Below are 1153433 nucleotides of genomic sequence, written 5' to 3' on the forward strand. Positions count from 1 at the left end.
TCTTTTTACTCTGAGTAGTGATTTGTGTGGGGGAGGGCACAGAAAATGATGGTGACAAAGGTTTTATTGGCATGAGTTTTGGTATGGCTGTCCTATCAACAAGTGACAAAGCCATGAGAAATAAGTTGTCTCTTGCTTCAGGGTAGGTGGAGAGGCTGAAAAGGAGCAGATGTTAGCCAGGATCAGAACAGGGGAAAAGAAAAACAAAAAAACCCCAAGACTCTCCAAACTTCCACCTCTTTGTGACACCAAAATTGGATGCCACTCAGCAAGTTGTGCAGCTTTTTGTAATATGATCTCTTTCTTGTAGGGTTTAATCAGCAGTGAAATAATTCTCATTGTTGATGTTTAAATCAACCGTCACAGTATTTGTTTAATTTTAATACTTCTGGGAATCACATAAGAGGTGCGAAAATGCAGCTGGAGTCAACTAGCTGGGTATTTCCTGATGGGTTATTGTTTTCATTCAAAAGGAATTTCTGCTGTGTATCGGCAGTTTTTTAAAGAGCCATTATAAGGGCACAAGAGCAAACTATCCCACTGTGTAGGAAAGACGAAGTATGGCAATAAACCACACTGGCTTAACCAGGAGATTGTCAATGATCTGAAACTCAAGAGAGTCCTACATAAAGGAGAAACTGACAAATTACAAAGGATGAATATAAACAAACGAGCAGCATGTAGGGACAAAATTAGAAAGGCGAAGGCACAGAATGAGACTAAACTAGCTAGAGACAAAGGGTAACAAGAAAACATTATACAAATAAGTGGAAGACCAGGGATAGGATAGGCCCATTGCTCAATGACGGGGGAGGGGAGGAGGCAACAACAGAAAATCTGAAAATGGCAGAATTACTAAACAACTTCTTTGTTTTCAGTTTTTACCAAAAAGGTTAGCAGCAATCTGATGTCTAACATAGCAAAAGGCAGTGAAAATGAGGTATGATCTGAGGCTAAATTAGGGAAACAACAAGATAAAAATTACTTAGACAAGTTAAATGTCTTCAAGGCACCAGAGCCTGATGAAATACATCCTAGAATATTCAAGGAGCTGACTGAGGAGATATGAGCCATTAGTGATTATCTTCAAAAACTCATGGAAAATGGGAGAGATTTCAGAGGACCGGAAGAGGGCAAATAGTGTCAATCTATAAAAAAGGGAATAAGGACAACCTGTGGAATTACAGACTAATCGGTTTAAACTTCAGTACCCAGAAAGATTATGGAGGAAATCAAGCAATCAGTTTGCAAACACCTAGAACATAAGGTGATAAGAAACAGTCAAGAATAAATCATGTCAAACCAACTTAATAGCTTTTTTCACAGGGTAACAAGCCTTGTGGATGGGGGAAGTGGTATATCATGACTTTAGTAAGGATATGTCTATACATACAGTGCTTCAGTGGCACAGCTGTACCAATGGGAGGGAGCTCTCCTGTGAGCATAAAAACCCCCACCTCCATGAGTGGTGTAAGTTATGTCGGTGGGAGAAGCTCTCTCGCAGACATAGTGCTGTCCACATAAATGCTTATGTCAGTGTAACATGTCTCTGAGGGGATGGAATATTCACACCCGAGCAACATATGTTTTGGCAACATAGGCTGTAGTGTAGACAGCCTAAGACTTTTGATAAAGTCTCACGTGATCTTCTCAACAAACTAGGAAATAAAGCCTAGATGGAGCTACTCTAGGGTGGGTGCATAACTGGTTGGAAAACTGTTTCCAGAGACTAGTTATCAGTGATTCACAGTCAATGTGGAAGGGCATATTGAATGGAGTCCTGCAGGAATCTGTCCTGGTTACAGTTCTGTTCAAGATCTTCATCGATGATTTAGATAATGGCATAGAGTACACTTGTAAATTTTGTGGACAATACCAAGCTGGGAGGGGTTGCACATGCTTTGGAGGCTAGAATTATAATTCAAAATGATTCGGACAAACTAGAGAAATGGTCTGAACTAAACAGAATGAAATTCAGTAAGGACAAATGCAAAGTACTCCACTTAGGAAGGAACAATCAATTGCAAACATACAAAATGGGAAGTGACTGCCTAGGAAGGAGTACTGTGGAAAAGGATCTGGGATTAATAGTGGATCACATGTTAAATGAGTCAATAGTGTAATACTCTTGGGGGGGGAAAAAACCTCACACACTGAACACACCACATAATTCTGGGATGTATTAGCAGGAGCATTGTAAGCAAGACACAAGAAGCAATTCTTCCACTCTGCTCTGAGAAGGCCTTAGCTGAAGTATTGTGTCCAGTTCTGGGCACCACATTTCAGGAAAGATATGGACAAATTGGAGAAAGTCCAGAGGAAAGCAACAAAAATTATTAAAGATCTAAAGAAGGTGAACTCTGAGGAAAGATTGAAAAAAATTGGGTTTATTTAGTCTGGAGAAGAGAAGATTGAGGGGGAACATGGTTACTGTTTTCAGGTACATAAAAAGTTGTTACAAGGAGGGAGAAAAATTGTTCTCCTTAACTTCTGAGGGTAGGACAAGCAGCAATGGGCTGAAAAGCTTCCTAACGGTCAGGATAGTTAAGCATTGGAACAAATTGCCCAGAGATGTTGTGGCATCTCGGTCACGGGAGGTTTTTAAGATTAGATTAGACCATTTGAGTGGTTTGTTTTTACCTAGTCCTGCCTTGAGTGCAGGGGACTAGTCTAGATGATCTATTGAGGTCCCTTCCAGTCCTACACTTCTGTTATTCTATGGTTGTATAAAAAAAACAACTTTTAAATTGAATGGGGTAATATTCCCTTTTGGTATGTTTATGAATTTCACAGATTGTGATATAAAAATTAAAACTGATGTGTTAGCTGTTATATGCTGTTTAAAAAGCATTCTCTGTGCTGTGCATCAGTTTGTGGGGGTTAAGAGGTTTTTTGTTATACAAAACAAAAAACCCTGCGTTTGTTGCTCCTGGCCTTGCATTTAAAGCAATTGTTCTGAAGCAGAAATATTTTCAATGCATAATCATTTGTGCCAGTCTGAGTTCTACAAAACTTCATGTCTTCACAGTACACTACAAAGATTAATCTCCTAACAAATTTAGGCCCTGATCCTGCAATTAATAGGTTCATAAGCAAGAAGGGACCATTATGATCATCTAGTCTGAGCTCCTGTATAACACAGGCCATAGAACTTCCCCCAAAAAATTGCTAGAGCAGATCTTTTAGAAAAAAATAGTGGATAACTTTTTATTTTATTTAAAAGTTGTTGGTGATGGAGAATCCACCATGACCTTTGGTAAATTGTTCCTATGGTTAATTAGTATTTACACCTTATTTCCAGTTTGAATTTGTCTTGCTTCAGCTTCCAGCCATTGGATTGTGTTATACCTTTCTCTGCTAGACTGAAGAACCCATTACTAAATATTTGTTCCCAGTTGTGGCAGAGTGCTGAAGGCTAGCATTTAAGTCAGTACTCCTAGTCACTATTAGTGTTAATTAGGATCTCCTGGAGAAGACCTAATTGGACAGAGGTGTACTTGATTACCAGGCCAGATTGAGGCTAATGAGTCAATTAGCCCATTACTAGGGAAGCCATATAAAAGGGCACAGGAAGGAGTGCTTCGGGGGGGAAGAGAAGGAGAGAAATAGAAGGCTTGGAGAACCAGTGACACCTTACCACACACCCCTTTTGGGAAAAGGGTTAGAAAGTTGAGATACAGTGGTGTCTCCACACCATTACACACTATGTATGGGAGGAGGGATTAGAACACTAAACTTCACCGTGGTGTTCACAAACAAGGTGGTCTCAGTGCAGTCTACTTTTAGTAAAGGCAGGGCTGCAACCCACAGCCCCATCACACCCATGTCGGTACGGATAGACTAATCAAGTCACCCCTTAACCTACTGGTGTAACTGTTCTATAGGACAGGCTGGCTTTCACCCAGGTCAGTTATATACTGGACAGCTTCCAAATTTGACCATATATCAACGATGGATATGAAAAGGGATTGATTATGGACGCAGTGTTTGTTGGTTTCTCAGACGCCTACAATACAGTCAATCACAGGCTCCTTGCCAAGGTATCAATGGTGATGAAGAGCCACCACTTCACAAAGCTAATACAGACCATACTGGAGAACAGAAGAGTCTTCATGAACTTGTGGCAAACGGAGCCAATGGGAACAGAAGAATGGGTCTCCCCCCACCCCCCCCAAAAGGGGGGGTCTTAGCATCTAGGTTTTTCAACATCTGCACAAATGACCAGCCAACCTACCCTGCACAAGATGCTTTATCTGCGCAGATGATCTGTGACACACAGCCTAAGAAGTTTGGCATATTAGAGAGTACTCTGGTGAATGCACTTAGCACCCTAGACAAATACTAGGCAGCCAACGAACTGCATGCCAACCCAGTAAAATCACAAGTCAGTGCATTCTGACTCAAAAACCGAGCACAAACTCCATAAATCTTGTATAACGCAGAGTTACTCAACTGTGCATTCTCCTGTAGAGTCCACATTGAGAAAACTAAGCCAAGGTTGGCATCTGAAACATTATCAGCAAGCTGGTTACATTAAAGTGGGATGCTGACCTGTCCATTCTCCAATCAACAGAACAGTACTGGCCCTTTTCTACTTCTCTGCTGAAAAAGTCTGTGCAGTGTGGGCCAGATCCCCTCACACCGCAGGCCAGATCCCCTCACACTGCAGGCCACTATATTGCAGGATGCCTTAGGCTCTCTCACTTCAACAGCCTCTACATCCTTGCAGATATTGCTCCTTATATATACCACAAACTTAAGAGTCAAGTGCACAAGGTGATTCACAGATCCAAGACATCCACTGTATAACCAGGATGCTTAGTCGACTGAAGTCACAACAAAGTTTTCTTGCCACCATTAAACACTTAACATTCAACCCTTGTCTGGGTGACAGTTATGGCAAAGAGTAGAGAATGACCCTATAGCCTGTGTGCTCTAGCTCCCACTTGCTACAGATCAGTCCCACCTTCCACTTTTTACAGATCAGTTGAGGGCTATATGGTGTTACCTTAATCAACTCCACACAGGAGCTAGCCAGACTAGAGATGCAATGATCAAGTGGGGCTACGCCACTGGCCCCAATGCCTGTGACTGTGGCAGAGAGCTTCAAAATATGAAGCCTCTCCTGCAGTGCCATCTGCTTGAGCATGAATGCTCTTCCAGCGGCCTGGTGGAGTGCATTGATTGGGCAATCATATGCGCACAGATGTAGCAAGAAGCAGTATGAGGACTCAACAAGAAGATCCCTTAACCTCTTTGTTAGACTCTAGAAGCTCAAAATCTAGTTAGCTTATCACTAGAAGGCATGTCTTCTAGTGCTTTAATCATGCTCATGGCTCTTCTCTGAACCCTCTTCAGTTTATCAACTGAATTGTGGGCACCAGAAGTGGACACAGTATTGCATCAGCGATCGCACCAGTGCCAAATACTCACTTCTGGTGGTTATGAACTGCCAGGCTTCCTGCCTGACTCCCTCTCTCACCGATTTTTCTTTACAGCCAACTCTATTCTTCCTTCCTGGTGTTTCCTGAACTTGGTTGCCCAGGAGTTCAACAGTGTCTCAGCTTGTCCTCCCATTCAGGAGTCTTTCCCTCCAGCACAGCCACCAGTTTGCGCTTCAGGCACAGGAAATTCCTTCTGGTTTCAGGCAGGAAAGGGAACAGGACACTGCTGGCGCCCTTCAGCCTTAGCAAGGCAGTGATCAAAGCTCCAAGGGCTTACTCAGGCCCACGGCCCAGCTACACAACCTGTATACACAGAACAGCAGCTCACAGACAGACCATCCACCAAGTTCCACTACCTCCAAGCACAGAATTTGCTGCTGGAGCTACTCCCTCTGAAACTCTCCTGTTAGCTGCCTCTGTTCATGTGTGCGTAACTACTCATGGCAAAAATCAGTGGGACTACTCACGGTGCATAAAATTAAGCACATGCATATGTCTTTGCAGGACTGGGATCTTACCGCTAAAATTGTTAGAGCTACCTACTGCAGTGCAAATCCTGTCATCTTTACTCAGGCAAATGTAGCATTGAATGGGATAGAAATTTTGCCTAGGGATTGAAATAGAACTGCTGGATTTGGCCCTACTTGTATCTTTTTATAACTGTTCTGACCTTTAAGATTAATTTCTTCTCTCTTCAGCAGCTATGATGTTGATGTATTACTATTTACCAGAAATACAGAACAGTGAGAAGAGGAGAATCTTGTAGCCTCTTAAAGGTAACAATTTCATTTCATGAAAGCTATCCAAAATACTGTCAGTTATTGCATAGAGTAGCTTGAAGAAAAGTGAATGCAATGATGGAACAAATGAACCCCCTGAGAACTGTGAGCTGTAAAGCATCTGTTTCATCATCAGTGGAGACAGTGTTTATGTAGCCAACATACAATATGAAGGCTTTTGATTAACCTTTCAATTAGAGTAAAAGAAAAAAATCTGCCAAGAAATAGTCCTTCAAGAACCACAGGAGCTGTCCAGAGCCAACTGGCTTGCACAGATGTTGGGTGTATGATTGGTGGTCAAGGGAGGATTTGATGCAGGATTCCAATATTAGATTTTGAGAGAGTATTTTCAAAGAATGGTGCATTTTATGGAGTTAGTTACTTGGGCGATATCTATACTGCAATGTAAGCCCAGCTTTTGAAATCAGGCTCAAACCTAACCCCCCTTTCATCTACACACAAATCATGCTAGTCCAGGGCTTGGAACCAGGGACCTAGGATCCCAAGGGGGTGGAAGCTCTGAGCTGGAGTCAAGCTGGGTCCTAGGGTTCAAGCCCTATTGCTTTGCAGTGTAGGCACAGCCCCACCGGACTCATGCTCTGGGAATCTGCAACAGTATTCCACAATCCTACAGACTGACTGTGTCTTCTGGACAGTCAAGTTTGGTAGGCAGTCCAGCTTTCCCACACTACACCAAAAAACAAAAGGCTAGAGGAACCACATTTTGGGATGGCACTAGGAAGTCTGGGATCTAGGTGGTTGGACTCAGGCCTGCATAATGCAGTGTAGACCCTGGAGCTCCAGATTGAGGCCCAGGGTTCAACAAGTCCTAATCTAGGGTTACAAATGAGTGTAGATACTCAAGCCCTGGGTTAACAGACTAGGGTCTGCTAACTCAAGTTCCACTAACCCTGGGCTTGCATTGCACACATACCCTTGGTGTCTGACTTGATCCTAATGGCTCTCCTTCCGAGGACAAAATGAGCAGCTTGTTCCCTTCAGAATAATGTAAACAGCAACATGAAGCAGACATTTTTAGCTCATAACATTCCTGGGTATTCTTTGTAGAAAGTCTTCATTCTGATGTGATAATACTAACATTCTGGTTCTGAGAATCCATTTGTCCCTCACATTATGTTGAGAATCCAGTTTGCTCTCTCTTTTAGAGTATTGATATGTCCCCCATCACTGTAGTGTCAGTGCGCCTCGCAATCTTTAATGGTTTTATCCTCAACACCCAAGGTCACAAGTCTGGTGGAACAGGGAGTTGAATGTAGGTCTCCCATGTCCTAGGCTAGAGCTCTAACCACTGGAAAAATCCTTCCTCACACAAGCTTCAAATACAAGGTATATGCACAGGAAGAGTAAAGAAATACCAACCCAATCGGGCTAAAGGAATAACACAGAGTAATAATTAGATACAATTCACAAGAAGCACATATGGATGAATGAGGAAGAAAACAGACATGCTAAAAGGGAAACTTACTGTACATCTCAAAGAAAGAAAAACTTGGAGTGCTGATCCTGATGTGTATTCCACATGCGGAGACACATCTGCTCCACGTATAGTGTAGGTGCCAACTCAGTCTCTGTTGATCCCATTGTTGATCCAGTGATTTTTCTAAGTTCCTCAAAGTTAGGTGTTGCAAACACCTCCCTGAAATGGCATTTATCTTCCAGAGGTTGGTACAGAACTGTGTCAACCCATCCAGTTTTGGTACAAGCATGATGGAGCTCCTCCACTCACTGTACAACTCTTCAAGGACTCCCAGTTCTATCATAACTTGGTGAACTGTCTCCCTCATCTTCCTCCGGCTCTCACATACCTTCCTCCCATGTTTGGTGTCTATATGATATAACATCAAGTAGGTTCACCTGGGTACCGCTGAAAACACCTCTGGGAACGATTCAATCAGCTGGCATGCTTGTCGCTCTTATGCGGGCTGCAGACCCTTTCCTCCAGGCACTGTCACATAGCTTTGTGGGGTTGAGGCCTGAGGCATGAGCTCTGGGACTGGGGGAGGGGAAAATTGGGTGATGGGGAGCCCCTCGTGCCCTTTCCAGACCTTCAGATTATCTAGGTGTATCAGGTCAGACTTCCTTTTCCTGGGTTTCTGGATCTCATAATTAAGGCTGCAAGTCTGTCACGGAAGTCACAGATTCCATGACTTTCCAGGATCTCTGTGACTTCTGCAGCCGGCAGATGAGAATGACCCCAGGGCTGCCAGAGCAGCACCGCCCTCCCCTGCAACAGTGGCAGTCCCAGGCCGCCCCCTGCGGCGGCCCTGGGCTGCCCCGCCACAGCAGCGGTCCTGGGCCACCTCCACCCCCAGCAGCAGCAGTCCTGGAGCTCCCTCCACCCCGAGCACCAGTGGGCACCCTCGAGCCCACCCCACCCCGAGGACCAGTGGGTGCCCTGGAGGCCCGCACAGAGCCAGCAGGTGCCCTGGAGCCCACCCCTCCAGAGCAGTAGCTGTGCCCCCAGAATACCCGAGATTTAGTCAGGGGTATATAGTACAGGTCATGGGACCTTGAATTTTTGTTTATTGCCCGTGACCTATCCATAACTTTTACTAAAATTACCCATGACTAAATCTTAACCTTACTCATAATTGATCACCCCTACCGTTTTTATCACCTCAAAGGGGCCTTGCCAGCTAATCAACAACTTGGACTTGGGTTGGTAGCAGGAGTAACACTTGGTCTCTGGGCTGCAACTTGTGCAGTTGGGCCCCTTTGTTATAGGTTTGTTCCTGGGTGTGTTGTACCTTCTGTAGGTTGTCTTCAATTTCTCCTGCAGCTGTATCTCATACCTCACTACATTGCTTGTCCTGGTGCTTTGCTCTTCCCATGTTTCCCAGAGGAGGTCCAGGATCTCCCTTGGGTGTCTCCCATATAATAATTCAAATGGGGAGAACCCAGTGGGGCACCTCACAGACTGCCAACAAAAGAGGCGGGATCAGGCAGTCCCAGTGGTCACAAACTCAGACTTTTCTTTGAATTTGTTTGTTAAACAAGTTTTGTTAAATTGTTCGGCCAGCCTGTCAATTTGGGGGTGGTACACCAATGTCCTTAAGGATTTTACCTTCACCAGGTCACATAGCTACTTCATCAATTAGAAGGTGAAATTTGTCCCTTGGTCCATCAATATTTCTTTTTGGGATTCCCACCCTGGCAAATAGTTTTATGAGTTCACTAGGAATGGCAGCCACTGTTGCAGACCAGATGGGACAGTCTTGGGATATCTGGTAGCTTAGTCCAAGATTACTGGTATATATTTGTGCCCGCAATGGATTTCTCTAATGGGCCCACCATGTTGACTCCAATTCACACAATGGGTAGTGGCCTTTGGGACCGCCTTCTGGTCCTCTGGCATTCCAGGCATGCAGCAAAATAGTCTTGCACCTCCAGGTGGACACCTGGCCAGTATAATCTCAGGGTCATTCTATCAAAATGTCTTTTCCCTCCCCAAGTGACCCCCATATGGGGCTGTATGGACCAATTGTAATACCCCCCCCCCCAGTACTTCCTTGCTACTAGAAGCAGCATCTTTACCTCCCCCGTCTTGGGATCCTTCATCATGTGGTATGCCCTCTCCCCTATCAGTTCAAAATGGGCCACGCTTTTAACTCTGGGGATCCAGTACCTCACCATCTGCATGGGCCAGATGCTCATAAACTCAGCTCAGGGTGGGGTCATTTCTTTATTGTTCCACAAAGTCCGCATCGCTGGACATCAGGTTGAGGTTGACAGGCAGTAGGGTACTCCTATGGCCCTAGATGGGTCCAGATGATGGGCCTTTTCCCCGTGTGGATGGTCCTTCTCCTAGGTCTCTCTCTTCCTGAGCCATGTTTTTCCCGTGGCTCCTCCTCAGCTACTGTGGCCATATCCTGCCTTCCCGGGTCTCCAGGCCCTGGCTCCACTTTCGCCATAGAGGTATCCCACCACCCTTTGACCACTTCCCTTGAAGAACTTCCAGTCGCCCCCAAGTATGACTGAGCAGGCCAGGTCTGTTGCCATTCCAGCCTGAACTGTTTCCATATCATCTTGTACAGTCAGTTGTACTTCTCACATTGGGTAGAGTCATATGTGCCCATGGAGACACTGGAGGTAGATTATATCTTCATCTTTACCTCCGGTCCCCACCAGCCTCTCCTGGACTAAGATCTGGCTATAGCCTGAGTCCATCAGCCTTTATATGGCTACCCCATTCACTTGTACTGGGACCCACATCTTCCCAAGGCTCCTCTTTCAGGCCTGGCTATTGGCTGTCAGTCATGCCTGTAATTACAGTCCATGAATGGGCAGTCCTTTCTGAAGTGTCCTTGTTGACCATATGCAAAGCACTCCCACTGGGAATATTTGGTTTCTTGGCTGATTCTCCCAAGAAAGGGAATCCCCTTGGGTGAGGTCATTCAAAGGGCCAAGTGGGGGCTTCTGGTCAGTGTGGGGTGGACTTGTGCCCCCCACAGTAGGGTTGTGCACCCAAGCTCCCTGTTACCTTGTCAGTATTCAGGTATTGGTGCTCCAACAGGATCCAGGGTGAGCCAGACGGACTTTCAGTGTTTCAGCCTCTGGTTCAACTGACATCAGGTAGTTCCCTGCCAACGATGCTGCCCCAGCCAATGTCTCACCCCACACACGTCTTCCCGTTGGTAGGATTTGGGTGAATTGCTCCGTGACGATCTTATCTGCCACCTGGACCCCACTATACCCCTCTGGCTGGAGCCACTGACAGCGGTGTTGCTTCAGGCTTTGAGCAACTGCTCATGGCCGTGCACTGCACGGCATTTCTCAAGGTGGAACCGTTGTTGGTAGGTTTGTTGAAGGCAATATGTTGAAGGCGTCTGCTTAGCTGTGTAGTCCAGGACAGTCATCTTGTTGAGACCTCAATAGGTGGTCTGGGCCAGTCTGGTCAAGTAAGAACCCAATAGGATGGCTTTCTCTGGGCCATTGGGCTGCGACAGCCACCTGCTTGAAAGTGACCAGGAATGCGTCAAGGACATCCATGGGCCCCATTTTGGTCACCTTCACTGGGATGGGCAAAGTTGGATTGGCGTTCCCTCCTCCACTGGTTAGGCTTGAGTTTGCTCCTGATGCTTGTAGGAGTGTTACCATTTGCTGGATGAGTTGCTTTTGTTGCTCCTGCTGTTGGGCAGCCATCTCTCTAATCAGTAGCTGCTGCTGGGCCGTCTGCTGCTGCTGGTGATTTTCAAGAATGCACGTTAGCAGATTCTCAGTATCCGTCTGTGCAGTTCTCTCTTTGGCCTACTATTGGGCCTAGATTCCTAAGCTGCCCACATTCTCCACCAATGTCCTACTCCAATAATGTCCTCAGGGGGCTCGGAGGCCCAGTTGTCAGCATCTACTGAGTCATGGGGCAGTGGTAGGGGACCCTGCCCGCTCCACCAGGCTCTGACCCAGAGCCCTAGGAAGGTCGGTAATGTTTGACCCCTGGGGGGACCCTCTGAGTTACCCTCCCTGGGCTACTTCCCATCACTGCTTCTCTCCCAGGTAAGGAAAAGGAAACCAAACAGTCAGCCCCAACCAGGCTCAGCATACAGTCCTGGTACTTCAGGAAGGCCCCTCTAGCCCCTTTTGGCAGTAGCCTTCAGGGTAGGTTTACACTCCTCTCCAGCCTTCTGAGCTGCGTTGATCAGTTTTTAACCCTGTCTCCAGTAAAGCATGCTCTGCAGGCTTGGAGGGGTTGTGCTAGCTGGGCCCAGTACTGCTCTTTAACTTTTTCCATCCCAGTGTGGCGTTTGTATACCCCACCACACCTATTTTGAGGAATATATATATGCCTTGGGCTGATCATCTACACAGGGGACAGTTTCACTCTGGTTGAGTAGCTAAATCTTGCCACTGCCATTATCAATTCTATTCCTCTCTTAACCCACAGAATACTATTACTAAGTGTTTATCTAGTGTAGGGGTGGAATTTTCATAAGCACTAGGTGCTGGCCACATTCTTCTCCTGCGGGAGTAGTTTTAGTGTGAGCTCTTAGCACTTACTTTCTGAAGAGGATATTATTTGTATTATAGTAACACTGAAGGGCTCCAACCAGGATTCCATGGTGCTAGGTGCAAACACATGACCAAAAGACAGTTCCTGCTTTTAGAAGTTTAGTATCTAAGGGAAATCTGTTCAATCTTAGGGGCTCATTTAAAAAAAACAAAACAAACAAACAAGTAACTTTTTTTCTTTCTGGTCAATACCATTCTGATTCTGCCTGATTTGTTAAGGGTAAAATATAATTCCAGAAATCTTTGTTTGTGCTTGTGTCCTCATGTGTGACAATGTGAGGTTTCATCCAGCTGCAGAACATCAGGCCAGTTAGATTTCTGCAACCTCCTATTCCATGTCACTCATGCATCCTCACTCTTTCTACTTCCTCCTCTCTCATCACCTCCCAAAGGGCAAGGTATCCATATATTATCATTTCTTAGTCTTGGTACAGTTAACACTGAGGTAAATTCACATAATTCCAGGTGGTTAATGTTATGGGTTATTGTGACAGGGTTGGGACTCACCACCACAGCGCCTCCTGTTGGTTCTTCCGGGAATTAGTTCCGTCCATGTGGTGCGCCCTCCGCTGGTTGTGTCCCATCCATCTCTTGCCCTCTGTTGGCATCTGGACCCCCATTGCTCCCTTCTCACTGCCCTCTGACAGTGCCCCCTAGTCCACACTCACCCCCTTCCGGGGGTGGGTTGGCAGCAGTCTTTCCGCTTCGCCCCAGACGCAGTGGCCAACCACACCTCCAAAGTCTAACCCCTTTTGTCAGAGGTCAGGTGCAGTCCACTATGGCCACTTCTAACAGTCAGGTGTAATGCAAGGGGGGGACCCAGGCCTGCCCTCTACTCTGGGTCCCAAACCAGGGACCCTCTGGCAGCAGCCTCCTCACCTTCCTTCACTCCCCATGTCTGCCTCTCCTCCCTGGGCCACTTCCCCTTTGGCCCCCTTTCACCTTCTATCAGGGCCTGCAGCCTGGCAGGTACCAGGCTGGAGTTCCCTTCTGCTCCCCCAAGCCTGCACAGTGCTGTACTATCCCAGGTGATGGTCTCCTCACTCAGGAGACAGACCTTCCCCTTTGAAGGTCTAGGAAAGACTGACTACCTCTCACCTGGCAGCCTTTATATAGGGCCTAGCCTGGCCCTGATTGACTGCCTCTTGCTCAGCCCTGATTGGCTCTCTAACAGGCCCTCCCTGATTGGCTGCTGCCTTGCGCAGCTGCTCTGGCCTGCTGTAGCCCAATCTGGCATAGGAGTGGGGCAGCTGCCCCACTACAGTTATGTATGTGAAAAGTTAATAATGTCAATTGACCGCAATGATGGAGTGTTTGGTTGCCTGCTGTCTCCATCTAAACTCAAAAACAGCTGATGGTTTGGTTGTTTTTTTTCCCCTTCAGGATCATTCAGGTTTGCATTGCCGCCAGCAGCTCTCATTTCCGGCTCGCATACTGGCTCCTCCCTGTGATCTAGTCTGTTCCTCTCCTGTACATGGGGTCATCAGCCAAATGCTTTTTCTCCAGAAAGGAAATAAAGCAGCTTGTTTACGAGCAGCTTCTCTACAACTTCGTTTCATGATGTGCTGCTGCCTGACAAGAAAAGATGCTTTGAGTTGATGTATTAGGATAAATTTCCCGGTTCCCTCACATTTTAAAGCATACTTCTTCCTAATGTCTAATGCCCTATCTGAAAGTTAGCAGTGACTGATATGACTTCATTTCCTGTCTTACCATGCCATACCATGCTTTTTTTAATTTGTAAAGCACGTGACTATGAGTTATGTTTTCTTCCTTTGAATATACTGGTTCATAAAGTTTAGCAATTAAATGTCTTTCTCTGAGAGAGCAATTTGTAACCTAAGTAGAGGGAAAAAACAGTTTACTGTGGAAACTGCTAATTTTTTGTCTTACAGTAGAAAACACATTAAAGGAAAACTGGTCAGAAGTGAAGTCCATTTTATTCCCCAAATATCCAGTTGTTATTTACAGGGAATGTTCAGGGTGCAATGTTGGCTTGGTCTGGCCAAGTCCAAATAATATCCTCAGCTAGAGATGGAAAAACTGCTTTCCTTGCAACCTTTTATGTGTTGTTTTAAAATTACCTGTAAAACTTATTTAAATGACAATCCTCAGCTCAGCAGCAAAATAGCCTCCTGTCCAGCCATACCTCTCCTTTAGCTTTCCAAGTGCAAATGGCATTATTTGTTGCTGTTTATTATTTGTATACTTGGAGGTCTCCACTGTGACTGAATCACGACTGTGCTAGGTATTGTACAAATGAATAGTATGACAGCCCTTTCCCTGAAGTGTTTACAGTCTAAAGAGACAAGCGAGGCATCAGGTAGGAAAGAAACAGAAGGACAGTGAGGTATAGTGTCTTGAGCAAAAAGAAAAGGAGTACTTGTGACACCTTAGAGACTAACCAATTTATTTGAGCATAAGCTTTCGTGAGCTACAGCTCAGCTCACGAAACCTTATGCTCAAATAAATTGGTTAGTCTCTAAGGTGCCACAAGTACTCCTTTTCTTTTTGCGAATACAGACTAACACGGCTGTTACTCTGAAACCTGTCTTGAGCAAGGTCATACAACAGGTCATAGCAGTGCCCTATCCAGTTGATCGCTATATCTCTAGTTTCTAAAACAGGATTTAAAAAGAAAAAAGTGCTGTCTTTGGGAGGTTGAAGAAGGATAATTATTCAGTTTTGACTGGGGAGGGGGAGGTTGTCCCCATCTAATAAACATGTGATAGGATTGAAAGTTAAATTACCAATCCAAACTTTACTGGTGTGAGTAGTCCTCCCTTGCTCACGTGAAGAGTTCCATTGATTTCAGCCACAGGTAGAGGTGCATGACTGGGCCGCCCAAAGAGGGCACCAGTGTGTGGCATTCAGGGGCTGTGCTGCTGGCTGCCAGTACAGGAACCTAGATGAAGACTGAGGGGAGCTTCTCTCAGGTGGCAGAGAATTGTAACCAAATCCTGTTGTGAATAGAACAGACTTCATTGGTATTTGTGTGGCATTTTTAATCCTTTCCTGGTGTAACGAGTGGTCAGCAATGACAGTTGTTAATCACTCTCTTGTCACCGACCCAGCCATCTGCCCACCAGGTTTTGACCGACCACGGCACCCGTGGTCATCCCTGAAACAGTTTCGAACAGGACAGGGCAATTGTGCGGTCAGTCTCTTCAAACGGGGTTTATCTAATGACCCGCGATGTAGATGCAGTCAACTTCAGGCTACGTTGCACACCCTTGATGAGTGTCTGTTGACTGACTTCGACCGTGGGCTACCGGCGCTTCACCTGGCTGCTGACGATGCAATTAAATGGCTGGGCACACTGCGCATATGCTGAGAGAGAGAGAGAGAGCGAATCCTTTCCTCCCTTCGAAAACATATTAGTGATTTTGTTTTCTTCAAGTTTATGGCATTGAGCCAGCCAAACAGTCACCAGGGCCTCAGTTCAGTACGACACTCAAGCACACATTGGTTCTGGCTCTGTAGGCGCTCTGGGGCTCAAGCATCCACCAAAAAAATAGGGGGAGCTCAGCACCTGCAGGGCCGTATTAATCTTTTGTGGGCCCTGGCGCTCAGACTGTGGCCCAGCCTCCTGCTCCGCCCGTGCTCTGCCCTGAGGCCCCGTCCCTGCTTGGCCTCTTCCCCCTGGGGCCCCGCCCACTGCTCACGGGGCGGGGAGAAGCACACACCAACAGAAACAAGAGTCAGTGCCCATGCACGCACATGTTTCATTTTAAGCTGAATCAGGGCCCAGAACCATAAGCGTTGTGGCTTTAAAGAGCGATCTCTCTCCTCCCTTAGTCAGAATAAGCATTTTCTGTCCATTGAAACCTCTGACTTAATGCACCATGAATCCTCTGAGCAAAACCCTTCTCTTCAATCCACACTGCAGATAATTCTCTATTATTTGCAAGAGGGGAATTGCACTCATTTTCAAGCATATGTGTCTAATATTCTAAACAGACATTCTTCCAAAATTTTAATTAACAAAGCTGTGGATTTTTTCCCAATTAAAATCTTGTTTTTAATAGCATTCCACTTCTTTCCCTTGTAGGGTGTTTTTGGTCTCTTTCATCAAGAAGACCATGGGCAAATATTTTCTTCCATTTTTTCAAATGTTCTGTAAGTAGTATTTGCTAAATTATGATATTATACTGGAATTGTGGCTTTTCATCTTGAGTCCCAAAACTGTTTCCCAAGGATATAGGCAGCTGGAATTTTTTTGACCATTTTCCATCACAAAATGCAGTTCTGTCAAAATGTAAACATTTTGCAGGAATATGCGGATTTCAATGAAATTGCTTTTTTTTTTGCAAGGAAAAAGTCCAAATGTTTCATTTAGACTTTTTATATTATATTAAAATATTATATATGTGGTCAAAATGATAAACTAGAAGGAAAACATTTTGACACAGTTGGAATGACATTTTCATTTCGTGGGAAATTTTGAAAATTTGGCTTTTTGTTCTGATTCAATCTTCCCTGCCCCCCTCCACAAAAGTCAGAATTTCTTCTAGAATGGAAATTCCAGTTTCTGACCAGCTCTACACAACGATCATTTAATCACCCGCTGAAATGCAGTTACTGCTGGGGGTGAAATGCAGCAGCTGTGTAACAGCTCACCAAAATCATAAATAGTTTAAGAAAAGAGGGGATGAATACTCTACAACAGTGAACCACTCAAGACCTGATCTGAAGTCTCATGAAGTCAATGGAAAGGCTCCTCTTGACTTCAATACGAATCAGACCCTTGGATTGAACAAAATTATTGGAGTTTGCATTTCGCCAGGACACCCAATAAGGGTGATCATCACATGTGTTCAGATCATACATTTCATTTTAAAATGGCAACTCTAGCAGCCCAGAGCTCCCTCAACATATTTGAGCTTTGTCTCGTTAGTTAGAGGATTGACTGATAGCTCCTGAGTTACCAACACCACTTCCTGCATCACCCTGATGGTGTATTTTAAAGACGTCTCCCAGTCAGTACTAACCAAACCTACCTGTCCTTGCTTTGCTCAGACAGGATCACAGCGCAGAGTAGCAGGGTTGCTGGCCACATTCAAAATGCATTTTTAATTTATGATGATTAATTCTGCAATATTTAGAATTGTCTCAAACCTGAGAAATCATCCGTCTTGGAGTCAGAGAAATGTAGGGCTGGAAGAGTCCTCTGGAAGTCATCTAGTCTATTCCCCCTGCACGGAGCCAGGGCCAAGTACACCTTAACTATCCCTGACAGGTTTTTGTCCAACCTGTTCTTAAAAACCTCCAGTGATGGGGATTCCACAAACTCCCTAGCTAACTGGTTCTAGTACTTAACTAGTCTTATCATTAGAAAGTTTGACCTAATAGCTAACCTAACTCCCCCATGCTGCAAACTAAGCCGATTACTTTTTGTCCTGCCCTTGGTGAACATGAGAGCAATTGGATGACTCTTCTCTTTATAACAACCCTCTACATATTTGAAGACTCTCATCATATCTCCCCTCAGCCTTTTCTTCTCTAAAATAAACCAAGTACTACAGCCCATAGGAGACTGGACTGTTCTGTGCCACATACAGAGAATAAGAGGGACCCAAGTGCTGTAAGTACACTGCAATGGCATAGAATTGATTAAATGAGCTATACCCAGATAATGTTGGCAAGTGATCCACACCCACATGCTGCTAAGGAAGGTGAAAACCCCCCAGGTTACTGCCAATCTGAGCTCGAGGAAAAATTTCTTCCCGACCCTACATATGGCGATCAGTTAGACCCTGAGCATGTGAGCAAGAACCAGTGACCTAAGCCGCTGAGAGACAGAGTACTCGGTGCCACCTCAGAACCCTGACCCATCCTGCCCAGTGTCCCATCTCCAGCTGTGGCCATCCCTGATGCCTCAGAGGAAGAAGATTTTAAAAAACCCTCCCAGAATACATTGGGATGGGGGATAATCACTTCCTGACCCCTGCTGGTGGCTGGCTGAAACCCCGAAGCATGAGCTTTAGCAACACAAAACATAAACTGGAAGTGAACCTCTGGGCAGTTGAGCTCTGCCACTCCCCCCCCCCCCCAATCAAAAGCAACCCCAGTACTTTGCACTTGTCTTTACTGAATCTCATCTTATTGATTTCAGACCAGTTCTCCAATTTATCAAGATCCAGATGAAAGTTCCAGGTGGAGTGTAGCCAGGCAGTAAATATCCACAATGGGCTTTTGCCAGGGTGCAATGTCTAACACACTTATCTTGGTGATAAATGCCACATGGTAGGAGCTTAGTGACAGCAAGTGGGCAGGATCTCAAACACAAGAAAGAAGCTCAATCATCATTGTGCTTCCAGCACTGTGCGGGGCATTGGCTTAGCACTGACTTAATAGCTAACTCTTGAATCATAGAATCATAGAATATCAGGGTTGGAAGGGACCTCAGAAGGTCACCTAGTCCAACCCCCTGCTCAAAGCAGGACCAATCCCCCAAAATCATCCCAGCCAGGGCTTTGTCAATCCTGACCTTAAAAACTTCAAAGGAAGGAGATTCCACCACCTCCTTAGGTAACGCATTCCAGTGTTTCACCACCTAGTGAAAAAGTTTTCCCTAATATCCAATCTAAACTTCCCCCACTGCAACTTGAATCACTAGCACAACTTCATGCATCACCTTGGCTTTTCTTTGGTCATCTATCAAATACTGACCTAATCTTTTTAGTCATCAAGACTTCATTCTTCTAACTCTTCAGAAGTTATTTCCCCGCCCCCGTGCATAAATCACAAACACTACTTCCAGCCAGACTGACCTGGCTGTTAGCTTGAGAACGAGAATGAACAAAGGTGAAGATGCCATCTTTGAGTCCACTGTGTGTAGGGTGGGAGGATGTTCTGCAGCAGTCTGCACTGAACTGACGATAGAATGGCCATCTGTCTTGGCAGCACTAAAGGCTTAACACAGAATGCAGAAAAAACAGAAGGCATAAATTACCCAGCTCGATAAACAGTTCGGGTTCCTCAGTGACTTTCCCTCTCCTGTCAAACTAGGCACTAAAACTAGCATAATGTTAGATTGGTTAGGAAAAATAGCAACGTACCAATATGTAGCCATGCCTCCTTTTCTGGTTGGCTGCTTATCAAACAGAGAAGCAATGAGAGCTGAGAATTAGGTCTGACATCCTTGGCAGCTCCCTTGCTGGTTACAGCCAGTAGATGAACAAGGGCTCCATGGAATACCCACCACCCCCATCTTTGATTCATAGGAATTGAATTTAAGCAAAGCAAAGCAGTTAAATCATGTGAACAGTCCCATCCGTATTCAACCAGGGCTTGACCTAACCCCTACTGAAATCAATGGAGAGACTCCTATTAACCTAAGTGCCACTGTACTGGGCCCAATAGCTTGAGCACATGAGTTGTATTAGCTTCTGTTGGGACTACCTCCATGCTGAAAGGACCTATTTAAATGCAGTGCTGAATCAGGGCCTAACTGAATACCAAATGTATCGCAGACCTAGCCCACAGTAGACAGAGGCATCACCTAATGATTGCGAGACTGGGAGCTAGAAACTCACAAGTCCACCTCCCAGCTTTAACACTCCCTTCCCCCATGGCCTTGTCAAATCACCAACCCCTCCCCACCACCGCACCCCAGAAAGCGCATGCAACAACATGTGCAAAAATTGCTGCAAATATGCGTAAAGGGAAACAGCTATCTTTGCCTCTGACTTGCATGAACAATCATCCAGTCTGTGCTTGTAAGCACAGAAATTCTGCTTGCAAATTAGCCAAGCAATTGTATATGCATTTAAAAAAAATTATCAGACCCTTAATCTCTGCCTCCATTTTTCCATCTGTAAATGGGGAAGCACATTCAACTGGCAGGTGTGTTGTGGCAGTTACATCAAAATATTAATATAATGGATTTTGGAACAATCTTTGGTGTTCCTCTGTATCACTGCTGTTTCCTATTTGGCTAACATACTTTGCTTGCAGAATTCATTGGCTCAGATGGATCTTTAGTAGGCGTGGCTCATCTTGACTTCATGGGGTGTACGCCTCCGTGACTGACAGATATACTGTATGTATCTTACTGCAGGCAACTTTTCTAACACTAAAGGTCCTTGACATCGGCAGCTTATTGGCAGGGGAATAACCCATATTCTTTACTGAAAACTTTCACAGTATAGAACCTTATAGACCAGAGATGGGCAAACTACAGCCCGTGGGACCCTCCTGCCCGGCCCCTGAGCTCCTAGCCCAGGAGGCTAGTCCCCTCCCCCGCAGCCTCAGTGCAGCGCGCTGTGCTGCTGGCACAACACTCTGGGGGGCCGGGCAGCGCCGGTGCAGAGCCACGGCCTGACCCGGTGCTCTGGGTGGCGCGGCTGTAGGGCCACCAGCCACCGGTGCTCCAGGCAGCACAGTCAGGGAGTGGGGGCAGGGAGGAGGGGGGTGGATAGAGGGCAGGGGAGTTGGGGGGCAGTCGGGGGCAGGGGTGTGGATAGGGGTTGGGGCAGTCAGAGGGCAGGGAACAGGGGGGTTGGATGGGGCAGGGATCCCAGGGGGGCAGTCAGGAAGGAGGGGGGGGTTGGATGGGGCAGCAGGGGGCAGTCAGGGGTGGAGGGTCCAGGGGTGGTCAGGGGACAGGAAGCAGGGGGGGTTGGATGGGGCTGGAGTTTCGGGGGAGCCGTCAGGGGGCGAGAAGTGGGGGGGGTCAGATAGGAGGCGGGGGGGGCCAGGTCACGCCTGGCTGTTTGGGGAGACACAGCCTCCCCTAACTGGCCCTCCATACAATTTTGGAAACCCGATGTGGCCCTCAGGTCAAAAAGTTTGTCTGCCCCTATTGTAGATCCATGACTGCCACTTTGAACAAATTGTCAGCAGGGGCATGATGATGTGGCATTGCTTCCATTGTAATCATTACTGGCAACTCCTCAAGGCTCCATTCCTCCTACGCAAATAGCTACCAGGCCTATTCAAAGAGAGCGGAGCCAACAACAATCAAGTGGAAGGGAGCCCCAGGGAGAATTAGCTGCACATAGACACACAAGTCAATTGAAAAGAAAAAGTGATTTTGGTTTCATGGCCCTGTAACATCATGCCCGCTAATCTGTGGACTATTTGTAGGAAACCTACATGCACCTTCCATTTGACTGGCCTCTGCATAGCAGCATCAGGCACATCACACGGGGCTTTTGCAGTCTCTTAGCTACTGTGAATCTTCTGGAAGATGTCCTCTGGGCTTCTGTTTCTTACAAAGTTGGTTTTGAGGGTGGGGGTGGGGAAATCTGAATTCTTAATGTGACCACAGTGGATTGTTGTGGCTAACAAGTACCACTTGTGTACTCTGTGTGTGGTGTAATATATAACTAGTAGTAGTGTGTCTGCCACTTGTGCATGTCCCTATCTACAATCCATTAGCTACCTCCTGTGTCACCTTTGGCTGACGCTGTTGCTCTCTGGCACGCAATTCCTTACAACTACACTGACCTGAAGACTCAGTGCAAAGGAACTGGTGAGCACTGACAGTTTTACTTTGATGCAGAAGGAAAGGGGGATGTTCTGAGGAGCTAGGTAAGGCAACAGCGCCCTGTTTCAGTTCCTCTTTGACAAGCTTGTTAATGCTGGTTTACTTTGTTCGTTGATTTTCTTGTGCTTTACAATCTGTCAGAACGGCATGTTCCCGATGTTCGGTTCCTGCTTCAGTCTTGGAGAAAATCAAGAGCTGATGAGAAACCAGATTTCTCCATCCGTTTATTGTTAGCTCAGATTTATTATTGATAAACTATAGCTCTGTTAGGTGTGCAGGCTTGTTTGGCAGCTCTACATGGAGATCCCTTCCCAAGATGCTTATATTCTAATGACAATGCACCACCAAGATGCTGATAGACCAGGTTACATAAAGTCATGTCCTTGTCATTTCATCCTGGTCCTATCCCACTCCCTTTGGCTTTGCAGTCTCTTGTCACGTCTGTTTCGCCCACATGGTTATCAGGGGAGGGGTCATGTCTTCTGTTTGTCTGGAAAACACCTAGCATGCTCTGGGCATTTAAAATCATCATCTTGGATTAGCACATTTAGGACCAGAAAAGAAGCTTCTTTTCTTCTCTCCAAGCTCAATTTTGTATCCACGCTTGATTGCAGGCTCAAATAGTAGTTAGACCTCACACTGTTTGGACTGGCAGATGGGGAGCTACTTAGCCTCAAGAGGGACATTTTCAAAAGTACAAATAGCAGTTGGGTGCTTAACTTCCATTGAAAACCAAGAGAAACGAGGTGCCAAATTGCCACTTTTACCTTTGAAAACTACTCCAACTACGAAACGTGCACCTGCAATGGATGACAGGTGCATGCTCTTGTGAGCTAAAATGGGCGTCTGCCAAACTGAGCCCCACTTGAAAACTTTGGCCTTAGCATGCTGTGAATGAACACAAGCAGCTTCGGAGCAACCCAGCAAGCCCATTAATTGCCCAACTTCAATGAAGAGTAGAGTAAGTGTAAAGTGCCCTCTTATCCTCCATTACACTCTTGCAAGCACGGTGCCGAAGGACATCTTTGCTCCAGCGGAACTTAAAGCTTCGTGGCTGAAAGCTTAAACTTGAAGCTTCGTGTGACTTAAAGCTTTGTGGCCAAGTGACATAAATGCCACCCAAGTCAGGTAACTATTACTGAACTGTTGATTTTCTAGGTCAGAATTTTCACAGCCTGCCTCAAACTGACCCTGCCATATTATAGATATAATTATGCCCACAATCAATTGATGACACAGATGATAGACTGTTCTCCCAATCAGGTAGTTTACAATATTGCCAACCCGAAGCACTGAAAATCAGGAGTTGGTCTGGCCAGAATAATGAGATTTGCTTAAAAATTGAAGACTTAAAATAGCAGTTTGGGTTTACTTAATGGCTTTTGAGATTTCAGGTATCACATTTTCAAGCCTTTTTTCTTGAACCCTGAGGTTGAACCCTTACTTCTGAAAAATCCAAAGGCTTAGATTTTGATGCATTCAAAGGCCTTCAGGAGCTGGGGCTTTAATTAAAACACCGAATATAATGAGACCTGGGATAAAACTATGAGAGCTGGTAACATGGAGTTTAAACATTTCAGCTCAACCAACTGTGCCAAGCTAAATCTTGATGCTTGGTTGAGGTCCCTTTGAAGCCTTGGCCCTGTGTGCATTAGCTGTCATCATTGTGTTGTGAGCTCTTTATAATACAGAAAAAGCATGATTCACAAATCGCAATTGAGTTCTTCAAAAACTTCTGTCACATCCTGCCTATGAAATGCCTAATCAATTCAAGTTTACTGCTCAGCACTAGGCTGCTAATTTGCTTTGATTTAGAATTTTAAAAGATAATTGTGGCTGTGTGTGTCTGAGGAGGTTTTCATGAAACCTTTCTGTTTAATAAGCAGTACATTAATATGGGACCATATTAATTTGCTTTCCCGCAATAATTATTTTGTTTAAAAAAATCCCTCTACTGGGGAGATGAAGAGAAACCGAGAACCTTTGTGTTTCTTTTAGAACTTGCATGGGCAATTATACTGCAATGATAGCTGTGTAGTCTGAGTGCAATGGTAATGAGTACATACGTAGAAAGAGAAATGTTTTTCCATTAAGCTACATAGATCCATCAAACTGGACTCAGCAAATTCTCTTCTCCCCTCCAACTCCACTCTGAAAAAAGAAATAAAAAAAGACCATTGGAGAGTTTCAGATCTAGATGTGCACCCAAATTTTGCAGCTCAGGCCTCCTTGTTCACTAAATGATGAAAATGTGCATTGATTTATTTTTTTAACAGATTATTAACTGTTTGTACTACTGAAAGCATTATCTGCAAAACTGTTCTGGAACTTTTAAGAGTGTTCTGGTTTTAATAAAAACAACAAGGAGTCCTTGTGGCACCTTAGAGACTACCAAATTTATTTGGGCATAAGCTTTATTCAGGCCTAATTTGATGGTGTCCAGTTTGCAAATTAATTCCAGTTCTGCAGTTTCTCACTGGAATCTGTTTTTTGTTGTTGAAGAATTGCCACTTTTAAGTCTGTTATTGAGTGACCAGGGAGGTTGAAGTGTTCTTCTACTGGTTTTTTAATGTTATAATTCCTAATGTCAGATTTGTGTCAATTTATTCTTTTGCATAGAGACTGTCCGGTTTGGCCAATGTACATGGCAGAGGGACATTGCTGGCACATGATGGCATATATCACATTGGTAGATGTGCAGATGAATGAGCCTCTGATAGTGTGGCTGATATGATTAGGTCCTATGGTGGTGTCCCTTGAATAGATATGCAGACAGAGTTGGCACCAGGGTTTGTTGCAGGGTTTGGTTCCTGGGTTAGTGTTTTTGTTGTGTGGTGTGTAGTTGCTGGTGAGTATTTGCTTCAGGTTGGGGGGCTGTCTATAAGTGAGGACTAGCCTGTCTCCCAAGGTCTGTGAGAGTGAAAGATCATCCTTCAGGATAGGTTGTAGATCCTTGATGATGCGCTGGAGAGGTTTTAGTTGGGAGCTGTGGGTGACAGCTAGTGGAATTCTGTTACTTTCTTTGTTGGGCCTGTCTTGTAATAGGTGACTTCTGGGTACCCTTCTGGCTCTGTCAATCTGTTTCACCACTTCACCAGGTGGGTATTGTAGTTTTAAGAACACTTGATAGAGATCCTGTAGGTGTTTGTCTCAGTCTGAAGGATTGGAGCAAATGCAATTGTATCTTAGAGCTTGGCTGTAGACAGTGGATCATGTGATGTGGTCTGGATGAAAGCTGGAGGCATGCAGGTAAGTATAGCGGTCAGTAAGTTTCTGGTATAGGGTGGTGTTTATGTGACCATCGCTTATTAGCACTGTAGTGTCTAGGAAGTGGATCTCTTGTATGGACTGGTCCAGACTGAGGTTGATGGTGGGTGGAAATTGTTGAAATCCTGGTGGAATTCCTCAACTGCCACCTTCCCATGGGTCTAGATGATGAAGATGTCATCAATGTAGTGCAAGTAGAGTAGGGGTGTTAGGGGGCGAGAGCTGAGGAAGCGTTGTTCTAAGTCAGCCATAAAAATGTTGGCATACAGTGAGGCCATGCAGGTACCCATAGTAGTCCCACTGACTAGCAGGTATAAATTGTCCAGAAATCTGAAATAGTTGTGGGTGAGGAAAAAGTCACAAAAAGTTCAGCCACCAGGTTTGCCGTGACATTATTGGGGATACTGTTCCTGATGGCTTGTAGTCCATCTTTGTGTGGAATGTTGGTGTAAACTACATCCATAGTGGCCAGGATGGTGTTATCAGGAAGATCACCGATGGATTGTAGTTTCCTCAGGAAGTCAGTGGTGTCTCAAAGATAGCTGGGAGTGCTGGTAGCGTAGGGCCTGAGGAGAGAGTCTACATAGCCAGACAATCCTGCAGTCCCGGTGCCAATGCCTGAGATGATGGGGCATCCAGGATTTCCAGGTTAATAAAGACTGAATGGGCTGGAATGCACTGTAAGTGTTAATTAAAATTTCTTTGCCTCATGTAAATATACTCTAGGCAATAACTGTCACTTTCCAAATTACAGTTTCCATGGCCTTATTTCCACTTGCAACTGTTGCAGTGGGAAAAATGCTGCTCTTACCTACACAGTGCTACCCCATTCATAATGGTGGTGTTTGCTCTTTGTATTAGAGGTCCCAACCAAGACTGAGACCCCACTATGCTAGGTAAGTGCTGCACACCTAATCGGAGACAATCCCTGCCCAAAGGGGATGTCTACAGTGCCCCTGGGAGCATGCTTCCCAGCCCAGGTAGAGAGACTTGAGCTAGCTCAGCTTGAGCTAGAGCACTAAAAATAGCAGCATGGATGTTGCAACCCAAGCAGTGGCTCAGGCTAGCCACCCAAGCTCAGACTTAGGGTGTCAGCTGGGTCCAAGCTTGGGTGACCTAGCCCAAGCCATCACTAGTGCCACAGCATTCACACTCCATTATTAGAGCACTAGCTTGAGCCAAGCTAGCGCAAGTCTGGCGGTGCAGGCTGGGAGGCATGCACCCAGCTGCAGTGTAGACATATCCAAAGAGCCTACAGGCTAAACAGACAAGACAGACAAAGGGTGGGAGAAAGGAAGTATTATCCCCATGGTGCAGGCCGGGAGCCAATTAAGGTGACATGCCCAGGTCACACAGGAAATCCCTGGCAAGGTTGGGAATTTGAACTCGGATCTCCTGAATCCCAGTCAAGTGCCTTAGTTTCAAAACCATCCTCCTGCTTTGGAAAGATTTTAAATTATTCTGCTTCTTTGAATGCATGAAGCACACTCAGTCAGGCAGCCGATTTCCAAGCACTTGCTCTGCAAGAAGAGGTGTGCTAGAAATGCCATTGGTGGACTTCTTTCTTCCCCCTTTGGAAACAGAAAAGCAATGTACCCCATAACTTCCTCGAATGCTGTAGCTCAGAAGCAAGCAAGCTACCACTCTGGTTCTATTAAAATGTGATCTGAAGAACGTTTAATCCTTAGGACAGCTAAAACTCCTGTAGGGAGTAAAATACCCGGTAGGGGTGTGGGGGGCTCCGTGAGCTGCACTTTGACTGTAAAAGAGCCACATGTGGCTTGTGAGCCACTGTTTGGCCACCCCTGCTCTGGATCACACCTGGAACTGGGCACACACAGGGCCTGAGGACAGCGTGTGGCTCTTGGTATAGCTTTGCAGATGTAAAGTTAGATACAGATTTCTGAGAGAGCATGGCACTCTGCCATAGCTTGAACTTGCTCATTTGCCTACTTTCCCATTCAGCTACAGACATCCCATAATGCCGAATATAGCATTGCCAATTCCCCCTACTCCTGGGCGGGGGGTCCAGTCCTGCAATCCGTATTGGACAATATTTGGATTGACCTCAGTGCAAGAGGCACTTGTAGAACTGAGCCATATCTTGTATTCTCATATCCCAGAAGTGAAAAACTAAGAGAACCAGCCCCCCAGCTATCAAGAAAAATGTCAGTGGTGTTGGGGTCGGTTTTTGAAATGTTGATATAAAGAGGCAACACGCAGTCCTACTGGTGTCAAAGGGACTCTTACCATAGGCTTCAATGGGGTCAGAGTCTGGCCTCAAATGTCTTCAGTGTTTTGGATGGTAATCAGGTAGCCAGCTCTGAAGTTCTTTCTTTGGGCTCAGTCCTACAAGACGCTGAACACCTGACCCTAATCAAGCAAAGCACGTAAATGTGTGCTTGCCTCAAGTGGGATAAGTCATGTGCTGGATTGGGGCCAGAGCACTCAGCCCCCTGCAGGATCAAACCTTCTATTCATTAGCTGGCAAGAACACAACCTTCCCCACTTTGCACCATCAACACATCCCAACCATGGCCCGGAAGGGCCACCTGTAGGGGCAAGACCATAGTTCTGTCTAAATGCTCATTCAATACTTGGCATCTCTGTATGAGAACAGCACTCTTGCTGGCAGTTAATGCCAACCACAGTCTGGACATCTGTCCATAGGGCCTTGCCTGAGACAGCTGCTGGACAGCTGCCAGCTGGCAACTTTCAGTCCCCATTGATCTAGGAGACTAGGTTAGAATCTGTAACCTTGAAAGATTTGCGTGTCTCCTATCCAACCCTTCCCTGTAATATTTTTCACAAAACTATATTTTTCATGGTCGCCTAGCAATTATTTCCCATACATCACTGAGGAGGTGGCAGCTGTCCTGTTTTTGTACTTATTGTACGGAATACACAGTATGCGGAGTGGACTCATTGCACAAGAGGATGTTTGCATAGATTCCTTTGGAGACCTAATGACGCATCATCCCTAGGGATACTGAATATTATGTCTAATAATACACCTTAATTGAAATAAATAGTGCACCTAATTATGTCTTGTTGTACATTTTGTACTCTACAGTTTATATGTGCATTGCTGGCATGATTAGAACATTTTTAAAAATTAGTCCTGTAGTTAATTTAATTTTGCCCATACAAATTTACAGCTGCAGCACTGAACACATTGGCATCATTTGACAAAGATGCTGCCTTGTCTTCTGTAGGCTGAGTTAACATGTTCTCCCTGTTTTTATGTTTTCGCAAAGCTTTGCCATCAGAAACAACCTCTAGAGCTGTTAGGATGTTGAGGGTAGTAAGGAAAGAGAGTCTTCTAACAGAATAAACACTAGCACTTCTGCCAAGTCTTTCTAAACTTGAATAAATTAGTTCCTGTCAGCAATGTAAGAATGCTACTAGGAAGACGAGAGAGTAGAAAACAGGAAAGTAGCTAGAGATGTACAGAGAACAGATGGTTAGGATTATGTTTGCATCTAAATATTACAGATGGGCCATCCTATAGTAGGAAATTCAGCCTTCTCAGCAATAAATAAAAAAACCTCTCCTTTGCCAGCGGAAAATCTGACGGGAAGAATTTCAAAAGTGGCTAGTGATTTTGTTCAGTGTTGGGATGGTCAGCTTAAAGGGGTCTGATTTGCAGAAGGAGGGTGCTCAGCACCTTCCTTACATCTGGCCTTTTTAAGGTGTCTCAAGCTGAGCACCCCCAAACTGGGCCACACAAAATAACTAGTCACCTATGAAAATCTTGAGACTCACAGTCTCTCCCTCCTTTAAAAGAATGGGCACTGGAGGTAACCTAAGTGAATTCATTTTCTCCTGGGAGCTTCTACAGGGTAGCATGCCATTAAACCCGTAAATTCCACCTCTCAAGGGGTAGCTACATTACTCTTCTGCTCATCTTGAACGATAACTGCCACTGGCTTTCTGAAAGTCTTTAAGAAAGTGGGGTATTTATTAGAGATGGGCCTCAGCAACATCTGGATATGAACTTTCCCGCAGCTGTTGTTTGGTTTGCCTTGCTTAGATAGGCTCAGCTCCAGGTTTGCTTCCTCCATCCCTCTACTAAGTTCACGGGTGTTTCCATGCAGGCCCATGTATAGTGAGTCTACATAAATGCAGTTCAGCCTCAGTTCTCATAATTCAACATATTCTTTTTCCTTTTCCTTTATTTGCCATTTAGTATAACTCATTAATCCTTCTGTCCTTAAAATGTCGGTGGTTTTTAGAGAAAGGGGCCTAATACTGATGGACTCTGGGTGGGATTTTCCAAAGCACCTAAGTGTTTTAGGAGCACAAATCCCACTAACTTTCTCCATTGGGATCTGAGCTCCTAATCAACATGAAAAGCTTAACCAGAGGATAATATTTAGGGTGGGAGACGCTTGTAACCACAAGACAAAATGGGAATGTATTCAAGGCCATGCTTTCCCCACAACGTGTCCTTTGCTGCCATCTGGTGTTTGTTTTTAGTTTCTTTGGCCAAAATCCTAAAGCCCTTGCCTAGGGCATCAAGCCAAGAGTGGCAATACCCACTGGACGCATTGCACTTCTGGTTTGTTTTATGCCATCCTGGGTTGGATGTGTTTGAACAAACAGGGACTATTTGAACAGGACTTTTTTTCTTCAGGGCCTGTCTTTCCTTTCAGTTGCACCTTTTATGGGATCAGGGCTAACACTAAAAATTACACCATAGCTGTCACACTTTCCTAGGACATAATGTGGAGTCCTTATGTTTAAATATAATAACGTAATAACTATTAAATACAACACACTGCCGCCACCACCACCACTCTTGCTTTAGCAGATATCTGCCAGCCACAAGAGATGTACCCATCATAATGAATCTGCAACACATCAGTTGGCAAAGTAAAGACAGTCCTAACAGATCAGATGGTTCACCTCACTGAATTCTTATAAAATGAGAGATACAACACAATCAGCACTGAGTCTTCCATCCAGCGAAGCAGTAAAGCACATGCTGAATTTTAAGCACACAAGAAGTCCCACTGATTTTGATAACAGCAGGTCCCTAGCGAAATTTTCAGTCCTATTGCTAGACCAGTCTAATTTAGCTAAGCAGCCAAATTTTCATAGATGTATCCAAACAGAACTTTCTGAGAGTTGCCGGTCTACTGTATCCATTGGCTGAAGTGGAGTGGTCTTGTTTTTAAGGCACAGGATTGGAGCTAGGAGACCTGATTCTATCCCTAAGTCTATCACAAACTCCCTGTGTGACCTTGGGCTAGTCACAGCTCACCTGGCTGTGCCTCAGTTTCCTCATTCATAACACGGGGCCCATCATTCCACAGAGAGGTGGCATGAGACTTTATTCATTAGTGCTAATAAAGCAATCTGAGTAACTTGTGTGGAAGGTGCCATATACTGTAAGTACAGATGACAGGCTGAATTACTCATCCTGGGCTCAGACAGTTCACTTCCAGAAATTGTAATTGTGTGGGTTGAAAAATGCTGGGCAAGTAGTCTTGAGGTTTTGCCCACAATCTTTTTAAAACATCTCTGAGACCAAATTCAGCCCGGATGCAGATAGGTGCATCTCTGCTTGAGTCAGGGATTTTATACCTGTTCTCTGTCAGGACTGAACATCATTCATATTTCCCACCGTATCATGTCTATGTGATAGCTGCCCTCTGAATTCTATCTCAGCTATGGTGTGACTGCATCTGATCTATTTGACTAACCACGGGATTGGGAGCCAGGAATCCTAATCCTGGCACTGACACGGACTCCTTTGGTGGCTTTGGTCATGTTGTCCCTTAGTCTTTCTCTGCCTGTTTCCTCATCTATAAAACCAGCAGGAAGATGCTTAGGAGGCTCAGAACCAGCCGTTTCTCTCCGTTCACACCATTAAAATACATCTCAGCCAGGCCCTCCTCATCTTCCATCTTGACTACTGCAGCCTCCTCCTCTCTTGCCCCCTCCCACCCACACTGGCCCCTACAGTTGTCCCCTACAGTCCATTCCAAACATAGCTACCAGGATAGTCTTCCTTGCCTAATTCTCTGACCATATCACCATTCCCCTACCTTCTTTGAATCCCTCTAGAGACTTTCCCCTTTCTATTGCATCACATTTAAGCTTTTTTTCCCTTTGTCTTCAGGGCCCTTCCCAGCTCAGCCCCTCCCTGCTTATCTACTCTTGTCTCTCATTCCATCACTCCTTCGTCTCCTTCTCTCCAGCAGTGATACCCAACGTGATGACTCAGTTGTCCTCTACTTCTGTAAATGAGGCCATGCTTCCTTCCACTCATGAAATGCCTTCCTCAGACCAATCCACCAGCTCGCTCCACTTTCCTCCTCCAAATCCCCACCCTCAACACCCACACTTTTTGCTATCCCCCTAGAAATCTGACCACTCAAAAGAGGCTGAGGGGCAATTGGATATAGCTGATCTGTATTGATTTATCATTTAAGAATAGATATGTATATTAAAAAGTGGTCCATATTTTGACTGTATCACTGGGTATATTTGCCAGCTTCAACTGTAAGCTCTTGGGCAGAGGGACTGTGCCTGCATCTGTTCATATGGCTGGTAACACAATGGGACCTCAAGCTTGACTGGAGCCTCTAAATGCTACTGCAGTAAAAATTAGACAGTGAGGCTGGTGAGGGTGAATGCCAGTGGACTCTATGCAGCCGATAAGCATTATGATTTGTTTGGGGTTTTTTTTCTAGCTCTGACTAGCATGTCTGTTACTCCTATTGAATGAGGGGACGGGGTGCTACTTTGGAAATGATGAGCTTAGAACATGCCCATCCAGGGGCTCTGATGACAGGGAAACCACAATGCAAAGCCTGAGGGATTTCTAGGCTGTCTCTTTAGCCTTCTATATGGGTCATTCTTTGGACTTAGCAAATAAGATTTCAAATGTTTATAAACAAACGTCTTAGGACAACTTAATGGCATATTTCCACTAGATGGCGCATTGCCTGTGCTCCTGTCATCTCTGAAGAGCTTTTAAAGCTCTGGGTCTGCCTGACTATTTTATAAATAGCCTTAGGTTGAAAATATTCCTGTTTGATTGATCACTTCCTTAATAGGGTATCTTTTACAGATAAGATGTAACCGACGAGCTGTGTGTTCGTTGTAGTGAAATACAGCTTTCCGGTGACATCGCTCTGAAACTGAACGACTCCTCAATCTCTGTAATGAGGAGTCTAGTCACATCCCTTAAATAATTCTATAATATAATAATGTTACATTGCGTCTGTGCTGCGTACGGGGCCAGTAAGGAGCTCCGGCATTGCACTGCATTGGCACTAGTGATGACCTCGGGGTAGTGGAGGAAGGAGAGAAAAGGAAAACAAAGCGGTGGGCTGGCTTGTTGATCTCACAATCCCCCCAGCAGAGCAGGCAGAAAGCGGGGGTGGAAGTATTAATGAGCGAATTACTGGCCAGTGGGTCAGGGCAGGACAAGGATAATGAATAACTTGCTAATAGGTGTCTGAGCCTCTCTAGGGCTGGGCAGGGAGTGGGAAACGTTTATTTGCAAATAACAGAACCAAAACCATTGATTTTAAAAAATGCAGTCAAATTCTTTGTGACTATTATTGGACCAGGTTTACCGGCCACAGCAGGCCACATCTGTCTGATTTACCTCGGGTGTCAAAATCCCACTTGGAGAGTGCTTATGGGAGAGTTCTGGAAACTGGCCATAAACCGGATGACCCACTAGGTCTCCCCTTTCCCCAGCCAATGAAGCACTGTTCCCTATTTGTAGGTTTTCCTGGAGTTGGGTTCAGTCCAGTCCTAAACGACCCACCACTTCCCTTGAAGACTATCCCACAGCAGCATTCGGGTCACCCCCGACGCGGCCCCTTTTCAGCCGGCAGAGCTGGGCAATGGGCTTGGTTAGCCTCTGTCAGGAGTGACCCTGCTGCCAATGCTTTGGAGCAGCCCAGCCTGCAGGTCTGTCCTCCCTCTGACTATTTACCCTGGAAGTCCATGGCAATGTAGCTGAATCGAGAGCTGCCCACCTATCCTTTGAAACCTAGTTTAAAGTTTGATCTCCTAAGCCCTGATCCTTTGAACATGTGGGGTCAGTACCCAGTCTGTTTGAATAAAGAGTGTTGAATATAAACAGCCACCCATCCCTCTGGCAGATTGGGTGACTCCAAATCCCTCCCCTCCTTACCATTGGCTGGCAGAATCATTCTTCTTTTCTTTTCCATTCACTGGAATGATCTCCAAGACCCTCCCCAGGTCCCCAAAGCCATCCTGTTGGCATTCCCTTTGTTACCATACAGGCTCACCTAGCTCTTCCTTAAACATTCCCTATTGGTATTTCACAGTTTAAACCTCATTTATAATATTGATGCCAGGTGTGCTGCTAACAAACACATGTGGGTCAGTAAGTTCCAGTCCCACCTTTATTTGCTGGGGGCCAGATTTTTAAAGTTAAGATGCCTGCAACCACATGCATAAATTTGCATCTGCCTAATTGATACACATGCATGCCCGATATGTGTGTGCACAATGCGTGCCGATGGCCAGCGTGACACATAGGAATTGCTGGACTGGATCAGACCCCCAGATAAATCAGAGCCAGGTGCAAAAGAACCCTGAAGTAGGCAGTGATAGGATAACCTGGTCACATGGAAAGGTTTTTCCTAACCCAATAGTTGCAGGAGTTTGACTTATGCCCTGAAGTATAGCTTGCCATGTTCACATGCAAATACTAGATCTGTGTGTGCATTTCAGGTACTGCTGCTGTAAACTGCATATGCAAATTTCTGGACATTTGTATCTGCATAACTTGGCAAATCTGGGGCATCATGCTTCTAGGTCAGAGGTGGGCAAACGAGGGCCCGTGGGCCACATCCGGCCCATGGGACCCTCCTGCCCGGCCCCTGAGCTCCTCACCCAGGAGGCTCGCCCCCGGCTTCTCCCCTGCTGTTCCCCCTCCCCTGCAGCCTCAGCTCACGGTGCCACGGGCGCAATGCTTGGGGCGGCGAGCTCCTGCCGGGCAGCGCAGCTGCAAAGCCGCGGCCTGACCCAGTGCTCTGTGCTGCGCGGTGGCGTGGCTGGCTCCAGCCGGGCAGCGCGGCTGCTTGTCCTGGTGCTCCAGGCGGCACGGCTGTAGCATCGCCAGCCACCGGTGCTCCAGGCAGCGCGGTAAGGGGGCAGGGAGCAGGGGGGGTTGGATAGAGGGCAGGGGAGTTCTGGGTGGTGTTCAGGGGGTGGGGGTGTGGATACGGGTTGGGGTGGTCAGAGGGTGGGGAACAGGGGGGTTGAATGGCGGCAGGGGTGCCGGGGGGAAAGTCAAGGGGGGGGAATGGGGCAGTGGGGGGCAGTCAGGAGTGGGGGGTCCAGAGGCGGTCAGGGGACAGGGAGTGGGGAGGGGTGTGTGGATAGGACAGGAATCCCGGGGGGTGGGGGTGTCATCAGGGGGCAAGAAGCAGGAGGGGGTCGGATAGGGGGCAGGGCCCGAGCCATGTCTGGCTGTTTGCGTGGCACAGCCTCCCCTAACTGGCTCTCCATACAATTTCAGAAACCCGATGTGGCCCTTAGGCCAAAAAGTTTGCCTGCCCCTGTTCTAGGTAAATGGGCCACATTACACACACTGAACCAAAAGTTCATACTTAGGCACCCAGTCCTCCTTTTGGGTGCTTGGGCTGGCACGTAGGCACCTGGAATGGCTATTGACGTGCTGGTTTTGGCAGCTGCACCTAGAGACCACAGCATGGGTGGGGACGGGGGGGTAGAGAGAGAGAAAACTAATGTGTTGATAGAGTTGATGAAGAACTAAAAATAAATCCAGGAAATTAAATAAATTCAGGAAATTAAAACCGGCACATCAGGGTGCAGACCTGCAATTGCTGCCTGTATTTGAATGCTATTTACATATGGTTTTATTATTGGTTCTCATGAGACAACAATGCCTCCTGCCCTCAGACTGTACTTCACAGCTCCTCAGCCTTGAATAAAGTTGTGTGTGTAATATAAAGGCCTTCAGTGTCCGAAGAGGCAGACAAATCATCCCTTTGTAAATGGCAGCAGCTGAAACATGAAGACATTTGTGCAGGGAAGGGGGTGAGAGCAGCAGCTAGCCAGAGACCACATAAGGAATAAGGAATAACAAGATCTCGAGCCGCCTGAGGCGACATATCTCAGAACTGACAAGCTGGAAGACTTGGCTCCTTTCAAACATACCTGGTGTCCCCAGTGAGTAGTGATAATAGGATCCAAGCAGGGAATCAGTCATAAAGACAGCTGAAAGACACTCTACGCTATTAACATGAGGCTGTGTCCAGGAGATGGAAATGTTTGCTCAGGAGATAGAACTTTTTTCAAATACATTTTGAAAACTTTAACTGACCTTGAAGGGTTGAGATTGAAGCAAGATGGATATGTGGGAAATGGAGGCCAGTTCTTTGGCTCATCAAAGACTGAACTAATCAAATGAGCAGAGGAGATTGACTCATAGGCCTTTTTATCTGATGTGGCAATCTTCAACCCAAAGAGCTGTATGTAGAAAGGTTGCTTCACCCACTAGTGAAAAGTAGTCCCTTCTGGGATGGCTCACAGTGTCTGTTCTGCATCTCTGGGAGAGAGAGGCAAAGAATAACTTTGAAGCGAGATGAGGAATGTCTGTAGGCAGCACGTAGAGTACTTGCCCAGGTTCGAATTTGCCTCCGAAAATGGGATTAATATTCCTGACTTTGTGAACAGTGCAGGGGTTCTTTAATGACCTCTGATGGTAAGGGCCTAACCTTTGTTCTTCGTTTAAAAGATGGCTCCTCCCTCCAGCAGCATGGTCCTTCCTAGAGCAGCAGTTCTCCAACTGTGGGTCGGGACCCCAAAGTGGGTCATGACCCTGTTTAATGGGGTCTCCAGGGCTGGCATTAGACTTGCTGGGACCTGGGACCAAAGCTGAAGCCCGAGCTCCACTGCCCGAGGCCGAAGCCCAAGGGCTTCAGCCCTGGTTGGCAGGGCTCAGGCTTCGGCTTTAGCCCTGGGTGGCGGGGCTCAGGCTAGAGGCCTCCCTTCTGGGGCTGAAGCTCTTGGGCTTCAGCTTTGCCTCCTCCCCGCCCCCCCACCCGGGGTGGCAGGGCCCAGGTGGGCTTAGGCTTCAGTCCCTCCTCCTGGGGTCATATAATTTTGTCAGAAGGCGGGGGTCGCGATGCAATGAAGTTTGAGAACCGCTGTACTAGAGCCATGCTAATATATTGACTCAGGGGGGTCAGCACTTCCATAATACCTGCATTTTCCCCTCCAAATGCTGACCAGACCTGAGATCTAATTCCAGCCTATTGGGCTATGGATTTGTCCATGAAGCCAACCTTTTCAGTCAGGATTTCTGGAAGATGGATTGCTTGGCTGTTTAGGTGAGTGGCAGGATTTGGAAAAAAAAAGTCCTGATAAATGCCAATTTGAAATCTGAGGACTATGTGAAACTTCATGTTGCTCAGCATGTAATCTGAAACCCATCCTTTCACAGGAAACACTCGGCGTTTGAGTGTATTTAAACTGTGAAAAGATATAGATGGTTGTTAACGGTTGAACATTTTAGGTGTCTACTTAGGGCTGCAGCGTGGGATTTTCAGATTTGAAATGATTAGGCAGCAAACTCCAGCTGAATTTCAACAGCAATACAGCACCCAAATTCCAGCTTTCACTGGACAGGAGGACACCAATGAAGCTGGCTGTCAGCGATATCCGCAATATTAGTTGCTGTGCAGCACTTTTCATCCACAGATCTCTACACACTTGAAAGTTGGTATCGCGAGAGCGTCTCATGCTTCATTGCTTCTGTAGGCCAAGCTGTGTACTAAGTGGTGAGAGCAGCATATTAAGCTGCTGCCTGTGATATGTGTAGGCAGCCGCAGGAGGCACCAGAGAGATTCCTCCGCCTGATGGCTCCAAAACGGGCACTCTGTGGGACTGATTTTCCTCTCCCTCTCCCTTCTCTCCCAGTGCGAAGCACTGTAAAGTCGCATCACAATGAACAGCAAAATATAACACATGGGAGTCATTTGCCAGCAATCTCCTTCCACATTTCACAGTCTACACACAGCCTTGAGAAGTGCGCCATACCACATCCTGTCCAGACAGCCACATCGTCAAACCATAGTTGCCAGGTGTGCCTCTGACAGCTAGTACCAATCCCTGGTATTTGGAAATCTTCCTCCATTTCCATCCAGCCCACACATCCCGCAAACTCAAGTTTTCTTTGTCTGATCCTCTTGATGATATCTAGTATAATTCCAAGATATGGCTAATGCGTATCAATCATCTGTACCATTTCAATTCAAAGGCAGAAAGCCACTGAATGCCCTGTTTCCTTAGCGTCCATATCTCGCGTGCATATAGCAAGATGCTGAAGACAAGAGACAGCAGCAGTTGCATTTTACACTTCACGGTAACACCTTTGTTTCTCCAAAGGCGGCCGAGTGTCACTTGAGCAGCAGTTGCGAATCCTATTCTATGTCGGATCTCTATATGATGTTTAGCATCACTAGTAGTCATACTAGCCAGGTATCTGAAGTGCTCAGCACAGTCCAGTGCATCTTCAGATTTGGGTAGCAATAGCTTCACCTTTACAACAGACTTAAATGTCACCATCTTCTTCTTCTCTTTTTGTGTGATATCTTTCAGCCTAACTTTTCTACTTCCACAGCTACTCTTTCTTGCAATTTTGGCAGCTCTTCTTGTGACAATCCAATCAGGTCAATATCATCAGCAAAGCACAGGTGACTAATCTGGCTTACACCAGAAGAAATCAGGCTTTTCCAGTTGTCATCAAAATCAGTAGGGTTATTCCCATTGATGCTGGGAATGTTCCCTGAGATTTCTGAATTGATTGGATACACTGTTCAAGAGTTATAGTGTTACAGAGCAACAGAGAGAAATGCCATAGAGTTGAATGTAGGGCCTGACTTCACTTAGCCAATTATGTCTGTGTTACAGATAGGTAAACTGAAGTAAAGGAGTGACTGTATGATCTATTGGGCTGTGGAATAATCTGCAAAGGGAAATGGTGGAAGCTGCCTCACTTGGGACACTTACAATTAGCCTTGGCAAAATAATTGATAATTTAAAACTGGGACAATCCTGCATTGCCAGGAAGAAAATCTGGATCATTCATTAGACAGTTTCCATGTCTAACTCTTGTGATTCCCAACATGATTAACTATCCTTATCCTAATCCACCTGATCGCATGTGCTCAAAACGTTAGATCACCCATAAGCTGGAAGACTTCATATCTTCCTCTTCATAGCAAATACTAGAGATGCTCGACTCCCCAGAAAGTGCCTTCTGGGTGTATTAGTCACAGGTGACTAATCTGTTTTATACCAGGAGAAATCAGGTTTTTCCAGTTTTCATCAAAATAAATAGGGCTCTCTGACTATAGTCAGAATAATGAGGGTGTAGAAATCTCACCTCCTCACTCATCATGTCACTTTCCTATCTGTATTCAGTCATACTTTAGAGGTAAAAATAAGGTAGGTTTTTTGTTGTTGTTTTTTTAAATTCACTTCTATTACTCCCAGAGCTATATTATCTCTGCAGGACTATGAGCTGTATTCTATTCTGGTTTATAGTGTAATCAACAGAATTGTTAATTAATGAAGTTCCAGCTGCAGAATATTACTGCTGGTGATCCATGAGCCAGAAAGAACTTGGCTTGAATTCTGTATTCCAGGTGAAATATGCAGGGCCAGCATAAAGTAAAGACACTATCTTTTACTTTTATAACGTGAGAAAATCTGACATGGAGTCACTGAAAAACCATAAATGTGGAACCACACGATGTCATTGGTATAGAATTGCTTTTCACACTAGGGCTACATAGTTATGAGCTTGTTCATCTGAGTTTACCAGCAGGACACACAATGCACTGTGTCCTATGGTTTCCAATCTCTGCAGTCAGTTGCTGTGGGCATAACTGAGAGATGGACCAGAACCTTTTATACGAATATTCCTGAACCTTGGTTAAATTCAAATTCTAATCTCTCTGCTTTGTACCTTGGGCTTATGTCTGCAGTAGTTATGATATAATATGAACCTGTCTCCCTCTAGCTGAGTGGTGAGAATTAGGAGGATCCCTGCTCTTTCACTAGTGATAGAACATTGATGTGTTTGTGTTAATGCAATTGTATTGGAATTTGAGATGCAGCTTGGTTAATGTATACTAAATAGGCAATTTCATTAGCTAGTAGTGAGTCTGTGGGATAATTTCAGTAGCTTGATGTGCATAGTTACCTCTGCATTTCATTTTATATACAATAATTGTAACCCTGATTGGGATGTGTTTTCACCACTCTGGTTTATAATCTCTCATTTCAGTATCATTTTGTTCTATTTATTTTCTATTGACTTTTTAACTTGAATTCCGAAGAATCCTAGAACATGCAGGGCATGAGTTTTAAGTGCTGTGTCCGTTCAGCTTTTTATTTAAAAAAAACGGTTTGGTTCACTAACAAAGGGTGTATATGACAGTGAATCCAACCTTGTCACACACCAAAGCATGAGAAACAGAGCTGGACTCTAAATCAGGTACAATATCCTTGGGTCTTTTCTTCACCTTTCTTCTTTCACAATTATAACCAAGTACATAAAAAGAAAAGGAGTACAGACTAACACGGCTGCTACTCTGAAACAAGTATATAAAAGGATTCGAAGAATTAAATTGTTCAGTTGGTTCTTTTAAATATGATTAATTTAAATAAGCCCATTTATTAAGTGCATAGTTTTGAAACACAATCATTCCAAAGCACGCGGCATATACCAATCCATCTTTGCCACATTCATCTCACTATCTTATTATTACATAAACCAAATTCAGAGGCTACCCACCTCTCTTCCAGCCTCTGGCAGCGTGTTACACCATTATCGAGATTTTAACCAGTTTTCCAGACACTCACCTCTGAATCTGGCCTTACATCTTCAACTATATTTAGGAAATTAATTTCTAATGTAATAAAGAGTCTAAAATAGGAGTCATGGGATGAAATTAAGAACAAAAATTTAAGCCAATTTCTTGCAGTAATGGCTATGGCGTAGTTCTGCTGTCTCTTTTGTGTTTGTTTTGGGTGAAGTGGAGGGATTCTGTCCCATGCAGAGTATCTCCGCACCAAGCTTTTTTACTCAGGATTAGCATAGGAGCCAGGATTTGGACCATCAGCTGCAGAGTATTCCCCAGGAATCGAAATTAGGGGTGTGTGTTTGGATTTACAGGATGGCTGGAAAATGGCTAAACTGACAACACTCATGCATGCATGCACTACCCTCCTCTGGAAAGAATCAGAACAGCTCAGTTAAAAGTGCCAGAGGCCCTATACTCCTAACAGCTGAGGGAGACTTTTCTTTAGCCCATGTGTTAGGGACCTGTGCTTCTGGGACAGGAGGTTCTGTGTTCTATCCCAGATGTTTCCATGAAGTTCCAAGTGATCAAATTTTTCACTGTAAGGACAACCAGGAGGTTCCAGATGGCCACTAACTTGGTACATTGCCATGTACTGTAAGCAGCTGATTTTTGACTAGTAAAATTAAGTGCAATTTTCTTCTTTTAAAGGATATAAGATTTAGCGACTTTTTGCCATTTCTATTTCAAAGGCCTCCTGTTCCTTTAATGGAGACCTTCTGCAGCTGGAGTTTACAAGTGACAACTGCAGTCCTGCTAGTTCGGTGCATTTATTTCTCATTAGCTCTGCTTGCAGGGAGTGGCCACATGGCTTGCTCTCTGTACCCTGTGGCAGGCCTCTGGAGGGGATTCTCGCAAACCTTTATTGTGTCTGTCTTAATGAAAGACTATGCCTCCATCTTTGTAATGAACAAAAGCAGCTGCTCTTTCTCGCACAGAGAATCCATGGCTGCGCTCTGTTCAGCTGGTTCCAACACTCGTGCAATCAGCCTGTAAGTCCTAGAAGGTCCTGACCTGTGCATTGCACTACCCTTGTCTGGTGAATAACCTATACAGCAGCCCTCTCCCCCGGATGGTGAGTGCTATCATGTCAGAATGTGCCCTCCATCAAAATGGACCTGGCTGCCATCTTAAGCTCTGGCAATGTAATGAAGGGTTGTGTATTTTGACAGGTATGAGGAGCCCCTCCTTGGGGCTAGGGGTGAAAAATGAGGGTGGGTGGGCACATTTTGATGGGCTCCCCATTCCTATCAAAATGTGCCTTCCTATGGATCTATCATTTTTAATTGGATGATCCCCCCGCCATCATAGTGAGTGTCCAGATATAGTTCACGCTCCATGGTGAGCGCTAAAGAGCCTGGATGAGAAGGTTCTCCAAGAGCTGCAAACACCCATCATTGCAGTAGCCCCGCACTGTCACAGTGTGGATGGGAGAGTTAATTATTCACTGAAACTGAGGGAAAGGGGGCAGGGCTTCACTTCCCCAGTGTGCACATGCATCCACCTGGCATGTTCAGAGGTATGTTCAGAGAAGGGTGTGTGTTACAGGTTGTGTGTTCCTGATCCACAGAGGAAATGGGTCTGCTACAGCACAGGTAACCTTGACTTGTTAACTCAAGATGTAGCAGTTCATGCTTTTAGCTCTGGAGGTTCAATCCCCACTGTATCGGCCAAGATGGCAGCCATCATATTGTCATATTCACAGTAGCCAAGAGAACACAGTTTTCATGCAGGGCATATTTTGACAGGATGGTGGCCACAGTTTTCTGGTGGGACTTGGTCACCCATGCCTCAGACCAGCCAAACCTCTGTCATTTGGCTGGAGATTGAAGCAGAGCTTCCCTCCTTCTTTCTGACTAGCCACCAGAAAACTTATCGGTCTTTACTCAGTTCCACTTTTCCTACTGCTGTGGGTGGATGCGGGGCATATTGGCAAGCGAAGCTCTCACTGTCTGTTGTGTGGCTGCTCTCTGCATCTGGGCACTTCCATCTCCAGGACTGTCAAAGCAACAGTGATTCCCCATCCCGTCCCCCCCACCCCTTCTCCTCCATGTCTGACCCTGCACTCTTTCTCCTCCCCTCCCTTCCATTTTCTTTATTCACGCTCCCCCTTAGTTGACCCTCATTAATTTTTGGCTCCTCCCCTTTCACTGAGGGGTGGACATTTGTATCATGTGGGTGGAGCCTCTTTCTGAGACCTTGTCCTTTCTAACCTAGGTCAGAGCGGCCAGTGCTTTCCACCACCATCAATATTTCATTTTAAAGAAGAGCTGTGGGCTGGGGGGAGGGTTGGTTTTGGTTATTTTTTCTTAAATGCAGCTTTTCTAGCTATGTGTGTACTGCTGCTTTTTTAAATGTTACTGAAAAAAAAATCACCTGAGGTTTTTTTCCGTTGTGATGTCTCTGCTGGCAATTAATTATTGAGGCAGTTTATTTACAAGCAGCACTGAGCAGGAGCATATTTCTTTGCTGGAACAGCTGGTTAGATCTATTCCTCTTCACAGTGTGGTTGTAATTCAAACAATGGCTTTGACAGCGATTCAGCCTTGGATTTAGAAAGGTAAAAACCTCCCAAATTGCACGTGTTAGCGGACAGCCTTGGATTCATTTGTTTCTTTTATTTATGCTTTACATTCAAGGGAAGATTCTCAAAGAGAACAATCTCAACTATGCTCTGACTTACTGGAATGGTCTTCAAGGTCCTGTTCTATTTTATATAGTATCTGAGGGCCTTCCAGTTGTGCTATTCTGCATCATGACTAACAGCTGTCATATAGGGTTCATTCTCTCATCCTCTCTACAGGGGGAGTGGTCTGTGTTTGTGGCGGAGTGCTTTGTTTGGGTAGGGTTTTGTTCTGGGTATGTCTGTTGTTTTGAAGGTACACAGTGTGCTCTGTATCTGTGAGTGAAGGAAGGATGAAGAAGTCCAGCATGCCCTTGGAGCAGAGGGTAGTGAGGTCTGTGATGGCTCCTACTTTCTGTGGGAATTCGTTCCACAGTCTCAGGCCAGCTCCTGAGAAAGCTCAATCTTCCGTACGGATGAGCTTTGCCCTTATTGTAGAAAGCTCCATTATGCCTGTGGAGCAGAGTCATCAACCACAGTCTTCATCCCACAGCTTTTGTTTTTAGATACCCTGGGCCCATGTTCACTGAGAGCATGGAATTTGACTCTATATTTATGGGGAGCCAGTGTAGTGAGCAGAGGACAAGTCTGATGTGCTTACAGTAGCCCAAGTGGTTGAGGAGACTAGCTGCAGCATTCCATACTAGTTGGGAGTTTCCCAGGGGCTGATGGTTTGTGACTGATGGCAAAGTTATAAACAAAATTGCATATGGGTGCGTGATGCTCATTTGCTTCATGATAAAGGCCTGAATGTGTGGTCCATACCACCCAGAATAGGAATCCACATTAAAGCTGGTTTTTCAGTTTATAAAAGAACTATTGTTCAAGGCAATTTAGGCTACCATAATATTTCAGCTGGACTGTACTGGTAATTATGAACCTGCTCAAGGACAGTGAAACCAGTGGCTGACACAGCCACCTTTAGGTTTGTACTTTGCAATCCTTGGTATCCTGAGAGTTAATGGTTACTACATTAGACACCATAGCAAGTCAGAACTTTACACACAGAGAGGGGAATACAGCAGGGATCCTTGTGCTCAAAAGTACAGGCCAATACCACTTGTGCTACCAAAGAATCTCTTTTAGCTCATTGGCTCAAATTGTTTAGACTCTCAGTGAAACAGTTCTGATTCTGTCCTGTAGACGGCAGAGATGCATGCACATATCCACGCACACATTCACGATCCCCTACATCTAACCCCATATGTTCACAGAGTTAGATTTTCTCTCTTCGAGAAGGCTTTCATTTCCTCAAACTCCCTATTTGCAGTGATTAATGGACATGTTCAGAGTTCCCTTAAAGAAGTATTTAGGTGCAGGCTGCTTCCAGGGCTTTTTTTTTTTTTTCCCATTACAATATGTAACTGAGTAAAATCTTCCTGTTGTCTAGGCAATTCTGGTGAACTCCCAAATGAACATACATCAGACAAACTCTTGTTTCCAAGGGGCAGGACCTGATTGAAAGCCCTACACCAAAGTCCCCAAATTGAAAGCCCTCATTGGGTTTCAGAAAGAAGCCGTATCAATGCATGATCCTGTATTGATACATGTGCACAACATGTCATGGCCATTTCCAGAGGGGCTGAACCACCAGAGGGTCTTCTGCTTCTCTGAGGGTTTGGGAACCTGCAGCGGCTCCTTGTGATGTCACATTGGGTTCCATGGTAGATCATCTTGAGGGAAAGATATCTTTCATTCCCGGGGGCTGGTGAGAGGGAATTGGGAACTACTGTCAGAAATTGCAGTGTTGGGATAGTGACCCTGTCAAGAATTTGACTTGTTGGTAATTCACATGTCTAGGGTCTATCCTTTGGGGTTTCCAGTGTTGGAATTTTGGTCCTGCTAGAGACAGAAGGGTATAGAACTCTCCTGGAAAGTGTGACTTCAACCCAGCCATCCGCTGCTTTCTTCTCAATTCTTCTTTCTCCTCCATCTACTTACCCGCATTCTCCAACTCATTTCTGCTACTCATACTATCATTCTTTTCTTGATTCTTCATTCTGCTTTTACATGGGAAATGTTAAGCTTTCTGCCACTGAGCCACTCCTTCCAGACAATCTAGGGACTGATTCGTCTTTCACCTGCACCATTTTAACTCCATTCACTCCTGATTTTCACCAATGTAACTGAGAAGAAATTTGTCCCTGACTCCTATTTTACACCAGTGTAACTGAGAGGAAATCTGGCCCTGGATTGACAGAGCATAAACACAAGAATATGTTTGGTTCTAAAAGAGAAATAGGTCCAAGTTGAGAAGTTGGGATCCATCTAGCCTTCCCCAAAGCTCCTGAGGGTTGAGGTCCTGTGTTCTAATTTGGGCCCATTTTCACTCCTGGGGCCTCATTTTCAAAATTGTCCCTGTGCACCTACAATTGGACATTCCATACTTATGTGCTCACACTGCGCCTTTTGAATATGCACATATTTCAAGCAAGAACTTTGAATATTTGCAGGCATGCTGTAGCCTTGCATGATTATGTGCATGCAATTCCATGCACCCTACTTCGAAAATTATGCCCCTCTCTCATGCTATACCTATCTATCTTTGTCTGTTATGCCACACACATCATCACAGTAACTGAGCTCCCTTAATGTCTTGTCTCAGTGCAGAGAAGGATAGACATACGGCCAAGCAGCAATGGCAGCAACAGCAGCAATATTGTCCCAAACAGTCTTCCACCAGCATGCATCTCTGTATCAGCTGCATCAAGTTAGCTCATTTGGCAGGCATCAAACCACCAGCACACGGGGCTGAGGGAAACCCCAACACACAGCTCCCTCCTTTAACAAACATTTTAACTCTTCCCCATGTGGAGCTGAGAGTGTGGGAGAGGAGCAATGGGAAAGATGAGGCTTTCCAGAAACCCAGTCCAAAATACTTACCCGTTAACTTTGCCTTCCATTTCCTAGAGCAGATGTTTGATTCCACAGATGCTCCTGGCACTCAGTTGGAGCCTGGAATGTCTTGCCTTATTTTTTTTTTTTTTTTTTTTTGGACAGTGCTTCTGGCAACCAGGAGCAAACTAAGATCAGATCCCCTCATGGCTCTTCCGCCCACAGTTCAAAATAACAACTGGCTCGCTGGAAAGCTCTTTTCATTCAAAGAAACACCATTGTGTCTCGAACGTTGCCTCAAGAAAGTGAAGGCAGAACTACCGATCTAAGCTAAGGCTCTGGCTGTTGGGGGAGGCTACCGAGAGAGAAACAGAGTGAGTGTGCTTCAAGCACATGCAGCATTACAATAACGTTTGTGTGCCGTTTATTGGTTTCTGACTATGCCTCTGGCATGCAGCTTGACCCTAAATTGAGATGCTGACTTAGTGCAACATACAGTGCCTATTCTCTTTCCCTACATGGAGCTAAGATCGCACATCACAAGGATGTTGGAAGTAGCTCTTTAAAATAAAATAAACCTACCCTGATATCATGGGGAGATGGACACTGAAACGAAACTGCATGCATCCGATGAAGTGAGCTGTAGCTCACGGAAGCTTATGCTCAAATAAATTTGTTAGTCTCTAAGGTGCCACAAGTACTCCTTTTCTTTTTGTGGATATAGACTAACACGGCTGCTACTCTGAAACCTGTCAAATTATTGGCTTTATCATTGTTACTGATTCTGGGCAGACTGGGTTAGGTAAAAGTAAATCAACTTCAAGTTTTTGCTCTAATCCAGAATATGTTTCCCAAAATAAATGTTTACTGAGATCTCAGAGAAACATGGCTAACTTTGATTTATCTCCTGCATACCTTTGCACTTCTTGATTATTGATTTTTTTTTTCCAGAAGCACAGAGTACTAGAAGAGAGGTAGTCTTCATTACTGGTTAAAGTACAGGACTGTGAGTTAGGATCTTGGACCAGATTCCCCACTGTTCTTGTGGTGTCATTTAACACACTTGTGCAAACTGGATGTAAAATGCTACCAAACCAGAATTCTCACCCTCTTGCTCAAGAAGTAGCATTTTATACCCACCTAGAACAGACATACGGAGCTGACCTAAAGTCTACTGAAGTTAATGAAAGACTCTTATGGACTTCAAAGTGTTTTGGATCAGGCGTTAAATGACTGTACAAAGCAGTGGTCAATCTGTTGATTGGTGCTAAACAGAGCTCTGCCACTGATAGGCTGTGTGATTTTAGACAGGTCACCTAATTTCTCTGAGCATTTACCCTTAATCAAATGGGTGTAATAATATTAGAGGGTTTTGATTTTGTGAAATTGCAGCATCTTCTTAAAAAATGTTCTGCTCAAAATAGGAGGTGAGTTGAAATTTCAACCACAGCTGATTTTCAAAAAAAAAAAAAAATCACATGTGCGAGAGGGATTACTACTATGCAAAAAGAACAGGAGGACTTGTGGCACCTTAGAGAATAAAAAATGTATTTGAGCATAAGCTTTCGTGGGCTACAGCCCACTTCATCGGATGCATAGAATGGAACATATAGTAAGAAGATAGATATATACATACATACAGAGAACACGAAAAGGTGGAACAAGAGGCTAATTAATTAAGATGAGCTATTACCAGCAGGAGAAAAAAACTTTTGCAGTGATAATCAAGATGGCCCATTTAGACAGTTGACGAGAAGGTGTAAGGATACTTAACATGGGGAAATAGATTCAATATGTGTAATGACCCAGCCACTCCCAGTCTCTATTCAAACCCAAGTCATATTGTAAGGGACTATTCAAGGCAGAGTGGACTTTGAATGGTCCCTTACAATATGTGCTAACTATTTATGCTAAAAAATCATTTCTACCTGGTAATTAGCTGTGACACGCAGAGTAACTTTCCCACACCTGAAGAAGAGCTCTGCATAGCTGGAAAGCTTGTCTCTCTCACCAACAGAAATTGGTCCAATAAAAGATATTACCCCACCATCCTTGTCTCTCTAACTTCTAACTTTTCAAAATATTTTCCCGTCATTTTTTATTCAGCTAAATCTATTCTCTCTGGGGCACCTGGTTGGCCCCTGTTGGAAGACAGGATAGTGGGCTAGATGGACCTTTGATCTGACCCAGTATGGCCGTTCTTATGTTCTATGCATTTGCCAAATTTGATCCCAATTCGAGAATAGTTTCAGTTGCCCTGAAACTGCATGTTTCCATGGATTTGCTATTTGACCAAAATATTTCACCCATGTGTGTAAAATTATTTTGGCTTTAATATTTGTATAGCACCCAGAGTTCCAAATCAGTGCTGGAAAAGGCTAAATAAATCTCCTGAGGTGTTGGCACGTCTCTCCATCACTACACTTGTACTATGAAGTCAGGAGAAAAGGGAAATGTTATCTCTTTCATGGAGTTGAAGGGAGAAGCATCAGCAACTAGTGGGGCTAAATCCAGAATACAAAGGGGGTTGTCCTATGGAGGGGGTGGAGCAAATTTTGGAATTTATAAAAACCCCACTTTTGCAGTCGGGTCATGTGTCCACTCTGGTCAACGGCAAAACTCTGCTTTCAGTGGAAATAGGATCAAGCCTTTGGAGAACTTTTAGAACTTTGCCGCCTACAAATCATGCAAATGCTTCAGAGCTTTGTGGAGCCCACAGGGCAGGAGCTCTCTATCTTTCCAGACTGCTGTACCCCTTTCAGGAGTCTGATTTGTCTTGCCTACCGCCAAGCTTCACCTCACTTGAAAACTACTTGCTTACAAAAATCAGACAGAAAAATACAAAAGTGTCACAGCACAGTTACTGGAAAATTGCTGACGTCCTCATTTTTCACTATACAATTATAAAATAAATCAACTGGAATATAATACTCTACGTACATTTCAGTGTATAGTATATAGAGCAATATAAACAAGTCATTGTATGAAATTTGAGTTTGTACTGACTTTGCTGGTGCTTTTTATGTAGCCTGTTGTAAAACTAGGCGAATATCTAGATGAGTTGACCTGTAAGACCTCTGCGTATCCCAGGGCTACATGTACTTGTTAGGATATAGATATTCAGGCCTGTCTGTAAAGGCCTATACTCTAAGAATTTAGGTGTATTCTTATCACTTGGCTAATTATAGAGGTATAAAAGAAAGAATCAAAATCACTGTCTGCTGGTGTAAGGGCCTTCTCTTACTGTGACAGTCTGAGGCCCTGTTCTCAGGCTAAGGCCTTTGGCTAAGCAGCAGAGGCAGCCATAAGCTAGGAAGCGACCAGTCACATCCTCACATTCCAAACTAGTCACGTTGAAATAAGGTGCTGTTGGGCTGTTAGGCACTATCAGGACAGGATTGTATTCCTATCACCTCCAGAGAAAGGGAAGTGCCTAGAAAATGTAAAAGGAAACTTAGTTTGATAGCATCCTGTCTGGCAAGAACTCACTTATCAATAGCTGGGATGTGAAATCCTCACTTCTGTATTGTCTTGTCATTATAGTTCCCACTTTGCTATTGTTTGTCTGTATAATCTCTGTCTGGTTCTGTGATTGTTCCTGTCTGCTGTATAATTAAATTTGCTGGGTGTAAACTAATTAAGGTGGTGGGATATAATTGCTTACATAATCATGTTACAATATGTTAGGATTGGTTAGTTAAATTTCAGGAAAATGATTGGTTAAGGTATAGCTAAGCAGAACTCAAGTTTCACTATATAATCTGTAGTCAATGGGGAAGTGGGTGTGGGTGGGAGGGGGTAGGTGTGTGGGTGGGTGAGGGAGATGGGAACAGGGAATGGGGGTAAGAAAATTGGAATCATGTTTTGCTAAAGGGGGAAATGGGAACAGGGAATGGGAGTAAGGAAGTTGGAATCATGTTTGGCTAAGGGTAGGAATGGGAACAGGGACACAGGTGTAAGGCTCTGTGGTGTCAGAGCTGGGAAGGAGGATACTAAAGGAAGGAAACTGGAATCATGCTTGCTGGAAGTTCACCCCAATAAACATCGAATTGTTTGCACCTTTGGACTTCGGGTATTGTTGCTCTCTGTTCATGCGAGAAGGACCAGGGAAGTAAGTGGGTGAAGGAATAAGCCCCCTAACAGTACTCCTGGTTGAGAACTACTGCCTTAGGGTTTGGGACAGAAATGCATGTTTTCTTTGTTCAACAAAGGCCTAATCCAAAACCCATTGAAGTCAGTGGGAGCCTTTCTACTGACTTCATTGGGCTTTGGATCATGTCCCAAAGTGAGTGTTAAGGATATTCAGCAAATAAGACAGAGTGATCTGCAGGTTTACAGCATGAAGACAATGCCAAAATGTTGTTGCACCTGATTAATGCAATCTGTCAATGTCTGATTAAAATGAGCAGAAAATTTTTATTTCCTCTGCAGCAAAAGAGCTCTCTTATGCAGAAAGTGTTTCTTTTAATTAGCACTCTCTGAGCGAGGCACCTCTTCAGCAAGGCACAGCATCAGCATCGTGGATTAATTCCTCTCTGCCTTAATAACATTCTCATTTCATAAGTGTATTAGGCAGGATTATATATATACACGTGGGTTTTTTTTCCTTTGGTTGTGTCACAAACGTCCTTCACACAGTAATGGAATTGGATAATGGCAGTGCTGGAAGAATAGGAGAGCTATTTTTACAACCATCTGAGACAGGCCCATGCCAAAATCTTCAAGGGAGGAGGAGTCCAGACTCACAGCTTGTTTGTTTCTATAATAGGCTGGACCAAACTCCCCTGTTTAAACACTGGGTAAAATCTTGGCCCCATTGATGTCAGTGGCAAAATTCCATTCAGTAAGGTCAAGATGTTGCCCGGTTTTTAAATGGAATTACAAAGTAACTTTATCTGTTTGAATTATGTGCCAAAGTGCTTGCAGGATTCATGCCTCAGTGATTGAAAGGAATGTGGATGTTATGCAGTATATTGGGCTGCTAGTAAAGTAGCTGAGAGAGCATCAAAAAATCTTACACCCAAAATGAATTCTAATAGAAAACTGTCAGATGGATTGAAAACTGGCTGAAAGACACACACATAAAAACATCATGATACACTGCAGTGTATTGAACTGTGGGGAAAGGTATGTAATAAGGTAGCACAAGGACTGGTGTTAAAACCAGTCTTTTTTCACATTATTTCACCCTGGAGACCTGTTCAGAATCGAGTTTCCATTACTTTATGCACGTGAATGTTCTGGAAGAGGGCACAACAGCAAATTAATGAAATTAGCAGATGATAATAAATTGAGAAGAGCTGAAAATGTCATGAAGGATGGGGGGAAAATTAGGAGAAGGTTAGAAATCTAAGTGGAAAATGAGATTCAGCTTGGAAAAATGCAAGGTAATGAATGTAGGGGAAGAGTATAGCTGAATGGGGCAAAAACTAAACAGACAATCAGTGCAGAGAGAAACTTGGTGTTGATAATACAGAAAAAGATGTTTCAAGGTAACAAGTTCTATTATTATTTGTTTTACAATATTGTATAGAGGGGCTCTCAGAGTTTCGTCAGCAAATGCTACCTTGTTGAACCCGAAGTGTCTTGTGAAAGTTAGCTGGGTTTGACAAACTTTCTTTGCATCATAGGCAGGGTTCAGACAGAAAACTCCTTGGCTTCCTGCCAGCTCTCCTGGCAGGCTTTTGGGGAGCCTGGGTTTCCAGGGTCCATGGCAGCCCTCCCATGAAGACTGCCTGAAGCCCTGAGGCTGCCATAAAGTCTAATAGAAACAATAAAACTGACAAGCATGTCATCTTCAGTTATGGGACACATATTTCATTTAGGAAACACCATGTGTCAAGTGTTCTGAAAGAAATTTGTTCCCAGATTGCCAGTTTGCAAGGTATTTTGAAACATTTGGTTTTGGTCCAGTTCGGATCAAAACTGAAACTGTGAAATCTCTAAATTTCTCACAAGCTGAAAATCCTGAGTTTTGGCTAGCTCCCTACGTTCAACATTTCTGTCTGTTCAAATAGGAATTAATTAATCCTATGGGCTGTGTTTTACAGGAGATCAGACAAGATGGTCACAATGGTTCCTGCTGGCCTTGGAATCTAGGAATTTGTTTGACTTGGTGTAACATGAAAACTTATAAATACCAGTTGCAAAATTTTAGCAACTTTTCTCGGCATCAATCAGCAAAATCCTGTTGATTTTGGTAAAAACTGTAAAATTAGAAAAGCCATTCACATTTAAACAGCAACTCCTTGATCTGCCTGCGGAGAGCCACCCACCAGCCAGCAGAGGAAGACAGAGGTAGAGGGCAGTGAGGGAGGTTTCATTCCTTCCTCTTCCTAGTGTGCTGCCTCCCCAAAGCCTGCTCCAAGGTTGGAGGAAGGAAAGACACACAGAGGGCATCATCTGTCTGTCCCTTCCTTCCCATATAGGGGGAAGGTGGAGAAAAAAGAGAGACACACAGAGCCTGGGGCACCGGATCAGGGGAGCCATGGCCCCATCACTTTTTACCAGCTGTAAGGGTAAGCAATGTGGGGAGGGGGAGAATAGGAGTGAGCAGGGGGCAGGGACTTGGGGAGAAGGGGCGGCGCAGGGGATGGGGCCATGGTTCGGGCACCGGTGGAGCTTCTACCACTCCTGCCCAGAGCCCGGGCGTACAAGGGCAAAAAATGGGAGATCCAGATATGGGAGGAAGGGAACGAGGTCACGCAGAGCCCTAGCATTGTGGGAGAATAGGGGAAATGGAGGGGTACAACCATCAGCTTTAACCAGGTCTCTGATTGATGGCAGCCATTAATGCCTTCGAGCACAACAACAGGAGTGTAATATTAACATAGTGTTTTTCTGTCAGGACATTTCACCTCACAATCCCAATCAATTTTACTCCCATCCTAATCTCATTGACTTTAAAGCCAGAAGGGACCATCATGATCATTTAGTCTGACATCCTGCTCATTGCAGACCACAGAAGTCTCCCAGCCACTCCAGTAAGAAGCCCAACACACCTCTGGCTGAGTTATTGAAGTCTCAAATCTTGATTTAAAGACTCCGAGTTACAGAGAATCCACCAATTACTGTATTTCAAACCCTCAAGTGACCCGTGCCACACCCTGAAGAGGAAGGCCAAACCCCTCCAGGGGTCTCTGCCAATCTGGGTGGGGTGGGGTGGGGGAATTTCTTCCCAGCACCAAATATCAGTTAAACCCTGAGTAGGTGGGCGAGGAGCCCCTGCCAGATACGTTGGAGCTCTCTCTCCTTGCCCAGTGTTTTCTCAGCAAAACAGGAGGAACTGCTTTCCTCTATGGGCTCTTAACGAATATCTGTTGAGTCTGTGAAGTCTGTTACCTGGGGTAGACTTCAACCATTCTGTTCTCATGGAGAATTTATTACTGTCCCAACTCTTCCAGCCTCAGCTTCCATATCTAAGATCTCAGTTTCTGTGGGCAGCCATGCTCAGATTCTGCCACCTCCCCCCAATATCTTTTCAGAGGGTCCTTAGACCTGAAAAGCCATTTGTACTTAAAAAGTCAGATAACACAGTGCTTAGTCTACATGAGTGGTAAAGTGTGTGACCTTGTAGTCCTCTAGACTATGGAAAGAAGGAAATATTGTTATATTATTTTTACTGATGAGGCACAGTAAGATCAAGTGACTTGCCAAAATCTGGGCAAAGATTTTTGTGGCAGAGGTGGGAACTCAATGCGGATCTTCTGAGTCTCACTCCAATGCCCTAATCTCAAAATCACCCTTTCTCACAACCTTCTCTCATCCTTTCATATGTGATTCTACAAGGAGTAATGACAGACCCTCCCTCCCACCTCTCCCCAGAAAGCCAGTATAGTTGTAGGCTGCTAAGATATCCCCATCAGTTCCTGTCCCACAGACATATAGTGCTTTCTCTGTATGGGTCTTGTGTGACATAACCTATATGCAAATCTGAGCCCCTCTTTACCAAGAAGACATTGACAATCTGTAATTCAGAGCAACAAAAATGATTAGGGGCCTGGTGCATTGACACACTACAAAAGATTATGAACTGACTACATATAGCTTGCCAAATTTTTGTCTTTGGAAGGGGCTTTATTACACCCTACAAATATATGTTGTTAATGGTGGCTGGGGGTACTCAGAAACTCACGGGATTGGGAGCTAAGGAAGAGACTAAAGAAGGAAGAACAGCCACTAATATTAGTCCGAGGGCTCATCTCCAAACCCTTTACTGATGAGGAACTCCCACTGAATCCAGCTGGAGTTTTGCCCAAGTATGGAGTTCAGAGCAGTGCCCTAAAGTAGCCTATATAGAGCTCCACTCTGCATTCAGTTACATTGGGGGGAGGAGGGGTGCGTGCTATTCCCACAAAGCTAATAGCAGCTACACCCATGTAGCTGAAGTCTAGCTGAGCCCACAGATTTTTGATTGCCTTGAGTGTTCATGCTTTTGATCCCAGCAGCTCAGCAAAAAAGGGCACTCCAAGGGCTTCAGGTTTAAGCGGTGGAGACATGATTAACTGCTTTCAGCATTGAAAAGATGAGGCAAGGCAGTGCTGATCAGTTATGAGCACAATGTGACCAATCAAGGTTTATTCCAGACAAAATGCAATTCTGAACTCCCTATTGCAAATGATTTGTTGTGCATCCCATGGCAATCAATGGTAAATAGGCAGGCTAGAAGAAATGAGACCATGAAATGAATCCATGATTATAGGCTTCAGTTTAACCAATTTCAATTGCAGAGTAATTCTTCAGTCTTTGAGACAGCCAAACAGTAAGAAACAAGAAAATTAAAAATCCCAAGTTTAAAAGTAAACTTTTATCCCCAGTGGAAGAATGAGCATTTGCAGTTGACCTTAGATATAGTTCTAAAGAGAGATGCATAGAGACAAAAGACTGATGGCTTCAGTTTAGGCTACAGTCCTAATGATTATTGTATATTACATTACCAAAATTTAAAGTAACAAGGTCATTTATTAGACCAAAAGCCCAACTAATACGTGATTTGTTTGCTCTGTATTTAATGCTCCACCAGTGCTGTGCGGTGAGCAAAATCAGATCATTAAAAAACCATTGCCTAAATATTCAGCAATGATGACTAGTGATTTTGGATGCCCAGCTTGACAGTTTAAAGCAGCCTGGCTTCAAGAAGTGCTGAAAATCATGCCCCTTCTAGGCATCTCATAGAATCATAGAATCATAGAATATCAGGGTTGGAAGGGACCTCAGGAGGTCATCTAGTCCGACCCCCTGCTCAAAGCAGGACCAATCCCCAACTAAATCATCCCAGCCAGCGCTTTGTCAAGTCTGATCTTAAAAACCTCTAGGGAAGGAGATTCCACCACCTCCCTAGGTAACACATTCCAGTGCTTCACCACCCTCCTAGTGAAAAAGTTTTTCCTAATATCCAACCTGAACCTCCCCCACTGCAACTTGAGACCATTACTCCTCGTTTTGTCATCTGCCACCACTGAGAACGTTCTAGATGTATCCTCTTTGGAACCTCCTTTCAGGTAGTTGAAGCAGCTATCAAATCCCCCCTCATTCTGCTCTTCCACAGACTAAACAATCCCAGTTCCCTCAGCCTCTCCTCATAAGTCATGTGTTCCAGTCCCCTAATCATTTTTGTTGCCCTCCGCTGTACGCTTTCCAATTTTTCCACATCCTTCTTGTAGTGTGGGGCCCAAAACTGGAAACAGTACTCCAGATGAGGCCCCACCAATGTTGAATAGAGGGGAACGATCACGTCCCTCAATCTGCTGGCAATGCCCCTACTTATACAGCCCAAAATGCCATTGGCCTTCTTGGCAACAAGGGCACACTGTTGACTCATATCCAGCTTCTCATTCACTGTAACCCCTAGGTCCGTTTCTACAGAACTGCTGCCTAGCCATTCGGTCCCTAGTCTGTAGCGGTGCATGGGATTCTTCCGTCCTAAGTGCAGGACTCTGCACTTGTCCTTGTTGAACTTCATCAGATTTCTTTTGGCCCAATCCTCTAATTTGTCTAGGTCTCTCTGTATCCTATCCCTCCCCTCCAGCGTATCTACCTCTCCTCCCAGTTTAGTGTCCTCTGCAAACTTGCTAAGGGTGCAATCCACACCATCCTCCAGATCATTAACGAAGATATTGAACAAAACCGGCCCCAGGACTGACTTTTGGGGCACTCTGCTTGATACCAGCTGCCAACTAGACATGGAGCCAATGAGCCCGTTGAGCCCGACAATCTAGCCAGCTTTCTATCCACCTTATAGTCCATTCTTCCAGCCCATACTTCTTTAACTTGCTGGCAAGAATACTGTGGGAGACCATGTCAAAAGCTTTGCTAAAGTCAAGGAATAACGTGTCCACTGCTTTCCCCTCATCCACAGAACCAGTTATCTCATCATAGAAGGCAATTAGATTAGTCAGGCATGACTTGCCCTTGGTGAATCCATGCTGACTGTTCCTGATCACTCTCCTCTCCTCTAAGTACTTCAGAATTGATTCCTTGAGGACCTGCTTCATGATTTTTTCCAGGGACTGAGGTGAAGCTGACTGGCCTGTAGTTCCCCAGATCCTCCTTCTTCCCTTTTTTAAAGATGGGCACTACATTAGCTTTTTTCCAGTCGTCCGGGTCCTCCCACGATCACCATGAGTTTTCAAAGACAATGGCCAATGGCTCTGCAATCACATCCGCCAACTCCTTTAGCACTCTCGGATGCAGAGCATCCGGCCCCATGGACTTGTGCTCGTCCAGCTTTTCTAAATCTCAAGTTAGGCACTTGAAAACAAAGTTTCCCCAAAATCTCTTACAACTCCTCAAAGTCCTTGGTTTGAATCTGCAACCCCCATCTCAAGGTTTCTGTTGTCCTTCATCTTATCCAAGCATCTGCACTTGTTTCAGCCAGTTCTACTCTGGATTTCTCAGGTACCCTGAACTGAAGTGCAGGGGAGCTCTGCTTTCGCTGACCCTCACTGTGTAAACCATAGAGTGCTGATGAAAATTGTGAGAGGGGTTAATTTAAAGCCCTGGGGTTCGAGTGAGTGGAAAAATGAAAAAAAAACAAAAAACCCAACCCTATTTTCGTTAAAACAAATTAACATTTTGAGGAATGAAATTTTTCATTGAAATTTCCCATTTTTAAAACCTAACCTGGTCTGAAAAACTGCAATAAATGTTTGCAAAGTTTTCATCAAAATTGTAATCAATGGAGCTGCTGTAGGGTTGTCTAGTGACAAATATATAGAGAAAGACCCAGCAACAGGCAAAGGCAAAACACCATGACTCACTCCATTCCTCTTTTCACAGTGTATTGTGATTTACAGTGCCACCATTCAGCTGTCTACCTTCTAGCTCCCTAGAAGACATTTTAAGCATACTCAATAACAGGACTCCTTGGGAAGTTAATCCAGGGATGAAATGGCCGTAGAAGGTGAAACAGATCTCAGTCATGTCTCTCATAAGAAGAAATGAGCTCCTCTGTCCTCTAGATAACCCAAAATATCTAAATCTAGGTCTACATTTTCAAAGGTCATGATGGTGTCAATAGCCATGTGGTCCCCATTGTGATAACATCTGAGGCATTGGGTGCCAGGGGGATTTTCAAAGCTGGTGTGTGGTTGTGCCTAAGTCCCCTGAGCTCTAGGGGGCTCCTGTGCTCCAAGTGGATGGGGCTTGGGGAGCATAGCATTAGCACTTGGAAGTGCTCAAGGGTGCTCTAGGTTCTACAAATATAACCCAGAAGGTGTAGGTTAAGGCGCTCAAACAGCAGCCTGTGCACTGCTCCCTAGATAGAATATAAACCTCTCCACACAAACAACTGACTGTGGGTCAGCAGACAACACCAAGGTGATGGTGTTATGAGCTGGTCTATACAAAGTTGTGACATTAGCTCATTCTGACAAAACATGCGTCTAGGGCCAAATTCTGCACCCATTTATAGTCTGTGACTCTGTTGTCGATCTCAGAATTGGTGACCTTTCAATCCCCTGCGGGTAAGCCAGTGCAGAATATGGCCTGTTGTTGTTCTTTTAAAAGAAATTGTCTGAATCCAGGTATTTTATTTCCCCTATTACTCCAAATATTTTTGTTGAAAAAAGCTTATGAATTTGGAAAACAGGCATTAATAAAGCAAGCAGTAGCCTGGAATTACTGACCTCCATTCGTCTCCACAATAAGCAGCCAGGGAAATCTCCTGAAAATAACTCAGATTAGCCTAGCATTTAAGCAAATGGACTCCATCGACAATGGAAGGTTTTGCAAATGCTCTTAAAGAAGCTAGTGTTTATCTACTGCAGCTGACAGTGTGCAGACAGCCACTGGGCTATGGGCCATAGCAGATGCCTGCCTGCCTGCCTGCTAGCTCTCCTTGTGTATCTTGCTGAAGTTAAGGTGGTCTGACGCATATACAAAGAAGCTGATAATTATGGAGCCCTGCAGGATGAAAAGGCTGTGAAGTTTAGAAGAAGCACGGCAACTGCCATATGTTCATATGCTGCCTGGAAGCATGTAGATTGCTAGTCCGTGTCATTTTTAAGAAGTAGCTATGCTAGTAAAGTGCATTCCCCATCCGGATTATAAACAGTGCTCTGAACTCAGCACTGGACTTGCTGTTCTGTCACAGTGAAAAGGGGGCTGAGAACCCTCACGTAAACGGATTGCTTAGTGCTACGTGGTGCTGCACTGCAGTGCTAACCTGATAGCACCTGATGGTGTGAATTCTGGATTTGAACTTTGTACGACTTAACTATTATGGCAGGTGCCAACAGATGGTGAGGTTAAATATGGTCTTCCAGGTTCTTTTTCTTAGCATGTGAAGCAATGTTCAGTCTTGGGGAGGCATGCTGGGTGGTGATAGTTTTCTTCTGCAGGGTTTTGGGGAGAGGGAACTGTGTGAGCAGCAGCAGCAGTCTGCTCTCAGCCTGGGTCTCTGACTGGAGTCCATTCTTAATGCAGTTTGCAGTTTCTCCCTGGCAACTGGGCTCTGATGTTGGACTGAGATCTCTGACAGTGGGGATTTCCTGGCTGGCTGTTTTTGACACTTAAAGTTCCTTTGATTTTTTTTTTCCTTTGTCCACCGGGCAGCCAGCCTGCAAGGCCCCAGACATTTGCTACTGCTTGCTAAGTGGGAAAAAGAGACAACATTATTATTTTCGGTATATGTATGTATGTATATATGTTCGCAAAATTGATATATAGATACAATTATTACTTTTTTAAAAAGTTAAAAGAATGTTAAATTGCATTGAAAGTTGACAGCTGAGACTGTCCCTGCAGCCTTATTTCTGGCCCCTTATGTGAATGTTGGCTTCAAGTATTTGTTGTCGACCTCAGAACTGGTGACCCTTCAATCCCCTCAGCCCCCTCAAATTCAGGGCTGTTTGGACACAGAGTGCCAGTTCAGGCTTATCTCTAGTCTATGGACCAGATGGTACCTGCCTGTACAGAGGTGTACCAGGAGGAACACGGCGCCTCCCCTCCCTTGCACCACTTTGCAGTGGTCTGGCACAATCCCATTCAGGAGCACATGACCCATTCCCTGCTAACAGTGCGGCTAGTGCTAGTTGCCCTAAAGGGAACGAGGAATGCTGAGGGTGGGACCACGGTTCTATTCCTCTGCACTAGTCAGGGGCTGTTCATTGGGCTCATACCGAACCTCATGCGGGGGGGGACGGGCCTTATTGCCACTGCAGCATGCCTCCCCTGAGACAGCCTACGAGTACTTCTGTCTGGCTCTTTCGCTGTAGTACGTCCCCTCCAATGTGCCTCTGGCTAAGAAAATAGGAGCCTAGCCCTATACCTGCAATTGTCTTAACCCTTTGTAAACTTGGCACCAGAAGGGCATTCCCAAGCTGAGAAGCTCAGTGGGTGAACAGTGCACCTCATGCAAAATTCACACTCAGTGCAAAGACACTCTCGTCATGAGGGGCCAAGAGTTGTAATCATTCTGGAAATGAAGCTCCTTGACCATAGCAAAATGCAGCCCCGTGCATTAATAGCCTCCCAGTATCTTAGCATTTTAGTCCTTTGCTCAGCATTATGTCGTATTCTATTAATGCTTGTCATGACTGTATGCAGGTTGGTGAAGGACACCTGCTGGACATGGGCACAAGGGGGACTGTTACAGCCTCTTGGAAGCGTGGAGTTGTCATAAATATAAAGGGAAGGGTAAACCCCTTTAAAATCCCTCCTGGCCAGAGGAAAACTCCTCTCACCTGTAAAGGGTTAAGAAGCTAAAGGTAACCTCGCTGGCACCTGACCAAAATGACCAATGAGGAGACAAGATACTTTCAAAAGCTGGGAGGAGGCAGAGAAACAAAGGGTCTGTGGGTCTGTCTTTATGCTGCCTTTGCCCGGGATAGACCAGGAATGGAGTCTTAGAACTTTTAGTAAGTAATCTAGCTAGGTACGTGTTAGGTTATGATTTCTTTAAATGGCTGAGAAAAGAATTGTGCTGAATAGAATAACTATTTCTGTCTGTGTATCTTTTTTGTAACTTAAGTTTTTGCCTAGAGGGATTCTCTATGTTTTGAATCTAATTACCCTGTAAGGTATCTACTATCCTGATTTTACAGAGGGGATTTCTTTACTTCTATTTACTCCTATTTCTATTAAAAGTCTTCTTGTAAGAAAACTGAATGCTTTTTCATTGTTCTCAGATCCAAGGGTTTGGGTCTGTGGTCACCTATGCAAATTGGTGAGGCTTTTTATCCAACATTTCCCAGGAAAGGGGGGGGGTGCAAGTGTTGGGAGGATTGTTCATTGTTCTTAAGATCCAAGGGTCTGGGTCTGTAGTCACCTAGGCAAATTGGTGAGGCTTTTTACCAAACCTTGTCCAGGAAGTGGGGTGCAAGGTTTTGGGAAGTATTTGGGGGGAAAGATGTTTCCAAACAGCTCTTCCCCAGTAACCAGTATTTGTTTGGTGGTGGTAGCGGCCAATCCAAGGACAAAGGGTGGAATATTTTGTACCTTGGGGAACTTTTTGACCTAAGCTGGTAAAGATAAGCTTAGGAGGTTTTCATGCAGGTCCCCACATCTGTACCCTAGCATTCAGAGTGGGGGAGGAACCTTGACAGGAGTCTTGAAGTGTCAGTGTGAATTTAAATGGATTGAAAGTACCACTTGGAAGGTGCTACCCAATATATTTTTCAGGTCTCTGAAATACAAAATATGTCTCCAAATATGTCTCTGAGCGCAGAACAGTTCCTGTTAGTCTGAAAGAGGGGCTGGAGAAAGTCAGTGTTAGAGCAGAACAATGCAGAGAATATTGTAAATACAAGAGCAGAATGGCTCTTAGCCTGGGGTTCATGGATAGAGTTCAGGGGGCTATGATTACCCCCACTTTATAGCTAGCAGGGAACACTCTTCTGTGTTGTAATATGACGGCACTGTACAGTAAAGGTGACAAATGAATGAGGTAAAAGGAAAAAAATGTTTCCTGGTAGCTGATCTGGAAGTAAACAACTTCAAGAAGTTTTTAGGACAATATCAGGACAACATCTGTACTACAAAGCGGAGCCGTTCAAACTATGAGTGTTCGTTCTGGGTGAAATTCACTTCTACGCAAGGCCCGTCCACCACTTACGTGCCCCTTAAGCCATCTGTGATTCAGTCCTTGTTTGTGAGTATTTGCGTAATCTCCAGTTCTTTGTGAAAATGTTCATGATTCCAGAAAGTGTCCAGCATTTTAGCACAAATGGTTATTCCTCCAGAAATTCAGAACAAATTAAATTTATTCAAGATTTATTTTATTTCCGTTCCAGAAAGTTTTATCATCCAATCAGGGATCAGAGTAAATATCATGTGACTTGGGTGACCAACCGCAGAACATGAATAGTGAATGGCAAATATAACCCAAGTGAATAGCCTGAGCAACCAATATTATTAATGGTTGTACTATGGTAGCACCTAGTGACCCCCGTCAGGGATAAGAGCCCCATTGTGCCATACATGCATAACAAGAAGACAGTCCCTAACCCAAAGAGTTTACAATCTACATAGTAACAATTTCCCCCCATGGTATTTAGTGAATATTTACAGTGAACAAATACATTAAAAAAAATCTGGGATTGATTCAGAAATTATTTGTTAACCTACCAAAGGAGATAAAATGCAGGTGAAATTCACACCTGAACAGCACTCAAGTCTCACTTATGTCCATATTCTGTCACTGTATATCAGACTATTCTGCTATTTTTTTCTTATTTTCTTTTGTCCTCTTTGGCACAAATTTAAGACTAACATTTCTCCCTGGTAGTGTCAGATTTCCTGATAAGCTCAGCATCTTAGGAAACTGCCTGTTGCCCTGTTGTTGGAGATACCACTAACTAGGCTGAGTGATTTATTCACTAAGGGGAGGGATAGAGGTCTGGGAATGGGCTTTGAGATGCCCAACTGGGAATATCTGCCTGAAAATTTCATGCCACTGTCTTGCAAGAGCTGTGCCTAGCAGCAGGTGTCTGTCTCCCTGCTGACTTGTCCTTTCAGGTCCTGAAGGGAAATGCTCTTAATCAAAATATAGGACATTATTTTTCTTGCAAAGGTAATGGTACCAGAAAACTGCCACTTGCCAAAAAAAAATATGAGATGGGCTAGCAGATAAAGGGAACTGCTCACAGCCATGAGTGCATCATAGTTCCAGGAATCTGCTCCTATTCCCACTGAAGGCATGGCAAACCTCCCAGTGATGCATGACCAGGCCTTGGGAGAGTGAGCAAGAGGTCTTGGAGCACTGGAGTGGGCAGAACAGCAAATACTATTGGGACTCTGTATTAGCAGCACTGATGCAGACTGCCAAACCCCAGATCATTAGGGGCTGGACCATGATCAGGACTCTGGGAATAAACTGGGCTTCAGCCACAAAGTTTAGCTCCAGATCCTCAAATTGGTTAGACATAGCTAAAGGTCTGGTCTAGTCCTTATTCTATGTGGGTGATCTGTCCATCCTGAGCAGCCGTGCAGTTGTTGCAGTGAGACTTTTCACTTTTACTTATTACGGGGGTTTGAATATGGAGTACCCAGTTTATTTTAAAGTCTTTATAAAAACCCAGTCTATTACACCACATTACCATTATATGAAAGGTAGTGTGCTCTGTTGCTTTGAGTAGCGGGAAAGCACACACATAGAGCCATTTGCAGTGCACAGCAAGAGGTTGCATTGGTCCTACAAAGTCCAGGAACAATACTGTGTATTCTTGAGAACCATCTACCGGCACTTTATCTATTATCTGTTGAGAGATATACAGGCATCTCTTTTTTATAGCAAATTCTGTAACAGAGGAGTTAGTTTCTGTTTCCCATTTACTCCTATGAATTTACTCCTATGCATCCGATGAAGTGAGGTGTAGCTCATGAAAGCTTATGCTCAAATAAATTGGTTAGTCTCTAAGGTGCCACAAGTCCTCCTTTTCTTTTTGCGAATACAGACTAACACGGCTACTACTCTGAAACCATTTACTCCTAAATCATAGAATCATAGAATATCAGGGTTGGAAGGGACCCCAGAAGGTCATCTAGTCCAACCCCCTGCTCAAAGCAGGACCAATTCCCAGTTAAATCATCCCAGCCAGGGCTTTGTCAAGCCTGACCTTAAAAACCTCTAAGGAAGGAGATTCTACCACCTCCCTAGGTAACGCATTCCAGTGTTTCACCAACCTCTTAGTGAAAAAGTTTTTCCTAATATCCAATCTAAACCTCCCCCACTGCAACTTGAGACCATTACTCCTCGTTCTGCCATCTGCTACCATTGAGAACAGTCTAGAGCCATCCTCTTTGGAACCCCCTTTCAGGTAGTTGAAAGCAGCTATCAAATCCCCCCTCATTCTTCTCTTCTGCAGGCTAAACAATCCCAGCTCCCTCAGCCTCTCCTCATAACTCATGTGTTCCAGTCCCCTAATCATTTTTGTTGCCCTTCGCTGGACTCTCTCCAATTTATCCACATCCTTCTTGAAGTGTGGGGCCCAAAACTGGACACAGTACTCCAGATGAGGCCTCACCAATGTCGAATAGAGGGGAACGATCACGTCCCTCGATCTGCTCGCTATGCCCCTACTTATACATATAATATATGTATAAAATATAAATATTTTTCAAGACCAAACAAAGAGGGAGATAGTAAAGGAGAGAAAGGATCACTGAAGGAAATGAATTCTATGTGTAGCCCGAGTGCATAGATCCCACAGCAGATACAACAGTGCTTACTTCATTGTGAGCTCTCTGTTCTAAGGGTATGTCTCTGCTGGAACTGGAAGGTATAACTTCCAGCTAGAGGAGGCATACCCACACCTGCTAAAAATATCAGTGTAGCCACTGCAGCATGGGTGGCGGGACAGGTTAGCTCCCTAGGGACCCTAGGCTCTCTGACAGGGTCATAGGGTAGGTAGCTCTTCCTGCCACTCATGCTGTCACAATTGCACCTCTAAGGAAGTGCCTCCAAATAATACAAGAACCAGCGGTCACCTAATGTAATTACGAGGCAACAGGTTTAAAACAAACCTAAGGAAGCATTTCTTCACGCAACACAGCATCAATCTGTGGAACTTGGTGCCAGGGGATGTTGTGAAGGCCAAAAGTATAAATGAATTTCAAAAAGAATTAGATAAGTTCATGGAGGATAGGTCCATCAGTGGCTATTAGCTAAGATGGTCAGGGATGCAACCCCATTCTCTGGGTGTCCCTAAACTGCCAGAAGCTGGGAGTGGACAACGGGGATGGGTCACTCGATAATTGCCCTGTTCTGTTCATTTTCTCTGAAGTGTCTGGCATTGGCCACGGTTGGAGGACAGGATACTGGGTTAGATGGACCTTTGGTCTGACCAGGTATGGCCATTCTTCTGTTCTATTTTTAGTGTGGTAATTCGACCAGAGCTTGCATGTGTATGTCTACTCAAGTTGGGAATTAAACTTTCTTGCCCAGACACTTAGACTAACAATCTTAAAAGTGATCACTGACTTCCAATGCCTCACACTTGAGGTGCCTTGCATGTGATTTTCAAAGGTATTGAGCATCCAAAACTCTAAATGAAGTCAGCAGGAGCTTTGGGTGGTCAATGCCTCGGGAAGTCAAGCCCAAGTTGTCTCAAGCTGGGCACTCAAAATTAGAAGGCATTTTTGAATAGATGGCCCTGGGCTAGAACAGTCCACAGGAAAAGAAGTACAATCCTCCCCCACTCCACTGAAGAGCTGCTGTGAAAAATGCACATTGTGATTTTTATTTTTAAAACACCAACTCTTCTGTACAACTTTCTGTACAGCTTTTCACCCGTTTCTTTCCCTGCATACTCCAGAGACTGCTTTGGCTTTCAGTTCGATTCTAGGTGCAATTCAATGCATTTGTTTGAATCTGAAAAAGCCTTTTATGGTATGTATCCTGTACATTTTAGAGACTGCCTATCTTTTGGGCTGATGAGATCCATTGGAATACCTGCTCTGACAGCTCTGAGATTTTAAACATCAGGAGAGTGGAGGCAGGACAGCCCTCTGCTATGGCACTTGTGACAATTGGTCCACCAAGCAGTGCCTGAGTTTGTTGACTTTCCTGGAAGTTGCAAGGCCTATGTATTTACCCAGGCTCTCGTTCAGGAGTTGGGATGATTTTTAGTTCCATTTATTTTCTCGTAGCTGGGTGGTGAGTTTGTGTTATTTTGAGAGCTGGCCCACAAATGGAAAAATGGTCATGTGAAACATTTGGAAGCTTAACGTTTTCTTTTTGTTTTTCAAATTTTTTTTTGCATTCCTTACAAAATAATTGTACATCGATATTATTATTGAACAAATTTTAGTGACAGAAAATCCAGTTTTTGATCATTCTGATTTTAAAAAATTCAATGATGTTTTTAGTAAAAATGGAAAAAAAGACAAATTTTCAACAAAAAAACTTTTATTGACAAAAATTCAATCTGGTCTAGTCATTTTTGTTGGCAATGGATTAATCTGACCTGGTTTTTGCATATGTTTTACATTTGGTTTTGTGTACTGAATCTAATGTGTGGACTGTATTATAAAGTGAAAATATAAATACGTTTCCTGACAGACCATCATATTTTAAAAGAATAGTGGATAGTAAAATAAAAAAGGAGGATATACTTTACTGACCCAGTGAATGATCAGAAATGTCCAAATCCCCTGGAACTGGTGTTTGTGTGTTGGTCACTCACTACAAAAGCAGTTTTCCTCTCCTGGAATTGACACCTCCTCATCTATTGTTGGGAGTGGACTACATCCACCCTGATCGAATTGGCCCTGTCAGCACTTGTGAGGTAACTTCCTTCTCTTCATGTGTCAGTATATTTATGTCTGTATCTGTAATTTTCACTCCATGCATCTGAAGAAGTGGGTTTTTTACCCATGAAAGCTTATGCTCAAATAAATCTGTTAGTCTTTAAGGTGCCACCAGACTCCTTGTTCTTTCTGTGATACTGTAACCAAAACCCTGACCTCAGATAACCAATCAGTCATTATTGCCAGTCCCTGTCTTCGGTACTTCTAAAGCCGCAATCCTTGTGGCATTTAAATATCCTCCCTAAGGGGATGGAAATACTCTCAGGAACATCCTGCTTGGCCACAACTACTGTTTCAATAATAAGGTTGGACGGGCATAACTAACCATGGACTTTTGAATACTTGTGTGTTTGTTTAAAACAGGTCAGTTGATATCTTCTGGATATTTAACTTTAAATTATTGCCTTCCCCAAAGTCCTGTTAACCTCTCCCCTCTCTTTTTGGAAAATACACATGTTTGGTGATTCACTTTATTATTGAATAATTCAGCACCCTTTCGGTTAGTGATGCTATAGCAGCTACTTTAAAGCTAGGCCTTACAGCAGCAAGCCTTTTAAAAACTTCCCGAGAAACTGTCCTGGAGTGGGCTCCTCTGGGCTGTGCCAGTGCATTGCAACCAGGACTTTTGCAGGATCCTGCAGACTTCTGCAAGCCCACTCAGCAGGAGAAGCAACTTCTGAACTCTCGTCACTGTACCTTCCGCAAGGCGACGCTAGAGCTGGTGTGGCATCGCGTCCTTGCAACGCTTGAGTAATTGATACTTCCTAAAAATGCAGCTTTGGAGGAGTCAACTGATTCCCTAAGATGGGCTCCTGAATAATTGAAAGAATATTTGCCAGTTTTGCACTGAAGTACTAACAGCTGTGGTGTGTTTTGATATTTATGAAGCCAGATAAATTATGCATTAGCCAGTGCAGTGAGCCCAGTGTGATGCTTATTACTGCCTGAGTTTCAGCGACTATGATATACCATGCATTTCATTTTACTTCCATTGTGGTGTTGAGTATGCCTGGACTTTATCAACCTTGCTTGAAGGTTTAAACTCCAGTTCCTAAAATCTGACAGAGTATTTTAATTTGTGCTTCACTCTGCAGACTTTAAAATGACATGCTGCGTCTATATTTCAGGCTGTTGCGTTGGCTCCGGGGAATAGTTATTGTTTTAATAGAAGAGAATTGCGTTTATAACTGAATCCCAGGATTAAACTGAAAATTACACCAACTCCAATATTGTTTTCAAAGCATGATATAGTGTAAATATTGTATGTGTTCTCTGAGATGCCTCATTTATTCTATAACTCCTCCTCTTCTTCTCATTCATTAACCAAACCAGGCTTGCCCTATCTCAAAACTTTTTAGTCAATGTTTTTTTCTCTGGGCAAATTCTGTTTCATTAACCAACATGTTTTCCTTTGCAAATAAACTCAGTTCGATACAAAATTGTCCCCCCCACCCAACCCCAGTATGTACGAGTCACATGCCTGAATGATCCTGTAAGGAACAGGAAACAAGAAAATAACATTTTGAAGCAGCAGATGGCATCCTAGCACCCAGAAGCTTTCCTGTCTGTGTAAAAGTGTAACAAATCAATATATAATAGGAAACATTTGAATTCTTTGGTTATCATTATGACAAGGAGCCTGTAACAAAGCTGGGGATTTTGTTCACTTTAATATTGTCTTGTAATTAATATTTATTGGTAAAACACTCACTCTCCGATAGACGCTTCCATGTTTCTCTCTTTCAAAGGAGTTGCCCACACAATGTGTCCTAAAAAGAAAAGGAGTACTTGTGGCACCTTAGAGACTAACCAATTTATTTGAGCATAAGCTTTCGTGAGCTACAGCTTACTTCATCGGATGCATTCATCAGTTGCATCTGATGAAGTGAGCTGTAGCTCACGAAAGCTTATGCTCAAATAAATTGGCTAGTCTCTAAGGTGCCACAAGTACTCCTTTTCTTTTTGCAAATACAGACTAACACGGCTGTTACTCTGAAATGTGTCCTAAGGCATTAACCTGACTTCTTCGGATTCAGTAGACACAGAAACCTTTTCTTTTTTTAAATTGTTTACCTGCACTTTCATTTTGATTTCTCCCCTAACTTATTTAACAATAATATCTATCTCTTAGTGGATGGAGTTCTAGACTAAGGCTCAGGACACCTGGGTTCTATACCTGACTTGGCCATTGGCCTGATGGGTGACCTTGGGCAAGTCACTTTGCCTCTCTCTGTGCCTCAAATACCTCATCTGTAAAATGGGGATAATGATATATGCCTCCATTGCAAAACCCTTTGAGAACTACTGATGAAAAATGTTCTATCAGAGCTATGAAGAGCTCTGTGTAAGCTCTTACCAACAGAAGTTGGTCCAGTAAAAGATATGGCCTCACCTACCTTGTCTCTCTACTATAAGATCTAGGTATTCTTACTGTTGTAGAGCAGATTTGATCCATAGATCTAAAGGCATTTTAGAAAGGAGACACATATCATTATCCCCATTTTACAGATGGGAAAACTGAGTCACAGGGAGGTACAGTGACTTGCGGAAGGTCAGTGACCCAGCAGGCCGGTGACAGAGGTAGGAATGGAACCTAGGTTCCTGTGTCCCAGTCCCTACTCTCTGTTCACTGGGGAATGCTTGCCTTGTAATCCTTCACTAACTGTAGTTATCATATAACAGTTAACATTTGTCCAGAAAAGCAGATGTATCCTTGAACCTATCTTTAAAGTACATATGGCTACAGCATCTACCAGCATGTCAAAAACTTATGGGCATTGGAAAGCAAAAACTGGGGCCACAGATCTCGCTTCAATTAAGTACTTTGGAGAGGGAGAGTTTGTTTTGGAGGGGCAGACTGGAGAAATTGTGGATATTGTGTTTTAAAAATAAGGGTGGTTCATGTATTGAAAGTGCACTGCCCTGGGATGTGACTCAGCATTCTACTTATTGGAACAGAGATTGGAGACACTGCCGGAGAAGTATGAGTTGAGTTTTTGTCTGCTGTTGGTATGTGCTGCATGGCAATAAATCATTTATATTCTGCCACTAGTGGCTATAGAGAACGTTTGTTCCAGCTCAGTTTCCTTGGAATTATATAATCAGAGCAGTTCGGGAGCTGATTAGGTCATTTAGTCCATCCCTTTCCTGCTAGGCAAGGATAACTCCCCTACAGTTCATAAGGTTTAAAGTTTTCCAATTCTCAGTCAAAAGACACTTTCCCATTAGTGTTTATGGGTGGAGGGTGTGGGTACAGTCACTGGCTGGGCTGATAGTTCTAAGGTAAGAACAACTCCTTATCTTTGTTGCTCTCGACTGATCTCTGTATGTGTGTATTTCCTGCTGCGCCAAGCACCTCTAAAAGCTACAAGCAGTGCAATTTCCACAACTCAAAGCCTGTCTTGACATGATGGCTTAGCAAACAGATCTCATGCTTTGGACACATAGGTCAGCTTTTTGTGTGCTTTTATAGCTTACTATAGCTGAAGATATAGAAGCAACAGTATCTCCATGCAGCAGGGTTCAGTGCTGTGGTTCTCAAAGGGAAGTGAATGGTGAGTTACTCTTTAAAGCAGAGACCGTGTGGTCCAGTCAAACGGGGCACTGGCTGGAGTGGTAAGAGACCACGGTCCTATTCCTGACCTGGCCAGGTTTCCTTTGTCTGCACTTCTGTTTCCCGTCTATATTGTCTCTTCTATACAGATGGCAAACTCTTTGGGGCTGGGACTTTCTATTGGATGTTTGTACAGCACCTAGCACAATAGCATCCTGAGAACGGTCAGAGTCTGTAGGTGCTACTAATAATAATCATGAAGCGTGCAAAACACAGGCAAAGTCTGCATAACTAATTAATATTAGTGCTAGCATTGCCCTCTCAAACCACAAAGAGTCATTAGGAGGTAAAGGGAGCTGTAAGTTATTTCCACAACTCCTGCAGTAATCACTGGTTGTGGGGTGATATATTCCAGAGCCTTTCTCACAAAACACTGTGTGGTGTGGAGCTGGCGAGAATGGAGTTGTAATACAGGAGGCATTTATGATGTGATAAACCCTGGGACAAGAGCTAATAACTGTAATAATCACTACATTATTAGGGCCTAATCACATCAGCCACGCCATCAGGGGCTCATTCACCTGCACATCTACCAATGTGATATGTGCCAGCAATGCCCCTCTGCCATGTACACCGGCCAAACCGGACAGTCTCTACGTAAAAGAATAAATGGACACGAATCAGAAGTCAAGAATTATAACATTCAAAAACCAGTCGGAGAACACTTCAATCTCTCTGGTCACTCGATTACAGATCTAAAAGTGGCAATTCTTCAACAAAAAAACTTCAGAAACGGACTCCATTGAGAGACTGCTGAATTGGAATTAATTTGCAAACTGTACACCATTAAATTAGGCTTGAATAAAGACTGGGAGTAGATGCGTCATTACACAAAGTAAAACTATTTCCCCATGTTTATCCCCCCCCCCCCACACACACACCACAGTTCCTCACACATTCTTGTCAACTGCTGGAAATGGCCCATCTTGATTATCACTACAAAAAGCTTTTTTCTCTCCTGCTGGTAATAGCTCACCTTAATTGATCACTCTCCTTATAGTGTCTATGGTAACACCCATTGTTTCATGTTCTCTGTGTATGTAAAAGCGTCCCACTGTATTTTCTACTGCATGCATCCGATGAAGTGGGCTGTAGCTTATGCTCAAATAAATTTATTAGTCTCTAAGGTGCCACAAGTCCTCCTGCTTTTTTTGTGGATACAGGCTAACTGCTACTCTGAAACCTGTAATAATGTATATCTGATAGAGAACTATCCCATTCAGAGGGATACTCTTGAAAACTACTTATAGGTGGGCTGCCCCAGCTCAGTATCTTGGCAGGCTTATAAGCGAGGACTGTAGATATTAAACACGACACCATCTCCCTGACAGCACTCAGTGTCTCAAAAGCCAAATTTCTTTGAAATTTGGAGCTTTACAATGGGAAACCGTTTTTTAAAGCTGGACATGGATCTGATTGGTATAACAGGTTGGATACCGATTCATCATCACAGAGAAGGGTTTTGATTGACAGATGAATGAGCTGATGGGGTGGTATTTAGTAGCAGTTGGAGAGCCTGTATGTCAGAGAGGCTTTCCTATGAGCTATGGTAAACATGCACAGGCCATTGTAGACACAAAGTGGCTGGATGCTACTAGAGAGCGGCTTTGCTGGACTCGTGGGTCCAGTGTGCTAGTTTCTGATGGATTTTTGAGGGTTTACTGAAGCTATAGCAGAGGAGTTATCTTATTAGAACATAGTTCTGAAGGAGACAGTGGGTAGTAGGTATTTTAATGATTGTGCAATCCAGCTGCCAATCCTCAAGACAAATTGCATGTCAGTTCAAATTACCCGTGGCTGCTCAGCACAAATTACATTTCAGGACTTTGACAACAGCTGCTGCAAACATGAGAAACGTATGTCCTGTGTGTTTGCACCAGTGAGTATGAAGGAACAGATCTCAGGACACCGAGCGCAATTTGTATAATGCTCGCTGTACCAAAAAGAGACACTTTTTAATTTATATACCTCATTAAAGTTTAAAGGTGAAGCATGGTTCATGGGAGCATGGTTTGTTCTTGTGTTTTGTTATTCCACAGTGTATAGTCTGCTCTGTCTCCAGGCACAGCTGTGTCTGGCCCTGACTCCAGTATGCAGCTGTGCCCAGAAAGGAATATTTTACTGAAATAGTTTCTGCTAACCTGGTCACATTGATTGATGGGCACAGGACAGCACTTTGTTAAATGTTCTTTTTATAAATGTCTTAAACGTTTGCTGCCCTCTCCCAGCCACTGGCAGAAACCACAACAACCGCATTAGCAGAACCCATTAATTTAACAAATGGCTTGTTATCATGGCTAGATGTAGTGCTGAAGGGACCTAAGTGTGCTGGCTGTGTGAGAGCTTGTGTGTCTAAAAGTGCGTATGCCAGGATAGCTCATTCCTGTATAGTACGGCAAATGAGCAATGCTGCTATAAGGCACTTTTATGCTGGTACAATTGTGTCCACCCTAGGGCTTATTATTGTATGAATAAAGGGGAAGAGAACTGTGCTTAATTTGCCCCAAATGAGGGCCCACAGCTGAAAGGACCTCGTTAAGCCAGGGGCTCCAATGCTAGAGCCTTGTGAAAATAAGAGGGGTGGGCACAGGTGTTCTAGCCAGAAGATGTGGCCTCTCCTCAAGGGTCCCAAGTCTGGTTTAACCTGTTCCTCCCCACTGTTCAAAGAAAGAGCTAAATAGGCTTCATTGGGAGCCTCCCTGTTATTTTAAATGCTCAATCAGAGCTGAAATCAGCTGTGGTGGGGCTGTGTTTCTGCCCAGCTTGCTAAGAGCTAAAAAAAAATCACTGAGAGCCCAAATCACTTGAGCTGGGGCAGTGTTTCTGCCCAGCCTGAAAAGAGCTGACAATTACTAAGAGACCGATGTGCAGAAGTCACAGCAGAGAGGCAGGTGGCAGCAGAAGGTGACTGACAGTCAGCTGGCGAGAAAGTGGCTGGTAAGGTGGTGAGCAGAACAAGCGGCTTGTCAGGCAATGAGCAGCTGACAAGTCAAGAAGCGGCTGGTGGGTCAGCCAGCAGAGAGGAACCGTGGCTGGTAGAGTGGCCAGGCAAAGCAAGTGCTCAGATAGTGATGTAAGCAAGGTGCAGTCTTCCCTGGGTGGGAGGTAAACTCATAAAGATGTGCCTCTGACCCCTGGGGCCTCTCTGACCAAGGACAACCGCTGTGAGTGGGGTGTGGTGAGGGAGCGCAGTGCAATAGAGGAACTTTTGGTTGTAGAACTCAAGAACATGAGGCAGAAGGCTCTGTCCCACGCATTCCAGGGGGGTGGGTGTCCTGCTCACTGTTTTAGGCTTATGAATCCTTCTTGCGGCATTTTCCCTAATTAATGTTGGGTGACACCCCTCCTTTCATTAAAAGTTCTTTTCTACACTCAAATTCTGTGCTTGCAAGAGGGGAAGTATTGCCGCTCAGAGGTGCTCAGGGGTAGTGTGTAATTTTCCCAAGTTACAGGGGGCTTGAGCCAGTTCTGTGTTGTATTATTGAAAAGGAACCCCGAGGTATTGAACCAGGCCCACCTGGCAGAAGGGTTACACATTTATGAAAAACCAAAGCTCCAGTTCATAGGCAGCACATGAATTTTTAGGTGGGATTATGGCCCAGCTCCACAAAGGTCTTTAGGCTCCTAACTCCCATTGAAATCAGTGTCCGTATGAAATCAATGAAGCCTAACTTTTGTGAATCTGGGCCCATGTGAATTATGTCTGTGGGGAATAAGAGCAGAAGCAGCTCCATGAGACATATTTCCCTTCAGCCCAGTTACTTAGGTGCCCTCACCCCAGTTTCAGTTTACAGAATGTCATACCTTGAGTTCAACAAACTAGGACACTAAAGATGCTAGTGGTCTGAGCATAGGACAGGGGCTCAGGACCTGCTAAATCCCCTTCCTGGTGCTGCAGTTGTGTCCTCCTCGCATCTTGAGCAAGCCACTTGGGTGAAACAATTCAAGTCTGGGCACTAACAGTGAAGCACCTAAAAATCTATGTTTAGTCACCTGGAAATGGCCTGACCTTTGGAGCACCGCCCCCCATGCCCCAGCCCCAAATCCCACCGGAGGCCAGTGAGAGATGTGGGTGCTCAGCACCGCTGACAATTAGGCCATGATGGCTATGTTAAGACGACACCAGAACCTGGTGAGATAGACATGCATGTAAGTGCCTAATTTTAGGCACCCAAGTTTGAAAAGGGTAGCCTTAAACTGCCTGCCTCAGTTTCTCCCTCTCTAAATTGAGGATTGAAACGCATGCCCCTCACACGAAGGCTGTGAGAACGCCTTAGCTAAAATGTGTGCCTTTAAAGGTGTGAAATGCCAGGTATTGCCTAGTGTGCACCACTGCCCTCTACCGGGAGGACTCAGAACTGCTCTTCTGAGGGGCACCTCTCTGATCCAGCGAACAGAGTGGATCCTTCAATTTAAGCAATCGCGCCCTGTGCCTTTGTATTAGGTCACGTTAAGGTCTGTCACTCTTGCTGCGGTGGCCCCGAGTTCCAGTGGCCCTGTGTGCAAGGCAGTGCTGGCCGCTTGGTGACTATGGCGTCATTAGGCTGCTATTAACGATGCATTCGATACATCTACACTGCAGCTGGGCGGTGTAACTCCCTGCATGGGTGACCTACACACGCTCACTCACCTTGAGCCCGTGTGCTAAAAATACCGGTGTGGTTGCAGCAGCCCGGGCCGCTGTGAGAGTCCTGTGTGAATCCATGCCCAGGGACTGGGCAGGCTTGGACTCAGGCGGCGGTGGCTTGGGCTAGCTGCCTGACCCTGTGTAAGCACTAGAGCAGCTGGCCCGAGCTGTTGCCCGCGGTACCTGAACCACACTGTACGTGCCCACAGGGCCTGGGAGGGTTTGTACTCAGGGCAGGTAGCCTATGCCGCTGCTTGCCACTGCCTGGGCTACCATGGCTACACTGCCAAGTTTAGCACCGTAGTGCTCCTTGCACTAGTGTGGGTACATCTAGTCGTGCAGGTAATTGCCCCCCGCCCCCCACAACCCGGCCCAGGCACCAAGGGTAGACCTAACCTTCGAGTGAGTGCTCGTCTACCTTCCACTAGCTTGGCAGTGCCTGATATCCCTGCCCCCGCCCGCCCTACACCCGGTGAAGTCTGGTTCAAGGCTTTACCTGCTAGAAGCAGACGTCAGTGAAAACATGTGTTCCCTGCAGGTGTCTGGCTTTCCCAGCAAATGTGCCAAGTGAGCAGCAGCTGAGCAAAGAGGTGGAGGGTTGGGGGGTGGGGGGCAGGGCCTGGAGGTCGAGCAGGGGTGGAGCACCCCCTGGGAAGAGCGGAAGTTGGCGCCTATGCCTCATGCTACTGGGGTAATTGACCACACTGAGCGCAATAGTGGTGGGAAAGAAAAGGCTCTGTCATCTCAGCACTCCCTCAAAAAGTCCTATTTGTCCCTGCCCCTGCCCTGGGACTCACCCTTGCCATGAGTGACCATGAGGGGGAGGGCATGTGGCACAGGGAGAGCAGAGGCAGCATGATGCATGTGGGGCATGGGCTGTATAGAGGGAGTCAGAGGGGCGGGAAGGACTGAATGAATGAAGGCAGTGAAGGGGAGCAGGGGGTGGGCAAACAGCCGGACTGAAGAGACTGTGCGCATGGGGTTGTAAGCTGAAATTTGCTGTAAGCCCAGCGCTTTGTACCCCACTGCAACTTTGTGCTTCCCCTCCTGGTTCCTACCTGGCCCCCCCAACTCTGCAGCTCGTCCCCAGGTATCCCAGCCCTACCCCTGCACCATCCTTCACACCTCCTCCCTGCGGTGCCCAGGCTCTCATCTCCACAGCCAGCCTGACTTGCATGGAAACTGGATCAGGCCCAGGCTAGTTCGTGCTGAATGAATGGTGACAGGAATGAGTCCTAGCATACGAGGCCTGGCAAGTTGTGCCATGGGGAGGTAGGTTCCTCTAATTTTCAATGGTGTATTGGATAAATTCAGGATCCGGGCCGGGGGGGGGGGCAGGGGGGTTGGGTTTATCTGGGACATTCTTAATAGCGCTGCTCTTTGAACAAATGCCTGCCTGAGTCAGTGGGGCTTCACTGTACCATGTAGCCGCAGCGTGAGCATGGGCCAGGTGAAAGCTAATCCAGTGCCCTTAATGTGACCAATCCGCAGCTGGTGTGCAGTGTCCCAGTCTGTGCTTGGTGCTGGGTGGCTGTCAGGACACTGAATGGCCAGACTCATTGTAGCCATCAAGTCCGTGACCAGTGCACGAGCTGGTTTATGGTTCCAAAGACTGTATCTAGCCCCGTCTCCTCTTTGAACAATCCCGCTCTGCAGCAACGCAGCCAAAGGTACACAACTAAATAAAACGGGTGGGCTGCAAAGCAAACTGGGGAGGGGCCAGTATGCATTGAAATGCATCCTTGAAGCAGTCAGGCTCCTGTGGGGGGGCTACACTAGAAAAGGACTCATTGGGCCTTGCAAATCAGCCACAGAGGGAATAAATACAAACCACACAACGCTCCCAAGGAATGAAGTGGATATTGCTGGAGTGCTTTATCGATTTTGGCCCTGGTTTTTATTTATAGCCAGTGCCTTGCAAGGGGGCCATGGGCATGCTTTCCAGCTTTATTCGTATTTGTCGGTGGTGAGGCCGAGGAGGGGTCAGCAGTGGACCAGAGAAAGCATTGATGCTCCGGGCTGAAAAAGTGTTCCAGGTCAGAAAGAGGGATGCGAACAGGAAAGGGGGAGGATGTTTGTTGAGAAAAATGAGTTTTAAACCCATACAATTACTAAAATAGGAAACTGAGGCCATGTTCTTCCTCCCACTTGTTATTTCTACCCCCCTCCCCCCCAACATCACAGAGCCAATGCCTGTCATGCTGTGAGGGTACAGTCTAGCTGTGCTTTGAAATCTCTGGATTATTTTTATTAAAGTGCTTTACAGAGAAGGGCAGTAGCATTAGCTCCATTTTACAGCTGGGAAACTGAGCCATAGAGAAGTGGCCTTAGTCACCCAGCAGGTCAGTGGCAGGGTGAGGAAGCCCCCCCCCCGGTCTTCAGACTGAGTCCCACTCCAGAACTCTAGCCACTAAGCCAGCCTGCCTCTAGTATTGTCAGCTGCATTGCACCGCACTGCACAGCTTGGTTTGTAGTTCCTGTTTGGGTCACACTGGCATTGCTCAGCTGTGCTGGGGCACCAGGGTCTGCTGCTGTGTGGGGGCCTTCGCGCACTCTACAACCAGTGCATCCCCTTCCTTGGTACGTCTGCCTTGCTCCAGGGAGGAGGCGCTACTGGGTATGGGTAGGGTTCCCACCCCTCCAGGATTGTCCTGAAGTCTGCAGGAATTAAGGATTAATCTTTAATTAAAAATTATGTCATGTGATGGAACCTCCAGGAATACATCTGACCAAAATTGACAAACCTAGGTACAGGAGCTGGGCAATGGGCGCCCAGATGCCTGGACAAAGCAGAAGCATTGTGATGACATATGGGCTGGATGCAAGAACAGGGCCCCCTCCGTAGCACAACTGGAGTCAAGGGGTGGGTAGAGAGCTAGAGCCGTGAAACCCTTGCAGGAGGCTAGAGCGGATGATATGAGGCTTCCCTCTCAACTAGACCAGGGGAGTGAGTGTCCCGTGCCACCAGCCAGGGAGTGAACATGCCGGCCCGCTACACCACGGTGCACCAGTCCTCTAGCCAGCAACAGGTTGCAGTGCGGCCCGGGGGGAGGGGCATTGTTTTCCCTGGAGAAGGGTTGTAGGGGGCCTGAGAGGAGCTAATCGGTGAGCATGAGTCTAAAGAACGCAGAGCAACACGTGAACACTGTATTCGAGGGTTGCACTTGCTGCTGCTTCTGTCAACGCCTCTCATTGGGCACACCAGGGGTTCTTTGCATTACATACGACTGGCTGTACTGAAGCAGACCATGGCCCAGCTCGCCCAGTAGCCTGGCTTCAGAACAGAGCAATTAGACCCTGGGACTGGACGACAGGGAATGGCTCATTTCATGTCGGTCAGGGACACCCAGATCATGGGTTTGTGCCCCGACCATTTGGTTAACAGCCGTTGCTGGACCTGTCCGCCATTAATTTATCTAACTCATTGTTGAACTCAGTTACACTTTTGGCCTTCACAACATCCCCTGGCAATGAGTTCCAGACATTGACGGTGCATTGTATGGAGAAGTACTTCCTCTTGTTTGCTTTAAACCTGTTGCCTATTAATTTCATTGGGTGACCCCCCCCCCAAAGTTCTTGTGCTACATTAAGGCGTCTATAACAGTTCCCTCAACTTTCTTCACACCAGTCATGATTTTATAGCTCTCTAGCATATCCCCCTTCGTTGTCTCATTTCAAAATGGAAAGGGTTGAGTCTTTTTACTCTCTTCATGTATGGCAGCTGTTCCATACTCATAATCATATTGGTTGCCCTGCGCTGTACTTTTTCTAATGCTAATATATCTTTTGATTGGGATGGGTTGACCAGAATTGAATGTAGTCGTCACGGTGTGGACATACCGTGCACTTATATAGTGGCATTATGCCATTTTCTGGCCTATCTGCTAGCCCTTTCCTCATAGCTCCTAACAGTGTCAGCGTTTTTTGATGTCTGCTGCACATTGAGCAGCTGTTTTCAGTGAACTATCTGTAATAGCTCCAAAGATCACTTTCTGGAGTGGTATCAGCTAATTTTGACCCCACCATTTTGTATATATAGTTGGGATGATGTTTTCCAATGTGCATTACTTTGCATTTGCCAACACTCAATTTCATTTGCCATTTTGTTGCCCAGTCACCTAGTTTTTTGAGATCCCTTTGTAACTTTTCGCAGTCAGCTTTGGACTGAGTAATCTAGTACCGCCTGCAAATTTTGCCATCTCACCACTTACTCCCCCTTTCCAGCTCACCTATGAGTATGTTGACCAGAACTGATCCCAGTACAGCTCCTATAGCCACTGGGTCACCCTTGTCCATGTTTGCTAATCTCCCCACCCCCAAAGATTTCCAATAGGTTGGTGAGGCATGATTTCCCTTCACAAAAACTATGCTCCAATCTCTATTTCAGAGACTCTGTACAAACCCACACCCCCGCTCAGGCCAAGTGCTCATTGTGTCCCTCTGTTCTCACCCCCTCCCCCTGCCAATGGCTGTGTGCCTGCCCTGTTGGTCCCCCGCGCCACAGCACAGCTGAGTATCCATGTTCCGTTCCCCCATTCTCTTCCTTTAGCAAGGGTCCGTATGCCTCCCCCATTCTTCCATGACAGGGTCCTCCGTTCTCTCCCACCAAGGCAGGGGCTCTGTATGTGCCACAATTCCCCCCAGTTCTTATTTCTTATCTTTCTGTCTGGGAGGTAAGTCATTCAGGGAGTCAACAAGTTAAACTATATTGGGAGGGTGAATAGAGCTGAGATATGGTGGCTGGAGGGTGGGGAGTGAGGGATTTGCTGGAAGGTGTTAATGGCTGCATCAATCCTTGGTTTTTTTTTAATCTATAGACAGTTACAAAGGTGTTTGGGTTTGCTCACCAGCTGGCAGGGGCTCTGTGTCCCTTAGCTCCCCCAAATCATTAGGGTTCTGCTCAATCCATGCTTTGAATGGTCCTTGAATTTTTGGAATTGATCAGAGGCAATGCTCAAAAGTTCCAGCCAGACAAAACTGCCATCAATTTGAAGGTAAGAGCTCACTTCGATCAGCCAATGCAATAGTGATTCATTACATAAAGTTAATTAAACTGTAGTGTAACTACAGCAATAATTTGGATAACTGGACTCCTTACGCCCATAGCAATGACAAATCTTCTTGATGCCTGAATTGCTGGTAGCAGAGATTAAAATGACTTTGTCCACCATTACCTTGGTTGATTGTGAAATCTGCTTGTTGCACTCCCTCAGAGATACGGTCCAGCACACTGAATCGGATAATGTCACATCATTCTGAGCTTAGGCCATGTGACCTAAACAATTAGCAAGATGCCACTGCAAAATGTGCCATCCACCACCTCTGTATTTATTCCAGGAGCAAGCACCTGACCCTAAGCTTTTAAAGGGATAACAGGGAAAAAATCCTGTGGTGGAATGATGAGTTCTGGGCGTGCAGATTTCCAACTCCCCTTGAAGTAGCAGCCTGAGGTGGAGGGTAGTGTGTAACATTTGTGTGTATGTAAGGGGGAGGGAAGATAGCCAAGGCTTGTAATGGGAGAAACTCTGCAATTTACACCAGCGCTTATAACAATAAAGGATTCTTTTCCAATTTGACAGAGGCTACATATAAGACGTGAGGAAAATGTAGCCCTTCCCTAGTAACCAAGGAGCTCAATGCCATGTAGCCATGGGTATCATTCCCCTTTTACTGATAGACACCCACAGGTAACTTGCCCATAATCACACAGGAAATCAGTGTTGGAATAGCACGTTCTCACTCTCAGTCCTTTCACTTTAACCTGAAAACCGTCGTTCTTCAAGCAGAAGAGACAGGGGAGAGATGGCAACAGAGTTAAACACTCTTTTGTGGTCTTCGTTGCAACTTGCTGTCCTTGATGTTAAAAGTCCATTTGGCCAAGCTTCCCTAGTTGAGACTACTGGCCCATGTCCTTGCTGTTCAGCCGCAGGCAGGCAAGAATTGGGGTGGCCCCAAGGTTAATGGGGTGGATGGTAGAAAGGACACTCATGACTCTTCTGGGAGAGAAAGAGAATGTACATCGAAGAGCACAGTTGTCAGAAAAGACTGTTGAATAACAGAGGCCCTCACATTAGCCCAGAGGTGGGCAACCTACGGCCCGCAGGCCACATCAGGCTCGCGGGACCCTCCTGCCCGGCCCGGGAGGTTAGCCCCCGGCCCCTCCCCTGATATTCCCCCCTTCCCCGCAGCCTCAGCTCACTGCGCATCCGGCGCAATGCTCCGGGCGGCGAGCTCCTGCCGGGTAGCGCGGCTGCAGAGCCCGGCCTGACCCGGTGCTCTGTGCTGCGTGGTGGGGTGGCTGGCTCCAGCCGGGCAGTGCAGATGTTGCACTACCAGCCATCCATGGTCCAGGCAGAGCAGTAAGGGGGCAGGGGTGTTTGGGGGTGGGGGAGTGGATAGGGGTCGGGGCGGTCAGAGGGCGGGGAACAGGAGGGTTGACTAGGGCAGGGGTCTCGGGGGGGGGCAGTCAGGAACGAGGTGGGATTGGATGGGGCAGCAGGGGACAATCGGGGACAGGGGTTCTAGGGGCAGTCAGGGAACAGCGGGGGTGGATGGAGCAGGGGCCCCAGGGGGGGCCGTCAGGGAACAGGGGGGTTTGGATGGGGCAGGAGTCCTGGGGGGGGCCATCAGGGGACCAGAAGCAGGGGAGGGTGGGGGCCGGGCCATGCCCCCATCCGCTAACTGGCCCTCCATACAATTTCCAAAACCCAATGCGGCCCTCAGGCCAAAAAGTTTGCCCGCCCCTGCATTAGCCGGTTCTTTTGGACTGAACACATTTTACACAGCACTTCATGTCTTCCTCAGAAACAGCAATCACTCCTTAGGGGGATGTGCTCAGTAAGTGGTTTTCTGCAGTCACACTGAGATGCGATATATTGCATCTTTTCATCTGGGGCTTGGGTTCCAACTCAGATAGAAATCACACTTAATGGTAACTATTATTTAAGTACTTAACTAAAAACCAAAAAGTAGCAAGCAGGGTGGTAAAATAATGTTTTATTTCATGGATGAACGAACACTACCATGCCACATCCTAAATGTCCTCCTACAAAAGATTGCGGACAGAGCAGATTTAATGTTTTTCCGACCCAGTTCATTTCAGACTTTTGAGCCCATTTCGTGTAGTAAAACCTGGACACCCAGCATTCGTATTGTCTATTTGGCATACTGCCGAGTAAAGCAGATTTATGCTGTAGTTCCTGTTCGCAAAATATCAATGCACTGTAAATTAAAGAAACCCCCCCAAACCAAACTAGATTGCTTCTGTGATTTACCAGTATAGTGTCCAGGATGGTCTAACTACAACCAACAGTCAAAGCTTAGAGATTAAAATAAAAAAAAACTTGACACATTAAGGAGCACAATGGATACATCATCATTGCTGTCAGGATGTGAGTTTACCCACAGTACTGTGTAAAAATGTAGAAACCGGTGCTGACATTCAAGTTGTCAAAACAAGAAAAGAAATTACATTAATTGATATATTTCCAAGCTAGTACTTCTAAAGAGTCCTGATCAGCAAAGGAAGGTTATAGTGTGCATGCTCAACACAAGACTAATATTGGATTGGAGACCTGACAAATAACTGACTTACATTCCTTTATATACAACAAAATGAAATATACATTATTAATCCTGGCTGTACATTTGGTCAGAATATCTTACAAGGAGCAACACTAGCCAAAATCTTTATGATATGGTAACTGGAGGTGAAGGAATGATTTTTGAGATTTGAACGATTTTCCCCTGGGTTTTTAAACATTGTTTTCCACCCCTGCACAGACCAGTATGATTTTAGATGCTCTGATTTTACAAACCTCCTGCAAGCAGAAGACATAACTAAAAGTGGAATGTGATAATCATTGACTTGGAATCCAAAATCAAAACTAAGCTGCAGACAGCATGTGAAATAAATCTATCCATACTGATTTCTTTTTTAATGCTTCGCAAGATGACCAGCAAAGTATCTGATACAAACTCCCTCTACCAGAGTGTAGATCAGCGGTTCGCAATCTTTTCTGACCACTTATTCAAAGTAACAAATGTTTGCAACCCCCTTACATTTACTTAAGAGTAAAAATGATATCAAAGCTAAGCCTAAATTCATAGATCCCAAGAGCAGAAGGGACCACTGTGATCATCAAGTCTGACCTCCTGTATAACACAAGCCATTGAACTGCCCCAAAATAATTTATTTAAGTGTGTGCTTGGAGAGGCTAACAGAGAATAATTGAAGGGTTAAGCGCGTGCCGGGAGGGAGGGAACAAGATTTTCTTTGCTTTACATTATAATAAAAATTTAACACCTGGCGCCCCCCCTTTCCTGATTGCCTTTTGTGTCCCCCTCTAGGGTCATGACCCAGCAATTGAAAAACACTGGTCTAGTTAGTTCAATGCATGTTTTCTTCCACATCCATGACAAGTGGTGAAGCTGATAAGGTGAGCATGAGATCAAATGTAAAGAGGAACAGGTAAAAACAATATAAAATAGTAATTAATTACATGAGGCTAATTAAACATTAGTGTAATTACAGTGATACTTGGTATAATTAGAATCTGTATGCCCCATAGCAGTGATGAATCTTCTAAACATGGGGGAGAGCAGGCAAATATGTATGAATCAGTACCTTTAAAATAATTGTGCTATAATCTTTTCCATTTATTAAGTTTTATCTGACACAACGGGATGCTAACTATGGTAACCCTAAAAGAGATGATGTATTTCATTGCTACTGCTTCATTTCTTGAATGCAAAAGGGCCATTTAACCTTCTAGTCCTCAAGGTAGTTTCTTGGTGTGGTCCTTCAAGTCCAATTTCTTGAGAGCCTTTTACTCCAGAAGTCATTTTGTGGCAAAGAAGACGGCGATGTCTGTGACGGATTCATGTCAGACAGCAGTTTCTGCTGAGTTCATCATGCGCAATGTTCTTCCATTCAGGAAGGAGTTGCTGTCTGTCAAGCAGGCGAGCTGCTTTCAGTTTCGTTTAAACACATGCTAACAACATAACATTTCTTTCTCCAGGAAAATGATTCAGTTGCATATTGTTATAAAGAACGGCCTTGTGCTTTGCACGAACCAAAAGGGTTAATCCTCCTCCTCCTCCTCCTCTTTCAGTGTGACTATCGGGAGTTTGTCCTGAACTTTGAAACAGTCCACAAAGAAATTGACAAGGGACTTGTACAAGTGTTGCTCAAGTGCTGCACTGTTAAAGTAATGGCTTTCGTCAGGGTATATCTGCAAAGGAACCAAGGAGACCATGAGTAGCTTTACGTTAAGGTTAGAGAGGGGCCCGAACTGCAGTCCCAGATCTGAACACCTGGGATCCAGCCAGAGCTGACCTCTGCAGCTCGGGCCCAGCTCTAGCTAATCAGCATCAATACAAACACTAGCGTGTGGCACTTAGGGCTTGTCTTGCACTGGCTAACCGAACAGACTGTATTTAAACCTGTTTAGTTAAATTGGTGCCAACGTCTGTGTGGACACTCTTATTTCAATTTAAAAGTAGATTCTGATCAGGTTTAAGTTAAGCCTAAATAGGCCTTAGCTACAGTACGAATGCTTTGAAAGTAATACCTATACCAGCAGAGCCCTCTAGTGTAGCTGCAGCTTATGCTGACAGAAGGAGTTTTTCTGTCATTGTACCACCAGCTTCCTGAAGGACATGAACTGGGAGTGTTGCCAATAGCTATGCCGGTTGGAGGTGGCGATGTTTTTTTCACATTCCTGACCGACATAGCTAGTCTGACAAAACTTTGTAGTGTAGACCTGCCCTTAGGGTGACCACACAGGGGTATCCACCAGTTGAACTAAATGAGTGTAGTCCTATGTAGACAAGGCCTTAGGATCTACTCCTTGCAATATGAATTAAAAGAGTTTCATTACTTAAAAAGTTGAATGTAAACTTGTTGAAAAAGGAATTTATTTTTTGTTACAAAGAACGTTGATAACTCTGTAAAGGAACTGTCCTACATAATCTCAACTATGCTTTTAATTCAGATCTAACAGGCAACTTTTGTACATGTTATATGAATGCCAGTTGATTATACCAGACTTCTAAAGCTGTAATTTTCAAAGGAGAATAGGGAGCTGGGCTCCTAGTTCTCAATGAAAGTCAGCAGGAGTTGAATACCAAGTTCCTTTGAAAATCCCAGCGTAAGAACATACGAATGGAGCTCTAACAACTGCAGGATTGGGCCAAATCTAAATAATGATAATAATGTGTGTGTGTGTGAGAGAGGAACTATATAATATACATATAACTTAGAATTACTGTTCTATTTGTATTTTTATATTGTATTGTATATACAGTGAGGACTTTCTAAAGCTTACTTCATAACATCTGTTTTCTGTTCAAAGTGCAAAGTGACTGTTTAAGTATGAAAAATGGAAACATACGTATACTGTACCTGCAAGCTGTAATTAGCCTTTGCCCTAATTAGGTGTGTAATAAGATCTGCAGTATGCTGGAAATGGATTTTTTCTGTAAAATCAGATTAGTATCAATAAATGCATAAAAGTGGCAAATTTAATTAAGAAAAAAATCAGAGTCTCATAAACTACGCAATGTATCGCACTAAAATAGTGAGTTCACTTACCATCAGCTGTGGCATGAATAATCAAAAACTTTTGATCTTTCAGTAATGAGACTCTGTGTGCTAATTTGGTGATCTGTGAAGATAAAAGTTGCAGGTAAGATTAAGCATCATGCCAGAAATGAGTGATTTCTGTATACATAGCAAAGTAGCACTTAACTCTGTTTTATATTTGATCACCAGAATAACAAGCTGATATCATTGCAACCTCTTCCTCTTGGCGGCTTGAATCATTACAGCAGCAGAATGGAGGAGGAACTATGCTGTCTATTTGTCTAACCTTTTCCTGCCCCTCATGACCAATCCTGCCCCAACTGTAGATGGTGGGTGTGATGGATGCACCCCTGCACTCACACCCTACACACTATTGTAATAATCTTTGTACAAAGTATGTCTTAAGAAAAGGAGTACTTGTGGCACCTTAGAGACTAACCAATTTATTTGAGCATAAGCTTTTGTGAGCTACAGCTCACTTCATCGGATGCATGAGCTCACGAAAGCTTATGCTCAAATAAATTGGTTAGTCTCTAAGGTGCCACAAGTACTCCTTTTCTTTTTGTGAATACAGACTAACACAGCTGCTACTCTGAAAAGTATGCCTTGTGAGGTATCATAACTTAATTATAGCTTAGATTGCTATATGCATTTCACCATGACAATGCTGACAAGCAAGTTATGAGTTTTCAAATAAGATTCTGATGTTATTAGCACATCTTCCCCATTACCCTACCCAGGCAGAAGTCAGCAAACAAATCTGTCCTAAACAAAGGAATGTGTGTTTGCTTTAATTTGCATTTAAGCAGGAAACAGAGTTCTCAAGCAGACATGGGGGAGGGAGGAAACAAATGGAAACCTGAATGTAAGCATACACAGGTGAAAAAAAAACCCAGCAGGGAACATCCTTCCACACAGACTCTTGATTCTCATCTAGTTCCCCGCATGCTGCTCCCTCTGTTATAACATTGCCTCCAGGAGAATAATATGGTTTATAAAGTCTGCATCAGCAGCCTTTATAAATTCCACATCACAGTTCCATGGCTCAGGAAATGGCAGTCTTGTGCTCCTTGATTCCTAGAGAGTACATGGCCTAGTTGTGGTGTTTAGGAAGCACACGTTACATCAGTGTCTGGCATAGCAGGCCACACTTAGAACACTGTGATGTTCCACAGATACAGTCAATGGCGTTTAACAGTTAAATAGTTCCCTCCCCAAGCTAGTCAAAAGCACCAGTACTTACTCACACCAACCTTCAGAAACATACAGCCAAGCTATTTCGCACTACATCCAAATGAGAACACTGATTGCTTTGGAACCCCTTTCACTTTGATTCATTTGCCTCCAAATTTCTAGAAAAAAAAACCTACCATGGCCTAACTACGCTTGTGAAATTTCAGAAGGCCAGTGAATTCACTATATGGATCACCTACCCACGAGCCCTACCTGTGAAGGAGGTGCACAGGGGCTCTGGCTGATTTTATTTTGTTGTGAAGTGGGCAATGTCTTCAAACCCCAGTGGTGAATGCCTGTGCAAAATCCATTTCATCGGGCTGTGTGCAGGGTTAGCACCAATTTTTCCACACTTTACAGACACAGCCCAGTGACCCTTTCCCTCCATGTAGCTACTCTTTTCTAGTTTCTTCAGAATAACTGAAGCATTCACACCCATTGAGCCTCCCTCTCACCCTGAACAATAACACCCTAATTAATGAGCTATCTTCATTTTAAACCCTGCTCGACACAAGCCCAGAGGTCTGCTTATCACCAACTCAAGCTTCAGAATTCTGAAATACCCATTCTGTGCTTACAACCATCAGCAGCTCGTCCTGGGGTGAAATGTTAAAGGGACTTTAAATGGATGTAGCTTAAAAGGCATGATCTAATGGGCTGAGCACCAGAACAGAGTTCTAATCATGGCTTTGACACTGTTTTGTCCTGTGGCCATGGACAAGTCACTCAACCTCTCTGCCTCAGATTTCCCACCTGTAAAATGGGGCTTATAATACCTACCTGCTTTAGAGGGGTAGCCTGAGGATTAATGAATGACAAGGCTATGAATTACTTTACTGTTAAATTCAAGGAAACCAAAACAGCTAGTCAGTCTGTAGACTTAAAGCCAAAATAACTTTCCAACAAAGATCTTTTTATTACTCGCAGGCACTGTTTTTGGTATTTCCCTCCTCCCCCAAATTGTACATAAGAAGACAGGGTTAAAAAGTTAAAGAAAGGTTTACATTTTGTCATGAAAGTGCGCACACTGGCTCAAAGCTCTGTGCTCAACTCCATGCAGTTACCTCATATGCTCTGTTATCAATGCCATGTAGTCCCAAATACCTTTCAGAAAAGGCAGAAGCTTGAAAAGAAATAAAGAGAACATATTGGTCAGTTTTCACTCCAGTGCAGCCCGTTCCAAAAATAAAAGCCACATTTCCTGACTCAGCTTTCATTAAATGAGAAATGTAGACTTAACAAGACTCTCATTTTTGTTTTGTTTTAGAAATGTGATCAGAATGAATGACTCCGTCTGTAATAACGTTGAGAGAGAAAACTTAATTCTAATAAAAGAATAGTCAAAACACATTTGTAATGCCAAACCTTTGCAACATACAGCTACCAATGATCCACTGTGCTACATGGCCTTTCGCCATGAATGTATATAGAGAGGTATTGCATTAGTCACAGCGGGGCTCTGCTATTGACTTCTGAATGCAACTGAAATACACTGGGAGCTACAAGTTATATAATTTTGTTCTGCTATCACCTAATGGCTGATCCAACTCCAGTTGAAGTCAATCGGAATGTTCTCATTGGCTTCAGTGGAAGTTGCAGGGGCCCTAACGCAGGAGTAGCACCTTGATTTTAATGGAGCTACTCCTGATTTACACCAGTGCAAAGTGAGAGAGTATCAGTCCCACTGAGTAGCCAGCCAAGGAGAGAATGGAGGGGAGGCAAGGAGTTTGCTGTGCCTTCCAGCAGCTAAGAGGAAAATCCCTAAATAGGTCTACTGGATGGGAATGGGATAGCTTCCCTTTAGAGGTGTGCTTTGATGGGAGAAGCTAGAAGGTGACCTTAGATCAGAGTGGGAGCAGCCCTTTGCAAATAATGATGGGAATATTTGGCCTTTGGAAGAAGATTTCAAGTTTGAGTTTCCAATGGGCTGATACAAGCAATAGTGAGAATTTGCAGACCCAGCAGGTGTGACACTCAATGAATAAAGCCCAGATCCTACAAGGCCCTCCACATGAGCAAGGTTCTGTGGGGCTCCCCAGTGGGTCGTTGGGTGGGTGCAGGAGTCTGCCCATGCACAGAACTGGGCTAGTAAGTCTCTATTTAGACCTTATTCAAAACCCTTCATTTAACATGTGACCAAACCATTTATCAAGCTCACAAAGGTCCATCAGAAGGTGAGTCTGCAACCTAGGCAAATGTGTCCATTTGCATGCACAAGCTGACGCAGGCTGCTTTAAAATCTAGTCAGAATGTATAACGTTAAACAGGGTGGCGTAGTTTGGAGCTCAAGCCCTAGTTCTTCCTAATACTGAACAAACCTTTTTGATAAATGTCTGGGTTGTGTTTATGACACATTTGTATGTATTTGTTTATCACCCATTTGTAAGGTGATAAGTAACACTCAGCGTGGATTTGTCAAGAACAAATCGTGTCAAACTAACCTAATAGCTTTCTTTGACAGGGTAAAAAGCCTTGGGGATGGGGGACAGTGGTAGATGTGGTATATCTTGATTTTAGTAAGGCTTTTGATACTGTCTCGCATGACCTTCTCATAAACAAACTAGGGAAATACAACCTAGATGGAGCTATTATAAGGTTGATGGATAACTGGAAACTGTTCCTAGAGAGTAGTTATCAATGGTTCACAGTTATGCTGGAAGGGCATAATGAGTGGAATCTGGCAGGGATCAGTTCCAGGTCCGGTTCTATTTAATAGCTTCATCAATGATTTGGATAATGGCATAGAGCAGTGGTTCTCAAACTAGGGGCGCTGCTTGTTCAGGGTAAGCCCCCTGGCGGGCCGGGCCAGGCCGGTTTCTTTACCTGCTGTATCCGCAGGTTCTGCTGATCGCAACTCCCACTGGCCGTGGTTCGCCGTTCCAATGGGGGCTGCAGAAAGTGGTGCAGGCCGAGGGACGTGCTGGCCACCCTTCCCACAGCCCCCATTGGGCTGGAGCAGTGAACCGTGGCCAGTGGGAACCGCGATCGGCCCGCCAGCAGATTTCCCTGACGGGCTGTATGCCAAAGGTTGCCAATCCCTGATCTAGATAATACTTAGTCCTGCCACGAGTGCAGGGGACTGGACTAGTTGACCTTTCAAGGTCCCTTCCAATCCTACAATTCTATGATTCTATCTATGCTATTATGGGTGAGTTTCTAGAATTACTGGGGTAGGCAGTGGCAATGTGGATGGCCGCACTTTGCAGTTATTACCATTGTTACTCTTTATTTCATGTGTGCTCAGCATGGTATAAGACACAGAAGGACAAAGGGTCCCTACCTTAAGGACCCTACTGTCTGAGGCCATATTGTAGACCTCTTACTTACTTATGCAGGGGACTCATCCCATTGAAGTGAAGGAGACTGCTCACCAATGGGAGTAAAGGGTTCACAGTCTGGCTCGAAATAGACAAACACCAAAGACCCCAGGAGAGGCAGAAGCCAGGTTTTAAGAAACAACGAGAAGGGAGACCTAGTAAGGGGAGGGTGGGAATGTCACTGATGGCTAGGAGCTGGCATTTTGTGGCCTCCGGGGAGTGGTGTTTACCGTATAATTTCAAGTCTGTCAATGGAGAAAGAGCGGCTCCGCACGTGAACACTTGATTCTCTTCACCAGCTGGGAGAATAAAAGCGCTCAGATAGCCCCCGTAATCCTAGAATACAGACAGACAAACAGCACACGTGTCAGTGAGAATGCAGAAATGCTGGGCACCAAAGCCGTCATCTCACACATCGGTCAGTGTTACCAAGAACCGTGCCCATGCTGACACGATGCAACGCTGTGTTAACGGGTCATAGAGGCAGGCACATCTGAGGGCCAATAACCCCGTGGGTGCCTTATGACAAATAGCATACAGTCTCTTTGTTTATATTTATTTGTATTGCACCTAGAGGTGCCAGCCCCAGAGTGCTAGGCTCTGTACAGACATGCAGCAAAGAAATGGCTCCCTGCCTAGAATGCTTATAATCTGAGGGTATGTCTAAACTGCAGTCAGAGGTGCGACTGCAGCATGCAGAGACATACCCGAGCTCGCTTTGCTCTAGACAGCTCGCTAACGCAGGCTGAAGCATGGGCTATACAACCCCACCTGGTCCATGCTGCAGGAGCTGCAATGCCATTTTAGCTATCTAGATCAAAGCAAGCTTGGGTATGTCTACACGTGCTGCCGGCACATCTCTGACTGCAGTACAGACATACCCTGAGCCACCGCTGTGACTCTGTGGGGATTAGCTGTAAATTGAGCCCAACTAATACAAGATAATGTCTTAGCCTGGGTGTTAAGCGCACACAAACTCCCCCACCGCCATTAGATGACACAAAATCCCACCAGGCCAAGGTACAGCAGAACAGAGTGTTCATTTGATTAAAAACCATTCAACTCTGCTTCCCAATGTAACGGGCTGGTAGCTACTTTGAGACGCACTGGGGCACGGTGAGGTGCGTTCTGACCAACCTGCGAGCATTGTGTGCACCTATGTGGGGCAGTGGTGTTTTCAATACACAGTCTAATGAATGGGAAACAGGGTTCTAAACCAGTGCCACAGCCCAACAAAAGAGTTACTAAACTAGCCAGTTCCTAAAGCCGGATTCTTGCAGGCCCTACACAGGCAAATCTTCCCTTTTACTTCAGTGGGAGTTTTGCACACGTAAGTAGTGGAAGCCTGGGTCCTAACTATGGGCCTGATCCTGCAACCATTTATGCACTTGAATAACTTTGGCCTCGATCCACTAAGTGATTTAGGCAACTAAATCCAAAATTTAGATCTTCAAACCCTGCTCAGCTGCTGCCTAACCCTGCAGGTACCTACGTCCCTAGGCCTCTAAGTTGCCACTGGGAAAGTCCCATGGCACCTGCATTTTTCTGCTGCTGGGCATGTGCAGAGCTGCCTCAGTCCTACTGCCCAAGCAGGATCCTCAAACTAGGTGTTTCCCCACCTATCTCGCCTGCGGGCCTCACCCAGAACAGAGGTGGTGGCATCCTAACCACTGGGCTGTGGGGTTTTCTGCGGAGGGTCTCTCTCAATCTCGCCTATGGAAACTTGTACAAACAATTACATAGGCTCACTTGTATAAACAATTACATAGGCATTGGAAGGGGGACTGGAATTTGGGCCTCCCATGGCCCAGGGGGATGCCCTAACAGTCATTCTCACGCTTTCTGGCCTATGACTACTAAGTATTTCATACAAAGTGGAACAGCTTCAGCAGGAGCAACTGAATGAGACCCACTCCAGCATACCTCAAATACCCACTGATTAGGGCACTTGCCTGAGAGGCTGAAGCCCTAGATTCAAATCCTTGCTCCATGCCTGTCAGAGGAAGTGGGATTTGAACCTGGATCTCCCACATCCTGGGTGAGTGTTCTAATCACTGGCTAAAGGTTATAAACCGAGAGTGTCTGCCTGCAGATGTGTACACAGGAGGGGACCCTCCCTCTTGTGTAAAGATATCAGGCACCTCTGCAGTCTGATCTCTGTGCAGGAAGAGGTGTGGACGCTCATCAGACCAGGGTGAGAAGAGTGCATGGGAGGGAAAGTTAACTCAGTCAGGGTCTCTAAGGAAAGCGGTGGCCATAGGAGTCCCTGATAGTGCAGAGGTACAGGAGGGTGCATACAGATGGCCAAGCCTTCCCTGGATCTTTGGGGAACTGCCAGATTCAAGAGTGGGCCCCATAGCCTATGTCTCCTAGCTCCTCTTGGCAATTTTAACTTTCCCCAGAGCCCCCTCCTGTGTGCTCTTCCAAAGGAGAGGAATGATCTGGCCTATGAGGACCACTTGTGTCATCAATATAACTGTATAGGTCTGTGTCCAGGATTGGGCCCTGTATCTGTGTGGTTAAATAAAGTCTTGCTCTGTTGCAGAGTCTGTAAAACTGCAACATCCTCTAAAAAACACCAGTCACTGGTATTGAATTTGGTTACTGCAATGCCCAAAGTGCCAGCAAAGATTCTGGATGTGTCTCATCTACCTGAAACAGAGCACACAGTCGGATTCGCACTGGTTACACTTAGACCCTGAACCAGCAGTCCCTCCTTGGGCAAAACTCCCATTTTTTTGGGTGTAAGGTCTGAGTTTTCAAAGCTACAATGGTACATTCATTCTATAGTGTCAATCTTAGTGTGTTTCCCCTCAGGTTGAATGAACTGGTACCAAGCCAAGAATCCATCTCCTTTCCTCAACCCCTTCAGAAATAGTGCCAATAGCAAACCTGTTATTAGCATTTCAGTGGCTGCTATGAACTGGTAAGCAGTCTCTGAGACAAGGATTCTGTGATCTGTTCAGCACTTTTCACCCACTGTACCTCTATACGGATAGCAACAATAGTTTCTTCTAACAATCCCCTTCTCATATCTGACAGCATTTTTTCCTCACAAATAATAGATGTTTTTCCTTTTCAAGATAATTTCAAAGGAAACATTGATAAATGGAAAAATAAAAGGAGGACTTGTGGCACTTTAGAGACTAACAAATTTATTTGAGCATAAGCTTTCGTGAGCTACAGCTCATTTCAAATGGGCTGATATAATGAAAGCTCTCATCTTTAGAATCTCTAAGCAAGAAGTAGCCTATCTCAAAAAACAAAACCACCACCACAAGTACACTCAATAAATCAAGATTAAGCGCAAGTGCTTAAATACATCAGCAAACAATAACAAAGGGTAGGAATCACAGGAAAATGTTACCTTCCCAAATACAGCAACTCGCATTTTATCAATATAATGTTCTTTCAACATTATCCTAAAATATGAAACAGATGAGAAATAGTTAAGTTCAAGGAGGACACTATTAGATACATGGAATACTGTACATGATGGCATTGTGTGGCTTGAAGATTTTATAAGCATGAGTTTAGGATGATTGTATTACCCAAGCCTCAAGCGAATTATATAGGCTAATCCAAACTCACTCTGATGGCTACTGCTATCATGTAGCTTTCTGTTTGATTTGTTCTTGCTCTTTTAACCCTATGCCTGATATGGAATATTCCAGGTACATCATGCAGAACACACCTCCTGTGAGCCAAAAAGTACCAGGTACACCCTAATTTCGGTTAATTTTGATTGGATCATGGAAGCACAACATCTTACCTGTAGAGCCAATAACAAAATTCTTACTTATACCTGGTTCCAATGGCATTCTTAAGGTATGAAATACTTAGAACAGTAACTCTGCAAACAGTACAGGGTCTCATATTTATTGTCTTGCAATTAAATTAAAAATATCTTCACTTTACAAGTCAGAAGGTGGATTTTTTTCCCCAGCTGCTAGCACTGCAAAATTAATCCAGGTACGGAAAATCAAACGGTATTCTTTCTGCCCCTTTTGTTATTTATCCCCAGTGGCACAGAGTCTGAAATCAGAACGTTACTGATGGACGTTACTTTCCCCCCCAGTAAAGTAAGTGGATAGGACTTGAACATAAGCAGGGGGCAGATAGCTTCATTTAACAATGTTTAAATATTTAAATTAGCCAAAGTCTCTACCTGTGCAGCAAATAAGTAATTATAAGCAAATACATCATTGTAAGTTATTTGTAAGACTAAAAATGTAAGAAATTTTTTTGTATGTTTTTCAGAAACATTCATAGTCATCTTTAATACAGTCCCCAGAATGTTATTTAAATAATCTTTCCGTAAATCCTTAAACATCTTAATCCACCATTTTGATGCCAAATTATTAGCCTTAATAAAGTCTGTTTGTTTATTTATTATAACAAACATTAGCATCATCCATATATGTGCCCACTTCCTTAGAGACCAAGTATATATTTTTATCAACCGAACTAGCTTCATAATGGCATGGAACCACCATTCCTATGTATTAGGCTATTGCTGTAGTCACATGGCATGCATTACTCTGATGGTTTGGCAACACCTCTGAGGAAGATCTCACAGGCCTCCAACAGATCCTTCTCTTAACAACTGAATGAGCCTTCAACCGAATCCAACCATTTAAAAAAAAATATTCCTCCTCCTCTCCTTCCCCCAAATATTTTAAAGCAGACCCTTGAACTTTTAAAAGGTAAGACCTTCAGCTACATTCTTATTAATGTTAACATCAGAAAAAGTTTTTTGGCTTATAAATGGAATTCTTATTTAGCTGACATTTTACTCCCCATATTGAAATATACAGGAGTGTATTTGTACTTTCAATTTATCACATTTCTTCAATTGTTTACACAACAGTATTCAAACAGGAGGAGATGCATCACTGAGTGGTACCTAGAGAGATAAAACAATTGACTTTAACAACAGTTCAGCTCTGGGCAGGGTGATCAGATGAACAGAGCTCCCTCTCAGGGAGATCCTGATCCTGGAAGAGAACTGTGTAAGCAGACTTTTCCCACCCCTCCCTCACAGATCCCTGTTGACTTCAGTGAGGTCCCACCAATGCAGTTCTCTTTGCAGGATCAGGGCCTTAGAGTATTTTCTAGTGTCCAGATACAGCTGCCGAGCCTTTGAGAATACATTTCAATTATAAATGCAATTAATTTTTATAATGACAGTGTCATTCACCGGACAGCTTCCAACTGATCCTTCTCCTCCAAAAGGGCCAATTTTCTTTTAACTTCATGTAACAACTTAGTGCCTTGGAATCCACTGCCCCGGCCATCAAACTTCATCACAATTGCATTGTGGGAGCTGACCAGCACGCTTTCCCAATTCACTTCAAACTTTTCTGTTACACTCTGGCTACCAGGTGTTCCGTCACTGAAACAAAAACAGAGACCAAACAAATGCATCTTACTCATGCTCAATGGAACAATGTCAAGGCTGCCTAAGACTAGAGACCTTTCATGCTACATAATCTCTTTTAAAAGTGACAACATAGTCTCTCCTTTTAAAGGTGAGCCTGCAGAGCAGCTTGTACCGATGCCACATGCGTTATAAGGTGACATCGACTTTAACGAGAAAGCCATGATCTCTGTCTTCATACAGCACTGCCGCAGGGAGGTCTGGTGTGTGGGATGGGTTTTGAGGCAGGTGAGGAAGCTGCAGGAAGGTTTTCTCAGCTATCTATCTAGATTCTCATATGGCAACCACCACCAGGATATTGGAGCATTTTGTGAAACTAGGAAGCATACACATAAATGGCCCAGATCCTCAACTTGGCCAAAGTGGCATAGCTCCACTGGAGTTATGTCATTATACACCACTTGAGGAGCTGGCCCCAATCTATATTTCTTCCTTTCTCTCTCATCCCTCCAGTCTGTAGGGGCTGAACTCTTGTGGGGTTGCTGGTGGAGGTTAACTGGGAGGGCCTAGCCTGGGAGCATGGCAGAAAATTTGGGGAAGAAAACCTATTGACTCGTTAGACTCCTGTCACCCATCGCAAACCTCCCCTCTCCTACAGGAGTGTCGGATAGTGGCTACAGATGTGACTGTCAGACACTTGATGTCACTATTGCTTAAAATAGATACAAGGGAAAAGCAAATTAAAAAACAAACTGGTGATAAAACAATTGACTTTAATAACAGTTCAGCTCTGGTTGCAGTGGGTAGTCAGGGTGATCAGACGAATAGGGCTCTCTCTCAGGGAAATCCTGGTCCTGGACGAGAACTGTGTAATCAGACTTCTTCCACCCACCCGCCAAATCGGGTCCCACCAATGCAGTTCTCTTTGCAGGATCAAGGACTTAGATTACATGCTCTTTGGGGGCACTTAGTCCTAAATGATCACAAGAAACACACATGACCACACAAACACTGCAAACAGCGCTTAGCTGAGCATCTCAAACTTCTCAAATTCTCCATACAAAGCAGAAATTACAGTGCACCCACAGAAATAGGGTGAGCAAGGGACAGGAAATTTTGTGGAGTTAGTTCTAAATGACTAGGGATACTGGCATTTTCATCTACTTCAGTTCCTTTTATGGGCTCCCAGAAACACAAGAAAACTTCTCTCAATTTTTTAACATGCACATGACTTTAGTTATTTGCATTTTTTCCACAAACCCCAGGACCATCCACTTTCAGAGGCAGCCTAACCAAATGTCATTAGCTTGATGAGTACCAATCTTCCTCAAGCACTTGTATAATGAAGTATGTTTTTGCTGACGTAATTTTGTGATGTGGCAGCCTGTTTATTGCAGTGTTTTTATCCTTCATTGAAAGAAGCTGCAGGATGGTGTTTTGGAATTCATTCGCAATGCATCTTTGCCTCCTTCATTCCTATATCAGACTCCTTTCTCCTGGCAAAGTGCATCCATGCTTGCAATCAATGGGAGTTAGGTGCCTGAAAATCTTTGCAGATCTGAGCCTAAATGACTCAGTGGACTAGTTGTAAGGATAGTTCAGTTGTTGGGATAGATGGCATTAATAGTTTGGTGCTGCTATGAGGAAGGCACCATTTGCATGGAGGTGGCTGGTTATTCACTGCTATTTCTAGGACTACACGGCAGAGTAACTATAGATTTAAGCTTTTGCAGAGACTATAATAGCCCATTAAAAAGTAAACATGTCCACTATTCCCCAACAGTGACTGCCACAGTTTAACAGGAAGACAATGCATCCCCTAATGTAGTATTCTAATGTGAGTGGGCTCACCCAGTCCTGCTAAGAGATCCACAGATATTACACTATTGAGGAGCCATGGGAGGGAGTGGTGTGCCGTGGGTTCAAGTTAAATAAAAATAATCCCTTGTAATAGTTGCAGTATTGAGAAAAGCTGATTTCACAACTCTCTGCTAGGTTTAAAGTGAATTTTCATTAAGGCCTTGTCCATTTTTGCCCAAGGCAATTTACAGTGTTTGTAGCCAGGTTTGAGAGAGATAATAACCAATTTGGAAGAGTGGAGTGGAGCCAGCACTGTTATTTGTGGTGAAGAGATGATACAAATTGTTCAGTGAAAAATCTATTTGAAGATCTTTAAGGAAGTTCCACATTCCTGTAGCAGATTGGAAACTCTATAGCTTGTCCCCTGAGCTTCGCCCCAAAGGGAGCAGGATGTGAATTTAAAAAAAATTGCTGATTTTTTTTGTTTGACCAGTTCTTTTGTAGGCAGCCCTCCTTTTGAAGACATCTCCTTTATCATCCTGACATAGCATGATCCCAAAGGTTTTGGGTCTGCTATCATTCTAGCTTTAACTATGAAGGTCTTTAGGGTACGTGTACACAGCAAGTTGGACCCCATGGCAGCAAGTCTCAGAGCCTGGGTCTACGGACTTGGGCTCATGCTATGCACTAAAAATAGCTACAGACGGAGCCTGAATGTCTTCCCAGCTATTTTTAGGGCTGTAGCAAAGTCTGTAGACCTGGGCTCTGAGACGTGCTGCCGTGAAATCCTACTTGCTTTGTAGACGTACCCTCAGTCTAAAGAAGTTGGCATAGCATAAAGGGAGTATTGTGTGTGGTTGGTACCCAACATTGCACTGGGCTAGGTGTAAGAGATCTCTTAAAAATGCAGTATGTTTTCCCTTAAGTCAGTGGCAATACGCAGAGTGTGTATAATTAAGCTTGTCTATAATTCTTTACAGAATAGGGGCCTTAGATTGTAAATTCTTTAGTACATGGATCATCTTTTATCCTCTGTTTGTATAGCACCTACCCCACCATGGCTCTGATCTTGGCTGCTTTTACAAATGAAAATAAGAATTACAGATTACAAATAAAAATAAGAAAACTTACACAACCAGTAGCAAAGGATAGTGTATGGTGTCCGCAAAGGTTGCTGGCTTTAAGATTTGCATTGGCAATTCTAGGCAAAAGTAACAAACAACAAGAAGGATTTAATATGGGAATGTTGAGATAACTATCACAGATTTTTACAATGTTGTGGCCATTATCAACAGAAATAAAACAGCATTTAATAAGATGCTCTGGTAAATAAAACCCTAAAAACACAGATGTAATCAAGGATAAGATCCAGACCGTAATAGCTGAGGTGACAAGAAATTTAAACCTAGAGTGAGCTATTTAGTCATGCATCACTTACACAACAGGCAATTAACATCTGGCAATAGCTATTATTTTCCCTTTAGGCAGCTGGATGAGTGACACTGCCAAGAATCAATATTTTGGGGAGGCAGAGAAAGGGAGGGTAACAATAGCTTAAGACAAAAGGAATGTAAGGTACAATTGCCAAATAACATGGTTGTTGATGTGACAGGCAGAATTTTTCTGCTTTAGGGGCTTCAAGACAGTTAGGGGATGGACTTGCCTCTTATCCTAAATTCCAGGGGCCTGATTTTGATCTCACTTCCTCTGGTATAATACAAATCAGGAGTAACTCCAAGTTGACAAAGTTACACTGGTATAAAATCTGTGACATCTGAGTTAGGACCCAGTTGTGCAATGATACCCCCTAAAACTTCATTTAAATTCTCTGAGATGCTCTTCTTGACCACCAACCGGTATATGAAAGTGCTCCCACACAAATGCTTTCTGCATTAATGAGACTGCATTAGTTTTTAAAATATTAACTATAATCCAGATTACCAAAGGCATGGCAATTAAATCAGTATTAGCAGGATTTTCAATAGAATTAATATACAGTTTAAGCACTAGGTTTAAGTGGTTTGTTCTGCAATCATTTTGTGAGACTCAGTCTAATTACTTATTCCATCTGAATGCTAATGGACTACAAATTGGATCAATGGCCCAGGGACAGTCAGAGAGTCAGCCATTTGACTTTAAATATACATAAAACATGGCACACAGTGCTCCAGTTACGGTGACGCCTTTAGGGCAGACCTTGGATACATGGTGAAGGCACATGAAAAAATACAGCCAGCTTGTATTTATTACACACAAAAAACAGGCTAGTTAAGATCAGCAGAAGATACTTTCACCAACAACTGCAGTTAATAATGTTAGCCGCAGTTCTTCAGTTATTTATAGTCAATTCAAAAGATAATTATGAAATGGCTCATAGGGTCTGGATAGAGTTGTCTATGATAGGCTGTCACTGATGTTCTATCTTTGCCCAAAATGTTCAGAAAATGCACAGCTCTGTTTTCCTTATTTCTATGCATCCATTTCTCTTCATAATATCAATGATTCAGGCAGAGCATTTTAGGTAATTACTGCAGTGTTCAAACAGCTATAGCCACTCGGCTTTTGGCCTCATATTTTATAACACCACTCACTGGTCCAGATTACACAGTATCTCTCATTCCTTTCCGTGTAAGTGTCATTCTATGTCGTATCTGAATGGATGTTTTCTATTACAGTACTCTGCATTTGAAGAAAATCTCTACTATGACCAATCCCATCATAGGGAAAATATCAAGGAACATGTTTTCAGCCCTGTTTCCTTAACTGCTTCCAAATTGTCAAGTATAGCCACACAAATGCCACGCAGAAATGAGGATCTTTGGGAGCCATTACATATTTTGGGATTTCAAATGTGGAGTTTCCATGTAACAAAACAGACACTCTTAAAAATGTTGCAGGTGCAGCTAAGGGGGCTGGTGGAAAATATCTGAACTATTTGGCCCTACCTTTGTCTATATTAGGTTTATTTGTTTGTATCTCTGTCCCCATCCCCTTCCTTTAGTCTCGCCTCTTTTGCACATCTGCTCTTTTGCAGATGTGGAGAGAATATTTAATTAAGGACTGGCACAAAAAAGAACTAGCTGCGTTTGTAAACTGCTCCAAGTGTCATTCTTCTCTGCTGCAAATAAGATTTTGGACTTTCCTTTTCTTGTACAGCTGTTTTTTCCAACCTCTATCAAATTACATGGGTTTTATGAAAAATTTTAAATCACTGAGACTGAAAATCTCTTACATGCATGTCTCCTGATTGGTAATTGCTGCTTGATTCACTGCAATTTACTGCTCTGTACTGAGAGACTGCCACAGTTGTAGCTAGTAAGCACATACAATAGGTTTGAAATGGAATATTGTAACTAATAAACCAATCATATTACAGCAAACACACCCTGTAATGGACAGCTGATCCACATCATGTCATCTCCCAGTGTCAATTACTTTTTTTATATAAAAGCTAATTTTTATCCTTTTCTCTTTCTGTCTCCTCCATCCTCATCAACTCCTGTCTCCAGAATAACTTCCTTCTATGTAGCATTTCCCAACTTAGTGCTTCCCAAACTGGATGACATCACTGACAGCCACAATAATTTTTCCTCCTGTCAATCCAGTCGAGATACTGTGCCATTTCACAACAATAATAGCGGAAGGCGAAAAGAGATACTTACTGTAATCATCTATCTTGATTTCCATGTACTCCACTTTAGGCATTTGCCTGTCATTTACAGCCAGCTGCACATTTTCATTTACCTCCAGCTCAAAGGTTTCTGAAAGAATAAGGACAAAAACCACACAAACCCTCCGGAGTTATTCATGGACAACTTAACATTTTGCCCATGCCCCTAATATTTTTAAAACAAATATTTTCCTTCTAGACACACTGTCCCCTCTGAAGTCCATGAGGAGAGATGCACAACTAAAATATAGTAGTTACCTTGCAATATTTCTGAAACATGCTTCAGATCCAAAGAATTATTATGGGCTCTATTACCTGAGAGGAAAAAAAAACACCTTTGCCCCAGATCAAGAGGTAGTATAAACTGGCGTCCACCGAAATCAAAAGGACTAAGTGGATTCACACCAGCTGAGGATCTAGCCTTCTAAGTCTAGATGCTGTAACAGTGTTTTCGCCTCAGACAAAGCAACAGAAGATTACGGTTGAATCGATGCATTTTAAGAGCTCGCTCTGCAGTTCAAGTGGAATGGGAGAAGAGGATTTTTTTGGTGCAGATATATTTTCGTTGAGATTTTCACTCAAGGGGAAGATATTCTGTTCGAGAGTTCTCCAGGCATGTGAAATCAATCTGAAACAATTAAGAGTCAATGAAAGCTCTCAACAGAACATCATTCATCGTCTACCACACAGCTCCGCAAACTGCAGCAGAGTTGGTTCACATTCTGAACATCTCCCTTGGACCAGCACTATGCTCTGAATCAGACAGACAGCCAGCCATGCACAGAGACAACACAGACAAGACAGCGCTTGTGTTATGGAGGGGATCTAGTGGTCAAGGCCTAAGCCCTATATTTTCAAGTGTCCCACCAGACTTGAGTGTCCCAGTTTCTGAGCCCATGTGGCTCCCACTTTGACTGGATTCATGGGTGTTTGGTGCCAGGACTGGCCCTATCTTATAGGCATATCACACAGCTGCCTAGGGTGACATCTTCCTCGTGGCTGTTCCACTGCCTTCTGCTGAGCTGTTCCCTTCTCCTGATCGGCTGTTCTCCAGGTGGCATCCCCTTCCCTCCTGCCCAGGCTGTACCTGAACGCTGAGCTGCCTCCTGCCGAGCAGCAACCTCCCTCCTGCTCTGGAACCAAATTCTCTCGCCCTCATGGGGTGGTTCATCTCCAGCTTGCCCCTCCCTTCCAGGCAGGAGGCCAGCAGCCGAGCGACTTCTCTCCAGAACAGCTTAACAATGGCCCCCTGCACTCAGCTGAGCGGCTGCTTGGCTGAAGAGCTCTCAAGGTTCTCAGCAGCAACATGTGCTAAGTGGAGAGGAAGCCAGGGGACACATCCCAACATGGAGCAACTGTGTCTGATCATGCATGGCTTTGCTTCAGGCCAGGTTCCATTCTTAGCCTTTCTGGCAAGACTTGCTCTCTTCCCTCTCGACAGAGAAGGCCTAATTCATTTCCTTCAGCAAGCGAAGGCTGAACAGGCCTTGCCTTACTTCAGGACCTCTAGCATCTAACAACTCATCAGAGTCAGGCCATTGGAAACAAAGTGCCACAGCAACTCCCTGGAGCTCAAGGCTGTCAGAGATTGTCTCTCCAGTTCCTTCCTCAGCCAAATCCTGATCACATTGGACAACAGAACCACGGTGGCCAACCTGAATCCTCAAGACAGGACAAGAATGTTCCATTCCAGGGAGAATCCAATGTCCTCTTCCCCCGGGGTCCTTCAAAGCCCTGCATGTACCCAGCTCTCTGAATCTTCCAATGGACTGGCTGTGCCAGAAACGACTTTGTCAGAGGAGTGGTCCTTGCAACAGCAGGCCTTCAACCAAGTACTCGCCTGCCCCCTAGCCTCCTTCAATCAGCCTCTTCATGTCCAGCTGTAAAACTCCCAGGTTCCCAGATTCTGCACCACACGCCTGGACCCTAATGTCTTGGCCCTGGGTAAGTTTTCTGTGTCATGGGTGCAGGGAGCCAGTTGATACCTTCCCTCCTTTCCTTGATACAGTGGGTTCTGACAAGGGTTAGTGCCTTTTGATTCTCGTAACCAGAGTCTGGCTGAGGCAGGCTTGATTTATGAACCTCATCTGTGTGTACTGAGGACTCAGCTTCCACATACAAGGACTTTCTCCAGCAGGGGCCCATCCTTCTGACCCCATCCCTCTTGAAATCTGGACCCCACGAACACTTCATCTTCTGTAAGCTGAGTGTCTGACCCAGAAATTTTTTTCCCTATGAAATGATAATAAACATGGTCTATTTGATCTGGAAGACACTGAGTAAAATATAATGTGGAAACTCCCAACACCAATTACACATTTTATTGACTATAACAGCACTTTAATGACACTTATGCTTATGGATACTACTCCCTCAGGCCCTCCTGAAAATATAATACTGGAGGAAGTTCATAATCATGTTCTGAATCACATTTAGTCATGCCCATCTCCAGTGAATAGAAAAACAGGCACAGCACAAAAACATGCCGTTACCAGTTAATACATTTCACAGATCTTTCAGCAAGTGGCTATAATGGTTCAATGACTATTCAACATGTTTCTGAAAAGCCTGGATCATCTCTATTGAATTCATAACTCCCACAAAAGCTCCAAAGCAACAGACTATTAAGTTTAGTTAAATATTAGGATTCTCATTTAATTATGGCCCACACAACTAGCTTTATCAGCAGAAAGAGGTCTGCCACACAGGGGAGTTCAGTAAAGCCATTTTATTTGTTCATATAATTGCATCCAGAGAAAGGCAGGAATAGAGTGAAGGAAATAAGAAAAGATTGGCACATCTCCTAAAGGACTTTCTTTTCTGCTTTAGGACTACAGGGAACCCTCATCTGTGAAGTACAAATGGTCAGTGTTTAATTAAATGTAAGCACTCTATAATATTTGGCGTGACTCATTGTTATCAGATTATTGCAGAATACTGAGACAAACTCCCTTTATAGAGTAATGGCCTTAAATTAAATGAGTAAATTCAACTGTCATAATTGTCTCCTCTCTTTAGAAGCAACAAAATGCTAGAAAATGAGGAGCCAGGGGAAATGCTAATCAAATGTAGAAATCATGCATTCTAGCAAACAGGATGAGTTTTGTGCACACCTCTATCTAATTACCTGTGCAATAAATACTATACATCTATAACTCTCAATATACATCGACATTCTCAGTATATTTTATGCCACTTCTGTCAAGTATTTTATTTACTTTTTCCGTTCCATGACAGTTCTCATGCTATACACATAATAGTCATTTATGACACTGTTTTCAATATCATGAGAGCACTAGAAGGTATATGCTGTTATATGCAGTCAGTCACATCTAAAGCCATGGGAAAATCAAACTATCTACATAAAAGGAAAAAGAAAATGGAGAGAAAAAAACAGCCAAAAAAGGCTCATGAATGTCCAAAAATTAAATCACCTCCATGCTAAAGTTCAAAATCAGGGCCAAATCTTGACTGTTTTAGTCATGCTCTTAGTCTCATTGACATTGACAGAAACATAAAATAAGCAGATTTAAAGCAGGCCATTTTCTCAGTTACTTAAAAGGTAAAATGAAGAAGCTTATTCCAGAAGATCCCCCTCTCCTAGGAGTGGTTCACCCCTTACCTCTTCTGTAAGAAACAAAATGAAAAACTGGCCTAGGTTTAACAGTGACCAAACAATACTGTATGAGTTGCATAAAAACTATACGCTAGGCATGAGGGTGAGATCAGGAATACTATTACTCATTAATGATGAGCTCACATAGCCTTCTTGTAATTGCAGTTCCCAGAGTTATGAAGCAATCCCTGACTTGTGGAAATGTTTCTGACAGCCTAATGCTGTAGCTTCCTAGGACTGGGTAGCCTGAGGAAACACAGAGATTGCCTGGGCTGAAGTTTGGCTTTTTCTATGGTCCTGCTGCTCCTCCCAGTTGCTTCAGATTTACACCAGTGTAACTCCACTGACTGTAGTGGGACAGCTCCTGACTTAAACTGGTGCAAAGGAGGAGTCAGGCCAAAGCCTCCATCAGGGACAAAATAGGTGGATGTCTCATTATAGCTGTAGAGAGCACAGAGAGGCTGAGATGCTGGTAGATACTTATACAGTGTGTTAAGGTTAAAGAAACAGCATGTTTGTAATATGTTCTCAATATTATTTAGCTGACATGTAAAGAGGTATTTTCTGAGCCTGTTTGATTGTTTTAGCATCTAGTATCTATCAGAAAGTACCAGTTGGTATTTGTGCGTTGCAAAAGCTACATCTTCACCAGGGCCCAGCTCCACACATTGGGAATTCCTTCTGTACTTGGATCTGCTTCTGTCCTGCCTCCATGGCACTGTTTCCTTCTGCTCTGCCCTGGATCCCAGAAAGGGAGTTCCACAAGCCTGGGGATAATTACACCGTTCTCCCACACCCACCGCTGAAACCAGCAATATATGTGCAGAAAAATAAATGAAGGCCTAGGCCGGAATAAGTTTTCTACACAGCTCAGTCCATGGTGACAACCCTTCTTTAAAGGTAGTTTCAGGGTAGCCACATTGGGGAACACCCGTTAGGGGTGACTCCCAGAAAGGGTCCTTTGAAGGTTTCAGGGTGTCCAACAGAGCTAGAGGGGGTGGGTGGTGCTGTGCTTCCGGTGGAGATCAGCACAGATCTTGGGGGATCTGCGAGATAAGGCAGAACCCTTCTGTCCATTCCATCTGGGACAAACCCTCCCTATCAGACACAATGATCTGGGGAAACCTCATGGAGTTTCTTTTCCCCACCCCAGATGCTTCTTGCAGGAAGGGGTGATCTGCTCTTGGTTAGCTCCTGCTGCTCCGTGTCCGTACTATTCCTCCAGGAATGCGTCAGAGAGAAGTGCACCACCTAGCTCTTACTGAGTGCTTTTCATCCAGAATTTCAATACGTTTTACAAAGGAGGTCAGTATCGCTAGCCCCACCTTCCATATGGGGAAACTGAGGCATAGGGCAGTGAAGGGTCTTGCCCCAGGTCAGCCAGAAGGCCAGTGGCAGAGCTTGGAATAGAACCCAGGTGTTCTGAAACCCAGCCCAGTGCTCTGTTTTTGCCAAGGCTCTCAGAGATGGGATGCTGCTGATTTCTGTGCTGTCTGTATTAAGAATTTCATCATAAAGAAAACCTTTCATTTTAAACAGTTAATTGGAGATGGGGAAGGGGAATAAATTACGGTTAAATGTACATCACAGGTGGATTTGGCCCATTGAGAGAGAACTGGTCCAGCCCCCCTGTGCCTCATTAACAGCTCTCAATGGGGCCTGACAGAGGGCTTTACAAAGAGCCAGGAGACCAGGAAACAGGAAGAGGAAACTGTAGCAGAGAGTGAGAAAGGCTCCTGCAGGGAAAATTGTGAGACAAGGGGAGCTGCTCCAGCTAGGAAGGGCTGGGAGTGGCCTGCTTAAGCAGGGAAGTTCCTGAGACACCAGGCAAGTTTCCAGGCAGGAAGACCTGGGCTCAGGTTCTTTGCGGGGGGGAAGGGTGGGGCCATGAGATGGCAGGGAGTTTTGAGACAGTCCCTCAGAAAGGAGGCGCTGTGCCCAGTTTAAGGTGAGGGGTGGGAAAGAGAAGACTTTTTGTGTTGTTTTTAGCTTTTTTGCCAATAAAACCAGGCTGAAAGGAAGGGTATTATTGAACACGGAGAAGTCTGAGTTATTTGAGGAACCAAGAGGGGAAACTGAGGCAGGCCACATGGCGGCACTCAGAAGGCATCGGACTCTGTTACAGTGTACAATATATCTTCCTTGGCAATCTCCCAAATGAAGCACACTATTCTACTCAGTGCTTATAGCTTAACAACAAAAGTTACAATATATATAAAATAGGACATTTTCCACTTTGATTCACCCTCTTATATTTCCGTTAAACCATATGACAAGCAAACCTTGATTTTATTTGTGCTTTTCCCCCAAACACCCATATGAATCTAAACTACATGCCTTCTCCAGCCATAACTTTACCCAGTCACAGTTGCATTCTTACAGGAAAAAGAAAAGGAGTACTTGTGGCACCTTAGAGACTAACCAATTTATTTGACCATAGTTTATGCTCAAATAGATTGGTTAGTCTCTAAGGTGCCACAAGTACTCCTTTTCTTTTTGCGAATACAGACTAACACGGCTGTTACTCTGAAACCTGTTCTTACCGGAAGAGATTTTAAATCATTCAGCTACACATCTGTGGCTGTGCCCTGCCAGCTCTGCTTATGTACAAGACTCTTCTGGTGGGGTGTGGAGAGAAGTAGTTGAACGGCACATTGTCAGCAAAGCACATTGAGAGAGCAGGAAGAATGAAATCACACATACACACACACAACGTTGAAACAACAGGTGGAAGCCTTGTGTTTTTCTTTACACATCATGATACTACATCGGGCCTGATCCTGTTTTCAATGGGAGATTTACCTGAGCAAGGAGTACAGGATCAGGTCCATAAAGACAATGTTAGGGTGTGTCTACACTTTGAGCTGGAGGCGTAATTCCCAGCTCAAGGAGACATACCCACACTAGCTCTGATCAAGCTAGCGCACTAAAAACAGAGTGTAGCCACAGCAGAGGGAATGGTGGGAGGGGTTAGCCACCTCAAGTACGCTAGCTCCTCCCACTGCTTGCGTCACCCTGGCTACACTAGCTTGAGCAGAGTGAGCGCAGGTTTGTCTCCTTGAGCTGGCAATCACCCCCCAGCTCAAAGTGTAGACACACCCTAAGATTGCTCAAGTCTAGGCTTGTTATTTGATAAAACCCTTGGCTTCACAGTTTCTTCCACGCTATTCTCTATGCTTGGAACCACCGCCCAGAGTTGGGAATAGAATCCAGAACTCCATAGTCCAAGTCTGGTGATTGAATCAATAGATAACTGCCCCCCACCACACACACACTTGGTAGGTACCTATGGTAATGGCTTTTATCACTCCATCAACTGGTTGTTAAACATGTCTTTTCCACAATGACGTAGTACGAGATTAATGAAAGAATAACAAGGAGATATATTTGGATTGTGCAACTCTCTGCAATTGTAATGATGACTGGGATTTCCAATTTGCTTTTGATCAGCAAACATATAAGTAAAATTTCTAGAAATATTTCTCTGAAGGTAACTGCAGAAATTAAACTGCAATGGTCTGAGTGACGGCCTAGCATGCAGGAGACCTGGGTACAGTTCCTTGCTCCACCGCAAACTTCCTGTGTGACCTGGGCAAGTCACTTAGCCTCTCTGTGCCTCAGTCCCCATCTGTAAAATGGGGATAATGGCAGTGCCCTATCACACAGGGTTGTTGTGAGGATAAATACATTAATGATTGTGAGGTGCTCAGACACTACAGTAATGGAGGCCAAGTAAGTACGTAGCTACAATGTTATCCACCTACATGCCACTAGAATAAATAACTCAGGAGCAAATTCTCAAAGGCACAAATGGAAGTTAGGTCTCAACTCCCATTGGCTTTCAGTAGGAGTTGAGCCCCAAACTGCCTTTTGTGCCCTTGAAAATCATTCCCCTTAGTAATTCTTACAACTGTTCATTACTACTTGAATGCTGACAGCGAGCAGAATAACACAATCCAATAGCCATTGGATACGGAGCTACAAAACCTGGTTAGTTTGCTCATGTGTTCAGCCCATAATTTTAAGTCTGGAGTAAGAACTGCCAGTGAAGCTCAGGTGTGGTTGCACTTAGTTTACTATGGCGGTGTGACCCCTGGAGACGACAGTTCCAGGAGGCGATGCTCCATCTGGCTGGGAGCTACATCTGCTCAGCTTTGGGCCACACTCCACAGTAAAGATAAGCACTGTCGGATGCAACTTGTGGTCTCTGCTGGCTACACTTCCCCAACAGTCTGTTATTAACGCTTATTATTAGTACTACAGTCATGCCTAGGGCTCCTCTCAGCAACCAGGGCTCCCCGTCCTAGAGGCTGTACAAACCCTTACTGAAAGACAGCCCTTTTCAGCCTAGGCTCCAAAAACATGCAACAGGTAGATAAAACACACAGCAGGGGAGGGGAGGACGAGGTAACATTAAAACATGAACATTGCGCATCTAGCACAATGAGCTTTACTCAAGGCACACAACCTGCCTTGCAATCTGCTCAGTATAATATACATTAGTTTCAACCCTTCAGCTCCAGCTAAGATGTCTGTGTGGCCCACATATAGACAAAGTCTGGGTACTCCCTGTTGAAAGTAATGGAGAATGGCTGTATTTTATTACATTGCCTGACTGCTTTTCTTTGAGGACATACAAAATACAGCCCAGTACTTACTTTGTTTATCCGTCGTGTTGTGAACAGTCACAATTGGAACTCTTGGACCTAGAAAAGAAGGGGAAAGAAAGACATTTGGTTAAAATACACATACACATACATATGTGTACATGTAAACCTGTTTTTGAATCCCTTGAAGTTGGAGGCTCCTGAGAATTACGTGTCATGGAAGAGTAATCTAAAAAGCAAATCACCCAGGTATGCACAGCAGTCTATGAATAAATGACAGCACTGTAGACTCCAAGACATGCGAGGTTTCAAGGCCCTTTCCCAATGGGACAATAAATGCATCTTTCTCTAATTTGTAAATATTTTAATTAGCACAAACACAATTAAATCATTTGCTTTTTAATTTATTCTAATGACACACAAACATCACTGCACAGAACGTTTACATTTTATGTGCCCTGGCTAATAGTTGCTGTTACATAGATGCTGTATGTTTTTTAAAATCAAACACCAGGTACGTTCCAATAATACAAAAGGTTCAGCCTAGAACTGCAGTGCATAGCTGTGTGCAATATGATATCAGCCAGTTTGTAAAGAGGAGGAGTATTATTTAATATTTATATTGAGTTAGCACCAAAAGGCCACAACCAGTGTCCTTAAGTGCTATACAAATTGTGGTAAGTGCTGTACCAACACCTGCCAACTGCAGGGAGTGATTTTCTCAGAGAAGTTGGCCATAATTCTGCAGGAGAACTGGCAGTGAAGTCTAAATCCTGCCCTTTGTTGCTGGAGGAGTCATGTGGGAAGGTATGTTGAGGAGCGGTAGGGATAGTGGCAGAAAGGTGGGAACCGCCATACCAGTTCATACCAGCAGTTCAACAAGCCCAATATCCTGTCACTAGCAGTGTTGATAAGGAAGAAACCCCATAATGGATAAACTAGCTTATGTTGCTTGTCTTCTCCCATTATTGCACCCAGGCAATAGGAAGAGGGAACAATAACACGGGGTGGATCACAGCAGCAAGGGGATACTGGCCATACTCCCAGCCACCCTGTGTGCACACTATGGTTGGCAGTAGAATACATGCTAGCTTTATGGAAAGACAGTAAGATGCTCCTGGCAGCACTTTCCATCCTGAACCTTTCTGTGGCACTGGCTACAGTGCCAGGTTCGTGGTCAGTTCTGCTCCCTTCCCTGCAGCTGGTGCAGGCTCAACTCTTAGTGGCATGGTTTTGCTAGAAGCACATACAGTGTATATTTCCAATTCAAATCATGCATGCTATGTGGCTGTGCAAGCTGCTGAGGTTGCAATGTTTAAATCTGGCTGTGTAGGGAAACCCAGCAGAAGGCTTGTCAGAAACCTTATCCCACCACTGTCTTTAAGGTGGCATTGGAAGGGGCTCATTTTGGCATTTCCCCTTGTGCTGATCATTTCAAATGTCAAGTGATCTGCAGGGCGCAGCACGCTCTGAGTTGCATGGCCAGTAAGCACATGGAAAGTGAGCTGGAGATATGCTTTAACAATTGTACAGCTAAGGGCTCGATCCGTTAAAAGTGCTGAAAACTCTGGCACCCACCCAGCAATGAACTTAGGCATGGGATTAATTTTAAGCACATGAGCAGTCCCACTGAAATTAACTGACCTTCAATTTGGAAGGTTCTTGGCACTTTGCAGGATCAATCCCTGAAGTACACATTCAAGATTAAAAATAAAAACAACAAATCCATACAGCAGCACCATTGTTTCTTTGTTTTCCCTGCATTGGAGTGTTCCAAGGGCAGTTGTGGCCAGAGGAGGTCCTGGTAGAATGGCTCTACTGGAACTCAGCTGCCAGGAAATATACTGGGGTAGGTTGCCCAGGACCCAGAGCTGCTATGGAGACACAGGGGTCTTGTCTCCTGCAGATCACTCAGAATCCCTTTGTGCTTGGGATAGAAGTGTAGTGTGTTCTATACCAGGGGCAAACCCTGCCCACTGCTAATGACATGAGGGATATGTTACAGAGATGCCCAGCTTCTTAGTCCCCTACTGTGGGTGCTACCAGGAGAGAATGGCGGGTTCCAGCTGACAGGCCAAGATTTTCAAAAGCGACTAAATTATTTTGGGTGGCCAACTTAACCACCTCAGAGGGGCCTGATTTTCGGATGGTGCTCAGCATTCGCCCTTGGAGAACCTTTCCCTTTTAAGGTGTCTCAACTTCAGCACCCCAAAACTTGAAGCACCCACAATCATTTGTCACTTTTTTCTAAACAAAAAATGATCAGGGACAGAAAACCGAACATTTTTAGTTTTTCACTGCAAAATCGGAAAATTTCTATGGTCAGGTCTATGCTAGAAAAGATTTACCAGTATAACTGTAGTGGTACAGCCATGCCAGCAAACCCTCCTCATGTAGATGCAGCATATCCTAGCAGAAAAGAGCTTTTGTCAGTATAGTTTATACTGGTTTGGTAATCGATATAAGCTATACACGAAAAAAGCACTTTTATGCCAGCACTACTGCGTCTACACAAGAGCTATATCTATGTCCTTTTAAAAAAACCCCTGCATCCTAACCAACATTATTCTGCCAGCAAAAGTGTACACCTAGCCTATAAAAAATTTTGAAAAACCAAACAAAACTATTTTTTACTTTTCGTTCTGAAATTTTCATGCAAAATACTTATCGTTTTCTGATTAGCGCTAGTGCTTTACATGCAATATAAAAATACATGGGCTATGATGTGCCTTTTGACACAGAAAATACTAGATTTAATGTTGTTGAGGACTACAGCACTGTATGTATTGCAGAAAGGGACAAAGTAACACAAAAGTGTGGTATTTTTTTCTTCATAGAGAACACAAGGAATCAATCGAATTAAGTGGATCAGATCCTGATGTCAATTACACTGGTGTAAATCAAACACCAACTGTGTTAAACGCAATGCTGTTACTCCAGATTTACACCAGTGTAAATGAGATCAGGTTCTGATATAGAGAAAACATACTGTTGCCAAATTTATATGTTTCTTCATTTCAGACAGGTTTGCCATTTGTGCAGCACAGATATGAATGAAGGCACAGTAGGTTTAATCATTCTACAGTTTGACTGATATGGTTGGTCTGATTTTCAGTCCCTGTTAACAGCGAACTTTCTTCATTAACAAAGTGATTCCTTCATTCTTTGTTTGCTAAATGGTTTCAGAATGAAACGGAATCATCACAGAGCATGGAAAGAGGCTAGTAATTTTGTTTTGTTGGTAGCAAGCTGAATAGAAAGTCGATTTCAAACACAGTGCTAAATATTATTGGAGAGGGCGGTGCAGCTTTTCAGTTACTGATATACAATGACATACTAAACATATTGACGTATAAAGCTTCTCCTCCCCCCCATCACCGAACCACCGCTTTTAGAGTGAAACTAAGTTAAAGTACTGTTCAAATAGGGCCTGATCAAATTTCCATTGAGGACAATGGGAGTCTTTCAATTCACTTCAGTGGAAGCTGGATCGGTCTCTTACTAATAAAAATATCCCTTATACAAAGAAGAGAATGCAAGTGAGAAACATGATGTATATTCTGATTTCTCTTTCTGTACCTCTTTGTGCTAGCATTGGCAACACAGTGAGAAGTCAAAAGATAAATAGTAACAATCCAGTTATGTAGATTAGCAACAATATATATATTATGTATAATTTTATTTGGGTGGTCTCTCTCTCTCTGTTGCCCTCCACCCAAACAAATTTTATAAAGCTAAGCAAAGCTCCCACCCAGGTTCTCATTCCATGGTAATATCAAATAAAGGCATTTGAAAAAAATATATCCACAATCCAAAAGAATTAGAGTTCTCAATTGTGGTTTGTTTGTTTTTTGCAAGTGGAAAAAAATGGTAATGGCCAACATAGTATATTAAATAGAGTCACCCAGTTAATCTGAAAGTTTATTCCTGACCATTTAGTTAAGTATTCCTCATAATTCCATCTGTTAGATATGGCCAGGGTATAAGTTTTCAAGAAAAAAAAACCCTATAATTTCAGGCACGAAGTAAATAATCTTGTTCACTGTTGACTTTTAAACTAAGTTGAACAAACCAGTTTCGAAATTAGCCTAGTTAAAAATGTGGAAAATTGTTAAATGTAACTGTTTTTTACCACACACAATGCGCTAAGTGGCTAATGTCTACCATTGTGGAGTTGAATTCTGGAAATTATATAGTGTATGTTCATTAGCCGCCTTCCCATACTTTAATTTTAAACCTATAATGATGTGACAGTTACAATACACACACCATCTGGCAAATGCCATCCTCTGTCATTTACAGATCTAATAGTGAAATCTAATTTGTTCGATGAAATATTCAGAGATGACAGAAACAGAGCGAGGGCACAGTTTGCACGGTACTGTCTCTCTCTCTGGAGCCCTTTCAAATGGAAGTTTGATTGGGACTCCTGAGTCCTGACATATTCCACTTATTTATTAATTTTTTTAAATAAGTACTGATGTATGGGCGTGTTCCCCCTTCTCCCTGCTATATACCAGGGCCTGGTTCTGCTTTCAGTTAGGCCCTGAATAAACAAAGCACTTAAGTACTGTATATGCCTAAATCCCAATAAGATTTAAGCATATGCTTAAATTAAGCACTTGTTTAAGTACTTTGCCAAATACAGATGGCCTTAGGCATGTGCTTAAAGTTAAGCATGTACTTTAGTGCTTCACTGCATGGGAGTTTAGCACCTGTGACAGTCTGATTCTGAGAGGTACTGAGGCCTTTAGTACCCACCCATTGTCTTCAGAGTGAGTTGAAGGCACTCAGCACTTCACAGGATCGAGTCCAGAATCAAAAGTAGCAAATTCATATAAATCAATGGAATTCCATCAGGGTAAAAGCGGTGCAAAGAAGATCAGAATTAGGCCAAAATAATCCAAGACTATATCAAACTTATTGTGGGCCAGAATGGAGCCTCCCACTCATTGCATGGCCCATGAAAAGCCAAACACCTTCACAGGCCGTAGGGAAGTGCAGGGACTGGGGTGCCCAGTGACTGAAAGGGGGTGGGAAAGAAGCATAGTCATGGAACGATACAGCAATTATCAATCTGCAGAGTGTGCTTTCCCACCAGTATCAAAAGGAAGCCAATATAACATGGGTTTGTTGTATAAACAGACTGTTTCTCCTCTCACTGGCTCCAGTTTTACATCAATGTAACCCCACTGACTCCAGAGTCACTGACGTCTCCATTCCTGATTTACATTTGGCATAGGTGAGAGGGGAATCAAGCCCGAAGATTTTCACTAGGGAACATGCACATGAAATGTAATATGCTGGGTGTTCCTAAATGGTACTGTAGTTAATGATCCTATATCAATCCATAACTACAGAAACAGGATTTCAATTAATAAAACTAATAATTTGGCTTTCTCACCTAGCCTTTCATGCAAACACAATCACAGTCCTTATCCATGCTGGAAGTAACATTAAGCCACGTCACCATAATGACAAGGGCAAATTAATCAGAGAGCAGTTTTAAACCAAACAAAAGGAAGTAATTCTTTACAGAATGCGGAATCAACCTGAGGAACTCATTGTCAGGAGATGTTTTGAAGGTGAAAAGTATAACCAGGTTAAAAAAAGACTTGGATATGTTCATGAAGGATAGGTCCATCAATGGCCATTAGCTAGGATGGTCAAGGACCGCAACCCCATGCTCCAGAAATCTCTAAACTTCTGAATGCCAGAAGCTGGGACTGGATGACGGGATGGATCACTCAAAATTGGCCAGTTCTGTTCATTCCCATCTGGGCCACTGTCAGACAGGATACTGGGCTAAAAGGACCATTGGTCTGATCCAGTATAGATGTTCTTATGTTATAAATTTAGAGTACTGTATGTACTGTACTGGCAATATTCTGAAAATAAGTATGAACAGAATAACTGAGTAATTTGACAAGAAAAAGCTAGTGACCATGGCACATTTTTAAAGCAGCTTTTATCGTTATTCTCAATGGGAAATTCAGCTTTAAACCTGACACCAAGAGACAATCGTAGGTGTTTAGGTGGAAAAGAATAGATTGCTAAATTAAAAACCAAAAACTCACATTCTGTCACACAACACCTCCACGAGCAAAACGTTTGTCATGCGTTCATACAGAAACCTTGTGAGAGAGTTTTGAAAATGTTTCTGATTCTTCCATGCTCTGAGCAGCATGACAAAAATTTGACAATTCAAAATTAAAATTAAAACAGCAACCACAAAAAGATATAAAATTGCAAAAGAAAAATAATCAAGAATATATATATACATATTTTTTAAAGTAAGAGATGCTGCTTGTCCTATTCTTTTCATCTGTATTCTCTCAGAGGCTTCACCGTGGCAGATAATTTCAGACCAGAAGCTTTAAATTCACAGTGTGTAAACAATGAAAATTCAAATAGTCTCTCCCAGCACCACCAGCATATCTCTTAAGCACTGATGAATGATTTAAAAGAGCAGCTGCAAACAATGTGAACCGAGAGGGTCTGGCACTGCAGAAGTGAGATAATTGGCATCAGCCATCTCCGCGTACAGATTCCAGATCTCTTTATTTGCTAATTCATGAATTATTTATACATAATGCATAAAGTTCATACATCAGGTGATATTATCATACTAATAAATAAAGGCATGGGGAGTCTTCTGAGCCACTGCTTATAATTAAAATCTTTGTCCGGTCAACAGTATTGCCTAGTCAGTGCCACAGACAAATTTTCCTGATGTTTTGTTGTGCAACCTAGTTATCACAAACATCAAACAGAGATTTATACTGCTATTCACCCTCTCTCAAGACATTTCATTTTTTAATCTTTACTTTCTTATCTGTGTCTAGTCTGGAAAAATAATCATCACTCCTGTCTTGTTTTAATGTAACATACAGTGAGGTGTTCATTCAACACTGACGGGGCTGCAGGCTTCTGTACTACTGTATGGAGATACTGTGCTTACGTGCTTGAAGTACAGACACACCTACTTGTCCAGATAAAGAAGAGTCTGGAGGGCAACTGAGTGAGGAAAATTTAAACAAGTATTGATCCTGTAAGCACTCAGGAACCTGAGTTACGTTACATCTATGAATATCCCCATTGAGCTCATTGAGAAATTACTGACGTGAATAAGCATTTGTGGGATCAGTGCAGTTTGAAAAAAATGAAGGTTTTCTGGAAAATAAACCAGTTTCACAGATAATCGGAGAGATTTTGTGAGGAGCCAGTTTTGCTGCAGAAAAATGGCTGGGCGGGTGCTTGTGATGGTATCAGTGCCCTCAGGAGCAACTTGGATGGCTCTTTCTCCTCTCCAGTCACACACTGATCTGAGATCTCTCACCTATCAAGTGATCTGTGGCTATGGTTTTAATATTTGTAGGTAGCTGTAAGGAGGAATCTGAATAATCTGCGACCCTTAGGGAAAGTCATTGGCATTTTCACACACTCCCAGTGATCAGGTCAGATGGAAAAGGGCCCCTAAACCAGGGGCACATGCATCTGAAGGGGGCATGCAGCTCAGCCACATCTGGCGTGGAGCAGAGGGCACAGAGCTACACCTCCACCATTACTGAGGCCTCAGATATGTATATAATAGAATCATAGAATCATAGAATATCAGGGTTGGAAGGGACCCCAGAAGGTCATCTAGTCCAACCCCCTGCTCAAAGCAGGACCAATTCCCAGTTAAATCGTCCCAGCCAGGGCTTTGTCAAGCCTGACCTTAAAAACCTCTAAGGAAGGAGATTCTACCACCTCCCTAGGTAACGCATTCCAGTGTTTCACCACCCTCTTAGTGAAAAAGTTTTTCCTAATATCCAATCTAAACCTCCCCCACTGCAACTTGAGACCATTACTCCTCGTTCTGTCACCTGCTACCACTGAGAACAGTCTAGAGCCATCCTCTTTGGAACCCCCTTTCAGGTAGTTGAAAGCAGCTATCAAATCCCCCCTCATTCTTCTCTTCTGCAGGCTAAACAATCCCAGCTCCCTCAGCCTCTCCTCATAACTCATGTGTTCCAGTCCCCTAATCATTTTTGTTGCCCTTCGCTGGACTCTCTCCAATTTATCCACATCCTTCTTGAAGTGTGGGGCCCAAAACTGGACACAGTACTCCAGATGAGGCCTCACCAATGTCGAATAGAGGGGAACGATCAAGTCCCTCGATCTGCTCGCTATGCCCCTACTTATACATCCCAAAATGCCATTGGCCTTCTTGGCAACAAGGGCACACTGCTGACTCATATCCAGCTTCTCGTCCACTGTCACCCCTAGGTCCTTTTCCACAGAACTGCTGCCTAGCCATTCGGTCCCTAGTCTGTAGCTGTGCATTGGGTTCTTCCGTCCTAAGTGCAGGACCCTGCACTTATCCTTATTGAACCTCATCAGATTTCTTTTGGCCCAATCCTCCAATTTGTCTAGGTCTTTCTGTATCCTATCCCTCCCCTCCAGCGTATCTACCACTCCTCCCAGTTTAGTATCATCCGCAAATTTGCTGAGAGTGCAATCCACACCATCCTCCAGATCATTTATGAAGATATTGAACAAAACCGGCCCCAGGACCGACCCTTGGGGTACTCCACTTGATACCGGCTGCCAACTAGATATGGAGCCATTGATCACTACCCGTTGAGCCCGACAATCTAGCCAGCTTTCTACCCACCTTGTAGTGCATTCATCCAGCCCATACTTCCTTAACTTGCTGACAAGAATACTGTGGGAGACCGTGTCAAAAGCTTTGCTAAAGTCAAGAAACAATACATCCACTGCTTTCCCTTCATCCACAGAACCAGTAATCTCATCATAAAAGGCGATTAGATTAGTCAGGCATGACCTTCCCTTGGTGAATCCATGCTGGCTGTTCCTGATCACTTTCCTCTCATGCAAGTGCTTCAGGATTGATTCTTTGAGGACCTGCTCCATGATTTTTCCAGGGACTGAAGTGAGGCTGACTGGCCTGTAGTTCCCAGGATCCTCCTTCTTCCCTTTTTTAAAGATTGGCACTACATTAGCCTTTTCCCAGTCATCCGGGACTTCCCCGGTTCGCCACGAGTTTTCAAAGATAATGGCCAATGGCTCTGCAATCACAGCCGCCAATTCCTTCAGCACTCTCGGATGCAACTCGTCCGGCCCCATGGACTTGTGCACGTCCAGCTTTTCTAAATAGTCCCTAACCACCTCTATCTCCACAGAGGGCTGGCCATCTCTTCCCCATTTTGTGATGCCCAGCATAGCAGTCTGGGAGCTGACCTTGTTAGTGAAAACAGAGGCAAAAAAAGCATTGAGTACATTAGCTTTTTCCACATCCTCTGTCACTAGTTTGCCTCCCTCATTCAGTAAGGGGCCCACACATTCCTTGGCTTTCTTCTTGTTGCCAACATACCTGAAGAAACCCTTCTTGTTACTCTTGACATCTCTGGCTAGCTGCAGCTCCAGGTGCGATTTGGCCCTCCTGATAACATTCCTACATGCATAGAGAGGGGGAGTGAGCTGTGTCATTCACAGCTGGATCCTAAAAACCCTTCTCCCCACATCCCCTGAAATAAAATAAAACATTTGGATCCAGTATTGTTCCAACCCAGGGTTGGGAGCTGGGCCTGAGCTGTGAAGTTCAGACTGTGATCCAAACTTTCCCCAAGTTCAGAATCAGACATGTTCTGTGTTGGGTCCTTTATCAAGTTAGGCTTATGCAAGGAGTCTTAAGCCAAGCTTTCCCCAAGCTCAGGAGTCAGTTTGGAGCACAGGTTACTATTTGGGTGTATTTCTCAAATATACTGGAGTTTGTTATAGCATTCAATATGCTAATATTAAGAGAAACACCATTTGCAGTAGAACATTTCTCACAGGCCCATATATTTGTGATGTGTGCCTGTGTATATAATATACAACCAAGTTCATGCAGGAGAAAAGGGTGTTTCCTCATGATCATATCCTTCAGGAGATACTCTCTTTTCAAAGCACGTATGTAACTCATTAGCACTAATGAAACAAATGCAGGTGCAAAGGAGAGAGATGTACTCCTAAATGTACAGTTGCATGTGCACTTGCCTCTATTTAGCTCGCCAGATTCTTGCAATTAACTAGCATAGCTGATTTAAGGAACCATCTTAAGTTATTCTCTTCCATAAGAAAATTTCTCCTACAACAAAATAATAGCTTCCTAGCTCGATATCCAATGCTGGATATCACCCTTACTTGAAAAGGTATAAACCTTTCTTTTCAGGTTTATATCTTAATCTATTTTTCCTCAGATGGATTCCCAGGATTTAATATGTCCTTGACTGCATTAAAAAGATGCTAAACGTGTATCTCGCAACCAGAAACAAAAGCCAACAATAAACCTAATAGGTGGTCCAGGTAAATGAAGCAGTTTTCCTTAGAGCAAGCTTTAGTAACATCTGTACTGTACACTCAAGAATAATGAGTTCATCCAAGGTCGCTCATATAGCTGAAAATAATTTTCAGAGTGCAAGATGCCACTGCCTGATTTGTGAAGATTCATTATTTGAAGCATCATGGGGATCCTGTTGTCATGGTCATTTATGTCCCTGGAGTGGAGTTTAAATATATAAAAATAGTACAGAGCAACCAAGCAATGAAGATTCCTGGCTATAAACAAACAATGTTTGGGTGGTTTGGGGTGGCTCATATTTACAAAGCAAAACTAAAGAACAAAACAGGATCAAACTACGTAAAACGAGTAACTGCACCAGTTTCAGAATGGAGTGATTTTCAGAATCTGGGAGTGATGGGATTTTCATTTCTCATCCCATAAATGCTCTGGTTTTATAACACTGGAAACTATATGGAGCTCTTTGTGTTCATTCTTTTTTTTTTTTTTATTAAACACTCCTGTGCATCATTTCCTATTCACATTTTATCCCTGTCAGAGAACAATTAAGGGTAATTTACGCAAAATTAATGATGCATAACACTACAATGAAATATTTTATAACAGATAAATGAAAGGTTGATCAAAGGAAGCGGAAATGTAATTTGAACATCCACAAAAGTGACAATTTTAATTAATCTCAGACTACTTTAATAACTATGTTGTAAACGACTGACAGAACAGATGTTCTCTTTTAAAAACCAAACAAGCTAATACTATCCTATTTTTTTTCCTGCAGGAAAAGCTCCTAGGAGGGTTTCTGCTTGTGTGAAAGAGACTTTAACATCAGCCTTATATTTTGAAGCAATGCTACACTGAAAGAGGAGGGCACACTGCTTATTTCCTTCACCCAGAGGAGTTTTGACACAGAGCCATACACAAAGGAGCTTGGAGACATGAAGCCATCCTTAACAGTTAAGGATACAGGTCCATTGGAACTAGGGACAAGTGAATGCAAATATGAATCATGCAGTAATTATAATATAAATGGGACCCAGAGATTAAGTCTGTGCAAGCTTTCAAACATCAGAAACTAATTTAAGCTTCACAAGCCTCAGGAAAAGTTCCAAAAGGTCACCATTTGCCTTGAAGCACTAATTACAGCCTCCTGCTACTGGGTATACAAAAAAAAAAAAAAAAAAAAAAAGAATCTTCATAATTGTCCTTGTGTAGGAAACCATTCTGGCCACAACAGATAACAGTCACTCAGTGACCTAATACACTAGCAGCAACCAACGCGTCCTTCCAGCCAAGAATCCTACTGCTGCACTTCTTTAGTATTTTACAGGATGGGAAACAAGCATCCCTGTTATTTTGTCATGCACAAAGTTCTGCAGATCATCATCTCAATGTGAGATGCAGTGACATTTTATTTTCACTTTTACACACCTGTCTCAGATTCTTTGGCCTGCTAAGTCTGCTTTGCTGCTATGGCCTAAGAGTGGAATAATGGTGCCTACTTTAAAACCCTCTCCCAGCCCCCAGAAGAAACGGGACATGGCTGGGGCTACCCTTGTGCCCAGGTAAATGACTGGTGCCACTAACCCGAGGATGACAGAATACAAAGGTACAGTATACAGAATACAATATACCATCTTCCCTCCTTTACGGCTCTCTAGACTTGTGCCAAGGGTAGTTCTGACCTATATTTAACTTCAACTTAGTTGTGGTATGCTTCATTACTATATGCACTGTGTGCACTAGAAAACAAGGGAATACTAGGCAAACAGATGATAATCATATACATGGTTGTGAATAAGATGTTTGATGGCTTTAATTCCTGCTGTGGTTCATAGTGACTGAAAGTCATGATCATCTGATAAGAACATAAAAACGGCCATACTGGGTTCATAGAATCATAGAATATCAGGGTTGGAAGAGACCTCAGGTGGTCATCTAGTCCAACCCCCTGCTCAAAGCAGGACCGATCCCCAATTAAATCATCCCAGCCAGGGCTTTGTCAAGCCTGACCTTAAAAACTTCTAAGGAAGGAGATTCCACCACCTCCCTAGGTAATGCATTCCAGTGTTTCACGACCCTTCTAGTGAAAAAGTTTTTCCTAATATCCAACCTAAACCTCCCCCACTGCAACTTGAGACCATTACTCCTCGTTCTGTCATCTGCTACCACTGAGAACAGTCTAGATCCATCCTCTTTGGAACCCCCTTTCAGGTATCATAGAATCATAGAATATCAGGGTTGGAAGGGACCTCAGGAGGTCATCTAGTCCAACCCCCTGCTCAAAGCAGGACCAATCCCCAATTAAATCATCCCAGCCAGGGCTTTGTCAAGCCTGACCTTAAAAACTTCTAAGGAAGGAGATTCTACCACCTCCCTAGGTAACGCATTTCAGTGTTTCACCACCCTCCTAGTGAAAAAGTTTTTCCTAATATCCAACCTAAACCTCCCCACTGCAACTTAAGACCATTACTCCTTGTCCTGTCCTCTTCTACCACTGAGAATAGTCTAGAATCATCCTCTCTGGAACCACCTCTCAGGTAGTTGAAAGCAGCTATCAAATCCCCCCTCATTCTTCTCTTCTGCAGGCTAAACAATCCCAGCTCCCTCAGCCTCTCCTCATAAGTCATGTGTTCCAGACCCCTAATCATTTTTGTTGCCCTTCGCTGGACTCTCTCCAAGTTATCCACATCCTTCTTGAAGTGTGGGGCCCAAAACTGGACACAGTACTCCAGATGAGGCCTCACCAATGTCGAATAGAGGGGGACGATCACGTCCCTCAATCTGCTAGCTATGCCCCTACTTATACATCCCAAAATGCCATTGGCCTTCTTGGCAACAAGGGCACACTGCTGACTCATATCCAGCTTCTCGTTCATTGTCACCCCTAGGTCCTTTTCCGCAGAACTGCTGCCTAGCCATTCGGTCCCTAGTCTGTAGCTGTGCATTGGGTTCTTCCGTCCTAAGTGCAGGACCCTGCACTTATCCTTATTGAACCTCATCAGATTTCTTTTGGCCCAATCCTCCAATTTGTCTAGGTCCCTCTGTATCCTATTCCTGCCCTCCAGCGTATCTACCACTCCTTCCAGTTTAGTATCATCTGCAAATTTGCTGAGAGTGCAATCCACACCATCCTCCAGATCATTTATGAAGCTATTGAACAAAACCGGCCCCAGGACCGACCCCTGGGGCACTCCACTTGACACCGGCTGCCAACTAGACATGGAGCCATTGATCACTACCCGTTGAGCCCGACAATCTAGCCAACTTTCTACCCACCTTATAGTGCAGTTGAAACCACCTTATAGGTAGTTGAAAGCAGCTATCAAATCCCCCCTCACTCTTCTTTTCTTCAGACAAAACAAGCCCAGTTCCCTCAGCCTCTCCTCGTAAGTCATGTGCCCCAGCCCCCTAATCCCTATGCTGGACTCTCTCCAATTTGTCCACATTCTTTCTGTAGCGGAGGGCTCAAAACTGGACACAATACTCCAGATGTGACCTCACCAGTGCCAAATAGAGGGGAACGATCACGTCCCTTGATCTGTTGGCAATGCTCCTACTAATGCAGCTCAATATGCCGCTAGTCTTCTTGGAAACAAGGGCACACTGTTGACTCATATCCAGTTTCTCATCCACTCTAATCCCCAGGTCCTTTTCTGCAGAACTGCTGCCGAGCCATTGGGTCCCTAGTCTGTAGCAGTGCATGGGATTCTTCCGTCCTAAGTGCACTTGTCCTTGTTGAACCTCATCAGATTTCTTTTGGCCCAATCCTCTAATTTGTCTAGGTCCCTCTGTATCCTATCCCTACCCTCCAGCGTATCTACCTCTCCTCCCAGTTTAGTGTCCTCTGCAAACTTGCTGAGGGTGCAATCCACACCATCCTCCAGATCATTTATGGGTTAAATCAACGGTCCATCTAGCCGAGTATCCTGTCTTCCAACAGTGGCCAATGCCAGGTGCTTCAGAAGGAATAAACAGAACAGGCAATCATACAGTGATCCATCCCCTATTGTCCACTCCTAGCTTCTCGCAGTCAGAGGCTAGGGACACCCAGAGCATGGGGTTGTGTCCCTGACCATCTTGCCTAATAGCCATTTATGGACCCATCCTCCATGAACTTATCTAATTCTTTTTTGAACCCCACTATAGTTTTGGCCTTCACAACATCCCCTAACAAGGGGTTCCACAGGTTGATTGTGCGTTGTATGAAGAAATACTTCCTTTTGTTTGTTTCACCCTATTCATTTCATTGGATGAACCCTGCTTCTTGTGTTATGTGAAGGAGTAAATAACACTTACTTATTCACTTTCTCCACACCATTCATGATTTTAGGGACCCCTATCATTTCCTCCCCTTAGCTCTCTCTTTTCCAAGGTGAAAAGTCCCAGCCTTCTTAATCTCTCCTCATATGGAAACTTAATCATTTGTGTTGCCCTTCTCTGTACCTTTTCCAATTCTAATATAACTTTTCTGAGATGGGGTGACCAGAACTGCATGCACTATTCAAGGTGTGGGCATACAATGGATTTATATAGTGGCTGTTTGATTACTATAATAACAATACCTAGCTCTTATATAGCATTTTTCATCATTGGAACTCAAAGTGATTTACAAAGGAGGTCAGTATCATCATCCCAGTGTCATAGAAAAGGAAACTGAGGCACAGACAGGCAAAGTGACTTGCCCCAGGTCACTCAGCAGGCTAGTGGCAGAAGCCAGAATAGAACCCTAGGTATCCTGACTCCCAGTTCAGTTGGTTAGTGGTTTCCACAGAAATGCCACCACACCGCACATCACCTCCCCTTACAGTTAGCATTGACTGCTGGCAATCTCAGCAGAGGGGCTGTGTGATAAATGAAGGTTGGGGGGTAAGAACACAAGAATGGCCCTACTGGGTCAGACCAAGGGGCCATCTAGCCCAGTATCCTGTCTTCCAACAGTGGCCAGTGCCAGGTGCCCCAGAGGGAATGAACACAACAGGTAATCATCAAGTGATCTATCCCCTGTCACTCATTCCCAGCTTCTGGCAAACAGAGGTTAGGGACACCATTCCTGCCCATCCTGGCTAATAGCCATTGATGGACCTACCCTCCATGAATTTATCTAGTTCTTTTTTGAACCCAGTTTATGCTCTTCGCCTCCTCTGGCAAGGAGTTCCACAGGTTGACTGTGCGTTGTGCGAAGAAATATTTCCTTTTATTTGTTTTAAACCTGCTGCCTATTAATTTCATTTGATGACCCCCTAGTTCTTGTGTTACGAGAAGTAGTAAACACTTCCTTATCTACTTTCTTTATACCAGTCATGATTTTATAGACCTCAATCATATCTCCCCTTAGCCGTCTCTTTTCCAAACTGAAAAGTCCCAGTCTTATTAATCTCTCCCCATACGGAAGCCATTCCATACCCCTAGTAATTTTTGTTGCCATTTTCTGAACCTTTTCTAATTCCAATATATCTTTTTTGAGATGGGGTGACCACTTCTGCACACAGTAGTCAAGATGTGGGTGTACCATGGATTTATATAGAGGCAACATGATGTTTTCTGTCCTATTATCTATCCCTTTTTTAATTATTCCCAGCATTCTGTTTGCTTTTTTGACTGCCGCTGCACATTGAGTGGATGTTTTCAGAGAACTATCCACAATGTCTCCAAGATCTCTTTCCTGAGTGGTAACAGCTAATTTATACCCCATCATTTTATATGTATAGTTGGTCTTATGCTTTCCAATGTGCATTACTTTGCATTTATCAACATTGAATTTCATCTGCCATTTTGTTGCCCAGTCACCCAGTTTTGAGAGATCCTTTTGTAGCACTTCGCAGTCTGCCTGGGTCTTAACTATCTTTAGTAATTTTGTATCATCTGCAAATTTTGCCACCTCACTGTTTACCCCTTTTTCCAGATCATTTATGAATATGTTGAATAGGACTGGTCCCAGAACAGACCCCTGGGGGAAACCACTATTTACCGCTCTCCATTCTGAAAACTGACCATTTATACCTACCCTTTGTTTCCTATCTTTTAACCAGTTACCAATCCGTGAGAGCCCCTTCCCTCTTATCCCGTGGCAGCTTACTTTGCGCAAGAGCCTTTGGTGAGGGACCTTGTCAAAGGCTTTCTGAAAATCTAAGTACACTATATCTACTGGATCCCTTGGTCCACATGCTTGTTGACCCCCTCCAAGAATTCTAGTAGATTGGTGAGGCATGATTTCCCTTTACTAAAACCATGTTGACTCTTCCTCAACAAATTATGTTCATCTATATGTCTGACAATATTGTTCTTTATTATTGTTTTAACCAGTTTGCCCAGCACTAAAGTCAGGCTTACAGGCCTGTAATTGCCGGGATCACCTCTGGAGGCCTTTTTAAAAATTGGCGTCACATTAGCTATCCTCCAGCTAATGGTATAGAGGCTGATTTAAATGATAGGTTACAGACTATAGTTAGTAGTTCTGCAATTTCACATTTGAGTTCCTTTAGAACTTTTAGGTGAATACCATCTGGTCCTGGTGACTTATTGCTGTTTAATTTACCAATTTGTTCCAAAACCTGCTCTAATGATACCTCAATCTGGGACAGTTCCTCAGATCTGTCACCTAAAAAGAATGGCTCAGGTTTGGGAATCTCCCTCACATCCTCAGCTGTGGAGACCAATGCAAATAATTCATTTAGTGTCTCTGCAATGGCCTTATTGTCCTTGAGTGCTCAATTTAGCACCTCAATCAGCCAGTGGCCCCACTGGTTGTTTAGCAGGCTTCCTGCTTCTGATGCACTTAAAATTTTTTTTGCTATTATTTTTTGAGTCTTTGGCTAACTGTTCCTCAAATTCTTTTTTGGCCTTCCAAATTGTATTTTTACACTTCATTTGCAGTGTTTATGCTCCTTTCTATTTTACTTACTAGGATTTAACTTCCACTTTTTAAAGGATGCCTTTTTGCCTCTCACTGCTTCTTTTACTTTGTTGTTTAGCCACGGTGGCTCTTTTTTGGTTCTCTTACTATGTTTTTTAATTTGGGGTATACATTTAAGTTGAGCCTCTATTATGGTGTCTTTTAAAAGGTTCCACGCAGCTTGCAGAGATTTCACTTTTGGCGCTGTAGCCTTTAATTTCTGTTTAACTAACCTCCTCATTTTTGTGTAGTTCCCCTTTCTGAAATAAAATGTGACAGTGTTGGGCCGTTATGGTGTTTTTCCTACCATGGGGATACTAAATTTAATTATATTATGGTCACTATTACCAAGTGGTCCAGCTATATTCACCTCTTGGACCAGATCCTGTGCTTCACTTAGGACTAAATCAAGAATTGCCTCTCCTCTAGCGGTTCCAGGACCAGCTGCTCCAAGAAGCAGTCATTTAAGGTGTCCAGAAACTTTATCTCTGTCTCCTGTCCTGAGGTGACATGTACCCAGTCAATATGGGGATAATGGAAATCCCCCATTATTATTATTGAGTTTTTTATTTTAATAGCCTCTCTAATCTCCCTGAGCATTTCACAGTCACTACCACCATCCTGGTCAGGTGGTCGGATATATATCCCTACTGCTATATTCTTATTATTAGAGCATGGAATTTCTAACCATAGAGATAGGGCCCCACACTACAAGAAGGATGTGGATAAATTGGAAAGAGTCCAGCGAAGGGCAACAAAAATGATTAGGAGTCTGGAACACATGACTTATGAGGAGAGGCTGAGGGAACTGGGATTGTTTAGCCTGCAGAAGAGAAGAATGAGGGGGGATTTGATAGCTGCTTTCAACTACCTGAGAGGTGGTTCCAGAGAGGATGGTTCTAGACTATTCTCAGTGGTAGAAGAGGACAGGACAAGGAGTAATGGTCTCAAGTTGCAGTGGGGGAGGTTTAGGTTGGATATTAGGAAAAACTTTTTCACTAGGAGGGTGGTGAAACACTGGAATGCGTTACCTAGGGAGGTGGTAGAATCTCCTTCCTTAGAAGTTTTTAAGGTCAGGCTTGACAAAGCCCTGGCTGGGATGATTTAATTGGGGATTGGTCCTGCTTTGAGCAGGGGGTTGGACTAGATGACCTCCTGAGGTCCCTTCCAACCCTGATATTCTATGATTCTATGATTCTATGGTACAGTTTGATTTATTCACAATTTTTACTTCATTTGATTCTGTGTTTTCTTTCACATATAATGCCACTCCCCTACCAGCCCAACCTGTTCTGTCCTTCCGATATATTTTGTACCCTGGTATTATTGTATCTCATTGATTATCCTCATTCCACCAAGTTTCTGTGATGCATATTATATCAATTTCCTCATTTAATACGAGGCACTCTAGTTCACCCATTTTATTATTCAGACTTCTATCATTGGTATATAAGCACTTTAAAAACTTGTCTCCTTTTAGCTGTCTGCCATTACAAGGGTAGCTCCCTTTTATGGACACCCAACCAGCCAGTTAGCTATAAAGTCCCTCTTGGTGGCTATTCTCTGCTTGTTTTACCTGTAAAGGGTTAAAAAAGTCTGCAGGTAAAGGAAGGGAGTGGGCACCTGACCAAAAGAGCCAATGGGAAGGCTAGAACTTTTTAAAATTGTGAATAAATCTTTCCCTTGGTGTGCTGTTGTTGTTCTCCGGGAAAGAGGGGAACAGGGAGCAGTTATGCTGTGAGATGCTGAAGGCCAGATATGAAAATCAGAACTACTTATTTAACAACCCAGATATGTAAGTAGATCAAGAATGTTTAGAAAGATGCGATTAGATTTATTTCTGTTTTTTTCTTATTGGCTTGTGGACTCCTTTGTGCTAACCCCAGATGCTTTTGTTGCTTGTAACCTTTAAGCTGAACCCCCAGAAAACGATTTTGAGTGTTTAATTTTTGGAATTGCTCTTTTAAAAATCAAGCAATAGCCTGAGTTTTCAGATGTATTTTCTTTCTTTTTTGTTTTGAATAAACTTTACCTTTTTTAAGAACAGGATTTGGATTTTTGTGTCTTAAGAGGTTTGTTCACATGTTTTTTAGTTAGCTGGTGGCAACAGCTGATTTCTTTGTTTTCCTTTCTCAGCTCTTTCCCGAAATGGGGTTGAAAGGGCTTGAGGGTACCCCACAGGAAGGAATTCCCAAGTGCACCTTCCTGGGTTCCAAGGGGTTTTGCATTTGGGTGGTGGCAGCATCTACCCATCCAAGGTCAGAGAGAAGCTGTAACCTTGGGAGTTTAGTACAAGCCTGGAGTGGCCAGTATTAATGTTTAGAATCCTTGTAGGCCCCCACTTTCTGCACTCAAAGTGCCAGAGTGGGAAATCAGCCTTGACAGGCTGCATGGACTGAATAGGCCTGGAGATTAAGCTACCGTCTTGATACTACCATCATGGAGGCCAATTGGCAGAGGAAACATGGAAAAGCTCCAGCACTGTCGCTTCCTGCTCAAGCCATAACCTACAGCTCAATAAAGGACTTCAGTTTCCAAAACCCTTTATTCCATAGTTTTCATCAGCACTGCCTTTATTTATTTATTTTTAAAGACAAATTGATTGCAGGTTAAAATCCTACCCCATGTCTTGTCTACAACACAATTATTAATACAGTGTCTTGACAGACACTAGGAATCATAAAATAAGATGCCGACCTGCACTGCTCTTTAACTTTAATGGGGATAGAAGAGACAAGTGCACTGGCCTGGGGCTCAGAAGACCTGGGCTCTCCCCAGCTCTGAAACTGACCTGCTGCATGACCTTGGGCTAGTCAATTCACCTATCTGTGCCTCAGTTTCCCCTCCCAGCCTTAGGACTTGCCTATTTGAGGACACTGAGAACATGTCTACATGACAGCCACCACAGTGGCACAGGTATGGTGCTGCAGTTGTGCTGCTGAGCCACCATTGTGTAGATACTTCCTACATCCATGGAATGGGCCTTTCCAACTATGCAGTTAATCCACTTCTCCAAAAGGCAGTAGCTAGGTCAATGGAAGAATTCTTTTGTCAATCTAGCCGCATCTACACCAGAGGCCAGGTCGACCTAACTATGGTAACCAGGTCTACCCTTACAAGCTCACAGCGGCACAGCGTAAGAGCACTCGTGTAGCCATGTTATGCTGTGCTGCTGTAGACTAGGCATCCCCTGAGTGTCTCCGTGCAGACAAGCCCTTAGTTGGACTAGTCTGGATTATAATCTCCTAATGGCATTCTGTCTCTCAATATATACGTCGCCAGCCTATGGAGTCCTGATCTTACTCGAGTCTCTAAATGTGACTGTAATACAACAACTAGAATAATAAAAAATAAATAATAATAGTAATAATAACAATAGCTGGCTCTCGCTACTTTTGCTAAATTTGAGAGCCAACCTTTTACCTTTGTTGACACATAAGCATGTCTGTTGTAGTTCTTTATTCATCAGCTACTGGCTGTCAATTAAACTCCTGTCTCAGCCTCAGTGATTACTTCAGCTTCAAGTTACACTTGTGCAGACCACATCTATTACAGTCCCTGCCAAAGGTTACCCTAAATTCCAAGCTTCAGATGTCCTAGCTGGCCCAGCAACATTTAAAAAGCTTTAACCTGAATCTAAGTAGGAAATGCTTCACAGATTCTTACTCCAAAATGCTTTCTCATCACCACTGTAATCATCACCATTTGTAATTGTATGATGTTGCTAGAAGACACGAAACCACGTTCCTCTTAGACACTGCCTGACAGTAGAACTTCTATGTAACTGAGTTGAAAAAGGGATTCAATCTGGATTTTGTTTCTGTTCATTTAGTGCTTGTGAACAGTCCTGGACTGAAAGTCTAGCACAAATAAGCGACAATACAAGCGGCAATACAATACATTGGCCAACGGATGCGCCTCCCCCCTAGCCTGAAGTAGAGGTTAAAGAGTAATTTCACTTTCCAGGCCCGTCAATAACAGAAAGGGGCTCAAACAGCTTAATCTTGAAACAGTAAATGGAACAATCGCCCAATCCTTGTTTGCCAAACAACTGCCCTTTCCCTATTCAAATCTTTCCTAAAAGCTCACACCTGCTGTGTCACCTATAAGAAAGGAGTGAATTCTCTAAATTTCACAGACACTCACAGACAGAACCATTGAGAACTGCACATGCCAAGCGAGAGTAACTGCGTGTTCTTAGTACTGTTTTTTCTTCCTTTCTCACCCCATCCTTCCCTCACTTGTTGCAGCATATCTACAATTAGATTGTAAGCACTTCAGGGCAAAGCATATGTGTTTGAATGTGTTCTGTCAAGTTCTGAGCTTTGGACACTACACAGACACTTTGGACACTACACAGAAAAGTCATCGATAATGATACCACCACAGTAAGATGGCAGAGTGAAACTTAAAATAACGTGTTATAGTTCTCATAATTGTTTTATTTTAACACAGATGTGACTGAAATCTCAATCCCTGCTCAAGAGACTATTGAACTTCACATACATACATAAAGGCACCTATTGGCACTTAATGTGATGATACAAGCTGCTGATTCATGCTGAGATCCAATCCGGCATTGTGCTCAGAATCTCTTATGAGACACTAAGTGCCTTCCACCCGCATTGAAGCCAGTGGGAGTTAAGACCATTCAGCATCTTGGAGGATCACGCCCATAGTTATTAAAGTTTGCTCTGTAATTACAGCATGGTTACTGAGTTGCTACTGAGGCAGTGAGCTAAAAACAGATGGGTGCAACCACTGAACCTCGTTAAATCTTCACTGCTGCATGGTTGAATCATCCAGCACGCTGCTTTTGTTACAGGAACCTTGGGCTGTGTGTTAATAGCTGGGTTTCTATTAGGTAGGTTTCTGTGCAATTAAGGGATTCAAGACTCATTGAATCTTACAGAACTGCTCTTTTATAATTTATCTATCTGGATACTTACATTCCCCACATTACCACAGCGTCTGAGCACCTCACAGTCATTAATGGATTTTAGCTTCACCAACAGCACTGTGAGCTAGAGAAGTATTATCCTCATTTTACAGATGGGACACTGAGGCATTAAGTGACTTGCTTGAAGTCAAATGGGAAGTTTGTGTCATAGTCAGGAATCTAATCCATGTCTCCTAACTCTCAGGCTAGAGTCCTCACCACTAAACTGTCCTTTCACCCTCAGAAACATGAATTAAATGCCTTTGAACACTTGCAGGTCAGAGCTAGGTTTGGCAGGATTAGAGTTGTATCGGTAAATGTGAGTAAACGTCGATTTCGCCAGACACACACAAACGAAAACAAAAATATTTTGAGATAGGCAAAGTAAGAAAAATGCTTCTTCTTAAGGTTTGATTTAAGGATATTTACTTTGTATATTTTGACATCTGATGCTGAAAACTGATGTTTTAATGGTTTTAAAGCTTTAACTTTTTGAATCTCAACATCTACTCTCATTAAATAATTATTGTCAGACCCTCTGTACTTTCTTACAACTCTGAACATTTAAATTGATAAAAATAGAAAAATGCTTGATAATAAACATCAGTATTATCCACCAAATTATTTTAAAAAATTGAATTGTGCCAAGCCTAATTAGAGACTGTCCAGCAATTTATGCATATTTTGTGATTATGCCCACTGGACAGGTCCACATTCAGAATGCATGGGATTTAGAGCATCAGCAGATGCTCCAAAACTAAGACTAGTTTCTATTATAAATCATGAAGAGGATAAAAAGGTCAGTCCACCTATTGCTTTCTCTAATTTGCCTAAAGTCTTGGCTGCTGTGTGAAATATGTCAAGCTCAACATATTCCCACCCCCCAAGCTGTGCATTTTCACCATTACTCTCAGCATTACTCATTGATGCTTATGAGAATGAGACTTAGGGGAAAAACTACTAAAAGCAATCAGATTTTAAGGTTAGGGAACCGTATTGCTGAAACAATGATATACAAGTTTTCTATCCAATGCTTGGTACAACACATTAGTAAGTGTGGTTAGGTTTTGGATACAGAATACTGGATTAAGAACTGGTTCCACTGACTCGGAGGAGCCTTAAAACAATCTAAGGTTATGTCTACATTGCAGTTAGGCACCCACATTTGGCCTGTGCCAGCTGACTCAGGCTCGTGGGGCTCGGGCTATGGGGCTGTTTAACTGCATTGTAGATATTCAGGCTTGGGCTGCAGCCTGAGCTCTGGGACCCTCCCACTTTGCAGAGTCCAAGAGCCCATTCTGCAGCCTGAGCCCTAATGTCTACACTGCAATTAAATAGCTCCTTAGCTTGAGCCCCATGAGCCCGAGTCAGCTGGCACAGGCCAGCTGCAGGTTTTTAATTGCAGTGTAGACAGAACCTTAGACTTCTCTACGGCTCCTGTCACCTTGGCATCTAAGGTGGTATCAAATGGCCTGATATCAGGTCTTTCCATTGACTTCCATGGACATTGGCTCTGGCCCCAAAAGCGTAGGTTAAAAGGTTTGATTAAATGAAGGAACTGGGAAAGGAGTCAAAGAATAAGTGCCTGATAACCATAAGATGTAGAGAATCTTTAAAGATTTATAGATACCAAGGTCAGAAGGGACCACTGTGATCATCTGGTCGGACCTCCTATGTAACAAGGCCTCGACCCAACCCCCCTCCCCCTAAACAATTCCTAGAGCACAGCTGCTAGAAAAAAAAATCCAATCTGAATTAAAAATGGTCAGTGATGGAGACTCCACCACAATCCTTGATAAATTGTTCCAATGGTTAAAGGGGAACAAGGAACTCAGTACTTCAGATGGGACGCTTACAGGATAAAGCATCTGATCAACTTTTTGTTACAATCTTACAGATCAGAGTTTGCTGGGTGGCCACTCATTAAAACTAATATATTTTTTCTGAGTAGATACGTGAACATTAAAACCCAGATTATTCAGAGGTTTAGTTGGCTTTCCAGAAGAAAGCTCGCAAAACCCAGCATTATAAGATGTGCTGATAAACTGTATCTGCTTCAATCTGGAAAAAGGAGCTTATCATAAAATGTTGCTTTGTTACAGTAAAATTCATCAATAAATCCATGCTTTATTGGTTTTAATTTATCTTTTATTAGTAATACATGCAAGCCTGGTGAACTTAAATCTGAAACTGGTAATTGCTAAACAGAGAGATAGCAAAACACTGACACCTAAAAAGGGCAAAATCTTAAACTGGAATTACCTTTGTAGTACTGGAGCAAATCCTGGGGTCCTTACTCAAGCAACACTGAATCCATTATTAATAGGGCCCTACTAAATTCACAGACGTTTGTGGTCTTTTATGAGCGTTTACCCTGTACTATACAGATTTTACAGGGGAGACCAAGGTTTCTCAAACTAGGGGTCCTGACCCAAAAGGGAGTTGTGGGGGGGAGGGGACAGGGGGAGAATCAGAAGGTTATTGTGGGGGGGGGTCATGGTATTGCCACCCTTACTTCTGCCTGCCTTCAGTGCTGTATGGCCAGAGAGTGGCAGCTGTTAGCCAGGTGCCCAGCTCTGAAGGCAGCAGCGCAGAAGTAAGGCCAGGCCATCCCAGGCCATCCTTACTTCCCCACTGCTGCTGGTGGCGGCTCTGCCTTCAGAGCGGGGCTCCCGGCCAGCAGCCCAGCTCTGAAGGCAGCACCACTGCCAGTAGCAGCGCGGAAGTAAAGGTGGCAATACCATGACCCCCCCTACAATAACCTTGTGACCCCCCAACCACAACCCCCTTTTGGGTCATGACACCTACGGTTACAACGCTGTGAAATTTCAGATTTAAACAGCTCAAATCATGACATTTAAGATTTTTTAAATCCCATGACCATGAAATTGACCAAAATGGACCATGAATTTGGTAGGGCCCTAATTATTGGCTCGATATTAACGTACATACTTACTGAAAATACATACACAATTTAAGGTGATACTAATGGTCAATAGAAATGAAAGTTGAAGCCAGCTGATTTTCAGTAATGTCACCTGGCAAAGAATATATAACAGTACAAGCAATGGTGTGAATTTTGTGTCTACTCACAAGTATCCTTTGACCATCACTGGTCTTTTAACCCTCTGGACTACGCAGTACCATATTCTGATCCTAATGCATACAAACAACATTAACGCCTACCAGAATCCTATCTAGGTTCATCTCACAGAATATTGCACGCTTAGTTAGCAGCATATGCTGACACAATAATCAACTAACTTGCCCACTTTCCTGACCAAGTCCAACTTCTTCTTAAGCCCCTTTTACTAGGGAGGTTGCCTAGTACAGTTCTAAGTAAAAATTCTCTGTCCACATTGTTTTGAGAAACCATGCTAGAATCCAGCTAGCAACAACTGTGTTGAAACATGATTGTAGCTACCAAGGTTCTGATCCCTGGACACACAGGTCCTTACAAGTGTAAACACAAAGCTGACATATCTTGCTGAAGTTGCCCTCAGGACACATAACTGACTTCACAGCATGATTAATAATGTCCCTTTGGGTCATCTATATGCAAAATATATCATGTCGAGTGATCATGTCATTACACGATAGTGCTCCAACCTTGTTACAATACAGCTTGGTCTCACAGTACATCTGTAAACAAGAACTAACCATGTTGTAACCCAATGTTACATGTTGTAAAGCTTAGGGATGTAATCAAATGATTCCACACAGGTAAGCCCAAACTTGCTAAAACATGGTCTGGACATTGCTGAATTACAACATGGTTAAAACTCTAGTGTGGCTGGGCCCCTAGGAATTGGGATGTTCTAAAACAACTGAGTCAGCACAACTTGGTAGTGAAAGCTTTTGACGACTCCAACAATCGCCTAGAAAACAAAATGAATGCAGAATAATGAAGACATTTTTCAAATGCTTAGACATAAACTTGAAAAATGGAGACAGCAAGTATCTATTGCACTTGTGTGCTCCACTTTCCAGATGTTTGCGTGTTCCTTAAAAATATGACATATTAGGCTCTTCCTACAGGGAGGTAAGAAGGTAAATTAAGTCCTCAGAAAACAGTTGAAAGAGCTTAAGTGTTTATAGCTACAGGGAGACTCTGTAAACGTTAAGCTTGTAGCACATAGATTTTATTCTAATAAATATAAAAATGGCAAATATTCTGTATAGGGTTTAAACAATAACTTCAATACGTTCTGAACAGGTACTCGTTAGTCTTACGCTTTCCCCGCTCTGTCTGACATCTGTCATAGCCTGTAAAGGCTCCCAATTACTTTCTCTATCATCTTCACTCATTATAGCAATAACCTGCGTTCAATCATAGATCTACCCCAGGTTTTACTGTTACTCTTGAATGTGTCTTTTGCCACGTCAGCATGGATGATGTGGGTAGCCTCTCCTATGGTTTCTGGCACTAATCAGCTAATTGAGAGTGGCTCCAGGGAGTTGAGGGGGATAGTTTGCATTTATTTTAGTTGTACATTTTTAAAAATTGCAAAAGCATATGAAAATTATATTGCTTTGGAAGGCCCGGTGGACTAGAACCCACATCTGCAGGGCCTAGGATGGCCGATAGCCCGACAGTGCCACACAACACTACAGCAAGGGAGAACTGTGGAGAGTAGGCGCTGTGGGAAGTACCGCCCAAAGGACTCAGAGTGCTAATACCCTGCGCCCCTCTGATTGGCCAAGCACACTATTTAACCCTGGCAGGAGGCCCAGGATGTTGTCTAGGCAACCACACAGACTTCTGGCCTGATGTGACTCCAGACTTCACCTCATCTTCTGATCTCTGGCCTCCAACCCTGGCCTGGCTCTTGCTTATTGAACCTGGCTCTAGTGATTCCTCCAACCCCTCTCACCAACTACTGCTCTTGGCATGTGGACCCCAGCCCAGCTGTGATCGCTAGGCAAAACTGCCGATGCCCTGGTCCCTTACAGTATTTGACTATATTCCTCCCCATGGCCCTATATATGTACTTGCCTTCTTAGACCCCTATCCTGCAAACACTTACATACACAAGTAAGTTTAGGCACATGTGCAGCTCCACTGAACTCCAACATATGCTTAGATACCACAGTGCATTCACTGGCATGGTATAAGACCCTGAACAGAATAGTAAATGTATATATATGTGTAGGTACGGGATTTTAAATTATAAACCCTTGAGGGCAGAGACCCTGCCTTTGGGTGTGTTTGACACCTAGCAAAATGAGGCTCCGATTCTGACTGGGGATTCAGGGCACACCACGATATAAATATTAAATAACTATAATAATCTGGCTATGATGATGAACATAGTACCAGATGCCTCAATGTCATGACCAATTAAGGCAAGGTCATTTGAAATCTGATGCAGCTATCATGAATTTGAGTGTGCTGCTTCTACATTGGTATCAATCACTCTCTCCAGGGAGTCCCATATGTTGCAACGCATTCCCTGTCCTCTGCTTCTACATCTCCTGTTCTCTGCTTTACGGGTCTGATTCATTGGTGTGATCTGGCAGCACAAAGGAGCTCTAACACTCGCTGTACTGCCCCCAGCAGGATTTCTCATGCCTAGGGACATTCTCCAGCATTGTGGGGTCACCACAGTGGCTTCAATGCTACCCCATCCTCACCACTGGAATAGGGGACATGGCTAGGAAAAGCAGGTATTCGCTAAGGTGCACTTGCACCCAGCTGTATCCTGGCTTCCCACAACCCTTAAGCTCTTGTGTCAAGCACAGCTTGGTTGGATCTGAGCATGTGGTCCTACATCTGCAACATTTATTTGCCAAGAAGAGTGGGAATGATATCACTGCTCTCAATGATATCACTGCTCTGACCTACTGCAACAAGGCCAAGGCTATTTAGTGACAGCTGTGTTGGCAGAGTTGACATCTGAATCAGAAGAGAGAGCTTTTTGTTCTGGCTAAAAGTCTACCTTCTCTTTGCATTTCTTCTCTGCCCTCTCATGGCACTGTCTGTAAGAACTACCCCTCAAGCATACCAACACAGAAGATGTTGGGGAGCAGAGAAACCATATGAGATGTGTCTTCCAAAAGAGCTGGAACAGATCACACTTAATGGCAAATATTTCAGACAAACATATTAGTACTGAGAAAGGAGAATGGATTTGGGATCCAATGGAGGCAGATAAAGCAGTCCATCATCTAGCTCACGGTGAGGTGGTATTGTGTCTCTCCTAAGGAAAGCTGACTTTTTTCCCCCTAGCCACTGATTGCACCCTTAATAAATAATAGGATATTGTGTACTCCAGTGAGTGATTACCAACCACAGAGACATTTCTGAGAAAAATACAATAGCTTTTGCTTCTCCTTCATTTAGTTTCCCCACCCTTCTGTCTATCTATCCATTTTCTTTGTGTCATCCTTAAATAAATGATTTAATTCCTTCCTGATAATGAATGATTCTGGAGTGCTTTGATTTGAGGGCTGCTAAGTGTTTCATGAACTGCATGTATCCACATCATTTTTATTATGTGCTAATTGGCAATAACGTATGTGTGCACCGTAGGTTTCCCTCACAATTAATCTTGTTTCTGCAATCTCAAACATTAACCATTTTTGGGGAAGATCCTGCCTCCCAAAATGTACTGGGCTGGGCCCTGCTGTCCTTACGTGGGCAACATCCCATTGCCTTCAAAGGGATTTTTGTCGGAGAGAAGACAGGAGAATCAAGCCTGTTGAAGTCAATTGATGGAGAAGTATACAATTTCCTACGCAACCAAAACAGGCTGTGCCTCCCTTCCCTGCCTCCCAGCATCATGCACAATCTTAATTACATTGGTCCTTTGGCAATGCCATTAGTTTAAGGTAAAGAGTGAGGGAAGGATCCTTTGATCACTGGCAGGGAGTGCGGCTACAGGGATATCCTTTGATAGGGCTTGATGCTGCAAGGTTCATGGGACTATTCATGAGAGTAAAGTAAAGCATGTGCTTAAGTGCTCTCCTGGATTGGGGTCAGACGGCTCAGCACTTTGCAGGATGGAGCCCATTACAGAGACCAAAAGTAACTTGCTTTCTTTAGCCAAGCCTTGTCATTTTTATGCCTTTCATTTTCTTCACTGTACACAAGCACTTTCCCCTCTTTATACAACTGTTGAGTTTTCACAGCACATTCTAGAGGAGAAAATACCATCATCACAATGAGAAATTTAAATGCAATTAACCCCCCTCCCATCCATACCATTTGTGTGTTCACATTACAGGGGTCAGAGAGTGTGACTGAGGCCTGGTCTACACTAGAAAATTAGGTCAGTTTAACTATGTCAGTCAGGGGTGTGAAAAATCCACATCCCAGGAGCAGCACTGTCAAGCCAACCTCAGTCTTTGTGTAGATCAGGGGTGGGCAAACTTTTTGGGCCGAGGGCCACATCTGGGAGGGGAAATTGTATGCAGGTGCGGGGCAGGGGGTTGGGGTGTGGGAGGAAGTGCGGGGTGTAGGAGGGGGTGCAGTGTGCAGGAATGGGCTCAGGGCAAGGGACTGGGGCAGAGGAGGGATGCGGAGTGTATGAGGGGGCTCAGGGAAGAGGGTTGGGGTGCAGGAGGGGTGCAGGGTGCGACAGGGGGCTCAGGGCAGGGAGTTGGGGTACCTAAAGCGGCTCCGGGGTGGCAGCAGTGCGCACCAGAGCCAGGGCAGCCTCCCTACCTGCCTGCCCTGGCCCCACGCCACACCACTCCGAGAAGGCTCTGGGGTGGGGCTGGGGATCAGGGGTTTCAATGAAGGAGGGGGCTCTGGGCTGGAGCTGAGGGGTTCAGAGTGTGGGAGCGGACACAGAGCTGAGGCAGGGGTTGGGGAGCAGGAGAGGGTGTGGGCTCTGGCTGGGGATGTTGGCTCATAGTGGATCTGGGGATGAGGGATTTGGGGTTCAAGAGGGGCTCAGAGCTGGGGCAGGTGGTTGGGGTGCAGGAAAGGGTGCGAGGTGTGGGCTCGGGGAGGGAGTTTGGGTGTGGAGGGGGGCTCAGGGCTGGGGTTGAGGTGTGGGAGGGGGTACGGGCTCCGGGAGTGCAGGAAGGTGTTCCGACCTGGGGGGGTGGGTGGGTGCAGGAGGGGGGGTGGGCTCTGGGAGGGACTTTGGGTATGGCAGAGGGCTGGAGGTGTGGGATACGGGCTCTGGGAGAGGGTTCCAACCTGGGGCAGGGGGTTTGGGTGTGGGAGACAGTTCGGGATGTGGGCTCCAGCTAGGCGTCGCTTACCTCATGTGGCTCCTGGTCGGCGGCGCAGCGGGGCTATGGCAGGGTCTTCCTGCCCTGGCTGTGCGTGACTCCCCGAAGCAGCCAGCATGTTCGACTCCTAGGTGCAAGAGCCAGGGGCTCTGTGCGTTACCCCTCCCCGCAGGTGCTGCCCCCGCAGCTCCCATTGGCCACGGTTCCTGGCCAATGGGAGCTGCAAAGCCAGCACTGGGGGAGGGAGCAGTGCGCGGAGCCCCCCTTATCGCCTCTGTGCCCAGGGGCTGCAGGAATGTGCCATCCGTTTCTGGGAGCTGTGTGGAGCCAGGGCAGGCAGGGAGCCTGCCTTAGCCCTGATGCCTCCGACTGGACTTTTAATGGCCCTAGCGCTGTAGTGCCACTGATCACTAGTCACGGACAGATGTAGACAGGTGCAACATATTGTGACTCGCGTAATCTAGACTCGAGAACTGGAACATCGAAATGTCTGGAGCTTGGAAAGCGTAGATAGGCAAAGACATTAGAAAGACGCTTACACTCTTCTTCAAAAGTGGCTGGCTGCAGAGTCAAACTCAAAGCTCTCTACGAGGGGAAAGGCAGTACTCCTCCAACATGCTCATTTAAGTAGTTTTATGTCTGTGTGGGCTATGTTTATATGTGGACACACAGGGAGGTATGGCTACTTACTTATCAGGAAGTTCCTTCCAAAACCCCTGGATCTGAGCTATCCAGCAGCAATAAAAAAAACATTTTGGATACCGAATCGGGACCAGATTCATGCTAAGCACGACAAAGCACCATGAAAAAAAGAATTCTCATATTATTCAAACTCATAGAACAGAACAGGCTAGATTCTCCTCTAACTTACACCAGTTTTACACTAGTATTGTTCCACTGACTTCTGAGGGAGTTACTTTTGATTTTCACCACTGTGAGTAAAAGGCAAATAAAGACCAGCAAGCTCTCTGTGCCACTTAATATGAAGCGTAATGTAAATGGATACGTTGCAAAAGAAAAAGCTTAAATTATGAAATGCCTCCACATATTCAGCATATCTTAGACAGCTCAAAGCCTCATTGTTGATATTTTGCCCATACCTGCTGCAAAACGATGTTTTCCTTGTACGCTCGTTGAAAATAAAGGGCCTGATATGCCTTTCACTTCCAGTAGCGTGAATCAGGAGTAACTCCACTGACGTCAGCGGAATGACATTGATCTAAAACCAAATGTATGGGAAAGCCAAATCGGGACCCCTGTCTTTTCTTATATGCATATATCTTCCCAGCTTATCTCATTATGGAGATGTCAGTGGCGATCCCATTGTTAAGGGTTGACTTTTGCATTTAAACTGGGATTACATTTTGAGAACATAGTACTGTACAATTAGAACACAGAGGGACAGATGCTCAGTGGGTGTCAATCAGCACAACTCCATTGAAGTAAATAGACTTATGCTGACTTACACTAGCTGTGGAGCTGGTCCAGAGCTGTTTAGTTGAAAGTGATGATCTTTTGTACTTGGGTAATTTATTACTGTAGGGACATATATTCTAATAAATTATATAAATCTCTCAAAGAATTACAGCAGCCTTATTGTAGATTGGCTCTAATGCAATAGGAACTTATCAACACTTAGGGTTTGATAAGAACCATAATCTTGCTATTCACATGTGCTTCTAATTGTATTAAAACATTTATCCTCTATAAAAAGGGAAAATGGGCAATGTTATCAGCAATTACTGACAGCTTGTCTTGAAACTGACACTTTAAAAAAAACGTACACAGCTTTCCTTGTCAAAAGGCAAACCTGATCAACATGGTATTTACTGTACTACTGTACGTTTTCCAGTCAATTATACTCCAGTGTAAAAATCTTCCATTGTTATAGATTCACAGAAATTACAAGTGGAAATTATCCCTGAGGCCACTTAGTTCACCACACCGACAGTGCAGAGATGCTCCCTACAGGGTATTTTCTAATGTTTAATCTAGTCTCCTATGACAACTGTCCCAAATGATGGGGCCTATACCACTTCCCTGGGTAGAATACTCCATAGCCTTACATATCTCTCAGTAAGTTTTGCCTGTTATTCATTCTAACTGTTCCCTTTCTCAGTTTCATCACATTGCTTCTGGTTATTTCCTCATGTAGCATCCTCAATACTTCTTTGTCCTTGGAGTTGATTGTAACATGACAATTCTTGGCTCACAAGAAGCGCTTTACAGTTAGACAAGGAGCAATTCACATCCTGACTGACAGCTTGCTGACATTAAAAAAAAATAAGGTACTTTTTACACACACACACACACACACACACACACACACACTATTTGCATGTACCAGGATGGTCATTGATGCCTGAAGTTTTGCAAACCAGGCCCTTAGTCCTTGCATGTTTACTATAGGATTACAAACTCCTCAGAATTAAGAACCCTTTTTACTCTGCAACCACAGTAAAGAGATCGTGAAGTCCTTCCTCATTTTGGTGAGCCCTTACTCACTTAAGCAGCCCCATTCACTTCAGTGGGATTACTGGTGTAAGTAATTGCTCACCAAGGTGAGTAAGGGCCCTGCAATCTGGCCCTACGTTTATATGTAATGTGGTAGAACTAAGTGATGACTGCATTAGAAAGTTGTAGAGTTCTGCATTTATTCCTAATATGTCTTTAAAAAGGTAATTCAACGGTATTGAGTACACAGAACATTATTAAAGTCAAACACAACTGTGACACCCTTCTCCCAATCTCTTCAATGCTCTGATTCTGTAGGCCAATCCACCTCCCCACTTCTTCAAATCCCTCCTACCCATCTTTTCCCACAACCCCCAGATAACAATTTTCTTTAAAAATATAATTATCTAAAAAAGGACAGAAAACTTGGACCAATAGTGACAGTTAAAGTTACCTCTGTGTTGAGATTATTGGTTCAGGTGTATTCCCATTTTAAGTACAAGGAATTTGAAACTGAAAGAATCTTTCAAAATAAAATAACTTGTTCAGTGCAACTACTTCACCAGGATGTATACTGTACCACCAGGCAACTCCATAACCCAACCCTCTTCCTTTAGTTACCTCCCCCAGCATCCTGTTTTGTGTGCTGTCTTTACTCACCATGAAAATCCCCCATACACAACTGCAGTGCTATATACACCTATGTTTGATAATAATACTCAAAAGTCTGTGTTAAAACATGGACATACCAGGTAAAATTTCAAAAGCACATATGTGATGTAGGAGCCTAAGCCCCATTTTTAAAAGTAACTTGAGCATTTAAGGCCAGATTTTCAAAGGTAATTAGGGGCATCAAGATGCAGAGAGGCTTTTAGTGGGCTTTTCAAAAGCTCTTAAGCAGGTTAGGTGCCTAACTACCATTGAAATCAGGAGCCTAAATCTATTGAAAAGCAATGGAATTTAGGCTCTTAAGTGCCCAAGGCACTTCTGGAAATTTTACCCACAGTCACTAAATTCATAATGTCACAATATAACACACTACAATGGATCAAGGAAATCACTAAAGCCTGAATTAGAGAGAACCATTGCCCTCAGTTAGGATTAAGACCTTTGTCCCCCTTAAAATGTGTTTTTTAAATCATCAAGCAAAATGGATTTTATGAAGGCAACAGACTTTTGTGCTGCTAGTCACAGTTCGAAGGTATATACTGAGCTTGGTTATTGCCTGCTCTAAAATCTATCCTTAATAATAAAAGAAACTTACCTTCACAGGTCAGTAAGAAGTACTCCATGTTGTGACTGAATGACGCACTGAAATAAGTACAGTTTTCAATCAAATCACAGGACAGACACTGCCTGTTGAAGTTTCCATTTGTGTTTGCACTGAAAAAGTTAATACAAGTACATGAAGGTCAATTGAGCGAGGGTTATTTTGAAGCTACATTTTTTAAACTTCATTGCACCAGAAAAAAGGAACATAACTTTCTCAACTATACTAAGAGACGAGGCATTCTAAATTGCTAAATTGTTGGGGGGGGGAGAGGGGAAGGGGCGGTTGCCAGAACTGAAAAGATATTAAAGGGTATTGATGGCTTTTGTGCATGGCAGGTAGTTATGTTAGATGCTACAGCTTTCCAGAAAATAATGGATGCAACTGAACTTTCAATATAAACGGAACATGTATTAATTCAGGGAATAGACATGAAACTAGGGATTATTTCTATGTTAGATGACGTTTATTGCAGACAAAGGAGAACTAGAGATCTTGTCTTTAAAAGGCAGTTTTTCTGACTTGCTAGTGGCTACCTCATAGACAATCCTCTCCCTTGGCATTCAAAGAGTGGGTCATGGAGTGTTAACCACAACATCCAGGTAGAAAGAAAAGATCATGTTTTGCCTGCTTTGTTTTTGAAGTACACAATTTGGCATGTGTGTGTGCTCAAGAGCACTATGCTGGTTAAAGACTAAATTACCATTTATTAACAAATAATAAATAATACTTAGCACATCTATAGCACTTTTCAACTTCAAAATGCTTTACAAACATTACCTAACTGATCCTTAGAACACCTCTGTGAGGCACGTCAAGATTATTACTCCATTTCACGGATAGCAAAGCTGAAGCAGAGCAGCTGTGTGGCTTGCTCAAGACCACAGGAGCGATCAGTGGCAGAGCTGGGATCACCACACAGTTGTCGCCGGCTCCCGTTCCTGTGTTCTCTCCAGCTCACACTTTTCTTCAGGAGAGGAATCCCCGTGTGACTCACTAACTCTGAATTTAAAAACTGAGAGCCAGATCCTCAGCCGATATAAACTGTCATAGCTCTATTGACTTCAATGGGGCTATGACAACTTACATAAGTCAGTTCACTACATGAGCCACCTTTAAAGGCTAGTGGGGTATGGCAAGGTGGAAGCAATGTAAATTGTGCCACTGTTTCCTGTGAAGAATTCTCCCCGAATTGAGCTTTAACACTGAATTTTATTCACTCCAATACAAATGACTGGCCCAAACAGACTCAGCATGATTTATTTAATTAAAAAATGCTGAAAATACCCTAGCCTCTCACAAAGCCCTGTGGACAGCAGTGGGCAAATACAGAGGTTTAAGAATGAAGGAAAAAATTAAATGACTGGTAATTCAGTTTGTTGTAGTCCCTTCCCTGCTTGAGAGAAAAAAACATAACATCATACTGCAGGATGTAAATATACTGACAATCTCGTATCAAATGAAGCTAGCACAGCCCTTCCCTTCTTTGTGGATGCTTCCAAGGCAGGAAAAAATACCACAAGATGGGATGAAGGAAGGATGTTAAAAGAGAGGAATACAACAAACTTAACTTGCAGTATGTGCCTCTATTTCCTCATCTGTAAAATGGGGATAATAATACTTCCCTCCTGCCCAGGGTGTTGTGAGAATTAATAAATGTGCATTTTCCAGTGCTTAGAAATCTTGTATGAGAAAAAATAAGGCTGGATTCCTAAAGCCTCTTGGCAATTGAAACAAGCATTTTCTAGGATGGAATTTTTGTTCTTTACTCCGGTTTCCTTCTCACACAGCGACATATTTATTAGCTGTAATATAGATACCATGTACGTAAGCTAACCATTATTTACCTATTACACCACTACTGAGAACATATTGGAGCCACATGAAATTGCAGAAAAACATTCACAAATGTTCAGCAATTTTGTTCTGCCTATTTTCAAATACCAGAACTTCTGTGGTTTGGTTAGATTTCCATACAAACAGTAACGTGATTGTGAAAAATACAAATGTATGCAATGATGCAACTTTTTGCAGTGCATAATAATTTTGTTTGAAAATGTTTCCATTTTAATGTGCCATTTGCTTTAGAATGGGACCAATTTCTAATGGGCAATGAAATGAGAAAATGCTCAAATTTCAAGCATTTCAAATTTGGTTGCAAACCTCTTTCCCATTTGGTGACATGCTCATGTTTATTCCTTAGCTTCAATCAGAGAATAAACAATGTCAGTAATGATGGGCACAATCCATCTTCTGTCATGATCTCATTCATAGAGGAATAACTGGAAAATGATCTCTATGAAAGAACTGAAAAACATACCTATATAAGTGTCGTCGTCTTGGTAAATCTTCTGTGCTGAGGAAGTAACTAAAAATACAAAGTACAGTAGTGAGAAATAGAGTTTTGGAAGGGAATTTACAAATATGTTATTAAACAGCATCTCCATCCTCACGCCCATCTTTTGAACATTTCCTTGATCTTGTGAAGCAAACTGCAAGGATATGTGACTTCTCCGTTTCACTGAATCAGAAAACCAATCAGAAGAGACCTCTCTTCAGCACAGAATCAAGGAAATGTTTTGTAAACTGCACTGCAATTAAAAATAAAAACAAAAATATTTCAATGCAGAAGTATACATGATAGCTGTGCTTCAAAGGAAAAATGCTCCATGCAAAAACCCCCTGAATTCAGGTATGTAGGCTTGGCTTGACATAAGTAATTGGACAAGGGTGAGGCCTCATTTCTTGGGAGACAGCATTAGGCAGGTAAATCGATCAGCAGGTTGGAATGGAAGCAGAATGTCTTTACCAGCTAAGATAGGGGAGGAACACTCAGGGAGCCATTTACAGTGGACAAGATAACAATGAATACAATAAGTCGGGAACATAAAGATGAAGTAAAGAATGAGTTGTATATGGACAGTGAATGGACAGAGCATGCGGTACAGGGATTGGTTCCAGCAAAGTGACCAAGCCAATCCCAAAACATTTGATGCAATGTAATGTGTAAAGGTATATAAAGGAAGGGGGCTTCTGTGTAACTTTGGTTGTGTGGTATACCCTGTACCCACCCTCTACGTTTAAGTCTAATCAACTCAGCGAAGCTTTTCTGTATGTCAAATAAAGGAACCTAAGCGTCAAGACCAGAGTCAAACTGAGTTCTGGGGGAACTGAATGGAAGATGTCTCAGAGGCAACCCCAACATAGTGGTGCTGGGACTCAGATCGGATCCATTCATCTTGAGCAAGTAACATACAGTTTATTATACGAGTCGCTTTACTGTCAAGGATCACAAACCATCAGTTTAGCAATGGCATTGGAAGGCTTTAAATCTGAGGTGGTTTCCAGGGCACCAGAGGAGTAGGTTAAATCTAAGGGCAAATCTTATGGATTTCCCAGACAGGTACTGAGGGAGACTGGGTGGAAAAGGAACGCCAACGAATAGTGCTAAATAAAAAATGCAGAAAGGAGAAGCAAAAAGCTTGTTATTGCAGGAACTAATCCAGGAAATAAAAGCCCTGCGTAGAGAAGTAAAATAGCTAACCATTATGTGGGAAATTTTGAGAGAGAAAAGAATGGGCTGGAAGAGCACCAAGAGATACATAAGGCATATGCTGTGCAGTCTAATGAGGCATTTTTAAAACAAAATAAAAGTGGACACTAGAGAGTTACTTTCAGTACCTATGTAAAAGAATACTTGTCAGAGAACAGTAGAGGTCTGTTGAATGCCACTGAAATGTTAAAAAATAAGACCCATTGGCAGCCATGAAAAAATAGTAGTTAGTTTCTTTTTTCCCTAAGGTAAAGAAAACCCAAATCAAGACAGAAGTTTCATGTGGATTATTTCTCGTGGCTAAAACTTTACAAATGAAATGTGCCACCTTAAGGGATGAGTGTAAAAGGCATTAAAAGCAAATGAAAGTTGTAAAGAAGGAAATAAACTAAATGGAAATGATTCCTGAAAGGTCAGGGAGAAAACAATATCTTTTACCTATTTGCATAAATCCAAAGTAAAAAGCAGCCATCCTTCACAGACTGTATTTAGTGAGCACAGCTTTGCAAGCAAAGTGTACTACATTAAGAAACAAGTGGGAAAAAATATTAAAAAATAAGTTTAGAGCCGCTGAAAGAATTCAGCTGAGAAATGTGTCACTTTGGAAAATAAGTAAGTGATTTAAGGACAGACTGTGAAGTTAAAAGTATCTTTTGCACAAATGAACACTGCAAAGTTTTGGGGCAATTAAATAGTTGGAGGGTGTTGCAGTAAATATAAGTAGTGAAGCCCAATCACCAAAAACCTATTTGAAAGTGCCATCCAAGTTCTCTTTTCTTTTAACAAGTTATTAATTATGAATAAAAGAGCTACTGTGAATGGTGCAGTGGCCATTCAAAAACATGACAAAACCTCCAACTATAGAAATCCTATTCAAAAGTTCTGTTTATCTGTGGTATAAAATACATTTTACTAAGAGAGTAAAAACAAAAACTATATGGTGGAGTTTTGTAAGAAAAAAAAAAAGATTAAAATGTCTTAGACTAAAAACAGGTCCAAAGGGTTTAGGGTTAAGACCTATTAAGGAAATATTGTACAAAAATGTTCATTTTATGTATGTGTCAGTGTTATTACATTTTACAGGTCTGTAGGTCTACCTAAAGAATTATGCCTACTAAAATTTAGTGCAATATATAGTTTAAAACTGTTGAAAAAAGTTTCTAAACAAAAATGTACACTTTAGAATGCATAAGACTGCCAAGTGGGAGGGCAAGTACACCAAAAGAAACTTAATAGAATTGCCAGAGGAAGCGGACTGTTTAAAATTGGTGTGTCTCTCAGAAACCAAGCTGATATAGAAATGCTGTGGGAACATGACCAAGCATTTCAATAGAAGATAGCAGCAAAATTACTGCATCCACTGAATAAGCAAAACCAAGGACTCATTAAGGAAGCTTTGTTATCTCTATATATTATACATAATATTGTAATTGCTTGTAAAGAAGTATGCATTAAGTCAGTGTGTTAAAATAATAATATGTGTAATATGTGAGGAATACATACTATACAAAATAAAAGTGGTCTTAAGTGATATGAAGCAAGAAAACTTGACCTCTTTTTTCACCACAGAAAAGTTACCCCAACAAGGTATAAAGCTTTACAGTGCACCGTACCTTTAAATAGATTTTTTTTTATCTAGAGATTTTAAAAAAGCAACCCACCCCTCTTCCCAAAACATTTGATCACTTATGATTCTTTGAACAGCTGTGTGGCTTCAGGCACCTGAAAAACCCATTGAGAGCCTCAGCTTGAAGAGGGGATTCCAACCGTTAGGGAAGATATAGCCTTGACTTGAGAAGAATGTCATTGTCTAAGGGTTAGTCTACACTGGCAACACAAGCACTTTAACATGGCTTGTGTAGTCCCGGCAGAGTGCTGGGAAAGAGCTCTCCCAGCACTCTAAAAAATACCACCTCCACGAGAGGGGTAACTACCACCGCTGGGAGCGCAGCTGTTTACATTGACGCTTTACAGCGCTGAAACTTGCTGCACTCAGGGGTGTGTTTTTTCACACAACTGAGCGAGAAACTTGCAGCACTGTAAATTGCCAGTGTAGACAAGCCCTTCACAGAGACACTCTAGCCAGCTCCATTTCTGTGTGATAAGTAATGAAAGCACCAGCTTTCTGAGGTCATCATTACTGTTTCAGTCCGTGAATTAGCTGGATATGCAAGGGGTGGCCAACTTCAACTCAGAGTGCAAAGTCAAGGTTGATATCTCCATGGGGGCCAAAGGCCATAAGCTTTACAAGGGTGGTGATGACCCACAGGAGAAGATATTGTTTTAGTGGGGGGTGGGAGGGGAGGACTGAATAACATAATGGCTGGCGTACCCAATCCAGCAGGTCTATTTCCTATAAACTGGGCTCACCTGGATATGTAGATTTCGCACATTGGGCAGTCAAACCACAAATATCACATACTGTTAAAATTGCAATGTGAGTAATTATGCCAGCTTAGCCCTCAGCTCACACTGAAGTCAACAGAAACTGTGGGCATTTTTAGCTCCTTCCAGAATTGGGCCCTTAATTATCATTCAGTGTTTGGGATGGGCTAATGCCTTTTGACTCAGCTATTTAGTGCCAACGAGGGATAGTGCTGGAGATAATAGATCATTTTAAATTTAAGAAGTCTAGAATTCAGCATCTTGCATCTCACTGAAACTTTGCCTGAAAGAGCAACTCCATACATTGTGAACTGGAAACCCTTTCAGAGTGCTCTCTTCTATGACATTTTGCTGAGATTTAGGACAATGGGAAGCACACCAAGAACTGGAACATCACTAACAAAGGATCAAGGTGAAAATGAGGGAAACTGTAAAAACAAGATGGCAGTTTACTGAGCAAAAATGTTTGTTCATTACAATAGTTTTCGTGTGTGTCAAACAGAATTTTTTCCAAGACTAGGAGGACTAACAGAGCAAAGCCATCCAACACAGAACACAGAACTCTCTCTTCAAATTTTGAATCAAATGTTGTTGATGAAGAAACATAGCAACACACACACAAACATATACACACGTATATATATATAAACCAGGCTTCTTTCTGTGTGTCAAATATCAAAATGAGATTGATTATTAAACACACAAAGTCAGTGGTAGGGGAGGGAACAAACCAAGGCAAGACTTCATTGAAACACTAGATTGTAAACTAGAGATTAAGCCACGAACAGATGTAGACAACCCTCTCCTGCTGTCTGTACATCTAGCTGTTCATGCACACACACTTCTGATGCTTTCAAGATGGCTACTGTAGACTAGCTAACTCTAGAGCCAGAACTAAAAGATGAAAGCCTGTTTGGTTTGTTACTTACACCGACTTCTTTACTTACATTTTATGCCTCTTTTCATCATATGCCAAAATCTTTGTCACATCCCAATCACCAGATGTAATGGACTGTAAGTTATCACTGCTGCTATTGGGCTGCCAAAAAAAAAAAAAGAAGAAAGTGTGTTTTCTTTTTTCTGAAAAGACGACACTTGAACACAACTAAAAAACCTCTCTTTTTATTTCTCAAAACATGATGCCCTCATGACTCCTCCATGCTTGTTAAAAGTAATCACTAATTTGTGATTCCCCCAAAGTACTGTATTGCTATGAATTTGCAGACACACTTAAATATACTGAATCAGATTAATCTCTGGCATAACTCAATTGATGATAATGGAATTAATTAGGCCCAGCATAAAGAATACAGATGGAAGTCCTTTCTTGTGATCCTCTTCTGCCCATGGGTTCTGGATAATAACCTCAGATGATTGTGCAGAGAGCCACTTATTTACGAATAATGGAGGAGAAGCTTGTTTTAAAAAAACCCAAAAGTGACATTCTTTGAATGTTACTTGAAATGTGAAGACCTTTTAATTATAAATCTAAGCAAACTGCATCACTTGAAACTCTTGTTCCTCCTATGCTTGAAATGTTACTAGCATTTAGCACAGTTAAGGTATTCATCCTTATGGACAGAGGGATTCAAATTCTCCATAGACACCTTGATATATCTTGGGTCTAAACACAGGTCTTATGTTCATGGAATGTTCTAGTCAGCACTGAAAAAGAATAATAATGGTTGTTTCACCTGTGACGATGACATGGCAATATGGTAGAACTTTCCTCGCCCCCCCTGAGGAATGGCTCGGATGAAGAAAAACTTCCGTCCGTCTTTGGAAAAGATTGGCTCTTCATTCTGTAAATGTCAATTGAGCGGGTTTAATTTTCACTAGTTTGGGCTTCTTGGTGTTTTTTAAAACTGTCCACAGAGGACTTTTAACAACCACCTAAAACAAAGAAACAGCCCCCTCAAAACAGGGAAAAATGAGCCCTGAAATTCTGAAAACCCTTGTTTTTGTATCCCCTGAGAAGCAGTCATCTTTCAGCTAGCCTCCTGTGGAATTAAAGGGAGACAGACAGTAAGGCAGCATTCTTGGCTTCAAAGGCAATCCCCATTTGCAAAGCGGAAAAAACCTACATGCCTACAGAGAAGTTTGTTTGGGGGCAACCGGAATGAAGCATTTTAATAAACATAGACTTAGCAGTGTGTGCCTAGCAAATCTTGTTTACTCAGCTGGAAAAACTGCACTGAGCTGTGTATCATTCCACATACATTTTCTTAAAGAAACATGACCAACCTGTACTTCAGAGTCTAAGTCCTGTCTCCTTCCCTACCTTCTCACAGATGATTAATTCACAAAATTAGTTACCCTGGGGGGAGGGAGGGGGAAGAGGGAGGAGGCGAAAGAATAAAAAGAAAGAAGGTCTTTTAAAACTGTCTTTGCTTCAAGGTTCCCAGGTGAACCTAGTGATTGATTTTCATCCCATTATTGCAACTTTCAGTCAGAGAGAGACAAGGTGCTGTGCATGGAAATCAAACACTGCAGGGCAGTAACTAGTTCTTTTCTTAAGACTGTTTTGTTTTCTTTTCTGCTGTAGGAATCCATGAGCGGCTGGGACCTTTCTGTTGGGGGAGATAGTTGTGTAGTAGACTACAAGGGAATGCAGAAGACTTTGATATATATGGTCCCTGAGGGTGGCAAAAATCATTAGCTCGATATATCATGGCATTCGGCTGGTTGCACCTCCTTTGTTCTAGCTCTTACTGGCAGAAAGGCTGGTTACTAAAGTACAAAATTTAATCTCCCAAAAGTGCATATCGAATGAATTTAGGAAGAATCTGAAGCCTTCCTTCCCATGCCATCAGATGTTGCTTAGAGTATGAACAAGGCTCCACCATCCCTGTCTATCCTGGGGCACTCTTTGCATATTCAGTATGCTGTTAAGTCCCATAAGTTTCCCCCTCTCTGAGTACTGTTCAATGGAGCGATTCTTTCAGTAAGCCCCTTGTGTGTTCCACCAGCCACCCAATGGACACATCTGCCATGGCAGATATTCTGGTCTTATTCTTAACACATGTCAAAACACCAAGCAGAACCAACCAAGATCAATAATAATAAGTTGATCATACTGCGGATTGTTTTAATGTTATAGATTAATTATTTGCATTAACAACAAATGAATCCTTTTAATTTTTTTAATGCTGCAACAGCATTCTTGCTTTATTTTACTTTGCTCCTTATCATTCATTAAGTATTTCACTTTCTATTAGTGTTAGGTTTACAAAGTCTAAATTTTGGGCCTAACTTGCCAGGTTTCCTTTTATTTTTCCTTCCTTACCTGTCTAGAAGATTGTAAAAGTACGACCATCTCTCGCTTGGCAAAATTTCATGAAATAAGTCTCACCTGCTTCTTATAGTTTCTAGAACTTTAAGTATGAAAATCTATATGATTATTTCCAGAGTTATGCTAAGAAGATTAAAAAAACCACTGGCAAACTACTATCACACCATGGGCCAAATTCTATGCTGGTGTAAACTGGCACACTTCGATTGTAGTCAATAGAGCTGTACCAATCAAGAAAGGTACAGAATTTGTACTATTTATACAAATTTGTACTATTGTAGCAGCATTTCTCTTGGCAGTGGAAGTAGACTTTGTACAGACTGGTTTAACAGATTACTTGAATCTATTTCCAGGTACAGAGAAAAGTCATACATCAGACAAATGATTACTGATCTTCATCAGTACTCCTCTGAGGTTATGAGTGGTCTGTTTGTTGTATCTACTGATGGAAAAACTCCCTTAATATAGTCAGGTTTTTTTTAAGAACCTGTAGTTGTGTTGCAGAGACTCAGTATGGACACACACAAAAAGAGGCCACTGGGACAGAGATTTTGGGGATATAATCTTCATATTGTATGGAGCAGCACTAAGGATCTTGAAAACAAACCTGGCCTGAGTTAAAGCTGATGTGTGCAATATTTTCATCTTATCTTAAGAGAAAATATGAACTGGAAGGAAATGCATTTTAAGTTCACACAGTCTAGTATAAAAATACTAAAATTGGCACTGAAAGAAAAATTAGCATGGTGCAGATGAAAATAAAAAGTAAAATTAACTCTGGATGCACCCATTTTCAGGAAGCAAGGCTAACTGGGGGAGGAAGAATTTACTGATTCATTAAGAGGCAGGGTGAACTAGAGGACAGGGACCTTGACCAGGACTTGAGAAAGTGAGGTTCCATTCCTTGGTTTGCCACTGATGTGCTGTGTGACCTCAAGTAAGATACTTCACCTCTGTCTTTCCCTCCCACCCTTTGTCTCTTTAGACTGCAAATCCTTTGATGCAAAGACTATCTCCTATTATTTCTGTGTACAGTGCCTAGGACAATGGGGCTCCAATCTTAGCTGTGGCCTCTAGGTGCTACCATACTAACTAATTATAATAATTCTGCATAGAGATGAGTGGAGAAAAGCAGGGAGCTTTGAAAGCTGGTTTAAGTAAGGGTCAATGTGTATTTATTTATTGGTACATATAGTTTTGTTTTGAATGAATTTGCTCTTGTTCATTTTATAGGCAAAGGGTCTAGGAGTTTCACACAGAAACAGCTAATCTGAACTACCCCGTCCATCTCCTATAACTCCTGTGATGCCCTCCCCGCTCCCTTTACCCTCTTCGGGACAATCCTGCTATTTGTCTGCTTGACCCAGTTGACCCGGGTCCCACAATGAATAATTTCGTCATGTGGCTTTCAGTGAGATGTTCATTTTTGTTGGATATACACAGTATTCCTAATTCCCAGAATGATGGCCCCATAAATTATTTGCTTGCCAAGAATGGCAGCTTTCCGTAACAGCGATGGTATGGGACTCTCACAGAGGAGTGTGGCTTTTTAACCCTTTGCAGTTCACCTTTCAGTGAGATTGTGGATTTGGGGGATTTGCTGAAATGTTTGTATTGTGGTTTAATGTCAGTGAGAACCATCCCCCTTTCATGGCAAGCTACCTCACCACCCCCATCCCTGCTTATCCTTGGAGCTATGGGAGCCAGCTTCCTCCCTCCCGTACTAATTTCATCCCCGAAGCTCAGGGGCCAGAATCCCCACTCCTTGAGTCTCCTTTTCCCCCACTGATCTGTGAGGTTGGGTTCAACATACCGATGTCGATCTCTGAGGCCAGAGGGTCCACCCCCAACAATATTAGAACACGACATAAATACTCTGATTAACCGAATAGTATGTGTATGTCTATGTGTATCCCTGCTCTCCACTGGATGGAATCAGAACTGCTCAACTAAGTGCCATTAGCCCCATGCTGCTCACACCAGACAGGGATTCCCCTTTAGCTCAGGCAGAAGGGTCCTATGCTTGTGAATCATGAGGCTCTGAGTTCTATCCCTGCTGCGCACCATGGTCACTCGGAACTTGAAGGCAATAGCAGTGCAGCAGAAATGAAGTCCAAGGTAGTTAGGCATTTTTTATACTTCATTGGTTCTAAATACAAAATCCTCACTGAAGGTTGAGCGTAAAGGATTAAAAAGCCAAACTTGTTTGTAAGGTTCCCAGAGTACTGCTGTTATTGAAAAATGTAACTGATGCTGCATACTAACTACCTGTGAGAGAACCATTGCTAGGGCCATCTTGCCATGGTGATGGGAACAAGGGAGGTTGAATGAGGTTTTCAATATCTCACTGTAACACACAACAACATTCTTCATTATAGGACCAAGGCTGAGCTGAGGCAGCTATGGAAATAGGAGGACTGGTGTGAAGAGTGCAACCCCAGGGGAACAAAATCAGGGGTAGATCTATGTTCAGCCAAAGTAGGAGGTGTTGTCAGTTCTCTCTCTCTATGTAAAACTCCTGGCTTGAAATCCTGGTCCCACTGAAGTCAATATAGTCAGGATTTCACCCTGGATTCCACTTGCCTATTTAAAAAAGTTAAATTTAAGACAAAGTTATATTTACAAGAAATAGGTAAATAAACCACAACTGAAACTCATTGAAAACCAGCCTTCAGAGGTACCTGCTTTTCCCATTGCTTTCTCTACAGAATGAATTTCTCACTTTGATTGTTGCCCTTGCTTCCTGGAAATGAGTGTCTTGCTGGAGCTAGGTAAGGGCTATCTACAGAACATTATAACATTCATATAATAATAATTATTTCCTGCTGGAGGAAAAGACTCCTGCTGAAAGTAAGGACTCTGACAGCAGGGAAGGACTCCATCATTTCTCCACTGCTGGAGCCTTTCCCTGCCAGGGTAAAGATTCCGTCAATGAGAAAAGACTTCGGCAGCAGGGAGGCAGTGGGGAAAGGCTTTGAAATGGGGGAGGCAATGAGGGAAGGCTCAGCCTTTCCCTGCTGCCTCCCCTCTGCCAGAGCCTTTCACTGACTTGTGCAGCTACACATACCTTTCATGCTGCCAAAAATGGTGCGTAGTGTAGACTTATGAGCCTAAGTACCATTTTCAAAAGTAACTTAGGCACTAAGTCACTTTGATTTTAAAACACAACTTAGGTGCTTTTGAAAATTTTACCCTTTGGCTCCTAAACGTTTAAGTGACTTTTGAAAATGGGACTTACGACTCCTAAGTCACTTGGATCCTTTCTGAAAATTTGACCTTTGATCATTTAACGGCAATAGGTAGAATTTACCCTGTGCGGAGGGCCAGCAAAAGGCCAATACACAACTTAAATACAATGTAAGCCCCAAAATAAGGCTTAATCAGGGACTTCACTAGGGGACAGACTGTGTGCTGGCTCTCTGTGAATTTCGCCCAATACTTGTTTTTCAGGTTCCTTAAATTCAAGTTCAACATATGCTGGGAATTATGTTTCTAGCCACTGTGGTCTGCTATGTAAGAGGGCGTCTCAGATACATTAGGTGAAGATGCCCCTTACTTCAACAAGAAGAGCTTGTATATTCTGTTAAGAAAATCCCTTCTATAATATGAACCATCATGATATCAAAGTACCACTTGGAGTTCCAAAAATAAGCTTTTTCTCTTGGGGGAAAAAACATTTGAAAATATAATCACGAAGAGAAGATCACTGTTACCTGTCTGTGTAGCCAGGCTTCACTTTCATCTTCATGTTTCTAAAATGAAAGGACATAATTAAAGAGCGTAATTTGCACAGGTTACATTTTGTTCATCGGTGCAGAAAGCAGTTTGACTGAATTTGAACAGGGGTGAACAAGCAGCGAGAAACTGTTCAAGCATGCTGTTTCAGAACGTAATCTTGGGCTGCTCTTTTGGCCTCTATTGTTTCTCTCTGATAAACAAGCAAGTGAGCATATGGGAAGGCATGTTAGCCTACTGACAGAAAAAGGAACCCAACAGATACATTACTCCCTAAAGAAAGATAGCAATTTAGTTGTTGTTACACTGTTCCCAGCAACTTTGTGTGGGGCCTTGTCTACACATAGTGTTTGCACTGACTTTAACTATACTAGTTCAAAAACCGAATTAGTTAAATTGGTGCATCCGCATAGTGTGGATGTAGTTATACCAGTTAAAAGTTGTTTATATGTTGGTACTGAAACAAACTATAGTGGTCTTCATGTATGTATAAAAGTGCCCACATGAGGGAATTGCAGCAATTTAACTAAATTGGTACAAAACTATGTATAGACAAACCATGTATATTTCTATTGAGCTCAGATATTAAAAAGGACACCCAAGTTAAAAATAGTAGGGGTGTGTGTGTGAGTGAGTGTGTGTGTGACAGAGAATGCACCTACATTCTCTCTCCCTATATATAAATACACATATATATTGTACAGCTAGAACTGGATTGTGCCTAGCTTTTCTGTACGGGGCCACAATCAGCCCATACCCCTTGCACAGTAAATATTGTATACATCTCTTATATTCTATCTATACATAAAGTACTGTGTGTCCGGTGACCCACTTTCAGATAAAAGAACTGAAGGATATTCTCCCCAGGGGGATTACAAATACGGAAGGTCAAACAATCTTCTTTTAAGTGTCTTTCCTACCTTTGTGCAGACTCCAGTGGTAGCATCACACAGCGTCAGGATAGAAACGTTCTGTGCCCTGTTCAGCCAATTTACTGCCACTTTGGTGCTAGTTGCCCATTTCACCATGGTTATGTAGTAGTCCCTGGAAACATGTAAATGCACTCAGCTAGTATTGCCGCAGTGATCACTTACATCACTAAAGTACGTGCAAGAGATATTAATGCCACAATATTTTGCAGCTCAGCAGAACACTGGGGTTTGTGGATCGTACTATGAATGGACAGGAAAGGAAAAGTCTATTGTTATTAGAACATCTCTGTCTTGATCTTTCTAGGGCTAGTTATGCATTCATATGAACACCTGAAAATGGCATTTTTTGGGCTATGCATGTATCTGCAACTTCCCACTCTGCTTGCCGGTTGTGAAAATAGAGGAGTCAGATCTACCAACACAGCATCACACACGTTATTCAGAACCTCCCAGGAATGGGTGGAAAGTGCATTGGGCTACATATTCAAGCATACATGACCAAACAAACAAATTACATGGACTATTTCCACTCTCATATAGAACTACTGGCCTCTAAATATGCATATTAGTTAAAATGCCTGTTAGGGTCTGGGGAGAAATAGAAAGAGATGGTTTATAGATTCTGGGGACTCTGGCCCAAGAGGTCTGACTCAGTTAAAGATCAAATTAATCCCCCGTTCAAACAGACCTCTACAACCAGTATGAAACTATAGTGGCTTAGTAGTGAAGCCATGCTGAAAATAAACTAGTTTTACGGAGTGGAAAATCAGACTGTAGGTGTTTAGCACAGCAAAGATTTGTATAAAGAAGTCAATGGAGCTGAACCAGTTTACATCAGAACCTGGCCCACAATCTCTGTCACCATCTTCTTATTACTAAACATTTACATTACGATCACTCTTCAGGAACACAACCAGGTTGGGTCCCATTGTGCAAGGTGCTATTCAAACATATAATAAAGGACAGTCCCTGCCCCAATGAGCTTATAAAAGACAAGGTGCAACAACTGGATGATACCAACAAGCAGGCTGGGGTGGAATGAAGGAGATGTGTAAACAAATAACTATAATAGGAAGTGCAAATTCTTAGCCAGTTAGTGGTAGCAATCACAACTCTCCATCTTCAGTCACAGAGGGATTAATCTAAAGGGCGAGACTCTTGCTGAACTGACAAATGTAGAGATACAATAATATACTGGAGGAGTGTGGGCCAAAAGCACCTTTAAATTATAATACAATGACTTTTCATAGTGTGCAGTCTATAAAAATTTTATGAGTTCATTTGTTTGCTATAAGATATGTATAAGGAGTTGTTGCTCTCCTTGGGATTAATGTGCTGTGTCACTAGAGAGTATTCTGGCAACAATTCCCATACATAGTGCAGAGAAAGGGCAAAAGCAACAACGATCTGTTTGTCTAGCAAAATAACAAGCTGGAAATTAATTTTGTAGCTTTCAGCAATATTTAGAGCATGAATTTGGCTGGGGAAAAAACGAACGAGTTCAGCTGCATGCACAATGCTGGAAGACAGGGCACCTTTGGGCAAGGTAATAGTGTCCTGGAAATTCAGTGGCTGAAGTAAATTGTGATTTTACTCAATATCAGCAGTAGCACATTCCCTAGGTGGGGGGAAAACGGTCACGCAAAATTAAATTGTTTTAAAAAAATGACAGTCAGCAGCAGGTTTGGCAACAAGTAAACATATAAATAAAAATATTAAAAAAGCAAGAGTAACTATTCATTTAGGACAAATTGTTGATTGGAGCATTTTTCCGTAAATCCCATTGAGAATCTGAAGCAAATAATGGAGTGCCCATCTTTAAAAAAGGGAAGAAGGAGGATCCGGGGAACTACAGGCCAGTCAGCCTCACCTCAATCCCTGGAAAAATCATGGAGCAAGTCCTCAAGGAATCAATTTTGAAGCACTTTGAGGAGAGGAAGGTGATCAGGAACAGTTAGCATGGATTCACCAAGGGAAGTCATGCCTGACTAACTTAATTGCCTTCTATGATGAGATAACTTGCTCTGTGGATGAGGGGAAAGCAGTGGACGTGTTATTCCTTGACTTTCGCAAAGCTTTTGATACGGTCTCTCACAGTATTCTTTCCAGCAAGTTAAAGAAGTATGGGCTGGATGAATGGACTATAAGGTGGACAGAAAGCTGGCTAGATCATCGGGCTCAACGGGTAGCGATCATTTGCTCCATGTCTAGTTGGCAGCTGATAACAAGTGGAGTGCCCCAAAGGTCAGTCATGGGGCCGGTTTTATTCAATATCTTCATTAATGATCTGGAGGATGGTGTGGATTGCACCCTCAGTAAATTTGCAGATGACACTAAACTGGGAGGAGTGGTAAATATGCCAGGATAGGGATAGGATACAGGGGGACATGATATGGATATGAGTCAACAGTGTGCCCTTGTTGCCAAGAAGGCTAACAGCATTTTGGGCTGTATAAGTAGGAGCATTGCCAGCAGAGCGAGGGACGTGATTGTTCCCCTCTATTCGGCATTGGTGAGGCCTCATCTGGAGTACTGTGTTCAGTTTTGGGCCCCACACTACAAGAAGGATGTGGAAAAATTGGAAAGAGTCCAGTGGAGGGCAACAAAAATGATTAGGGGACTGGAACACATGACTTATGAGGAGAGGCTGAGGGAACTGGGATTGTTTAGTCTGTGGAAGAGAAGAATGAGGGGGGATTTGATAGCTGCTTTCAACTACCTGAAAGGGGGTTCCAAGAGGATGGATCTAGACTGTTCTCAGTGGTAGCAGATGACAGAACAAGAAGTAATGGTCTCAAGTTGCAGTGGGGAAGGTTTAGGTTGGATATGAATTTGGATTTTTCACTCGGAGGGTGGTGAAGTACTGGAATGGGTTACCTAGGGAGGTGGTGGAATCTCCTTCCTTAGAGGTTTTTAAGATCAGGCTTGACAAAGCCGTGGCTGGGATGATTTAGTTGGGGATTGGTCCTGCTCTGAGCAGGGGTTTGGACTAGATGACCTCCTGAGGTCCCTTCCAACCCTGATATTCTATGATTCTATGTTAAATTTTGATGTCACACAAGCTGGCTGGGATGTAACAACTAAAGCTCTTATCTTAGAAACTACACGTATTAGTTCAGGTCCAATATTGTCTCCCTTGCAAAAAATGAAGATGGGAGTGCAATCTCAAATTCCCTCCTTATCACTTATCTCTGCACATTGCCTACAGAACTTGACCAGCTGGCAATCTACCTAAGGACTTATGTGGCCTCCATTTCCGTAGTATCTGAGCACCTCCCTGTGAGGTAGGGAAATGCTATTATCCCCATTTTACAGTTGGGGGACTGAGATACAAGGAGACTAAGTGACTTGCTCAAGGTCACACAGGAAGTTTGTAGTGGAGCATGGAATTGGCCCTGGGTCTTCAAAGTCCCATGCTAAGCACTGGATCATACTTCCTCTTACTTAGCAACTAGGCAAGTGGCAAACTGAAACTCCTGTTTAGTGTTGAGGATTCCTCATTTCTCCACTTGCATTATTGAGTCCCCCACCTGACATTTGTCTGTTTATCCACCTAGTCCATCCTATCACAATCCTAGATTGTGAGCTCACAAGGGGAGGGATCACCTTTTTACTATTGTCTGCACAGCACCCAGCACAATGGGCCTCCAATTCTTTATTGTAATACAGATGGAATAGTAATAAACAACAATAATAATGAATTTCATTTGTTCTCACAAGAAATTCACCTGAAAGGCTTAGAAGTCTTTCAGGAAATATATGGACCCCTTTGAAGAGGATCACATTGCTTCTCATAGCAGAAATCATCTCACTGTTTCATCATGAGACATTTACATTCCCATAACTACATGTATGGTTTGCAGCTAGGAATCTAAAATCCAAATTGTGCATGCACTTAATAATAGGAATGTCAGCCATCACAAAAAACGGTGAAATGTTGCCTGGCAAAATGACACACAACTTTCCATTTTGTGATCTCAAAGCATGTGCAGTCAGTTCCTATCTCAGATTCTAGTGACTGGGCTCCTTTCTTAGTAGTTTATTTTTTGATGACCTGTGCAAGGGTCAGATGCAATCGCAATCTCTGCACTCAAGTGTCTGCTCTTGTAATGCACCACTGAGGCACACTTATGGGGCAGATAGGAGATGGGACCATTACCGTGCTCCCAGGATGACTAGCTGATTGATCAGGCTACTTGCTACAGCTGGTTTAATATTTTTCATCAAAATATTTTTTTTTGTGATGAGCTTGCTTTGCAACAACAAAATATTTTTATTTTGGTCCAAATTTTCTGGCTTTTCAACAAAAAACAGACACCAAAATTTTCTGTGACAATTTATTTATTTTTTTTTGGTAACATTGTTCTGTTTTGATAAAAATATTCAGTCTTCAAGTTTTGAAAGCCAGTTGTTTTTACCAAAACCTGAAAAATTTTAACAAAAACAGTATTTGGAAACTAAAACTTTGTCTTTGATCAATTTTGGTTTTTTGACGTAAAAAATAATTTTGACAGGAGGAAACTTCAGGGGGAAAAAAAGAAAATTTCTCAAAATTCCCTTGGAAAATAATTTGCATTTTTACTACTAGCTCTTCCAGTTCCCTTGAGGAGAACCCCACACTAAGAAGATCCCCCAGCACACCAGGAAGTGCCACTGACTGCATATATCTAAGTGAATCGATTGCGTGTGTGTTAGCTTTATTTATACTGACTTCTCTGTTTGTAGATACTTGTGAGAAACACTCCCTTCCTCCCTGAAGCTCTTTTCAGTGACTAAGATCTGGTCTACACTATAACATTGAGTTGATCCAACTACATTGCTCAGGGGTGTGAAAAATCCACACCTCTGAGTAACACAGTTGAGCTGACCTAACCTCCGGTGTTGACACCGCTAGGCCAACAGAAGTATTTTCTCGTCGACCTAGCTACCACCTCTCAGGGAGATGTATTACCTACGCTGACAGGACAACTCCTCCTGTTGGCATAGGTAATGTCTACGCTGAAGAACTTCAGCTGCGCAACTGCAGTGATGCAATGTTTCAAGTGTAGGCAAACCCTAATTATATAGGAGATCCCCACTGTCTGTTCTAATAAAATGCAATCACAGTAAGTCCTTCATTTCAGAACAATATATGCATAATGAAAATGTACCCCTGAGTCTAGCAGAACCACTTGTACTACGCTCTGGAAATGTTTTTGATGAAATACATAGGGTCATTAATTTTTGTATATTTTGCATCATTGTATAATATCAATTATATCAAATAAATTATTTTAGTTCATGATTGTTATAGCTAAACCCCACACTACACATATTTATTAGAGTACTAAGATGTGGCAGTTCTATAAACTGTTTCAAGCTGTTATAACAATACAACTATGTTAAAGAATTTTAGCTTGTACCTCTTTGGATACAGACAATGCTACTTCCCAATCACCAGTCCAACAGAAAAATGACAGTAACAATGGTCTTAAGGTATCACATTATACTGAGCCATTGCTTGATACATGCACATTTGAAATTGTTTTTACAAGACAAGTCCTGTTCTGCATGTTTTTGAGTGTATTCACTGGTGACACTTCTGTCTTGGTAGTATAAATGGATCTGTAATGTAACACTTTAGAATGACAATGCCAAGAACACCATGGGGAAGATTCTGATACCCCTTACACTGAAGGAGTACCAGAAGGTGCTCAAATACTAGTGATTAGCACAGTTTAAAAGCCTACAATAGATTAGAATAAGATATAGAATCAAATAGACTATAATAAAACAAATTGAAGGACATCTTACTCCACAGATAGTTCTATTGGTTTGGGACCACTTGTGGAGTACAGAACTACTCCACCTGTGTAACGGTATCAGAATCTGGCCCTTTATATTTCTCATGCACAATGAAGATTAACCCACTACACTCCCCTCCCCCCGGCAAACAGGCAAGTTTCATCTGCTTTGTGCAGTGCCTACTGGCTGGTGTGGTTTTGTTTGGAGGCCCAACATCTAATTAAAAATATTCCAGAGGTACCAGTATATCTGTCTGGTGACCATACACAAATTAATATCCTGGAGGAAGAGATCTTTACAAATTGTATTTGACATTCACACAAAGTGCTCTGTTAATATTTGGAGAGGGACCATTAGTGGCAGTGTAGGCATGGAATCAGATTCTGATCTCTGTTATACTGGTGTAAATCCACTGAAGTCAATGGACTAACTCCTGATTTACATCAGCATAAATGAAATCAGGATTTGGCCTCCAGGCTTTTGTAGGTGACTGCATCAAAATTGAGCTAAAGCAGCAGATTAGAACTCTTCTCCCCTGAAGGCAGACTGATTATGATAATAAATTCTTATGCCAAAACATTACACTGTTCTTTATAGCCGTATAATGATTTGTTTTCAAGTGTTCAAGAAACCACAACACATAGGCCCCAGGTCAGCTAAGCACTTAAGAGTTATTGTGGTGTAGCAGTGTCACCATAGTTAAGATTACATCATGACTTCTATTTAAAAGTCAACCTTTGTACATAAATTCTCTGAAATTGCCATGATTAGTCAGATTGCCTTGAAATCTGGCATGCCTCAGGAGCGTACAGGGTAGGGTCAGTGACCCAAATTTGGGGTCATTTGAGCCAGGGGTTCTGGAGACACAGCCCCTGAAAAGATTGCAATTTTCAAAAAAAAGAAAAGGAGTACTTGTGGCACCTTAGAGACTAACCAATTTATTTGAGCATGAGCTTTCGTGAGCTACAGCTCACTAAAAAGTTTCTCAGTGGGTTTTCTTTGTGCAGAGCTAGAGAGCAAACTACTGAAGTGATTTGAGTCAAAATGGTTTCAATTTGTCAAGTTTTACCCAAAGAAGTGCATGGCACTCACTAAATATTTGGGGACCCAAACTGAGACCAGTATTTAAGAAAACTACTGTTTTTTACAGTGTATATGTGCCAGTTCAGAGAAACAGCTAGAGCGTTTCCATTCCCACCAACGTATGTGCTTTAAAGCCCAACCTTTATAAGCGCTCAAGAATTCGAATGGTTACTCAGATTGATTTCAAATTTGTTGTGCCTGATGGGAGTGCAGGGTATGGTTAGTTGTTTCAGATTTGGGGTCATTTGACTGAGGGGTTCCCTGCGTTACAGCTCCTTTCCTCCCTGCCCCAACAAACAAAACGAAATCCCAGTTTCCTTCAACTGCCTTGTATTGTTAACCTGAGAGGAACTGATGACTGGGATGAGTCACAGACCTTGTTGAGATTGATGGCCATGAATTTACCCTTCAATTAACATAATTAAGGATAAGTTAATCACAAGCCCCCACATAAGACAAAAGGCATTTTGGATTGAGTGCCTGGAGGTGGCTACAATTAGTGAGTCATGGGTGGCAATTTTATTTGAGGGGGAATGTAATGAAAGTATCTGGGGACAAAATTAGACATGTGAATGTTTCCTGGGTGGGAGAAGGGTCATTAGGGGGGTGGAGGAGTGGGGAAATTGGGGGAGTGGTGTTTGGCGATGCAGTAAGGGAAGGGGGATAAATGGGGTGTTGATACAGAAAGTACTCTGGGGGCATTCTGCATCAAAATATATAAATTCTGCACACAATATTTTAATTTTCTGCAAAATTCTGCAAATTTTGTCTATAAATAAATTGGGAGGCTTCAGCATGGCAGTGAGGAGCATGGAGGTGGGAGATCATGGGACACAAACTCAGTGGTGAGGCTACACCCAAACCTGGCACAGTGCAAGGGCCGCCCATGCCTCAGAAACACCCCATGGCCCTGCTCCTCTGTGCCAGGTGCACCAGGAGTGGGCAGGAAGGCTCAGGCTAGCAGGATTGAAGTGTGGATGGGCTTAATGTGGGGCAATCCAGGTGCGGGGTGTGAGGGTTCTGTGTGGGTCAATCTGGATGTGGGTGGCTCAGTGTTGGGATCTCGTTGCAGGGGGTATCTGGATGCACAAGGGCTCATTGGGAGGTTCCGGTTGAAGGGGCAATGGGACACTGCTGGAGGATCCAGGTGAAGGTGATTGGGGTTCAGCAGGGGGAGTCTGGGTTTGGGGGGCTCAGTGGTGGGTGGGTGTAGGAGAGGGGGGCTTGGTGGGGTAGGGATCTGTCTGTGGGGGGGGGGGGCTCATTGGAGTGGTCCAGGTCAGGGGGGTGAGGTTTGGCGGCGGCGGGGGGGAGGGGGGGTCATGGGAGAGTCTGGGTGCACGGGGGTTGGGTGAACAGGGGAGCAGCTCCCAGTACAGTGACCCCTCCCCCAGCAGCTGAGGAGCGATGGGGGCAGTAAGCAGGGGGAAGAGGGTAAAGGGGAGGTGCAGAGCTTCCTGCAGCTGGGGGAGGTTTCTGGGGATGGGTCTTAGCCGGCCCCAGCCGTGGCCTCTCCTTACAGGGGAAGCTGGGACTAGCAGCTGAGCCCGATACACGGTAGGAGCCACAAGCCAAGGCATCTCCAGCCCCAATCTCCCACCCCCACGGTGATTTATCTCTCTGCCAACTGCTCTGGGTGCCCAAAATGACATGCCCGTGCTGATGGGGTGGGGTGCATGACTGCTCATGAGGATTCCCTTCACTTCCCAATCAGAACTCATTTTTCTCCATGGAAGCAAAGAAATCTGCAGGGGACATGAATTCTGCACACACGTAGTGGCACAGAATTCCCCCAGGAGTAAAAAGGGCAGAGAGGTTTGGGACTTAGGTGAGGGAGGCGTGGGAGTTGGTGGGAGTGGAGGAGTGAGACACTGGGCAGGGGTATGAGGTATAAGTGTCAGGAGGACTGTGGCAGAATAGGTGCGGGGGCGCCTGTGAGCCCCATGTTGCTCTGTCTACTGTTTGTATGCCCAGTTCTGGGGGGGCTCTTGCCCCTCTGGGGGTGCCTGAGCCCCTCTCACTGCCCCTGTGTGTATGCTAGTGTCTGAGAGTCCAATGCCCACCAGTAGGGGTTGGACCCCCACTCTCCATCACATGAGCTGGGTTTTGAGGGGGCAGGGCTTGCCCTTTTGAGAGGGTCTGAAGCTCCCTCCCTGCATCCATGTGAGCCAGGATCTGCGGAAATCCTTCCCTTTGAGCAGGGAGCTGAGAACAGGCATATTTCATTCATATCACAGGGTGGCTCTAAAGCACTCAGGAGCTGGAAGGGAAAACCTGCTCAGATGAATGGAGCAGTTCACAAGTCTCAGAGCTATTGTTTCAGGTTGTAGTAATCTCCAAGGGGTGTTCTCATTCAACTGAGAACATCACATTCAGGTGGGGTGGGAGGAGGTATTGTTTCATATTCTCTGTGTGTATATAAAGTCTGCTGCAGTTTCCACGGTATACATCTGATGAAGTGAGCTGTAGCTCACGAAAGCTCATGCTCAAATAAATTGGTTAGTCTCTAAGGTGCCACAAGAACTCCTTTTCTTTTTACATTCAGGTGAATGAGCCAGTTCACACCTTTCAGAGCTTCCTATGCTGCAGATGCCTGTTTAGAGGAGCCTTATGTCTGTGTTGTGCCTCTATCCTTCCTATGCAAAGGAAGACAGTTTAAAATACCCTGAAATCCGCATGCCGACATGGATTATCGTGAAATTTTCTATGCCTCATGGGTGTGTAAGATAGGGTTAGTGACCCAAACGTGGCGTCAATTGAGCCAGGAGTTCCAGAAACATAGGCCCCATAAAGAAGAGCTATTTTTCAAAAAGTTTCTGGGTGGATTTTTTTTGCACAGCACTAGAGAGCAAACTATTATATTGCTGTGACGCAGGTCAAAATGGTCTCAGTTGGCCAGTTTTTACACACGGTAGTGCATGGCACCCACTAAGTCTTTGAGGGACCCAAACAGTGAATGGTGTATAAGAGAACGTACACTTCTTCACTTGCATAGATTTATTGTGGTTACAGTACACGTGCACCAGAAAAGGAAAAACCCATGAGAGGGTTTCTATGCAACCATTTTATACTTGCCTGGGTAACTCAAGAGACTGTGCCAACATCGTTGCCCCTGGTGAGCACCCCACCAATGACAGTTCTAGTCCAAACCTTTGTACACCTGGGCAATATAAAGATTTAATAACCTTTTTTTCTCCTTTAATGGTACTGGATGGAACCCTGTGGGTGGGAGTCGATGGGCTGTAAAAGGTGAGCAGCTTGTACATTTCAGGTTTCAGAGTAACAGCCGTGTTAGTCTGTATTCACAAAAAGAAAAGGAGTACTTGTGGCACCTTCATCATCCGATGAAGTGAGCTGTAGCTCACGAAAGCTTATGCTCAGATAAATTGGTTAGTCTCTAAGGTGCCACAAGTACTCCTTTTCTTTTTGTACATTTCAGAAACTGTAGACTAGTCAGAGTAAAGGTGTGTGTGTTAACAGGGCACACTGGGGCACTTCTGAAAGAGGGCAGAGTTAGGTTACATAGGCAACCCAACTGTGCATGTCCTGGTTTTCAGAAGTCTGTTGTTTTGCTCAACTTAGTGTTCTGCAAGGGGATGACATATCACCAAGCAACCTTAACTCTGTGTTAACATAGTTTTTTGCCATGGAATATGCTTAAATCCCAGTAAGGTTTTTAAGTGCTTTGCTGAATAGTAATAGACTTAAGTACATGCTTAATGATAAGCGCATCTTTAACTAGTTTGTTGAACTGGGGCCTTACTTTCTAAAAACTGAAGCCTATGCAGAAACAGCAAAAAATTTTGCTTCTAGTTTTGATGAAAGGTTCTTGAATCTAAAAACATTTGCATAAAGCCTTCCTGGTTTCATTTTCATGTTTGAGTGCCAAACCAGCTGAGTTTCGTGCTTGCGCTGCAGTGGTTATATGTCTGTCCCAATGTCTAGTTTGGAGCTCTCCCATATTTGGTGAAAATTGTAATTAAGGTATTGTCTTTACAACAGTTAAAATCAGCCCATTAAATGAATTTGTTGTGCAGGTTTTAGCGCAGTCTAAAGAGTTTCCTCAGAATAGCCCTCAGGCTAATCCTGAGCAAAATGATTTTAAGGAGAAAAAACACACAAACAAACCAACAAAAATAACCTTTATACAAAATCACACTTAAGAAGAAAAATCACTTTCAAGTGGTTCAAGTCGTTACTTTTTTTTATTTGCACAGAATGAAATCATTTAATAGCAGTGGAGGAAAAGGCTGTACAATTAATATTTATAAAGGTAATCTTTGAAGTAAAGCAATAGTATAACATACTAAGCAACTTACCTCATTCTTTGATCATCAGGGGGAGTCATTTCCAGATCATGGGTAGGGCCATTCAAACCAATGACATGTAAAGAAATGCTTGGATTTTCCATTCCAGCCTGGAAATTAAAAATGACAATAAATAACACCTTACATTTATAGATATAACCTTTTATCTGAAGAGATCCTAAAATGCTTTGTAATCATAATATACACAAAAATATCTTATCTTATGAAGTGCAACCACCCCTGGGCTGGAAAGCAGAAACTGTTTAACAATGCACAGAAAAAGCATACAACAGTTTTGAGCAGGCATTGAAGTGTGAGGAACTTAGGATGGTCGGATGTAATGGCCCACATTGAAATTTGGCTAGAACGTTGACAATAACATCTACCACATTTGTGAAAAATGTCATGGTATTTTTAGTAACAAGGGTCAGGATCTCAGTTTGATGCCCTATCTGAAAATGGCAGGGTAGCCTTTAGCCCCATGTTGGACATTGGTTAAACACTGGCTTATGTGAAAGAGCGCCTCCTGCTGAATCATCAGCAACACTTCCTGCAGCATCTATGTATTCTCTTGATGTCTCCTATCTTCAGGAGTAGCTGGGTTTGACTTGGCTTAGCATGTGAGATCTGAGGGGACCACCACACAAAGTGAGATGTCTACGGGAAGCAGCTGTGCAGTACAGTACAACAACATACTATACTGCAGCAGAAAGTAATAATAATATTCCACACTGGCTTGAGATTTGCACCAAATGCTGTTCACCTGCAGTGACAATCTTCTGTAGGGCTCTGCAAAGCAATGCAGGATTGGCCCTTTTCATCCCTAATTCATTTTGTCTCCCTAAAGCAAAGGTGTGGTGTGTTTCAGAAGCCTATCTGTCCTGTCTACTATCCCATCTTGAATTTTACAGGAAAGTCTAAGTACTAAATTTTCCTGATTGCCCTTTTGATGTAAAGGCACAAAACCAACAAATATCATAATTTTGTTTGCAACTTCTCAGATGTAGTCATGCCCCATCTAGCATCAAAATACAACTGATTTTGTCCAGGTACAAGAGGGAGAAAGAGTTTAGACTTTATTTTTTCTTTTTACACTTTTGAATGACTATTAGCAGCGTCAGAAAACTGTACTTTTACAAAGGCAGCAAAAGAATAGTGAAGACCACAGTTTAACAGTTCAATGGGGAATGAATGATCTTTTCTCTGTTCATTGCACTGCTTATGAATATGTTCTATTATACATTACCATATCAGAGTCAGCTGGAAACAAAACCATGAAAAATTCAAAACCTGTTGACTGTTTGTTTATATTTTCCCTTACCTTTGGATAATGATATGTTTTAACAGTAGGGTAAAGGCTGCCAGTGTAGACTGGAATTTCCATAGTAGAGACTCTGGAGTCATTTATTGTTGCATATGCTAACCTGGTGCCATCAGGAGACCACCAATGTGCTATATGAGTCTTCAAGATCTCCTCTAATTTAAAAAGAAAAAAGCACCTATTAGACATGAAACCAAACAGCATAGAGCTAAAGATCCTAGTCTAATCATAGCACATGGAGGATGCAACAGGAAAATCAGTAAAAAATGCTCGGTAAATTATGCGATATCACTAATGAACACAACTGATAATAATTATTCTCAACATATAGGTTACTAGGCATAAATACTGCTCAAGAAACATCAGGTTGCTTAAATTATCAGGCACATATGCCCATGACACCATAAAAGGCACTGCTGTCGCTGTGTTAGGTATATGGTACACAGATATGTGAACGTACATATTAAGTACATACTGTACATAATGTCATGTATAAGTATATTGAGAGTTTGGGCCTATAGCTAATTGCTGGCAACAAAAAGGATGATATTTCATAGCTGTTATGGACTACTGAAAATGCTTCTGAGATTGAGATTTTATTCTCTTTAAGGAGGTATTGGTGGTCTTAAATTGCTATAGCACTGAAACATAGATACAAGCACATGTCAAGGACTGAAATTTTTATCTTTCTAATTACTGCTCCCAGGTTTGGAAAAGTTTGCTGGTCTGAAGAGGGCAGGTAACACTGGCACATCATATGCTACTGACATACTAAAAGCATGTCATTCTGATTACCATCTTGCATTTTATTACCACTTCATTTCTGACAATTTTTTCAAAACAGTATTTTATAAACTGCTGGAGTCAGGAATTAATGCTTCACAGCACTGAATGCTGAGACTCCAGACTTTCAGGTGGCATATATATATATAATATATATATATATATTGCAGTAATATCTACTGGTTGTTCAGACATGAGTCACAAAAATTATGTCCTAATTCGTGTGTGTGTGTTTGGTGGGAAATCAAAATGGTAATCAGAAAGACAGTGTCTTGCAACATGCCAGGCCCAGAACCACCTCTAATGCTTACCTAATATGAATTCCAAGAACCTGTAGTAGTAGCCAGGGCTTGTCTGCCTACATAGCTGTGCCTTTTAGGGCTGAATTCTCTAGAAGTTTTTGCTCTACAGAATCTGTGATTCTTAGTCTCACATCAAAAGAACAAAACCTATCTTCCTATACAGTAATCTGTACAGGACATGCAATCCCTTCTGCTGTGCTTTAGTCAGGATCATTCATACGATATTAAACCTCTTAAAGAAAATAGATTATTACCTTTCACAAAACTGGAACTTTAGAAAGTCAAGTTAGTGTCTTCCAAATGCCAATAAATAGAGACGTGTAGGACTTAAAGAGTGATTTCTACAGCCATTGTATGCATCTAAAAGCTGAAAGTCTTTTTGCAGACAGGATTAGAGAGAGTGTTGGAAACTAGAAGTTATGAAGAAGAGTGAAAACATTCAGAGCTTTGGTCATACAGGGTTTTGGTCCACTGGATCCATGCACCACACCACTCCAAAGAGATCCTCTGGTCTGACCAGAATATGACCTTCCTCTGTTGTGCATAGGGATTGGTTTACAGAGTCCCCATATGCCAGATCGGCACTGATGTCACTACACACAGACACACATAACTTTTAAGTGTTTTTTTGGGCTTTTCACAGTATGACACTGACAGACCAGCCAACCTGTGTATGATCCATTGGTCTGTGTTTACCTATATCTTGTTAGAAGTTTAACAGTGTAACCAGATTAGCTTGTGGATGCTAATTCCCTGCCACGTCTTAATTTCCTTACATCATGTATGTGGATGGGTCAGTTAATCTTAAAATCAAAGATGTGAGACAGTACTCCAACGCATTATTAAGGATCTACAACCTATCCTGAAGGATGACCCAACACTCTCACAAATCTTGGGAGACAGGCCAGTCCTTGCCTACAGACAGCCCACCAACCTGAAGCAAATACTCACCAACAACCACATACCACACAACAGAACCACTAACCCAGGAACCTATCCTTGCAACAAAGCCCGTTGCCAACTCTGTCCACATATCTATTCAAGGGACACCATCACAGGGCCTAATAACATCAGTCACACTATCAGAGGCTCGTTCACCTGCACATCCACCAATGTGATATATGCCATCATGTGCCAGCAATGCCCCTCTGCCATGTACATTGGTCAAACTGGACAGTCTCTACGTAAAAGAATAAATGGACACAAATCAGATGTCAAGAATTATAACATTCATAAACCAGTCGGAGAACACTTCAATCTCTCTGGTCATGCAATTACAGACATGAAGGTCGCTATCTTAAAACAAAAAAACTTCAAATCCAGACTCCAGCGAGAAACTGCTGAATTGGAATTCATTTGCAAATTGGATTCTATTAATTTAGGCTTAAATAGAGACTGGGAGTGGCTAAGTCATTATGCAAGGTAGCGTATTTCCCCTTGTTTTTTCCTACCCTTCCCCTCCCCCCCCCCAGACGTTCTGGTTAAACTTGGATTTATGCTGGAAATGGCCCACCTTGATTATCATACATATTGTAAGGAGAGTGGTCAGTTTGGATGAGCTATTACCAGCAGGAGAGTGAGTTTGTGTGTTTTGGGTGGGGGTGGGGGGTGAGAAAACCTGGATTTGTGCTGGAAATGGCCCACCTTGATTTTCATACACATTGTAAAGAGAGTGGTCACTTTGGATAAGCTATTACCAGCAGGAGAGTGAGTTTGTGTGTGTGGTTTTTGGAAAAAGGGGGGGGGGGGGTGAGAAAACCTGGATTTGTGCTGGAAATGGCCCACCTTGATTATCATACACATTGTAAAGAGAGTGGTCACTTTGGATGGGCTATTACCAGCAGGAGAGTGAGTTTGTGTGTGCGGGGGCAGAGGGTGAGAAAACCTGGATTTGTGCTGGAAATGGCCCAACTTGATTATCATACACATTGTAAGGAGAGTGATCACTTTAGATAAGCTATTACCAGCAGGAGAGTGGGGTGGGAGGAAGTATTGTTTCATGGTCTCTGTGTATATAATGTCTTCTGCAGTTTCCACAGTATGCATCCGATGAAGTGAGCTGTAGCTCACGAAAGCTTATGCTCAAATAAATTGGTTAGTCTCTAAGGTGCCACAAGTCCTCCTTTTCTTTTTGTGAATACAGACTAACACGGCTGTTACTCTGAAAAGTATAACTGGATTACCTGTGTATGCATCGTAACTAGAATGTTAACTTCAAAGTGATGAGATAATGTGTGCTCTACAAAGAAGAATCCTCAGTCACACGCTGTGCTCAAAACACTTAACAGCCCACTTCAGCTATAAAGGTGAAATCTTGGGCCTGATCCTTTCATCTCGGTCTGCTTAAATTTTAACAGGGAAAGTCTAAACCATAGTACCAGACCACCAAGTAGTTACCTGGATTACCCTGGAATTCTCATGAAAAGATTCTATCAGACTCTACATCTAAACTGCATTTTGATTCAAACCTTTTGGGATGATTCCAGGGTGACTTTTGCAAACCAGTAGCTATAACATTACTGCTCTGATACTGAACTATGGACTCTGAAAATCACTTGAATGTATTTGATCCTTTAACTCTTCGATCACCTTTAGCTTTTAGTTATGAAAGGATTGGCATCAGTGCAGTTATTGGGTAAGATCTGAGACTCATATTGACCTAGGGTGAGTGTCTGATCCTTTGGGATTGGCAGAACTATAAGTATAGTGAATAGAGTTTTCAGTAACCTCTCCTTATATTAGACTTGGTTGTCTAGAGGGGAGCCAAGGACTGGGTTGCCTACAGGAGACTGTGTTTGGCTTCTTGTTAACCAGTGTGGTACTATTCTTTTGTTACTGGCTCGGTGAATCTAATTATAAATAAACCACCAGTTTGAGGGATTGTCTGCCCTATTTCTTGCAGTGTGCCCTGAGTATGGCATTCTCCGTGTGGCCTGTCAAGGTTCCTTCCCCACTCTGAACTCTAGGGTACAGATATGGGGCCTGCATGAAAGACCCCCCCCAAGCTTATTCTTACCAGCTTAGGTTAAAAACTTCCCCAAGGTACAAACTTTGCCTTGTCCTTGAACAGTATGCTGCCACCACCAAGCGTTTTAAACAAAGAACAGGGAAAGAGACCACATGGAGACATCTTCCCCCAAAATATCCCCCCAAGCCCTACACCCCCTTTCCTGGGGAAGGTTTGATAATAATCCTCACCAATCTGTACAGGTGAACACAGACCCAAACCCTTGGATCTTAAGAACAATGAAAAATCAATCAGGTTCTTAAAAGAAGAATTTTAATTAAAGAAAAGGTAAAAGAATCACCTCTGTAAAATCAGGATGGTAAATACCTGACAGAGTAATCAGATTGAAAACATAGAGAATCCCTCTAGGCAAAACCTTAAGTTACAAAAAGACAGAAAACCAGCAATATACATTCCATACAGCACAACCTATTTTACCAGCCATTTAACAAAAGGAAATCTAACGGATTTCTAGCTAGATTACTTACTAACTTAACAGAAGTTCTGAAGAGCATTTCTGATCTGTTCTTGGCAAAAGCATCACACAGACAGACAGACCCTTTGTTCCCCCCCGCCCCTCCTCCAGCTTTGAAAGTATCTTGTCTCCTCATTGGTCATTTTGGTCAGGAGCCAGGGAGGTTATCTTAGCTTCTTAACCCTTTAGAGGTGAAAAGGTTTTGCTTGTGGCCAGGAGGGATTTTATAGTTCTGTATACAGAAAGGTGGTTACCCTTCCCTTTATATTTATGACATGGCCCATCCAGGTACCCGCTCACAAATGGGGGTGTATAGAGTGATCAAGGATTTATTCTTTTCAAACTAACTGAGAGAGAGATCGTCACAGAATGCTGTTTATTGTTCTATGGGGAAAGAATTTAGACATGTTACCTAGAGTAATTACTATGCGTAAACTGTCTTTATAACTTTTAAAATATTTTTTCATGTATATATTATTGAAAGACCTTGGTTGTCTCATCCTAGTCCCTAAATGCTCAAATAAAACAAGAAATAATAACAAAATCCCACTACATAATTTGGCAAACGGATCAAGAGAACCTTTTTTGAACAGATGATAATCATGCAGCCTTGGGGTAGATAACTGTTATTCATCTTACCCAAACATTCTCAGGCTATTTTCATCAAGAGTCAAATCTCACTCCCTTGAGTTCAGTGGGCTTTTGCCTAAGTCAATGAGTAGGTTTGGGCCCATTCTTTTCATTTTCTTTCAAATCATTTCTCAGATTGGAATGTCTAAGGGACAGGGACATTATTTCTTGTTTGATATCTAAGGCAACATGTTCAATTTTAATACAACGAAATTAATAACACTATACAAAGCTACATACAGCAGTCATTCTTACAACTTTTTAGCTTGCCTGTGGTAGCTAGATACATTAGGACAGTATTGGCAATATTCCTTTATGTTTAAGGATAATATTTCCCTAAGTATAGGGGACGTTGCAAACATTGAGATTGTGGTTGCTGTCCAGTTATACAAGGCAGCATTGAAAAGGTTTTGATGGCAACCAATGTAAATAATTACTACTTCTACTAATAATAATCATAACTTAATGACAATCCAAGACCTTCCCAGTACAAGCTTGGGAGGGTGAATGAGAAATATGAAATATTACAAACAGCAGCATAGATCTACTTGGCAAAATGTTGTTGGAATATATTCATTGTATTGTCCTATTAAAATACGGCTTTTGGCTTTTTATGTTAGCAGCTCATTAAAGACATAATTGAGCATTAGAAGGAAAGGGGTAAAAAGGATTGCAGACAAATCTTTGACATTTTCACATTAATTAGGAATGACTTTATTCAGCAAACATTTTCTCCAAGCTCTCAGGCTTAATGAAGCAGTTCAGCTGAAGGTCACATGCCAAGTGAGGTTTTAGTGGCCATTTTGTAGGCCTCTGTTGCCGAGATTTAATTGCGTGAACCTTTGCCTTGAAACAATGCCAGGATCTTGCCATTATTCGAAAGAGCAATTAGCTTTAGCAAAGCAGAGAACGTATTTATGAATACAAAGTAAGTATCAGAGAGTGGGGGCCTCTTTATTCTTCGTATTCATAATCACCTCATGAACATAAGGAACGGTTACTAACCTTACAGCAACCGTGCATCTTCAAGATGTTGTAAACATCGACCCCACTGTACAGCAACATGGGATCAGCACCTTTGGCTAGCAGTGTCCACTGGAGCTGTGCATGCACTCTCTGCCTCTTCATGTGTCCATGTGAAAACATAAAGGGCAGGGCTCCTGTGACCCTCCCTCGGCTCTCTCACAGCTTGAAGCCCATGGTATCTGAAATCACTGGAGGGTAAGTAATGGGATCCACATTGACTACAGCATCTGGAAGAACAACGGTTACTGTAGGGTAAGAAATCTTTCTTCACGTGTGTGTCAGTGTGGAACCCACTGTCGGTGAATGGCAAGCAGTATCCCCTCAGGACGGTGGGAACGAAGAGTTTCAGCGTACCAGTGAAACAGCGGTTGCAGTATTGCTCTCCTGAATGTGGCGTCTGACCTGGTGCCTAAGTTCAAGGTGCAGTGCTTGACAAAAGTCAGTAGGTTACTCCATAGTGCTGCCTTGCAACTTTCCAATACTGACACATTCCTGAACCAGACAGAGGATACTGCTTTTGCTCTAGTGAAATGAGCCTTGATGTTTGGGGGGAGAGGTGCATCAGCCAGTTTCCTTTGTAATGAGACAGCTTAATATTTAGAACATTCTGTCCTATGGATAGAAATAGAATGACTTAACCTGTCAACTTAATAAGTCCTGGATACATCTAATGTGTGTAATTTCTTTTCTCATGGTGCCGAGTGTGGCTTTGGGAAGAAGATAGACAAGTTGACTGGTTTAGATTAAATTTTCAGACCCCCTTAGGAATGAACTTCAGGTGAGCTCTCAGCATCACCCTGTCCCTATGGAACATCATATAGAGAGGTTTGGCCATAAGTGCCGGAGCTCGCTCACTCTTCTGGATGAATTGATAGTCACCAGGAAAACAGTCTTCTGAGTAATGTAATGCATGGAGCTGTCTAAGACAGGTTCAAAGGGAGAGTCCATGAGCCTCAGAAGGACCATACTGAAGTCTCAGGCAGGGGTAGTTCCCAGTGTGAGAAACTTTTGATAATGTTGGGTAAGAAAAGATCATATACGACTGCACAGGCAGATGGCAAACCAAAATTGCCACCAGATGCACCTTATTCAAGCTGAACAAAAGGCTGGCCTGCTTTAAGAGTAATATATAGTCCAGGGTCTTTGATGTTGGGGTTTGTAAAAGGTACTAACTGTGCAGGGCTGCTCATATCGAGAACCTCTTCCATTTAGAGTACATTTTCCTGGTAGATGTTTTCCTGATCCGTACCAGGATTTTCTGGAGCTGCAGGGAGCAGCACCTGTCCATCATACTCAGCCAGCCAATGGGCAGGCCATCAATCAGGTACAGTCACTTTGGGTCTGTCTGGAGCATCTGGCCATGGTGCTGTGAGATCTTGGTGGTCTGGAAGCTGGAATGGCCATCTATGAGAGGTCAGTCAGCCCAAACTGCCTCAACTAGTATGGAGCTACGAGAATGATCATGTTTCAGAGTAGCAACCGTGTTAGTCTATATCCGCAAAAAGAAAAGGAGTACTTGAGGCCCCTTAGAGACTAAGAAATTTATTTGAGCATAAGCTTTCATGCATCCGATGAAGTGAGCTGTAGCTCATGAAAGCTTATCGTCAAATAAATTTGTTAGTCTCTAAGGTGCCACAAGTACTCCTTTTCTTTTTGAGAATGATCATGGCTTTGTCTCTATTGATCTTGGAAATCATCCTGAGAATCAGGGGAATTGGTGGAAAGGCACAGAACATCTGTTCCACTGGTCTTGAGCTCTCAGGCCCCCTTTGAAGCAAAAGTTCTGACAATTGCTCTTTTCCTTGTTGGCGAACAAGTCTATTATAAGAGATTCCCAAAGATGGATTATTGCTCCTATGATGGAGCTCTGCAGGGACCATTCAGGATTAGTTATGGATTAGCTCCTCAGGGTGTCTGCTAGGCTGTTGCTAACTCCTGGGAGATGAAGGTCATCAGGGATACCCTGTTCTGCTGGCACCAGATCCTGAATTTGATGGCTTACAAGCAGAATGGCAAGGAGCAGGCACCCTGTGTTTGTTTATGTAGTGCACAGCTCTCATGTTGTATGTAAAGACTTGTATTATTGGGGTTTCAAGGACAGGTAGGAATGCCATACAGGTGCCCTGAGCTCCAAAACTTTCATAAACTGTCTCATGTTGTCCAGAGACCAAGTTCCTGGAATTTATAGGTGATCCAAATGAGCTCCGCAACCTAGCTCTACTGCATCCATGATCAGTTTCTTTGCTGAGGATGGGAATGAAAAGGGCACCCCTTTCTGTGTGATTGTCAGTTTCAGCTACCAACCCAATTCTGCAATGACATGATGTGACACAAGACCTTCCTGTCCTGATATCTTGCCAGGGAATAGGTTGGCCTGAGTAAGAGCTGAAATTGTGGGACAAATTATTCCTTTTCTCGCATGAGTGCACTGGAAGGAGAAAGCTCATAGGGAGCGCCTGTCCTTTGTCCATCCATGCAGAATGTGATCATCATCATTTCACTCTAGGTGCTGGCTGGCACTGTCTGCAGCATTTGGGTTAAGCATCTATCCATCACTCCACCCTTAGAGCTGTCCTAAAAAGCATTGTTGGCGACATTTTTCTCTATCTTTCCAGTTATCAATTTTATATTTCGTCTTTTTCTTCTTTATTCCCTCCTGCCCCCCGATTCCCTCCATCCTAGTCATTTAAAAAAATGAATTGAAAAAGAAAAAAAATGGAAAAAATCAAAACAGACAATAGAAGGACAAACCAAAAGTGAAAAAAGATAAACAGAAAAATACATAGAAAAAAACCTAAAAATTCTAATCAATCAATCGATCGATCCATCCATCAATCCAACCCTCTTTCTCTCCCTCCCTCCCCCCGGGCCAATAATAATAATTAAAAAAAACCCCACAGGTCAGCTTTGAACCCTGGAAAATGAAAGTAATTCCAAAATTTTGACATTTTTCATGCAGTTGTGTTTACAGTTTTTGACCAGCTCTAAACACTAACATCAGTTCATGTTTGTTGTATTTTGAAAGAGCCAACATCCTGGGCCACTGCTGTGCTGAGAGTACTTACAGGTCTCCATGCTATCTTCAGACAGCTTAACACAGTACGGGGCTAAACATCCTAGCTTCAGATGATGCAGGTGATTTGCGGGGAAGATATTTCCCTAAGCAGCCATTCCGCCTTTGCTGCTTATCTTCCATAACTCCTGCAACGGAGCTGGAGTGATTAGTTATGCAGGAAGGGACCGATATACATCAGCTTTCAGGGGGGCAGGATCACATGGAAGGAGTTCCAACCATGGTCGCCCTCACTCTATACCCACATTTCAATTTGTACCACTGCATATGGAGCGGAGCATTGCACTGAGTGGAGATTTGTACAGAATGCAGCTGTCCTGCAGGTACTTACAAAGCCCTTCTTCAGGATAATGCAAATCAATGCATGATTGCCCCCAAGGTCTTTTCTATCCTTAATTTCTATGATTGTTATCAGCATGCCCAGCAGGGAAGGTTGCGAGGAATAAAGAAGCCAAGAGTTTCTCTTTCTTTTTTTTTTTAGATGTAATAACTAAAGTATAGACTCATGTCTGTGGCAGACAAGAAAGCTTCTAAAGATTTAAATTTGGAGTATGCTGTAATGAACTCTATTAAGCTGTATGGGCCAGATCTTCAGGTGGTATAAACTGATACACCATCATTACCTAACTACCCCAATTCACACCAGCCATCCCTGGAAATGGCTCAGCAGTCAGGGTTATGTTTTTTACTGCAACTACACAAGCAGAAGCCTTTTGCATCTCAAAAGGTGAGAAGCAACCTCTAAGGAGGGTGAAATGGATTGAAGGAGTTTTTATTTATCGCCTCCTCACCCCCCAAGAAATCCTTATCTTTCACATGATTACTCTGTTCATGCACCAAAGCTCATGTCCTCTCTCTTTCAGTAGAAAGAAAAGGAGTACTTGCGGCACCTGGAAATCAAAACAAGGACCAAGAAAGCCGTGACCACAGGTGATAATATAGACAGAAAGTAAATACTTTGATTCTTTTTCTTCACACACTTTGCTGTCAATAGAACAAATTAATCTCAGTATATATTAATTTTCCCATAAGAAGTTATGCAAAATGTTCTCGGTCTAAGATACTTTCCTTTTCTTCTGTTGTTACTTTGATTGCTAATGTGTTAAACCCAGTAAGAGTGACAGCTGATCAAGGAAAATCAGCAGTTTTATTTATGGAGTATATTGCAGATGGTGCACTGAAAACACTGTATTGTTTTATTAAAATTGTGAATAAAAAGGAAGTTTAAACAAAAGGAAATTAAAGTCTAAGAAAGGCCACATCTTATATTAGGAGAGAAAACTCAAAGAATTTGTCAGTAAGAACCATCAAAAGAAGATAAGAGGAAGAGCGATCAGAGAAAGGGAAGAGGGTCTGCAAAGGGAGAAAACAAAGAGTTCTGAGATAAGGGAAACCACTGGGGTCTTCACTGAAATAACAAACCCATACAAATGCTTATTTGACAGGTGCCATCTTTTTAAAAATCAATTATTAGATCATCTCAAATCACCCACCACACATCCAACTAGATTACCATTTTACAGTCTTAAAGCAGGCTGTTTTACTCTGTTAGGGAAAATGCATTGTTCAGATAGGCCTTCAGTGAGACATATTGTGCTGACTGTTTCCAAAGATCACAGTGTCATATTCCTGCCATGCTCACTTAGATTTTTCTCTCAGTTACTTTGGTGTAATCCCAGAATAACACCGACTCCATAATTTTATGTGCCCTACTGTGCGCACAAAATTGTCAAGGTAATACATATTATATAGGTAGTGCCTGACTCAGCCAGTCTACGGTATTTCTATACCACTGTAAACGTTGATCTCACTTATACTCATGTAGCACCACTAACTTTGGCGGACATAACCCTGATTTACACTGGCATGATATCAGAATCAAGCATTATGCTGCAGTAACTTTAAAAAAATGCAAAAAGAAAAGGAGTACTTGTGGCACCTTAGAGACTAACCAATTTATTTGAGCATGAGCTTTCGTGAGCTACAGCTGAGCTGTAGCTCACGAAAGCTCATGCTCAAATAAATTGGTTAGTCTCTAAGGTGCCACAAGTACTCCTTTTCTTTTTGCGAATACAGACTAACACGGCTGTTCCTCTGAAACCTTTAAAAAAATGCAATCCCCAAGGAATGGTGAATGTATTATAGGAAAGCAAAGACAGAATCTTCCCAGATTATCATAGAATCATAGAATATCAGGGTTAGAAGGGACCTCAGGAGGTCATCTAGTCCAACCCCCTGCTCAAACCAGGACCAATCCCCAACTAAATCATCCCAGCCAGGGCTTTGTCAAGCCTGACCTTAAAAACCTCTAAGGAAGGAGATCCCACCACTTCCCTAGGTAACGCATTTCAGTGCTTCACTATCCTCCTAGTGAAAAAGTTTTTCTTAATATCCAACCTAAACCTCCCCCACTGCAACTTGAGACCATTACTCCTCGTTCTGTCATCTGCTACCACTGAGAACAGTCTAGATTTATCCTCTTTGGAACCCCCTTTCAGGTAGTTGAAAGCAGCTATCAAATCCCCCCTCATTCTTCTCTTCCACAGACTAAATAATCCCATTTCCCTCAGCCTCTCCTCATAAGTCATGTGCTACAGCCACCTAATCATTTTTGTTGCCCTCCACTGGACTCTTTCAAATTTTTCTACATCCTTCTTGTAGTGTGGGGTCCAAAACTGGACACAGTACTCCAGATGAGGCCTCACCAATGCCGAATAGAGGGGAACAATCATGTCCCTCGCTCCTCTGGCAATGCTCCTACTTATCATCATTAACAGTATTATAATATTGTCTCAGAGCCCTAGTCATAGACCAGGATCCCATTGTGCTAGGGTTCCATCCAGTCCTATGAATCTTGTGTGCAGAGCCCAACCTCCAAAAAGGCATTCTCCCACTCTTCCAAGCAGCCCTTCCCTTGAACATCTGTGCAAAGTGAGGGGGAGGCAGAGCTGCACTACTGACAACCAGGTCGTGCCCCAGACCCCTTCCCAAACACATACATTCTAAAGAACCTGAAAAATAAACACCAAACAAAAGGACACCAGGTTCATTTTGAAAAATTCCATAAGCATTCGTAATTTCTGTAGTGTCCTTGGTGTAGTGTCCACGGCCTGCGGAGTTATTTGCTGTAGCCAGCCAAGCTCCCCGCTCCCCCCCACGAGTTATTTCCTATGGCCACCAAGCTCCTCTCACCCGCCGCCCCCCCCCCCCCCCCCAGACCGCGTCCCCACTCCTCTGCCTATCTCCAGGTGCTTCCCACCACCAAACAGGTGTTTGGTGGCACTTAGCGCTTTCCAGGAGAGGGGGGGGAGGAGCAGGGAGCCGCGTGCTCAGGGGAAGAGGCGGAGAAGAGGTGGGGCAGGGGCAGGGATTTGGGGAAGGGTTGGAATAGGGGCAGAGAGGGGGTGGAGTTGGGGTGGGGACTTTGGGGAAGGGATTGGAATGGGGACAGGGAAGGGGCGGGAAGAGGCGGGGCAGGGGTGGGGCCTCATGGAAGGGGTGGAGTGGGGGTGGGGCTGGGGGCAGCATGCCGGGGGTGTCAGTGATGTGGTCCTTGGGCCAATGTACTAGTCCTCATGTGGCCCTCGTGGTGATTTGAGTTTGAGATCCCTGGTGTAGAGCGTGCTTTTCGAGCCAGGCAGTTTTAAACAACAAAGGTCCCGGCTCTGAGGAACTCACAGCCAAGTGGCAGCAGTGCTATAGAGAGGCCATCCCTATGAGGCACAGAGCAGAACCAACAGCCTGTATTTAGGAAATGCCTGGATGTGAGTGGCAGGCCTAAGGATTTTAAAAGCCATAATCTCAGGGAAATGAGAACAGCTGGGTCACTGTGTATCCCCTCAAGCACAAGGAAGGAGTGGGCTGAAAATGGCATGTTAATCTCCTCTTAGTCGTGAAGTTTAATTATTTGGAACACATTGTTTTCCGCTCAGGCAGCCTTCCAGTCCCCGGCATCGACACACAACATTCTCATTAGTCTCTAGTATTCATCAAGAGAACTATGTGGACTCCCCCGTTTGAAAAGTGACAGGCAAAGAAGGGGTTTATTTATCAACCCAGCCAACATGCGTAGTGTGGAGCTGATCACCTAATGGTGTTTGTAGGTTAGCTATCATCCTGGTCTCCACTGCGCTGCCAAATCCTGCCCTGGCTGGAGCAGAGTGTGAGCAGTGCTTCCTTTGGTACAGGGATCTTGCCAGCCAAGGCAGAGTTCTTCAGGGTGGACCAGCGGGATACATTTTGACTGCTGCTTTGAGAAGAAGCACAGTGTAGTCCTACCTGCAGCTGACTAGGGCTTATTGTTGTTCACAAGATAAGCATATGGCCTGTTTTTCATTGATACTGAGTGGAGGTTAATTTGAATGAGATTGTGGGTGCTCAGTACTTATCAGGATGGGGTAGCTGGGCCCGGGTGGGAAGCTAGACATGTTTCATAATCTGTAGACCATGCCCTCTTGGGGAACGTTGTGTACAGGCTGGCACGTTAGCTGGCCAGCTCTCTGCACGCTGGCAAGAGACTGTGCTTTGCTGCTTTAGCCACGATGAGCCATAGGCAAAGAAGCTGCTGATATTTTCTCCTTCCCCCCAGCAGAGGGCAGGATCTAGCCCATATTCTCCATAAAAAACCCACAAAGCACAGATTTCTTAATGACAGGTTTCAGAGTAGCAGCCGTGTTAGTCTGTATCTGCAAAAAGAAAAGGAGTACTTGTGGCACCTTAGAGACTAACAAATTTATTTGAGCATAAGCTTTTGTGAGTACAGCTCACTTCATCGGATGCGATGAAGTGAGTTGTAGCTCACGAAAGCTTATGCTCAAATAAATTTGTTAGTCTCTAAGGTGCCACAAGTACTAAATTTCTTAATGTATTTTAAGAAGGAATATCACCAAAACCACCAACCCCTGATATGCTGCTAGGTCTATCACAGAAATGACAGAGAGACTCAAGTTCTAAAGTGAAAGATTCATAGATTCCAAGGCCGGAAGGGACCACTGTGATCATTTAGTCTGACCTCCTGTGTAACACAGGGCATAGAATGTCCCCAACTAATTGCTAGAGTATAGTTTTCTGACATACTGGGGTCTAACTTAGCTGTTACCACTCAAGAAAGGGATCTTGGGGTCATTGTGGATGGTTTTCTGAAAACATCCACTCAATGTGCAGTGGCAGTCAAAAAAGGTAACAGAATGTTGGGAAACATTAGGAAAGGGACAGATAATAAGACAGAAAATATCATAATGCCTCTATATAAATCCACAATACACCCACATCTTGAATACTGCGCCCCATCTCAAAAAAGATATACTGAAATTGGAAAAGGTACAGAAAAGGGCAACAAAAATGATGAGGGGTATAGAACAGCTTCCATATGAGGAGAGATTAATAAGACTGGGACTTTTCAGCTTGGAAAAGAGACGACTAAAAGGGGATATGATAGAGGTCTATAAAATCACGACTGGTGTGGAGAAAGTAAATAAGGAAGTGTTATTTACTCCTTCTCATAACACAAGATAATGGATTGGCCATCTCAGCCACTCCATTATCTTGCCCCAGAACAATGTCAGGCCGAGAGGCCTATAATTACCCAGGTTGTCCCTTTTACTGTTTTTTAAAAGTTGGCACATTAGCTTTCTTCCACTCTTCTGGAACTTCCCCAGTTCTCCAACACTTATTGAAAATCAACATTAATGGACCAGCAAGCTCCTCATCCAGAAATTTAAAAACTCTTGGATGCAAGTTAACCGGACTTGCTGATTTAAAAATGCCTAATTTTAATAGCTTCTGTTTAACAACCTGCAGAGATACTAGTGGAATGGAAAGAGTGTTATCACCACAGGATGAGACTACAAGACTTGTCTTTTTCCCAGACACAGAACAGAAATATTTACTGAACACTTCTGCCTCTTCTGCATTGTTGTTGATAACAACAGGTTTTGGATGCACTTATTTTATTTAAGCAATTGGCAAACATCCTTGATTTCAGAACTTTTGGAGGGCTTAAACTGCTGATGGTACCCATTAAGGACCTAATTGTGCCCTCAGGTAAATCCTGCAACTCCCACTGGCGTACATATGGGAGGGAAGAACTGGGCTGTGGACGTTTTATTGACATGTAATTGTACTAACCAGGTAATCAGGGTGGGTCAAAAGCTCCCCCATCCCTGGAAACAAACACAAAAAAGAAAAAAGGGCCAGAAACACATTGTGCTACCCATGGTGTAGGCGTGGGGGGATGAACAGATTCTTCTCATTGGGGGGAGCGGCTGCAGATGCTCAGAGGGCTGAGGAGCCTTGAAATTCCACAGAGTTCAAAGTCAGGCCCCGCCCTACAGATCCGGGGGCTGTGAATCATGTCTGTGCCTCCACGCTGTCTTGGCTCACACAAGAACTGTACTGCCAATAGCCCCACTCCAGGAGACAAAGAGATCATGGAGGGGGGGGGGGGGATTTTTCTTCAAGGATTTCACTTGGAAACCAAACTTTTCTCTGTGGGGAGACGAATAATCCCACCTCTGCTGAGATCTGATTCTTCTTTCCAGTGCTGTTCTTATTTACTTAGCAGTCCACTCAGAGGTCCCTATCAGGATTGGGAATCTGATGTGTTAGGCCCTGTACTATCACATAGGAAGACATGGCCCTTCAGGCAGGTACAATTCTCTTTCTTTCCACTTTTGCTGTTTTCAGACAGGCCTTTTCTGGCTTTTTGTCCATGCCTTGCAGTGGAGGAGATCAGTCAGTTCACAGTCTCTAAACAGCCATAGCTGTTTGCTGTTAAATACATTCAGGCATGTGATGGATTCATGTCCACAGTGTTTCTCAGGATGGCACTCAATGCTGAGCAAGCTATCTTTTCCCCCGGTTTATATCCATCACTGTCACTGTAAAATCTCTCTTGAATCACTGTTGCCAGATCAATGCATAGAAGATATTTTAGGAACAAGTGAGACTCTCATCTGCCAAGATACCTGGCGACAATCAAACAATGAATGAATTATGAAAGTAAGGATGTTAATTACAGATTTCATAATGAATTATTCTCATTTCTAACATCCATTCCAAAACAGCACGCGCACCTGGGAAACCCAGTTCAAAGCGGCAATCTGCTTGTGTATTGCTAATGCACAGTAAGAATGTAATTTCCCGTCACTTGGCATAAACATAAACCCTATGGCCTGTTGACAGTTCTCCATGAAAGCTTGTGAGATAGAGGTATTGAATATATAATAGCCTTTTGCTGGCAGAAATCCTCTGAGGATTTGCAATACTTTGCACAGCACTCTTTATTGGTATAGTATTAGGCGTTCATTGCAAGGAGGTCATATCAAAAGTCAGGGGTGGCCAAACTTACTGACCATCGGAGCCGCATACGATAATCTTCAGAAGTTCAAGAACCACAAGACAGATTCAACCTGCCCCACAGGGCAGTGCTTCCCAGGGCGTGGGGCTAAAGCCCTGAGACCCTCCTCCCCAAAGGGCAGAAACCCCTAGCCTCACCACCCTGCCACATGGCAGGAGCCCCAAGCTGCCACTCAGGCTGGTAAGCTGAGAATTGGGGAAGCATGGGGGGCTTCATGAGCCACACTTTAACTGTAAAAGAGCCACATGCAGCTCTCGAGCCATGGTTTGGCCAGGCCTGTCGTAGTTTTCAGTTGTTAAGACTTAACTGAGACAGAAGTGATGTTTGCACATCTGACTGGAAGACAGTAGATCCCCTTACAGAGAAGTCTTTCTCCTTCCACATAACAGCTTTGCTGTGGCTGGAAATACAGTTTGTTATCTGTGCAATGTATGAAACAAATTGGGGCTTTCACAATGAACAGAGGTTTAGTCTACTCAAACTCACTATGAGTAGGTTTCACTGCCTCTTTCCCTTTAAATAAAAGGGTTATAGACACTGCCTGGCTGACTTGTAGGCTTTAAGAACGAAAAACAATGCGGTGCAGAGCTTGACACAAGGGACCAGTGCCAATTGCAAGTGACATACGAGAAAGTTAGCAATCACAAAACCCCCTGAATTCGACGATCCAAAATTCATTAAAAGATTGCTGTGGGGCACTTGTGTTCCTGAAATATTGCATTCTCCCTTGAAGTTTCATAAGGAACAGGAAAGACAAGAAGGCTGAACAGCAGCAGGTTGCTATTACAGAACCTGACTCTACAGTCAATGGAACTTTTATTAGTACTCACACAAGGTGCCCTCTTTGAAGTCAAAACTACTTGGGTGAGTAACTTGTTACTCAATCTGCGTAGCACTCCTTCACCCAGGAAATCCTGTTCACTTCAAACAGGTCACCTGGTATAAGTGCTAAAATATGTCATTAACGGTTGCACCATTAGGTCCAAAGTTGTAAAATGGGAAATTGTTGCACATTAATAGACCTTGATACAGTCCTGAAGCCCTTACCTAGGCAAAACAGAATCCTATGAGCCAACACATGAAACCCTCACTCAGAGGTTATGCTGTCTTTACTCAAGCAAAACTCCCATTATCTTCAGCACTGAATAAGGATTCAGGCTCTGGTCAAATGAGAGTTTTATCTGAGTAAAGGCTATGGGCCTGATATGATCGAACAGAAGTGTAAATCAGGAGTAACTTTACTGAAGTCAAGGGAGTTATACTGGTGTAATATAGGAGTGAGATCAGGATTGAGTCCATAGCAGTATGCCAGAATAGCCATCTTTTAAAATAATAGCAAAATTTATTATTAAAATGCTATTTTTATACTGATGGCATGAAATAGTTAGGCTCTAGACTGGTGACTGTGGTTTCACGGCATTCATTAGAATAATGTGGTTTGTATTCAACAGATAATTCACAAAGGAAACACATTTCAGGACAGTTCCATGGTGGCAGGACGAATTGGGGCAGGGCATGGAGACAGGGGGTGATAAGAGGTACATAACTTTTTCAAGTTCTGTGCACAAAGCCTATCAAGAGAAAACATGAACTTAATAAAATAATTACAGGTTTCAGAGTAACAGCCGTGTTAGTCTGTATTCGCAAAAAGAAAAGGAGTACTTGTGGCACCTTAGAGACTAACCGATTTATTTATTTATTTGTACTCCTTTTCTTTTTTCTAATAAAATAATTGTTACAAACATTGGAAAGGAATGAGAATTTGCCCTAAGCTTGTGCTACATTCACTCATTGGAGATGGACTCTGCGATCAAGTCCAGTAATGACATGGCAGGGTCCCAAAAAGAGATGGACAATTTTGCAATCAATAAACCCATTCACAGTGATGCAGGCAAAGAGAGGGGTAACAGTCTTGTGCTTTTGAGCCTGTCTGGGGCCAATCCATGTTCACTTTTTACTAGCACTCATGCCTCATGCAGCACTCATCTCCAAAGCCTTTGATGACTGGAGAGCAATCCCGGCGCCATAAAAGAGACCAGCAAGCCAGAACACTGTGAGATTTGGAAATCATTTCATGTCTTACTGCATTATTGTCCTGTGCATGAATTGTGCAGCAAAACTGGAAATAACATGGGTCTGAGGCATTCTGGAAACAAGGCTTCCCACCAACTGAAGGAGAAATATTTCATAGAAAGGCTCCAGAACTGACCAGAGTTCCCATTCCTCTTCTGTGCAAGTCTTGGGAGTCCCCAATTACGGAATCAGGTAAACACATATTAATGAGAAAAGGATTTATATGAGGATATCCACCCACTGAAATCCTTTCTGTTCCCGCTGCTCTGGAAAATATAAATCCTGCTAGATTGTCTCTTTACTCCTAGCACTGTGAATGGAGGGGCAGTGCAGCCAGGAACAGCCCATCGAAGGGACGGTAAGTCAGAGAGGCATCACCTACTCCCTGTTCCCAGGAGAAAGCAATCTATTACTGAGGTTTACCAGTAGCAGATTATCATCCCACATACCAACTCAGCTGCACCAGCCGGCATGTAGGGGCTGAAACCAAGGCCTTGCCTATCCCTGATCCTCTCTGCCCACCTGTATGGAGGGGCATTGGGGGAGAGTAATGGACATACCACCCCTTCTATCTGCTCATGACTGCACTGGACATGTGAGGAGGCTGTACAGGAAAGTGGAGATCATACATCTCTTCTTACCTCTGCACAACCAAGCCATGATCTGTCCCTCTAAGAACAAAACTAACCTCTGGGAATTTTTTTTCTAAAATGCACTATGCCCAATCTCCAAAACCTGATATATTATCAAGATGAAAACTGTCATCACTATAGAGTAAGTCATTGCCAAAGGTGGAGAGAAAGAGAGAGAGTGAGAGAGAAATAACCAGAGTTATACACTATTGCAGCCATATCTGATGTTTGCCAACACATACTAGAGCCGATGAGTACGTACCCACTTCTGAGGAGGACAGTGTGACACCAGTTCAGAAAAAGTCCTTAAGCAGATGCTGAAACCCATTCTTATCCAGAAAAACACATGCTTACTTTTTAAATTCAAAAATATATATTTTATTTACTCTGTTTAAAGTGCCCACTCAGTGAAATCCCTTCTGTACCTGCAACTTTGCTGCTCATATGAAAATGCTATACAATAGGAGGGCCAAGAGAACGGAGCAGAAAACGTGTACAGCCCCTCACAAAACAGTACATACAACTTAACCTTGTGTGCATACATCTCTTCCATTTGGTGGACTTGGATGAAGCACAGTCATTCATAGGATTCATAAATGCTCTAAAGGATTGCATTGAAGTGCATCCCTGGAGTGGACATTTAAAAATCTCTTTACAATAACTAGGCAAACAAACAAAGAAACAACAACAAGGGAGACAGAGAATGAAAACAAAAGAACTGGGTTCCTAAGGCATAGAAGGCCCAGTTCTGCCACCCTCACAGAGTGAAGTAACTCCTCAGCATGAGGAAAAGTGACAAAGCGAGACCTTTACTTGCACAAACGTTTAGAAGAGGTAAGCTCTTTGGGAGAAGGACCATCTTTTTGTTCTGTGTTTGTACAGCACCTACCACAATGGGATTCTGATCCATGACTGGCGCTCCTACTTGCTACCACAATAAAAATAATAAAATAAAATATCTGATATTCTTCCATGGTAAAACAAGGCATTTCCTGTTTCCAGCAGGGTCGCAGCTGACTTCTGTACAGAAGGTCCATTCTTTTGAAAAATGCATAAACACACAATGAAGCTGGCTAGGAAGGAGGTGAGCTGACACCTCCTGCTGACTGTATTGTTATCTCTTCCTACCTCTGTTCGTTTGTCTCATCCACCTAGTTCACCTTGTCTTAATTTTGACTGAGCTCTTTGGGGCAGGGACCATCCTTTTACAGTGTGACTTTATAGTGCTTAGCACAGCAGGGCTCTGCCCCTTGATTGTAGCTGTAGGTGCTACTGCTGTACAAACAATAATAACAATGAAGACCAACAGGGAAACTCTCAGTGAGGGGCCCAATAAATCGAAGGATGGAGCATATACCACAACTGATCTGTTGCAGACAGGCATGACTCTGCCCACTAATTTTTGTAATGTGTTGCACTGAAATGTTAATGAGCAAAGATTGTGCTGAGACCACTGTCTATCATTGTCATAAGTATAAAGGGAAGGGTAAACCCCTTTGAAATCCCTCCTGGCCAGGGGAAAGCTCCTGTCACCTGTAAAGGGTTAAGAAGCTAAAGGTAACCTCGCTGGCACCTGACCAAAATGACCAATGAGGAGACAAGATACTTTCAAAAGCTGGGAGGAGGGAGAGAAACAAAGGGTCTGTGGGTCTGTCTATATTCTGTCTTTGCCGGGGATAGACCAGGAATGGAGTCTTAGAACTTTTAGTAAGTAATCTAGCTAGGTACGTGTTAGATTATGATTTCTTTAAATGGCTGAGAAAAGAATTGTGCTGAATAGAATAACTATTTCTGTCTGTGTATCTTTTTTGTAACTTAAGGTTTTGCCTAGAGGGGTTCTCTATGTTTTGAATCTAATTACCCTCTAAGGTATCTACCATCCTGATTTTACAGGGGGGATTTCTTTATTTCCATTTACTTCTATTTTTATTAAAAGTCTTCTTGTAAGAAAACTGAATGCTTTTTCATTGTTCTCAGATCCAAGGGTTTGGGTCTGTGGTCACCTATGCAAATTGGTGAGGCTTTTTATCCAACATTTCCCAGGAAAGGGGGGGGTGCAAGTGTTGGGAGGATTGTTCATTGTTCTTAAGATCCAAGGGTCTGGGTCTGTAGTCACCTCGGCAAATTGGTGAGGCTTTGTACCAAACCTTGTCCAGGAAGTGGGGTGCAAGGTTTTGGGAAGTATTTTGGGGGGAAGGACGCGTCCAAACAGCTCTTCCCCAGTAACCAGTATTAGTTTGGTGGTGGTAGCGGCCAATCCAAGGACAAAGGGTGGAATATTTTGTACTTTGAGGAAGTTTTGACCTAAGCTGGTAAAGATAAGCTTAGGAGGTTTTTCATGCAGGTCCCCACATCTGTATCCTAGAGTTCAGAGTGGGGGAGGAACCTTGACAATCATGCTGACCAATACTGTCTCCTTGTGCTCTCCCGTCCATCTATCTGTATCCATCTCAGATCAGAAGCTTTCCAGGGCAGAGACCATCTTTATGTTCTGGGTTTGTACATCGCCTAGGCACAATGGGGTCCTGGCCCATGACTAGGACTCCTAGGCACCACTGCAAAAACAAATAATAAATAACAGCAATAACATTTAACTTGCTAACAAGTTAATCATTCATCTGCCTGTCTCACTGAGGTTTCATTAATGTTCCAAAGTGCTTGAGATGTCTGGATGAAAAGCATTATAAAAGCACAAATTATTACAGTTGCAACGCCCTGACTCCTGTGGATGCGAACCACTGTCATTTATCAGATGGAATCAGAACCGCTGACTCATGCACCCAGCCCCTAAGCTAATAGCTAAAGTTGATTCTCCTTTAATTTGTGTTATTTTTGAAGCATTTGGATCTGAGTTCTACCTGCATTGCTGCCAACAGAGGAAAACAAAATATTGTGTGTACGTTAAGCAGAGTTAACATTTAAACTTTCCTGGATCACTATGATGATATTTTCACGACAACACTTTTCCCCTGGATAAGTTAGCACGCTGCAGGCTGACTAAATGTTCCCTTTAGCCAATACCTAACGGCTCAGGACAGTCCCTGGTATATACGCCCTGGGCTCCAGGGGAATACAGATCAGTATGTGTAAATGCGCATCAAAAATGGCTGCAATGATTTATCATTCTGATGTCTTCAAAAGGAATATTTCTCTCTCGCTCACTCTCACCCCTAGAGAGTGCCTGCTTTACTCTGTAGTTATAAATTCTGGTTATTTCACATCAGCATGAAAGGTGTGAGGTTTTATCTTGATCATGCATCACACTTAGAAAATTTCAGCTGGAATATTGTAAAATGTGTTAAAAATAATAGAGACGAGCTTATGTGTGATCCACTGTATGAGACAGATTTTTATTATTTTCAATTTAAAGTAGCTAGAGACTTTTGTATGAAATACTCACTGAGAGTTTAATGTCCATTTACAAATGCACGCTCATTAGCTACAAAAAACTAACAATGTTGTATTGCCATAACCTCAGCCTCCTTGCTGACCAGAAGCCTGCAAATTGTATACCCATGTATTATGTATTTAGAAACTTGTCATAGCACAATTTTAAGGCCAGATTCTTGGCTCGTGTACAGAGGCGTAACCCCACTGAGTTTGCTGATTTATACCAACTGAGGACCCTGCCCTTAGTTTCCATTCTAACATACAGCGATGTAATGCCACAATGCTATTCTTGGTCAATGAAGTCTTGTAAAGTATTTATAAGGTCCAAAACACTTCCTTCACAGCCTTGCATGGATTTCTAGCATAACTCATCACTAGCAACTTAAAAACAAAACGGAGATATTTACACAGCAAAACTACGTGAGCACACATCTGTCTTACACCCTTCCTTGTTTTCAAATGTCCATCAAACAGCACATCATTTCCATTAATTTAAATGACCAACTCAAGACGAAGTCAGACAGCAAAATGATCTTTTGGGCCTCATTTAGCACATTTCAGCTGCTAAAATATGGATAGAGTGCTAGGCTTTTGCAATATCGTTATAAAATGTATCACCATTGTGCTTTTTAATATACACCTTCTTCTTCTAGAAGATAAAGGCCTGGATGCTCAAAAGGAGTTAGGTGCCTAAGTCCTAGTATTGGCACCACGTCAATGAACAAAATCCCCTGCCAAATCTGGTAGGTGCCTAAAGTTACTCGGCACCTAAGTTTGTGCACTAAAAGTTGCCTGCCACCTATGTTTCTGCTTTTGAGCATATGCACTGCTGTCTCCCGGTAAGCACTAAGGCACCTATCTCTCACCTAAGCCCCAGAGCGAGTCTCACACATGGGGAAGAGAGGTGCTCAGCCACCTAAGTCATATGTGAGGCCCGATGGTGGTGCCTACCTCATAACATTTAGACCGGTGGTTAGAGTACTCACCCAGGATGCGAGAGAGCCAAGTTCAATTTCCTCCTCTGTTTGAAGGAGAGAAAGGATTTGAGGAGAGGTCTCCCCCCTCTCAGGAGTGGGGGCTCTAACCACTATTATGATGTAGGGGGGCACTCACTTTCTCTTTTTACACTTTGGATAAATGATTAAAGAGTCATTAGAGCAGGGGGACTGAGTGCTCTAATGACCAGTCCACAGAGTCACTGTCATGCTTGTGCCCACCCTCTCTTAAAGAGTCATTTGGTCCAAGGAAGAGAAAGCAGAAGCATGAGAATAACTCTATAGCCTGGTGGTCAAAGAACTCCCCCAAGGTGTGGGAGAGGCAGGATCCAGTCCCCCTCCACCAATGACTATTACTTGGTACAAATCTTTCAGAGAATCTGCACTAGTCATCTACACCCAGGCAGAAGGAAAACAGATCATAATGGAGAACATCCAGCCTGATACAGAAACAAAAGTCTTGTTGGTTTGAACAACACTGTGCTGCATTAGGGTTAATGGCAGTAAAGGGTGTTCTGTTCTATATAGGTTCTTATACCGCGCTGATCGCCATAGTAGTGCATTAAACTATGTGACTAATATTGTCATGTGTTGTTTGGTCTCTTATCCTCTCCCCAGAGAGAGAAGTTTGAGCACAGGAGTGTTTTGTTTAGGTAGGGTTTTCCTCTTCTTTTTTTAATATACATGTTGCTATGTATTTCTATTAGTGAAAGCAAGATTAAAGAAATGCACCTTACACTTGAAGCAGAAGGTGACGAGGAATGCCTCAGTGAAGTAACCATAGTGATACATATAAAGGGTATAAAGAGTGAAACAACCAACCCTTATGGAAAAGTCCTATATACTTTCATAATGTTCTATACAATTAATAAAAAATCCTAATTTATTTTTTAAAAACCCTAAATTTGGTGCCTAATTTGATCTTGCAATGTCCCTTCAAAGGCAGAATATTGAAATACTTTTTCTTCAAAGTACACTGCTATTATCTGCCCCTTTTGTCTGGCTGTGATACAGTATCAATAACATTCTCCCGCTAAAGAAAAACAAGGGGAAAAAAGTATGCTTTCCTCCATCATACGAATAGTTCGTTCTTCTTGCAATTTTCTTTCAGTCTGAACTGCCATTCAGAATTGTTGTACTACATGATCTGCTTATTAAAGATAATCTTGGGCCTCTATAATGAGTAGATCACGTAGTACAGAACTTTTGAATGGCAGCTCACACTGAAAGAAAATTGATATTATGTCTACATTTCAATCTTATTACTCCCACCTCTCATCTGTTACTGTGTGCTCTATGCTAACAGAGCCAGAGTAATCCACTGGAAGCTCCCCTTTCTCCTTTGAGAGATTACTGACTTTCTTGCATTCGTCCAGACTCTCACTAAAGCACTGAGAGAAGAAAGCCTTTCCTGATGAATGCCAGACTTCCCAAGCTCAGTTGCTTACTGGGAAGACACATGAGCCACAAGTTTTAAACTGATTAACTGAAGTTATACACCTAAAATTCATATTTAGGCTCCTAAATAAAAGTAGCCTCTTTTCAGAGGGCCGAACACCTGCAGTTCACCCACCCATTGGCTTACAAACAATTTTTTCACAACGTAACGGTTTGACAAATAAGTTGTAAAAAGAACCCAAACCATCCCTCTTGATGATCAATCACTTTGGTCTGGAGTTGTACCAGTCAAAAATCATCTCTGTGAATGCTGCATCAATTTACGCTAGCTGAGGATCTGGCCCAGATCCCCATTGTATATGGGAGGCATATTTAGGGAATATTATTCAAACATCCATGCTTAGCCAGGAGAAGACAATGCATGAATATCAAAGTGGAGATGTGAGGAGAAAAGCACTGACGGGAACCCAGTATTTAGAGTAGGATCAAGATTCATCCCTGGGTCCTGAAGCGAGAAGGAGGTACAAATTGCACCTCCTGGGGCAGACGAGAGATTTAGCCACGAGGATAGTTTTCAGATCTGGTCAGGAATGCAAAGGACACCTTTCTTCTGGCAGAGGATGCATAAGAGAGGCACTAAATGAGTGCACCCCCACCAACCAGACCTCTCCCTCTCTGGGGATGGCCTCATATACTACAGGGATTGTGCTAACCAGCTCCACGCACCGTACATGAGCAGTGAGCATCTTGTGCTCCAAGTGGATTTACCACCAGTGGAGGCCTAAAACAAGAGTTTCCACCAGTGATATTCAATTCCTGGATCTGGCTGCAGATCTCTGCTATGCAGAGAACAAGGCTGATAGATAGAGGTGGTAGAAATTTCCAAATGTCAAGTTTTCAATTGAAAATGCAACTTGTAAACAAAAACAAAAAAGCAAAAAATAATAATAATTTATTTTTTAATGAAAATGAACATTTTTGTCCAAGTTTTGCAGGTTTTCCCACCAGCAACAGAGCTGAGTGAAATTTTCTGTCAAAATTATTTTTAAAAGCATACAAAATTTAAAAAAAAAATCCTTCTCAATGTTTTTTTAGTAGTTTTTCCCACCAGTTCTGTTGATAGGGATTCTCTGAGCAGTGACTTCACTGGTCGATAGTTAATTCATACACCCTGTTGCCCACTAAATACATCTGTTTGTGGGCACTAGGACAGAGTTGATTTGATAGATTGAGAACTGAAGGCTGTACTGGGCTTGTGGTCTGGCAGATTTACAAGACCCTCTCTGCTCCTTTATGCTCTGCACTAGCCTTTGCCCAGTAACCATGTCATCTCCTTGAAGTTGCCCTTGCCCTTTCTACTACAATCCCATTGCTGCTCTGACCTCTGTATACTAGGTAAAAGGCCAGGAACAGCGCAAAGGGGCCATGAAAGCCCCATATCCAGCTGTGAGAGGATTTTCTTGGAGCAGGCACTGAGGAAGTCAGCTATAAGGCTGCCTCCTGTCAGCTATAAGGCTCCCCCTTGTTAACTGTAGCCCAAGGCACTTGCAGTCATGGGTGAGGGTGAAGGTGGGGGCAGGGTTGTAGCAAGCAGTGCAGCCTGGAATCTCCACAGTACTGTGACCCATACTACAGGGCAGCCTGGGAAACTACTGTAACTCGAACAGGCCTCAAGGGTTGTCTAAATTACATCTGGGGATAGCCCCTGGAACATGGAGGGTGCAAATGTGATTTAAAGCCACCTTCCCACAGGGCTGCAAGTTTGTGCTGTGCCTATTCTAGAGTATGCCAAATTCCTGGATAAATCTGTATTAATGAAACAGAAAGCTTTTCCAGGGAAATCTTGGTAAACATGTTTTCTTTCACCATTTGAATGTGCTTAATCTGAAAATGATGTTTATCAAGCTGAATTTTGAACTTTAAGATAAGTTAAAAAAATGGCTACCATTTGTAACTTAAATAGAAAGTAAAGGAGAGGTACTAAATATGGAATATGTTCTTAATTTCGAAAATCGTGGTCTCAGGAAACGCAGGGATAGATCTCTCTTGAAGAACATACTCTCAGCTTCCTCTGGTCACGTGATGACACGCACTTGAATTTTGTTGGTTTTGCAGTAAGGACAACATTTAAGATTAAGCAAACTAACTACTTTTCAGGTATTTTTCACATGGGAAGGAGTTAAATGCACCGCTGTGCATTACACACAGTATGATACACATAGTACGAAATAGTTTATTTCAGTAAGTTCTCCTCTTTCAAAAATAGCTGACTTTTGCTTACAGTGTGAGTTGAGTTTTGATTTGGATACCAATGCCATGGCATAAGCTATATACTGGTAAATATTTATTATATATTTGTTATTTATTCATATTCATATGATCGTTATTAATTATATTTATCATCATCAGCAGGTATGCCACAGACGAATCATGGAGGTATTTTGAACCTGACGCGTCCCTCTACAGTATCTTATGAACAATGCATTATTGCCAACAAGTGAAAAAGGACAACGTTTTTGCTTCTCGTGAACAGGGACTGGCTACAATACAAGAAGGAACCAATGCAAGGCAGAAACTCAGTAATTTCCAAAATACAGTTGCAACCGGTAGAATTCTAAGAGCTCTTCAATCTGAATAAAAGCAATAATTACTTTGGCATAAAAACAGCTATACAATGTACACAGATAAAAGGTAAAATTGGCAGACATCATAAATCCATTCAAGCTGCTTCATCAACTAGTAAGGGTGAACTGCAAACCCAATCTTGTGTTGCAATCACCAAAAACTTGAGAGTACTCTGAAGCAAAGTCCCTCTTGTGAACTAGAGTCTTTGCATTTTCTGCCAGCATGGAAATTCCAAAGAAAAAACTTTTCTGTAACAACATTCAAAATAAACAAACAAATTTGACACTGGAGAGTATGAACATTAGTTCAGTGTATGTGGAGCTGGGATAAGTGACCTTATAGCCTCAAAAGGGAAATACCACCCTAATTGCTATACTTTTTTTTTGAGAAAAGTGACAAAAACTAAGCATGAAACCATTCATAATGGTACTGTCTTGGCCATGGTCTAGCTTAGTAATGAATTAAAACATTGGGCAGAAAAAAGCTGTTGTGGAACTTCCACAGGTATGGGCTCGTTACTGTTTTCTCCCAAATGAAGCTGGTGTAGAGGTCCCATGTTCATTTGCAAGTCATACGGCAACCTTCAAAGAAAAACTTATTCTACATCTTGATTGTTCTTACAAGTTCTTATGATCAACCTGCTTCAGAGAGACAAACATTACTGGTGTCTGTCAAATTCCATTACATCCCTTTCTCTAAATTGTTCGACAGAGGAGAGGAAGAACATTTACCAACCATTCCAGTTTACAAGATTGAGCTGGAAGATGAATTTCTCTCAATGGTGCATGCAGCACTGAAATTATGTGCAGGTCTACTTGCTCATCTTGATTACAAGGGGCTAAAGGTCAGTGAGGAAGAGCCACTAGCCTGTGTGCCAAAGTGTATAAATGTTTTTGTGATTCCTCGTAGGTGCCCAGTATATTCTTGAGGTAGGGGAAAATGAAGAAGGTGAGGAGGAGGAGAAGGACGACACAGAAAATAACTTTGTAGAAGTATGTGAAGATGAGAAATTGGAATCATATAAACAGTCCAGGATGTTAAGTATTGCACAAGATTTCATCTACAGTGTAAGGGTAGAGGTAAGAAGTGGACACCAAAAAATGTTGGGCTTGGAAGCACTCTTCACTAGGTCACAAAATAAAAAAAAAATGTCCAAATATTACACATTGCTGAGCATTGTATTAGCTACAAGGACGTACTCTGAGCTGTCTCAGCACTGGCCAAGATGGCAATGAATGAGTATGGAACAGTGATCCCATCAAACTTGGTTAAAGAAAGATTTACCCATTTCACTGCAGAGAACATTGATATAAATGAGTGTATACTTGATGAGCAAAACACATTTCATGCCACACAGTAAGAGAGGACTCACATCTAATCTGATATGCAGAACATTGAGCCCACAGAGAATGTTACTTTGAATGTTCCAGATGTAATGAACACCATCTTTCCTGCTCATATTACATAAGGTAAAGCAGAACCAAAACTCAATGAAGATGTCTTGGCAGAATGGTTTAAATTGACACATAAATGATTGCCAGTCAGTTTTGAAAGCACAAGCACAGAATATGGCATTTTCCCTTAAACGTCAATTTGAAAATCCAAAATCTGGTGGGACAAGTTTTAATAAAAAGCACAGTAACAATAACTCTCCATTACCTACATATGGCTACATGCCTCATTCAGTCCCCAGATCATAAAGCTGATACACTGAATATTGTCGTGAAAAGACTTGCACAAGTCACACATTATCTTCAACAGAAACATGTAATCTTGACAGTTGATCAAACATTCTTCCCTGCTCTGATGGAGCTAAAATGGCTGGTACAAGAATATAAAGATATTCTGATTCCACACTTAGGTGGTCTACACATATCAATGAACTTCCCAAAAGACCTGGGGAAGCATACACAAGATTCTGGATTGTCAAGTGTGTGGACTGAAAGTGGAATTTTAGGTAGATGAATGATATAGTATGTAATTGCTGGTAAAAATTATACAAAAGCCATCTTGTGCTCACAAGATCACTCTGCAGGCAACAAGGCAACTGTTATTACCAGAACCTCTGAGCTATCTACAGCTAAATGACAAGAAACTCAAAGAAAAACTCCTGGATTGTGCAAAATCTGATGCTGCGGAAGATCACAATAACCTAGTGTCTCTTCTGTCATCAGCAACTTTCGGTCACCAGATGGCATCATCTGTGCTGAGCAACACAGACAACCATCCCAATTTCCAGTACCGATGTTAGTACATACATATGGTATGCATCCTCATACTCTTTACCAGAGCTCCACGGGACTGAAGCTGGGAGCTTCATCTGCATGCCTTCAAAAGAATGCTTCTGTTCTTTTACTGATATGACCACACAAATTCTGCTCGATAGGGATCTGTGAACTTAGCAAAAAGGAACGGGCTCACTCTGGGGGTATCTGAAGAGTTCTATAGGGGCAAATGGGTTGTGAAAGCTTCCAAACAAAGATTTAATCAGGTAGATCTGGTTCACACCCAAGAGTGGCTCAATACCACTGTTTTTTTAAAAAAAGGGGGGGCAGGATTTATAGGTATCACAAGAATGGCCTCAGCCTATGGGCTCTCTTGTATAATCTTCATGCCCAAACTGCACCCCAAACCAGATAATTATTCAGTCTTGAACTTGCTGACCTAATGACTTGCAATGAATCCACACCAGCACGAAAGCAGTGTGATCACGTTGATGAAAATAAAATGTTAATGACCTTCAAAGATTTGAATTATTCACTAGTGAGCCAGCCTCCGACATACTACAAAACATTGCAATGAAGGATTTGGCCACAGAAACAATTCAGGAAGCTCTGCTGATGACAAAAGTATTTGGCCAGGAGCAACTGAATAGCTTTGTTCAGGAAAGGCTCATGATGCCAAAGGAGGGAAGCCCCCATACCAAATTCTGTGACCCACAGAAAAAGACAAGGACTCTGACATTTTCCTCCCACTATGCAGTTGAAAAGAAAAGAGAAAAGAGAGAAAAGAGAAAAGAGAGAAAGGCTGATCGTCTCAAAGAACAGTGCATCATTAGTGCCAATAATGCAGGAAGGACAATGGGTCGGCATAGAACATTGCATTCCCTTTGCTCTTGCTCAGGTACAAGTGTTTTAGAGTTGGATAAATGTTATGATAAATGTTATGATAAATGTTTTAACCAGACACATCCTTTGTTCCCCTGAACATCCTCTGTGGTGATGGTTGGCCAAGCACTTGTAATGGCACCAGGAAAACCTCTTCCATGTACAACCTTTGGTGACCTTGTAAACATTTTTGTTGAGTCGGTTCTTCATTCTGGACAGCATGTCAACAGGACTGATGTAACTTTTGATAGGTGAAGATGGGATTCTATTAAAGGAATTATGCGACAGAAGCATTCCGAAGCTCCTAGGTCAAGTCAGAAAATCACTGAGGATAGATCTGGTCCACTTCCTAACAGATGGCCAGACTTCTTGGCCCATCCCACAAAGAAGCCTGGTCTGGCTTGCTTCGCCTCTGAAGAACTCCTAGACAATGCTCCACAACACAAAACAATTGTCATATCCGGAGGGTTCAAAGACAGTATGGTTAAATCATCAAACCCAGCTCTGGACACAACTCAGTTGCAAGCTGACCATGAAGAGGTGGACACCAGGATTGTATTGCACTGCATGCATACACATGATGACTATGTCACTGTGTCAGCACAAGACACTGATCTTCTTCTTCTGTTAGTGGCACACTACGATAAAAATACCTTGAAGCAAGTTGTGGATGAAGGCTGGAACATAAAAAAAAAATTCTGTTCATGCTATTCGAGAGAAGCTTCTGCCTGTAGTTTTTCAAGCAGACACAGAAACAATATTTTTCTTCCATGCACTGACAGGCCAAGACACTGTTTCCCTTATTGCTGGGCACAGCAAGAAAACTTCTTGGACAACATTCATGGAGAAACATGGACTTCTAAGAAACGTGGAAGATGACTGATAGAATGAAACAATCATTTCAGCAGAAAAGTTCATCTGCAGCATGTACAATTTACTTGATGAGGAGAGCTGCAACAAGGCATAGGTGGCATTGGTCTCCAACCATTTGATCACCAGAGGCCCTGCCACTAACAAGTGATATGTTGTACTGTTGTATCCAAAGAACTCACTTTCAAGCCATGGTGTGGATGCAGGCAAATTGCAACAATCCCACTCTACACTCAGAGAATATGAGTTGTATCAAATACAGTGGAGAACTGGTACCCAAGCTAATATCCTGGAGCCAATCTCTGAAAGCTGGGCATGAATTGTTACCAGTGGAGATAGGTGCTGGTGCTGGGGGTGCTGCTCCATCCCTGGCTTGAAGTGGTTTCTATTATATACAGGGTTTACAGTTTGGTTCAATGGCTCTCAGCGTCCCCACTCTACAAATCGTTCCAGCTCCCCTGCCTGTTGATGTTTCAAAAGGTGCATATCACAACGGGGTAGCTACAGAAATGCGACATTAGCATGCACTGGGGCCTGTAAGTGCAAGGGGTGTGTTGGCATGTGTAGGAACTGTTAAACTATGCTTGTCTAAACAATGTGCAGGATATATCAACTGTTTGTAGTGGAATAAAACCTATAGAAATATGCTAATTTTTCAAAATGTACTTAACTTTTGAACTCCAGTTTAGAAGGCACAATATTCAAAATTCAGCTCGGTAAACATTTGTTTCAACTTCAGTCCATTCAAATTATGAAAGATAACTTCTTTACCTACATTCCCCCAAATATGTCTCCTACCATTTATTTTATAGAAAATGTGCCCAGTCTATTAGAGGTGTGGCACAGAATCTCAGCCATCATGTCCAAAGTAGCTCTTTGGGGCATGCATCCGGTCTCCCTTTTTGTATTTCATGGTGCCTAGCATGCTGCTGTGTGCTATAAAATCGGACATAATAATCACCATGTTAACATGGGACAGTCCAATAATTAAACATTTTTTTAAAAATATGTACTGTATGTTTTGTTCTGAATGCGATGTGGTTAGAGCCTGAAACGGGCTGGAAAAATCAAAATAAATGCAATAAATGTAATGATTTCCAGAAAATTCACTTCAGGAAAGATTTATTTCTTTGCTGTCACCAGGTGGCTACCCTAATTCTAATAAGCACTGCAGCACGGAAACACCTCACCATTACTCCATCTCTTCCCTACCCTCTTTGGGTTAGCTAACACACGTGGGAAGCTAGACAGTGAACAACTGGGGCCTGTCCCTTTTTCAGGAAGGTGCCAGTGGAGAGGTTCATTTTGTCCTTCCTGCCTGCACACGCTAGCACAGAAGTCAGCAATAATCTGATATGAAATTGGTATGAAAAGAGGATTGCTAAGAGCTCATCAGGTTCAGAAACCATAATTGTCTGACATCACAATAAGTTCCACAGCAACCAGCTGTTATAGCACAAAGGATTATGAACTAAAATTGGAGGAAAAGCACAGGCTCACACAAATACTTAGGTTTCAGAGTAGCAGCTGTGTTAGTCTGTATCCGCAAAAAGAACAGGAGTACTTGTGGCACCTTAGAGACTAACAAATTTAAGCTTATGCTCAAATAAATTTGTTTAGAGACTAACAAATTTATTTGAGCATAAGCTTAAATTTGTTAGTCTGTAAGGTGCCACAAGTACTCCTGTTCTTTTTACAAATACTTAGGAAACCCAAATCTTCTTCTTAATACTAATATTCCTAGAAACAAAGAGAGAAGAGAAATTTAGAACACACTATATATGAGCAATACTATTTCTTAAGCAGAGAATTTTCCAGGTTTTTTTTTTGCTGATGCTTCAGAGGCCCTATGTTTCTAACTGTGATAGAGTTGGAAAGTGTCCCAGAGCTACATGCAGTATTTGAGAAAATCAAAATTCATGGAGAAGCTTGGAAACAATTGCAAAAGACAAATAACATGATGATGGATTTTTGTATTCATGAAGGCCTGTAAATGTCCTCATTCTAAAACAGAGAACAATTTATTTATTCTTCTCCACACTCTGCTCACTTCCCCCCCCTCCTCCCACGGAATATTTAATACAAGAGGTAGAGATTTGAACTAAAGTTAGGGTAAAAAGCATATACTAATCAATAAGCAAACTGAGCTTTTTCCTTGCACTACTTCCCATTTCTAATCAGGGTGATGTTATTTACATATTAGATTTTTCCAACATAATCATTCAGAATTATAATCATTTGGAATGTTTATGTCAAATAATTGATGCTAAAGCATAGCATCAAAGTGCTGTTTCCTAACTTGCAATATTTTTACCACAAGGTGGCGGTATAACTTCCATCTTTCTCTTAATGGAGAAGGGAACAGGTTATTTTTCTGATTTCCTATTTCATTACCTCTTATCCAGAATCATTATTATCCGAGCAGGTGGCCATTACAATCTTTTAGATGGCTGCTTTCCATTTCTTCTAGAAATTTAGTAAAATATAATGGGTTTCTTTTTTCAAATAAACTATATTTCATTTCAAAGAACACTAAACACTGTTATTTAGTAGCTTTTCCCTTTCAGTTAATGCAATATTACAAGTTCCCCAAACCCGCAACTAAACCCAAAATTGAGATTATGACTTTGGAATTATTTTTATTTGCTCAATGCATTCTTTTGTCTCCCTGTGTTAACTCCTTCCCTTTCAAGATGTGGACAGTCTGTCCCATTCTCCTTCAATCCTTTTCTCCTTTATTCTCTGTAATATAATTTTTTAAAAACTAATTTCAATTATTTCAAAAATAGTTTAAAAATGACTCATGAAAAGAGCAAGGCCTGAAGCACAAGAGAGAAAGGCAAAGGCACAGAGAGAAAATAATAAAGAGAGGAGTGGAAAGGAATGTGGTAGAAAACCTGTTGCATAGGAGATTTAAAGGTAGACTGGACAAAACATTAGCAAACAATGGCAAGGAGTAAACCTGCACTGTCTTTAATTACTATGATTGCTGTGTGTATTTAAAAATACAATTTCAGATACAAGATGGCACTGATATACTGACATATCACTTAACCCTCACTTTCTGGGAAACTGTTGACACTTCTCAGACTGAAATTAACTATTCTTAGCCAAAACCCACTTTTTTCTGCTCATACATCACAAATTTAAGGCTTAATTGGTTATATTCAACTATGGCAATCCAATTCAAGGCATAATGTCTGCAGGACCATTTCAAGAACACTCAGGGCGAAATTCAGTAAAGCTGGTGGAAGGAGGGTGCTCATTTGTTACTGGTGTCAGCGTTGTACAGAAGCTCTCAGTTTACCCCGTTGATGTAAATTGCACCTCTCTGTGTTAGCTAACCTCCTGAGCTTTGGGAGGGCAGGTGCAGCTCCCCCCTCTGCCTTCCCTCAGGGTTTCCACTGAGGGGGTGGAAAGCTTTAACTTGCACTGAAGCTCCACCAATGGAAGGTGTCATTGGGTGCCAGTGAATCAGTGTGCTCACCAGCCACAATGTCTACGCCACCTTCTGCCCAGCCTTGCCCACTTTTCAGGCTGTGCTGGCTTAATTCATGTTCCCTGGTATAAACACAATTGTAACCCCTTGGGTTCAAAAACCAAGACTTTGCCTCTCTTCAGGCAATCGCTGAGGTTCTCTCCCCAGTGATCCCAAGCACTGCCCCCCTTTCCCCTTCCACTGCCTTGGACTGAGGTCCCTGTGACCTCTGTCCCCTGCTCTGTGTCCAGGACTCTGCTTCTCCGAGACCTTTTGCCTGGCCCTGAGTTCTGGGCCTCGTCCTCTAACATGATTACAGTAAAAAAATAATCTCAGAAAGAGCCACTTTCTTCTAACACTGAACAAGGAACTTAATTAGAATAAGAGGGGGAAAAAAACAACAACCCAGCACTGTCTTCTGCTCAGTGCATTTTGTGAAGAGAAATATGTTCTGACATGTGACGAAGCTATTATGCTGTAGTGAGCTTTTAATACCCTGCTGAATGTATACATGTCAAACAAAGTTGCAGCAGCATTTGATCACACTACACATTTTTGCCCTGGGCTAGAAATATAAACAGGACTATAACACATGAACTTTGTGTCCATTTTCTTCTCTGACACATTTACTCCCAGGCATGGATATCACACTGATGGAAATATGCTGTTGCTAACAGAATAGCGATATAATATCATGCATGCTAGAACTGTAACTGCACCTGTCGCATATTTACCTTATTTAGGCCTATGAGCATAGGGCAAGAGGAAATCGTTTGGTGGATGTAGCTGCATTCATTATGGCTAACTGCATTTACACAAGCATAGAGTGGCTCTGTCTGCAGCACTGCACTCTAGTAGACCAAAACAATGTAGATCTAGACATTGTTTTGGGCCTTAAGCATAACAGTATGCCACAGAATCGTCCAAAGGTAAAACGAGAGCAGCATTTTGTGTTGAAGTGCTATCAGATATCATTCAAATGGACCATCATTTAGACTTCTCACCACTGGCATCTCAATGCAGCTAGAACTAGAATATCTTTTTTTTTTTGGGGTCCTAAAATGCTCTGTGATCAGAGATGAATGTCTGCTAAATTTCCAGCCATATTAAAAAAAAAAAGCTAAAACCTCTTGCTTAGTCTGCATAATTTTGCTGAAATGGGTGTGTTGAGGAGAGAGTGATCTCCACGTTGGTCAGCATGAGAGATAAGTGCTCCCAGGCTGAATGAAGCAGCATGAGCAGGAAGTGTAACTGGTCACAGTGCCCTAAGACCTCACATTGCAGGGCTGAATTAAAGGACCCTGGGCCCTACTCACACTCTATACTGGGCCTTGGGGCCACCGATGCAGTAGAGAAGACATATGGCAAGAGCGGCAGCATAGCCCTCCTTCCACTTCCAAGCAGAGTCAGAGCAATACCTCCAAAGCAGGGAATCAGGTCGGCTCTGGAGGTGGGTATGGGGCCAGGCGGCTTCTTCTTGCTAGTGGCCTCCTGCTGGAGACTGCCTGCAGACATTTCCGCACTGGCTTAACGATCAATGTCACCTGACTCTCGGAGCTGCAGTACTCGCTCTACATCAGTGGACAATAAAAGCTGGTGTGTGAAAACTCCGTTCAGATTTCAGTCCACTCCCAGGTAACCTAAACTATTCTAGTCTGTTCAGAGGTTTACCAATGTGGATGCAGTAGAAGTATATTTCAGTGGTAATTTAAAATGTCCAAGCAGTGGCTGCAGCTTTTACACATAGTTTAGGGCAGAGCCTTTTACATCAGCTTCCACCGAGGATAGTGCTGGATGGAGTCCCTCAGCATTCACAGTAAATGCAATGTGATGGATGGTGGGTTTGGGAGTTAAAAATATGGCTGTGGACTTTTTCGACTACATTCCAGTTACCAATCTTGTGACACAAAACAACCATAAACCTAGTGTAACCAGCCAGTTAAGATGGATTCACAGCCACTCAGTGTCCCCAGAGTGGTACAGTGCAGTCAGATCACATCTGGCCCCTTATATTGGATACTAATCTACATGTTTTAAGACAGCCTCTGAAATGTGTTAGTTCTCTCCTTTCTTCTAATCACTGTTAAACATCAACATAACTTTGCACAAGTGTCCTTTGTAGACTAATATCTACTGATGACTGGAAAACAGCTGGTGTGGAAGCTATGCCATATGGTAGTTACTTATGGCAATATAAACCTAATTGAGCATTGATGGTGATATCATCTCTGGATGCTTTATCTGTTATTTATTGCTGGTGTGTCAGCGAGAGGGCAGCTTCAAGAATCCAGTTCTTCTGGTTGTAGGTAAATGGTAATGAGTCACCTCCATCTCCTCGTTAATGTCACTTTATAGTCACTATAGAAACAAATAACTCCGTGTGGTTTTTGGTACAGATCACTTTGAATAATATACATTCTCTATAACATCCAAACTTCTCAGTCATTTCAATGCCTCCTCTGTTCTGTCTTTTAAAACACAGCAGAGTATGGTTGGAAGCTTAGGAGTTTAGCACAGCAGGAGGAAAGAGTCAATTTCAACTTTGCAGGGCCACACCTGATCCCAAGATGACATACAATAGTAACTTTGCCTTGTACATTTCACAGGTCACTGCCACCTCCGGTTTTCCACTCAAAGAAACTCTGTGACCTGTGAATGTTTTTAGCTTGATATTGGGGACTTCAAGATGTAGCTCTTTAAACTCTACATCGTTGTTTTTAGGTAGCAAGGATAGTGTGTCCAAATTGCATAACCTTGGGCTGACAGATTTTTTTTCCCAACTTCTATCATATTTCTGGATGCTTTTTTGATTTTACAGACTTTACAGTAGAAATGAGCAGGTCAATTCTCTGGTGGATTTCACCCTCTTCAGCAAAAAGGCTTCACATGTAGCCTTCACCTATTTTAATTTGGATACATTTATTTTTCTTTTACCCTCTGTTTGTAATCCTCTGAGTTGTCACGAGTCTAATTGCAGAGAGGAAGCCATAACACCTTCTAAAATAACCTGAAAGAGTTTTCTATACCTAGAAATGCCCCAATTTTATTTATTCCACAGCTAACATGACAAATATGTGTTTTACCCACAAACTCCTGCAGAGGGGTTTGGGGATCAAAGTTTGTTAAAAAAATCAATATGCAGAAAAAAATCATAAGTGGAAAGCATTTTTCAATGTAAATATTGTATGTTTATAGTGCCACACGTGTATTTTTAAAACACAAACAAATTTCTGGTCCAGTCTGGTTACAATTGTTATTCTTCTGCTTTATTACAAGCATCTTCAGATCAAATCATTAACATTACAGGAGAAAAAAATGAAGCTCCTATAATTATGTGAGTTTACCACAAGGTGGCATGTAACAGTCATACATCTTTTTCTAGGAATAACATCTAAGTTTAAAACATAGCCTGTGCAGCTATGCCTATAGTGAACTGAGAACATAAATATTATAACTTGAACAAAGTTCTGTTTATAGTTACACTGGTGCAAAATCCAGAGGAAATCTGCTGACTTCAATGGATTTACTCCAGACTTAGTATGACAGCCAGCAAATCTAGCCGGTAATATTTAAATGTGCTAGTATATTATTTCTTTAATCAAAAACAAAAGCATCAGAAATGTTGAGGACTGTATTCAACTGGGGCTAATACAAGTGACATTAGAAAGAGATTAAAATCGAACTGAAACCCAAAATAGTCATATTGTGCAACATTAAACATTACATTTTTCAAGAATATTCTTCTTTGACTGTATGAGATGTTAACTAACTTCAAATACCTACAGGTAGGTATATTTTTCACCGTTCAGAGATTAATCTAAATACCATATCTTAGGGAATATTTTTAATTCACTTAAGCATCACAATGGTTATCTACTTGGGTTAACTATTTGCAAACACAGTGGGCTTGATTCTCCTGTTACCCTGGTGTAAACCAGGAGTTACAATGTAATACTACTGCAAAGGACAAGAGACTCGATCATGGTTTGGGAGTTAAATTCTGTGTTCAGTTACACTATTGTAAATCCACAGGAAATCCACTGAAGTCAGTGGAGTTACTCTAGATTTAAACTGATGTATCTAGGAAGAATTCAGCCTCTTGTATGTGATATGATACATCCTATTTTAATGCCCGGGATGTCCATAATAAGTTTAGTGACCTCCTTAATCAAACAGCTAAACAGACTCTCTCTTAAATTGCAGCACCTAAAGCAGTCAATGCGAGGTTTGCTTCAAAACATCAAAATACTGGCACTTCTGGATAGCAGCAGCAGTATATGCTGATATTATTTCTGTTATTGCTGCAAATATTTACAAAGCTCCTATCACTGTGATATCTATCCACAGTATAAACCATTTATGAAGAGCCAAATATCATGAGAATAAAGAGCACCTACTCCGTGCCTTTCTGCAGTAGCTGACTCATTTTCCTTGAAGAGACCCAAGAGGGAGGGTAATATCTAGATGATTGACTAGGAGAGCCCAACTGGAAAGATTAATTTTATATCTCACCTTGAATGCAGCCAGGCTGAGGCATAGACTGTTTTTGGAGGGACAGAATTCCAGGCAGGAGGGTCTGTCCCCAACAACAACCTGCCTTGATTCCCTTGAGCTGCACTCAAGAGGAAGCTAGCCAAAACACGGCCTCCAAATTAGTTGTCATAACTGGGTACAGTGGAAGGCAGTCTCTGAGATAGCTGGAGTTCACCTGCCTCTCCTCCGCCCCTCCCCAAAAATCCCTGTCAGATTTTAGCAATATGCCTTTCAACCTTTCTCAGATTTCTGCCCAAGGTGAGTCTCAAATTGTCACTGGCTGGGTGAGTTCAGAATCAAAGGCTTACTGTTTGTTCTTCTGAACTATCCACCTGCAGTGCAAGCTTTCCACCTACAAATCCTCTTAGGTCACACTTAGAGCGAGGCTATCTGGTTGACCCTTAGTCAAGAGTCTAGCAGGAGAGTCAAAGTCGTTTCTAATACTGTTCTGAATTTTGCTCCCCCACGGGGCTAGTAGGTGCCATGCACTCTCTGGAGGTAACCCTCAAGCGAGTGAGACCCTTGTGCCAGGTTCAGAGCCGTGGCTGGATCTCTAGGTCTAGGTAAAAGAACATGGACAGAATATACCCTTAGAAAAGCTGTTTATTTGGGGAGTTGTATCTCAGGAATCCCTTGGTTAAATTACCCCACATTTGGATCTCTTACCCATACCCCATACTCCCATGAGGAACACCGAATTCCAAGGCAACCTGAGTAACCATACAGATTTTAGAGCACCGAGAAAAGACATTCTTTAAACAGAAAAGTCTTGTCAACCTTAACTATAGTGGCAAGCCTGGTGAGAAAACACCCTCAGTTCATTGAACAAACTTTGTCATTGCAAGTCCAGCAAAGCTTCTGCCGTATCTGGACTGAGTCTAAGTCAGATGGGTTTCAATCGGTCCTTATCTCTGTCCCATGCTAGGACAGTAAAGGAAAACAGAAAAGGTTATTAGCATAATGCTGACAGAATTTCTACCGCTTGGGGTTCTTTTGGAGACAAAGCCCCAGTCTGAGACCTCAATGAAAGGAAGAAGTGAGCTGTCTCAAAGCAATAATCTTCACTAGGTTCCTTAGTTGAATACCTCTTTACTGGCAGCACTGATGTCTGCGGACAGATCTAGTGATATCAGCATGGACATCTGGCCTCTGTCCATGCCCTGAGGAGATCACTGAATGGCATATAATGCTGTTTTCATTCCAAAAGTCACTCTTGAAGCCCAAATGATGGGAATCCAAAAAATTAGAGGGTGACAGTTGTAGCTTGAGTTGGCCTGCAACCACTTTCCAAATGACCTTCCTCAGAAAAGGGCTGAAGTTGGTAAGGCTGTTGCTGCCCAGTGCAATTTTTTGAGGAAGGACCAGGTAATAGCATGTTTAAAATTCTTCAGGGCTTTCTATTTTCCATGCAGGCATTCACAGAGTAAATGGCCCAGACAGCCTTCACTGGCTTTGACCAGCTGAGAAGGACAAGGACCCCATCCATCTGATGCAAACTATAATGCATAACTCACCTTGACAACTGAAGTTTACCTCATGCATCAAGTTGAACGAGGAACTTCTGAAGCATCAAGAACCTTTGACTGCATGAAATTTGATTTGTGAAGACTGAGTTGCCTTTTCCCTCCAGTAACAGTATGGTGCATGATGCTTTGGAAAGACTGTCCCAAATCTGATCAATCTTTCCTGAAACAGAATTCTTTACAGTGGGAGGCACCCACCTCAAACTAAATTGCTGCTGTAGTGACATAAACCTAATGATGGTTATGTATCTGACAATGCATGAATAATGCCCCCATACAACATGGGGAAACTTGGATTTAAGCTTTCTAAGAATATCATTCCAGCAGTGCTATATTTTTGCTGCCATCGAGAAAGATGGAAAATGTAGGCTTCCGGCCATGCCCCAACAGTCAACCACTCAATAACCAGCTATAAAACAGTATGGGCTGAATTCTTTGCAACTCCCCTGGAACTAAATTGGCATTATTAAGACAGCCTGACAAAACATCCCTGTTCATTAGGTATCAAATCTCTTGCAATCTGGTGATTCCCAGGTGTGACACATACTCTGTGGCTTGGGGGTACCTTCAAGCACAAACTCAAAGGGCCCAGTGTCATGGTTGCCTCCTTATGCTAGAGGAAGATCTGTGGAATTTCTACATCTCCCACAGTGAAGAGTGCTCTGGATGAGTAAAGACGTTAAGGTATTCAAAAATCTTGCCATTCATTGCTCTTTTGGAACCAATGACTCTAAGCATACATTCTCAAAATGGATTATCTTGCTCCATTTGATATTCCCACAGGGGCTATGTTCTCTTTGTCTCTGGAGCCCTGGCTATTATGGTTCACACACTTTTGACAGACACTCCTTCGGAGAATAATTCATCAGAGATGACTCAGGCTAATTCTTCTTCCTTCACCTGCCCCATCACACTGTGTGGTTACTGTTTATTGGCTATGGTTTACCTTTTAGTGTGAAATATTACAATGTCCATTTTCTTTCTCTGGCGACACCAAGCAGCAATTTTAGGAGTAATTCACTGACAGCTGTCGTCGTACTTGGCTCTTCTTCAACTTCATGCATAAACTGACTATGAAAATTCTCGGTTTCAGGTAAGAGGGACTCATGGTTCTAATATTATGAAGTTAAAAATCACAGCAGACAAATCAAGATTATATTTTCAGCAGACTCTAATAACTTTCCTGTATCTATCATGCTATCAATGTCAAAATTTTACAAGACTCCTGTATGAATACTTCATTTGACACCAGTCTACATTAAGAAAGGAAAAATGTCTATTTCAGGTACTTAAAATAATAAAACCATGAAAGATGCTGCTCTAGTTTAAAGCCCTCCTCACTGGCTAACATAGTGAGGAGGGCTTTAAACTAGGTTCACCGGGGGAAGGAGACCAAAGCCCTGAGGTAAATGGGGAAGTGGGATACTGGGAGGAAGCATGAGCAGGAGCGCGTGAGAGGGGAGGGCTCCTGCCTCATACTGAGAAAGAGGGGCGATCAGCGAGTTATCTCAATTACCTATACACAAATGCAAGAAGCCTGGGAAACAAGCAGGGAGAACTGGAAGTCCTGGCCAAGTCAAGGAATTTTGATGTGATTGGAATAACAGAGACTTGGTGGGATAACTCACATGATTGGAGTACTGTCATGGATGGATATAAGCTGTTCAGGAAGGACAGGCAGGGCAGAAAAGGTGGGGGAGATGCACGGTCTGTAAGGGAGCAGTATGACTGCTCAGAGCTCAAGTATGAAACTGCAGAAAACCTGAGAGTCTCTGGATTAAGTTTAGAAGCATGAGCAACAAGGATGATGTCATGGTGGGAGTCTACTATAGACCACCGGACCAGGGGGATGAGGTGGACGAGGCTTTCTTCCGGCAACTAATAGAAGTTACTAGATCACAGGCCCTGGTTCTCATGGGAGACTTCAATCACCCTGATATCTGCTGGGAGAGCAATACAGCAGTGCACAGACAATCCAGGAAGTTTTTGGAAAATGTAGGGGACAATTTCCTGGTGCAAGTGCTGGAGGAACCAACTAGGGGCAGAGCTCTTCTTGACCTGCTGCTCAAACCAGGAAGAATTAGTAGGGGAAGCAAAAGTGGATGGGAACCTGGGAGGCAGTGACCATGAGATGGTCGAGTTCAGGATCCTGACACAAGGAAGAAAGGAAAGCAGCAGAATACGGACCCTGGACTTCAGAAAAGCAGACTTTGACTCCCTCAGGGAACTGATGGGCAGGATCCCCTGGGAGAATAACACGAGGGGGAAAGGAGTCCAGGAGAGCTGGCTGTATTTTAAAGAATCCTTATTGAGGTTACAGGGACAAACCATCCCGATGTGTAGAAAGAATAGTAAATATGGAAGGCGACCAGCTTGGCTTAACAGTGAAATCCTTGCTGATCTTAAATACAAAAAAGAAGCTTACAAGAAGTGGAAGATTGGATAAATGACCATGGAAGAGTATAAAAACATTGCTCGGGCATGCAGGAGTGAAATCAGGAAGGCCAAATCACACCTGGAGTTGCAGCTAGCAACAGATGTTAAGAGTAACAAAAAGGGTTTCTTCAGGTATGTTAGCAACAAGAAGAAAGTCAAGGAAAGTGTGGGTCCCTTACTGAATGAGGGAGGCAACCTAGTGACAGAGGATGTGGAAAAAGCTAATGTACTCAATGCTTTTTTTGCCTCTGTCTTCACGAACAAGGTCAGCTCCCAGACTACTGCACTGGGCAGCACAGCCTGGGGAGGAGGTGACCAGCCCTCTGTGGAGAAAGAATTGGTTCGGGACTATTTAGAAAAGCTGGATGTGCACAAGTCCATGGGGCCGGATGTGTTGCATCCGAGAGTGCTAAAGGAGTTGGCGGATGTGATTGCAGAGCCATTGGCTGTTATCTTTGAAAACTCATGGCGATCGGGGGAAGTCCCGGACAACTGGAAAAAGGCTAATGTAGTGCCCATCTTTAAAAAAGGGGAGGAGGAGGATCCGGGGAACTACAGGCCAGTCAGCCTGACCTCAGTCCCTGGAAAAATCATGGAGCAGGTCCTCAAGGATTCAATTCTGAAGCACTTAGAGGAGAGGAACGTGATCAGGAACAGTCAGCATGGATTCACCAAGGGCAAGTCATGCCTGACTAATCTAATTGCCTTCTATGACGAGATATCGGGCTCTGTGGATGAAGGGAAAGCAGTGGATGTGTTGTTCCTTGACTTTAGCAAAGCTTTTGACACTGTCTCACACAGTATTCTTACCAGCAAGTTAAAGTAGTATGGGCTGGATGAATGGACTATAAGGTGGATAGAAAGCTGGCTAGATTGTCGGGCTCAACGGGTAGTAATCAACGGCTCCATGTCTAGTTGGCAGCCGGTATCAAGTGGAGTGCCCCAAGGGTCGGTCCTGGGGCCGGTTTTGTTCAATATCTTCCTTAATGATCTGGAAGATGGTGTGGATTGCACCCTCAGCAAATTTGCAGATGACACTAAACTGGGAGGAGAGGTAGATACGCTGGAGGGTAGGGATAGGATACAGAGCGCCCTAGACAAATTAGAGGATTGGACCAAAAGAAATCTGATGAGGTTCAACAAGGACAAGTGCAGAGTCCTGCACTTAGGACAGAAGAATCCCATGCACCGCTACAGACTAGGGACCGAATGGCTCAGCAGCAGTTCTGCAGAAAAGGACCTTGGGGTTACAGTGGACAAGAAGCTGGATATGAATCAACAGTGTGCCCTTGTTGCCAAGAAGGCCAATGGCATTTTGGGATGTATATGTAGGGGCATTGCCAGCAGATCGAGGGACGTGATCGTTCCCCTCTATTCGACATTGGTGAGGCCTCATCTGGAGTACTGTGTCCAGTTTTGGGCCCCACACTACAAGAAGGATGTGGAAAAATTGGAAAGAGTCTCGCGGAGGGCAACAAAAATGATTAGGGGACTGGAACACATGACTTATGAGGAGAGGCTGAGGGAACTGGGGATGTTTAGTCTATGGAAAAGAAGAATGAGGGGGGATTTGATAGCTGCTTTCAACTACCTGAAAGGGGGTTCCAAAGAGGATGGATCTAGACTGTTCTCAGTGGTAGCTGATGACAGAACAAGGAGTAATGGTCTCAAGTTGCGGTGGGGGAGATTTAGGTTGGATATTAGAAAAAACTTTCACTAGGAGGGTGGTGAAACACTGGAATGCGTTACCTAGGGAGAGGGTGGAATCTCCTTCCCTAGAAGTTTTTAAGGTCAGGCTTGACAAAGCCCTGGCTGGGATGATTTAATTGGGGATCGGTCCTGCTTTGAGCAGGGGGTTGGACTAGATGACCTCCTGAGGTCCCTTCCAACCCTGATATTCTATGATTCTATGATTCAAAGTAAACACTATATGACTTGGCAGATACTGTGAAGGACTGCACCTCTAAGACAACCATACATGATTTACTATACTCTCTAATTTTTGCAAGATGTTGATTAAATTTTGGAGGAAGACTTTTCATAATTACATCCTGCATTGTCCTTTTAAAGTCAGGAAAGGGTGCATAGAATCATAGAATATAAGGGTTGGAAGGGACCCCAGAAGGTCATCTAGTCCAACCCCCTGCTCGAAGCAGGACCAAATCCCAGTTAAATCATACTTACATGGGCAAGATTCTGCCAGCACCTGTGTATAAGCAGTTGCCTCGAGTTCAGGAGGAATTGCATAGATGCATCTGAGGGCAGACATTGGGACTATTTTACAATATCTTGCAACAAATTTTTGTATGGTTATAAGATATTTAATCTTAATGAGAATGACATCCTGGCCTCTCCCACCAGGTGTCACTGCAAAGTCACATTACAGTATCTAGCAATGATAACATTCGATGCAGACAAACTGTGGATTATGAACCTATGTAAAGGTCACTGCTGAGTAAAATAATCTCTTCTCATTTTTTTTCTCTCTACTCTGCTAGCCAAAAATAAAATATAATAACAGTTGCTTTGTGTAAAGCTCAACAAAAGAACAGAGGTTCAATTGCAAATTGTGGGTACAAGTATATTTTACTGTACAAAAGTCTGTAAGAGATTGACATTTAAGATGCTGTTGCTGCCCAGTGCCACAGATATGGTGCTCCCTTTCTCACAATTAAGACAAACACCAATATCCTGGTGTTGTAACCAGAAAATCAGGGCTAGCTTTAAAGTCGAGCCAACACTAATCTGTCTACTTGAGGATGTCAGTTTCTGGATGACAGACTCGCAGGTCAACTTTCTGCTTGATCATCCCCTTTGGCAGCCACACCAGATGGGGAAGAAATCCGCTGGAAAACAAGGTGCCTAAAAATCATAGTCTGTCTGTAATGGGCAGCACTCACCACTTGAGCACCTCCTAGTGGCTGCATGTGGTACTGTAGTTCTCATCTCGTCCCTGGTGCCACCTGCAAGCTGCCAGCTGACCTTAGTGGGTCTTCCCTGGCTTGGGCATCTGGCTGAGTCACAAAGTCCAAATGAATCCCTTCCGGGATATTAAAGAGGCAAAAAATAACAGCCTATTTGCTCTCACTTGGGTCTTCAGCCCTGCCTCTGAGCCCTTTAAATTTGACCCTTTATTCTGGCTCTAAAATAAGGCCTGTCTCCTACCTGGGGTTTATGCCACTTTACCTGTGGCTGGCACAGATACCTGGGCCTGCCCACTACCCTGGGTTCCAACCCAGGGACCATATAAATAGCAGCTACGCACTGCTCGATTTCAGTTTGTTGCTGCTTCTTCTCTGGGCCTCCTCCTATCTGGCCCCATTTATTTCATCCTTACCTCAGGGCTAAGGTACTTTAGTCCTCTCTCCCTGCAAACCCAGCTTAAGCAAATGCAGCCAGAAAGACTCTGGTTGTCCCTCGAGATCTGTTGGCCCAGAGAGGAGCACACTTCCTTGCCCTTCTGGTCAACATCAGGAACTGAACTGCTATGGTCCCATAGCTCCTTTTATCTGAGTCTGCTGGGCTCTGATTGGCTGCCTCCCTACGCAGGCTTAGACGACCATCTTCACTGGTCCTTTCCTGGGTCCGGTAGGACTGCAGGGCTTCTTGTATGGAGCTGCAAAGGCCAGGTATACTCTGTCACGCTGCCCTATATATCAACTCACAAAGCAGCTTCTATCACTTTGTGAGGGGCTACTTTCTATATCCAAGGAAATGTACACAAAAACCAAAAAGGAAGTGCTCAGTTTGATGGTATATAAACAGGGTAGACCTAGATAAGAGCCTAAATAAAATCCGTGCCTCCACTCTTGCAGAGCATGGCCAACAAACAAATGAAGTTCATGTTTTAAAGAGGACCGAGGGAGAGCTCTATGAAGCTTGAAAGCTTGTCCCTTCCACCAACAGAAGTTGGTACATTACCTTGTCTCTTAAATACCCTCACGTTCTTCAAGCAGTACGAGGCCACACATCTAGCAGCACAAAGTGACTCCAGTTTCTAGAGAACACTGTGGTTACAGACTGGCTAAAGAAGGCCAGATAGTGATTTTATGATAAACTCCTTTTTGTGCAGCGTAACTTCTCTGGTGGTTTGTATACTGGGCCTGAACTACAGTACTTACACACCACAAACTGTTCATTACAGGTACTGCAGTAGTGTGTCAGCATGTATTTATTCATAGGCCTTTCTACGGTACTTAGCAACACAGTATTCTCAGCACTTCAGAACAGTTAAGCCCTTTTTAGCCTCACAACATGTGAGGTTGTGAAATATTTTTATCTCTTTGTTTTCAAGTGGGGAAACAGAGGTTCAAGGACGTTACGACTTTTCCAAGGTCACACAGCTCATCTGAGCTAAGAACAGAGTCTAGGTCCCATGACCCCTCATCCTCTGACTTATCAAGACCTCTGGACAGTATCTTCAGATGTTCGGAATTTTGACAGTTATGAAGAGACATTAATAACAATGGGGGTGAGAATATTAGGTTTTGCTGTCAGAGCGTGTTATAACAAAATGCATGAGTGCAATGCATTCTAAAATTCACTACATTTTTTATGGACGTGTACACTGCTTTTGTCAAAATAGCACTCCATTTCACAGAAAACACTTTCAATCATGCCTCTAGTTATTTAAAATATTATCTTTACATTTCACTGTTTCTAACACACAGACACACACAAACTGACAGTTGTCACGCATAACAAATTACACCATTCTATAGTGGTTACTCATGTATATACATAGCTTGTTTACAGCCCCAGGACTCTCAAGGGGCATCCAACATAGATACCTGGAATGACTCCGTGGATCTGTTCTCTTTCTTCTATGCCATAACTTCATTTTTACATTAGACATGTAAACAGCATGGCAGAAAAAAGTGATAACAGACTATACCAAAGCACTAGAAATGTTTATTTTAGCTTCATAAAAACCATGCTTAATCTAGCCTTTCATGTTATAGTAATCTATGTATCAGCCCACAACCTTCCAGCTAAATGCACTAAGTAGATTAAGCTGCTACATCAGCTCTGATTGATTTGAAATGTTTTTCACTATATTATCAAGATACAACAGTTCAGCATAAGTACCTTGAAGAAAGTTTTCCCCCTTTGGCAAATTTACAAAAGCAAATGCTTAAAGTGAATCACAATGAATGTCTGCATTTTTATAGGGGGGGAAAAAAAACCCCTTCAAATCCACTCTAAAGCTGCTTTTGCTTCCGGATTTACCAAAACCATCTGATTAATACCAGATGGTACCTATTTTATTGTGACAAAAGCAATCACGTTATGAAGAAAAACGGTCCCTCTGGGGGCTGTCATTTGTATTAACCAGTAGCAGGGGCACACCAATAGATGCAGACTACCTGTAAAAGGGTTTTATAAGCCTACTCTTTAAATTTGAAATTTGGGAAGTTTTTTCTACTACATTTGGAGAAGGTACTAAATAGGTCATAAATTGTAACCATCACCCAAATGACTACACAGTAGATCCTCAGCTGCTAACATTATCAGAGGTCATAAACATCAGTGACAACAAGAACACAAGAGAAAAGGAGAACACTCTCATTCTTTATGCCAATACTGCAGCCTTCACTGTAGCTCATTCTCTGACTATATGGTGCATATATTTGTACAGATGGAGTGAGAGCTTTGCATTTTTTCAGAATCCACCCCAAGAACTTGCTGAGATGTTAACAGCACAAACAACTATAAATATGGTACTGAACATCTGGCCTGTCTACACAGGAGAGGTGGGGGAGACATTGCTATAGGAACCTGTGAAAAAGGCAGAGTACTAAGAGATGATCCTGAGATGCAAAATTTAGCTCTTTGCTCAGATTTCAATTAGCTTCACATTCAGGCATGTTTGGATTCATGGTTTTGGTTTGTCTCATTAGAGAAAGGCAGTACTGCAGAGCACATATTAGTAGTGGGAAGGTGGCCGCCATCAGCAGGGATATTACAGCACAGCACAATGCAGGCAGCTAGGGAAACCCTGGCTGCACTGAAACTGATGTTAAAATTCGCATTGACTTCAACAGGGTCAGGATTTCACTCCTGGACTCCAACTTCCACTGGTCTTGGTGATTCCTTTAGTACTATTGAGCTCCTAACTTCCTCTGGACTTCCCACCCAACCCACATTCAGTGTGCCTATAGGGCTCCTGAGCTCCACAGACTTGCCCTGGGCACACCAGATCCTTTAGCCCTCCTGCTTGCTTACTGTCCATTTGGTTTCACCCAGTCATCAATTCTCTGCTCCCCAGCAATCAATATCTTGATTCCTACTTCCAGCCCCAGCGTTGCCTCCTACAGACTTTTTAAATCTGTAGAACCCAGTGGAGATCACATCAGGCTCATGGGAAGACGGGGAATCAAGGTAGGAAGCCTGGGGGATGCTGCAATGTGGAAGGGAGCTCACTTATGGAGACCAGCTGGGAACCAGAGACCATCCAGAGCTCCTAAGATGCACAGAGCGCTCTGCTCCCTGGTTCTTCTGCTCACAATTCCCTGAGGAGTGTGGGGCCTATGGGCTAGACCAGAGAGACAGGTCTGCAAAACTCAGATTCTGAACTCCACCTCAAAACTTAGCAGGTGTTTCTACCTAGGGTTTTGCTCTGGACCCTTCTCTACCCTTTTCGTGGGGACTGGTCACTCTATTATTCAAATATAAACTGTTTTCAGTCACATAGTCTGTGACACTGTTAGCATCACAGACAAAAGGCTTAAGTATGATCATCATATAACAATGAAATTATCAAGAAACAAATGGATACTGTGGATCTGATTCTGTAACCCTTACTCCCATTGAGTTGCACTTTCAGTGGGGTTACTTATTTTGTATGTGCTATTCAGTGTAAGGGAAGCAGAATCAGGCCCTGTATATTTACATTGTATTCGATCACAGAATCATTTATTTTATCAGTAAATTAACACAGCTTTAACAAGAAATTTTTTATAAAGGACAAAACTGAAAATCAATGTCATGTAAGAAGTAACCCGAGCAATCCATTAATTGAATAAAAACGTGTGTCAGCATAACATCAGCATCACTGTATGCTAGCTTGATCACTTGGAGTTCACTGACATGATAAACTCCTTCTGTCAGCATTATGCCCTGTACGCAGCGCACTTTGAGAAGACCTTATGTACTAAATGCTGTTTATCAGCAAAACAGAGATACTGATATGTACACTTGACCTTCAGAGTCGCAACAAGGAAACCTCATCTCTTTAGGAAAAATTAGATTAAATCAGCATTTTGCAACAACCCATCAGCCACTCTGACTAACTGCAAAATGCTTTACAGGGAAAATGTTCCATGCAGTGTCATTGCAGCCATGTTTATCTTCAGGTATTAGAGAGACACAGAGCTCTGTGTAAGCTCGAAAGCTTGTCTCTCTCACCAACAGAATAAAAGATATCACCTTGTCTCATTACAGGGAAAATGTTAACGGTTAAGTATTCTGTGATGCATAAGTATTTCAGCTTCAACGTATATTTAATCATCAAAAACAATGACAAACAGGTAGCAAACACTTCCACGACGTGTGCATACAATTTAGGGCCCCGAGTCTTTGGGAGTGATGACTGAAAAACGGCTGGTTTTAGTTTTCTGGTTCTTGAGGCCAGTTCCTTACCAGCCTTAACTCTGGCACAAGGTAGAATAGCCTAGGGGTTGCTCTACACTATGCCAGCTAGCAGTGGCACACAAGGGGACATCTGCCAACTGAGAATAGCAGGCGTGCAACATTGTATTAGCTATGGCCCTCCTGCCCTTATGGGACCATTAGGTGGAGTAGGAGTCAACTGCACTGGCTCTGTGCCAGCTGAGGACTTCCCCATGCCAAGGAAATTCTCAGCTACCTAGATCTGCACAGCTTCCAGCTTCTTTGTGCTACCTGGTCTGGTACAAAAGGGCCAGAGCACCTGGTTCTAGAAATCTAAACCAGAGGTTTTTTGTTAACTTCTTACCCTTATCCCCCAACCCCTTCCCCACACACACGTCTGTCACTTACTGTGATTAGAAAATAAGCACGTCTGATGGAAACCTTGAGTTATTGCAGGTGTCATTATGTAATGAAGCTGTTCTGTTCATTAACACCCTGTGATTTGTCACCCTTGAAACAGGGGGGGGAAGCCCTGGAAAATACAATTCTTACATCCTCTCACATTATTCCCAGTTCAGCACTTCAGTTAACTGTTGGAACAGCTGAAATTCCAACTAATGGGCCACAGTCCTGAGAAGTCAAATGTTTCACTTCTAATTTTACCCCATACTACAAATCTAGAGCTTAAACTCATAACTAACTGCAGCCTTCAATATTGTGTCCTACCTTCATATAGCCAGTCGCTGAGGCCATTGAAAATAACACCTTCCTTTCCAGTGGAGACCACTCGGATGGCTTGTTTCCCCACATGAGCACAGTAATAGATGTTATTCTCAAACATAAATATCTAATTTGAAGGGAAAAGGAAAAGAGAACACTGGTAAGCAGGGAGTCCATTATAAAACAGTGCATTGCTTTCACAACAATCAGCAGTACATGGTGATAGATCACATTTCTACAGCAACTTTTAACAAAAAAGGATCCCAAAGCCTTTTATCAAGTATATTGCTAGCTTCTCAGCTGATTTAAGTTGGCATAGTTCCATTGACTTTAACAGAACCCGTTAAAGTATTTCTTCACTCATTACTAAAACATTGTTATCACTTTAGATAATGAAATATGGCAGTTAAACAGCAATGATCTGCAGCTTAAGGGCAAGAAGTGAAAAATACCATATCCTCCTAGTAGTTTCTGAAACATGGAGCATAGACCACTGATGGTCTGAAGAACGTTTGCTGTGTGGAAACCTGGCTGGTCATAGAAGGCTGGTTCTCCTTGTCTGTAGAAGAATGTGTTTCCTTAAAAGATAGCTGATGGTGTATTAAATACTTTTTTAATAGTGATTTCAATGCAAGGTCTGGCTGTAGATGCTACAAGAATGACATGTCCTCCTGAATAGGAGGGGAAGTGGGCTGTGTGACTACTAGTGGCTTGGAAGGTGGCCCTCAAGACAATTTAGATTCTCTATTAACATGTGGCCCATATTGAAAGGGCTGCGAAATCTCCTGCCACACCCTATTGAAATTACTGGGTAATTTTAGGTTGTTGGAAGGTAATTACCCAAACTGAAATTTGGCCAGGACATGAACATTAATATGCATACTCTTGAGACAGGTGATAGGGGATCCTTAATTCATAGATTCCAAGGCCAGAATGGACCACTGTGATCATCTAGTCTGTCCTCCTATAATGACAATGACTGGTCAGGACCAAAGGGCCTGACCTTGGAAACCTTTACTCACACAGGTAGCGCTACTCACTCAGTGGGACTATCTGCATGAGTAAAGACTACTGGCATGAGTAAAGGTTTGCAGCATCACACCTCAAGGGTTTATGAACAGTCAAGAATTCAAGCCTACAGCTAGGCTCCTAACTAAGTATCTGGTTTGCAAAGTACCAAGTACCCACAGATCCTGCTTAAGTCAACAGAACCTGGTGGATGCTGGGCTCTTCTGAAAATTAGGCCTCTTATTTAGGTGTTTAAATATGGACGTAAGAGCAAAACTGTAAACACACATTCTTGAAAATCTTGGTCCTTGGTCTCAATCTTTGTCCTTATCTCTGGCTAAACACTGTTTCCTGTATCACTGTCACATGCAATAAAGGGATGGTTTTTAGGGGTGGGGTTGTTTTCTCTGTAGCAAGTTTCATCCTTTTAAAAATAACATCTTGCTTTGAAAAATACTATTAAACTTCATTCTACCAGGCTGCAGAGATGCAAGGCACAGAAGTATCAGCAAAGCAATTCAGTTGGAAAGACAAATTGTTAATGACATTTAATGGACGTTTAAGGTGGGATTTTTATACATTTAATGCTATTGGAACAAATGTTAAGTATCTTTTCCACGATACAAGAATGCAATTTCTTACACTGTACTTATGAAAAGGTAGAACTGGAAAAAATATTTGCTTTCAATTCATGTTTCACATCCTATTACAGTAGTGTTTCAACCAGAGATGAGTTACAAAGCTGCCAAAAGCAAGTATAGATCCAAATTTAATTTCAGCAGCTGTTATGGTGAATTTGCCTGGGGTAAAAAGTAGAACTAAAACTGTAACTTGTTTTATTCTTTTTCAGCCTACATGAGTTTGAGCTAAAAAGAGCTGCATCCAATTAATGTATTCTGAAAGTAAAAATATGCTGTGACAGATATTAAATTCTCCTCTCTCTCCTGCCTTTATTTTTATTTTTAGTATGCAGATAAAACAAATGAGAGGTACTGTGCATAGACTGTTATATTAACTAACAATTTTGCATATGCTGAAGTTTAGATGCACACAAAAAGTCAGGACTAAGCAGAATAACATACTGTAAGAAGAATACTAGATTTTTCTTTTACACTTCTAAAACCAGCACTCTCCCTCGTGGATGAAATTAAAAAAAAAAATCAAAGTGATGCTGTGGTCACGAAAACTGAACACAAATCAAACTCTAAGCCACATAGAACCAGGGTACCTGATTATGATCATATTGCCATCGGTATAAATCCATTCACTGACTTCAGTGAAGCTACTCTTGACTTACAGAGTCAAGCCCAGAGGTGTCCAAACTTTGCTCAGACACACTGTAAACTAGCAAGGAGCCCAAACGACTACAGCTAATTTGCATTAAAGAGAGCAAATTGTGGCCACTGTGCGTGTGTGTGGGCAGGAGGTCTGTGTCTTCATCTGTCAAATAACTAGCACATCGTGGGTGCTACTGCAACCTAAGGAATATTAATAATGAAAAATGTTGTTGCACAGAATTTATATCGGCCTTAGGGGTGTGGCAACTCCTGTAGGTTCTACAGTCCCAGTGGCAGAGGTAGCGGGTTCAGGGCAGGGTACGTTGTGGGTGTTGTACAAATTCCCTTCCTTCACTCAACCTGCTCCACAATTCCCTTGTGTGTAGGAGTGGTTCTTTAAAAAATTATATTGCTCTCCACAATAGGCCTAGCTCTCTCCAGGATAGGTCAGCTTCTAGCAACTCCCAATCTCTGCTGTGAGAGAGGCAGGACAGTCCGGTAATTATGCTACTAGCCTAGGATTTGAGACACATGGATTCAATTCCCTGCTCCACCACAGACTTCTAGTGCAACCTTGGGGAAGTCAATCTCTTTGTGCCTCAGTTCCCCATCTGTAAAATGGGGATAACAGCCCTTCCCTACCTCACAGGAGTGTTGTGAGGATAAATGCATTAAAGACTGTGAGGTGCTCAGATACTAAGGTAATAGGGGCCACATAAGTACTTAAGATAGATAAACGCATTCATAGTTGTCTAGGATTTCGGTGATGTTGTAAGTACCAAAGACACAGGGCAGTGCACCATTAATGGTTAGTATTATGGCTATTTATTTAGATTGTGGTAGCATAAACATTGCACTAGGTTATATCCAAACCTAGATGAAGACACTTCTCAACAGAAGAGCCTCCCAAAAGGGAAAGGGTCAGATTACAACTGGTCAACACCTTCTCTTCCCAGTGACAGGAGAGGATGGGGGTTCCCCCAGACTCCCAGCTCTTATGCATTCAGGTGAAGTTATTGGTTTAGACACCCATGTTTGAAAATTTTGGCCTTAGATTTTGACTGTTAGGCCCACCCCAACTCTTACAGAAGTTAATAGGAGTTTTTCCAGCCACGTCAAAGGGAGATGGATCAGGTACTTGCAGACTTACAATGCTACATTCCCAGACAACATCCTCCTTTCTATGGTATGATGAATAGTAATGAACACAGTATATTCGGGGGCCTTGTCACTGTATAGAAAGATTCCATTTAGTCCCCTCTAGTTGAGATTTATTCTTTTCTGCAAAGATCATCCAATCAAGCATTCAGATTAGAAGAAATTATTCAAGTGATGCAACATAACATGTTCCTTGCTCGGAGTTTCACAGCAATTGAAACAGAAGGGCTTGCCATACTTCGTATGTTATTTACCTTTAAACAAATCTACAGGAAAAGTAAACAAAGCCGAGTAGCAATATGCTTATATTTCTTCACTTCTTGCATCTTTCAGAGCTTTGCTACACTAATCAGTGTGCACACTGCACCAGAGAGCTGCAATGGAAAATGAATACGGTATTTTTACTTTAAAGTAATTTCCATATAATTCAGAGCCAAACTGCAGCACCTCAGAGAATTTAAAATTATCCTCTTAACTACAGTGCCTTGTACCCTGAAAATGTCAACCATAATCAAGATAAAACATAACTGAAGCAGCACATAGAAGACTTCTGTGTAATGTAGTTTATAAATTAAGAAAAAGCTTTTGAACTTTCACTATCCATCAAAAAGAAATGTCTTTACGTTACTCCATATCCCAGGTTACAGTGATATTAGATGATTTTATGAAATACCATTATAATATTTTCTATTTTTTTACATTAGAAGAGAAATATATCGAAAATAACCAGATTCCTTTGAATTAGTCAGTACATGATGAGAATTATTTGTAAAACAACATTTTATGGACATTAATTCCACACTATTTTATGCTTACTTTATAAAGTAGTATATTTCAACTCTAACATAATGCATGGAAATTAGATGGTTTGATTTGACTCCCACTGAGTTCAATGGGAGTAGACTCAAGCACTAAATTTACTGGTGCCCTTTCCTTTTTCTGTGTAAACTCAACTGCAGTGGGATTTACGTGTATGCATTAAATGCATTATTATCCATCTTTTTACTGTGGATAGTCTATGGAAACTGTCACAGTGGTAAAAAAAAGCAGGCAAAATGTTAAGATGTATAATTAATGGCATGGAAAATAAAGCAGAACATATTATAATATTATTAACATGCTTCCATTTGGAATACTGCAATCCATTCTGGTCAACTTATTCCCCAAAAGAAAATAGCAGAAACAGAGGGGGTTCATAGACATGCAGCATGAATAGAGGCAATTAAAAACTTCCATACATGGACAGACTGAAAAGACTGGGGCAGTTTGCTCTAGAATGGAGAAGAACAATGGGTTGGGACAAAATAAAGATCCACAAACTAACAAATAATGAGGCGTCTTTGTGGCACCTAGAGACTAACAAATTTATTTGGGCATACCGCTTTTGTGGGCTAGAATCCACTTCATCAGATGTATGGAGTGGAAGATACAGGAGCAGGTATAAATACATGAAAAGATGGGAGCGTGGTAAACAGGGTAGACAGGTGAACAAATGGTGCAGAGGTGGTAGACAGAGCACTGCTATTCTCCCCTTTTCAAGAACAAGAGGACATTAAATGAAACCGAGAGGAAAAAAAATTTTAAATGGATAAAATGATTCCTCTCCCCATGTATAATTAACCTATGGAACTCACTGGCACAGGTATCAAAGACATGAAAACCCTCTCAGAGCAGGGTTCAAAGAATTGGGCCTCTATTTATACAGATAAAAATATTCACGGATACTATAACAAGGATTTTTTTTTAAAAAATGCCAAGGGTGGAATCCTGGCTCTGCTGTAGTCAATGGGATTTTTGCCATTGACTTCAATGGGAATTGGATTTACCCCAAAAGTTCTGGAAGGGATAAAATCCTTCCCTCATCTAGGCATCAGTATACCAGTAAACCACTACCTGATATAAACTGGGAGAAACTATTGCTATGGGCAGTTTATTCCAGAACTGCCTATTGCAGGATTTCTTGCACTTTCCTCTGAGGCATCTGATGCTGGGCACAGTTGCAGACAAAATATTGGGCTAGATCAGTGGTTTTCAACCCCTGGAGGTCTGCAGACTCTGCCTAAGATTTCCAAAAGAGTCTGTACCTCCATTCAAAATTTTTTAGGGGTCCGCAAATGAAAAAAGGTTGAAAACCATTGGGCTGGAATAGATGACCAGTCTGAGCCAGTATGAAAACTCTGGTAGTTTTCCAATGAGATAAGATTAGGCCATCTCTTCCTTCCTGCCTCAGGAAAAAGGGTGCCAAAAAGTAGCAAAAGTCTATAGCACAGGAAGATCTATAAGAAGCATACACTCTCAGATCTAAGCCCTTTAAAAAGTATTACTGTTTAAACTAACTGCAACAAAATTGCCTGATTCATTTAAAATACATCAGGGCTTCTTCATGAACATGGCTATGGAAAACTCCGTTTTTTAATATTTCTGCGGTCATTCTCAGGCTTCTAAGTGCACTTTCTCTGGCTGAACTGGACCTACCATGGTATTAACAATATTAAGCTTTAGTAATGAAAACAGTGGAATAATTAGAACTTTTTGAATATGCGACATTCTATGAACCTACTGATAAGAATCTCTTTAATGTAATGTACCAGCCAGTGCTGAGCAGTGCTGTTTCATAACCTGTCTCTTTTTATAGCACTACAATCCCTGCTCCTTGTCAAAAAAAACCCAACACAGGTGAGTGTATTTCCAATTTCCTCACAAGACGACAGAAAAATGTATTTACTCCCATGTATTTTTTACTGCTTCTATTTATTTTCCAATTTGAGGGCAGGATTCTAAGTTGATGTTCTGTTTCCCCTATAATTTCCAGCATTTATAGCCTGTCAACTGAATGAGCAACATTACCCAAATTTATCGCCACCAAGCACAAGCCTGGTGTTCTGGCTCTTTATAGCATTATATTATTGACATTGTTACAGGGGACTTTTCATACAAGTTAGAGGGTACCTCCTGTGGCATTTTAAGCTTCTTGTTCTCCTTTTTTATTTCTCTCCGTGTGCCTCATATCTGTGCTCTAATCCTGCGTTTGGACGAGAACCATCTCCACACAGGAGCCCACTGACTTCAACAGGTCTCTGTCCAGTTTAAGCATCTGCCCAGACAGATCCAACTGAAGGATCAGGGTTTTAGTCCTGATCACATGCTTGGGCTTTGACATTATTGAGAGTACCAAACAGATCTAACTTGGTATTTCTGATATTTTGAATACCATCTCAAATCAGCCCCCAAATGCCAATACATTGAAAAGACTTTGAACTAAGAGGTCCCATGGATAGTCAAGGGAAATGTATAAGCAAGTCAGCATTCTGCCCTACATCTAGACTTCGCTAGTTCCATTGCACTCTCTCTTGGTTTTAGCATTAATGACTCATTTTTCCCCCTAAAGAACTCTTTTTTAAAACTGGCAAACTAGTTTGCATGAGGGAGTCTTCTAGCACAGTACTTCTCAAGCTATCTGATGTGGGGGACCAGCAATTTTTTTTTCCAATGTGCATGCAGACCAGCAGCCAATGGCTCGTGGACCGGCACTGGTCCACGGACCACCACTTTGAGGAGCACTGTTCTAGCAGAATAAACAGATTACTCTGCGGACTCTGCTCTATATATGGAATGCTCACACAAATTCCATAGAGGCGGTGAAAGTTTCAGCACATATAGGCTGCGTTGTCATGATCATTTATTATTTGCATTGTGGTAGCACTAGAGGCCAGAGCCAAGATCGGGGCCCCACAGTGCTAATTGTTGTGCAAACACAGAGAAAGACACAGCCCCCACCCCAAAGAGCTTACACTCTAAATAGACAGACAAAAGATATAAGGAAGGAAGTACTATTAGTCCCATTTTATCGATGGGGGAACTGAGGCACAGAGAGTTTAATAGACTTGCCCAAGGTCACCCAGGAATTCTGTGCAGAGCCAGGAATTACATCTGCATCTCCTGATTCCCAATCCAATGCCTTAATCACAAAATCAGCCTTCCTATAGTTATTATGTCACAGTGATTAAACAATTAAGATTGGAAGTCAGGAGATTCAAATTTTAAACGCTGCTCTCCCCTGAACTACCAGTTTGACCTTGGGCAAATAACTTAAAAGGCCAAATCAACTTCAAAATTACACTTCTGCCTGAAAATATTTTACCTACTACTGTCACAAAGAACACCTTCAATAAAATCATTGTAACTAAAATAATTTTTAAAGTTTCTTTGTTCCACACATTTGGCGGCAGTCTGTTTTTACTGTTCTGTCAGTTACACATGTGAGCAATCCCACAATTTGATATTGAACAAGGCTTCATCAAAACCCATAGGAACACAGGACTGGAAGGGACTCCAGGATCATCGAGTCCAGTTCCAGCTATCGCAGGCAACCCTGTCACATAAAAACTAGTTACGTTGTTTACCCCCACTACTGTTGGGAGGCTATTCAAGAGCCTTGCTCCTCTAATAGTTAGATGTCTTCTTATAATGACCAGCCTAAATTTATTCATGGCCCATCTATGTTGGTGCCAGCGTTGTCCTTTAGCTGACACAGCTCGTCTCCTTCCCTTGTGTTCACCCCCTCCTCCAATGTACTTATAGGGAACAATTCTGGCACTGGCCACGGTTGTGAGACAGGATACTGGGCTAGAGGAACCTTTGGTCTGATCCAGTATGGCCATTCTTATGTTCTTAATCAGATCCCCTCTCAGCCTTCAATTTGCCAGACTAAATAAACCAAGCTCTTTTAGTTTCCTCTCATAAAATAGGCTCTCCAGTCCCCTGATCATCCTAGTAGCCCTTCTTGCACCTGTTCCAGTTTGAATTACTCTTTCTTAAACATGGGTGACCAGAACTGTACACAGTATTCCAGATCAGGTCTTACCAGTGCCTTATAGAGTGGTATTAAGACGTCTCTATCTCTACTGGAAATAACTTACCTAATACATCACAGGAAACACTTCAGCATTTTCTGTTAACTTATTTTAGCCAACCATATCAGAGCAAAAATGTTAGGGCCTCTGAGGTTATTGAGTTCAACTGTGTAACTGTTATGTACTTATTTATATATGGTCTCCCTCACTGCAGCATCTGAAAGCCATTCAAACATTAACAGATATATCCTCACATACCCCTCTCCTAGAAGGTAGGGAAATATTATCCCCTTTATGCACACTAAGTGACTTGCCCTAAGTCATCCAGGAAATCCGTGGCAGAGCCACGTCTTGGGCCAGGTCCTTATCTTCATAGACTCTTAACCTAACTATCTGACTCTCTTATTTCTGCAAAGCTGGGGCCTGAACCTGCTTGCACTGAACTCCATGGATGTTTTGCCACTGAGTTCAGCTGGAGCAAGATTGGGTCCCATGGCTGCATATCAAGAACAGGCGGTCTCGAGATTTCTAGTACTTCCCACTTCCAGTCAAATACTCTGACGATAGCCTGCCTCGGGTATTTTGGCTTTTCCGCTCCTGAATGAAATCTGGAAGCACAGGATACATCGACACTGCAGTTAAAAACCCATGGCTGACTTGGAGGCACGGAGCTCTGGCTAACGGGCTGTTTAAGTGTGGTATAGATGTTCAGGCTTGAGCTGGAGCCCAGGCTCTAGGATGCTGTGATGTGAGAGGGTCCCAGGGCTCGGGCTACAAGTCGAGCCCGAACAGCTACATTGCGATTAAACAATCCCTTAGCCCACGCCTCACATGCCTGAGTCAGCTGGCACGGGCCAGCCCCGGGTATCCAATTGCAGTGTAGACGTATCTACAGAGGCCCATGAAAATGAAAAACAAAGAGAAAAAGGTCCTTGCTATTTTGTTTTGGTGACAGATTTAGAGTTTGCCCATCATTGCCCATAACACACCTTGAGGCACATCAGAGAATCACGAGTGCTTTTACTTTGGGGTACAAAAGAAATCTTACAAATATTGTACCGAAAATGTCTTGTCACTTTGCCTTTACTAGTCTCCCATCAAAGACAGCATTATAAACCTATATGATCAACTAGCAATCAGTTGTAAAGCCTGTTGCTGATTGAGTATGCATTATTTAATGAGCACTTCACTGATGTATCTTTTCTTCTGGATCTACAAAACAATCCAACCTTTGATGTTCAGCTGGCTTCTATTAATACATTCTGCTGCTGGTGTTGTTCTTTATGCATTTGACACAATTATGCCAGATCTTATCATTTCTTCAGACAGAATACAACAAAATTGTAACATTAGTTTTCACTGACAAAATTCAATACTAATGAGCATGACTTTTGCTGACACCTAGCATTTCCAATTAGCTTTTCAAGATTGCTGTTTAAATTTGACAGCCGGGGTGGGGTGTGGGGGGGGGAAATAAGTTTTGAAAATGGAGGTAAGACATCACAGCTCCAGAAATAATTATTATTATTATTATTATTATTTACCAAAATGGTCAATTTTTTGCATGGTAGGAAAGAGAAATATACCAGATTAAGATGGAGGTGTGGGATGGAGGGGATTCTCAATGGTATTTATGTTTCTTTATAAACTACATAGTCCAGCCTTCCACTAGCATTTTCACGGGTGGTCCCATGCAAATCTTCCATGTGATCAATCACATATTGATAATTTCACTGAGATCGAAGTCACAACTCTTCATCCTGAGATTTAGCTCTGAAACCCCCATTTATGTTAACTGAAAGTAGGTGGCTCAATTGCTCCTTAGCAAGAAGAGATGTACATCTGCTTTTATTCTTATTAAGACACAGATCCTGGAAGTCCATTTTTAAGGAGCAACTGAGCCACCTACTTTCAGTTACATTTTGGAAATCAGAAGGATTTGTGAAATGCTGCACTTTTCAAAGCTCTTCTGTGAGAATCCATAACTATCAAAACTGATATGCATGATACATAGTCCTATGTCAGATCCAGCAAGAGCAATTTCATGGAACTCTATGACCTGGCATTATCTTCCAAAATTCTCCCTCTCAGATCATGCCTGAAGGGGCTGCATTTTTATTCTGGCATTCCCAGGCTAGTCTGTGTATATTATTTTAATGTTCTCCACATGCCTCTGCAAGTTTCTTTTACTTTTAGATATTTCATCATTATAGACTGCAGCGGATTTCACATTTATATTTTGTGAGCAAGCTGTCCCATAAGCTCTATGAATCCTAATCAGGCCTATAATGTTCAGTGTCCAGCCAAACAAACAGATATAGTACTTTTGGAAATTTCTAAAAAATATGTGGTTTTCTTTCTTGCAGAACTGAAGAGAGGGTTTTATGCTATATCTTATCATAGAACCACGGCTGACTGAAATTCCCTGTCACGGTTTCTAATATGGTTATTTTAATTTATAACTGCCTTGTTACATTATTTGAAGTGTATATATGTAAGTGTGCCCTTTAGTATGGAACTCTGATTGTGCTTTTAAGTTTTGCATGATGGATTACCTTGTTGTTCTGTAACCTAATACCAGTGATGGCTATGTAGGGCACCATTGTAAATTAGATTTTGTCATCTGGGATGATACACTGTTTCGTTGAAAATATTTTATTACATTATAATGTCTGACTAAGAAGAAAGCATTTTCTAGTGGTTAGCATACAGAACGGAGAGTTGAGATTCTGGGCTTCTTCACCAACATGCTAAATGATCTTGGACAGTTCACATGACATCCCTTGCACACAAAGTAATTAGAAATGGAAATCACCTACGTCTGTTAAGTCAACTTGCTTATTTCATTCAGTTGTTAGTACTAGATTGTTCCCTACAGTATATATTTTGTGTGGCTTTGTCCAGTTTGGTTCTGATTGCACCTAATGAAGGTGAGGCCTCCACGACGGCTCTTGAAAGACTATTCAACAATCCATTCGATTTCACTCTTTCATTCTGTTTGGGCTATCCCGTCAACAAACAGCTGTTATGATAATATACTAAGTCAATGCTCTTTTGGTTACAATTAAGATTGTATTTTACCCCTCTTGGTAAAGGGGACAATTTTAATGGTGCAAAATAGTAACTTTCAAGGGGCAACACTGAATTTCATAAACACTTACTTTGAAGGCCAGCTTCAACCAACTACTTCTTCATAAAGTGCTAGAAATACTTCTGCACAGACCCAAAGAAAGAATTGGCATTATATTTCAGGCCTGTTGGACAAAACCGTTACCCGCCTGTACTGTAACTGCTGTTCTTTGAGATGTGGGTGCAGACATGTATTCCACTTAGATGTGCGCATGCCCAGCTCACCGAAACTGGAGAACTTTGACTAGCAGTTCCAACAGGGGCTGTGTTTGGGCCATCTGAACCTTAGCTCCTCTCATGGATATTTAAGATAGTGTTACCCTGATGCCTCCCTCCCACCCACCCCCGGCTCAATTCCTTCACACTGAAGTTTGAAATTAGAGATTCTGATGCAGAGGGGATAGAGGGTGGGTCATGGAATATACATCAGCACCACCATTTCAAAGAACAACAGGTAGTATCCATTTTTTCTTCTTCCAGTGGTTGCAGATGTGTATTCCACTCAAGTGACTCATAAGCAGTACTCAGAGAAGGTGGGGCTCTGAGTCTACTTAAACAATGAAAGTTTGCATCTGACCTAGACACAGTGGTAATAGCATAGTGCTTGTTAACAATATGTATGGAAGACAGATAGCAGCCCTAAAAGTGTCCAATATTGAAACATCACTGAGGAATGTTATTGATACCACTGGAGCTCTTGTTAAATAAGCTCATAATCTCTGCGAAGGTGTGGTCTGAACGACTTCATATGTTGTTGTAATGCAGGAAGTTATCCACCCGGAAATCAACTGCATAGAGACTGCCTGCCCTTCATTTGATCCATATAGGAGATAACACAGGCACAGTCTTCTCTAGGTAAAACGCCAAGCATTGTCTCACATCCAATGTATGAAGTTGCTTTTCATCTGCCTTTGAGCATGGTTTAGGAATGACTACTGGTAAGTTTGTTACTTGGTTAAGGTGAAATTGAGAAACCACTTTCAACAAAAATTTTGGATGTGACTATAGGGTCTGCATATATGGGGCTTTGCCATTGAGGCCTGTAGCTCACTTACATTCCTTGAAGATGTTAAAGCAACAAGGAAGACTGTCTTCTAGCAAAGGAGCTGATGGAGAACAAGTCACCAAGGGCTCAAGCGGAAGCTAACACAGTATTATGGCCACACAAGGGAACTAGCTCTTTCAGGTGGAGATGAGTAATTTCCTCTTAGAAATCTTGCTCCCATGGAGTTCAAAAAAATTAACTTCCCTTGGATCAGAAGACGGAACTCTGAAATCACCACTAAGTGGACCCTCAAGAAGCTGAGAGACAGACCAGAGGATTGAAGGTGTAGTAGATACTCCAAAATTTCCTGAATGAGGGCTAGCCTTGGTTGAATACCCCGGGCTAGTAACCAAATCAACAACTGATTCCACCTGGCAGAATAGGTAGCTCTAGTGGAGGATTTTCTACTATTGAGTAGCACTTGTCTAACAGCTTCCAAACAATATGCCTCCTACTCATCTAGCCATGCAGCATCCGCGCTGTGAGGTTGTACTCTGCTCAGCACTGGATGCAAAACTTGACCATGGTGCTGAGTCAGTAGATCAGGAGAAAGAGATATGGGAGATCAGACTGAATAGGTCATAGAACCTACATTGTCTCTGCCAAACTGGTGCAATGAGATTTTGTTTGGCATGATCCAACTTTGGTTTGAGAATAAGATGAGGAATGAGTGGTATGGGTGAAAGGCATACATCAGAACTGATCCCCTATTCAGATGGAAAGTATCGGTTAAGGAGCTTGGACTGAGACCCGCTGCCTCTCGTTGATGATGGACCTGAACGCACTGGTCTTCAGAGACCACTCCTGATTCTGGGACAAATGTTACTCTGAAACATTTCCAGTGAGGTGATCAACTAAGTAATTCTGGACCCCTGGTAAGTAAGTGGGGGGTTGCGGGAATGATGCTGTCCTTGATGCAGAACTGTCAACATTTATTGGCTCCTGACAGAGCTGGTTGGAGTGAGTGTCTCCCTGCTTGTTCACATAATACATTACAGTGGTGCTGTCAGTGAGTATATGAACCGCTGTGACACTGATGTGATCCTGAAACACTCGGCAAGCTCAGAGCTCCAGGATGTTGATATGAAAGGAAGCCTCCTATTACAAACACAAAATCAGAATTTTCAGTGTCACTAGATGTGCTTCCCAACCTATTATGTAAGCACAGTGACTATAGTCTTGGTTGGTGGAGGATAAGCAAAGAGAACCCGCTGACACACATTGCTTAGAATTGTCCATTATTCCAGAGAGTCCAGGATTGCTGAAGACATTCAGACAAGCCTGTTCAACAATTGACAACTCAGGTGACAGACCAGCTTCAACCACACTTGAAGAGGAAGAAGGTACAATCTCACATGTTGGACTAGGTAAGTGCAGGCAGCCATATGACCTAGTAACTTCAGGTATATGCAGACCATAGTTGAAGGTTGAGATTAGAGTGCCAGACACAGGTGACGAACTACTTGAAATCATTCATTCAGCAGAAATGCTCTTGAACTCCTAGGGCCTAGTAGGGCCCCAATGAACTTGATTTTTTGAGGTGGTATTAATATAGACTTTCCTTTGTTCAAAATCAGGCCCAGATGATCGAAGAGACATAGTGTGAATCGGACATGGCCAAGGACTTGTTCTCTGGATTTGCCTCTCACTAACCAATTTTTCAGGTATGGAAAGACATAAATTCCTCTTTCTGAGATATGCTGCTACCCAGACACACATTTGGTAAATACCCATGGAGTAGAGGACAGACCAAAAGGAAGCATGTTGTACCGATAATGCTGACTTGCCGCTACAAATGTCGGAAACCTCCTGTGACTTGGGAAAAGTGCCACAGGGAAGTAAGTATCCCGAGATTGAGGGCTGCAAACCAGTCATTGTCATTCAGTGCAGGGAGAATGGCTGCTAGGGTAACCTTGTGGAACCTCAGGTATTTGATGTACTTGTTGAGACTGCAGAGATCAAGGACAGGTCTCATACCTTCCTTGGACTTGGGGATCAGGAAGTACCATGTGTTCAGGGCATGGCAGGGGAAGAGACAGATTGGATGATCCATGGTTGCACCTATCCGCCTGTCTTCCACATGACAGAAGACCTGGGTGAGGAACTGTGTACACTGCTCCAATCACTTGGCTACAGAACCCTATGCAGAGAATCTTTTCCTCCACCACTGCTCATTTGCCCTAGGTCCCTGTCTGTCTATATCAGCTGGCTGCTAGGCTTCAGATTTGCCCCATAATGTTTCATTCAAACAGGACAGATTTAGCCATTATGGAAAGGCTACCCTTTTCTCCTTGTCCCTAACAAGCAAACCAAACCAGACTAATTACATATAGCAGACTGCAGCTCAGTATTGATTCAGATGTCATCGCAATGGAAAATATAAGAGAACAGCAGCATGAAAAATTAATGATATAATGCTGGAAACAAACATACCTACAGGATTTATATTTTCACTGCAGATCAGAGGCCCTGTTGGATTAGAAGCAACAAGAGACAATTCGCTTACTCCTGTGAAAGAGGTCTCCCTCACTTGATAACTGCTCGGCACTTCCACCTGGAACTAAGCCAGATGGACAGGCATGAATTCAGGCAAGCGGACAGCAGCTAGTTAGAGGAGTCAGTCCAGTTTAGTTCCAGGTGCCATCACTTAACCAGCATTCTGCCACTGAAAAACCCAGCTAGCTGGGACACGTACTAGTGCTGAACTAATTCAATGCCAGCCGTATGGAGAAATTAAAGAGGCATGTCCCAGTCCTATGCAGTAGCTTTTGTGATTCAACTCTTCAATATATACCTGAACTCCTGTTTTAGTCTTATCCACATTGCACTTTCTATACAGTGCCATTAATTACAGGGAGCTGTTCACCTGCGTTGATGTTCATTGCTTGAGGGCTTCTACAAAACCTTAACCTGCCACTGGCTGATGTATGTTGTTTTTTTTCCCTGGCATAAGAATTTCAGTGAATTTGAGATTTCTGCTTGGAATTACTACAGCTTCCATCATCAATTTGTTTAGCACTGACTTCATGCTCAGTGCTGTACAAGGCACAAAAGTAAAAACTAAAGAGCTTACATTTGAAAAGCTCCACTGACTTCTGTGGAAATGCAAGAGGGATGAATTTTGACCATCCTGTGGATTTGTAATAAACTCCAGAGCAAAAAAAAAGTGTTTAGCTGCTAGGGACAGATATAATCCCCTTCCACATCTTTCATGCAATTTAAAAAGACAGTGGAAACGGCAAAGAACAGACAGGGCTGGGAGCACCAGCATAAATCACCTATAATCAGAGGAAGAGAGAACATTTGGATTATAACTCTCGGCCGCAGGACTCCACAGAATTGCTCCCCCAGCATCTGATATGTAACTGTATCATGAATATCTGTTTGGATAGACAGTTATGAATTCTCACAGAAGAAATCTGAAAATAGCAGCATATCAGAAATCCATCTGATTTAAAAATGGGAGTTGAACACCTCTTGTGAAAAGTGCTTTCAACTTGTTGAGGCACATTTTGCAGGTGCTATTTCTAAGCAGACTAATTACAGAAGCCCTGTTGCTTGTGCCTTAGCCAGAAGAGCAGCAGCCATACACATTCTTAGGGCAAACATTTCAAACCTGTGTGTGCATGTGAATGTAGTCACCTAAATCCCTATTTAAGTACTTAGATAAAAGTGGCCAATTTCCACTGCATTCCTTGGGCACCTTTATTCCAGTGCCTAAATGTGAATTTGACCCCTGGCGACACTCTCACTCCTAAAGGTGGTTCCCTAGGCCAGAGCTGAAACAAGTTGGCAGGGAAGCCTGGCCTGCTGCTGCTCATATTACACCTGTCCTGTGGATAAATAGACGGCTTTAGGCTGGTCAGTCTCACGTCGTTCAAGATCTCTGAATTCACCAAGGGGGACATTTATCTGTGCTGATGATTCTCATGAGGGCTATGTACCATCGAAGCCTTGTGTGAGACCTCTGCACAAGGCTGAATTTCACCCTAAAACCTTAAAGCTACAAACTGAGACAGAGAAAATAGTCCAATGGGATCAATTTATAGGGGCTTTTGTGCCAGACAGAATAGCACTGGAATCAAGAGAGAAGGACAGTAGAGAGAAGGAAGATGGGTCATGGGTACCAATATCTGTGGGATGAAGGGAAGAAGAATTCCTGGAAGACAGGCATAAATGAAATAAGGCAAAGATGCCACAAATGAACAGATTATCCCATGATACTTCTAGTGCCATCTACCATCAAGCTCCCCACATCTCTAGAAAATCGCATCTCAATAGTTTGACAGAAATACAGATTATCAATTTAAACCCAGCTAGCAATGTACTGTTACAAGCTGAAGGATGGTGGTGTGACACTGGAGAAAGGGTGAAGGCTACAGGGTGAGTGATGAAAGGGATTGATTCTCTATTGCCCTGCACCTTGTGCAGTCATTTACACCTGTGGAAAGTGAACATAACGCACTACCATTTTGACATAGCACTACTTTGCATTTACTTTGCCCAGGCTGAAATTATCACACAGGATGCAGGACGATAAAGAATTAGGCCCATTAAGTCACCTGTATTTAAGTAATATCTTCTCAGCTGAGACTTATTACAGCATCCAATGATGTTAACGAGAGTCCTTCTATTGACTCCCCTAGTGCTGGGCTAGTGGCTGATTTTTACGCCAGTCTGGTAGTACACACTGAAATGCTTTTATCGGTTAGTGGATTTTTCATTTTCAAACAGTGGAGGAAGAGTTGTTGCGAAACATTTGTTTCAAGAGGTCAGAAGTGAAATACATTTTGTAACTCAAGTAGATTTTCTCAGCTATGGTATTTTTTATTATATAGATAGCTCCACTGGTGTGCATGGCACTTTGCAGAAATGAGTAAGAAGCTCCTATAAATTGATCCTATGGACCATGCCCTAAGGAGTTTTTAATCTAAAACAGACAGGTAACGTAACAGGAAAAGACAAAAGAAAACATGGGCAAACAGAAATTGCTCCTGGGAGAGGATTTTTACAAAGAATGCAGATCATTTAGTTTGTTTCTGTTTCAGCTCTCTCTCTCTTTAATATAATTAGGCACACAAGACAGAGTAATAGCTGACAGCATTGTAGCTGATGTTAGTGACTGAAAGCTCCCCCAGGAGAAATGTGAAGAAAGGGATTTAAAAAAAATAGCCACAAAAAGCATAAACCACGGGGGCCCTGACCCTCCACTCCCATTGCCCTGAAGCAGCACACACCAGCTGGAAAGCTGTGCTGAGGGGGGAGACAACCTTCCTCTCAACACAGGGGAATCCTGAGCCGGTACAAGGCCAGTGCAGCTGGCTTCACGTCACCTGTCCCTTCCAACCCATGTAAGAGAAGAGAAGGAAGGAGGTGGGCAGAAGGGGACGGTGATCTGACAGAGCCCTGGCCTGCATAACAGTTGGCTCCAGCTGATCAGGGCTGGCCTTCAGGACAGGCAACAAGGCTGTCCGTCCTAGGCACCAAATCATCACATTCAGGGCTGCCAAATCTGCAGTTATTTGTCAAGTTTTTTTGCATGCACTTTTGGGATATTCCAATATTCCACATGAGGACTGACTACAAGCTGCTAAGAACAGTATCCCTGATGAAGCCACGGCACACCTGGTGGCTGAGCTTTGTGACTTTGTCCTCACCCACAACCATTTCAGATTTGGGGACGACTTATACCTTCAAGTCAGTGGCACTGCTATGGATACCTGCATGGCCCCACAGTATGGCAACATTTTTATGGCTGACTTAGAACAACCCTTCCTCAGCTCTCGTCCCCTAGCGTCCCTCCTCTACTTGCACTACATTGATGACATCTTCAACATATGGACCCACAGGAAAGAGGCTCTTGAAGAATTCCACCTGGATTTCAACAATTTCCACCCCACCATCATCCTCAGCCTGGACCAGTCCACACAAGAGATCCACTTCCTGGACACTACAGTGCAAATGAGTGATGGTCACATAAACACCACCCTATACCGGAAATCTACTGACTGCTATTCCTACCTACATGCCTCCAGCTTCCATCTAGGACACATCACATGATCCATTGTCTACAGCCAAGCCTCAAGATACAACCGAATTTGCTCCAATCCCTCAGACAGAGACAAACACCTACAAGATCTTTATCAAGCATTCTTAAAACTACAATACCCACCTGGGGAAGTGAGGAAACAGACTGACAGAGCGAGACAGGTACCCAGAAATCAGCTTCTACAGGACAGGCCCAACAAGGAAAATATCAGAACACCACTGGCCATCATGTACAGCCCCAGCTGAAACCTCTCCAGCACATCATCAACAATCTACATCCTATCCTGGAAAACGATCCCTCACTCTCACAGACCTTGGGAGGCAGGCCAGTCCTCGCTTACAGCCAGTCCCCCAACCTGAAGCAAATACTCACCAGCAACTACACACCACACCAACGAAACACTAACCCAGGAACCAATCCCTGTAGCAAACCTCATTGCCTACTCTGTCCCCATATCTACTCTAGCGACACCATCAGAGGACCCAACTACATCAGCCACCCATCAGGGACTCATTCACCGGCACATCTACAATGTGATAATGCCATCATGTGTCAGCAAAGCCCCTCTGCCATATACATTGGCCAAACCAGACAGCCCCTTCGTAAAAGAATAAAAGGACACAAATCGTACATCAGGAATGGTAACATACAAAAGCCCTAGGAGAACACTTCAATCTCCCTGGACATTCTATAACAGATTTAAAAGTAGCTATACTTCAACAAAAAAAACTTCAGAAACAGACCTCAAAGAGAAACAGCAGAACTAAAATTCATTTGCAAATTTAACACCGTTAATTTGAGCTTGAATAGGGACTGGGAGTGGCTGGTTCATTACAAAAGCAGCTTTGCCTTTTCTGGAATTGACACCTCATTAATTATTGGGAGTTGACTACATCCACCCTGATCGAATTGGCCCTGTCAACACTGGTTCTCCACTTGTGAGGTAACTCCCTTCCCTTCATGTGTCATTAAATAATGCCTGCATTTGTAATTTTCACTCCACGCATCTGAAGTGGTGTTTTACGCACAAAAGCTTATGCTCAAATAAATTTGTTAGTCTTTAAGGTGCCACCAGACTTCTTGTTACCTTTGGGAGAGTGACTTGGTGAGTGGGGGTGGGTGGGTAGAATTAAAAACATTCCCCCCACCGCCGGGTGACAAAACACTTAATGGCGGCCCTACAGCTGACACAGCTTGGAGCAGATCTGAGTCACTCTAAGGGCCATTTTGGGCTTCCATCAGGCCAGGATTGGAGGAGCAGAAATGAGGCTCACAGGTAGCCATCTTCCCCCATCCCTTCACTGCTCTCAGCTGCAGCACGTATAAGCTCAGCACAGCCCATGGAGTTTACGAAGACTGGGAAGACTCAAGTGAAATAAACAATCAAATAGTCTGTTCTCCTCTTAATGTGTGAAAGACTGGGTGTAACTCTCAGAACCTTACCAACCTTTTTCCAAAGAGAAAAAACAGATCCTTTGGTTTTGGAGTCTGGATTGCTTCCCTGTGAGAAGGCATTATGTCCACTGGGAAGCAGATGACCAATACACACTGGTGCAGTTTAAGTAGTTTTGGAATATTGAATAAGGAACACAGAATGTTTTTTTCCCATCTTCTTTATCCTGCCCTTTTTTCCTGGGCATCTATGCCACAATATGTTACTAATTTGTTTTATGTAATTGGAAAGTCTACATTAGTGCATCTCAAGGCCTGACTACATACTTGAATTTTTTGAAAACAACAACAACATTCAGAGTAACAGCCGTGTTAGTCTGTATTCGCAAAAAGAAAAGGAGTACTTGTGGCACCTTAGAGACGAACCAATTTATTTGAGCATAAGCCTTCGCGAGCCACAGCTTACTAGGGTGCCACAAGTACTCCTTTTCTTTTAACAACAACATTGTGTTTAAAAGTCTAAAATTATTTAGCTTGGCAAGGAACAGAGCAAAAATAGCAATAAGCTAGAGGTATATAAAATGCACAGTATATATAAAAGCAGAAGTGAAAGTAAGCAGGTACACGCTGGTACGGCATACCGGCAAGAGCCGGTGCACCATACTGGGGCAGCCTGGATTCCCCAGGGGGCAATTTAAAGGGCCTCCAGAGCCCTGCTGCTGGAGCCCTGGGGTAGCGGCTGCAGGGCTGTGGCAGCTATTTAAAGGGCCTGGGGCTCCCCTGCTTCTACTGCCCGGGCCCTTTAAATAGCCACTGGAGCCCTGCCGCCGCTACTCCAGAGCTCCGGTGGCTATTTAAAGGACAGGGTGGTAGAAGCAGGGGAGCCGCGGGCCCTTTAAATAGCCCCCGGAGCCCTGGGGTAGCAGGGGCTCCAGGGGCTATTTAAAAGCCAGGGCTCCAGCTGCCTCTGCCGCCCCGGTCCTCTAAATAGCACCTGGAGCCCCGCCGCTTCCCCAGGGCTCCGGCGGCTATTTAAAGGGCCAGGGCAGTAGAAGAGGGGAGCCCTGGGCTGCTGCTGTTACCCCGGTGGGGGCGAGGGAGGCACTGACCTTACAGAGTGGGCTGGGGCTGGCTCTGACCACCTCAACCCCACCCCTTCCACCCTAAGCCCCGCCCCTTCTGGGGGCCAGAGCTGGCCCCAGAGAACTGGTCAGTCACTCGACTTACTGTCACCCCTGTGTAAAAGCTTCAACTTAACTCACCCCAAAATACAAGGACAAAAATACAACTACATTAGAAGACAACATATTTAGAAGGGGCAAAAAGAAATACTGTTTTAATGAAACACATAATTTGCTTGCTGTTCCAGGAGGCTGTTGATGTAAATATCTTTGCAAGATTCATAATGGGGTTAGACACATATATAAAAGAATATCTGCAGTTACACTAGTCAGGATAAGGACTACCAATCCTAATGCATTAAACCCCTGATCCCACTCTTCCTGAAGTCAAAGGAAAAAAGTCCCATTGGCATCAGTGATGCAGGATCAGGCCCTAAATGATCACCAGTGAAGAGAGGAAGAGATTTTGTCTCATGTTGCATCTTAAACAATTGGGGAGGTATGATATGGAATTTGTTCATTTCTCCATGAAGGATTCATTATAGGCTGTTGGTAGAGACAAGATATTGAACTGAATGGAGGGTCAGTCTGGGTTTTGGTATGGCTATGTTCCTTTTTCCAAGATGCAAATTAATTGCCCATTGTGGAATCCCCATTGATGGAGATTTTAAAGAATAGTTTGGACAAACACCTCTCAGGGATAGTCTCAGTCCTCGACGCCTGTCTCAGTACAGAGGGGTGGCCTTGATGACCATCAAATAAATCTGAAGTAATGGGTAGTAGTATTACACTATGATTCTAGGAGTGAATGGCAGGTAACTATAGCGATCGACCCCAGCAGAAAATCTGTTGAAGAATGGAAGATACGCTCATGACATAGGAAACGGCCCAAGCACAATTCAGGTTGCCTTGTCTTTCAGATTAGAAGAGTCCAGGTTTTGTTATGCTTCGAACAGCTCACTTTGTACTAAAATAAAAATTAAACAGTTAAGTAACAGGAAAAAAAACCCTTCTTTTGTTCTATTCTTCAATTTTTCTAAAGGCAGTTCCTTATTAATGAAAATGTCTTTACACATATGGTATTACAAGCTTTCCTCTTTCACTGTTCTCATTCTTGTGTTAAAGGTCCCCACCAGTACCTTATTGTTTATACCTTATAAAAAGTGCCACATTTTTAACTCTGGAAGCAGCCATCTGCTATTTATCAGCACAAAGTGTATGTATAGCACAGGAAGCCAACAGAATGAGGCTCACCAAGTCATTTCACTCAGGTCACCAAAAAAAGTTTATTCTTATAAGACAGCAAGATGTTCTCCAGAAGACTGTCAGCAGATTCTTCACACCCTTGGGAATAGTAGGGCCTGATTCTCCACTCCAGTGGAAATCAGGAGCAACTCCACTGAAGTCAATGGAGTTACGTCAGTGTGAACACCCCACATTTCCACGAGTCGGGAGTCCAAAGCGCTCTCTCAAACCCAAACCTCACATGTGCCAGTACAATCCACACCACAATGGCCACAAGGTCAACATCCGGAAGGCGTCCAATGGTACACATGGCAGATGGAGTGAGAGAAGGGTGTGTGAGTGTGTGCAGTGAGAAGAGGAATCTCTTTCTAATCATTTTTCACATGCAGGAAAACCCCTGCATCAGTATTGCAAGGCTCTTTGCGCAGTAACTCTTAGGCCTGCAGCTGCGTCACAGCTGACTTTTCAGGTGAAGTGGAAGACAAGTGTCATTCCTGTGTCTCCTACAAGCTGCAGTGCTGAAGAGAGGACTTAGACACCGGCAGTGGCAGCTGCCATCATTTCTTTGTCATGAACCACAGTAGTACCTAAGGCTCCTTCAGTGTTTTGAAGCTATCTTCCTTCCAGCAATGCCACATATTGAACATTTTGACAGCTAGCCTGTGAGAATATTTCTTGAGAGGAAAACAAGTGTGGTTCCCCTGTCCACTTTTCAAGCTTAATTTTCTGTGTAAAAGCCCATTTGAACGTGCAGTAGCACAAATGCCTCTAGCAGATCACAAATCCTTAGAACCGGCTACAAACACTTTCTCCCAGAAGGTACAATTTCAACACGAGAGGTGTTAAGTTCTCTAGAGAACGCTATCAAAAACATTCATGGCTTCCTCCTCCTGCTCTACCACATGGAAAGCCTATCAGACTGCAAAGGTTAAAACAGGCTTTCTATAAAAGCAAAAACATCACGGCTTCACTGCCTGCTTAACAGAACTTGTGGCTGCCCCTTTTTAATTGTGCCTTCTGAGAAAAGTGACAGTTGACTCTTCAAAAGTTTAGATATTGGATTTGCACCAGGAAATGAGGGCAGGGGATTCTTGCTCTAAGGAAGGACATGTCTAAGGTGGCAGGAGCTGTGAGCTGACATAGTTGAGCTTGCACAAACTCTCACCGCATGGAAACCTGCCTGAGCCACAAAGAGACCATGACAATTTTGGGAACAATGCACTCCATGAGGGCTCCCTTTTTCACCCCTGCAGATTTGGGTCCTTGTCTACGTTTGTCCATTTCCCAAGCCATTGTGGGCCAACTTTGGGTGCAAATTCACAGTAGCTCTGTGGAAGCTGCTGTGTACACATAGCTCATCTCTACACAGGTCTGTCAATACATTTTAGCCTTAAACTGCCATGTCCCAGCTACCGTTCTGGGTCTGCACAAATAATTACAGACGCTCCATGGAAGCAGAAACCTCTCATGAAGCAGGGATGTTTCAGCTATGATATATTGGCAGACCGGTGTAGAGAAGTTTGCCCTACGCAGGACACCAGGAGAATCAAATCCAGGATCTCAAGTCGCTATTGACAAAGAGCTCATTTTCTATATTTCAAATAATCAGCAGTTTGAACTAAATCTATTTTTTCCTACTATAGAGTATTAATAAATGACATACATTTCTTAATATTAAGAACAACCCCTATACAGATGCTATAGGTGCTATTGCTAAATCAACTCCTTTTAGAAACATGCAGGACTGAACAACAGAAGGGACTTGAGGAAGGGTTGTACTGGAGCAGGGCAGAGCCAGCACGAAAGGAGACAATTTATACTAGATAAGTGGAAAACAAAGCTTTGGTGATGTTGCCTATGGAATACTTTCTTCTATTAAATATTTACACTGCAGTAGCGCTGAGGGGATCATGGCTTCACTGGGTTGTTGTCAACAAACATATGTTTTGATATTTTGCACATGAGCAATGGTATGTGCAGGCACAAAATGCCAATGTATCCCCATGCTTTGAGTGTACAAGTGTATTGAGCATGTACAAGTTGGGTGTGTGCTGATGGACAGGCACAACCTACCATGCCCACTTTTGAAAAGTTGGGGCCACAACATTCAGCGATGAGTTAGGATTTTAATAGTGTGAGGACAATATCCCATAAACGCTCCAGACTTATATCTGCTATGTTGGTTGTAAGAAATCAGCCCGTGAAGAATGGCTCTAAGAGAAAAGGGTCTAGTTGGCACAATATCTGTTTATAATTATTTTGCAAAATTACAATGGTATGTGTTTGTATAAACTCATTCCCATGCTTGTGCTATCTTACCAGTTGTTGCCCCTTTGGCCCCCATCCGGCATACTGAAGCTTTGCGTTACTAACTTCAGGTGGATACAAACTCTGGGGGTCCCTGCAAAAAAACAAACAAAGATTTCAGCCTCTAGAGTTTCATCCTTTAAACGTGTGCAGTCCCTACTTTGAAGTTCCTTCACATGCATTTGCGTCCGTTTCTTTGGCTAGAACCTGCCAGCACTTACTACTGGACTTCAATGACTACTTAACATGTAGTCAGCACGACTTCCAGTAACAAGTGTGGGTAGGATCAGCTGACAAATACCTCTTCTCCCTCATACAAGACTGAAATACATTAGTTTTACCAATGTCAAGGGAAAGCAAACAAAATAATTACATTTATCAACACTTGTGATAGCCACAAAGGACAAACAATAATTACAGTTCTGAAACACACTGCCATGAGATAATATAATTTCATCTTCTTCATCCCATGGCTTTTCTGCCTGATAATTTTCTTTGAACATGATGGCAAAGAACTTTGGCATCTCTGTTACTACCTCATAAACTGATATAGAGCTTGGCTTTCAGGGGAAAAGTTGTTAATAATACTGAATCTCAATCTTTTAAAAATAAAATTGAAATGCTTTTCCTGTTACCTTTGTTTTAGAGAAGGACATCAGTGGATATGGCAAATGCAATAAAAAATAGTGCTCTTCTGTAAATGTCAGTGCTGCACAATGTTAACTTGTCACATAACAGGCATCATGCTGTCTCCCATTGTTTTGATGGCGCTTATACTCAATGCAAATAATTATTTTTGATATTTTGAAGTTGCTATTACAACCCTTTTTATTTATATAACAACTCTATAAATAAGAATATTAATAAAGCTTTCATATAGTGTTATTCACAATAGCTCTCAAAATGCTTTTCAAAGGAGGTCAGTATCATTATTGCCATTTTATAGATGGGGAAACTGAGGCACAGAGCGGCAAAGTGACTTGCCTAAGGTCACAGAGTAGCCCAGTGGTAAAGGTGGGAATAGAATCCAGGTGTCCTTAGTCTCAATTCAGTGCTCTACCACTAGACCACACTGCCTCTCTTCTTTCATGTGTATGACTTTTATTCCTTCCTTAAACACATTGTTTTCTCTTGCCTCTTTTACAATACAATGAAATGAAAGGCAATAATTAGACACCACCAGTTAAATCCAATTATGTCTAAAAATGTGTGCCCTTTTCCCTTTTAGACGGGAAAACACAGTAAGTTCACATGCATTATATTTTGTGGCTGAGGCTATATATAAGGGCCTGATCCTGCTCTTTTTAATTGGCCAAAAACTTCCTTTCCTCACTGGGTGTTCTCTCAGTGTAAGGTCTGCAATATTGGGGTGTAGATATACTGGCGACAAAGATGTACAGCTAGGTTCTGCCTGTTCTTGCATGGGTGTACAAATGAGGGTAGAGTAAGCCCTTCCCTTGTGCACCTGTCCAGAGGACAGCTAAAACCCAGGGCTTGCACAGAGCAACAAATGCAGGACCCGTAAATGGGGCATGATAGGGTATGGCTGTAACCAAGGCTGTAGCCTTGCCCCTTGCCACATGCACTGGTGGCCTACTGCTTGAATCATAGAATCATAGAACTGGAAGCTACCTCAAGAGGTCATCTAGTCCAGCCCCCGCACTGATGGCAAGGACTAAGTATTACCTAGACCATCTCTGACAGGTGTTTGTCTAACCTGCTCTTAAACATCTCCAGTGATGGAGATTCCACAAACTCCTGAGGCAATTTTTTCCAGAGCTTAACTACCCTGACAGTTAGGAAGTTTTTCCTTATGTCGAACTTAAACCACCCTTGCTGCAATTTAAGCCCATTGCTTCTTGTCCTATCCTTGGTGGTTAAGGAGAAAATTTCTCTCTCCTCCTTGTAACATCCTTTTATGTACTTGAAAACTGTTATCATGTTCCCTCTCAGTCTTCTCTTCTCCATACTAAACAAACCCAGTTTTTTAAATCTTGCCTCATAAGTTATGTTTTCTAGACCTTTAATAATTTTTGTTGCTTTTTAGACTTCCTCCAATTTTTCCACATCTTTCCTGAAATGTGATGCCCAGAACTGGATACAATATGCCAGTTGAGGACTAGTCAGCGTGGAGTAGAGCGGAAGAATTACTTCTCGTGTCTTGCTTACAATATTCCTGCTAATATATCGCAGAATGATGTTTGTGTTTTTTGCAACAGTGTTACACTATTGACTCATATTTAGCTTGCGATACACTCTGCCCCCCAGACATGTTTCCACAGTACTCCTTCCTAGGCAGTCATTTCCCATTTTGTATGTGTGCAACTGACTGTTCCTTCTTAAGTGGAGTACTTTGCATTTGTCCTCATTGAATTTCATTCTATTTACTTCAGACCATTTCTCCAGTTTGTCCAAATCAATTTGAATTTTAATCGTATCCTCCAAAGCACTTGCAACCCCTCCCAGCTTGGTACCGTCCACAAACTTTACAAGTGTACTCTCTGTGCCACTATCTAAATTATTGGCCTCTTCAGGCCCCTTCCAGTCCTACGATTCAACGATTGATAAACTGGATGCAGAACTGATCCCTGCCAGATCCCACTTGATATGCCCTTCCAGCTTGACTGTGAACCACTGGGAATAACTACTCCCTGGGAACGGTTTTCCAACCAATTATGCACCCATCTTATGGTAGCTTCATCTAGGCTGTATTTCCCTAGTTAGTTTATGAGAAGGTCATGCAAAACAGTATGAAAGCCTTACTAAAGTCAAGATACAGGCAGTCCTCGACTTTACAACGTTTGACTTATGACAAATGGGACTTACGACATTTCTGAATTGGAGTGGATTGTGGCTCCAAGTTATGATGTTTCGACTTATGACACAATTATCAGGAACCAATTGTGTCGTAAGTCAGAGGACTGCCCGTATACCACAGCTACTGCTTCCCCCCATCCACAAACCTTGTTACACTGTCAAAGAAAGCTATGAAGTCACTGAACTCATTTTTAAAAGATGCATAACATTTGCTGCTCTGGCATAGCATGCATGACCCCTGTGGCATTCGTACGGCCTTTGTCCTCCAAAGGCAGAATGTCTCCTGGAGCAGTGCAAATTCTGCTTCCATCCTGCAAAGTTTGGTTATAAAGGGCTTATCATAGTCCTTAGTTGCTTTTGAAAGATCTGAGCTGGGGAGCAAGTAAATGATTCACTCTATCCTGAGTGCTCTCTGTTCCCATTAAAATCAGCCACAAAGCTCCCAGTCACCACAATGGAACAACTTCACAGCTGTTTATGATTAATTCTAGGGTTACATGTACTTTATGCCTAAGCCACTAGCCAGCCACTTCTGTCAAAACTCTAGCAATGTGGTTAGCCATTTTGGTTACCCCAACAGAGAGTAGCCTCTTTGTGTGGCAGAAACATAGCAGGCTGATAAATTATGAAAAAATGTATTGTGATTTACTGAGAGGAAAAACACACTTCAACCACTTGTTACACAAATTATTAAGGCCAATTTTTCACCTGTGCCAATAAGACATGTAAAATATTTGTGACAAAGTTCCTCCTCTGCCTTGGAGGGTCCTGTGCTTATTGGCAGATTTACTTGTCTCAGAGATTCACGGCAGCCCTCAGTTTGGCCACTTTTGCAAGTGGCTCAAACCTGCCGTTCATTCAGCTAACCTCAGCACTGGCCAGCATGGGGAAAAGGAGGAGAACAATCCCCACAGTCTCTGCTGACCCACCTAGTGGGTCCGGGGATAGGCCAGGGACCTTCCCCTCTGGTGGGACCCACAGTCCAGGTCACCTCCTCTTGTCTCAGATAGGGAGTTGAGGGGGATGGGGGGAACCCAGGCCCGTCCTCTACTCCGGGTTCCAGCCCAGGGCCCTGTGGACTGCAACTGTCTACAGTGTTTCTTGTAACAGCTGCGTGACAGCTACAACTCCCTGGGCTACTTCCCCATGGCCTCCTCCCAACACCTTCTTTATCCTCACCGCAGGATCTTCCTCCTGAAGCCTGATCACGCTTGTACTCCTCAGTCCTCCAGCAGCACGCCTTCTCACTCCCTGCTCCTTGCACCCCCTCCCCTAACTGATGGGAGGTCCTTTTTAACCAGGTGTCCTTATTAGTCTGCCTGCCATGATTGATTCTAGTATGTTCTTAATTGGCTCCAGGTGTCTTAATTAGCTTGCCTGTCTTAATTGTTTCTAGCAGGTTCTTGATTGCTGTAGTGCAGCCCCTGCTCTAGTCACTCAGGGAACAGGAAACTGTTCATCCAGCGGCCAGTATATTTGCCTTCTACCAAACTCCTGTATCCCAGGCCCTGTGGATCTCCCCCTTAGGCTGGGGGGGGCTCCTTTCGTAGTGGACGAGCTCCGCCCGCCCACGTCCTGGATCCCAATAGGACCAAACTCCTGTATCCCAGGCCCTGTGGATCTCCCCCTTAGGCTGGGGGGGGCTCCTTTCATGGTGGACGAGCTCCGCCCGCCCACGTCCTGGATCCCAATAGGACCAAACTCCTGTATCCCAGGCCCTGTGGATCTCCCCCTTAGGCTGGGGGGGGCTCCTTTCGTAGTGGACGAGCTCCGCCCGCCCACGTCCTGGATCCCAATAGGACCAAACTCCTGTATCCAAGGCCCTGTGGATCTCCCCCTTAGGCTGGGGGGGGCTCCTTTCATAGTGGACGAGCTCCGCCCGCCCACGTCCTGGATCCCAATAGGACCAAACTCCTGTATCCCAGGCCCTGTGGATCTCCCCCTTAGGCTGGGGGGGGGCTCCTTTCGTAGTGGACGAGCTCCGCCTGCCCACTTCCTGGATCCCAATAGGACCAAACTCCTGTATCCCAGGCCCTGTGGATCTCCCCCTTAGGCTGGGGGGGGGCTCCTTTCGTAGTGGACGAGCTCCGCCCGCCCACGTCCTGGATCCCAATAGGACCAAACTCCTGTATCCCAGGCCCTGTGGATCTCCCCCTTAGGCTGGGGGGGGCTCCTTTCGTAGTGGACGAGCTCCGCCCGCCCACGTCCTGGATCCCAATAGGACCAAACTCCTGTATCCCAGGCCCTGTGGATCTCCCCCTTAGGCTGGGGGGGGCTCCTTTCATGGTGGACGAGCTCCGCCCGCCCACGTCCTGGATCCCAATAGGACCAAACTCCTGTATCCCAGGCCCTGTGGATCTCCCCCTTAGGCTGGGGGGGGCTCCTTTCGTAGTGGACGAGCTCCGCCCGCCCACGTCCTGGATCCCAATAGGACCAAACTCCTGTATCCCAGGCCCTGTGGATCTCCCCCTTAGGCTGGGGGGGGCTCCTTTCATAGTGGACGAGCTCCGCCCGCCCACGTCCTGGATCCCAATAGGACCAAACTCCTGTATCCCAGGCCCTGTGGATCTCCCCCTTAGGCTGGGGGGGGGCTCCTTTCGTAGTGGACGAGCTCCGCCTGCCCACTTCCTGGATCCCAATAGGACCAAACTCCTGTATCCCAGGCCCTGTGGATCTCCCCCTTAGGCTGGGGGGGGGCTCCTTTCGTAGTGGACGAGCTCTGCCCGCCCACTTCCTGGATCCCAATAGGACCAAACTCCTGTATCCCAGGCCCTGTGGATCTCCCCCTTAGGCTGGGGGGGGCTCCTTTCGTAGTGGACGAGCTCCACCCGCCCACTTCCTGGATCCCAATAGGACCAAACTCCTGTATCCCAATAGGACCAAACTCCTGTATCCCAGGCCCTGTGGATCTCCCCCTTAGGCTGGGGGGGGCTCCTTTCGTAGTGGACGAGCTCCGCCCGCCCACTTCCTGGATCCCAATAGGACCAAACTCCTGTATCCCAGGCCCTGTGGATCTCCCCCTTAGGCTGGGGGGGGGGGCTCCTTTGTAGTGGACGAGCTCTGCCCGCCCACGTCCTGGATCCCAATAGGACCAAACTCCTGTACCCCACTGGTCTGGGTCTGTCACATATTATAATACTAAAATGTTCCCCTCAAATGAACAGATTGGACAAACTACAAGAATTCAAGCCAGCAACACATCAAAGAAAGCATATGGAGCTGAGGGACATGCATATCAATTCTAGCCAATAATTCAGACCAATAACAGACAAGTCATGTCAGTTCTGCTCACTGCATCATCTTTCAGGAGAGCTAAATTCTATTACAATGAGAACTGCAGCATAAACAAGCTTTGGTAACTGATAAGGGGTAACACAACACAGAAAGACAAGACCACCATTCGCTTTACCAGAAAGGTGCTGTGCTAGTGACAAAGCAGGAAGAGTCATCCTCTCTCTCCCTCACACCTATTTTTAAAGACAAAAGAATGTTATCCACTGAACTAGCTCCTAAATCGTTTAGATGGGCTGCGACTATCTGATGTTTGCAGAGTTTAAAAAGCAGCAAAAACATTGCTGCAGTTGCGCTAATTCATTTCCAAACCTTGTGCTTCCAACTACAAAGATAACAGATAGCAAATTATACTGTGTGGTTGCAGGATTTAATAAGCCATGCATTCAAAGCAACTGTTTTCAGTGCTAACCCTTGACTTCAAACCAGAGAGCAGTAGCTCGCTCAGTGCAGTGCGTCGCCATGGCATGGAGGAGCAGCATGGCCAGATCTTTAGAAGGGCTCCACAGCAGAATGGGTCCTGAGCCCTTTTGAAAATCCAGCCCCAACTGTGGGTGCCAAGCATTTGGAAATCTGATCCTGAGCTCATTTGAAAATCTCTCTTAGGCAGCTGGACCCCATTACTGTATTATCGGAGTGCCTCACACCACAGCTGTGAGATAGGGAAAGGCTATTGTGCCATTTTACAGATGGGGAACTAAGGCACAAAGTGACTTGCCCAAAGTTATACAGGAAGCCATTGGTGGAGTGGTGGTCTCCTTAATCCCCGACGAGCACTCTAGCCACTGGACCATCCCTCCTCTCCTCTCTAATATAGAACTTTGAGTAGTAATTTATTTAAACTACAATACAAGACTTATTTCCCACACCCCTCAGAAGCAGTGCAAAGGCTTGGGGAAGTCAGGGTAATGGAGGAGCTGAAGGACAAGGAAGTAATTGCTGGGAATAAGCCCGGGAGTGAACCTGGAGGGTTGTTGGGTGGGGGTGGGACAAGTATGGAATAGGGGTTTTTTGAGGGGGAGAGAGAGATTGTTAGGGAGTTGGGGAGCCTCTCCCATGCAGACGCTGGCTGACCACTAGCCTCTCCCATTCAGTCAGGCACATCTGCCCCCCATCCCCATGTGTCCCTGCACTCCCTCTCCCTCATCCCTATGTGTCCTTGCACCCCCACTCAGCCATCCCCCTCCTCTGTTCCTATGTGTCCCTGAACCTCTCACCCTCTTGTCTCAATATGTCCCTGCACTCCCACTCAGCCACTCCCCTCCCCCTGACCCCATGTGGCCCTGCACCCCCACACTCCCACATATCCATGCACCACCACTCCCATTCATAGATTCATAGATTCATAGAATATCAGAGTTGGAAGGGACCTCAGGAGGTCATCTAGTCCAACCCCCTGCTCAAAGCAGGACCAATCCCCAATTTTTGCTCCATTTCCCTAAATGGCCCCCTTAAGGATTGAACTCACAACCCTGGGTTTAGCAGGCCAATGCTATTCAGCCCCTGGCTCAATGCTGTCACCACAGTAGCTGTTTTGCCCCTGCCCCAGTTAGTCCCCCCCACTAGCCCTTCTGAACCCCAAGCTATGTGATCTCCCAGCAGCCCTGTGTGCCCCACTCTGTCTGTTTCCCCCATATCCCTTGCCTCCTCACCTCGCCCCATGGGCAGGGTGCTGTGAGGAAAGCAGCCTCTCCTTCTCCCTCTCTGTGGCCGGCTGCTCAGGCCCTGAGCCTGCTGCCCTCTCTTCTGGCACCACATCAGCCCCTGGTGGGTGAAAGGTGTAATTGCAGTGCTTTGCTGGCAGAATCTATTTTCTGTGGGGAACAAAAAAATCTGTAGGGGACATGAATTCTGCATGCATGCAGTGGTGCAGAATTTTTCCCAGGAGTATAGAACTATCATTTATAACAATCATTCAGGCCTCTCTGAAGATGCTGTGTTTCTCACAGCTACTTGTATGTAGGCCTTGCAGTTTTTTCTGAACCTTCCCTTGTGGTCTCATTTGTACAGGATGTTGGCTTGAAAATGGGTGATTTTGGATAAATCTTCGTGCACTATTAGTTAGTTCATACAATGTTTATTAATGAACCGCTTCCATTACACATTTCTACTATTTTTATTGTACACCATCCTTTTCTGTAACCAAACACTCTTTACATTCGCCTTCATTTCCAAACCTGGAAATCACTGAGAACACTCCTATTAAAGGTTTACTGTCTCTTCTTTAGTCCCTTAAACTTGTGATTGATTTTAGTGCTTGGGAAGTGAGGGAACAATATTCACTGTTTTGAACCAGATAGAAGATGGGGCAGGTGTGCAAACATCCCCAATGCACCTCTATCTTGACTTGTTTAAACCCTGCTATGCTAGGTCTAAGTCTTTCTAGAGGAGAGACTGCTAAATTGTTCCAAACAGGATGGTGGATGTGTACGAGCAGAAGGACTCTAAAGAACTGTGAAGACTATACAGTTAAGCATGTGTGACGTATGATAAGAAAAGCAAGATGGAACACAAAAATCATTGTAGAAGAGATTACGGGAACTAAAAATGTGTCCAAGTACAAAAGAACCAAAGGTACAGTAGTGACTTTGAGAGAAAAAGCAAATCTTCCAAGAGATAGGAAGGTTATTTCTAACAGATGGAAAAGACATTGTTAAACAATTAAATGACTTGTTTACTTCAGTGTACACAAAGGAGGAGAAGAGACAGATGTCAGAAAGAGAAACACTTCCCAGGAGACACACAGATCTACAGAAAGGCCCAGAAAGAGAGAGAGAGAAGAAAACAAAATATTGAAGGGAATCAAAGACATGCTGGAACAATTAATCAAGGACTTAGACTGTCTGAAGATGCAGCACTAGGACTCCTCTCCTCACCCCACATTTTAATGTAAGTGCTTAAATAGATTGGAAAACCTCTCCTGAGCTCTTTTGAGCTCTTTCTCTTTTAAGCGTGCATGTATGTGTGTGCACATGAACGTATGCAAGCACACACACCCAAACATATTTAAAATGTCTTGAGAAATAACCCAACATTTTATTGTACAGCCCACTTCATGTAAGCCCCAAGCAGTGTTTTTCAATGATTAAAGGAAAATGCAGGAAATGAAAGCAAATGAAACCCACTGAAGGTTCAAGCACAGCTATATAGGAGATCTGTGGTTTGGTCTTAAAAACAACCAGGGATACCACACATTTCACCCACAGGCACTGAATTCCAGACATGGAGCATAAAACACAAAAGCACCAGGTAACAAAAAAAGTTTGCTCAACAGAGTCAAGAACCCCGTCAAATTCAGCCACAAATGTAAGGAGTCTAATCAGCCTAGCTGACTACAGTCTGTCTGTATGGCTACCGCATACAACGATGTAATATCTGGCAGTAGGCCAAGCACAACCTGGCAAAAATGCTAATACAACATTAAAATCAATCATCTGTCATAGCAGGAGCCAGCGGATGTCCATTCGGAACGATGTAAAATTCATGGCACAGGCTGGTCTTTGTTGTGAAATTGTGAAAACACTGGAGGTGATTTAAAAATCCAGCAGAAATTGGGAAATGGTAAGGAGTTACAGTAATCTAGTCTGGAGGAATGGAGGCATTGACTGGAATCTCTAGTTTTCTCTAAGCATCTGCAGATGCTGGAAATGGTCTTTATCTTCCTCATGTGACATCTTGAAAGTGCATATGACAGAGATTTAAAAAAAAATCTTTTGGTTCCACTGCTGGAATCATGTCTAGTCCACACAAAGGGACAGTGAAGAGGTGACAGTCTCCAAGGGACAAAATAAGCCACTTAAAAGCCATTTTCTCTGACTGGTGTTTAACTCCATTAAGTTTTTGCAGCTATCTAGTCTTGGAGCTCCATGAGGCAGAAGGTGAATCTTCCATGGGAATCAGCAGGGTCTCAAATAAGTCAGGTTAGCAATCAACAGCCGAGGTGTAGCAATAAAACCCAGACCTTGAAAGGACTCCCCTGAGAGGGAGACTAGAAATGTTAAAGCGAGTAGGACTACGTGGGATACCATACATTTACAGTAGCCATGTGTCTTCTCCGATTGACCCATGACATCAGCCTCCACTGCCCACTTGTCAGGTTTTCAAACAAGCACCTTCGCGCTTTCTCCCATGCTGCAAACCACATGTTTGCGAGGTGATCCACGAAATTACTTCATTCTCCATCTTCAAATCCCTTCTCAGAAAGCTCCTTTGCCGTGATGCATACGGACACCTTGATAATGGCTAGCCTGTTGGTGTGCTGCCTGTCACCCTGACCAATATTGCTTCACTGGTCACTTGCACTCCCGCATCTGTCCTTATCCATCTGTTCCCAGTTGTCTTAGACTGTAAGTGCCTTAGGGCAGGGACCCTCTTTTGGGTCTGTGTTTATACAGAGCCTAGCACAAAGGGGTCCTGGTCCATGACTGGGGCTCCTAGGTGCTCCCACAATACAAACAATAAATAAAAATGTGAAGATCAGCCCTCCCAAATAAGAAAATGGGGAGGGAAGGGGCTAGAGAGACCCTGATGTAAAACCTATATACTTCAGAAGTGATCTCTGGAAGATCCTAGGACCAACAAACCTCGTATTTATACCTCAGCATTGCATCTCCTAAAAATCAGCTGGGTCATTGGTTCAGATTGAGAAACACCACTTAGTGAAGCCCCAACACCTTCCTACATACAGCACCTAAGTATTCCTTAGAGCAGCAGCTCTACTAAGAAAGGTTTGGTCCCTTTCCCCTCCCCCCTGGACTGCTTGCCACCCCACCTCATTCCCTCCACTACAGATGTTCCTAGATGTGGTTCCTAAATGTGGTTAATTCTGCCTACCACCAAGAAAGGTGACCGCACTCCTGTCCCTGTTATTTCATTAGTTGTCCCCTGAAATCACTTGGTTTCCAGGTCCTGTAGATGATCCCCGCAGGCTGAGGGGGGGTCCTTTACCAGTGGGTGGGCTTCTGCCCGCCCACTTCCTGGATCCCAATAGGACCAAGAAAGGCTGTTTGAGAACTTCTGCCTTGGAGATTCCCATCCAACTGCCCTGGACTGACTTGTAAGATCTATTGGGATTACAGCACATGGAGGCAATGCCTGCAGAGAGCCATTCTGGGCACCAAGATCTCAGAGGAGATATGGTTGAGATAAATCAGTAAGGACCTAATCTTGCTTCTATTTCCCCCCCCCCACCCCCAAACCAACAACTTTGAATTCATTGGAAGCAGGATCAGGCCCTCAGTTCTGGCAAGAGATTGGTTCTTGGGTTTGTTGTCTGATGTAATCTATCACTTTGTATTACTGGGTTTTAGATAAACAAGACTGACTTGGTATTTTACATATCTTTTTGAAAGCTAGGACTCTGTCTTCAGATTTCATTTTCATGTCAAGTCAACAGGACTAGAGGCAATCTTGGAGAGTTGAGTGTGTGTGTGTGTTTCAAGGATGGTAGAACACACCTTTCTGTTAAATGCCATCGACTCAAGCTGGGTTTACTCATCAGACAAAAGATCCAAGATGTACATTTAGAAGACCCATTATTACTAGACTCCTGTCAATGAGGACATGGTCACTGATAGGCAGTGCTACAATTAACTTGATTTTAGATACATTTTAAAACTGGATTAATAAAATACATTCCTTATTTAGAAGGAACAACGCACTACTCCATCCCTATAATTCTGCCAAACAAAAGAAATGCATACACCTGAAGTACATGCGTAAGGGGAAGTCTTCACATCTGAAATCTCATGGTGGGGATTCTCCCTCTCACCCACGTGTGCGCTCACATGCACCCCTGCATACGTAAGGATCCTTTGTGCCTTGATCTCTCCCTCACATATATGATGGTGGAGAAGATCAGTCACCTTTATTTCCCATTGCTCCTTCTCCTCTTCCGTACGCCATGGTGGGTGCTTTGTGAGGCCAAGATCTGTGCCAAGGGGTGGGATGGGAGAAGGAAGACCCGGTGCGGATATGTATCATTCCCCTCTTCCAGTTTCAAAGTGCCTCATCCACCAGGGACCATATTATGTTTTCCACAGAGAATCCGCTCCCAGGGTCAGCAGCAGCCAGAAGAGTCCCTAGTAGCATGGTGCTGATGAAGGGAACCAGAGCCCATGAGACACACTAACACCATTGCATGCATTAGTGCACAGTTTGGAGAGGTGCTTAGCATCCTTACCCCCACTGAAACCCACAGGAGTGGGGAGGTGCTCAGCACCTTGTACGATTGGGCCCTGAGGCTGCAATTTTTTTCTAAGGACTACCATGCCTTTGTTTGTGCTTTGCAATGCACTATGCACAAAATAGCATGTTACATAATTGAACAATAATGCACCCAGATTTTAAATGGGCTTAACAACTTTATGAGCCTACAGTGTGCATAGCTGCAAATGTTAATCAAAGTTCATGCCTGTAGGGTCTATCTACTGTGTGATAGGGGCCAACGCACAAATGGGCCCCTTGGGGAAATGCATCTGGTTTACTTCTGTGTAACATGAAAATCCCATGGCATCTTGTACATCAGCAAAAACAAAACAAAACAAAACAAGAAACAAAAAAAGCAGCTCCTCCAACCTCCAAACAAATGCAGAAAACATCCCAGCTAAAGAAATAAACAAAACAAAAGAAAAGAAAAACCCTGTGCATTCTCTTCTATTCTATTTCAGGATGTGTGCTACAGAAAAGCAGAACAATTGAAAGGGCTTCTACAAACGTGTGTGGCCTGCTTTGTGGTGAATGATGGCACTGTAATCTAATGGTTTCTCACTTTCCTCTATCTTCATTGTTCTGTTTCTAACTGTGGTTTTTGTACCATGTTTAAAATGCTGGGTATAAACAAGGAGTGAAACTCAGCCCCATCTGCTGAGATTTGGTGCTGGCCAGTTTGGTGAAGGGTATACACCCTGCAGAGTTGGGGGTTGGTTGGGAGGTAGCTCTAGCCTGGGGGAAGATGGAAGAGATTCACAAAAAAAAACATCAACCTATGGGGATGAACAGGGAATCCTCCTGAAATGATGCGGTGCTGATCTGCTGAAAGGGATTTCCCTCTAACTGTGCACACCAGAGATCCAAATGGAACTGCATTTCAAATCTGAATCTCTTTTGCAGAGCAGTCACTTGATGGGGGATAAAAACAACAAGGAGTCCGAAACTTGATGGGGGATGTTGCTCTAAGCATGGGCTCTGTTGGATAAAATGGCTGGTGCTTTCTTACTAAAGGAAACAAAATGGGCTTTAAAAACAAACAAATGCCCTTGTAATAACTTAGCCAGTGTACAATGGCCTGTAGAGTTTGAGGTTCAGATCAATTTAAAATAGCAACAAGTTCATTGACCCAACATCATCTCTATCAGCCAACTGAAATGAACGGAAAGATTCACACTGACTTCACTGGGCTTTATCACACTGTGTTCACCCACTGCTAATTCTTCTGTTCTCAAGAACAAAATAAAAAATAAGCCTATTGCAACATGAGGATATTATTGTTTATAGAGAGACACAGGTGTGCATGGAACTTTGCAGGCAAAGGTCCCTGAGCTCACAGTGTAAATTAGATTGAAAAGACAACAAAACTAGTGTTTTTTATTTGACCAACTTCTGTTGGTAACAGAGAGAAGCTTTCAAGCTTACACAGACCTCTCTTTTTGAGGTCAGGCTACAACAACAATAGATACAACAAAAATGATGGCAGCAATACTCAGGCAAGTGGAGGAAGAAAAGAAAGTAGCAGTGATAGGAGAGCATAGATTTTTCTAAGTGAATGAAAGGTATTTGTTCCATATTTGTTTAACATACTTCACATCACTAAATTTTTACATACAGTTGTAGGAGGAGCTATATATGTATAGGTAAGTGAGAGAGAGAAAATCACTCGTTTCTGCTAGTTAAAATCCGATTAGCTGCAAATAGATATAATAATAGTACTTTGCCTTTCTGTAGCATTTGCCATCCAAGTATCTCAAACATTAATGAATAAAATCTCACAACAGCTGTGCATGATAGATAAATAGCATTATCATCCCTGTTTTAAGAGTTGGGGAAACAGAGGCACAGTGAAGTTATTTGACTTGCCACAGTGTTCAAATACTACAGTGATGTGTAGCAATCAAAGGAAGAGGTGAAATCAAAAGAAGTCAGTGGCAGAGCCAGGAACTGAACCCAGTTCTCTTTACTCCCAGTACTTTTGTTTCTTTTAGCCATGAGACTAAATATTAAATAATTTCTTCCTCCTGTCACAGACCCTAAGTGTTATGATAAAATCTTGCTGTCCTTCAACGAGAAAGATTTTAGTCTCTACTGCTTTGCAATGAGATTCTTGTATGTTTGTGATAACTATCTTTCTGTATACAAAGTCTGATTTGGCTTTCTTTATTTTATTTTATTTTATTCTGTTTACTATCAGTAGCTGGTGTAAGGGACACAGGGTGAATCTGAACATTAGTGGGAGTTGTACAGTGAAATCTACACACACTGCTTTGAAAATGTATCCCTGATGCACAAAGAGCAAAATTCTCCTATTTCTTATCCATTGTGGGGATCTCTACTGCAGATTTGGCACTTAGTCCACGCACAGAACTTTTCTTGATGCTAATCAGAGTTCTGTGTGGGGCATGGGTGTGGAATATTGAATAGAGTTCTACACTGTGGATATGAAGAGCATAACTGTGCTCTAAGATTTCTCCTTGGCTATGCCTACCAGCTGCCTCTTGTTACACAGTATAAATCTGGCAAGAAGAGTAAATCCTGCCTAGAAGCTGTTGTGCACAATTCCCTCCTCTCCGCATACAACGTAATCGCTGCTAAATCTCCTCCTGTCTGAGCCTTACAAGCACATTTGAGAATTCTGCTTTGGGTTTTTTTTTCCTCTCACATATTGTGGCGAGGGTTCATTGCTTGGCGGTCAGTAGCAATCTTTTCCTACCAGTAGTGCTAAAGGATAACAATCAGCTCAGAAACAAATGAACAGCAGGAAGTTTGACAGACTGTACTTTTAATGCTAAGTTTTACTTTGGGCATTTTAAAAATAAAGCAGAACTGAAAATGGTGTCTTTTTTAGGCCCTGGTGAAGGCAACAGATATAGGTACTTGGAAAAAGAACAATCAAATGCTACCTCTTCCATAGGGACTGCCATACCAGAACAGACCTGTGGTCCAGCTAGTGCCGCATGCTGTTTTAAACAGCGGCCAGTAACCAACAACCTCGAGGTCAGTGTAGTAGGCACTCATGCAATAACCTGCCTTCTGAAGCACTCAAGAGACCTGGGTTCTAGTCCCAGCTCTGCTACTGTCTTGCTGGGTGACCTTAGGCAAGTCAGTTCCTCCTCAGTTTCCCCATTTGAAAAACAGGGATAATGATACTGACCTCCTTTGTAAAGTGCTTTGAGAGCTAGGGACAAAAAGCATTAGATAAGAGATGGTGATTATTCAGTGCAAGGTTCCAGTGCAGAGCCCCAGTGGAAAAGACAAAAAAAACCATACAGTCCATTAAACACTGTGTTGGTTTATTAAATAATGTAAATCAGTAATAGGCACCACACAGCAAGAGCACGAATAACATGTAATAAAACCTAACAAGAAATAGGGAGTCATATGATGTAGTTCAATACAAAAACTTTGGCAAGTGGTTCTCAAGGGGAAGAGTCAAGCAGGAAGATATTTTTTCAATCTAGCTGAAGAATGCAGTGCTCATCCTGCAGACTGTACACAAATCATACATTTCTTCCACCTCAGTGGAAGATTTGTCTGCGGGGCTGGGCAGTTGGGGCCTAGCAAGGATCAGTTACACTGAGTAACTCTAGTGAGCAGAATTCATGCTCCCATGGGTAAACAAAAGAACAACAATCAGAAATTAACAAATAGGATTGTATTTATGTTCAGTGCCTACCACAATGCGGTCCTGGTCCAGGAATGGAGCTCATAAGTGCTATTGCAACACAAATAATAAATAAATAATAACAGGTGGCCACTGACAGCTTGGCAAGTGAAGCCATCATGTTGCACTAGAAGCTTTGCAAAAGTATTTTAAAACGCAGGTAACAAGCCATTTCCATCAGGTTCCTTGACAGCACCAGTAAGAGAAAAACAAATGTGGGATACAAAGCTGTGTCTGATGAAACACCTGCTAAATTTTACAAAAGTAACAAATCCACTAGATGGCACCCAAGAACAGTATGAGCTTCACTGCTCTGACACTTGATAGAAAGAAAACAGGGGTACAGGTAGTGGGTGCCATGTTTCTAGCTCTGTTGAGCAGCCTTTAAAAAAAAATAAAGCAAAAAACCCCCTATACTCTTGAAAATAAGAACAATTATAGACCCATAAATCAGTCCCTTCATAAAAAAACTAAAACCCTTCTTAACATCAGTGGGCCACAGAAATCTGAAGGGAAATTTGGCAAAATCTATGGGGGATTTTTATCCTGAATCTACAAAAAAATCTGTAGAAATCTGAGATAATGGGAGGGGAAGGGAAGGGTTTAAAACTCTGCAGGGATTATTTTCCCTTCTACTTCAACCTTATACTTTGTTTTTAATAAGATACTATGAGGCTTATCTCTGCTATCATTTATCACTCACTCTGCACAAGGGGCTCAGACCCGCTTCTCTTACTCACACAAACAATTTGATATACATCTCCAAAGGCACTGAAAGGAGTAAGGGTTTCCAGATCGGGACATTTCACACACTATTTGCCAGTGTCTTCACTTGAACTGTACATTGTAAACTAGAGGTGGACCCAAGTCAAGCTCCCAACCAGAACTTGGGGAAAGTTCAAATCTAAAGCCAAACTTTGGTGGCTCGGATCCATCTCTGTTTATAATCATAACCAGGATCTGCAGGAAACCAGCAAAAAAATCAGTAATTTCCCTTAAAAAAAGCAATTTATGGAGAGAATTGAATTAAATTAATGTCATGTTCTTTAAAAGTGGTGACACTAATTGGCTCCCTTATTAGGAAATCCTAGCAGAGGCAGCAAGGGCTGAATGAGCGTGAAGGCTGAACTACCTACTCCTCTCATTATGAAAGGTCAGAGCTGCGGGCGAGGAAGGTGGGTGAGACAGTTCAGGGAAACTTACACTGGCACAGCCCATGGGGTATACGTTCTGTGGAATTCACATTTAGAAACAGAAGGACTGAGATGGGCTGGGGTCACAGCTAATGTGGACACCTAGGCTCAAGCTATGGCCACTGGCTTGGGAGCATGAGCAGGCCCCAAGCTCCTCAGCTGGCAGCACATACTAACAGGGTACATAGGCTGCCTCGTTTTGCAGCAGAAGTAGGGTGCACTGCACCTGACAGGGCTTTGGGGGAAGGACATGAGGGTGTTCTGGGACAGGATTTGGGGCTGAGCAGCTTTCTGGGAGAGTTGTCATTTTTACTGACTGCAAGCTGAGGTAAATGGTTCCCTCCATTTGATTATTTAAGGCTGGTGGCTAGTGACATTAATTTGTTTGCATATTGGTACTAAATCTGCTGGGTGGTTATTGTAAGTTTAATTGCTGTCAAGGCGCTCAAAGTGTTTACAAGAGCTTTGTTCAGGAATGTCAAATCTAAAGAAATACAATAAAATAAATACTCTGCTCTAAGGCAGGTGTGTGTGTGTCCCTACTAGGTCAACAGCCTCCCCTCCCCACTCCCACCCAGTGTGATGCGAGAGTTTTGTTCTCTAAATGAAAGCACTGCTTTTGAGTTGTGCGTCATCTTTCCTTGCCCACTATCACACCACTCAGTTGGGACCACCCTTTTAACTATATCCACGAGAATTTCCTACATCACGTGCAAAATTCCAAATATATTTCTAGAAGATTATAAATTCCCCTTCAGTAGCCCTCCTCAAGGGATGCATTTACAATGTACTTATTGCACTATTGCATCATGCAACATTACCCACTGGGGAAAAAGTGAGCTGTAGCTCACGAAAGCTTATGCTCAAATAAATTTGTTAGTCTCTAAGGTGCCACAAGTACTCCTTTTCTTTTTGCGGATACAGACTAACACAGCTGCTACTCTGAAACAACTTGCTAGTTGCTCTACAATACAGATAAAAATGTGAGCTTGCGAGATCTACATATACTTACACAACCCGATCACACTATGTGATCAACACATTTCATAACACCAAACAGAGCAATCCTACCAATTCTCTCCATTAAAATATCTTCCTGCTCTACCAACACATCATACTCTGAGAAAACAGACAGGACTCTGACGTAACTCAGTGCCTCCTGGCACTATATTCCTTTCAGAATCTTCACTTCACACTGAATGAATAAATGAAATCAAAAGTATTCATCCAACAGCATGGTTCCATTACAGAATAAAATAAAGATTCAATATGAGATGTAAATTTGGTGGGGTGGATGATGAACGATTCTGTGGTAGTAGTGAACTGTCTGGATTCCTAAATTGCTAATTTAGAGAGTTTCTAACATTTGGGGATTTTTTAAAATATATATATGTGCAGAATACAGAATTTCTGTAAAGAAAGCACAGTGATGTTTCTTGGCTGTTAACTGGACACCACTGAAAGAAATTCTCTACGTGAACTCTTTTTTAACTAAGTGGGGGCATATACTGAGATATCTCCTTGACACAACATCTGCACATTACCAGCCTTGTAAGAAACTAAACATGATGTCTGTTTGTCAGACTGAGGTCTAAATCATACTCTGAAGTTAGGAATTTATTTTCAAACCTAAAATCAGAGAGACCTTTAACAGGAAAACTACGCTCCAGCTTTTTAAGTTATTTAGGTGTTGCTGCACTCAGCATCACAACATCTAATTGATTTAGGAGCCTAAATCTCATTTTCAAAAGGCATCTAGGAGTCTAAACTGCACTGGCAGTCAATGGGATTTAGACTGCTGAGTACCTAGATCCCTTTTGAAAATGATATTTAAGCTCCTAAATCGTTTAGGCATTGCCATGCTGAGCACAGCAACACCTAAATACCTTTAAAAATTTGTGCCGACATGACTAAATTCTTTCATGCTTGAATTTTTATAAAAAGTATTATATTAATAATTGCTTTCCAAGAGATCATTATAAATACTTTGTATTTCTACTTTCCTGTTACATATAAAAATATGGTAGGATAAACATACTGAAAAATGTAAAACCAATTTTTGGGCCACATTTTGATATCCACTTCCTTGTGGTTGGTGGTAACTTATTCATCGAATACCCACTGACTTCAGTGGGGCTTCACATGGAGAAAGGTACTATAGAATATTGCAATCCAGCACTTTATAAAAAGGCATGTAACATCTCTTCTCCTCCTCCCATTTTGTATACTTAGGCCCTTATCCTGCCAAACTTTATGCACAACTGTTCACAGGATCCTGATTCAACAAAGCACTTAAACACATACTTAATTTCATGCAAATGCTTAAGCTCAATTGAAATAAAAAATCCCATTGAAGTCAGTGGGACTTAAGCAAGTGCTTAAGTGCTTTGCTAGATAAGAGCCATGTGTAGTGTCATTGACTTCACTGAAACTACTCAGGAGCATAACAAAAGGCACACTTGCAAGTCTTTGCAGGAGCTGACTTTTAGGTATGAGAAATGCTTACCACCTGTTTGGACACTCTCTATAGGAATAATAAACCAGTGAAAGAATACAGTGAATAGCAAACTAGAGCTTTAGTTTGAGAATTGCACTTACAATATTCTAATAACAGCAAAGTACAGGTCTATTGTATCTCCCCATTTTTGCTGGTAAAAATTTGCACGTGACTAGTAGCTAGTGTGATATTCAGAGTACACAAATTTATGTTCACTTCCCAGTTTTTAGCTATTTATACTACATTCCAGCCAACAGCATGAAAACTAGGCCCTCTCCCGGAAGTGGACTACTTTTGTTTCTTTCAGGTTATGTTCTGTTCTACAACACACAGTACAGTGGATGCTAGACTGCTGCACAGAAATTGTTATTGGCAAATCATTAGTTGTATCTTGTATTACTTTGTAGAATTTTAAATTGCTGTGTTTTAAAATGAAGACTGAATTATTGCTTACCCAAAAGGTATTTTGCTGAGGACATAATATGCCGTAAACGAATGCTGATACACCTGCAAAATGAAATTTAAAAGAAAACAAGATTAGTAATGTAATCTATGTTAACGGGGCTCATATCAATGCAAAGTCTAGCATTTTATGGCAAGGGAGCTGTTATGAATACTTTGTAATCTGTACTGGAAAGGAACGATAAATTAATTCACCTAATGGTGACATGTGATATTCATCTCACACCTTGTTAAAATGTTTGGCAAACTGTATCCATCCAGATGCTCTGTGTCGTTGCCATGGCTACCAGGTCTTTGATTAAGGTAGGGGCACATGCTCCCAGCAATGGCTAAATATAGAACAATCCTTAATGAGGACACTTTGGTCAGTTGGAGACAGGCGACATTGTTATAACAAGACACAACAGGGATATGGTATATACTGCAACACCCTTTCGTAACCATCAGAGGAAAGCTGGCTGATTTTGGGCTCAGCAATGGCTTAAGGTCTGTTTGACCCTGAGAGAGGCTGAATAGCATCTTCAACTTTCACTGACTTTTCTGGGAGGTGAGGGCACTCCTCACCTCACAGGATTAGGCCCTTTGAGAAGGGAAAATTTACTACTTGTTTTAATGGTTTAAAACTTGGTGGACAGATTTTCAGTGTGAATTGATTTGTCCCGGGGATTTCTGATTGCTCAGTGGGAGGAATGGGCGCTCAGCACTTGTGAAAGTTAGGCTGCTAATGTGGGTATGTAAATATAGATTTAGGTATTTGACTTTAGGCATTCATGCTTTCAAACTCTGGTCTATTGCTTTAACTTAAAACACATTAAAAAGTCAACATCTACCCACATAGACCACTCCATGGCATCTGGGATATCACTCTGATTTCAATGTCTAGTTTATGTGGCCCCCACCTTTGCTCATAAAGCACTCAAACTTTGTCATAGATTGAGGGCCTCTTGAATAGTAGTCCTGTATACATAGACAACATCACTGTACTCTTTCCAGGAGTTACCTATTATCTTGTACAAAATATTCTGACTATTCCCACAGACCAACAGATATCCTAAAGGGTGATAGAAGCCTTGATGTGACCATAACACAGACCTATTACCATCCTCACACACTAACTAAAATCTGTTTGATTGTGATGCCACAGCCAGGGCCACAGAATACAAGACGATGCTATAGAATTGAGGAGAAGCAACGGCAGAAATTAGTTTAAAAACTGGCTGCAGTATCTAGCTGCTTCCCTTCCTTCTTTATCCTGCTCCTTGTTTTGTTCACATTGTAGACATTGATTAATGTGACACAGTCAGGAGGGTTAGGGAGAAAGTGTAGGTTTCATTATATAAATTACAAAATAGTCAAACAATAATAATAGAAGAGCTTTGTGAAATTTTTAAAAATGAAAGTGTGAGGGCCAACATGTTGCTTAACTCAACAGGGATTGAACTAGAGACCTCCAGAGATGATATCAGCATTTGCTACAGCTTGAGCTAGCCTGATGCACAAGGCTTCAGCAGACCCACCTCTTGTGGATTGGGCAGAGAGGGAAACCTAATACACGCTGATTACTGGGTTACCAACACAGACACTCCTTTGTAGCAATTGCAACCCAAACATTGCAGCCTTGTGCCAGTGCATGAAAGCCAGTGAATGAAAGGGGGAAGCAGCCATCAGGGTGTAGGGGGAGCTGTCTCCCAAAAGCTGGAGGTACGACACCGGAACAATATCTAATTGGTTATAGATGGCAATCTGCACCTTTTGTCTCTATTCATTCATTCCTTTACAGACACAAACTCCTTCAGAGAGCATCACAAAATCACATCCTATTAATGTGTGTTAGGATTCTGAGTCTCTGATTTACTTGATAGATATGCAAAACCACTTGTAGCTTAGACAACTACCTCGTGACTACACACCTGAGAAGGCTCAGGAATGCAAATGACTTTGCTGCAGTTTCGCATTTATTTATGCTGAACATGTCCCCTCCACCCCTCTGAGATGGTGCAATGCTAATTAGTGTTGTATTTCCCTCCCAGCCCTTAATTCCATTAAGTTTGCTGAGGTCTCCTCAGAGGTCACAAAGTTTAAACTTGGAGAGCTGCAGTGTGAATCTGAAGGTAGCATAGGTCCCTACGTTTTACTTTAGTGTTACTGAAGTTATAAAGCTGTTCTGATTCCCCAAAGGGAAAGAATGGGAATAGCAAATCCTGAATACAAAGGAGAAATGCTGCATGGAGCTATACAGTAAAATCTTGGCACAGCTAAGCTAGAAACCATTTCGGAAATGTCCTATAAGATTTTCCATGTGAAGTCAGACCAAACTGTCCTCAGAATAATTCCCTTTATACCTGTATTTAAAACTACCAGGGTCCATAAATACTGAGCACTGTTCATCTTTAAAATGCCTCGGAACCACTAAATATTCCTCCAAAGCCTCTAGGAAGGGGGAAAAATGGGGAGGACAGGTTAAGTTCAGGACTAGAACATGACTCTCTTGCTTATTAACATAGGCAGGTTTTCAAACAGGACAGGACTATCCCACGTATCTGAAGACAGTTGAAGTACCAGTATGAACACTGTCAGGCTCACACAAAGGAGAAGGAGAGGAGATGACAAATGGAGTGGGCAGGCAAACAGATAGGGCAACTGCTGGGAAAGGCATTGGTTAGTGCTTTCTCCTGTGGTTACTATAGATAACAGGCAGCCATGTTAGAAGGCGCAACACCACAGCAATTAGCAGAGTCTGAGGCACAGAGGTTGTTAAGTGCAGAGAGACACAGAGATTGAGAGGGTAAACTGGATGGGGTGGGGAAAATGGGAGTGGAAGGGAGCTCATACTGGAGCAGCAGAAAGGGAAGAGCCTGTGTCTTGCAGAGGGTGGCCAAACTTGCTCATCCTTTGAGGACTGCTTTATTATCTGATCATCATCACACACCCGCTCAGGTCTGGGACCAACCCTTACAGATGCACACAGGATCATCTTTCATTAAAGAGAGAGACCAATCTCTCTCTGTTTTATGAGTCTATCATGTTACATTGGCTTTACCTGTGGTGTGCTGTCTCCTAAGGGGACTCGCCATGACTTGTCACTCATGGCAGCAACCGTTGCTCATGTGAGCCATCCCACTGAATCCCTGATATCAAAGGACTAGTTATGAGAATAAAGTTTGCAAGAACAGGTCCTAGCTGTGCTACTTCACCTCTTATCCTTAATAGACCATGGGCTGCAATGGCTCTGGTTACTCCCACTGTCCCATACATGCTGAGATTACACACGGGTAGGCATATTCCTAAAATAGAAAGGGATGCAAAAGAGACCTTGGTGCAATATGAAATAGCTGGATCTTTCTTTGGTATGAGAATCAGAACTAAATTAGTCCAAAGTCCTGGGAGAATGGCTAGAGTTATCTAATATCTCTATGGAAATTTCTGTTGACTTCTGATGGAATTTGGAGCAATTTTCTTATTTACCTGCCGAAATGTCCCCCAAAGGGCAAAACATTGGACAGAGCGACCTGGAATCAAAGACTCAGGCTTTGTGGCTGGGAAACTCTTCAAAGTTATTTTCTGTGTGTTTGAGTTACATGTTCCAATAAATGAACAACTGAAGAATTTCTGATGATAAGTATCGGACTTTCCTAACAGCATGGACACGAGGGAACCCTCTCCACTCCTGTGGTCAGTTCACTTCTCCATTCACACAGGTTGGCTAAACTTTGACTTAGAGGAACAACATGGTTTAATGAGGTGAGTGACAAAGGGAGAGGAATTCATTAATTTTAATCCCAGCTGTGCCAAAGACTCACTTGGTGGTAAATCATGAAATCTCTCGGTCTCTCATGTTCTGCACCAATACAAGGAGAAGAGGGGAAGAGGGAAGATAATGCTACTTATCTGCTTCCCTGGGGCATTGTGAGGAGTTGCACAGCTTTGGAGCTCTCAGCCCTGATCCTTGCCTAAATCCAAGCAGCTTGCAGCACAACCAAGGATAGGGGTGTATGAAAAAGGCTTGGTTTGAAGCAACCTCTTTTTACTCCCTAGATCCTAGGCTGGATATGTGCCAGGCCATTTCCCAAGTGTAAATTAGAGCAAGATTAGGGCTGCTCTACATTACATCTGCTACCATTGGGCCCAAGGAGGATCAGGTCACAGAAAATCCTCAGCCATGTTCCCTATGCCAGCTGCAGGTGGCACAGAAGTCACTGTGTCAAACCTATGCCATCAGAGGATCTTCCTCCATTGGGCTGATCGTCCTGCAATCAGCTACATAGGTCTTTTCCACTTCTCATCCACATTATCCACAGCAACAGTCGCATGCCTTCTTCGCAATGGTACCAAATGACAAGACAGATTCAGTACCTAAGAGCCTAAAAGGCAATTATTTTATCTAAAATTCAGAGACATACAGATTTGACTACACTCTGCCCTGAAACCATTGACTTCATTTCATACCTTCATCCACCCAGGCGTAGAACTTCCAGCACCTTCCAGCCCCTAGCACTGAGGAATAAGGTAGTGTGTCTATAATGTCTCCATAGAAGCTCTGGGCCAGCAAAGCACTTGAGCATGTGCTGCTGAAGTACATGAGTAGCTCCATGGATTTGACCCCACCTATTCATTGGCAGTGCTTAAAGTTAAGTACTTGTTTAAGTGAGGTGTTGTACTGGGGAGTCCATAGCCCTTGCTCCTGCCCCAAAACTCATCACAGCTCCAGCAGCATCTGATAGTGCTCCAAGGGTCAGAAGGACGGCATAACTCTCTTTTCCTCCCAGACTCTGGCACAGATAGCTGATCTCCCCCTACTCCTGTGCTTCACAGTCAGGTCATAGCTGCCCCTAACATGGGTGTGTTTCCACTCTTCCTATCGTCCAGTAGAGCCACACACAGCCAGCCAGAATCTGGCTATAAAATGGTTGTTTCCTATCATCACTGATTTTAAAGGTTTCCTAAACTTCTTTAAAAATGTCACTAGAAGATTTTAGATTCGGCATCATACAATTATATCCCAAAGAGGAACATAAAGAGAAAGGAAACCAAATTAAGAGATCAGACCACCTCACGGAAAGGAAATGGTTAGAAGAGAAGGACAGAAGACTGATCTATTTTCCGATATCTCTGCTGCCATGCAAGTGATTTGCTTTTACAGATGGAAAAGTAATCAAATTTCAGAGAAAAATGAATCACTAATTAGAAATATTCAGAAACAAAACAGAAACAGAGTAGCTGAGGATCAGAAAATGTCTTAGACGCTAAGGCTCCAGGGTATGCGAAATATCTCCCCATGAGAAAAACACGGAGCACAAACTGAAAGGATTGAGACTCAAAGCTGAAAACATAATTATCACCTTATAAATTGAAAAATTACTTATTAAGAATGTCATTGGGCCAGTTTAAAAAAGGAAAATCAACAGGGTGGTAACTCACCAAATCCTGCTCAAATATGAAGTTCACTAGGGTCCTCCAAGGGCAATCTTACTCTTACAAACCTTAATCTTACAAACCTTACTCTTGCACCACTGGTCACTGAACTCAGAAGTCCAATTTATTGGCAGTTCACAAGAGGAAAAACATTTTAGAACAGGGGCGGGCAAACTTTCTGGCCTGAGGGCCACATCGGGTTTCAGAAATTGTATGGAGGGCCGGTTAGGAAAGGCTGTGCCTCCGCCCCCTATCCATCCCCCCCTTGCTTCTCGCCCCCTGACACCTCCCCCCGGGACTCTGGCCCCATCCAACCCCCCTGTTCCTTGACGGCCACCCCAGGACCCCTGCCCCATCTACCCCCACCCCGCTCCCTGTCCCCTGACCGCCCCCGGAACCCCTGACCCTGACTGCCCCCCACCGCCCCATCCAACCCCCCATCCTTCCTGACTGCCCCCCCAGGATCCCGCCCCCATTCAACTCCCCCCGTTCCCCACCCTCTGATTGCCCCAACCGCATCCACTCCCCCACCCCCTAAGCACCACCCTGAACTCCCCTACCCTCTATCGAACCCGCCCCCCCGCTCCCTGCCCCCTTACCATGCAGGGCAGAGCAATGGTGGCTGCCGGCGCTACAGCTGTGCCGCCCAGAGCGTTGCACCGGTGCAGTGTAGTAAATTGCTCTCCATAACTGCTACCAGTAGCATATTCCTACGCGGAGCAGTTTAATACACTACACCAGCAACAAGGTGCACTGAGGCTGCGGGGGAGGGGGAACAGCAAGGGAGGGGCCGGGGGGGCTAGCCTCCCCGGCCGGGAGCACAGGGGCTGGGCAGGATGGTCCCGCGGGCCGTAGTTTGCCCACCTCTGCTCTGAATCCTCACTGGACTCAAACTATTCTTGTAATCATCTGTCCCTTTTCCTCTCAAATGAGAAAAGCAGTACAAATAAAGCTCAGATGGTGTGTGAAACTGGAGCTGCTAGATCTGCCAGCAAAGTCCTCCATTAATATCTCTAACAATGTGGTTTGTCAGCAGAAGATTTATATAGGTCATTTTTCCTATCTTCACTGCAATTGTGCAATGCAGAAATGAATATATCAGTGTCAGACCAAACACATGAGGCCGTGGCACTTTAAGAGAGTTAACTATTAATACCACTTCAGAGTGGAACAGTAACCCACACTGTGATGCAGGAGACTCAGGATAAAAGAGGCCTTGGGACATTTCACTCTTTAGGCCTGTGGAATATAACTAGGCTCTGAAGCTGACAAACTAAGAGTACCAAGAAGGAGAAAAACAAGATCATGAGTGGAACACAGTGACAGCATATTTCTCTGCTGTACTAAGGGACAGGTGGGGGTGCAAGGGACCTGCTTTATTATCTACTAAAGGGATCAACAGGAGAACTGTGTCCAGAGAGGAAATAAGATCCAGATGTTAGTGGTAGGCTGTGTTACACATTATTAAGACTGCCTCCGTATAGCGTGTATTATGCGTGCTAAAACAGATGACCCATAGTAACAGCCTGTTCGCTTTTCTATTGTCACATCCGTTCCTGAGTCAATCAATCACTAAGAAGTAATACTGGGTTGTTACTTCCTGGTGGTTTAAATCTTCCTGCACTGAAAAGACTAATTGTCAGATTAAAAAAAATCATCACAGTTCCTCTTCGTTAAATTCTTTAAAGAATTGGAACAAATCAATGCACCCCACTGGGTAATATTTCAGTATTTTTATACCAGGATAACACAAAAGTCTAAATTTTCATTGTATGATTAATTATATTCTAAACCACCCTGTGAGCCCATTGATTTTAATGGGACTTCTATGGGCTGAGATTAGTCAGTTCATAATTTGGAACATTTTTCTGTTTACTAACCAAACATGAATGAAGTCCTGTTTCCGTACTGGCTACTGTATGTTACTTAATAGGCAGGAAAGATCCACTTTTTTTAACTGGACACTGTAACCATGGCAACGTTCTGCTAAACTTTTAACCTCCTCAAACACATAAAATGCAATTACATTTTTCTTCTTGCTTTTATATATGAATGACTTATAACACTAGGAGCAACCTCCAGCTGAGGCATTTCCTACTGCTTTGGAGATGGCTCTCAGCTTCTCCTCTAGGTGGCGACAGATTGTGAGGTAATGCTCTTCCCACCTATCATTATTATCGGATCAAAGCACCGTCACCATTTTATCGCTAACAAGAGTTCCATAAGAACCTTGTTTCCTGCAGAACCAGTTCAACTATGTAAATATCTACATCTTCGACAGTCACTGCAATCCAAGAATGTGGAATCCATGCAGTTATACCTGTGTCCTAAACTCAGGGAAGCTCTGCTATTTGCAAGGAGAGAGAGCCAATGGATAACTTCATGTAATTGGAGGCTTTATTTCCACCTCTCTAATCTTTTGTATTTATCACGGTGCCTCTCTGATGTGTCACCTTTCCTTCTGTGGCAGAGGATTCTGCTTTTTCTCTGCACCTGTGACAGGGATGTACAAACACCACACTGAGCAACAAGGGGTTAAGGAAGTACTCTGGGCTCACCGGTAGGAAATATGCCAACTAGAGAAGGAATTAAAAGGCAGGGGAGAAGCTCATTTGAGGACAGACCAGGGAAGAGGACAGACCAGGGGAGAGAGCAGACCGGCTACTGGCATCTCCAGAAGAGACGAGCTGAGGGAAGACAGAATCTCTCCCTAAACAACTGCCCAAAGGACCCTCCACGGGGGAAGGGAGGGCCTGCTGCAGAGACAGCCTGAGGGGAATATAAACTCTGGACTTGATTGAGCCCCTTCATTTTCTGTTTCCACTACCCCAGTGGGGGGAAAGGCCTTGGACTGAGCTGGCCCAGGAGGCTGGGCCATACCACAGGAGGAGGCGGTCGTTATCCGAGAGCAAAAGGAGAATGACTTGCTCTACACAGCCACCAGAAGGTGCCTTGGGCTGAACAGATAAGCCTCACCTGCCTTACCCCAGATGGCAGCAGGGAGGTTGGGACAACAGCAGGGAGGTGGGTAGGAAGTGTGCCCAGGGGGGCCACCTTAAGCATCCTCAACTGTCAGACCGCTGATAGCCCTCAAAGGGCCCTGGGTCAGAGCCTGGTGGAGTGGGAGGCCCAGGCTCCCCTACCAACAACCCCCCTGCACATCAGGACTAAGCCCTGATCACTAGGAAGCACTTCCCTACCAACCTATCCCAAGCGAAAGCCATCAGATAATCCTATTTGCTTTCTTCCTTCCCAAGTAATATATCCCTAACTATGGTGCTATGAACTGTGTGTGTCTGCCTGTCATCCCATTCCTCAAGCAACGCTGCACATTCTTTGCAGCTATCCTAAATTAAGAAGACCGTAATCAAGGTCAGGCACCTCTTGTGTCTCGGCTCACTTGACAGTCAAATAAACAGACGCGACTGTTAAACGCATTATTTGGCAGGGAGATCTCCCCATGTCCCACTGCACAGTATTCACATGGCTAAACAAGAGGATAAACACATGTAATGTACCCACTGCTACAAAGAAAGCCTACCGTGAACTTCCTATAGAAGGATATAGAGGTGAGCAGAGCCTCTGACAGATCAGGAATGGTGGAAGTGGGCTTGGTACTTAGCTGCAGTTGTCTCTCTGGAACTGATGGACAGACAAAGCATTCTGGCACTGAGGATCTTTGCTATTCTCTCCATAGTCTGTGGAAACTGACTTGACTTAATTTGGGACCATATATATTAGTTACAGTGACACATATCTACTTACAGGTGTAGGCCAAATTGTGGCCTGTCCTGTTCACCCACACAGGGAAGTGAGGGAGCATAAACTCCCCTCCTTTATCCTTACTCCCTTGCACCAGCTACTCATACCTCAGGTAGCAGTAGAGGGGACAGCAACGGCTGAGGGGCTTCTAGGTCACCTCCCATACACATGGAGAGGGAGGGCAGCAAATGGTACTTAAAAAGTGTTTGTACTGGGGTTGAGAGAAGGAAATGTATCCAAGTCCACTCAAACCAGTCTGCTTAAGACTGCAGACCTGAATCCTAACATCAGCAGAAGATTAAGGATGGATCCTAGTTTCTGGGCTAGGCAGCGGAAAGGGCCCAACCGAACACTGAGTCAGGGTCAAACTAAGGGTTAGATTCTGATCTCATTTACACCAGTGTAAACATGGAGCAACTCCACTGACATCACTGGAGAGACTCCAGGTTTACGCTAGCAGAACAGATCAGAGATTGCCTAGGGAGTCTGCCAAGCACTGGGAAGAACAGAAGAGTTTTTTGAAGGAAGTGGAACAGAAAGGAATGGTCTGTGCATGGGATGGAGCCTGGGAGGAAGAGAAAGGAGAGGTGGAACAGCAGGAAGAGTCTGTGCAAGGGGCTGATTTTTTTTTGTATGGTGGGGCTGACGTAGTCTTAGACCAAACATTCTGGGTCTGTAAAACACAGTACCGGAACATTGCAACATCAGCCTAAAACAGCCCTCACTTTGTGAGCCCATCCTCAGAGCATGGACAGTGGAGACGGGTGGCTCCTTCTTGTCACACAACAGCAGAGGGCTCATGACACTATTCAACTAGCCGATCCAGAAATGCCCAGCTCTTCTCTGCTACCCACACGGTGGGTCTGGTCCCTTGGAGCACAAACACTTCCAGAGTGATGTGGCATCATGATGTGAAAAAAAATCTGTGCCATAGGGTACTTGGTCCAGGTACATTTTAGGCTTTTGTGGCTAGAACTCAAACCTATTGTAATAAATCTACATGCTGCAAGCAACTGAAAAAACCACTATGCAGATGTCACATGCAGAGGCTGCTGGGAGCAGAACCCTGGTTCCTCAGCTCCAAAATAAAATGCCTCTAAACCAGCTAAGCTAAAAGAATACCCCATTAGCTGACAGCCCCAGCTCTAGTATGTAAAGTGCTAACCAGTAAAATAAAGTGTTTTAGCCAGACTAATGTGGATAGACTCTAGTACTGTAAGATAATAATGCTAGTTAATGTTGTACAAACTGAACTATCTAGAGCATAACTAGCTAGCGCATCTGAGAGTCTGTTGAGGGACAGTTTGTCAGTTTGACTGTGTGCTTGATTGTTTGAAAAGCGTGAATTGGGAGTGCTTTGTTCCAGGTGAGCCTTGAGTGGGCCTGACTGTTATAAAAAGCCAGTCAACTGCGAACCAGCTGAGCGGCGAACAGAGGGAGTTCACCTGGGGAGAGCCCACTGAGGCTTTCATCTTGCAGGCTTCTCTGAGCACCTGAGGAAGTTCTTAGAAGGAAGGTAATATGGATGGAGAGCGTTCAGCTGTTGTTACCTGCACAGGATGTGCCAGGTTTGTCCTTCTTCCACAGGACAGAAGCGAAAAAGTGCAAGCTGGTCTCCATATTGGAAGAGAAGGTTCAAGGTCTGGAGAAACAAGTATCGACCCTGCGTTGCGTAAGAGAAACTGAAGATTTCCTGGACAGACATCAGGATATGCTTCTACAGACACAACATTCTGAAGAGTCAGAGCAGGCTGCGCAGCGGGGACAGAAGGACGGTGAAGAAATTTGGCAGCATGTGACCTCCAGAAAAAGAAAGGGGAGCATCCATACCAGCAATGCAGATACAGGTAAGCAAACGTTTTCATGTTCTCTCCACAGGTACTAATGCGGAGAGTGGACTAGATGATACATCTGAGGGAAGGGAGCAGAAGGAGACTCCGCCAATTGGAAGGCATGAGATGCACTGTCCTAGGGATTCGGGTTCCACAGCCACCACTCCCAAGAGAAGGAGGCGGCTGGTGGTGGTCGGGGACTCGCTCCTCAGGGTGACTGAGTCATCTATCTGCTGCCCCAACCGGGAAAACCGAGAAGTCTTCTGCTTTCTAGGAGCTAGGATTCACGATGTGACAGAGAGACTGCCGAGATGCATCAAGCCCTCGGATCGCTAGCCCTTCCTGCTTCTCCACGTGGGCACCAATGATACTGCCAAGAATGACCTTGAGCGGATCACTGCAGACTACGTGGCTCTCAGAAGAAGGATAAAGTGAGGCGCAAGTGGTGTTCTCGTCCATCCTCCCAGTGGAAGGAAAAGGCCGGGGTAGAGACCGTCGAATCGTGGAAGTCAACGAATGGCTATGTAGGTGGTGTCGGAGAGAAGGCTTTGGATTCTTTGACCATGGGATGGTATTCCAAGAAGGAGGAGTTCTAGGCAGAGACGGGCTCCACCTAACGAAGAGAGGGAACAGCATCTTGGCAAGCAGGCTGGCTAACCTAGTGAGGAGGGCTTTAAACTAGGTTCACCGGGGGAAGGAGACCAAAGCCCTGAGGTAAGTGGGGAAGTGGGATACCAGGAGGAAGCACGAGCAGGAGAGCGCGAGAGGGGAGGGCTCCTGCCTCATACTGAGAAAGTGGGAGGATCAGCGAGTTATCTCAAGTGCCTATACACAAATGCAAGAAGCCTGGGAAACAAGCAGGGAGAACTGGAAGTCCTGGCACAGTCAAGGAATTATGATGTGATTGGAATAACAGAGACTTGGTGGGATAACTCATATGACTGGAGTACTATCATGGATGGATATAAACTATTCGGGAAGGACAGGCAGGGCAGAAAAGGTGGGGGAGTTGCACTGAATGTAAGAGAGCAGTATGACTGCTCAGAGCTCCCGTATGAAACTGCAGAAAAACCTGAGAGTCTCTGGATTAAGTTTAGAAGTGTGAGCAACAAGGGTGATGTCGTGGTGGGAGTCTGCTATAGATCACCGGACCAGAAGGATGAGGTGGACAAGGCTTTCTTCCGGCAACTAATGGAAGTTACTAGATCACAGGCCCTGGTTCTCATGGGAGACTTCAATCACCCTGATATCTGCTGGGAGAGCAATACAGCGGTGCACAGACAATCCAAGAAGTTTTTGGAAAGTGTAGGGGACAATTTCCTGGTGCAAGTGCTGGAGGAACCAACTTGGGGCAGAGCTCTTCTTGACCTGCTGCTCACAAACCGGGAAGAATTAGTAGGGGAACCAAAACTGAATGGGAACCTGGGAGGCAGTGACCATGAGATGGTCGAGTTCAGGATCCTGACACAAGGAAGAAAGGAAAGCAGCAGAATATGGACCCTGGACTTCAGAAAAGCAGACTTTGTCTCCCTCAAGGAACTGATGGGCAGGATCCGCTGGGAGAATAACATCAGGGGGAAAGGAGTCCAGGAGAACTGGCTGTATTTTAAAGAATCCTTATTGAGGTTAAAGGGACAAACCATTCCGATGTGTAGAAAGAATAGTAAATTGGCAGGCAATCAGCTTGGCTTAACAGTGAAATCCTTGCTGATCTTAAACACAAAAAAGAAGCTTACAAGAAGTGGAAGATTGGACAAATGACCAGGGAAGAGTATAAAAATATTGCTCAGGCATGCAGGAGTGAAATCAGGAAGGCCAAATTACACTTGGAGTTGCAGCTAGCAAGAGATGTTAAGAGTAACAAGAAGGGTTTCTTCAGGTATGTTAGCAACAAGAAGGAAGTCAAGGAAAGTGTGGGCCCCTTACTGAATGAGGGAGGCAACCTAGTGACAGAGGATGTGGAAAAAGCTAATGTACTCAATGCTTTTTTTGCCTCTGTCTTCACGAACAAGGTCAGCTCCCAGACTACTGCACTGGGCAGTACAGCACGGGGAAGAGGTGACTAGCCCTCTGTGGAGAAAGAAGTGGTTCGGGACTATTTAGAAAAGCTGGATGAGCAAAAGTCCATGGGGCCGGATGCACTGCACCCGAGAGTGGTAAAGGAGTTGGCGGATGTGATTGCACAGCCATTGGCTGTTATCTTTGAAAACTCATGGCGATAGGGGGAGATCCCAGATGACTGGAAAAAGTCTAGTATAGTGTCCATCTTTAAAAAAGGGAAGAAGGAGGATCCGGGGAACTACAGGCCAGTCAGCCTCACCTCAGTCCCTGGAAAAATCATGGAGCAGGTCCTCAAGGAATCAATTCTGAAGCACTTAGAGGAGAGGAAAGTGATCAGGAACAGTCAGCATGGATTCACCAAGGGCAAGTCATGCCTGACTAATCTAATTGCCTTCTATGACGAGATAACTGGCTCTGTGGATGAGGGGAAAGTAGTGGATGTGTTATTCCTTGACTTTAGCAAAGCTTTTGATATGTTCTCCCACAGTATTCTTGCCAGCAAGTTAAAGAAGTATGGGCTGGATGAATGGACTATAAGGTGGATAGAAAGCTGGCTAGATCATCAGGCTCAATGGGTAGTGATCAATGGCTCCATGTTTAGTTGGCGGCTGGTTTCAAGCAGAGTGCCCCAAGGGTTGGTCCTGGGGCTGGTTTTGTTCAATATCTTCATTAATGATCTGGAGGATGGCGTGGACTGCACCCTCAGCAAGTTTGCAGATGACACTAAACTGGGAGGAGTGGTAGATACGCTGGAGGGCCGGGATAGGATACAGAGGGCCCTACACAAATTGGAGGATTGGGCCAAAAGAAATCTGATGAAGTTCAACAAGGACAAGTGCAGAGTCCTGCTTTTAGGATGGAAGTATCCCATGCACCACTACAGACTAGAGACCAAATGGCTAGGCAGCAGTTCCGCAGAAAAGGACCTAGGAGTTACAGTGGACGAGAAGCTGGATATGAGTCAACAGTGTGCCCTTGTTGCCAAGGAGGCTAATGGCATTTTGGGATGTCTAAGTAGGGGCATTGCCAGCAGAGCATGGGACATGATCATTCCCCTCTATTTGAGATTGGTGAGGCCTCATCTGGAGTACTGTGTCCAGTTTTGGGCCCCATACTACAAGAAGGATGTGGAAAAATTGGAAAGAGTCCAGCGGAGGACAACAAAAATGATTAGGGGGCTGGAGCACATGACTTATGAGGAGAGGCTGAGGGAACTGGGATTGTTTAGTCTGCGGAAAAGAAGAATGAGGGGGGATTTGATAGCTCCTTTCAACTACCTGAAGCGGGGTTCCAAAGAGGATGGATCTAGACTGCTCTCAGTGGTGGCAGATGACAGAACGAGGAGTAATGGTCTCAAGTTGCAGTGGGGGAGGTTTAGGTTGGATATTAGGAAAAACTTTTTCACTTGGAGGGTGGTGAAGCACTGGAATGCGTTACCTAGGGAGGTGGTAGAATCTCCTTCCTTAGATATTTTTAAGGTCAGGCTTGACAGAGCCCTGGCTGGGATGATTTAGTTGGGGATTGGTCCTGCTTTGAGCAGGGGTTTGGACTAGATGACCTCCTGAGGTCCCTTCCAACCCTCATATTCTATGATTCTATGATTCTAGTGCCATGCTCTGTTATTTCATAATTATACTTTTCTTTTTTAAATATTTGTTTTCAAATCCCACTTTCTGGAGTCTGATCCTGTGGGTGCTGTAGGAATGGGAGCTTTCCACTGGCTTCAGGACTGACCTTTTTGTGATGCAGCGGAGCTAAAGTGGCTGGCTGCTCTTCCTTACAAATTTAGTATGGAATCAGTACGACCTACACGTATTAAACATACAGCTGGCACACCAGATCCAGCCCTCAGGAGAATGTTAATCCAATCTGCCAACTGCTGTTCTCCTCTAATACAGAGCAGGCCTGCCAAACAATACAAAAACCTCTTTTGCTCCTGAGCCACCTGTCCTTCACAGCACGTATGTGGCACCACTGGAAATAGCAATGGCTAGCAGTGACTGAGTGACTTAGAGAAGACGTACTGTTTAATATTTTATTGGTAAATAAATAATGGCAGCTTCAAAATACTCTTAGCATTTCCTGCCTACATTTGTGTTTTGTACTTGTTATATTCCTGGTTACTGAGGAGTATCTGCAATTAAGGTACTGAGAACTGACAGTGAAGTGCATGCGAATTTATTGTTCATAACCTTTTTATATATGTTTAAGCATTCACATGGCACTGACTGAACTCCCAAAGCTCTGTCCCAGCATGCAACAGGTTCAGTGTACAACCAGGCATGGATTTTCCAGGTGTAGTGTCTCTGCCTGTTATAAAATCCTGGACAGGAACTTACAAAGGATAAGGTATTCCAGAACTCTAGCTTAATCTTATTTTACCAGGTTATACAATATTCCTAGACACACAAAAAACTACATTAAAATGCTGTTAAGATTGAGAGTGCCTATTAGAAAGTTAAGGGTAAAAAGCATTACAGGGATATTGTAATTATCCCAAAGCCCAGCTTTACAAACGCAGGCAATTCAGAGTTACGGTCACATGTAAAATAAATACAAACATGTAAGAAATGCACAGTTAAGGCACCCAACCAATCTTCTGCTCTGCAGTGGTGTCATGCAATGTAGACACCATTATGATGAAGGCATTTTAGCATCTGTAGTCCCACATTAAATTTAAATGATTTTTAAACATGTTACTTTTTAAATACTTTTCTTCCTTTCATGACATCACTCAGGTTTTAATTATTTTAACTAATTAAATGATTTACCTGTAAACATTTCAGAAAATTAATTCTGTCCTCAAAGAGCAAGTTCTGCAAGTTTGTGAGGAGGACACACTGTATTTTTCATGAAAAACAAAGTGGTTGAATCCCTTTAAGTGCAAAAGAGAACTAAACCTTAATTATGGAGTCAATAGATCTTTTATGACTTATGCTCAAATAAATTGGTTAGTCTCTAAGGTGCCACAAGTACTCCTTTTCTTTTTGTGAATACAAACAAACACGGCTGCTACTCTGAAACCTATGACTACATGGTTTCTTACCTAATCCTGTAGGCTAATCCTACTCTGTATGACAGATTCTTATAGCCCTTCTGCTCTAATGTGTTCACTGACTCCAGTGAAGTTACACTAGGAAAGAATTTAATCCAATAAAATTCTCAAATATTTCCAAGCATACTCAAAAAAGGTAAAGTAAACCTGGATAATTTGCATAATTCTTCGAAGAATTTGGCTTCAGTCTGTTAAAATCAGATTATAGTTTAAAAAAATCAATGAAGAAAACCCTATACACATGCATTTTTAAAAATTATTGCAGCAAAGTTAAGTGGCCCTTGCAAAAGCCTCAGAACCATGCAGGATCAAACAGACACATAAACCTATTTAGCGCCAGATCCTATATTGACTGGTCAGTCATAAAACTCCCATTAAAAAGAAAAGGAGTACTTGTGGCACCTTAGAGACTAACAAATTTATTTGAGCATAAGCTTTCGTGAGCTACAGCTCACTTCATCAGATGACATTGATGGCCCAAGACTAAGAGCCAAAGGTACATTACAAGGAGTTAACAAAGCAAATAAAGGTTTCATATTTAACGAGATAGCTGTGGTGGTGGTGGTACAAAACCAAACATTAACAAAAAATACTTTCATTCATTTCTTTAAATGGCAGAGAAACTGTTTTGCAAACCAAATGCTGCAGCACTATGCTAGTGCCATGAGAACAAAGACATGCAGCTGAGTAGTAATAGCTTAATGGAGCAAGCTCCAAATGGGTTTCAGGAGAGCTGAGTAGGCCATGGATCTTGGGCAAACCATTTCCCCCCCCCCCCATCCGTGCCTCGGTTTCCCCACCTGTAATACTGGGATAATGATACTGACTTCCCTTGTGAAGCAGTTTAAGGTCTATTAATAAAAAGACTACATAAGAGCTAGGTAGTAAATTTTCTGCCAAAGCAGAGGCCCCCAAATCTGCACTGGGTTTGGCTACTGCAGACCTTCAGTGGGATTCTGCATAGGTACAGGGCTCCAGGTAAGAAGATTTCAGTGCAAGATCAAGGCCTGAATGTAAAGCAGGAAGCCCTCCCAAATTAGATCTATATAATTCTTTCACTTTTAATACTCTTAGTGACTAGAGCTGGGCAAATAATTCACAGTTACATAATATCACAGTCAATTCATGTCACCTATGTCTTTCACCAACTGTCCTTGAATAGCTTGCAATTTTCTCGAGTGTATTTATAATGCAAATTATTCACCCAAGGTGATGTCCCCTCTCTGCAGGGAGCCAGCAGTAGGTTTATATACCACCTAGGCTTCCAAAGGGACTTAAAGGCTATTCGCAGAATAACAAGAAATATTCACAGAAATAACTCAGAGTGAAATTCACATCTTGCACAGAGGGAGAGCATACGTCTATGCACCACTGAAGTCCTACTGGAGACAGGACTTCAGTGGTGCATAGTGGTGTATAGTTTGAGGACTGGCTCCCCGCCTGTGTTGGGGACAGCATAGGGGCTAAGGTCCACCTCTCCACCGCCAAGGGGGGATGACACTGGGGCCAAGGGCATCTCCCCATCTCAGATGGGAAATTTCACCTTGGACTATTTCTGTGACTATTTCTTCACTCATTCATATGCAGCTCCCTTAAATGTATTCATGATGTGGAGAACAGGATTAGGCCTTCACTGTAGAATCAAGCAGGAACAAGGCTTGGTAAAGAATTAAAATGCTAACTGAAACACCAATATCTAGATGCAGTGTCAGAGGCGGAATACAGGAAATGAGTGACAAAAACAAACTGGCAGAAAAGAAAAAAACCAACTGTTTGCTAATGTGTTTTATCCTCTAAGTGAAAGGCCTAGACACTAATTTCTGCCAACAAGGAAATGAGTAAGATATAGAGTAATCATCATCTTCATCGATGGTCTGTTTTTTTAAGTCTTTGTTCCAGTATAAAACTCCTTTTTAATATACAAAAATAGCGGGAGTGAATGATACGCAGGGGGAAGAAAATCTCGGAAGATCAGCACTGGCTTTGAAATCTTATATAAAGTTAATGTGCTCAGTGGCATCTCAGAGACACCGAGAACGGAATTCAGAACAGGAGAGATAAGACCCTAGACCACAGGCACTCTGCACCTCTTGTGTGTCATGCTTGTGACATAGTGGTGTGTCTTCCCTGAGGAACATGGATGATTGCTGGGGCATGGTGAACGGGACTGGGAGGGAAGCAGCATTCACCATGCTGAGACCACTACCTATCATGCTGTCCAATATTATCTCATTGTTTCCCTGTACTCCGCCACCGGGGTGCATCCATCTGTTACTGCTGGTCTCTTAGACTATACGTGTACAGGGACTGTCATTTTGTGTTGTGTTTGTACAGCACCTAGCACCACTGGGTCCTGGTCAATGACTAGGATTCCTAAGAGCTAGGATAATAGAAATAATAAATAATAATACTACTCCCTGCATGGCTTACCCCCCATAGCAGCAGTACCAGACTCAGTAGGCAGGGGTTCTGCCATTTTAAGCACATTAGGGCTGAGAACTTGGGCTCCACGCTGTTGTAGCACATTTTTATATAAGAAAACCCTTTGGATTTTCTCCCATTCCCAGGACAGGACCCTTTGCAATGAGAGAATGGGCGAAGAAAATAGAGAGAGACCCTGTTTCCAAAACTGGGACATTAGCTGCCCAAGGAAGGGCATTAATTACTGGTTTTAACACAATCTCTGATCAAGACAGAGTTCTGCAGGCAGCTACTGAGACTAAAGAGATCTGTTTGTGTCCTTTGTGTCATTAAGACTGGAGTTTCTGAGCACCTGAATTTACCTGAGGATTCTTTATGTAACCAAATTTGGTGTTCTAGAGAAAGGCATTAAATATATTTTTCTGATTTCGGTTGGTTGGGGGGAAGATGGTGGGGATCAGAAAAAATATGTTTTAAATAGTATAGGCAGGACCCCTCTGTTCCTATGGGTATGTCTACACTGCAGCTGGCAGCATGCCTTGAGCTAGCACACTAAAAATAGCAATGTGGATGTTGTGGAAGAGGTGGTGGTAGGGGTAGCCACCTGAGCTTGGATCAGGGGTTCAGGTGGGCTGAGACTCAGGTGACTAGCCTGTGTCACCACTCAAGCAGCAACATTCACACTGCTATTTTTAACACGCTCGCTTGAGTGAAGCTAGCGTGAATCTGTCTACCTGGACTGGAAGGCTCGCTTCCAGCTGCAGCGTAGAAATACCCTCTGTATCTGTGCAGTGCCCAGCAAAAAGAATGAATTTCACTTCACAACTCTCAAACTTTGCCTTTCTAATGTCTTTTCACTGGGCTTGTCTTTCCTGTTTTGAGTTCCAGTCTCAAAGTCTTCCTGTTGACCGAATTTTAAACAAACCCAGTCACTTCTACATACCAATTTTCAGGCCAGATAACAAGTATGTATTTTACAGGAATCAGGGGAGGCAAAATTGGACTTAACATAGAAACTCAGTTGCAGCTATGAAGCCTTCACCACCACCCTGCCATAATAGAAGGGATATAATTTTCTATGATGTTATATAGGCTTTTAAAGTAATTTCTATGAAACTGTATTTATTTCATCCCTATTACAGTCTAGAAGACTCCTCCATAAGGGTTTCGCTCTACTCTCTTCTCAGACAAATATAAGAAAAGAATATTTTCAATCAGTTCTTTGTTGAATACCCCTTTGCCATCAACCAGTTGGAGGAACATACACAGTTAGTTTATTTCTGTTTTATTTTCTAAATCACACTCACCTTTGAGGTGTCTGGTAATTTTTAATATAGTTGAGTTAAAGAAAACCAGAATGAAAAATGGTGTTATATTGCCCAAACAAAGCGAGGCATAGCTTTATAGCACAGATTTTTATCATTATTCTTTTTAATTCCCCCTTTTCTGTTTGAGGTAAATCTAATTTGCTAACCAAAATATTTACAGAGAGATTGCTGATTGCTGATATTGATACACGGCACCTCTCTGTACTCTTGCATGACAGGCTAATTATTCCTGACTTCTTGATATTGCTTTCCTGTTCCCCAGCACTGTGGATTTGATGTTGATGTTGAGTTTGCTGATGTATATCTGTAATTGTGAATAAATGGGTAAGAGAATTTGTTGGCCTCTACTATGTGAGCAAAATTGTCCTGCTTCCACTGAAAAACTTACTGCTAAATTTTGCCCTCAGTTATGTGTGTGCAAACTGCTGAAGAGAATCTTCTCAAATCACAGGGCTTACTCTTTGTCCCGGGCTCAGTTGTCTTTGACCTTTTGGAGAAGAGGCCAGACAGAATCCAGCCCTTAGTTTATAAAGTGAAAGAATTTAATGCTTTAAGAAACTACATGTTTCTAGATAACTGTTGCAGTCAATATATGTTTATAATGCTGTTAATTTCACGCATCCAGTCAATGACACAAACGGTGAATTTCCTAAAATGGAGATGGCAGTCAGAAACTGAGCTATGGTACATCTACACCTAAAACATTCTTACTGGCAATTATAGGCTGGTAAGTCTATCTTTAGAACTAGGCAAACTAGTTGAAAATATAGTAAAGAACAGAATAATCAACACACAGATGAACAATATATGTGGGATTAGCAATCAACACTGCTTTTGTAAAGGGAAATCATGCCTCACCAATCTATTAGAATTCTTTGTGGGTGTCAACAAGCATGTGGCCAAGGGCGATCTAGACAGTGTATTTGGCCTTTCAGAAATCCTTTGAAAAACTCTTAAGTAAAGTAAGCAGACATGGGATAAGGGGGAAGGCACTGTCATGGATCAGTAACTGGTTAAAAGATAGGAAACAAAGGGTAGGAATGAATGGTCAGTTTTTGAAATAGAGAAAAGGTCAATAGCGGGATATGCCACAGATCTGTACTGGGATCTGTGCTGTTCAACATATTCAGAAATGATGTGGGAAAGGATGGATGTAGTGAGGTGGAAAAGTTTCCAGATGATACTAAATTACTCAAGATAGGTAAGCCTCAAGCTGGCTGTGAAGTGATATAAAGAGATCTCACAAAACTGGGTGAGTGGGAAACAAAATGGCAGATGAAATTAAATGTTGATAAGTGCAAAGTAATGCACACTGGAAAAAATAATCCCCATTATGCATACAAAATGATGGGGTCTAAATTAGCTGTTACTACTCAAGAAAGAGATCTTGGAGTCATTGTGGATAGTTCTCTGAAAACATCCACTCAATCTGCAGCAACAGTCAAAAAAGCAAACAGACTGTTAGGAACCATGAGGAAAGGGATAGATAGTAAGACAGAAAATATCATAATACCACTGTATAAATCCATGGTATGCCCACATCTTGAAAGCTGCATGGAGTTCTGGTTGCTCGATCTCAAAAAAGATATATTAGAATGGAAAAGGCACAGAAAAGGGAAACAAAAATTATTAGGGGTTCGGAATAGCTTCCATACGAGTAGAGATTAAAAAGACTGGGACTGTTTGGCCTGGAAAAGAGACAAAGGGGAGATATTATAGAGCATTATAAAATCATAATTGGTGGGGAGAAAGTGAATAAGAACGTTTTATTTACCCCTTCACATAACCCAAAAACCTTTAGTCACTCAATGAAATTAATAGGCAGCAGGTTTAAAACGAACATAAGGAAGTACTTCACACAATGCACAGTCAAGTACTCATTGCCAGGGGATGTTGTAAAGGCCAAAAGCATAACTGGGTTCAAAAAAGAATTAGATAAATTCATAGAGGATAGGTCCATCAATGGCTATTAGCCAAGATGGTCATGGATGCAACCCCATGCTCTGGGTGTCCCAAAACCTCTGACTGCCAGAAGCTGGGACTGGTCAAGACGGGATGGATCACTTGATAATTGCCCTGTTCTGTTCATTCCCTCTGAAGCATCTGGTATTGGCCATTGTCATCAGAGAGGGTGCTGGGCTAGATGAACCATTGGTCTGACCCAGTGTGGTCATTCTTATGTTGCTGTGTTCATATGGGAAGTGTGTATTCATATCCTCATTCCTCCTATTGTAAATTTCACCTACTACTGAAAATCAAATGAGTCATATAGAGCAACACAGCTAAATGAATCAGGTTCTAGCCTGTTTTTACATCCAGTGCCATGACAGGGGTGTCATAAACATACAGCTAAGTGTAGCATAAAATCCCTCCTTTACCTGTAAAGGGTTAGGAAGTTCAGATAACCTGGTTGGCACCTGACCAAAAGGACCAATAAGGGGAGAAGATACTTTCAAATCTGTGGGGGAAGGTTTTTGTTTTGGGTTTTGTGTGTTCTCTCGGGAGACAAAGAGAGAGACCAAGCAAGTAATCCAGCTCCTACTGGATGATATATCTAAACTTACAGAAATAGTAAGTAATAGCAAGGAAATGCGTTAGAGTATCTTTTGTTTTAGCTTGTGAATTTTCCCTGTGCTAAGAGGGAAAAATGTAACTTTTTTTGTTTTTTGTAACTTTGAAGTTTTGCCTAGAGGGGAATTATCTATGTTTAAATCTTATTACCCTGTAAAATTACCTTCCATCCTGATTTTACAGAGGTGTTTCTTTTACTATTTTTTTCTTTATAATAAAGTTCTGTTTTTTAAGAATCTGATTGATTTTTAGTGTCCTAAAAACCCCAGGGTCTGGTCTGTGCTCACCTTGTTTACCTATCTGTTGGTAGATTATTCTCAAGCCTCCCCAGGAAAGGGGGTGAAGGGGCTTTGGGGAATATTTTGGGGAAACAGGAACTCCAAGTGGTCCTTTTCCTGAATCTTTGTCTAACTCACTTGGTGGTGGCAGCAGTACTCATCCAAGGACAGGAAAAGATTTGTGCCTTGGGAAGTTTTTAACCTAAGCTGGTAGAAATAAGATTAGGGGGTCTTTCATGCAGGTCCCCACATCTGTACCCTGGAGTTCAGAGTGGGGGGGGGAACCCTGACAAGGGGTATGAGTGGAGGTGCACAATTCCAGCAGCCAGGGCCAGAGGGAAACTATCTATGCAGGGCTAAGGCATGCAGACTTGAGTCTGTAAGCCCACAAGCAGTGGATCCTACATATCCTTCAGAGGTTATTACTTGCAATGCAATAGTGACCCCCAATCAGAGATCAGGGTCCCATTGTGCAGGATACTGTACAAAACACAGAATCAAAAGATAATCCATGCCCTGAAGAGCCTGTGATCTAAGTAAAGGAGCAGCATGTGCTCCTCCGAGCAAATGCTTCCAGCTACAAGACAGCCCCATTCTAACATGCTGATCCAGGATTCTGTGGGAGTGTGGCATGCTTTGGCCACCTTTCAATCTTTTCAATTAGGGAGCACAAACATTTTCTCTTTGATTGCCCCTGCATTAGGGGCACATGGAGGCTAAAGAAAACCCCCCTATTTCCATGCAAAGCCTCCCTACCTCCATCCATAGTGTAACACTGTTGCAAAAAATGGGAATATCATTCTGGGATGTATGAGCAGGACTGTTGTAAGCAAGGCATAAGAAGTAATTCTTTGGAGTAACTCTACTCCGCCCTGATTAGGCTTCAACTGTGTCCAGTTCTTGGTGTCACATTTCAGGAAAGATGTGAACAAATTGGAGAAAGTCCAGAGGAGAGCAACAGAAATTATTAAAGGTCTAGAGCAGTGGTTCTCAAACTAGGGGCACCGCTTGTTCAGGGAAAGCCCCGGCGGGCCGGGCCAGTTTGTTTACCTGCCGCATCCACAGGTTTGGCCGATCGCAGCTCCCACTGGCTGCGGTTCACTGCTCCAGGCAAATGGGGGCTGCAGAAAGCAGCGCGAGCTGAGGGACATGCTGGCTGCCCTTCCCGCAGCCCCCATTGGAGAGCCAATGGAAGGCTGCTGTCTATTAAATGTCACCTGGAATTCCTCCCAGTGAGCTGTTTTAGACACTTATCATGTACTTGTTTTATTAAAAAAAAACCAGCTTATATTTGGAATTCATAGTTTCCACCACATTTTTGCAACAAGTTATATTTTCATCCCCTGAGGGCATGTTTGGAAAATGACAGATTCTAAATTTAATCTGGATTTTTTTCAGCAGAACCTAAAGAAGTTGGGCATCCAACTCCTATTGAATTACAATGGGATTTGAGTGCTTAACCTCCTGGGGCACCTGTGAAAATCTCCACCTTCTTGTTTAAAACAAGACATGCTCCACAATCAATCTGAACTGTGTCAATGCATGAGGTCACTTTTAAGGGCAAAGCAATATGAAGAGAACATAAAGGGACACATTTTCTTTGTCAGGAATTCGAATGAGCTCCTCCTGATGGTGCTCAGGCATAGTAAATTACAGGGTGTACTTGTGCACTTTTCTTCTTGTTTGTCATTAATACAGGTAGTTCAAAACCGGCTCTGAATGCTTGTTTCTCCAATCACTCTGCAGCTTCTCCTTCAGAAGAACTTATAAATGTCCAACCTGCCTCCAGTTCTGCTCCCATGATTCTGTGCTGGTAGTTTCCAATTTAAATGTGACAAGAATGGGAGTGACTGACAGGAGGCAGATAACAGGAAGGAACAACAAGGGTTACTGTAATTTGATAGTGGGGTTACTCAGATGAAACCCATACATCTCAGGATGGCTCAAGTTAAATATTTTAATGTTATAAATATCTGAGTGACTGAAGGAAGGCAGATAAAAGGCAGTGAGCATTCTTGACTGAATAGATTTTGCTGTAGAACTTGCAAAATATGAGATATGGAAAGCTGTTATTTGTACAAAATTTAAGGACGGCTGTAAAAATTCAGCCCAAAAGGCAACATCAGTCCCTCAAGACTTGTACATTTGAGTTCTCTCCCCTGCGCCATAACATAAATCAAGCTTTAATTAGCCTGAACCAATTAATGTATGCTACCAATGCAGTAAAGTAAAACTCCATATGCTGTTATGTCTGACAGAAATATTGATATTCGTGTATGGACAGTGATTAATTTGTAGTAGGTGTAACATCTGTCACTTCCTCCGATTAATCCTCATGCCCCATTGGCAATACAGCATAATTAATTCACTGTGGCTGGGAAGCACTGGTTTCCTGCACAAGTTGCACACTTCCATTTTGTCATTTCAGAAAGGTAATTGAAAGCATGGGGTTGCTTTTCAAATTAACTTTGTTGGATGCTTTTTAAAATCACCATTGCCTATTTTGTTCATGCTGTGCACCCAGTATTGCAAAAAGGGGATCAGGGAATTTATTCATTGTAATTTTGAGATTAGAAAAAGCAGAGAGTATTTTGCAACACATTTTTAAATAGATCATATTCACAATTTTAAAAATATTAAGCAACGTACTTTTAAACAAGCGTCTTAACAATTGACTGGCCTCTAGTATTCTCAAATAATAGCTACTTCCACAGCTATTGAATCTAAAATAAATGATCACACACAAAATTAACCTCATTTGTGTTTCCAACGCTCTCTTGTTAATACAATAGTTCAGTGCATACAAGACTCATCTTTTGTTATGTAAATGGAGTTGCAGCATTTCTGTTCATTCTTATCACTATAAATAGGGTACAAAAGTACATGATTTAAACAAAAAGATGTGACTTTATTGCACTTGGGAAATGGAGTATTATGAATAAAAAAAAAGGCATAAGGTGGTTAAAGTACTAGAGGGTCCAAGAAATGAAAGCCAACATTTTCAAACTTGGGTGCCTAAATTGAGCATCTAAATGAAAGTGTCCTGATTTTCAGAAGAGCTAAATGCTTGCAGCCAGTTCTCAGCAGCTCTGAGACTTGTGTCCCAGTTAGGACTTTTGTCCCAAGATGGACAAGCAAAAATACACAAAATCAATGGCCTCTTTTGAAAATTTTGGCTCCATCTTCTCTTTGCCTCAGTTTCCTCATCTGTAAAATAGAGACTAATGACTACCCTTTGCAAGTGCTTTGTGGTCAATGGATGAAAAACATGACATAAGACCTATGTATAGTTACTGATTCTTAAAGAAGTGACTGAAGTTGCTATATCCATGGAAGGGATCCAACACTGATTAGAAAACTTGATGCATCGCTACAGATAGAAAAAGTGGATTGGCGCCTGGGCCTATGAGTTTCCATGAAATTGCTGAGAGTCTGATGGCAACAAACCAAAGAATGAGGGAAAAAAAAGTCATTGAATGATCATTGTCCTTCACTGAGACAGGAAAAGAGAACTATTATTGCCTGAGATGCGTGCACTCGTGTTTCTGGACATAATCCTCACAAAACAATTCAGCAGACGAAAAGTTTGACCTTCTCAAGGCTGAATTTTCATAGGTATGAGCTAAAGCTGCTGTCATTTATCCAGCTAGTCTGTGAGTAATTATGGTAGGTAACAAGTACGCATTTTTTCACATTTAGTGGTGCTAAAATGTTCTGGATATAAAAATGGCAATAATCTGAGAAAAGACTGAGAAAAAGAAAAGAGGTACCAAAACCTCCATTTCCATACCCATATAAAATAAAAGGGAATAATTATCTCTACAGACGAGGTCCCAGTACGCAACTGAACTGGTTAAATCTATTTCAATTTGCATTCAGTATCAGGGCTACAATATTAGCAGTATTACTGGTGATAGCTGTGATAGCACCTAATTTTCAGTCATATTTATCATAGTAATAGTCCTTAACTAACCCAAAGGGATGTTCTGAAGATTTATTAATATTTATGCACATTAGTTGGGGCAGTGGGAAGATCTGACAGGTCTATACGGGAAGAGTCTTGGGTCATATCTTGGATAAGTGTGAGGAATCCCCTAAACCTTCCTGCTAGGGTTATGACAAAGTCTTTATCAGCAGACAACGCAGAAGAACACATCAGTGTCAACACAGAGAACGGCAATGAAGGATATGCCTTGTGATGGCAATATAAGGGCAACCTGCATTATATATGCAGCAAGGGCACCCCAGAATCTTTGTAGAAGTGGGTGGAGGGAGGCCATGACCTCCTGGCCCCCCTGGTTGTGGCGCCATTAGTGGGAGTGGGAAAAGGAGCAGCCTATACGAGGAAGAGCTAGGGTTTGCTGGGACTGAGCCCCCACACTCTAGGAAAGGAGTACTTGTGGCACCTTAGAGAATAACCAATTTATTTGAGCATGAGCTTTCGTGAGCTACAGCTCACTTCATCGGATGCATACCGTGAAGTGAGCTGTAGCTCACGAAAGCTCATGCTCAAATAAATTGGTTAGTCTCTAAGGTGCCACAAGTACTCCTTTTCTTTTTGCAAATACAGACTAACACGGCTGCTACTCTGAAACACACCCTAGGAGTTAACCTTGCTGAGAGAGGCAGGGTCTGAGCCACCACCAGAAGAAGGTGAAGAAAGCCCCTCTCTGGGGGTGTGGAGGGCAGAGTCTGTCCATGGAGGGGCGGGGTCTGGGTCTGCCCAATGCATGGCAGGGCTAGGGGAAGGGGTGGAGGGCAAAGCCCCATCTTTGAGATGCAGATGGAGGGGTGCGTGGGGTACACCCCGCCCGGATGGCGGAACGGGGTGTGGGAGGAAAAGGGGAAGAGGAAGACCCCCACGGCATGTAGTAGTGAGTGGGGCTGAGTTTCCTCCCCCCTTACCCTCAGCAGCCTCCTCCCTTCTTCCCTCCATTCACCTTCTTCCTGCTGGAGCCTCTGACTGTGGCTGCCTCATTGTAGATATGGCAGTGCAGCACCGTGCTGCCCACACCCACCACCACTGTGTACATAGCGGGGGTGGCAGCGGCGCTTGCCAGCCTTTCCTTGCAGCACGGCGCCCCCTACAGGCCCGAGGGGGTTGGACATGGTGCGGGCACGCGCTGGCTGAACCGGGGCGGCTCATCCTGTGAACAAACCACAGCCCAGTGGTATCCCTATGCCACGGGCAGGCCTGTGGGCTGCCTGGCGGCTGAGGAGGGAGGGGTGGGCTGAGGAGAGATAGAAGTTGCCAGGTCAGCACAGGAAGCAGGAGGATGAACGGCGTTAAGCAGAGCTCACCTGGAAGTGTTAGCTGCCTCCACAGTCACAGGGGGACGGGAGACGGGAAGGGACGAGCTCTGCAAAGCCACGGGCCTCCCTCCTCCTCCCTGCAGCTGGAAGCAGCTCCCGTCCCTTCCTGCCTGGTCAGTGCTGAAAGGCTGTGCTGGCCACAAACCCTGGCGGAAATCTGGAGGGCATGTTTCTTTTGCTAAAAAGTGGGGGGGGGGGGGAGGGGGACATGGTCCTTCCTCTTTTAAAAGTGGGGCATGGCCCCTCTGTTCCCCTCCCCCTGGTTCTGGCACTGTTGATATGCAGTCACTGGCCAAGCATTACACTTATGAGCAGATGAGGCTCTTTAGCTCAGGTTGGCAGATCATCTAGGAGAAGGACAACTCTGAATACAAATCCTGCATCCACGTTAGCTGCCAGGCTTGTGGCAGCTACTGCACCAGCTGCTTGCATGAGAAAGTGAGAAAGGCTCTGCACAGACCTTTCTCACTTAAATCCATTCATAGTGCAGGTTGTTCAGCTAACTCATTCAATTCATTTAACCTACTCAACTCACCAGAGTCCTGCGGTGATGGGGAAGGGGTGATGGGGACAGGCAGAGGATGCTGCTGGCAATCTCTTCATCACAACTCTGCACGCTGGCAGCCTCAGGGTGATGGCCATTCTCGACAGATCAGGGCAGATCTGGAGCCCATATCCTGCTGAGGTAGCAGAGCAGGCCTTTTTAGGCACAGCACTGCTCTCCCCGATCTGGGGAAAGGGGACTGAAAAGGAACCCTAAACACAGAGTGCCCTTTCCGTACCCACTACCGCTCCTGGCTGGCCAGCCCACTCAGCAGTCGACATAAAACAAAGACTCACAGGGTGACTGTTGGGTCATGGGATGTCAGAACTCTTCGACAGTGACCAAAGACTGAAATGAAGAACAGCCTTTCTTGCCAAAACACTGGAGAGGTACAACATAAACGTTGCTGCCTGCAGTGAAACCAGACTGGCTAATGAGAGCCACCTTGAGGACGGGAGCAGGCTACATTTCCTACAGGCCAAGGATGAGCTGAGATAGTGGGGGTTATGGTATAGTCTGACATTGCCTGCAAGGTTGACTTGCTCCCCAAGGAAGTCAATTATTGACTTTATAAAACTTGTCCAGAGAACAGTATGCCACCATTGTCGGTGCTTACGCATAGACAATGACTCTCATAGATGAGAGCAATGAGATATTTTTTGAAGATCTCACCAGAGTCACACCAGAACAAGTCATCGTCCTTGGAAACTTTACTGCTTGTGTGGGAATCAACTCACACATGGATCATTGTGCTAGGCCATCACAGCACTGGAAGGTCAAACTCCAACAGTCAACTTCTTCTCTCCACGTGCCAACAAATATAAGACAACATGGATGTATACCAGTTAAAACAGCGGCACATGCTGAACTATGTAACTGTATGGTCTAAAGACATTAAAGATGTGTACATCACCTGCTCTTTCAGAAGCACCAGATGCTGGTCAGACCATCAGCTTGTGAGAAGCATCATGTCACTACACTCCTCACCAGAGTGCCCCAGAAGATGCCTCACACCAAAGAAGATCAATGTGGCTGACATGAATGACCCCAGCAAACAAGCAAAGTTGGAACAGACACTAGAGATTGTTAGCTGAGGTCCCAGAGAACTCCTCAGCCATTGAGACAACCTGGCAGAAGTTCAGAGTTGTCACTTATAGTTCAGTATCTAAGATTCTTGGCTTTGTAAGGCAGAAACACCAAGAGTGGTTCAATGAGAATGACACTGAGATAGACTGGCTACTGGAGACCGTGCACACCACACACAAATCCTACATCTTGGACAAGAAATCAGCAACGAAGGAGGCCAAACATATACTACAAACCCAATTAAGGCTAATGAAGAACCACTGATGGGAAGAGAAGACTGCAGGAAGCAGCTGACAAGCATAACATGAAGGAATTCCATGAAGGTCTCTTTGCTGTGTATGGCATCAAATCCAACGGTACAGCCCCTGTCCTCACAGTAGACGATAACTGGCTTCTCACAGACAAAGGCAATATTCTCTCTTGTGGGAAGAGCACTTTGATAGTCTCCTGAACTGTCAATACACTAAGTCCGATGAAGTCACTGACTCACTCCCACAGCATCCTGTCCTGGAGGAGCTGACCATGGCCCCTTTAGACGAGGATACTGAAGACATCAAGCCTCTGTCCACGGGCATGTCTGCAGGCCCTGATGGTACTCCACCTGAAAAGTACAAATGTGGAGATGCACACCTGGTCAGAAAACTCACCAGCTTTTTCAAGACTATATAGGAACAGGGTATAGTACCCTAGGAGTAAAAGGATGCTTTCACAATCCATCCGTACAAAAGAAAGGAAAGCGTATCTAGCTGTGACAACCATCACAGACTCTGACTGCTGTCTATAGTGGGGAAGATCCTTGCATGGGTTGTCCTCAACAGGCTTGTCTCTCACCTAGTGAACTCGGTATATCCAGAGTCACAGTTTGGCTTTCATGCTGGCTGTGGAACCCTGGACATGATTTTGTGAACAGAACAAGGACGTGTACATGGTGTTTGTTGACTTGACGAAGGCCTTTGACGTGGTGAATTGTGAGGGCCTATGGAAACTCCTTCATAAATTTGGCTGCGCAAAGAAGATGAGTGCTATCATCATTTCACAATGGCATGATAGCCAGGGTAATGGAGTGTGGTAACTCATCAGAAGCCTTCTCTGTCACCAGTGGCACTGAACAAGGATGCATAATGGCTCCAGTCCTCTTTGTCATCGTCTTTTTAGCCATGCTTTTATTTTCATTCCAGGACTTTGATAGAGGTGTATAAATCTGGTTCAGATTGGATGAGGGTCTATTCAATCTACAATGTCTCCGGGCCCACATCAAGGTAAACGAACAGCTATTAAAAGAGCTCCTGTTTGCTGGTGACTCATGCTCAAGGACATTCAATTTATCGTGGACCACTTTGCCTATGCCTCAAAATGTGTTGGTTTCACAGTCAGCCTGAAAAAGATGGAGGTCATGCACCAGTCAGTACCAGGCCACCAGTTTCATGAGGACCATTAACCCATTGTCACAAATGACAACACACTCCTTAAATAGGTCAGGACATTCTGTTACATGGGTAGCATACTTTGCAGCAACATCCTGTTAGATGATGAGCTCACTCAGTGCCTAGCAAAGACCAGGCCCTGGAGGGAGCATGGAGTCTGCCTCAGAACCAAGATAAAAATCTGCCTCGCTGTTGTGTTCACCTCACTCCTCTATGGCTGTGAGACACAGACACTCTACCAATGCCACATCAAACAGCTGAAGAGCTTCCATCCTCGCTGCCTAAGATCCACCTGCAACACCAAGTGGCAGCACAGGATCCCCCATACTGAAGTCCTTGAGAGATGCCAAATCCCTGGCATCGCGAGCGTGCTCATCAGGGCTCAGCTTCACTGGGTCAGACATGGGGTCTGCATGGAGATCTCCCATATACTGAAAGACGTGCTCTACAGCCAAGTGAGCACAGGAACCCGCGCTAAGGGTCAACCCATCCTCAGATATAAAGACACCTTGAAGGCCATGAAAAGCATGAAAGATAGACAGTAAAACCTGGGAAATTGTTGCACTGGATAGACCCAGACGGAGGGGTCTGTGCCCTGGGGCCATGATTGCTTTTGAGGAGGAGTGTGTGAGGTCTTTGAAGGAGAAGAAAGCATTTCGTAAGGCCTTAAACCCACCCCCAACAATGACTACATTTGCAAGACATGCAACCCCATTTTCAAATCCCGGATTGGACTCGCTTCCCGTTTGAGAAGCCATAAAAACAAACAAACCCAGAACTCAAGTCAGCTCTAGCTGAACACACATCCACCAATGCGACAGGAGAATCCATCCTTCCATAAACATTAGTGCTTTGAAGGCAACAAACATATTGTTATTATTTTATTAATTTTTAAATGTTTATTTAAAGTAGAATAAGTAAGTGTGTGATTGGAGTCAAAAGCACAAATCTAGGCCTGGAAAATATTCATGTGAGTGCGGTTTCGTTGGCACAATTTTTCACAAGTTCTAGACCCAAAGCTGAGATTTATTTAATCAAGAAACAAAATTAATTGAATAGCAACATGGCCTAGTTTTTTTTTTTCTGGGTGGACACAGAAGTAGTTTATAAAATTAAATAATCTAGGCCCAGAATGAGCAAAGCACATGCTGAAGTCTGCTTGTGCTTGAAGTTCAGCATGTGCTTAAATGCTTTGGTCAATCATGGCTCCACAGAAGGAATATCATGTGATCAGTAAAGCCATTTACATAGTCCATTCCAAACAGTGAATAACTAAGTGTAACAGTTTGTGAGTAGCCTGTAGGGGCTGGCATTTGTTCACAAACTTTTTGTCATGCAATGCTAAATTAAACACACAAACAAAAACTTTGTAAATGATCATGGGCTCTGTCACAACTTGAAAACAGAACAAAAGGCTGAATTCACCAAATAAACTATTCTCAACAGTTGGACCAGCTCTAATTACAATGATTAATTCTTTATAGTTTTCAGCAATATAAAATGAACTGCTTTAACTGCAAAATAGATAATAGTGTCTGTTGTACCAGCCATAAAAGTCCCTAAGTCCTAATTGTTGTGCAGAAAACTCTAGTAGTTTGGTCCATATTAATCAGCTTGGATTTCCTGGATATAATTGTTCTTAACTAGCTCACACACAGTAATGGACTGCTAAATTGGAAATGAAGAACAAATAGCTCTAAAAAAGATCTGGGCAATTTTTTTCCCCTTACCGCCACATTACAATAATAGCCATTCATAACAAAAGCAATTAAGTATTCTCTATTTAATATCTCACTGTGTCACTCAGCAAAACCACTTTTCTCCTCATTTACTTTCCTCTATTTCTTTTATTACCAATTACACAAACTCCACTGGTTATTCAGATTACCAGAAGAACTTGCACAAGTTTATGGTTTATTTTTTTAAAATTATTATTCTTCAAATCCAACAAGCTATGGATATGGGACAGAATACAGAAAAGCTGTCTGTTTGCCAGGGTATTTTAAAATTCAGTCACTAAAAGCTATATTATCCATAAACATTCTGGGCATGCAATTCGGGTGGAAATCAAAACCAGCAGGACCCTTTGAGATTCTCTGATGACAGGCATTGCAGAAGATCAAATCATTATAACTTGCATAAGTGGCACATGCGCAACCTGAATGGAGCAGGGTCAGTTCAAGGGACTGCAGTGTCAGCTCTTCAGGAGCGTGTTCCGGGAGTACAGCTGGCAAGCGGGGTGGACCACATGAAGAAAGGAATGGTGAAGAAGAGTGCCCTTTCCTGACATCCATGATCCAAGTATGGCCTCCTGCCAGAGCATAAATCTGCGAAACTGGCCTTGAGATTTGATGTATTTAACATGAAAGTGCTATGGCACAAAATATCATATGCCTCTGCATTTCGGAGGCACTGAACTTCGTGGCTAGAATCCAGGCATATTTTAAGAAAGAGGAACCCCAAAGAAAAGCCAGCACGCGAGTGAGTATATCCCCTTCCATCCAAACCCCACTGAATTCCAGGGGGCTAAGGCCTTTGTATCTGATCACCCGTTCCAGGTCAGACCGAAACGAAAAGGGGCTTTCCTGGTTGAAATAATGCCAAAGTTTCAAATGGTTGTGTTTTTAAATTTTGGTGCTAAAACATCCAAACTCTAATCTAAATTGAATCCAGGATACAAACACCACCTGCTCCTCCCTTCTCAAGCAAGTATATTACCTCTATCCTATACCAAAAGCTGCACAAAGGTTGCAAGGTTAAGTACTCAAGAGTCAGGAAATTAGTGACATAACTCTGCTTTTGTTGTATTACGATACAATACAGGCTGCCTGATTGAGGCAGCTTTAAACTGGATCAGTGCAAAGAGGACTTAACCAGGGTTGAGGATCTAGTCCAGTGTGCCTTTAACTCAGCCTCTGTGCATCTCACAAGGTATACTACTGCCTTGGCTTTATCCCTGCTTATTTACAACCTCAGATGGAGTACAGGGGATGAGGTCAAGGTTCTGCTCTGTGCACCCTGCTTCAGTCATGGTCCCAGGTGATGACCCTAATTAGAAAGTTAACTTAGCTGCGTACATTTCCTTAGCTAAGCACTTCCTGAGCAAGCAGAATAAAATCTACTGAGCATGCTCAGAACTATTTTGCAATTCTAACAAGTAGGCTTGGAAGGATTCAAAATTTTTATCTGTAAATGTCGATAAACACAGATGTCACTGCACATAAACAAACTGATGAAACAGTATTTCCATGAATAATCATTACAATTTATAAATAGGCAAAGTAAGATAAGTACTGCTTGAGAACTTATTAGTTTCATATTTACTTGGTATATTTTGACGTGATGTTTACAATTTGTGTTTTAACAGTTATAAAGCTTTTATCTTTTTGAATCTCAACATCTATGGTTATTAAATAATTATTGTCTGACACTCACCCCCACCCACACCCATTCTGTGACCTTCCTACAAAGGAGAAAACTTAAATCAATAAAAATAAAAAAATAAAATGCTTACAAATACACATAGGTATGATCTGTTGAAATTATCAACAAATAAAAATCAAATTCTGCCGTCTTCCCGTAAGCTGGTCAATGCAAAAGCAATCTTGTCTAGAATAAAACATGCACAATGGTGACCTTTCCCACGTCAAACTCTAACATCTAAATCCCAGCCATTTTGACTCTAGCATTGTTAAAGTTCCAAGAATTTTTTAAATTTTTTTTTTTACGAATGAGAAAACTGTAAACCTTTTTTGCACAAACTTAAAAATAAAAATCTATTCACAGAAAGCACATATAGAAAACTGTAGCCTCAAAGGTGAAAGATTCATAAACATGAGCAACCAAAACCAGTATTACAATAGAAACTGATGCAATCTGACCAACCACAACATCTATATTCAAATATATAGACAATGGTTCCCATGTCTGTCATTCAAACTTCTCAATCAGAAATACATGTCAAGTATTCCACTTTGGTTTTTACTGCACTGAGATGATGAGGTGATACAGCATGAAACATGCATGTTGGTTACTTCTATTTTCTTAGCACAATATTTATCTGCCAATTCAGGGCTACCATATAGCAACAATGTCATCAGTGCCGGACCAGAAACAAGACTACAGAGAAATTCTTGTCTGGACCAGAAAAAATAGCTTTACTTTTAAGATTCCTCTAATCCTACAATCATTAAACTGGATTCAATCCAATAATCCTGATTACCAGCACTTTTTATGGTAACTGATTTTGTTTGCAGTATCTTCTTACATATGAATATGTATTTCACCACTGTTTAATAATATACAGCATTTTTCTATTTTGGCCTTTGTTCAAATTTAGCATTAAAGTAAGAGACATCTCTCAATATTAAAATGATAGATACAGTTTTAATTAATTAATTATTTGAAATATATTGAGATATAGATATAAATAATACTGAAAAAAGAATACCGGTAATATATATAATTATATATACTGTGACAAAGTTCCTGCTCTACCTTGGTGGGTCTTGCGCTTATTGGCGGATTTGCTCGCCTTGGAGCTTCACGGCAGCCCTCAGCTTGGCCGTTTTTCTGAACCTACAGTCCAGGTCAACTCCTCCTGTGTCTGACCAGGAATTGGGAGGATTTGGGGGGAACCCGGGCCCGCCCTCTACTCCGGGCCCTGTGGAATGCAGCTGTCTAGAGTGCCTCCTGGAACAGCTGTGCAACGGCTACAACTCCCTGGGCTACTTCCCCATGGCCTCCTCCCAACACCTTCTTTATCCTCACCATAGGACCTTCCTCCTGGTGTCTGATAATGCTTGTACACCTCAGTCCTCTAACAGTCCACGTTCTCACTCTCATCTCCTAGTGCCTCTTGTTCCCTGCTCCTCACACACACACACCACAAACTGAAGTGAGCTCCTTTTTAAAACCCAGGTGCCCTGATTAGCCTGCCTTAATTGATTCTAGCAGCTTCTTGATTGGCTGCAGGTGTTCTAATCAGCCTGTCTTAATTGTCTCCAGAAGGTTCCGGATTGTTCTAGAACCTTCCCTGTTGGGAAACGGAACGTACCTCGCTTGCTCCTTAGCTATCTGCTTTCTATTCTTTCCTAAAGCCCCCTGGCCTGGATTTTTCTTACTTTTTGAGCCTGCCTTAGTTCTCCCCCCGGACCGGGCCAGATGCTTTTTTGTTTCGTCTTATCTTTCTGCCGTTTTCTGCTGCTGTTGAGTGCTGGTCAGCTGCCAACTTGCCGCCAGCACCCCCCGCCACGCCTGCTCCCGGGCGCAGCTATTTGCCTCAGCTGAAACCCCCGCAGGAGGGGGAGAAGATTGCCGACCCACTATCCGGAGGGGGGAGTGGAAGCCCCCAGACCCAGCCGTTTTGCTGTCAGCTTATTTCTGCAATTCTTCTCGGTCTGCCAAAAGCCTTGGAACACAACCAACACAGCTGGAGAAGAAGAAGATAGCAGACAGAAGAAATCACCCAGGGAAGCTACAAATCATTGTGGAGGGGGCCGTAAGACTGAGTAACTTTTTGAATTATACTCTCATGGAGGGGAGTTTGACTGTGGCTTAATTGCGTTTGTAGCGGCACAGGGGGTGTGGCATGGAGCTGCCCCCCGATCCACCGGTGCCCCCCCCAACTTTATTACAACTGTCACGGCCCCCCCGCCATCTGTCCCTGCTGGCAACCTGCCATCTGCCTCGGATCCAGCTGTTTGCTTTGAACTTTGCCTTTCGGACCGGACATAACAGCCGACCAAACGAGACTCTTTGGACAAACGTGCGTGGGTCCACCCCCCCCCCCCGGGACTGTTTATCCCACAGCTTGCCCCTATTACCGGACCCCAATTCTTGTTTTTCCCCACTTCCAGTCCAACCCGTTTGGTACCACCACCCCGCCCCCACCTGCAGCCCAGCAGGGAGGAGCGGTTAATCTGCTTCTCCCTCCCCCCTCCTCCTTCCGGTGTCTCCCCGTCTCTCCCTGCTCACAATGCCACGAACACCCCCACCAATAAGAAACCCACACCCCCCCAGCCCTCCGCATGACGCCTCTCATTATTGCAACCTTGAACACCAGGGGCTGTAGGATGGCTCTCCGCAGGTCCCAGGTGCTCTCTGACCTTCGGGAAGGGGGGTACTCTGTAGCTTTCCTGCAGGAGACCCATCCGGATCCGACCGTCGAGGACAGGTGGCGGCTGGAGTGGGGGGATGGGGTACACTTTAGCCACTTCACAACTTGGCAAGCTGGAGTGGCAACACTGTTCTCCCCCACCCTACGGCCCGAGGTGCTAGGGGTCACTGACGCCATGCCGGGCCACCTGCTGCACCTTCGAGTCCATATGGAGGGGCTCGTGATCAACCTTGTGAACATCTATTCCCCACAAACGAGCCAAAAGCGGCCACAATTCTATCAGCGGGTGTCCGACTTTCTCGGCACCCTAGATTCACACGAGTGCCTGGTCCTGGGAGGGGACTTTAACACCACCCTCAAGGAACAGGACCGCTCAGGGGCCGAGCCAAGCCCAGCCGCCGCGAACATTCTCCGAGGAATAGTCGAACATCACTCCCTAGTGGACGTCTGGCGTGACCATCACCCAGATGACACTTCCACGTTCACTTTTGTCCGGGTGGAGGCCCATCAGTCACACCACTCTCGGTTGGACCGTATTTACTTATCCCGTTTCCATCTTTCACAGGCCCATTCCTCCACCATTCGGCCGGCCTCATTCTCCGACCATCATTTAGCCACCGTAACGGTCTCCCTCTGTGCAAAGAGACCGGGGCCGGCCTATTGGCACTTTAACAACAGCCTGTTGGAGGACGAGAGCTTTGTGACGTCCTTCCGGGAGTTTTGGCTGGCCTGGCGAGAGCAGTGGCGTGCATTTCCCTCGGTGCGGCGATGGTGGGATCTAGGGAAGATGCGCGCCAAGCTCTTCTGCCGTGACTACACTCGGGGCACCAGCCGACGGAGAAATGCGGCGATGGAGCAGTTGGAACGGGAGGTCTTAGAGACTCTTTGGCCTGGCCGCCAACCCCGAGGACCCGTCCTTCTGCGGAGCGTGCCGGGAGAAGCGGGAGGAGCTCCAGGCCCTCGAGGACCACCGGGCCCGAGGTGCCTTTGTTCGGTCCCGCATCCGCCTCCTTCGGGAGATGGACCGCGGCTCCCACTTCTTCTATGCCCTGGAAAAAATGAGGGGGGCCAAGAAACACGTCACCTGCCTTCTAGCGGAAGATGGCACCCCCCTCACGGATCCGGAGGAGATGTGTGGGAGGGCCCGTGACTTCTACACAAGCCTTTTCTCCCCGGATCCAACCGATCCTGGCGCTTGCAGGGTGCTCTGGGAGGAATTCCCCACAGTCAACATGGGCGACTGAGACTGGCTGGAGCTGCCTCTCACCCTGGCCGAGTTCTCGGAAGCCCTCCATCGCATGCCCACCAATAAATCTCCGGGCATGGACGGGCTGACCGTGGAGTTTTACCGCGCGTTCTGGGACATTCTCGGCCCAGACCTAGTCATCGTCTGGGCTGAGTCCTTGCAGAGCGGGGTCCTCCCTCTGTCATGCAGGCGAGCGGTGCTCGCTTTGCTGCCGAAGAAGGGGGACCTCCGCGATCTACGAAACTGGCGTCCCGTCTCACTCCTTAGCACGGATTACAAAATTGTAGCGAAAGCAATTTCGCTGCGGCTAGGGTCCGTGATGGCGGACGTGGTCCACCCAGACCAGACCTATACTGTCCCAGGTCGCAGCATTTTCGACAACCTCTTTCTAGTCCGAGACCTTTTGGAACTCGGGCGGAGAGATGGTTTATCGTTCGCCCTCCTGTCTCTTGATCAGGAGAAGGCGTTCGATAGAGTAGACCATGGGTACCTCCTGAGCACTCTGCAGGCGTTTGGATTTGGACCTCAGTTTGTGAGTTTTCTCCGGGTGCTGTATGCCTCCGCGGAGTGTTTGGTTAGGCTCAACTGGACCCTGACTGAACCGGTCAGCTTCGGGCGAGGAGTGCGGCAGGGGTGCCCCCTCTCGGGCCAGTTGTACGCTCTGGCGATCGAGCCTTTCCTCTGTCTCCTCCGCAGGAGGATGACAGGGTTGGTGCTGCGGGAGCCGGAGCTGCGGCTGGTCCTGTCGGCGTACGCCGATGACGTACTCCTCGTGGTCCAGGACCCGGGAGACTTGGCGCGAGTGGAGGCATGCCAAGCCATCTATTCGGCAGCCTCCTCCGCCCGAGTCAACTGGGTCAAGAGCTCTGGCTTGGCGGTGGGGGACTGGCGGCAGGTAAGCTCCCTCCCACCCGCACTTCAGACCATCCGGTGGAGTGCGGGTCCACTGCTCTATCTCGGCGTTTACCTTTCCGCCACGCATCCCTCCCCGCCGGAGAACTGGCAAAATTTAGAGGGCGGGGTGATAGAGCGGATCCGGAGATGGACGAGGCTACTCCGATGTCTCTCCCTCCGAGGGAGAGCACTGGTGCTTAACCAACTAGTCCTGTCCACGCTCTGGTACCGGCTCAACACCCTGACTCTGGCCCCGGGTTTCCTGACCAACCTCCGGAGATTGATTCTAGAGTTCTTTTGGTCAGGAATGCACTGGGCCCCTGTTGGAGTTCTTCATCTACCCCTGAAGGAAGGAGGGCAGGGCCTGAAGTGTCTGTACACTCAGGTCCGCGTTTTCCGCCTCCAGGCCCTGTAGAGGCTCCTTTATAGTGCAGGTAGTTCGACGTGGAGCATATTGGCGCATGCCTTCCTGCGCCCCTTCCAAGGGCTCCGATACGACCGGCAGCTCTTTTATCTTTGTCCGAGAGGTTTTCCGCGAGACCTCTCCAGGCTGCCGGTCTTCTACCAGGACCTCCTCTGGACCTGGAAACTGTTTCTAATGACCAGGTCCGTGGCGGCCACCGTGGGAGCAGATCTCCTCACGAAGCCCCTGCTACACAATCCCCAACTCCGTGTGCAGGTGGCGGAGTCCCGCTCGGTGCGCCAGAGGTTGGTCCTGGCAGAAGTCACGAGGGTCGGAGACCTCTTCGACTACAACCAGAGAGACTGGCTGGATTCCCTGATGATGGCTTGGCGCATGGGGCTCTCCAGCCCTTGTATTCCCCGGCACGTACTTCAGGTGGTGAAGGCCGCCTTGACCCCCGCTGCTCGGGCTTATGTCAACCGAGCCTTGCGCGAGAGCGCACCCCGCCCATCCTCTACCCCAGGCCCGCCAGACCTTTCCATTGGGCCCCTACCCTGCCGATCCCAACAAACCCCTCACCCTTTCACTGCAAGCCGGCTGCATGAACTGCAGCCGGTCAGTTTTCAAATCACACCACGGAAATATTTATACACACTCACGCTTCACACCCTTCACGCCCACACTCTGGTGTCCCGCCCCGATACAAAGTGGCGGGACCTCCTGCCACCTTTGGAGGGTGAGAAACCTCGGTGGACCAGCCTGTATTCCACCTTGGTCCCGAGACCTGTCGGGGACATCAGTTGGCGGCTCCTTCACGGAGCTGTGAGCACGGGCATGTTTCTGACACGGTTTACTCCCATCCCGGATACTTGCCCTTTTTGTAATGTGAGGGAAACCCTGGCGCACGTATATCTAGAGTGTGCCAGATTGCAGCCCCTTTTCCGGCTCTTCACAAATATTCTATTGCGCTTTTGGCTTCATTTCTCCCCTCACCTTTTTATCTATACACTCCCCATCCATGGCCCCACAAAATCGCGAGATCTCCTGGTTAACCTCCTCCTAGCCTTGGCTAAAACAGCCATTTATAAAACCAGAGAGGGGAGGTTGGCCCATGAAGCGTCCTGCGATTGTAGGGCCTTTTTCCGATCCTCAGTACATTCACGTATCCGGGCGGAGTTCCTCTGGGCGGCGTCCACCGACTCCCTTGACGCCTTCGAGGAGCGGTGGGCACTGTCCGGGGTTCTCTGCTCGGTGACCCCGTCCGGTTCCCTCCGTCTGACCCTTTGATTGAGGGAAAGAGCGAGAGACGCCAGCCCCAGCCGTTGCTGCTGTGGATACCATCATTACTGTCATCTAGGAGGGGTCCTATAATATATGGGTGTCTACCCCCCCACACCCCCAAACCACCCACCCTGCAGCTGTGCCCATCTTGCTGGGCACTCTCAGGAGAGGGATAATCGGTGACACTGGGCGTGGCACTAGGTAACTCGAGGGGGTGGAAGACCACGAGTGTCGAGGAAGCCCCCCCACTCTGGGCCCAGGCTAGCCTGAACACTTCTCCCTCCTGAAAGCTGCTGTGTTATACCTTCTGTTTGCGTTGTATTGTTGCATAGTTTGTTTTGTTTTCTTTGGTAACTCTTTGCAAGTGTTACACAATAAAATTCTTTTCTGTTTAAAAAAAAAAAAACCCTTCCCTGTTACCTTACCCAGGGAAAAGGGACCTACTTAGCATGCTCTCCTGCTGCTGCACTCTGGCCTGGGCTTTCCTTGCTTTTTGCCCCTGCTTTCGGCTTCCCCTCTGACCGGGCCAGGTGCTTTCCCCCGTTTCTTTTCTTTTTGTTGTTTTTTTTTCTTTCTCTGCTGTTGCTAGAGTGCTGGCCGGCTGCCGGCCAGCTGTTAGCCCCCGCTCACTTGCGCTCGGACGCTGCTGCCACTCCAGCTGAAACCCCCCCTGAGAGAGGGGGGGGCCTGCCGGCCGCTTCCCCGGAGCAGGGGAGTGGAAGGACCCAGCCCCCAGACCCAGCTGCTTGCTGTTTGTCTGAGGACCCGTCTCCGGTAGACAGGACTCTTATCACTTGCTCCGGCATTTCTGGAATGCAAAAAAGAAAGCCCGGAACAGACAGAGAAAAAGCCGTCCACCAGAGGAACACCGCCCGGGGAATCTACAAATCGCCGTGGAGGGGGCCTAAGACTGAGTAACTTTTGAACTGTGCTCTCGTGTTGGGGGAGGCTTTGACTGTGTCTTAACTGTGTTTGTAGGGACACAGGGGGTGTGGCACGGAGCTGCCCCCCGATCCATCTGTGTCCTCCCAACCCCCACATTATGATCTTCACCACCCACTCCACCATCTTTGCTGGCTGTCCAACATCTGCCTCTGGACTCAGCTACTCGCCCTGATTCCACCGCGTGGGCCAGAAGCACCAGCCAACCAAACAGGACTCTCTGGACAAGCGTACGGTGGTTCATGTGCCCCCCCAGCCTGAATTGTCCACCCCACAGCTTGTCCCTTTCTACCTGACCCCAACTCCTGTTAATCACCTGCCACCGCCCCCCCGGGGCATCAGCAATGGAGGGCACCGGGGAGACCTCCGCTGCTGCCATGCCCATCGCCTCCCCAGACTCTAGGGAAGCCCCCCCAGCCGGGGGGAAAGGCCAGGGCAAGAAGAAGGGGAAGGGCCCCGCTAAAACCACTGGGCCCTCCATGGCAGTGGCCACCCCCACTGCTGCAGCCCCGCCACCGACCACGGCGTCCTCCCCCACTGCCCCCTCCACCAGCTCTACAGATGTCCCTCTCTCAGCCCCCAGGATGTATGCCTGGGCAGCAGCAGCCCCCCTGCTTGCTGCCTCGTAATCTCTCCCGCCCACCGCCTCCGCCACCATCAATAGCGATCGGGGCCCCTTTCCCACCATGACAAGGAAGCACGGTGTCCGATGCCTCCTGGTGCCCGCCTCGCCCCACGTGGAGACCTACGTGCGGGCGTTGGCAAGGTGGTGGGGCCCTCGGCCATTGTGGCGGCCTCCAAAATGTACGGGAAGGTCGTTTTCTTCTTAGCATCGGAGGCTGCCACCCAGGAAGCGGTGGAGAGGGGCCTGGCGGTGGGGGGAGTGTTTGTCCCCCTAGAGCCGCTAGAGGACCTGGGCGTCCGCCTGGTCCTGACCTCTGTCCCTCCTTTTCTCCCCAGTGCTGCCCTGCTACCCGCCCTTTCCACCCTGGGGAAACCTGTTTCTGTTATCAGCCCTCTCCCGTTGGGCTGCAAGGACCCCACCCTCCATCACATCTTTTCCTTCTGCTGGCAAGTGCAACTTTTAGTGACGGAGTGGCGCTCGAAGGGTCCTTCCTAGTCCCCCACCAGGGGGCCCGTTACCGGGTGTACTTTTCCACGGGGGAAGCCCGGTGCTACCTCTGCCGGGCATCGGGGCATGTCTGGAGGGACTGCCCCTTAGCCCGGCAAGGAGGGGTACCTGGGATCCCCGAGACCCGGCAGGACATCGGCCTCGTCATTGCCAACGCCCCTGGCCACCCGGTACCCAAACCCGCCCCCCCTCCTCTTCAGACCACCGCTACTCCCGCTCAGGCCCAAGGGGCACCTCCCCTACAACGCCCAGACGAGCAGGAGAGCCCCGCCCTCGCTGCTGACAATCTGGCGGGGCCTATGGAGGAGGGTGTGGCAGAGATACCACCAGGCATGGGAGAGAGCCTGCCCCAGGGAGAATCCTCCCTCCCTTATGCTGCCCCACTGTTCCCTCCCTCAAGTCCCTGAGCCATCACCTTTACCCCCTGACACGACCCCTGCTAACCAGCCCCCAGATGATGCCCGGGAGGACTGGGCCCTAGTCCAGGGGAAGCGAGGGAAGCGGAAAGTTCGAGCTCTGCCTCATCTACGTGAGGCAGAGGCCCCCCGGAAGACCAGGAAGGGGGGCACCGATGCCGAACCTTCCGCTTTGCCCACGAATACGTCCCATCCATCGATGTCAGCAGGGAAAGACGTGGCAGCACTGGAGGATAGTGTCTCCCCTCCACGGGAGACCCTCCCCTCCGAGACCCTCAAGGAAGCCCCTTCTGTCCTGACGCTACCCGAAGACCCCGTGAACCCCGAGGCAACCGTCTTGGTGGGTGCCGGAGGGGAGAACCCCGAGGCAGCGGAAAGTGTCCTCTCCTCCATGTTCGAGGAGAACGAGGCCTTAGATCTGACCTCGCTCGCCCAGGGGGAGGATGACCTTTTGCCAGCAAATCTCGATCTGGGCGACCTCACTCCACCCCTCTTTTCCCCATGCTCCCTCCCTTTAACTGCTGCTTCCACTCCCACCTCCGAGGAGCCCCTAGACTCCTCCACCGACTCAGCCGCTGATGGCACGCCGCTGATGGCCACCGAGCCTGCTCAGGTGACAGCCGGCACCACGCGGCTGGGGCACGAGTCACCAGGGGCACCCCCTGTTGGTGCAAAGCAATTGACTTCCTTCCCGGGGCGGGGCCCTACAGAAGATAATCCACCTCCTGATGCTGTGGCCGCTAAATCCACCGCAGAGCGCGCGCCCAGTGTCACTGAGAGCTCCCTCCCCACCCCCTTAACCCTTGAGCCTGATCGGGAGGTGCCACCATCCAGCTGCTTGCCTCCCAAAATCCAGAACCTCGCCTTTGCCCCTGCCCCTACCCCTACCCCTATCCAATTTACCTCCTGCAATGTCATTGCCACCCCCAGGGCTGTCTTCTTCCCTTTCCCAATTGATGACCCCCAGGGAGCCTTTGTGTTCTCCTGCCCCGACCCATTAGGAGCTGCTATTTTCTCTCCACCACCCCCTATCGCCCCAGAGCTTGAGGCGGGCCTAGAAGCTCCAGCCCATCAGGCACCCCGTCGGTGGTCCGCACCCTGCTTGTCCGTTTTAGTGGACCACAGGGCTGCAACAAGGGCCCCGCCGGGAAATTGTAACCCCACCCCCCCATGAGCTGCAAGGAGAGCTGCAGAAGTTTTTCGAGGATGTCCGTGGCTCCCGCAACAAGGTACAACTTGCTCTCCAGAGATGGGGGGACTTTTCTCAAATCCTCCGGGCCACAAGGGCCCTCATGGGGGAAGGTGAAGGGACAGAGAAGCAGGATGCCATGGCCTACTAGCGGGTCCGCGTCTTCCGTGAACAATTACTCACCTACGGGATGGGTCACGGACTGCTGCACGGCCCGCTGGGAGATGCGAGCATCCCTGCCAGTGAGAACCCCCCCGACCCTCCCCATGACACCTCTCACCATCGCAATGTTGAACACCTGGGGTTGTAGGATGGCTCTCCGCAGGTCCCAGGTGCTCTCCTTCCTTCGGGAGGGAGGGTACTCTGTGGTTTTCCTGCAGGAGACCCATACGGACCCAAATGCCGAAGACAGTTGACGGCTGGAGTGGGGGGACAGTTTCTACTTTAGCCATGCCACGGTTTGAGAGGCTGGAGTGGCGACCCTGTTCTCCCCCGACCTACGGCCCGAGGTGCTAGGGGTTGCCGAGGCCGTGCTGGGTCGCCTGCTGCATCTCCGGGTCCGTATGGAGGGGCTCGTGGTTAACCTTGTTAATGTCTATGCCCCGACATTGGGCCCGGAGCAGCTGCAATTCTACCAGCGGGCGTCCACCTTCCTCGGTACCTTAGATTCTCACGAGTGCCTGGTCCTGGGAGGGGACTTTAATACCGCCCTCGAGGAACAGTACCGCTCGGAGACTGACCAGAGCCCAGCCGCTGCGGACACCCTCTGGGAGATAGTCGAACATCACTCCCTAGTGGACATCTGGCATGACCACCACCTGGATGACACTTCCACGTTCACCTTTGTCCAGGTGGAAGCCCATCAGTCGAGCCACTCCCTGTTGGACCACATTTATTTATCACGCTTCCATCTCTCATGAGCCCACTCCTCCAGCATTCGGCTGGCCCCATTTTCTGACCATCATCTAGCCACCGTGACAGCCACCCTCTGTGCGGAGAGGCCGGGACCGGACTACTGGCATTTTAACAACAGCCTGTTGGAGGATGAGGGCTTCGTGACGTCCTTCCGGGAATTCTGGCTGGCCTGGTGAGGGCAGCGGCGTGCCTTTCCCTCGGCGTGGTGATGGTGGGACCTGGGGAAGGTGCGCGCCAGGCTTTTCTGCCGCGACTACACCCGCAGCACCAGCCGATGGAGAAATGCGGTGATAGAGCAGTTGGAACGGGAGGTCATAGAGCTGGAGAGGCGTCTGGCCGCCAGCCCCAAGGACCCGCTCCCCTGCGGAGCATGCCGGGAGAAGCGGGAGGAGCTCCGAGCCCTCGAGGACCATCAGGCCCGGGGCGTCTTTGTTCGATCCTGCATCCGCCTCCTTCGGGAGATGGATCACGGCTCCTGCTTCTTCTCTGTCCTGGAGAAAACGAGGGGGGCCAAGAAACACATCACTTGCCTCCTGGCAGAAGATGGCCCCCCCTCACGGAACTGGTGGAGATGTGCGGGAGGGCCTGGGCCTTCTACGCAAGTCTTTTCTCCCTGGATCCGACCGACCCTGGCGCTTGCAGAGTGCTGTGGGAGGAGCTCCCTATGGTCAGCGCGAGCGACGGAGACCGGCTAGAGTTGCCTCTCACTCTGGCCGAGTTCTCGGAAGCCCTCCGTCATATGCCCACTAATAAGTCTCCAGGCATGGACGGGCTGACCGTGGAATTCTACCGCGTGGTTTCGGACATCCTTGGCCCAGACCTAGTTACCGTCTGGGCCGAGTCTCTGCAGAGCGGAGTCCTCCCTCTTTCATGCAGGCGAGCTGTGCTCGCCTTACTGCCAAAGAAGGGGGACCTCCGCGATTTACATAATTGGCGTCCCATCTCGTTCCTCAGCACGGACTACAAAATCATAGCAAAAGCAATCTCGCTGCGGCTAGGGTCTGTGCTGGCGGACGTGATCCACCCAGACCAGACCTACACCGTCCTGGACCGCAGTATCTTTGATAACCTATTTCTGGTTCGGGACCTTTTGGAACTCGGGTGTAGAGACGGTCTGTCGTTCGCCCTCCTGTGCTTAGATCAGGAGAAGGCGTTCGATAGGGTGGACCACGGGTACCTCCTGAACACTCTGCAAGCGTTTGGCTTCAGACCCCAGTTTGTGGGATTTCTCCGGGTGCTGTATGCCTCCACAGAGTGTCTGGTTAAGCTCAACTGGACCCTGACCAAACCGGTCAGCTTCGGGCGAGGAGTACGGCAGGGGTGCCCCCTCTCGGGCCAGCTGTACGCTCTGGCGATCGAGCCCTTCCTCTGCCTCCTCTGCAGGAGGTTGACAGGGTTGATGCTGCGGGAGCCGGAGCTGCAGCTGGTCCTGTCGGCATACGCTGATGACGTACTCCTCGTGGTCCAGGACTCGGGTGACTTGGCGCGGGTGGAGGCTTGCCAGGCCATCTATTCGGCAGTCTCCTCCACCCGGGTCAACTGGGTCAAGAGCTGTGGCTTGGCGGTAGGAGACTGACAGCAGGTGAGCTCCCTCCCACCCGTGCTTCAGACCATCCGATGGAGCGTGGGTCCGCTGCTCTACCTCGGCATTTACCTTTCTGCCACGCATCCCTGTCTGCTGGAGAACTGGGAAAATTTAGCGGGCAGGGTGATAGAGCGGCTCCGGAAATGGACGGGACTACTCTGATGTGTCTCCCTTCGTGGGAGAGCGCTGGTGCTTAATCAACTAGTCCTGTCCAAGCTCTGGTACCGGCTCAACACCCTGATCCTGGCCCCGGGTTTCCTGACCAACCTCCGGACATCGATTCTGGGGTTCTTTTGGTCAGGAATGCACTGGGCCCCTGTAGGGGTTCTTCATCTACCCCTGAAGGAAGGAGAACAGGGCCTGAAGTGTCTGCACACTCAGGTCTGCATCTTCCGCCTCCAGGCCCTACAGAGGCTCCTTTATAGTGCAGGCAGTTCGGCGTGGAGCATATTGGCGCATGCCATCCTGCGCCACATCCGAGGGCTCCGATATGACCGGCAGCTCTTTTATCTCTGTCTGGGAGGTCTTCCGCGAGACCTCTCCGGGCTGCCGGTCTTCTACCAGGACCTCTTCCGGACTTGGAAACGGTTTTTAACGACCAGGTCCGTGGCAGCCACCGAGGGGGCAGATCTCCTCGCGGAGCCCCTGCTACACAACCCCCAGCTCCATGTGCAGGTGGCGGAGTCCCGCTCGGTGCGCCAGAGCTTGATCCTGGCAGAAGTCACAAGAGTCAGAGACCTCCTAGACTATGACCGGGGAGACTGCCTGGATCCCCTGATGCTCGCTCAGCGCATGGGGCTCTTCAGACCTCGTACCCCCCGGCACGTACTTCAGGAGGTGAAGGCCGCTTTGCCACCCGCTGCTAGAGCTTACCTCAATCGGGTCCTGCTCGAGGGCACGCCCCGCCCACCCTCTACTCCAGGCCCGCCGGACCTTTTAATTGGACCCCTGCCCTGTAGACCCAATTGACCCCCGACCCCTTTACGGAGAGCCGGCTGCATGAATTGCAGCCGGTATGCTTCCAAACTGTGCCAAGGAAACATCTATACACGCTCGTGCTCCACACGCTTCACGCCCTCACCCTAGTGTCCCGCCCCGACACAAAGTGTCGAGACCTTCTGCCACCTTTGGAGGGTGAGCAGCCCCGGTGGGCCAGCCTATATTCCACCTTGGTTCCGAGGCCCGTCGGGGACATCAGTTGGCGGCTCCTTCACGGAGCTGTGAGCACGGGCACGTACGTGGCGCAGTTCAACCCCATCCCAGATACTTGTCCCTTTTGTGGTGTGAGGGAAACTCTGGCGCACGTATATTTGGAGTGCGCCAGGCTACAGCCCCTGTTCCAGCTCCTCACAAATCTTTTATTACGTTTTTGGTTGCATTTTTCCCCTCACCTTTTTATTTATGCACTCCCCATCCGTGGCCTCACAAAGTCACGGGATCTCCTAGTTAACCTCCTCCTGGCCCTGGCTAAAACGGCCATCTATAAAACCAGAGAGAGGAGGTTGGCCGATGGAGTTTCCTGTGACTGTGGGGCCATTTTCTGATCCTCGGTCAGTTCACGTATCTGGGCGGAGTTCCTCTGGGCAGCGTCCACCGACTCCATTGATGCTTTTGAGGAGCTGTCCAAGGCTCTCTGCTCGGTGTCCCCGTCCGGCTTCCTTTGTTTTGACGCTTTGATTGGGGGAGAGAGTAAGGGACCCCAGCCCCAGCCATTGCTGCTGCAGACACCACCACCTTAGAGGGGTCCTTTCTCACGTGGGTGCACGTGCCTCCCTCTGGGTTGTCCACCCCACAGCCTGCCCCTTTTGTTGGGTGCTTTCAGAAGAGGGAACTGTTGGTGACACTCGGGCGTGGCGCCAGGTAACTCGAGGGGGTGGCAGACCTTGAGAGACGATGAAGCCCCCTCGCTCTGGGCCACCAGGTAACTCGGAAGGGTGGAAGGCCACGAGAGTCGAGGAAACCCCCCGCTCTGGGCCCAGGCAAGCTTGAACACTTCCCTCCCCTGAAGCTAATGAGAAAACAATTGTGATTGGTTGCTGTGTTACACATTGCATATGCTGTTGTTTTGTTTTGTAAGTGTGTTATGCAAATAAAAAAAAAATACCTTTTTTGCTTCAAAAAAAAATTACTCTCCTGTAGCCATGTGGCCTGACCCTGTCACAATACAAAACATATATCTAAAATGTACTGTATCATACTCTAATGATCAAAAATATAAAGAATAACCTAGTAATTTTCAAATGCTAAGTGATTATATATGTATAAGCAAAAATCTGTTTTGAAAAGATTTGTAGATTTAAACTGAAATATGATGAAAATGTTTCTAACAGTTTCACTGAAATCTCCTTTTTGACTTTTGCATCACAAACAACCACCAAAATTCCCAGGAATCAATTACTTGGAGCTTTTGCATTACAGAAACCAACACAATTTTAATTTCATCCGATCCTAAGACAGTAAGTGAGAAAAGTTTACTAATATGTGCAGTCATTTACAATTGCAGTCTATATATAAAATGACAATATATCTGGAGAATTAACTGAATAGTTAGCTACATTCCGCTAATCAAGGAGCCACAAACATGGTTTATGGGTACATTACTCAAGAGCAAAATTCAATAATCTTTCAGGATGCAAAATAAGGAACCCGTGCAGCTCCCTTTAAGAACTGGAGGTTTCTATTGAACATACAAATACTCTTGAATAGGAAACTGTTGCTATAATAATCTCATATATGACCATGTTGTAGAGAACAAGTTACAAGGTTGGAGGCCTAATGTCACATCTGGTAATGCAGATCAGCACTTAGATGCCCAAATAACTGCTTGTGATACCTAAAAAATCCTTTGAACATTCAAATTTAGAAAGGAGCATCCTAACTTACGAGTCCAGATTTGTAAACAGGGATCATGGCAGTAAAAGCAGAGATACAGATTACATACAAATGGCTGTAAAATCACAAGTGTGAAACATTCTGACATCTTTGCAAAGGGTGACTCTCCATCCTTAAACCTAGCATTTTCCTTTTCTGATGGCATGAGGCATCAGGAGGGAGCGCAAACCATGAAGAGATGGTGCTCCTTACTTCTGCATGCGGACAGAATCCTCCATCCATCCATCCATCCAACCATCCATCCTTGGGCAGGGTTCTCCACCTCCACACCACTGTCAAACTCCTGCCTGGGAGCCTACTGAGAACCCTTCATGGAACTGAGGTTGCAAATGTGGAGAGGGGAGGGGGCCAGTGGAAGGAATGCACCTTGCCTCTCCCTTACAACAGGAATTCTGCTGAAAACAGGGAACCTGGTTTGATCTGCAACGGCCCCTGAACTGGGCAAGTCACAGAGAACCGGGTAGAGTCACAGAGCTACTGTGTAAAAGGATCCTGGCCTCTTGTATATCTTCTGAGGTCTGTGCAGATTTCAGGAGAATGGGGATCTGTTGGCTTTGCTGCTTCTTATGCAGGGATGCAAACTCCACCCTCACTCTCAGAAGAATTTGGAGAAAACTAAGACACATCGTGGGAGTTTTCTCCCCCTGAGCCTTTTCATGATGTTTAACCCCAAAAGGGGACAATGTGGGCCCAGCATTTTTACTGGCAGTATCTAATCCACTCTTTTACTCCATATCTATTGATAATTATCAGAGACACCGGCCAGAGGGTGCAGATTCTGCTTGCTTGGGTAAGCATAGCATTAGGCAGTTTTCACAGTGTCAGTATTTTTTAATTTAAGAAATTTCTATTCCCTTCCAAAGTCTGGAATGGCTCACTCTGAACTGTACTAACCTTCTGGGGAAATGTACAGTAAGAAAGGTTGCAAAGTAGCATACAGTGAAATCTGCGCTAAGGACCATTTTCCACCAGGCAGCATCCCACATCAAGCAGCCTTTAAAATCACCTTTAAAGATTCCACCACAATTTTACCTGACCTTTATCTAACAGCACCAGGCATGACTCTCCTGTTCCTTACTCCACTGGGGACTAGGAATAACTCCAACGAAGATATTGGACTAAGTGAAATGAGAACCAGGATTACAACCTTGACTAAAGCCGCAGAAATGTGCTGGTCCTTTGGGTAATTATGTCATTATACAGGAAAAAAAAAACAACCCCTCCACAACAGGCACAGACTGAATGATTTCCACTGTGAGGTTCTGGTGCTACTGTAAACTCTGAAAGCAAAACTTGTATGCTTATAGCATCCCCAGATAGGACCACACACCCATCATTCAGAACTTTCAGATTTTATACATACAAGGTTTAAAAGGAAAACGAAACATTATGGAAGCCCAAAAAGAGCATCCGGAGCCAGGCAATGTCTCGTTTCCTCTTATTTAATGATCATTTAAAAGTGACCAAACTACAGGTTTTTTTCCTTTTAACTTGAAAAAATTAAAAAAAAAAAACCCTAATCTAAAACTTAGTAGTAGCCTGGGGTGAATTTTTATGGATGATTTACGTATAAATCTCTGAAAAAAGGGCTTTATAATGAAAGTGATAGCTCAACCTTACTGCAGCACTGGGAACAGTGATACTATAATTAATGTATTATTTCAGTTGTGGGAGACACTGACAGTTGCTTTTTGCTCTTAGGAAGAAATTTATAGAGTGACTGAGAAAGGAGTCATGGAAAAGAATTACACTAAAGGGGAACAGAAATCCTTGTAGCAAAGACATATCCTTACAATCTCGCTCCCAAACCTTATAAAACTCTGGCATTGACAGTGTTACCCCATGGTGTTATTTATACCTTTCCCCTCTATTAGATGGCAGTGACACACACCTGGAGGATATATTTTATGGCAGTGAGGGGCTTTTCTTTCTTTCTTTGTTTCGTAATGATGAATGAAATTAAATATTGTATCAGAATCAAAGGGAAAAAGTGATTAATTGTATATTGTCGATGAAATCGATGTACTTACTGGTTCAACGTCAAATGCGTAAAGCGCATACTCCCGATCAGGTGACACTTCATAGCGAATGGCCTTTAAGGACTCCTAAAAAATAATCAGATGTTAAAATACAAGAGATTTTGTAGTTCTAAAGCCTCATATGTCAAACTATTTTCATGCTCGTCATGGGGGGAGGGAGGGAAGTATTGTCTGACTTCATTTTTTTAGAAGACACTTGTAAATCCTACTTTGTCTTGATAAAAAGGTGAACAGATTATACACATCTGTGCATATGCCCTTACACCTGCACACCCCGTGGAGGCACAGTACCATGTCTCACTCATGTGTTTTTCTCCCCTGCTCATTTCCTTCCCTCACACTAAGATCCATCTACAGTACCACATATGTGTAGTCCTATGCAAAAAGCTGATGGAGTGGGAAGTAGGTGCAAATGCATGTCAGGATGGGGACAGAAAACACAGGATAGTAAAAACTGGAGAGGACTCTGTCCTTCTCTTCCCCTCAGAGGCTGAGCCTGTGTTGTTGTCTTCTCCTTAGTTTGTAAACTCCTGAAGCAGGAACCCCTGCCATCTTCTATACCTGGGACATGCCCAACACACTGCTGGTGCTGCATAAAAGCTACATTGTGACTTGGGCTATATGCCTGCCCCATGGAGTAAGAACCCCCCTTGCATGCCTATGCAGGCTATCTTGGGGCTGACAGCATAGGAGTAAACAGGCCTACTTATTTTTTTACTTCCTCCCTGTAGCTGAAGGGCAGGAAGTGAATGAGAAGCAATAGGAAAAGCCTTGGTTCCACCCAATTATCCCCAGTCACTGGTCGAGGTATTTGAGCCACCAAACAGGGGTGGAGGAATAGTAAATCACTGCTGGTACAGGCCAACCATAAAACATACTGCCACCCACCCCTAGTGAGAGCAATGCAGAATCAGAGTAGGGATTGTTCCTCACAGGGGTCTCTGAGTCACCATGTCTCCCAAGGTTGGTTCTGGGGTGATGTAGTTTACATGCCAGCCTTTCCTGAGGGCCATGACTAAAATTAGCCCTAGCATTACCGTTAATATACAGCAGCTCCTGATACTGGTCTGGAGATGTCTCTTCCCTCCTCTGCTTCTAATTTGTCTAGTGCAGGATGTCCCTCCCCCTTTCCTCTGTGGTTTTAATATGCAGTGCCAGCTCCAACAGGCCAAAGAGAGGTCACTCTAATATGTCTTTTATCCTCTTGCTTTTAAATCTTTTTCTTTCACATAACAAATTGGACAGAATTCTTTGAGATATTACCAAGAAACACAATGAAGTAGGATCTTGGACATAGTGCAAGCGGACGGTATCACACAAAAAAGTCCTTCACAAGGTCAGAGAGCGGGTTCGAGTTGCACGAGTGCATTAAGAATCAGATGAGCTATCCAAAGGCAGAGGGCAGTGAGAAGTGAAAGCAGTTTAGACTAGAGGGGTGTCTGTAGGAGTGTGCCAGGCAGCACTGTCAGCATAAAGACAGAGTTTGTTTGCTGATATATTAATAATGCGAAGGAAGGAATCTGTGCCAAGACAATGAAAGTAGTTCTGACACAAGACTAGGATGAAAGAAGGGGGTGGATGGGATAGAAGGAATAAGTCAATGTAAATAAGATGGATAATAAAATCCATGACAAACTAGGCAGTCTAGAAGCATAAACAGATACGATGCTTATACAATACAGTTTGAGGTAGTGAGACAAAGGAAAAACAATCAAAAATTAAATGTTCCTTCAGTGGCTATATGATAAAACAGCACATGGGAAAAGGCTCTTCCCCAAAGAACAGATCTAAAACCTCCAGCACAGGGCACGAGAAGCAGTAAAGAGTAAGCGAATACAGCTCTGCAGTGTTTAGAGACAGGGGCCCAATGTAATAGAGAGGAAGATCTTCTAGAGCCAAACAAAGGAGGCCACATTCAGAATATTGTGTGAGGTCCTGCATACCTTACCATCAAAAGTTATTGCAAGTCACAGTGTTATTGTAACATCTGAATAAGGTAGAGCGGGGTTCTCATACCAGGTCCATGGACTGCCATCAATTGGGCTGGAGAACCCACGTTGGTGATCTGCAGAATTAAATATTTTTGGGGGGGAAATCAAAGTAGTAGGGGATTGGGGGTTGGAAGGAGAGCTAGTCTGGAGACTATCTTTCTTTTATGGTATGGCCAAAAACTAAGAACCTATGGAATAAAAAGCAGACAGTGAAAGGCTATTTGAAGCCATAGAAAATAAAACTCATATGAATTCAGCTAAGAAGAGTCAGCTATTAAAGGAATCTAGTCTATTCCTCTACACAGAGCACAGATGATGCTCTCCGTGGGAATAACAGCATAGAGCAGTTATAGAAACAATTATTATATGCAGTTGGCAGAAAGTATTCAACAGAGACAGCCTGCTGGTCTAGATCCAACACGTGGTGCTGTCATGCAGAGAATGGATGAAAACAAGCCTCGGTCTGTTCATGGGCTGATGGTGCTCTTAGGCCATATTAGAGGGAGCATATACTGTGTGACCGTGCTCCGCACTGACCCGAAAGGCACAACCGATAGGTTCTGGAGAAAATTCCATTCAACAGTCATTGTCAGGGAACAGAGGCACCTCAGCATGTGGCCTTTGAGGCTGGTGGGAAATGAATAGGGAAAAAAAAACATGGGGGTTTCCTAGGAGGAAAGCATGAAATATTTGTCATATTGTAGAGTTGCACTACTAAAGAAAGAAAGAGCTGGATGACTATTGGCTCTGTTGCAAGCTGAAACATGAAAACCACGACCAAACCCTTATTCCACAGGTCTAAAATACACATCAGGACACTAGTGGTGTGTCCTTGAAGGCAGATGCGGTTTATTTATTCTCCCCTTCTTAGCTCCCTGATATGAATTTCTGTGGTTCAACTGAATTTCTGTGGTTCACTTTGTAAAGGTGCCAGGGAATCAGTCATTGACGTAATTAGCTATGCGGTGTCTGCTTGTGGACAAAGTTATGGTAAAACAGTACAGCCTCGGAGACGTAGCAAGGTGTGAAGGTAAAATGAAAACATGTGGCCTTTAAAGCTGGATATAGCACAATGATAAAAAGCTTGAAGACAGTACCTCAGTATTGCTTTTAGGCAGATCTTTTAGGCATATTTAACACATTGACACTGTGCTAGAACTATGTATGAGGAAATTTGAGATTACTGCAGCGTGAAGTCAATATGGAATGTGGTTTTAGTATTTTCTTGAAGCCAAACAGGTTTCTGAACAAGGCTTTCTTGGGGGCGGGGGGGTTGGGTGGCAAAATTCAGTCCACAATTTCCAGTGCTCTTTTTAATAGCTGTTAGGCAATTATGTTAAACGTACCTTAGCTTTGTTCTGCTTTTGTGAACAGACATATTTCTGGGATCTTGGAAGGAGAAGAACCCTTGACTGCACCAAAACTTAGAGGAACAAAAGTTTGATGCCAAAGGGCAGTGGATTCTTTGATGGTGTTTTGCACCATTCCAGCCCTGCAAAGCAGGCAGAAAAGCAGCTCTACCAGCCATGTGGGGATTCCCCTGCATATGGGAATGCGATTGTTGGCTGGCAAAATGGCCTCTTGAAGGATGTTTCCAGTCAGTGCAACTTAGAGCAAAATGGCTTAGCATGGGGAGGATGGTGCATATGGATAAGAGAAAGCCCAATCCCTCCTATACGGGGGGAAAGTTAGGTAATAAACACTGTAGCTTTGAGGCAGCAGGCTTTCTGCTACATAGTCTTTTCTGAAGGGATTCGGGTGCAGCAAAAGGGAGAAATTCTACATATCTGGATGTATTAGCAGAGGACTGGGGCATCTGCACAGAGAATCAGACTCTCAGCAATATCCCCCAAGCCACCTTGCTTTCTGCCTTCCAAGGCAACTCCATGTAGCAGTGGTTCTTAACCTGGGGTGCATGCACTCCCTGGGGGTGCGAGATGCCCTTTCTGGGGGTGCGAGACATGCCAGATATTTTTAGAAGGTAAATCATCGAAAACACAAATTAAGCACAGGCACATACATACAACTACTTTGTTTAATCAAACCTATGTATTTATTAACATGATATATTTTTAACGATTACTGTAATATACAAACAAAAATATATCTAGGTTTAAAGAACTGACCTACTTCAACAATTTTTGATAAGGGGTGCGAGAATATATTTTGAGAACCAAAGGGGTGCAGGCTGCAGTAAAGTTTAAAAACCATTAGAGCATTGCTGCTGTGTCTCCTCATCCTTGCCTGGCCTCAAAAACGCAGCAGGAGGGGATGAATGACTAGAAGAGTTAATCCTATCAGGGTTATATCTCCAGAAGGGCTTTCACAACATCAGAGAAGAAGGCAAGATGCCACTGATATTCAGTTCTGCTCCCTCCAATACAGTTTTGGGGTTTGAGGTCTTCTGCACCTTTCACACCAGTTTAGATAGGTATTTATATCGTGTTCCTGACTGAGGTGTTTAAATGCCTCTGGTGTCCCCTTGACGGTTACAATTGTGTGGGAATGATCTGAACCAGAGTGCACGGTAGAGATGAGATAGGCAGAACAGGTCATCCAAAGTGACAGGGATCTCTTGTCTATAGTGGAGTGGTGAATGATATTGATTTGCAGTATTAGCTTCTCATCCAGAATGTCTTCAGCTCAAATGCATGAGCATTAATTTTAGAACGACAATGAGGTTCATCTTTCATTATCGCTGTAAATACAAGTGTACTTTTTATGTCAGGCAATTGTCTTTTACTAACTTGATCTATTCATTTTTACAGCAAGTGTTGATAATATTCTGGTATTTAACATGTTAGCTTCGTCATCATGCTGGGTTAATTTGGAATATGATTTAATGTAACAAAACTTTTCCATTATCTTCTACATAGATACAATTCTGTCTTACGCATCAATTGGTTCTCTCAACTTACTACAGGAACCCCTTACTAACACCTTATTCCCATAACCCATTTGATTTTTCCCTGTAACCTGACATGCAGTAACCCCATTACATTGCTCCAGATGTTTTAAACAAAATTTCTTTTAATAATTTCATTCCAGTTCAAACTTTGTGCAAATGAAATCAGCATCTCCCAAGTGTTTGACAAAATATTTGTGTGTGTGGGGAAGGGGGAAAGAATCAGTCCTAGCAGTGTAAAGCAAATTATAAATATATAATTGCAAAGTTCTTTAAAGTAACTGTGTAAAAGCCTAAGGTATTTCTCTTTCAGCGACATATGATATGCAAGGCTTGCTTCAAATACCTGTAGTAGAGAGTTTTCTGCAAACAGAAGGAAACTGAGCTTCTGGCTTAATAAAGAAAGCACAGATTCTATTTCACATGATCTGTAGTTGCTTAGTCCATAGTATTCTGTTTGGCAATACATGAAGTTGAAAATTAAACATCATTTTCTACTTTATTGACCTGAATGCAAGAAAACTGTGAAATTATTCTGCTTATTAAAGAAGATACTTACGATTTTTTTGTTTTCTATTAATACCATTGAATTGTTTGTTTCAACATTCCGCAGGATCACAGTGCCATTCTGGTTTCTATAAATGAATTCTTTATCTGCAGGAAAAAGAAAAAAGAACATTAAGGAAATTGGACAGATTTTAGCCAGCGAAGTTGTTTATTTATGTAGAACTAACTATGGATTTGTCCCAAAAAGAACTGCTGGTTTCTATTCTATTTAGTGTTCTTATACCACACTTATTCTAATCTATTCTGTATAGGGTCTAAAAACCTGCTCATGACTGTTGTCTCTGAGTTCCTTCCAGAAGTGCATTAAGTAACATGACTAACATCTGTGATGTTTCTGTTCTCTCATCCTCTGTCCAGGGGGAGAAATGTGTGCAGGGAAGTGTTTTCGTTCCGATTTTTTAATTATATACACATACACATGCGCAGAGCACGAGGGAGAGTGCTACACGTTTATTTTACAGAAAGCCAGGTCAAAGCAATGACAGGAAGGTCGTGAGGTTTGTGAGGGTCCTTTAGATGAGGGTTGGGCTTGATCAGTACTTTGATGGGAGAACACCAGAGAAAAATCATGGTACTGCACAAAAGGGTGTTTGAAGGTAGATCTCTTCTCTAGAGTCAGTAATGTCCTTGCATTCCAGTGGAGCATGCTGCTGGAGACTGCACCTTTCAAATAAAACCTAAAACTGAGGTCCTGACCACTTTATCATTAAAAGATCCCATGACACTTTTCAGACCTAGCTGAATTAAGAACTTGGGCTATTATTCTAGCTGCCTAAATTCCCCCTTCCAGTTTAAATTAGGGAAGCAATTCTTCACTTCCTGTCTTAAAATGCCACAAACCTGCCTCAACAGGTGGGGAAATTGATCGATCCAGCAATGACTGGGATAGTCCCAGTTGAAGGAGGAGGAGAATACACGCTGAGGGGATGCAGGGGGTGCCCCTCCCCTTCAGAGTTTCTAGCCACTCATTTGAGGAGTCCGGTGGCACCTTAAAGACTAACAGATTCATTTGGGCATAAGCTTTTGTGGGTAAAAAACCCCACTGCATCTGAAGAAGTGGGGTTTTTTACCCATGAAAGCTTATGCCCAAATAAGTCTGTTGGTCTTTAAGGTGCCACCGGACTCCTCATTGTTTTTGTGGATACAGACTAACACAGCTTCCCCTCTGATACTAGCCCCCCATTGACTAGCTTGGGGAGGAAGGGAGCTGATTGTTCCCTCAACTTCTCCTTTCACTAATTTAAACCCTAGCCTGGGCCAAGTGAAGCCTTTTTTTGTTTTGGATGCAACCGCATTTAAGAGATTTCAGCCCAATGTGATCAGGTAGTCTCATGAGAATTCTACCAGCTTGGGGCAAAGTCTTATGAGAACAGCTCACAAGATTCCAAGACTGTCAAATCCAAACCTGAATCTAAACTCTAGCCTTATTCTGGCCTCAAATTCTAGACTAAATCTAATCCGAATTCAAAAGCCATCTGCTCTATGCACCTCTATTCTGGATAGAAAGTATTGTTTAAGTGTACAACATTATTAGTATAAGTAACGTTGCTTAGCATATTTCTATATCTGCTTGCAAACCATCTTCTCCATTTGAATAAAATACCATTGAAATTTAATTGGCATAATGTATAAAATAAGTATACCAAGAGATACCAAGGTGTCAATACCAATTTCTCTTGGTATTGACACCTCCTCATCAATTATTGGGAGTGGACCACATCCACCCTGATTGAATTGGCCTTGTCAACACTGGTTCTCCACTTGTAAAGTACTCCCTTCTCTTCATGTGCCAGTATATTTATGCTTGTATCTGTAATTTTCACTCCATGCATCTGAAGAAGTGGGTTTTTACCCATGAAAGCTTACGCCCAAATAAATCTGCTAGTCTTTAAGGTGCCACCGGACTCGTCGTTGTGTTATGTAGCAACATGCGAGATCTTTCAATTATATATTGTATTCAGTATACAACAGGCCAACTTTAAGTGTGGTCAGATACACCATTCAAAGTATTAAGATATTTTCTAATTTCTAAGTAAATTGATTATTAAACCCTGACCCCCAACTGGAAGCTTGACTCAGAGACCTTAAGGTCAGAAGGGACCATCATGATCATCTAGTCTGACCTCCTGCACATTGCAGGTCACCCACTCCTGTAATAGATCCGTAACCTCCATCTGAGTTATTGAAGTCCTCAAATCATGGTTTAAAGACTTCAAGTTACAGGGAATTCACCATTTACACTAGTTTAAATCTGCAAGTGATCCGTGTCCCATGCTACAGAGGAAGGGTCACTTCCCGCAGGGTCTCTGCCAATCTAATCAGGAGAAAATTCCTTCCCAACCCCAAATATGGCGATCAGTTAGATCCTGAGCATGTGGGCAAGACCCACCAGTCAGACACCTGGGAAAGAATTCTCTGTAGTAATTCAGAGTCCTCCCCATCTAGTGTCCCATCACTGGCCACTGTAGGTATTTGCTGCTAGCAGTCGCAGATCGGCTACATGCCATTGTAGGCAGTCTCATCATACCATCCCCTCCATAAACTTATCAAGCTCAGTCTTGAAGCCAGTTAGGTGTTTTGCCCACATTGCTCCCCTGGGAAGGCTGTTCCAGAACTTCAATCCTCTTGAACACATAGGTGAAGTATATTATTAATCAAATGGGTCTGTAGGTTTATTAATAATTAGTACTTATTTCTCAGACCATAACACAAACTGACAAGAATTATATTGCTCTCCCTAATGAAATCTCTACTAAACTTTTATTACTCCTTATTTCCCTGGTTACACTTACCCAAACGAAAACAAAATGCTTTAATGAACTGTAAATCTTCAAGGTTACTATGTAAATGCTATTCCATAGCTGGAAGTAGTAAACTTTCCTAAAAATTTAACAAGCTTAAAATCTTGTGTTAATCTCTTCTGTGTGTTTCTAGCACTACTAAAACACATTTTAAAAAGAGAAAACCAGCATTCATTTGTCAAGGCTCTATATCTTGCTATTATATTCAGAACAGGCCATCGATAAAGGGTCCAATTTAATGAACAGAAAATTGGTTTGCTTAAAGGAAGAACAAATTGATTCACACTGTGTTCCAGGCAAAACACAATAAGTTTTAGCTAGTCTTCTAGTCAGGTTATCTTAGTCATCAAACGAATCAATGAATAATATTAGGCTTTTGTTTTGAAATGTGTGATTTGTTCCGCTAAAAGACTATTCTTTTTAATGGGACGTACCTCAATCAAAGACAAAAGCAACACAGCAATCTTTGTCTCTAATGAATTCTGTTCAGCGAACTGATGAGAATTTGCAGTCTGATTAATAGCTGTCACTACAGTTGATAAAGGTCATCACTGAATCTCATTGTTTACATGTGCCTTTCGGTGTGGCTGCTATTCAGTGTAAATGTTGCTGAAAAATTGTAATTTTTAGGCATAATGCTGTTTATTCCACAATATAATGGATTTCTTGAACAGCAGAGTTAGAACATAAGAATGGCCCCAGTGGGTCAGACCAATGGTCCATCTAGTCCAGTACCCTGTCTTCTGACAGTGGCCAGTGGGAGTGAACAGAACAGGGCAATTTCGAGTGATCTATCCCATCAGCCAGTCTCAACTTCCAGCAGTCAGAAGTTTAGGTCACTTAGATTACTCCTCCCCCTCGTCCAACTTCCAGGAAATTGACCATTTGAAAGAATTTCTAAAAAAAATTCACATTTCTCCATTATTGATGATGACAAAAGTGTTCAGAAATAACCTTATGGGTTGACCCTGTATAATACAAGTGTGGAGCACTGAGAGTATTGGCACAAGGTAAAGGCACAATGACATGAAGACCAGACAATGCCACAGAACCCAATTCTGCATTAGTGAGTGTGCTGGGAAGCAGGAATTAGTCTTAGCAGCAGGCTGAGTATCCTTCTGAAGTCCCTGCCTCCTCAAACATGGCCATCCTCTGCCCACGCCCTGACTCTTTTATTCATTCTATACACTTGAACGTAAGAGAAAGGGCGCACACAGGACTTGAGATATTCTGCTACCCAGTGCATAAGGATTGTGCATAACCTTACATGAAGCTTCTACTTGTTGGACACAACAGGGGCCAGATCCTGCTCCAGTAAAGTCAACAGTCAAACTCCCATTGATTTCAATGGAGCAGGATTGGGTAAGGACTTGGAGTAAAATTTTCAAAAGGGCCTTAAAACCAGATTATCAAAGGTATTTAGAGGCCTACAGGTACAGATACAGAAAGGCACCTACTAGGATTTCCAAAAGCACCTATCCTGTTGAATTCAATTTATTTCAAGGGGATTTAGGTGCCTAACCTGCTTAGATACTTAATTGCCACTGAAATCAACTCACAGTCTCAAACAATTGAATTCAAACCCACTGAAAGTCAAGGAGACTTTGGATCCTAAGTGCCTATGTCTCTTTCAAAAATTGGACTTAGGTGAAAATTTTGCTGTTGAGGGCTCAATGTCTACAATGCAGAACTTGCCTTTATTGAAATACAACAGGCCACAACTAATTTGGCTTCATTCCTTAAAAGGGAAGCTTCACGATTACCCACCTCCTCTTCTGAAGGCTTTTTATCTGCATGGGTATGGTTTTTTTTAAAGTTACTGATGCTGTAAATTATTAAACCTTCCCACACATTGTCCCAAATCTAAGAATTCAGTATAGACCTGCTTCACTGCACATAAGATGAACAAGTGAACCTCTAATGTACCATCATGACCTCTCCTAGATTGAATAAACACATAGGACAGATCCTGCTAATCTTACACCTGCATGTAGTCCCACTGAATCCACGGAACTCCTTGTATGAGTAAAAAGAGCCAGGCCGTGCCTACAATGAGAAGGTTTTGCTGGTATACTAATACCAGTGTAGTTAAACTCGCAAGACCAATTTGTGTGGCTGAAGTTATATCGGTATACAAATGCTCATACTAGTATCGCTTAAATTGGTTCCTCTCACCAGTTGAAGCTACACTAGTATGAGCACAGTTATACCAGTAAAACTGCATCTACACTGGGGCTTTTACTGGTGTAGCTTTCTTGGTTAAAAATTTTTTTTTTAAAAATCAGACCCCTAACTGACATGTGTTACCTACCAGCTCTGTGTTCTTCGGGAACCAGGGCGCAGTATCCAGCCTGTCTGACTCACGAAAGACCTCTCCCCCCACCCCGACACAGCCTCTGCTTGAACCAACGCCGATCAGAAGAAAGACTTAGAAAAAGCAGTGAAAAGGGAGTGGGAGACCCACCAAAACCCCTCCAGACAAGGGTGACAGGATTAAGGAAACTCCCCTAGCCTCAATTGCATCGAAGATGGGACAGGGAGGCATCCTCATGAGCAGACAGAATGGAGAACAGCGATTCCAAGGCAAGAACCACACAGAACTCTGGGACCAGAAAAGCAGGAAAGCAGTGCATGATGGGGAATCTCTGCTCCAGATGTTAATGAACCCATGCCTGCACACACCCAGCTCAGTAGTTATCAGACCAATTCTAGTAATAAATCCTTTATTGGTATCCAAAATACTGAAGTTGCCTAACTGCATTGTGAGCTCCCTCGAAGGAACGCTATCCATAGCCAGGAATGATCCATTCCTATTGTCTAGCCTGAACAAAACAACTTTGGTATACTCCCTTGAGCCATCAGTTTACCCACAAACAAACCTAGTGTTCTCCCTTGAACCATTGTTCTTTCCCTACAAAAACCCCTACCCATGCTCAAGTAAGTGCTCTTATGCTTGGATCCAAAATCTGCATCAGTTTCATTGGGACTTCATCTTCTCCTGACTGATCGTCCTGGGGGCTCTGCCTGTCTCCAGCATTCCAGACCCTCAGCTACCACCACCACCTGGGACCCCTGATCGATTCAAGCTTCACGGAGTGGTGAGAACCCAGCTCTCTCTCTAAGTACAGCCTTCTGACCCTGACTTGTGCGATCAGTTATAGTTTTCTAAACCTGACTTTTATAATCAAATTTAAGTTAGACTTAATATTATAACTGTTTTGTTTGTTTGACTCCCCTTGTATGGTTATTACCTAGCAAGAAATAACTTTCATGGTTAAGCTGGTTGCTTCTCTCTCTCTCTCTGCAGCAACACTCCTCATACCTAAGCTAAAGATCCCTGCAGCGCCCAAAAACCCTGTGGGGTTTGCTCATCTGGTGGGTTACTACCAGAACAATTGTAAAGTGAAAGTGGGGATAAGGACGTGCTGAGTCCAGGGGCATATAAGGGTGGCAGCTTGAAAGTGCTGCTTGACCCAGCCGGCTCAGGGGTGCTCTATTCTGGTGTGGTGCCCATGGCATGTGAGGGTGACAGCTTGGAGGTAGGTGCTGCTCGATCCAGCCTGCTGAGTCCAAGGGCCTATGACGGTGACAGCTTGGAAGTGCTGCTAGACCCAGCTTACTGAGTCCAGGGACATATAAGGGGTCACCTTGGGAGTGCTGATTAACTCGTCCTCTCAGACGTGCTCTGTTAATGTGTGTGTGTCCATCTGATTCCGGGGCTGGAAGAACCCAGCCCTGGGGAACCTAGCTCCTGCAGGACAGCTCCATAGGGAGGGAACTTGCAGCAGGGAGAAGTAGAGCTCCATATGAGAACACAAGGGACACAGGCAGTACATTGATAGAAATACAGAACCCCCTCTCCCCACGAAGTGTAACCCTAATAAATGAGCAAACCGCAAAGTAATGGGCAAATCTGGTAACACATGGCTACGTTGGTAAAACTTTTAAGTGTAGACCAGGCCCAGGATTTCGCCCTTGATTAAAAAAAACAACCCAGAGTGAGCTGTATACAAAGGAGAGCAACGTATATATTCTTGAACAACCACCAGCAACAACAACAACAACAAAGGCTTCACTTAATATCATTTTAGGGACTGTGTGCACCTAAGTCCGTGTTTTATAGAGATACCAATTGACTAGATGGACTTATATCAATTTAATGATTTGTTCTTCCAGAGCCACCCTTCAAATCATCTGCCAAAAGATCCTGTCAGCGAAGAGAGTGTCCACTGAGAATCATTTAACACATTTTAACTCGTTACACAGTTTATTATGGATTTCTGCCAGCTTACAAGGCCCAATATTCTGTGCCCTTTTTAGCCACAAGCCAGAAAAATTCCGCAGAAGAACACAATGAGAGATGCAGAGAAACTAATGAAAGAAATCATTATGCCAACACAATTTAATGTATGTTTTACAAGGCAATAGTTAAAAGGACATTTGTGCTTCTAAATGCCCTTTGGACATATCCAAGCACAACCCAGGGGTCACAACCAACCTAAAAGATGACACTCTCTGATTACATTTACTTTTTATGGCAACCATACTAAATGGGTATCCATATTTCTTTGAAATTAAGTGAATTTTAACTTCAAACCTGAAAGAGTTGTGGGTAACCAATACATGACATCATTTGTCAGCAACAGTTTCCTTTCTTGTGTGTGTGTGTGTGTGTGTGTGTGTGTGTCCGTTAGATTGGTTACCCAGGACTCTGTCAACTCTGTACTCTCTTGCAGCACATCCTGCTTCCTCTCCATTAGTATGAACCAAGAAGAAACGCAGAGCTCCCACTTAAAGGGGTGGTACACTGCACTGTGGCTCAAAATTTCGTTAGTGATTTTGGGTGCCTCCATTTTCAGATGTCCAACTCAACACATCCTAAACGGGTCTTATTTTCAGAAAATGCTAAGCACTGGGTGTCTGAGAATCAGGTGCCTTCCTGACGTCTCAAGTTGGGCAGTCAAATAACTGACCTCTATTGAAATATTGTGCCGGTGATCCTTCCAGATACCCCATGGTAAAAATAAGGTTGACCACAGCCGGACATGAGAAGTTCTAAGGAATTACAGTCTGACTAGGGGACAAATATTTACATCAGTGTCAAAGAACAGGAAGAAATAATGGCTTTACAACCATTCTATCAATATTAAACTGATACAGTAATAACATCCAATATTATAGCTCAGAGATAGGAACACAAGATGCATGAGAGACTGATAATCTTTTGAGGAGAATTTTCCTGTTACATTATTTGTCTCTAGAGAGCATAACTATTTGTTCAATGATATAGAGCAATAAGAATTTCATCCAGATAAATACAAAATAATGTAGCCTTTTGTTACCTTTTCAGACTTCAGCAAACACAACAAATGACTGAAAGGCATAAAAATAGAAATTCTAAAACTGTCATGCAGCTACTTTTCAGACATCACAGTAAAAACCAGAAAGTCACATTAGAACTGTTAGGACAGGTTCGGTCTGTGATAGAGAATGCCCTAATTAGTGGTCTAATCAAGAATCACGCAAAGAAAAAATGACATCTCAAGACAATGACAATTAGACAATGTCAACAGAGTAGGCTATAGACCGCCCTACAAGAGCAGTTTGACTCAGCTTTCTCAGGGCTGAAGTTATTCTGGAGTACGCAATGTAACCTGCTGTGATTTAGTTGTTCACTGGGCATACCTAATGTTGTTGGACCATCGGAAGAAGGTAAGGTGTCTTTTGTTGTATTTCTCACTATTGCAGCTCACATGAAGGAGCACATTTGCAACAGATCCCGCTTCCACTAATGTTAGCCACATTAACTAGCTGATAGTTAATATCTGACAGACTTACAGAATTCTCTCAGTGAATCCAGTGAGCTTCACAGGAAGTGAAATTACTGAATCCAATTCTAACTGGAAAGGAACTTTTCAGATAGGAAGAATGTAATTATTTGAGTTGGAGTTGAGCCAAGACACCAATATTAATATCCGTTCTCTTCCTGAAAGGTGCCATAGTATCTTTAATGACCACAAGCGGTCAGGACCTTGGTTTTATATTGCATCTGAAAGACAAAACTTCCGGCGGTGCAATGGCCCCTAATACCAAGACGCTGGGTGGGGAGTTGGGGGGAGGAAGGAAAGGGGGTGAGGGGAAGGGAGGCGTGGCTCAGCACCATGGCAGTGGGAAGGTTCCATCTGCTGACTCACCACTGCCAATTCCTACCCCTACCTGGGATTTCCCTGATGTTGTCCCAGTCAAGGGTTAATCAGGCCTACCCGGTTAGCATTTACAATCAAACAAGCTAACAGCCAGGATGTAGGACTGTAAGATAGTGTTTGAGACACAGACTGTATTAATATTCATTGGGAATTAATAAATGACTCACGCAATGGAATGGAATGAGGCTAAATGAGAGAAAAATATTTTACTTCCCTCTTTCCCATTGAGGTTTCTATTTATGTTATTTTCAGGCTCAGATCCTACCACACTGCCTTAGCAGACACAGGGACCTGAGAAGCAGTGCAGTTACCATCCACTGGGGGAAGATGGGATTCAAAAATCTCCAAGGGATCACTGTTGCCTCTGTGCATTGTGGGGGAGGATTTAAGGCCCTGTGGGATTTAGGCCTTACAGCGTATGAGGAATTGCATTTCTGCTCTTATGCTAAAGAATAACATTTTATTGTCACAATAGCAACAGAACCTGCAAACTTTGAACCTAGAAATGCTGCATGTAGCATGGAGTACCCATTTGTATTCACTAGGTAGCCATGCCCTCTCTCAGCAAACCACTGAAGTGATAAAGCAGCCTGCAAGCACTGAGTCTGCAATAGGCTTACAGATTAAAAACAGCCAACCTTCCAGCCAAACAATTCACCTGGACATCTGAACACGCACACATGGAATGTAAATTGTGAAGGGCTTGGGAATTCCAGTCAAAACAATGTTTTCTGAGTGATGAGAAATAGCAAGCATGACAGGCTGAGGTGAAGAGGCTGCTCTGTCTGTGATCAGCGCACAGATAAGTACCATACAAACGGGCCCAATCCTGCAAGGTGCAGAGCGACCACAGCTCCCACTGATTGATTTCGAGAGCAGAGGAATTAGATTGTGAGAAAACAAGGACAGAATGAGACAAAGTACAAAGAAGAGGAAATTTAAAGCAACAGAAAAGGGAACTAGGGAAAGTCTGGTGGGAGACAAACACAACAGAGAGATTAATAGAAATGCAATGAGTGGGAAGAGAAAGTCCAAGAACAGGATGGTGAAGAAGCCAAGCTTAGAAAGTAATACTGATTTTATTCTGCATTCATGATATGAGAAGCTGTAATTTTTTTTACATATTAGAGTGTAGGTCTGGTTCTGGCTTAACTGCTCACTTTGGGTAGTACCTCTCTTGCTGCAATCAATGGGATAACTTGCGTAGTAACTCAGTGCAAAGGAGGCAGAGCTGACTCATCAGAGTTTCTCTGAGGGGCAGCCGTTGTGTGTTCCTCAGTATAGCACCAAGGATTCAGATGACGCCAAACAAGAAATAACACGGTACAAGCTCACTAAGCCTTGTGCTGCTAAAATGCTTGCTTTGTAATCCATATAAACAAAAACTATAGCTTGCCCCCAAAAGTGGGCAAAGCTGGAACAGCAGAGTGTTGCAATGAAGCCTTATAAAATTAAGGTCTCATTTTTACCAGCCATGCTGCACTGTGTCTTTCAATCTTCTATGAAGTGTAGTCACAAACAATTACAATTAAACCCCCAAATTACTGGTGAATCCACAACCCAATGCACATCCCAAGCACCTTGGTCAGAGGCTGGGAAAAACACAATGAGGAAAGGGAGAGAACTCCTCCCATCTACCCAGTCTTTGGGGTGGCACCAAAGCTGCTCTGCAGTGGGGGATGAGGAAATCAGAGAACCTATGTACCAGGGGACTTCTAGCTCGCAGCCTAGGCACACCCTTGACTCACCCACAATTTTACCTCCCCATCTCCCTCACTCATGAGTACTGCTACAGAACGATGTCCAATGGAGCTAGCCTCCATGGCACACAGAGGTGTGCCCCCTCGTGTAGCTCATTAGGAACACAGTTCTCCAGCCTCAACTCAGCTCCGCTCTCTGCCAACAAGCAAGGGCCTGGTTACCTAAGGGACAGCTTCTCTTCCCTTGTCATAGCACCACATCTGGGACCTACAGTGGCACTTGAGCTGACCACACCCTAGTTAAAAAGGGAGGGAGCCTGTGCCTGGGCATTTCCAGGCAGATTCCTCGGCTCTCTGCCTTTTATTTGAGGGCTGTTACTCAGCAGTGCAGAAATAAGCAACCTTTTAATATACTCCCAGACACTGCTGTAAGGAAGCAGCTAGGAACAGGGAACAGCTTGCCCATAACAACATGAGTACAGCCCTTCATTCTGGGAGGAAACTCATTTTTATCTTTCTGGCATTATGGGTCATTATCGTTTTACTGCCTTTAGCACTTTTTGCATGAAGAGCTAAGATGAAAACTTTTCTAAATAGGTGATTTACTGTAATTTAGCTAACTGCTGAATATCACATTGCATTGGTACATTAAGTAAGCACAACATGACAGAGTGTGCTTTATTATGCAAGAAGTAGTTTTAATCATTCATCACTTCAATGCAGCACATACCCACTGCAACAATCTGATGCTTTTTCAGTGGCAGCATTCAAGTAAAACAATTATATCCCAGGCAAATTAAAGGTGGAAAGAGCCCCCACCATCTACATGCATCTAGCAGCCTTTTAAATTTACATGTCCAAGGTTAAAAGAGAGGCTGAGGTCTCCTAGAAAAATATATACATCAGTTACAAAATTCTATTTATATCTTTTGTCTGATCCCAAACCCTGGAAAATCCAAGTTAGAAAAAGATTAGTTTGTCCAGATACGGAGCAGAACTGGGACCAAACCCAAGTCTTAAACCCAAAATTTGATGAGGTGGAGTTCCGGATTAAGAGCCAGATTATGCGGCTAGCTCTAAGGGTCTGAACCAAACCCCCAGGTCAGAACAGCCCTGGTTTGGATGGGGATCCCAGCTTTGTAGTTCAGGTGTATCCATCTTTGGTAAAGCTGTGCTCGCTAAAGATCCGGGTGAGAAACGGGGACCCGATTTCAGTTTCACAGAAGTGCCTCTACCCTGGCTCTGGATGCTTTTACAATATGGCAGCATGTACAAAATACTTAAAATAGACAAAAAATACACAAACAAAAATCCCCCACACAAGCACACCCATAAACTGCCCAATCTATCCAGGTCAATATAAAATCTCCCCAAAATAACAACAGCAAAAACCACCTCTAACCATCCACAAACCTCACAGAACCCCTGGGGGAAAGGTGAGCTTTGTGGTGAATCAACCAAGCACAGGAAGGAAGTTCCAGAGCTGAGATATCTGCCTGGAAATGCTCTGGCACAGGCCCCCTCCCTTTATAACTAGGGTGTGGTCAGCTCAAGTGCCTCTGTAGTTCCCAGACGTGGTGTTATGACAAGGGAAGAGAAGCTGTCCCTTAGGTAACCAGGCCCTAAATTGTTTAGGGCAAGCTAGGTTAAAACCAACACTTTGATCTCCACCCAGAAACTAAATGGCACTCAGTCCATGGGTCAGCCGTACCCTATGCAGGTAATCTCATAGGCCAGGACACCTTGTAGTGGCTGCTCCTTTTAAACTTCCCCAGATCCACACCGTTCTCAGGCAGAGAGACTCCAACAGTCGGCTGCTGGTGGGAGCATCACTCCGGGACATTGCTTTTCACTCCCGAACGCATGGGGGCTTATCTGCCTCATTTAGCTTGCCTTCACACAGTGGAGCATGTGACCCTAAGTGTTACCCATAAATGTAATAATCCATTTGACACCGAGAAGAAACAGAATCTATGAATAAATTTTCATTAAAATGTGACCCCACGGCTGGCTCTCTTAATCCCCCTGTGCGTTTCCTTACCTCTTTGCCTCTGCTCCCAACTGTATTACAGATGTTAGCAGTCCTGATAGAGCACAAAGCCAGTTAAAAGAAGTTTCGCTCTTTCTCTTCATGTTCAGGCCGGCAGGGTACTTCGGTTGCAGTACAAATTGAAGGAAATGTTTGAATATTAACAAGCAAATTAGATTGTGCCTGTAGCTCTGCATTAATGTTTTCATTATTCCTGAGTGCAGTATTGGATGATCCCTTTACTTCAAGGTATGTCTAGCACACTGATCACCACAGTATCTGAGTCTGTTTATAAGTAAATAAAAAAAAACTCAGCTGCCAAAAGATTTGAACTTAATGCCTTTGAAATGCAAGGCAGGCCCTTTATTCAACAACTTACACATTGTCGTTAAACCGCCTGTGGAAACGGATTGATGTCGGATTGGCCACAAGAGGGCACTCCTCTACAGAGTCAATAGGACCATCTTGAGAAATGCAGAGAAATGATGCTAAAGAATTGAACAGGACCTGGGGCAGAGGACCTAGCAAAGAAAGGCAAGTGGGCAGCACAAAGAAGTGCAAGGCAATGCACATTGGGAGAAGTAGTTTGGGATTATACATACACACTAATGAGTTTTAAACTGAACAGCAACTATGGTGGGAAAAAATAGCATCAACTAAAATGTTTTCTTCTCCTTTGACGCGTCAAATTTCTCTACTGCACAAACCCCCTTCTCTCCCATAGGAAATGCTTTACCACATCAGATCAAAGTTCAATCAATTTTGGTATCCTGCAGTGGCAAGTACTTGCTTAAGAGGTATAAACCCCACATAATAGACTATTATGCAAAAACACACTTACCGGGGATGTTCCTTCCTAAACACAGGCAAACTTGTTGGTTTATGTACTGAAGCATGAGGGCGGGCTGATATTGCTTATAATTCTTATCACAGGTCGTTTAAATGTGGTGGGTAATATTATGTTCAAAAAAATGCTCAATCCTTTTTTGATTATTGCTAAGCTCTTGGTCTCAATAAGACCTTGTGGCAATGAGTTCCACAAGTTCACTATGTACTGTGTAAAAAAAGATCTCCTTTGAACTGTTTTAAATGGGCTGTATTATAACTACTGAATGGCTGTATAAGCTCTGACCTTCTCTATACCATTCCTTATTTTCAATGTCTCTATTATGTCACCTCTTATTCATCTCCATTTCAAATTAAATTAGTGGCATCTTTTAAATCTCTCCCTATATGGAAGCCTTTATCATTTTCTTTACCCTTCTCTTTACCTTTTCTATTTCTGCTACAATGTATCTTTTTTAGATGACTGACCCAAATCCAGTGTAGTTTGTGAGCAAGGCGAGTGTGTCCCATCAATTTAGATAACAGCATTATATTCTCAATATTATTCTCTCATGCTCTTTCTTAACACAGCCTATCATCTTGCTTGCTTTTTTAGATTGGCACGGCACATTTATCAGATGTTTTCAATTGCCTGCCCAACAGGGACAAAAACCGAATGTGGGGCCACAGAATTTCAACACCACATCTCTCCTTTTTTTATGCCCACATCTCCATTGAATGGACATTTTCATGAGAATGCTCCTATCTGGAAAAAATGGGGGGGTACAGAAGAAAAAAAAAGACTATTTAATATCTTGGTGGCTAATTCCTACATAAATTAGACTTCTCGAAATTTTTTTCCACATCTCTTGCTGCATGAAAACACAGAAACAATAAAGTTTAATTGATTAGTGTTGTCACAGCAATATCCTGGATTCTCCATCTAGTTCAGTACTGGTTTCAACTGGAATTTTGCCTCAGTAAGGGAGACTGCAGGAAAAGGCACAAAGGACTTGTCTGCATGCAAGTCTCCCTTGGAATAAAACCTGGAAGAAGGACTGAAAATCCCCCCTGGCTACCCACCCCCAGAACTGCATTTACAGAAAAAAAAAATCTGAATGTAAGGTACCAGTTTTAATAACAGAATCAATCCTGCCCTCTGGAATGAAAGTGAAGAAAGGAAAGAGCCTTCCAAATGAATAATAAGGGTCTTGGTTTATGTATAAATCTTCCATGAAATGTTAAATTCATTAATATAAATAAATCAAATGGTGCAATAAACATCAGCAGCAGTGAAGGTTGTAACATATTGCCCTGCTAATGTACTTCAACCCTAGCAATGCTATTGATGAGATGACAGTTCTGTCTCCATGGTCTCCAGGCTCTGCTGACACAGCCAACAGGTTGGCCCATTAGTGCCTGTTGTGGCAGTGGGGTTTCTATACAGGCACTGGTCTGTAGGTATTGGACAAAAATCATAAGTTCGCTTCAGCTATGTCAATATGATATAAAATGGTAAGAACACAGAACAACCAGCTGAAGGACTGGGAGAGAGGGGAAGGAATGTTTTTAATGTTCATGGAATGGATAGAAAATGTAACAGTCTCCCACATAGCAACCAAGGGTAAATGAGAGTCTGAAAAGGCATTCCATGTGACTTAAGCCCCATGGCAAGTCTGGAACATTGCCATGTTTCGCTTCAGCATGCAACACTGCCTTTCTCCTAGATTGTCTTCACTGTTACTATGTCTCTTATGTGGTCTGCCAGCTCTTGAAATCAGACATGCTTTCAGGCTGACTACCTGCAATACTGCCAGCCCCCAACAGGAAAGAATCATGAGTCAGGCTCCCTCCAAAATCATGAGACTGGCTTAAAAATCATGAGATTTATGAATAGAATATCATGTTCTTTTCATTGTGTTCTTATTTTTTAGCCATTCTAGTGCCCTCTGGTCACATTCTCAAGCTTTTCTCTGCAAGCATGAGGGCTACAAACTTACATTTTTTAAATGAAAACCAGGATTCTCAAGCTGTCACTTGACTCCAGGAGTTCGGGCCTTTAAGTAAAACATGAAATATCAAGGGTTCACAATAAAATAATGAGAGCTTGCAACACTGTACATGCCAGCTCTCTTTCTGGCCACACTGAGACACATCACAGTTTTGTTTTTAAAGTTCAGGTCTCTTTCTCTCAACCAGTCAAAGGCTTCGGGCCATAGCCTCTCCAGTAGGACTTTGTCACTGCATTTTATTTCACGCCTCCCATCCCTTAAAAGGACAGCAGTAGTTTTGTTTTTCAGTTTTCTAAAATAGGTGCTGGAACGAGGGGTGCTGCCCCACCCCCTGACTTGAAGTGGTTTCCATCATATGCAGGGTTTGTAGTTTGGTTCAATAGCTCTCAGCACACACACACCCCATACAAATTGTTCCTGCACTCCTGAATGAATGCCAAGTTTTACTTTGTCCTTTAGATCCAACAAAGAACACGTTAAGTTTTATTCTAAGTAACTACACATTTTGCTTCAAATAATCTGAATGAGTATCAAACACCAAAATATTACAAAATAATGAGAATATTTCATATAAATGAGTGTAAGAATTATAGGGCTATTTAAAATGTATGGATACTGCATGAAGTGGAACAGAAGTCAATTTTGTAGAAGACATATTACACTAAATCATCATTTCTCCCTACCTCAGAGATCCCCTTTTCCATTCTGGGACCACCACAAGATTATTTCACTATCTAGCTGGGATTCCCCCTTACACTGAGGTAGCCAGTTCTGAAGAAGTTTATGACAATCAACGTTAAAACCAATACCTTGATCTCTACCCAGAAACTAAATGGCACCCTAACTGGGAAGGGCAGAACAATGTACTAGATTGTCTGATACTATGTGGTATTATGCCAACTTTTTATGTGATGCAACGTAAAGAGTAGGTCTTGAGGCATATAGTCTTGAATTCTGATACAAAGCAAGCTGAAAATCTTGTGGCTCTTCTTCTGGGTCAAGTTAACTATATTAAGGGAAATTTTGCCTTTAATTATCATGACATCTTAGTGCTTCTTTCCTACTCTTAATTTATTCTTCACAGATAGGAGAGATTAGAGGGCTCATATTTTGAGACTGGATTACATTTAATTACCCTGTGATGTTCTTTTGATTCTAAATTCCCACAGTTTCCTGTAATGAATGATGTAAATCCAACATAGTGTCTCATGGGGCGGGGGGGGGGGGACCCAAAGGGGGAAGAGTTACATTCTGGCTTATATCATTAAGCTATTGAACACCATTACAATCAAGAGATCTGAAAGTCACAAGAGACTTTCTTTGCTAGATGAATAAGTCTTTACCCAGCACATTTTCAATTACAAATATCTGATATAAAGTTTAATTACCAGGAGTATGGTATTCCCCATTGCTGAATTATTATGAAATTAATATTTTACAGCACAGGGCAAGTGGAGGAATATGTACTGCACTCTTCCAATTGTCTGCATCTGCAACTAGTACTGCCTGCTCAATAAATGCAATTGGGCCTGGAAAATATTATTTGGGCCAAGTCTGAATTCCAGCAGGGAATCAAGAGTTGAGGAGAGGAAGGTGATCAGGAACAGTCAACGTGGATTCACCAAGGGCAAGTCATGCCTGACCAACCTGATTGCCTTCTATGATGAGATAACTGGCTCATTGGATATGGGGAAAGCAGTGGACACGATATATCTTGACTTTAGCAAAGCTTTTGATATGGTCTCCCACAGTATTCTTGCCAGCAAGTTAAAAAAGTATGGATTGGATGAATGGACTACAAAGTGGACAGAAAGCTGGCTAGATTGTTGGGCTCAAAGGGTAGTGATCAACTGCTCAATGTCTAGTTGGCAGCTGGTGTCAAGCGGTGTGCTCCAGGGGTCGGTTTTGTTCAACATCTTTATTAATGACCTGGATGATGGGACAGATTGCACCCTCCGCAAGTTCGCGGATGACACTAAGCTGGGTGGGGAGGTAGATACTCTGGAGAGCAGGGTTCAGGTCCAGAGTGACCTAGACAAATTGGAGGATTGGGCCAAAAGAAATCTGATGGGGTTCAAAAAGGACAAGTGCAGAGTCCTGCACTTAGGATGGAAGAATCCCATGCACTGCTACAGGCTGGGAACCGACTAACTAAGTGGCAGTTCTGCAGAAAAGGACCTGAGGATTAGAGTGCATGAGAAACTGGATATGAGTCAACAGTGTGCCCTTGTTGCCAAGAAGGCTAGTGGCATATTGAGCTGCATTAGTAGGAGCATTGCCAGCAGATCGAGGGAAGTGATTATTCCCCTCTATTTGGCACTGGTGAGGCCACATCTGGAGTATTGTGTCCAGTTTTGAGCCATCCGCTACAGAAAGAATGTGGACAAATTGGAGAGAGTCCAGCGTAGGGATTAGGGGGCACATGACTTACGAGGAGAGGCTGAGGGAACTGGGCTTGTTTAGTCTGAAGAAAAGAAGAGTGAGGGGGGATTTGATAGCTGCTTTCAACTACCTGAAAGTAGTTCCAAAGTGGATGAGCTAGGCTGTTCTCAGTGGTAGCAGATGACAGAACAAGAAGCAATGGTCTCAAGTTGCAGTGGGGAGGTCTAGATTGGATATTAGGAAACACTATTTCACTAGGAGGGTGGTGAAGCACTGGAATAGGTTACCTAGGGAGGTGGTGGAATCTCCAACCTTAGAGGTTTTTAAGGCCCGTCTTGACAAAGCCCTGGCTGGGCTGATTTAGTTGGGGTTGGTCCTGCTTTGAGCAGGGGGTTGGACTAGATGACCTCCTGAGGTCTCTTCCAACACTAATCTTCTATGATTCGAAGTAGAGAGCGGTGGAGAACTTGGGAGCTTCTTTAGGGCAACACCGCTAAGTTACTAACTAATGTTTCCTACAAAGCTTGGGGTCACCTAAAAGGTAGCCTTTCGGCTGCTGTAGACATAGACATTTCTGGAATGCTCTGCTCAAGATGATAACTGTGGGCTAAAGTGGTTGGTACCCTAAGCCCCACCCCAGAGCCCATACTCCCAATCGAAGCCCTCACTCCCCTCCCCGTGCCCCAAGCCCCTGCCCCAGCCCATATCCCCCTCCCGCCCTCTGAACCCTTCGGTCCCAGCCCAGGGCACCCTCCTAAACCCCAAACCCCTCATCCCCAGCCCCACCCCAGAGTCTGCACCCCCAGACAGAGCCCTCACCCTCCCACACTCCAACCCCCTGCCCCAACCCAGAGCCACCTCCTGCACCCTGAACCCCCCATTTCTAGTCCCACCCTGGAACCTGCACCTCCAGCCAGAGTCCTCACCCCCTTCTGCACCCCAGCCCCCTGAGCCAGCCCGGTGAAAATGAGCGAGTGAGTGAAGGTGGGGAGAGCAAGTGACGGGGGGAGGGGTGGAATAAGCGGGGGGGGGGAGCTTTTAGAAGGGGATGGGAGGAACCTCAGAGGAGGAAAGAGGTGGGGCAAAGGTGTTTGATTTTGTGCAAGTAGAAAGTTGACAACCCTGACACTAACTGGTGAGTTGACCCGTTTGCTTACAAGAGCCACCATAACTTCTAAGACCTAAGACTTTGTTGTTGTTCATATCCCTTTCAGAAGCAGTTCTGTTCCTTGATACTGACCTGTTCAAAAGTTGATGTTAAATAGCACCAGTTGCCATTATGATATAGATTCTGATATGTTGGGATAAAGGGGCTCAAATAGCTATTTGTTAGTTCGATACAATGTATCCAAATTAGCTGATCAGTGACCTGATTTTTTCTAAAGAAGTTAGGTGTATAGTTAGCATGAATACCAACCACAAACACAATCATCTGATTTGCATATGTAAACCTGGTAAGTGCACATGCAAATCAGGCATGCCCACTGTGTAGGCAATTAGTCACACCGACTTCTAAAATTATAGATTAGATAGAGTAAGCCTTATTCTTTTCTCAGTTATACCAGTGTAAAACCAGTATAACTGCATTGCCTTCAAAAGGAGCAACTCTTGATTTAAACCACCACAGGTAAGAGGAGAATCAGGCCCTGTCTTTTAACTGATTGCAGATTCTTAAGCACGTATGTTGAATTTGTGGTGTTATAGGCTGTAAACAGATGTGTGGGAGCTGCATCCCGCTCTTTCAAAGTCCCCCACAAATGGAGTAGCTCAGCGTAGTAGTTTGCCATTCCTACCCGCCCCCTCTGTTATCCTGTTTATAAAGAGGCTCCCTTGGTGAATGGGGTGATACAGCAATAATTCTGTCCATCTGTCACTTTATAGAGATAAAGCACTACACCCAACAGCTATGTGTTAGCCACTAACACTAGCAGTCCATAACCTTGACGTTGTCTGGAACCATTCTGTGCTGCCACACACCACGTAACAAAAAGGATGGAAATGTAGTTTGGGTGACAAGGGTAGAAGATGACAGATGAGGAGGAGGAACTGAAAGGGAGAGCTGGCATTTAATTTTCATGGATCTGTACCTCAAACCTGTGAGCAAACATATAACGCAAAAGCAGTCATCCTGGAGACCACACCTGCTACCATTCCAAAATGTTCTCCTGACACCCATTGCTCGCTCAGAGGCACTATTACAGCAGGAGGTATGCATGAGTGTTCGTTTGAGAGGAAAGCACTAATTTTGCTGAGTGAGGGGAAACAGGGTAATTGCTTTTGCATACCTGACAGCTGTAACAAGTGTAGAAACCCTGCTTGCTGACCCCACCTGCAGCACTGCCCCAAGAAGGAGTCACCTCTCTGTCTCCTTGTGTTGACTGCAATGTTGTTGTAGCCATGTCAGTCCCAGGATATGAGAGAGACAAGGTGGGTGCAATAACTGCTGTTGGTGAAAGAGCTCAAAAGCTTGTCTCTTTCCCCAATGGAAGTTTGCCCAGTGAAAGATCTGAACTCACCCACCTTGTCTCCTGGTGTTAAGGAAATGTATGTATTCAGATCTTGCTCCTGTTGAAATCAATAGGAATCCTGCCAGTGACTTCAACGGGAGCAAGACAGGCTATCGGGAGGTTGTTAGGGAAAGTGGGTATTAACAGAGTCCAGGATGGAAGGCCAGGCAAAGGTTCACAAAGCTCTCTAGGTAATGCTGTAGAACAACTTCCCTTTTTCTGGCTTTGAAACCCACATTGCTCCCCATTAACCTATCCAACCTGCTGAAGCCTAAAACATCTTTTCTGCCCCACTGTTCTGCCAGTCCTGCACTGCCTTCTAATCTCCTTCAGTATTTCACTCTTTCACTCCTCTTCCTCACCCCAAGGTCTTGCAAAGCTCTGACCCTGCCTACATTTCCTCCAGTTCCCTATTCACGCCGTCAGCTTTGTCAATGCAGAGCATCTTCACAACTTCTCTGGTCCTCTCCCAGACATGACTCTGCAACTTCTTCTCACACCATGCAACACTACTCTCCTCCAAATCCCTCCTCATCAGTCACTCCTTTCATCCAGCCTTGCAAAGCTGACCTTCACTCCTCATTTCTGGCTCTCGGGTTGGACTTGGTTCACTCAGCCTGGTATGAAGCAATGACATAACGACATCTTCAAATGGGGGTGCTTAAAGTTAAGCACCTGACTCCATGCTCGGGTATCTCAATAAGTGATCTGACTTTCAGAGGTGCTGAGACTCAACAGCAACCGTTGAGGTCAGTAGGGGTTATGGGTGTTCAGCACACTTCAGAAAACCAGGCCATACAACAAGGTACCTAAGTATAGGGTTAGGTGCCTATTTTAGGCATCACGCTTGAAAGTCTTGGCCTGCATACACAAAAAGAGAATGTCCCTTTCTTTTACTATGGCAGTCCAAATTTTCCCCAGAGCTTCCCCGCTCACTCTTTGCTCATTGTCATCCCTTGCTGTGTTCTAATTTTTTTTGTGAAGTGCATTGCACACTATTACACTGCCGCCATAAACAATAATATTACGGTATAATATATAATGTTAAAGGGAATGATGCCTAGGAGCGGATGGTCCAGGAGGAGGAACTTGCCTAGAAAGAGTCCTATCAATAAGACACAAATACTAAGCAGAATTGTGGTTGGCCAAAGGATGCCCAAAGCCTTTCCATTTAACAGCTATATGTAGCATCACAGCATTTCTAGCACTGCAGAGAAGCACAGCCTTCCCCTGCAATGCACTAGGATACATTTAAAGTGAAAGAACAGACTGTAGCCTCACACCAGTATGCTTCTGCAGACAAAATTAATTTTCAGGAGGGCCAGATTGATTTCCTGTTTCCTTCTCTTTAGCAGCAACGAAACAAAACAGGTGCATGAAGAAGTGTAAATATGCTTGTCCTTTGATTCCCTTTGTAACATCCTGCACTGAGCATGAATGATCTCCATGGCTTTGGGGGCAGGTGCTCAGGCAGGACAGACCATGGGCCTATATTAATTCTGGTTTTGCAACGTTAGGCCTGAGTTCATTACGGCACTTAAGCACATGAATAGTAACTATCTTTAAGCACATGAACAGTCCCACCGACTTCCACAGGACTACTCACCTACTGAAAGTTAGGCATGAGCTTAAACTCCTTGATTAATTGGTGCACACAAACTTACAAAACCCTAGTAAACAAGCCTCATGAAAGGAATAGGACTGGGATGGAAGGAACCCAATACTCAATCCCTGGGCAAGGTAGCTTGATATCCCTGCCATGGTTCAAAAACTGGCTGCATAGGGAACTGTGGCTAATGTATCTGCACACCGGAGGTACCTGCAGCCTCTCAGACCCTTCCCCCACCTGCTTCTCTTTCCCCTTCAAGCCTTAGAGGCCATGAGCACATTGAAACTGCTGCGGATCTGCAACATTGCAGGGCCTTCACCACCCTCTGCACCTGGGGGTAGAAGCACTTAGACACCATGACAATGGACTTGACAGCTAAGATTTCACCCTAATGCGACCAGGGCAAGAATGGGCCTGTGGTTTTTGATACATCCATCACAAAACATTGCAGTTGCACACAAAAGGGCAAAAAGCACACTGGAGTAGAACAAGAATAGGCAGCCATGAATGATGATTCCAGCATTGGCCACAGTCAGGGTGAGGGAGGTCTCTTTTCAGCCATCTCAGCAAAACACATTTGGGAATGCAATGAAATAAAACTTGATTAATTAGGAGTTCAGATAGCAGAAGAGCCAAGCAAAAATGAAAATATAACAGGCCTGATTCTTTCCCACTTCCCCCCAGATTCACACTAGCATTAATGCCAGTAGAGTAATGCTGAATTTACACTGCTGTAAGTAACAGGAGAACCAGGACAAGTATGTTGCCCTAATCTACCAGCACACACATCTGAGAACACTAAGATGTACTTAGTTTCAAAAGTAGATGCGTGGGATGTATTTAAGAGGAAAGATTTGAAACAAGACCATCTGAACTAGGACCAGGGATTGACTGGGCCAGGAAGATGAACTATTCTCCCACTCCTGCAGGAAGCAGTCCAACATCCTGTAATTACTCATCCAACACCCACTGAAGTCAGTGGAAGGACTCCCATTGACTTTGACAGGAGTTGGGTGGGTCCCATACTCAGTCGCTCCCCTGGTCCTCTAAATTCACTACAGGAGCAGTTTGGGGAAACTTGAAATTCCAGCTAACTGTGCTATACCACTGCAACTTCAGTCCCCCAGAATGTCACTGTGGCACCTTAATTCATACTTCTTTAAAAAGTGAAAAATGTTAGCACTTAAAAAGTTCTAATACTTATGCAGAGTGAACCATAAATAATTCATTTACTCCACATGCATCTGCATCATTTGAAATGCATCAGCGGTTCTATCAATACAGTGCAATGAATTTACATTATGCAGAATAGGCTTGGGGACATCAAGGCTCTCAGGGTTTGTTGATCTGAGCATTATTACTAAAGGTAAACTGAAATAAATTACCGCTGCTAGTACAAGACAACATTTTTCAGCATGGTAAATAAAACATATTAGTTCTAGATCATTAAATTCAATATCAGACTTTAAAAGAGCCTAGAGATTTATTTTATAATTGTATTAGTAAAATATACAATAAAACTAATGTGATGTTCAGCATAATGAAGAAAAGGCTTTGCTTTGTTTAGATCTCAGTTATTAGGTAACATTTTCAAAAGGGCCTGTGACTCAGTCAAAAGCCTTTGACTTGCAATGAGAGTTAGGCTCCTAAGTGCCTACGCCACTTTTGAAAATGGGACTCAGGTCCTTCTGAAAATTGTACCTCTTGGGTCTCTTCATGTAGGAGAAGGAATATTATGTCAGTGAAAAAGGGTAATGTTGTGGACTGGGACTCAAGATAACAGGGCTCAGTTCCATTACTCAATGTCTCTGTGCCTCAGGCCTCATCTGTAAAATGCGGATAACAGTACTCTCTGATTTTCATCCTTTGACTGTCTTTTCTGTTTAGATTGTTAGCTCTTTGGGTCAAGGACCAGCTCTCACTATGTGTTTGTACAGTGCCTAGCACAATGAGGCCCTGCTCTCAGCTGGGGCCTCTCAACATTACCATAATACAAAAAATAAATAACCATGTGTTGCCAGATGTCACAGCAAACACTGATTCAACTGGGGCTGGAAAAACATCCTGTAAATAGCAGGCACTGGTGGCACACTCCATCCAGTCAATTGCAGTAACCAGTGAAGTGGCTGCTGTTACGTTTCCCATTCACAAAGAAAACACGTACTTTTGGGGTGGGTGAAATGCACTTGACACTAAGGAAAAGCAACAAAGAACAAATGTAAGTCTCAGTGACCTAGCCACCTGGACACGACTCACAACCCTGTGTAAAGGAAGGGATGCTCCTGAGATCTGAAAGTGCAGAAAACAGACGGACAGTTTTTTAACTGGTATAAATCAGCACAGCTCCCTGGCACTTAATGACACTGTGGCGCTTTACACCAGCTCAGAATCTGGCCCACCGCATTGCTTCCCTACATTTACATTGCTACACACACTACAACTGCCAATTTTTTTCCTTTAAGGCTGTGCCTACTCACACTGAGAGCTGGAGCTGTGATCCTGTCCCCCAGAAGACACCTTTGTGGGGCTGATTTAGATCTTTTTCGCCTGTAATCAGCAGTCTGGAAACCATGGGAAATTATTAAAGATGGGTCATGGAGACATGAAGATTCCTGTGCTGCTCTGAATTCAGGAACCAAAACCTTTAGGGTTTGAATCCATGAGTTCAAAAACACCTCAACTCCTCAAAAATTCTAAGGGTTCACAGCCAAAGTACCAGTTTTGGCTCCTCTCTTGAATTTAAGAAAATCATCTAACTTATAACAATCTGCCAATACAATAAAACCACTCAAACCAACTTAAAAGAGATACTCAAAGTTTGAGGAAGATCTGCACTCTTAGCACTTGAAGTGTAGCTATGTCACACTCTGAGGTCAACTCTGATCTCATAAGAACATAAGAATGGCCATACTGGGTCAGACCAAAGATCCATCTACCCAATAACCTGTCTTCCAACAGTGGCTGGTGCCAGATGCTTCAGAGGGAATGAACAGAACAGGTAATCATCAAGTGATCCATCCCCTGTCGCCCATTCCCAGCTTCTGGCACACAGAGACTAGGGACATCATCCCTGCCCATCCTGACTAATAGCCATTGATGGACCTATCCTCCGTGAATTTATCTAGTTCTTTTTTGAACCCTGTTATAGTCTTGGCCTTCACAACATCCTCTGGCTAAGAGTGCCACAGGTTGACTGTCCATTGTGTGAAGAAATACTTCCTTTTGTTTGTTTTAAAACCTGCTGCCTATTAATTTCATTTAGTGACCCTTAGTTTTTGTGTTATGAGAAGGAGTAAATAACACTTCCTTGTTTACTTTCTCCACACCAGTCATGATTTTATAGACCTCTATCATACCTCCCCTTAGTCATCTCTTTTCCAAGCTGAAAAGTTCAAGCTGTTCCATACCCCTAATCATTTTTGTTGCCCTTTTCTGTACCTTTTCCAACTCCAATATATCTTTTTTGAGATGGGGTGATCACGTCTGCACACAATATTCAAGATATGGGCATACCATGTGTCAAGGTTCCTTCCCCACTCCATGAAAGACCCCCTAAGCTTATTCTTACCATCTTAGGTTAAAAACTTCCCCAAGTCCTTGAACAGTATGCTGCCACCACCAAGTGTTTTAAACAAAGAACAGGGAAAGAAACCACTTGGAGATATCTTCCCCCAAAATATCCCCCGAAGCCCTACACACCCCCTTTCCTGGGGAGGCTTGAGAATAATATCCTAACCAATTAGTTACAAAATCATCAAAGACCCAAACCCCTGGATCTTGGAACAATGGAAAAATCAATCAGGTTCTTAAAAGAAGGATTTTATTAAAAAAAAAAGAAAGGTAAAAATCATCTCTGTAAAATCAGGATGGAAAATACTTTACAGGGTATTCAGATTCAAAAAACAGAGGATCCCCCTCTGGGCAAAACCTTAAAGTTACAGAAAACAGGAATAAACCTCCCTCTTAACACAGGGAAAATTCACATAAAACAAAAGATAAACTAATCCACCTTGCTGGCTTACCTATACTGGTTGCAATATTGGAGACTTGGATTAGGATGGGTTGGAGAAGATGGATTTCTGTCTGGCCTCTCTCAGTCCCAAGAGAGAACAATCACATAAACAAAGAGCACAAATAAAAACCTCCCCCGCCCCGGCCCAAGATCTGAAAGTATCTTGTCCCCTTATTGGTCCTTTGGGTCAGATGCCAGCCAGGTTAACTGAGCTTCTTAATCCTTTACAGGTAACAGGATGTTGCCTCTGGCCAGGAGGGATTTTATAGCACTGTATACAGAAAGGTGGTTACCCTTCCCTTTATATTTATGACACCATGAATTAACTCTCTCTGTTAACTACTATTAAATCAATGGGATTACATCGGTGTAGGTCAGAACCACACACTTTCTGCATTCAAGCCCCAATTCAGGAAAGTGCTTACGCATGTTCCATTTACTTCAAAGGGATTTTTGTCCTGAAGAGAGATGCCTTCTTGTGTTGGGGCTTTAGAACCTGATCCAATGCCCACTGACATCAATGAAAAGACAACCCCCTCCCCCCAAAAAAACCCCACTGAAGCAAATGGATCAGAATTGAGGGATTTAATTGGCTGAACTGCTTTGAAAGCAAATAATTGAGACAATTTGAATACTCCTAGCCATGCAACGTGCTTATCATTGGCTAGGCTAACAAACTCTTGTCTTTTATAACAACACAAAAAATAAAGCGAGAGAGTAATACCCTTTAAAGGAAATCTGGTAGATGTGAAAAGAGCCAAGAGCATCGATTTTTGCAATCTAGTTTTCAGATCTCTTTACATTAGAGTGGTTTATGTTGTGTTGTTAACAAGAGGGGAAAAATGGGGACAAGGATATAAGACGCTGTTATGGTTTCAATTATTTTGTTGGAATCTCAAAACAACCAGGGTTCCTTCCACCCATTAATTCCTACTTTGACACACATCTTTCAGCACTATTTTCTACTAAGCTGTGTTAGTGTGAAATAGGCTTCTTCAGTGAGTCCTGAGGGAAGACGAACTTGCATTTTGAGAACCAAGAACAGTGGTACAACAGGACACAGGGTGTATGGTGGAGTGAGCAAAGCATGGACTAGAACTTTGGACTACTGGGCTCTATTTCAAGCTCTTCCACTGAGCTATTGGTCACCGTAAGCCTGATTTACCAGTTACCAGCTGTACAAAGAGTGTAATATTTCCCTATCCAAAGGGATGTAGTAAGAATTAATTAATGTTTGTAAAGTGCTTTGAGGTTCTTGGATGAAGAGCATTATAGTATTTTACCGCAAGACTCTGCTCTCAGTTACACTGGTGTGAATCTAAAGGAATATCACTGGTTTCATGGAGTTCCTCCAGATTTACACTGGTGTACCTGACAACGGAATCTGATACATAATTATTATAACAAGCACCAAAGGGAAAATCATTTAATCAGCCATGTTTATAATGGCTTGACCAATGACAGCTTAATATCATTTTTTTTACTTTTATATAACCTTAGATTATTTAGGTATGATCCAAAGCCCACTGAAGTCCAAGAGAGTCTATTGATTTCAGTGGGCACTGGATCCAGACCTTTACCAACAATTCAATGTGGGACTTATAATGCCTGCCAAAGATTAGAGGCTAATAAAAACATATAGACAGTACCAGCATGCAAACACAGTTTGGGAAAGCTTATATTTGCACAGGGGGGAAAAAAAGAACATTACTGTGCAGAAAAACACATTTTAACCATGAAAGAAAATATTTTTTGAAAACCTCTAAGTGGAGCTGGAAAATTCTCCTGATGTTTGTTCCAATAAAAAATATATATTGCATTATCATCCCACAAATATTCGAGTGGCAGAGTTTAGGGGCAAAAATATTCATAGGAACAGAATATTATGAAGCAAAAAGATCAACCAAATTCACCTGGGGCAAGGAATGTTTCGTAATAGGTGTCTGTACAGTGCCCAGAGCAGTGGCGCCCCCTCCTGATTGGGGCCTTTAGACATGAAAAGGTTAAATAATAATGCTGAAGAACGGTTTCTGAACTCCTAAATTCAAGAAGTATTTCCACCTTTATTCTCCCCATAGATTGCTGTACTGGGAGCCATATTCCAACAAGCGTGCAGAACCTGAAAAAGGGCACTCACCAGCCAGAACTCCTCTGGCAAATATCCGATGGGTTGTAGTGACATACACTGCCTGCAGTGGCTTCTCCACCAGTTGCTAGTGCAGCAGAAAAGAGTGGATGGGGCTGGCCAGAGATGGATGCGCTTAGGGTGACTGGGGGATGCACTGATCCAGCCTAGTTTCCCTTGGCAATCTCTCTCCCCACCCCCTCCGGGGATTAAAATTGCTCCCACAGGGTAGAACCCCTAAAAAAAAAAGAAAAAAAAAAAAGGCAGACTGCAGCAGTGAGGACCTGGTTCAGCTCCCATTAAAGTCAATAGAAAGGTTCCCGTTCAATTTAATGAGAGTCAGCCCTAAATGAGCTGTATAGCACGTTGTTGTTTCATTCCAGCAAGAGCTGATTTAGATTGTAGCAGATGCCAGTGGGGGGCTGGAATTTGCATCTGTAGAACAATTTCCACTGCTGCAAATATGGTGTGCATTAATTCTGGTATTATTCTGTCTCTTCCCCTTGGTACTGGAAAATATAGATTGTAAGACAGGATAAAAAGAAAACATGGCTTACATACAAGGAGCAGACCAGCTGTTGCTGGACCACTCTGTTGCTAGTTGCCTAGCAACGCTTCATCTCTCTGCCTGAAAAAATATTTTGGCGAGGGAATACATTATGAAAATATAAATCAGAAGATTTGTTTATGGTAAAATAAAGATTGACCATGACAGTGCTCTAACCATTTGGTTTGACCACCTCTTCCATCTTGTCAGCTACCATGATTGTAAGCTGTTTGGGTCAGGGGCTGTTTTTTTCACTTCATGTCTGAACAGCACCTACCAACAGCCCTGATTGGGGCCTCTAGGTGTTACTGACACATATGTGATGCTGTGTATAATGGAGAAATATCATTTACACATTTACCCTGAGGAAAGCTGGAGTAAGAATTTGGACACTAGAGACACAAGTCAGAAGAAAAAGTGAGAAAAGGAGGGAAAGAGAAAGACAGGGAGAGGAAAGAATAAGTGAGAGTAGAATTATTGTCAAGTGTGCATGCAAGACTCACCACTTATCCATTTAGCCTCTGGGTCATGAATTTTGAAATCAGCACTGAACAGATCTTCCACTGTTATCTTTTTCTTTTGAGACAGGCTGTTATCTTCAACTGTAAAACATTCAGAAGGAAATAGGTGTTATTCCTAATTTGAAATTTATCTGCAAACGCAACAGTTGTGAATGGCATAACTCCCCAGGCTGAGCTCTTCCAAGTTTCAGAATAGAGGGGAGAACATCATGGCCTGAATTCTCAGTTATGTTAAGGCCCCTGTAGGCAGGCTGAGTGGTATAATGGGACCTTAATGTAAAGTCAAATTTGGCTCAGTATTCTGACGTTCATATATACTGTGTATTAGGAGCCAATGCCTGGTCCCAAGAACTACAAAAGGAGCAAGATCTGATCCAAAGTATGGGTTTCTTCTGAACAAAACTTGGGTTTTTTTAATGTATTTGTCATAGCAATAGAAATTATTGTTCTAACACCACTGGTTAAATTATGCCATAAATTAGACATTCACATGTGGGAAAAGAAAAACAAAACACAAATCTAGATTAATACAGATAGTTAGGACTTAAAGATACAGATTGGTTCTTGGTAGGATTTACAAATTATTTCAGGGCAAGTTAGGTACCTAAACTTGGCTTTTGCAAATCGCACTAAGTGACTCTCTACATCTTTAGGCTCCTTTATAAGTCTTCCCCCTACTCAGGTACATTTACAATAAAAAAAACAAAACTCAAGCACAGTGAAAACGGAGCTGTTCTCTGGATTACATGCACGTAATTTTGAGACTCTGGAAGACTTTTTAGTAGACAGCAGAGGGATAGGCCCAGCATCATTCACACATACTGTGTCTCTTGATGATGCTTACTTCTATTGCTTTCCCTTCCCTGCCCCCAAAAAATGCTTCCTACACAACTTGGATGCTATCATCACAAACTCTCATGCAATAGGACAGGACTCCCACTATATATCTTCACATAATAGGAGGAGAATCAATTTCAACATCAAAAGGGTAGAAATCTTGGTTGAGAAGACCACAAAACAGTAGCAATTGCTGTATGGCAGAAGGACTTAAAAAGAATCCTTTGAGTCTGGAACTCATCCAATGGTACACTGAGATACAACAATAGGGAGACAGGGGAATTAAAACATAAATATGCGAGCAAGTCTTTCATTGTTCAGTACTAATTTCACACAATGCAAAGTCAAATCTTCATGTATCTTCAGATATGAATTAACTTCACTTTTTTAAAAAAGTGCACTCTGAGCGAGGATGGGGCTAGCCCTTGCTGCTTGAGGTGAGGGGTACTCCAGAATGGCCTGCACTGGGCCTGGCCCAGCTGCACCTCTCGCAGTTCACACCAACACGAGAATCTTTTCCACTTGGCCATATAGGCCACCCTGGTAGAGGGCTTTCTACTGCCAAGCAGAATCTGCTGCACAGGAAGGGAGCACTGGCTCTCCAGGGCATTTAGCCACAGAACCTCCATGCCGTCAGGTGCAGCGACTGCAGGTCAGGGTGGAGAAGCCGCCTGCCGACCGGTGTAATGAGGTCCCGGTGTAGGGGCAGGACTACTGGGGCCTCCACCGACAGCTCTAGGAGCGACGTGTACCAGTGTTGGTGGCGCAGGTTGGGATGATGAGGATCACTGCCGCCTTGTCCCTGCGCACCTTGAGCAGGACCTTGTGCACCAAGGGGAGCGGGGAGAAGGCATACATCAAGCCCCCTCTCCACAGGATCGCAAACGCGTCCATGAGTGAGCCCGGGCTGCGGCCCTGGAACGAGCAGAACCCGGGCACTGGGTGTTGGCCCTGGTGGCAAACAGATCTACCTGGGGAACCCCCCACCTGTGGAAGAGCGAAAGCATGACGTCTGCCCTAAGCGTCCACTCATGCACGCGGTACGACCTGCTGAGGGAGTTTGCCAGCTCGTTCCGCACGCCCGGGAGATAGGATGCCTCGAGGTGAATTGCATAGGCTATGCAAAGGTCCCAGAGGAGGACAGCCTCACGACAGAGTGGCGAGGAACGAGCCCTGACCTGCTTGTTTATATAAAACATGGCAGTAGTGTTGTCCGTCAGAACTGTCACGCTGTGACCACTCAGAGTGGTGTGAAAGATCTGGCAGGCGAGACAAACTGCCCTGAGCTCCTTCACGTTGATATGGAGCGACCGCTCTGCCTCGGACCACAATCCCTGCATCATGAGGTCCCCCAGGTGAGCCCCCAATCCGTGGTCTGACGCATCTGTTACCAGAGTCAGGTCCGGAAGTGGGGCAGCAAAGGGGATGCCTTTGCAAACCACAGGTTGGGACTGCCACCACAGCAGGGAGTCCAGCACATCCCTTGGGGCTGTCACTACCAAGTCCGGGGGTCCCTGCCTGGGCGAGCCACGCCTCCAGAGTCCTGAGTCTCAGTCTGGCATGCCTGACCACGTGCGTGCATGCTGCCATGTGGCCCAGCAGCCACCAGTCCCCTGGATCCAGGGAAGGGATGATGGTGCCCAAAGAGACCATGAGGAACCGGGCCTTGACCAGGAACTTGTTGAGCCCGCGCAGGTCTAGGATGGGGCGAAGGCCCCCTTTGGCCTTGGGGATGAGGAAGTACCGGGAGTAGAACCCCTTTCCCCTTAGGCCGTAAGGCACCGCCTCTACCACCCCCGCCTTTAGCGGCGAGCGGACTTCCTGCTCTAGGAGATTAGGAGATGCTCATGAGAGAGGTTCCTGAAGAGGGACCAGGCGGGGGGGTGAGGGGGCGGGGGGAGGGGGAGGAAGGCAAACTGCAGTGACTACCTGTTCCGCACCATGCGTAAGACCCAACAGTCTGATGTAATGGACCACGCACGGGAGAAACGGGACAGGCGGTTCAGGAAATAAAGGGACGGATCCGGTGACTGGTCTGGTACGCTGTCCTCTAGTGCACCTTCAAAAGCCTGGCTTAGTGCCCGGCTGGGACTTGCCTTGGTTCTGGCCCGGCGCATTATTATTATTATTATTGCACCGTCGCCTGTTATCCCTGCCTCACCTACAGTAAGGATCATGCCTATGGCGAGGCTGGTACTGGTGTTGAGGGGGAGGCTGCGGCTTGAAGGGCTTCCTCTGAGTCACAGGGGTCTGCATACCCAGTGACTTTATGCAGCCTCGAGTCTGTCTGGTCTGAGAAGAGCCCGGGCCCTTCGAAGGGGAGGTCCTGGAGTGTATTCTGGCCCTCTGGGGCAGGCCTGACTCCTGGAGCCATGCCGAGCGCCTCATGCCACCCCGACGCGATTGTTCTAGCTGCCACGTCTGCCGAATCCAGGGAGGCCTGGAGAGACGTCTTGGCTACTGCCTTGCCCTCGTCCATCAGGGCCGTGAACTCCTGTTGGGAACCTTGCAGGAAGTTGTCCTTAAACTTCCCCACCACCGCCCAGGAGTTGAAATTGTGGTTGTTGAGGATGGCCTGCTGGTTAGCAATCCTCAGCTGAAGGCCCCCAGGTACACCTTTCTACCAAAAAGGTCCAGCCGTTTCGCCTCCTTGGCCTTTGGGGCTGCAGCCTGCTGACCATGGCGCTCCCTTTCGTTCACTGCTGAAACCACTAGGGAGCATGGACTCAGGTGGCAGAACAGGAACTCATAGCCCTCAGATGGGGCAAAGTACTTACGCTCCACTCCTTTAGCCGTTGGAGTGCTGGAGGCCGGGGTCTGCCATATAGTCTTATAGTTAGACTGGATGGTCTTAATGAACGGGACCGCTATTCTGGATGGACCTTCGGGGCTCAAAATGTCCACCATGGGGTTCTCCTGCTCAACCGTCTCCTTGGCCTGCAACCCCAAATTTTGGGTGACTCTGCGCAACAGTTCCTGGTGGGCTCCATGGTCTATCAGCGGAGGGCCGGACACCTCTGTACCCACCACCGCCTCATCGGGAGAAGACGAGGAGGTTAGCTGCCACTCGACCCCCTCTGGTTGGTCCTCCTGCTCCCCATCTCCGGTGGTAGGGGCCTCCGGCTCAGGCTGGGATGGGAGTCCATGGGATGGCACCGGGCTTGGTGCTGGACTCTCTGGTCTATGCTGGAGGCCTGGATACTGTTGCCTCCGGCACCGTCTGGCATCGGTGTGGGGACCAGGACCACTGCACGAGTAACTTGCCCTGGACGGAGCCCCTTGGCGCTCCTGATAGGCCCAGGGGTTCCAGAAGAGCCAATGGCCTGGCGGCCCCCATTGAGATTGCCAGCTCCCTTGAGGGTCCCTGCTTTCTGGGCCCCGGTGCGGGTAGCTATAGCGGCTGGAGTGGGCGCCGGACTGTGGCGACGCCGATCGCGAAGGCCATGGTGGTGCCAACAATCTGCGCCGGCGGGAGAACGAGCAGCTCCTGGCTGAGCGAGACTGGGAGCGGTACCAGTATCCCCGGGACCGGGATCAGGACCGGTGCCAGCGTTCCCTGGACTGGGACCGTCTGTGGGAGACCTCTGGTGAGGGCCGTCTTGACTCCTCCCAGTGCCAGTCTCTGGACAGTGCTGGAGAGCGGCGTGCCCTTTCTGGTGCTTCTTCTGCGCGTCGACCCGCTGCCGGTGCCGCAATCTCCTTCTGGGCAGCTGGCAAGTGCGAGTCTGCAGAGTTGGAGCTCAACCGGGACCAACTCCGGGAGCAGCACCGGGACGGTGTCCTCAAGCAGCACACCATTGCCAGCTTATCCCTTGACGGCACCCGAGGCATGGGCGCCGGAGGGTTTTCCCCATATGGGAGAGAGCTCGCTGCCGATAGCTCAATGAGGTCCTTTGCAGCCTCAAAGGTGCCAGGCGCAGAGGGCTGATCCGTTATGCCCTCGAGCCCATCGTCCACACTGAGCTCACTTAGGTCTGGGCTCGGGGGGACTTGTGCTGCTGGGACTGCCTGCATCAGCACCGGTACCGCAGCCTTCCCGCTCTTGTCGGCGCTCGGGGCCTTGGGAGGCGCCAGCCTCCTGTGCGGGGAACGACCGCGCCTTCCTTTAGGCTGTGCCGGGGGCCGCACCGGGAGGATGATCGGTGTCGGGGCCTAGCCTGGCGCTCCGGGGCCGACAGTTTACGGTGCTTAGCCAGTGCCGGGTCTCTCCACGGCTCCGGGGCACTACGCACCGAGGAAGTCTGAGCCGGCGTCGGGCGCTCTGGGCCTGGCGGCTGCAATGCAGCCTACATCAACAGTTGCTTTAGGCAAAAGTCTCTTTCTTTCCTTGTCCTTGGCTTAAACGTCTTGCAAATCCTACACCTTTCAGTTTGATGTCCATCCCCCAGGCAACGTAGACACAAGTCGTGGGGGTCACTAATTGGCATAGGTTTGCGGCACGTGGCACAAGCCTTGAAGCCGTGGGCCTGCGGCATGCCCCATGGCCCGGGGCAGGTGCTGGAGGCCTCCAAGCACCTAATGAGTTAAGTGTCCACAATCTGTATGTAAACTAACTGATAATAGCTACTCTAAAGGCTAAGGGACTGCTCTTGTACGAGAGAGAGAAAGAGAAAGAGAGAGAGAGAGGTAGTTCCACGCCGCCACGGGCAGTAAGAAGGAACTTGAGGGGGTTGGGCCGGCAGGGATATATATGCATGGTGCAGTGGTGCCACTCGGGGGGCCCGCCGGCCCAATGGGAGCCACTAAGGGAAAAAGTTTCCAACGCTCGTGCTCGCAGTGCATGCACACCTAATGTGGAATGGACGTGAACAAGCACTCGAAGAAGAACAAAGATTGCTTTGATGTGTAATTCTTCAGGTCAGGTGTTTGGGGCACCAGCTAATTGCCTGAACACAGCTGGCTGGGGTTGGGCCAAACGCTGTCTTTTCAGCAGCTAGCCTCATTGCTGTGGAACAGGGGTAGGGGAGGAGACAAAGAGGAGAAGAGCAGAAGCAGAAGGAAAGCTGGTTTCCTGTACTATTTATTCTTCTATGGAGTCCCAGCCCCATCCTTGTAATGTAGTGTTGAACATGTAATGAAGGTACTTATGCTGTGAAACTTAAATACGGGGGCCTAACTGCTGCACTATACTGCAGAGGGATTTTGTACCAGCTACTAGAAAACAGAACTAGGGGGGCATTCTACTAAAGAGGCAAAACTTCTCAATGGCATTAAGATGCTGCCTCTCAGCACTCTTGAGCAAGAACCACAGTGTCTTCATGATTTCCCTTCTGCTCTGAATTCTGAGTCTCTTGCCCATCTTTAGGATTTGCCAGGAGATACTTTGGCTAGCATGACACTGGTACAAACAAAGCAATCTAGCACTTTTTTTTCCTCTTTTTTTTTTTGCCAACAGTGACATCAAGATTCCCAGACATTGCTAACTGACACTTTAAAAAAAAAAGTCTTCTGATTCCAGTGTGTAATGCAATATGGCATATAGGATTCAAGGAGTTAAGTGAGTGCTTCCTCTGTACATTTCCAGTGGGCCCTATTAAAAACTGAACCCATATGGCATTAGAGGTCTGGTGACAATCCAAAGCAAGTGCAGAGAAGATCAACAGCTTTGTGATTCTTAAAGGAAAGTTAATTTTATCTGTGGTATAATTAATGTCTGCAGTGTTTAATAAGCACTCAGGAGTCAGGATGGTTAGAAGGAGGGCACAGCGCTGTTATTAGCTTCGCACTGGACGTATGTAGTTCACACCAGGCATGGTCAGAAACTTAACACAGACATTAGCATAGTAGACACTCCCATACTAACATGACATCTCATTTGTCTCGTCACTTCCATGCCACATCTACACAAATTATTTCATAAATACATGATAGAGGCTCTCAGGCCAATGGATGAAGAGCATATGTAATATGAATGGAGCCTAGATTAGGTACATAGCTGGGTGGAAAATGGAAAATTATTGCTTTTCATAGAAAAACCAAATACCAACAATTTTTTGGCTGGAAACCCCCCTTTCTGTCCTGCAGTTTTGGGGTGAAAAATGGAAAATTTTTCATTCAGCCCTTAGTACACATATTTATTCCTCAAATGCAGAAATAAAGTCAAATTTTGGAGGTCACCAGTGCAGGTCTACCTACTTCTACAACATCGCTATAGGATCTGATTGCCTGAGGTGTGTTGGTATCATGTGGCCCTAATTTTCTTTACTACTATTTAATATTAACTTGCTATGCATTTACATACAGTGGAAACAGACTCCTTGAAGCCAATTAAGGGAGGGGAAAATGGCTTTTTACTTCACTGATCTACAGCTACTGAGCAACCCAGAGCTACTTAGTATTAACTGTGAAACATGTTTTGTTTCACTAGCAGGTGCTCAAACATCCTGTACCAAGTTATAATGTTCTTCAGTTTTCCTATTTTCAAATGATGATTGAGTCTTTAATTGTTTTACTTGATTTGGCCTCACTCACTACAAGAACTGAAATAGCCTAACACAAATCCCCTGTCAAACCCTCTATGCAATAATATTTTTCCATGCTCTTCACATTTTTATTAAACCAACAATATAGGTTCTGAGGAACTCAAGGGAACAGATCTCTTCAATTAGTGATAAACAGCAGGATGCTAATACTTAGTACCTGATGGCAGCGAACAGAGTAACCAGAATAGGTGTGGGAGGAATGGTAGAGCTACGAAAGCCTAAATAGCAATGCCAGCCACCAGCTGATGGGGAAACTATTTACTAGGAAAATCCACTATGGAACAAACATTTGGATATATACGTTGGGTCCCTGGTCTTCCAGCACAGTCATAAGGACAGACGCTCCCTTGTTTCAACATTGGAACCTGGGGATGGCGTGGGAAAGAGGGCATGATCCTTCCCTATCTGCACAGGCCAGGGACGACTGCACTCAGCCCCAGGACCACTCTCTCCATAGGGCCCTGGGCACTCCTAACGTTCCAAAGGAGCCGAGGATTAGGCAGTGCTATTTTCCCCATCACACACACACGGAGCAGCCGAGCTGCGGCACAGTCTCTCCTTGAACTCAACACCATCACACGGCTGGGCTAATGGGTACAACATAGCCCACAACGTGCTGTGGAGAACATTAACCTCAGTTAGTGTTGGCCTATGTACATTCAGGTTGGAGACTAACCAAGGACCTTGTTCTGTGTTTTGAGCAGCTGGAATAAGGTGCCTTGAGTCAACATCACACACTCACAAAGTAACACAAAGAAATAAAAGCAAAGCTTCCCCTGACCAAGCAGGGGCCCAGAGGTCTTTCCCCTTACATCTCCCTGTACTGCTCCAGGGCCAGCCACAGGAACCCACCTGCTTCCCACAGCTCCACCTCAAACCAAGTTCTCTCAGCCCTTTATAGGATACACATGACACCTTCTCACCTGGATCTGATTATTGAACAAGGCAGGCTGGGCCCAGACTCCCTGGCCCTTAAAGACCACAGCTAGAGCTGTAAAACCCAGATTTGTGCAGCTAGAAAAACAGGATTTCTGGTGTCTTGCTGGTACACAGAAACTGATATCCCAGAAGGATAAGGTGGCTTTAAGCCATCTTTGCATGCCCCATATTCTGGAAAGGCTACTCTAACTTATGCTCAGGTCCCCTATGGGCTATTACAATAACAGGAAATTCAACAATAGAAATTCAGAAAATAAAATGGAAAACACACAAGGGTTTTTTTTTGCCACTGTTTTAGAACAGCCTGCGTGATGCTAGGTACACTAGGCTCACCGACAGTGCAGCTGCTGGTAGTGCTCAGTGAGCTAATGCTTTACAGTGACTGCCTTTCACACTATCTCTGTACAAGAAGGTGCCTGTGACATCTGCTAAAAATTTAATAGGGAATTGGATGCACTTACTTACACAGTTAAAGGTCAGACTTGAAAGGAACCATCTTGAAGTGTATCTCCAGACAGTATTAAAGACTAAGGGTATCTTTACACAGCAGCTGGGAGGTTGTTTCCCAGCCTGGATAGACAGACATGTGCTAGCTTTGCTTGAGCTAGCATGCTAAAAAGAGCAGCAAAGCCAGCACAGGCAATGGCTCGGACTAGCTGTCTGAGTACGTACCTAGGGGGTCTGGGCAGGTTTGTCTCTGAGCTGCCCCCCGCCCCCCAATCCCCAGTTATGCTGCTATTTTTAGCGCTCTAGCTTGAGCAGAGCTGCTGGTGTCTTGCACTGGGAAGCATGCTTCCAGCTGCAGAATAGACATACCAAGAGGAAACATGCATAAAGCCATTGACTAGCTTTGCTTTCCAAACACGGGGCCCGATCCTGAAGATCTTCCTTAGGCAAACCACCTACTGAAGTCAATGAGAAGTTTGATTGAGAAAGCACTGCAGGATTGGGCCAACTGATAGCAAGCCTTTACTTTATACATTAGTTTCTATCACCTCTTGTGAGAAGGGGCCTAAATATTGTTTGGTAAAGTATCAGTCCTACAACACTGGACTCAAGCAAAATTTGTGGGGGTTTTTTTTAATTGATGTGAACTCGAAGCAGGAACTGGCCCTGCATTTCAAAGCAGGAGGAAACAGCTGCACTCACACAAATCTTTATTTGAAGCCACAAACTACTATGGGTTTTGTGGGCAATTTTGCACAAGCAGATACTCACTAGCAAATATCCGCTAAGACAAGCAGATACAGGACTTGAAAATGCTGCCCCTGCAAGTCTAAAGGAAAAATCTCACAATTTTAGTAGGGTTTTGTAAAATAAGAAATAAAAAAGCAGTTGAAAATTAAGCACCGCTGTTACCAATTAGACTTTCTAAGGCATGTAATGAACTCTGCTCATAATTTATGGGCTAGCTTAAAACAGGGATAGTGACCTGTTTCTTAAACATCTGAACCAGCATGAATCTCAGTCTAACCGGAAATTGAACCCAGAGTTAAAACCTTTTTTAAAGGTTTTGATCAATTTGGTAGAGAAATTTAAAGAGGTTTATAAAACCCTCTTCCTCAATTACTGGGCTCCAGCCACCTAACCTTCTAAGCAAATCCTCCCCCTTTTCCACACCTACCACTCACCCTTCTTTCTGAAGAGCATGTCCTGATACTAACCCTGCATGAAAACCCCACCATCATGTGCTAGGTATGGATACAATTAATCACTGTTGCTTTGCTTAAAGCTGTATTGCAGTCCTGCACTCTGCAGTGGGTTCCCAAATTGCCTCAGACTCTACCTACTTATGGCATTTGTATCATGCTCATGATTGATTCCTGAAGATCTATGCACTGGCAAGCCTGGGGGAAGCACTGCAGAGTGGGCCATTGGAACAGTGGCTCAAAGCAATGAACTAAAGTGAGAGCTGGTTCCAGGTAAGTGATAGATCTATTAAAGGTAGGTATGAGGGAAGAGTAACTGGACAAAGAAAGGAAGAGGTTTTCAGCAGCAGGCCAACAGGAACAGGACTACTGGTATTATACGGGTGGCATTTGTAGGATTGAGTCTGGGACACTATTATTTATAGGAAAATTTCTCTACATTTTATTTACTCTGTGTGTTCTTATAGTTATATGATATATGTACATGCATATATGTACATCCCAAGAGAGAAAAGGTATATATGTGTGCACACATGTGATTATACACACACACTATTATGTACAAATAAGAGCTTACTCATTATATCTGTTCCCTGTATGTCTTTGGAGATTACACAGCAGATTACTTCAATGACAAGTTATTCACCAACTACTAGCTCTGAAGATTCAGTGCAGAAAAATTTCTACCTACCTAGATGATGCAAGCCGAGTCAGCAGAAAGCCTGAAAAAATAGCTCAATGTGCCCTGAACAAACAGATTCATCTCAATGGGGTGTTAACTTTGAAACCTAATGATGAAGTTTACACAGTAACCTTAACTACTTTGCTGTGCATCATTTTAGCACAAACATCCAGCTAATGTGCTTATCTCACAATACTAAACTGACAGCTACACCTTTTCAGGTGTCAAAAGCTGCAACTGCCCCCTACCCCAGCTAGCCAAACCTCCAGCTTCCGTGTTCATAAATCCTACAATGCAGTGGTGTGTTTTCAATACTAGGACCCAGATCATCAGTCCACTGATCTTGGCATAGCTATACTTAAGTCAATAGTGTCATGTCCATTTACACCAGCTGAAGACCGAGTTCAAAATTCTGCAGCACACTTAAAATTTAGATGTCCAAATCAAATAAATTGAATATGGTATCAAGTTAAATAGCAGAAGGGATAATGTAGTGGTTGTCTAATTCATTTTCATATTTGGTGTAATAGAAACCTGCATTTCTTGGTTTATCTGAGGCTGACACAGAATCTCTGGCATTATAGACTCCAGCCACAGAAGGTAGGTCAAATTTACTAAGGAATACATGGAGCACTGGTACCCACACAAACTTTGGTGCAATCTTGCTCCCAGAGCTTGCATTTGCATGCCCTATGTTCTTCTCATTCCTGTTGCTTCCCTTTGTCTCCTTTCCCCATTTTGGCTCTGGGCTTCTTATCATCTTGCTCCCTAGGCCTGCAACCACCCATCTGTTCTTGTCCATGGAGAATCCTCTCTTTTCCTCCATCAAACCCATCTCTTCAGGGAAACCTTCCACCCTCCATCTTTAGCAACCACTAACCTTCCTGTTACTGAATTGTTGTGCTATGTCTTGTCTTACATTTGTTTCTCTTGTCTTGTTTGGATTGCCAGCCCTTCAGGGCAGGGAAAGCATCTTACCTCTAATCTGTAAATACCCATGGAAATTTACGAGCCATAGAAATATGTAATAATCAATAAATATAATGATGTCACATTAAAATTCATGCCTATGGCCTCTGCCTGGTACTTGGCAGTTATCGTAAGAGAAGTAATTTACAAAGGTTAGGCATACAGAATACAGCTGAAAGATGAAGTTTAAAGATCACCCATTGGGAAGTATAAATTATTTACTCCACTACAAAACAGTGTAGTGCACTGTTGTGTTTTACATTCTTAGAAAAATAAAGAGCTGGGGTCTGATCCAAACCCCACTGAAGTCAAATGGATCCTGCCATCAACTGAAAAGAGCTTTGGATCAGGACTCTAGAGAGTCCTGATATAAAACAATGTTCTGGACAGTGTTCTGCACCCAATGTTAAAGGACGCTAAAGAATAGGAAACTATTTGATCTCCACTTTGCATTCACTTTATCGTGTCTCTGCCCTTGGAGGTGCAAAATTACAAAAGAAAAACAGAAAGCAAGCGAGTTAAAGATTATAAATACCTGGTGTCAGGAGTATAACAGAGGTGACAATCAGGGAGCAGATAACCAGAATAACAAGTAAAGCAATTGCAATTCCTTTCCAGTTTCTTTGTGGAGGATTACTCCCCACCAGCTCCTAGAAATAACAAAAGGACAGGGAATATTAAGTAAAGGCACCAGAACAAGACAATAAACAACAAAATCCAAACAGCAGTGCACTTTTCCCAGTATATTCACAGTGTCCCATATATCGCTGTGAACATGGTAGCACAAACAGCCACTCAGGCTACAGTTTATTTCATAGTACTATGTTCTGGTGTTTATTTGATTCACTCTCGATCAAAGTATAGAACCAATAAATATGAGGGGCCAAATCCATATTTGAGATAATTCCTCTTGGGTAACTCTCTGAAACCACTCTGAAACCTTGGGTAACTGTGTGTATCTAAAGGAGGAGCAGCCACAATGCTTCAAAGGGAGAGTGGAAAGGGTATCCCCTGGATAGTCACCCTTGTTACACTTGTGGAAAAGGGGGTAGCACACTCCCTCCTCCTCACCCTGCCTTACCAGCACAGCTCTTCAGCCTCTGTCTGCTGTGACAGCAGTGCCCAGGCATACCTCCTTGGGGCTAGTCAGTGCTCACAGCTATGCAAGGGTCCTCTCCCCAATCCCCTGCGCTTGCAGAGTGAGGGAGGTCATATCATTGCTTCTTCCTTTGTGGGAGTATTTGGTGTGGGCGCCCCTACCCCCAGGGCACAGGTTTTGGAGCAGCCATCATCTGGCACTCACTTTATAGGACTTCATAAATATCTGCAGTCATCATATCTAAAATGGTAAAAAGTTAGATCAAAAGGGCTGTGTGATGCACATTCATTTAAAATGGCCAAGATCCAGAGTCACAGGTAGGTGTGAATGAGTCCGGGAAGTCTAGAGGGAGCTACAGTCATGTAAACAGCACCTTCTTACAACGCCCCAACATGCATATTTTACCAGCTTAGCTTCATGTAGACCAAGACTCGCTTAGACTCACGCCCACTTACCACCATGTAACAATTCAGTACTCTCCCCTCACTGAGTCTGCGTGTAAGGAGTTTTAATGTAACTCTCAGGAAGTCTCGTACAAAGAAACCAGAGAGAGGAGTCCAGAAAGTAAAGCAATATACAGGAGAGTGCAAATAGATATAAGATAAACTAGGCCACCCCCTTCCTTGACTTACACCTTTTTCTCGCTCCTCAAAACATACTGCATAAACGTAGACCTCCTTCTGTTCACTGACACATCAGAAGCGAGTCTTACACATCAGCCCTGAGCCTGACCCGAAACATTCAGAAAGCCACACTGCTATTTACCGATAAGCCTGACATTATTGAGGTTTTACCATATAGTTCTGTTTCCGATCTCTCTGGCATTTCTCACTGAGGGTTTTATGAAGTACTGCATACATATTCATCATCATCATCACTCCCATAACCGCATTGGTCATTGGCGCACCATCACTGATGAGCAATCAATCGTCTCCACCCCTGATGATTGTGTGTCAGTGCTTGAGTCTCTGCGAGTCCATTCCTGTCCACTCTTATGTTGTCAATCCATCTCTTCTTCTGTCTACCTCTTCTTCTATTCCCCTGTACTATCCCTTGGAGGATGATCTTGGATAGGCCAGATGGTCTTGTTACATGGCTGTACCACTTCAGCTTGCACTTTTTCACGGTCATCAGGAGGTCTTCATATGACCCAGCGCATTGGGTGATGATGTTGCTGACCACTTCATTAGTGACGTGGTCGAAGTAGGAGATGCCCAGGATTTTATGGAAGCATCTCATCTCTACTACCTGTATTTTCCATTTAAGTTCTGCCATAAGAGTCCATGTCTCGCATGCATACAGAAAAATGGAGATGACCATTGCGTGGGGCAGTTTCAGTTTGGATTCCACGGAGATGTTCTTATTCCTCCAGATTGGCTTTAGCTTTGCCACTGGTGCTGTTGTTTGTGCAGTTCTTGCCTGAATTTCTGCCTTGGATCCTTCATCAGTGACGATTGCCCCCAGATACTTGAATTGTTTCACTGTCTCCAGCTCGTGTCCACTGACAGTGATATGTGAGCTGATCCCATCATGTTTCATCAGCTTGGTTTTCTCTGCACTGATTTCCATGCCATATTTTGCGGAGGTTTCATCCAATCATTTCACAAGGTTGGCAAGTTCATCTTCGCTGCCTGCCAGGCCATCAATGTTATCAGCGAACCAAAGATTTGAGATTGTTCGCTCCCCAATGCTGACTATGCATATGTGATCTTCTAGGGCATCAGTCATTATGCGCTCCAAGTAGATGTTGAACAGTGTGGGCAAAAGAAGGCAGCCTTGCCGGACTCCAACAGTGGTGCGAAACCACTCTCCTATTGTGCCATTGATGAGAACTGAACTGCTGGCCTTGGCATATAGTTGTTTAATGGTAAGAATAAGCTTACGACCAACATTGTACTTCTTCATGGTTGCCCAGAGAGCTTCGTGCCATAGTCTGTCAAACGCCTTCTTGAAGTCAACAAAGACTTGGTAGATGTCCTGCTGGTGTTGTAAGTACTTCTCACATAGAACACAAAGGTTGAAAATCTGTTCTGTGGTACCTCTTCCAGCACGAAAGCCAGCCTGTTCTTCAGTGATGATATTCTCTGCTTGTGGCTTCAACCTGTTCAATATCAACATCATTTTGCTGGGATGGCTAATTAAGATTATGGTCCGGTAATTTTGACACAGTTACAGATTGCCTTTCTTTGGCAGAGTGATAATTAGTGACTGTGTCCACGTGGAGGGCCACTCACCGGTCTGCCAGATCTTGTTGCAGATCTTGGTGAGTACATCTATTACTATTTCTCCTCCGAATTTCATCAGTTTGGCTGGGATGTTGTCAATACCTGTAGCCTTTCCATTCGTGAGTGATTTCACAGCTGTGTCCACTTCTTCATGCAGTATTGGAAAGTCATCCTCCTCTGTTGAATGTGGGCTGTCTAAGACACTAGGATCTCCATTTGTCTGGTGGTTGTATAGATCAGAGCAGTAGTTTGTCCACCTATTGATGAAGTCCCTTTCTTCTGTAAGACTGTTCCCTTCTTTGTCTTGAATTGCATTAGCTTTGGCCCATCTTTCCTTCATCAGATCTTTTACAACCTTGAAGGCTCGTTTGCTATTTTTATTATTGATACACTCTGCAATTTTAGAGCATTGTTTTTCAATCCATATCTCCTAGGCCACCTTCATTCCTTTATTGATCTTTCTGCCAATCGCTCTGTATTTATCAGCTTCCTCAGTGCTCTCTTAAGTGTCTCTCTTAAGTTTTCTTCTAATGTCACACATATATAGTATTTCGTTTGTGACCCATGGTTTTGTTTTCTTATGATGTTTCCCAAGGATGTCCATTGCTGTCTCATTCATTACAGAGTGGAAATTGTTCGTCATTGTTTCTACGAGCAAACAGCGGGACAAATTTTCCGCCGATCATTGCTTTAACCATTTAGTATCACAGTGGTACAAGTCTACGCCCCTACAACAGACTATGACGATGAGCAAATCGAAGATTTTTACAATGAGCTCCAAGACATCATCAATAAGGTACACAAGAAAGATATCCTGATTGTACAAGGAGATTGGAATGCTAAAGTGGGTACTGACGCACAGGCAGATTGGTGAGATTATTGTGGCCCTTTCAGTAATGCGGTAACCAATGAGAGAGGATTGAGACTTTTGGAGTTTGCCAGCTATAACAAACTGGTTCTTGCAAACACATTAGGAGCACGTAAAGCATCCAGACAATGAACATGGCACACACCTAATGGTCTACATCATAGTCAGATCGACTACATCATGGCACAAAACTGATTTTGTTCAGGTGCTGATATTGGAAGTGATCATGACCTTGTGATGCTAAATTTTTGGCTGCAGCTAAGGAAAATTGTCAGGCCAAAGTTCACCAGAAACAAGTTTGACTTAGAAAGACTCAGAGACTGAAACATACACATTCACAGGATCTTAAATATTTATTGCACCTTCTCCCCGCCTTAGTTTCCTAGCTTCCACTGGATTTCCCTTAGCACTGAAACATCCAATGGACTCTGCTTTCTGACTAGGTTGAATAATCACTCAGCAAATCTGGGCTTATAGCTAGAGCACTAAAACCTTCATATCTAGACACTCTACTAATTTGGGATTTAGCCTAGTTTGAAGAATTATGGGTGATGGTTTTGTTTTGTTTTTTTTTGCTAGCAAAACTGTTTTGTCCAAATTAAGTGCTTGTGGAGTTCAAAAGATTAATTTTATTTGATGTGATGTAGAGTTTTTTTGTACAAAGAATGTCATCCCAATGGTACATAAAGTGGGACATTTATGGAAATGTCTCTCCCTTTGATCTTGGAGAAATGATGGGGATAATGCTATATGTCAGTGGCTCTCAACTTTTTCCACATCGTGACCCCCATGTCACAACAAAATAAAATTTTGGAACCCTTCTTTAATGTGGTTTGGGATCAAGGCATACAAAAGGTCTTGAACTCAGGCTAAGAACCCATGCCAGTAAGCATCTGAAAGTGACATCTGTATTTCAGCTGTTTATTCTGTTTCTTGGCTTTGTACTTGAAAGAAAAATATAATTAGAAGGAGCAAATAATTTCTGTTTTATCATTTATATTAGAAGAAGAATCTGAAAAGTAGGTCAGGAGCTTTGAGAAATGCAAGACTGCCAGCAACTAAATAGAGAAGATAGAAATGCCCTGACATTTTCCAGTGCCTTCCATTTGAGCATCTTCACAAACATTAATTAATTTAGCCTCCAACACCCTTGTGAGTCAGGGTTGCATTGCGATCCCCATATTTCAGGTGATGAACCTAAGACCCGGAGAGATTTTGTGATTTTCCCCAAGGAATTCAGAGGAAGAGCCAGGAAAAGAATCTAGGACATGCCACCTACCCATAGGACCACTCGTCCTTCCCTGTAAAAGGGCCCAGCAAGAGCATAGCGAGCAGATCGAGGGACGTGATCGTTCCCCTCTATTCGACATTGGTGAGGCCTCATCTGGAGTACTGTGTCCAGTTTTGGGCCCCACACTTCAAGAAGGATGTGGATAAATTGGAGAGAGTCCAGCGAAGGGCAACAAAAATGATTAGGGGTCTGGAACACATGAGTTATGAGGAGAGGCTGAGGGAGCTGGGATTGTTTAGCCTGCAGAAGAGAAGAATGAGGGGGGATTTGATAGCTGCTTTCAACTACCTGAAAGGGGGTTCCAAAGAGGATGGCTCTAGACTGTTCTCAATGGTATCAGATGACAGAACGAGGAGTAATGGTCTCAAGCTGCAGTGGGGGAGGTTTAGATTGGATATTAGGAAAAACTTTTTCACTAAGAGGGTGGTGAAACACTGGAATGCGTTACCTAGGGAGGTGGTAGAATCTCCTTCCTTAGAGGTTTTTAAGGTCAGGCTTGACAAAGCCCTGGCTGGGATGATTTAACTGGGAATTGGTCCTGCTTCGAGCAGGGGGTTGGACTAGATGACCTTCTGGGGTCCCTTCCAACCCTTATATTCTATGATTCTATGATTCTAGCAGAAGGAACAGAGGGACATATGAAAAGAAAGCATCCAAATTGCACAGTGCTTCTACTGAGTGCAGCCAAAGCCTAACCAAATGGTTCTTACACTTCAATAGGCAAAGGTGGAAGAAGGATGGCGCAAGGGCTTGATCTACTCCCCACTTCCTCCCTTGCAAAGCACTGCTACAAACATGGCAAAAGCACTAACAAGAGACAGCCAGGGCTAGCAATAGCAGTAAGTGTCAAAGATATTTTTACGTGCAGTATCTTCTACTTCTCCCACTAACTAGACAAAGGCAATGTCTAATCCTTGCGACTTCAGAGCAGAATTTTATAGTTTCATTCCATCAAGCATACCACGTTCTCTAGTAACAGTCTGTGCATTACACAAAGTAAACTAATCAATCATTCAGTCAATGACATTGGTAGCTTCTGCTCACTGGAGCTGGGAGTGGGAATGGGCAATGAAATATTAAAAGATGAGTTTCAAAAAAAGTCTGACTTGGTCTTAGCTCCTGTGTCACAGCTGGGCTTTCAAAACTAGTTTAAAGTCCCTCCCTGGTCCCCCTTGCTCTGAGGAAATTACTCAACCCCATGTTCTCACACAGCTTCTCTGGCTGTGGTGCGGAGTGGAAGGTGGGAGAGGCGCAGGGGAGAGCCAAGTCTCCATCTACTCACCCTTCATCCCCTTCCCTGCCCACTCACTTTCGGGGGGAGTAGTATTGAGCAAGATGTCCCTGCTCTTCTCACCAAGTCAGTAGTTCCTTCCCCACTCTGAACTCTAGGGTACAGATGTGGGGACCTGCATGAAAACCTCCAAAGCTTACTTTTACCAGCTTAGGTTAAAACTTCCCCAAGGTATAAATTACTTTACCTTTTGCCCTTGGACTTCCACTGCCACCACCAAATGTTTATCTGGGTTTATTTTTATTAGGAAAGCGTTGTTTGGAAATGTCTTTCCCCCCAAAATCCTCCCAACCCTTGCACCCCACTTCCTGGGGAAGGGTTGGTAAAAATCCTCACCAATTTGCATAGGTGACCACAGACCCAAACCCTTGGATCTTAAGAACAATGAAAAAGCATTCAGTTTCTGAAAAGAAGGATTTTAATAGAAGAAGTAAAAAGTAAAAAAGAATCACTTCTGTAAAATCAGGATGGTAAATACCTTACAGGGTAATTAGATTCAAAACATAGAGAATCCCTCTAGGCAAAACCTTAAGTTACAAAAAGACACAGACAGGAATATTCATTCTATTCAGCACAACTTAATTTCTCAGCCATTTAAAGAAATCATAATCTAACGCATATCTAGCTAGATTACTTACTAAGTTCTAAGACTCCATTCCTGTTCTGTTCCTGGCAAAAGCATAACACAGACAGACCCTTTGTTTTTCCCTCCCCCCAGCTTTTGAAAGTATCTTGTCTCCTCACTGGTCATTTTGGTCAGGTGCCAGCAAGGTTATCCTAGCTTCTTAACCCTTTACAGGTGAGAGGATATTTCCTCTGGCCAGGAGGGATTTTAAAGGGGTTTACCCTTCCCTTTATATTTATGACACGCCCCGCAAATCACAGGCAGGGTGAAACACTGGCTGGGATTTCTTCCTGGAGCTCTAGAAAAAAACAGAGTTGCATCCGATGAAGTGAGCTGTAGCTCACGAAAGCTTATGCTCAAATAAATTGGTTAGTCTCTAAGGTGCCACTAGTACTCCTTTTCTTTTTGCGAATACAGACTAACACGGCTGCTACTCTGGAATCTCAGTAGGAGAGCCAGGAGGCAGAGCTGGATTACCCAACAGGCAGACTAAGCACATGCTTAGGGCACCAGCAAAGCAGGGGGCACCAAAAAAAATGAGATTTTTTTTTAAAATTTGATATTTGATATTTCAAAAAAAGCACTGAAGTAGTCATCATGGGAAAAATCAGAACTTTGTTAGACTTCCTTACACTCTACTACACACTCTTCCCCCATTTTTCTGTTCTCTTTTACCACACAAGTCAAGCTCTCCAAAAAAAAGAACTGGATTTGAAAAAACGTACAGACCTCTGTCAAGCATTAGCAGACCACTTACACACTTTGAGGAGTGATTTCGTAAGATTTGAAGACATATCAAAAGATATTTTGCCTGATACTAACTACAAAGAAGCCCAGTCCCGCAAGCAAATCAGGAAAAAATAAGCAAATGATAGCAGTGCAACAGAAACAGCATTGAATCCTAGAGACAAATTTTGCGTATCTACTTACTACACTATAATTGATACAACTGAAACTCATATGAAGAGGAGAGGTGAAGTGTACAAAGAAGTATCAAGTAGATTTTATTTTCTAAACAATATGGACTTATCTGACAAACAATACTGGCAAGGTTCCCAAAAGCTAGTTGACTCATACCCTGTTGACTTGAACATGAATCTCTGTGGAGCAGTACAGCAGTTCCACTGTTATATGCACACAAAGTTTAATGAAACAGGAAAAATGAAATTCAGTCAAATTGATCTTCATGACACAACATTGAAAGATGGAATACAATGTGTATTTCCAAATGTAGAGATCACACTACGTATTTTTCTAACATTGATGATTACTAACTGCTCCACAGAACGCTCTATTTCTCAGCTGAAAAAAATAAAAAACCCTCAGAGAACAACAATGTGCCAGGACAGACTTGATTCACTTTCCCTATTGTGTATGGAAGCGGACATGCTTCGTCGAGTCAGCTTCAATGAATTTACCCAGAATTTTGCAATCAGAAAATCTAGAAAGAAGCTATTTTAATTTCAGCATACATGTAAGTTTTGTGTCATTTCGAAAAATAAAATATTATTTTATGGTATAGTATTGTTTTTATTTTGAATTACATATGGGAGGGGCACCATAATCTTTTCAGTGCTTAGGGCCTCTAAAGGTCTTAATCGGCCCCTGCCAGGAGAGGTTATTCCTTTTTATTCCCCTACATGGCCAAGTAAGGGCTGTGGCCAGCAAGGCCTTTGTGATGATGTTCATGATACCCACACTGTATGATGGGCTACCTCTGATACCTCAACGTTCTGTAACCCAAACTGCAGTTTAGCTTACAGAACACGACTTTGCTTCGTGAAAACTGGGGCTATCCTACAGAGGAGGGTTCACTGGTAAAGAACTTTAGCATGCTAGAAAGTGGGGCTCCTTATTTCTGAAACGCTGGTTTCTTTTAGTTTTAAAAAATATACCACAAGAAACACACACCAAGTCACTCTCTTGGCAATCTAGAATAAGGCCTCTGGTACCCACACAGACCATAATACTAAATTCACTCCCAGGAAAAAGGACGCACTTGGTAGTGACTGTGGCCTTCATTCCCATGGAAATATGTGGTCCATATTTGTGGTACCAGGAGTTAGAGCTCCTGGTATAATTATAAAAGGTAGCTGTAGAATTTTGTTTGCCAGAGTTACCTGAGAAAACATTTCAGCAAACAAGCAAGCTATTGTGCACTGTGTTATCCTAATCCAAAGCATAGTTTTGGGTTAGAAGTAGAAACCTTTTGAAGGAAATGTTTGAATTTTATATACCTTAGAGCCTGACCCAACTCCCATTGAAATCACTGGAAAATCTTCAATGACAGTTGGATTAGGTCCTTGGATAAACTGTAAATAAAAGGGAGTGTTAATGTATCAGCACTTATTCTTCTAGGGCTTAGCACAAAACCCAACCTTTCTGCATTCTCAGGGGGATTTTCTTGCACAGATTAAGGGCTTTTCCATGCGGTGAGTTATTCTGCAGCAAGCTGGTATGCTGTACGATTCACATCCCGGCTTGCATGAGAAGTTACTCACTGTATAGACAAGCTCTAAATAGCTGCTAATCTAATGCTCCATTTGAACAAGTCAATGTGGTGGACTATTGGGATGCAACAAATCCATACATATTTTTTGCATGATCCTATATTGGAAAGCTTGATCTCTGAAGTGTTGGTTCCAGCTGCAAAATCTAAATGTAGCTCAAAGAGTGTCTTTTCTGCCTTCCTAAATATTAAAAATTCATATTGGATGCAGCACATGGAATACATTAGATGATGATTCCAGCAGTGTGTCGGTCTTGATGCTGCTACACAGACCAATATAACTTTTCAAAGATTTATTTTATCCTACACTTATTGAATTTTATTTGAGATCTTACACTGTGTGGAAGCATTTGGCTAGAATGTTGTAATCCTATCAACATACTAATGCAGTCACAATCAATTGTTACTGTCTTACAGCCCTCAGCGTGACAGAAGGAACTGAAGCAAGGAAAACCTATGTGCCAAGAAAAACATTATAGACAATAGTTACAGACAATAGACAAAAGGTCATTTCAGAGAATATGCAGTCCTGAGGTTTCAAATATCTTAGCTCTTACAGTGTTGTAAGAACAAACTGGCACGTAGTGTTAATAGAGAAAAGGGGAAGTCAAAGCAGCTGGTTTCTCCTAGGGAAGGCAGAATTCACTTTGCCTAAAGTTGAATCTACTTGAATATTATGACTTGAAAGTCTGATGTAAATTCCAGCTTTCCTGGGTTTGCCCTCCACCTAGGGCAGGATGACAGCAGGAGGAGAGAGGAGAAAGAAAACATAAGGGAGAATGGTGAATTATAGAGGAGAAAGCCATCGGAGTGAAAAACAAATAGAGACTGAAAAGGTTGAGCAGAGAAGGGGAAAGAAAAAAACCTGATAAAAACAGCTACAGAACTGTGTACAGAACAGCGTACAGAACAGCTTAGTCATTGGGAACTGTGCCCTATACAGAAGAGGCTTCCCTTTAGCCAGAAAAATGTTGTCACTTTTTAATAAAGCCATTAATCCCCGAAAACAAACTAACCCCCCACCACCCAAAGGATTTAAAATTACAGGAAGAAAACGAAAGATTCACAAACTCAAATTAGTTTTAAAAACTCTGATATAGTTCCACAGATTAATAAAACTTTGAATTAAGTGAGGTCTGCCCATCCTTAGATCCGAATCTAGCAGAGGTTTATGTACATCCTTAACTCTATGTACTTGTGCATTCCCATTGAACACATAATAGTATCATAATCCCACTAAATCCCTAGTCATCCATAAAGTCCTCCAGCAACACTACAGTAGACAAGACCTGATACTTCTACCATAAAAAAAAGGGGAAAATATTGGTAAAGCCTCAGGCTTTTATATATTACAGAAGAGCAAAAAAGGAAACTTTTTTTTTAATTTGCAAGTGACCTTTAAGGTCTTTTAGACAGCAGTTCCTGAAACAAAAAGAGGAGTATAAACAATAGACAAAACAAAAATAGGTAAATGGCTTTATTCAACAAAGTTTGGGTTACTTCTGTTCTTGTCCTCATCCTGCAGCTGAATTCTCAGTGTCTCTCACAATGAACGCGCTGTAATGGGGAAGGAACTAGATTAGGACCATAAGGACTGTGGCCACGTGCCTTTTCTATCTGTGTTTTCTAATACTTTTGTCTCTTTCAAAGAAGCAATATTGGGTCACGACAACACGCTGTTACTTCCCAGTGACTTGCCATTTCGTACTGCAGTGGGGGCTCTTCTTTCTGGAAAGTTGTCCCCAACTCCCACCCCTTGTGTTGGGGTGAAGAATCCTCCCATACAGTTTTTAGGAAGACAGGAATTTACCCAGGAATCACTCCAAGGTACAGCTCTAATTCCAACACCTTTATCGCAGAATCACAACATCACTGAAAAGGACAGTTCATGTTAATAAATTCAAGGCTTCACAAAAGAACTCAAACTCTGCAGCACAAACTCTCCTCCAATCCTGCAGTCTCTGATGGAATGGCTTATTGGTTTTCAATGGGAGGAAAACTAGCAGTAGGAAGGGATTTCCTGCCAGGGCTCTAGCCAACCAGGGCTCGGGGAGAGGCCAGCTCCTACTTTCTCCCCATTCCTTAACCAATCGGGGTTCTGGGGGCAGAGACAGTCTGCACAGCACTGCTGCTGTGGTGGGAGCTCCATCCCTATAGAAAGCCTCTTCCATCATGTCAGAATTTCCAGTGCTGTCAGCTCACAGAGATGACCATGACACAGACTGACAGAAGTTGGGGTAGGACCCTGCAAAGTGTTAAAGTAGTTCTAGAGAAATGTTAGCAACTAATCCTACAGATGGGATCCTATGTGGCATTAAGGGACTATGAAGTCCAACCACACTTACTTTTTTATTACCCCAGTATTTAATCTTTTGTTGCTAATTGTTTGCATTATGGTAGTGACTGGAGGCCCCAACCAAGATCAGGACCCCAGGGTGCTAGGCGCTGTGCAAACATGTAATAAGAGACTGTCCCTGGACCAAAGAGTTTACCATTTAAATACATGAGCCAGACAAAGGAAGTTCTTTTACCTCATTTTATAGATGGGGAGAGAGACAGAGAGAGACTAAGCAACATGCTCAGGGTCCTTTAGGAAGTTTGCAATAGAGGCAGAAATTACCCTGTTTTCTGAAGGCTCAGTCCAGTGCCCTGTCCATAGGGCCATCCTTCCTATCCCAAGCAGCCTATTTCTAGGAAGTCTTTCTCTGCTACCTTTAGCTTAATTTCAAGTTGTTACAAAAAAAGATGATTTTCTAAGTATACAAATTCCCCCCCCCCCCCTTTTGAAATGCACATTGCGCCGGTTTGTTGCCTTAACCATTGATTTTCCCCTCGAAAATTCAGGGAAACTCAAACCAACTATTGTGTTATTCATATGACAAACAGTGAATTCAGACAGCCAATCAACTGAAATTCAACACAGTAACTACATAAAGTCCTGGAGACAGGTAGGGACAGAGGAACCTGAGCTAAGAAATATTTCACAGAGTTATTTCATTGTATAGTTCAAATAGACTTTCCTCCTAATATTTGTTGATGCTGAAAAGATATGCTCTATAAATTTCTTTTATGTTTCATGGGCCATTTACCACGGGTAGAGAGGGTAAGAACAAATTACAAAACCAATGATGCATACATCTCAGGCGCATGAAACAGGTTTCTAATCATTTCTGTTTCTTGTAGGATGATATTAGAAGAGGGAAAATCTTGAGATGTTAACATACCTACATAGCATACAGAATTCAGAACCTGATCTATGCTGCCAATTTTATTATTACCCCTGATTAATTTATTACTTCTTGGCCCAACGGTATTAATATGTATTGCATTCAAAGTACTGAATTTATAGTTAACTTTGGATTTCATTCTAATTGTGTGTAACAGTGAAACCACAAAAAAAGGGTATGTTAAGGCCCTCTGTGGAACTGATTTAATCTGAAGATAAAGTGATGTAATGGAGTACATTAAAAAATGAAAGCTAGAAACTAACCAATTCTTACAGACACCAAACCTGTGGCCTAAACCCTGCAGCATTTACAGAAAACCTGATCTAAATCCCACTGAAGTCAGTGCAGAGGCTTCAACATAATTCAGTGGACTTTGGATGACACCCATATAGTCCTTACCGAGATGAACTAATTAGCTCGAAATCCTGACTCCATTGAAGTAAATGGCAAAAATTCCGATTGACTTTAATAGGTCATGATTTCAAGAGATTAAATTCCTCATTGACTAAGTGAGATTTTTGGGCTATCTGAATTTCACCTGGGGCCGAATCTACCCCTTACACATGGGCCACTTCTGCAGCATGTAGATGGAAAGAATCCTCCCCGCAAAGCTATGGAGCCACACTATGTCTCCACTGGGAATGGGGAGATTGACTGGTGACTTCACAAAGTCATTTTCACTGGCAGGCGTCCTGCCCAGTACTGCTTCCCCTCCTTCCTCAGTAAAGATGCATGCACCCCCTGCACTTCCTCCCTTCTTCCTTCCCCCTGACACCCTGCACAGAGGAACAGCACCAGTTCCGCTCCACTGCAGCCCTAAGTCAGGAAAGCATCTCCATTAAGATAGCACCTAAGCACATATCTAATTCATGTCCTGGGAAGGGATGGAGTGAAGCAGGTGCTTAAGTGCTTTTCAGATTTGGGGCCTCAGAGACATTTGATTCCACCATGAGGATGAGAAGCCTAATCTGCCCTGTACTGAAAGATACCAGCATGAAGATAAAACAATAAACCAACCAGACACCACTCATAAATCATCTCGGGCCGTTAATCCTAAAGATGCTGCTTTGTTTTGAATAGTGATGTCATTTGAGTCTGAGTGGTTATTACTCAAGTGAAAACAAACCAAGTGCATAAAATTTCCGCTCTAACAGAGCACCAATAATACCAACATCAGCTCAAAGGAAACATTAAAACAATGTCAATCATTTGAAGGACTCACTTGCTTAATGCTACTAATGGTGAAGAATTAACACAAACCTCAAACGACCTCTGCAAACATATTAAAGTCCTTAAACTCATTTTTCCCCTCTCATTTTCTTTGCTGTTCATTCCCCCTGCCCTGGCCGCTTACATAAAAGCGTAATTGTTTCTGGATTAGAAAAGTAAAACAGATGTTACTGTAGGTTTTAAAATAAGAACACTTCACTCAAACTGCGTATTAAACCCTATAAATGTTACCGCTTTCCTCTCGCTTTATGATTGCACCATAATGTTGCCCACCTGCTAGGATGACTTCGAAGCCATAAATCCCTGCCACCTACAGTACTTTAAGTCTCTAGAATATGGATCTGTGATGGGCTATTTTCATGAATGTAAAAGAATCACTGCACTGGCATGCACTGGATGAATGCTGGAAATGCTCCAATATGGGAGGCTGTCAGCAAAATAATTTCTGGCATGTTTATTTCAAACCTGCCAAAAATCTGCCAGCTAGGTGGCCATATTAGAATAATAATATACAGACCTAACCCTCTGAAAACAAAAGCTCATCAAGTACAGCTTCTGTTGCCCTTTCATTTAGCAATATTTATATGGCTACTTAAACAGATGACAGTATTGATGTTACCTGCCAGTACTACTTATGCCCATGTATATTAATATGATTTATTAATACTATGCATAGCAAGCTAGATCCTCAGTCCCAACTTAGTAGTTAGTTTGTAACTACTCAAGCTAGGCTAGTCATGTGGGGTCTTTTAGACATTCTGTCTGAGAAGGAGTTACCATGTTTTCAGGACCCACAAAAAAATCTAACAATGTTGTGTACTCCCTCTCCAGCCACAGTGTGAGCTCCCCCTGCTGGCTGTGCAATGACACTAGCACATAGTGTGTGACGCTCCCTGGTGGAGAGTGGCTCGCACTGGCACAGCTTGGCTGATGGTGTGAGGACTTCAAAACCTATATGCACTCACAACACCCCTGTGACGTCAGGCAGTGCTGTTATCCCCATTGCATAGATGGGGAGATGAGGCACAGGGCGTCGGCAACCCAAACAGACATACCTGAACTAGCTTTAATCTCACTAGCTCAGGTACCAGAACAGTAAAGACACAGCAGCACGGACCAGGCTCTTGAGTAATTACCTAGGGTGTACAGCCCACCCTGCCACAGCCTCACTTCTCCAGGACCCAAGCCAGCTTTGGTATGTCAGCCTGAGCGGCAGCTACACCCAGCAACTGCAGTCCAGACATACCCTGCAGTCTAGACTTGTCCACAGTCACACAGGGAGTCCGTAGCAGAGCAGGGACTTGCTTATAGCCTAACCATCAGGCCATCCTTGCTCTCTGTGGCCCATTGGTGTGAGGCCTTCAGCTTCCCAGCTTGTTGACCCAGCCAGTCCCTTCTACCAGCCCTAATGTCATTCTGTATCTCCCAAAAGGGAATGGTTTTATAGCAATGTCCCCTCCACAGACAGGGGAGATTTCAGTGGACGGGGTGGTGCCCTGGACCAGCACAAGATGTGTTTTAACTGGGGTAGCTCCATTGAAGTTAGTGGGTGATGCTGTACATGTATAAACACGTTCAAGGCCTGGCTCTTCTCTGAGTTACATCTGTTTACTTCAGAAGTAACTCTACTGAAATGAAATTACATATATGGTATACAACTAGTGATACGCATGATCAGATTCAGGCCCTTTTATTGGGCCAGATTCTCAACTGGTGTACATTGGTACAGCTCCACTGACTTCACAATGCAGCTCTGTCTATTTACAGCAGGTGAGGATGTGGCTCATAGTATTTGAATTCGTATATATAAAAAACAACAATCCCCAAAGAAGCAGAATAATGGTTTAGGATGGTCCCGGAGTTTATAACTTGGAATAACAGGATAACAGTAAGCACGGGGTAATTTAGGCTGAGTTTTTGGTTTTATTAAATTCCTTATACTGGGTTTCATTTGACTGTGGAATACCCTGCCAAAGAAGCCAGAGAAAGCCCCTTTGCTTAAGTTATTTAAGACTGGATTGCACAAAGCAATCAAGAATATAGTTAAGGGAATATTGTGTATTAGTAGGATGATGGAAAAGATGATCTACTGTAATAGATCTAGTCTCTTTCCAATTTGTATGATTCCAAGATTAAGAAAATGTTTAGCACTGCAGTATGTGCTTTAACAAGCGTATAAAGTCATGGGGTGAAATCCTGAACTCACTGAAGTCAATGGCAAAATTCCCATTGGCTTCCATGGGGCCAGGAGTTCACCCACAGTGTTCGCAACTACTGGCAGCTGTTATTCAAAATGTAGGCATAACAAGCCCCTTGAAAAGTTGATGTAAATCTGTCATATACCGTTCCCTAGGAAAAGCAGTGTCATTCAGACGAGTGAGAATTACATAGCACAAACAGCCTTATTTTCTTTATTCCTTTCCATCAGTGTTGGAAGTTTATTATTATACATTATTTGTAAGTTAGCACCCACAACCCCAATCAAGATCATGCTGAGTGCTGTACAAGCACCGCAAAAGACGGTCTCCGTCTTGAAGAGTCTGTAAAAGCAGCAGTTTTCATTTTTTAATGAGAAATTGCCCCTCCTAATAATGCAAAGGGTGGGAAAATACATACAGTACCTATATCGCTCCTCACTCCAACCTTCTTATTGTTTGTGAATCTCACTGTGACGTTGCCTAATTAAAATATAACCATGCAAATCATTACTGCGACCACTGTTATTTAATTGCAATGAATCTTATACAAAATATAACTCATGGCCAGAAAGGGTTAAACAGCTTGCCAGGCTAACTAACCCAAAGCCAACCTTTAAAGACATGTTAGAAACGTTAATTAGGGCCCTTGCATGCTAAATAGGCTAGAACTTTGAAATGCAAACCTATGTTGTTAGAAGTTAGAGGTAATAGGACATCTACATCGAACACATCACCGGCCACCGACAGTACCAGGAGGTGTGAGCCAGTATGACATCGTGCATCAACTATGGGACAGGGACTGAGAGACTTTTTCCATTGGACCATATGAACTGGAACCATAAACTCACGGAACATTAAATCCCACCAAATAGGGTAAATCCATCCTCATCATCGTATCCACTCATTATACTCCACACCTGAACATAGCCCTTATATGAACAACATACCCCCATATCTCAATGTCTGTACTTTGACCCCGTTAAACTTTTACCCCCAGTCGGGGAGATTGCAGATTATGTATTCCTTATGCCACCTGTTCCTAAACCGAATTTCGCACCCATTGATAATCTGTACCTTATTCCCTGATAACCAGAAACTTCTATGCTTAAACGCTGTACCGTTTTCTTTTTACTTCAACATCATCTTAATAAAATTATTAATTGTGTGTATCTTAGATGCTACCCATGTAAACAGACAGTTCCTGTCTGTTACTGTAGCTACTAATTCAGAGATCAAAAGGGAATATTAACATTTAGATGAATCTTAGGTGAAGTAATGTCATTGTCCATATGACTCTTTGAAGTTTGTGATAGCCTGCCTAATAAATAAATTGCCCTATGTTAATTTGTGTAACAATTACTGGTAGTGTTTAGAAAACAGAAGATTACATCAAAAGCCTATTGTTTACCCTGGACTATGTGGTCAAGTGGATGCTAGAACACTGTATAAAAAGACCCTTGGTCCTGATCCTGTTCATCTCAGATTTGCTTGATACTTCAATGCAGGGGAAGCTTAAGCCACAAGATTGGGATCCCCATGCTGACTGGTCCACCCTGAATAGGATATTGGACATTGGACTATAACCTATTAACTAAATTCTAAAAGAACTCTTTGCAACTACAAAGCTCACCATCTCGGCTATGTCTGTATGTATATTGATCTTTTAATCATACTCTCTCTCTCGTTTTTTAATACATTTTAATTTATTTAATAAAAATTGGCTGTATGTGTGTATTTGGGTAAGATCTGGAATATTCAATAACCTGAGAGGTAATGTGTCTGATCCTTTGGGATTAGTAGAACCTTTTCGTTATATGATGAAATAAGATTTTCAGAAGTCTTCATCATATTTGAGTCGGGTACCTGGATGGAGGACTGAGGCTGGGTTACTTTAAGGGATCTGTGTTGTTGGTTTTGGGGCAACCAGTGAAGTAATAAAGAAGCTGTTTTATGCTGGCTTGGTAAATCTAAGTATTGAATTATCCACCAGTTTTGGGGTTTGTCTGCCCCATTCTTTGCAGTTCACCCTAATTGAGTGACCTCAGATGGCCCCCACTGAAACCCCAGTCTCACATGCTCACTGAGTCACATCTAAAATTGGGGATGGATCCTGCAAATGTCACTTGAATAGTGCCACCGAAATCTCTCGGACCACTGGGCTGAGTAATGTGCCTCATGTGTTTGCAGAATTGGGGCCTCAGGTTGAGAAATTTTGGGGGTAGGGTCCACATATTTGCTTTTATTAATTGAATAATAATTCTTAATCTATCTCACTTTTAGGCACCCTCTAAGTAATAACAGTGGGGTAGGATGTATTCATTATAGAGCCCACCTACCACAGATCACAGTGAAAGGCTACAATGTTTTACAACCGAAAGAAAACAAACCCATCCTAAATTTAAGTATATATAACCAGAAACAACAGAACTTGCTTCACGCCTATAATTAAAAATAATTAAACTGCTGGTGGAGAAGAAAACAGTAAAAAATGACATGATTTTTTCAATTTAAGGTGTATACTATGTACTTATGGTATTCAGAATAATGTACACTACAAGGTTTGGAAGAGTCTTAATAACATTTTAGAGGGAAACACACGTGCACTCCAAGTAATTACGGGCATAAAATTAAATGCCTGTTATTTACATCTGTTTACTAAGTAGTATATCTAATTATGAATACTCAATGCAAGAGTGACAGCCACAGGCCTTGCTCTCAGGTGTGCATGTAAATAGGACAAGGAGATATGATGTAGGCAGAGAGGAGGTGTAGCCATTTGTAAAACACCTTATTCCAATCCAGGAGAAAAAGTTCTGCCAGGCAGTGCCTGTTTTGTTGAAAATTACCACTCCTGCAGGCATGTGGGAGCACTGGAGATACACACCTGGGGCTGTGAAAAGGGAGAAGGATGAGGATTAGGGCTTCCACTTCCTCAGGTGGGCATCTTTTCTAGGCCTGTGAAGGATCTGCTCACAAATGTTAATTAACTGAAGTATGATAATAAAGAGCACAGTCATAAATACAACAAATAAAGGGCTATTCATGGAACTCTGACTTGTGCTGAGCAGTATCTTACTTCGTAAGTCATCTCATAGATTGATTTTACAATCAGGCCCACAGTAAATGTATTCCTCAGGAACTAGGGTCTACTCCGATGAACACCGAAGCTCCCGGCAAAACTCCAGTGGAGTTCAGTGGGAATCCAGCCATGAATTAGTACTTTATCACGAAAAATTGTTGTAGGTTACTATCAGCCACTAAGCATTATGTGACAGGGTCAGGCCACATGACTACAGGAGAGTGATAGAAGGCAGATATATTAGCCCCAGGTTAAGTAGGTCCCTTTTCCCTGGGTAAAGTAGCGGGGAAGGTTCCAGAACAATCAGGAACTTTCTGGAAACAAGGCAGACAGGCTGATTAGAACACCTGCAGCCAATCAAGAAGCTGCCAGAATCAATTAAGACAGGCAGGCTAATCAGGGCACCTGGGTTTAAAAAGGAGCTCACTTCAGTTTGTGGTGTGTGTGTGAGGAGCTGAGAGCAAGAGGCACAAGAAGCTGAGAGTGAGAAGGCGTACTACTAGAAAACTCAGAAGTACAAGCATTATCAGACATCAGGAGGAAGGTCCTGTGGTGAGAATAAAGAAGGCGTTAGGAGGAGGCCATGGGGAAGTAGCCCAGGGAGTTGTAGGTGTCACACAGCTGTTACAGGAGCCACTGTAGACAGCTGCAATCCACAGGGCCCTGGGCTGGAACCCGGAGTAGAGGGCGGGCCTGCGTTTCCCCCATCCCCCCAACTCCCTACTTGATACCGGAGGAGTTGACCTGGACTGTGGGTTCCACCAGAGGGGAAGGTCTCTGGCCTGTTTCTCGATCCACTAGGTGTATCAGCAGAGACTGCAGGGATTGTTCTTCTTCCTTTTCCCCATGCTGGCTAGTGATGAGGCTAACTGAGTCAACGGCAGATTTGAGCCACAACAGTGGCCAAACTGAGGGCTGCCGTGAACCTCTGAGGCGAGAAAATCAGCCAATAAGCGCAGGACCCACCAAGGCAGAGGAGGAACTTTGTCACAACTACTACAATGAGCTACAGCATGGGCACCTCTTACTGATACAGTACTAACTGTAGTAGCAATAAGAAAATGTTTGTTATGGGGATAATGGCAGTACACTTAAAACCTGAACCCAGACTGCTGGGGTGCTGAGACCGCTGCCTATCCCGCAGACCATTATCACCTCATTGTTTTCTTGTGCTCTCCTGTCTGTCTGTACCCACCTTTAGTTTCTTGCCTTTATACTGTGATCAGAAGCTCTTTGGGGCTGGGGCTACCTTTTATTTTGTGTCTGTACAGCACCTAGAGCAATGGGTTCCTGGTGCATGATGGGGGCTCCTTGGCACTAGCGTAATACAAATAAATAACAACACTATCTATAACAATAACGTATCAAAACATCTCTTCTCTGGTTTCAGGAGGGAGGTTTGGGGTGGGGTTTTTTTAATTAAGGGAGTGACTTTTTCCATCTCTTCCCCATTCCCTTTCTAATAGCCTGCCTTCTGCAGATTCCCTGTGCATTTCTAGTTTTTTGTATTCCAGCTAAAGAGTGATGCTAAAGAACAAGCCTCTTCTGTGGGGAAAGGTTTTTTCAACCCTTGTGCTTCAGACGGTAGAGGTGACAGTGCAAACAGTCACCTCACTTTCTGGTGCTGGAGAATCTAAAAAGCTTGGACCTACTTTTAGAGGTAGGATGGATAATACACCAGCCTCATTACAAGTGTCCTCTGGCAAGATTCAGAGGATTACAGAATGGAAAACTTTACAACAGGCCATGACTTCCTGCTAGCTGCAATGATAAAAGGCAACCAGGTTATGCTTATCTTCCGCTGACTGGCTAAAAGATGTATTTCCTAGCAAGGAGCAATGGGTTAGTTTTATACTTAACGTCACAGTTGCCCAGTGTGTGAAACTGTAGGATAGAATCTTGTGCCCTGCTTAACTGTAACACACTATCTTAGCCTCAGAGCTCATCTTAGGAACCCCTTTGTTCATATCAGTAAACCATTTTTTTTGTCTCTGCGGGTATGTCTCTTGTCATCATTTAAAATAAAGTATACATTAAAATGCTTTGTGCTCTGGTGTTAAGGGAATATATGAGAATGATAGAGGAAAAGCCTATATCTGTCATTTTCAGCCTTTAATAAGAATAATCCTTGCATATTTTATGTCTTGAGATCAAGCCTCCAATCTTTCAAGTTATTACAGAGCCAAAAGTAGAAACCAAACACCATCTGCCGCTAATACATACAGGCTAACGGTTAGCTTTAACATATGACAATTCTTCTGAAGATTTTAGAGCAAAATGGAGCAACGCCAACTTATACCAACTGAGGATCAGGCCCAATGTTACCATTAAGTAGAAATGCTTCTAAAAATCCTATTTGGATACAGTATTAACTGAAAGCTCTGACAGCATATGAAGCAAGCAAAGGGGTAATAGAAGAATGCATACTTACGAAATGTACATAATCATACGGCTTAAGGAGCATTATAATGAGAATGATTGTGGAACCTTCTCCAGGTCAGCTAACAATAAAAGACTTTCAGCAAATGCTGTTAATAAACATGGGAAAATGGTGAGTCTCTCATTATTGTTTGTTTAAATACAGTGGTGGCACTTACCACTTAAAAATGTACCCTTTACCTTACATGTTGATAAATAATGGTATCTGCAGCAATCCCCAGATATTCCCAGCACTTCAGGCCATTTCAAATGCATCTAGGTGCCTAAAGATGCAAATAGGCAGCTAGTGGGATTTTCAAAAGCACCTCAATGCCTAATTCCCATAGGACCCATGTGGCACCTATCTTCATATTTAGGGGCTTAAATACCTTTAAAAGTGCTGGGAATAACCAGGGAATTAATGCCATGGGAGTAAGCCATCTGGGGACTTTTGAAAATTCCACACAGAGCACATGTACATCTTTAGGTGCCTAGCTAGCTTTAAAAATCTGGTCCTTAGTGGATAGAAAGAGGCACAGGGAATGCCAGAAATACTGAGTCAAAGCAATCTAGTTGTTTAACTCTATGGTGAAGCATTGTAAGCAAATTCAATTGAGAAGTCATAGAGGTTAAGGCCAGAAGGGATCTAATTTGACCTCCCAGGCCACTAACCACCACCCAGCCACTTCCCCTGCAACCGCAAAAGTCTCTGAGAGAATGAATACAGCACACCGTGAAGGCATTTTTAAGCACTGTTTTCTGACTGCAGTCATACTTTAATACTAGTTCATAAGGAACATAGGGCCAGAACCTTAACTGTTGCAAACTGGCATAGCTCCATTGAAGTCAAAGTAGCAGGGCTGACTTACACTAGCTGAGAATTGAGCCCTTGGATCTTGAGCTGTTACCTCTTCAGAGTTAGCTAGAGTGAAGAGTCAGTGAAATAGTCTAAACATATAGGGTATCTCCTTAAAACTCCCGTCTGTCATAATGCCTACAAGACTTTGACCACTGACAATGACAAGGCATGACTAATGCTCATTGTGCTAGACAGGCTTTGTGGCAGACATAGAGCTGTTATGTAATAATCTATGAACATCATTATGTAATAATGTTGTGGGTATGGTATGTCAGTGGTTTTCAATCTTTCCAGACTACTGTACCCCTTTCAGGAGTTTGATTTCTCTTGCATACCCCAAGTTTCACCTCACTTAAAAACCACTTGCTTACAAAATCAGACATAAAACACAAAAGTGTCACAGCACACTACTAATGAAAAATTCCTTACTTTCTCATTTTTACCATGTAATTATAAAATAAATCAATTGGAATATAAATACTGTACTTACATTTCAGTGTATAGTATATACAGCAGTATAAACAAGTCATTCTGTATAAAATTTTAGTTTGTACTGACTTCACTAGTGCTTTTTATGTAGCCTGTTGTAAAACTAGGCAAATATCTAGATGAGTTGATGTACCCACTGGAAGACCTCTGAGTACCCCCAGGGATACATGTACCCCTGGTTGAGAATCACTGCAGTACGTGACCTGGTCAATGAGATAAAGTTCCTGTATGAATGTACTGGCCTAGCATAACCAGGAGTCTGTTGGAAAAAATGTGCAGGAAAGCAACCCAATGGATCTAGCTACGCAATCATCCAACAAACCCTTCAGGGGCAATTATAGGACAATGGCCTACTTCCAGGCTCCAACCTGAAGTTACATAGCTGTTTTGCCAAGACTGGGAACTAACAGATCAAAGGGCTATAAACAGTTATAAAATGATGTGTTCCCTGAGGTGTGAGGTGATCAAAAAGACTCAGCACCTTCTAAAGCAGCCACACCTCAAAGCAGAGAAAGGAGAAATGATTTGTGAGTTCAAGGAAGAAACAGTCACCTAGACCCTAGAGATCTTGAGATGCCTGTGGGAAGCTTAGGCCTATTAGGATGTCCAGGTGGAAGAAGGACAGACAGATGGTAAGACAGACACAAGCATAATCTATTTTATCGTTTTAAGATCTTTTTCTCTGCAATGCTTGTTCTAAATAAATAATATGTTGCTTTAAGGCTGTGTGGTCACTGTATTAATCACTGGTCATTGCTGCCAGAGGCAACAGAACTGCAGCTACTAAACATAAGTCAGGCCTGTTGAGGTCATCATGATTTGCACCTGGAGACGGCAGCCCAGTCCAGGGGTGGGAGAATCACATGATGCCACCGTGAGAGAGAGGCAACAGTCCAAGGACTGAGAGGAAGTGCATTTTTAAGAGACCAGGAGAGCTTAGAGGCGCAGTTAGCCACATACCTGTGGCAGGCTTGATTATTTCTACATCATCATCCCCCGCCTCCAGTTTTTTTCATTCAACTCTTGGATTGTGTTGTAACCTAGATATTTTACAGCATCTGGCACAGTGGGATCCTGATTCCTCATTGGAGCCCTTAGCTGTTACCAGAATATAAACAACTAAAGCTCAATTCCTGGAAGTGATAGGGCTTATGAAATGAACAGTGTTTCTTTGTTCTTATTTCAGTAGTTGATATGAGCTAACATGCTATCTGCAAACATGAGGCAAAATCATTCTCTCTGATGAAAGATCTATGGTGGAGCCAGAAAACGGAGTGGAAGAGATAGGGATATGAACAGCTTCATGAAGCAGGCAGGAACAAGACCCACCAAACCAGCTGATATCCCCAAATCCAGGGATATACCACAGATTTTAGAACACCCAATCTGGCCACCGTTGCCTTACAGTGCTGTTGGGACTCTAACTCCATAGGCACAGGGAGTTAGCTGTGCTGTGCTATGGACTCCTGAGCCCTCGGTGCCTTGAACCAATCTACACCCTCAGAGCAAGAAGGGGGAATCTGCAGGAGATCACATCGACTGCATCAGCATTATCTTCCATGCAGGATTCCCTGAATGCTTCCAGTGATCCGTGTGGCAGAGCATGGCCCTTCCCCTAACCTTGCACCTCCACACTAAGAAACTCTAGTCCCAAGGAATGGGGAAGGACGTGCTTCCATGTGATTTGGGGAACTTGCAGCAGAGACAGTGATTCCACCCTCCAATTTGCAGTTGTGCCCACTGGACATTTTCCAAGCCTCCATCCCTCACATTAGTGGAACGGAGAATAAAACCCATGGAGAATTTGTGTTTCAAAATAAGGTAAATCTCATTAAGCTTGTAAATCTGGACACCTGTGAAGAAATCTGAGATAACTGAAGTAGTGAGATGTTTAATCTCACAGTGTAAAAATGCTGCATTACCAGTGCTGTTTAACAACTTACATTTCCCTAATGCAGTAGTTCTCAACTTGCGGCCCAAGCAGCACAGAGCTGTGGCCCATGTGACATCCTCAGGGCCATTACAGGTAGTATTGGATGTGGCCCATGTAACACACTGGTATGTGGATGCAGCCCACAATGGGAAATAGGTTGAGAACCACTATCTAAGGGTAGTGGTTTTCCTCCCCTTAATTTAATTTCAAAATAATTTGCTTCTAAACAACCTGAGAAATAGACACGAAGATAACAGAACTTTGGAATAACAGAGCTGCAGAGGCATCCAGAAGAGGTTCTGTCTTTAATATGTAAATAGTATGGACAGCTGGAAAGAAGAAAATGGTTTTATCAGGTTCATTTTGAGTGCTTCTCCGGTGTCCATCACACTCAGGATACAAAAATTGCACTGCCTGTGAAGAAAGTAAATGTTACCTTGGCAGCATACTTGAAACCAAATGAGTGATAAAGTAATTATTATTATACTAATGTGTAGATGGATTAAAATAGTCAGGGGCTCACTCTCCAGTTGATAAACATATGTACTTCTCATTAGCACTCATCAGACTTCAGTGCACACATGGAAGAGAGAATGTTAACCTCTAGGGGTCTTCAATAGCAGGATGGTAGCTTGATATAAATCTTTACAAAACCTTGCCTGACACAAAATAAACCTTTAAACAGAGACAACCTGTACCAGCTGATAGTGGGGGGAGGGCAAAGTGAGGTCAGCTGCTTCAGCAGATGTTACTGAGCATGCTCAGTCTGTGTAAGCCCCAGGTGTTGCCTCTGACTTTAATTAACTGAGAAATGTGCAATACTGAGTGTTATTGCAATGACACATAGACCCTAGTACTGCTGGCTGAAATTACTCAGCTGCTTTTTGTTTTTAATACACTTCCCTCGCTGTCACTTCTTTGTAGGTGTTATGGCAGACCTGGGCTTTCAGGAGGGAAAGGAATGAGCGGAGAGCAGTTTGGTGAGGAAATGTTTGGAAGGCGGTTCCAAGCATGGAAGAAGGCACAGAGACACTTGTAAGAGAGGCAGATGAAAGGGACGCAGACCCTTGCTTCACTGGCAAAGTAGTGGAAACATTAGAGAAAAACAGGTAAGAAATGTACACAAGGGCTTCATAATCTAGTACCTTGAAGGTATGAACAAGAAGCGTAAGCTTGATGTACAGAATCCTGGGGAGCCAGGGATGTAATTAACAGAAAGGCACGGGAGACGTGGACAAAAATGATGGGCAAAAAAGATGCTTTTGGATGGCCTGGAAAGAAGTGAGGATAGGAGCAAATGCAGCTGTCGATGCAGGAGTTAGAGAGTGGGTGAGTATCTGACCCAAGATAATCATCATTTTAAAAAAGTGATCAGTGAAGAACTTTCATGGCATTTGGTGTCTTAAAAACTCACCGAACATAGTGTTTGAGATACAAAATGCAGTTACTTTCTGGACAAAGTGCAACATCCAAAACTAAACCAGGACAGAAGGGAAAGTTAAGGGAAAGCTATGACATTATCAAGTTAGCTTGATGGCCACACATGAAAACCTTCTCAATCTTTAATCAAGAAGCAGTGAGAATCACCATAGTCCTCTCTGCAATGTAAGATCCTATTGAGGTTCTGCTGTACTGGGATTAAACTAGCCTGTTAAACAATACAGCAAATCTTCGACAGCTTTAAAAATAATGGTTTTATTATTCATGCAATGACATTTTCATTGCACAAAGTTTTGGTTTTTTACATAAATGTCCAATTCAATTAAATGAAATGTTTCACTCAAGTAAGCCAATATAACTCGAAAGCTAAAAATTCCTCCTTATTTTGCCCTTGAACCTTTACCCACTGAAGTCAAATAGCAACACTCACAGCCGAAGGATTGAGTCCTTTAGCTAATTTTCATATAGAATATACATTTAGTCAAAATGTGATGCATGCTGTATTCTTTATGCACCCAAAACTCCCACTAAGATTATGTGGAGCAGTAGGGGGTGTGAAGAACACAGGACTGACCCCAGCGTATATGGGAGCAGCAGAAACTTGTGGAAGGTTATCAACAAACAGCGGAAGAGCTACAACAGCTTTAGCATCATTTTTATTAGAGCCCTTGAACATTTACTGCTTTGAAAAATACAAGATGAATACATTACTTGTCGTGCCATTTTACCATTAATATAATCTTCACTTTCCACGGTTTCTAAGACAAAAAAGATTTGCTGTCCAAAATATCCTTTGATGTCATACTTGACATTTGGGGCTCAAATCTTTGGTTCAGATCTGTAGCATACAGTTGAGGTTTTCATGATAATTTATGGAAGGAATCTGCTTCAATTGCCTTGCTTGTATATATTCTAAAGGTGCTGGCATTGGGAAAACACCGCTCGAGCCTAGATCTGGTGTCATACCATGAAGGAGGGTGCATCGTAACAACAAGAAAAAGACAAATACTGAATTTCATTCAGGGATGCTTTAGATCAGTTTCTAGCACCATTATTCATAGTGTGTCATATCTTACTCCCTGAATGGCCCATTTTATTTCTATTGAGCTACTTCAGGGGTGGGAAAACTATGGCTCGTAGGCCGGATCTGGCCCCTCAGGGCTTTGGATCCGTCCCACAGGATTGCAACCCCCGTGGTGCCGCAGGCCCCGCTCTGCTGCAGGAAGCGGCCGGCACCACATCCCTGTGGCCCCTGGGGGAGGGGGGCCAGAGGGCTGAGCAAACTGCCCTTGCCTGTGGGTACCTCCCCCGAAGCTCCCACTGGCTGTGGGTACCCAAGGGCAAGAGCAGTGCGCTCAGCCCTCTGGCCCCCCTCCCCCAGGGGCCAAAGGGACATGATGCTGGCCACTTCCCAGAGCGGAGCAGCGCAGGGCTGGGGACAGAGCAGGGAGGCAGGCAGGAAGCCTACCTTGGCCCCGGTGCACACCGCTGCCACCCCGGAGCTGCTCTAGGTAAGTGGCGCCGGGCTGAAGCCCACACCCCTCCTTCACCCTGCACCCCAACTCCCTGCCCTGAGCTCCCTACTGCACCCCGCACCCCTCCTGCACCCAAACCCCCTGCCCTGAGCCCATTGCCGCACCTCGCATCCCTCCTGTACCCCAATCCCCTCTCCTAAACCCCCTCCCGCACTCCACACCCCTCCCTGCACCACTGCCCTGAGTTCCCTCCCACACTGTGCACCCCCTCCTGCGCCCCAACCCCCTTCCTGAGCCCTCTTGTACACCCCACACCCCTCCTCTGCCCCAACCCCTTGCCCTGAGCCCCTTTCTGCACACCGCACCCCTTCCCACACTCCCTCCCGCAGCCCAACCCCCTGCCCCAGCCCTGCATTCATGGCCCTGCATGCAATTTCCCCACCCACATGTGGCCCTCAGGCCAAAAAGTTTGCCCACCCCTGAGCTACTTGCTGAAAAACATTCACTGCAAGAGGCCCTTTACTGCTAGTATTTAGTCCTTGGGAGAAAAAGCCTGTAGGACATAAGGCTGTTTTGCCATTTCCACTATTCTCCAATATTGTAAAGCACAATTTACAAAAAAAATTGCAAAATAATTTTCTTAAAAACAAATAAAACCCCCACACTCATCAAGATGAGAATGCAGCAAACCAAAACCTATCATGTGGTTGTATATTGTCACTATTATTCAGCTTGAAACAATGACGTCATATCAGACAACCTGGGCAAGATGTTTTGAACTATTTCTTGTGATCAGTTAACTTGATCCTGATGAGAAATGCAGCCCGACTCCACCCATGCAGCACCTATTAAAAAAAAGGGGAATCTGAGAAGGTTTGGCTCATAGTTACTAACTCAGCTCTTTTCTTTAACCCTTCATCACTCTGAACAGTGCTTCCTCATTGGCACTTCTTGAGTAAGTGCTACTCAAGCAAGGAGCTGCAGAATTGGGTCTCAAGACAATAAAATGACACCTGATTTTCCTTCTGCAGGTTATCAGTAACCCCCACTGATTTCAATGGGACCTGCTTGTATCCTGTGGTGGAAGAACATAGTCTGGAATTATGGCTTTATTGAAAATGGCTCTGAGACATTTGTACCCTCTGAGTTCTTTTCCGAGTGGCATGTTGTTACAGTTTCTTCAGCTATCCTTGAACAGCGTTACAAGTGCAGTATGTGCATGTTCCGGATCGATGGTCTCGAAGTTTAAACAAGTCTCGACCCCGGAGGCTTTTGTCCAGCTCTAGCTTGGTAGAAATGCAATCTGAAGAATTATAACTCATTGGAGTGTTTTAGGGCCTTTGTCATGAAATGCCAGCTCTTTGGCTTTGGCTCAATACAGAATGCCACTATCAGACACAGTGGCTCCAAGGTCTTCAGAGCTGTATAAGTCTTATGCTCAGTTTATTTTAATTGATTTATTTTTTTATTAAGGCTTCTGCAGCACATTGCAGAGAGTTTTGTAAAGAACTCATTCGTTTTCATTTTCAAAGAGCAACTTATTGGACAGCAGCAAACAGATAGCAAGTCATTTCTCCTTAGGAAAGCAATATGCTAATTCTCTCATATATCAGGTTATCTTATCTGTGACACAGTAATATAGGAACATGTCTTCTTACATCTGAGAAACACTGTTCTTGGTCACTATTAATCTAAAAGAAATATCCTTAATGAAATAAAATAAAACCCTGGAAACAGGTTCAGGGTAAATGAATTAAAAAACACATAAACCATCATTTTCCTGCTAGAAAATAACATAATCCATTCCATTAAGGCTGCCGTGCCATTCAGTTACAGCACAACAGCAGAGCCAGTGCATTGTAATTGTGATTTGAATACCCACTCCTCCAGCATGGTAACTCATTTAACCCTCTTAGTGGTGAGAAAAAATGGTCCAGAGAGAAATGCTTCTGTTATTGGAAGAGGCTGTTAGTTGAACTGTATTCTTTCTACTGGTCTCAAACCAGAAGTTTCCTCCATTATCAAAGTATTTTCTTTAAATTTGGTGGATGTCTTGTTGCACCCAAGATGAGGAATTTAAAGGCAAGAGAATGGATCAATGACTGACTGCAGGACTATCTAACAAGGACCCTCTGCACTGGGAACAGGGGCCAAACACAATGATTTTACACTAATTTAAACATGCTGTAGGATTGGAAAAGAGAAAAAAACAGCACAGTGGAGACGGTGAAGACGTGTTGAGTCCCATGATCCAGTTCGCCCCACCCATGGGAAAACTCACAGGAGAAAGAAAAGGCAGTGCTTGTGGAGTTTCCTCCAAGTTCTTTGTTTCCTACACCAGTCCCATCTCCACCCCCCAGAACAGACAGCGAGTGGGGTCTTTCACACCCAAGCTGAATGGATCTAGGGGGACCCACCAGAGGGAGAGAGCCATCTATACAAAGGCCACACCAGCTCCAAAGGTTCCTGACACCTCTGCAGTCCAGCTCCACTGGAACCTTGCTGTCAGGGATTCCACAGGCTGCAGCCCTTTCTACGGCTCCGCTAATTCCACTGCAGGTTGCCCATGGGGGTCGGGGCAGACAATATATGTTCCCATTCTCCATCCCACCCATTCACCATGCTGTGGTATTCACAAGCAATGAGGTCATCTCAAATTATGCCATGCTGCTGAAACCCTTCTACCACACCTCAGCATCCATACACATTACATTCCAGGGTGGCAGACCCAACCATGCTCTTCTGCTGACCTACGCTTAACAGGTGTCTCAGATCCCTGCTGAAAGAGACTAACTGGTTCCTGCTAACTCACTGGAGCAGCTGTGGCTCTTTAACTCCACCAGGGACAGAAGGGAGGTGGGAGTGCCCCATGGGAGCAGAGGTAGCTGGGTATGTGCATAGGGAGTTATCTGAAAAGTAAATCCGAGGAAGAATCTATCTTGGGAAGAAGGCTCAGAATGAGATTTACATTTTGGGGCTATTATGTGAGTTACCAGTGAAACCAAGTCACAGAAGGGGTCTAAACAAAGCGGTTAAATCTTATCCCTATTGAAGTCAATGGGAGTGATATCCAGAGAATGGAAGGCCTCAATATTAAGATGCTAATCTAGGACGTGGAAGATGGGAGTTCAATTCCCTGCTCCTCCAGACTTTCTGTGTGATCTCAGGCAAGTCACTTAGTGCCTCAGCACTGCCTGGAGCGCTGTGAGGTGCTCACTGAGTGATGGGGGGACAGAAGTACCGAAGACAGACTTCAACAGAGCTAGGATTTCTCCCAGTGTGCGTAGCATCTGTTCAATGCAGAACAGAAACTCCATCCGATTAATGCATTTCATATGTATTGTGTCTATACTACCCAGAGCTGAAGAATCCCTTTTTCCTTTGACGCAAACCACAAGGGAATGAAAAGGTTAATGCAGCAGGTGTGAGTGCACTTTTAAAAAACAATTAAAGGGAATTTTCTCTGTTGTAAATTAGGCTGTGGCACTGGGGAAAACCAAAGCTTATATTAACATAGGGAACAAAATAATTTAATTTGAAACTACATTGTGATTGTAACGCTCATCAATGCACTCAAAAACCAGCAACATCCATTTCATTTTTTACATTCTTTGACTACAAAAAGGCTATCATAAAAGAAAAAAAATGCTGAATTGTGAATAGAAGCAGCATTCTTTCTTCTGCCAGCCTGAAGGGCCCAGCATTTTATCTAGCGCACTATAAAATCATTTTGGATACAAACCACATTTGTCAGTTGTCACCACATGCACCAAATTCAGCCCTACTTCACCTATGCTTGTAGGTCCACTAAAGGCAGAATTTGGTTCCTAATCATGGGGCAGCTGATCCGGTAGTCTTTATGCATGCAAAGCCTTTACTGAACATGTGAATAAACCTGCATAAGGATTTTTCCCAACTAGACCACTGGGGTGAATCTATTGAACTAACATTATCCTACAAGCACATGAACGTTGGCACTGCAAGACCCAAGTAAAAACACATAATGTGAAAGACTGTTCAAGATTACACTGCTCCATACAACGTGTCCCATGAATCACCTGTAACTACGGTGACCAGACAGCAAGTATAAAAAATCGGGACAGAGTCTGGGGGGTAATAGGTGCCCATATAAAAAAAAAGCCCCAGGTATTGGGACTGTCCCTATAAAATCGGGACATCTGGTCACCCTGCCTGTAACCCTTCTGCTGGCCTCTCTGCCAAGTCTTGTTCACTGCACCAAGGGATTAGGTTCTCAAAGGGAATATTAAAGATGGCAACATTTTGTGGCATGCAATATGTTTGCCAATGAAGTGGAGAAAAAAAAGAATATGACAATTAATGTGTGTTTGGTATACCAGCGTTACTGCAGTGTGCCGCAAGATAGCTGTGCGGTGGCAAAGGTAATAGATTGCATGGGTGAGTCAAGATAAAGCAGCTGTGTCATGTTCTTTTTACTTCAAGAATATAAATACCTAATTTACCCCTCACACATAGCTAACAGCCCATGGTTCTCATTTGGTCCATCCATGAAATCTGCATTTACAAGGGATGTTGGTGTACAATGAGACTGAGCTACCTTTCAGCATGAAGTGAGTCTTTGGCCATTACTAAATGATGTCTTGAAGCACACCAGCCAAGTATCAGAACCAGTACCCACCATTAACCCCCTTGACCTCTCTGCTGCCTTTGAAACTGTTACTCACACTCTCATCCTAGATATTCCATCCTAACTTGCCTTTGATAATATCTTCTTCACCTTCTCTCCCCCCCACACACACTTTTTTTCCATTGTTTCTTTCTGCAAATCTTCCTCTACTCCACTCTTCTCTCATGGGGAGATCCTCCCTGTGATGTCTCTCAGGCCCTCTCCTCTCCTCCATTGTCACCATGTTATTGATGACTGTATCCACTTGCTATCATCTATCAACTATCATCTCTGTGCCACTGATTTTCGAGTCTACTCTGCACTCCAGACCCACTGCCATCTGTCTGATCTCAGATCTCTCAGTGATCACTGTATTTCATTCTGGTTTTGATGGCAGTTCAAATTCAATATGGCCAAATCAAAACTCCTAATCTTTCCTCCCCCTTGTTTCATCTTCTTTTCTCCATTACTGTTGACAAATCCTCTGTTCTTGTGACTCAAACCCACAACCAGGGGGAGGGGAGGGTGAGGAAGATAATCTTTTGATCCTCTCCTTCTCTTTTTTCCTCTTCTTGCCATGCATCCAAGCCATAATCCAGACTTCTGAAAGACTTCTCTAAAATTCTTCCCTTCCTCTCCTTTCCAATGGCCAAATCACTTGTCCAAGCCCTGATCATATCTGGCCTCAACTACTGTAATCTCCTCTCAGGTCTTCTTCATACTAATCTCACATCTGTCCAGTCCATTCAAAATGCTGCCTCCAAAACTCTCTCGATCATCATTTCATGCCACCCTCCTCTGAAGTCACTCCATTGGCTCCTCGTGGTGCTGTACATCAATTTGAAACATCTCACCCTTGATTTCAAGACTCATCATAAGACAGGACCAAGCCAGCATTTCTGCCCTGCTCCTTCTTCATATCTCCCACCACTCAGCACTCTCTGCTAAGCCAAAGATACCAACCTCAGTACTCTTGATTTCTCTCTCTCACATGCACAGTTGTCTCTGTACCTTTCTTCCTGCTGCCCCTTATACTCCGAACACCCTTTTTGAAATTTGTGTGTTCTTCACCCCTACCTCATTCAAATCATACCCCAAAACCTACTTCTAAAGCATTACATATGAAAAAATGAGTACTTTTATACTTTGAAAAACTACACACACTTGTTTGTATGATGTGTCCCTTTCCCCATTCCACCCCCATTGCCTTTTATTTCTTTGCAAATGATGAGTTCTTTGGGGCCAGCAGTGCATATGCCGATCATATTTTTAAGCATTAACGTAATGCCGATAATACATAACATGAGTGCAATTTGTTGTGGTTATACATGAGATATGGAAGTTACATCTTCATAAGCTACCAACACAATTATGTGGCATCTAGAAACACCATGTCCTCCAAACGGGTCCACAACTAACTGGATGTTCTGAATTGCTAACATGTGTGGCCTTGACCTTAGCTTATCTGTGGGTGCATGCATGCGTCCATCCTGTTTGCCTACTGTCTTCTGCCTGCTCACTATGAATCATTTACTCCTTCTACCTACACTTTGGTCTGAGGATCAATTCAGGGAGAGTCTGGACCAGCCATCTGTTACTGGGATAAAATGAAATGGCAGAACCCATTATCTGGTCTGGAAATTGAAAATCCATGATACTAAAATACTTGCAAGTATTTACCTCACACTTCTTTGGACAAGTGGTGCTGGTGGGGTAAAAAAAGCAATTGGCCTTTCGCTAGTGAATCTGCTACAGTATATTGCTACAGTAAAGTGGCAAATAGAAAAAGGCTGGCTCTGCTTTCTGACCACAGCATAGCTGGTGCTCAACTCCCCACTGACATAAGCACAAATCCAGCTGATGTCTTCTACCTGTTCATAGTTTGCTGCACCTTCTGCATGGTGAAGGTGGGTTACAAGTGAATTTTTCCTCCTTAGTTGGATGGAGCTGGATCTTGGCATCTCTAAACAAATATTCAGCAAGTCACTGGCTGGAGCCATTTGCCCTGTGCTTCACTCACTGTGCTCACACAGACCGAACCGTGACAGGGTGCAACAGAAATGAGTTGTTCAGTTAATCTCCTCCCAGTGTGGAGAGGGATTCTGACCATACTGACTAATTAATGAAAATATGTGAGATGGGAAAGAGCCTTATACTCTGTTCAGACAACCGTACATCTATTCCACAATCTTCAGATAGCTTTCTTTTTGAATCTTTCAAAACCTCATCTTAATTGGATTTATCTTTAATAGCTGCTTCACTACTTATTTGGGCTTCCTCCTGGCAGAAAAATTCTGCTGGGAGAAAAAGGAGTTCAGATTTGTCTCTTGCCTGTACCTCCTTTTATGCTTGACTAAAAAAAAAGAATTCTCCCTTGTAGGTAATAAGCACTGATGCCTGGTTTTCCCTGGGGTCCAGTAACATAATTCCACAGATGCTGAGAGTCCCGATGCAAGTTCCAAGCAGTACACACATTCTGTATGGATTACTCAGTCACACAGCACAGCCCCTTTCCAAGTGAAAGACATGAATTGGAAAATAAATTAACCTTCCAAGCTCTTAGCAAACCCCTGTGTTACCCTGTGTCCACAACAAGGCAGAGTTCTAGCAAAAACAAACAAACAAAAAAACTGCATACCACAGACAGAAAGGTAGCCATAGGTTTGAATCAAATCTCCATTTGGAATTTTTTAGAGGCATTTAACCTTTGGCTAATAACTCTGCAGAGGAAAGACACACATTTGCCATCAGGGACATTATTCAGGATGGCATTATTCTCTGTGGGAATGACTGAATCCTACAGACCTACTCATGTCATCAATTCCCACTGAAGCCAAAGGTACTTCTGAATGCAGAGGCCCTGAAAGATCAAACCACAAGCAGCTATAACTTGGATCACATAGGGAGTAGATTCCCAGACACACTTCTAAATTGCTCTATGCCCTGCACAACCCAAATACCTTCTAATTATGGAACCCAAAATCCTTCGCATTTCCTCTCTGGATTGAGAACCGGCAAAATGCTCCTTCTGCAGAAACATCTGAGCAGAAGAGCCCAACTGAAAGAACTTACTGAGACTTTATTTTGAATATTGTCTTCTGTGTACTGTAGTGGTTTGATTTTATGGTTTCTGCACTCAATCTGCCCAGGGCTAGTTCAAAGGAGGACCCACTGAGGTAATGGCCCCAAGTCATCCCACTTTGGCGGGAGAGAAGGTGGCAGGGACACAAAATCAGCCCCTTGCCCATAAGCACCTTTATGATCAATACTGACCCTCCGCACTATTATGTTGCCCTCTTATAGGAACCTCTCCCAGCGTGCCTCTCTGGTAACTGAGCCTTAACACGCACCAGCAGCCGTAAGGTAGCCATTCTGCATCTCCTTCTCTATTAGCAGGTACATATCCTTAGCTACTGCTATGCATTTCCCCTCATTTTCCTCTTCACAGCCTGAGGAGATTCTCGCCCTATGGATTGCCCTGTGACCTGTGGAAAACCTGTCAGGGCATCTACAGAGGGGGCTTGGGAATTTACACTGAGGCCCAGTCGCCAGGTTCTTTATCACCTGTGACAGAACAACTTGCTTTAGAAGCCATGTTTCCACTGGTGCCCTGCCCATGTCTGGAACAAAACCATTTCCCCAGGGATTTTGAGAGCATGGAGGGAGCCTTTCAGTGTCACCATCAGTGTGAGAATGAACTGATTTTACACCTAGAATGGTACGGCTTGGTATAACCAGAAGCATTTTTAAGTTTTCTCCACACTACTCTCCAATCTGCCTGTACAATTCTAAAGCATCTGCCTGTGTAAACATATCAATAGATGGGAATGACTGCAGAACAGAAAAGTCTCAGGAGCAGGTTGCTGACTGTGACACTAAGGAAAGGTACAGGTTCACTGGTTTTCTCTGAAACATAAAAGGCCAAAGCCTACTACTGGCATATGCAGGCCCAACTCCACCAAAACCAACAGAGTTCTACACTCTAATGCAAACAGAGGACAGCTAATATAATACCCGAGTTCAGGGGTGCTGGAACAATTTGTATAGTGGGGGTGCTGAGGGCCATTGATGAAAACGACTTCAGGCCAGGGGGTGCAGCAGCACCCCCAGCATGCCTAGTCCCCATGTAACACCAACAGACCGCGGTTGTCTGTGGGCAGGATCAAACCTGGGGCCTCTAGAACTAAATGCATGAGCTAAAAGACATGTGACTGTTAGCTAAGGCTGTAGAGCAGACTCATTAATCTCTCTCTCTCTAAGTGGTCTTGGTGCCACTAGATGGGATAGAGCACCACACCCAGGAGGTGTGTGGGTTACACCTGCACCTATGCCCAAATTCCAGCACTGCAGCTAATCTTACATCCATATCCACCAGCAGCACAGCTGTGGTGTGAGCAGCATGGGGGAAGGAACGACATCATTTTGAGTAATACAAGCAGGCAGTTACTGTTAATCAACTGTCATTACCGCAAACAATCAGACCTTTTCTCATTACTTTATCAGGAGAGGAACATTTCAACTCTGCTTGAAGAATATCACTGGGCATACTATTCGTCTTCCATTATCTTACACAGGTGGATCCAAGCTCTGTATATTTTATTAGCTCCTATTATGCTGCATGAATGAATATCATGTTTAGTTTCACATTAATACCTTCATTATCAATTATTAAAATATTGGTTGCAGAGAAGAATCCTTCTTCCATGTACGGGAGCTCTAACTGTTAGAGAGGTCACAGTGGAATGCTTAATAGTTTCTTTCAAGGGGTCTGATCCTGAAAATATCTTCGACATGAACTGGCACAGTGGAGCAGACATAGGTGTCAATGAGAGTTGAAAGTGTTCGGCACCTTGCAACACATACCTAGCACCTCAAGACATTGGGGTCATGCTGCATGTCCTCTCTCAGGAAAGTATTTCCCACAAATTGTGTTCATTCATTCAATTAGCTCAGAGTTTCCCTGATGTACACAGACGATCTGGGTGGTCCTTCTGCATTGTAAATTTCACCCTCTGTGTGGGTTTTTTTTGGTTTGTTTGTTTTGGTCAGACAAAGGAAACATTATCATTCCTGATGCAGCTAAAGCATGTCTCATATTGTGGCGGTTTTATGTATTTTGATTTTGCTTGTTTGATTTTTTTCTTGTTTAACTGTAACTGCTTTGTGCCTTATGGTACTGCTGATTTCTCTATCTGAATATAATTTTAACAACTGCATATTATGGAGAGTTTCTAATGAGATTAAATACTCCATTAAATTCTTTTCAGTATAGATTAGAAAACAGTGCCATCAAAATAGGAATTAATCAACAAGGAATGATACTGTACTATGGTTAGTCTTCCCCTATCTCTTTGATAGGATGCTCTCCCCTTCCTAATAAAATAGGGGTGAATGATGATGTGGTATAGTGCTTGGGGGAGAGTAACAGCCTCCTTTTGTCCTAGATTCCCGTAGGGTCCAGAGATGTCCATGATTCAGGAAATCCTTAAATCCATCTGTATACAGGCAGGCACTGTGCTCAAATCCCATGAACTTCAATAGGATTTAGAGCTGAGTTTAGGTACTTTCCTGAATAGCGAGGGATGCTTTGCAGAGTCAGGGCCTGAGTCCTATCACCACACCTTAAAAGAATATGTATAGTTTTAACATGATAGTTATTTAAGAAAACAAATTACATTTGACACAAATTGCCTATTAACAACTCATAAAACTTTATCAAGGTGCCAGAATCTATATTGTATTTTCCTGTTTTTAAATCAGTTTCATATATCAGATATAAATGGTGCCACTGTGGTACAATTTCAATAGAAAATTATCAAGGAGATTAAAAAAGAGTAACCGCAGTTTACTAGCATCTTTCTCTAAAACAATTTAAAATTCAAAACAAAATAACACAGAGATGTTAACAAGGTAGAGTCGGAAACCAAAAACTCTAATTAAGCTTTATTATGATTGATATTGTAAATTTAACCACTCCACTGTGCCAAGCAAACCAAAGTAGTAGTAATACGTTTTCATGTCTTGCTTTAGCCTGCATCTCCAGGGTGTTTATAAATAGTTAAACAACTATATCAGAATTCATCAGTTTTTACAGAAAAATTAAACCTCAGCATTGTAATCTATGCTATAATGACTCAGAAATCAGTATATAATTAATCTGGATATTAACTGCATACCCTTGTGGCATATGATTTATTATGGGTTATTCATCTAATTTCTTCTACAGGAATTATATCATGCACATGCAGTTTAATAACTTTCAGTAACAGGTGCTACTTCATAATACGGACATTAACATTTTTGGAAAATATCATTTTATATCAATTGATATTATATTTCCTTTTCCCTAATGGATTTGCTAGTGATTAAAAATTAAAACAGAAATATAAATCTTGTACTTCCATCCTCATACTGATTACCTTTTTCATTACTTTTTCCCTACTGTACTGCATCTTCATAAACCAAAAGGTAAATTACATATCTACCTCTTTACTTTAGCATGTACTCATTCTGGGGTGATAATATCTTGTGTAGTTCTCAGTACCTGGATTAGGAGAGCTCTGAAAGATTTAAACATTTCAACACCCATTCAGTCTAACAGCCAAGACTTGCTTGGACCATGTATTAATGAACCATAGGCTACAACTGCCAGTTTCCTTTTGGCTTAAAGCTCGAAGAATTCTTGCCAACCATAAAAATTTCAGCTCCTGTTGAGCAACAGGTGGGTATTTATTGATCTAAAGAGTGATCAGTAAAACAGTTATTGGGGTCTTCAGACAGGTCTTTATTTGTTGCAGAATTAGAGGGCTATTTCTACATGACATGATGCACAAACGTCTAAAGGAAAGATCCTAATATAGTCCAAATAATTTTAAAAGAATGCACAGAAACCATTTCAAAGACACTCCCCAGGCCCCATGAAAAAATACAGGAGAACAAAATCTCACTGCTAAAATCATAGAATCCTAGAAGATCAGGGTTGGAAGAGACCTCAGGAGGTCATCTCGTCCAACCCCTGCTCAAAGCAGGGCCAAATCAATATGACTATGCAAAACCAGAACTAATATATGAACACCAGCCCTTTTCACCACTTCCAGCCACTCTTCTCTCTCCGGTTAATCAGCCATCGATAGACTCCTGCCCCTCTCCCAGTCCTTGCTTCAGAAGCCTCCATAACCCTCCTGCTACCAAGTGAGGTGGCAGGAGAGCCGGATGGATTTGCCACTAGCAGAAAAAATGCTGTGGCATTGTTAGTGAACCAATGTGCCATTAAGGCTCCACCTCACCATATGTCAGAGGCCCAGACTGGGGCAGCAAACGGAGTCTGACATATCAGAGACCAACAAAACAGATGGTACTAGTGCTGGCTGCGCCACGGAAGATTCTCTCAGAGACCAGATTTTCAAGTGCTCAGCACCCACAACGGGAGCCTGATTTTCAGAAGAGCTCCGTTCCCATTCAGGCACCTAATGAACGGCCAAATGGTCAGTACTGTACTCAAAACCCAGCATCTCCCATTCTGATACTTATGGGCCAGATTTTCAAATGAAGTCAGCATCTGATGTGCTCATCGCTTCTGAAAATATGGCCTTTTATTTCAGTGGCTCAGGGGAAGGTGAGTTATCTTGAAAACCTAGACCTCCGTTATTATAATGATTATTTATTTGTAATGGGGTAGCACCCAGGAGCCCCAGCCAGGGACCAGGACCCCATTTTGCTATGTGCTGTACAAACTCAGAACAGAAAAGGACTTAATTACAAATCCTCTTTGAAGGAACTCCGTTGCCTTGAGTCCAGCAACTGAGGAGTTTGATGTTGACAACCTGAAACTCACCTGCATCACCAACATATCTCCAAGACTGAGAACAGCAAGACGTTGTGAAATGCTTTAAAGCAAGTTAAGTATTTTTTCTACACTCCCCTATAATTAAATGTTTCGAGGGTCTCTCCCCACCTCTCATCAGATCTTGAAGTTTAAGGTCAGAGAGTTCATGCTGATCAGTCCAATTTATGGGAATTAGGGAGTGCTAGAAAAACATTTATCTTCTTCTGATGACTGATGTTCCAGTACAGTATCCTAGAGCGGATCACATACTCAAATTACTGTCTCATGGCCTACTCCAAAAGGATGAGAAGAAACAGCTATGTTTACTGTTTGTGTTTACTGATTACTGTCAGAGTATTCCTTGCAGCTGACAGATACATCCTTCTAGTCAGACAATAGCCTAACAAATACATACATGAATAAAACAAGAACTTAAAAAATAGCAACAGGGGAACATGATGACCCAGGGGAGTGGTAACAGGGTACAAGGTACTACAACTGCAAATAGCTGGTTCAAATTCTGCCTGTGTTAATAAGGACTGAAAGCTGCGATTTGACAGCTGTTCTGTGATGCACACACACACAAATCATACCCTTGTGGTTTGCAGTTGCTGCCTTGAGTGAAAAGGTATAGACACTTCCAGATCATTAGAATATTCCCAAAGCCATGAGCCAGTAGCCACATGACCACAGAGTGGTGATATATGTGCAGTGATACCATTAGAGAATGGTTTGCAATGCTGTTGTCAAGAATTAGAGCAAATTACATTAATATAGCCTGTCATAATCGTTACTATGTTACACTTCAAAGTTTAAAGATTTAATCCTGTTTAGAAAATTCAATTAGACTTGACAAAAAGTAATAATAAATGTTTTATATAAATGGATCTGAGCTAAAAATAGAATTGAATGATTGTTTCACTGAATTTCAGGATGCAAGAAAATCAATGCACTGTGTCATATTCCTTTAAAATATATTTCACTGCATGGATTGGTATAGCATGTCTACCTGGATATATAATTTAAGGCCAACTTTGAATGGTATTATGGGGATGATGATTAAATTATAATAATAGGTTGCACTTTTTATCCAAGACAATACAAGACTTCTATCCAAGACTTTCACTCAATTCTGTCCACAGAGTCACATTGTCAAACTTTTGTTGACTTCAACAAAAAGTATGGGTGTGCAGCTCTTCTGAAAAATCAGGTCATTTATTTAGATGTCTAAATATGGATTTGGTGGGGCGGAGGGTCTCATTTTAAGTATCTAAGTTTGAAAATTTTGGCCACAGATCATTTAGGATTATGGTGGCCAAACATATTTTCAGCTGTGCAGTAAAGTGACTCCCTGGCTAACCACTACGTGAACTCAAGTCTGAATACTTAATAAACCAAGGGAAGGAAAGAAGATTTTTATATTTTTACCAAGGTTAAATAATTTTTTATTTTGTTTTTTCCCTAATTTATTTCTACTGTTTCGGTGCTGACATAACTCCAAAAACATAATAACAGAGTTCTAAATAAATGCCAGGAAAATCTTAGGGGGGAGAGAGGGGAATATGCTTTTCAATTCCCAAAAATTTATAGTAGGAACCTCTGAAGAATTGCTGAAGATCTGCCAACATTTCCAATGACTTGCAAAGTCATACCATTTTCTTTTACTTGCTCCAGAACTGCTGATATCAACAAGAATGTCGTTCTAAATAATTTATCGGCATTTCTACATAAATTAGATACTTAAAGGTGAAGATGCCATGAACCTTGTGGAGGCTGAGTGCTCACTACATGGGCTATAATCCATCAACTCAACAAGACAGATTTCCAAACTGGCTTAAATCCCAGCAGGTTTACTGCTTGGAAATAGTTCAAGGACTCCAGAGACTGCAATCTGCTACCAGAATGTCACATATCATAAAACCACATTCCACACGAAAATAAATCACTATGAAATAAGACATAAACCTAGGATAAATATAAATTGATCTTTTAAATCACACATTAGTAATTGCTTATGAAAAATAAGCAATGCAAAAAATGCTAACTTCAACTCTGGAAAATGTAATATAAAAGGCATCAACATTTTATAACACAGTACCATGACTATAACACAAATCAATGTAAATCTTATGATACTGTATTTAACAAATACAGAATTGCTGGAATTTTCTCTCTTTTAGCCTGATCCTATTCAAGTCATTGCAAGTTCTGCTATTGATGTCAATAGGAGTAGGATAGAGATCTTTATCAGTATCCTAAAATCACAGTAGTTGTTCCGTAACCACCCAAAAGAGAAGAGTGGTTTCCAGGATTCTCCAGGAAATCTGGCCATTTCAAATACTGGCATTCTCCTTCTGGCTGACATGTTTGTAAAGATGCACCCATACCTTAGGGGAAAGAAAACGGATATCTCAGGGGAACATGATATTTGAGAAAGAAGGCAGAGAATGAGAAAGTGTGCTGTGGACAAAAGATGTTAGCAGCAAGGAGATGAACAAAATGTTGGCCAGGAACAGGCTGTTCTCTTTCCTCACCAATGGCCAAATCCTGAACTGCTGGCTGCAGCTGAGGCCCGAGGGCAAGAAGTGCTAATTATCCACTGCAGAGTGCCTTCCGGAAGTCAGTGGGAATCGTGCATATACAATGGATGCAGATTTCAGCCCTTGAGCAACATCGCTGAAATCATGAGGACTTCAGATTCTTCCCCTGAAAACTATGTGGAATTAATGGAGTCGTGAATTTACATTCAACTGACTCATATTGCATTTTTTAAATGAGTGGGCTAAGAAGGTACATCACATTGTCGAGGCAGGTTATAGCAACAACCTGAATGTGAGATTTGGCTCTGGGCATGGAATGATAAAGGACAGAGCCTGGAGCTGCTGAAGAGAAAGTAGCACCAGGATTTGGCTATGGCATTGGAGCGTGGAGCAGGGGAGAGGGAAGAGTCTAAAAGAATCCCCAGAGCACTGACCTGAATGACTGGGACGATGTCCCAAGTGTTCAACAATCGTGAGTCGGGCATCCAAAAAAATCAGCAGACTGGCTTAAAAATCTCAAGATTTTCAACAAATTGTAACAGTTGAGTTTATTTGTTATCTGGGTTTTGGGGTGCACTTGGCTCATGTTTTCAAACTTTCTCTGTGAAGCTAGAAACTTACATTTTAAAACTGAAAGTTGATAGTCTCATGTAGTCAGAGGATTCCAGTAGCTGGGACTTTTAAAAAGGCACTAAATATTGCGAGAGTAATGTAAAATGAAAATCATTGGCAGCACTGAGATGGCAACATTGTCAACAATAATAGAGAAAGGGGAAAACTGGAGAAGGTTTGGCAAGGAAGATAAGGAACTCATATTCCAGACTAGGGACCGGTCACCTAGAGTCCTGTAATTCTGCTCCCTGACTAGATAACTCAAAAAACTCAGAAAGGGCTTTCAAGATGAGTGCCAAACACTTTCAGTGTGAATACTCATGCATAATACACACCATTCACTTGAGTACATATTCACACTGATATCTGTGATATTTTCTCCTATGGCCATCATCCTTGCGAACAAAAAATCACTCATAAAAACTGTTCATGAAAAGCAAAAGAAGATGCAACCAAAGTAAATTTTCAGTTATTATTCAAAAGAATGTTTGCAAATCTCTCTCTCTCTCAATATATATCTTTGTTGTATTTGCCAAAAGCTAGAATTCTAACTATTTGGGGAACCAAACAAAATGAGTAAAGTAAACGAATTACATTCAAGAGAGCTACGGAAATTCAAAGTGTAAACAAAATTAGGATTCTGGGTTTTCTCCTTTTATCTTTTGAATAGTCTATCATGGGATTGGATTCATAATGTTTATTGTCTGTTATTGTTCCAATCTCCACCAAAAAAAAAAAGTAGACTTTTAATACCTGCTATAATCTGTGAGTTTTGTATTACACGTTGGCACTTTGTTCTTTTGAATGTTTTGTTTCTGACGCTCTAACAAATCCCTCTCCTCTCAGCACTATTCAGATTATGGTTTTGAGGATGATGGGAAATAAAGTAAATTGTCATTATCATCATTGTGGGAAGAGATGGAGTAAATCACCTAATCAGAATTCAGTCATAGTAGTGATTTCAACCAAGTTAGATACACAGCCCTACAGTTATTACCTAAGGTACCAAGATTTACGAGCTACACAGGGCTGCATGCCTAGGGCACTCAGGATGCTGCTCTCACACACAGTACTGTCCCTTTATCCTTAATGATTGACACACCCTGTTTAATAAAACCTCTTGTTTTACCTTGCAGTGTTAATGGTTTGGTAGCCACTAATGCATTAATCTTGATTCACGGCTCACTTTAAATATTTATACAGTACAAAATGCTTAAGTGAAGGTCAGTAGCAAAGACTAAAACCATCTCCTGTAGGGCCTAACTAATTTTTGTCATTTTAGTTTAATTAAAGAGTTGTGGGGTGTGATAAGGCTCAAAGGAATACAGTACATAACAGCTGCAGCTTACGCAAATCTATCCAGCAAACAAAAATAAACATACCACAGTAGCAGTTGATTTACCAGCTAGCAATAAGTTTGTATCACCAGAAAAATTATGCATGTGCATTGTTCAGAAGCGTCCTGTACCTGCATGCACGGCAATAAAAAATTGTTTAGTGCTATTAACAAAAGACATCTCAAAGAATTTCATATTCAAATAAAATTAAAATACCACCACATAAATATATATTAAGGGTAAAGCTACCCTGAGATGTGGTTGTGATAAAAATGGGTACAGGGTGCAATAAGGATTTTCCCCAGGCCTCCAGTGCATGTGTTCAGCAAAAGAATATGAGTCCCCCTGAGGACTCCTTGAGTGCTGTGAGTTGGCACTGTGCATCTCCCACTCTGCCTTAGCTATTCTCTTCTGTGATGGCAGAATGGCTCAAAGAATCCACTCCAGGGCTGGTCTGCTCCACTTCCCTCAGCTAAATGGCCCTAACTCTAAACAAGGGAAGAATCCCCCCTCCCCCCCACCCACCCTGTGCACCAAGCTGAAATCTTTCACTTGAGAACTACTGTAGCCCCACAGTTACCAATCTCTATGGCAGAATGCCATTAGAAGCTGCCAGATAACCTCAAAAGGCCATCAAATTAAATGATGGATCAAATAGCAGCCCCATCTCTAATAGCTATACAAAAATACAGGGTGAAAAATATGGGGTTAATATAATGTGACAAAGTTCCTCCTCTGCCTTGGAGGGTCCTGTGCTTATTGTCAGATTTACTTGTCTCAGAGATTCACGGCAGCCCTCAGTTTGGCCACTTTTGCAAGTGGCTCAAACCTGCCATTCATTCAGCTAACCTCAGCACTGGCCAGCATGGGGAAAAGGAGGAGAACAATCCCCACAGTCTCTGCTGACCCACCTAGTGGGTCCGGGGATAGGCCAGGGACCTTCCCCTCTGGTGGGACCCACAGTCCAGGTCACCTCCTCTTGTCTCAGATAGGGAGTTGAGGGGGATGGGGGGAACCCAGGCCCGTCCTCTACTCCGGGTTCCAGCCCAGGGCCCTGTGGACTGCAACTGTCTACAGTGTTTCTTGTAACAGCTGCGTGACAGCTACAACTCCCTGGGCTACTTCCCCATGGCCTCCTCCCAACACCTTCTTTATCCTCACCACAGGATCTTCCTCCTGAAGCCTGATCACGCTTGTACTCCTCAGTCCTCCAGCAGCACGCCTTCTCACTCCCTGCTCCTTGCACCCCCTCCCCTAACTGATGGGAGGTCCTTTTTAACCAGGTGTCCTGATTAGTCTGCCCGCCATAACTGATTCTAGTATGTTCTTAATTGGCTCCAGGTGTCTTGACTAGCTTGCCTGTCTTAATTGGTTCTTGCAGGTTCCTGATTGCTCCAGTGCAGCCCCTGTTCTGGTCACTCAGGGAACAGAAAACTGTTCATCCAGCGGCCAGTATATTTGCCTTCTACCAGACTCCTGTATCCCAGGTCCTGTGGATCTCCCCCTTAGGCTGGGGGGGGGGGGGGATCCTTTAGCAGTGAGCGAGCTTCGCCCGCCCACTTCCTGGATCCCAATAAGACCAGACTCCTGTACCCCACTGGTCTGGGTCTGTCACAATAACTAAAAGATCAAATGACTAAGCTTCAGAAATGCCTTGAAGGATACTAGCAAAATTCTAACCAAACACATGGAATGGAACCCAAAACCCTGGCATACGCTATTGGATAGGAGAGTAGGCTGGGTTAGTGGAGCCTTGGGCAAAATTCTAGCTTCTGAGACCTGGATAAGCTCAAGGCTTCCATTGATTTAGCAGGTAGTCCAGCAAACAGAGGTAACAAAACAAGCTACAAGGCAACCAAGGCAGCAATAATTAAGATATTCAGATAATTATTAGTGGGAAAAGAACTTTACTCTAGCTACTTTATTGTGAAGAGACACATTTAGTGACACTTTCATTGGCTTTAATCATAATTAGCCTGGCATCCAAATGACATGCAAATCTCTGGCAGAGGAGACCGTCACAATATGACCATTATAAAGGAGCAAAATGACAGACACACCAAGGATTCATAAAGGTGCGTTATTATTTATACTGCCCCCAAGGTGGTGATAGGCCCTTGAAGCCCAACACTGAAATCAATGACAAAACACCTCTTAGAGTGCCATAGTGCAGAATCAAACTCTTCCTGTATGAGCTGGAGTTCAGCTGAATTCACACCACTGGTCCATATGGCAATGTAGAGCTAGGAACAGTTCTTGGATGCACAAGGACGGCACTGAACCCCACCCATGATCCCATCCGGGCACACCTTCCCAAGCCATTGGAAGTACTGTCAGGCTAGTTACCACGATGCCACTAACTGCTAGGCCCCTGGCTGGAATCTTGAGACTCCTCCAATACACATCTTAAAGCTCGTGGCCATTCTCATGGCCACTCTAAGCAGGATCTATCTGATTGAATATGGAACAGTTTCCACTTGGAGCACTTCCACATGGGTTGTTGGTCAGAGGATGTCAGTGAAGCTATAGAAAGGTGCCTGAAATAATTGGGATATGTGAAGGAAACATCCTACATACTCCCCTTTTCCCTGCACGTTACCCCATTACAGCTGTTCCTGCAATTTTTTTCTCCTCTCTACATCATGCAGTTATGGAGCAGAAGACGCAATTTAATCAGTACCGTATTTAATTGTTTAAAGTTATTCCATAACCACAATTGTACAGCCAAAGATACCACATCCCCTGACTCCAAAGATGCGTTTTCAGGGAGAGAGAGGAGTAGATTTGAATGTCATCAGCAAAACAATAATAAAATAATCCATAAACATTTGCTCTGAAATATGATTAAAAGAGAGCATTTACATATAAAAAAACATGAGATCCAAGGTGAAATCATATTGCCTTAAAGCTAATTCTGTATAATTTGGTTTAAAACAACAAGTTGTACCCTGTATTCTAAGATGTGGAGCCACCTTTATTGTTATAGTTGGGCAAAGCACACTCTTCTCTGTACGGCCTGATGGATTTGCAGTTAAAGGCAATTTTCATTGTGCTGAACCGTAATTCCTGGCCAGTGTAAAATTAGGAAGAATAAGTTCTCTTACTCCTGAGCCAAGTATCTACATGAAAATAAATGTGAGACTGTGATTTTCTAAACATTGGAAATTGGTTTTTAAATACGGATGTGATTAAAATGAATTTATGGCAACTCTGACATTTTATTTTCCATGCCTCCTTGAATACTTAATTCCTTTTTCTATGAAGGTATATGTAAAATAAAGAGCCCAGCAAAATGATCCGTCTCAGCAGTTCCATTATAATTAAACGCAGTCACATTCTGGCAAAAGTAATGACCACCATCTGCTCAAATACATGGCTAGTCTGTCCTTCGCCCCAAATCACAAATCTCCAGCAAATTACCCATTACCAACAGATTCTCCAAAGCACCATATGAACAATCTGAATATCCAACACGTTTGCTACAGATGAGTGCTAATGCATATGGTCTCTAAAAATGCTAGCACATTTGAAGATACTCCAGTGTGTGCGTGCATATATATGCGCCAGAGTTAAGATTGCCCATTCAACACATGGGCATATGCATTAAGACACATGATTATGTCTTTAATTACATGATTATATACTTTTTTTCCCCACAGGGCCCCAGGACTCATTCAGTCCACAGGGTGGATGAAGCTCACTGAATGAGCTACTATTCAATAGTTAGTTTTATTCCGTGTGTGTCCCCCTACCGTATTTATTGCACACCATTCACATTCTGTTCTGAATACAGAATAATTAATATCCTCACGGGCTTTTCGACGCTGCTCCTCACCCTAGCATCTGAATGCTTCACAACATTAAGAAGTTCATCTTCACAACACCCTGGTGAAGTAATTTGGCATTATGCCCATTTTAAAGATAGCCTGGCATCACAGGCACAGAGACATTAATGTGAAATGCGGGGTGTCCAACTTAAGATGCCGATGGCCTGATTTTTCAGAAACCGTAGCATTTTACAGAACTTGCTATGGTTAGTGCACACCTCCTATTGACGTCAGCTGCAGTTATTTGCAGAAGTGCTGAGCACGAACCAGACCTACGTGGGCACCCAGAAAAAAGAGGAACTCAGTTAGTGGCCAGTGAACAGTTAGTGAAAAGTTTGGTTTAAAACACTTGCCCAACATCACAAAGGAACTCTGTGGCAGAAGCAGATAGAATCCACTTCTTCAGGACAGCATTCCACCAGCCTTAACCATGAGAACATCCCTTCTCTTTCTGCAATCCCCTGCCTCGTTCACTGCACACCTTTCAACTCCTGCAACAAATGATGCAAGGGTCCCACAGACAACAGCCTCATTCACTACACAACCCAATTCATTCCCAGAGCACCATTCTTGAACTGTGCACTGAATGAGAGCACGGTCCTGTGGAACAAGCAACATGTGATCTTGAAATTAAAGACTATCATAAAATAGCTGAACTAAGGTTAGATGGGCAACCTTAGTTCTCGCATTTCCTAACTTTTTGAATACTCAACTTTGCAATCTTAACATTCTTGTAATGGAGTATTTGTGTGTAACTTCCTAGATTTTTAAAAAAGCAAACTGAAAAAAGAGGAATGCCATCATGTGGAACTATATTGTTTCCAAATGATTCATCAGTAAGTTTGGATCTTCAGATACACAGCACAAGCCTTTGCACTTGAGCTAAGGAAAGTGATAACAGTAGAAAGCAGTCATCCTCTATGCCAGAGGGACAGGAGAGACACATTTTGCTAGTGGGGTTCAGAAATATTTGCTAATTGCAGAGGAATGCAGAGACTCAGGAATCCCAGCTTCTGTTCCAGGATCTGTGGGGAGCATGTTCTACCACTCTCAGACTCTTCTGCTCCTGTCTGTCCCAAGCCTGACACCTTCTGTCCCTGGCCCCTCCAGCCTGTCTGTTATTTGTCTATTTTTCATACTTACAGCACCACCACCCCATTACCATAGTAACTGAGTGCCTCACAATGTTTAATATATTCTCTCATCAACACCCTGTGAGGTAGGTAAGGACTACCCCTGTTTTACTGATGCAGAACTAGGGCACAGAGACTCAGGGTGTGTCCTCACATCAAGCTGCGGGTGTAGCATCCGATCGAGCTAGCATGCTGAAAACACAGTGTAGCTGCGGTGGCGCAAGCGGCAGGAGGGGCTAGTTGTGCTGAAGATGTGCGTAGCATCTTGGATGGGACTGTACTCAGGGCAGGTAGCTCCTCCTGCCACTCACGCTGCTGTGACTACCCTCTATTTGTAGTGCACTAGCTCAATCAGAGCTAGCATGGGTATGTCGCCTCAGGCTGGGAATCACACCTCCAGCCTGAAGTGACTAACCCAAGGCCACTCAGGAAGCCTGAGGCAGAGCAGAGAATTAAACCCAGGTCTCCCAAGTCCTAGCCTGGAGCTCTAAACACTGGACAATCCTTCCTCTCTTATCCCAGTGTCAGCATCCCTCTACCCCCCTGCCAGCCTGAGCTCTTCATCCCAATGTCCCCTATACACACACCTTGGGTGCTCTTCACAGTCTGTCTATCCCTCCCATAGCCCGCCTTTGGCTCCTCACCTCCATTCCCCTCTACACAGCTTGACATCCCAGTTCCCCACCACCACCCTTCCTCAGCTTCTCCTCTCAGTTTCCTCTTCACAACATATCCCAGTCTCCCAACCTTGCTAACCCCCCTCAGGTCCAATACCTCACCTCGGCATTCCAGGGCAGATGCTTCTTTCTCCCTGTTGCCTGGATGCCTGCAGGGGAGCACTGAGAGCACAAGGGACACAGTCTCCTTGCTCTCAGTTTTTGTTCCAGGTGCCACAGTGGCTCCTGAGAGCAGCAACTGCAGGGAAAGTCCTGCTCAGCCCCAGCAGCCCTGGGATGGAGCAGGCTCAGTCACTCTGTGAGATGGCGCACACACAGTGCAGTAACATGTAGAAGTTATAAGGCAATGGAGTATGCTCTATGCAGGTGGAATCTTCAAAGAATTTAGAAGCCAAATCAACAAGTCTCTGTCGAACATGTGCAACCAGAGATTTTTCAGAGGTTTATAAGTTTGCCTGTGAATTTTCACAGGGATGGCAATAGGCACATCCCTGTCACTGAGAGGACAGACTGCCCATGACCTTGACAAATGTCAAATCACTGCTCCAAAGCAGAGAGGTGCCAGAGCTTCTCAACAAAGTGGTTGTAAGAAGGTTTTTAACATGGGGAAAACAACAGATTTCCCCACCCTAAAACCCCATTCTGAGAAATGGCTGCACCATTTTAGCTGAAACTTTCCACAAACCCTTAGGCTGAGGCAGATACCCGGCATGGAAAATTTCAGCCCAAGCCAATAAAGTGTGACAAAGTTATAAGCTACTGAAAACAGGGTCTTATAATGAAAAGTATTTGAGCTACTTTAATTGTAGGCATCGATACCTGTGTCACCGATAATAAATAACAACAGCTCCATTTGGGAGTAAAATTTCCTCAATATTAGTAGGGAGAATAAACCTGCCTAAAGAAAAATGTGTTTTCTCCCAAAAACTACTCAAATGTTTGAACAAACGTTCAGCTGGAGAATAGCTAAATTATGCATACTTAGATGCTATATTATATCGTCTCCCGCCTACTTTACTAGTACCATGGTAATTTGCTTTTGTACAAGCTACATTTTTAAAACCATCTTCAAATCACTTGACTTCCTAATTGTTGGAATCAGAAAATAGCAAGATAGGGAAATTCTTTTAGCTTTCCCATGAGTAGTTAAAAACTTAACCAGGCCTTTGTGCTGGTCTGGTGACAAGACAGTGCTTGTACATTCTGCCTTTTGGACTCTGGCCTACCCAGAAGGTTACTGGTGGATTCTGGATATACAGCTCTATACGCACAGAGGTACAGATAGGCCCTGTGTGCCAGAACCTTGGAATGGAGAGGGAGAAAGTCACCATCAAAGCTCTAATGTTAAGATGTTGGATAGATCTGAATATTTACGGTGCTCATTTTAAGAAAAGCATGCATGCAAAAGTCTAAAAGACCTACCACATGCACTGATGTTAGGACTGTGCTCATGCAAAACTCCATGCATCCAGATCCCTGACTCATGCACCTGCCTTTGAAAAACATGGGCCTACATCTTTGGATATGGGGGATTCTGTGCTCATCAGTCTACAGACAACTGCTAAATGAGCATCGTGGCGGACTGGAATCCTCTTCCCCTCCACTGGCTATTTTTTGGGGGGGCATGCTGTCACAGCTCCTTCTGTGGGTGCACAAGGGGAGTGTCCCAAGGAGCTTCCCCACAGTGCATACTGCACTCATGGAAGCAGAGAGACAACTCCCTCACTGCACCCTGGCAGGGGCCACATACTCCCAAAAGAGGTGCAAAGAAGAGGGGGCATGACCCCCTACGGAGAACAGGTTGCACCATCATCTCCACATGCAACAGGCAGCTTGTGTACCACCCTTCCCAGGACTCCCCCAACACGGCTGCTGCAGCTCAGGACCACCCCGAGCACAGACCATGGCTAAATACCACAATTTGACCCTTGGCATTAGAGCCTCATTACCGGAAATAATAATGGGTCAAACTCAGTTCTGATGTAACTTCCTGGAAGTCAATGGAGTTACCTTAGGCATGAACTGCTGAATATGATACTACTACCGATATTGCGCTCTTCTTTCTATAGAGCCTTCCATCTGAGGAGCTCAGTTACAGACAAGAATGATTTAAACCTCACAATATTCCTGTGAGACAGATAGTGTAATGACTGGCTAAAAACAGCATGTGAGTATAATGTGCCTTCTCCAAGGTAAACAAGACAGAGCACTAAAGAAATGCCAGTCAATCCGGTTGCACATGCAAATGGATCCTTCTGCTTGGCTGAGTTTAGTTAGAAAATTATTACTCTCACCTCGTAGGACTAGATCTTTAAAATCCTTTCCACTTTAGAAAGTTAGTTTAAGTGAATATATTTCCTTGTTGTTGTCGTTGAAGTCATGACTGTACTGAACAGATTTTCATACAGTTCTAATGAATATACTAAGGAATAGATTCTGCAGCCCTTACTCTGAATAACTCCCCTTGGAGATCACTGGAAGTTATTCCACTTTAAGTCCAGACTATATATCTATATGGACTGATCTTGATGTGTGTGTGTGTGTGTAAGTAAACACACACCGGGCTTGTCTAGGCAACAGTAGTGTGCGGCAACCTGGGGTGTAAACCTAGAGCACTCTAGGTATGCTACACACGAACTGTCCGTGTGGACCCTGCTCTGCACACATCACGTTTTGCTGAACTGCAAGACTTCTTGCATTACTACCTAAGCATTGATCTCATATCACCTCAGTCAATTATGTATTAAGAATCATACTTAGCACTTATATACAATAATGATTGACATTTCCACAGTGCTCCACAAATAAACACTTACTAATTAACACTATATACCTCTCATGTCAAAGGACCCCAGTACTCCTTCAGATCAGTAACTATGTATTAGACTCATTTTACAGGGGGGTAAAGTGAGGCAGCAAGGCCTTTTTTCAAGTACATATTAATTATTAGGAAATAAAAATTTAATTCATCCCCAGCATGGGCATGTTAAATTGCATTCATTTTTTTCATGATGAAGTCCAATTCTTGTCAGTGTTAGGGCCTGATCCTTCAGTAAGTAACACCATTTATTTTCATGGGAGGAAAGCTACAGGATTAGACCCTTCTTTCTTACCAATATCCTCCTTCATACAGGATACAGGTGACCCATTATCCCTGCTCAGAATTAGTGATGATCGGAGGTTGCATAGACAAATGAAATATTTCTGTAATAAATAAAGTGAAGTTATATGGCTTCAGCATTTCATTTGAAGTGAGAAAAGTAATTTTTTCCTCATAGTTGAATATCTTCCTGGATTTGATTTGTCACCCTTACACAGAAGAAGTGGGCAGGGGATGTATTATACGCACTGAGAAAAGCATAAGGGTTATGCAGATGGGATTAATCTAATTGTTCTTTAGATATAATTACAGTTTCACAGAAATTCTGTTTAAAACACATCTGATACTAAATAAGATTACTAATATCAAATGCTAGCTGCTCACAAATTGCAGTTTGAAATGTTTGGCACATTTTTAATTGTCACATAAATGAAAATGACACACACTCTTTGAATCAATTTTTCCTAATTAGATGCAAAAACTACCTCTACTCTTATCAGTGAAAATGAAGACGATTTCAACTGTAGAATACAATATACAGTGTCTGCTTACTACAATTAATTATTATTATTATGTTGTCTAATAGGTAGTAGATATGAGATTATATTGGTAATGGGATACTGAGCATTTCAACTGTCAGTCATTGATTTGAATCCCGGCTATGGCCTCTTACCTGCAAGCTCCTCTGCACTTCATTATGGGTGAAGTCACGCATGTTTAGGAAGCCCCACTGACTTTAATGGGGTTCTATACACATGAGCACATCCTATGACATGGTCTCAAGCAAGCTCATGCTGGAGGGCCCTCTCTGTTACAAACAGCACCTACCCAAGGTCACACAGGACATCTGTGGCAGAGCCAGGAATTGGACCCAAATCTCCTGGGGCCCAGTCCACTGCTCTAACCACTAGACCACCTTCTCTATATAAAATTTCTAACGCTATAAAGAGGCACCATGAAAGTTAATCCAAGAATCCCTTGCTGTCAGTTTTGAGTAATGAAACACCAAAAAATCCTATTAAATTAGCATTGAATGTAAACGATGTTCTAGTTCAGACAACTATTAGGAACCTAGCAACAGCACTGCAAGTCTAGTATCGACAAAACAAGTTGTGAGTAATACAGTGTGAGTAACTATCACAGCCTTAATATCTGCAACAGACAAGAAGGCCATCATTCTTTCCCTGAAAAGGGAAGTAAAGCATACAGTTTTATTAATTACTTAACATTTTCTGTAGCACGGTGTATTGTCCATGTGGGAAAACATATGCTGGAAGAAACACAAATGAAGCATCACACAGCTAAGCATCAGACAGCAATTAAATCCAACAAGAAAATAATATGCCATGGATGGACACTTTTAGTGTAATTACCAAACCAACTCATATTTCACCAAAAGGAGCCCAAAGTGCTTTGCAAGCTGCAAGCCCACCCATGCTACCCCTAAAGTTTTTCCTGCATAAGGACTTGGAAATCCAGTGAGTATGTGCTGGATATTCCCCCTAATTCACCTCCAGGGAAATGGCAGGGAGGTCACCCACGAAAGGGTGAAGAAGGCTCTCCGGATAGCCCAAGGGGGAAGGCATTCACTGTGTCCATTGGTTCCACTCGTCCATCTTGGCAGTGCTACCATATAGTAGTCATGCCGTCCCTCCTTCACCAGTGGCTGCATCAAAATCCTTTCTACAGAAGGGTTCAGAGTCCTGTAGGAGAGGTTACTGCTAGTATGATGGTAGTAACTTGCGAGTAGACTTCCACTAGGAAATCGTTCCACAGCTAAGAGGAGCATGGTGTATCCTGAAGCACCTTCCAATCTCTACCCACAAGTTCCACAAACAGAGCCCTTACCCTACAGCGGGGCCTCAACAAGGTCCAGATGCCAATGCAACAATGCAGGAAAGCCATGTTTCTCCCCCCCTACTTGCTAATCCAGTATCACTAACCTAACGTGATCAAAAATCACGAGTCAGGCCCCCCAAAATCTTGAGACTGGCTTAGAAGTCATGAGGGGGTTTTTGATTGTTTTTGATTTTTGATTTTTTAAAATATAAATAATGAATTCCCCACCCCACCCCCAATTTCACTGGAGGAGTTTGAGTAATGCCCCTATGGTGCCACTCCCACAAAAGGAAAATACTAATGTAATAAAGGGTGGTAATACTCAATGAGTGGCAAGTACAGCTCTGAGGACCGGTATCAGCTATCACCCCTCACTGGGCGGTGGAACATTTCGAGGAGAGCAGAGTGACGGAGCGCAGGGAGTTAACAGGTGAGTCTACACTCTGATCACCCTGGCACTAATTGGGTCCCCAGAAAGGTCTAATTGGGGAAGGAAATGTAATTAGCAGGCTGGGTGAGCAAAAGAGCCAATCAGCCCATCAGTTTAAGACTGATAAGAAAGGCTCAGGAAGGATATGGGCTAGCTGAGCCCAGAGTCCGCAACATCTCCAGGAAGGGAGACCTCTTCTCTTGGGAAAAGGGCGGAGGATACAAAGGACATTGTTTGCTGCACAAAACTGTAAAGGTGTTGGTGGAGGGAACATAAACAAACAGCATGGTGTGGATACCCAACCGGTGGAGTCTGGGCAGGTTTCTGTGGTACTGGAAGGAAGGAGTGGACTATGCTCTGCTACAGGTGGATTGGGCTTGGAAGCTTTGGATGGCGGCTGATCTAGGAGAAGGTAAAATCCAAATGAACACCGCTGCAGGGTCAGCAAAGAGGGGCAGTGCTGGCAGACTATTTGTCTCCTAGGTTCTTTGTGTATCATGGATTCTTCACACTTTAGTCATTTAAAACATGCTTCTGCATTCAGAGTAACTGACATGCCGTCTTCTGGGCAACAGAGACAAACTGGCAAGGATCTGGGAATTGCAACCTGGAACAGGTTCAGTTACGGGCAGGTCAGGAAAGGTGGTTGAGGCAATGGTTAGAAGGAGAACCCCTATCCTATGTCTGCAGGAAACTACGGGATGTGGTAGCAATGTTAAAATATTGAAAGATGGAATTAAAATATTTTGCCCGGGAGGAAAAAAGAAAATGAATGGAGTAGCTATTATCTTGATTCAGGAGACAGCTGAGGTGCCGTGAGGGTAGAAAGAAGAGGAGACTGATTGACAGCAGTATGATTGATGATAGACAGTAGGGTTATTTGTGTGACGTCAGAGTATGCTTCACAACAAGGTAGACCTATGGAAGAGAAGGAGAACGTTAGAAAGAAGCTGGAAGAGTTGGTAGTTATAGTTGAGAGTAACATCTTGCTAGTGGTTGGTGGCAATTTATAATGCCATGTTGGTAAAGAGAGCCCAGCAAGAGTGGTGGGTAAATATTGCTTTGGTAAAAGAAATGCAGGAGAGAAATGAGTTGAGTTGTTGTGTTTCTTTAACAGGTTTTCAGTGGTGAAAACATGATTTGAAAAAAAAAAAGAATCTGACATGGTGACGTATTACAGTAGAAAAAGTAAAGCCCAGGTGGATTATATTTTGATAAAAAGAGAACATATGAAAATGGTGAAAGGTGTGAAGGGTATACCAAGCACTGAATAAGGCTACAGCTACACTACAGCCCGGATCAGTGCTCTGAGATCAATCCACCAGCGGTCGATTTAGCGGGTCTAGTGAAGACCTGTCAAATCGACAGCAGATCGCTCTCCAGTCGACCCCTGTACTCTACCTCCAATAAGAAGAGTAAGGAAAGTCAACGGGACAGTTTCTCCTGATGACCCCCCACGGTGTAGACCCCGCAGTAACTTGACCTAAGGCTCTTTAGTTATTCACGTAGCTGGAGTTGCATAGCATAGGTCGACTTACCGCGGTAGTGTAGACATAGCCTTAGATGAAGAAGGTAAAGCAACTGGTGAAGATGAGATAACTGTTGATATGACTGAGGTAGTTGGAGATCCTGGAGTCAAGTGGCTTCATAGATTACTATGTGTTTGTTAAGCTAGGATACCAGATGACTGGAGAACAGGATTGATTTTGCCTCTTTGGAAGGGTAAAGGTGACACAAATGATCCAAATACTTATCAGGGCATCACCCTGTTAAGTCAGCCTCTCAAAGTCTTTGAGAGAGCTTTGGAGGCAAGGTGGAGGAAAATATAGGACACGGAAGGAGTACTATAGATTCAATATTTGCAGTGAGGCAGCCATTTGAAAGTTAAATGGAGGTCGTAACTCCTACGTAGCATTTATTGATCTTGAGAAAGCATATAACTTGGTTCTGTGGGAGCTAGTATTGGAAGTATTGAGATGGATGGGGTGGGGATGCCAAGAAGTGGAGTTGACAGAGGAGCTGTGTTGAGGGTGAACGGCTAAGGTGGTAACAGTACATGGAATTTCAGAGAGTTTTGAGGTGGTGGTGGGATTGAGACCAGGCAGTACACTGAGTCTACTTCATCCCAGTTATGGAGTTCATTAGGAGGAGACCCATGCCTGTGGAGACAGAGCAAACTAAATGTATGCTGACGATCTGGCCCTATTGGCTGACAGCAAAGAGGAACTGGTAAACATGGTATCAGAGTAGGCACCTGTGTCAGACCATGGTTTGAAAGTAAACACAAGGAAAATGGAAGTTATGGAAGTAGGGAAGTTGAAAGATGTGCTGTTGGCTGATTTTTCAGGAGAGAGGCTGAAACAGAAACAAGAATTTGTGTACTTGGGAAGTGCACTTAGTGCCAGTGGAGAGAGATCTGGAGAATTAAAAAGAAGAACCCAATGTGCATGGGCAGTAATGAACTAGGTGGCCGGAGTAACGTGGGACTGGCAATTAAGTAATCAACTGAAAGGAAAAGTCTATGCTGTGTGTTGTTGTCCCTACCTGCTTTATGGTTTGGAAATGGTGGGTTTTACAGATATGAAAGAAAAGACTACACAGGTAGTAGAAAATATTATATTGAGGAGAATGGCAAGCAAGCGGTAGGCAGACGGTGTGCATGGAGGAAGTTAGGGGGAAGATAAACTTGGGACTGTCAGTGATAGGTTGCAGAGTGCACGTTTGCGGTGGGCTGGACACACAATAAGAATGGGAGAGGAATGAACAGCAAAGAAAGCTTGGGAGGAAGAGGACAGCAAGAAAGGATGTGGAAGACTGAGGATATGATGGAAAGAGAACTCTGAAGACACAAGGACTGGAACACCAAGACCTACAAACCCATGCCATGGAGCACAAGGAGTGGCGAAGGATCATGGGCACTTCCAACCCTGAGCTGAGAAGTGAAGTGCAATAGTGAATTTTGATATTTGCTTTCTGGTTTTGGGGCCTTTAAAGTGCACTGACTCGGTTCTTTTTAATGGAAGCTGAGGTTTTCATATAGTCACTCACAGACGAGAGCTGCAGCTTTAAGCAAACACCAAATATTGCCAGACTTGTGATAAAATAGCAAGGGTTTACAACACTGATAACCACCACTCTTAGTAGCGGGGGTTGCTTGTGGCCCTGTCTGCCTAGACAGATAAGAAGTAACGCAGCAGTCACTGAATTGGCCAGCCAACTCTGGGGTGTAATGTGGCAGCCAATAGAACACCCCACTGGATCTCAGCTGAAACTTAGCAAAGATATGGGAAGTATATATTACCTTTATATTTTTGGGGGTGGGAAGGATGGGGAGGAAAGCCATGGATCTTTAAAAAACTACCAATGGGCAGTAACAAGGGTTTTACATCTCATCGGAAAAATGGCACCTCCATCAGCATATGCCAACTAGCATTACACTGGCCCACTGACTTAATAGAGAGTCAGAGGGAACAATGAGGGACCTGGAGCAGATAAGAGGCTCTTCATGTCTGGAACAGTGTGATGACAACTCTTGCCAGTTCTGTCCTACACCTTTCACAATGTTAAATGCACTAAATCATAAATCGTGCTTCTAGCAACAACTGGGGTTTTCTGGTCACTGATGAAACCTCTTTTTCTTTAGCTTTAGAGACCTGTCATAGTCAGAAATGATAGGGCTGCAGGCCATCACCAAGGTCATCCAGCTAAGGTAACATTTCAATGTATCAGTTTGGGGAGAACACCAGTGAGGCACAGAGACAGCATGGACAGCTCCACCAGTCAGAAACACTTTATATCTAAACTGTGAATCCTGGAGAAATCATTGGACTCAAAGAAGCAAACTACTGTATAATTCCTCTTTGTAATTCTGATGTGTGATTTTTATCCCACAGATACCCCTACACTCTTAGTTTTGATTAGATTCTGGTTCATTTTAAAGATATGTTTTTGCTTCCTTTTGGTATGTCCCATATCTCATTATCATTTTTTCTGTTTATTCTGGAGGGGAGAGGATTAAGTGGTATCAATTTTGGCAGACCCGTAGGGAGTAAATCCTAACATTTACTTCACAGGTGTAATTCTATGGTAACTCCGTTGACTTTAGTAATGGAGTAACAGAGACTGAAAGTTGACCCTACCTATTTATTTTGATTGGAAAGTTATTTTTCTGACTCTAACTCTTTTAGCCATTTAAAATGTTTGTTTGGCTTTTCTTACTTAGATGCATGTTTAAAATAATGTACGATTTGGTAAATTTGGAAAATCACCTTATATTGAATGAAATCATTTAATTTAATGCAGTTAATCTGCAATCAATAACATAGTTTAATCAATTCCTTAATTCCTCTATTGCTTGAAATAGGGGAGTAGAATTGCTTGTTAGAGCTGGGTCCTGTGGGATGATATGTAAAACACAGGGACTTTTTTTCCGGCTTCACCTTGTTAAAGTAAGATTGATTGCTGGAGGGAGATCCTCACTTTCAGGAATACTCAGTGGAAGCAAGTCAGATCCATAAAGAGCTACCACCTTTCACAGCTTCATTCCTCTGACTTTGGGTCTGATCTTTCAATCAGCAGTCAGGCAAAACCCATTTTGGCTTCAGCGTGAGTCCTGTATAAGGATTTCATGTCTGGCATTTATCATACTAGCTAAGATACTTTTATATGCCCTTCCCCATTACCACAGTACCTGAATGCCTTTTCAGAGCTCCAACAGCTGTTCCAACTGAACTCAGTGGGAGCTGTAGGGCATTAAGCCTTTCTGAAAATCATGCCCACTTAGTCATTTTCTGAAAACTCCTGCTCCTGGACTCATGTGATTATGTGAGAATCACGGCTTTCTTTGTTTACAGTAGGTTTCTTTCCCTCATGGTTATGGAGACGTTTGAAAGTGTGACCCACGTGCATCCTTAAAGGCTCAAAAACCAGAAAGCAACTAAAAAGAACACTTTTATCACTTTTCTTAAATTTCATGATTTGTAATCCTGTCCTATGATGTTGGGGGGGACATGGCTCCCGATTTTTGAGCACATGAGGATGGCAGCATTGTAGCATTTACAAAGCACTTTCAGATCCTCAGCTGGAAGGTGCTATGGAAATGCAAAGTATGGTTAATATTATACTTCTACGGTGTGTGTAAATCTGTATTTTGGCACCAGGCTTAAGTCTGAGGCAGGTGGGGTGGGTCACAGAGGCTCTTACAAGGGACATGAAAGAACTGTTAGTGCTTTTGGATCTTTTGTGCCTGCAGTTGCTGGGCCAGTGAAAGACATTTTCCTCATTGTAGCATTTGAAGTCATCCCCCATGAGTGAGTGCTCTGCCTGGCAGTGTAAACATGTTGTAATTAGGGCTCTGCATGTGGGATCCTAAAGATACAAAGCCAGGAGGAACAATGTCAGCTTGCAACTGTAATGAAGTCATAGCTACTGCAATCTAGTGCTGTGCAGAATACAGTGCAAAGAAAGGGTGTTAAATTATTTCACCATGAGGTATTATTCCCAGCTACCCACTCTAATAGTTCACCCAGCAAGTGGACTTTCCAGGAGCCCTCTGCAGCTTGTAATGAGTTGCTTGGCTTCTGCTACCATACGCCCAAGAGGAATGAGTGTAGACAATAAATGCATGACAAAGGCTTGTACATGCTGGATGCTTCATGCCGAATGCTGTGCAGCTAGCACAATCACTCTCCCATGCAGAAATACAATTTGCCTCATTGCCCAGCCCTGTGTCTCCGGTGACAATCGCTGCATGTGGTGCTGGCTCTGTGGAACGGCACTGCAGTAACACAGCATTTAGAAACAAATCCCTCCTAGTGAAATGATGAGTCAAATCCCCTTTTCACATATCCTTTCCCCTCCTCAAACAACAGCTATTACACATTTGCCCCTGCAGGGGACTGACGAAAGGAGCATAAAGACAACCACATGTGCTTTGCTTTTAATCAAAATAATAACTAAAAAAACCCTCTCTTTGTTTACTCGCTTCCATGGGATACCAGTTTTTGGCAAGCACGGCTGCCCAGATGAATTTAACAGCATGCCTAGATTGCTGCAGTGCTGACAAACATGGTGCATTCTTATGATTAAAGTGTAAAAAACCCATGCGCCTCTAGTAGAACGGTTCAGAATCTTGAGTCCTTTTTATATGTAAGATCTCAAATACAATCGTCTCTTTGCCTTGCCTGGTTTTAATTCAAGATAGGTAAGCAGGCAGTATAAGCAGTAACCAAACGTTGCTCTCAGTTGAGCTCACTCCACCTTCATTAACTTCAAGAGGGATCTATGAGTGTGTACTAGAGAGCACAATTTTCAAAAACAGAACACCTCTGTGCAGAACGTTATTGCCAATTCTTACCCAATGGGATAAGTTCTGCCCTCAGTTACAGATGAGTACCTCCCACTGACTTTAATGACAGCTGCAACCAGGAAACTGAAGGCAGAATTGAGTCCCAAGTATTACATTTGATTGTTAACCTCCCTGAGATCCGACAGCTGTACAATGTAGATCTATACCAAATTTAAAAGGTATAGACAACTAGAAGATAGGGATGAGAAGCAATCTGCTTCATGAGCCAGATTCTGCCTTCGGTTTTCACTCAGCTGAGAAAGCAGAGAACAAAGGAATTCTCTGTGTACATCAGAGGACACAACCTGGCTTGCTGAAGCGTACTGACCTTTCCAGAGTTTGGTGCTCTCTTTTCATACTGATTTGGTATATGTTCAATTCCTACACCTAAAAAACAAACCTGAGACCCAATTCCTTCATGGTATATACCCGTGCAAAGCTCATGTGAGTCAAGTGAGAGCATACTTTAGCCTCGTATTTGTCCTCTATTCTTCTATATTTGAATTAGGTATCTTACTTTCATTTTTGCCAGATTCCTCTATTTGGCTGTTCTGCACAAGGTATATTAACAACAAATTAAGATTAGACGGGGAGTTTTTAGGGGCAGGGAAATTAGGTGCTCATATACTTCTTATGAGAGCCATATCAATATCTGGATAAAAAGGCAGGCTATGTCTAGCGAATACAATTATGTTTGGACAGCATTTAGCAACTACAACAAGCAAAGAAGAAAAAAATCGGTGACCTGGGGCTTCTATTTTAGTGTGATTTGACTGAACACACACCTAAGCAGAAATGCCTCGGCTCCACTTCACTACTCTCGAGTCACTACTACAGACTTTGCAAAGACGTCCTTTTGATACCAGTTGGAGTTCTTCACACATAAGGGGAAGCTGAATGCTGAAACCAAGATACACGATTTGAACCAGAGGCAAGTTTTCCCTTTGTGCCTATGTAAACAGTTTATTATCTTATGAGGAGACTGCATCAGACTTTGTATGAAGAGGCCACACTGTGGTATTTAGCACATTAGAAGTATTCACTGTGACAATTACAGAGCTAGCTGCATCTCCTCACTGGTCTTTCTGAGTGCACCCTCCTGACTGTTCAATCTTGACAGCAGGAAGCAAGGATAAAATAAAAGCATCTTATGTATGTCTATCATACCTAAAGACCTAGGCAGGCCTATCTTACCCCATACACCTAACATCTGAGGAATGGTGGTGAGACTTGTCCCCAGTAGTCTCTACCTCAGTCTTCCCCGTCTTTCAAGGACTCCCCTTTTAAATCCAGCCAAAGATCTTTGTTCTCACCAGTGTCTCCTGAGCCTGGTAAATCCAACAGTTCTGCAGGCTGTCAGAGGTGCACTTCAAATTGGATGTCTCTGTCTTGTCTCTTATACCTTGAAGTGTTTGCCAGGAGGTATGAATATCAGGCTCCAACATCTCCTCCCTTTCTGGGTGCATTTCCTGACTAACCTGCTAGCAAATGAAACTCAATATATGCCTTCAGTAACTTTTAAACACTACAATACCTGCTCAAGATATTTTATTTAAAACTCAGTAAAGATCAGTTCCCCCCGCCCCCCATCCCGCACATACTATAGTGAGAGTTATAGACCAAAACAGGATGGCTGTGGACTTTTTCCCCCACAAAAGTTGCTCTAACACACAAAACTCTAACTAAAGTCACAATGGCATTTGAACCTGTGGAATGGCTCTAGGATCCGGCCCTTTACGGAATACTATGAGATTACTCCAGCTGTCCACTACTTCCAATGGACTCAAAGCTTTGCACTCTGCACAATCCCTGCTCTTGCTTCCACTGCACACATTTTGGCAATAGCACACTTTCAGGTTGTTGATGTTTGTGTGAACAATGTAAGTTGTTTAGGAAGCCTGATATATGGTAGAAATTAGACTTCTGATCTGTGCCCTATCCTAAATCTGTACCCATGACAGTGAAAAATGGTTTTATTTTCTGCCATTGTAATACTCAGTGTATGAAGGCAACATTTATCGACCTTACCAAAGCTATGATACAATTAATGGCAATTTCGTTCCTGCAAAAATGCAGGAGATTGACCCTACTTCATTAGTCTGAAGATCATTTTACAAACGGAGAGCAAAGTGCTGTGATTTAACAGATGAACTGCAATAGCTGATTCGTTTAATCTTATTTCGACTCTGACAAACCCAGTTACCTTTGGGACATAATGCACTAATGAAACAACCACTGTAAATGTATTGGTTCAAGATCAAAGAGAATTAGTACCTTTTCTCTATTTCAAATAGATCTCCTTGAGCTTCACTCTATTGATTCAAGCATTAGGTTTTATTTAGGTAGGCAGACAGATGCAGCGGTTCATCTGATTTACATTCACCATATCACATGAATGTAAATCATTAGAATCAATTCATTCAAACACTGTTTTAGCTTTAATTTTGCATAAGAAACCTGAGCCTATCCAGGGACAGATTGTGACAAAATGGTGGGAATGAAGGAACAAAGAGCCTTGGCTACCCTTGTATAAAGGCTATGTACAGAATCACTCTTCACGCTCAGGGGTGAAATCCTTAACCCTACTCAAATCAATGGGAGATTTGCCATTGACTTCAATGAGGCCAGAATTTTACCCCTGATATGCAGGAGGCCAAGGGTGTCTAGAACTAGCAGATGTGGTGATACTACAAAGGAAGTGTGAAGAGACAGGGTCAGAGCTATGGTCCTGCCACCTTTCCACATAATGACCAGTTGGGTGTGGGTATCCTGAGAAGAAGGCGTTTTACTAGGAAAAAATGCTTCTGCATTAAGTTTTCATTGTCCTAGCTGGGAGAAAAGCAAAAGTAAAGGCTGGGATTTTCAAAGACACTTAAGGGAATTACACACCCAATTCCCAATGGTGGTTAAAGGAACTAGACTACCAAATTCCGTTGGCTCCTTTGAGAATCTGAGCCAAAACAGTGTGATGCTCTTAAGAGGCACCCAGGGTTGTGAGGCACCTCATCACCAGCTGCCCTTAGCGTGAAGTCAACTTCTCTGTGCTTGCTGTGGATCAGCTCCCTGAAATCAGCAGCCTCTGACAACACAGCACTGACATCTAGGCCTCCTCAGGCCTCATTCTCTCTCTGTACACAGCAACCCCTGAGTCCTTGGCGCATTGTCTGCAGGGTACAGCCTTATCCAGTGAACTCTCACAGAACTACCAGGCCTGCTGTTCCCAAAGGAACAGTACACACCAGTGAGTAAGATGCAGTTCATTTTGTAATGATGCAAACATTTGCTTAACACTACAGCACTTAGATATATTTATAGTGAAAACCAGAACACGTTTATTTTCAAAGAATAGAGATTCAAGTAGTAGCGAGTCGGAATAATGGAAAGAAATGGTTACATATACAGCAAAATCATAACACACTTTCTAGAGACTAAACTTAGCTAAGAGGTTAACCTCTTGTCTAAAGGTGTTTTATCTCACCCAAAGTCCTCTGCAGTGTTTTCAGCCAAGCCTCTTTGAAACCCCCTTTTCATTAAGCAAAACCACTGTCCCTTTACTTCCTCAGTGAAGGGTTAATGGATGTCCTCTCTGCCCCCAAAATATAGTGAAGCCAACCTTTGAAGTGAACCTCCAGATAAGATTCTCTCCCCGCACCACTTTTCTCTTCCTGTTCCATTCTTTCTGAAGTTCTGACAATATTTTATTTGCATTCGGTTCAGATGAGTGATATGAAACCCACTGTGAATGAGACAATACTCAACTTGCATGAAAACAGATAGATGGATTGACGTAATTTGTCTGACAGAAAACCTGCTAGTGATCAGTCTCTACACACTTTACGAACATATTTTCAGTATATATACCTAATTCTTTACACAGTATTTGGACATGCAGTGTTGTCACCGTACTGGTCTCAGGATATTAGAAAGTTAAAGTGGGTGAAGTAATATCTTTTATTGGACCAAATTCTGTTGGTGAGAGAGACAAGCTTTTGAGCTACCCAGAGCTCTTCTTCAGGTACTAAGAGAGTCACAGATAAATTAAAGATCAAAGAGATAGTTTAGCGTAAGCAGTTAGCACACATTCTAAGGGCCCATTCAAGGTAAAGTGGGTCCATTAACTCCCCTGTTGTCACAGGACAAAAAAAAGGGGGCTAGTGGGTTACAGATTGTTGGCTTATTACCAGGTGGCATTAAGAAGTTCTTGGGTTGCAAAGAGTGATTAAGTAAATAGTGAAAAGTACTGTACATTATGGGCCAGAGCCTCTGCTTTGTAAATCACTATAGCTTCATTGAAGACAGTGAAGCTATGCCAATTTACACCAGCTGAGAATCTGGCCCTATATTAATATTCTTTCAATCTGAATCAACTAAAATGTTATTTGTGAAAGAGGTATGAGAATTTCTTTCTCTCTTCTGGGTGTTTTGTTTTTGTGTAAGTATATGTTTGTTTTTTTACTTTGGCAGCATCCCTTTCAAACAGAGGAAAAGCCAGCAAAGACACAGAGTTTATATGCAGTAGTTTGATGGTCGACCACGTGACGGGACATGATTTGAATTAAGAATTCTGTCTTTCACCCTGGCTTGTCATTGATCACACTTCCTTTAAAGACTTAAAACAACTGCTGATGCTAAATGGATTTCCAGAAATCTCCTGAAGGGAAAGACAGCATTCGTTCTTTAAGTACTGTCTCCTTTTGGGAGTGAAAGGAGGAGGAGAAACTGCTGACATAGTAGATTAAAGAACATGCTCATTTTCACTCATCTTCTCCTAGCATTTGTAAAGATCTTCAATTGTCCACCTGACTTTCAGCAAACTCATCTAGCTGCACATTCCAGCCCTGCTATTTACTATTTATCTGATGTTTCAAGTGCACTGCTAACTCCCAGGTGCTTTGGTTCATGCAGGTAAGAACAGTACAGGCACAGACAGAACACTAGCAAGAAGGGGGCACTTGGGTAGCTATACTGGAATTTACACCAGCTCAGCTCAGAGAGCTCACGCCTGTTAATTCTCTTTTCACAGCCAGGAAGAGACTGCTCTACTTGAAGCCAAATGGCTTAATCCTACCTGGATTCCTGCCTAAGAAATGGATAGACCTTGCTTACAATCTGTTTGCCACAAGTTCCTGTTATAGTTCTCTTCAAATATATATGTATCTGCTTGCTTAATTTCCTTTTTTTTTTTTTTTTTGAGAATGAGAGACAGAGAGAGAGAGAAAATCTGGTTCACTGGAGAGAGGTTCACTCTGTGTTTTAAGTATCTTATTAATTTTGTAGTTCACCTTTTGTTTTTCTTCTGAATTTTTGAAAGATGCCGACTTGATGCTTCTGGATCAATATTTTAATGCTAGCAGTGGCCTATTGTGTTGATTTCAAACACAGAATCACCACTCATTTAGATGCAGTTTGACTTTAATAGACTGAATCATTAGCTGTTTTTGTCTTTTATATAAAAGAAGAATTGCAGCCTCTGTAATCAGAGCTGTGTCTCAACACCAAGAAAAAACTCCTCCACGTGCCAACAAAAACAAATGACCATTGCATAAAGAGAGCACTGTTAAAATCCTGTTAGTCAGCCCATAATAACCAATGATTTTTTAATCTGGTTAGATATTGTACCAGCTGTTTCATACCAGTTATCAACAAAAATGTGTCCTTCACCCTATTAAATTACCACGGAAATGTCCTAAAATTGTCCATAGTTACATAGTAACAGTTCACTTGGCAGTTCCAGTCAGTTTGTATTTTGCATCTTTTATTGTCTAAGCCATCAATTACAGGTTTGACTCTGAGACAAAACAATTTTTACATCTAAAGCTGTTCAGTCATTTTTACGGCTGTTGAAGATGTTCACAAGATGCAGGCTTAGCCATTTGTCAAAATCTTTTCTGCCACAGAAATGAAAAGTTTTATTTGTAAATCATAATTTTGCTGCATCTCATGCCTGATCTATACCTAAAAATTAGATTCATTGAGCTATATTGCTCAGGGCTGTGAAAAATTTCATGCCCTGTGCGACACAGTTAGGTCAAGCTAGCCCCCACTGTAGATGCAGTTAGGTCAGCGGAAGGATTCTTCCATCAACCTAGCTACCACCTCTGGAGAGGTGGATTACCTACATCAATGGAAAAAACCCTTCCGTCTTTGTAGGAAGTGTTTGCACTATAGCTGCAGTGCCATAGCTGTGCCACTGTAGCGTAGACATGGCCTCAGCTACATCAGCCTGCGATGTGAGGGTTACCAGGGGCAGACAGGAGTGCCAAATGATTTTCATCTGAGGGTTTGGTGCTAAGGATTCTACAGCAGTTGGTTGGGCCAGATCGTATCTATCTATTGAATTTCTGGGTATCTGATTACTACCTGAGACTTTGGATGTTAGCCCTCATTTTAGTCATTGATGCACCAGTGAAGACTGCACATGGCACCAGTGGCTTACTCCTACTTGAAGCCCGGGTGAGGTCCATCCACTTCAATTGTGGCTCTCCTTGTCTACATGAGAGGCTTGCACTGGAATGACTATACCACCAATTACTGAAATCTGGGGTTAATCTCCACTATAAACAAGATCTAAATTCCCATGCCCCATAGCACTCAGCAATATTACTCAGGAGAATTATAATGAAACATGTGGCAGCTCTTACTGCTAGTTAAATAACAAAAGTTATTATCATCACAACCACTTACCAGAAGCGCAAAGCATGGCTTTGCCTGGCAAAGCAGTTGGTGGAGGTCCTTGAAGGTGGGAGCAACTTGTCTATCTCAAAATAAGAATAGACACTGTCGACTGGAAATATGCCCTTGAGGATGAAATACAAGGCATTCTCATTCTTCTCTATGCTTTTCACTGGCTACCACAGCATTCCTATTTGTATTGCGATAGTTTCCAGTCAGGACTGGGGATCCCTGCTAAAAGGAGCTTATGATCTAATCTGAACAATCGGAATCCAATGAGTCTGACCACCAGAAGGACTGAAGAGAAAACCAAGATAAAAATTTGATCACACCATGACACAGGTATTTGCTACACAACTTGATGGCTCCCAACTGCTGGAAAATCAATGTTAACTTTATTATGGAACTGAACAGGCAAGCTGCTAACTTGAAGTATCGTGCTACTTTTTTTTAGTTAGATTAATGTTGAAAAGTGCCCTAAAGACTGAAGTCTTCCATTTATCCACAGAACAGGCAAAGGATTGACAGCAAAATAAAACACTGCCCACACCAGCCTGCCATTCTGCTCAGCCCTGAACCTGGGAGGGATCACTTCAAAGATCAAGAGAGCAGTTGAGTCTCCATGGTCATGGTTTCTTTAACCTCTGCTGAAGCTGTCAACCAAGGGGCCAGTTGTGACGGTTGTTTTTGTGATGTGCATAGCTCTCATTGCAGCCTGGAATGAGTCTGCCAACTCACTTCACACAAGCCACTGACGAGTCATCAGAGGGGTATCTGCTTTGGGTCACTGTAGAGCAGGACTGGAGTCATATCCATGACATGTAGATGAAATGCTCCATATCACATTAAATATACCCTGAGCAGGACACTTTAACCAACATAATAATCCTGGTTCACAACACATATTTTTTGCATTTGAGGCTAAATTCTGCCCTTTGTTACACGTGTTAACCCCCTGGGAACACACGGGTAATTAGAGGCAGAATCTGGCTTAACATGCTTATTATTAAATATGTTATCATTCACCCTTTATGAGAACAAACTCATTCCTGGGGGAATTCTGCACCACTGCGCACGTGCACAATTTAGGTCCCCGGCAGATTTCTTTGTTTCCCCACAGAAAAATGACTTTCTGATGGGGAAGCAAAGGGAAGCCACAGAAGCAGTCATGCCACCCTCCCCGCAGTATGTTTCGGGTGCCCAGGGCAGCTGGCAGAGACCCGCCCCCAGATTTCTCCCTTGGCTGTAGGAAGCTCTGCAAACTCCCTCACCTCCCCGCCCCACTGCCTGCACCCATCGCTCCTCAACTGAGAGGGAGGGATCACTGTAAAGGGAGCTACTCCCCCATCCATCCAACCCCCATGCATCCAGACCCCCTCATACCCAGATCCTCCCGCCAAGCCTCACCGCCCCCCACCCCACATCCAGACCCCCTGTATGAGCCCTGCTCCCCCTGCACCTGGACCAACCCGACAAGCCACCCACACCTGGATCCCCTACTAATGAGCCACAGCCAGCTTCACATGGATCCCAACCCCACTGAGCGCCATTCCCCCAGCATCTAGACCCCCCACGGAGACTCCCCCACCCAACCCCCCTCCCGATGAACTCTATCCCCCCACACACACTCAGACCCCTCCTGGCTGAATCCCAACCACTTTCACCTGGACCCCCCTGCAGAGTCCCATTACCATTGCACCCAGAACCCCCCAAATAGCCCCTGTGCATCCAGATCCCCCCTGCACCCCGATCCCCCACTGAGCCGCCTGCACCCAAATTGCCCCACACAGAACCCTCTCAACCCACATTTGGATTGCCCCCACACTAAGCCCCTCCACACTTGGATCCTGCCTTGCTGGGCCTGCCCACACTGGTGCACCTGGCACAGAGAGGCAGAGGTCTGTGGTGTTTCTTGGGCAGGCTCGGTCCTTGCACTGTGTCAGGGATGGGTGCAGCCTCACCACTGAGTCCGTGTCCCGGGGGGGGGGGGGCGGGGGGAGCTGCACAGTGATCTCCACCTCTGCGCAGCCAGTGGCCTGTGCTCCCCACTGCCATGCTGGAGCCTCCACATTTATTTGACAAATAAAATGTGCAGCATTTTAAAATATTGTGTGCAGAATTTTTATTTTTTTGTTGCAGAATTTTTAATTTTTTGAAGCAGAATGCCCTCAGGAGTAAAACTCTGCTCCACCATGCCTTACCTTGCAGCACAGATGTTCAAATCAGCACACACAGTAGTCATAATAGATTTTGTTATCAGACCATATGTTAATTGACCATTTGTGCTGTAATTTTAGGCATATTAGGGCAGAGTTAAGGGGCTGAACTCCAAATTACTTTTATTTGGGGGTTGGTTGCCTGAAAACTGTAATGCTATTTTAATATTTTGTTTTTTCTCTTTAATTTGCTATAAGGGTATCCTGATGGCACAGAGCTAATAGGAAAGCATCTATTTACTCTTATCCTAGTGAGGTGTGGAGAAACGGAATCATATCCAAGAAGCTGCTGTTATCCTCCAGCTCCCTATATAAGTAACAGAATCTATGCTTACTCTTGCTCCACACAAAGCCTGTGAAAGGACCGTGGCATGCTCTTTTCTCCACAACAGGGGCTTTCATCTGCTTACGCCACTCTCACTGGAGAACAATTTCTATAGAGACTCCGTGGGATTGTATGCATCTGTAGGAAGTAGGGCGTTACGCATGATCCTTTTCTTAACCACAGAAGTGTGTGGTATACACACCTGCATACTCCCTTGAAAATTCACAGCAGAATGTCCTGCTGTAGTAATATGAAATGATTTTATGCAGCCTTATGAAACCCCATTAGCTATTAAAGTCTGTTTGTTTAGGGGATTTAATTATATGAATATTTCAGGATCCATTTGTCAGGACCTTTCTTGGGGGGGTCAATTCACAGTGAAGATTTGTTGCCTTGCCACTGACAGCTGAATGACAAACCAGTGCAAGTAAAACTATTTGAAGTAACAGGAAAAGAACCTATTTCTATGCTAATATGTTTGAAAAGCTGCATTCCTCTGACAGTATCATAATGTTGGCCTCTACAAACATCTGTACAATATTTGTTCTTTTGCTGTATTAATAAACAAACATTCATTATTCTAATTTTGTCGTTCAGTCTTTGTAACCTTTGAACAAGGAAAAAAAATAAAATGCTCATAAACATCACTGGTAATAAATTAGCAAGGGGAGCTAGGCACATTTCCATGGACACAACCTTAGTATCAAAACACTAATTACTTTACAGTAAATTTAGTTTTCCCTTTAATCAGATTTTACAGGTAATTAGCAGCCAGCTATGATTAATTACAATTAATTTTGTGTTAATGTCATGTTTTGGTCATAGAAAGTTTATACAGTATTTCAGTGGCCACTAATACACACACACGCACACATATCAAGTTATGCAAATTATTTTTTAATTCCTCACACAAGTCCTAGTTTTCCTTAGAAAAATACTTTTTACATACGAGCTCTGTGTAGGGTTAGAGAGTCCCACCGCAGTGCCAAGTGGAGACTCCCCAGTCCTGCAAGCAGCTCTGCACACGCAGATTCCTGTGCCATGTGTAAGCCTACTTCTGTCAACAGGGCTCCACACTGGTATAGGGTTCCCCTCACAGGGAACAGCTTTCAGGATTCAGGCCAGAGCTTACAGAAGCAGACAGGGTGGAGGCACAATCCAGGGCAGGGGATTTAAGGCCAGGTCAGGCTCCAAGAGGAAACATAGGAAGCTAGAAACCTACTTGCTTTGCAGAAATTGGGGTGGGAGCAGGGGTTGTAGAACTTTGAGAAAGCCACAGCTTTTTATTAAAGAGCCAGGTTATATTGCAAGCTGGAATTCCTCCTCTGATTCTTAGTTGTGTAAATACATTATTTTATTTATCTTGGAACCCACATACTGGAATTCTGCAAGAATAGCACGGGAAGGAAACCTCGCTGACCTAAGGGTTGTTCTTTCTTTGTTGAACCGGATGATCCACTCCACCAATTTACAAGTTCATTTCAAAATAAGCTACCAGTCTTCCTCTGCCTCCCCCATGCAACAAAGAGGATGTGTCAGATTTATTCCCTACTTCATCAAATACTTGATCTCACATTACAAATGTTACTGGATGTAGGCTTGCAAAACTTCGTGACAGATGTTGGTAATATTATCCCCAATTTACAGGTGATAAAATAGAGTCACAAAGATTTTAATGTTTGGTTTTCAGAAATGCTCCCAACCTGAGCCTCTACTGAAGTCATCTAGAGCTAGAGATGCTCAGTGCTTCCAAAAATCAGATCATAAGGTGAATTGTCTAGGGCACACAAGAAGTCTGTGGCAGAACTGGGAATGAGATTCATGGTTCCTGAGGCCCAGTAACGTTGGGCTTTAACTACAAACATCCTTCTTCTTGGGATCATCACATTTGAAAACAATAGATGTGTGCCATCTGCTCAGGAGTGATGAGGGGAAAACTGGAGGAAATACATAAGAGAAGTTAAGAATACTTACCAGCTGAAAGAAAGAGATGCAGCAAACAGCACTGAGGGCAGCTATTGCTCGTCTCTGCCTGATTTAAAGGGGCAGCCCACAGAAAAGCATGCTCCGAAAAAAGTTCCTATAAAAGGGCAACCTGTGGTAAGGTAGAGACCAAACAGTCTCACAGGAAGGTGTTCATGAGGAAGGGGTTGTAACGGCACAATGTCACTGTGTCACAAATTGGCCAGAGAGGGACCTATGTGTAGCTCCTATGAAGTTTAATGGGAGCATTGTGCTCAGATCTAAGGAAAAATAGACAGCACTCGCTGCTTTTCCTGCTGTTTTATGTTCTTCTGTGAGCTGAAATGGTTCAAGATGACAGGTTTCAGAGTAACAGCCGTGTTAGTCTGTATTCGCAAAAAGAAAAGGAGTACTTGTGGCACCTTAGAGACTAACCAATTTATTTGAGCATAAGCTTTCATGAGCTACAGCTCACTTCATCGGATGCAAGGTAACCTATTTCCCCTTGTTTTTTCCTCCCCCCCCCCCCCCCCGACGTTCTTGTTAAACCCTGGATTTGTGCTGGAAATGGCCCACCTTGATTATCATACACATTGTAAGGAGAGTGATCACTTTAGATAAGCTATTACCTATTAGCTATTATAAACCAACCCTGATCTCCTTCTTTGAGAGAGTAACAGATTTTTTAGATAAAGGAAACGCAGTGGATCTAATTTACTTAGATTTTAGTAAGGCGTTTGATACTGTGCCACATGGGGAATTATTAGTTAAATTGGATAAGATGGGCATCAATAGGAAAATTGAAAGGTGGATAGGGAATTGGTTAAAGGGGAGACTACAACGGGTCCTACTGAAAGGTGAACTGTCAAGTTGGAGGGAGGTTACCAGTGGAGTTCCTCAACTATCAGTTTTGGGACCAATCTTATTTAATCTTTTTATTACTGACCTGGGCACAAAAAGTGGGAGTGTGCTAATAAAGTTTGCAGATGATACAAAGCTGGGAGGTATTGCTAATTTAGAGAAGGACAGGGATACCCTACAGGAGGATCTGGATGACCTTGTAAACTGGAGTAATAGGAATAGGATGAAATTTAATAGTGAGAAGTGTAAGGTCATGCATTTAGGGATTAATAACAAGAATTTTAGTTATAAGCTAGGGACGCATCAACTAGAAGTAACGGAGGAGGAAAAGGACCTTGGAGTATTGGTTGATCATAGGATGACTATGAGCTGCCAATGTGATATGGCTGTGAAAAAAGCTAATGTCATCTTGGGATGCATCAGGAGAGGTATTTCCAGTAGGGATAAGGAGGTTTTAGTACCGTTATATAAGGCACTGGTGAGACCTCACCTGGAGTACTGTGTGCAGTTCTGGTCTCCCATGTTTAAGAAGGATGAATTCAAACTGGAACAGGTACAGAGAAGGGCTACTGGGATGATCCGAGGAATGGAAAACTTGTCTTATGAAAGGAGACTCAGGGAGCTTGGCTTGTTTAGCCTAACTAAAAGAAGGTTGAGGGGAGATATGATTGCTCTCTATAAATATATCAGAGGGATAAATACCAGAGAGGGAGAGGAATTATTTAAACTCAGTACCAATGTGGACACAAGAACAAATGGATATAAACTGGCCACTAGGAAATTTAGATTAGAAATTAGACGAAGGTTTCTAACCATCAGAGGAGTGAAGTTTTGGAATAGCCTTCCGAGGGAAGTAGTGGGGGCAAAAGATCTATCTTGCTTTAAGATTAAACTCGATAAGTTTATGGAGGAGATGGTATGATGGGATAACATGGTTTTGGTAATTAAATATTCATGGTAAATAGGCCCAATGGCCTGTGATGGGTTTTTAGATGGGGTAAGATCCAAGTTACCCGGGAAAGAATTTTCTGTAGTATCTGGCTGATGAATCTTGCCCATATGCTCAGGGTTTAGCTGATCGCCATATTTGGGGTCGGGAAGGAATTTTCCTCCAGGGCAGATTGGAAGGCCCTGGAGGTTTTTCGCCTTCCTCTGTAGCATGGGGCACGGGTCACTTGCTGGAGGATTCTCTGCTCCTTGAGGTCTTCAAACTACAATTTGAGGACTTCAATAGCACAGATATAGGTGTGAGGTCTTTTTTAGGAGTGGTGGGTGAAATTCTGTGGCCTGCATTGTGCAGGAGGTCAGACTAGATGATCATAATGGTCCCTTCTGGCCTAAATATCTATGAATCTATGAAACCAGCAGGAGAGTGGGGTGGGGGGAGGTTTTTTTTCATGCTTTGTGTGTATAAAAAGATCTACACTTTCCACAGTATGCATCCGATGAAGTGAGCTGTAGCTCACGAAAGCTTATGCTAACATAAATTGGTTAGTCTCTAAGGTGCCACAAGTACTCCTTTTCTTTTTGCGAAATGGTTCAAGTGTGACAATAATCTGGCCTTTTTAAAAACATCACTGAATCAGTGCAAAAAAAAAAAAAGCTGGACTAGCAACATCTTGTGTAGTTATTGTTTCTGCAAGATCCTCTCTCTTCCTATTTATAAAGTATGTTCAAGCCAAAAATAGAAATGTGCTAGAAATACACTGCCTCTGCTAAACACTAAACCATGGAGAGCCTTAAAATTGCCCATTTCTTCCAAGTAAATGAAACTGATGAAGAGGTGAGTAATTGGTATCTTTCCCTCAGACCCACATATTTGAAACAATGGTAAGGAAACAACAGGTAAACATCACATTTTCTAGATGCAATAAGGAGGTAAAAGAAGAAAATCACAAATATACATAGTTTGAGGAATTGCAGGGGCTTGTACCGCACCAGTCAGGCTCAGATTCCTCCCAATAGAAAGCTTCTTGTGAATGTCTCCTTATCTCTTCCCTCAGACACAAAGGACAATTCGCAACCGTCACAGGCCAACAGAGCAGATAGAATTATTATCGAACCATTCACACAGTAGGGACAGGTGGCCTGTAAGATGCCCATACCTGCAAAATGGTCTAATTCTGGAATCAGGTAACAGATCTGGAAGGAAACATGCTGATATTCTACCCTTAACCTCTCAAAAGGAGCAGGTTTGGGGTGAAGTGGTCATAGTACATTGCACTGATGAAGTGCCTTTCATCTAGGAATTTCAAAGCATTTTACAATATTTAAGTAAGCCACACAGCATCCCTGTGAAGTATGCATAACTGTACCCAGCCTTTAGATGAGGAAACTGAGGCACGGCATGGATAAGCGATTGGCCCCAGAGTACATGTGGCAAAATTGGGAATACTTCACAGGAGTTCCAGTTCCCATGCAATAACCTCAGAATAGCCACTGCTACTGCATACTGAATGTTATGTTCAGATTATCTCCAACACTGCAGAAGTACCTGTTAGGTCTCTTAATGGCAACCTATTAATTCTGCTCTTGAAGCACTTAATTTCCATATTTCCCTAAGTGTCTACTGCAAACTCCTTGGTTAACCAATTGTAATCTACAATGTGTAAATAAAGGGTATAATCAAATATAGAATTTGGAATCTGAACAGTAGTACAGGTGTGTCATAAATATAAAGGGAAGGGTAAACCCCTTTAAAATCCCTCCTGGCCAGAGGAAAAATCCTCTCACCTGTAAAGGGATAAGAAGCTAAAGGTAACCTCGCTGGCACCTGACCAAAATGACCAATGAGGAGACAAGATACTTTCAAAAGCTGGGAGGAGGGAGAGAAACAAAGGGTCTGTGGCTGTCGGTACACTGCTTTTGCCGGGGATAGACCAGGAATGGAGTCTTAGAACTTTTAGTAAGTAATCTAGCTAGTTATGTGTTAGATTATGATTTCTTTAAATGGCTGAGAAAAGAACTGTGCTGAATAGAATGACTATTTCTGTCTGTGTGTCTTTTTTGTAACTTAAGGCTTTGCCTAGAGGGATTCTCTATGTTCTTAATCTAATTACCCTGTATGGTATCTACCATCCTGATTTTACAGAGGTGATTCCTTTACTTCTATTTCTATTAGAAGTCTTCTTGTAAGAAAACTGAATGCTTTTTCATTGTTCTCAGATCCAAGGGTTTGGGTCTGTGGTCACCTATGCAAATTGGTGAGGATTTTTACCAAACCTTTCCCAGGAAGTGGGGTGCCAGGGTTGGGAGGATTTTGGGGGGAAAGACATGTCCAAACTACTTTTCTCAGTAAACCCAGTTAGAGTTTGGTGGTGGCAGTGGATATTCCAAGGACAAAGGATAAAATTAATTTGTACCTTGAGGAAGTTTTAACCTAAGCTGGTAAAAGTAAGCTTAAGAGGTTTTCATGCAGGTCCCCACATCTGTACCCTAGAGTTCAGAGTGGGGGAGGAACCTTGACAAGGTGGTATTAAACCTACCTGACAATCGAACAGAGACTCTGCAGTCACAGTAGTTCTACAAGGCTAGATTGTGCCTTGGTCCTTCGCTGTCATACAGGGGAGTGCGGACAGTAAGGCCCCACCCTCCTGCACAGCTAGGTAAGACCAGCTCAGAACCTGGCTCTGAGTGCAGAGCAAGATATCAGGTCCATGTGCCCAGTTCTCTCCAACATGAGCAAATAGGTGGGACCACGGCTCTCCCTCCCCAGTGCACAAAGGTGATGCAGCCTCAAAAGGCATGTGGTAAATTACTCCTCTTCTAACACATGAAGAGGCCCCAGGAAGGAACGGTGACTCAAAGTTGCAATTCCTTCCCTGTGTGCCTCCACTTCACACCACCCCTTCCTCAGGACCGAGCCTACAGACTCCAAGCAGCCCATGAGAGCACCTACCTTGAGATTAGAAAGGTACATTTTCCTGCCAGCCTTCATCAGAGTAGCCAGCCACCAGCTGTTTTGCAAACCCATGGGAGGCTACCTATGATCCAGGCATTGAATGCAATGAATAAACTAGAGGTTATAGTAACGACACAGGGCCAAAACCTCAACTCTTGACTCAGGGTCCAGTGCTGATGAATTCCAGACCCATTCATGAGACCAAGTGCTGAAGGAAAGGGTCCATACTCCATAGCCCTTACTTTCACACAGTCCCCAGGAAGATACAGTCAGTTTTCCAATTTCTTTTTAAGATGACACAAATTTATTTAATCTCATATTGATCCCAGTTTCCTATACCTAGTCCGAACATTACAAGCTAGATTCTGCCACCCTTCCCAAGGCTGCTGAGTAGTAGTAGTAGCATAGAAGAAGGTATGATTTCAAAAGAAATACTCATGGAATAAGAAGTTACTCAAAATAATGAAGTGAAGAAGGTGAGTAAGAGCAGGAGATTTGGGCCTACAGACTGCAAGCTCTTGGAGCAATGAGTGCATATTCATGTGGGGCAATGACTATGTATTCATATGCATGTTTATAGCACCTTGCACAAGGGAGGCCCTATCCTAACTGGGGCCTCTGTGAACTACTCCAATATTAATAGCAACGTTCCTTTCAAACGGCAAGTTCATACATTATATAACACTAATCTTATTCAGGAAGCAAAGGGAATACAGTATGAAATGGAAAGACCAAAGGATCAATTAAGTGAGATCTTATGTATCATTCATGGAGGTCTCTACTGGAATTCAATAAAGCATTCTTGCTTCAACAAGCTAAGTAAATCACTTATCAACAGGATACAAAAGTGAGTTTATTTTACTTATATACGATAAATTACAAGTATTGTTACAGTTCGTACATTATTTTAAATGCTAAGAGTGCGATACTGAACTAATTTTATAGAAACCAACTCCTTAATATGCAATATAATATGTGACTTCACAGACAAAATTCTTTCTACCAAGGACAGGGACATTTCACTGATTTATTTTTTTCTTATATTCCCCTACAATCTATTGCTTCCTAAATCCTTATTCTCTAAAATCAGTGGGGTCAGAATGTTATGGTCTCTCAAAACAAAATATGGGAGTATTCATCCCATGCATTAGTAATTGACTCCCTATCATTCACAAAATCTAGACTGTTCTCTTGGATTCAAAACTGTCCCTTGTCATGCTCTACTTTACCCCTCTGATTTAGTCTACATCCCCCTACTCCAATCTTCACTTCTCCCAGAAAAGTTGCTTTTGTATTGACTGCCCCTAACTGTGTCACTCTTCCCTCACTGAGTCACTTTGCTCTGTTTTGACACACTGTAAAACATTGTATTGAATTGTATATTAAGGGCATTACGTAAAAATAATGGAATTTGGAATCTGCACTCCTAGCTCATGTAAGTTCTACTGAAAATTCCCCCTATATTTTAATGTTTGCTCATGTGCGTGTATATCCAACAAGCACATTTATCCATGTGTGTATGTATCCAACTGGCACAAGATTGGTAAGGTTATATCTTTTATTGGACCAACTTCTCCTGGTGATAGTGACAAGCTTTCGAGCAACACAGAGCTCTTCTTCAGATCTGGGAAAAGCACTCAGAGCATCACAGCAAAATACAAGATGGAACAGATTGTTTAGCATAGGTAGTTAGGACATATTCTAAGGGACCATTCAAGATGGAGTGGCTTGTTAAAACCTCTGTAGTTATAAGACAAAAAAAGGGAGAGGAATAGTTAGTTACAGATTTTTGTAATAAGCCATAAATCCAGTGTCTCTGTTCAGTCCATGATTTTTAGTGTCTAGCAGTACTATGAATTTAAGCTCCCAGGCTCATCTTTTGAAAGTGTTGTGCAGGTTTACTTTGGGGATGAGGACTGATAGGTCAGACATAGAGTGATGGGGGGACAGATAGCTCAGTGGTTTGAGCATTAGCCTACTAAACCCAGGGTTATGAGTTCAATCCTTGGGGGGGGCCGTTTGGGATCTGGGGCAAATAGTGGGGATTGGCCCTGCTTTGAGCAGGGGGTTGGACTAGATGACCTCCTGAGGTCCCTTCCAACCCTGATAACCTATGATTCTACAATCGCTTTGTGAAGTGTTCCTCCACAGATGACAGGGTATTTTTGTCTTTTACCATTTTCCTGTGAGAGTTCAGTTGAGAGTGTAGTGGTTGTCTGGTTTCATCCACATAGTTGTTGTTGGGGCATCTAATGCACTGGCTGAAGAACATCACATGCTGTGATGGGCACATGTAGGCTCCATGGATCTTGAAAGTTGTGTTTGTTGGGGGTATTGATCACTGTGGCAGGTCTGATGCCACTTTGAGTGCTCTACAGGGAGCTTGCTTCTGATTAGGGCCCTACCAAATTCATGGCTATGAAAAATGCATCACCACCTTCCCCCCACCCAGAGAAATCTGTTTTTTTGTGTGCTTTTACCTATATTATTCAGTTTTCACGGGGGAGACCTGCGTTTCTCAAATTGGGGGTCCTGACCCAAAAGGGAGTTGGGGGGGGCACAAGGTTATTTTGGGGGGGAGGGGGGTTGTGGTATTGCCACCCTTACTTCTGCGCTGCTGCCTTCAGAGCTGGGTGGCTGGAGAGTGGCAGCTGCTGACTGAGGGCCCAGCTCCGCAGGCAGCAGCGCAGAAGTCAGGGTGGCAATACCATACCATGCCATCCTTACTTCTGGGCTGCTGCTGGCGGCGGCGCTGCCTTCAGAGCTGGGGCCTGGCCAGCAGCCACCAGTCTCCAGGTGCCCAGCTCTGAAGGCATCGCCGGCACCAGCAGCAGTGCAAAAGTAAGGGTAGTAGTACCACAACCCGCCCTACAATAACCTGGCAACCTCCCCACAACTGTTGGGCCAGGGTCCCTACAATTACAACACCATGAAATTTCAGATTTAAATAGCTGAAATCATGAAATTTACAATTTTAAAAATCCCCTGACCATGAAATTTATCAAAATGGACTTCTGATGATCAGCTTTGAGGGGGGTTGTTTAAAGCCAGAAGTAGGGGTGCAGGAAAGATTTCTTCCAGGGTGGGTTGCCCATTGTATGGGTTGCAGTTGTTTGATGATAATCCGTATGGGTTCCAGTGTGGAGTGGTAGGTGACAACTAGGGGTGTGTGGTTGGAGGGGTTATATCTGTATTGAAGCAGGTTCTCCAGGGTATCTGGCCCGTTCCACAATGTGATCTACTTCTCTGGTACAGTGTCTTTGATTGGTGAAGTCAGTTTTGAGTGTGTTAAGGTGTATATCCAGGACTTTCTTCTCAGAACACATTCTGTGGTATCTGAGTGCCTGGCTGTAAAAACAGAGTTGGGATCTGGGAGTCATAGTGGATCACAAGCTAAATATGAATCAACAGTATAACACTGTTTCAAAAAAGCAAACATCATTCTGGGATGTATTAGCAGGAGAGCTGTAAGCAAGAAACAAGAAATAATTCTTCCGCTCTACTCCCTGCTGATTAGGCCTCAACTGGAGTATTGTGTCCAGTTCTGGGAGCCACATTTCAGGAAAGATGTGGACAAATTGGAGACAGTCCAGAGAACAGCAACAAAAATAGGGTTTTCTGGAGAAGAGAAGACTGAGAGGGGACATGATAAGAGTTTTCAAGTATATAAAAGGTTGTTACAAGGAGGAAGGAGAAAATTGTTCTCCTTAACCTCTGAGGATCGGACAAGAAGTAATGGGCTTAACTTTCAGCAAGGGAGGTTTAGATTGGACAATACGAAAAACTTCCTAACTGTCAGGGTTGTTAAGCGCGGAAATAAATTGCCTAGGGAGGCTGTGGAATCTCCATCATTGGAACTTTTTAAGAGCAGGTTGGACAAACACCTGGGGATGATCTAGATAATACTTAGTCCTGTCATGAGTGTAGGGAACTGAACTACATGATCTCTTGAGGTCCCTTCCAGTCCTACGATTCTATGATTTCTTGGTGTGTTTGCGCTGGTTATTGGATCTGTGGGGGTAAGTGTGGTAATCCATGGGTTTCTTGTATATAGTTGTTTGTAGGGTTTGATTGTGGTGTTGAGGAAGTTGATACTAGTGTGGGCGTGTTCCAGAGTTTAATGGATGCGTGATGTTTACTGAAGTTGTGATGGACATCTATGAGTTATCTGCCCACAGGATGAAAATACCATCAATGTATCTCAGGTATGTCATTGGTTTCATGGTGCATTTGTCCAGAAATTCTTCTTCAAGGCCTTCTAGTACCCATGGCTGCTCTCAACGTTTGGACAAAGTGTTTGGATGAGTTTGGCGATGAGTTTGGGATGGATATCTGAGGACTGTCCAGTGGCTTGTAAATACTTCAGGCAGGAACCTGTGCCGTCATTGTGAGGGATGTTAGTGAATAGGGAAGTGACATCCATTGTGGCAAGGATGGTGTTCTGAGGGACGTTGCAGAGTTTTTCTGTATTGACTGCACTGATCCTAAATACTCTGTCATTTAATGTCATCAGGTGTCCCCTGGTTTGCATCTGATGAACCAGGTTAAGATTAAGTACTTCATATTTCTGAATTGCTCCATTAAGAGACAACATCACAACTGAAACCGAAGGTAAAAAAATAGCCTACAGGATAAGCTGCCATAACGATTTTGCAGAAGGAGAGAATGAAATGCCAGCAGTTAGTTACAACCGAGAGCATCACTGCAGAGAACAGAATGAAACGCTCCAGTCTGAAATGTGCTGGGGAAAAAAAGTCTCCGAATAAATTCTGAACACCAGGAGACGCACACCGACACTCACACTTGCACTTAATCTCAACCCCTTTTCCACTGCCTGTTCAACGAGTGCCCTGAGGCCAACACCTGCTGTCTCAGTGAGGGAAACCCACACTACCATATTAACAGCCTCACTCTCTGAATTCAAACTGCAGCTGGTAGCTGGTTAAAGGGTCCTTAAACTGGGGCAAACATACTAAAAATTCAGTAAATAAGCTGAAAAATACTTGAAATAATGTCCAAAACATCCAGAAGAAACAGCAAAGTATTGAAGACAAGGTTAAAAAAATCACACACCTTGTAAGATGAAAAATACACAAAGCACAAATAAATTCTGTTTAGTATATATGAACTGGAAGCTCCTTATTTAGATCTAATATAAATAGAAAGCCTTTTGTGCATGTATAATACGGACACATGCAATTCTGGAGTCTTACAGGTGACCTACTGAAGGAAAAGCAAATTGGAGTTTTAACTTTTTTTAATGCTTTATGTATGAAGAAGGCCTGAAAAGGTGGGTGGTTGTTTGTTTTCCCCTTGCCTGCTTGGTTTTTTTAAAATTAGAAATTCAGGTTCCTCTGATGCATGACAACTTTGATGAGCAGAGAAAGTGAAATTTATTATTTTATTTTATGAGTTCATCATATTTATAAAAATGCCCTTCAATGACTAACATTTTCAGGACAGGAAGCCTTTGTTAGAGAGCAAAGAGTCTGGATCCTTTCAATTAAAGCGTGAGAGCTCATAAAAAGCACCCCTGAGACCTCCTCCATTGGCTCCAACAAAACCAGGGAATTCCTATATCTGTAACCTAAAAAAAACAAGCAGAAAATGCATCTATAAATGTATCTATGTACAAAGAAAATAAATCAACCAGCCTTTCATGTCTACATTATACATCAGATGGAAACTAAAAAGGGACCAATTCCTTTTTAAAAATCCTTTGCTTGTCCTGCAGTGGATTGCTGAATTTACAGTATGGCTAATCTGGAGTTCCTCTAAGAAAATACACACACTTCCTTCCTGGAGGACAGATGGTACTTTAAAGCTCCAGTAGTCTGTATTTTCTATATGTAAGATCCAAATTAAAACAGAATAGGATCTGTTGTCCTGTCTTTCATGGGTAACTTAACACTTTCTGTCCACAGATATTGGGTGGACATTGAAGTAAAATGGTCTGTTTGAATGCCACTAAAAATACGGACCTGATCCTGCCACCCATATTTAAGTAATTTTTAACCATGAAAGTCACCCCACTGAAGTTAAAGGGACTACTCGCATGAGTAAAGCACGCAGGATTTGGCCATAAATATGATGTACAACCAGTAAGGTAAAGGCTTGAAAAAGCAGCAACTGTGATAATATCTTATAATTTATTCATTAGACAATGTATAATTAATATGTTTATGTAACTAGAAATGGGAAGGAAGCCAACAGTGGTGGGTGAGGAAGGGCACACAATGCTTCTTTGGTTTTATCTTTACTAAATAAGTAAATTAGTTCAGAAGTTGAACCGTGTGTATTATTATCAGTCTGTGAAAACTTAAGCTAAATGGTGACACGTATTATCTGGAAATCCATTGTCTCATTTGCAAGCAATGGAACTCAAAAGCATCAACACGCACAGAGAATCATTACAATGCAGGCGATAACAGGTGTCCCCAGTCTACCAAGTTTGTCCTACTGGAGCTAATTCCTGATGATAAAAATATCAGTTTCTTGTTGAAGTTACTGAAGACAAATAGCACTTTAATTTTAATTGCTCCACTGGGTTAGAAGTACTGTGCATCTATCATTAGTATTTATTATCCTTGCGTTCATAAGGGTAACAAACAAATACAAATAGGATGTGCACAATCTTTCTCCACACACCCCCCGCCTGTTTATTTGTGTCACCCACCTGTCCGATCTTGTCTTTCAGATTATAAATCTTTGGGGCAGGAATTGCCACTTGCCGTATGTTTGTATTAGAGCCTACACTACAGGCCCAACCTGGTTGTGGTCTTTAGCTGTACTGCAACATACATATTAATAATGTGAGGTCTTATGCCCTGATCTTGCAGTGGAATCTGCACAATCTGCTGTGTGGAGCTTCAAGGAAGTCAAACAGGGCTCTGCATGGGCACAAGGGTCCAGCCACCTGGAGTCAATTGCAGGATCAGGGCCCAGGACTATAAACTCTCTGAGGCAGTGATTATTGATTTACTTCCTAAGGACATCAAAAAAGAAGCAACTCCTGGAGTAATCCGTGTGACATTTATGTCTTCGCACTCATGTATAAAGGAAATCTCTCACTGTGGTAGCAAACAGATGGTGTATGAGGATCTAACTTTGTCACGTCAAAGCAGAGCAGATCTCTAATTAGGAGTACATGAATAAAAACAAAATTCATACAAAACTCAATGGAATCATTTATTCAGAACAGTCACTGAACCAAAGAGCGTTGATGAATTTAAGCCAAGAGAACTTGATGTGTGTCTGCTGTGACAGAGCGTGGCAATGGATGGAGGGATGAGGAAGAAGTGAGGCAAATTACAATGAGGAAAACTAATTTTGGCAAACATGATGCTCAGGTGGCCACTCCTTGTTTTGGGATTTCTCAGGTTTTCAAACTGTTTACAAGTTTGAGCCTACAGAAACCAAAATCATAAGAGATGTTGATATAACATCTCAAACATACACAGACCACTCCGAATAGAGGGCAATATGTCATTTTAAGATCTTTAAGCAAATTTCATTCCTTCAGGATGGGTTTTACAGTGTCCAAGGCCTTGTTTACACAGAGAAGTTTGTTTGACATAATTTTTCCCTCTATAACGAATAAGGAATAACTATAATGAAAGAGTGCATCCGCATGCTTTGTTTATGCTGGATTAAGCGACTTCCCTTGTGAATTGCTGTGTCCATATAGCCTTCGACTTTTTCAAAACTACCTCACAGCATACTGGGCAGATATCCCATAGTGCAGTGTTTTGACACTGGCCTCTATGCATGCTAGGATTTTTCTCATGATGCAGTGTGAGATGCCTACCAGAACCTACTGGAATTCTGGGATTTGGGGTCAAACGAAACAACTCCCATGATTCATTTCCTGGAATTCCATAATTCTTCTGTTTCTTGAAAGCTTGCTCCATTTTTGAACTGCAGTCAGGCAGCATGGAGTGCACACTGCTGAGTGCAGAGATCCTGAGCATCATTAATACAAACAGGTTGCTCCACAGGTATTGGCTGTCTGAGCCAGATTCTGCTGTCACTGACATCAGTGGGCGAAAGTATTAGGGGCGGCTTTCCCACAAAGTGCCAAGCACTGTCAACCTCCATTGTAAATAGAGTTGAGTATGCTCAACCACTCCAAGGAGCGCTCAGCAGTCTGTAGGATTGACCCATAGAACAGCAAGTGGCCGGGGAAGAAGACACTTTATACATTGGTTCATACAGCACTTGATCCAATGTCCATCAAGGTAAATGGAAAGATTTCAACTGACTTCATGATCACTGCTATTGTTTTAGCTAACAATGGCTAATCTCTATAGGAGACTAAAAGAAAATGTAATTATAATTCTAGTAGGGACTGAACTGAAGACTCTAACTCATTTCACAAAGCTAATGAATAACTAGAGGGTAATAATGACTTATGTTCAAGGCCATTCAGGCTTTAACTTCAAGGTAGTCATTTAAGGCCAAACTGGGAGTCCACTGACATCAATTCAGTGGGACCAAGATTTGGCCCCTAAAGATGATCCCATTACTAATCACCAGGGCCAGACAGTCTCTTCTGATTACATAATTTTTTAGGTGTTTGCAACAAGCTCGTTATTTAGAAAAAAATGTCTAACTGCTTTTTGTGCAATTTAAATATACTGTAAGTTCACCAGAAGAATCCTTTACGGTAATAATGACGCCAATGATTAATGATACCATTGGTTATAACTGGCAGTGTAATTTCAGAAAACAATAAGGCTCGGTTTAGTAGGTTGGGAATGCTTAAATGGACGCAGGCACTTTCAGGTCACTTGGTCACAAGGGGCTAGAATAGTGAATTTTTGCTTCATACCACTTTCAAATGTAATAAAATTAAAACCAACCTGCTACTAAGTGAGAAATATAACACTCTTTGTAATAGACGTAGGAGGGAATATGGAAATCTTTGTCAGACTGACATTCAATAGAAACTCACATGTTTCATATAGTATTTTTTTTATTGTAACAAATTTGATCCTTAATGTAACAAGGGCTTGTATTGTACAACAATAGATTGGACTGAGTTGATGCAGTTGCTGAATCTAGATGGGTACGGGCAGCTAATTTTGTGTTTCAAAAATCAAATTAAAAGCATTTTTTAAAAAACCTAGCAAAAGTTTCCTGGCATTATTAAGAAAACTGAACAGAAAAAAAAAAATCTTTACTGCATTGCATTAAGCTTCCTGTTCCGATATCACATATATGGAGAGGTGGGAAATGTAGTTTGTAACAAAAACCAGCACAGACAAATCTACTTTTTCACAATACATGGATAACCATCACTGTGTCTCTGAGATCAGAGTTGGACCCTAATAAAGAATTCCTTGGGGCTTGATTGGGAATGGCCCCATGGGAAAATGCTGCAAGAACTCACCCATACCCTTATAGTCCTACCCAGAGGCCAATCACAACTGTAGTCCCTGTGCTCTCCAGATAATAGGGGCTGCTCCCTCTTAGTGCTCTCAGGTTCACAAATCATCCTCAAGGATGTAGGGAGGAAGTTCCATCCACATCTATGTGCTGGCCAGAAGAGCAGACCCAGCGCAGAGAAATCTCAAAGAACAGACCCCGTGCACCATCCCAAAGAGATAAGAGTAGGCTCGCTTTTCCTGTCTGCCAAGAGCATCCCAGTGCTGTCACCTGGGCCAGCACAACTCCGCACTACCCCCACATAGTCCACTCCAACAGTGCTCCACAAGACACCCACATCTTAGACCAATTTGGGTTTAAGTAAAAGAAAACAATTTAGATCTTGGCTACAAATTGCAAAAATGCCATCTAGAGCAGCATGCTAAGAGATGGAATTTTGCTGAAGTAACACGGATGTACAAGATCTTATGGAAGACAGATAATATGCTGTTTTAGTGAGAAATGCAAGTAATGGGAAAAAATCTGAGAGTCAATGAAGAAATCAAAGTAACTAAAAGGGATAACGGTATGTCAAATAGCAGGATTTAATGGCTCCAGATATCACTTGCTGTGGTAGATGAGTTTTAAATAATCCAGACATTTGATGGAGCTGACATGCAATTACTGGTTAAACTGAATTGTCTCTCTGTCTCTCATTAAATGCATTGTAATCCAAGTTTCCAAGATTAACACTTGTTCTGTATTTATAATGGCTTGGCTAGAAGGTTTTGCTGAAGTTGTTCACAGAGGGTTTTATACCAATTACTGGAGAGTTTATACCAATTACTGTACATAATGGGCCAAATCCTGCTCACTTTACTAAATACTCCCATTGATGGCCCAATTTTTAATCCATTATGGGCTACATAGTGACCTTTTATTATTCAGCTGTGCAAAGGAGCAAAATCTACTTTCTGTAAACTCCCTGACACAACTGGGGGAGGGGGAGGTAGAGAAAGGTGGACAGTGGCCTGCAGAGGTGATATGTGGGGAGGGTTTACAGTGTCACGTGTCGCCTCCTCCCCCCCATTTGCTGCTTGGCTTGGACTGAGCATACTCAGTAACACTGCTGAAGCCAGCTGCCCTGACTCTGCCCCCCATCCCTCCACACACACACACACTATTGGTAGGACCGGGTCATCTCTGTGTAGAACCTTGGGCCACTACAGACCCTTGAACTCGCCAGCTAGCAGAGGTGGGACAGAACAAAAGTAGAGGTAAAACTGAATCCTTTTTAGGGCTACAATAAATTACTTCCCTCCAGATGTCAGGGAAAGTCACAATTCCTCTCCAGGGATTCTCCTGGAGGGTGCTGCTATAGACTATCCCTTAGTCAGCACGGGAGGAAAGTATCAATCTAGCCCTAAGTAAATAACTAAAGTTTCGGAAAAAATTGGTAAAGTTATAGCCACACAGTGTATCCAAATCTTGTAATCATTTCCTTTATTATTAACAGATCCTTGTAACACATGATAATAATTCAGTTTGCACTAGAAATCTCCCTTTATTTTACAGAAATCTGTTGTGAGATGAATAAAAAGCAGAATTTTCACTCTGCAGTTCATTAAATCAGCTGTTTGAAAAAGGCACTTAGAGATGATGGGCTGAATTCTCCCTTCAGATGTATGTGTAGCATTCCCAAGGATGACTACAAGAACTACAGATGTGCACCAACGCACAGAATTCAGCCACATAATTGCAACACATTCGGGCAATGGAAATCTTGCCTCTTTCAGAAATAACGCTGGATGTGTGGTTGATAAAGGACTGAGATTTCATTCTGCTGAATTTTAACAGACATATAGTGGTTGGCCCACCTCTAAGATATGGGCATGCATCAATGCATATCATGTGAAATCAGCTACTATTCTTTTGCACACATGGCTAGTGGCTAATTTTATAAGATGCACAGTGTCATGTACCTGCCTATGTCGGGGCAAGATCAGACTCTCAGCTTGCTGGAAGCTTTAGTTGAACTCATTCTGCACCTAGCATTTAAAATCTCAAGGTCTTGTGGATTGTCATTATTTGATTAGGACTTTCAGAGCAAGTTAAAATAGGACATTCTGTGCTCTAGAAATGAACATTACTGAAGCCCATACAGCAGAGGAAGGGGTTAAATATCTGGAGAGGAGGAACAATGAAAGCAGGGTGTTTGACTTACCCTTTGAACTGTGATTCTATAGCCATTACATGCATTAAGCATTGTAGGGCCTCCACTACCTAGATTATCTAGCCCTATTATAGACCTTTCTGAGCTGCACTCTGGATTTTCTTCTTGAATCGAAGACAGGGGAAGGGATTCCACTTGAAGTCCCTTTGAAGACAACATTGTGTTCCAAAATAGTGCTCAGTTTCACATGGGAGGCCCATTTGTTTCTGTTCACTTATCTGTAGTTTTGTGGTCTTTCTTCCAGGCTGTTAGCTATGGACTAGATGACCTCCTGAGGTCCCTTCCAAACCTAATACTCTATGCTTCTTTAGTAGATCACCGTAACACACTTACCACACATCTGCTACCCTGTTCCCTCTCCCTATTGTCTTATTATTTCCTTGTGCTCCTCTGCCTATCTATCTCCACCTGTTGTCTCTTGTTTCTTATCTAGATTATAAGTATATTGTCCTGTGTTTGTACAGCGCCTAGCACAACAAACTGAGGCTCCTACGTGCAACCACAATACAAATAAATAAAATAATAATAGAAATAGAACTTCTACTCACTGGCTAATGAAAGCTCCGGAGAGGGAGAGCAGTAGTCTAATGGTATGAGAAGTTAAATAGTGTATCTCCTGCAGGATATATATATATATTCCATTTCAAGTAAGTGAGATCAACTGATGTCAATGGGAGTTACTCATTTTCCTTGAATTCTAATCCACCTTTGAATCAACTCCTCCCACCTTGGTCTTGGGCCAGTCACTTAACCTCTCTGCATCTCAGTTTGTCCATCTGGCAAGTGGGAACCATATTACTACGAGGCTTTGTGAAGAGCAATTAAGATAATGATGTTTGTAAAGTGCTTTGCAAAAGAGAAGTGCTAGGTATTATGATTAGCTTTATCCCAACTCTATATGGTAGATATGAAACAGTGGACCAGTGGAGAAAAAGAAAATATAGCAAAGCAATGGTGCTTCCTTTGGCGGAAACAGCTAATAGGTATTTTTTCAAAGCACATTTTTAGACTGCCAAATTGGACAGCTTCCAGTGGCTAGCACAGGCACTTCTTATACCTAGGTGTAAAATTATCATAGAATCATAGAAGATCAGGGTTGGAAGAGACACCAAGAGGTCATCTAATCCAACCCCCTGCTCAAAGCAGGACCAACCCCAGCTAAATCAGCCCAGCCAGGGCTTTGTCAAGCAGGGCCTTAAAAACCTCTAAGGATGGAGATTCTACCACCTCCCTAGGTAACCTATTCCAGTGCATCAGCCTCCATGTGAAATAATTTTTCCTAATATCCACCCTAGACTTCCCCCATTGCAACTTGAGACCATTGCTCCTTGTTCTGTCATCTGCTACCACTGAGAACAGCCTGGCTCCATCCTCTTTGTTATCCCCCTTCACATAATTGTAGGCTGCTCTCAAATCCCCACTCCTTCTTCTCTTCTGCAGACTAAAGAAGCCAAGTTCCCTCAGCCTCTCCTCCTAAGTCATGTGCCCCAGCCCCTTAATCCCTCCCCTGGACTCTCTCCAATTTGTCCACATCCTTTCTGTAGTGGGGGGTCCAAAACTGGACGCAATACTCCAGATGTGGCCTCACCAGTGCTGAATAGAGGGGGATAATCACTTCCCTCGATCTGCTGGCAATGCTCCTCCTAATGCAGTCCAATATGCTGTTAGCCTTCTTGGCAACAAGGGCACACTGTTGACTCACATCCAGCTTATCGTCCACTCTAATTCCCAGATCCTTTTCTGCAGAACTGCCACTTAGCCAGTCAGTCCCCAGCCTGTAGCAGTGCATGGGATTCTTCTGTCCTAAGTGCAGGACTCTGCACTTGTCCGTGTTGAACCTCATCAGATTTCTTTTGGCCTAATCCTCCAATTTGTCTAGGTCACTCTGGACTCTATCCCTATGCTTCAGCATATCTCTCCTCTCCCCCCAGCTTAGTGTCATCCACAAACTTGCTGCGGTTGCTATCCATCCCATCATCCAGATCATTAATGAAGATGTTGAAAAAAACTGGCCCCAGGCCCAACCCCTGGGGCACTCCACTTGATACCGGCTGCCAACTAGACATCGAGCCATTGATCACTACCTGTTGAGCCCGACGAGCTAGCCAGCTTTCTATCCACCTTATATGCCATTCATCCAATCCATACTTTTTTAACTTGCTGGCAAGAATACCGTGGGAGACCCTACCAAATGCTTTGCTAAAGTCAAGGTATATCATGTCCACCGCTTTCCCCATATCCACAGAGCCAGTTATTTCATCATAGAAAGCAATCAGGTTGGTCAGGCATGACTTGCCCTTGATGAATCTATGTTGACTGTTCCTGATCACCTTTCTCTCCTCCAAGTTCTTCAAAATGGATTGCTTGAGGACCTGCTCCATGATTTTTCCAGGGACTGAGGTGAGGCTGACCAGTCTATAGCTCCCCGGATTCTCCTTCTTCCCTTTTTTAAAGACGGGGACTATATTTGCCTTTTTCTAATCATCCAGGACCTCCCCCGATAGCCCTGAGTTTTCAAAGATAATGGTCAATGGCTCTGCCATCATATCAGCCAACACCATCAGCACACTTGTGCATGTCCACCTTTTCTAAATAGTCCTTAACCTGTTCTTCACCACTGAAGGCTGCTCATCTCCTCCACATACTGTGCGGACCAGTGCAGCAGTCTGGGAGCTGACCTTGTCTTATATACATTGTGATGCCTCAGTGTAAAGACTAGTTCTACTTGCATTTGTAACACACATTTAAGAAAAGTAAGTTTTTCTTGCATTGCACAATAGATCATAACAAAATAGTTATAATTAACAGTTTGTTTCTTAATGTTGAAAATGTTTGCATGACAACATAAATAAAATCAATGCATGAAATTATATTTTGTTGTGACTTTTTCCTTCTTGTGTAGTCAGTCATTTGCTGTAGCATCAGCACTGATTACCTTCTGATTTACAATTGTTTAAGAGTACAAAGAGGGATGTGGCAGGTGGGATGGGAAAAATAATAATGTGAAGAACACGGACCACACAATCCTCAGTCCGAAAGCTAGAACGATGCTAGAGAGGACCCTGAAGGATGCCATCTGCTACCAGTATGTGGAAAACCTGAAGGAGAAGTTGGGCCAGGGCAAGGCGTTTGAGCTGACACGCAAGTGGGACACCAGCAACCACTTCCTCCCCAGGGGCAGCTTCACGCAATTTGCCAACTGGAGATTCATCCACAGGGCCTGGCTCAACTGTGTTCTGCTCAATGGAGCCATTCACCACGGGAATTGGGACAAGCGATGTAGGAAGTGTGGCTATGACGAGACACTACCCCATGTCATGTGTAGCTGCAAGCCCCATTCCAGAGCCTGGCAGCTGAGACACAACGCAATCCAAGACTGCCTGATCAGAGCCATCCCACCACCCACAGGGAAGGTTGCTGTGAACTCCGCCATCCCCGGAACCGACAGCCAACTGCAACCAGACATCATCAACATCAATGAGGACTGGAAGAAGATCATCATGGTGGACATCACAGTGCCCTTCGAGAACAGGAACCCTGCTTTCCACGATGCCCAAACTCAAAAGGTGGAGAAATACATCACTCTGGCCGACACCTTGAGACCTAGGAGTAACCAGGTTCAGAAAGACGCACTGATCGTCAGACCCCAATAACGAGTGAGTGTTGCGAGAACACAGAATCAGTCAACACTACGCTCGGCTGATGCGGCAACTCATGGTGTCGAACGCCATCAGATGGTCCAGGGACATCTACATAGAACACATCACCGGACCTCGACAATACCAGGATGGATGAGCTGGAGTGCTGATGAGAAGCGCAGTAAGGAAAGTAACTGAAAGACTTCCCTGATAGATTGTATTTCCTAAATGGACAACCTACCCTGATTATCAATTACTAAGGGGTAATCTCCACTCATTGATACATTTTGCTTTCCACAACCAAATTTTTTTACAATGTCTCATGAGTGATGTACCCGAATACTTGAATGCTAATTTCTAAACTGTATTCTTAAATTTATTCACCTAAATTTGGGTTCCTGCTGATTATGTACTCTATGTATCACAAGACTTTTAAAAACACACTCTGTATTTGTGGATAATCTAAGCACTATACCCAGATGTACAGACACTCTTTTCTCAACCTATGTATTACATACTTTTTTTAGCATTAGCTTTAATAAAATGTTTGTCTTGTTGGTAGAGGGAGGCAACCGTTTGCCACTATCCTAATATTCTCAAGTATATTGCATACTGAAAGAGTTGGGGGAAAAACTATAATAGGATACGGAGATAGCTTAGCATATACATCAACTTTGAATATGATGTTCTTAAAAGAAGAGTGAGGAATGAGGGTCTTGAAGTTAAGGCACAAGCCCGGGACTCAGGAGATCTGTGTTAAGTTACTGGCTCTACCTCAGGCTTCCAGTATGACTTTGAGCAAATCTATACCTGAGCTCCCCAAGAGTAAAACAGGAATAAGAAATACTTCCTTTCTCCCATTTTGTGTCTCTTTAGATTGTAAGCTGTTCAGGGTCGTGTAGGTACAATATTTAGCACAGTGGGGCTCTGGTAAAGCTTGGGGCTTGCAGTGCTAGTATAATATAATAAAACTGTACCTTAGGTCCTTTAAACCTATGCATACCAAATAAAATACTCTGTTACTTCAATGAGGCTAAAATTCAGAGTCAGGTTATTGAAAGGTTTATATGAGAAATTGTGTACACTTATGTTAAGCACTAGCAAACAACAGGAAACACTGCCAACAACAAATTTTAGAATATCACATATGAAGTTGTTTTTTAACAGAGAAAGCAAACAACTCTTAGGAGTTAAAAAGTCCTTTGCAGAGTTCACACACTGAAGTAAGCTACGGTATTCTCTACCAGTGTGTTTCTCAGACCAGTATTACAATCATCGTGCGGGATCTTAAAAGCACTCAACACTAACCTAACTCTACTTCCGCTGAAGTCAATGGTAAAACATCCATTGACTTTAATGGCAGATGCAAACCAGTGTGGCTCATATTGAGTGCTTTTGAAAAATTTCACCCTTGTTGAATATTACCCACAAAAACCACATTAAAAAGAATGTTAAAGTTGCAAAGTCAAGCACTCAAAAGTTAGGAACAGTTGCCTGTGCAAGCTTAGTTTGGACTCCTTGAGTGTATGCATTATAATAATCTTTAAGTGCATGATCACATCCTAATCTTTCCACACGACCCCTGCCTCATTCAGTGCACAGGACGGATGGTACTCAGTTAATCCAGGCAAGTGACCTGTACTCTATGCTGCAGAGGAAAGTGACAACCCCCATACCTCACTCTCATTCTGCCCTGGTGGAAGATTCCTTCCCGATGCCACATATGGCGATCAGTTAGACCCTGAGCATGTGAGCAAGAACCAGCTGGGCAAGCACCTGAGACAGAGTAGGCCTATCCCATCCAGTGTCCCATCTCCAGCTGTAGCCATCCTTGATGCCTCAGAGGAAGGAGACCAAACTCTGCCCCCATAATACATGGTGGGGGGAATCCCTTCCTTACCCATGAAGGTGGACAGCTGAAGCCCAGAAGCATGAGCATTTAGAAACATAAGACACATACTGGACGGGACCTCCAGGGCTGCTGAGCTCTACCATCTTAAGCAACCATGTCATACAATCACATTCATAAATTTGACCGACGCGCTTAAAACTAATTAAATTGTTTGCTCTCACAGCTCCTTTTGGGAGGCTGTTCCATGTCATCACTCCTCTAATGGTTAGAAATCTTTTAATTTCCAGCCTGAATTTGTTCATAGCCATTTTGTATTTGTTCTTGTGCCAACATTGTCTGTTAGCTTAAATAACTCTCCACCCTCCCTGGTTCTTACCCCAACCCCCAATGTATTTATGGAGAATAGTAATTTTCCCTCTCAGCCTTTAGTTTGGTAGGCTAAACAAGCCAAGCTCTTCCCATCTGCTGTCATAAGATAGGCCCTTATTTCCCCAAATCATCCTAGTAGCTCTTCTCTGCACCTGTTTCAATTTGAATTAAACTTTCTTGAACATGGGTGACCAGAATTGTACATAGTATTCCAAATGAGGTCTTGCCACTGCCTTGTACAATGGCATTAATACTTTGCTGTCTCTGCAAGGAATGCCTCACCAGGGACATACTAGGGTCACATTTGCCTTCTTCACAGCTGCATCACATTGGTGGCTCATTGTCATCTTATGATTGACCCATGCACCCAAGTCTCTCTCGAACTCTGTCACTTCCAACTGATGAGCTCCCAGCTTGTAGCCAAAATTCTTATAATTAGGCCCTAAGTGCATGACCTTGCACTTTTTATATTGAATTTCATCCCATTTCTGTCTCTCCAGTCGTCAAGGTCATCCAGATCTCACTGTATAATATTCTGATCTTCCTTTGTATTAACAATGCCTCCCACTTTTTTTGTAACTGGGACTCTCTCTGTCATGGAGTGTAATCTAGACCAGTGAGGGGGTGTGTCACCACCTGTCCCGTAACTTTGGGTGCCTGAAAGGTCCTGCTACTGTAGCTCCCAGTCTGGGACACTCACAGCCAGCCTATAAGCATGGAGGTCACACCATGAGTGTCTGTGTGCTAGAAAGCCCTGGTTCAGCAGCTCTGATGCCAGCAGCCTGCCCACAGCCCCACTCCGACTTCCATCAGCCTCGATTAAAACCAGCACAGTGACCCCAGCACATTCCCACCCCTGAATTTTCCCCAAACCATGTGCTCTGCTGGTGTGAGCCTATGGGCATCCCCGTGCCAGAGGGGATGGGAGCTCACTAGTGTCAGGTAATGAGTTTCAGCTGGCCTGACCAGTCAGTGTATCCCACAGCTATCTACTTGTCTCCAAAGAAATTAAGCTAGGCATGACCCAAAAACAGTGGAGGTCTCATTTACCAGAAATCATCAGAGGAATGAGAAGAGCACAGGAAGGGAGGAACAGCATGAGGTCATCTTGCCTCTAGAAGCAAGGTAAATGAACTTTGAGCGAGATGCTTTTCCAAAGGTTTACTGGACTGTGAAAAGGGAGGGGCAGAGAACCCCTAAATTATCTATCACTAGAGAGACACAAGAGGCCAGAGCTCATGCAAACTGAGAAAGGTGGGTCCTTCAACCAAGGAGGGATTGAAGTCTCTTGAAATTAAATACAGATGAGAGTACTTAGCATTTTATAGCGCTTTATTTTCTTAGGGAACAGCTCCCATTGACTTCCGTTGCAGCTGTGAGTGCTCAGCACTTCAGATACCAAGGTCTACAGTTGGGCACCCAGAAAATGAGGAGGACACAATTAGAGACCACCTGGGAAAAGTTTGGGTTAAGTGACTTGCCACGCATCACCTAGGAACTGTATTCAGTTGAATTAACATTCAGTTAACCTTAACCGTAAGAACCTCCCTTCTTCTCCTGCATTCCCCTGCCTCAATCACTACACACCTTCCAACTTCTGCAAGAAATGAGGCAGTGGCCTTACAGACAAAAGCCTCCTTTACTTAACAACCTTGAATCAGCCCCAGAGCAGGGCCATCCTGACTTTGCAGAACTGTACTTTTTAAAACTTTACCCTTAAATTAGAATATTCTAGGTTTCAAACATTTATAACTACAGTTCTAACACTTCTCCCCATTACTAATTAACAGGTGTTCACAACCTTAACTGTATATTAAAATCAGGTAGATTTTTTGGGGGCATGAGGGGTGGAGAGTGTTATTATTGACAATTAGTCTAATTAGGAAACAAGAAAAAAATAATGTTGTTCAACCCTAAAACCATTTACAGAAGAGTACAAATTCTTCAAACAACCAGGAGAGCAGAGAAGGTATTGTAAGTATGTTTAAAACTGAACTATTAAGCCAGGAGAAGGGAGTAATTTGCAATCATTAGTTCGAGGCAAAGAGCTATCTCTCTTAATTGGAAAGTATTTCCTGAAAACAACATTTATCACAGTCCTCTCACTGCCAGAACACTTCTCTTCTTGAAAATGGAGTGGCTGCTCTGAGGGCAAACAGGTTGTGTCTAGCCACCATTACAACTGCTTTTGTTTATAGAGCCAGAGGGGAAAAAATCCCATGCAGAATATTTCATCGCAGACATTGTCTCCAGTTTTATTTGCAGCTTTGCCAAAGTCAACACAACAAAATGGACAGACTGTCTGGCTTTCTAGTTAAATGATGGGATTTACACTCCATCAATTTTTTTAAAAATTCTTCCCCCCTCCGCATCTACTGTCAATGCTAGGAATCGCTCTCCATCAGCCTCCATGCACTTTCTTGGCCTAAATGTACTCCCCAGTTTCACAAAAGGGAGCACCTCATCAGGCTATAAAAGCCAGGAGGTCAAACCTGGGCCTTTCTGGAAGCCTTATAAGCTTCCTTCTTCCCAGACAAATGACTCACATCAACAAACCCGTCTGCCCACCAGGAGAGTTAAAAGGAGCTCTCTTCAAAGTGCACACTAATGCCACACTTGACTGTCTAGCAGGTACAACTGCAGAGTGACATCCCTAAGGGAGCCGAGCATATACACAGATTCTAGTGTCCTGGTCTCTACCAAGCAAGGGAAGTGAAAAACTGAATTCAGAATGAAGAAGGAACGTCCAGTGATTAGGGAACTATCCAAACTTGAGACATGGATTCGATTCTCTACTCTGCCATACACATGTGTGATCTTGGGCAGTTAGCTTAGACTCTCTGTACCTCAGTTCCCAAGCTGTAAAATGGGGAAACAGGAATTAATTCAAGGAAGTCTTATGGTCTGTGCTGTGCTGGAACTCAGACCAGATGATCGCAATAGCCCTTATTAACTATGAATCTACTTCCCTACCTCACCGGCATGCTGCGAGGTGCTCAGATAGTATGGTAACAGGAGCCATGTAAGTACCTGTCATAAATATAAAGGGAAGGGTAAACCCCTTTAAAATCCCTCCTGGCCAGAGGAAAAATCCTCTCACCTGTAAAGGGTTAAGAAGCTAAAGGTAACCTCGTTGGCACCTGACCAAAATGACCAATGAGGAGACAAGATACTTTCAAAAGCTGGGAGGAGGAAGAGAAACAAAGGGTCTGTCTCTCTGTCGGTATGCTGCTTTGCCGGGGATAGACCAGGAATGGAGTCTTAGAACTTTTAGTAAGTAATCTAGCTAGGTATGCGTTAGATTATGATTTCTTTAAATGGCTGAGAAAAGAATTGTGCTGAATAGAATAACTATTTCTGTCTGTGTGTCTTTTTTGTAACTTAAGGTTTTGCCTAGAGGGATTCTCTATGTTTTGAATCTAATTACCCTGTAAAGTACCTACCATCCTGATTTTACAGGGGTGATTCCTTTACTCCTATTTACTTCTATTTCTATTAAAAGTCTTCTTGTAAGAAAACTGAATGCTTTTTCATTGTTCTCAGATCCAAGGGTTTGGGTCTGTGGTCACCTATGCAAATTGGTGAGGATTTTTACCAAACCTTTCCCAGGAGGTGGGGTGCAAGGGTTGGGAGGATTTTGGGGGGAAAGACGTGTCCAAACTACGTTTCCCAGTAAACCCAGTTAGAGTTTGGTGGTGGCAGTGGTTATTCCAAGGACAAAAGATAAAAGTAATTTGTACCTTGGGGAAGTTTTAACCTAAGCTGGTAAAAGTAAGCTTAGGAGGTTTTCATGCAGGTCCCCACATCTGTACCCTAGAGTTCAGAGTGGGGGAGGAACCTTGACAGTACCTCTGACAGACTGAACATAAGCCCAGCTCTCTGTTGTCACCACACACGCAGCCACACACTGCTCTAGAATTCACCCAGACACCGTAACAACTGAGATTTTAGGTTCTCGCACTTTAGGAGCTTCACAAACACAGCACTGTGGACACACTGCACATGTAATAATTTCAGTGGGCAGGGCAGGGACTGGCTCTTAGACTATGCCTAGCAGAATATGAGCCTGATCGTATTTGGAGCTTCTGCACGCGACAATCATTAATACTCCATACTAATTTCAGTCTCTTTGGTACATAACAATCTGACTTAGTTAGGCCTTGTTGCATGCCCTGAAGGTACTTTTCACACTGGTAAAGGCTGTAGCGGAACTCTGGTGGGGATGTACATGGAAGCTTTATCGTTTGTATTGCTGTTGTGGTACTGTGATCTCGGGAGTAGGGTACTGTGCTGGAGTCTATTTTACAAAGTGTGTTCTAAAAGTTTGTCAAGACCCCTAGAGGTGCCCCAAAGGTGTCCAGAGCTTGGGATCTTATCTTATTTAAAGTCACAGAAATCTGAATTAATAAATTAATATCATGGGTAAACATTTCAAAAGTGTCTAAGTGACTTAGGAACCCAAACCCCTTTTTCCAAAGTGCTGTAGGCTCTTTGGATCCGAAGTCATTCATGAACTTTTGAAAATGTTACTGTATATCCCTTATCCACTTGGGGAGTTACTTGGAGTAAAAAAGTATGGTCGCATAGTTTGAGCATGAAAGTGGGAGAAAGAAACTCCCATGTTTTCCTCCTAACTATGCCACAGCCTTGCTGTGTGGCTTGGGGCAATTCACTTTACCCCAGAGTCTCAGTTCCCCCATCGGTCGAGTAGGGATACCTGTACCTGTACCAGTGTACCTACTTCTCTGGGATGTCATGTGGAATATTTAATTTTTTTAAAGTGATTTCAAGACAAAGTACTCCAGGTAGTAAATGCTAAATGTTATTAGCTGACTACTTATATTTTTCTAGGAGAGCTGGTTTAATAACACACCATTCTGCAAGGGGATATATTATAGCAATATAGCCATGTACTTATATTCAAATATTAGTATTAGTTATATGAATAGTTATTTTAAAGCATCCCCCACAATTACCAGTTGGGTGCAAAGAAAAAAGCAAACCCCAGCAATATTGTCTTCTGCCCTGAAACTCTGGATGTAGTTACCTTTGTCATCTTTACTATTACCGGCCATAAGGTTATCCACCTTTTCCCAAATTTAGATGATAGAATTTGACTATCCACTGGGTTGTGTGAAGTACTAGTTCATTTAATTTATCCCAAGTTTGCTAGCTGTTAGTTTCTTTTAAAATTAAGCTATTTAGGAAATAAAGACCAATTCACCAGAATACTATTTAAAGGCAAGAATAGCTGGGCTACCAAGTCCATATTGAAGCTCCCAAAAAAATGGCTTGATTTTCAAGAGTGCTGAGCCCACAGAAGCCTCCAATGAGTTCAACAAGAGCTGCTGGGAGCCCAACAATTTATCACATGGTTCAGCAATTTTTCCTATGGGTATGTGGCATACACTAGGTTAAATGAGTTTACTGTGTACTCTGTGAGTCAATGTGATTTGAGACTGTGATTTTCAGTGGGACTTGATCCTCTAATTCTGTTAGGCGCCTTTGAAAATCCCACTCCGACTACTTGTGCATGTGTTTCCTCAGATGACACTGCATAAAAACCACACTGTATTTAAATGAACATTGCAAAGTGGGATTCAAATGTCAGGACTATAACACTCTAGTAAAGGTTACATAAAGTAATGATTAATTAGTGCTTTTCCTCCTTCCAATTTTACTCGCCTGTCAATAAGAGGTAGTGGATGATCTAGCCAAAATATGCATCATTTCCAGCTCTCTAATACCACTGAAAAGTGGGTAGGAGTTCCATTTGACTGCACTAATTTATTGTGTAGAATCAAGATTCTACAGGCAACTCTCTCTCATCTGTTACCTTCAATGTTTCCCGCAGCTATTTGATTTTTTCCTGGCTTTTTGAGTTAATTGGTCAGCTCATGCCAAATCCCAGCTGTCAAAATAAGGATCTGCAGGTTTCTATATATTTTTTTTTTAAATGCAGAATGCCAGCCAGTCCATATCTGCAACTCCATTTCTAAACAAACGCTGCCACAGACTTCAACTGAGTTGCACAGGGCTAATGGAAGGCAGGATTTGCCCCACATGTAGTTTCTTAAAAATCTGAGGCTATTCCCCATTTGTAAACTCCACTCGTGGGTACTTACAGCCCCTGCCAACGTCCTGAGCACCAGCTGAGTAAGAAGAAGGCAGGGTAGATGGCCTTTTGTCACTAGAGAAGGCATTGGGAGGCACCTATGCTACTTCAGTCCTATCTCATCCTTACCTCAGCTGCTCTCCTCTCTGCTGAAGACTCAAACAAAACAGTAGAAAGAGGGGGAATGACACTAGCCAGGGAATAGGCAACAAATCTAACATTTGAATATAAGGGGGCCAGGGAGGCTTCATAGCAATACTTTTGGGGAAGGGAGGAAAGTGAGAGATATGGACTGCAGTGTTGCTCACTCTCACAAGTCTCACAATTGTTGTTGCTTTCCTTAAAGCCCCTGCTCTTTCAGGCAAGAATCTCCGCTTTTATTTAAAAATAAATACATAAACTATCTAGTCCCTGTGGCTGCAGAGAAAAGCCTAAAAATGTGACCCACGTGCAGCTAAATGGTTTTGACATCTGAAGGTAAATAAAAAGAACCTGTGTTGTGGAATCTGCTCCACACTGGCAGAAGAGGGGTTAAAGCAGCCCGGGGAGGCTGCGCAGGAGGCAGCCAATTAGGAAAGGGCTTTTCGAGACAGTTTAGAGAGACAGCCAATCAGGGCCAGGCTAGGCCATATAAGAAGGGCTGCTGAACAGAGCTGCTTCAGTCACTCCTCGGAGTTTGAGGAGGGAGGATTGGCTGCCCTGAAGGAGGGAGAAGAAACAGCACCATTATCTGAGCAGTGCTGCGTGGGGTCAGGGGAGCATGAGTGAGCTCCCGGCTGACTACTGCTAGACTGAGGCCCTGATACAAGGGCGAAGAAGGTGCTAGGGCTGCAGGGAAGTGGCCCAGGGAAACAGATGGCGGGAGTACGAAGTGAAGCAGTGCGTGATTGCCAGTCCCCCGATCCTTTGGCCCCAGCTGCCACTGACACAGGTGGCTAGACCCTGGACTGCAGCCTGCCACTGAGGCAAGTAGCTGGTCAGAGGACTGTTGAGGCCCCCAAAAAATGTGTGTGTGGCGGGGAGAACCAAGTGGGAAACAGCCAGCGGGCTGTGTGTCCAGAAGAAGACACTGTGGTCCTGAGAGCGACACGGGTCCTGATAGCAGAAGCAATGGCGGCAAGATACCACTAGATGAAGGAGCACCAGTGAACCAGAGCTAATTCCCAGGACAGCCAGCAGGAGGCACCGCAGTGCTGAGCTGAGCCCCATCACAGAACCCAACCAACAGTTTCATGATTTTTACGCCAATCTCAGGATTGTTTTTAAGACCTCGCTTGTGGTTTTTTGAATACTTGGGTCTGGCACTACTGGGGCTGACAATTCCTGCTCCCTGTCCTGCCCTTTATCTGCATGCAAAAATGCATGGGCAATTGCTTGCCACTATTTGTGCACCCAATTACTGCATGTGGATGCACAAATGCAGCAAGGGAGCAATCACATGCATTTTTGCACTCCAACCTTAGGCCTCACTTTTTCGCTCTGCCAAGACAATTATTCTCCAAGAAAATCTAATTGAGGCTGATCTCTTTCTGAGTCAGTTGTATTGTCCATGTTGCTGAAGAATATAAAAAACTCCTATTCAATAGTCTCCTGGCTTGGGGCCATGTACTGATCTTCATGTGGTTATTGAAGGGTTGTAGGATGGAAAGAAACTCTATGGGAGCTGTCAAGTCAGTAAAAACTAATGAAATATAAACATAGTAGTATCACCTAAATTCAGTCTCTATAGAGCACCTGCCATCTCCTGTTTTATCAACCATTTCAGCAGTAAAAATAAATAAAAGTTATGCATTTACAGCCAATGAACAATCAGCCAAATGTAAAAAGCCAAACAGTATTTGATACCCGGCTTGAAACAAATTCATTCCTTTTATCCACAAGAAGGGTTTCTCTTTAACTGACACCAAGCATTTACTCACGGGGAAAAAATGGCAAAACGTGACTTTGCTGGATATTAGAGGTGGCAACCTGTGGGCACTTGTGATGAGCACAGTAGAAGCAGCTGAATAGAATGAACAGAATAGAACAATCAACCTGTATACATAGTGTGGATGAAGTACGTAGACTTCTGTTCACTCACACTATGGACATTCAGAAGCAATGGAGAGCTCATCCAGATCTGTTCCATTCATCTGATATCTACTTGCATAATATGTTTCCAGCATGTGTATTGTTCTTGTCTACACTATTAAACAAAACGCTCCATATAATAGTAGACCCACAGCTACATTCTCTCTCTCAGGGTGTCGGAGTACTGTCCAAATGAACAAACTGATTCCAGCTCAGATTCCCCCTCTCCTTGCACAGCAGTCAGGGGGATGGCTACAAGGGCAAATGTCTGGGGCACAGAGCGAAGACAATACCTTTGATAAGTCTTAGCTTCACACCAAGGGGACTGGACTGAACTCCAAACTGGAGTGGGGTTTTTAATGTTTATTTTCTCATTTTAATAACTTAGTTTTCTTTCATGTCTTAAATACTAGCCCTTGAGGATGTTGAACACTTCCTACGTTGAATCTAATTTTTTTTTCAGATTGCTCCCTCTTCTATAATGAGTGAAAACAAACCCCCATAATTTATGTAGGGCTGGGCAGGAAATGGTTTTCCTGTCCTATGAAAATCTGAGATATTGAAAAATTCGCCCATCCAGAACTGGGACAAAAAGTGAATGAAATCTCCAAATTTTTCACAAATCAAGATCCAAAACATTTTTTTGGTTCAGGTCAATCAAAATGTTTAGTTTCAATAATTTCAGAACATCTCATTTTGATTTTGACCTTTTAATTTTTTTAGCCTTTTGAAGTGCAAATTACTAAAATTTCAAAACAAAAAGTCATTTCAACTTGAGGAACCGAAATTCTCGATTTTGAAAATGTCCAAATGGGATCTTGCAACAATTTCAAAAACTATTTTTGCCAAAAATGTTTTGAGTCAGGAGAGTCATTAAAACTAACCCTGTTTTCTAAAAGTTTCAGTTTCAACACATTGGCATCGTTTGGCAAAAATGGTTTATTGAAAAATTCCCAGCCATGTGAAATCTGCCTTAATATAAATTTTGGAGAATCCAGATCTGGCACCAATCCTGTGACAGACTAAATCATACAAGTGGCTCAAGCAGACACTAACAACATTGCAGAGCCAGTTGAAGGATCAGATTTTCAGTAGCTCACACCAGTGTCCTGGGAAGCTAGAAGGTTTTTGCCTTCCTGGCAGGAAATACTGTGACGCTGATTTCTTTTCATATAGTACCAAGGTACTGTGGTGATAGGTGTGTATATCTAAGCATCAGTCCAGTTACGTAATTTACACAATGGTCCTGATCCTTCAGTCCTTAGCCAAAACAACAACAGAGTTCAGGCAGCGGAAGATTAAAGAGACATTGGTCACGTGCTGAAAGTAGCATTTGTCTTACTGGTGGAGTTTCCCAGTGAGTTTATTTCTATCTGGAGCGGCTGAAAAGGGTGCTGTTCTTCACCCTTCCCTTATTTCAAAAATTCTTTCACTGACGCTTAGGAAAATAAAATAAACCGCATTTAAAACCTTTTGCAAAGGAAAAAAAACCACAGAATGATGGATGGAGAGTGATTCTGTGCTTGATCAAACTGAAAAAGGGCTCGCTGTTTGATAATGGTGGGATATATTTTTGGAAGGGAAGGGGGAGGAGGAATTAGGAATTGTTTCATTATTTGACCAGGAAACCATTTAATCAGTCAGACGTATAAAGAAGAAATCATTTCCAATATTCAAAACTCTCTGAATTGAAGCCCAGAATCCAGATGAAAGTAGTATGGGCAGATGTGAGAAGAGTTGCTGGCAATAAGCTCTTCTGTTCATCAGACTCATGGTCCCAATTTACTTCAGAGGGACTTCCATACTAGTCAAAAAAAAATTGTCTGAGAGGCTTGATCCAATACCTACTGAAATCAATGGCTATTGGATCAAAAGGCTTCTCATCAGACCTTAAATTGATTTTCTCTTTGGAAGTTTTCCAAGTCTGTGTTACTATGTACCAAATGAAGTGAGCTGTAGCTCACGAAAGCTTATGCTCAAATAAATTGGGTAGTCTCTAAGGTGCCACAAGTACTCCTTTTCTTTTTATGTACCAAAGACATCTGTATTTTAAACAAGGGTAGGCTGTGCTCCCTTACAGTCCACTGTCTCTTTCTTGATCCCAGAGTGAAGTCATGATGCTCATGTGTCCTTGGTAAGACACTCAATACCATAAAATCTAATATTTTAGAGCAAACTTCAAGGACAATTCTCCCAACATGCTGGAGGATCTGGGAAGTATTGGGCTACTCCACCATCCTTCTTTTCTCTTTCTGTTACTGCAGTCTTACTTCCCGGCCTGGAACATCTGGCCAGACTGGGGAGCCACACACTGCCCAGGGAATAAATCTGCTTAGTTGCTCCTCTTTCAGTCAACTCCCCTTTGGCCACGTGTGTCAGGTAGAGCAAGAAGCATTACCATTTACAGTGATTGTGGGAGAAGAGTGCATCTGCAAAAAACAGCTCTCCCCACTAACAGCTGGGCTAGGGGAGATGAGGACGGAGGGGTAACAGTGATAGCAGAACGGGACATCTGTACAAAAATACCGCAGGGTGTTGCAGTTAGAAAGAGCTTTACCAACGGTTCATGTGAGGGATGGCGGAGTATTTAAACAACAAAGAACTGAAAAATCTTCAACCTTCCCAACAAGAAAAGTCAAAAGGTTCACTAATCAATACACATTTTACTAATGGAATGTGCTAAGTACTTTACAGGACTATTTCAGTCAATTTCTCCTGGGATTTGCTATCATGTATATTCACAACTGTTCTGTGTTTTACTGGGGTGGTTTAACTCTGAGCGTGGGGTAATAAAACTTCTAATGATAATGAGACTGCAACAATAAAATCAAGGATCAATATAATCCATGGAAAACCATGTATTACACCTTAAGAGGAAAAGACCACAGAAAAAGAGTCTGATTTAATGCAACTGAATCCTGTGCTGATTAAGTTTCACCAAGATTAATCTGTGAAAGCCGTTCCATTCAATGGAGCAACATTCTCAGAAATACTTGTGTGTTGAGCTTTTGTGTTAACCACACTGCAACATCTAAAAAAACAACCCAGAGAGGCTTTGAATATTTTTAGGTTCTCCTGAACTGGAATATATTGTGAATGCCAGAACTTCCTAAGTGAAAGAAATGCACACATTTCCTGTGATGATGAGTAAAGCAGGAACATCTACAGAAACTGATCCTTACAGAACAACAAAAATAAAAAAAAGGTTTCACTAGGTTTCTAAATCTTAAGCACCACTCTGGTCCCTATTAAGTATAACAAAGAATCTGCTTCTTATTGCCTCTTTCAAGCTATAGAATTAGTTCTAGTTTGTGGAAGCCAATTTTGCAGAGCTAACAAACAAGGTATTTGTGTCCCTCTCTAGCTCTCATTTTAATAATGGCTAAATTTCAATATTTTTTCCCTTCCATAGCCGTTCGCTTCTCTCTGTTAGTAAATGGAAAATGCTATGTAATAGATTATCCTATTTGCTCTTGGCCATAACAATGGAAAGGTAAAAGTTTAAGGTTGTCAACATACCCAAGCCTACTTATATGGCTTAACATATGCTAATTATCTCTTACAACCATACAGAGATTAAGTATTTGGACCCTGTAGGCTCTGCACAAGAAGAGTTGAGAGGTTGGTCATAGTGTATGATTATGCTAAATTAAAGATGCACAACGCATTCTGCATAAAATGAAACTATATAGATTCACCACCAGTCAACTCCCATGTTTACAGTGATATCTTGCTCACCTAAGTTAACAATAAATCAACTTCTAAGTTGCAAATTCACTTTTGACATGTAATATACCACAACTAAGCTTTAAGTATCTTAGTGTAGCTATTTAGAAACAGGCATAAGTGAAGGTAATGGAGTCAAAAACTGCAGACTAATTGCTTCAGCTGAAAGCTTATTTATTGCTCCAATTTCAAGCCGCACAGCAGGTAAGAAGTAATCTAAAATACTCTAGGCCAATGCAAGTGTGAATCTTTTCATAAAATTTGCCTTTATTTTCAACTGAGCTATTTTTTATAAATAGCAAAATCCGCACATTTTTGCATTGTTGCCAAGAGCGGGCGGGGGGAACCTCAGGAGTATTATTAAGAAAACACTAAGGTCTCAGATTGTTGTTTTATTACTATTCTAATCATCATAAACTCTTGGTCTTCTCTATAAGATGCCTTCTATGATAAGGTGGACTTGAGGAGGAAATTAACTCTTTTAAAATAAGTACTTCCTCTGTTTGCCAGAAGCTGGGAATGGGAGACAAGGAATGAGTCATTTGATGATTACCTGCTCTGTTCGTTCCCTCTGGGGCACCTGGCATTGGCCACTGTCGGAAGACAGGATACTGGGCTAGAGGGATCTTTGGTCTGACCCAGTATGGTTGTTCTTATGTTATGTTCTTATGTGCTTACGTCTCATTCCATATTGTCCACCTGAAACACCTAGGGCCTGATTCTCTACTACCTTGTGCAGTCACAGTCACCTGTGAAAAGTGTGCAGTGTGGGTACAAAGCTTTCCCATTCTAAGCTGGTAACACTTTTGATGCACGCTGCACGGGTGTAAAGGACTACACAAGGGGCAGTGCAGTGGAGAGCCTGTTATTACAGCCATCATTAATAGAGCCCCGTGAAATCCTTTTAATTTGTATAATTGTTCAAATTATTTTTCAGGAATTTCATGTTATTTCATTTTATCCATTAAAATATTGTCTTTTTTTATTACATTTACATTAATCAAATACCTCAAATGACCATATATAAATCCCCACATCAAGCCCTGCTCTCCCCTTTCCCTGCTACCCGGGAGGGAGCTGTAGTCGCAGCATAGGGCAGGAGCGCATGGACTGGGCACCCCTGCCTCAGTGGCTGTACAGGGTCCCCCTCCCCACATGGCACAGCTCCCTAATGGGCCAGGCTGCCAGGGACTTATTTCAACACCACCAGTGCTGGGGCGCTGTTGCCAGTAGCAGAGACCCGCCTCTCTGCGGTGGTCAGGCCAAACCAGTGTGAATGGCGTTGCAACCTGGAGCATAGGGTCGCAACGCAGGGGCACCATTTCAAGCCAAGCTGTTCTCCTCGTCAGCAGGGAGCAGCAGTGCATGCATCTAGTTGTGGAGAGGCTGGTGGGCCCTGCTGCAGGCAGCAGCATCCGAGGAGTGGTGGGGCTGAAAACTGCAGCTCCGGTAACAAGTGATTTTTTGGTATTATTTCATTTGATGTCTTTTTCATTTTCTTTCCTCTTATTTCGTATTTGTGATAAACCAGAGTCTCTAACCTTCAAGCACTTCTTCTGATCTTTCCCTGTCTCACAGCTACTCTCATCATCACTCCCTGCAGGACAGAAGAGGTGTGTCCACAATTGTTTCTTGCTCGGCTACTGACCATCAGCCTCCTCAGCAAGCTTCTGGAGAAGCTGGTCCTCTTTTACCACCTCGGCAAACCTCAGTTCATTCTGCTCAGGCACCTTTCACGGGACTGAGGCTTCCCTTCTCCACCTGGCACCTCTCTAGAGATTGGATCTTCTCTCTCTTCATTTTGCTCGGTCTCTGAATGGTTTTCATTCATCCTCCTGTCCTGCCCCGAGTGCTTCAAGCAAGGAGAGATGGTGCCTCTAGCACTCTTTTCTCTGTTTCCATCTTACCTTTTTAAGAATCCTTCCCCTCCCTTGCTTTTGGTAGAGCCTTTACCTTTCACTATGCAGTGCCACAAGCCCCTGGATTTGAACCTCAGCCCATGTAAATCTGCACTGCTCCATCGGCTTCGGTGGAGCTACGTCCATTGCTCCATGCCCCAACTGCCGAGGGTCTGGCCCCTCCCTTTAACCCTCTTCTCTCCACCACATAGGTCTTCTCCTGCTGCACATTCTCACTTCAGCCTTAAATGTTACTGTTCCCAGGATGCCATCCAACTCTACCATCATCCCTGATTCCTCCTATCTGCAGCTCTGCCTATGTGTCTTGCCTTTGCCAACTTCCAGCTGCACTGCACACTCCTAATGCTGATGTTTCTCTTGTAAGTAAAATGTCCTTTTACCCTATGTAAAGTGATGCATGCCTCTGTTCTTGTACCTTCACTCCAACGTTGTTTGCTTCTAATTCCAGAAACCTTAGTGTCATATATAAACCTAAGCTCCCATTTGCCTCCCACATCTTTCCTGTCTGCAAGTCTGTTTATTGCCACCACTGGAATCCTGCCAGCATTTGTCCTCACCTTGACACTCTTTGACCAAAATCTTCCTACATGCCTTTACTCTGTATACTAGTTATTTCAATTCCCTCTTTTACAGTCTATCCCATAGGTCTATTCTCTAAATGTCAAGCAGCCCATAATGCCACAGCCAAACTTTCTTCTTGAGTTAGGGAGTGATGCCAAGTTGCCCTCACTTGCACTGGCTTTTTAAACATCTCCACCATCAAAGTGCCCTTCTAATTTACAAAACTCTTTGTGGACTTGCTTCAACCACCCGTTTCACTCCTCCAGTTTGTGCCCTCCCATCCACATTTCACAGATGGGGCCTATTCTCTCAGATTTGCTACCCTGCTCTTCCTTATTTAAATCCCATTTTAAAACTGTCCTTTTTTATTTAGGCTACTCCTTCTTCACAGCATTTGGTCACAAGATGTGTTTCAGATAATACACTAAAGAGTAACATTTCGTTCAGTGGATTTTTTCTATTATATATGGTACAAAGAACATGAATACAAGGTATTTTTTGTCATTTAAATTATTTTAAATTTACTACCTTGTTTTGAATTCACAGTCTAAAGTGATCATGATTCATGGCTACTTAACATATTGCAAAAATCACAAAGGAACAGCATTAAAGTCAGAAGACTACAAAGCAGAAAATCTTAGTTCACCGGTTAACTGCAGCAGTGCATGACAACATTTCTCCAATGCATCACAATTGAGTCCAAGCTGCTAGATGCCCTACACGAGGACAAAGGAGCCAGTTAATTCCTTTTCCTTGATAAAGCAGGTTTTCTTTTGGAGTTTAAAGCCATGTCTTGCAAATGCTAGTTAACTGACTACCTGCACAACTGGGTTCCTCTGGTTTCTAGCAGCAAACTCAAGGCATCCCACTGCAGAAAAGGCAGCTGGGGGAAAATTGCAATAAATGCTACCCACAAACTCCTCCTCAGCAGTGAGGTAGGGACAACAGCCAACCAGAGCTGTCCCAGTAGAGCATGCTGATGGCTAAGCAGGGAGATGTGCACATCCAACAGGCAATCTCTGCTTAAGCCTCCCAAGGAGTCAGGACTACAACTTAACACTTGTACTTCCCTGAAGTGGAATCCCCAAAGAGGGGAGGAACCCTCAGAGCAGCACTAGGGATGTACCAGCTGTGTGTGTGGAGGGTGACTATGGGAGATGAAGCAGGGGTGAGTCAAGCCCAATGTACTTTAAATGCTTTGGGACAGACACTACCAGTTACAATGTATTTGTACAGTGTCTAACACAGCAAGGTCCTGATTTGGTTGAGGCCTCTGGGTTCTAATTCAATGCACGTTAAATACTAAAAATTGTAAATGGTTATGTGCCAAATTTACTCCTTTCCATCTCTGTCCTCCACCACCTCTTAGTGGCCTGTTCTCCATACAGCAACTTAGCAGCTTGAAAAAACTGACACAGTTTGATGCAATTTCATGTTCTTGAATACAGTGTTCTCAGGAGCCCTATTATGGAAATTTAATCTCTTGCGAAATAGATCAAATACCATTAATGGAATAAAACACAACTGTTCACTATGACTTCCTGGAGAAAGTCGGGTTTTGGATCTACAGTATGATAATGTGGTTTATGGAATAGTTATCAAATGAGAAAATTATTCTCATGTCAAGAGTTTTCTCTTTTAAAAAAAAAATTAAACTGTGAATTTAACACACAGTTTTCACTAAAAAAATCTGGCTTTGTTTTTGGTCTAAGTCAGTGCCAATTGCGTCCTTGCTCTTTTCCTACTCTTGAATGTCAGCATCCAGAGGACACTCCTCTCTGCCTTCTGCACAACTAGCATAAGCAGAGCCAAGACATTATGTCAAGTTGGCTAGAAAGATTGGTATGCACATGTGGGGATTCACCTTTGGGAAAGGACAGCTTCCAGCTCCAGCCAAGGCTCTGTAGGAGCATTGGTGTCCCAGGCTGCTGAGATGATGTGCTGAATCAGCTCATTTCCTGGGTGCCCTAGCCCCACCTGGTCCACCCCAGACTGCTCCTAGCCCCCTGTGGAAGTTGGGTAGCAGACAGACAGTTTGTGCCACTGTGTTCCCCAATTCTATTCTAAATCTTGTGCTCCCAGAGCCCTGACAGTACAGGTGGAACCTGGGACGTGAACAGAACTTTCTTGTTGTAAGAAACATTTAGGCCCCAATCCATTCCCCTTGAAACCAATTGGAGAACTCCCATAAGATACACCAACACCAAAAGCGATGGGCCCAATAGACAGGAGAGAATACTCTTCGCAACCTCCATTATAACGTGGCGTGAACAAGACAGACTGTGCCTGATTCTCAGCTACTCTATGGCCTTTTCACACCACTCTGGCAATGTAAAGCAGCCTAACGCTCTTTAAGGCCACTTTATATTGCCAGGGTGGCATGAGGAGGCTTTAGAGTAACTGAGACTTGGATTTATTGTATCCCCTTCAGTACAGGTTTGTACGTATCGTATAGCCCAGCATATACAGCACACATCAGTGAGGACTTGTGGGACCAGCAATCAGGTTTGCAGAGCCTGGAGCAATTTAAAGTAGCATCACTCGGAATAACAAACTTTTACAGTTTTTCAGTTCAGGAATATACTTCCCATATATGAATATGCACCGTTCTAAGTGTGCTGAGTCATGGTCTCCCACCCCTACTAAAGGCACATTCAGGGCTTGGTCATGGTTCTTATTGGCCTGAGTGACACTGGAGAGGAAGCCGCAGCACAAAACCCAACTGGCATTGGCTGGATAGATATGTGTCTTTGAAAGGGGCCTTTGGGGAGTGCTACAGCTGTAAAATAGGCTTAGCCAGATCTCCCTCCAACCAGCCATCCTGGCAGGAGATGGGGCCCTGGCATATGTTCAGAAACGCCCCTTCTGGAGCCACACATTATGCCCGGTGCCCTTTGGCACTCTTCGAGCAAACCTGCAGAGGTAGAGGCAGACTTTAGCACACTGTACAAGACACTATTAATGTACGTCTTTGACAACACACTACAGTTCTGCCTGTGAAGTACAATGTGCCGTGGTAGATTGGGAGCATTAATCTCTCCTTCCTTCCACTCCTCACCGAGCTTCAATTGGGTTTCCTGAATTAACTACCCACACCCCTTTTCAAACTCCTATCATTTGAAATTAGAATGGCACCTTTGAAAATAAATTTAAAAAAATTATTAACTTAATGACTATTAGAGAGAGCTATTCTATTGATCTGACTCCATTTCATTTCCTTGTGGGAATATATTTCAGTCCAAAGCAGCCCTTCTCTTTCTTGCCTTTTTATCTAACATTTGGTCAGCACATGTGACAACACACTAGGCATAAATGGTCATTGTTAACTCAAGCGTGTCTAGGAAATGTCTGTGTCAGAGCAAAAGCCAGCTCCCACTGAAGTCAGTGGCAAAACTCTCATTAACTATAATGGAAGCAGGATCAGCATCTTAATCAATTTTGTATGTTCAAGTATGAAGCTAACCCAGCAACCTTTTAAATTACAGGGTTTTTTTTCAAAAGAGATGGACTGTTCCCTCACACTCTCTCTCTTTATTCCTGTCATACATGACTTTTAAAATGTTTAGCCTTATGTTTAAAATGTTTACCATTATGCTGAGTACCAAATTTTGATGAAAAATGGCCCAATTATTTTTATGTAGGAATACAGAGCTATGTGCATTCCCAGGCCCATCACATCACAAAATGCCATGTAACAGTAGCAGAAAATAAGACTAAACTATATATAAAATACACAGTCTGCTACATGCAACAAGCAATGTTTTTTAGGCTACCATTAAAGTCCCTGGGCCAGATCCTCAGCTGATGTAAGTCACTGTAGTTCCACTGACTTCAGTGGAGTTATGCTGATTTCCACTAGTCAAGAATCTTCTTATTTCTTCATATTCACTTGTTTAAATCGTTAACATGCAAAAACAGCTTTCAGAGCTCAGTCACATGTCCGGCTAGCAATCCCCAAAGGCATAGGCAAAGCTTTGGTATTCTCTCGGGCCTGAACCAGACCCCGCTGAGGTCTTTCCACTGACTTCACTGGGCTTTGGGTGAGGGTCTATGACAACATGCACAGTCACTTGTATGTAGTGCTCTCCAACCATCTGGGGGGAAATCATTATTGTGGCAGAGGTAACTAAGCATAAATAGAAAACTACATCCAACTCCCACCTTGGTAAAGCCATCACAAACTGTGGGTTTTAGATAGCATCAAAAACCGCTTGAGGGCATCTTTCCTCGACTTAGGAGGTTTAATGTTATAAGTTCAAATATAATGTTATAAAAATCAAAATAAACATTTTTAATTAACGGGGCGGGGGTTGTTCATTCGTTTCTTCAGGCTGCTGAATCTCTGCATAGTACAGCTTCAAATTCCTTATTTCATATTTCAAGAGCAATCAGACCTTCATGTCAATACAACCTCATTTTCCTTACAGGCATACAGATCACTATAAAGGTTTTGATTTAAGTATAAAACCTTTGCTTGTATTTTTCTTAAAAAAAAAAAAAACTTTCTCCACCCCCTCCTGCAGTGTCATTTATTGACCATTTTCTGTTTAGCTTAGTATTATAAGGGAAGAGACTATACCTCTGCCAACAGTGCAACTTGAATGCCTCCGGATCAAGAAGATGTCACAATGAGGAATGCAGAAAAGAAACAGTCACAATCTTATATGACAGTAGCAGCTGCTCCTATAGAACATGCAGTCCTCTACACAGTCAGAGGAGCACTTTCACCGTAGTGTTATTCCAGGTAAAATCTCCAGCTTGATCAGTTTCAAGCAAGAGAAGAACAGCGATTTTTCAACAGCCACAAACCAATATCCAGTGGAAAATGTTTGGAGAACTCTGTACTACTTTACAATTACAAACTACTACTTACTACTTACTTAACTACTTACTTAAGTCTGATGGGGTCCAGTTCCTCATCTGGTGTAAATGGGTGCAACTGAACTGAAGTCAATGGCGCTGTTCCCATTTACAGCAACTTAGGATCTGGCCCAGAGTGTCAAACCATTTTATGCAGTGGGAAAACAAAACAAAAATTTTATAGCAGCCGGCAAACTTTTGTACTGACTCAAAGATTAATATCCACTGATATTTCTATATGCCTGATGTTTCTATTTCATACCCACATGAGGGCTGCGCTGAGGCAACGCACGCTTTTCAAACGATTAAATGTACCATATGGATTGAATTGCTACTTAATTCCATAACTGACTGAAAACAATCAAGAACCTTTGCATCATGCGAAAGGGTGGACACACATGCCGTGCACTAAAAATGGGGAAAGGTCACAAAGGGACAAGTCAATAACAAAATGGCATTAGGAAGGTAACAATACTTAAAAACAAAAGCAGGACTCCTTTACAAAAGGCAACTGATTTACACTTTCTGAACCAACAGAGCCTAACTAGTATCAACACTTTTACTACACTTGGGGAGAATAATCCCTACCGCTGCCTTTGTTCACAAGAAGCAATTTTTATTTTCCTTCCTCCTGGACATACAGCTTTGTTCATTTTTATCTTCAGCAAGCAATGACAATGGGTATGTCCCAAAACCAAACAATGAAAAAAGAGTGTGTGTGCTGTAGATGGCAGGTTTAGGTAAAGGCAGTCTCTCTGCTCTCAGGATCAAAGTTGATTTCTTCACATTTTAGCAGAACAGCTGATAAAGCTCTGGCCATTAGTAAAATGTCACCCTGAAAATAAATATCAGATTGTGCTACCTTTGGTGGCAGGACACCCAATGAGATTTCAACCTCTCCCTTCCCCACCTGTCTTTAAAATGTAACACCAGGGAAAATGTTTGGTGCTCCCAATGTATAGAGCTAGGAAGAAACTATTTTAAGAATTAATTTGTGTCCCGAGAGATTAAAATTATCCTCTTGTGCTATCCTAACCAATGATTAAAGCTCTGAACTTCCAATCTTTTAAGGAGACAATGAAAATATAGGTTTCAGAGTAGCAGCCGTGTTGGTCTGTATTCGCAAAAAGAAAAGGAGGACTTGTGGCACCTTAGAGACTAACAAATTTATTTGAACATAAGCTTTTGTGAGCTACAGCTCACTTCATCAGATGCATTCAGTGAAAATATAAGAATTCAGAATTAATCTTTATTTCCCTGTAGACTCTGACAATGTGTAGAGGAAAGCAGGGTTGTGGAGAGGACAGAACTGCTGCTATGTTGCCATATAAAGAATCTCTGAAATCTTTGCTGTCCTTAGCTGTATCTCAGCCTGACTTCCCCTTATGTCACCACTTCTTATCTTGCATATCACTTAGGGCTAATGATGTGGCTCCTGCTTTTCGGTCAGAGAAAGTTTCCCCCTTGCCTACCAGCACAGAATGAAGATGAGCAGAGATACATATTCAGAAACCTGACAGAGACAATGGAACAGAAAGGAAATTACGTCTTTAACTCTCTGCTTGTATATAAAGACAAACACACCTGCAATGACAAACACAAAGATAGAGCAAATCAAATTCAGATGTGGTGTAAGCAGCTGGTATTTCCATTTAAGTCAATGGGAGTTGTGCCTACTTTATACTGTGGCTACATCTGGCAAATACATACTGAATATGTAGATACACACATGCCTCTGAAGCAATTGAAATCTACTTTTGCAATTTTGTGCCCAACTACAGAGTAGTTGTAAAAAAGCCTAGGAAGTTCCACATGCAAAGCTTGGATTATTCCAAGGGACCCCTACCCCATCCCACTGTACCAAACATCAGCCCCATGCTGCAGATGGAGGAAGTTACAGAGCAGAACACTCTTCACCTATACATTATTGATTACAGGGTGCAATCTTTTAAACATAACAAAAAAAGCCCCAAACAAGTGAACCACACACCTGCTCCAAAGCGCTTTCCTCCCTCCGCTGACTAGTGACTCAGGTGGCAATTTTAGCAACAGCCACCAAAGAGAACAACAAAACCAAAAATCATACAGGAAATTGATAGCTATATAATTCAAATCTATATTTGCTTCTAGTTGAGGAAAATAAACAGCATTACCTGTTCTTGTTGTTGGGCTTGTTTTCCTGATGCATTTTGTTCCTTGGCTGTAGTCATGCTCACCTATATGTCCCCACTGCAGTGGTAAACAGGGTTTTACAGAGTGTGTGTGTGTGTGTGTGTGTAGGGACACACACAAAAGCTAAAGGGATAAGGATGTGTAACTAGTCCATCAGTTAATCACTAGCTAAAAGAGAAAGAGAGAAATTCCCCTCACCCCCACAAAAATATAAAATAAAAATGTAAAGCAATAAATCTCAGTCTCTCTTTCTCTCTCCCTGTTCCTCTAAAATAAAATAAGGAAAAGAAGGATGCTGTGGGGGCTTCTTCAATTAGCAACAGCCTCTGCAATCGTCACAGAAACAATGATAACTGCTTGGCAACCAGCAACTGGCAGCTCAGAGCTAGCAGGCAGCGATGTGGTCCTCGCTCCCCCACCTCCACACGCAGGCAGCGCTGGAGATGCGCACGCACCGGCTGGTGTGGTAGCAGAATGTGCCTCCCTCTGAGAATGTAGCTCAGCAGCCACTTGCATTCCCAGCGTTTGGGATAAAGGATCTAGGGGTGCAAATGCTGAGGGGATACAGGGCACTCCACATAAACTGCCCTCACCCCCCACCCCCACCCCAGTGTTTTCCTCTGTCCAGAGAGGGCAGATTCTGATGAAAGTGACATACCCCACAAAAACTACTGTCCCCACCCATATCTCCTTACTTGGAAGTGCCCCCATCCCCCGCCTGTTTGCACCCCCTATCTAGAAGGGAAATGTATTGCAAGGGTTACAATGCACTCCACAGACATTGAACCCCCACTCCAACGCAGAAGGGACAAATCGCAGAGAGTACAACAGACCTTTCAGGGGCAAATTCCAACAGACATCATGCATGCATCAGAAACTGCTCTGCACTCAGAGCTCTTTGCCTCACTGGCTAGAGACCCGCACTTTGAGAAGGGTATAGCATAATTCTCTGTTCCTGCCCCCACACAGGCACCTGCTGTCTGGAGGGGGTTACTTCAAATTTTTTGGTTATTGTTGCTGTCTTACACTAACTTTCAGCTGTCTAGGTCAGCTTACACATAGCACTTGGTCTAGCTGCTTTGCTCCATTACAGCTTGGCCAGCTCCCTGAGGATTCCTCTGGCATAAAGAGTATCCCTAGGGCTGCATGGAACTAGCCCTCAACAGGGAGCATTCCTGGAAGAAAGGGGGCATATGGTTGGTTGCTATATCTAGCAAACCAAAACTCTTGAATGGCCCCTTTGGGGCCACAGGCAGTTGGGAATAATTTAGAGCAGCTCTGAGAATGCTCTAAATTATGCTGGGCACAGAGCCAGTCTCTAATCAGCTCCAATACTGGACAGATATGAAGGTGCAGGTGCCATAAAGCCACCTTTGCCACCATTCCTCTGCCAGCTGAACCGCAGCCCTGGATTGGATCCTTCATTGTAGTTCAGAATGTGATTACATGTTGTTCTAGCGTTTTGGAAAGGTTACACACCCCTCCTCAAGGTCCAGCGCTTGGCCCCCTGCTGAATCTGCAGATTGCTGACCAAGAAAGTGGAATATCAGAGTATTTCTAGGGCAGGCAGGTGACCAATGTCCAATTTTTATTTCAGGAATTCATCACTTGGGGTCAAATTCATTGTGGGTGCAATTCCGCTGAAGTTGATGGAGATGAGCCCTCTTAGACCCATGGTGAATTTGATCCTAAATCAGGCTAATTTTTCCAAAATGTCTCTCACTAATTCACCAAAGGCCTTCTAAGCATTTCTGCATTACCACCAGCAAAACTGAACTTCAGAGTAACTAGGACATGAAATAGGTGTGAAATACAGGAGAGCTTGTAAGAAACGGAATATTATTGCCTGCCCCCACTCAGCTGAGGCTGTGCAGTGGCTAATTCTTAAAGAAAACTGAAAGTAGTAGCCCTCTGACAAGAGGTTCACATTTAATTCTAACAGAGCTGGGCCAAACTTGGACCCAGGGTGATCAGGAATCTCATGTGGTTCCAGGGACTCTTTGCATTCTGTTCCCTGTATTCACTGCAGATCTCACACTTAGATAATTATCTTCAGTGACAGTGTCCACACCTAGCCACAATAGGATATCTTGGACTCTGTTCACACACTTCTCAGTAGCCATATGTACACTATGGATCATGCTTAGCATTTCTGATCTCATGCTGTGTGATACTGTAACACAAAATCTTTTCATCACAATCCCATCACATGGACCAATATCAGTTCTATGGTCCCAATAGTTAGGTTGTTAGGATTTTGTTTTTCAGTCCCTCCCCCCACCCCGCCCACCTACCCAACTAGAATTATGCTCTAGGTCTTGTAAATGTTTGGTCATTTTGTGTTTCACACCTGACCTTGTCTATTTTTCTTTTAGATATGGGTAGAACTTGAATCAGATTTACTTTTGACTTTCCCTCTTTATACGAGTACTTAAAATAAATTTTGCTTTTATTTTTCTTTTCAATTTGTGCCTAATTTCTTTTCAAGCTTTTGCAAAAATGGTTGTGTTTATTGCATGCATGATGCCACACCCTTTATGCTGGAGTGTGTTGTGATGTGTGTTGTGACACTTATTGAGAACAAACATGGTTTATACTGTTTGTTTACCCTTTTCTTCTGCCTCCATCCCTTGGCATGCATTTTTCAATTTACATATTCTTTCACTGTTAATATTTTAAATTTAAGCACAGTTTTCACCAGCTTTGCAGATATCCACCCTCACTTGCAATGCTATGTTAATTTCTTCCAATAAGCTTGGCCTCAGATACACAAAGTGTTCATTGTCCTAATTAGTCCATTAGTTAACTATCCAAATTCACATTTAGCTTTGCTAACTAGGTCCATAACTTCATGTTCAGTGCTCTCACCTGGCAGCCAGTTTCTTGTGCTTTTTGCTGGTGACATTTTTACCTAGATCCCAGCACTCCACTGGAATGTACTGTAGATCTCCATTGCCTCTTGAAATGCCACACATAGATGCATGGAGGATTTCATCCTCTCAGATTTCTGTGCAATACCACTTTCTTCTAGGACAACAAGGAAGCAACAAAGCAAGCACATCCTCCAGTTCTCTGACAAGATCCCTCCCAGACAGCGTGATTCAGATAGTCAACAAACAGGTCATTGCAGAAGAAACTATTATGAGAACAGGCAGTGGCCATGTGCACCAAAAGCCATTGCCATTCAGAAACAGTACTGACTGACGCAGGCAGAATAATCTTCATGTACGGGTGGTGTTCAGGCCTTCTATCTTGACCTCCATGCTAGGTTAGAGACTGGACTTCGTTGTTTGGCCTGAGTCACGAGTTACAAAAGGTTAAACAAACTCCTGTAACTTGACAAGAGTCTTTATCTCCAGAGTCCCGTGGCTGATGACGCAAAGGAGTTTACACCAACTGTACCAGTTAGTGTAGTGGGGGAAGGAGCCGACAGAAAAAGATGATGGTGGGACCCTCATAATCCTGTCTGACCAAGCTGGAAGTTGGCCTAAGTCAGGGATGACAATTGCCCAACACTGTTAGGAAATTATGAACCAAATGAGAACCAGCATTTTAGCTCCCCCTTGGTGCAGACATGTTTCCTGTCTGACGAAAACTACTTCAGTACCAAAGGAAGATAACATTAGAGGGGTCAATAAGAGGGAGAAAACTGAAGGCTTAAAAAGACTTGTATTGCCATGAATCCCTATGAATCTCTTAATGGCTGAAGCAGAGTAGCTATTCTGTATGGCCACCCATCATGTCAAGGTGGTGAGTGTGTTCTGGATGGAACAGCAACCCTGTTTACTATTTCCTGCCTAAATGAATTCCTAAGGGAATCTGTCTCCTGACCCCTCCCTCCATATCTGTGGAATTCCCTACCCACCAGACAGGGTGGAGGTAGGACTTCAGATGTCTGTGCAGGACATCCATACCCCTTGCACATTAGAGCACCACAAATAACTGATTTTTTGCTTTGTTGGCCATAAAGAAAAATCATAAAACATTTGTTGCGGGGGGGGGGGGGTCGACCTCAAATCAAATTTTTCAGCAAATCATGAAGTAAAAAAAAAAATGTTTGGGGTCAAACAAAATATTTCATTTGAGAAGTTAAGGGTTTCCCCTCCCAAACCTTTAATTTTCTTTTATTTTAAAACTAAAAGTGAAAAAATTTGAAACAAAGAGTCATTTAGAATAAAAAATAGAAACATTTTGTTGTGAAAATGTCAAAATGAAACTTTTTAAAGATTTTTTTACTGTAACAATTCGATACAGATCCACAAGATCTCTCAGTCAACCCGAATCTACCATTTCGAGATAAATAGTTGCCCTGCTGTACTGCACACTCCAAGGGCCAGCTCCAAGGCCACCCCTTACATGCTGGGAACCCACCAGCCCCTCGTGTAAGCAAGAGGGCATGGCCGAAATGAGGCTACTGTAGCCTGCAGTTGATTGGGAGGTGAACAATGGAGCCTGAGCAGCATGAGAGGTATTTGGCTGGCTTTTCGTTTTTATTATTTTTTGAGCTTTTTCTTCGTCCTGCAGCAATAGCAGCTGCATGGTGGCCCTTCTGCCCTCGGGCCACATGGGACCCTGGCTGGGCCAAAGCCAGCTGCTCATTTGTCCTCAATACATTGAGAAAGATGAAGTCCATGGCATTGCACATGTGGAACTAAATGCAGTGTAGTGCTGAGCACCTGCAGTCCCACTGAGTCCAAGCCATTAGTCCTGAGGATGCTGTCATTCACATCTTTGGCAGAAGTCCTGAGTGTCACACTTCATGTAGTCCGCTTTTGGGCAAACCAAGCCCTCTGTATTTCCTCTGTGATATTAATCAGTAACAATCACTGTTGTTTTGCCTGGTCTCCTCTCACTTCAGGAGTGGCATGTGCCAAAAGGGAGCACTCGCTCTGGCCATCTGTGGCAGTGTATAAGCACATGCACAATCCCCTACTTCCCATGCTAGCTCACATGCAGATTGTAAAGAAAAGACCCTCCTGGAGAAGGTTTTAGAACGTGGTGTTGTGGACCTAAGAAGCGTTAGCAAGGTAAATAAGAGAGAACCAGCAAGAAACAACCCGCGAGAGGTCAAGTCCACAGTGGGGCAGGGAGAGGAGCTTGTCAAATGAGATAGCCAGTGGAATTTCTATTTTGTGCATGTGTTAATGTTATTAATGTGGAAGGAGACTGACTAAACTTGGATCAAAACAGACCCACAGGAGGCAGAGGGGAAAGCGTTCAATATGCAATGCCGCTGCTTTCCGGAGCGGAGACAGGAGAGCAGGACACAAGGTTGGCAGGTCTTGCAGAAGCAGCAGCAACTGTGAGCTGCGGGGAGCTCCCAGTGGCTCTGCTCCGTAGCTGAGCTATCTGCTCAGCCAAAATGTGCTCTGGGCCCCCTAAGCTCAGCAGCGGTGGCCTCCTGGAGAGGGAGTTTCACTCATCCTCCAGGCCTAACAGAGAAGGACTGCAGCCACCTCACTCCTCCCTGATCACAGCTCTTCTGCTTACTCCTAAGTGCCAGGTGGGCTTGGCTTCATTGCCAAGAGCAGGAAAACAAGTCAGTTGGATTTGTGCATGGCAGCCCGTTAGCAAGACCACTGTCATGTCAAAATGCGTCCCCCCTCCAACAAAATACGCCTCCACTTCTTCTGGCAGTGTAATGTATGGTTTCCCTACACGAGCTCACAAAGCACGTTTGGAGGAGTCTGCACACACTCAGTAGCAAAAAGGGCACATTGTGGCATGACACTGCACTTTGTAGCTTTCCTTTGGTGCTGGTGGGTGGATGTTAGAAGACTCATTGCTGCGCCCAGATATATACAGCACTGGGTCCTTACCTATGAAACTCAAAGGACTACAAGCACACCTTAGAGAATCAGATCCCAGAACTCCAGGATGTGATTATATAATTAGAACTTGGTACTCCTTCGAGTAAAGAACCTCTTTAAAAGGACTTCTGTCTCTGGGGACCAGAGTAGTTTGGCTGTTTATTCTTTTAGCTTTTAATTTGTTCTCTGGACTTTCTTCTGATGGGGAGAATTTGTTATTTTGTTCAGAAAATGCAATTTGTGCCCTGGCCCTCTCCATGAACATGCTGACCTCACTGAGTGGGATATTACAGTAATGGCCTCTGTCACACTGGAGAACTTGAAACACTTAACAATGAGCTTAGGGGACACACATTTCTACTCCTATGAAGGGCAGCAGAAGTACTTATAGTCATTATCTCCAACCCACCTTCTACATTACTTGCTGCCTATATATATCTTACTGACGGTGGAACAGCTAACACACTTATAACCTTGCTCACAAACGAACATCCCTCTTTTAAGAAGAACTGATAGTTTTTAAAGGACCTGCTGCATCACAAAAGATATTTTGTTGGAAAGGGGAAAAAGCACCGTTGTTCAATAATGTGAACAAACAAGTTTTATCTTGCAATAGCCTTGCCGTTGGTATCTATCTCCTGGAGTCTCTGTAAGGCCTTGATCCTGCAAAAAGATGCGTCTGGGGATGCCTACACACCGTGGACTCCCACCAACTTCAGTGGGACTCTGTACAGGCACAGGGCCCACCCACGCAGATTGCTCTTCAAAGATCTAGTGTGTTAGAGACATTAACAGTTCAAAGATGAAGTTACAGATGAAATACAAAAGGCTTCCATTATCCATGACCTGTCCAGGAACTGCCTTAGGACGAAACCTATTTAATGCAATATTTTCAATAGATTCAGCTAGTTTACTTAACTGATGTCAGTTAATTGTGTATTTAGATAAATATCTGTTGCTACAGAGGCCACACTTAGAAGTGTTTCTACTGTTTCTACTAGTTTGAGAAAGCCTTCTATTCCTATATGTCGAATGGACGATATTGAACTGCCCCCATCCACTGCGTGGTGGGTGTAGCCAGAGCAATCCTAGGCCGGTAGAATGGCCCGAAGGGGCTCTTATTGTTGACACAATTTAGAAGTTGCTCTAAGCTGTGCTCCTGGAATTGAGAAAGTGGGTGTGGAAAGGCAATGTAACATCACTATAATAGGTTTACTTGCTGAATAATAAAGAAAGGTTTACTTGCTGCCCACTAGATGTTTCTGGGTGCTGTACAGAATTCCAGACAAGCTGAGGTTCCTGGTAAGCAAAGGAGACAATGCTGGGACTCAAGCTGTGAAGAAGCCTGCTTGTTTGCCTGTAGCCTGTATCATTTTTGTGTAATAAATGTCTCTTGTCTAAAATGGACTGTGACTCCATGTATCATGATAGCCATCTCTGCCCCACACCCATTTGGATAATGTGTGCAGCTTGGCTGGTGTGAGAATCTGGCTCCTTGTAAATAAAGATTAATCATATGTGCTAATATGCAGGAGTCACCAATTTAAAGGGATTATGTTTTACAAAAAAGTTTCTCATGATTATTTACTGGGGTTGCTCCTTGAATCACTGAATACTTTTCACTATCTCAGTATAACTTCAAAGGTACACGCATATGATCATCATAGTCACTTGCCATTTTGTTACTGCTGCTTATAATATGGATTTTACTACCATTTTCCCCTCCTTCTCTGTCCCTGCTGGAGTGACCTTGGCAGCTGTAATGCAACAGATGTCTAGTTCTAGCTGTTTATCTGTAGGGGAGAGAGTTCTGAGGTCCCAATGTCAGTGCCAGCTGTGAAACAGGGTCCTCATGGCCTGGCTTGCCCTTCTGCTCCCTCCAGTCTTATAAATCAGTCTTCACTGAGGAAAAAAATCCTCCTTGTTTATTTCTGGATAGGTTCAGAGCTAATTCCTTGTTGGTTGAGTGGAGTTTTTGTTTCTAGTTTGGAGGTTTATTTACTAACAATTTAAAATTTATTATTAAAATGTGAGATCCATAAAATGACCACTCAAGTATTCCAAGTACACACAGCAAGAAATGTAAGCTCTCCATTAATGAAAGGAAGAGAGAGGTAAAAACCCCACTATACTCAAAAACAGAGAATCCACATCTCTTAAGCAGCTGCAAACATATTAGCTTTTATTATTGTCCTCTTTAATACTTGGAAAGGGGAGAGCTTCATCTTCATTTTATCTATAACAGTACAGATTTATAGGCTGAATAAATTATCTGCATGTAAGATGATGAATGGTTTTAATGTAAATGTTATGGAAGATCTTATGTAAGCACATACCATTGCCCCAGAGATCCTTGTACATAAAAGACACAGCTGGAGTGAGTAGCTATTTAAGCTTTTGTTTTATGAAGTATGCTCCTCATTGCAATGATTGTTGCTTTTCATTTATTTTATATTGGCCTTAAAAACAAGAAAGAGAGTAAGAATACTTGACTTCACAATAAGATTACTATGGTTTCAGTGGTGGAACCTATGCAATACAATGATCCATGATAAGTAATTAAAGGGACACTGTTGGTCTAATATACAACCCCACCCTAAAAGTGACATCTTTAGCCGCAGCTCATACCACCTCGTCCTATGAGGTTGCACAAATAGCAGATATGGGTTAAGTCAGATTTGATCCTGAAACATGCTGAATGCCTTCCATTTCTATTGAAGTCAATGGGAGCTGAGGGCACTCAGCACCTCCAAGGAGAGCCTCAGCACCCGGTAGGATCAAGGTGACAAATCTCACAAGCTCAGCAGAGTGCTCAAGCCAGATCTGAAGTGGCTGAGAGATCTCCCGCAGGTGCTAGAGGAAGTGGTGTGATGCAGGAGGTGACACTCTTTCCTGTAGGTCACTTCTGAATCAATGCCTCAGCGCTGGGATGAGATGTACAGCTGCAGAAATGACATCTGCTTGTCAAAGATTTCACTTAATACCAGAGGTACAGGGGTGTTGTTCCTGGCATCCTGGTTAAAGATCCTATTTGGGTATTTGAACACCACCAACCTGTACACCCACTGGAGTTTAATGCCATGTGGCATTCTCCCACACTTCTTACCCTGAACTATCACTGTGGGCTGTGATGGCTGCAGTCATTTGGAGATCCTGTAGGATTGAAAGGTGTTATGTGTAAACATACATTATTACATTTTTGATACCATTCCTCTGATTCCCTAACAGTTTATTCCCCCCAAAAGCAGCATTTTCAAGTGCACAAACAACAAACACACTACAGGAGACTCTCTTTCTCTCTGTTCACAGGCACACAAAAGACCATATTGCTTCCCCCTGCTATGTCTCCCTGCCCCCCCCCGCTTTTTTTTTTGAGAGAGAGAGAGAGACCACAGAAATATCAACTATATAAAAACAATGTGTTCTGAAGTGCAAAGAGGGTGGGGCAGAACAAGATTTTAGGCAATTTCACTTTAGTAGTCTGCACACAAGAGTGAAACAAAGGGGCACAGAGGGAGAACGCACTAAGTACTCTATATAACTGTGCACTCTCAATATACACTGCTGCTATTGTGCTCAAATGTCTGGCCTACATGGTTTTTTAGAATATATTAAAAGCATATGATGGCTGTAGTATGTTCCCGGTGTTTTTAATGCCCTCTAGTGGAAATGCTAATTATAGAACAAGAAAGGCCTGTTGGATTATTCTACCCAGAATCCTTAACAGGAAGCTGGGTGTGTCTGTGTTTGACGAGTGGAGGAAAAAATGAAGGACGTTTGCTTGTTACTGGCAAAGCCTCAAGATTTCACTCATTTCTTATGATGAAATAAGTCAGAAAGTCGCTTTCCCTAAATTTTAAAAATGGCCTCGTGATTCTGGGTGCCCAGCATGACACACCTTGAAAGGTGCTGAGCGCTTTCGGAAAATGATATAGCACCAATTTCCACTGTCACTGCTGGGATCCCGCATGAAACTAAATCCACACCCCTGCAACCAGCTGATAACATGTAGAAAGCAGATGCTTTACCACATGCCATGCAAAGTTTTACTATATATCATTGCTGAATACACTGACCAATACCAATAGCTGCATAAAGTGGTGTAAGAAGGGGCCAAATCCCACAGTATTTATTAGTTTTATTTTATTCACTCCTAATTCAGATGAACTCACTCTGGGCTAAATCATGGGTGAAATATCTGCCCTTATACAGAGGGCCAGCATGAGTCCTATGTTCAACATAAACCGAATTTCCCGGATATAAGTGGGACATGGGCAGTTTATAAATCCTCTGCAGCAGGTGAATTCCACCTCCAGTAAAGTACTGAACATCTAAAACTTCCATTGACTTCAGTGGGCACTGAATGTGCTCAGCAGTATCATATCAGGAAATCATTGGGGAGCACTGCTTAAAAAGAGATGGCTCAGTCTGGCTCAGGCGTTGGCTCATTGGAGTTTGTCTGCATAAGGACCTCACAGTGTGGTCCCCTGTGTTTGTATTAATATGAATAAAATGCACTGCAGCATTTCTGAAACACTGAAAATGAAACTCTCTGCTATGACCTATTTAAGAGGATCTTCCTCCATGTAACTCTGAATTGACAACTAGCACACATCCACGCTATACTACTCACAAATGAGTTTGTGCACAGTAAAAGCTCTCTGATCATACTATTGTTCTGTACATTCTGCCATATTGTAAGAGCAGCAAGGAAGAAATAACGGTTCAATCATTGTTTCAAGGTAGTTTATGACAGAATAAAATTAGCACATCTCTGAAATGAACCTAATGCAAGGCACTTTTTATTTTTATAAAATAGCACGAGGATGAAAGTTTTAGATGCTTTGGGGACAGACAGGAAGTTCTACAGTATCCCAATCTGTCTCATATGTAACATATAAATATGCAAGAATGTGCAAAGTCCTTACAAATGAGCATCCAACAGGAAGCCAAGGAAGTATGAAACTCCAGCTTTCCTAAAAGCAACTAGAACAGTATTATATGTCAAAGATGGTTTTAAAAATGCTAATGACACCCTAGAAGGGCTAACATGAGGGAAAAGAATTGAAGGAAGTGGACACATGGCTTTTCCCCAGTGAATATAATCCTAGCAAGGAAAGGAAGCTGTGGCAAAAAGGTTTAGTGGTCAAGCACCAGGGAATTATGTAGAATGTCCAAATTATACCCTGGGCTTTTGTCTCATGGCTATGATCCTTCTTAAAGTTGGAAACATGTCCTCGTTGCATAAAGGCAAGATCACTGAAGTCAACTGGAAAACTCCCGCTGACTTCAATGGAGCAGAATAAGGCATTTAATTACTGCTTAAGAGTTAAATCAACAGACAAGATTTCAAAACTTGATGGTTTTATTTTCAACAAGGTTTCCCCCCGCCCTCTTAGATGTCACAGACAGTAGTTGTATGTGCTTGCCCTTTGAAAGGAGCTGTGTTACACAAACCTCAGACAGGCCTCTTGCAGTCCTAAAAGGATGTTTTTCTTCAGTGTGATTTCATACAGGATGGTATCAGAGGTGGAATTACATAGCTCAATATTTGTGGTTAAGGTATGTGTGTTACATGTTATGTACTCACCTAGGAAGATTACTGGTTTAGCTTTGTGGTTAGTGATATAAGGTAAATAGACTGCATTCATAGTAAGCATGTCTATGTAAAATTACATTTCATGTAAAGGTTGTTTGCATACAGGTTAGCATACTTTTAGGGCACAATGCAAGACCCATATCTTCTCTGAGGCTTTCTTTGCCTGACTGAAGGTACAGTTGTTAGTGGTTTTGGAAAATCAGTTTATTTTTAAAGATGCAGAAACTATGTTTTCCTTTCAGATTTTGTACTGTAGACAAGACTTGAGATTTTATCATTAGGAATATCTGATTAATTAAAAGGTTAATAAGTAAACAAACATATTGTATCTATCCAGACAGAATACTATGGGCCTTGTTCTTGTTTACACTAAGGCCACTTTACACTGCTTTGTGTGATATAAAGGGGCCTTTGTGATAAAATGAGAATCTGGCCCTATGTATCCAAAATGATCAGAAAAAGGCATTGATTCAGAAAATTTCTATTGTGTATTGTAGTTAGTGTGTTAGAAATCTACGTATTAGCCGAAATTCTGGACTGAAGCTAAAGCATGAACAGATGAACTCATTGTGTTATTTATTATTTGTATTGTGTTCACACCTAGGAACCCCAACCATGGACCACGACCCCACTTTGATAGGTGCTACACAAACAGAACAAAAAGGTGGCCCATGCCCCAAAGAGCTTACAATCCAAGTAAGAATATTATTGCTGTCATGGCAATGTCTCAGGGTAGATTTTTTTTTTTACTAATAGCAAGCTGTCTGATTAAATCTTCCAGGATAGAAGGTTCTCTCCCCCACACTCACCTCTGAGGCACCCTACAGCTGAAACACCCTTCCTGAGCAAGTCTGCTATGTGATATCCCTCTCCTCCTTTCAGACCCCTCTTTGAAACATATGAATACCTGGTATCAAAAAACAACTAAAAATCCCTAAAATCACATCACTACCCAACAGATTTGGCTTCTGTTGCATCCCATGTTCCATCCTCTGTCTGTAAATTGTCTATTTAGGGTTTGACACAAAGTCAATTTAAGTCAGTAGCACTGCTCCCATTTACTTCAATGAGCATTGGCTGTAAGCCCCGAGACTGTAAACTCTTTGGGGATAAAGCCCTAGTCTTTACCCTTGCCTGCGGAGGACCTAGCATGCTGGTACCACAGAAATAATAGCTACATCACAAGTTAATGTCAGGGGGCATTTCAAAGTGAAGCTTTATTTTTAGCATTAAAAGTGCAGAACTTGTCTAGAGAGCCATTTATGAAGAACATCTGATCCACACAAATAGGGACATGTCAGTTCATTTTCATTTCAGAAATCCATTATGGTTAATTGTGCACTATTTAAATTGCTCTTCACCAAATACAATATCATTTTGATGTGCTGTCCCACTTAATGTACTCTAGGAATACTATTCAACCCAGTATCAATTACATTTTTCAATAAGCTGATGCTCTGGTTTAAACAAAAGTGAAAACATTCTTTCTTTGAGAAATTCAGTATTTCACATCTGCATTTATTCCAACAGAACCTTTTTGTGTTTTATTCAGTTAAGGATCACTGAATATTACCTTGATTCAGGAAATGTTAAATGACAAATGTTGATTCAACATAACTTTGGCTGAGTCCAAAACCATTACCAACAGTGTTATCATGCTGTATAAAACTGGATTACAGCTCTAAAATAATCTTCTAATTTAATAACAATGATTAAAAGCTTCTTCCAACTGTACTCTTTGGCCATTGCACTAAACTATGGCTCTTTAAGTCATTATGCAGGGTTGAAGTGCCCCAAAAATTGAGGACACTCAGTATTAACCCACAACTTTCTACATCCACCATACAAGCTTCTAAGAAACTTGAATTTCACAAGATAATTCACGTATTCCTGTCATTTTCTACTTTTGACTTTTTTTGGTCTGTAAAAGCATACTGACAGTCACATCAGGCCAGGTGACTAGCAAGAGTCACAGGGATTCAGATTATTCCTCGTTCTCTGGAGCTGTGAGATTCCCTAATTGCAAAGTGGAATTTACCAGCCTAAGCTCCTAGGTATTCAGGAAATAATTCAAATGGCCCTCCCCTTAAAATCACTCCTTTCCGAAAGCCACATTTAGGGGGGAAATTGTCAATTATTGCATTGTGCTATAATGTACATTTTCAGGTAGCAGTAGTTTAACATAATGTAATTCCACATAGCTGATATGACTTGATCAGACCACTGGTGTCAGCTTGAAAAGGTAAAGAGGTTTTAAAAGGGCACCACCAATTCTGATCAGACCTTTAACATAGCTCTTTTAAAATGTCAGGATTCTTTCCAGAAGCCTTCATTTGTAATTATTTTTATTATTAGCATCCATTTCCAAGTCACCATTCAACTCAGAAGAACACCTTTCAGAATTTACAAGCCTTGCCGACAGTAACTGCTTCACCAACTGCAGCCAACGTTGGACTGACACTGAGCAGCTGCTCAACAGCACACCTCAACAAATGACCATAATTTCAGCCAGCAAGTGAAGAATACCACAGCCCAGAGTTTCTCAACCTTTCCAGGTTCGTGACCCCATATTCAAAGTCAAAACTATTCACAACCTTCCTACATTTACTATAAAGATCGGAGTAAAACCATGTGTCACTGATAAGACTGAATAATTTGTGTGTGTCTGCGTTCATTCCATGAGTTTGACAGAGAATACATGGCTTTGAAGGATAAGGCTGTGCAGAAAATGGGTAGGGGGGAGCAAGTTTTTCTTTGCTTTCAATTGTAATACAATGTTCAACACCTTGCAACCGCACTGATTGCCTTGTGTGACTTCCCTGCCCCCCGAGGATTCACGACCCACAGCTTGAGAAACACTGCCATAGCCAATTTAAACTGCATAGGAAAATGTGACAAGCAGAAAGTAATTACTCACAGTGGAATTTAAACAGGCTGTACACTAACAGCCCCCCCCCCATACACATACAGGTAATAAGTGCTATGGGAGCTTTAATTACTACAATCATTATTTATAACAATACTTAGCACTTGCATAGCAAATTTTATTGCTGCACCGCAATGTGCTTTATAAAGGAGGGTAGCAGCACAGTCCCCATTGCTCAGGTGGGTAAGCGATACCATGACCCTTGGGGGGGAGGGGAGGAAGCCATGGGTAGGGAGACGGAGCACAACAATTAAATGTCTTGTCCAACATCTCACATCAAGTTATTTATTACTAGCATAACAACAGAAATGGGCATGACACGTAACAGACAACAAAGATGTTCCCTGCCCCTCAAAGCTCCCAGTCTATAGGTCAGATCCTACCTGGCCCCATGCCAGGGTGCAGAGTGCGGTGGGAGTAAGGACCCTCCCTCATCACTTGTGGGAACTGCGAAAGGACCAGGCTGAATACCAGTCCCAGGGGTCGAGGGAGCACATAGACTATTCACTCCCTTTAGGGTACAGAACACTCCAACGGGATTAGGGAAGGGAAGGTGAGAAGGCAAGTCCATGGCTCCACCGTCCCCATAGGCAGGCCAGGGGAGCAGCGACTGTGGAGGTAGCAGCAGTGTGCGTGCCACCACCATGCACTAAGGAGTGCTAGCACAATGCCTTCCAGGGCACTTACTGAGAGACAGTGCATCTTCCAAACAGCAGTGTCTTTCCATCATATGGGGCATTGGTTCCATCCGCAGTGACTTAAAGCAGAACATCACTTCCTACTGAATCGCAGCTCCATCCTCTAAAGCTCCATATTGGGCTTTCCTTGCAGGTGCCAGTGCAGCCAAGCCTGATGAGTGTCACAATTTTTAGTCTTTTCCTTAAAGCCTCAGCTCCTAGAGTCATGTGATTATGCAACCAACTCAGATTTCATTTAAAAACACAAGTTTCTAGCCTTCATGGCTTTGGAGAGAAATTTGAAAGCATTAACTCCAAAGGCAAAGAGAACCCAAATCATACTGCTTTGAAAGTGTTGTGGTTCTTAATGATTTGAGATGCTCTGGCTCATTATTTTTGACCTCTTGTGGCTGGCAATCCTGAAAGTCTCCCATCCAAGTACTGACCATGCTTAGTTTCTATGAGCTGAGGACATCAGAGCCCAAGGTAGTATGGACACATCACGACTTCATGTAGCAGAGCTATTTAAAATAGTAATACACTCATACATTTCCATTTCAGCCTGCATGCAAGGCAACACCTGCGTACAGCTTTGTTTCATTGCTGTGACACTCACAAAGTAAGACTTCCCTTTTCTTTTTCTTTTTTTTTAAATCAAAATGAACAAGAGATAAAAGATTTTAGACAGCATGCTTTCTGTTAGTGGGAAAAAACATGTAAAAAAGGAACAGAACATAATTTAATCTACTGTAATAAAATAAAACATTTATCCCTACAGCGTGTCGAAGGCCCTCTGGCCAAAATAACAAAGTTAGGCTCATTTTCAATAAGAAGAAGATTTTAAAATGTAAAGGCTTTTTAATTTTTTTATTTAGTTCTGCTAATACTATCTGTGCCATAGTAGTGCTGAATAGTACGGGGGTGTCACTCTGCCAAGTGTTGTAATGCAATTTCCTGAGTTGGAGCCCATGCAAGTATACGTGCTGGGTGAAGACATCCTGAACAACTGATAAAGTTCTCCCAAAACATAAGAAAAGAGGAATTGCCATACTGGATTAAACCAATGGTCTATCTAGTCTAGTGTGCTGTCTCTGACAGCAGACAGCACTAGCTTCAGAGGACGATGCAAGAGAACCTGTAATAGGAAGTTATGGGAAACATGGGGGGGCATGGATCAGCGTTTACGTCACATTCCCTGTCAGTACCAGGTCCAAGACAGAGAAATTAATGATTCAACCAGAGGACCAAATTCAGTGATGAATCCTGGTCTCGTGCCACCTGAGGCACAGTGTATGTACGCTACGAAGAAGAAGATGGAAAAATGCTTCAGGATATCCCCAGGAAGGAGGATTTATATCCCTTCTAAAAGTTTACTTTATTTTTCAAATTTTATAGTTATAACCCTGGATGTTCTGGTTATCTAGGTAACACTGGGATTCCCAGACTGGATCCTGTCGAGTACCAAATGTTTTAGAAGCACTGTGTAAGAGTCTCCCACACACACACCAAAAAAAACCTTTAATCAGTTCTCATCCTGGTCTCCGATAGAGATTGGCTTAAGCCCTGAAGCATGAGCTTTACTGTCTCTTCCAAAATGTGTTCCCATTAACTATAGCAACTCTGGATAGTCTTACTATCCATATAAGTGTCATTCTCTTTCCGGAGCTTGCTAAATTCGAGGTCAATATCTTCCTGTGGCAATAAGTTCCATAGTCTAATGATGCGTTATGCCAAATATATTTCCTTTCATTGAATTTTCCGCTTTTTACTTTAAAGGACTGTCCCCTTGTTCTTGGATTATGAAAGAAGGACAAGTTCCTGATCTGCCTTCTCTAAACCAGTCCTTATTTTATGTTATTTTATTATCCCAATCTTTTCAATCATCCTTCATGTGAGAATTTTCCAAAGACCTAATTAATCTTGTCTGAATCCCCCCTAATTCTGCAATATCTTTCTTGCTCTACAGGGTGGAAGGACATGGAGGTTTTCTGTCTCCTATTCATCCTTAGAACATGTCCTGTTTATTTTCTAACCTTTCCTTCTCTGTAGTAAGTTCAATGGAAGATGGGATCCCTTTTTTAGGAGATGCTAAATTCAGCAAAGGAGACCCGGTGGAGTCAGGAGAGCTGCATTCATAGATTCAGCACACACCTTTGCCATGCTTTATCTTTTCCAGCCCTGGGAGTGAAAAAGTCCAGTTCTGCCCTCAAGTTTTCTATTCTAATACAGTTAGACAGAGATTTAACTGTGAAGGTCAAAAGAGACCACTGTGATTACCTAGTCAGGCCCCTCCTGCATATCACAGGCCATAGAACAACAGTGATTCCTATACTGTGCCATTTGATACAAACAACAGAACCACAGAGATCTGAGCAAGGATGGGGCGACCTTCACAATGGGAAACTAATCTAATTAATCAAATGGCAATTCTTTTAACATGCCCAGTACTCTAACATTTAGGACCCACTCACAGCAGCTGCTCAGGTGCAATGTAACACAGAAGACATGGGTGAGAAGGGAAGGAGGAGAATCCTTGCCAAATACAGGATGACATATAATTTGACCAATTGTACTCATCTCTTCTGCAGTTTCATAAATAGGTCCCTGTATAGCAGCTTCTCTCTTCCTTAACCCTGACTTACAATCTCCTACTTTAAGCCAATTATTGCAACACCACTTTATTAGTACCACCATTTTTCTTTCACACCACATTATAACACAAAAAGGACTAAGGAGAACCTTACTTCGCAAGTACCCCAGCGTCTCAAGGTGACAGAATCAGAGCCTTAACTCTTACTCAATTCCTCTCCTTTGTGACATCACAAACAGTAACTCATTTTTTCCATTCACACCAGGGATGTCTAACCTGTCCTCCCTTTACTTCTACCCTCTAAATCTTGAATCATTGTCACTGGCTTCTGCTACACTTCTTCAGCAACTTTGTTAGAATATGGTGACTACAAATTCAGACAATATTCCAAATGCAGTCTCATTAGTGCCATTGATAGTGCCAGAATATTCTTGGCTGCTTTACATCAAACCTGGTTGTTTGTCTTTAAAAAAAAACCCAAAAAATAATGCCAAACATTTTGCACATATCATGTGTGTGTTATATCCATGATCACCCCCAGATCTCTCTGTTTCATGTTCCATATCATGCTCACAAGTGACTGTAATTCCTATTATTATTTTTGTCCTCTGGCCAGAACACTGTCACATCAGGAGCTCAACGTGCTATTAGACCTATCAATTTGAATCCTCGATTTCGATACTTAATAACATCAAAGGAAAGCAGAACACCACATGGAGGATGCAGTTAAGAAAGATTGTCTCCTTTACTTTTTTAGTGATAAAATATTACTGGTGGTAGTGGCATCCCCTATTATATAAGTATAGGGAATACTTGCTCACGAAGGATTATTTATGCAAATGGTTTCAACCATTCTATCTTACTGCCCTTTCATTTCTGTGATGCCTCAAATTTAGCAGTATTTGAAATACCATTAATACACAGGGGATCAATTTTTAGCCTAGCTCACACTGCTGAGCTACCCAGAATGAGCTGTTCAACTGAGGCTATTTTAGCAAAATGGTGGCTATAGATACCACAGCCCCAATCACCCCCTAGCTACCATGCCTGGCTTACACACTCCTTGCATAGCCCATCACAAGTCCTGCCCATTTGTGCAGCTGAACAGCACCTCAGCATCTGTGAAGAAGAGCACAATTTGGCCCTTTTCTCCATGATATGGAACGCTATATCAAATCACTGGAGCTTTGTGTAAGAAATGCAGGATCAGGTCCTTAAAAAGCAAGTCTAATACTAGAGTACAGCACACTCCAATGTGTGTTCATGCTTCTAATGTCTCTTTACCCTCAACTATGCTACCGACAGGGGCAGCTTCAGTGTGGGTTCGTGGATTCCGTTGCACCCACAGAAATCGTAAACCAAGGGTACCATGCCTGAGTGGTGCTGCGACCCTGTGCACAATGCCTGGGGTGGGGAGCCAGGCTCATGTCCATGGGACAGCAGCCACTGCTGTGGCGTTAGTGAGGGATGAGCTCGCTCTCCAGCTTTCCCCACCACCCTGTTGCAGTGCCAAGACAGAGGGCGTTGCTGTGGTAGTCAGTGACCCTCCTTGACTACAATTCAAAATCACATCCAAGAAGAAGAGTTTAGCGCAGAGCACCTGGGAGGCTACATCTGCCCCTGGTTACTGACACTATTTGTTCTTTCGACCTACACTAATTTTGAATAACTTTTAGTAGCTAACGCATGCTTATTAAATAGATCAATATTCTGCATGTGAGGCTCTCAGAAAATTCAAATAAATTATAGTCATTGTTTGACTTTGTCTACTGGTGCAATAATGTGATTCAGAAATTCAAGCACATTCATCAGCCAGCAGCTCCTTTCCCCGAATCCATGAAAACAATCCATTATCACACCCTTGCATAAGCAGAATATGCTTCTCCTTTATCAATATCATTATACTCCTACCTACAGACTGTAGGCAGTGTGCAATTTCCTGGATCTCCTCTTGATCACTGTTTAAATATAGGAACTGCATTAGCCGCTCTTCCCCTTCAGTCCTCTTGAACCACCCCATCCTTGGAGGGCTATCAAAAATCTCTGCCAAAGCTTTACTTGCTGCTTCCTTCTCGATTCTGGGATGTAATTCATCTGGACCTGGTGCCTTGTCAACTTTTAACAGTTCTAATTGCCTAACTATCTGCTCTGGCATAATCATAAAACCTTTTAACATTTCACATTGCCCCTAGGAAAATGTATTCTAGTCTCTCTGATGTGACCTTCAGGTTTTTCTGTTAATACTGACGGCAAAGAATTCACGGAGGGTTTCCGCAATATCAGCCTCATCTGTCACTTCCCACTCATGTCTCTTAATGCCCCCACTGACCTCTTGACTGCCAAGTTGCTTTTATGCTGTTTAAGGACATTGTTGCTATTTATGCATTGCTTATTTATTACTTGGCCTGCTGGCCCAATTTAAGTTTTTAGATACATTTTTTAATTTTGCATGCTTTTTTCCTCCCTGCTGATATATTAAAAAGGCAATTATTTATTTCTCTCTCAGCATGACATGACAAAAGAGTGATGAGGCACGGTGCTAAATAAATGCAGCGAGCACTTTACCTAGGTAAGAGGCCTAAAAACATTATGAAAGGTTAGACACACACACACACACACACACAAACACACACACACATCAGCCCCCATTCATTTCAGAAATCAGTTTTTGAAATATTAGGTTTAGGTACAGAACATTCCCAAAACATTCTTCCATCATTTGGGGACACTCAGGAGAAAGCAAGCAAACCAGATGAACTAAGATCATTTCCACTGAATGCATCCGATGAAGTAAGCTGTAGCTCATGAAAGCTTATGCTCAAATAAATATGTTAGTCTCTAAGGTGCCACAAGTCCTCCTTTTCTTTTTAAGATCCAAATGCGTGCAAATCACCTATTTTTAGATGTGAATTTGAGCCAAACCTTTGAGTTACTGAAATGCCCAGTTAATGATTTTCATTTCTGGATACAGATAGGACAGGAAACTGAAGCGCTAAAATGCTGGGATGATGCCTGCTCCTAGAGAAGAGAATCATAGGACCAGATTCTCATTAACACTAAAGCCCCTGTAACACTACTCTGGCAACGTACAGTGATGCAGAATTAGTATCATCAAGAGCAAGGCCCACAGGGTAACACCCTATAAGTCATCTAGTCCATTCTGACAATGTAGGATTTTTCCCCATTGTACCTTTCCTAGTGTTTTGCCACAGCTGATCTTAATCAATTGGATGAGACATCCACTACTTCCACTGGGAGACTATCAGAAAGAATTCTCTGATAGCCAGCTCAAATTTCCCCGTTCTTAATTTCATTTGATTACTCCTACTTATTCCCTCATGTCACCCTAAGTGCTGTCTTTCCTTCCTTGCTGTTAGCACCCTTCCAAAATCTCTGTTTTGTCCCCCACTTTAGCCAACACTTAGCCATGTTCTAATTTAGCATTTCTAATCTTACCTCATAAATCAGTTCATCCAGCCCCCTAACTAGTTTTGTTACTATTCTTTGAGCTTTTCTCACTATGTAAATCTCTTTTTTTTTTTTTTTTTTTTGGTATCAAGCTAGGCTGAACACAACATTCGAGCTGTGGTCAAATGACAATGGACAGAGAAGGACTCTTACCTACTTGACTAGTGACACGTGCTGCAATTGCTTTGGCCTTTTTTGGAGCCCTATCATGTTGCAGACTCATGTCCAATTTCCTGCCTGCTAGCCTCCTAAATGACTTTTGTCATGGTTTCTCCCCAACATTTCAGTTAATTCCCCCCCCCAATGTATTAGTTTGTGTTATTCCAAGATGAACTTTCTTCTGTTTTTTTCTGCTAATGTTTACTTTCTCCACTCCCTTTGTACTATTTCTTTCCTGTCTGTTTGAGGCTCTTCTCTATGTAGCATCACATACAAATTTCATTAATGGGCTGTTTACTACCCCATCAGGATCATTAATGAAGATGTTACATGAGACCCAGCCTAATATAGATTAGAGGGCACCACAGTAGACAACTCTGTGTAGGTAGAGTGTTTAATGTTTATCAGATCCCTTCAGCCAGTTTTCAATCCACTTACTGTATTAGAGTTTCTAGCCAAGCCAATTCACACGTAACTTTTCACAGTAAGTTTTGTTCTATTATTTTACTGGGCGCAAAAGTTACCTTTATTAGGTGAGGACAGATTGACAAGATCACTCTCTTTTTTTTTTCAGGGGCCCATGGATTTTCTAGGATGCATATCATCCAGGTGGGCTGATTTGCATGGGACTAATTTTGCCTCGTCTACTCCCCACTGGTGCGCTTTGCACTCAATGGAAGGAGCTCATATAAGGCATCCATACACCCTTCATACCACTGAGCTGTGCTCTGTGGAGTGTCCTGTCACCCTAGTGCACAGGGTTTTGATAGATGCTGGAAATTACTTAACAGCACTATCCACTGGCTACATTTTACAGGGTATTTGTGTGGGGACGTGGCTACAGCAAAGACTATTGCAGCCAGAACTCTGCAGTGTGAGCCACGAAAAGGTTCTACTCCTGCACACTGGCCTGAGTTTCTCCCCCCAGTTCCTGGCACAAATTCCTTGGTATTTACTGCACTGCAGCATTTGTCTCTCCTGCATCTACGAACTTCCTGTTATAAGTATAGGAAATGCTACAAGCACTACAGTAAAGACAGTGCTGAGTGTTTAATGGCAACTGCTGCACCTCTGTAATCTTGGCCCAAAGTTTTCAAGACTTCCCAGTAGTTTTGGATGCCTCCGTTATAGGTGCCCATCTGGAGGCCTCTACATGGGGCACCATAGGCACTCAAAGTCAATGGCTGTTAGGATATAGATATTCAGGCCTGCCTGTAAAGGCCTGTACTTTAAGAATTTAGGTGTATTCTTATCACTTGGCTAGTTAGAGGTATAAAAGAAAGAATCAAAATCACTGTCTGCCAATGTAAGGTCCTTCTCTTACTGTGACGGTCTGGGGCCCTGTTCTTAGGCGAAGGCTAAGCGACAGAGGCAGCCATAAGCTGGGAAGCGACCGGTCACATCCTCACATTCCAAAGTAGTCACATGGAAAGAAGGTGCTATTGGGCTGTTAGGAATACAATCCTGTCCTGATAGTGCCTATCAGCTCCAGAGAAAGGGAAGTGCCTAGAAAATGTAAAAGAAAACTTAGTTTGATAGCATCCTGTCTGGCAAGAACTCACTTATCAATACTGGGATGTGAAATCCTCACTTCTGTATTGTCTTGCCATTATACTTCCCACTTTGCTATTGTTTGTCTGTATAATCTCTGTCTGGTTCTGTGATTGTTCCTGTCTGCTGTATAGTTAATTTTGCTGGGTGTAAACTAATTAAGGTGGTGGGATATAATTGGTTACATAATCATGTTACAATATGTTAGGATTGGTTAGTTAAATTTTAGTAGAATGATTGGTTAAGGTATAGCTAAGAATATTACTATATAAATTAGGGGCAAACAGGAAAGTAAGTTGGGATTCGGAAATAAGGAAAAGGAACTTGTATTTAAGCTTGCTGGAAGTTCACCCCAATAAACATCGAATTGTTTGCACCTTCGGACTTCGGGTATTGTTGCTCTCTGTTCATGTGAGAAGGACCAGGGAAGTGGGAGAGTGAAGGAATAAGCTCTCTAACAATGGCCACTTCTGAAAATTGTGAAAGGTGCTTGGGCAAGTCACACTCAATCCATTTTATAATTCACACTCTACTTAGCTAAAGCAAAATATCCCTTAACTGCCGCTTGAATTCCATAACATGCTTTTTTTTTATATCTACCATTATTCATTGTCCTGTTGCTGTTTTTAATTAAGAGGCTTATAACATTAAAAGGCCATTACAGTCCAGAAGATCTCTGTCCTCATGCCACTTGATTCTCTTCTCAGTTTCTACCAGATTATTACTACTTACATTACAATAGCACCCAAAATGTGTGAGGGGGAGCATGGACAATTAAGAAGAGACAATTCCTGCCCCCAAAAGTTTATGTTGTCTTAAGGATTACAAAATTCTCGTTTGCAAATAAAGCTGTGCTTCATCCTTACAATTAACACCCATCTCTTCTTAACTGTGACCTTTAATATTAGTCACCAAGCTATTATTGTCTGAGCCAATTTCATCATATTGGCTAAGGAACAGCTAGAATGTCACATTTAGAATGTCCATATGTTTCCTGATCAGCTGCTTTTCGTTGCTTGCCGGGATTTGTGCATTTGCACAATATACTGTGTCTGGATACAGAAGGACTTTCACAGTAATATGTTTTGGAGATAATTTTCTTTCATATTAATGCCCGCAAATTCCACATTAAATTTGCTGCTTAATTAATTTCCACTCAAAGTGCATGTTTTTCTTTGTCTTTCCTCTTAACAATGCTTCTGCTCTTCTCTGCATCCTCTTTATGACGCAGTTGCCCCTTCCACCTCAGCTTCTCTGCACAGCTCTGCTTATCTCCCCGACAATATTCAGGGCTCATTTCTCCCACGTATAACCCATCTATTTGGGCTGCATATACAGCGTACAAAGCTTCACCTGTTGAAAGACAACTGTCAGAATTAGCTTCCTTTGGGATTTTGTTCTAATCAGACAGATACACTCATTTTCAGTTCCCATATTTGATATAACAAGGAGAAGAAATCCCTTTCTCTTCATTTGAAATCCACACTGAGGAGCATGCAGCTAGCATAACCCAGCCCAGATGAGAGTGCTTCGCTATGAGCTGGAAATGTACTTCTGATCAAATCCAGCACTGCCAACACTTTTATTTGGTCACAGAGATTCACAGAAATTCTCCTGTCCCTATTCCCCTCCCCAACAAAGCGGATTCTGTCCTTGTTCGCCCTCTCCCCAAGTTACCGCTTGTACCTGTCTCATTCTTCTCCTTCCCAAGATGCCCCTGCTCCTCCCCACCAAGCTGTTTTATACAGTGTTATGTTAATGTGCACTAGGGAACTTTTAGTGCACGACATGTTGGTGCGCATTAGAATTCACAGCCCACTGGTGCCTGCTCCCGCACTATACAGAGAACCCTTATATTTGCATACAGTATTCTGCACTAAAGTTTTGCCAGAAACAGCAAAAAAGGTGTTTTCCTTGATGCATAAAAGGGGATGGAAAGAAAGAACTCTGCTTTTGGCATCCACCAGTGTGAAGCCGCTTTCATTTTCTCGCATCTAGAAACCCTTCCTGGAGGTGCTGCCAGAGGGGCTCCACAAGGCAGGGGGGTGGGGGAAAGAGGGGAATTTATCTCCCAGCTGGTAGTACCGCTGTGGCCTCAGAGGCAGTGTGGAGCTGAACCAGAGGTCTCCTCTCCCTGGCCACAGAGAATGGCAGTAGTGGAGGACCTCCTGCTCCTCCTGCTGCTGGCTGGTGGAGACAGCACTGCCTGTCCAGGGCTACCCTGATGCTGCCCAGAGGTGGGGGGGATGCCTAGGAGTCAGAGCCGACTCTGGGGGTGCCGTGTGGGAGGGGGGTGCCAAGGAGCTGGGAAGGGGTGTGGTAGACTGGGGAATAGCATTGCATTTGCTGTCAGTTCCTTTGGAAGGCGGACATCTGTGGGAACAAGGCCAGTTCCCATGAATCTCAGGTTGGCTGCTTTCTGCCCAGGACTCGTGCAACACTTAGCTGCTGTGCGGTCTGCAGCCAGCCATCCACAAAGCATAAAAGCTGCAGAGAGAGAGAGAGTCACAGCTACTCACAGTAGCAGTAGCTTAAAATGCACTGTAAGTTACAATTTTATATAAGGATAACATGCCCCGTGAATGGCAGATTACTATTTTCTCAGTGCAGCTGACCAGGCACTGGCAATGTGGAACTGAGCTCCCGCTCTGCGGCTGTGTAACGGCTGGAGACAGCTACTTAGAGGAGCATTGTTATCCTGTAGCCACCTTTCCTCTCCAGGCAGTCTCTCTCAGCTTCCACTCTGTGTGTTTGCTGCGGTGAAGAAAAATATCTGGGATTTAAGACATCTCTGGAATCACTGTCAAGTCTTTGTCATACTGCCCTTACCCTGTACTGTATGTATAATTTTCTATAGTGGCTAGTTGATTTCTGTTAAATATTGCATGCAAGTCCACAAATAATGACCTTACTGCACTGCTGTGTACACCATATTTTATATCTATATCTAGAAACCCATTTACAAGATTCCAATTTTTCCTGTAAAAAATACTGCATTTTGTAAGAGTAAATCTCTTTAAAGAAAAGGGCACCCAACCACTTGTACATAGTTGTGCAAATTGATTTCATCTGAACATTGCTCACCCCATCAAGAATGAAGAATGGGATCATAATGAATTATTTTAGCACCATCATTTGATGTTTTGTATCAGTGCTTTTTTCAAGAGAGATGTTTAATGACAACCACTGACAGTCTATAAAGTACAGCACTTATGGAGGTGTGAGTGATGCCTTGAAGTTGCAAGTGAAATTGCTCTGTGGAGGATAAATATACATTCAGAAGCTGGAAAAGTCCTAATAGAAAAGATGCTATTAAAACATTTCCATTCTAATACTTTAACTCTACACATCTCAAATGAAACCCTGCTATGTTTAGCCCACAACGCACCGTGTAATTTAAAAAAATAAAAAGGAGACTGTGGAATGAAAAAAGTATTGGCACCTCATTAAAATCTCGTTAATTTTTCCACTGTCAAATGTCAAAGAAAGAACTACAGATAAAAGTTCACAAACCCTGCACCTCTTGTAAAATAACGTGCCAGATTCAATTTGCATTTCCCCCTTTTGAGCCCCTCTGTCTTCAACCAAATAACTATAAGCAGAATTTAGCCCAATGGGTTTAGAAAAGCATCTAACTCAACAGATCCCAAACTGGGACAAAAGGCAGAAGTTTCCATACTGACAGAAGGATCTAGACACTGTTTCATTCAGAAGAGAGTCACTATTTTGAAGCAAGCAGAACAATATGCTTTAACCTTTCCAATTCCCTGATAACCTCAACCTGGTTCCAACGCCCCCATTCTCTCTAGAGTGTAGCTGGAACAAAAGTCAGCCGTGTATGACATCTTTTCTTTTCCAAATGAAGATTTAAAACAAAATCCAGTTGATGATTGACACTTTGATACGAAGGTGACAAGAGGCTTGTAAATACCTGGGGGCCGGTTACTTAAGACTTTAAGGCAGAAGGAGAAGATAGATAGCAATACAGTACTTGTGAGAGTTCCTTATTTAAAATCTCACCAGCATAGCAATCCCTATTTTACACAGAGACAGCTATGCCCAATGATGACCTTGTGACAACTATTAGCCATCATCTTTGGTGAGGCTGCTACCATGACTCGTGGTATATAAAATACCGTAGACAAGATTAAATTATTCACAGCGCTAATGTCAGACAGCTAATATTATCAACAGTGTTCTTCAGGATCCAGTAATACTTCTCTTGTAGATTCTGAAAAAGTAGATAGAATCATAGGAATGGTAGCCTGGAAGAGACCTTGGGAAGTCATCAAGTCCAATCCCTTGTGTTGAAGCAGGACCAAGTAAACTCAGACCATCCCTGACAGGTGTTTGTCCAATCTATTCTTAAAAACCTTCAATGATGGGGATTTCACAGCCTCCCTTGGAAGCCCATGCTAGTTCTTGACTACACTTGTATGTGTGATTTGGTGAGAAGAGTAGTGGTTTTTGGAGCTCAGTTTCTATATACAAACTAAAAATCTGAACAGAGCAAAGAAAACTGTTTTTTATAATCCTAAATATCATACCGTTCCCCAAAGTGACAAGATCAATACTGCAGCTTGGCACTTGCTGCTGTGACAGATGGTGCTATTAAAAATACTGAACAACATACCACTTCCGAAAAAAAAAATCTGATACGCATTACATGTTGTCCTCATCAAATTTGCATTTTAGGATACTACAAGAGAAAGACAATGCAGAAACTGTTAATGTATTTCTCTTTCAAAAGTAACAAATCAGCGGAGTGGGCTATTATCACTCTCATTTTGGAAGAAGGAAGTTTTGCTTGCTTGATGTGGGTTCTCAGATTGTTCAAAAAGAGTTTTCATTATGTTCAGAGCTGTTTCCTCTTTCACTCTATTTTGCATTCATTTCACTAAGTCTTTCATTCATTTTTTATTTTATAAAAATCTGTGAAACAGCTGATCAGGTTAGGAAGTTATTAATCTTCCTTGTGAATATCTGTTTCTCTCTGTTGAGCCTTCTACAAAATGCACTTGAAAAGGATGGTGATAATGGTTGAGTTGTTTTCTGACACACTAGTTATTTTAAACAGACATCTCTCTGGGTACTTAATGGGGGTAGACTATTACAGAGCTCATTGTGCTTTTGGAGATTGTCGATCCCACTAATGTCAGATGATACTGTCACCTGCAACTACTGTGAGCTCTGAAATTATTAATTGGTGGAACCAACTACAACTCCTCCACAACCAACAGAACACCACCTCTGGAAGAAACCATGACACCAGGACCCAACTCTTGGACACTACATGACCCACCAGCATTATCAACCTACCAAGACTACCCCTCACAAGAACTGTATAATATATGTACTTCCGCCCCACCATAGAGCCTGATATAATATACCATGTGGAGAACTAGGTGAATTCTTCCACTGACTCTGCCTTATGGAATTCTTTCACAACAAAGATGACACTGCTCACAACTCCCACATCCCCACCAACAGTCATAAGAAAAAAGAATCAGCAGATGAAACCACACAGTGGATCATTATATCAGTTGCTCAGCAAAAAAATTGACTGTGAAATCTTTGAACATTACATCCACCACAATCTCTCTACCACTGAGAGGACAGCTATACAGTCCCTATCCAAGCACCATATAGTGATCAAACCATCAGACTAAGGGGGTGCCGTCACAGTCCTTAATCATGATGATTATGTCAACAAGGCCAACAGACAGCACTCTGACACGACCCATTATATAGAACTCAAAGACCCTACAACTCATATAGGAATTTTAAAATATCATCAAATCTTCTCCCAAACTCCAAGAAAAACTATAGACCTTCATCCCCCACAAACCCACCCCAGACACCTTCTACATGCTTACTAAGGTACACAAACAAGGGAACCCAGGCAGACTCATCATATCTGTCCAGGGATCTCTCAGTGAAAGAAACTTACAAGAAGTGGAAGATTGGACAAATGACCAGGGAAGAGTATAAAAATATTGCTCAGGCATGCAGTAGCGAAATCAGGAAGGCTAAATGACACTTGGAGTTGCAGCTAGCAAGGGATGTTAAGAGTAACAAGAAGGGTTTCTTCAGGTATGTTAGCAACAAAAAGAAGGTCAAGGAAAAGTGTGGGCCCCTTATTGAATGAGGGAGGCAAACTAGTGCCTGAGGATGTAGAAAAAGCTAACATACTCAATGCTTTTTTTGTCTCTGTCTCCACGAACAAGGTCAGCTCCCAGACTACTGCACTGGGCAGCACAGCATGGGGAGGAGGTGACCAGCCCTCTGTGGAGAAAGAAGTGGTTTGGGACTATTTAGAAAAGCTGGACGAGCACAAGCCTATGGGGCTGGATGCGCTGCATCCGAGAGTGCTAAAGGAGTTGGCTGATGTGATTGCAGAGCCATTGGCCATTATCTTTGAAAACTCATGGCGATCGGGGAGGTCTTTAAAAAAGGGAAGAAGAAGGATCCGGGGAACTACAGGCCAGTCAGCCTCACCTCCATCCCTGGAAAAATCATGGAGCAGGTCCTCAAGGAATCAATTCTGAAGCACTTTGAGGAGAGGAAAGTGATCAGGAACAATCAGCATGGATTCACCAAGGGCAAGTCATGCCTGACTAACCTAGATGCCTTCTATGATGAGATAACTGACTCTGTAGATGAGGGCAAAACAGTGGATGTGTTATTCCTTGACTTTAGCAAAGCTTTCGATGTGGTCTCCCACAGTATTCTTGTCAGCAAGTTAAAGAAGTATGGGCTGGATGGATGGACTATAAGGTGGATAGAAAGTTGACTAGATTGTCGGGCTCAACGGGTAGTGATCAATGGCTCGATGTCTAGTTGGCAGCCGGTATCAAGTGGAGTGTCCCAAGGGTCTGTCCTGGGGCCAGTTTTGTTCAATATCTTCATTAATGAGCTGGAGGATGGCGTGGATTACACCCTCAGCAAGTTTATGGATGACACAAAGCTGGGGGGAGAGGTAGATATGCTGGAGGGTAGGGATAGGATACAGAGGGACCTAAATAAATTAGAGGATTGGGCCAAAAGAAATCTGATGAGGTTCAACAAGGACAAGTGCAGAGTCCTGCACTTAGGACGGAAGAATCCCATGCATCGCTACAGACTAGGGACCGAATGTCTAGGCAGCAGTTGGGCAGAAACGGACCTAGGGGTTACAGTGGACGAGAAGCTGGATATGAGTCAACAGTGTGTCCTTGTTGCCAAGAAGGCTAATGGCATTTTGGGCTGTATAAGTAGGAGCATTGCCAGCAGATCGAGGGAAGTGATCATTCCCCTCTATTCGGCATTGGTGAGGCCTCATCTCGAGTACTGTGTCCAGTTTTGGGCCTCAGACTATAAGAAGGATGTGGAAAAATTGGAAAGAGTCCAGCAGAGGACAACAAAAATGATTAGTGGGCTGGAGCACATGACTTATGAGGAGAGGCTGAGGGAACTGGGCTTGTTTAGTCTGCCGAAGAGAAGAGTGAGGAGGGATTTGATAGCTGCTTTCAACTACCTGAAAGGGGGTTCCAAAGAGGATGGCTCTAGACTGTTCTCAGTGGTAGCAGATGACAGAAGGAGGAGTATTGGTCTCAAGTTGCAGTGGGGGAGGTTTAGGTTGGATAGTCCACGATTTGAGGACTTCAATAACTCAGACATAAGTTAGGGGTTTGTTACAGGAGTTGGTGGGTGAGATTCCGTGACCTGCGTTGTGCAGGAGGTCAGATTAGATGATCATAATGGTCCCTTCTGACCTTAAAGTCTATGATTCTGTGATATTAGGAAAACTTTTTCACTAAGAGAGTGGTGAAGCACTGGAATGGGTTAACTAGGGCGGTGGTGGAATCTCCTTCCTTTGAGGTTTTTAAGGGTAGGCTTGACAAAGCCCTGGCTGGGATGATTTACTTGGGGATGGTCCCTTCTGACCTTAAAGTCTATGATTCTGTGATATTAGGAAAACTTTTTCACTAAGAGAGTGGTGAAGCACTGGAATGTGTTACCTAGGGAGGTGGTGGAATCTTCTTCCTTTGAGGTTTTTAAGGTCAGGCTTGACAAAGCCCTGGCTGGGATGATTTACTTGGGGATTGATCCTGCTTTGAGCAGGGGTTTGGACTAGATGACCTCCTGAGGTCCCTGATATTCTATGAACAGCTCCCCCAGCAGTGGCATTCTCTGTGTCTATGCTGCCTGGGGAGGAGGAAGCAACAAGGGAGCTGGCAGATGGCTGAGCTCCTCCTCTCCCCATCCCTACAGCTGCTGCTTCTCTTTCCCTGCTGCTGGAGTCCCAGTGCTGCTGCCTGCTTTGCAGACCACTTGCTCAGGTAAGCCAGGGGGTGGAGACAGAGGCAACATATGGGGACTCCAGCAGCAGTTTTAACAGGGGCGCCATTTCACATTTTGGTAGGGGAAGGCAACTTTAACTGTGATTCCAGGGGCTACTTAGATACCTGAAACTCTAGTTTTTTTGCAGGTCATAACTTAAAATTAGATGACAGGAGCATTGTACCTAATTCCTATATAAAAAAACCAACAAACACCAAATAAAGCCATATTTAAGTTTATTTGTAAATAAACCCCCAAACTCTTACCCCCTGGCCTGAGGGCACAGTTCAAGGAGTAAGAGGTCCCCCAAACAATCTCCCTGACTCGCTAACTAAAAGATGATGCACTCACAAACTCCATGAATGATCCTCAGGTTCAGAAGTGGCTCTGGACTCCTCAGTCACTGCAGAAGGACTGACAATCACTGCAGACTTCCCCCACTGCAACTTGAGACCCCCATTGCTTCTTGTTCTGTCATCTGCTACCACTGAGAACAGTCTAGATCCATCCTCTTTGGAACCCCCTTTCAGGTAGTTGAAAGCAGCTATCAAATCCCCCCTCATTCTTCTCTTCTGCACACTAAACAATCCCAGTTCCCTCAGCCGCTCCTCATAAGTCATGTGCTTCAGCCCCCTAATCATTTTTGTTGCCCTCCACTGGACACTGTTGCCTCCTCGCTGCTTGGCATTGTCCTGAGAACTCTGGGAGGAGGGAGGGGAGTTAACATGAACCTTTCATTTGTGTGTGTCTAACGTGCCCCTCCAGAAGCAGTCAAACTGAAATTCGTACACACGTCCCTGCACCCCCCTACTGCCTGATAACCCTTAATTGTTCAGTTCACTTTAAGTGGTCTTCTGTATCACTTGTGAACCCCTTATGCTTAACCATCTGTTCCAACTTGTATTTAGCTCAGACACTATATTTCCTTCCCCAGACCTGAAGAAGAGCTCTGTAAATCTTGAAAGTCTGTCCCTTTCACCAACAGAAGTTGATCCAATAAAAGATGTTACCTCACTTACCTTGTCGCAATTGATGGAAAGGCACCCATCTTTACTCCAACCAAATACCCCTTTTTTTGCCCTCACTCTATACATCTGTTATGGATATGTTGGATCTTGCCCTCATCCTAAATTGCAAGTTCTCCACTCTGGTTACGGTAATTGCCTTTGTTTTATTTATGTGTACCGTGCCTAGCGGAATGGGACCTCAGGCAGAGGAAGGATGATGTTGTGGTTAAGGACCTCGACCAGGATTCAGGCAGTCTCGGTTTTATTCCTGGCTCTGCCACAAATTCCCTGTGTCAACTTGGATAAGTCACTTAATCTTTCTGTTCCTCAGTTACCCATCTGTAAAATAGGGGTAACACTTCCTGTCTCCCACCTTTTGTCTATCTTATCTATTTAAATAGCATGTAGAGTTTACAAACACAATACAAACAATTAATAAATCTCAGATTGAGGCCTGTAGATGATACCGAATTATACATAAATAATAGCTTCTGAGATATTCAATAGTCTTAAGATTAGAGCTGATTGGAAAATGGAATTTATAAAAAGGTTTCATTTGAAAAATGTCAATTCTCTGCAGGAATTTTCTAAAATTATTGAGAATTTTTGTTTCATTTCATAATGACATTTTGAAACAACATAAATTAAATGAAACAAAGACTTCCCACACTTTTTGTCTTTTCCCCCATTGAAAATCTAAGTGTTTCTCTCACTTAGTTTCTTACTGTTTCCCAAATGGTAACTGTCTTAGTCTGAAGCCTGGTCTATGCACAGTTTTTGTACCAGTATAACTATTTTAGTTAACGTAATGATTTTTTTTACCAAAAGTATTATATTGACATGACCGCTAGTGTGGACGCAGTTAGACTGGAATAACAATGCCTTCCACCAGTTGATCTTATTCCCCTTCTGTACAGGAATAGCTATACCAGTATAAAGCACCTTTATACCAACATAGCTTCACCCACACTAGAGAGGGTTGTGTGGTGTATTAAGGATTGTGTTGGAATTGCAAACTATCACTTTAAGAGTGAAGGGAGGTGGAAGGGGTTTTCTGATCCTGCTTACAGTCTATGGGGCTCTGTAGGAAAGCAGTCAGAGTCATTGTGGAAAAAGCCATCTTCAAGCAAGGTGGGGTGAGTTGTGCCTCACTGCTTTCCAGAGCAGCCTGGTTTTGTTCTCTCTGGTTTTGGGTTCTTTGAGATTAGAAATGATTTTGAATGCTTGCTAAATTCATCTGGAGAGAGATTCATGTAGCTGCTCCTTTCATACCTAATTGAGGCTGGGGCAGAATGAAGGGAAGATTTTAATTGTGGGCTGCATTAGACCTACCCAATAACCTTCATAAACTTCTTTTGGTGACATTGGTGTCTTCCAACAGTCGGAACTAGTTGGAAAAGTTGGTTTCCAAGCTTGAAGCCCAGAAAGTCGTGAGAGTGAGAGCAGTGAATGTTTGAGCTACCTGTTGATCCTCCGGTAAATGATCCAGACATTTTAGTATGTGGGTTGTTGAGTATGGGGGAAGGGATAACTCCCAAGAACTAGAGGGCTGAAGAAGAACCTAGTTTAAGGGACATTTTTAGTATAGTGAAAGCTACTGATTTTATAGATGTTTTTTAAGCATGTCAGCATCCTCTAAAGCATTAAAGACGTTGTTCTCAGACTATTTTGGATCTGCCTCGTACATCATTACAGAACTATAATCCGAATCCATAAATTGGGTCAGAAGGTTAAAAAAAAAAGTCAGTGGACTTATCTGGACTCTAGAAATGACCTTTTTAAAGAAAGACACACAGCACTACCAGCCCAGAGAGGCAAATTCAGCTGGCTGTAAAATATGAAACACCTGGCACTATTTATGTGCCTTTGAGCTGATGCTTGAATCAATATGCTAACCTCTTTAAGAACTGAATACAGGACCACTTTATTCCAATAGCAACAACCAGTTAAATTGCCAACTGTTGCATTTTACAAAGGTTTGTGTTATTTCAGCTCACTTTGTCTGTTTTATTTGCACTGTCTCCATACATGAATAAAAAGAGAGGATGTAAAAAAGGGGTTTCACTGTAATAGTCATTAGGGAACCTTTCAAGGAAGAGCCTGTAAAAGAAGAAATGATCTTCACTTTGAAGAGATAGAGAAGTAGACTGCTGATAATGAAAATGAATAATGTTTGGGAGATTGTTTAACTGGGAGTTGGGGGAAAGCCAGCAGATGTTTTGGAAGAATTAGGTCAGACAATTAATTCTGGGAAAGCAGTGGTACAAGTTAATCTATGTATCTAACAGCAGGGGATAGGACAGTGTCTATTTCTACTTTCAGGATGGCAGGCAGGGAAAAGGAAAAGCAATCCAGTAAAGGATAAGTCCAAGGTGCCTGGAAGATGAGGTTAATGAAAATAACCACCATACTACGAGAAATAAGGGACAAGATTCAGATTTCAGTTACACCAGTGTAAATCAGGAGTAAGCCTGGTGTAACTGAGGCCAAACTATGTCCCAGCAACTACAAATGCAAGAAGCATAAAAACCTCCATCAAAAAAAAAAAGTTGTAATGTGGGCTAATACTGAGGGTAAACCTTCATAATAATAGGTAGGATGAGAAAAATCCAAGAGTTGTTGGCTATACTACAGGGGGTTAGGTGAGAGGCAGGGAAAAGGATTACACCGCCCTAAGTAATATACAGCCGTTAATTTAGTAATTAAGGGTGATTGAGCCATTAAGTAACTGACCACAATTTAATTAAGTGGATTAAGCAGGGAGATTCTCAAAGCTAGATTGTGATGGACTACATGCCTCTGTAAGAAGGTTCCTTTATATCATTACGCATGCTACCATACCCAGACTGTGAATGGGAGAAAGCAGGCCCAGAGCCAAGCGGGTGAAGAACAAGTGCAACCCTCCGCTCACTGGCCAGCACAGCTGAGCCCATGCAGTGGGTGTGTTAATTACATGCTAGTACAGGCCAGCAAGCGGGGAGGAACTATGAACTATGGCTCAAAGGGGTGTCTCAGCTTCACAGTGTCTCCGGTGTAGCCTTAGTCACAAGTTTCAGGGCATGGACCATTTCTTCATATTTACAGTGTCTTATTACTTTCATTTATAGGGTCATCTACCCTCCAGGGGCTCTCAGAATGTGTTCTTTACCAACTACCAAGCTGATCTGATAGATTTTGTCTTTTTTATTGTCTTAAGTTTTCCTTTCAGGCTGTTTCTAAATAATGTACTGTGACTTCCTTACTAGTTTAAAATCCCCTTCTTCCCAGAGATCGCTCCAAAAGCTATTAAGCTAGCATATAGGCTAGTAAAGAACAGCTTGGAGAATTTCAGAAAGTCTGAAGGAATGTTTAAAAAGAAAGAAAGAAAACTCCAGTGTGATCAAACAACAAAGTACCTAAGGGATTTGGGCCAAGAACATATCCAGACAAAGTGATGTTAATAATAATACACATTTTATTCATTTGACATCAGACCTGCCATTGAGAGGGTTAAGTTTGTCCCCAGCACATGTTTTAAAGTAGGCTGACAAGCCCCAACAGGGAGCCATTACAGCAGCCAGTGACTGTCGAGGCACAGGGATGCCCAGTCCACAGCCCTTGTGCCAGCTTCAGGGATGACAGGTGCCACCCCAGGATCCCCCAATGCAGGGACTAATCTCCCCTGGCCCGATCTTGTCCCCTGTGTGGTGCCGCTGGCTATTTTAGCCAGCCTGAAAGCTACAAGGTCTGTCTGTGTCTGGCTGTCTCATAAAGAATCTCCTCTATACTCAATACAACAGAGTCCTGTCCCTTCTCTACGCAAGAGACCACCTTGCTATTTCCTGTGCCTCTTGGGAATTATAGAGCCTGACCTGAGCACACTTACTGCAAGCCCTGCTGGAAATACTCTAATCTTAAGAATTTAAATTTATGCAAGCAAGGATCAGGATGATACATGCTAGTGAATGCCCAATACTCCTTAACTGCAATCTACTCTGACTCTCACAAGTCAATTTATTAATTATTTCCTAATTATTAATTTTTTTTTTATTAAAAAGCTACAGCTATTAGAGTTACAGTCCCAATCCTGGCCCTACTAGGGCCAATGGGAGTTTTCCCATTGTGTCTTGTGGGTAGCTGCATCAATAGGCCAGTTCCTAGAAGAATAAAATGAATGTACCATTTGAAATGGAGTTTAGTGTTTTTTACTGGGGATGCATTTAGTTTTTACGTGTACCATTCCACATATCACAAAGGCTGTCATGCTCCAACACCCGGCATTTCGAGAGTGCCTTTCATCGGACGGTCTCAAAGCACTTCACAAACACCAGCCAACTCTCATGATACTTCTGCAAGCGTGGTATTATACCCATTTTAGTTGGTGGAAAAATGATATACTGGCTTCCATATGAATTCTATAAACCTTCCACAGATGGATAAAACAAACCAATTAAATGTTTTAACTAGCTGCCTTCAAAAAGAAGAATGGTCCAGTGCTAGCTTGAGACACAGGTTCAGTTCCCTGCTCTGCCACCAACTTCTTCTGTTATCTCAAGCAAGACACTTAGTCTGCTTGTGCCTCAGTTTCCCCACCTGTACAATGGGGATAATGGTACTGCCTGACCTCACAGTGTTTTTATAGATTCCAAGACCAGATGGAATCACTATGATCATCTAGTCCAGCAGTTCTCAAACTGTGGGCTGGTACCCCAAAGTGGGTCATGACCCCCTTTGAATGGGGTCGCCAGGACTGACTTAGACTTCCTGGGGCCCGGGGCTGAAGCCTGAGCCCTACTGCCCAGGGCCAAAGCCCAAGCCCGAGGGCTTCAGCCCTGGGCAGCAGGGCTCAGATTGCAGGCCCTCTGACTAGGGCCTGAAGCCTTTGAGAATTAGCTTTGGCCCCCCTGCCTGGAGCGGTGGGGTTCGGGCTTTCTGCCCCACCCCAGGGCAGTGGGGCTTGGGCGGGCTCAGGTTTCAGTCCCCACTCCTGGGGTCGTGAAGTAATTTTTGTTGTCAGAAGGGGGTCATGGTGCAATGAAGTTTGAGAACCCCTCTAGTCTGACCTCCTGTATACCAGGACAGAGAACTTCTCCAAAATAATTCCTAGAACAGATCTTTTGGAAAAACATCCAATCTTGATTTAAAATTGCCAGGGATGGAGACTCCATGGCAACGCTTGGCAAACTTTTCCAGAGATTAATTATCCTCACCGTTAAAAATGTACACCTTATTTCCGGTCTGAATTTGTCTAGCTTCAACTTCTGTCCAACCACTGGATCGGGTATTGCATTTCTCTGCTAGACTGATGAGCCCCTCATCAAGCATCTGTCCCCATGTTGATACTTACAGACTGCAATCAAGTCACCCCTTATCCTTCTCTTTGTTAAGCTAAATCTTGAATCTGTCACTACAAGGCATGTATTTTAATCCATTAATCATTCTCACGGCTCTTCTCTGAACCCTCTCCAATTTATATATATCCTTCTTGAATTGCTGACACCAGAACATATTATTCTAATAGCAGTCGCACCAGTGCCAAATACAGGGGTAAAAGAACCTCTTTACTCCTACTTGAGATAGTCCAATTTATGCATTCAAGGATCACATTAGCCCTTCAGGCCATAACATCACACTAGGCGCTCATGTTCAGCTGATTATCCATCACAACCCCCAAATCTTTTTCAGAGTCACTGCTTCCCAGGTTAGAGTCATCCCCCATCCTGCAAGTATGGTCTACATCTTTGCTCCTAGATGTACTGTTGTTAGGATGTTGTTGTTAGGACAAATGCATTAGACTGCATGGTGCTATACCTTAGTTTCTTTTCACAGCCGATCACCTCCATTCCAGAACCATGCTAGTATTGACTTTTCCTTTTGTTCAACTTATTTTGATTTCTCAGCATCTATTGCTTGAAGTTTCAGTCTCTCTGCACAGATCCTTCCCAAGTGGTCTCTGGCTTTGCACTTATGCACTCAGGTGAAATTATTGTATCTCATCAGCTCTTCTGAGCAGGGCAACTGGCAATTATTTATTTTTGACATATGCAGGAAATCTTGTAAAAAGTAATTCAAATTCTGTTACTGGTGATGAACTCCTTTTGCCGAGCTATGCGTTACAGCACTCAGCTCCATTTCCAATAACTGAGGCTCTTTTCATTCAAATCTTGGTTAAAAATATGATATGCAGTATGTTGTTTCTTATCTTCTCTCTGCATGTCCTCCGCTACGAAAATTTCATCCCGGTGTAACCTTTCATCCTTTAGCTAAGCTTTTTACATATGCTGCAATACTGTACTGGTATTTTTTTAATAAATAATTTTGTTATTTTCTTCTTTATATAGTAAGTTTTATCTGTTCAAATATTATCTTTTTTCTATTTTTCTTATCTATATAAATGTATTTAACGTTACAACTTCCCAAATAACTACTCCTTCTAAAATATTCCCTAATGAGAATACAGGAAAAAACTCTGTTCACAGATATGCCTGGTGGAACTCTTATTTGGAAACCATAACAATAGGCTCATTAAAGTGATTTATACATTAGATATCCTACTTTCCCAATCGGAACTTCATGCAAGCAGGGAGAGCAGACTGAGTCAAGATTAGCTGTGTAGATTTTTTTAAAATTGCCATTGGCAAATTATATCTTGGACCATGGGATAGAACAGATTCTCTGCACATTATTATAACTTCAGCACATGCTTCAGTGCTTTGCTCAATCCAGACCTTGCTGAATTCTAAGCATTAGGCCCAGGGAGCCATGCTTTGGATTTGCAAAAACACATTGCTTGACTTTTACTTTTGCCGAATAAAAGCTGCTTTCATCATGTGGAGTAGAGAGAGGCTAGGTCAAAGGTTATGGTTGGGCCAACCTCCACTTACTAAAAGATCATTTAAAGCGCTTTTAGGTTTGCCTTTAGGAGAAATTAAGGAAGTTCTTTAAAGAACAATGTTGCAGTGATGAGGAAGAATTTGAGTATTTCTAGTGTTTCTTCAGTTCCCAACCTGGAAAAAAACCCCACACCGAACAAACAGACAAAACACACTATAGAGTACCAGATTTTCTGAGAAGGTTTGTTCGTTGGATGGCTGCAGGAAGATGCTTCTTCCATGTCCAAATTTTGACTCTCAGACAGGTCCAAGTAGAGAAGCTTCTATTCCCACTGCCCATACTGTGCTTGTGATGAGGAGAAACAGCACTACTCACTCTCCAGAAATGTCAAGGCAACAGCTTTCACAAGAACAAAATTTCCTACAATTTATTTTAAAATGGAGTATCACATTTCAGCCTGTAGTGTTTATTGGGAGTTTCTGTAGAATCTAATCTTGTGGTGTGTGAAGCTATTGATCTGGTCATTTGTTTTGGGGTTTTTTTTCTTTTTAAATTCATTCTCATACTTAAACTATTGAATTCTGTAATGATGTCATTCTTAAAATGTACAATTATCAGTGCAATAAGGGAAAACAATTCCCAGCCAGATCTTCCTTATGTAATATTATTCATTATTATTGATTTTCTGTTTTCTCCTTGACATTTCTAAATGAGTTAGGCAAAGTTTAGTTCTCATGAGAGATTATTTTCACTGGCAAGAGGCAGAGATATTAGTGTATGAAAACTTCCCCAGGCAACTCTGCCAGATCACCTCCTTCTTAAGTTGTAGTATCATTAACATTTGAGCCCTGAGCTTCTGCTTAATAGATATAGCAAGATCTGCAACATAATATCAAACTGTGGAGGGTTTGTAACCCTTTTTCTCTACAGAACATAGATTCCACTCCAGCAAAAAATTTTGCTTGTGAATAGTGCCACGGCAATGGGACTATTCACATGCATGTAATTAAGCATGTATTTAAGTGAGTGCTATTGGGGTTTTAGAGTTGGTGAAAGGTGATAAAATGAGAGCCCTGGACTCTGAGCTCCTTCATTTATCTTCAGAATACACACAGCAGAGGCAGTTACATTTTCTTTCCCATGTACCTGTTACCTACCCTTCCCTACCAATTGCAACTCAATCAAGAGATGGAGTGACACCCTGTAGGGATGAGAATGGGGCTCAGTTGCCCCAGGGGAGATTTTCAGATGCACAAATGACAATTAGCAGTTTATCTCTCACTGACTTTCAGTAGGAGCTAGATGTCTAAGTACCACCTTTGAAAGCCTTTCCTAAAGCGACAAGGTGGGTGAACTCCACAGAGCTCTAAAGCTTCTCCCTCACCAACAGAAGTTGGTCCAGTAAAAGATAGTATCTCATCCAACTTGTCTCTCTAATATCCTGGGACCGACACGGCTACACCACGACTCTCTATCTCCTAGAGACTATTCAGTCTTGTGCGTTTCAGGATGAGATTTCCAATGAAAATGCCAAACCAGTGCCAAGCGTGGTGATAGCTTTGTATATACGGACACCGGTCACTAGACTGACATGACCAACACATTTCTCACAGGCTATAGAACAACTATTCAGACTGGGGCAAGTTTCTTCATTCTGTCCAAGTGAACATGGACTGGATTGAAGCCAGTGACCTAGAAGCAAAGGACCAAGTGCTAGTTTTGCAATGTGAAGAAGTACATATATGTCCAATGTATGTACACATTAGGGATGAGGCAAAAATCATATTCATTTCAGTTGTGACCCCAAGTCAAATTTAAACTAGGGTCTCCAGAAGTGACAGGTCAGTACATGTACCTGTGGCTAGTGCAATAACCATCCATGCACTGTTATTGATTTTACATATGACTTTTCTTGCCAACTAACTACACCGACAATGAACACTACAGTTTATAAATCTGTAAGTCAATGGCACCATAGTCACATTCGTTTAACTCGCTGCAATTAAATCAGTTCCACTTTCCTGCACTGTTCTACTATTTATGCAGTGTTTGGTCGATCGTGCACCCTCCTCTGGTCAGCAAAGTAAATCTGAAAAATGACAGTGTTGTAAAGTTTTTAGCAACTTTAAATAATCAAAAATTCAAGGCTTTGCTTTGTTAAAAGTTTACAAGCTGAGAGAAAATAATAAGCACACAAGAACAGCTGTTTTGTTGTTCTTTTAATCTAAAACTAAAGGTTCTTCTGATTGAAGGTGTCAGTTTGCACTTTGTGTATGGAAGAAACATAAGAATTCTTATACCCATTTTACAAATAGAGATATAGGCGCCAACTCCATGCGTACTCTGAGTGTGGAGCACCCTCAGGGAAAAAAACAGCCAAACAGCTGATCAGCAGCCACCACCAAACAGTTGTCTGGCAGCTCGAGGAGGGGTTTGGGGGAATGTGGAGAGCAGCAAGCGACAGGCAGGCAGGGCCTTGGGGGAGGGTGTGGAGTGAGGGTGGGAAAAGGCAGAGTGAGGGCGGGATCTTGGGGGAAGGGATGAAGTGGGGTGGGGCCTCGGAGTGGAGCATTCCTGGGGAACACTAGAAGTTGGCGCCTATGAATAAAGATACAAACTCCTGCCCCCTGTCCTTCTAAAAAATAAGTGTTCCTTCTCTTGGCCAAAATTTTACATGAAATTGCAGGGGTTTTTCAACTTTTTATAAGGCTCCTGATGAAAATCGTTAGAACAATTTACCAAGGGTTCTGGTGGATTCTCCATCACTGAACATTTTAAATCAAGATTGGATGTTTTCTAAAAGATATGCGCTGGGAATTATTTGGTTGAAGTTCTATGGTCTGTGTAATACACAAGGTCAGACCAGATGATCACAATAGTTTCTTCTGGCCCTGGAATCTATGAAAAACATGTCATATGAATGAGGGAAAGATTTTGCACAAATTTTATTGAAAAGGGTGTTTGCATGCTCTTTTGGATCCATATTATCAGTGCTATGGCCCCAGATCTGGAACAGTCTCTAGGAGGAACCCCTTCAATGTGCCAGACCCCCTATGGGTCCCATTCTTCCTCCAGGGGAAGCCCCATGACTTCACTGCCTCTTTAGGTTGGACCTCTGGGCCTTCAGCATTCCTGCTTCACACCGTCAGCGCTTTTCAGCGAGTCCAACTGAGAGACTCCTGATGGAGACTTGTACACACTTCAGGGATTAATGCAAGAAGAGGTGAGAGCAGGGGAAAAAGTTTTGCAGGCCATGTTTCCACTGACCTGTCCGATTCAACCAAGTTGGTTCTCAAGAGTCCTCTAGCCTGCCCCCTATATTGTTCAAAGCGCACTAAAACAAGAATATGATTCAATTGTAGCAGAAGTGTCTGTACAAATAGGTCTTTGAGGCATATGTTGAAATTTTGAAGGGTTAATTGTAAAGACAGCAACTCAGTAGTTGCTTGGTAACTGTCCTGCCATGGCATCATGGATCATCCAAAGGAGCAATAATCTGATGAGTCATTGGTTGAATGTACTGTCACTCAGCACTGGGAAGAGAGCTTTGATGGCAATCTGCTCTCTCTTGTTGTTACAGTGTTTTTGTTTGTTCCCTCAGCTGAATTTATCTCACTAAGTAAATCAGTTATTTTGTCTAGTTTGCCTCTGGCCTCAACAAATGCTATGAAACACAACAGACCTGTAATTATCGTTACTGAAGCAACGACAGGGGCCTGACCCAACAACTGTTATAGTCAATGCTCATTGATTGAATGGGCATTGTATCCGGTTGGATGCTTGGATCTGTACAAAGCTAAAGTACAGACAGTGTCCCAAAGAGCCTCCAGTCTAGAAGACACAGGCATGTCAGGACACACTGGGAAGCCATGATAAGGGAATAACATTGGAGGAGGGGTTATTATTAATTGAGAAGCACGGAAGTTTTGAGTCTTTAGGAAAAATTTCAGTTTCGGGAGGGTAGTAGTTTGGTCAACTAGGAAAGGGAAGGCATTCCATGGCCCTGGGCAATGTGGAAAAAGGCCTGGACACAGTGAAAGAGAAAGGAGCAGTGCACTGTTAATTCTGGCATATCCACCAGGATGAAACCATAAAAGCTAATCCATTGGCTGCGTGCCTGACCACTTCTAGTGATGATACCATAAATACCAATTCCTGCAATGGAACAGTGAACTGCCAGGGTGAGTTTTATATTTTTTTAAAAATTACAATAATATTTGTTGTGAATTTATATATTACAAGAGGAAGAGTGACTGCTCTTATGTTTAGGCACTGGCCAGGACCCGAAAGATCTGAGTTCAGTTCCCAGCTCTGCCACAAACTTTTCCCTCTGACCTTGGGCAAATCACTTATTCTGTCTGTGGTTCTGTTTCCCCATCTGTAAAACAAGGATAATATTCTGTTTTTCACACCCTTTTTATATCTTGTCCATTCAGATTGTAAACTGTTCAGGACAAGGACATTCTCTTATTGTGATTTTTTTCCAATAAGGTCCTCATCACTGTAGTATCCTAGCACATTACAATCATTAATGGATTGTACCCCAACACCCAATAATGCACAGTAATCTTATCCCCATTTTACAGATGGAGAACAGAGGCACAGAGCAGATTAAGTGACTTGCCCAAGGTCACCCAAAAAGTCTGTGACTGAGCCAGGAATCTGAACCCAGTCCACTGCACTATCTACTAATCCATGATTGTGTACCTGTGGCACTGATTAATGCTGGTGCGACCCCCCTTTCCTTTCTGGGTTACTCAGGAGCAGGCAACACTCACCTGTGTGCCTGGGCTCCTGATGTTGTTGACATTAAAGAAGATCCTGAGTATCCCAGTGGTGATGTTGGAGAGGTGGGAATCCTCTATTCACCCCTCTGCTGCAGTCCCTTTACTCTTAAAGGAAGTTCAAATACACCCCTCTGGATTTCAGGGTCCTAGACACTTGCTTGCGTGGGCGCGCTTGAAGATCTGAAGCTGGAACAGCACTCTGTTGGTTTTGTGTATCAGTCCAGCCAAGGCAACAAGCTGCACAACCCCTCTGACGATTGGAGCTGGCCCCACCAAAGGTCAGCAGCTTTGGGTCCTGGTTTGGTGGGAAGATCACTCTGCCTCTCCTCAGACTCAGTCTCTCTGCTGTGTCCCTTCCCGTGCAAGTACTTTCCCAAACAAGAGTGTGGTTACTCACAGTCCCTTCACTGCAAGCTCACCTCAGTCAGCTCTAGGCACGGCAACAGTCTCTACCCTGGCTCCAGTGAAGCCACCAACAGCCTCTGAGGCTCCCTGCTCGATCAAAGCCCCCGTAGGCTCCCAGCAGCAGCTCCTAGTATGGACAGAGCTCCACAGCAGCAATCTCACTCCTTTTCCCAAAATGGCGTCCACCCCTGCTCTTCCTGCACTGCCTGGAAGAAAGAGTTTCTCACCCTTTCCCCAAGGCATTGTGGGAGCTGTAGTTTCTAAGGTTAGATTGCAGCACACAGGATCTTTCTCTGGAACACTCCCCATAAAGTTCAGAAGGTGCCGAAACTTGTCTGATCTAACGAACTGTCCCCTAGACAGTCCTTGAGTCTCAATCCAGTGCTCAGTCCCACTGGACTATCCTTCCTACTTTACCATGTGTTTGTATATCACCTAACACCACTGCTCCTGGTTGGGGCCTCGAGGTGATGCTATCGTAAGTTATTATTCTTCATTTGAAAACGTATTACACAATGTTTAAAATGTGACTTTACAGATCCAGCAATTCATTCTTTTTAGTAGTTTATTAGACAGCCAAAAAATCCCACAATTCTTCAATCAAGGAGAAGGATTGCTTTGGCCAAAAGCCCACCCTGGCTGAGTGGGGAAGATGGCAATTAGAAATTTTAAAAAAAAGCAATATATAACAAATGGAAAAAAGTGGAAATAGATAGTAATCAATATAAATTAGAATGCTATGAAATGTAGAAAATTGATAAGTTAAAAACATCAAAGAAAAATCCATGGCTGGCAGGGCTAAGGACAACAAGAAGGAATTTTGTGTGTGTGTGTGTGTTTGGTTTGTTCTTTTACATATATTAGGAACAAAAGAAAACTTAGTGAGGATATAGGCCCATTACAAGGTAGAGATGGTGAAATAGTTAATAAGGATGCAGAAAAGGCAGAAGCGTTCAATAAATATTTCTGTTCTGCATTTGGAAACAAGCAGAATGATGTGCTCCTATCACATGAGGATGATAAAATATTTTCCAGTCCATTAGTAACTAAGGAGCATGTTAAATAACATCTACTAAGGATGAACTTTTTTTTTAAACCAGAACGGGCCCAGCTTACCGAATGATCCAGATTATCCTGTGTGGCTGCCCTTTCCTCATCGTTATTTACCACTCTGCCAGTCTCTGTAATCTGCAAATTTTATCCAGCAGAAACTTTTTAATGTCTACTTCCAAATTGTTGATGGAAGTGTTCAATAGCATCAGACTAGTTCCAATCCCTGTAGAACACAACTGGAAACACCGCCATTTGAAAGTGATTCCTCACTGACAACTACTTTTTGACAACTACAGTTAGCCCGTTCATTGAATATGTGCTTTATCGATAGCTTATAGTGCTGATTTTGTAATCAGAATTTCATGTGGTATTAATCCAAATGCCTTACAAAAGTCTAAATATATTACATCTAGGGTGACCAGATAGCAAATGTGAAAAATCGGGACGGGGGTGGGGGATAATAGGAGCCTATATAAGACAAAGCCCCAAATATCGGGACTGTCCCTATAAAATCGGGACACCTGGTCACCCTAATTACATCTGAACAGTTACTTTTATCAATCAAACTTTATACCATGTTGAGTGGCAATTACTGGATATATAAATAGGGCAGTGGTGAATACGAGTAGGGAAGTGACTTTACCTCTGTATACAGCATTAGCAAGACATATATTGAAATACTTGATTTAGTTGGGGATTGGTCCTGCTTTGAGCAGGGGGTTGGACTAGATGACCTCCAGAGGTCCCTTCCAACCCTGAGATTCTATGATTCTATGATACTTCCTCTGGGGTCCACTTTTTAAAAAGGGTATTGAAAAACTGGAGGGAGCGCACAAAAGAGCCACAGAAATGATTAAGGCACTAGAGAAAGAGCCTTAAAGATCTTTTGAGAGACTTAAAGTGATCAATCTGTTTAGCCTATCAAAAATAAAATGGAGAGGCAACTAGACTGCACAGTGTATAACTACCTTTGAAAGGAAAAATATTGGGTACAGAAGGGCTGTTTTGATCTAGTGGAAAATGGCATAATGAGAACCAATGGCTGGAAGCTGAAGCCAGACATATGCCAATTAGAAACAAGGCACAATTTTTTAACAGTCAGGGTGATTAACCATTGGTACAAACTGCCCAGGGAAGTGGTGGGTTCTACATCTCTTGAAGTCTTCAAATTGAGATGGGATGCCTTTCTGGAAGATGTGCTTTAGTGAAACAAGTTATTGGGTTCAATACAGGTAGGTAACTGGGTGAAATGTAGCTGCCTGTGATATACAGGAGTTCAGACTAGATGATCTAATGATCCTTTATGACCTTAAACTCTATGAACTCTCAAGGCCCAATTGCATGAGGTACTGAGCACTCTTAACTCTGGTTAAAGCGAAATGAACTTGGGGACACTCATCTCCTCACAGGGTCAACCTCTGAATGTCACTGTGAGAGTCTCTTGGTCTCATAATGGCTCACAGAAATACCCTCTTAAAAAGTAAGCCAAACCCCTCTGCCTCCTAGACGGAGGCATAACAGAGCTATCTCCCAACACGTGAGCAGCACAGACCAAGATAAAAAGTTCATATGGTAAAATGATCATGAATTAAACATTGAAACGCCTTGCATTTTAACATACAGAACAAATTAAGTTCTATTTGTGTAATATAGTAAGAGGAATCTTTTGGAGAACAAGATTTCAGGGTTGCAGTCAGGTGGGTAAAATCCTTCACACATGAGTGTGTACTCATCTGACTAGTTCAGTAATACTGCTAGTATCGCAGTTTGGCCATTCGATACAAACATTACTTAGCTTTTGCTTTAACCTTATTTCCTGTACAAAGAATTAGCACATTCTGTGTTAGGGCTGGAATCAGTTCTTTTCTCTTTTATTCAAAATGGAAGTATTTGATAACAGTATTGCCAACCTCAAGAGATCAAAAATAATGATCAGATCCTCAAAAACCATTACACTGGTCCAACAAATCATGAAATTTAACAAAAAAATGTTAAGCCATGGTTTTAATCCATTTTTTGACTTTTTAACTCCCTTCTACTCTTCCAGCAACATGTGTGTGATAAGTTCAGCTTGGAAAGTCAACCTTTACTGCATACATGCCTCTTCCTGGCTGCTCAAATGGAGACTCTGTTTATATTGGAGGTACACAAATGTATTTAAGGAGAATAAGAATGGAGAAGATGCAAAATGGTTAAGTCATATTTTATTTGGTCTCGTCTTAGGTAGCAAGAGACTCGTTTCAAGATAATTCAAATGCTTCTGTTAATAGTATCTCATTATTAGGATGGATTTTCCCTCTAACGCATCCCTTCAAAAGTGGAGAGATGGGTTGGAGGGAAGGCATCCATGCTGGTGGGAAAAAGTGGAGCATCCTGTACACAGATATAACGTAAGTATTCAGTGGGCAGCTCTATAGTATGATAAAGTTAAAATATGATGAAAAACTTATTTAACTCAGAACTATATTTCAAAATATAATGTACAAGGCCTATAAAATGGAGCTGGAAAATGAACAACAAACATCCAAGTAACACAAAGTGCTCACTCTAAGTATCAAGTTTTCCAATAAAGATTTACATATCTTTACAGGCAAGAATATCTTTACAGCATCAGCCACCTTTCAGAGCTTTCTATATTTCAGTGCTGTAATTATATTTATAATCCCTAAATATTATTTTAAAATAATCACTTCAGTCACATTCAAAGTATTTTGAATTATTTTAAATGATTCTTCTTTCTTTATATAATTTTGATAACTACATGCAGACATTATCCTGTAATTACAATTAAATTTAGGGGTTAAAAATCATATTGAGTTGTCCAAACTGCTAAAAATAATTCATTTTCATTGTATTCTTTCCTCCCACAGCTACTGTCCTTCCTCGAACCTGGCAACACCCCTCCCCACCCCCCCACCCTCGCCATCATCAGTTCTGCTGGCCTCCCTCCCCCATCAGCTGAACCTCCCCAGCCTCACCTCTGCTCCTCCTAGGGTTCTTCACCCCCGCTCTCCCAGGCCTGTGGGGCTGCAGTCAGGTCTCCTCTCATTTCCCCTGTCCCAGGCTGGGGGGAATGGCTCCAGGAGTTCTTCACCCCCATCCCAGGCCTGGTGCCACTGGGTGGAGGCGGGGGAGGAGTGGAGGCGCCATCCCATCCATGTTTCTCACAGGAGGGGATGGGGGAAGAGGGAGCAGAGCTGCACCGATTGTTGGACTCGTTGCTCCCTCCTCCTGTCCCGTGAGAACACTGCCAGCAGAGGGCGAGAGATTCCGCCAGCTTCCAGCAGGGCTGAACTTTGTGAGAGGGCTGGAGCTTCTCACGTCATTGTGAGATGGGTTCCAGAACCCTCTGAAATTCCGATACAGGCGATAAAACCCAAGAGAGCTGGCAATAGTGTGATTTTACATTCAATGTTGTTTTTGTAATTTAAAGATGGCAGCTGTGTTATGGTTTTCTGTCAAACATCATAAGCCAACCCCACTTCCAGTCCCCCACAAGAGATTCCTCCGAAACAAAAAACAAAAAAGTCTCCAAAGTTGCCTTCTATGGCCTTGTATACACTTAAAAGATTTGCTGGCATATCTACGTGGGTTGGGGTGTGACTTTTTGCTGGTACAGCTATGCCAGGAAAAGCTCCAGTGCAAACACAGTTATACCAGCAAAAAAGTGAAAAAGTTTGTGAAATTAGCAAAAAGTCTCTTTTGCCGTTATAAACTGCATCTACACTAGGAGGGTTTGCCAGTACAGCTATACCAGCAAAACTTTTACGTTTAGAAGAGGCCTTAGAGAGGCTCATTTTTTGGTTTGGAGAGCAACACAGAAGAGGAACTGACTTGGAGCCCCCTCCTCCCAGAGCCTGCACGCTGGTGGCTAAAATAAATCCAAGTATTTAGAAATATCATACGCCGTCTGGGCTTACTTTCCAGAAACTGCCACTAGGTATTGGCAGCTCAAGATCCAGGGGAAAGTGGAGAGCACCTCCCAGACAATTTCCTTTAGAGCATTTGCCTTCAGTGAACCAGGCTCCAGAAAGATCCAGGTATTCCTCTCAACTCGCCAGAGTTGAAAGAGCAACTCTTCTGGCTTTGAGCTTCCCCTGGAGCCCTATCTAGCAATGCTGCTTCCCCTTATTGGGGAAACTGAGATTAAGGGTGTATTAGAACAATGCGGACCCCTGAGGGCAGTACCAGTCACCACACACAAAGGATCACTAGAATCATAACTTGCAGAGAATAGAAAAAACATTTGTTAATATTGTGTACTACAGGGCTGCAAGCCAGGAGCTCCAGAATTCTAATGCTGTCTCTAGCTCTCACTCACTCTCTCTCTCTCTCTCTCTCTGTGGTCCAACTAAAAAAAAAAGTCCTTTAAATTTAACTTGAAGGGCTACAATAGGATGGGCCTGGCTACAGTAGGATGGGCCTGGAGTCTCTATTATCCTTATTACTTTGGGGAGGGAGAGGAGTATTAAAAGTAAAAAATTGTACTGGCATAAGAGCTTATTAGGTTAACAGTGGGGCTGGTCAAAAATTTTCTATCAAAACTTTCAATGTAAAAATAAGGATTTCAACTTAATGACATGTGTCTGCTTACTGCACACAATTTTGTTTTGTTTTAGGTTTTTACGGTCAAGAAATAACACCCACAAACGGAAATATTTTGGTTTGCCTCATTGGAGATGTAGCTTGGTTACCTTGTGTCCCCCTTCTCCCCTATGGGCCAGGATACCTGGCCAGACTACATATACCATGATGCACACCTACTGTGAAAAGGGGACACCCTACTGCACCATAAGATTTAGTCTGATCACGGAGCCTGGCCTTTAGAGAAGAAGGGAAGCATAAAGCACCTGAACTGTTTCTATGAAGGCCTTGTGGCAACATTTCAAAATAATTTTTGGTTTGCATCTGAAATAGTTCAGTATGAGAATTTTCTCACACACACAAAAATTCTCCACAGGGAAAAAACATTTTCTGACAAACTCTAGTTAACAGCAGGAGAAGAAGCACTGTCAGACAAATTGAACTGATAGCTATATAATGGATCAGGCTCATGATTCCTACTCGTGCCAAGTCAGAGGGAGTTTATCCATTGACTTGGATAGACATGAGATCAGGCCCATTATGTCTTTCATCCCTTTGGGCTAGTCTACACTAGAAGTGCTACATTAGCGCAGCTGCACCAATGGGAGAGAGCTCTCCTGTCAGCATAATTACTCCACCTCCATGAGAGGTGGAAGCTATGTCGGCAGGAGATGCTTTCTCGCCAACATAGCACCAGTATGGACACTGCTTAGGTCACTGTATCTTGCATTGCTCAAGGGAGTGGCTTTTTCACACCCCGGGCGACATTAAGTTACATTGACTTAAGCAGTAGTGTAGACCTGCCTTTTGTTACACATAATTTGACTCCAGTACATATGTTAGATGTACAAGCTTATACAAATATAATATTTAATGGGTATATACCTCTCTCAAAGAGGAGTTGCAAAGATTAACTAATTAACATTTCCACAACACTTTGAAGATATGGGCTGAGATTTTCAAAGTCACCTGCTGGATACTGATGCATTACTCCATTAATTTCAGGGGGAAATATGTGTCTGAATCCCCTATGTGTCTTTTAAAAATCACAGCCATAAAGCACTACCATATACAAAGAGTAAATATAACATAAAGTTCAAATAGAACTTGCAGAAAGACATACCAAAATTAGTATTCCACACAGATATTTTATAAATACTTTTCACATCCTTATACAGACTATAAGAGATGAAGTCAGTGAAATATGAGTCACTTTTCTAATTAGCTTTTTAAAATAAAAACTAATCAAATAATATTTCAAGGCAATCAAATCTTATGGCTGTCTTATTAATATTCTCTCTTCTTCTCAGCATGACCACACCAACTTTATGATTTATGAAGTTAAGGGATTCTAGGTCTGGTTATCTAAATTGGCACAATGTAGTTAACAACCAATCCATACTGCTATATTAGGGAGATATTGCACTTTCCATTTTGAAAGGAATAGACTTTTATGCCATTAGAATTGCTCTCAAAATTCAAGGTTAGAATAATTCAATATATATAAAAAGATTCGAGATATTTGGTCCACATTAGGGCCCTACCAAATTCTTGAAAAAACATGTCACGGACCGTGAAATTAGGTCTCTTCCCATGAAATCCGGTCTATTTTGTGTTTTGCCCTATACTATACAGATTTCACGGGGAGACCAGCGTTCTCATATTGGGTATCCTGACCCAAAAGGGAGTTGCAGGGGGGGGGTCACAAGGTTATTTTAGGGTGGGGGATCAGAGTATTGCCATCCTTACTTCTGCGTTGCCTTTGGAGCTGGCTGGCCAGAGAGTGGCGGCTGTTGGACAGGCGCCCAGCTCTGAAGGCAGCGCCCTGCCAGCAGCACAGAAGTAAACGTGGCAATACCATACCAGGCCACCCTGACTTCTGCGCTGCTGCCTTCAGAGCTGGGCGGCCGGAGAGTGGCGGCTGCTGAATGAGGAACCAGCTCTGCGCGCAGCAGCGCAGAAGTAAGGGTGGCAATAACATACCGTTGTCATCCTTACTCCTGTGCTGCTGCTGGCGGCGGCGCTGCCTTCAGAGCTGCGGTCCTGGTCAGTGTTGCCACTCTCCAGCTGCCCAGCTCTGAAGGCCGTGCCATCATCATCAGCCCCACAGAAGTAAGGGTAGTACCCCACCCCCCCCTACAATAACCGTGCAACCCCCCTCCCCAACTCCTTTTTGGGTCAGAATCCCTATAGTTATAATACCAAGAAATTTCAGATTTAAATCACTGAAATCATGAAATTTATGGTTTTTAAAATCTTATGACCGTGAAATTGACCAAAATGGACTGTGAATTTGGTACGGACCTAGTCCATATTTTTTCCTGCCACAAGGTTGTTGTTTTTCTTTCTTCTTTAAAGGGAGGGGGAAGTACACACACACACACACAAAACTCAGGGCAAGTGACCACATGGAAAAAAGATCAATGGATTCTGCTGTCCAGTATGAAGGATTATTAGCCACATATAGGTGGTTAGGGGTGTAGCCATCTAGCAATGCAGAGCAAAAGGATCTCTAGGGAAATCCATCTCTGCTCCTGCACTGCTCAATGGCCCAGAGTCTCCCAAGCAGTACAGCTCACTCAAGAGTCATTCTACCATTGGTGTCTATGGGCCTGTCTGCACTACGTATGTAAAATGTTAACCAGTTAACCCAGTGGCGGGCAACTTGCGGCCCACGGACCGCAGGTGGCCCGTCAGGGTAATGCTCTGGCGGGCCACAAGATAGTTTGTTTACATTGACCGTCCGCAGGCACGGCCGCCTGCAGCTCCCAGTGGCTGCGGTTCACCATTCCCGGCCAATGGGAGCTGTGGGAAGCAGCGGCCAGCACGTCCCTGTGACCCACGCCACTTCCCGCAGCTCCCATTTGCTGGGAATGGTGAACCAGCCGGCCCTTTAATCAGTTAATCATTTAAATGAAATATTTTAAATCATTTAAACGGTTAACTTTTTAAACGATATTTACATCTCTCATCTGCACTCCTTTAGCTAAAGTTTTGATTTTAAACCAATTTAGTTTAAATAGTGCAAAAGGTTGAGTAGACACACTGATTTCAGGTTAACTTAGTTTAACTAACTAAATTAGGAAAGGGTTCAAGCTAAACCAAAATAAGCCTGTCCACACAGAGGTTTGCACTTTTTAAATCAACTTAGTTAAACAACTGATTTGAGTGAAACTGATGCAACTTTGTTGTGCAGACTAAGCTCAAGGCACTTCTTTGCTGCATACACACCTAACTCACTCGAAAGGGGACTAGAAAGCACTGAGCTGAAGATGACACTATTCTCAAGAGGGATTCACTGCAGTATATCCATTTGTTTGGGAGGGGAGCATACCCCATACAAAGTAACTGCTTCCTGGATCTATCATACTGCAGTGATCATAGCTCCACAAAACCTGCAGAACCAGAACCCCATAGTGTTCACATAGAGGGGCTTGGACAGGATTGAATGGAGTGGGGGAGCTTTCCTATTCATGAGAGTTTTGTACCCTGTCTGAAAGGATTTCCAGTCCTTTGCTCCCGTTCATACCATACAGTGGAAGGAAGTATCTGACTCTAACACTTTGTCTAATGCAGCATTTTCCTGGGGCCACACTTTGTCATCGCAGAGTTCCATCATACCCCCAGGAAGAAAGTTTAATAGAGAGAGTTTAGTCGTGTAGTTAGTTTGGAAAAGCCAACCCTCCTCCCCCAAGAAAATGACCTTTCAAACACACTATATGTTCAAGACTAAACCGGGCTGGTCCTTGGACATAAAGGAGCTGGGGCCAGGGGAGAAGGCTCTTTCCCTCTTGTGCCATCATTTCTAGAGCACCTAGCTGCTATAGCACTGCAGCGCCTAGGTGCCCCAGTCATGGACCAGGACCCCATTGTTTAGGCACTGTACAAACACAGAACACAAAGACGGTCCCTGCCCCAAAGATGCAAGGGCTTGGCACAATTACTATGCACTCTGGGGCACGCTCAGAGAGCTCGAGAGTAGCTTCCAGTTGGTGCCCTCAAAAGCACTAGCCACTCAAAAGGGTCCAAAAAGGGATAGGAAGGAGCAAAGCCCCCTAGTGACCAGCAGTGCTGGCCCTCTGCATTGGGCATGTATGGTCCACTCTCAGGAAGGGTAGGGTAGAGGTTGCACTTTCCTCGTCTCCTATCTCGAAACTGTATTCCTGTTGGAATGATACACCCACCTACCCACGAGCCCCTAGCATTTGTCTTGTCATTACACGGATGCAAAGCAAGCACAAGGTAGGTGTAAAACACTATCACTGATTTCACACCCACCTTACCCAGGTGTAAATGACTGACAAAAGTTGTAATGCAATGGGGAACCTGACCCATACGCTTCAGTTAAAGCAGTTGTTCTTTAAATATACCCTGCTGAGCTCTGCAATTGAAGACATTATTATGAATTGTAGAAAAGGAATAATCTTTACACTAAGGATTAATTGAAACATGATAAGATTTAACAAGTCTATTATATCCTAACTCACAAAGTTTATGAAGGTTTGGAATCCCTCCAAGGTTGTTCAACCATCCATCCTCTTAATTCAGGAGAGGTTAATAACAATTCTCTGATTACTTTTAACCACACGGTCCCCTGGAAATTTAGAATATTGGAATTCTAAGACAATAGATGAAGATATTTTAAAAAATAATCACCATTCTTATATATTATTTTCAAACAATAAAATCTTCCTTTTGCAATTTACTCTACAAAGCCGAGCCCCCTTTCTGTTGCGTTATCTTTCCTCTTACCCTTCATTTTATTACTTCTGATAAACCTACTTGATAGTCATTTAGGAGCTAGGTCTAGCAGACAGGGCACTGAACTGGGGATCAGGAGACCTGCGTTCTATTGGTGGGTAAGCCACATACACCTTGTATGACCTTGGGAAAGTCACTGTCTGCCTTGTACCTCAGTTCCCAATCTGTAAAATGGGAATAATTCTTCCATACCTCACAGAAGTATTGTGAAATTAAAATCCAATGCAGATTACAAGATGATCATATACTCGGATGATGACAACCAGATAAGTAGCTAGCTAGATAGATTCACTAAGCATGCATATACAGGCAGTTATGGATCTTTGCGTCAGCTATCCCTTTATTCCATAAGAAACTATATACAGTATGAAAGGAAACAAACTGAATTTGTATCTGCAGGCATTTCGGACCCCAGGCCTAATTTTTTGTCCACTAGTGCCTTCATAACTTCAGATTCACACATGGGCATCCTTACATGATGCTCAGGTTCTGCGTTTGGATGATGATCAAACCATCACTTACATATATAAACTCCAATTGTATTTGTCTACATGCAAGTTTTATGGGCTAAATATGGAATCTGGATGTTTTACTGAGGTTCCCAGCTTTGGAATTTGGACTTTAAGTGTTACCTTTGTTTTGACAATGAATGGTCAACAGTGCCAATTCTGCATCAACACACGATACTATAGTTGTACAATAATGGTGTATTTTAGATGAACTTTGAGACAATTTCATAGTATGAATTATCTGTAAACAGGAAGACAGGAAAAACGATAAATCATATTGTGCAACCTCTTAATGCAGAACTATGGAATGTATAATTTAACATTTATTTTACTGCTAGTAATATACAGATGTGTTAGTGCACAAAAAAGCCTATCAAATGCATTAGCAAACAAAAGCTATATAAAGATTCCTGCAACCAAAGGACAATTTATGAATAATTCAAGTTTCCATGCATTAGGAGTCATCCAGATAAAAACACACACTGCACTTAACTTGTCCTGAAGAAAACTGATAAATTATCTGAATAATTGTACATAATATCAACATAATATTTCAGTTACTTTGAAGGATAAAGTTACTTTCTTGGATGACTTTGAAGGCAATTTGCAAGCTTGCTCAATTCATGCTGACAGCAATTGCTGTACAGCTGTCTAATATAGATGAGAGGGAAAAAAACAGGATGCACTGTTTCAAATTACAACTACAGGAGAAAAGCTTCTATACTTTTTGGTGGCATCTCTTTTGTACTCAGTGACAGGAATGGTGCCAGCTTTTCAATTACCTGACCAGAACAGACATTGTTGTCACTGGTAATTGTACCCAGAAAAAATTACATTTTAGCCCACCGTAATTAGTTTTATATTGATGATAAACTAAACACATACTAATAGATTAAAATGTATAATTGTTGCACTATCCTATAATTTCAGATGTAGTCATATATATATATATATATATATATATATATATATATATATATATGTGTGTGTGTGTGTGCATCTGAAGCATATAATTAAGTTATTGCATATTCAGAATTCCAATTCAGCCACTCATTCCTTCCCTTTACTATTTTTTCTCCATTTTCCTTAATGAAGTGACATCTAGATTGGCAAACTGTGTGCCAAAGAATCAATAAGCAGAACACAAAGAAGCAAGCTTCATATATGTACATTAATGGCCACATGGTACCTAATTTTAAAAATAGTGTAAGTTTAGGTGAAAATCCAGCACCATGTTACCATAAAATCAGATAAGTACAGGCCACAATTCATGAAACATTGTTTCTGTGCATTCTACAGTTTTGCCAAGAAACCACAGTTTTCCTAAGAAACCATCAGCCACGGGATGATCGAGTTGCTAAAGGAGCACGCAAGGATGATAAGGCCATTGCAGAGAAACTAAAAGAATTACTTGCCTCAGCAGGGGTCCTGGAACAATTTGTATAGTGGGGGTGCTAAGAGTCATTGAACCAAACTGTAAACTCTGTACATGATGAAAACCACTTCTAAAAGGGGGTCTGGCAGCACCCCCAGCACTTCTAGTTTCAGCATCTATGTGCATCAGTCTTTACTACAGAGGATGTGAGGGAGATTCCCACACCTAAGTTATTCTTTTTAGGTGACAAATCTGAGGGACTGACCCAGACTGATGTGTCACTAAAGGAGATTTTGGAACAAATTGATAAATTAAACAGTAGTAAGTCACCAGGACCAGATGACATTCACCCAAACATTCTGAAGGAACTCAAATGTGAAATTGCAGAACTACTAACTATGGTATGTAAGCTATCATTTAAATCAGCCACTGTATCAAATGACTGGAGGATAGCTAATGTGATGCCAATTTTTAAAAAAGGCTCCAGAGGCGATCCCAGCAATTACAGGCCAGTAAGCCTCACTTCAGTACCAGGGAAATTGTTTAAAACTATATTGAAGAACAGAATTATCAGACACATCTATAATCATGATATGTTGGGGAAGAGTCAATACAGCTTTTACAAACAGAAATCATGCCTCACCAGCCTATCAGAATTCGTTGAGGGGGGTCAACAAGCATGTGGACAAGGGGGATCCGGTGGATATAGTGTACTTAGACTTTCAGAAACCGTTTGACAAACTCCCTCACTAAAGGCTCTTAAGCAGTCATGGGATAAGAGGGAAGGTCCTCTCATTGATCAGCAACTGGCTAAAAGATAGGAAACGAAGGATAGGAACAAATGGTCGGTTTTCAGAATGGAGAGAGGTAAACAGTGGGGTCCCCCACAGATATAAACTGGAACCCGTGCTGTTCAATATATTCATAAATGATCTGGAAAAAAGATGAAAACAGTGAGGTGGTAAAATTTGCAGATGTTACAAAATTACTCAAGATAGTTAAGTCCAAAGCAGACTGCAAAGTGTTACAAAGGGATCTCACAAAACTGGGTGACTGGGCAATAAAATGGTAGATGAAGTTCAGTGTTGATATATGCAAAGTAATGCACACTGGAAAACATAATCCCAGTTATGGGAATGATACAAAATAATGGGGTCTAAATTAGCTGTTACCACTCAAGAAGGGAGATTAGGAAAGATACTTGGGCTATAGAAAAGATATGGTGAACTGCAATCTAGACATCAGGGAGGAACTACAAATATTATTTTCACACTAAATAATTGGACAGCATTTGGTATAAGCAATGCTGCTTATGCAGTTTTTTTTTCCAGATTACAAATTTGCTGTGCTTCACTGAAGAAAGCACAATATAAAGTGAATCTGCCCCATCTGTCTCCACAACCTCAAAGAAGAAACAGACAGCAGATTTATGATTTAGTGAAACTATCCTATTACTTACAAAAGCACACATTCAAAAAACCCAGCTCTCACACTCCCTAACAACAAAGTGTATAGACTACAAAGATACAGAACTGCAGGATAAACATTTTGAGTGGTCTAGTTTTTACTATACTATTTCAGTCAGTCTCCATCCTCAAATACAAGAATCCCTGCTCAGCTATGTTCTTTGCCACATTTCTCCATCTATACTCCATAAACAGGATATACTGTAGGAGACCCTGGACAATTTTTGATCTGCTCCTGCAAAGTAAAATGTACTGAAATTGTGTTGGGTCAGTATTCTCTCAGCACCTGCCTGAGATTCTTGTGGTTTCTTAGTTTATGCTGGATTTTTAAAAATGAAAGCAGTGCCCACGTAAAGTGCCAGACTGACAGCCCTGGAGGCTGAAATCAACAAAAGAACAAAACAGTGGCAATACAAGCTTGACCGCTCTGGCCAAACAATGTGGCTCCACCTTATTTTGGAGGGACAATTTCTAACTTAAGTTCAGGCTTCGTGAATGTTCAAGCTGCCGAGGCTGGTGATTAGTGCCAGTTAGAATGGTGGTATTTGTGGCACTGTCACTGGCCCACCTGGAACACTTCACATTGCCCGACAAGCAGCAATTGGATTGCTACGACTGATCTGGATGTAAACTGTTGGACCGGACGGGAGAGGCTCTGCATCCCAGTCCTAAGGCACTGAGCCACTGAGAGTAGCTCACCTGCATGTCGCTCTTGTCAAATATCAACAGGAGTTATGTGCATACATTGGACTTGTTTTGCATCATGATGAGTCTTCCCAGCGCGGGCATGAGAACAAATACCTTAAACAGGATTTAGCACCTAGCTTAGACAAGGAAAAGCCATGCTTCAAAATGTGTTGTCTGGGTGTGGTTAACAAGTCATAGAAACCTAGGGAAACTTTGTTTGTTTTGCTAAGTTGTCCCTGTTCACATTAAGAGCAAAATTACAGTCCAATAATAGAATTTAGAACACGTATATTAACAAGGTGTCTAACACTATGCATTTTCCCAGAACAGGCGAGGCTTCTGAGGGGAGGCTATAGCACCTTAGTGGGATTTTGTGGTTTCTGAAAAATCAGTTGACTTGGGAGAAAAAAGACTGGCCCCTAGAGAGAAAAGATAACTAAAGGCAAAGGTGGTTTTCTTTTATGGGAGGGAGTCATTGCTGATGCCATGGGGGTGACCATATATAGTCACCCCTTTACACCACCTAACATTATATCTTGCCTTTTAATTAAAAAGGCCTTCTCCTGCACTACCCTATCATATAGGAGATGCACATACTGTGATGGGGCAAGGCCAGATGGCTATAGAAAAGTAGTGGGAGATAGATATATTAGCTCCAGGCTAAACAAATCCCTGGAACCAGGATAAGTTAAATGGCAGCTGCTCCAGGTCAATTAAGACACCTGGGGCCAATTAAGAACTTTCTAGAAGGCAGGGAGAAGACTAGGTTGATTGGGACACCTGAAGCCAATCAGGGACTGGCTGAAACTAGTTACAAGCCTCCCAGTTAGTCAGGTGGGTGTGGATGTCAGGAGTTGTGGGAGGAAGTTGTGTTGTTGGAGAGACTGAGCAGTACACACCATATCAGGTACAAAGAAGGAGGCCCTGAGGTAAGGGTGAAGTGGAGCCTGAGGAAGTGGGGGCTGCTGTGGGGAAGTAGCCCAGGGAATTATATGTGTCATGTTTCTAAAAGGTCAGCTACCATAGCTGATACTATTAGGGTCCCTGGGCTGGAGCCCGGAGTAGAGGGTGGGCCTGGGTTCCCCCCCCCCCTTTGCCCCGCTTCATCCCCCCAACTAATCACTGAGACTGGGAGACAACAGAGAACGTGCAAAGGAGGATAGCTTCTCTTCACCTCCCTCACTGGCTTATGATGAAAATGGCTCAGTAGACTGTGACCCTTGTCTCTAGAGAGAGAAGGGTTACATGGAGGGTCACAGTGAGCCTCTGAGACTCGTGAAATCTGCCAGGAAATGCGGGACCGACGGAGACAAGGACAGAGCTTTGTCACAATACACATTAACAAAATACTGTAAATCTCCAGTCTATTAAGTGAGTCCACCCCTCAGGAATAGCCACCATGCAGTAAAATATACTACTGAACAATTCTCTTTGGAAAGAAAGGATCAGTATTGTTCTTTACAAAAACAATACACTGGGTAGATTTCATTAGACATCCCTCAGCAACATCACTCTGCCATCCCTCGCCAGTATGACTCTAGGATGCTATGGCTGCTCAGGAGCAGTCATAAAGAGGATTCCCCAGGAGTTATGGTTTTCAGCAATATTAATGCCGCACCTGGGTTTTCTACAGAGCAGCCAGTGCCTTGTTTCTCACTACTTGTGCCCATTACTCTGGACCACAGATTCTGCAGAGTCTCAGCAGAGGGACATCCCTGGAGATCCAGGGAGAAGGGTGGGCTTCTACAACCAGCACTTCCATGTGGGCAGGAGAAGTTGCACATTCATAAGTTCACCTTAAAATATGTTGTATCTGATACATGTGCGTGATGACAAATAAAGAGACTACAGCTTCAAAAGTGTGCTAGCTTCAGATGCTCCCAGAGTCTGCTAGGTAGATCTCTAATACCCAAATAGTGCTGTGCAGTTAACCATTGCATAAGACATTTAATTTGTCTTTCCTTTTCCTTTGTCAGTGAGTCAGATGTTTAGTTAGCAGATCCATTTTACAAATTACATAAACACAGAGCAATCGCTCAGTACTTATTATAGAGTGCAGAAGTTAGACATGAGTTGAGTAACTATCCATAATGTATCCCGATGGACTAAATCACCCTGGGGTCTCTGAAATATGCAGGGCTTGAAATATCACAGGGAAGCTGTGGTTATGCAAAAGTGAAAAAAAAGTTATATAAACAGAATATTCACTCATAATAAATTATATCTCAAGATCCTCTGGCCAGGCAAGGAGCTTTCTATCTGAATATTTATGGATAATTGGTAGATATAAACACAATATGTAGGCCAACCAGAAAATTGTCTGGAGCCCTGAGGCATAACTTTCTTCAAACCTATACCTCTGTTCCCTTCATTACACTTTCCATTATTGAACATAAGGGAACTATTACACACGGGTCGGGGATAACTTATATTTGTGCATCAGCCTTAGTGGCCCTCATGGTAATAGCAAAGCAGTTGCTACTGCATTTGTTGTGCAACCAAAACTCTTATGGAAGTTTCAAGGGCCTGATTCTGATCTTGCTCACCATTTGCGTAGAACAGGAGTAGCTCAAATGCAGTCATTCATCCTAAGGGAAATCGCATATTCCTAAAAAATTAACAATAACCTCATAACATACTAAGCTACCAGGCGGACATTTCCAAGCTGTGTATGTGAAATGCAGAAACAATATTCATAAGTCAACATTGCGCTTTCTCTCTGGGGTAAGAGATCTGACCAATAATGCCCTCCTCTTCAGGGCATCCTTGAAAGCATTCAGAGCACTTTTTACATTACCAATCTTTTTTTATTGGAACCTAATATCCTTTTCTTTGCAGTAGGCCAAGTTACAATGCCCTTGTCTGGCACCTCGAGACATCTTCCTCAGGATTGTGAAAACACATGATGGTTGTGACAGGAGCCTACAAAAGCAAAGAACTTTGTGAGAAGGATCAAAACACCTGTGACCCATTTTCTTGATCCCGTTTTGTGACAAGAGAAGCAGAAAGAATGGCGGCTCTGGCTGAAAATGAAGTCTAAATATGGATTGCAGCAAGGCTCTAATTGAAGCAGGACATTTAAAATAAATGTTTAAATATTCTGCTTCAATTAGAGCATTCACAGATGCTCAGCCAATCAGATCACCCAATCTCCTGAAGAGTTGTCATCACCTTCTCCATTTCTTTAATAGAATAATTATTTTATGGTTACTGGCAAGAAAGGAGGATACGTTAAGAAAAAATAGATTTATGGGGTTATTTTTTCCCTATGGAAAAATGTCAGTGCTCCATGAGTACTTTATAATGTCTGTAGCCAAGTATCATTTCCCTCTCCGCTAAAATATTATAGAGCCACTCCCAATTGCCTTGCATTCCCTTTGGTCTTACCCAATACAGGAAGTACTTTAGTTATCTGTGGCCTTCCAGACACAAGATGCTGTCTCTCACTCAAGAATAGCCTACTCAGAAGATAGCCAGACCACCTACGTCACGCCTGCCACCGCAGCCTCTGTAGCATGATACTGCTGGACCTGCGCATCCAATGGGAATTACGACAGCCATAAGCTGGGTCATTGACCTTGTGTTCATGCAAGAGCACATCCTATCAGTGCAGGCAGATGAGTGGTGAGGCTCCTGTCCTTGATCATAGGAGGTGGCAATTGCCCAGCACCTTTGTGGAGGGCTTTCCCAAACAGAGAGGGGTGCTCCTCGCCATAATTGCCAAATGGTGGAATCTTCAACCCCATGAACCCTTTTTATCTTCCCAGATACGCTCCCTATTCATACCACCAGCCAGGGAGACATGGGGCCAGACCTTGAGGTGGTGTAACCCAGCATAGCTCCATTCAATCAGCAGCACTACAATGATTTACACCAACCCAGGATCTGGCTCTGGGTCGTGTGGCCTCTTTACACTTTTACCCTTCAAGTGTCAGCCAGCCAGAGAATAATGAGCCCCCACCCCATGCCAAGGAGTTGTGCGTGTACGGGGCAAGACACTGAATGCCACCATAGGAATGGCTTGCAATATTTCATCTAGTAAGTGGGAGGTCTTCAGTGGCCCCATATTACTGCCGTGTAGCCTGGGAGACTAGCAGCCATAAAGAGACATTTAAAAATGTGAAGTATAAAGAAAAACAGTGGTGCAGCTGTTATCATTCATTGTACTGATCAGTGCTGGGTGGGTGTCCTAAGCAGAGCGGAGTTCATACTTCAAACATTCCCTCACACTGTGAAGGTTTCCACTTCAAAGATCAGGCACTGCTGAGAGAGGTTTTCAACCTTCAGAGAGTTCATATCACTTGAGAGGAGTTCGTCTGCCTCCCATTCACACTAAGAGAAACCCGTTCCAGCAATGTCTATAGCATATGAAGTTCCGTCAAAACACCCCTCCCTCACTGCAGTAATGCATGTTCTCTCCCTTGAGAATTGTTATTGTATATGGGTAGCCCCTTGGGAAACCTTTGAAGAAACTGACATCACTAGAGGGATGGAGATCCTTATCCATGGGATTTGAACACAAGACAGAGCCAGAATTTCTGAGTTCTAATCCTAGTTTTGGTACAGACTCCTGTAGATTTGGGCCAGTGTCTAAGAACTAAATTTTACAACCTGAAGGTCTAAAATAGGGTATCTACACCCATATTTAGATACCCAAATCAAAGTGACCTGGTTTTGAGCGGTGCTGAGCACCTGCAGCACCCAATGACTTCCATGTGAATTACCTGCCAAACTTTAGGCATCCATCTTTGAAAGTTTTGTCCTTAATCTCTATCCTACTGTTCCAGTCTGCAGAATGAGGATACTGATGCCTACCTTAGAAGGCTGCTGTAAGCATTAGTTAATGTTTATATTGCACTTTGAAAATTTAAAACACTGTGCAAGGGCTAAATATTAGTCTTTCCTACAGGTAATTAGAAAGAGCATTTCCATGATATTTATTTTGGTTATACTACACTGATACTGTTTATACTAGAATTATCACAGCACCTTGGAATACAGACTACTGTTAGAAACAGGTAGAAACTTTTTTTCTAAGCATCAAGAGAAACAATATTGAATTGCTTTGCTGAGGATATGATTAGATGTAATAATTGATTATGAAGGCCAGAATTAATTTCAGCAGCTACAATTTATTCCCCAAGTTCGGATTATTCTCAGTGCATCATATAACATCTCTTATATTGTGTTTATCCTCAGTAGATGTTGGTAAATTCAGAGAACCATCGAATCCCTGAAGGTAGGGATGGAAAAGAATCATTAGATCATCCAGTCCATAACCCTGCTACTGCAGAATTGTTCCCTTAAAATCAGTATTCTAGTATTTCCTTCAGTCCAGTTTTAGAAGTTTCAAATAAAGGAATAGGGATTTTGTCATTTCCCTTGGGAGACTAGTCTATAGCCGAGTAGTTCTTCCAGGCAGCTCTTAGGCAGCATTTCCCTTTAAAATTTCATCTCTTATTCTACATTATACGTCGATGTACCACACTAAATATTTCCTCACCTTCCTTGGTGTTTCTGTCCTTCAGATAGTTGCCGGCTGTTATAACCTGTCTCTCTTAGTCGTCACTTAGCCAAGCCACTATATGCATATTTAGCTCTTTCAATCTTTTATCATACACTTATCACTCCAACTCCCTGACCACTTTTGTTGCTCTACACATAATAGGAAGGAGAGATCCAGGAAACAATAGCAGTGAAGGAGACCTAGGAGTTCATAGCAGAGAATAAGGTAAACAACAATCTGTAATACTATACAGCACAAAGAAAGGCCAATGGAAATCTGAACTAACCACTTAGAGAAATTATGTCATGAAGCAGAGAGGCAATCGTCTTCTATGTGGTGCTGGCATTAACATGTGAAACATGAAATCCTTGGCCCACTGAAATCAATGAGAATTTGCCATTCACTTCAATGGAGTCAGGATTTCATTCCTGGAGTATTGCATTCAGTTCTGGACACCATGTTTCAAGACTGACACGCTGGTGGGAGATCACAAAAGATCAACAAAAGCAATCCAGGGCTGTAGGTATTGATTTACAATGACAGATTAAAAGAGCTAAATATCCAGACAGGAGCTTGAGTAAGAGAAGGCCAACAGAGGGCAATGATAACAGTCTACAAATATTTGAAGGGCGTAGACACCAATGGCTTAATCCCGTCTCCACACTGCAGTACAGAAGGGCCCTAAATGCAGTGTAATCTGTGCAGTTCTGCAGCACTGGGTTGGGGGAGGAGGATTTGAAGCTCAGGCTCTGCAGAGGTTTCTTGCACATCCTTCAGCAATTGAGCATTGTGTGAGACAAGGCAGGTCCACCATTATGCAAATCCTAATAGGGCAGGGAGAGTAGGAGAGAGCCCCAGAGTTGTAGCACCAGTCACAGATGAAATCTCACAGAACCCACATTGGTCAAGCTCAACTACTTGGCTATGGCACACAAGATAAAAGCCAGATTGGAGAGCAGGTATTTATTATATGAATATTATTGTTTCTATATTTACAAGGTATAAAGGGATGAAACTGATAAGGAAAACTGCAACTGTGAGAAGCAGAGTACTAGGCTACAGAAGCATCCCAGGGCAGTGCGAGTAAGCTACATAGGACTTGATCCTATAAAGATTTACACGTCTCCTTATTTTATGCACTGTGAATAGCTCCACTGAAATGGAATTACAGTGCATCAGGTTCAGCATGTGCTTAAGTCTTTGCAAGATCACAGCCATAGGTTGCAACATTTTAAACCAGATTGCACAAGACTAGAAATGCACATTAGAAAGCAAACCTGCACTAATTCGCAGCTGGACGGGATTATCTAACAGGTCTCTTCCATCCCTAACTTCAATGACTATTTCACATACCAGGTTGTGCAATATCTAAGAAAAGGGAGCAAATTAGAAAACTTAAAAACAACAAAATCTAGATCATATTTAAAGGGCAAAAAGCTGTCAAAGAAGAATCTAAACTATAAAGAATTTACGAGTTACCATACGTTCAGTGATTGTGGGGAGACATTCAAGTGCCCTATACAAAAAATCTCAGCTGCGTTTTATTTTGTTGTAAAAATAACTAAATTTATTCCTAATAATGTTCAGCATTAACACCACATTTTCTGTGCAAGCAAGTGATACTGGCAGAGCTGACAGGAAATACAGCTGAAATTGAGAGCAGGAATTCTCTGTGTCACATTTCTTAGCAGCACCTCTTTGAAGCACAGTGTGCAAAGAGATACACAACATAGCTGCAGAAATGGCCTCGCTTATCTTCTCTTTTAGGGAATCGAGTTCTGAAGTCTCCCTCAATTAATATGAAACTTTTACAGAGTTAATACTGAAAAATGGTGTATTCACTATCAGACTATAAAAAGTACTTCAGTGCTACAGTGATAGGGACCCAGGATGCTGGGGACTTGAACATCCTATTTACCTATCTAGGTACATATATAAAGCTAAGGGACTATTAGATCATTTACTCTAACCTCCTGTATAACACCAGTGATTGAATTTCGCCCACATACCCGTTTTGAGCCCAATATTTACTGAAGGAAGTTTTCAAAAGCACTTGAGGGATGTAGAAAGACAAGTCTCATTGACTTTGTGCTGTTAAACCAACCTAATTTCCTACTTTGACAAGGTTACCAGCCTAGTGGATGAGGGAGCAGTAGACATGATATATCTTGATTTTAGTAAGGCTTCTGACACAGTCCCACATGTGGGACTCTATGACGTTCTCATAAGCAAACAAGGGTAATGTGATCTAGATGAAATTACTATAAATGGGTGCTCAACTCATTGAAAGACCATACTTAAAGTGTAATCATCAGAGGTTTGCTCTCAAACTGGGAGAGAATATTTAGTTGGGTCCTACAGAGGTCAGGCCTGTGTACAGTACTATTTAATATTTTCATTAATGACTTGGATAATGGAATTCAAAGTGACCCTAACCAATTGGATAATTGGTCTGAATTTAACAAGATTAAATTCAATAACGATAAGTGCAAAGTCTGATACTTCACTTTGGGAAGGAAAAAAATCAAATGCACAACTATAAACTGGGAAAGAACTGGCTAAGTTGTAGTACTTCTGAAAAGCATCAGAGTGTTATAGCAGATCACAAATTGAATATGAGTCAAAAATGTGATGCAGCTGCAAAAAAGGTTAATATTATTTTGGGATGTATTAACAGGAGTGTTATATGTAAGACACAAGATAATTTGTCCCACTCTCCACAGCACTGGTGAGGCCTCAGTTGGAGTACTGTGTCCAATTCTGGGTAACCACATTTTAGGAAAGATGTGGACAAACTGAAGAGCATCCAGAGGAGTGCAACAAAGGTGATAAGAGGTTTAGAAAGCCTGACCTATGAAAAAAGATTTTAAAAGACTCGGGATGTTTGGTCTTGAGAAAAAGAAGACTGAGGAGGGAATGAGGTGGGACCTGATAACAGTCTTCATCTATGTTAAGGACTGTTATAAAGAGGACAGTGATCAATTGTTCTCTGTATCCACTGAAGGTAGGACAAGAAATAATGGGTTGAAGCTACAGCAAGAGAGATTTAGGTTATAAATTAGGAAAAAAACCTTTCTAACTACAGGAGTATTTAAGCTCTGGAAAAGGCTTCCAAGGGAGGTTGTGGAATCCCCATCATCAGAGGTTTTTAAGAATAGACTGGACAAACACCTGTCAGGGATGATCTAGGTTTACTTGGTCCTGCCTCAGAGCAGGGGGCTGGACTAGACAATCTCTCGAGGTCCCTTCCAGTCCTACATTTTATGATTCTCAAGTATCAGAGGGGTAGTCTGTATCCACAAAAACAACAAGGCGTCCGGTGGCACCTTAAAGACTAACAGATTTATTTGGGCATAAGCTTTCATGGGTAAAAAACCCACTTACCACGAAAGCTTATGCCCAAATAAATCTGTTGGTCTTTAAGGTGCCACCAGATTCCCCATTGTTCCTATGATTCTGTAATCTATGGGGCTGATTGAGTACAGCTAGACACTGTACAAATACGCCTATGTGTATATATGATTAACAAGAGAACACAAAGGGCCAATGCCAATGAAGCAGTATCTATTTATGCTGGTGCTGAGTTCTGAGAGACCTAAGGCTAAATTACGGGTATCCATTTGGTGTGCCCTGGGGAGGGCAGAGAGAGACTTCAGGCAGCATCCCAGCCACATTTGCTCACCCTGGAGTCAGCTGTAGCTACATGACTACCACTCCAAAAACGCAAGTGATTGAGACTGGCCAAGCAGCACTGGTTGCAATGCAGTGCAAAGCCCCAGAGAGGGTGTACCAGCCAGTAAGTGATGTTTTTGCCTCCCATTCCCTGCGCACCTTTTTGTTGCTGCAGGACAGCAGTGGGGAAAGCACAGGCTATGCCTATAAAAGTAGCATATCGGCTGCTGCTCTGAACTATGCTTCCCTTAGCATCTTTATGCCTGTTCCTTCACTGACCCACTAGGACCTATCAGTGTCCCAGCTCAGGCTGTGGTTTTCCTCACCCCCAGTTCAGGCTGCGGTCTTCGTCACCCCCACCATTCACGGTTGCTCTGATACATGAGCTATAATAGAATGCATTTCGTAGAACTCCCTAACTGTTTAATTGAGAGGCAGTGTGTTCTCATGGGAAGAGCCTTGAATGAGAGTCAAGAGACCTAGGTTCTATTTGTCATTCAGCCGTTGGCTTGCCATGTGACCTGGGGCAAGTGAATTATGCGGTGTGTGCCTCAGTTTCCCTTCTCACTTATTGTCTGTTTATATTGTAAGCCTGTCATAAATATAAAGGGAAGGGTAAACCCCTTTGAAATCCCTCCTGGCCAGGGGAAAGCTCCTCTCACCTGTAAAGGGTTAAGAAGCTAAAGGTAACCTCGCTGGCACCTGACCAAAATGACCAATGAGGAGACAAGATACTTTCAAAAGCTGGGAGGAGGGAGAGAAACAAAGGGCTTGTGTCTCTCTGTATGCTGCTCTTGCCAGGGACAGAACAGGAATGGAGTCTTAGAACTTTTAGTAAGTAATCTAGCTAGGTATGTGTTAGATTATGATTTCTTTAAATGGCTGAGAAAAGCATTGTGCTGAATAGAATAACTATTTCTGTCTGTGTATCTTTTTTGTAACTTAAGGTTTTGCCTAGAGGGGTTCTCTATGTTTTTGAATCTAATTACCCTGTAAGATATCTACCATCCTGATTTTACAGGGGGGATTTCTTTATTTCTATTTACTTCTATTTTTATTAAAAGTCTTCTTGTAAAAAACTGAATGCTTTTTCATTGTTCTCAGATCCAAGGGTCTGGGTCTGTAGTCACCTAGGCAAATTGGTGAGGCTTTTTACCAAACCTTGCCCAGGAAGTGGGGTGCAAGGTTTTGGGAAGTATTTTGGGGGGAAAGACGCGTCCAAACAGCTCTTCCCCAGTAACCAGTATTAGTTTGGTGGTGGTAGCGGCCAGTCCAAGGATAACGGGTGTAATATTTTCTACCTTGGGGAAGTTTTGACCTAAGCTGGTAAAGATAAGCTTAGGAGGTTTTTCATGCAGGTCCCCACATCTGTACCCTAGAGTTCAGAGTGGGGGAGGAACCTTGACAAAGCCTAAAATGAGGCAATCCTTGTCCTGCAGACCATTTGTGCGATACCAACCTAGATGAGATACCAGTCTCAGTAGGGCCCCCCAGGTGCTACCAAACTGCAGACAAATAACCATTTAAACAAGTAACGGGCACTCATTTCTGTTACACCGGAAATATTGCATCCAGCCAGCAAGGAAGAAAGTTATTTGCCACAATACTATCACCAGAGCATTATAACTTAATGCTGTCACATCAGCACAAAAAAGAGAAAGATCCCAGGTAAAAATATTATTGCTGAATACAAATAAATTAAGCCCATCTGTTTGCCAATTAATTCAACAACTCCAATCTCACCATCCAACAGCAGGCTCTTCACAAATTTCTCAAAATTAAACGGTACATTTAAGAAGGGAAGTTTTATGAAGACTTTGGTCTGTTTCCTGTTTTGCTTGTTATTTATCAAAAAAAAAAAAAAAAAAAGGGAGGGGGAGGGGGAGGGGGAGGACTGTTAGTTCCAGTGTCTGATAATGAGGCACAGCCGTAGTTCTGAACCAGGATGCTAGCCACTGGAAGAGCATCATGGCTACCTAGTGCCCCATTTGAAATTAAACAGAGGCCTACATGAAGTGGACTAGTGGCCTCTCTCCCTGCAGTGCCTTATGGAGAGAAGCCCAAATCACAAAAACCAACATATCCCATGCTGACAGTCTCTGTAGAGAGGCCAGGGAGACCGTGCTGTGCTCGAAAATGGTCCCTCCGACTGAGGGGTGATGATGCAGGGCAAAGGAGTTCCAAATGCAGCTGCTCACTTGTTCCTGTTTTGTGACTAACTGCAGCATTTGAGCTTCCAGTGCTGTCAATTAAAAATAAATTAAACCATTTAGGAACATGCTGATTCTCATTTGAATAAGCATAAATTTTTTCGAACTGCTTGATTGTGCAGCCAATGCATCCAAGCTCAGGTACAGCACTTTTTCAAGTGGGTGCACTTACTGGAAAAATTAGAAGTGAAATTCTGATCCTATTGAGGTCAATGGGAGCTCTGCCATAGACTTCAGTGGGGTCAAGGTTTCACCTCAGAAACCCAGCGTCTTTTCATGCATAATCAGAATGCTAAATGGAAATGCCAACGTTTTTTTTATACAGTGTGCTTTCACTGCTAGCAGTGATGGTTATAAACACACATTAGTACTGCATCAGCAATAAAGAATAAAAAATGGATGAGTTATGGGTGTCTTTTAGTATCTTGACAGGTTTCAGAGTAGCAGCCGTGTTAGTCTGTATCCGTAAAAAGAAAAGGAGTACTTGTGGCACCTTAGAGACTAACCAATTTATTAGAGCATGAGCTTTCATGAGCTACAGCTCCCTTAGTATCTTCTGTCAGAATGAGAATCAGAGTGCATAAGAGTCATGATTTACAAAAAAAACCTTTAATATTTAAACCATATTTTTTATGTATATGTTGCTAATGCTTTACTTTCTTCCCATTTAGTAATGTTAAATTGCTATGTGGCTGTTTTGTATTTGTTTCCTTTGTTAGTTTCCTATTTAGCAGAGTTTCAGTTTTACACAGAGATGATTTCTAATACAAGATGTCACACTTGAAATGCTCACCCTATGCTAAAGGAGACAAGTCCAGGACCTCATTAACATACTTCTGCTGGGAACAAAAACTCAAAACAGAAATTTGATAATCAAGTAGTCCCTGCTGTATTTGCAACCAGCCTCATCTTCTGATATACTGGACTTCCACAAGTTAAGAAAGCTGAAATGCTTTGACAAGGCTACACTCTTCCATCAGCGGTTGCTTTGCGGTTCAAAGTCTATAGGATTTGTGCTCCTAAGAGAGACAAGGTGGGTAAGAAGAAAAGGAGTACTTGTAGCACCTTAGAGACTAACCAATTTATTTGAGCATGAGCTTTCGGCTGTTACTCTGAAAGGTGGGTAAGGTAATATTTTTGTTATTGAATCAACATCTGTAAATAATAAATAAAATAATAAAATATATTACCTCACTCAACATGTGCTGCAAAGTTATTTGGGTGCTTTTGAAAATATCGCCCTTTGGAGCCTAACTTTAGGCTCTTATTTTCAAAAAAATGTGGCTCATGTGCACAAAAAAATTCACAATACGTTTGCATTGTATTGAAAATGTAAATAGCTTTTCATTTGTTGCTAGCTAACACTGAAGGATATATTTTCAAATGAGATTTACCAAGTCTGATTTAAATCAATGATTTTTAAAAAATCAAGTGATTTAAGTTATTCCACCCTGATCAGAGTTCACTAATTCTTACAAGACTCACTAATTCTTGAAGAAGTTTGCTCAATTTATTTTACACTGAATATCTACTGAATTTTGAAGACAAATTATGAACTCTTTACTCACAATGGTGAGCAGTTACTCACATGAAAAGTCCACTGCTCACACACGTGAGATAAGGAGTTCACAATCTGGCCCTAAAAACCAGATGTTAAAGTATGAAATGTAATAGTTACATTACTAAGGATCTTGAATATGCAATGTACGACAGCATCTGAAACTATTACAGAACTAGCTTATTTAAGGCATGTTCCAGTATTTTCATAACGTGTAGGAAATGGGCCCAGCTGAACATTTATGAAATGTAACACTGATGTTATTTAAAAGCATCTAATATCTTACCTAGAACTAATTACCAACCAAAGCAATTAAAAACATTTTGCATTATTGTTTTACAGCAAAGCATGTTTTATTTTCGGTCATTCTCTGCAGCAAATTGCATTGCATTCAAAGTAGTGGTGCCAACTGGTCTCCCTCAGATAAATAATTTGACATTTTCACCATCATAAAAGGAAAGAAATAAACAACCTATTTGCCATTTTAAAAATTGTTTTATATTGAATAGTTTTACTGGTTCACTCTTCTGAACACTTTCCAAGTGGATTTGAACAAACACTGGGGCATCATTTTAATGGGGCAGAGTTCTGGTTCCTTTGCACAGCCTGAAAATATGGGCTGTTTGAAGGGGAGAAACACAGGCCCTTGACTCTCATGTATTGGCAGGTAAAAATATGATTATCTGTTTACTTTTAAAACATGTGATATCAAGGGTGTATATATAGAGCCTCATCCCGTAGTCCTGACCCAGGCCTATACTCCCACAAACAATGTAGAGGCTCCTGGACACACAGACATGCCCTGTATCTCTCTCTGGCTTGCTAAATCCCAGATTAACTGAATTCAGGATGTACTGCTTCATATCACTGGGAAGGGGGCTCTCAAATCCTGACCTGCACTGTATATGCACCACATGTGGGATTTCAAGAAGTGGGGACTGATGCCCAAATTAAGAGTTGGCCAGTGGAGAAGGGACTTGGATACTGCCCCACCCCGCTCAATACATTTCTGCCCCTCCATGAATATTTCCGATCTCCCAGATAAAATCAATCAACCAACACCAATCAGCCTGGGGAGGGGTCTTCCCTTTGCTCCTCCCCAATAAAGGAATTCTGATACCACCCCCAATAGTTTCCCTGCTCTGCTGCCACTGCTCTTCCCTCTGTTTTGCCCATTTCCCCAGCCAGGTCACACACCCACCCTCACTCCTTTCCCTGGGCAGGAAGAGCCTTTTCCCACCCTGACCACCAGCCCCTACCGGCTGCCTCCTCGCTCCCTCTGCTCAAGCTCAGCAGTCTCATTCCCTGGTGTGCTCCTGAGGCTTGGCAGGGTTCGGTGCCTGCGTAATGCTCTGGGGAGGCTACTCTGATTCTGCCCCGAAGAAGACTGCAGGGCGACCTGTGCGATCTCCGCACTGCTGCATGCGGCCAATGGAGGAGGTCTCCTGGAGGCTGCTGGCCCCTCCCAGCCTGCCCTCTGTGGTGCTGCTCTGAAGAGTGAGAATCCTCCAGTCCCTCCTTTCATCTCCTATTCTCTCCCACCCATTGTTGCTCTCTCCATGGTGCTGCTTGATAGATGACAGAAAAGAAAGGCACCTCCTTAATTAAGGAGAGGCTACTTAACTGGTGGACATTAGTCCCGTGAGCACCCTCCTTAGCAGTCACCACTGGGAAAGGAGGAAGAGGAACCAAGGAGCAGATGCTCTATTCAACATGCTCCCTTCAAAACCATTGTATGTCCATGTGTAAGTCTTGCACCATTAGCTTATCCTATGTACTCACATCTCCTTTGGACAGGGCGGGTTATGGCTCATGCAGAAGTCATGCTATTGTGGAAAAGGCAGACCCTGAACACTGCATGGATGCAACAGAATTCTCAGCAGAGTTGCAGATGCAACCTATTGCTGATTATTTTATGTGCTACAAACAAATGGACACAGCTATTTTATAAAGCCACACTCTTGGCTACCTGGGGGCACCTAGGAAAGCTAAGGTGAATCTACTAAAAATATGAAGTCAAGGTGGATAAATTAAGCTGTGTGAACTCTCTCCTCACCCCCCGGATGCTTTCACTCAGTAGTAAAGTGGCTTTAATTCAGTGTAACTGAGGATAAAGTTACAAAGAAGTAAAACACTGAGCAAGAGATTCCACACAGGGGTTTAATTCACTTCAGCTCTTTGGTTGATTCACCTTAACTTTCTGGAGTGTTCCTTGTAGATGTGCCCTCAGTGGAACATGTATTAGAATCCTGCTCCTTCAGCACAAAAACCACAGGACTTTGCTACTTGATCTAAGGCAGGTCTCCTTTAGTAACTAATCAGGAGCAACTCCTTTAGTCTCTGAGAGAGACAGTAGAGGGCAACATCCCTCAAACAGAAAGGCAGTCAGTTAAAACTCCCATTGTAGTCACTTAAAGAAGGGTGCTGTGTAGCTTGAAAGCATGTCTCTTTCACCAACAGCAGTTGGTCCAATAAAAGATATTACCTCACCCACCTTCTCTCTCTCACTGTAGTCACAATGTTTTCACTAAATCAGGAATACAGGATTGGGCCTATAGTGAGCTGAAATTTTTAACCTTTTTTGGACTAGGGGGTGCAGGATTGGGGTGTATTTTTAAAAGTGTCACCGAATTTTTTAAAAGGTTTCAGAAAGAGGGGTTTTGAGGATTTAGGAATAAAAGGGTCATCACTTTTTTCTCTGTACATATTACTGAAAAGCAGCTAACCCAGAGGTGGGCAAACTACGGCCTGTGGGCTACATCTGGCCTGCAGGACCGTCCTGCCCGGCCCTTGAGCGCCTGGCCGAAGAGGCTAGTCCCCAGACCCTCCCACACTGTCCCCCCTTCCCTGCAGTTATGCTGCCACACAGGCAGCGCGGCTGGCTCCGTCCAGGCAGTGGGGCTGTGAGCTCCTGCTGCTCTGAACGGCATGGTAAGGGGGCAGCAGTGGCGGCACACACGGCAGCAAAGGGGGTTGGGTAGGGAGTCCCGGGGGGCAGTCAGGGGACAGGGAGTGGGGGGGTTGGATGGGGGTGGGGTCCCGGGGGCAGTTAGGGGTGGGGGGTGCTGGGAGGGGGCGGTCAGTGGACAAGGAGCTGGGGGGGGGGGTTGGACGCTTCAGAGGTTCTGAGGGGGGCAGTCAGTGGGTGGGGGTGGATGGGCATGGAGGTCAGGCTGTTTGGGGGGCACAGCCTTCCCTACCTGGCCCTCCATACAGTTTCGCACCCTGATGTGGCCCTCGGGCCAAAAAGTTTGCCCACCCCTGAGCTAACCCAAGGTTTACCATGGGCTGATTTTTGAAGGTGGAGAGAAAAAGAAACATAGAGAAATTGCTTCAGGGCTGATGCTTTTTATACCAATTTTCAACTTAAAACAGATTTATGAACAAATTATAAAGCTGGGAAAATACAGGTTTCTGATGGAAACCTTGATGGTTCCTTGAGCTAGATGTTGAAGACTGGCTAAGGCCTCACCAAACACCACTAGTATTTTTCTAAATAAATTATAGGGTTGGGATGTTGGGGGGTTGGAGGGGGAGTTATAATGCATATTTACTCTGTACACATCCCCTTCAAAAACTTGGCACAAAATAGCTTTTTTTATAGCTGTTATGCTCTATTGGGTCAAAATTGATTTTAAAATAGCGCTTAAATGCTTATGAGTACGTTCACAGTGGAGTATTCTATTGAGTAAATAATGAGTGCTTTAAACATTTTCTAATTAAAGGCTTACAGAAGAGCCTGCAGTGGCCTTAAAGAAGCTGTTATATCCTTTCACATCAGTTTTCATAGGATTCCATGACAATTCCTTTTCTTGTTTATAACTAAATACTTAGCACTGTGTATCAAAGCACGGAACAATGTTAACTAAACACTTCTCTCACATTAACAAAGGTTACTAATGGATCCTCAAGACACCCCCATATGTAAATTAATTATAATCTTCAATCTTTTTAATTACTACAAACAGATTTTTTTTAAAGCAAACACACTCAGAATCAAACACAGTAGGGTTTCTTCCTACTTCCAACCTTGGGACAAATGTAGCCTTGATGAAATGTTTCTTCAGATTTCTAGCAGCAGTAAAATTGTCCCTCTGTCCTCAATTAGTCCAGTTGTGCCCTGGTTTTGCAACACAAATATGGCCAGATTTTTTAAGTCCTCAGCATCCAGTCACTCCTATTGTCCTCAGTGGGAGTGACTGAGTGCAGAGCACTTTTGAAAATCCGGCTGTCGTATAAATCATCCACTTTTTGGAGATCAAAGTGCACCCAGGGGCCTGATTCCAGACTCAACTGAGGAGAATGGGAGGCTTTCCACTGACTTCAGTGGACATCGGAGGAAAGGATAAAGGTAAAGTTTCACTGGGTTTTGCTGATTTAAATTAGATGTTTATTCAGGAACACACAATTTTCTTTTCTGATGTGAATATAATTGATAATATTCAAGCATTGTTTTCATTTAATTAATTTGAGATAGTACTTCAGAATTATCTGCGAAACTTTTCTTATTTTAATAAACACTTCCTACATTCAATTATTATTATTAATACATTTTAAAAGGGGAGTTGATAATTAACAATATGGACCACACTCTCAATTGGCATAAAATAGCATAACCACACTGGTTTCAATGTAGCTACACTATTAACACCAGCTAGGGAGAAGGCTCTCTAAACCTTTCTGCAATCATCCCGTGAATTCATCATCACAAAACAATTAAGGATTTAGTTTATCTGGTATTAGATTCAGTTTATTACTGTATTCCTCAGGGTGGGAAGAACTCTGGAGAGCTACTGTTTGGGATGTTAATGATCAGTATTATGTGAAACTGTAGCCATCAATACTGAGCAAGTTAAGAGTCAGAGTTAAGTGGGTGAAGGGACCGTGTGCCATATTATACAGCTATATAATCTCCTGCTTAAATATATTATGGTCTGTTATAACTGTAAATGCTTCATGCTAAAATGTCCATCCATTATAATCTCATTCCAGCCATAATAACTCTCTGCAAGGCTTGGGTGTATTTCTAGTTGGAATAGTCCAAAGTAGGAAAAACCCTCAAACAATAAAACTGAAAACTGAAACTTTCCTCTCCAGAAATTAATTTTGAACTCGGTAGCTTTAAAAGAACAGATACCAGGGTGATGGAAATGGTACAAGAGCTTCAGGTAGGTAGGAAGTACCGTATGTGCATTAAATAAAGGAAGCTTAAGTTCTTACAATTGAATAGCTCTTACAAACAGTTTCCAGCTTTTCCCATGCTAAAAGATTAAATGTTGAGCAGCAGAACACTGTAAAAAGTTATATATAAATAAAATATTTCTATTTAAGGAGGACATCTTGCCTGCTTAAAATTAAATGCTGCCTAACCCCGTTTAAGTGCTATGCTTTGACAGTAGTAATTATCTCATGTCACTTAATATGATATAATGTCTACTTACGTGTAATGGATATGCCTTAATTTTCGAGGAAACAGTTTCTGTTTTGCCCAACTGAAACACGGTACGGTGATTAAAATGTAATTTTCACTCAAGCGGTAATGCATATTTTCCTATAAACAAATACCTAAATAAACACATCACTGTCTTCGCAAGATAGACTGTTAAAAATAGGGAAATCCCATATTATTCTGCTCTTGATTACAAATAGCTGTATAATCATGTAAATCATCTATTTCCCACCCTCATATCACAACTAATGTTAAATAGCCAAATAAATATTGTGAAGCAAATCAAAATAGCTTTAGGTCACTGAAAATATATATGCTATTTAATAACTGTATCGAAGCCACTTCATGTAGTTTCATTAAGTGATAACAGTTCCCATATTCTGAATACATACAGATAATTTATCTCAAAGCTTTCTTAAAGTAATCTCTGTTTATGCCATATGCATTCACAATAAAGAAAATACCCCAAATCTGTTCCACCAAAACTGAAGAAAATAGTTCAAGAGACGTGACAGATGTAACCATTTCACTTGTTGCATCAAATTCAGCCTACTTATTCTAAAGAATGGTCTGTATGATTTCTCTGTGATCTTATTACAATCCCACAAACGATGCAAGAGCTATTAGGATTAAGATGCTATGATATTAGATTTGAGTTCCTTTGACCATTGCAGTGGATAACGTAAATTTGAAATCTGTATAATGCCAGTGTGAGTAATGCAGATTATTTATTCCTTGATAATCTCAAAAATACTTAATTATCAATGGCAAGAAAAAAATACTTCAGCTTTTTCAAACCTTCCCCCCTCAATCTGACAGTTCTATTTTGTTCCACTTTCCAAGAAGGTAAAACTAAGATGATTGCTTCACACTGTGTTTTACTTTTCATACCAGCCTCACCCTCAGCTCTGAAATACAGTGTCAGTGGAAAGAGAGTGAAAAAATGCTATTCTATACACAGGTTACAGTAAATCTATTTTTAAAGGACATGGAAGAAATCAGGCTGGTATTCGCAAGTGTTTTCTACGTACAACCACTGCTTCTGTTTCAAACTCTCTAAAACTTTTCTCATACCATATCAAATTGATGCTAAACGTGCCTACCAAAAAATGTGTTACAAGGAAATTAATTTGCAAAGGAACAAAGCATATACAATCAAATTCTGCGTTGTTCAGTTTGATCAGCTAATGCGCATACAGCTGGCCATTTGTCCTGAAATAGATCACCTGCTTATAATTTATTTTTTACCATTACATTTTTTTGAGTAGGCTAATGTATATTTTTCACTCACCCTCCACAATTTTTTAAATCTCTTCACTCTGGACAATTTTGCTTTGTTCATTCCTGATGTCTGCAGGTCAGATATGTATCCTATGTAGCAGCAAATATGTTCTACATCAGCTTGATGTCCAAAACAGTAAAGTGCTAGTTATTCTTGAAAACAGAGGCACTCCCTAGCTTTTAATGCTGCTTCCAATAACCACACAGTTCACAGCTCAGCATAAAGTAACCAATAGCTGAACATGACATTAAAAAAAAACCCACGCTCTACAGAGATCATAGAGGGAGCAGTCTTGATCCATCCAATGCTTGATTTAGGTCAGGGAAAAAATATTATTGTCAGACATCCAACCTTAAGAAGACTCATGAACTGAAAATGGTGATGGTATGAAACATTGTCGTGCTTAGCTTTAACTTACTTAGGGATTGCTTTAATCGTATATTAATAAAACCCAAAGCTGCTTCAAAATATATGGAAATGATCAGACATTAAAAAATGTCTGAAATAATCTCTAGTGGAATGATGCTACGAGTTTCTTCATGCAGTAGCTTCAACTTTGTTTAATTATGTTCCTTGGCATAAATTCAGCAAATGGAAAACGAAGGATTAAGAGCATTAGAAACTCAATTTCAGTAAAAAATATAACTCATTATTTCACCATCCGTTTCTGGAATGAGCAAATAAATTTGTTTACAGAACACTCTTATTTCTTTTGAACAAGTACTGACTGTGAGGCAGATCTTTATAGCAGCTGATTGCTCTAGTAGCTATCAGAAAAAAACACACAACTACAATCATATCACTTCAGCATGCAATCTAGTCACATCCCGCCAGATAAACAACATCAGCCATGGTCAGGACTCTGACAGGTGGACCACAAAAGAAAAACCACAGAATGCTCCAGGAAGCGCCCTTGGTGATTGAGTAGGTTTCACCTTTCTTTCTGAGCCAACAGTAATCCAAAGCATGGTGCAATCAAGCACTGTGGTTCAGAAAGTCAGTCTTTCAGACGAAACACAAAAACAGGTCTTCACTTGTAATGGTCATTAAATATTACATGGCTCTTTTCTCAAGAGCAGAGAGGACATCCTATCCAAATTCTAGTTCATTCTTCATGATTTACATTCAACCTACCTAAACTTCACCTACAGTTTTAATTGGGGCACAGTGTTGCTGGGTACTGTGATTTCAATGTACATAGGACCAAATTTCAACGTTCTTATTTAGTGCTCATGAAGTACTTGTGAAACACACTAGTAAAGTGTATCTCATGTCTCCCTCTAGGGCAGGGGCGGGCAAACTTTTTGGCTTGAGGGCCGCATTGGGTTTCGAAAATTGTATGGAGGGCTGGTTAAGGGAGGGGGGTGTGGCCCGCCCCCTCATCGCCCCCGCTTCTCATCCCCTGACAGCCCCCCCCCAGACTCCTGCCGCATCCAACCCCCCCATTCCCTGACGGCCCCCCCAGGACCCCTACCCCATCCAACCACCCCTTCTCTCTGTCCCCTGAGCACCCCCGGAACCCCTGCCCCTGACTGCCCCCCCAGCTGCCCCATCCATCCCCCCCTTTCCTTCCTTACTGCCCCCCCAGGACCCTTGCCCCATCCAACCACCCCTTCTCCCTGTCCCCTGCCTGCCCCCGGAACCCCTGCCCCTGACTGCCCCTCAGGACCCCTGCCCCCATTCAACTCCCCTGTTCCCTGCCCTCTGACCACCCCGACCCCTATCCACACACACACACCCCCAACCATCCCCCTGAACTCCCCTGCCCTCTATCCAACCCGCCCTGCTCCCTGGCCCCTTACCGCGCAGCACAGAGCATCGGGTCAGCTCACAGCCCTGCCCCGTCGCCCGGAGCATTGTGCCGGCAGTACAGTGAGCTGAGGCTGCAGGGGAGGGGCCAGGGGCTCAGGGGCTGGGCAGGAGTTTGCCCACCTCTGCTCTAGTGTTTCGTCCACTAGAGGATTAACAGCCTGCTACTGCTACCAACTCTCCTTTAGCTCAAGAGGCAAAGATCTATAGGTCTGTGCTATGGTTCTGAAGCTATAGGGATCAAATCCTGCTGCTAACAGTTCCAGTGGGTCATCAGTGAACTTCTGAAGGCAAAATCCTTATGGAAGTAAAAACCTGAATAAGTTCAGGATTTGGCCCACAGTTTGTGACTTTGTGAAATTGTGAAATTTGATACTATATGTAAGACTTCATTTCTAAAATGACTATCAAGTTTGGTTCACATATAAGAGAAAAAACTGTACTCGTTTCAGAAGTCACAGACTGGTTTTGCGGATTTCCTTAGTTCTTGATAAGTTTGTTCTAATGTTTGATGATAAAGGCCTGATCCTACTTCCAGTGAAGCCAATGAGAGCTTTAGCATTAACTTCAATGGAAGCATGATTGGATCCTTGTTTAATAAAGAATAAAAGCCCCTCGTGTCTGGTAGAGAAACTTATTACATCTAATTTGATGCTTTATAAGTACTTTGCCTTAATACTGATTTTCAGAAATTCTCTAATCACATTGATTCAGGATAGGATCCCAACTCTATTTTCAATCACGCTGACAATTTGTTATTAATCTAATTAATATTGAAAAGACAGATAAAACAATTTCATATTCATAGGCACCTCGGGATTTAGAAGATACAAGAATCTCTAGCATGTACTCTTGAAGCTATGCGGTATTTTTACTTAAGAATGTCGTAGTTGCAGTTAAGCTGTATGTAGAGCAGTGATGACATGAAGACAAAATAAATTAATACTGAAAAGTGGAGCAGTCACATAACCCTTCCCCCCTCAAAAAAGGAGCAGTAACTTAAGCAACGAGAATCTTCAGGTAACTGTATTGCCTGCAACAAAGCCATAAGAATTGAACTGATATCCACTATATGCCACTAAAAACATGGCTGTCCAGTAAAAGCTGCATCAACAGGACTGAGCTGGGATTCTGGCACCTTTACAAATCAATGTCTTAAAAATGGTTGGGGTGCAGGAAACTTCATCCTGCCCTTTTATCACATGGTGCAAAAAATCTTATACAATACACATCGTTTCTTCTCTGAGCGTTTTCATCTGAGCTTTGCGATTTGCAATTATTTCACTTACGATTTAGTGTCTGATTATATGTATGTTGTAGAATGAGTGTGGTCTTCAAAGAAGTCAGTATGTTAGGTCTGAACTGACAGTCGCTGATCTGTGAAAGCTGCTCTTACCTCAGTGGTCAAATTTGCACTTTTGTTTGTACGTAGGTATCCCAGCCAGTCCCCAAAGACAATATGAGGTCTATTCTACCAGGCTTCCTGTTTTTCCAGAGTTCTCATAGCTCACAGGTCTCTGGGACAGAACTCTTATACTAATTCCAGGGTTCAGAAGGGGAAGGAGAAGGAAGATCTGGACATGAGAAGGGGGAAATGAATAGACACTGGATGAAGGCCATCAATAGATCTGGAACTAGGTTGTTTTTGCTGTGAATTAAGATGACAATGGACCAAGTTCTCTGGTCCAGCCAAGGATCAGCCAGACACAGAGGCTCGCAGGCCATGCCTCTATGGCCCAGCAACTCCCTCTATTCTTGGAACAGGGAGAGCAGTAGTATAGTAGAAGAGGTGCTGGCCCTATGCCACTTGGGGATTCCCCGACACAGGGAGAGGGATTCCCCTCCTTAGATACTCAGTTTTAAGTTGCTGCAATTAAACTACTGAAGAAGAGGCCAGAACCTGGCCCATTCTGTTCTTATCTTAATGCTGCCCACCCTCTCTCTCCTATTGGTGTTCATAGTACAGGCTACAGTCATGGAAAGTACAGTATGCAATTCATCTAGTTTCCAGTGGTTATCCAAAATGAAATCTATTAATCATAGTTGAGCCAGTCTCTTTAAGCAGAAAAACAATCCACCTTACAGTTCCTTGCCTTCAGAAGTATAATAGGAACTTCTGACCCTTACTTCCTATAGTGAGTGTACAGGCTGAAAATTGTTCAGTGCAATCCTTTCCCTTGCATTGATCAATGCTTATAAATGGCATTGTATTCCTGGGTCAAGGTCAAGGTGAACACTATTTGGTCTTGCGGCTTTCTCCTTTGTGGTTTGGGTATTATGATTAAAGCCAAGAGAAATTATGGTTACATCTGAATTAAATCCAGTTTGGAATCATACAAAATGCTTTGACAGCTTTTCAACATTTCAATCTGACTTTTTCCCTAGGTGTAGATTTCAGGATAAAGGCCTAACTTGCAAATAATCGAGAAGAGTTAATTTGCCAAACTCCTTTACCTGAAACATGTGCTTTGGAAAAATCACTTTTCACTGTATTCAAAAGGCTGAAGCTCACAAATGTTAAAACAATGACATTCAGTAAGTACCTTGATTAAGATAAGGGATCTGAAAGAGAGCAGAATGCAGCCCAGCTGATATTACCAAGCCTGATCAACATTAAGTCCACCCCTTTTTTCTGTACACCCTGACCTGAAACTCAGGCTCCATTCAGTAAAAAAGTGCTAACAGTCCAGTGGTTTTTATCTTTAAATCAATAGCTGCCCTCCTTTTATTAACCCATTGATCATTTACCAGATGAACTACACTTTGTAAGAAAAATACAGTAGACCTGAAGGAGAGAGAGAAAGAAAGAGAGAGAGAGAGAGAGAGAGAGAGAGAGAGAGAGAGAGAGATGAAGAACACAACTCCAGGCTTTGGATTCTATAAAGGGAAACTGACATTTGCTAAAAATGTGAACATGGAACAAAAACCACTTTGCCTAACAAAATCCTTTCCCCCAGAATTCGTATAGTCCTGTCCTCTTCCTCAATTCTGTCAACATGGCTCCATTGTTAAAAACCCTTTGTTTTCCAAATTGATCAAACTCTTCTCAGTGCCAACCTCTTGCTGCCTTCATTATCATCTATGTACTCGCTGGCTCCCCTTGCTCCTCCCAAGCCTCCATTCCCACCGTCTCCTTTCTACCTTTCCCCAAATGTCTTTGAATACATTTGCCTCTCCCTCTTCTTGTGTCCCAGTAGCCTTGCTTCCCTTTCTTCAATCCCTTCCCCAGTAAGCTCTCTTGGACACCACTAATGCTGTGAGCCTGTACTACAGTGGTTCTCAACTCTGGTCCACCGCTTGTTCAGGGAAAGCCCCTGTGCACCAGGCCAGTTTGTTTACCTGCCGCGTCCGCAGGTTCGGCCGATTGTGGCTCCAGGCCAATGGGGGCTGCGGGAAGGGCGGCCAGCACATCCCTCAGCCCGCACCGCTTTCTGCAGCTCCCATTGGCCTGGAGCTTATGCTCAAATAAATTGGCCTGGAGCTTATGCTCAAATAAATTGATTAGTCTCTAAGGTGCCACAAATACTCCTTTTCTTTTTGCGAATGCAGACTAACAGGGCTGTTACTCTGAAACCCACCAGGTAGTTTACAGCCAGTCTAGCCAGCACATTGTGAATGGACCATTCAAACTGATGGCCCATTAACAAACACAATGGGCCATAGATGAAGTTTATCCCTGCCCTGTGAGCCTTTCTATGGTTGCCTTAGCCAGAGTACGGGTAATGGCTGCTCCTATGACTCATGAGAGCATACAAGGGCATATGACTTGCTCATGTGACCCTGAACTCCATTTTGTGCCTATAATTCTTCACAAACTAAGACTGTGAGTAATCCCTCCACATGGGAGAAAGTATAAAAGGCACTGGAAGCATCTCCATTTTGCCTCTTTCCTGCTGATCTCTAGACTTACACTAAAAGGAGCATTCTGACCAATGGACTGAGGACCCTTCCACTCTTTTGTAAGTTAAATTACCAGAGATTTTACAAATCAGCAGTTTATTCCATCATCGCTTCAAACCTGATACAAGAGTTTTGCAATGAGTGTATGTATTTGATTTCCTTAACCATTTTAATTCTCTCCTCTTTCTTTTCTCTTATAAATAAACCTTTAGATACTAGATACTAAAGGATTGAAAACAGCATGATTATTGAGTAAGATTGGCGTTGTATATGGGCCTGGCTATGTGGCTGATCTCTTGTGATGAGAAGAACCCTTTGTTTGATGAAATTAATTTTAAATAACCACTCATCATTAAGTCTAGTGTCTGGGTTGTGAAACAAGGGCTGGGATATCTAAGGAGACTGAATTTCTGACTTCTTGTTAACCAGAATGGTGAGACTGAAGTTTACTTGTGTTACTGGCTTGGTATACCTTATGGAAGAATAACCACCAGTTTGGGGTAGATCTGAGCAGTTTGTCCTGAATCTGGTATTCTCAGCTTTGACTAGCTGAGGCATGATGACAGGAGTCAAAATTCCACCCACGCGGAGGACCCTGCTTCCCTCTCCCCCAGCCATACACAGGAAGTGGGAATATGGTGCACAAGTACAAGAAAAAGAGGACTTGTGGCACCTTAGAGACTAACAAATTTATTTGAGCATAAGCTTTCGTGAGCTACAGCTCACTTCATTGGATGCATTCTGATGAAGTGAGCTGTAGCTCACGAAAGCTTATGCTCAAATAAATTTGTTAGTCTCTAAGGTGCCACAAGTACTCCTTTTCTTTTTGCGAATACAGACTAACACGGCTGCTACTCTGAAACCTGTCAAGTGCAAGAAAGTAAATTAGGAAGGATAAATTATATTCCCTCTATTCCCTTATGCCAGCATGCAGGATTGGCCATTGTCCTGTAATCAGCACATGATTAGACTGTAACTACATTTTCAACCCAGTGTTCAGGACTTCAGCCACACAACTCATGAATGAGAACCTTGTGGCTAAATCTCAGTGAACCACATGGAAAGACACGTCTGAGCAACTAGTATCCTCCACTGTCCACATCAAGCCCCCAGTCACTAACTCCCTGAGGTGCTGATTCCAGTTACATGCTCTAACACGCTTTGTGTCCGGTGTTCAGTGTCAAAATCTAACACCAAAACCAAACATGGTCTTTGTCAGGTTCTCACAGTCTGGCCAATTCAAGCATTTGAAAATCATGAGTCAGGCCAAAAATCATGAGATGGTCTTAAAAATCTTGGGTAACATGAACTTTTTAAAAAATTCCCAAGCATTTCTCTATTCCAGCATCAGGGGTTTTCAGAAATATACCAAAAAATCACAAGACTCTCAATAAACTCTCTAGAGTTAGTGTAAAAACTCATTCTGGTGTTTGGCATAACACACTCCAAAGCCACAAGATGAGAAACTTGACAACAGGAATACTTGTTTAGGCCAAATGTATACACAGAGCTGCAAGTGTAAACTTGCTGGCGCAATGAAAGGACCATAGCAGCGAGTTCAGGACAAGAATATTTTAAGAGCTACTTTTTGTTTTTGCTGCTTCATTTCCAGTATGTCGAGATGCTCAACCTTTTACGGATTAGTGCAGTTCTTCAGTTAACTACAGTGAGCCAAAGTCATCTCAGTGCATTTGAACTCTGTACATTGTGTCCTCTGTTATACTCCTGCAACCGTACTGAGAGCAGTGGGGCTGCATGTGTCTATCTGAGAGCAGAATTTAGCCCATTGTTTACAGCAGACCTAAGAGTATTCTCTGTGCCCACTTTAATGTGGGGGAAATCAGCCACAGGATAGAGTTTTGCTTATGCCGACTGATTGCATGACACTGCCAGTACAGTGTACCCTTTTCATTGGGACATAGGGACATGCCATCAAGAAGACACTCCTCCGCCACAGTGAAGTCAAACTGTCAGTATTGATACCATACATCTCTCTCTGTAACACCACTGGACTATGCTCTACTACCACATACATTTAAAAACCAAACAACAGTAAAAAGAAAACAAATATATCTGATTTTTTTAACATACCACCGTAAGTAACTTGCTAAGGATTTCCTACTTCACCCAGAAGTAGCTGACCGTGGGGGAAAAAAGAGAGCAACTGTTTGAGGAGAACACCTCTAGTGCAATGTGTCACAAATAGCGGTGAAAGATGAAGAAAAATAGCTGTTTATACATTAGACTGCAAAGCTGTGTCTGGTGCACAGTGTTTGTAAATGAGCTGCTGTGGTGCCTAACACTATCCATTGTAGCCCCCTCTGTAGGTGGTGCCACACTAAAAGAACTGTTGCATTCAAATTTCAAACATTAGCCTAACTTTTTCTGAAATATTAGCTGTGAAGACATACATTTATCCTGACTGTATTCCTTAGTGAGACAGAGTTCTACTTTACACATTGGCCCAGACATTCAGCTGCACAGAGGGGCCTGCCAGGGAGCTGGTTATAAACCCTGGCTTCTCAGGCCAGCTATGTTCTGCCCCAAGCAGTGGCTTAGGGGCTACTCTAACTTCCATTATCTGACAATGGTCAATAAGGGACCATCTGCCAGCTAACCACAGCCAGAGTACATTGAGCTTTAGTGACCCCCAACATCAGGCATCAGCTATACTAGCCCTGTAACAAGTTCAAAGCCCCCGCATGCCATAGGAATCCTGTCCAGAGCAGGCTATTTTCTAGTCCCTCAGGTGACATAAAGAGGCCAGAAGTAACCAAGCAGCTGACCCATGAACTTCAACAAATAAATAAACCCTGTTCTATCCTGAGGTATTTTTCTTGTTGTTTTTAAGCTCTGTTTGACCATTACAAAACTGGGGCATTAATGACCGAAGAAAAATTAGGAGTCCAGAATGAGTACACAAGCTAAATATATCTTGGAAATTAGTATTATTACTCTGATTTTTATAAGCCATGTGAATGTGTGGAACATAAGTCGTCTTCTATTTACACATAGTTGGTCAAAGAAAGAATCCAGTCCTTATTCACCCAAGGAAGGGCCACAGGACTGTAACTTTCTGACCCTTCCATTACAATCTCATCTCTAAAACTTCCCCTTTACTGATATTCAACCTTTTTCCCCTATGCCAATTACATTTACCAGCTGATAAGTGACATATTTACAAACCAATTTTTCAAAAGTTTTACCTACCTAATCTCTCTAATCTTCCTGGTACATCACACATGTTGAAAACCCTAGTACTTTTTTCAGAGTAGCAGCCATGTTAGTCTGTATCCGCAAAAAGAACAGGAGTACTTGTGGCACCTTAGTACTTGCATGCATCCGATGAAGTGAGCTGTAGCTCATGAAAGCTTATGCTCTAATAAATTTGTTAGTCTCGAAGGTGCCACAAGTACTCCTGTTCTCTTCCCTAGTACTTTTTGTGAGCCTGACATGCATTCAGCTATGTCCATAATTTCCCAAATCAGTTTGGTAATGAGACCAGCAATTTTCAACCTCCGCCAGTCTCTCAGGCAGAACAGCATAACAACCAAATGGGCTGTGTGACAGACTGACAATATCTTGTAATGCCCTGAGTAAACCTTATGGAATTAAGATAAACTTTCAAAATTAAATTAAAACTTATTAAATTAGGCTTAATACCTGTGGGGTACATTGTATTAAAAATGCAGTGGTATATGTGCTGTGGCATTGTATGTACCTTCTCTAGTATGGAGGGGAGGGATGCTAATGAACTTCCTCACCATCAGCCTTTGAAGCCATCTCCACTGGAGAGATACGCATATACTAACTCTAACAGGATTCTCCAGAGACCAACAAACAAAGAAGAGACTTCTGGATAAATAGCCTCAGTTTAAACTAACACAGGGCCTTCTTCCTGATCCAGCAAACAGCACCTCTGGTCCAAAAGGAGACCGGCAAGTGTGAGGTTTTGAAAGACTTTTCCTGACAATGCCCATATTAGAGTTGGGATGAACTCTAGTAAGCTTAGAAGTTAGCATGTGTTCAGGTTCTTTTATTGTTTTCTCTGTAATGCTTTTTACCTTAAGGAAAAAATAGGCTTGCGTAGAAAGAGCTGTGTGATAACGTAACTCTCTATAGCCCTGACACTTATTGCCAGTCTCTGAAGACAAAGCAAGCAGGTCTGTTTAGGCAGACTATCTTGGTGGAAAATACATAGTGAAGGCCTAGGACCATTCAGGCTGGACATACCCGGCTCAGAAGGCAGTGAGATGCAGGTCTCCACCCATCAAGGCAACGACTGGGGAGCTGGAAGCCAAGAGTGGGAGCCCGTTGAACGCTGAAGGGAACCACAGGTGCAGTTGCCCTAAACTGTGACAGGCTGTACCTTTATCCTCTGGACAGTAGGCACATGCCAACAAAAGGCAACACTTCCCCATCATTTCATTGTTAAAAATATTTCAGAACATACTGGCCACTGAAAAACTGTATGTTTGGATTAAAACTGGTAAAGGAGGAATGTTTTCCTACATTTTCAAGAGTTACCGGAGATTTGGGATGCCTCAAGTGTTGGGTGTCCAACTTGAGACCCCCTAAGGCTATCTAAAATGTAGAAGGACTGTCCAGTGGTGGGGCGCTAACCAGAGATCTGAGATCAATTCCCTGCTCTGTCACAGGCTTCTGGTGTGATCTTGGTTACGTTTCTTAGTCTTTTTGAGCCTCAGCATCCCTGCTGTGGAACAGGGATAACAACACTTCCTTACCGCAGAGAGGATTGAGAGGTGCTGATAAGACAGTAAGAAAGTGCTGAGCACCTGCCCTCTCAACCTCAGGCCCCCTTCAGGTGTTTAAAGTTGGGCCTACAAAAACTGAGGGTCCCCAAATTATTAGTCACTTTTAGGACCAGCTGGTGTAAATCAGAGTAGCTCAACTGAGCTCAGTGGAACAACAAACATTTATACGAGGTCTGAACGCATAATATGGAATAGACCAAATTCATCCACCATGCAAGAATGTCCCACTCCTCTGATATCAGTGAAGTCACACCCACTTACACCAGGTTTGAATTTGGCCTTACAGTTCTCAGACTGATTTTCCATGCATACAGCAGTTCTAGGTCTCACATCTGGTAACATTTTGTTGTTAACAAAAACATTTTGGTTGTTCTACCTAGGAATTCTCAAGTCTCTTTCTGAACTCTTTTTTGTTATTTGTAAAGCGTTTTTACAGTAGGTGTTTAATATCTCTTGTCGTACGCCTTTAATTGGTGGTGGAACATTTTGCACCCGATGTGATGCCTTGCCGTTTTCTGCTTTTGTATGTATGTCCTTTGTCGGCAAAGACTGCTATGAATGTTTATGGGCTTCAAGCCATGAAATTCTTTACATCGCAGTTCACAGCTGCTTAAGCTTTGAGCAATTTTGAGGCTACTTAGCAGTAAACTAGCCCTCTACCACAGCAAGCACAGCTGCAGTAAATAAGTATCAACAGGGCAGATTTTAAGAGAATATACAGCAAACTACTTTTTTTTTTTAAATGAGGAAAATTAACCTTGCGGTTTAGTTAACCAAGTGTTCAATTCTAAAAACACAATTCTAGAGTGGGTTTTTTTTTTTTTTTTGTAAGCAAAGTAAATAGAGTGATTTTGAAAAATGCCAGACTTGGAGAACGCAGTCATCTTTATCCCCAGGCAGCAGTAGTACAAGTGTCCCCTATTCCATCCCTCCATCCGAACTTGAGTAACAAACTGTATAGGTGAGATACAAGCCCAGTCACTATCAATGTTTATTGGGGCTTTGGTTTTTTGGCTGAAACTTCCAAGGAGGCTGCTAATTCAGACAGTGTTTTGTGCGATGGGGGCCATCATCCCATTAGCGATACAACCAACCCATGTCACAGCCATCTAACACTAACAACTATTGGTCATTACTGAGCTGGATCATTCTGAGATGACTATTTAGAGGTAAAACACTACTTCCTCTATTACCATAACCACCTATACTCTGCTAGATGTATGTTACTGCCTAGACCGGAGTGGGAGGTAAGAAGAGGGATATAATGAAATATGACCCCAGGCCTTAACTGGTTTGGATGCTAACCCTTTGAGTTCCTCCTCCCATCCTTCTAAAAATGTTAGCTTTTTCACTGAAGGTACGTCAACACTGCACACTCCTTTCGGCGATGTGTGGAGTACAAACACTACTCGTCCCACTAGCAAGGGTGTAAATAGCAGTGTAGACAGTGAGGCACGGCGCAGGTGAGTAGAGTTAAGGTACACGTGTACCTTGTGGGTATGCACCCTACACAGCTCTCTACACATCCAAGACATGCCTCCCCGACATCCACCCTGCTAGTTTTAGCAGAGTAGCATCTTGCTGCTGGACTCTTTCCGTGCTGCCCCCACCCTGTCAGAGCCTTTCGTTGACATGTAGCCACACACCACAGTGTGGACTAAGCATGCTTTTCACGGCAGCACTTAGCTACACACACCTTACATGCCACTGCATGTGTGAAGTGGACACGTTGCCTCAGAGTCCAGGTCTACAGATTCAGGCTTGCGCCACGATGCTACAATAGCTATGTCGTCATTTCCCACCCACATTCCTGGGCTTCAGAGCCCAAGCCCGAATGTCGACACAGCAATTTTTTGCGCCACAGCGTGAGCCCAAGTCTGCAGACCCAGGCTCTGAGACTTGCTGCTGCCCGTTTCTGCTTGCCATTTAGACGTACCGTGGGAGGGTCCCAGAGTTCAGGCTGCAGCCAGAGCTGGAATGTCTACACCACAATTAAACAACTGCACAGCCGGAGCTCCACGAGCCCGAGTCAGCTGGCACTGGCCAGCTGCAGGCGTCTAACTGCAGTGTAGACATACCCTAGCAAGTTTTCAGCTTGGTGGAATCTTCTGGACTGCTTGCATTTAGAGGACAAGAGTTGGGTGTATGTGCATGGATGTGCTCAGAAGAGGAGGGCGGATACCTGTGCATAGAAGTGGATGTAAGATACTGAAGTTCCCCAGGGAAATATATTTCTTTGTGCTGTTTACTAGAGAAGCAGAAGTGTTGGTGGGCTCTGTCTATTACTAGATTTTTGATAGCGGTGACCCAATGATCAAGTTAGTGGATGGAAACTTAGTTAGGGAGCGCCTTCTTCCTCCCCTAAAGCACTTAATCCCCTGAAACACGTAGTGTGAGTCACTGTTAGAAACAACATTGGACCCAATAGAACATTAGTTTATGGCATTCCAATTTGGCAATTCCTATGCTAATACAACAATTTAGATAGGCGAGGGCCACAAACCCCAACTGAGGCTGTTTTGTTAAAAAGGAAAGGATTTTTTTTCTGTGTGAAGAGTGCTGGTTTGCAAACGGTGGGTTTCACACCACTGCATTTCAGAAAACAACGAGGGGATCTAAAGTTAGGCTCCTACAGCCAACTTTAGTTTCCCTAAAAGGGGGCTGATTTTCACAGCTGCCCAGCACCTGCAGTTCCCACCAACTTCATGTATCATTGACTCAACCACTCAACATCTCCATGCCTGTTTCCTCACCTGTAGAATAACATACCTTCGTATAGAAGCACTGGGAGACTAAACTTCCTTCATTTTTTTCAAGATCCTCTGATGGAATAATGCTATATAAATGCAATGTTTTATAATCACATTCAGCATCCTATAAGGCGTTGAAAGGTTCTCTGGTAAGCCCAATCATGACTGCTGGTGCTTAGAGGAAGGGGTGTAGAGAGAGAAGGGCACATTATAAAAATGGCTTAGGCTCCTTTCCACTCTCAAGTTGCGGACCTAAAAATTGAGGCACCCAAAATCACTCGTCACTTTTGAAAATTGAGAGCTTAGTGTCCGAGTCTGCTTGGAGCAGCAGAAAAACACCAGCGGTCTCCAGAACGTTAGGCTCCATTCCCACTTAAAAACATTTTGATTGAGCATCAAGCTTAATGGCAGATCATAGCCCCAGCATTCTCCTCTAATGAAACCTGCAGTTTCCTATATGCCTCTCCATCTTATTGTTCTGTTTATAAATCCTTGTGGTAGCAAGCTGTGCAAAATTATCTGGGTCATATAATCCAGTAGTTGTTCAGTACTTACATTAATGTATTGATTCCAAACAAAATGGAACAGAAACATGAACAAAAGAATATCAGGCTTAAAGTCCTGATGCGGTTAGATGGGAGGCTTTGTAAGCATTTTAGAGATTAGTGATGTAATAATTTATTAGTTCCTTTAAAGCTCAGGATCTGGCTAAGGAAACTAAATCATAAAACTGGATCATTAGCCTTTGGCAAATTGCCTCAGTTTCTGGTAGAGCAACCCTGCTACAAGTCAAGAAATTGTATGAACTGCTAAAAACCACCACCAAAACCAGGAAGTACATAATTTCACCCCATTCATTGTCATCAGTTGAACAAGGCCTGAAAAAGCATAAAAAGTAGATTTGTTGTTCTGCCAGCTAAGATCATTGAAGGGCAAATGAGGATCCTTGTAACTTTTACAGAAAAATATCACATAAAATCATAATGATCATCTTGGTTTGGAACTTGAAATGCTTTTCAGCCCTTTAAAATAAATGCCACAAGTGCATTCAAAACCACAGAGGGCAACTTCTAAGCCCATTTTTGGTCTTGTTTGGTCCCCCTTAGCTTGGGCTGGGTTAGAGAACTGATTGTTTCTGTATTACGTATTAAATGCAGTTTGCTATGTATTTAAATTGCAAAGGGCTTGACAGTGCCATGAAGGCAGAGCGCTGACAAGGTTATGGTACAAAGCTGCGCCACCCCAGATACAGATGGGAGAAAGATTGTGGCTACAGAGGTGCAACCTCTCTCTGTGCTCCCTGCAATGCAAGGGAAATGGGTAAACTGCACATGTAGAGAGCAGTCCCTGCACTCCATCAAAAGCAGGGTCTGCAATTCTCCCTGATACCTTGAGAAAGGAGCTCAGAATATAGAGGTAGGGGAAAGACTCTTTCAACCCTCCCTGTGCACCCATGTGAATGCGAGGAACAATGTAGCCCAGTGCTAGGAAAGCTGGAGCAGAGGCAGATAGTACTGTTGTGTGTTGCTCAAATTAGAGTTCTCCTTCTTTTCTTGCCATCATGTCTCTCATATAACCAATTTACATTTGCCAGAATTCTTCTTCTGCCTCACAATGGAGAGTGATCAGATTGTACCCAGTCTTGTGAGGGTGCATGCACTGAGCATGGGAATAGCAGCCAGGAAACTTTTATCTCCCTGTTGTGAAGTGTGACCTGGAGATCTTTACTGTTTAATCTTACCTGAATGTCAAGTGTCTGTTCTCTGCACTGAATGGAATATTTTGACTGAAGTGTTGTAGATTATCCATACAAATGGATGAAAAGTAACACGGGATAAAGGGAATAGTACACTTTCCAGACATATGCCACATTTTTACAGAATTCAGAGTAACAGCCATGTTAGTCTGTATTCGCAAAAAGAAAAGGAGGACTTGTGGCACCTTAGAGATTAACCAATTTATTTGCGCATAAGCTTTCGCGAGCTATGAAGTGAGCTGTAGCTCATGAAAGCTTATGCTCAAATAAATTGGTTAGTCTCTAAGGTGCCACAAGTACTCCTTTTCTTTTTACAGAAGGTTCACAATCTCCATACGGAGCCAGAAAGTTGGAGTTTCATGTTTCATTTCATCCTTTCATCTCTAATGGCTGTTCCCATGTTGAAAGTAAGTTGAATCATGGAAGAAGAGGAAAGGGTAGTAAGGAACCAACAGCAGAGGTCTATGGAGTGCTTCTCAAATGTATGCTTTTGGCCTGAGAAAACTAGGAGACCTGTAAAGGAAAGGCTGGAAGCAAGAGATGTTTGGGAGCAAGAGAGATAACAAATAGAAAGAGGATGGATGGTCTTGTGAAAATCAGGAGATGGGGCTCAATTCCTGACTCTGCCACAAATGTCCTGATGACCGTGGGCAAGTCACTGGTCCAATGTGCCCATGGTGTCTCATGGAAGGGAGGGACATTGTGTAGCACAGGAGGAGCCTAGTTTCAGATGAACTTTTCAGAAGTGGTTCTGGTGAAACTGGGCCCCATTTGGGTCTGGTTGCAAAACCAAAAAGGAGGCAGATCTCTGCGTTTCATTATGACAGATTCGTATAGTTCTACTCCCAGCTTCACAGAATGGGAACCAATATAGGTACGGATAGCAAAACAACAGCGCACAGTAAATGGCTAAATGGAAAAACACTATGTTCCATACAGTTCAGAGTCCAGCAGTGTGATGTTATCATCACAGCTGTGCACTTTCATGATAAGCTCATTTTCTAGGCCTTATAACTAAGGCTGCAATTCTGTCATGGAGGTCACAGATTCCATGACTTTCCACAATCTCCAAGACTTTCGCAGCTGCAGTGGCTGGTGCAGCTGACCCCGGGGCCAGCTGCTGGGTGCCCAATGGCCAGCCACACTGGCAGCTGCTGGAGCGGCCCTGGGGCCAGCCGCTCAGGTGGTCCCCCGGAACCAGCCTGCACTGGCTACTGCTCGGGCAGCCCAGGCAGCTGGCCCTGTGGGGGGTGCCCAAGCAGTGGTCCCAGGAGCGGCCTCTGAGCAGTGGCCACTATGGCTGGCTCCAGGGCAGCCCCTGAGCAGCAGTCCCGGGGATCGCCTGACCAATGCTCCCCAAGACCTCAGAGCAGTGGGTGGCAGGGGGCAGTCAGTCCCCATGGCCAGTGCAGAGGCTAGTTGGCCCTTGGGGGGCCCCCAGAGCAGCGGTGTCCTGGGGTCTCCCAGAGCAGCAGCACCCCAGGGCTCCAGGAGCTGTTAAGTTTTGATCAGGGGTATTTATATAGTAAAAGTCATGGACAGGTCACAAGCCATTAATGTTTGTTTATTGCCCATGATCTGTCCATGACTTTTTTACTAAAAATACCCGTGACTAAATCTTAGCCTTACTTATAAGTTGCTGAACAAATTTCCTTTTGGACTGAAGCCTCTACAAGCTACTGTACAGGTAGATGTTAGTCAGAGATTTGAATGTGAGAAAATGTGAGTGGCTGGTCAAATAAACGCCCAGTAGTCACCACTAAAAAGTCAGCTTCTACTACCAGTCACCACACAGGTATCTGAGATACCACAATCTTCTCCACTGCTTAGAGGAAGAGATAACAATATGGCATATTATATATAAGCCACCTTTTTTTTTCTTCTCTTTTCCCCTGTTGTCTCCATCAAAACCTCATCCCTCTTCAACTATAGTTACCAGTCACATTCAGTGAGTTCAAGACTATAATAAAGCCCATATGGGACAATTAGTCATTTATCTGTGGTGCTATGCACATGCATAAAAATGTCCTTGCTTGCACAGCTGGAAAGCTCATACTGAAATTTCTGAAGATGAAAACTATCTTTCAAGCTGAAGCACTTGTGCAGGTCATCCAAGTTCAAGGTTCAGTTCATCAGTCAGGAAAAAATACAAGGCTTATTTTAGAGAAATTCTGCCTATTTTGTCGGGGCAGATGATTTTTCTAAATTCATTTCAATAGGGAATAGGCCTTTAAGAAAATCATTAATTCCATTCTGAATGCAATGAATAGTGGGGGGAGAAAAGAGAAGGTAACCTCTGCTGAGTCCTCTGAAAAGCTATGGATTTTTTTAAAGACAAAATCAAAACTATTATAGGCCAATTTTATCCCTTTATGTTTACATTCCTTTTGAGATGCTTGTAAAAATAATCTATTTAATATACAATGATTAAAAAGACTAATTACTAGCTAGCTTGTCTCTTTGAAACTGTCTGTGCACCTCTACTCTAATATTATGATTAAATAATGGTAGGGTGCCTTATTGACAGCTTGGGAAAGTCCATCACATTGATATTAAATAGACATAGGCCTGAACTGTAACCCTCAATCTCTGCACAGAGATACATTTTGCTATTAGGACCTACAGTCTAGTTCAAGGTTCCCAAAATTTTCTTATTGAGTACCCCCTTACAGATCTACAAGCTGGCCATGTACCCTTCTGCTTCTCATCACTGACACTTTGAGTGTTCTACTTAACACTACCTGTCTTTAGCCATCTGTCCATATTTCACTGTTAGGTACAGATATAGTTATAGTGCGAAGTATACAACCAAAAAAAAACCTACTCCCAAGTCCCCTAAATTCTGAGCTCAATTAGACTGGACAGTTGTTGGGCAACTGAACCCATGCTGTACAGTGATTGGAGGTGAGGGCTCTGTACATCAATGTCTCTGTGTATCTGTGTTCTCATTGTTGTATAAAATGTGGTAGTTAATTTATTTCAAGATGTACCAAATTTCCACAGTTTTAAAGCTTCGTCTGAGTAGCCTATTATGAAAGTGCAATAAATAAAATAATTAATAAATAAAATCCACCTTTACACAATTTCTCCCACATACCCCTCCCCCGAGATGTCTTGCATACTCACAGGAGTACATGTACCACAGTTTGGGAACCTGTGGTCTAGTTGACAGTCCATTCCATGATTGCTGAATCCAGGACAGGACTTAGGGAGGCTTTGTAAGCTGTCATGTTGCCGGACATGCTCTTAGTTTGAGAGTCAGAGTGCCAGCAAGAACTACAGGGTATGTCTGTATCCAGCAGCTCCAAGAAAGAATTGCCTTTATATTTGTCACAACAGAGTTGTATATCTTGACTACTATGAGTCTGAGAGGGGGAAAAAATGGGGCCTGGCTCTAAACAGGCCAGCTGAGGGAATTATTGGACACCTGATAATTTAGATCTTGCTCTGCAGGAAGATCAGGCCAACAGGTCTTTAGATTTCTTCAGCACTACAGAGCTATGTGCTACTGTCCCAGTTTTAAGTAAATTAAAAGAAGGGGAAATATGCCTATGTAGTGCATCCAGTTGTGCAGGTAGTAACAGTCCTAATTTTTGTAGCAATCGGGAGGAAGGGAGGCTATCTAGACATGGGGACGTATTATTATAGAAGTCTTTGCATATGTGTAGCACCTCCTCACAAGGGAGAGAGGTTCAACTAAATCTTCTGAATGAGTTTGGAAGTTTGGCAGAAGTAGCTTATCTAAGGAGGACTGCATTTGAAAATGAGACTTAAGACCTCAGAGGGATGTGTTTGCATAAAAGGTAGCAATTCCTTCAAAAATCATACTATTATCATTCACGATGTTACCTTCTGAGTTCCTTAGGACAGGTGATAGCCCTCAGCTCTGGAGGACCAGCCATGAGATTAGCAGAAAAATTACTTGGTCTGTCAGAAAGATCAGGGACACTTCCCCATATAGCTGTTCAATGTTTTATTCATGTGGATAAAATATTTAATTCCAAGCAAAGTCTTTTACATTTTATTTGGCTTCTGGCTCTACTGTGATTTGCCTTCCACATTCAAGATTCAGGGATCACTGCCTCTCTGCACCCTCAGGGGCGCAAGTCATCCCCAAAAGAGGCAATGAAAAGACAGGACACTGAGGCACAGAGTAAGTGTCTTTCCCCCCTCCTCCTCCCCAAAGGTCACACTGGAAGTCTGTAGCAGAGTTGGGGAATAAACCCAGGTCTCCTGACACCTAGTCTGGTGCCTTAAGTACATCACTTCTTCATACTAAGTAAGTCCCCTTGTCACTTACTCTCCCTTTAAGTATGAGGTGTCTGGAAATCTTCAATTTACAATGAATGTTAAATTCTCTTTTGAGAGAATGTTTCAAATTAGTCAATCAATTTCATGAAACTTCAATGCATTTATTTTCTATTACTTGTCTGGTCTTTCATAAGGCAGTGTTCTTACTTGTATTTCTTATTCTTGTTTTATCCTGATCACTCTATACTATCTCTCGGTATATTAACAGTCAGTTCTATTATCTGAGCCATTAAGATCAGCCATTAACTTTTTTTCTTTCTCAACTATATCTCAGTATGTTCAGAATCTCTTTATTCAGAGTCCCTGGAATTACCACTCACTAATATTTGAGTACTAACCCTTTCAGTATACTTAATTCATCTTTTAAATTAACTGTTATTTTTTCAGCTGGTTATGTGTTTGTTACTTATATAAGTTTGGCTGTTTGCATCTCGGTTATATCAGTTGGTTTCTTGTGTATGTCTTGTGTGTGCATTTTATATATACATACCATCTAATCTGTGTGTGAATACTTATAGAATACATATAATGATTTTATTTCAGCTGATTAATTGGTATAGCTGTCAGTCTCTTGAATTTTACTTCCGACAACCCCTTAAGAGTGATTTTTAAATGACTTTTTATCAGCCATATCATTAATGGCAGATTTCTGAAAATTGTTTAAACTTCTGATCTGAGACAAGAAAACAGGAGCTCAATAGATGTGTGAAAGTATCCTCTTCATGTATCGGTGAGTCATTTATTGGCTACAAGTATGATCTCAGTTAGCTATTAGCTACAGTAGCTGTTTCTATTTTCCTCCCTGTTACTGCAGTTGTTAACAGCCTTCTCAAGATTCCATGTGACCCCAATATGTGTGGTAGGAGGTTTGCTGAAACCCAGTCTCTTTTAGTCTATGAATTACTTCCACTGTTACAATGGCACACAGGAGTTTCTCTGAGTTTGAGGTTCTAATGAACCCATAATTTCACAGTGAACTACAGGCAAAACAGTCAAGTAATTAAATGAGTTTTGCATGGTTTGGGTGCAAAACTGCAAATCATCCATGTTTGCACCAAACTAGTGTATCCCTTTTCAGGAGTCTGATTTCTCTTGCGTACCTCAAGTTTCACCTCACTTAAAAAATATGTGCTTACAACATCAGACATAAAAATACAAAAAAGTGTCACAGCACATTATTACCGAACAATTGCTGACTTTCTCATTTTTACAATATAATTATAAAATAAATCAAAAGGAATATAAATATTGTACTTACATTTCAGTGTATAGTATATAGAGCAGTATAAACAAGTCATTGTCTGTATGAAATTTTAGTTTGTACTGACTTTGTATGCTTTTTATGTAGCCTGCTGTAAAACTAGGCAAATATCAAGATGAGTTGATGTACCCCCTGCAAGACCTCTGTGTACCCCCAGGGGTACACATACCCCTGGTTGAGAACCACTGGAATAGAAGATATTACCACACCTACTCTCTCTCTACATGAACAAGGACAGCAGAGTTTAACCCTACTCAGTTCTAGAGCTTGGGAAAACAATGATTAAGGGGAACCAAGTGATCATGCAGAGGTATTTAAAGGAGGGATAATACTGAGTTTGAGTGGTAAAAGAAAGTATAAAAAGTAGTAATGGGATGAAATTGAGCAAATACAAATATAAGCTGAATAGAAGCAAAAATGTTAATAAAGGGCAAGATCAATTAGGCTGCAGAACAGTCTCACAGTGAGAGTGACACAAGAAACAATCCTTCACTACATGAGTATATTCACAGCACAACTGGACAAAGTACTGGACAAGGCTGCATGCCAGTCAGATCTATGGACTAGAGGATCTAAACTATCTTTTCCATCTCTAGTTCTCTCTAAATCTATGAATGTTGTTGTTTCTGGGGAAGGAGAAAAACAATAGCTCAAAATGTACAATAAATCAACTAAGATCTTAAGCAGTAATTTTGTTAATTACGGAAGGTCACAACTGTAATTATGCTACATTGTTTATTTTATTGCTGGTGCCTCATTTTCTAGTAGGTCAACTCCTAATTCAATTGAGCCAACTTCCACCCATCAGTCATTTACTTTTTTACATTCATGTACTATAATGCTGGAGATTTGTTTGCAGGCCTTTTTGCTCAAAGATTTGCATATGTCCACAAATACAACAATATATAATATTTTCTTCCCCACATCCTTACAGTTAAAAGTTCAGTTTTCAATGACTATTGGGTAATGTTTCTGATTCTATTTATTCTTTTTCAGTTTAATCATAATTTTCTTTGCCCCATGTTCTTCACTCTTGCTTAATATGTGCTTGCCAGCCAAGTCCCCCAAAGATGGTCATGTATGGTCTCTGAATCTCTTATATTGTTGCAAGTGGAGCACACAATCACAACAATAATCTCCTAAATATGAGCATCTTCTGCCTGAATGATGCACCTCAGAATGTTTCCCATTTAGGTTTGTCACCATGCATTAGCAATGTCCAATAGTGCAGACATTCCTGCACTGACTGGCTAACTATTTCTCCTACCAGTCAAGTTTCTGCTGCGGTCTTTCAGGACCTTCATTCGTGTCTCTAATACTTAGTTTGCCTCTAGGGTATGGTCTACATTGCAGCTAGGAGATGTGATTCCCAGAGCGAGTAGACAGACTCGCACTAGCTCTGCTTGAGCTAGCGTGCTAAAAATAGCAAGGTGGACTTTGCCGCATGGCTCAGATCAGCCACTAACCCCCCGGGTCTGAGCTCAGGTGGTTAACCCACGCTACCACCTGTGTCACAACATTCACACTGCTCTGTTTAGTGTGCTAGCTCAAGCTGAGCTAACGCAAGTCTGTCTACCTGCTCTGGGAATCACACCTCCCAGCTGCAGTGCAGACATCCCCTGAGGCATGAACCTGCTCTGATCATCCCCCACAACCCTCTCCAGTCCCAGTGATATGCTCAGGGATACCCCTTGCACAGCACCTTAGGTGAGGGGCACAGCTGAACTCTGCAGTGCTGGCCCTGCTCAGTGGAGGCTCTGGAGCTGCAGCCTGACAGGGCCAAAGCACCGCCCTTGACTGCCCAGCAGTTGGTTTCCAGGGACGCAATGGTTGTTGCTGCCCAAAGGTGGCAATGAAGGGAGCTGCGTCCCCAGGCCCAGAGTGCCCGGAGTGGTGCGGGGGACTGAAACCCCCACCCAGGGGAGTTGCTGTCCAATAAACACCCACAAAGAGCTTCGTGGCCAGACTCCCAATGCTGTGGAGCAGACCCTCTTGTTCTATGCAAAAATACTGGTTCTTGGGGGGGGGAGGGGGGGTTCAAGGGACATGAATTGCCTGAGGGGGACACAGCAATAGAAGGGTTGGGAACCTCTGCCCTACAGGGCTTATTTACAGTCACAGTTAGTCAGGTGTGGGCCAGATCCAAAGTCCACAGACATCAGTGGAAAGAGTCCCATTTACTTCAACAGGCTCTGGATCAGGCTCTGTGGGCTCATAGATTTTTTCCATATATCTTGCGGAACAAATTCCTCCCTGAATTACACTCTTGTTCTATTCCACTGATCACAACATGGCCCTGTGGTATTTTCCCATTAATAAGTACATTAAGAACATAAGAACGGCCGTACTGGGTCAGATCAAAGGACCATCTAGCCCAGTATCCTGTCTTCTGACAGTGGCCAATGCCAGATGCCCCAGAGGGAATGAAAAGAACAGGTGATCATCAAGTGATCTATCCCCTGTCACCCATTCCCAGCTTCTGGCAATTAACTACTCTTTACTCATTAATTACTCTTGTTACAACTTTACTATTCCATGGTATTGTCTCAGAGCTCTCAGGCACACAGTGCATTTTGTTCAAAAATTTAATGTGTTCAAAAATTTAATTCAACACACCCAGAGAGGCTGAAAGGCCAGATATGTAAGTGAGCTGGTTGCAGAGATGGAAGGAGCCAGGGCAGATTATGTCGGAAGGAAGCCAGGACAGTCCGAGACATACACAATAAGGAGAAAGAGGATGTTAGGATGATAGTGGAAGGAGACTCAGGATAATTGGGATAGGAAACAGTGCAATCTAATATTCTGGGAGTTAAGAGACTTGGTTTACAATCCTAGTTCTGCCATAGACTGTCCTTGTGACCCTAGATAATGTACTTAACCACGGCTTCCCCATTTATGAAAGGGGGGAAATAATTAATAATCCTTCCCAATCTCACAAGGGTTCGGTGGGGGTTTAGATGATGCATAAACAACACGTTGAGAGGCTTGGGTGAAAAGCACCATAGATGCTAAAATACAGAATTCTCAGTACCCACATAGAAATTTCCATCTGGACTATGCTGAACAAATACTAACTAATTACACAAGTAAAACATATTATTGTTATAATTATTCTAAGCTTCAGAAAAGTATCCACACTTTCAAACACTTATCTCAACTCAGCTGAACCCTTTAAAGTCTGTTCAACATTAATATTTTCCTGTTTAACTACCTGGGCCTTCAAAGAATCCATGAACTCAGGAGGGTCAGGACTATGTCAGATGCCTCCTCTACCTTTCAGTATTCACCTTCTGCACCAGATTTAAACAAATTACTGCTGCAAGACCCAGGACAGCTCAAGAGTTTAAGCTTCACAACTTGAAATTCTAATGTCTCTCCTCCGTACGTACAGAGGAATCTGCATTTCAAATTGCATTTACCAAGTACTTGCAGTTCTTCTTCAGAATCTATTATTAATCTGACACAGAATTTTGCAGTTTTCAGAGTAACAGCCGTGTTAGTCTGTATTCGCAAAAAAGAAAAGGAGTACTTGTGGCACCTTAGAGACTAACCAATTTATTTGAGCATAAGCTTTCATGAGCTGTGAGCTGTAGCTCACGAAAGCTTATGCTCAAATAAACTGGTTAGTCTCTAAGGTGCCACAAGTACTCCTTTTCTTTTTGAGAATTTTGCAGTGTTTCTGCATTCAAATTCTTGCATAATGTAGAAGATATGAAATTTGACTGACCCAATGGCTCTCACTGCTTTATTATCTTTTATAGCAATAGCAGATTTACACAGCATTCTTTCTTTAGAAGGCTCATTAGTTAGCATGCCAATAAAAAAATTATTGAGATTGCCTGCCACCTTCTGTAGTAAACACTTTCCATTTGTTCTGTCTCATTTTCTTTGCACAAAGTTCTTCCAAAAGTCCCTGTAGAGTCTATACTGCTGTCTAAAAATAGGACCACCTTTGTTGTGCAGTTTAATCTGTTAAATTATGTTGTATTCTAAAAAGTGAATCTGTTAAAGTAGCATTGTGGTGTTTCATACCATCCCCCAGGGCCTGACCTCAAGCTTACTGAAATCAATGAGTCTTTCCATAAAGGTCAATGGGTTTTGGATCAGGCTTCAACGAGTTCCATATCAAACTTCTTTAGCTTACATGTCAAAATAAGATTTTTCTCATCATTGCAAACTCAGTCTGAGATCTGCAAATCAGGCTATGCTCTACCTGCCTCTGAAATCACTGCCAGTAATAAAAATTCTGCCATCAGTAAAATAACAAACTAGAAATGCAGACAACAATTTTGTGTGTTCTACATACGTTATAATATAATGCAGCATCATCGTCCATAGCTATATTGGCTCTGCAGCTTTAAGGGTAGTGTAGACTTTTTCTTGTCAGTAAAGTCTGCAGATGAGAGATACAAATAGTAGTTACTAAGGCTAGTTGAACATTCCCCAATGAAACTTTTTTTGACAGAAAATTGGATTAATTGATTGAATTAACTGGATTGAATAATTTTTTTCACAAAAAGTGTCTCTTCTGCAAACAATTTTGATTTTTCATTGGAAAAAATGAAATTCTAAATACCAAAATATTTCAGTCAAAACCCAGAAAGTTTAGATTTGGAAATGCCACTGTGGTGCCCCATGGGAGCTACAGTTCAATTGCCTCATGTCCCGTTCTACTCTAGGGGCAGGGCTACATCTCCCATGAGGCACAATGGACAGGATCTCCCATGATGCACTGCCTTGCATCTTCAAGAGGAGAGACTGTGGTGCACCATGGAAGATGTAGTCTGACCAGGAAGCCTGGCTCACAGAAGAGAATGGGGGCATGAAGCACCTGAATGACCATTCCAAAGAGTCCCCGTGGCAGTATTTCCAAATCAAAAAACTTTGGGTTTTGGCCCAAGTTTTCAGTATTTGAATTCCTTCTGGAAAAAATCAAAATGTTCCAACAATAAACCCCACTTTTTTGACCATCTCGATTAGATATGAATAAAATGGTGACACTTCTAAACAGTAACTTTTACCACTACACCAGAATCATTTTTGTTTCTTTGGGTGTTAAGTGCCCTCCGTTCCCATTGATTTCAGTAGAAACTGAGGATGTTCAATGCCTTGCAGGAGATGCTCAATGTCTTGCAGGACTGGAATCTTTCTTTTACAGTGCTTTGTCTATTTTTTTTTTTATTTCAAGAGCTACAGTACCTGTTTTAGGTTTGTTCTTTATTTTCAGACTGAAAACATCTTCCTCTCCACCTCAGTTCTGCAAAGCTATTGAAGTTTCACAACATGTTCCCATGAATTCCCAAATACAATATGTTACCATGTTGTCTGTCTTGTAAGTATCAAACAGTAACATCAGGGAAATACATGTTGTTGCACTTTTCTAATGGCATGCCAGATGGTGATACTCTGATTCATACAGGCTGAACGCTAGCACTGGTTGGGAATTTTCCACTGAAATGTTTTGGTTTGTTTATTTGTTTTGTTTTAATGACAAATACAGTTTCTCCAAAATCACTATTTTGCAAAAATGTTTCCATTTTCCATCAGGAAAACTGAAATGAAACATCTTGATTTGTCAAACCAAATCAAAATGTTACATTTGGATCACTTTGACATTAAAGCTTCGTGGCAGTTGTAAAGTTTAAGTGTCTCATTCCCCTATTCTTCTCTGTCTCCTTGGATGGACAGCATTTCCTATGATACACCATAGTTATCTCTCTGGTTAAACTGACAATGGAGTATGTTGTATGAGTCACGTGTTGAGTGTGCACCAGGGGAAATGTAGTCCAGCCAAAGGAGAATGGGGGCATGAGATTTCAGAACTATATCTTCCATGAGGCACTGCAGGAGGCTCAAAGAGACACAGATTAATGGCGAACCAAACCAAAATTAACTGTGTTGATTCCATTGAACAACCTGGAATGAAACTCTATGATTTGGGAATGTTGAAATGTTTCTTTACAGTTGGATGCAGAATTTCTTGACATTTCTGAACCAAAATGATTCTGACCTTTCTATTCTGTGAAAAATTTTGAAATGTTGTCCCAATTTGGGATTTAGACAAATTTAAAAATATGAGACTTTCCTTTGGGACAAAAGTATTGCTTTCAAACCAGCTCTACACACCTTGAGCACTGTTTCCTCTAAGCTGTGTGCATTTGCGCACGCACACAGATCCTAAACCCTGCGCATACGGCGAAACACTGCACGCACCAAAATGTGCACAGAAGAAATATATTGCGCACATGGCCTGTCAAAAATTAGAGGGAACATTGACCTTGAGTATCTGTTCTTCTTCCATGCTCCCACAGTACCTTCCAAAGCCTGTTCATTGCATAGTGTATTAGGATACACAGTCATTTAAAACACTTATTTTTAACACTGAGGGTGATTAACACTTCCCTTGGTGTTTTATTCCAATAGTTAGATTCCACTACCAATGGGCCAGTGGGAGCTGTGAAGATGGTGCTGGGGGTGGGGGCAGTGCGTGGAGCCGCCTCCCCCCACCCCCTCCCGCCAGGGGCACGCAGAGACATGTCAGCAGCCTCTTCTGGGAGTGGCGTGGGGCCAGGGCAGGCACGCAGCCTGCTGAGCCCTGCTGCGCTGCCGGCTGGGAGCCACCTATGGGAAGCGCCTCCCAGCCAGAGCCTGCAGCTCGCACCCCCTCCCGCACTCCAAAGGTCAGAACCCCGTCCTGCACCCAAACTCCCTTCCAGACCCCACAACCCCTCCTGCAACCCAATCACCTGCCCCAGCTCACAGCCCCCTCCTGTTATATTCAAATTCAAACAGCAGAAGTCACATTAAAAGTATTAGTGAGAGTAATAACTTTAATATGTTCAATTATTAGTTGGTAAATTCTAACTCTACAAGTAGCTTTGCATGTGATGCGGCTCTCGAAATATTTTGGTCAAAGACAAAACCAAAAAAATGGCCCCTCTTCTTTGAAAGGTTGCCGTCCCCTGGATTAGATGACCAAATACTTCTTTTTTTTTTTTTAACTTTAAAAATCTATGAACACAAGTGTGCTTTCGACACCCATAGCACACAGTAAAGTAAAACTTGCCCACCTCTACTAACGTGCACCTTAAAAAATAATTTTTGGATGCACAACTACATTTAAAAAAAAAATCATGGTGGCTATGCTTGTTGCCATGTATTATAAGGTTAATTTTATACTGCAATGATATGCAACAGACACCACGACAGGATTTCCAAGTCAGGGGACCTTGGGATGTAAAACCCTTTAACCAGTCAGCTGAAGGAATCAATCACTTTGTCATGCCTTGTTTATTCAGCCCATTTAGAGTTGCTCCATCAAAGCCTAAATTTGGCTCCTGAAAATTATTGTGCAGAAGATAAGTTGGAACTGTTTATTTTTTAATTGTTGGAAACACAGCATGATTTTGTTATTTATTAATAAGCCTCAATGATCTCCGTATTCCACCCATTTCAAAGCCAGTTTCTAGTCTGTCACATGCTGATCTATGTGACCTTCTTCCTGGGAAATGTACATTTCTCATGGGTAACATTTTCCTGGAAGCACAAGGTATTTCATACTATTCATGCCTATTTCTAATTTCTCACTGGCTCTCTCTTATCAGACTGAAGAGGATGTGCCACTTCTGCTACATTTGCAAACAATGCTGCTTCAGGTCTCTCCTCTTTTGGATCCACAACATACAAGAATAGAACGTTCTGCTTTTATTCATTCCAATTTTCAGCAGTTTATTTAGAAGCTTAACTTTTGTGGTGGCTTTATTTTCTTCCCCCCCCCACACAGAGGTGGATAAATTGCAGCCCGCAGGCCACATCTGGCCCACTGGGACCCTCCTGCCCGGCCCTTGAGCTCCCGGCTGGGAAGGCTAGCCCCCGGCCCCTCCCCTGCTGTCCCCCCTCCCCTGCAGCCTCAGCACTCTGGGTGGCAGGGCTGCAAGCTCCTGCCAGGCAGCGCGGCTGTGAGAGCTGCTGGCCTGCCCCGGTGCTCTCGACAGCATGTCTGGCTCCGGCTGGGTGGTGCGGCTGCCAGTCCTGGTGCTCTGAGAGGCATGGTAAAGGGGGGAGGGGGGGGCTAAATAAGGGACAGGGGATCCCGGGGGGCAGTCAGGGAACAGGGAGCAGGGGCGGTTGGATAGGCGTGGGAGTCCCAGGGGGCCTCTCAGGGGGCGGGGGTGTGGACAGGGGTTGGGGCAGTCAGGGGCCAGGGAGCAGGGGAGGTTGGATAGGGGACGGGGTCCCAGGAAGGGGCGGTCAGGGGCGAAGGAGCAAGGGGGGTTGGATGGCTCGGGAGTTCTGAGGGAGGCAGTCAGGGGGCAGGAAATGGGAGAGGGAGGATGGGGGCAGGGGCCAGGCTGTTTGGGGATGCACAGCCTTCCCTACCTGGCTCGCCATAGTTTCGGAACCCCGATGTGGCCCTCAGGCCAAAAAGTTTGACCACCCCTGCCCCAACACCTAACACATCATGTTATACTTTGAATAAGGAAGACTCTGCACAGTGATCTTGTGAATTCAAAACCCTTAGCTAAACACCCGTCTGTTCTCTTTTACACTCAGGCTTTGTCTACGCTACGCACCTTTTAGCGACACAGCTGTGCTGCTACAGCCGTGTTGCTAAAAGGCGCGCAGTGTAGCTGCTGTTTGTTGGCAGGAGAGAGCTCTCCCGCTGACGAAGCGCGGTTCGCATCAGCGCTGTTCGTCGGTAAAACTTTTGTCATCTGGGGGGAGGGGGAGGAGTGGTTTTTAACACCCCTGAACAACAAGTTTTGCCGACAAAGTTCCCGAGTAGACAAAACCTTAGACTTCATCATCATCTCTCTCTGCCAAGAGACAGCACTCCAAACTGTAAGCGAAAGGTTCCTATTCCAGGTGCTAAGAATAACCTGCATTGAATGTTAGCTCCCATTTTGTACGTCCAGAGTAAAGAAGCAAAGGTTGGTCCATTTTACTAAGAATTAATTATACTTACTTTATCGTCAGCCTATTGTGAAAGTCAAATCTGAGTTCTAGCATACTTTATAACAGTGACACACGTTGATCCTGCAAACATACATATGGATAATGTGGTTCAGCTGAACCGTCCCTTTGATTGCAAGGTTTCAGTGTTTGCAGGACTGGGGCCTAGGATAGTAATATTGTCTTGGTAAACAAAGTGGATTTCTCTCCAGTCCACACACACCTATACTAGAGCCATGCCTCAACCCTCTACTCAGACAAAACCCCCATTGAAAACAATGGCTATTTTGCCAAAGTCAGGAGTTCAGTATTTAAACAGCAACAGATGAAAATAGTTTCTGTACCCAGAAGTACATTTCTAGAATCCATGAGAATTGTAGTCATTCAAAAGGCAGTTTACATAAGCACGGCATTCTAGTGTGACAAATAGCTGCTTATTGTCACCACCTGTATTCAAAGCTTCAGAGGTTGTAGAAATCCAGCTGTGCAACTCAAAGGAAAAAAACAACTTTGAAATAATGTTTACATATCGACTACATTTTGCCAGAATCCACCTTCAATAGATTACAGAGAAAGGAGCATGGCAAAGTTACCCTGCGTAACCTCTTCCTGCCCGCATCAGGAGGATGGCTAGAAACAGCATGGCCCTAGGCTGACCTCAAAACTCAGAGGCTGAGGGAACACTTATGTAACGGAAAACAACCCTAAGAAACACAACAATGAGCCAGCTAAGAAGAAAAACAAAACTGTGTCAGTAATGGTTAATCATGAATACAACCTCATTGATTTTCGTAACGATACTTCACTTCAGTTTGGCCATGAGATTACTAGATCCACAGTTTCACTAAAGGGCCAATCCTTCAAGGTGCCCAGTGTCTCCTGAGACCCTTATCTCTCATTGAAGTCCATGTCATCACCTCACAGGATTGGTCCCTAAGCAATATGGGAGGGGAGACTCAGCAGCCCATTGAGCATCGTACTGAAATCTACTGCTACTGAATTGAGTTCGGGGCATGCTGTTTTGTTTTCACCTGAGTCAACCATGTCTAAAAAAAGTCTCAAGAACAATACAGAATTCAGAGAGTCGAATGGTTGCCGTATCCTTCAGATGTTCGAGAGGAGACTCACACCTCCTGTTCCCTGTACTTTAATATATGCTTTTGGCAACCTAGTGATATTGGAAGGAACAAACCTACTAGAAATAAAAAGGAATAATTTTAGGGTTGCCAACTTTCTAAAAGCTGAAAACTGAATACCCTTGCCTCGCCCCACCTCTTCCCCTGAGGCCCTGCCCCCCACCCACTCCTCTCCCCCTTCCTCCATTGCTCGCTCTCACCCCCCATTGCTCAATCCCCCACCTTCCAGGACTGACCTGCTGCCTTCAGTGCCGGACTGGCAGGAGCTGACGTGGAGCCTGTCCACCTGCCCAGCTGGGGTACGACAGGGGCCAGTTCCTGGAGCAAGGGGCTAGGACAGGGAGGGGTTGGTCCCCAAAGCAATGGGCTGGGGAGCAGTCAGTCCCCATACTGAGGGGCTGGGGTGGGGAGGGTTCGGTCCTCGTACTGAGGGGCTAGGGCAGGGAGGGGTCAGACTTGGTCCACGTAGCGAGGGGCCAGGGCTGGAGCAATCAGGGCACAGCGCGGATTGGTCCCTGGAGCAAGAGGCCGGAGAAGGGTCAGACTCGGTCCCCGTAGCAAGGCGCCAGGGCTGGGGCAATTGGGGCACAGCAGGGGTCAGTCCCCGGAGCAAGGAGTGGGGAGGGGTCAGATTTGGTCCCCATAGTGAGGGGCCAGGACTGGGATAATCAGGGCATGGTGGGGCAGAAGGGGGGATGAACAGGATCCCCTCGCCCGGGGAGCAGCACCCATCTCTTGGAGCCCAGTCCAGAAGCCAGCTGCTGCTCCCTGTTAGGTGTCAACAGCTGAGCAGAGAGCAGCTCCTCCATGTGGCTCCAGCTGCTCTTCCAACCCCCACCCCCGCAGTGGCAGAGGCGAGTTACTGCAACCAACCAGACTTTTAGCATCCCATCAGCTGTGCTGACTAGATGCTGCCAGGTTCCCTTTTCGACCAGATGTTCTGATCGAAAACTGGACACCTGGCAACCCTAGATAAATTGCTAAAGAATAATAATCACTATTTATATTATGGTAGCACCTAGAGTCCCTAACTCAGATTGGAACCCATTGTGCTAGGTGCTGTACAAATGTATAAGATTTGTCCATGCCCTGAAGAACTTAGACTCAAAACAGACAAGATAGACAAAGAATGGGAGAGAAACGGAGGTCCAGAGAAGTCAAGTGACTAGCCCAAGGTCAGTGGTAGAACCCAGGTCTCTAGAGTTCTATTTCAGTGTCCTACCATTACCCACGCTGCCTCTTGATTTCGAGTGTGATTCTTCCCCACACCATTTCTGGCAATTGCTATAAATGTAGGGTCCATTTCTCCTCCCACTGAAATCTCCTCAATTTCCACAACACAGAACACAATCCTAAATGATTTTTTAAAAACTTCTTATGTGACAACGAAAAGGAGGGAATGGAAGAGTTTGGCGTGAGGCGGGAGAATGAAATTTTATTTTAGAGCTCCCACAAAATGTGTGAGAGAGAAAGGGGCTCTCTCTTGCCTACTTTTACTTGATTAAATTAAATGTGCATTGAACAGCACCTTGCATTAGTCCGTTGGTTTTCTCAATCACTCATCACTCTGATTAATACCACCAGAGAGGCTGTGTAAGTTTTAATCATACAGTGCTGTCACTTGCAGAAGGCAGTTCGTTAGTAAATAGCTGTAATTTTACGAAGGGGCTGTGGGGTACCGTAATTCTCCAAATACCATGCAAGATTAACAGTGCAGCTGTTTTGTTAGCAGCAGCCTAGGTATGATAACCATGTCGGAAGACAGCAGCAATGGTATGGGATTGTCATGCAGCGGCACTGCCCAATGTCAACTCAACCTTAAAAGGAAAAAGAAAAAAATAAATGGGGTTAGCATGGAAGAGCAGAGATGAGAGCAATGATCGTAAGTGATCCAAAAGCTATAAGTCCCTCTATGGCTTTGATAACTTTAAATAATCCATTGGCATTTTTATAGCTAGAGAGAGGTCTGAGATTTTTAACAATCTAAACAACCCACTATTACAAAACTAAACATTACTTAAAACATGGATGGCTCATTCCCTCTCTTGCACCTGTTAGCCACAGTGAAGTGTAACAATCTACCACCCTGGCTGGGAACATTTTTTTCTTATCATGTCTCTATGGGCAGAAATGTGACTGGCACAGTTTCTAGGCTGCTATCGCATTCTTTCATGCAAATTAAAACAAAATATCACTGGGACTCAGGAGACCTGGAGCCTATTCCTGGCTCTGCCACTAGCCTACTGCATGACCGTGTGCAAGTCACTTCGCCTCCCTATGCCTTAAGTTCCCCATGTGTAAAATGGGGATAATGATACCTTCCTTTGTAAAGTATTTAGTGGTTTTCATTAGTAGACCTCAATCTAAGTGCTAGGTATTATTATTATTTAGAAACATAATTTTTAGCCTGAATGGTTGCAGAGAAATCCTTAAACCTGTGAATTGGTAAATGCAGCAAGGTCTATCTATCTATAGATAGACCTTGCTGCATTCACTCAATTCACAGATGAAGCAGTTCAAACCCCAGAGCTGGTGTTTCAAAACTATCTATCAATCTGTAGATAGATAGTTTTGAAACAATAGCTCTGGGGTTTGAACTGCTCCATTCATCTCAATCGGTTGTTAACCCTGAAACTTTTAGATAACGTTGGAAATGTCAACTTTGTTAACTATTTCACTGCTGATCACTTTAGCAAAAAAATCCAACAAATGTATTTATCCTACAATCCCAAGATGCCTCCCAAGCCGTTTTGTTGCCCAAAGCCCCAGCTGTCTCTTACCAAAATCTCCAGCTTCCACCCTGCCAAATTCAGGAAGGAATTCCTGAATTGCAAATGCAAAAATCTGTGCTACACTGAAAATTGAAAAGGTAAGGGAAAATAGATGCTATTTAATATAAAAATTCTGCATTAATTGTAGTCTTCCTTTGCATATTTAAATCAAGAAAAAGTCTCTTTTTGAATGTTTCTGGAGTTGCTGCATTAACGTGCTATAGAAACCGAGAGAGAACCCTTGCCTCGGAATTTAAACCTAATTTGGCAAGGAGTACAAGCCCACACCCATAGAGGTCACTTGAAAATAGTCTTAGGCTCAAAAGAAAGAAAGGTGTATAGGTGTATTTTAGCAGTATTGTGTGTGTTGAGTTAGAACTCTGGCTCAATCCTATACAGCAAAAGCAATTCTATAAGTTTTTGTTTTGTTCAATATCTTCATAAATGATCTGGAGGATGGTGTGGATTGCACTCTCAGCAAATTTGCGGATGATACTAAACTGGGAGGAGTGGTAGATACGCTGGAGGGCAGGGATAGGATACAGAGGGACCTAGACAAATTGGAGGATTGGGCCAAAAGAAATCTGATGAGGTTCAATAAGGATAAGTGCAGGGTCCTGCACTTAGGACGGAAGAACCCAATGCACAGCTACAGACTAGGGACCGAATGGCTAGGCAGCAGTTCTGCAGAAAAGGACCTAGGGGTAACAGTGGACGAGAAGCTGGATATGAGTCAGCAGTGTGCCCTTGTTGCCAAGAAGGCCAAGGGCATTTTGGGACGTATAAGTAGGGGCATAGCGAGCAGATCGAGGGACGTGATCGTCCCCCTCTATTCGACATTGGTGAGGCCTCATCTGGAGTACTGTGTCCAGTTTTGGACCCCACACTACAAGAAGGATGTGGATACATTGGAAAGAGTCCAGCAGAGGACAACAAAAATGATTAGGGGTCTGGAACACATGACTTATGAAGAGAGGCTGAGAGAACTGGGATTGTTTAGTCTGCGGATGAGAAGAATGAGGGGGGATTTGATAGCTGCTTTCAACTACCTGAGAGGTGGTTCCAGAGAGGATGGTTCTAGACTATTCTCAGTGGTGGAAGAGGACAGGACAAGGAATAATGGTCTCAAGTTGCAGTGGGGGAGGTTTAGGTTGGATATTAGGAAAAACTTTTTCACTAGGAGGGTGGTGAAACACTGGAATGTGTTGCCTAGGGAGGTGGTGGAATCTCCTTCCTTAGAAGTTTTTAAGGTCAGGCTTGACAAAGCCCTGGCTGGGATGATTTAATTGGGGATGGGTCCTGCTTTTGAGCAGAGGGTTGGACTAGATGACCTCCTGAGGTCCCTTCCAACCCTGATATTCTATGGTTCTATGATTCTATGATTCTAAGTAATAAAATTTGCTTCAAGATTTTCTTTGTGGCATGTGTAGATTTGGAAAAAGAGCTGGGCTTTCTGAAAGATTTGGGGTTTTAGAAATGCAGCTCTGCATCTGGAGGAGTCAGGTGACGCAGTAGACCCCAAGGAGCTAAGAAAGTCCACAGAACACAAGGCTGTTGAATGTTTATCTAGTAAAAGACAAATCGGGGTAGCCAAGAAGAATATCAACCTACATACAAAGGGTGATTGCAAGCTTTATCTTCTTGTTATGATTGGTTTCTTTGGACATTGTCAATGTCAGCCAGGGCTATTCTTGAAAGGTTTGTAGATAAAATATACTTTTTCTGGCTGAAGTGATATTTCTGCACTCAATTGTTTTCCTTTGTTTGGAGAGTTACCCAAGAAATGTCACCACGCCAGTTTCTACACTATGTGACTGAAATAAATCACTGTGTACTCCAGTGTATCTCTTTCAATAGTACATGCAGTCCTTTTACAAAGCTCCCCAAAACACAATGTAGTTTAATTCAGCAGTAAACAAGTTTTTAAAAAAGTGGGCTTCTGATTTTGGGTGCCTCTGTTTCTGCCTCTCCAATACCTTGGGTGGCATTTTCAGGGGTGTTGGGCACCGGAAGCGCCCACTGGTTTCATGACTTCTGAAAACCTGACCCTAAGTGTGTCAAGTTGGGACGCAAAATCAGAGATAATTTCTGAAAATGTTAGCCACTGTATTTAACAAAGGAAGGACACACACAAGGATATGTTTGGTCAATTAAGAGCAACAAAATGGAGGAATTGAGAAACTGACTTACTCCTTCATAGCTACTATTGGAGGAAAGAGTAAAAGCTACTCAACCTATAGGGGGTCATTGACAACTTCTACAGTCCAAAGATGCCATCTGTGACTTATCTCCCCTTGAATAATACCTTATTGCCCAAGTAGGACTACTTGCAAGGTAAGTTAATACTCGAGGAGGTAAAGGAGGCAGTATCAGGCGCCTGCTAAATGGTGGGGAGCACTAAGGCATTTTGCATTATACTGTCACATTGGGAATACAGAGGATACTGCAATCTCAAGCATTAGCAGGAGCTCACTAAAAATCTTCTACCTCTGACTCCTCTGACAGTGCAGAGACTGTTGCCCTCTCTTGATATTGCTCCAAAAACTACCACTTTCAGAAAACTGTGGGCCTTGGAATGTAATTACAGTTTTAATCTCTCTGCACATGTCAGGTGACATCATGTCATCCCCTAAAATAATTAGGGGCAGATTCTGACACCCTCGCCCAAACAGAATAGGACCTTACTCCACAAACAGCCCCATTGATTTCACTGGGAATGTGCCCAGTGGAAGGCATTACTCAACATGAGTGAGGATATCAGAATATAGCCCTGGTTTTTGGAGCAGTACTTAGGAATACAGAAAAAGTAAGTTATGGAAATTATCCCAAATTCTGGAGATTCACAACATTTGTTCAATAGCTTTGGACTCCTCACATAATTTTATACTTACTAAAATACACCAGATAGAAGAACTCTAACCAGAATGTTACATAAATCTATTATTTCCATTCAGTTTAATTAAATGCCTGTCTAGCATCATTGAGAATAGTTCCTGCTGAAGAAGTACATTTTCTGGCAGTATGTAGTATATTAAACACTTTGGGTTGTATCTCATATAGACTTATGTTTCAGCTATGTGGGTTTTTAATTAACTTCTCTAGGGTGTGTTAAATATTAGTAGTCTGCATCTCTTCTATACACAGAAAGCTCAGTTCGCATGAGAAGAGCATAAGCCAAAAAGTAAATACCTCAGAATGATCCAAAGCCAAAATATAGTCACTAGAAGCAAGAAGTTTAAATAATGATAGGACTTTTTCCTAAATAGGTTAGTGTCCTGGCTTCCGACTCCTCCCCATTGAAGGCAATGCTGTATGGTACAGTGACAGTCTAATGTTGCCCTTGAATCTTTAAGGGAGTGGAGGGAGAGGTCCAGGTCAGCACTGAAGAGCTTGGGCCCTGTACCTCTGTACTTCCCTTAGCAGTCTAGGAGACTGGAGCCAAGATGCTTACCACATAACAACTGCAGTGGCTAAGGACCGTTTGGTGCCAAGCAGTGTCAGATGGTACTGAGGTGGGTGCTTCTCTGTGTTGCCTAGCTGAAGACTTCCCAGACTGAGGCTTCTTAGGCAATACAAATGCCTCAGTACGGGTTTCAGCCAGAGCCTCAGCGGTGCCCTTTGTGGGACACAAGGTCTCCCGGGAGCCAGATTTATGGGGTGACCCACCCTTTTCTTAGACTCCCTGGAAGGAGAAAGATGCTTCTTTTTGTTCAACATCTTCATCTCTGGAACTGCTGCTGGGGGTCCGGCAATTGCCAGAGCAGCCTGAGATGTTGAGGCCAATGTAGCGGGGAGAAGGGAAGTGGATCCTGCTGGAAAAGGGAGCATTCCATTGAGAGGAGCTTCAACCTAGCCTCTCTGTCCTTTCAAGGCCTGCTTTGAAACCCCGTGCAGACATACACTGTGATGGGACGTGGGTGTCTCAGAAATACCATAAACAGCTAGAGTGCCCTTTGCTTTGGGGAAAAGACCTGTGGCAGGGCTGGAACTCTAGGGTTTTCGACATAATCCAGAGAAGTGCCAAAGCAGTAAATAAGAAGCCCAGATGATGGGGGGCGAGGACCCTCCATGTCAAAGCACAAATGCGCTGAAAATGAGAAAAAAATAACAGCTAATGAAATAAAAACTTAAGAAATTAAAAAAATGTATGGTTCACCGTAAGTGAGAAAAGGCAGGATGCTGAGAACAGCAGATGCCAAAAGTGCTTCATCTGGATCCACAGGCAGCTGAGAAGGCGCTGAGTGACGGCAGGTCCCGCAACTCCTCATATGCCCTTGTATGGAAGCATGTGGTGCTGCTCTGTGCAGGTGTGGGGACGTGGATACTGCTTTTACAAGTCTCTGGTCAAAAGTGCAAGGGCATGTACATATCCGACAGTGATGCACCCATAGGGATGTGTACTCGAAGAACTATCTGCATCTGTTTGTTATAAAGTGTTGATAGGCTGGCAAAATAACTGCCAGTTGGGATGAGGTGCTGAACCAGTGACTTTCCTGAATTCTGCAGTAAATTTTAATGTAGTTGATTGCATAATATCTAACCTGATGTAATTTAGATTTGCACTGCATTATCGTGCTAACCCCTGGATCATCGCTGTAAATAAGTGCTGATAAGTTAATCACTGCAAATAGGTGCAACGCATTCCCCACCACTGCCAAGTGATAAATCAGCTGGGGTGGCAGAAATCTCTGATTTGGAGAAGGGGAGAGGAGGAGATTAGAAAGGTAGAAGTAAGGGGAAAGTAGGGAAGGAACCTGGCTGGGTAGGATGAAACAGGGCAGGCAGAGAACAAGAGGAGAATGATAGAGGGTACAAAACCCAAGACAAGGACTGAGCATCAAGAGAGAGAGATGGGCAGTAACAATGGAAGGAAAGAGATGGGGCAGAAAGCAAAAAAAAAAAAAAGAAATGGACAAGAAAAAGACTTCTAGGTAGGGACCTTGTCTTATAATTTATTTGCATTATAGTGTCACCTAGAGCCTCCAAATAGAGCATTACATTGGGTGCTGTAAAAACACATTTGATGACCCAACCCCTATCTGAAAGAGGTTGCAATCTACATTTAAAACAGAAAATTGGCTTGATCTTTATCTGGAAAATGCTCAGTACAATTTGGAAAGAAAAGGTGTGTGAGGTAATATCTTTTATTGGACCAACTTTTGTTGGTGAGCGAGACAAGCTTTCAAACTATACAGAGCTCTATCATTTGGCACATAGAAAATAATAAAGGAAGGAAGAGGATTAGGACACAGATTATAGAAGAAAGGAGAAAAATTAGACTGGATATAAAAGGACGGATGAACCGGTGGAAGGAGAAGAAAGAGGAGGTATGAGGAAAAACACAAAAGGAGGATCAATAATAGAGCTGGTTGAAACATTTTCTATTGAAAACATTTTTCAATGGAAAATTACCTTTTTTTCCCCCAAACACACTTTTTGTGGAAAATTTTCATTTCTTACCAAGTTTTTCATTGACAAAACAAACTGCAAAAATATAAGTGGGTTAATTTTTTTCATTCCCCGCCCCTTTTTCCTCACTTTCCTCCTTTTCCCTCCAACTGTAAAAGGGAGGAAAAGGGACAGAAAACCAGGAAAAACAAACAGACCAAAACCATTTGGTGGGGTGTCAAAAACGGGGGAGGGAAATGGGGGGAAATTTTATAAAACATTTTTTTTTCAAAATTTCTGGCAAAAAATTTCCTAGAAAGAAAAGGCAGAAGAGAGAGCGAGAGAGCAAGAGAGAATGAGAGCTCTTGGTCTTCTCCCCAGCAAAGGGTATGCAATAAGCATGATGAGAGATTTACAAGCTGGTTCCTTAAATGTTGTTGTCTCCTGGAGCAAGCTCTTGCTCACTCTGCAGACAAGAACAGGCGCTTTGTTTTGGGATTTTATTTTATTTTATTTTTTGCCTAGTAATAGCTAACAATTCTCCTAATACTGTGTCTGCACTTTATTTACATCGGGCTGTAATTCTCATAACTACTCTGCAGCAGATAGTCATTTCCTCCAGTGAATTATATATTAAATGTTTCTACTTCCATACAAAATGCCAGTGCACTTGTAGACAAGGAGTAATTCTACAGACAATTGCCAGATTGATATAGCTTTTAGGGGGTATCAATAATGAGGATGGATTGGATCGAGTTGGACTATACCATTTAGAGTCTGAAAGATTTTAAAAAGCCGTACGGGGTCATTATAGAAAAAAGAAATGCAAATCTCAGCGAAAGCAACATATTTGAAAACAAGAGGTTACCAGGGGAAGTTAACAAGTGGCTCTGGCTTGACAGTATTTATTTCCAACTTGAAGGTAGGGTAAAAGTCAACAAAGGGCCTGGGCTGTCATTTTGTTCTGTGTTTATACAGTGCCTAGCATAACAGGGTCCTGATCCAAGAGTGGGGCTCCTATGTGCTACTGCAATGCAAATAACAGACAGTAGTCCCAGTGTGAATCATGAATTGACTAGACTGAAGTCAAAGGAGTTATTATGTATTCACACAGAATTGTGATCAAACCTGGGCCCAAAAAACAAAGCATTTTAACACGAAATGGCGGCATTTTTTGGAGAAGGCAATTCAGAGGCTAGTCGCCCTCTGCATTGTGGGCAGGGAGATAGATAACTGGTGACGTTCTGCCTAACTAGAGTTTTAATGACTCCTACATACATTGCACACATTCTCGCTGCTTTGAAAATGTCTGCATTTAAATAAGCTGAAAGGACTAGCATTTTGGTAAGTGATATTTTTGAATACTCTAAATAGAACCATCGTGACATGGAACCAACCATCAGGAAGGTAACTATATGTAGTTAGTAGGCCCCTACGCCAGAAATACTGCCGTTGCCTAAGTACCCTGCTTACCCGTAGGGAGACCCAGATTCCACGCTTCCCCACTGTTGCAACGTAAGACTGTCAGGCTCATAAGAAAAACATCTGGGGGATGAGATCTGATCTCAGCTAGCCACAGAAGAAAATGCAAAGGGGAGGGGAGTGTATAGATTGAAATGCTTCCCCTTGGCTGATAGGAACCTGTAAGGTTGAAGATTTCCCTTCTCAAACAGCAATCATGGGGGAATCTCTGCCACTCAGGACAGCCCGTTCTCCACCAGGTTTCAGAGAGTGGGGGCTCACTTACCACCTCTGGTAACTGAGGGCAAGAGACCCCCCCTCAATAGGAGTGAACATAGAAACGGAAACTGTCGCAACTCAAACCCAGCCCAAGACTCAGCTGTTTTTTTTTGCCTCCTGGACACACCTGGGCCCTAGAATTGCAGTAAGTGCTGTGACCAACCCGGCCCTGCTGACAGGGTGAGGGTGGGAAAAGAGGGAGGGGGTAGAATTAGGAGTTGTGGTTCACAGGAGATGGGAAACTCATTGCCCAAGTGAAGAGCTGCTTACCCGCCTTCCGTCCCATTTTGTCCTCTGCGCAACCTTTCCTTTGTATGTCAACTTGACGCAGAGGCCTCATACACTGACTGCTGGGGGCTAGGTGACCCAGAAAGACACACACCATTTTGTCTTCTTAGTTTTGTTACTTCTAGGGATCTTCCTAAAGGATGTAAACGCACAGAGGGAAATAGAAGGGTAGGTGACAGAGTGCTGGGAACCAACAGCTGAGCCAGCACTCTGGTCACTGAAACATCAATTAATTCCCCCCAGGGTGAACTGGACAGGATGTAATTACGGATTAGAAAGGACTGGAGGAGGACTAACAAGCAAATTGGCCCATTAACAAAGGAGGTATAAGAAGGCATGGGAGGGAAATGCATAGGGAAAGAGAGGCAGGCTAGCAGAACCAGAACCAGGACCAGAAAGGATCTCTGGGTAGAGAGATCTCTTCTCTCTCCTCTCGTCAGAGAACTGAGGAGATAAATAATTATGGTGTATAGATCAGTCAGGTGGTGAAAAGAGCAAAACATGAATAAACTGTACTGGGCTATCTAACAACTGAAGGTCTCCAAGTCTGTATAGACAGAGCAGAAGACAGGAGCAGGATGTCGCCCTGTCACAGACCTCAATCAACAACTCCACTCCTCAGGCACAATGGGACTATATCTACTGCAAGCGTAAAGTTTCATTGTACAGGAGACTGAGCATTCTCAGGGGGCTAGACCAACACTGTGAAACTAGCTCCTGACAGCATCTGAGATGAACCACAAATTCCACCAGCGCACATTTCTTTGACTGTCTCTTCAGTAATCAAACCACAGAACATACCACACGTTAAAGAAAATAACAATATTTGAGAACTCAACACCCAAGTTTCCCCCTAGCAAAAGAGAGAAAAAAGGAAAGAATCACATATAGCAGATAATAGTCATGTCACTTACTGCACTTCCAGAAGGCGCTCAGATGCCCTGGTGATGGGTGCACTATTAGAACCAGAGTAAAATCTATTAAAATTCCCAAATGCTAGAGATTTCATCCCTGTATTGTCAATGGTAAACCTGATACTCTATTGGATATGGTTGAATGCTTTAATATATATTTAATATAAATATTTTGGGTTGTTGTTTTTCTTTAAACTCCCCAAAGCTTGTATTTATTAGAAGTAGAAAATGTATTGACTAATTATAATGATACATTATAATCATGTTAAATTGGGTATCTAGAATAGGGGGTATATTTAAGGATAGATTCATATGTGAATGATGTGTAGTGGCAATGTTTGTAATAAACAAAAGAATTAATACTAGCAATATTAATCTGAAAAAGCTGTGTGCTACCTAATGGAGCTTTAATTTAAGAGACAGATGAACAGTTTCAGAGAAATGCAAGTCTGACAGAAATCCAACCTAAAGCAAGTACATTACAGTAGAAAAATCACTTCTTATTTGCTTGAGTTGCGACCCTGCATAGTTGTCTCTTGCAATGTTGTAGATGTCATGCTTGCATGAGAAGAGAGGTAGGCCATGGTAAAGCAGTCACAAATTCTGAAAAGCCCAGTGCTCTAGGAGCACCTATTAGGAGCACAGGTATGTAGCAGGAGAGGTCCGGCCTTTTTCTGCACAGCTGTCCAAGGACAGCCCAAGTTCCTCTGGAACGCAGGGAAGAAAACATACTGTACTACAAATGATCTTTCAGCCCAGGATGAAAGCAGGTATTTGGTGTTTGCCCCTAGGGTATATTATTTATTTTTGTTCTTCAAATGTTCTAATTGTGCTGTTGAAAGAAATCTGATAAGTCAGATACTCGACCTGCGGGGTTGCAGTTTTGCTTCCTTTGACTTCAAATTCTCCTTACATTTTAGTTTTAAGACGAAGTAGCGGAAATACTAAGTCACCAGCTTCAGTACTTGGTTTAAACTTGCATATCCCCATATCTTAAGCGATCAGTTCAAACAGGAAGTTAACTGAACTGGTGATGAGTGCATGGAGCGGAGGACATAATCCACCTTTTCTACCAGGTACTTCCCACAATAAGTATACAGTGAGTGAGTGAGTGAGTGTTTTAGAAGCTTTTCAGAATGCTAACTAGCCTGAAATGGAGCCCATTGCATTGGTTTGTTGATTTCATTAGCGGCGGTGTTCTTTTATAGGGAGTGTTTCAAGTAGTTAAGCTATCAGACAAAAAATCACTGATGATCACATTGAGTACATAGTACACTATGTGTGGCAGCTACTTCTATGGCTATTTATAACATACAGTAAATCCAAACCACAGAAAAGCAGGCAAACTGTTTATACTAATGCTGCAGTTATTTCTGCTGTTTGACCACTGCTTGATATACAAACATAGAGTTAGGGACTGTCCCTGAAAGGAGAAGCTGACAATTTAAATTGACAAATCAGACAAAGAGAGGGATAAAGGAAGTATTATTACCCCATTTGACAAGAGAGATGAAGTGACGCATAAAGTTTGTGGCAGAGCTGAGAATTCAACCCAGATCACCTGAGTCCCAGTCCTATGCCTTAACCATGAGGCCACTATTCAACCTTTACAATGTGGAGCTTTTTCATGATACTAGATATGCGTTAAAAGAATCAAAATATTGGTAAGTACATAATGGTTACATAACGCAACTCAAAGCTTTAGCAGTCCTAATAGTTTTGCTTTTGTGTGTTTGGTCAAAAGATGTTGACAGAAAATGCTGAATGTTTCCTAGTATGTATCAGGTGAGGTACTACCAATGGAGATAGGTAAGTATTAATACCATTGTACTAGGCACTGGTACGACCTCATCTGGAATACTGTGCACAGTTTCTTGAACGTGGGTGACCAGAAAACAAATGTAAACTGGAACAGGTTCAGAGAAAGGCTAGTAGCATGATCAGGGAGCTGGGGGGGGGGCTATCTTATGAGAGGTGATATCCATACATTACAGAACACATTTTTTTGGTAATTTTTCAAGACTCCCCACCTTTGTAATGTGGAAACAAACACACAAAATTAAGGACACGCCCACCCCATAGCGAGTTATATAATTTATGGACAGCCCCAGAAGTGAAGGGAAGAGCTTGGCTTGTTTAAGCTTGCAAAAAGAAGGGTGAGAGGGGATATGATGGCTCTCTATTAATACATTAGGGGGGTCCATAGCAGGGAGGGTGAAGAGCTATTGAGGCTAACAGACAATGCTGGCACAAGAACAAATGGATATAAACTGGCCATCAACAAATTCAGGCTGGAAATTAGAAGAAGGTTTCTAACCATCCCAGGGGTGAGGTTCTGGAACAGCCTCCCAGCAAGAGTTGTGGAGACAAAAGCATGTAATTAGTTTTGAGAGAGAGAAATGGACCAATTTATGAGTGTGATTATATAACAGGGTTGCTTGTGATGATGTGGGGCAGGGCTCAACAGCCCTGGGGCTCACTTCTGGTTTATATCATATTCCAAAAGCTCATGCTTCAGAGTTTCAGCCAACCACCTGCAGAGGGTCAGAAAGGTATTCCTTCCCCAATGTATTCTGGGAGGGTTTTTTTAATCTCCTTCCTCTGAAGCATGTCTGTGGGATTGCCACAGCTAGAGATGGGACACAGGATCGGCCAGGGCTCTGATGTAGCACCAAGTATTCTCTCTCAGGTGCCTGGCTAGTTCTTGCTCCGTTTGGGGTATAACTGATTGCAATGTGTGAGTACTGGAAAGAGTTTTCCCGCAGGGGACCCTGGCTGTGACCTTGGTGGTTTTTCATCTTCCTCGGTGGGTGTGGGTTACTCGCCAGGATTATCTGGGTGTATCTCATTTAATCATTCCCAGCCACTGCAGAGGTCTTGGGCACTGGGTGCACCTGGGCCCCTCTTATTTGCTGCCTGGGGTACATCATAGTCTAGTCTCCAGTAAGTCTCATTTTCTTTGGTTTAATTTCCATTGTTAGGTTTTATGTGTGGGTGCTGGGTGGTGCAGGTGGGCTGTGATATACAGGAGGTCAGACTACTACATGATTTAATGATCCCTCCTGGCCTTAACCGCTGCAACTCTATCATGAACGTGTACATCATTGTGCCCAGTCAGCGTCCAATTCACTAGGCTACATTCTTCTGGCCATGTGTAGATGAAGCAGACATGGGCTTTCTTGCCATCTTGGGAGCCCGCTGAGCAGCCCTAAAGGATCCTATTGTAGTATGTGCCTCCTACATAGTGAAACATGTTGTAGAGGAGGCATGTTCCTCAAAACATTTCTTTCTTTCAATCAGCATTTTATGCACAGGTGCCGCCCCCTTCTCCCAAGCCTCCACCCCAGGCCCCACCCCCACCCCTTCTCCCAAGCCCCCACCCCTGCCCTGCCTCATCCCACCCCCTCTCCACCCCTACTCCACCTCTTCCTGACCAGTTCCACCCCCTCCTCTGAGTGCACCCCATCCCTGCTCCTCCCCTCCCCCCCCAGCACCTCCTGTACACCATGGAACAGCTGACTGCGGTAGGCAGGAAGCACTGGGAGAGAGGGGGAGGAGTTGATGGGCGGGGCCACCGGCAGATGGGAGGCACTGCGGGAGGAAGGGAGTAGCTGGCTGCCTATGTGTGCTAAGCACCCACTAATTGTTTTCCGTGCGTGCTCCAGCCCTGTTGGTGTCGGTGTCTATGATTTCATATGTTTTGCCTGGGCTGATCTTTAGTCAACTGCTGTTTATCCAGGCGCTCATTTCCAGACCACACTGAGAAAGCTGTTCACCATACACTGTGTAAAGAGCTGGATATCATAGGCATGCTATTGGCACGTCAACCTGTATCTGACTTCTGTGGACGGAGTTGCCGCGCAAAAAGCCCAGCAGTATAGATGTCTAAATATTTCCTAAAGCACAAAACTGATTTTTGTAAAGGAAATTGTTTCTAGATTAAATCTAACATTGAGCACATCGGTCCAAATGTTTGAAAAATAGGAGTCTGAAGCTAGACTCTTAAATCCATATTTAGGCACCTCAGGGTGGGATGTTCAAAAGGAGCATTTTGGGATTTATGCTCCGAAGTCACTTAGGCACTTTTAGACTTTCCACTCTTAGGCACCTAAATATAGATTTAGGAAAGCACTAAGCATATGCTTAATTCCCATTGACTTCAATGGGACACAAGCACATTCTTAAAGTTAAGGATGTTCTTAAGTAATTTCCTGTATCGGGGCCCTAATTTTGGACGAGTACTATAATGCACTGACTGGTTAGGCCAGAGCTAGGTTTGGATACTGGAAAATGAATGTGTGTCTGACTCTCAGCTTATTTGCTTTGAAAACATTAAAAATTTTACTTGACGCATGTGGAATATATTTAGCAAGCTGAAAGGATGACTTGATCAGATCAATGATGAGCAAGCAGTACATCAGCAAATCAATCAATGGTACCAGAAGAAGTCTTTTCTATAATGAGGCTTTATGGAGATTTCTGTTTAGTGATTTATATCCCAATAACAAATTGTGACAACAGTATGGAGTCAAGACCTAGGATTTGATATATAAAGAGCTACGAGTGTTTCTCATACCTATGGTTAAGTTTTGAAGAAATGATTGAGTGCATGACCCTAATCCATAGAGGCTTTTTGCTTTCAGTTCTCTAAATCATTTGTCCTTCAGGGACATTACATTTTATTTGTTAAAGTTTGCTAGAGAGAGAATAAAAAGACCAAATTTATTTTCACATTATCAAGCTCATATTTAACTTTTCAGAACAGCATACAGTCTATTACATGGAATTTATTTCAATTGCAATCAGAATTTACACCGTAGACAGACCTCATTTCATGTTGCATTATGCATTTGTTTTAATGCAAACAGGAATGTGCAAAGAGGGCATTTCCATAGATGTAAATTAGTTTCTTCCTTAAAATGTCCTAAAATCCTTATTTTCTCCAAACTTTGGCAATATTAATTCCTATAGCTATAATCAATTGAAGATTAAGAACAAAACTGATTTCCTTACTGTTGCATTACTGATCAGATAAAATAGTTTTTAATCAAGTATTCAAAACTATTCTGTGTAAGCAATACGTCTGGCAGAAGGAGCATTTTGCAATGGTGTTTTTTCTTTGATGACAACTTGTAGTCCCAAACCTATGTAGTGGTTTGTCATCACTTTGTCACCTCTTTAGAACAGCTGCATCTTTTTTCCCTCTACAGTAAGGATCAAATTCTTGCTCCACTGAAGTCAATGGGAATGTTGCCATTGACTTCAAGAGGGCAATGATCTCACCTGATGTATTTTATCATTCATCCTCCATTCTACTCATACAGAATTTCTCTAGTTATCACAAACGGCTGGAGGACTCATTTGTGAGTTAGCAAGAACACACACACACACAGACACACACACACAGAGGGATCTAGGACACTGCAACACAACCCTGCTTAGTAGATTTATTTTAAGTATAAACTAGAGTAGTATACATGGTAGTATCAAGACCTCTCGATAGCAGTCTACCATTAACCTTTTGCTAAGCCATGGGGGTCTGGTTATCTTGAGGTCCCTATTCTGCTACAAAGTAATAGTGAGACTGCATACCTGTCCCAAAGAGCTTACAGTATGAGATGGAGTAGACCAAGAACCAGAGTGTGTTTTGTGAGGTGGTGCTCAACTCACCAGCCGGTGCATCAAATAAACCTGCCAAACGGAGCAGAAATTCAGTCCCTTTCTTCAGGGATGGGTTTATTCCTCAAAACCAAAGCAGTCCAATATTAAACAGATAAACCCTGGTCCTGTTTTCCCATGACCCAGGGTCTCCTGCAGATTTCTAGGGATATGTCTACACTGCAATTAACAACCTGTGGCTAGCCCATACCAGTGACTCAGACTCACGGGGCTCAGGCTAAGGGGCTGTTTAATTGCAGTATAGACATTTGGGCTCAGGCTGGAGCCCGAACTTCTAAACCACAATTAAATAGCCCCTTAGCCCAAGCCCCAGAAGCCTGAGTTAACTGGCACAGGCCAGACGCGGATATCTAATTGCAGTGTAGACATACGCTAGCTGAGCTGCTTGTTGGTCTTTTATCTGAAGACCTGCAGAGATACCACCTAATCCTTGGCCTCAAACACATCACCTGGGAGGCAGCTAGTGAGTCACAGGTGAGGCTAAACCTAGTTCTTTTAAAGGGCTATCCCACCCTGTGACACATCTCAGAGTCACAATCTGTTTCCTGGGTCCCCTAGAGCTCTGGGAAGGGTGGAGGGTGAAGTAACTTATGACGACCCTTTAGCTGATGTAGATTGTTTCTCCTCTTTCACTGCCTCTGGGAGACTGGTCAGGGTACTGGGGAATTGGTTGGAATAGAGGCTCTACCGTTCCCCACTCACCTATGCCTGGAAGCTGATCTCCTCACTGTACTTCTACCTGCAACATGGGTAGTCAGTACAGAAGAGTAAGAGGGCGCCTTACCCCCATTGGGTAAGTTACAGTCTCACTCTAGGCAGACGAGCCACACAAAGAGTGGAGGGGAACCAGAGTCAGAGAGAAGTGGCCCTGCTCAAAATCACACAGGAGATCGGTAGCAGGGCTGCAAACAGATCCCATGTCTCCTGACACCCAGACCAGAGCCCCATCACTAGAGCACACTAGAATGATTGTGCTGCACACTAGATATGTGAGACTTTGTGAGGTTCTGTGGTAGCAGTTAAATGCATCCCTGATTTGGTTATTACACTCCTATTCAAATCACACCATGCAGTCTATTGGCCACTTCATTTCTCTTCACATTCTACTGGTTCCAGTCTCTCTTCACCTCTCATCATCTGGGATTCTTCTCTGAATTTACCATTCAGAAGCCCTTATTGCATCCTAGTACCTTACCGCCCTCAGACACTATTATGTCCTATGTCCCTCGCCTCTCTGTGCATTCTACAGCAAATTCTGTCACCTGAGACTCCTCATCAGATTCTTCTCCTGTGGCTCTGTTTGACACTTACTGTCCTCAGTAATTCCTTCACTCCACTCCCTGGAGTCACTCTACATTTCCAGCTATCCAGAATCCTCATTCCAATCCAACCATTCCGAGTCTCCCATGATATCCTACCTGTCTCTGTCTTTGCATTATGCCATCCTTAGACATAAACTTACACAGCGCTTGGAGACACCTCTAGCAAGCATCAGCAAGCCATCCTTCCTCCTGATTCCCCCAAAAGCATGACACTGACCGTCTGCTGCTACTGTACAAAGAACTAAGACCAAAGGAACTACCTATTTTGCATTCTTGTCCTCTGACTAGCAAAGCACATGTGTATGTTGCAGAGAAGATTCCATTAATTGAAAATTAAGTCCGTGACATCTGTCCTCTGTTTGAAAAGACTCGCTGTGTGTGCCTATTTGCACAATTGCCGAGTCAGAAATGCGATGAGCCAAAGCCACAAGGAAAGCACTAAACAAGCTATCACTTGTGGCTTTCACATACTTATTGCAATAATACCATTTACAGTTATAATCAGCGAACACACACAACTGTCAAGTCTCGTGGCATTTAGTCAAGACATAAAACAGAAATGGACAATCTAATTGTTAGGTTCTTGACTGAAGTCTTGTCCTACCTTTTCCTGCTTAGCTTGTACAGCTGTTACAAAGGCTGTCTTTCAATTTTGTTGTGCATTTTTGTCAACCAATTCGTCCTTTTGGTCAAACCAACATAATACAGCAGGAGTAATTTGGGCCCAGCACTCCTAGACATTTTTGTGGCAGCTGCATTATGTGGCTTATTGCAGCACACCTGCAGAATGACTGCAGTCCACAGGGTGCAGTGCTGAAAAACACCACCACATAGAGAGGAGATTTATGGCTCGTCTAGAACAGCTTAATTGAGGGGGTGTTGGTATTCTGCATGCACATTCAGTTGGATGTAATCTGGCATGAAATGGTGAATGCTGTCATTCATAGTACAAAGAAGTTATTGTGACCTCTTAGTATGGTGTTTGCTTTCATGTTACCACAAACATGGCATTACATGGCTATGCAAAGCTGATCTGGAAAAGGAACTCAACTTTACAAAATTCACCCATCCAACTGAATGCTTCAATGCATCTGCAAACACAAATTAAAACCAGAGCCAAAGCGTCCATTTATGTTTCCAAGGTGAAAGGCTGGGTTTGCACCCCATGCAGTTCCACATGCTTTGGTAACAAGGCAATTGCATTCAGTGGATTGTAAGTCAGTACAGAATTTGCCACTCACCACTTCAATTACGCTGTTTCCTAGGACTAATTTTCAAGGATGGAAATGTTGAATTTTTCTATGTACACTCCTGAAATATTTAATGTACTCTGTACATGGGTGGAATAATCAGCCCTGGGTCAGATCCTTCCCTCCACATCTTCAAGCAGAGGGGATTTGGAGGGGGAGGGGCATCTACCTCCTTCTCCCAGACCCCTCTCTGTGGAGATTAGGCCCCATTGGGTTTTAGAGAGTGGGACCAGGGGCATTCCCTCATTCCCTCCAGAAGCAAAATTAACCCCTGCTCTGTGCCTGGAGCTCACTCACAAAGAGGGGAGATGGGCACCTGGCAACCTGACCAACGGGAAGACTGAGGAGCAGCAAAGTGGGTGTGGACTGGAGGTGCCCCACCCTGAGAATCCCAGTGATCCATTGGTTTGGGAGGCCACTCTCCCAGCCTCTTTCAAAGACTCTCTAGCCCTCCCTGATAGCGGACAGATCTTTCTGGCCTCAATCCCCTCTCCCAAGGGACCCTTCAGTGGAGGGTGCAATTTGGCCCTTTATGTCTCCTTTAAAACAATGTTTGCCTTTTATTAAAAGTGCCCCCAGAGATCACTGCAACTAGGACACAATCATCTGATAATTGCCAAAGGCTGAGGGATGCTATTCAAATTCTGGATAAATCTGGACCTTCCACAGCAGAATACATGCTCTGCTTACCACAGCTTTGCAAACTGATTAAAAAAAACCAACAAATTATTCCAAAGACGAGCATGACTTTTGGGCTAAGGGCCAGCCTAGGAGAGACAAAGATCCACCTCCAGCCCTGATGTAAACAAGTCCAATGCCCATTGAATTTAGTAGGGGCTTCACCTGCTTACACCAGGGTGCTTTGGCCCAAAGTGTTCTGCCTGAGCAGCCAATGCAAAGTCTCCAGTGTCCCCTTACAGTAGGGAGAAAGTAATCAGAGAACCTAGCTTTAGGGAGAAGGAGGTGACCACAGAATGGAGCCAACTACATGACCCTTTGGCTACGGTGGAAGTAACCAGATGGCTCTGTTACACATAGTCTTCAAACTTCTTTTTCCTAGGAGGAGAGCAGGTTTTTAGTCTTTGAAGAAATGCTTTGTTGTTAGCCATGTGTAGCAGTTTTCTGAGAGAAGTTGTACCAGATAGCAAAGAGTTATAGTCTCTATATTTGGAGGAAATTTTGGAAGCAGAGTATCTTTCTGGAAACCAGGCATTGGTGTGAGGATTGCGATTTCTGGAAGAGAGGACTGCCCTTCATGCTGTTCCAGTATTAGTGTATCCAGGGTAAATAAAACAAATTACACTTAGAATACACCCAGAATCCACATCACCAATTTCTCCTCCACTGGAAAGCCATCTTGCAAGGACCCAGAATTCTGCTACCACTTGGCAGAGGTTAGTAGTAGGATTCTGTTGTTGGAAGAAGAGGACACACTATGTTTATATGGGACCAATCCTGTTTAGCACCCTCGTCATCCACTCATTCCCACTTTGAGGGTGCACACCACTTTGCAAAAGTGGGGTCATATTTAGGGAGAGAAAGATGTTCTATCACTACAAATAAACAGACATACAATTCTTCATTCTTGTTAAATTCAGAGTTATAGATAAATGTTTCTGCCTTACTCTAATGCAAAATGAAAGGTCAGCATAAGAACTGCTTGCAGGGACAATTTTTTTAAATTGTGCACCCACATAAATTGGTGCATTCAATGGAGCCTAAGCACTACAAGAAACAGTGGCCTCATTCTCCATTGCCTTACACCTTGATCCGTCATTTACATGTCTGTTCCGAGGTTACTTTCTCTTCACTTTGCCCAGACACAAGTAACTGCACAAGGCGGCGAAGAAGCAGGGCCCAACAGTATTAAAAGAATAAACTATTTAACTAGATTTTTTTTCAAATCGAACACAGCCTTAGGTAACATATAGATCAAAATAGAAAGGAGAATTAAACATATAATCATTCGATGTGGTACACACATAATAGACTTGGGGGGAATTATTAAAGGAAATGCAGCTGACTAGAGTTCATTTCCCATGTAGCATTCCCTCTCCCCTGGGATTCCATCTGATTGTGTTACTCAGAACTCCAGAGTCTGTGTATCAATAACAGAGTCATCAGGTGTTTCAACCCATTTGATTACTTTCATAGAAAACGTTCTCTGACCCCTGGCTGGAATTGCTACCACTGTCAGTCTTTTGCTGCCATCTGGCAGGCTTGACCCCACTCACTATTCCAAGTTATGTGTGATGTACTATAGTTCTCATAAAGGGCCTGATCTTTCAAGATGTTCAGTACCTTTGGTTCCCATTATAGCCATTGGGCAGTGAGAAAGCTCAGCACATTACAAGAGGAAATCAATAACTCCCAAAATCATGCCCTATATCTTCAGCTCCCCCTTTTCTTCTCGTAGCAAACCAACCGGGGTACAGTTCCAAAAAGGACTAAGACAGAACCCACATCACTGGTGGCTGACTTTTGTATTGAGCTCCCCTCCAAAAATAAAAATGTTACTTCTGATTCTTTAGATTCTATATAATTTGCAGCAATGTTAATTTCCGTACAGTATTTGGTTTAGATGCACAATAGAGGTTTTCCTGATCTTTCATTAAGAATAGGGTGAAATTTGTATTTTAAAGGAAATTTAGTGTAATGGGTTTCCATTGACTGGGCTGCAAGTGGATGTGGTGAGAGAGAGGCTAGGGGAATGGGAAATAGGGCTCATATTAGTAGCCTGAATAAAAAATAACTCTGCTGCCCTACCCTCCGAATTCATGAATATTTGGTTTTCATTGGAGCATCTTCATTCCCCCAAATAAATCAAATCCACCCCAGTCCCCAAATAGATCGGTTCTGTACCCCCATTTTTTTCGACCCCTCTGACCTATGCATAGGTCTGCTGTGTGACTTGTGAAGTGTGTGGCTCGATTTTCCCAACTTAAAAATGAGAATAATACCATTGCTTTTCTCACACCTTTGGTCTGTCTTGTTTGTTTAGCCTGGCGCACTCTCTGGGGCAGAGGTTGTCAGTTATGGTAGGTTTGTACAGCACCTAGCACAGTGCAGTCCAAACTGGCTGCAGCCTTTAAGTGCTAGCAAAATATAAATGTCAAATAACTATAATAAAGGGAGAGAGGAAAAGAAAATGTTCTTTGGTATGGTGCTGCCTGCATCCCACTCTGGGGGAGACAGGTGCTGCTGTGTAAGGGTGCATTAAAGAACTGTTAGATTACAAGACAACATTGTCGCTCCTCCTTTATGCGGATACCCTTGACGCTACATATTGTTCAGTGTCCTGTCATCCCTAGAGCCAATCTACTTATTTCCCAAGGCTTTCATTTTTCTTAATACCTTTGTTTCTGCAATTATATGCCTTTTCAAAGGTTCCCCAGGCCAGGCTGAGTGACATATCTTCTCATAAACTGGAAAAAATATATAACTTTAATACATTTCTGTAGTTTTTGTAAATCCTTTCCGAGTAAATACACCTTGTGAATAAAGATCCTTGTCACACTTATCTTTTCAGGTTGGTTAGAGTTTTCTCTGGCTCGTTTAGATTATTGAATCCTTTAACACCCCAGGAAGAACCACTCTCTCTATGTCCATGTATTAATTTCTATTAAAGGATAAATTGGAAAATGATGATCTTCTGGATGAACCAGGGAATAAGTTATTGGCTAATTCCCAGCAGGGCAACACACCATATTGCAGACATATTGTCCGATAGAACCATGACCTCTGCATATACAATTCATGGGCCCAATCCTGCCAGCACTTGGGGCATATACCTCGTTGAGTTTATATATTTTCCTACAGTAGTGAATTGAAGCCACAGCTGCGATCAGGGTCCCCTTGTGCTAGGCACTGTATAAACACATAGTAAGAAAGAACAGCTGCCCCAAAGAATTTACAGTCTAAGGCTCCAATCCTGCAAGTGATAGCATGTAGACAGACTTCTGAGCCTGCATGGACCCCTATTGATTTCCATGCATGTGTTATCAATTGTGCAATAGGAACCTTAACAGACACGGCAGACAACCCAGACAGAAGCACAGAAGTGAAATGACTTGCTCAAGTAGCACCAGTAATACAGTTCAGGTCTCCTGGCGCCCAGTTCAGCGCTCTACTCACTTTACGACTCAGCCTCCTTAAGCCACAGTGGAGAGTGCTCGCTTACATATCAGGTCCTACAGTCATGTAAGGGTGTTCACAAATAGAAGTAATTATAATCTCAACTTCTCCTGCTATTTTATTTCCCAAGAATTTTCCTTCAATATATCTGGGAGTTTAAATACCTGACAAACTCAGTTCTGCAGACCTGATCAGTTACTGTTTTGTTCACGTCTTTTCAGTCTGGATAGATCTGCACGAGACATGTCACTAAGGCTAAAATTGGAGCTGAGGTGGTCAATGCACATCTTGTTCAAGTTGATAGACTGGTGCTTTTGAACTGGGACACTTGTGCCTAACAGGCTGGTACTGTTATGTGTGGGTTTTAAATTCTGGCTTTTTGAAACCTTTCATACTAAAGATTATTAATTCTGCACTCAGACACTTCCTCATCAAATATCACATTTCTTTAATACCAAAGATGCCACAATTGCTGGCTAATGATGACAAGGCTGAGGAATCGTTTGGGAATAATGTACTGATCCCAATAGGAAATGGTTGACACAACCATCTACATGTTATAGCCCTTCCCGCAGCCCTGTACTTGGGGAGGCATAGCCTTGCCTACCCGGCCCTCCATACCGTTTCGCAACCCCCATGTGGCCCTTGGGCCAAAAAGCCACTGGGCTATTAGCTATTCTGTGGTTTTTCTCTCATAATCTCCAACATGTGTTTCTTTTTATGGGGACACCTAGCAATCTGCATCTTATCCCTTTGTTATTTCAGAGTCTATACCCTTCTCCTCCTTCCCCTACACTCCTGAGGAGCAGACCAGATTCAGAAAGTGACAAGTTTTAAACACTTCAAAACCATTGCGAAAGTCATATTTTTTAAAGTGCATTTTCCTGAAGCATTTGCCTTCCATTGTTAACTGATTCACAGATGTGCTTTTAGGCTGATTTTATCTATTAAATGTAAAACAATCATGAGACTCTCACAGTAGCTAGCTGGTCAGAAGCCTGATTTCCTACAGCTGGGGAAGATAGACTGCAATCGAGCAAGCTAATCCATGCAGGCAGACACTTCCAGTTGTGTGGAACCATTTGGGGCCACAAGGGCACAGGTTCTGCCACAAAAACTTCCTTCCGGCTTTCGGATGTGGCACTTGCTACCGTTATCCATGCCTTCATCACGTCAAGATTAGCGAAGTGCAGTGTGCTCTTCATGAGGCCACACCTTAAAGCCATTCAGAGACTAAAGCTGGTGCAGTGTGTAGCACTTTGCATCTCACCTGACACTAGTGCTCTGGGATCTGCACTGGCTGCCTGTTGGTCTCTGGGTGGAGTTTAAGGTGTTAGTCCTGATTAGGGCTCCGTGTCTGTCATGGAAGTGGCAGAAGTCATGGATTCCGTGATTTTCCGCGACCTCTCTGACTTCTGCAGCGGCTGGTGTGGCTTACCCCCAGGACCACCCAAGCAGCTGGCTCCAGGGCCAGCTGTTCGTGTAGCCCTGGGGACATCCACACTGGCTGCTGCCGGAGTGGCCCCAGGCAGCTGGCCCAGGGACTGGAGCAGCTGCTGCTCAGCAACCCCCGGCATCGTCCCAGGGTAGCTGGAGCAGCTGCTGCTCAGCGGCCCCTGGCAGCTGGTGCCGCTGGTCCCGGTGCCCCCCCATCACTCCCCTCATCAGCAACCCCCCCCAGGCTGCCCCTCCCCCCAGCAGTGACCCCCCCCACCTCCAAGATTTAGTCAGGGGTATTTATAGTATAAGTCAAGGACAGGTCACGGGCCATGAATTTTTGTTTACTGCCCGTGACCTGTCCATGACTTTTACTAAAAATACCCATGACTAAATCATAGCCTCAGCCATGATCTAGAAATCCCTCAATGACCAGGGACCAACCTATCTATGGAAGATACTTACATGGCCCCATTGGTGTAGTATCTGAGCTCCACAAAATCTTTAATAAAAGAACAGGAGTACTTGTGGCACCTTAGAGACTAACAAATTTATCAGAGCATAAGCTTTCGTGGGCTACAGCCCACTTCATCAGATGAATTGAATGGAACATATAGATAGATAGATAGATAGATACAGAGAAGGTGGAATTTGCCCTACAAACTGTAAGAGGCTAATTAATTATGGCAAATTCCACCTTCTCTGTATGTATGCTCTAATAAATTTGTTAGTCTCTAAGGTGCCACAAGTACTCCTGGTTTTTTTTGTGGATACAGACTAACACGGCTGCTACTCTGAAAACAATCTTTAATGTCTTTATCCTCACTGTGAGGGAGAGAAGTGCTATTATCCCCACTTTACAGATAGGGAACTGAGGCACAGAGCCGAAGTAAGGTGCCCAGGGTCACCCAAGATGTTTGTAGCAGGGCAGGAATTGAATTCAGGTCTCCCTCAGCCAAGGCTAGTGCTCTAACCATTGGCCCACTCTTCCTCTCCCTTCACAGCTGCCTGTCTGAGGGCTCGCTTTTCTTCCCAGCACTCGGTGCCAGAGCTGCAAAAGCAGAGGTGCTTGAGGTAGACAGCCCTCCTCTAGGGAGCCAATGGCCAGCAGAGTGTTGTCTATGAGAGCCTTTCATTCTGGGACTGGCTCCCCCTCCGGGTCCAAAATAGCCAAAACTCGATGGCCTCCCAGACACTGTACAGAAGTCGTGTGTTTGACAGGGTTTGGAGGAGGTGGTGGGGAAAAGGGCTTTTCAGTTGTTTTTATTTATTGGCCAGCTGAGGTTATGTATGTCTGAATGATTATTTAATGCTGCTGGCTGGCTGAGCTAATTTGTTACCTAACTATGAGTAGTTAACGCTGGTGGGTGGTCATTTTATTGTAAGCTCAATTAATTGTTAGGTGGTCTCAAGCTTTTTATATGGGTGAGGTTTTTTGGGTTGTTTAAATCTCAAGACAAAATAGTTTATGACTTACTGATTTTCTGCATATTGTGTCATTACTTGATATCAAACTTCTCACTCCACACACTCAGATCTTCCTCTAATTGTCTCCTTTGTTCTGAAGTGTTAGGAGACAGCTTTTATTATATCATTATGAATTCTATTGTTTTATAGTGTTTAGAATTATTCACCGCACCCTGGACTCCATGGGAGGAGGTGCTTCTTTGGTAGCTTTCAAGCTAGGTATTGCACTAACTGCAGTCCAAGAGGAGAGTTACTGGACACTGTGCTTGATGAGTAATAGGAAACCAGCATCACTGGCAGGGAGATGGGCTTGATGTGCTAACAGTTCTCTTTGATTTTCATTTTCTATGATTCTATTCAGTAATATGACGTAGATCTGTAATGTTTCCAGAATAATCAATGTCCCTGTGACATTTAAGGGACAGTCATTCACACTGCAGGTGCTCTGTGACTTATGTCAGGAAACAGAGTGATTTCATTTACCCTACATACAAGACTTTGTTGCATAAATCCTCCACTAAGCTCCTATTTGTCAGAAATTAGACTTGCAAGCACTTACTTGAGGAAGATTTGGCTTAGCAACAGCGGAACCTGGCTTTGATTGAGATGCTGGAGGAGGGCAAGGGTGCTAGAACAGAACCAGTGGAATCTATTTAGAGTATGCAGGGAAGGGCATACGTGGCGGATTCAAAGTCATTGTAGGTGGCTGATATTGGACCATTATTGCTCCAAAACTTTCATTATCTGACTCAGTGTCAACAATTAAGGCTTCTGGCAAGTGGACGATCTCATTACCTAGTGCTGTATGTGACACATTCATCACAAATATTAGCTTTCCATCTTCAAAGACTTTCCTTATCAAGAACATGGCACACAAATGGCCAGATTGTACCTGACCGTATGTAGGCGAGGAAGTGGAAGCAGTGTTTCTTCCTTGGCAGAATCTGCTTAAGGGCCAGCTACAATTGGAGGGTCCCGGTACACAGGAGAGCATAGACCCTGCTCTTCCTCTCTCCCCCAGGGACACACAATGCATGGGGAAAGAAGAAACAGGGCTATATCTCACCTGCCCAAGACTGGCCTGCAGACCAAGTTGGGGAGACCAGGATAGCAGAATGCACACTTCAGGCACACCAGGGAGATCAGAGAAGCATCGTATCTCACGAAGGAACAACCCCCTTTGCAAGCTCCCCTGGGGCAGGTTGGCTCTACAATGCTCTTAATGCTGGGCTGTGCCTTGGGAGTGCCACACTTCATCTTTCACTGAGTTGTTGTTACTCACTGATTACATAATGCACAATAACCTCACACAAAACTTGGAAAATATTGGTCTTTCAGCACAATGCTGTTGTAACATTCATTTATTAGTGTTTATGTATCATTGCGGCATTAGGCTGCAATTTCTTTGCTACAGCTGCCATCTTCAAACACGGGCTCTCAATAGAAACATCCTGTCAAAGCTACATAAGATACCAATTTATCTGAGCATAAGCTTTCGTGAGATACAGATCACTGCATCCGATGAAGTGAGCTGTAGCTCACAAAAGCTTATGCTCAAATAAATTTGTTAGTCTCTAAGGTGCCACTAGTACTCCTTTTCTTTTTGCGAATACAGACTAACACGGCTGCTACTCTGAAATAAGACACCAATGAATCTGAGTTTTGCCCACATACCTGGTAGTTTAGGCAGCATTGAAGTAGTTAGTTTATACTGATCACACATATCAAAGTGCTTTACAACAATATCATATAGAATCCCCCAAATGTAGGCATTTAATCAAGTCATGCAAATTCTACTTGTCCATTCAACTGGGACATGTAATTATTTTTGATAGACAAGTAAAATGTCATTAGTTTTTCCAGCCTGCTAAGGCTAGGAGATTAGACTTTGTGCCTGGGCTGGTAAATTTCCATGGCAGTTTTGCAAGCTGAATGAATAAATAGGTTTAGTGGTGCTTCAACAACCACACATAGTAACTGTCATGATATATAAAATCACTGCCCTTCTCAAACAGGCAGCATCTTATATAGAGAACTATGAACTACAGAAGAAAACAGGCTTCTACACAGCTTGAGTTCCTGCTTTGTCCCTGTTATTTATGATGGAACAGACACTATCTTGAGCTCTGTAGAGGTCCCAGAGACATCTAGTGGCTGAATAATACTGCTGGTATACATATTATTACAGTATTTGCTGTATGAATAAAACAGAGTTCCTCCTTACCTCCCTCCCACCATTCTCCATGATCCTCTGATTCAGCCCCCTCGGCAACACCCTTGTAAGTGGTATGTACCACTGCCCCTTTTCCCCTCACATCAGTCATATCCCTCTTCCTTAAATTTCTTAATCGACCTCAGTAGTCACTGCTCCAGGTGCCAGTACGTCCAGCAGCTTCTCTTCTTGCATACAATTGCTGTGGAATTCAAATTTGACTGTCAGTAAACACACCATACAGCATGTAAACAGCAGAGAGAGGACCTCAGGTCTTCCCGTTTGAAGGAGACCTGCTAGTGCAAGAGGGTCACTTTTCAGGAACTGCTGGAGGAAGGGGAATTTGAAGTCTTCCCCATAAAGGAGATGCAAATTGGAAGGAGTTTAGGCCTCTTCCACCTTTCCCCTGCCTACAAAAAGAAACTTTGGCTTGAGGCATTTTAAAAAGCATCAATTCCGAGGACACTGCTGAGGCCTTGAAAGGAAGAGGTCACTACAGGAACAATCTGAAATACTATGGAAAATTCACACTCAATATCTAGCTTATCTTACAACATACACACACACCTTCTGGAAAGTTTCCTCCATATAGGAATCTGTTTCCAGCCTTGAAAATCCTAATGATTACAAAAAATATGACATGAACTGGAAAAAAAGATTAAAATAAATTAGTCACCATGAGCAGTCAGCCACACAATTATTTTCATGTCTTTCATATCAAATGCCAAGCTCGGATACATTCTAAGAAGAAGGAGACAGAGCTCCATCTTTTTACACCTGCAATCTTGCTTTATTGTTACTTATTGTAAAGGACCAGGGGAAAAGGGAATGATGCTGTCACAGAGGCCAGGTATCTTACCCTGAATAATAGGGGGATACTGTGATATTATTTAAAAGCTAAGAAACCTGTAGCCTCAGAACAAATGGAAACACAGAAGGCTAGAAATATATTTGCAACAAAATTACTAGGTGCATCAACAAATCACAGGACCACGTGTTTACCTTGCAGATCACTTGATCAGATTAAATCATCAAAAATTCAGGTGCCACATAGTATTTTTTTTTAAAAGCTACTTTGCAGCAGTCTAACAGAGATGGTATGTTATATGCAGAAAGTATACTTTTGAAAATATTTTAAAACAAAAAGTTTTAGAACGGTTTATTTGGAAAAAAAATTAATTGCAATTTTTAGCAACTGTCCTCTTCACCAAACCCAGCTCTGTATCAAGGCTTAATTTCAGTGGGACAGCGTGAGCTCACAGAGTAAAGGACTACTCACCATGAGTAAGGAGGGCAGAATTGGGCCCAAAGTCTAAAAAATATCAGAACTTCTGTGATTTGCTCACCCTACGCTTTGACTCATATTGTTTGACCCCTAATCCTGTCGCTTTACCTCTTCATGTTGTGTGTTTATCTAATTTAGGCCCCCTTCTGATTCTGTTCCATTCTAAACAGGTTCTTATACCTCCCTTTTTACTGTAGTATTTGAGCACGTTCCAGAAGTGTATTAAGTGCTGTGATAACTCAGTCACATGGTTCGTTCTTGCTTTCATTCTTTCCCCAGGGGAGAGTAAGTGCTCGTGGCAGAAACACTAATGGAAAGTTTCTTCATCTAGGCCTAGCTGGTCCAATATGGCTGTGGTCACCTGTTCATAGTCCTGGGCTGCTGCACTGTCAAGTCCCTGGCATGCTGCCAGGGCTTCCCCAACGAGGAGTGCAGCGAGCCAGCTTGCCCATTGGTCTGGGGGCCAATGAGAGGCTGTGGACACCCTTTCAAAAGTTACCATGAATAACTCCGGGTCATTGTCTAGCATCATCCTGGGAAGCCTCAGGGTCAGAGTAGTTCCCTGAAGCGTGTGGGATGCATTAATTGTGGCAGGACCCTGAGGAGTAGCAGCCAGTAGACAGCTCGGCCATCCATTGTAACAACTGTTGCTGTTCAAACTCTTGTGGCTGCCCTTGTTGCTGCTGTGCTTGCGAGTCAGCCAGCTACTGCAGGAGTTGATTTATCTCCATAGCGCTCTGGCATATATATCAGCAGGAAAGAAAGTGGGTTTTGGTTCTGGGTTTGTTTGGGGGGGATTTTTGTAAGTGATTCCCTTTTTGGCAAAGTCAACCCCACTTCCGGCACCATGCTGTGAACGGCTCTAGTGGCAGTCTCTCTAGAGGTCCCAGCTTTCTCCTAACTGCTCTCCCTGCATTCACCTCAAAATAGCCCAGGTCATGCACTTAGCCTAAAATGTATCAATCAGCCATTGAACTCCAGGGCTTGCAGTCGTCCTTTGTCTCCCTGCCAGTTTCTTAGAGGCAGCCTGGCATGGGGCTGTTGCCCCTCTGCTATCCCAGTTTTTCTGCCTCCCCATCACTCTCTGTTCTCCTTCCTTTATAGCTGCGCTTGTTTGCCTTATTGATCCCAATTGTGGGTGCCTGCCTCCATGATTGGCAGTTGTGCTGGGGTGTGGTCAACCTGGTTGCCTGTAAACCAGGAAGACTCTCATCTCCCTTCTGCCTATGCTCAGTATGGGATTTATAAACCCCATCAAAGCATATCTGAATCAAAAGAATTCTTAGGGAGTCAATGTATTAATTTAAGATCAAAACTGTGCCTTATTAATCACCAGAGCACATCCCAAAGAAGTTACTAATGCAGGGGCTAGCTTACGGGCAATGTACCAGACTTTGACAAAGCACTGAAGAAAGAGATCATTAGTTTTCCAGCCCCATGAATCTAGGATGTCCAATTTTCAAACCACTGACAAATTATCTTCATAAAAATTACTAAAATTTTCAGATAGTAAAATCTCCCAAGGTTTAACACTAAAACAGCAAGAATCATAACGGGAACCCCAAAGTGCCAGTTTATTTTATGATTTACTATGAAAGTTTTAGCTAAATTATTCTCTTCCTGACCCAACGATTGTGCCGCAGTAGCAGTTTGTGGTCTCAGCCTAACGTGCTGCCAGGAGGAAATTGAATACTGTGATTAACCAGGTGGAGTCTGGGGAGTGGCGATCATAACACGGCAAGTATAGGACACAATTCTGATGCCACTAAAGTCCACAGTCACAACTTTCTTTAATTTTATGCTTAAAGAAATGTTCAAAAATGTCAACATCAACATGAAACATTTCAACTTTATCAAAACAAAACATTAAGTTCGACCTTAAACAAAAGTTTTTTTGACTTCCTGAGTTGCTGAAAATTTCAAAAAAATTTGGTTTTGGTCCAACCTGAAATGATTTTTTTCAACTTTTTGAAATTGCCAACAAACTGAAGAAAATCCATAATTCATACAGTTCTAATAGCAGTGCTCCAATAGACTTCAATGGGAGCAAGATCAGCTCTACAGGGACTGATGTTGATGAAAGAAAACTGAGATAGCCAGTGAATCATGTCGGATAAGTGGGATTCTTGAGGAATAACAGTGAGAGCTGGTTCAGTGACTGGCAAATATTTTTGTGCATAAATTCCATGGATGAAAGCCTGGCCCCACTGAAATCAATAGAAGTTTTTCTAGTAACTCAGTGGGGGCAGGATTTCACCCTGCTACTGTTTGCTGTGTCTGTTATTCATAAGTATTCAGATATGCACCAGATTATTAATGAGCATGTTTGTGAATCCCAAAAGTTTAATGAACTTTAGCATGATTAGTTATCTGACCATTCCTGCTAGAAATGCATTGTTATTAATCATTTAATATCATGTTTTTAAAATGTTCAGTCATCCAATTATTGAACAGAAACAATGGCATCAGATTTAAGTGACCAGTCACACTCAGCGAAAGGTCAAAGTTTGCACAAAACCCGCGTGTATAAACCATGATATGAACCCTGAAAACAAGTAAGTACATTCAAAGAAATCAGTATTGGTTTGCAAACAATTCATAAACAAACAAAAGAACTAAATTCTCTACATAATTTATTTTCAATGAATAATTCAACCTGATCTAACAACAATACTAACATAGTTTTCCCAGTTCACTGATATTTTACTGTGGAAACCCAAAGCAGTCAGGAGAGCTATCTTAATTAGCTGGTTGCTGGTACATGATTTTATTTATAGCAAAAGCCACCATTATTCTAAAGGCTTAAATCTCTTTTATGGGTTATGATATATTTTTCTAATCCCCTCAGCTTTGACTTGTTGCCCTAACAACACATCACGCACACAAGCGCCACCAAATGATCATAAACATGCATGACCCATCCTGGGTGCTCTTTAAAATGCCCGGTTGCCCCGTATAAATATGTTCAGCCTATTACATTCCACTCCGTTGAGTAAGAAAATTGACAGCTCTTCCTGTTTTGTAATATAACTACTGCAAACATCACTGGCTTAAAAAAAGAATCTAGAGGCTGAAAACCAACCAACAATCTCCTGTTTTATTTGCTTTGAGTCTAAGAACTTGCTCAGGTTCTATGTCACTGGAAAAATCCTTTTTCTAATATGTTCTTGTAGCTGTTCACGAACAAGTCAAGCAGACGATAATCTGGGCTCATTCACTATGTTTAACTGAACCTGGAAGGAAGACTGCGTTTTTTTACTATACGCTTCAGCTAGCTTGAAAGGAAAGCAGTCTTTTCCTGAAAGACAGTCACTGCACCTACACCTGAAGCTTTCACCTGACCTGAAACCTCCTTGGTACACCACAGACCCCACCACAAACCTAATGACATATGCTGCACTCAGTTAAATGATAGCAAGCACCAGGATAATGATGGTCTCCGCAAACAGACCCACCTGTAGGGAATATCTGTTTGTAAGAGCAGGTTTTGATCTTTCCCATTACTTTACAATGACAGGGTTTGCTGAGCAAGATGTGGTTGGTTGGTTTGTTGTCTTATACACAGAAGCAATCGTGTTCTGAAGTGGATATTTACCAGCCCAGGCATCATTAGTATGTTGCTGATCTGTAGAGGTTATGTAAATATACCATTGGCACTGGCCCAAATTAATGCAATTGCAGCAACATTCTACACATGAGAAGCACAAGAGACTCAATTGGAGCATGTTGGCAGAGCTGGCATTTGGGTTTTGCACAGCTCTTCCATCCTTCTGCAACACACATCTTAAGAATACACCATAATACTGTTTTCACAGCATGCCGCACACATTTGGTAGGCTTTATCATAAATATATAGTTTACAGTACAAATTGTTTTCTCTTCAAATTAAAACGTGGCTTTGTAAGATGAGTCCAGGCTGGTGGAATGAATCGGCAGAAGGATACAGTCAGTCACCAAGGTCTTTTTCTCAAGATGAGAAGAAACAGAAAATTCCCCTGCTTGGGGTTCAACCAAGTCCTCTGTGAATTTGGGCATGAAGATTGGCCTTCGTAAACCCATTCTTCCCAGCAGAGCCTCCGAGGCAGCCATTTCACAGTCCTTCCCCTAAGCACTTGTGCAAGGAAAGGGGTAAATAAGTCCAACTCAAGTGAACTCCTTGTTCACCGGGGTCTAAACAGTGCTCTTGTCATAGGCAACCTACAACTTCCAAAGTACGCAGTTATACAAGACTATTTCAAAATCCTAAACTTCAGATATTAGCTATCATTAAACTGAGGTCTTGTCCTGTTGGCAGCTAAATATCTGCCTGGAAGCATCTGAAAAGTAGCCACACAGCAGAGAAGGATTGCATTTAGTATGAATTATAAGCTCATATCTAAAATCACTCAAATCTTCTTAAAGATGTTGTAGCCTATTACTGATCTGCCAAACCTGTTATTTAACGCAGGAGTGTTAGCTACTCACTCTTCTCTCATATACTATCAGCCCAAAGGTAAATCAGAACTAACTTCACTGATGGCCCACAAGTGTAAATGAGAGGAGAACCAGGCCTATTGATTTTAATTTCTTCAGGTGTCTCAACACTTCTTTTGGATGCTCCTCCTCCTTCTGGGAACCTTTGACTCAGCCTCTCCCATTCCCAATATAAATTTCTACTACAGACACAACCAGGGTTTGTAATGGATGAAGTTGAAAAATCAGGTTTAAGACATTAGGGCGTCATGAGCTGTTATAGTCTACATGGCATTTATGCATGAGGATCACGGAGGAAGCAGAAAGAGCTCCTTTGGAGCTCATGGAGTTAATGCTTTCAGCAGCTATTCACGTTCCAACAAGACTCGGTCCACATTACTGACACAAAAAGAAAAGAAGGACTTGTGGCACCTTAGAGACTAACAAATTTATTTGAGCATAAGCATTCGTGAGCTACAGCTCACTTCATCGCCGATGAAGTGAGCTGTAGCTCACGAATGCTTATGCTCAAATAAATTTGTTAGTCTCTAAGGTGCCACAAGTCCTCCTTTCCTTTTTGCGGATACAGACTAACACGGCTGCTACTCTGAATTACTGACACAGTAGAAGACAATCTCTAATGTATTTTTAAAATGTATCCATTATTCAAAAGATCAGTATGAATTATTAATACTTTTCCATTATTTTCCAAATAATGTTTGGAAATGTCAATAGCATTTGAAGTTACCTCTCAGGGCATGCCATACATACAATATTGCTAACTACCTTCCAAGCATTACTGCGTAACATGGCTTAAGGACAGACATGTAAGAAACAATTTGACTGAAATTCTGATTCTTCAAAAGACCATAAAAATGGCCACTCTGGGTCAGACCACTGATCCATCTAGCCCAGTATCCTGTCTTCTGACAGTGGCCAGTGCCAAAAGCTTCAGAAGGAATGAACAGAACACGGCAAATTTTCAGCAATCCAGTCTCTCTCGTCCAGTCTCAGCTTCTTGTAGTCAGAGGTTTAGGGACACCCTGGCTACCTTGGCTAATAACAACTGATGGACATATCCTCCATGAATCTACCTAATTCTTTTTTTAATCCAGTTATAGTTTTGGCCTTCACAACAGCTCCTGGCAACAAGGTCTATAGGTTGACTGCATTGTGTGAAGTACTTTCTTCTGTTTGTTTTAAACCTGCTGCTTATTAATTTCATTGGGTAACTCTTGGACCTTATGTTATGTGAGGAGTAAATAACACTTCCTTATTCACTTTCACCACACCGTTCATGATTTTATATACCTTTGTCATATCTCCCTTCTTAGTAACCTCTTTTCTAAGTCTTTTTAATCGCTCTTCCTATGGAAGCTGTTCCATACCCCTAATCATTTTTGTTGCCGTTCTCTGTACCTTTTCCAATTCTAATATACCTTTTTTGAAATGGGGTGACCAGAACTACATGCAGTATCCAAGCAATGGGCGTACCATGGATTTATATAGTGGCATTATGCTATTTTCTGTCTTATCCTAATGGTTACTAACATTCTGTTGGCTTTTCTGACTATCTCTGCACATAGAGCAGATGTTTTCAGAGAACAATCCACAATGACTCCAATAACTTCTTCTTGAGTGGTGGCACAAGCCCATAACACAGGACACTTGCTTACTGGCTCAAATGGGAAAGCTAGAAGTGGGGATGGGATTCTTTCAAACCAGTCTCTTTTCTGAAAAATCACAGGGTTAGTGTGTTACCTGTTGTATTGTACTGGATCGCTTTGATCAAACCCTACTACACTACAGGGTGGGACATGACTAATGCAACCCTGTGCTTGTCATTCAGTGACAAGCATTCATCATTTAATATACACATAGACATGGTGTGCTGAGGCATAAGGCTTAGCAGCTGGTGGGAATAATTTAAAAAGATAAATAGGAAAAATATCCTGTCCCTTTATGGTACACACTAAAGGAGAGGGGCCAAATTCCACCCTAGTGTAATTGTGGTGAAAACAACAATTTCCTCACATGTGCTACTCAAGTAACAGACTAAGGCCTTGTCTTCACTACCGGGGTAAGTCGACCTAAGTTACGCTACTCCAGCTACAGGAATAACATAGCTGGGGGTCGATGTAGCTTAGGTCGACTTACTGCAGTGTCTACACTGCGCAGTGCTGATGGGAGACGCTCTCCCGTCAACTTACCTTACTCCTCTCGGTCCGATGGAGTACCGGAGTCGACCGGAGAGCACTCTGCAGTCGATTTAGTGAGTCTTCACCGGACCCGCTAAATTGACCCCCGCTGCATCGATCACAGCAGGATGGATCCCCAGTAAGTGTAGACCTGGCCTCACTATCACAGAGAAAGGCAGCTAGACCTCAGTGGTAAAACTGTCTCAATCCTCACACAGGCCAAAAGAGGGATGAAACCCCCACTCCCTCACCCTTCCCAGTTCGTTTTCAGTTTCCAGCCCTTTCCCTCTTCCAACTTAATTGCTGGTGGTTTATATCCTCCCATCAAATAATAGGCTACCTGCTACCAGCAGAACCTGCCCTATTTGCAGAACACAAGGGTTATTGCCTGGCTGGGGACATATTTAATCTTCTCTCTGCCAGACCCTGAATGGTGTCCTTACACCCCATTATAGGCTGCTTTGAGCCAAATCCCATTAGATCCCTGAAAGATCAAGTCTTCAAACAATGCTGTTTCTTAGGTAACTGCACAGAACCTGGGCCTGCTTGATCATTTGCGGTTCCCAAGGGCCCAGGGCGATCTGAGCCCACCCCAGTCTGCCTACCTGCTCCCTTGGAGCCGTCTTCTCTAAAAAGAATTCTTCCATCACCACGGATGCCCAGCTTTGTGCAAGAAACTGGGGGATCCTAGCAACTGGCATGACTCAGTTACCGAGACTGCCAAGGAATGTTCCAATAGACAGAGATACATAAACTTAAATTATTTCCATGGAATCCAGCAAAATTCAAAACGAATGAGTTAACTTTTAAAATATTTTAATGCTTGTTACTCTGACGAGGTGGAGGGGTTGCAACAGTTTCAAAGGCTCCCTGCACAGAAGGGAGCGGCAGCTGCAACAGTGATCCTTTGAAGAAAATAACCAGCATGGGTCAGCTGGGTAGCTTGTGAGGAGACTCAAGTGGTCCCAGAGATGCTAACCATCAGCAGAGGTCACCTAGAACTGAGAGCAGCCTGTGGAAATCATTTAACCACTTTTATGCTGCAGGAGGCTTTAGCAGCATCTTTAGTGGTATAAAAGTCTCATTGTAACAGTGGTACGAAAGGGTGAAACCAGGTACATGAGGAAGTAGCTCAAGCACAAGTTGCAGGAACATATTTGAGGGGGACAAGTGTCACAAACGCTGACCTGACCCTCCCTACTTTGGGCTATTACAGGGCCAGGGGTTTTGAGAGATTCTGAACCATTGGGACCCCCAGTTTATTTGCCAATGGGTCTTCATCCTTAAATCTAAATCTCAATTTGTGCCACATATATGGTATATTATAGTCCAATCTGCTCCCAGTTAAGTTAATGGCAAAACTGCCCATTGACTTATATGGGGCCAGGATCAGATCTATGTACAGCATTTTTGTAGTTAAGACAAGTTCCCAATGAGCTCCAGGTGCAACAGTAGCAGCTGGAGCCTTACTTAACTCACATAGGGATGATCTAAAACAGACCTAAGTGTCTTGGAAGCAACAGAGGATTCCTGAAACGTTTAAAAATATGATACAAAAGGAAAAAAAAGATTAACTGAAAAATAAGTAGAGTGGGAAAGCAAATAATATGACTGGTGAAGAGGAAATATAGTTCTGACCTGTACAGAAAAAATATGGGCTGGAACCTTCTCCAGCCAATTAGATCAGCTTTCATCTATGCCAAAGATATAAAATATTTGCTCCAATATATGTAAAGAAAAATAGAATTGCAGCGTTCAAGACACTATAGTATACTTGCCAGATAAAAAATAACCACTTGTAAGTCGGTTTGTTTGACTGCCAGATGCTGGGACTAGATGACACAGGATGGATCACTCAATAATTGCTCTTTTCTATTCATTCCCTCTGAAGCATCTGACATTGGCCATTGTCAGAAGACAGGATACTGGGCTACATGGCCTGACACAATATGGCCACTCTTTTGTTATATTCTTATGTTTTCAATAAATATATTACTGTATTATCAGACACAAAAAAATAATCCAATGAGGTCATTAGTAATGAAATGACCTTAAAAATCCACTTTTCATTGTATATAGTATGCATTGAATTACCACAGGAGAACTCATATATTACTTTATTTATTAACAGCAAGAGCTGTCATTTTCTGCAACAACCTGGGGCTATAGAAAAGCGTATTCCCACTAATAATTAGCATCTGGCATTAAGCAGTATTTTATCAAGCAGGCTGCTGTGGCTTTAAATAGCACATCTAGAACAGTTTTAATAAGAGGCTAGAGAAAGTTTGGGACTTACCTATTAATTTGCTTTTGTGGATTTTAAATCAGACCCTTCTGGGTGGTGCTTTGCCCTTTAATATTTGACAGGACTAACCCTGGATGAAAAATTTTCCGTCCCTTTCCAAATATCAGGTGCAAATTATAATAATTATTTAATGTGAAAAAACCAGTTTTGCTTTGGAAATGGATCGTTTGGGATGGGAGAATACAATTCAAACGCACAAAGCTTAGGTTTGATTCCTTCTTTGATACTGTTCTTTTTTTAGGTCAGTACGGTATGTGTGCACCATGAGAAAGTGGCATTGCTATGGCAACTACTCATTATTTTTCAATAGTAGACTACCTACTATAAAAAAGAAAAACCACGTATCTTTTCATTCTCTAGAGAGTCCTAATTTATACTGTACACAGACTTTGCTGCCTGACAGTTCCTTAAATATTCAATGGACTGCAGTTCACTGTAATCCTAAAACCTCCAACAAATCTACAGCTTAGTGTAGAAGTGAAGTTTCAGGCACAATTTGGTTCTGGAACTATTTTTCATCTGCACCCATTTTGCCATTCCTATATTTCTCTGTGAATCTGTAGCTATGAACAGATCTGTTAAGAGCAGAGCTGTGCAAATAACTCAGTGTTTACAGTGCCTTAGAAACACCTGAGACAGAGACAATTAATGTCACTAGTTGTATTACAGAGAGGAAGGATGGTGTAATGGTAAAGATGCTAGGCTGGGAGATTGGGTTCAATTCCTTGCTCTGCCACAGATTTCCTGTGTGACCTTGGGCAGTCACTTCGCCTTTCTGTGCCTCAGTTCCCCATCTGTAAAATGAGAATAACAGCACTGTGCTACGTCCCAAGGGTGGTGGGAAGTTAAATATATTTTGAGGCACTCGGATGCTACAGAAATGGGGCCATGTAAGTGTGTAAGATTAGTTGATAGTTATAGGACTCTTCAAAATAGTATAGCAGCATCCTGTGACATTCACAACACCTGGCTACAACTCCCCAATTGCTTCCTCCAGCATGCGCTTTGTGTGCTGTACAGCTGTCCTTGCTTGGCAGTCTGCATAGAGCTGCGGCTCTCTTTTTAGAAAGTGATTGAAGCATCTGTTGCTCCTGCAGCCAGGACTAGCAGAGCCAATGCAAAGAAATCCCTCTTTTATATGAGATAAGGTTTCCTAAGAATCAGAAGATTCCCAGGATAACAAGGGTGCAAGTGCAGATGCCAACATCAGAACGTCAGTTGGTACCTGAACAAACTCCTCTTGAGAAACATCCCCCTCTATTCAAAATATTTTTTCTTTGAACATCTACCTCTCACTGAGTATCTTTCTATTTATTCTAAGCAGAGCAGTTCAGTGCTAAGTCCAAGGGCAGGTAGCACTTTCTGAGAAAGCATGGAAGGATACTCTTCCATAGTCTGCAGTGCCTAATCCCCTTGATCCAGCTCTCTATCTTGCTGTTATAGGCATTTCTAGAGCATCTATTACCACAGAATCTAATTGCTCTTATTGAAGTCAATGACAAAACTCATCAAATAATAAACATAAAATAAGATAAAACTCCCTTTGAACTTAATGAGAGCAGAAATGGGCCCAATAAAAACCCTAACCATCTCAGTTATATTTGAGAGAATATGGATAGTACTTATTTCTTTATACTGTACCATTAAGTTTCTTTCTCCCTACTGAATAACTCTGCATGCGCTATGTGAGTGTAACCTTATGGAATATCTACATGGAGTCAATTCCTGTATTAGACATAAACAGTAGGTTAAAAGGACATTGCCAAAGTTGAAAGGCCCAAAGTTGATTTTTCTTCCTTATACATAAGATTTCCTTCTGACATTTTAAAAAGAAATCAGTTCCCCAAAGAGAACCCCCCCCAAAAGTTTTTAAATCCCAGCTCCAAGGCTGAGCCATCCTATGACCATAGGAAGAGAATAGAGAACTATTGTTTTATTAAGCCTTGATTGATCAATAAACTTATCTACCAGTACACATCTCTTGGTTAAAATCTGCTAACATATAAACAAATCCTAGAAGCAAACTGGCTTTGGAAATAGCTCTGACAACTTGCCACATGCAATAAAAAATAATTTTGGGAGTATCTAATATCATCTCATGGAATGATCACCCAGGATATGTCTATGCTGCCGTCAGCATGTGTAGACATATCAGAGCTAGCTAGTTCAAATATCCATTGTAATGAAACTAGGGCAGCATGGGATGTACTAGTCTACCCAGGGCCCTGTATGTCTACTGGAGTTGCTAGCCCATGCTGCTGCTCCTCTTGCCATGGCTTTACTGCTACTGTTATTCAAGCTAGCAAGATCAAAGCTAGGCCAGTACTTCTGCACCTGCTACAGTCAGACCTCTGACTGCAGTGTAGACATATCCCCATATAGTAAAGGGACGCAGTCAACAAACTTTTTATTTCCAACACCACCTGCTGTTAATAACCATGCTTAGACAAAGAAGCCTGGAATTTATTTTTGTTCACAGTGGGTAAAATTAACCCCTGTCAGAGACAGGCTTTTTCCTGACCCTCATCTCAGAGAGAAATTTCACCCTTCATTTTATTGCATTGCAATTTTATTGTATTGCACTGTATTGTAGCATTATATTGTCATTTGAAGATTCCTCAGAAGTGTGGGGGTGACTTCAATGATTTGTTTTTGTGAATTAGCGGACAGCCCTGGATTTAGGAAAATTATTTATTTATGAAAATTAGCAGACAGTTCCGGATTCAGCACATGCTTAAATAACTGGGGCCCTAAGAATATGTTGTGGAATAAACCCACAATGAACTACATAAACTCTACAAAGAAGAAGTAAGGCCAAAGTTGAACCCCAGGAAATTTGAAAGAGTTCTTTTAAATAAGTAAAATTCCTCCTTCATTCATGCTTGGTTCCATTCTAAGCCCTATTTTTCTTACCAGCAACAATTTCTAGTCAGCAAATTCTGCCCTCTGGTGACTAAATCACAATAGTGCAGTCTCTGCTCATTGCTTTGATTTTCTGCTTTCATTATTTGCAGTTAGCTGTTTAGGGTGGGCACTTTGCATACTTCAGCTTAAGAACTTCAATCGGTAATCATTAAAAATAGAAGTGTGTTCCATGCCAGACAGATTTTCACATTTCTTCCACAAAAGAGATGCACAGCCCTGAGCATTATATGAATAAATTATGTTTCTGATTCATCCCTGTTTTTGCTAAATCGACCCCCTTTCCCTGACTCACCACAAGGTCCCAGAATGCCACTGAAGTCTCTTAAGGCTTTCATCTCCCATCCATCGAAATAGCACAAGAGGAGCAGACATTTAAAGAGCACTGGAGAGTAAGCATTTTTACTAGGCCCCTTATGCACGTCTCACTCTATGCACTTTGGGTGGTCCCCCTGAATGCAATGGAACTAGTCACAAAGCAAAAGTTAAGCGTGTGTGAACGTTTGGTAGGATCAGGGCCTTAAACTTATCACATCTGGCCAATCAGGAACCTAAGTTTTTCAAGACTAAACAGTTTTTAAGGTCACAGAAACAGGACCTGGCACACTATTTAAATTAGAAAACTAGATTAGGTATAATTTTTTTAAAAAAAATATTGAGGTTATCATTTGAGACGCTTTTTAAAATATGTTTGTAGTTTTCTTCTCTTTTTTCTAAACTAAAAGCTTGTATAATGTTGATTTATATTGTCCCACACTATTATTCCTGTTGAGGGAGAATGCTACTAGCTTTTCTGCTGAAATGAAGATATTTGTAAATTCTAGCTGTTCATATAATCACATGCAAAAAACATTTTCCAAAGTTCATACTCAATCTCCATATGTAAATCCATTCTTGTCTAAATTCTATTCCCAAGTAGATATCAGGCTAATACAAAATGACTATTTTTCTATTTGAATCATGCATCTAATGTAGGCCTCCATTGTGTACAAGGTCACCTACTAATGGTTCATAAAAATAGAAGTGCTAAATTTTTACTAAAACACTCGACACACTGGAATGTTTATAAAAATAAGTAATATTCTTGAATTGCAATTGTAGACAGAGATTTAGAACTAGCCTACTATATAAATTAAGTAAATTGGAAAAACTACAAATTTATAGGCACAGTCATACTTCACTGAAACTAATGGGAGCTTTGTCATTGATTTAAATGGCCACAGAATCAGGCCCATAAACTTCAAGGGCAGGGATTAGTATGTCACTACATTTCCAGAAAGGCACCCAGAGTTTATTGTTCCATTGCTAACACCATTATGAGTTGCATGGCCCATACCTTGCACACCACTTTGAAATTTAAGGGACTGACTATTTTATTCTGTATTGGCTCTTCTACTGTCCTCATCACAACTTCCACTAGTGCTCTAAGTGACGTGACTAACATCTCTCCAGGGGGAGAACTGCATGTGCAGTAGAGTGTTTTGATTGGTAGGGTTTTGGTTTTAAATGCACATACTGCTCTGTGTTTATGGTAGAGAAGGCAGGTTGAAGAAGGGTGCCTTGTCCTTGGAGTGGAAGGTGATAAGATTTGCAATAGTCCTTAGATCCTGGGGGAGTTTGTACTGCAGTCTCAGGCAGTACAAAAAGTTCTGTCTCTCACACAGATGAGATTTATCCTTAGTGTAGAAAGTTACATTGTGCCTGGCGAGCGAAGTTATCGGCTATGGCCTTCATCCGAGAGTTGCAGTCGATCGTTTAGATATGCAGGGCCCAGCCCATTGAGTGCATTGAAGAAAATGACCAAGACTGTGGACTTGATTCAGTAGCCTATGAGAAGCCAGCACAGGGAGCAGTGGACATGGGTGATGTCATCCCATTAGCGTGTGAGGCTGAGGAGGTGTGCTGCAGCATTTGGTAATATCTGGAGTTTCCTAAAGGCTTCATGCCCAGCTATGCTAAATTGCTGTGGTCCAGGTGAGAAGAACTAAAGGCATGAATAATAGAGGCCAGGTTGTCATCCCTCAGGGAAAGATGCGGTCTCATAGCCAACCAGAGATAGTAGAAAGAAAGTGTTACTGGTGGATTCAACTATCTGAGAACTTAGCATTAGTGAGAAATCCAGGAGCACACCTAAGCTATGGACTGAATTGACTAATTAATTGTGGGTACACAAAGGATACTGCATCATACTAAATGTTTCAAAATGCTTCCCTTTGATCACAAGCATCTCCTCTGTTGTGCTTAGGTTTAGATTCAACTGGCCATATTTAATCTGTGATCTGATTTCATTCCAACACTGGGCTGTCATGGTGGTTAGTAGTGTGAAGAATAAGTAGAGCTTTGTTTCATCTGTCCATTGCTGGCACTTGAGTCCATGTAATCTGATCAGTTCATCCAGTGCTGGCGTGTAGACACTGAATAGGACCTAGAGAGAGAACTGACCCTTTTGGGACTCCACAAGTGAGCATTGTGGGGGTGCAGTAACCCATCACTACTTTTCCCTTCAGGTAGGACTCACCCCGTTTTAGCACTCCCTGCCACCTCTCTCAGGCAATACAGCAGTATTCTATGGGTCAACGGTGCCAAATGCTGCCCAGAGATCCAAGAGGAGGAGAATGGATATTTGCCCTCCATCCATTGACAGGAGATCATCCATTAGTACTACTAAAGCTGTTTCTGACCCATGTCCTGGCCTGAATCCAGATTGTGCTGGGTCTAAGATATTACATTCAATAAGATGAACTTGTCATTGGCCTTTGGCTAGCTTCTCTTTCAGCTTGCTCAGCAATGGAAGCTTTTACACTGGGAAGGAATTTGAAGGAGATAAGAAAGAGTTCTTCCCCGAACAAGACATCAGCTATTTCCGTCACAAGTGGTACCAGTTGCTCGTGGCTCTTTCATCCCTCAGGAAGGGCATGAGTCAGACGTACATGACTTGGGTCAAGGCTCAAGCTTGCAGTACTTCTGCAAGAGCAAATGTACTGAACTCTGGGAATGCAGGCAGGTGTTTGTTGGCTGGCAGCAGGGGAGCAGGTCCACGCTGACTGAGAAGGCTTCCCAAACATGCACAATCTTTTCAGTGAAGTAGATTGATAGTTCTTTGCAGCGCTTGGTGCTAGATTCTGTTGAGGGCTAGGCATTTTGGATTGATGAAGCAGGTTTACCACCCAGAATAGTTTCTTGAGGCAGGATTTGGCACCTCGAGTGGAGGCTGACAGGAAGGTTCTCTGGGCCTGTAACAGTCTCAGCAAGTCTAGCCTTATCTGTATTCGCAGAACCATTGTCCTCACTTCCAGTCTCCTAGGGGCTCTCTCTTGTTTATTGCTGATGAGATTTTATTTTTAGCAATAGCTTGCACATAGAAAACACCTTTCATGTTAGGATTCTACAGCTCCTTGGAAGCCATTCATTAACTGCCAAGTTAGCATGCATGTTAATTCGATGTCTGAGAACAGCTGCTCTACCAAAAGCTAGTATGTGCCCCAGCATTGGTACATTGGCCACACTCAGGGGCACACAGGTTGATTTGAAGCATAGAATCACAATGCAAACCCATTCTGCCTACACTGATTAATACCATGAAGGTGGCATTTGCCAACTACTTTTGAGTTATACATGTGGTATGCTGGGTTGTAAAGTCTGAGATCTACTGTGGGGAAAAAGCTGCAGAAAACTCATTCTGGATTGAACAACAGGTATGAAGTATGTTGCTGAAAATTTATTCCAACTCTTACCTGGGTAAATGACTGCAGCCGTGGGAGTGCTGCCTTAGAGGCTGTGATACAATATTATGTGTTAGAGGTGAAACAAAAAGCAAGGGTCTCCAAAACTGTTTGAAACTGACAAGGTTTCAGCTTCCAAGTGAACCATGGATTTAAAGGGACACTATGAGGATCATGTCCCTTTAAGACTCCGCTCTCTCTCGCCTTAGCAACTCTAATAAGTTGATACATTTACCCTGAGGAGTTCAGTGAAGCTGCAGCAGCTAGCTCCACGTTAGACATGCTGTTACAGGCTGGGTGTTAACTTCAGTAGAGAAACATCTTTCTCTTTCTCATACACTGGCTTCTGACCCCTTCATCAGATCCTCCAAGAACACCATGCTGACCGCTTGAATTGTAAGTTCAATAACTTTTGCAAAGCTCAATTTCCTGATAGAGCAGCCTGTTTATAGTACAGCCTGTCCTTTTATTTTTTAAATTTTCCTTTAAAAATATTTTACACAGGGTTTCCTGCTCCCCTGATGACCTCTCTCACAGAAGGGAGTGCAGGCAGGTCAGAGAGCAACCCCACCAAATGTGCTAGTACAATAATACCTAGCTCTTTTCATTAGCAGATCTCGAAGTGCTTACAAAGGATGTCAGTATCATTGTCCCCACTTTACAGATGAGGAAACTGAGGCACAGAGACGCTACTGGCTGAGCCAGGAATAGAATCCAGGTCTTCTGAGTCCCAGTTCCATGGTCTATCCATTAGTCCTGTCTGTCTCCCTGTTCAGGCCTGCACTTCTCCTGCTGTGCACGTGCCTGTCTGCAGGTCTCTTCGGATGCAGCACGGTTGGATATGCCCCTCCCTCCCAGCATCTAAACTCCCATTACTCCTCTGACCTGGTTCCTCACCCCATTCCACAAGGCTCCCACTGCTCCCCAGTTCTGCATAGAAGACTTGGGGGTGGGGGATGAATATGGCTCCCCTAGTTTTGCTTGCTCCCCAGTCCCATGTGGCAACCAAGGAGTAAAAAGGGCACTTAACCCCCTGCCCCAATGCTCCCCAGCCTAATACTTGGGGAGAGGTAGGGAATAACAGGGCTATCTCAGTCTCAGTCAATCCCTGCACAGTGGAGGGGACTCCTCACATCCCCACAAGCCCATCCAGGAGGCTGAGCAGTGAGTAAGAGTGTCTCCTTGCTACCGCACCACCTTTGTTGTTCCCAGGCTCCATTACAGTGGTCCCTGGGAAAAGGAGACCCCGCTCCCGCTGCTCCCAGCCCAAACTCAGGAATAGCAGCAGGAATTTGGGGCAGAGCATGACCATGAGCTCCCTTCAGAACAGCAGAAAGGGAGCAAGGTCATCATGCTAGCGTGAGAGGCAGGAAATGCAACTGGCCAGCCACAAAGCAGTGAAGATAGAAGAGCAAAGTAAACAAGCTGAGAAAAGAGAAACCTTTTCTACCCCACTAATTTCTCTACCTCACAGGGATCCTAGGTGTTACTGCTAATTAAAGCGCATACAATTTTCAGAGAGTGTGTGAATTTCAAGTTCACGGGGTCCTGTAAAACAGATTTTCCTTTCTCCCTCCTACTATTCATAGAACACCAGTTTGCTCACACTTGTCCAGATTCAGCACAGTGCTTAATCATGTGCTTAAATCGATGGGACATAAGCATATGACTGAGGGCTTGTCTTCACTACCGGGGTAAGCTGACCTAAGTTAGCTACTCCAGCTACGTGAATAATAGCTTAGGTCGACTTACCCCAGTGTCTTCACTACGCTGCGTTGATGGGAGACACTCTCTGTTCAACTTACCTTACTCTTCTCGGGAGCTGGAGTACCGGGGTCGACCAGAGAGTGCTCTGCCATTAATTTAGCAGGTCTTCACTAGACCCGCTAAATCGACCCCCGCTGCAGCAGCATCCATCTCCCCGGTAGTGAAGACAAGCCCTAAGTGCTTTCCTGAGCAGAGATAGCATTATGTACATACTTACATTTACACCTGTGTGTTAGCGCTTTGCTGAATCAGGGCTACTGGTAAATCAGCATCACCAGCTCCCGTGAATAATGGGATTTTGGCTTCTGCTGCAAGTGGACTTCCAGTGGCTGCCTTTGCCAATTTTCAGAGCTGTCAAAAGGAAAGCCCCCTCTGACTGGCTGCCTTCCTTGTTTTCCCACCTCCCAGGAAAGAGCAGCCAATCATAACTGCTATGGGAGGCAGGCAGAGCTCTCCCACTCTCCCCTCAGGGCCCAGATGTTTTGGGGTTGAGGAGGGCAGAGAGGAGCAGAGATACCATTCTCTCAAGTGCGGTAGGTGGGAGGAGGGAGTGGAATAAGCAAAGCAATTCAGAATCTGTTCTGGTCCATCCTCCCTCCTTGAGAAAATTGGCTTGACTCAGTTTCTCTCTGCTCCTCCTCCTCCCATCTCCTCTCCAGCCCTACAGAACAAGGCCTGGGAACAGAGGGAAGACAACCCCTGATGGAGCTGCCGCCCCGGCCAGGGAGTGGTGAGCATGGTGAAGGGCATCCACAGCTGCAGAAGGAGCAGAGCAAGGGGCAGGCATGGGTGTGTGTGTGCGCATGCAGCACTAATGAGTGCCAGGGACTGAAGGCACAAAAGTAACTGATGGGGGCCTGCGGGGCCATAGAATTGATGTGAGGCTGGGGGTCTGGTACTGAAGGATGGGCACAGGGCTGGGGGATGGGCAGATGTTGGCACCCAGTTAAAATGGTCAGTTGGGGGTTGGGGATAAGGTGGAAGCTCTGCAGCATCAGGAAGCATTTTATACAAATTTGTGTAACTTGATCTCAGTTCAGTCTTCTAGAGCAGTTGGAGACCCAACCTTTTCACGCACAAGATCACTTTTTGAATTTAAGATCAACTCAGCCCCTTCCCCAAAGCCCTGCCCCTTCCCACTCACTCAATTCCCCCCTCCATTGTTGCTCGCTCTCCCCCACCCTCACTCACTTTCACCGAGCTGGGCTTAGGGTGTGGAAAGGGGTGCGGGCTCTGGGCCGGAGCCAAGGGGTTCGGTGTATGGGAGGGGGGCTCTGGGCAGAGCCTGGGGCAGGGGGTTGGGGTTCAGGAGGGGGTGAGGGGTGCAAGTTCTGAGAGGTAGTTTGGGCGCAGGAGGAGGCTCCGGGCTGTGGCAGGGGTGTGGGGTCTGTGAGGGAGTTTGGGTGCACGAGGGGGCTCTAGGAGGGGGCTCTGGGTTGGGGTGCAGAAGTGGACGTGGGGTGCAGGCTCCGGCCGGGAGGTGCTTACCACAGGCAGCTCCTGGTCGGTGGTGTGCAGGTCTAAGGCAGGCTCCCTGCCTGCCCTGGCCCCATGTCACTCCCGGAAGCGGCTGGCACATCTCTGCGGCCCCTTGGGGGGCAGGCTCCCAAGCACTGACTCCTCACATCTCATTGGTCGGGAAGTGTGGCCAATAGGAGCTGCGGGGGCAGCATTTGTGGCTGCCTGGGGGGGAGCAAGTCTCCGTGCACTGCCCGCGCCCATTAGCACCACCTCTGCAGCTCCCATTGGCCAGCTGCAGAGTCGGTGCTGGGGGCAGGGGCAGTGCACGAGCCACCTCCCCCTTCTCCCCCCCGCCCCCCGGGACCACAGAGACATGCCAGTAGGGTGACCAGATGACCCGATTTTATAGAGACAGTCCCAATATTTGGAGCTTTTTCTTATATAGGCTCCTATTACCCCCCACCCTCTGTCCCGATTTTTCACACTTGCTGTCTGGTCACCCTACATGCCAGCGACTTACGGGAGCAGCGTATGGCCCGGGCAGGCAGGGAGCCTGCCTTAGACCCGCTGGACTTTTAGCAGCCAGAGATCACGACTGACTGACTCCAGGATCAACCAGTCGATCGCACGCTACAGGTTGGTGACCACTGTTCTAGAGAGAGCTCCTGCAGCAGGAACCAAAATCACCTGGCTCACTGTACATTTGCAAGAGAGGAAACACTGTAATTGTCTCTCACAGGCCGAGGGGAGAAGATCAGAGATCAGAAGATAAACCAACAGACATTTAATTGATATATTTTTTGAATCTCATATGGTTTTGGTTCAGTATCGTGATTTTGGGGGTCTGAGGCATGATTATTTTAGCTTTTGGAGTTTGCAACATTATAGCAGGCTGTACAGCACTAGAATGGTGAATGGTCTCATTGCTCTAAAAAGAAACTTAGGTCCTATCTGTATTAGGGAAAATGCAAGAATGTAACACAGGGCTTACATGGGTGCAATTTACATTTGGTAAATTGCTGCTCAGCAAGGCTGCATTAGGGATATGGTGCAAATTTCTCTAATGCAGGCAGAACCTCAGTGGCCCGCTGAGCCATGCTCTTTGTGCTACAGAAAGTATTGGGGAAGGAGGAAGGAATAATGGGGCTCTATTTTATTTATCTTTTGTCTCCATTTCCATTACTCCCTCTTTTCCCCCGTTGGCCTTCTTTTCACATATCTGCTTGTGCCATTAATTACTGCCTGGTCTTATAGGTCCTTTGACCTATAAACCTACACCTGGGAGATGTACAAACCACTTGTGGGATTTGCCTTCTCTAGTGAGCCCTCCTGAAGACACATCTGGAAGACTTGGAACCACTGCAATCTTTGTTTCGGGGAGTTATATTGTTTATACTATTCATGCTGCTTTAATTGCATTTTGGTAGCTTAAAGCCAGGGCAGAGGAATGGATTTCAGGCCATGTGGCTGACAGCTTTCCCATTTTACTGTAATCCCAGATTCTCTGCATGGCTGCAAATCACCATATCACTTGACAAATCCATTATGATTCACACAGATGCCAGCCCTGTTCTTAGGATACACGGCGACGATGCATGCCCACTTCTGTGTATCTCCCCTCTCTGTCTCTTTCTCTGTTTCCTGTCTTTTATCCTCACCTTTTCTATTCCTCCAAACATCTCAAGCACATCCTGCAAATGCTACATCTGTAGCAGCTTGAAACTGACAAGATTTTTAAAATGCTTCTCACCTGGGAGCTGCCTACCAAAGCTCTGCCCATGTCAAGCTGTCCTGGAGATACCAGTGGTTTCTCTCTAAGCTCTGGCACATGTTGGTGACATGAGAGCCACTGAGGCAGCAAACCCAATCTCACATTGACTGCACCACTAAATAGTGCAATAACTTTGCAACAATTTTTGCACCCCTCCTTCTCCCCACACAATGTGCTTCGGACACACTGTCCAATTCAAAATGGGCTTTGCAGACATCTTTTACTGCATCTGCCAACACATTAACTGGACTCTTTTGAGATTCAGTAGTTTCTAAAGTGCTCTGAGATCCTCAGATGGAAGGTACCATACAAATATGTATCTCCATACTGTTAATAAAAGCATGGGGAAAATTTCATTACAGGTATAAATGGGTGAAATTCAATGGAGCTACATCTATTTAAACCAACAGTGAATTTAGCTCACAATGTTCAGTGAGAAGAGCAGCATTATATGAGGAATAACCCATCTGTGTTATAAATGAAGTAGTTTTATACAAATAAATACTCCTAGGGGAATTCTGTGCCAAAAAATAAAAAATTCTGCCCACAATATTTTAAAATTCTGCATATTTTGTCAAAATAACACAATATAATCATGCCGGTTTCCATTATTTTGGTAATTTATTTCAAAATGCCAGTCAGCAAGTACGTCTGTAACAATACAGACCAAAAAAAGGATTCTGGTAATTTTTTTGACAAATAGATTCCTTATTAGGCATATTAATACATAACTGAGTGATTCATTTAAACTACAATACAGAACTGTATTTCCTGCACCTGTCAGAAGCAGTGCAGAGGCTTGGGGGAGTCAGAGGTAACAGAGGAGCTGAGGGAGAGAGGAGGAGCCTGGAGTGAACCTGGAGCGGGTTGTTGGGAGTGGGTGGGAGAAGTATGGAACAGTTTTTTGGGGGGAAGGGGTGGGATTGTTAGAGAGTTTGGGAGCCTCCCCCATGCAGACCCTGGCGGACCCCAAGCCTCTCCCATTCAGTCAGGCACATCTGCCCCTGTCCTCCTAACCCCCACCCCCATGGATCTCTGCAGCCTCCTTCCCCATCCCCATGTGTCCCTGCAGCCCCTCGCCCCCATCCCCATGTATGATGTATTTCATTCATTGCTTTACAGAACCTAAGTCCTCCAGGAAGAGCCATACAATGTCCCTGAATGGACATTTGGCATTTGGATCTAAAAGATGCATTAAATCACATGAAATCAGATAACACTCATATGTCCTACAAGCAGGGGCAGTATATTGTACTTAAGGTATGACTGTTTCAGGTGGTACAATACTAAGAATGAATCTGGTGTTGAAGTGCCAAACCAAGCTCTTACGGCATTTGATCTGAAGACCATTGAAGTCAATGGCAAGACCCGCACTGATTTCAATGGGCTTTGGATCAGACCTTTAAAGGGAAGGAATCTACTATCATAAATGCAGATGTAGAGACCTGCAGTTTTTGGAGAATGGCAGAATACTAGCAAATCAAATGCTGATGCATGGCATTTGCTGGTAGCCCCTTTAAAGATGCCTAGATGCCAGGGGTGAAATCCTAGTTCCACTGAAGTGAATAGCAGGACTCCTAACTGGGCCAAGATTTTTCCCCGTGGTCATTAATGCCGTTTGAATGCATGAGAGAAAGACTAATGTATACACTGTTTGTTTGTTTGTTTTTGTTTGTTTGTTTGTTTTTAAAACTTAAGGCCCACAATCTGGATCATGGGGACAAATGGAACTCTTGCTTCTTGAAGAATTTATATTCCATGGGCCATAACCTATCTCTGATAAGCACACATCTCCCACTGGCATCAGTGAGGGTTTATTCTGTGGACTGAGGATCTGTATAGCTCTCCACTAGATTTACTGTTGTGCTAGTTACAAGGGGGTGGGGGAGAGAGAGAGCACGGAACAGGCTACTTCTGAGAAACCCATGGTTTGAATAGTTTAAAATTAGACTGGACAAAACACTTGAAAATAGTGTAGGAAAGATCCTGCTGCAGCAGGCAGGGAGACAGACAAGATTACCTACTTGGTCTTTGCCACTTCTACTAGTCATTCCAAGACTTGAAACTCTGTTGAGCAAGAGTTCAGCTTAAGGCTGGGTTGCCCTTTGCAACAATATTAGCAGAATTTTGTGATCTGTTTGCTTAAAAACACCTAAATGCTTGAAAATCAAGCTTTAATTTTCAGCAATGTTGAGCACCCACAACTCTATCTGACGTTGAAAGGAGCATCTCTGTAAATCAGGCCCTCAAGAAATTTGCAATGACCCTTAATCTGCTCAAAATTAACTGGTCAGTTTATTACATTTGTGCTTCCAATGCAAGCCAAAGACTTCCCCACCCAAAATCTACACACTGAAAGGTGAAATGCAGCTCATCAGGTACACCAGAGGAAGGAAGATGCTGCTTCTGTCATGTGGGTTCTACTGCTATACCTTTTCTCACCTGCATTGTGACTCTCCCTCTGCTTCCTCTCCCCCCCCCAACCCCGCTCCAATCTGTTTGATCTCTTGTGTCTATTAGCTTTGGAGACATAGGTGTTTTCAACCCCTTTCTCTCTTTCCCCTTTAATGTCGGTCGGGGGTCTACATGCAGAAATCCATTAGTAACTGCTGGAGTCTGAACTAGCTGCACGTTTTCCGCGTTTCTAGGGTTTAAGCAATTCGGTTTTTAAGACGTTTCATTAACATTATTTCACAATGCAATACAGACTCAGCCTTAACTTTTATGGTAAAGCTAAGGCAGACACATGTTCTAGCAGAAGGGGCAGTTTATTCAAAATGGGTTTAAAACAACAAGGAGTCCTTGTGGCACCTTAGAGACTAACAAATTTATTTGGGTATAAACTTTTGTGGGCTAGAACCCACTTGTCAAAATGGATTAATATCCTTTGGAAGAATTTCCATTCTAATCATTCCCAAGGGCCAATAGTTAGATGGAGAGGAGAGTTCACTTTCCTTACTGAGTCCTAAACAGTGTGAATTAATCCTCATTTGGGTTTCATGACAATAGCCGTAGATTATGGGGAGAATGAGGAAATAAATTAGGATAACATGACTCCATAATGAATCTATGCAGAATCTGGGCAGGTTTCTCATCACGCGAACAAGACAGTAGATGAGGTTTGTGAAAAAATGAGCACGAGAAAGTGACAGTGGCATGAATTGTGTATTTATCGAGCACCAGCCATGGGCCTGGTGTCATACCAAAATCTATAAGTACCTGCATGGGGATCAGAAATGTGATAAGTCAATCTAGCAGACAAAGGTACAACAAGATTCAATGGCTGGAAGTGTAAGCTAGACAAATTTACATGAGAACTAAGTTTTTAACAGTGAAAGTAATTAATCATTCGAACAACTCGCTAAGGGCTGTGGTGGACTCTCCATCACTGAAAATTTTTAAATCAATACTGGCTATTTTTCTAAAAGATATGCTCTAGTTCAATCATAGCTATTGGACTTGAAGCAAAAATTAATTCAGGGAAGCACTATGGCCTGTGTTACAGAGGAGGTCAGACTAGATTATCACAATGCTCTGGTCTGGCTTTAAAATCTGTGAAATCCATAAAATACGAACATAACCAGGCCTTTATGCCCCACAAGGCTTATTAAAATCCTGTACAGACCTAACTAGTCAGACACACAGATCCGGGTGTCAGTAAGAGTTTAAGGCAATCAATGGAAGGGTTTGCAGAAATAATGTGTTTTGAGGAGGTATTTTAACGAGTAATGGAAGGTCATTTCATGCAAGGGAAGAGAAAGACTGCTGTAAGTGTTATGGAAAACAAGAAAATAAGGATATTAGGGGTGAGTACAGGGTAAGTGTAGTCTCAATCTGATGCGTGTGTTTTACTGTGCGTTAATACAATCTGAAATTATCTCACACACATTGGCAGAAGAGTAGAGGGGGATTAACAAGTCAAAAGGCAAATGAAAAAAACACATGGTTTGATTGATATTTTTAAAATCTCATGATATGTGGGGCCATCTCATGGGTTTTTTGGGTTTTTTTTTTTGGAATTGACTCATGATTTCTCATCTCTTGAGGGGGTCCAACTCATGATTTTTGATCTCAAGGTTGGCAACACAGTGGAATCTCTGCCACTTTCCTTAGGAGACTGTTCCATGACCTTATAGATCTCACCATTAGAAAGTCATCCTTATATCAAGCTGTGATATTTTCTCTTTTTCATCCTTTTACCCCCATGTATGACCATAAGAAAACCCTTTTCCTGCTGGCTGTTTACATGCTTCAGACACTTCTAGAAAGTTATTTTTCCCTCATAGGTTGAGTCACAATTTTGTAGAGCTATATGTGTTTCTTTTAATCTTTCCCCATACATCGGTCGTCCCCCCAGCTCCTTAAGACATTAATGTTCCCATTTTTTGCACATATGTAAAATGCGATCAGCAGCAGAGAATATGGAAGCAATCTCTCTCTCACTCTCTCTTTCTCGCCTGCTGTTCCCCTTTGTATAATTAATTCAATATTCACTGGGCAAGAAAACAAGCAACTGACTATAGCTTGATGGTTAGGGCACTCTCCTGGGATGTGAGAGACCAAGCTCCTTGAGGCAGGGACCATTTTTTTGGTTTATTTCTACAGTGTCTAGCACAATGGGGTCCTGGTCCAGGAGCGAGGCACCTTGGGGCTACGATAATACACAAATAATAATACAGCTATCAGTCACTCCTTTAGCAAAAGTAGCAGAAGTCTGTGCTGTGGATCTAATAGTTCTAACCCTGTTGATGAGCCATCTGGCCATCAATATGGTTCCACAACCTGAATTTTTTTTTTTTTTAGTTTGCTTCTTTAAAAACACAGGAAATGACATATAAGAAAACTACATTAAAAGAACATTATTGTCAAGCAAAGCCAAGCACTGAAGAGTTAGGAAATAGAGCATCTTAAATTACATTACCACATGCTGTTTTTCCCACAGGACCCCTGCCACAGGATGGATGGTGCTCTGGGAGTGAAGGTTACGTAGTGAAGAAGGCTGTTGTTTGTATGACCCCTTCCCTATTTGTTGCAGAAATTGGAGGGTGTGTAATTAATGAGGCAGGGGACTGCGGGAAGAGAAAGGATGGTCTTGTGGTTTAGGCAGTTGAGTGTGACCTTGGAGAACTGGCTTCTGTCCCTGCCTCTGCATAGAGTCCTTGTGTGATATTGGGCAAGATATTTAACCCAAACTTTTGACAAGTGGCCACTAACTGTGTGTTCCTCATTTTCTGGGTGCCCAACTTGAGACACCTATGATGTGATTCACAGAAGTGCTGAGCAGTCACATCTGCTACTCAAGTCAGTGGGACATTAGGTTGTGCTCTGAACATATAAAGTGCTATAAAATGCTTCATTCTCTGAAAAATCAGGATATAGACTCCTGAAATTAATGAACACTTTTGACATTAAATCTTGCCGGGCCTCCGTTCACCAGCCATAAATTGTGGATAATGATAACGCTTTCCCCCACAGGGGGTTTGTGAAAATAAATTCTATGAATGTTTCTGAAGTGGTCAGATACTATACTGATGTAACAGAAAAAGTTCACGAGGAAATTAATAATTCTGTCTTCAGAACAGCGTTTGAATAGTGTGCATTAGATAAGGCCCGGGGCCACACACTGAACAATGAGGAGAAAACAAAATATCGAATAGCTGCTCATTAAGTGAGCACGATTCTGGTCATTGAAAGAGGCAGATGTCCAGTGGAAAAAGCAGTACGTGAGCAGGTAATTAAAGACTGCATCCTAATACGTATGCACACAAGAGGGTCATCTTAAATGTTCCACAGCAACCTTTATTTTGATATTTTCTAATTTTTGAATGCTTGATTGGCAACCTTAATAATGGTCATTTAATGTAATGTTACACAGATCATCCCCTACACTTCAAGGAGTTCCATGCAGGCAGGCAGACCCCTGAGTGTGCATGGAGTCCCATTGACTCAAACAAGCCATGTGTTTGGAGGCAACTGTAACTCCAGGCCAAATAACTACAAAAATGATGAGTGTTCCATGTGCATTGTCACTTTTATATAGTACAAATTGGATGCATAGTCTTTGGTGTGTAATGTCTGCAGAAATGCATCTGCAGAAATGCAGAAAACGCCTGTATGATTGTTAGTGCTTAAGAATTTTAACTTCTTTGTTGGATGAATCCTTTCCATCTTTTCCGTCACAATATCTTTTAGTCCAGGGATTACGAAAACCATCAAGAAGAGAAAGCCCAGTAAGATTATAGGATATAATAAGAACACTTTATCCTCAGTGCAGTGCAGAGCAGACACATTATCACAGATAGCTTTCTTTGTATAAATCAAAATCTTCTGTCCAAAGTTGCACAGTGTTTTCAAAGCTTCTGACTCAAATGAAGTGAAAGCCAGATGGTTGGAGTCTCAGTCATGAACTCTATCCACTGGCTAACATACTGTTGGCTAACTCTTGGCTAACATACTGTTACTCACACATAGCATGCTGTAAAGGGCCATTCCCTGCCCTCTGCCTCTGAGGTGTGATAACTGGTGATTAGCTTTCTGACCCCCAACGCTAACTGGTGGTTAGCTTTCTGATCCCCACCACATTGAACATACTCATAAAAAACGAGTATGCACACCCCACCCCACCTTGTTTTGTGTGACACTCCCATGGTCATAGAAAGGGTTAACAATGTTTTCTTATCCCACCCCACAGGTATAGAGTACTCATCCTGCCCCATCCAAGCTCTCCCCTTCCCCCCGCCATTCTCGATAAGGGAGAGGGTTCTTATCTACATTAGCCTTTCCCACTACCACAGTGCTGGAATAATAGGTGAGGTAGCTATGCAAGAGAAATCATCACTATATACTGTAGCCTATAGGACTAGCCTGCTTGCTTGCCTATATATCTTTTCTTATGGATTTCTTAGTTTCTGATGGGTTTGATTATTTGTTTTATTATAATAGGTTTATTGATTTATATTAAAGTATTTTGGCTGTAACGCAGGGGACCTACAAGTCACATCCTGTATGTTGAGCTAAGGCAAAGTTAGCATACATGTGTCTGAGACCTTTCATCCAGATAGCAAAGTTAGCATACACATATTCGGGACCTTTCACCTAGATAGGTGGTGATGAGCTAAAGCATAAGGTGCATATATGGCTGCGACCTTTAACATAGATAGATAAAGGATGTGTTGAAGCAGCTTGGCATAGGGGGCTTCCTAAATTCATGGCCTTTAAAACTTAACAGGTACACCACAAGGAGAGAACTGAGAAAAATAACAGTTGTGAGAATGAGCTAATGTCATTAATATGTATGAATATGTCATCAATACATACAGACATACCAGCCAATGGTGTAAGTGCACCCAAAGGAAACTGAGTTTGGATATAAAAGGAGGGCCTGAGTGCTCAAGCTCTATAAGCTACTCACCATGTCAAGGAAGCTTCTGAGTTCCAAAGCTTCTAAGTTTCAAGGCTTCTTTGTTTATTAGTCTATTAGTCTGTTAGTTCCAAATTGTAAGTTTTAAGTCAGTTAGTTAAGTAAAACTCTAAGTGAGCTTTGACAACTCTTAGCTCCTCCTAAGCTCTGCACCTGCCACTCAAGAACCTGGACCTCAACTCTCTTGGCATGCCAGAGGTGAGGTTGGTCCTTTGTTTCTGACCACCAGGTTATCAAAGAAGGGTGTGAGTATATTAATCAAAAGGTTTATAGTATTTAAGATCACCCGTACCCCTAGAACAATAGTACCGCATTTGTAACTCTGATTATTTTACCATTTGATTACTATTTGAGCAGTATTCCATTTATCTCAATAAAAGTCTTTAAGATGATATATGTCTCAGTGTGGGCATCCTGTCATACCCCCTTCGCAAACTCTGTGTAGCCTGATTCTGGGTCAAGAACCTTATTATCTTCTGATCAGATTAATTGGCGAGCTTATAACCAGTACTATCCACATTAATAATATTAACCTCCTAAAACCAGGCAACACCACTGAATTCACTAAATTTTATATCTAAATTTAAGAATGTGTGTGTGTGTGTGTGTGTACACAAACAAACACAGAGGCATTCCTGTAGCACTCGTCACTGTATCTGAAGACGTGGCTGTATGAGTCTCTCAGAAATGCTGCCTGTTTCCTGTGCCACAGGTGGGATTTTGCTGGCTGAGTTCAATGGGATCAGAGTTAGGTGAATGTGGAGCACTTCAGGAAACCCAGCTGTGTGTTATTGAGATAGGATACAATATTTACCTGCAGTAATCCTGACCATTTTAATTAATGTGATTTGGATAATCTATGTTCAAGTGAAACCTCAGGGCCCCTGACAGTGACTCATACACTGTACTGCTGCATAAAAGAAATGCTTATGTGACATTTGCCTTGTTTTTTTTCTGTTATCCAGGCTCCTCCATTTGTATTTAGTGAGATAGTCAAAGCTATTTCAGGTAAAGAAACATTTAGGAAGCCTGTTCTGTATAGAAAAGGCAGAACAAAGCACTCTGGAGGAACAAAATTATAAAAGTGCATAACAGAAAGGAAAAAGAGAAAAACGCTCAGAGCCATATTTGCCAGCATAGAATGGGGGAAAAGAAAAGGGCTGTGAATGCTACTGCCCTTATGGTGAGCAAAGATCCATTAACATTTCACCCTGTGTCTCTCTCCTGAAAGGGGAACCATTTGGCCCACAGGAACGGTAGAGTTCTCTAAGAAACAGATCATCAGACTGCTGGTAAATCAGAAAAAAAAGCAGTTACCTGCCTGTAACTGTTTTCCTTCGAGATGTGATGCAGACATGTGTTCGACTTAGGTGTGTGTGTGCCCCTCACAATGGAACTGGAGAACTTTGCCATGCAGTACCCGTAGGGGTGGTGATCATGCCCTGTGGCCCTGACCCCTCCCCTAAGCAATGCCACACTGACCCCCTCACTTCCTTTGCTCTGAATGACAGAATCACAGATTTCAATGCAGAGGGGACAGAGGGTGTGTCGTGGAATACATATCTGTACCACATCTCAAAGAACAACAGTTACGGATAGGTAACTGTCTGTTTCTTCTTTGAGTAGATGCAGCCGTGTATTCCATATGGGTGATGTGCAAGCGGTATTCATAGGTGATGGGGCTCAGAGTATATTTAAACAAAGACTGCAGGATTGCCTTCCCAAAGTTTGCATCTGATCTGGATGAGGCAGTGGTGGCATAGTGGTTTGTAAAATTATGCACCTAGGACCAAAGGGCAGTCCTGCAAATGTCCAAATCAGGAAGGTCACTTAAAAATGCCGTCAAATGTTGCCTGAGCTCTTGTGGAATGGGCTCACACTCTTTGAGACAGCATAGCCTAGGCTACTTCATATGCGGTCATTATACAGGAAGTTATCCACCTGGAGATCATCTGTGAGGAGAGCCCTTGACCCTTTATTCAGTCTGCATATGAAACAAATACATGAGAGGTGGAGCGGAAAGGTTTGACCCTATCCAGATAAAAAGCTAAACATCTCCTGACATTCAACATGCGAGGATGTTGTTCCTCTGGGGTTGAATGCGGCTTAGGGAAGAACACTGGTAAATATATAGCTTGGCTGAAGTGAAACTGGGAAACCACTCTGGATAAAAACTTAGGGTGTGGTGATAGGGTTACTTTGTCTTTAGAGAAATGCACGTAAGGGGGCTCCGCCATCCAACCCTGTAACTCAGCCACCTTCCTTGCAGATGTTATCACCACAAGGCAGGCAGTTTTCTGACAGAGAAGGGAGAAGGAGGAAGTTGCCAGAGATTTGAATGGAGATCCCATAAGAGCTGCTAAGACAGTATTAAGGTCCCACAAAAAAATCGGGTCTTTAACCATTAGGTGATGAGTGACTCCTTTCAAGAACCTCACTGTCACGGGGTATGAAGACTTCCAATGGATAGGCAGATGAAATGCCAAAATCCCCACTAGGTGGACTCCTAATGAACTAAGCGCAAGACCAGAAGACAGAAGGTGTAACCGTTGCTCCATTAGGTCCTGGATACCAGCCAGTTTCAGTTGAACTGCCCAGACTAACAACCACATCGAGAACTGCTTCCATTTGGCTGAATAGGTCACTCTGGAGGACAGCTTTCTACTACTGAGAAAGACACAGGAAGATATGAGTTCCCCTCTTCCTGAGGTATGTTGTAAAGACCCAAGGAGTGGAAGACAAGCTGAAAGGCACCACGGTGTACAGGCAGTGTTAGTCCATCACAACAAACCGAAGAAACCCCAGAGATTGCTACATGGAAATAAGTGTCCTGAAGGTCCAGGACAGCAAACAGTCCTGGTTTAAGGTGGGGAGGATATTTGCGAGGGTGATCATAAAGAATCTCACGTATCTGATGTATTTGTGGAGATCGCAGAGGTCAAGGATAGGTCTCTTCCCTCCCATGGGCTTGGAAACCAGCAAATACCAGGAGTAGAATCCCTTTCCCTGATGCAGCCGGGGAACCTCCTCTACAGCCCTCAAAGCCAGCAGAGACTGAAACTGCTCAAGGAGCAGTATCTCACAAGAGGGCCCCTGAAGAGGGATGGGTTGGGGGTGGGGAGGAGACATGGAGAGGAACTGCCATGAGGTGACTGCAATGAGGTCTTGGCCAGCATATGGCCTTCCGCAATTAATGCCTCAACTCTTCCTTGGAGGTTTCTAGCAACTTGTCTGCAAACTCAAACATGGCTGCCCAATTGACAAAGTCATATTTAGAGAGCAATGCCTACTTGTGCACAATGTACATTTGCAGGGAAGAGGAGGTATAAATCTTCCTCCCCATTAAGTTCATTTTCTTGGATTCTTTGTCCTTAGGGGTGAACTTATACCTCCCTTGCCATGCCCTATCATTTGCTGCAGTTACCACTAGCAAATTAGGGGCTGGATGGGAGTAAAAACCCTCAAAATCCTGAACAGGAATGAAGTACTACTTCTCTAGATGCTTCACTGTGGGAGGCAATGAAGCTGTAGTATTCCAGGGGCCTTTGCAGGGTCCAAGAAAGCGTCATTTATTGGCAAGGCTACTCTCCCTTGAGCTGATGATCGGAGAATATCCAGAAACTTATGCACAGTCTCCTGCAGGTTTTCCACTTGGATACCCAAAATAGTGGCCAAATGCCTCAAGAAGTCCTGATACACCTTAAAGTCCTCGGGCACTGAGGGAGAGGAAGATTCCAGCATGGTACAGTCAACCAGAGAGGATGAAGAGGGGGTTTGCTGTGCAGACCATGGGTCCTATTCTTGCACCACAGGTTCCAGTTAGAATAGTCCCAGAGGTCCAGAGGGAACAGACTCTGCAGTCGCTTGTGTCTGAGAAGGTTTGAGAGCAGGAGTCACCATCCAGACCGGTGATCTCATGCTGGAGGAAGTTGAGGAGTGGGATCTCTGGGATCAAAGAGAAACCCAAGGATTCCAAGGAGATCACCAGGCACATGGAAAGGTATTGGTGGCCAGTAGGCACCAGGCCAAAAGCCCCGTTCTGACTGTGGAACAGTTGCTGATCTCGATACTGATTGTGATCCAAGGGCAATCTCTGGCGCTTTTCCAATGATGAGGGAGAGGACAACCCCAATCTGGATCTTGAAGAGTCCCAGAGGTTCTCTTGTGACAATGGGGACGCCAACCCTGATGGGGAAATAAATGCTCAGACTCATGGCACCAGCGAACTCCTGAAACAGTCGGGAGTCCAGGACTGAGGGGCAAAGGTCTGATGCCACCTGGTATGTCACCACTGTGGAGACAGCTGGAGGTGGTGCTGGTGTCTTTGGTATGGGACGCAGCAGATCCCCCCCCTGGCCAGAACTGGAGTCAACAACACAGGGTCTCGCCTCTCTCGGTGCAGTGCCAGGGAGCAGTTAGATGGACCTGCTCCATTCCTGCAAGCCGGAGGGAATTGCTGGTCAGTAGTCCTCTTAAAAGAGGAGGAGGAGTCTCCCCAAGTCCTGGAATGGTCCTGATTATTTTATGGCCTCTTTCTCGTTGTACCAGAGGAGGGGGAATGGCCTCTTTTGCTCCTGGGGGAACCAGCAGAGCCCAAGTGTGGAGCAGCATCACTTGTCACATCCGAAAGTGACTGATCAGAGATGGGCCTCAGGGCTGAAGCAGGTGCTGCTTCAGCCACAAGGATCTCACCACCAGAGTCCTCTTTAGGTATGCCTACACAGCAATGTAAGTCTAGGCTTAGTGGGACTTGAGTTAGCTGACCTGAGTCAGGGAACATGGGCTTCAGTGTCCACATTGCATTTTACCGGTAGGTTAAGGATATTCTGAGCTGTGCTTGAACCTCCAGCTCCGACATCCCCACTGCAGTGCACAGACCCAAGTCAAAGTAACCCTATACCAGAGCGCCCAGCACCCCCTCGCCCCCCGCAATGTCAACATTCTAGCCCTAGGAACGTGGTGCACCTTGGGAAAACTCTACTGCCCACCCTGTTTTCTAACAGTGCTATTGATGGGACTCAGGTGCCCGTACGGAGCATGAGTCCATAAACTGCATAATTAGCTGCTTTGGTGGGTGTCTCAGTAGAATGGCTGCACTTTGAGAAGGCTTTATACTGAACTGCTGTCTCACCTGAGAATTGGGCTCTCCACCTCTAGGCTGAGCCACAGTGGCAGGAAAATGCCCAGGTGCACAGGTTCTGAGGATAATCAGGACATCAGTCTCCAGGGCTGTCGAACTATTCAAATGAAATATTGCAATTCTTAGTTTTTAAGATGGGATGTTCAATTAAGGTGATTTTGCTTTCAAGTTTAACAAAAATTAGATGTTGCTACCAGCTGGCAAAATGCCATCAACTTCTTTTTAATTCCTTTTTCTCATTTTAGCTGGGTTCCTTTTTTTGCTTCAGTCAAAGGCAATATGTCCTGAGGATCCCTTATCCCTTCAAGAAAAAGCGATAAGAGATCCCTGGGAGCCTGCAGGGAAGTTTTGAGGCTGGCTCTCACTTGCCACCCTCACAGTGTATGCTGCCCATGTGCCCCTGCACATGCAGCTCCAGGGAGGGCAGGGGGAGCCTGGGAGCAAAGGCCAGAGATCAGAATGGGACCAAGCAGTTGCTCTGCAGGGTAGGGGAGCAGCAGAGCTCCTGGCTCAGCAAGGCCAGGGGAGGGATGATCCCTGGTGCCGGGAGCCGCCTCCTGCCTGTCAGCTTTGCTCCTCTGCTGCCAAGAACTCTGGGATACATCCAGAAGACTTCCAGGACCCGACTCGAGCCTGGACTGTGTGCACAGGAAAGCACTAGGGCTTGGAACCTAGATCCCAGCTTAACATGGGCTCAGACCCTCCAGCCCTGCAGGGTTCTGGGGACCCTGGGTCCTCACCCTAGGTTAGCACAATTAGCTTGTGGACACAATCAGGGGGAAGGGGCTGGCTGGCTTGAGCCTGGGCTCAAGCCCAGGCTTACATTACTGTGTAGACATACCATTTGTGAATAACTTGCAGATGGAGCACAGCTCTTTAGTATACTGTTCACTGAGACACAACAAGCACCTCATCTGAGATCACTGTTGGGGATTCCCCCCGCCTACAACAGACGGTGAACCCTGGTGAGGGAATCACAAAGGGCAACCAACCACTCTAACTAATACTAAAATACTACTAAACTTAACCTAAGGTACTAACTACTACATCCAAGAAAATTTTCTCAGAAACTGAGACCAAAAGCACAAGGTGAAAAAACACCACCCGGCACTCTGACTCTATCCACAGGCAGTGAGAAGGAACAGAAGGGGTTGGGGTGGCGCCACCCTTGGCCAGGGTTGTATGGCATGACCGTTACCCCTATGGGTACTGCTAGGCAAAGTTCTCCAGATCTGGTGCACAGGGCACGCACACACTGAAGTAGAATAGATGGCTGCATCTATTCAAAGAAGAAATTTTGCTTAATATTATGGATTTTACATGGTGTCTCCAGAAACAACAATCCATGGATCATCATGAACAAACATGGCCAAATAGCCTTGTGCAGAGTTGAATTTGGCCCCAGCTGCCATTTTTTACCCCACTAAAACTTTTCTAAATTTTAAAGCCTATCTAATAATAACTGGGGCTTCTTTAAAAAGATATTTGGCCTGTTGAATTAAAGATTGATTTCCCCCATTATGAAGCCCCTCCTACACTTATCATAGAATCATAGAAGATTAGGGTTGGAAGAGACTTCAGGAAGTCATCTAGTCCAACCCCCTGCTCAGAGCAGGACCAATCCCCAATTAAATCATCCCAGCCAGGACTTTGTCAAGCCGGGCCTTAAAAACCTCTAAAGATGCAGATTCCACCACCTCTGTAGGTAACCCATTCCAGTGCTTAACCACCCTCCCAGTGAAATAGGTTTTCCTAATATCCGACCTCGACCTCCCCTACCACAACTTCAGACTGTTGCTTCTTGTTCTGTCATCTGTCACCACTGAGAACAGCCTAGCTCCATTCTCTTTGGAACCTCCCTTCAGGTAGTTGAAGGCTGCTATCAAATCCCACCTCACTCTTCTTTTCTGCAGACTAAATAAACCCAGTTCCCACAGTCTCGCCTCTTCATCATGTGCCCCAGTGCCCCAGCCCCCTAATCATTTTCGTTGCCCTCTGCTGGAATCTCTCCCAATTTGTCCATGTCCCTTCTGTAGCGCGGGCCCAAAACTGGATGCAATACTCCAGATGTGGTCTCACCAGTGCTGAATAGAGGGGAATAATCACTTCCCTCAATCTGCTGGCAACACTCCTACTAATGCAGCCCAATATGCCATTAGCCTTCTTGGCAACAAGGGCACACTGTTGACTCATATCCAGCTTCTCATCGACTATAATCTCAAGGTCCTTTTCTGGGGAACTACCGCTTAGCCAGTCAGTCCCCAGCCTGTAACAGTGCATGGGATTCCTTCGCCGTACGTGCAGGACTCTGCACTTGTCCTTGTTGAACTTCATCAGATTTTGGCCCAATCTTCCAATTTGTCTAGGTCACTCTGGACACTATCCCTACCCTCCAGCATATCTACCTCTTCCCCCAGTTTAGTGTCATCCACAAACTTGCTGAGGGTGCAATCCATCCCATCAACCACATCATTAATGAAGATGTTGAACTGACCCTTGGGGCACTCCGCTTGATACCGGCTGCCAACTAGACATGGAGCCATTGATCCCTACCCGTTGAGCCGGACGATCTACCCAATTTTCTATCCACTTTATAGTCCTTTCATCCAATCCATACTTCTTTAACTTGCTGGCAAGAATACTGTGGGAGACCGTGTCAAAATCTTTGCTAAAGTCAAGATATATCATGTCCACCACTTTCTCCATATCCACAGAGCCAGTTATCTAATCATAGTAGACAATCAGGTTGGTCAAGCATGCCTTGCCCTTAGTGAATCCATGTTGACTGTTCCTGATCACCTTCCTCTCCTCCAAGTGCTTCAAAATGGACTCCTTGAGGACCTGCTCCATGATCTTTCTAGGGACTGAGGTGAGGATGACTGGTTTGTAGTTCCCCGGATTCTCCTTCTTCCCTTTTTTAAAGATGGTCACTATATTTGCCTTTTTCCAATAATCCAGGACCTCCCCCGATCACCATGAGTTTTCAAAAATAATGGCCAATGGCTCTGCAATCACATCAGCCAACTCCCTCAGCACCTTCAGATGCATTAGATCCGGCCCCATGGACTTGTGCACGTCCAGCTTTTCCAAAAAGTCCTTAACCTGTTCTTTCACCACAGAGGGCTGGTCACCTCCTCCCCATGCTGTGCGGCCCAGTGCAGTAGTCTGGGAGCTGACCTTGTTTGTGAAGACAGAGGCAAAAAAAGCATTGAGTACATTAGCTTTTTCCACATCCTCCGTCACTAGGTTGCCTCCCTCATTCAGTAAGGGGCCCACACTTTCCCTGACCTTCTTCTTGTTGCTAACATACCTGTAGAAACCCTTCTTGTTACCCTTCACATCCCTTGCTAGCTGCACCTACAACTGTGCTTTGGCTCTATTTGGCACTTCCTGGTTGGAGGCAGGGTCGTCAGCCATTGGCTGTACCACCTGCAGTTAAATACTGATGGAACTGCCACCACATGCATGTTTGGTGCAATGACTGTAGAACGCTGAATGTGGAATCACAATAGAAAAAAGGTTGAGACCACCTGGACCGGACAAGGTTCAGGTGCCTAATTCCAGATGGGCCCCCAAAAGGTAGAAAGACGTTCTTCACTCCCACAATTTCCAGACGAGGGAAGAATCTATGTTACAGAAAATTATATTATCTGTCTTTTAAAAGAGGATCTCTACTCTAGGTACAGAAAGCTTACTTGCCTCTCAGAAGACATGCATAATTCCATTGAGCGTCCTTGAAGGTCACATGAGTACTGAGGTTAGAATAGGCTCTTGAGCATTTTCAGGAAGGATCCAGCTTTCTTAATTTGTTTGAGCTACACAGATGAAAAGCACTTTATAAGTGCTAAGTGTGCTAGATACATATTGGGGGCCTGATCTAAAGCCCACGGATGTCAATGGAAAGATTCCCACTCACCTCAGTGAGCTTTGGATCAGGCCTTTAGCAATCCATTCCACTAAAAGCAACAGCCAGGGCTGCTAGTAGTGACTAGTGGTTTTGGGTGCCCAACTTGAAACACCAAAAAGACGGCCGATTTTCAGAAAGTGCTGAGCACCCGACCCCTGGGAAGTCAGGCTTTTAATGCGTCTCTCCTAAAAATTGAGACATCCAGAGTCATTAGTCAGTTTGAAAATCTTGGCCAACATGTGGGAAAAGGGAAGCAGGGAGATGCCCCTCTAGACAACAGTGCTGAGCAAATGTTTTGCAATTTCACCTTTTTTTTCTGGATATGGAATATCCATGAATAGAGCGTGATTATCCTAATATGATTTCTTTTTGCAATCAAGAACAGTTCATGTAAGAATACTGTAATCAGTTTAGTTTACCCTATGGCTCGCTACTGGAGGTGGGTTTCTTAGCTGAGACTTAGTTGAGTATTTAAAAAACAAAATAAACCAAAACTGATCTTCTCAGTCTGTCTTGATTTCAAATGTGTTTGAAATGAGAAGGTACAGGAAAGGTTTGCTAGCCAAAGAGGCAGCCATATTTACCTCTCACCATTGCCAAAAGCATTGAGCCTTGTCAAATGTAAATACACTGCAGCAAGCTGTAAAAGCTCTCTCTTACACATATGCCATTATTTGTTCTTGAATTTAATTTTAACATAAAGCCTTACATTTTATTAACCTTCCCTACTATTAATAATTACTTTGGCAATCTCCCATTCAATCAGTGTTCACAAAGCCTCTTACCCTGGCTCCTAAAGACCACTGAATGAGCTCTTTCTCAGAAGCCTCACTGATAATATACATCTGGAGTGCTTTTAATCATTTTACCAAGTTAGGAAATTCTCATCTATTGAACTCCAGTCGACCAAGGAGAAATTTTATGGCTCGTCACCAACTGAGATCAGGTGAAAGGGAATGCAAAACATTGCTTTCAAATTAAATTATACTTGTTCAGGTTGGAGTGGCACAAACCGTCTTTAACAAAAGAAGAGCCTGTTGTGGAAATTTTAGGGGAAACTCAACCTGCTGATTCACACTGCAGCTCCCTAAATTTTATACTAAATTGCACAGTCAGCCTTCTGACAGCAGCCTTCTTGTATATCTTTCCAATCCACCAGTATTCTACTATCTTTCTGAAAGCACAGGTCTTCAGAATCTCATCTTGGTGCAAGCTCCACAACATGGGAGGATGTAATCAAGGATTATGCAGCACTGTATTCACTGGAGAGATTTTAACAACTTGTTTTGGGGCATATAATTTGCTATTGATTAAACTGTAAAAAAATCAACCACTCCTAACTCTTCCACAAGCACTCGTTCAGATTGTGAAATTAATCATTTAGATTATGCTTGCACCGTTTTTGAATTCGCTTTCTGGGAACATTCAGAGCAACCGAGCTCTGCTTGAGGACAAGAAGTAAACAATTTAGTTTGCAGAAAGGGAGATTCAGGTTCGATATTAGGAAAAATTTTCCAACTATAAGGATTGCTAAGTACTGGAATAGGTTACCAAGGAAGAGTGAGGAATCCCCGTCACTGGTGGTTTTAAAAACAGGTTGTACAAACAACTGGCAGGGATGGATGGCCTAGGTACACTTGGCCTGCCTCCACGCAGGGGGCTGAACTAGACGACCTCTTAAAGTCCCTTCCAGCCCTACATTTTTATGATTCTATAAATGTTCAGGAAATGTGAATTTAAATCCACATGCTCAAATCATCACAAGAAGGGAATGTTTAAATCGTTTTCTGTGAGTATTTATGCTGGAGACATGATCTGAGCCGTGGCTCCCTCCTTGCACCCCAAATTAACAGAGTTGTAAGGGAGTCTGCCCAGACAGATGCAAGAAGGGAGATGTGTAAGCAACATGCATGTCACTCCCCTGAACTCTGTGGGACACATTTGGAGAGCCCAGGCACAAATGGATATGGGTAAGGGTAGAGGGCAGAGTGCTGTTGAGGAACACAAGCACAGCTCCCTGTTGGTATAGATGTAAGTTACCCCAAAAAGGGGTGGCCTGGGGAGCCCTGCCCAACCCCCACAAATGGACATTAGATCGGGTTAAGCATGGGGGAGAGGGACAGGTACTAAGGTACTACGGGCTGCCTGCTAGACTCCATTCAGGGCTATACAACTTCAGTGTAGACATTTGGGCTCAAGCTGGAGACTGGGCTCTGGGGTTCTGTGAGGGGCGAGGGTCCCTGAGCCCAAACATCTACACTGCAATTTTACAGCCCCACAGTCTCAGCCCAACTCAGCTGACACAGGCCAGCCACAGCAGTTTTACTGCAGTGTAGACATTCCCTGAGGTGCTCATCTTGGACACACACAGCAGTGGCATGGTACGTGGCTGTTTTTTTGCTGTGGGCACACCAAGGGTGTGAATGAGACTGTTCAAAGAAAAATGTTCTCTGGAATGTTACAAAGGCACTAAAATAGCAAAAAAAAAAAAAAAAAAAAAGCACTGAAAACAAGCAACAATAGAAACTGAAAACCAGAATCCCCTGAATCAGAGAATCAGAGCATATCAGGGTTGGAAGGGACCTCAGGAGGTCATCTAGTCCAACCCCCTGCTCAAAAGCAGGACCAATCCCCAACTAAATCATCCCAGCCAGGGCTTTGTCAAGCCTGACCTTAAAAATATCTCAGGAAGGAGATTCCACCACCTCACTAAGTAACGCATTCCAGTGTTTCACCACCCTCCTAGTGAAAAAGTTTTTCCTAATATCCAACCTAAACCTCCCCCACTGCAACTTGAGACCATTACTCCTTGTTCTGTCATCTACTACCACTGAGAACAGTCTAGAGCCATCCTCTTTGGAATCCCCTTTCAGGTAGTTGAAAGCAGCTATCAAATGCCCCCTCACTCTTTTCTTCTGCAGACTAAACAATCCCAGTTCCCTCAGTCTCTCCTCATAAGTCATGTGTTCCAGTCCCCTAATCATTTTTGTTGCCCTCTGCTGGATGTTTTCCAATTTTTCCACATCCTTCTTGTAGTGTGGGGCCCCAAACTGGACACAGTACTCCAGATGAGGCCTCACCAATGTCGAATAGAGGGGAACGATCACGTCCCTCGATCTGCTGGCTATGCCCCTACTTATACAGCCCAAAATGCCCTTAGCCTTCTTGGCAACAAGGGCACACTGCTGACTCATATCCAGCTTCTCATCCACTGTCACCCCTAGGTCCTTTTCTGCAGAACTGCTGCCGAGCCATTCGGTCCCTAGTCTGTAGCAGTGCATGGGATTCTTCCGTCCTAAGTGCAGGACTCTGCACTTGTCCTTGTTGAACCTCATCAGATTTCTTTTGGCCCAATCCTCTAATTAGTCTAGGTCCTTCTGAATCCTATCCCTACCCTCCAGCGTATCTACCTCTCCTCCCAGTTTAGTTTTATCTGCAAACTTGCTGAGGGTGCAATCCACACCATCCTCCAGATCATTTATGAAGATATTGAACAAAACCGGCCCCAGGACCGACCTTGGGGCACTCCACGTGATACCGGCTGCCAACTAGACATGGAGCCATTGATCACTACCCGTTGAGCCCGACAATCTAGCCAACTTTCTATCCACCTTATAGTCCATTCATCCAGCCCATACTTCTTTAACTTGCTGGCAAGAATACTGTGGGAGACCATGTCAAAAGCTTTGCTAAAGTCAAGGAACAACATGTCCACCGCTTTCCCCTCATCCACAGAGCCAGTTATCTCTGAAACACCTTCTAAGAAAGGACCCCACCCTGCCAGCCATCTCTTCCATATTTGCTCCCATTTCTTTTCTCATGTTATAAGCACATGACTTTTAACCCACACAACACTTCCATCCATCAACAGCCTGAAATGTATGTTTACACTCACCAGGGTTAATCTTGTCACTACACCGCATTAACTCATGTTTCTGTCTCTGACAACTTGCAGCATGTTCTCCCCAGCCAACAAGCCACTTGCTTTTATGACACACAGCACTTTAGCAGCCAAAGTACAATAGTCTGATAACTACTCATCCCGCATCATGCATATTCTTATTATCTGTTACATTATCCTTATCTAATTGCCTGCACTTTGGCTCATTCTGACATTTTCAAAGTTACAGATGCTTATTAGTGTCCCTTAGCTAGAAGAACATGTGCATTATAGTGATTATCCACTCATGGCACTGCATGTGACATGCAGCAATGACTGAAAGGCCTTTAACCTACCACAAACAGGGCATAATCAGATATTTGGGGAATTAGTGATGCTCTGGCAAGAGTTGCTTGGTACAGAATGGGTGACTGGACCACAGTAATATCAATGGAACAATATCTTCCATTTCTATGGATCCTTCTCATCCCAAAGCACGTTATAATTCTATATACAAGAGTTACTTCACCATGCCACTGAAGTGTAGACTCTTCTGGGTCAAAAGGCAGAACTTCTTTAATTGTGCAGCGCCACCTAGAGGCCTCAGCTGAGATCTGGGCCCTGTGGTGCGAGCTGCTATGAGGCTTGGAGGACCTTTCCCAGACCTGAAGAAGAGCTCTGTGTGGCTTGAAAGCTTGTCTCTCTCACCAACAGAAGCTGGTCCAATACCTCACCCACCTTGTCTCTCTAACACAAACAGACAGGAAGCCCCAACGAGTTTACATTCTAAATATATGAGGCAGAAAGAGAGGAGTAATCTGCCCAAAGTGACACAGAAGGTCAGTGGAAGAGCCAGGAATAGAATTCAGGTCCCTCAACTCCCAGCCCAAGGCTCTATCCACTAGTCCATGCGGCCTTCCTTAACATGTCACTCTATAAGTGACAACCTATAACATTTAAACTTAAATCTGTATTTTGAGTAAAATTAGCTTACAGGTAATAAAGCAGGCCTGGCAAAGCAGAATTTCATAACGTAACTAAAATGGATCTGGTTATTGTGGCATTAAACCATGGCTGTGTCCGTCTTCATTAATTGCAACGTTTGCAGTGAATCACTGTATGTGTTTTGACAAGTATTGTTTACCCTGTGGTTTGCAGGCGAATGAAACAGCTGTTTCAGCAGAGACTGTATTATTAGAGATATAATTGTGAAGCATTATAGTACCCTTTAGAATTCTTTTCAGGTGCCCCTTTTGTACCTAGGATTACAAATGCCTGAGCAATAGATAGTGTGTTACCTAATATAAAACAGAGAGAGACAATGAAGGACTGTATCAATAATGCTTTTGTACTCACTATAGCAAACAGCAAAACAAGGAGAACTGGAGAGACATGGTTCACTATAGGCCATTTATGGTTCTATAGAAATATCATTGTGGCTTTCTACAGCATTCCTATCTGCACTTTAATAGATGCCTGGTCTTCTAAGTGTCCTCTTTCTTTTCTGGTACCTAATGGAAATAGGAGAAAAACAAATAATTTTGTCATGGAATCTGTAGCTACGAGAACATTAGGAGAGATTTAGCAATAAATAGCAATCAAATTAAGATGGGCAAAACTCAATGGGCTGTCGTGGGGTTAGAACTCATTTTAGTAATAAATAAGTAATAACAAATGTATTTATGTATTAACTCCCACAAATGAATGTTTGCAGCATAACAAGAGTTCAGGTTGCAAAGCATTTTCCCACTGTCTCCTTCCCATTTCACATACTTCTACATTTCCAAATATTCAGCTTTTGAGAAGCAATGTTCATGGTTTGGTGTCTGTCTGGGGCTGAACTTTCTTGGAAAGTTGGAGCAAAATGCTTTTAGTTCCTATTGACAAACAAGAAAAAACCTAAACATCATCTCCTTGTAAAAACATTCTAACCATTTTTTTTTAAAGCAGCCACAGAAAATCACCTTATGTTTGAAATGCAATGTGAATACTGTAGTCAATGAGGGCTCTGTCCTGAAAGGCACTGAGCATGCAGCAAAGCAGTTAAGCATGTACTTAATTTTAAGCACATAAATAGTTTCAATGAGTCAATGGGGCTATTCATGCGGTTAAGCCCTGTGCAGGATTGGGTCCAGCATTCTCAGCACTTCTCTTGATTGAGCCATGACGAAGGATGTACTGTAGTTGACTAGACAGGGCACCAGACTGTGTCAGGAGAAATGGGTCTATTCAGGCCACTGACTTGCTAAGTCACTTACTCTTTCTCTGTCTTAGACTCTCCATCTGTACAATGAATATAATGATGTCTATCTGCATTTCTAAAGGGCTTTGAGATAACTGATAGAAGCAGGAATACTATTGATTAGTGTCTGCTTTGTTTGGAGGAAAATAATTTAAAAATATAGATGTTAAAAGAAATTAAAAACATACTTCTGAGCATGTTCAATAGAAATCTGCTAAGAATATAACATATATTCATGAGGATACATCCTCTTTATGACATCTTGAACATTTAAGATTGTTAAGTCACAGGCAGACTGCAAAGAGCTACAAAAGGATCTCTCAGTACTGGGTGACTGGGCAATAAAATGGCAGATGAAATTCAATGTTGATAAATGCAAAGTAATACACATTGGAAAACATAATTCCATCTATACATATAAAATGATGGGATCTAAACTGGTTGTTACCATTCAAGAAATAGATCTTGGAGTCATTGTGGATAGTTCTCTGAAAACATCCACTCAACGTGCAGCAGCAGTCAAAAAAGCAAACAGAATGTTGGGAATCATTAAGAAAGGGATAGATAATAAGACAGAAAATATCATATTGTCTCTATATAAATCCATGGTACGCCCATATCTTGAATACTGCATGCAGATGTGGTCACCCCATCTCAGAAAAGATATACTGGAATTGGAAAAGTTTCAAAAATGAGCAACAAAAATGATTAGGGGTATGGAACGACTGCCATCTGAGGAGAGATTAATAAGACTGGGACTTCTGAGCTTGGAAAAGAGACGACTAAGGGGAGATAGCATAGAGGTCTATAAAATCATGACTGGTGTGGAAAAAGTAAACAAGGAAGTGTTATTTACTCCTTCTCATAACACAAGAACTAGGGGTCACCAAATGAGATTAATAGGCAACAGGTTTAAAACAAACAAAAAGAAGTATTTTTTCACACAATGCACAGTCAACCTGTGGAACTCCTTGCCAGAGGATGTTGTGAAGGCCAAGACACTAACAGGGTTCAAAAAAGAACTAGATAAGTTCATGAAGAATAGGTCCATCAATGTCTATTATCCAGGACGGACAGGGATGGTGTCTCTAGCCTCTGTTTGCCAGAAGCTGGAAATGGGCGACAGGGGATGGATCACTTGATGATTACCTGTTCTGGGGCACCTGGCATTGGCCACTGTTGGAAGACAGGATACCGGGCCAGATGGACCTTTGGTTTGACCCAGTATGGCCATTCTTATGTTCTTCTTTTGTCCGCTTAGCCTGAGCAAAGACAAAAAGCAAGTGCTCTAGGGCTACTAACAGGACAAGTTACATGAGAGAATGTTTAAGAATTCTGCTGAAACACTCACAGCAAAACCCTCCAACAAATAAAATAGCTTAAGGGACAAAAGAATATTCCAAAGCCAGTGATATTCGGTTTCTCTGTAGGTTTTTTTGGGTGGGGGGAGAGGGCGGGTGTGGGTGTGCGGGTTTTTCTGCATTCTGCAGGATTATAAAAAAATTTAAGCCTCAAAAGACAAAGTAAGAGCTAAGAAATAGCGAGGAAGGAAGGTCAGGTGGTGAACAGCACTGGATTGGGATCTCAGGAGATCTCGGTTCAGTGCCTAGCTCTGCCAAAGACTTCCTGTCTCACCAGGGGCAAATCATTTAATCCTTTTGTGCCTCGGTTTCACTATTTGTAAAATGGGGATAATGATACTTACTTTCTCCTACTCTTTGTCAGCCTTTTCTATTTAGTTTTTAAGCTCTTTGGGACCCAGCACAATAGTGCCCCAATCTCAAATGGGGTCTGTAGGGGCTACCGTTATACAAGTAAATAAATAATAAAAAGTTCTTGCAGCAAAGTGCTTCCAAGCTAATGGAAAAAATTTAACTTTGGGAGACGGGGGACAGAACGTGGCCAGCCACTTAATGGGCATCAAAGTGGGGGAGCGCACAGACATCCCCTCTGCACAACAAGCACAGAACAAGTGTAATCCATTCACTCCCCAGAATACCTTCCCAGATCGTACTATACGATTCTGTACCTATTAACACTTATACTCCATTCTATTTCATGGTGCATACACGTGCACTTCCAGTGGGATCCTGAGAAACTGACTATTCTGTGGACTTTTCTGCTCATTTTATACACACATGGACACTGCCAATAGACCAGTAGGAGAATGTCAGATTTATTAACATAATCTAGTGCACATAGGCAAAATGCATTTTAACTCATATAACTTAGCCAAAGGAAGTCCAATTTTCACTATACCAATATCTGGCACATCTACAACCTAAGGACTATGGGTAACATTTTCAAAAATGCCTATATGACTTGGGAGCCTAAGTTTTACTACCTAAATCACTTTTGAAAACAGGATTTAGTTTCTTAAATTTCTTACGCACTTTTGAAAATTTACCCTATAACGCTACCAAATAAAAAGTTTCCATCCCTTTCCTCTGGAGAGTGAGAAATGTTTATTAAAAAGTAGCAAACAGTTTTTCTTTGCAAAGAGCATGAATTTCTCCCCCACTCCTACTATGCTTTAAAATGGCTCAAACCATTTTTGAAGAAACTTTGAAAATCCCATTAGTCCCTGACAGAGAGAGCGTGCCAAATTTCTGGCGAAATTATAAAACCTTCAGAAAATCGTAAGCAACAAAAATGACCCTTAATAAATAGACAAGGTGGGTGAGGTAATACAGTTTATTGGACCAAATTCTGTTGGTAAGAGAGACAAGCTTTTGAGCCTACACAGACCTCCTCTGCAGATCTGGGAAACTAGCCCTTAATAAACAGAAACACATAGGTAACCTTTAAATGCAGGAGTGGCTATATGAACAAATAGTTCATGACTTACTACAAAAAATTGCTATGTTAAGTGATCTATGGCAAAATACTAAATAAGAGATGCTGCCACCCCTTGGTCACAGTGTGAAAATCCATACTTCGAACTGCACTCTGCCAGTCACATCCTGCAGGCCTTACTTACTTAGGTAAAAACTCCCTGTAAAAGCAACTTGAAATCACTGGGGTTGAAGGGGATCTTTGCTAGAATGCAGACTGTAGAATTGAGCCCTTAAAGGACATTTATACAAATGATTCTACTCCTGCAGATTGTCTTTCTTTAGTGCTCCAGGGGAGTTTTCGAAGCCTTTCTTGGAGCTCTGAGAATCCACCCTTCTCTCCCCCATTTCTTGCCATTCACTGAAGCCATGATAATGGAGAGCTCTATACAGCTTCATCTGGAGCCCACCAGCCTCTTTCTTTTAGTCTGCTGGAAAGTTCCTTTAAAAGCAATACAAAGTACTCCCTCTTGGGACTCTGTACCTTCTCTTCCCATTCCTCCCAGCCTCTGCAAGCTCAGGAGGAAGGACCTGAGCTGAGTACTCTAACTCGGTGAGATTCAAATTACTGTGCATTTCACTACCACAAGACAGATGAGTCAACTTCTTTGCATAGTTATTCTTGTGTCTTAAAAATATATTCTACCTAGCAGATTTTTAATAGATGCATAATACATCAAAGGCCTGATCAATGTTAGTAAGGCTTGCAAAACAGGAAGGTTAATTTTAAACCAGCAACAAAAATCATGAAGCCACTGAATTCCAAATATAGCAACTGTTAAGCAATACATGAAAAGCCCCTATTGCTGTAATTTTAAATTATCCAATGTTAAGTTACATAATGAAATATATAATTAACTCGCATTCAGACAAATCAGAGAGAAGATTAACTTTATGAATGTATAATTATTACTCTTCATAGAACTAAACTGCATTTTTATTAATTTAAAGAGATGGGCTGAACGAATCAATAGGGACCTAATCCTGCTTCCACTGAAATTAGTGGCCTCAGTCGCATACAGAGAGCAGGATAACTGCACCCAACATCCTAGAGCCTACCAAGAATAGGCTGCAGGCGAGACCATTAGAAGGCATCAAATACTGCAGAAAGAAAACTGTTGATCTGATCTATACAGAGATTTTTGGTAGCCATATGGACTACTTCACTATATACTGATTAATGACCACTCCAAAATATATACAATTAAAAAAAATCATCTGTTTGGGAAAGGACTGAGCCATTTCTGACATTTAAGTTGTTCTGCAGCTCTTGCCTAACCCTTTATATAAGACTGACCTGGACACACTCTTCTGGGAAGCAATAGCTTATCCAACAGTAAAATAATGGATTGAAAAATAATACTTTTATTGCAGGTGTTAGCAAATCTTACATATTAAATGTCAAATATTTTCAGGGGCTGTAATATTTGTAATATTGTTCAAACAAGCTGAACAATAATGAAACATGTAACCTTTGATTTACTTCTCAAACCAGCAATCACATCTTTTTATCTTCTAGAATTACTACTTAAAACTGAAATGATCACTTCTATAAAATAGACTCAGTTTGAATTATCACTATTGAAAATTATAAAACTACAATATAGCTAAGTTTCTTCTTTTAAAAATTAGCATAAATTTATATAACTAGGCAAATATTCAATATACAATTGAATGAAAAGTATTCCAGATTTCAAAGTAAAAATGAGAGCTACTTTATTTTGGTCCAATCCTTTACTCAGGCAAAAAATAGGAGTTTTACCTGAAGAATAAATGAAAAAGGAATGCAGCATTTGGCTCTTTATACAGAAAATCTATATATGATACTTCAGTAGAAAGCTTTAACACTTCATTTATCATCAGGAATTTAATTTTAAAAGGATTACTGTGGTTATCATTTTAATAGTCAATGCATTATGAAATAGATCAATATTCTGTATTACAGAGAAGTGCTCAATTTCTTATGCACTTGATTAATGCATTGCTATCATCACAGTAATTAAAAGGAACAGGGTTATACACAATCAGCATGTATATCTTACTCAGCACCTCCTGGCAGTTGCCTGCAAAAATTAAACTCATTAATCACTATAACTCCAAAGAAAAGTAAGCTTAGGAAAAATGAAAAAGCTCTACTTTATGTGGGGGAAAAAAGCTAAAGCCAGCATCTAGAAAGATTTCCTGTTTACATGATAATATACAAAACATGAATCTCATAGAGGAAAAAACGGTGATTACATTGCCAGAACATAAATTAATACTCTGCTATTACTGGACTTTGATTACATTCTTCAAAGGTACTGTACCATATCCCAATAAATTAATTTGAAAAGGCACATTAATAGCAAAACTATTATGTCATCTGGGTTATGTTTACATGACCACTCATTTTTACAGTTTTAATAACTGGTCAATTCAGTACTTCCACTGAAACCAATGGGAGATTGATTTGTGCAAAGAGAACTGAGTCAGGGATGCAGTTTAGGATGATACAGAAGTATAACAAAATCAAGAACAAATGTCATAAACTTATCAATATTTACACAAGTTCTCAGGATGCCCCAAATCACTGAACATGTTTGTTTCTTTTTGGTATGCAGAACCAGCTACCAGAATTAACTACTGTGAAGTTTAGATGCCAAAATACCAATTGCATCCAGACAACTGTGTTATTTCATTTATAAAAGTTCAAATTCCATGATGAAACTCACCTCTCTCTCACCAGCTACTTCATGGTGGGATGAGGAGTTTCAATCTTAACTCTGAAATTTCCTCATTTTTAATTGTGGGGGTACAAATCAGACTCTTTGCATTACTTCAATACAGGTTTTTGTTTCTTATTTTAATTACATGTAAGTTTCCTCTAGTACTGAAAGTAATACATAGGAAAGGGGAAATATTGCATATAAACAACAGCATGGGTTGGAAAGGCCAGACCCGTCTTCATCTGTCTTGTATAGCACTGGGGAATGTATTGATACTTAAGAAATACTTGAAAATAATTGACCCATAAAACCAATTAATGATATAGAATGCAGAATAAATATCTTTAAGGTATAAAAACCTTATGATCATGATCATTAGCCTTTTCAAAAACTCTCAGTCTGCCTGATTATTAAGCACATTATAAAACAATTTAGTGGTTTTTAAAAAGAAATCTTAGCTACATTTTTAGTTGAAGTATTACCCCCCCCATACACACACAAAAACTATTTTTGTATTTCCTACCTCTGACTTAGAAACTGTTAATTTGAAATTGGAAAAGAAAAAAAATCCTCTACTGGGAAAAATATCTTGAACGTTCAGTTTCAGTCTCACTGTGAAATTTACATCAGAGATTTAATTCTCTCAAAAGGGGTTTAGCAGTCAATCACGGGCAGGCTCCCCCTAATTACAAATAGCAATATCATATACCACTACAATTCAGTAGAACTGCCAGCAGTCAGTATTCTCTCTCTTCAGTGTCAGTGGATTCTGCACATATATATCACCAAATCACACAACCATTGCACTTCATGCACCCAGTTTTGTCCTTGTGCCTGTCTCAAATTTTGTTTTCCCCTCAGGGATTTTATGCCAAAAGCTGCATTAATTTGTCCTGAGAAAGCCTTATTGTCGCTGTCATCCAGATATTCAGCAGCCAGTTCAGCTGCAAAAGGCGGGGGGGGAGGAATCGTTCTGTTTCTGTTTACTGGCCAAGGTCAGAAATCCGTCTGGTGTATATCTGAGCACACTTCACAGACTGACAACAAGGCACAACAGAGCAATAAAGCCACCAGTTTCCGTTTGAGTTGCCCAGTGCAAAGCGAGAGTTCTTATTCCCTGGCAGAGCTGAATCACGTCAGCACCTGGGACAGCTCCCAAAGTCACAGCTCTCCGGAGCTAATGGGGAAACGTGGGTGTGAGTGTGTGGGGCGGAGGGGGGTGGAGGGGGTGTATAGCATAATTTGTGCCTCTGCTTCTTGGAAAAAATATATTTTCAAAATTAAATTTTACCACCTTAGAGGTGTCTTATTATTCTTTCCCTTAGCACAACTAGTTTCCAAAAATTAATGCCGATTTACTGCACAGATCTAAACAAACCAAGGGTTATTACCTCAACTATATGACTATTTGGAATTCCTAGTCCAACCCGAGTCAGAAATATTCATTGAATATTTCTACAATAGTCACTCTAAAGGCAAATTTCATTACTTCCTTTCCGGTTACATCTTAACTTTAACAGCCGAAATGATTCTTTAGGGAAATGTATGTGAAGCTTATGAATCAATTACATTTGCATTGCAGTTCCCAAGCTCTAACTCCCTGACATGGTACACTTAGCTCTCGCAGTCAACGGCAAAGTTCTTTTTCTAAATACATAAAATAAAATAAATCCCCTTGCAGTCTAGCAGCCTGGGTTTTGGAATTAATCTGAACTGTTTGTGTACATACATCACCTTTACTTGCCCCCCGCTTAAAGGCCTTTGCAATACAGATTTTTGTCGTACAGATCACTTCACTGATGAGCTTAACTTTGGGAAAGAGGGTTTGTTTGGTTTGTTTAGAGCAGTGTCAGCAGAAATCATCTGCACATGTTAAATTCCCTTTGTTTCTTGGCTCAAAGCTTTTGATGATCAACCCGTTCCAGACATCTGTCGTATTGAAAACCCACAAAGATACGCTCCAAGTTAAATTAAAAAAAAAAAATCCAGGGGAGAAAGATATTCCGGAGACCAATACCAAAGCAGCAACTTCGCTTTCTCGTAGCGACACCTAGAGGCCAATGAGCTGAAGTTTCGGCACATTTCCGCTCCAGGGTCACATCGCAGGAGATAAGAGTTTCAGAATGAAAAGTTTTTAAATCAACACTTAAAAAAAAAGTCTCCGGTGTTTTTAGTTTGTGCACGTGACCTTACGTTAGGCGTCCCGCCACCCCCGGGAACTGTGTGTCGTGTTTAGGATGCTAGTGAGGATTTCACCAGCCACCGAAAAAAGTAAACTCATCTCCAGCGACCTATTGGCCCTTGGAATGAACAGAATGGAAATCCTGCCAGAGGATTTGAGGCCAACTTTCCTCTCTGCTAGAAAAACTTAATCCGCTTTACCTGCTACAACTACAAAAAGTTTTCATGTGGGGGGAGGGGGAGGGCAAAACCAAAATCCCACAACTCCCTTCGCTGCAGTCCCCCTCTCAACAGGGATCTCAGGGATTCAGACATAAAACCACGCTCTCAGTCGGTACTTATAAGGGATCATTATCAGTGGTTTCTATAATTAACACTGATCACAGCTCCAAACCTACCTTTAGGGAAAATAAATATTTTAATAGATAGGAATATTATTCCAAATTGCAGCGACTTTCCCCCTTGCAGTTTACACACACACACACTCACACAGAGAGAGAGAGAGAAATCCCTTTACAAACATAATAGCACGCCAGTCTGAAATAGTGATGGGAAACTGATGGATTGATTGTTTGGACCTTCTTCCGGGGCCCTCTTCTTTCTAAATCTCCCCCCAAGAAAAAACTAGGAACAATCGATCCAAGGTGATTTAATTCTTTCCATCCAGGAGTCCCAGCAGCAAGCCAGTGGCCAGGATGAGTCATTTGTTACTAAGGCAATATGCAAATGCCCCCCTTTGAAATCGCTACTCCCCGCGGCAGCGGCGGGAGGGAACGTGCCGGGAGAGAAGTTTGCATCCAGCACCTTCCGGGGGCTCGCGTCTCATCACGTTGGGTCATTAACCAGGAGTTTCGAGCAAAACCAAAACAAAACAAAAATGGCCGCGTCGGGTGCGAAGTTCTCCCCGGCAGGGCTCTGGAGCCGGGCAGGAAGGAGAAGAAGGGGGCAAGGCGAAGCCTTCTGGTTCTGCCCCAGGCAAAAACTTCTAGCCACACTCGGAGGGGCACGGAGGCAGTTTACACGGGCGGTTTCCAAAAGCACCCAAACCATGCGCATTGCACAGCAGCCCGACCTTCCCCACCCGGCTCATTCCCAGACAGCCCAGGAGAGCGGGAGCCGAGGGGGTTTGGGGACTTGTTTACATGGCCAGGAATAAAGTACCCTCGCTGGCCTTTGCCGGGGAAGCGGGGCGCAGACCAAGACAGGGAGAGAGAAGGCAGCCAAGCGACCTCCGGACACACAGACACACGCGAGACACTCGGACAAACAGAGCAAAACCCAAACCAGGCTGGGGGCTTACATCTTCCTCCTCGGCGTCACTCCGGGGCTGGTACTGGAACCGGGCTCGGCTCTCCGGCTGCAGCTGGCGGGCGGGCGGGCCGGCAGCGCTGTTCTCCTCGGTGCACTGAGCCCCCAGAAGGTGACTCGCCTCGGGTGGCGCCGGGAAAGATCGGGAGGTGTTGATCTTCCCACCGAATCGCTGGTACAGCGAAGCCATGAAGTCAATCGGGGAGGGGGGGGCACGAGAGGCGCTTTTTGGGGGTGGGTGGGTGGGTGTGCGGGGGTTACAGCATGCTACACGCAAGTGAGCTCTTCTCCGTAGCACATCAGTGGAGCTGGGGTGCAGGGCAGAGCGAGGAGGGAGGCAGCATATTTATTTCTCTCCCTTGCTTCAACAGCAGCATTGGGGGGGAAACGGGGGAATTACCAAAAACAAAAACAAAGAACAGGCCCCGGGGATGTTGCACCAGCCAAGGTTGCAAGCCACCCAGACACGCCGAACCCCAGCGAATGGCGCCGGAGAGGATCGGTATTAAATGGGGTTGGAGGGGGGGGCTGTCGGGGGGGGGGGCGGATCGCAGCTGTCAGTGCCTCCCCGGGATGGGCCGGCGTCTCCGAGGTCGCATTCCAGGAGAGCCACCGAGCGGAGCAGGCTGCGAACTGGGAAGCCTCATTCAAAACACGTTGCACTTCTGGGCAGGGAGGGCGGGCTCCTCTCCAGCTATCTCTCCCTGTGGCTTTTCGGGAAGGAACTTGAAAAGGAGCAACAGACACCGGATCGCAGCCCGGGAGACAGGACCCAGCGGCCGGGAGCAGGGAAGTTTCTATGCCTGAAAACCTAGCTCGGCTCACAGCAAACTCCCAGGGGAAAGAAAGAAAAAAAAAAAAAAGCAGAAGGGGAGAGAGGACGAAAGCGTCGCCTGATGCCACTGGCTGCCGAGCCGGCGTCCAAGCTGCTTCCCCAGTTTCTGTGCGCTTTGATTTCTGGCTCCAGGCAATGAGCAGCGAATACGATCCCTCTGAAACTAGCTGGGGGGAGGGGAGGAAGCTTTCCAGCCCCCACCCCCACGCTCTTCACGATTTATTCTATTTTATTAAATCCAGTATATTGTGCCTCCTACTATCTTTGTATTAATTCATTTTGCTGCATTAAAACGTGCTTCAGCGCCCCTCTGTGGAAATCCACCCGAACTGTGCTCCGCGCCAGAGCAGCCGGCGACAAACAAATGGGAACTGTCGGATCAAAAGCTGTTTGGGCTGGGGGACGAAGAAGACTGCGGGGGGGGGGGTCCTCTCTGTCATCACCCTCACCTCTCTTCAGTTACAGGGCAAAACAAAACGACCTGGGCTTTGTGCGGTGTTAATTTCAAGGCTAAATGGGACCACTAATTAATGCACTTCTACAGCTAATGGAGGAGAAAATGTGCACACGATTAGAGTGGGCACGGGGGGGGTTCTGCAATTGGTGTCCAGTGTGAATACTTCGGCAGAGAGGGTTGCAATGCCTCTTCTCTGAGCATCAGGCTCCTGGGTTTCCATAGCAACAGATGCTTAGGTTTTAAAGTCGGAGGCCAAGGAGAGAGAAAAGGAGTCAGAGTTGCAATCTCCTTCCCTTCCTCTAGCAGAAGTCTTCTTCGTCCCTTTGATACCCAAGTTAACCAACCACTATGGGAATTACCCCCTTTTAGACCAGCAACACCCAACATACGCCATACCTGTCCATTCCTACATACAGATCCCTCAAGCTATTTAGAAAATCCTTTCCCCCGGTTATAGTTTAGGGAATGAAGCACATGGAGAAATCATTAATTTTTTAAACCCTTGGATCTTATTGAAACTTTAGTTTGATTACAAAAATAACCTCATCATCCATATATCTTTTTAAACAATTTAAACCCTATAGTTTGAAGAAAAAATTAAGCAGTTGTGCAATTAACCTGCTTTCTTCTATTAAAACACCAGTCTGATCATACATCACTTTATACCCAAACAATTTTCATGCATTATTTTTTTATGTCTTCAAAGTCAGGGATGGAAAGTCATAACATTTAGATGAAAAGGAACCTTTATCTCATCAGGATCGGGAAAAAACACATGCAGTGCTTCCTTCCTGACTGCACTTGAAAGAAAGAAATAATCATTTTGATCTTCAGAACTTAGATCCTGACATTTAATTAAAATTAGAAGGTGAACTCATGACTCTTAGAAGTAAAGGTCTTGGTATGCATTCTACCAACGCAACTTTCCATAGGTCAGCGGTCCATCTGATTGCTTCATGGTTCTGTCACCAGTGAGCTGAACATTAGTCCAGAGTCCTTGTCAGTTTCCTCATTTAAATCTCATCATGATCACAGGAAAATTGCATGAACAAGTCAGTGAATTCTCCTGGGATCTTATGACTAATTGGAACTATTAGCAACAAACAGCAACAAAAAAGGGTAACAACAAGAACCAAACTAAAAGGAAAAATAGTTTTGGTTTTTTTAAAAAAAAACAAGATGGGTATAAAGGAAGCATCAAAGGCATCAATAAAAAGGCAAAAATAGCACAGAAACCATCAATGACTGTATAAAAGTGAGAAAAATAACTGATGACACAGAAAAAAGAAAACATCTCTGGTCTAATTCACAGTTTAAAAGGGAAAGATTAAGATCCCTGAGCAGCCCATATAATTTCAATAGCTTTCAAGTATTTTTTAAATTCTTGACAACTGAGATTTCATGTATTCAAATTTGGACTATACCCACACATACAGCGTATATGGTAATGTATATATATCTAGATACAAAACACTACATTAAAAGAGCATTCAGATTGCAAAGTCAGGTACTCAAAAGTTAGGAAATAGCAGAATTACGGCCCTGATCCTGCAACTTCTTGTGTGCAGGTGAATTTCTGTCCCCATGTGGAACCCCACTATCTTCAATGGGGCTCTATGAGGGCTGGGAAGTCTGCCTGTTCACAAGAAGTCTCAGGGTTCTGATCTAAATTGACCACGCAACCTAACTTAAGCTTCCTTGTGCATATACATTATGATTAGGCTTGGAAGGATTAGATTTTATCAGTAAATTTCAGTAAACATTGATTTCACTGTAAACACAAAAACAAACAAAAATATTTTCATAAATATTAATTGAAATTTACAGATAGGCAAAGTAAGGAAAAAATGCAGCTTGCAAACTTATTAGAGTTTAATTTATGGATATTTATTTGATATATTTTGACATGTGATGTTGACCATTTGTGGTTAATGGTTATAAAGCTTTAACTTTTTGAATCTCAATATCTATCATCATTAAATAATTGTTGTCTGACCTCCCATATTGTCTGACTCACCCCCTAGAAGTGTTCCTACTGTGAACATTTATATGGACAAAAAATATAAAAATGCTTAAAAATAAACATCAATATTATCCATCACAATTATTAAAAAACTAAAAACTGAACTCTACCAAGCCTAATTATGATATCTTGTCCATGTTGAAAAGCCAGGGACAGAGCCCAGCACTGCAGAGTCCCAATTCAATGTCTGAAACTGAGTGTTCCACTTTTCTTCTTTTAATTCTGTGCCTCATTCACTCTGTCCATCTGTGCACTGAATGACGTTGCTCTGTGTATGTGGTTCTGTAATGAAACAGTGCATCATAATACATATGCACCATGATGGCATAGACAACAGGATAGATCCTCCCCCCAAAAAGGAAAAAGCGCCAGTGTTTGAAATGTAACATCCAAGTGGCAATAAATAACTCCTGTACAGACATTGCACAAATGTGGTTTCATTGCAGAAAAAGAGCAAGTCAGCTTGGGGAAGAGGTGACCAGCCCTCTGTGGAGAAAGAAGTGGTTCGGGACTATTTAGAAAAGCTGGATGAGCACAAGTCCATGGGGCCGGATGCGCGGCATCCAAGAGTGCTAAAGGAATTGATGGATGTGATTGCAGAGCCATTGGCCCTTATCTTGGAAAACTCATGGCGATTGGGGGAGGTCCCGGACGACTGGAAAAAGGCTAATGTAGTGCCCATCTTTAAAAAAGGGAAGAAGGAGGATCCTGGGAACTACAGGCCAGTCAGCCTGACCTCAGTCCCTAGAAAAATCATGGAGCAGGTCCTCAAGGAATCAATTCTGAAGCATTTAGAGGAGAGGAAAGTATGGATTCACCAAGGGCAAGTCATGCCTGACTAATCTAATTGTCTTCTATGATGAGATAACTGGCTCTGTGGATGAGGGGAAAGCAGTGGACGTGTTGTTCCTTGACTTTAGCAAAGTTTTTGATATGGTCTCCCACAGTATTCTTGCCAGGAATTTAAGGACGTATGGGCTGGATGAATGGACTATAAGGTGGATAGAAAGCTGGCTAGATCGTCGGGCTCAATGGGTAGTGATCAATGGCTCCATGTCTAGTTGGCAGCTGGTATCAAGTGGAGTGCCCCAAGGATCAGTCTTGGGGCTGATTTTGTTCAATATCTTCATTAATGATCTGGAGGATGGTGTGGATTGCACCCTCAGCAAGTTTGCAGATGACACTAAACTGGGAGGAGAGGTAGATACGCTGGAGGGGAGGGATAGGATACAGAGGGACCTAGACAAATTAGAGGATTGGGCCAAAAGAAATCTGATGAGGTTCAACAAGGACAAGTGCAGAGTCCTGCACTTAGAATGGAAGAATCCCATGCACCCCTACAGACTAGGGACTGAATGGCTTGGCAGCAGTTCTGCAGAAAAGGACCTATGGGCTACAGCGGACGAGAAGCTGGATATGAGTCAACGGTGTGCCATTGTTGCCAAGAAGGCCAATGGCATTTTGGAATATAAGTAGGGGCATTGCCAGCAGATTGAGGGACGTGATCGTTCCCCTCTATTCGACATTGGTGAGGCCTCATCTGGAGTACTGTGTCCAGTTTGGGGCCCCACACTTCAAGAAGGATGTGGAAAAATTGGAAAACATCCAGCAAAGGGCAACAAAAATGATTAGGGGACTGGAACACATGACTTATGAGGAGAGGCTGAGGGAACTGGGATTGTTTAGTCTGCAGAAGAGAAGAATGAGGCGGGATTTGATAGCTGCTTTCAACTACCTGAAAGGGGATTCCAAAGAGGATGGCTCTAGACTGTTCTCAGTGGTAGTAGATGACAGAACAAGGAGTAATGGTCTCAAGTTGCAGTGGGGGAGGTTTAGGTTGGATATTAGGAAAAACTTTTTCACTAGGAGGGTGGTGAAACACTGGAATGGGTTACCTAGGGAGGAGGTGGAATCTCCTTCCTCAGAGGTTTTTAAGGTCAGGCTTGACAAAGCCCTGGCTGGGATGATTTAGTTGGGGATTGGTCCTGCTTTGAGCAGGGGGTTGGACTAGATGACCTCCTGAGGTCCCTTCCAACCCTGATATGCTCTGATTCTCTGATTCTATGTCTCCCTTTAGTCTTCTCTTTCTAAGATGAACAGTCCCAATTTTTTTAGTTACATAACTGCATTCAAAAAAAAAACCATGTAAAACTTTAGAGCCTACAAATCACCTCAGTCCTACTTCTCATTCAGTCAATTGCTAAATGAAACAAGTTTGTTTACATTTACGGGAGATACTGCTGCCCACTTCTTATTTACAATATTACCAGAAAGTGAAAATAGGCCTTCGCATGGCACTTTTGTAGCCAGCATTGCAAGATATTTACATACCAGATACACTAAACATTTGTATTCCCCTTCATGCTTCAGCCACCATTCCAGAGGACATGCTTCCATCCTAATGGCGCTCATTAACAAAATAATGCATTAATTAAATTTGTGACTGAACTCCTTGGGGGAGAACTGTATGTCTCCTGTTCTGTTTTGCCCACACTCTGCCATATGTTTCATGCTATAGTAGTTTTGGATGATGACTCAGCACATGTTCATTTTAAGAACACTTTCACTGCAGATTTGACAAAACACAAAGAAGGTACCGATGTGAGATTTCTAAAAATAGTACAAAAAGAAAAGGAGTACTAGTGGCGCCTTAGAGATTAACCAATTTATTTGAGCATAAGCTTTCGTGAGCTACAGCATCCGATGAAGTGAGCTGTAGCTCACGAAAGCTTATGCTCAAATAAATTGGTTAGTCTCTAAGGTGCCACTAGTACTCCTTTTCTTTTTGCGAATACAGACTAACACGGCTGCTACTCTGAAACCTAAAAATAGTACAGCACTTGACCCAAGGTTTAAGAATCTGACGTGCCTTCCAAAATCTGAGAGGGAAGAGGTGTGGAGCATGCTTTCAGAAGTCTTAAAAGAGCAACACTTTGTTGTGGAAACTGCAGAACCCAAAACACCAAAAAAGAAAATCAACCTTCTGCTGGTGGCATTTGACTCAGATGATGAAAATGAACATGTGTCGGTCCATTCTGCTTTGGATTGTTATTGAGTAGAACCCATCATCAGCATGGATGCATGTATTCTGAAATGGTGGTTGAAGCATGAAGAGACATATGAATGTTTAGTGCATCTGGCATGTACATATCTTGCAACGTCGGCTACAACAGTGCCATGAGAACACCTGTTCTCACTTTCAGGTGACATTGTGAACAAGAAGCGGGCAGCATTATCTCCTGCAAATGTAAACAAACATATTTGTCTGAGAGATTGGCTGAACAAGAAATAGGACTGAATGGACTTGTAGGCTCTAAAGTTTTACATTGTTTTATTTTTGAATGCAGTTTTTTTATACATAATTCTACATTTGTAAGTTCAGCTTTCATGATAAAGAGATTACACTCCAGTACTTGTAATAGGTGAATTGAACAAAGCACTATTTCTTTTGTTTTTTACAGTACAAATATTTGTAATAAAAATCAATATACAGTAAGCACCATACACTTTGAAATAAATATATTTGAAAATGTAGACATCCAAAGTATTTAAATAAATCATATTTTATTATTGTTTAAAACTGTGATTAATCACTATTATTATTTTTAATCACACAATTGCGATTATTTTTTTAAATTGTGCAATTAATTGTGATTGATTTTTTTAAACGCTTGACAGCCCTAGTCTGAACACAAACAAAAGTACTGGAGATTTAAGCTATGGCTAGTATAGACTGCCTAGTCATAGTTTACTTAGTCTAATAAGTTTTATGCTTCTTGAGAATGGATTGTGTGAATAGGTTTTTTCTTTCTTTCCTCCTTGGAAGAAAAGAAAATATTTGTCATCACATTTTTTCTCTTGGAGCCCTAATATCCACCAAAATCTAGCCTTGTCCACCGACTAGACAGACATTAGCTTTAGTCTAGGCTATCACACTAGTTTTATAGCATGAGGCTAGCTGCTCTGCAAAAGTCTCATCAATAGTTCACTTGGTCATTAGAGGATTGTCTTCTAGTGTCATGAAACACCACAAAATTCATAGCTGTTCTTAACACAGGATCTCATTTACCTAGAGCTAACATCTCTGGCGGTATTTTTTTTAATTTAAATACCAACTTGCCAAACACTAAACAGAATTTTTCCACTCCTATAAGAATTTGTTTTGCTCAGATAAAACTTTCAATTTATGAAATTTAATGGCCTCAGGCTTATGCCATCTATTTATTTGCGATTTTATGCCATCTAAGAAATACAAGAGCAAAATCTCTCTTTTCTGTGTCGAATGAGTACTCTGCACCAGGTTAACAATCTCCAGGGACATACTTTGTTCAGTTTTTTATCTAATAGCTGTGCTGGAAAGAGCAAAGAGGTGGCTGTTGGCTGACAGTATCAATGCCACTTAAACCCTATACCTAAAGTTTAGGGAAACACAGGATCCTGAATGAATGCCCAAAACTCACACTAATTCTGCTGAAGATTGTAGGGGGAATGCGCTGTCTGAGAGTAGCATACAATACTCTTCAGCTTCACTTTGCATAGCATTTTTGGGGGCAAACTGCATCTCAAAACAATGTCAGAATTAAATAATTTTTTATATAGACAAGCAGCTGAGGACAGTGCTGATTCTGGGAGACAAATGGGAAGGACATAAGAAATATTTGTCCCAGGCCTCAAGGTTAACCAGACAACTAATAGTCCAGCTAATAGTTTTTATGGCTGCAAAGAAAACCTTCTAAGCCTGAGTGGAGAGGGTACAGCTGGGAAATAATCGTTTTCCAGGGCTCTTTGCATTGAATGCTTCAGTGCTCCAGGAGTGGGGGGAACACTGTCCATGTGGAAGGGAAGGAATGGTGTCCAGACATAGGGAATTTAGGGTGTGTTGGAACAACAGGCTCCAGGATTTGGCATGGGGGTGGAGGGAGGATAGAAAAAAATAGAAGAGGAGAAGGGATTGAGAGAAGGTGAGGACAAATGGCCAAGGAGGAAACAGACCCAAAGGCAGAAAGTGACAAGGAGTATGGGTGATTGGTGGGGACGGGACAGCAAGGAAGTGGAAAAGCACACAGGAATTGTAGGAGGGTAAAAAGATGAGTTGTACGGTGGAAGGCAAGGCAGGAGCTGCAGTAACTAGCTCCTCCCCACCCTAATGTGTTTGGGCTCTACAGTCATCATATATTGCGAAGAATAATTGCAGCTCTTCCTGTAGCTACAGCTTCTAAGGAATGGCCTCTTTCAACTTTTGCTCCCCTGAAAAACTCCAGATATACATCAATGGCCGCAGGCCATTTGAATGTATTAACCCGGATGAGCACTCATGAAGAGTTGACCCAAGACACTAACAACAGAGAGAAAATACAACTGACCTCTTCACAGGACAGCCAAGATCTTAAAAGTTTGTTGCTTATGTGACACATGAGATAGACCAGTGTTTCTCAACCTTTCCACACTACTGTACCCCTTTCAGGAGTCTGATTTGTCTTGCATACCCCCAAATTTCACCTCACTTAAAAACTACTTGCTTACAAAAATCAGACATAAAAGTGTCACAGTGCACTATTACTGAAAAATTGCTTACTTTCTCATTTTTACCATATAATTATACAATAAATGGATTGGAATTTAAACCGTTTCACTTGTGAGTCTTTCAGTGTGATCTTTGAGCCTGTTTTTCACTTGTGAGTCTTGTCATTCTGGAGGCAGTGAAGCGACAGCCACAAGTTTTTCTCCACACTGAGTCTATTTCTGCTCTTTGTCTTGATGGCAGTCATAGCAGAAAATAAGACTTCATAAAGAAATGTTGACCCAAAAGGTAACAGAAAATCCAACACCTGGTTCCCAAGTTCAGTGTACTCTTTTTGTACTAAACACCAGAACTGGGTTAGTGTGAAGTCATTAAACTTCATTTGCAGAACATGGTCTGAGGACAGCTCAAGAAGATTTTCTTGCTGATGTGCAGAGAGGTTACTGCTGCTAACCTCTGACAAAATGAATGGGTTTCTTACCCAGTCAAGTTGAGCTGAGTTGTGTTGAATGTTGGGGAAATATCACTTGAACTCAGATGTCAAGTGGGCCAAATGATCTACATATGAAGCTTCAAGTGCTTTTCTAGAAATAGTTGAAACCTTTTTTTCATTTTAAGCTCTCAAGTCTGGAACTCAGAAAGCTTTCTCTGAAAAAATTCTACTGGCTTACCCGCATGCACAGAGTGTTTTGCCTTAAAATGTCATTGCAAATGCACTGTTCATACTGTTATTTGATAGAGTTTCTCCTCAAAGGAAACACAAAGCTTGAGGTGGATTGCTATTTATAGATGTGAACCCAAAAGCAATATATTCCTCGCAGAACTGATGATGGGTTTCTTCCCCATTCGTTGTCAATTTCTTACAATTTTCACTGTCACCACTACCACCGCTTCCAGCTCCTCATTTAAAAAAAAAAAAAAATCTATCCATTTTTACATTGCAACCACATACACATCATGACTACTTCAACATCATTAACGTGCTTGCACGCATCAGTAAATGACATAAAATGCATGTCCAGTACAGTGTATATACGCACTTTACGTTACTGTATAATATATAGAGCAGTATAAACAGGCCATTGTCCGTATGAAAATTTTAGTTTGTACTGACTTCGTTCGTGCTTTTTATGTAGCCTGTTGTAAAACTAGGCAAGTATCTAGATGAGCTGATGTATCCCCAGAAGACCTCTGCGTACCCCCAGGGGTACACGTATCCTGGGGTGAGAACCACTGAGATAGACAATGAATTGCAGACTTTCTGAAAGCAGCATCTAATGTGGATATTGATTCTATTTCCTCCACCATCCAACATTCTAAAATCCTAGATCTACCATTCACAGAGAAAAATTAAGAGGTACAGGCTAGGGGGAAAATATTGGTTTTCAGAAGTGATTTTAAATGAGATGGAGAGTTGACGAGGCAGAAAGAAACAAAGTGTCTGTTTCAAATGGCAAATGCTGCAGAGGAGAAGACTCGTATGCAGTTGCCATAATGTGTGCGGGTGGACAGAGAGGAAGCTAATGGCAGATTAGCAAAGGAACAGGATGGGGAACAGAGAGACAACCCAGTGAGACTAAGTGGAGTTACACCACAGAAGATTTTAAAAACAAAGGAGGGAAATTTTAAACTAGTTCCTGAAATGGAAGCTAGTGGAGTTGTTTGAGGCTGGGGGTGACACAGTCATGCTGCTATGCTTGTACAGACATGGTTGTCTGAAGTGATGAGACTTGGTGGGTCCAAAGAGACCTGAGTTTCAGTGATTAAGGTGAATAGATAAAGGAATGGCTGAGAAGAGGCAGAATGAAGACAGTGCCATAGCAACACATGCAATGGCAATGTTGTAAACACCAAGGATGAAAATGAATTACCTTAGGATGCTACCCGGGATGCTGCACTTTCCAGTGGCAGGTATCCTAGAAATACCTGAGATAGATAAAAACATTAGATAGAAGAGGTCCCAACTAGAAGTAACCGGATAAAAATAAAAAGACGGAAGATGTAGGCTGAATATCAGCAACTACTTGCCAAAGTGAGATCCTCCAAGAACAGGATAGTCTCCATAGGGAAGGGATGGAAATCCCATTCTTCAATCTATTTTTAAATGTCCCCAGCAAAGCATTAGGAAATGTACTGTAAGGAACAATCTTACCAGTTGGCAATCCTACCAGTTGGGATGGATTAGATGACCAGACAAGTCATTTCCAGCTCTAATTTCTACAATTCTGCAAATGTGCAGAGGTGATGAAATGCAGACAAACAACATGGAGGAAAAAGAGAGTACAAGGGGCAATGATGGAGTCACACTTACTGCCAGTGGAGGCAGCTGGGAAGCCTGACTAGCAAAGGGAGTTCAAGGAGACTGGATGTATGTGTTTGTACAGTGCCTAGCACAATGGAGCCATGCCTGTTACTCCTACTCAATATAAATAAATAAAATTAATAAATAATTATTATTTGTGCTTGACCTTGTTCCTCTCACTCAGAAAAAGCACTTCCCTCTTTAAAACCTTTATCTGAAAGAAGTTATGATGAAACTACAAAACTATGTCATTAAGACAGGCAGAGACACTAAACATTCCTGCCTTGAGAGCAGGGGACAGCACTAGATGACCTGTTGAGGTCCTTTCCAGTCCTACATTTCTATTATTCTATTATAACAGTTATGGAGAGATGCAGCTGTCCTCTGAGTACAAAAAATGTCTGAGTCTTTCTTGCAGGACAGGGCAAACGCTGGAATCTGGTCTCTAACATGTATGTTCTTCACGAGTTCACTGTGCAGCAAAGTTCTGCCAATATTTGATGGTAGAATTGGGTACATGTAGAGGTGCCAGCTAGGTTGCCTGATTAAGGTGATTACTGGAGGAGATTATCAATGGAAAAATGATCAGATGTTGCTTCATAAAGAAGCTCCAAAGGCTGAGGTGGCTGTTACAGGAATGTGAGCTTTATCTCTGAAGCTTTATAAAGAATGGAGGGGAAAATTCCATCTTATCTTTGATGATTTTTATCTACGGAAGTTGTCTGTGAAGCTACATGCTGTCATGTTTGAAAAGTCCCTATTTATTGTATAACCTGGACCACTTCCATCCCTATTGCAGGAATACTGCTGACATTATTCTTCCCATTCTTACATTCTCAATTGCTGACTAGAAGCATAAAGTGTGATGTAGCTGTACATGCCATGCAGGTTTAGAGGGCTCTCTCTCTCCATCCTAGCACCTAAAATATGTCTGGACCTCTTTGACTCCCCATTCTGGAATGGTCCAATGCCACCCCTTTATATTTAATCTATAATCAGTATTACATTGACAGCACAGAACAAGTGGACTTTAGAAAAATTCTGAATTTGCCACCTACCAAAAGGAACTTGCAGACAAAATAAAATTCTAGTGAAATGCAAGCGATTTAGCCAGACAACATTTCAAAGAAATACCAGAGCTTTAAAAATGAACAGACAAGATATAAAATAGTTTGGTTTGAAGACTTCTCCCCGTGATAAAAAAGATTTCCTTTAAACAGCACTTCTCGTCACCCAATCTCTGGCTGACAGCTTTCTTGTTGGCGTGAAAGGAAGTAAATTGAATCCGTGGATGTACAACTGAAGATCAGTCTGACATTATTATTAATATGAAAGGGAAGGAAGGTTAGTACTGGTGTATGTTCTTTTCCTGCCCATTCATCTTCATAAAAAAGTTAAAAAATTAATTAATCCATTTATAAATGCTTTTCTAAGTACAAATTGCCCCATTTATTCAACTCCTGGTCACATGAGGCCTGAAATAATTTAGAACCTCTAATGCTAGTTGAAGGCTTTGTTAATGTTTCTGGTCAATTGTTATTAAGTATCAGCAAATAAATTGGCTTATAAGTGGGTCTCCAAGCAAATGTATTACTTTCTCATGGAACACAAGACCTGGGCAGAAGAGTGACATGCTGATGGAAGATTCTCTAGGCATTCCTTTACGGGTTTAACAGGAGTTTATGAGCACAGGTAGCTGCACATCAGACTTAGTGAACTTGCTAGTCACACAAGAAGAGATTTCATTTCAAACACCTCATCTGAATCTTCCTGCACTTACTGCATCAGGATATAAGCTTTCTTTTAAAAACTTACTCCACTCCCTCAGAGTGGGTCAACTGAAGGGATTACGGAGCAGATCTCTAAAGATACAGACAGGTGAATAGTGGGATTTTGAAATGCGCTTAGGCTTTTGAAATAAATAGGAGTTAGGCACGAAGGCAATTATGAGAATCTCACTTAAGTGCCTATTTGCATCTTTAGGCAACTAAATATCTTTAAAAGTCTGGCTCTGTATGCCTAAGGCAAAGAGGTCTGGCTTTTGCCTATTAACCATGCCCATGTAAATCTTACAGTCTTAACTAAGCAATATGTTTTCTTACACAAACAACTCCCAACTTATGGATCAAATTATGTTCTCAATTGTGTGCACCCTGGGTTTATCTTGACTGACTGGGTCACGTGGTTAAAAACATAAATGAATTTCTGTGCTATAGTAAAGGAACAGATGTCAATTAACATTTAAAAATATCTCCAACCACAAAACACCACACTGTTGATGCAAAAATGTTAATAAAATTATAATAATTTATTCTTATAATGTTAGGTTATTACAAACTTGCCTGAGCCTTTACTGAATTTTTAAAGGATATAGTTATTCTCATACACATCATACTTGGAGAACATGGTAGCTCACATGCTTATGTTTTAGCAGCTTGTTTCATTACATGGAATCTTCAAGCTAATTAAGGAAATTCCTAGGAGAGCTGTACTTTCTGTCAACCAGGGACATACCAAAAGTGCCAAAGAAGATAACACGTCCGAGTGCTAAAACCTTCAAATGTGTTTGCACAGACTCTGGAATACAGGTTTATAACATCTATTTTGCTTTAACATTCGCTGCTATTTTCTTTTATACTGTGTTTTGAAAGATGAATATAAGTGTTAGCTATTGTGATCTGTGCTTTATACAGAATATTTTATATGAGTGTTTAATTGCAAATTGTAAATATACTGAAAATGGTAGGGCATAAATCTAGTAACCATTTGGTCAAAAAGGCACACAGACCACAAAACCATACACATTCCTTCATCTAAGACACGAGGCTGGTCTAGAGATTATCTCTATCTCAAGAAAACGGACATTGTAAAATATTTGTTTGACAACAAGCACGCCTATAGCTATTTTCAACCAAGGACTGGAAAGTGGTTTGCAAACATGAATTAAGCCTCACAACACTTGTGGTAAGTAGACATCATTATCCTCATTTTACAAATGAGAAACTGAAGCATGGAGGGATTAAGTGATTTGTCCAGGGTCTCACAAATCTGTATTGGAGCACAGAACAGAACCCTGATCTCTCATATTCTAATGTTCTACTGACTCCTCCTTCTTTGGGTACTAGGAAAGGGGTGAAGTCCCAGGAGAGGGCATCATGAATATAGGATGCTACTTGTTATTTTTTGAGGCAAGAATTTGCCCACTTGTTGGTATCTACAAGTGATAATTCAGAGAGCCAGAGGATGGAAGCCTACTTAAACAGGCAGCCACAAGAGAAAAGCTGAAACCACAGTGGTCCATAGGTGAACCTAGAAAACTTCACTGAGACACAGTAAACTTCATAAGTAACTGCAATAAGCTTCACTGAAAGGGTGCAGCTAATTCAGCAAGTTCCAGATGTTGTGCTCTTGCCTTCTTGAGTTTCTGCCATCTTTGTCCTTTGCCATGGAAAGTCCTAGCTTTTGTTTTTCTCTTTTCTGTAGAGTGTTCTAAAGATCGGCACATTTGTATTTGCCAGCACAAAGAGCAGCAGCAACGGTTCCCGGGGGGACAGGAAATGTTTTATGTGCCACTTAAAATCATCAGGCACTGCAAGAAAATCTTTCCCAAGCCCCCACTTCAGACTGCAGTGTGACTAACTATAATCAATGGCGTTTTACCTGAACTAAGAGTGCAGGATCAGGCTTAATATCTAAACAGTTCAACACTATGCATGAAATTGAATCATGGAAGGCCTGGAAATAAAGATTAGAAAAAGCTATACATAAAGATCAGCATCACCACTTGAGGGTGCTACAGCAGTTCTTAAAATATTAGCTCAAAGATGTTCTGTGAGACTGGTACTTGTGCACAGAGCTACATTGCAGTAATTCATCTAATTATTTCAATTTATGAACTTAAAGTTTAGAATTAGTTTCACAGCAAAGGCTAGGGTTGGACATTTCTGAGTAACTAGAATGACCAAATGGGATTCTCTCTCTCGCTCTCTCTCTCTCTCTTTTTTTAATGAGATCAAGCAGAAGAAAAAGGCAACATCAATAATGCACATGCACACAATTCCATGCTTCAGAAATTCATCATAAATATAAATTCTGAGACTAAGTGAAAACATTCCTTTGAATGCCATAAAACAGAATATTTCCAGTGCATTGATTTTGCTATAAACTAGTATAGGATCATAGGACATTTGAATAGTCTCTGCCATAGGAAATAAATAGGACCCATCCCTGCAGGAGACCTACTGAATAGTCAATAAAACAAAAAACAAGCCATAAACACAACAGATAATGATTCAAAAGGGACACAACAACCTATGCTAATGGGTTGAATCAAACCCCACCCCCCTGCCATGGATCTTCCTATTTTGTTACTATCTTCCTTTTCCTATACAGGCAGTTGTGCACATGCAGGTGTGTGAGACAGTGTGTGTGAAAAGAAGAGAGCGAATGACGTAAAAAAAGGGGAAAAGTTGCCTGTTATAACAAGAATGTCATGATGCTAATTTAATTGAGGTTTCTAAGGTTTGGGAGTACTTGGCATTCCTGATACTGGCTCCTCTATCTTATTGGCCCTTATTATATAAGCACTCTCACTAAAACCGGTTGGGAATTTTTCTGTGAAATGATTTTTCATCAGAAAATGACGAATGGTTGAACCTGAATTGGTTCGCAGGAGAGGGTCAGTTTCAGTGAATATCTTGTTTTAGAAGATTTTTGGAAAAAGTTTTGAAATAATCAAAGTGGCCCTCTTAGACATGTCCATCTTTCAGTTTAAAACATCTTTTTTATTCAAAATGTAAGCTAACTGTAGCAAAAAAAAATTGAAAATAAAAAAGGTGAAAATCAAAACAAAAATGTCTCAATTGACTCAAACCATATCCCTTTTTTCAGATGGTCAGTTTGTGAACATATTCAAGATTTCAACTTTTCATTCCAATTTGAGATGAGAAAACCATTTCCCACCCAGCTGTAATTCTCTCTGACATGTGGCTATTTACATGTGTAAACCTGGAAGGCTGCATAGATGCACTCAGAATGACGATGGCGACAATTTGGACCTTGATCCTGCAACTCCTGATAAGGTACTAGCACAGACAGTAAGATTCTGGTGTTCCAGCAGAAGTGGGAGTAAAGGCTGCAGGATGGGGTACATGCTAACAGCAATCCTCTGCACTGATTGGTAGAAAGTCTCAAGCCCCAACTCCTTGCGTGCCACCTCTCTTATTCTCTACAGCAAAGGAGGACAAAGGGAAGGCATATGAGCCAAGAATGGGCATGTCTAAGACCATGAGTTGGATCCTTAGCATGCAAATGGGGTGATTAGCTTCACACTCCCTCTTTGGCCTTATTCCTGCTATTAGGCAGAAGCAATTTGGCAGCCAGACAGCAGTAATGCCATTAACTCAGCACCAGGGAGGAGACTGCAGAAATCCACCAGGTTCTTATGTGAATAGAAATAGACTATCTTTGGCACTGATATGGGGGCGGAGCAACCCCTGTGCTGAAATACACAGGATAATAAACCCCCAATAGGGGAGTGATCTAATGCTGCTTGAAATAGTCAAAGGCAAGACTGAGAAATTCCCAGTGGGAATGTCCCTGAATCTTCTGGATAAAGCTCAGAGAATCCTTCACTTCCAAGATGAGACATCCTGGCCCATCTAAACCGATATCACACATGCATTAAAGACTCCAGCAGCAACAGTCTATGGTGGTCTCCAACAACCATGTTGACACCTGGTCAGAGATTCATGACAACTCTGGTAGAATCATGGATAGTGTTGGCCTTCATCACAATTGTAGTTTCAAGCAGATGGGATTTGATCAACCTATTCCTGCCAGGACATTCATGAATTCATCAGTGCATACCAAGTGGTTTTGGCTTAGTCCAGTCAATCTCTTCCAACTCCAAGGCTTGCCTCCCCAACAAAGAGCCATGATGATGGGCAATTTTAAACCCCCTAGTTCAGCCCCCCTCCCGCCGCCTTTATCCATCTCATAAATCTCCCCAACCAGAACCTATTTCCCTGGATGCCAACATCAGACAACACAGAACAAAAATTAATATCAACAGGGACAGACAGCAGGGACCTGCACACCTCACCTTCCTCTCCGCTCCCCCCAAAAATATTAGAATACAAAATCAAAAGGCAACAAAATTAAGCTCTCTCTGCTCACGCCCCTGACCACACATGGAAACAGGAACACTAAACAACTGATGGTTATAATTAGTTCAGATTTAATAAGTGGTATCTAGGTAAGAGCTTTGGAACTACGGATCTGAATAAACTGACATAATTAACAACAGATGACATGCAACATTGTAAATATAGTTGATTATATAAAGGTCAGTGTAACAAATGTGTGACGTTCTCATACTAGGACAACTCAGACAGTCTAATTTGCATAAGTTATTTATTTCCACTGTGATGTGATTTATTGCCGTGCCTTATTTTAAAGAAAGAATTTATGTTTTGTAGAAAACTCCCTTTGAGAATTGTGCATTTATCCTTCCTCCCCTCCCCCCCCCCCAAATTAGAATACAAAATCAAAAGCAACAAAATTAAGCTCTCTCTGCTCATTCTCTGACCACACATGCAAACAGGAACACTAAACAACTGAATCTATAACTACAGAGAGCTTTCACTTACCCACCTTGGTAGCTGAAATTAGAACAACCCCCTCAAAGTCCATCTAAAAAAAAAAAAGTACCCACCCTATATGGAGACAGTGCTGACACCAGGGTGACTTTTAGTACAGAACATTTACTAGTAGATTGTGTTTACTCACATACTCAGTTTTAGTAAATCTCAGTAATTCACAAAGGGTGCACCCGAAGTCATCATCAGATAACTTTATAAATGCCTTTACAAGTACTTAATGCTATCAGAATATTCACCAACTTCTCTATGCTAAGACCACAAATGCCACAGGGAACATTTCCAGTGTGCAAAGTGAGAATAGTTAACACTTTAATGGCAACCACTGTAATGAGATTCTACTCTGATGATTTTGTAAAAAGAATAGAACCAAATCTTGGCTTAAAGGCAAGATTAAAATTCTCATTGAATTAAATGGGACTAACGTTTGACCGATACAAAAGGAACGATAGGTAGGAGAGAGGCATGGGCTAGTGCTCTGACCACAGGACTGTTGATCTAGAACTCCTGAGTTCTAATCCTGGCTTGGACACTGGGGGTGGAACCCTGGTCCTGTCAATTTCCCCTGACTTTAATGGGGCCAGAATATTACCTTAGACCACGACACTTTAATTCTGTACGTTTAAATTTCCCCATGAATAAAATGTATATAACCTAGCCCACAGTGATTTGTGAGGGTTAGTGTTGGGAAATTAGTCTGAAAATGTGAAGTATTATTATAGGTGTTTGTTCTATTTATGTCTATAAATGAAAAATAATCAGACCATTTTGTCTCTTAGCAGATGGTTACAATTAGTTCAGATTTAATACATGGTATCTAGGTACGAGTTTTGGAACTACAGATCTGAATAAATTGACATAATTAACAACAGATGACATGCAACATTGTAAATATAGTTGATTATGTAAAGGTCAGTGTAACAAATGTGTGACGTCCTCATACTAGGACAACTCAGACAGTCTAATTTGCATAAGTTATTTGTTTCCACTGTGACGTGATTTATTGTAGTGCCTTATTTTAAAAGAAGGATTTATGTTTTGTAGAAAACTCTTTGAGAATTGTGCATTTATTATTATGTCAGCCGTTCTGGGTTCTCTGGTATTAGAATTATGTTAGGGGCACATAATTTTTAATTAAACATTTGTATTATTTGAGTGCTTATCTTACAGTTCATTCAGTTTAATTATATCACAATTTCTAATTTTTCTAGTTTTCCTCTCTGTGTGAGTATTCGAATCACAGCAGATGCCTGAATGCACCCATTATAACTGAGAATGCCAAACAGTTTCCATTAAACATTCTGCTTTCACATGCTCTGAAGTTTCTGAAGAATGTTGGTCTTGGGGCTGAAATTTTTCATGCTAAGCAATGCAGGGTTGCGATTTGTGTGTGCATGCATGTGGGTGAGAGAGAGGTATTTAATAATATTAAGTTATGGCAAAGTGTCACAAAATGAACTTTCCGTTGGGGGAAAAATTCTAATAGCTTCAATATTAAATGGATTTATTTCTCACTCCAAACTGCAAAGGGCTGAACACTTCTGTTTTCAGCACAGACAGGTCTGATTCATCACCTAATCTATTACTCCAGATTTATGCTGTGTAATGTTTGTTTAGAATTAGAGTAACACAATGGTGAACCAGGTCTTTATTCTCTTTCCAAGGCCCGACCGGGAGAACAGAGACAATGTTACCTCTGAAACAATTTGCATGAAAGAGAGATTGTAAATGTTTTATTGAAACACATATAACAAAAAATAAATTATAAAAGCCTTAGGACCTAGAACAGAAGAAAATTAAAAACTTGGGGATCGGGGACTGGGAAATCGCACATTCCAGGATTATGGTGATCAGTGTAATTTTTGCTAGATTTTGCAATGTTTTGCAAATATAGGATGCACTCCACACCAACGGTCCCAATCAGCACCATTACAGTCAATGCAACTATTGCCATCACTTTCAATGAGAACAGGAGTGGTCCTCAAGTTAGAAACTTTTGAATAGTGTGATATTAAAAGTGTAGTCACATGCCCCCATGCTGCAGAAAGGTCTGCGCAGGTGTAGAGATCCTTCTGTGCAGAATCGGGGCCTTAACTTTTGCCCTTAACTGATAAAATTCTATACGTCCCCTGCGAAATCAGTTAGAGTCCTAAGGGTGAGATAGAATCATAGACTTTAAGGTCAGAAGGGGCCATTATGATCGTCTAGTCTGACCTCCTGCACAACGCAGGCCACAGAATCTCACCCACCCACTCCTGTAACAAACCTCTAACCTATGTCTGAGCTATTGAAGTCCTCAAATCGTGGTTTAAAGACTTCAAGGTACAGAGAATCCTCCATCAAGTGACCTGTGCCCCATGCTGCAGAGGAAGGCAAAAAACCCCCAGGGCCTCTGCCAACCTGCCCTGGAGGAAAATTCCTTCCCAACCCCAAATATGGGAATCAGCTAAACCCTGAGCATGTGGGCAAGACTCACCAGCCAGACACCCAGGAAAGAATTCTCTGTAGTAACTCAGATCCCACCCCATCTAACATCCCATCACAGGCCATTGGGCATATCTACCACTAATAGTTGAAGATCAATTGCCAAAATTAGGCTATCCCATCATATCATCCCTTCCATAAACTTATCAAGCTTAGTCTTGAAGCCAGATATGACTTTTGCCCCCACTGCTTCCCTTGGAAGGCTGTTCCAGAACTTAACTCCTCTGATGGTTAGAAACCTTCATCTAATTTCAAGTCTAAACTTCCCGATGGCCAGTTTATATCCATTTGTTCTTGTGTCCACATTGGTACTGAGCTTAAATAATTCTTCTCCCTCCATGGTATTTATCCCTCTGATATATTTATAGAGAGAAACCATATCTAAGAGATCTAAGGAAACTGGATAAAGCTGGTCAGGTACCAGCATTTTTGTTCCCCTAGAAACTGACATTTCTAATTTTTTTACATTCCACATTGAACAAAAAGTCAAAATTTTCCACAAAACAAAAATTCTGAAAAAAATTTGATTCACGACCCTTGAAACATGTTTTGCCTTTATCATTTTGATTCATTTTTGTTTTAACATTTTAATATATTAAAATGTTAACTATAACATATATACATATAATAAAATTAATAACAGAACACAAAATTGTTTTGACATTATCAAAAGGAAATGACAAAACTGTTCCATTGATTTTTTTCGATGAGCTGTCAAACTAAGTGTCTATACACCTCCAGCAGTTTTGGTAATCTCAGCCTAACTAGAAGGATCCTGAGTCCCACTGGATTTCAGACACATCACTGCATTTTCTGCCTTTGAAAAATCTTCCCTGTAAGTCTCCTCTTTGCCAATATACAAAAATAAGGACCCCCAGACAGTTTTCAGTTTTTCCTCCAGTATCATAAAAGAATTGCAAAAAGAATTTAAAAAAAATTTTTTTGAGGTTTTAACTCTCATCACAATTATTTGTAAGTAGTTTAGACTATTTGGAACTTTCCCACATCAAAATTTAAAATCAGGGGCCAGACTGTAAACTCCTTCCCCATATTAGTGATCAGTTGTTCACACAAGTAATTCCACTGACATCAGTGGGAGCAATCATGTGAATAATGGTTTCCTAATTGTATTAATTCCATCTAAAATTAGTTAATAAAGACAATTGGTCTTAGTTAAAGAGAATCTGCTCTGAACACTGTAACTATTATGCGTAATCCCTATTGAATGTGTCATGGGACTTCCCTTGTTTTAGTTAGTTTTTACTAGGAGACAAATTCTGCTCTCCATTATATAGGTAGAAAAACAGCAACTCCACAAAGGTCAACGGAGTTTGTCCTTAGTTAAGCAGAGTTGGTTCCATATTTACAATAGTGTAGCAGAAAAACATGTTGGCCTTTAGAATCATTTGATTGTTCTGGTTACTATGATTATAGCTACTGGATGTATTATCATTATTTTGCATTAATATCTGCAATATGCATACTATAACCAAAGCAATCAAGTGATGCAAAGGGAAAGAGTAGCTAAGCTAAGGACAGCACAGGCTCAAAGAGTCAATGTATGGTATGAAGGGAGGGCAAGTGCTAGTAGCTAATGCCACGCCTTAGCTGAGAAAAGATTAAAGACGAATTTAACAACACATACCCATTAGAAGCAGGTATTTATTCCTTTCTGAGGCATTTACTCCATTTTTCTTTTGGAGTTTGTTTCTAGCTCTATAGAGGGTGTCCTCTCTTGGGACCCTGTGCTGCAAGGAGCTAAGCACTGAGGCAGCATGTAAACAGAGCATCATCCATCATAACCTGCTCATGTATTACCTCCACTGCTTCACAGATCAGGTGTCACAGCCGTGGGAGCTCCATGTGTTATGCTGATTTGCATTCTGCAGCCACAATTCATCTCTGTCAGTGCAGGGACAGAGGGAAGGCACTGTCCCTTCCCATTCTGGGCCTGCCTGAGATGACGGGTTGCCATAGGAACACATGCCTCCTCTGCTACAGCACACCCCACCCACCCTTGACCTAATCTGGAAGGCCCCGCCTTAAAAAGAGTAGCTAGCACATGAGCCGTAGGGCTGACTGCATGACAGGATAGCTGGAGGAAGGAAAAGGTATGGGGTGGGGTTTCTACGCCCTGGCTATTCCATGATTTGTAGTCCCTTGCATCACATTACAACTATGGATCAGCCACTGCATGCCCATTCCCTCTGCTTTAATGACTGCAGAACAGTAGAAATGGGGGAAGTTCTGGAGATGGTGGGAGTCATTGTCAACAGCAGATGGAGACAACTGAAATGCTACAGTAATTTATTTACGTAGATTTAAAATAATTTTTAAAAAGACACCTCTGCAAGGCTCTCAATGCTCTAACAACAATAAAATCCCAGCAGCACTGAAGTAATCAATTTAACAGGCACACATCCAGCCAGCCACCTACAGAGACACCTTTCCATCCCTTCACCACTGTGGGAAGCAAACCCGCAGCCCTCTCCATAAACCCTATCGAGTGCATGGCCCCATGTAGCACACACTGCAATAGTCTGGTGTTGAGGTGACAAAAGCAGGGATAACAGTGACGAGGTCTGCATCCCAAAGGAAAGGTCACAACTGCCCAGCCAGGCACAGATGGCAAAAAGCTGACTGGGTCACTGTTGTAATATGATCATTATTGTGAACGCTAATAACTAATGGTGGCCATATTCCTTGATATCACCTCCACCACCGCTTCTGCTGGCTTCCCCCAACCCATCATCACCACCTGTCTTGTCTGAGTTGAGCTTCAGCCACCTCGCTCTCATCCAGGCCCCAGTCTCAACCAGACACGGGCTGAGGCATGGAACTTCATCATCCAACTCAGACAAGACAGAGACCTACAATTGAGTGTCACCATCATACTGAAAACACCAAACACCATGGCTTCTTATTAACCTTTCTAAGGGCCCCATATAAACATTGAACAGAAAAGGTGACAGAATGGCAACCTGTGACACCCCACACTTGAAGGGCCTTTGGGAAGAGAACTGCCCACAACTACCCACTGAGATCTCCGAGGGAAAAGAACACAGCTGCCCCTTCCATTCCAACCAGGGTCTGCAGATGAGTCAGCAACGCCTTGTGACCAAAGATATCGAATGTTGATAGATCTAATACCATCAGCATAGACATCTGGTCCTTCTCCATCATCAACCAATGCAGTCTCTGGGTCAGGTCTATACCCAGACTGAGAAGGGTCAAGGAGATCGAAGTAATCTAGATATCATGAGAGTTTGTCTAACCACAACCTTGTCCATGACCTTAGCCAGAAAGGGAAGATGCGATACTGATTGATAATTAGCAAGATTGTCAGCATCCAGTGATGACTTCTTGAGCAAATGTAATCCACACACCTCCAGGGTGTGATGTTCTGTCCCATCTAATGGCACCAAGACCACTTAGAGATTAATAAGTCTGCTCTACAGCCTTAGTTAAGGGGCATATGGCTTTTAGCTCATGCAGTAGAAGCTCATGCAGTTAGCTCCAGAGGTCCCAGGTTCGATCCTGCCCGCCAACGACCAGGGTCTGTCAGTGTTACAAGTGGGGGCTCATCCAGGATTCCAACTAGGAAGTCTCTGAAGCTTGGGACACGCTTCCTCATCTAGGGGAAATATATAACCCACACACCTTCAGGATGTGGTGTTCTCTCCTATCTAGTGGCACCGAGACCACTTAGAGATTAAAATGCCTGCCCTACAGCCTTAGTTAAGGGCCATATGGCTTTTAGCTCATGCATTTGGCTTCAAAGGTCCCAGGCTCGATCCTGTCGGTGTTACACAAAGGCCATGCAAATGACTCTTTCAAAGCCATAAGCAGCCTGCTCCTTCCAAGAGAGGCATTGACAACCTCAACAAGTAAGAGATTCAGTACTTACCTACTGGCCCTCCCCATCCAGGAAGGACATGGATTCAAATCAAAGACTGTGGGACAAAGTTCTTCCCACATTTTCAGTATCTCAGGCAGCATTACTGGCTGAAATTCACCAGAAAAGATGAGGCCTGTGCCCTCACGACCTTGCTCTGCTACCACAGAAACAGACAGCCCATCCCTAATCTGATCAATCCACAAAACAACAAGCCATTTCCTCACAAACAGGACAGACTCAGACAGCTGAGACAGTCCAGATTTACCAGACCGTCTACCACATGAAACAAATCTGCTATCTGAGATTTTGAGGATACTGCAGTGGAGGAAAAGAACTTTTTCTTTGCCTCCTGCATAGCCACAGCATAAGAGTTAAAAAAACAAACAAACAAACAAATACCACCTGCTTAAGCACATGCTTCGGGTAGAAATGTTCTGTGGAGTACAATGTCAGTGCAGTACCAGATTGGAGTAACTACCCTTTTGCTGTCACTCCTGGCATGGGGCACATGGAGGGTCTGAAGTCATTGTATCCTTGCCTGTACAACGGTTATGATAATGTTCCAAAAGCCACATTACATGTGTAATATGCACATGCACAATGGCCAAGATTTTTGAAAGTGGCTAGTATTGGGGGAGGGGGGGCAATTTTTGGATGCCCAACTGCAGACCCTTTAAAGGATCTGAGTGGAGACACTAATGTGTCCCCCGCACTCAAATTTCACTGTTGAAAATCTTGACCCATTTTTACATGTTATAATATTTTCAAAATATAAGCATTAACGTGCATATTACATGTCAGGATTTACACTTCAACTAGACAATGGGCATGCACAGAAGTGACCCTAGATGTTTTGCCGGCCAGTGCGGAAAATGTTTTCAGTGTGTGTCCCCCAAAGCAAAAAAACCCAAAAAACGAACCAAGCAGTCCAACAGTATGATGCCCCCTAGAAAGTTGGCACCCAGGCTGAGCCATGCCCCCTGCTCACTTGCCCTGAGAATCGGCCTGGGTATTCAAGATCCCAGGTCTAAGGAATTTTCATTACATTTTTACTTGTGCCTGTTTTAAATTTTGCTTTAAAAGGTATCAGATTGCACCTCATAATCTGGAGTAAAAGCTACTTTACAAAATGCTACAAATTCAAAAGCCTCAAACACACACTGTAATAAACAAAGAAAAAACCAGCACTGTACAAAAAGCTCTATCCCTTCCTACTAAGGCTGGATTCTCCATCACTAGCAATTTTAAAATCAAGATTGGATGTTTTTCTGAGAGATCTGCTCTACTCAGGGAAGTCCTATGGCCTGTGTTATCCAGGAGGTCATAGTGGATGATCACAAAAGTCTCTTCTGGTTTACAATCTATGGATCTGAGTCTGGCCATTGATGACTGTGGGCCTGATCCAAGAAACACTGACATCAATAGGAATTTCTCCATTGACCTCATAGGCATTTGATTAGGCCTTCTCTGCAATGTGTGGAGGAGATATGAATATCTCTCAATGTTGGCTAAGTCCTCCCAGACAACTTTATATAGCCAAATAATACTACATAAGGCAGTATGGATTTCCTATGCACTGAACTGAACCCAGAGTTTATTATAAAGCAATGAACCAGCTTTTTGGTGTATTTGTATGAGAAGAAAAGGATATCCACAACACACAGCCTAAATGAACAGGAAGGCTTTTGATATTTTCAGTGTGCTTTTTTGTTACATATAAAATAGAGCAATATTTTACTCTCTTCATTCACTATGAACTTCATCCATCATGCCATGTTCCATGTAAGCTCTCCATGATATTTTAAGTTGGAATGGCACAAATGGAAACCATTACTTTGTCTACTGAAAGCAGATGTTTAATACCTGCATGTTTCTTTGGAAAAAGTATTTTTAGCCATTTTACTAGTGTGTTTTACTGCAGTACGATGTACAACATATTGTAGCAAAATAATACATCTAAATTATTTCAGAAACCTGGCTCCCATTGAAGCAGCATAAATGGCATAAGCTGAGGATGCAACTTAGTTTTAAAAAAACAGCATTGCAGGTTATGAAATGATATGAGTCTGAGTGAACTGAACATTTGTAATGGGCAATTTTCTTCCTGCTGTTTTCAAACCAAATACGTACATGAAAAGCAATAGTTTTCCATACACATATACAAAATGCTCCATATTTCTTATACTATATAGCCTATTCCCGAGTCAATGCCACAGGTCTGTATCATTCATACACTAATATTCCCAACTGAAATTATTCTGGTTTCTCTTTATTGAAATAATGCAGCAAACTGATGCAGCATAAAAAGAATTGAATGAAACCAATCTTTGACACCACTCGCTTGGGTTCATCTCAGTATTGCTAATAAACTGGTCTTTTCTCCTTATATCAAAAATCAACCTTTACTTTTTAAAAAATGCAAACATTTTACTTCTGATATGTATCATCATGATCTATGGAAATAGATTTTTCCTCATTGACTAGTTTTAAAAAATATAAATCAAATGTGTACTGATTTAAGCTTCACACAATTCTATTGGATTACATAGGGTGCAGGATTTGGCTTTAGTTATGGTTTTGTTATTTGATGCTTTCCATTTCCCCATACATCCCTCTTAGACTGATATACGTCAATGTTAAGTTTTACCAGCACATGGTATTTTGCACTGCTGCTTCCAGATTGCACTACTTGGCTTTGCTAGTCCAAAAACCAGCAACTGGCCTAAAACAAATAAAAGAGGGAGAAAGCAAGCAAGGAAAACAAAGGTAATCATGGGAAGGAAAACCCTGTGGATCCCAGAGGGAAGTCCCCCATTTCCATAGACCCCAAAAATACCCCTCTGCAGGAGTAGATGCTCTCTGCACATCATCTCCCCACCAAGCCCACAGAGATTCTGTACCAAAGTTATTCCTGATGGCGTTCTAGGGGAAGGCACAAGCTGGAGAGTTTACAGCAGCACACCCCTCTGGAGCGGTACTGTTACCAAACCAAAGTGTGGCAGGGAATCTCAAAGGCAATTCAAAGGCATGGAGTCTCTGAAATATTGCTATTTCCTAAACAGTATGTCCCCAGTTCTGCAAAATAAGGTTTTACAACAAGCGAAATATCAAGACTGTAATGTGTCCGGCACCAGTGAGGCCCTGAACTCGGTTGGGGCTTTCAGAATCAACTGAAATACAAATAATGATCTTGTTTTTTTTCTTTCACTAGCGTTAACTCTACATCTCTTGATATTTCCTGTATTGTAAAATATTATACTGCAGAAGAGGGGACAGACCTTTTAGGAAATTGCTTACAACAGAGACAAGACAGGTAAAGGTGGGAAGGGAAACCGACGTAGAAGAGTGAATTAACTTGTTAATAGCAAGCTTATTAGCAGAACCAGGAACAGAACCCAGATCCCTCTAACTCCCACTACCATCCTCTAGATCACACTGTCTGTCAGTTAAAATGACTACAAAAATATAAACTCAAATAGTTCAACACCTTCAATGTTAACCTGTATGGACTCACTTTAGATAAGCTATTACCAGCAGGACAGTGGGGTGGGAGGAGGTATTGTTTCATGATCTCTGTGTGTATATAAAGTCTGCTGCAGTTTCCACGGTATACATCTGATGAAGTGAGCTGTAGCTCACAAAAGCTCATGCTCAAATAAATTGGTTAGTCTCTAAGGTGCTACAAGTACTCCTTTTCTTTTTGCGAATACAGACTAACACGGCTGTTACTCTGAAAACAGTCACTAAGAGCACCAAGCCTCTACTTGGTGCTCCCAAGTTCCTGTTGCTTGTTTTCCATGTTAACCTCTATGGAGTCACAGCCACTACTACTTCAGCTATAGTGAGTGTGCAAAGAAAGGCAGCTGAATCACACCTAAATGATTAAATGGAAATGGCCATCTTATCCAGCTATAGTTCTTCAGGAATCCAGCGAATGGCATTGCTCCTTTGTCCTCTACTTCTCTTTTATTGTCCTTTCTTAAAGAAAAGAAAAAGAAAAGAAAAGAAAAAAGTAGTTCACCTCTTCTTCTGCAGTATGAAGCTATAACCCTGTGAAAGCATAAAGAAGATTTATTCCCTGCCACGTTTATGATCCTCTCCACTGAAAGAGGTATGGGGACAACTGCAAGGTTCATCAGTGCGTTCTAAGAATAGACAAATGTCTTTGTTTCACTTCTGCAGCATGTCTCAAACAAACACAATGTGAGCCCTTACAGAGAGGATGCATAGATTTTTGCCATTAAATCATCTCCTACGGCATTTGAGCCTGGTCACAAGGTGACGAACGGTTTGAATCTAGTTTTGTTTGCAAACTTCAGGATTCTAGACTTTACAGAAAATAAATAATATTTTCTCTCGCTCTTTGACATCTCCACGACTCTTATGTTCTAATTTATAATACATTTATAATTTATAAACATGATGGGCTGCATTTTGCTAATCCCTTAACATGCCTCTATGCATAATTCGTGTTCTCATCTTAAATTTAATTACACTTCAATCAAACATTTGAAGAAAAAACAAAGAACACCAAGCAAAGGCAATAAAAATTAAGCCTTTCCCCACCCCCGACTCCTGTGCCTACTTGACAGTGGAAAAATAAACATCTATTTTAGGACCCTTATTTTGCATTGGTTTCACCAATTTCCTTCCATGATGATTTCACTAGTCCCAATTGATATTGCCAAAAAGTTATTCACAGCTGACAGTTCTTCTCAGATGTCGTCTCTACCTTAGAGATGGCAAGACAAGCAGATGGCAGATCAGTGCGGGGTTGCTTGTTTTAGAGTTGTTTGTACAGCATTTGACATATGAAGAAAAAGCATTTGGTTACTACATCAACAGTTGGGTGATGGTGCTTTAATTCCAGGATCACTTAGGAATGCACTGTATGAATGAATGTGTTCACAAACACCCATGTGTGTGCATGCACGTATACATTACACATGCATACACCCACACCCAGTGTATAATAAATACAGAGTCATAAAGAAGGATTCCCATTCACAAGTGAATTTTTAAATAAATTTATCATTTTGCTTCAGTCTATTGTGTAAAATCCTTATATCACCAGATTTTCATAATTCATGCCCTTAAGAAATTAGCCTTACAATTCTGGCATTTTTTTTAACTTCTCTTAAAGCAGCAGAGGCACTCTCAGTAGGCTATAAGAAATAAGATTTTGAGGGAATGAGAGGAGAATTTTGTTAGGAAGATAGAAGAGAAGAAACACCAAGAGTTAAAATCTTTTAGAGAAACAAGGTCAAGCTTTACAGACCCAAAATTTAACCTATCTTCAAAGTCTAGCAGCTCCCCCAAAGTAAAACTTAACCATTGCTAGAATTTACCTATTTCACCATCTTCACAAGAGCACACAATGCCAACCCACTGCTCTGTCAATCCACTTCATTTTGGGGAAGTGGCCCAGCCTTTAAAATACAGTAACTCCTCTCTTAACGTTGTAGTTATGTTCCTGAAAAATGCAAATTTAAGCCAAACTATGTTAAACTAATCCCATTTCCACACAAGAATTAATGTAAATAGGGGGGGTAAGGTTCCAGGGAAATTTTTTTCACCAGACAAATATATATATACAAACTCTGTGTGTGTGTGTGTGTAAGTTTTAAACAGACAATTTAATACTGTACACAGCAATGATGATCGTGAAGCTTGGTTGAGGTGGTGAAGTCAGAGAGTGGGATATTTCCTGGGGAAATGCCTTACTGCTAAATGAACAACTAGCATTTGGCTGAGCCCTGAAGGGTTAACACCTGGTTGCTAATGCAGCCTCACACACTACAAGGCTACAAGGCAAGGGAGACAGCATGGCAGGCAGAGACAGAGGCACACACCCTGTGTGGGGGGGAGAGAGACAGAGACGTGCGTTGCCTCTTTAAGTACGCTGACCCCACTCTACCTACATTGCTTGTAAAAAAAATCAGGAAGTTGAGACAGCAGCTCCCGCTGTCCTGAGCCCTGTCCTGTCCCCACCCTGCTCTATATGGAGAAGGGGTAAATGGGGGGCAGGAGTAGGGGGGGAGGGGAACACCCTGACATTAGCCTCCCTCTTCCCCACATCCCCCGCACAGCGAGTAGGAAGCTCCCCGGAGCAGCTCCAAGGCAGAGGGCAGGAGCAGCACACTGCAGTGGGGGGCGGGACAGCTGCACTGCCAGGCAATTGGTAGCCTGCTGGGCAGCTGCTGCACAGGGAACTTGGGGAGCTGACGGGGGGGGGGGCTGCCAGTCCACCCTGGTTCCAAGCCCCCACCAGCTCGCTGCAATGGGCTGCTCTTTCTGCAAGCAGTGGACAAAGCAGGCGGCTGCCAAACAAGCTTATAAGGGAGCACAGTGCAACTTTTAAAGGAACATGTTCCCTAACTGATCAGCAATGTAACAACAAAACAGCGTTAACTGGGATGACTTTAAGTGAGGAGTTACTGTACCCCACTTGAAGAGGTTCAGTTTTTATTAATTCCACAATAATTGGATTTGAAGTCAATGGAGAACAAAGCATTCCAATGTGAGTGCTTTTAAACGTAATGACTTCTATATAGAAATACAACAGTTAGGTTTAAAAGGCCAGTTAGGCATCTACCTGCACCTAGAGCTACTCCCCTTGGAGTCAAAGATAAAATATCCATTGCTACACCAGCTAGACTAGTGGGGGAGGTTTAGATTGGATATTAGGAAAAACTTTTTCACTAGGAGGGTGGTGAAACACTGGAATGCGTTACCTAGGGAGGTGGTAGAATCTCCTTCCTTAGAGGTTTTTAAGGTCAGGCTTGACAAAGCCCTGGCTGGGATGATTTAACTGGGAATTGGTCCTGCTTCGAGCAGGGGGTTGGACTAGATGACCTTCTGGGGTCCCTTCCAACCCTTATATTCTATGATTCTATGGACTCCAAATAGGCACTTAAAAGTACACACCATCATAGCTGGGTACACCTGCAGTCCCTTCCAATGAGCTCGATGCCCTGAGGATTTGGGGCTCTCATTTGGATGTACAATAACCTCTAAACTCTTCAAAGCCACCTGTTGATGATGTCAGAGTGCAAGTGCAATTGTCTGGTACACAGTTACCAGACTGGAGCATGGAAAAACAAGGACGTCTATTTGAAAATGAAGCCCACTGCATAAGGGGATAATCCTGTTCCTCGAGGTGATACAGGCTTCCTTCACTAACTGTTCCACTATTTCAGAGTAACAGCTGTGTTAGTCTGTATTCGCAAAAAGAAAAGGAGTACTTGTGGCACCTTAGAGACTAACCAATTTATTTGAGCATAAGCTTTCGTGAGCTACAGAAGTGAGCTGTAGCTCATGAAAGCTTATGCTCAAATAAATTGGTTAGTCTCTAAGGTACCACAAGTACTCCTTTTCTTTTTGTTCCACTATTGTTTTTCTGTTCAGTATCTGAGTAGTTGAAATCTACACCACAGTACCTGCATTTCTGATAGGCCTCCTTTAAATGTGCATGCATTCCCTGGACTGCCCAGGAGGTGTATAGCGAAACCGAAAGATTGGGCCTGATCCTTGGCACTGTTCCCATTTAAATCAAGGAGAGTTTTCCCTGAGCAAGGCCGCCAGGGTCAGGCTCACTATATTTTTTTTCTTACTTTCTTTTCTTCATTTCAAGAGTGTCTGCTGAGTCAGCCAAATGCATGCTTCTCTTTGTTGCTCTATTGACACTGGGCTTGGCCCTTGGATTCAGCTGGTTTCTGCATAGTGTAGAGTCTGAGGGGAAGGGGTATAAAAGTGGCTGCATGCCCTGGGCACAAGTTAGAGCACCCTCAGGGCTACTCTAATTTGTTCCCAGCTATAATGCCCATTCACAGGGCCATTCAAACAGCTTGGAATCGCCAGAGCACAGTGACACACTCTTCACATCCTCTTCATCCAGTCACATCCTTTCTGCTGTGATGATATAAATCCACCTATGTCTGCTCTATGCCATCCAGGAATACCCACAGAAAAAACAACGAGGAGTCCTTGTGGCACCTTCGAGACGAACACATTTATTTGGGAATAAGCTTTCGTGGGCTAAAACCCACTTCATCAGATGCATGGAGTGGAAAATATGGTAAGGAGGTATAAATACACAGCATATGAAAAGATGGGAGTTGCTTTACCAAGTGGAGGGTCAGTGCTAACAAGCCAGTTCAATTAAGGTGGAAGTGGGCTATTCTCAACAGTTGACAAGAAGGGGTGAAAATCACTTTTGTAGTGCTAATGAGGCCAATGTAATCGAGGTGGCCCATTTCAAACAGCTGACAAGAAGGTGAGAGTATCATCAGGGGGAAATTACCTCATCTATGTCAGAGTAATTCACAGGTCCACAGGTTCATTAGGAGAGGTGCAAAGCAGTTGAGTGGGGGGTAGGAGAGACAGAGGACCTGCCCCATAATAGTCACTCATCTCAAACTTCAGCTGTCAATCATGAATCATAACTTTGCCATGCCTCCCTAAGGAGACCTCCTGCTGATCTGCCCCAGCATCCCACTGCTTTAAGAACTTTACCAGTCCAGGCCTTGTGCCTAGCTACTTCCCAGGTCTTTTCTCAACTCTGATCTCTTCCACACTAAGCCAAGAGATTTGTCCTCTGTAATCCCAAGAGATTCACATGATCCCCAGTCACTTTCATCCCTCAGACACATGCTCCATCTGACAACTAAATTTCCCCAGACTCTGGACTTAAAAGGGCTACTCTGATGTAACAGTCAAGTTGGGCTATGCATGTGCCCAAAGGACCAGACCCATGCTAGAGTCACCTGACCTGAAAAACCAGCACTTTTATACAAAACAGTGTGGGAACAGTAGAGCAAAGCAGTAGGAGCAAAGCATTCTATCTACCCAATAAAATTGCACTGCAGAAACATAGGCAAATGGATGTTACGCAGAATCTTTAAAAGCTGCTTGAGAAGACTTTATTTGACCTGCAGGACCATTGGGTTTAATAGAGTTCCATCAATTACTATTGGCCCATGCTGCTCAATAAAAGTTTTATGATGAAAGACATAACAAGCATAGCAGGTCTAATTTTTTAGTATTCTTTGTCAATTATGACTAAATCAATACAGACCAGCCTCAGAGTTTCCAGGCAGCAACACAATAAGTCTCTCCTCTTCACCCAACTCCTTGATAGCTAAGAGCATATCCTAAAACGTTCAGCAAAGGAAAGAAGACTGGTGTTTATGCCTGATATTCTGATCCTACAGACCAAATGCTCCTCTTCAGAGATTGTCAACAGTCTTCAGGCTGCGTCAGCAGGAAGGAGATGCAGAGAGCCAGCCATACTCCATTACATTCTGCTTTCCCTCCAGGCAGGCCAGTGCAAACTGCTGGTGCCTCAGTTAGCATCACGTCACCTTCTGCACTGTGCACCCCCCTTCTGAGGTACAGGCAACATTGCTCTTGCACCCATGCTGCCACAGGGCCAATGATGAGGGCATTAGCCTAGGACTTGGTGTGATACTTCTTGGAGTGCCTAGGACTTTGAGTCACCTTGTTATCTCCCTGCCACCAGCAAGAGGCAGATTTGCTTGCACTTAAGTGGGTGTCAGCTCCCTGACACCCCCAGCCTGTTAGCCACCCAAGCACTCTCCTCTGGGCTATGCCAGCCCTTCCTTTTCCTTGCTAGTTAACCATAGGTGCATCCCAGTCTCTGAGCCCCTTTGAAGTGCTCCCCTGTAGTGTCCAGCCCCTTATCCACTGAACAGTCACAGAAATATCAGGTCCGCAGAGCAGAGAGACTCTGCAGCCATTAAATATAGTGTCTACTTTGACTCGTCTCCCCTAGTTCTAACCACCGCTATCCCCTATCACTGCTATGAATGTTAAACCAATCCCAGGCATTTAAAAAAATCACAGCAAGCCAAATATGGTTTTGTTACTAGCATGCATAGGTGTTTCTACAGCATATTTTAAATAAAAAAGGCATCTCAAGCACATCATATCATCATCTCATCCACTAGTTCAAGGGTAACATTTTCAAAACTACCCAAGTGATTTAGGATCTTAAGTCATGAAATTTACTTTTGAAACTGGGACTTAAGACCTTAAGTGCCACTTACTTTTGGAAAAGGGGCTTAGGAACCTACATCACTTAGGAGCTTTAGAAAATTTTATCCAAGAGGAGATTTTCTAAAGGTGCAAATGTCAGTCAGACATGTCACTCCCTCTGACTTGCCATTTTTGCCTTCCAAAATCTCTCCCCAAATATATACAATAGTGCTCCGTGTATACATGTAAAAACAAGTGCATGTAAACCCAGGACCAACATACACATACACAAAGCACCTACAGCCAGGATGCAGAATTCAGTCATCTGGTTTGTATTTTCAGTGTATAGAGGCAGAGAATAGGATTTTCCCACCGACTGCATTCCATATTCTCATATTTTCAGCACAGCTTTGATGGGTTTGAGTTCACCTTGATTTTTTCAGAGGATAAAAGCACTGCAGAAAAAAAAATACATTTTTCCTACTATGCCTTCAGCTTGAAAAGCGATAGAAAAATTCTCTCTGTGAAGAGCTAGGTAATGCTGTAGTGAGTTTTTAATCACTGTCATATACACCTACTGGTTACCAATAAGATGTTTTGGAAAATGCTGTAGTAGCTCATTATTTACAAAACAAAAGTGTGCCTGACCCAGCAAGGTGCTGAGCCCCCTCATCCCCCAGTAGAGTCACTGGGAATATCAGGTGGTTGGCAGATTACTGAAGTTACTCAGCAACTTCCAGGACTGAGCCATTAACGTATGGCTTTACTTCAAAAAGTGATGTAAACATGTCACCATCTTCCACAGGAGATCTGCTCCCTGTGTTTACTTAGAGACAGGGTGGGCAAACTTTTTGGCCCAAGGGCCACATCGGGGTGCAAAACCGTATGGAGGGCCAGATAGGGAAGGCTGTGCCTCCCCAAATTGTCTGGCCCCCGCTCCCACTTCCCACCCCCTGACTGCCCCCTCGGAACCTCCGACCCATCCAACCCCCCCCCCCGCTCCTTGTCCCCTGACCGCCCCCTCCCAGGACCCCCACCTCTAATTGCCCCCCAGGACCCCACCCCCTATCCAACCCCCCCCCATTCCCCATCCCGCCCCCCCAACCTCTGCCCTATCCAAGTGCCCCCCCCCGAACCTCCATCCCATCCAACCACCCCCTGCTCCCTGACTGCCCCCCGGGATCCTCTGCCCCTTATCCAACCCCCCAGCCCTGGCCCCCTTACCACGCCGCTCAGAGCAGCATGTCTGGAGCTGCACTGCCCAGCTGGAACCAGACACACTGCCCTGCAGGAGCGCGCAGCCCCGCTGCCCAGAATGCTGCCCACACGACAGCATCACTGCAGGGAAGGGGAGGACTGCAGGGGAGGGCCGGGGACTAGCCTCCCCAGCGGGGAGCTCAGGGGCCAGGCAGGACAGGCCCACGAGCCATAGTTTGCCCACCTCTGACTTAGAGTCAGATCTGCAGATGTTAGTGACAAGAGATGTTTTTGTGCCTATTAGTCCTGCAGAGTCAGCATAGCTGAGAGGATGTGAGCTTGATTCTTTTCCTTCTGGTGCATCATCCACAGAACTATAGTCTAAGTCCCAATCAGTGGTGTGGGAACACTTAATAGTGGGGGAGCTGAAAGCGAGTCCCCTTATCCTTAGCCACACCCCCCAGATCTAAGACAGGGAGCAGGGCTGTGTCTCTGGGAGGGGGGGACCTGGACAATGGTAAGGGGGCCAAGGTTGGGGCTGGCAGCCAGGACCCTGCTGCAGCACCCCCACACCCCTAGTTCCCGCGCCTATGGTCCCAGTCAGTTACACCTGGTGCAACCACCACTTAAGGGAGCAGCATTTTCACAGGTGTTAATTGGGGGAGGCATAATTTGACCTGTAGAATTTAAAAGCTCTGGACAGGGACTCAGGAGACCTGGGTTCTATTCCTGGCCCCAACACTAGCCTGGGGAGTGACTTTGACAAGTCGCCTTACCCTGTGCTTCAGTTTCTTATCTGTAAAATGGAGATAACGATGCTGACCTCCTTTGTAAAGCACTTTGAGATCTACAGGTGAAAAGTGCTATAGAATAGCTAAGTATTGTCATTACAGTATTTACTATTGGTAATGCTCAAGAAGAGCAACACCCAGCCTGGCTTTCAGATCCCAGAGGGAGTTCACAATTCTGGCATTTGAAAAATATATTTTTTCATGTAAACTGAATACCTCTGATATGGAATCAGTGACAAAGAGTGGCACCATAACATTCAGACCACCACACTCACAATACACCTGGCACTTCAAGTAATCAAATTTTAAGATGGCCTCCAGTACAGTACAGGCCTGCTTCCACCTTCACGTATACTGGGTTCACATGGGTGTATTTCCACTGATTACAGTGGTATTTCTACTGATTTACACCAGGAAAAGTGAGAACAGGAACAACCCTAAATATGTAACAAGGGCATAGGACTGCATGCTTTTCAGTCTCCTGGGTTTGGGGGTTTTTTTGGTGGCAAGCCACTAGTGTCCTCTTAGTTTCATAACTAGTGTCTATAAATTGCCTTCATGATCCCTCTTGGTGAGTGTGGCATGAACGTGCTTGTTGAAGACACACTTGCTTACGCTGTAACAAAAAAACAGATGAACCACCATAGAGCCCTGCAGCTGGAGTTAGATTGATTTGTAACTCACTCCAGCAGCTTTTAAATACAGGTAAATTGAAAATCTCTTCAGCAAACTGCTGAATACAGCAGACTGCTAAAAGAAAAAAGAGCAACTGAGTATATTAATATCACTGTAAAAAAAAATCCACAAAAATGTCCATAGAACAAGACCAGTATGCTGCAGCAACTCCGAAATGAAGATTTAACCTAAATTTTGCCTCTCTAGGGTCTGATGGGATGCACCTTGATATCACACACGACAGGAAACTGTGATAATACCAAGAATTTTGAGCTCTTTTTGGACCCAGATCCCCGACCCCTAGACAAAGCCTTTATAAGCATGAATAGCACAAACATGCTCCCACGCCTGCTGCAATGAGATGGCCTCTGGGGTGCTGCCACTTCCCTTCCTGGACCTGGGTCTTGTCCCACTCTGTTGCTGTTTGAACACAGGATAGAGACAGGTCCCTGCCCTGATGGGCTTGCAGGGTATGTCTCTCTTGCAATCAGGAGTATGATCGCAACACATGTAGATGTACCCAGCTAGATCAAAGCTAGCTCTAGTAAGAAGAGCAGTGAAGTCATGGTGGGACCCTGAGTGGCTGCCTCCCGTGCTGCTGTGGCTTCATTGCTATTGTTACTTGAAGAGCTAGCTTAACTTGGGTATGTCTACATAGGCTGCAGCCACAGTGTAGACATACCCACAGCCTACAGAGGCATAGCTGGTGCAGAATGGGGCAGGAAGGCAGTGCCTTGGCCTCAGTAAGACCAGAGAAAGAGTGTGTGAGGTGAGTGTAGTTTGTGTCATTAATGTCATAAGGGAAGATGGAAGCTGTGATGTCTGAGGCTGGTTGGGAATTTTTTGATAAAACTTTTTTCTTTGGAAAACGTCAGTTCATCTAAACCAAAACTTGTTGTGGGAAAGGGTCATTTTTGACAAAGATCTCATTTCAGAAAAAAGTTTCAGATTTGTCCACGTTTCGTTTTATACAGGATTGTCGTAGCTGTGTTGGTCCCAGGGTATCAGAGACAAGGTGGGCAAGGGAATATCTTTCATTGGACCAACTTCAGTTGGTGAAAGAGACAAGCTTTTGAGTCCCACAGACCTGAAGATGGGCTCTGCATAAGATCAAAAGCTTGTCTCTCACCAACAGACATTGGTCCAATAAAACTTCACCCACCTTCTCTCATGTTTCATTTTGACATTTTCGAAACAAAGTTCAGTTTTTCAGTTAGAAGCCACAAAGCCCTGGCTGGGATGATTTAGTTGGGGTTGTCCTGCTTTGAGCAGGGGGTTGGACTAGATGACCTCCTGAGGTCCCTTCCAACCCTGATATTCTATGATTCTATGATTATACGGAGGCGGCTCTAAACAAATACTTGTGATGTAAGTGTGCATCCAAGTGCAACTATCAACTCTGTAACAAAAGTAAGCTAAAGTGAAAACATTCTAAACACACTCTGTTCCATCACAAATAACTAAAGATTCCCAGAAGTGTTGCATCAGTACCAAACCTCACACCTCTTATATGTAAATATCACCTTTACAAATACAAATCTTACATTCTGCATCTTCAGAGCACTAGTCTGGGATGGATAAGATTTGACTGGAGAATCCATCAGAGAGAACAGTGTAGGGGTGGACACTACAAATTCTGCAGAATACTCTGGAGAACCCTGCACCTAAAAGTGGCACACCTACCAAAATAGATGCATGTCTACTCAATGCCCTAGAGACTATCTTGAAGATCTTTGCTGAAGCCTCTCTCTCTGCCCTGGAAGTGGCCAAGGAATTAATAGAATAGTTCTGAAATGCAAGCAGACAGCCGTTCAGTCTTTAACAGGCTTCAGGAAATCTGCATCTGGTCCATTATAGTTTCTGAATCACTGCCCTTCTTCAAAACATGTCTACAAGGCCTTCTCCCTACTTATCTTTTAGAGAATAGTACCAGCAAGGGTGAAGGGCCCCTTCTTTCTGCATCAGTAAAGAGTGAATTTAGGTCCTCTGCCAGAATATCCTCTTCCCTTGGAAGATGGCAGGCAGCGAGAAACAGTAGATTTTCTCCACTGAGTAAAACAGAGATTTTGACTCCTCTCTGGCTGCTGAGTTCTTTCCTGCTTGTTGAAGTGGGGGGCAACCCTTCTTCTTGGATCTCCCTAAGCATGTCTTTTCTTGCAGCTAGAATTAGAAATGACATGAGGGTTTTTCAAATTAACCAAATGCTCCAAAGCATGTATATATAATCTCTTTGCAGAGGAATACTACCTGCCCAGACTCATGTAATGGTCCAAGTGCACCTCTACCCTCCACATCTGCAAGAGGACACCTGTAGATCTTTTTCCAACTCTTACAATAGCAAATGCTGGGCTTCTACATGGAGAAGATCAAGAAAACCCAGGCAATAGGTATACGAGAAGAAGAAGAAGTAGAAGTAGTAAGTGCAAGTGCCTGAAGTGGAGGTAGGTCCATACAACCCAGGGGATGAAAAACAGCCAACTCCAAAACTGAGATTAACTGAAGACCCTGTGAACACTGCTGTGGATCATCAGTGAATCTGTACTTCAAATGCAATGCTTTGCCTCTTTTCTTCTAGAAAACCCTGGCTGGCTTAAGATGCTCTTCACAGAGTCCACCATTAATCCCTGGCCTTATCAAAAGAGTACTGTTCCCTGGATTGTGAGGACTGTTAACAACTGGGAGGGTCCAGCCATTAAAGAAATCATGGTCATTTCCATTCCACAGGTCTATGACACTTCTGTAGATCAAGCATCAGACTGTCAGCAATTGGCAGACCCAACAGATTTGTCAATCCCCTCCCAAGAGTAAGTACCTAATTAACAAGGAGGTGTGAATGCACATATAGGACTAAAAATAGTCACAAAATTACATAGCTAGAATAACCTGTGCTTGAATGACAGATTTTACACAAAACAGCCTTGAGCTAGGAAAGTGCTATTGTTAAATAAGGGGTTAGGTAAAGTTAGTAGGAAAAAATTGTGTGGGGTTTTTAATCTACCGTTAATTATTAGGGTGTCCATGTGTATAGCAAAGTTACATCTAGAACACTATCTGAAAGATATAATTAACAAATTTATTCTGAAAAGTAAAAGACCAGTTTGTAGTCATCTATCACAAGCTAAGCTGCTAACCTTTGTGTGCATGGATAATTGGCATAAACTACAAACAGCTGAAAATATGGGGAGAAGTCCTTGGTGAAACTGTAGTATAGCTAATTAGCTCTCTCTTGCTCCCTCCCTCTATATATAGATAAGGCCCTGTGTCACAGTTAGAGGGCTAGCTAGCTAGCCCTTTGACCTCTCTCTCAATCACTCTGTGGGAACACCTTCCAAATGACAGACCTCAGCACCTATACATCTCTCTAGGTGGAATCCTGTGATGTACCCCACCTTTATACTGGGTCTCCAGATTACAGAGCCCCTGGTTACCAGCTGTAGCTCCTATACAGGCCCAACTGGGTTTAGCACCTGCCAGAGACTTCCCTTTGGGAGCCATGATCAGTATGAAAATGCGGTGAGTCTGGAATTCTTCTTCAGACAAAGTATTATTTATTTAACCACAGAGAGAGCAATCAGAGAGGAAAGGCTTCAAACAACAGAAGGCCTACATTCATAGTGTCTTGAACATTAGTGCGCGGCGAGACAGGATGTGAATCTACAGCGTGCCAATTTGCTGCGCAGTAATATCCCATGCAGACAATGCAACAGTGCCCTAAAATTTCTGTGGTGCCCTTTGACATGCTGTTGTTTGAAACAGGAGTATATCAAAGGGCACTACAGCACTTTAAGGGCATTACAGCTGTGTCTGCATTGCGAAGTATTCCAAAGCAAGCTGGTGTGCTGTAGATTCATACAGTAGCTTGATCCATGCTAATGTCCTGGGTAAACAAGCCCTTACCTAAAGCACAGCATTTCCCTCAAAACGTATCCCAGCCCAGCTTATCAGAGGTACCCCCTGTGATACTGCCAAGGACCCTGTGTTCCATCTGCATTTCTGCAGACCCTGCCTCTCCCCTCATCAGGGCTGCTCTTTTCACAGTTTCCAAGTTCTTTGTTTAAAGTTTCCCACTTGGAGGGCCTCAGCTAGAGATGACTGTACCTAACTTGGACAGAGAGAAAACTTCAAAGGTCTTGACACCTGTACTATCAATGAAACACCAGTGACTAGGCCATCTAACTTTGGTTCTTCCAGCAGTGAAAACCACCTAAGACTTATTTAACTCTTAGTTATCCTTTAGCAAGCAACTCCATAAACAGCAAACAAGAGGGTCACAAAATAGTCACAGAAATTACTACAGATATCTCACATTCTTCATATGTTGTACTCAAGAAGTAGCAGTTAAATTAACTGATGAAGTCATCTCAGTCTCTTATGGCTCATGTTATATAGAAAGGTCAGATTAGATGATTGTAATGGTCCCTTTTGGCCTTAGAATCTGTTACTCTTTCCAGGTTGCAAACTAGGGAAACATTAGAATAATTTGGTTATTTGATGTCAAAGTTACAGAGTCTCAGATCATTGTTAGATCAGTAACTTAAAAATTATTATAAAATACTAATAATACCTATGTGCATTACTTTCTTGTCCATCAGTGACAGACTGCAATATTTGTGAAACTCAGGAAAAGACTGAAATCCATTTCTTTAACCAACAAAGATTCCTCTGAACTCCTAAGAAATCTGGTAGAGGGGGAGGAGGCGGTAAGTAAATTTAATTAACAATTGTGTCTAAACCCTTATTGCACTCATCAACAAATACAAGGAAATGTCTTCAGGACATATTGGATCCCAGCCCTTATAACCAACCATCTCCTGCTTGCAGATTTTTAAGTAGTCTTCAGAACCTAATGCAGGCCATCTCCCTTTGGAAAGACATACACCAGCTAGATGGGCATCAGAGCTGGCAGATCATGTGCTTTGGCTGGCAGGCTCCTGTTTTCAGCTACTCTCTGGAGATACTCTAGGTGGTGGCTCTTTGCTTATAGGCAGGATCCCTATGATTAGTTAGTTCTCCGGGACTCTAAGCACAGCGATCCAGGTAAGAGGATTCTAACCATGGAGACTTATCTTAGAGCAGAGTCTTTTAACCCATCTATGGCTAAGGACTGGGAGCTACAATAAGGGTGACAATGGGAAGTACTCTATCTCTTCCATGCCATAGCTGCCTGCAAGGGAGGAACAGTAGGCCAGACAGAGCCGCCAGCCAGGAAGCTACAAGCAAGGGCAGGATGACAGCGCTCAGGAAGCAATGAGCAACAAAAGCTGGGCACTTAGCTAGAGATCCACAGCCCAGCTAGGGCATTCCCAGTGTTGGGGAAAGCAACCAGAATCCTTTCCTGGCTGAGAGTGAGCAGCAGCACTAAGGGTTATCAACACAACCACAGCCCTCCACCCACTCCAGGACTAGGAGACACCAAGGGCAGGGCCTCAAGGAACCACCAGAGTTTTCCTAGACATCATGCCTGTGAGATACAGGAGCCAGCCAGGAACACAGCAATTCCTGTGTTCCTAAAGCTAGTTCTATGAGACAGACTTGTCAGTCAGAACCAGGACATTATTTGCATAAATGGTAGCCAAAGTAAAGTATGTTCATCAATATGCAAATCAGAGCATGGTTCATTAGCACAAAATGTTCAGTTTTCTGAACATTCAGACACAACAGGTGTCAGGAATCATGGAGGAGTGTAATCAGAGGGATCTCCAGTCTGCCTGGCCAGATTATAGGGGTGAGAGTAGGGGTAGCAAACATGCTTCTCATATTTTGAAAACAGTCTAGGTTTCTACAATTTTGTTTGGACTTGGTTTGCCCTACGCTCACTGGCTGTTTGCTCCAGTCCTATCCCTTCTTCCCATCCTCCTTACTAAGTGTCTTCACCTCAACCTACCTCCACACCTGCCCCTCTTACTCTGTTCTCCCCTGCCCTGTCCTCACTCCCTTTCCCTTCCCTTTTTCTTTCCATTTAGCTGGTCACCTCCTCACTAACCCACCCAATAAATAAATAACTTTAAAAAATTGTGGAACTAACATGCTGTTTGCTACCATTACTGGTGATTGCTTGACTTGTGTTATACCCTTCCACTTCTCTGTGTCCATCTTGTCTACTCGGCCTGTAAATTCTTCAGGGCAGGAACCATCTACTACTCTGTTAGTACAGTGTAACACAATGGGGCCCCACTCTTCGTTGGCCCTTAGACACTACTTATTTAACAGGTTTATTACGTTAGTGTTGACTTACTGAAGATAAGGGGAAATGCTGAAACATACAAGGGCCTCCTAAATTCCCATTCACTCTTTCACCTGAGGGGTAATTAGCAGAAGCAATACCATCTAACAACTACACTCTAAGAAAAGTGAGGCCTGGTGTGGATAAGAAGTGATGGATTTTGAGGGACTGGCCCCATAGCTTCTAATTTTTTTAATACATTCCTATTTTTACACCTTAAAATAAAAAAACTAATTAAATCACAAAAATCTGTTTACTCTGTTTCTCCACTGACAACACATATCAAACCACAAATCTAGGATACAACTGTGTGCAACTGACTTAAGTGAGATGTTGCTATACACAGAGCAGTAAATGATTTTGGAGTAGTGAATCACCTTGTTTGCCCTTACATTCTCATCTGTGGGTGGTGTGGCCATTAGTCTCCATCAGTGTTGCCTGTCCTTCTCTATAGAGAAGTCTTTATTTTTAGAATTCCAGAGCACAGAACTGACCCTCCATCTCCCAATGTGTTTGCCAGCTCCTTCCCCCACACTTTTCTTCCCAGATGGTAGACAATAAATGGCTTCTGTCTGAGTGGGAGGGAGAATTCAGAACCTGGAGCTGATCCCATGCTCGTCAGTAATGCCTTGATTGAGGGATGACTGGGAAATACCTGCTCTTTGGTCTTCTCTCAGCAATTGGAGTTAATTCTCCCATAAATATCTAAGGCCAGGCTGGAAAAGGAGAAATTATTAGGAACAGTTTTATATAAATGAGGCAAATTTTCTAGAGGAGACCTGTTCCTTTACCACCCCAGGTCCAAAAGGGGTATTTAAGCGGCTTCTTCAGTGGAGGTGAGCAAGCAAGAGAAGAGGTCTGAACTCAGCCCTTTAGCCATTGCTTCCTAGATTTCCTGGGGAATTCTTCCAGGCTCAGTTCATTGGATGAGTCTTCCTTGGAGATGACCTGTGTAGAAGAGTTTCTTGTCCCAGTTCATCAGGGGCACGGATTCAAGGGTGTGTAAGAGCTGGACCAAGAATACATGATTAAATCTTCTCCTCTTTTAAACTGAGGCTGGGGGTTTTCAAAGGAGCCTAAGGCAGTTAAATGTTCAAATCTCATCTGCAGGCTTCTTTGAAAACCTAAGTGCAGTAACATTGTGAGGCAATTCCTGAAAGAGAGGCCTCTTACATTACAATATATCTTGCCAAGTCTGGCAATGCTTCCTTGTTTCCCTTTGTTGTCTGCAGGGATGTGACTTGCTGGCAGAGGAAGATTTAATCAGTGTCTGAGACAAGTCCTGTGGGGAGTCCAGCAGGCTTGGTGTGCTGTAAGGAAACTTGTCTCACTATGGCTGTTGGTAATTCATACTCTTCTCTCTTAATCTGCTGCAGTTAGTCAGATGTGGTGCAATGGAGACAGACCTAAAAGCAGTGATGTGCAAAAAGCAATTAAGTCTGGAGTTATGGGTCACCTCAAATAAGACTCCTAAGTGTATAAAACTGCACTGGAAACCAGTACTCGAGAGTCTGGGGAACAGCCTGTGATGGGATGTGCATACCCTGCACTGGGCAAGATAAGGTTAACTCCACATTATGGGCATCCTGCCCTTCAGACTGTGCTGGGCATGCTCCAACTGCTACCACAGTATAAAAGGGAGCAGCCCAGCTCATTCTAGGCTGATGGCTGAGAAGAGAGCATGCTTGGTGGAGGTTCCAGGCCAGGAGCTGCTACAGCTGTGGGCTGCAGGAGCCTGAGTACCCAGAGACCAGACTGGTGACCTGCTACCCTGAGCGAGCAGCCGAGAACCGGAGTTCCAGGGAGTTAACCCCACCAGTGAGCCCGGAGGTCCTGACAGCATAGCAGCTGCTACCTCAGGAACCGTGGTAGAAAGTGGCCCAGGGAGGAAAGGGGAGTGGTATCTATCACTCTAGCAAGGTCAGCATGTTGTAATAGGATTCTCTGCTGACTAGGCCCTGGGATGGGCCCCGATGGAGAGGGAGGGCCCAGGTCCCCCACCACGGCCTGCTTCCCTGACTCTGGCCACTAGGCCACACAGCCCTGGCCCTAGGGGCAGTCATATTGACTCCAGCTGATAGGCCATGCTGTTTTCAGCCAAAGGACAGTCTGGTAGGCTGTAACCCCAGAGGGATCGCACTCTGCCCCAAAGGAGGACAGGGCGTGCATACCCTGCAACAGAGCCCCTAATTCTACTTCTTAGCAAAAGAAAAATTGCTTATGGAGTTTTAGCTAGAGGTCTGACTGAAACTAGGCAAATGGTCTATGGAAAATGGTAACCAAGCTGGGTTATTAAGCCTTTGAAATATAGCTATTTACCATCAATAAATGGTCTTTGTATCCTTAATAGTCCATCTGCTTGAGGAAAGCAGTGAAAACACATCTTACTGTACATGTAGGTAACTGGAGAAAATGGTTTTGGAAAGTGAGGGCAGCAGCCTAGATTGGGGCAATTGAGGAGTGGACTTGATGATAGAAATCTCTGGATCTGAGCTGGTATTGGTCTCTGGATAGCAAACAATGCTGACAGACTGATCAGAAGGGTCAAAGACAGAAGATATTTTGTCTCTGTAGCTAAGATGAGAATGCCTTCTCTTGTTTAGCTTGTGAAATGTACATCTAGATATATTAAGCAAACAATTTATTTTGTTAATTCCATTTTCTCCCTGTTTTTAATAAATCTTGTTTTAAGATAACTGTTGCATGGGTAATTTCACAAACATCCCCAAACAGAACAGGGTACTCCTGTATTCTCCAAGGAGTGATGCTGAAGGATAAAAAGAAAAGGAGTACTTGTGGCACCTTAGAGACTAACCAATTTATTTGAGCATGAGCTTTCGTGAGCTACAGCTCACTTCATCGGATGCATACCGTGGAAACTGCAGCAGACATTATATACACACAGAGATCATGAAACATGAGATCATGAGAAAACCTGGATTTGTGCTGGAAATGGCCCAACTTGATGATCACTTTAGATAAGCTATTACCAGCAGGACAGTGGGGTGGGAGGAGGTATTGTTTCATGATCTCTGTGTATATAATGTCTGCTGCAGTTTCCACGGTATGCATCCAATGAAGTGAGCTGTAGCTCACGAAAGCTCATGCTCAAATAAATTGGTTAGTCTCTAAGGTGCCACAAGTACTCCTTTTCTTTTTGCAAATACAGACTAACACGGCTGTTACTCTGAAACCTGAAGGATAAAAAGTTTCTGGAACCCACAACCACCACTTAGAGAGCATGGGCAGACATATTTGCTTCCAAAGAGCTGTGTTGCCATCAGGCTGTGGTGAGCAAACACAATGGCGAGAAGCCAAAGGATGAAGGGGAGGGCAGGAGTCAGAGTGGGTGGGTGCCAGCAGACCCTCAGCATAACAGGTTCTTGGAAGGCTTCCAGCTGAAAATACTGCAGAGACAGCTTCACTCATGTAGTTTCATTTCTTCTGGTGCACACTGGGGCTCAAAGCCAGAAGTGCAAAATGAGAAAAGGAAAAATGTATATCTATCTCTACCTGATCATTTCAGAGCTTTGCAAAAGGTTGAGTTTCTGTTTAGTTTGCTAAGCTGCTGAGGGATTGAAGGATGAACAGGAGAGAAGTGGTGGTCATTGAACCACTGTGTTCTTGCAAGGCAGATGTAACAGAAGACCTAATGGGTCTGATTTTCCAATAAAGCCAACAACCTGATCGCCCTTTGTGCATGCAAACTACTTGTGAGCTATCACCAGCCATGGGTTTAGCATGTGAAAACTCTATCCCCACTGATAAAAAGTGTAGGCAAAGATTTGTGTGAAGGTAAAGTTGCATGTACAAAAATAGAGGCCACTTTTGAAAGCCACATCCAACAGATTTTTCATTTCTAGTTTCTATGGTGAGATGGCAAAAGTTTTGGGAAATGTATTGGTGCTACTTCCTGTCAGTCCCAGAATGATGTGCGGGGAACATAGAAGGCATAACCCTGTGATTTTTTTTTTCCAGTATATTAAATTTAGCAAGACTATAGAACTCCTCAGTCACAAATCTATTTAAAAGCAATATTCTGTCTGAAGTACATCTGAATTGTAACAGTCACATTTTGAACATATTTATAGTCATGTCTTCACAGGGCTTTCAAGGAGAAATTATGTACCCTAAAAATTTAAACAGTTTAATAACCCCAGTCATCAACAGAAAACGTGCAAACTTGAACTTTACATATCAAAGGGCCAGGCGTGGTCCAATACATTTTAAATGAAAGCATTTTAATCTGCCAAGACCTGTGAGCAGAGTGCTACTTCTCCTGCACCAGTTGATGATTTCCTATTATAGTTTGTGGACTGTAGCCCCTTGTTCATGTTTAGGGATTTGTGATATCAATAACTTTTACAGGAAAAATAGCCCCTGCAACACTTGGATCTGCCACATAAATGAAAACAAAACTGGGCCTGAATCCTGCATGTGGGTGACAGTTGCCCCCATGGCACATCCCACTGAAGCCAACAGAGTGCCATGTGGTCTACCCAGGTGCAAGAGCCTGCAGACTCTGGGTTCTAATTATTTTATTTTTAAAATAAACTACAATCTGGGCCAAAGTTTTCAAGTGGTTTCAACTCAGCACCCAGTTCTATACAGTTGGTATCCAGCTATCAGGAAGCCATGGGGGAAGACAGGTCACCAAAGCAGAGCCAGAGACTCTCCAAGGAGGATGGCCTTGCCTGCTAGCATATCCCTCAAGATCTGCAGCGTTTGGCAGCTGCATTGGGGCCCAGCCTGTGAAGGGGGGCAAAATGCATTACCAAAATGTAAAAATTTTGCAAAAACTGCATGGTTTGCTGAGTGGAATTCTCTTTGCATTTGGGAACCCTGGGTTCTACTTAAATTGTAAGCTCTTTGGGACTATCTTTGTATTCTGTGTTTGTACAGCACCTAGCACAGTTAGGTCCTGGTCCATGATTGGGGATCCTAAGAACTACTCAATATCAATACTATAAATGTTAACTTAAGCCAGTGGAAGAATTTCTGTATTATTTATTTACAGGGAAATATCACTTTATGCCTTCCTGTGCTTTCTGAATTCAGCCATTGGTATGCCATGCATCTGGAACAATGTGTTATAACCTGGAATTAATGACAACTTATTCGATTTATCTCTTTCATAACATCTGCTGCAATTAAACTTTTAAAAGTCTACTGGAGATTTATTACCTTGTTGTAATATCATATGTTCATGCTGGAGAAAAACTTTAAATATTATTTTACACTATAAACTGGAGCGTTTTTCCCCTGGGGTCTTGTGTACGTGTGTTTTCTCCATACTTTTCCTGCCAGTTTTACTAAGTTGTTGTTTATTATTTGTATTGTAGTAGCACCTAGAGGACCCAGCCCCACTGAGACAAGTACCATATGAACACACAAAAGAAAGGCAGCAGATTTGCCAATTCCAAATTTTCAAAAGTAACATAAATAAATCAAAAAAATAAAACTTGTCTCCCCGCCACCCCCACCCCAAAATCATGAGATTGGCTTTAAAACCATAATTTAAATTTAAAAAAACCCACTTATACTTTAGAATTCTTTTTATTTGCTTTCAGGCTTTTGAACCTTTCAGGTTGCAAGCTTTTTGCCACAGTTGGTGTGGGGGGCTGGGAACTTCCTTTAAAAGAAATAATTAAATCTGAGATTCTCACATGACTCCAGGAGCAGGGACTGGCAATGCTGAGACAGTCCATATCCTGCAGAGAACATAACAGCCATACTGGGTCAGACCAAAGGTACATCTAGCCCAGTGTCCTGTCTTCTGACAGTGGCCAATGCCAGGGGCTTCAGAGGGAATGAACAGACCAGGTCATCATCAAGTGACCCATCCTGTCACCCATTCCCAGCTTCTGACAATCTGAGTTAAGATAAGATTCAACCTCATAGGAGGGAGGGAGCGCAAGGCAATGACAAGACAATTAAGATTTGACAAACAATGATGATCTAAGTTTCAAATACATTTGTGTTTATGCAAATATGTTCCCCACGGACAGTGGTGGATAAACACACCATGCCCAGGAGCCCTGGTCAATTTGGAGGCCCCCACAGGAGCGCTAGAACCTGTGTGAAAGTGGGGGGACACTGTTGCTGGAACTGTGGCCCTGCCCCTTGCTCCTCCTCTTCCCCTCAAGGGCCTACCCTCTGGCCAGGATGGAAGCCGGAGTCAGGCCATGGTAAGAGCTGCCCAGGGAGCCTGAGCCACTGTGGGGAGCTTGACCTTCCAACTGCCCTGATTGGGAGAATGTCCCACATCCCTGCCCCCCGAGGCATGCTACCCCGGGCAAGTGGAGGGTCCGGGGCTCCCCACAGCGGTCTGGGCTCCCTGGGTGGCTCTTACCATGGCCCGACTCCCACTTAGTCTGGCCAGGGGGTGGGGCCTTAGGGGGAAGAGGAGGAGCAGGAGGGGGAGCCCCATGGTGAGGGGGATGTGGGAGGCTCAAATGTTCTTTGTGCCCAGAACCCCAATAAATCTTAATCAGGCTCTGCCCACAGGCCATTCTCCCCCACATACTCAAACCTGAATTTGTACATTTGGCCAATGTTAAAGTTCAGAGTTTAAGGCCAGAAGGGACCATTAGATCATCCTGTCTGCCCTCCTGTGTATCACAGGCCACCAGCACCCGCACACTACAGCCAACGACTGAAATGAGACCAAAGTATTACAGCCCACAGGAGGGGGCTAAACTATCACATGCCACAGACAGAGTATAGAAGGCACTGAAGTGCACCAGTGCTCAAGGCCCCTGCAGTGGCAGGGAACTGATTAAGTGAGATATATCCAGACAATCCTGGCAAGTGACCCGCACCCACATGCTGCAGAGGAAAGCAAAACCTCCCCAAGTCACTGCCAATCTGACATGCAAGGTCTGTGCAAGAGTCAACAAAACTTTATGGTCAGTGACATCAAAGGCTATTAACAGAAAAGTTGACCTTGTCCATCATTGGGGACGTGATCCAAAGCCCCCTGAAATCAACAGAAAGACACCCACAACCAAATTAGTGCAGTCTTCTTACTAAAAACCAGACTGAGAAAATCTAAGGTCCAGATTGCACCAAAGTTACCTCATCTCTTTCTCAATAATCTTATGCAAAAAGGGATAATTGTGGAGATCACCAACATCAAGAGATGGATAGACAGTGGAAGATGTTGAATATTGTTAAAATTACAAGCTTTAACTTTAAACTTTAAATTCTAAGGGGTTTGTGGTCCTTCTTACAGCCTAGGGGGAGCATGCGATCTATCCTCAGCACTCAGTCTGCAAAAGAGGCAGTCTGGGGAAACATAGGTTGAGTTGTGCTTTTCTGCCTTAGGTAGCAGCCTCCTATGTCTCTCCCTGTATTTGATCGCTGTGCAGTAGATTTCTGAATTCTAAGAAATAAAGTAGTGTTACATTGCAACCCTTCAGGAAGAATATTTATATTTCATTTCTAACTCTCTAGATTTATGCCATGAACATGACAGACAGATTTGCAGCCAATCTTCATGAATTAGTTTCCACCCAAGAAATAAGATTAAGGGCCTAGTTCTGTGCTGCCTGGCAACTTAAGTCATTTATGTAGAAAACTGCATGGAACTTGGCAGGACGAGCACAGTTTGCAGGAGGGAAGAGATTGGAGAGGCACCAGGAAGTCAGTCCATTTGCCCATGGCTGGCATCTCTGTAAATAGTTCTCTTAATGAAGAGCCAGTTTAGTTCAAGAAACATGGAGTCCCCTTATGTTATTACCTAGCATGCAGTACATGAAACGATATGCACTTGTGCAAAGTGAATATAAATCACAACCACTCTGATGTGGCAGCGTACCTGGATATTAGTGACTGCCTAAGGCACAAAGCAGTGAAGAGCTAAGCTTGAAATGTTTGCAAAGTGATCAGAGTAATGTATTAAATGCCAACATTATCTAACTGTACTAGATCAACATTTTGTTACTAATGAACAAAATTAACTATTCATACAAACATTTAATATTTGAAATTTTATTAATTCATTTTCCATATATTGATTTTCTCTCATCTGGAAAAGGCAGTATGGTTCAGCTGGCAACACTTTCCTCTTTTGGCTGGATAATTGTGGGTCCAAGTCCCACACAAGGATTTGGGATTGTACCTAAATGCAGTGCTATTCTAAGGACAGTCTACTATTGAAAGATATAGGTAATACAAGACTTCAGGTCAGATGTCATACCAAGATCCGGATCCCACAGTCATGTCTTTAGTGGCAATCTTGGTTGCAATTAAAAAAAAACAAAAAAAATGAATAGATAACTGCAATATTCTAAAGCTATATTCCATCAGATTCTATTATACAAAGCTGTGTGACTTACCGATGAGCACAACTGTGCTTCTTGCCCACAGTGTCTAGATGTTGATGTAGTAGGAACTGCAACCAACTATCATAGTTAGGTATAACCAAGTGCCTGCATACATTTATCCATGACTAACTTTTGTACACAAATATTCTATGTGCATGTAAAAGTCCACTATATCCATGAATACATGCTAACTGCATTAAGTAACTGGCCATGAAAATGTCTGATTTGCACATGCACATGGGGTATTTGTGCTCACACATGTATCTGTGCAAGCACACACTCCTAATTTTAACAGTCTCACCCGTCACTTATTCCTATATCAGACAACATGATTAAATATGTAGGGGGAGGTTTGCAAAAGAAAGTTGGAAATGTGACTCCATTGGCTTCCCCATGATTTCCAGAGCCAAGATGCCCTCATTTTTGTTTGCCCCAGCCTATTACACAAATCTTTTCTGCCATTGCTCCCCTCCATCTATCTGCCACCAGACTAATTTCTGTCTCTTTGCACAATCTAGGCCCTGCTAGTGGGAGGACCTTCTCTGCATCCCCTGTTCTTATGCACAGCCTTCCTGTATCCCTCCCGCTCACTGCTTTTTTCCATGGATGTAACAAGCTCCCTCAAAAAAAATCCAGTCACCCCACCATCACCTTATTCTCCTTAAACCCTCTTATACCATGCTGCTGCCAGTCTAGGGCAGCTGGGGAGCTATACTATGAATACAGCTAGCCAATGTGATTGGTCATATTATTGTTACATCATCTTCCCCACCCCTTATTCATTTGTCTGTTTCATCCACCTGTGGCATCTTGTCTTCAGTCAAGATTGTAAACTCTTTGGGGCTAGGGCTGTGTCTTGCTGTGCCTGTAACACAGTGGAGCCGTGGTCCCAGCCTGGAGCACCTAGGAGCTAATGGAATATAAATAATATTAATAGTTGCCTAAACCATCTATTTTCAAATCTCAGCAGAAAGCATTATTCTTCTCTTGCCTGCAGCTCTTAATTTGTCTCTGCCTCTGCCATTACTTACAATTTAATGCTCTGGCTGTTATTTAACTCTGCAAAGCGTGCAGTTTATATGAGAGATGGGATACAAATTCAACTTGGTTATGGTGTTACCGTAAAGAACTAAATAAGAAAAAGCCCTGAGATTAATTTTGATCTGTTTTCAAATCATAACAGGAAAAACAGTTTAAAAATCAGGGAAAATACATTTCTCTTGGTAGGAGTCAAAATAAAACAAACCAAACATGTTTCCAACCCACTTACTAGCTGCTGTTAGTCAAGGGCTTGGAAGATTAAAAGCGCCTGGAAGTGCTGAAATGTGATCCAAGTGCTATTCATGCCCAGTATGGAAGAGTGCCTTCCCCCTACACTGTCTCCTACCTGAAAATTATGGCTCAGGCTTCTAAAAAAGCTTTTCTGTAGGTATTTTAGGTGATCAGAGCTGCAGGTGACAAATATAACCTCAGAAGTACCCTGTGGTTTAGCAGCCTTCCGAGCTCCCACCTAAGAGCATCAGCGAGCAGCAGGTGTGCGTTGGAGAGGTCTTGCCTTTACAATCATCATAATTACCAAGCATTACACCAACATTTGCTGGTGGCAGAAATCGCTCAGGTGTGGGGGGAGGGGGTGAACCCCGGCTGCTTTGCAGTCAAGCAAATAACTTGTCCATTTAAAACCGTCCCAACTCCAATCTACCGGCTGCGAATGACACTGCCGCCTGGGGGAGCCTCTCCAAGCGGGCCCCGAGCTGTGGCTTTCTCAGCCAGCAGCGGGGCAAAGAATGGGGGAGTGTAACGACCCTGCAGCGTGCACGGGAGGCTCAACTCCTCCAGGGGGCGCCCTGGACTGGGCTGCAGTTTCACGCACCGCGCGGGAGGGGGGAGCACATAGCAGCGTGCTCTGCCCTTCCGACTTAAAGACACAGAGCCTGACCCCCCAAAGCCGCCTGTCTTAACGGGTCCGCGTGCCTGAGCGCCTGCCTCCTCCCCCCCCCCCCCCCGGGTGCAAAGGAGCCGCTCGGACAGTGACTTAGGACACGCTGGAGATGGCAGCGCGATGCAGCCTGTTGAGGGCTTGGATGGCCCTTGGGCACAGCTCCCCGGCTGCGGGGCTGGTGTCAGAGACCCGGGAAAATAAGATCAGTTGCTGATTTATGGTGCAGGACGGCGCGACGGGCCACGCAAAGTGCACGTGGGCAAGGAAGCAGCAGAACTCTCAGAAGCCATCCACGTCTCACCCGGGCTCTAAGAAAAGGCTGTGCATTAAATCCCAATCTGATGCCTTTTGGGGGATTCCCTGGTCTCTCTCTTCGCGGGATTTCCCCCCACCACACACACCCCAATTTTGATCCCGCTGCTCCCTTTTTTTAGGACACACACAGCATGCCACGGGGAAATGCTGAGCTGGAGACTTCACAAATGCACAAACGCTGGGGCTGCTGTTTTGAATGGAGTAATTCACCTCGCACCATTCACCACCTCTCTATACATCACCCTCAGCTTTAAGCTGACTCTCCTTTTTCATGCCGCGGGAGGAGGGGGAAAGAATGCAATTTGCATTGTAATTTGTGGCTCGCTGAAACAATGAAACTGCATCCTGGAGATTCATGTATTCTTCCATTTTATGATTCTAGCTGAGCTGCTCCTGGCTCCTGTATTTAAGACAGAATCAAGTTCGCATAATGCTCACCCGCTAGCAAAGTTCCCTTCCCAGGCACACCATAGCACAATGGAGCTACCTGCTACTAATCAGCGAAACAAAGCAAGGATACCGAGCTCACAGAAAAGTTTCTCCCTACACAATGCACTAAAGGAGGCTCCCTCCGTCTGCACAGCCTGGATCAAAAAGCAGCAACTGCACAAAACACGCACCCTCTGTTGAGCTCTTGGTTCAGGTACACTTGAGAGGTCAGTGAACAGGGAGGTTTGTGATTGCAGGGAGCATTGGATGGAAGGACACCTACCAGCTTGCTGACGGCTGTGGCTGCTGTGGAGAAGGAGGTGGTCACCTTCTCGTGAGCCGAAATCATCACGGACATTGTGGCAAAGCAGGAGAGAGAGAGAGAGAGATCCCCTTCCCAGTTAGATCAACAGTCCCTCTCTTCCATGCCCTCCTCCCCAGCCAAAGAGTCCGCTCTTCCCTCCTCTGGTCGTCAGGAAATCAAACCCAGGGAAGACAGCATCTTGCCATCCCCCTGCTCAGAGACTGATGGATCCTCAAAATGAAATCTCCGTTCCTCCCCATTCAGGAAAACCGTCCTCTTTTCACTCGGTGATCTCGTGTGTTGAAGCGGGCAGCGCTGGTCCAATTTTCCAGAGTCACACCAAGGCAAATCTGAACCCTTCACCCCAACTTGGAGCTGCAAAAGCTCCTAGGGTGTGTTTTCTTCTCTTCTTCCCACGCCCAGCTGTCTTCCACCAGCCCAGTGTGGTTTACTGTTTGGGTGCGATAAGGCACGAATAATATTTATGCGGTTGCCTCGCCTGTCCTAAGTTATATCAGCTCTCAGGAAGAGAGAGCCCCTGTGGCTCCGCAGAATATACCATTTTATTTATGTTGCACTTACCTACCTGAATATTGAACTCCGTATTTAAATCAGACAACAAATCAATGCTACGTGAGGGAGGGGAAGAAAGACAGCAGGAAGTCTTCAGCTTTCCTCCCAAAACACAGTAGTAGGAAGGACGAGAAAAAAATTGCTGATGAAAGTGGAATAAGAGCATCCTAGCAAACTGCATGCCAAACTTATCTCTGGAAAATAATCACTTTCCAATCCTATTGTTCCTAGTGTGCATTAAAATAAACGTGCGCAAAAAGAAGGGAGGGAATTAAGTAGACAATATTCGATTGAGCTTGAATTTGTCTAGAAGATTTGGAATTAAAAAAGTTTCTTTGAACTGAGTCCCCCACTCTGAACAAAGTTATTTATTGGAATGTGCAATACATTAACAATGCCTAATTATCTGAAGGTTAGGTTGCAAGAATGAGCGTCTCAGACTTATCAAGGAAACACAGATGAGCTTTAAAGAGCCACATAATGTATCTGATGGCATTTTCCATTTATTTTTATGATTTTCTCCCCAGATTGGATTGAAATTCACATAAACACTGTACAATGAGATAATGGTTTAGCTGTTACAAAGCCACAGAAATCACCATGCAAATGCAATAGATTCATGGGACAGATCCTTCAGTCACCCTTGACTACAATGGGAGTTTTGACTCAATGAGCTCTACAGGATCAGGTCCATTTCATCTGTGTGTTTAATAATGTAAATAAAACAAATTGAAAGCATCATCACTTGTCAATAGTGATTGTCTAAAGCAATATTGTCTTGCTGACCTTTATTTGCCTCTGCTGTTGGTGACGCTTGCACATCGGCCTGTCTCTCTAAAGCTGTTCTTGTCTTTAATGCCTTTTTGTACTTCCCCAAAGCACTACAAAATTAGAAAAAACAAAAACCACATTTTCTCTCTGACACTTCCCAAGGCACAAACCCACTACAGACACCTTGTCCTACAAGAATGTAATGTCTCTAAAACAGATCACCCAAAAAAGGTGAACTGATATTAAAGACACATTTTTAGTACAGTTAGTGCAATAAAAAGAAAGCCTTCACACTTTCTAAAAATGAATGCTGCTAAAGACAGAACAGAGCTGGGAATATTCAGTTTGTCTAGTTATGCCTAGATAAGGCTGATCAAGGCTAACCAAATCAGACCAAACCAAAATCAAGCTTTGCTTGTTTGTGAAATGCTCTGTGCTACTACAGCACATCCTGGGTGGCTATTGCATCACACTGAAAAATTATACAGTGGACTCAATTCTGAAGTCCTTATTCAGAGCCTAACTATACTTGCAATCTACCTTACTCCTTGAGTGGTCCCTGAAACCTGTGAAACTGATCCCAGAATAAAGGTACTGTATTATTCAGCAGGTGAATGCCTGACCCCATTGTAATCAAGAGCAATTTTGCCATTGACTTCAATGGAGCCAGGATTTCATTCTCCACCAGGTAAGGGTTATAAAATTAGGTCTCCAATCTTTTTTTCAGGCAAACAGATATTCAAGTAAATGAGAGTTTTCGACTGAGTAAAGATGGCAGGATTGGACTCTAATGCAACCACATACAGGGCCTGAACCTGCACTGTTGAGAGTTTTTGCATGGACCTTAAGTGGGAGCAGGGTAGATCACTGAGACACAGAGGCCCACTGGTGGTTCATTACTCTGTATCAGCAACTCTTGCCAGGTCTGGCAAACTCACTACACCTAACTTGTCACCATCATGGTGTTCAGCCAAGAAGACTCTTGAAATATATCAAATGAAAACCAATGACACTAGGGTTACTAATATCTTTGTGAAACATTTGAATTAACACTGTATAAGGAATTATGGATACTTACTGATATCATGCTTTAAAAGTCTGAAACCAGACACAGGGAGAAACAGGTTCTCCTCCAGACATGAAGGAGCAGTTATCTTCCTAAAAAGAAAGGAGTACTTATGGCCACAAGTCCTCCTTTTCTTTTTGCAGATACAGACTAAACAGGGCTGCTACTCTGAAGCCAGTTATCTCCCTGCCTCTAATGTAAATTAAGCATTAGAAAACCAAACACAAAGGAAGCTGTATTTGCATATAAGTCAACAGGAAAAGTCAGGTTGACCTGGGGGGAAGTGGGGAGGAGAGACAATGTGAAATTAGCCTTGGATGACACTGGAAACTAAAACCAGAATGGGAGTTGTCTAGCCTCACGGGCCATAACAATGAGTTTGGAGGAGATTTAAGGAGAAATAAAATGTATGTTGTTTTCCATTTCACCGAGGAACACTCCTGGCAGAGGGGAATGATTCGTGAAAGATCTGGAACCTGGTTTGACTGAAAATCAGCAAACTCTGCAAAAGGACTTAAGAGGGTGAGAAAACTGCTTTAGCCAAAGAGATTGTATAGTAGCTTGCTAAAGTTATGCTTAGTCAGATTATGCTTTTGTTTTATTTGTAATCAACTCTGTTCCCATTACACTTACATCACTCCTCACTGTATTTTCCACTGAATGCATCTGATGAAGTGAGCTGTAGCTCAAATAAATTGGTTAGTCTCTAAGGTGCCACTAGTACTCCTTTTCTTTTATCTCTACCTTTGTTAATAAACTTTTGTTTTATCGTAAGTAGCTCTCAGTGCTTTAATATGAAGCAAAGAATGAACTCTTAGTTTAATCAGACAAGCTGGTGTTTACACTGTCTTTTTGGAGATAGTGAATTTGGTAATTTCTGTGAGTGCCCAGTGATAGGAGCTGGATACGCCTAGGGAATGCTCTTCCAGGAGGCCCAGGAACTAGGGTGCACCAAGTGTTATCTGCAAGGAAAAGTAAAGGCTAACAGACTGGGGTGACAAAGAGCGGTCATCCAGTTTAGCTCCACAAATCTCTCTTTTGCTAAGGCAAAGGGGTAAGAAGGTTGTTCACAGTTCTGGGTGCCCTGAGAAAGTGTCTCAATCATATACATATGCTGCAGTACAGAGTAAAAAAGTTCCTGAGCCTTTTGCAAAGTGTGTAACATGCAAAATCCCAGCAGCAACATATTGTGCGCAAGATAAATCAGTTTTAGAATCTTTAAGGAAACAGATTTAGCCAGGCCTGGTAAGTATCAAGAATGCTCACCCAAAATGAACCCGAACTTTGGAGAATCCCTCATATCTGATAAGTACCCAAAACAGTATTAACAGGACGTTTTTATAGTTATGAATGAATGAGGGCATTTACTGCCCAAATGCGTTAAAAATGTTTTCAATGACCAGGTGTCTGTGGTTCATAACAGGGCACACGTCGTTGAATGAGCACTCAGGGTAACTGGTTTCAGAGTAGCAGCTGTGTTAGTCTGTATCCACAAAAAGAAAAGGAGGATTTGTGGCACCTTAGAGACTAACAAATTTATTTGAACTTAAGCTTTCGTGAGCTACAGCTCACTTCATCGGATGCATTCAGTGGAAAATACAGTGGGGAGATTTATATACACAGAGAACATGAAACAATGGGTGTTACCATACACACTGTAAGGAGAGTGATCACTTAAGATGAGCTATTACCAGCAGGAGAGCGGGGGGGTGGGGGAGGTGGGGGGAAGAGGAAACCTTTTGTAGTGATAGTCAAGGTGGGCCATTTCCACCAGTTGACAAGAACGTCTGAGCAACAGCGGGGCGGGGAAGGGGAATAAACATGGGGAAATAGTTTTACTTTGTGTAATGACCCATCCACTCCCAGTCTTTATTCAAGCCTAAGTTAATTGAATCCAGTTTGCACATTAATTCCAATTCAGCAGTCTCTTGTTGGAGTCTGTTTTTGAAGTTTTTTGTTGAAGAATTGACACTTTTAGGTGTGTAATCGAGTGACCAAAGAGATTGAAGTGTTCTCCAACTGGTTTTTGAATGTTATAATTCTTGACGTCTGATTTGTGTCCATTTATTCTTTTACGTAGAGACTGTCCAGTTTTGCCAATGTACATGGCAGAGGGGCATTGCTGGCACATGACGGCATATATCACATTGATAGATGTGCAGGTGAACAAGCCTCTGATAGTGTGGCTGATGTGATTAGAACCTATGATGGTGTCCCCTGAATAGATATGTGGACACAGTTGGCAACGGGCTTTGTTGCAAGGATAGGTTCCTGTGTTAGTGTGTTTGTTGTGTGGTGTGGTGTGTCGTTGCTGGTAGTATTTGCTTCAGGTTGGGGGGCTGTCTGTAAGCAAGGACTGGCCTGTCTCCCAAGAGCTGTGAGAATGATGGTTCGTCCTTCAGGATAGGTTGTAGATCCTTGATGAAGCATTGGAGAGGTTTTAGTTGGGGGCTGAAGGTGATGGCTAGTGGCGTTCTGTTATTTTCTTTGTTGGCCTGTCCTATAGTAGGTAACTTCTGGGTACTCTTCTGGCTCTGTCAATCTGTTTCTTCACTTCAGCAGGTGGGTATTGTAGTTGTAAGAATGCTTGATAGAGATCTTGTAGGTGTTTGTCTCTGTCTGAGGGGTTGGAGCAAATGCGGTTGTATCGCAGAGCTTGGCTGTAGACAATGGATTGTGTGGTGTGGTCTGGATGAAAGCTAGAGGCATGTAGGTAGGCATAGCGGTCAGTAGGTTTCCGGTATAGGGTGGTGTTTATGTGACCATCGCTTATTAGCACCGTAGTGTCCAGGAAGTGGATCTCTTGTGTGGACTGGTCCAGGCGGAGGTTGATGGTGGGATGGAAATTGCTTACTCAGAGTAAGCACTTTCACAGCCACATTAACTTGTCATGAATAAATTTGTTCAACTTTATGGCACTAGCGAGAGAGTATGTTATATGCTAGATTAGACACACAAACACTGTGGTGATGGGTGTCAAGCTGTCTGGAGTGGCTAAACAGTATGAGGAAGTATAACCTCAGGGAAGGCTTTAAGAAGCAGGGCACAAATCCCAAACTTCTTGTGAGTTCTGTACTTACAGATTTCACCAAGTATCCTCAGGCACTATAACAACCTAACCATGGAGTCACAGACAGCCCCTGTGGGTACTGCGATCTATCCTGGCACCCAAGCAAGCTTTCCTTTGTGAAAGATGGTCCCTTACACTAAAAATCACAATAATATTCCCAATCCCAAAGGACAAGTCACTTACCCCAGGTCAACCGTACCTCAGATCTCACACCAAAGACAACACTGTAGCCAATCCTATAATAAACCATCTAAGATTTATTAACTAAGAAAAGGAAATAAGAGTTATTTACAAGGTTAAAGCAGGTAAACATACACACACAAATGAGTTATAGTCTTAGGTTCCAAAAGGTGATAGAAGCTCCTGTAATATGCAAGCTCTATATGTCCTTTAGGGCTAACCCAGGCTAAGCTGGTTGGGGATCATTTGCTTATGCTTAGAAATCTTGTTCTCCCAAGGACCAAGCAGCAAAGAGACCCTCACTATAAAAAGACAAAAAGTGGGGGAATGTAGTAGGAAGAGAGATCCAGTGGTCATTGGGCGGTTTGCTCGAGCTCTGCGGTGTCGGCTGTCTGCGCAGAGCTGAGGCAGCACACACATGCAGCCGAACATCTAACCACAGAGCCTATGTACCTTGGCATGAGTTAGCACCTGGTCTGCCAGTGTCACAATGGGTTCACAAGAAACATCTAGATAGATTAAACAAGATCTTTTGACAGTGTTTCCCTCTGAGTCTGGGGCTGCTTTCATTGAAGTCTGTGGAAAATTCATATTATAAGCCCTTTATGAGCAGACAAACACCTTATTTGTACGCTTCTGTTGGAATTTCTGTGGTCCCTGCTCATCTTCATTTGCAATTGTTGGTATTTGTTTGATGTTTGGCTTTTATAATGCAAACTTCCCTGGTAGAATTGGTTTAGCCCAATTATAAGACAATACAGATTTTGTTAATTTATTCAGTAATCAATATGTAAGTGTCATGGGCTCAGATTTCCCCTTTATAATGGGCATCAAGAAATGGGGCATGTAAAATCTCCTTCATCACACATTTCATTTTTTTCTGTACATCGTTAAAAATCTTAGATTCATGTACTCTTATGATGGGTATGTACTTTGCCAAGGGACTCTTGTGGCAGCAAAGCATTGCCAGGTAGTCATGGCCTTGTCCTCTATGCCAGCCATGTGAATGATGATGGCATAGGCTTTCCTTCCTACAGTGGCTCTCTGCCACTTAAGGATCCCCTCCACAGGTGAGATCCTCCTGGGCTGGCTATCACCAGGACTCTTGGCTGCAAGGCTTCTTTCTGTTCTTCTTTATACTGCTCACTTTGTCTCTTTCCACAGCCACACACACAGGGCCTGAGTTTAATCTCACACAGATGTGAATCAGGCCCCCAGAATTTTTAATCATACTGTGTAGAAGCTAATGAGATCCCTTTGGTCTGGTTGCCTGGATGAGTCACCAGAATAGCTCTGCATCCCCAAGCAGGGTTCCAAAGCCTGACACCCTGGTGTTATTTGACTTTTATTTTTATATTAGAGTCTGATTCTTGGGAGAATGGACTATTTCATGTTTCAAAATGGTAAAATTCTTCTCTTAGATGAAAATTAGTCATGTGATGAGTTTGGAATCCCAGAGAAACTTCCCTTGAAGATGTTATCACTTGCCTTGGACAAAATGAGAACCAGTATGAAACAGAGGACACACCAGACATTGTTTTTGTACAGCGCCTAGGATTCAGCGGGTCCAGATTCATGACTGGTGCTACTAAGTGTTACCACAGTACAAATAACTGAACTAGCATCTAACTAAGGAGAAGACCACATATCTTGATACCCAACTCACCACTGGAGACGACAAGTTCCTCATCATATTTAGCATCATTCTCAGAAGTATTGTCTAATATGCCAAGATTCTGAGAAATAGGTAGTACCAGTGTGCAATGGTTAATAACACAAGTGTTCTTGCTTTCAGATTCATATGAGAAAATACTTTTAATTCAAGAAAACTTCTGTGTAATTTGAATATTTGGAATATTAGGCTGTATAGATCAATACTAGCTTCTGATAGAAAATGAGAGCCATGCACTAGACAGCAACTTGCTCTGCTGACTAATGAGGGATGAGAACAATGTGTATATTTCTTGTCCAATGTATAGTATACAGGGAATGCTTCCCAATTTAGCTTGATGCTTACATTCTGAGGTGATCAGGGCAGATTTTGCATAAGCAGACTTTCAGAGTAAAATGTAATGGACAAAAGTCTTTAGTGTATTCAGTTACACGCCTCTGAAGTTACATCAGTTATTCAAAGATTGATCAGCTGGTAGCAGTTTAAAGCTATAGCCTGTGGGAATCACACATTTGAATTTGGTGAGAATAAACGAAATGTTTAATGAGTAACATCTTACATACAGGTGATGCTGTAAGATCTTCCTAACTAAATGTTTGTTTCCTTCTCAGTATCCCTTTGAAAAGGGATCCCATTTACCATAGTGAAGTTATTTATCCTTGATGTATACATTTTAGTACTGTAAATACAGTCCTTTCTGATCTGGAAGTGATGACATATTCAAAAGTAAAACACATAACACCATGAAAACATCTGGTAAGTAAAATTCAACATCTGTTCTAGATCATATGCTTTCCACAGCAAAGCAAAAGCAGCTTCTGTTAGGTATCTAATCATTCCATATTGTGTATGCTTAGGTATCTAATCAGCTGCTTTTAATAGGTGTGTAACATTTTACTAGTAGTATTATCAAAATTGTATTAACTTGTCCCTGGGTTGCAATAAGGAGAGAGTGAGCAAGCTCACGTTACTTAATGTTTCTCATGTGCTTGGAAGATGTGAAGTGCTAGGTTTCCTCATGATTAAGGCACCTACAATTTCAATAGAAAGTCCCCAAACCACCAGGTCTATCAGTTGTGCTGGCTGGCATAGACATAAAACAACTTTACAATGTGTAAGGCTAAATTAATCTCCACATAAATGGGCACAATTATTATTATTGGTTCCAACCGTGATCAAGTTTGCATTGTGCTAGGCACTGTGTAGACAAAATAGTAAGGAATACTCCCTCCCTAAGAACTGAGTCTCCTTATACCACAACCACATATGGCCCGATGTCTACATGTATTTTAATCTCTTCACTGATGTGAATTCTTGCAGCAATAATTAATACTAATACAGACCTGCCTAGTAACTCTTTTTATCCCTATAATGCTCAGAGGGAAACTGAGGCATAGAGATTAAGGGCAATATCCTGCTTTGTTCCTAAGTGACTTGCCCTAAAAAACTACAGAAGGTGTCACTATCAGAGCTGGGATTCAAATCTACAATTACCTGCCTCCTAGTCTTATGCTCAGAACACCCTCATGTCTCTGTAGGTCTTCTAGGTCTGGTGCTGTTAACTGGTAGCATTGGAATGTATCTCAGCAATTTACTTGATTTCAGTGAACAAACCTACTTTAGGATTTCTTCCTTTTGTTTGCTACTCTTTATTATAGAAGGCTATGCACCTTAATACACAGAACCAATATTATGAAACCCCTCCTTCGGCATCTCTCAAAATCACTTTCTAATGAACTGACAGATCTGGAACAAAAGATTTAGCACAATATAATAACAGGGTGCTTGATTCAGCCATGAGAACAGAATACCCCTACAGAAGGGTCAAACCTACTGCAACACACAACAGAATCAGTAAACGTAGAAATATTATAACAGTAGGATATGAACAAAGAATTGCTCAGGTATGTGTGTTTTGTTTTTAGTGGCAAACTGAGGCTACTGGAGATAAATACACCGCTTGTTGGGGTACCTCTTTCTCTGTATAAGGCTATGCAGTAGAATCCCATTAATTGGCATGTAGTTTAAATGAGGCCCTTGCTTAACTGGAACACCGACCTGAGAACTGATTTTCAACAAATGGTTTCAAATGATGCTCTGCTCTTGGTAATTCACACAGTGATTACTCATGCACGCCTGGAGTGGTATAGAGTGTGACTTCAGAGGTGCTAAGAGGTAGCTGTACCTTTTACATTACTGACCGTGGTGTTCTGATTAGTTTTCACACTGAATCTCTTCTAACTTATTATGCTGTAGCTAGGCTTCAACACAAGTTACTCTTAGCGCTTGTCTACACTGGAAAATTGACTGGCATAGCTACAATAGAACAATTACACCACTACAGCTCTGCTGGTCACGTGTAGACAAGTTCTTAGGTGGTTATATCGACATTACCAGTGCAGCTTGGACACTACAGCAACCGAAGGGGTTTTTCTGTTGCTGTAGAAAACCCACTCCCTTGAGAGGTAGTAGCTAGATCCACAAGAATCAAGGCTTAGGTCAGCTTAACTCCACCTCTCAGAGGTGTGAATTTTTGACACCCCCGGAGCAACATAACTAGGTCAACCAAAGTTTTAGATGTAGGCCAGGCCTCAGATCGCCAGACAAAGTAAAAGTCCTTGTACCACGTGCTACTTCCACTGCATTGCTGTATTCACCAACTATGGAGGGAAAGACTCCTGACTTACCTATCAACCGTCCCTTGGTTTAGGCCTTGTCTATACTAGAAATGTTAACTGGTAAACTCCCCTTAGCACAGGTGCAGCTTATATTGGCTCAAGAGTGCTTTTGCTGGTATAGCTTACACCACTTACTAGGGTGACCATATTTCCCTATGCTGAATATGGGACACCTGGTAAAATTACTCATATTCAAGCGAGTTCCATGGCAGGCCCAAGTTGCATGCGCTGCTCTCACATTTGGCATCCCTCTCACTTTCCTGTTGAACATTTCAGAAATAAAGAATCATGAAATTGTGGTTTACAGAAAAGCATTGTTAACACTAAATGAATAAATCCTACACAGTTGAGTTTCTTGAATGAGTATGTTTTGTGTGTCCCTCATTCTACATTTTTGCCCCACATTTGGGCTTTAATAAGTTCAGATGTATTTCTCCTGACTGGAAAAAGTAAGTGAATCCATCACTGGCCTAGGAATATTCAGTAGATCTACAGATCATACTGTACTTTCATACTTTTCCTACACAAGATGACTGATTTCAATAATCCTTGGGTCAGTGCTCACAGTTACTTGAAGGGAAACTAAGGCACTGTAAACTAATCACTGCACAAAATGAAACACTTATTAAATGTCTGTATTATATTTCCTATTTTTTTGTATTACATGCAGACATATGAATCTTCAAGAGAGTTTTCAGAAATATTTGTCACTATTTCATTCTCTCCATTCACTGAGACACTTGACTGTTATGAGGCTGACAGATTAATTGTGAATTCTGAAGCCACACCCAGAAGCTGCTATGATATTCCAGGGTGCAGTCCAGACCAGTGAAGTGTTCTATGACCACTTACCCTACAATTTGGGGTGCCTCACAATGCTTGGCGTCTATAGCTCCCAACCTGGGCTCCTCACAAACAGCATACAGGTCACACCCTGAGTGTCTGTGTATAGCCACAGCCCTGGTCCAGCAACTCTGACCCCAGCAGCCTATTAGCACATACCAGCCACACATTGGCTTCCAGGAGCCTTGGTTACTACTCGCAGGGTGACCATAACATACTCCCAGTCCCAGGTTTTCCCCCCAAAATGCGTGTTTTGCACCATCCAGTCCTCTCCTGGACAGTCCAGATATATTAGGTTCATTGTCCCTCTCAGGGGATCAACATACAACAATCTGCTACCTTAAATGAAGATACCCAAACAATGCACAACACGGAATTAATTGTAATTAAAGAATAAAACAAGTCTATTTAACTACAAAGATATAGTGTCTAAGTGAGCACAAGTATAAGGCACTAGGGTAAAAAATGGTTACAAGAGAAACAAAGATAAAATGCTTTCAAACTTAAACTAGACAGATTCAAGGTGAAGTTCTTACCACATGCTTCCAGATACAGGGCTGACCAAATTTCCGATCAGGATCTGCTCCCCAAGTCAATAGACTGTTCTTTTGACTTCTTAGGTAGAAAAGAGAGACGGACAGGGAGAGAACTTGGGGTTTTGCCATGCTCTTCTATAGTTCACTCCCCTTTGAAATGCATTTTCCTGAGGGTTACCCCTTGTTACAGTTCATTCCTGCTGTGAGGCAGAGATAAGGAGTCCTGTTGGGAAAGAGGCTTCATGCTCTTGTTTGCTAACATGAAGATTTGCCTTGTCTCCCTCTTGCTGTTTCAAGGACCTTGTTTACTATCTATATGTAAATTGAGGTAAATGCACATTCCTTTGTTTAAGACCTGCTTGGTATCAGACCAGCCTAATCAAGGCTATGTGGGTTGAACATGTGCCACCATCATCATTCAGGGGGAATTCATAACTTTACATATAATGTTGCTATACATATGTCATCATGATATTATTGACCAGGGAGTTATTAGTTTTCAAACAATACCTTACAAGACATATTTTGTACAAAGATTATTACAATGGTGTGAATATAGGGGTGCATTCCATTACAGCTGCTTCTGTTTGTACTCTTTACAGCTCATTGAGGATATTCCAGTTGACAATTCATACTACAGGTGGATGCACCTGTTTGGGTCACTGCCTGTAGTGACCTTAATCCTGAAGACTTGATGTATGCTTAACTCTAAGCACAAGTAGTCCCACTGTACTCATTTGACACTATTCACATTCTTAACTTTAAGAATGTGAATAAGTCTTTGAAAAAAATCAGGGCCACAAAGTGCAGTCCAATGGATCATACACTGGACTGGGAGCCAGGAGACCTGGATTCCAGTACCAGCTCTGCCACTGATCTGTTTTGTGTCCTTGAGCAAGTCACCGCACTTCTGTGCCTCAGTTTCCTCACCAAAATAATTGCGATAAAGATCCAATTGCTTGGATAAATATAATTATGAATGAAAAATACTATAATAGAAAAGTACTATCATTATGAAATTATTTCCTTGGCTAAAACCTGATAAATATAAATGGTGACCTCCAGGATCTTCATTTTTCCGTACTGGCACCCTCAGACCCAAACTGACCTCCGCATACAAGAAACTCATAATTTTTAAACTGTTAGACTGATGACCTATGGTGATAAAAAAATACTTAGGAATGTGCTGTTTCGAACCTGTAACTAGCATCCTATAAGAAAGGACTATCCCAAGACTAATGCAATAAGATACCTGAACAATTGAAATCCACTAAAAGTCTACTGACCTCTTCTGGAAAGGCCAAAATTCAGATGTACGTTCCTTCCCCAAGACTGTGCAGCTTATTATGAATGAGGGTATGAAGTTTTGAGATTCTAGCTCAATGAAAACATAGAAAGGAATGGTCAGTCACCCCTCTACAGCATCTGTATTTTATTACATAAAGACGCGGCCACAGTTACCCGGCGAACTGCACCTTATACCCCTTTCCGACCCTTTCAAGTGCACCCCTTCAGGGACAGACCTGGCTTCCTGCACCTCGCCCTGGGAGAATCACATGATCCAACCACTCTAGGACTGGGTCTCTGGGCTTCAGCCCTCATTTCCTACTTATGTTAATACAACAGGCCCAACTGTGTTTGGCACCTGTCAGCCCTTTCCTTCCAAGAACCTATGACCAGTGATTTTGATTAAAGCGACTCAAAGATTGTGTCTTCCAGATGAAGCTGCATGTATTCCTTCCCCCATAGGTACAAAGCACATGGAGCAAAGGGTAAAAACAAAAAAAGGCATATATGCATGGGTCTGTCTTATGCCTTAATCTTTCCTTGCCAGCTTTTGTAAGTGCCCCTCAGCCCATCTCTAGCTGAGAGAAACAGACTGTCCTTCTCACAGCAGGCTCTGTCTCTGTGCGTTTCCTTGCCAGCCTGTCAGGCCTCACTGACACCCTGGGCAGCCTCTCTAGGTATGTCTGCACAGCAGATGGGAGCATGCTTCCCAGCAGGAGCAGACAGACACATGCTAGCTCTGCTGGAGCTACAGTGCTAAAAATAGCAGTGTGACTGCAGCGGCACAGATGATAGCTTGAGCTACCCACCCAAGCCCAAACCTGCTTAATCCCCTGGGTACGTATTTGGGTGGCTAGCCTGAGCCACTCACTACTTGTGCTGCTGCGGCCACACTGTTATTTTTAATGCACTACCTTGAACAGAGCTAGAGTGGGTCTGTCTGCCCATACTGGGAAGTACACTTCCAGCTGCTGTGTAGATATGTCCTCTTAGCTCACCCAGCTCCGCTCTCTTTGCTAGGTCCAGGTGTCCTGCAATGGTTTAGCATTTCCTTTGTTCTCTCTCTTCTCAGGTGTGGCAAAACAGCAACGTCACCAGGGCTGGGGTGGAGGAAGTGTCACCTTTTCCCAGCTATACCCCGGCTCTTCTGTTTCAGCGTTTGTTGGAGTACTCCTTATTTAGGCCATTTTTTCCATCTTTCCTGCTTGGTTCCCCTCACAATCCCTTTTGATCCAACTCCATAACAAGTAACCCATCATAAAAACACACAGGCATGCACTGTAGTCCAACAAATAATACTGGTATTTCCCAGTTCATTACAGATGTCCTCATATATAGTGCTGCTTGTTTCAATTTTCTTCTCATCTGTTTATTACGTGAGAAATACCAGGCTGTCCTGATTTCCCCCATTTGGCTAGAGACCTCTGCAAGATCTTTGGAGGAACTAGATTACAGCACCATATTGAAATGGATCTTTAACGGCCCACAGCTGGGCAGATAGTTACCAGTACCAGTGAAAATTTGAAAAACAATATGCTTAATGCATAGTAATTTATTTGAGAAAGAATCACACAAGCAGTAAAGGTTACATAACACAAACTCCTTAATAAGCCTCAATTCCCTAAGCATAAACCCTCAGTAATTATGTTGGCCTTACACAAGTATCCTGTTTAGCAAACAAAGCAGGTATAGCTATCAGTTCTAGATGGAGACTTTTCTTCTCTTCTTTCTCCTCTCAGGTACTTGGTCTGTCAAGTGTCCCCCGAAGCAGGGTTTAGGTTACCCCGAGGACTTCTGTCTCACAGTCTTGAACCTCTTCAGATGTTAACTGGGGAACTAACTAATTTACTTTGCTTAGCATTTATACCTTTTTGTTCTCAAAGGAGTCACGTGTCCCAGAAATATGCCCTGTGGGCATTCATTACTGGTTTTCTCTAATTAGTATTTTAGAAGGGACTGCAAAGCAGACACAGACCAAAGCTCAGTCAACACTTACCCTCTCATCAATCATTCACTTAAGCTCTTAGCATGATGCCATTCAGAGGTCAGCCTCTACCAAGCCCAATCGCATGATTTTACGTCTTCTTTACTTTGGCGAGCTGGTTCCCCCAAAGTTCGATGTTGAAACATACATGCAGATCGAGCCTATATTAACCATTCAAATGCAGTTTCAGCATTTCTAGTAATTTTCCACATCATGTATAATGCTAAGAGAATCCTGCTCCCAGAATCCTCTTGCAAATTCAGGAATACCAAGCAATACCGAACTCATGCTTACCACATTCATTCATAACAGTCTCAGCAATTCATAATAATTTGGCACCATCCCAACATACCACATGATTACTTGAGCAGTAAGAAAAGCTCTCCAACCCAAAAAGGAAAATCAAGATCTGATATTCCTAATATAAAAAACAAAAAGAAAACAACATTTAAAAAAATACCTTCAGCTCCATCTACACTTGGGATTTCCCATCACGGTTAGCACAGATGGGCCGTCACAGCTGTGTACTGTAAATCTGCTCTCAGCAGGGTTACTGGACAAAAATTTTAAAACAGTGCCAGCAGCCAGTGGCCCATCAATACCAGTGCACCCAATATAGATGAACTAGTGAAAAATGTTTAATTTCCCCAGTGGAAACAAAGCCTTTAAGGTTGTCTTATTCCTAATCGAGAAGCAAAAAAAGAGCACTTTGCTTTGCCATTCACCGTTAGTGCTACAGCACTTTATTTCAGCAGGTCATCAAACTCCATGGAGATACATTAGAAATGAAAACTATTAAGTTCTCAAGAAAAAACTCAGTGAAAAGTAGACAACTGTAAAGCTGTTTTAAGGTAAAATCTATTTTTCACAAATTTGTATGTTCACAAAATCTTAGTTAAGCTAATCAATCTGCTGATTGAAAAATGAAAACCTATTTTTCAAATGTTGACATTAACATAAGAATGACCATACTGGGTCAGACCAATGGTCCATCTTGCCCAGTAATCCGTTTCCGACAGTGGCTAATCACAGATGCTACAAAGGGAATGACCAGAACACGGCAATTATCAAGTGTAAGTGTCATCCAGTCCCAGCATTTGGCAGTCAGAGGCTTGTTTGTTTGGAAGTGTTTGTAATGAACCCATTTTTTTGCGAAATTTTTTTCTCTAAAGTTTTATATAAAATGTTATCAAAATGGTTATCAGAATTTTTCATTTACTAAACCTAAACTAAGATATTAAGGTGTGGATATATTTTAGTAAACGGAAAATTCTGACAAAAACATTTTTTATAACATTTGCCAAAAAAATGGAAAAAGAAATAAAGCCAATTTTTTTTCTCAAAAAAAATTCCTTTCTGGAAAATGTCCTTTTCAATGAAAAATCTTTTTGTTCAACAAATATTAACCAGCTCCACAGAACATTTAGTGGACTATTAAATTAACTGAAAATATTGCAAAAATAGAATTTACCTTAAAACAACTTTGAAACTGTCAGATTTTTAGTGGGACCTCAATTTTCTCCAGTCTAACCAGCCTTTAAAATGATGACTTCCTGTCTCATTGTTAATGACTTTTTCAAAATTGTATTTTATGCCTTTCAGTTGTGCTGGTGATTAACTCCTGTCTGTAATTAGTTTTTTAAATTACTTAGATTGTAACCTCTTTGGGGCAGGGACCATTATTTTGTTCTGTGTTTGCATAGTGCCTAGCACAATGGGGTCTGGTCTGTGACCAGGTCTCTAGGTGCTACCACAATACAAATAATGAACAATAATTAATTAGATGTAGTATTTTGTCACAGCCTTACATTAATTGTTCAGCATGGTGTACCAGCAAAGTGCACATTATGGGGCTGAGAGTAAAACTGTCTCCAACACCATTGGTGTTATGCTGGTTTACTGGGCTCTCCAGCTCCATACATCTCACGGGGCCAGGAGAACCATCAGAGGTATCTGCGAAGTGCCTCCGCTCAACCCACCAACCACAGCTGAGGGGCACATAGCAACCAGTCCCTCGAGGGTATTGCTAAGGTAGGCCCTAGACGTGCGCTGTGCTTCACTAACATCCCTTTAGCTGGTGGGGACCAACGGCTGATTGACAACTGGAGAAAGACTGAGCGAGCTGCATAGGCAAACATAGATCCCTCCTGACAGTTCCGAAATTGAGTCCTAGTTATGGAGCGGAGAAGGGCTATGTGGACTAAAGAAGCCTTATCCATGGTGACAGGGTAGGCAGATCAGAGGAGAGAGCTCAGGTTGGAGTAACTACAGGACCCTGGCAAAGGGTCAGGATCTTTATAGGATTGCTCAGGGGAAGGAGTAGCCGTCACTGCCACACCTTTCCCCAAATTGCACCACACGACTAGACCACAGATCAGGTATATGTCCCCTCATCCTGTCCCAGCACAGCAGGGGTTCTGTCCTTTGGATCTGTCAGACCAAATGTGTTAGTCTACTAGGAACCTTTCCTGACATTCATCCTAAATTATATCCTTTATTGGATTTAATCTCTTTATTCTTAGCCATATCTACCCCCTTGTAATATCTTAATTGTTAATTCTTCTCCCTAGTTTAGGGAATTGTCACTAGTTACATTTACATTGGGCTACATATCCTTTCAAGTTTAGTTTTTGTATTTAAAGAGCCTCAAGAAAAGGCCTTAAAATTCAGCATCATTGTAATATTTTGTCTGATCTTCACAAGTTTTTACTTGTTACACTCTACTTGTCACTCAGATGTAATTAAATTCATTAGTGGCTTATGATTATTTCACCATCGCCCCTCTCCCTGATTTCTCAAAACCCTAACACAGGAAGCAGCTGGTTGGGGGGTTACTATCCATTTTGTATTGCTGTGGTATCCAAAGGCCCCACTCCAGACTGGGCCTTACTGCACTAAGCGCTGTGCAGGTTTGTGCTCTCACTTCAATTCCTAGTGGACAAGTGTCCATATTACCAAATGCCCTCTTAATGCAGGCCAAGCATGGATGGTCATCAAGAATGTCCACTTCTGGTCCCTCCAGGTCAGGCTAGAGACACACCAATAAGGCAATGTCTGCAAGCTTGCAATGTCCATAATGTGCCTGCACTGTGGCAGAACAGAAGACTTTTAATTGCTAGACCTACTAAGTTGGTACCTTTAACCAGCACTAAATTCATCAAAAAAATTTTAAAACTATATATTCACGCGCTGCACCATGAGCTTTGGGGTACACCTCACACTTTATCCCCAGTGCTCTGACATTAAATAGCTGTGAAATAGCAGCATACAGGACTGGTCACTGTATTAGAGTGATGAGCCCTGACAGTGTTAAACAGGTATACAAGAAGTACTCCTGTAAATCTGCCTTGTGGGTAAACTCTGCTCCAGTTTAGAGACACTTGCTGTAGAAGTACTGAATATGGAAATTTGAAAACGAAGTGATACACTTGTGTCCTTATTTGTATGCTAATCCCCAGAATGCTTTTCCATCCCACAGCTACTCCACAGCTCATAGCTATTTGGTGCCAGAATTCTAGCTTCAGAACTCAAGTTCAGGAGCACTGTTCACATGTGCATGGAATTCTTTCTTGCATGCAGATTTTCCTCATTTTAGCCTTTTTTGAAGATGTTTTTAAATAAACAACATGCAGGTGGCTGTGGTTCCAAGTCCCCACAAATTAAGGCAGAGTTTTACTGGAAAAAAAGAAAAAAAAATCAAAGAAAACCCTCTCTTATAGGATTTCACCTCTAATGTTCAGGGCTCAACCAAAGAACCAAAATAACAACAACAGTCAGCCACCTGAACACTGATCTCATCCTTGGTGCATGGGCTAGATAATAAAACAACCCTAAATAGAAAAGGAGGGCTTGTGGCATCTTAGAGACTAAACAATTTATTTGAGCATAGCTTTCGTGAGCTACAGCTCACTTCATCAGATGCATTCAGTGGAATGAAGTGAGCTGTAGCTCATGAAAGCTTATGCTCAAATAAATTGGTTAGTCTCTAAGGTACCACAAGTATTCCTTTTCTTTTTGTGAATACAGACTAACACGGCTGCTACTCTGAACCCTAAATAGACACTTCAAAGGGGCTCAGCTCCCTGAGTGTTTTGCCCAGATACACACACCCAAATTCCAGTGAGTCCATGATGAGCTATTCCACTAGAAGCCAGCCAGACACCAATACCATACCATCTTTTTTGCTTTCTAGAAAAGACACTTCCAGCCCTCTGATTGCAGACACTGAGGCCAAGTTTCCCCTCTCATAAGAACGGCCATACTGGGTGAGACCAAAGGTCCATCTAGTCCAGTATCCTGTCTTCTGACAGTGGCCAACGCCAGGTGCCCCAGAGGGAATGAACAGAACAGCCTGAAACAGCCACCGATAAGGGCGGCTCTGTGAGAGCACTGCCTAAACAAGCCAGGGAGAGAAAGGGAGCTCTGTCTTTCTTGCTTTAGCAGAGGATGGATAGTGCTGCTCCCTTCCCATCCTGCCTTCTCTAATGAAACTGTGATGGGGGGGGTATTAAGTGGAGCGGAGTCAAGTCTACAATTACAGGTAGGGAGCCTGGTAATCCCTTAAAGATTGCTGGAGAAGGTAAGTATGCTTTTGTGTTCAAGTTCTACGAGTTTTTAATTAAGAGGATTTGCTTGGCTAAATCAGGTCCATGTAGTCTCTTGTCAATGGCAGAATTTAATTAGGCTGTGGTAGGTGCTGACCGTGTTGGGAAAAACTGAGTTTTGGGGAGTGGATAGCTTCTGTTACAAGACAGAGGAAAAGATAAACAAAATGTCAGTTTTTCTGACAGGATATAAGGGTCAATGGGCCAAACTCATCCCTGGTGCAACCCCACTGGAGGCAATGGTATCATACTACGGATTTGAATGGGCATATATGTTAGTGACACAGGGTGAATTTGGACCAGTATGTAGAGATGAACATTGACATACAGAATAATCAAACTGTGAGCAGGACAAGAAAGAGAGGCCTTTGCGGGGAAGCCATTTGAAGTAAACCTACAGGCACGCAATTCCAAAAAGCACACTCCATTGGCCTAACTCTGTTCCCATTACTATACAGCCAGTGGCAAAGCACCCATGATACTGTATTCTGATCAACCCTTCTATTGGGGATACTTTCATGACTGAAATTAGTCTCGTCACACTGCATAGGGATTAGATCAGATGAATTCCAAACACGTCAATCATTGCTTGAATTCCAATGCTACTTCCCACAACACTTTGAGATCTGTGCTCTGGATAGATCAGCTGCGGGTGGATGAAGGCCAAGGAATGTTCCCCCAACTTCGTGAAGTGGCAGGGAAGCTGCTTTGGATGGGCTGCTACCACCATGCTGAAGTAACCCCTTAAGTGGAAGATTCATCCATCCAGGTACTCACTACAGTATCTGACTGAATAGGATCCATCAAGGAGCAGATCTGGCAGCTCCACCTCCACCCCATATACTGTGCATAGACACCCCTGCAAAGCCAATTTTCACATTCTGTGGAGGGGGGGGGCGACTGTATCCTTTCTATACCCCATTTAATATCACACACACACGCTCCAGCACTGGAATCACACCAGTTCTGCTTCCAGGGGGAACTCTACACCCAGAGAGGAAAAGGCAGGATTTCCCCCTTTTCAAAAATGTCCACAAGAGCCCTCTGCTCCCACCTCAGCTGGAACCATTCCCATTGATCAGTGTAGAGGACTGCTATCATGTGGCTGGCGAACAGAGCTCCAGAAGTGTGGCTGTGTGTATACTGGCCCATCCCACACAGTCCCTGCACTCCCAGGTTCTTCCTCAGTAGGGTTGTCAACCCTCCAGGATTGGCCTGGAGTTTCCAGGAATTAAAGATTCATCTTTAATTAAAGATTATGTCATGTGATTAAATCTCCAGGAATACATCCAACCAAAACTGGCAACCCTATTCTTCAGTACTTTGTAGCACTCCCCGGATCTAAAAGGCATTGTGAAAAGCCCATGCTCTTCTAATTCTACATACATGCAAACAATCGCTGCATGCCAGAAAGAGGAGACCACAGGATATTAGATGTACTTGCAAGCTTCCCATAATGTGTTATAGTAGAAATTATGGAGAGAAACAAGAGCGAAATGAAAAATGCCTGGTAGAGACCTTTCAAAGTTTATGGCCCTTTTTTACATCCATCCAGCAAATTTCATTTGTTTGTTTTCTTTTAAAAAGTATAACAAAAACTTATACTAACAGCACCAAAAAGTACAAGCGTATGAAAAGGAACAAATAGCTTGTTATCCTGGGACTGGTCACCCAGTCCTTTTTCAGTGACTTAAAAATATATTAGCGCGTTTGTATAAGGGATGGGAGTAGAAGATTTGTATAGATTCATAGATTCCTAACCTGGAAGGGACCATTGTGATCATCTAGTCTGACCTCCTGTATAACATAGGCCAAACAATTTCCCCAAAATAATTCCTAGAGAAGATCTTTTAGAAAAACATCCAATCTTGATTTAAAAGAGTCAGTGATGGAGAATCCACCATAAACCTTGGTAAATTGTTCCAATGGTTGATTCGTCTTACTGTTAAACATTTAACAACTTATTTCCAGTCTGAGTTTATCTACTTGTTATACTTTCTCTGATAGACTGAAGAACCCATTATCAAATATTTGATCCCCATGAAGATACTTTTCAGAGTACCAGCCGTGTTAGTCTGTATTCGCAAAAAGAAAAGGAGTACTTGTGGCACCTTAGAGACTAACCAAGTTACCTCTTAACTTCCTCTTTGTCAAGCTAAATAGACTAAGCTCTTTAAGTCTATCAATGTTTTCTAGTCCTTTAATCATTTTCATGGCTCCTTTCTGAACCCTCTCCAACTTATCAACATCCTTCTTGAATTGCGACCACCAGACCTGGACAGAGTATTCCAGCAGTGATCGCACTAGTGTCAAATACAGAGGTAAAATAACTCTCTACTCCATAAGCCAAGATTTTCAAAGGTGACTAGCAATTTTTGGGCCATCTTGTCACACCTTGAAGGAGCCTGATTTTCCAGAAGTGCTGAGCATCTTCCCCTGAAAACACACCCTCTTTAAAGTATTGCAAATTCAGTACTCAAAAATTGAGGCAGCCCAAAATCACAAGTCACTTGTGACTCCTAAAGATTTTTTTATTTTAAGTATGTAATTTAAATTGTAGATCACACTAAAATTGTAGATCAGGCTAAAAAAAATATTCCTCATTTCTTTATTTGTACCGCTCTTTGTCCAGTTGAATGTCTGATCAAAATGGTCTTTAATCTGATCAGTTGGGCCCGTACTGAGATTCTGATCAGCACAATTAGAAAATCCACAATATTCAAACACTAGTAAGCATACTGATTCAACTTCATTCCAGTCCATGAACGTTTTTAAACTTTAATAATCAAAAGGCAGATATGTTTCATGTGTTTTCCATTGAATATTGGGCCTACAGAAGAAAATAACTGAAATACTAAAATCCTCACACCAATTGTTTAGACATTGCTCTTCAGATCTCTTTATCAAAATGTTTTAAAGACAATTGAAATGCATTGCTTAAAGCCATAATAAATGTTCAAGGCTAACCTATTAGAACCTAATTTATAATGGAGAAAAATGCATTTGTGAAGTAATTGTGCGCATAGAGTATCATACTATCAACTGCACCATGGAAGTGTTGTTACTGACAACCAATGAGTGTCTCAACTACAAATGACAGGACAGTTAGTTTAAACAGTCCTGTATTAAAATACAGGATCAAGTAGTTAAAGGGAAGTCATCTTTGCCACAGAGGCAAGACTTGAAGGATATAAAATGAAAGTTGCATCAGTTTACTCGACATAACGGTGAAATATACTAATGGGCTGCTCCTGCAGACACTAACTTAGGCGAGTAACTTTACTCTCAGAAGTCACCTCAATGAGTTCAATAGCACTTAAGAACATAATTGCCACACTAGGTCAGACCAATGATCCATCTAGCCCAATATCCTGCGTTGGACAGTGGCCAGTATCATAGCATCAAGGGGAGCGTTCAGTACAGAGCAGATGGATTGATCCACCCAGTCTCGCCCTCCCAGCTTCTGGCAATCTGAGGCTTAGGGACATCCAGAACATGGGTTTGCATCCTTGACCATGTTGGCTAATAGCCATTGATGGACCCATCCCTGAACTCATTTAGTTCTTTTTTGAACCCAGCTATACTTTTGTATTATTCTCATATGTAAAGTTACTCACATGCACAAACGCTGGCAGGATAGGAGGAGACAGAGGGCCTGATCCAAAGCCCATTGAAGTCAAGGAGGGTCTTTGCATTAAACTCAGTGGGGTTTTGGATCAGGCCCTAGATGAGGAAAACTGTGCCTAAATTGTGCAAAAGTGCAGTTTACATTTTATTACAAACATAACTTTTCAGTAAGTAAAAGAATCCTTATGAAATAGATGTGCTTCTTTATAGCTATGCAAACCCATTGCAAATTAGCAGCAGAAGAGTCGAGCTGTGACTGTTAAAAGGAAGCATTTTTCTTTTTCTTTAAACACCACAGAAGGTTTCTTTGTTGTGTTTTTAGTGGGGGCTTGTTCTTACAGTGAATTTATTTTAATTTACTAATTTTTCTATTTGTCAGTAAATTCAAAAATAATGTTACCTACCATCAGAAAAAAAGAATGCCGGATCTCATGGGTAAATAATATATATTCATCATGAGTTTCAGCTGTGCATTCTTGAGAGCATACCCCGTATTTGCAGAAACCCCACAGATGGTTCATTCTTGTCCGAGGCATCAACGGAAGTTATAAAATTATTACTCACATTGCTTCACAGAATTTTGCAGCCTTCAAGTAGCAGTCTACCTAAAACGTCAGTTCTTCTGTCAGCCCAATGACAGTGAAAAATCAAGAGTGCAAAACCAGTCATTCTTGCAATTATAAATTGTAAGTGTCTAGGTAGATGTTAAAACCATTAATTTAGGGGTATTAATCTTTAAAAATATATAACTTTTTTAAAAGGGACCTTACAAAAATGCCAAATCTTATTTACCATATCTGATAGATGATTTCAAACTAACTCTGAGATCTTTGTGGAATCGTGCAGTGATTCCCCAGTGAACCCTTTGAGTCATTATTTCCACAGGATCAGCTTAAAAGTATCCTTACTAAATAAGTAATAAACAACTTTAATTAAAAAAAAAAAAGTTACAGCCCAATCCTCCTGCTTCCTGCAATAAAACTGCAATCAGTACGTCGCTTTCTGCAAGGCAGGCTCTAAGAAACTTAGGAGCCAAATCAGCAAAAATACTGAACTTTCCAGATGGATACAAACTTTTAAGGAAAAAAAGAAACTTTTTGAGTTATGAAGAGAGACTGTCATTAGAGTTTCTCCGGCAGCCACATAAGTGTCATGGAAAAGCCTAAGCACTTTGTCCCTGATTCAAAGCACTTAGTCAGTGGGACTACTGCCATGCTTAAAGCTAAGGATGCACATAAGCTACCTTGCTAAATCAGGGCCTTAGGTTCCGATTCTGCTTCCACTGAAATTTTATGACTATGAAATCAATGGGAAAATACCCATCGATGTCAACAGGAGCTGGATTAGATGCTTAGTGGGGACTGTCAGGACTTAGGAGATTTGCTTTGCCCCTTGAGATCAGTGTTTCAGTTATGGTCAACCAGGACCATATTTCAAAACCATCACTGGTGGCATATGTGAAATGGGTCTCAGTGCAGTTCTTGTGGACAGGTTTCCACATCACCTTTCAGATGGTTTACTGGCAATCTCAGCAGAATGGCCAAGCACTGAACAGGCTTGAAACAAATGAAGTACCTTGTAAGCAATATCCCCTGAAACAGAGCTGATGCTCTTGGATTGGGCAGTACGTTGACAGACAATTTACCTACTCATGCTATCCCAGCTGTGCGGATAGACTTGGGGTTTTCAGGGCTATCAATCTGGCATCTTTAGCCTTAACTTGAAATGAACAAACCTCCCCGCCATTTCCTTATTCTAAAGCCTCACAAAAGACCAGCATAAACAAATATATTCTAACAAAGGCAAAAGGTTTTTTATAGAAAAGATTTTAGAGAAAATAATGGTCATTCCGAAGGCACAACATTCAGGCTGACATCGTCGAAGTTGCCTGGGTATAATTAAAATATATTGGAACAGGACATCCAAATCCCATCAAGAGCTTTGGAAAACATCTCAGCCATATTGTAGCAGCAGGCAACTCTGAACCCTTAACAAGGATGCTGAGACACTACGGTGATGGGTCCATATAAGTATCGAGATGCTTCTATTATACCAAATGACCAGGACTGACAAGAAAAGTAGCCCCTCCCATCATCAGAGATCAATCTTTAAATACACATGGACTAATTTCTTCCTCAGCAACTAACTTCCGCTAGACAAATGTTGCCAGCGGCTGGCAAAACTTTGCTCCTTTATGAATAGACTTCACCTGTGGAGCATGCTGAGAGTTAAATTGACTAGCGATTGTGGGCCTTTAGTCTAATTTCCAAGGCTATGTGAGAGCCACTTCTGATTAATATAAATTTCACTCCACAATAAGAAATGTGGGCAAAGTTGCTTTTGTGGAAGAGCACAGTGCTAGTTTCTCTGCAGCTGACAAGTTGATTCTAATAAAGAAAAAAAAGCAACAGTGGAGTGGGGCAAAGAGTTATTAGCATTTATATAATGTCTTTCATCCAAGATCTCCGTACACTTTATAAGCCTCAATTAATTAAGCCTCACAACACCCCTGTGAGATAGGTAAGTGCTAGGCTGCCCATTTTACAAATAGGTAAACATATGACAGGTTAATTGGGGCTTGCCTATAATGTGGATTTTTGCACCAACATGACTGCACCAATGCAAATCCCTAGTGTAGATGTGGGACACCAGACTAAAAAGTGATTTGCAGCAGTGTGGCTTACTCTAAAAAACAGGGTAAGCTGCGCCAGCACTTCTACTCTGGGGGTTTGTACTAATGCATGACCGTTGCAAAAAAGGCGCTTATCAACAAGTCCTACCTGGTTTGCCTAAACACAGTCAGTGAATTAAAGGTGCAGCTGTGCAAAGGAGGCGGGAGATCAGACACTCAGTCCCCAAGTCAGACCAGAACAAGAAAACAATGGGAAAGAGGCACACATCAGGAAGGAGAGAGAAAGAAGGTGGTTCAAAGGCATCACCCACTAAGGCTTTGTCTATACTGGAACTTTGTCGGCAAAACTTTTGTTGTTCAGAGGTGTTAAAAAAAACAAAACACCCCGAAACGACAAAAGTTTTACCGACAAAAAGCACCAGAGTGAACAGCGCGTTGTCGGCAGGAGCGCTCTATCCTGCTGACAAACAGCAGCTACACTGTGTGCTTTTTAGCAGCACAGCTGTGTTGCTAAAAGGCAGGAAGTGTAGACAAAGCCTAACTCTGATCTCACAAAATTTCACACCAAGTCTGGTGCGTGCTACTAAAGTTTGCCTTTTTGAAAGCACAAGGCACCAACAAGTTCTGATCCTTTTGTTCACTCCTGAAATGACTGACCCTAGATTTATTCATATTAGATGATGGATATTTGTGCCTTATGCTGCTATCCTCTTACACCTATTGACTTGATACATTCAGACAGGATTGGAAAACTGATCTACGAGCTTCCACAAGAGCTGGTAATTTAAAAACAAACAACAACTAGCCAGTGCTTTTATGAATAGTCTGCCCGATGACAAGCAGAAGTTTAATGTTTTAACCTTTAGCAGTGAATAATAGCCACCTATCCAGCAATCCGATTAGGGAGCACAGATTCCATTTGCTATAATTAAAAATCTTGTTCAGTGTCTTTCACATCATTACCCATTAGGTTGCAAAATGCAGAATCATTTATGAAAGTGATAATCAGGGTCATTTACAGGAGTGCTCCACAAGTCCCTGCTGTGGAGGGCTGGAACTCCTTCAGAGGAAGATGGCTTTATGCAACAGGCCATCCAGCTTTCTGACTAGGTCAGGTCAGCTTGCCGTGCAGCCAGAATCTGTGGTCTTCTTCCTATATAACACAGAAGGCTGAAGGTATCATTTCCTGTAGACAGGGCTCCTATGTGCACTGTGGCCTTAAAACAAATCATTGCTTTCCTTTTTAAAGGCCAAGTTATCTCACACACTGCACATCTTCAGTGCCTGCTTTTGTCTACAGCAACATATGGTTAGTTTGCAAAATTCAGCTCTTTGGACTAAACGTTTACATGATACGTTTTGCAACAATGCACCACCACGTCTCCATATATGTCATGTCAGTAATGTAAGGATAATAAGAAACATAGATCAAATGGGGACACCTCCATCCAGATCCTCCAGAAAGTAGTTCAAATTGTTCTATGCACAAGTGCTCATTGCTGTATATCAGATAGCAACACCATAGCCTATAGACTGTGCCCCAAACTTATGCAGTTACAGGAAGGAGTGTAAGGGGCATAAGATCTTCCATCACCACTGTACACCCAGCACTCCCAGCTGTAGGCAAACCCCTGGCTCCACCTCCCTAAACATTCACCACAGCCAAAAGTGGCCAGGCAAGCAGGGGGAGTATGCTACATTCTGAAAAGCGGTGGTAGGGGGGAGGGAACAAATTGCTCCCCAGAGCAAGGGCAAACCAGGAGGAATTATGACAGTCACATTCTCTTCACTGTGCTCCTCCTGGGGAGATGCAGCTAGACCGGAGGTGGGCAAACTACGGCCCGTGGGCCACATCCGGCCCAGGGGACCATCCTACCCGGCCCCTGAGCTCCTGGCCCGGGATGCTAGTCCCTGGACCCTCCCCTGCTGTCCCTCCTCCCCCGCAGCCATGCCGCCATGCAGGCAGCACTCCAAGTGGCAGGGCTGTGCGCTCATGCAGGGCAGCACAGCAGCGTGTCTGGTGCCAGGCAGCATGGCAGCCAGACATGCTGCTCTGAGCGACATGGTAAGGGGGCCGGGGCATTGGATAAGGGGCAGGGGGTCCTGGGGGGGCAGTCAGGGGACGGGGAATGGGGGGGGTTGGATGGGTGGGAGGTTCTGAGGGGGCGGGAAGTGGGAGGGGGCGAATGGGGGTGGGCGCCAGGCTGTTTGGTGAGGCACAGCCTTCCCTATCCAGCCCAGCCCTCCATACAGTTTCGCACCCCAATGTGGCCCTTAGGCCAAAAAGTTTGCCCACCCCTGTGCTGGACTCTGCCCCTTCTGCAGGGGTAAGTTTAAAGGCTCAAACTATGCTTGTGGTAGCACCTGAGCCTGAGTAGGGATTTCACCACCCAGTGTGGGATTTGTAGGTTTTCTTCTGGGGGCCACATTTGAAGCAGATTTGTCCACAAGGAGATTTGGGAACAATACATTGGAAACCACACCATGATGTTTGAAGAAGGCACAGAGTAATACTTCAGTTCACTTCTGTACACCTTGGGTAATGACTTAAACAGGCATTTTTATAGGGATCGTAACAGCTACAAAACACCCACTGCATTTTTACTGGGCAGGCCAGAATGATTGCTTTGGAATCAGATCAGATCCAAAGGGACAGCAACACAGAGGCATCTACCAAACCCATTACAATCTCAAATGGCAGATTTATTTTCTTTTTTAATAAAAGAAGGAAAACAAAATGAAATCCCCCAACTATGTGAAAGCTTCGTTACTGTAATTTAAACCACTCTGGACCAAATCCTGCTCACTTTATTATTGCAAGCATTCAATGGAAGTCAATGCACGCTTAAAATATTGTGCTGGATATTATAGGGGTTATACAGAAGTGTGTGACCTCTCATTACAATAGTAAAGGATGAAAAAATTGTGTAACACGATGTTTGTTGCCATCATATTGATCACTAGGCTTCTGTGTTATATCCATTTCCCCAACCTTGTGTCTGTCTTGTCTATGCAGATTGTAAACTCTTCAGGGAAGGAACTGTCTACTGCTCTGTTCAGAGTCTAGCACAATGAGACCCCACTCTTGGTTGGCCCTTAGGCACTGGCACTACCATAATAAACCTGCTAACTACAAATACCAATTGATAGCATTATAACTCAGCATGCTTTCTTCGGGCAGTTCAGTGTTATTTTACTATTTTTTCACAGTATGCCTGAGTTATGGGGCATGGTGTGAGAAAGAATGTGTGTGTTAAGATGTATAATCACTAGAGATGTGCAGTAACTGAAATTTCCATTTCCAAACACTTGTTTGTTCCAAATTGGTCCAAACACAAAAATTTTTGAAATTTCACATGAAACAAATTTCAGTTCAGGTCAATCAAAATGTTTCATTTAAAATGTCAACATTTAATATATATATATATATTTTTGAAATAAGAGAGCTAAAAGTCATTGGGGAGGGAGCGGGGGAGAGGGGAAAGTCAAAACTTTCCATTTCCAAAATTTCAAAACTTAATGTTAGAGAGACAGGCTGGGTGAGGTAATCTCTTTTATTGGACAAACTTCTGTTGGGGAGAGAGACAAGCTTTCAAGCTTACACAGACCTGAAGAAGAGCTCTGTGTAGCTAAAAAGCTTGTTTCTCTCACCAACAGAAGTTGGTCCAATAAAAGATATTACTTCACCCACCTTGTCTCTCTAATATCCTAGGACCAACATGGCTACAACACTGCATACAAAACTGAGTATTTTTTTTTCAAAACAAAATTTCTTCAAAATTGACATGTTCTCGTGGGAAGTTTGGTTTTGATGAAACAGCATTTTTCAATAGAAAAACATTCCTTTGGAAAATTTTTGACCATTTCTAATAGTCATCATCCAAAGACTGTCATAGCCATTTAAAAATATTTAATAGCTTATTTTTACATATAGGATAATGTCTGGTCCAGGAATAAGAGTAAATTGCTGTCCACCACATATGAAAAAACTCTGCTCAGGTTTTTGATTAAAGAAGACAAAAAACACACTAAACAGACACAAACACATAAATCACATGCAAAAATGGAACTTATACAATATTTTCCTTACTTTTCTTTGTACATGAAAATAAAACAGTAGATACTGTAGGTGCATTTTGACTGGCATAGAGCAATGTTATAACTAATTGTCCATTGCTTTTATATGTACAATTTTTCCATACATCAACCAAATGCTTATTATTAATTTCTTATAACAGAGTACCACTCAAAACACCCCAAACTAGCACAATGGAATCCTGTTCTAGGTAAAACACACACACACACACACACAGTGAAACAGTCCTTAACCCAAGGAGCTTACAGTCTAAATAGACAAGACAAAGAGAGTCAAAAGAGGTACCCCCATTTTACAGATGGGAACTGAGGCACCGAGTTTAAAGGTACATCTACACTTATAATGGTATGTAGTGTACAGACCCTACGTGCCCTGCTAGCATGGGTATACATGGCAGTGTAGCTGGTGAGGCACAGTTTAGGTGACTACAGTAGAGTGCCCTACACACCTGATTCCCCAGAGCATATACACCTATAAGACTCTCTACATGCCCAAGCAGTGCATCCCACATCTACAGTTATTTTTAACAGCATAGTGTCCCTCTGCCTCCGCCTGCTGGAGCCTTTCTGCGCTGCAGCAAAAGGCTCCAGCAGCGGGAAAAGGTTATGGCAGCAAGTAAAGGCTCTGGCAGCTTCTCACCACCAGAGCCTTTCCCCTGCTGCTAGAGCCTTTCACTACAGCATGCAGCTACATGGGTAGTGCCTGTACTATACATACCATTGTAAGCGTAGACATAGCCTAAGACACTTACCCATAGTCACACAGGAAATCTGTGGCAGAGCTGGGAGTTGAACCCAGATTTGCTGAGCATCAGAGTTCAGTGCCTTAGCTGTAAGACAATATTTCCTCTCAGGAACTATACAATGTTACATCAATAATTTTATATAGCTAAGGCCACCATGACATCCACAGCTTAGTTTCTTTTCTTTTGTGTATTACTTTTATTGGCATTTTGATGTAGTTTTCATTTTACCTTTCCTCTCTTTATGACTGGATACACTGTAGAAAAAAGGAAAAACTGACATTTTATAAATGGGCCTATCTGTGAGCAGATGTTTAAAATGGAAAGTTTGGGACAAGTCGTCACAGTTGTCTTACATGGACTGCAGCCTGCAAGAGTCAGAAAACCACTGGACAAAGCAATTTGAGTTCATGCAGCTGTGCAAGCAAACCAACCGGTAACAATGAAATTTTACTGGAATCTGCAATCAAAAAGGATACCAAGGGCAGCTTATGCTGCAAGAAGAGAATCTTGTGGACTATATGAGCTGAGTGACACATTCATTAAAAAAAACACAACGCACTATTCAGGTGAACATCTGCATTTTGATCAGACCTTTAGCATTGCATTACCGTATGTTTGTCCTTTCTCATGTTTATAGTTATGTCTCTGGACCTGCCTTTCCCACCAGAGCAGGAGGTATTTGCATTCTTAAGCATCTCTGTATTGGAGAAATGTGGCATCTGACCTTCAATTATATTTTCGCACACTATAGCTTTGCATCAATAGAGTTGCATTAATATTCTTTTGCTTTTTATACCAGCATGTCGTCTTAATAGCTGGGAATTGTTACTGCCTTTTTTCACATCATAAAGTTGTTTCTGTACAATACCATTTCTGCATTTCCTCTCACCATCACATGACATTTTTTCTGCTTGCAAATAAGAAGTGTATAGTAAACAATACCACCATGCTCCCATACTACCTCCCATACTGGTATGGATACACAAGTTGTATCATTTTACTGACACGATAGAATTTTGACCAGACTCTCTCACTGATGTTTTGTCTTCCCTCATTTTATAAGAGCTGCTGTCCCCAGACTTTCATCCATGTTTCCTTGCCATGGACACTGACTGGCATTTTGATGTAGTTTTTGTTTTACATTATAGTGTTTATGACAGCATCTTGGTGATTGATGCCCCATTTATTCACAGAAATGATACAGCCTGGGGAATGACAATGCAACTTCCCCCAAACCACCTCACCAATGTGTTTCAACCCTGCTCTAAAGGGACCACTTCTAGGCATGGAGAAATCATTCGTTTTCCTTGCCCAGTCAGGTCCTCCTGTGTCTGTCAATGAAGGTGCCCGTTGTGGTGGTGCTCTTTGTGATGGGGACTCTAGTCCACAGCTGGACTAAGACCATCAAGCAGTCAATGGATATTAGAACTTTCAACAGCTACTAGCCGGGGCTGGATTCAAATGGACCTAAAAGTGAAAGGTTTCACACCACATTACCAACCGCAAGGCCTCCAATCCCTTCCACCTTGCTTAATATTGGTAAGTGTTTACCTTTCCTCGGTCACAGTTACACGCAACAAGCCTTCTTTAGGATTGCAAAAAGCAGAGTTTTCAGCCCCAGTGTCTGCATTTGTCAACCACGAACCATTAAGACATGTCAGCATTATGTTCCAATGTCACAATGTACACAACAAATTCTTAAAAACAGAGTACAGGTAAAACAAATCCCACACTAAAATAAAATGCTTTCTACATACAGTCGAACCTCAGAATTACAAACTGACCAGTCTACCACACACACCTCATTTGGAACTAAAAATATGCAATCAGGCAGCAGCAGCGACAAAAAAACCCAAACAAATACAGTACAGTACTGTGTTAAACTACTAAAAAAATAAAGGTAAAGATTAGAAAAGATTTGACATATAAGGAAACTTTCTCTGCTTGTTTCATTAAAATTAAGATGCCAAAAGCAGCATTTTTCTTCTGCATAGTAAAGTTTCAAAGCTGTATTAAGTCAATGTTCAGTTGAAAACTTTTGAAAGAACCACAGTGTTTTGGTTCGGTTACAAACGTTTCAGAGTTCTGAACAAATTCTATTCCCAAAGTGTACGTAACTCTGAGGTTCTACTGTAGTTAAAAGCTGTAAGTCTTAAACTCGACAGACACAGGTAAGAAGGCAATAAAGAGGGAACCTTGTGAAGAAACCCAAGAGCCTCCCATCCAAAATACAGAAAGAGTTAAATGCACATTCTGGCATCACTGATATCATTGTGCCTTTCCTTGTATCATAATTTAATCTCTCTAGATTTGAGTTTTCTGTTCTCTACATTTTTACACATGAAAAGACTTGAACTGATACTTGTTGGCTGTTCCTGGCATAACAACACTGCCATAGCTTCTACTTTGTCCACACTACAGATAGTTGTCAATAGGTTTGCTTTGGTGTTACTTGCCTTTCTTTGTTGGGTAAAACGCTAACCATCCCTTTGCACTGAAAAGAGTCATTTTCTTTACATCATGGCTGGATCTCCTTTGACTTGATACACCTTTGCCTTATCTCACTTCTCTTCAGAACATCAGCCCTGATTTTCCTACACTGCCTCAGAATTCCTTTCACTTTTTACCATAGCCATTGCCACAATGGACTTTGATTAACATTGCAAAGAAACTTGTGAGGACACTAAACTTTATGAGAAGTAACCACCACACATACTCAGAATCAGCTTCAAACATCAAAGAATATTCTAAACCAGGGATAGGTAAGGGTTTAGGGGCTAATAAATATGTAATTCATTAAAACACAGCCATTACTGATAGCCCTGTGTAAATACTCCTGGGTGGACACTATGTATGTGAGATGTTCCAAATTCATGTTAGCAACATGGAATTGAATTGATATTTATTGTGTATTCACAGTATCCCTTGGAATGTGTTGGCTATACAACAGTGCACCAGTTTTCAATTATTAAGCAAAAAAGCAAAAAATTACACCACCCCAAAACAGAACTTCTATAACCATAAAACATAAACAAGCTGAAGATGCCAGGAAGACCACTAAGGAACTTGTTACACCAAGCTATTTAACTTGGAGAATGCTTATCCAGCACAGTGCTGGACACCAGTACAGAACTATAAGACAGATGGCTGGACAGGTGTTAGACTGCTGCGTCTGTGTTATAGTCTTCTTATAGGTCCCGATTCGGTAAAGTACCAGTACATATGCTACCCTTTAAAATTAAACACATAATCAATGATTTTTCTGAATTGAGGCCAAAATAGGGAATATGCCTCTGGTGTATACGATTTCTGTTTTAACCATTATTGCTTATAAATATCATGTATTTATTTGTTTGCCTTAGGTAGCATCCAAAGACACCTACCCCACAACCAGGGTACCTGTTGTGCTAGGTACTGTACAAACACACAGTAAGAATCAGTCCCTTTATAAAGGCAAAATACATCTATAAAAACAACTTCCTAGAGCTCAAAGAAATGAAAATACAAGATCAATAGAAAAGTTAATACTTTTAATGTAACTCATTTTTAGATTTTTTTACATGTTTGAATCCAAGGAAAGTATCCAGATCATCTAGAAAAACATCTTTATTTAAAAAAAGGGATTTTAACAAATTTAAAATATTAAGTTGCAATACAGTACGCAGAAACAATACAGTACAAGAACTGTATGAGACTGACCCTGAACTTTCTTCACTGGCAAAGCTCCCAATGAATGGGAAGATTAGGCAGGACTGGGCCCTATTAAAATGAAGACATGCTGTAATTTTTAACTACTGCTCCATTCACCAGCATTTCAGATATCCTTCCTATGGACCACAGATCTGTTTTTAACTGGATCAATAACCAGAGTTCATAAAGAGTAACATTCTCGCATTACAATCATTTGCTTCACAAACTAGATCTTCATGAAAGGTACTTTCAGCCCTCTTAAAGTCTGATGAGAAGACATTAGTACAAGTATGTTTTTCACATCCTCATAATTAGACACAAGGGAAAAAAAAGCAATATAAACTCATTTCTGGGATGTTCTGGTTGTGTTATATATTATAGAAAAAACATTCAGTATTTATAGTAGAGGAAACATGCCTAACTATAATTCCATTTTCCATGTGTTTTTAATAACATCAGTGCAAAAGGGTAACCAAACAAAACATGCTAGATATCATCCTTGATTGCCATATCTCTAGCACACATCTGCATCATCAATAAAATCACAGCCGAACAAAGGTCCTGGAGTCTGGTAAACCCTGTGAGCAATCTGAGGGACTGATGAGATTCTGCAGGTAGAAAACATGCAGAATGAGGCCACATTCACTCCAGCATATACGTGACTGTTCAGTCAATTGCAGGATCAGGGCCTGAAATTGTAACCGCCTGAGTTTTTAAATAACTTGCTCTGTTTTTCTTTTATTTTCTTTCCTTGCCCTCCCCTCTTTTGGTAAAATTCAGTATATTTCACCACTTCAGATCTTTAAAATATAATGAAAAATCCTTACTGTAATATCAGAGGTTGTCTCTAGATTCAATCCTGAAGTCAGTTACTCAGGTAAATTGAGTTCAATGGGAGAAGTAATCCCATTAAGTTTCGTGGAAGTTTTGCCTGAATAAAGGCTGAATAATGATTTCAGAATTAGGTCCTCTAATGGGTTACCAGAATTCATCCCCAATAAACTTACATACTGTCTGTATGCATGCCTGAGCTGATAGAAGGTTGTGCCAGGCAAATGATTCTAACTCAACCTAAAAGGGATTCTCACACTAGTGCTGACCGCTTTGCTTATCACATATGCAGTCTGCTGCATCAGGGCATGCAGCAGCCATGAGTGCAGATGATTTTACTTCATCTGAAGGTAAGCCTTATGTTTTCCATTTCTGGACCATCTTCACACACTGAAAATACACACACAGCTTACTTCTCACAATACAGACTCACAGAGATTTGATCAAATACTAGGGAGCTTTTCACATTCACCTGTTCTTTAACAGGTTTGGGAGGATTTCACCTGGAAAAAAAAAAACCTGAAAACAGTGGGCCACATCACCCATGAGGCCTTATCTACATTAGGTGAAAAAAACAAACAAACAAACAAAAACCCCACACATCCTCTGTACCGCAGTGGGAAAGCTTTGGGTCTGCAGTTCCTGTACAAAGCCTTGCAGACATACACAACAGCAATCCTCAGTGTTTTACAAGCTCTGGTTGTAACTCAGATCCAGCTGAACTCATGCCATCTGCAGTGGTTTCTCCCACCGGCCAAAAAGCCGCAAATGCTGCAACTGCCAGCTCATTCAGTTCTTTTAACTCCACCCCACCCTCATATAGTACAGCAGTGAGGACCCTATATAGGGTGACCAGATGTCACAATTTTATAGGGACAGTCCCGATATTTAAGGTCTCATGTCCTCTTCAGGGGAGCAGAACCTGTCCCCCTGTGGAATGATGTGGGGTAATTTCCATGAGTGGATCCTCAGGGAGATTTCCTCTCCCATCCCATCTTAGGTGTGTCAAGATGCTGATTTCCACTTACCTGTAAGACGGCAACAGAACTGGCTCAGCAGGTCTTGGGGCTTTTCTGCTAGGCCTCAGTGCCAGCAATTTGAATATTTTGGCACTTCCTAGGGCACTGCACAGTCTGGGACACATAACATCATAGTGTAATCCACAAGTCAGGGTGTGTTACATATTCCCCTCTACATCTGATCCACAGATGTGAGTCTGTTACAGCTCCCAGACATGGAGCCTGGCCCTTTCGCTCAAGCTGTAGAGACTCATGCTTTCAGTACTGGAGATCCCGGCTTCAATCGTTGGCGTGTCAGCCAAGATAGCAGTCATCCATATAGCACACAAACAATTAACTGCATGTGCGATCAAAGTATTGCATGCTCTAAAGAAATGGGACATGTGGGGCTCAGAGAAGAGGAAGCCAAGGTGAAGGGACAGTCAAGAGTGTGAGATTTCACAATGTACTTCAACGTATGGATTTCCAGATATATCAGTTGCCACATGGGCTGATTACACTGAATCAGTGCAAAGACAACTGTACTCTGGCTGAGAACCATTATGGCAAGTTTCAGCCTGATGTGATTTATATCTCCAAGAAATAAACCTAGGAATGAAATATGGTGAATAAGGGAAATCACAACAGAGCATTGATGTCTTTTATTGTTTTAATATGAATTTATTACTCATGACAGGCACCAGACTGACAAGACCAGAGACTGAACAGCAGAAAGGGCAGTAGCAAATCAAGTGTCTCAATTTTATTGCACCAACATGTCTCCAGTATGACACGGATGGTCCTCTGGTGATGACAGTGTAGCTCAATCTCTATCTCTGTCCAATCCTTGGGTTCTCTGAGGCATTAAATAAGGATGCAAACTGAGTTCTTGTGTTATGAACACTTGCCACTAATCCTATTTGACATTCACCTCTAAATAGCAACAGTTTTTGGCCACAGCTAATGTGGCTGAATTAAAATCCAGGCCAAGATGTGAAAGGCTCCATATGTTCCTCTAACCACCTTAGCCCTCCAACTAAGCATTAGCATAATACATATACAAAGCCCTATACATGCATATACATACACAGTGTTCATCATTGTAAAATGTAAAAGTGATGCAGCAGCCTAAGATCTGTCTAGATACTTTCTAAATACAGACAATACTGTAGCCCAGGAGTTGGCAACCTATGGTACGCGAGACGATTTTTAATGGCACGCTGCTGCCTGCCGGGTCCCAGCCACCGACCCCGCTCAGCCCGCTGCAAACCCAGGCCGGGACCCCAGCAGGTAGCAGCACGCCATTAAAAATACTGCCTGCTCCGGCCCACTCTTCCCCGTCCGTCCCCCCCCCCCCACCGGGGCAGGGTGAAGAAGCTTGGTCCTGCCGGCTGCTGCTGCAGAGCAGCCAAGGTCCTCTCTCCCTCTGCCTCTTCCCCCACCGTGCTGGGTTCCTGCCCCTCCTCCTTTGCCTCTCTGCTGCCCATTAGCTGATGGCCCTTTCTAGGGGGGGAGAAGCGGAGCTGCTGGGGGAGGAGGCGGAGAAGAGGTGCAGACAGGGCCTTGGGGAAGGGGGCTAGAATCAGGGCATATCTCCTCCAGCCCCCTGCTGTGAGCCGCTGTGGGCAGAGGGCTGGGGGTGTGGACTAGGGTCATAGGGGTGCTCCCAGCCCCCTGCACCTCCCCCCACACAGCCCTCTACCCTGACCCCTGCACCCCCCACGACCCCAGCCCTGACTCCAGCACCCCCCACACATACCCAGCCTCCCCCCACCCCATGTCCGGACTCCTGCACCCTCCTCACATGCCACCCCGACCCTGAGCACCAAACAAGAGCTCCTGCACCCCTCGCACCAAGTGGGAGCTGCCCAGGTAAGCACTCCACACGCAAACCTCCTGCCCCAAACCTGAGCCCCCTCCCTTATTCTAGCTCCTGCCCAGACCCTACACCCCAATCCCCAGCCTGCTCCTTCACCCCAGCCCTGTGCTCAGTGCACTCCCACCCTCAGCTCAGTGCAGAGAGAAAGGAAGAGAATGGGCTAGAACCAGGAAGAAGGTAGGTACCCATCTATGTGGGCAGGGCAGGGATCTCAGACTGGCAGTGGGCTGAGCGGGGCCTGCGGCTGGGACCCCGGCTGGCAGGAGCCAGCGTCCCAGCCGCCGGCCCCGCTCAGCCCACTGCCGGTCTGGGGTTCTGGCTGCCGGCCCCTTGCCAGCCAGGGTCCCAGCCGCAGGCCCCACTCAGCCTACTGTCGGCATAGGTGAACAGAACCCCAGGCTGGCAGCGGGCTGAGTGGGCCGGCGGCGTAAGATCAGCATTTTAATTATATTTTAAATGAAGCTTCTTAAACATTTTGAAAACCTTGTTTACTTTACATATGACAATAGTTTAGTTATATAATATATAGACTTATAGAGAGAGACCTTCTAAAAAACATTAAAATGTATTCCTGGCACGCGAAACCTTAAATTAAATTGAATAAATGAAGACTCGGCACACCACTTCTGAAAGGTGCTGACCTCTGTTGTAGCCAGACGATGAAATTCAGAACAAGAACTGGACAGCACCACCACTCTGTTGCTAACAGACACAACGGGTTCTATTGATGTGCATGTTCCTCTCACTGTTCCTTTGAATAATAAATTGCTTGGACAAAACAGTCATAAAACTCTCCCTTACATACAGTTCTGCCCTCCGTTATTCATGTACAACTTCACTAAAGCCATTCTCTCACTGAACTCTACGTGCCAAGTTCACAACTGGCAAATGTGGGTGCAACTCCACTGACTTCAGTGGATTTGGCCCACTGGGTTTTCACTGGTGTAAGCGGGGGCAGACTTTGGTCCTCTAGGGCTCACTACTTTGCAGATCCTTTTCTAAAATAAACAGTCATCTATCGTTTTTGTTGCAAATATATAAGAAAATTGGCATGTGTGAGGTGACAGCCACTGCAAAGCCAGGGAGCTATAGATTTATTAAACATGCTTAGTTGAGGGAATAGTATTCGTTTGCCAGACTTGGCTCAGATTGATGGGGAACCGAGGGGAATAAAGTTCTAATTAAAATTAAGTAATACTTGTATATAATGACAGGAGCAAAGAGTTTGCCCAATATCATTCAAGTTCTGTTACCACACAATAGTTTGAAAAACATCCTGACAAGCTCATGGAATATGACCTAGTTTATAAAAGGAAACAAGTGACCACTTGCCAAAGCATTCCCATGAAAATAAGAAACACTCCATTATCAAGGCTGTGAACTGTGTTTCCATATAGGACAGTCCCTCAGCTCAAATGATGGATAGGAAACAATTCAGTAAAATAAAAATGACACTTGTCCAGGTAAATTTTTTTTTAAACCGTATTGTGAAAGACTGCCACAAGGATACAAAAATGTATCTTACTCTCACAAGTATGACTTCTCTTTTGGCTGGTCTAATTAAAATAAAAAAAAAAAAAGACATCCCCAGATGTAGTGACTCCATGAGCGATCACCACACTTCAGGGTGCACTGTGAGGTAAGAGGCCAATGGGCCAAGATTCTCACACACAGTCACATCATTTTAAGAAAAAAAATCTCATTTTAAGAGAGATTTTTAAAGAGAGGAAGAAAATCAATATGTACTTAGTTTCTTGTCAAGATCCAAAGCAACAGTGAAACTGTCAAAAAACAAACAAACAAAAAAACAAACAGCGAGCTTTGAATTTTCAGTAACCTTTCAAATTCTGCCAGGTAATTAGGATAATACATACTGCAATACAATCAGAGTTACTTCAGACAACACATACAGGCATGCACACTACATGCAGAATTTTTTTTTTTTTAAAGAATATTGCCATGTGCATTATCTAGCAAGGACACTTAAAATATTAGGCTTTAATATGAATGACCAAAGATTACATTTTTTCCTAGTAATAAAAATGTGTAAAATGAAACTTACTGAAATGACATTTTTTAAAAAGTGTGCCAGGATAAGAAATGCACCAGTTTGAAGTTGCTAGAATTTCCATTAAAGTCAATGGGAGTTTTGCCCTAGATTTCAGGATTGGATCCAGTAATTGTTACTTTGAGGAAAGGTAAAAGCTTTCCAGTATTTTCTGGATAAAATATTCTGAGTCCACCAAATTAAAAAAAAAAAAGTCAACCCTCATTTTAAATATTAGCTACACGCTCAATTGCCACAAACCAAATTATAGGTCCTTGTGGCCAAATTATAACAGAAACAAGTTCTCCTACAAGTAAAACAAACCCCCAAAGTTAAGTAGTATGGATCTAAGTCACCCATGCCAGTTTAACAGTTATGCTCTCCTAAAATCTCTCAGTATGCATTCCAATTCAGCTTGAAATATTATTTTTTCAAAACCAAGATTAAAAACTGGCACTGGAGTTGGGGGACAGACTGTTAAGTGGCCAATAAGATATTATGGTTGCGATTTAACAAGACCCTGCTAACCCGAAGTCAGTGGCCAAACCTCCATCGAGTCCTATCGCATCAGGCTCTGATTGGGCGGACAGCTCCTACAATGTTATTTTGATTTTAAATCAGGCACTCTAGTCTCGCATGCATTAGCACAGAAGTGCTTAGATGGATCCATTTTTGTCACACAGAGAAATAACACCAGAAGATACAGCCGTTTGAATAAGGAATAGTAATGGGATCCCTTCCTCCAATTATTTCTTGACTGTAGAGCCCAAAGGATAATATGTTATAGGTTTTTATTAATTCTGTGATGTTGTGTATGTAAATTAGGTTAACACTGTCCCTTAATAGACAGCATCACCTCATGCGGTGAATTATTCTTTTAGTGGTGTATATCAGGACTATAATGACCTTTACAACAGTAGTTTAAGAAAAAAAAGCAGATTCCCGCATGGTATAGAACCCCAGCACCAAGTATTTTTACAGGCATAATAAAAAAGAATACGTTTCAATCACATTTAAGGTAATATTCCAGGGGGGAAATGTTTGCAGAAGTTCCTGTTCAGCTCCCTTACTTGAATTCACAGGTCACATTGCACGGCACCTCCTGTTAAAACTAATGCTAGAAAAAGCAACATGATTGTCCTGATAGTATAGAAAATGAGTGATTTTACCATGGGATTTAGAACACCTTGGCCGTTTCTTACACGTCTCAGGATGGGGGGGAAAGCGTGCTGCCCCCGTTACATTAAATGGGAGCATTTCCCTAAGAGGCGGGCAGGCGGAATACAAATCTCACATGTTTGTATTTGTGTTTTTAATCGTCAACAGGTGTCTTTAAAAGGCTTCAGGGTTATTTACAATAAGTTGTTTTTGGAAGCCAAGTCCTCTATAAAGACATCACGTCTCACGGCATCCCTTGCTCAGCACAAAGACCGCCACCACACCGCTGCAATCCACTTTCACTACCCATGGCATCCCTGCAGTTCGGCAGAGTATCAGCTCATGCAAGCAAAGGGCGTGCGGGCGGGGGGAAATTACCCCAACCAAGCAAAACCCAAACACCTCAAGCGGCTCAAGACAGCAGACAACACAGACAAACATCTCTCTAGCAGCACAAGATGGCAACCGGCACTTCCTCCGGGAGATCATCCGCCTTTGGTGGGGGTTTTCCCCCCAAGCCCCGTTGGCTGAACGACAGATGTGCAGAGAAACAAACACATACATCAAGACAACTGCTATAGTCACGCAGGAGGCAAACCGGGAAGAGGGAAAACCCCACTATGGCCCTCAAGTTATCAAAGTTGTCTGTGCAGCGATCCACTTCGGCTCGGCAGCTCCCCCCAAAACCGCCTCACCCCCTTCTCCAGACATTTTGTAATCCTGGGGAGCGAGGTTCTCGCCGTCACCCAGCCAGCCTGTGCCCACTTCTCTCGCCACAAGGGTCCGGGCAGCAGCAGCTCCCAGCAGAGTGCAGAGACAGCAGAGCAGTCGCTTGCGTTGGGGGGGGGGGGCGCAGAGTGGGGGCTCCCTCCAAACCCACAGGTTCAAGTCAATCCCCCTCTCCCTGGCACAGTGCCTAGCAGGGGCAGGAGAAAGGACCCTGGCACACGGGGAGCCTCTGCCTAAGCAAAACCCTGCTAGAAAAGGGGCACTCCACAGCCACGATTCACCATCAACCGAGCCTGAGAGGAGGGCTCTCCAAGAAAAGCGAAAGTGGGGGGGGGGGGCTGAAGAGCCGGCCAGGGGCACCCCACATGCTTCCACTAAAGGGGGGGGTGAGCCTAGTTGCAAGCCCGAGGAACGAGCCCCACAATTACTTACAGTCGTTGGAGGCGGCAGCAGCGGGCACTTACCATCATGTTTCCTTGCATTTTAGCGGTTTTTATCATTGGCTTTTCCTTCATGTTCGCTCTGCGTGCGGGAGCGTGAGTGAGTGAGTGCGGCTCCCCGGGAGTTACTTAATCCAGCGGCCCCAGCACTTCAGCGAAGAGCCGGCTTGCCCTTGCGGCGGCTCTTTGGTGGGGCGGAGGGTGTCCTTCCACCTCTGGAGCAGATTAGTGATAACTGCTCCCCTTTGGCAAAGGAAAAACCCAGCCACGTTCTGCGGGGGAAGGGATCCTCAGTCAACACCCAGCAGCTTCAGCTCCTGCCCGGCGAGAGCTCCCGGGTAAACAGAGACACGCGCCAGCCCCATCCCCGCACACTCACTCGCACTCACACTCACGCACGCAGCAGGCGGCTATTGCGAGTAGCCTGTGGGATGGGTCTGGGGAGCGGGAGCTGAATGACACTCGGGGCCGGGAGCGGGGGGTGGGAGGGCAGGTCCGCGGGCAGGCTGCTGCTGCTCACACCGGGGACGAGAGGAAGCGCCACTTGCATCGAGGTCCAGCATATTCAGACCCAGCTACAGGGCGGCGCATCCCCCCTCCCGGGGGTCGCGCACGGCTTCAGCACAAACAGGAGCCGCGCCGTCTGGCCCGGGAGCCAGACCCGCCCCTCCCCGGCGTTAACTCTTCCCCGGCCGCGGCTAGGCAGGAAGTGGACCCGCCCGGCGGCTGCCCACAGGGTGGGGCTGTAAATCCTGGCCTGACCCAGGGGCGGGGGGGCGCGCACGGCGCGTTGCCATGGCGACGCGCCTTTAGCCTGCCCCGCTGCACCCCGCCTGCCTGCCTAGACTCCGCTCTGCCGCCGCTGCGGGGCCGCCCTGCTCCGCCCCGCCCGACCCAGCCGCGGCCACGTCCCCAGCCCTCCCCCGAGGCTCCCGCTCCTCGGGCTGCAGCCGCATCCCGCCGGCCGCTGCGTCCCCAGCTCGTCCCCCGGCAGGGAGCCCGCCGCGCCGGGGGCTGCTGCGTGGCCTCCACGCACCCAGCCCAGCCGCCCTCTGGGGTCGCCCTGTCTCCTCTAACCCCGCCCCTCCGAGCCCCTCTGGCTGCTGCGGCTCTGCCCAAGCCCCCTGTCCTTCATTCAGCCCGCTGGTGCCTGCCTGCGTGCACCCACTTCTCTCTCCTACCCTTCCTCCCGCGGCGACCCCAGGCATTCAAAACCCCACTTTGTTCTTGGGCTGACACACGCAGAGAGGCAGGATTCATTTACAGTCCAGTCACTCTAATGCTATGACCCTCCTGCTGGTTTTCTCCCCCAGGTGCTTGTGGCAAGGCAAAGGAACCGCTGGTAGAGAGGGGCGATGACTCCTAAAGGTGTATTGGGGTGTTACGTTTTGATGCCTCCTTTATTAATAAAATAAAACAAACCCCATCATGTATTTTTCAATGCTATTGAAAACAGGCAATTTGGATGATATACAACAGCAGAAAATTCAATACAATCCTATTAGCATAAACACGGAGGCTGCTTAACGCCGCATCAGAGAAATGTTGGGATGATCATCTAAAAGGCTTTCCAAAAATGTCAAGGCTCAGGAGCAATATATTGTGTGAGGTTTAACCCTTATGTAGGCAGCAAGAGTGGCATTTAGAGAGACAGGACGCAATTTGGGAAATGCAGAGAGAGGGGCAGATACTGTCTATATTTCATAAAGCCAAACATGCACCCTTCTCTTGCTGTTACTCCTTGGACCACCGACCAGTCTCGCCTCACCTTTTCATCGATGCCCCGCCCCCTTCCTTTTCCTCTTCAGCGTGGCCAGGGGCCTCATGCTATCGCTACTGCCTCCAATGGATAGAAAGCTGGACCTAGCCGTTTCTGCTCCTCACTAGACCAGAGGAGGGCGCCAGATTCAAGCTAAGTGCTCACTGGCTGACCTGCCCAAATGTTACTTTTAAGGGATGACAATAGGTCACACTTTTTAAAGGTACAGTGTCCTGCTTCTGAAACATGTATCAGCTCTCCCTTTACCAACCACCACCCCTAACCATAGGGTTGGATTTGGATCAGGATCTACACATTCTTGGACTACCTAACATTTTAAAAATTCCCTGTTGAAGAACAGCTCCTGCTCTCCCTCCCTCCCTCCTACTTGTGTAATTTGCTCAGAGGCGGTTAGGAACTGCAGGAAAATGAAACTGATACAACTACTCAGGGAAGTAGTCTGCCTAGGAGGAGTAAAATGGAACCAAGTAGGATCCCATCAATTTCACTTTTCAGGACTCTGCTGCTCCTTCTGGTGCTGACAGATGAATACTGACTGCAGGAATAACAGAATGTATGAAATCAAAGGGGAAGGAAAAGACCCTGAAAAAAGAGAGAGAATTGTGTCTAGTGGTTAAAGAAGACTGAAACTGGAAGGAAGGAAGCCAAGGAGGAGGGGGGAACATTGCTATTCAAGTCAAGCACAGGAGGCAAAGCTCCTTCTTTTAACAGAGGAAGAGGAGCTGCATGTCTCTATATTTCCCCTTTGCTTTAACCTCTGTTTGTAGCTCACTTTGTAAAAAGGTTTGTATTCTGGCCCTTTACCATTAAAAGCACAAGCTCAAAAACTAAGGCTCCTAACTGGCAGCTGTAGCAAACACATTAACTTCTTATGTGGCCCAGCCAGGAGAGGGAGAGACAGACCCACAATCTCCTAATGTGGGTTACAAACTACTTTGTTTCTTTCAGCTACCAAACCAGTTAACAAGTGCCTATCCACCCAAATGAACTGTTGATTGAAAGAGGCTCAGATAGAAGCCTTGCTCCTATGATTTAGGATTCGGACATTTCAGGGTGCTCAGAGAAACCAACACATGCAAAAATCAAATTATTCTGTAACGCTGTCAGAAGCCTATCTGCTCTAGAGGATAACCCTCCAAAAAGAAGAGCATGGTGGCACCTGGGTCAGTTTCTTATTGTTGGGAATTGCACATGGTGCTAGAGCTAACCCTGCCTGTCTGCCCTGCTCATCTAGGAAGATTTACAAACATCTCACCCCTGCTTTGTTGATTTTGTCTGTTCAGTTGCCTTTACGTGGTAGGTGCTTACAGCTAATGTATGTTGTTCATCTTGACTGGAAGGTCTTCTCTGTGCTCCCCAAAATTTTGCCTTCTGCTTTCTTTAATCCATTTAATTCATTTTTTATTTTTATCAGGCTTTGCCTATTGCATCTGAGTGCTTTATCTTCAGATCTTTTAATTATGTATGAAGACAGAGTATTTGATACATGCTTCATAGTAGGTAGTTCCCATTTGCCTCCTGAATGATTTTATATACCAACAGAATCACTTACTAACTCTGGCAGCAGTCTTCCCCCCGCCCCCAATCTCTCATAATGCAGTGTATTGGTTTTGTCTGCTTACTCTTATTTAAGGTCTAATTTATGTGTCTTTGGCATTGCTGTAGCAATTGCTTTGATTAAAAGAGTCTAGTTTGAAGATTGCTGGCAAAATGCTTGGTTTCACTTCTGATACCATTCAGGTTTCTCCCCCGCTGCCTTCAGCACAGACACTCCTGGTCCATTTGGCTAGGATTACTGCACTATTGCTTTTCCACATGGCCATGGATCCTACTCCCATCACAGTTATCAACTCCAAGTGATGTGGCAACAGACCCTACACATGCACCAATATAATTACAGTATATATGTTTTCCAATGCTGTACAAAAAATGGGAGTGGGTACATTGGGAAAAGAAAAAAATCCTTTACAAACTGAAATTCTTGTCTTTGTGGCAAGTTCTGCTTTGTGGCAAGGCATGACTTCCTCCCCAACCCCCTCCCAGGTTGGGTAGGATGGTTTCAGAACTAAGTCAACAGCCTGCCACCAAAGGTTTATGACCCATAGAATGCAAAACACTGTCTGCTTCCCCCACAGAAAGGCATGATCATTTTTTTTTAATTGGCCATCATAGTGCCTTACACAGAGCCAGGAGGCTACTTAGTGAATTTGAAGAGATAGATAAAACTCTTGACATGAGAGAGAGCCACCTGTATTATCTTCCAAGAGATTTTGAAATATTCTTTACCGATGAACACTTTCTTATGCCTTCAGGTATATCCATCATGTTCCAAGATGTTGCCAAGATTCAGGCTACTGTCTTTCCTGACACTGGCTGAGGATATCTGTCATGCATCGATCTATTCAAATGTCATTGTAAGGCAAATTTTATATAGCTCCACGTGATACTTAGCTCTATTGGCGCAGGAATTGACTTTCATGACTCAGGCATGACAAGGTAGGTAGCTGGGAGCTGCATGAAACTAGCCTATTTTTCACTTCCAATTTTGTTAAGTCTATTTTGTTATTACACACTTGTAATAGATTGGAAGGATTGTCCAGGAAGTCTTGATTTATAAGGGTAGAACATTTGCTACAGTGGCCATTGGCAGCAGTGACTGTTTTGGGTTTAGGACCAAATGGTGGGAGCCAGAGGACTTCCACAAAGAAAGTTAAAATGTATGCACAAAAAATGCCTTCATCATAGCACCTTTTGGCACTTCCCAACTACACAGTTAAGTCCAATGCTATATAAACCATTATATAGGGTCAGAGGTAAGCTTTCAGAACACATATGACTCTTATTATTCCTTGAGTGTGGGAGCCCATTGCAATTTCACTTTCACTGGTATTAACTATATACTTCAGTGCACTTACTCCTTCTTTACATAAGTGAAAGTGATATTAGAATCAGGCCATAATGGCCAGATTTCAAAGGGAGCCACTGGCTGCTGAGCACTTTGGAAGATCTATCCATTACAGGCAAAGATACTTCTCAATGGGAGGTTTCAGGGTAGCAGCCGTGTTAGTGTCTATCCACAAAAAGAACAGGAGTACTTGTGGCACCTTAGAGACTAACAAATTTATTAGAGCATAAGCTTTCATGGGCTATAGCCCACTTCATCAGATACATAGAATGGAACATATAGTAAGAAGATAGATAGATATAGATATAGATATACGCACACACACGCACACACATACAGAGAAGGTGGAAGTTGCCATACAAACTGCAAGAGGCTAATTAATTAAGATGAGCTTTTGTGATAATCAAGGTGTAGTGATAATCAAGGTGGCCCACTTAGACAAGCTGACAAGAAGGCGTGAGGATACTTAACATGGGTCAATAGGTGTAATGACCCAGCCACTCCCAGTCTCTATTCAAACCCAAGTTAATGGTATCTAGTTTGCATATTAATTCAAGCTCAGCAGTTTCTCCTTGGAGTCTGTTTTTGAAGCTTTTCTGTTGCAAAATTGCCACCCTTAAGTCTTTTACTGAGTGGCCAGAGAGGTTGAAGTGTTCTCCTACCAGTTTTTGAATGCTATGATTCCTGATGTCAGATTTGTGTCCATTTATCAATGGGAGAATCCTACACTCAGAAAGATTTATATATAAACCTGAACAAGACTATTTCTCCAAACTTCAGCTACTATCATGGTAACAAATATAGCACCCTGTATGTTGTTGTTTTTATGGGTTAGTTTGAGGAACAGTACTTTTCTCACTTGTACCATAAATATTCAGCGCAGCGTGGGTTTCACTATGATGGGGAGGACTCTATCTGGAAAGCAACAGAGATCACAAGAACTATATCCTGTTCACAAATATTCTGTTCAAACCTGTGATGAACAGGGATGGAGGAACTTGTTTTATCAAATATAAACCCACTGAATACAGTTGAGGCTGGAAATCAACAGAGATCACAAATACTAATTTCAAGACTTAATTTCAAACAGAATATTTACTGTTTGCATAGCAGAGACTCATTTGTTGAGCTTTTTTTAAAATATATATTAAAGATATAAGAATCATAGAATATCAGGGTTGGAAGGGACCTCAGGAGGTCATCTAGTCCAACCCCCTGCTCAAAGCAGGACCGATCCCCAATTAAATCATCCCAGCCAGGGCTTTGTCAAGCCTGACCTTAAAAACTTCTAAGGAAGGAGATTCTACCACCTCCCTAGGTAACGCATTCCAGTGTTTCACCACCCTCCTAGTGAAAAAGTTTTTCCTAATATCCAACCTAAATCTCCCCCACTGCAACTTGAGACCATTACTCCTTGTTCTGTCATCTGCTACCTCTGAGAACAGTCTAGAGCCATCCTCTTTGGAACCCCCTTTCAGGTAGTTGAAAGCAGCTATCAAATCCCCCCTCATTCTTCTCTTCTGTAGACTAAACAATCCCAGTTCCCTCAGCCTCTCCTCATAACTCATGTGTTCCAGTCCCCTAATCATTTTTGTTGCCCTCCGTTGGACTCTTTCCATTTTTTCCACATCCTTCTTGTAGTGTGGGGCTCAAAACTGGACACAGTACTCCAGATGAGGCCTCACCAGTGTCAAATAGAGGGGAACGATCACGTCCCTCGATCTGCTGGCAATGCCCCTACTTATACATCCCAAAATGCCATTGGCCTTCTTGGCAACTAGGGCACACTGCTGACTCATATCCAGCTTCTTGTCCACTGTAACCCCGAGGTCCTTTTCTGCAGAACTGCTGCCTAGCCATTCCGTCCCTAGTCTGTAGCTGTGCATTGGATTCTTCTGTCCTAAGTGCAGGACTCTGCACTTGTCCTTGTTGAACTTCATCAGATTTCTTTTGGCCCAATCCTCCAATTTGTCTAGGTCCCTCTGTATCCTATCCCTACCCTCCACCGTATCTACCTCTCCTCCCAGTTTAGTGTCATCTGCAAACTTGCTGAGGGTGCAATCCAGTGGACCAACTCACCAGCCAGTGTATTTAAAAAACAATCCCAAGAGCATCAGGATTTCAGTCCCATTTTTAAAGATAACCCTTTATTTTCTCCCAAATAAAACAGTTTAATGTAAGTGTCACGTATAAACAATGTCCTTTTCCCTTGCCCAAGGGTCTCCTGCAGTGCCTATTACCTGTAGGTCTCACTCCACAGGCCCTCTGCTTGCAAGTTAAGGAGAGTTTTTCTGCTCCCTTCTGCTTAGTCTTTCCTCCAGAAAACTTGCTTCTAGCCTGCTCCCTGCAGGGCTGCACTCCCTAAGCTCTCTGCCTAGCAGTCAGGGAGAGGCTGAAGGTTCTCCTCTCCCTTCCCTGAATTCAGCCTGCCCTTTTTATGCCAGCAGGCTTGGCTCTGAGTCACAGTGTTCTACCCCATGACCTTTAAGTCTTATCCATTTCATCTGGGAAGGTGGTCTGAACATGCCAGGGTGCAGCTGTTGAGCCCCAACCCCCTAGAGGGCCAGCTCTCACTTTGACAAAGGGGACCATGATCGTATTTTGACAACAGAAATATACTGTGGAGAGGGAGGGGGAAGCAGCATGAAGAGCTTGCCTGCTTCAGGTTATCAGTAGAATCAGCCTTACAGTCGGTTTACCATATTAGGGAGAATTGTGATCAATAATACAACACGCAGATGTCAGATGTTGGAAATAGTTGGGAGTAATACTGCATGGCAGGGTGGATAAAACACCAATAATACTTTTGGGGGGAGGAAATCCATTTTATTTTGTTATTTATTACAAGTTTTTCTTTAAAAATAAACCTGTTTAAAATGAAATCTTAATTTAATACAAAATATGTTAAGGCCTAACCTTATTATAATTTAATTGTAAATATGAAACATTATGATTAGAGGTTTATGTGTCCTAAACATTTAAGATTGTTTTGTTTAATAAAAATGAACTGAATATGCTGTATTGTGTTTCATTAAATTCCAGTTACCATCCTAATGCAGCTAGACACAAATCATGAGCAAAAAGTTAAATTATTTAGTAAATAAGCAACATATCACTCAACATTTTCTAACATACTAAAATGTACAAATAATAAGAACCTGAAAATATTATGCATTATGATTGTTTAAATAAATGTATACAGTTATAGTGTACCCTGCCAAGTAGAAAAAGATGTGCCAAATCTAGTGTTGATTTACAACTAAATAGAGCCTTTACATGTTTTAATGGTTACAACAACCAACGACAATGCACCTTTCTTTAGAAAATAAAGAAAGTACAAATGGAAAAGTTAATTGAAGTTGGCGATTTAAATCAAGATTTTCCAGTTGGTGATTTAAATCAATCTACCCTGCAACGAAATAATGGAGACCTTGAACAGGGCATTAGTATTGGACCCTGGCCACAATGGATAGCTAGTAGCTGCTACAACCACGTATATGTACACTATTGTAACTAGCATCCTTTCCCTCACCAATGTGGGTCAATTTGTAGCATGGCTTGGCTAAAATGGTTCTCAGACTACTCATCTACAACCCCAACCTACTTCTGTTGAAGTCAAGGAGAGTTTTGTCATTGATTGCAATGGATGTGGGATTGGTATCCTAGGGGAACTATACCACAATATTCTCACGTATTTTTCAGAGGAAAACAAAATTGCTTATTCATCACAGAAAAACAAGTAGAACTTCCATTTCCTGCAAATTGATGTACAACACAAACATTGATAGGATTAACAGAGCTATAGAAAATACTTAACAGTGACCTAAACTTAGCCAATTAATTTGCAAGTTGCAGAGGCCCCATTGCAGAGCGTGGTAAGATCCCTTAGGAACTGGCTAGTAGATAGCAAGACTGATACATAAAAAAAATCCAGAGTTTTGATAAGGGATCACAATGTATTAGAGGCATGAAGTGAAATAACAGTAGAGTAGAACCTCAGACTTCTGAACATCTGAGTTATGAACAGACCAGTGAACCACACACCTCCTTTGGAACCGGACATACGCAATCAGGCAGAGCAGAGACAAAAAGAAAAAGCAAGTACAGTACAGTACTATGTTAAACATAAGCTACTAAAAAAATAAAGGGAAAGCACCATTTTTGTTCTGCATAGTAAAGTTTCAAAGCTGTATAAAGTCAACGTTCAGTTGTGTTCAGTAATGAACATTTAAGAGTTACGAACAGCCTCCATTCCCGAGGTGTTCGAAACTCTGAGGTTCTACTACGTTGGAAGTGATTGACTAAACAGAGTGCTAGAGTCTAACAATGAAAGCCATTACATCTGTAAAATCAATTGGGTATGTATTAGAACTGTACCCAAGCCAAAACCATGGATTGGAACACCCTCACCATTTGGAATGTTTTAGAATCAAAGACCTAATCCAGTTCTGAATTTTTCAGCTTGCCCCTATGTTTGTAACAGGCCATATCAAAACACAAAGCAATCCTAGATCCAAATACCCCTAATCTTTGAGAGTTTAGGATTTGGGCCAAAATCTTGCAGCATAGACCCATATCTAAAAATGTATAATAAAAGGCCCCACTGGGACCTATTTCTGTACCTTACCAGACAGCAACAAAGAGGAAAAAATACCATTATGCAGAGAGATATTAAGTCATGAATAACCAGGCAGTATGAAGCAGAGCATCAACTGACTAAGGGCCCAGTACTGTAAAGACCTTACGCAGAGGCTTAAGTCTACCCCTATTCAGCAAAGCACATAAGTATCTAAATGAAGAGCAGCAGCTCACATCTTTCATTTCAATGCTTTAAGATTTGATATAAAAGGAGAGAAAGACAGATAGCATTGTTCCTCATGTGAAAAAGGACAGAGGTTCCACTGACTGAGCTCCAATTCAACTACCACTGAAAGTGAAAACTCAGATGACCTGAAGGACTTTGGAATTCTGGAGATCTTTTTAGCTGGGGCTCACAAGTGGATTATCATGTTTGGTGATGATTTGCATGCAGCTGCTACATTATTGTGCTTCTGACCAGGAATGGATAAACTCTTCACAGTATTGGCTGATGTGGTACAGTGCTATCTTGTGGATGCCACATGTATCTAACAGGAAATTAGAGGGCAAGAATAACTTGTAACAGGAAGTTCAGAGGTAAGGTGTAGAATAGAAGGAGACATGCAGAGAGACTAGGTTTAAATGTTTTCTGAATCAGACAGTTAATCTGGTTTAATCCATTATGTTCATAGAATCAAATATCAAAGTTGGAAGGGACCTCAGGAGGTCATCTAGTCTAACCCCCTGCTCAAAGCAGGACCAATCCCCAATTTTTGCCCCAGATCCCTAAATGGCCCCCTCAAGGATTGAACTCACAACCCTGGGTTTAGCAGGCCACTGCTCAAACCACTGAGCTATCCCTCCCCCCATGTTGATGTAACTGTTAAGTAAAAAGTATTTCATTGACATCTGGGACTCCCTGCTGCCTCGAGAATACTAGACCTGATTGTACAGTGGTTGCTATTAAGAAGTCAACATTTGCCAGCAGCTACGGCATAGTGGGCTATTCCTCATAGTTAGAATATAAAAAACCTGTGTTAACCCAGATACCACTATGTCAAAAATTTTGAATTTTTAATGGCAATATGTCTTAGAAAGACATCTTCTGAATGTTGATTATTTTATCTTATTGTATCCTTTCACACCAAGTTAAAGGCATATTAGCTGCAATATTGTTAGCATTCAGTGTCTCCTTCCTCTCATTTTCCAACTGTTTCCTTTTTTTTTAGCCTCTCCCTTCATTTCTCATCATTCTAGCTTTATTAAAATGTGCTTCCCATAAAACACAGGAGCTATTTCATTCAATGAGAGGCATTACTTAGCTAGCTAAAATGCTACAAAAATGTACTGTATAAGAGCTGAAAAGTTACTGCACTAGAAAAGGGTTACTGATGTTAACACTGATGGTCTGTTTGAGGAAGTACTTCCTTAAGGGAGTAACCAGACAGCGTATTTCTCATTCTTCAAAGTTCTTCTTGAAAATCTGTGGGGAACCTGAAAGCCTTTCCGTTTCGCTTATCCACTCTATTCAACCACTAAATGTACATACCTGTACTTTGATTTCTGGGTTTTAGACAACACAGGAATTGCTAGATGTGGTCTGAAATTGTTTGAGAGACTTCACCCACATCTCTTACTTCGCACCTGTTTGAAATATAAACCTTTGCCCTCACATCAGTTTTGGTTTGCAGGAGAGGGTACAAGGAAGGTTGAAAAGGCACTTTGCGCACAGCTTTTGAGATTGGAATGGAGGTGACTGCAGTTCAGATCTGATTCAAGTTAGTAAATAACAGATAACTCCCACAAAAGCAGATTAGGATTGAGGTTCTCACACTGTGGCCTATGAAGCACTTGCTGGTGATCTGCTCTTGCCATGGGTTGCGGGGTGCTGAGGTCACATTATGTAGAACTCTAACACACTCCACTTTTTCCTGTACCTCAGCCTACTTCTCTGCTAAAGCATATTCCAAACCTCAGTCTTTCCAGGACTTTGAAAGGAAAGTATAACACATAGTTAAACATTGAGAGAGAAAAAACAAGAACTTCTTAAGGACTCTCTCTCTCTCTCTCTCTCACACACACACACACACACACAATCCTCTGCCTGTAACCAGTATTTGAAAATTTTCTTAAACAACTATTACCCACTAATTCACTTGGTGTTCCCCACACGGATTTCCTCACTTTGTTGCTGTTACGTAAGTACCCTCTGCCACTCCACTCCAATCTTCTTACAGAGATGACTTCTCAGTCTCTGCAGGGCGGCATCAAAAGTGCAGTGCCTGTGTGTCACTCGGATTCTTCAAAGCCAGAGAAGAATGGCAGCCCCAAAGTTCCCCTCCAGACTCCTCAATCTCCTCGGCAAAAGCAGCCCAAAGATCCTCATAGCTAGCAGCAATTCCAGTCCTGGTATCAATAGTCGGCATCTCCTCAGCTTCCTGTGAGACAGGGAATGTGCAGTCTGGATCCAAAATAGCACAGGCTCTGGGATGCTGCTCTCACAGCAAACAGATCTTGGTCCTATGTTGCTCAAACACTGAGTCCAAAGGGCTGTGTCCAACTGCACCAGCTGGAGCTACCTCCCCATCTGCGGCATCATCTGCCAGGACACAGCCCCTGCTCCCTACTTGGCCTCCCAAGGATGTCAGCCTCCTCTCCAGTCCCAGAGACATGGCACCCAGTGCTGGACTGTATGTGGGGGCTATATTTATATAAATGTGTCTTGTATAATATGGCAGGGAGGGGAAGATGATTGGAGAGGCTAGGACCCTGGGGGGATGCCATGCCACTCTGATGGGTGGGGCAAGCTGGGTTAGAGCTTCCTGTAGTTGGATTTTTATTCTCAATAAAAGAAATTAAATGTGCAAAAAACCCCTCCCCTTATTTATAACCTTTCCCCCACTGAGCGTCAATTGACCCAGCTCTTAGATGGTGGATGTGTGGAACCTGCTAGACTCTTTTCCCTTAATGGGAACCCTATGCACAGCTTCAGAGACAGACATTGAGCATGACCAGCAACTACCACATACCTCCTCCTCTAGATAGGGTAACCAGATGTCCCAATTTTATAGGGACAGTCCTGATATTCAGGGCTTTTTCTTATACAGGTGCCTATTACCCCCACCCAGTCCCAATTTTTCACACTTTCTATCTGGTCACCCTACCTCTAGAAGCTCCTGGGCCCTTCAAACTAAGCACATTGCCTTGCTCTCCACAAGTGCAGAAGCAAAGAGAATTCAACAAAAATCCATATTTCCTCACCACTGCTTTTCTACCCTCTTTAGACTTAAACAAAACAATATCAACTGTAGTAGTACAAACACGTGGGTTATGCTCACATTGTGTTGATTTTCTCTCTGTTTCCAGCTGCTAAACTCCATGAAAAGCTAAAAAAATATGGAATATTTTCCAAATGTTACTCTTCCATGCATGAACTTGCTGAAGTTGCCACAGATCTGTGATGTGATGATGAATGGGAGAAGAGGTGTCTATGAAATCATTTCTGTATGAAAATATGGTCCACTTTATATAAAAATTTGAGAACCCTAGGATGGTTCTAGGACTCTTGGAAATCAGGATCCATTGCAGGGTGTGGGGAGTAGGGGATTAGAAGGGATACAGGAAAACACTAATCTAAAAATAATCACCTTTTGAGTAGCTTGCTGTTGAAAGTACTTGATGATCTTGGGGCTTGTCTACATTTGAACTGCTACAATGGCACTGCTGCAGCTGTACCACTGTAGCAGGTCAGAGTAGACGCTACCTACTTTGACAGGAAGGATTCTCCCATCAACAAAGGTAATCCACCTCCCCAAGAGGCAGTAAGTTGGTCAACAGAAGAATTTTTCCATCGCCTTAGTGCTGTCTACACTTGGGATTAGGTCAGTTTAACTATGCCACTCAGGGGTGCGAATTTTTCATATCCCTGAGCAACGTAGTTAAGATGACTTAATTTTCTAGTGTAGACCAGTCCTTAGTTACATTTTCCTCTGGCTCTGCCGTGGAAGCCAGATCACTGAGTTTCCATAACATATGGAAGCTCACTTACAATTCTTGCTGATAGATTAATAGATTTTAAATACAGAAGGGGCCATTATGATCATCTAGTCTGACCTCCTGCATAACACAGACCATAGCATTTCAGCCAGTGATTCCTGCACCTAGTCCAACAACTTGTGGTTGATCTGTATATTCTTTAAAAAGACATGCAGTCTTGACTCAGAAGACTTCAAGTAATGGAAATTAGCCATGTAATTTGGTAATCTGTTCCAACAGTTAAGTACTCTTACTTTTAAAAATGTGCATTTTATTTCGAGTTTAACTTTGCTAATTTCAACTGCCAGCCAATGGATCTTGTCATGCCTTTGTCTGCTAAATTAAAGAACCTTATGTTATCAGATGTCTTCTCCTAGTGTAGACAGAGGCCTTCGAAAAATCAAAATTATTAAACACACAATGAATAACATGAAAACATTCACTATATTCAAAATATAACATACTAAAAATAAAATTCTTAGGAATTTTTATTAGTAATTGAAATAAAATATTAAAATATTTTGTTTTAAACATGTGAAAAAGTTTGTTATAGTAAATGTTCTATGTTAAAACATTTCAATTCCAGTACTGGTCTGACAGTTGTCATCAGATAATTTCAACTATGTTGGAAAAGCAAAACACACTGAAGTCCCTGTTCATTCAAATCAATCATAGTAGCAATTCCTGCCAAGCTGGAAACAAATCACTTCTACCATTACTAGCTTGACAAACATTGATGGAGAATCTAACATATTGTCATGACTATGCCAAACACTCTGGCTCTGCTGAAGTGTTTTGTCATTTAATTATATGGTACAGAATCTAGCCCTAAAACTTTACTTTAAATATACAACACTGTGGAACAAATTCCCTGCTAGTATAAAGTGGCACCACTCTACTATGTAAACTGGAACTCAGTTTATATGAGTAGAGGATTTGACCCCGTGCATGAAGACTTATTTTGATACATGTGCTAGTTACATGGCTTGTGGCACATCTGATGTGTTGATCTTAATATAAGCTGAAAAAAAATTACCATTTGAAATCTGTAGCCATAGATGTATAAATATACTGAGAACCATAAAAAAATTATTTCATTTGTGAAATAATATAGGCTTTTTCAGGAAGATAATTTAATGTTTGCCAATTCCCATTAGCTTTTAGCCAGACTCTCTATCCTAGAAGACCTAGCATCTGCCTTACACTTAGAACATTCTAATTTCAAATCAGACAAGCCTTGTGTTTTGACAAAAAAATTCTAGATTTGGATAATTAAATCACTATTAATTATCTGAATCAGCCAGAAAGACCCTGCACCTGACAAAAATGTTTCAACAAAATAAGGCTAAACTGAATTGTATTACATTTTATACATGTCCAAGTTGACATAAAGCTAGTTAATGCATTTTGAACTAAAGAATTTTAAATTCCTTTTACACCTTTGTGTACAATGCTAAATCCTTTTGCTGCTGGGCTGTCTCTTGTTTCCACCTTATCTGCAGATTTTTTTTTTTTTGCTTCAATTTTAAATGCAATTGAAATCAATGCAACACTAAGTTTTGGAACACAAGAGATGCAGTCTACCTACATGTACCTAGTACAGTAGTGCCTACTTCCATCCCATTGAATTTAATGGCAGAACTTCCATTAACGTCAATGGGAGAAGATCAGCACTAGCATGGTCCAGTGGATAGTCTCCTGGCCTGGGACTATGAGACCTAGGTCCTATTCCCTGCTCTAACATTAACCTGCTACAAGACTTCGGGCAAATCACTTTACCTCTCTGCTTCCCCTCCATCTCTTGATCCCTTATTTCCAGTAAACTGTAAACTCTGAGTGAGGGACTACCTTTTACCATGCGTTTTTACAGTGCCTAGTGCCTATAGGGCCCTAGCCTCTGTTCTATAATACAAACAACAGCAGAATATTTCTTTTTCTAATGTCAGTTAGTGATGGCCACAAACTTAAATCCCAGGATCTGAACACCCACATACTTTTGGGAGGTATGGATTAAGATCTGATTTCCTTAGGCAGGTTCAGATTCTATGCAGTGTGACAATTATGGGCCCAATGCTGCTCCCAAGGAAATCATTGGAAGTTTTAACAAAATTAATTAGATGAAAGATTAGGCACTATACCTGCCAGTATTGGGCTCAGAGAATGAGGGTTAATCCTGCACGGGATTGTGTTTTCATTAAATTCTGTGTCTTTTGGACTTACACATAATTACATTTTCTCCCTTTACTTTTTAAATCCGTCGAATCGTGGAAGTCAACGAATGGCTACGCAGGTGGTGTCGGAGAGAAGGCTTTGGATTCTTTGACCATGGGATGGTGTTCCATGAAGGAGGAGTGCTGGGCAGAGACGGGCTCCATCTTACGAAGAGAGGGAAGAGCATCTTTGCGAGCAGGCTGGCTAACCTAGTGAGGAGGGCTTTAAACTAGGTTCACCGGGGGAAGGAGACCAAAGCCCTGAGGTAAGTGGGAAAGCGGGATACCGGGAGGAAGCACAGGCAGGAATGTCTGTGAGGGGAGGGCTCTTGCCTCATACTGAGAATGAGGGGCGATCAACAGGTTATCTCAAGTGCTTATATACGAATGCACAAAGCCTTGGAAACAAGCAGGGAGAACTGGAGGTCCTGGTGATGTCAAGGAATTATGACGTGATTGGAATAACAGAGACTTGGTGGGATAACTCACATGACTGGAGTACTGTCATGGATGGTTATAAACTGTTCAGGAAGGACAGGCAGGGCAGAAAAGGTGGGGGAGTAGCACTGTATGTAAGGGAGCAGTATGACTGCTCAGAGCTCCAGTACGAAACTGCAGAAAAACCTGAGTGTCTCTGGATTAAGTTTAGAAGTGTGAGCAACAAGAGTGATGTAGTGGTGGGAGTCTGCTATAGACCACCGGACCAGGGGGATGAGGTAGATGAGGCTTTCTTCCGGCAGCTCGCAGAAGCTACTAGATCACACGCCCTGGTTCTGATGGGTGACTTTAATTTTCCTGATATCTGCTGGGAGAGCAATACAGCGGTGCATAGACAATCCAGGAAGTTTTTGGAAAGCATAGGGGACAATTTCCTGGTGCAAGTGCTAGAGGAGCCAACTAGGGGGGGAGCTTTTCTTGACCTGCTGCTCACAAACCGGGAAGAATTAGTGGGGGAAGCAAAAGTGGATGGGAATCTGGGAGGCAGTGACCATGAGTTGTTGAGTTCAGAATCCTGACACAGGGAAGAAAGGTAAGCAGCAGGATACGGACCCTGGACTTCAGGAAAGCAGACTTCGACTCCCTCAGGGAACGGATGGGTAGGATCCCCTGGGGGACTAACATGAAGGGGAAAGGAGTCCAGGAGAGCTGGCTGTATTTCAAGGAATCCCTGTTGAGGTTACAGGGACAAACCATCCCGATGAGTCGAAAGAATAGTAAATATGGCAGGCGACCAGCTTGCCTTAACGGTGAAATCCTAGCGGATCTTAAACATAAAAAAGAAGCTTACAAGAAGTGGAAGGTTGGACATATGACCAGGGAAGAGTATAAAAATATTGCTCGGGCATGTAGGAATGAAATCAGGAGGGCCAAATCGCACCTGGAGCTGCAGCTAGCAAGAGATGTCAAGAGTAACAAGAAGGGTTTCTTCAGGTATGTTGGCAACAAGAAGAAAGCCAAGGAAAGTGTGGGCCCCTTAATGAATGAGGGAGGCAACCTAGTGACAGAGGATGTGGAAAAAGCTAATGTACTCAATGCTTTTTTTGGCCTCTGTCTTCACGAACAAGGTCAGCTCCCAGACTGCTGCGCTGGGCATCACAACATGGGGAATAGATGGCCAGCCCTCTGTGGAGAAAGAGGTGGTTAGGGCCTATTTAGAAAAGCTGGACGTGCACAAGTCCATGGGGCCGGACGAGTTGCATCCGAGAGTGCTAAAGGAACTAGCGGCTGTGATTGCAGAGCCATTGGCCATTATCTTTGAAAACTCGTGGCGAACAGGGGAAGTCCCGGATGACTGGAAAAAGGCTAATGTAGTGCCCATCTTTAAAAAAGGGAAGAAGAAGGATCCTGGGAACTACAGACCAGTCAGTCTCACCTCAGTCCCCGGAAAAATCATGGAGCAGGTCCTCAAAGAATCAATCCTGAACCACTTACCTGAGAGGAAAGTGATCAGGAAAGGTCAGCATGGATTCACCAAGGGAAGGTCATGCCTGACTAATCTAATCGCCTTCTATGATGAGATTACTGGTTCTGTGGATGAAGGGAAAGCAGTGGATGTATTGTTTCTTGACTTTAGCAAAGCTTTTGACACGGTCTCCCACAGTATTCTTGTCAAGTTAAAGAAGTATGGGCTGGATGAATGCACTATAAGGTGGGTAGAAAGTTGGCTAGATTGTCGGGCTCAACGGGTAGTGATCAATGGCTCCATGTCTAGTTGGCAGCCGGTGTCAAGTGGAGTGCCCCAGGGGTCGGTCCTGGGGCTGGTTTTGTTCAATATCTTCATAAATGATCTGGAGGATGGTGTAGATTGCACTCTCAGCAAATTTGTGGATGATACTAAACTGGGAGGAGTGGTAGATACGCTGGAGGGCAGGGATAGGATACAGAGGGACCTAGACAAATTGGAGGATTGGGCCAAAAGAAATCTGATGAGGTTCAATAAGGATAAGTGCAGGGTCCTGCACTTAGGACGGAAGAACCCAATGCACAGCTACAGACTAGGGACCGAATGGCTAGGCAGCAGTTCTGCAGAAAAGGACCTAGGGGTTACAGTGGACAAGAAGCTGGATATGAGTCAGCAGTGTGCCCTTGTTGCCAAGAAGGCCAATGGCATTTTGGGATGTTTAAGTAGGGGCATAGCGAGCAGATCGAGGGACGTGATCGTCCCCCTCTATTCGACATTGGTGAGGCCTCATCTGGAGTACTATGTCCAGTTTTGGGCCCCATACTACAAGAAGGATGTGGATAAATTGGAGAGAGTCCAGTGAAGGGCAACAAAAATGATTAGGGGACTGGAACACATGACTTATGAGGAGAGGCTGCGGGAACTGGGATTGTTTAGTCTGCAGAAAAGAAGAATGAGGGGGGATTTGATAGCTGCTTTCAACTACCTGAGAGGTGGTTCCAGAGAAGATGGTTCTAGACTATTCTCAGTGGTAGAAGAGGACAGGACAAGGAGTAATGGTCTCAAGTTGCAGTGGGGGAGGTTTAGGTTGGATATTAGGAAAAACGTTTTCACTAGGAGGGTGGTGAAACACTGGAATGCGTTACCTAGGGAGGTGGTAGAATCTCCTTCCTTAGAAGTTTTTAAGGTCAGGCTTGACAAAGCCCTGGCTGGGATGATTTAATTGGGAATTGGTCCTGCTTTGAGCAGGGGGTTGGACTAGATGATCTCCTGAGGTCCCTTCCAACCCTGATATTCTATGATTCTATGAAATGCAGTGGAAGTGATATCTGGGCACAATAAGTTAAATACGGGTAAAGAGTTAAGTAAAAAAAAAAAAGAGTAATTGAAACAAATGACATGACTACAGCAGAGAGAGAATGTTATAACAGGTTTCCAGCACTCTAGGTGGTCCCTTCAGACAACATATGGGTTATCATGACCCTCTTTCTATATATCTACGTATTTATATGGCCCCGATCATGTTAGTGTCCAACTACCCCACAGTCTTTAATGTATCTATCCTCACAGAGACCTCTGTGAGGGAGGGAAGTGCTATTATCTCAAAAAGGTATGGATGGATATGACAGAGATATGGATTCCAAACTATGAATCAAATCCTGCTTGCCTTACTCATGCGAGAAGCTCCATTGACTGCAACAGTATTTGGCAACTTCACTGACAGTACTCCCCTGTGTGAGGTGAGCTGGAACTAGCTGTTACTCTTGTTTAAATTAGCGATTTGAACTGATACACCATGATCTAACTTGGCTGTTCACATATCTAACAATCTTTACAAAGAGACACTCTCTCTCTCCAATTCGTTAATTTATTACTCATGCTACCACTTGTCTAGGTCTTTTACAGACAGGTATTCTGAGCCCTGCTCCTCCTGCTTAATGTTACTTTTCTGGGGCATAGCAGGAGGAGAACTAGCTTAATCAGCTATCTGGGAATTCCCCTACACAGAGAGATCTCGGGGTAGTGTGGATTTACGAAGGCCCAAGCCACCCCTTCTATAATGTAAGGGAGCGTGTCAGGGATCAGTGGAGGGAAAGGGGGCATGGCTATGCTCTGGCTATTCTCAATTTTGGATACAGCCCCTTGGGGCTATGGGCAGGCAAGCACAGCATAGAACAGTGGTTCTCAACCTTTCCAGACTACTGTACCCCTTTCAGGAGTCTATGTCTTGCATACCCCAAGTTTCACCTCACTTAAAACTAGTTGCTTATAAAATCAGACTCTAAAAATCCAAAAATGTCTCAGTACACTATTACTGAAAAATTGCTTACTCTCATTTTTGCAATATAATTATAAAATATATCGATTGGAATATAAATATTGTACTTACATTTCAGTGCAATACTTGAGTCTGTTTTTCACTTGTGAGCCTTGTCTGAAGCTGGAGCTAAAGCCCAAGCCCTGACACCTGGGGCTGAAGCATATAACCTAGCTTCGTGGGGCTCCCTGAGGTGTGGGGCCCCAAGCAATTGCCCTAATACCAGCCCTGCACTTGCAACCCCCTAAACCCATCCTGTGACACCCCACCCCCCGTTGAGAAACACTGACCTAGAAGAGCTGAGTTCCCACTGGAAGACCTCTGCATACCCTGGGGGTATGTGTACCCCTGGCAGAGAACCACTGGCATAGAGCAGCCTTTGAGCTACTGTAATTTATGCCAAGGACCAAATTGGCCTGTGGCCATTCCCAGAATCCAACAGATGACAAAGATGTTGCACAGCCACCTTTGCCCCAAGCTGCCCTGAGCTCTGAATCAGGGCCAAAATCACTAGCCTGAAGAGCATTCAAATTACACTAACAATGGACAAATGAAGAACAGGGACTGGGATGTAATAAAAAGCAGACTGATAGAATGGTGTGGGTTTTGGATGTGCTTTGTCAGTTCTGTGGGTTTTGTCTGAATTATTTTACTATGGATTTCCAGTCTAATTTGTTCAAATTGTTTTGCTGAGAAGAGTAGAATTCATGGGATGTTTTGAACATTTGTTGCTTGTATAAGCTTGTGTGTGGCAATGTAGCTACAAACATGTAAATGTAACTTAACTGCATTACTACATTAACAATAACAGTAACAACACAGCCTGCCGGGCTCATAATTCTAATTACACAGTGCATCTAAATTAACTCAGCCACAGCAAAGCACCTTCATTTTCTCCTATCATATCTGAAAAACAAACCCACATTTATTAAATACCAGCATGCAAAATTGGTAGAATTTAGAATTTATTAAGTTTATTATTTATTTAGAACAGGGTGTAAAGGTGGAGCTGGTCAAGAACTGTGTTTTTTTTCCCCACAGAAAATTTCAACAAAAATAAAACATTAATTTTCATCTAAAATTCTTCTATATAAATATTTTGATTTGTAAATGCAGCCACTTTGCCTCCTGGGAGTCATAGTTTGGGTACCTCATGTTTGCATTCTCCTCTATAGGCCTCTCCCCTTAGCTGGATTACATTTTCCATGATGTACCACAATCTTTCCTGTAAGAGACGGGAGGTGGTTCATCAAAAGAGTCTGTGCCCAGGGTGCACTATGGGATGTAGTCTGACAGGAGAGCTTGGACTATAGAAGAGAATGGAAACATGAAGCAAATGAACTACAACTGCCATAAACCATCTTGGTTACACTTCTAAATTGAACTATTTCAGTTTTCACCAAAAAATATTTTGATTTTTTCATTAAAAAAACCACCACCATTTTCCTGTGGAAAGCATGCACTTTTAATGAAAAATTTAAGTCAGTCAAGCCCCCAATTTTTCATTGAAAAACAATTTGGTAAAAAAATATCTGTTCAGTCCTACACTAAGGATCTGATTTCCTGAGCACTCTGAGCTCCAATTGGCTTCAGTTGGAGTTCCACACACAACTGAAAAATCAGGTCCTAATTCCTCACAAACAAGACTAAAAAGTGACTTATGTAAATAGCAGTTGCATATTTACACCAGGGAAGCTATTTGCTCTTAAGAATAACTGTACAAAGTGAACCAACCTAACTTATTTTTTAAAAAGTCATACAAAATGTAGAATAGCTGGTTTCTAGACTGAATTAGCAACAGATACAAAACGTTGTCAAGGCTGATTCCCCACTCTGGCACTTTGAGTGCAGAAGTTGGGGGTCCGCAAGGATTCTAAAAATTAATACTGGCCACTCCAGGCTTATATTAAACTCCCCAGGTTACAGCTTTTCTATGACCTTGGATGGGTAGATGCTGCCACCACCCAAGTGCAAAAACTACTTTGAGAACCCAGGAAAGCACACTTGGGAATGCCTTCCTGTGGGGTACCCTCAAGCCCTTTCACCACCCCCTCCGGGGAAGAGCTGAAAAAGAAAACAAAGGAAATCAGCTGTTGCCACCAGCTAATTAAACAACGTGCACAAACCTCTTAGGACACAAAATCCAATCCTGTTTTTAAAAAAGGTAAATTTTATTAAAAACAAAAAGAAAGAAAATATATTTGAAAACTCAGGCTATTGCTAGATTAAAAAACCCACTTACAAGAATTAAGCATCAAGAATAACCTTTTTGAGATCCAGCTTAAAGGTTACAAGCAAAACAAAAGCATTTGGGGTTAGCACAGAGGAGTCCACAAGCCATAAAGAAATAAAAAGAAATAAACCTAATTGCGACTTCCTAGACATTTCCTGATCTACTTACATATCTGAGGGTTTCAAGTGAGTAGTTTCTAGGTATGATTCAGATGATTTTTCATACCTAGCCCCAAGCTTCTTACAGCATAGTTCCAGCCCTGTCTCTGCTTCTCTCCAAGAACAACAACAGACAGAGGAAGGGGAAGTTTTTTCCCAATTTTAAAAAGTTCTAGCCTTTCCACTGGCTCTTTAGGTCAGGTGCCCACTCCCTTCCTTTTACCTATGCAGGGATACTTTTTAACACTTTACCGGTAAAGCAAGTAGAGAACAAATCCTAAGAGGGATTTTACAGCTAACTGGCTGGCTGGGTGTCCATAAAAGGGAGCTACCCCCGCTTTCATTTATCACAAAGAAACAGCATATCTAAATCCTTCCTGTAAAAGCGATAGAGATCAAAAAAACAAACAAACCTCACAAAAGCCGTAGTAAGGGAAATATAGCCTGAACAGTTCTCTGATAGAAATAGGCTACATCAAAGGAACTAGGTTATGATTCAGAGAGACTGACCACCAGAAGTCAATAAGTAGTACATTCTTGATGAATAAATTCAGAACAGAAGTATAAACATTTTGTTCAAAATTTAATCATTACGGAGGTTGTGTAAGGATGGGATGTGAAAAGAAGACTAAACATTTGAAAATACACAGTAGCGAAGGAATGACTCCTGCTTATTACATTGATCACACTTGTCTCACTGCTATCTTGTACTCCCTCCATGTGTTTGTTGTATCCACCTATTGACTCCTGTCATATACTTAGAGCTGAAGTCCATTGGCTCTGCATAGGTATGGATCCACATACAAGATCTATGCCTAAGACCATAAGCTCTTTGGAGCAGGGGATAGTGTTTTCAGTGTGTCTGTCTGTCTGTGTCTGTACAGGGTCTAGACACAGCGGGGCATTCATTTCTGACAGAGGCCACTAGGTGCAATCCCAACAGAAATATTAAAGCAAAAATTATTAATGTAGCTTGCCTAAATCCATCTAAATTTTGAAAACTGATTTTAATGGTTTATGATTTTAATACCTCCTCCTATGTAAGTGTAGGGGTGCCAACTTTCTAATCATACAAAAGCAAACATCCCTGCCCCATCTCCTGCCCCTTCCCTTCCCTGAGGCCCCACCCCTGCCCCACCCCTTCTCTGAGGCCCCGCCCCACTACTCCATCCCCCCTCCCTCTGTCGCTCGCTCTCCCCCACCCTCACTCACTTTCACTGGGCTGGGGCAGGGGGTTGGAGTGTGGGAGGGGCGTGAGGCTCCAGCTGGGGGTGTGGGCTCTGGGGTGGGCCAGGGGATGAGGGGTTTGGGGTGTAGGAGAGGGCTCCAGGCTGGGGCAGGGGGTTAGAGTGAGGGGGGGTAAGGACTCTGGCTGGGGATGTGGGCTCTGGGGTAGGGATGGAGATGAGGGGTTTAGGGTGCAGGAGGGTGCTCTGGGCTGGGGCCAAGGGGTTCAGAGTGCAGGAAGGGGTGCAGGCTCCAGCTGGGGGTGTGGACTCTGAGCTGGGGATGAGGGTTTGGAGTGAAGTAAGGGGCTCCAGGCTGGGGAAGGGGGTTGAGGTGTAGGAGGGGGTGAGGCCTCTGGCTGGGGGTGTGGCTCTGGGGTGGGGCCGGGGACGAAGGGTTTGGGGTATTGGGAGGGGTGAGGGCTCCGGGAGGGGACTCTGGGCTGAAACAGGGGGTTGGAGTGCAGGAGAAGGTTTGGGGTGCAGTATCCCGGCAGCGCTTACCTAGACCAGGGAGGCTCCGCGTGCTGCCCTTGCGCCAACAGACTCCGCCACCGCAGCTCCCATTGGCCACGGTTCCCAGCCAATGGGAGCTGTCGAGCCGTCCCTTGGGGCGAAGCAGTGTGCGGAGCCTCCCTGGTCGCCCATGTGTCTAGAAGCTGCAGGGACCTGGCAGCCGCTTCTGGGAGCTGTGCAGAGCTAGGGCAGACAGGGAGCCTGCCTTAGCCCTAGGCCCCAACTGCGCCGCTTGACTGGACTTTTAACAGCCCGGTCGGCAGTGCCGACTGGAGCCGCCAGGGTCCCTTTTAGACTAGCTGTTCTGGTCAAAAAACAGATGCCTAGCAACCCTATGTAAGTGGCACGTTAATACCAAACATTAACCCTGTATTGCCAACTAGTGTGATTTCATCCTGATTTTTTTTGGGGGGGAGAGGGGTTTAAACTGTATCATGAAAACATGATGAGAAGCCCCAACTCATGAATTTTCACTTATTCAAAATGGCCACCATCTCCAAGTACTGTCAATGGGGCTGCAGCCAACAAGATAGGCACCATCTCCCTGTAGCCTGTCTGTCTGTTCAAGAGAGGCTGCCGTTAATAAAGTTGGCTTATCACCTTCCACTGTTTCAATGGATTAAAGCTTGTGCCCACAGGCTGCCTCTTTATGGTTCAGGCGATGAGAGGACACATCACTGACGTTGTGATAGGTTGATGGGGAGAACGAGGGTGTCCTGGGGGGACAGGAGGTAGATTTAGGGGTGTAGAGAAATGGGCTGCAGGGGCCAGGAGGATAGTGATAAGGTAGAAGATGGAGGGATCGAATGGCAGCTCCTCCAGTCTGGTGGTCTTGGCAGATCAGGGGAGTCCCCTCTGAGCAGCCAGGGGAAGACCGTGTTGCCAATTCTCACAAACTGATTGCGAGTCACAGAATTTTGATGCCTGCAGGAGGAGCTGTTGTGATGGCTTGAAAAGCTCCTCCGATCCCATGATTTTCAGGACTGGGGAGAGCCTGAGGGATGAGGACAGAGACCTGGCATGCCACTGAGCCCTACAGTGGAGAGGGAGTCCCAGGGCAGCAGGAGGCAGAGGAGTAGGGAGTTGAGGAAGTGGTGCTGCTGGGACCCAGGTTCAGCAGGGGGCAGAGAGGTGTTGTTACTGAGTCAAGACAATAACTGAACAGTATGCATCCGATGAAGTGAGCTGTAGCTCACGAAAGCTTATGCTCAAATAAATTGGTTAGTCTCTAAGGTGCCACAAATACTCCTTTTCTTTTTGCGAATACAGACTAACACGGCTGTTACTCTGAAACCTGAAAATGGATGGTAATTCCCCCGTCATGGGGGGGAAGGAGAGGGTAAGCAGAATGTCCATCTGAACAGCCAGGGAGAGGTATGCATTTTGTGTGTGAATTAAAGGTTGACTTTTCAATCTCAAATTCTCTCTCAAACATTGGCAGAGGAATAGAGGAGGGTTAAAAAGTCAAAATACAGACTAGAAAACATGATTTAATTGTTTAAATTTTATGATTTTGGGGGACAATCAAGGCTTTTTAGGTTCTGAGTCATTATTTTTGATCTCTTGACGGGGGTATGACTAACAGTTTTTGATTTTTTTAGGTTGGTAATACTGTTAACCTCAAACCTTACTTGAATTTAGGATTCAATTCACACTATTAATCTATTCTGCACTCAGAACTGCATTGTACTACATGGGTCTGATTCTCATTTACAATAAAGCCCTGTTCTAGCAGTGGAAAGAAGCCTTAAAGTGAATATAAATATATCTGAGTGTAAATGAGAACAAGACCCTGTCAAGGGCTGACCTGAGCCACGTACCCCATGGAGCAAGCTCACTTTGGGTTTTGCTGAACTCAAAATAGCCACCTGGGCGTTGAAGTCCAGAACATAAACACAAGTCCTCCACAGAGGTTCAAGGCAAATACTGCCAAGGTTAGACCCCCGACCGTGGCAGCTTACGTGGGTTAGGGCTGGGAGAGCCATCCTTCACTGTCCTGGCTTCACCCTAAAGCAGCCCCTACTAGAAGAAGCCAGCCCTTTTTATGTGGTCTGCTGGGCTCTGATTGGCCTCTACCTGTTCCTGACCCTTCTAGTTGCCAGAGGACCAACTCAGACTGGTTCTGCCTGTAGCTGATCATAGGAGGCCTCTCCACGCAGTCCCTGGGGGTCTGAACTTGATGTTCTTCCCTTCCAGCAGGGCACACTCTTAGAGTGGGAGCGCCAAGGTGGCAGGGCCTCCAGCAGGGAGCAGCAAATGTCTGGTACACCCCATCACAAGCCCCTCTACATTTTGCTATTTAGATTTAAGATAATCTGATTCACAAAATAAATTATAGCTGGTTTATAAAACACATGGAAAAATTTAGTTAATGGGGATATTTGTATGAAAAAAGAAATAAAAATGGAAAAATAAACTTTTTCCACCTACAGTTAAATTAAAAAAATAATAATATGAGTAAACCACAAGATTTTTTTTTTGCCCATCTCCCATTCAATCCCACACAAATGCAAAAACTTTTCTCCTCCTGCCTAACACCTCCTCCCCCATTAACTTAAATTGTTTAAATGTTTTAACAGAAAAAAAGTGAAATAATAATTTCTGAAACAATCATACAATACTGGACCAAATCTGGTTTGCACTTCCATTCATACTGCTCCAATCTGAGAGCAGGATTTGGCAATTACAATCATTACACATTTCCTCTTAAATGTCTGCAGAAATATAAAGTTTAACCTAATATGATTTTATGGGGGCATTTTGTTGTAAGAGGGATGAATGTGTTCTTTAGCCAGCTGTAATGAAAAGCTATTGCTTAGACATTAGAACAATTCCCCCTTCCCCTCCTTCACAGGACAGTGTGAAAAGCATCTTATTAGGGCAGAGGTTACCGCTATCCAATTCTGCACTCTTGCCCCCCACAACATCGTTCTTAGAATGCTTTATATCTTGCATACACAACAAATGCTTCCTCCATTCTGTTTTCAGCTGACTCCAGCTTCTTTGTGGATTTATGCATATGTGCGGTGAATAAATTAGATGAGAGCAAATATGATGGAATGCAAGAGAAATTTATTTTCCTTTCTGTATAATGCCTGTGAATTCATTTCAATATTACAGCTACTGTTTTTCAAAAGTGAAAACAGAGAACTACAGCTTGCAAAGTGGGGCAATACATTAGCCTCTTATATCTCAAGAACTGAATTCAAAGCCAACCTTACGTGCAAGGCAAATTAATTTGAGTGTCTCAGCCTGGCCCCTAGTGGACTTTTGTCCACAGCCTGGAACAGCGGAGGGGTTCTAAGTCATAAATTAGGTGCATTGTCAGGGGCACATGGGGAATTTACACACCACTTAATGCTGCTCCTACTTATATCCACTGGCCCAGATCATCCCCTCCAGGAGGTGGGGGAGAAAGGCAGGGGAACACAACAACATGGTAAGGGTCTCACTAGGAAGGGAATTTGAGGGGATTCCCTTATAGAAATCCCCCCATATTGTCTCATCAAGGGCTGTTTGCTCCCCATGGAAAAGGCTTTGGGACTCATCACTATTCTTCACTGATCCCCTGGGATGCATGGGAGGCCAGAGCCACACTCAGAGAATCATCTTAAATTTAAATGCTTAAAAGTGATTGTATTAGAATTTACAATATTACTGGTATTATAGTAGTGCTCAGAGACCCCCATCAGGATCCTCCTGTGCCTATTAGGTTGGGTGTTGTACACAGTACAAACATGGCAAAACACGACCCCTCCGCCACAGGGTTGTATAATCATTATACATAAAGGACTAGCCAAAGAACATATGAATAACCCTGACCGCCACTACCCCTCCTTTAATTTAACCATCCTCTCTTGAGATTAGATATATCACTATGATATACTATATATCAATATGATAAATTGCAAAGCTATGTGATTAATGGCAGTCTTATGAGAAATTACATTATGATCCTTTGACAACTTGGCCTGCACTCAACCCATTACTCCAGCTCCCCCGGTATATTTGCATTTCCAAACCTTTGAGCAGTTTCAAACATCCATTTAAAACAATCAAACTACCACAACAATTTTTTTCTCCTTTATCCCACATGTCTAATTCCCCCCAGCCCCATAAAGTTACAATGGCCTGTGATCCACGGTGAGAGGGGAAAAGGGAGGGGGCAAAATTCAGTCCTAGAGCAGCGAGAAGTTTAAGGTCTGTTATATTTCAGCTCTTCATCATTGTTCCATGAGAAGGGGGATAAGAACAGCTTGCTGATGGGACACAGAATTTGCTTCTATCTTTAAAAAAGGAACCAATATACTGTGAAGTTTTATGCACAGGAAAACTATTAGGTAATGTACACAGGTTTTTAAAATATATTACAGTAGGAGATCTGTGTAGCACACAGGAAGGACGATCCAGTGGTTGGAGCACTTGTGGTGCTAGGGCAACTTGGCTTTACAGGTGGAAGGACACAAAATATTGTCCCAGTAAAAGTTTTTAAAGTTTTCCATACAATCTCGTCTCCTCCAGGATGCAGAGTACCAGTGGAACTCCTCCATGCATGGTACTCCAGTTTTAGGTCTGTTGTAGCCCGTACAGTAGCTACAAAATGATTTCACAGGTATTTGCTGGAGGTCCAGGTAGTTAGAGATCCCTGTGTGAGCTCTCCATACCTGCCTCCTCCTTCCCATGCAGTGAAACCGCACAGGGTCTGTTGCCTTTTGGGCTGTGCACACCTGTGGAGCAGGTTATTAATATTCAGGTTATGCACCACAATCAATATATTTTATACCCAAAATTACTTTATTATGCGCAAAATCCTGCTCTTGGATCCATATTACTGAGCTCCTAATGGCAGCTGCATATTGTGCATCTGAATTCCCAGTGATGTTAAGGGGAAATTTGCATAAAATCAAAGACAGAATTTGCAAAAGGGAGCCAAGATTACAGAACAAGAATATACCTGTAGCCACGTTAACAGAGCTGCATGCATGGAGGGTCAAATCCAGAGCCCTGTGTATGGCCAAAAAGTAGCTGGACCAGGCACTTGGCAGGTGACTCGTGAGCTAGGGGAGGGTCTCTTTCTCAGAACACAGAGATTATTTCAGCCCAATAGCACCTCTGTCTTGCTTTACAGGTCCCTCCCATTTGGGTGAGGGAGGATGAAAGGATCCATGCACCAGCGGTCCCAAAGCTAGTTTGTGTTCTCTTTGTGCCCTGCTCCCACACAGACCATTCACACTGCCACAGAGAATTTGTACTGAGCAGGGATCCACATCAAATGGTACTCCACCTTCAACTGTGCTCATGCAGAACAACTACATGCCAAGAGATCCTTGGTTATCCTAGAAGACGGAGCTGAAATCTGGTGTTTTAGGAAATCAAGTGTGGAAAGACCTTAATCTGACCTCTGGTGCAGCTTTACTCTGATATGCAAAAACTACTCAGAAGGTTTTTGTTCGTTCTTTAAATAGAAAGCCCCTAATTTGACAGCTCTATCTCCAGTATATAGTCAGAGTTACACCTGCTGATTTTAGTGCTCAGAACCAACTTGCACCCTTGGTTATACACCCAATTCTCCCTGGAATCAGAGTTTATCCAGCCTAAGCAACCACTAGTAATTGCTTAGCCTCCAAGGAAACCCCAGGAGAGACCAGGGACTGAGAAGAGAGGGTTACTCTCCCTGTGCAGTAATTGAAGCTCTTCAAGATGTGTGTCCCTATGGGTGCTCCTCTAGGTGAGGCAGCGCCCGCTGCACCTGGGACTGGAGATCTTCATCAGCAGTGCTAGGTGGACTGCACATGCACACCTCCTCCCCTCTCGCACACTGTGTGCAGGATGTATATATAGTGCTGTGCGGTCCAACCGCCCCCAGTTCCTTCTCTGCTGCAGACTGCTTTCAGCTCTGAAGAAGAGAGAAGGAGGGCAGGTAGTGTAGCACCCATAGGGGGACACATCTCAAAGAACCTCAAAGAATGAGTAACTCTCTCTTCTTCTTCTTCGAGTGACGTCCCTATGGGTACTCCACAGTAGGTGACTATAAAGCAGTGCCCTTAGTTGGAAGGCTGGGGCTTCGGAGCGACATGTACTGTCGAGGATAGGACAGAATGTCCAAGGAGAGTGTTCGTTGCGGTACCATGCATAAAACGGTAGTGCCAGGCAAAGTGTCTGCCGATGCCACTGTGGGGCAGCCTTACAAATGTCATCAATGGGGACACTATTAAGAAAGGCAATCGAGGTAGATAATGATCATGTGGAATGTGTTCTGACTGAGGTAGGAGGTTGTCTATTGTGGAGTTTGTAAGATAAATGTATACACTGTGAGATCCATTTAGAGAGGCGTTGTTTAGATACAGCAGTGCCTCTGGATCTTTCGGTGGTGGAGAAGAATAATCATGGCGATTTCTGGAAGGGTTTTATCCTGTTGAAGTAGAAGGGTAATTGCTCCTTTTTGGTCTCTGGTAGATCATGGCAGAGTTCCTCCAATTTGGTATAGTTTGGATAATTATATTTGGCCATGAGAGCTTCATAATTTGAAATCCTAAATTGGAGCGTGGCTGAAGAGTATGGTCTTGCACCCAAATAAGTCCAAGCATTTCCAATCTTTGTCTGGATGACTAGGTCAAGATTGGTACTGATGGCCTTTCTCCTGCACCACATTGACCACCAAAGAATTTGGAGGGAGGTGCAAAAATAAAAATTCAGCATCCTTCACCAGAACATAATATTTTCTGTTGACGTGCTTGCAGGTTGGCGGGATGGAAGCCAGGGTCTGCCACAGAACCTTCATGGGTTTGAGAAGGGCCTCATTGATCAATAGTGCGATCTCTGAAGAAGACGATGGGTGGAGGATATCCATCAGTTTATGCTGCTGGCCTTTGACTTCCTCCAATGGGATCTGTAGGGAGTCTGCAATCCTATGGACTAGATCTTGAATGTGCCTGAAGTCATCGGCACATGTAGGGGGCTGAGGCATAATCCCCTCAACAGGTGAGGAGAAGGAAAAATGTAAAAGTTGGGGGAGCCTCCTCTTCCTGGTCTTCCTCCTCAGTTGGTGCCGGCGGCGGTTTGACTTCCCGAGGGCATGGAGAAGTGAGAGATGTAGGTCTCCTTCTTTGTTCTCTGGGAGGGTTCCCAAATTGTGCCCTGAACATGGTCCCAGGGTCCCAATATGGCCAATTTGGTTGGAGTGGTAACATGTGGCTGCATCCACAGTAGTCCCTGCCAGGATTGGGGCTAGACATAGTCTGCATATAGTGAGGATAAGCCAGTACAATTTGTCCAGTAGTCAAGGGAACAACGGAACCCTCCTCCCTCTCCTCCTCTTCTTCCTCCTCCTCACTGGGGACGGGAGGTGTGGTACTCATCAGAGAGAGGGAGGAATGTTGTGAGTCCAGAAAGGAAGGAGGTCCCATTGAGGAAGCAGAGACTCAGGAGTGTCAGAGACTCGCAGGACTTTATCAGAAGTCTTGTGGAGAAGGAAGGAGCATCATTGGTGCCGTTGTAATGCACAGTGCCAAAGAGAGGGTATATCTCCATGAAATTGCAGAAGATAGCGCCAGAGACTTAGTCAGTGCCAAAGACTTGCCCGGTGCCGAAGATTTTGGTGTTGATGATTTGGTCGGTGCTGGTGACTTGGCCACTGCTGATGGCTTCGTCAGTGCCAGAAATGGCTTCGGTGCCATGGCTCCTGCAAGTGGGCCACCTTGGTCCCCAGAACTGGGAAATGGTGCCAAGGGCTGAAGGTCTGCCCAGAGAGGGTCTTTAGACCTTTTCTTTGAGCCAGTACCAGAGGTGAGCCCTGGAGCTATGTCCCCTGTCGAATTAGGTTGAAACCACTGACCTAGCCAGGAATGGTGTTCTAGCGGGCTGTGTCTCACAGTGTGAGGAAGAGGAAGCCAGTTTCTTGTCATCCACATGATCACAGGATGACTTTCTCTTCACGGGGTATGGAGAGTCGGGGGTCAGCCAACGACCTGGCAGAGCATGAGGGCCTATCTGGGGAAGAGTCCGGGCCTAGGTCCAATGCTGGATGTAGTGAGTTCTCCATGAAAAGAAGTTTCAATCTAATGTCCCTGTCCTTCCAGGCTCTGGGTTTAAGGCCAAGGCAGTGGGAACACTTTTGAGGGACATACAGATACACTGCAGGTGGCCATCCACTATCGAGAAGGTGGTCTCGCACAAAATGAACCTCTTAAACCTGGGAGATCCAGGCTTAAGTGTGAAGAGAAAAGGCTTCCCAGTCAGGAATGGCAAGAAGTAGCATAAACGAAACCTAAGCTATGAGAAGAACTGTAAAGATAAAGTTGAAACAAAAATTTATTTATTAAGATAGTATTTTCCGCCTCTTCTTTCTCTTTCTAACTACACTAAACAGGTAAGGCACTATCTATGAGGAAATAGAAGAAGCGGGTTCTGCTAGAGAATTCCATCCCAGCTCAAAGGTGGTAGAGAAAGAATTGGGGGAGGTTGGACCACACAGCGCTATAGATACATTCCTCACACAGCACAAGAGAGAGGGGAGTGCTCATGTGCTGTCCGATAGGCACTGCTGGTGAAGATCCCAGGCGCTGCTGCACCTATAGTGGAGGACCCATAGGGACATCACTCGAATAGGAATAGTGAATTACAGGAACAAAAGCAGAGGTTTACAGATACTCAGAAACTAAACATTTATCAGGCATTACTATCCTGAGTGTTATAACTGATCAAGCATGTGTGTTTGCACATTGGGGAGGTCCAGATGGCCTTGTTACAGACAGTGGCACACCTTTCATTGATTAAAAATCCAAGCCCTACCTGAAGAAGCAGGCCTTTTGCTATTTAACAAGCAGCCATATTATCCTCTAGTTTGGATATCCCCGTGATAAACTGTTGAGCCATATAATACATTTTATTTATCCTGTGCCTTTGACCAACTTACCTGCCCTTTGCTCACTAATTTATCTCCCCTGGGACTTACTCTAACTCCCAAAGCACTGAAGTTACAAAGAGCCTCCATAAAAAAAGTCATCTTGCCAGAGAACTGTTTGTTTTCTTAGCCCAAAATGAAGAATTCTCAAGTTCTCACCCCATCTCCAAATTTACTCCTGAGGCCCAGAAGTGGCAGTATTCAGTCCTGGGCCTGTATCAGGTTTTGTATACAAAAATGAAAATGTCATGGCGTTAAAGCTGGTTTTCTCATAGCCTCAGATGGCAGGAGACAGGAACTTTATACTAATGGAAAGGAAAGACTTCCTATCTCTTAATGGATGGAGCCTAGCCTCAAAGCAGTTGGAGGTACGAGACTTTTAATCTGTGACTTTTTTTGTGCAACAAAGCTGTTTTACAGTTACTGTCATAGATTCCTATGGCTCCCTCTGAGTTCCGCACTGTTGGACTCATAAACCCTCTTCCAATAAACCCTGCCAGACAGTGCTCTGGAAAAGGCAAGCTCTGTGAAGATCCACCCCAGATCACCCTGTCAAAGTAGCAGGTTTTCCTCTTCCCTCCTCACAGACAAGGCTTCCCCAGATTCTTGGGGATCTCAAAGTTCAAGGCCGGAAGGGACCACTACATCCTCTAGTCTGATCTCTTGTATATCATAGGCCACTCAACAGCACCCAGCGACCTCCAAGTGAAGCCCAATGACCAGAATTACACCAAAGCACAACAGCCCTCAGGAGATGAAATATTGTGTTCCACAGGGAGTGAACAGATGGTGCTGAAGTGCCACCAGTCACAAGTGCCAATTCTGTGGATGCTCCAGGGCTCAAACACCAACAAAAGATAGGGGATGCTCAGCACCCACCAGCCACAGCTGTTGGGAGGGGCCCCCAATCAGAGGTTGAGTGGCTGGTGGGAGGCGCTCAGGGGAGGGCAGAGAGAAGCAAGTGGCAGTTGTGGGCCTTGGGGGTGGGGGAGCACAGCAAGGGCGGGGAGAGGCCGAGTGAGGGCAGGGCCTAAGGGGAGGGGGCAGAGGGTGGGTGGATCACCCACCAGGAAAAATAGAAGTCAGCACCTGTGCCACCAATCTCAGAATCATAGACTTGTAGGAGTGACAGGGACCTTGATAGTCATCTAGTCCTGTCCCCTGCACTGAGGCAGGACTAAGTATTATCTAGACCATCCCTGACAGGCATTTGTATAACCTGCTCTTAAAAACCTCCAGTGACAAAGATTCCACAACCTCTGTAAGTGATTTGTTCCAGTACTTAACTGGAATGCTCCAGGCCCCTGCAATGGCAGGGCAATGATTTAGTAAGATATACCCAGATGATCTGTAGGAAACCAACACCATACACCCTGTGCCTAGGCATTGGCTCTGGCTTCCAGAACCCTTCCCCATGCCCCTCTAGCATTCTTTTGTCCCAAGACAACAGGCATTTTGCCTGAATAGGCTTGTCTGCACTTTGAGAATTCAGACATACAGGTCTCCACTGGACTGGAAGGACATGACATGGGGGTAAAAGATACAAGAGTCTTGTCAACACTACAGTTCTCAATTTGGCTATCAGCCCAGGGAAATTAAGGATCCATGTTTTTCCTTTGTAGATGCTCTCAAGAACGACTTCAGAAGTGACTCCATGAATAAAATGATAGGAACCTGACTCTAATTATCATCTACATCACTGACTATTTGTATTGCCTAAGAGTCCCAGTCATGGACCACGGCACCACTGTGGTAGGGGGCTGTACACACACACAAAACAAAGACCTAAAGGTCCAGCCCTAAAATCTCACTTCTTTCTGACTTTTCCAGGACATAGTACAGACTGTAGATGGAATATATATGCTTTTTTTCCAGTCAGTACTTGTTAGGATATAGATATTCAGGCCTGTCTGTAAAGGCCTATACTCTAAGAATTTAGGTGTATTCTTATCACTTGGCTAGTTATAGAGGTATAAAAGAAAGAATCAAAATCACTGTCTGCCGGTGTAAGGTCCTTCTCTTACTGTGACAGTCCGAGGCCCTGTTCTTAGGCTAAGGCCTCTGGCTAAGCAACAGAGGCAGCCATAACCTGGGAAGCGACCAGTCACATCCTCACATTCCAAACTAGTCACACTGAAATAAGGTGCTACTGGGCTGTTAGGAATACAATCCTGTCCTGATAATGCGGATCACCTCCAGAGAAAGGGAAGTGCCTAGAAGATGTAAAAGGAAACTTAGTTTGATAACATCCTGTCTGGCAAGAACTCACTTATCAATAGCTGGGATGTGAAATCCTCATTTCTGTATTTGTTCTATCACTGTAGTCCCCATCTCCACATTGTTCGTCTGTATAATCTCTGTCTGGTTCTGTGATTGTTTCTGTCTGCTGTATAATTAATTTTGCTGGGTGTAAACTAATTAAGGTGGTGGGATATAATTGCTTAAGTAATCATGTTACAATATGTTAGGATTGGTTAGTTAAATTTCAGTAAAAGGATTGGTTTTAGAGTAACAGCCGTGTTAGCCTGTATTCGCAAAAAGAAAAGGAGTACTTGTGGCACCTTAGAGACTAACCAATTTATTTGAGCATAAGTTTTCATGAGCTACAGCTCACTTCATCGGATGCATACTGTGGAAAGTATAGAAGATCTTTTTATACACACAAAGCATGAAAAAATGGGTGTTTACCACTACAAAAAGTTTTCTCTCCCCCCACCCCACTCTCCTGCTGGTAATAACTTATCTAAAGTGATCACTCTCCTTACAATGTGTATGATAATCAAGTTGGGCCATTTCCAGCACAAATCCAGGTTTTCTCCCCCCCCCACACTCTATGTAAGAGAGCAGTATGACTTCTCAGAGCTCAAGTATGAAACTGCAGAAAAACCTGAGAGTCTCTGGATTAGGTTTAGAAGTGTGAGCAACGAGGGTGATGTCGTGGTGGGAGTCTACTATAGACCACCGGACCAGGGGGATGAGGTGGACGAGGCTTTCTTCCAGCAACTCGCAGAAGTTGCTAGATCGCAGGCCCTGGTTCTCATGGGAGACTTCAATCACCCTGATATCTGCTGGGAGAGCAATACAGCGGTGCACAGACAATCCAAGAAGTTTTTGGAAAATGTAGGGGACAATTTCCTGGTGCAAGTACTGGAGGAACCAACTAGGGGCAGAGCTCTTCTTGACCTGCTGCTCACAAACCGGGAAGAATTAGTAGGGGAAGCAAAAGTGGATGTTAACCTGGGAGGCAGTGACCATGAGATGGTCAAGTTCAGGATCCTGACACAAAGGAAGAAAGGAAACCAGCAGAATACGGACCCTGGACTTCAGAAAAGCAGACTCTGACTCCCTCAGAGAGCTGATGGGCAAGATCCCCTGGGAGAATAACATGAGGGGGAAAGGAGTCCAGGAGAGCTGGCTGTATTTTAAAGAATCCTTATTGAGGTTACAGGGACAAACCATCCCGATGTGTAGAAAGAATAGTAAATATGGCAGGTGACCGGCTTGGCTTAACAGTGAAATCTTTGCTGATCTTGAACACAAAAAAGAAGCTTACAAGAAGTGGAAGATTGGACAAATGACCAGGGAAGAGTATAAAAATATTGCTCGGGCATGCAGGAGTGAAATCAGGAAGCCCAAATCACACTTGGAGTTGCAGCTAGCAAGAGATGTTAAGAGTAACAAAAAGGGTTTCTTCAGGTATGTTAGCAACAAGAAGAAAGTCAAGGAAAGTGTGGGCCCCTTACTGAATGAGGGAGGCAACCTAGTGACAGAGGATGTGGAAAAAGCTAATGTACTCAATGCTTTTTTGCCTCTGTCTTCACGAACAAGGTCAGCTCCCAGACTACTGCACTGGGCAGCACAGCATGGGGAGGAGGTGACCAGCCCTCTGTGGAGAAAGAAGTGGTTCGGGACTATTTAGAAAAGCTGGATGTGCACAAGTCCATGGGGCTGCATCCGAGAGTTCTAAAGGAGTTGGCTGATGTGATTGCATTGCCACTGGTCATTATCTTGGAAAACTCATGGCGATTGGGGGAGGTCCTGGATGACTGGAAAAAGGCTAATGTAGTGCCCATCTTTAAAAAAGGGAAGGAGGAGGATCCTGGAAACTACAGGCCAGTCAGCCTCACCTCAGTCCCTGGAAAAATCATGGAGCAGGTCCTCAAGGATTCAATTCTGAAGCACTTACATGAGAGGAAAGTAATCAGGAACAGTCAGCATGGATTCACCAAGGGCAAGTCATGCCTGACTAATCTAATTGCCTTCTATGATGAGATAACTGGCTCTGTGGATGAAGGGAAAGCAGTGGATGTGTTATTCCTTGACTTTAGCAAAGCTTTTGACACTGTCTCCCATAGTATTCTTGCCAGCAAGTTAAAGAAGTATGGGCTGGATGAATGGACTATAAGGTGGATAGAACGCTGGCTACATTGTCGGGCTCAACGGGTAGTGATCAATGGCTCCATGTCTAGTTGGCAGCCGGTGTGGAGTGCCCCAAGGGTCGGTTCTTGAGCCGGTTTTGTTGAATATCTTCATTAATGATCTCGAGGATGGTGTGGATTGCACCCTCAGCAAGTTTGCAGAGGACACTAAACTGAGAGGAGAGGTAAATACGCTGGAGGGTAGGGAGATAGGATACAGAGGAACCTAGACAAATTGGAGGATTGGGCCAAAAGAAATCTGATGAAGTTCAACAAGGACAAGTGCAGAGTCCTGCACTTAGGACAGAAGAATCCAATGCACCGCTACAGACTAGGGACCGAATGGCTCGGCAGCAGTTCTGCGGAAAAGGACCTAGGGGTTACAGTGGACAAGAAGCTGGATATGAGTCAACAGTGTGCCATTGTTGCCAAGAAGGCCAATGGCATTTTGGGATGTATAAGTAGGGGCATTGCCAGCAGATCGAGGGACGTGATTGTTCCCCTCTATTCGACACTGGTGAGGCCTCATCTGGAGTACTGTGTCCAGTTTTGGGCTCCACACTTCAAGAAGGATGTGGAAAAATTGGAAAGAATCCAGCGAAGGGCAACAAAAATGATTAGGGGACTGGAACACATGAGTTATGAGGAGAGGCTGAGGGAACTGGGATTGTTTAGTCTACAGAAGAGAAGAATGAGGGGGGATTTGATAGCTGCTTTCAACTACCTGAAAGGGGGTTCCAAAGAGGATGGCTCTAGACTGTTCTCAGTGGTAGCAAATGACAGAACAAGGAGTAATGGTCTCAAGTTGCAGTGTGGGAGATTTAGGTTGGATATTAGGAAAAACTTTTTCACTAGGAGGGTGGTGAAACACTGGAATGCGTTACCTAGGGAGGTGGTGGAATCTCCTTCCTTAGAAGTTTTTAAGGTCCGGCTTGACAAAGCCCTGGCTGGGATGATTTAATTGGGGATCGGTCCTGCTTTGAGTAGGGGGTTGGACTAGATGACCTCCTGAGGTCCCTTCCAACCCTGATATTCTATGATTCTATGAAACTGGAATTATGCTTGCTGGAAGTTCACCCCAATAAACATCAAATTGTTTGCACCTTTGGACTTCGGGTATTGTTGCTCTCTGTTTATGCGAGAAGAACCAGGGAAGTAAGTGGGTGAAAAATAAGCCCCCTAACAGTACTATTCGAGAGAAAATAGAACATTCTGAAATAATGTATATACCAGTAGTAAAACAGCACTTTCTGAAATCACACAGTGATGAACCAGTCTGAAATGGCGGGATGAGACCAGTAAATGTGCATTACAAGTCCCTTTTTCAATCCCAAGGAGGAAAAATCCCAAGGACATGGAAAATGATGCAGATCCTCAACTGGTGTAAGTCAGCATACCTTCACTGAAATCAACAGAGCAGCTGAGGATCTGGCCCCACACAACTAACTGTTCATTAGAGAGCAAAATTCTCCCTTGGTTACATCTGTGTGACCCCATAAACCTGAGGTGACATGAGTAACTGAAGGCAAAATTTGTTCCCTTTTATAGTTTTTTTGACTTGCATTAAAAATATAAAATTAGAAAATAATTTTTAGAGTGGGCTGAATAATGACAAATTTTATTCCTGAACGATTATTTGTCAAATAAACTACTCACAAATATTATTCAACCAGCTGCAGCTGTTGCATTTAATTGACACCATTTGTTCCTGCTTCCATCATTAGGAGAAATGTAAAAGTTCCTGCTGCAGTTGATTACACTGTTGAGATTTAAACAAGATCACAGCTATACATTGGAGAACCAGAGGAAGGCAAAATTCCCTAACTTTCTCCCTTACCCTGATTCCTCTCCTCTCTCCCCACATACAGTTTCAGGCAGCAAATGGCATAGGAAATCAGCTCTTTGAGTGGTGGAATGGGTGGTTGTATTTTTTCCCCACATCTCCTGCCGTTTCCAGTCTTTTATCATAATGAAACTGTTAAGTAGGCTCCAGAATCAGAGTAAGTCAATGTTTAGGTCTCACTACCATGAAAGTATCTCTTTAAGAGGAATCATGTGAAGTGGCTGGATGTTTCCTCACATTTATTCAGAGTTCTTTTATAATAATTTCCCCCATTCAAACCCCTATAGAATGTTAAAATAACAAATACCACACCATTTCCATACAGGAATGAAAGCTATAACATGGTTTAAAAAAGGTTTAAAAGACGCTCAGATTTTATTTCAGGGCCCATCCGGCCCTATAAGTCTAACCTTGCTAGCGAATGGTCTCCTGGCACTGTTAAGGCCATCAATGTACTAAAAAAAACCCCTTTTGCTGGCAATGAGGAAGTGACAAAATAGTTACAGAATTTTGGTAGGTTGCAACACAATTCCTTGTCATGGTTCTATAACCATTTTGCCCCACCCACACTTAAAAAAAACCTCTGTATTTGAATACATGGATGCCCCTAACTCTGCCAAAATGCTGTGTGCTGGTATCTAGACTGGCCTCGAGTCTATACAAAGGAATACTGTAGGACACTAATTTTGTATGTGGTCATTTTTCAGATGAACACCATGCTTTTTTAAATCCAGGGACCAGTTTGTCCTGTTGGCTGCACAGGTGATACTAAAGGTGAGCAAATTCTTAGGGAGTAATGTCTGTGTATTCTAAATTATTGTCCCTTTTCTCTAACTGGTCATAATGTCAGTGATAGGTTTCAGAGTAGCAGCCGTGTTAGTCTGTATCCGCAAAAAGAAAAGGAGGACTTGTGGCACCTTAGAGACTAACAAATTTATTTGAGCATAAGCTTTCGTGAGCTATACCTCACTTCATCAGATGCATGTGCAATCCAGTAGAGGGCAAACTTAGTCTATATATTCTCAAAATGTTCATAATACAGTTAAGAGAAAGCTGTTGTTTTTGGATGTTTATCTTTCCTTGATAACCTATAAAGATATGTGGCAACATGTAGCAACAGAGCTTAAGAGATGCATCAGCATAAATTGCACCTGTCACTCAATGGCTTTTCAGTCAAGGCAGTTAACATTTTACAAAATCAGCAAACTGACGAGAAACAATACATTAAATACCAGTAAACTACGGTCTCGTTCCATTAATCCTCCCCTGAACTCATTATAATTGCATACATATTTTCTGGAGGTTTCTTGTGTACATACAGAGAATCAAGGAACTCACTTTCCTGCTCCGTTATTGAGTAAATGACAGTATGTTTAGCCATTCAACAAGCTCTGTTTTCCTTAACACTTAGCTCCTGCCTAAAGAAGCAACGTTTATTCCAAGAATGGCACACCATGACACATACAATTCTTTGAGACTCTGAGAACGTTTTTTGAAAGTACCTGTTGCCTCTGGCACAAATTTTAAAAATTACCCCTTAATTACAACTATGCAAAACCAATGGGACTTTTACAAGGAATGGTTTTAGCTGAAAAGGTTCATGGCTGGATGGATTTAATAGGCGGAAAATTAATCCTTTTCTGTTTGAAAAACAGATTCCCTGGGTATTTCTCTGTACTAGCACAGATCTAATGGAATAACCCCTGCAACCAGCCGGTGGAGACAGATCAAAACAAAAGTCAAACCACTCTCCTGCCTGCTTCAATCAACTGAATTCCAGAGCAGCAGGAATATCCTAAGAACAAGGTGCTAACAGGAGCTTTCAATATGCAAAGCCCCTGTCTCAGCTTGTCCGGCTTTCCTCTGGTAGCTTAGTTCCATCAAGGCCCAGGGTCCCAAGGACTGTGGAACAGCAGCCAGGGAAGAGACCCAGAAGGAGGGAATATTAACTCCTATCTGGTTTCAGAGTAGCAGCCGTGTTAGTCTGTATTCGCAAAAAGAAAAGGAGTACTAGTGGCACCTTAGAGACTAACCAATCTATTTGAGCATAAGCTTACTATGCAAAGATCTTGTGTCAGCAGCACCTCTCCTGCTCCATTTAACTTCCCCATCCTGCTCCTGACCTGGCTCCACCTGTAGTCCATAGAGCTTCAGTCCTCACAAGACAAAGAAGTCACAAATGAGGCACTTCCCCCTCTCCCCACCCCTTCACTGCTGAAAGGCGGAGATCCACATGTGAAGGAATCCCACCTCCTGGATCCACCCAGGGTGACCCAACCCATTACATTTTACAACGTTTCAGCATGGGATGGAGAACAGGAATTAATAATTAATTTCTCAATTATTTCTACTTCGGTAGCCCCGAAGGACTCCGGTCAGGGAACAGGGCCCCACTGAACAAACTTGATGAAGTAGCTCCTCCCAGCAGGACAGCAGTACTCACTCCATGAATATACATGTGACTCAGTAAAGTTTGGCTCTATTCTCAGCTCTTCCACTGGCCTGCCTGGTGCACTTAGCAAGGCACTTCACCTCTGTGCCTACGTCTCCCCATTTATCAAATGGAGAGAATAACACCGATCTACTTTGTCAGTTGGTTTGAGATCTACTGATTAAAAGCACTATATAAGAGCTAGGAATTAATTATAATTATTGTTATTATTATTATAAGTTGTACTTGATCACCATGGGGCTCCGTCCCACAAAGTGCTGAACTCCCTGGACCCAATCCAGAAAAGCACTTAAGCATATGCTTCAACTTCACTGGAACTATCTGCATACCAAAATTTAAGCACGTGCTTAAGTGTTTTCCTGGATTGGGGCCAAAGTGCTCAGCACCTTGCAGAATGGAGCCTTATCTCAAGGAACCAGTGTTAACTTGGACATTTAGGAACAGTTGGTCCTGGGAATGCTTGACGCCTATAATTCTTTGTAAAGATAAAAGGCTAAGGGTGGAACCAATACATCAGTCCCTCTTGGGTGAATACCCCAAGAGCACCATTAACTAGGCTGGCCCAGGGAAATGCAATATGCCAGCCTGGTCCAGCAAGAGGGAATCTGGCTCCTCTAGTTCAACAGTGTTGCCCTTCCAATAAGCCTGTCTTGCAACTTGTACAGCTGGTGCCCCGCCTAAATCTAAAATTAACCATGTGCCATTAATTAACCTCTCATATCATCTATCTTCCTGAGGACATCAACCGGTCTCTCTGAATCTGCAACCTGATCCATCAGTGTCTTAAAGTGACAACGCTACAAGTAACAAACATTCTCTTACTTGCACAGAGCCATCAGCAGAGTATACATTCAATACCTCTCACTGTGTTTATTACAAAATATTGGGCATTCATCTTTTTAAATGAGAGGACTGAGGGCAAGGCTTTTTTGAAGAAAAGTTGGAATAAATCACAAAAAAAAAAGAAAGCAGCACATACAGTGGTGATCCATATTTATTTTGCCTCTGTTATAAAAATAACAGGGTGCTAGAAGAATCAGCATTACGCCCAGATTTCTTAAACTGCAGATTAATAAAGGTGTTTAACTGACAAGAGAAACTTCAGTTAAACTTCAGTCAGTTAAACTTCTGAGAAAGTTGATGGAAGCAGAAGTGGCCGGATAGGTATCACATGCATTTCATTGTTTGAGGATGTTTTCAGAAAGATACATAATTACTGGATGCTTTCCGAAAGAGACTTAGCCCTTCATAGCAGGACACATACTTAGGGCCCTACCAATTTCACGGTTCATTTTGGTCAATTTCACAATCATAGGATTTTAAAAATCATAAATTTAATGAGTTCAGCTATTTAAATCTGAAATTTCACGGTGTTGTAATTGTAGAGGTCCTGACCCAAAAAGGAGTTGTGTGTGTGTATGTGGGGGTGTCACAAGGTTATCGTAGGGGGGAGTTGTGGTACTGCTACCCTTACTTCTGCGCTGCTGCTGGTGGCGGCAATGCCTTCAGAGCTGGGCACTGGAAAGTGGCGGCTGCTGGCTGGGGTCTCAGCTCTGAAGGCAGCGCCGCCGCCAGCAGCAGTCCAGAAGTAAGGATGGCATGGTGTGGTATTGCCACCCTTCCTTCTGCGCTGCTGCTGATGGGGTGCTGCCTTCAGAGCTGGGGGCCTGGCCAATAGCCACCGCTCTCCAGCCACCCAGCTCTGAAGGCAGCCCAGAAGTAAGGGTGGCAATACCGCAACCCCCCTAAAATAACCTTGTGACCCCCCTGCAACTCCCTTTTGGGTCAGGAGCCCCAAATTGAGAAATGCTGGTCTCCCCCGTGAAATCTGTATAGTATAGGGTAAAAGCACACAAAAGACCAGATTTCACTGGGGGGGGGGTTGAGGGGGGAGGCAGATTTCACGATCTGTGATGCTTTTTTCATGGCTGTGAATTTGATAGGGCCCTACACGTACTACTTCAGAGCAGGGTAGTAGATCAGGCAGCAGTAGTTGAGCAGGCTGGGGTCAAGGCCCCATTGCCTCCAATAACACTGGTTGCTATGCAAGCTAAGGCTGAAATCCACATTCTCCATGTGAAGCCCCAGAGCCCCTCCACTTAACTGCTCTGTCCCCTACTGCCTTACAACCATGGACACTTCCTCTCCATTGTGGGTTTCCCATGCCTCCTTTGCCACTGGACAGAATTTCTCCCTGCAATAAGGCCCAACAAAACTCATATTTCAGGCCATAAGTTTTACATCTATATGCATCAGGAAGGAATTTCTCCTCCATGTTTCATAGTGTATAGACCAGGGGTCAGCAACCTTTTAGAAGTGGTGTGCCGAGTCTTCATTTATTCACTTTAATTTAAGGTTTCACATACCAATAATACATTTTAACGTTTTTTAGATGGTCTCTCTCTATAAGTCTATATATTATTATATAACTAAACTATTGTCATATGTAAACAAGGTTTTCAAAATGTTTAAGAAGCTTCATTTAAAATTAAATTAAAATGCTGATCTTACACTGCCAGCCCGCTCAGCCCGCTGCTGGCCTGGGGTTCTGTTCCCCTAGGCCGGCAGTGGGCTGAGCGGGCCCTGCAGCCGGGACCCCAGCTGGCAAGGGGTCAGCAGTCAGAACCCCAGACCAGCAGTGGGCTGAGCGGGGCCGGCAGCCAGGACCCCAGACCAGCAGTGGGCTGAGCGGCTCAGCCCACAGCCACTCAGCCTGCTGCCGGTCTGGGGTTCTGTCCGCCGGCCCGGGGTTCTGTCCGCCGGCCCCTGCCAGCCAGGGTCCCGGCTGCTGGCCCCACTCAGCACGCTGCTGGTCTGGGGTCCCAGCCCTGTCCACATAGAGTAGGTACCTACTTTCTCCCTGGTTCTAGCCATTCTCTTCCTCTCTCTGCACTGAGATGAGGGTGGGAGAGTGCTGAGAACAGGGCTGGGGGTGAAGAAGCAGGCTGGGGGTTGGGGTGTAGGGTCTGGCCAGCAGCTAGAATGAGAGAGGGGGCTCAGGGTTGGGGCAGGAGGTTTGGGTGTGGAGCACTTACCTGGGCAGCTCCCATTTGGTGAGAGGGGTGCAGGTGGGAATGTGGGGTGTGTGTGTGCAGGAGGTCCCATTTGATGCTCAGGGTGGGGGTGGGGATGTGGGGGGGTGCAAGAGTCAGGGCATGGGCGGGCTGGGTATGTGTGGGGGTTCAGGAGTCAGGGCAGGGGGATGGGGGGTGTGGGGAGGGTGCAGGGGTCAGGGCAGAGGGCTGGGGGTGTGGGCTGGGGTCATGGGGGTGCTCCCAGCCCCCTGCCCTGAGCAGCTCATGGCAGGGGGCTGGAGGGGATATGCCGATTCTACCCCCTTCCCCAAGGTCCCCGGAGCAGAGAGCACACTGCGGCTCCACTTTTCCCTCTCCCACTCCATAGCAAGGGCCGTCAGCTGATCAGTGGCAGGGAGGGAGAGAAGGAGGGGCAGGAACCCAGCATGGTGGGGGAAGAGGCAGGGGGAGGGGGAAGCTTGCCTGCCCTGCAAGGAGAGAGCAGTGGGCTGGGGGGCAGAGAAGAGCAGGATTTTTAATGCTGAGGTCCCCGGCAGACAGCAGCATGCCATTAAAAATTGGCTCGTGTGCCATCTTTGGCAAGCGTGCCATAGGCTGCTGACCCCTGGTATAGACAGACAGTAGAAAGGTTTGTGTTTATGAGGGCCACAGTGGGTCACACTCTGCTGAATGCAGGAGACCAAATAGGACGGATTAATGATCTTATCCAGTACTGCAACCACTATGCTCTTTGTGAAGAATACCAAATTCCTATAATACTGCACATTCAGAAAAATGAGAGTTACATTTAAATGCTACTGACTGAGCACTCTTCAACAAAATCATACTGTACATCACCATTCACACCACTGATGTCTTGAAAAAATATTTTTGGGGGGGCTTGCACAGCTTTGTAGAGTTTCTCACAGCATGGAAGTCACATTTATTTATTTTTTAAATTAATCTTCTTCACCTCTTTCCATGCCTGTAATCATCCTAGTCATTGACCTCTGAGCGTTTTCTGCTATGTCCTTTCATACACAGTTTAGTTCTCGTGAAAGGGCTGGTTAGTGTTTTATGCTTCGTTGTGTCGGATCCATTGCCATATAAGGCCTCAGTCTGACAAGATTAATTAACAAGCTCCAGCTTTATTGTGGCTGCTTCCAACATGGCTTCTTCAGCCCCATGGGTTCTAAGGCCTGGTCTCCACTAGAAAATTAGGTCAACAGAAGCCACCTTATGTTGACCTAATAATGTATGCATCTACACTACCAATCCCTTCAGCCAGCCTAATTTATCTGTAACGTTGGCTTCATTACTCCACTTCCAGGAGAGACGTAGCGCTCAATTTGATGTTGATGGGTTCACAGAGAGGCAGTGTAGATGCAGCATTGTGTAAGTCGACTGAATAGGCTTCCAGAAGGTGTCCCACAATGCTCTGCTGTGACTGCTTTGGAGATCATTTTCAACTCCTCTGCACAACAGCCAGGTACACAGGAAACAGCTCCTCCCCTGTCAAATCACCAGGAACTATTGACTTCCCATTTCCTGTTTGATCAGTGTGGAGAACTCACCAGCCCAGCTGATCATGGTGACTCAACGCCCCGAACGCGCTCCAGCCTGGAGTACATAGGAGGTGGAGGACCCTGTTGGTGCATGGGGAGAAGAGTCTGTGCAGGCACAGTTCTGATCCAGCCAAATCAACAGAGACATATATGAAAAGATCACATGGAGCACAGAGGAAAAGGTCTACAGCCATGGGTGACACGTGTACCCCCCTGTTCGGGGAGGCTAGCTCCCTGCCTCACCTCTTCCACCCGAAGCCCAGCCCTTCCACCTGAGGCCCCACCTCCACTCTGCCCCTTCTTCCCCCGGCCACTCTCACCAGCCGGCCCACCAGCACAGCCCTAAGCAGCCCTGCCAGACCGCCGGCACCCAGAGCAGTCTCTGGAGGAGCCCCAAACCCCAGCCAGCACCGAGCCCTGAGCCCGGGTCGCCCATAAGAGCTCTGAGCCCTGCCAAGGCTCAGGCCTGGGGCTGTGGCAAAGAGCTTTAGCAGAGGTTTGGGGAGGCTTAGCCTCCCACAGCCTCCATTACCCACCGTCCCTGACTACAGCAGGAGAACACAGCAGTGCCACATGAAAATCAAAGAACTTTGGCAGGCATACCAGAAGACAAGGGAGACGAACAGTTGTTCTGTTTCTGAACCTCAGACATGCCACTTCTACAATGCGATTCTCAGCGGCAACCCCAGCACTACCCCCAAACGCAGTGTGGACACCTCCGAGGAGTCTGAGTACTGGGCCACCTCAGGCAACAACAAGGAGGATATTCTGGACAAGGAAGAGGAGGAGAATGGGAGACAGGTGAGCAGTGGATCCATTCTCCCCAAGAGCCAGGAGCTGTTTTTAACCCCAGAGCCTAGCAGGTCCCAGAACAGCATGGTAGCAGAGTATGATGCTGGTGAAGGCACCTCTGGTAAGTATGCAATTGCAATCAAACTGTAGGGGTTACAGACTTTTATAGTTTATGCATAATCTGAAGAAAAAGTGAGATGCAGTGGGTATCTGCTTCCCAGTGGCTGCTCCAGCTACACAGAGGGTGGCCCCCAGAAAAGACCGTTTATGTGCATGGGGTGGCCCGCAAATCCTCCACGGAGATCTCTAGGAACTTTTCATGGAGGTACTCTGCAATCCTGTGCAGGTTTCTGGGGAGGGCTGCCTTCCTTCTGGCACAGGAGGACACTTTCCCACAGGACTCCAGTATTAACTCTGCTGGCATCATTGCGGTACATAACATAGCAGCATAAGGACCAGGTCTGTACCAAGACACTTGCAGCATCTGCTCCCTTGCAGCCTCTGTTACCATCAGGAGACTGATATCACATCGGGTCACCTCGGGGAAATGGGGGAAGTTTTCATTAAAAGTGCTCATACCACAAACACTAGCGCATGTGATCCACCACCCATGATAACTTCTGGGTCCCTCAACCATGCTTTCCCTAACATGCTAGTGGTTTGGTTGGCAGGGATTGGCGTAGACCTCAGATTCTGAAAGTCCAGGGTGACTACTGCCAGCAGTGTTAAGACAAAGGGGTGGATAAGCTTTCTGTGTTCTCTTGTGGCTGCTATCTCCCTCCCCCACCCCCCACCCACCCCGGGAGTTGCCTGGGCCAAAGACAGCAATTTGCGAGGCTTAATTCTTGTCCCTTGTCTCAAAGCAATGTCCATGTTGCTATGGGGAGGGATGCAGGTTTATCACACGTTGCTGCGGAGCCATACTCACCATAGCCGGAACTGTTTCATTGAATAGCTAGGGATTCTGAGTATGTTCTGGCTTGCACTTGAGTGTAATAAGGGCAGTATTTTTTATATAGCAACCTTGCACTAGACCCAGGATACGTGCTGACAATGGTTGCCTTGTGCTTTGCATGCCTTACAGCGGAAAGCTTATCCTTCAGCGCATCATCTACACCAGGAGAGAGGCTTTCGCAGATTAGAAGGCGGAAAAAGAGGATGCGTGATGATGACACGTTCAGTGAGATAATGAACACCTCTAGGACAGTTGAGACGGAGCTCATTCCTGGAGGATTTCATTATCTGAAAAACTGGGCATAGACATGGGGAGCAGGAGAGCATCCCAGGAGCAGGAGCATTCCACGCAGGACGAGATGCTGCAGATTATGAAGCTCCAATCAGACACATTGAGGCGTCTGGGTGAGCATCAAGAAAAGCATCTAGAAGCTAGATTCCCTCTGCAGCCCCTGCAGAACTGCCCGCAAGCATCGCACTGTTCACAATCCCCCTCCCACAAATGTACCAGGAGCTGGGAGGGGGGAGAGTTCAATATTCCTTCCACTCAACACTGGTGGAGGGTACCAACAACAGAAGGCGGCCATTCAAAGACCACTGATGGTCAAGACTACTGTGCTTTCGCAGACTAGCTGACTTGGTTTCTCCCCTCCCAATTTTATCTCACTGTTTGCCTACGGCTAAATTATTTTATTGTTCTTTAAGTTTCTTTGTGTGTGTGGAATGTGGCTGTCCAAGACAACAGTGGCATAACGTAGTATATGAAACCATCCAGGTAAATCCCCAACAGGCCTAACTGCCCGCTCAAAATTTACATGGATGGAATCTGCTCCAAACTGTGGCACTACAAAACTTTTGCACTGAAAAAAGAATATGATGATTATGATGATTCCAAGGTTTAAGTCAAGCCTGTTTTGTGCTGGACTGTTGAGCCCAAGAATTAAGCCCCATGGCTCTGGCTGATGGAGGAGTCCAGTGGTGTAGAAATGCCATAGCAGCTCCTGAACCTTCAGGGCCCTAGCATCAGAGATATGTCCAGAAAAGAGAGGGTGTGGATGGGATTTCCCCACATCTTGGCAATCCCCATATGCCAAAACAACCCTCTGGATCACTAACAGAGCAGCCCTGAGGCAGACCTGAACTATGGCCCAGTGCTCAACTGGATCTGGGATATAGGGGCACATTCTTTGCTGAGAATCTGCCCCAAAGCATGGCTCTACTCTGAAAAGGGACTACACAAATTACTCAACAGATCAGTTCCTTGTGTCTATTCAGAAATATCTTTATGTCTTTCAATTTATTACTACTTTTTACCTGTTCTTTGTCCTGCTGGTGTTTAACAATTCTGGCATAGAGAGAGATGGATTTTGTTTGCTTTCACATCAGGAAATAATTGTTAACTATGCTCTAATCATGGGGATAAATCACAACTCCATTTCACCTGTGTAGCCCCACTGAAACGTAGTTACACCCTAGCCCCATCGTACACGATGGAATTTCACTGGATTAACCAAGAGCAAAAGTTACCTGTAGAACCTTCATTACTGCTGATGATATGTAAGCAGAGAAGAGCCCAGCTTGGTTTACAGATCTCAGGTTGAGTGTGATGGGGTAACAATTAAAAAAAACCCCAATCATTTAACTTGTAAATAGAACAAGGACGATCATGAGACACAACAGGACATCACGTAGAGAAAATGAACATGGAACCCCACCACACCATTTTTACAATCACTTTCCAGAGCTGTATCACACTTTAAAGTGTTTTCAGCAAGAAGCCAGCATCCGATAAATAAGACAATTATTATACTGAACTCCGGCTGTGAATTTAATTCTCTATTTGACACAGGTACACATACTGTAGAGTCTTTGTTAGAGATGCATGTTTAAGCAGGGCACTAAATCAGTATTTACACTTCATTTTGAAAGATGTCTGAGCATGGCTTGAAAACCAAGAAAACACTGGATGCATAACCCTTAGAGAAATATATGGTTTTAAACTTTCCACAAATGGCATAGCTAATGACATGCTCGCACTGCACTTGATGGCAAAGATAGCTGGATCTACATTTTAATAAGAACTCAGAAGTCATACAGTACAGTACCATCCATTCTCCTCTACTGTGATATCAGCCTCAAAACTCACATGCAACAGTCATTTTTTTTAAGGCAGCAACATTTGAGGGCAATTGAACCTCGTAGGCTCATCCACCATACCACCCACGTAATCTTTGTACTCCTCTTTCCCAGAACTGATCTTTTTACAAATACACACAGAGCTGCAACCCCTATTGCTGCCTCTCTGTCCTATATATCACCTTCTGGCTAAAGGAACATCAATATCCACTGAGCCAGTTTCTGCTCTTACTGACATTTGTGAGACTCCACTGATGTCAAAGGCTGTATTAGTGGAAACTATTTGACTCACTTTCTTAATGGAGAGGAAATCTGGGGAACCTATATCCTGCATATTTATGGAAAGGAGGCTCACTGGGAGCAGAGCTGGTTGGAAACCAGAATTTCCATTCCATGGGAAATTCTGATATTGTGAAATTTCTTTGCAATCCAGATTGGAACAAAAAGATGGAATTTTGAAATTTTCTGCAAAACTTATAACAATGCCAACAAACAAAATCAGAAAATTTCAATTTCCAAACAGATTTTTTTTCTGATTTTCTTTGTTTTAATAATTTCAAAATACAATAATTTTATATATATATATATATATATATATATATATATAAAATAAACACACAAACAGTATACACAAATTAATATTTTAATATTAAAGTCAAATCAAAATAATAAATACAAATGCTTCAACATTAACAAAATTAGAAAGTCAAAACAATTGTTTCCATTTTTCCCCCCATCTAAAATTTCATCAAAATTGACACATTCCCATGACATGTTTCAGTTTTGACAAAACTGGTCTATCGCATCAGTTTCAACCAGCTTTAAGTGGGAGTCTCGGAACCGTACAATCCACTGCTCAAAACAGTAAGGAAGCATTTTAATGGAAGATGTGGGCCTGAAGAGATATATTAGGTTTGTAAAACGGCTACATGATGAGAGGATTCTTTAGTCATGTACGGAGGTACAGGACCAATATAGACTCCCTAGATAAATATCAGCAAAATTCTGTACATTCTTCTATGCTGGTCACTATGCACAGAATGACTTCCCAATCCCAAAGCATCAGGGCCATCACTCTTCACTCATTCAAATCCCTCCTGAAGTTTTACTTCTGCAAGGCCCATACACATTATGTTCCTATGTTCTTATTAACCTATCAGTCATATTCCTTCTCCACCTTTTATAGAAGAGAAGTGAGAAAGAGAAAGAGAGAGACAACTAAATCAATACATCTAAGTTAACACCTTCCTCCACACCTCCCACTGCATTTTGTCTTATCCTGCATCTACCTGCAGTAGTGCAGAGACTTATGCATTTGCTTCACTTTAAGCATGTGAGCAACCCCCCTAAACTGGGGACTGTTTGTGTCCTAAGGTTAAGCATATGCATGAATCTGTGTTGGACCAAAGCCTTAGACTGTGAACTACTTGGGGACAAGAACTCTATTTGTGTCTTGTACAGCACCAGGCACATCATCTGCTTTTACCAGAAAATCAACATAATACAAAAAACAGTAATTTATAATTCCTTCAGATCAGGCACTGTCTTGACAAAATGTGAGAAAGCAGATTTTAAGATTAAACAGAACTAGATCATTTTGACAAGTGACAAAGCAGACCTTTACCTCCACACCAGGATGAGCACTATTCCAAACAGAGGAACAAGGCCAGCCAAACTACTCAGAAACCAGCCTGTCATGGGAAAGGCACTTGGGAGTGGAAATCATCTGCCATGAGCAGTAGAAAACAATATCCTGTTAGATGTACACAGCAAGGGACAGCAGACTGAATCGCTCTTTTTCAGCTTGTAAGCCTTCCAGAGGAGGGAATGGGTTTTCTTTTATGTTTAGAAAGCAACTAGCTCTTTGTAAGCACTACCAAAAACAATGCATAACATCTCCTGATACAGTATAAGCAGGCTGCTTTTTTAATACAAACTATATCTCTTTTTTGAACCTAAAATAGGGTGGTTGATTATTATTTATAGGGTGGAGGAACTTCAAATAATTTATTCCCTGCTCTTAGGATTATTCACTAGATCTGAAGATCTTCCATTATAAATATAGAGAATAAATGCCATAACTGGTAATATTTCTAAAACCAGAATGACCTTTTTAAGTGCACCCATTGTATAGTACATGTGCGTACATCAGAGGTGGGCAAACTACGGAGTGGGAGCCACATCCAGCCCTCCAGACATTTTAATCCGGCCCTCGAACTCCCACCGGGAAGCAGGGTCTAGGACTTGGCCCGCTCCGGCGCTCCAGCCGGGGAGCAGGGTCGGGGTCTTGCCCCACTCCACATGGCTCCCGGAAGCAGCGGCATGTCCCCTCTCCGGCTCCTACACATAGGGAAAGCCAAGGAGCTCAGCATGCTGCCCCCACCCCAAGCGCCACCCCTGCAGCTCCCATGGCCGAGAACCGCAGCCAATGGGAGCTGCAGGGGTGGCGCCTGCAGGGCAGTGCACAGAGCCACCTGGCCGAGCCTCCACATAGGAGCCGGAGCGGGGACATGCCACTGTTTCTGGGAGCTGCTTGAGGTAAGCACCACCCGGAGCCTGATCCCCAACCTCCTCCCGTGCCCCACCCCCCTGCCCCAGTCTTGATCCCCCCCCGCCCTCTGAACCCCTCAGTCCCAGCCCAGAGCACCCTCCTGCACCCCCAGTTCCTCATCCCCAACCCCACCCAAGAGCCCACACCCCCAGCTGGAGCCCTCATGCCCCCCAACTCCCAATTTTTTGAGCATTCATGGCCTGCCATACAATTTCCATACCCAGATGTGGCCCTCGGGCCAAAAAGTTTGCCCGCCCCGGCAAACATGGTAGTTTTCACACATAAAAGATAACAAGATCCCTGCACTAAGGACCTATAGTCTAAATTCAAGAGAGTGAACAAATAACAGAGGCTGTGGTGCACAGAGGGTAGAAAATGGGGGTGAAAAGACAACAGCAGACAATGGGGAGGGTATCAGGGTCGTGGAAGAGTGTGGGGGGTTTTTTTAGGAAAGCAAAATCACATATGTTTTGTTTCATATAATTCTTAGCTTTAACATTTCTTTTTGTTGGTGGTCAGGTACCACAGAGGGAGCAGATTGTGGCAGAGATAAGATTAGTGGTGCAAAGCTTCTGAAGGAAGGGAATTTGTGGAGGGATTTCAAGTAGATTGAGATTACTGAGCACATAGGAGGAAGGGGCACAGAGAGGATGCACACTGTCCTTTCCCTGCTGCCGCATGCCCCCCCTCCCAGCTGGATTCCTCATCAGTGGGGGTCTGAGGGTGTGACCTGTGTATTCAGGATTCTGTCAGCTGCTGGGGAGATAGCATATTGCTGTCCTGCTTCCTGCTAAGCATCCTGGTCCAGCTAGCCAACAAAGCAGCTTTCCTCCTGATCCTAACCCTGTGGCACCAGCCCATGGTACCCAGCTTGTGCAACACGTGCAGCATTGGACTCTGCCTTGACCCATTCTGGTGCCTAGTGGGAGCATGTGCAGAGAAGCATGATTCCACCTCCTTCCCGTGCTTTGCATTCTGCATAACTATAGCCTCTCTCATATCATTTCTGTGTGCCTCCCTCTCCTACCTGTTGATAGGGAAACACCCTGCGACCAGTGAAGCTGCCTTATGGCTATAAAAATATGAACAGAAAAGTGTCATTAGCTTTCTAGGCCATTTTCTAATCCAAATTATTTTAGGTGAATCCAGCATGGCTGTTGCAGAAGCCCCCTCCCAAAGCTTTAATTTTATTCAATGTTGGGGAAAGGCTGCCCGCCCCTGGCAGGTGCAGGGCATACTCCAGGTGGAAAGAGAGTTTTTAAAAGGGCATTGGCAGCTCAGGGGAGCAGACAGCAGGAGGTGCTAGTGTGAAAGAACCCCTCCAATGCTGTGTCCTTGTTCAAGGGAGTGCTCAGATGGTGAGCTCCCCCATTACATCTCTTATCCAAAGTTTACTGTTGCCATATTGGCTTTTGGTGCCTTTCCTCTCCTGAGACAGTTGAACTTAATGAGATCATGGTCTTTATTACTTAATGGCTATTTCTGACTTATTTAGTCAATTCTCCTCTTCTGTGTTCTGAACCTAGCTATTCCAAGCACCAATCATTTAGGATACCAAGACACTGCTTCTTCATCTGTCCCAGTGTGATATTTGATCAGTTTATATGTGGGTAATTAAAATCTCCCATTATTACCATTTTATTGGACTTTGTTTTCTCTTTGATCTCCTAGTCTGGAGGTTGAAAGCATATTCCTATCAATATATTTGTATGCTTATAACTTGGGATTTTAAAATGCGGTTCACAAAAGAATTAGATAAATTCATGGAGAATAGGTCCATCAATGGCTATTAGCTAGGATGGGCAGGGATGGTGTCCCTAGCCTCTGTTTGCCAGAGGCTGGAAATGGGCGACAAGGAATGGATCACTGATGGTTACCTGGTCTGTTCATTCCCTCTGGGGCACCTGGCATTGGCCACTGTCGGAAGACAGGATACTGGGCTAGATGGACCTTTGGTCTGACCCAGTATGGCCGTTCTTATGTACTGTCAATTCCCTCTATCATAAAATGAAATCACTCTCCCTCTCTCACTGTACTTCTTGATTTTATCAACAGTTATTTCTTAATGAGTTTTTAAATAAAAAGAGAGGTAAATATCCTTAAGAGTACAGTAAAATCTGTCTTCAGTGACTAGTCAAGGGGCCAGCACATTTTGGTTGCAACAGAAGTGGTGTCCAAAGGTGGAGCAGAACTGCACTCAATAAAACACAGCAAAAGTTTGGGGCTGCTGAGAAAGGATGGTCTCTTGCACTTGTTTCACTGTATTATTTAATTTTGTGCCTCAACAGGGAAAACCCTGTAAAAGGAGAATGCTTTATTTAATGCAATGTTTGCTTTGTTTAAAGTTTCGATACACAATTTTCCTGTGAGTCTAGAGGCAGTGGACTAGTATTTTACCAGGTCTGGTTGGAATGCAAAAATAGTTGACTCTTATGCTGGTATTTAAACATAACTGATGTTGTCTTGCTCTTGGCCAATTGCCTATATGCAATGTTTGACTAACTGAAAACGCACTACTTAATTTATAAAGAGGCAATTATTAAACATTGTGAAGATTACCTTTTAAAGATCCAAATCTATATAGCTATGGAGAAGTAAATCGTCTGGAGAGAAAGAGTCCAGCACTGGGAATCAAAACTTGTGTCTGCCACAAAGCAGTGCAGAACACAAACCCTGGGACTACCTCATTAGCTGTGAGTTACCAGTGCTCATACTTCCATGGAGTAAAAGATTGTGACTCTCTGTTGTACAATAATTCTTTTTGATGTATCAACAAGGAGAGGGAAGAGCATCTTTGCGAGCAGGCTGGCTAACCTAGTGAGGAGGGCTTTAAACTAGGTTCACCGGGGGAAGGAGACCAAAGCCCTGAGGTAAGTGGGAAAGCGGGATACCGGGAGGAAGCACAGGCAGGAATGTCTGTGAGGGGAGGGCTCTTGCCTCATACTAAGAATGAGGGGCGATCAACAGGTTATCTCAAGTGCTTATATACGAATGCACAAAGCCTTGGAAACAAGCAGGGAGAACTGGAGGTCCTGGTGATGTCAAGGAATTATGACGTGATTGGAATAACAGAGACTTGGTGGGATAACTCACATGACTGGAGTACTGTCATGGATGGTTATAAACTGTTCAGGAAGGACAGGCAGGGCAGAAAAGGTGGGGGAGTAGCACTGTATGTAAGGGAGCAGTATGACTGCTCAGAGCTCCGGTACGAAACTGCAGAAAAACCTGAGTGTCTCTGGATTAAGTTTAGGAGTGTGAGCAACAAGAGTGATGTAGTGGTGGGAGTCTGCTATAGACCACCGGACCAGGGGGATGAGGTGGATGAGGCTTTCTTTCGGCCGCTCGCAGAAGCTACTAGATCGCATGCCCTGGTTCTCAATGGTGACTAATTTTCCTGATATCTGCTGGGAGAGCAATACAGCGGTGCATAGACAATCCAGGAAGTTTTTGGAAAGCATAGGGGACAATTTCCTGGTGCAAGTGCTAGAGGAGTCAACTAGGGGGGGAGCTTTTCTTGACCTGCTGCTCACAAACCGGGAAGAATTAGTGGGGGAAGCAAAAGTGGATGGGAATCTGGGAGGCAGTGACCATGAGTTGGTTGAGTTCAGGATCCTGACACAGGGAAGAAAGGAAAGCAGCAGGATATGGACCCTGGACTTCAGGAAAGCAGACTTCGACTCCCTCAGGGAACGGATGGGTAGGATCCCCTGGGGGACTAACATGAAGGGGAAAGGAGTCCAGGAGAGCTGGCTGTATTTCAAGGAATCCCTGTTGAGGTTACAGGGACAAACCATCCCAATGAGTCGAAAGAATAGTAAATATGGCAGGCGACCAGCTTGCCTTAACGGTGAAATCCTAGCAGATCTTAAACATAAAAAAGAAGCTTACAAGAAGTGGAAGGTTGGACATATGACCAGGGAAGAGTATAAAAATATTGCTCGGGTATGTAGGAATGAAATTAGGAGGGCCAAATCGCACCTGGAGCTGCAGCTAACGAGAGATGTTAAGAGTAACAAGAAGTGTTTCTTCAGGTATGTTGGCAACAAGAAGAAAGCCAAGGAAAGTGTGGGCCCCTTACTGAATGAGGGAGGCAACCTAGTGACAGAGGATGTGGAAAAAGCTAATGTACTCAATGCTTTTTTTGCCTCTGTCTTCACAAACAAGGTCAGCTCCCAGACTGCTGCGCTGGGCATCACAACATGGGGAATAGATGGCCAGCCCTCTGTGGAGAAAGAGGTGGTTAGGGACTATTTAGAAAAGCTGGACGTGCACAAGTCCATGGGGCCGGACGAGTTGCATCTGAGAGTGCTAAAGGAACTAGCGGCTGTGATTGCAGAGCCATTGGCCATTATCTTTGAAAACTCGTGGCGAACGGGCGAAGTCCCGGATGACTGGAAAAAGGCTAATGTAGTGCCCATCTTTTAAAAAGGGAAGAAGGAGGATCCTGGGAATTACAGGCCAGTGAGCCTCACTTCAGTCCCCAGAAAAATCATGGAGCAGGTCCTCAAAGAATCAATCCTGAACCACTTACCTGAGAGGAAAGTGATCAGGAACAGTCAGCATGGATTCACCAAGGGAAGGTCATGCCTGACTAATCTAATCGCCTTCTATGATGAGATTACTGGTTCTGTGGATGAAGGGAAAGCAGTGGATGTATTGTATCTTGACTTTAGCAAAGCTTTTGACACGGTCTCCCACAGTATTCTTGTCAGCAAGTTAAAGAAGTATGGGCTGGATGAATGCACTATAAGGTGGGTAGAAAGTTGGCTAGATTGTCGGGCTCAACGGGTAGTGATCAATGGCTCCATGTCTAGTTGGCAGCCGGTGTCAAGTGGAGTGCCCCAGGGGTTGGTCCTGGGGCCGGTTTTGTTCAATATCTTCATAAATGATCTGGAGGATGGTGTAGATTGCACCCTCAGGAAATTTGCGGATGATACTAAACTGGGAGGAGTGGTAGATACGCTGGAGGGCAGGGATAGGATATAGAGGGACCTAGACAAATTGGAGGATTGGGCCAAAAGAAATCTGATGAGGTTCAATAAGGATAAGTGCAGGGTCCTGCACTTAGGACGGAAGAACCCAATGCACAGCTACAGACTAGGGACCGAATGGCTAGGCAGCAGTTCTGCGGAAAAGGACCTAGGGGTGACAGTGGACAAGAAGCTGGATATGAGTCAGCAGTGTGCCCTTGTTGCCAAGAAGGCCAATGGCATTTTGGGATGTATAAGTAGGGGCATAGCGAGCAGATCGAGGGACGTGATCGTCCCCCTCTATTCGACATTGGTGAGGCCTCATCTGGAGTACTGTGTCCAGTTTTGGGCCCCATACTACAAGAAGGATGTGGATAAATTGGAGAGAGTCCAGCGAAGGGCAACAAAAATGATTAGGGGTCTGGAACACATGACTTATGAGGAGAGGCTGAGGGAACTGGGATTGTTTAGTCTGCAGAAGAGAAGAATGAGGGGGGATTTGATAGCTGCTTTCAACTACCTGAAAGGGGGTTCCAAAGAGGATGGCTCTAGACTGTTCTCAGTGGTAGCAAATGACAGAACAAGGAGTAATGGTCTCAAGTTGCAGTGGGGGAGGTTTAGGTTGGATATTAGGAAAAACTTTTTCACTAGGAGGGTGGTGAAACACTGGAATGCGTTGCCTAGGAAGGTGGTGGAATCTCATTCCTTAGAAGTTTTTAAGGTCAGGCTTGACAAAGCCTTGGCTGGGATGATTTAATTGGGGATGGGTCCTGCTTTTGAGCAGGGGTTGGACTAGATGACCTCCTGAGGTCCCTTCCAACCCTGATATTCTATGATTCTATAAGATAGGGGATAAAGAAGAAGAGAGTGATGTAATATAAGGACTTTCAAAAAACCTTTGACAAAATCTCCCAGAAAGAGAATATTAAGGAAACATAGGGCCTGATCCAAAGCCCACTGATGTCAATGGAAAGACTCCCACAGACTGCAGCAGGTTTGGGATCAGGCCATGAATAGTCATGAACGGAGAGGTAAAGTACTGTCATGGATGGGAAACCGGCTAAAACAGAAAACAGAGTAGGCATGAATGGTCACTTTTCAAAATAGCAAAATGGGTAACAGTGGCCTCTTCCAAGGTTTATACTAGGACTTGTGTTATCCAATATATTTATCAGAGTTTTAGGTCATGGCATATTCTATGAGATGGCAAAATCTGCAGATTACACAGTTATTTAGATTAGCCAGAACTAGAACATACTATGAGAAACTTTAGACAGGTCTGATTAAGTTAGGTGAATTGTCAGCATGGTAGCAAATGAATTTCAGTTTTGACGAATGCAAAGTAATGCTTGTGTTAGGTATAATTTGACCTAATTATACATGATTTATTCTGATAAATTAACAAGATGTCAGACAAAGGACTTAAATAAAAATAAGCACATGTGAAAAATATAAACTATGAGGGACAGATCCTGAGATGGTGTAAACTGGTGTAGCTCCGTTGGCTTCAGTGAAGCTATGCCAATTTATATCAGCTCAGAATCTGGTTCAATATGTTTGCATGCAAGAACTCTGAAAGCAAAAACAGGTGAACCAGAATTCTTGCAAGGGAAGAGTCCCTTGACATAATAAGCATTAAACACAGTGGAATGACAAAGAAAAACAATGGGATAGTGTAATATCTGGCTATAAAATATATAGGAAAGACAAATTAGGTGAAAAAGCAGTGAGTAGTACTATACCTAAAAAATTCCACATAATCTAGTGTCACCAGAATTCTGAGTCAAGAGAATTGCATTTTAAAATCTCCAGTCATAAGCATACAAATATATTAATAGGATTATGCTTTTAACCTCCAGACCAGGAAAGGGACACTTCTCTCAGAGAGATCAAAGAGACAACAAAGTCCAATAAAATGGTAATAATCAGAGACTTTAATTACCCACATATAAACTGATCAAATATCACACTGGGACAGATAAGAAGCAGTTTTCTTGATATCTTAAATGATTGCTGCTTGGAATAGCTAGGTTCAGAACACAGAAGAAGAGAAGCTACTAAATAAATCAAAAATAGCCATTAAGTAATAAAGACCATGATCTCATTAAGTTCCATAGTCTCAGGAGAGGAAAGGCACCAAAAGCTAATATGGCAATAGTAAGAGATAAGAGATGTAATGGGGGAGCTCACCATCTGAGCACTCCCTTGAACAAGGACACAGCATTGGAGGGGTTCTTTCACACTAGCACCTCCTGCTGTCTGCTCCCCTGAGCTGCCAATGCCCTTTTAAAAACTCTCTTTCCACCTGGAGTATGCCCTGCACCTGCTGAGCGGTGGGGGGGAGGGAGGGGAAGAGAGGGGCAGCCTTTCCCCAGTACTGTTCTATGCCTTGTCCTGGTTTAGTGTGGGGTCTGTAAACCCTATCATAGTACCATACAGCAATTCCTGTGCAAGTCTATTCTATTCTTAAGGTAGAAAGCATTACAGAGAAAACATATTAAAAATAAAAATGAAGCTGCATGCATGCTAATAAGCATACCTAAGTTCTTCCCTGTGATGGGGTGGATTAGGCCCCTTGCTGGAAAGGCTTCAGTGTCCTGTCACACCTACCCCAGGAAAGGAGTGATAGAGGAGTCCTTCAAACAGCCTAGAGGCACTGAAGGGGAAGCAGACAATCAGAGAGGCTGCAGGGAGCAGCCATTCATAGCCCAGTAGGGCCACATAAAAGGACGTGGAGATCCAGCAACAAGTTGGTACCTTGCTGGAACTAGAGAAATGTAGCTGGTGCTCCTGGCTGGTCAAACTGAATTGCAGCACCATGGACAGCTCAGTGGTGGCAGGGAGTGGGGCAGCAAGGGAGAGCTCTTGGCTGGCTGCTGGGCCTGAATTTACATGAGCCCTCAGGTAAGGGTGAAGCTTTGGTGAAGGTTGGGGCTGTGGGGAAGTGGCCCAGCGAACTGAAAGCAGTGTAGTTAAAGGGATTTGGTGGCATGTGGCTGCTATTTGTAGGGTCCCTGGGCTGGGACCTGGAGTAGTGGGTGGGCCTGGGTCCCCCCGCCATAGGCAGCTACTAGGGAATTGGCCTCCTCTCGGACAGTGATAAAACCCTGGAAGGGGAACTGAACTGTTAAGAGACCCAGCTGGAGAGCTGGGACCAAAACGGATCAAGACGGTGAAACCAGTGCCGCCGGGGAGAAGGCGTGGGGGCATGACCCAATTCCAGGACAGTTTAAAGACTGCACACATACCTGATCAGAAGGGGGCACTGGCAAGAGGTAGGTGCCACATGGTTACAAACCCCAATTCTAACATGAATTCTGGTAGGAGCAGTCCTTCAAACCCCACCCAAGGGGATTCCTTGTGGTTACAAGTTTGTCACAGCTCCAGCTCTGAACAAGTCCCTAGTCTTATTAGGCCTCAATAGGTCCAGTCCTTCCAACCCTACCTAAGGGCTGCGGGTGCTCCAAGGACTGGGGTCCTGTCCTTTTAAAACCAGGCTATTTATCTGAAAGCGCATTCTTTGTCTCTTGGTCCCTGGGCAATCCGGTTTGAAGTAGTACATGCATATCTGACTGGGGGCGTGGATTTAAAGGGCTGATAACAGAGGAAGAACATTAGCATCCCCCTCCCTCCTAGAGAAGGTACATACAGTGCTACAACTTGCATTTTTAATACAATGTACCCCAACGTTATTAGCCCTAATTTGATAAGGTTTATCTTAATTCCATAAGGGATGTTCAGGACAATGTCAGTCTGTCACCAATAGAACTCTGGATGTTCTTGCTATTCATATACATAACCAGTCCTTGTTTAAGTCTTTCTGAGCTCTTGCCCTCAATGATATCTAGCTATCTCGGGGCTTCTATACATGAACAATTAGAACAGGGCATGCTGAGGTGTGAATCTACCCCACAGTAGCCTGTCATGGTCTAACGGTCCACGTGCATCCCACTGGCACATGTTAACAGTTCGTTAGAGCACTTTGAAACAGAACTAGCTCAAAGCACATTAACAACAGTAATCCGCATCAGCAGGGTGCGCATGGATAGTTAGACCAGGGCAGGCTAAGTGGATAGATTCACGCCCCAGCTTGCCATAGTTTAATTGTTTGTGTAGACAAGCCCTCAGGGTTTTATATTGCTGCCCATCAGCATAGGATCTAAGTGCCCTGTTTGCAAAATCATTAACAATATCCAAGTCCCAAGGGGCTTCGTGGAGTCTCAGGTATTTCTCAATATATAGGGTAAAAGCTCTGTTTGGGATTAGGGACAGTGTTTCTATTTGTTTGTTTTTGGTTTTTTTTGGTAGGAGTTTATTGGATAGAAGGGGGTGGCAGCGTCAGACTGATACGGAACACACATCTTGTGAAAATAAGTTCCACAAGCTCATTGTGCATTGTTTGTTTGAAAAAAACAAAACACTAATATCCTAAGAAATCCTGAATCTTCAGTGATAAAAATAAAATTGGACAGTTAAAGAATACATTTCTCCTGGCTCTTGCTATATCATCTTCCTTTCTTTTCTGTTTAATACATTTCAATGCATTCCTTGCCCTTCTATGTATCAACCAAATACAAAATTAAGAACTTCACTGAATTTGTGCAGAAAGAACTGCCCTCTGGTCTATAACTTGCTGAAGCTGCTTTTACTTAAGAGCTTTCTTGGTTCTAATTAAGTTCCTGTCTCTTGTTTTTGAGTGTCATATGGTTTTGTGGCATCCGCTGTCTTCTGGAGGCCTGGTTTTTATATATCTCGTTCAGTCTCCTCTCACATACCTCTTTTAATCTGAATACAAATTTAATTTTTCTTAACCTCACTGCACAGTAGCTATAGTGTCACAGTGCATAGTGTTTTGGCTTTTTTAAATAGTTGGCTCCAACATGAAACCATTTCAAAGCAAAGAAGTAACAGATTGCAATAGTGTGTGTGTGTGTGTGTGTGTGCACGCTGAGGGCAAAGGTTCCCAGTTCCACTGGAAAATAAGCTGATTCCCAAATCATGCTAAGAGAGTTCAGTCCATTAAGCATAGCCCCGGGTCAGTATTTTACAGATCTCTTGTACACAAGAAACAGTAATGGCTCCACAGAAGCTCTTAAGGCCCATTATGAGAACTTGCAGCACAAGAAAGGATTTTTTTTTTTGACAAGTTGGTCATTTAAAACTATACCTGTAACGGAGAGAATGGAACAAGGCAAAGCTAGAATTTTAGCTTTCACTCTGCATGTCCATCTTTCTACTAGTTTAAGGCAAACTTTAAAAAAGGCACATCAAGATTTTCAAAGGCCAAAATGTAATAAAAGAATGCATAACTATTAGACTGCTGAGGATTAAATATTCCATAGGTGGCTAAATATACTTACGTCTCTGATAGCAAGAGACAGAACTGTAGATATAAAGATATTTGAAAAGTATTCATAATACAACCCAAACTGACTTCACTGAGAGCAGAATTAGATGAAGTGCTTTAGAAAATCCCACTCATAATATGTTCTTCAGTTGTGCCCTGGCAGAGAAGCAAGTCAAAAGGCAAAAGGACCTTATGCTTTTGCTTTGGAGAGCACACATTGCACAGGGAGATGCGTTCAGATGCTTTATTCTTCTGTTCCCTTCCACTAGCGTGAGAGGAGCAAAAACAGAACGGGATTGGAAGGTATAAAAGGTGGCATAGCAGCTCTGTACATGCTCTGCCTTCCACCCACTCCTGGTGCAATGGAAGCCTCTCTGCCCCAAGTCCATGGCATTCTGGATCTTCAGATAAGACATGAGCATGTCAGAGGGGAACAAGAGTGGGGCCTTAATATCCACCATTCTGTAAAATGCTCCCCACCAAGTATGGTGGATATTCGTGCAGGCCATAATTCTCCAAGTATCATTAAGCCTTACCTTTTACCTATGTCAGCACTGAGGTTGGTGGGAAGAAATCAGCTATCACCATGGCGGGGTTAGCATGCTTTGGGTCTGCAATTTCCTCTCCTGCCTGCCTCTCCTCCTGAGGAAGTATTTTCTCATGGAAACTCTTCGAAAGGATGTTCATGGGAATTCCTGGGCCATTCATTCCAGTCCTGTAGGTCTGTATCATATGTCCCTTAAAGATCTTTCTACTTTGAAAGACTGCAATTACAGGCAGCTGTTTATTTCACATTCCTAAACACTGACTCCATTGTTGTACTATAACAAGGCTCCAAAACTTAACTAGTATGGCAGCACTTGAAATATTACCAAAAGAATACTTCAGTATTTCTTTTTAAAGTTGCTTTCCATGGGTGAGCTCTCAGCGACTCTGGTGAAAACGCTCACATCAATCCTCCTTCAACACTGGGAGGCATTCATGGACAGAGGACAGTTCTCTCGGGTTCGACTTCATCTGAGATGGGAAGGAAATAGATTTCTAGGATGGAGGCTGGCACAACTGATTAAGAGAGATTTAAACTAGGAATCTGGGGGAGATGTCCAGGTAATCTCCACGCCAGATTTTAGCATTGAGAGGGAAGAAAACGAAGTAAGAAAGGATACAGCTGTGGGTAGGAGAATGTATACAAGGAGGAAGGGCAGTGTGGATACCAGTCTAATAGGTTATACGGGCTGTAGAATGACGGTGCCTAATAGGGTACAGAATGTGAGCAAAGCCAAACAGCAAAAATTAAGATGTTTGTACACCAATGCAAGGAGCCTAGGTAACAAAATGGAGGAACTAGAGCTACTGGTGCAGGAAGTGAAACCAGATATTATAGGGATAACGGAAACATGGTGGAATAGTGGTCATGACTGGACTACGGGTATTGAAGGGTATGTGCTGTTTAGGAAAGACCGAAATAAAGGTAAAGGTGGTGGAGTAGCATTGTATATCAATGATGAGGTAGAATGTAAAGAAATAAGAAGCGATGGAATGGATAAGACAGAGTCCGTCTGGGCAAAAATCACATTGCGGGAGAAAACTACTAGAGCCTCCCCTGGGATAGTGCTTGGGGTGTGCTATAGACCGCCGGGATCTAATCTGGATATGGATAGAGCCCTTTTTAATGTTTTTAATAAAGTAAATACTAATGGAAATTGTGTGATCTTGGGAGACTTTAACTTCCCAGATATAGACTGGAGGACGAGTACTAGTAATAATAATTTCCTGGATGCGATAGCTGATGGATTCCTTCAGCAAGTAGTTGCTGAACCAACTAGAGGGGATGCCATTTTAGATTTGGTTTTGGTGAGTAGTGAGGACCTCATAGAAGAAATGGTTGTAGGGGATAATCTTGGTTCAAGTGATCATGAGCTAATTCAGTTCAAACTGAATGGAAGGATTAACAAAAATAAATCTGCAACTAGGGATTTTGATTTCAAAAGGGCTGACTTTCAAAAATTAAGGAAATTAGTTAGGGAAGTGGATTGGACTGAAGAACTTATGAATCTAAAGGCAGAGGAGGCCTGGGATTACTTTAAATCAAAGCTGCAGAAGCTATCAGAAGCCTGCATCCCAAGTAAGGGGGGAAAATTCATAGGCAGGAGTTGTAGACCAAGCTGGATGAGCAAGCATCTCAGAGAGGTGATTAAGAACAAGCAGAAAGCATACAGGGAGTGGAAAATGGGAGGGATCAGCAAGGAAAGCTACCTTATTGAGGTCAGAACATGTAGGGATAAAGTGAGACAGGCTAAAAGTCAAGTAGAGTTGGACCTTGCAAAGGGAATTAAAACCAATAGTAAAAGATTCTATAGCCATATAAATAAGAAGAAAACAAAGAAAGAAGAAGTGGGACTGCCAAACACTGAGGATGGAGTGGAGGTTAAGGATAATCTAGGCATGGCCCAATATCTAAACAAATACTTTGCCTCAGTCTTTAATAAGGCTAAAGTGGATCTTAGTGATAATGGTAGCATGACAAATGGGAATGAGGATATGGAGGTAGATATTACCATATCTGAGGTAGAAGCGAAACTCGAACAGCTTAATGGGACTAAATCGGGGGGCCCAGATAATCTTCATCCAAGAATATTAAAGGAATTGGCACATGAAATTGCAAGCCATTAGCAAGAATTTTTAATGAATCTGTAAACTCAGGGGTTGTACCGTATGATTGGAGAATTGCTAACACAGTTCTTATTTTTAAGAAAGGGAAAAAAAGTGATCCGGGTAACTACAGGCCTGTTAGTTTGACACCTGTAGTATGCAAGGTCTTGGAAAAAATTTTGAAGGAGAAAGTAGTTAAGGACATTGAAGTCAATGGTAAATGGGACAAAATGCAACATGGTTTTACAAAAGGTAGATCGTGTCAAACCAACCTGATCTCCTTCTTTGAGAAAGTAACAGATTTTTTAGACAAAGGAAACGCAGTGGATCTAATTTACCTAGATTTCAGTAAGGCGTTTCATACCATGCCACATGGGGAATTATTAGTTAAATTGGAAAAGATGGGGATCAATATGAAAATTGAAAGGTAGATAAGTAATTGGTTAAAGGAGAGACTACAACAGGTCCTACTGAAAGGTGAATTGTCAGGCTGGAGGGAGCTTACCAGTGGAGTTCCTCAAGGATCAGTTTTGGGACCAATCTTATTTAATCTTTTTATTACTGACCTCAGCACAAAAAGTGGATGTGTGCTAATAAAGTTTGCGGATGATACAAAGCTGGGAGGTATTGCCAATTTAGAGAGAGACCGGGATATAATAGAGGAGGATCTGGATGACCTTGTAAACTGGAGTAATAGTAATAGGATGAAATTTAATAGTGAGAAGTGTAAGGTTATGTATTTAGGGATTAATAACAAGAATTTTAGTTATAAGCTGGGGACGCATCAATTCGAAGTAACGGAGGAGGAGAAGGACCTTGGAGTATTGGTTGATCATAGGATGCCTATGAGCCACCAATGTGATATGGCTGTGAAAAGAGCTAATGCGGTCTTGGGATGCATCAGGCGAGGTATTTCCTGTTGAGATAAGGAGGTGTTAGTACCATTATACAAGGCACTGGTGAGACCTCACCTGGAATGCAGTATGCAGTTCTGGTCTCCCATGTTTAAGAAGGATGAATTCAAACTGGAACAGGTACAGAGAAGGGCTACTAGGATGATCTGAGGAATGGAAAACTTGTCTTATGAAAGGAGACTCAAGGAGCTTGGCTTGTTTAGCCTAACTAAAAGAAGGTTGAGGGGAGATACGATTGCTCTCTATAAATATATCAGAGGGATAAATACCGGAGAGGGAGAGGAATTATTTAAGCTCAGTACCAATGCGGACACAAGAACAAATGGATATAAACTGGTCATTGGGAAGTTTAGACTTGAAATTAGACGAAGGTTTCTAACCATCAGAGGAGTGAAGTTTTGGAATAGCCTTCCAAGGGAAGCAGTGGGGGCAAAAGATCTATCTGGCTTTAAGATTAAACTCGATAAGTTTATGGAGGAGATGGTATGATGGGATAACATGATTTTGGTACTTAATTGATCTTTAAATATTCATGGTAAATAGGCCTAATGGCCTGTGATGGGATGTTAGATGGGGTGGGATCTGAGTTACCAAGGAAAGAATTTTCTGTAGTATCTGGTTGGTGAATCTTGCCCATATGCTCAGGGTTTAACTGATCGCCATATTTGGGGTTGGGAAAGAATTTTCCCCCAGGGCAGATTGGAAGAGGCCCTGGAGGCTTTTCACCTTCCTCTGTAGCATTGGGCATGGGTCACTTGCTGGAGGATTCTCTGCTCCTTGAAGTCTTTAAACCACGATTTGAGGACTTCAATAGCTCAGACATAGGTGAGAGGTTTTTCGCAGGAGTGGGTGGGTGAGATTCTGTGGCCTGTGTTGTGCAGGAGGTTGGACTAGATGATCATAATGGTCCCTTCTAACCTTAGTATCTATGAATCTATGAAACAGATATGTTCTCCACTAATACATTTGAAATGGATATGGAATGTAGGATTACATCAGTCATCTTCCCAAAATGACTTTTTACACACACACACAATATATATATAAACCACAATTTCATTTTTCCTTTGTAGTTACGTAAATCATGAACGTCTCCCCAGTAATCACTTGGCTTAAGACAAGTTGCCTAGAGAAACTGTCTCAGGGCATTATCCAAGAGGCCAGCGTCACAGGAAGAAGTTGTATTTGAAAATGAAAACTAAAAGACATTGCTTAGATACGGGTCTTTTGAATACAGTGTAACAGATTCCATTTTAACATAAATTAAATAGAAATATTATTAAACTATTTTTCCTGATAGTTTGCCTGCATTTGTAATTAAAGGCAGCTGCACTGTGTGGAAAGGAGACTAATGTCTCTAGAAACCGTGACAAAGATCTGCTATGTAGTCTGTTTCTTTAGGCTGTTTATAACACCTGTGCCACAGTTCACGTGTAATCTGAACAGCATAATAAAAATACCCATTAGAAATACACAGCCACTTTCTAATGTCTGGGCAAGTGGGATTTCTGTTGTCACCTTAACATTTTTTCTGTCAGTCTTTGGTGGGTTTTCTTACATCTAGCATGTGAATCCATCTGGGGCATTTGCCCTAAGGGGCATATCATCTCATGTCAATGTGCAGGGAGTTGTGAGACTCTAATCCTGAATTCTTATGTTAAACATACCTATAAAATTTTAGTTCTGAAAAGCCAAGGGCTATGCAAAGTAGACAGAATTTTTAATTGATAGATCCCACCCCCAGAATACCTAGAGGCACCAACACAAGAACAACTGGCAACAATTCAATACCTTTGATTCCAAGATACCATGTTCCTACCTATTTTACAGCAAGGTACAGCATTCTAGGTATACACTACACACACTCTGCATTTTCTACCAACATTCAATACAAGAAAAACGGAGGGTGCTTTTTATTTGCTTATAAGAAGCCTGTGGCAACTTTAACTCTGAAATTGCATTCAGAAATTGGGAAGGTTTTGACATACCACAAAATAAAGGCATCTAATTCTACTCATCCAGGAATATTTTAAATATGACTTGTACGCCCATGCAAAGGGTCAACTCCAGAGCTAAGGTATCTCTACACTGAAGTGGGCAGGGATGATTGCAGCACGTATAGACATACCCAAGCTAGCTTTTCTCTAGCTAGATCAAAGTTAGCTTCAGTAACAATAGCAGTTAAGCCATAGCAGCATGGAAGGGGGGCTAGCCCTGCCCACCCAGTACCCTCAGTACATATTCAAAGGTGCTGCTGCAGCTTCACTGAGCTAGCTGGATTAAAGCCAGCTTGAGTGTGTCTACAAGTGCTGCAGTCACACCTCTGATTGCAGTGTAGACATACCCCAAGAATGAGTAAACTATAGAGAAGCTCAAGTCACATGTTAGTCACTTCGAGTGAAGTCACTGTTTACACCAATTCTGAATTTGCCACAAAGGGTCTTGAAAGCAGAAAGGGGCCTGAAATGCAGCCACACTTGTTCATGAAAATCACCATTCCAGGGCCTGCATCTGCAACAGTAACTCACTCAATGGTGCTTACTCATATGTAGCTCTAATGACTTCAGGAGGCATAAGGATTGCATTAAGGTCTGATCCTGCTAACACTCATGGCCATGCACAATGCTTGAATGATCCCAGTGAGACTATACATGGTAGAAAACTCTAAAGTCTGTTGTGCATTCAGGATTAGGAGATAAAGGCGTAATACACACATGTAGTCTCACTGAAGTCAATAGACCACGCACCTGCATAAAGTTAAGCAGGGGCATCTCAGCAGGATCAGCCCTTCATTTGCATAGAACAGAAGAAATAGAGATATGACAGCGCAGAAGGGAGGCCAGCATCCATGCTTCATGAGTCTGCACAATATTGTGGAAAATGTTGGGTTTTTTCCCCTAGTGTTATTCAAAGCAGGGTCTGGCTTCATTGATCAATGTAGAGCCAGCCACATGTTCTATGCTTTATACAAATAATAAATACAATACTGTAGTGGGGTGGCTGCCTGGGAAGGGGTTAAAAGCAGCCAAGCTAGGCTGATTGGGGAAGCAGCCACAGCTGTGGCCAGCTCAATTCGGGCCCAGCTGGCCCTGATAAGAGGGCTGTGGGCCAGAAGCTAGAGGATAGTCTCTCTCTAGCTCTAGAGAGAGAAGGACTTGGCTGCCTGGGAGCTTAGGGTACCAGGAGTAGAGCAGTGCTGGGGGAAAGGCAAGAGGAGCTGGGGAGCTCCAGCCTGGCAACCCCCCAGGCTGCAGGCCTTGGTGAAGGCCTACACAGGTACTGGGGCTGCAGAGGTACAGCCCGGGGTTAGGCAGAGGCAGCTGGTCCAAACCCCCTTGCCAGTAATGAGTGGTTTACAGACTGCAGTCTGCCCCAGTGAGTGGGGGCTACATGATGACTGGCAGTAGCCACTGAGGCAATGTGGGGAAAGAGGGTTGGGGGTTCCCTTGGGAGGGGAGATCCAGAGTAAGGGGGTACTGCTAGGGCAGAACCCTGAGGTAAAGGGACACCAGGGTCCGGGAGGGACACGGGGCCAGCGGCAGGTGAGACACCAACCTGCAGAGGGTGTGCTGTATGCTGGAAAAGAGCTAATTCCCAGATGACCAGCAGGAGGTGCCGTGCCGGTGAGTCTTTGCTTCACTATGGATACATAAACAGAAATAGTAGTGCACAGGCAAGTCAAGTTTTGCTCTGACTCAAAGTATTAAAAGCCAGAACAGGCCCAGACTGTTGTCACAGAGGTTGCCATTTGCTCACTATACCACATGGAAAGTGCCAAATTATACAGCCCTATGCTGTCGTAACAAGATAGTGAGAAGTCTGGTGTCTGTTCTTATGGTGTACAGGTCCAGGGATGTGAGTGAGAGCTGTGTTTTATAAATACAGAAATTAAACTGAGTTCAGTTTTGTACAGATGGCTCTCACTATAAAAGCTGCCTGTTCTCAAAGGAACATTTCGTTGTACAAAAATTTAGAAAACCATAATAAATTATAACCACAATAGCAGAAATGCTCCGTCTTCCCTGTGTATAAGGGGGGTGGGGAAACTAATTTCTGCTGTGAATGCCCTGTGGGTGGGGAGGGAAATAAACAGCTGCAGAAGCAATGGAAAAAGTTGCTGGTGGAACATAAGCTTTGGGGTGCCTGATTTTCAACATCTGCACCTAAGACTTGGATAAGATTGGCAAATTTGCCAATACAAGCTTGGAATAAACAAAGGGAGAACAAACAAAACTACAGCCAGACCTTTTGATCAATAAAGTCCAAGACACCAATAAAGGGGGGGGGGGGGGGGGAAAGCCTTTTAAAAAAAAAAGCCCTAGCATCCTGACCAGGAAAAAGATGTGGAGTTGTTTGGAAGATTAAAGATGTTTTATTGGGGGGAAATCCCTAAAGCCGTTAGCCCAATATGTAGCTGAAATGAAGGCAAACAGAATGTTTGGTTGCTAGGAGAATATAATAAAATCAAAAGCACTGCTATATACTGTAAGGAACTGGTAAGACCTCTCCTAGCGTACTCTACCTAGCCTTGGTAATTGCACCTAGGAACGGCTCCAATGCTTTTTGATAGTGTAGTACAGCGCAAAATAAGATGAATGCAGAGGCTGCAGTATTTAAACTAACTATAAAACAGTTCAGGGTGAGAAATCTACAAATGTTAAAAGAGAAAACAAGACGCCCACTTCTTAAACTCATGTCTATCATCTTTCAAGGAACTCTATCAAGGATTGCAGACCCAACATTTTAGGGTTTTTTTGTTTGCTGTTTTTCAGTTCTTGCCTCTGAGAAATCAGTGAGCCACATCAGTGGGTCTGAACCTTTCCACACCATGGCCCTCACATTATAACAAAGCATTTCAGGACTCAGTTCTCCCTTCTAGCCATTGAGATAGAGAAGATGCTTATAAAACTCCAGACTAAGTCACAACCTGTAGGCTAAGAACCCCTGAACTAGAGCTCATTCTACACAGAGAAAACCCTTGCAGGGACACCTAGCTAGGTTTCTACAGTTTCAATCTGTGTAGAAGGTTGCAGAGCAGTAGATGATCCAGTGGTTAGGCTCCTACCCTCGAATTTTGGAGTCCTGGATTCAAATCTCTGGTCTACCACAAACAAGCAGCGTGACTTTGTACTAGTCACACAGCCTCTCAGTGTGCCCCTCTGGAACGTGGAGATAACACTTTTCTATATCTCAGGAGTTGTAGAATAAAAACATTACAGATGGTGAGGTGCCCAAACTACAGCAATGGGGGCTATAGCAGCACCTCAGACAAATAGAGCTTGGCAAGTCACTCAACATCTCTGCATCCAACTAATCGTGGAAGGTAAGATGCTACTCAACATGAGTAAGAGCAGCAGATCATATTTCTTAATGGAGCTGGGAGAATAACCGACCTTTTGGTTTGCTGGCAATTTTGAAAAGTTGAAACGAAATTAATTTTGGGTTGGACCAAAAAAAAAAACCCAAGAATTTTAAGACCTTGGCAAATCAAAAAGTACAAAAAATTCATTTCAGGTGAAATGCAACATTTTGTTCAACCCAAAACAAACTGTTTCATTTTTATCTTGAGCATTTTTTTAAACAAAATTAAAGGAAAATTTCAAATGTTCGAAATGTTTTAATTTGTTTGGAAAGATGGGGTTTTTTCAAATTGAATAGAGATGAATTTGCAAAACATTTTGGTGTTGCCAAAATAGCATTTTCACTTAAACCCTCCATTTTGGCCAAAAAATTTCATCTACTCTTAACTTTTATTTTCCATGTGTGTAAAACAGGAATCCAGATACTTGCCTTCTGTAATAGAGTGGTAAGCTTCATAGATGGCAAATAGTGTTGTTGTTATCCAGATTAATTGTTGTAAATTGCTGCCATTTTGGCTGACACAGCAAAGATCAAACTGGGGACCTGAACAGCTAAGAGCTTGAGCTGCTACAGGTTGAACTACAGCCTCAGGGCTCCCCACCTGGGATTCTGAGGGACTCCTAACCTAGAATGGGACCCATAAACACAGAAGCACCAAGAAAGATTCCAAGAAATACTCCAGAAAGTATATAGGAGAAGTCCTATAAAAGAACTGGAGAAAATCCAAGCAGACTCCTCATTTGGGGACAGTAGAAATACTGTACAGATTCAGGATAAGGGTCCCTTGGAGTAGGACAGACAGAAACCCTACCTACACCCTAATAAAAACTACCTACCAAGTGAAAACAGCACAGAATTCATTTTTAATCCTTCTCTTTTGAGAGAGGAGTAATTTCCTTCCAGTAGCATACATGGAAAGTAATTCTGTTTAAGGCCAGATCCTCAGCTAGTGTAGAACAGTGCGTGCCACTGAACTCAATGAAACTATGCTGATTTACACCAGCTGAGGGTCTGCTCCTAAACGATCGTGTCCAGACTCAAAGTATTTTTGAAAATGTCAACGATGAAGTGAAAGAAAAAAACAAATAGATGGGCCTGATTCTGTATCCCCAACTTCCACTAATTCTATTTACTCATTGGAGCAGTTCCGGTGACATCAATTGGGATACTAAATATGTTAATACTACTCAGCCTTAGATACTATGCTACAACAATGGGCCCAGATTGCTAATTATTTTATTGTGATTTATTAGGATTGCTGAAGTAGCCCTATAAAGAGCTCTTTCATGAACACTGCAGTGCTGTAGAACTCACCCTCATAAGATGCATATATTCAAGATTTTTTTGCCTTCTGTGTATTTAACAGTATTATTGGAAGGCAGATGCTCTCTCCAGGTGCTGACTTACAGATAAGCTGTTTACAGTTAGGTAATTTCCTTCCTGTTGTTCCCCATATATTTAAGACTCTGCTGGAGGGTAGGCCAGGGAACTGCAGCTTGCCCTCATTAGTGGTTTTCATTAAAGTTATTTTTCCTTTTTAATTCCTGTTCACTTAGTGTTACTGGAAAGCACCAAGGATGCTGAGCCCAGCTTCAGATTTACTCAAACTGTTTACGGAGCAATAGCTTCCCCTTTCAATGCTCCTGGATGTAATGCCACTGCAGGAGGCATTAGGGAGTTACAGCTCATCATCACCAACAAACACATTCAGGAGTGAGTGCCAAAGAGTGGTCATGCTATAGAAACAAAACACAGGAGAGAGGTGAGGTGATCTGTACAAAGTCCCGCAGCAGAGTAGGGATTAGAGTCCAGGTGTCCTGCTGCCAGTACAGTGCTTTGTCCACAGAGTTTCTATTGGAATCTATCTCCCAGTGGCTACTGAAATCCATCCAGGAGATTTTAATAGGCTACTAAAAGTCCAGTCGGTGGCACAGTAGGGCTAAGGCAGGCTCCCTGCAGCTCCCAAAAGGGACTTGCACATCCCTCTAGCTCCTAGACACAGGGGCAGCCGGGGGGGGGGGTGTCTCTGCATGCTGTCCCCGCCCTGAGCGCTGACTCCACAGCTCCCATTGTCCAGGAACTGCAGCCAATGGGAGCTGCAGGGACAGTGCCTGCAGGCAGGGGCAGCACGCAGAACCACCTGGCCACCCGAGCCTAGGAGCCAGACATGCCGGTTGCTTCCAGGAGCCGCCTGAGGTAAGTGCCACCTGGCCGGAGCCTGCACCTCTTACCCCCTCCCATGCCCCAATCCCCTGCCCCAGCCCTGAGCCCTCTCCTGCATCAAAACTCTCTCCCAGAGCCCACACCCACTCCTGCACCCCAAAACCCCGCCCCAGGCTCAGCCCGGATCCCCCTCCCACACTCCGAGCCCCATAGCCCAGCCCATAGCCCACACCCCCTCTAACCCCCTGCCCCAGCCGGGTGAAAGTGAGTGAAGGTGGGGGAGAGCAAGTGACAAAGGGAGGGGGATGGAGTGAGCAGGGGGCGTGGCCTCAGGGAAGGGGCAGGGCAGGGGTGGGCAAGGGTGTTCGGGTTTGTGCGATTAGGCAGTTGGCAACCCTATTTGTCCACCAGATCACACTGGCTCCTGCTTATCCCCCAAATGGGGAAACCGAGGTGTAACAAGAGCACAGGTATACTGGTAAGTCTGATCTTTATTGCCTGGCCCAAGACCCATGACATAAGTCAGGGTTACAAAAGGCTGTCATGGTAAAGACCTTCCACACAACAATCCTGTGCCTCTGCCGTTGATTCTGACCCCCATCCAGCCCCATGCTAGGGTCAGCCCTAACTTTTACTGGGAACCTCCATAGATATGAGTGTAGGGTGATGCTGTGGAGGCCTCCATTAATTAGGAGTGCCCTGAGGAAGGCACTATATTCTAGAGGGTACCTGCTGGTGCTAGTTATTTCTGTGCTGGGTTATTTCCAGAACTGTTTTGTGTTGGATTCCACATTTTCTTTATTTGCTGGTGAACCTAAAGCACCTGACATTGCCTGATTTTGCTGGTGGGCTGACCATGGGCAGGGGGGAGGGAATCTTGCTGTGGGTACATGTCATTGAATTAACACTTTCACAAGTATCAAATTATTCAGACTATACCACCACACACATCCTCGAAACCTGTCCAGCAATAATTATGTACAGTCTATGCTAAATGTACTAGTTCTGATAACAGAATTAAAATGCAAACCAGAAGTACAAAGGTCCAGGGTTTTTTTTGCAGTTTCAATTCAGCAGTTTGAGCAGGGATAAGTGTACTCTGGTCTTGTCCCCAGACGTCTGGAAGCAGCAAACTAATTTACCAAGCTATATTCCTCTCAAACTTATCTTTTTGGTTGGGATACCTTGCCGAATGGTTTAATGACACTGAAAGAAGTGGAATTACATTGTTTTTATCATGTGCGTTTTTTAAAAAAGAACTGTATTTCAACACGAGATCATCCAGCTACGGGTTTTTAGAGCAAAGTTGCACCATATGAGCAACTGAATGACCCTGCTTCTCAGGATTATGATGTTCACAGCACACACAGAGAAGCTAAATTAAAAAACAAAGACTTTAAAACCTTACAGCCAGAGTAACACTACTTTATTCCTTAGAATTCAGAACGATTAACACACAAGCGTGCAGGAAATTGACATATCTGTCAATCTCTTTGAAAGACCTTCTGGTATTAAGGTTATATATTGTGGGCTGGAATTGAATGTAACCTCTCTTCAGGGGAGATGTGACCAATATTGCAATGCAGTATCTTTGGGGTCCATTGTTTTAAATTAATAGATTATGTAAGATTGTATTCGGCTCCATGAGGAGGGCTACCATAGCTCCTCTGTGAACTGAAAACAGCAGGTAGTGACTGTGACCCAGGAACCTCTTGATACTAACTGGCAGAGGACATGGGGGATGCATGGGGTTTTACAGGGGTCCACTGGGTCAGATTAAATTCACCAAAAGTAAGGTCTGTATCAAAAGCCAGTAGCCACTGGCCATCATAATCATTTTGAAATGTTGGATATCTATACTGGAAACTATGTTTTCAAAGCCTTGGAGTTAAGGCAGGTAAACAAAAAGCTAACACCTCCCTTTCAAGTAGGAGGTAGCAGATGCTTATCTCCCTGTCTGGTCACTGTGTACTGTCTCACAATGGAAGCTTATTTGCACACAGAGCCAGATGCTGATTAAAATATTGCAAAGCCCACAAGAGAGGGAGGCTATAGGAAAAAACAATCAGCAGGGGGAGTCTGGCTTATGAAAAAGAACAAAGGAGTGACCTAACATACCTACAGGTACTAAAACACTTGGCATCCTTCACAGAGGTGCCAACCAGACAGCATGGCTCACCTCATGAAAAAGCAATCATAGCCTGCCTGGCTGGAAAATGCTGGTGAGCAATACTTTGTTAGAAATGAGAGTATCTTGTTAAGTCTAGGCTTTAGAAAGCATGTTATGATTTTATTGTATACGTAACCATTTGTTTTCAATATTTCTACTTGCTGTCACCCAAATCTCTTGCTTGTTTTCACTATAAAGTAGAAAGTTTATTTAACAAAGTTATCTAAGTGCTGTGTGTTAAGCCAAGCAGTGATCTGAGGTGTAACTGGTAAGATTACTGGTGGGATGTACTGTTTCTTTAGGAGCAGCCAGGTGTGTTACAAATTGCTGTAATGAGCCCTAAAACCAATACCCTGTGGAGTCCATGATTTTTAATGTCCAGCACTGTTATGAATTTAAGTTCCCAAGCTAACCTTTTGAAGGTGTTGTGCACATTTCCTTTGAGGACAACTACTGAAAGATCAGATATGGAGAGATCCTTTTGTGAAAAGTGTTCATCCACAGATTATATGGTGTTTTTATCTTATTCTTCTGTGTAAGCTCCTTTGAGAGTCGAGTGATTCTCTGGTTTCCTTCCCCTTGAAGCATTCAGAGTATTCAAGCTGCCATCTTGTCCCACGCACAGGGGAGTGAATTGGAGACCTGCAGAACTAAAAGCATGAATGCTCTGAGTTACTACAGTGAATTTTTTGCAAGGTGTCTGTCTGGTGGGTCTTGGTAATATGCTCAGGGTCTAACTGATCACCATATTTGGGGTCAGGAAGGAATTTTTCCCCAGGTCAGATTGACAGACTCTGGGTTTTTGTGCCTTCCTCCGCTGTATGGGGCATAGGCCACTTGCGGGTTTAAACTAGTCCAAATGGTGGATTTGCTGTACTTTAACGTGTTTATCATTTGAGGACTTCAGTAACTCAGGCAGAGGTTATAGATCTATTAAAGGAGTAGGTGGGTGAGGTTCTGTGGCCTGCAGGAGGTCAGACTAAATGATCATGATGGTTCCTTCTGGTCTTAAAGTCTAATTCTTTGAGTGGCTATATCTTGTGTTAACGAGCCAATACTTTCTGGCTGGGGCAGTAATCCCAGATTCATCTCTTCTGAAGATCAGGTACAGACGGGATCCTGTAACACCATGCCAGTGGTTTACCCTGGTATGAGCAATCCTACAGGCTCAGAACAAAATGTATTTTAAGCTCCTCAAGCAGACTGTATGAGGTGTATATTCTCCCTTCCGTGCAGGATCAGAGTCTCATTAATATTGCTGGGCACTGGGTAATTTAGGTCTATTACTATGAGTAGGTATGAATGCCAAAGCCATTGTAATCAGGCCTTCCATGTCTGGTTGTTTCCCTACTTTCTGCAGCAATCGGCAGGGCTTCTTTCCCCTCCATGTGGGCCCCTGCACCATTAGCCACATGAATAACATGGGATATGTTGCCTTCCTCTAGAGTGTCAGGTAATGGTCACTGCCAAAGCAAGGATAGTGAATATGATGGAATAATGTGCCAGAATGGCAAATCCAATATTCTCACAGAGAAGAGCTCCTTTTCAAATCTATAAAGCGTTCAGAAATGCAATGGAGGAGAAGATTCACGTCCAGCTGCCCTCTCCTCCTTGCTACATTTATAGGTCATCTATAGATTCTGCACTGATGCCTATAGAAGCACTGGGAAGCAAGGAAGAGACAGTACATGTGACTTGCCAGATCTCCATGATTACCAATAAAGCTCCATGGAGTACAAATAGTCCAAGAATAACAGTTTGGGTACCAATGTCCTAAGCTTCACAGTAGTTATTGGTTTCAGTAACAGCCGTGTTAGTCTGTATTCGCAAAAAGAAAACACGTACTTGTGGCACCTTAGAGACTAACCAATTTATTTGAGCATAAGCTTTTGTGAGCTATAGCTCACTTCATCGGATGCATACTGTGGAAAGTGTAGAAGATATTATATACACACAAAAAAAAGTAGTTATTGAAGACAATCAGCATGGTCTAAGGGCTAGAACGCTACACCTGGAAGAAGAGTTGGGTTCCTTTTTCTGGCTCTGCCAATGACTTACTCTGGGAGCTTGGGTGAGTCCTTGGGCAAGTTACTTCATATCTCTCTTCCATCCTTAATCTTTGATATTAAATTGTATACTCTTCAAAACAGGGGCTTGTGTTTTAAAAAGCACCTACAGAACACTGAGGCCTTGATCTTAGGAGGGGCCTCTAGGTGCTAATATCATGCAATCAGCAGCATGAATAAATATGCCCCTCATAATACTGACACCCTTACATATTTCATTTCTCAGATTCATGGGAACTGGATATTTATAGCCCTATGCTCATTAACTCCAACAGAAACTGAGTTCCAAATATTAATGTTTTCAGGTTTTCATAGGCTCATTTACAACAGCCTATTCTTAGCCATTTATTCCACTTTATGATCAAACTGTATTAAGATATGCATTCGTACACAATGACAAGTTCAATGCCACGTGTTGAGAGGTAAGAGAACAGTTAATTTATTTTTGCTGCTATCAAAGTAGTTTCTTATAATTAACAGTCAGAAATGTATAAGGGTTCTTTTGCAGCAGGAGTAAATTTTAAATATGCTAGCACATTTCCCAATGTCTGGCTGCTGGCCCCCCATGGTTAAGGCAGATGTAGATGGGTTTAAGTGGGCCAATGAAAAAAAAATAGCAAAGAAATTAAATTTCTGTTGGAAACACATGCCAGGGAATGGCTATGCATTCTATTATGGCCTGGATTCGCCATAGCTCACACAGGGAGGTATAATTTATAACTCTCTGAGCCAGCAAGCCCCTTTACATCCTGCAGAGTATTCATTTGGGAAGGAACAGGTAGGGTGAACAGCACCTTTCCTTCCCTGAAGAGGTGAGCATTTTTTTTTTAAATCCACAGCTGGGGCTCTATAGGAGCTCCACTGAGTCAGTGCACTCCCCAGCCAAGCCCATTCTTCCTAGCAGTGCCCTCCCCTCCCATTTTTGGGGCAGTGCTTTTCCTGCTATTACTTATAGAGGCCCACAGATGGACAGGGAGAGTAAGTTGTAGTTCTTTCCCTCATGCATCCCCAAAAGGAGATGAGGAGGGTGAGCAGGGAAGCTATCCATCTCTACACCAGCTTGCACCATGAACTTGGGTGGTACCACAAACTGTGCCACACAGGGCCCACATTGTGCCTCTCTGATCCACAAACTATTGTGGAGCTCCGGCAGGGCTCACTCCTACATCAGGCCAGTAACTAAATGCCATCATTTAGTCCTATGTGAAGACAAGACCACCACCACAGGGATGTGACAAGAAAAGGATGACCACCCCTCTGACCTGCAGAAAGGAGGCTGCCACTCCCCTGTCACTGGTGGACTTTCCACTAGGATTTATCCCAGTCGAAGCTGGCAAAAACCCAAGGTGAATCTGGCCCTGTATTAACTGCATATTATTAATTGTGTTAGAAGCTTTGTTCACATTAGCAAATGCAGAACTGGAGTCAAATCAATGGGCCAAATTCAGCTCTGATCTTAGCAGGTGTATATACTTCATTCTGATACATCACATTTCTATGATTTTATGTGGCAGCTGTATTCTAACAAGTCATCCCACTTAGTGTATATTATCTACAATACAATGTGTAGAAAGTGTTGGAATAGTGTTATGATGCCTTATGGATATTGCTTCTTGAGGATCTACTGACTGCATTCAGTGGTACAATCTAAGGCTTTGCTTCCAGAGTCAGACTCTCTCTCTTTAATTATACTTTTACAATTTTCCACCATCAGCAATAAAATATTTTTCTCTTTTATGGGACCTAGTTTTGTGGTGGTCTGCTCTTTTTGCCCCTGAGAAAGGTGTGCATGACTGTACTGCATGCTGCAATTGTTTTCTTGTAAAATTAAGCTGGTTGCACAGAGTTAATGCTCAGATTGAGTGCCAACATTTAGGAGAGATGCTAAGGCCCGAATCCTGCAGTTTCTTAACCATGTATAGAGTGCTGTGCCATCACAGAGTCCTGCTGACTTCAGGCTCAGAGCGGTCTCAGCAATCCTCTCATCCTCCCCGCCCCCCACACGAAATTTCAGGATCGGAGCCAGATAATCACAAGATTTCTGTAGTTATGTCTTGATTCTGTCCTTTGCATGAAAAAAGTGTGACTAGAAAAGGTGGTCCTGAACCTACTCCCATTGTCAGAGGACTTTGGCCATTTGCTTCTATGACAGCTGGACTGGGCATTATAAGGGCAACACAATGAATATGTCATGGCTTTGTAAATGTCTATATGGAAGAGGGCAAGTTTTTCATCTTTCCATACTGGTGTGTTAAGAGCAATAGTAAGAGAGGGTCTAGAGCAGAGGTGGGCAAACTACGGCCTGCAAGCCACATCAGGCCCAGCCTGCCCCGGCCCCTGAGTTCCTGGCCCTGGAGGCTAAACCCTGGCCCCTCCCCTGCAGCCTCAGCTCACGGTGCCACGGGCGCAATGCTCGGGGCGGCGAGCTCTTGCTGGGCAGCGCAGCTGCAGAGCCGCGGCCTGACCCAGTGCTCTGTGCTGCGCGGTGACGTGGCTGGCTCCAGCCGGGTGGCATGGCTGCCTGCCCTGGCGCTCTAGGAGGCGAGGCTGTAGTGCCGCCAGCCTCCAGTGCTCCAGGCAGCGCGGTCAGGGGGCAGAGAGGTTGGATAGGGGGCAGGGAAGTTCAGCGTGGTGGTCAGGGGGCAGAGGGGTTGGATAGGGGGCAGGGAAGTTCAGCGTGGTGGTCAGGTGGCGGGGGTGTGGATAGGGGTCGGGGTGGTTAGAGGGTGGGGAACAGGGGAGTTGAATGTTGGCAGGGGTCCCAAGGGGCTGTCAGAGAGAAGGGGTGGTTGGATGAGGCAGGGTCCTGGGGGGGCAGTCAGGAATGAGAGGAGGGGGTGGATGGGGCAGCGGGGGCTGGGCCACGCCTTGTTGTTTGGGGAGGCACAGCCTCCCCTAAGCGGCCCTCCATACAATTTCAGAAACCTGAGGTGGCCCTCAGGCCAAAAAGTTTGCCCGCTCCTGGTCTAGAGTGGTATTAGGAACATCACAGCTGAGTTAAATGAGGCAAGAACTAACTGCACATGCTGGAGAGGAACTTCAGGGTTGTCCAACAGAACTCCACCGTCAGGAGTTTCTAGCAAGATAGAGCGATAGCCCGTTCACCACTGAGACAAGCTGAAGCATTGCACCAAATGTTAATAGATGATCACACTCTGAAGTTAAAACGGGCTCCAGCAACTGCTGAAGTCTGCCTCTTCCAAGTTAGCTCTGATGAGCAACACATACACAACAGCCATCAGTACCAGACAAAGAGCCTAAACTCGTTTACCCAGAGGCCATGACTGTAATAGGAAATGGCTTTGGGAAAACATACAATGGGCATGGCCTAAGGGACAGACTAACACTTTCCTGTGTGGAGACAGTGTGGTACAACCCTGACACACACAGGCCTGTTGGTGGTTCACTAGTCTGTCAGCAATTCTTGTCAGGCGTGACATACTCACTACACCTAACACACTGTTGTCATGATATATACCCAAACGGTGGCGCATAATATCACTGGAAAACTAAAAACCTCACTGATCATTAATATTTTTGCTTGATATATTTACAGTAAACCCAGAAAGAACTTCATAGTAATATGGTGGAAATGTGACTAAAATGAGTTTAAACAAGGCATGTCAGGGGGAGTTGATAAACAGGTTTTCTTCAGACAAATGAAAGAGGGCAACACCACAAAGCAGGTGTGGCCAAATTCAGTGGGCTATTCATCTGTACCAGAGGTTGCAGGAAAAGAACATTTTCATTAAAAAAATCACCTCTGGGGGCGAAGACAGCATGGAGTATACACCGAACAGCAAGGCATCCCCAGGATACATTTCAGAAGAATACATTTCAAAGGTTTACTGGACTATAAAGAGAGAGGGAGTGAACCCCTAAATTACCCCTCACCAGACAAGTCAAAGAGCCCGGCGCTTTGAGTGCCGTGTGTTGGGTCCTGGCTCAAGGGTCTGATCAGCCATGATTGAAAAGAGACTTATTGGGAAACAATTCTTTTGTTCAAAGATTCTAATGTGTTTAAAGCAGACTTTAGTCTTAAAAGCATATTTTTACTGTTTGTTTGTAATCCTTTCTGCCTTTGCTCCTTATATTTGCTATCACTTAAAACCTAGGACTTTTTATTTAATACACTTGTTTCACTTTTACAATAAACCAATTCAGTGATGTGACTGAAATAAAAGTGTTACTCAAACCCCAGTTAAATGAATGAGCTGCAGAGTGTTGTCTCTTTAAAGGAGCAACTAACTTAACTTCTGTAAGTGTTCAGTGAGAAGGCTGCACACTGCAAGGAGAGACAGTTTTGAGGGGGGAAATCCTCCCTGCTTCAGAGAACACTGTAAAGCAGCACTAAACTGAATCAGAGAGGACCAGGCTGGACACTTGGTTTTTTGGCTTTGTCTGCACTGGGCCCCCATGACTATCACTGGCCAAACCACTATCCCCGCCTTGAACACCTCTGACTCCCGGAGCTGAACTTTTTAGCTCAAGCCCAGCTCTAATTTCTACCATATCAGTCACGTATTGAAATATTACTTTAGATTATTTATTAAACAAAGAATACATGTTATACATATCACAGTAAACAACTACACTGATTGAAGTCAGTCATTCATTCATTGCTTTATAGACCTTAGACAGTTCTGTACAATGTGTCACAAATCCACATATCTCCATGCTCTGGGTTTTCTATTTGGACTTCCAAGTTAGTGGAAAGATGTTTGAAAAAAAAAAAATCACATGTAGGCAGAGACCTCCCTGTTGACTCTGTGTCTGAGGCAGCTTTTGTGAATTTTTATTGCAGCTGGTTCACGGAATATTTTGCATGTATAAAATATCCCCCAGAAATGCAGTGTTTGAAGAGGACTACACAAAGGCTGCTATGTAAGACTAAGACCTTCTGGTTTGGGGCAGACTAGGACCCATTTCCAGGCTCTTCAGCTAGGGGTTAGAGGTCTGTTGCAGAGTGCAGCAGTGAGGTAGTCCATGAAAGCCCTGAGTGTAAACATCTCACATGCCGCCTCCTCCCACCACACAGCGGAAGTACAGCACTTCTGTTGCATCCTGAGCAGTACTGCTCTGAGCAAAAAGATTTGGACCTTAGGGAACTGGAATCCTAATCTCAATTTGTAATAAGAAAGCTGCTTATAGTCCAGAAACAGGTAATTATGCACCTAGCTAACCAAAATGTATATACACTCTTGCAAGCCATATGCTGTTAAAACACACACATTTTAAGGAGAAATACTCTATTCAAATTCTTTGGCATTCCTGCATGCATTTTACACAATTAGTTAGTGGCCTTGATCTAAAATGTCCTTTGTTAGCAAAAAAAAAAAAAAAAAAAATTGCCAGGCAGCAGGAAATGCATAATGAAAACAGCTTTGACAGATAAATTGCACCTGTAAGAGATACCCAAACACTCAAAAACTGAACTTTCCTCAGGAGGAAATGTCAAGAATGAACATTTGTTTTTTGTTAAAATGGACGCAACAAATTCTCTTAATGCAATAAATCAATCAACCAAATGGTTAATAACAATCCACACACATTCGCCAAGATTTTTCAAGAGAGATAAAGGCCAGATTTATAAAGGTGGTTAGGTACTTAACTCCTTACATTTTGGCTGCCTAACTCATTTAAAAGGGCATGATTTTCACAAGGTGTGAGGCTCAGCACTTTCTGGAAATCAGACCCTCTTTGGACTCTAGTTTCCTTCCTCAGACATGAAGAAGAACTCTGTCTAGCTCGAATACTTGTTCCTTCCACCAACAGAAGTTGGTCCAATAAAAGATATTATCTCTCTCACCTTGTCTCCTCTACACAGGCTCCCCTCAGGTTGGGGAGGCAAAACACCAAAGACCTCAAAAATCAGTCACTTTTGAAAATCTTAGCCATTCACTGTAATTATGCAGAAAATGGCAAGATATATGTTAAACAACCGAGGAAAGAAGTGAGCCCGATATAGACCTTCTTCTTGGAAATAAACAAAAAAACAAAAAACAGTTGCTAAATATAACACCACAAGTAAACAGAACTGCAAAAACACTAAAGCTTTTACGCTGAGTATCTGACAAAAATAATAAAAGGGACTGCTTTGTGATCAGCTATGATCAAGGCTGGTTATTTGTCATGAGGGGGAAAGAAGTGGGGCGAGTTATGGCTTTATCACAACAAACATGCAAACAAAAAAAAGCTAAATCATAATGCTAGTTTAAAAAAGGAAAGCCATGGTGCTCAGTATATTAATTTTAGCACATTCGTTTTTCATTAGAAGAGCACTCAGTAGCAGTCACTATCAATTTAAAACAAAGGTAGCCAAATACAGAGATACACAGAGAGGCGCAATCCTGCCCTGAGTTAGGGCCCCTCTTCACATGCAAGGTGGGGTAAAGTGTGTGCGAGGGAGTGGGACAGACAAAGTAGTCACAGATATCTAGGATAAAATTGCTGAAAGTCCTGAGTCACGTTTTAAGCAATATATAGGAATGCACTGTGGCCTAGCACACTGGACTGGAACGGAACTGAAAAGACCTGGGTTCTATTCTTGACTCTAACAACAGCATGCTGGGTGACCTTGGGCAAGTCACGTCACTGCTTGTCACGACCCAGCAGGTGAGTGGCAGAACTGGGAATAGTACCAAAGTTCCCCAAATTCCAGTCCAGTGCTCAAGTCCTCTTCCCAGTTGCATCATGGTTCTCTTTTTTGACATGCATTGATGGGTGCTTGAACTATGTTGTATTATTGAAAATTACACGCATATTGACTTTCCTATATCTGGAGTGGAACAGGGTTCGGGCTCATATATCCCGGTCTGCACATAGGACTCTGCTTTGATTACACTTACATCTTCTCTTTTCATCTCAATATCTGGGTGCATCTGCCTCTTTAGCTTTTGCAAGAAGTAGATATTTCTCAGCTGCATACATTAAGTGTTGTGAATGTTTACAAGCTCAAAAAAATATATCACGTTCCTTGCTGGAGATAGGACCTAAAACAAGTCTGTCAAAAAAGCTCATAAGATTCTTAAAATCTCAGATTTTAATGGGGCCATATTGAATGAGTTCCTGCTTTATTAAGATACCCTGCCCAAAACTGTAAACATAGAGATGTGTCTGTGATGTCAAGGAAGAAGTCAGAGAAAAGTCAAAGTACATGAGTTAACAACCTGCAAGTGACAGCTCATGGCTAACACATTGATATTTGTGCTCAGATGCGGATTCTGATATGGAGACCATCCAAATAAATGCCTACAAGGAAGTTAGAATAGATGAGTGTTGAAACAAATTAAGTGATTTGTGGTAATGTCACTGCAAACTACAATTTAAGGGGCTGGAGGCCTCATTTTTGTACAATCACCGAAATATAAGTGCCAGGAAGCATAGTTTTCATTTACCAGTTCTTTAATAAACATTATGCTTTATACTCTGAAAAAGCTTTAGTGGCTATTCTCTCCTATCCATGAACATCAGATTTAGGTGTGTTGCTCCATTAACATTAATGGGAGTGAGACACGTAAATCCCCGTTGCATAAAAAGGAGAAGTCTCTAATCTTTTGTGTGTCAATGTCGGTCAGCAATCGAAATTTCTCAGGGTAGAATCAACTGTAAAATACACTGAAACCACAACATGAAAAATACTTGGCTGAGGAAGGCTAATAATTGAAGGTTACTTATAGTCCTCTTGTGTCAAAGGTGTAATTTCAAACAAGATATTTTTATCATAATAAGGTGAGCTCACATAACATTTAGTTCATTGCATTAAAGTCATAGTAATGCACTGGAGTCTTCCATTCATCTGCAAGAAAAAATCCACTCAAAGCATTGTCAGAAATAGAGTCTTTGAAACAGCTAGTAAACAGCAGCCTGTGGAGTCTTTCACCTAGATCACTGGCTAGAACAGGCCCAACATTTCCAAGAGTGACAAGTAATTTTAGGTGCCTTGCTTTTCTGGATGTCCAATTGGAGGCATCTTAAAGGGCCCAGGTCAGGAGTGACCAAGAGTTGTGAGGCCTATCCGTATTCTATGGGAGAAGAAATGTGACAGTATCAGTCCAGTGCCTAGTGAACAGGTATCTATTAGCAATCTTTCCGGGTCAAGAGTTAGACGCATTGCCACGGCAGTGTGGAGTAGCTACAGTTGTTGCTGGCTGTGCTGTTTCTGTGGCAGAAAAAAGAACATTCCTCTCTCTGAGGCTGTCCATCTAGGGCCTTTTGCAAGCAGTAAATGACACACACACAAACAAAACCCTCTCATTACAGGCCACACCGACTAAAATGGAATGGAGACTGAACTACACCTTCTAGAGGGGCCCCAAAGGCACCTCCGAGTCAGGATTGAGGGGTATCATCAGGACAGCTGGGGAAGGATACCTGTTCTGTGGAGAAGCAAGACTAATTTCACTATATTCACAAAGGCTAAATTCACTTTTAAAATACTTCATTAGAAGTAGCATATGCAGCGTCCACCCCTGCCATGAAAATACAGCGGAGGTAGAGCAGGAAGAGGGAAGAAGCTGTGATGAACACCACGCGAGGGAATGAAAGGTTAGCAGATGTGCTATTCATGCATGTGCGGTTTGGTAATATTTACTTTGATGCTGCTTAATTCAGGTGACTAAGGTATAAGCACATGAAAAAACAAACCAGCAAACAAATCAAAACTAGCTTTGACTAAGCTCTTTGGAGCAGGGACCATCTTTTTCTTCTGTGTTTGTACAGCCACACAGTCAGGTCCTGGCCCATGACTGGGACTCGTAGGGGCTAGTTCAATACAAATCATAATATTAGAGTGGAGTAGCAGTTATTGAATGTTTATTATTCTGTTTTTTTGTGTAAAGTCATATGTTTCCATAGGTTCAGATGAGCAGGGCAGATACTCCAACCCAAAAGCTCATGTGAGTCTTAAAACCTCAGATTTGGGATGATGCCACATTGAGCAAGTTCCTACTTTAATAAGATATCCAGCCAAAAATTTGCAACCATGAGGATGTGTCTGTGATGTCTAGGGAGAAGTCAGAGAAAAGCCAAAGTACGTGAGTTAGCAACCTGCAAGCACAGCCTAACTCACTAAAAGAAAAAATACATTGCAAGTTACTGCTGCCTTGGGTAGCAGCAAATTATTCTCAGCAATGTCTCTGGAATACCAAGCACAGAAAGGCCATCTACAAACATGTGAGAGTTTGTTGACCTCACACAGTAAGGGGCTCAAACACATTGATCCCCTGCCTCCTTTTCAATTTGCAGACACACCTGAAGGATCACAGTGCTTAAGATCTTCCCCAGCCCATGATCTGCAGGTTTCAGCTCTCTGGGGTTTTCACAGGGAACATACCTTTGGTTTGCTACAACTTACATCTTTCTGTATATCTGATGGCATGACACATGGAAACTTCCTATGCATATTTTGTGCACATTTGTATGTATTTCTGTCCCTTCTAGGTGTTTTTTTCCCTTAAAAAAAAAAAAAGACTATATGCCCTTAATTAATGACCTTAAGGTGTGTGAGGTGCTCAGATTTGTATTATTTTATATTACAGTAGTACCACCTGGTCACAGCTGGGATCAGGGCTCTATTGAGCTAGGTACTGGAAGAGATAGTCCTTGCCCCTAATAACTTACAATGCAAACAGACAAAGTAAATATTAGCAAAAAGAAAAGGAGTACTTGTGGCACCTTAGAGACTAACCAATTTATTTGAGCATGAGCTTTCGTGAGCTACAGCTCACTTCATCAGATCTGATGAAGTGAGCTGTAGCTCACGAAAGCTCATGCTCAAATAAATTGGTTAGTCTCTAAGGTGCCACAAGTACTCCTTTTCTTTTTGCGAATACAGACTAACACGGCTGTTCCTCTGAAAGTAAATATTATCATCCCTATTTTTTATGACTGGGAAAATGAAGCACAGATAATGGCCCCAATCCTGGAATGGCAAAACTCCCACTGATTCAATGGTGCAGAATTAGACTCTAGGTCAGTGGTTCTCAACCAAGGTACATCAACTTAACTAGATATTTACCTAGTTTTACAACAGGCTACATATAAAGCACCAACGAAGTCAGTACGAACTAAAATGTCATACAAGGACTTGTTTATACTGCTCTATATACTGAAATGTAACCACAACATGTATATTCTAATTGATTTAGTTTATAATTGTATGGTAAAAATGAGAAAGTAAGCAATTTTTCAGTAGTAGTGTGCTGTGACTCTTATTTTTATGTCTGATTTTGTAAGCAAGTAGTTTCTAAGAGAGGTGAAACTTGGGGTATGCAAGACAAATCCAACTCCTAAAAGGGGTACAGTAGTCTGGAAAGGTTGAGAGCCACTGGTCTAAGTGACTTACCCAGTCTCTGGGGAAGACTGTCCTAATGCCAGGAATCAACCCAACACTCACATCACAGCCCAATGCCTTAGCCACAAGGCCATCCTTCTTCTCTGACACTATTGAGATGACAGCCGTACAAATACCCAGACCCATAGACGGAGACACCCACCTGCACCTAACTCAGTGAAAGTTAACTAATACTCAGACTACTTTATCCACAGAAAAAAAGGTTGACCCACCTGTGTGGAGTTACCTGTTGTTTAAGGTGGGAATGAGGAACTATAGAGTCTCTTCACAATTTAGAGATTAAAAATCAAACTCTATCCAGACAGCATATTCACTGAGAATAAAAGGGCCCAGCATTGGTGAAGTTTCAATAAATAAATCTTTCCCCTCTTGATATAACATTGATATCAAAAGGAAAAGGAGTACTTGTGGCACCTTAGAGACTAACCAATTTATTTGAGCATGAGCTTTCGTGAGCTACAGCTCACTTCATCAGATGTATACCGTGGAAACTGCAGCAGACTTTATATATACACAGAGAATATGAAACAATACCTCCTCCCACCCCACTGTCCTGCTGGTAATAGCTTATCTAAAGTGATCATCAGGTGGGCCATTTCCAGCACAAATCCAGGTTTTCTCACCCTCCACCCCCACACACAAATTCACTCTCCTGCTGGTGCTAGCCCATCCAAAGTGACAACTCTTTACATAATCAAGTCGGGCTATTTCCTGCATAAATCCAGGTTTTCTCACATCCCCCCCACCCCCATACACACACAAACTCACTCTCCTGCTGGTAATAGCTCATCTAAACTGACCACTCTCCAAGTTTAAATCCAAGTTAAACCAGAACATCTCGTGTTGGAGAGCTGCCAAGCAGCCTCTTGTTCATATTCCGACCTATTCATGATGACAACAGCACCTCCTTTGTCAGCCTTTTTGATTATGATGTCAGAGTTGTTTCTGAGGCTGTGGATGGCACGGGCTGATATTATGGAAAAGCAGCATCAGTTGCCCCATAACCTCAGCCATGCGGAATGCAATGCCATCCACAGCCTCAGAAACAACTCTGACATCATAATCAAAAAGGCTGACAAAGGAGGTGCTGTTGTCATCATGAATAGGTCGGAATATGAACAAGAGGCTGCTCGGCAGCTCTCCAACACGAGTTTCTACAAGCCATTACCCTATGATCCCACTGAGAGTTACCAAAAGCAACTACAGCATTTGCTCAAGAAACTTCCTGAAAAAGCACAAGATCAAATCCGCACAGACACACCCCTGGAACCCCGACCTGGGATATTCTATCTACTACCCAAGATCCATAAACCTGGAAATCCTGGGCGCCCCATCATCTCAGCAGGATTGTCTGGCTATGTAGTCTCCCTCCTCAGGCCCTACGCTACCAACACTCCCAGCTACCTTCGAGACACCACTGACTTCCTGAGGAAACTTCAATCCATCGGTGATCTTCCTGATAACACCATCCTGGCTACTATGGATGTAGAAGCCCTCTACACCAACATTCCACACAAAGATGGACTACAAGCCATCAAGAACACTATCCCCGATAATGTCACGGCTAACCTGGTGGCTGAACTTTGTGACTTTGTCCTTACCCATAACTATTTCACATTTGGGGACAATGTATACCTTCAGATCAGCGGCACTGCTATGGGTACCCGCATGGCCCCACAGTATGCCAACATTTTTATGGCTGATTTAGAACAACGCTTCCTCAGCTCTCGTCCCCTAAAGCCCCTACTCTACTTGCGCTATATTGATGACATCTTCATCATCTGGACCCATGGAAAAGAAGCCCTTGAGGAATTCCACCATGATTTCAACAATTTCCATCCCACCACCAACCTCAGCCTGGTCCAGTCCACACAAGAGATCCACTTCCTGGACACTACAGTGCTAATAAACAATGGCCACATAAACACCACCCTATACCGGAAACCTACTGACCGCTATTCCTACCTGCATGCCTCCAGCTTTCACCCTGACCACACCACACGATCCATCGTCTACAGCCAAGCTCTGCGATACAACCGCATTTGCTCCAACCCCTCAGACAGAGACAAACACCTACAAGATCTCTGTCAAGCTTTCTTACAACTACAATACCCACCTGCAGAAGTAAAGAAACAGATTGATAGAGCCAGAAGAGTTCCCAGAAGTTACCTACTACAGGACAGGCCTAACAAAGAAAATAACAGAACGCCACTAGCCGTCACCTTCAGCCCCCAACTAAAACCCCTCCAACGCATTATTAAGGATCTACAACCTATCCTAAAGGATGACCCAACACTCTCACAAGTCTTGGGAGACAGGCCAGTCCTTGCCTACAGACAGCCCCGCAACCTGAAGCAAATACTCACCAACAACCACATACCACACAACAGAACCACTAACCCAGGAACTTATCCTTGCAACAAAGCCCGTTGCCAATTGTGCCCACATATCTATTCAGGGGACACCATCACAGGGCCTAATAACATCAGCCACGCTATCAGAGGCTCGTTCACCTGCACATCCACCAATGTGATATATGCCATCATGTGCCAGCAATGCCCCTCTGCCATGTACATTGGTCAAACTGGACAGTCTCTACGTAAAAGAATAAATGGACACAAATCAGATGTCAAGAATTATAACATTCATAAACCAGGCGGAGAACACTTCAATCTCTCTGGTCACGCAATCACAGACATGAAGGTCGCTATCTTAAAACAAAAAAACTTCAAATCCAGACTCCAGCGAGAAACTGCTGAATTGGAATTCATTTGCAAATTGGATACTATTAATTTAGGCTTAAATAGAGACTGGGAGTGGCTAAGTCATTATGCAAGGTAGCCTGTTTCCTCTTGTTTTTTCCTACCCCCCCCCCCCAGATGTTCTGGTTTAACTTGGATTTAAACTTGGAGAGTGGTCAGTTTGGATGAGCTATTACCAGCAGGAGAGTGAGTTTGTGTGTGTATGGGGGTGGGGGGGGGATGTGAGAAAACCTGGATTTATGCAGGAAATAGCCCAACTTGATTATGTAAAGAGTTGTCACTTTGGATGGGCTAGCACCAGCAGGAGAGTGAATTTGTGTGTGGGGGTGGAGGGTGAGAAAACCTGGATTTGTGCTGGAAATGGCCCACCTGTTGATGCCTTTAGATAAGCTATTACCAGCAGGACAGTGGGGTGGGAGGAGGTATTGTTTCATATTCTCTGTGTGTATATAAAGTCTGCTGCAGTTTCCACGGTATACATCTGATGAAGTGAGCTGTAGCTCACGAAAGCTCATGCTCAAATAAATTGGTTAGTCTCTAAGGTGCCACAAGTACTCCTTTTCTTTTTGCGAATACAGACTAACACGGCTGTTCCTCTGAAACCTGTCATTGATATCAAAATGACCCAACCACATTCCAGTGACCAAGGAAAGGAGTCTGAAATGAAGTCACCTTTCTCTCCCTCTCCCCCGCCCCCATAGCTTAGGGGACCAGTCTGATTCCCAATGAAGTCAATGGTACTTGCCCTAGATGACCCATATTATATTCACAGCATATCATTTTTGGCTTATGGGGACATAAAATCATTTAAATGCTAAAATAAATCTTCTTCACGTTATTTGATTTTAGTGTTTGAGTACTGAAGTTGGTAGGCTAGTTTATTTTTGAGTAGTGCACTACTCTCGATATTACAAGTTAACATCACTACTTTAATACAGCTCATAGTTATTTAATGACTGAGCTCCTTTAAGGAGTTTTTAATCTGATAAAAGCCGCTTAATTTGTGCGTATGTAGTAAGATTTTTCTTGAATTTCCATTCACCTGTTTTAACTAATAAGATAAATATTAATATAAATCTGTTACATCATATTAGGTTCTCAGACATTTGCTCTCTGCTGTATGCTAGTTAAAAAGCCATTGCATATTCTAGTGATGGTGCTCTGCCTGGGTTTTTAAAGCACCAACTGTTAGCTAATTTTGTTAGCATGAACACCCAATAAAATTTTATGATGTGTTTATCTCTCATTAATGATGAAAAACAGCAGCAGATATCAGCACCCCCAGATATACACAGACCAGAATAGCACTGCAATCTTCCCAATGCTGACCTGACATACAACTTCAGTGATACACACACGGAGGTCTCTCTCACCCCCTTGTGTTGGAGGTCAGTTCAGTGATACGCTAACCCAAGAGCTGATGTGTGCTTGAAGCAGGCACGAATACATTAACTGCTGGAGCTGAAGCGAGCACCATCCCCCTCCCCATTACAACCCACTTGGCAGAGCCTGGAGATAACAGCAACCCAAGCTCTGGGTAGCTCTCACACTGAGGGTGAAAAGGCCAGGGACAAGGAGCGCCTCACTCCCTTTATACTGCACCACGCAAAATATTAAAAAACAGTGCTAGTGGAAAAAAAAAAGTTCTAAACCTGTTTGGGAAAGAAATTCAAGGAAAGTTTGTGCTTAACCCTTCCAACCCCTGCCCAGCTCTAAGCCCCACAGTTCATGAACCCCTGCATCAGGCTGGATACAGACTCATTCTAAGTTTCTTTCCCATTCATTGTTACATTGGCTCACTAATGTATTCCTGAAAGATTACTTTGGGGTGGGAGATTTAAAGGGCTCAGTCGTGAGCACCCTCCACTCCTACTGATGTCAGGCGGAGTTGAGGGGACTACGCAATCAGCACCTTTTATTATTTGTATTATAGTAATGCCTTGATGCCCCAAATATGATCAGGGCCCCATTACACTAGACCCTGTACAAACACATCGGGCTAGGTTCACAAAGGGGACTTAGGGTATGTCAACACTCGAGCTGGAGGTGCCATTCCCAGCTCAGGTACATATACACATGCTAGCTTTATCAAGCTAGTGCACGAAAAACAGCACTGTAGGTGCAGTGATACAGGCAGTGGGATGGGTTAGCTGCCCAAATACCATCCTGCCCGGGACCGCAGGTACTTACTTGGGCAGCTACCCCATCCTACTGCCTATGCCACTGCATCTACACTGCTATTTTAGTGTGCTAGCTAGCACCTCTAGGTGCTGCAACACAGAGCATTGCTGTACAGTGTTTAAAAACCCTGCCACCTGGTGGAATTCACAACTGCAAATTAGGTACCCAGTCTCCCTATACAACACAGGGGGAGAGTTGGGAGCCCAAAAATGGGATTGACAAAATCCAGCCAACCATAGGTGCTGGAACTAGGGGTGCTGCTGCACCCCCTGGATTGGTTTCCATTATAAACAGGGTTTACACTTTGGTTCAATGGCTCTCAGCACTCCCACTATAAAAATGGTTCCAGCCCTCCTGCAGCAGACCAAGCAGGGAGCTGCCTAAACTAACCAATAGGAAATGCCAAGGAGAGGGGTGTGGCCTAACCATGACTCCCAGTCCAGTGCTGTGTCCACTAGATCATGTTGCCCCCCCTTGCAGGAGTGTTCAAGACCTGGAAAGACTGATAAAGGAAGACAAATTGATGGGCCAGTCATTGCATTTAACTTTCAAAAGTTATTTAGTGTCTAGCAGATATTTATGTTGCCAGTAAGTTTTACGGTGTCACCTTCTTCTCTTGAAGAGAAAATATATTAGGGGGTTATTTTGTTTTTAAAAGGAAGACTAAAGACTTTCTTTGCAATTTATGGGGCTGAATCTGCCATTGTTCTGCATGTAAAATTCCCATTAATGGTAATGGGAGTTTGGAGGAAGGCTGATAGTAGAACTGACCTAAATGAGTCCCCACTAGCACATATATGAAGTTCACTGAAAATAAACACTAGTCTTACAAGGAAAAATATGAAGAGGGCAGAAACTCTAAAGTCTGAAATAAAATGAGACAGAAGCTCTGGCCAAGAACCTCACAAGGAGTCATTAATACTAGAATCCTCATTGTAGCATTAATTAACGTCTGCTTAAAAGGCTTACAAAAGCAACTTCTTTTAATTTACATCAACAGCTGCAAAACACATTTCCCATATTTACTCATTAAAGAGACAGCATCAATTTGGAAAAGAAAAAAAAAAAAGATAAAAGCAGTGTCAAGGATTAGACCCTCCAGAGTCCGGCTGTCAATTCTTTTTTTTTATTTTTTTTAGTTTTCTGGACATTTTTTTCCTATTTTTGACATGTTTTTCTCTCCTCTGTTGCCATGTGAAAGACCCAAACAAACAAGTGGGAAAACTGACTGACTGTACAGAGGAAAGAGTGAAATTGATTCTACATAATTACTATTAAATGAAACACACATACACACACACGAAACAAATGTTTCTAATGCGTCATTATAGTAGCCTTAGGTGTTACTTTTAACAAACAATTCCTAGTTCTGTCACAGACTTCCTGTTGTCTTTGGGCAAGTCACTTAATCTCCAAACCGCAGCTCACTGTCTGTAAAATAAGGATTACAATTCTCATTTCTCCCACTTACTGTTTTATTTATATGGTAAGCTCTTTAGGGCAGGGACTGTTTCTTACTATGTGTGTGTACAGCACCAAGCACAATGGGGCCCGAATCATAGAATATCAGGGTTGGAAGGAACCTCAGGAGGTCATCTAGTCCAACCCCCTGCTCAGAGCAGGACCTAATCCCCAACTAAATCATCCCAGCCAGGGCTTTGTCAAGCCTGACCTTAAAAACCTCTAAGGAAGGAGATTCCACCACCTCCCTAAGTAACCCATTCCAGTGCTTCAACACCCTCCTAGTGAAAAAGCTTTTCCTAATATCCAACCTAAAATAGATCTCAGTGTGTTACGGTAATATCGCATTAATAGGTTAAAATGTTCAGACAGAAATGTGATTACTAAGGTACTGACTAGACTAGGATAGGAGGTATATATTTAAAATTCCCCAACTAACATATTTCAAAACCCTAATGTAGACACAGCAAGATGTATTAAGCATTTATTCACAGGGGAACAGTAATCGGGGAGTGAGTGAGTGGATGGGTGGGTGGGAGGGAGGGAGGGAGGGAGAAAGAGAGAGACTAACTCTGTAGTCCAATGGTTAGGGCACTCATGAACGACAGGTGGGAGACCCCCTTTTCAAATCATGTCTCCTCTGCCTTAGAGGAGGGAGTTGAACCTGGGTGTCCCATATTCCAAGCAAGTGCTCTAACCAATGGGGTAAAAGTTAAAAGATAATGTTCCCCCCTTCCCCTCACAGCTGGATTTCTGAACTGGACCCAATTTGGTAGATGAGCTCAGAGGCCACCTATGAGATAGGTGGCCAAATGTCTAAGTGGTACGTGGTAACCAATCTTCCTCTAGTTCATGAATCACTCTGAGGCTTATGTGGGAGATAGGTGCACGGATGCCTGAAGGGGAGCAGCAGTATGCCTGCCCAGAGCTTGAAAATACTTAGGCGCCAAGTGCGCTTATGTGGCCACAGGGCTTGATGAGAGTTTTGTGAATCACAGTGGAGCCAAAACTGGGACTTAGGTGCCAAAACACAGGACTTAGATGTGTAAATATGGCGTTCAGGCACCAAAGTATGTTTGTGGATTCCACTCTATACAAATTAGCAGCTTGTCATCCTCATATATGAAATGTATTCTTTTCACAGCAATAGGGTAGCTACCAACAGCGCACTGAGTCCTGAACATCTTATTTAGGCTAAACTTAAGGAGCAAGGACTTCATATAGGGGCAGCAAGCAATTTAAAAACCCTTTAATTGTTTTCTCCAGCCTCTTTTTAGAAGTTGGTATTGCTAATTAGTACAGTTGTTTTTCCTCAAAACAAAGTCTGCATAAATCGTTCGTTGTTATCCATAGGCATTCTTTATTGTTAAAGAGTGGTCAGGTTACAATAATTTGGACTGCTGTCCAAAAAACACAGTTCTTTAATGCACTGACTTTTCCTGTTACTTATATTTTTAATGCCAAGATATGGCTCATGCTTAGTAAACATCCCCAATAGCCTACAGTGTGTCCCACTAGGAGCATTTAGTGACTATTTCCACCACTTGAGTTCCCATTTGCTCAACTTTAATGCAATATTATTAGATTTGACCAAAATGCATCATTCATGCTTACTCTATTTGTGAGTGATTTCAAACCTTTTCAGTATTTGGATTTATACTCTAGCCATTTATAGGATCTGACCCAGTGTGCTGGGAAGACAATGGAAAGTGTCCCATTGACTTCAAAAGGCATAGGATCTGGCCCTTAAAGGGACACTGTTGAGATGAGCTTTTTGAATGGACTAATGTCTTTAAAAATTGAGGTTTCTGAGAGAACATCCTCAATATGTCCTAAATTTACCTCTTTCTCTCCCCCCCCCCACTTTTTTTTGATCTCCCCGATAATGGTTGGAAGGTTCTTGTGCACTTCACCAAGTGAGAAAGGAGCACTCTGCTTCTCATACCCATTCCCCACATCTGTTACATCTGTGCCTATGCCTGCTGCCTACCAGGCATTCAGGTAATCTCCACTCTTAGTTCTGAACTTCTCTCTGGGGTCTGCAGGGGAGCGCCAGGGAAAGAAGGACCCTGTCCCCAGCTGCTCCCCATTAGACTTTCCATTGCACTCCAGCTACGAGTCCAGATGCAAAGAGTTAAGGTGATCCTAGCCCCACCCACCAGCCCTATGCAGGGAACTGGGGAGTGAAGTTTGGTTGCCTTTGGTTGCCGCCCCCTCCCCCAAGCTCTATGCAGGGGACTGAGTGAAGGAGGAAGTTCCCCCATAGTCCTCCCCCACCCGAGCTCCATGCAGGGAGTGTGGGAAAAGGAGTCATCCTCCTGGCCCCAAACTCCCTCTTGAAAGACCGGTGGAAGAGAGTGCACCTGAGCAACCCTCCAGGCAGCACTAGAGAATGCAGTCATCACATGAGTGCATGAGACAGGAAGTGACACTGACCATCAGCAAAGTAGTGAAGCTGACTACGCACAAGGTCCTGTCAAAGGCACAATGGAAACAAGACACAGATATATTCCCCCACCCCCACCGCAGCTTCTTTCAGTGACAGTGACTGAAGGTATTACTTGTATCTGTGACAGGTACAATGCTTTCCTGTTGGAAGTTTTCAGAATCCCTTTCTATTTTCTAGATAGCTAAGGTAGAGCTGCTTGAGAAATTTTCAATAAATTGTTTTTTTTTCCATCAAAAATGCTAATTCACTGAAACCAGCACAGACAATTTCCAAATGAAAAATTCCAGCTTTCTGGTTCAAAATTATTTTCTTTCAAAATTTAAGCTACTTATACTTAACAAAAAAAGGTTGAAATCAAAATGAAACATTTGATTGAGCCAACATGAAAAACATTTCAGCTATCAGCTTATGAATATTTTCAGTAGTTTGACTTATTGTCCTATTCTGAGATGGGAAAAAAAAGTCAGATTCTACAAAATATCCGCAGGATAAGAAAACCCCATTTCCTGCCTAGCTCTGCTTACATGCCTCCTATCACCACAGTACGTGAGTGATTCAATCTGTATTGTATTTAACCTCACAACAGCCCATGAGGCAGTGCAGTGACATTATCCCATTTTACAGATGGGGAACTAAGGCACAGAGGGGACAGCTACACAGCAAGTGGCAGTGAGCCTCAGAGCGTGGAGTGACAGAGTCAAGCTTGCGCTATGGTCCTAAAAATAGCTGTGCAGACATTGCAGCTCAGGCTCTGAAACTTAGGAAGGGGGGTGCACTTGAGAGCCCAAGCCACAAAGTCTACAGTGCTATTTCTAGCACCACAGCACAAGTCCATCGACCTAGCCTCTGAGACTCATTGCCACGGGCTGCCCCTCCCTATGTAGGCATAGCTACAAAGGCAACATGCCTTGCTCAAGGTTACACAGAAAGTTTGGTAGGGCAGGGAATTGGAATTGAATCCAGGTCTCTCAAGTCCTAAGCTAAACTCCCAACTACTGGACCATCCTTCCTTTAATATAGACTTTACTAACTTGGGTCCAATCTTGCTTCCATTGAAATCTATAGATTTCCCCCAGTGACTTCATTGTAAACAGATGTGGACCCCATACCCATAGTATTTGCAAATTTAGGAAGCCTTAAATAGAGGATGTTTCCCAAAGAGTACTATTGTGGAAAAAATCCTTCTCATCTTGTTCACACCAGCTGTCCTGGTGAAGGCAATGGGGTTACACACATGGCATAAAGCAAGTAGAGTATGCCCTTTATGTGTATACAAAATATTTCCTCAAAACCAGTACCAACCAGTTATAGTCTTTCAGTGGTAACTGTGAGTAACATGAAGTCAGATGTTTATTAAGCCAGCTAACGAAGTCAAATGGTCTTGCCAATAAGATGCAAATGGTTTTAGCGGATCCTTACATATTGCTACAATCAATGAATCAATCTATTCACTTTTATAATTCATTTAATAGCATCTCCATCTTTAAAATGTTAGCTCCATTGCTCATCGCAACCATACAAAGCTTCAGAGTAGCATACAAAGCTGTAAATCTTGCAAAGGAAAGTTATTATCTGAGTGACTTACTCTGCAGAGAGAGAAAAAACACAGCTACGCCAGGAATCAGCCTGACCTTGCTCCCAACAAGCTGGCAATCGTGTTTCTTTTAAGGCACTGAATCTACATTGTCTGCCAACACATCTTGGGGGGAAAAATAAACTTCATGAAAACTTCTATGCTCTTCAATACCTAGCATCCCAGGCAAGTTAACTAATTTTAAAGAGACAGGAGGTTGTCAGCCCTTTCCTGTGTGATATTATGTCTGAACTCTGGAGGGCTTCCTTGCAACAGAATTAGTCACGCATGGAGTTTGTATGTTTTAATTAAAAAGCTTAAATCATCAGTCATCTGTCTTGAAAAGAAATACAATTCCAAAGGAAATAATAGCTACAGCTTACAATGTTTGAAAATATGCTGCAGGTGTCTTTGAATTAAATTAAAACTATATGAATTACTTGATAGGTATACTGGGGTTTGACCTACTGGGTCAAACTGTTGTATTATTAATTAGTATTACTATCACACCTTGGAGCCCCGTCAAGGACCAGGACTCCACTGTACTAGGCACTGAAAAATGCAGAACAAAAAAATAGGACTCACTCTCTTCCCCCTCCACTAAATAAATGATAGACCAGCATTTGATATGATTTATTAAATTAATAAATAATATTTTTCACGCAAATAAAAACAGGGGTGTTAAAGGAGGCCTTCCCTTGAAAATATTTACAAGACTCAGTCATTTCAGTGAGCTCATCTAATTTTTCTAGATATGTATAGGTAAGGCTCTAGGTCTGTTGTGGAGGTTGCGGAAGTGATGGATTCCGTGACTTTCTGTGACTTCTGCAGCGGCTGGTGAGGCTGGCTCCGGGGCCAGCTGCTAAAGCAGCCCTGCGGACAGCCACACCGGCCACTGCTGGAGCGACTCCTCAGCCAGACACTCGAGCAGTCCTGCAGACAGCTGCACCGGTGCTGCTGGAACAGCCCCAGGGTCGGCTGCACTGGCTGCTGCTCAGGTGGCCCCAGGGACCACCCGAGCAGCGGTCTCAGGGGGAGCGGAAGCTGCCGCAGCTCCGCAGCCCCTGGCAGTGGTCCCAGGAGCAGCCAGAGCAGCCGCGGGTAGGCAGCCCTGGGGGTGGCCCCCGGCGGCTGGTGCCGCTGGCCTCGGTGGCCCCCAGCAGCAGCGACCCCTCAGCCCCCCGGAGCAGCGCCCCCGCATCCCCAGCTAAGATCTAGTCAGGGGTATTTATAGTACACGTCATGGACAGGTCACAGGCTGTGAATTTTTGTTTATTGACCAAAAAGAAAAGGAGTACTTGTGGCACCTTAGAGACTAACCAATTTATTTGAGCATGAGCTTTCGTGAGCTACAGCTCACTTCATCAGATGCAACATCTGATGAAGTGAGCTGTAGCTCACGAAAGCTCATGCTCAAATAAATTGGTTAGTCTCTAAGGTGCCACAAGTACTCCTTTTCTTTTTGCGAATACAGACTAACACGGCTGTTCCTCTGAAACCTGTTTATTGACCGTGACCTGTCCATGACTTTTACTAAAAATACCCATGGACTAAATCATAGCCTTACTTATAGGTCTTTCATCATGTGAATATGAACATGAACTCAATCATGAATGGAGGTTATCCTCTCTACACTCCTGTGGGGAGGGGAAGTATAATATCTCCATTTTACAGCTAGGGAACTAAGATACAGGATAGATTAACATGCACACATGCTTGCAGGGTCAGAACTCCACTAGTTAAAAAGCAAAACTGCAGAACATGCAAGAATCAGTACTGAATTAAACTATATGAAATAAAGCCCAGAAGAGAGAACATGATTTCAGTGTTGAAAAATGCAAGGAAAAATAACTGTGCATTATCACAGAACATCCAATACAAAACTCCAGCTACAGACACGTATTTGAAACTCTTTACAAAAACCGGAAAACCTGACATGGAAACATCAGAAAAGTTATCCTGAACAGAGCAGGCATGCTGCAATCAAAGTGTCTGTACCTGGTTAAATAGCACAGCATGTGGTTAGCAGCATTTGTCTCTGTTAAGGAAACTTTTAAGTCATGTTAAGCAGCTAACCCGGAGTACACCACATGGATTATCAATGTCTCTCTAGGAAAGTTTAAGATGGTGCTTTTTTGCATGAAGTGACTAGCAGCTACAGCAAGGGATGCTCCAGAAATCAAGATGCCGGAGTTCCCCGCATAAACGGCTAAATGAAAAACAGAGGAGTTTGGTTTTCATGGCTGTGCAGTGAATAACTATGAGCAAAGTTTCAGAGTAGCAGCCGTGTTAGTCTGTATTCGCAAAAAGAACAGGAGTACTTGTGGCACCTTAGAGACTAACCAATTTATTTGAGCATAAGCTTTCGTGAGCTACAGCTCACTTCATCGGACTGAGGATCCTTTCCCTGGAGCTTCCCCTCGTTCCTGCACATCACAGCCCCATGTGCTCGTGTATTTCCTCCTCTCGCTGTACCTCGCATTGCCTGGGTTGCAATAATTCCTCGCCGGAGACGGTTTCCCTTCACTGTTGGCGGCACACTGGCTTGCGGGACGCACACCCGCTAATGACAAGCGCTTTCGCTACCGACACACGGGAAAGGCAAAACTCCAGCTTCTCAGGAGCTTTCCATGTTGCCCAACCAGCCTCCCGCAGCTAAATCCCAGTTTCATCCCTCCAGCAAGGCTCTCCGCTCTGGAAACACTGACGCTGCTATTTATCAGCAGACCACGCCGCACACTGCGCGGAAGTGATCAGATGGGAGCAGTTCGAGCACCTCTTAATGCCGAGGACGGGCTGAGTAAAGGACCTAGCGGCGCGGCTGAAACCCCTCTCCCCCAAACATCTCCTCGGGGGAAACAAACACACACCGCGTCTAAAGCGGCCAGCGCTCCAAGCGCCAGCCCGGGCCGGCGAACTGTCCTAGTCTTACCGTCACAACGGTGCGTCCCGGGCCCGGAACCACAAGCCGATGCCACCTCCCCTCCCTCCGCTGCTTTGCGCCAACCCCCAACTTTCCCAACGGGCTGGTTCGAAGCCCGATCCCCTGCAAGCGCGGGGCGCGCCGCGGAGCTGCCCTTACCTTTGGCCCCTTCCCGCTGGGGCAGCGGACGCTGTTGGACACCCCGGCGGTCTGGTTCATCTTCGCAGCCGCTTGCTGGGAAGGCTCCGCTCCGGCGCGCTCCGCGGCAGCACGAAGCGCCCTCTCCGCCCCGGCAGGCGCGCGGCGCGGGCTGACTTGGGAGAGTTGCAGGAGGCGCGGGGGGCGCTGCTGGGCTCCGGCAGGGCGGGGCACTTCCCCAGGGATTCCCGCCCTCGGGACCGGCCGCCCAAGCAGCGGGGGGGCCTGCGGAGCAAGCCCTGGGCGCTTCAAGTCCCCCCCCCGAAGAGAGGCCGGCCCGCAAGCCTCCGCCGGCTGCCGCTGACAAGGCCGGAGGTGAGAGGAGCCCCGGGCGGAGGAGAGGGCGGGGAGCAGGAGGAGACAACTCGCCGGCAGGCTCCGGGGTGCCGCCTTGTCTGCTCCCCAACGGGCTCCCGCTCCGAGGCCCCGAGTCATACGCGTTGGGGCACCAGCCGGGACCCCCCCCCCCCCGCGCCCTCCGCCTGGCGAGGGCAGAGCCCTGCTCCCTCCGCTCCCGTCCCGCTGGGAGAGCTCCGCAGGGATGTGTTCCCCGCTCCCACCCCGGGCACGGCCTCAGAGCCGGGCGCGCAAGGGTTAACGAGCGCGCCGCGCGCCCGCCTCCTCCCGCGCTGGGCGCCGGCCCTTCCCGGGACCGTCGGGAGGTGGCACGCGAGGCTCTGCCAGGCGCCTGCCCCCCCAGCCCCGTGAGCAGCAGCAGCAGCAGCAACAGAGAGCACCGGCGGGAGGCGCTGGCGAAGCCCCTCCCGCCTGGCTGCTCCCCGCCAAGGCTAGAGCCAGACCCAGATCCCTCTCGCCTTGCCCGTGCGGGGTCCCGTGCCCCACTCCCGTGCCCCACTGCGCCTGCACTAACCAGCACCGTGGCCACTTTCTGAGCACAGCGAGCCCTGGCTCATGGCAGCAGGGTTGGGGCCAGCAACGTCTTCCAAAGTCTGAATCCTGCCCAGTTTGGGCCCCGAACGTCTATTGCTCTTTGCAACAAGAGCTGGGTGTTTGCAAGGACCAGTTATATTTAATTCCCGTGTAGCCAGAAGCATTGAGAGAGAGAGGTTAAAAACTGGCAGGAATCAGAGAAGCATTTTCCAGCTGCTCTTGGGTTGGATGAATCAGGGAGGGTCCAGCTGTTTGCAGTGGACTAAGAACAGTTACACTTGTTTTCTGTTTAGATTGTACAGTTTGGGGTTGGGAACCAAATAGTACCATGATCCAGGTGCTGGATGGGCTGGGGTGGGGCTGCATGGGGAAGCAGTGTATACATACCCTTAGCATTGCCATCACTCACAATAAGCTTGCAAGTCTCACTGTAGTTGGTATTTTTCTTAAAGTCCCATCTCTGGGAGTCAATTAAGAAAAAAATGTCAGCTTTCATTTTTTAAACAAAAATACATTTGTAGCCCCCATGATTGCAGAGAAAAGCTTGAAAATGTGACCCGAAGGCACCCTGAAGACTCAGAAACCTTAGGGCAAAGAAAAAGAACCCAACACTTCTATTATTAATCTCACCCTTTTTAAGCCAGTCACCTGCTTTGGGGTGCCTCCCTCATGAATGCAGGGGGATGATAATGCTGAACTGCCCAGACACGGCATGGTAAAAATTTACAAGTATAGAGCCAAATTCATTCCTGCAGTAACTTCATTGATTTCACAGAGGTTGCCCCAGGGTCCATTTGGCCCATAAGATAAAACATAAGGAGGGAGACCCGAGTCCATTATGTGTGTAGCCTATGTGTCTGAGTTAAAGCTGCTTTAGGACCCATAATGTCTCAATCTGCCAACTTTGATTTCCTGACTTCTGTATGTTTACTTTCCCAACCTGAACATTGCAGTCACCAAAATTCCTCCCCTCGGCTGTCTATTGGGCCACCAGTTTCTCCTGTGACAACAAAGGATCCACATTAATGGAGACTCACTGAAGATTCTGATGTGATACAGAAGGTGACTCAGTGGATTACATCCTTTGGCCTGTGCAGTTTTGCCCACAAGATCCCCTTACAGCCTTTGTTCATATGGCCCTTACCCTCTCCTTCCCTCCCCTCCCCACCACACACACCAGGGGTGGTAAAATGGATCCTTCCAGAGGGCCAGAGAAATATTCCTTCCCTCCATCAACCATTCCAAAGAGGAGCCCAGGAACCAGAAGAGCTCTTCTTTCTACCATGTAGTGTGCTTGGGGGGATGGACATATTCTTCCAACTCTAGACCTTTGGGGTAAGAATAGGGTCATGGAAATAGCTAACCCTAAAACAGCTTAGCTAGAAGGTAAAGGCACAGTTAGAGCCGCTCCTCTAACTTCTGAGCCAGGGAAGTGTTTGGTCCCTGATCCAGAAGGTAATAGCTTCTCTTCCTCCCTCTTGGTAGGGTGGCCTGGGCTTTAAGGGAGTCGGCAGTGTCATATACCACACCAGGGACATACGATAGCAGAAATAGGTCCCCCAGGCAAGAAACCATCTCCTCGGGGGCCAACCCTTGTTCCCCAATGTGCTCTCACCTTTTATTGCTCATACTCTGTACTTGTAATTTGCAGTAGGTTTTCCCTTGTTTTAGTAAAACAGTCTTTAATTCCCAGTGATGTCATTCAGCTCCTCCTGCGAAGCAGCATCAGTAAGCTTCTGTTCACTTTGAGTATTACAGTCACTGATCAGGCATCTTAGACTGGCAAACTTTACCATACACTCAGTGATGTTTTTGTTTGGGGTTGGTTTGTTTTTCTTTTTTGTTTTGGTTCACATCTCTGGTGGCTCTTCCTTTTCATACTGATTAAGATTTAAAGTTTACAGATCTGGCCCGATAGTTTTCTGGCTCAGTTTTCATACTTTACTGAGCAAGATCATAGAATCATAGAATATAAGGGTTGGAAGGGACCCCAGAAGGTCATCTAGTCCAACCCCCTGCTCGAAGCAGGACCAATTCCCAGTTAAATCATAAAGATGCTGCCTAATAAATCAAATGATATATTTTGCGAGTTGCATATTTTATTGGTAGTGCTGCATGTTATTCTTTTAGCAGAGTTTGCTGCTCTGGGACATGCAGTACACCCCATTGGTGAAACAATCTGCAGTTGCAGTTAGAAAATGCAATGGGGGAAGGGATACTGCAAAAGGAGATTTTAAATGTCTTAAACCCTGTTGCCAACGATGTGGAATAGAAGAAAGTTCTATTATTTTGCTCTCCTCCTATCTTTTAGATCTACAAAAAGTAAATGCCACACAAAAGAGTGTTAAAAGCAATATTCCTCCCCAGTCTCTCACATACACTGTTGTTTCACAGACTGAATACTTGGCAGGTCGTCTTCTTTCAGAACGGCTTTTGTATTTAAAATTTGTTTCTTTAAAGGAGTTACCACCGGAAGACCACCGGCAGGACACAGCAGATATAAGGGCTTGTCTACACTTAAAACAAGTGTAGTCTTGTCAGATTACTTAGTGTAATCTGCCTCCCCAAGAGCTGTAAGGTAGGTCGACCTAGTGCTGTATACACTCGGGGGTTGGTTGGTTTAACTGCTTCGCTCACGGGTGTGGATTTTTCACCCCCCCGAGCAAAGCAGTTATACCGACCTAATTTCTTAGGTCTTGTCTTCACGACCGGGGTAAGTCAACCTAAGTTATGCTACTCCAGCTACGTGAACATAGCTGGAGTCAACATAGCTTAGGTCGACTTATCCCGGTGTTTTCACTGCGCTGCATCTCTCCGGTCAACTTACCTTACTCTTCCCAGACAGGTGGAGTACCGGGGTTGACCGGAGAGCACTCCTCCTTCGATTTAGTGGGTCTTCACTAGACCTGCTAAATCAACCCGTGCTGCATCGATTGCAGCAGCATCAATCTCCCTGTAGTGGAGACAAGCCCTTAGTGTAGACTAGGACTAAGAGACTGGCTGCATGGAGAATCACTACAATGCTGCAGCAAACCAGCTCCACTAGCTGGTGCGGCGGGGGGAGAGAGAGACATAGGGCTATGGCTCTGCCTTCCCTGTGTGCCACCCATGTGGGGTGGCTAGAAGCCCCTGAGCAGGAAGGGAAGTCTTGCATTCTATCCCTCACCCAGACAAAGGGCTACCCGGTATTACATGTCCTCCCCACCAATGGGCAGTTTTATCTTGGATTTCATCTGTTTCCCTGAAAAAAAAAAAAAAGAGCATTGGACCACACTGCCATAAAAAAAATGGCAGCCCCCAATTAGCTTAGAGTTCAATGTTCACAAGAGGAGAACTTTGCTTTTAAAGAATCTTTTAATACTTTGGTTGTGTCTAAGTGTTTCAAAGCCCTAATAAACATCAAAATATTAAAGAGGAAGGTGGAGCCTGTGGTTAAAGCACTGGCTGGGACTTGGGAGATTTGAATTTAGTTCCAGTGGTAATCCCCCTGGTACACCCATACTGCAAATACTGTGTGCAGTTCTGGTCACCCCATCTCAAAAAAAAAAAGATATTAGAATTGGAAAAGGTACAGAGAAGGTCCACAAAAAAGATTAGGGGTATGAACAGCTTCCATAGGAGGAGAAATTAAAAAGACTAGCATTGTTCAGCTTGGAAAAGAGATGACTAAGGAGGGATATAATAGAGGTCTATAAAATCATGAATTATGTTGAAAAGGTAGATAAGGAAGTGTTATTTATTCCTTCACATAACACAAGAATCTGGGGTCACCCAATGAAATTAATAGGCAGCAGGTTTAAAACTAACAAAAGCAGATACTTTGTCACACAATACACAGTCAACCTGTGGACCTCATTACCAGGGGATGTTGTGAAGGCCAAAACTATAACAGAGTTCAAAAAAGAATTAGCTAAGTGAATAGAGGATAGGTCCATCAATGGCGATTAGGCAAGATGGTCATGAATGCAACCTCATGCTCTGGGTGTCCCTAGCCTCTGACTGCCAGATGCTGGGAGTGAATGACAGAGGATGGAGCACTCGATAATTCTCTGTTCAGTTCCCTCTGAAGCATCTGGTATCAGCCACTGTCAGAAGACAGGATACTGGGCAAGATGGACCATTGGTCTGACTCCATATGGCCATTCTTATGTCCCCAGCTTTGCCACAGACCTGAAGGAAGTAAACTTTTTGTGCTTCAGTTCCTCATCTGCAAAATGGGGACAATATGGGGACTTCTTTTCTCCCAGCCATTGTCTGTCATGTCTACATTGTAAACTCTTTGGGGGCAGGGATTGGCTTTTGTTATGTATCCACAGAGTGCTTTGCATAATTCAGCTCTTATCTCAGTTGGGGGTCTCAAGGCACTACCATAATACAACTAAAATAATTACAGTATATTGCTTTTTAGGCTAAAAGATACTGCACGTCTTACTTTGCAAGCTATGCAAACAGAAATGCCAGCAGTGGCACAAATTCAAATATTAATTTTAAAATGTGTATAACAAAAAAAGTAGTGTATAGATCAACATAGGCTGTTCAGTGAAGTGCAAAAGAACAAACATGCTGTCATTTAAGAAGCACTGCTGAAACATCCTCGGGCATTTTACACTTTGAAAAGGATTATATATATACTCAGCTGAGAACAGTATTAAAAAGGAGAGGTCTTAATCCTACTTTTAAGAACATCTAATAATTTTGTTTGGGGAGCAGAGTTACAGCTGTACAAAATATTCCCAACCCAACTCAAAATTATGCAAAATCATTTTCTCAACTGTAAGTACTCAAGGCATTAGTTAGACCCCCCCAAAATAAAAAACCCAAAATGTATTATTTTTAAAAGGAAATCTCATTACATTGGCTTTAAAATCATGAGATTCTTGTTTAAAAAGTAATACCATAGATTTTTATTTGCCTTCTGGTTTGAGCCTATAGATTACACATGTCCCAGATTTTCTCTGTATCCTTGAGGGACTAGAAACATATTAAAAAAAAAAAAAAAGCTGACAGCCTCAAAGGCAGGAGTGAGGGCTTTAAGAGAAATCCCACATATTGCTAGACTTGAGATAGGACTACAAGAATTGGAAACCCTGTGATACTCACCTGGTTTCGTCACAAGCTCCAGACTTAGACCAGGCCCCTTGAAAGATTTGCTAATGTTTATAAGCCTTCCAAGGTAGCTCGTTGTCACACAGAATTGGGCTTCCTTAGGGTTTTGCTTCACTGTTATATGCACTTCATGGTATTGCAGGTCTTCAACTTAACCCTGCAGATTTGATGTAATTTTGATTGAAATTTTCTATTTGTCTTCACTGCAAATGGAGTACAAAACTCAGTGATGGTCAGATTCGCCCTTTTTCTGCCCCAGGTGTAGTCAATCACACTGGTGCACAATGGGTTAATCACATTTGAATGGTATTGGTATATACCCATTTTGCATAGGTATAAGTGACTATGCAAAAAGTAGAGGCAATAGAGAATCAGACCCAGACTGTAGGAATCCACATGGATTGAAACAATTTTCATTGGATAGGATGCTCCATCTAGGAGGAGAATTGTGGGCAAATACCTGGTGGCAAGTAAAATAAAGGCAAGGCTTGGAGAAAAGGAGATGCCTGCAGATGGAGAACCAGGACACGTGAAAGGAGCACAGTGAACAAGGAGGTCTTGAGAAACAAGACTAGAGAGCAGTAAAGAATGCCATTCCAAAAATCAATGTGTTGATGGATTTGGAATGAACCCAAAAAGCACAGCATGGGAATGCTATAATTAGATGATTTAGTCATAGCCAGGAGCCAGGCTGAGCTTTTTGAATCCACTGAAGTGGACACAGCTAATGCAGAGAGCCTGGCAAGAGAAGAATTGTAACAATCAAGCCTGCTCAAGAAGATTTCACAGATGAGAGTCACATTATCATTCACAATCTCAGCTAAGGCCGAAATGAAAAAACTGATTAATCAGGATGTCCCCGATGAGTATATGCCCCCTACCTCTTTGCCTCATCTGTGCTAGCATTTTGCTTCAACGTTTCCACCACTGTAAGTACAACAGTGGGGAGCATGAGTAAATTGGTTAAAAAAAGGCTGTGTTCTCTAGGCCTGCTCTAAGCAAAGTTAGATGACACAGTGGTAAAATGCTAATGGTGGTCTAAACTAGAGCTCCTGTTGTTGCTACCAGCTGTGGAGCTGAATCAGTGCTAATGCAGTGATGGGAAAATGCCAATGTAGAAACAGCCTCTGTGATGTTAGCACTGAAAAGACCTTTCTGCTTTGGCTTCCAGACTTTATTAATAGGGACACAAGCAACAAATGTGAGTTATTCAAACTCACCTAAAACTTTGACCTAGAACTGGCACTTACTCTTCCCAGTGTATCTCAATTGATCTTTCCAAAAGTTTTGACAACCCATGCAGTATATAAAGAACACATACGATACCATGTTTAACCAGTATTGCCATCCTCCATGTGGCCCCTACACCTACAGCCCTCATTCCACCCCCCTCAAACCTACTTCTTCTACAAGGCCAACAAACCCCAGGAGATGCTGGTGAGAATGGGAGGAGGAGAAGACACACAAAACTACCACAAAGAAAAGAAAAACAAACACTGATCCATACAATGGGTCAGCATGGATTCACCAAGGGCAAGTCATGCCTGACTAATCTAATTGCCTTCTATGACCAGATAACTGGTTCTGTGGATGGAGGGAAAGCAGTGGACGTTTTGTTCCTTGACTTTAGCAAAGGTTTTGACACTGTCTCCCACAGTATTCTTGCCAGCAAGTTAAAGAAGTATGGGCTAGATGAATGGACTATAAGGTGGATAGAAAGCTGGCTAGATTGTCGGTCTCAACGGGTAGTGATCAATGGCTCCATGTCTAGTTGGCAGCCGGTATCAAGTGGAGTGCCCCAAGGGTCGGTCCTGGGGCCGGTTTTGTTCAATATCTTCATAAATGATCGGGAGAATGGTGTGGATTGCACCCTCAGCAAGTTTGCAGATGACACTAAACTGAGAGGAGAGGTAGATACGCTGGAGGGTAGGGATAGGATACAGAGGGCCCTAGACAAATTGGAGGATTGGGCCAAAAGAAATCTGATGAGGTTCAACAAGGACAAGTGCAGAGTCCTGCACTTAGGACAGAAGAATCCAGTGCACCGCTACAGATTAGGGACCGAATGGCTAGGCGGCAGTTCTGCAGAAAAGGACCTAGGGGTTACAGTGGACAAGAAGCTGGATATGAGTCAACAGTGTGCCCTTGTTGCCAAGAAGGCCAATGGCATTTTGGGATGTATAAGTAGGAGCATTGCCAGCATATCGAGGGACGTGATCGTTCCCCTCTATTCGACACTGGTGAGGCCTCATCTGGAGTACTTTGTCCAGTTTTGGGCCCCACACTACAAGAAGGATGTGGAAAAATTGGAAAGAATCCAGCGGAGGGCAACAAAAATGATTAGGGGACTGGAACATATGACTTATGAGGAGAGACTGAGGGAACTGGGGTTGTTTAGTCTACAGAAGAGAAGAATGAGGCGGGATTTGATAGCTGCTTTCAACTACCTGAAAGGGGTTTCCAAAGAGGATGGCTCTAGACTGTTCTCAGTGGTAGCAGATGACAGAACAAGGAGTAATGGTCTCAAGTTGCAGTGGGGGAGATTTAGGTTGGATATTAGGAAAAACTTTTTCACTAGGAGGGTGGTGAAACACTGGAATGTGTTACCTAGGGAGGTGGTGGAATCTCCTTCCTTAGAAGTTTTTAAGGACAGGCTTGACAAAGCCCTGGCTGGGATGATTTAATTGGGGATCGGTCCTGCTTTGAGCAGGGGGGTTGGACTAGATGACCTCCTGAAGTCCCTTCCAACCCTGATACTCTGTTATTCTATGAATGCCTGCAGATAACTCTGCTCACTCACTCCCTTGCCTGCTTGTCTTTTTCAGTCTGACCTTGTCTGCTCACAAACAGATCCTTGCATCCATTTGAATCCCCATTAAGTTCAGTGGCACTCCATGCAGATACATGGTTCAACTTGTTCAGAGGAGCCTGCAGACCTGGAGCCTTAGATTGTAAGACCCTTGAGCCAGGGACCCTGTCTCTTTGTTAGTAAAACACTTAGCATGCTTTTAGTAATAATCCACTCACACCTCTTAGACCATAAGATTATCAAGGGTGGTTATTCATTCAGTACAAGTACAGATCTCACTCTATGAAAGGCCATTAAGTATCAATAAATTAGATTTCCATCTTCACATTACTTGTGTCTGAAATTCTTCCTAAAGGGTATTAAACCACCTCACGATATATGGCATATAACAAAAATGTAGCATAATCTCTACAGATTATATAAACATCAGAAAAATCACCCACTGTACATTTCCTTTGAATATTTCTGAGACTAGATTAAGAATACATTGATTGTCTTTTACTCGAACAGGCCCATAAAAAGTCATTTTACTTAGATCCACTTCTGCAGGAGTGTGCAGGTTAAGAGCGTAACTCTCAAATCCTCAGCTGGTGCAAGTCAGTGCACAGCTGCAGAGAAGTCACTGAAGCGGTTTATACCAGCTGAGGATCTAGCACCACATGTAGGATAAGGGGAGGAGAGGAGGATTTATGCTGTGATTCTATTAATCTGACCATCCACAGGATTATGCAGTGTTTTAGCAGTGTACAAATTGGGTGGGACTTTCAAAAGTGACCAATTGCTACACACACACACAAAAAATATCAAAAGGATTTGTGCTCCTAATCACTTAGAGAATTTTGAAATTTCCATGGTTCACATCTTTCAAATCAGGTGGAAAATTCATAAAAGGGAGGAAAAGTTGTTTAATCGAAAGACTGTCTCTTAGCCAGAGCTTCTCAAGAGAGCTGGTTAACATTTTTTTTTCCCGGAAGAAAATTTTGACAAAAATAATTTTTATTTAAGTTTTCCATAGAAATTTTCAATTTTTTAACAGAAATTCAAAAACAAAGATTCCAGGTTAAGACTGGACAAATTCAGTTTGGAAATGCTGCCACAGTGCATCACAGGAGTTGTAATTCAGGTGTTCTTATTCTCCTCTACTAGCCAGGCTCCATGGTCAGACTATATCTCCCATGATGCATTGCAGTTTCTCCTCTTGGAGATCATCATGGGAGTCCTTGGCTATGGTGCATCACAGGAGCTGTAGCTCGACCGGGGAGCCTGGCCCATAGAGAAGCATGAGGCAACTGAACTATGGCTCCTATGAAGTGCCATGGCAGCATTTCCAAATCAAAACATTTCAGTTTTCCAGTCAAAATATTTTGGTTTTTCAATTGAAAAAAAAAAAAAAACACTGAAAGTTTCCACAGAAAGCAGAAACTTCTCATGAAAAAGTTTATTGCATCAAAATCCAAATTTTCTATCAAAAACAGTATAAATGAAAAATTTGTGACCACTTTTAGTTCTCCTACACGTTCTACGTGATCTGTATTTTAACATGAAGAGTGTGCGTCATGGACACAGAATATCCCTGAGGTAACTACAATTGCTTACACAAGAAAGTAACAGCAGAAAAAGATTTAAGCCATGATTTTCATACTGACCAGTAATTTTGGATGCCTCAATTATTGGTTAACCACCTGAAACAACTTAAATGGGCCTAAAGAAAAGGAGTACTTGTGGCACCTTAGAGACTAACACATTTATTTGAGCATAAGCTTTCGTGAGCTACAGCTCACTTCATCGGATGCATGCAGTGGAAAATACAGCTCTGAAGTGAGCTGTAGCTCGCGAAAGCTTATACTCAAATAAATGTGTTAGTCTATAAGGTGCCACAAGTACTCCTTTTCTTTTTGTGGATACAGACTAACACAGCAACTACTCTGAAACCTTAAATGGGCCTGGCTCTCAGTGATCAGCCACTTGTGGAAAACCAGGCCCCTTTAAAAAGCCTCAAGTTGGGCTCCCAAAACAATAGAGTTGCTTTTGAAAATCTTGGCCTTAATGTATTTTTAGCTGTCTCTTAATGCAATTTAACACTGCAGCTGGAACCTGGGTGGTGAGTCACTATCATGGGACCAACCAGTTTGCCACAGACCATGAACAACTGCTTCTGGCTCACAGTGTAACATAGTCTACACTTCACCCCCCACCTCCAGCTAACATAGATCTCGGATTGTCTCAGTCTGGCTTCACTAGTCCTCTTTGATACAACCTTATCCCTCTACCTCTGCTCTCACTCATACAGAGCTTTAAAAAGTTTCTCTATACCTGGTGACCTCACCAATTTTTAAATTAAATACCCCTTTATAGGTCATTAAGAACACTGTTTAAGAGTAGCTTTGCCTACAATTGTGTAACAATTAGCACATGTATGTTCCTATATTTATTTGTATACAGATATAAATATAAACAAACACAGGAACTTACATGTGGTAATTGGTGTGGGAGGGTCATATACTTGTGAAAATAGTATTATGTTTGTTAACTATGAAATCAAAGACTTTTTTAAAAATATGAGTGCAATTTACAAGACACGTCATCATTATGATGTCTGGCTTTGAGTCTTTTGATCTAACCTTCTTCAGGTGTCCTGCTCCCATTTAAATCAATGCAAGTGATTCTAGTGACTTCAGTAAGACCAGGAATAGACTCTGATAGACTAACTGTACTTAGTAGATATATGGTACTGGAAAAAACTCTTGTTCTCTTTTACACATGGGAGTAGCTTGAAGATCATCACTATGTTCAACACTTCCAGATTTCTACAAGTACTTATGCACATATTTAATTTTACTAGTGTAAGCAATTCCATTTAAATCAATTGGACTACTCTTAAGTGTTTATAAAGCACTTTGAGATAATCAGACAAAAGATATATTGTAGTAGTTCAATATTATATTATTTTGTTATATCCACTGATGGAGAAATACCAGCTGAAGACTTTCATTCTTCAGTTTTAGGCTGTTCTCACGGAGCAGGTGGATTATCTATTGCACCTCTCCACTTCTTCATTTATACATTTATTCATTTGGACAATCTGTCTAAATTCACTAACAAAAAGGTTTAATATATACATAGTGTTTCAGCAGAGTCCAGCTAAGTTACAGAACCAACCTCATATTTCTTTACAAAAATTCCATGGGCCCAATTCTCTGTTGGCCCTGATCCAGCAAAGCACTTAAGTGCCTGCTTAACTTTAAGCAGGTAAGTAGTCCCATTGCAGCACTTACAGTCAATTCCATGCTTAAGTGCTTTGCTGGAGCAGGGCCAGAATGCTCAGCACCTTGCAGGATCAAGCCCATATTGTACATTTGGTTTTAAGAGAAGCACAAGGGCTGACATAATGGTCCCACTGATATTGACTTGAATGGGATCAGGATTTCATCCAAGGTGTTTTAAATCCAAATTTTCCTTCCATGAAACATGGAAGAATTAGATAAGCACAGTGACGTACAGTATGTACAGGAAATTAATGCTCTGAGTTATCCTGGTGTAAATCCAATGAAGTTAATGGAGTTACTCCAAGTTTACAGCAGTAGGACAGAGCAGAATGTGTCCCAAGAGCGTTGCATGGCTTTAAGTAGAGGAATCTTTAGAAGGGCTTTGGCCCTCAGCTTTCATTATTGCACTGATTGTGACAAAACCAGAAAATGAATCCATTCTAAGACAATAATTCCAGATCACCAGAGCTCTGCCCTGACAGGCTAAAAAGGAGTGTTTTTCCAATTCACATTTGCAATGAAATTAGCTCAAAACCTTCAAAAAGTCCTGTTAAGCCTAGACTTCAAATGTGAGTTGCCTCCATCTTAAGTTAACTCAATTGGGGTCAAAGTTAGCTGTTACCACCCAAAAAAGATCTTGGAGTCATTGTGGATAGTTCTCTGAAAACATCCACTCAAATGTGCAGCGGCAGTCAAAAAAGCAAACAGAATGTTGGGAATCATTAAAAAGGTACAGATAATGAGACAGAAAATACATTGCCTCTATATAAATCCAGGGTATGCCCATATTTTGAATATTGCATGGAGATGTGATCGCCCCATGTCAAAAAAGATATACTGGAATTGGAAAAGATTCAGAAAAGGGCAACAAAAATGATTAGGGGTATGGAACAGCGGCCATATGAGGAGAGATTAATAAAACTGGGACTTTTCAGCTTGGAAAAGCGATGACTGATGGGGGAATATGATAGAGGTCTATAAATCATTACTTTCTCCACACTAGTCAGTAAGGAAGTGTTATTTACTCCTTCTCATAAACACAAGAAGTACAGGTCACCAAATGAAATTAATGGGCAGCAGGTTTAAAACAAACAAAAAGGAAGTATTTTTTTACATAATGCACAGTCAACCTGTGGAACTCCTTGCCAGAGAATGTTGTGAAGGCCAAGACTATAACAGGGTTCACAAAAGAACTAGATAAGTGCATGGAGGACAGGTCCATCACTGGCTATTAGCCAGGATGGACAGGGATGCTGTCCCTAACCTCTGTTTGCCAGAAGCAGGGAATGGGAATGCGGATGGATCATTTGATGGTTACCTGTTCTGTTCATTCCCTCTGGGGCACCAGGCATTGACCAATGCTGGAAGATAGGATACTGGGCTAGATGGACCTTTGGGGTCTGACCCAGTATGGCCATTCTTATGTTAATTGAAAAACACCCCTTTTCCATCTGTCAAGACATTCTTGGAGTAATTTCTGCCAATAATACAATATCAAAGAGAGGAACAAGCTGAAAACATTTCTCTAAACCCTTTCCAGAGCTACAAGCCCAGCGGTGTGAAGTTTGCATAAAGCAATGGGTATGACTCAAGCAGGAAAATTAGACAATCTGGCACAACACAGAAAGACACTCTTGTCTAGAGGTAACATTTTTTTAGAAACAGCCAATGATGCAGTGAGATAAGATTCCTTTAACACGGCACCAGACTATCCACCTTCTCAATTTCACTACAATATAAAAGATACAAATCTAACAGTCTCTACCTCAACCACACACAATTTAAATGGACGAGACAAAGCATGGTCAGAGAAACAGAGGTGAAGTGACTTGCTCATGGTCGCACTGCAGGTCAGTGGCAGAACCGGGCACAGAACTCTAGTCTTGTAATTCCCAGTCACAGTCCCTGTCCGGTAGACCAGTGTTTCTCAATGACCAGTCTGTGGGTTGACGCCGGTCCCTGAGATCTCCCTGGAACTGTTTAGGAAGGCAGCAAGCCAGTCCCTGGTGTCAAAAAGGTTGATTAAACACTGCAGTAGACTATATACCTCTCACAAGAGTCCCCCAAACCATGTCATATGTGAGCCTCTGTCTAGCTCAGTTGTTACACAACAACATTCTTGTAAAGGGATAAATGAGTGCACAAGAAACACACACTACTCACAGGACTTCAGGCTGTGAACCTGCGGCTGTATTCAGCTACATAACAAACAATAGGGTATTGGTGGAGGAGTCTCCCACTCTCTAAACAAGAGGGAAGGGAAGGGGTCAAGCATACACCAACCCATAATATGCTGAGTAATCCACTTTACTACAAACTTTACATTACTCCTGGGGGAAATTTGAGCCAACAATTTATAAATTCTATGCACAATATTTTAAAAGTCTGCAAAATTCTGCATATTTTATTTCTCAAAATAAACACAATATAGTCACACCAGTTTCAATTATTTGGGTAATTTATTTCAAAATACCTGTCAGCAAGTATGTCTATAACAATACAGAAGACAACAAAAAAGATTCAGGAAATGTTTTTTTGACAAATAGATTGCTTACTAGGCATATTAATACAGAACTTTGAGTAACTGATTTAAACTACAATACAGAAATGTATTTCTGGCACCCTTTAGAAGCAGCACAAAGGCTTGGAGGAGTCAGGGGTAACAGAGGAGCTAAGCAAGTAGAAAGGAGCCTGGAAGCAGACCTCAAGGGTTGTTTGGTATGGTTGGAGAAGTATGGAACAGGTTTGGGGGGGGATTGTTAGGGAGTTGGGGAGCCTCCCCCATGCAGACCCTGGCTGACCCTTAGCCTCTCCCATTCAGTCAGGCACATCTGCCCCATCCCTGTGTATCCTTGCACCCCCTACCCTCTGCCCCCATGTGTCCTTGCACTCCCTACCCCCTGTGGCTCTGCAGCCCCCCCCCCCCCCCCATTCAGCCCTGGCTCAGTGCTGTCACCTCACTAACTCCTGAGCCACACCCATCTGTCTTCCCCACTAGCCCTTCTGAATCCCAGTCTGTGACCCCCTAGCAGCTCCGAGTGCCTCACTCTGTCCGCCCCATGCCTCCTTACCTGGCCCCGTTGTAAGAAACACAGCCGCTGGCTGGCTGCCCTCTCTTCTGGCACCACAGTAGCCCGTGGTGGGCAAGAGGTGTGACCGCAGTGTTCTCCAGTAGAATCTATATTCTGCAGAAAACAAAAATCTACAGGGGACATGAATTCTATGTGTGCGCAGTGGTGCAGAATTTCCCCAGAAGTAAAACCTTACACAATTTCCCTTGGCTTCAGAACTCTAGGCCACAAACCCAAGGTAGAGAGAGGCAGTAGATGCATTCATTACCTGCCTCATCTTGTGCAGATTACAGGTAGAATGTTCCTTATTTATTGGAAGCTAGATGCCCAGCGTGTAACGTCCCCCCTTTTTTTTGCTGACCAACTGAATGTGCTCACATACCTGACCTGATTGGAAGAAATGCTGAGCACCCGTTGCTCCCATTAGCATCAGGTGGAGCTGCTGGTCCTCAACACCTCTTGCAAATCAGACTCATAGTGTTAGCAGGTTAACAACTGTTTATTGCCAGTGGTCTGTATGATTAATTGTTTCCCCCACACAATTCCCAAGTCAACAGATGAAATGCCAGTAAAGTGAGGGCCATTTACATTAGGGAACAGGGTTGTGAGGAAGGTAAGTACTATCAGCCCAGTTATTCAAATGGGGAAACCAAGGTGTAATAAGTGTTACCATCTGTCAAGCTAGGCTCAAGGTATTTATCTCCTTCAAAGGAGTGGTGTCAAGCTGTGTACAGCACTATCAAGGGCTTGAAGCGGAAACCACATGCAGGAGTTCTGGTCTCACAGCCTAGACTTATTCATGTAGGTCATGTTCCCGTCAAAGAGTTTCATCCTCTTCAGGATTTACAATGTTGCAAACCTCTTTAGGTGTTTGTAGGGTTTTATGGATACTTTTAAAGTTCTTCCAAATTAGGTTACAGCTTCAGATGGACTAAATACCATGCAGCATAAGATTCTATTGCACGTGTGCCCCTAGTGTTCTGAACACTAGATTGAGCAACGGGACTCGACAGAAACTCCTGCTGTGGCATTCAAGCTTTCAAAATCTAAACCATTCAGCCAATTTCCTTAAAAACTTACTTGTTCTTTTTCTCTCAGTGAGCTTTACAAAACAAGCCAACTTTGAGCAAAACTCATACATGTTCACAATTTAGAATCTGAATCTGTGTTGTATCTTTTTATTTGTTTTAAACCACAGGGAAATGAAAATAAAATTTACATCTGGGAAAAGCCCACACATGGAAAATTTCATTGACCTTCACACTAGCAAATTTGTTCACAAAAATTATGAGCAACTGAACAAACAGGATTAGAATGGAAGTTGTGTTGCATCCTTAAATATAGCAATCACTAGCATAAGTGCTATAAGACCTACCCCCACACAAACAAATTTATCAGGAATAAAAAATTCTAGATGTTGTATTTCTAGGGAAGGTACTGCTCACATGAAGTCATATGGCATTCACCCTTATGTCTTACAAATGCCACATAATGTATGCAATAATTGCTCATAAATACTACATGGAAGGCATTGTATGTCTTAAAGATTTTACCTTGCACTTTCTGTACAAATTGTATTGGGCCGTACATAATTTACCTTATCATTATAGCAAGAGATTTTATTGAGTTATTCCCTATAGTACATAAGTTACAAAACTTTGTGGTTTACCACTGAGGCTTTAAAAAAAAAATGATGAAAGAGAAGACATTTACATCACCGACTGTAACTAAAAGACTAAAAACAACCCCAATACCAGCGTGTTGGTTTGCAAACTGAGACCATCTTCAGAGGAATAGTGGAGGCTGCTAAAAATCTAATGGAGGGGGCAATCAGGAGGAAATTAGATGTATGATCTTCATATATAAAAGTCCAGGCCAACTGTGATATAAATGGACTTCTTCCCCCTGGAAGAACTGCACCAGGGGGCTGATACATGAAATCTTTGAGAAAGACCCCGAGAGGCCATGACATTACATGGCATGGTGTGTTACCTTGTAAGCCTGTTTAGCCATATATATTAAACACAATCACTCATTACACTGAAAGAAAATATAATCACCTCTTCAAGCATCCCTGACAGTATCTTGTATAGTATTATCTTTATAGAGCTGCTGCTAACTTAAAAGTTACTGATGATCAGAGATGTATAAAGAAATTGGTAAGTAAATGTGGTATTATAGTGTGAATGCTTAAAATGCATATAGTAAGATCCAGTTTAGCACTAAAAAAATAAAAAAAAATGTATAATGATTCAGCTGAATCCTTTTAAAAAGCAGGGCATATTATCTTTCAATACCTATTTGAGTGAGTCATTACAGAGATAGTTTAGTGGTCCTAGAAGTGAATTGCGAGAGGATGAGAAAACCCACAGTGCGTGAAAGAAGTGTTCAGAATCCTAGAATTTGTTCAGAGAGTGAGAAGAGACCACCATGGTTTTCTGAGACAAAAATTCTCATTGCACCAAGCCCAGCAAATGGAGCAATTGTGTTATTTATGAGTGGAATGAAGCATGTGAGGGAGTGCAGGTGTTAGAACAGTTACAAAAGAAAAACCAAGTCATACAAATGTGGCTTCTTTGTCTTTGAAATAATTGCTTTTTAATAAACAATTTTTGAAACACCCTTACTGAATAAAAGGCACAGATCATACAGGGCCTAACCAAAGCTCAACGAACAGACTCTCATTGATGTCAGTGGATCAGGCCCATAGCTGACATCAAACTCATCTAGATTTCCTCCGCCACCACCATATGAGAGATCAATAAAGACTAATTTACATTGTGATGTTATAACAAAGTCATCATAATAACAATATAAGAGGCTTTCAGGACAAGCAGATGCCATCTTATTCTAATTAACATTAAAGGAACACACACCAGTTGATCCTCTAGCGATGAATTATTCAAAATGAAAAACAATCAGCTTCAAGACCCTAGAAGTACACTTTGGCAATCAACAATCAAAACACACATATTCCTGATTCTACAGATAAAACCCTTTATGTGCTCTGTTTGACATGTTACATTTTGAATTAGTCTGTGCAGGGAGGACTGAAGAAACATTACCCATAAAACTTCCATTTATTTCAACAGAAGTTACACGCACATATAACATTTGGAATCAGACCTTTCATTGAAAAAAGAAACCATGTTCCATACAAAAGTTATTTTAAGAACAGCAGGACCTGCATTCTTTAATTTCCACTGGAAGTTTTGGTTCACCAAACCAGTAACAAAACGAGCTTCTGTAGCACCACATTGGTTAACAAGAAGACAAAAAACACTGTCCCCTTAGGAAATCTAGCCCTTATCACCACCCAGACATCTGGTCTTTATGATGATGATGAGAGGTTCTGAAAACCAGATTCATAAAGTTCTTCCAATCCCAAAGGATCAGCCACCTCCCCAGGTCAATATATAGCTCAGATCTTACCCAAAAAAACCCAACACTTTTGTAGCCAATCCTTTAGTTACTAAAGGCTAAAGGTTTAATAATATAAAAAGAAAAGAAGAGAGTTATCAAATGGTTAAGGAATCATATATATTACAACTCATTTTCAGAGTTTGCAGATCAGGATAATAGCAGTGATGTTAAATCTGCTAATTTGTAACGAGTCTCTCTGGTTTGCCCAAACAAGTTGGGGTTCATTCCATCCTTTGTTCAAAGCTTCCTTAGAAAAATCACAGTCCAGAGAGAAGCAGGAATGAAGACAAAGCAGTGATGTCACAGCTTACAAGTTATTGCTCAGCTTACATGCATGGAAAGTTATTGGCAAAAGATGGAGTCTTAGATCATATGTCCTTACATGTTGTACTGATTCTTAGGGGTAGCCATTGGCTCCATGTTGTCTGAGGCAGCCTCAGGAAAGACTCACTGAAGAGCTGATTCCCTTCAATGACCCATCAACCAGTGATGGTTAGTCTGAATGTAAATTTGTCTGGGGGCGAGGTGTCACACAGAAACACAATGCATGTTTGAGAAACACATACATGGCAAATATTCATAACTTCAGATACAAAGATGATATATGCATTTAAACAGGATTATCGTACTTAGCACATTACTTTTCCATTGATACCTTAAATGACATACTTCGTATCAGATCTAGTGCAATTGTGTCACCGTAATGATACATTAATGATTGTAGCAGTAGTGTATATCTGGTTATCACTCTTTTTATACAGCATCACAGGATCCACTGTTAATTATTGATATTGTGGTAGAGCCAGACCTCACTGTCAGGATTGAGGCTCATTGTATTTGAACAGCATCCACCACAAAAAGAGAAGGGAGCCCGGCCCCAAAGAGCTTGAATTCCTGTATTATTATTATACAATGTTAATACCAATTCTAGCAAGTAAATGTGGTCTCAGTGTGTATATTTACCAAAGTTTCTTCATGGAGTATTTATTTTACAATGTATGGTGCAGTAAATAAAAGTGTGTACATCCTAAGCTGTGGGCACCCTCAAACTCTTAAAAATGTATACTTTAAAATAAATGAATTCCAGCAATTATCCATAGGGAGCACTATAAAAAAGCACAGACAACTGGAAGAAATGTAGTAAGTCTCTAAGAAAATCACAGTCAGAATCCACCTGCAGTCACAGCCCAGTTGCCACTGGACCCAGAAGAAAGGATAGGCCTTGCATCATGCTGTTAAGGCATCTGGGCTATTACAGACCATGGAAAGTGTTCTGAACTCATATGCAAGGAACAACACTCATGAACACAGAAATGTTTCCAATGGCAGCATAGAATAGAGCTTCTGAATGATCAACAGCAGACTTGTCAGTATATGGGTCTCAGACTTTCGGAGTTGGTTCTTAACAGAATTACCAAACTGTGGGATGAAGGCCCCCCCCACACACACACACGAGTCCTCATCCTGCAACGAGCCCAATACAGACAGCAGCTCCTTGCATCCGTGTGACACCCTATTGATTTCAATGGAGTCTGCCCATGTGGAACTAAAGCCCCAGTTCTGCAAGAAGTTCCACTCCAGTAAGCTGCATTTTTGCAGTAATTGAACTTCTTCAATATGATGCACAAGGACGGACAACTCCAATCGACTTTGGCCTCCAAGCATCTATCAGAGCCTTTATTCTGACTCTGCCTTTCATTCAAAATTATGAAGTGGCCAGAAAATTTAAAGTACAGTTCATCTGTCTCTAGTTTTTTAATTTTGTATCAAAAATTTATTCATTCACATATTTCTCCGAAGCAAGTTTTAGCTGTTATCTATGAAAGCTAAAGTACAATGTACAGGATCGCTGGAAAACCAAAAAACTTGACTGAATGGGGCTGAAGCTTGCAGTTAAATAGAAAGATCTATGTGCTTTAAATGCCTATTATGGGACAGAAAGGGAAAGCTAATCTTCTCCGACAATCTGATTTGAGGTTAAACCATGTAGTCATAAATCATGACTTTGAGGGGTCTCTGGATAAAACCAAGAAAACATGACTCGTGAAACGACAAGAAGTGTGTTTTCCTACCTGCGGAACATGGAAATTAGACAGATTTTTCTTGCTGGATTTGTAACATTTTCCAAAAAACTATAGACATAAATGTGTTATATAAATGCTGGTTTTACGTTCTGTTTTAGAGTGTAGCTAGACTGTGGGATAAAGTAGCAATGCCATTTTCATGGAGGTTTGTTGTATTGGGTTATCCTTTTTACAAAGCCAGTGGGGTGTTAAGATAGAAATCCTTCTATTTTTGAGGGGTGGAGGTGGTCTCTCCCCCCCCCCTCCATTTGTATCTTCCTCTTGACTTTGATCTGGTTTTCCCTCCAAGTGGATCATCTCAGGGAAATGCAATTCCTTAGTGTCTGATTCTACGTGTCTAATGTACTCAAATGCCCCCATCACTGTAGTACCTGAGCACCTCATGGTCTTTAATTTATTTACCCTTACAACATCCCTGTGAGGTTGGATGGTGCTATTATCCCCATTTTACAAGTGAAGAACTGAGGCACACAGGGTGGGATTCATAAGCAAGCCATAAGTGATGCAATGCTCAATTTGCAACCCTCCTTGGAACTTTAGATGTGAGTTAGGTACCAAGCTGCAGGGCAGTGACAAGACTGAGGCAACTCTATGCCTGCCCAGCTATCAAACTATAGGCACCTTGGGAACTTTAATGGTGGAGACTTCAGCACATACAGAGTTAGGTGGTAGCTGAGCGGGGGTTTTGTGAATGCCAGTGGTGTCTTCATGTTGGACTTACTGCACCTAAGGCCCTTTGTGACTCTCGCCCTAAGTCACTGTTTCTCAACCTTTTCGATACCAGGGACTGGCTTGCTGCCTTCCTAAACTGTATCAGGGAGATCCCAGGGTCTGGCCATTGAGAAACACTGCTCTAAGGGACTTGCCCAAGGTCACGCTGGAAGTCTGTTGGGTCAAACAGAATTAAAACTGTCTCCGAAGCCCCGGACTAGCATTCTAACCACTGGAGCATCCTTCTGCTCTGATTCTGGTACATTTACTTATGCTGAGGATTTCCATGGGCTTACTTTCAGAGTAAGGCTCTGATTCAGCAAAGCATTCAGCATGTTCCATCCCACTGAAGTCGATGGAAGTTAAGCACATATTTAAGTGCATTCCTGAATAGGGATACATATAGTATCATAAAAATGGTGACTAATAATGAGGCTTGGCAGGCTTCGATTTTTATCAGTAAATGTTATTTCACCACATACACACAAACTGATGAAAAAAAATCTTTCCATTGTTAATAATCAAAACTGAGAGTAGGCAAAGTAAGAAAAATGCAGCTTGAAAACTTAGTTTGGTTTAAGGATATTTACTTTGTATATTGGGACATCTGATGTTGACAATTTGTGTTTTAAGGATTATAAAGATTTAACTTTTTGAATCTCACTATCTACTGTTATTAAATAATCATCTCCCTCCATACTTTCTCGCAACTGTGAAAATTTAATAGATAAATATTTAAAGCCCATAATTTTGCATGGAAAAAACAGGAAAAATGCTTAAAAATTAACATTGTTATCCATAAAAATGACAGAAAATAAAAATAAAATTCTGCGAAGCCTAATAATAATAATAATAATACACAGCATCTTACTGGGAATTATTCGGGTTTCCTAAATATTTAGTTGTGTGACAAAGTTCCTCCTCTACCTTGGTGGGTCCTGCGCTTATTGGCAAATTTTGCTCGCCTCAGAGGTTCACGGCAGCCCTCAGTTTGGCCACTTTCATGGCTCAAATCTGCCGTTCACTCAGATAACCTCATCACTGGCCAGCATGGGGAAAAAAGAGTAAGAACAATCCCTGCAGTTTCTGCTGATCCACCATGTGGGTCGGGGACCAGCTCAGAGACCTTCACCTCTGGTGGAAGCTCCTGTGTTGGGTCAGGAGTTGGGAGGTTTGCGGGGAACCCGGGTCTGCCCTCTACCCCAGGTTCCAGCCCAGGGCCCTGTGGACTGCAGCTGTCTAGAGTGCCTTCCGGAACAGCTGCACGACAGCTACAATTCTCTGGGCTACTTCCCCTTGGCCTCCTCCCAATACCTTCTTTGTCCTCACCACAGGACCTTCCTCCTGATGTCTGTTAACGCTTGTACTCCTCAGTTCTCCAGCAGCATGTCCTCTCACTCCCAGCTCCTTACACGCACGCCTCACTAACTGGAATGACAGCCTTTTTAAACCAGGTGTCCTGATTAGCCTTAATTAATTCTAGCAGCTTCCCTATTGGCTACAGGTGTCCTAATTAGCCTGCCTGCCTTAATTAGTTCTAGAAAGTTCCTGGGTGTTCTGGAATAGTCCCTATTATCTTACCCAGGGAAAAGGGACCTGCTTAACCTGGAACTAATGTATCTACCTTCGACCACTCTCTTGTAGCCATCTGGCCTGTCCTTGTCACAGTTGTAATACTCTCTTTCTGAGCCACCAAAGCATGCTGAGGTATTCATTCATAAAAAGCATTTGTAGAGTTCTGATTCATCATAACAGTTAGAATCACAGCTTGATTATTTTTCTGTGTTCTTCATGTTTCAGTGCATCTGTGATTGGGTTTGATAGTATTTATGCCTATTAGTTATAATAAATTATAATTGTATGTTACAGATTATTAGGCTAACAACATTAAGAAGAAAGAAGGAAACATGCTATATTGCAAATATCAACTTGGTCCATGTGTTACCAGATAGCACACACTGTATTTTATCTTCAAGTAAGCCATGGCAATGTTGTTTGTAGACCCCCATTATCCTGACCCTACAAGGAGACATGGACATGTCAATCATGTTATGAGGTATTACCAAATAAAGTTATCATGCCAGCGAGCAACCTGAGGAGAAAATAGTATGCAGTTCCTACAGCAACCATAGACAGGCTTATTATTTTGGGTTATGTTATATACATTCTATTTAGGAAGGTAAAGGGAAACCCATTCTATCCATGCTTCAGCCCATTTCTCAAGTGATAGAAACCTTGAATTATATAGAGCAGGGGTAGGCACCTATGGCACGTGTGCCAAAGGCAGCACCCAAGCAGATTTTCAGTGGCACTCAGACAGCCCGGTGTTGGGTCCTGGCCACCAGTCTGGGCGGGCTCTGCATTTTAGTTAAATTTTAAACGAAGTTTCTTAAACATTTTAAAAACCTTATCTACTTTACATACAACAATAGTTTCGTTATATATTATAGACTTACAGAAAGAGACCTTCTAAAAACATTAACAAGTATTACTGGCACGCGAAACCTTAAATTAGAGTGAATAAATGAAGACTCGGCACATCACTGAATGCATCGGATGAAGTGAGCTGTAACTCACGAAAGCTTATGCTCAAATAAATTGGTTAGTCTCTAAGGTGCCACAAGTACTCCTTTTCTTTTTGCGAATACAGACTAACACGGCTGCTACTCTGAAAGACATCACTTCTGAAAGGCTGCCGACCCCTGATCTAGAGTGATGCTAACAGACCAAATCTTGAGAGGTGGAGAGAGACAGCAACTCCCACTAAAATCAATTGCAGGCCTCAGGCATTTATTATAAAATCAACCATGCAAAGATCTTTGCTGAACTCTGTTTCTCACCCATGTTTGCTAATAAACAGGCTGGAGCTTCATAAAATGAAGCCCGAGTTTCACGTGCATTACTGCTTGTGCATTTGCATGATTATTTTCTGCAGGTACAAGTACAGCCATATGTGTACAAATTAGCCATTTAAGCACCCATTTGCATGAACCAAATCCTGATTTGCCCAGGCAGCTGTGATACTTGCATGCATAAAAGTAGGTATACAAGGGGGAAAATACGCACGGGCATTAAGCCTGGGATTATGAAAATCTGACCCTCAATGTCTGATGGAGCTCTGCAAAATTAAAAACTTTTGTGATTCAAATGTGGCTTTAAAATATCATGGCTGAAATTCTGCACAGGGGCAAAACGAGAGCAGAATTTGTTTGGGAGTTATGGTGACTTCAACCATATTAGAAAAAATAACTGCATTAGCTTACTCTGAGCATTTTGCACAATACCGGAGACCCTTTCAATTACCTCCGTGAGCATTTTGCCATAATACAGTTAGTCAAGCTTGAAAAAAGGCCATGTAACATTAAGTCAGGGAAAGATTCATGAAATATAGCACAGAGACAGACTTACACAAGTACTTTCTTAACTAAAGAAAAAGAAAAGGAAAAAAAAACTATTCAGAACTTTCCACGGTATACATCTGATGAAGTGAGCTGTAGCTCACGAAAGCTCATGCTCAAATAAATTGGTTAGTCTCTAAGGTGCCACAAGTCCTCCTTTTCTTTTTGCGAATACAGACTAACACGGCTGTTCCTCTGAAACCTGTCTTTACTGATGTTTGGGTTGGCGTGTAGCAATAGAGTAAACCCAGGCTCTAGCCACAAGCCATAAAACAGTACTTTCAATAGTTTTTACAAGCATGTCTTAATGAGTTAGGAGGGAATAAAGCATTGTAGAGAAGATGGAAAGATTGAAGAACTCTGTGGAGCTTGAAAGCTTGTCTCTTTCACCAACACAATTTGGTCCAACAAAAGGTATTAATTACCTCACTCACCTTGTCTCTCTAACATCCTGGGACCAACATAGCTACAACAATACTGCAAACAAGATGGCACAATAGTCCTTTTCCGGTTGGATTATTTGAATAACCTCATTGGTGTCTCTCCTGTATCAGCTGGGGAGAAAGGGTGGTTTTGTGATAAAGTCTGTGCCTTGGAACGTAGAAGATCTAGCAACAGTCCTTGACTTTGTCACAGACTTCATGTGTGACCTACGTCAGGTCACTTAACCTCTGTGTACTTCAATTCTCTATCTCACAGGGATACTGTGGGGGTGAATTGTTTAACATTTGTGCTATGCTCAGGCAATACAAAACATATCACTGTAGGCATAGTACAACTATGTTCAGTAATCAAAATGGCTGAAATTTGCTTTCACTGTTCTCACTGTCTTGCAACTCCATCAGTTAAATGACAGGTTTCAGAGTAGCAGCCGTGTTAGTCTGTATTCGCAAAAAGAAAAGGAGTATAAATTGGTTAGTCTCTAAGGTGCCACAAGTACTCCATCAGTTAAATGCCTTCACTGGCTTCCCGTTAATTTATTTGTTGAGCATTGTGTTTTGACCCTCCACATTTAAAGCCTGCTGCTCTGGAATGCCAGCCAACATGTATAATTTGGTTTCTCTAATTACACCCCCTCAGAATCTATGCTAAAAATTTTAATTTGTAGTTACAGTCTCACCAGTTCTTTATTATGATAAATCTGAGGCTCCTGCCCTTATAATCCCCCTGGGGCAGAATTCTCTATTTCAGTAGATTTGTGTCTCAGTAGGAGAGCTAGGACCCGGGAGGCCTTGGAGCCATTTATAAGCCAAGAAAGTGGTAAGATAAGAAAGTGGATACAGCCTTACAAAGTGAGAGTGCTGGAGAAACCTCTCTGGTTTCTTTTGGAGAGGTTTTGCTGCACTGACACCTTTCAAATCTAATTGGAGGTGAGGCAGCATTAGAGAACATCAAATCCTTCAGCCACATAGCCTTAATTCAGCAAAACACTTCCGCATATTGTTATGGACTGAGTTAAAAATGTGTGAATGCATCCCCCATTTAAGACAGCTGTAAGAGACAATTAAGAGGTCACACATAAAATAAAGCCTATTAGTCTGCCCAGAAACTAGCCCCAGGTTGATGGGGGGTTTGATTGGGTATTGTGACTACTCCAGGGGTGTGGGTGGCTACAGAGAGAACATAGAAAACTAAAACAAGAGAGAGAGAGAGAGCACGTGTGCACCTACAGGAATAGCTGAAAGCACAGGGGTGATTCTGGAATAGCCCCAGGAGAAAGATTTTTAGGTTGGGGTGCAGGTTAAAAAGAGAGTTGTGGGTTCTATAAGTAAGGCTACGTTTTAGTCAGATATTTTTAGTAAAAGTCATGGACAGGTCACGGGCAGTAAACAAAAATTCACGGCCTGTGACCAGTCCATGACTTATACTATATACCCCTAACTAAATCTTGGGGTGGTGGCAGCCCAGGGGCGGCATGCAGGTGCTGGGTAGGGGGCAGGAACCCCATTGGTGCTGGAAGGGGCAGGGGATGGCACGCAGCTCTGGACTCCCAGTGGTGAGGGAGAGGTTGGCAGGGCTGGCAGGCTCCCTACCTGGCTCCGTGCCTCCCTGGAAGTGGCGACATCCCTCAGCTCCTAGACGGAGTCAGAGGCATAGCCATGCAGCTCTGAGTGCTGCCTCCTCCCTGAGTGCTGGTTCCGCAGCTCCCATTAGCTGGGAATCGCGGCCAATAGGAACAGAGGGGCAGTGTCTGCCAGTGGAGGCAGCACGTAGAGCCCCCTGGCTGTGCCTCCCCCTAGGAGCCGAGGTATGTTGCTGCTTCTGGGGAGCCTCCCTGAGGTAAGTGCTGCCCAGAGCCCTCACCCCTTCCTGTTCCCCAACCCTGAGCTCCCCACCCAAACTCCTCCTGCTGCTGCTGGGAGGGAGGGGATGGTGGCCCAAGACTGCCCCAGCAGTGGCCAGTGCAGCTGACCCAGAGACTGCCTGAGCTGCTCAGGCAGCCCCGAGGCCAACTACACTGGCCGCTGCAGAAGTCACAGAAAGTCATGGAATCTGCGATGTCAATGACAAACTCGCAGCCTTAGCTATGAGCAAAAGAAGTTACTTCCTGATATTTGATTCCTTTTGTGTTTAGAGACAGAGGACTTTGTAAATAAACAAAACTACATCAAAGAAATACTTCTCACCAGTTTCTACTCCCTAGGCCCCAAACCTTGACTAGCCACTCAGGTTGAAAAGGGGCAACAATATACTTAACTTTAAGCAAATGCCTAAGTCCACTCCTATTTCTTACAGTTAAGTATGTGTTCAAGGGCTTTGCTGATTCAGGGCCTGCAGCAGGAGGACCATGAAAGCCTGTTTTGGAGCCATGCTGCAGGCAATTTTAAGAATCTTTCAGTGAAGTAACAAGCTGAGAAAGCTAGTAACTAGCCCTGAGTGCAGGGAGGTTGGAGAAGGTGTAGATAAAGGAGATCAATGGCCGCTCAGCAGAGCCGCCCAACCACCCGTGAATGATCTAGGTATTTAGGTTGGGTGGCTTTCCCCCACCCCCTGCACCTGAGAGGAGGCCCTAGTGTGAAGTGTGGCTGCACTCCTTCGTGCCACTCACTGTTCAAAGAGTTGAAGGAGGGTCAGCATGAGCAAATGGCCACTCCTAGTCTGGATGTATGTTTGGGAGGCTTTGGAGACTCCAACAATTTCCTCTTTGTTTCTTTTGGGAGGTAAAACTCCACCCCCTGCTTACATGGGCTCCTATGTCATCAGTACATGCAGGGCCATCTGTGCCATAACATGGGCAGCTGGTATAGGCTGCAGACTCTGCAGCCTCTCTAAGAAGACTAGAAGAAGGGGAGAAGGGGGCTTGTACTCCTACCTCTCCCCTAAGAATTATGGGCAACAGAAGGGTTGACTGGGGACAATAATCCTTTTGAAGATACAGGGTACAAGCACCAGCAGGGAGAAGGGAAGGAACATCTGTGCTCCCATCCCCCTCTCATCCCCAAGTTACCTGGGGGCAGTCAGGGGAGGAACACTCTCCCCCAGGGAGACGGCAGAGCAAACAGAGATGGGCAGCAGTGTCAGGTTCTGTGAACCTGGCTGCAGCTCCACTAATGCCCCACACTGGGAGTGTGTGGAGGGAGGGATCTATGGATTGTGTCTGTGCAGTGAGGTCTATGCACCTGCTGCATGCTAGAGAAAGGATGCCCATAATGGTGTCCCACTAGCCAGTGGGGAAGACAGGGAACAAACCCAAGGAGGAGGCTATAGGGTCCAAGTTTACACAGCTGCAGCGGTCCCATGAAAGTGGCCCAAAGTGGCTGCAGCCCTCTGCTGAACAGAACTGGGGACCCCTGGTCCAGGAGTGGGAGGAATGGCTGTGGGGCACTGCAGCCCTATGCCTTGGCCTCAGACCTTCCATGCTTTCCCCCTGCTCTGGCTGTGTGTGTGTGTGTGTGTGTGTGTGTGTGTGTAAAGTCATCCTTTGTGCATAAATGGCCTCCCGCCCCAAATCTTCTTAAGGAGGCAGAGATGGGACGCTGCCCCAGAGATGTGCTCAGAAGGCTGAAGAACTACATCAAGAGTAGCTCAACAGCAGTTAGTCAACATTTTTCATCCCAGCAAACCTGGGTTTTATTGGAACCCCCCCAGATGATACTAACCTTGAAGTTGACACTAGATTTACTACTCAATTTCAGTGGGTAATGGTCCTGATTACACCCACACAGAGAGAAAAAGGCAAGCTCTCTTTCTTACTATCCATCTAAAGAGATTTTGCTCATGTCCGTCACTAGGAAAGTTTATGACGGAACCTCTGAATTGCTCTAGATATGTAGTACATTCGGTATTCTTTCCGAAGTGTAAAAACCTCTCCACTCCCCCAACAGAGCTGATAGCTAAAAAAGAGGCAGTCAGCTTTAATTTGCTGTTTGTAGCCACATTATGTACAGGGATGAAGCGAGAGATTAAACCAATCTATATTGCCAAAATACTCAACTATTACTTATCAAAACATGAGATGAACACATCAGCAGTAGTTCAACTGCTTAACAAAGCGGTGGAGTTGCAAGCAACAAGGGCCAGGTTCAATATCTAAAGTTCCTTTTTAACAATACAACACAGAACTGGCTTGAGCCCCCACCCAGTAACCCGGGAAAATTACACACTATCCCTTAGCACCTTTAAGAGGCAGTACTTCCCCTCTCGCAAGCACTGAGTCTGTGTGTAGAAAAGAAACTTTTAATAAAAAGCAGAAAGGAACTCAGTATTAATTTGGGAAAACGCTGCAAGCATAATTCAGAAGTATATGATAATGAGCAAAACACCCACCCCAGAGTACGTTGGGCAGTGTCCTTCGCCTCAGGTTCTCACCTTGCGATAAGAAAGTTCAACAAACAAAAGTTCCTTCAATATGCCACTCCCCTATCCCTCCTCCACACCCCACTCATAATTGTTGTCCTTGGTCAGTGAAGACCCAGAGTACTGAGGTACATTCACCTGAATTCACTTCCCACCTATGGGTGGGGGGAGAAGGCATTGAGCAATGCCTCTGCTGTCGCCTGGCTGTGCTGTTGTTGTCTGGCTGCTCTCAATTCACTTGGCTGTTGCCCAGCTGCTCACTTACTCCACCATTTGCTGCTTGCTTGCTCTGCTTACTCTGTCAGCTGCTCACTCTGCCACTGCCTTCTCTACTGCAATCTCTGGGATGTCTTGAGCTCCCACCACTTGACACAGCTCTTAACACTACACTTTATTACCCCTGCACCAAATAACAGAGTGACTTGCAATCCAACACGAGCCAAAGTGATCATTTGGGCAAAGCAGCTTCATCATGCTGTGCATGTAGGCAGAGTGGGTGTGTCTATGCAAACAAGGTCAGTTTCTGAAGTCTTCACCCCCCAGCCCATCACTAAATGCTCATTCAGACCCTGCTTACATTGGTGAAGCAAAAATGTCCACCTGCTGACTGTGGTAACCACTGAGGTGGCAACACTTACTGATGGGATATGTAATACCTGGGTGTAACGGAGATTCTGCAGTTAGAGCCAGATTCAGTAAGATACTTAAGTACATGCCTAACAAAGTATGTGAACAGTACTACTGACTTCAATGAGGCTTCTTATTACTTAGAGTTAGGCATGTACATGTGTGTCTTGCTAAACTGGGGCTTTATTTCCTATTCAAAATATAGGGGTATGCAACTGTCCTTGCTGGGAGGTTGGGTGGTAGAATAGCATCATGTAGTGGTCAGGGCTTAGGTCCAGGACTTGGTAGGGGAATGGGGCCCTCTCACTTCACTGGGTTCTCACACAGGCCCTTTGAAGGCTATCAGTGCTCTGACAGCCAGGGGGCTGCTTAAGGCTGCCCTCACTGGGCCACATCCTATCTCCCTCCTGTGATTGTCCCAAAGTCACTGTCTGGGTTAAGGTAGCATGAAGGGTGACCGCATACCCCAAGGTACCTTCTGGAGGCTACGTGTAGTGTGGTAGCTCTCTTCCTCTCTCAGGCAGTAACTGCCTCCTTCTGTGGTACGGCCCTTCCTCCTGGGCCAGCCCAGTCATAAGACTTTCCCCTGCTCATGTAGTCCAACCAAAGGGAATTACCAAAGTCCAGAGTTTGTATGAGAGGGAAAGGGGAATACTTCCCTCTCAGGCTGTCTCTGTAGTACGCCCTCCCTTCCCTCAGGAAAGGACCTTTGGCCAATTGTCATGGGGAGAGAGTCCACCTTGCTCTCAGCTCTTCTCTGCTGGAGCTGTAGATTGCATGTCTGTTTTCTTCCCTGGTCTGCCTCTAAGCAAGCTGCTTCCCTGCCTTTTAACACCTCCTCCAGGTGTGACAGGGTGGGCTGGCTGAGCCCAGAGCAGTTCCTTAAATCCTTGTTGTCCAGTGTGGGGTTAGTACACCCAATCACAAGGCATAACTGTCGTGTCTCAGATATCACAATGCGGTAACTCTGTCAGCGCTGTCTTATTAAATGGCAGGTTTCAGAGGAACAGCCGTGTTAGTCTGTATTCGCAAAAAGAAAAGGAGTACTTGTGGCACCTTAGAGACTAACCAATTTATTTGAGCATGAGCTTTCGTGAGCTACAGCTCACTTCATCAGATGTATACCGTGGAAACTGCAGCAGACTTTATATACACACAGAGAATATGAAACAATACCTCCTCCCACCCCACTGTCCTGCTGGTAATAGCTTATCTAAAGGCATCAACAGGTGGGCCATTTCCAGCACAAATCCAGGTTTTCTCACCCTCCACCCCCACACACAAATTCACTCTCCTGCTGGTGCTAGCCCATCCAAAGTGACAACTCTTTACATAATCAAGTCGGGCTATTTCCTGCATAGATCCAGGTTTTCTCACATCCCCCCACCCCCATACACACACAAACTCACTCTCCTGCTGGTAATAGCTCATCTAAACTGACCACTCTCCAAGTTTAAATCCAAGTTAAACCAGAACATCTTGGGGGGGGGGGGGGTAGGAAAAAACAAGAGGAAACAGGCTACCTTGCATAATGACTTAGCCACTCCCAGTCTCTATTTAAGCCTAAATTAATAGTATCCAATTTGCAAATGAATTCCAATTCAGCAGTTTCTCGCTGGAGTCTGGATTTGAAGTTTTTTTGTTTTAAGATAGCGACCTTCATGTCTGTGATTGCGTGACCAGAGAGATTGAAGTGTTCTCCGACTGGTTTATGAATGTTATAATTCTTGACATCTGATTTGTGTCCATTTATTCTTTTACGTAGAGACTGTCCAGTTTGACCAATGTACATGGCAGAGGGGCATTGCTGGCACATGATGGCATATATCACATTGGTGGATGTGCAGGTGAACGAGCCTCTGATAGTGTGGCTGATGTTAGTAGGCCCTGTGATGGTGTCCCCTGAATAGATATGTGGGCACAATTGGCAACGGGCTTTGTTGCAAGGATAAGTTCCTGGGTTAGTGGTTCTGTTGTGTGGTATGTGGTTGTTGGTGAGTATTTGCTTCAGGTTGCGGGGCTGTCTGTAGGCAAGGACTGGCCTGTCTCCCAAGACTTGTGAGAGTGTTGGGTCATCCTTTAGGATAGGTTGTAAATCCTTAATAATGCGTTGGAGGGGTTTTAGTTGGGGGCTGAAGGTGACGGCTAGTGGCGTTCTGTTATTTTCTTTGTTAGGCCTGTCCTGTAGTAGGTAACTTCTGGGAACTCTTCTGGCTCTATCAATCTGTTTCTTTACTTCTGCAGGTGGGTATTGTAGTTGTAAGAAAGCTTGACAGAGATCTTGTAGGTGTTTGTCTCTGTCTGAGGGGTTGGAGCAAATGCGGTTGTATCGCAGAGCTTGGCTGTAGACGATGGATCGTGTGGTGTGGTCAGGGTGAAAGCTGGAGGCATGCAGGTAGGAATAGCGGTCAGTAGGTTTCCGGTATAGGGTGGTGTTTATGTGGCCATTGTTTATTAGCACTGTAGTGTCCAGGAAGTGGATCTCTTGTGTGGACTGGACCAGGCTGAGGTTGGTGGTGGGATGGAAATTGTTGAAATCATGGTGGAATTCCTCAAGGGCTTCTTTTCCATGGGTCCAGATGATGAAGATGTCATCAATATAGCGCAAGTAGAGTAGGGGCTTTAGGGGACGAGAGCTGAGGAAGCGTTGTTCTAAATCAGCCATAAAAATGTTGGCATACTGTGGGGCCATGCGGGTACCCATAGCAGTGCCGCTGATCTGAAGGTATACATTGTCCCCAAATGTGAAATAGTTATGGGTAAGGACAAAGTCACAAAGTTCAGCCACCAGGTTAGCCGTGACATTATCGGGGATAGTGTTCTTGACGGCTTGTAGTCCATCTTTGTGTGGAATGTTGGTGTAGAGGGCTTCTACATCCATAGCTCTCCAACACGAGTTTCTACAAGCCACTACCCTATGATCCCACTGAGAGTTACCAAAAGCAACTACAGCATTTGCTCAAGAAACTTCCTGAAAAAGCACAAGATCAAATCCGCACAGACACACCCCTGGAACTCCGACCTGGGATATTCTATCTACTACCCAAGATCCATAAACCTGGAAATCCTGGGCGCCCCATCATCTCAGGCATTGGCACCCTGACAGCAGGATTGTCTGGCTATGTAGACTCCCTCCTCAGGCCCTACGCTACCAGCACTCCCAGCTACCTTCGAGACACCACTGACTTCCTGAGGAAACTTCAATCCATCGGTGATCTTCCTGATAACACCATCCTGGCTACTATGGATGTAGAAGCCCTCTACACCAACATTCCACACAAAGATGGACTACAGGCCGTCAAGAACACTATCCCCGATAATGTCACGGCTAACCTGGTGGCTGAACTTTGTGACTTTGTCCTTACCCATAACTATTTCACATTTGGGGACAATGTATACCTTCAGATCAGCGGCACTGCTATGGGTACCCGCATGGCCCCACAGTATGCCAACATTTTTATGGCTGATTTAGAACAACGCTTCCTCAGCTCTCGTCCCCTAAAGCCCCTACTCTACTTGCGCTATATTGATGACATCTTCATCATCTGGACCCATGGAAAAGAAGCCCTTGAGGAATTCCACCATGATTTCAACAATTTCCATCCCACCACCAACCTCAGCCTGGTCCAGTCCACACAAGAGATCCACTTCCTGGACACTACAGTGCTAATAAACAATGGCCACATAAACACCACCCTATACCGGAAACCTACTGACCGCTATTCCTACCTGCATGCCTCCAGCTTTCACCCTGACCACACCACACGATCCATCGTCTACAGCCAAGCTCTGCGATACAACCGCATTTGCTCCAACCCCTCAGACAGAGACAAACACCTACAAGATCTCTGTCAAGCTTTCTTACAACTACAATACCCATCTGCAGAAGTAAAGAAACAGATTGATAGAGCCAGAAGAGTTCCCAGAAGTTACCTACTACAGGACAGGCCTAACAAAGAAAATAACAGAACGCCACTAGCCGTCACCTTCAGCCCCCAACTAAAACCCCTCCAACGCATTATTAAGGATCTACAACCTATCCTAAAGGATGACCCAACACTCTCACAAGTCTTGGGAGACAGGCCAGTCCTTGCCTACAGACAGCCCCGCAACCTGAAGCAAATACTCACCAACAACCACATACCACACAACAGAACCACTAACCCAGGAACTTATCCTTGCAACAAAGCCCGTTGCCAATTGTGCCCACATATCTATTCAGGGGACACCATCACAGGGCCTACTAACATCAGCCACACTATCAGAGGCTCGTTCACCTGCACATCCACCAATGTGATATATGCCATCATGTGCCAGCAATGCCCCTCTGCCATGTACATTGGTCAAACTGGACAGTCTCTACGTAAAAGAATAAATGGACACAAATCAGATGTCAAGAATTATAACATTCATAAACCAGTCGGAGAACACTTCAATCTCTCTGGTCACGCAATCACAGACATGAAGGTCGCTATCTTAAAACAAAAAAACTTCAAATCCAGACTCCAGCGAGAAACTGCTGAATTGGAATTCATTTGCAAATTGGATACTATTAATTTAGGCTTAAATAGAGACTGGGAGTGGCTAAGTCATTATGCAAGGTAGCCTGTTTCCTCTTGTTTTTTCCTACCCCCCCCCCCCCCAAGATGTTCTGGTTTAACTTGGATTTAAACTTGGAGAGTGGTCAGTTTAGATGAGCTATTACCAGCAGGAGAGTGAGTTTGTGTGTGTATGGGGGTGGGGGGATGTGAGAAAACCTGGATCTATGCAGGAAATAGCCCGACTTGATTATGTAAAGAGTTGTCACTTTGGATGGGCTAGCACCAGCAGGAGAGTGAATTTGTGTGTGGGGGTGGAGGGTGAGAAAACCTGGATTTGTGCTGGAAATGGCCCACCTGTTGATGCCTTTAGATAAGCTATTACCAGCAGGACAGTGGGGTGGGAGGAGGTATTGTTTCATATTCTCTGTGTGTATATAAAGTCTGCTGCAGTTTCCACGGTATACATCTGATGAAGTGAGCTGTAGCTCACGAAAGCTCATGCTCAAATAAATTGGTTAGTCTCTAAGGTGCCACAAGTACTCCTTTTCTTTTTATTAAATGGCATTCAATGTACATCTACACTGGACTTTGTGTACTTCAGGGATACACCTCTCCTGGAACATCTATCCGGACAATTATTTGAGAGCCAGGGATTAGGGCACTAACCTAGGATGTGGGAGAACCAGGTTCAGTTGCCTGCTCTGTCCTAGTTGGGTGTGCAATGTCAGTACTCTACACGATGCCATAAGTGCAGACGTATTTGTAGTGTCTTATTCCAACAGTTTAAAATTATGGAGGACTTCTTTGAAACACAGTAATTGGTTTCTGCATTGCCCTTTGCCATCTAAAGCTGTACCTGAGATCACTACAGGTTCAGTACCACAGTCCTTACGCAAACACAACTCCCACTGAAATCTGTTGTAGTTATGCATGTGGATGACTGAAGGACTGTGCCTATTAAGTGTCTGTTTTACGAATAAAAATGTTACAGTTCAAGGCTTAACAGGATGTTCTCATTTTTAACTACTTCATTTGCTTTCCAGAGACTAACAAATTACTTAGCTGACATAAAAGTAATACTAAAAGCAAAACATTTTAAAATATCTTAATCAAAACGTTTCTATAGCACTAAGATCTAGCTTGATTTGCACCCTTTTTTATACTGCAAAATTAATGCCCAATATTGTAAACTCCAAATATAGCAGAGCATTATAGTCACACAGTAGTTAAAGAGACTTACCAATTGAAGGCACACAATTCCCACTAGTTAATGGTAGACTGGGCTGAGCAATAACCCTGTAGTCATTTCTTCATCTCCACACCAAACAGTTCATTAACTAGATAACCATTAGGGAAGGCTAGGAGTATGTCGGACAGCAGTTTAGAAATTTGCTTTCCTCCACAAAATTAAAGCAAAAAGAAATGGATAGTGTGTGTGTATCTTGTATTTGAAATCTTCTGAATTAAATGAAGATATGGTGGGGAACTGTGTATATTTAGGAGTATGTATGATTCCATATGTGCTTGCCATGTACATTACACTTATTTTATTCTTCACTATACTCCCTGGATTTTTGTCAATGCCATTTTAGTACATTAAAGTGCCTAGCAGAATAAAATGAATAGAAGTATAACATAGTTAGTGAGTTTTGAATGTGAAAGGATTGCAGGATCAGGTCCTTAATTGCAGAACAGCAATATTATATAGGGCTGGTGTAAACTGGCATAGGTCCATTGATACCAACATTATTTAAAAAAAAACAAACATGTATTTATTGGAGGCCAATTATTGAAGTGGGTAGTTCCCTTATTTTGGAGAAAAAATTAGGCATGCAAAATAGGCATGCCATTGTTCATCTAATTTTCTGGCAGGTTTTTTTTTTTAATTGTAGATAAGGCCCAGAACTCTCACCCTTCCTCACAGTGAGTAGTACCTTACTCCGTGAGTAGCTCCACTAATTTAGGCCTCAGTTCCGCAGCCCCATGAGCATGTGTGCAACTTTACTCAATGAAGTCAATGCTAATACTCACATGAGTAAAACTTGCATATGCATGTTGCAGGATCAGGGGTCTTAATTGGGTTTGCCTGTAGAAGAAGGTAGAGCTCAATGAGAGTAAGAGTGTCATAATTAGGATCACAATTTATTCAGACAGAAATAAAACAGAGAAATGAAGGGACACTACTTTGTAGGTAGATGTAATCCTTCTGCCAGGTGAAGCCAGCAGCAACCAGGGCCTGGTTCAATATCTAGGGGTTCCTCTTCGACAATACAACACAGAACTGGCTCAAGCCCGAACCCAGTAACCTGGGAAAATTACACACTACCCCAGGCACCTCTGAGAGGCAATACTTCCCCACTCGCAAGCACAGAGTCTGAATGTAGAAAATAAACTTTTAATAAAAGAAAGGAAGTCTCCGGACATTAATAAGGGAAAATGCCACAACCAGGATTCATAATCATAAACCTCTGAGCACGATACCCACTCCAGAGAGCGCGTGGGGCAGTCTTCTGCCTCATGTTCTTGAGTTCTACAACCAAAAGGTCTTTTTCTGAGCCCCCCCCGCTCTCTCACCACACCCCACTCACAGTGGTTGTCCTGGGTCAGCAAGGACCCAGGGTTCAGAGGTGCATCTGTGTGAGTTCACCTACCACCAAGGGAAGAAGGCACCTGGCTTGCTCCACCATCTGAGCACTTGCTCTGGCTGGCCATCCCGCCAGCCACTGTTTCCTGCCACCTGGCCGCCCCACCAGCCACGATTCTTCTCTGCTGGCTGTCCTGCCAGCTGCCAGCCACTCAGTCTGCTCACAACCTCTTCATTCTCAAGCCAACTCTCAGTCACCTTCTGCTGCCACCTGCCTCTCTGCTGTGATTTTCAGTTCTTTGCAGCCTGGGCAGAAACACTGTCCCACTACAAGTGATTTCAGCTCTTACTGAGTACTTTAAGATAAGAAAAGTCTCCTCATAAAGCCTATTTAGCTCTATCTTTGAACAGTGGGGAGGAACAGGTTAAAAACCAGACCGGAAACCCTTAGGGAGAATCCACACCGCCTATCTGGGACACTTGTCCCCTACCCTCTTACTTTCACAAGGGTCTGGCAGTCAAGCTCCTGGATTTGCGAGTTCCTTTTCAGCTGAGGCTGACCCCTCAATCAGAACAAGCTCAGCACAGTTCTGCTCCCCTTTAGTCATACAATGAAGACAACAACATTGATAACAACATTTCCCTACCCCCGCATTCCATACTAAAGTAATTTGTAACCCAACACCAGCCAAAGCTGATCACTTGGAGCTACACAACTCCTGTCTGCTAGATACCTTCACAGAGTAGGTGTGTTCATGTAAATACAGTTTGCTCCTGAAGTCTCTCCCCCTCCCGAACTAGCTGTCAGGGGAGAACTCATTCAGACTCTGCTTATATAGGCTATAGGTAACAGAAGTGAAATGATCACAATATATATTTTGTACACAGTAAATAAGAGCAGCAGGAATGTATTAAGCAAGAAACTTTCTTTCTAAATTGATGAAAAATAATTTGTCTCACAGTGTGAGCAAAGCTTCCAGTTGAAGGAGTCAGATCTTGTTACCTTTTCTCACTATAGTGCATTTTGTTAGCCTATCTTTAGAGAGAGACCATTGTTTTCTATGTGGCACCCAGAGAATCCCAAGTAGCTTTCAAACTCCTGTAAAGCACATTCATTACCGGGAGGGTGAAAGAAAATGAGACAGTGACAGATAAGAACAAAACATTACACTGGTTGGCAAAGGGACACACAAAAAACAAGCAACATGAGAAAGATTGCAGACCGATGTACCTCAACAATTTCTCTCTGATAGTGTTGATGCCTGATAGCTGATAGAGTTTCACTTTCAAGAGTGAGCATTGAAAAATAACACAGAAAGAGAGAGAGAGAGAATGAAAACAGATCAGATGGAGAAAGATCAACTGCTATTAATTTCAATAATTTTTATCTCCTGGCACTAAGCTTGTGTACCTTAGTTCCACTGGCAAAGACAGAGAGATGCATTAATGGGAAACTTTACCTTTATAAACGCACAACTTCCACATTAAAAAACAGTCACAATACCAAAGACTTTCAAAACACAGAATCATAATTGATATCTCTGGGCTAGATTATGTCCCTGGGATACAGCTCATAGGAAGGAGCGGTGCATTACTGCACCGTAACAGGGAGAGCCAAGATTCTCCCCCCGTTTCCCCTTGATCCAAGAGTGTTATCTTACATGCCCTTAGGTCCCTGTCTGAGTGCACAGTTGTCAAGGTTCCTCCCCCACTCTGAACTCTAGGGTACAGATGTGGGGACCTGCATGAAAAAAACCTCCTAAGCTTATCTTTACCAGCTTAGGTCAAAACTTCCCCAAGGTACAAAATATTACCCCCGTTGTCCTTGGACTGGCCGCTACCACCACCAAACTAATACTGGTTACTGGGGAAGAGCTGTTTGGACGCGTCTTTCCCCCCAAAATACTTCCCAAAACCCTGCACCCCACTTCCTGGACAAGGTTTGGTAAAAAGCCTCACCAATTTGCCTAGGTGACTACAGACCCAGACCCTTGGATCTTAAGAACAATGAACAATCCTCCCAACACTTGCACCCCCCCTTTCCTGGGAAATGTTGGATAAAAAGCCTCACCAATTTGCATAGGTGACCACAGACCCAAACCCTTGGATCTGAGAACAATGAAAAAGCATTCAGTTTTTTACAAGAAGACTTTTAATAAAAAATAGAAGTAAATAGAAATAAAGAAATCCCCCCTGTAAAATCAGGATGGTAGATATCTTACAGGGTAATTAGATTCAAAAACATAGAGAACCCCTCTAGGCAAAAGCTTAAGTTACAAAAAAGATACACAGACAGAAATAGTTATTCTATTCAGCACAATTCTTTTCTCAGCCATTTAAAGAAATCATAATCTAACACATACCTAGCTAGATTACTTACTAAAAGTTCTAAGACTCCATTCCTGTTCTGTCCCTGGCAAGAGCAGCATACAGAGAGACACAGACCCTTTGTTTCTCTCCCTCCTCCCAGCTTTTGAAAGTATCTTGTCTCCTCATTGGTCATTTTGGTCAGGTGCCAGCGAGGTTACCTTTAGCTTCTTAACCCTTTACAGGTGAGAGGAGCTTTCCCCTGGCCAGGAGGGATTTCAAAGGGGTTTACCCTTCCCTTTATATTTATGACACAGCCAATCAGAGAGGCTTCAGGGAGCAGCCAGTCAGGGACCAGGAGGGCCATATAAAAAGAGCTGCAGAGATGATCAGCTCCTTGCTGGAGCAAGGAAGAAGTGTAGATGTTGCTCCTATCTGGCTAAAGGGAATGACAATACTATGGACAGCTCAGTGCGAGTAGAGAGGGCGAGTGAGGAAGAGCTCCTGTTTAGCTGTTGGGCCTGAACTTAGATGAGCCCTGAGGTAAAGGTGAAGCTTTGGCAATGTCTGGGGCTGTGGAGATGTGGCCCAGGGAGCTGAAAACTGTGTAGTTAAAGGGACATGGCAATATGTGGCTGCTATTCTTTGGGTTGCTGGGCTGGGACCCAGAATAGTGGGTGGGCCTGGGTCCCCCTGCATGGGTCACTGGGGGATTGGCCTATAATCAGACAGTGATTAAACCCCAGAATGGGAACGGAACTACTTAGTGCCCCAGCTGGGACCAGAATAGCTCAGGAGGGCAAAACTATTGCCTCCAGGGACAAAGCGCTAGGTCTATGGCCCAATACCTGGGCTGAGACTGTTTAAAGTCCACAAACACACCTGACCAGAAGGGATGCTTGTGAGAGGTGGGTGCCATGCTGTTACAACACCCCCAGAATATTAGCTTTTTTTGCAGTCGTATCACGTTGTTGACTCATAATCAGTTTGTGATCCACTATAATTCCCCAACCCTCTTCAGCGGTACTACCACCTAGCCAGTTACTCCATTCTGTAGCTGAGCATTTGATGTTTTTCCTTCTTAAGTGAAGTACTTTGCACTTGACTTTATAGTATTTCATCTTGTTGATTTTCGACCAAGTCTCCAATTTTTCAAAGTCATTTTGAACTTGAGTCCTATCCTCAAATGCTTGTAACCCCTTCCAGTATACTCTCCACTCAATTATCCAAGTCATTAATGAAAACATTGAATTGGTCCAGACGCAGGACTGACCCCTATGGGACTCCACTAGATACACCTTCCCAGTTTGACAGTGAACCATTGATAACTACTTCTTGAGTGTGGTCTTTCAACCAGTGGTGCACTCACCTGCTAGTAATTTCATCTAGACCCATTTCCCTAGTTTGCTTATGTGAATGTCATGTGGGACTGTGTCAAGCCTTTCTAAAAATCAAGATCTATCACAATTACAGCTTTCCCCCTACACCCTAGGCCAATAACCTTGTCAAAGAAGGAAATTCAGTTTGTCTGGCTTCATTTGTGCTTGACAAATCTATGCTGGCTATTCCTCAAAACCCTATTATCCTTCATGCTTACAAATTGATTGTTTAATAATTTGTTCCAATATTTTCCCAAGTATCAAAGTTAGGCTAATGCTAGAATATAGCATGTTTCCTATAATGACACAAAGGAAGAGAGCAAGGAAGCTGCTTTTTTGTTTTAATAACCACTTTAAAAAGTCTGAAAATTTCTTATGTCCATACCCCTTTGATATTCTAGTGAGCTCAAAAAATGCAAATATGGACAGTGATGCTATTAATCTCTTCTGAAAGTTAGATTCCCAATAGATATAAGAGTCTTTGATATTTAAGGATTAGGGAAATGCTTTTTAAAATACAGGCTTTTGAAAGGGCAATTGCAATATCCTTACTTGCACTGCATTTGTATCTCACTCCAAGATGACATTCCATTGGAGTCAATGGAACTGTTTGTGGAGCAAAAGTACTATCAAACATGAGTTAAAGATTCCACAGTTTGGCCTTATATTGTATTTCAGTCTGTCTTTAACTATATATGTATTTAAAGAGAAGACATGTCAGAAATGGTTTTAGTTAATATTAATCCAAACTCAGGATGAAATTCTTCCATCTGGGAGATTTTCACTTAGCTTTCAACTTTATTCTAGTCTCTGTTCAGGCCCTGACATGCACAGCTTTGATCTAATACCTTTCCTGAAGGATGGGGAAGAAGTCTGAAGTGCCACACTCCAGAAATGAATGGTCATTGTTCAGCTAATATATATATATATATATATGTGTGTGTGTGTGTGTATATATGTGGCTATAGTTGAGTATACTTTATCTGTTCAAGGTAACATTTGATCTGCCAAGTATGGAACTGACTTACCTAATTTTTATCATCTGAAATTATAATGATCACTTGCCTATCTGTGGTTACATAGATCCTGATCATACAACTGGGTCCACACAGATGGACCATCTGCACCCATATGCAGCCCTGGGAATCAGCTGCAGGGTTGTAGTCTGAAACATACACGTTAGAGCCAAAAGAGAAGAGCCCCAGGTGATCCAAAGGATTGCTCTAAATGAGTTCTCTCAAACAATAGGCATCAAAAACATTACAATGCCACAGTAAAAGTTCATATAACTCATGTGCTCTCTACCAGGACACAGTCGGTCCACTAAGTCTTGCATATCCCTGCTTGCATGTGACCTACTACTACAGAGAGGCAGCTCATTAGTAAGCATGACAAGTGCCACAAAATGCCACTGTTCCATTGCACTTTAAATGAGCCAGCTTCCATCCTTGCTTATTGCCAAGTTTATACATGGTTGGAAGAAAACAGTACCCACTTCTTTCAATCCCAGGAGTTTGAAAATTCAAACGATGGTGCCATAAAATCTTCACCTTGGAAAGGTGTTCATGTGCTAAAAGGGGGAGGGAAGAGTTTGGAATTTGATGCTTGTAAATTTGTAACCCAGAGAGTGTTTCATTTTCAAAAAATTTAGCAATATCAGGGTGAAATTCACCCCTCCTGAAAGTGTGCTCACACAAGCCCTATGGACCACATACGCACTCAAAATGGGTTCAGTATAGGAGTGACTGAATGAAGTTCTATGGCCGGTGTTATGCATGAGGACAGACTAGAGGATCTAATGGTCCCTTCTGGACTTAAAATCGATGAATCTCTGTAGAGACCTGGAAAGAGGGTGAATTTCAACCCAAGAGGCTGATGTATTCATATATTGTCTTTACTTCAATCCATCTACTGCAGGTAGCAAAGGTCCTGCTGGAGAAGCGATTGAAATGCAAAGTATATGACAAATGGTACCAACTGCGACATCAGAATGTGGGTAGGAGACAACCAGCACCATTCACAGTCAACAAGCTAGATAAGACCCTTAACTCCATCAAGCCAGGCACAGTGGCGGGGTATGATAACATTTTACAGGAAATCATTAAACACCTTGGACCAAAGGCATCAGAGTGACTTACTATCTTTTACATATGGGTCACTAATGAGAAGAATTTACCATGTATTTGGCATCCAGCAAAGATTATTGCCATTCTTAAGACAGAAAAGGACCCCTACAACATATCAAATTACTGCCAAATATCCTTGCTGTCAGTGTGTTTCAAGGAGGATCAAACACTCAGACACCAGTGAATTGCTCTGGATTTGGATGTCTTGCAAGTCAAGCAGGCAGGGTTCAGGAAAGGACGTAGCACCTGAGATCAAGTCCTGGCCTTGACCACCTTTATCAAAAATGGTTTTCAACAAAATCTAATGACTGGAGCCATCTTCTTGGATTTGACCACCCCCTATGACCACAGGCACTGACTTTCCAAAATGCCGGGGCTCTGCCCTAGGCTCTGTTCCCACTCCACCCCTGCCCCGGCATCTTCCCACCCAGTTCTACTCCCTCCCTCAAGAACACCATGTCTTGCCCACTCCTCCCAGAGCCTCCTGCCTGCACACCGTGGAACAGTTGATCGCAGTGGGCGGGAGGCGCAGGGAGAGAGTGGGGGCCTGGCGGCAGATGGGAAGTGATGCAGGGGGCAACTGATAGAGGGGCTGCCGGTGGGTGCTCAGCACTCATCATTTTTTCCCTGTGGGTGCTCCAGCCATGGAGCACCCATGGAGTTGATGCCTATGCCTATGACACAGTTTGGCACAGAGGCCTTTTGTTTAAACTCTCTCAAGTTGCTGAGTGGTCAAAATAGTAGAGCTCTTTCTCCAAAACAGGCGGTTTAGAGTACACATGGGAAACGGCGGTAGTTCTTGAAGTGTCAGTGCAATGGCCTTCCTAAAGGCTCAGTTCTTTCACTGATCCTGTTCAATGTGTACATCAACACTCTCACGCAAGTTGTGCCAGCTACACTCTCACGCAAGTTGATCTATGCTGACGACATCTGCTGCAGCTACCAACCTCAGTCCTCCTTCAAACTGACACAGTCTTGAGCGACAGGAAGTTCATGGCGGCCTATTGTAGTCAGTGGTGCCTGTAGCTGAGCTTTTCCAAGATGGTTTCTAGTGTATTTCATCTGAATAATGCAAGCACACCACATGAGTTAAATACTTTCTTCAATGGCCAGTGCCTGCAGCATGACCCAAACCCCGTTGACCTCAGTGTGACATGGGACAGGTCATTAATATAGTGCAACCACTTGAGGAAGTTGATGGTCAAAGTCAGTAGTCAGAACAACTTGCCAGAAAATTGGCCAGTTCAACCTGGGGTGTGAGCACTCTGATATTTTGAACATTAGCTCTAGCCCTCTGCTATTCAACAGCAGAGTACTACGTTCCTGTTTCGAACAGGACAGGACAACTGTGCAGCCATTCTCTTTAATGACCTGCAATGCAGCTGTGGTCAATTTCAGACTGTCTCATATCCTTGATGAGTGCCAATTGACTTTAATCAATAGCGGGCTACCAGCTCCACATCTGGCTGATGATGCTGTTGAATGGTGGGGCACACTGTGCACATGCTGATAAATTTACTTCTATTAAAAGTAAAAGACATCCATGTAAACTGTTTTCTACTGCTGAAGCTATATGTTTGTAGACCTGTGCACAATGGGAGACTGACCTGATGGAGACCTATGTACTACCACAATGTAAAGGTTAAATAATGAACAACAACAAATGGCTCAATTCTGCAAGGTGCTGTAGAATAATAGCCAGCTCTTATAAAGCACCTCTCATCAGTACAATTCCAAGCACTTTCCAAAAGTATAATTATCCCCATTTTACAGCTGGGGAAACTGAGCCACAGAGCAGTGAAGTGAATTTCCCAAAGTCACTCAGCAGGCTAGCAGCAAAGATGGGAACAGAACCCAGGTATTCTGAGTCGTAGTTCAGTGTTCTGTCCACTAGGCAATACTACCCTCAGTAAATACACTCTCGACTAACTTTAATGGGAGTTAGGTATTCAGTGCTTTGCAGCGTCACCTGACAAGCAGTGTGTATGTACAATCAGATCATACCATAAGTTTTGCCATCACTTTATTTATTCATTTAAGTGAGAAACTACTTGTACATTTTCTGCAGCACTTGAGCAATTACTAAGCAAATACTATACATTCCCGAGAGTGCTTTTATATATATGTTATGAATATACTTAAATGTGGTATGTTAGTGGGGCATGGCTGTTATGTGAAAGAGCCAGTAGGTTTATATTACATTATCTATCCACTTCCAAGATCCTATTTTTGACCACTGGATTCTATGGATCAGAGAATGAATTGCTGAAGAACAGTTACATTGGTTGGATATTCTGATTCCTCCCCACTCCTATGCTGGTATATCTCATGCCTGACATGCAACCCTCCTTGCTATCCCAGGCATGGACCCCTTGAGAGCAAACAGCCAAGTTGAGTTCAACAGTATGATGGTAATGTCGGATGAATAGATGTCCTTTTTAAAGACAAGAGTCCTGCAAACCAACACATTGCACATAAGCCCAGAGCCAAAACATGAAACTAGCTCTCCAGCTGTGAAAAACATAACCCCCAGAAATACTTGCTGTAGCATCTTTGTACGTGATACCTCAAATTAATACCTGGGTTCAGATCCAGATGATCCAAACCTATGCCCACTTTTTTTTCCCTGTTGAAATAAGAGAGCCCAAATTCATTAAACCATTCAGAGCAAATCTCAGCCTGCATGAATCAACTGAACAGCACTATCCTTCGGACTAACCAAGCAGTCAATTAGGGCACATTAGGATGACATGACCCAAAGGTCCCTATCTTAATCAAAAGTTCCAAGACTGGAGCTTTGCTCCCTACAAACCAAAATCTCGTCTAGGTATTCCTCACCCCCTCTGATGCCTTTGAGCTACAGGGTTTTCTCTCAAGTGGTAGAATTTTATCAACTGAAGCGTGGGCAAGTCGGATTGACAGAATAAATATGCAGCTTTACTTGTTTAATTGTTACTATCTTGGTCTCCCTAATCAAATTACTGCACAGTGTGTGCACATATGCATGGACTCTGCAGCAGCAGCAGAGACATTCAGAGAAAAGGTTCTGTATTTTATTTAAAAATGAAGGGCTAGGCTGTCACAGTCTTGTCTGTGGTACAGCTATCACCCCTGTTACTATAGTATCTGAGCACCTCCCACTCCTGAATGTATTTATCCTCACACAACACCCCTGCTAGCGAGGGATGATTGTCCCTATTTTACAGACAAGAAACTGAGTCAAAAAATTAAATGACTTGCACACATGACATCTGTGGCAAAGTAGGGAATTGAACCTGCTTCTACAGCATCCTAGCCTAGTGTGCTAACCACCAGACTAGCCTTCTCAACAGAGGCTTTGACTCAGCCAGGTAGAGGAATAGGGCTCACATGCTTAGCCCTGCTCAAACTACTATGTTAGCTGAGGAGAGGGGGAGGGGAATGAGGACTGAGTGCCCACTAATCCCCTCTATGAGTAAGTGGGTGGGGAGTGCACAGCACGCCCTACACCCAGACTAGCCAGCCAGCCAAGCTGGCAGGTGCCTGGGGTGGGCAAACAACTCCTTGAAAAAGACTCCTCTCTAGTCTAGAGGGACAGCTGCACTATCACCTCTTTACACCCGTCTGGTAATAGACAAGGGCTGTGTAACAAGGTTTCACTTCATCCAGCATCAGACCCTGCTGCTGTCTTAGTTTCCCCATTCTTGGGGTTCTCAAAACTGCCCCAGACACCATGCAAGTCAAGTGGCCACCCCTGCCAGGATCTACTTTATTATTAACACAGCACAGTTCAACACAAACTGGACAGATGCCCAGCAGCCTCACGCTGGGTCCTGCCCTGTTTGGTCTATGTGCCCTCACAGGGCTCAGCAGCCCAGTGCACGAGAAGGTGGACTACCTCCCATTCTCACTGGATGTCCCAGCCTGGATTCCTAAACAAGTGTCAACTTCCTTCACTATCCATCTGCTCTGTCCAATCCAGGCTACTTCCTTCTGGAAGGACCAGACCCTTTCTCATGGCCACCAATTCCCTACTAAGAAATTTTGCACCTGCCCCTCACTACAGGGAAGTGTAGCCAAGCTTTTCCCTGTGGTGAGTGTGGAGAACCCCTTCCTGAGCCTCTCTAGATACCCTGCCTGTCTTTCCCAGGTGATCTGGCTGCCTTTTATCAGAAGCAACGCCCCCACTGATGCCTGGTCACCTGACCCAACTACCACCCCAACCCCAAATCACCCAAAAACAAGATGACTAGGTACTGGTGGGGCTGAATCAAACTCCTCTAAAAGGGCCAGCCCTCCTGTGACAGGCCTACTCACTATAATGCCCTTTACTCTACAGCATGGTGTAAACGGGCCTTAGTATAACTGAAAATCCTTTTGTATTCTTAATGAACATGAAGTTACAGCATGATTAAAATAATAGAATGGCAGGAAGCCCAGAGGGATTTTGCACCTTCCTCTATCGTTGATTTTCAAATACAGACAGTTTAAGAAGCAGTGACATAGCTGTACAATACACAGCTGTCTCTTTGTCTGGGTGACAAACACCTTGGCTTATTTATTTTTTAAAAATCAATTCCATGTAAATGTTCTCTGTATCCTCCCCGTCAAAATGCATATATCACATTTAGAGATCTCCTATTAGCCCCACAGATCTGATGATGGAAAACGCCTGCAAAATAAGTGTCTTACAACCATGATTAAAACAAAAGGAGTGAGGTGCAAAATGATACTTTCAGGATTACCATATATATTTACTCATCCTAGAGCTCAACTCAGATAATTTATAAGAGTCACTCTCTACTGCTTCCTAAGGGAAGAACAGCAGTTACAACAGATCATCTTAATAGGCAATAATGTCTAGTAGGAACTGGAAAATTCCTGCCTTAGGACTTCTGCCACACTATTAAGAAGTGCTAGACTCTGACCTAGTTTTTATAAATGTTTGGACCACACTCAGTGCATTTCCTGCAACAGTTAAGTTCAAATAACTCTGCTGAATGTGCAGAACACAGAGAAATCAGTTACACATTGCATATTTCCTGTATGAAGTGCTTTCTCAGCAATAATTCTATGGAGACTCCATGTATTAATCAAGAGAAGAAGAGGCCCATCTCAGGAGGACACCCTGCCTTATTGCCATCTCAAGGACCTAGCTAGAGATCGATCGTGGTGTCACTTGATCTGCAAGGAAGCTATGCCCCTTTGAGTTTTGCCATGATGATGACTGCCATGGAGGAAAAAACAGCAGAATTCAGATACAGCTTGGATGCGTGGGGTGAGAGAAAATGGGAGAGTAAAAGGTTGTGGGCCTGGGCAGTAGGGAGACTGGTGGTGTGTTCAACTATGACAGAAAATGGAGAAAGGAGAAGGCTTTGGAGGAAAAATAGTCCATTTTGGGTCATCTTGTGTTTAAGTTGACCCTGATGCTCTCAGAGACTGTGTTGCAAGACTGAATGGAGGGAGATAAGTTAGGAGTACAGAGGTACATTTGTGAGTCATCAGTATAAAGAGTCACTGAAGCCACATCAGCTGATAAGATCACACAGAAAAATGTGAAGGGAGAAGTAGAGGTGGCCCAGGCGACCCTCACAGAAAGTAGAAGAGGGCAGGAGGACTCACTGAAAGAGAGACTGAAGAAATGGCCACAGACATATGTGGAGAACTAGGAGAAGCCAATAGCGTGGAAGTCTGGAGAGCACAAGTTGTTGAGAAAGAGCATCACGCAGTGTCAAAAGCAGCAGGTGTCAGAGTATGGGGATCAGAGACCCTGTGATTTGTCCAGGAAGAGATTATTCAAAACCTTGCTGAAAGCAGTCTTGGTGAAGGGGATGGGGATTCAGGACTGTGGTGGGGACAAGGAACTCAAAGTGATTGTTTTACCTGGCATGTACAATGAATTTAGAAATGTGGTATTAGTTGGAGAAGCAGGTGGGGATGGAACACCAGACCATGCTTGAACTCTGACTGGGTGAATCAGAAGAGTGGGGGAGAGAGAGGATAAAGAGGAGGGAAGGGAGTTTAGAAGCCAGGACAGGGTGAAGTCTATAGTGTGGAGGAAGACAGTAAGCAAGAGACGTTAGAGTCAGAGAGAGAAAGAAGAGGGGATGAAAGAGGACATTTTGGTGGATCTTGTCAATCTTCTTTTGAAGATGTTGACAAGATTTTGGTTTTTTGTTGTTGTTTTTGAAAAAAGTTGTACATCATTTTATATTAAGTATTGGACATGCTGAGGAGGGACCCACTTGTTGCCGTTTTATATTTCCCAGCAAAATGATGTTTCTACATGGATTCCTTTCTCTTGACGGCTTCAGTAATACTCTGGCTGAGACGGGCAATGGTTTGTAAATTATTCTGGGGGTGGGAAAAGTTGCCTTTAGTTTGGTGTTATGGAGATGCTACTTTGTTTTCCAAAAATGCAGAGACATCTTTGCATGCTGGGCAAGAATCCACCTGCTCATGCACAGGTGCACAAGTTGGAGTGGGGTGGGAAAGGAAAGAGGCCAGGATGCCCTTCCTGACTTCTACAAGTCGCGGTTAGAATTCTGGAGCTTGCACCCTGAGCATAATGTGCAGGGAAGCATGAACGCAGGCACGTGGGACCAGATAGTACCACACCCCCTGCAAAGTGTGACCACAGACCTCATTCTGTATCACTAGTGAGTGGAAGCTGTTGTGGGGAAGAAAGTATGATGCCCCCTTTAAATGGATTAGCAATAGCAATCATTAACACCTGCAGGGCTGGTACTGCCTGCCTATTATTAAGGATGCCTGACACTTCCTATTATAAGACCTACCTTTTCAGTTGCTTATAAGTTTGCCAAACTTTAGTGTTTGGGAAAAAGTTTTCCATGCTGGATGTCTGCCCCCATCTAAATTGTTTGGTTCAGCCATCTGAGAACAAGGCTAGGGAAAAAACATTGTTCAAAAACTTCTGGCAACCTCTTTTTTGAGACGTTCTTAAGCACATGTGCTTTGGACAAGACATTTAGCAAAGGGGTGGCCTTTGTGTCAGGGATGTGCCTTTTGTTGCAGTCATGAAAATCTGCCCAAATGTGGCCAGGTTTATACCTTTGAAAAGTCACAGTTTGCACATGCTCAGCAGGTGCTTGCTAGAATTTCACAGCTAAATTTCCGGAAGATTCCATCTGCATAGGGGCTGAGAAGTACTTTCCTTGTCACTGCAGGTCTGGGCTGAGCACCAGAACAGGGAGCCTACGTTTGTATCCATGAAGCATGGAGGAGGAAAGCCATCCAAGTTGAATGAAGAGGAGACAAGTCCACAGATAACTCTCCTTCACCGCACAGCCCTGCTCCATCCCCAGAGCAGGCCCCCTCTGTGCACTGAATGAGGCAGGGGTCCTGTGGGAAAAATAGTATGCAATCATGTAATTAAGACTGTATCATAATGCATATGCACAAGGGGGCTGTATTACAGGTTCATGGGCAAAGATTAATGCGATGACCATCTGGCTTTCCTGAGGCATTGCATCCTGCAATCATTTGGCTCTTATGATTCCATTGCCCCTTTAGCACAAGGGTAATATAAACCCGGGGAGGTGATGTAACCCAGTGTAAAACACGTAACATGATTTAAATACATATACACACATCCCTCTATTATAATCTGCAGGTTACTCTTGTTTAAAATACATGTTAGAGGAAAGTGTGTGCTGTAAGTTTTTGGACAGAGGTAACAAAGCTCAAATAATGAATGGATACAAAACTGAACTAGGTTTGAAAATAAATGTAGGGTGATACACAGGTCACGTAAGCAGCAGGACAGATAACAGATGGACACAGATAATCTTGGATTGGATACTGAACAGTGAAAATGCAGCAGAGTGACTGAAATGTCAGCAGGCAATGTGAAACAGCGCTCCGGGCTGGAGCCTGCAATCCTAACTCATGCAAAACTCCCCTTTTACTGTCAACATTCCCATGAAAGTCAAGAACACAAGATCAATGCTAGCAGTAAAAAAATAGCATGAAAGACTGAGAAAAAGCCTTTTATAATCAGATGTCCAGCCATATAAGTTGCAACCAGTAGGAACATATTCATTCCAAAGATGCTGAAGTCAGCAATGATCTAAATGTGCATGAAATGGAGATCAAAATTAATGTGGTACTGCTCTCCTTTTCTTGACACTCATAACTGAGTTATTCAAATCACCTCTAATGAGAAGGAGGTGCTATTTATTGAAATAAAAGCCAATGTTAAACATTATCATTCAACTTCAAACTAGGAAACAAACAGAGAAGCGGGGGGATGGCGGGGAATTGGAGCTATAGAAGTATTTGGTTCAATTTCTTTTTTTAAATCGTGTGGTTTCCTTGTTGCTCTCTCTTTATTCTGTATAAAAACATTGCCTGATGAATGCAGGATTTACATTGCAGGCTGACGTAGCTTTGCTATTCCAAGCTACCTAATTACAGATGATATTACGTCATTTCAATGCATCTCAACCCCTATGTTTAGGGATTATAGTCCGTTAGGGATTTAGATGAGACCACAAAGTCTCAATTCACTTTGGACATTTCACAGATAATAACTAATAATGATTTTCGGTCACTCTATTCTGAGCTGGATATGAAATATTTAATCTAGTAATTCAGTGAATCCTCCAGTCTGTTTTATAAATACAGAATGCCTCGGTTATAACAGACCATCAAAGCTGCCCACACCTGCATCTAGCATTTCTTTAACACAAGGCTAAGTGTCAAGAGTAGACAGTCTATGATACGCCTTTCTGAAAGCTGGAGAAAGGGAATAATTTACAGGGATTAAAGAGAATTCACAGGCTGATAGGGCAAGTCTGATTCTTTGTATTTTATATAAATTCCTCTTCCAAACAAGAGGAATGAGGCATGCTGGAAGGAAGTTTACTGCTGAAGCCAGTAGCTTGGCTTCATTTATTCATATTTGCTACAACTATGAATCTGCTGGCTTCAGTGATTTTGGTTCTCAAGAACAGAGGCAAATGGTGCTGAGAATGTTCCCTAGAAAGCGCTAAATTCTTCTCTTCGTTACAGCAATGCAGTGGCATATGACCAAAACCATTCAAAACTGCACAGAATATTTGTTTCACTAACGAAGGTTTACAAGGTTTCTGGACATCTGTTCTCTGAGAGGGGATGAATCTCTGTAACTCTTCTAACTTCTGGTTTGCTAACTCATTAACTCACCTTGCCCCTTCAGCACACTAGTAACTAGAGCTGGTCCAAAAACTGGAATTTTGATCCCATGGCACATTCCTAGAGTCCAAAATTTGGTTTAATCCCAAATCAGATGAAAAGCTAAAATCAGAATTTTTCACAAAACAAAATATTCTGAAATATTTTGCTTTAATCATATTTTTTATTTTGATAAGGTTGAAATAATTTTTTTGTTATAATATACAAGTCGAAACAAAACATTTCAACCATTATAGAAATGTTTTGATAATTTAACACTGATGTTTTCAATGAAGTTGAAATGTCCTTGCAAAACGTTTCAATTCAGTTGAATGAGCATTTTCCAATGGAAAACTGTTCCCCTGGAAAATTTTTGACCAGCTCTACAAGTAACATAATATAACCTCTGTAGTTATACTTCAAGTACTGTTCACTCTCAGTGATACTATACAGTATTGTTACTCTCAACAATACCATACAGTGTTGATTAATCAAAGCCCAGAGGCTCCAGTTAGGATTGGATTGTGCTCAGCGCTGTACAAAACACTTTAAAAGTCAATTCCTGCTCTCTGTTTAGCAGGGTTTTTGAAGGAACAAATGGAAGCTTGGCACCTAGCTCTCGTTGCCTTTCATTAGGAGTTGGGATCTAGTTCTTGTTTTTTGCCTTTGAAAAGTCTCCCCCTGCCAGTATTCAGATGTATGTGTACACACACAAAGGGTGGGATCCTGATCCCACTGAAGTCAATAGCACAATTCCTATTGTCTTCAACGGAGCCCAAGATTTTATTCAGTCTTTTTCCTCCCTCTCTTCCCCCACTTCTCACGAACATGTCTTTGTCTTCTCTCCACTATTATCATCTGTCTGTTCTGTACACTATCCCCTTTTGTTTCTAAAATATGAAAAACATTCTATAAAAATGTGAGTAGAATAAAAGATGGGTATTATCCATAATTGTCTTGAAGAGAATGAAATCTTTAACTCAAGTTCCTGTCCATTAAACAGATGAAAAATATCATCTTTTCTCCTGTTGCTGCTCTGAGACATAAAGCTCTGCCTATAATTTTGAAGCAATTTAGATTTTATTAATTATTGTTCAGCAAGAAAGTCATTCAGCTGATCAGTGAATTTAGGCAAGTCCCAATGAATATGCAGAACAGCACCAGCTCTGGCACCCACGATGCCCGCTGCCACTGGAAGAGGCTTTGCTAAGCAGTGACGCCCATTCCCATACTGGTACTATGGTCCTGACTTTTCATAGACTTGTCCCACATTCTGTAATCTACATCTGAAGGCTATTGAGAGAATCCTGAATTCCTGAGCCTTATGATGCTGTTGCTGTGTCTACACGATAGAGTAATGCAACATTAGAAAAAGGATTGGCTAGTGGTTAGAGTGCTAGCCAGAGATCTGGGTTCGGTGCTCTGTCATAGATATCCTGTGGAACCTTGGGCAAGTCACTTAGCCTCAGTTCCCTTCTGTAAAATGGGTTAACAGCACTGCCTTATCTTATGGGGGTGTTGTGAGAATGAATATGTTAAAGTTGGTGAAGGGCTCAGCTACTACTACAGTGATCGGGGCCAGATAAGTATCTTAGATGGAGTGATCATTATTGAGTAACTTGAAATGGAATATGCTGCTAATATGCTGCCTATACTCAAATTGCGCCAAAGCCTTTTAAGGAACAGACAATTTGATTTTAAAAATTGCATAGGATATTATTATTGTTAATCATAGAATATCAGGGTTGGAAGGGACCTCAGGAGGTCATCTAGTCCAACCCCCTGCTCAAAGCAGGACCAATCCCCAATTTTTGCCCCAATCCCTAAATGGCCCCCTCCAGGATTGAACTCACAATCCTGGGTTTAGCAGGCCAATGCTCAAACCACTGAACTATCTCTCAGGTTTCAGAGGAACAGCCGTGTTAGTCTGTATTCGCAAAAAGAAAAGGAGTACTTGTGGCACCTTAGAGATTAACCAATTTATTTGAGCATGAGTTTTTGTGAGCTACAGCTCACTTCATCGGATGCATACCGAGGAAACTGCAGCAGACATTATATACATACAGAGATCATGAAACAATACCTCCTCCCACCCCACTGTCCTGCTGGTAATAGCTTATCTAAAGTGATCATCAAGTTGGGCCATTTCCAGCACAAATCCAGGTTTTCTCACCCTCCACCCCCCCCACACAAACTCACTCTCCTGCTGGTAATAGCCCATCCAAAGTGGCAACTCTCTTCACAATGTGCATGATAATCAAGGTGGGCCATTTCCTGCACAAATCCAGGTTCTCTCACCCCCTCACCCCCCTCCAAAAACCACACACACAAACTCACTCTCCTGCTGGTAATAGCTCATCCAAAGTGACCACTCTCCCTACAATGTGCATGATAATCAAGGTGGGCCATGTCCAGCACAAATCCAGGCTTTCTCACCCCCCCCATAACTATTTTACATTTGGGGACAATGTATACCTTCAGATCAGCGGCACTGCTATGGGTACCCGCATGGCCCCACAGTATGCCAACATTTTTATGGCTGATTTAGAACAACGCTTCCTCAGCTCTCGTCCCCTAACGTCCCTACTCTACTTGCGCTATATTGATGACATCTTCATCATCTGGACCCATGGAAAAGAAGCCCTTGAGGAATTCCACCATGATTTCAACAACTTCCATCCCACCATCAACCTCAGCCTGGTCCAGTCCACACAAGAGATCCACTTCCTGGACACTACAGTGCTAATAAACAATGGTCACATAAACACCACCCTATACCGGAAACCTACTGACCGCTATTCCTACCTACATGCCTCCAGCTTTCACCCTGACCACACCACACGATCCATCGTCTACAGCCAAGCTCTGCGATACAACCGCATTTGCTCCAACCCCTCAGACAGAGACAAACACCTACAAGATCTCTGTCAAGCTTTCTTACAACTACAATACCCACCTGCGGAAGTGAAGAAACAGATTGATAGAGCCAGAAGAGTTCCCAGAAGTCACCTACTACAGGACAGGCCTAACAAAGAAAATAACAGAACGCCACTAGCCGTCACCTTCAGCCCCCAACTAAAACCCCTCCAACGCATTATTAAGGATCTACAACCTATCCTAAAGGATGACCCAACACTCTCACAAACCTTGGGAGACAGGCCAGTCCTTGCCTACAGACAGCCCCGCAACCTGAAGCAAATACTCACCAACAACCACATACCACACAACAGAACCACTAACCCAGGAACTTATCCTTGCAACAAAGCCCGTTGCCAATTGTGCCCACATATCTATTCAGGGGACACCATCACAGGGCCTAATAACATCAGCCACACTATCAGAGGCTCGTTCACCTGCACATCCACCAATGTGATATATGCCATCATGTGCCAGCAATGCCCCTCTGCCATTTACATTGGTCAAACTGGACAGTCTCTACGTAAAAGAATAAATGGACACGAATCAGATGTCAAGAATTATAACATTCATAAACCAGGCGGAGAACACTTCAATCTCTCTGGTCACGCAATCACAGACATGAAGGTCGCTATCTTAAAACAAAAAAACTTCAAATCCAGACTCCAGCGAGAAACTGCTGAATTGGAATTCATTTGCAAATTGGATACTATTAATTTAGGCTTAAATAGAGACTGGGAGTGGCTAAGTCATTATGCAAGGTAGCCTATTTCCCCTTGTTTTTTCCTACCCCTCTCCCCCCAGATGTTCTGGTTAAACTTGGATTTAAACTTGGAGAGTGGTCAGTTTGGATGAGCTATTGCCAGCAGGAGAGTGAGTTTGTGTGTGTGTGTGTGTCCCGGGGAAAGGGGGGGGGGTGAGAAAGCCTGGATTTGTGCTGGACATGGCCCACCTTGATTACCATGCACATTGTAGGGAGAGTGGTCACTTTGGATGAGCTATTACCAGCAGGAGAGTGAGTTTGTGTGTGTATGGGGGTGGGGGGGGGGTGAGAAAACCTGGATTTGTGCTGGAAATGGCCCACCTTGATTATCATGCACATTGTAGGGAGAGTGGTCACTTTGGATGAGCTATTACCAGCAGGATAGTGAGTTTGTGTGTGTGGTTTTTGGAGGGGGGTGAGGGGGTGAGAGAACCTGGATTTGTGCAGGAAATGGCCCACCTTGATTATCATGCACATTGTGAAGAGAGTTGCCACTTTGGATGGGCTATTACCAGCAGGAGAGTGAATTTGTGTGTGTGTGGGGGTGGAGGGTGAGAAAACCTGGATTTGTGCTGGAAATGGCCCAACTTGATGATCACTTTAGATAAGCTATTACCAGCAGGAAAGTGGGGTGGGAGGAGGTATTGTTTCATGAGCTCTGTGTGTATATAATGTCTGCTGCAGTTTCCTCGGTATGCATCCGATGAAGTGAGCTGTAGCTCACAAAAACTCATGCTCAAATAAATTGGTTAGTCTCTAAGGTGCCACAAGTACTCCTTTTCTTTTTGTGAACTATCTCTCCTTCCTCTGTTGAGTGGTAGCAGATGTCTGGGGCTTTGCAGGTCTATTTCCCATTAGAAAAAAATCAGTGATGCAGTCTGGGAATACTGCCAAGTGTAACTTGTTTTATTTATACTAGCCCTGGAGCAGAGATGGTTAAACAGCATGCAGGGCAATTGCTTTTTCCATCAGTGTCCAGTTCTTAGGAAGCAGCTCTGCATCAAGAATTGATTCCTGTCAGACACCACGGCTGAGAGTCAATTCTCCTGCTTCCCACATAGGTCCCCAGAGTCTTGCATAACAAAACTACCACTGATTTCAGAGTAGCAGCCGTGTTAGTCTGTATCTGCAAAAAGAAAAGGAGACTTGTGGCACCTTAGAGACTAACCAATTTATTTGTTAAAACTACCACTGTCACATAGCGTGTCTCCTCAAGACTGAACACTTGCTCAGCATCAGAAATGTACCTGGCAGACACACAAATCTTTTACATTTCAGATTTGTGAAAGCAGAGGCAACTTTTCTAGCTCGTCAATGATATTTTTATGAGAACAAGGTTCTCTTAATTGACAGGTTTTACTTGTGCACTTTTGGGCTTGATCCCGACCTCACTGAAGTCAATGACAAAGCTCCCATTGATTTTTTTGGTCAGGGCCTTGGACAGGCCAGAGCGAGCACTGCAATAGCAGAATTTTGGACACCATTCTGGGAGTCCTCAAGACTTATTGGCAGAGTGGGAGAAGACAGGCAGCTTTCAAGAAGCCACCCACAACCTTCACCAGCGGCACATCAGTTTGTTTGCAGTGTGTGTGTTGGTGCTGGGGAAGAGGACAGATCTAGGGGCTTCCCCCCTCCCATTGCTTTTCTACTCTGCCCTAAAGGAGTATTAGAAAGTTTGCTGCTGTAGCCTACCTGTCGAATGAGATCTGAGCTGCTGCAATATGCTTCTCCCAAGATGAATCCAAGAATGCATACTGTCTGGATCTCTCACAGACCTCCAAAGCACTTATGAAGCCTGTGAAAGGACAGAGACAGAGAGACTACATTATAAGGTCTGACCATTAGAGGAGCTTTTATTGAGTTTGATAGTTGTTTTGTTTTTCTCCAGTCTCTGGTTTCTTATGTATTAGTAATATCCCTACTGCTTTCCCCTCCCCCACCCACCGTTTTAATAGTAAAAGGTCTGTTTAAATGAGGGAAAGTAATTAAGTAAAGTTCTGGAAGTTATGTGAAAGACTAGAAACTTTCAAAGAGAGAAGCAAATGCAATGTCTTCCATATTGATTTAATGAAGTCTGGAGCATTGATATAGAGCTGGCAACAACTTTGTTACCATAGTTGGAACACACTATAAGAGCTGGGGCCAATATTTTAAAAATTAGCACCTAAGACCCCAATTGAGCAAGGTACTTTGCCACATGCCAAAATTTTCAGCACATGTATAGTCCCATTGGGCTTCAATGGGACTACTCAGATCTTTGAAGCGGGGCATGCTCTTAAGCACATTGCTGAATCAGGGCCTAGACCAGGGGTGGCCAACCTGAGCTTGAGAAGGAGACAGAATTTACCAATGTACCTTGCCAAAGAGCCACAGTAATACGTCAGCAAGCCCCCATCAGCTCCCCGCCTCCTGCCCACCAGCAGCCCTGCTGATCAGCGCCTCCCCCTTCCTCCCTGCACCTCCTGATCAGCTGTTTCATGGAGTTCAGGGGGCTCGGAGTGGGAGGAGCGAGGGCATGACAGGCTCGGGGAGGGGGTGGGAAGGGGTGGAGTTGGGGCAGGGCCTGTGGCAGAGCCAGGGTTGAGCAGTGAGCACCCCCCGGCACATTGGCAAGTTGGCACCTGTAGCTCCAGCCCCGGAGTCGGTGCCTGTACAAGGCGCCGCATATTAACTTCTGAAGAGCCGCGTGTGGCTCCGGAGCCACAGGTTGGCCACCCCTAGCCTAGACCCATGGTATGGACCTTAATTGAAAATGACCTTCATTTCAGATGTGCAGAGCACCCACAACTCCCATTAAATTAAATGAAAATGATGGGCATTGAGCCTCAAAGTCTGGCCATGCTGCATGCCAAAGCTAGATTTAGGTGCTTTATGTCAGGCATCCAGGTTTGAAAATCCTACCCATAAGTTTGACCAGCTGCTCTTTATGACCCACAGAAAAAAAAGTAACAGATTCCTAACCATTAGGTATGGGAGTGAAGGAGGATTTTCTGTACCATGCTTTGTAGGGCTGTGGAACCTGAAAATTCATTGGCCTCCTGATACTGGAGCCAATTAACCCTGACAGAACAGTATTTATGGTAACACAGAGAGCACTTGCCAAGGGAATAGAAGAAGAAGAACCTTTCTGTGCTATTGCTCTGACCATTTTGAACTATGGTCTTCATAACTAGTATGATGAAAAATCAAATGCCAAAGGAGCCAGGGTGAAGAATGAAATGGACGCAGGGATTGAAAGTCTGAGTACGTTCGAAAAGCAGCAGAGCTAATCCTCATTTTCTGACAATGGTTTGCAGCGGGCAAGATGCATGGTGTTTCAAATGCTACATGAGCAGTTGTGAGATTTACTGTTTTTCACAGTGTCCATTTTAGAGTTACAGAGTTTTATTATTAAACAGGTCCAGAAAAAACATTAGTGTAAGCGCACTGTGCAGAAAGACCATTTACACTAGATAATCAGTTCGAACAACTTTTCTGTACAAAGCTTCAATAAAATACTTTTACATTTATCATCCCAGTTAATTGTAATGAGTCTAAACCCAATGAGCCTTACCTCTAAACTCCATTTAAGACAATAGTTAATTGCTCTATTTTAATAAATGTTGACAGAATGGTGAGTATAACAATGACTGAACTTTCAGTTACTACATAAATGAAGATATACTGTACTAATGATATACACAATCTGAAAAGCAATTAGGATCTAGAGGGCAGAATAGGCATTTCTTTAAGAGATGGTAATAAATGAATTAGTTTGATTTGAACATGAAGTGGAAAGAGTTTTCAGAAAGAAGAAAGTCACCATTCATTATGCAATACCATATCTGGAATTTTAGTTTTATTCATTTCTAATTCCCTGTCCTTTGCATTGTGGTCCTTATCCACTTTGCGTGCAAGACCCATGAATAGCAGTGACATGGGAAAGAGAGTGGGATCTAGTGAGGGCGGGCAATCCATGCATAATACTCTGTATTTATACAGCACCTGTCCTCTGAGGATCTCTAAGCCCTCTACATACTCTGAATTAAGCTTCACAGTACCATTGGGAGGCAGGGAAATACCATCCCCACCATTCGACAGATGGAGAAATGGAGATACAGATTTCAGAGTAGCAGCCGTGTTAGTCTGTATTCACAAAAAGAAAAGGAGTACTTGTGGCACCTTAGAGACTAACAAATTTATTTGAGCATAAGCTTTCGAAGTGAGCTGTAGCTCACGAAAGCTTATGCTCAAATAAATTTGTTAGTCTCTAAGGTGCCACAAGTACTCCTTTTCTTTTTGCAGATACAGATTGTTACTCAAGAAGCTATGGAAAAGGTGGGACTAGACCCCAGGATCAAATTACAGCCAATTCTATACCTTAGCAAAGCAATGTGGGTCTGTGGCTAGGACCCTAGACTCAGACACACCAGATTAGTAGTCAGTAAATCTGAGTTCTGTTCCTGGTTCCCCCACTGACCATGGGTAAGTCTGGCTTCTATCTTGTCCCATCAGTTTGTAAACCCTTGCTGCAGGGGCAGTCTCTTCCTAGGCCCTAACTTGTTGGGGCCTCAAGATGCTAGTGAAATAAAAGTAGTTAATAACAACAACAATCCAAACAACATCTGTCCTCCTGGGGAGCAAGTCACAACTGTAGATGACTGCTGAACACTGTATGTCCATTTTCCCTTATGTGTACAGCTCCACTCCCAGTGTGATGCAGGACTCCCTTTAGACGCTAGCTTTCTGAGTTGAATGCATTTCCCTCTTGGTTATCATACCCGTGGGGGGAAGTGTTAGTTTGATGCAGTTTCATCAATCTCATTTGAGAATTTTAAGATCTCTGTTGCCTGGTCGCCTTTAATCACAGGTGGTGAGGAATAAGCTTAATTTTCATTCTCTTTCCTCATAACTCAAAGCTTTGAGATGTGTAACTTTTCACTCCTTCCATGCTGTGCCCCATTAAAAGGAGTTATATTCTTCCAAAGGTATACTGACAGACACTTTAGGTGACCTGTAACCAGTACCTAATATAGAAACACTGTATTACCACTTCCTTTGATTTACTGTATAATTATATTTCTCTAGCAACACAACCCACAATCCTGTTTGCCTTCTTTAGAGAAACCACAGCCTGAGCTAGGACATCCTGGATTTGATTTTCTCCCCCTCTTACAAGCACTCCCAAAGCTTTTCTCTTGGCAGTATGCAGCAGTACATTTCCATTTTGCAATTCCTCTTTTGGTTCTTTGTTCCATGACTGATTGTTCTCTGTTTATCTATATTTAATCACATTTGCCATTTAGATATTACTTCGGAGTCCAATTTCAAAGCTCATTATCATTTGTTGGTCTTTAGCATAATTTACAAACCTGAAAACCTTGATTTCAGTGTCATTATGCACATTGTTAATATAAACAGTAACAAAGCTCATGTCCCAATGCTGCTTTCTGTGGAGTTTTTCTGACAATCTTAAAGGAAACAAAACATTACTGCTTCTAGCACTAGTCTAATTTAAAGCACTGCGCTAATATCTCCCGGCTCCATGGCTCTGCCCTTAGATGTTATTTTAATTGGAAACCAAGGATTTGTGTTTAAAAGCGTTATGAATATCCTAGCACTGTGTAGTGTTCAGTTTCATTACAGCAGCCTTTACACTGACAGTAAAACTCAAAGAATTTTAACAAGCTAGTGAAGCATAACCTGGTTTTCCTGAAGTCACCTGGGTTTTCCGAAATGGACCCCATCCTTTGCTGGGCTTTAAAATCGGATTAATGATTTGGATAAACACCTACCATTTTCATTTGAAAAAGGTACAATGCCATATATTTCTACACTTGTACCAAGTGACATACCATGGGTGGGAATTCTGAACAAAGATGAAGAGTATGTTATGGCCCAAACTAGAGGAATTAGTGTGGGTCTCTATTTCTTTTCCTTTTATTAGTCTGATCCTGCCAGTTCAGCAGAATGACTCATGCAAACAAGAGTTTTCAGGGTCAGGACCTGATTTCATTGCTCTTGTCTGTCAGGAAACCCCATTTTCTGAATTTACCTGGTAATCTATCAGTGTGTGTGTGCAGATCCCTTCCCTGGTTTGACTAGTATGACTTTTTAATTAACCAGTCCAGCTATTTTTGTTCAACTGGGCTGGAGGCAAGTAGGCTAGGGTGACCAGATGTCCTGATTTTATAGGGACAGTCCTGATATTTGGGGCTTTGTCTTATATAGACACCTCTTACCCCCCACTCCCTGTCCCGATTTTTCACACTTAATGTCCGGTCACCCTAAAGTAGGCTGACATGGGGATTGAATGTCTTGTCTTTTGGGTGGCTTTTGATTCTGTACTGAAAGGGTCACCCTGGCTATTTTAACTGATTACCGGATGGAAAACACCTCCCCTGACATGTTATTACACAAACACCATAGGCGGGGCTGATAGCTCTGCCTATTATTAAGGCTGCCCGACCATTCCCATTATAAGACCCCTTTTCAGTTGCTTCTAACTTTGACAAACTTTAACCATTTGGGCTGACATGCCAGGTGTCTGCTTCCACCTGGATTTTGGGGGAAAATTTCAGCCAAAGTAGTTCAGCCATACTGAGAACAAGGCCAGGGGAAAAGGCATTGTTTTGCCCATATTGAAAAATTCTGGCAACATGATCCACGCACATGCTGTGGAACAGGGACTTGAAATGTGGGTGGGGGTGGCCCTTATGTCAGTCATCCCCCATGAAAATCCACCAAAATTTGGCCAAGTTATAAGCCTTGGTGGGGGGAGAAGAATCACAGCTTGCTCATGCTCAGTAGAGACTAGCTAGAGCTAAGCTAAAATCTCCAAATATTCTGTCCACATTGAGCATGCTCAAGCCTCTCACAGCTCCTAGTATTGACCAGACTGTGCATGTGCCATCCCCACAGAGTGACTAAACATGTGCCCTCCGGCCCCAAGGCTACAGGGGCTAAGCCTGACTTTCCCTATAATGGCTGCTTCCAGCTCCTCTGGGCCAGGCACTGGATCTGAGCGCAGGGAGCCTGTGTCTCGTGTGCTCTCAGTGATTCCCCTGCTGGCACCGAGGCATCCTGGAGAAGGAAGCCTTCTGATTCAAATGCAGAGGGGCAAGATCCGGACCGGAGGGAAGGGGGGATGAAGTCAGGGTCTGGAACTGAGAGACAGTGAGGGAAACAGGGCGTGTGGGGGTGGGGTGGGGTTGGGGGATAGATGGATGACTGGGACCAAGGTGGGAGCACTGAGTTTTCACAAGGAGCTGGGGGTAGCTGGGGACTGGGACTGGCTGGACAAGGAGCCCTGCACAGGGCAGTGGGAGACTGTGATTAGATGAGTAATGCAGGGAGGCAGAGGAGAGAGAGGATGAGTATTATGGAGGGGGAATTGGGACTGGCTGAGCAAGGAGACTGGGGACAAGGAGCCAAGGGTAGGACAAAGATAGTTTGAAGGGAACACATCAAAAGGGGTCAAATTTGGGGGTAAATGGGCAGAAGAGTCTGTGACCACTAATTCACACTCCTCTCCAGCTCTGGAATGGAACCCAAAATTCCTGAGTCTCATCCTTCTGCTGCTGCCAGCAAATATCCATGAAACCCATTGGTAACATGTCCCATCCCCTTGTAATACTGGTCCACATAGCAGCTGACCGCCTAGTACTGCTATCAATTACTCCTTTAGCTCAAGTGGCAGAGGTCTGTGCACTGGACCTAAAGGTTCCAGCCCTGCTGATGAACCATATGGGTGTCAATGATGCTACATGACTGACTTTCTATTAATTTAGTTTGGTTTTTATAAATCAAGGAAATTACACACACACACACATGCACACAAAGACGTGTGCACACACAGCTGCGCACGCGCACACACACACAATATTAAAAGAACAATAGTGCTGCAATGTGAAGTACTCAAAAGCTAGGAAAATGCCAGAATGAAAGTTGCTTGTGTAACCTTAATTTGGCCCCCTTGCGCACACACATTATGTCTTTAATTACGTGAACACCAGGGACCCTAGTTTTTCTGTGATAAAACCCCCAAAATTCTCCAATAAAAAGCATAAAACCCCATGTTTTTCTGTGATTAAAATGAAATGCTGAACTTTAGTTTCCCTGGTCACAATATGTATAAGTATCAGTTAAACACAATGGTTTATTGATATATATTTACAATTTTTATGCAAATGTGAAGTCTACGATCAATGTGAAATTTGTCCTTGCCAAACTCAGTGACATGGCCATTCTGTTGCTGGGAGGCCTGAAAGATCCACACAGTAATTGGAGCTGCATCTCCCTCCCATCTTTGCCCCACTCCTGGGCAGCTCCTGTGCACTGAGCCTGCGGAGCAAACCTCTGTGCTCAACCCTCCAATATAGCCACTCCAAATGCTGCCTCCCTTGTGCAGAGGAAGCACAGAGGTTCTGCAACCATTCGTTCTCCCACCTATACAGGGAAGACTGTGCATGCTCCTTAGTTATTGCCAGTTTTTGTTCTAAATAGAGGGCCCAATCCTCCATTCCTTGTACACCCAAAACTGCTGTGGTGATGAGTGGGAAGATTGGGTCTAAATACAATGGAAATAAGGCATTGCTATAAATACCTAGATATTAAGATAGATACAAGAGGTAACTACAGTAGGAGATGACAGATAATTAGATGCCCAGAATTTCATTTTCAATAGTTTAAACCTGTGGACCACAACCCAAAGGATGGCCAACAAACTGTTCTGTGACCAATCATATCCCACAATTCTTTGTGGCTGCAAAGGACTATGGGATTTGGCCAGTGCTTCATTTGTAATGAAAGAGGTGCCGGGGCTCAAGTAATTTTTTTACTTTCATAACTGACGCAGCAAGCCCAGAGGTGCCGGGGCTCTGAACTGCCAAGCCTAGAGGTGCTGGGCCTTAGCCCTGGAAAGCCCCAGCACAAATTAAGCACTGGATTTGGGCAAAGGGATGATTTTTTTCAGCTTTTTTCTTTAGTGGAGGCGGAGCTATTGCTACATGGCCAAAAGTTGACCAGCTTCATCCGAAGACCTTAACACCTTATCACCTGCTTTAATGTCTCTGAAGATGAGAATTGATTCTTAGTGCCCAAGGCTAACTATTGCAGAGGAGAATCTGGAAGTAACAGAACCGAAACTGACAACGTGGAAAAATATTACAATTTACTTCTCTGCAAAGTGGAAACTACAGCAGCTTTTTTGTGAAACCCTGGTGGAGTGAAGTGGTTTCCTTGACAGGAGAGCAGTAAATCAGGAAAATGTAAGAAAAGAAGCTAGCATAGAGTCAGATTCTTCCCCCCTCACGTGGAATAGCTCCTCACTCTGAGGAACACCACTGAAGAATTAAACCTCACAACACTCTACATTGCAGACATAGAGACGCTACAGGACTTTCCCCAGGTTCATACAGGGAGTCTGAGGCAGAGCTCCTAGCTAGAGCTGGGCAAATATCTTCAGACAAAATCATTTATTTGCTGAAAAATACAGTTTTGGTTGACTCAAAACTATATGCGAATTTGATCTGATAGTTTCAGCTGGGAAAAGTTATTCAGGGCCAGCAGATTTTGTGTATGAGCCCCTTTATAACCTTTCGCCCAGCAGTTAGGGCATTTGCCTGCAATCTCCATTCTAGAGCAGCAAATGGACTCAAATCACTCCCGTACCAGCTGAGCATCCTAACCACCAGGCTATAGGCTGTTCTGGGGTGGGGTGCTCTCACTTCCTCCTGTTGAAGCCGTAAATACTTAAATATTCATTGGGCCAAAGAGAGAGAATGGCTCTGGCAATTAAAACATTCCCCTAGGAGGTAGGCACTATGGATTCAAATCCCTCCTCTGGATCAAGCTGAGAGAAGATTTGAATCCCCACTGACTCCCTCTGGGGTGAGTGCCTTAATGGACAGGCTATCCTAAGTCATTCTCACTCACCGCTTCTTTGGCTCAGTGAATATTTTACACATGTATACAAAGTGGAAGAGCCCCAACAGCAGGAGCAAGTGAGAGCAACTCACCCAGGAGCAGTCTGCAGCACGGAAATCTGACTTCAAGTCCTTGGTCCAGAGTGGGGATTCAAAGCTGGGTCTGCCATACAGTCTGCCATCCCAGGGAAAGTGCTGTAATCACTGGGCTAAAGGTTACAAAGGCAGGTGTGCGCCCAGACAAACGTTGCTGGCCTGAAGTGGCCTTCTCTGATTTGCTCACAAGTTCTAAACATTTTCAGAATTGAAGGAAATATTTTCTCATGTGCTAACCGAAACAAAGAGTCAATTATTTGTTCAGCTGTATGCCTAGCTCCTTGTCCTATTCACTTAAGAAAGTGGGAGGGCTCTGCCTGAGTGAGAGTGACAGAGTCACTCAGCCCCTATGAATTAGCCAGACTATTAGAGCCAGAAAATGTTCTCATCCTAGGGGTTCCCAATACTTCCCTTGGAAAGCTATTCCAGTCACGACTATGAATGAGGTTTGAGAGGAACACTAATATGTACTACACTGAAAACTATTTCTAATGGGTTGAGCATTAATTCAGAATGAACCTTTTGAATGGTGATGGCATTGTATATTCCTGACAAACAATGGGGACTATCAAGTACATTATTTAAGATGGGATAATCTAGTCCATAAATAAATAGATAATTCTAATGAAACAATCATAAACCTGTCTCTAGCAGCACATCATGTGAACTTTGCTTCAACCGCAGTAGACGACAGGATTATGGATGCAGCTAGGAATAAAAATGAAATTTACTTCCATGTAAATAGATCTATCTTTTTCCAGACCTTAAACCAAACAACTCAAAACAGACGGAAACAATTTTCTTTCTAAGGAAATCTCTGAAGTGTAGGAGCAGAGGTATCAATTCTCTACCCCATAAAGTGAAGGGTGATTTATCATACAAAGGGGTTGAAATACATTTCTGCGGGCTACATTCAGCCATTGATTTTCATAGGAGGGTAGAAAGAATAGTGTTGTGGCTAAGGCATAGGACTAAGAGCTAGGAGGTCTGGCAGAACTAGCTTCTACTCTCAGATCTGTCTCAAGACTTCCTGTATGACCTTGGCAAGTGACATGACTTCTCAGTGCCTCAGTTTCCTTGTGAAATACTGTAAAGGCTTAGTTCATTGACAGTTCTGAAAAAAATGAGCTCTTCTGACGGTAGGTGGTATAGAATTGCCATCCTACTGATCTGAAAGGAAGTTTGTGTATACAGCAATTACACCATACAGTCCTGGGACTTTGATCATTGCCTTTCTAAGAATACCCAAAGCAACTAGGGTGGAGATTTTACTTTTAAACAGTAAACTTTTTTTTAAACTTTTAAATTCGGCTCCTAATATCCGTTTTAGGCACTTGAAGCTTTCTGCCTTTGTTTTCTGATCTGTGAAAATGGGGATAATATTTACTTGCCTAGCAAGGATTCAGGAGAGTTAAACATTTTTAAGTTACTTAGAATATGGAAACAATATGGGCTTGATTTTCAGGGGCATTTAGAACCTGCAGCTCCAACAGCTTCTGGTGGCGTTTTAGGTGCTCGGCACTTCTGAAAATCTTGCCACATGTGGTTAGTGTTATTTCAGCTGGATGCATCAGTACTCTTTTCCCAAACATAGGTTTGAAGTGTTTTGTTTCCTGTGCTAAATAAGTATAGCAGTTAACTTGGACTATGTTATGTTTGATCCTCCATTTATAACTGGACACTTTACCCAGACAAGGCACATAAGGAAAGATTTCAGATTGGAGGTTGATTTAATAAACACTCACTTGTAAGTTTTGTTCCTCTGTTTTACTAATAACTTAACTGCTCATTAATTTTGGCCCAGATCCTGAAAGAGGCTGAGCTTCCCTTACAAGGTGGGAAGTACCAGCAGTTCCTGATGAAAGCAAGGAGAGTGATGAGCACTCAGTAGCTCTCAGGATCAGGCCATAATTAACATTCCCAAACCTTACAGGATATATTTTTTATATATTTAATGTTCTTTATAGTTTATAGTGATTTTTGCATGACTGTTCCACCCCACTGGTTTCTCTTATTTTCAGAGATTAGATTTAATTGTATTTAATACATACTGTATATATTTCCCTGCCCTTTTTGGATACCTACTACTTTTTCACCATTGGATTTTTTGTAGAAAATTGTTTCCACCTTCACCTTTTCCCATCTTTATTATTGTTCTGCAGCAGTACAGTTTATTCTCTCTATACCATTAAGGGTATTTCCTCTCCCAAGATCTGAACATTAAAGTGTATATCATTCCAGCTTCTCTTTGCTCCTGCTGTTGGTTCATTTTCTGAGCACTGAGATCATTAACCATAGCTTTCCAAGGGAAGTTATGGGAACCCCTAGAATAAGATCATTTCTATAAAACTAGACTGTACAAATACACAGTATGAAATTAGCATGCACATGGCTTGGTGGATGGACTAAGTGATCTAAATCCTTTAATCTCTAATAGCCTGACAAACATCATGGGGCTGAGAGATTCTGACACCTCACTTGGGTCATTCCACTTTCTTCAATGCACAGGACAGGGAACAAGGCATAAAGGTAGACAAATAATTGACCAATGGTCAATGTAATGGACCAATACCAATGCCAGGATTCATTTTGTTCCTAATATATTTAAAACTCCTTTTAATTGTTAACTCCGCTGTCCAGAGATTTCTCCTTGTGTCCCTTTGCTTCCCTTATCAATTTTCTATAATTCCTAACTTCTGATTTATAATCGTTACTATCAACTTCCCCTTTCTTCCATTTTTGTTATATTATATTTTATAGCTGCCTTCACTTCCCCTCTAAACCAGATAGTTTTTTAATCAGTATGGCCATCTTCAACTATTGTGTGGTTGTGGCATCTAGGCCTGGTGATCAGGCATCCTGTATTGGCCAGGAGATCAGGCTAGACAATGGGTGTTTTCAGCCTAGGGTTTGGAACCATTCCCCCTTACTTTATAGCTAGATGGGATGTTGGGGTGAGGGAGGGCTCCCAAACTTTTTTCTGTTGAAATATGGGGTCAGACTATGAAGATATTGAGAACCACTGGAATGCATGATTCGAGTGGTTGCACTTAGCCTTTAAAAATAAACCTGTGAATCTATCAGGCTATGCAGTTAAGCAAAGCTTGCAGATTCAGTCCATGGTCCATCATAGATCCTGATCAGTAGTCAAGGTGATGGGGTCAAGCAGAGGTTATGGCAATGCAAAATGGTTGCAACTCAGAAGCGAGCAAAACTGGTTAGTTGGGGGGGGAACGGACAAGCAGAGTTGGCAGGGGTTGTGCCAATTATCCTCTCCTCAGTCTTCATGTTGGAATCCATGGTAGATTTTAAAGCTACTCCTAGTTAATAGAAACTCCCTGCCCTCCCTGGGGTAGATCCCCACTCAAGTATAAGAGGCAAGGCTGGTTCTGGGAGGTAAAAACTGCATCCAGGCCGTATATCTGTGACTGCTATAAAAGCTATTTTAGCTTTCTTGGAGACAGTGAACTGCATTTCAGCCAGTGTGAGGAGAAACCCAGATAAGCCTTGAATCTATTATTTGTAGTATTTTATGTTTGTTTGGCTTCAGTCTTAATACTATTCTTGGAAAGATTCAGGAACAGTAATGGGGAAGTGGAGCTGAGATATCATACAACTAAGCAGGGCTCAACTAGATCCTAAAGACAAGCAAGTTATAACAAGAAGCTGATCCTATAGTTCTTACTGATTTATTTTGATGAGAGCTTTGCCTGAGCATGGAGCACAGAATCAAGGATTATGGTGATATTTTTGTGACCTTGAAACTTACATGACACTGTAACTGAATATTAATATGAAACAGATTAAAAACCCAGCTAATATGACCTTCAGTAAAGGCAGAACCTAAATATCACATCAACCCGGTATGCCCTTAGGGGGAAATCCCACATACAAGTAGTTTTGTTACCTTCAATGGGATTACTCACATAAGTCAGGTGAGCAGGACTTCAGTGCATGACAGTTTACAGTAGTACACTGCATAACACTGATAATTCCAATTACCCTAATGCTCAGGCACTTACCCTTAATTAATTAAATACTGTAATCAGAGTGCTTCTCTAGTTAGATATGGTACTGACTGTCAATAAAATGCCTGCTACTTCTGAATATTAAGAGCCAAAAATGATCAATATAAAACAATGGCCACCATAAATACCAGTTGGACACAATTCACTGACATGAGGGGAGAACATATAACATGTACGTTAAAAGGAGTAGGTACAACATTGACAAATTCTTTAGTTCAAGCTGTAGAGACTTATGCTTTTGGCTCTGGAGGTATCAGTTCAATCTTTGCTGTGTCAGCCAAGATGGCAGTGGTCGTAATTCTACTCTCACAGAAGTCACTGGGAAAACTGCCACTGTCTTGAAGGGGAGCAGAGCTAGGTCAATGCTGAGTACTTTTGAATAGCCCAGCCAGGATACTTGCAATGAACCACCTTCTGGTCAAGCTACTGACCAAGAACTACTTATAAAAGTGAGGATTCCACCACAGAGCGTAAATCACTATCTGTTCATGATCATGGTAGGAGGTAAAGATTTATCAAGGTATATGACCAGCTTTTGTTAGCTGTAATAAAAAGTTGCAATAAACATTCTCTGAAATCAATCCATACAAAAAGTTCCTACAAGCTACCTAAGGACAAGTTGACGGTTGGTTACCAGAATCTCTAATTTAATTAATGTTGCGTTGAATTGGACCTTCCACCTGCTTTCCTCTGAGGATGTTTACTCCCTTCAAATAAGTCTCTTTGTTCTAACCCGCCTTAAAAATGAAGGACCAGTGCTCACTACTCCTGTTCACATTCAACATGGTGAAAAATGACCTGCACGAATACATGAAAGAAAATCCTCCTGATGTCGTGTGTCATTTCTCGTTAATTTGGGGCAGATCTGTAGAAGGGCAGCCTCCTTCTCATGGATACAATTTGCACCTCCAAGATTCATACCAGAGCACTTGAATAGTGGCACCCTCCATAAAGAAAAACATGTACCAGTCAGCTCAAAAAACAGCAGCTGGTCTCCTAAGCAACACCAGCCATTGTGAGTATATCACCCCGGTGCTCTACTCACTATGGCCTGTCTTGCTGCCATGGAGGTCTATGGAAGCTTTGCCATTGGATTTAAGGAGGGCAGGAGCAGGCTCTTCCTAGAAAGTGGGGTTAATTTTGAGAGAGTGCCCCTGAGCAGAGAATGGTCAGGGACCTCAGTGGCCTCAGGAAGAAATGAAAGACTCACTTCCTGGGCCTTCTCACATCACCAGCAGGGACTAAGAAAAAGCTAGAAGGGAGAAGAGGCAGAGCTCCCACATACACTCATCCATAAGACACAGGGAAGGGAATCCCTGCTGGATAGGTCTCTTGTAGTATCATGCAGGCTGGCCTTTTCTAAGCTCATCACTGGCAGCAACTATGTATCCAAGGGCAAGGGTATGACCAGTTTCTGAGTGGGCCGCATGCCATGTGAACAGATGGTTGTGGGAGCAGTCAAGAGACTATGTAGATGAGTCAGATGTGAATGCCGACGGCACAAGTTACACAAGAACATTTAAAGGTCTGTCCACCCTGAATTCACCCATCTGTGTTAAAGGAGAAGAGAGCTGCTCTATTGAAGTAACATTATTGATAGTCATGTTATTATGTATTATTGTAGCAGCTAGAGGCCCCAATTAAGGACCAAGGCCCCACTGTGCCAGATTCTGTACAACGCAGAGAAAAGACAACCCTTCTTCCAAAGAGCAGGTTATAAAGGAATAACTCTTTTTTTTTTTTTGCTTTAAAAAAATGAGTTAAAATAAAACCATGAGATTTGATTCCCCACTGGAAGCCACTGTGGAGTTATTTAATTGCTGATAGTGTGCTTGGCACTGTACAAGATACAGAGCCATTCCCTTAAGAGTTTACAATGTACACAAGAAGATTCACTGAGGCCTGGTCTATACGTAAAACTTGGGTCGACCCCGAGCTACATTACTCAGTGCTGTAAAAAAACACCGTGACCTCTGGAACATAATTGGGTTGGTCTCATCCTCACTGTAGAATTCTTCCACTGACCTGGCTACCACCTCTCGGAGAGGTGGACTACCTACGTTGACGGGAAAAACCCTTCCATCATGGTAGGCAGTGTCTACCCAACAGTGCTGCAGCGGTGCCACTGTAGTGTAGACATACGCGCAGAAGCCCAGAGGACTGAATGACTTGGATCCCACTCCTTCCAATGAATATGGCTGTTAATTCACTTCTCGTATAGACGAGAAGCAGCGAGTCTTTGGGAAGTAATGAACTAAAGCAATTTCCACTGCTCAGAAGCCCAGAGGACTGAATGACTTGGATCCCACTCCTTCCAATGAATATGGCTGTTAATTCACTTCTCGTATAGATGAGAAGCAGCGAGTCTTTGGGAAGTAATGAACTAAAGCAATTTCCACTGCTCAGAAGCCCAGAGGACTGAATGACTTGGATCCCACTCCTTCCAATGAATATGGCTGTTAATTCACTTCTCGTATAGACGAGAAGCAGAGAGTCTTTGGGAAGTAATGAACTAAAGCAATTTCCACTGCTCAGCTGTGTTTCATGGCTACTGGATCAGCAGGGTGCAGAAACCTACTACAAAGGGTGCTTAATCCATAGACATTAACGGAATCCCCATAGCACTGATAGGAGAAATTACTCCTCTGCGGTTAATAATTCTTGCACTGACATCACTTCAGCTTTTGGCCTCATCTTCTCAACAATAAATTAAGAAGATCTCACAATTTCTTTACATTTACTTTGAGCAAACAGAGCTACTTCCCATTTAATACAGGTTCTTCTGTTACTCTAATCCCACCTTGGAACTAGTCATGCCTGATTGCTCCAACAAAAACAAAAGCATTTTTATTACTTTTCCTAAATCTGCTGTTTCCTTAGCTTTATTTTTTTCCCCAAAGTGCGTATTTCAAACTGTATTTACAAGGAGCATATATATATATACCTGTTTTTGGTTTAATTTGAAGAGACATGGGTAACAAGTGATATAATTAATGTTTCAAAACAGTTTCCATAATAAAAAAACTGATTCACAAATACATTATTATTATTGTTTGGATCATATTATGAATAATATGGAACTCATGGCAATAGTTTAGTAGGATTAAAAAAGGATTAGACATTACATTGATGATACATTTATAAGCAATAGGAACTTTCATGCAAGAAGATGTGATGTATATTCCCCATACTGGCCCTGAGACGGTAAATTAGGCCAGGCAGGCCTAATTAACCAATGAAGCAGCACACAGGAGAGAGACATAGGCTACAAAGAGGCCACTAATTAGAAGCAGGCTTGGCTGGGCAGGAACAGGAGGGCCCAGGAGCTGCAAGTGGCAAAGGGGACTTGCAGGGAAGGTGTCTGCTACTTCTCCCTGAGAGGAAGGAGAGTGGGTTGGTAAACCCAAAACGGGGGGCCAGTTATGTAGGAAGAAGCCCAGGGAAACAGCAGCAAGGGCTAGGACAGTACAGGCCTTGGCTGTATGTTACAGGAACCCAGTGTAGAGTGCAGGCCTGGGTTTCCCTACCAGCTGCTGGGTTGTGGCACAGGGTGTTGGAGATGTCAGCTGGATAGCTGGTCTGGAGGGACTGTGATTTCCCTGGAGGGGAGGACCTTAGTGACCTGGCAGGAGGACCAAGCCGCGAACCAGAAGCTGCTGCTCTGAGAGCAAGATGGGTAGAGAGACTGCTGAGGAGAGTGTAGCACCTGGCAGAGCTAATACCCAGGACAGCCAGGAGGAGGCTCCATGAGTGGTATGGGAAGCCCATCACAGAAGGCAAATGCCAACCCCTATGTGCCTAGGGATAGGGATACACTTTCTCTACCCAGAAGCTGGTATGTATTTATCCACAGAGTGAAAGGATAATCTAGCAGTTAAGGTGCTAGTCAGGGATTTGGGACACCTAATTCCCTGCTCTGTTTCCGTGTAACTTTGGCCAACTCACTTAAAGCCAGATTTTCAGACACAGATAGGTGCCTAATCTCTTCAACAATCTAGCAGCTTGTCTCTCTATGCCTCCATTCCCTTTGCATAAAACTAGGGATCAAAGCATTTCCTTACCTCACAGGATGTTGTGAGGTATCCAGCCACTATAGTAATAGATAGGTAGGGGCATTTTCCTTTGAAGCTAATGTAGGTGATGAGATATTGAACTAGGTAGACCAGTGGGGTCTGATATAGTATGGACCACATTTTTATATTACTTTGCTTGGCTCAAATACAATAAAAAGTCAGCAATGCTGGAAAAACAGTGGCAGCAGGCCAGCTTCCACTCTCTCTCCAACACTACGCCCACTGCATGTTTGTGAACAGCTAAGGGGTAAAATCACTGCTATGTCAGTGCTCTTTCCATTTCAATTTGTGTTTGGATTTGTTTTAGCAAGAGGTTTGCATGCTGGGTGCTTCAGCTGCCAAAAACCATAATATTAATATTCCCTAATGGGCAATGGGGGGAAATCAAACTGCCAGACTCCAGCATCTGGCTCACCTGCTCATCTTTTCATGGAAGTAATGGCACACAAGGCATGTGCTCATCAGCCCCACCCCATTACCAGGCAGCAGAGCCTTGCATAGGGAGTGGAGTCACTGTGCATAGCCCTTCTAGTGATCCCAGAGGCTCTGCACAACTGAGAGCAAGAATCGTCTCTCATGCCAACACAGCCTTCTAGCCCCCTAACAGAAAGATGTATGGAAAAGCTCCAGGAGTTTACTTTTTCCCTTTCTAAGGATTTTGCTATGTGAGTGATACAGCCCCTGGTTTTCGAAACCAGTAACAGCAGCAATACCTATCCTGAATGAGTGATAGGTCAGAGTGATCAGATCAATGTATCTGAAGCCACAAACAATGCTCTTCAAGTTCTCTTTGCTCAGGTCAGCACCACTGGAGCTACGTGCCCCAGCAAGCCATTTCAGTGGAGGCGAATGTCAGATTAAGGCCAAGCATGGCCTGGAGCAGCTGAAAATACAGGGCCTATCACTAATGTAGGTTCTCCAAACCCACCACAAATTCTGAATGGATGCTCTCAGTGCAAACTTCAGGATCCCTTTTAGAAACACAAGGCACCAAACCCCTTTGATATTTGGCTTCTTAATTTATTGTTTAAATAGGAAACTTATGCAAGAGGCTCCAGCAGAGAATGCTGCAGCTAAATAGGAGATACTTCAAATATATCTGTCTAGAGATGTAGCATGAGACAGAACAGTTAGCATAACTGTGATATCATAATGCTGAACACTGGTACTTTAATGGCAACTCTGCATAGTCAGCACTGGTGAGGGGTGGAGGGAAGTCAGGCCACATACTTAAATTTATGCTACTGGATTTGAAAATGCTGGCTTACATGATTTGCCTCAGGCCACAAAGCAAGTTATATCCAAGAGCCAAGATTATAACCCAGGAGTTCTTTGTTTCCTTGGTGATGGTCAAGCCACTAGACCATGCCAAGTTTCTTCTCAGCCTGCCTCTACCTAGGCAGTGGGTGATTTGCAGTTTCTGTGACTAACACTGCAATGGTGTCTGGAAATGCAGTTCTTTTTCTAGGAAGTGCAATGTCTTCAGAACTTGGAGCCGCGCAACATAATTGTCTTTTAATGGAACAGTCTCTTGTGAACACATTGGCCTCTCCTCTAGGCTGCAGCAATTTCAAAGAGCTAGCCCACTGATGAGTCAGCTAACTTGTGGCTTATAACAAACAGATCCTTTGAAGACGCTACAGCATCAAGCTACCAACATAGCTAAAGCTCATAGTGTATTTATACTCCTCTGAAACAAGACACCACCACACAACAAAAGGGAATGGAGTTAAAGATTTTCCTCCAGTTCTTTTTTTCCTTCCCTTTTTATTAGCAATTAAGTATGCAGGCTAATGAATTATGATCTGTTGAGTTTGTGATTTACATACAGGGCTTGAAGCTAGTATTGACCAATCAAATGGGTCCCCCAAATCCTTCCCACATTGTAAGAGTTAATAATATCCTCACTGCAACTCAAGTACAAAATCATTTTTTTTATTTACAGCAGCACTAAAATGATCAATATTTCATACTGATCAATTAACAGTATTTCACACTAGAGAGTTGTTTAATAGAGAGCAGTAAAGTGGCAGGCATCAAGTAACTGTTATTTTTGGGCTCCATACAGAATGCTGAGAGCTTATTGAATTTGTGACTGATGGAGACATTTGTTAATTATATAGCCTGTGTGAACTAAAATAATAAATTCTTCTCCAAAGTTTGTTTTACCCACGTGTGCTAGGCTCCATCCTAGCATTCTGTGTAGTTGACTTGTGTCTAGATAATGCATTGATAAAATTTCACTATCATTTTGATCTTACTACATACAGGGCCAAGTTCTGGGATTTGTACCCCCATTCAAGTTTATTGACGTTTGCTGCGGGTGTATGTCAGCATAGACAATATTTGCGCAATATTTTATCTTGTGGCAGAGCTAAGCCTGTAAAAGAACATTGACTTAAGGTTATTTGTACCGCTTCAGAAGTTATTTTCAGTACCAAGATTTTTTAAAAAACTGCTTTATTTCTTTAGCAGGTTTATTGAAATGAACTCTGGTATATGTAGCAAAATATAATGAAGATGATAGATGTATACAGGTGTATATACTGCCTTCCTTAGTGTGGTATCTGAGCACTTTAAAGGTAAATTCTCTCTAAAGTATGTGTTTGCGCATGTGGGGTGTGATGTGTATGGAGTGCTTATTGAAGTGTAGAAGGGGAGAAAGTTAATGACGTGATGAATGATGCAGAATCGTTTAATAGAAAAACCTGGGCACAACTGACTCAACACTTGTGTAGAAGCTTATGTTTTCTGTTGACTGCAGTGTATTTAAAATAAATGCCTCCAGACCTTGTTGGGAGAATTTTTTAGACCATTGCAGGGGTGATTTCTAGGCCATGTGCTTCTCCCACCATGCTACTGTGTTGATAAATAGTTTTTAAAGGCTTCAGCACTTCACACATGGGATGGGCAGACTTAAAAAAAATTCAATGTGCTGAGAGCTTTTGAAGAGCAGGCCACTTACGAAGCTGGTTCAATAGGGGCTGAGGTCTCGACAGTCTTGCTCTGGGTGTGTGCATACGAACCCCTTCTGAAAATTCCAGCGGTGCTCGGTGACTTCTCTCTGGGCTTGGAGCCCTAGTTCTCCACCGTTTCAGCCTATGGAATCCATCTTTCAACTGAACAGAGTCACTTCCACAATGGAAATGTAGCCCACAGAGCTAAAGCTCCAGTCCTTATATTTTTGCGGAATATTTCTTTTAAATTCTGAGTTATGTAGATACAATAGTGACCATTCAAACAAAGACACTCTGATGTCTCAGGTGCTGCATTTACTTCCTATTCCAAGCATTAGGCAATACAGGAATCTGACACCACTGGTCAAAACATGAACATATATATTATTTGTACTGTGGGATCCTTAGGGGATCCCCAGTTATGAGCCAGGGCAGGACCCCATTGGGCTAAGGACTATACAAGCATAAAACAAGAAGAGAGTCCCTGGCCTACAGAGCTTACAGCCTAACATGTCTTCACCAATTTCACCAATACAGTTTTCAACAATTGACAGAAGAAAACCAACCAGAGCTTAGAGGGCTGGATATCTGGCAAATAAAGAGCTGGATGAATCAAGAAAAAGAGTGAGCTCCTGAATCCATTCTTTGTCCTCTTTTAACACAGGACTGCAGATGGCTAGAATTCCCTGAAAGGAAGCAAAAGCACTCGTGAACCCATGGTGCGAAGCATGGAAAGGAAAGAGAGTACACGCCAACCTCTCTAACCATGCTGTCAGTCTCTGAATGGCGAAAGGTAATAAGCTTGCGAACACATGCCTGATGACAGCTCACCCGTGAAGGGGGAATGTAAAAATTTCTTTTATGAGTTTTAAAACACCTATAACTCTATTAAGCTCCCTTTTCCACCAGTAAAATAAGTTTAATCACCCTTCAAGGACAAGGAAATATGTTTATTCTAATGCAATTCATTTTTGTTTCTATTAAATGCAATTTATTTTTGTTTCTATTAAATGTTACTATTTGGGGGGGGGGGGGCAGCTATGCTTGCTCATCTAACTGCCTTTAGCCGGGCAGTGAAACAGCATCACCAAAACACAGGCAGACTACTGGGCACTGATTTCCCATTTCCATTATGCAATTTGTAGATCCTAGGGAATATTTCCAGAGGCACAGAGGGGAGGGAGGTGTCCAGCACCCGTTGAGTTGAAGCGAGAATTGGGAGCCTAACTACCATTTGTGCCTTGATAATTTCCCCAATTCTCTCCAAGGAACATGGCTAAGATTTTAAAAAATGACTAGTGATTTTGGGTGCCCAACTCCAGACACCCTAAAGGGATTTGATACTCAGAAACTGCACTCTCAAAATCAAGTCCCCTAGTGGTTCCTCATGTTGGGCACCCAAAATCACTAGTTACTTTTGACAGTTCTGGTCCATAGCTTCATGTATATATAATGTGCAATAAAGCAGTGGTTCTCAACCAGGGATCCCTGGCCCCTTGGGCTGTGAGAAGGTTTCATGAGGTCCACCAAGCAGGGCCAGTGTTAGACTTGCTGGAGCCTAGGGCAGAAAGCCAAAGCCCAACCTTAGGGGACTGAACCCTGGGGCCCTGAGCCCCGTCACCTGGGGCTGAAGGTGAAGCCCGAGCAACTTAGTTTCACGGGGCTCCCTGTGACGTGTGGCCCCATGCAATTGCCCTGTGTGACCGGGATCCCAGGGAGCCACACTAGAGTTACTCAATTAGGGAGAACTGCAACAAATGCTCATATCACAGACACAAAGCAGCCATAGTCACTACCCTCCTGCTTAAGATGGCTTCACTGTATTTCGCCAAAGATTTTACATGCTTCTCTGCTGTCCAGACGTTAGAAGACGACTTCACTCAGCTTGGGCTAAATTGTTACAATTGTCTAAGCTAGCAGCATGAAGACTGTGTGTTGTAGTAGCACTTAGGAGCCCCAGTCATGGCTGAGGACCCCACAGTGCTAGGCTTTGTACAAAAACAGAACAAAAAGTAGTCTGCCCAAAGAGCTTACAATCTAATTAAGATCTACTCTTAGATTTCCAAACTAGTTTCTCAGAACCTATATGAATTGCAATTTCAACACTGAATGTAGTGCATTGAAGAATGGCTTTGAGAAAGCTGATTTACAGAAAAGATGTGAAGGGGGGGATGGCACAAATGAAGTTGGAGTCTGTTCGCTCTACATGGAACAAACAGAAGGTGCGAAGTGGAAAGATGAAGCAAAGAGACTATCCAGAAGAGATCTACATAGAACCTCAAAGGCCAAGATGAGGATGTTGTATTGTTCTAAAGCCCCTGCCTCATGGTTGCTTCGCTCCTATTCCAGTTATATTACTTGCTTTGTACCACTAGTTGGATTTGCGATACAAACTTTTGTTTGATCATTTTCACCTTTTTACCAATAGTGACAAACATTTAGCTTGTTTTTCCTTTTGCATTTTGGGAAGGATAAAGCGAGATTAAATGTTATTTCAAGTGAATTAAATATGCTAGTTGTTGGCTGACCCATTGATTTTTAATCAAGTCCGACTGTCATAGCAAGACTGATTTTAAGTCAAAGATTTCAAGTCTAGTGCAAGTTTAGCCTTGTTTTGGAAGCAGCAGAAATACTGGAGAGACAGGAAAGTTCTGATTTAAGAGTTGTAAGAACCAGCTGTGGTTGTAAAATTGTGACTGAGTTACTTGCTATACAGGAATTACAGCAGAGCCAAGGGGAATTGCTGGATGAAATGAGAGATCAGAGAATGCTACCGTTAATCAATTCTTGTAAGCAGCCATTTCTAGATGGTCAAGTTAGTCTCAAATTCTCATCAGTCAACATAGGTTCAGATATTTTCTAGACTCATTTATGAATTTTTTACAACTAAATACTTTTAAAATGCTCTGAAATGGGCATATGTGTGCCACCACTCAGATTCCTGCTACATCTAGCAGGACTTTGATTTTACAAGCATCCATTTGAGCCTGGGCTTGGATCCATGTGGAGGAGCCCTGCACCCATAAGGAGTCTCACTGAAGCCAGATGGGTGACTGGGGGGTGATGACTGCAGGATCAAGGCCACTAGAAGGAATAGCCTATTCTATATCATTGTATCTAGCCAAGATTTCTACCTTTTTTTTAATGCTTCTCAGTTTATAAACTGGTAATTTTCAGCCACCAACAAACAACTAAACTTCTGACAAGTACATAGTGCCTTAAAATTAAATCTGGGAGCTGCCCTTTTCTGTATAATAAGTGGTAAAAATATTTTCCTTTATTTTACTATTGCAGTATAGGAGTTGTGATGCACACATGCTCCAACCTATCGTTGTTGTTGTAGGGTATTAACAACAACATTTAAACAAGATGTTTAAACAAAGTTCTAACTTGCCTATTAAGTTATATTTCCTCGGTGTTTATTGAGAGAGAGTTTTCTCTCTACGTAGTAAGGGTAACTGCATTAAGAATAGAAAATGGGGCCTGGAGTTTGCAGGATATATCTGAATATCATCTCACCCCAATGTTACAGTCTGAAGGGATTTGAATAATGTGCTGGTATCTAACCTCTATAAACAGATTGAATGGAGGATTCAAGGACATCAGTCTTGTCCTTGCTGCTATTCCCTCCAGACCAGTTGGCCTTCCACTGGCTGAGAAAGGGTTCCTACTTCTGAGACCAGTGCAGTCTGTCCTTCCTGAAAGGGCAGAGTAGATTGTAAGTAGACTACAGAGCAGGCGGGAGAGAAATTCACACGTCTGATACAAGTCATGTTCTCATTACTTACAAAAGCCCTGTGTGTTAGTATATCTTGCTTTCATGCTAAAAATTTGCTATGTTGAAAAAGCAATTTTGTGGACTAAATAACTCACTCCCCGAGCCAACAGAGAAGCTATAGGAGGCCTCCAGAACCAGATTGAAAGAAACTGTTTTTATGAACTGCACCACAGCAAGGCATTCTACCGGCTCCTGGGTAGTCTTGGATGGCTCCTGTTCCCTAACTGGGCAGTTGTCTGTCTGAGACAGAGGGGAACAAAACCACCAAAACCACTGTATTACTCAAATCTTGATATAGAGATTGATGAGTGTGCAGGCAGAAATGGTGGCCGCATATATTTCACCACCATCTTGAGCTTGAATGGTGATACAGAAAATTCCACTAGCTCAGAGAGCTGGGAGTCTCCAAATGGGAGATATGATCATCTCTTGCACATTGAAGAGCAGAGAAAACCAGCAGTCCATCTGTGCAGAGACTATATGGTCCTTACTCCCTCCAGAGAGCAAAGCAACCTCAAAGGGGCAAGGAGAAATTGGGGCCATGCCCCACCTCGACCCCCACCCTTAGCCCACAGAAGAGCACCAGTGCACCAGAGGCAACAAGCTCCATGATCCCTAGGGATGGCACAGACCTCACACTCCCCATGTGCCCCACGCAGTTCTTCATGGTCTTCCTGGGGTGAGGTGACTCTGGAAAGCCCACTACACATGGCTTTGTCAGCTGCACGCTCAAGCCCTTATGTTGGCTGTGGACCAAAAAAGCCTAGCCCACACAGGTTTTGTAACATGCCCATGGTGTGTACCCATGATCAGCTAAACCCTTAGGGCAGTCTAGAGAGGACATTAGCAGTTGATGCTGTTATATTATTTATATAGCATCATATGTGTGCTCAGTACTTTACAGGGGAATAGAGACATACAGTTCCTGTCCCATTCAGAGATTGACTGTAGCCAGAGATACCCAAATGGAGAGAGAGATGGGAGGATATTAGCTTAAAACTCATTAAGATTCTGCCCCTTTTGCAGCTGCCAGGGAGGCAGAAAGATCTTTGTCTCTCCCCAGTTCCATTTGGTAGATAACATTTTTCTGCACATCTCTCTAGTACTTTAGCCTATTTATATTCATAGATTATTGGCATGATTGGTATTAAAGGCTCCCTCAGACCATGAAATTTGAATCAAGCTAAATATCCTCATTCTTATGGAAAAGCAGATGTGGATAAAATGAATTTATCAAAAATGGCTGATAATATATTGCCATTGGTAAACAGATTAAATAATCATTCATCCAGACCCTGATGTTTAACTTGCCTCTTTTGCTCATGCATTGCACGGACAATCTATCAGTCTTTCACCACTGCTCTTGGAAGTACAATGATATCTTAACAACCCAGCTTTTAGATAAGAACTGTTCAAGTAATATGTTTAAAGCATATAATCAAAACAAACAATCCCTTCCTGAAAAATGTTCTTCAAACCATTTACATTTAACCAAGTCAGGAGTCCATGAGATTAAGATTTTTTTAGGCTGGGAACATTAGTTACTTACAGAGGCTTAGATGACAGCATTACTCGAGCTAACATCACAGTTTCATTTCTAGTGGGTGTATCCAATTAGAAAGGAAGAGGTGCTGTAGAGCAGATCACTGTTTTATCAATGCAAAGACCACCACCAAGCTCACATATATGGTTCCACGTTCACTTAGGCTGGGATTCCTTCATAATAGTACAAACTGCAATGTCATTTCCCTCCCCCCGGTCCTTAAGCAAGCCAGTATCACTAGCATTTCAGTTATCACTGCTGATTTGTTTTGTGATAGAGCCTGGAGGCCCAGTAAGGCCTTCTGCATCCAGGTTGGAGGGCCCAATTCTGGCTTCACACTGGTGAAAATCACGAGCAACTCCACCAAAGTCAACAGGCTGAGGAAAGATGGCAGAAGCAATATCAGAATCAGGACCTGGGTCTTTAGTTAAAGTGCACACTGGAAGCTGCAGGAAGCTACCAAGAGGAGGAGCATGTTAAGTGCCATATTTCTGTTTGCTATAGAAATATTATACTCAACGCTGCCTAAATATTCACCTTGCACATCAGCCTACTGTGCAGAGGAAGGGAGGTCTGCTCAAATGAACATTTCACTTGCTGTGTACGTTGTTTTTCAGCGGGTGCACACATGCACAGAGGGCCATATGTCATAGTCACCAATTACTCAGTTGGATAGCTATAGCACCTGACATGGGGAAACATCAGTGCTATAAAAATACAATTCAGATGTGAACACCCGCTTCATGGAGAATGATTTAAGCAAAGATATCCTGCTTGGAAGAAAGAGCAGGGAGTCTGGCAGTGAGTAGGTGGGGCTCTGCGCTCAGAGTAAGAGACGTTGATTGGACTCCATGCTGCAGAATGTTCTGTTTCCTTTCCAGCTACTCTTGCTTTCTTGTAATAAACGTTAATTCTCCTGGGAAAGGCCTTGCTGACTGCTACTGGATCATTTTTTCTGGCTGAATTATTCCTCCAATTTGCAGACCTAATCCTGCATGGTACTGAGCGCCCTCCACTCTAACGGAGTGCAGTGGGAGCTCAGGGAGTTTGGCACTTTGCAGGAGATACTCAGCACCTTACAGAACCAGGCTCATTGTGAGTATGTAAGAAGGAGGTCCCTCCTCCTCCTTCTATACACCCCTTCGAAACCAAACCCTGAGCTGCAAACAAACCAAACTAGTGTCAACACTGGTGAAGAAATAGAGCTGGACAGCAAATTGGGTGAGATGTAACCAATCTACAAAAATAATAGTGAACTGATGACAATATTCAGACATGTATTAAAAAGAGAATCCATAATTTTACAGGTTCTATTTGCTCTTCAGGTAACATTAGAAGGGCTTGGTTAGAAAGGGCTTGGTTAGAAAGCATCTTCCTACTACATCCAGGAGTAAAGAGAAGGTATGTCTACAGTGCAGTAAAAGGCGTACCTATGCTCCAGCCCGAGGCTTGCTGTTTACACTGCAATTTTATAGCGCCACCGCCGGAGCCCTGCGTGCCCAAGTCAGCTGACATGGGCCAGCCGCAGGTGTTTTACTGCAGTGTAGACATACCAGTGGAGCTTGTCACAACTGCACCAGCTGCTATCTGGCTGCCTCAATGCACTTATACACAATAGAGGCAAGGTCTCAAGTCGGTGAGAGTATAAATAGACTAAAACTGGTATAACAGTCCAGTACTTGCCTAATAAAAATGTAAGGGGACTATCAGTGCCAGTTTGGTAGAAGGATGGCGCAGTGGCTAGCCCACTAGCCTAGGTCTCCGTATTCCTAGGTTTGAGTCCCCATTTTGCTACAGCCTTCCTGTATGACCCTGGGCAGCAAGTCACTTAGGGCCAGATTTTCAAAGGTATTTCAGCACCTAAAGCTGCAGACAGATGCCTTGTGGATTTTGAAAAGTACCTATCTGCAGCTTTTGATGCCTAATTACCTTTGAAAATCTGCAAGCCTCAGTTTCTCATCCCTAAAGTGAGGATAACAGAACTTCCTCTTTCTCAGGGAGTGTTGTGAGGAAATCTACACTAAAGATTGAGGTGCACAAACGCTATGGTTCTGGGGGCCATTTTAGTACAATAGCAAGATTTGTTGTATAAATACGTTGATCTCCTGGTGCTAGACTGTCAGCCTCGTCGTCTAGTGACTACATTAGAGTGTCATTCAGTGGGCCTAGGTTTGATTCTCACACCAGTCAGAGGGCTGAGGAGATGACATGGTCAGCAGCAGGACTAAGAGCAGCCTTTACTGTACATGACTTGCCAGTTGCACCAAAAGGCCCCATGGTGGGAAGTCATAGACGTAGCCACAGAGCAAAAAGCTTAGGGTCCTGATGAGACAATGAGCGTCATGTTTTCCAAAGTGGCATCCAGTATTGGGTGCCTCCATGTTTTGGGTGCCAATTCAACAACATGCAAGTTTGTTATGTCAAGAGACCCAAGAAGGGACGCACCAAAAAGTAGATGGAGTTTTGGGGAAAAGTATAGCCATTAATCCCTGTAAAACTGAGCCAGTGATATTCATCTACCTTACAGGGGTGCTACTTCATATGTGTAAAATACTGTGAAGACCAGTTTGCAGGAGTGAGACTAGAACTCAAGACAGCTCTGTTTCTGCATTCATTCCTCTTTAGGCCATGCTGCTAGTGGCAGTGAGCGAACGCCACAGCGGTGTTTGCTGCTGCAGCTGCAGGAAGCCGACATCCACTAATAGTGGAGTTATTGATATTCACATGCTGTAGCATAGAGCTGTGCTCTAGGAGGTCTCCCGTCAGGGGCTGCAAGCTTCTTAAGTCTTGCATCAACACTGTGTGCTACCAGAAATACTGCCCTTGTGTCTAATAGCCACACGACTCCCCCAGCCTAGCCCCATACCTAGCTAAAGGCACTAGTCCACATCATAACAGACACATTTGGTGTTTCTAGACCACGCTGGGTTTTGCGCGGTGGGGATATTACAAGCCAGAAGGACATTAGGAAAATTTCCAAATGTCAAAATGAGCTCCATTTTTGAACCCTTCTCTGTCCCCGGTGCCTTTTATTCTCTGTCTTAAGCTTTGCAGAAGAGTTCAGATCTGTCACCGGGTCACTCAGGTGAAATCGCAGGTGGGTAATTTTCATTTTGGCAAAGTCAGGAGTGGGCATGTATTTATCAAAGTCAGGCTTGCAATGACCAAGTAGCTTCCACTCTAACTATATGGAGTCTAAAGTGTCCATAATCCCCAATCAACCAATGTTATGTTAGTCAGCTAATGTGGTAAGCACTGCTATACTATCTGCCTCTGCCTCCAAGGCAGACACCTGTATTTCAGGACCTGCCTGGATTTTCTATTTTCTCACCAAGAGTTTCTGTACTAGATTCCCAAGCAGACGGATTATATGCTATTATTAGAGGTACTATAGGTACAGAAGTGATTTATAGGCTGATGAGCTTTTACCAGTTGAAAAGAAACGAATCTTTCCAAAACGAGATAAATATACATTTTGTTGCATTATAACAGTAATTTAGACAGTCGCTTGGTTGTTTTAAAGTTTTAGTGGTCGCATAAATGAGGCTCCTGGCTTTGAAAGTTCCCATCCATCAGAAGCTTTACTATCAAACTATTTCACCTTTTTTAATAGCAGCCCAGTGCCTTCTGTGATTTATATCACATGCCGCTCTTACCAGAAGAGAGAAGGAAAAAGCTCTTCTGCATCAAAGCTGTTCTTACTTGGCTGGCTGTAGTTCACCATCCCATGTCAGATCATGTTGAAATCACTTGTGTGCTTCTACTCTGGGATCAGTAGGTTTTAGCCACCCAACACAAATGATTGAATTGAGACCATTGCTCCTCTGATCCATGTCTTCTCATCTGGGAAAGACCCTTTGATTCTGCTTCCTTTCCCCATACTGAGCAGTGAATCTCTCCATGAGTAGATCCATTGATTTTAAGGGAAAAGGTCCTCCTCAACAAGAGTAACGATGGCAGAACTGGGTTCTGTATGGGAAGATTATTGCTCATTATTTGTATTGCGGTGGTGCCTAGGAGCCCCAATTATGGGCCAGGACCTCATTATGTTAGGTGCTGGACATACACAGAATAGCTAAGAAGGGGTATATTTTTTTAACGTGCTGACACTTTGCATTGGGGGTAGACTGATTTACACTGCCTTTAACTTAGTAATGTACTTTTCTGAACTGGAATGAAGAGGAAAATTGCTGTAGTGACTTATGAACAGTCCAGGTTTATATATCTTTTTGAATTGAGCAACCTAATGCAATTAATTCTTAACAATGCAGCTAGATTAGGCTCACACTGGAGGCCCCGCCCAACCAAAATAATCCTAGGACAATAATCTAAAGGTGAAAGATGGAATTGTGTGATCTAGCTGTACGTCATTTCCCAGGCGAAGGTCTCTGAATGCTATATGCGTAAAGAGATGGATTTGGGATACACTATCATTCTAGCTTCAGTGCCAGTCTGACTTATTTTTTAAAGGGAAGGTGAGACTTGCTGGGGGCATCAATTTCTTCATTCTCATTCCCCCACTAGGTGTCTCCTGTTGCTGTCACCTCTTTCCACAGCATAATTTTAAACTGGATTGAAACCAATAAACCCTTCACAGAAAGCACAGAACCTCCATCAGAGGGGAATGTCTTTCAGACACTACTGATCTGGGCTAGACTGAACTAAGTAGTAAGAGCTCAGTTTACTTCACTTCCCTGTTCATTCACCATAGCTTGTGTTTTTTCTGCCGCTCACCCCAACCCTTCCAATCCATAGGCGTCTCCAATGTCCTGCAATGACTACATTTTAGATGTTAAAAACCAGTTACAATCTGTTAAAAACCAGTTAAAAACCAGTTAAAAAACCTGTTAAAAACCTGTTAAAAACCAGTAACAATAGTTTAATCTAAAAAATACCACACATTACTGTACACAAGCCAAGGACACTTATTAAATATATAAAGAGGAACATAGGCTTGGATTTTTGACAGCCGTATAATGAATTGCTGATTAACTATGCAGTCATCACTCACAAAAGAATTATAGACTGGGGAAGGAAAAGATAATGGAACATTTTGACAGCAAAATAATGATTTAGATCCCAAATACTGAAAATGCTTAGGCAGGCCTGTAAAAGCTTAATGCAATGAAAATGATGTGTTTCTGCTGTGTGTGGAGGGGGGTGGGGTGTGGAGGGGGGTGGACCAAGGCATGGAAGCTCCAAGTACACGTTATTTCCCTGCAGAAGTCAAGGGGTGAACTGCAAACTGAGATGTGTGGGAATTGTTGGTCACACAGTAGAATTCCACACCCCCAGTACCCTGCTGGCGAGGGAGCAGCTGAGACATCTGCCACTTCTTAGCTACAGCGGCAGTGGGTCAGTCGCACCAGTGCCCTAAAGCACATGTGGGGGAATGAGAATGTCACTTCTCAGACCTCCTTGGGCAGATCCTCAGCTAGTGTCAGCTTCATTGACTTCACCATGTGAGGATCAGCCCTGCTTCCTTTTTACTACTTTGCTTGCAGGCAAAGAAAGTCTTTTTGTATCTGGACTTTGCATAGTGGTGAGGCACCCTGTGTAGTTACCATCACAGCTCTGTGACAGTCAGGCTGAAACAAGTAAATGGGCACAACATTAAGAACCCAGTCCTGCTCCTGTTGATAGCAATGGCAAGTCTCCCATTGACTTTGGTGAGTACAGGATCAGCTCCCTAGTGCTGTGGAGGAGTGTGGCCTACATGGCTGTGAATACACAATACAAAATCAATGTCACAATCACTGTGCAGACAAATTGGATAGGAAGCAAAAGGGAAAACAAACAAGCCCCCAACTTCAGAAAGGAGTAGGAGACGTGAGTCATATTATCATACACAGAGAAGAAATGCAGATAGGCTCAGGGTGGGTGGGTGAGAGAATATACAGACAAGTCAGAAATATGCTGCTGAAAAGGGAATGGAAGCTTAAATTCAGAAGTGTAGTATAATATAAAATGACAGGAAAAAATGAAATAAAATCAGAGGGAAAGAATTAATTTTAATAAGAAAAGTGGCAATCCCCAGGAAATAAGATACTGGAAATAGGAGAAAAGAACAGATGGAATAGAATGAAGAGAAGATAGCGAGCGACAAGTGCAATGCTGAAACTCTCCACAAGAGGAAAAAACCCCACCCCAAATATTGTAAAAAATACAAATTAAAGAGAAGGGAAAACGTGAAATAAAGACAATCACACAGATAACAGCAAAGCTGGAGCTGCAAACATTACAGGGAAGGACAATACGCTTTGTAGTAAGCTTAAGGGAGTAAGTGGGGAGGGAGAGGGGAAAAAAATCACAGGCAAAGAGTGTTGTCCCAGGAATTAAAGAAGAAAGTAAAGCAGATGGGAAGACAATATGGAGACAAAACAATGAACACACAAACACACACACAGCTTATGTGGAGAAAAGGTGTGCAGAACCAAAGCCAAAACAACAACATAGAAGGAGAACAATTGAAGATAAAATATTCTGGACAGAACAGAGGTAGGAATGATACAGCGGTAAATAAGAAGTTATGGACGGGGCTTTTTCAGTAAATCTGCTTACAGCATAAAAGAAGTGATGAACAGCGGACTTCCTTCCCTCTTCCACTGGAAAGACAGTAACTTAAAAGAATGAAACCCTCATTGTCATTTGTAGTGTGGAGTGCTCAGGGCCCCCAGTCATGGATCAGGGCTCCATTGTGCTAGGTGCTGTACATACATGTAACAAGAAAATGGTCCTTGCCTGGAACAGGTTAGAATCTGAGGACATGGCATGAACAGACATAGGGGAGCACAAAGTAACAAGGAGATGGAACTGGTCAGCCTGATCAGCAATAATTATGACACTCCAGGGCCTAACCACTGGGTAGTGTTTTGGCAGGCTACATTGGGGGCAGCAGTGTGATCTAGTGGAGAAGACAATGGATTGGGACTCAGAAATAAATGGTTACTCACCCTGTGCAGTAACTGTGGTTCTTCAAGATGTGTCTCCCTATGGGTACTCCACTCTCGGGCCACTAGCGGCACTGCGTCTTTGATTGGAGACTTCCCACAGTCGTGTCTGTTCAGCCCACGTGTGCATGTTAGTCAGTCTCCACCTGGGGAGATCTGAGGTGACACCACCGGTACCAGGCAAGCTTCAGGAGATCTTGATGTTCTTGGTACTGACAGCATGTCGGAGCCAAGCAACGGAGACTCGGGAGTCTCAGATACAGCCAGGTCCTGGGGAAAACAGAACTCCTGCAGTACCGAGTGGTATCAGTACGGAGCCTATAGTCTGTACCTAGGTGATTGTGGCCGAGGACACTGACAGCATTGTAGGTGTGGAGGGAAGCATGGTTAGAGCCCAAGTGGGCTTTTTGGTACAGAGGAAGCAGAGGAAGAGCTCTTGCCACCTCTGTCTGCTAACAGTACCAATGACCTCTCTGGGCCCAAGGCTTTGCCATCTTTCGGTCAGGCCAAGCCCTGGTTACCTGAGGAACCAGCAGCCTTGTGAGTACCTTATTGGAGAGCTGATGGTACTGGACTGGCTGAAGACACTGACGACCTTGGCTTTCTAGAGGTAGATTCTCTGCCCGGTGAGTGAGAGGCACGTTCCTTTGAGGGTTTATGAGAGGAGTCCTGTGTCTTGCTTTCAGATGCCCTGCAGGTGTGCGGCTCTGATATCATGGAGGCAGCAGATCTGTTCAGAGACCACCATATAGGGGTCCCTTGGCTTGGCTCAGAAGCCAGGCATAGAGAGCTGTCCATCATGAGGAGACGAAGCTTTATCTCTGTTTTTTCTGGCTCCTGATTTCAGCACCAGAAAAAAATTGCACTTCTGGGCAACGTGCGATTCCCTGAGGCAAAGGAAGCAGCGGGAGTGCCTGTCACTTACTAGGATCACCTCCTGGCACAACCCACAGCATTTGAAGCTGGAAGAACTGGGCATAATCTCTAAGTAAGAACTACTAATTAACTAGTATCTAAATAAAATAAGGGAGAAAATATTTTTTTTAAACTAAGCAGCTATACTATTACTACTGTAACCCTTCTGCCAGGTGGAGCCGGCAGCAAGCAGGGCTGGGTTCAATACCTCGGGGTTCCTCTTCAACAATACAACACAGAACTGGCTTGAACCCCCACCCAGTAACCTGGGAAAATTACACACTACCCTGGGCGCCTCTGAGAGGCAGTACTTCCCCACTTGCAAGCACAGAGTCTGAGTGTAGAAAAGAAACTTTTAATGAAAGGAGAGAAATCCCCCAACATTAATTAGGGATAATGGTGCAAGCAGGATTCATAATCATAAACCTCTAGGAGGACACCCATCCCGGAGTGCGTGGGGCAGTGCCTTCTATTTTTGAGTTCTACAACCAAAAGTTCCTTTACTGTGCCCCCCTCTGCTCCCTCACCACACCCCACTCACAGTGGTTGTTCTGGGTCAGTGAAGATCCTGCGTTCAGAAGTGCAACTGTGTGAATTCACCTTCCACCCGTGGAAGAAGGCACCTGGCTTGCTTCAACATCTGAGCACTTGTTCCGGCTTACCGTGCCGCCAGCCGCTGTTCCTGGCTGCCCTGCCAGCTGACTGCTCGCCACTTTTGCCAACTGCTCCCACCGGCCGCTCGTCAGTCACCTTCTGCTGCCACCTGCCTCTCTGCTGTGACCTCTGTAGGTCAGTCTCTTAGGGCACGTCTACACTGGCAAAGTTACAGCACCACTCAGAGAGCACTGAAGGGGAACCACTGTTGTGTGTTCACACTGTCAGCTGCCTGCGCAATAGCGTGTTCACACTTGCGGCACTTGCAGTAGTATTTGGAGCGGTGCACTCTGGGCAGCTATACCACCGAGCACCTCTTCCTCTTCTGCCGCTAAGACTTGTGGAAAGGCGGAGCAGGTCGCGGGACATCCTAGGTCCTGTCCCAATGCCACGTGATGCATTGCTTCGCATCCCAGCAATCCCTGTGCTTCCATCTGCATTTGGTGCCATCTTTCAATGGTTTGTGTATTCCGCGCCCTGCCTCTTCAGGCTGCAGGAATGGATCCCGAACTGTTGACCAGTGGAGTTATTCCTTAAACTACAAAGGCAACAGGAGTGCGACATTGATCTTGCCACTCATAGTAGCTACAACACAAGATTGCTTGTGGCATTCATGGAGGTGCTGACCATAGTGGAACACTGCTTTTGGGCTCAGGAATCAAGCACTGAGTGGTGGGGTCACATCGTCATGCACATCTCGGATGATGAGGAGTGGCTGCAGAACTTTCGGATGAGGAAAGCCACATTCATGGGACTATGTGAGGGGCTCGCCCCAGCCCTGCGGTGCAAGGACACAAGAATGAGAGCTGCCCTGCCACTGGAGAAGTGCATGATGATTGTACTGTGGAAACTGGCTACTCCAGACTGCTACCGATCGGTTGCTAATCAGTTCGGAGCGGGAAAGTCTACCATTGGACTCGTGTTGATGGAAGTGTGCAGGGCCATTAATCGCATCCTGCTCTGAAAGACCGTGACTCTGGGCAACATGTGTGACATTATAGATGGCTTTGCACAAATGAGCTTCCCTAACTGCAGAGGGGTGATAGATGGCGAGCATATTCCAATTCTGGCACCAGACCACCTAGCTACTGAGTACATTAATCGCAAGGGGTATTTCTCAATTATTCACCAGGTGCTTGTGTATCACTGCGGGCATTTCACAGACATTAACACAGGCTGGTCTGGAAAGGTGCAAGACGCACGCATCTTTTGGAACACTGGCCTGTTCAGGAAGCTGCAAGCAGGGACTTTCTTCCCAGACCAGAAGATCACTGTAGGGAAGTCAAAATGCCCATTGTGATCCTGGAAGTCCCTGCCTACCCCTAAATTCCATGGCTTATGAAGCAAGACTGAGCAAGTGCAGAATGACTGTTGAGTGTGCTTTTGGCCATTTAAAGGCCCGCTGGCGCTGCCTCTATGGGATGCTGGTCCTGGCTGATGACAATATTCCTATGTTTATAGCCATGTGCTGTACGCTCCATAATATTTGTGAAGGAAAGAGTGAAAGCTTCACTGCAGAGCCTCAATGCCTGGTGCACATGATGCAATAAGGGGGTTTAACATAATTGTATGTTGCTTTGCAGGGCTCTTTTTACTTTCAATTAATAGAATAAAGATTGCTTTCAAACCAACACAATTCTTTTATGAAAAGACAACAACCAGAGGAGAGAGTCAAAAACAAAAAAACCATCAGCAGGGAGCGGGATGGGAGTAGGGAAGGTCCCAGGACGGCTAAAGATTTGTGTATGTCCAGAGATCATATCCAACTTTCTCCTTTGGAGTACATTGCAGTGGGTACTGTACTTCAGCAGGGCCAAACTGCAGAGGGATGAGTGTTGAGTGCATTGGGTAGTGGGAGTCCACAGTGCTTGACTGTGAGGGGGGTGGAGTGGAATGCCGCAGGTATAGACTGGAATCAGAAGGTTGATAAGAGCATGTTGGTGGTGTCTGGGGGGCATATGGGAAAGAGTTTTGCAAAAGCGGCTGCTGGGGAGGGCAGGCGTGGAGCTGCTCAGTTTGAAGAGCTAGTATCGCCTGGAGCGTGTCTGCTTGGTGCTCCATAACCTTTAAAAGCCTCTCTGCGGCTTCATTTATAGAATGGAATAGAATAGAATAGAATATCAGGGTTGGAAGGGACCTCAGGAGGTCATCTAGTCCACCCCCCTGCTCAAAGCATTCTAGCATGCCGCATTCTCCTTTCTGTCCCTCTTCTCGCTGTCCTGCCACTCCTTCAATTCCTATTTCTCGGTGGCAGAGTGCATCATAACATCTCCTTAGTTCTTCTTGGCTGTTTTCTAATTCTGCACAGCCATTCAGCTGCCGAAAACAGAGAGGGAGGCTGGGATCCCAAGGTCATCTCTGTGAAGTTTAAATGCAACATTTTATAAAAGCAGTATTGTTTGCAACATAGACAACGCTGATTCAGTGATTTAAAACACAGCCAGTATTCACACACCTGTCACTAACTTGCTGACCCCAGGCAAGCACACATGAGCCATAGGACCCCCAAAATGGTGAGTAGCTGCAGGGGCAGGGTAAATCACTCTTCCTAGATCCTGCTGTACACTGGGCACCTTGCTCTTGGGGAGAGCCAGCACTGTAGGGGGGGCCTGATTATCATTCCTGTCCCCACACTTTCCACAGGATCTGATCATTATGGAAGATATCTCGCTGCTGAGGGTGAGCAGGGAATCAATGGAAGGTCTTCTCCAAGCCTGCGGCTTCTGCCCTGGCCCCTATGAGGCTTGCCTGTGTGCAGCAATGGTCCCTCTCCCCACCCCCCCCCCCCCCATGATGGCACAGTGGTGCAGGAAAGTTGCTGTTAATGGGGCAAGAAACAAAACAGCTCTGCCAAAGAATCTGTGGCAGTGTGGATTGCCCAGTATCTCCACGACAGTTTCCTGGAGATCTCTGAGGGAGATTCCTGTGAAGTGAGGGAGTCAATCAACAGCCTGTTCTGCTGCTCAGACTTGGCATGTGGTGAGAGACAAGTCTGCTTTCTGCAACCCTTCTGCCCCGTCAAGGTTCCTTCCCCACTCTGAACTCTAGGGTACAGATGTGGGGACCTGCATGAAAACCTCCTAAACTTACTTTTACCAGCTTAGGTTAAAACTTCCCCAAGGTACAAATGATTTTACTTTTTGCCCTTGGACTTGTGCTGCCACCACGAAACATCTAACCGGTATATTATTAGGAAATAGTCCGTTTGGAAATGTCTTTCCCCCAAGAATCCTCCCAAATGTTACACCCCCTTTCCTGGGGAAGGCTTGATAGAAATCCTCACCAATTTGCATAGGTGACCACACAGGTGTTTATCCTTCCCTTTATTTTTATGACATGCCCCCCAAATCACAGATAGGGTGAAACGCTGGCTGGGATTTCTTCCTGGAGCTCTAGGAAAAACAGAGTTAATAAGACCTCTAAATGCACCTCTAAATATACTACCAAGTATATAAAGACTAACAATATTTTCCACATCTCAAGGGCGATTTTAACCAGTTGATTCTGGGAAACTTTCACGGGAGAGTGCATCAGCCACTTTGTTAGAAGCTCCTGAGATGTGTTGGATGTTGAAATCAAAATCTTGGAGAGCTAAACTCCACCAAATAAGTTTTTGTTATTTTCCGTGGTGGTATGAAGCCACTGTAGCGCAGCATGGTCAGTTTGCAGGTGGAAACGCCATCCCCAAACATATGGGCGTAGCTTTTCCAGAGCGTAGACAATGGAGTAACATTCTTTTTCACTGACTGACCAGTTGCTTTTCCTCTCAGACAGCTTCTTTCTGAGAACACTAGAGGGTGGAATTCTTGATCTGGTCCTTCCTGCATTAAAAATGCTCCCACATCTGTGGTTACTAGGAATGGTTTGTCAAATTTTGGGGCCCTTAGCATAGGGTCAGACATGAGTGTCGCTTTAAGCTGGTTACAGGCCTTCTGACACTCTTTGGTCTACTGAACGGCATTTGGCTGTTTCTTTTTGGTTAGGTCTGTCAGTGGGGCGGCGATTTGGCTGTATAGCGGTACAAATCGTCTGTAATAACCGGCCAAGCCTAGGATGGATTGAACCTGTTTCTTTGACTTTGGCACAGGCCACTTTTGGATAGCATCCACTTTGGCCTGTAGGAGGTTCATAGTTCCTTGACCCACCTGGTGTCCAAGGAAAGTCACTCTGTTTAGGCCTATTTGACACTTCTTAGCCTTAACAGTTAGTCCTGCCTCCCTTATGCACTCAAAGACTTTTTGTAGATGTTCCAGGTGTTCTGCTCAGGAATCCGAAAATATGGCCACATCGTCAAGGTAGGTGACTGCATATTCTCCTAATCCTGCTAGGAAACCATCTACAAGTCTTTGGAAGGTGGTGGGTGCATTCCGCAGCCCGAAAGGGAGTACATTAAATTCATACAGCCCGACATGGGTGGTGAAGGCTGACCTTTCCTTTGCGAATTCATCTAGCGGTACCTGCCAGTACCCCTTGGTTAAGTCCAAGGTAGAGATGAACTGGGCCCGTCCCAGTTTCTCTAATAGTTCATCTGTGCGTGGCATTGAATAGTTGTCGGGGCGAGTTACAGCATTTAGCTTATGGTAGTCCACGCAAAAATGTATCTCCCCATCTGGTTTGGGAACAAGAACCACTGGAGATGCCCATGCACTGCCAGAGGGGCAGATTACACCCATCTGTAACATATCCTGGATCTCCCATTCTATAGCAGTTTTAGCTTGAGGAGACACCCGGTAAGGTTGGATCCTAATTGGGTGAGCATTACCTGTGTCAATGGAGTGGTATGCCCCTTCAGTCAGTCCTGGGGTGGCTGAGAATGTCGGCGCATAGCTAGTGCACAGCTCCTGGATCTGCTGTCGCTGCATATGCCCAAGGGTCATGGAGAGGTTCACCTCTTCCACGCCACCAGCACTTTTCCCTTCATAATAGACACCTTCAGGCCACTCAGTGTCATCTCCTCCCTGGGCTGTAAACTGACAAACCTTTAATTCCCTGGAGTAAAAGGCCGTTAGAGAATTAATATGGTATACCTTAGGCTTTCAGTTGGAGGTGGGGAATGCTATGAGATAATTAACAGCTCCCAGGCACTCCTGGACCGTGAATGGCCCTTCCCACGATGCTTCCATTTTATGGGTCTGGAGCGCCTTTAAGACCATGACCTGGTCTCCTACTTTGAAGGAATGCTCTCTGGCATGTTTATCATACCAGGCTTTTTGCTCTTTTTGAGCATCCTGTAGGTTTTCTTTAGCAAGAGCTAGAGAGGTTCGGAGGGTGTTTTGTAGGTCGGTTACAAAGTCCAGAATGTTAGTTCCTGTCGAAGGTGTAAATCCCTCCCATTGCTGCTTCACTAAGTGTAATGGCCCCTTAACCTCGCGGCCATATACAAGTTCAAATGGGGAAAACCCTAAACTGGGATGTGGTACAGCTCTGTAGGCAAAGAACAACTGCTGCAACACTAGGCCCCAATCATTGGAGTGCTCATTTACGTATTTACGTATCATGGCCCCCAAAGTTCCATTACGTTTCTCCACCATGCCATTTGTTTGATGGTGGTAAGGAGTCGCAACCAAGTGATTTACCCCATCAGCTTCCCAAAGGCTTTCCATAGTTCCTGCCGGGAAAGTAGTTCCTGCATCTGTGAGGATGTCGGAGGGCCAACCTACCCTGGCAAAAATGTCTGCTAGTGCCTGGCACACACTTTTAGCCCTGGTGTTCCTTAGAGCTACTGCTTCTGGCCATCGGGTGGCAAAATCCATGAAAGTCAGTATGTACTGCTTTCCTCTGGGTGTCTTTTTCAGAAAAGGACCCAGAATATCCACAGCTACTCGCTGAAATAGAACCTCAATGATGGGGAGTGGCTGGAGAGGGGCTTTGACCTGGTCTTGGGGTTTTCCCACTCTTTGGCATACCTCACAAGACCAGACATAGGTAGAAACATCCTTGCCCATTCCCTCCCAGTGGAATGACCTCCTCAAACGGTCTTTGGTCCTGTTCACCCCAGCAAGGCCACTAGGATGATCGTGGGCTAAGCTCAAGAGCTTGGCCCGGTACTTAGTTGGAACTACTAACTGTCTGAGGATGCCAGTCTTCCTGGTGTCCACTAGAAAGAGTTTCCTTGTATAAAAGTCCTCTTTCTACAACAAACCTGGATCGATTAGAAGAGCTGAGAGGCGGTGGGTTGCTCCGTGCCACCGTCCAAGCTTTCTGGAAGCTTTCATCTGCTTCCTGTTCGGTCTGGGACTGTTCCCCTGATGCTGGAGACATCAGTTCCTCGTTGGATTGTGGACCTACACTTGGTCCCTCTGGAAGCAATGTAGGGGATGGGGCTGTTTCTGTTGACTGTGAACCGCTCTCCGCTGGTGCACTATGTTGGGGTTCAGGCTCCGGCTGAGCCTCTTGTGTAGGGTTATCAGCTGCTGCCAGTTTAGTTTCGGTGGGGCCCTCTGGTGTTGGGGTTGCAAGTACTGGGTTCAGTGCTGGCAATGGGTCTGGTGCTAGTTGTTCCGCTGGTTCCAGTTCTGGGATTGGCTCTGTCTGGGTCTCTGGGCGGGATCCACTACTGCTGTTGCAGACATTGGCCTGGGGTCTGGGTCCATCACCTCTGACCGGGTCCTGGTAGAAGTTTCCAGAACAGAGCTAGGCGTGACGGCTGGTTTAGCCTGGCTGCGGGTGACCATTCCCACCCTCTTGGCTGGCTTCACACGATTAGCCAAGTCTTCCCCCAACAGCATAGGGATGGGATAATCATCACAAACTGCAAAAGTCCACGTTCCTGACCAGCCCTTGTACTGGACAGGCAACTTGGCTGTAGGCAAATTGAAAGAGTTGGACTTGAAGGGTTGAATCGTCACTTGGATCTCTGAGTTGATTAAATTGGTGGTGGTGGTGGCGGGAGGAAGCGATTGCCATCCTGTTCATGCCCCGAACCTGCAGGCTCCACAGCATTCCCCGGGGCAGGGGCTTAGCAACCCTCTTCAACCCCCTCTCCTCCACCCTGGGTCCTGCCCTAGGTACCCTCACCTGCTGAGCCACCTCTATATGGCCAGGTTATCTGAAACCCCTGCACGCAGGTTCCCTGGGCCCTGGTGCACAACGAATTCTTAGGGCTTAACCCCTTCCTCCCTGTGCTGTAGCGGGAGGCAGCTTGCTTAGGTCAGCGACCAGCAGCAGCCTGGAGGTGTTAGCTGGCTTTCTACACCGTGTGGACAGAAAGGAACAAGCTGCTTCCAGCCACACTGTGCGGGAGAAGAGAGAAACTCTGCAAAGACAAGGGCCAGGTCATCCCTTCCCTCCCCCTTCTCCCCTGCAGCTGGAAGCATCTCCCATCCATTCCCTCCCACACAGTGCGGAAAGGTTGCTGTTGGCCACATTCTGGTGTGAAACCCTGGCAGAAATCTGGGGGGTGGGGGCATGTGACCCTGCATGCTCCCCCAACATGTTGCCTCAGGAAGACACAGCGCCAAGTACCAGGAGAGGAGGGTCCATCCCGGGGGCCCAGCCAGGCATGGAGGGCAGAAAGCGCTGGGTAGGGAGGGTTGGGTCAGTCAGTTACCCCGCCTGTGTGAGAGAGGTGTATGGAAGTGTGTGTGTGTGTGTGTGTGTGACCTCTCCTTGTATGTGTGTGGGGAGGTAGGGGTGTGTGTGTCACCCCTTCCCGTGTGAACCCTAAAGCCTTAAAGATAAGAAGGTAAGTAAAAAGAGTCCAACTATGCAGTATTTCTTTTTAACGGCACCTCAGTCAACTTGATGTTAATTTGAATGTTTGTACTGCATAAATCTGATTGATTGCTGTTGAACTCACTTGAACATGAGTAGTTTTGCCAGATGTCCCATATTCAGCATAGTGAAATGTGGTCACCCTACAGTTAGAGCCCTAATCATTCAGTATTCCCAAAACCTCACAATCTATCTGTAATAAGTTAGATGTCAAGAGCATTATACAATAGCATTGTCTGGGCAGAAAACAAAAACAAAACAAAAACTCATTTTGTAAAGTTCCAAAGTTATTTGTGGCATTTGGGGGACAACTCCAGAGAAGAAGCAACCTTTACCAAGAGATCATCTGAATGCACCAGGCTATGTCAACTGTGCTGTTCTCCAGCAGGGATGACAGTATCACAGCCTAAGGTCACATTACACTAGGTTTAAGAAAACTTCTGTGGTATACTTGAAAAATGTTTGACACCTGTAACTCAGTGCATTCCTTTACTTAGTAACATTCTCAATTCAGGAGACTAGTCCAATGCTCATTTTGGAAGGGCTTTCAGCCCTCTGCAATTAAAAAGTCCATCTCTTCACTCATCTACCACAGCTCCCGTATCCAAAAGAAGTGTGAATCTGCACAAGTTATTCCTAATGGGGGAGTTATTCACTTGTAACTGGAGTTCTCACTCACTTTCCTCCTTTGAGTCTCCTCTGTTTTGCCAGTGGAGCAGTCGTGGCTGAAGTCCGTCAGAAAGCTTCACAATGAAGACTCAATTCCATGACAGGGTGTGGGCATGGCCAAAGAGGTCTATTCTTCTCAGATACAGAGGCAATATAGCAGAATTCCAGCTTGAGGCAAGTAACCTTCCTTTCCTGACTATGAACACCAGGCCACTTTCCCTACTGTTCAAGATATAATCATGTCTTTTCACTAGAGGAAAAAGGTCTCTCCACACTGGTTCTAAGCACCCAGTTGTTCTCCCTAGTGGGGCTTGTGCTAAGTGTGACCATCTATACCCATCCAAAGCTCTCTCTTCAGACTTGTCTGTGATGACCCCAGCTGCTTCTACCATCTTTAATAGCACTCTAAATTCACTCCAAGATCCAGCTTCTTTCTTTTCTTGCAGCACTTTAATTCCAGGTCTGTTTCTCAGTCATCTAACTTAGGTCTTGCTGAGTGCAGAGGCTTAATTTGCCTGATGATTAACTCCTAACTTTTGCTGTAATACTAGGCTATTCTGTTTGTCTTTTTCTGCAGCGGTTTCTCAGCAGGCCTCTGATAATTCAAGTTATTTTTACTTGCTTGACTCTGATACCTTGGGGTGGCGGGGGAGGGGAAGAGTGGCTCTATTTGTCTCTGTCATACAGTGTTTGGCACTGGCTTCTGGTAGAAGTTGTACAGCTCCCATTTGACTCTATCGAGGACCACATCACAGGGCCAGATTCCGAGGAAGAAGTTTAACTCCCCTGTTATGGCCATAAAAGAAGAAGCAGCAGCAGAGCCTGGGTTGTGTAACGTACTACATAATACATGGTAAGCGGGAGACCTGAACCATTGCTGTTGCCCTTTAATGTCCTTTTAGTATTCATGCCATGCTAAATATGAGGGTTTTTGTTTTGTCTCCAAACTGCACATTGTTGGCTTCTCTTTACATAAACACACTGTACAAATCTTATGTTTCCACAGGCAAGTTTCCTGCATGCCAGGCATGGCGCTTTAGTCAAACTGCACAAGGTTAGAAATACATTACATTTTAAAGTGATACATGCAGGGTTAATTTAAATATGGCTGCTCCACTCCTAAGGCGCTCCCCCTGCTGGATACCCACCACGTTGCTGTACTGGACCCAAACCATGTACACTTGGCTTGCTGAGGCCGGGCAGAGCTCCAGGCCTCCTAGATGCACACTCCAAGTACAGACTTCATGTCTGATACCCCTCTTGGCAGTGGGGACCCCACAGTCCAATTGCCTAGGCCCTGCAACTACTGTCACTTTTCACAAGGCTGCATGCTCTTAGGGATCCACAGAAACTGTGGACCCTCTGTTTTTCTGTTTCCTGCTTCAGGGACTGTGCAGCACTATAAGCCAGACATGCTGATTCTGCAAAGGAATTTCCAAACACACTCACTTTACTCACAGAAGGCAGAAGGGACTTAAAGATCCTTGCAAAAATAACACATAAGTGGATGTAAAAAACCTCCCTCCAGCGTCCTCACTACTTAGAGCCCTTTGGGTTTTGGCCAGTACTTTCCGGGTCCCAAGATCATCTCTCCACCTACCTTCCTTCCTCCTGCCCAGTCTTGTTTTCTTGATCTGTTTTGTGAAAAAGAGTGCTACTCAGAGCATACCTTGTCCTTTTATAACTTTGCAGTTCCCTCTCATCTGACCCAGTTGGTCAGCCTCAAAGCCCCCCTCAGGTGATGAAGTCCTCCCCCAATAAGTGATTTGCTGATTGGTTACCACCCGCCTAAAGTCCAGACTGGGGAAACAAAAAATCAACCAACCAAAAACTGTAGCCAACTCTTTGTATGGCCAAGGTAGACCTATTCAAATGTTAATAGATTCATATATTACAAGCCCAGAAAGGACCATTGTGATGATCTAGTCTGATCTCCTGTATAATAAACCCCACAGAACTAACTCAAAATAATTTCTAGAGCAGATCTTTTAGAAAAAACATCCAATCTTGATTTTAAAATTGTCAGTGATGGAGAATCCACCACAACCCTTGGTAAATTGTTCCAATGGTTAATTACTCTCACTGTTAAAAATGTACACGTTATTTCGAGTCTGAATTTATTTACCTCAACTTTGAGCCATTGAATCATGTTATACCTTTCTCTGCTAGACTGAGGAGCCCATTATTAAATATTTGTTCCCCAAGTGGGTATTTACAGACTGTAATCAAGTCACTACTTAACCTTCTCTTTGTTAAGCTAAATAGACTGAGCTCTCTGAGTCTATGACTACAAGACAGGTTTTCTAATCCTTTAGTCATTCTTGTGGCTTTTCTCTGAACTCTCTCCAATTTATCAACATCCTTCTTGAATTGTGTGCACCAGAACTGGACACAATATCCCAATAGGGTGGTAAAATAACCTCTCTGCTCCTTTGAGATTCCCCTGTTTATGCATCCTGGGATCACTTTGGCTCTTTTGGCCACAGTCTGACAGTGGGAGCTCACATTCAGCTAATTATCCACCACAACCCCCAAATTTTTTCAGAGTCACTGCTTCCCAGGAGAGAGTCCCCCATCATGTAAGTACGGCTTACGTTCTTTGTTCCTAGATGGATACATTTAGCCATATTAAAATGCACATTGTTTACTTGCACCCAGTTTACTAAGCAATGCAGATCTGGTTGAATCAGCGTCCTGTCTTCTTCAGTTACTTTACCATTCCCCCAGCCTTTGTGTCATCTGAAAACTTAATCAGTGATGATTTTATGTTTCTTCTGGGTCACTGATAAAAACATCAAATAGTGTAGGGCCAAGAACCAATCTCCATGGGATCCCACTAGAAATTCATGTGCTCAACGATGATTCCCCATTTACAATTACATTCTGAAACCTACTTGTCAGTTTTTTTATCCATTTGTGTGCCATGTTAATTTTACGTCATTCTAGTTTTTCATCAAAATGTTGTGTCATACCAAGTTAAACACCTTACACAAGTCTAAGTAACATTATTACTTCTTCATAGGACTCACGATAAGTGATTTCAACTCATCTGTCAAACTCGACGGGAGATTCCATCATTATTTTTAATCAACCAAATCTGTAATCTCACCAAAGAGGTATCAAGTTAGTTTGACATGATCTGTTTTCCATAAACCCATGTTGATTTGCATTAATTACATTACCCTCCTTCAATACTTGATTAATCAAGTCTCATATCAGCCACTCCATTATCTTGCCTAGGATTGATGTCAAGCTGACTGCCTATAAAAATCTGGGTCATCTATTTACTCTTTTTAAAAACTGGCACAACATAGTCTTTCTTTCAGTCTTCTGGAACTTTCCCAGTGCTCCAAGACTTATTAAAAAGCAACATTAAAAGTACAGAAAGCTCCTCAGCTAGCTCTTTTAAAACTCTTGAATACAAGTTATTTTTAAATTAGTAGGTCCAGAAGTCTAATTTTAGTAGCTTCCGTTTAACATCCCCTAGAGATACTAGTGGAATGGAAAGAGTGTTATCACCATATGATGAAAGTATATCTGTCCCTCCACCCCAATACAGAACAAATATTTATTGAATACTTTGGCCTTTTCTGCATTATTACTGATAATTTTACCATTTCTAGCTTGAAATGGACCTTGTCAGAATTCTTTTTGTTCCTAATATTTTTTTTTTTTTAAAAAACCTTGTTATTGTCCTTAACTCTGCTGGTGATAGATTTCTCGTCGTGTCTCTTTGCTTCCATTATCAATTTTCTAAAATTTCCTACTTTGGATTTATATTCATTACTGTCAATTGTCCCTTTTTTGCATTTGTTATATGCTATTTTTATAGTTGCCTTCACTTCCTTTCCAAACCAGATCTTTTAAAAAACTAACAGTCTTTTCCCTCAATTGTGGGATACCGGCTATTTGGGCATCTAGTAAGGTATCCTTAAATGATTCGCAATTACAATTCACATATTTTGATTAAATTCTTCCTCCCAGCTGATTTGGCTCAATTGTTTTCAGCTTTGCAAAACCAGTACTATTAAAGCACCAAGTAAATATATTACTGGTTTGTACTTCATTGTAAATTGATTATAAATGTGATCAAGTCATGATCACTTGTAGCTAGCTACCATTAATTTTTAGTGCTGTAAGCAATTCCTTTCTCTCTGTTAAGACAAAGTATAATAAAGAATTCCCCTGTGCTGGCTGTAACACTTTTCGAGATAGGAAATCATCATCTATAATGTTTAAAAATTCCAGCGATGTTTTAGTACTGGCAGCATGAGACTTCCAGCACAGGTCACTCAAATTGAAGTCACCCGTGAACATGCAGTCTGTTTTCTTACACATTATAGATAGATACATGAGGGTGTGGTCATCCTGTTCCCTAGTGTGATGTGGTGGTCTGTATCAGACGCCAACTAACACCTCATCTTGTGCTTTATCTATTAGGACTTTGAGCCATAAGCATTCAAGATGAGTGACTCAGAAACAGGCAATACTAGTTTTACAGTGCCACTCTCCTTTGATCTTTCCTATATAGGTGATAACCATTGATTTTAACATTCCAATTGTGCGAATCATCTTGCCAGGTTTCAGTAATACCAACTAGATCAAATTTATGCTCATAATGAGTCTTGATGTTCCTCTAGGTAGGGTCTCTAGGTAGGGTCTGTGCAGTATGTGCCACAGTCCCTGTTAGCAAATGGCTGAATCCGTATACATTGAGGCACAGTGATACAGTTTGTAAAATCACCCAGAATTCACACAGACAGATTTCCCAAACTGTCACAATCACAGAAGATTTAGAAACATAGCGGTCCAAAAGCAGATTAAGTTTCCTTCAGTAAGACTCATGGTACCTGAAAGATCACAAGTGAAACTTAACATTTGCGTCCTAGCTTGAGGAGGGGACAATAAAAGGAAGCCAGTTTCTCATCAACATGTTTATTTGCAGTACATTATCCAGCCACTAGATAGCTCTCTATATTGCAGCGTGCTAGGCAGACCACAGTCCCACGTAAACAAGAGAGACTCATAGACTCATAGACTTTAAGGCCAGAAGGGACCATCATGGTCAGCTAGTCTGACCTCCTGCACTGGAACTCAAGCTGTGTGGAAGCTTGTTAGTGTCTGTAGTTTGCGGCTACCTTAACATACACCTACACTTTAAGAGACTGATTCTATGTAGCATGACACAGACAGTGAGTTGGAGAAAGCAGTTCTCAGCCTTTTTCATACTGAGTTTTTATGCAAAGCTCCTCACAACTGTTCTTCCTCAGATGTATCATCAAGAGCCCACTGCTAGTTTCCACTGTGCTTCAGAGTTAACAATAGTAACACATCATTTCCCAAACACTTCCTCACACCAATACAATCTTAGTCTAATCAGTCTATTGCTTCATAGGGAGATAATGAAGATCTATCAAATAAATGTGGTATTTTACACATGTGGTATTATAAGGGCAGGTCCTGGTCCCTTTATGCTCTTTAGATATTCTATTTGTTCTTATTATATCCTGTTGACTGCTGAACTTGCCTTTGATTTTCCACTCAGTGATCTCTTGCATCTTTCTTATTTATAAAAATTAAATGAGTGGTGATGTTTTGGGAACTACAGCAGGACGGAGTGTCCCTGCTATACTATGTTATTGTAATACTTGTATTTGTACTTGAAATACTTGTATTGGGTGGGAGAGAGGGATAGCTCAGTGGTTTGAGCATTGCCCTGCTAAACCCATGGTTGCGAGTTCAATCCTTAAGGGGTCTGTTTAGGGATCTGGGGCAAAAATTGGGGATTGGTCCAGCTTTGATCAGGAGTTGGACTTGATGGCCTCGAGGTCCCTTCCAACCCTGATATTCTATTTTATGTAACTTTTTTTATAATGGCATTTCATTTCCTTAAAGGTTAGAGGGGATTGCAGCCCAACCCATCCTCCCAAGAAGCAACAGTGATTGCATGTTATTCCCTGCGGGCTAGATGAGCATGTGCACGGGCAAACAGGGTGGCAGAAACCCTCCATACACCTGTGCCTAGGCTACTTAGACCTGTGGTCCAGTTTGTAAGCTCCTTAGGGTAAGGATGATCTTTTTGTTCTGTGTTTGTATGGTGCCTAACACAATGGGGGACTGGAGCACCTAGGAGCTTATGGTAATACAAACAATAATGCACAAGTAAACAGACTTCAACAAGACTACTCGCTAGGGTGACCAGACAGCAAATGTGAAAAATCGGGACAGGGCGTAAGAAGCCTATATAAGAAAAAGACCCCAAAATCAGGACTGTCCCTATAAAATCAGGACATCTGATCACCCTACTATTCACACGCTAACAATGAAGCACAGGCTTAAGTACTTTGGTGCCAGAGTACTCAGCGCCTTGCAGGGTTGAGCCCTTAGACAGTAACACTGGTGTAAATCCATCAAACAAAAAGTGGGCCAAATCTTCATCGGGCATAAACTGGCATGGTTCCATTGACTTCATCTGGCACAACAACATGTTTAACCACACTGTGATTTATCACAAACTGTACTCGGCTCTATCCACCCATTCCAAGTCATCTGAACATATACCCCGTGCTCCTAGGTCAAATTTACACAAATCTAGCCTCAAAATTTCAGAGTGGTAATCACAAAGTGTAGCAAAGAGCCTTCCCTGGATTAATGGGAACTGTGCAGCAAGATTCCCCACACAGTTCATTAAAAATGCAGGGAGTTAGTGTCCCAATACCTTATTAATGTAGACTGCACTTTAAGGACTGTATTCTACCTGCATCTTCTCCCGTGGCGCCTATTTATACCAAGGAGTGTTCTGCACTGGGACATAGGATAGAATTTGGCCAGTTGAATCTAATACTGATTTTTCCAGATACTGAGGGTATGTCTACACTACAGTAAAACACCGCTGCTTGCCCAGGGGAGCTGATTCAGGCTCACAGGGCTCAGGCTGAAGGGCTATAAAATTGCCATGTAGAATAGACATTTGACTAGGACTGGAGCCAAGGCTCTGGGACCCTCCCACCCCACCTTCTGGGGGTCCCAGAGCCTGGGCTCCCACTTGAGCCCAAATGTCTACACTGCAATTTTACAGCACTGCAGTCCAAGCCCCATGAGCTTGAGTCAGGTGATACAGCCCAGCTGTGCGTGTTGCCGGTTATGTGTAACTGCATGATTCAAACTCAGGCTCAAGTCTAACCCCCTCTTCCCTTTACACTCAAACAGCCCTAACCTAAGGCTTGGACCCAGGGTCCCAGGCCCCCTTGGCAGTGGAGGTTCTGAGACTGAGTCAAGCCAGGACCCAGGGTTTAAGCTCTATTGCTTTGCAGTGTAGATGCAATCCCACTGGACTTCTGCTCTGGGAGTTGGCCAAAAGTATCCTGCAATCCCACAGGCCAACTGTCTTTGTCCTCTGGACAGTCAAGTTTTGTGAACAGTCAAGTTTTCCCACACTGCATCACCACCAAAGGGTGAGAGTGGCCACATACTAGGATGGTGCTGGGAAGTCTGGGTTAGGGGTGGTTGGACTCGGGCCCACATAATGAGGTATAGACACTAGATCCCCAAGTTGGGAGCTAGTATTCAACAATTCCTAACGTTACAAATGAGTAGATGCTCAAGCCCTAGATTAACAAACCCAGGGTCTGCTAACTTCAGTTCTGCTAACCCTGGGCTTAATTGCTACATAGACCTGAGGGCCTGATCCTCATCTCCCTTTCACTAATGTAAATCAGGAGAAACTCCATGGAAAGTAATGGAGTTAGATGGTAACAGTGGTGTAAAAGCAATGTGAATGGAGACTCAGTCCCAGAAAGCCTATAAAAACCTCACTAAAAGGATTTACATCCTGTACATTCATTTCTCAGGCAGTCTTTCTATGACCCCAAGCCTAGGCAGGGCAATCTGACAGCTTTTCATCTCAAATGATTACTAGAAGCAACAGTTTAAATTAGAAAATTATCTTTTTTCTGCCTTGATCTTTTCCTCCCAGTCTCTGTCACGGTGCATTTCATAATCTTTTGTGATGGGAAAGCTACCAAAAAACCCCAAACCTCAGTAGAGCAAAGTTTTGATGAAATCTCTTCAATTTGAGCAAATCTTCCCTCTTCTTCTATCAAGTTTCATCCAAAAAACAACCCCCCCCCCCACTTCCCAGCTAAAGTTACTCACAAGAAAGAGGTGAACTATTATTCTCAGTCTTCTTTTTAAATGACTCCCCATTCTCCCTCCATTCTTCAGCTGCTCCTCAACCCTGGGTCCCTGAATGGAACTGTCTCAGCCAGAGTGCCCCAGAAATTTCTCACATGGTATGCACAACTGAAACTCTCTTCCTTCAACTTAGCGTGTCCCCCTTCCATTTGGCTTGGCTGGCCCTCCGTCATGACAGAGGAGCCACTGTGCCAAATTTCAACGAGTGGCATTGCAACCCGGAGCAAATTCCACTCAGTTTGGGGGCCCTCTCAATTGGGGGGCTATTGCATTCTGTCCCCCTTCTGGGTGGCCCTGCCTCTGCCAATGGTATGCACCATGTGTAATGTGTGTATGGCTGCAGGTCTCACTGGCCTAAGCCAACTGCTCCTCCACCACACCCTGGTACTTGAGAGGAATGGTCAGGACTTTTTAATGCTGTCTCTTCTCAACCCCAAACTTATAAGAAACTCAAAAACAGATTGTTGAGATTTATATTTCTTCACTGAATAGGTGCTGCAAAGCACACTGCATGTAGGAGGTGAAGGGGAGTAATGGGATGAAATTAAATAAAGGAGAAAGTAACCTGAATATCAGGAAAAGTTTCCAACAGTGAAATCAGTTAGGCACTACAGTAACAAAAACACAACCACCACTACCTAGTAGCCCCAGTCATGGTACAGGACCCCCTTGTACTATGCACTGTACAAACACAGCACAAAGAGACAGTCCACATCCCATGGAGCTTACAATCTAATGGGATAGTCCAAGGGAAAAGGTGGAATCTTCATTGCTTTTGTTATTTAAAATTGGCCAGGACAAACCAACGGTGAACATATATCAGGAACAAACCTCCTGCAGATGGTCATAATGAGCAGCTTCTTCCTGTTCTGAGGGCTCCATTTCTGGAGTGCTGCAGGACTCAATCATCTCTCAAGTGGTCTCAAGGGACAATATGGACCCCATAAAGAGACACTGTCCTTTCCTCTTTGAAGAGCTTCTAGTCACTGTGCTACATGCAACTGTCACCATCAGCCTGGGTGTCTGCAAATGCACTCTCTCTGGGACTGATAGTGTAGCCCCCATGGGTTGCAGCAGCCCACCTCCTAAGCGAGAGACTGAAGAAAGGGCGTAGCTGAAATATGATGAGTGGAAATGGAGAAACAAGGTCAGACGTCTGGAGGGACAAAGTTTGGCATGGCACCAGGAGGCTCAGGAATGTAAGCTAGTCCCACGTTGTTGGCACACAGAACTCTAGCACCTCAGCATGTAATGTGGCTATTGGCCATAGTTAATAAAGATTTCTTTCCTGCAATTGTGCCTGATCACTTATTGCTAGGGAATGCTCCCCACTGGCTCTGTATCCATTGCAAGAACAGACCCTTTAGAGACCCCACTGGACTAGGCCCAAGATGTTTCAGGAATTGCCTCTTCCTCTGTTTACCACTGCATGAGCTATAATCAAACAGGACACCAGCTGACAGCCCCCAAGGGGAAACTCACAGGAGGCATAGAAGGCACCTACTTATTGGGAGGTCCTAGACTGTGAAACTCCCCTCCAGAAGAGATCAGGATGCGCCCCAGACTCCTCTTCCATGATGTAGTAGCAGAAAGGCTAAAAGCATTATTAGCTTTTTGACGGAACGTGCTAATAGCAGTGCCAGTTAGTATCACAGGTAACGTAGAGACCTACTGCTGAGTGGGCTGTTGACTTGGGGTACAATGCAAGGTCTGTTTTGTTTTTTCCAGGCTTTGGAGGGTCTGGGGGTTAGTGGCTATTAAGAGTGCTAGGCCAAACTTTTCAAACTTGTGTGTAAAGTTACACACCTAAATACATAGCGTGATTTGAGACAGTGAGCACCCACAGCTGCCACTTCTGTCAATGGGAGATGCCTATGCTCACCCTTGACAAATTAGGCCACTTTTTTAGGTGTCTAAATAGGGGCTTAGGGGCCCAAGTTTGAAATGATCCCTTTGGTTCCATACACTGATGCCTTTCTTAAGTGAACACCCATGAGACATGAAGAGTATCAGATGCCTGTCAGAGACGGTATTTAACTAACCGTTGAATACTATTGTCCTGGGAACACTGGGAATGGTTACAGGTGACCACTTCAACAGTCTCCTGTCCATTGCAGGTGAGTCATGGGCACTAGGATTCACACACACACAAGTAATGGACTAGTAAAAAGCCAAACAAGCTTTTTACCCTCCGTGACAGATCACTCCCTCTTAGCAACGTTGCTCTCCCAAGTGCAATTTTCCAATTTGCCATACTCAGAATTTTGTTTTCCTTTCAGAGACCTAACTGGATTCTCCACCCATCACTGTTCCCAGCCCAGAATCATGTTGGATCAGATGGAGATAGAAATCCCTCTTGTACTGGGGGCAAAACCTTCTAAACTCTTCCTCCCTCACTCCCATCAGGAGCTGTTGCAATCATATTTTATCCATTGGTTGAAATTTTGAACCAACGGCCTCATCTGCTGGAAGCCTGATGCAATTACCATCCCACTCATTGGCCAGCCAGGAACACAAGGTATCAAGCAAACCCTGCACCAGTCCAGGAAGGGAGTTCTGTAATACATCAGAGTGCCATCAGCCGCAGAATGAGAAACTGAACCAGTGAAGAGTTTTGCCTGTTAAACTGGCCCTAATCCATATAAGGGGACAGGAACAGTCAGCACCTTTCCTAGGACTTTTGCTGTTTTATGGAAACTGGAAAATATACAGATAGTAAAGATTGTGCTGACCTAAGCTTGAGTGGCACAATATTTTCCAATAAAAAATAAAGCACTTCCATGAGGATTGAGTACCAGATGACTGAATTGTTTATATTCTGGCCCTACAAGATACTAAAGTCAATGCCATACCTGAGTCAAAATTTTAGTTCTGATTTTTCAAAAAAGTTCTCTGGAAGTTCCAAAGACACATTTAATATGGGGTGCTTAGAGCCAGATTGTGCTCTGGCTTACCTCTATACTACCCCACTAACTTGAGAAATCTGAGTAGTCTGGCTATCAGACAGCCATGACTTTGTAATTCAAATGGTGCAGACAAAAGACACTGCGACTCTGCACTGCACATGCACCGGCTCCACATCCTGTTGCAGAGAGGCAAGAGCTGCTATCTCTATGGCACTGATGAGACTGCACAAAGATACCAACAAAGTGAAAGGAACTTAAAGACTCAATTGACTTGACTATAGATCTGGAGGAGTAGAATTGTGAGGAAAGATTAAAGAGATCTAAATATATAGCCAAATGACAGCTAAAGGGATGTCTGGAGGGGGAATAGAGCAGGACATGAACACTAAGGGTACGCCTACACTACAAGAAAGAACCATGGCAGCAAGTCTCAGAGCTGACTGACTCAGGCTTGTGCTACAGAGCTAAGAATAGCAGTGTAGATAGTTGGGCTCCAACCCAGCAAGGGGGCCTGGTCTTGGTGCTTGGGCTCTGAGACGCTCCCCCCATTTCAGAGCCTGGGATCCAGCCCAAGCCAGAATGTCTACATTCTTAATTTTAGCCACCTAGCATGTACCCAAGTCAGCTGACCCATGCTCAGACTCACTGCTGTGAGGTTTTTTGCAGTGTAGACATACCCTGACTGGTAGTCGTCACATACAAAGAACAAACCCAGATGCTTTCAATTAGATCATCTTATCCCAAGAGAACAAAAACAAAAGGAAAGTCTTTAGGAGAGAGCACCCAGGGCTAGATTCACAAAGAAATTTAGGCATGGAGGTGTTCAGCATCATCAAACCTGACTTTCAGGAACCTATAAAAAACACTGGGATTCACAGAGACTGAGACTCCCTATACAATCAATGCGGAGACAGGTGGCTCAGAATGGGATACACAAAAGCCAGCTTGTTAGGCCGCTGTCCACCTAAGCTACCTAATGGGAGATGTTGAAGAGAGGAGTGTGTCCTAAGTCCTACCTCCGAAGGGAGTTTGGGGCCTAAGTCCAGGCTGCAGGGAGGCACCTCACTCTCCATGTGATTCTCAGCTGCAAACAAACCCTCTCTTGGAGTTAAGCACCTATGCCATTTTTGGCAAGAAGTGGAGGACGACGGAGCCCACCCTTGTAACTTTTAGCCTAGTGGTTAAAGTACCCACCTGGGGTGTGGGAGACCCCCCAGTTCAAGTTCGTCCCACCCCAGCCATTTTTTGTAAGTTCACCTATAGAGGCCTGATCCAATAGGCAAGCTGTGAGCCCACCTACCAAACTGGGCCCCGCAGGTCAGTTAGGTGGAGGAAAAGCTGTCTTCACCTGGCTCGTGCATCACCCTGGGGTGGCAGTGCTCATGTTGAGGCAGAAATATAGGTACCTAGGGAAATTTGACTGCAAAAATGTAGGGGCTGATTGGGTTTAGGTGCCTACAAGGTTCAGTGGCAGCTGAGTGGTTTTTTAATCTGAATGGGGCCTGATTCTGGTATTTTGGTACCTAAAGTGGCTGTAGCCATGGCTGTGGCCCCAGCTCCCGGTCCCATACCTGGCCCTGGCCTCCACTCCCACTCCCACACCCCATTCTCAGCTCCTGGATGGGGCTCCACTCCCGGCCCTGCTCCTGCCCCCAGCTAGGGTTCCACTCCCAGCCCCACCCCCAGCCACAGCCCCCAGCTGGGGCTCCACTCCTGGCTCCGGCCCCAGACCCGCCCCCCCGATGCAACCCCAGCCTTGGCCCCCTTACCCCTGTCTGCGTCCCCCCTCTTGGAGCCATGGCCCCCTTCCTGGCCCTGACTTTGGGGCAGGGGAGGTGCGGACAGGGGTAAGTGGGGGCGTGACCCTGAAAAGTTTGCGGACAACTGCCTTAGGGAGAGTTCTTAAAGACTTAAAGGTGCAGCGCACAGAAAGCAAAATCACAGTTACTTGTCTGTGTGGTACTGTTAGGAGTTAATTTGAAAAGGTATAAGTGCTGATAATAGCTTACAGTGGTACAAACGGTACAGCTAGACATAATAATAATAATTAAGTAAAGAAATTCTGAACATTTTCTCCTATTATTCAGGTCAACATGAGAGTGTGGAATTATTATTTTAAGAGAACTGTTTGAAACTGCATCATTCCAGTCATTTTAAACTGGACAAAACACTGTATGTGCACTAGATGACAGTCCAGTAATGGCAAGAGGATGAACTAAGTGACCCAATAAATCTTTTCTGTCTCTAATCTCTATGATTACGTGAGTTAGAATGAATGAAGAGGACTTTTAGCACCAATAATATTCCCAGCCTAGGTCTCTTTCATTTAGGAAAAATTCAAAGTGTGTGTTAAAAATGAATAGCTGTGCTCATACATTGGGAAAAGTAGCTCATGAAGAGAGGTTTTAAGAAATGCCTCGGGCAATGAAGTGACATAAAAAGCACTTTGCTGCCTCAGTGAGATATTTTGCATAAAAGAAATCTAAATGTGATAATTTTCAGTCCAACAATTGTTGACTTTGTCATCAACAAGAGTGAAAAAAAGAAACATTGCATAAAAACGCACTAATCACTAAAAGCCTTGTGCTTTGAGTCACTAGCCATGAGCACTGGTGACTAACTGCAACTGCTGCCTATGGCAAGATTTCCCATTTGGCATCTGGCTTTCTTAGCAAAATTCAGATAGTTCTCACCAGAAAAAGAGCAGCACAATATAGGTCAAAAAGCTGTACCTCTTAACTGTCTCCCATTCCAAGAAAAATCCTTCATTTTAAACACATATTTACCTTTGCCCACACTGGGTTTGGTAATGTAACTTATTTATTGAGGATTCAGTGCTGAACCATGAAACTGAGATACCGAGTGTTACAAACTGGAAAGAAGTTAATCCCCATTTTGTTTAAGTCTTCCAGAATCATTCAGTTTCTTGAACTACTCATATTGGGGTCAGAAACAAGAAGTTACAGTTTCAAGGCAGGCTTCTGTATTCATTACATATCCGATCCAGTGGAACAGAACGGACTGCGAGAACTGGCAGAGGTGCAGGAAGATACAAGCAGCACTTCAAACAGGGAGCTGGTATCTGGGGTGTGTGACTGGACTGCTCATATAGTTGCATGAATATTGCAGTGAGTCCCTAAGCATCTCTCCACGTGCCGTGATTTGGTGCTCTAGTGCATCATGACAGGGCCTTTGTATATTTCCATGCGCTAATGCATACATGAAGAAATGCACAATATGCAGTGTGCTGCAGAGATCCTTGATTTTGACTACCCACGTGGTTGCTGTTAAGGTGATGGGATCGTAGTAATTACTCACTGTTTAGAGATTAATTGTAACATTTTATTAACAGCATAAGAAGGTCTAAAAGTAGACAGTATAACAATGGAGCATCTGTCATGCCTAGTCATGGTTTCACTTATACTCTTTAACAATCCCAAACAGTATTTTGTTACAATGAGGTAATCTGTTGAACCTATCATATATTTGACTCCTAAGGTTATTGTCATCTGATGATGCACGAAAGGTAAACTACAGTGATTCATTCTAAAATGTTAAATAGCTAATAGAATATTGACACTCTTTCAACCTCTTTTATGTATATACCCACACACACACAATCCGACCTGATTTTTCAGCACCTTTGTGAAATAGCTGAAGCTAATTTAGTATCCTCACAACAGAAAGCTTTTGTCTTCCTCAGTGACAGCTACGATTTTACTCCTACGCCCCAAGAGGAAATGGGAGGGATTTCATAGTTTTCCCAAAAACAAAGAACAACCCTGTACTTTCAGTCAGGATGCCATTTGTGACATCGACAAGGAGGTGCCACCTCATGCCAGAGCCCCAGAACAATTTGAAAGGCTGAGAGACCCTGGTCGTCGGCGGGCAGGATCAACCTGGGCTCTGAACCTTGCTGTATAAGCCTCTACTACATGAGCTAAAAACCACATGGCTCTTAGCAAAGGCTGTAGCAGAATAATAAATCTCTAGACCAGTGGCTCTCAACCTTTCCAGACTATTGTTCCCCTTTCAGGAGTCTGATTTGTCTTGTGTACCCCCAAGTTTTACCTCACTTAAAAACTACTTGCTTACCAAATCAGACATAAAAGTACAAAAGTGTCACAGCACATTATTACTGAAAAATTGCTGACTTTCTCATTGTTACTATACAATTATAAAATAAATCTCCTGGAATATACATATTGTACTTACATTTCAGTGTATAGTATATAGAGCAGTGTAAACAATTGAATGAAATTTGAGTTTGTACTGACTTCAGTAGTGCTTTTTATGTAGCCTGGTGTAAAACTAGGCAAATATCTACCCTCTGAAAGACCTCTGTGTACCCCCAGGGGTGCATGTACCCCTGTTTGAGAATCACTGTTCTAGATGGTCTAGGTGCCACTAAAGGGGGACAAAGCAGCACGTGAAGCAGGCACGGGTTACAAAATCACCTGTGTGTTAGTATAGATCAAAGTGATTGTTAAATGTATAAGAGTGTATTTGGTGTTTGAACTTCATGAAAACTAGTGGGATGTTACTTGCATTATTCTTACTTATCTGTATCATGTTACAATATAGTAGCAAATGTTTACATTGTGTATACTCCTGTAACTAAATAACCCATCAAATGAACAAGAAGCCTTGTGGAATGCAAATGAAGAACTTTAACAGAAAAGTGCTCATTTCAAAGCAAGGGGTCATTGTATGTGATGATCGGAGGTCAAAGGCTCAAAATGCATTCCTCACACTCCGTCATCAGAGGAAAAGCCCACATGGGTAGTGATACTGACAGCTTGTTTTCTGTGAGAATAAGAAAATATGGATTCACGGAAAGATCCTGGATCTCTTGACTGTTTGCCCTCTTACAGAGAAGCGTACCAGATGCAAAGCAGAGATCCTTAGAGAAAATCTGGATACCCTGAAAAGAGTTTTGAGAAACTGGCAGTTTATTACATCACTGCTGCCATTTGGAATTATAAACTGTAATTTACCTGTGGCACCTTAGAGACTAACCAATTTATCTGAGCATAAGCTTTCGTGAGCTACAGCTCACTTCATCGGATGCATACTGTGGAAAGTACAGAAGACATTTTTATACACACAAACCATGAAAAAATGGGTGATTATCACTACAAAAGGTTTTCTCTCCCCCCACTCCACTCTCTTGTTGGTAACAGCTTATCTAAAGTGATGACTCTCCTTACAATGTGTATGATAATCAACGTGGGCCATTTCCAGCACAAATCCAGGGTTTAACAAAAACGTCTGAGGAAGGGGGGTGGGGTAGGAAAAAACAAGGGAAAATAGGTTACCTTGCATAATGACTTAGCCACTCCCAGTCTCTATTCAAGCCTAAGTTAATTGTATCCAATTTGCAAATAAAAACATCTTCTCTACTTTCCACAGTATGCATCCAATGAAGTGAGCTGTAGCTCATGAAAGCTTATGCTCAAATAAATTGGTTAGTCTCTAAGGTGCCACAAGTACTCCTTTTCTTTTTGCAAATACAGACTAACACGGCTGTTACTCTGAAACCTGTAATTTACCTGTATATATATTTTACCTGCTTTAACCTCTCAATAACTCTCATTTCTGTTTCTTAGCTAATAAACCTTTAATTAGTTTATTACAGAATTAGCTATCAGCATTGTCTTTGTTGTAAGATCTAGATTACCAACTGATCTGGGGTAAGTAACTGGTCTCTTGGGACTGGAAGCAAATTAAATATGATGTGATTTTTGGTGTAAGTAACCGTTTTATCACAAAGTCCTGTTTGTCTGGATGGCAAGACAGATTGCACAAGGCATAAACAAAAAAAGCTTGTCTTATTGGAGAATAAAGGGAAATACAAGTGCATACTAAAGCTGCACTGTCATCCCAACAGCAGCTCTATCTCATGGATATCAATAATTTAAACAATTACATTACATATCAGAGCCAAAATACTCATTTTCTCCCTTTTCCTAAAATAAAGATGCATTACAGGGAAAAAATGTGAAATGCTCACACCTAAGCATCCTGCACACCCAGAAATAATTACATTTTGGTAAAAAAAACCCCAAAAACCCAGCACCACAAAAATTAAAGTTCAGGGCAAACTTTACAGGAATTTTATGCCTCTTCAGAAGCCATTGCCAGGTTTATGTTCTTCTGGGTTCACAAAACAGGTGCACGGGCTGAGGAAATGGGAATGGGTGTAGGGAGGAATCTGAAGACAAGTAGAAGATGCCAGTGTGGGAATTCTAGCAGTGTCAGCCACAATTCTTCTTAGATCCCTACAGCACGGCAGAAGCAGGTGCTTTAAGAGACTGTCTGGGGCTTTGTTTGTTTTTCATTTACAGGTCTGGATGGTCATGGCAGACTGTATGCACCCGGGAATGAGGTGTTGGTTACCAGTGGCTATTGGGGTTTGAGTTCTCATCTGCAGCAAGTTAACAAGACAGCATATTGAAAGGAGACGAGACCTCAGTTCAGGGTAGCCAATCAGCGCTGTCCAGGGGCTGGTGATAGAGATTGTTGATAATCTGAGAGGGGTGTTTTGTTGCTTGCTTATTTTTGTTCTGTTCTGTTCCTTTCCCCCCAGTTTGATGAGGGGCAGGACAAATCAATGGGCCTGAGCCTTTCCCCGATGGACTGCAGCACCTGTGTTATTAGTGACAAACTGAGCCAGATGCTCAGGATCTTTGACAAGTTCTTGAGGAGCACAGGCCCAATGACAGGCTGCCTCATCATCTCCTTCCTTTGCCGGGCTTGCTCACACCTCCCCAATGGGGTGAGTCCAGAGCAGTGCAGGGGCTATGCATCCTTCAAGTCTGAGACTCTAAGTGGGACCTGATCAGTGCATTCACCTACTGCTGCCCCCCACTCTGCACAGCAGGTGAATTGGATCAGAGAGCACAAAGACTGGGACCTTGGATGACCTCTGGAAAGGGCAGGAAGGGGAAGGCTCCCAAACCCCCTGGGCTACCTATTCTGCACAACCATCTGCACTGTGTTTCTGTGCTATGTAAAATAAATGGGTTTAGAGCGATTGATGGAGGAGTAATTTAAATACATTTAAGTAAGTAACAGCCTAATTCAATGTTCTAGTTAAAGCACAAATCAAATATCCTCCACCTCTGCCAGGCTGCTAAAATGCTTCGAACAGTGAGGGACAGATGATTACTCTTTCTATTGCAGTATACCTGGAGGGACCCACTCGGGATCAAGGTCCATTCGTGCCAGGTGCTGCACATGCATACACTCAGTAAGGGCAGTAAGCTGGAGTGTAAATCTACTCCTCAGTAACCTGCTTGGACGTATATTGAAGTGCACTAGGGAACTTCTAGTGTGGAGCAGCAGGGCACACGTGGACACTTGGCATGCGGCAGGCTAGTGCAGACCAGAGTTACACCCGAGGTTGCGGTGAATTAAGTGTTTGTTTAGACGAGGTTAAGAGAGAGTCCCTGTCCTGAAGATTCTACCAGCAAAACAGCAGTTGCACAACAGGGAAGGGGCAGGAGGCTGTCTGGCGGGGAAAAGGACCTGCTTCCTGTTTATGACCCTGGGGTGCAGTCTACCTCCAAGGAGTTGTGGGGTAGAGCTGTACCTCCCCTCCTTGCACTGGCCTCTGCTGCAGGGGCAATGCCCAGTGGGGTTCATGCTGCACCTGCTGAAGGGGCTTGTAGCACTGGGTTTCTTTCCCTGCACACAAGGGAGCATGGGGAGGCTCCTGGGGTGGAAGGAGAGAGATCTGCTTTGTTCCATTCCTTGCTCTGAGCTGTGTGTAGTTTCTTTTTACTCTGTATAGTGTGAATATGGTTTTGGAGAACAATGCAGCTCGTGCCATATCTCATGTGCTCAAAGGGTTAACAGTCATGAGCAAAAACAAGGCAGGGAGGCGCATAGCAAGTAGAACTGAGGCAGTCTGACTGGCAGATAAAAAACACCCTGACAGTTCGGGAGCAAGAAGTCTGTATGTGACCCACATAGCAGTGATGGAGAAAACAAACAGCGCTGCAAAGGCTCATGGGAAATGTCATCCTCATGGAAAACATTTCCATCTGCCTTCTGTGGGCTTGTTAATGATTGGATCTGCCCTCAGTTGTGTTTATTCACTTACTGTAGATGATGCAGGTATCTTGCTCTTCCCTATGGGTCAGATCCTGCAGCCTTCACTCATCATGAGTCATGCTAACTCAGACAGGTAGTCCCGCTGAAGGAAATGGGAAGCGGGAATAAATAAGCATTACAGACTCTGTCCCCTAGCAAGGGGATAATCACAAAGCTCTGACAGGAGCCAAATAACGTTTTCTCCCTCAGTACATGCTGCTCAGAGGCAGTAAGGATGGCATAAGGCAGTCTACTCTTTTGTTGCCCTAATTGCTCTCCCAGTTGTCAATGGTTCTGCAACAGAGCAGCCCCGAACCCTGCTCACAGACACTGCTGAAAGGAGCACAAAGAAAACTTCCATCCCAACATGCAGCCTCTCTGCTCCAAAACCCACCACCCCCAGCAACACAGAGCCCCAACAGCGCTCTTCCAAAAACATCCACAGTGCTGCTCCTCCTTGACAGCTCTCTGATCACTGAGGTTCCCCATCCCCATGGCCTCCTTGAATACTAGGAGGCTCTCTCACCTTATCCAACCTCTTCAAGCCTTGAGGGAGGGCCTCCCTTTCTCCTATTGTACTGCAGATTTCCCTCCTCCTCTGCCTACCTTGTGATCCCTGAGGTACCCCAATCCTTGAGCCTAGCAGCCTCCTTCTCAACCTTCTCTAGCCCTGAGGAGGATCCCTTCCACCTAATGTACCCCCTCTGCTTTGAGTCCCAGAGGTTCCTCCTCCTCTACCCGAGCCTATGTTCCCCTCTTTATCCTCCTCCTTTGGTCCCCCCCAATCCTAACATCACAATCAGGATCAGGCCTCATTACACTGGACATTGTGCAAACAAAATTAAAATCCCACCCCCAGAGAGTTTACATCTATGACCCCAATCCAAAGACTTTTGAAGCAAATAGGAGTCTTTCTACTGATCATCAGTGGCTTTGGATCAGATCCTAAGCAGGGATGAGACATCACCATTGAGTACAGAACCCAATGGAGGAAAGGAGGAGGCCCCCAAAGCTGACAGCAATAGGAACATGACATTACATAAGAACAAGACAAATCAGTCTAATGGCCAATATCTATATCTACAAATTATTATCTGTATTATAGTAGAACCTCAAGGCCCCAATAACTGTAAGCTCCCTAGGGGCCAAGGACTGTCTTTTTGTTCTGGGTTTGTTCGGACCTAGTACAATGGGGTCCTGGTCAATGACAAGAGCTCTTAAATGCTACCACAACACACATAATAGAATTGGGACATTTATGCAAGGCACTGTACATACACACAGTATGAGACAATCCTTCAGCCCCTCTCTGAGGCAGAGGATGGAAGGGGAAACACCAAAGAGAAATTACTTGCACTGCATAACACAGCAGGTCAGCAATGTAGCCTGGACCAGAACCTAGGTTTCTTGAGCTGTAGTCCAGGGCTCTAGCCACTTGATCACACTATTTCTGAGAGTAGAAGGCAGAAAGCTGTCTGGTGCCCTTGCAGGAAATCCAAACATACCAGACTCCATAAGGAAACATTAACAGCATCCTTCATGGGTTAAAGCAATTCTTGAAATAACTTTTAACATGTCTGTGCAGTGAACTTCCCACTGACAGAAAACACATTTATTATTGTTCTTACGACAAGCTTAATTGCCTGGACAGTCAGGTTTAACTGATGGAGATTGCATTTCTCACCCTCTCAGTCCTGAGATTTTTCCCGGGAAGATCTCCAGGAGAATTTGCTAATGATAATTTTTCTCCCATGTCAATTGCTTTCTATGAGCAAGGACAGTCACTGGACCGCCTTTTTAAGGAAGAACACAAACCTTTGTTTTCAGGGAGAAAGCTCATTTGCTTAGATAAAACACAGTATCATTTTCTAGTTGTCTAAGGTCTCACTGTTACCCATGCTGAAAGAGAAGAACACTATTGTTACAGCACAGAGTTGTTAGAATAAACCTCCTGTATGCTCAGTACTTTGCAGGACTCACCCTTCTGTAATTATGTTCCCCAAGAACATATGACAACATACAAACAGGCATTTGTTTCAAAGGGCACATGCAGAATTGAACATGTGCCTGACTCATACACACATTAAACGTGATTTGAGGGACCACATATGAGTTTTGTATATATATATGGGGTGGAAAGGAGAGATAATTTCTTTCTAGAGCGATATCAACATCTTATTGACGTCCATAATTTTTCTCATCCATGTTGTACAATACATTTTTACTTTCTGCTTATATAACCCATGCTGGCCGACTGTCTCTCTCTCTCTGCTGTGGCTACTCTGTGTGAGAAGTTAAGAGTCTACTACAGCTATCGGCTAGTGCTATAGCTCCTTTAGCTCAACCAGTAGATGATTAAGTTCCTGGGTTCAAACCCTGCAGACGGTCCAAAGCAGAAGCTGCCTTTGAATGAAGTCTTGATATGTCCCATAATGCATTACAAATGCAAGTGCTCACCTCTTCATTGGTGGAAGCAGTTTGAAGCTGAGATCACAGCAGAGCCACTCAGGGACTGTGAGCCTGCTCTGGCCCCTGCCTATTGCATACCTCCAGCTATTTCAAGTGACTAACGCAGGCTGCAGCACCACTCAGATTTGGCCCATTTTCCCCTTCACAGATGGACGGGAAGCCAGGTCATACCCGAGTGGCACTGTGACTCTGGTTTGGGGCCCCTCTCCAGTGGAGGGTGTGAGGTTCCCCTGGTGTTATCTGGACTGGTGATCTGCTAGGTCACTCCAATCCTTGACTCTGGGAGCCAGCCTTACCCTGCTCTGCTGTGAGAACCCCCACTCCTGGGCCGTTCACGCACAGCCTCTAGCATGTAAGCTGCTCCTTGGGCTGTGTAACCAAATGACACTAGCCAATATCTCCGACCCCAGACACAACCCTAGGAACCTCCATCTTGCAGTGTCCAGTTATGCCCGCTGGACGCTGCAAGCTTATCTGAGTTTGTCAATTTAACAAAGAAATTGATATGTACCAGGCTTGTTATCCCAAGGGGAGTCTCTGACACGCTTCAAATGCACTGCTTCAGGTAGAATAAACAAACAGATTTATTAACTACAAACATAGATTTTAAGTGATTATAAGTCAAAGAACAACAAGTCAGATTTGGTCAAATGAAATAAAAGCAAAATGCATTCTAAGCTGATCTTAACACTTTCAGTGCCCTTACAGACTTAGATGCTTCTCATCACAGGCTAGCTGGTTGCCCTTCAGCCAGGCTCTCCCCTTTGATCAGCGCTTCAGTCGCTTGGTGGTGGAGTCTGTAGATGTAGGTGGAAAAGAGAGAGAGAGCATGGCAAACGTCTCTCCCTTTTATTATGTTCTTTCTTCCCTCTTGGCTTTGCCCCCCTCTTCGGAGTCATGTGAGCATTACCTCATCGTAGTCTCAAACTGACCAAAGGAAGGGGGGTGACTCACTCGAGAGTCCAACATTTCCTTTATTGCTGCCTAGGGCAGTGTCCTTTGTTCCTGTGAGGCTGGGCTAGGTTCATCCCATACAAGCCCTGATGAGGTGTGAACTGCCCCTCTGCTCTTGGAGAGTTTTTGCCTGGGCTTGTTTTAAGCCATGAGGACACATTTTCAGCCTCACAACTATATATATGAAATTACAACCTATAACATTACTATAACAACAATGCTCAGTGCATCATGAGCTTTCCGAAAACATCCAACATGATAACCTTTGCATTGGATACCACATAATCATATTATAAGAATGACCATGGGGGTGCAGGGTGTTCCCTTGAGGTACAGAACGTCACAGAGGGCCTAGGGCAAACTACCCCTTTTTGCCCCCTGTGAAGCTCCTGAAGACCCAGGCTGATCAGCCCTCCAGGTGAATTATACAGCACACCCAATCTACTGAGGGACCTTCACCAAATATGTTTATTAGTAAGCTCCAGATACAACACAGTATAGCAGCAGGTGGATGGAGGGCCCGTTCTGCCCCCGGATCAGCCTTTTACACTTATGCTTTCTTCCCCACATTCTCCAGCTCACTGGCAGAACATTAAAATTAAATAACTCTATAATAAAGCAAACATTGGGATAGGATAGAGTAGTCTGACAGGTCGGTGGGGAACATAAAATCCCTAAAACCAGGCCTGCTGACTGATGAAGACTGTTGATATCTGCTACTGACTGCAGGGAAAGAAATATACATCAGGCAGTGTAGCAGATGACAGAACAATGATTATAAAAACAGGGCCAAGAGTGACAAGGTTCTAGTGGGAGTGAATGTGCCATAGAACAAGAGTGGAAAAAGGCAGGGGAATCCTTATCATTTTAAACCAATAGTCACAATCCTAGCTATTTCCAAACCCTGAGAAAGGATTATTTTTAAGACAACAGCATCCAGATGGATACCTTTGTGGGGGAAAAAAATCTCAAGGCAGAAGTTTTATAATCTCACATTAAACTTCTGAGGTTTAATTACTAAACTCCACTTGGTTTGTCGGTAAAGAGGATAATACCTCCAGAAAATGGCACACATCTGAAATGTTAAACCACTGAGTTTGCTAGTCTCTGTAAATTGAATTTCATTGCCACTTATAAAAAGTGTGGGATTAAAGGAGATATCAGATCCAAGGTAAAGAAAGTGAAAGCTTTTAAAATACTTTCTGTTTGTCATGCTCTACTTTCTGATCACTTACTGGGAACTGAGAAACGTCTGTTTGAAAAGGTCTGAATTCAAAGATTATTTCCACTTCACATAATCCTGTATTACAGGAATATTTAAACATAGCATTTACACAGACCTTTGCACATTCAAAGCACTTCACAAACAGTAACTAGTCACAGCACTCTCTTTGGTGGACATTATTATCCTCAGATTACAGATGGGAGAACAGGCAGAGTGGTAACAGATTTGCCCAAGGCCACAGCAAGAGAATGACAATGCTGGGATCAGAACCCAGGTACCTTGCCACCCACGGCTGTACTCAGGCAATAAAGCACCATTCCTCGCCTCTCAGAAGCATTTATCTCAGCATCTCTTTTGATGGGTTGTCATTCTCTTCTTTGTGGGGGTTTTCCAAGGCCCTGACCTCAGCCCACTCCTCTTCTCTCTCTACACAGGAAATAGTGGCGTTAGTAGAAAGTAAAATACCTCTTCTGTTAGAGTCTGGCCTCTAGAAGGACCAAAAATGTACTCTGAACACTACCGTAGATTCCCTCCTAAGGACAGATGCAAAGTCCTGTAAGCAGCACACTAATAGCCACTCTAATGATTGTGGAGAAAGACAAAAAGATGTTTTATGGGAACACAGAAAGACAACCAGTAGCAAGTTTCTGCTATTTCCTAAGATGAGCCGTGCTACAAAGCCATGGAGAAAAGCATCAGCAAAATGACATCTATGTCATCTATGACAAAAGCGATCAGGGAGCACTCAAGTCATGTTTCCAAGCATTTCTCCAGGAAAGCTAGAAACTTACTTTTTAAAAATAGAAAGTTGAGGTTCTCAGGTGATCACACGACTTCAGGAGCTGGGGTTCGAAAAAAACAGAGTTTACCAGGCTTGTAATACAAATCACAACAGTGGGCAACACTGTAAGTCTCTAAGATTGTCTGTAAACAAGTGGCCTCCTCCCAGGCATCCCCTGATGCCAGTAGGGCAGCTCTGCAAGTGGCTCTTCACTGTAGTTTATCTCTTGATTCTTCAGAAAAACTGAGTACAGCCTTCAGAGCATATAAATAGCCCTTTTGTGGAGTTAATTTATCACCCACTGTCTCACTTCCATCAACCAGAATCCCCCCAGCACAGTCCAAACAATACATTCACCCCAACAGACCAACACAAACTACCGCTCTAGCATCTCTCACCATGTCTCTCAGCTCTGTTTCCTTCCCAGGTAGGGTCCCGATCTGGCCTGGAGACAGCAGTGGACTCAACCTCCATCATTCCTCAGCCATCAGCCTTCTCTGGTCCCCTGGCTTCAGTTCTCTGGCTCAGAAAGCCAGCAAGCATCCCCCTCTGCTGTTCTCAGGCTTCACAGCTCTCTCTGACCATGGCTCTGTGGCCTGGGGAAGTTTGTAGGTGACCCCCAATTGCTTTCTGCTTTCACCAGCCTGATCTGGTGCCACTGCTCAACCAGGGAACTTTCACTGCTCCCTCCTTCAGGGGCATCTTCTCACCCCAGCTTTGTCTGTCTTCTGAGCAATCAGAACTCTGGACTCCATCCCTTTCTAAACTCTGGGTTCTGAACTATCCCTCTACACACACACACACACACTCTCTCTCTCTCTCTCAGGATTCAGGACTCTCATTTATAACTCCCAGGGGCAGCCCACCCTCCTCCTTACACTGTACTAGGGCAACTGGAGGGGAACAGGAGAGCTGAGCCCAGTTTAATTTAAGGGGCCAGCTACCCTGTCACACTATCTTGTGGCTAGTTAAGTTAGATCAACAACTTGTTAGTTGCTGGAAAAAACTACATGTAATAAAGTACTGTACAGATGGCTTTCTGACAGTGTGCTCCTTTTGCCAACAATCCATCCTTAAGCCTGTTTTTCTGGTATGGAAGACCACTAGATCTAACTTGAGTCTATTATATGTTTCTAAGAACAAATAGGTCACTTTTTTATTTTTGACGTTAAGTGTCAGTACAACTCAGGTAGGAGCACTCTTACCCACCTAATGCATCTCAAGTTGCCCACGCAAAATTTAAGACATCCAAAATCATAAGACACTTGGAAATTTAAGGCAATCAATTTATTTGAAGAGGTCACTGTTCCCTTTGCAAGGTTGGTAGGTTAATTTAGAGTCAACCCCAAATTAAAACAAATAGATACCATTTAACTCACTTATGATGGAGTTCACTTCTTGGAAATTGTCATTACTGCCTATATTTCTGTGCTTTAATAGAGAAAGGTAGGTGTGCCACGCATAGCTTATGCAGACAGCACACAAAGCATGCGCACACAAGGACTAACTATTGCATTGTGGCTAGCTAACAATGCAAACACATTGATTTTGGGTGCTATTACTTAAAAAAACCCAAACTATATTAAACTTTAGTTCAATATTAAATAGATATGGATTTTACCAAATTAGATAATACCAAACATGCCACAGCAGTACCCCTGTGGTAAAGCAATTAACAAACATCAGCTTCTGGAGATGGTAACTAATTGATAGTAATATTATTTGGGAAAATTTGCTCTTTTGCCATATTGGCCAGTCATCTCTTGAGTAGAGCACACTGTCCAGAGCACATCACACCTGTGCTCTATGCTGGTGACCCATCTATACTGGATACCATCTATAAAGCCCTAAATGGCCTGGGTCTTAATCATCCCACCTCTTTTCCTAAGCCCCATCATTACAACTGGTAGGCTTTACCTGTGTTCACTTTGACAGCAGCAGGAGGGATGCTTTCAGCTGTCTGTCCCAAGTACAGAGGTTGGGAAACAAGTTATACTCATTTGTGGCCTCTTGGTGTCCCACTCAATGTACATGTGATCCCAAACTTCCCCACTTTTAGAACATGATATAAGGTATATCTCCTTGTCCAGGGTTCACACAATCTGCATATTAGAACCCCTGCCACCATCCCATTGATGCCTGACTGGGGCTCGAGGCATTATTGTAAACCACATAATAATAAATGAATGCAAACAGAAGCTAAGCCAGCTCATTGCTGTGGAAGCCTGTCATAAATATAAAGGGAAGGGTAAACCCCTTTAAAATCCCTCCTGGCCAGAGAAAAAAATCCTCTCACCTGTAAAGGGTTAAGAAGCTAAAGGTAACCTCACTGGCACCTGACCAAAATGACCAATGAGGAGACAAGATACTTTCAAAAGCTGGGAGGAGGGAGAAAAACAAAGGGTCTGTGTGTCTGTCTGTATTCTGTCTTGGCCGGGGACAGACCAGGAATGGAGTCTTAGAACTTTTAGTAAGTAATCTAGCTAGGTACGTGTTAGATTATGATTTCTTTAAATGGCTGAGAAAAGAACTGTGCTGAATAGAATAACTATTTCTGTCTGTGTATCTTTTTTGTAACTTAAGGTTTTGCCTAGAGGGGTTCTCTATGTTTTGAATCTAATTACCCTGTAAGGTATCTACCATCCTGATTTTACAGGGGGGATTTCTTTATTTCTATTTACTTCTATTTTTATTAAAAGTCTTCTTGTAAGAAAACTGAATGCTTTTTCATTGTTCTCAGATCCAAGGGTTTGGGTCTGTGGTCACCTATGCAAATTGGTGAGGCTTTTTATCCAACATTTCCCAGGAAAGGGGGGGTGCAAGTGTTGGGAGGATTGTTCATTGTTCTTAAGATCCAAGGGTCTGGGTCTGTAGTCACCTAGGCAAATTGGTGAGGCTTTGTACCAAACCTTGTCCAGGAAGTGGGGTGCAAGGTTTTGGGAAGTATTTTGGGGGGAAAGACGCGTCCAAACAGCTCTTCCCCAGTAACCAGTATTAGTTTGGTGGTGGTAGCGGCCAATCCAAGGACGACGGGTGGAATATTTTGTACCTTGGGGAAGTTTTGACCTAAGCTGGTAAAGATAAGCTTAGGAGGTTTTTCATGCAGGTCCCCACATCTGCACCCTAGAGTTCAGAGTGTGGGAGGAACCTTGACAAAGCCCCTTGAGGTGTTTTCCAGAGGCAGAGGCGGGCAAAGGAGTCTGTGCCAATGTGATTCCAATGGAGCTGGAAGAAGATAAGGGGATGATAGGAAAACCTAGAGACAGTGGGGAGGCATGCAGTATAGAGAGCTCTGCATGGATGCTTCCAGCCTAGAACGTACCCACACTGATCTGCACTAATCTTGAGGTACCCTTGTATTCTAAAGATCAAGCCTCTAGGTGTGACTGCAATACAAAATAAATAATAATACTCATCAGTGAGGTTCCTCCTTCTTACATTGGTTTAACTGAGGACAGAATTTGGGCCTTTGCCATTACAGTCTGTGGAAGAGGGCCAGTAAGTGTCCGGTTTTTGCAAGTGACATTGCATAGCTTAGCTTTGGTGCTTTGGCAGTGACTGAAATATGTTTATGCAACGTATTTAGGGGGGGAAATACCAGCTAATAAAACAAAATAATAATTTACATTTTAATAAAAAAGAGAGGTGGTATTGGACATGGAATTTACTGACAGTAACTAGCTGTCCTAGTATATCTGATAAATCCTTATCTCGTGAAGTCAGATGTAATGGGATTTTCTAAGGGAAATGAAGCATCAATAATTATGTAAGGGTTTATTGTATAATACTTTATCGTAGTACTCAGATAAGACTCCTGGTATACTGAGATCTATTGCCCAAGGACATCCAGTCACAGCCATGTGAGAAAATACAAGAAGGGGACTGATTTTCCTTTGCACAAAGAGAAATGAGATACCCAACCCCCCTTGCTATTCAGTAGGAGTTGGGTGCCTCACTGCCCCATGTGCCTTAAAATAACCTCCCCCTTGGAATTGTCAAGTATATTGACAGTGTGTACAACAAAGAAGCAAACAGGAACACCTATTTAAGAAGAGGGAATGTTTAGAATGACACACAATGAAACTAACCACTGGCAACGTTACTGCTGGGAAAAGTCAACACCTTCTCATAACCAAGTTCATATTTTTAAAGTCGCATAGAGTGATTAATTTACAGATGGGATAGACCAATTACATCATATAGTTTATTCACTGCCCAGTAATGGATTGTTCCCTAGAGTAAGGGAATGGCTAGGCAGGTGGTATTGCCTCTGATTTGCTAATTGTTTGTGTTGTTTTGTCTTGTCTCCCCGACCTCCCCCCCAACACATTTGTTTGTCTCATCCACCTGTTATGTCATTTTTAAGAGTATAAGCTCTTTAGAGCAGGGACTTTATTTTTAATTTGTTCATACAGCAGCTAGCACAGTGGAGCCATGGCCTGGGTGCCTCTTAGAGTTACTTTAATATAAATGTTTATTATTAATAATATAATACAATAATGATCAATAATAAATAATAATAATGATAATAAAGTATATTCTCTAGTGCTTAGTCCAGTGCAATTTGAATAACTCAGGCAGAGCATCCACTATGTTCCTTGGGGGACTTTTTCATCATCTACTATGTCTAAACCTTTTGCTATGGAGGGAATGGTAGCAACTTCATAGTTAACTCTACACTTCCACTCTACACCCTATCTTCTACAACTCTAACCCTTGGCTGAAGTAACCAACTTGTTTGACATTAGGATGCAGAGAGACAAAGAGAAATAAACAGGGTATTTAATTTATGATGTGGACTAAATCAGTGTTTGGACAGGAGCAGGGTGCTCAAATGTAGCTCAAAAACACTTCTGCCACCTTCCTATGCCAAGTGGTCCTTGGTCACATCTCAGTATCTGGGCAATAGTTTTCTTTCAAAAACCTAACTCATCACTGTATGGAAGGGTAACAGACTCAGAACCTAGTAATCTGAATTCTAATAGCTATAATATTTCTTTTCACCAAGCACCTTAACCCTATCACATACCAGCACTTCAACTCCATCACAGACACCATATGTATGTTATAAGAAAGTATCCATTAGTGCCAGTAACTTTTGACTTGATGACGAGAACCCGAGAATGGAAGGTGGGACAGAGAAGAAGTCCTCTGAAAGACTTATTAGGAGTTGATGGCATTCATTTCCATTAACAAAACTTGGAGTCATGTGTAGAAGTTATACTGATGTGTGGTGCTTGGCGCATCCTCAAGAGGAAGCTTCAGTGAGATTCTTGCAAAAGGTTTTTGAATAGATTTTTTTCCACACAAGTACACTAAAGAGACTATAAAAACTCATGCTGAAGGGCTCAAAGATCAAACACAAAGCTCATGAGCTGGAAATGTGAAAAATATCATGTAGAAGTAAAACACCAGCACTTATTAACTTGTATAGTACTGTGGCATTTAGGCTGCTGCATTATTGCTTCTGATAACAGCAGACTGCCAGAAGGGAATTCAAAAGGAAAGCAAAGTCTTCACTCTTTGTCAGACTGCGTGTACTATGTCCCCAGCCTCCATTCCCCCTCCATTGGTTGTACCAGCGAGACCATCAAACAGGAAAAAGCACGATCCCATAGCACAGAAAGTTCTTCCTCAAAAGCCAGAACATGTTAACATTAACACAGTCCCTGAAAACAATATCCAGGCACACCCACTGGCACTAGCTACTGACTCATGTCGTTCAGAGGACAGAAAAGTTAAGGAGATAAAATTGGACAGGTTTCTCTGTTTAAGGGCATATTTTCTGATGAATGGAGATTCACACTTAAAACTTCATGAGCTGAGCAGAGAATATTTCCCGATGCCTGTTACCAGAGTACATGGTAATAAAAGGCAATGTCATCAAAACCTGGAGAATTCAGGGGAGATTTTCAAAGGCACAAACAGTAGTTAGGTGCCCAACTCCCAATGACTTACCAAGTGAGTTAGGAGCGCAGCTGCCATTTGTGCCTTTGAGAAACTTCCACTTCTTGTACAATCTAACAAATGAAAGGGAAACCTATACGTTAGAGACAGGAGAGGCCTACTCTTCATGCTTTCATTGTGCTACTAGTGCAGGGGTTTTCATCACAATGTGGTTGAAATTTTCAAAGCCTCCTGGAAGATTTGAACGCCTGGCAACTGGATGTCAAAATCACCTTGGCAGCTTTGAAAATAGTCTATATATTCAGTACTTTTTTGAGTCCAGTTTTAAGTGACTCCAGGGATGAAGCTTCCATTATCTGAGGGACTGTAATCAAGACCATTGCTAGTCCAGTGTTATGAAATACTTACTAATATTCAGACTATACTGTTCTTCCCTCCACCCAGTTTCATTCCATTACTTCAAGTTATATCTATTCTATTAAACTAAAAAAAGTCTTGTCTTTATGGTGGTAGTGGTGGCGGTGTGAACAGCTGTGTGGAGAAAACCCAAACAAATCAATGTGGTTTTTTACCCTTTGTGTAGTGATCCAATTTGTAGTCACCTTGTCTGCTCTTAATCCGATCATGCAGGAGCAGATTTTTAAATGTATTTAGCTACCTGAAGATCCACATAGGAACTTTGAAAACCCCACTAGGCGCCTGTCTGCATCTTTAGGCATCTAAATACCTTTAAAAAATCTGGCCCACAATTTCTTGTATAAGAATAAGTAGGACTTTTTCTAACATTGCAAAGACACAGCTCTGCTAAATAGCAGTTGATTTCCTTTTAAGAATGTAAGAATGGCCATACTGCATCAGACCAAGGATCCATCTAGCCCACTATGCTGTCTTCTGACAATGACCAATGCCAGATGCTTCAGAGGGAATGAACAGAACAGGGGGAATTATCGAGTGATACATCCCCTGTCATCCAGTCCCAACATCCAGCAGTCAGAGGCACCATACATCAGTATAACCTACACATCTCTCTAAGCTCTGTTAATGGAAATGAATGCCACCAACTCTTAATAGGTCCTTCAGAGGTCTCCTTCTCTGGCTCACCTGCCATTCTGGAATTCTTGTCATCAAGTCTAAAGTAACTGGCACTAACTGATACTTTTATAACATACATATGGTGTCTGTGATGGAGTTGAAGAGCTGGTATGTGACAGAGTTAAGGTACTTGGTGACCAGAAATGTTGTAGATATAAGAATTCAGATTCCTAGATTCTGAGTCCATTTCCCTTCCATACAGTGTTGGGTTAGGTTTTTGAAAGGAGGCTATTGCCCAGATGCTCAGATGAGACCAAGGACCACTTGGCATAGCAGGGTGGCAGAAGTGTTTTAAATCACCTTTGAGCACCCCTGCTCCTGTCCAAACACTGGTTTAGTCCTCCCTTTGTGTAGTAGTTTAATGGGCAGAAGGGATCAGTAGATCATCTAGTCTGACCTATATATCACAGGCTATTAAACTTCATCCAGTTACCCCATATTGAACCCAATAACTACAACATTTCAGTCCCCAGGATACTAATCTCTTGTGTGCCATGGGCAGAGAACAGGAGAGACCAAGGTTTCACTGTATATATGGCCCCTGTAGTGGAAGGGAATTGATTAGGTGAGGTAAGCACAGGTGTCAGATATGCCCAGATGTCAATGAAGCCTGCCTGAAAGGAAGCAAAGCTCACCTTCTTGTGTCTGACCTTCATTTGAGGCCAGGAGGAGAAGTGTGTATTGATTGTCATTGAAAATTTCTTTTAAAATACAGCTCAGCATCTATAACTTCTCCCCTATCCTAACAATTGCACCAGGCGATTCATTTTGCTCTCCTTTGTCTCTGTGAGAAGCCTGTAGGCTACTGCAACAATTTCATGCTCCAGTCCACAAACTCAAATTATCAAACTATAAATATGGAGGATTATTATTTATAATAGAGCCCATAAGCTTACCCCGTGATTTACTGAACACAAAGGCAGCTGTGGTCTAGTGGATGGAGCATAGACAGGGCTGCAAATAAGGACACAAAAGTCCTATGTCTTATTCTTCCATTGGCAAGCCATGTCACCTTGAGCACATCACAGACACTGTGCCTCAGCTTCCTGGTTTGTAAAACAGAGACAATAATAATCACCCAGTTTTGAAAAGCACCTGGAGGCCTTCAACAGGAAAGCACTATATACAAGTGACAAATATTATTATTAAACATACAAGATCCATCAACTGCTGTACACGAGACAGATGTTCACATGTAATATATGCTCTTGTGGTCTATACCATAACTCCTACCATTAACTCTAAACAGGAGGAGATGCAGAGATTGGGGAGGTTACCCAAATGTTTCCAGTCATGGGAATTATGTGCCCTGATTTCCCCTCTCCTTTATTTTTTTAACCAAGATGCGCAAATAAAACAGCCACCAAAAAAATAAATGACCAGGGAAAATTGGAAGGGGTGTCTGACTCTGGCACTCAGATGAAATATGTCCCTGTCTACTCTGCTGTCATGTTTCTTTCCTGTCATTGACAATGGCGAGCTTTTGACCGAACAAGTTATCAAAGTTCTTCTGGAGAGCTCCTAAAACAATTGTCCGGCATAGTAAATAAACACTGCATGTGTGTGGGGCAGGGGGTGAGATATGGTAACTTTTTCTTCTGGACATTGTCTACAAGAGGGAAGGTATTGTTCACACCTATGTACAACTCTAAAGAGCAGTTGTAAAGCATGAGAGAAGAAAGAGATATTATTGGATATTATAATGAGGTACCTACTCGGTCTATTAATCCTTAGTCTTCCCCACTTTCTGTTAGGCCCTCATTCAGGAAAGTGGGATACATTTTCAGAAGTGCCTAAGAGCCTTGGGAGCCTAAATGTCACCATTTCCAATGCAACTTAGGATCCTAAATCACCTAGGTGTTTTTAATTTTTTTCCCCAGCACCCCTATTCAGGAAGGATTCTTAAGCACAGGCATTTACATCAATGGGACTCTAGTTCTCAATGGGACTTAAACATATGCTTAAAATTAAACACATGATTAAGTGTTATCATTAATTGCACATCATTAATTGCAAGCATTTGTGCTTCTCTTCCAGTGAAGCTGTCATAAATATAAAGAGAAGAGTAAACCCCTTTAAAATCCCTCCTGGCCAGAGGAAAAATCCTCTCACCTGTAAAGGGTTAAGAAGCTAAAGGTAACCTTGCTGGCACCTGACCAAAATGACCAATGAAGAGACAAGATATTTTCAAAAGCTGGGAGGAGGGAGAAAAACAAAGGGTCTGTGTCTGTCTGTATGATGCTTTTGCCAGAGACAGAACAGGAATGGAGTCTTAGAACTTAGTAAGTAATCTAGCTAGGTATGTGTTAGATTATGATTTCTTTAAATATCTGAGAAAATAGCTGTGCTGAATAGAATGAATATTTCTGTCTGTGTGTCTTTTTTGTAACTTAAGGTTTTGCCTAGAGGGATTCTCTATGTTTGAATCTAATTACCCTGTAAGGTATCTACCACCCTGATTTTACAGAGGTGATTTCTTTTTACTTCTATTAAAAGTCTTCTTGTAAGAAAACTGAATGCTTTTTCATTGTTCTAAGATCCAAGGGTTTGGGTCTGTGGTCACCTATGCAAATTGGTGAGGATTTTTACCAAACCTTTCCCAGGAAGTGGGATGCAAAGGTCGGGAGGATTTTGGGGGGAAAGACATTTTTTCAGGAACCCAGATAAAGTTTGGTGGTGGCAGTGGAAATCCAAGGGCAAAGGGTAAAATAATTTGTACCTTGGGGAATTTTTAACCTAAGCTGGTAAAAGTAAGCTTAGGAGGTTTTCATGCAGGTCCCCACATCTGTACCCTAGAGTTCAGAGTGGGGAAGGAACCTTGACAGAAGCAAAATCAAGTACAATCTTATTTAGATAGGTCCCTGGCCTGTTTTCTGGCTGAGATAGGAGCTGAGATAATAGGGTGATAGGCAGCAATATAAAACCCTAAAATAGATAGAGATTCACTCCTGGACACAGACTATCACCACCCCTGGACAGATAAGGGGTGAGTGGAATTTAAGTGGTGTTTGGGCCTTATGCTGGACACCTGCGTGGGGGTTAATTTCACTCTCCCGGCATGACTAAAATTCCCTCTGACTCCAAGGAGAGCATTGGGTGCGGAAGGAATGAGGAATCAAATCCATTATGTATCAGTTCTTGGCACTCTTTAAAGATGACTTAGGTTTCTCAGGCTGGACATTTTCTAATTGCTTGTATGCTACTCTATGGGCAGGCTGTGTTCTGCTTGTCGACAACCTGTCTCCAAGCATCATAAGCTTTTGATCCTTGGGCTGACATTTATCCCTCTGTTTTTTGTTTTAAAAAGATCTTTCCAGCACTTACTGTATTAATCTTTTTATCTCATTCCCCATTTGTTTCCCATGCAGTGGAATGCGTATGAGGTTTAGACTCGCAGTGGTGTTATTACTTGTCTCAGCTATATTTTGTATTGTTGTGTGAAGTATGTTTGAAGGCTGAGCATGGGCCAACTGCTCATGAGGAAGGGCATTGCTGAACAATAGTAGAATATCTGTATTGCTTTGCCTGTATCCAGACAATTAGGGTAAAAGCCTGAGAAACATCAGAGATAGCTGCTGTCACCACACTGATGAAGCAAACTGTACTTGGTGAAGTAATAATGCACCTGTTTTATCTACTTATTAAGTAGATTTGCACACATTTGTTTTATGTTCTTCCTGTGTCAGCTTCTCAGCAATAAAAAGGAATTTGATCAAAGACAGTGTAACCTCCCCGTACAAACTTGAACACAGGGTTACTCCTAACTTTGTTTCAATGCACTTCCACTCCCCTTATGTAGCAAAGTCTCACCCTGCTTATAGCCTCACATCACTATGGGCCTGATCCAAAGCCCAATGAAGTCAGTGAGGATCTTTCCATTGACTTCAAAGGGCTCTGGATCAGGCCCTATAAACAGGTTCCGCTGTGCTAATGTCAATGGAATGCAGCCCTTTGATAGGTGTGAAGGCCACACACTCCAGTAAGATCCTCCTCCTCCTCCACCTGAGGGGAAGGAGGAGGAGAAGAAAAATGGTTACATGGGGAAGGAATAATATCTGATTCCCCATTCTGCAGTAACTGGTGTCAGTGTGCTGTGAAGGGGTGCTGCCCCCTATTGGCCACTGGGAATGAAGTTTTGACTTCTTAAGAGAGACACTCTTCCCATCCTCACAGATTCCAGTGTACCCTTGTCATAAATATAAAGGGAAGGGTAAACCCCTTTGAAATCCCTCCTGGCCAGGGGAAAGCTCCTCTCACCTGTAAAGGGTTAAGAAGCTAAAGGTAACCTCGCTGGCACCTGACCAAAATGACCAATGAGGAAACAAGATACTTTCAAAAGCTGGGAGGAGGGAGAGAAACAAAGGGTCTGTGTGTCTGTCTATAGTCTGTCTATATGCTGGTTTCTGCAGGGGATAGACCAGGAATGGAGTCTTAGAACTTTTAGTAAGTAATCTAGCTAGGTATGTGTTAGATTATGATTTCTTTAAATGGCTGAGAAAAGAACTGTGCTGAATAGAATAACTATTTCTGTCTGTGTATCCTTTTTTGTAACTTAAGGTTTTGCCTAGAGGGGTTCTCTATGTTTTTGAATCTAATTACCCTGTAAGATATCTACCATCCTGATTTTACAGGGGGGATTTCTTTATTTCTATTTACTTCTATTTTTTATTAAAAGTCTTCTTGTAAAAAACTGAATGCTTTTTCATTGTTCTCAGATCCAAGGGTTTGGGTCTGTGGTCACCTATGCAAATTGGTGAGGCTTTTTATCCAACATTTCCCAGGAAAGGGGGGGTGCAAGTGTTGGGAGGATTGTTCATTGTTCTTAAGATCCAAGGGTCTGGGTCTGTAGTCACCTAGGCAAATTGGTGAGGCTTTTTACCAAACCTTGTCCAGGAAGTGGGGTGCAGGGTTTTGGGAAGTATTTTGGGGGGAAAGATGCGTCCAAACAGCTCTTCCCCAGTAACCAGTATTAGTTTGGTGGTGGTAGCGGCCAGTCCAAGGACAACGGGTGGAATATTTTGTACCTTGGGGAAGTTTTGACCTAAGCTGGTAAAGATAAGCTTAGGAGGTTTTTCATGCAGGTCCCCACATCTGTACCCTAGAGTTCAGAGTGGGGGAGGAACCTTGTCATGGTGGCATAGTGGTGGGATTAACCTGAAATCATTTTGAGATCCAGTTGAGATTTTTTTGAACTAGAAATACAGATTTTAAAAAGGAAATTTTTTTTTCCTTTAGAAAGGAAGTCCAGAAAGCAGCTGAAACTGAAAGCAGCTTGTTTTTTCTCTGCTTTGTGGCCAAGCAGAGACAAAAGGGGATTATCTTTGTGAATTGCAGGTTTTCTTTGCCTGGAGGCAGGGTACTTAACTCCTGCAGGGAAATTCACAGTCTTCCAACCCAGAGTTTTTTTTCCTTTTCTTCCTAAAAGTAAATAGGGGGTGTGTGTTCTACCCATTTGCTTTTTCTTTGGGCTGGATAAGCAGGTTTCCAAGTAGTTGGAAGTTTTTTGCTTTAATTTGGGCCCAGAGCAAAGACAAGGGAATTGTCTTTTTCTGTAGGCTGACAATCACTATCAGAGAATAGATATTCTATTCCAGCACAGCAAAATTTTACAGCCAAGTTTTGTTTGTTTATTTCTAAACCTCGGGTGTAAAGTTAGTTAAAAACAGAGAGGTTAGAATGAACAAATCCTCAGCTCGACTACAGCTGCAATTAGCCAAATTTCAGGCTGAGGAAAAACAAAGGGAACATGAAAGACAGATAGAACTCATGTGGCTGGAGAAGGAGGTACAGGAGGCTGCCCACAAGAGGGAAATGGAGGCAAGGAAGCATGTGGAGGAGGAGAAGGAAAAAGAGAGGAAGCATGTGGAGGAGGAGAAGGAAAAAGAGAGGAAGCATGTGGAGGAGGTGGAGAGGATAAAGGCCCGGCAGAATATACCAACAAACCCTAACAATCCTTCTCCAGGTACCACTTCCCATCCCAGAAAGTTCCCCACCTACAAGGCAGGTGATGATACTGAAGCCTTCTTAGAAAACTTCGAAAGGGCCTGCCTTGGGTACAACATCTCTACTGACCAATACATGGTAGAGCTGAGGCCACAGCTCAGTGGACCCTTAGCTGAGGTGGCAGCTGAAATGCCTAAAGAACACATGAACAAGTATGAACTGTTTAAATCCAAGGTGAGAGTCAGAATGGGGATAACACCCGAGCAGTCTCGTCGGAGGTTCCGAGCCCTAAGGTGGAAACCAGACATGTCATTTACCCGACATGCCTACCACATTGTGAAACATTGGGATGCCTGGATATCAGGAGCAAGTGTTGAATCTCCAGAAAATTTGCCCTTCCTAATACAAATGGAACAATTCTTAGAGGGTGTTCCTGAGGAAATAGATAGATACATCCTAGATGGGAAACCCAAAACTGTAATCGAGGCAGGAGAGATTGGAGCCAGATGGGTGGAGGTGGCAGAGAAGAAGAAAACTGGTCGCAGTTGGAGCAGAGACCAGAAGGGACCACCCCAGACCACACCCTATTACCGGGGGCTGCCCAAAGCCCCAACTACCTCCCAAAGAACCCTCCAGACCCCTTATCGTCCCACCACCCCGTTCTCCAGCAACCCTCCTCGCCCCAGTGACCCGTCAGCTGGACGATGTTTTAAATGTAACGAGCTGGGGCATGTAAAAGCCAACTGCCCCAAGAACCCCAACAGATTAAAGTTCATTGCACCGGAATCACACCAGAGGTCCACAGGCCCAGATACCTCCCAGAGACCCTTGGAGCGGAGGGAAACTATGAGTGTGGGCGGGAAGAAGGTCACCGCGTGGAGGGACACCGGAGCACAAGTGTCAGCTATCCATGCTTCCTTAGTGGACCCCAATTTAATCAACCCAGAGATCCAAGTGACGATTCAACCCTTCAAGTCCAACTCTTTCAATTTGCGTACAGCCAAGTTGCCTGTCCAGTACAAGGGCTAGTCAGGAATGTGGACTTTTGCAGTCTATGATGATTATCCCATCCCCATGCTGTTGGGGGAAGACTTGGCCAATCATGTGAAGCAGGCCAAGAGGGTGGGAACAGTCACCCGCAGCCAGGCTAAACAAGCCGTGAGGCCTAGCTCTGTTCCGGAAACTTCTATCAGGACCCGGTCAGAGGTGATGGACCCAGACCCCAGGCCAATGTCTGCAACAGCAGTAGTGGATCCAGTCCCAGAGACCCAGACGGAACCAGTCCCAGAACCGGAACCAGCCGAACAACCAAACCAGACCCTGTGTCAGCACTGAATCCAGTACTTGCAACCTCAACACCAGAGGGCCCCACCGACCCTGAACTGTCAGCAGCCGATAACCCTACACAAGAGGCTCAGCCGGAGCCTGAATCCCAACATAGTGCACCAGCGGCGAGCGGTTCACAGTCAACAGAAACAGCTCCATCCCCTATATCGCTTCCAGAGGGACCAAGCCTAGGTCCCCAATCCAAGGAGGAACTGATGTCTCCAGCATCAAGGGAACAGTTCCAGACCGAACAGGAAGCAGATGAAAGCCTCCAGAGAGCTTGGACGGCGGCACGGAGCAACCCCCCGCCTCTCAGCTCTTCTAATCGATCCAGGTTTGTTGTAGAAAGAGGACTTTTATACAAGGAAACTCTTTCTGGGGGACACCAGGAAGACTGGCATCCTCAGAGACAGTTGGTAGTTCCAACTAAATACCGGGCCAAGCTCTTGAGCTTAGCCCACGATCACCCTAGTGGCCATGCTGGGGTGAACAGGACCAAAGACCGTTTGGGGGGGTCATTCCACTGGGAGGGAATGGGCAAGGATGTTTCTACCTATGTCCAGTCTTGTGAGGTGTGCCAAAAAGTGGGAAAACCCCAAGACCAGGTCAAAGCCCCTCTCCAGCCACTCCCCATCATTGAAGTTCCATTTCAGCGAGTAGCTGTGGATATTCTGGGTCCTTTTCCGAAAAAGACACCCAGAGGAAAGCAGTACATACTGACTTTCATGGATTTTGCCACCCGATGGCCGGAAGCAGTAGCTCTAAGCAACACCAGGGCTAAAAGTGTGTGCCAGGCACTAGCAGACATTTTTGCCAGGGTAGGTTGGCCCTCCGACATCCTCACAGATGCAGGGACTAATTTCCTGGCAGGAACTATGAAAAACCTTTGGGAAGCTCATGGGGTAAATCACTTGGTTGCCACTCCTTACCACCATCAAACAAATGGCATGGTGGAGAAGTTTAAGGGAACTTTGGGGGCCATGATACGTAAATTCGTAAATGAGCACTCCAATGATTGGGACCTAGTGTTGCAGCAGTTGCTCTTTGCCTACAGAGCTGTACCACATCCCAGTTTAGGGTTTTCCCCATTTGAACTTGTATATGGCCGTGAGGTTAAGGGGCCATTGCAGTTGGTGAAGCAGCAATGGGAGGGATTTACACCTTCTCCAGGAACTAACATTCTGGACTTTGTAACCAACCTACAAAACACCCTCCGAACCTCTTTAGCCCTTGCTAGAGAAAACTTACAGGATGCTCAAAAAGAGCAAAAAGCCTGGTATGATAAACATGCCAGAGAGCGTTCCTTCAAAGTAGGAGACCAGGTCATGGTCTTAAAGGCGCTCCAGGCCCATAAAATGGAAGCATCGTGGGAAGGGCCATTCACGGTCCAGGAGCGCCTGGGAGCTGTTAATTATCTCATAGCATTCCCCACCTCCAACCGAAAGCCTAAGGTGTACCATATTAATTCTCTAAAGCCCTTTTATTCCAGAGAATTAAAGGTTTGTCAGTTTACAGCCCACGGAGGAGACGACGCTGAGTGGCCCGAAGGTGTCTACTACGAAGGGAAATGTGGTGGTGGTGTGGAAGAGATGAAACTCTCCATGATCCTTGGGCGTATGCAGCGACAGCAGATCCAGGAGCTGTGCACTAGCTACGCGCCAACGTTCTCAGCCACCCCAGGACTGACTGAACGGGCATACCACTCCATTGACACAGGTAATGCTCACCCAATTAGGATCCAACCTTACCGGGTGTCTCCTCAAGCTAAAACTGCTATAGAACGGGAGATCCAGGATATGTTACAGATGGGTGTAATCCGCCCCTCTGAAAGTGCATGGGCATCTCCAGTGGTTCTAGTTCCCAAACCAGATGGGGAAATACGTTTTTGCGTGGACTACCACAAGCTAAATGCTGTAACTCGCCCAGACAACTATCCAATGCCACGCACAGATGAACTATTAGAGAAACTGGGACGGGCCCAGTTCATCTCTAGCTTGGACTTAACCAAGGGGTACTGGCAGGTACCGCTAGATGAATCTGCCAAGGAAAGGTCAGCCTTCATCACACATCTCGGGCTGTATGAATTTAATGTACTCCCTTTCGGGCTGCGAAATGCACCCGCCACTTTCCAAAGACTTGTAGATGGTCTCCTAGCGGGATTAGGAGAATATGCAGTCGCCTACCTTGACGATGTGGCCATATTTTCGGATTCCTGGGCAGACCACCTGGAACATCTACAAAAAGTCCTTGAGCACATAAGGTAGGCAGGACTAACTGTTAAGGCTAAGAAGTGTCAAATAGGCCTAAACAGAGTGACTTACCTTGGGCACTAGGTGGGTCAAGGAACTATCAGCCCCCTACAGGCCAAAGTGGATGCTATCCAAAAGTGGCCTGTCCCAAAGTCAAAGAAACAGGTTCAATCCTTCTTAGGCTTGGCCGGTTATTACAGACGATTTGTACCGCACTACAGCCAAATCGCTGCCCCACTGACAGACCTAACCAAAAAGAAACAGCCAAATGCTGTTCAGTGGACTGGAAAGTGTCAGAAGGCCTTTAACAAGCTTAAAGTGACACTGATGTCTGACCCTGTTCTAAGGGCCCCAGACTTTGACAAACCGTTCCTAGTAACCACAGATGCGTCCGAGCGTGGTGTGGGAGCAGTTTTAATGCAGAAAGGACCTGATCAAGAATTCCACCCTGTAGTGTTTCTCAGCAAAAAACTGTCTGAGAGGGAAAGCAACTGGTCAGTCACTGAAAAAGAATGTTATGCCATTGTCTACGCTCTGGAAAAGCTACGCCCATATGTTTGGGGACGGCGTTTCCACCTGCAAACCGACCATGCTGCACTGAAGTGGCTTCACACCGTCAAGGAAACTTACAAAAAACTTCTTCGGTGGAGTTTAGCTCTCCAAGATTTTGATTTCGACATCCGACACATCTCAGGAGCTTCTAACAAAGTGGCTGATGCACTCTCCCGTGAAAGTTTCCCAGAATGAACTGGTTAAAATCGTCCTTGAGATGTGGAAAATATTGTTAATCTTTATGTACTTGGTAGTATATTTAGAGATGCATGTGTCTTATTAACTCTGTTTTTCCTAGAGCTCCAGGAAGAAATCCCAGCCAGTGTTTCACCCTAGCTGAGATTTGGGGGGAGTGTCATAAATATAAAGGGAAGGGTAAACCCCTTTGAAATCCCTCCTGGCCAGGGGAAAGCTCCTCTCACCTGTAAAGGGTTAAGAAGCTAAAGGTAACCTCGCTGGCACCTGACCAAAATGACCAATGAGGAAACAAGATACTTTCAAAAGCTGGGAGGAGGGAGAGAAACAAAGGGTCTGTGTGTCTGTCTATAGTCTGTCTATATGCTGGTTTCTGCAGGGGATAGACCAGGAATGGAGTCTTAGAACTTTTAGTAAGTAATCTAGCTAGGTATGTGTTAGATTATGATTTCTTTAAATGGCTGAGAAAAGAACTGTGCTGAATAGAATAACTATTTCTGTCTGTGTATCCTTTTTTGTAACTTAAGGTTTTGCCTAGAGGGGTTCTCTATGTTTTTGAATCTAATTACCCTGTAAGATATCTACCATCCTGATTTTACAGGGGGGATTTCTTTATTTCTATTTACTTCTATTTTTTATTAAAAGTCTTCTTGTAAAAAACTGAATGCTTTTTCATTGTTCTCAGATCCAAGGGTTTGGGTCTGTGGTCACCTATGCAAATTGGTGAGGCTTTTTATCCAACATTTCCCAGGAAAGGGGGGGTGCAAGTGTTGGGAGGATTGTTCATTGTTCTTAAGATCCAAGGGTCTGGGTCTGTAGTCACCTAGGCAAATTGGTGAGGCTTTTTACCAAACCTTGTCCAGGAAGTGGGGTGCAGGGTTTTGGGAAGTATTTTGGGGGGAAAGATGCGTCCAAACAGCTCTTCCCCAGTAACCAGTATTAGTTTGGTGGTGGTAGCGGCCAGTCCAAGGACAACGGGTGGAATATTTTGTACCTTGGGGAAGTTTTGACCTAAGCTGGTAAAGATAAGCTTAGGAGGTTTTTCATGCAGGTCCCCACATCTGTACCCTAGAGTTCAGAGTGGGGGAGGAACCTTGACAACCCTTCACATGTACAAGAGTGGAACAGAGTCCCGCCTGCCATCTCATATACCCCTCTGATACCATTTTTGTCAGACAGGTCCTCATCTGAGATACTGAAACTCCGCCTGTAGTGAAGTTTTTGTATGAGAAACAAGCCACTATAAGACATCACTGATCTACAGGTATCTTCTCATTCTGTAAAGCATTTCAAACATTCGGCAAACAGGTATCTGGTACTGAGATCTATCATCTGGAGCTGTAGCTCACGAAAGCTTATGCTCAAATAAATTGGTTAGTCTCTAAGGTGCCACTAGTACTCCTTTTCTTTTTGCGAATATGGACTAACACGGCTGCTACTCTGAAACCTGGAAATGTACAGTTATTGGGTGAAATCTTGATCCCATTTAGGTCAATGGGAGTTTTGCCATTGACTTCAATAGGACCCTGATTTCACCCATTCTGTCTACTGCCCATGCTAGAGGGGTAGGGAAGAATGGTGTTTATCCATGACCATTAAAACCTCATCTTATTGTTTCAGTTTCCTTGCACTCAATTTTCTCGGAGGAGAAATCTTTGGAAACCCCATGGAAACTCTAAAAATCTACCTGGCTTTTGCTAAAGCCCGTTGCTTTAAAGATGTGCCGACTTTTTGGGTGCTGTTTTACATGCCTTTCACAGGCCTGACCTCTGTTCACAGACCCACACATGACATATGTTTCAGACTCAAGTCTCTGATGTATCACTCAATTGATTCAGTTTCTGGAATTGTAATCTTAAAACCTCCATGCTCACAGGGCTTGTAATAGCATTCAAACTTCCCCATTACACCAGAAAAGTGATCCTTTCTACTTCGGTGAGCACAGAATGGTACTACATTTCCAACTTAACTTGCAGGTGTTAAGGTAGTCATCTACTGGCTATATTTACAGATACAGAAGCTGTAATAAAAAGCTCACAGCTCTTCATTGATCTGCCTTTCAGGTATGAAAGATGGCTCCTAACTATCAGTTCACTGGGCTTTGGGATGTGCGGTTAAATCTTCAGCATGGGGCACAAATAGTTACATACATTATTGCCTGTTAAAAATAATGGCACATGGCTGTGTAACACCTTTTGTACCTGGCTAATAACGTACCCTATAAGGCAAGATACCCAAGCTTTTCCCAACCAAGCGCTGAATTGGCGTATTATCAGAAGCTTGGAGGCTACACCCAGTTCAGACAAATGAAACAGGAACAGCAACCCTCCTTTTTAACAGGGAGGTGCTATAATGTAGCCGTGCTCCTGTACGGATATTATACCCTTGCCTCTCCTGCTTCAGAATACATGTATGGAACACCCAGGCACTAAAGGCAGGAGCCTTTGGGCAGCAGATCTCAGCAGGCCAGCCCGGGGAACATAGGGTGGCAGCAGTGGGGCCTCTGCAAGAGAGAGCAGCAGTCATGTCCTAACTGTCCATGTGGAAATATCCCCTGATGGAACAGGGCAGATGGTGCAGTGCAACTAATGCCTACGTGCCAGTGGATCATACCTACAGATGCAACAAGTGACCAGTCCACCTGACAAGTGACTGGTTATCCAGCAGCCAAGCCTGGGCCTGTAAAGGGCCCACGTCTGCAAGCCTGTGGAGCACTTGCAGGACTGGATTCATTAGTGATAACTAAAGTTACCAGTCAACTAATTTTAGGGGCTTAATGTTGGTTGCTAGACACTGATTCAGGTAGCTCTTTATAAAATGCCATTTCTAACCATTCATGATGTTAACTAACATCCATGGTAAACAGCTGGACAGGCACCATGAGGACAAAGCATTTATGAACCCACCAGTAGCTACAGATAACTTAGTCACTCACTCAGTACAGGTCACTCTTGGACAAAATAGCATCCTACGAGTCCCACCTCCCCTGCTTATAATATTTTTCCTCTTGTATTCAGGAAAGCAGGTGGATTGAAGTGGAGTTATGGTTGTTAGAAGATTGGGAACGCTTTAGAATGGTCAATGTCTATACAGCAGGGGTAGGCAACCTATGGCTTGGGTGCCAAAGGCAGCACGCGAGCTGATTTTCAGTGGCGCTCACAGTGCCCGGGTCCTGGCCACCGGTCCAGGGGGCTCTGCATTTTAATTTAATTTTTAAAGGAAGCTTCTTAAACATTTTAAAAACCTTATTTACTTTACATACAACAATAGTTTAGTTATATATTATAGACTTACAGAAAGAGACCTTCTAAAAACATTAAAATGTATCACTGGCACGCGAAACCTTAAATTAGAGTGAATAAATGAAGACTTGGCACACCACTTCTGAAAGGTTGCCGACCCCTGCTATATAGTATAGTGAAGGCCACAATTTTCCCTTTAAAACTTATATTCAGCAAAGTTTCTGTATTATTGTTTTTCTTAAATAAATATATGGAGAGGCTTCTTTCAGAGCTGCTCAAGGACTAGATCACAGCCAGAATACTGTTACTAGGTGCCTTGAAAACAAAGTAAGTCAGCTTGTGCACTCTTCGCTTTCAACCTAAGAAGTTCAATTCATTTACCATTTTTTGCCAGTGACTCAGACAGCTCTGTCCCTAGGAGCATAGATTTTTAGTTTGAAAAATACAGATTTTTTTCATTGCATTATGCTTCACAGGATGTCGAAATTGCTTATGAAGCCCCACAGCTGTTGCTTGCCAGATCCAAAGAGCTTCCATTCAGTCACATATTCACTGAGCATAAACAATGGGACACATTTTGTCCTGATTTACTCCCCACGCAAGTCAACTGAAGTCTTTGTGACTGCATAGGATATAAATCAGAGCAGAGTTCAACCCAGCAACCCTCCAAGTAACTTTTCAAATAATTCCAAGATACCTTAAATCAAGAGCCTTCTCTGCACAAACATGAAAAATACATCTCAGCAGATGACTGTACTTCAGCTGGGAGTAGCAGCTATCTATAATACATTCTTGACCAGCAGCTGCTGGTTCCAACAGCAGAGCAGCAGCTACATATACATTCTCCTTAGGAAAGGCTTGAAAGCATCCAGAACGTAAATAACCAGAGGATAAAGTTTATGGTCAGGCACCACCTCTGAGTGAGAGACAGACAAGAAGGTTTATTTAGAAGGAATAATAGCTGTGCACCTTTTATGGATTTTTCTGTAGGGAGGGGTGAGCTAGCTTAAAAACAATAAGAACCCACTTGGTCCTCATAGCTATGTTCTCATATGTGTTTAGAAAACACTTTATATTGTGGGTGCTGCCGGAATACAAATGAATACATCATAATAATATTCTAGGTATTTTCACACAAAGCGGGTTTTGCATTGAGCTCGGAAAGGTGGTCAGACTAAAGCGCATAAGAAGAGCCAAGTATAGTTTCCAAAACCTTAGACCTAGTACCAAAAATGCCTTATCCCCAGTTCCGAAGAGTCACCCTCTAGTTAAAGTTGCTGATGACTGGAGCTGGCCAGAAAATGGAACTTTTGAGCCATGTGAAATTACGACATTTTGAAATTTGTTTTCATCCCAAACCAGAATGAAAAGTTGAAATTTCAAAATTTCCCACAGAACAAAAAAACATTTCATTTTGAGAATGTTGAAACATTGTAATAAAATAAAATAATACTACCTAGCTCCTATATGGCACTGTCACAATCTATTAAACTTAATATTTTATTAGAACAGCAAAATCTAAATGAAATGAATTGAAATAAAATGTTTTTATCTGATTGAAACAAAACAAAAAAGTCAAAACAATTCATTTTGACTTTTTCCCATTGAAAATTTAATCAACGTGTTCCCACAAAATATTATGATTTCAATAAAACTGCAATTTTTTGAGGAAAACAGTTTGGTCAACATTTTTTAACCAGCTCTACTGATGACCCCCTCTTGACTTGGGGATCACACATGACAAAGTGGCCCTTGACTTAATCTGTCCTAGTTCTGTAGAATAGAACTAGGAGTTTGAATTCAGCCCAGTGTCAGGTGGGAAAGACCATTTGAAGCATGAGGAGTGCTAGCGTGATATGTTTTTGATGGCGCCTCCCATTTAGGAGGTGGATTGCTGCATGTTGAATAAGCTGGAGTTTCTAGTTGGCCTTGGTTAAGGTGTGTCAGGAACTGGATAACTACCTGGGTGGTTGGCTATTGTATTTTGCTATTTCCCATTGGTAGAAAAAGAAAGCACATGTTCTATGCCAAGCACATCTTTAATCAATAAGTAATGGAGAAGTAATTTGGCTGATGACATCAACTGGATTTAAATATGCTAGTCCTTCTGTACCTCTATTAATAAATGTCATGTACTCATGCCAGCAGAGCTAAGATGACATTGAGCCTTGAAGTCATGGTATTGACTATACTATATTTCTGAAATAATGTTTCAATCAATCTATATTACAAGTTTCAAGAAGAGATTCTGGATCAAATTCTCCACTCACTTCCATTAGCCTTAGTCCAAAGTAATTCCACTGACCTACTCCAGATTTAAATTAATGTCACTGACAGCAAGAATTTGGTACTTTGCATAGAATTCAGATGCAATCCGTTACCAAGTACAGTGCAATGCAACTTTTGTAACAAGGTCACCAGGGTAAATGGAAGTGTGTTGCGGTCTGACTTCCATTTGGCACCCTTTTCAAAATTCAGAAGGGTTCATCATGGAGAACTACATGTGCCGAATAAATGTTGTTCCTAAACTTGAGTGATTCCAAGGACTGTTTTCACTTTCTTAAAGCAATTCATCAAAGTTTTTGAAAGATTTTTCAAGCTGCAATTTGTTTTAGAACATAAGAACAGCCTTACTGGGTCAGATCAAAGGTCCATCTAGCCCAGTATACCGTCTTCTGACAGTGGCCAATGCCAGGTGCCCCAGAGGGAATGAACAGAACAGGTAATCATCAAGTGATTCATCCCCGGTTGCCCATTCCCAGGTTCTGGCAAACAGAGGTTAGGGACACCATCCCTGCCCATCCTGGCTAATACCCATTGATGGACCTATCCTCCATGAATTTATCTAGTTCTTTTCTGAACCCAGTTATAGTCTTGGCCTTCACAACATCCTCTGGCAAAGAGTTCCGCAGGCTGACTGTACATTGTGTGAAAAAATACTTTCTTTTGTTTGAAACCTGCTGCCTATTTAATTTCGTTCGGTGGCCCCTAGTTCTTTAGAGTTCTTTAAGAGTAAACAATACTTCCTTATCATAGAATATCAGGGTGGGAAAGGACCTCAGGAGGTCATCTTGTCCAAACCCCTGCTCAAAGCAGGACCAATCCCCAATTTTTGCCCCAGATCCCTAAATAGCCCCCTCAACAATTGAAGTCACAACCCTGGGTTTAGCAGGCCAATGCTCAACCCCCTGAGCTATCCCTCCTCCCTCCTTATTTACTTTCTTCACACCAGTCATGATTTTATAGACCTCTATCACAATGGTTCTCAAAGCCGGTCCGCTGCTTGTTCGGGGAAAGCCCCTGCTGGACCGGGCCAGTTTGTTTACCTGTCGCGTCCGCAGGTTCGGCCAATCGCGGCTCCCACTGGCTGCGGTTCACTGCTCCATGCCAATGGGGGCTGCGGGAAGCGGCACGGGCCAAGGGACGTGCTCTATCATATCCCCCCTTAGTCATCTCTTTTCCAGGCTGAAAAGTCCCAGTCTTATTAATCTCTCCTCATACAGCAGCCGTTCCAGACCCGTAATAATTTTTCCATCAGATCTTCACAGAATAGAAACATCTGGAGTAATGAGGAAAAGGGGTGAAATGGGGAACCTCTCCTTTCAACACACACCCCAACCCAGAACTGTATGCGTAGACCCAAAACCACACACGCTCGGAGCACTAGGACCCAGGTGCCGCCTCCTCTCTCCCCCTCACCCCTTATAGTTTTGGGGAACAACTCCTGGTAGGAACCAGCCAGAAGGAGCAGTTGCAGAAGCAGCCAAAGCAGGGACCTTTCTCTTTCCTGTGTTGATTGGCTATTTACTTCAACTCTTTCCCTCACAGTCTCTTAACCTCAGCTTCACTCCACACCTGATCCTCTTACCTCCTACCCTCTCCCCTTTACTCCCATTCCCCCAACGTGCCCTCTCCTTTCACTTTTCTTTCCACTTAGTTGATCCCCTCCTAAATGCACCCCCTCAAAAATAAATACATAAAACCACAGGACTAACATGCCATTTACTGCCATTACATGGTTCACTCTGCTTGTGTGTTCTACCCCTTCCCACACACTGTGCCTGTCTGGTCTATTTCAGTTGTAAGCTCCTTGGGGCAGGGACTATCTGCTACTAAGGGTTTGTACAGCACCTAACACAATGAGGCCTCATTCTTGGTTGATCTTAGGTAGTACCATAATAAACATGATACTGCACAATATTCAACAGAGTTAATTTATATTGGCTCTTTAACTAGTGCTCAGGAACTTGTAATCCTGAAGTGAATGGATTCATATAGGGCTGGATCCAAAGACCACTGACGTTGATAGATTTGGATCAGGTTCATACTGTTCAAACAATATATAAACTTGTGAAATGGAAGATATAAGTAATACTACCACCATAGATAGCTCATTCACCTAAAAATGCTGATATTTAAATTTAAAAGGAGTCTTTTAAAAGGCCCAGTCCTATTCTCATTGTCTTCAGTGGGAGCAGGAGCAGGCCCTGGATTTGTAGTGTTCAAATACAAATGTATCTTACTGCATGTGGCAGTGTAACAGCATTACACTTCAAAGTTTGATACAATGCAAAGTGACATGAGCAGTTGAAACACGACACACGCCAACCATTCTGTCACAATCTCAAAGAAACTCCACTTCTGGTTATCCTCATTAAAAAAGCAATTAGCTAATGCAAAATAAAAGAAACAATATAATTGTTAACTCTGACTATAAAAAAAACTAAACAAACATTCTAATTAGACCACCCCCAGGCTTTTCATTTCCACAACTATTAAATATTGCTGTAAAATATACTCCCTGTATCAAAAAGTTGTTCTGTATATGCTGCGTGATATGAAGATCTAGTAAAATGCTACATGATATGATGGGATAGCATAATTTTGGCAATTAATTGATTTTCGACTACTAGCGGTAGATATGCCCAATGGCGTGTGATGGGATGTTAGATGAGGTGGGATCTGAGTTACTACAGAGAATTCTTTCCTGGGTGTCTGGCTGATGAGTCTTGCCCACATGCTCAGGGTTTAGCTGATTGCCATATTTAGGGTCGGGAAGGAATTTTCCCCCAGGGCAGATTGGCAGAGGCCCTGGGGGTTTTTCGCCTTCCTCTGCAGCGTGGGGCACGAGTCACTTGATGGAGGATTCTCTGCACCTTGAAGTCTTTAAACCATGATTTGAGGACTTCAGTAGCTCAGACATAGGTTAGGGGTTTGTTACAGGAGTGGGTGGGTGAGATTCCGTGGCCTGTGTTGTGCAGGAGGTCAGACTAGATGATCATAATGGTCCCTTCTAACCTTAAAGTCTATGATTCTATTATTCTATTTTTACATGAGTTAAAAACACCATACTCTAGAGTACTCTCCTCTCTCAGTTTTAGAGAGAGTACTCTTCTCTATCAGAAATACTCAGTTGATTGTGTCTTAAAGTTTCTAGGAAGGTTACAAACTGTTTGTAATGGGAATCATTCCTTTTTGGTCAGAAAACTTACATCCAATTTAAAAACTAAATTTAAAGAGTAGCAAACAGCTAATCCCAAAATGTTGCTTCTTTGTAAATGGTTCACTGTAATGAAGTCTCTTTGAAGTCAATGGGAGTGGCAGGTGCTCAGCACCTCTGAAAATCAGGCCTTTTATTTAGGTGCCTGGCTTTTAGGCAACCATGTCTGAGCACACTGATCTAAGTGACTGGACCAAAGTCACATGTGTCACTGGCAGAAATGGAAATAGAATGTAGGTATTGTGAATTCTAACGCCCTGGCCCTAACCACTGAAAAATATTGCTTCCCATTTCTTCATGCTGCAATGCTGAGGCAGTCTTCCAGAGAGGAGAGGGAGAAACAGAAATGGTCAACTATATGACATAGATCTTACCCTGCTGCGTTCTATCTCTGCTGGTATGTTGACTTTTTTCTGCACTGTGAACTAATATTACAATGGCAAATAGATCTTCCAGCCTCACCTAGACTTTCAGGAGTCTCCTCCCATCTAGCCACTAGGGAGGGGTGGTTGCAACCCTGTGACCTGTTTACAGCCTCCTTAAGGGTCACAGTCCTCAGACTGAGAACTCACACGTCACATCATGGCTAGAGTGAAGAGTGTAAAGTCTTTGCTGTTTGTTATTGTTGGCTGCTGGCCTGTTTCCCCAGCCCAGGACACAGTAGCACCACACCCAGAGGCTGTTCAGGCCCTTCCTTCAGGGCACCATTTACTGGTTGCACCAACAATCTCCAGCAAACCCCAAAATAAAAAACTTCTACATAAATCCAGCAGCTACCATTCCCTGACCCATGGGCTTCCTTGCCAGAGCCTCCCTGCTCATGGCACCTCTTCCCCAGTCCTCTTATAGGCCATCTATCTGGGATTCCCCTGCTGCAATAACCAACTTGCTTCCCATAACTCTCCACTTCAACTGAGCTCTTTCACCCTTTCTAGGAATTAAATGCTAACCAGGCAACCACCTGACCCATTCCCATCTGGGTCTGACAAATGCCTCTACTTTTGGTGTCGCTGTGCTGAAGGGCTGGGGCAAGCTCCGCACATAGATCCAGGAATGTGGCCTTGCGCAGCTGAAAGTTCTGCAGCTACTGCTCATCATCACAAACCCACATGACAAGGTGATCCCACCAGTTAGTGCTTGTTTCTCAGGCCCAGAACCAGCGCTCCACCCTCTGAAACTGCTCTGTGAATGCCACCAACAACCTTGAATTGTGTCTTTCTATGTCCCACAGCAATCTGAACTCCAAGGAATAGTCATGGTCCCTTTGGCTCATCTTGTGGCTCTGTAAATACGGCAGGACCAGGTAGACCCATGCTTGCACTCCTCCTCACAACAGTGCAGAGCTGTGCAAGCTCCGTGCTTCTGTGGGAGATGGTGGACAGCAAGGAGGCAGGCGTGGGTTTGTGGGATTTTGAAAAGAGGCACAAAACATTACGGAGTGTAGATGCAATTATGGGATGGAGAACATTGCATGACGGGAAGTTGAATCCATGCTCCCTGCGCAACTTGTTTTGGCCCCATGAGACGTGAAAACTTCCCAAAACATCCTGCTCTGCAAGGAGGCAAGTTGTACGCTAGTATAGCTACTCACAGTGCACTGCAAGTTACTTTGCCACAAGCACTGGTGAGGACGTGCACCATTGACACAAGGAGCGTAGTGTGGACATGCACAAGTGATGTAACAACTGTGGTGGCTGTATGCCAACACAACTTAGATCATCATTATTTTGTAGAATAGACATACATACCCCAAGTGACTCAGGAGCCTAAGACCCATTTTTACAAATGACATTGCAATGAGATTTAGGCTCCTAAGGTCCAGATCCTCAAAGGCATTTAGGTACCTAACTCCCATTGATTTCAAGGCCTGTATCCGCACTTAAGTGCCTTAGTCATTTTTGAGGCTAGGACCTAGGCTCCTATATCACTTAAGCACTTTTGAAAGTTTTACCCATGACAACCAACTTCTAAATAAGTATTGTGCACACTGACCACCCTTATCATTCAGCCCTCCTCGCCGAAAATCATACCTGCAATAAAGCCTTCAAATGATAATCTGGTGAAGATTTTTGTTTTTTAAAAAGGTCACCAACATTGCTTTGATGCTGGCTTTTCATTTGATCAGATATCAAACTGTATCATCTCTCTAATTTAGAAGACAAATTTCCTAGGGGCAGGACCCATGTCTTCCTTTAAACATATAGATGGAACTTGCCAAATAACAACATAACTACAGTCAAGTTAAACAGAGTTAAAGGTACAGTACTTGACAGTGTCCCTTTCCATCTTAAAAAATGTTAATCCAATAGTTTTCGTATTGATGGTAACAGACTTCAGTGTATGTGGTTATGTTTTGCTGTCACAATGTCTCTCTCCCAAAATATCAGTGAATCTATTTGTTTGATTGCTAAAGGGCTTGTGTATATAGTACTACAAGGCTGCATGGGGACGCAGTATCTTCTGGAAAGACAATGTATTTGTGATATGGGTTTCGTGCGGAATATTGCTGCAAATAAGAACCTTTCCCAGTGGTTGCCTTGGTGCTCATCATAGCTAAGGTAAAGGGATACAGAGCTGATTTTCTGGAAATTGGCCAAATAGATTGAATGGTTTATAAGCAAACTGGAAACAGCGAGTGAGATTGTTGTTTTTATTGTCTCAAAATACTTCTGATTATAACACGCTGGCTGTGAAATATGATAGCTGTGGATGCAAAACATCTGCTAGTATTAAAACACAGCTACTTTTGGCTAATCTCCATTAGCGCCTCTACTTTCAATATTACTTGAGCTGATGTTTACTACATGAATTTATTACCTATCAGAAAGCACTTCTGGCAAGTTCTTCCCATGACATCATAATGTCATCACTAAAAGGAAAAAAATTGAGTTATTTTGATAAGGCAGCTTATGATGACCTTTGATGAACTATCGAAGTCTAAGTAATTCATGTATTTAATTGCCCAGGGTGAGAAATGGGAAAGACTGGCAACATTTGGGGACTTGATTTACCTCACACAAAAATGTTGGATTTGAACAAATGATGAACCATGCAAAAGCGGAAGTGACACTGGGGGACTGAGGCGATTTTGTTCTTTGGTTTGCACTGTATAAAGAGAAATTTGAAACGTGAGAGGCAAGAAAATCTCTATAGCAGAAGGATGATGAGCATTTTACTTGTAGCTAGATGGAATAAAGGGGAAGCTCATAATGTTTCACAAAGTGCAGCAGGTGGAAGTAGAGAGAGGAAGGATGCTCTTGCAGTTAAACTAGATCTTAGGAGATCTGGATTTATTTGCCAGCTCCGATAGATTTTCTGCATGACCTTCGGCACGTCCCTTAGGATAACATTTTCAGAAGTGCGTAAGGCCCAGATTTTTAAAGGTATTTAGGCATGGCTTCAATCAGTGTTGTAATGCCTAATTAATTTAGGAGCCTCAATCTCATTTTCAGAAGTAACAGGCATTTAGGAGCCTGCGTCTCACTAAATGTAAATGGAGTTAGGTGCCTAAATACCTTTCAAAATCTGGGCCTAAGTCATTTTTGAATATGACATTTAGGATCCTAAATCAGTTGGGTGTTGCAGCGCTGAGTGGAGCAATGCCTCAATACCTTTAAAAATTGGGGCTGAAGTGATTTAGGAGTCTAAGTTCCAGGACTTAGATATGTTGGAAAATTTTATCCTTAATGTCTTTACTCCCCTTCTGTAAAACTGGGGTTAATACTTCCTTTCTCCCCCACTTTGTCCATTGTGCCTATTTATACTGTGAGCTCTTCAGCTCAGGGACTTATCATGTGCTTGAACAGTGCCTATCAAAATGGAGTTCTGATCTTAGTTGGGACTGTTAGGCCCTACCATTATATAAGTAATAATCATAAGCAGAGGAGTAGGCCAAATGATCAGAACAAAGGAGGACTATCAGAGCGTGGTGAGCTGGAAGAAGAAAGCAGCCAAACCCAGAGCTGTAAATGGGCATTTTAGTGCCCGGAGAGACCATATTTGCCACACCTCCCCACCCCCCAGATGCAATGCATGGGGGGGCACATGCCCCCGCCCCAATTTCTGTCTTCCATTTAGCACAGAGGTTTTCAAACTACGGGGTGAGAGAGAGCCTCAGAGAGCATCTCACACCAGCTGGGCTCCACAGGCAGGGGCTGGCACTGGGCTCCTTCAGGGGAGAGGCAAGAGCGTGTTGGGACACAGCTTGGATCTGTGCCACCCACCCTGCCTGGGGAGCACCCATCCATGCAGAGGCAGCCTGGCTTGCAAAGCAAGGCAGGGAGGGCTGCTAGGCAGGCAGCCAATGGCCCTGCCCCCACAGTGTGGACAGCCAGGGGCCTGATAGGGCCAGGTGGCTCCCATCAGCTTCCGATCCACAAGCTCATGGCAGGAGGCAATGCTTTTCAAACTGTAGGGTGCACCCCCCCGGGCATGCCCCCCATGTCAACCCATTTGAAAATCTGTGTGCTAAATAGAAGGCAGAAATCTGGGGGGGCACATGAATCTGCATGCCCCCCATGTCACCCCATTTTTTCTCCCTCATGGGCTTTGCACCCTGGGTGATTGCCCTACTTGCCCTGCCCTGATTACGGCCCTGGCCAAGCGTATGGGCCTGCGTCTTTTCTTCATCTGATGAAGTGAGCTGTAGCTCACGAAAGCTCATGCTCAAATAAATTGGTTAGTCTCTAAGGTGCCACAAGTACTCCTTTTCTTCTTTTAGTGTGAAATGCCTGGTGGGAGTTCACAAAATGGCACAGGTATATGGGAGATACTGGTCTGGTGGAGTTGCGATAATTAAGCATTTGTTTGTGGCTAAGAAGAAAGGTTCTAAAAAGCCCATGTGATGATGGGTCTGGGAGCTGGTCTCCTGCTGCCTAGGTGGCTGCTGTGTCTACACTGGTGCCCAACAGCTCCGGTGAAATGGAGACCTGCAGCCTATGAGCCCTACCTGTTCAAGCACCAGTGGATGTCCTGCTCCTGGAGGTCCTTATTGGCAGAGCTTACAACATTCCCTGATTGCAGTCCCTTCTAATCCTATGGTTCTATGAATGGCTCAGGCACACTATTTAAGGCCTAGGGAAAACACTTGGAGGCTGTCTGTGCAAATAGGTGGATCCCTTGTTTGCTACTGCAAACAGATCCTCCTGTGCACTCCTGATATCTGGCCTCATTCCAGGCCCTGATTCCCAGTGCCTTGCTCCACTCCTGACCACTCACCCTGTCTCCATTCCACTAACCTGACTTCAGCTGACTCCCTGGGCTTTAATGTGGTGTGGCTCATCAACCTCAACTCCAGCCTTATCCTACAATGTGATACAAGTATGGACTGCTGCTTCTGGCCTTGATCCTCTAGACTGAACTCAGACCACATTCTCAAACCCGCTCCAATCCAGGCCCCAACCTCAACCTGTGCCAGGCTCCGGAACTGGGATCTTGACAGGCTGACTGCTATATGGCTCCTGTTCTCATTCCAGTCTTCAAAGGCTTCTGATAAATAATAATTACCTAGTACTTGTAAAGTGCATCAGGGTGCTTGGAAATTCTCTTGGGAATCACAAAAGCTTAGCGTGATGGTTAACGTAAATGTAGGTGTATAAAACACTAAACACCATTGCTAACTGATATTTAGAAGTTTCAGCACTGATGTGTCTGAACAGCTTATAGTATTAAAAATACCCAACCCAAACACTCAAAATGACAGAACACAACTCTTTAAAGATTAAAGACTGAAAAGCAGAGTCCCTGCATTGTAACAGAGTAACATCCTTTGCTATGAATTGATCCCATGGATAAACACAAAAGCTTGACCAAGCTTACAGGTCTTACATGGTACCCTGAATGCCAGTTCTCCTACTGAAGTCATATCTGATCCTGATTGAACTCAGTGACAAAACTCCAGTTAACTTCAGTGGGAACAGGATTGGTGCCCATGTTCTGTAAGTTGCTGAATTCATTTTTAATAACCGGATCAATAAAGTCCTCAGAATTATCATTGATTAACCTAAGAAATGGTAGTTTGGGTGTCCACAGTGATTTGTGACCGCTACTGGGCAGCTTGCCTTCAACACACACAGTACTTTTATGGTGTAAAGGTAGTAACTGTGGGGACTTAGAAAAAATGCTAACATAACACAGGACACCGATTATTCTGTGTATAGAAACCACCAAAAAAAATCAATCCCTTATCTTTAGCGTTTTGTAACATTATTATAAGAATGGCTAACTGTCCTTAAACACTTGAAAATTAAAGCAGTAATGAACCCAGACATGCCACTATTGGAAAATCCTGGCTTACCAAAGTGTCTGCTGAATAATGACTTTGTCAGATGGAGCATGAAGAGTTAAAGTTTTGTACTAACAACCACATTTTGACCCTCACCCAGTCACAACAAATACACGCCTTAGAAAACAAGTCACTGCTTCAGTACTTACAAACCCAAGTAGAGTGCTGGTGCTTAACCAACAAAGAATCATTTGCAGCATACTATTAAAATCCATTATGTTCACACTGAGGAGATTGTTATTACTATTGTATGATTGTAGCACCTACCCGCCCCAGTTCTTCTTCTTTCGTATGGCTGGTGTAGAACAGCAAGTACAATTTCATCTGAAGTTGATTGGGCAAAATGGCTACAACAGGAGTATCAGAATTTATTGCAATAATGCCTCCTTTATATTTATAAATTGGGCAGTAGACAGTGATATGTCTGATGGTCCGTTGTGGGGAACCACACTCGCACGCTGGGGAGTCCTTGATTTTCCATTTGTGCATTAGATGTGCGCATCTATCAAGGTTGGTTCAGATTTGGTTCAGAGTTGACCAAGATGACCATGGAAGGTCAAACCCAGGAACTTTCTGCACGGGATCCAGCACAAGGTGCTTATTTTTTAAGCCTTGTTTAGCCCAATATGATTTCCAAGCCTCCTTCTGATCATAGACTGATTGCATGAAGCTAAACGAATGCTCCCAGAAAGGCTTGCAGGACTTAAGACACTGCAGCGGTGGGGGGGGGGGGGGGCATTGTCAAGGACATGGACCAGGACCCCACTGTGCTACACGCTATACAAACACAGACCAAAAACATGGTCCATGGCCCAAAGAGCTTACAATCTAAGTCTATGTCTACCCCACAAGCTAAGGGTGTGACTCCGCTGCTTGTGTACATACACTCACAGTAGGTCGTTGAGAGCTAGTGCAAGGATAAATAGGAGTGTAGCCATGGTAGCATGGACAGCTGGTTTCTAGGCTGGTTTGTACTTGGCATGGCTCAGCTGTGCCTCTGCTGCCATTACCTGTTCTATGGCAGCTACACTGCCACTTATACTCATGCCAGCTCTCATGGAGCGAGTGTGGGCGTGTGTCCCGGAGTAGGGGAATCACACCCCTTCCTCGTAATGTAGACGTAGCCAAAGTATAAGACAAAAGACAACATATGCTTACAGACAGGGGAGCACAAGGAGAGACCGAGGACAAGATTGCACAAATAATCCTGCTATAGGTCCCAAACTCACTTTGATTTACGACAATTGCAGACTCTCATTGACTGGATGGAAGCTGTACTAAACCTGGAGCAGCAGTAATGGGCAAACAAGAACTAGAGTATAAGCATCATACATCAGACTCTTGTTATGGGGATTGGGGTGGACATGCTCTCAGCAGAAACCAGATGTAAGTGCTCTGTGCATGTGGGGAGTGGGGATATGTGTGTGTGTGGCTGGATGGAGCACGGAGTTCTCGTCAGCCAGCACAACCTGCCCAAGGTCAGGGGCAGCTACAGTCCCTGCACTGTAGAACTTCACCTGAAATAATTGTGACCATTTTCCCCCCCGATGACATATGGGGTTTAGTTGAAATTGAAACTTTTCATGGGAAACGTCAACATTGATGAAGTGTTCCAATTTTTCAGTAGGAAAATTCAAATGGAAATGTTTAATTTTGAATCGACATTTTCAATGTTTTAAAAACATTGACCTTTTAAAACCAGTTTCCTTTTGATCAAAAAGGTCAGAGTTTCTCCTTTTGATACTTCCGAATCAAAATTTTTCAGAACTTTTCGTTCCAAAATTTTTGGTCTCATTTTGGGAAGAAAAGAATTGTTGAAACAGTAGGATTTCCCACAGGACAAAAATTCCCTTTATCAAACAGCTCTGTTTTTAAAATGAGCCCAGCTGCTACTTTTCTTACTGCAGCAATGTGACTAATAATTTGGATTCAGCATTCTCTTGATCGGGACTGAGTTTTGCTTGCTGTTCACCATCAAACCACAGGAAAAGAAAATGGAGAAAGTCATGTAGTAATCCTTGCTTTGTAACAATTCCCATCATTCACTCACTCTGTATCGAGTCTTTTAAACCTTTGTTTGACAGCCTCTCACATGGTACCACAAAGGAAGAGAGAAGTTTTAGGTGGTAGCTTTTAGATTTTGTTGTTAAAGTCAAATGATGTTTTTTCTGAAGAAGAAACAGGACACCCACAAACAGAGAGCTCTTGTTCCCCACTACAAATCACCACAGACTCTTCCACTTAAAGAAAAGAAAGTACTGTAAATTATGTCTTACAATCCTTCATTTATTAGGTTTGGAAACATGAAACATACAAAGGTAGTCCGATTCCAGGACCCGATCCTGCAAGGTGCTAAGCACTCTGGCTCTCAATCAGCAAAGCACTTAAGCACTGTATAACTTTAAGCATATAAACAGTCCTGTCCCATGCTTACAGTTAAGCTGTGCTTAAATGCTTTGATGGATCAGGACTAGAATGCTCAGCACCTTACAGCATCAAGACCCAAATGATCTGCCCAGTGCCATGGGGCTAGCTATATAACACCTTCAGCATAGACGTTGATTTCAACAAAGTTAATTCCTTAAACTATCTGGGTAAATGGGAACAGGTTTCCTTTGGGAGTCTGCTCTGCCTTTACAAGCTCCTGTAGAATGTTTCTACTGTGTTAGAAATTCAACACAGTTACACAGCCTGACTCCCAAAGGGTGATATTCTCTGAACCACACAAGGAATTCCTGAGAAGTCATTCTGACTCAATACCTAGAGCAATGCCTCCTCACTTTACTGGAGAAGCTAAGATAGGGGTGTACCAAGACCCCCATTTTAGGCCACAAGGGTCTGTATTGCCAATCATAGTTATAAAAAAAGGATTATGAAATTCTTCTCAAATGCAAACATTGCAGAGAATGATTTCAGATGCTTTGAACATGAATGACTGATCCATGATTTGGCATGTCTCTCTAAAACCATAAGGTATTTAGGGCATAGACAATATCTTGCTAGGTTTGCAAAGTGCGGTTTAAATTTATATTAGTAATAAAAATACCCCCCATTAATTATAGTAATGTGAAATTTCATGGATCAGTTTTTCCATTCTAGGCTCCATTCTCTTCTTGCAAGTGCAAAAACGTATATAAAAGTACTGTACAAAATGGAAAATACAGTGAGTCAAATGCTGTAGTTTTTACACAGTTCTGACTGAGGGAAAACTTCTACTTTATACATGTGGCAGAATTTAATGATGGCCATTATTTTATATAGCACCCAAGGCGTGCTGGGCACTTGCAATAGAGTGAGGACAGCATGAATTTAACCAAGTGATATATTCACACTAAAAGGGGCATTTGATCTATCTGTGTGAGTTAATGTCCACATTAAATAATGGCAGGTCATTTGTTATTTTTGCAATCTGAATCATAATTTTAATATAGTATCTTTGTTTATTTCTGATGCTTTATAGTCCCATGGATACCTTGACAGGTGATTTATAATGGAGGGAAGAAAGAAAAACAATTTTAAGACAAGATTTATCAAATTAAATATTAAACTAACTTCCAGCAAAGATAATAGAATTCTGTTTACAAATGAATGCCAGCAGCTTTCAAGGATACTTATCAAGGACATTATAGGTGTTTAAGAGCATGGTTCTGCAAAACTCTTAGCTCAAACGTTGTAGTTTTTGTTTTATGGATTTGCATTAGAAGATAGAGACACAGCATCCAGACTAGACAAGCAGAGCTTTCACATTAATGGCACAGCAATAGTTAAGTGGCTCTGTGTACTAGCCTTTCCCGTCCAGAGACCTTGGTTTGGTTCCCAAAGGTCAAGTGAATTTGATGGTCACCGTTAGTTAGCCACAAAATTCAATTAGATTTGAGCAATAAATGGGAGGGAGTCCCAGGCATGGATTGGTGCTGTCCGCCAGGATGGAAGTTCACTGGCATAGCCACGTTTGGGAGCTTGGAAAACACGTGCTCGTATTCTGAAAATACCCCCCGACTTTATAATGGAATGAACGAACACCTTACCCCCAGCTCAAAGACACCACTGAAACACTGTGGCATTTCACATGCAGATCTGAACTTTGCAGCTTTCACCTTCCCTTTACTGAGTTGATCCCATCCACCTGCCCCCATCAGAAAGGGAGGAAAGCCTTCTCGCTTCAGTTCAATGGAAGGGCACTAGCAGTGGGAGATGACGTGAAGTAACCCTTCCTCAGCCCAATTCATCCTTGTGGCAGCATGAGGGCCAGTGCAGGGATTAAAGGCAAGTGGCTTGTGCCATCCTTATTCAGCTGGTGTGTGGCCCAGTTTTGGATCCTAATGCAAGCTGGGGAAGCCTGAGTGCTTCCCTAAACTATGTTCCATGCTACTATAGCACCAATGGGGCTTGTGCCAGCAACTGATCAGCAGGACATAGGAATGGCTTTGCTATATCTGTGCCCTCCCCATTCCTATGGGCACACTCTTGAGTATGGGGCTTCTGCAAAGCAGTACAGAGCCCATGGGGTTGGTTCTGCACCCGTCCTGAGGGTAGGGGGACTGTGGCTGCTTTGAGGCCATTTTACACTGATAGAATCAATATATAGTGACTGCAGTACAGTGATGATTCTTCCTTTAGGCAGTGCTTTGATACTACAGTAGCAGGCCCCTTAGAAATATCTTAGGCAGGGGGGCCTACTGACAGAGCACTGGACAGGCACTCAAAAGACCTGGGTTCTATTCACAGCTCTTCTACTGACCTCCTAGATGACCTGGAGCGATTGTGTCACTTGCCTCAGTTTCCCCATCTGTAAATTGGGGGTAATGATACTGAACTCCTTTGTAAAGCTTTTTAAGACCTATTGCTGAAAAGGGCTAGAAGAGCTGGGAATGATTATTAGTGTGTCGTGGCATGCTGGCCATTTAAGAGTCAGTAGCATCCCAAACACACTCATTCATATGGCAGAAAGAGCTAGTAATAGTAGTTGGTACTCTCTTGGCTCCTGGGCTGCTGAAATCAGTTTCATGTGGTTTTATTCAGACAGTTTCACACACATTTATGGAATCACAACACTATTACAGAAACTTTCCCAACCAAGACTGAATCTAATAGTTCCCTCTCTGTCAGGCTAACTATTTCTTACTAGTTTTATAGTTCCTTAAATAAATGCTGCCTAGTACTTTTCCATCCCATGTATCTCTTAACTATTAATTATGTTGAACTTTTCTTGACCTCCTGTTCAGCAACAGTGGAAGCTTACGGTGCGCTTAACTCAGTATGACCTCCAGATTGCAGCAGTGGCGCCAACATTTCAGCTGCAGCATAACCCTTTCTACTGCTTCACAGTGATTTATTGCTCAGCAGCTCAGCTAAGATGAAGTGCACCATAAATTTAATAGCCAATATAGCTTCAGCTGGGGAGACTGTGTCCTGCAATCACAAGGGGGGTAGACTTGAGCGGTTAGCTATTTTCCAGTTTCAAATCCTGTGGCCCAATTAAAAATGAAAGGAATTAACTGGGAGTCCACCCAGCGTACCTGGAAGAAGTAGGAGAGATAAAAGAAGATGGCACTACATACCTTCCATGAGTTCTGGACCAGTTTCCTAAAGATGACACTGTGGTAGAAAGAGATCCTGTATAGGAAACTCCTATTGAATGTAAATAGGGATGAAATCTACAGAATTGTAAATTGATTAAAAACCTGGAGAATTTGACAGAGAAAGATATTCTTTCTATAAATATTTGGAATCATCCTACAGAATTCTATAGCAGGGATAATTTTCTATTAAATTATATGGAGTAGTTAAAAATGTTAGTATGTTATATTCTAAAGGAGATTTTTTTCAGTGGGGATGGGCTTAGAGATCGGTTGGTATGGCGCAGTCTCTCTCTTTCCTGAAGAAGATAACTGATATTTTTTATACAAAGGAAATGCAAAAGATGAAGAACTGGTTAAAGAGGAGACTACAGTGGGTTATGCTGAAAGGTGAAATATCAGGCTGGAGGGAGGTTCCTAGTGGAGTTCCTCAAAAATGGATCTTGGGACCAATCTTTCATTAATGACCTAGGCGAAAAAGTGGAAAGTGTGCTAATAAAATCTGCAAATGGACATGAAGTTGGAAAGACAGGAATATATACAAGAAGATCGGATGACCTTGAAAGTGGGAGTAGGGAATGAAATTTAGTAGTGCAAAGTCATGCATTTAGGGACTAACAACAAGAATTTTTGCTATAATCTGGGGATAAATCAGTTTGAAGTGACTGAGGAGAAGAAAGACCTGGCTATATTGTTGATCACAGGATGATTAAGAGCCATCAGTGTGATGCAGCTGTGAAAAAGGTTAATGAAATCCTAGGTTGCACCCGGCAAGATATTTCCAGTAGACACAGGGAAGTGTTAATACATTATACAATCCACTATTGAGACTATTTGTGTGCAGTTCTGGTCCCCCATGTTTAAAAAAGATTAATTCAAACCTGCAACAGGTGCAGAGAAGGGCTACTAGGATGATCAGAGGAATGGAAACCCTACCTTATGAGAGGAGACTCAAGCAGCTTGGCTTGTTTAGCCTAACAAAACAAAGGCTGAGGAGAGATATGTTTTCTCTCTTTAAATACATCAGAGGGATAAATACTAGGGAGGGAGAGAAATTATTTAAGTTAAATACCAATGTTGGCACAAGAATAAATGGATATAAACTGGCCATTAACAAGTTTAGGCTTGAAATTTGATGGTTTCTAACCAGCAGTGGACTAACTGGAAGTTTGAACAGCCTTCAAAGTGGAGAAGTGGGGGGCAAAAAACCTAAATGGTTTCAAGACTGAGCTTGATAAATTTCTGGAAGGGATGGTATGATGAGACTGTGTACAATGGCATATGGCCAATCTGCAACTGCTCCTAGCCAATCCAGAAATGGAACACTAGATGGGGAGGGCTCTGAGTTACTACGGTGAATTATTTCCTAGGCGTCTGGCTGGTGTGTCTTGCCAACATGCTCAAGGTCTGACTGATTGCTATATTTGGGGTCAGGAAGGAACTTCCCCCCCCCAGGTCAGATTGGCAGAGACCTAGGGAGGCGGGGAGTTGCCTTCCTCTGTAGCATGGGGCATGGGTAACTTGAAGGTTTAAACTAGAGAAAATGGTGGCTTCTTTGTAATTTGAAGTCTTTAAGTCATGATTTGATGACTTCACTAACTCAGCCAGAGCTTAGTGGTCTATTGCAGGAGGGGGTGGGTGAGGTTCTGTGGCCTGTGATGTGCAGGAAGTCAGACTAGATGATCACAATGGTCCCTTCTGGCCTTAAAATCTATGAGTCTGTGAATTGGCAACTTTACTATATATTAGTAATCCATAGCTGGCTATGTATCCTTATTCCTAAATATAGAATTGCAAAAAAACCCTCGATACATTGAAACATTGACAAAAACTGTTATACTGATAGGGTAATATCCGTGATAACAGGGGACACGATTCAAGCTAATGCAGCGTAATTGCAATTTCAGCTGGATGGTCCTTCATTTCCCTTCCACCAGTTGTAAGTGCTCACAATATTAGATCAGTTACCTTCCTGTATTAAACATGGTATTAAAAGTGAGAAACATGCGTCCTAATTTAATTTAACAGACACAGGTGTAAGGAACACATAGAAAGGACTTGCGAAGTCTGGTAAATTTAAATGAGAGGTGGAATCATAATTGAAAAGTGGTATAGAAAAAAAATTATGGTAGTTACAACCCCAGAAGGAGTTTCTCCAAATGTGAGGAAATTAGGATAGTAAATCTGAAATAGTTTGCAGAGCATATTAGCATTAGTGAGAGAAGGGTACCAAATGGTTAGAGTAGGAAACTGGAAATTACAATTCCTAGCTTCTACTCCCAGCTCTTTGTCTGACTCTGTGAATTTCCTCAAGTCACCTACTTTCTCTGTCTTTCATTTCACCCATCAATAAACTAACTTAGCTATTTCACAGGGATGTCATGAAGTTCAATTCTTTAATTCTTTTGTGAAGGCCTTGGAGTTCCTCCAACGGGAGATATTACAGAAGAACAAATTACTATTATTACAGCGTTCTAACTCACTCAGCTGAAGTCAATGGGCTTTGTGCGCACTCAGCACTTCTGAACACCAGGCCACTTAGATTTAGGTGCCTAAATATGGGGTTAGGAGCCTATCTTCGAGCACCCTGTTTTGAAGATTTTGGCCAGTAATAAATAAAAGAAGCGCAAAACACATGCTGCACAGTAGAAGCAGTATTAATCCAGCCCCTGACTTTTCAGAATATATTCCAGACACTGAAATGTGAACGTTGAGGAATTAGAGAAGCTCCATCTGCCCAAGTGCTTATTTAGCACTGGTCACCATCGTGTCAGACCCAGATGCAGCAGGACGACAACGTGTTGCTGAGCTCCCCGAAGTGGGAATAAACATGTAAAGCAAACAAACTGTGTGAGGGGCAGGGGAAGGTGTTCATTGCTGATAGTTCCCTTGAACTGTTTGAATCTGGTGGCAAAATGTTTTTACATTGAATGTCTGGAGTCTTATCTTCTCCTTGACAGCATATGAGCACACCCAAAGGCTGTTTTCAGTTTTCTCAATAAAGTAGCTAGTTCCAGCTAGTCCCATACCTTTTCTGCTTAAAGGACAGGGACACATTCTAGTTTATCCAGGGCAATATGCCATTTGCTGCTAATCGAAAGGGAAAAATCCTCCAACAACCCAGTGATACAGTGGTGAAATGCCTTAATGGCATCACCCAGTAGCCTCAGGCCATAGTGTTTTAACTGATAAAATGGCCCTGGCTTGAGTTTCATGATTCTTGGAACATAACATGTTTATAAAAAACAGGACCAAAAGCTCTCTCCCAAAAAATAAATTATCCCCCTATTTCTTGTACCATTTCCCATCAAGTACTGATGTCTTTCTACTTAGTCTGGTGTGAGGGCCATACGAGTATCTGAACACCTCTCAATCATTAATCAAGTACCTTAGAGACTAACCAATTTATTTGAGCATAAACTTTCGTGAGCTACAGCTCACTTCATCGGATGCATACTGTGGAAAATACAGAAGATGTTCTTATACATACAAACCATGAAAAAATGGGTGTTTACCACTACAAAAGGTTCTCTCTCCCCCCAAAAACCCACTCTCCTGCTGGTAATAGCTTATCTGAAGTGATCACTCTCCTTACAATGTGTATGATAATCAAGTTGGGCCATTTCCAGCACAAATCCAGGGTTTAACCAGAACGTCTGAGGAATGGGGGTGTGTGGGGGGGTGTAGGTAGGAAAAAACAAGGGGAAATATGTTACCTTGCATAATGACTTAGCCACTCCCAGTCTCTATTCAAGCCCAAGATAATTGGTATCCAATTTGCAAATGAATTCCAATTCAACAGTCTCTTGCTGGAGTCTGGTTTTGAAGTTTTTCTGTTGTAATATCGCAACTTTCATGCCTGTAATCGCGTGACCAGAGAGATTGAAGTGTTCTCCGACTCGTTTATGAATGTTATAATTCTTGACATCTGATTTGTGTCCATTTAGTCTTTTACGTAAAGACTATCCAGTTTGACCAATGTACATGGCAGAGGGGCATTGCTGGCACGATGGCATATATCACATTGGTAGATGTGCAGGTGAACGAGCCTCTGATAGTGTCCCCTGAATAGATATGTGGGCACAGTTGGCAACGGGCTTTGTTGCAAGGATAGGTTCCTGGGTTAGTGGTTCTGTTGTGTGGTATGTGGTTGCTGGTGAGTGTTCACTTCAGGTTGGGGGGCTGTCTGTAGGCAAGGACTGGCCTGTCTCCCAAGATTTGTGAGAGTGTTGGATCATCCTTCAGGATAGGTTGTAGATCCTTGATAATGCGTTGGAGGGGTTTTAGTTGGGGGCTGAAGGTGGCGGCTAGTGGCATTCTGTTATTTTCTTTGTTAGGCCTGTCCTGTAGTAGGTGACTTCTAGGAACTCTTCTGGCTCTATCAATCTGTTTCTTCACTTCCACAGGTGGGTACTGTAGTTGTAAGAATGCTTGATAGAGATCTTGTAGGTGTTTGTCTGTCTGAGGGGTTGGAGCAAATGCGGTTGTATCGCAGAGCTTGGCTGTAGACAATGGATCGTGTGGTGTGGTCAGGGTGAAAGCTGGAGGCATGTAGGTAGGAATAGCGGTCAGTAGGTTTCCGGTATAGGGTGGTGTTTATGTGACCATTGTTTATTAGCACTGTAATGTCCAGGAAGTGGATCTCTTGTGTGGACTGGACCAGGCTGAGGTTGATGGTGGGATGGAAATTGTTGAAATCATGGTGGAATTCCTCAAGGGCTTCTTTTCCAGGGGTCCAGATGATGAAGATGTCATCAATATAGCGCAAGTAGAGTAGGGGCGTTAGGGGACGAGAGCTGAGGAAGCGTTGTTTTAAGTCAGCCATAAAAATGTTGGCATACTGTGGGGCCATGCGGGTACCCATAGTAGTGCCGTTGATTTGAAGGTATACATTGTCCCCCAATGTAAAATAGTTATGGGTAAGGACAAAGTCACAAAGTTCAGCCACCAGGTTAGCCGTGACATTAATCGGGGATAGTGTTCTTGACGGCTTGTAGTCCATCTTTGTGTGGAATGTTGGTGTCGAGGGCTTTTACATCCACAGTGGCCAGGATGGTGTTATCGGAAGATCACCGATGGATTGTAGTTTCCTCAGGAAGTCAGTGGTGTCTCGAAGGTAGCTGGGAGTGCTGGTAGCGTAGGGACTGAGGAGGGAGTCTACATAGCCAGACAATCCTGCTGTCAGGGTGCCAATGCCTGAGATGATGGGGCGCCCAAGATTTCCAGGTTTATGGATCTTGGGTAGTAGATAGAATATCCCAGGTCGAGGTTCCAGGGGTGTGTCTGTGCGGATTTGATCTTGTGCTTTTTCAGGCAGTTTCTTGAGCAAATGCTGTAGTTTCTTTTGGTAACTCTCAGTGGGATCAGAGGGTAATGGCTTGTAGAAAGTGGTGTTGGAGAGCTGCCGAGCAGCCTCTTGTTCATATTCCAACTATTCATGATGACAACAGCACCTCCTTTGTCAGCCTTTTTGATTATGATGTCAGAGTTGTTTCTGAGGCTGTGGATGGCATTGTGTTCTGCACGGCTGAGGTTGTGGGGCAAGTGATGCTGCTTTTCCACAATTTCAGCCCGTGCACGTCGGCGGAAGCACTCTATGTAGAAGTCCAGTCTGCTGTCTCAACCTTCAGGAGGAGTCCACCTAGAATCCTTCTTTTTGTAGTGTTGGCAGGGAGGTCTCTGTGGATTAGTATGTTGTTCAGAGGTGTGTTGGAGATAAACTATTACCAACAGGAGAGTGGTTTTGTGGGGGGAGGGGAAAGGGGAGGGGAGAAAACCTGGATTTGTGCTGGAAGTGGCCCAACTTGATTATCATATACATTGTAAGGAGAGTGATCACTTTAGATAAGCTATTACCAGCAGGAGAGTGGGTTTGTGGGGGGAGAGAAAACCTTTTGTAGTGGTAAACACCCATTTTTTCATGGTTTGTATGTATAAGAACATCTTCTGTATATTCCACAGTATGCATCCAATGAAGTGAGCTGTAGCTCACGAAAGCTTATGCTCAAATAAATTGGTTAGTCTCTAAGGTGCCACAAGTACTCCTTTTCTTTTTGCGAATACAGACTAACAAGGCTGTTACTCTGAAACCAATCATTAATCAAACACTCTTGGGAGCTAGGGAAATATTGAAATGAAATCTGAGGACCACAATCCATGAATGCCCTATGAAATGGCTCATGGATAATACATTGGAGTACTATGTCCAGTTTTGGGCCCCACACTACAAGAAGGATGTGGAAAAATTGGAAAACGTTTAACGGAGGGCAACAAAAAAGATTAGGGGACTGGAACACATGACTTATGAGGAGAGGCTGAGGGAACTGGGATTGTTTAGTCTGCGGAAGAGAAGAATGAGGCGGGATTTGATAGCTGCTTTCAACTACCTGAAAGGGGGTTCCAAAGAGGACGGATTTAGACTGTTCTCAGTGGTAGCAGATGACAGAACGAGGAGTAACGGTCTCAAGTTGCAGTGGGGGAGGTTTAGGTTGGATATTAGGGAAAAAGATTTCACTAGGAGGGTGGTGAAGCACTGGAATGTGTTACCTAGGGAGGTGGTGGAATCTCCTTCTTTTGAAGTTTTTAAGGTCAGGCTTGACACAGCCCTGGCTGGGATGATTTAGTTGGGGATTGGTCCTGCTTTGAGCAGGGGGTTGGACTAGATGACCTCCTGAGGTTCCTTCCAACCCTGATATTCTATGATTTTCTCAGTATCTCAATTGAAATCACATGAGATCTCAGGACTGGCGCACACTTCCACTCATGCCTCCCCTGTACTAGAGATCATCTTCAAGAACAAATTTGTCAAACTTGGATGTCACGATCAGAATGTGGGAGTCAGGCTGGGTCAGGTACCAGAAGGCCAGAGTCCAAGACAGACCAGAGGACAAACCAAGAGTCAGGTATCAGGAGACATGCAGAGTCAGAAGCCAGAGTCTGGGGTCTGCTGCACACAGGCTCTGAAGCATGCATGCAGGCTGTGCTGTTGCTCAGACAGCTCCTCATCATGGCTTCCTGGCTTAGGTTCTGGTGCCAGCCAATCAGTGGAGTGTAAGGAGCTACCACTCAGGTCCTGCTGAGCAGTACTTCCTCCTGAGCCCAGCTTCACAGAGTCTTTCCTTGGGAGCTTAGCCTAAGCTTCCTTTGGTGATGTGGCAGCATCAGCAGCCCACAACCCCCATGGGTCCAGACTCTAGACCTGCAGGTTCTTAGGTTAGGGAGCCTAAATATTGGGCCTAGACTTCATAGGCATTGAGAATCCACATATCCCATTTTTAACCAACCCCTCCCATCAAGTTTTTTTTCCCTTAGGATCCACCCACTCTCTCAAAACAAAAAACTCCAGCACTAATTCCAGGGCCATCTGATTTAGGCCTTACCCCAGTAGCATCAAGGGCTTCCCAATTCTCGATGTTTAACCCAAAGGTTTCCCTTCAGTGTTTAACTGTTGGAATGCCAGAAGAACACTTCAGTGGTCTTCACACAGGGATTGAAGGTAAATAGCCTCAGCTCTCCCTTCTCCTCTTTCCTTCCTGCAGAAGCCCTTCCCCTTTGCCAGCTTCTACTCCTGTCCTCTAGAAAGGACACATCTGCTTTGGCAAACTCCTACTGAGCTTCACAGCCCCCTGCTTAGATAGATAGCATCTCACTTTACAGATGGGGAAACCAAGGTGGAGAGAGGTTAAACGACTTGCCCAAGGTCACACAACAAATCCGTGGCTAACTTGTAACTCAGAAGTCCGGACTTTGTTTCCTGCTTTTTCCACCAGATCACTCTCCCTTGGCAGTGATGGAGTCAAGGTCCATTACCTCCCACATTTGCTTCTGTGCTGCAGAATGCTATGGACCTCATTTGCTGATGCAAAATAAAGACCTTCATTTGGAAGTCGCCAGTCTAAATCTAACTAGAATTAGATCTCTGGGCATGATTGTAATGAACTTTTAAGTTACCAGTAAGACTATTGTCTGCAACATTATTTCATACATTTCCAAAGGATCTCCATGAGATACTAAAGTCAAGGTTAACCTCATTTGCCTGTACTGGGTATTCATTGCCAATATGAAGAAGGATCAAACTGTATTACACTGACCTTGCAGTTACATTAAAATGTATAGTAAAGTGTTGATCAATAAACACTGAGCTTCTGGGGTTGCAAATGCTGAGAGAGAAAAAATATAATCCCTTAAAGATAATTAGGCAAAAATAGAAATGCTATATTAATTAGCAAAAAAGTATTAATATTAATCAAGTTTAAACAATTTATCTCTAAGGATTAGCTATGACCTACCATAATCACTGAATGTACAAAAGCAGGAGATAAAGGTTAAGACAACGAAATACGTTTCACACATACGCTAAAAGTTCAGCATCATATTAACAATATGTCTTAAGTATCATTGGACCCATGAAGCTTTACAGACATTTAAGATGCCAAGCTCCCAGCCCAGAAGATTTTATAATCTAAGAGACTGATTTCCCAGAGCTCAGCACCCACAAACAGGATCATATTTTCAAGAAACACCTATATGAAGAAGGCAGTGACATGATGGATGTGAAACACGTAGGAAAATCTGAAGGCGCCAACTAGGTCAGTGGTTCTCAGCCTTTTCCATATTGTGATTCCACATTACAAACAGAAAAATGTTATAGGAACCCCTTAAGTTTAAGACCCCTCTTTCCGTCTAGCTATAAAGACAGGGATGATGATTGTGAACCCCTGAAACCTGCTTGCAATCTCCAGGTTGAGAACTCATCATCATCATCTTCTTCTTCCATATGGCATTTGAAAAGGAACAGGCTGGGATTATAAATGAATCTTGATATCCAAAAGCCATTCTAATGCTTCTGGGATACCTAGGTGGATCTCCCTTGTGCCACCACTGTCAGTGTGAATGGGGCAGTTGACTATGATGTGTTGCATGGTTTGTACCTCATCACAGTCAGAGTTTGGTGATTCTGTGATTTGTGGAGAAGATAGCCACACCTTCCGTGCATTGTCCAATGCCGTTGAGTGAAATCCACTGCCTATTGGAAAGGCAGTATCCCAGCACTTCTTTTTTTGGTTCTTCAATCAGGTCTTTGTTTGAGACATCACAAGGGGCCCATGATTTGAGCCATTGAGTCCTGAGATCCTTTCTGTTGGTCTCTAGTACTGACACATAAATCCAAAAAGGCTTCCTGGCTTTGGGTTGGTAGAGTGGTGGTGAACTGAGGTCTCGGTGTATCAGCAGGCCTGGAGCAACCATGATCCTGTTCTCCTGGATCACAGCAGCATCTCACCTGACGTTGGCTGGTATGATGCCCACCAAAACTGGGAACTACAGTATTGGAATTGATTGGAGAGAACTGCTAGCAGTCCTGAGCCCAGCACTGATTTCGGTGTCAATGAGGTTGCTGTGGGAGCTGTTGCACCAAACTGGCACACAATACTCTGCTATTGGCAATACTAGGGCTTGTACTGCTGTTTGAATTGTGTGCATATATCACAACCCCAGGATGTGCCAGCAAGCTTCTGGAGGATGTTAACCCTTGTCTTTATCTTCTTTTTGGTGTTACCGTTGATCAGACACTGAGCTATCACTAACTCTAAGGTACAGTGGATTGTGGTCAACTGAGTGCCTAAAGGGAAGCTGGTCTCTTCTGACAATCTGCCGATTAAGGGTATGTCTACACTGCAAGGTGAGACACACAGCTGGCTCATACCAGCTGACTCGGGCTCATGGGGCTCAGGCTGCAGGACTATTTAATTGCAATGTAGACTTCCCTGCTCAGGCTGGAGCATGGGCTCTAGGACCCTGTGAAGTGGAAGGGTTCCAGAGCTTAGGCTGCAGCCCAAGCCCAGAAGTCTACACTGCAATTAAACAACCCTGCAGACAGAGCCCTGCAAGCCTGAGTCAGCTGGCACAGGCCAGCTGCAGATTTTTAAATGCAATGTAAACATACCCTTATTTATAGATCTAAATGGGGGCTGGTGGGGTGTTGTGCTCTTTTTTCAAAATCTAGCTCTTAGCAGCTAAAATTCAGCCCAGGGAAGTGTGGGGGAAAGGAATGCAATGTAAAAATAAAGAGCTGGAGCTGCTAAGTCTGACATGCCCCTTGTTAGTGCCATTGACTTAATTTAATATGTAAAATGTCATTGAGCTAAATTAGAGGGGAGGCATGAGAGGAGGGGTGGATGAAAGCATAAGGCTTTAGTTAAGAATGGCTTGTTAGGAAGGACTTGAAGGAGTGGCAAGCAGCAGCAAATATCAGTAAGCATCTACAATATTAACATAAAAATGTTAATAATTTATCCGCTTGTCTGTTAAGCCTCCTGATTTTATGAGGAGACTTCTGATTTACCACAACAATTTCCAAAGCCACCACCACGAAGGACCTTCGTGATCCTATCCTGCCTCCCCAGCTGTGTGGGCGGGGCTGACACTCTTTATTTTGCCGCCTTCTCCCATTTCCTCCACTTGGCATGGGTCTGCCATGTTAGTAAGACAGTGGAGGAGCTGGGAGAATGTACAAAGGAACTCAAGATGGCAGGTTTACCTCTCCGCTGAAGGAGGTTATTACCAGAAGCACCATTCCCACTGACCCACTCCCATTCCAGACATGAACACACCACCTACATTGAATTTTTAATTTTTAGTTATCAAGGCAGCAAACAGGAGTATGGATCACACAGAAGACCTAGGCTAGGCCAGTCTGATGTGCAGTGAGGAAGGGGCCTTAGAAACTTTCCTTCCTTGCATGGCCTGCCTAATGCCCAGACAGAATTGCAGCTCTTCACTCTAGGGAATGCTGGGCTGCTCTGACCCTACCCTCCAAGTAGATTACTGGAAAGAACAATATATATATATTTACCACCTGGGGCCTCTTTGCAGTAAAAAACGAACAATATGGGCCCTGCCCCGGAGATCCTTTGCAATCTCATTTAAATTTGTGATTTATGCAGGCCTACATTTTCAAAAACGACTGGATGCTCAACCTGAGATCTGATGGAGCCTGATTTTACAAAGCTCTGAGAACCTGCCCTCTGGTGACCATCTTCCTTTAAAGTTTCTCCAGGTGGGCACAGAGATGTTGTCATTTCCCACGATCACACGGCACTTTTGAAAATGTAAGCCATGGTGCCACCAGCATGCTAGGTCCTGTATACACCATGTGGGTAAGAAGAGACAGTCCCTTCTCTTACATACTTATAATCTAAGACAACAATTGACAGATAAGGGCTGGGATGCAAATTCATTTAGCAAAATTCCTTTCACAATTTTAAATGTCCTTCTAGAACACCTTAGTCAGTCCAAATTTTTCTGTGGTTAAAGAGGAAGGACTTTTATATCTTGATAATCTTCAAAGGAAGATTTGAGCTCTTATGCTAATTTAAAGACCCATCAATTTAAAACTGAGGTGACCCTGATTTACTGAAACCGCAGTTATACAGATAGAGAAGGGCTTAGCTAGCTGAGCATTTGGAGGGAGACACAAAACAAAGCTATTACATTGTATTGAACAATGGAAGGCCCTGAACTATTCAATATTTTCGTTAATGACTTGGACAATGGAGTGAAGAATATGTTTATAAAATTTAGAAAGGACACCAAGCAGGGAGGGGTTGCAAGCATTTTGTAGGACAGGATTAAAATTCAAAATGACCTCAACAAATTGCAGAATTGGTCTGAAATGAACCAGATGAAATTCAATAAAAAAGTGCACAGTACACTTAGGAAGAAAAAAATCAAATGCATAACTATAAAATCTGGAATAACTGGCTAGGCATGGTACTGCTGAAAGGGATTTGTGGGTTATAGTAAATAACAGATGGAATGAGTCAACAATCTGAGGCAGTTGCAAGAAAGGCTGATATTCTTGCGTGTGTTAATAGGAGTGTTGCTTGTAAAACACAAAAAGTAAGAGTCCTACTCTAATTAGCATGGTGAGGCCTCAGCAGGAGTACTGTGTCCAGTTCTGGGTATCACACTTTAAGAAAGATGTGGACAAATTGGAGAGAGAGAGAGTCCAGAGGAGAGCAACAAACATGCTACAAGATTTAGAAAACCAGGCCTATGAGGAAAGGTTTAAAAAAATGGGTATGTTTAGTCTTGAGAAAAGACGACCGAGGAGAGAATCTGATAACAGTCTTCAAATATGTTCAGGGTAGGGCTATCAAGCGATTAAAAAAAATTAAGATTAATCATGCTGTTAAAGAATTATAGAAATCCATTTACTTAAATATTTGTGGATGTTTTCAAATATATTGATTTCAATTACAATGGAATACAAAGTGTATAATGCTCACTTTATTTTTGATTACAAATATTTGCACTGTAAAAAACATAAGAAATAGTATTTTTCAATTCACCTAATACAAGTACTGTACTGCAATCTCTATCATGAAAGTTGAACTTACAAATGTAGAATTATGTACAAAAAAATCCCCTGCATTCAAAAATAAAACAATGTAAAACTTCAGAGCTTACAAGTCCAATCAGTCCTACTGCTTCTTGTTTACAATGTCACCTGAAAGTGAGAATAGGAGTTTGCATGGCAATGTTGTAGCTAGTGTCGCAAGATATTTACATGCCAGATGCACATGTCCCTTCACGCTTCAACCACCATTCCAGGGGACATGTGTCCATGCAGATGACTGGCTCTGCTTGATAACCATCCAAAGCAGTGTACATCGAAGCATGTTCATTTTCATCATTATGGGTCAGATGCCACCAACAGAAGGTTGATTTTCTTTTTGGTGGTTTGGGTTCTGTAGTTGCCACATCAGAGTGTTGTTCTTTTGAGACTTCTGAAAGCAGGCGCCACACCTCATCCCTCGGAGATTTTGGAAGGCACTTCAGATTCTTAAATCTTGGGTCGAGTGCTATAGTTATCTTTAGAAATTTCTGTCAAGGTTCCTTCCCCACTCTGAACTCTAGGCTACAGATGTGGGGACCTGCATGAAAGACCCCCTAAGCTTATTCTTACCAGCTTAGGTTAAAAAACTTCCAAGGTACAAACTTTGCCTTGTCCTTGAACAGTATGCTGCCACCACCAAGTGTTTTAAACAAAGAACAGGGAAAGAAACCACTTGGAGAAGTCTTCCCCCAAAATATCCCCCCCAAGCACTACACCCCCTTTCCTGGGGAAGGCTTGATAATAATCCTCACCAATTGGTACAGGTGAACACAAACCCAAACCCTTGGATCTTAAGAACAATGAAAAATCAATCAGGATCTTAAAAGAAGAATTTTAATTAAAGAAAAGGTAAAAGAATCACCTCTGTAAAATCAGGATGGTAAATACCTGACAGGGTAAACAGATTCAAAACACAGAGAATCCCTCTAGGCAAAACCTTAAGTTACAAAAATATATATTCCCTCCAGCACAGCTTATTTTACCAGCCATTAAACAAAAGAAAATCTAACACATTTTCTAGCTAGATTACTTACTAACTTAACAGGAGTTGGAAGGCTTGCATTTCTGATCAGTTCCCGGCAAAAGCACCACACAGATAGACAGAACCCTTTGTCCTCCCCCCACCCTGCGCTCCAGATTTGAAAGTATCTTGTCCCCTCATTGGTCATTTTGGGTCAGGTGCCAGCGAGGTTACCTTAGCTTCTTAACCCTTTACAAGTGAAAGGGTTTTGCCTCTGGCCAGGAGGGATTTTATAGCACTGTATACAGAAATGTGGTTACCCTTCCCTTTATATTTATGACAATTCACATTGGTATCTTTGCATTTGTCAAATTTGCAGTGAAAAAGTGTTCTTAAAATGAACAACATGTGCTGGGTCATCATCTGAGACCGCTATAACATGAAATATGGCAGAATGCAGGTAAAACAGAGCAGGAGACATACAATTCTCTCCCAAGGAGTTCAGTCACAAATTTAATTAAATGCCTTTTTTTAAAAAAGTGTCATCAGCATGGAAGCATATCCTCTGGAACGATGGCAGAAGCATGAAGAGGAATATGAATCTTTAGTGCATCTGGCACATAAATATCTTACGATGCTAGCTAGAACAGTGCCATGTGAATGCCTATTCTCACTTTCAGGTGACATTGTAATTAAGAAGTGGGCAGCGTTATCTCCCATAAATGTAAACAAACTTATTTCTTTTTTAGTGATTGGCTGAACAAAAAGTAGGACTGAGTGGACTTGTAGGTGCTAAAGTTTTACTTTGTTTTTGAGCGCAGTTATGTAAAAAAACCCCCTACATTTGTAAGTTGCCCTTTCATGCTAAACAGATTGCACTACAGTACTTGTATGAAGCAAACTGAAAAATACTATTTCTTTTGTTTATCATTTTACAGTGCAAATATTTGTAATAAAAACTAATATAAAGGGAGCACTGTAGACTTTGTATTCTGTGTTGTAATTGAAATCAATATATTTGAAAAGAGAAACCATCAATATTTAATAAATTTCAGTTGGTATTCTATTGTTTAACAGGTTTCAGAGTAGCAGCTGTGTTAGTCTGTATTCGCAAAAAGAAAAGGAGTACTAGTGGCACCTTAGAGACTAACCAATTTATTTGAGCATAAGCTTTTGTGAGCTACAGCTCACTTCATCAGATGAATGAAAGCTTATGCTCAAATAAATTGGTTAGTCTCTAAGGTGCCACTAGTACTCCTTTTCTTATTAAGAGTGTGTCAAGGTTCCTTCCCTACTCTGAACTCTAGGGTACAGATGTGGGGACCTGCATGAAAACCTCCTAAGCTTACTTTTACCAGCTTAGGTTAAAAATTCCCCAAGGTACAAAATTTTACCCTTGGATTTCTACTGCCACCACCAAACTTTATCTGGGTTTACTGGGAAACGTAGTTTGGACACGTCTTTCCCCCCAAAATTCTCCCAACTCTTGTACCCCACCTGGGGTTCCTGGGGAAGGGTTGGTAAAAATCCTCACCAATTTGCATAGGTGACCACAGACCCAAACCCTTGGATCTTAGAACAATGAAAAAGCATTTAGTTTTCTTACAAGAAGACTTTTAATAGAAGTAAAGGAATCACCTCTGTAAAATCAGGACGGTAGATACCTTACAGGGTAATTAGATTCAAAACAGAGAATCCCTCTAGGCAAAACCTTAAGTTACAAAAAAAGACACAGACAGGAATATTCATTCTATTCAGCACAGCTATTTTCTCAGCCATTTAAAGAAATCATAATCTAACACATACCTAGCTAGATTACTTACTAAGTTCTAAGACTCCATTCCTGTTCTGTCTCTGGCAAAAGCATCATACAAACAGACACAGACCCTTTGTTTTTCTTCCTCCTCCCAGCTTTTGAAAGTATCTTGTCTCCTCATTGGTTACTTTGGTCAGGTGCCACCAAGGTTACCTTTAGCTTCTTAACCCTTTACAGGAGAGAGGATTTTTCCTCTTGCCAGGAGGGATTTTAAAGGGGTTTACCCTTCCCTTTATATTTATGACACAGTGCAATTAATTTTTTAAATCATGATTAATTTTTTTTGAGTTAATTGTGTGAGTTAACTGCGATCAGTAGCCCTAGTTAAGGGCTGTTTTAAGGAGGGTGGTGATCAATTGTTCTCTATGTCCACTGGGCTTTATCTGTAGCAAGGGAGATGTAGGTTAGATATTAGGGAAAACTTTCTACCTATAAAAAGAAAAGGAGTACTAGTGGCACCTTAGAGACTAACCATATGCTCAAATAAACTGGTTAGTCTCTAAGGTGCCACTAGTACTCCTTTTCTTTTTGCGAATACAGACTAACACGGCTGCTACTCTGAAACCTTTCTACCTATAAAGATAGTTAAGCATTGGAATATGCTTCCAAAAGAGGTTGTGGAATCCCTGCCATTGGAAGTTTAAGAACAGGTTAGAAAAACACCTAACAGGGATGGTCTAGGTATACTCTGTCCTGCCTCAGCATGGGGGATTGGAATAGATGACCTCTCAAGGTCCCTTCTAGCCCTACATATCTATGGTTTTATGAACCAATATTCAGTGAAATCAATGCAAAGGCTCCAGTGACTTCAATGGGTATTGCATCAGGTAAAAAAATAGCGGGATTCTCTCTTCAGACAGATATTAAAAAACTATTATTCAATAATAAAGACTAGAGGACAGATTTTCAAACATATTAGCTACAAAACTGCATGCACACATTAGAAACACATTTGTGCGCCTAATTTGCACATGCAAGTAGCATAATGGTGCACATCAGTCATGTAACTGAATCTGGAAATGTGTCTAATTAGCCACTTACACAAGACAGTTAAAAATTAATATCTTAACCCAGTTTGGATCCTGTGTTCAGTAAACAAATTTCCACTGGCAATTAGAGGCAGAAAAATAAGCTATACAGTATACCAAAATGTAGCGTTTTCTTAGTATCCTATTTAGAAAGCATATCTGACTGGGTGCTGTATATTTTTCTCTTATTTACAGGAATGGCAGGGATTGTTATTACAAAACTGTAAACAGGATTCAATTTTTATGATTCTCCAACTAGTATGGCCGAGCAGCATGCTGCAAATTTAGAAAATATACGTAGTGAAAATAAATCAACATAATCAGCACTTAATGACTAATTTTTCTGTCAATCAGAAGAGATGTATGGCCTGTTAATTCTAAACTTAACAGTTTAATTTGGATGGTGCTTGAGTTTTTATTCTGATTGTCCAAGCGCATTTTCATCTTTAATGAAGGCATGATTTGAATTAGCCTTTATCAGTTTAAAAGTCAACTGTTACAGCAGGCAAACAATTAATGTTGTGTTTGTTTCTTTGAAACTGACTGATAGTAATACCGTGTGCCTCAGGCTCTTACATAGCTAAGTGTCTTTCAAGATCCTGTAATCTAGCTGATTGTGATGACTTTAAGAACAAGATTCTGAAGGGAAGTAACTATCTCTCACATAACACTAGCAGCTACTCCACACAGGTAAAAAGAACGAGGAGTACTTGTGGCACCTTAGGAGACTAACTAACAGAGTAACATGGCTACCACTCTGAAACCTGTCTCCACGCAGGTAGAAGTCAGAGAGCCACAGCCTAAAACAAGCTAAAATAGTCCATTAAGGTTTGACCTGAGCAGGTCAAGACGACAAGGAGTCCTGCATGGATGAAAGGACCCATTTAAATGCAATAGGCAGAGACATAAGCTGTAACAGCGTTACAGACAACTGGTACAGTCTAGTCCAGATGCCACCCTTAAGTCATTTGAATTTGCCAAGATGCAAATGATTCCTAGGAGAATCACACAATTTGCATCTTGGAAAGTTCAAATGACTTAAGGGTGGCATCTGGACTAGACTGTACCAGTTGTCTGTAACGCTGTTACAGCTTATGTCTCTGCCTATTGCATTTAAATGGGTCCTTTCATCCATGCAGGACTCCTTGTCGTCTTGACCTGCTCAGGTCAAACCTTAATGGACTATTTTAGCTTGTTTTAGGCTGTGGCTCTCTGACTTCTACCTGCGTGGAGACAGGTTTCAGAGTGGTAGCCATGTTACTCTGTTAGTTAGTCTCCTAAGGTGCCACAAGTACTCCTTGTTCTTTTTACCTGTGTGGAGTAGCTGCTAGTGTTATGAGAGAGATGGGTGGAGAGTCTGAAGCGTCAACCTTCACATTGCAATGCAAGGCACTGTGATGCTAAGCAGATGAAGGGTTGCATGCCATACTTAAGCTGGGTGGATGCAATATTAAAATAAAAAAATAATTTGTTGAACACAAGTTCACCTTGCACTAACCACACTACCCTGGTTACAGGCCACCGTATTATTTTCTTCAAGGACGGTTTGCTGTAAGGAGAATGTGTGACTGGGATCGATGGTAGCTTGGTGGTAGCTTATTGCCTCTTCTGCCCCTTTTGATATCAAACTATCTCCTTCCATCTCATATAATAGAACACGTGGGCCTTTGTTAGCATAAAAGCGGCAGATAGCTCCACCATTATTAGGGAATTCAGGTGTGTAAAAAAAAGTGTGTGTGGGGGGGGAGGGACAGTACCAGCTAGTACTAAAACCAGCCATTTATGTCCCCTCCCCATTAAGAAAAAACAATGGGTTCTGCTCCAATTTCTACTCACTCCCATTTGTGCTGTTGCAGCATAAAGAGCTACTGTATCCCAATCAGAAAACTCTTCTCACCTGTTGCAGTACCTTGTATTTCTGACAACTTGTTGATTAAACTGCATGGACATAGACAACTGGGGGGTTGGAGGGCTTTAGTGCCATCCCCCAAAAATTAGAGAGTGCATTTGTGACATTATTGACACAAACAGGGACTGTATAGATCATTGTTGCAAACAAGATTCTGTAGTGGCACCAAATCTTGTATCAAGGGGGTCAAATAAGGTGTCTAAGACCAGGTTATGGTTTGCTGATTATGATTATCCTATCATTTTTGCATTTAAAGTTATAAGTATTGGCTCTATACTGCCTGTATTTCAAACTTGTGCTATGCTTCTGGGTGACACCCCAGACAATTTGGTGTCAGCAAGGCCTAGCCTGCTTTATGGCCCATTAAGGACCATCAGTTATACAACTGACCCACTGAGAGAAGGCCGATACACCTTATCACTCAGCAAGGCAGGCAGGGACATGCCTATGGCCAGAACTCTAAGGTTTTTCCATACCATGTGATGGACAGCTTGTCTTTAGGACAAAGAAAGCAGAGGCCACATGGCAGCAGCCTTTTATAGTCTCTTGCATCTCCTTCATCTTGTCCTCAGTCCTGCTTCTGACCTCTGGAGGAACCTTGCTGCAAACTGAAGCTCTGAACAAAGGACTGTGGATGTACTCCAGAGACTTGATTTGTGCCTGCAGTTTATTCCATCACTGTTAAAAGCCTGAACCAAGAACTTTGCCATTACTGTATGTAATTGATTCCATTTAATCAATTTTAGCTCTCATCTATATTTTTTCTTTTTATGAATAAACCTTTAGATTTTAGATTCTACAGGATTGGCAACAGCATGATTTGTGGGTAAGATCTGACCTGTATATTGACCTGGGTCTGGGGCTTGGTCCTTTGGGATCAGGAGAACCCTTTCTTTTACTGGGGTATTGGTTTTCATAACCATTCATCCCCATAACAAGTGGCACTGGTGGTGATACTGGGAAACTGGAATTGCTTGTATGACTTATGGTTAGCCAGAAGTCCTCTCTGTTTGGCTGGTTTGGTGTGCCTTAGAGGTGGAGAACCACCAGCCTGGGGCTGTGACTGTCCTGCTCTAAGCAATTCATCCTGAATTAATACTCTCAGTTGTGTCCTCCAAAGGCAGCATCGTTACAGCACTCAAAGGAACAGAAGCGGTTTTCTCTCACTATAAAAGTATCCATGAAAGTATTACTTTTATAAACATGATTAAAAAGAACTTAAAAATATGAAAGTCCCATTTCTTGAAATGAATTCTTCTACAACGTCTATAGGCTGTAAGTCATCAGTTTTATCCTTGTGTACATGTAAAATCATACACTAGCTGAGCTGTGATTGTCCTATTGTGGATCACAGCCATGTTTTAACATAGCATAGAGCACTGAAACTATGCTCACTTACAGCACTGGTGGTTGATACCATCAAAATCATTTTTATCAGCTTCACCACTTTGAAAAAACAGCTGATGTATGGTTTGGCTGAGCAATCTGATATGTTTCTGAACTCACTTCAATTATCTTGTTGTAAGATGACAGTTGGCTGGCTTGCAACAGATGAAGCTCCATAATTAGTTAATCAGGGTTGAAATTGGAACCATACACCTGAAGCTCATCTGAACTTGCATTTCTATTACATTTGGAGTTCTTATAAGAGTTTCAAGATTTTATAAAATGTGCTCAAATCATGATTGAATACTAGACATTGTAAAATCAATTACTTTGAAGTAGATATGCATATAAAATTCCTTTGCGGAATTTAGGTAGCTAGGTACATCTGTCTCCATCTGCATTTTCTTGGGAACCTTTTATCTTCCTTGGAAGCTCAGGCATTCCCAAAATCTCCAACTTCAAACTTTTCTGATGAATCTTCTCCCAGAATAAGTTATAACTTCTCTCTGATCAGAGGGGCTGAAGTGTTATTTTCATAAGAGATTGGCCTTCTCTTGCTGCAACGTCTATCCATTAGAGTTGGACAGATTGTCTACCATATTTAGGCATCTGGACCCAGAACACCACCAAAGAGGAAGTTAAACTTTTTCATTTGAGCCATAAAGCCACCAATTCAAGCCCTTATTACAAGATCTTTTGTTGCATCCTTCACAACCTCCCAAGTTGCAGACAGTTCAAGATAGGGCTCAGAAACTAAAGCCAATGCTTCTGCATGGAGAGTGAATTCTGGATTGACAGACGACACAGATGCTATGTGATGTACTTAACACTTCATATATTATGTCCTTAAATGCAGCAGACCATTTGGGTGATTTTTAATTAACTGTGTGATTTCTGTAAACAGTTGTTAGTATCTCTTAGGACTACATTATTTTTCATAACTGTCCTGGCATGCCAAATTCAAAGTGTACCTATAGCAATGAGCACATGTGGCTCATGGTTCTTTTTGTTGCAGTCTGGTTGCTACACCTAATGCTCAGACTACCATATTAGCAATAGTATCATAGCATTGACAACAGCTGTCAATCCTTAGATTTAGACTCAATAATATCCCTGTAATTACAGATTACCACCTCTACATTGTACAATCTAATGAACTCTTCGTGAACATTTGTCATTGTCCACATATCGCAAGCATAAAGCCACTTACTCTTTTCTGGAGAATCATAGAATCATAGAATATAAGGGTTGGAAGGGACCCCAGAAGGTCATCTAGTCCAACCCCCTGCTCAAAGCAGGACCAATTCCCAGTTAAATCATCCCAGCCAGGGTTTTGTCAAGCCTGACCTTAAAAACCTCTAAGGAAGGAGATTCTACCACCTCCCTAGGTAACGCATTCCAGTGTTTCACCACCCTCATAGTGAAAAAGTTTTTCCTAATATCCAATCTAAACCTCCCCCACTGTAACTTGAGACCATTACTCCTCGTTCTGTCATCTGATACCATTGAGAACAGTCTAGAGCCATCCTCTTTGGAACCCCCTTTCAGGTAGTTGAAAACAGCTATCAAATCCCCCCTCATTCTTCTCTTCTGCAGGCTAAACAATCCCAGCTCCCTCAGCCTCTCCTCATAACTCATATGTTCCAGACCCCTAATCATTTTTGTTGCCCTTCGCTGGACTCTCTCCAATTTATCCACATCCTTCTTGAAGTGTGGGGCCCAAAACTGGACACAGTACTCCAGATGAGGCCTCACCAATGTCGAATAGAGGGGAACGATCACGTCCCTCGATCTGCTCGCTATGCCCCTACTTATACATCCCAAAATGCCATTGGCCTTCTTGGCAACAAGGGCACACTGCTGACTCATATCCAGCTTCTCGTCCACTGTCACCCCTAGGTCCTTTTCCGCAGAACTGCTGCCTAGCCATTCGGTCCCTAGTCTGTAGCTGTGCATTGGGTTCTTCCGTCCTAAGTGCAGGACCCTGCACTTGTCCTTGTTGAACCTCATCAGATTTCTTTTGGCCCAATCCTCCAATTTGTCTAGGTCCCTCTGTATCCTATCCCTCCCCTCCAGCGTATCTACCACTCCTCCCAGTTTAGTATCATCCGCAAATTTGCTGAGAGTGCAATCCACACCATCCTCCAGATCATTTATGAAGATATTGAACAAAACCGGCCCCAGGACCGACCCTTGGGGCACACCACTTGATACCGGCTGCCAACTAGACATGGAGCCATTGATCACTACCCGTTGAGCCCGACAATCTAGCCAGCTTTCTACCCACCTTGTAGTGCATTCATCCAGCCCATACTTCCTTAACTTGCTGACAAGAATACTGTGGGAGACCATGTCAAAAGCTTTGCTAAAGTCAAGAAACAATACATCCACTGCTTTCCCTTCATCCACAGAACCAGTAATCTCATCATAGAAGGCGATTAGATTAGTCAGGCATGACCTTCCCTTGGTGAATCCATGCTGGCTGTTCCTGATCACTTTCCTCTCATGCAAGTGCTTCAGGATTGATTCTTTGAGGACCTGCTCCATGATTTTTCCAGGGACTGAAGTGAGGCTCACTGGCCTGTAGTTCCCAGGATCCTCCTTCTTCCCTTTTTTAAAGATTGGCACTACATTAGCCTTTTTCCAGTCATCCGGGACTTCCCCGGTTCGCCACGAGTTTTCAAAGATAATGGCCAATGGCTCTGCAATCACAGCCGCCAGTTCCTTCAGCACTCTCGGATGCAACTCGTCCGGCCCCATGGACTTGTGCACGTCCAGCTTTTCTAAAAAGTCCCTAACCACCTCTATCTCCACAGAGGGCTGGCCATCTCTTCCCCATTTTGTGATGCCCAGCGTAGCAGTCTGGGAGCTGACCTTGTTAGTGAAAACAGAGGCAAAAAAAGCATTGAGTACATTAGCTTTTTCCACATCCTCTGTCACTAGTTTGCCTCCCTCATTCAGTAAGGGGCCCACACATTCCTTGGCTTTCTTCTTGTTGCCAACATACCTGAAGAAACCCTTCTTGTTACTCTTGACATCTCTGGCTAGCTGCAGCTCCAGGTGCGATTTGGCCCTCCTGATAACATTCCTACATGCCCGAGCAATATTTTTATACTCTTCCCTGGTCATATGTCCAACCTTCCACTTCTTGTAAGCTTCTTTTTTATGTTTAAGATCCGCTAAGATTTCACCATTAAGCCAAGCTGGTCGCCTGCCATATTTACTATTCTTTCGACTCATCAGGATGGTTTGTCCCTGTAACCTCAACAGGGATTCCTTGAAATACAGCCAGCTCTCCTGGACTCCTTTCCCCTTCAAGTTAGTCCCCCAGGGGATCCTGGCCATCCGTTCCCTGAGGGAGTCGAAGTCTGCTTTCCTGAAGTCCAGGGTCCGTATCGTGCTGCTTACCTTTCTTCCCTGTGTCAGGATCCTGAACTCAACCAACTCATGGTCACTGCCCCCCAGATTCCCATCCACTTTTGCTTCCCCCACTAATTCTACCCGGTTTGTGAGAAGTCTGTTTCATCTACCATAACTGTATACCATTTTCCAGACATTTCTCAGAAATATCCCCCATGATTTGAAGAGCCATAATTTCCATTATCTCATTTTGAATAATGGGATTTCTCTTGACTCTTTCAGCTCCTTTGAAATACTGTACTATTCGCTTATAGGATCACACGGATTTATTGGCTAGAACCAATTCCAGCACACACAGACAGGATTGAAACTGTTACCAGAGTTTCAAAACCCAAAACAGTGGTAACTTAACTATTTCACTCCAAGTGATGTCAGGAATAAATCAAATGGGGACACAGCACCACTGTCTGATATATGATAGATACAAACAAGAGTGCTTTCACCTAAACCAACTTTTATTAGTCCTCAAGCACTTATCTATGCTGTAGCAGTAGGTTCAGAGCATCTTAAACCGTTATATTTAAGTTAATATGGTTTCAAGGAATCAACAGCCAGGCTTTCGGGCAAGGGGAGGGAGGGAGCTCCTTCCATCTAGCTGCTGGGGAACTTAGGTGTCAGATCCTTGCCCAAAGAAAGCTTCCTCAGATTGCACCCAAAACACACTTTTTAACTAAACTTTTTATAAATTTTCTCTGAACAAAGCACATAACTCATAATAGCTCCTAACACGCTAACAATTTCCCTAGAAACAGCCAAAAACAATTTATTATTCTCCTTATCAGCAAAGCATTTCTAATCATAACAGTAAAACTTACTTGTCAAAGATGCTTAAAACAGCTGTCCAAACGTTGCTTCTATTTTCATGGAACCTTAAACTCCCTATCCCAACCTCCCATTTGGACTAGCAGAGCTGCAAACATGCAGCTGCACAGCCTTGCATCTCATGGTCCTAACATTATCCCTAGCTATGTGATGTTTGGGTTTCAGCTGGCAGTGGTTGAACATACAAAAGGGCTTACTGAAGTACTATCAAATTCTGGGGCTACAGAACCTTCTGCTAACCCCCCCTCCCGCATCAGATACAACTTACTAATATACAGGACAACAATGTAACACTAAGATAAAGACACAGAACATCTGTTGGGTGGAGATGTTCTCTACACTAATCACTACAACTTCCCCCTCTCTACCTGAAACAGTACTGCCTCTGCCATCCATACAGTTTCCATGTTGCTCTGGCCACTTGAGTCCTATATTCAGACATTGCAACACCAATTGCAGTTAGAACTAGATTATCGTTGAGTGCAGGTTTCATGTCCTATAGGGTTAGGCCTATCCATTGTACACAGACTCTGTTGAAGACTGTGGTGTGTTGAGGTCCTGAGACACCCTGGCAATTCCTCCTCCACAACCGATTCCCATTATGGCCATAGGAACCTGCTGGGATACCTCCATATTGTCTTCTGCATCCATCTGGGATGCAGGTTCAGCCTCCTAGGTGTTTGTAGTTCTCTGTGCACTACAATGGGGCAAGGTCTTGATCCTATATCACCAAGGACAAGTTGTTCAGTTTAATTACTGTGTAAGGTCCCCTCCAAAAAACTGTACGTTTGGGATTTTTTCCAGGCTGCTTTTTCCAGTTGTGTAGTCACACCTTCTCTCCTTTCTCAATGGGCTCCTGTGATGGGGTGTACAAACCCACACTGAGCAACAAGGGGTTAAGGAACTACTCTGGGCTCAGCCAGCCCTGCTGCACCTGTAGCAAGTGCACCAACTGGAGGAGGAGTTAAAGCATGGGAGCACCTCATTTGGGGTAGACCAGGGAAGAGAGAAGATCTACTACCAGCAACTCCAGGAGAGATGAGCTGAGGGAAGGCAGAATCTCTCTCTAAACAACTGCCCAAAGGCCCATCCCTGAGAGAAGAGAAGGCCTGCTACAGAGACAACCTGAGAGGGAAGCATTCCCCTCTCTCATGAACTCCAGACTTGATTGATCCCCTTTATTTTTGTTTGGACTACCCCAGCATGGGAAAGCCTTGGACTGAGCTGGCCCAGGAGGCTGGGCCATACCACAAGAGCAGGCAGTTGTCCTCATGTCCCCAGAGAGTGACTTTTGGACAATTGCAGGGAGGTGGTAGGAAGTGGCTCAGGGACGACTGCCTTAGGCATCCCTGGGTGTCAGAGAACCGATAGCCCTCAGAGGGCCCTGGGTCAGAGCCCAGTGGATTGGGAGAGCCTGGGCTTCCTACCAACAACCCCCATTATGTAATGTGCCTAATGTTTAGGCACATTACTAAGCCTAAACCAGAGGAACCTTGAGTGAGAGCAGTCAGAGCACCCAACTCTCCTTTTTCTACAGTCTTGCCCAGCCAAAAAATCCCCCAAAACAACCAACCAACCCCATCAGACACTCAGCTCAGTGTCTTTTCATACCCCACATGATTTGCTGCTTTATCATGAAGGCATTCCAGTACTAATCTCTGTAAGCTTGCTGGCAAAACAATCCTGTTACCTTCATACACCATACATGTACCTCTTTCTGATATAACTGAGCTAGTGAGCTTTCTGGAGTCAATCTAGAGGATTTTGAGTTCCTGAGAACCCATGTTTAAGGTAGTCCGGGATCAAGATTAAGAGGCTAGTGGATCAATGGATGGTCATTCCTGAACTGCATTCAATCTCTCTAGTTTGGGTCTCCTTTGGTATATCTGTTGGTGCACTGAACATAACTTCATATCCTTGCACTGTTCTTGCCAGATGTCCTCATGAGACCAGGTGGAGTCTTTCACTGCCTTCACCTGGACTGAAGAGAATAAACTGAATTACCAGGCGCTGATCTGTGCTACAATAAGTTAGTGTAAAATGATAGTCATTTTTTTTAAACTGTAGCCTTCCCTCCCCGCCAAAAAAATGTTGTCTACATCTCTGACCTGTCAGGCAAGTCAAATCATACATTCTGCCACACATTGCTGGGATTCCCTCTGAGACCTTTTTCACTCATCTTATCCAGAAGACCTCGTCCAGTTCTGGGAGAGGACTTCATCCAGTTCTCTAGAATCCAAAATACTCAGTTTGACTCCAGATTTTCATCACTCAGTTCCTTTATTTGGCATACAGCAAAGCCACGCTGAGTTGATCAGACACAAATGTAGGTATAGGATGTACCACACATCCAAAGTTACACAGAAAAACCTCTTCCTTGATATACATTTACATGCTTCATTTGCAAAAATTACACCACACATTTTTGGCTTGACTTGGTTACTTTGCAGGAACCAATCCCTGTACGGTATGGTTTGTCCACGTGAAACCTGATCTTTATACTCCACGTTTATCTTGTCCATTGTCCCTAGCATCAGGGTGTTGCTGCTTATCTTAGCTGGTACAGATATCCTGACTTCATAATACTGCTTGTCAAGCCCCTATTTACACCATTCACCTTCACAATCATGCCCACTAAGAAATGAGGCAAGTTATTTATGTTAAGCCAGGCTGATACACAGGTGCACCAATAGCCAAATGCCTGGAATTTAATAGCATACTAGTTTGTCTTTGACTGAGAGGGGGTGGACTAGCATTCTTTATTTTGGCATAGCTTCAGGACCAGGCATTGGTGACATCATTTAGAGTGCTATAAAATGTAAGTGTAGACAAGCCCTAAGTAGACACTCTGGCAGCGACACATGCTAGAGAAAATGGCTGTGCTCCCAGGTGACATTTCCTTCTGCTCTTGTTGTGGGATGGGGTTGATGAAATGTTGTAAACTACTAGCTCACTTCAGAAGGCTTCTTCATTTCAGAAAATAGTATCAGTAAAACATGATCTCCCTAGGTGCTTCTGGACTCATTTACATCCACAGTCTGTAATTTGTTAGACGTGACCATGCTATTATCAATTGGTTATAGGATGGTTGCTCCTAGAGGCCCATAACCAAGATCAGAACCCCATTGTTCTAGGCTCTGTACAGATGCATCTTAGAGACTGTCATCACACCAGAGAGATTACAATTTAGCTAGACATGACAAAGACTAGGGCAGGAAACAGGGACATGAAGTGACTTGCTCAAGATCACACAACAGGTCTGTGACAGAGCCAGGAATAGAACCTGTGTGTGTTCCAAGTCCCACTCTAATGCCCCTTTCACTAAAGTAGGTTGCCTTTCCTATATATAGTGAAATTTGCATTCAACTTAGCCATTCAGTTCATGAGCCTCTCACACAGCCTTGCAAATTCTTCTCTTCCATAGTGAATATATAATAGGGCTTTCAAGCAATTAAAAAAGTTAATTGTGATTAATTGCTCTAACATTAATAGAATACTATTTCAATATTTTGGGATTTTTTCTATGTTTTTAACTATATTGATTACAATTACAAAACAGAACACAAATTGTACAGTGCTCATTTTTATTACAATGATTTGCACTGTAAAAAACAATAGTATTTCTCAATTCACCTAAGTACTGTAGTGCAGTCTCTTTATCATGAAAGCTGAACTTACAAATTTGCACTGAAAAATAAAACAATGTAAAACTTTAGCACTTACTAGTCCACTCAGTCCCACTTCAGCGAATTGCTCAGACAAACAAACTTGGTTACAATTTGTAGGAGAGAATGCTGCTCACTTTTTGTTTACAATGTCACCTGAAAGTGAAAACAGGCATTTGCAGGACACTGTTCTAGCCAGCATTGCAAGACATTTATGTGCCTGATGTGCTAAAGATTCATATGTCCCTTCATGCTTCAGCCACCATTCCAGAGGACATGTGCCCATGCTCATGATAACAATCCAAAGCAGTGCTGACCAATGCATGTTCATTTCCATCATCAGAGTCAGATGCCACCAGCAGAAGGTTTCCTTTTCTTTTGTGGTGGTTGGGTTCTGTAGTGTCTGCATCAGAGTGTTGCTCTTTTAAAACTTCTGAACGCATGCTCCACACCTTGTCCCTCTCAGATTTTGGAAGGCACTTCAGATTCTTATACCTTGGGTCGAGTGCTGTAGCAATCTTTAGAAATCTCACATGGGTACCTTCTTTGTGTTTTGTCAAAACTGCAGTAAAGTGTTCTTAAAACGAACTGTGCTGGGTCATCTGAAACTGCTATAACATATAATATATGGCAGAATGCAGGTAAAACAGAGCAGGAGACGTACAATTCTCCTTTAAGGAGGTCACTAATGTAACACTTTTTTTAAAAAAAAGCATCAGCATGGAAGCATGTGCTTTGGAATGGTGACTGAAGCATGAAGGGGCATACAAATGATCATCGTATCTGGCACCTAAATACCTTGCAATGCTGACTATGAAAGTGCCATGCAAATGCCTGTTCTCACTTTTTGGTGACACAAACAAGAAGTGGGCAGCATTATCTCCTGTAAATGTAAACAAACTAGTTTGTCTTTGTGATTGGCTGAAGTAGGACTGAGTAGACTTGTAGCCTCTGAAGTTTTACACTGCACTCAAACAAAACAGATGTGTAACAAAAAAATAATCTACATTTGCAAGTTGCACTTTCAGGACACAGTATTTTTCAATTCACCTCATACAAGTACTGTAGTGCAATCTATTTCTTTTATCATTTTTCCAGTGCAAATATTTGTAATATAAAATGGGCACTGTACACTTTGTATTCTATGTTGTAACTGAAATCAATATATTTGACTATGTAGAAAAATATCCAAAAATATTCAATACATTTCAATTGGTATTTTATTGTTTAAACAGTGAGATTGAAACTAATTAATCGTGATAAATTTTTTAGTAGTGATTGAGTTAATTGCATGAGTTAACTGCAATTGACAGCCCTAATATATATTTTTGCTAGGCAAATAACGTGCATAATTTTTTTGAGTTATCATGACAAAGAGCGGGCAAGTCTAATCTGTGTATGAACTGGTATATTCTCATGAGAGTTTTGCAAGACTGCTTTTACCTAGATCCACCAGAGAAAAAAAATGTTCAGTGCAGCAGTTTCTTCAGGGTGTACAGACCAGATGGGATTTTACCTACTACATGACTGAACAGTCTTTATGAGACAGCAATTTAACAAATCATGTACAATTTTGTTCTCTGCTCTGCCTGGACTATGCTTCAAACACCTCCCAAAGCCCTTTATAGTTGTCACTGAAGTAGTCATAGCTGAAACAGCATTCTTAAGCAGTTGTCCCATTTATCTAAGCTTTGAAAAACTGAAAAAATCCAGCAAGAAAAACCCAGACCTCTACCAAGCTACACTATGTATTTAAAAAAATACCAAACCAAACAGCTTGTCCTCTTGACAAGTTACAAGAGGATGAGGCATGGAAAAGACTAAATCAGTGATCACTTATAGTCAGTATTTTCCATCAGGTCCCACCCTATTCAGAGTATTTCCTATAACAAGTATATGGAAAAATATGCATGGTACGTAACTGCGTGGTAAGTAACATCATGCAAATACTGACTATTTAGTGATCACAGTAACCCTCACTGCTGCAGTGGATATCTCCTTGCCATTTGTCCAGACAGAGAGGAAGGACTAATGTTATTGATTAAATTAAGGCACAGATGTTTTCCATGGACCAACAGAAGTGTCCCATCTACCAGCCTATCATCTGCCAACATGCCGCCCTCACACTGACCATGGCCACAATAAGTGATAGTGATGTTGCCAATGATCCCTGGGATCATTTAACAGGCTGCAATGTCAGAAGGGACAGGAGTGCACTGCTGCTCTTCCATTGCCACAACTGAAATGTACTAGCATGAGTAACACTGGTATAAAGGGAGGTCTTCACTGATGCTATTATTCCAAGAAAAGCAGCTAGCCAACACTGATGGCTATGGCCACTTCATAGCTTGGCAAACCAAGGACTGTCTAAAGAATCATAGACACATAGGATTGGAAGGGACCTCAAGAGGTCATCTAGTCCAGTTCCCTTCACTGAGGCAGGACTAAGTATTATCTAGACTATCCCTGAAAGGTGTTTGTCTAACCTGCTCTTAAAAACCTTCAATGACAGAGATTCCATAACCTCCTTAGGGAATTTGTTCTAGTGCTTAACTACAGATAGGAAGTTTTTCCTAATGTCTAATCTAAATCTCCCTTGCTGAAATTTAAACCCCTTGCTTCTTGTCCTCAGTGGCTAAGGAGAAAAATTTACTCACCCTCCTCTTTATAACAACCTTTTATGTACTTGAAAACTCTTCTGTCCCTCCTCAGTCATCTCTTCTCCAGACCAAACAAGCTTATTCCACCCCCCCCCCCGCCCATTCTTTCCTTGTAGGTCATGTTTTCCAGACCTTTAATCACTTTTGTTGCTCTTTGAATTTTCTCCAATTTGTCCACATCGGTCCTGAAGTGTGGTGCCCAGAATTGGACACAGTATTGCAGCTAAGACCTGATCAGTGCTGAGTAGAGCGGAAGAATTACTTCTTGTGTCTGGCTTACAACACGCCTGCTAAAATATCCCAGAATGATGTTCACTTTTTTGGCAACAGTATTACATTGACCCACATTTAGTTAGTGACTTACTATGACCCCCAGATTCTTGACCACTTAAGTACTGCAGAAATTTCACCCTTTATTTGTGCAATTGATTATTTCTTTAGTGTAGTACTTAGAATGAAATTCAATATGGACAAATCAATTTACTTCAGACTATTTCTCCAGTTTGTCAAGATCATTTTGAATTCTAATCCTGTCTTCCAAAGCACTTGCAACCCGTCCCAGCTTGGTATTGTCTGCAAACGCTATAAGTGTACTCTATCATTATCCAAAATCCTTTATGAAGATATTGATTAGAACCCGACCCAGGACAGATCCCTGGGGGACCCCATTCAATATGCTCTTCCGGGTTGATTGCAAGCCACTGATAAGCTACTTTGAGTAAAAAGAAAAGGAGTACTTGTGGCACCTTAGAGACTAACCAAATTTATTTGAGCATAAGCTTTCGTGAGCTACAGCTCACTTTCCACAGTATGCATCCGATGAAGTGAGCTGTAGCTCTCAAAAGCTTATGCTCAAATAAATTGGTTAGTCTCTAAGGTGCCACAAGTACTCCTTTTCTTTTTGCAAATACAGACTAACACGGCTGTTACTCTGAAATCTACTCTGAGTAGAGTTTTCCAGCCAGTTGTGCACCCATCTTATAGTAGGTTCGTCTAGACTATATTTCTCTAGTTTATGAGAAGGTCATGTGAGACAGTATCAAAAAAGCCTTGAGATATATCACATCTACTGCTTCCCCCCAATCCAAAAGGCTTGTTACCCTTTCAAAGAAGGATATGGGTTGGTTTGACATGATTTGTTCTTGACAAATGCATGTTGACTTTTACTTATCTTATTTTCTTCTAGGTACTCAAAAATTGATTGTTTGCTCGCTCCATTATCTTTCCAGTACCAAAGTTAAGATGACTGGTCTATAATTCCCTGGATTGTCCTTATTCCTTTTTTATATTAAGGAGTACTATATTTGACCCTTTTCCAGTTCTCATGTATCTCTCCCTTCCTCCATGAGTTCAGAGATAATTGCTAACGGCTCAGAGATCTCTTCAGCCAGTTCCTTAAGTACTCTAGGATGTATTTAATCAGATTCTGCCTACTTGAAGACATCTAACTTGTCTAAGTAATTCTTAACTTGTTCTTTTCCTATGTTAACCTCAGCTCCTACCCCATTTACACTGATGTTCTCTATCTGATCACTGTTAACTTTTTTGGTGAAAACTGAAACAAAGAAGGATGTTCTTGGGGTTAAGGCAGTGGAATGGGATTCAGAAGATATAGATTCAATTCCCAGTTCTCTCTGACTGGGACTTTGGGCGAGTCAGCTAGACCCTGATTCAGCTGTGTCTCAGTTCTCCACCCATGAAAGGAAGATAGCAGTATTCCCCTACTTCACAGGGATGTTGTGGAGGATGATTTTAGTTGACTTGCCAACCTCAAGTGTTCATAAATCATGAGCGAGTCCTCAAGAAGTGAGATTTGAAAAAAAAACAAACAAACAAACAAAAACCCCCACTTGGTTTCTTTTTATTTGCCTTCTAGCCATTAAGGGTCCAAATGATTCATATTTTCAGGCTTTATTTGCAGCCACGCAGGACAGAAACTTTGTGTAAATAAAAGCTGAGATTCTCATGTAATCAGTTGCTTCTTGCAGAGTGGGAAATTCTTCCATGCATCTCTCATTTAATGAATTCCTTGACATTGCAGAGGCCTCAAGCACTGGTGGAACCTCTGTCTCTCCGGTTATCTGACTGATTGCTTTTGAACCTCACTGGTTATTTCAGAAAGGTAGGTGGAAAGGTGCGGACACAAACTTATTACTCTCAGGAGACCTCAGTCTATTCTCACATTAGGGTATTGTAGAGAAACAGCACCAGTATCAGAGTAACAGCTGTGTTAGTCTGTATTTGCAAAAAGAAAAGGAGTACTTGTGGCACCTTAGAGACTAATTTATTTGAGCATAAGCTTCCAATGAAGTGAGCTGTAGCTCATGAAAGCTTATGCTCAAATAAATTGGTTAGTCTCTAAGGTGCCACAAGCACCAGTATCATTAGTCAATGCCATCTTTTTGGTGATGCATCTATTCTCATTTCTCTTAGACCTGTTAGCAGCCTTTGACACTGGTGATCATGACATTTTGAGGACATCTGTGGTTGCTACCAAATTCCTTGAGCCCTGCTATAGAATTGCTCCCTCCTTTCTTTTTGAAGTAACCCAGAGGGTTGTCCTATGTGCTAGTGAAGCTACTAGGAGGTTGAGGAACCATGGTCCATCAGGAACTGACTGACTCCCAGCTCTGTCTCTCCATCTCATCTGATGATTCCTTTACTCAAAAGTCTTCTGTTCTGATCAACTACATTTCAGTAGATGGTATTTATATCCCAGGTGTTATATACACCTTCAACTACATATAGCCCTGGTCTACACTAGGACTTTAGGTCGAATTTAGCAGCGTTAAATCGATGTAAACCTGCACCCGTCCACACAATGAAGCCCTTTATTTCGACTTAAAGGGCTCTTAAAATCGATTTCCTTACTCCACCCCTGACAAGTGGATTAGTGCTTAAATCGACGTTGCCAGCTCAAATTTGGGGTACTGTGGACACAATTCGATGGTATTGGCCTCCGGGAGCTATCCCAGAGTGCTCCATTATGACCGCTCTGGACAGCACTCTCAACTCAGATGCACTGGCCAGGTAGACAGGAAAAGAACCGCGAACTTTTGAATCTCATTTCCTGTTTGGCCAGCGTGGCAAGCTGCAGGTGACCATGCAGAGCTCATCAGCACAGGTGACCATGATGGAGTCCCAGAATCGCAAAAGAGCTCCAGCATGGACCGAACGGGAGGTACGGGATCTGATCGCTGTTTGGGGAGAGGAATCCGTGCTATCAGAACTCCATTCCAGTTTTCGAAATGCCAAAACCTTTGTCAAAATCTCCCAGGGCATGAAGGACAGAGGCCATAACAGGGACCGGAAGCAGTGCCGCGTGAAACTGAAGGAGCTGAGCAAGCCTACCAGAAAACCAGAGAGGCGAACAGCCGCTCTGGGTCAGAGCCCCAAACATGCCGCTTCTATGATGAGCTGCATGCCATTTTAGGGGGTTCAGCCACCACTACCCCAGCCGTGTTGTTTGACTCCTTCAATGGAGATGGAGGCAACACGGAAGCAGGTTTTGGGGATGAGGAAGATGATGATGAGGTTGTAGATAGCTCACAGCAAGCAAACAGAGAAACCAGTTTTCCCGACAGCCAGGAACTGTTTCTCACCCTGGACCTGGAGCCAGTACCCCCCGAACCCACCCAAGGCTGCCTCCTGGACCCAGCAGGCGGAGAAGGGACCTCTGGTGAGTGTACCTTTTAAAATACTATACATGGTTTAAAAGCAAGCATGTGAAAGGATTACTTTGCCCTGGCATTTGCGGTTCTCCTAGATGTAGTCCTAAAGCCTTTGCAAAAGGTTTCTGGGGAGGGCAGCCTTATTGCGTCCTTCATGGTAGGACACTTTCCCACTCCAGGCCAGTAACACTTACTCGGGAATCATTGTAGAACAAAGCATTGCAGTGTATGTTTGCTGGCATTCAAACAACATCCGTTCTTTATCTCTCTGTGTTATCCTCAGGAGAATGAGATATAATTCATGGTCACCTGGTTGAAATAGAGTGCTTTTCTTCAGGGGACACTCAGAGGAGCCCATTCCTGCTGGGCTGTTTGCCTGTGGCTAAACAGAAATGTTCCCCGCTGTTAGCCACAGGGTGGGGGGAAGGTTGAGGGGGTAGTCACGCGGTGGGAGGAGGCAAAATGCGACCTTGTAACGAAAGCACATGTGCTATGTATGTAATGTTAACAGCAAGGTTTACCCTGAAAGAGTGTAGCCACTGTTTTATAAAATGTGTCTTTTTAAATACCGCTGTCCCTTTTTTTTCCCCCTCCACCAGCTGCATGTGTTTCAATGATCACAGGATCTTCTCCTTCCCAGAGGCTAGTGAAGCTTAGAAAGAAAAAAAAACCGCACTCGCGATGAAATGTTCTCCGAGCTCATGCTGTCCTCCCACACTGACAGAGCACAGACGAATGCGTGGAGGCAAATAATGTCAGAGTGCAGGAAAGCACAAAATGACCGGGAGGAGAGGTGGCGGGCTGAAGAGAGTAAGTGGCAGGCTGAAGACAGGGCTGAAGCTCAAATGTGGTGGCAGCGTGATGAGAGGAGGCAGGATCCAATGCTGAGGCTGCTGCAGGACCAAACCAGCATGCTCCAGTGTATGGTTGAGCTGCAGCAAAGGCAGCTGGAGCACAGAATGCCACTGCTGCCCCTCTGTAACTAACTGCCCTCCTCCCCAAGTTCCATAGCCTCCACACCCAGACGCCCAAGAACGCGGTGGGGGGGCCTCCGGCCAACCAGCCACTCCACCACAGAGGATTGCCCAAAAAAAAAAGAAGGCTGTCATTCAATACATTTTAAAAAGTTGTAAACTTTTAAAGTGCTGTGTGGCATTTTTCTTCCCTCCTCCACCACCCCTCCTGGGCTACCTTGGTAGTCATCTCCCTATTTGTGTGATGAATGAATAAAGAATGCATGAATGTGAAGCAACAATGACTTTATTGCCTCTGCAAGCGGTGATTGAAGGGAGGAGGGGCGGGTGGTTAGCTTACAGGGAAGTAGAGTGAACCAAGGGGCAGGGGGCTTCATCAAGGAGAAACAAACAGAACTTTCACACCGTAGCCTGGCCAGTCATGAAACTGGTTTTCAAAGCTTCTCTGATGCGTACCGCGCCCTCCTGTGCTCTTCTAACAGCCCTGGTGTCTGGCTGCGCGTAATCAACAGCCAGGCGATTTGCCTCAACCTCCCACCCCGCCATAAACGTCTCCCCCTTACTCTCACAGATATTGTGGAGCACACAGCAAGCAGTAATAACAGTGGGAATATTGGTTTCGCTGAGGTCTAAGCGAGTCAGTAAACTGCGCCAGCGTGCCTTTAAATGTCCAAATGCACATTCTACCACCATTCTGCACTTGCTCAGCCTGTAGTTGAACAGCTCCTGACTACTGTCCAGGCTGCCTGTGTACGGCTTCATGAGCCATGGCATTAAGGGGTAGGCTGGGTCCCCAAGGATACATATAGGCATTTCAACATCCCCAACAGTTATTTTCTGGTCTGGGAATAAAGTCCCTTCCTGCAGCTTTTGAAACAGACCAGAGTTCCTGAAGATGCGAGCATCATACACCTTTCCCGGCCATCCCACGTTGATGTTGGTGAAATGTCCCTTGTGATCCACCAGAGCTTGCAGCACTATCGAAAAGTACCCCTTGCGGTTTATGTACTCGGCGGCTTGGTGCTCCGGTGCCAAGATAGGGATATGGGTTCCGTCTATAGCCCCACCACAATTAGGGAATCCCATTGCAGCAAAGCCATCCACTATGACCTGCACATTTCCCAGGGTCACTACCCTTGATATCAGCAGATCTTTGATTGCGTGGGCTACTTGCATCACAGCAGCCCCCACAGTAGATTTGCCCACTCCAAATTGATTCCCAACTGACCGGTAGCTGTCTGGCGTTGCAAGCTTCCACAGGGCTATCGCCACTCGCTTCTCAACTGTGAGGGCTGCTCTCATCTTGGTATTCATGCGCCTCAGGGCAGGGGAAAGCAAGTCACAAAGTTCCATGAAAGTGCCCTTACGCATGCGAAAGTTTCGCAGCCACTGGGAATCGTCCCAGACCTGCAACACTATGTGGTCCCACCAGTCTGTGCTTGTTTCCCGAGCCCAGAATCGGTGTTCCACAGCATGAACCTGCCCCATTAGCACCATGATGCATGCAGTGGCAGGGCCCATGCTTTCAGAGAAATCTGTGTCCATGTCCCGATCACTCACGTGACCGCGCTGACGTTGCCTCCTCGCCCGGTATCGCTTTGCCAGGTTCTGGTGCTGCATATACTGCTGGATAATGCGTGTGGTGGTTAATGTGCTCCTAATTGCCAAAGTGAGCTGAGTGGCCTCCATGCTTGCCTTGGTATGGCGTCCGCACAGAAAAAAGGCGCGGAACGATTGTCTGCCGTTGCTCTGACGGAGGGAGGGGCGACTGACGGCACGGCTTACAGGGTTGGCTTCAGGGAGCTAAAAATCAACAAAGGGGGTGCCTGTACATCAAGGAGTATTTCAGGCAGGACTGCACGGAGGGTTCCAATAAGAAATGGTGCACCTAAGTTATCATTCTTATTGGAACAAGAAGGTTAGCCTGGCCTCTGATTGATACATGGCTAGATTTACCTCGCTGCACCTTCTCTGTGAGTGACTGCAGTGTGACCTAGAAGAATGAGTCCCCTAGACAGGGGAGGGGGGGGAAGCAAATGAGTACAAAACAAATCTGGTCTATTTCTTGTTTTGACCCACTCCATCTATCTTTTAGATCTTTGGCTGGCAGCAGACGGTGCAGAAGGACTGCATGCCATCCACATCTCATGGCTGCTCGGCAGAAGATGGGGTACAGTACGACTGCTAGCAGTCCGTATCGCCTGCCCGCTCACCATAAGACGGTTCAATAGGACTGACTGCAGGACTAAAGAGAATGACCTGGTCAAGTCACTCCAAATTTAGTCCCTGCGCCCATGTCTGCCCAGGCGCTCCCAGCCGACGTGGCCAGGAGCACCTCGGACATGACGATGACGGCTACCAGTCGTACTGTACCGTCTGCTGCCACAAGGCAAGGGGTTGCTGCTACTGTGCAGCAATGCCGTACCACGTCTGCCACCCAGGAGACATAGGGTGACTGTTACCTGAGCGGGCTCCATGCTTGCCGTGGTATGGCGTCTGCACAGGTAACTCAGGAAAAAAGGCGCAAAATGATTGTCTGCCCTTGCTTTCACGGAGGGAGGGAGGGAACGGGGGCCTGACAATATGTACCCAGAACCACCCGCGACAATGTTTTAGCCCCATCAGGCATTGGGATCTCAACCCAGAATTCCAATGGGCAGCGGAGACTGCGGGAACTGTGGGATAGCTACCCACAGTGCAACGCTCCGGAAGTCGACTCTAGCCTCGGTACTGTGGAAGCGCTCCGCCGAGTTAATGCACTTAGAGCATTTTCTGTGGGGACACACACACTCAAATATATAAAACCGATTTCTAAAAAACCGACTTCTATAAATTCGACCTTATTCCGTAGTGTAGACATACCCATAGAGCTGTTGGGAGTTGTTCAGTGGGGCTTTGGAAAATAAGCATCTCAAACTTAGTTTCATAAACTTATTGTCATTCTCCATTTGAGAAGGATGCTTAAGCATAGGTGCACAAAGGATAAGATTTTATAGCATTGAATATGGTTTTAGCTGCACTACATTCCATTCCTTTTATTGGGAGGAGACGGAAAGCTAAAGTTTATGCACCACTTTGAATATTCACCCCATAATTAAGAATGCCAACAAAAGACTGACATTTCCAGGTGCCTAAATAAACTCAGAGGTCACATCACTTTCATTTACTCTGAGTTGTTTTGCTGGGGTATATATGGCAGAGATGTTATTATTGCTGATATGTCTAAGAGCTGAACAAGTTAGTCAAATCTGCAGAAGTGTTTGCTTTTAAAATTTCACTGAGAAAACAATGAAAAAAATCAAAAGCAACTCACTCAAAATTCTGTTGAGACTTCATTATGCTCAGCCACAAAAGTTCAATAAAAAAAAGTTATATTTTCCAAGATGAACTCTCTCAATACATCTCAGAAGTATTCCTGGGAGCACTCACTGAGTACACGAAACAGGATTCTGTCATAGTAATAAACATCCGGGTTTCAGAGAGGTCATCATTCTGGAATTCAGTGCAAGATCCTACGCCCTGTCCAACAACTTCACAGGAAGTGTTTGCAAACAGATATAGTTCCCAGGGATGCCAATAAAGCTAAAAGGTGAGTATACATTTGATCCCTCTTAATGTACGGAACAGAGATTTGGCCAGCCACAAGAAAGGAAATCAATATGCTCTCCACCACAGAAATGAAGATGTTGAAATGATCAGATGACTGGACAGCCCCACTAGGAAAAGAAACAGGTTATAAGGGGCCTAATGTGAGTTGCTCCACTTGAAGACATGTTGAGGGAAGCTAGGTTAGGTTGGTATGGGAATATCCAGCAGCAAGTGGAGAGTTATATCGGTAGGATGGCCCCTGCAACATTGTGGATGGAAGATTACCAAGGCGGAGGCCAAAAAACTTAGTACATGGACCAGATATCAGTGGACCTCAGAAAGATCAATCTGCAGGACAGCCTAGTGTACTATGAGGAGTTTTGGTAAAGGGCTATTAAAAAAGTCACCAACTCTGAATAGGGAACTGGCAAGAGAGATGTATTGTTATTAGGGCTGTCAATGCGATTCATTTTTTAAATTGCCTGTTAAACAATAATGGAATATCATTTAAATTTCTGGATGTTTTCTACTTTTTCAAATATATTGATTTCAATTACAACACAGAATACAAAGTGCACAGTGCTCACTTGATATTTATTTTTTATTAGAAATATTTGCACTGTAAAAAATACTATTTCAATTCCTCTCTTTATCATGAAAGTACAACTTAAAAAAAAAAACCTACATTTGTGTTACATAACTACACTCAAAATCAAAACAGTGTAAAACTTTAGAACCTACCTGCCCACTCAATCTCACTTCCTGTTTAGCCAATTGCTCAGACAAACAAACTTGGTTACAATTTGCAGGAGATAATGCTGCCTGCTTCTTGTTCACAATGTCACCTGAAAGTGAGACCAGGCATTTGCATGTCACTGTTGTAGCTGGTGTCGCAACATATTTACATGCCAAATAAGCTAAAGATTCATTTGTCCCTTCATGCTTCAGCTGCTATTCCAGAGGGCATGCGTCCATGCTGATGACTGGTTCTGCTCGATATCAATCCAAAGCAGCACGGACTGACACATGTTCGTTTTCATCATCTGAGTCAGATGCTACCAGCAGAAGGTTGATTTTTTTTTGGTTGTTTGGGTTCTGTAGTGTCTGCATCAGAGTGTTGCTCTTTTAAAACTTCTGAACGCATGCTCCACACCTCGTCCCTCTCAGGTTTTGGAAGGCACGTCAGATTCTTAAACTGTGGGTTGAGTGCTGTACTATCTTTAGAAATCTCACATTGGTACCTTTCACAGCAGATTTGACAAAATGCAAAGAAAAGTGTTCTTAAAACCAAACGTGCTGGGTCATCATCTGAGACTGCGATAACATGAAATACGTGGCAGAATGCGGGTGAAACAGAGCCAAAGACATACAGTTCTCCTGCAAGGAGTTCAGTCACAAATTTAATTGATGCTAGTTAAAAAAATAATGCGTTAGCATGGAAGCATCCCCTCTGGAATGGTGGCCAAAACATGAAGGAGCATAAGAACGTTTATTGTATCTGGCACAAATACCTTGTAATGCAGGCTACAAAAGTGCCATGCAAACGCCTGTTCTCACTTTCAGGTGACATTGTAAACAAGAAGCAGGTAGCAGCATTATCCCCTGCAAATGTAAACAAGCTTGTTTGTCTGAGTGATTGGCTGAACAAGAAGTAGGACTGAGTGGACTTGTAGCCTCTGAAGTTTTACATTGCACTCAAAACCAAAACTGTTACATAACAAAAATCTCTACATTTGTAAGTTGCACTTTCATGATAAAGATATTGCACTACAGTACTTGTATGAGGTGAATTGAAAAATACTATTTTGTTCATCATTTTTACAGTGCAAATATTTGTAATAAAAATATAAAGTGAGCACTATACACTTTGTATTCTGTGTTGTAATAGAAATCAATATATTTTAAAAAAATGTAGAAAGACATCCAAATATATTTCATAAATTTCAATTGGTATTCTACTGTTTAACAGTGAGATTGATCATGATTAATTTGAGTTAATTGCGATCAATTCACAGCCCTAATTGTTATGGCTTTACTACAGTCTGGGTCTCCAGTGCAGACAGATTTTTTAAAACAAGTCTGCTAGCTAAAGTACTTACATGGCCCTCATTGCTACAGTATATGTGCAACTCACTGTCTTGAATAATAATACCACTTTGCTCTTTACAGTAGATTAAAGCATTTAGAGTAGATCTGTATCATTACCTGCATCTGTAAATGGGAAAACTGAGGCACCAGGCTGTGAAGTGATTTGCCTAAGGTCACCCAGCAGCAGAGCTGGGAATGGAACCCAGATCTCCTGAACCCCAGTGAGCTGCTCTATCCACTAGGCAACACTGCCTAATTTATTTATCCCTACCGCTACTTGTGATATGGGATTCACTGTCGCCCATTTTACAATGGAGGACAATAGGCTGAACAAGGAGGCTAAGTGACTTGCCTTAGGTCACAGAGGAAGTCTTTGGCAGGGAAAGGATTTGAACCCACATCACCCAAGGCCTACACTAGGGCCCAAAGCACCAGACCAGCCTTCCTCTCTACGCGAGAGTGCATTAATGACACAGTAGCAGTGTTTCTGCATGGCTCCTTAACACCACTGTATCATGGAGCTCAATTCTTGAGTCTTTACAGTCCTTACCTTGTCAGGACTCCCATTAATCTCAACTTTTCAAGGGCAAAGGACTAAGAAAGGATGGCAGGCCCAGGCCCCATGACTTGTAATGGTGTTGAGTATTGGCACAAGCCTTCTACCCACCATGCTTGGGCATAGTTGTATTTGAAACTTGGTTTAAAGCCCCACTGTGGGCTTGGACCCCAAACAAGAAACTACCTGTCCTTTTAATACATTCAGGGTCAGATGCTGGGGTCTGGGCTTTCATGCCTGTTGTAGCCAAGGCTTTGTATGTTATTCCTATCTGACATTAATAGTGTGGCAGCACCTACTGCCTAACCAGGCCAGGTCTCCATTGTGCAGACATGTACAGTAGGTGACTGTCCCTGCTCCAAGCAGCTCCTAGTCTAAAAGGAGATTAAATCTAAGATCTGTACCCACTTTGTGCTCCTAATCGGCTGCACTGCATCATGCTGGCTTCCCCCAGCTTGTAAGCCACACCCCCTGCCCAGGAGACCGATATAAGGGCTGTGCACTAACCAAGTATTCCCCTCCCCCCGACCACCAAAAGACTCTTCAGGGGCTCTTTAAGCCATATTTAAAGTGGTGCGATAACAGGACTGAGAATCTGGCCACTACTGTTTAAACCATTGGCAAACTCCAAGAGAAGACTATTGCCCACATTAAGCTACATTTGAACTCCACTCTGCTGTAAGATGGGATACATTCTAGAACCAAGGTCAGTTCTGCTAGATTTGTATTTCTATATTGGGAAAACGATTTCTCAAATCTAAGACGACAATTACTGTTACAGAGCTTCCAAACTGCAGTACTATACTACAACATAGTGCACACAGACAGTGCCAGACACTTTGTCTTAACCATTTGGCATCAACGTATTTGAGAGCTCTCACCAGTAAATCAGATGACGCTCGGCATAAACATGTTGCTTCAGGAATTTTTATTTTCAGAGTAATGAAAAGAGCAAAGAAAGAAGGAACAAATGTAAAGTCTCCAAGACAGACGAAGAAAGAACAGTGACTCACTCAGCAACATTCTGCATGTTAACTGAACTACAAAATGGAAGCTCTCACAGCCGCCCCCTGTATCTGCACAGGAGACTGATGTTTAAAAGCACAACACACAAAAACACCACATTTTATATACATAGCTACATCAGCAAAGTAGCAAACCCTCTGAACAATCTTACAGCTTATTCCATGTCTGGAGCTAGAGAGTGGTGAATCTCAGATCACTTACAAAGAGACTGCTCAAACCCAGCCAAAACAACCTGATCCACTATTGAAGAGTTGCCCCCACTGCCAGATACACTTTAACAATGACATCACATTGGACCCATACAGTAGCTTCCATAAGATGCTTATTAATCAAGTCTTTGGGTTTTCCAACACACCTTTGAAATAAGGTAAAGGTATTGTGCCTGCTCTACAGGAGGGTGCATGGGGCACAAAGAAGCTAAGCAATCGAGTTGAGGACAGATCTTGGAAGCCTTAACATGCAGTCTCCTGAGGTCAGGTAAGCATTAGTTATTACACCCTCCTTTTACCAAAACTGTGGCATACGGATTTTGTGATTTCTTTTCCATTGCCGCTATTAGAAAGCGTACTCAGGACACTAATGTACTTCCTAATAATAATTTGCCTCCCTCTTTCTCAGCAATGTCACATTTCAGTATTTGCAATCAAGTCACAGCCCATCTATTATAATTTACCACCATGGTAGGCATGATTTTGCTGTAAGAAACATTTAAGTATGACATCAATGAAGAAATAAATCAAACAGAAACAGGTAGCTGATTATAGGGAGAGAGAGTTTCCAAAGTACAGGAAAGTATCTTGGCAATCAGCAGTGATGGAGAAAAAATGTAGGGGAAATGAGAGATTCAAGGGCTTTAGGGAAATGCATTTTTAAATAATTGCATACATGTGCAGAGTGGTCCTTCAAAATGCGTTTCCCCTCAATCTTTTGCATGATGTCTGCTTCAAAGAGCAGAAGAACAATCAACATGGTTATTCAAATGGCAATTTGTAGAGGCCAGCAAGATATTTCCCTCCCATCCATATGTATGCAGAGCTGTTTGTTCTTTCAGAAATTGCTGGCTTGAGTAAGGAAATTCAGATGTTCTGGAACCTCTGACTTCATTTGGCAGGTTGATAACTTACTGCAGCTCAGCAGTGTCTTAACAGGGACCATGTGATTAGACTGACAAGGCAAGTCTAACCTAGGTGACACCTTTACTCACGTTGTGACTTCCATGCTGATGATGGATGGTGAACATAACCATTTTCATACAGCAAGTACAGAAGTCTCCTGAATCAGACTGTATGAGAAAACATTGCTTTAAACACAGCCATGAATCACAAGCCCACTGTAATGGCAAAAAAACCTCTACAACAATGTACAAAAAAATTAGCATTTATGGGAGAAAAGATGAATCAATTGAAAAGGAAATACATACACCCACAGTAAATTAGTGAAAGATCATACAGTGGGTATAAAATTCTGCTGCCTTTTACACCATGTAAATCCAGAGCAATACCACTGACTATTAGAATTAGTTTGTATTTACAGTGGTAAAAAACCATAGAACAGAATTTGGTCTTGTACATCCCATTTTAGTGTGAACCTATGATATGCCTACATGATACCCACCCATTCCATTGGAAATAATGGTCTTCCTGAAAAGATAAACAGAATATGCAAGGCATTAAATTTAAAAGACTACTGAAGACAGAACATAAGTCCTTCTCACAGTCTTGTATCCATGTCAATAAAGACATAAGACCAGAGGGGGGAGAATGTAGGATATTTGGACTTCTGGAGACAGCAAATGAATGAGAGAGAGATGGGAGAAGATATGTACAGAACTCCTTATTATACTTTCACATACCAGCATGCCTCAGGAAGACACATTAGAGTTAACCAGGTAGACCAATATTTTGAGCCAAAGTTCCTTGCTGGTATAATTACATTAAGTTTCATTGCATTCAGAGGGGAAGAGTATGGCCCTTTGATTTAGCAGGCAGATTAACTATTACTCTTTATTCTTCTTCTTCCCAGTGAAGATGGCTAGAAAAATAGCACTAGATGTAATCATAAAGTACAAAAATATTTCCATTTTTTGGAAAAAACAAATAGCAAAAACAGTTAAACTATTCTTTTACTCGAACAAATGATGAATAAAATCAAGCCCACATATCAATATTTGATGAATCCTTAGATTTACTGAAGGAGCATCCTTTTCTATTTAGCTTCACAGGATTATCACATTATGCTCAGCGCTCTATTTTTTTAGCTGTACACTAGCTCTTTTGAGGGAATAAGTCACACTATAAAACTGATGGAAAATTACCACTATCTTGTACTCCAAGACAAATGAAATATTTCCCCCCCAAGACTAATCTCACTTAAATTGTTTTACTGCACCGTACAGTTAAAATCCACTTCTCATTGTAGCATCAGAGATGGAAATTCAATTAGTTTTTCCCTGAATTCCCACTGTGAACAAGACTAAGATTAGACAAAATGTTGGGTTCACATGCACGCTCATATTCACTCTTTCCCGTCCCTCCTGCTATAAACTCACCAGTTTTTTTTACTGTCTCAGGTGTAATTAACAATAGCAATAACTACCTTGTTTTAGGAAGCTTGTTTCTGATGTTTTTAAAAGGAGTTTTTTTGTATCTTGTCTCCAGAAGAGTATTCCTTGCCGCAGGAGCGGCTTTACCGTGAAACAAACCATGCGGTGGCATAGGGCCCCCCCCAAATGACAGGGGGCCCCCCAAAATGCAGGACAAATATCTGACAACCTGCCCTTGAGTCCCAGCCAGAGGCGCAGCAGGGCTCAGGCAGGCAGGCTACATGCATGCTGTGGCCCCACGCTGCTCCCAGAAGCGGCCTGCTGCTGGCACATTTCTGCCCCCCAAGGAGCGCACAGACGTGCAAGTAGCAGGGCTAGGGCATCTCCCTGCCCGCTCTGCCTCCCTCCCTCTGTGTCATTTCGCTCCCAGAAGCGGCAGGCATATCTCTGCAGCCCCTGTGGGGTGGGGGGGGGAGAAGAGCAGGGGTGTCCACACGCTGCCCCCACCCAGAGCACTGACTCCAGAGCTCCCATTGGCCAGGAACTATGGTTACTGGGATCTGCGGGAGGGCCAAGCCTGTGGACTGTCAACGTAAACAAAACGTGTCTCATGGCCTGTCAGCAGATTACCCTGATGGGACGCTTGCCAAAGGTTGCTGACCTCTGCTCCGGTCTCTTATGGGCTGTAATACTTTGCTCGAATTTCGCTTGTTGTGTTTAGTGTGTGGGTGCTGGGGAGTGTTGGTGGCCTGTGATATACAGGAGGGCCAACTAGATGATCTGGTGGTCCTTTCCGGTCTTAAATGCTATGACTGAGTTGAAAGCGAGTTTTGAGCCACCTTCCCACACCCCCACTCTAGCTAAGCTGTTCTAACCACTCCTTTATTTGCGGCCCAGCATCCAGCTGTATTTTGACTAAGTGCCCAATTATCAAGAAAGCAATTTTGCCTTCGAGTAGTGCATGCAGGTGCAACCCCCACAAGAGGAAATGAGTTGTACCTTCACATCTGAGGGCCTGAAGCTGCACAAATGCAATCCTATTACCTTCAGGGAGATTACAATGCACACAGGCTGGGGAGGACTGCAGGACTGGGATCTGTGTGTGGGAAAAGCAGGTGTTCAGAATGAGATGAAGATTCTCTTTGCATTTAAATTTTCTATTGAGCTGCACGTACAAAAAACCCTATATCCCATGAGAGACATTAACCACTGTGTCTCCAAACCTCCTTTGTTTAAAAAAAATTATTAAACCACCTAATCCTAATACAAAACCTAATCTTTATTTTTAGCCCAATTTCCAAAGTGATCTTGAGTGTTATTTTTACCCCAGCAGTCTAGATTTCATTTAGTGTCATATTGATTGTGCAGTGTTTGATGAAAGGCACTTGTGGGTATCCCTTACATCTTTGTCATTGGTTCATCTTTTGCAAACAGGTTCAGTGCATTTGACTTAGTTTTTATTCTCAGAAAGCCATAAAAAGCTACATATTTACCATTTCCCCTAAAAAAAGTTATTGTCATGATGTAGAAAAGCACCAGCACTATAGATTTTGACTGTATAAAGTTAGGAGTCATTAAACACACTCTCCACATATCAAGAAAAGCTAAGTATATTTCTTAAGGGAGGTGGCAAGTTTTGGGTCATGGATTATTTCCTCTGTTCTCAATGGCTCTAAGTATTTTGAGCCAGACACTCACTGGATGCTGTATTTAAGGTTATTCCTCTCAAGAAAGATCAGTTTAATTAACTGGAGGAAGGTAAGGCAGTCCTTCTCAGAGGAAATTCTTTCACACAGAGGAACATATTCAAATCGGGCCTCCAAACATGAGGCTTACAAATCCACATTTTAGGCACCTCAAATAAGTAGCCTGATTTGGAGGTGCTGAGCACCTGCCGCTTTCACTGAAGTAGTTGAATATGGATTTAAGGACCTAATTATGGGCACACTGGTTTTTAAAAATATCTAAAAACCCACAGGTAATAGAACAGTGAAGGATGGTCCTATTGACTCCAATGTGAACAGAGTTAGGCCAACACCGAACACTTCTGAAAATCCTACCCAAAAGGGAGTGTCCACCACCAACTCGTTGTGCCTAGGTATTGCAGCACACATGTATATAGGTAGCATCACCCACTCACTCTGTCTACACCTGGAAGAACAAATGATGCTGAACAACAAAGCTAGATTCTAAGAGACATGGAAAGTGCGGGGGGGGGGGGGGAGGGGATTTGATAGCAACCTTCAACTACCTAAAGGGGGGTTCCGAGGATGGGGCTAAGCTGTTCTCAGTGGTGGCAGATGACCAAACAAAGAGAAATGGTCTCAAGCTGTAGTGTCGGAGGTGTAGGATAGATATTAGGAAATACTATTTCCCTAGGAGGATGGTGAAGCACTGGAATGGGTTACCTAGGAAGGTGATGGAATCGCCATCCTTACAGGTTTAAGACATGGCTTCACAAAGTCCTGGCTGGGATGATTTAGTTGGGGTTGGTCCTGCTTTGAGCAGGGGGTTGGGCTAGATGACCTCCTGAAGTCTCTTCCAACCCTAAACGCCTATGATTCTATGAAATGGCAACTAACAGCTAACATTTAGCTAAAAAATATTTACATGTGAAATGGAGCAGTCATACAATGTCCAGCGCTGATGATGTAGGGATAAGTTGTGGAAATATCCTTAACTCACAGACCAGCATGGGCTATATAGGAAGAAACTAAACAGGATAGGGGATAGAGGACAGCAATGGAAGGACAGAAAGTGGAACCAAGTGCAAAGAAGTGATGGTGTTAATATGCAAGGCTCTTGTTAGTTCTCATACTTGGAATTCCTACCTTGATTTTACTTTGGCTGGTTACTGTGAATAATAGATAATGAGGTTACAGTTATCAGAAGAAGTCAAGATATCCAGATTATGGAAATAAATGAGAATGCTTAACAGATGCAGTGTACAGTACTGAGTAATTAAAAATCCAGGGATTGCAAGCTAACCATTCGGAAATTCAAGCAGAACAATTTCACACACCTAGCAGTAAACAAAGAGCTTGATTCTACTTTCAGGTAGGTGGAGGGAACCTATCACTGGGCAACATGCAAAAGAGGGGCAGAAAAAGTCAGCCTTTGCATCTTCTGTGACTGTTTTTACACGTGATAGGATCCTGTGGATCCAAGCTTACAATTAAGCCCACAGAAGAAGACATGCCAAAACAGTGGGAGTAGAAGTTGAATAGGATATGGGCTAAGGCTCAAGAGACTTAGGTTCCGATTCTATACAGAACAAGTGAAAATTAGTTAAGCTAGTCTGCAGTGGATAAACCCACCACTAAATTTGGTGTTATAATTAACAGCTTCTGCTCTGGACAGGCTCAAGAAAGGTGTTTCTGGACAGGCTTTGAGTGAGATGTGCTGGTATCTCAACTAAGTTACTGATACAGCCCCCATAACTGTAGTATGAGTGCCTCACAACACCCTTATGAGAAACATGTTTGAAAACCACATGTAGGCAGACAGCTCCCTATTGACTCTGTCTGCAGAGGCTCATGTGAATTTTTTATTGCAGCTGGTACAAGGAACAGTTGCATGCATAAAATATGCTTCAGAAATACAATGTTTTAGAGAAGGATGTTGTATAGGGCTTCTATCTACTGTCACAGGGTCACTCACCACACTGGAGCCTCCTCCTGGGCAGTTTGTGAATTAGCTGAGTCCCAGCGGGTGCACCCTTGGGCAGTGGTGGTTCCACTGTCCTCACCTCCGCCTGCAGACCCATTACGGCTCCTTTATCTCAGCATCTGCTTCGCGGCACAGCCCTCCAGCTGTGTCACCATTCGGTTTCCCTCCCCCCCACCTTCCAGGGGACTCTTCCAGCAAGAGTGCAGCCACTCCTTGCAGCAGCTTGGCAGTCCACAGGCAGGCTGCTCTTTCATCCGCTAGTGGGGGGTGGGAGAGGATGGCAGGCCCACCCATTACTCTGGGCCCCAGCCCAGGGACCCTGCAAACAGCAGCTTCCTGCTGCCTCTTCCTTCTAGCTCACTGTCTCTATTCCCTGGGCCAGGCCACTTCCCCACAGCCTTCATTCCTGCTGCTCAGCTCAGCTCCTAAGTCCTGGCAACCCACCAGGAGTCCTGTAGGAAGTCAGTCTTCACCCTAGGGCTCCCTGCAGCAGATTCCTCATTCTGGTCTGCAGCTTCTGTTTTATATGGGCTGGCTGGGCCCTGACTGGCCAGTCCAGCCACCACCCTGATTGGCCGGTTCCCCGGCAGCCACTCCTTTGGCTGCCTGCCACACAGCCTCCCTAGGCTAGTTTTAACCCTCTCAGGGCCAGTGCAGCGCAGGTGCCCCATCACACTACCTAATGCACTTTTATAGTCCCCCATCATAGCCCTAACTGAACAACTCACATTTTTTAAAGCATTTATCCTCACAACAGCCCTGTGAGGTAGAGCATGCTTTTATCTCCATTCTGCTGGTGGGTACTGAGACTAAGTGACTTGTTCAAGGTCCCACAGGAAATCTTTTACAGAGTAGGGAACTGATACTGGTCACTCATAGCCTAGGTCTCTAGACCATCCTTCCTTTCTATAGCAGAGTTCTATGAAGAAACCTATAGATACCCATGAACTATGCTTGGCTCTAGCCAATGCAGTCAGTTTTCCCCTCACAAACACTTCAAATTTACACTCCAAAATTAGAACTTAATGAGTCAGTGAGAAGATTTTAGGGGAACAATGACCAAAAGCAAAGATGTGGGTCAGAGAGACCTGAAGGAGGCAAATGGAATGTGAAATGGCTGAGCTATTAAGCAGCTTATAGAACAATTGCTGGCTATAGTTCATAGTGATATGAGTGACACAAGGAAGTAATCACCCCCTCCCCCCCACACACACAGTCCCCTGCCCTAAATATCAGAGCAAATGAGCTGGTCACAGGGAACGTTTGTAAGTGAGAGGGGGGCAGAGAGAGCACATAAGGTGCAGAGCCATTCACCGAAGTCCCATGACACCACCAATCCCAAACAGAGGTGGGAAGAAACTGAGGATCAGAAGAAATGGTGGTTGTTCTGGCCCCACCTGCCAATGCTTTGCTGCCCCCAAAACTCCTGTGGGATCATATAATTAATGACAGTATCAAAACTAAATGCATAATTCATTTTGTAATTAAAAAATCATCAAAATGCATAAATGAGGTGAATTAAGGTTGCACTCTATTCTAGGTTTTTATACCATCCTCAACACCATAGTATTAAGCACCATGAATACACATCTGTCATATGTTTGTTCTCTCATCCTCTCCCTGGGGGTAGAAGCATGTGCTGTGGAGTGTCTTGTTTTGGTAGATTTTAAGGTGGGGAGGATATTTATATTTTAATAAATATACCTACTGTAATGTGTTTATACTAGAGAAAGCAAGGTCAAAGAGATGAGCCTTGGAACAGAAGGTGGTGGGGTTTGTGATGGTTCTTAGTTCCTGGGGGAGTTAATTCCACAGTCTTGGACCAGCCTCTGAGAAAAAATTTATCTCCCACACAGGCAAGCTTTATCTTTATTGGAGGGAGTTCCATTGTGCCAGAGAAGCAAATTTGTCAGCTGACATCCAGGAGCTTTAGGCAGTCTTTTAGACATCCTGGGTCAGGCCATGGAACACTTTGCAGGTAAAGGCTGAGACCTTGAATAGGGTTGCATATTCTATGGGAAGGTGACCAGTGGAGAGAGAATGGAGGACAGATCTGATGTGCCTGTGATAGCCTGTGTCGCTGAAGAAATGTACTGCAGCATTCTGTACTAGTTGGAGTATCCTAAGCAAAGAAAGCTTCATGCCTGGGTGTATCGCATATCCAAGGCCAGAAGGGACTGTTGTGATCATCTAGTTTGACCTCTTGTGTAACACAGGCCATAGAACTTCCCCAAAATAATTCCTGGAGCAGATCTTTTAGGGAAACATTGAAACTTGATTTACATTTGTCAGTGATGGAGAATCCACCACAACCCTTGGCAAATTGTTCCAATAGTTATTCTTACAGCTAAAATTTTTATACCTTATTTATACCTTATACATCAAACTTCAACTTCTAGCCATTGGATCATGTTATACCTTTCTCTTAGCATGAAGAGCCCATTATTAAATATTTGTTCCCCATGTACTGACTTATAGACTGTAATCAACTTACCCCTTAACCTTCTCTTTGTTAAGCTAAATAGATTGAGCTCTTTGAGTCTACCACGATAAGGCATGTTTTCTAATCCTTTAATCATTCTTGTGGCTCTTCTCTGAATCCTGTCCAGTTTATCAGCATCCTTCTTGAATTGATTTAGGAATCCAAGCTCCATTGGCAATGACATTTATGCTATGAAATCTTGTAAGTGGTTTTGTAAATCTGCTCATTATTACAGTAGATTCTGCTTATGAGCCACCCCTCAGTTGCCAGAAAGAGTTGCCATTAACCAGCTGTTGCTAATAAGTGGAAGGCAGGTTTATGAAGCTGCAGCCTCACAATGAAGAAAGCACTGAGAGATTCTTTCCCTGCATGCAGCCCTGAAAACCAGCCTGCAGGGAGGGCAGGAATGGGGGAGGGCTGTAATCCAGATGCTGGGGCTTTTATGGGGATCAGGGGCACTGATGCCCATGGAACTTGCCTTCCATACCTCTCCTTGCCCTCTCTTGGGGTTGGGGTTGGGGCTCAGCACATCCCAGCACTTCCCTCCCTTCATGCAGTCCCCCATCAGGATGCAGCCCACAGAGCACAGTGAGAGGTACCAAGCAGCTTCAGCTGCACCCCTCCTCCCTGCTACTGCCCTGCTCCCAGCCTGCCCTCACAGCCCCTTACTTCCTGTGCTTGTGTGCAGGCAGGTTTGCCTGACTGCAGACCCAGAAGAAAAGGCTGGGGGAGGCTGAGCACTGACCACAAGCAAGTTTGCAGGGCTGCAGCTAGAGATGGCATGTCCCAGCACTTCCTTCCATGGCTGCAGCCCTGCAAACCTGCCTGCAAAGGGTGTTCTGCACATCCCAGAGCTACCTTCTGGGACTGAACCCCTGCAAACCAGCCTGCAGGTGTAACCAGTCTTCCCCCAAAAAGTTGGGAATAAGCAGCATGCTTTGCTAATATCTGAATGCTATTAACATTGGTAGTCATGGGACAGGATTGGTTCCCAGCAGGATGTTGCCATTAACAGGAAGTTGCTAATATCAGGATTGCTATTAAGCAGAATCTACTGTAAATATCCCCCTGGCCAATGTAAAGTTTGTTTTAGATGTGTTTTGTTTTTGTTGGTTTGTTTCATTTCTGCCCAGACTGGTGCCACAAATAAATATTTAGTGTGCCAGGAAGCTGCTAAATTATTCATGCCTTAAAACTATATCTTTGAAAGACAATCTTCCTAACTAGACCCGCTCTTCTGAAGAAATAGGTATGGAAATAAAATTACCAATGAACAACACATCTTCTTGTCTATCAGCACAAGCAGAGTCTGATGGTGTTGATGGGAGGGAAGACATGCATCCAATGAAGTGAGCTGTAGCTCATGAAAGCTTATGCTCAAATAAATTTGTTAGTCTCTAAGGTGCCACAAGTACTCCTTTTCTTTTTGTGAAAACATTTTGAAGTATTTAATTTCACCCCATTTTTCACAAATAAGAAATTCAATAACTCTACCTGACAGCTCTTATTTTTTTTAATAAATACCTTTTGGATGAATTTTAGTGCTCACAAAATTAAGATGAATAACACTAACTAAACAGCATTATTAGTCACTGATCGGGAGCTCATTCTGCCAGGCACTGTACAAACAGGACAAAAAGAGTCCCTGCCCCCAAAGAGCTTACAATCTAAGTATAACACAAGAAATGACAGGTGGGTACAGAGAGCAGAGCACAAGGAAATATGAAACACTATTTGTCAGCATGATAGCACGCCACTGCCTAACCTTTGTCAAGTTTTTTGTAGGCAAGAAAGTGCTAAACAAGTTTCTCCCTACAAGGTGTGCCAAACCTCAATCTACCACACTCCACTTCTTTTATTCACATTTGATCACCTCCATGGCTCATGGCGAAACCAAAATATCCCATGGTTTTGTGCATGCAATTATACCAAATGTATGTTGTTTTCATAATCAAATGCATGTTGTTGTTGCATGGACAATTTCTTCATTTAGAAGAAAGTGTCAGAATTTAGAGATTGCCTTTGAAAATCCGTTCCTTGATGTCAACAGTGAACTACACAGAGATAACCAGACTCATTTTATTTGTGAACTCAGCCATATCTGAATACAGAGGATAAATACAGTCCTAGTGTAAATTGTCACTGCTTCCATTGACTTTAACAAGAGTTGCACACACTTAAACACCAAGGGGTAATAGATGGAGTCCAAGGAGAAAAATTAAGTATGGTTTTATTCAGAAAAGTGGCTGTGTCAAATGGGTACCCCAACTCCTGCCTCTTCATTATTCCATAGAAAATGTGCTTAGTTCACAAATGAAAAGGTGGTGGGTTTTTTGTTTTTATAATGATCAATTTCTATAATCCAACCTTGGAATCTGAAAGTCAAGTGAGTTCTTCCCATCTCAAGCATTAACAGATTCTGTCATCCATATTATACCCTATGTTACACCCATGCAACCTTACAGTCTTCCAGTTGTGTTCCTTCTTGCACAGGCGTAAATGATTGGACTATTGTAAACTCACAAACGATGCTGTAGATGCCCACGAAGGAACAGAATTCAGCTCTCCGCTGCATTCGCCCTGCAGTGCTAACAAGAGCAAAAGGCAGTAGAAGTTAGTTTTCCTCCTGACATCAGCAGATCTGATTCTGAATCAGAGGGAGACGATTTGATGAGTAAGAAACGCTTGTTTTTACATAGCCACTTTTCAGAGCAATACTGCTCTTTAACTACCCCATCATCACCACCAGCCCCTCCTCTCCAAAACTATTGGAGCAGGGTAACTAATTGTGACGCCAGCCAGCTTACTCATGTGCTGCACTAGACATTTGTACAGGCTGGCTAATTGCCTGCACTGAGAGGTATGAGGCTTTCCGTGGATGCTTTCCATACTTGGTAAATACCATTATCCAGGACAGCACGCTGCAAGTCTAATAGGCCAGAGTATAAGCCACAAATGGTATTGCTCTCACCTGCAATAGGACTTAGGCATTTTTGAAAAATTTACCCAAAATTTAGATCCAGCTCCCAACTTCTAACTTTTTTAGCCTATGATCTCTTCAGAGCAAGGCCTGTCATTTATGATATGCTTGTAGAATGCCTAGAACAATGGGTCCCGGCCTAGATTAGGCTTCTCTGCCTTTGTGCAGTATAAAAGAGATAAAGTAGTACATTTTGAGGTGTTCAGATCCGGGACTTCATTCAGGCTCACCTTCAGGACTACGATCAGAAATGAGACTATTATTGCTGGGATAAGGATCCCAAAACTTCAGTCCTTGGAAATGATTAACAATTTTGGTAATATATCAAGAAAACAGCATTTGTCCAAAGTCTGATTTCCATCACTGTTCACTGCATGCATATTTAAGTGGTTACACAGAAATGTACTATATTGGTGCACAAAGTTAAATGAGGGGCTCCCAAATGTAGTGCAAGACCACTGGAAACTCATAATCCTAGCTGAGCACTTCAAAAAGATGAGAAAGACCTTGGCCTCCGGGAAAAGACAAGTGCTGTCAAATGGATGCATTTCCGGGCATGCATTTCTTACTGTCAGTGTTTCCACTGGGCATTCCAGCTAGTTTATTCTCAAGGCTCAAGATGGAAACATTAGCCTTCCTGTGGAGGCGTGAAAATGAACAACTGTGATTTAGGATTGAAGTAAGTAAATTAGATACACATTTGGTGAGGATGGATTAAAGATACCCACTGTCAGTTAGCCTGAAATGTTTTCTCTGTCAGTTCATGCTGGGTCAAAGTCACAAAATGTATACCCTGAACTGAGATGGAGACAGGCATAAATAAAACAAGATGACAGAGTTTACCTACAAGTTTATATAAAAGATGTCAAAAATAGGAATCCAGTTAGAGACATTCCCAGAAGGTTTGGAATAAATAAATTCAATACCTAGTAGCTCTTAAATACCACTTATCAGTAGATCTCAAAGCACTTCATAAAGGAGATAAGTATCATTATCCCCATTTTACAGATGGGGAAACTGAGGCACAAGAGGTGACATGACTTGCCCAGAATCATTCAGTAAGGCAGTGGCAAAGCCAGGACAAGAATATAGATTGCCTGAGTACCAGTTCAGTGCAGCATCCAGTAGGCTACATTGTCTTCACTGGGGCAGATGTGAGGGGTAAGAACAAGGATGTTTACTTTTGTGATCGTTCCATGATTGATATTAATAGGAATAACTACACTGATAAATGGATGAATTAAAGTACAGTAAATATAGTAGATTATATATAGTCTTGGAAGGATTCTATTTTTATTGGTAAATCTCAGTAAACATTGATTACAGTGTACACACCCAACTTGACAAAAAATTTCCATCAATACTAATCGAAATTACAGATGGGCAAACAAAGAAAAATGCTGTTGGAGAACTTCGAGTTCTACCTTAGTTCGTATAAAACATAATGCCGGCATTCGTGGAGCTGGAGCGGAGGCGCCATTGAGGTAGCTTTAACTTTTTGAATCTCAACATTTCCTGTCATTGAAGAATTATTTTCTGACACCCCACCCCTAATTTCCCCACAACTGTAAAAATTTAAACAGATAAAAACAAATGCTTTAAAAAAATTATCTGCTGAAATTATAAAAAACTTCAGGTTCTGCCAAGCCTAATAGACATTATATCACCTACCAATCTATGGAATGGCCCAGGGGGATGGGAGTATTGAAAGATAAATAGCTTGTATTTTTCCTTGCTCCATTTTAAGATACAATATCCAATGAACCACCAGGGATAAAAGCTATTGCTAGTTTAAAAACTAAATACATTTACCATTTGAGTAATTCCGTTGACTTAATGTGCAGAAAGTATATATGTGACTGATTGCAGAATCAAGACTTTAAAGACGGACTCCATTCCAGTTCCCAGCTACTTCTCCCCAACTCTCCTTCCACCGTCAACTTCACTGTCTTGGTTTTAATCGACTTCATCTGAGGAACGCAAAGTTTAAAGCGAACGTTAATGCCACACAGCATCTGGAAGTTTGGAACTGCAGCTTTCCAATGGGATAAAGTAATAACAACATCTACCTCTAGGAGTGCAAAATGCTCCTATTTTAAAAAAGGCTAAAGCTAGAAAGCAGGAAAAAACAGCAGGATGTTTTGCGACTTAAAAAGTGAACTGGAATTTTACAAAATGTATTTAGGCACAAGAAAAAAAAATGCAGATTTTTCGGCAGATTGTTCTGGGAAAGGCTGGAAGCATATTCGACAGGCCTGCTACCTCCACTTTTTGTAAAATGCATGCTATTGCAACCCGGAATAGTTACTTCTATCAATCAAACACTGTGATGTTATGTAACTAACTAGTGAATATGTCTCCAATCCCCAGAGATATGGGTCAGTCACAGCTCTCAGCCTGAGAGCCTGGCTCTTTTGCTCAAGATGGTGGACATCATATATGGCACTAGCAATAGTGGAATTGTCCTTTGCTATTTGAAGACTACTCTACCTGCTTCTACAGCTAAGCCAGGTTTTTGGCTATTACGCATCAGTGGAGCGCCCAGAATGTACCAGTGAAGCTGGCAGCATTACGAGGAATTACCTGCAACAATGCAGCAAATGTCATACCCATTCCACTCCCACTACAGCAGAGTGACTACTGCCAACTTGGGTGATCTTTCCTGTAACAACCTGCACAGAACTTGGAGGGAGGAGCCAAGGTTGCAGGAAGGAAGCGTTTCGAGAGGCACCAGGAGGTAAATCTGTGTGCACATGACTGGAATGCTAGCTGCAGCATCTCTGTAATTAGTTTTTTTAAATAAAGAGCCCGTTTAGCTATGCAAGCATGGAGTCCTCTCATGTTATTACCCAGCACGCGGTAAATGAAACTCCTCTCTTGGAATCATTAATTGCAAACAGAATCACTCTGGATGCAACCTCCCAAATGAGACAAGGCTGAGTTCACGTTTCTAGCAGGTTATGTCATTCCCAGAAAGAGAAGATATTTACTCTTGGCAATGGGAACTGCCTTCACAGTCTTGGGCGTGTATCTGCCCAATCTCTGTCAATATTCTAAATTTCAGAAAGCTGGATTAAGACAGCCACTGAGTCATTCTGCAAATGCTCATCTCGGAGTAGTTTGCTTCAAAAAACAATCATCTCTACTCCATTTATGGAATGCTGTGCTAGAATTTTGTTTTTCCATTATCCCACAAGGCTCTTCCAGCCCCAGCAACATGAAGCAATAATAATCTTTTATTTATATAGCACCCTTCATCTTGAAAGTTCCCAAAGCACATTAAAAACTAAACCGATATACAATCATATAAAGGGATCACTTTATGCTCTGCTGAAATGCATCCAACCCAATAGCAATTTTCCTTTTTAAGTACTAGGCCATGATTATAATAATACTTTGCACATATATTGCTTTTCTTCAGAGAATCTCAAAGGGTTTTATAAATATCTATTAATTACACCTAACACTTCTGAGACTGAAGTACATGTAATAATTATTTTGCTGTTACACTAAGAACAGCTAAATGACTTCCTTAAATGACACAATGAGATGGCGATGGAGTCTGGAATAAAACCCAGGAACCTTGACTTGCAACCTCGTGCTGTAACCATTGAGTCATACTCCTCGTTTATACAGAAAATAGTTCTTTCTAGCCGGGGCCGGCTCTACCTTTTTGGCCGCCCCAAGTGGCAAAGGAAAATGCTGCCGAAGAGGGAAGTGGAGGAGCTGCCGCTGGCATGTCGCCGAAAGCCACCGCAGTGCCACCCTTTCCTGTTTGCCGCCCCAGGCACCAGCTCGCTAGGCTGGTGCCTAGAGCTGGCCCTGTTTCTAGCATGCCCATAACTGTTGCACATTATGATACATGGCCACAGCGTAAAAGAGGTTACTTTGCAGTAGCGGATGAAAGGAGGAAGCTTACTTTTGAATATTCCAATTTTCTTGTTATATTTTTGCAGTACATATTTTTCTGCAGAATGTTTAATAAGTGTATGCACCCTTTACTAGAGGGCCTCTGAACTTTATTGGGAGTGTTCCAGGGGGAAAGCCTGTGTGCTGCAATCTAGCCTTAGAGACTACAACTCCCATGATGGGATCATAGACTATCCAACCCTGATATTCTATGATGCCTTGGGGAAAGAGGCAGAGGCTGTTGCTGTGCCTAGAGCTGACTGAGGTGAGTCTGCAGTGAAGGGACTGTGAGTAACCACACTCTTGTTTGGGAAAGTACTTGCATGGAAAGGGGCACAGCAGAGAGACTGAGTCTGAGGAGAGGTAGAGTGATCTTCCCACCGAACCAGGACCCAGAGCTGCTGACCTTTGGTGGGGCCAGCTCCAATTGTCAGAGGGGTTGTGCAGCTTGTTGCCTTCGCTGGACTTATACACAAAACCAACAGAGTGCTCTTCCAGCTTCAGATCTTCAAGCGCGCCCACGCAAGCAAGCGTCTAGGACTCTGAAATCCAGAGGGGTGTACACTGCGGGGTAGGGTGAATGATGGCAGTACACATGCCAGTTAGATAAGTTTCATTTTGTTACCGTATATTATATTTGTTAATTGATTTTATTCAACTGCCCCCTGTGGATTTAAATTAGTAGTGACATTTTATCTGAGTCCGTTATACCCTGTTTCTTTAAGTTGTTAAGTAAAGGTGTGTTAACGCTAGTTTAACTACATTGGATGTATATTATTTATAATTGGTATTTTTGAGTTAGACCCATGCCGCAGGTTATTATTATTACTAGTTGAAGGGGTTTATTCCTGGAGGTTCCCAAGGCATGCCATTGAGTGTGTACAGGGGCCAGCCAGGTGGAGACACTGCCAATTTTAACTTCCTTTCGGAGTAAAGGGACTGCTGCAGCAGAGGGGTGAATAGAGGATTCCCACCTCTCCAACATCACCACTGGGATACTCAGGATCTTCTTTAATGTCAACAACAGCAGGAGCCCAGGCACATAGGTGAGTGTTGCCTGCTCCCGAGTAACCCTAGGAGGAAAGGTGGGGGGGGGTTACATAAGGAATCCACCAACCAACAGCAATATTGCATTCAGAGGCACCATCTGAGTTGCTGGATCCCTACTCCACCCCTTCGCCTAAGCCCCCACCTCTGCCCCTTCCTGCCCCTGCGTGCACCCCGCCCTCACTCCTCCCACTTCCCCTTCCCCACCAGTGCCTCCTGCACGCCGCTGAACAGCTGATCACTGGTGGGCAGGAGGTGCTGCTTGGTGGGGCTGCTGGCAGGCAGGCAAGTGCTGGGGGAGGAGCTGATCGGGGGAGCTGCCGGTGGATGCGAAGTACCCACTATTTTTTCCCTTGGGTGCTTCAGCCCCAGAGTACCCATGGAGTTGGCACCTATGAGTGTATTCACATATTACATCAACATCACAGAGCAGAAACCCCCAGAGATTAATCACAACTATAAAACAGAATTATTTTTTAAATTCTGTTTCTTAATTCATCTGTATAGTGAATGTTCTCACCAGCTGCTGGTAATTTAGTACCAGTTTATATTTAGTTACATATTCAGGAATTTGTTACTAAACAAATCTGGTCATGTATTCAATGCAGACTTTCCCCATGGAACCTCTAGGATCGTAAAAAGTTGAGAATGCAGAAGAAGGGAGGGGGGAGGAAATGATAAATGAAAGAGTTTTTCTGTCATTAAATGAGCAAGTCATCTGTGTCACTGGAAGAGAAAGCAATTCAAAAAGGTGCAAAGTCATCAGGAAAAGCAGTGTGTTCACTTCAAATCATTACGAACTAAACATATTTTGGGCAGAACAGCAGGTAACCTAGAATTGTTAAGGGTTTGCTGTATCTGGCAGCCTGGCAATGGATTTTTGCTGTCTCAATTATTTATTAAAAGGGAGTGCTCAGCAGGACATAAGACAGTATCTCCTGCATGCACTGCACACACCTCTTAGTGATTACTAATAAATGTTCTGCATAAAGCAAACCAAAAGAAACAAATAGTATGCCTCATTTATTTGAGGGGTCAGGATTCTGATCTTGCTCACAAGGGTGTAATTAAGTGAATAGAGGTACCGTGGCGAAAGGGTGATCAGAATCAGGCCTTCAGAGCAGCATTTCTGAACCTGGGGTCCACGGACCCCTTGGGGTCTGTGAGAGTACTCCAGGGGGCTGCAGGTCCTGTTGATCAATTCCCCCTCACCTCATCTCCTGCACATTGGGGAACATCAGTTCAGTGGCGTGCAGGAGGCACTGGAAGGGAGGGGGAGGGGGGCAAGTTAGGGGGAGGGACAGACAGAGGCAGGGAAGAGGAGGGGTGGGTGTGGAGCCTTATGGGGGTAGGGGTGGAGTGGGGGCAAGGCCTGGGGTGGAGTGGAGGACTTGGGGAGGGGGTCGAGAAAAAATTTTAAATCAAAATGAGGGCCTTCAGGTTACTAAAGTTAGAGAACCGCTGCTTTAGAGTGTTCTGGTATCCCAAGCTCTGATATATATGCAATGCACTCTCTCAAGACAATGATCAGAGGTGTAGATCATGGGGCATTACACAAGTTGATTTAAGTATGGGAGGAGAGAGAAGGACAAAGAACAAGCATTTATTCTCCCCCCCATATCCCCACTCCATGGCTTACATGCCAGGGTGTATTTTTGCAAGAATCTTTCTTCACCATCTCTCATATCACAAATGCAGAAACGCTGGAATACTTGGACTGAAATGGCCACATTTTGTTTTCATGATTTGGAGGCCGAGATTGTACTAGGAGCTGCTAGACAATTACAGGGGAATTCACTGGCATTATATGGTTCTCTGAGGGTTCTGCCCTCTGAATATCTGTCAGCATTGTTGCTGGCGCTTCACACTTAAATTGCATGTCTATAGGATCTTCCCATGATCTCAAAGTGCATTGCAAATATCCATAAATTGAGCCTTACATCCTTATAAAGCAGGGAGGTTTTAATTTCTTGTAGGTTTTAATAGTCCCATTATGCAGATAGGGAAACAGAACCCTAAGAAGTTGAGTGCCTGAATAAAATACTGGAGAGGGGTATTTTCTTTGCCTTACATCACCTTTTTTCTCTCCAAACCTTGCCTTTTTCACACTGCCTGCTGTTTTTCTGTAGCCTGAGCTGGGGAAAAGGGAAGGTGTTTTTTAAAATAACGTTTTAGCACCCAGGAGTAGAGAGGAAGGATAGTCCAGTATTAGCCTAGGACTTGAGAGACCTGGATTCAATTTCCTGCTCTGGCATTGACATCCTTTGTGGCCTTGGGAAAGTCACTTAGCCTCTTATGCCTCAGTTTCCCATCTGAAAAAAGAGGATAATAGTACTACCTACTTCAAAGGGGTGTCGTGAGGATAAAAACATTCTAGATTGTGAGGAGCTCAGATGAGGACCCTAGAAGAACCTAAGGCATGGTCTACACTAGGAATTTGGGTCTGTATAACTATGTCACTCAAGGGTACGGAAAACCCAGACCCTGGAGGAACGCAGTTATACTGACCTAACCCCTGGTGTAGACAGTGCTATGTCAACAGGAGGGCTTCTCCCATCGACATAGCTATCACCTCTCAAGGAAGTGGAGTACCTACACTGACAGGAGAAGCTCTCCCGTTGGCGTAGATAGCATCTTCACTAAGCTCTACAGCGGCAGGTACTCCACTGTGGCGCTGTAAGTGTAGACAAGCCCTAAGGCCTGGTCTACGCTACAGTGTTAGGTAAATGTAAGGCAGTTTATGTCGACCTAATTATGTCAGTGTACACAGCCTTGCTCCCACCAATGTAAGGGCCCTACTACATTGACATAATTCACCTCCACAAGAGGCATAGGGCTTACGTTGGTATAATTAGGGTGACACTGTGTTCCCTGTAGACACCAGGTGACTTACATCTATTGGGTGTCATTCTTGTCAATTTCACAACTCTGCTCCAACCATGAAATTAACAGGAAAGCCAGCTCCCCACTCCCAGCTGGAGCTGCCCCCGCGGCCAGGGCTCCCAGCTGGGCTGCTGCTAGGGCTCCCAGCTCCCCCCTGGGAGCCCGGTAGTTGACCAAACTCCAGGTGTGGATCTCCCTGCCAGGAGCCCGGCTGCCCCGCAGGCTCTCGGCTTCCTGCTCTCCACTGGGAGCAAAGCTGTGCCCAGCATGGATCTCCATGCCCGGAGTCCAGTTGGCTGCTGTGCTCCCGGCAGGGAGCCAAGAGCCTGGGGGGGGGGGACCGGACCTGGGCTCCTGGCAGGGAGCTGAGGGGGCAGAAGGATCTGTGTATGGAACTGAGAGCTGTGGCTCTCATCCCCACCACCTCACTACCCCTCAGCGAAGCACTCCTTATGAGGACACACACCACCCGCAGAAGAAGGGCAGAGTGGCCATGAACCACCACAGTGATTACTACGGTGGCAGTAAATCAACCTATGTTAGGTTGACTTAAGCTTATAGTGTCGGCATGCCCTTAGATAGGAGTATGCTGTCCCTGAAGGTGTTAAACAGCTTGTAACTCAGGAGCTGTGTAGCACTGTTTGCTTCATGACACACACAGTGTGCTTAGTACAAGGAAGTACTGAATGCAGAAGAGAGCCAACTCAGTACAGTAACAAATTTGGATGGCAGCCTAAAGCAATGGGAGCAGCACAGAAAGAAGATTAACATTCGCTTTAAAAATTGATCTTTCCCAGTCAGGGCAATGGAGTCCTTAGACGGGGTAAGGGCACAGTGATATTAATTCTGTGATGGGTAGACTCACTATAAGTCTATAGCGCTTGAATGGCCAGGGACCTGACTGAGTTTACATGCAGCAACACAGGGTCATGGATTAAAATCCTGGGAGGTGGGGGAGAGGCCAGTGTGTTTGAAACTGAATCAGTTCTGGGGGACTGGGAAGAGTAGAGTATCATATTCAAGGAATAAGCTACAGAAGTAGCAAGGGAAGTTGCAGATTTTATAGACTCAAGGGCAGAAGCAGCAGCAGCTTTGAATCAGATTGGATCTATTAGTTCAGGAAGGGGCTGCAATTGGACAAGGTCTCACAATCCTATCTCCCTCCTCCAAGCATGAAATGGAAATTCTGCATTTGCATTGCCATGAAATTTACATTTAGCTTGTCTGCTCAGGATCACGGATGCTGATAATTAAGCTTCAAAAGTAACACTCTGTGGAGATAAATGAAGGGGCAGCAGGTAGTGCATAACTCTGTTGGTACTCCTGCTTCTGTCCCTCTGGTTGGAGACTCAAAGAAATGGGGGCCTGATCATAGTGAGTGCTTAGTGCCCACGTACCCAGTGCTGTCAGTGGGAACTAAGAGTGTTTCGCACCTCCTGGGATCTGGCCAAATCCCCCTGGGTTCATGCTGTGAACCAAAAGGTCTACAAGTATTTTTGTTTGAAAACAACACAGAGAAGTTTAAATTCTGAAGTAAATTACATACGAAGGCCCCAGTGCCATGATTCCATCTATGTTTTTCTGAATGCAGAGATTTATCATCCTGACTGGAAGCCCCTTGAAGCAGGGGCTCTCATTTTATTCTGTGTTTGTACAGCACCTAGCACTACAGGGTCCTGCTCCATGATTGGGGCTTCCAGACACTATCCTAATGCAAATAGTAAATCATGATAATCATGTAGCTCAGTCAACTTATAACAAAAGGATTTGTATTATTTGTTTTAAAACATACTTGGTTTTTCCATAGGAACATAAAAAAGTAGCTCATCTATGAGCTCTGGATCAAATCCTTATTATTCTTTAGTTAGACTGCAGCAGTGCACACCCATCATGTGTGAAGGGCTCATTCAGGAAGACACAGGGCCTGAGTCTCTGCAGCCTTGCACCTTGTGTATACCTTCACAGCTGTGCAAAGTGCTACCAAATCTGAATGGTGCAGTTTTACAGCCACTTAGCACTGTGGAGAATGGGGACAACAGTCCCCAACCCCAAAATTTCACAATCTGAAAGGGACCAGGGATGCAGCACACTGTAGAAGTACATTGATCAAGGCAATGATAGAAGTGTGCAACTAATAAAGCATGTAGCATTGTTGTAGTCGTGTCAGTCCCAGGATATTAGAAATACAAGATGGGTGAGGTAATCTTTTATTGGACCAACTTCTGTTAGTGAAACAAGCTTGGGAGCTTACACAGAGCTCTTCTTCAGGTCTGGACATGTACTCAGAGGGTCTATCTATACTGCAATTAAACACCTGCAGCTGGCTCATGTCAGCTGGTTCAGGCTCACTAGGCTATTTAATTGCAGTGTAGATATTCAGACTCTCAATGGAGCTCAGGCTCTCGGACCCACCCATCCCACAGGGTCCCAGAACCCAGCTCAAGCTGTAACATCAACACTGCAACTAAACAGCTGCACAGCCTGAGCCCTGCGAGCCCAGATCAGCTGACTCAGGGCAGCCACTGGTGTTTAGCAGCAGCGTAGATATATCTAGAATGTCACAGCTGAATACAAGGTGGAATGGATTGTTTAGCATAACTAGTTAACACATATTTCAAGGGACCATTCAAGGTGAAGTGGCTCCCTGCTTTTTTGCTCCTTCCCCTCCCCATGACTGGAGGGATGTTAAGCACTCCTCGTGTGGACACAGCTTATACAGGCAAAACTGCTGGGATAGCTTATTCTAGGCCATGTCTACCCTAGCAAGTTTACAGTGGCACACTGTACCAATGCAGCTGCGCCGCTGTAAGATCACTTGTGTAGCTGCACTATGCCAATGGGAGAGAGTTCTCCCGTCAACACAGAATCATAGAATCATAGAATATCAGGGTTGGAAGGGACCTCAGGAGGTCATCTAGTCCAACCCCCTGCTCAAAGCAGGACCAATCCCCAATTAAATCATACCAGCCAGGGCTTTGTCAAGCCTGACCTTAAAAACTTCTAAGGAAGGAGATTCTACCACCTCCCTAGGTAACGCATTCCAGTGTTTCACCACCCTCCTAGTGAAAAATTTTTTCCTAATATCCAACCTAAACCTCCCCCACTGCAACTTGAGACCATTACTCCTTGTCCTGTCCTCTTCTACCACTGAGAATAGTCTAGAACCGTCCTCTCTGGAACCACCTCTCAGGTAGTTGAAAGCAGCTATCAAATCCCCCCTCATTCTTCTCTTCTGCAGACTAAACAATCCCAGTTCCCTCAGCCTCTCCTCATAACTCATGTGTTCCAGACCCCTAATCATTTTTGTTGCCCTTCGCTGGACTCTCTCCAATTTATCCACATCCTTCTTGCAGTGTGGGGCCCAAAACTGGACACAGTACTCCAGATGAGGCCTCACCAATGTCGAATAGAGGGGGACGATCACGTCCCTCGATCTGCTCGCTATGCCCCTACTTATACATCCCAAAATGCCATTGGCCTTCTTGGCAACAAGGGCACACTGCTGACTCATATCCAGCTTCTCGTCCACTGTCACCCCTAGGTCCTTTTCCGCAGAACTGCTGCCTAGCCATTCGGTCCCTAGTCTGTAGCTGTGCATTGGATTCTTCTGTCCTAAGTGCAGCACCCTGCACTTATCCTTATTGAACCTCATCAGATTTCTTTTGGCCCAATCCTCCAATTCGTCTAGGTCCCTCTGTATCCTATCCCTGCCCTCCAGCATATCTACCACTCCTCCCAGTTTAGTATCATCCGCAAATTTGCTGAGAGTGCAATCCACACCATCCTCCAGATCATTTATGAAGATATTGAACAAAACCGGCCCCAGGACCAACCCCTGGGGCACTCCACTTGACACCGGCTGCCAACTAGACATGGAGCCATTGATCACTACCCGTTGAGCCCGACAATCTAGCCAACTTTCTACCCACCTTATAGTGCATTCATCCAGCCCATACTTCTTTAACTTGCTGGCAAGAATACTGTGGGAGACCGTGTCAAAAGCTTTGCTAAAGTCAAGAAACAATACATCCACTGCTTTCCCTTCATCCACAGAACCAGTTATCTCATCATAGAAGGCGAATAGATTAGTCAGGCATGACCTTCCCTTGGTGAATCCATGCTGACTGTTCCTGATCACTTTCCTCTCATGTAAGTGCTTCAGGATTGATTCTTTGAGGACCTGCTCCATGATTTTTCCAGGGACTGAGTTGAGGCTGAGCTCAGAGAGAGGTGGCAGGGCATGTGAATGAGCAGCAGAAGTGGGTGTTGGACCTGGAAGGAGCTAATGTGCAGAGCAGCCAAGAGGAGGCCCCCTAGTGGTGAGTGAATCCCATGACAAGATGGCAGTTGGGTCGAGTAATCCACCATTTGTGCTCTGTATTTGATTTTGTTTTTCCCTTAGTGTTCTCTTTCTTTTAGACCCTTGGTGGCCAGTGGGGGTAGGGTGCTTTCTTGGCATTGTGTATGGTCAAAGATTAGAATTGTGTCAACATATACCAGCACACATGGGAAACATTTTCACTTGTGCCCAATTCTGTGTGGCCTGGAATCAGATTATTTCAGTGCTTGGGGCAAGCCTTCTGACCAGGATGGCTGTGTACTATTTCACTGAACACCATAGCAGGAAACATGCTAACACGGCACAAAGTGGCACGTATTAGTGATTAGGAAATCATCTATAGGAGCATAAAGCCACCTAGGTGGGTAGCATTTGGGGGCTCTTGTTTCCATGCACTGTGTTGTAGTGAGCAGTGCCAGTGTGTGTGTTACCCAAAGTTTGGAAACTACAGGCCAGTCAGCCTGAGCTCACACTTCTAAACTTAATCCAGAGACACTCAGGTTTTTCTGCAGTTTCGTACCGGAGCTCTGAGCAGTCATACTGCTCCCTTACATACAGTGCTACTCCCCCACCTTTTCTGCCCTGCCTGTCCTTCCTGAACAGTTTATAACCATCCATGACAGTACTCCAGTCATGTGAGTTATCCCACCAAGTCTCTGTTATTCCAATCACGTCATAATTCCTTGACATCACCAGGACCTCCAGTTCTCCCTGCTTGTTTCCAAGGCTTTGTGCATTCGTATATAAGCACTTGAGATAACCTGCAGATCGCCCCTCATTCTCAGTATGAGGCAGGAGCCCTCCCCTCACAGACATTCCTGCCTGTGCTTCCTCCCGGTATCCCACTTTCCCACTTACCTCAGGGCTTTGGTCTCCTTCCCCCGGTGAACCTAGTTTAAAGCCCTCCTCACTAGGTTAGCCAGCCTGCTCGCAAAGATGCCCTTCCCTCTCTTTGTAAACATAATAAACATAATAAAACCACCTCCATGAGCAGCAGTAGCTATGTCTGCGGGAGACACTCTCCTGCCGACATAGTGCTGTCCGCACTACCACTTATGCTGGTGAAACTTATGTTAATCGGGCTGGCAAAATAACTGTGTACACTAAGACAGCTACGTCAGTCACAAATCACACCTCTGAGCTACATAGCCATGCTGGCAAAAGTTTGTAGCGTAGACTTGTCCTAAGTTATAACAACCGAACAAATCCAGTGATGTACCTGTTAATGAAAAGAAACCTTCGAAGCTGCAGAAGGTATTTAACTACACATCTCAATAGGTTATCACTTCTGTTTGTGTGTTAGTTAACAGTCATTTATTATTATCTGGATTCATATTTTAATAAAAATATGTTGGATCAAATTGTCAAAGGGCCTCTTCAGTGTCCTCTAATACTTGTGCACACAGTCGGTTGCACAATCAAACCTTCACATTTATACATGCAAACAGTTTAAAATGATCAAGGATCATTTCTATGTTCAGATGGCTGTTCCTTTCCAACCTCTCCTCACTCCCAAATGAGGCCCTTCCTCATTCTCCCAACTACTGTTTACCTCCAGAAAACCATCCAAGCTCATTCATGATACACCTGCATGGGAATTTTTCAACTAAACACCTGATTTGTCAAAACAAACTTTTTATAGGAACGTATCAGCTTTGATTAAACTTTCACTGTGAATGGGTATGTGAGACAGGGAGAGAGGTAAGGGCATTGTGTAGGAAACCCAAGTTCAAATTCCTGCCTGAGTCGGAGCAGGAACTTTGCAAAACATTGAGAAATATCTCAGTTTCATCCCAATACAAAATGGGAAAAATTTTGAACAATTTCCAGCTCAGCTTTAACTCACATCCCTAGAAATGAAAGCAAGTGCAAATATTGTGGGCTCAATTGAGGAGTCCCACTGGAAATAAGCCCCTCAGTGTCCCTTTGTTTTTTCAAAAAGAAAAGGAGTACTTGTGGCACCTTAGAGACTAACCAATTTATTTGAGCATGAGCTTTAGCTGTAGCTCACGAAAGCTCATGCGCAAATAAATTGGTTAGTCTCTAAGGTGCCACAAGTACTCCTTTTCTTTTTGCGAATACAGACTAACACGGCTGTTCCTCTGAAACCTTTGTTTTTTGCAATTCTAATATATTTCTGAGGATAAATTAAATATTATGTATACTGTAAGAGCATCTAAAAGGATCAGGGCCCCATTTTGCTAGGCACTGTAATAAAAGAGATAGTCCTTGCCCCAAAGAGCTCATAAGACAATTAAGTCAAAGGCCTTTGGAGAAACGTGTATAAATATCCACTGAGCCATCCTTTCTGATCACCATAAATCAGAATCAGATAATCCAGCATAGGTCATTTTTTAATCAGTGCCTGTGTTATTTTGTGGGGCAAGAAATATGAAGGCTGGATGCTGGAAGATACTCTAAGAGAACTATGATGAGCAGCCCAGTTTTTTCAGATGCCTCACTTCCAAAAGTGGTATTTATAGATTTAGCAAAGGCTGAACTAATTTAGCTGTAACTTGCTTATAAATATCCCAGTACCATGTGGGGAGCTGCTAGATTGGGCTTTAAGTTGTTTGGCTGAATTGAAAGTTCCTAGGAAAGCTAGGTTATTAAACAGAGTGAGGAGGAAACCCTTATTTTTCAGGTATCGTGTCAAGAGGCTCTAGGGAACACTAAATTATCTCTGGTTTCAGAGTAACAGCCGTGTTAGTCTGTATTCGCAAAAAGAAAAGGAGTACTTGTGGCACCTTAGAGACTAACCAATTTATTTGAGCATAAGCTTTCGTGTACAGCTCACGAAAGCTTATGCTCAAATAAATTGGTTAGTCTCTAAGGTGCCACAAGTACTCCTTTTCTTTTTGTAAATTATCTCTGTAGCTCTCTAAATGAAGTTGCATTTCCCTTTCTTATTACATAATTCAGCTAACTCATAACTTTAGTCTGTTGAATTTTGGACATAAATGCTTTGTTCTAGTTAATATGTAGGCTGTGCCAAAGGACACAGTGAAGATTATGGGCCAAATTCAGCCCTGCTGTAAATATGTGCAAATCTGTTGGCTTCAAATCACCAGAGCTGAATTTGATCTGTAGAGTGATGAAGATTTAGTGAGTTATAGTATCCAGTTGTATATAAGCCTCTGCTGTTTGGTTAAGGAGCAGAGGTCTTTTTAGACCTGATGGAGTGTGAAGTCTTAGCAACCATAAAGCAGAGCTGGGCAACAGTTTATTTATGCACTTTGGATGCTACTTCTTCCTTTTCCAGTACAATTGTATGAAATACAATCTGTCTGTCTCTCACAAACACATACCTTCCTTTATGCATCTCACACATTGCCTTCACCCAACAACTGATCCAGCTCATTCATATGCATCATTTAATGATAACATATACACCAACCAGGAAGTCAGCTCATGTTTAGGAGCAACCTCCTGCTTCCACTGGTGGATTATCGTGGATACTCAGAGCATGGGAATCCACAGTCCTCAGTCAGGCACAGCAACAAATCCAAGGAAGAGCAGAAGGTGGCAATGGATCACAGTGCTGACGGTAACTAATCCTCCATTTAATGGGTGGACTGGACTTCCTCACTTGGGAAGGAGTTCAGAATGTCAAGCAAAAACCCATCACTTAATGGATATTGGAGGAAGAGGAGAAAAGGTGGGAGCACACCTGGCTGGGAGAGTTTCCTCGATGGCAGCAGAGGCAGAAAGGAAGGTGCTCTCAAACTTTCAAAGGGTCTGAGACATATTTAAGCTTAATTCTCCCTTGCTGCAAACTGTCCTGCCTTATGGATGAAAGATAATACAGGGCAAGTCTACACTTCAGCACTACCTCAGCACATGTGCACTGATGCGGCTATGCCGCTGTAGTGCGTCTGGTAAAGACGCGCTATGCCGATGGGAGAGCGCTCTCCCATTGGCCTAATTACTCCACCTTGGCAAGAAGCAGAAGCTATGTCGGTTGGAGAGCATCTCGTGCCAGTGTGGACAGCGCAAAACTTGTGTCATGAGGGGGGTGTCACACCCCTGAGCAATGCAATTTAGGTCAATTTAACTGCCCTCAGATTGGGATTTTGTTATATGTCCTTTGATATCTCAAAATGCATTTAATGTTACAGCCCTCCCAACCCTCTCCTTTTATTTATTGTCCTTTATTGCTTTACTGTACTGAGTGTTATTTGGACTGAACTCTTTATGGTAGGCACCAGCTACAGTAAGGCATGCATCTATGTCATGCCAAGAGATAGGCATCATTGTGATATCAGAGGTAACTCAACCAATCATGACTCTTATTCTCGAGTTAACTTGCGTGCAACAAATGTCATTGTTTGCAGGAGGGAGACTGCACAGATGGTGGATTACTTGTCCCGACTGCCACTGTTCTTCAAAACCAACCACACGACACAGCCAACAGACACAATAACCCCAAGCACCCATAACTCCTCACCGCAGCACACATTTGCCACCAACACAAATCTTCCAGGATCGTCACTGTGTCTGCATGTCATTGAGTCTGTTGAGTCAGTGTGAAGCAATGGAAGCAGCTACAAGCATGGCTGAGAGCCCTTTTTTGTTTAATATATAACCAGGTTCAGTGACACTGGGCCCTGTGAGAAAGAACCTGATGGAATGTTGGAGTCCACAGGTTCTGTGGCAGTTGGAAAGTGACAGTTGACCAGCGAAGGTGGCAGTAACAGCAACGCAGAGTAACAAAGAAGTGGTTGTGGCTCCAGCAGTTCTGGGCACAAACTTTGGGTAACACACACACTGGCACTGCTCACTACAACACAGTGCATGGAAACAAGAGCCCCCAAATGCTACCCACCTAGGTGGCTTTATGCTCCTATAGATGATTTCCTAATCACTAATACGTGCCACTTTGTGTCGTGTTAGCATGTTTCCTGCTATGGTGTTCAGTGGAATAGTACACAGCCATCCTGGTCAGAAGGCTTGCCCCAAGCACTGAAATAATCTGATTCCAGGCCACACAGAATTGGGCACAAGTGAAAATGTTTCCCCATGTGTGCTGGTATATGTTGACACAATTCTAATCTTTGACCATACACAATGCCAAGAAAGCACCCTACCCCCACTGGCCACCAAGGGTCTAAAAGAAAGAGAACACTAAGGGAAAAACAAAATCAAATACAGAGCACAAATGGTGGATTACTCGACCCAACTGCCATCTTGTCATGGGATTCACTCACCACTAGGGGGCCTCCTCTTGGCTGCTCTGCACATTAGCTCCTTCTAGGTCCAACACCCACTTCTGCTGCTCATTCACATGCCCTGCCACCTCTCTCTCTCTCTGACACAGGGAGACCCTCTTCATGGCTTTGCCTCCGGCTAGGTCACTATAGCCCTCCCCTTTCAGGGTACCAAAGTCCCATTGAATAACTGTCCTAGGCTGTCTTCTGGTCTGTGCCACTTCCCCAGTGGCTGGTAGGGGAATCCAAGCCTGCCCACTGCTCTGGGTACCAACCCAGGGACCCTATAACCAGCAGCCAAGTGTACACTGTCCCAAACCTTGCTACTGTCTCCCTGGGCTGCTCCTATTTTGTCTCTATCAGGCTCCTCTTCCAGGGCCAGGACCCCAAGACTTCTAGTCTCCCCTTAGTTTCCTCCTTTCCCTCTCAAAGGTTAGAGAGTGACTATAACCTACGCTGTTCTCAGCTTCTTAGTTTTAGACCACCTGAGCCTGTTCCTGTTCCTGTCCAGCTGGGCTCCATCTTCTATGAGGGTTTGCCTAACCAGCCTAATTTCCCCTCAAGTGCAGCCTGTCAGGTTAATTAGCCCCTTCCCATCTACCTTAACCCTTTCAGGTGAGAAGTGGAGTGAAATGTGGGCTATCATCTACTGGTGAAAAGAATAATATTGCCTCAGTGACCACGTTCTCAAATGTGCTCAGGTTATGGTGATTTTTCTAATTGTGCTCCCTACCTGGGATCGGAAAATCCAGCGGTACTCTTCCTGCCTCTAACCACAATAGCAGTTAACAATCTGCAGTTGGAGCTTTCCTCATTAAATCAATGATGGTGCACAATCCAGAGTTAGACACAGCTCGCTCATCCATGGCTGTCATAGTTTGAAATGCAGAGCCAATATAGCCTGAAAGCTGAAGTGAACGCTTGTTTTCATCAGCAAAGCAAGCAGAGAGGATGTGCACATGCACAGGGAGTCATTATATTGAGTAACAAGGTGCCATTCTTCATAGCGAGTTGAAACTACAACTACATTTGAAGGCAAGAGAGAAATTCCCTATGAGCAAGGACTTCTCTTAGTTCTTCACTAGACTTATAGATAAGGCTACGAGTACATCACGGAGGTTGTGGAAGTCACGGAATCTGAGACTGCCAGAGACCTTCATGACATTGGAGCCCCACAGCAGCCCAACCACTGCCGGCAGCAGGGGGACCCTCCCGCAGCAGCCCAGCTACCACAGCAGCGGTGGACCCCCCCCAGCTCCCAGCTCCCAGCCCCATAGTCAGGGGTCCCTCCCAGCTTCCAGCCACTGGGTAGTGATGGTGGGTGGGGGGCACAGCTCCCTGCTGCTGCATGCAGTGGGGAAGGGCGCTGGACCCTCCTCCCTCCCCATTTTGTCAGGGACGTTTTTAGTAAAAGTTAGGGACAGGTCATGGCTTCCATGAATTTTTGTTCATTGTCCGTGACCTGTCCCTGACTTCTACTAAAAATGTCCATGACAAATCTGTAGCCTTATTTATAGGGCAAAACACTAAGTTTGTCCTTGTGCCAGGTGCTGTAGGAATTGTGATACAGTAGGTTTTGCTAATCCTTTCTCCACAGGGGACAAATATATACATCTTTAGTGCTCCTCACTTCGCTCCAAGTTACTTGGCCCCAGTCCCTTTGCTTGAGTGTCTTCTTGGGAGGCTCCAGTGGTGTATGGCAGACTGAGAACAGAATGGGGCAAAACCTCTGTACTGTGATTTGCGACCTACTGAACTTCCTCTTGTTCACAGGAATGTAAATACTGAGAGATTGGAGGATGGTGCTTGAATCCTTTAGAGCAGGGGTTGGCAACCTTTCAGAAGTGGTGTGCCAGTCTTCATTTATTCACTTTAATTTAAGTTTTCACGTGTCGGTAATATATTTTAATGTTTTTAGAAGGTCTCTCTCTCTATAAAAGTCTATATATTATATAACTAAACTATTGTTGTATTGTAAAATAAACAAGGTTTTCAAAATGTTTAAGAAGCTTCATTTAAAATTAAATTAAAATGTTGATCTTATGCCGCCGGCCCGCTCAGCCCACTGCTGGTCTGGGGTTTCGTTCACCTACCCAAGCAGCGGGCTGAGCGGGCTCTGTGGCCGGAACCCTAGCTGGCAAGGGGCCGGCAGCCAGAACCCCAGACCGGCAGCGGGCTGAGCAGGGTCGGCGGCCGGGATTCCAGACCGGCGGTGGGCTGAGCGGCTCAGCCCACTGCGACTCAGGGGTTCCATCCGCCAGCTCCTGCCAGCCGGGATCCCAGCTGCTGGACCCGCTCAGCCCGCTGCCGGTCTGGGGTCCCGGCCCTGCCCACATACAGTGCATACCTACCTTCTCCCTGGTTCTGGCCCATTCTCTTCCTCTTCCTCTCTCTGCACTGAGCTGACGGTGGGAGTGCACTGAGCACAGGGCTGGGGGTGAAGGAGCAGGCTGGGGGTTGGGGTGTAGGGTCTGGCCAGGAGCTAGAATGAGGGAGGGGGTTTAGGAGGTTTGGGTGTGGAGTGCTTACCTGGGCAGCTCCCATTTGGTGGGAGGGGTGCAGGTGGGAATGTGGGGGTGTGTGTGTGCAGGAGCTCCCGTTTGGTGCTCAGGGTGGGGGTAGGGATGTGGGGGGTGCAAGAGTCAGGATGTGGTGGGTGCATGGGGAAGCTAGGTATATGGGAGGTGCAAGAGTCAGGGCAGAGGGCTGGGGGCATGTGAGGGGGGTGCAGGTGTCAGGGCATGGGGTGTGGGGGGCCTGGGTATGTGTGGAGGTGCTGGGATCGTGGGGGGCAGGGGGAGGAGTCAAGCAGAGGGCTGGGTGTGTGTGAGGGGGGTACAGGGCTCAGGGCAGGGGCCTGAGGGGTGTGCGGGGCTGCAGGTCTCAGGGCAGAGGGCTGGGTGTGTGTGAGGGTGGGGTCAGGGCAGAGGGCTGGGGTCGTGGGGTGCTCACGGCAGGGGGCTGGAGGGGATATGCCCGCTTCCACCCCCCCTTCTCCAAGGCCCTGCCCCCACTTCTTCTCTGCCTTCACCAGGAGCAGCGAGCACGCTGACCCCACTCCTCCCCCACCCCCTGGAAGGGCCATCAGCTGATTGGCCGGCAGGGAGGGATGGAGAGGAGGAGGAGTGGCAGGAACCCAGCACACTGTGGGACGAGGCAGGGGAGCCGGTGGGACAAAGCTTCTGCCCCCTGTCCCTTGCCCCTGCCGGAGGGGGTGGGGGGCGGAGAAGAGCGGGCTGGGCAGGGCAGGATTTTTAATGGCAGGCTGCTGCTGCCCTGGCAGGCAGCAGCCTGCCCTTAAAAATGGACTTGTCTGCTGTCTTTGGCACACGTGCCATAGGTTGCCGACCCCTGCTTTAGAGGGTGCAAGGACTCAGTGGACTCACTAAAAAGCTTGGATCTGTTGAACGGGAGATCCCCAACAGCATTCTGACCAACCTGCCCCACACATAACAATCACTGTTGCCAGAGAGTGCTGTGTCTGCTACATCCAGCGAGGACTGTAGTGAACTCCTCACTATAAATCAATGACAGCCTGAAATTGCTCTCATTGTTCTTGAGGCAGATGGTCAATAAAAACATTGAACTTTCCATAATTGGTGGAGTTATATTTCGCCATTAGGGCTTGGTATTTGGCAGCTCTAAACTATAGTGATGCAGAAGAATAACTCTTGCAGCCAAACAAGCCTAATTGTTTTTGGCATTTATCATGAGGGGGGACATAGAGTGGTGCTGCCTGTTATAGTCATTGACTGCATCAATCACCAAGGAGGCTGGGGTAGGGTATGTGAACAGGAACTCTGAACCCTTGGTGGGAACATAGTACATCTTGTCTGCCCTCTTGCACATGCGGGGTATGGTAGCTGGAGTCTGCAAAATTGTCTTTTCAGGTTCAAGCAGAGCCTAGTTTATAGGCAGGGCTACCCTGCCAGAGAAGGCAGGATGAAGGATGTCAATCAGTTTGTGTTGAGTCTTATGAATCTCCTCGCAAAGGACTGGGAGAGAATCTGCAATTCTTTAAATGAGATCATGAAATAGTTTAAAATCATCTGCATGTGACTGTGGAGGAGGCCTTACTGCCTCATCAGGTGAGGAGAAAGATATTAGTCAGGGGTGTAGCTTCCTCATCAGACCTTCTCTCCTGATCCTTGAAAAATTCCTCTTGAGGAGGTGACTGACATGGAAGAGCTGGAGGAGTAGGAGGTTGTTGCCTCTGATGCTCCCCATGGCTGTAGTTAGGAGCTCTGGAGAACTGCCCCCTAAAGGCAGCCCATGGATCCCAGAATGACCACTGGGGTGGTCAATAAGGGGAGGGGGGCACCCATGAATGCTCATACCAAGAGAAGTGTGGGGTGGCCCATGCATGTCTGTGCCTCAAGGATTCTCTTAAGGAAAGGCTGTTGGAAAAGGCACCTCTGGACTAGTAATCTAACAAGTCTGAACAGATATGTGAGAGTCAAAGGAGCTACCCTCCCCAAAGTCTAGATGGGGACAAGTGATCGCGGAATTGAGACAAGGTGTCCATCTATGCCAGTGGGTACCAGAGAGTGTCTGGTGAAATGGTGTGGCACTGGCAAGAAATGAGGTGTGAGAGTCTTTCAGCACCCATCAACAGAGGTAACTTGGGTTTGTCCGAAATAATCAAGCCTTGGGAGAACCTAAACTCCTGCAGTACCAGGTGAAGCTGTTCAGGAACCTGGTGTGGTTCAGAGCTGGATGCTGGTAGTATTGAGGATGACTTTTATTTGTAAAGAACTGGTCTAACATGTTTTTGGGTACTGCTGGCAATGCAGGAGCCACTGACACCAGAATCGGTACTGGTCTGGTTGATGCAGAGAGCTTAGAGTCTCTAGAGCCCTGATCCTGCTTGGATGGTACCAAGACTAGCCTAGGTACTGAGAGATGATGGTACTGTGAGCCTTAGAGGTACATGGGACTTTCACAAGACACTCACTACCAGAGGATCTTGGAACCTCAACAGTACTCTCTTTAGGATGTGAGGTCTCCCACGTGGCAGGTCTCTGAGGTGACCAGAGTTTCTTAGTTCTGACTCTTTTCAGAAGGGATTCAGAGTTACTCTTCATAGAAGTCTTAGAATCATCCCTCACAGACTTTCCTGGGCAGACCTCCCTGGCAAGTAGGCACTCTGATTCTCAGAACTCTGATGTATTGAGGAGCTGGAATCTGGGCCTGGATTCGAAGGAGGACAGAAGGAATACTCCATGATGAGAAGCCTTAACTTTATCTCCCTGTCTTGAACCTTCCTTAGAAGGGACATGGGTGGCTCCTAAGCAACGCGTACAGCTAGAATGGGAGAGACTCCTGACAAATTAGGCAATGCTTAAATACTGGGGGATCTAGGCATGACCCCAAGGAAAAAAGTAAACTCCTTTGGAAGAAGAAGGAACCCCCCCCAAGGGGGGGAACAGGGAGATAAAACTGAGGTGTGGGGGGGAGGGAGACAAAGGTCTCTTGAAAAAAAAATCCACTCAAACGAACAGAAGAGAAAGGGAAAGCTACATAAAAACTTAACCAGTATGAAGAAGTGGGCACTGCAAGTTGCTGTGTCTCAAACCGAGTGGTTCTGAAGGAACTTAGGTCTGTTTATACGACACTGCCCTATAAACATGGTATAGGGCATAAGGATAGCTAGGGTGCATGTGTGGACTAAGTAGGCACTGCTACCAAAAGTCTCCCATGAAAGGCACATAGGGTGCATGGAGCACCCACAGGGATAATACCCTGAAGTGGAGCACCCACAGGGATAATACCTGAAGCAGAAGTATCATTGTCTTTAAATATACATGAACAACCCTACAGGCTTCAGCTGTAAAGGCAGCCACAGTCTGTAGCAGTCCTCCCTCTCCTTCTGCCCATGATTCAGACTGCCTCTTCTCCTGCCTACAAGCTAACCTTTAAAGTTTTGTAATTAACTGAAAACTGTAGTCAGTCCTGCTCCCATTAATATTTCGAAATATTTAGAAATAGTTCACTGCAGGTTTGAGAGGGGTAGTGTCGTTTTCCATTTAAAGGCACCCCTGCAGCATTTGTAAGGGACGTTTTCAAAAGGAGAAAGCCCTCTGTGAGGCACCTGGGCTGCTTCTCATTGAACTGTTACTTAAACCAGCTCCCACTTCAGCTTCTTAAAACTCTCAAGACAGTTTTCAAGTAACATTAAGACACTGAACAAGCTCAACTATTGGAGGACAGGGGATGGGTAGAGGGGCAGGGAGAAAATGGAGGTTTTAGCCTGCCGTCTTCTCCTTCCTATAATTTTTTTGGAGGGTGGGGGGTGGAAGGTAAGGGCTGGGAAGGAAGTATGCAGTAATAGTATAGGGAATAATCCTGCAGTAGAAAAATCTGCATGGATTAGAGGACCTAATAGGTATTTCCCATTTCTGATCTCCATGAATCTGTTATATTTAGCTGCTCAGAGCACTCAGCAACTCATATCTTTGTTTACCTTACTTTGTGACTGTTCAGAAGAATATGGCATGCTGTTAGAAGGTGGTTTTGCATTCTGGAAAGAAAAATTACACATTCAGGCCTAGTTCCTAGGAGTGACGGGAAGGAATATGGATGAGATCTGACTCTAGTTCCTCTTCCATTCCCTTTGATGTTGAAGGTGTTTAGTTGCCCCTTTGTAGAGACTTGTCACTCACATTAATATGATGAGGCATTACATACTAACAAGGGAGATTATACCTATTAAGTAGCACTGTGCAATGATGAGTGCAGGAAATAGCTAGTCAGGACTTCTGGCTTCTAACCTTACCTCACAAGGGCATTGTGCTTAGTTATTCCTTGTAAAGTGCTTTTGAATATTAGAAGGTCTCCCCATGTAAGCCCCACCCTTCTTCGAGTTTTTCCTCTGGCTTCCTCTTGCCTTCTATACTAAGTCTGAGCTTCTCATCTCTGCCTCCAAGGCCCTGCCTAACTCCATCCTGTTCTCCTTTCTTCTCACTGCCCTTCATCTTCTTCAAGGCCTGCCTTGCCCTTGGTATTCTTCTCACACAGAACTCCATGTCTTCCATGCTGCTGCTCCTTGCATTTGTGAATCCTACCAATGAAAATCCACATCAACAACAACAAAATACCATCCCTCACCCATTAGAGGTTTGTGGTAAATAACTGTGCTTGATAGAACTTTCTCCACAGGATCTCCCACTGTGTTCTGTCTAATCAGCTCATAAGCTCCTTTAAGCAGGGGCCACTTACTCACCTGGGTCACCAAGCATACTGTCAGCACTGGGTATTTATAATGCTACAGAAGTGCCTTCCTCACAGACTCTGATCCTTCCATGCTGTATTACCTGCACAAAGATGTTACTTATATTTGTATTACGGCAGCATCTAGGAGCCCCAGTTATGGACAATGATCCCACTGTGTCAGGGACTGGACAAAACACAGGACAAGAAGGCCTGCTCTGCCACAAAGAGATTACAATCCAAATAATGTCACAAATGTGCCTCAGTTTACCCCTGAATTAAATGTCTATTGAAATTAATTAATGTCTTTCTGTTGACTCCAGTGTATTTTGGATCAGCCCTCAACAGGTTCCTGCCTCTTAGGAATTTTGCTACTTGAGGCATAGTTATTTAATGCCTGTAAAGCACTTTTATTGGTCGAATGGAAGACACAACATAAATAATCTTATGATTGCTCCTTTAAATCACTGATATGGATTTCTTGATAAGAAGTGTATAGATTATGGAACATCCAGGAAATACTAATCTTGCTTGTTCATTCTGGAAAAATTGATAGATTTATAGAATATCAAACATGAGCAGGAATTAAAGCAATTTTACATAAATGACTTGTGAGTCACATACTTGCTTATACAACGAGGAGTCCTTGTGGCAACTTAGAGACTGACAAATTTAAGTGGGTTTTAGCCCATGAAAGCTTATGCCTAAATAAATTTGTCAGTCTCTAAGGGTGCCACAAGGACGCCTCGTTGTTTTTGCTGATACAGACTAACACAGCTACCACTCTGATACTTGTTTATAATTTACATAATTAAAGAGGAACAGGAGTTAGGGAGAGTGAAAAGAGTTTACTAAAACTAAATATATTAAAAGTAACATTTCTCTGTTTATTACACATGGGAATATTACTAACAACAAACAGCTTCTTGCCAATTTTAATGGCTTTTGCTAAACCTCTGAACGAGAGGAAAACTGCCCTTGGGGAGGATTGGCAAGTATAAAAATGACACAGAGCTACAGAGATTTCATTCTCTGTAAATATTTCTCCACAAATCATCTGATTTTTTTTTAGTTAAACAAGTGCTCTTAAAAAAAAGGAAATACAAAGATTTCCCATTTCCACTGAAGCTCTCACAGGGATGACAGACAGCCATGCTCCAATATACTCTGTGACCTTTTCTAGGGAAGAACTGGCCATACAATCCTATCCCATGTACTCTCACTCAGAGATATTAGGAATACTGGGGGCCTGATTCTCCAGGGCCTTGTGTTCTTATTTTTACCTATATGAAGTTGGTGTAAAATACTCGCATACCAATTGGCTAGGTGCAAGTGACTGCACAAGGCATTGGAAAATTGGGTCATGGGTTTCATCTTGCTCCTATTCAAGTCAATTGAAGGTGGCTTGGGCCCACTTAACCCAAATGGACTGATTCTTTACTGCCCTTTGTAGACATTTCCACCTGTGCCATGTGACTAACAAAAAGTATGAACACTACCGAATCAGACTGGGAGACTTTTGCACCTGTGTTGCATTCATTTACCAGAAATGCAAATGACTGTATAAGCTGTAAGACTGTGGAGACTCAGGACTTGACTACAAAAAAAAGTTGCCCTGGGTTAACTAAGCTTGTCATTTTAAAGCAGCACAAAAAACATGCAGGTATTCTTGGTTAGCCTCTAAGGTGCCACTAGAATCATAGAATCATAGAATATCAGGGTTGGAAGGGACCTCAGGAGGTCATCTAGTCCAACCCCCTGCTCAAAAGCAGGACCCATACCCAATTAAATCATCCCAGCCAGGGCTTTGTCAAGCCTGACCTTAAAAACTTCTAAGGAAGGAGATTCCACCACCTCCCTAGGCAACGCATTCCAGTGTTTCACCACCCTCCTAGTGAAAAAGTTTTTCCTAATATCCAACCTAAACCTCCCCCACTGCAACTTGAGACCATTACTCCTTGTCCTGTCCTCTTCCACCACTGAGAACAGTCTAGAACCATCCTCTCTGGAACTACCTCTCAGGTAGTTGAAAGCAGCTATCAAATCCCCCCTCATTCTTCTCTTCTGCAGACTAAACAATCCCAGTTCCCTCAGCCTCTCCTCATAACTCATGTGTTCCAGACCCCTAATCATTTTTGTTGCCCTTCGCTGGACTCTCTCCAATTTATCCACATCCTTCTTGTAGTGTGGGGCCCAAAACTGGACACAGTACTCCAGATGAGGCCTCACCAATGTCGAATAGAGGGGGACGATCACGTCCCTCGATCTGCTCGCTATGCCCCTACTTATACATCCCAAAATGCCATTGGCCTTCTTGGCAACAAGGGCACACTGCTGGCTCATATCCAGCTTCTCGTCCACTGTCACCCCTACATCCTTTTCCGCAGAACTAGTACTCCTTTTCTTTTTTCAGGTATTCTTAGTTCAGTTTAAAGCTGACTAACTTTGGATTAGTTTAAGTCTGGAAGAAACAGGTTTAAGATAAACTGAAATAAACCATTCAAATTGAAATGAGAGTGTTCACACGGTGGTTTTCATTGCTTTAGCTAACTGGTTTAAAAACTGATCTAAATTAAACTGATTCAACTTGTATGTTTAGACAAGGCCTTGTGTCCTAAGTTTTACATAGGATTTTCAGCCCTGTAAGGCCAGGACATAACAAACTCTAGTTTGGTGCATGGAAATGACCACTCCGACTGGTATAAATTGAACTAATTAAAATAAATAATAATAATTTCATAATAAATATCTATCTATATTTGTGAAATATCTATTGACTCCTCATTTTCCAATCTCTCAATAAAATAATGACACAATTTAAACATTCATTTAAAGTAATTTGTGTCTCGACCATTTCAGAGAGATTAACATTTCCCTTATTACTTCCATCATTACAGCTGCAGCATTAAGTGAATTGTTTTAGGTGGAAGGCAAGAAAAGAAATATAAATCTTCCCATTATTGCCTTTAGCTTGCAACCTTACTGTTTTGAAAGGTTGACAGACGCAGATGTATCTACCCTGCTCCAAATGTGACTGGATGGCATTTGGAAATGAGAAAAGGAGTACTCGTGGCACCTTAAAGACTAACCAATCTAAGGTGCCACTAGCACTCCTTTTCTTTTTGCGAATACAGACTAACACAGCTGCTACTCTGGAATTTGGAAATGAGGAGATCTCAGCGATTTGTTTGCTCGCTTGTGTTAATTATTTAGGTACGCTGCCTATTAACATTTTTCTGCATTAAAATATACTGTAACCTGTACTCAATGGCATTCATATAAATTAACGCATTTAAGTTATTTGCATCTTTCCAGAAGAGTTTAGTATAGATACTATGTAGATATGCAATTTAAAAATAAATCTATCCTTGTTTGTTAGTTGAATTATACTGAGCACTGCCAGAAGCAGTTCCGCCGTAATGGAACATAGGAAATTCAGACGTGATTTATGAACAGCTTCATCTAACATTAATAGAACGATGGAGCTGGTTCGCCCCGGTCACTCTTATATTGTTAAGAGATGGTACAATAATATGCTCAGAAATTTGCTATGTGGGAAGGTACCAAAAGAATGAAGAGGTGGAAGAAGTGGGATTTCAATTTTATTGCTCCATCTCAACTAAAATTGTCCAGTTTGATCACGAAATGAGGCAGGCAGTATGGCCTGGCAAACTTGCATACATCTGCAATCCACAGGAAATACTAATGAAGCGCCGCCCGCTCCGATGGATCTTTAGTCATACACAAGGTTCGCTGGTAGAGCTGTACTGCCCTATAGTACCCAATCACCAGCCACCCAAACAATAGCAGCATGGCTCACAGAACTGCCATTGGCTGGTTCCCACACCTTTCCCAGGCTCTCATATATTGTGTGGTCTGTTAAAGCCAGAGAAAGGAAAAAAAATGCTACTCAGAGCAAAATGCTGCCTAGAGATGGGAACATGGCAGATCGTGACTGTGTCTTGACATCTCCCCTCTTTGGTGCACAGATCTGAGCTCCCATATAAGAGGCTACAGGCATCTACAGAGAGAGGGAGATAATTCTACATGGTTGGATTTGCTACATATGGCTGCTCTTGTCTTTCACGCAGCCCCTTGGACAGCCTTCTGTGCAAGAGGGACTTTCCACACCTCTCTGTGCTGAGGGAGGGGGTGGGTACGTGGCCCCTAGCTGTGGTAATAAGACAGATTGGGGAATAGTTCTTAACAGTATCCATCTATCACAATGGCATCCTGATTAGAAAAGCCTAGGCTTTAACTGATGTCCTTTTGTAAAGAGAATATTTACAATATTTTGGAACACCCCACTGGATATTCCCCAGCAGAGAAGAGACCACAGATGCAGTGAACCTTTCTGCATAAAATTAGGAATGCATACGTTTACATTGGTATTTCCCAGTTGGCTTCATATAGATTATATTATCGGGGTTCCAGAACTGTTCAGAGAAATTGTCAGAGAAGTAAATGCTGACACAGCAGTTCCCAAGCAAGTCATTCCATTGATCAGAATTTTAAAATTTAGATATCATTGTGTTCTAAGAACATTACATCACAGAAGCCTGGAAACTTGGTTATAAATACCCCCGTGAACAAAAGATTAATTTAGAAGAAAGCTCTCTAAATGAACTGGCATCAATATCAGTTCCACATACCTAAGAAGAGGACAAATTCAGAGTCAAGATCTACTCTGCAGATCTGAGAAGAGAGCTATGTCCTAGAGAATAACCAAAAAACAAAATACTTTACCTGGTAATAAAATATAAATGATATCAAGACACAAAATATACGGGATGTAATAATACTGCTACTTCTTACTACCCATTAGTACTATTATGGAGGGTGTATTTAGGAAATTCAATTACTTTTAAGAGAAAAAATCCCAAAACAAATGACTTTTTCCACCTTGGTTGCCACTCCTTCCCTTGACATAACGGTAGCAAAAAGAAAAATTTGTGGCACAGGCAAAATATATTATCTGATGAGTTTTCCAAAGGGATGGCTGACTGAAAAAAGTGTGGAGGGGGGCAGTTGTTCAGATGACAGGAGCTGCAGAGGAGATGGCTCTTGCATTAACCGCCTTGGGAGTACATGAAGGGACAGAAAGGGCAGAACTAGAGAAGCAGTTTAGCATGTAAGCTGCAGAAATTCCATGGAAAGTTTTGAAAACAAAAGACCGGACTCGTAGTTATGCTAAAGCCCTTTCACACCACACTGGCAGTGCAAAGAGGCTTTAAATAGGTGGAAACACCATGCTAGGGATGCCCCTTGCTCAGTCTTGAACTGGTTAAGGGTTCTGAGCCAGCCCTGCTCCCAGGATAGGAAGTACTATATCAGAGAGTTTAAGGCCAGAAGGAACCACCAGATCGTTTAGTCTGATCTCCTGTACATCACAGGCCACTAAACCCAACCCAGCCACCTCCACATCAAGCCCCACAACCAGAATCAGGTGAAAGAATTACAGCCCTCAGGTGACTATTGTGTGCCACAGGAAGGACTGAGGTACACGAAGTCCCCTGCAATGGTAGGGAATTGCTTAAGTCGGTCAGGGGTGTAGCTGGCGTGCACTGCAGTACAATTATTTTCTACTTTCCAGGGCCCATATGGGATCATGAGAAACAAAACGTAAGTTAGAGCAGTTCTGAAGCAGCTCCAGTTTAGGGTCTTGGGTGGCCAAAGAATCTGAGGAGTATAAAGGTGGTTATAACCACCTTTACCCATCCTGCCCCAAGCACAGAAATGGAGTAACTGAGAATCAGGCCCAAGGGATCCAGTCATTAAGCCATTCATTTACATAAGCAATCACAGACATTAAGGGGATTCTCAAATGAATAAGGGTTGCAGGATTAGACCCAAGAAGTGCAATTTCTGAGCTGGATTCTACAATGAGTTAGGAGGCTGTGGGGCTGTTTGAGTATGTGGCAATGCCTCTGAACATGCCCAGTCTTGGACACCACCGGAAGGCTGACAAGACTCCTGCAATATGGTTTAACTTTATTAATTTAACACTGCTGGGAAACTAGCCAGCAATAATTCATCCATCCTTCTTTCCATAATCTGTGCCACCTGGGGAGGGCTGGCCTCAGCCCTGCCACCCTCCAAACCTGTAACTAGGTCTCTGCAGCATTGCTGGAACCCTACCACCCTCTCCCTGTGCAAAGGTATATGGGGAAACCCTTTGCTAAACCAGACATTAGAAACCCCAGCCCCTTCCCCACCTTCTCTAGGGCATGGGATACCCTGCCCTAATCCTGATTCCAATCTGGTTTATCAGTGAACTGGATCCCCTAGTGAACAAATACCTGCCCTGGGCACCTGATGCAACAACATGAACACATTATGACGTAACCTACTCACCAGGTCCCTAGACTGCTGAAAGGAAGGCAAAAAACAAAACCACCCCGCCCAGTGTAATCTGGTGGTGAGGGAAGAATTCCTTCCCAGCCCCCAAAAGGCAACTAGTATGATACTGCTCCTACTCTAATCCTGAGGAGAGGGTGACTGCGTGGAAAGCTGTTGCTCCAGAATAGCACCCTTGACAGGGAAAAGGGGCAGGGAGTATTCGCCTCCCCCTCAGGTGCACAGGAGCCAGTGGGAGTCTGCTGTACCCTTCTACCCAACCTCCCCTCCCCAAGACCATAAGAAGCTGAAAACCCACAAGGAGGGGAAGCAATCCTTTGGGCCAAGGGTTTTCTTTCTCGGGCCCACAAGAAGCTTCCCTGCCTCTGAGGCTCCTTTAATCTCTTGTTCCTCTTTCATTCATGTCTGATCAAAGTTGCTCTTCTCTTCGGTAACTGATACGTATTTTGTACTCTATTTTATAGAAAATATTGGGCTTTGCAGAAAAGAATTCAAAACCAAAGCATCTCACAGCAATTCTCATCACTGGGACTTGCATCCACTGATCTGCAGTCAGCACATTCCCGTTGGATTCAGCCAATATATATTTTAACAGATGAAAGGTGACATTGCAAAGCATGTTATTCCTGTCCCAACACACTGATCCACACAATGAATGTCATCTAGCAACCTTACCCTACATCCCACTAATAAATTCAGTGGCCTGGCTGAGCTTCATTCACTGCATCTCTGTAAAAGCAATGGTTGTCCTTTTTAATATTTCTCTGTTTTGTGCACAGGTTAGTAGTTGTAGTGGCACTGTAATCATTAGGGCTGGTCATAGGGTACACAAAGTCACTTGCAAACATTCATTCATTCAACAAAAACAAATCTCAAAAGCATTCATGGTCCTTTATGTTTGTCTTATACAAACAATCAAGAGGGAATCTTTGTCTTCAAGGAAGTTGATGGAATGTCAAATACTCGTGCAAATAAATCACAAATAATGAATACAGAAGGCAATAGTTATAGCAAATAGTTTAGCAGTAATGAATATGCAGAAATACAAATAAAAGTGAACCTAAAAATATAGGGCCAAGATTTTTCAATGGATGCTGAAAGTTAGGGTGCTAAGTCCATATTTTGGTGTCTAAGTTACTGGACTGATTTTCAGAAGTGCTGCTGGGCACACAGCAGCTCTTATGGACTACGGCGTTCACATATAGGTCATGTACTGTGTTTTGTACCAGTGCCCGAATGATAATTACAGGATATAAGAGTTGACAAATATTTGTACGGCTTAGTTAATGCTTTCATTTTAAGAGCTAATTTTGTAATATGAGATTTATGAATGCAGTAAATGAAAATTAACATTTGCAGACTGTCAAATGTTTGCGCATTTATGCATTCTCACTAGAGAGTTCAACATCATCATTATTGACATTTGGAAGTCCTTGGGGTTTAGAAGTTGGTTTAGGCCCCTATCTACTTACAAGGTTTCAACTACCATATATTTAATGTTCTTCCTGCATGGGGATGTGCTATCTCCTTAGATGTAAAAAAGGGAAAACATAGCAAAAGATAAGAACTCTGACTAGCAGGATGAAAGGAAGATGCAACAAACCACTGAGAAGTTGTAAAATAGTCACATCTCTACTAAATTTAAAGGGCCACTTCCAAAAAGGAATATTGGGGTAACATTCCTAGAAGAAGAATTCCCACCATGGGGTGGGACACTAGGGACTAGGCAATCACAAAAGAGGGCATACCTGGTAACAGGAGTGCTTCTGCATACCACCATCACCATGGTTTTGTCTAGACTGAGAAAAGAGTGGTGCTTTAAAACATGCTAATTGACATGGTTTAAAATGCCACTTAGCACCTAAGTAACCCTAAGTCATAGAATCATAGAATCATAGAATATCAGGGTTGGAAGGGACCCCAGAAGGTCATCTAGTCCAACCCCCTGCTCAAAGCAGGACCAATTCCCAGTTAAATCATCCCAGCCAGGGCTTTGTCAAGCCTGACCTTAAAAACCTCTAAGGAAGGAGATTCTACCACCTCCCTAGGTAACGCATTCCAGTGTTTCACCACCCTCTTAGTGAAAAAGTTTTTCCTAATATCCAATCTAAACCTCCCCCACTGCAACTTGAGTAACTAGTAACTAGTTCTATCACTTTTCACAGTCTAGACAAAATCTTTAATGCACCCTGAATCAGGTAGTCAGCTGGACACTAATTAACCTCTATAAGGAAACAAGAAAACATTGTCATTGGTCAATACTCAGACTGCATTTGACGTTTCAAGTGGTTGTGGTCAAAGTGATGGGTGTTCAACCCTGATGTACAATGTAAACACAAGAAAGCTTGAAGAAGGGCGGGGGAAGAAAACATACCTTTAATCATGTGACCTTCCTATCCTGCCCTTAACATGATATTTACACACTGACCTTTTTGTGATTTGTCTTTGTTATCTTAAACAAATCTCAGGAAACAAATCTCAACCTAAATTCTGTCCTAGTGTTGGCCTTTCCTAGGATTTTTCCCTGTAGAGCTCTTTGCTCCTGCCACAAATTCTCTCTGCTTCAAAGACATATACTCGAACTCCTTGCGTGTGGTATGTTAATAAGACCCACTTGGTTCAGCTGCCAAGATGAGTCAGCAAAATAAGTTGTGCACTCCTATAAAGGGTTCTAGCACCCAACAGTCTTTGTTTGAATGTTGATTATTCTAGTGAGAAATCTGGAGCTTTCACACATAGTAGTAAAAAAATGCACAACATTTCACCTTGGTGAACAGCTATCACCCAGCAAATCAGATTTTTCACAGTGAAAATGGCACGGTTTCTCTCTCCTGCTTTTCAAAGAAAATTGGAAAATGTTTTCCATTAGTTAGGGTCTGATCCTGCTGCCATTCAGTGCTCTAGAATCACCCCCTTGGTTTTGCATCACCATAAGTAGTAGTGTGATAAATTAGTTTAATGACTGTATAAAATCAATATGCCATAATAAATGTTGTATTTATGTTCCAATGTAACATCTGTAATGTTGCCTACAAGGAATGCTCATGATTTTTCAAGGGATGGTACCTAATTGGATGGCAGTGTAATAACATTGCATACATATTTCTTGATAGAGCCTTTCGTATAATGTTGATCACAAATCTTGCAACCCTGTAACTGTCAGTCTCAGTGAGTCCTGACTTTGTACCTATCTTGGGAAACATGCGACAACTGTTGCTGTAAAGCAATAAAACTTCAGATTGAATATAACCTGTAACTTCCCATTCACTCCTAGGGGGCACAAAAGGATTGTATTTAAGTACCGCAAATAGCAGAAGTGCTAGCGGAGACAGAATGATGCATTCATGGAACTTAAAGAATCAATTTGTTTATGTTGCTTTCAGAGCTGCACGCCCCTGCCTGCCCTGCTGTATGTTATTTAATGGTTCACTTTGGTTAATGCTTTCAAGGTCAGACATAGGTAGCTAGCCTGAGATGTACAAGGCCAGGTTAACCAGGCAATTGTTCCTGTTCTCTAGCTTTGCACTAAGGAACTGGCACTAGGGCATACACACAGCCTTGGGTTATAAATTAATGAATGATGCTGAGCGTAGTTTTAAGGGTCAACTCTTGGTATTATTCCGTGCAAGTCAATAAGTACAGGAAAAGAAGGGAAGGGTCGGATTGAGTGGTACAGTAGAACGCTCTCCTGGCAAAGGCCTGGGAACCTATTTGACACTCAGGATCTAAAGGAGGATGATTCATATATCTTCAAAACCAAATGATGGGTGTACAAAGATGCTCACCATCAAAACCATAGTGCAACTAGGTTCAATTCCAGCTGCTTAGTGCGGCTATTAAAATAAGGGGTAAGTCAGAGAAAGGGATTATTTCCTCACAGGGGAATGTGTGTTTTCTCTTAGTGCAAAGGTGGGTTGCTGTAGGGATTTCAGCAGAGGCAGTACAGCACCACTGTCAGAAGACTGCACTTCTAATCCTGACTCTGCCCTTGGCTTATTATTTAACTATGAGCAAATAACCTCTCAGCCTCAGCTTCTGTGAAGCAGGGGTGATGCTTCACCGGATAGTCAACACTTTCCGAAAAGCACCCCACAGTAAGCACAAATCATCTTCCTTCCTTTAAAGGGGTTTGCAACAGGAGTCCCCGAAGAAGGTGACTGAAACTAGACTTTCTTCTTCCTCTGCGTGGGGCTATAGAGATTTATACCTGTTTTAAGAGGAGGAAAGCAAACATCTGGTAGGAGGTTAGAGAGAGTATGGCTGCACTGTGACCCCCAAAGAGGTAACTAACTCACATTCTAAAGGGAGAAGCAGCAGCATGGCTTCTGATAGAAGGACTTTTCTCCAGATAGCTAGATACCTCCAATCTTTTACTCTCTTATGCTATTTCTATGGTTCTCCCAACCCCCTTTCCATGTTATTCCCCCAACTAAACCTTTAGTCCTGCACCAGGCTAGGAAATGGAAGTGAAATGTTGTTACATATTAAAAAGAAGCACATAAAGCTATTGCAGAGAAGCTAAATAAAATCTTTGCATCAGTCTTCACTGCAGAGGATGTGAGGGAGATTCCCACACCAGAGCCATTCTTCTTAGGTGACAAATCTGAGGAACTGTCCTAGACTGAGGTGTAAATCGAGGAGGTTTTGGAACAAATTGATTAATTAAACAGTAATAAGTCACCACGACCAGGTGGTAGTCGCACAAGCGTTCTAAAGGAACTCAAATATGAAATGGCATAACTACTAACTGTAGTATGTAACCTATAGCATAAATCAGCTTCTGTACCAGATGACACTGGGGGGCTGGTGGTGGTGGTAGTAAGGTAACAGCAATTTAAAAAAAAGTCTTCACAGGCAATCCTGGCAATTACAGGCCAGTAAGCCTAACATCAGTACCAGGCAAATTGGTTGAAACTATAGTAAAGAACAGCATTATCAGACACACAGATGAATATAATGTGCTGGGGAAGAGTCAACACAGCTTTTGTAAAGGGAAATCATGCCTCACCAATCTATCAGAATTATCAGAGGGTGTCAAGAAGCATGTGGACAAAAGTGATCCAGTGGCTATATTGTCATTGGACTTTCAGAAAGCCTTTGACAAGGTCCCTCACCAAAGGCTCTTAAGCAAAGTCAGTAGTCATAGGATAAGCAGGAAGTCCTCTGATGGATCAGTAACTGATTAAAATATAAGAAACAAAGGGTAGGAATAAATGGTTAGTTTTCACAAGGGAGAGAGGTAAATAGTAAGGTCCCCCAAGGATCTGTTCTGGGATCTATGCTGTTCAACTTGTTCATAAATGATTTGGAAAAGGGACTGAAAAGTGAGATAGCAAAGTTTGCAGATGATATTAAGTTACTCAAGATAGCTAAGTCCAAAGCTGACTGAAGAGTTACAAAGAGATCTCACAAAACTGGACGACTGGACAACAAAATGGCAGATGAAATTTAACATTGATAAGCACAAAGTAATCCACAATGGAAAAAATAAACCAAACAATACATACAAATGGAGGGTTCTAACTTGGCTGTTACCGCTCAAGAAAGATCTTGGAGTCACTGTGAATAGTTCTCTGAAAACATCTGCTCAATGTACAGCAGCAGTCAATAAAACGAACAGAATATGAGAAACCATTAGGAAAGGGATCGATAATTAGATAGTAAATATCAGAATGCCACTATGTAAGTCCATGATATACCCCTATCTTGAATACTGCAGCAGTTCTGGTTGCCCCATCTCTAAAAAGATATATTAGAATTGGAAAAGGTACAGAGAAGAGCAGAAAATTATTAGGGGTACGGAACAGCTTCCATATGAGGTAAAATTAAGAAGTCTGGGGCTGTTCAGCTTTGAAAAGAGATGACTAAGGGGGGTATGATAGAGGGCTATAAAATTATGAATGGTATGGAGAAAGTGAATAAGTGTTATTTAGTCCTTCTCATAACACAAGAACCAAGGATCATGCAATGAAATTAAGCAAGTTTAAAACAAACATAAGGAAGTACTTCTTGACATAATGCAGATTCAACCTGTAGAACTCGTTGCCATGGGATGTTGTGATGGGATGTGGCTTCAAAAAAGAATTAGATAAGTTCATGGAGGACAGGTCCATCAATGTCTATTAGTGAAGGTGGTCAGGGATGCAACCCCATGCTCCGGGTGTCCCTAAACCTCTGACTGACAAAAGCTGGGATTGGCCTGGAGATCATAGAATCATAGAATCATAGAATATCAGGGTTGGAAGGGACCTCAGGAGGTCATCTAGTCCAACCCCCTGCTCAAAGCAGGACCAATCCCCAATTAAATCATCCCAGGCAGGGCTTTGTCAAGCCTGACCTTAAAAACTTCTAAGGAAGGAGATTCTACCACCTCCCTAGGTAACACATTCCAGTGTTTCACCACCCTCCTAGTGAAAAAGTTTTTCCTAATATCCAACCTAAATGAGATGAATGCTTGTCTAAGAGGATGGTGTCACCAGGAGGGCTTCCACTTCCTTGACCATGGGATCCTGTTCCAGAAAGAAGGGCTGCTAAGCAGAGATGGGGTCCACCTATCGAGGAAAGGGTATAGCATATTTGGATATAGACTGGCTAACCTAGTGAGGAGGGCTTTAAACTAGGTTCAATGGGGGCAGGTGATAAAAGTCCACTAGTAAGTCAAAAACATAGAGATCTGGGAGAAGAGTCAGAATCTGGGGAAAGCATGGTCTCTTATAGCATGGATAAGGGAGAGACAAGAGAGAACCTGGGAGGAAATCGAATCGGTATCTTAGATGTCTGTATACTAATGCAAGAAATATGGGTAATAAGCGGGAAGAACTTGAAATACTAGTTAATAAACACAACTATGACATAGTTGGCCTCACAGAGACTTGGTAGGATAATATGCTTGACTGGAATATTTCCAGTCTGGAATATTGGTATAGAAGAGTACAGCTTGCTCAAGAAGGACAGTCAGGGAAAAAAGGGGATAAAATGTTGCCTTATATATTGAAAATGTAAACATTTAGACTGAGGTTGAGATGGAAATTGAGGACAGATTTATTGAAAGTCTCTGGGTAAGGATAAAAGGGGTACAAACAAGGATGATTTCATTGTAGGGTCTACTACAGACCACCTAACCAGGAAGAAGAGGTGGATGAGGGTTTTTTTACTAACAAAATCATCCAAAGCACAAGATTTGATGGTGATGGGGGACTTCAACTACCCAGACATCTGTTGGGAAAATAATACAGCAGGGCACATATTATCCAACAAGTTCTGGGAATGTATTGGAGACAATTTTTTATTTCAAAAGGTGGAGAAAGCTATTGGGGAGAGGCTGTTCTACATTTGATTTTGACAAATAGGGAGGAACTGGTTGAGAATTTGAAAGTGGAAGGCAGTTTAGGTGAAAGTGATCATGAAATGATATCGTTAATGATTCTAAAAAATGGTAGGAGGGAATCGTACAGCACAATAAAGACAATGGATTTCAAGAAGGCAGACTTTAGCACACTCAGGGAGTTGGTAGGTAAGATCCCATGGGAAGCAAGTCTAAGGGGAAAAACAATTTAAGGGAGTTGGAAGTTTTTCAGAGGCATATTAAGGGTACAAGAGCAAACTATCCCACTGCATAGGAAAGATAGGAAGTATGGCAAGAGACCACCCTAGTTTAACCAGGAGATCTTCAATGACCTGAAACTCAAAAAAGAGTCCTACAAAAAGTGGAAACTAGGTCAAATTACAAAGCATGAATATGAACAAATAACGCAAGTATGTAGGGACAAATTAGAAAGGTCAAGGCACAAAACGAGATTAAACTAGCTAGAGACATAAAGGGTAACAAGAAAACATTCTACAAATACATTAGAAGCAAGAAGAAGACCAAGGACAGGGTAGGCCCATTATTCAACGAGGGGGAGAAAACAATAACAGAAAATGTGGAAATGGCAGAAGTGCTAAATGACTTTTTTATTTCAGTTTCCATCAATAAGGTTAGCAGTGATTGGATGACCAACATAATAAATGCCAGTGAAAATGAGGTAGTATCGGAGGCTAAAATAGGGAAAGAACAAGTTAAAAATTACTTTGACAAATTAGATGCCTTCAGTTATCAGGGCCTGATGAAATACATCCTTGAATGCTCAAGGAGCTGACTGAAGAGATATCTGAGCCATTAGCGATTATCTACAAAAAGTCATGGAAGAATGGAGAGATTCCAGAAGGCTGGAAAAGGGCAAATATAGGGCCCTATAAAAAGGGAAATAACATGACAACCTGCGGAATTATAGGCCAGTCAGCTTAACTTCTCTGCCCTCTAAATGTGAGCTTTAATGTATTAAAATCCCAGCTCCATATGGGCCTTATCCAAAGCCCACTGAAGTCAATAGGAATCTTTGTAATGATTTCAGTGGATTTTGGATCTAGCCCTTTGTCCAGATGTAGAATGAATAGAAAAAAAACTACCCATTTCAGATTTTTAAAAAATTGACAAACGAGGGCATTTGTTGGATGTAGCATCACTAACTCTGGCAGTAGTGTTCAAAGCAAAAAAATCACTTTCATTAGCTGTCCAGCTTTTTGAACCTGGAGCAGGGAAGCACTTGCCTGCTGATTAGTAGAGTTGTGAATCCCTGGAGCCTTGGACTCGATTCTTCTGCGATCAACTGATGAAAAAGCCACAAATACCACAAAATGTCCCCAGATTACAGTTCCTTCAGAGTGACCTTAAAATGCTGCCCAAAGTCATGAATCACCTCCGTATGCAATTAGTACCGATGTACGGTACCAATCTAAATGAAAGTTAAGGGAAAATACTAATATGATGCACTAGACCAAGAAGCAAACTGTTTTGCAGCAAGCTCAAGAATAGCATTCACAATAGTCCTTAAAGTATCATACAGATACACCCCATAGCTGGAATCAGTTCCAATAGACCTGCAGCAGATTTATCAGCAGTTCCAGGAAAGCTTTGCAGTTATGTCATCTGGGTTGGCATAAGTGCCAACATGGGCAAAAGGGAAAGTCTAACTGGAGTTTAAAAAATAAAAAAATCCTAACAAAATTAAAAGAGGTCCAACACAAAAGACTTGGGCTCTGTTGCCTTTTCTCAGGCTGACTAGTACCTTAATACATAGCACACCCATGGATTTCATGTTGAGTAGTACCTGATAACACAAGCAGTGTCACTGAAATCCATAGGTCTGCTTGCATTGGGCCTTATTCTCTCAGATCACACCCAGTGTCACCTTACTCTGCAAGACATCCTATTGATGACCTAACTTTGAAGACAGTGGGATGTCTCACAGAATAAGTTGCTATTCAACATGAGTAAGAGTATCAGAATATGGCCCTCATAATATTGCAAGAGGAGGCCCAAAGTATGCACAGCTCAGTCTGAGGTGACAGGAGCCATGTGAAGATTCACTGTGAAATCTCTTCATTGAAATATATCAAAGCCAGGTGGTGCTAACTTCATGGAGTCACAAGAGAAGATACAATGGTTGTTACTGAGCTATGACAGAAGGAGGAAAATGCCAAGAGTCTCGTCTCTAAAGCAGATCAGTGATACACAAAAAGAGATGATAAAGTCCTAATTCTCAAAAGTGACGCCAAATAATTCACAGATACCCACCATTGTCTTAAAGTAGGGGTCAATTAAAAAAAAACCAGGCCTCTAAAGTTAGTCCATAAATAAGCTTGTAAATAACTGGCCAATTAAGTACTGAGCACCCACAACTCCCACTGACTTTTACTGGGCACTGCTGTAATATTATAGTAGGATCACTTAATGCTCACTAGGAAATGACATCAGAGTTCAATAGACTGCACAATACCATACTCATCTGTGCCACTGACTGAGCCTCCCAAAATATGCTGATTAGACCCTGCTCTTCTCTGAAGTATTGCCTATTTTTCACCAAAACCCATAAATCAGCCCAAATTTGCTCAAAGCTTAGTCAAAATTTACCAAAAGTTTCAGTGAATTTGTTCCAAGTTCTGAGCTTGCAACAAAACCTGAAGCCAGTCGTGTTTTACCAGGCTTTAGATTTCAATATAAATGTTTCACACAGCTCTACTAGTTTCCTGTCTCCTATAAATGTCTTTTCAATTGTTAGAGCTCCCTTTGAAAGTGCAAAAGATGTTCTTCTTTGAAAAAAATGTTTTCTAGCTAAGGCTTCTATACCTATGATCAATTTTTCATGCTGCCCTTTTTCTGTCTTCGTACTCCTCATGCATGGGATTCTGATTTTCAGATGATAGCCTACCAGACTCAGAACACATTTTATTTTCTTGCTGAACTATTTATTATGTTATTTAAAAATAACCCCTCCATCATATTTCTTCCAAATAAATTATGTTGTATTATGCAGAATTTTCTTCTTTGCAACAAAATTACTGGCATTTTGGGATGTATAAGTAGGGGCATTGCCAGCAGATCGAGGGACGTGATCGTTCCCCTCTATTTGACACTGGTGAGGCCTCATCTGGAGTACTGTGTCCAGTTTTGAGCCCCACACTACAAGAAGGATGTGGAAAAAATGGAAAGAGTCCAACGGAGGGCAACAAAAATGATTAGGGGACTGGAACACATGAGTTATGAGGAGAGGCTGAGGGAACTGGGATTGTTTAGTCTACAGAAGAGAAGAATGAGGGGGGATTTGATAGCTGCTTTCAACTACCTGAAAGGGGGTTCCAAAGAGGATGGCTCTAGACTGTTCTCAGAGGTAGCAGATGCAGAACAAGGAGTAATGGTCTCAAGTTGCAGTGGGGGAGATTTAGGTTGGATATTAGGAAAAACTTTTTCACTAGGAGGGTGGTGAAACACTGGAATGCGTTACCTAGGGAGGTGGTAGAATCTCCTTCCTTAGAAGTTTTTAAGGTCAGGCTTGACAAAGCCCTGGCTGGGATGATTTAATTGGGGATCGGTCCTGCTTTGAGCAGGGGGTTGGACTAGATGACCTCCTGAGGTCCCTTCCAACCCTGATATTCTATGATTCTATGATTCTTACTGCTAACACTTTCTTAGGAGAAAAGGCTGGAATGCTCTTCTTATGAGAGATAGTGGCATAGAGATCTGGGTTATCAACATTTGGGAATCCTGGGCAAATCACTTCAAATTAATAAGTGTAATAATGACACTCTGCATGGATCATTAGCAGGGTTTGAACCTGGAACTGTTGAACCCCATCACAGACAGCTATCATTTGAAATAATGGAATAATTCTGTTAGCTGGCAGAAGTAGTTAGCTGTAATCCTCTAGTGGACCAACTGCCAGATGCAACTAAGCACAGACCCAACTTAATGCCCAGCCACAGAACCAAGTCATTTAGAGTGGCTGTGAAAACATAAATATTAAGGTTTCAGAGTAGCAGCCGTGTTAGTCTGTATTCGCAAAAAGAAAAGGAGTACTTGTGGCACCTTAGAGCAGTAGTGAAGTGAGCTGTAGCTCACGAAAGCTTATGCTCAAATAAATTTGTTAGTGAGCTGTAGCTCACAAAAGCTTATGCTCAAATAAATTTGTTAGTGAGCTGTAGCTCACGAAAGCTTATGCTCAAATAAATTTGTTAGTCTCTAAGGTGCCACAAGTACTCCTTTTCTTTTTATAAATATTAAGCTAACTTTCATTTGCTCACTATTTATTTTTTTCCTATTCACAGGTTTAAATTTGGCTGTGACTAGAATCAAAAATACTATCAGACAGTTTATTGTCACAACATTTCTGACCGAGCCACAATCAGAAGGTACCAGAATTATCTTTTCTTGTGACATTTCCAGCAGAGTTTCTAGAGTAGGAAGGACTGAACAAGATCAGTTGTGCCTCTAAAAATTTCCCATACTGACTCAATTTAGCAATTTACCTATTTGTTAACCCTAAGGCTACATCCTACATAGTCAAAACTCCTTTACATTTATGTGGGTAAGGCCTCAATCCTGAAATGTAAACTTTTAGAACAGGACCCAGTGGGCCACTCTAGCTGAGCCCATTGCAAGAATCAAGTTCCAGATGCTACACCATTAAAGTCAGTGGCCGCTTTTCCACTGACTTAAATGAGCGTAGGATCAAGCCTCAAGTGAGTACTGCACGCAGTGTTTGGACCACAATCATAATTGCACACTGGGCAGGAATATTATTAGCTTAGGTCCCCGATTAGGACATAGTTACACATATATGGTGCCCTTGAGACACGTATGCTACTCCCAATGATGCCAAAGGATTCTCTGCATGAGCCAAGGGGAGTATATAGTCCCTAGTCATACACTAATATTGGAAAATCCATGGACTTTGCCCAAATTGATGTGGTCTTTTCATATTCAGAATATATTTTTAAAATGTATATGTTTATTATAAATTAATATTCTTAGCACCTTTCATCTTTCCACAGGAGCTCACAACACTTTATAGAATTGAATGACCAAAACCTCACAGTTGGAGCTATATAAAATATTTATATAGAACCTGGAATTGACTCAAACAGAGCTCTGCATTCAAGCATGGAACACATTCACAACCCTCAGTCTGATGTTCTCAGAAGGCTTTCAGACCTTTGCTGAGATGGTTTCCCAGCTGACCTCTTGGACACTGGAGTTAACTGAACTTCCAGTGATCCTGCAGCATTGGGTTGGAGTATCAAACAGGACCCCTGTGTGATAAGGAAGTACTATGAGACCCATTTTACAAAGAAGCCCAGAGGTAGAGCTGAAAACTGTGATCAATACACAGGCAAAATAACGGAGACAAAATAGGTCAAATACTATATTTGTAAGTTGTTACACATTATTTACCCAGCATTTACTGGCAACAAATATTCTTTTGGCACTTAGCAAACTAAGGAACCCCTGTGAGGCTCTAATTTGCTTTAGTGGCATGAATTTTTCCTTAGCTCTTTTGCTCAGAATGTTGGGTTATTAAAAAAAATCCAAATTTCATAGTTTATTACAGGCTCAACAAAACCCAGTGAAGAGAAAAATAAACTCCTAAAGTTGCATGTTGGGGCTCATAAAATGTTAACTCGGTACATCAAAATAGGAAATATTCCATGTATTGTGGTTTGCTTTCAACATTTTATTGCTCAGGCCATGCTCCTATCTTCCTTCTCCAAGCACATGCTTTTTGGATTCAAGTCTAGCTCCACATCGTGTTTTCAGTCTCATATGATTTCGGTTGTTGAGTAAGCACATGGGTGCTGATGGCCTGTACTATAAGAGGTCTGACTAGATGGTCCCTTCTTCCCTTAACCTCTGTGACTTCTTGTTCTCTGACCCACACTGTCACTTTATTTTGGCAAGAGGAAAGAAAGGAGTCTGCAAAGAACGTAAAAAAAATCTTTGTTGTCATTGTGAACATACTTTTCCCTTAGTCTTTCATTTAGCCCTTGTCTACTCCGACACTTTTCCTCAGATTTTCCATTATTGGACTCTCAGTGGTGCAGCTCTGCAGTGATTGGATTGCTAGTGAAGACCACTATTCTTAATCACCACCTGACTGGACCAAGATGTTCAAAAGTGCCTGGTGATTTGGGGTGTCTCAGTAATTGGGTACCCAGCTTGAGACACCTTAAAAAGACATGCTAGAATCAGGCTTCATACTCACTTCTGAAAAACAGGCCTGTGATAGGGCCATCAGTGGCCAGGCAGACCAGTGGCTAGATTGTTGGCTGGGGGAGGCTGTAGGGGACCCTGATCCCTCCTTCTCTCTCTGGACCTGTTTCAAACAATACTATGTTGAAGCACAGTAGGGAACCTTTACTGCACACCAACAGACAGCACATTAGTGAGCTTTAGAAATCACATCCCTGCTCTGTATAAACAAGCCCTTGGACTAATGTACATTGCAGTTTAAAAGATACATGCTCTAGCTGACTCCACACTTTGCACATGATATATTTTCGTTTTTAATTTACACATAATAAACTCCTGGCAGCATAACAAGGGCAGGTAGAAAAAGAACACAATTAGGCTGTTGGGAATTGTAGCCAAATCACAGATTGTATAAAAACTGATGGCAGTGAAGCTAAACAGAAATTTCACCACCATGGTGATAAATGCAATATTACATACATGGCATGATTTCTAAAATGATCTGTTTAATGTGGTAAGCCTAATACCAAGAGACTATTCTTCAATTAATCTTCTCAATACATTGCAGTCTGATTTTTTATAGGTACTGCCTTTGCATGCTAGCCTGAGCCAGAACTCATTTAATTTTGCTTTTGGCTTCTATATAGAGGATCGATAAAATAAATAAGTCACATCCAACACAAACATTGATATTTTGCTGAATATTAATGGGCTTGAAAGGTAAAGTGCCAAAGCTGTCATGATGTGGGTAAAAGATGCAAATGTTGACAGCAAACTGCCACTTAGAGACAGAAGGATTATTTATCTAAATGACATGAAGGCAATAATTTTCCTAAAATGTTGTAAGCAGATGTTATCATAATGTATTATTTAAGGTAAGTGTTAACACAAATGTTGTTTATAAAGAATGCTTAGTGACTATTGCTTAATTTTCAATTAATATGTAGCATTGTCTCACATCCACATAAATGACAGAAACACAGTCCACCTTCACGAGGCATTCTGGGCCCTGGGGTTTAGTGTTTATGGATGTTGTATTTCATGTTTATCTCAGTGGCATACAAGTATGTTTACAGCTCAAGGCTAATGAGATTCTGCAAACCCCATAACCCCCTGCCAAAGTTTCTGTCTATCACATCTGCAGAAGAGCTCAGTGACACAAATAATAATCTACCACTGAACGGCTATACCCACACCACCAACATAATTCTCCTGAATGGATCAGTAAGAGAAAATGCTGCAAGTAAACAACCCTACACATGTGCAATGGTTACCTCTTCACAACATTGTTTCCTATATATGAAAAGGATAGTGTAATTTGCAATGTGTGTATAAAAGTGGTACTTGCAAGGGACATGTGATCAGCTGCCTTTCCCAATATGCTCTATGAACACGTATGCAGAGTCCAAACTTAGATTCCTATCCTGAGGTTTGATTTTATTTACAAAGAAATCAGCAATAAGACAACAAAGTTCTTCTCAAAACTTCTCTTTAGACTTAACCATTCAGCTCACGTCCTATATCCCGTGAGTCGGGTAATGGTTTCCAAACTTTTTGCTGGCACAACCCCATTTTAATTATTTCCTTCCAGGACCCCAGACAGCATGGAGAATGCCTTTTTGAAGAGTAAAATGGAATCTTCCACACAGCATGACTTCGCACACCCAAATAACCCCCAAGGAGCTTACCTAGATTCCTGGGGCTCTGTCAGCTGGCAGCTCAGGGAGAGGCACACTGTCCCTGGTAGGGAGGGGGAGCCAAGGCAGACTCAGAATCTGCCTGGCAACCAATAGGGAGTGAGATGCCCTTCCCAGGGAGCTCAGGAAAGACATTTTTGAGTTAGTCTGGAGCCAGTCAGGGCAAGGGCAGGAGTGGCTGTGTGGGGAGCTGGTGAGTCTGAGGTTCTCCCCGAGAACAGGCCTTTAGGGACCTAAAAGCAAGATCCCTCAGTTGGGCTTTTCCTTCTCCACTGATGACTCCCAGTTTGTAGAGTTTTGCTGGGAAACTTCCCCAGCTGGGCTGAATTAGTCCCCCAGCTCCCTAGGTGAGACCAGTCACCACGTGGTCAGCTCTGCTCTGACTGCTAGTTCAGGGCTTCTGCCTCCTGTGAGTATGCTTGGACGCTGGGCTAGGAGACTACGGTTTGGATTTTAGTATAGTTGTGTAATCTGAACCTGGACCCCTGCATCCCTTTGTGGTGAGGGGAAATCCTGGGTGGGACTAGAAGCACCCTGATTCCTGCCTGAAGAGGATCCCTGCCAGCAGAGATCAGCCCCTCTTCGGTGACTGAGGAGTCCAGAGTCATCTCTGAACCTGAGGATCATTCATGGAGTTTGTGAGTGCACCATCTTTTTAGTTAGTCAGTCAGGGAATTTGTTTTGGGGACCCCTTACTCCCTGAACTGTGTCCTCAAGCCAGGGAGTAAGGGTTTGGGGATTTTACAACCTGCTGCATATTAAACCTGTGGAGGGACTTACCACCTCCTCCCACTTGTGAGGTCCTTTGGGCTGTACTGAAGCCAGTCAGACACCCTGCTAAAGCACTGCAGAGAAGATATCGTGGTCATAGGTCAAAAAGGGCCCCAACAAAGTACGCATACCAACAGGACACTAACCTTACATTTGCTACATCAGGTCCCGTTACTGGGGAAAGTCATGGGTATTATCAGCGTGGGCACCAGTGACCCTAAAAATAGTGTTTTACCCTGTTATGTTATATTTGTCTCCTGTTTAATATAATTACTGTGTTGAATACATTGTATGTATTTATGCTATTTCTTGGGAGTCTCCAACTATTTGGCAAGTAAGTGGGGGTTACCTTGTGGTTAGAATTTTCCTCCCAAGCTGCCCTGGTGACTCTGCCATGAAGGAGCAAGGGGGGCGGAGGCACCGCCAAATACATTCATAGGGAAAAATAAAGAAGATACATCCTGCTGAGTGGGTGGCGGGATCCAGAAGAACTGAGACCTGTCCATCAAAACCTGTAAGCAGATTGGCATTAAAAAAGGTAACCAGGTGAAGAGGGAGCACTACACATGGTATATGTGAAGTCACACCTTGTGTGGGATGCCATTTTGCTCTCTAAAATGGCATCCTCCACACAGCGTGACCTTGTACATATGGTGCATGGTCATGCCATGCTGTGTGGAGTATGCATTTTGTAGAGCAAAATGGTGTCTTCTGTGCATCGTGGCCTTGCACGCACTGTATACACAAGGTCATGCAGTGCAGAGCAAAATGACATCCTCCACACACTAGGGATCACTATGATCCCATCTGCTGATGGTGCAACTCCATTTTGGAGTGCAACCCACAGTTTGGGAACCACTGGTCTAGGAGTATGTCTTCACAGCACAGTTGGCTTGAGTTATAACTGCAGTATTACCCCAACTCGACTCCCATCCAAATGCAAAAATCTCTAGCTTGAGTTACTTGATGCTTTAAGCATAAGGTAACTAGCCCATGGTGGTGGCGGGAGGAGCTGAAGCTCAAGTGATGCTGATGCTCGAGTGTATTAACTCGAGCTAACTGTTGCAATGAACACAAGCCGTCAGAGAGCCCCTCCCACTTCCCTGGTATCAGGGTATGAGAAATGAGGAACCTGCATGAATGAGTCAGCAAAACCCACTTAACCGTTTTGCAACAGGATCAATGCCTGCAAACAAGATGTGTGCTTCAGACAAATGCTGCCAGCGTCTTACGGGGACACTTTTGGAAAGTAAAAAGAAAAGGAGTACTAGGGGCACCTTAGAGACTAACCAATTTATTTGAGCATAAGCTTTCATGAGCTACAGCTCACTTTTGAAAGCTTATGCTCAAATAAATTGATTAGTCTCTAAGGTGCCACTAGTACTCCTTTTCTTTTTGCGAATATAGACTAACATGGCTGCTACTCTGAAACCTGTCATTTTGGAAAGTGTCTGCTGAAGTAACAATAGATCAGTTTGCATTGGTAACCTCTTTGGTCAACCTACAGAGTGAAAAGGCAAATAGTAAAAACAGCATGTCTCCTCTCTAGAGCAGTGTTTCCCAAACTTGGGACGCTGCTTATTCAGAGAAAGCCCCTGGCGGGCTGGGCCGGTTTGTTTACATGCCGCATCTGCAGGTTCGGTCGATTGCGGCTCGCACTGGCCGTGGTTCGCCGCTGCAGGCCAATGGAAGCTACAGGAAGCAGCGGCCGGTATGTCCCTCGGCCTGCACTGCTTCCCGCAGCCCCAACTGGCCTGCAGCAGCAAACCGCGGGAGCTGGTAGCCGCGATTGGCCAAACCTGCAGACGCGGCATGTAAACAAACCGGCCTGGCCCACCAGGGGCTTTCCCTGAACAAGCGGCATCCCAAGTTTGGGAAACACTGCTCTAGAGGAATAATATTCTGGGGAAAAAACCCAGAAGTTGTCGCTGTGGAATTGCTATGTTAAATCATCTTTGCTCAAGGAATCCAATGGAGATGTGCCAGGTAAACAATACAAGCCATACAAACATTTACTAATTTCCTGTGGCTCTATTCTGCTGCCGCTGAAGCAGGTTTTGACATTGATTTTAACAATGGAGGGAGTATCAGATATGATGTAGAGTCTGAGCCAGAGCCCACTGAAGTCAATGAGAGTCTTTCTACTTCAGTGGGCTTTGGGCAGACACTCAGCTAAATTTCCACCTTGAACTTCAGTAATAACAGCAAAACTGCAAATTTCATGCCATAAAACTGCCAGGATTTCAATTAAACTTAACCTTTGCAAAATTTTGCATTTTATATATATATATATATAATATAACTGCCCAAAAACTTTGATAACAGAGAGTAAAGATTACCCAGTGGTGTCTCGTGCCCTTCCAGAATGGAGAATGCTTAAACTGAAACCTCTGAAGGGCAGGAAATGCAAAGTTAAGGTACTTAACATCCCTTAAATGCAACCTTAACACTGTATCTTTGAGAGCTGCTCCATCCAGTCAATAACACTCATACTAGTGTAACCAACACACCTCCTGCGTGTGGTGCTCTGTCCCAGGTAGTGGCACCAAAACCACTTAAAGATTAATGAGTCTGCTACAGCCTTAGCGAAGGGCCTTGTGGCTTTTAGCTCATGCAGCAGAGGCTCCTGCATTTAGCTCCAAAAGTTCCCAGGTTCCCTGCCCACCAACAACCAAGGTCTGTTGGCATTACACTTGCCTTCTGTCATTACAGATGCCACACCCATTGGGATCAGAGCACATGACCACTGTATGACACAATCTAACACCTTTTCTTTGCTTAGACAAAACCTGGGTTTAGGCTAGGTATAGTAAACAGGAGGTACGTACACTCAAACACTGAGCCAGCTCCACACAAACCAACCCAGGCTTGTAAATGTTATGGTCACAGTTACCCAGCTAACTGTACCTCTGACCCATCCTGGTCTCTTAGATTGGCTATCCTGTCAGGTCTCAGGCCCTCACCTCCCTTGGGAAGGAATCATGTGATTCTCTCACTCAGACTGGGCCCTGACTGCAGTCTCCTGTGTATCAACTGTGATTACCTTAGCAGGTCTGACTTATGTCCGGCACCTGCAAATCTGTTCCCTCTGAGAGTACTGGCTGGTACCCAGTGACCAAACAGCCTCATTAAAGCAAAGTCATTTATTTAGAACAAAAGCATTTAAGACAAAACTGGTCTTAAAAATAAAAACAGGCTATACACATATCCACCTTCCCAGGAGTCTATCTTTCACAGCGGGATTCTGGGAGGTCTAAGTTTTCCTGTAGACCCCTTAAGACCTCTAGGGTCTGGTTGGCAGATCTGTTCCCTCAGCTCCCAAACCAGTTCTCTCCCCCTACTTCAGGGGGAATCCCCTTTAAAAGCTTTTTGGTCCTTTTGATCACCATGCTGCCCAGGGAATAAGTCACTTTTTAAACTATTTCATAGAATCATAGAATCATAGAATCATAGAATATAAGGGTTGGAAGGGACCCCAGAAGGTCATCTAGTCCAACCCCCTGCTCAAAGCAGGACCAATTCCCAGTTAAATCATCCCAGCCAGGGCTTTGTCAAGCCTGACCTTAAAAACCTCTAAGGAAGGAGATTCTACCACCTCCCTAGGTAACGCATTCCAGTGTTTCACCACCCTCATAGTGAAAAAGTTTTTCCTAATATCCAATCTAAACCTCCCCCACTGCAGCTTGAGACCATTACTCCTCGTTCTGTCATCTGATACCATTGAGAACAGTCTAGAGCCATCCTATTTGTAGCCCTGTGATCTGTTAGTTCCCAGCCTTGGCAGTACAAGGCTTGCAACTTGTTGGTGATGGGGAGCAAGGTCATTAAAGCTGATCCGTTTGCCTGTTGTCTTTCATATGTGTGCGGGGTATCCTTATCTAGTACTGTTGTACTCTTCTTGTTTGTTCTTCCCACAGCCCCCTATTACGCTAGAACAATGCATTCGTATGGGAAGGCCTTAGAACCCAGTATACAATAAGTTCCCCTCATTGACCAGATCACAGACAGTGTTCATGAAATCATCAGTATTCTTAGAGTATTACATATTATTCATATTTCTGTAGCATCTAGGTGCTCCACTCCTGGAGCAGGACCCCACTGAGCTAGGTGCTGTACGAACAAAGAACAAAAAGATGCTCCCTGTTCCAAAGAGCTTACAATCTAAGTGTAGTAGCTCCACTTCCATCACATCTACCACCCCTTCGCCCTTGCCCTGTTCATTCCTTGGACACATTGCCTTCACTTACCCTCATCAAGCCCCAGAAGCCACTGTCAAGTTGTCACCAGATTGCCAACAATCCCCATAACAGGATGACATTTTGAGGCACCTCTACTGACAAACCACAGAATTCAGAGCTGAAATGAAGCATTCTTGATCCCTCAAGGTACATATGCATCTCTCTTCATATTACAGTCACAGCTCCACTAAGCTGCTCCAGCTAATCCCTCTGATATTCAATGCAGTCTACACATAACACAATAAATGCAGCTGGAATGCATGCATATAAACGCTGGAATTCAAATCTATGGAACACAAAACAGACATGCTCTCTTAGTCCTTCCTCGTATGTGTTTATAGATTAATGGATTTTTAAGGCAGAAGGAACCATTTGGTCATCTAGTATGAGCTCCTGCATAACATAGGGGCATAGAATTTCAGCAGTTACTCCTGTGTTGAGCCGAATAACTTGTATTTGGCTGGATCATATTTTCCAGATAGCTCAGTGGTTTGAGCATTGGTCTGCTAAACCCGGGTTGTGAGTTCAATCCTTGAGGGGGCCATTTAGGGATCTGGGACAAGAATGGGAGATTGGTCCTAGTTTGAGCAGGGGTTTGGACTAGATGACCGCCTGAGGTCCCTTCCAACCCTGATAATCTATGAACACATCTTGCTTTGAAGACTTCAAGAGATACAGAATCCATCACTTCCCTTGAATGTTTGTTACCCTTTGTATCACCATTGCTGACCCATTCCCAGTGGCTACTGCCAGCTCCAGCAGAGCAGAGCTAAGGCTGAATTGCAGGAGTGGTGTTTGCCTGAACTTTGTAATTACTAATTTCCATAAGTTTACATTTGTGTTACCTTAACTCTTCATTCGCTAATATTTCGAGGTTTAAATTTGGCCACCTCCCACATTCTGGAAGGGGGCAAAGCACCACTGGGCAACCTTAACTCTGAGTTACTGAAGGCTTTGGGCAGATAATATTCCTAACACAGTACCTTTAATGGTATCTACAATACATTGTATGCAGTATCAGGAACCTTTTCAACAGTCTCTCATATGATGGGGTGGGGGCAACCAGATAACACCAATAAAACATTATTTCTGACTCCCTTGCCCACCAATCATTTCTAATCTCTAAACAAATTCAGTCAGCCAACTGAGCAAATGGGGGCTCTTCCCCCTTCCTCAATCACTATATTTGGCTCCCTGACATCTACTCCTCTGCTACCTTCCACCGTGGTTCCTCTGTCCCTCCTGAAACTGAAGAAGCAGCTTCCCTCCCCTCTGCTCCCAGCCATCCCCCCTGAACAGGTCACACGCCATCCTGTTCCCCCTTTCTCTCTCTTGCCAGGTCACAGGGCTCAGGCTAGGGTGAACCTGTCAGTCTGTATCCTGCAACAGATGTCTGGGGAGGGCCTACACAGACACCGTCCACCCCTTTACAAGCATGTGATTTCCCTTGAGTTAACTGGCAATCAACTGACTTGAGGTAAAAAAACCAAAACCCTAGTATAGAGAATCTCCTTGATCTTGGGTTTCACTGGGGAAAAAGTTGCATTTTAAACTAATCCTTGTTATCTAACCCATGGTAAATTTCTAGTGGAGAACAGGCAGCTGTAATTCTAACCCTTGTTATCTGGTCAAGGTAAACGCTAGGGGACAGCAGGACAAAATCATAGTTTGAATGTCTGTACCATCTCCTGTGAGTGTGTCTCATTTTTCCAGAGTCCCACCACCTTTCCAATCTGACCCCTGATTTGAAGGGGAGGAGTTGACCTTTGCTTAAAAATATTTTTTAAAATCATTTTCAAAAACTCTTTCCAACCAGGTGAAAGAGGAACACATCTGTTTCTACAGGATGGAGCTGAAAGTCACTCGTGGTACTAAAGTTCTTTAAGCGAAGGCACCAATTTCTGTAGGAGCCACACAGGTTATAGCAGAAGCACAATCCAATGGGAGGTAAAAATAAGACTTGATGCCTTGGGCTACTACCAATGTCTCAGTGCTTGTGTTGGGAGGGAAATGTTTGCCCCACAGCTGGGAGAGAAGAGAGAAGGAAAAGAGTGTCCCTGAGTTGGACAGTGCTCCCAAAATTCGAGGCAGGTTTTAGATGGTGTACAGTAAATAAAGCCTCCCTGGGGACACACATTCTAGTCTGTTCAGTTTTAATTGTGGTATCTAAAGAATGAGGATAAAAAGAAATATTGGACAGCTGCTTCATTGCCTGAACCCTGTCCACCCTGGGCCCCTTGTGTCCCTGACATACGTCATCACAGAAGATGATGCAACAATGCTGTGATGCCAGCAGTTCTTGATGACGGACTGTGCTGCATAAGGAGGGTCTGCCAGAGACCATGGAAGAGGAGGAGGAGGAGGAGCAACTGTTAGCCCTGGTCTACACTAGGACTTTAGGTCGAATTTAGCAGCGTTAAATCGATGTAAACCTGCACCCGTCCACACAATGAAGCCCTTTATTTCGACTTAAAGGGCTCTTAAAATCGATTTCCTTACTCCACCCCTGACAAGTGGATTAGCGCTTAAATCGACGTTGCCGGCTCGAATTTGGGGTACTGTGGACACAATTCGATGGTATTGGCCTCCGGGAGCTATCCCAGAGTGCTCCATTATGACCGCTCTGGACAGCACTCTCAACTCAGATGCACTGGCCAGGTAGACAGGAAAAGAACCACGAACTTTTGAATCTCATTTCCTGTTTGGCCAGCGTGGCAAGCTGCAGGTGACCATGCAGAGCTCATCAGCACAGGTGACCATGATGGAGTCCCAGAATCGCAAAAGAGCTCCAGCATGGACCGAACGGGAGGTAAGGGATCTGATCGCTGTTTGGGGAGAGGAATCCGTGCTATCAGAACTCCGTTCCAGTTTTCGAAATGCCAAAACCTTTGTCAAAATCTCCCAGGGCATGAAGGACAGAGGCCATAACAGGGACCCGAGGCAGTGCCGCGTGAAACTGAAGGAGCTGAGCAAGCCTACCAGAAAACCAGAGAGGCGAACAGCCGCTCTGGGTCAGAGCCCCAAACATGCCGCTTCTATGATGAGCTGCATGCCATTTTAGGGGGTTCAGCCACCACTACCCCAGCCATGTTGTTTGACTCCTTCAATGGAGATGGAGGCAATACGGAAGCAGGTTTTGGGGACGAAGAAGATGATGATGATGAGGAGGTTGTAGATAGCTCACAGCAAGCAAGCGGAGAAACCGGTTTTCCCAACAGCCAGGAACTGTTTCTCACCCTAGACCTGGAGCCAGTACCCCCCGAACCCACCCAAGGCTGCCTCCTGGACCCAGCAGGCGGAGAAGGGACCTCTGGTGAGTGTACCTTTTAAAATACTATACATGGTTTAAAAGCAAGCCTGTGAAAGGATTACTTTGCCCTGGCATTTGCGGTTCTCCTAGATGTAGTCCTAAAGCCTTTGCAAAAGGTTTCTGGGGAGGGCAGCCTTATTGCGTCCTTCATGGTAGGACACTTTACCACTCCAGGCCAGTAACACGTACTCGGGAATCATTGTAGAACAAAGCATTGCAGTGTATGTTTGCTGGCATTCAAACAACATCCGTTCTTTATCTCTCTGTGTTATCCTCAGGAGAGTGAGATATAATTCATGGTCACCTGGTTGAAATAGAGTGCTTTTCTTCAGGGGACACTCAGAGGAGCCCATTCCTGCTGGGCTGTTTGCCTGTGGCTAAACAGAAATGTTCCCCGCTGTTAGCCACAGGGAGGGGGGAAGGTTGAGGGGGTAGCCACGCGGTGGGGGGAGGCAAAATGCGACCTTGTAACGAAAGCACATGTGCTATGTATGTAATGTTAACAGCAAGGTTTACCCTGAAAGAGTGTAGCCACTGTTTTATAAAATGTGTCTTTTTAAATACCGCTGTCCCTTTTTTTTTTCTCCACCAGCTGCATGTGTTTCAATGATCACAGGATCTTCTCCTTCCCAGAGGCTAATGAAGCTTAGAAAGAAAAAAAAACGCACTCGCGATGAAATGTTCTCCGAGCTCATGCTGTCCTCCCACACTGACAGAGCACAGACGAATGCGTGGAGGCAAATAATGTCAGAGTGCAGGAAAGCACAAAATGACCGGGAGGAGAGGTGGCGGGCTGAAGAGAGTAAGTGGCGGGCTGAAGAGAGTAAGTGGCGGGCTGAAGACAGGGCTGAAGCTCAAATGTGGCGGCAGCGTGATGAGAGGAGGCAGGATTCAATGCTGAGGCTGCTGCAGGACCAAACCAGTATGCTCCAGTGTATGGCTGAGATGCAGCAAAGGCAGCTGGAGCACAGACTGCCACTGCAGCCCCTCTGTAACCAACCGCCCTCCTCCCCAAGTTCCATAGCCTCCACACCCAGACGCCCAAGAACGGGGTGGGGGGGCCTCCGGCCAACCAGCCACTCCACCACAGAGGATTGCCCCAAAAAAAGAAGGCTGTCATTCAATAAATTTTAAAGTTGTAAACTTTTAAAGTGCTGTGCTTAAAGTGCTGTGTGGCATTTTCCTTCCCTCCTCCACCACCCCTCCTGGGCTACCTTGGTAGTCATCCCCCTATTTGTGTGATGAATGAATAAAGAATGCATGAATGTGAAGCAACAATGACTTTATTGCCTCTGCAAGCGGTGATTGAAGGGAGGAGGGGCGGGTGGTTAGCTTACAGGGAAGTAGAGTGAACCAAGGGGCGGGGGGCTTCATCAAGGAGAAACAAACAGAACTTTCACACCGTAGCCTGGCCAGTCATGAAACTGGTTTTCAAAGCTTCTCTGATGCGTACCGCGCCCTCCTGTGCTCTTCTAACCGCCCTGGTGTCTGGCTGCGCGTAACCAGCAGCCAGGCGATTTGCTTCAACCTCCCACCCCGCCATAAACGTCTCCCCCTTACTCTCACAGATATTGTGGAGCACACAGCAAGCAGTAATAACAGTGGGAATATTGGTTTCGCTGAGGTCTAAGCGAGTCAGTAAACTGCGCCAGCGCACCTTTAAACGTCCAAATGCACATTCTACCACCATTCTGCACTTGCTCAGCCTGTAGTTGAACAGCTCCTGACTACTGTCCAGGCTGCCTGTGTACGGCTTCATGAGCCATGACATTAAGGGGTAGGCTGGGTCCCCAAGGATACATATAGGCATTTCAACATCCCCAACAGTTATTTTCTGGTCTGGGAATAAAGTCCCTTCCTGCAGCTTTTGAAACAGACCAGAGTTCCTGAAGATGCGAGCATCATGCACCTTTCCCGGCCATCCCACGTTGATGTTGGTGAAACGTCCCTTGTGATCCACTAGAGCTTTCAGCACTATCGAAAAGTACCCCTTGCGGTTTATGTACTCGGCGGCTTGGTGCTCCGGTGCCAAGATAGGGATATGGGTTCCGTCTATAGCCCCACCACAGTTAGGGAATCCCATTGCAGCAAAGCCATCCACTATGACCTGCACATTTCCCAGGGTCACTACCCTTGATATCAGCAGATCTTTGATTGCGTGGGCTACTTGCATCACAGCAGCCCCCACAGTAGATTTGCCCACTTCAAATTGATTCCCAACTGACCGGTAGCTGTCTGGCATTGCAAGCTTCCACAGGGCTATCGCCACTCGCTTCTCAACTGTGAGGGCTGCTCTCATCTTGGTATTCATGCGCCTCAGGGCAGGGGAAAGCAAGTCACAAAGTTCCATGAAAGTGCCCTTACGCATGCGAAAGTTTCGCAGCCACTGGGAATCGTCCCAGACCTGCAACACTATGCAGTCCCACCAGTCTGTGCTTGTTTCCCGAGCCCAGAATCGGCATTCCACAGCATGAACCTGCCCCATTAGCACCATGATGCATGCATTGGCAGGGCCCATGCTTTCAGAGAAATCTGTGTCCATGTCCTGATCACTCACGTGACCGCGCTGACGTCGCCTCCTCGCCCGGTATCGCTTTGCCAGGTTCTGGTGCTGCATATACTGCTGGATAATGCGTGTGGTGTTTAATGTGCTCCTAATTGCCAAAGTGAGCTGAGCGGCCTCCATGCTTGCCTTGGTATGGCGTCCGCACAGAAAAAAGGCGCGGAACGATTGTCTGCCGTTGCTCTGACGGAGGGAGGGGCGACTGACGACATGGCTTACAGGATTGGCTTCAGGGAGCTAAAATCAACAAAGGGGGTGCCTGTACATCAAGGAGTATTTCAGGCAGGACTGCACGGAGGGTTCCAATAAGAAATGGTGCACCTAAGTTATCGTTCTTATTGGAACAAGGAGGTTAGCCTGGCCTCTGATTGATACATGGCTAGATTTACCTCGCTGCACCTTCTCTGTGAGTGACTGCAGTGTGACCTAGAGTAATGAGTCCCCTAGACAGGGGAGGAGGCAAATGAGTACAAAACAAATCTGGTCTATTTCTTGTTTTGACCCACTCCATCTATCTTTTACGTCTTTGGCTGGCAGCAGACGGTGCAGAAGGACTGCATGCCATCCACATCTCATGGCTGCTCGGCAGAAGATGGTACAGTACGACTGCTAGCCATCCTCATCTCTTGCCTGCCTGGCAGAAGATGGTACAATACGACTACTAGCAATCCTCATCTCTTGTCTGCCTGGCAGAAGATGGTACAGTACGACTGCTAGCAGTCCGTATCGCCTGCCCGCTCACCATAAGACGGTTCAATAGGACTGACTGCAGGACTAAAGAGAATGACCTGGTCAAGTCACTCCAAATTTAGTCCCTGCGCCCATGTCTGCCCAGGCGCTCCCAGCCGACGTGGCCAGGAGCACCTCAGACATGACGATGAGGGCTACCAGTCGTACTGTACCGTCTGCTGCCACAAGGCAAGGGGTTGCTGCTACTGTGTAGCAATGCCGTACCGCATCTGCCAGCACCCAGGAGACATACGCTGACGGTTACCTGAGCGGGCTCCATGCTTGCCATGGTATGGCGTCTGCACAGGTAACTCAGGAAAAAAGGCGCGAAACAATTGTCTGCCCTTGCTTTCATGGAGGGAGGGAGGGAATGGGGGCCTGACGATATGTACCCAGAACCACCCGCGACAATGTTTTAGCCCCATCAGGCATTGGGATCTCAACCCAGAATTCCAATGGGCAGCGGAGACTGTGGGAACTGTGGGATAGCTACCCACAGTGCAACGCTCCGGAAGCCGACTCTAGCCTCGGTACTGTGGAAGCGCTCCGCCGAGTTAATGCACTTAATGCACTTAGAGCATTTTCTGTGGGGACACACACACTCGAATATATAAAACTGATTTCTAAAAAACCGACTTCTATAAATTCGACCTTATTCCGTAGTGTACACATACCCTTAGGAATGACACTGCAGAAGCAGAGATCAAGAAGAACTATGCCAGAGGAAGACTGGCTGTGTCACAGGAGGAGGGACCAATGCAGAGACGGAAGGATTGCAAGGGACTGGAAGTTGATGGTTATCTACAAAAGTGTTCATAACCTGATCACATTCAACACAGGCAAACAGGACAGTCCCAACCAGTAATATATTCTTGATGCTTCAAAAGGGTTAATTTCTCAAAGCTGAGAAAAATTGAGAGCAGCTGATTTGGAGGGAACAGTTAGATAGAAAAATGCACATGAGAATTGGGAGTTCTTTAAGATTTTTCTAGATGGCCAAAAAGTCAAGATTCCACAATCAAGAAAGAGGACAATGTTGGTTAGAAGCCCATCCTGGTTAAGAGGGAAAGTGAAGGCAGCAATTAGAAATAATAAAAAAAAAAATAAGAAATGAGAAAAGAGTGACATAGATGGCGATCAATATAAATTAGAAGCTATGAAATATAGAAAATGCAAAAGATAAGCTCAAGATGGAAAAATCCATGCCTGGCAGGGCAAAAGACAAATAAGGAGGAGTTTTTTAAGTATTTCAAGAACAAAAGAGATCCTGACAATGGTATAGGCCCATTACTAACTGGAGGTGATAAAATTGTTAAAGAATTCAAGGCAGATGTGTTCAATAAATATTTCTGTTCTATATCTGGAAAGAAGCAGGATGAGGTACTTATATCACATAAGGATAATAAATTGCTTTCAGTCCACTAGTGACTAAGGAAGATGCTAAACATAATCTACTAGGAATAAATGTTTTTAAATCATTAGGTCCGGATAACTTGCACTAAAGAGTCCTACAAAAATCGGCTGAGGAGCCGTGTGGTCCACAGATGTTAATTTTTAATAAATGTTGGAATACTGGAGCAATTCTAGAAGACTGGAAGAGTGCAAATGTGTGAATATTCTAAAGGGGTAAATGGGATGATGTGAGTAAATTATAGGCCAGTTTGCTTGACAGCAATCTTGAGCAAAATAATGGAAAATCTGATCGGAGATTCAAATCAATAAAGAATTAAAGGATGCCAATATAATTAATGCTAATCAACATGGGTTTAAGGAAAATAGATCTTGTCATTTTTTGATGGGATTACAAATTTGGATGATAAGGTAACTGCATAGAGGTAATAGATTTTTGTAAGGCATTTGACTTGTCACCACACAACATTCTGAGTAAAAATCTAGCACTATGCAATATCAATAAAGCACACGTTAAATGGATTAAGAAATGGCTAACTGAACCATCTCAAAAAGCAGTTGGCAAGGAGGAATCATCATGGAATAGGCATGTTTCTAGTGGTGGTCCATAGGGATCTGTTCTAGACCCAAAGCTATCCCATGTTTTCATCAATGATCTCGACATAAATATAAAATCACTGCTGATTAAATTACAGAACACTTTGACCATCTGCATTGCTGTCTTCTGCATTCCACAGGGGCATAGATGCCTCCCTGTGCAGCCCCCACACCCCAACCTCACTATGAAACATAGGTGGGCCATGGAGTCTTTGAACAAGCCCTACCCTCCTACTCCCTTATGTGACCCCTTCTGCCCCTGTCCGCATGAGCCTTCCTCTGTTTCAAACTTGTCTCTTCTTCTCCTCCCAAGCTCCTTACATAAGAACATAAGAATGGCCATACTGGGTCAAACCAAAGGTCCCTCTAGCCTGGTACCCTGTCTTCCAACTAGTGGCCAATACCAGGTCCCCTCTGCATTTGATTCAGGCAGCCGCCAAATTCTAATTAGTCTCTCCTAAGCATGTGCAAACTGTGATTTTTTTCAGAGCCTTATAACTTGGCCCATTTTGGATGGATTTTCACAGGGACAGCCAGAGGCACATCACAGACACAGAGGCCGTTCCCTGCCAAATTTCAAGTCCTTCCTCCAAAAACAGCTGTAAGAACATTTTTAACATGGGCAAAACAACATATTGTTTCCTAATCTCATTCTTTGAAGTGGCTGAACCTTTTAGCTGTAACATTCCAAAAAACGTCATTCAGAGGCAACACCTGGCATGGCAAATTTCAGCTCAACTGGTTAAAGTTTAACTAACAAGCAACTAAAAAGAGGGTCTTATAATGGGAAGTGGTAGGCAACCTTAAAGATTGGCATCACTACCAGCTCTGCCTGTGTGTGTGTGTGTGTGTGTATATATATATATATATACTTCGAAAGAGGGTATATAATGGAGTTTTGCACCTTTACTCCAGTTTCCTAGTGGATATTTGGTTTGCTTTTCTTAGCCTGAAAGCAGCCAATCTCTTACATCTGAATTAAGCATCATGTAAACAGCTGCTGCAGAAACTTCACTCTCCTCCATTTGGTACATTTGCACCAATCACCATGCTAGTGGAGTGAATTCCAAACTCTGCCAGCAGCATAAAAAGCTCTTGTTGCCTGCCCTTGGCAACTAACCTCAAATCCCCCCGTCCTAAATGAGGACAAACATCAGAGCTGCTAAGATTTCAACAGGAGTTAGGTGCCTAAATTCCTTTAAAAATCTCGTCCCAAATTTTCTGACCATCAAGCCTGCTGTACGGGGAGGGAGATTTAAAGGGGCTGGGAGTTTCGTTCCCATGCACATTTTCTAAATATGCCAGTTGGTGCAATCTAGTGTATTCTCAAAGGAACTCAACTGTTCTTCAAGACATATCATGATGAGCCAGTGATCATAATCACCCCCAGGAGTATCTATAGGTGGGGAATGACTCTGGATCATGGCATTAATGTCTGTGATGCACTCACATGGGAATTATAGGTACCTAGACAGACAGAACTCAGCAAGATGCAGGAAAGTTCCCCCTCCTCCTTCAAACTGGTCAGTGTGGAAACTGAGGTTTTCACCAAGTACTTAGTTTAAGAGCAGTTTAGGGTTTGGGTGACCATATTTCCCAAAGGGAAAATGGGCCACCATGTGGGGCTAGCCAGAGCCCTTCCCACCTCCTTGTGGGGCCAGCCTAAGCCACTTCCCCCCCCCCCCTGCAAGGGGCTAGCATCGCTGCTCACCTGAGCCCCACCTGCCCCCCACGTGAGGCTGGGGCTGGCGTTGCTGCTCGTTCAAGGCCTGCCTGCCCCCCAACCAAGCCCTGCCTCCCTCCCTGCGTAGGGCTGGTGTCACCTCTCGTCCCCCACCCCGTATGTTCCTCCACATCCCACTTTTTGGCAAAAGTGGGCATTTGTCCAATTTGTTCTTGCCAATTGGATTAGAACCAACAGGACCAATGCCCACTTTTGCCAAAAAAGTTGGGACGGCTGGGACAGGGCTTAAAAAAGGGGACTGCCCTGGCCAAAACAGGCCATCTGGTCACCCTATGCTTCCTGCTGGAGAAGAAAAGGTATTTTATAATTTCGCTCAGTGAGAATTGAACTGTGAGGCTGAGTGGTGCTCCTAGCTAATCCTCTACCGGTTCTATCATGATGAACTCCACGAGGCAGTTAGGCATTAGAAGTGGCTGTCATAGAATATGTATTTGTTTTTCTCCATGACCCACAGAGTGCATTAGGGGCAGTAACTGGGGCTGACTGGAAAACAACAATTCTGTTTTGCAAACATTTGCCAGGTTTTGAAGTTTGTTTTCATTCCAGTGCAGACGGAAAATGAGGCCATTTGAAATTTGTTGTGAAAAAACACAAGAGAGACAGAAACCCCAGAATAACCAGTAGTTGGGACAGTCTTCTCAGATGTGGGAGACCCCAGCTCAAGTCCCTGAACTGAATCAGCCAGTGCAGGGACTTGGTCCTCAGACTCCTACCCACCAGGTTATAGAGTCAATCTATGTTTCTGGCTCAATGAATATTTATACAAAGTGGAACAGCTCTCACAGTGGCAGTGTCTGAATCCAGCAATCTAGCCTTTTAGTTGGATTGTATTAAGCAAGTGGCCAGAGGTCACCTTGAACTTCATAGCTGAGCTCATGGTTTTTGTGTCCTGACCACTTGGAGCTTCGCAGCAGGAGTGGGGCTAACCCTCGGATCTACAGCAGGGTGGGAATTTCTTGATGAAAGGCTTTTTCATTGGAAAATGCTGATTTGTTGAAACCAAAACTGTTCGTGGGAAAAGAATGGTTGCGAAAAAATTTCTCACTTAAACAAAAAATTGAAAAAATATTTTAAAAATTATCGAAAGACCTCCCCCCACTTTCAAAATTTTCTAAACAAAGATGTTTTTAATTTTTGGAATTGATACAACCTTGTTTTGAAATTTAAGTGAATTTATAGTAAAATAAATAAATAAATAAAATTATTTACATTCACTTTCCTGTTTTACAATGAAGCCCATCATAAAGGTCTATAAACTCCAGAATCTTTCCTTCTCTGGCTGGCCTGAAATCCAGTCCAGACATAATCAAGGGATCTTCAGAAGGCTGATAAATGCCTTACCCTAGGATTAACCTTTATAGTAGGTTCTTCTTATACAAAGTAACTCTTGGAAAGGCCTGATCAGGTTATGATCTAATAAGGCTATCCATAATGCCGATAGGACTTGTGTCAGTGTTCATTGGAAGTCTTTCTGTCAACTTCATTGACTTCACTGGGTTTTGCATCAGATTCATGAAAGAGGAACCATTTTATCATCTATTGAAATGCAGCTACCTCTGGGGTGTGCAGCACTAACATGAGCTGTTGAAAAACTGTTGAGGGCAGGTATTTAAGAAAGCCTACTATATTCAAAGGGGATTTCGGTAGGCAGATTGTAGCTTCTTACCTTGGCATCTGGTCAGGAGACTGGGACTAGGATTTTTCAGCACCAGAATGGTCAATAGCATCGTTTTCCATCTGTTCCAAACAGCTGCCTGTCCAGCAGCACCCTGCTGGAACATTGATTCCAAACTGACTCAAACAGAAGTACTAAAACATCCACAGTACTCCCAACAACACATTGTTCTCTTTCGAGGACACTTATCCAAGCACCAACCAACCCTGACGCTGCTGATCTTGTGAAATCTTACAACACGCTACTCTAGGGATGCAGACATGTGATTGTTTTTCCAGTGCTCAATATATGCACCCCTCTCTGAGGTGGTTCATCAATAAAAATAAACAGCGCTATAATCGGTGTGTATCTGCTGCTAATTCATCCTGTCTCTCCCATGCTCTCTTTATATAACTCTGCCTGCTTCTACCCCGTATTACTGCAAATTGCTGGCAGCTCTTTAGAAGAGAGAGTGGGGGAGGAGGTGGGAAAGGAGGCAAGATAAAGCATGTGCTCAGAGAAGGTAGAAGGCTAATTTGGTGTTATGGATTAAGTAAGTAGTAAGCTTTATTATTCCAACTGAAAGTGAATGATAGAAAATATGACCAGAGTTATCTAACTAGCAGCAAAAAAATGTATAGGTTCATAGACTTTAAGGTCAGAAAGGACCATCATGTCCATCTAGTCTGATTTCCTGTATAACACAGGCCATAGAATGTGACCAGGTGGTTCCTCCATCAAACCCACAACATGTGAGTGAGCCACAGCACATCCTTTGGAAAGGCATCCACATCCATTAGAGCCAGATGGCTACACAGCACATCTTTTTCTGTAGTGATGTGGCGCTAAGGGACATGGAGAAGATGAAAACCTCTAGTTGGGTTGAGACTAAAGTTAGAGCTGAGAGGCCAGGATAATCAGAGCTAGGGCCCAGGACTGGCAATCAGAAGACCTGCCGTTTTCTAATCCTGGCTTTGTGACCAAGAGCAAGTCTCTTCACCTCTGTGTGCCTGTTTCCCCAACTATAAAATAGAGATAATCAAGGTTTCATTTATTATCCCCATTTTACAGGGTGAGAGACTGAGACACAGTTGGGGCCTGTCTACACTACAGGACTCTAGTGCATTTGTAAGCTGCTAACCCCAACATATTGTTCAGAGCCTATGGATAACACAGCTCCTAAGCATGTGTTTGTTCTATGCTTTGCCCCTATGTAACACCAGGGCTGGATGGCCTTTTCTTGCTGTGCTGCAGGGAGCAGGCACTTGGTACTAGGGGTCTGAAGAGGCTCTCAAGGACTGTTTTTTAAAAATAATTGTTATCAATGAACTGGAAGAAAATATAAAATCACTGCTGATAAAATGTGTGGGTAGCAAAATACTGGCAGAGTGGTAAATAATGAGGCCAGGGCAATCACACATAGCAATCTGGATCACTTGGTAAGCTGGACCCAGTCAAACAAAACAAGTTTTAATAGAGCCAAATGCAAGGTCATCTACCCGGCAACAAAGCATGCTGGCCACACCTATAGAATGGGAAACTGTATCCAGGAAAGCAGTGACTCTGACAAGGATTTAGGGGTCATACTGGGCAAGGCACTCAACATGAGCTCCCAGTGTGATGCTGTGGTGAACAGGGCTAAAGCCATCATTAATCTCACTGATGCTGTGTCACCTCCCTACCCTACTCACTGCTCTGCTCATATGTCTGAGATTGGAATACTGGAGCCAGTTTTGGTGTCCACATTTTAAAAAGATGTTGAAAAATTGGAGATGGTGCAGTAAAGAGCCATAAAATGTTTGGAGGGCTGGAGAAAAATGCCTTCATGTGAGCTATTGAAAGAGCTCAATCTGTTTAGATTATAAAAAAGAAGGTTGAGGGGTGACTTCATTGAGGTGTTTAAGTGCCTTCATGGAGAGAAAATATCGGGTATTAAAGGGCTCTTTAATCTCGCAGAGAAAGGCATAACAAGACCCACTGGCTGGAAGGTGAAAACAGATAAATTCATATTAGAAATAAGGCACAAATATTTAAAAGTGAGGATGATTCACCACTGGAACAAACTACCAAAGGAAGTGGTGGATTCTCTATCTCTTGAAGTCTTCTAATGAACACTAGATGCGTTTCTGGTACATGCTTTGATCAAAACCTGCCTATTGTGTTATACAGGAGGACTTGGATATGCAGGGGATCAGATTAGATGCTCTAATGGTTCCTTCTGGCCTTAAAGTCTACTAATTTATGAAAAACTGAGTGTGGCAAGGGGAGAAGACTCTGATGCTTTTCTGTGTAGACTGCCTGATCCCCAGAGTCAGCAGTAGTTAAGTGGGGTGATGCAGGGAAGCAGCTCACACACTGAAAGAGGCTGGCCAGGGCAGGACATCAGCCTTGCAGGGAAGAGGTTGGTATGGCAGCAACATCACAAAGGTCTTTTGCAGGACCCCAGCCTACTGGGCAAAGGTGGTGGGAAGACAGTGACCTCACAGAGAGACCCTGACATCAGCCAAGCAGGACAGAGGTGCAGAGCAGGGGCAACCTCAGAGACCCCCATGGCTTTGCTGGAGCAAGTCTCCTTCTCAAGGTCTGTCCTTGAGGGCTGAAAGAGAATTAGGATTCACATATGTGAGCATGAGGAGGAACCTCTTTGGAGTTTTCTCCTTTCCTACTGCCAATTTTGTAGTCCCTGCTCAGAAGGTAAGAGTCTCAGAGAGGTTTAGAACCTGTTCAGTCTGATCCGCCTAGTGCTGGCTGAATTCTAGGCACAGAAATTCTAGGTTAAGGTGGCAGAATTTGCTTTCCTACCTAGGACTTTGTCCCTTAGAATCACTGGGGACATTCGGGGTTTTCCTTTTTGGTTTCCGTTTTCCTCTTTCCCTCCCGCCTTTCTCTTCTTCTTGTGCTTCTTTTTTTCCATTTTCCCTGCTTCACTCCCTCCACAAAAGAGGTGTATAAGTGTCAGGGGGGTTTGCTCTCTTTCTGGGAGGCCCTCACAAAGAGGTGGGGCTGGAATAGTGTTCTGAGAGTGATCCACTCCAGTGGTCACCTGGGCCATCATTCGGGACATCTGGGGACATCATTCGGGACATCATTCGGGACCCTCAGCCTCCCACCCCTCAGAGTCTCAATTCTGATTGGCCGAGCAGGGGGCCAGTGACAGGGAGGAAAAGTTTCCCTAGTTTTCCTACTTTGACTCATGGCTCTCCCTTCCTTTGCAGGCTCTTCACAAGGTCTTGGCAAACCTCCTGGCTCCCATGCTGGGGAACCTGCTGGCAGAGTCCCCAAACAGACACAGGCTCTAATACATCTTGGAGGTGAGCACAATGAGGAGGGATGGGGGGCAATTTTACCTTAGTGCAGGGGAGAACTGGAAAGCAGAGACTGGAAGATCCATTTGCTAGTCTGCACCCCGGTTGGCCATCCTTGGTCAGGGCAGTCAGTGCAATTCTATGTTGGGCTCTTCTTCCTCCAGGGACAGGGGAAGGAGTTGGGACTTCAAGCCAGGGCTCTGCCTGGTTCTACTGAGTAGTAACCACAGTGCCCCTGGCTGACTTGAGGAGTTAGAGCCTCAAACCCCTTCCTCCTTGAGATGGATGGCCAGGGAGTGGCGGCCACTGGCTGGGCACCCAGTTCGGATGGCAGCGCTACTGCCAGCAGCAGAACAGAAGGAAGGATGGCATGGTGTGGTATTGCTACCTTTCCTTCTGCACTGCTGCTGGCGGCGGTGCTGCCTTCCAAGCTGGGTAGCCAGAGAATGTGGGCGCCCAGCTCAGAAGGCACTGCTGCCACCAGCAGCAGCACAGAAGGAAGGGTGGCATGGCATGGTATTGCCACACTTCCTTCTGCACCATTGCTGGCAGCTGCACTGCTTTCCAAGCTGGGCAGCAGAGAGCAGCTGCCACTCTCCAGCTACCCGGCTCTAAAGACAAGGAAAAATCATGGAAATTTGTTCATATTTCCAAAATCCGCCTGGACGGAGATCGGAGGACTAAAGAAGACATAATAGCTAGGAAAACCTGAACATATGGTGACCCTACTCATGACCCTCCTGCACTAGCTTTGCCACCCTCTTTTGGGTCGGGACCCCCAGTTTGAGAAACGCTGCAGGGGGATTCCTCTACAACCCCGAGGTCCAACACAGCCAGTAGTTCTTGGCAGATCATTTCCCACAACTTCAATGGAAGTGGTCGTAGATT

At 43.4% G+C, this 1153433-nt stretch overlaps 1 protein-coding gene and 1 long non-coding RNA gene across 10 annotated transcripts; one reads left to right on the plus strand and one right to left on the minus strand.

Annotated features, from left to right (window-relative positions):
* Window positions 1–80825: 80825 nt before the first annotated feature.
* On the minus strand, window positions 80826–871096 carry DPP6 (dipeptidyl peptidase like 6). Of its 9 annotated transcripts, none has more exons than XM_075125995.1 (27): window positions 870608–870718; window positions 584214–584300; window positions 364270–364384; window positions 352159–352257; window positions 322893–322987; window positions 317429–317503; window positions 265291–265343; window positions 245177–245258; window positions 220587–220707; window positions 168537–168691; window positions 167228–167325; window positions 156030–156153; window positions 155088–155126; window positions 149777–149884; window positions 149030–149121; window positions 144465–144512; window positions 142139–142257; window positions 108109–108156; window positions 99827–99925; window positions 97296–97365; window positions 94185–94379; window positions 92352–92406; window positions 89215–89320; window positions 86732–86790; window positions 84444–84516; window positions 84255–84328; window positions 80826–83082 (listed from the first exon to the last, which is right to left on the minus strand). In XM_075125995.1, exons 2-27 carry the CDS (start codon window positions 584241–584243, stop codon window positions 82933–82935), a joined length of 2382 nt encoding a protein of 793 aa, XP_074982096.1. In that variant the 5' UTR covers window positions 584244–584300; window positions 870608–870718; the 3' UTR covers window positions 80826–82932. The 9 variants fall into 9 exon arrangements, with proteins under 9 accessions (XP_074982096.1, XP_048693539.1, XP_048693540.1 ...); XM_048837582.2 differs by lacking the exon at window positions 870608–870718 and adding an exon at window positions 768636–769228; XM_048837583.2 differs by lacking the exon at window positions 870608–870718 and adding an exon at window positions 672090–672194.
* A 269136-nt stretch (window positions 871097–1140232) lies between these two features.
* Window positions 1140233–1141694, plus strand: LOC125630826 (uncharacterized). Its single transcript, XR_012666803.1, has 2 exons — window positions 1140233–1140546; window positions 1141136–1141694. It is a non-coding gene; the product is annotated as an uncharacterized LOC125630826 (long non-coding RNA).
* Window positions 1141695–1153433: the final 11739 nt, after the last annotated feature.

This window comes from Caretta caretta, chromosome 2 (assembly GCF_965140235.1).
Source record: "Caretta caretta isolate rCarCar2 chromosome 2, rCarCar1.hap1, whole genome shotgun sequence".
NCBI lineage: Eukaryota > Metazoa > Chordata > Testudines > Cheloniidae > Caretta > Caretta caretta.

Excerpts from the sequence above, each read along its gene's own strand:
- DPP6 (XM_048837577.2), bottom strand. The coding sequence starts at position 871,081 with ATGACTCGGGGCCTCGGAGCGGGAGCCCGTTGGGGAGCAGACAAGGCG. Across the intron at positions 149,885-155,087 it reads AAGCCTGGCTACACAGACAG|AATGAAGAGCCAATCTTTTC; the intron begins GTAACAGTGATC and ends TGACATTTACAG. Across the intron at positions 83,083-84,254 it reads AGGCTAATTACAGCTTGCAG|ATATACCCTGACGAAAGCCA; the intron begins GTACAGTATACG and ends GTTCCTTTGCAG.